We start from the raw sequence: 1,153,433 nt of genomic DNA, 5'->3' as shown, positions 1-1,153,433 counted from the left end.
TTGTGAAGACCTGAATATTCTGGATGTCTCATTTAAAATAGTGTTATTAAATGCTACCTAGTAAATGCCTATTTTGCTATGTAAATGCATATCTTAAAATGTTAAATTGTTAAATCAGAAGTTGAAAATCTAAATCTCGCTTTCACAAACTTGTAAAGATGCCTTATGTGTTGATGACCACATCAGTTTATATTATCTGACAAGTAGATATTTAAATAGAGTGGGGAATTTTAAGAGACGCTTTCCATGTAAATAAAAACTATCTAATTCTCAATGTTATTATGAATGTATAACATGTGGAATGGTGAAGAGGCTCAACAACCTTTTAGATGTTTATGAGAAAGAAAGTAGCTCCCATTTCTTATAATCTCATTATGTGAGATGTTTTATATAAGTACCCATTATCAATTGCATCTTTACATGATCCCTGGAGATAATAATTACCATTCTCCATTTTGTAGATATGAAAACTCAGATTTAAAGATGTAACATGAATAAACCAAGGCTATGTAGTAAATCAGGGATTTGACTTCAAGAGTTGTGCTCTTAACTTTCTCAGACAAAGGCGAAGTAGATAGTTGTTTTTTCTGCAATAACTAGAAAAAGCAACGGAACAGGAGAAACGGAACACACAGAAGCACAGAAGACTGAGCATTTTAGAAGACACGTGTGGAAATACTAGCAAGGGTTTCAGTTATGAATATAGAAACCATATCAAATATAATAAAAAGCACAGCATGCTTCTGTATCCTTAAAATTGCCTGCATTGTTTCTGCTTTAACATGGAGTACTAAATACGAAAAGGCATCAAGTGAAGGATGTACCTTTTAATGTGAAGTTAAAATCAAAGTAAATCTGCTATTACTGATCATAACTGTCAGTCAGATTGTTGTTGTTCTTTTTTAATTTTTGGTTTGAGGCTGATACATGAAGATAAATAGCATTTAAAATTTGTTCAGTGGTGTGGGTACCTTAGAGTGAAATAAAGAAAACAACAGTAACATTTCCTAATTTGTATTTATTGAAAACTTATTTCTTTGTATCTACTCCTCCAGATATCTAATGAATACTTATATGTTCTTACAAGACTTTTTTACTTTGTAAAAACTAACAGCTAAAAAGAATATCCAGAAGAAAGAAGAAATAAAGGAGGGACTAACGTCTACCAGTTCCTATATTTTTCGACTCTAATGGATGTTCCCCCTGTAAATGTAATGTGTTCCATTATTTAAAAGAAAAGGATAATAAAAAACATTTTTTTCTGTGCTTTTAACCATTTATGAGACTATAGCTTACTTGAGTTTTCTTGATTATTTACTGCAATTGATATTTCAATAAACATGAAAATTTTATGTATAGTTTCCTCATAACATCTTTGGCCCTATTTTTCCTGATGAAAAAATATAAAAGTTGGCAGACTTTGGTTCTACTGAATAAAAACTTCCCCAATCCCTGGATTTGTGATTATTTAAAAGCAAAGGACTTTGAAAGTATACATGTCCTTGTTTACTAGCAAACTGGCTAATTAACACATGAACTACAATAATCAGATGGCATTTACACAGAAAAGCATTAACACTTATCAGTTACAAATGACCCTTGGTTTCCATTAGAAAAAGTATTGTGGTCAGTAACAGATTTCAAAATGGGTTTGAGAGGGAGGAATATCAGGAAGAGAAATTACCAATTTACATACAATCGTTAAAAGATAAATGGAGAAGTGGGGGATGCTTAGAAAATGTAAGCAAACACAGTCCCCCCAAAAAGGTGAGACTGAACAAGCCTTCCTATGATGGCTTCAAATCATATCAAGGAGAAGCAAGGGGAAATAGTACCAAGGAGAAATCTGTAATATTTTATAAAACATTAAAATTAGTGAAGACATCTTTGAGGTATTATGAAAAAGAAACTAAAAAAAATCACTTTATTTTAAAACCACATTGATTTTATTGTTTTTAGAATCTGAAGTTCATCCTTTAATCTCTTAGAAATTTCAACTAAAGCTCATGTAACACTATCACCATTACTACTACTACTACTACTAGTAGGTTCACCATCGCTACTACCTCTAATAAATTACATTATAGCAAACATCTGCTGATTTCTTATGTAACATTTATAATGAGAAAGCAGGAATCCTGGGGTATAATTACAAATAAAATTTTTGTCTCCCAGTATTTCCATCTCAATCTCATTCTCTGGAAATAGTCCTTTTCCTACCTGGCTAAACCCACAGAAATCCCCATAGCATTTCTGATTACACTAAGAAAAAAAGCACTTCTAAAAGTTAAGTATTAGTGGCAAAGGAAACAGTCGACAAAACCAAAAGACAACCCACAGAATGGGAGAAGATATTTGCAAATGACCTATCAGATAAAGGGCTAGTATCCAAGATCCATAAAGAACTTATCAAACTCAACACCCAAAGAACAAATAATCCAATCAAGAAATGGGCAGAAGACATGAACAGACATTTCTCCAAAGACCTAAAAATGGCCAACATCATTTGGTATCAGGCAAATACAAATCAAAATCACAATGAGATAACCACCTCACACCAGTCAGAATGGTTAAAATTAACAAGGCAGAAAACAATGGATGTTGGTGAGGATGTGGAGAAAGGGGAACCCTCCTACACTGTATGTAGGAATGAAAGCTGGTGCAGCCACTCTGGAAAACAGTTTGGAGCTTCCTCAAAAAGTTGAAAATAAAGCTACCCTATGGCCCAGCAATTGCATGCACTACTGGGTATTCACCCCAAAGATACAAATGTAGTGATCCCAAGGGGCACCTGCATCCCAATGTTTAATAGCACCAATGTCCTCAATAGCCAAACTATGGAAAGAGCCCAGATGTCCACTGACAGATGAATGGATAAATAAGATGTGATATTCATATATATATGAATACTACTGAACCACCAAAAAAAATGAAATCTTGGCATTTGCAATGATGTGGATAGAACTAGAGGATATTATGGTAAGCAAAATAAGTCAATCAGAGAAAGACAATTATCATATGATCTCACTCCTATGTGGAATTTAAGAAACAAAACAGAGGATCATAGGGGAAGAGAGGAAAAAAATAAAACAAGACAAAATCAGAGAAGGAGACAAACCATAAGAGACTCCTAATCATAGGAAACAAACTGAGTGTTGCACGAGGCGAAGGAGTAGGGGGACGGGATAGCTAGGTAACAGACCTTAAGGAGGGCATGTGATATAATGAGTACTGGGTATTATATAAGACTGAGGAATCACGGACTTCTACCTCCGAAACCAATAATACATTTTATGTTGACTAATTTAATTAAAAATTAAAAACTAAGAAAAAAATTTTAAATTATTAGTATGTTTTAGTTTTCAATTAACTTTCACTTAGGTACGAGGAAGGTCATCAGGAGCTGAATTGGATAGTTAGTGTAGAGGCCAAGGGCAGGCCACTCCAAGTTGGGCCACTTTGGCATGAGCATTATTTTGAGTTAAACACAATCCAAACCCAGAAGATTGAGAAAAAGCTCCTTACCTTCCCCTTGACTGCCTGCTTTACCAGGAAGACAGCCTATTAACAGAGATCCTCTTTACCAAGGAAAGTTATCTCAAGAGGGCACCTTTGTTTTCCAAACATTTTGTTTTACCTTCCAGCTAATGGCCTTTCTCCCCTTTGTACCCTCAGACCCCCTACTCTTCTCCTTAGCTCCCATAAGCATCATGTTGCTTGACTGTTTCTGGAATTTCCATGTGTGTGTGTGTGGGGGGGGTTCCCCATACATACAATATTAAATTTGATTTTCTCCTATTAATCTTTCTTATGTCAATTTGATTCTAAGTCCAGCTAGAAGGAGGTTGAAGGGCTGAGGAAATTCTTCTTCCACAAAAATAGAGAATTATATGCAAGGATTATTTTCTCTCTTACGTCTAACTTTTTTACATTTTCTCAGGTCTCTTTTCTGTTAACTTTTTAAAATTTGTCTATTAAGTGTACCTTACCGAACGCATAGGACTTTATCACCTGTGCTGAATTTTATCTACCTGTAATTTATAATCCCATGCCAACACCAAGAGAGGGAAAGTAATTCATCAAACTTGAAACTTTGCCCATTTCACAATGGAAAGATAATCAAACATGACCAATGGTGGCATTTTTATCAAAGATTTGTGTATCACTGGACTTTCATCATTAAGGAATAGTCTTACTTACTCACTTACTTATTTTAGGTATAGTCTCATTAAAATGCACCTTTAAGGTTAGCCCACCCAGTGGGTGGTCAGACCTTCTTCCTGGGAGCACTTTTCAAGCCACGGTGCAAGAAGGTGATGCCCACGTAAAGAGAGTAGTTTTGTTGATCTCAGCAGACAGAACTTCAGGGCTACTGAAATGACTGGAGCTCACAGGACAGGGCATCAGGAGGGAGGCACTGCACAGAAGACAACCTCAGAAGTTTGACTGAGGATTAGGTGTGTTTTTAGCTGAGACCTAACACAAGCCTTACACAAAGTATAAGAGTGGCTGCTCTGAAACTAAGAGCTAAATGGAGGTATGGGAATTAGGCAGGGAGGGAAAAAATGTGCAGTTTAAGACCATCCAGAAAATGATGAAATCTCACTGGACACCTATGGCATTCAGTTGAGACATCACAAGACTATGCCTTAGGATCAAAAGCTGCACCATAGAGTGAGGGCCATGCTCTAGGACTAAGAAAAAAATAGACCCAACCTAACACAGCATAAAACTAAGCCTGACAAGATCAAGAATACCCTAATGGTGTAACTGCCTGTCAGGACAAAATTAAACAGGGTTTAAAGGAAAGTAGCACAATTCAGTCTCCCTCCAACGAATCATTAACAACGACAAACATATATTTAAAACTTGCTAGACATATGAAAAGGTAGGAAAATGGCCCTAAAGTAAGGGGGAAAATAAAATAAATAAAAACAAACCCAGAAGATGACTCAGATGTTGATATTCATAACCAACTTTAAAACTATTTTTATGAATCTGTCCAAGGTCTTAAAAAGCAAAGATAGATATATGAGTAAATAGCTCAGTAATGCAAGCAAAGAAATTTTAGAATTGAAAGTACAGTATCTGAAATGAAAAACAAAATCAGTGGATAGGCTTAAGAGCCTATTTAACATTGCAGAAGTTATTACTGATTTTTAAGCAGATTAAAAGAAATTACTTAATCTAAATATCATGGTAGAGAAAGATGATAAACAAAATAAACAGTTTCAGTGACCTGTGGGATAATACTAATCAATGAACTCAAAGCATATAAATTCAACGAAAATCACAACTAGATGCATCATTGTCAACTGATAAAAACCAAAGGTGAAGAACAATCATAAAAGTACCTAGAGAAGAAAGACATACTATGTATAAGAATACTGATAAGTCTAATAGGTAACTTCTTATCAGAAACAATGAGGCCCAAAAGATAATAAAGTGTTATCTTTAAATTTCTGCAAGCAAAACCAGATTTCTGTATCCAGTGAAAATATTCTTCAAATATGAAGGAGAAATAAAGACATTTTTCTTTAAGATTTTACTTATTATTCATGAGAGATACAGAGAGAGAGGCAGAGACATAGGCAGAGGGACAAGCAGACTCCTTGAGGAGAGCCTGATGCAGGACTTGATCCCAGTACACCGGGACCACACCCCAAGCTGAAGGCAGCTGCACAACCACTGAGCCACCCAGGCACCCCAGGACACTTTTAGATAAACAAAAGCTTACAGTATTTGTTTCTAGAAAAGCTATACTACAAGAAATACTGGAGAAAGAAAAAAAAGATACAATACAGAAATCTATATGTATAAAAAGAACTAGTAACACATGAAATGATAAATATGTAGGTAAATATTTTTTAAAACTTTTTATTTCTTTTTTTTTTTAAAGGATAAGTTACCATTTAAACAAAGACAGCAACATTTTATTGTGGGGTTTATAATGTATGCAGATGTAAAATATATGACTACTCTAATACAACTGACTAGAGTAAATAGAATATATTTTTGTTAAGTATTTATATTTTTAATAACTGGTATAATATTCATTCTAAACACACCATAGCAAGTTAAGATTATGTATTGTAATGCTTAGAGCAGGCATTGGCTAAAATGTTTTGAATAAAGAAACAATACAAAAAATTTTAATTTACACAAAAGCAGGAAAAAATAAAATAGAGGAGACAGACATCAAAGATTGACTTAAACCCATATATATTGGTAGTTACATTAAATGTAAATGAACTAAACAATTCAAGTCAGAGATTTTTCAGAATAATAAAAAGCTATCAAATGTTTTTTACAAGAGATATACTTTAAACCAACATTAATCACACACCTATTATAAGTGGAGTATTCTGTAAATGCATTTATATCTCAAAAAAAGAGAAAGGTATAATAATCTTATCCAGGGGACATAAAATCTAGCTGGAAGTTGGGTAAGGGAAGATACCATTTAGAAACATATGAAGCAACTAAACCATCAAATCTTTCTTGAATGCAAGACACTGTGTAGTTTTTTAATTCTCTAATAACAAATTATATTGAGTATCTTTTCATATAAATTTTTTACCATCTGTCTTCTTTGGTAAAGTTTCTGTTTAGATCTTTGCCCATTTCTTAATTGGGTTGTTTTTTATTTTGTTTTGCTTTGCTTTTTACTGTCTAGTTTTAAGAGTTCTTTGTAATAATTGCTGTTTTAATTTTAATAATATTTTGGTGCTTACTGGAGAAACTTACATTAATCATAGCCATCCATTCTTTAATTATATGTTGGGTTTTTTTTTGCATCATTAACTGCTTAATATGATGCCCCTACCACCAAGAACCTTTTAGTAATACTTTCATACATGCTAATAATTTCATTGCTAATCGCCTAATCATGAAGCTCCAAACAAACTCCCAGCCTCTTTTAATAATTTTTCACTTTTCCACTGAGGAAATACTGCTTAGCCTATATAATTTTGGCTGAACTGGTACTTGGACACTGCATACTTCCAGCCAAACTGACCCAAAAGAAAGGCAGAATAGAATTATGGGTTGTGTCTGGCAGTAGGAACCACAGGAGACTTTTTTTTTCCTTATAAAAAAAAAAAATCAAGAAAGAAAAAGGTTCACAAATGGAGTAGAAGGTTATTCACCAAGTAGCTCTTCAGGCACACATAATCCATATTTTGATGATTTCATATTTTACAATCCCCCCTAAAATACTTTAAAGTGCTTCACTTTTTATCCACATCCTCATAAATCACTCTTGCTTCAAACTGATAAAAGTGAAGAGGAAAAACACAGCAGTCATTTTTCTGAAACTTTGCTTCTTTTTTCTCGTCTGTGAGAGACTGTGGGAACTTTTCTAGGCCTCTTTACAAGGTGTAAGAGGCAGTGTAGCAAAGTTGTTAGGAGTCTAGGCTTTGAGGCAGATTGCTTGGACTCTTACCAGCTATATGACACTTGAATATTGTAGCCTTGAGAAAATTCCTTAACTTTCTTGTATCTCAGTTCTCTACTCTCTAAGATGGAGACAATAATGGTAACTACTTCATAGAGCTAATATGAAAAGAAAATTAGTTAACACTTTGCCATAGGATGGAACACCATTCAAAATCAGAAATGGAAAAGCTTAGTAAGGTATTCTATCCTCAGGTAAGGAAGGTCTATGTTGGTCAGGTGTAGACTCACTGAATAAAGCAAACTGCTGAACTGTTTTAGGATACCTAAAAGTGCTTGATTTGAGGATATCTTAATTAAAGAGGCAAAAGTTATTAACATAAGCCTTGGAAATGTGGTTTGTGTTTTAAGAGTGACATTAATATCCACATTGGCCTTTATTCACTGGAATAAGTCCACCACTGACTAACTTTGAAGGTATGATGGTTTCACTAGTTTGCTGGCTTTCAGTGGCATGTTAAATGAAACAAATTGTCATTTATTGGTTAAATAAAAGTTTAAAACTAGTTGTGCTATACTTGTTACCATGGTTAAAGTAATTTTTTTTCCCGATAAACTTGAGAAATTATTTGTTTACTTCCAGGTCATGAATTTCTAACTGCATAGTAGTATGAAGAATTTAGGAACATTATTTACAGCCTCTTCTGTCTTTCTAGGAAGTACAGTAGTCCTATACATGCAGAAGAACATGGCTATACAAATGAATGGGTAGGAAGGAGATGAACCATTGGCCTGGCTAAAAGTTATTACGGATTAAAACATGTCATATTATACATTTTAAAGAAGATTTTATTTACTTATTTGACAGAGAGAGAGAGAGAGCGCACAAGCAGGGGTAGTGGGAGGGGGAGTGCTTACAGGCTTCCCTCTGAGCAGGAAGACTGATGAGGGGCTCAGTCTTATGATCCTGGGATCATGATCTGAGCCAAAGGCAGATGCCCAAAAACTGAGCCACCCAGACATCCCATCATATCCTTTATATGAACTATGAGGATAAGAATGAAGTGATTTCCTTTGGATAGTCCCTGTACAGAATGTAGTCATTCTAGACTTATCCAAAGGAAAGGTTCTGTGAAGTCAGAACCCAAGCTAAAGCGAAAGAAAATAGTGTGGCAGAGGTAGTGGCTGTATTAATATGTACAATATACTGTATGTACTGAATATTTAATTGTATTGTATGTATTTAGTATTTTAATATTTACTGTAAATTTCATTCTACCAATCGCACACAAATTAAAGCTTTCTTTTTCCTATTTGTTTACAATTTTGCAAGAACACTTGGTATAACTGTTAATTACAAAGGGGAGAAACAGGCAGAGGAGAATTTACTAAATCTTTATCATATTCCAAATTCCTTACCAACTGAGCACTATATTTTTTCTTGTTATTCTTTGCACTCAAATATTTAAATGTACTCCATGCATCTCTTTCAATAATATTTATTAATCATCATATAACCAATAAAATGTCTGTTAATATTTCAATTTTTCAAATAGTAAGAAAGTTGAAGTCATATAGATAGTGATAATCTTCTAATAAACACAGAAATCTGAAGAGTACAAAATGTTTTTCTCAATGCTGTGAGGAAACCTATGCATTTCAATTTTTTTCTTTGAAAGAATAGTCTCAGAAGAATTTCTTTAAAAATTGGGGGCTTCTATATTGCTCTGCACAATAAGATATGTATAAAATTACAATTCAATATCATAGGTTGTTAGTCATCCAAAAATAATTTAACAGGATTAAAAAAGAGAAAGAAATCTCTTGACTCTGCAATACAAGGCAATTCTAAATAATTTTTCCCATTAACATATGTGTATGTGGTGAGTGATAATGAATGTCTAAGGTGATGAAACATAACTATGATGTAGTGAGGTGTTGTCAAGATTTTTTTTTTAATTTCCAATTAGTGTTTGGAGAGCTTTCACTACAATGTCATCAGCTACAGGCCCGTGTGAAGGCATTTTCACTGCTGACGAAACCAGGAAAATATCATGTCTTTCCAAGACTTACAGAAAGTGAGAAATGTAATGTTTCATGTAGACTTTCTCAGGATGGTAAATGACATTTAAAAAATTAACTTTTGTTCCACTGACTTTGCATTAACTCTTATAGACCATCACTGTTGCTCATCAGCAAGGTGGTAATTAGTGAGAGAAAACATATTTTCTCTGTCCTAAATTTAAACTGTTCACTGTGCCTTGTATTTGGATTTTGCTAATGTTGTAGATAGTTTTTAGCTTGCCCCTAATAAGACAATATGAGGAGTTGATATTTCAGAGGTCAAGAACAATTTCTTTCATTTCAGGAGAAGCTAGATTTCATGCATGTCTCTCTATAGTTCAAAAGCTTCCCTTGTTAATTAAATATTGGTGATTCCCCAAGTGCTACAGACCACAAACAAGACTCATAAAAAGAAAAGAAAGAAAGTCTCTTATTTACTAAAGGAATAATGACATAAATATGCATATACTAATATTTCCCCTTAATACGATAATATTAATCAAATATATAAAAATGATTTTAAAGAAAATCCAATAATTTGGCAAAACATGTCATCTTAATTTTATTTCAAGAATTATCTTTTAATAAGCAGACTGCAGTAAGATATTTGGATTTACTTCTTAACCTAAATATCTGAATTCTACCTTCTAATACTATTCAATCTCCATTCCCTTTGCTTCATTACTTAGCTAAATGTTGAATATCTAAACAGTTTGTTATTCTTTAAGAATAAAATATGATTTAATGTTCAACTGGAACACATTAGGAAAAAAACAGGGGCCTCATTAGAATTTCAGATCTAATTTTAAAGAGTACATTCAAGCCTTTCAAGCACCAAGTATTTACAATTGCTTGAATATGCTTAGCACTGAATGGCATGTGATACACAATCCCTTATTTCTCAGAGCTTACAGAATAGAGAGCAAGAACAAATACATACAGATAAAATAGTTCAGCAATAATGCAAGGCAATATATCCTTAATCACTAAACAGACAGTATATAAATTTTAAATACCATCACTTCTCCAAGCAAGCTAGAAGGGCAACAAGATAAAATAGGAAGGAAATCAAAGGGGCTCGAATCACAAATTTGCCTAGTAGGACTGCTTCTAACTGGGACTAATTTCTTCTTGTGTACAATATAGGGATGCACTTATATAGTTTCCGAGATTCCTTTTAGCTGGACAAATTGATCAACTGGAGCTGGGAGACTTGGAGAAGCTATATAAAGAAGTTAGGATTTCAGCTGAGTCATGAAAGTTGAGGAAAATTTGATGAGGGAGAAGGAGTAACAGGAAATGGGAACAATGAACAAAAATGCAACCAAAGCTAAAAATGCCATGGTCAGGATATGGTGACAAGATGAGCTAGAATGAAAAGGCATGTGGATTGATAGACAAAAGTTATATTACGGAAGATATTAAAGGTCACGGGAAGGGTCTGAACTTTTTCCTTCACTATACAGAAACATTGAGCAGGGCAGTGATAAAATCTCTTAGTAATATTAATCCTACATATTGGGTTGATTAAAGAGGAAGAAGACTGGAGGATAAATGAAAAGGCAATTGGTCTCTCCTGGATTAGGGTGTTAGAAATGAGAATGATCAGAAAAAAATGATATCAGAAAATATTTACAAGAGTGGGAAGTGCTGAAAGAGAAGGAGGAGCCAAATATGCCTCCAAGTGTTGCTGTTGTTGTTTTTTAATTTTAGGTGCATGAAAGAACAGTAATGGAACTGAAGTGAAGAGAAAGGGGAAAAATTAGCATAGGGAGACAGGGGTGGGGTGGGGTGTCATCAAAAGACCATGAATCTTCATTGAGTTAACAATCTATGTCCCCATACAATATATCATTCTAAGAAGTGGCTTGGAAAAAGTTGAATGCTAGTAGTTAGGGAGTAATTATGGAAATTCTGAGGAGTCTTGGCAGAGGCATAAGGCCAAACAAGGAGTTGTAATATCTTTAGCAAACTTCTGCTTACACTTCGAAAAGAAGTCCTTATATACTTCCTTGAACCACAAGAAGAGGTATTTTTCCAGTCAATAGCCACTTTTGACAACAATTACACTGGTAAAGTTCATTAATTTAAATCATTCTTTCATGAGCATTTTCACTGTAATAAAAAAAGAATATCAAGTTAAAACTTGGCTCATAGCTAACTACTTACTCTATATAGCATATATTTTGTTAAGCTAAAATAAATCTACATAATTAAGTTTACTAGCAACTTGTGCCATTATATTTTGTCAAAACCAAGAGGTGACATGCAATTAAACTTACTTGGCTTTGTAACTTTTCCTGTTAAAATGGGTCTTTTAAACATGTCACTGGCAACCCATCTCAGAAGGATTTTGATCTTGTAGAAGCAAATGCATACTTGAGAAAATGGTATTTGTTAGCAAAGAATTGTATTACTTTGTCTTAATGAGACTCATTCCATGTTTATTAGGTAGAATTTATTTAATATATGAATATGAATGCAATTATATTCTTTACTTATGACACTTAAATGATCCCCTTACCCCAGGAGGCTTCTGACTTAGTGATTTTATCATCATGAATGAACTAAATTTTAACATCTGTAATGACGATGTTATTCCAAATTTTCACATGAATACCTCTATAAAAAGGACAGCAAGATTTCAGTAAGAAAATGAGTGTCTGGGACACCTGGGTGGCTCAGCGGTTGAGTGTCTATCTGCCTTTGGCTCAGGGCATGATCCCGGGATCCGGGATCGAGTCCCACATTGGGCTCCTTGCATGGAGCCTGCTTCTCCCTCTGCCTGTGTCTCTGTCTCTCTCTCATGAGTAAATAAATAAAATCTTAAAAAAAAAAAAAAAGAAAATCAGTATCTTCTGTCAGAACCTACTCAACTAAATAGGTCTTATAACCTCATTTCATGTCTTTTGTTTCTACACAATACATAAATACATAATGGATGTTCAATATTTAATTTGTGAATTGAGAACTTCTGGATTTTGTTTTGTTTTGTCTTTTTGACATTGCCCTCTCTTTATATCCAGGGCCAAAACAGTGAGTACATAGTAGGTAAGTAGATATCAAAGAAATATTTTTGAATATATGAATGAATGAATAAATGAAGAACTTTTCTTCTAATATAAATCTTTCTATCCTAACTCTGTGTAAAGAATATCTTAGCTCAAGAGAATAATTCTAGTGGTGGACATTTAAGCATTTTTGACCTATTAATAAGGCTTATACTAGTTGCTATTCCCATCTCTCTATATGGTAATGTCTGGATGTAGAATTTAGTATCAACGATGGAATCAAAGCACCCCTCCAAAAGTTTGACATGCTATTTCCCAACCCTATCCTCATTACACATATATGACTAAACATTCACAAAATAACTGAAACTAGCACTTGGGACAAAATTTACATACTATCTCCTCCCTATTCCCTACCTGCTACCTGATTTCAACCCTCCAAGGATGAGACTCTAACATTACTAGTTTATCTGGGGTCCCAAAATAAGCTTCAATCTACAAAACTAATGAGAACACCAGGAATGCATGAGTAGGTTGACAGTGTAGGATTAAATGTGTCTAATTACAGGAGGTTCTGTTACCTACAAAGAGGCATAGAGAATACACCCACTGAAACTCACACCTAGACCTGCTCATTTGCTGAGAAATGACTGCCATTCTTTAGCCTCCCAGGCCATGGTCAGGAAGGATATTAGTCTAGAGGGAGGATCACAGTATCCAGGATTAGAGCTAAATGACAGAACAGATGGAAAACTTAAAAGGGAGCACACTAGAGTTCATTCATTTTGGTCTCCTGGCACAAATATTTAGGGATTATTATATCAGGAGAAGAAGGAATGTAATGAACTGAAAAAAACCACACATCCAGAGGTACAACAAAATAATAATAGCCAAAAATGAGCTGCTTTCTCTTGCCCAAAGGACGTACAAGACAATCCACTGGAATGTAAGATAATATAATTTCTAATTTTATTTTTTAGATAAAAATAAGAAAAACTATTTTTTAAAGATTTATTTATTTTAGAGAGACAGAGGAAGCACAAGCACGAGGGGCTAAGGGAGAAAGAGAGAATCTCAAGCAGACTATGTGCAGACTGCAGAGTCCAACACGGGGCTCAATCTCATAATCCTAAGATTACAACCTGAGCCAAAACCAAGACTTGGATGCTTAACTGACTGTGCCACCCAGACACCCCAAGGAAAACCATTTTTAATAATTTTTATTGTACATCTAGATACTGAAACCTGCACCAGGGCCATATGTCATCAGCCTCATATCACAATATGCCAAGTTGTCTAACATTTGTTAACTTCCAGCACACTGTGATTTACTACATTTTAAAGTGATTTATGGATTACATTGTCTTCTATAATGGATGTTCACAATTATTTGAAATAGGATAGAAAGTGTATGTAAAAATGTTGTCTACTATTTTATGTACACTAGATATCTTGAGGCAATGTGCTTAAAAGAATTATTAAAATTAAATATCTATGTATCTATCTATGCATCTATCCATTTACCTATGAAGGAGTATTATAAAAAATGTATAAATGAGGTACACACCCAAAATGTTTGAAGATTATTGCTATAGAAAATAAACTGCCCAAATTTATTCTGCCTGTAACCTCATGCTGATCTTTCTTTTCCTTTTTATTTTTCTCTTTTTAAGATTTCATGTATTTATTTTAGAAAGAGAGTGTCTGTGTGAGCAGGAGCAGGAACAGAGAGAGAGGGAAAGGGAGAGAATCTCCAGCAGAGGCTACACTGAGCCCAGAGCCCCACCTAGGGCTCGATCCCATAACCTTGAGATCATGACTGGAGCTAAAACCAAGAGTCAAACACTTAACTGACTAAAGCACGCAGGCACCCCTCATGCTGATTTTCCAAACAAATGGTTGGGGCCTATTTTCCTTACTTCAGGACAATGGCAGCATCCATTGTCAGGAGATGTGATTTCAATACAGAGAAAGCAATGCCTTCCTCCAGGAAAAGTAAGACCATTCAATAGGCCTGGAAGCTATGTGCTACATAGGGATGGAGCAAGATAAGACATCTTCAAAGCTGAGATGGTAAAGATGTTTGTGCTGGGTGATTTTGCCACTAGTATCCAAAGTGGCATAATAATGGATGATAGATAACTATCTATCCATTCCATAATCAAATCACCCAAAATGTACTTATTTTTGCTAATCCCTGAAATGTGAAAATGAAGATGATACATCCTTACCTCCAAAATGTTCATGGTCAGTAATGTTTATTCATCTAAATAAAAATCATTTTATAATATCAAAATATGTCTATTACTTTAAAACCCAAATAAAAGGGATCCCTGGGTGGCGCAGCGGTTTGGCGCCTGCCTTTGGCCCAGGGTGCGATCCTGGAGACCCGGGATCGAATCCCACATCGGGCTCCCAGTGCATGGAGCCTGTTTCTCCCTCTGCCTGTGTCTCTGCCTCTCTCTCTCTCTCTCTCTCTGTGTGTGTGCCTATCATAAAAAAAAAAAAAAAATTCTGTCTCCCTCTGCCCCTCCTCATTGTGCTCTCTCTCTCTCTCTGTCTCTCTCTCTCAAATAAATAAATAAATATTAAAAAAATAAAAAATAAAACCCAAATAAAAAAGGTAAAGAAAAATGATGATCATTCATTTTGCCTTTTCCTTTATAAGAAAAATTTTACTTATTCATACTGTGCTTTTTTTAAAAGTGCTTGCAAATAGGATCCTGAGGCTTTCCCTATTTAATTAGTCAGGAAACCAACATTAAATAACAAAAAGGAACATTATATAATAATAATAAAAACTTGTTTACCTTAAAACATTTAAATATGTAAGATATACAAAATAATGAAATTGCAAAACACATTTTTAAATACAAAGTGTAAGAACATCAAACATCAGCTCATAAAAGCAATCATCACCTATATTTAATATTATAAATATTTATTTAAATTCCCATATACCTTTTAATATACTTTTGGTTCTCCACTGATATTTTATAGTGTATTTGTCCATGAGTCATGCTTTTCCTAGCAAAAGTTACCGAAAGTAAATGAAACAACCATGTTTGACATTTAATTGAGAAAAAAAATAAAAATGTCTTTAATGTTTTGACTATTATTAGAGTATATTAAAATGGACTTTATAATGGAATCTCTAAAAGACATGATCTGACATAAAATATTTTAAAGTCACTTCTTGTTATACACTGAGAAAATTAGGGATTGAGTGAAATAGTCATAAGGAATGATAAAAGTTACTGCAGATGAAAGAGGAAGAAAGGAAGTACAGAGAGATGAAGGAAGGAAAAGAGAGACAAAGGGAGGGAAGGAAGGGGAAAAGGGCAAGGAAGGGAAGGGTGGAAAGGAGGAAGAGGGAGGGGGGAGAAACAGACTGAATCACTGCACTGTAAGGTGTTAGGAAGGGATACTTGAATCTAATGTTTATTGAGCACTTGCTAAAAAGCCAAACTGTGCAATAGAGATCTTCACCTAAAGTGGTGGTTTCATCTTTATGCTATGTCAGAAATAGGTAAACTTTTCCCCTAAAGAACTAGATGCTAAATATTTTAGGTTTAGGGTAGCCCAACTACCTTACTCTGCCATTATGGTGTGAAAGCAACCACAATTTGTAAAAGATGGGTATGGCTGTTTTCCAATAAAACTATATTGATGGATATGGAAATTTAATTTTTCACATCATAAAATATTCTCCATTTGATTTTTTCCCCAACCATTTAATAACATAAAATACAATTAGCTGGCATGCCATACAAACATAAGCATCAGGACTAATTTGACTCCCAGACCACAACTGTTACCTCTTTTCTATGTTATATCTATTCTACTGTTAGAATTGAGACATTTTTAAACTGTTCTGTCTGACGAAATGAGGCTATCTTTCCAGAAGTTTCCTTGCATAAGGTTTTAAGAAGTCTTATCAGGAGGAATTTTTCCCTATGGTTAAAAAAAAAGAGAGAGAGAGAAAGGGGGAGAGACAGACAGACGAGCTTGGTCTAAGGGTAAAGGGGAAATGGACTTCAACATATTTGCTAATATTTGTTCACATGGCTTTGCTTTACAGGTTAAACTCCGTGAACTTGGGTCTGAATTCTCAGGAAGAGTTTAAGTGTGTAAAAGAGCTTTCCTTTGCATTTCGGAACTCTGTAAGACATCAGAGTGGAAGCAGCATGTTCTGTGCCTAAGAATGGTACACAAAAAGGTGGCATCAGCATTCACCTCCACTTCACATCAAATAGCTCTATACTTCTGCACATCAAGGACTCTCAGATAGTTCTGGCATTGTTGTGACCTAACAAAAACAGCAGCCCATAGTGGGGAGGGTTCAGAACAAAGAGGTAGTGGCAGAACAGGAAACAAAGAACAAAAAGAAAGATCTCGCTTACAGCCATAAATGAAGAAGAGTCCTAAATGATGGATATGACTGTACTGGCATAGAAACACATATGAGGACTCCCAAAAGAGTACATTTGCCTTTTAAGGTTAGGAAAGGGGGAAGCCTTGGGTTTTGGCAGTTAGGGCACTAAAAGAAAAAAAGTAGAAAAAATGTTTATTACCAAAATAATCCCATTTTTAACTCAAGCTTGCCTAAGGAAATTGGGATTTCTCACTTAATTTAATCTTTATAATACTCATGCGAGGACAGTGTTCTTATTCCTCCTTTTGGCTGTAAGCTAACTCTTATTGAAAGCAGGCCTACAGGAAATGTCAGTAGGTTTAAAGTGAATCCATCCTGCCCCCACCTTTTTTGTCTATTTTTGGTATAGTTTTTGCTGGGATTTTTATGTGTGGAACTAAGTGTATCTGCTCCAAGAATATGCTTGGGTTTTTATAATTTTTTAACCCAGTGTAACTTAGGAAGTAACAATCTAATTATCTGAACAAATGTTTGAAGTTGCGATTATTATGGGAAAAACCTACTTTAAAGACTGATCTTGACCTTTGTCTAAAATTTTTTTACAGTATGGATTGGTTACCGAGTCTTTTCAACTCAGTACTTACCTAATCAATAAAAATGTATGTCTAAACCCATTAATAATTGCACTTTACAACTCACTTTTGGAACTGATTCCCACTGGATCATCATCTCCCATTACCTAACAACACAGAATGCAACACTGCCATCTTTAAAGCCATCACTCATGGGTGGCTTTCATGAACACAGCAAGAAGAAAAGTATCAGACAATCGTTTAAAAATAATTATTGAAGTGGTGGAAATAATGCAGAAATGTGTCATTGTTTTCCAATGTTATGAGTACATATATTGTTTTCAGGTCTATAGAACAGGTTTTTTGTTTGTTTGTTTGTTTGTTTGTTTAATATTTTATTTATTTGTTCATGAGAGACACAGAGAGACAGAGACACAGACAGAGGGAAAAGCAGACTCTTCTCAGGGAGCCTGATGCAGGACTCAATCCCTGGATCTGGGAATCATACCTTAAGCCAAAGGCAGATGCTCAACTTCTGAGCCACCCAGGCGTCCCTCTATAGAACAGGTATTAACAGAACCATAGTTACAGGCAGAGTTTTCTCCTAGCGGTGTGATGAGAAGCTCCTTTGTGCCCAAGTCACTGATCAAAACCCTTATTACTTTCCCATTTATGGCAATCTCCACTGTTGTTGCAGCAATGGCATCTTTGTCCATCCTGCTTGATTCTTAGCTTCCTATATCTGAACTCAAATTTCTAGATCCCAATAATGTAAAACAAAAACAAACAAGGACATTCTTGAGTGATAAAATAATGTGGGCTTATAGCAAGTCTACTCTTTCTAAAAGGATACTATTCATGTTCATAGATTTTAGTTTCGTGGCTATTAAGATCAATCATTGTTTTCTTTCTACCAAGACCCACTGTGATACTCTCAAACTCTCTGAATTTGTGGCTAACACATACAATCAGGGGATTACAAACCACTTCATCCATAACAAATTTTCAATCAAAAAACACCTAACTTATTAAGTTGCATCTCCAGCTGACTTTGTATTCCATTTTCTTCCTTCATTCAGCTGGAAGCATTCACAAATAGCAAAGTATAATACTTCCCATGTTATGTGTTGCCAGGCAATCAGGGCAGAAATAATTAACACGGAAAGTGGACTGCCAGTATCCTGCTGAATGGCTCTGGAAAGAGTTCAAATATGACAAACATTCTTAGCTGTCCCTTCTGGGACACGTGCTCTGAAATAACAGTTTGAAAGGACAACTGCCAACTCTAGTTTCAAACAGTTTGACAGCACTACAGAATTTCATTCTAAAATCTGACTCAGTTTTTATTTAAAGGAGAATTTATCTATGCACACTATGTCTTTCTGTGCCCATTCCTAAAAGAGGTCTTCCTAATCTCCTGCCGCTCTGTTAAAGTCCAACTGCCTAATGAAGCTAATTCTGAGCACTAGATCTTTCTATAAATGTAGAATTCACACTGAATTCAAAAGCATACCTGGGTCTGTGAAAGGCCCTGTGTCAGGCAGGCCAAGGGGATCACAGATTTCTTTTTAATGCCTGATATTACTTTCTATCTAACTCTGTTTAAATAAAAACCAAGTTGGAAAGCCAATCAATTCAACAAACACCTTCCTACAGAGAAATCTTCAACCAGAAGTACCTACCACACAAAGCAATGTGATAGATATCTAAACACATGCTAAGGATCCTAGTTGGATTTACTGCGATTCAGGTCAATGAAGATTCAGTGACTACCTGTGAGTTACAAGGCCCCATGGAAAGTGACAGAAACTATTGTAAGGACACAGTCAGCCCCACTCGCATATAATTTTCATCTAGCAGGAAAGACAGAGATGTAAACAGTCTTTTCAGTGTACTGTGCTAAATGCTAAAATAGAAATCTAGATAGGATGCAACAGACAGAGAGATCAAAAACTCCTAAACTGATTCAGTTTAATAGATACAAGTACTGGAAAAGACTACAGTGACTATCCGGTACAATTCATTTCTAACACAGGATACCATTGATATATTGTCACAAACTCTCTATTTCAGCTGAAACAAATCTGAATTCAGGTTTTGGTTCCATTCATTCATTTGCTCATTCTTTCATTCATTATTTATTAAATCCTGTTATGGATGCTATGGATATTTCATATCCTGGGATATGAAAAATGTAAGACCATCAAGGCCCCTGACTTCATGGATAGAATTTATCATTTGGTGTGGAAGACAGATATTTGGTGAAGAGTTAAAAGTGTGTTGGTGATTACAAAAAAAGGAGGTACAGCTTTATACTGCCCCATTCTTGCTGTGCATTTGGGCATGTCTCCTTACTTCTCTTGGCTTCAGTTGTTCACCCATAGCATGAAGGAAGAGGAGAATTACATCTCTGAAGATCCTTTCCAATGCTAAAGATACTATAATTTCTAGATACATCCCTTCTCTGGAATGCTCCCAGTCTTTCTTAGACTCTGACCAATATCCTCAGCAACTCTTACCCACTTGATAAGGCTGTGTTCCTATAGCAGCTCTTCCCTAGAAGGGTCAGAAGTCTTAAATCTATTTGGAAAAAAGATATCAAACCAATCCCAAATAAAAGCTGGCTAGTTTTTGTAACCTGATAACTTAAAATTAACCTGATTGAACAAAGTTCCCACTCTAGGAAAACTCCCATTATTTGAGTGTATATCCTTTTCATGATTGATAAATAGCAATGTCTCTCTGAGAAATTGGAAAAAAGAAAAGATTCTGTCCAAGCACTTAGAATTTTCAAGTCCCTATTGGACTCACATCTTCTCTTTTGTGTCTAACTTTGAAGTTTCTTGGTCCAAAGTTCCATTCCTTCACTTAGTTTTCATTCAGACAAAATTATTGGAGCTACCTTTAACTTTTCCAAATCAGCTATTTTCAGTCATCATATTTCTAACTTCCTGAAAGATTTCTAGGAAAAAAAAATATTTGTCCTGATGGGATCTCTCAAGCTACTTTCAATTCTAAGTGGATTTTTTTTCTAAGTAGATTTTTTAAACCTGAGTTTTAAAATTGAGTGTCTGCCTCCTAAAATAGCTAAGATTATGGATGTCTTTCTCTATTTTATAATTTCAGAAGTCCACCTAGGTATCTGAAATTGATTCATCATTTCCCTCTAAGTACTTTTTGGTTCATTGTCTGTTTGTTTGTTTGTTTGTTTGTTTGTTTGTTTTGAAGAATACATATGTTGAGTATGTTGGCTACCATTTGAGTCCTTTTCTTCAGGCAATACTACTCTCATTGCTTGTGGATTAATAGGCAGAGTTGCTGCCTCCGCCCCTGTGGAACAGACAATCCATGAGCTAGGCTGGTCAATGAGCCCTGATGAAGTGTGGTCAGTAAATTCTCTTATCACCATGGTAACTGGTATACTCCTTAGAAGTGCCCTATCTTGATACCTTGGGGAGAGAGCTTGATGACACATCACTATGATCTCCCTCTACATTAACCTTATTGTTTGATTCACAGTCTTTAGGGACACTGACCAATTACAAGTCTATAAAACTGTACAGATCTATAGTTCTGTATCTTATCTGCAGTGACATCATAAGAAAATTTACCTTATGTTTCACTGAAGTCAATGTAGGTGATATTCAAATTTATTATTTTAATAATCTTCCACAAAAGGAAAGGAAGTGGTTTAGCTGAATTGTACTTTAAAACCTCAAGCTGGGTCTTAGTGTTCTTTCTTTTCCTAAGGGCTCACAGAACATTGGTTTAATTTATATCAGAGTTTTCAGTTTCTGATTTAATCTTGACATAAGGCAGGCTTTCCCTGATTTGATTAAAAGCTTTTCTTTCTCTATTTTCCTTGAAATAATCAATATAGTTAGCCCATTTTCCAACTGTGTATAGAAGCTGGTTTTCCATGTCAGTTTCCATGTCAGTGGATATCTTTGTGTGATATGACCCACTTAGAATTCTCCACTCCAAGCTTTTAGAATCACAATAATCTGCAAAAGAATGTAGTAGTTTAATTGTAAGGCTATTTGCTGATTTACATGGGGGAGGGCACTAATTGGCTTTTAATTAACTAATACAATAGGTTCTATGCCTCCGATCCATTGTTTCTCAAATGATTTGTTGCCTCCCCAAACTGTATTTGTTTCTGAGACAGTGACTTTATCCAGACGCTTTCTGAAAGGCATATCTCTATTGGATGCTAAACACCCCGCAGGTCTTGGTAGTTCACATTTTGCATGCACGATAATGTATAAAGTGATATACCTAGCCAAGACTAATGGCTTATCTACTATAAACCGTAGATGAGCATTGGCAAGTTTTCAGCTTTCCACTCAACATTTTCACAATTTAAGGCAGACTCTCAGCATCACCTGAATGCACTTTCTGCAGTTTACTTTATCATTATGCAATGCCACGTGATTTCATGTCACAGCCAAACAAAGTGAATAATGGAACTTTTGCATTATTACTGGCCACAAGCACAACTCAAATGTTCTGGGACTTCACCTGCCTATGGTGAGTGCCAAATGGGTTGGTTTAAAATCCCATCCTTAGCCACCATAACAGTTATATCTATGGGTTTGCGATAGTTCATGGGTTTGCGATAGTTCATGAATGCTAATGGCATCAATCTTCTTGATATTCCTATTTTTTAAGGTTTTATTTATTTATTTAAAGAAAGAGACTGGAGGGGAGGGACAGTGGAAGAGGGAGGGAGAGATCTCAAACAGACTCTGTGCTAAGTGCAGAGCCCAACACAGGGCTCAATATCATGACACTGAGATCATGATCTGAGCCAAAATCAAGAGTCAGACACTTAACTGACTGAGCCATCCAGGCATCCCTTAATGTTTCTTCTCTATGGACACTCTTGCCCTAAAAAGTCACCTTGCCATTGATGGAGTTCCTGGTATTCTCTGTGAGATACCACTTTTCTGTATTTTAATCAAGTATTTCCCAACACTTTAAAAAACAAAACAAAACAAAACAAAAAACTCCACAATACTCTAATAGTGGTAAACAACACTGAGTTATCTTCATTCCTCATTCCAATGGTGCCAACCAGTATTTCACATTTAACTGACAGTCAAAAGCTCTACTCCAAATCCTGGATCCAGAATGAGGAGAAAACTACTCCATCTTGTATATCTCTCCACACTCTGGCCCCTCAAAACTTCTACACAAAAACAACTTTTTAAACATTTATCAACCTAAATGTGTGACAGTAGGCCATAGGATCGTTTAGACACTATTTCCCTTTTTGTTTTGTCAGGCCATACTACTTAAATGAATGAAAGGTACTCTTTAACAAAAAAGGAATGCTGGAGAAGATGGCAAAAGGGACATCACTCTACCCGGTCTTCCTTTTTTTTTTTTTTTTAATTCCCAGCCAGGAGGAAGCAGCTTCCTTCCAAAAATAGTTAAGGGGCAGAGATGCTTGTGTCTGCTCTGAAGATAAGGGTCACAGCTGGAACCATTACACAGACATCTCCTGTGACTGAATCACTGTGTAGTGCAGGTCTGCTTCTTTATTCCTAACGAATCCTAGCTTTAGAATTACAGAAATTCATCCAACAGAAGAGAGGACTGCACTCGTGTGTTATTTCCCCATGAGTGAATCACCTTCGATAGAGTCTAAATTCCATAATTTTGCATGATGGATGCTTGAGTGTTTTGCGAGTGGGCCCTGAAAATCAGGTTCCAATTTGGAAACACTGGTGAGGACCCTACAAATGACTATTGTGTTACTAGCCACACATATGTATACTTTAAAGCAATCTCAATTACAAGGGATGATATATGTGGGATAAAGTGATAACTGGCAAAGTGACAAACACGAAGGCTTAAATCATTCAGGATTATACTAGATACCTGAAATAGTGAGTTTTCTAGAACAGGCTTGTAGAGATTTCTATGAAATATACCTTAGTAAAGGAAGGTAATTTTCTCACCATCAAAGTATCAGTGGCATTGATGCCCTTGTTTTCAGAACAGAGGATCAACAATCATATATCCTAGAATGCTTTCAGACTAGTTTTCAAGGCAAATTCCTTTGTCTTCTGATCACTTTTTAAATAAAGGACAGCCAAGTCAAATGTAACCAGACAGTGCCATAGATGAGTGGAAATAATAAAGAGAAGAAGACAATATAGTGAATCTGAGATAGAGTCTCATCCACTCTAGCTCTTGGGATGCATTAAGAAGAAAAAGAAGATGATGATGACAACAAGGGCGATGACAAAAAGCTATGTAAGCCCAAATCAATTCTAACTGCAGGTTGCATCTCAGGGCTGCTACTAGCCTACTAGGTGCTATCCCACATGGCAATCAGTGGCCCTATGTCAAGTTGAACATACCTGTTTGCAACTTCTAAATTAAATTTAATCATATTTACTTTTTCTGAGCCAGAGACACTCCCTAAAAGACAAATTACACTTATTACATTCATTCATTCACACCTGTGAGTCAAAATTCCATTACATTCTATTTTTGTAAGACTGTTTTTGGGAAAAATGGCAAATACAGTAATCACATAAAACTATTTATGGTTGATCTATAACTCAGGGTCATTTATTACTCTTTTAATCTCAAAAAATGAACTCCATTATTTAGTGTCTAAGCAAAAGTTTTAGTCATTGGTGAATTCAGATATCTAGATTTACCTTGTCCAGAAAATGCAAATGCTACAGATAAAGCACTTTGCTAGTAAGTATGGGTTACAGCTGCTAAATTGAAACTTCAGCAACCCTTTACAATAGTAATAGCAATTCAAACATTTTTTTAAAAAGCTGAAAAGGGTGAGGACTGTGTTAATGTACTTCCTAATTTGCACATTTCGCAGATTTTAACTAGTTATTATAGCTATTGCATGTTTAAATAAATACAGAGAAGGGATGTACTCCAGGAATATAGTTATTTGATTTCACAAATAATGTAAGACTCAGATACTGTTTTCCTGTCTCAAAGTTAAGCCTCTTAGAAAATAGTTAAGAATAATGAAATGGTTCAGATGGCAGGATGAATTTTCAAGAAATAAGTGAATCTACCATAAATATTCATAATCATGTTAAGTTCACTTTTTAAACAATTTCCAAGATGTTAGCTTGCTACAGTGTAACTGCTGGTCAAATCAGTAGCATAAAGGTTAGGTTATGTTTCCTTCATTAATGATTTGGCTCAATGCACACAGCAGTATAATGTATTTTATGAGTGAGGGAAATGATATTGGTTTGAGAGGTCTCATGTAACAGTCATATCCTGTCCAAATATAATTTTGAAAACAATCAGAGCCATTATGGCTCATACAGAAAGAAAGATAAAGACAGATAGCTGTATATGGGTTTTTAATAAGTAATTCACCCTGGGTCTTGAAACATCAGATTGCCAAGTAATGTTATTAATGTATAAGCATGTTGGTAAAATCGTGTATGCTTTCCATTGGTTGGCTTTAGATATGTTTCCAATGCAAATATTGTGTAAATGTATTGAATCCAAGTTATGCAAATCAAGAAAGCAATTCATCTTTCAAGAATTTTACTTGATTACTTCACATGCCAAGGAGCATTTTTCTGGCAAGAGTCTAGGACTATTTATGTCTAACATTTTCAACTGGTGAAATTATGCACCTTTTGCTGAATATTGGATATTAATTGTTTAACATATTGATCACCTCTCAGTCTTTGAGGTTAGTATCTTGTGAAACTTTTTATTTGAGTCTCCCATAATGAAAATGTGTGGTAAGAGACTATTGATATTCTTGAATTGGTTTTTTGCAGCGAGGAGTGTGTATATTCACAGATGAGAACCTAAAGCAAAGACAAAAATAAAATGTCTTATATCCAGGTCTGACCATCAATCATGTTGGAGCAGATTTCAGAGACACTCTTTCCATCTGGCCTGCTCTCCTCTCTTCATGCACCCTAAGACACAGGGGTCTTGTATATACAGCTTTTTCTTAACACCAACATTCCAATTTGGAAACTTAACATGGGCATTCTCACATGTAGCATGTACTCAACATATACTCTGAGAATCCCCTTCAAACACAGAACTGTGTAAGTAGTTAATTAACTACCTACATTATTTGTGTATATGTTTACCTTCCTTAAGAAATTGCAAGCACCTCTGAGAATCTCTATGTGTCAGACTCATCTTTGATACTTTGCTTCTACTCTGACTGAACTTAATAGGTCATTAATACATAGCTAGTAATCATAATGCAGTGATGTTGATTGAGTACTTAATACATGCCAGATATTGTTCTGAGGATCTTATATTATTATTTCACTGAGTACTTACAACCACTTCCTGAGGTAAGTACTATTATTTTCCCCATTCTACAGAGGAAGATCCTGAGGCACTGAAGTTACAGTCCTACAGTTAGTAAATGACAGAGCCAAGGTTTAAAAGCTTGAATTTAGCTCTTTCACTTTTAGTCAGTAAACCTGACTGTGCTCACTACATTCTAAATATTATTTAAGTATATAATAAATAATAGTAATAACAATAATAATAGTTAAATCTTTTATTTTTTATTATTTTTTAGTTTTATTATTATTTTTTAGTTAAATCTTTTAACATTTTGTATGTGCCCAGGTCTTTTCTTCTTTTTTTTTTCCCATTGCTCAGATTATAGCTTTATTCACAACTTTTTCTTGTTTCTCCTATGTACCAAAAACCCTTAACTAGATAACACTTTGGTTTTTGTTTTGTTTTGTTTCCTTTAGTGCCACTGTCTTCACTTTATTTTTTTTTTAATTTAAATTCAATTTGCCAACATATAACACCCAGTGCCCATCTCATCAAGTGCTCTCCTTAATGCCCATCACCCAGTTACTCCATCTCCCCAGCACCACCCCTTCTGCAACCCTTTGTTTCCCAGAGTTAGGAGTCTTTCTTGGTTCTCCTCTCTAATCTTTCCCCACTCGGTATTTCCCCATTCCTTAACAGTCCCTTTCACTATTTCCTATATTCCACATATGAGTAAAACCATGTAATTATCTTTCTTCAACTGATTTATTTCACTCTGCATAATAATACCCTCCAGTCATTGAAGTAAATGGTAGGTATTCATCCTTTCTGATATCTGAGTAGTATTCCATTGTGTATGTGTGTGTGTGTGTGTGTGTATATATATATATATTACATTATTGTACAATATATATGTATGTACTATATATATACAATATATACAATATATATGTATACAATTGTAATATATATATATATATATATATATATATATATATATATATATACCACATCTTCTTTACCCATTCATCTGTCAATGGACATCTTGGCTTCTTCCACAGTTTGGCTATTGTGGATATTGCTGCTATGAACATTGGGATGCAGGTGTCCCATTGTTTTACTACATCTGTATCTTTAGGGTAAACACCCAGTAGTGCAGTTGCTGGGTCGTAGGGTAGCTGTATTTTTAACCTCTTGAGGAACCTCCACACTGTTTTCCAGAGTGACTGCACCAACTTGCATTCCCACCAACAGTGCAAGAGGGTTCCCTTTTCTCCACATCCTCTCCAACATTTCATGTTTCCTGCCTTGTTAATTTTAGCCATTCTTGCTGGTGTAAAGTAATATCTCATTGTGGTTTTGATTTGTATTTCCCTGATGACAAGCGATGAGCATTTTCTTATGTGTCTAACACATCTTTCAACTAATTTCTATAGTAGTTAAAAACTCTGCTCAGGTGTGGGATGGCCTTGATTCAAATCCCAGCTCCACTTTTCACTATAACTGTGCTTTGGTTGGTGCTAGTACTACCCTATTTTGTAGATGAGAAATCAAAAAGTTAAGCAATCATGGTCTAATCAAAAATCAAAAGTTGCATTACTTGACATCTTTCAACACTGATTTTTGAACCTAATGCTGTATCTTTCTCCCAATAAGGGACTCCTAAGTTCTGGAAGTAGTACATGCCATTTTTCAGAAGCAGGAACTTTTGGAAGTTTCTAATATATTGAGCAGAAATCTCTTACTTATTGCTTCGTCCCATTAGTTCTAGTTCTACTCTATTAGGTAATGACTGAGTTTTATGTTTTGGAAATGAAAACCCCAGAACCCTCAGCCCAGCTTCTGCACTAAATTCCATACCTTTGTTAATGAGTGATGGGCTAAAGAAGGGCATTTGTAGTAATGAGAACTGGGTGTTATATACAACTGATGAATCACTGAATTCTACCTCTTAAACAATACAGTATACATTAATTAAATTGAATTTAAAATATTAAAAAAAATATATAGCAGAATTAACATAATTTGTTTTCTACTTCATAATTCTTTAGATATGTAATGATGGCCCTAATGGATGCTTATCTTTGCCAGGATAAACATCCTTCTTTCTTCAACCACACTTATTTGGGAGTCTGACTCCCCCAATATATTCTGTATTCTATAATTATTTTCTATTTACTAATCCTCAAATCACTTACTGTGTTTTTCTTTCGCTAAAACTCTACAACTTGAATACAATCTGCCTCTGACTACTGGTCACTATGCCACTATATTTAGCGACATGTATTATCTGATTATCTCATGTGTTCTGTTCCTGATTAGGGTCTAAACCAAAGAATGATCTTTATATGGGGAGAAAACTAGAGACTGTCTGATATTACTTGTGTAGTTTCATCATTCACCAACCCTGGTGGCAGATAATTAAAAAGTTTTACAGTTTAACCATTTAGTTTATATACATAAATACATATGGTATGCATATGAATTTCTATATACACAAACAAATATAATTTAAAGATATGATGACAGGATGCGTAACTGACCCTCTATCCAACAGTATTTTTTATATATACTTCAACTTCAAGAATCTTTAGGTAGTTATATTAACCACTGGCCACTTCAGTTAACTGAATTTTTTCCTATACTTGAAACCGCCTTTTTTCTTCTCCTTTTTGCTGGTTTCATCCATCCTGTCTCTTTACCAATAATCATGAAGTCATTTCTATGCTATTTTTCAGCCAGGTTCTCTTTAATTAATCTGCAGATTTCATTCCCTTCTCCACAAATCATTTTCTGCTTATTCCATAGACTCACCATGAGTCAGTTGTGCTACCTGAAATCCATCATTATAAAATTTTTTGAAGTCTCCTCATTTTCAAGAGTACTTTACTAAAGTGAAAGTTTTTGAGAAAGAAGAAACTCCTTAAAAATCATACCAGCTGTGAATGAGGTCATAAGATAAGATATGATTACAGCTTACAAGAAGGGAAAAATAAATATGGCCTGATTCACACCTCTGCCTATGGTTCTATTATCATCACAAAACAAATTAAAAAAACACCAAAAAAATCTAAATGGTAATATATTCCACCTGCATATGCAATGAATTCTGCTAAATTTACAACAGAATGGATTCAACAAAAGATCTATGTATCTTGACTCCTTACAAATGGAACATAGTTACTAAAATTCTAAAAGGAGTCCATGGATCCCAAGGATGGAACCAGAATTATGTCTTAGTGTCTTGGCAAAATGTGGGATTTACTTGGGACTGAGAAGCATAAGCAAGAGGAGAAACATTTTTTTTAAAAAAGTCAGTAAAATTTAGTTTTCCATTTAGGAAATGAATGAGTACATAATTTGTATATTTTACATATGCATATTTAAGACTAGGTTTTAAATTTCCAACCATTCACTGTGCAACAGTGAGATAGAGATTATGACAGACATGCTAAAGTCTAAAGAAACCCCAAAGCTGAGGCTGTAAATGCATGCATAGCTTTCATGTGCTAGGTGCTGTTGCTTTTTTAGGTTTTGTCTCATTTTGTTTTTTGTTTGTTTTTACAGTGCTCTCAATAGTGGATTATATGGTCCAAGAGAGGAGAAAATACCCACCCCAACATGTTATTTCTACTAGTAAAACACTCTCTTGAAATTTCAAATTTTATCACATCATACAAAGAATTTGTAGCTTTGAAAGCTTAGTAGGGAGGGATGCAGGAAAAAAAGAAAAGTCATAAAAACATCTTTAAGTTCAATTATTAAAAATAATTAGTACAGGAAATTAGTGTGCCTAAACTTCACTTATGTGCTTGTTTATTCACTCATTCAGTTAACAAGGACTATTGATTGTTGTGCCAACCACTATACATACATATCCATATTACAAAAAGCAAGCACTACCAAAGTGGTACAATCTTTTTCTTTCTTTAAAGTGTAGCTCCAAGGTTACCTCCTCTGGAAAGCTTCACTAAGTTTTTTAAGCACTAACAGTTTCTTCTAGTAGCCATGGATCTCTGTCTATATTATTACTACCAAAAGTACTTCTCACCACGTTGTGATTTACCATAACTCTATGCACTATGTACTTAATAGGTCTTTAATAAATGGTTACCCACTTTTGAGCTGTGAGGCTTTCCATCATATCATACTTAGAACAACAGGAACAACAAATTATTTTACCCAATAATTGGATGTCTGTTGAGAAATTTCAAAGGAAATATTGACATAAAATATCAAGCAAGGGGTGCTTAGGTGGTTCAGTCAGTTAAGTACTGACTTTCAGTTTCAGCTCAGGTCATGATCTCAGGGTTCTGGGATAGAGCCTCTATGCTTAGCAGAGAGTCAGCTTCAGGATTCTCTCTCTCCCTCTGCCCCTCTGCCCCCACTCATCACTTGTGCTCTCTCTCTCTCTCTCTCTCAAATATATATATATATATATATATATATATATATATATATACATATATATATAATAAACCAAGCATTTGTGCTGATTTTTTTCCCCATGACCAACCTCTTAGAGAAAAAATAATTTCTGCTGTGTGCCCCACAGATGCCCTAACTAGTGTCCTAAACTGTACCTCTTTTGATAGGCACATGGATTCCAAAGGAGATGGGTTCTTACAGGAATGAAGGATGAAGAGACATGGTGAGTTTCAATGGCACATAGACTCAAAGAGATGATAAACGATGTTGGAAAAAAGAGAAATATAAACACCTAATCTACCTCTCTCCTGGAGGCATTTAATTCATCATGCGAGTGTGAATAACAGACATATATGATCTTAAAACAGTTGGCAGAACTTCAAAGGTGCCCACAGTAACTTCACCCCACCTACATGTCCAGATTGCCCATAAAATGCAGAGATCAACTATCTACCTATATCCAGTGTGAAGCTGATCCCTATAGAACCAGCCAACCATGGCTGACTTTGCAATCATGAATTTACAAAGCTCTTTAGATTCTACTGGCTTAGTTTATTCAAGAAATCTAACTTCTCATTACAGAATATTACAATTTCTCCCATTCTTTAATTTTCTGGATCTGTCCTTGTGTTACAAGTACACTTGTATTACCGTAACAACAATATTACAAAACAAAAATTGACTTAGTTTCTTAACCAACATTATATTCTCTAACAAAAAAAAATAGTTCCTTTCAAGTTCCATAAGGAATTCTAGAATTTTTAAAAAGCATTATAAATGCCTGCATTACCGATATTAATGTAACAATTATGTTACAAGCACAAGTGTAAAGCCAGAAAGTACAATGAAAATTATATCACTGTAGCTCCTAAATATCATTTGGAATTATTCATTTTACAGATAATGTGAAACTCTTTTATTCATAATTGTTTACAGAGAAATTCTAACATGGAATCTATAGACTTAGGAAGGAATGGCCTGAATTCGGTACATTATGAAGTGCCATAAAACAGTTCCTGGTATTCAGCTCATGTTTCCTTCTTATATCGTTCCTTTATTGCTTATTTTCCCCTAAACCAATAAGTTCCTTCCCCATATCACTGAACAAGCTCTGCTTCTCTTTGTCTCTGTGTCTCTCCCTTTTACACTTACACACGTATTACACATACACAGAGGTTTATGAAAGTTTAACACCTTGTCCAAGAACAAATGGAATGCTACTTCTTGTATTGTTCACCATACAGGATAACAAAAAGCAGTTACTACTTATACCTTTAGATACATAATACTCATGAGAATTCTAGTGTAGTACAAAGAGTGACGTCAAAGTTGGAATAGGGAATGGTATTTATGGTAACACCTTGTCCAAGAACAAATGGAATGCTACTTCTTGTATTGTTCACCATACAGGATAACAAAAAGCAGTTACTACTTATACCTTTAGATACATAATACTCATGAGAATTCTAGTGTAGTACAAAGAGTGACGTCAAAGTTGGAATAGGGAATGGTATTTATGGTAACTCACCTACCTAGACTATGAAGTATGGAAACCTGGAATTTGAAGGCACCATTAATACCATCAAATTCCAACCTCTCATTTAAAGACAGGAAAGCTGAAGCCCATAAAGGTCATAGAGTATGACTACAATGATATTTCATTATAGATGGTAGAAATGTGAATTCTGCCAATTCCTTTAACATAGGATTAATGACATACCCTTGAGTCTCCTCTTATGGATGGCTAGCCCAAGAGGTACTACCTTTTTGGTTTCTCAATATTATTAGAGCTATTCTTTAGACTAGATTAATATATCTTCCAAATTGTTGTTGCTACGGGTATCACCAGAGTGTCAAACTCAGGAGGAAAAAACAAAAACAAAACACAACAAAAAAATCACCCCTAAGGCAAGCAAATGTTTCAGAACCATGGACAGTGACACCTAGGCGCTGCTGCTGCTGCTGCTGCTGCTACTGCTGAGGCACCTTCTCTCTCTGACCCATCCCTACACCCCTGCCAATGTGGTTCTCCAGTTTGAACAAATACTTAGCAATTTGCAGTCTATTAGTATTGCTATAGACGGCAATTCAGTGATCCCAGGAGAGAGAAGACCAACTGTCAATGTATTTTAGTTTTAAAGATATTCTGAAAAGGAAGATTTTTAATCACCTGGACATTTGTTACTATCTTACTTCCATCTCCATGATATTTTTTTTAATATTTTACATGATATCCTAAAGAAAGAGATTGGTTGCATTTCCAGAAGATTATAAGGGTAGCACCAAAAAATATATATTGTTAATTAACCCGTCTACTCTCCACAGACAAATGGAATTCCTAATTGAAGTAATTAAATAATTCCTTTACATTCACTTTACAAGGTCTTTGTAAAGGAGCATTTTGGAACAAACAGCATTGAGTACTTAATTGCAAGGTAAAAATATTTAAACCAATTTGTTGAAGCTACATAATATAGATCAGATTTAGAAAAACCTACCCCATTCTTTCAGGAGCACATGAGAAACTACTTCAGCTTCCTGTTGGTCTTGGTGGTAGTGGTACAGATTACAATCATGACAGAGTTTGAGCCTTGCAAGAAATAAGGGATTTCAGTAATCTCATGTGAGATCCACAAATCTTGTGCAAAATTCAGCAACTAGAGACAGGCTAGGAGCAATTATTTTTTCTATTTTAAAAACAATACCTTATATATTTAAGTAACAAATACCAGGTACAAATGATTTTCTAAACATACAGCTTCAATCATAGTAGGATTATTATTTCAGTCAATATGTCCCTATCTCTGCATATCTGGATGTGCCAGGAAAAAATAAAGTCACTGACCATAAGCTTTCTAAACAGAAAAAAATTACTTTCTTACAATTCTATGCTATATGGATATTGTTACAATAAAGGCTCCCTTTGGTTAACAAGATATACTATTTTAGTCTTAATAATACTGAGAATGCATTTATTCCTGCTAACTTTTTTTTAAAAAGTGATTCTCTTCATTTTAGAGTAAAAGATAAGTACAATTTATTTGCATTTTATTACTTAACTATTGGGACATTTGGCAGTCCATTTACTGCAGTTTTAAAAAAGGGGGGGTAATAAGGAAGTTGAGGATTTACTGCAGGCTTTGGGATATAGCATTAAATGAGGGACCCTGTCTTAACTCTTCTGCCCCACTCTGTTCAGCCTCTTCAGCATTATCCAATCTACTCTAAATTAGAACAAGTTGAAACTGGGGAGTATCCTCCAAACTGCCAATATTTCCAAGAGGACTCCCTGATTCTACATCAGTTTGAGAATTCCAGGAGACCCATAAGAGAATAAGCCAGTTTTTAGGACCAGGTTCAGTTATAACTCACTTTGGAATTTGCCTCCTCTACAGGAAAACCTTGAACTAAAAATTGTTCTCTAGTTAAAGGGGACATTATTTTTTTAGAAGCATAGGGATATTGTCTAATATTTCTGGAAGTTTGGTCTCAACCTGAAGTCCTCAGGAGTTAAGTCAGGAATAGCACATGCCACATGACACAGATCAACTATGACAACTTTGTACCACCTTTGCACTTTCATGTTTTGTTCATGAGAACTGGTGGACTATTTTATACCCTATTAGTTTCCTTGTAAGATGAGCGATAGGTTAGAACAGGAGAAAAAGTTCATGTTTCCTGAACAGGACACATAATCTTTTTCCTTGTCTGCTCAGTTGGGATGATAATGGTAGCTGTTGTTTGATTTTCCTTGTCTTGTATAAATATTCCTAATTTTTCTATTTCATTTTGCTGATGAGAAAAATGAGCACAATTGAGGCTCCTTGCATGGGTCACGGTTGACCAACTGGTAAAGCTCAGAGTCAGAACTCAAACTCAGTGTAAGAGAGATTTGCATTGTGTACATTCACTCCTATATTATCTGTTATATATTCTGAAACTCATGGAATTGTGCTCAATGATTGAGTCTCATAATTCTAATTATACAAATATTTTTAAAGGGAGAAATACTGAGCAAATATTCATAGTATGCAATAGTGTAACAATAAAAAAAATACAGTATAATTTAGTGCTGGGACCTCTCAGACCTGCTAGCATGTGAATTACATAGCAGTAAACACAAGATTTATTTTGGGATAGCTGGAATATGATGTTTGTGAGAACAAATACATAGGTTTGATTTCTCACTTGGGCCACTTGGTGTAATTCAGGCAAAAGGCATATTCTATAGCTACACAACAGTCCCAGTCAGTCAATTTAAAGATCTGTGAACACAAAGCAATTCAGGTAAGAGAATAATTGTTAGCTCCATAGAGAAGAGGACAGAAGTCAGTCATTTCACAGACCAACTTCCAATTGATAATATCCTCTTCTGTTTTCTCTAAAAATGTATTGATTATTTCAGTCTGCAGATACTGGAATGCTACTATCATGTGCATTTACGCACTTGAAGATTTCACTTCTTAAATTCCAAGTTCTGTGACTGATAATGATACCAATACATTCACACCAGATCATTTTTCCAATTAATGAGTATCAGAATCCCAAAGATGAAATGAATCATGGTTTATGGCTTTTCTCCATTATCCCATTTTGCATGTTTCTTGAAGATCCACAGTTAAGTTTGATGATATAGATAAAAAATCTCTCTAATCATGCAAAATTAATGCTGGAAAGTGTGGAAAGAAGAAACTGTCACTATTTCTTGACCTAATGTTAATCTTAGTTTCTCAGATAAATTGTGATAATTCATTTATTTCTTCACACCCTTCAGCTACCTCATTCATGTTTTTGCTCTGAGCCTGCTTACTCATACAGCTCTTGCAAACTATTCTGTTGTGGGCTTTCAAAGAATGCAAAAGGTAAAGCTGAAGCCACATTTCTGCATTTGATGTATCAACCAGAAAGGTCAGAAGAATACGTACTGGACATTGGGATTACAGGCCTTCTATAACTTTCCAGATTTGTGATTTATTTCTGGTCCTTCTGCAGGGAACCTCTTCTTAAATCTAGTAATTCTTATACTGTTACTTATGTAATTCTTCCTGCTGTTGGATATCAAGGAATCTCAAATCTTTTCAACACCTACCTCATATGAACATATAGGCTTCCTGCTATCTAGAATTAGAAACCGATTTCTAAGATTCTGAGCATCTTCTGAATATGTCACTGTGCTTTGTGGAAGTCTGTACTCAGCTTAACTGTACCTGCAGGAAAATCTCTCTGTGTAACAGATAGCCTTGACACCATAATCAAATGCCTAAATCCTTTATGCTTTGGGAATGACTGAGCTATCCAGAGAAAATCCCAGATGCTGTCTTTACAAGAATTACCATGGACTAATCAACTAGTAGAATCAAGTGGAACCAAAGAAAAGAGAATCAAAGTGTTGTTTTGTTTGTTTTGTTTTTAATGCCACCGGCATTGTTCAGTATTCTCAGAGAAATCTGTGTAGTTCTTTATTATCTAAACTTGGCTAATACTAATTTACGACTAGGTCATTTAGCTCCATTTTTAAAATATACGATTTATATAAAAATGCTTTCTGAGTAAAGAACATTTGCCTTCCCAAAAATAAAAAATAGAAACGTTGCTTTTGGTTAGTAAATAAATTTGCTTATTCACGACAGCCATAGCATCTTTTAAAGCATCACAGTAACATTCCCCAGTTTCTGTTTTAGAATAATGTTTGTTTTTTTCCCCTTTGACACCTCGTACCATGGCTTTATGACACAACAGGGTATGCTTGGTTGGTGTGTTAATATCACAGTTTGAATGCAGTAAGCCATGAATTCAAAAGAGAGAAACTACAAAGGACCAGAAAGTGTACTACTGGTTGAATAAAGCACATCCTGAAGTGGTAATTCAAGTTTTATTTTGTCACTTTATTAATGACACTCATTATATTATAGGGTATTATATTACATAAAAGGAATCATATGCCCCCAACTGTATATGGATAATGCTGTAATTCCATCAAGGCATTCCAGCAATGCTGTAAACTACCTAAGCAGAGCTTGAATAGCTTGTTTATTAGCACCAGAATCCAGAATGGAATAACAGCACTGATTTTATATACATTGGGGATGCATTATATACTACAGTATATATTTATATCAGCCAGGTATACTAAATGAACACAATTAAAGTGAAAATGTGCAATGAAATAATCAATCATGGCCTTATAAAGAGAATTACCACATATCCCTTTGGAGCTCCAAATCCCTTCCCATTTCTGTCCATCAAAGAGTCAGGAATGTCAGGAAGAAGAAGGGGGGAAAATGTACTCTGCCCAAACAAGAGAAGACTTGCTAACTTGCTTCCCCATGTTAGCAATCCAAATGGCTGCTGAAGCTTACAATTTTCTGTTCTGCTTATAGAGAACACCCAGGAATGTGCTAGGTCTCTGCGTACTTACTATGATGCACAGGCAGAAGGGCCTGGCATGGTGTGTCTTCACTCCCTTCTCAGGGCCACAGACACTTTAATACTTTTCCCATGAAATTCTGAGACAGTGTTACTGCTTTGAAAAATAAATCATAGTACACATTAGCAAGGGTTGAGAAACAACAGCAAAGCACTCTTTTAGTGTGGTCACAGCCTGTGTTGATACATGGAAGATGATGGAAATAAAAGCTAACATTTATTTATTTTTATTTATTTATTTATTTATTTTAATTTATGGTAGTCACAGAGAGAGAGAGAGAGAGAGGCAGAGACACAGGCAGAGGGAGAAGCAGGCTCCATGCACCAGGAGCCTGACGTGGGATTCGATCCCGGGTCTCCAGGATCGCGCCCTGGGCCAAAGGCAGGCGCCAAACCGCTGCGCCACCCAGGGATCCCCAAAGCTAACATTTATTGAATACATAGTATGTCCCATACTGGGCCGAGTGATGTATATGCTTCATCTGGCTTAATCCTACAACTCTATGCATAAGCACTGTTATTAACACCATTTGCCAGAAGAAGAAACTACTGTTTGCAGTGGTCACGTAGCCTGATCAGGATCCCAGTGCTTGTGAGCATCAGGTTGACTCTGAAACTACTGCACATGATCATGTTCATGCAAACAATCCGTGGGGATAGCATTTCTTCCACTTTCCCAAGGTAAGGATTTGTCCCAGGACAAGGCTGCTGAGCACTTTAATATTTCTACTTGAAGCATCCCCCTCATACCTGAATGGAAGAAAAATTCCTATCTTTATGACATTATTTTTTACTTTGTTGTAAGTTCCCCAAATTCTTGGTTTTTTGAAGAAGCTATACCCTGGTCTCATGAAACTGAAAACAAACACTCCCTCATGACATCTTTCTAGAGGTGTTTTAGGGAAAGGATGGGTACTCTGACCTACTTCACAATGTTTGTAAGCAACTGATGAAATACTGAACTCTACACCTGAACCTAATGATGTACTATATGTTGGCTAATTGAATTTAAATTAAAAAGAAAAAAATAATATCATATAGGATAAGCTGTGTAAAGTAACTTGTGTATGTCTGACATCTAAACCACGCAATTCCTTTCATCATACAAATCGAGAGATGATTATCACAGGAGTGCCTTTTATGATTTTTTTTTTGTTTTCCAAAAATCAAGAGTTATTTCTGCTGTATTATGATGTGAAAATTTTAGTGAGGATTCCAAGAGTAAAGATGCAGTTTTGTGGACAATTAAAAAAGTGTAACCAAACCTGCAAAGTTTGGTTTTGGTGCTCATCTATGCACAGAGTGGATTCCGACATCCTCTTGGTCTTGACCTTGAGCCAGCCGGCTGTCAAGCAACAGCACTCTGGGCAGTGGGTTTTCTGCTGCATCACATGGAAGGAGATGACAAGCTTAGAAGAAAAGAAGGAAAGAATTCACAGAAAAAGAAAGATGCCAGAAAACTTGGAATAGCAAGCTATATTTCTCTAAACCAGGTTATCCATATCAGTACTGTCCAAGAGAAATGAGTCATAAGTGTGAGTCATATATGTAATTTTAAACTTTTTAGTAGCCACATTAAAAAAAGATTAATTTCAGTAATACATTTTATTTAGCCCAAATCCAAAACAGTGTCATATCTACATGTAATCAGTATAAAAGTTGTTAATGAGGTATTTTATATTCTTTTTGTATATTGTGTCTTTGAAGTTATATCACATCTTTATTCCAGACTAGCCACATTGCAAATGCTCAGTAGCCACATGTGGCTAATTGCTACCATACTGGGCAGCACAGAAATAGACAAATGTGCTTGCTTACCTCCTCTTTTGTCAGTAGCCTCTCATACAATCTATTTGTGGTGGCAGCCTCATCTTGGCTTGGGTGGTAAGGTAACAGTACCCTTACCCACCACCCCTCACTGGTTTTGGAATAGTATTAGCAAGGAAGCAGTATTCCCTGAGGTCGGTGAAATGATGCTGATATTCAATCAAGAAGAAACCCATAAGGGAAGGTGAATCTCAAAGTCATGGACCATACAATTCTTTCCCATCAAGAGATTCTCCTTCTACAACTTTCTCAGATGTTAGGGAGAGAGAAGTCTGTTTTATTGTGTTTAAACGAAGTTCACTTCTACAAGTATCATTCCATTTCGCAAAATAAAAATAATAATTTTTGGGATCCCTGGGTGGCGCAGAGGTTTAGCGCCTGCCTTTGGCCCAGGGCGTGATCCTGGAGACCCGGGATCAAATCCCATGTCGGGCTCCCGGTGCATGGAGCCTGCTTCTCCCTCTGCCTGTGTCTCTGCCTCTCTCTCTCACTGTGTGCCTATCATAAATAAATAAAATTTAAAAAAATAATAATAATAATTTTCACATAGAGCTACTTACATGCCAAACACTGTTCTACACACACTGTACATATCAACTCACTTAAAAGTATTATTTTATCAACATTTTTCAGATGACAAACTACAGTTAGTTCCAGGAATTTGCCCAAGATCCCATAAACAGTGAGTGGTAGATGCAGAAATTAAACCCTGGCAGTCTGGTTCCTTACCATGGCTTTATTGCCCCAGTGCCTTAGTCATGTGCCTGACTCCGTAATTAATAGGAGTGACAGCAACAACAGTCATAATGCATGCAGTTTTGGAATAAAAACCAGATCTCATGATCATCATCAGCCTGGGGTTCTAACAAGCATCTTAACTTAAATAAAACCCCAGACCCTTCACCACATCAGCACTTTTGTAAGTAACTCATTCAGTTTAAACAGAATCGGCTTCCTAAATTTCTCTGCATATATTCAAGAGAATATATGTGTTCAAGAAGAACACAGCTGTTACATTTGGAAGATACTTGGCAGTTAATGGACAATTCCATAAAGGGAAAAAAAAATTGGCTGGGGTGAAATGCCTTTTGTTCCTTTCCCACTTCAGTTTTTTTCACTGCCTCTCTTGTTCCTTTTCTATACTTCTGCTGTATGACTTTAAATTTTTGGTAGAACAATTTCAAAGGCTCAGAAACTTTAGAAATATCCTAGCTCAAAGTTCTGGGATCCCCCAAATTGGACTGGAGACTAAGTGAGGAATAAATGAGAAACTTCCCTCTCCCCAGCATGCTCAATGAGATCCTGAGAAATTCACATGCACATCAGCATGGAATTCCCCCTTTCTTTCTGCCCTGCTCCAAATATTCAGCATTACAAAGATTGGGAAGGGAAGTTACAGAGAAAACAGCCCCTTTTCATCCACCTACCTAATCCTCAGGTTCCCTAGTGCCTATTAGTGTTACTTTTCCTCTCCAAAGCTATTCAGGGCACTCAGTAAGTGGAAAAGGGGTGAACTTTAGAATCAACAAACCTGATTTAAATCACTGTTACTTACTAATATTATGATTTTAGTCACTTCACTGTAACATTCTGAGGTTCAGTATGAACTGGCTCCATTTGAATAATAAAACTGATTTCTCAGTTATTACCAAAATCACATGCATGTAAAATGCCAAGCACAGTGCCTGGCACATAGTAGCTACTCTTTAAATGATAACCGTTACTAATATTTTAAGGAAAGTAAGGTGACACAGCCAATCTCCTACAGATTCTTTTGGTCACAGATTGATACTCTTAATTTACAGCATCCAGATACTATATAGACACCAAGAAATCAGATCCTGCACGGACCTTGGGGCAGCCCTCCTGAGTGTACCTGCTGAATAGTAACCTTCCCTCTAGAGATGCACTCCTATGGGCCTTCCAAGTTAAGACAGAAGACAAAGCAAGAAAGGAAATACAAAACCCATGTGTCAGAGTCAGTGAAGAGCTGAGAGAGTTGTCTGCTACTCTCAGTGTTCTTCCACTCCTTTCTAGCAGATGTGCAATTCCTTTTTGTGAGGACCTAAAATAAATACACTAAGGATACAGAAAACATTCTGTCCTATGGTCCCTTTCCATCCCCACAGGGTGTGCTAATTGCCTGACACAGCCACACAGCCAAGCAAGCATCTCTACTCTCCAGGTCTGTGTGCCCATAAATTATGTCCAGTTCTATCCCAGAACCGCTGAGTCACTGTGGACAGCCCACACTGACCTGCCAACCACACATTCCTCTGATAAATGAGAGTAGAAATGATAGAGCAGGGAGCTAGGGGTCATCACCCCTGCTTGAGCAAAAGCAAGAGCAGTGCCCTACTCTCTCTGTTTTGATGACTCACAGGAATAGAGTGGTCATTTAGAGAACTGGGCCCGCCTCCACCAAGTTGAAGAGGTGTGGGGATGTTGTGCTTCTTTTATCAGTTCTCTGGGCAGAGTCACATGAGCCTAGTCGCTGACCACTGGAAGAAGAATTAAGCTGTAGGTCTTTTTCACAATAGATTTCATTCATCCTACAGTTACCCACATTACTGGATAAATGCATCAGCATATGTGGTACAAGATGTCCACAAGCAAAGCATGAAGCCTTATTGATGAAATGCTGAGAAGTAAAAGGACATAATATTGAGTTCATGTAAAACATCCCAGAAAAGGTATTATACTATGATTTTCCCCCTATACTTTGCCTCTTGTTCTAAATATGTCAATTGTAAAACCCCTTAATATAAACCAGAGTAGATATTAATTTTTTAAAATCCTTTGTTCGCTCAGCAAACGCTGATTAAAGGTCATCTGTGGACCAAGGATGGAAATAAGACAAGGGTATTTTTTAAAGTTTACTATCTATTGGTGGTGATAGATACCTCTATAAACAAACACAGTACAGTACGATATGTGCTAGAATGTAGACAACTACAAATAGCACTGGGTTAGGTTACTTAGGGTAAGTGTGAACTCTGGCAAATACCATAGATGAAGATAATGGATAATGGAAAAGCCAACAACAAAAACTGAAAAAAAGAACTCCTCAAGAGCCCTACTCCATTTTCAGTGGATCACCTTCCCTTCTACTTCATTGAGAAAATCACAACCAGCAACTTTTCAACTACAATATAAAGAAACTTTTAGCTAGATTTACAGACCCTTATCTGCCTTGCTCCCACCTCAGAGGATGAGGCGTTCTTCCCACTGTTGTGACTACAGTTCTGGCTTCTGTTTTAAGCCCCTCCTGCCTGCTCAGAAATACATTTAAACCAATTATCCCTTCTCTCTTCTCTACTCCAGCCTCTTTCCCAGCATTTCCCCACAGTTTATTAAAATGCTCAAAATTCTCCTCTAATAAAAGCTCTCCCTTGGTGCCATATATATTATTTTCTTCACCAATTTTTACCCAAAATACTAAAAAATTTAGCCTACTCAGACAACTCTCTTAGCTCCTCAATGAAACTTACCTTCTATCATTATTTTACTGAAAACACTCTTGCCAAGCTCATAGTCACCGATGACTGCCCAGTTTCAAAATGCAATGGTCATTTTACAATCACAGTCTTAGTAAATGTCTATTGCATATGCCACTGTTCAGCATCCTCTTCTTAGACTTCTCTACTTCCTGACTGTCGATGACTTTAAAACTGTTGTGGTTCTCCTCCCGCCCCTCTGATGGCGCCTTCTCAGTTTTCCCTCCTAGGTTCCTTTCGTCCATCTGCCATTTAAATGTCGATGTTCCCCAGGGATTTGGCTGTGTTTCTAGCTGCCTGGCCTCTGTCTGCTCCTGTCTATTTTCTAAATTCCAGATTTCCAGTTGCATCTGTGAGCTATACAACACCTCTTGACAACTACTGTTATTTCTTGACTAAATTAGCCAGTGTCAGTTTCTGTTGCTGGGAACAGAGAATGGAGAAGTCTGGCTTAATAGCAGTCTGGTGGAAAATAAATTGGAATGCATTTGTGTATGAACACAACAAGAGTAAACTGGAGCTGCTGCACAAATATGCAAACAAATAAATAAGCACCTCAGTAGACTTGCTCAGACCAAGTAACATGTCACCTTCTTCTGCAGCTGGAGTACAGCAATCAATTTGGGGCATCATGAAAGAAAGAAAGAAAGAAAGAAAGAAAGAAAGAAAGAAAGAAAGAAAGAAAGAAAGAAAGAAAGAAGAAAAAGAAAAGAAGGACAGAAGGAAGAAAAGAAAGATGCATTTAAAAAATACATTTACTGGATTCTACAGGGAGAATTACACTAGGGTGTGGGAATACAGAGATGAATAAGATCACTGACCTTTAGAAGTTTCTCCAGTGGGAAAGAGAAATGTCAGTGCTGTAATATAAAGGTGCTAGAATATGAAAGAAATGCTGGTGGCACAAAGGAGGTATAGCCAAAGCTGTATTGAGGGACAAGAATGGTTAACATTTGGCTAGGTATTGAGTGATGAATAAGGTTTCATCAAAAGAAGGAAGAAAAGTGGTCATTTCAAGCAAAGTGGATGGCATTCAGAAAACACCAGAGCTGAGAGAGGTTCTAGGATATAGGGTAAAGCATACAGAGCTACCCCAGGATGAGAAAAGAGATATAATGTGGTGTCTGATTAAGAAGAGCAATCTATAACTCAATCCCCAAACCTTCACAATCTGGATATCAAAAAGCCTAGAAACCATATTTTATGGAGATCAAATAAAGAAAATGGGTTTGTTTTTATCCCGGAAAGAAAGTGTAGCAGACACAAAATGTCTCCACACAATTAAAGTAAGCTGTCTTTTGAGAATACAAATATGCCAACTTTTTGCCTTTATGTTTACACAATCCAAGGCAGAAATTGCTAATGATTGAATTGACTCCACAATAGAAGGGACTGTCATATTGGGGAAGTGAGTTCTCTGCCACTTGCAGTATTCAAGCTGGTAAGGAAAATTTTAATTTGAATTAACTGGGTAAGAATTCAGGTTATATATAGGTCACCTGGTGGCTCAATGGTTGAGCATCTGCCTTTGGCTCAGGTCATGATCCCAGGGTCCTGGTATCAAGTCCTGCATTAGGCTCCCCACAGGGAGCCTGTTCTCTGCCTAGGTCTCTGCCTCTGTCTCTCATGAATAAATAAATAAAATCTTTAAAAAAATTCAGGTTATATGAACTTTAAGGTTACTACTAATTACAAGATTTCAACTATCTCCCTGTATTAATTTTGCTGCCAACTTATTTGTATTCTTAAGCAGCCAGCTTTCTGGTAAAAAACCACTGCAGGTATGGCTCTGCCTCTTAAGGGGTTGGGTCAATAACAGTAGACAGAGAAACCTACCACTCTTTTCTCCTTTAGGGGAACATTTTAGTTTAGGCCTCAGAATAAAATACAGACTTCCACACAAGAGTTTTAGATAAAATCTGACTCTAGTGATTTTTACTTTCACTCCATTTTAATAACATCTCCACTCCACTCAATTATGTCATCTTCCATCATTACTTCAACTTTGAAGGAATAAGAATTCATATATTGGGATGCCTGAGTGGCTCAGCAGTTAAGTGTCTGCCTTCAGCTCAGGGCGTGATCCTGGAGTCCCGAGATTGAGTCCCACATCGGGTTCCCTGCATGGAGCCTGCTTCTCCTTCTTCCTATGTCTTTGCCTCTCTATCTCTATGTCTCTCATGAATAAATAAATAAAATCTTTTTAAAAATCCATAATTGGTTCTTCCATTTTGAAGTAAGCTCCTTTACCCCCTTCTTCAAACTTTGCTTAGTGTATTCTGACTTGGCTCCTTTCTTATCCAACTTCTTTGCCCAAAATTCCTCATTTTCAGAACTGGAATTCCCATTCCCATCTTTAACTTTTTGGTGAAATGGTCTTTCAACCATGCCCACGTGATAAATTCTGAAACCTAAGTTAGTCCTAAACTTCACTTTTATACTCCTATATCTTTATTGTCAAAAAGAAAAAAAAAAGTTTTATTTTCACAACTATGTCAGTTGATGCTACAACATTTTTTGCAGTTATCAGTCTTAGCTGAGGCCTCATCATGCTAATTAATTTTCTTTGGCCAGTCAATATTTCCTTCAATAGATGTTCTAAATCTTCTATCTCTTCAAGAGCAAATTCAACAAGCCTAGCAGATGACCCTGTCTTGTATTTCATAGACAAATGTGAGGGCATTTCTCATTTTCTTGCCTCAACTTTCAAAATTTTTTACCTGCATATTCATCTTTACCTTTTTGCATTTTGACCAAGGCTTTTATTCTAGATTATGCTCTTAATCCCCTCCCATATAATTTTGTATCGTATAACACTAATTAACACCATCTTACCACAGCATTTCTTTCCTCTGGACTAAGAAATTCTGGTGATTTTTTTTCCCTCATTTTATATGGATCACTTAATAAGTTATAGGTTATGTAAAGAATAGATCTGAGGATGGGGATCCCTGGGCGGCTCAGTGGTTTAGCGCCTGCCTTTGGCCCTGGGCACGATCCTGGAGTCCCGGGATCAAGTCCCACGTCAGGCTCCTGGCATGGAGGCTGCTTCTCCCTCCTCCTGTGTCTCTGACTCTCTCTCTCTCTCTCTCTCTCTCTCTGTCAATCATAAATAAATAAATAAATCTTTAAAAAAAAAAAGAATAGATCTGAGGATATAAGGTGACAATTAAGAGGACTTTGTACTAGTTCAAAGAGATTATAAAGTTATAAGCTAGAAAATGGCCATAGTGATAGGGAGGTGGAAAAGGCTCAGTAAATAATTAGTAAATAAACCCACCATGGTGATTCATATTATTATACATCACAAGAACATATTCCGTCACTGTCACCAGAACTGAATGGACCTACTGAAACCACTGATGTTCTTTGTCCCAGATACTGTCACTTCCTACACGATGAATCCTTCACTATCATTCCTTCCTGAGTCACTGACTCCAGATTCAATGTCATGGACTAGCACATCTGATTGGCCAAAATGCGGTCATATACCAACTCCTGAGCTGCTTGGGAACATCGCCCCAGGAAGGCAAGTGTTTGGCATTTTGAGCTTCTGGTTGGAGGACAACTTTCTCAGCACTGGAAGATGGATTAGATCCTGGAGAGAAAATAAAAATGTGACTTGTACTTGCACTGTGGGTTTTTGAACATATAGGCAAAATTTTCTATCAATTCCTATGGAGTAAATTTGTCAGTCTTTTAGAACCAATTTTAACATTTTTACCTTTATGCACCTTGAATATGTTCCAACATTTTAGTTATCCAACAATTTAGTTATTATATAAAATCACCCATCCTAACACAAGCCTCTGGCAAAATTTTAGAGGGAAAGGGCAAGAAGAAGAACCAAGCTCTGTTAAATAAAGACAAAGAACCTCAAGTTTGAAGTCACTCTTAACCCATCCCACTGAGAGAGCTGTTGAAGGAGCTGTAAAGATGCCTAACTAAGCTATCATCCAGCCATCCACATTCTCTTATTCCTAAACAAGTATCCAGAACTCCTTTGATAGAGTAGCCAACAACTAAAACCCAGGTGCACCATGTTGGCAATGCTCTCTTGATTTACTGGGATAGTAGAACTATTCAAAAAGGGAATGGTATTTTTTTCTCTTTAGTAAAGGATTTAGTAAATTCAAGAATGGAAAATAAGAAAGGAAAGATGGGAAAATATTTCCTAGGGGAAATGGAACACAGGGACAATCCCATGGTAGCTATTAAAAAACACTAACCCTGGAAAAAAAAATGGACAGTCCACCAACATATAAGCAAGAAGAGACTACATGATCTGATGATCTACCACCACATTACCTATTGGCATAAAGTGTCAGGAAAGAGGATGTGTCAAATATGAAGTGTGACTAGAAGCCCTGGAGCAACATGTTCACCAGAAATAATTTTCCCCAAACTTACTGCTTCAAAAATCAACAGGTGTCAACTAATTCATAACTTCAGAGGGAACCCAGAACTGCTGGCAAAAGGCCCTATACCTTTAGAATCACAATTTGTCCCAACTGGGGTCCCCTGCAGCTTCAGAACTGGCACACCAGGCGACGGCTCTGTAGCAAAAGGCTTTTTTGAACTGCAATTTTTTCAGCAGTTAAATCTGAGCTGTAACATTTGGCAGGTTTCCTTGCTAACATTTGGCAATAATTGTTTATCAAATGCTAACAAGGAATGCTGCCAAATGTAACAGCTCTGACTGAACCATCTAAAATATAATATTGAGGCAAAAGTCTACAGACATGTGCTCAATCCTTTCTGACTAATCCTAGAAATAGGATCCTGTGCCCTTGGTCATCAGACCATGCTGCACCACAGCAGGGACGCACAGGGACCAGATTCTCTTTCCTCTGCACAGTGTATTATTTCCCTTGATTTCTAAGGGAATTCATGAGAGAAACATGCCTGATAAACACAGAGAGGGAAATTTATAACAAGCTAGAGACTACTACATACATGATAACTTCATCAGCTTGGATGCAAATGTGTGGAAGATCAGTCAGCAAAACCAAGGCTGAATTATCTTTGATGGGCAAATTATTTTTCAATCACACTGGTCTCCCAACTGGTCCTTGTTATCTCTAAGAAGGCCTCATGCTTGTGCACATTGGGTTCCTTTCTTGTAGCTCTCTGTGCAGTGAGACCTAAAGTTCCTTGTCTTTGCTAATCCAAATCTTTAAGGGTCTAGCTCAAATTCCACCTCCCCTAGGAAGCCTTCCCTACTCCATCTTCCCATTATTCTTTTCCTGCATTCTTGAGTTACTTTTATATTAGATATTTATTGCCTGAAGCCTGATTTGGCCCTAGACACTATTCCTCATTACTAGCACATTCTTCTCCAGGCAGATCAAGCAATTTAAATCTCACCTCCCCCCCCCCCCCATCAGCCTACCAGCCCACTGAGGGCAGCATCTGACTGCTTTGTTCTCACAACATTCCTAACATGGAATGGTATAAAATTCTGTAGTGAAGGATGTTGTGGCTAGTCTTAGAGGACAAGTAATAGAACAAATGTTTTTCAAGTGGTTTGGAAGTACTCATTTACATTCTGATACCTGATATGCTAACTCCATAAAGGATGTTCAACTATTCATCAAAATAGAGCTTTTCAGAAACTTTCCCAGGTAACTTTAGCTTATGTGAGCTAATTTTGGGTAGCTAGGTATATTCGAAAAGAATCAAACTGCTCTTCTTCAGAAAAATTCTAAGATTCAAACTTTTAAACATTCAGTAATCTTTTATTGCTGCTTCACTAGGCCCTTGGAATACAAAAATAGGAAAGACATTGCCCTATTTTTTGCTGCCCTACTCTCATACCCTCAAAAAGTATTCTTGACAACGTTAGAATATTACTTTAATATCTAAAATATTTAGATGAGGGATAGAAATAAACAAATTGCCCTTTTCTACATGTTTAGAAAACAAAGAATAAAATAATTCATTTATGATTTCCCCTAAAGACTTTTGAGGACATTTTATACAAAAACACAATCACATCAGAAATACACACAAATTGCACATAGTACTACAAACCAAAGGACTTAGAAATGAGCTTGTAGGGGCAAAACAACCAGAACAACCAAAATCAAGGCTCTCATCGTTATTACAGGTCTTTGGCAAAATATTTCCAAATGGAGGATTTGGGTACTGCAAAAAAAAAGTATCTAGATTCTAAGGATCTAGATTCTAAGTGCTTTCCACATAATTGCCAGGAATCGTTAGATAATTTCATTAGGTTCCCAGATATCCGGATCCCTCATATTTAAAAGAAGGATATTAGTGCTTTCTTTGATATATGTCAAAGGCTTCCGCCAGATACTCTCTCAGACTCTACACACAAGACCCATGAATCTCCTATTTGGAAACTAAATATGATAATAAATAATAACAAGCATTATAAGCAGTTAAAAGTCAACTAAGGACACACAATGATAATTTTTAAATCTTAGGTTTTTCACTTAAAAGCATATTTCTCTTCCAGTCTTAAACCCTGCCAGGGATGAGAGAAGTTTCCCCTCATCTACATAAAAGAGGACATAGGTAGAGTTTCTCTCGTGGTATTCCAAAAGATTACTGGACAGAAGTTATCTAGGACTGCCAGCTACATTGATGCCTGCCCTGTGCCTTCCTCAACCTTAACTCTCAATGCGAAAGACCTACTACATAAATGGTAACCAGGCAGGAAAGTGAACCTTCATACAAAGGTTTTCAGCCCCATAAAGCACTTAATTTGGGCAAGTCTGTTTGGATTGGTGCCAACAGACTGCTTCATAAACTTGTCAGGGTTCGGGCCACCTCACAGGCTACACAGGTGAAATCTTTTTAGTGCCTCTCTAGGCTACAGTTTCCTCCTGAACCCATGCAAATCCAGTTGCTGTTCAGGCGGTGGGAGGGCATGTTGCCTTTCTGATTTTCCACTTCTCAAAGAGTGGAGTTTTTGTTAGCCAGAGGACACTTAGAAATTTGTCTTTTCACTATAAAAAGAGACCATCACAGCTTACACAATGCCTCTGCTCAGAAGAGCACCTCCTCATTATTTTTTCAACAGATGTCTTACTGAAGCATATTTTACTATTTATGTTAGCCTCCTGTAAAACATCTGAGAAAATTCAGAATAACAATGAAAAATGATTGTGTTCACAAAATCAAGTAAATCCAATAATATTTCTGACAGAATTGATTACAATAATGTCAAACGCCCCTCTCCACTCTCTTTGAAAGTTATTTCAAACATAAAGATAATGAAATATGTTGCCTGTCACTTGTAAATTGTGTGCTGAAAGTCTAAAGAGATAATTTAAAGATTTCCAGGTAGAACAACACACTTGCTTTATTTTATTTGTCAAGGAAATATATTAGTTAGGAACTTTCTGCTGTGGAAAGTTGGAAACCTCAAAAGAGGACCAGACATTTAAACTACAGTGTAAGTGTCTTCACGGGTCACAATTCCTGAATTGGAGAAGCTTCTTTATCTCTGCAGTATTGGTGAGAAGGGAGCACAACAGATATTTAGGCAATATTTACATGAAATTTAGATTTTTTTTGTTGTTATGGTGGTATTGCATAGCAGTTAAGAACATGAATGTTCAGGATTAAAATTAAAAAAAGAAAACTAGGATCAGATTCCTAATTCCATCACTCACTAGCTGTAGGACTTGAGAAAGTCACTTAACCTCTTGGAACTTCCATTTTCTCCTCTGTAAAAAGAGCCAATGATAATTGCCTCATGGGTGTGTAAAGTGGATAAAATGTCTGTAATATATGTAAATTACTTTCAGGGGATGCAGCACATAGTAATCGTTCAATAATGACAGCTATTATTGTTGCTGAATACACTAGTAGCTATCATTGTTATCAGGTATCTAAACATATGCCTTCAACTCTCTTTTCTGTTTATTTCCATTTTATTATTTTAATCTCATAATTACATAATAGTCTCATAGCTCTTCCACTTTGAGTCCTCACTAAATTTTGTAAGGAGGGGCTTATTATCTTGTTTATCTCTTCATTTTCTGTCTTCCCCACTATGTGTCAACTCCACATGGGCATGTCTTGATTGTGACTGGCTTCTCAGAACCCAGCACGTATCATAGCAAGTGTTCACTGCACAGTAGTTAAATAAATGAAAGCACCATCATGGATTTTATAAAATTAGGAAACTGAGGCTCTCAACAACTCAATAAATTGCTTAAAATCAAAGTCATATCAATAAGTAAGCGGAAGTGCTATGTTCTGAACACTGGTCTTCATTATCAGAGCTGCCATCCACTTCCTGCACCGAGGTTTCTTGTTGAGCCTAGAGCAGTATGTGGTAGAGCTCTAGAAACCTAACCCACAGTTTTCCTCACAATTTTTCAAAGCACACTTTCCCTCTACAATATTCTTAATGGAATATCAAAGGGGGCAACTTGTAAATCTCAGCTAGTGGAGTCCTTTTGAACACCAACCACTGACATTCAAGCAGTTAGGCAATTATTGCTGCTGGATATCCAAAGGTCCAACCTGCATGTTACCAGTACTTCCACTTCTAGTGAATTTACCACCAGGGACAATAAAAAGGAAAATACTGAAATGGTAAAGTAAGTGTCTGATGGTTAAACGTCACAATAACAGATTTCTACAGCTTGATTTTTTGGGGGGAGTAGGGGCGAAAGGGAATGCTCCTTGAGAAACAGTAGGGAGCAGTTAGTAGTTAAGCCAATTTATGCTTGTGTATTTTGCTGTCATCAATAAAAGACACTGCTTTGATCTGACTGAGAAGGTATTTTATTGCTTAGCCCTTTTAGATACATCAAATTAGATCTTTATTTTAACAGCTTTACTGCTGGATAATAATAATAGTATGTATTTTATAGTGCTAAAATATGCTCCTCACTGCGAGTACACATGGATTGTTTTGTTGGATATTCATAACATCACCACATATGCAGAGGGAGGTATTATTTCCCCGATTTTCCACATGAGGTCATTCAAATAAACAAAAACTAAGCAACTTCCTTGAGAACACAGACTACGATTGTACCAGCGCTGGGCCATTACCTGACTTGCAGGCCAGTGCCCCTTCTCTAGCGCATCCACATAAGTTTGTACAAATAGGTTTGGTAGTTCCATTTAAATTCTGACTTGGTTCTAAGCTATTCCTAATATGTCAAGTGTTTGCTGTTTGTCAAAGAGAAAGGGAACTGGACACAATGCTGATTTTGTACCAGCTTTTTTCTTTTTCTTTTTTTTTTTTTTTCTGCAGTAAATTCTACAGTTAATACCAGAAGACAGGCCACTTAATATCCTCCTCATGTTTATTTGGGAGTTTCAATTTTTCTCACTTTTAATAAAATTCTATAGACTTTTTTTTTTTAAAGAAAACACAATACTGAGTATACTTTAAGGTCAGTCTCCAAATCTGATTAGCATCCCCAAATGAATACTTAGACTTATTTCATAGCCCAGCCTTAATTGTATTTACCTTTTTCAGAGCCAGAGTGTCAACATCACTCAGATTGTTGATGTGTGGGGTGTGCTGTGAAATCACAATGGACCTTTGGGGGACTGATTAGCATGACCTGCTATTTATTAGGCAGTCACAGCATCTTGACATTGACCAGAACATAGAACAGAATTCCAAAGAAAATAGGTTTCTGGCCCATTACTAATTAAATATAAGAGGGGCATTTTAGACAAATATCTGGTTTGTCAGAATATCTACAATTCATAGTCAAACAAACAACCTGATGTGCTTGTGATTTTTAAAACAACAAAAATACAATGTCTGTGAAATATAGTGAAGTGGCTCAGGTTTATGACAAAGTAGAATTCTGTTTGGATCTCTTTGTTCCATTCAAAATAAGACCTCACATGTTAACACAACCCTTCCCTTTGTTACCGATACTTTTCTAGGCACTATATGGGGAAACAAGATTAAGGTTAAAAGCCCTGGCCTGAAAGAAATTGCAGTGTCACCGAGAAGAAAACATTGAAACACAAAGTGTACTCGGCAGATGTGCTCAAGGGAGGATCCATCTGATGAAAGGTCTAGAAGGTTATTTTGTCCCTGGCCACTCCTCCACCCCCACCTCAACATAGGTGCTCCATATTTCAAGGTACTTTTTGTCAATAAGTCTCGCTTCTCTTACAGCCTGGAAGTCCTTTAAGAGAACCAATATCCAGAGGAAAGATCCTGAGTTTTAGGGTTTGCTATAGGGTTAAATCCTGGTTTTTTCACTGTACACTAAAATATTAGGCAAATTATCTAACTTCTCTGTTCCTAGGTTCCTCATCTTTAAAAAAACTGTTGCAAAGGTATATGTAGGAAAATGCCCTGCATGATGCATGCAAACCCAGAGGTGCCCACTGAATGTGAATTTCCCTACATTCTTACATCACACTGTATCTTCATATCCATAAATACTTTGCAGCCTGTATTTGTAGTTGCTGACCCTGACATGAAGTGAATGGACAAGGATGCCATTTGGTGTCCACAAGAGTTAAGTGATCATTTTAACCCAAGGAGGAGGACCTCATTAATTTGCAGATATAAATGTAGGCCATTCAGTTGAGATGGTCGATTATTTCTAAAGAAGATTTTCCTTTGCAGAAGGACCGAACCCTACCAGAAAACAAACTCCCTTTCATGTTGTTCTTAGCCAAGAGCAGATGTCTGGCAATATGAAAACAGAGTGGTTATTTTCACAAATGAGATCTTTCTTTCTGCAGGCAGCATTGCAAAACTGACTCTGGCTCCTAGCTGAGGCTTGAAGATTCCTATCTGTGCAGTGTTTTCAGCAGTATTCCTGCAGTTGCATTAAAAGACACCATGGCCTCTTTAAGCGTGTGGAGATCTTCAATGTGCAGTTACCAGGGCTCAGAATTCATTGCTCTTAAACAACTAGCGGGTTCCCAACTCTATTCCTTTGGGAAGTCCAATTAGCCTCTGATTATTTGCATATTGGTATCCCCCTCGCCACCCTTTTTAACCCCATGGCCTTATTCTACTACTGTGAAACATATATTGAATTTGTCAGGCCATTTTTCCTCCCAATGTTTTACATTAGTATTTATTTGGAAAAGGCTCCAGTTTAGCTATATCCACTTGCTTCTAATGGTAATGAATGGTGTTTCACCTCACGTTGAATATATAGTAATTTCAGGTACTTTATTAGTCTGCATTATTCAAAATTGCCTTTCTCATTGTTTACAAACAGAATTACCTATTGTCTGAGCTGGGAAAAGCAGCTCAAAGGCACTAGCCCTGAGTCACAACCTACAGTGTAGCACAAGTAAGTTCACCAGACTCCTTCTCAGACATTGACTGTGACTGCTGGTAGACACAATGCAAGTTCCTTTTTTTTCTCCTTTCTCTCACTGGGCCCAGCCTTTGGCACAGTCTGGTTTGGTTTAAAAAGGCAACATTGCTGTGGAAGAAATGAAGGGGCTCATGTTATATGGACTGGATACAAGAATCTAGATAATTAATACCAAAAATCTAAAACTGAGATAAAACCCAATTTTTAACTCTCTTCATCTTGTATTTTCGTTCGGAGTCCCTCAATTTACAAATCTTGACTAAGTGCCTTAGCCATTACATTTCCTGATCTAATCTCAACTTCCCAATCTCCCACTGCCTACTTTTTTACTTCTAGGTAAGAGTTGCCAAAATGTTTAAATTTTTTAAAACTCTGTGGGTTTCATCTTCAGAAATTTGAAAAACAAAACACTCTAAGGAACTGACCCTGAAGGTAGAGCCAATATGTCTAAGAAGATGCCATTCTTGTCTAAAAATTTTTTTTTCCTGAATTGCACAATGTTTACTTCTTATACTGCCTGAAAGTCCAGCATCCATCCATTCGTCCATTTGTTCATTCATTTAACAAATAATATTAAAAGCTTAATATCCATCAGACCCTATCCAATGTGTTTGTTTCTTCACAGGTTAAATTCCTTTGAAATAATAAGCTTCTTTTTTAAAGATGCACATACTAGATATCTGACAGTGATAAACTAGTGTCCAGCCATTTAAACATTGGTGTGAACTAACTCAATCAGAACACTTTCTGCTCTCTTCAGCTTAGATCATTGAGTGGTACTGATGTCAACTGTGATTATAAAAAAAGGGGAGGTGAATTAGTAACATGGAAAACCTGGCTTGGGATTTAGAGACAGCTAGAATATAGGGTCAATAAATGTCTGAGCATAAGGAGACAGGAGAAAGGTACAAAAAAAGAAAAGGCAAAAGAATACCAAAGACAAACTGGCTGTTTACTTTATCTAACTCAGACTAATAAAGAAAGGAAAAAAAAAAAAAAAAAAACTCTCCTTCCTCTCTTACCCATATCATATGTCCCTCTGATCTTAGCATTTGGATTGCAGGCTAGTACTTCTGGGGACATTATCTAGTTCCACTAGGGCTAACCTAGATACCTGATTATTGTTAAATTCACTCATCAGACATTTAATGTGAACTACTTACCATGTTCTTTCATGAAGGTGAGAAAACACCTTCCCAGTCCAAATAAACACATATGCCATATTTTGGAATCCAACCCATTCACTAGCTAGGTAATTTTGGAAGAAAAACAAAGATTCACTTGTTCACCTCTTCAGACACCAGGCCTGTGAGCATATCAAGATAAGATCTACATGAAGGGGATACAGAGCAATCAGTTTGTTACTTAGGGGCTCTTTATAGATTATTAACCTAAATTGCCATATAAGAGTCAACAATGCCCATCAAAGAAGGATAACACATTCAAATTTCTACTTACTACTATTCCATGAATATTTACTTGAATAATACGACTTTAACTTCTAGGTTTCATCTTAGACACTACAGATACCATAAAGGATGCATTCCCAAGAAACTGCCAGGCCAGGAGCAGAATTTAAAAAGGATGGTTGAGAAGTGGTTACAGGACTCTTGAAAATCTTCACCCTCACCAAGGATATAAAATGGCAGGTTTTTGAAGACTGAAAGATTTGTGAGAAGGGTCATCGGTGCACTTGAGTGGATGGTGAAAGAGGTATATATACCTCGGCTCAAGTCTGAAGAGAGGGGCTAAAATGTGTGCTCTGATATGTGTTGCCTGGAGTTTGAGAGGCACAGTGGCTGGTTATCTGACATACGCTTGAGTAATCTAAGGAAAGAGGCCTGGCTATCAATCAGAGGTAGCCAGCAGTGAGAGATCACACGGGATATACCAGTGTGATTCTGTCTTACTGTTTACAAGGGCATGGATTCATAAATGTGGGTCAGGTAAGTAAGAGCCAGACTGGAACCTGTGAAAATATGGCTGAAGAGGACTGTCCGGAAGGGCAAGGTAACCTCAACTGGGCTGACAAGGAAAGAGCCAGGCAGAGGAGAATGCATCATGTAAGACCAAACTACCCACAGCTTAGGAAGTGAGATAAGAAGCTCCCAGCAGGGTTCTGTGAAGAAACTAAAAGCTCATGACCGGAAGAATCAGATTTAAACCCCAATGCCACCTTATTGCAGTATCAGCTAAATACGACCTCCTTGGCCTCTTCCCTAGCCTCCCTTCCAGAACATTGACTCTGGCAGGATCAAATAAAACCACTAGCAAGGGAGAAGGAGGTAAGAAAGAGAAAATTCAAAGTGCTATTCTGCAACTAGCCCTTGTGAGGACAAGGAGTCTCTCTGACTGTGAATGAAGTTGGAAGTTTTGATTATTACATGAGGCCCTAGGCATTTCTGATTATTCAATGGAGATTGTGTTTGTGACTTAAAGTGACTGCAAGGCTTTTTGTTACTAAGAGTGAATAAAACAAAATCTTTGGACTACAAGAGTTTTTATTCAGGGTCAGTCGAGGAACTCCTCCCCACTGAATACATTTTATCAGAATAGTGGGGGACAAAATAAAGTTGCTTTTGATTACATTCCGTGAGTCTTGCTCATTGAACTTACCAGTTATGCTTACTTTTTAAGACAGAGGAAATCGCTTAAGGGAATACATGATGATCCTTCTCAACAACTTATAAACAGACTCTAATTCATAAATTTGCTAATGGTTCTTTCCTGCTAGACATTAACAGAGAAAAAAAAATCTCTGTTTGGTCATTAGCTTTAATTTAGATATAGCCTTAGAGTTACAAGGAACATCTTGGGGACAAGCAAATGGCTCTAGACTTTATTAAAACTACACTCCAATGAAACGCTCTTGAAGTGGTGCCCTTTGGAAATGAACACTGGAAATATATAAAATGCAATTCCTTCAAAATTTGTCCAACTTTGCTTGCCTTTTTCCTCCCAACTCATTTGTATTATCTGCCTCTTCTCTGCCTTCACCAATAGCCACCACAAGACAGGTTCAAAGTAGCAGCCCTAGGAGCCTACTTTTTAATGTCTGCCTTCACCTCCATCACACTGCACCCCCAAAAGACTTATTAAACACATATTTTTAAAACAAGTATAGATCAGACTCTGGGGCAGTGATACTAGGATGAACGAAACCTGCTTTCCCAGGACTACCAATTTTTGAATGGAGTTAGATATTGTATTTATCTTGTTTTAAAGATTTACTTATTTATTTTTGAGAGAGAGAGAGAGAGAGAGAGAAAGTGCAGGAGGAGGGGCAGAGGGAAAAAATCTCAAGCCAACTCCCCACCGAGTAGGGAGGCTGACACAGGGTTCAGACTCACGATTCTGAGATCATTGACCTGAGCTGAAATCCAGAACAAGATGCTTAACCGACTGAGCCATCCAGGTGCCCTTGGAGTTAGATATTTTTAAAGTAAATCACTAATGGAGAGAGACCAAAGAAATACACAATGGGAGCAAAGAAGCAGAGGTGATTAATTCCACTTGGAGAAGTCAGGGAGGTCATGTCAAAAAAAGTGACAATCTGTTCTTGGTCTCAACAGGTGAATAAAGTGTTCTACAGCCAAAGAGTAGGCAGGATGGTATATTAGGCACTGTGTGAATGGGGACAGTGAGAAACAGCATGGATTTTCTGGGAGTGGGAGAGAATTTAGAAAGTCATGACAAGAGCTAAGTCTAGATCGCAGGGATCAGATGAGATGACCTGTCTTGTACATGTTCTTGGGTGGATCCTCTATCCCATAAATAAAAGAGACCCGCTGGTGAATTTTCAAGGTTGGAAGGAGGGAAAAAGTGAATAAAGGAAGTTATGACTAGTTGACATACATAGACAACACTGCAGTCTTTCTTCTGCTCTTCCTGAACTAACAGATGTGTACATGATATCAAAATAGGTGGGCATCATAGTGAAACTGCACAGTAGCACCCATCTAAAGTCTACCTCCAGGATTATTCTAGTTCCTGACTAAAATATAAAAGAGGAAAATCAAGCTATTGTGCATCACATCTTCAGAAGGACAAATTCTTAAGAGGTAAACAGTGTGTTATTATTTATAGCTCTCATGACTCTGAAACAAGGTACAAAATCAGAAATATAAAAAAGCTGACAACTTTCTGCATGTGATGACAATCTCTCTTAAATATCTGAGGCACTTATAGCATGCACTTTTCTTTTTTACTGTGTTTGCTTTATTTTTGCATCTCTCCATATACCTCCTGCATTCAGTATTATTATTTGTACTTTGCTATTTTATGTAAATTCTTTTTTTTTAATGGCTCTAAATTTTATTCCAAGAAAAAGAAAATCTCAACTCCACATTCCTAACAGAATAGATACACACACACACACACACACACACATATCATATATACACATATATACATACGTTATATAGAGTATTTTAAAAAATATTTTGAAGTTGGGCAAAGGGAAATTTCTGGAACCACTGACCATAATTTTTCTGTGTTTACTTGTAATAGACAATACTCATCTTTCAGAGAAATGGTTTCTCATTGATTTTCTTCCCATTTGCTTTTCTTCCCTTTGGTTTTTAAATTTTTTTAAAAAAATTTATTTAAAGTCAATTAATTAATATATAATGTATTATTGGTTTCAGATGTAGAAGTGATTCCTCAGTCTTACATAATACCCAGAGTTCATTACATCACGGGCCCTCTTTAATGCCCCATCCCCCACCCCTCTCCCCTCCAGTGACTGAGTTTGTTTCCTATGATTAAGTCTCTTATGGTTTGTCTCCTTCTCTGATTTTCTTGTTTTATTTTTTTCTCTCTTCCCCTATGATCCTGTTTTGTTTCTTAAATTCCACATATGAATGAGAGCGTATGATAATTGTCTTTCTCTGATTGACTTATTTTACTTAGTATAATATCCCTAGTTCCATCCAAGTCACTGTAAATGGCAAGACTTTATTTTATTTTTTATGGCTAAGTAGTATCATTTATGTCAGTTCTTATCAATAAAGTCAAGATTACATTCTATCCTGAGTTTGCAAGATTACTACTTATCCCCACACTGTTTCCTTTAGAGGCCCAAACACATGGTTTTAAAGATAATATTTGTTATCCTTTCATGAAAGTCTGAAGAGGTTTCCAGGGAAAAACTTAGATGCTTTATTCTAATCACTGTACAAACCTAGTGACATCCTTTCCTTATATCCCCTTCTAGCTACCATTCCCTATCCCTCCTCCCCTTTTCAACACAACTTCTAGAAGGTATTCCTGTTATTGAAATGTCTCCTTTTACCAAATCTGATAGTCAATTTCAGAGCTCATCTTAGCAATTTATACAGAGCATTTGAAACAGCTGATCTTTCACTCCTCCACATTTATAAAAAATGTGATTCAAATAACAGAATAATTTTTAAGTATATATTTAAAACACTCACTCCCACTCCTAATACTATCCATTTCAATCCATATCCATCCACTTTATAGTAAACACTTCAACTGTTTTCTTGTGTATCTCCAGTGTTTCTTTATTCATATATAATGGCTGTGGATTATATTACTACTTCTTCCCTTTATTATACAAAAGGTAGCATACCATGTATATTTTCACTTAATAATATAACATGGAATCTTTTCATATTGGTTACATAGAGAACCTCTACATTCTCTTCTAGAACCCTGTAATATGTCTTCATGTGGATGCACCACAGTTTACATAACAAGCATCCTATAGATAAATCTTTTGCTATTACATAAAAAGGTTTTACTGAATATTCATTATTCATACATAATTCCATATTAGTTATTCATATGTGGTTCCATATTATTGTGTTAAATAATGCTATACGTTCCTAGAAATGGGAGTACTAGGTTGAAAGACAAATACACTTGTAATTTTTATTGATACTCCCAAATTGCCACCTAATACAGCAGATGAGATATAATATTTTGCACTGCTCTTATGACAAGTCATTCCATCTTTATTGAAAAACTTTCTTCACTAGCCTTCCAGAAGACAATTCTCTCTTGGTTCTCTTCCTTAGTCCCTGGGTTATGATTCTCGCTCTCCTTTGCTGATTTCTTTCTATGGCCCAACCCCTAAATGTTGGCCTATCCCACGGCTGAGCCTCAGAGTTATTTTCCTCCCTCACCTCATCAATCCCTAGCTGAACATTCAGGCTTATGGTATCCAACAGTCTACTGAATAACTCAGAACAGTAACTGATACGTATTTCAAGTATCAGAAACCAATTATTGATTTTCCTTCCACACCCAAACTCTCCACATATTATCAAGTGCTGATGATATTCTTTCAGTTGCCTAGGAAAACTACTGAGATCATCTACAACTCCTCTCTCTCAAATATCCTGCAAACTATCTGTCATCAAACCTGTTGGTCATTTTTTTTTTTTTTAATAAATCCAGAGTGGTGGCTCAGGTCACTTCTATTTACTTCTTTGTATGACCTTACTTTAAGCTACTACCATTTCTGACCTGGTTTTTACATTAGTCTTTTGAATGATCTCCCTGCTTCTACCACTACCAGACTAGAATATATTCTCAACATAGCAGCAAAGATGAATCTTTAAAATTTAATCAAGTTGTGGCTCCTCTTTGCTCACATATCTACAATAATTCCCATCACACTCAAAGAAGAATCAAACCCTTTTAATGACCTATAAAGGCTCTAAACCATGGGCAACCCCCATCTTCATTTATCCCCAACCATATCTCCTACTCCTCATTTACTTGCTTCTGGCTCATCAGCCTTTTATTCTGTTCGACAAATATAACCTCAGGACTTTATTTACAGTTTTCTCCCGCTTCGGTATTCTCCATTACCCTTATTTCAGCCACTGTGATGGTCAGATTACTTGCTCTATCACTTTTCTGCCATTTTCTGATCAAATGTGATCTTCTCTGAGACTGACACACTATTCTATAGAATATTTACTCCCACTCTGGCACTATTTCCTTTGTACTATTTCACATTTCTCCTTAGTATGTATTATCTTTATATATAGATATCTTATTGTATGCTTCCCTTATGTAAGCAACATGATAGCACAGCCAATTTCATTTTCTCCAATATAGTTACATAGTTTAGAACAGTCCCTGCCACAAAATATCTGTTCACTAAATACAGGTGGAATGAACACAATACTTTTGGAATTCAATTGCCACACAAACTTGAAAGGTAATAAACACTGACCACTTTATATAATGAGGACACTGATACTTAGCAAAGCTAAATAATTTGCCAAAAATCACTGTTGGCAACTAAAAGTAACTAAGTTTAAACCTAGGCCTAGTAAATTGAAAGCTAAAGAAGGGGGGGGTGATGATGAAAAAGAAATGAAGGGGTGCCTAGGTGTTTCAGTGGGTTAAGTGCCTTCAGCTCAGGTCATGACCCCAGCGTGCTGAGATAGAGCCCAACTCCCTGCTCAGCAGGGAGTCTGCTTCTCCCTCTGCCTCACCCCCCTGCTCATTCCCATGTGTGAGCTCTCTAATAATTAAACAAAAAATCTTTAAAAGAAAAAAAAAAAAAAGAAGTGTATTTTCACAATACCTGTGGTGGAGACAACTGTTAACAATATAATTGTCCTATATTTAAGGAGTTTTTTTTCTTTAATTTTTATTTATTTATGATAGTCACACAGAATGAGAGAGAGAGGCAGAGACATAGGCAGAGGGAGAAGCAGGCTCCATGCACTGGGAGCCTGATGTGGGATTCGATCCTGGATCTCCAGGATCGTGCCCTGGGCCAAAGGCAGGCGCTAAACCGCTGCACCACCCAGGGATCCCTATTTAAGGAGTTTTTAAATAAAATGTTAACTTGATTAAATATTATGGACCAAGTAAAATGAACATCATAAAAACTCCATAGCAACATGGGAAATTCTTCTACTAAACTGGTAAAATTTGCATCTAGATTATGATTACAAATGATTAAGAAATTATATTTTTGCCTAGAAGGATCATGAGTGAATTTCTCCTTTTTATTTGATTTTAGTGTTTATACATTTATTCGTAAAACCTCTCAATATACATTAAGAGAGAATAGCAAAATCTTTGTTTTAAGTCTGGTTTAAGGGGTCTTGGGTGGTTCAGTGGATTAAGTGACTGACTCTTGATTTTGGCCTAGGTCATGATCTCTGGGTTGTGAGATCAAGTACCGTGTCTGATTAGACATGGAGACTGCTTAAGATTCTCTCTCCCTTTGCAAGCCTTCTCCCCACTCATGCTCTCTCTGTCACTCTCTTAAAAAAAAAAAAAGTCTGGCATAAATATATTTATATTAGGAAAACATATTCTTCTGAATAACAATAATCTTATGTTAATCTTTATTTTTGGGGAAAAAAGAATAAATGTTGAAATTATAATGTAAACATCACCATACCATTTCATTGCACACATTGATATAGAAAATGTGTAATTGGCTTGGGGTTACTTGACAATTAACAACCTTAAATTGTAGATCACACCCTATAAAAATCTTCACCAACCATAATATTATGTAATAATTTCCTTTCATATCAAAAACAGATTTTTTGCCTTCATGTTATCATTTAAACTATCTTTAATTTGGCATCGTTTTTGTCATCCTTTAATAGAATCTTCTATAAAATGTAATATTTCCAAAAATATAAAATAGAGCTTCAGTTGCTTTTACCTTAATACTCTAAAGTTTTCTGAACTAACAAAAAAATCTAGTTATGTGGAAATTAATGATGATATCTGTTGTAAATCCACAATTTTATATGTATATCTCTGTTCATATTGTTGTTAAAATATAGCAGAGTGCAGATGGTGATAACAAAACTGATATTATCTGACATAAATATATATTTGTCAGACAAATGTGCTATCTCGCTCTGTACTCTATGAAATAGAGGGATAAACTACAGAGACTTTTTATCCAATCAGCAAATGTTTTTTTAGAGTTATTAATCTTTGGTAGAGAATCAAAATATTCAAATATTTAACCAAGATTGAAATCAGTATGCTTATATCTTCTGAAATGAATCCAATAAAACTGAGTATAGTGCTACTTTCCCAGAACTTAGTTTTTGAAAGACACATACATGCAACAAACACAAAAACCAAAGACAAAAATTGATTATGGCCAAATACTGTCAAACCTGACTATATTCCTTATTCAATGTCTCAAATAACAGTGGAAGAAAATAACAGTGGAAAAATAGTTGTGAGGATAAAATATAGAAAGGGCTTAAGTAATAACTATGTTAAAGACTACCTGAGCACCACTGCTCCATGAAACATGCAAAATAAATGAGATCCCAGAGAAAACCATGTTTTTTTCACATCTCAAATACCATCCTTTCTACCTGGGTTCACATATTTTCCCTTCTCATCTGCTGAAGGATCGGGAGTATACATTCATCCCCTCTTTCTCTTACATCCTCAATTCCTTCTTCTCCATGGGCTCCTTCTCTTGATAAGAGTGAGTCTTCCTCATTTAGAAAGCAAAAATAACTTCACTTGACTTTTCTAACTCTTTTAATCTATTAATATCCCTCTTACAAATCTTCACAGGAATTGCTTCAATGAAGAAGTAGCTAGTGAGATTATGCAGTATTGAATTTATTCATTAATATATAATACTGGGCGAGACAGTGGAATTGTCATGTCCATTAAAGTGATATATACCTCTTCCCTTTTTTACTTGCTTCTTTAGAGAACATAACCATTCTCATGGTTTCTCACCACTGAGCTTCCATTTACACTAAACATCTCTTGCTCATTCCTCACCTCTATCTCTTCAACTACATTTCACTTTCTCTTATGACACTAATGCTACTGGCTATCTTCCTGCCCTTTGGAGTTCTCACTGAAGGTTGCTTTCATTGCCCCTCTAGCTTCATCTGCCTGCAGATGCCTCCTAAAATTCATTCGTTTCTCCTTGGCATTTCTTCTTTTGGAGAACTCATCCAATCTCAAAACTTCTTATCACTGATTCACTCTACAAACATTAGAGAGTGTTTACTATATTGCACGGGTTGTCTTACACATGAGGCCACAAAGTGTGTATGTATGACTAAGGCAATGTTTTTGTCCTCAAGAAGATTAGAAATAAGCTGGAGAAAAGGGAGAAAACAAAAAACAAAAAACAGTTACTGAGGTATAGCAAGAGCAGTGAGCCCAGGAGAGGAGATAAGGAGATATCTGAGTCATAACTGAGTTGGAGATAATCAGTGTTTATTTTTTTAATATTTTATTTATTTATTCATGAAAGACACAGAGAGAGAGAGAGAGAGAGAGAGAGAGAGAGACAGGCAGAGAGAGAAGCAGGCTCCATGCAGGGAGCTGGACATGGGACTCGATCCCCGGTCTCCAGGATCACACCCTGGACTGAAAAAAGCGGTGCTAAACCGCTGAGCCACCTGGGCTGCCCAAACACACACATATATATACATACATATAATATGTAGTATATTATGTAACATATAATATATAATGTATATGCAAAGGCATTCCAGAAAAAGACATGCAGAAGATATGAAGGGAAATGAGAGCATGACAGGAAAATTCCTATTTCTCTATGAGCAAAGCAGCTTACTTTCACAAACTTTTTTCAATATTTCCAATATTTCCTAAGACTCCACTTAGGGGTCTTTTTGCAACATTAAGACATATCTATAATTTTAAAACATTTAGTATCCATAATTTTTTAAAAAGTTAAAAGTAGGTAAAATTAATTTAAAGAAATATTTTAAGTCAATATATCCAAGGTATTGTCATTTCAATGTGTAATTAATATAAAATTACTAAAGTTTTATTTCAAATTATGTAAACAAACTTTTTAAAATTTAGTGTGTTTTTTTTCAATTATAGCACATCTCATTTCACACTTAGCCACATTTCAAGTGTTCAGTAGTCACATGTGGTCAGCAGATACCCTACTAGATAGCACAGCTCAAACTAAACTAAAACAATAAAGTACTGGCACATGAATAAACACACAGATGAATGAACCAACAACAACAAAGTACTGAAAAAAATCCAAATAGAAATGCCAGTTTATTATAAGACAGTATCTCGTCAGTGATATGAAGATGAAATTTTTTAAATGACACTATAACAAACAGAAAAGCATCAAAACACAAATTTTGATCCTTACCAGATAAATTCAAAATGGATCAAAGATATAAATGTAAAAGTAAAATCATAAAAGTATTAAAAGAAAATATAGACAAATTTCTCTGTAAGCTTGGAGGAGTAAGTCCTCACTAATTACGACTCAAAAATTCACAAGCCAAGAATAAAAATTAGTAAGTTGTATTACATAAAAAAGACTCCAGAAATAATTGCAAACTCAAAGGATAAGGCTGAAAAAAAGAAAAAAGGAAAAAAAAAAAAAGGATAAGATTGGGGGGTGGTGTCACCTGGTGTCAGAAACAAAGGACTAATCCCCTTAATAAACAGCTTCAAGATATGGAGAAGGATCAGCAATACAGTAAGAAATTAGGCAGAGGATGTGAATAGACAGTTTTCAATTATCGGAATACAAATTCTTCGATATATACAAATTTCTTAGCTGTCATTTCGTACCTATCATACTGACAAAAATGCAAAAGTGTAATAATATACTCTGTTTTCAAAGCTATGGGAAAACAAGCACTCTCATAAACTGCTAGTGAGAATATAAAGGGGTACATGCCCCCTGGAGTGTATTCTGGCAATATCCATCAGAATCACTAATGCTTATACTCTTTAACTCACTTGGAAACAGACTCAGATATCTTTCCAAAGAACAAAATGACAAATATGCTAGGATGTTATTGCAGCATTGCTTGTAATAGCAAAAAGTCGATGCAAACTAAAAGTCCTTCAATGGAATAGTTAAACAAACTATGGTACATATGTACAACAGCATGATACATACAAAACATATCTTAAATGAAAAACTCAGTGTGCAGAACATACACACATTATACATATACATATATGTATCTTTGAGGAGAGCCCTCTTTCCCTCCAAAAATGTGTGTATGTTTATACACACAAACATATATATGTATATACACATACACGCATATATAATGTTATCTTTTGAAAAAATAGAGGGATTAAAATATTTGTTTTTATTCATGCATGTTTACATAAAGAAACACTAGAAGTGTGCCCACCTAGAGTGGGTAGGAGAGAAAGGGGTAGATGAGGAATAGTAGTTAGTGACTTTTATTTCTATGTGTATCTCTGTGTATTACTATTCACAAAAAGATAACAAAATGCCAAACGTATATGTGCTTGTGTGTGTGTGTGTGTGTGTGTGTACGTATACAATACTTTTTGAGATAACAAGGAAACAGAAATCATTCTTGGGCAGTTAGGAAACTGTTCTAAGCCTGAATCTTTTGCAATTAGCTATGCTACACTGCCTCTAATTTTTATTCTGGGGTCCATTAATATAAATGAATGTTATATACTTCTACATTGTTATTATAATAATGGTTTAACATTTTGGATGAATTATAACTTGAGATAAAATTAGGAATTTTAGAGTAAATGTTAAGTATAGAAAAAAATGAGAAGTAAGACTCCAAGCAGGTAGAAGACATTTGAAAGAGTTGGTGTGAACAGGGGGAGAGAATGCCGGAAAAGGAAAAGGTGTGTTTCTCAAAAATGGTGAGAGTCCAGTTCAGATTGGTGACCATGAATCTGCCTAGTTGTGTGGTTTTATCCAGGCTTGAGAAAGTACATAGATGGGTGCATTCATCGTTGGACTTGCTAGTCAGAGAAAAAGGACTACTAGGAGAGAGAAGCATAAGATTTGATTAGATACTGGTTAAAGCTTGGGACCACGAATAATAAGCTGAATGGTGGGAGTGGACAGTGGAAATCAAAGGAACGAAAGCAAAAGTAGAGGGCCAATGACATACTGAGTAAATAAGGCAAAAAAATAATAAAGATTAGGATAAAGAATAGGATATGGAAAATTTTATTTTTTTAAATTCATTTTATTTATTGGAGTTCAAATGGAAAATTTTCTTCAAGGCACATCACTTATAATTAGTTTTCCATTCTCCAGGTTTCTACACTTCTTATATTTTACACTCCAAAGTCAAGCTTAGTTTTGCCATCTCAGCCTTTTTTTTTTTTTTTTTTTTTTTGCTGCTCAGACTTGCTCCAAATCCTGGTTCTGTCATTGCATACCTATGTGGCACTGAAAAAGCTACTTAAGTTTTTGTGCTTCAGTTACTTCATCTATAGCAGAGAGAAATGGAGGACTATCAAATAATTAAATTTGACAAATGCTTTCTTATTGGTTTTAAGACCAATTCTGATTTCAGAGATACAATGTGAACAACTATACATTTTAGATTTGATTCTTACTGAGTTTAGTTTGTTTTTTTACCATGGAATCTAGGCCTTCTAAATTAACATTTTTAAGACGAAATTAAAAATTTACTATAACAAAATTATAATCCGTTAATGTTCATTACCACATTCCTCCCAGAAGTTACTCTAAAACAATGAAATAAATCAGCCAAATTGTATTCACCTTGAAAGGAAGGATAAGATGCTTTCATGGCTTCTTTAGATGATACTTACTGATACATGTTTCTAGTAGCACAATTACCAGTTACAATATGTCCTGTTTTGCTTATTGTGTTCATTTACTTATGATCCTTTATATATGACACGACAAAATTAGGGATAATAATGTTAATATCCTCAAATCAAATGACTGTATATAAAAGAAAAAAGATAAGAATCTGAAGTCAAGCTTTTCTCTGTTCTTATCCTATCTCTGTTTTTTCCTGTCTGTATGAATTTGAATAAATTACTAACCTCAATCCCGTTTTCTATATGCAAAACAGGTATATAGTACTATTTAAAAGAATTGTAAGGATTAAATAACATTTTCATCTATTAAGCATGTAAACACATTAGACTTCAATATTTTTCCCTAACCACCTACATTGCTTTCTGCCCTGGCATCTCTAACAGTGTAAGATTCGATAACAAGGGAATGTTTAGAAGGTTGGGACTTATTAAAAAATAGCCCTACCGTTACTGAGATGATTCTTCACCCCACCCCCCCACAAGCACACATTTAGGCATTTCCTCTTTTCTAAATATTCCATTAAAAACAGTCTTTTTCTCTTTAGTTTATGATTGATTATCCAGGGAAAGGCTGGTAATGCTCTTTGTGAATAATGCTACATATTGAATTGAGAACAAAATAGCTGAAAACAGTCTGAGGCAGTTCTAGTTGGCACACAAATCAATTATAGATCATCATTTAACAGAAACCAAAACACAGACACTCACTAGAGAACCAATTTTGCCCTAAATCTCTTCCTCAAAGAAATGAGAAGTATATATTTATAAAATTATCAACTTATCCCATTGACTTGTAATAAGGGGGAAAATATTTTGAAATATCGACATCACTACCATTTTGTCTCTATGGTATGTAAGTATAGGAGTTATAGAAAATAAATTCTATGCACTATAAAGTATCATTTCATATAAAATGCAAGAGAATGGTAAAAACTTTTGCATATCCACACAACACAGGTTGCAAAAAAGTGGAGAAGGCATCAATGCTTGTCATCTCTATGTGCATGTCTCTTTAAAATACAACTTTGCTATTCCTTCAAGCAAAAGGTACAGGCAATATTTCTACCTGCTTATATTTGGATGGGCCTTGTGACTTACTTTGACCAACAAAATGTGGTAGGCATGATGTTAGGGAAGTTCCAAGTCTATGTCTCAAGAGAGACTTGAAGCTTCCACTGTCACCTCTTTGGAAACCAAATGACACCATGTTAACTAAAGAAGCCTGAGCTAGGCTTCTTGACAATTAAAGATGACAAAGACAGAGAAGAGCCCTGTCAACAACAGCAGGTGTGAGTGAGACCACCTTAGTTCATTTACACCATTAAGGCTGATCAAGAGAAACAGGAGCAAATAAAATGATTATTTTAAGCTACTAAGGTTTTTGGTCTTGTTTTTGTTTTTCTGGGGTGGAAATGTGACATATTTTATTAAGTCTCAACAAAGTTCTTCAGAAGAGTAATAAAAACTTGAAATATATTATTATAAATTGCAACCTTGGGGACCACAGAAAGCCAGGCTATACCAATACCTAGCTTCTACGGTTATGGTTTATCATCCGTAACTTGTTCTACATCTACTTCTGCTGGAGCATGTTTTGAATTCCATTTCTCAGAGTAATGTTTGGACCAGGACAGCTGGTAAAGAACCTCAGCAGTTATAATAACCTCCTCGGATCCTCCAGAGGCCACTTCTCCTTCTCACAGAGCTGACAATATTCTAATCCCTAAAAATTACTTATTGTTGCCATAACTTCATTTTTTGATTTGTTTCCTGAACCTACTTCTCCTGGAGTTGCTTCTTCAAAAACAAGATGCGAAAAAGTCCAAAACTGTTGCATAAATATCTGGCCTACAACTTCATTTTCATTTGTGAAAAAAATGAAATCTGAGCTAAAGAAGATAAACCTTTGACTCCTTTTTTTTTTTTTTAAAAAAAAAAAAGGAGGTCTTATTTATTTGAGACAGAGAGAGAGATAACAGTACGAAGGGGAGAGGGGCAGGGGCAGAGGGAGAGGAAGAGCAAGAAGTAGACTCCCCACTGAGTAGTGAGCCCTGCATGGGGTTTGATCCCAGGACCCTGAGATCATGACTTGAGGCCAAGTCAGATGTCTTACTGACTGAGCCACCCAAATGCTCCCCTTTGATTCCTTTAATCCTAAATATGTGCTTTGCCAGAAGGGAGTAAAAAATGCCACAAGCGGTGTGGGAAAAATCTCTGGTCCTTGTCATTAAAATTGGTTTCCTTCTAATAAATATCAAATCAGTATAATTTGGGGTATTTTATGCTTGAATAAACATATTTTATATGTAGTTCCAGCTAACTGGTATTGAATCATTCCCTTGGAGAAACAGAATTTGAAACTCAACCACCATACATTTTACTTACATCACTACATAAAATACACAGATATATAGATAAAGACATGAATTTCAATCACTTGGTGACTTAGTAACCAGGAAAACAGTTGTAAAAGTAGTCTTCATACATGTTGTTAAGAGGCTGTTTCTTAGTGATACACAAATTTATCATTGTGACAAAATCACTAGCACAGCCCTGCAGCAGTAGCCACATCTTCCCCAAGCTACCACCATCTGAAGTGATTTGTTACACAGCATTAGATAACTGATATATCCTTCAAGAAGGAGTCAGCATATGGTAGAGCAAAGAATACTGAAAATAAAAAGGTAATCTAGGTTCAAGTCCTGGTTGTACCGTAGATTAGCCATAAGAAATTAGATGCACCTCTTCGCCTCTTCAGACCACAATTTCCTTTTGTGCAAACAGACACTGCATTGGGCAATCTCTTAAGTCACCTCAGTTATAAAGCTGATGCTTCTAAGTTACTATAGCTGATAGCAGTTGTAGATCCAAATGAACTGAAGCTTTGATTTCAGAATATTGCTCATAACTATCTAGAAAGCTCAGATTCTCTCATGCTAAAGGAAAATGGCATCTGTTCTCTCTCTGAGAACAATGATTCTGCAAAAAGTCATTGAGATAATTTCCCTTTACAAACTGAATAAATGCAACATGATCGGGTGAATAGTACTGGCCTGTGTGTACAAAACTTAAGACTAAAGATGAACGTATAGAGCCTTTTAAACTTTCCCCTACATCAAAGCAAAATTATTTTAAACAATACTAGCCATGGCAATAAATTGTTAACTAAAGACTCTACAGAAATACAGAAATATTAGACTGAAAATGCTGTAGCAAGTTTTCATAGTTCCCATTTCCTTATGTTCTCATAACCATTTTAGGTAACAAGAACTAAAAATGACACTTGGTGTATTATCCAAAATTCAGTTCAATGTAGACATCATTGAATCTACTTATAGCTGGCTAAATATTAATCAAGTTTTTCTAAATGTAAACATTTTCCAGACAAAACACCTGTAATTAGTTTCATGAAAGGCCATAGCATCAGTGAAAGTGACCTTTATCTGGAGTCACATATCCAGAATGGAGTATAAAATCTGTCTCTCACTGTGTGACCCCGGACAAACAATTAACCTCTCTGAGCTGCAGTTTCCTGCTCTATAAAAAAGCAATGATGATTCCTGACCTATTTCACAGGGATATTGTGAGGATCAAATCAGAGGACCCACTGGAAGATTTTTTTCAAACAGTCTATTGCTAATACCCAAAAGAAAGGAAAAGTGAGGGCCCTAGACAGTCCTCAAACCAATGCAATGCCTGCAAGTCTGCTGTATAACCATAAAGTTATCAGGTTTGGGATAGAAATGATTAACATCAGAAGCAGACTTTATGTTTTGTTTTTCATGACCATTTTCATTTAATCGATTTTTTTTTTATTTTCATTTTTCTGCCCTTTTACTGCTTGTACCATGTGGTCTTCTTACTCATGTGTTGAGTAATTCAATGCATTCATTGCTGAGTAATAAACATTTATTGAACACCTAGCACACATGCAGGGCAGAGATGGTCAAGATCTGATCACTAGCCTGAGGAGCCCACATTCAAATGGAATCTCACACAAACATCAGAAGGCAATGAAAAACAGTAATAATGAAAATTTGGCCAAGCTGCTAAGAGAGCAGACAGGAAGAACAACTATATTTTTCAAGTGGCAGAGAAAGACACACTGGAACAGCCCCTCAGAGTGAGTAGCATTTGAGTTATATCTTGAAAGATGTGAAGAATTTTTCAAGGCAGACAAAGGTAAACTTGTAAGGCAAATTTGAGATAAACTGTAAGATTAAGGGAAATAAATGACAACCTAAGGAAGAAAAACCTACGCTTAATTGGGGTTCCCGAGGGCGCCGAAAGGGACAGAGGGCCAGAATATGTATTTGAACAAATCCTAGCTGAAAACTTTCCCAATCTGGGAAGGGAAACAGGCATTCAGATCCAGGAAATAGAGAGATCCCCCCGTAAAATCAATAAAAACCATTCAACACCTCGACATTTAATAGTGAAGCTTGCAAATTCCAAAGATAAAGAGAAGATCCTTAAAGCAGCAAGAGACAAGAAGTCCCTGACTTTCATGGGGAGGGATATTAGGGTAACAGCAGACCTCTCCACAGAGAGCTGGCAGGCCAGAAAGGGCTGGCAGGATGTATTCAGGGTCCTAAATGAGAAGAACATGCAACCAAGAATACTTTATCCAGCAAGGCTCTCATTCAAAGTGGAAGGAGAGATAAAGAGCTTCCAAGACAGGCAGGAACTGAAAGAATATGTGACCTCCAAACCAGCTCTGCAAGAAATTTTAAGGGGGACTCTTAAAACTCCCCTTTAAGAAGAAGTTCAGTGGAACAATCCACAAAAACAAGGACTAAATAGATATCATGATGACACTAAACTCATATCTGTCAATAGTAACTCTGAACGTGAATGGGCTTAATGACCCCATCAAAAGGCGCCGGGTTTCAGACTGGATAAAAAAGCAGAACCCATCTATTTGCTGTCTACAAGAGACTCATTTTAGACAGAAGGACACCTACAACCTGAAAATAAAAGGTTGGAGAACCATTTACCATTCAAATGGTTCTCAAAATATACCCTAAAAACTATAGAACACTTCTGAAAGAAATTGAGGAAGACACAAAGAGATGGAAAAATATTCCATGCTCATGGATTGGCAGAATTAATATTGTGAAAATGTCAATGTTACCCAGGGCAATTTACACGTATAATGCAATCCCTATCAAAATACCATGGACTTTCTTCAGAGACTTAGAACAAATTATTTTAAGATTTGTGTGGAATCAGAAAAGACCCCGAACAGCCAGGGGAATTTTAAAAAAGAAAACCATATCTGGGGGCATCACAATGCCAGATTTCAGGTTGTACTACAAAGCTGTGGTCATCAAGACAGTGTGGTACTGGCACAAAAACAGACACATAGATCAATGGAACAGAACAGAGAACCCAGAAGTGGACCCTGAACTTTATGGTCAACTAATATACAATAAAGGAGGAAAGACGATCCACTGGAAGAAAGACAGTCTCTTCAATAAATGGTGCGGGGAAAATTGGACATCCACATGCAGAAGAATGAAACTGGACCACTCTCTTGCACCATACACAAAGATAAACTCAAAATAGATGAAAGATCTAAATGTGAGACAAGATTCCATCAAAATCCCAGAGGAGAACTCAGGCAACACCCTTTTTGAACTTGGCCACAGTAACCGGAGAAGGACAGTGTATGTTCTCATTCATTTGGGGAATACGAATAATAGTGAAAGGGAATATAAGGGAAGGGAGAAGAAATGTGTGAGAAATATCAGAAAGGGAGACAGAACATAAAGACTTCTAACTCTGGGAAATGAACTAGGGGTGGTGGAGGGGTAGGAGGGCGGGGGGTGGGGGTGAATGGGTGACGGGCACTGAGGGGGACACTTGACGGGATGAGCACTGGGTGTTATTCTGTATGTTGGTAAATTGAACACCAATAAAAATTAATTTATAAAATTAAAAAAAAAGAGATAAACTGTAAGATCCCAATATATGCTAAGAACTGTAATTAATAATGATAAAAAAATAATTTTAAGAGCTAACACCTACCAAGAATTGGTTATATGCTATGGAGTGTAGACCTTATAATTCAAAAGAAAGGGAAGACAGCTTTTCCTACTATTTAGAGTATTTCACATACCAAATCCTCAATGATTTATTTACATAATCTTTTGGCAAATGAATGCCACTTTTTGGCATCTTGGTACCATGACGCCCTCCAATAAAAATTTATGTCAAGAATATGCATTTAGCAATTTTTAAACTGTACCTTTCAGTTTAATGCAAAAGAAAATTATTAATTATTAACAAATATAAGTTGTAATAATTTAACAATAATGCATTTTAGGAGTCTAGTCTGTTTATAAGGCATTTAATCTTAAACAAAAATTGCAAATAAGATGCTAGCTATTGGAACCATTACCAATTTAACTTGCTCTTTCTCTGACACAGTGAAAAAGTATTATTTATCACACTAAGTATATATTATAATCTTCTGTTGATAGTAAAAGATCAAAGATTACCTTGCATCAAACAGAATTATGATGCCATAACATTTTATCTTGTTACAGCTGATATCAATCACTAGGTGACAGTGAGCTGCAGAGCAGATTTTTCAGTCAATATCTCTGACATGCTCAAACATCTGAAATACAGCAACCAACTTCTTTGTGTTTTGGTTGTGAAAGTAAAAAGTTAGCATAAGCAATTAAGTGGCTGATTGTTAACATGCTGCTAAATACCACTTGGTTTCCGAGCACCTAATACTCTTACCTTGAACCTCAACAATAAAGAAAAATCACTGTCAATAAAAGAGAAAGTGGGGCACTGTTTTAAATGGAGCTGTAAGAGTGGTAACATCTTCGATCACAAGATTAGGGCAAAGACCCCCCTCCTGGTGTAACTCTCTGGAGACACATATTTTCCCACTCTTTCATCAGAGAGCTATAGTAGGCCCTGACTAAAGTCACAAATCTCCCAAACAAATCCTCTTTCTCAGGAAGGGTCACAGCCTCTCTCCTACATCTATTCTGAGTTATATCAGTGCTCATTCAATGGGTAATCTGGGCCAACTTTTCCCCTTCCCTGTGATTTTATAAGTGCAGAGGACTTTTCCTCCCTTCTCATTATGTTGATGGTTTTGCCTTTTAGAGAAAGAGCAGAGCCCTTGAGTTTTTGCAATGTTCAGCGTGCACTCAACATTATTAAATACTTAAGCTATTGAAAGGAAAACACTGTAGTTGTAAAATCTTTGTTCATCTTCATATGTAAATTTTACAGCCTGCTGATCCATCTAAAAAACTCAGGACCACATTGATTCTTTTGTCATACCTGCTTCTTTCTTAATAGTTCTTTAAATGGAATAACAGAATAAAAAAAAGCTTTACTATAAATCTAAAACTAACCATTCTAAGACCTGACTGGATAGTAAAGTATTTAGCATTTGGAATTGTTATATCATTTACCTTAGAAACAAGAGATGTCTACCCCATGAATTATAAAATAATTTGCCTGAAAATTTTCCTTTTATATCTATATCAAGATGGTCCTACACTACATCATAGAGAAACCCTCCCAAACTTACAGCAAAACCTTCCCAAACTTGCAAAATTATTGGATGGGGGCACTCATTTTTATGCAAAATATATGCATATTCATATAAAACAGTCTGAAAAATGTATCAGATATAATTAGCATGTTTATGAATCTATTTGCTCTGCTATTAAGTAACAAATTTGTAGTAACCATGGCAACTGCAACATCACGGGCACAAGTTCTATTTTTGTAATATGAGTACCTTTCTTAAAGCAACATTCATGCTCAGATCTACATTTTTTAAATACTAAGAGTTTTAAGAACATTTCATTTTTCATTATGTAAGGGCACATTTTATATTTTTAGTTTATTTTAAATTAAAATCAGTTTCTTTTTTGTTGTAAGATGTCTGTGTGTGTGTGTTTTCCAAAAATAATAGTTAAGCGAAAACTGAAAAAATATGAAATATTAGGGGCAGGTTAATACATATGGTTGCAGGATTGTTACCTTTTATTTTATTTTTTTTACTTCTTAGGATTATTACCTTTTAAAATTCCATTTCATTTGAAACACCAGAAGTGTATTCATTTCCCATGTCTTTTTAAAATGAAAGTTCAGGGGCACCTGGGTGGCTCAGTGGTTGAGCGTCTCTACCTTTGGCTCAGGTTGTGATCCTGGGGTCCTGGGATCGAGTCCTGCATCAGGCTCCCCGCATGGAGCCTGCTTCTCTCTCTGCCTATGTCTCTGTTTCTCTCTGTGTCTCTCATGAATAAATAAAAATAAATAAATAAATAAAATGAAAGTTCATATATGGATTTTCATTTGATTTTTATTTAGATTTTCTTCTTCAGTCTTAATCATTATGTTTTATCAAAATCTAAGTAGTAACATTTTCCTCATCAATCAATTGGGGAAGTGTTTTGGTTCATATTTTTGTTAAAAGAAATTAGTTAAACTATTACTTGTTTTTTTCATCTTAAGTGCCATCACTTACAGACACATCACCCTGGGCATTTTAGGTAATCTTCCCAATCCTCACTTTGTTTCACTGTAATATAGAGATAATAATAATAATACCAACACTACAGGATTATTAGGAAGGTAAAATCTGAAAATGTCAGTATAATGAACGTATTTTCCTATGCTTTTAAAATTGCAATTTTACATTCAAGTGTATTTTGTTCCAAAAATCAAATCTAATGTTGAAATGAACTGTTTCAAATAATACAAACCATATAAATATCTGATTTCTGTATTTTCTCAAAAAGTGGCAGAGGTAAAATGTGTGTTTGAGGAATTGGGATAATGAGGTTGCATGAAGGAAGCAACTCCTTAAAAAAAAAAAAAAAAAAAGGGATCCCTGGGTGGCACAGTGGTTTGGCACCTGCCTTTGGCCCAGGGCACGATTCTGGAGACCCAGGATCGAATCCCACATCGGGCTCCCGGTGCATGGAGCCTGCTTCTCCCTCTGCCTATGTCTCTGAGCCTCTCTCTCTCTCTCTCTCTCTCTCTCTCTCTCTCTCTGTGACTATCATAAATAAATAAAAATTTTAAAAAAAATTAAAAAAAATTAAAAAAAAAATTCTGGTGTGGGTTTGAGACCCAAATCTGCTTCTAACTAAGCCTCATTTCCCTCAACTGTGAATGGAAAAATACGATCTATTTCTTTTGACTTTTATGTGTATAGAGGTAATATAAAGCAGGCATTGTACTCTATGACATAATAATATTTGTCAATAAAAGTGGTTCACTGAAACCCCACTTCATTTTAAAATGGCATCAACTTGAGAGAGTAAAGAGTTTTAGGGAAGCTAAGAGGCTCAGACAAATTTGACTTCTCAGCTACATGTTTGAAAAGAGGAAAACACTAGAAGGGAATTTCACTAACAAACTCTGGTTGAGCTAGGACTTAGCTGGTTAAGAAGAATGGCTTTAGTCTGAGCTGAAAAGTTAAAGTGTAGTCCAGATGGAAAGGCTTTTCTCATCCTGAGAAGGGGCTGAGTCAAATTAGGAGGAAGACAGTGAAAAACTCAAAAGGCCGGCAGGCTAGTGATGTGGAGCCCAGGCTGTCTCTGTCTCTACAGCTAGGATATGAATTACGGAAACTTGTATCTTTGTTTACCACTGTGTCTTCAATGCTTGTTGGACACTCAGAAAATACCTGTTGAGTGAGTAAAGATTTAGCATGGTGCTTGGCACATAGTAAACATACAATAAAGATTATTATTAGTGCTATGCTTTTTCTTTTTATTCATTTTTTTTCTCAAATTGTATAAAATTGGGATCTTCCTAAAGCTACTGATAATGGGAATAATGAAGGTCTGCCTCCACCCTTTTTAGGAAAAAGAACTTAATTTTAGTTAGATCAATTACCTAAAAAAATTAAATGTAAATACTACTTTAATCTTTAAAAAAAAAAAAAAACTATAATCTATGACATACTGGCCACAAATTAATCCATTAGATTATTTGGTCAAACACATTTAGTTGTTTTTTTTTTTTGTTGTTGTTTTTTTCACATTTAGTTGTTAAACCAAACAATTATACTACATATCTAAATTGGTTGATAATTTACTAAAATGAATTTCACATTAACATGTCTTTGTGGATTCCAAACACATTTTTATCTCTTTAAGACATGTTCTTTATTCACAAAAATAATTTGAAAGGTCTATCTATCTCTTCTGCTGTATAATAACCCTAAGGCTGAGTTGCCACTAAAAGTAGGTACACAGTTTAACTAATTTGTTATCATTTAGAAATTCAGGGAGAAAATTAATGATGAGATAAGTATAAGTCTAATCTTTCTACCAATGCAGTAGACATAAATTCTCTCTAGTCAAAGTCAGCATTTGTCAAGATGACCTACCTTGTCTTATTTTCTATGTGTATTTCAAAGGCATAGAAACAGTAGTGATTTGCTGAGCAATAACGGAGTTAGTGATGAACTAAACAGGACTTACAATCTTCCTAATGACAGGAGGGTACAGACTGTGACAGAAGGGGGAAGGAGCACTGCTTATATCTTATGAAGAACTAGAAAAGCCATTGGGTGATAAGGCACATCCCTAGCAGTCGATGATGTAGATCAGATTGTAAAGTCTGTGAAATGAGAGGACCATAAGCCATTCAGTTGTATTTCCGTAGTCTTCTTACAGAAAATTTAGGAAGAAAAATTCTAGGAGTGCCTGGGTGGCTTATTTGGTTGAGTGCTTGCTTCCACTTAGTCATGGTCTCAGGGTCCTGGGATGGAGCCCCACCTGGGGGTCCCTGCTCTGGTCCTCCCTCTTTCTCTGTCCCACCCCCCACTTGTGTACTCTCTCAAATAAATAAATAAAACATTTAAAAAAGAAAATTTCTAGTCTAGTTTTATATACTAAGGAGAATGAGAAAGATCTGGAGACCTACAGAACTAGTCTTATTTCAGTTGTCTCAACAGAGTTGTACATTGGCTAACAACTATGCATTATGATATTTGAAAAGGATTCTGTTTAGTTATGCTGTACAGTAAACTGCTCTAATAAAAATATTTCAGATGCATCATGTCTCCACTTAATGTTTATTCATTCCTTCTAGAGAAAATATCTTGTTAGGGATAAATTAGAAAATAATAGTATACATTGTGAACAATTAGTAGTCTCAAAGATAATATTAACCAATGAATAATCCAAGTCCAAGAGCTTTACAGACAGGTAGAAAAATTGGCTTTAATTCCTTCTCACACCGTGGTGATGACTGTTCTCCACAATTTCGACCCTAGTAGCATCCCAGCTAAGTCCAACTATATTCATTTCCTAGCCTCCCTTCTCCCTTGCCTTTAGATGTAGCTTCATAACTTCTTTCTAACAGAATGTGAGCAAAAATTATTGTTATGTATAAGTTGTATAACTTCCAAGCCTGGCCCATAAAGCTCTCTAAGACACCCGTCCAGGTAGGAATGATGATGATTTCAGATATCAAGTATTTAAGATGGTGCTTAAATGGTTGTCAACCTGGGTCCTCTAATTATATTTATTCCTTCCACAAATATGTACTGAATGCTTCAGATGTGCAAGGCACTGTATGATTCTAGTAATTTACGAAATTTAATTCATTAATTAATCAAAATAGTTTAAATATTTCAAAAAATTGAATCATGCCATTCAAAAACTGTGATTACATATTTAATGATGTAAAAAATGAGTGATATAATTTAAGTTGAAATATGAAAATACAAAACTGTCTGTATAGTATAATCCTAATTTTGTTTGATGTTATAAGGATTGTAGAGGCTTCTATACCCATTCCCTTCAGCAGCAGAGGTTCAAATTCTAAAAATGACCTGTTCTATACCCACTTTTGTTGGGGCCCCACATGTGACATGGATTCCTCTTTGATTTGACAGAACTATGCAGACAGTAAGAAAGAGTCAGGGTATAAGGCACCCATTCAGGTGTGGGTGTGGATCAGGGTAAGAGCAGGAGACGCTAGTACCAGCAGTCATGAGGAAAGCTTACTAATTTGCAGTCTCCTGATCATGGCGCACAGAACAGTCCTCCTGGTTCTGCTGTGGTTTTAAGTCATTTCCGAAAGCTTAAACTAGAGGCTATTTTTACAGCCCTCCAAAAATTGTGATCTACCCATTTTCTGTAATAAAGCTGTTTGTATTAAAACTAGATAAAATGGTGTGTGTGTGTGTGTGTGTGTGTGTATGCATGTGTGCATGTGCATACATTGTTATTTCTGAATTCTTGGATTAAAAGTTTCTTAAAACAATTTCTGAGTCTAATCCATAAATCTCTGCAATTATTGTTTTTATTATATGCAAAAAGCTGATTCTTTCTCAAATATTTTAACTTTAAATTTAATGTCCTCGTTCTTATATCATGATTTTGACAAGATGGAATCACTGAAATTCTAACTGCTCTGAAAATGCTGTTACATAAAATATTCCTATATCCACATTAGTTATACTCTAAAGACATGTGATCAGATGCTTTCATGATTTTTTTTAAAGATTGTATTATTTATTCATAAGAGAGAGAGAGAGAAGCAGAGACACAGGAAGAGTGAGAAGCATACTCCACGCAAGGAGCCTGACGTGGGACACGATCCTGGGTCTCCAGGATCAGGCCTTGGGCTGAAGAAAGTGCTAAACCGCTGAGCCACCTGGGCTGCCCAAGATTTTTTTTTTAAAGCATTAATACAAATTGTAAACTCTGAAGACTAGGGTTGGCATTGATTCAGTAGAGTCAAATCAATTGAACACTCTAAATTACAATTTTAATAAAGCCTAATTTTTTTCTAAAAAACAAAATAATCCATAAACTTTTCAAACCATATATTTAGATACTATATGTGTATAGAATTTTTGTATTAAAACTTATTACTATTAAACAGACACATTTAATGCTTACATCACCTACAGTGTTGATCTGAATTTAAAATGTATTAGGCTTGGGGTGTTTGGGTGGCTGAGTCAGTTACGCCACCAACTCTTGATTTTGGGTCAGGTTAGAATCTCAGGGTCATGGGATCAAACCCAGCTTCAGGTTCCATGCTAAGCAGAGAGCTTCTCCCTCCCTCTCTGCCCCAACTACCCCCCCTTACCCCGGTGGGACCCAGCTCGCACACATGCATGCACACACTGTCCCACTCTATCTGTCAAAAATAAATACATAAATAAATAAATCTTAAAAAAAATAGAAAATGTATTGGCTTTCCTAGTTCTTAATTTTAATAACTGGAAATTGATAGGCCCTCAAAAAAGTAAATAGTAATAATAATGCTAATGGTGATAACAATAATGATTAACTCCTTTTAAATAAAACACAAAATCTCTGCACTACCTCTATTTCCAAACTCTATGGGCTTAAAAGAACTGATGTATCAGGGGGGAAAACGCTATATAATTCATGGCTATATAACTAAAGTCACTTTTATCTCATGTACACTTATTGCTATAATTTTTGTCATTTGTTTAATCATCATATATGAACTATATACTTTGAAGCTGTTATTTTGCTCTGTCCAGGTTATGCAGTGGTGCAGAGGGCAGACACAGACTCATGGAGCTGGCAGGCTAGAGGGGAAGTCAAATAATAAAAAGATAACAGGCAAATAAATACCTACTTGCAAGCTCAGAAAATGCAGAAATGTGCATAAAAGGAAAAAGGCCAAAATCTACTTAGATGGGGTGGCCAGGAACGGCTCCAGGGGGAGTTATCAGACTAGCATAAGTCTGAGGGATACACAGGAGCCAACAATGTAAATATGGAAGGAAACCCCATGAAAGGAATTTGCCTTGTGAAGACATTCAAATAAGAATAAGTTAATTTGAAGTGTTTAAAGAAATAAAATATTACATTATTAAATTAAAAAACACATATGGTTATGTACCTATAGTTATATACACATGTAACATGAAGTTATAATACAATTGACTATGAGATATAATTTTTCCCAACTCCAAAATGCTAAATTTGCATGAAAAATGTAATTTTCCTTTTCCTTTGTCTATAGGCTTATTGGATAGGCTGGATAATCATATAGTTAAAAACAAACACAAAATCTCATAAGTTCTCATGCATTTTACATGTTATCTGGCTGTAGGGGAATGATGGTAATGGGGAAAGCTGAGGGCTTTATTCTTCTTCTCCTTCATTGCAGGACCCAAGTGGAACAGAGAAGTTTCCCAGGCAGTAAGTGTGGTGCATTGTACTCTGTACATTGCTCTTAAAATTTCCCTGGAGGACACATAGCACTTTTGCTCACATTTTCTTCATTCTTTCCTTCCTTTCCTTTCTTTCCTTTCCTCCTTTCTAATATTTAAGGTTTAAGAGAGTTGATTGATTGATTGATTTAACAGGTGCACACAAGTAGGGGGAGGGGGTAGGGAGAGAGGAATCTCAAGAATCTCAAGCAGACTCTGTGCTGAGGTCAGAGCCCAACATGAAGGCTCAATCTCACAACCCTGAGATCATGACCTGAGCTGAAATCAAGAGATGGACATTAATCAACTGAGTCACCCAGGTGCCCCTCTAAGATTTTATTTTTAAGTAAACTCTACACCCAACATGGGGCTTGAATTCACAACTCCAAGATCAAGAGTTGCATGCTCTGCCAACTGAGCCAGCCAGGTGCCATTACTCACATTTTTTTTTTTTTTGCCAACAAAGATAATACTATCACAACTAACTCCATATTCCCTGAAGGAGAATAGGAAATGTATATTGAACAGCATCAGTAAGTCTGAATAATGGGAGAGGGAAGGAGAAAAGATGGGAGAGCAAAAGGGCAGGGGAGGGAATGATTATGATATTGTCATGAGTAAGCTCAAAATAAAAACATTCAGCTCAAAATAAAACACTATATTTTTCCATTTAAGGGAAAATACATAGCTTTGAAATGGAATGAATAAGCACAAATCTACAATCTTTTATTATTAAATTCTCTAATGGTCGATATTTTAATTTCATTGTGGATTAGCAAATTTCGTTTCTTTTCTACTCTTTGTCTTGAACTCTATAACTTCAGAACTAAAACACCAGCAAATAAAGGCTGTTGTCACATGGATAACATACTGCCTGTCTCATTTACTTTCAATTTACTTCCACTATGTTCTTTTGAGGGAAGGCAATGTCATACTCCTTGTGACTAGTTTGTAGTAATTATTCAGATATTTCAATTATTTTGTTAACATTGCACAAATATTTTGCAGTGTATAACTATCTACCTTCAACAGTTTTATTCTCTTCCTTCAATATTCCATTCCTTTGCTTTGATCAGAACTGCTTAAGAGGCGCTTGGGTGGCTCAGCAGTTAAAAGTCTGCCTTTGGCTCAGGTCTTGATCCTGGAGTCCTGGGATTGAGTCCTACATCGGGCTCCAGCATGGAGCCTGCTGCTCCCTCTGCCTGTGTCTCTGCCTCTCTCTGTGTGTCTCTCATGAATAAGTAAATAAAATATTCAAAAAAAGAAAAAAGAACTGCTTAGGAACAGAAGAGGGTCACTGATTCTTTGGGAATGTTGGTAAAGTATGCCCTTTATTGCTCAACCAGGACCTGCTGCATCCAGATCTGGCTGCCATTCTCTGTCAGGAGGTGAAGTCCCATAAGTGGCTCTCACTCCGGCTGCCCTTGTCTGGATTCATTTTCTTTGCCTCCTACCCCTGCTTTTTACCCATCTCTTCAACTGTGATGTGATGACCTTTTTACTTAAACATTCCTTAATGCACATACAAATATGTGTGTATATGTATGCCTGTATAATCCAAGCAATTATAATTCATTTAGTTAACAATATTCTAAATGAATTTAGAATAGAATGTAATATCCATTTTTTTGCTATGATGGCAATGCCTTTTTCAAAAAAACTTGTTGAATTTAATTGAATTGTGACAACTTTTGTTTCTCCTAAAGTGGAAATGCCTCTTTCTATTTTTGTGTGTGTGATTAAGTAATCTGTTATTTGTTATAGAAAATATAAGACCTTACTACCCAGTTACAACCAGAGTAAATAAATTAATGTATCCAAGCTTCTAGACAATTTTCTATGAATACATATATGCAAATATATATGTATATACATATTTAATAAAGATAGTATTATACTATTCATAGTGTTCTGTTGCTTTCTTTTATAATTTAAAAACATCACATGTGTAATTCAGGTGATTGAGATCAGTCAAGCAATCTGTGATAAGTTGTTCTATATCTCCTCTTTAAGAAAAAGTTTCCAGTAGTAATACCTGATGCATTCCAAAAAACCCCAAATTTTTCACAAGAACACAGAAGCATTCTGATTTCTGTACAATAATACAGTCACGTAAATTTTCATTTCTTCATACTGTCCAAATGACCATTTTTGCCAACAAAGAGAATAGGTAAAAGCACGCACAACTCAAGCCTACAGATTAACCAGGATACAAGGAACATGACACATTTCAAATTCTGTGTTGGCATTGAAATAAATATCCAAATCTAAAAGAGGCAGCTCCTGAGCCCACCTCACAACAGACTTGCACCTCAAACACACAACAACAGAGTAAGAAGCATGAGCTATAGATGTGGAACATAGATAAAACAATCCCAGAAAGAGAATGTCCAACCTTGAAATGAGGAAATACAAAAACAAATCTAAGATTTGGTATATCAGCGTACCACTCACTGGAAAACCAAAAGGAAAGAAATAAAGCACCTAATACCAGAAGTAGTACTCTTGGGAAAGCACCACTTCTGGCAAGAAAATGGTTGCAGGGTCAGGGGTGAGAAAATAAGGAGCAAGAAATATAAGTTAATAGCCTAAACAAACAAAAGAGTCACAAAATCAAAAGATATTTTCATCTACTTCCCCAAGAGGAAAAAAAATGAGATTAATTAAAGAAAATTAATGTCACTATATCAAAAGGAAATGTTCTTGAACTAAGAAACCCAATAAGCCACCTAAACATATGTTCCCTGTCTGGAATAAAATTTATTTCTGGTCCACAAAAATCAAACACATTTAAAAGTTTTTTAAAAAGGTAATGCCAGGGATCCCTGGGTGGCGCAGTGGTTTGGCGCCTGCCTTTGGCCCAGGGCGCGATCCTGGAGACCCGGGATCGAATCCCACATCGGGCTCCCGGTGCATGGAGCGTGCTTCTCCCTCTGCCTGTGTCTCTGCCTCTCTCTCTCTCTCTCTGTGACTATCGTAAATAAATAAATAAAAAACCTTTTAAAAAAAAATAAAAATAAAAAGGTAATGCCAAACAACATCCATACAAGAATACTGTACAACGAAAATAGAAAATGCACATGAAAATATTTCAATTTATGTTCTCTCTAATGAAACTACAATAAAACAGAAAGAAACCAAATTAAATATCCTTATACTAGAACTTAAAGGTTTTATTAACACTTAATCATAATTTATAAATTTATAAATTTCAAATCAGAAACAGAAAAAAAGTATAAAGTATGAAGTGAAAATTGACTAATTCAGAAAGAAACATATTTTTGAAAGGATAAAAGTCATTTTAGAAATAAAGACTAATTAAAGATGCTCAAGGGAGAACAGATTCAACAACAAAAAATAGATTATAAAGGTACTGAAAAAATGCAAGCATAAAGCTATGTCAATAAAAACAAAATAAGGCTGAACAGAATCAGAGAAAACATAATTAATATATAAAATAGTTACAGGACATCTAACATAGAAATAATTTGATCCCCTGGGGGGAATAGAATATAATTAATATATAAAATTACAATCAAAGAAAAAAATACTGGAAATTAAACAAGACCTGACTCTCGTATTAAAAGGGCTTACTCTGGGCAGCATTGGTGGCCTAGCAGCTTAGTGCTGCGTTCAGCCCAGGGCGTGATCCTGGGGACCTGGGATCGAGTCCAACATCAGGTTCCCTGAGTGGAGCCTGCTTCTCCCTCTGCCTATGTCTCTGACTCTCTCTCTGTGTCTCTCATGAGTAAATAAATAAAATCTTAAAAAAAAAAAAAAAAGGCTTACTCTGTACCTGGAAAAACTAATGAAAACAAATAAAACTAGTAATTTTTAGACTTCAGATTTTTTTAGTTATTTAGTTATTTAGTTATTCACGAGAGACACACACAGAGAGAGAGGCAGAGACACAGGCAGAGAGAGGAGAAAGAAACAGGCTCCATGCAGGGAGCCCAATGCAGGACTTGATCCCAGGACTCCGGGATCCCACGCCGAGCCAAAGGCAGACGCTCAACCACTAAGCCACCCAGGTGTCCCGATACTTTAGACTTTAAATGTAAAGGAAAGGACAGTCTGGGTGGCTCAGCAGTTTAGTGCCACCTGCGGCCCAGGGCCTGATCCTGAAGACCTGGATTGAGTCCCACATCAGGCTCCCTGCATGGAGCCTGCTTCTCCCTCGGTCTGTCTGTCTGTCTCTCTCTCTCTCTCATGAATAAATAAATAAAATATTTAATAAAATAAAATAAAAAATAAAATAAAGATAAAGGAAAATACTCTGGGCCTAGGATACAAATACACACCCACATAAACACACACACCTATCTAGCTTTCTCTACAAAAAATTATCTTTCTCGATAGAAAAATAAACAGACAAGCAGATGAAGATAAGTGTTTATAAAAGTGGCAATAATCGATGAACCAAGCAGAAGGGTATATGGATGTCTACCAATGTTTTCTCAAATTCTTGATTTTTAAAAAACAAAAAGAGAAAAACCACTAGTAAAAAAAATAAAAAGGTAATGAACATTTTTTTACACAATAAATTCCTAATTTCCTACATAAAAGCATTATTTTAATAATTGTATAGAATTCTTCTAAGGATTACACTATTGGGTTCTTTTTTAGCCAACAACCCTTGTTTGGCATTCAGGATTATATTTCAGTTGCTGCAAATCTTCAAATTTTGAACTGAGTTAAATTTTTTTAATGAACCAAAATGAGACCAAAAGTAAAGGCTGGCAACAAAGTAATGAGACTGGGGCACCTGGGTGGATCAGTTGGTTAGGCATCCGACTCTTGATTTCATCGTAGGTCATGATCTTGGGGTTGAGAGATTTAGTCCTCTGTCCGGCTCTGCACCGGGAGTGGAACCTGCCTGGGATTTTCTGTCTTCCTCTCCCTGTGCCCCTCTCACCACCAGGAGTGCCACACATTCTCTCTCTGAAAAAAAAAAAAAAAGTTTTAAATTAAAAAAAAAGAAAGTAATGAAACTTACTTTTAAAACAATTCCAGAAAAGATAACCTAAAGAACTGTTTTAACAATACCAGCATGAATAAACTGAATATGATCGATCACCTTGGAAGAGGAAATGATATTTGCTACATAAATTTCATAGTTTAATAAACTAAGGAAAATAATAAAAAAATAGGAAAAAACAAAACTTCCTATTTTATAGTCACACTCAAAAAAGCAAAAAAAAAAAAAATTGGTACAGCTATGGACGAATCTATAAAGATACCACCACTTCCTCTCAGCTTCTTTTTTCTTTCTTTTCTTTCTTGCTTTCTTTTTCCCCCTTCAAGTAGTCCAATGTGGGTAGTTGACTGATTGATCCAACTGAAAATCTACCATGGAAATCAATGATTACAGAATATATGATCCCTTCCTCATACAGCTTACATTTTTTAGGGAACAAGTATGTAACTACAAGCTATAACATAGGTAGCATACGTATGTACCTAAGGTCTATAATATGGCTAATGCAGGCATGTACATCATAGCTATTAAATAGGTAAAGTGTGATATATAACATAATAGCAGTAGAGAAAAGCAGAGGAGAGAGTGATTGCCCCAAACATTGCAGAGAATGCCCAAGAACAGTGATAGGAATAGTTTCATAGATGAGATGAGGCTATGGGCATGTTGGAAAAAGTCTTGCATCAGAAAAAAATAAAATAAAATAAAGGCTAATAGACCTTTGAGAATTCGTGGGTGAATGCAGGACGCAATGTATGGCAACAAATATTCATGACCTCATTGAAAAAAAAAATTACTGAGCATCCATCACAATGAGCCTTGACTGACATGCTCAGGACTTCAAAATTTGTCCTTTAGGAGATACGGAGCATTGAAAGCTTTAAGGCAGTATGTAACGGTAATGTGACGGTCATGCAGGTGGTTACATGGAAGATAAGGACCTGATCTCAGTTCAACATCAGATGTCATATCCTGCTTGAATTTGTACATCCAACTAGTATATCTCTCTCATACTTGTGGCAACATGGTTACTGCTTTAAAAACTCATTCCTGATCAAAAGTTGTAACTTTTCTTTTACTTAATACAATGATCCTTAATGGACACCCAAGTTTCTGCAGAGCAGTCATACGGCTGGCACACTGTAACAACAATAGAAGAATCAGCCCAAAGCTCTGTTCACACTAAATATACAAATGAAAGAAGAATAAAGAAATCAATTTTTTCCTAAACTGTTCCTAGGCTGTTTAGGCTGTTTAGGAAAAGATTATGTGATTAATCTATACTATACAGATGTTGGTATAGTATAGATTATCACATATAGATTAATCACATATCTATTAATCACATATAGATTATGTGATTATACTATACCAACACCTGTAGTATAGATTAATCACAGAGATAGATAAATGACCATTATTTTTTTTTCTTCTGCATGTTTGGATATAAAATAGATTCAATCCAAAGGTTTCTCCAGGCTTCTAAACCATTCTTGAGAAGCCTGGAAAAGATACTCACTTTGTCTCATACTTCTTTGTCCCTTTCACTCACGGGGATGAAGATAGTGCACTACATCAATAATCATGACTTTATTGGAAGTAAATGTGATTTTCTGGGTCTTCTGGAAAGTATTGTACATTTAGTCGCTGTGTTTACATGATTTCAATTCGAAACCAACCTTTGAATGAATATCCTTTGGCTGAATTGCTTTTAGTTTAGGCCTCATTTGATTTAGGCAGAAAAAGAAAAATCATGTACTAAAAGAGCCACATTTGCTGCACACGAAAGTAAGGACGTTAACTTATTCCTCCTGAGAATTAGGTGCTAAGTCACAACCATGCTTTAGGAATGTGGCTACTTGGGTTACAGTCTCAATTCTGTCACATTCATTCATTCATTCATTCACTCATTCATTCAAAATACTGAGCTTCCTATGTCGCAACAAGCACCGTCCTAAGTTTTGGAAAGAAAAAGATGATATTGATCTTGGGAAAGGAATAAAACTTATTTGGATTCATCCCTCACATATGCAAAAAATTCTGTTTGACTATCTGTAGTCATAAACTTAAAATGATTTGAGGAACCGAGTAAGACAATGTGTGGAACAAGGATCAGAGTATAGTAATGGGGGTGCAGGGCCATGATGTACTGGACAATCTATGTCCCATTTAAGGGTTCCATTTTTCATCTTTCAAAATAAAATATATCGGGGGAGAAACCACATTGTGGACCCTACATGGAGGACCTCCAGCTTCCTACCCTTGAGCTGTATGATTTCTAGGACATTTTCTAGTCCTCACAACCTTTTCATACCTTAAAATGAATGAGTGAATAAATACACATATCAGTGAATTTCTTTATATCTTGATTCCCACTTACTTTTCTAGATGCCCTTAATCAAATTCAAATTTTGGCAGGAGTGCCTTCTTCTGAAACTTTGTTCTACAGGAATGAAAAGCAAACTTGGAGAAGGTATGAAAGTGAAAAGGAAACAGCATCAAAGTCACCCCACTTTGCAGTTTTGGTTTAGGCTGACCCCACCCATTTACCCTATCACTTTCATACTTAGCCGAAACCCATAAGTACCTTTCTAGTCAAACCAAGATCTATGATTTAGATTTATGCTAAAGAAGATACACTTTATAGCCTGTAAATTACTAAGTACAGTGCCTGGGACATGGTAAGTGTTCAGTAAATGAGACTTGTGAGTAGCCACATAGCAATGTAAGGGCCTTGCCTGTAGGTCAAAATTTGGTTTGAGACCACGTTCCACTTTTTACTGGATGGGTGACCCTGAACAAGCCGTTCAGTCTCCTAAAGTCTCCATCCCCTCAGATGGGGACAGGGTTGCTATAAAAGGCAATGGGATGTGTCATGTATCCAGCACAATACCTGGCACTTAGCAAGAACTGAAGAAACACTGGCCATTTTGTCAGCATTCATGAAGGCACTGCTCATTTTTTTAAAATACTCATTTATCTTTTGGAAATTGATAAAATGGGAGCACATTATAATACATTATAAAAATTAGTCTAAACGAAAGAACACTTATATATCACTTGCTAAAATTATTACACATTGAATGGCTCTATGAAGAGTTAAATCAATGTTTTATCTTTCATAAGCCTAGTGAAAACCAAATGGCAAAAGGATCAATATGAAACTTAAAAAAAATTTTTTTTTCAGACAGAAAATCTACGTCTATAGTCAAGCACATTTTACACATCAGTGAAAGTTCCAATCAATATTTCTGAAACTTGTTGGCTGGCATAGATTTTCTTTGTAGTTGGAAAATTGTATTCAGTTAAATTGTGAAATGTTTAAACAAGGGGACAGAAGTTGTGCTGGTTTAAAAGCCGGTAATATTTTGAAACTTTGTCACTAGCCAAAGTCTTTAATCTTTTTTCTTTAAATTTTTAAAAAGATTTATTTATTTATTTATTTGTTTGTTTGTTTGTTTATTTATTTATTTTAGAGAGAGAGCACACATGTATGCATGTAGGGAAAGGAACAAAGGGGAAGTGCGAAGAGAGACAGAGAATCTCCAGCAGACTGCATGCTGAGCTACGATCCGGCCATGGGGCTTGACTTTGTAACTCTGAAATCAGCACCTGAGCTGAAATCAAGAGTCAGAAGCTCCATAGACTGAGCCACACAGGCACCACCCCCCACACACAAAGTCCTTAATCTTTGATCTTGTCTGAATCTAGGGAATTGTCTGAATTTGGTTATTTTAAGTCCTATTTGAGTGTATTCAGCATTCACATTCTATTCATTTCCTTGAGATCAAGAAAGAATATTTTATATTTATGTGTGTGAAGGCTTATTTTTTTTAGAAAGTTTTTTTTTAAAGATTTATTTATTTATTTATGATAGACATAGAGAGATAGAGATAGAGATAGAGATAGAGAGAGAGAGAGAGGCAGAGAGACACAGGAGGAGGGAGAAGGAGGCTCCATGCCAGGAGCCTGACGCGGGACTCAATCCCGGGACTCCAAGATCATGCCCTGGGCCAAAGGCAGGCGCTAAACCGCTGAGCCACCCAGGGATCCTCAGGCTTATTATAATCAACAAATAAGCACTGTATTATCAATACTTTTATAAACACTATTTAAAACATAAATTCTGTACTTTCACATCCTTCTTTCATTATTTACTTCTGTATTTTAAAGCTTGGTTAAGACAAAGCAAGATGGTAGTGTATTCCTTGGAGCAGAAGCTTTTTATGATGACACTAAGGAACCACTCACCGTCTCCTCCACTCATATCCACACCAATCATTTCTGTGCCTCAAAGCAATTTCTTACCTGAGTAGCATCTCTTCAACTTACTAGTTGCCTGAACCCTAAAACTAAACACTGGAAGTAAAAATAAAGCCTTAACTTTAAAAAAGGAAAATTTGGGGATCCCTGGGTGCCTCAACAGTTTAGTGCCTGCCTTCAGCCCAGGGCGTGATCCTGGAGTCTCGGGATCGAGTCCCACGTCAGGCTCCCTGCATGGAGCCTGCTTCTCCCTCTGCCTATGTCTCTGCCTCTCTCTCTGTGTCTCTCATGAATAAATAAATAAAATCTTTAAAGAAAAAAAAAAAAGGAAAATCTTGGAGGTGCCATAATGCTAAAGGAATATCTCATCTCAACCTGGAATTTATTTAACTTTTATCTGAGATGCCTCTTTTCAAAGAAGAATGTGTTTTTCCTTTGGCAATATTCTAAGCAAATGACTTTATTTCAATTATATGAACCATAAATAAACAGAAATAAAAGAGATTAATGAGCACCGGTACAACTGAGTGACAGTTGTTAACTACAATTTTCCTTTATTGAAAAACCTCTCTCTGATTTTGGTTCCGTTAAGACTATATCCTAATTATCTGTTTTATTCTTCCATTAATAACCTTATTTTCTTGGATATAGTACCGATGGATGAGTTTTAAATCATACTTTCACAAGTTAGGCAGAGTACAATCAAGAAAGGGTCTCCCCTGTATAGTTTATGGGAATACAATGTGGAATGATCACATTTCCTAAATGGTCTTGCAAATCAGACTTCAGCCAAATGTAGTACTCCATTATAAGGGACAGGGGAAAAAATTGAATGTTGGAGTTCAAATTCATATAATAATTAGAAGGGACATTTATTTCAAAATGTAGAGAACTTGACAGTAAGAAAATGACAGAAATTCAGCTCCACAGTGAATTATAAATGTCAAATTACTGGTATGCATGTAAAAAAGTATGTAGCTATTAGAAACCAGACTCTGCATTCATGTGCAGTGCTTCTGCCTTTATCATCTTCTTATATTCCTCTAAGGTGTTCCGTCATTCACTGTCAAATTTCCAGTGTAAGATTATAAGACATATGTCAGATCAGTGTCCAAAGCTTTCCAGGTTCTGGACACACCAATGCAGCCCCATATTTTACACGATATTAAGTATATGAAAGGGGGAAAGCTGCTCAGTTATTAGAAGTCAGTTACAGAGTGTACTCTAGCATGTGATATCATCTACTCTGAGGAATGCAAAGTGCAGGGGAGGGGGAAGAAGCGTGATTCTATATTGTGTGTGGACTCGTGATGCTGTCAGAGTGTCAGCAGGATGAACAATGAAAAGGATGTTAACTAAATTTTGATGTGCAAGAACATGTGTTTAATTTGCAAGATGCTTTGTTTAATTAAAAGGTAAATACCATTTACAATTCCTCTTGCAGACAAATTTAGAGCAGCAACAACACCTACAGAGTGTTCAAATTGCCGGCAGAATTTCTTGGATGCATTTGATCAATTAAAAGGGTACACATTTGGGGAAAAATAATTATTTTTTCTATTTGTTTTCAAATAGAAATGGCTTTATTTTCTATAAACAGATTATTCCTAGAGTTTAATGCCTAGCTAAGTATAGATTTTGAAAACAATATTTTTATATACCTAAGAGAAGAGAAAATAAATCTGACGGCTAAAAGTTCCTCTTGTCACTCAGCCTCCATTTCAAAAAAGATGTTTTTCCCTTCCTCTCCTTCTTTCTTTCCATCCTTCCCTTCCTTCCTTCCCTTCACTTCCCTTTCTTCTTCTTCTTTTTTTTTTTTTTTTTTTTTTTTGGTCCTGCTGGCTTTCCTTCCACAGACAGTAGGCTCTAAAAGCTGTATAGTTCTAAAAGACCTTTCCACCCCTCCAGAAAAAAAACCTTAAGTCGTTTGGGAGCTCCAACATAACTGTTCCATAAACTCACCTGGATCATAAAGCAGATCAAAAAGATTTCAGGTCTCACATTTTCCTTTATTTAGGATTTGCTATTTTTTTTTTTCAGTGATTATGGAGAATATGCTACTGCTTCTTCATCTGGCCTGCAGTCAAAAAAAAAAAAAAAAAAAAAAAAAAAAAAACGGGATCCCTGGGTGGCGCAGCGGTTTGGCGCCTGCCTTTGGCCCAGGGCGCGATCCTGGAGACCGGGATCGAGTCCCACGTCGGGCTCCCAGTGCATGGAGCCTGCTTCTCTCTGCCTGTGTCTCTGCTTCTCTCTCTCTCTCTCTGTGACTATCATAAATAAATAAATAAATAAATAAATAAATAAATAAATAAATAAATAAATAAATAAATAAATAAGGAAACCAAGTTGGATTCCTTTAAAAAAAAAAAAAAAACCTAAAGGAGATTCAGATTTCTTTTTTTTCTTTTTTTTTTTTTTTTGAGATTCAGATTTCTTTACTGAGAACTTCTCATCTCAGTAATTCAGGTAGTAGAGATAACCATCTGACCATTTTTCTTTCTTTCTTTTTTTTTTTATTCATCTGACCATTTTTCTACAATGCAACACTTGGTGTGGTTGTACTTTGGTTTCAGTTATACTTGGAGGCATGAAATGGATCAGTGACTCTCCTGAGGATCCAACCCAATCATATCCTTGTTTGGTACTGTTAAAGAACAAAGTAAATTTGAAGATCTACTTGGCTTCACTCAACAATTCCTGGACTGGACCGAATCTCATCTAGCAAGCAGAAAGGGAGCTATGCAAAATGGAAGGCTTTATACCCAGAAGGGGAAAGGGGGGAAGGAAAGAAAAGAGAAAGAAAAGAAATTCTAGCAAATAATGGATTGTTTCAGGTGAACCTTCCTATGGGGGATGGAAGGAGTCTGTCAGACAGATCACCTCACTGGCTCTGACCAGGTAATTCCAGACCAAGTGGTTAAAAGTTACATTCTTGGGAGAGGATGAAACTGCAATCAGGATAGGTATTAAGTCTTGGTTTGCGGATTTGGGGCTTAGTACAAATGACTTCATTGTGGGCCTGTTGTCTCTTTTTTAACATTACTAACACGTGACACCCAGGCAAGATGAAAGAGAAATTATTCAAGAGTTTCTCCTCAGTTCCCAATATAGCGAATCGGATTTGGTAGGCCTCAATTATGAACAGCCGTCCAATAGTTCATGTCAGCCAGTCTGGCCTATCATGTGACTAACATACAGAAGACCTAAATGCTATTACATTATTAGTATACTATACCATTATGCTATATTATTAACTATATTGCAACTGATGTATTATATTACTGCTTTATGGGAACTCAGAACATACAAACTAAATTGACAGGAAAGAGCACAAAAGAAACTTAAATGGGTAAATCACACTTTTCTCCCTTTCATTATCAGACAAAACACTCCTCTCTCCCTGCCCTGTTCCCCATCCCTTAATTAACTAAAAATTTCATTCTGTATATCTGCCAAGAGGGAACTTCATTTCATTTCAAAGTCAAATATAGTACAACCTTCTTAAAAAAGATTAAAAAAAAAAAAAGCCCCTCACTAGTGGTATATGTGAATAATAAGACAACTGGCCTTTGATCCTCATTGTTCAAACTTTGACAAGCTTAAAATCCAGGTGGGGGAGGCAGCAAGGGAGGGGATTTTATTTATTTTTTATTTTTTTTTAAGATTTATTTTTATTTGTTTATGATAGACATAGCGAGAGAGAGAGGCAGAGACCCAGGCAGAGGGAGAAGCAGGCTCCATGCAGGGAGCCCGACGCGGGACTCGATCCCGGGGACTCCAGGATCCTCCCCCCCCCCCCCACGGGCCAAAGGCAGGTGGGAAACCACCGAGCCACCCAAGGATCCCCAAGGGAGGGATTTTAGGAAGTTGCTGCACCCTAATCACTTGGTAAGGTTTTCTTTTCAATGTCCAGGGTGTGTTTTGTTTGTAATGGCCACTTCTATTTTCTGAAAAATATTGTTGATGAATCTCAACAGTGAAACCCAGGATTCTACAGGATTGAACTTTTTTTTTAACCTTTGCCTTCCCATTATTCCATAGTGAGGAAGAGGGGATTACTATGTATCATATTCTAGAAGGGGAATGTTGAGTAATCACAAAAACCAATTATAATAGATCTTGAGTCTTCTGCCTTAAACACTCATGCTAGTGCTCTCTTGGCCTTTGGGTTCATCTGCTGGGACAATCTAATATACATTTGAAAATGTGCCTTTTTAAAAACATCTTGTTGAATAATTTCCTCTTTGATCTCTATTATTTATTTATCCCAGCTTTATCCCTGCTTGAGTCTATGTCTTCTTACAGGTATTTAACTCCAAATCACAAAAAGACTCTAGGACACAGTTACCCTTAATCACTGAATGGATCACCCAAGGAGGCCCTGCTTACCTGGCTACTGTTTGCTATGTTGATATGCTATGTTCCTATACCACCAATGATTTCTCTACTTAACATTAAGCGTTCCCCCAAATTTCTTTAACAGGAAATGGAGAACTAGCCTGTTTTTGTTTGCCTTGTACAGCATAATACATTAAAGGTGTTTTTAAGAAAATATCTTTATAAAATGTCTTTATAACCATTTTAACGTCAATATTTGATTTTGTCTACCACTAGATTATAAATTTCAAAAAATTAAGGCCTTTTCCTGGACTGTTTTTCTTTTCCCTTTATTGAAATCCTACTGCCTAGGACAGTTGCCAAGTTCATGGCAATAACGGGTTGTCGAATGGGTGACTGAATCTCTGACAATCAAATAAAGAAGGAACATGATGTTGAGGGAATGCATTGGTCTTAGAGTTTAAATACAGAAAGTCTGGGTTCCAATTCTCATTCTCCCCCTAACTAGATGGGTTGACCTTGAGAATTCTATATTACCTCTTAAGACTATCCATGTACCCATCAGTAAAATAAAAGGATTAGTCTAGGCAGTTTCAAAAAGCCCTTCAAGTCTAAAAATCTGTGAAAATACAAATTCACACAGCGGGACACCTGAGTAGCTCAGTGGTTGAGCATCTGCCTTTGGCTCAGGTCTTGATCCCGGGGTACTGGGATCGAGTTCCGCATCAGGCTCCCTGCAGGGAGCCCGCTTCTCCCTCTTCCTGTCTCTGACTGTCTCTGAGTGTCTCTTCCTGTCTCTGACTCTCTCTGTCTCTCTGTGTCTCTCATGAATTAAAAAAATAATAATAAAGTCTTTAAAAAAACAACATCAAATTCACACAGACAAGCAAACTTCATTATATAACATACTAGTTCCAAACTGATAATGGATTCTAAGAGTTTTAATGAGAGGTGGGAGGGAGAAAAATCCCAACTTGACATTAACAATCATATTCAACTAAATTAAACCTTTGGAAAAATCACAGATCTCCAACATGTCAGGAGGCCATGTGGCCAAATAATCTGCACACAAATGACTGAGAAAGCTGAGGCATACGGGCTGCAGTCCAATCAGTGACTTAAGGCAGTTCACCTGGCTTTTGCTGATACTTTGAGCCCAACTGAAAATGGAGGAACCTTAAGACCATTTTATGAAGCACATTCTGTACCTGCACTAACTTTACAACACAGAGTAAATCAACTCTACACAGTATACTTCAGCGCATTGTAAGTACGTGTTAAAATGCGGATGCCAGTCAAATATCTCTTGCCAATTAATATAATTCTTTGTCCGTTGAAGTGGTCACTCCAGAGAGTTGTTTTGACATTTTTACTGTAACCATTCACAAAGCAAAGAAGAAATATATGAATGGAGATGAAAAGCACCAAAACCTTATAAGTGCTAAAGTCTTTTATGAACAAAAGCTAGCAGAAATGCAATGTGGATAAGGTAGGGTGGGATAGGTCTTGGGGGTGAAGAACACTAAAATTGTACTGAGACAGGCCTTTCAGATATCTTCTTAACTGCTTTTCAAGTAAAGCTGATGTAGTTATTTTAGTCTTTTGCCATTTTTATGTCATTTAATTCACCACTGAGAATAGCACTATTTCAACATTTGCATCCTTTAAGTATAAAAAGGTATTCACAATTAACGTGAAAGAAAGCTTCCTCACTGAGAAATATGGGCTCTGAGTTGTTAATGATTTACTGTTTAGCATTTCAGAAAAACAAAACAAAACAAAACAAAAAGCAAGAATCTTTCTGTGTTTGGGCACTGTAGTTAAGTAGGATGAATACAAGAGCTGGAATCAGAAAAATCTGGTTCTAAGACCTGGCTGTGCACCTCCCTCTGGTAGCTCAGTCCATTCATTCTCCCAGTTCTGTCATCTGTGAAATGGGGATAGGAAAGGCATTTTTCAGAACAAATACTTCCCTTTTATCAAATGTTCTCTTTTCAGAGAAGATGATCTTTTCCATTTGCTATGAAAGACTAAAACTCAGACCTAAAATATTAGTTTGGTTGCCAGCCTGAATTCAATACAATAAGCATGATTTCTCAGGACAAAACTCTTCTACTGCCTGGGTTCCGATCCATGCTCTTCTGTTTACCACCTGTTGTCACCTCGGTCAAGTTACATAAACCTTCTAAGCCTTACTTTTCTATTCTGTAAAAAGAGAAACTTTATTATTACGTGATCCACAGAACTTCAGGGAGACTTAATTGAGATAATGAAGGTGAAGGCTGCAGTACATGCTAGTTCTTAATTGTTATAGCTGCTATTGTTATCTTGGGAAGAGTTCAAACTCTCCATGACCTGCTCAGATCTCCTGGATTGGTGGATACAAAAGAGAGGTATCAGATCTCACTCCGTAACAGCCTCATTCCTTTCCTTTCAGGAATTAAGAGCTCAAATATTGTCATCCATCTGAAAATACAGAATAAGAAAACAGACATCATTTTAAAAGATTCTCCTAGATCTTACTATAGTCTCCGGGACAGTCAAAATCCTTTAGCTTCTTTCTTCAGAATGAGTGTATGAAGAAAATAGAAGCAAATAGTACTGATCCTTTATTGGACCTATAGTTATTATATGCCTAGACTTATACAATTTTTTTTTTTTTAGCTATGCTCCTTCTCCAAAGAGAGTAAACATCCAGAGGCAACAGACGTTACTGAAAGTCACAATAATAAGATATTATGCCCATCTCTAACTCAAGGTTGCCTGAATAGAATGAAACATTGTGATTTCTAATAACCTTTACCTAAGCCCAGAAAAACCTGCCACTCAAGCACAGGGCCTATTTCAAGGTTAAACTAATTTCAAAAAGCCATACAGAACTAACTCACAAACTGCCTGGATAAATAAAACAACCTCTCCCCCCGTGGCCTGGTGAAGAACGCGAGCAGGACGCAGGAACACTCCCCATCCCGCAGAAAGGGCTGTAGCCTCTGTCTCGGTCCCTTCTCGGTAGGAGGATGAAAACTTTTCTGGCCCTGCTGGGGCTCGAGACGGGAGGGAGGGATGATTCAACTGCGGGCTGCGGGGCATTTTCCTTCCTCTTGTCTCCCCTTTGCGATCCACAGAGTTGCTGCTGTTGCCTCTACAACCTGAAATACTAGCAGACACCTCCTCCAGCAGCTCATGAAATGCTTCCAGAAACATGCACGGCAGTAGCCCTCTTCCGGACTGGCAAGTGTGGGTTGGCTCCAGTGTGTGTGTGTGTGTGTGTGTGTGTGTGTGTGAGTGTGTGTGTGTGGTGTGTGTGTGTTTGATCCTCATGCTTGCAAAACGTGCTTTCCAAAGCAGCCATGATTTCTTTTTTTTTTGGGGGGGGGGGCGGCCCCTTTGTCTCCCCCAGACCTCAGCCCAGAGGAGGGGCAGAGGGGGCGGCGGGAAAGGCTGGACTCACACTTACCTCGGAGCAGGCGACAGGTGAGAGTGGCTTTGAGCGCTTTGTTTTGTTTTCTGTTCCTTGGACACGCCCAGCGCGGGGCGCCGGGGCGGCGGGGCGGGGCGGGGCGGGCGGCGGCCGCGGGCGGAGGCCGGGAGCGGGCGGCGGCGCCTGCGGCGGGCGGCCAGCAGGGGGCTCCTTCGCGCCGCCTACCACCGCGCGGCCGCGGGTCTGCGGGCTCAGCCGGCGGGGCCGCGGCCGGGGGAGGCCGGGGGTGCTGGGGGGCCTGGGGGGGCGGGGCGCGCGAGGGCTCGGGAGGCGCCCGAGGAGCTGAGCCGCGCAGGGGCCCCCCGAAAGCTCGCGGAGCGTCCTCGGAGCTGCTCGGGACGGGGCAAGTCCCGGAGAGGCCGAGGGGCTCCCGCAGCGGGGCAGCGGGGTCCGAGCCACCTCCCCTCCCGGCTGCGGCTCCCGAGTCCCGGGGCGCGGGGGGCGAGCCGGGGCCGCCGGAGGGCCCGGGAGCGCGCGGGCGCGGCGGCGGCGGGGGGGGGGGGGGGGCGGGGCGAGACGGGCGGCGACCCCCGCCCCCACCCGGGGCCCCGCACCTCGCGCTCCCGGGGCGGCGAGGCGCGGGCCGGCCCGCCCGGGGAGGCCGCGGGGTCCCCGCGGGGCTGCGGGCGCACCTGGGGTTGGGGCTCGCTCCCCCACGCGCCGGCGGGAGGCAGTGCTGGAGCCGGGGGCTGTGGCGGCCCCGACCCGGCCCGCGCCGGGAGCCCGAGGACCCTCGGCCGGGCCCGCGTCCAGCCCCGGGAGATGCCGCATCTGTCTACGGGGCCCTCGCCCCGAAGTTGTTCCGATCCGCAGGGCGGGCGGCCTTCCATTGGTATAAAGTTACCGTCTCTCCCCAAATCCCCCCACGGCCGCACTCCGCGCGCCGCCGCCCCCACCACTCCCACCCCATTTGCATTTGAAAACCTCTGGAAACAGGCGCTTTCGGGATGAACCTACACACACGCACACACACGCGCGCACCCGCAGGCAAGCGCGCGCCCGCCAAGTGGAAACTGAGTTGAGTCATAGGATGCATGTGAATACGATCGCCTAGCCTCTCGCTTCCGAGGACAGAAATGTCCAATAACCCGGGGTTCCGGCAATAACAGGACATTATAAGGTACCTGGAAGCCTGTTCGGATCCTTTAGAACAATACTGGGGTTAGTAAGAGGAAGGGAACGGCGCTTTTCAGGGCACCTGCAGGCAAGCTTCTGTTCAGTGCGTGGGGAAAACAACCACCAAAAAGTCCCCCTTGCTTCAGACCCACGGGTCAAGAAACACCATCTCTCTTTTCTGGACGCTAATTAAAAGCAGCTCTGCAGATGAGCATGTGATAGGTATTTGAATCCAAAGAGTTGAAATTTTCCGGCTCAATAGCAATGTCCTTCTCTCTAGATATATGATCATATGTAATCACACCATATATATATAATTTTGAAAGAGGTGAATTTTATTTTCTTTAAAAATGTGCGCTCGGAGACAACTAGAAATGTCAGCTGCAGGCAACCAGTCGCTACCTTGGTTACAACAAGTTGTGCAATTAATAGCCCAACAGCCCAGTCCAAAGCTTCTCCTTGCTTGGAGCAAGAGTGTTAATGAACTGTAGAGGCAAAGACCTTGATTTATAGATGTAGTGTCCTTTTGAAATTTAACAACAAGCTTTAAAAAATATAATGAAAACAAGGAGACAATCAGGTTTTCGTTGGTTGGGTGGTTGGGTGGTTTTGTTTTTAGATTTGCTTGAAATATGATAGTCATCCCCAGGGCCTATCCCATGGTTCTATTCTGGAGGATCTGGGAAAAGCCTCAGTAGTTGTGGGGGGCCGGGGGGGTTGAGAAAAATCCTCCAAGAAAGCCCTGAGTCTTGCCACTAGAGTTTAAGTCTTTTGTGAGCGTTTCAGGTAGCTCTGAGATAATAAAAGGCACTTTATGTTTCTAACTACTTCAACACAATATGGAAATAATATTTCTAACATTTGACTGGGTAAAATTCTTATTGATTGTTTGGCATTGGAATTGATGCTACTTTGCATAATGATATCCCATTATTCAATGAGATATGTATTTAAATAATAGGTAAATAGCATTGCAGGGTGTTTTTTTTTTTTATAACTCAGTGTCAGTAGCCATATCATGACTTATAAAATATGAAAGAATTTTCCCACAAACCTTCTGAAATCATTCCCATAAACCTGCTCCACTTTCTAATACTGTGGAAAAGTTGATGTAATTTAATTTCTATTCTGTCAACAATAAATTTATTCCATCTTGGCAAGGTTCCTTGTTTGGAAAGGTTGATTGTAGAAAAGGAGGATGGCATGGCAGTAGCATGGAGGTTTAAATGACGTTTCATTTCATAATCCAGAAAAACAGTGTAATTGTCCCCATCATATCAGCAGTAGGAAGAATCTGAATAAGTTTTGATTTGAATGCACATCATTGAGTCTACAAAGAGCACACTGACATCAAGTAGTAAATTGCCCCCAGATTATTCTTTATTATTAAGAAATCAAAATTCCAATTCTGTTACATTCGTTTTTTGAGTGTCCTGGATCTTGTGCAAAAAGGATAAGAGAAGACGAAGGAACTATTAAGTGCATCAAGATACTTCCTGTGTGACAATGAAGTGGTCTGTTCCACTCAACAAAATTTTCAGAAGGAAAACAGAAATCACCTACCTTTGAAACTTTTTTTGTGGATTTACTAGATGTTTATAAATAAATAGTTCATGAGGTAAACAACTTACAGTTTAAAAAGTTGACTCTGCTTACATATTGGGAGGGGATGCATAACATGACTACCATAAATTTCCTGAGGACTTGGCCAAATTCGGCCTGCACTTTCAGCCTAACCTGCAGGGGGCAATAGCTTGACACGAATGACAACAAAGGCTGCTGAGCTATTAGTCTTGGATTTCTGACTATGACCCTGGAATGTTGTGTAGGTTGGAAAGAGTGCTTAATTAATGTATATTGAAACAAAAGATCAGGTAAATTGTTTGATTTGTCTTCAAGCTATATTTTTAAACTAACTCATAACTGCTGGGGTCTTTTTTTTTTTCTTAAAGAGATTATCAAAGTTTCACTAGCCATATTCAGCTATCTCAAGAATTATCCTAAACACTAATTGTTTACTATGAAATTTGTATTTTATGCTCTCAAAAAAGGGGGAAAAATCAAAATGAACACAGTTTTCAATGTTCAGATAGGTAGCAAAATTAGAGGAAATGTGGACTATTCAGATATATATAATGAAAGAATGTCATATGTCTAGATAATAAACTCTCCATACTCCTTTTTAAATCTTAAAATTACAACAGGGTGGGGGATATCACACATTGTTTGCAGTATGTTTTCTTCCCACATATAAAACATTTATTTTGAAAACTGTTTTATATTTAAATATCATGATGGATAATTAATAACTGATCTCTTTTATTACCATAATTTTCATAACAGAATTTAATTGATTGGCTATCGATAATCTACAATCTCCCTCCCCTGTCCCATATCTCCACTCCTTCCCCAATCCCTATAGTTCCCCCATCAGGTGATCAGAAGACTGGAAACAGACCAAAAAAGGGGTTTGGCTGGAGGGAATGATTGTAGAATTAAAAAAGAAAACTCTCCCCATCTCCTCACTGCAATCACACTTAACATTCATTATGTCAATTTTCAATAATGCAAAATGTCTTGCCCAAGAGGCATCCTGATTTCAAGAAGTCAAAAGGGTACCTGGCATTAAACAACCCCGAGTCAATCCTGGTGGGATTAACTGGGCTGAGTTTCTATAAACTGCACATGCTATGGATCTACTTTGATCACAGTAAGGAAAAAAATGATAATAGATTTTTTTTTTTAAGAATTGCTGCACAGGAATGTTCCGTTTCTTTTATATAGAAGAGTTTAATCTTGATAAAAACCTTTTAAACCGTCCCTTTCCCTCCACTATGGTAAAGATGTGGTATCTATTTTTGCTTTTCTTTAAGGAAAGAAGATGGGAATTGCTTATACCGAGAAAGAAAATTTTATTCTCCAACACCCCCCCTCCCATTCTACTAAACCGTTTTAGTCGACATATGTTTGTTATCAGAGAGAGGTGCTGTGAACACACAGCCATTTTCTTAGCAGCTTTTTGACTGTATGTTACCATAGTCCCACAAGGCATTGGTCCTTTCCCATTGGGAAGTCATGAATAAGAGACTATGAAGCTTGCACGTCAGATCTTCCTCAATTAATCCACCATTAGCATGTTTGGGATCCACTACTGGATGGTTAACAGCAGCTTTTGTAACTGTATGCCGACCATACCCAATTATGCTCTGCTAAAAATGAACTCTTTGCAGACCAACCCTCTCGGGCTGTCAGTGTTTTCCGTTTTCCTATTTTAACGTTTGTGTATAGTGGCAGGCGACAGATGGTGTAGATCAGATCGATTTGATTGCATTAGATGATTTTTTTTTTCCCTTTCCCCACTCCTTTCTGGAAGCTCGCATCAGCTGAAGGCTATCGCCTGGGACTCCTTGGAAGCGTGAGCAAGCCGCCACCACGCGAAGGCACTGGGGCACAGCCAGCGCGAGGCACCGAGGTCCCTTCCCAGGGCTTGTTAACACTGTAACCCGGCACTCCGAGGGAAACAGCTCCCACTGCCCAGAGCCTACCTCACCGCTCATCAGATGACTCTGGCTTCTACACACGGTTGGAGTCCCGCTTGAAACCTGGATTTAGAGGGTAAGCACTTCAATCGAGATGGATTTGTGACAGTTACTTTGCTATACCGCAAGACAAATCTCAGCAAACGTAAAGGATGTAGGATGTGTGAGAGAGGGAGACTATGTTTACATCGATAAATGTGTTTCTTTTTGTCTGAGAAGGAGAGGATTATTCAGTAAAGATGTGTATAGTGTTTTTCCATTGATCGTAAGAGTCGACTACCATCCTCCTCCCGATTTTTTCCCTCTCCTTGGTGTTTCCCCCTTTCTACTTGAGAGGGAAGGAGAGAGGAAGAGGGAGGGAGACAAGGGGGAGGGGGAGAGAGAGAGAAGCATTTCTGCTTTAGCTTAATTGGCTTATTTCCTCAAACCGATTGCTTTGTCGCGTTTCTTTATGTATATTTGGTTGCAAATTACCAAGCGTTTAACCGGGATGGGTGTTGGAGCGTGGGGGACAGGGTGGGAAAGTAGTGTGGACTGGCAGTCAGTCGCGGTGGCCTTGGAAGATCCAAAGGTGCTGAAAACCCCTGCCCGCAAAACACACCTCTAGTTACTGAGGAGCTAGAGAAATGTAGATTCTAATAAACATGGCTTGCAGGAGTCGATGAACAAAGGTACTTAATGCGGACCTAAGCCTCCGTTGCTATTGCTCCGCTAGCGGTATCTAAATATTCAAAAGCAAAGTGTAAGTTGATCAACAAACGCCCTGATGGCATTGGGCTTTTTCCCTTTTCTGTTTTTGTGTGGAGGGTGGAGAAGGGAGGAGGGTGGATGGGTGGGGGAAATCCGACAGCTTAAGGAGGTTTGAATTGAATATGCACCCAGCGGCAGTGGTCTCGTAGGAAATGGTGTTCTCGTAAGTCAGGCTGCCCCGCCGAAGCACGAGAGAGCTTTGGTTAGAGCTCAGAGCGTCAGTTCTGCTGCGAGTGCTGCCGGCAGTCGGCCCGGGCTGAGCTGTCCACTCGTCCAGGTGCTGAAGCTGGTGGAACATTTGGGTAGGTAGAGAAAGGGCTGGCACTGGTTACTCGGATAAAAAGAAAACGTATCATCAACTACGTTGTTCTAGTTTCTTAAAGCGTGTGAGTCTGTGGGTCAGTGTGTGCCTGTATTTTATTTCAATTGTAAGGAAGCAAAACTAAAGGAGATTACTCGGGAAGCATTGAAAATCTGTGCGGCTATTTGTGCTGTGATTCTGATATGCCATGTATTGCTGTGTATGTATGTATGTATGTATGTATGTATTATGTATATGTGTGTTTGTGTGTGTAGGTGTGTGTGTGTGTGTGTGGTGTGTGTGTATATGTCTTAATAATCCTTTTTAATTCAAAAGGAACGCTCCAGTTACTAAATCAAAATCTATCTGTATAACGTGTTCCTTGTTTTTCTTTTAATGTTAGTTGAGATTTAAATAGGAGAGTTCAGGAGCAAATGTACACTTTGCTCATAGACTATTGCATTACTTTCCCTAAGGGCTTTTGTTTCTAGGAGTTCAAGCTGAAGAGAACCTGTCAGCTTTCTCTCTCTCTCTCTCTCTCTCTCTCTCTCTCTCTCTCTCTGTGTGTGTGTGTGTGTGTGTGTGTTTGTATGTATGTTTGGTTGTAGCACCCCCAGAGAAAAGCTCCACTTTATAGCTATGTTAGGTAATGGCAGAAAATAGTGCTTATGTATTTGTTTAATTGGCATCTGTCTTTTTGTGAAAGGTGTACTTAAGAGTCATCTGAAAATACTGTAAAATAGGCTATTAACTGGGCAATGCTGCTTTTCTTTTGACTTATTTTAGACATCAGGTATTATATATTAAGCAACTGTTCATAAAACCTAGAATTCATGTTGCTTTTTTTCTATTTGCAACATGTCAGGAAAATGATGAGTTGGTGTGTCTGGAGAAGTAATATATTTAAAGAAAAAAAAATGATAAGAGCAGGCATGAACTAAGTGCCTTACATTGCAACGAGGTCAGTTAGATGTGAGTTGTGGTAGTGGGAGAGATTCTGTTATATAATTACTCCTTGATGAAGAGCTATTTGCACTTACATAATTTAAGGAATCATAATGTCTATTGCCATGTTTCCATATCCCCTCCCTATTCCACTCACATGGATGTACTTCCATGTATTTGAGAGTAAAGGGAAAAGCAAATAGAGAACTTTCTAATGGAGCTACATGACTTGGGTAGTGACGTTGCACTTGTCCATTTTATTTAGTGAACAATAAACCCTTATTATCAGAATATTCACTGCAGGGTCTTAAGACAAAGCTTTTCCAGTAAGAGCCATATTGATCATCAAAGAATCTCTCCCTGAAAGCCAAAATTACAGCCACTTTACAAATGAGTTTTTGTTTTGTATTTTTCCCTTAAAATAATTTTTATAAAGACAGAGCTTCAAAGGCTTTTCTGTAGAGGTGTTCACAACAACTGCACAGCAATGCATTTATATCGTATATTAAAAAGGTGGGCTATGGAACTACACATTGTGGTACTACAAAACGATGCCTAAATCATATAAACTCTACCAGCTTGTCAACTCAGTGAGTTCTGATACTATGGAAAATGAGTTTAATTATTCTGTGCTTTGAAGCTTTTTTTTTCCTTTAAAAATCATTATGTTGTATAGCTGTAAGGCCTTCAAAGGAGAGATGCCTATTTTTGTAGATCTATAAGTATTTGATTTCAAGTAGTAAATTGAATGAGTGTTTATTTTCTGTGATCTTGGGCTTGAGAAAATGCATTTCCAAAACACACTGCTGAAAATTTCACCCATGCACGACCCTATCTTTATTTGAGCCTCACTTCTTCTTAAAGCCGTCTAGGCAAATACATTTGTAATATTTGTGTGCTTAACTATGCATGTCTCTTACAGGGCTCTCTCGCTGCCATGACACTCAATCAAAGCACCTAGAGTGGGCTGGCCGAGACCAGAGCGGGTACCGAGCAGAACAAGTACAGAGGAAGGCACTGAGAGAGCCCCAGGTAAACTAAAGGTTACTTGTCACGCCCACCCTGTGCCCAGAGAGCCTTCCCACATCCTCCTTCCTCACTGGGAAGAGAGCACTCTTCTCCTTCTGTGTTAAGTGCTTGGTTTTGTGATTTGTCTTTCAGAATTGGAAATAAAGCAGCCATTTGGATTTGGGCAGGAAGCAGCAGAGCACAGCTTTGGATCCTTCTTTAGGGAAATCGAGTTATGGATTTATGGTCCCGGTCAAGCTCAGCCCAGCCCCAGCCAGGGGCGGGCTCAGCAGCAAGAGTTCTGGTGGCGGCGGCGGCGGCAGCAGCGGCAGCAGTAGCAGCGGCAGCAGCAGCTTGGTCCTCTGACTCTCTTCGGTGACGGGTATTCTTGGGTGGATAATACGGATTACGTTGTTATTGCTTAAGAATACGCGTAGTCGAGGAGAGTACCAGCGGCAGGCGGGCAGCGGCCGCCCCTCCCAGCCCACCAGCTGGCCTCTAAACGCCTGTGGTTGCCAAGGTAGCACTTTTTTGATCTTTTCCTTTCCTCGTTGTTTTCGCTCTGGGTCGCGTGTTAGTTGATTAGAAGGCACGTCCCACGAGAAAGGCTCCGCGCGCCCTGCCTCTGGTGACCGGGCTGTAGAATGGGTCCGCGCAGGGGCGCGGGGGACGCGGAGGAGGGGCGGGGCGGGGCGGGGCGGGGACGGGATGGGGTCTGCTCCGCGGAGCGTGCGCCGAGTTTCGGCGTCCCCGGCCTGCTCTTCGCCTCTCCTCGCTGGGGTGTGGCTTTGGGGCGGGGGTGGGGGGGGACGCGGGGACCGAGAGAGTCTCTAAAGTTGGGAATGACCGCAAGGCCTTGAGCGGGGGTGGCAGCGTCGCGAGCGAGGAGCGGAGCCCGGCGGAGGGTCGCCAGGGGCTGCCTGCGCAGAAAGGGCGTGTCCGTGGGCGAAGGTGCCCCCGCGAGCCGCGGGAGCTCGTGACTTCGCGAATCGCGGCCCGGGGCGGTGCCGGAGCCCCACCCCCCGGCGGGGCCAGCGCGCAGCTAGACGGGGCGGCCGGGGCCGGGCCTGGGGCCGGGGCCGGGGATGGGGATGGGGATGGGGATGGGGATGGGCATGGGGATGGGGATGGGGCCGGGCTGGGCCCGGGAGGGGAGGGGAGGGGGCGGGGGCCTCGCCGGACTTCCCCCTTGGAAGTGTGTGGCGGGTCTCCTCAGGGACCCATTACTTTCTTTTCGGATTCTCCTCGAAGGGGTGGAGAAACAGGATGGGAACCGGATTGGTTGCGGAGTGGCACAGAACTGGAACCTTCCCGAAAGTGGTTGGGGCAGGCAGTGGCTGTTCAGTCGTCCAGTTCCTTTAGGGACCCCTCTTCAGCGCTCGTCTTCCCCGCCTCTGCTTTTAGGACGATTCTCAAACACCAACAAACCCAAGGCATGTTCCCCCCCCTCCCCTCTCAGGTCTGCTGCGAAGGGACGAGAGGACGAGCGAGCCCTTCCCTTTTTCTACTTGCAGTTGTGTTTGTCTGTTTCAAATGTTAATGGACGATAAACCCGTGCGGATCTGTCCCCTCCTAGTGAAGAGCAAGCAACCACCCTCCGATCCCCTCAAGCACAGCCAGGCCCCCCGGGGGCCACTGGATGTGGCAAGAGTCGAGATGCCCAAGATGGAGCTGGGAGAGACGGTGCGCGGTGCGCGGTGCGCGAGGAGGAGGAAGGCCGCGGGGCCCGGGGCGCTGGGCTCTGCCGCCCGCCCGGCAGCGGCGCCTCCAAGGTGGGAGGAGGAAAATGCTGGGGACGATTACGCACAGGCCGCCAGAAGGTTCCACCAGGGTCAGCGAGAACCTGCGGGGACTCCGAAACCAGGTTTCCTCTCCGCGTGGTGCCGCTGGCGGGGCGCGGGCTGCGAAGACCCAGTTCCGGGGAGGTCGAGGCTGCGGGAGAAAGCGCGCGCGCGCGGCCACGGCAGAACGGGGAGCCCGCGGCGGCTCGAAGCCCAGCTACGCCCCCAGACACCTCGGCTTTTCTGGAGGACGCCCCTCCCCGGGCGCGGCGGCTCTGAGCCCCGGAGGGCGAGGCCCCTCGGAGCAGGCGGGCGCGCGCCCTGGCTCCCCCACCCAGAGCCCTGCGTTTCTTCCAGTACTTTGGATTCCTAGGGAGGGGTGCACGACGCCACTCCTCTCCTGCCCCCACTTCCAGGACACCGGGTCTGAGCCCACAGTTACTACCCTCAGGGTATCTACACGCAGAGCTTCTGCGCTCAGGGAGGGCTGCTTGCAAGGAAAATAAGTGGGGACCTTCCGAGAAGCTCCCAGGGTCGAGTCCCTTTTAGGAAGAGTTGATGGTAGAAAAGAAAGCACAAATGCTACCTCTGCGCTCGACATTCTGTTACTGGCAGGAGAATATGTAACTACTGTTCTTTGCTTCCTTGTTCCATAAATTATCCTCTTTCCCTGGGGATCCACCAGTTGGTGATTAAGGGCTTGTTATGTATTTAACAAAATTCAATATGTCTGCTGGTGGCTTTGTTTTAATGGGAAAGTAGGAAAGTAGAGAGAGCTACAGAGTCTTGTAACTAGGTGATCTTTGGGAAGTTGGCCTCATGCTGCTGCTGGTTGACTGAATAAGTGTATAGGATTTGAAGGGCAGAAGGGGAGCTGGGGGCCTAGCTATAGGGCTGGCCAGAAATGAAAGGTAATACTCTGGCATTCCTTGAGAGAATGGAGGAAGAACTTCTTTATTCAGTTCTTTGCCACTGGTACTTTAGCTTATGGTTGCAATTGCTTCGTAAATGAGTAATAATTGTTAGAGTTGAAGAATTGTAAATGCTACTGATGAAATCTAAAACCTGTACTTATCTCATGGTCAACAAAAAGTATTTGATTTTCTTGGTTCAAGTGGTTTAAAGACCTATCTCATTGCTTTTTTATTTTTTTTTTTTTTACTTTGCAGAATTATTTTCTTATAAAAGTTTCCATTAGGTGTCAGTCTGACTGAGCTGGTTTCTATTTAAATTTCAAAAGAAAAAAAAAACAGTTTTTGTGTTGTTGTTGTTGTTGTTTTCTTTTTTAACTAGATTGGGCCTTTTTACGTAAGGGGGTGGGGAGAACCCAAAACTTTATTGAATTGAAATTGTTGTAGCTGTTTTATCCTAGGCGACTTGTTTTCTTCAGAAAATAGAATTCTAAATTATATCACTACTAGCCCGTTGTCACTTTTGCCCTGTCAGTATTCATAGACCACGATTAAAGAAGTATGAAATGATAATGTGTGTTTTTCATGTCTTCCAAGTGATTTTAAGGGATTATAATAGTTGGATCGTTTTTACTTGATGTCCAAACACTAGAAGGATATGGATCCTTTTTCTAAAATGTGGTCTGCTTTCCAAAAATGATAGAATTTCTACCTGAGAAAGGCATATGGATACAGCTTAGACTATTCTTTGACAGTAATACTTAGAGCACAGTGGGGGAGAGGGAGAAAACTTACGAAAATTCTGTTTTTTACTACTATTTTTACTTTAGTTGTGTCCACCTAAGTACTCAAATGCTGTGAACACAATTCACGGCTTACAGATGGAAGATTTTAGGATTCCCATTGAGATTTATGTAATGTCTATGAACAGTCACATTTATACTGTGATATTCATTAGTAGCTATGAGAAACATCTTGGTTGATTGTTTACTACAGAGTCTCAGGTAAGGAGTTTGATGGAAACTGTGTTTTGCAAAGAATTCACTGATTTCATTCTTTATGTCTTCAAATTGTGTTCTGCTATTTTTGCTTGAATAGAATTGCAGGGAGTGGTGGTATTCATGGTTAGAGATCCACTGAGGATCATAACAACCTCTATGTCAACCTCTATGTCTACATAAAAACTGTATATATTAGACAGATGATTCTGACCGAGTACATTTTTAAATAAATAATCATGTCCTGGAGCCAGGATTTCTCCCCAAGTCCACTGCTTGCTTTAGAATGATGTGATTCTTGTTCTCACACCAGTACCAATCTAGAACCAGAAGAGAACTGTCAATGAATGTCTAGGTAGAGGAGAGCAATGATAAAGTAACATTTTGATGGATAGAAAATTCCATAAACCATATAATCATTTTTCCTATTATACTGCACATCAGTAATGGTAAATTTTCAAATATAAAAATAGACTTTTTGTAGGTGGAGGTGCTGAATATACTGAGGAATGTTTTGTGTTTTTACATAGGATATAGGAAAAGTTCTTAGGCTCTAGAGGACCATGGGACAAGGTTTAAGGATATAGTATGAAACCATCACGATTTTCCACCAACTTTTCAATAATGTAGTTTTACCTATCGTTATATGATAGGAACGACGGAATGATGTCAGAAAGTAGTGTGATCTACGTGTTTGACCTACTGTTTGAAAGCGAGTTTATTTTGGTTATAAACATTTTTAACAAAAAAATAACAGAATACGTCAAAACTTTTATTACTGTATTTAGCTATTACATTCCATTATCAGTAGTTATATATCTACAGACATAAATGCTAAATAGGTTTTTTTAAGTTTTTAATTTTTAAAAAAAAATTTTGAGATTTTTTTTCCCTTGACACCTATTGTAAATGACTTACAATTCTTAAGTTTCAATCTACAAAATACTCTGTGTGAATGTGTAAGCTTTTTAACTGAGGAAACATTGCAACTCATCCAAACAGCTATCAGTTAAAAGCCATCTTGTGAATTCTGAGTTTCTTGAAACGTGTTTAGTACCTAGTGAGGTGGTGCTTGTTGCGTGCCGCTTAAAAACAGTTGTATCTCTAATATTTGTATTATTGTCCAGATTACAAATGTGTGACTACCCGAATCTTTTGAGTTCTGAGACAATCTGATCTTTGAAATCAACAAAAAGTATTTTGCTAGTTATATAAGAGCAAAGACAATTTTCATTTGCTGTATTTGTGGAAATGCCCTTTGAGGCTGTGTTATGGCACACTATCTGCAAATTTACATACATGCCACCTAAACTGGAACCAAAAGTTAAAACAAAACAAAACAACTAAGGATAAATTATAAACCTTAAAACATTCAAATAATGATTTTTAAATAAGGTTTACTGTATTTATTTTATTAGCTTCAAATCAATATTGAATCTCAATTAAATTTCAAACTGAAAAACACATATATTACTGTAATCTATTTGCTAATACTATGTCCTTGCTTAAAATGCAGTTTATATCATAATGCACTTTTTTCTTGACAAATTATACTTCAATAATGGCATATTTGTGGAATTTGAAAATGGTGTCTATTTTTAAAACCTGAATAAAATATGTGCTCTCAAGAGATACTTTCTAAAAAAATCTTTTTGTAACAGTGAAACAGTGATACAACTTAATTGGAAAATTGATGTTCTTGCCATTTTGCTTTCTTAATTTATGCCCAACACATAAAATTGTTTGAAGTCTATTTTTATCTTTGTAAACATAATGTGGCCAATTTCACGGATTGGTTCAAACAAGTCCCAAGATAAACTAAGGTTACTTATTTAAGATAGTTTCTGTAGTTCTATCAAACACTCCATTCATTTTTGGACTCTAGGAAAAGTGAATGAATGTCATAACTGATATTCTATCACAAGCATGCATGCAAAAATATTATCCTTTGTAACAGCAGTATATTAGGGTAAGACTTATAAGTATTCTGGATTGGTTTTTATGCATAATCAAAGGAGAATTAAATTTAATAATGAGTTACTTTACGTGTCCAGTTTCATGCACAATTTGTTTTCATAACTTTTTTTTAAACATGCTTTGGAGGTTTTCACAGAGACAAAGCAAATTAGAGAATTGAGGCAGTTATATGGAAAAACTTCAAATCTCATTTTTTCCTCAATTATAGAATACTTAAGGTAAAAAGAACTTGGGAATAAAAGCTAGAAAATCTGATTTTATGTACAGGTTCAGCTGTAAACTATGACAACGGACTAACCACAGAGCCTGCCTGGCCCTCCGTGTCTCATCCACAACAGGGAGGGATAGATTTATATTTTCTTAAAGCCCTTTTACCTCCTATGTATTCCATTTCAAAGGAAGCCTTTTTTGGGGTGGGGAGGCGCTGAATTCTTCCCTTCATTTTATGTATAGATGATGTGCAAATCAATACCACAACTAAGAAAGCAGCTTTAAAAAAAGACAAATCTTTCAAATATTCATCAACATATTTTAGCTTGATATCAAATTGGAAACTGGTCTTCAAGATTTTTACTTAAATTTTTAAAGCATGAAATACATGGAAACATTTTATTGCTTCTTTGCCAGTCAGTTTTTATTTGAAGTTTTAGAAGGAAAGAGAAGCCCCAAAGAATGATTTACAGATTCATCCTAATGTGTTTGTGTGGGAATGCATGTGTGTCTCTATGTGTGTAATGTATCTGAAGCTCCACCAACCATGGATCCACCTCAGAAACTTTTCAGCCTCAAAACACCAATTCACAAATAACTCTTTCCAAAGTCAATGTATATACTTGCAGTGGATGAAGAATAAACACTGGGCCTTTTAAAATGTTTATTCTGTGTGCAAGTGTTTATGCTATTAAATTTAATTACAATTAAATTTAGAAGTGTGGGGAAATTACTATTTTTTTCATTCTTTTGAAAAGAGAAGGACTGCTATCTGTCTAGCATAGTTAATTCTGAAATAGCATAGCAGTGATATAGCCTTTTAAAATACCTGGTCCAGTGTCTGGCAGAAAGAAAGGTGTTCAAAAATATTTATCAATTTAGTAAAACCAATTATATTCTTTCAACCATGCTTATACAGGATTTTACACATTATCCCCCATAGTTAATGTTCTTTTAAAAGTAACTATTACATAAAATGGCTGTTGAACTGCATATATCTAAGTTTAATTTAATGTTAATATAAATTGTAATTCTTAAATTTGTGTACAGATTATGCAGTTATTCTTTGTTCATATAGAAACAAAGAATGATTTTTCTCTGATTTTCAGATATAACTCCTAAATAGTTGAGGAATCTATGAAAACATTTTTTTAAAGTGGTATTCGTTTTGGAACTATGAGTAATTTTAATCTGGAATTATTTCATTCCATGTGAATTTGGATGTAAATATGTTACTTAATATATTTTATTTAATATTAGATGTATAAATACTTGTAAGAATTCATAAATTTTTAAACAATCAATTGAAATTTGTGTTATCTAATATAATGATTACAATGATAGATATATTTTCAATGATAAGGATTGTACAATTTTTTTCAATTCTCATTAGCAAAGCAAATTTAAGTTACAAGCAAAATTATAGTTTTATTTGAAAGGTGTGACTCTCTTGGATGTACCATGTATAGAAAATACAAGTTGACCTTTTAACCACAAAATAATATGCCCATTCTCTAAAAAATTAAAATAACATGGTTTGTCAGCTGTAGCTTTATTCAGAGAATTTACATAATGTTTCATCCACAGTTAATGATGGATAGATATGACACATTACGTCCATTTGAGACTTTGAGAATAGGTTCAATACAAATTCTATAGAGTTTCAAAAGCATTTGACTTGAAGTAGATTTCTAATGGAAGGAATGCAAAATCTGGAAACGATTTACTTATGTTTTTATTAAACTATCTCATATCCCTTTCTGTTGCTGGATGTGTTTGTCCAAAACAACTTTGGAAGTGTTTAATACTAGCTGTTAGGACAGAGTCAAAATATGAAGATTCTTTGCCCTGAAGAAAACAGATTTTTGTTAGTTGTGGCTGCTATATTAAAAATCGGGGTTGATGCTAAATTTTTGAGACAGTTTCACATTTAGATCTGACAATTTGTGCAGATAACAATTGAATTTGACAAGAGACAAGAGACAATGATAGCAAGTAACAATATTAAGGATGTGGACTGTAGAGAAGATTGTGCGGTTTTGGTGACGTGTTAAACAATAATGAAATTATTGGTGGCTATTTTATTGGCAGATCTAATAGCTTGTGATGGGAAGTTGACAATATTGACTTTATATATATGTATCTATATAATAGGAATTCTTTCATAGTATTCAAAAGTTCTTGCTTTTATTTAGATCAAAAGTCATGCTCTGGTATAGAGCTGTGTGAATCAATTTAAATAGAAATAGTGTCTGTATAAAATAGGCCTAATTTATAGGTAGAAAATTGAGAAAGGCATGGAATCTGGATGTTTCATGTCAAAGAAAAGATCATCAGTCTTGAAAAGACAAACTTACGGAAAATTAAGCCTAAGGGACACATAGTTTAAAAGAGAGAGGCTTTTGATCCCTTTTTTTCCTATGGAAAAGATATATGTTATATTTGAAACCATGCTTTAGAAATAAAGTAACCTTAGGGAATTTATTTAAGACTGTATTAGCACTATTTCTCAGTATGAAATACAGAGTTCACTTTTTCTTACTCGTTGCTGTTGGTTTAGATTTTAGGAATGAGGGCTATTTGTAAATTAACCATGGTAAAGATACAGGAGATTGACATGCTTGTTCTTCTCTGGCTTGTCTGTGTATCCAAAGACACAGCATTTCCATTTGATCATTTGTTTTCTTTTGATAGAATTATTTTCCAGTCTATTATCCACATAGAATACAAAAATTTTGTGAGTCTTCGATAAGCCCATAGTAAATTCAGATGATATTTAGTTGTCATGATAATTTTCTATCTCAGATTTAGTTATTTGGTATATGGTTCAACATCCATGTTTTATACATGATATTTTCACAACAAAGAGAATCTAAGTAGCTTCCCCATAATATTTGGAACCCATTTTCTAAGTCTTTGGGGTTTTCTTTCTACTACATCACACTAAAACTTCAATATTGAAGTTTTTCTTGCAACTCTGCTCTTCCTGTTATCTGGCAATAATTCTCATATTCTTTATACTAGTCAGTGATTCATCTGATTTAACCTTTTTCTAGCTTAAATATTATATATACAGATGTGAATGTGAAGAGTCTATAGTGTACTTATTCTTATGTTTTTTTCCCCAAAATCTAGGAAGCTTTTATAGGCCAAATTAATATTAATGTAGAAACAAATGGAAATCACAATTTAAAAGGAATAGCTTAATCTTTTACTCAAGTTGCAAATATTTTAGTAAAACAAAGAAAAATTAAATCTCAATTAAATCAACTCAATTTAATAAGCTTCCAAATGAAAGTATTGGCTCCTAGGTTGGAATGACAAATATTTGTCATGAGGTATATTCAATGGAGAATTAAAAATAAGGTTAGCAAATGCTGACCCAATGATATTCTCAAATCAAAGAACATAAATAAGGCACATTTTAATATATAAACGATATTTGTATTTGCTCTCTTTTATTCCATCTTTAAACATTCAAGTCTATCTTGTTGAATAAAGAAAGATTGTTGGCTTAGAGCAAAATCAAAAAATTCTCAATTTTACTAAACCCTTGTCCATTGCTGTTGTGCTATTTATGCAAATTGTATGGTAGTCATCTACTGATACATCTGGGTACCTTTGGTGTTAACCAGTTAGGAGGCCGAGAGGGTGACTTTTTGCTGTGGTCTCCTAACTTATCAATCAAAGAAATGTACATATTATTCTTGAAGGATGAGTGCTCCCAAATCAGGCTGTATCACAGCAATAAGAGTTCATTTGAAAAACTGTTATAAGTAACTATCATTGTTTTAAAATTCACCAAGATACAAAGATATCTTCTGACATTTTGCTTCTTATCAGAAGATTTTCCTTTTTCATTAACCATAAACTATAACCATAAGTAATTATATCCACTATTTTCCTCAATTTTCAAAAACAAAATGTAGATATAACTGTAAGAAATGAGAGGCTAGAGGAAAGAGAGAGGTAGAGAGAAGGAAAGAGAGAGAGACAGGGAGAGGGGTCTTCTGATCTACTTTGGTACTCGATTGAAGGTAATATAGTAGTTAAAATTGACTCTGAGAAGCAATATTTAAAATAATCAACACTTTGTCCAAGGAAAGATGTTTTATGGATTCATATAATTTGGTCAAGAACAGAAGGCTTTGAAATTTGTAAAGGATAGATTTTAATCCTCAAACCAGCTAATTAAGTTTCTTTTGTACAACATACAGTTTTAAGTTAACAGTAATTAATATAGCCAGCTTGGAACTTCAGGAAGCTAAAGCCAGCAAGTGCTTTTTGGTTCACTCGAGAGGATGCGGTTTGATTGCTGGCGCCAGTAAACAGGTTGGGAATTGTCAACATTGTAATTAGCAGCAAGTTTCTGGATTCTCAGCCTGCCAGACTAGTGGGCTGATGCTTGGAGCAGTTGCCCCAGGGGGGAGAGGGAAAAACAAAGGAAGGGAATTTGAGCAACCTTGCAATGCTCTGCCAGCATATGCCACTGGACCAGTGTTTTTCTTGGCAAAGGTCTATTTTAAGACATCTAGCAGTGGTTTCCACAAAATATGAAACTCACCATAGCAACCAAAATGGCAAGCGTCTCAAAGAACCTTTCCTTGATTGGATATCAGATCAAACAGTGTTCAGAGCTATATAGCCTTATGGGCAGTATGTGCTTTACTCTGCACAATGTGGTTATTAACAGCATGATTAAAAGGGTTAAAATCTGTTTTGGCAGCGATCCTGAAATACTCTGCCGAAAAGAATAAGGTTATGCAAACCTTATTAACCCTTCGTGTAGTACAAATAGAAAGGAAATGTCAACTTTAGTACCACCAAGAATCCAATCTTCAGTACTTAAGTGATCATTTAAATGCCGTTTCCTTAATTCAAAGCCATGGGATTGTTGTGGAGAAAGTTTGTCATAAAATCCAAACAGTATTTGCAGTGCTTCTAAGACTAAGGATTAATAAAGTTTACAGGTAATTTATAACCCAACTGAACAAAACTTAGGCTAGCTTTTGGAATCACTTGATAAAGGTTCGTGTGTGTGTGTGTGGTGTGTAAAATTTCACTGATCTTATAGCAGAATATGACCTGAAATAAATTACATATATACTCTGAGTAGTTATAGGATAAGTACTAAATCCACCTACCTTGTGGCAAAAGCATAATAATAAACGCTTTTACTTTTTTCTTTAAAGCAGCTCTGCAGTAAATTAATTTTCCCTTCCACTTGAAAAAGGTCAAGGTTGCTGAGCATTGCTAAAATACACATATTAATTTCTCCCAAATAAAAAAGCTTGGAATCATATGGAGGATATTTTTACTGTCATTTTTACCTTTGCCAAAATATGGGGAGGAGGCTTCAAAGAGATAAATAGGATGCAGAAGCAAACAAAATAGCCTTCTTTACTGTAAAAAAAAAAAAAAGCATTCTTAAATGGATCAACCTGCTATATTAAGCAATTGCCATATGTGGCCATTTCTGCCGGTGGATTATCAAAAGTACCCAAGAAATGGCTGTGTAGATTTGGCACCCAGGTGTCTGGTGTTGCATTTAGCGGACTCTTTTGTGGGGAGAAGGATTACTCATATTTGTTGGAGAGAGTGCAGCTCTCTAATCCTCCTCCACAACAGAATCCTTGTTGGAGTGAACTAGCAACACGATTCTTATCCACTCTCCTCTAGACTCTGAGGAATTCTCCACAATTATTTATTATTTTCAGTGGAATTAGATGCCTACAGGTGGCCTCATAATGTGCCTCCAGGCATACAACCTGCTGTAAATTTTTAAGTTACATTAACTCAGCAGTATGTTGTCTTATAACAACAGTTCATTCAGTTTATGAGGAAAGGGAGAAGGAAGTAGAAAGGCAGTCTTTCGTGTTAAGCATCATTACAGTTCTGTTCCACCCTGTTCTTTCTTTGACGTTAGTAAAGGATATTTTCCAGAAGCAGCACTGCTGGCTTGTTAGTGTGGGCTGCGCATCTTTATAGAATCAGATGGGGTTGTGGGGAGACACAGCCAGCAGGCCTCAGTATAGTGTCTCAGGGACTGGTATAGTGGGTGTCAATTAAAAACAGATGCAGAGCAGTACTTTTCTTTTTCTTTTCTTCTTCTTCTTCTTCTTTTTTAAGGCCTTAAATGACTTCTGTTATTAAAGTGTTTTGTCTTTAGTGGTTTTTCATATTGTGTTAGAAAAAATTAGTTCAGTTCTATCAAGACATTTGGGTTTATCAGGTCTTTCTGCAATTTCTCCCCTACCACACATCCTATATGCTATAATTGTTTTTCTTGGCGTTTTAGGTTACCGTAAGTCAGTGAGAGAAGGAGGGAACTCCGTAACTTTTTTTTGTCGTTGGGTTTCATGCTTATCCTGTCTTTCTAATGACACAATTGTCATTCAATGTATGCAGCTAATTAGCCCTGTATATTTTGGGGTACAATTCTCAGAACTGATGAAAAACTAAAGATAATATCTGAGTTAATATACTTTAGGGAGAGAAATTAGATTAACATTTTAGTAGGCAATACACAGGCCTATTTAAACCTCAGAAGTCCTAGTACTAGGTTATAAAGCCCCTTTTCACAATCATAAACAGAACAAAATCTGGTTGCTACCATTCTGGTCTCATTAAACTGTAGCTTATACTACAAGTAACGATGATGTGCACATTTTAAGTATATATTTTATGTGCACAAAGTCATATCTACGTTATTAAAAGCAAAACTTTTTCAAATATAGAAACTTGTTTTTATTTTAAAGCCTGTAGCAGAGGCATGGGCAAAATTAGTAACCTAAAGTCAATCCAACACTAACCGAGTTACCTACCTCAGTGCAAGGATATTTAGACCATTCCACCTTTCATTTTATAGCATCTGATGAACATGCTGAGATCAAGCAGCTTCTATATTCAAGAGCTAGGACGTCTTTCAGAATAAATCAATGAATATATATTATGCATGTGGTATTCAGGTCTCCCAACATTTTTTAAGCACCTACTATGTACCTGGAATTCTTCTAAATGTTGGAGTTTTATTGCCCTGAAAGCATTTGCATCCTATAGAACAGGTCACAATCCAGGCTCTTACGAGGTCTGTGGGGAATTCAAAAGAATGTAAAGCAATATCCTCCTTTCAAATAACATACTAGATCGGGGTTAATAGAGCAAATATTAAATAGTGTAAAAGCGAATGTTGCTACAGACCATTGTCTCGTTCACAAAAAGATACAGATCACTAATAAAATAATAAAGTCCTCTGTAGCGATGTATTTACTCTTTTTTTTCCTCCTTAAAGTATAGACAAAAAAAAAAAGTATAGACAATCTTTTACAACCTAATAGATCAGGGAAGCACTCAATAGGAAAAGAATAAAATACACATATTTTCATCTTAAAGTGAGTTACTCTATACTATTCCTAAGTCATTGTAACACGTTTATAATTACACAAAGGTGTATTATCCCAGCAAAAATTGTTAGTGTATCTATGGTTATCATAAAATTTATTTTAGTAACTGTAAAATGATACTGAATGCATCTAATTCTCAAATCCATTAATAATAATAGGTTCCAGAGTCAATAAATGTCTTTGAGAACATGATGATAGCTTTATCAAAGAAAGTGCTAAAAGTACTGTCCTACAGGTCAGATCAGTGATTGTCAAAATGTGGTTTCTGAGCGATAGCCTCAGCATCACCTGGGAACTTGCTAGAAATGCAGATTCTCAGATGGCATCACAGGTTCACCAAATCTAAAACTCTGGAGGTGGGGCTCCTAATCTGTGTTTTAACAAGCCTGATTCTGATGCCTGCTAGGCTTTGAGAACCTGCTTTCTATTGATTAAAAAAATATCGCAAAATCAGGTTCTGACTTTTAATACAGATCCAAATCACTGAGATTCTGTTGTAGATTGATAGTAATGACTTATTATTAATTTTAGCAGATATTTTAAATTAAAAATCAGGACTTTACCTCACTGGCAAATTCTATAGCATTTGAAAAACATTTTAAACTCCCAAATATTCCACTTTACTTGGAGTTCTATTTATACAGAACTTACATAGTACTCTTATTAGTATTATGTAATACTCTTAATAGTACTCTATTACTAATAGCTTTATAATTATGAAAATATATATTGAACTTTCTTAGGACTTAAATTCTTCTTTTGATTTAAATTATTATTATTGCATTGGTATTATTATTATGTGGCATTATTATTATTATGTAGTGATATTATTATTATTACGATAATTCCAATAGCTGCCCAAATTTTACTCTGGTATTAAATTATGTCCTAGTTTAGAAGCAGGGACAAACAGCTTCTGTTTATAAAAGACATAAAACAAGAACTTTACGTCGTGTGTGTGTGTGTGTGTGTGTGTGTGTGTGGTGTGTGTTTGTCCCATGGATCATCATTAAAATCTTCTCATTCATCTATGACACAAGGAATTCTTAAATTCTCATGTAAAGGAATGTCCTGACCAAATTCTTTGAGCATTTACAAAGTGTTCCAGTAATATACTAGTATAAAATAAATTTCCTAAATGTGTGTACTAGAACTATATTTGATGAAAATTTGCTCATAACTTTGTTATAGAATGGTAAAAATGAATGCTATTGGTTAAACAATTAGATTATATCCATTCTCATTATGCCAAGTGAAGACTGTTTTATAGAGTTGTAATATGTTCTTAGTTTGTCAGACCACAGCTTTCTATTCAAGCTTTCATGGAACTGAAAGAAATTCAAAGGCTAACATGTTTAAAATGCAGCTCTAAAGGGCAGCAAATTGCTTCTTGTTTATGCTTTAATTTCAAATTTAAAAAATATGACTATTAAAGCATATCACTCTGGATTGTAAGGGCTAGAATAGTCCTCCGATCCATAAAAACTGACTTTTGTATTTAACACAGAAAGTAATCTTAACTACCTTCGATTTACTGTTAAAGTTACTGATTGACAACATAACCAGGATTTTTCTCAGTCTAAAGCCTCCTTTCTATTAATGAGTCACTTGATTATGCACTTGCTTGCTTATGTCAAAGTGTAAATCTAGTCACATACATTATAGGATGTCAGAATATATAATGCAATATTAATAATAATAATATTTCTTAGTAAAAAACAACTTTTACTAATATGTAAAGAGAGAAGGTGATGGCCTGAGTATTAAAAAATTTCTTGATGGAGAATATGTACAACATTAAATAACAAATTTAGGTAGTGTTTTACTTTATGACTTTAATGCATTAGTGTGTTTTGTAAGATTCTGTTTTCTCGAATATTATCTTTTTCTGGTTGTTCCATTACTTGACAGAATAATAGAACTTTCTCTCGCTAAAAATATATTCTGACTATAAACATAGAACTACAAGTCCATTTTAGGATATGATTTTTTTTCCACGAAGGTGAACAACATTGTCCAGAAAGTTAAGAGAGCATCTCAGTGATAGAACACTTTATGCACACCCTGTTTCGATAGAATGATTGACAAGAGATAGGTAAGAAATCCAAGTTGTTCTTGTGGAGGAAAAAAAAAAAGTCCATTATTTTGACAGTTCACATTTTAAGATTAAACACTTCAGATTACCCAGAAAAGAAAATGAAATCATTTTAGTAGAACTGTAGTTTGATGGATTTCGTTATGAAATTAAATAGATACTAATTTAATGCTTAGTATTTCAAACTTCAAACAGTGGAGTTTTGACTGCAAAAAGGATGCAAAATAAGTACCAATTGGCTTATATTTCAGCAGAGAAGATACATAGAATTCAGAAATATCAAAACAGCTAGTTTTTCCTCTTGTGTTTTTATTCAATGTTTCAGTTTATTATTGGTTCTAGCTCTTACAATGTATAGTGGATTCCTAGGTGTTGGACTATTATATTGTGGATGTTTCGGATGGTCTTTTTCTTTCTTTCTTTCTTTCTTTCTTTCTTTCTTTCTTTCTTTCTTTCTTTCTCTCTCTCTCTCTGCCCAACGTGGGGCTGGAACTTACTACCCCAAGATCAAGAGTTTCAGACTTTACTGACTGAGCCAACCGGGTGCCCCTTCATAGTCGTTTTTATGTAATCAGTGTTACTTTAAACATTTTATAAAGGAAAAGCCAGTTTGAAAAAATTGTGTTAGTATTACAGAGATCATTATAATCTTCCTCAAATAAGTATATAAACTTTTTTTTCTTTTTTCTTTTTCTTTTTTTTTTTTTAGCCATTTCTCATTTGGTTTATTGTGGGCCTATATTGCTGATAATCTTATCATCATTAACTTAATATAAATTAGTATGCTGGTAGCTGGAAAAATTATCAGATGTGAGCTGATTAATTATCAACAATAAGACATTACTGGTTTAACATCTCTCTTCTAGAATGCTTTTGAAGTGTTTTGAAAAATTGATATAGTCATGTCTCTTGACCATTTTATTTGCAAACTGCTACCTTATGCTACTTAGAAAGTTTTTCAATATGCTTATAAAAGCAGATCCATGAAGGAAACTGTAACAATTGTTCACCTAAAAATGTGTTATTTTATTGTTTCTGAACTCTAATTTTAAATAATGTAAGTTTTAAAGTTTATAGTAAATGAAGTTTCATTTATAAAAAACTAAATATTTAATCTATTTTTATAAATTACTATTCAAAAATAAATACTGGATTGCATTAGGAACTATAACTAGTATGTTTATTTATAAGAGGAAGGTGTTGCAATTATGATGATATGGTAACTATGTGTTTATAAAATATTATTAAGACTATCTTTAAAATAATTTTAATTTTTATATACTGGTTTCTGGCATAGGAGTTCACAGTCTTCCTGAATCCTGATTATTTTTTTCCTACTAAAACTTTCAAATAATATTTATACATCACACATTTTATTTTAGAAAAGAAAACTTGAAATGTTTGGCCATATAGGAAAAGATAATTGGAGAAGGATATTAAAGTAATAAAAATGAAAGCACACTTGAGTCAAGTATTAAATCTAGGTATTAAAATTAGCATAGGTGTAATGTTTAGTAAATCAATGTATTTCGATTACCCTTTCTTTCTGTTCTTTCTTTTTGATGTATATCGACTCTAATGCTATGACTACCTCACTAGTAAGTATCAGGCAAGATTATAATTTTAGCACTTACTTCAAATTACATGAAAATAGAATCCAAAAATGCCATACTGTAACTAGGTCTATTTTCTTGGATCAAAATAGATTGTTGTACATTATAAATGATACTCCCTGATGTTTTTGTAATGATTCATGAAACTAAAGGGCTGACATTTTAGCTCAGAGATTTCCATAAAATGCTAATAAAACAGGAAAACTAATTGCAAAGCACTTCTAGATAATGATAAGGCAAGGTATTCAAATAATTCGAATCCTTTTCTACTACTAATGCTATTGATAATGCTTTAAAAAATCTACAAATACAATTAAAAATATCTTTAATAGCTAAATTAATGGGGATTAGGTGTTACAAATCAAAGCTAGGCCATGATAAAACACCATTACATGGTAATTTTATATCTCTTAGGAAAATGTAACCACTTACAGAATGTCCAGTCTTCAGGGTGATTCAGGGTCTTAGCCTAATGTAGAAACAATTAGAAAAGGGTTATCATTTATATCCTTTTAAAATTATGATCTATTTTTCTTTAAAAGAAACTTTAGATGAATTTTGAAATTCTGTTCTGATTTGTTAATTTTTGTCCTGTTGTCTCTTGTTTCTTAGTCTTTTTTTTAAGATTTTTAATTTATTTATGAGAGAGAGAGAGAGAGAGGCAGAGACACAGGCAGAGGCAGAAGCAGGCTCCATGCAGGGAGCCTGACGTGGGACTCCATCCCCTGTCTCCAGGATCACACCCCGGGCTGAAGGCGGCGCTAAAGCGCTGAGCCACCCTGGCTGCCCTCTTGTTTCTTAGTCTTTACAAAGGAATCCCACTTACCTCACAGGCATTTCATATACATTAGTTAATTTTATTTAGAAACATCTATAAGTGTAAAATAACATTTTAAATAATATTCATGTGTTGATTATATTGACTTATTTGTAAACTAGGCCTATTGTGTCAAGGAAGGCACTAGTTATTTTTAATCAAGAGATAAAAATCCAGTTTGGCTTAGAAGATTCTAAAATGATTTCCCAAAATGATATTTGGTACATGGTGATTACTGCTTTTATGTTCTTCTCTTTAACTTTACATGTTGTTTGTCAGCAGAAAGAACACTTATGGTAAGAATCTGTTTGCAGAAATTTGTTTTAAAAGAATTAGCTTCATTTTGAATTCTCTCCATATTTTAGTAGGGAGGGTATTTACATGCATTTTGTTTTTCACATTTATTATAATACAAATTTACACTGATTTAAGTAATAAAGTTTATATTCAGAAAAGGCATTTTCTTTGTTTTATTTTTATTTTGCATTATACATAATTTGCTTACTGTGGCCAAAGCCATATGGCTACAGAAATTATTTTATAAAAATACATTAAACTTTAGCGTGTAAGTTCACTTAGTAGTATATTTTTTCAGAATTATTTCTGTATCATTAAATGCTATACATATCTGTGTTATATATATTTGCTTTACATGTATTTATGAGGGTTATTGTATGTCCAACATGTCTTTACTATGATTATTATATTTTTCCCCAAGGTTTCTAATTTTAACCAAAAAAAGTAATCTGTCCATGTGAATTTCTTGGTATAGCAACTTAAAAATTTTATCTACAAATAGAGGTAGATGGAAGTACACCTACTTAGTGTTTAATATGATCTTAGTTTCTGTGAATTTCATGCTCACTTATTCCTCTTCATCTCTTTTTGCAAGTGGCCACTTCGTCATATATTTTAATTTTAAGAGGATGAAAAACCCAAAAAATACCCACCATCAGCATAAAGTGAGGCATTTTAAGCTCCACTGTGCAAAATGAAAGTATAATATTCACTGCAGAGAAGACTTAGAATTCTATTATCCTGTCATTTATACCTAAAGGCACTTCAATTTCTGGAATAGGTTAAACAACGGAAATTTGGAATAGATTCTCTTTAAAATTTTGCAGATTTGAAATCCTGAGGCTTGAAGACCATTGAATACTTTCAGTCATGTTCTGGGCAATACACGGATGGAAGATAATCGGTGATGTAATTAGCTATGAGTGTCAAGATATGTGAGCATTAAAAAAAAAAAAAAGAAGCTGATCTTGTGATTTCACTTATATCCCAGCCACCAAGGAAGTGGACTAGCAAAATGCAACTGACTTCCCAATTCTGGAAAACAGTGCAGATCTGCTTCTGGCCCTGAATTTGGGATTTTCTCTTGAAGTCAAAACTAGCTTTATGCTGTTCAGAAGGATCAGGACCAAAAGAGGCAGTGATTATGGAAACAGTATCTCTGGGCTCACTCTTACGTCCTCCAATACTCCTGGGGGTGATCTGATCTAATGGAACCTCACAGGGTGAAATGTTTCCCCTCCAGCCTCATCCAGTCCTGATGGGCTCTGCATCCAAGTATAAGAAGAAAGACTGTCTTTGTATCGATGACAGAACCGTTTACACAGTTTTGTGAGAAACCGAGCTTCAGAGATACTAGAACTTACACTCTTAATATGACAGTATTTTCTCCAGTAAAAGGCTTCTGATAGTAATAACAAAGTTATGGAAAGTCATGGATCACATCCAGATCAACACACGTGGCTTGACCTCTCAAGTAGTTTTCACTATCATCACCTTTATTATTGCAAAAGTGATTATTATTTGAAAATACGTCTTCTACACATTTGGCTTATTCCTAATTTTCTCATTCTCTAAACTCAATCACTGAATACTCTTATGAAATTTATTTAATTGATAAGCTATTTCAGTGATTTTTGAAGTAAAAGTATTGTTCAAACATAACGTGACAAACATTGGATTCTTTTCTGCGTTATGAAACATACAGGCAGGAGGGACAAGTCTATGCCCAGTTATTACTGCTAGTATGTATTTTAACATTAAAAATAACTGATCTTCACATTCAGTGTATCTTCTCATTGACATTCACATGATGGCACAATCTCCTCCTTTTCTGTGTAAATCTGATTAACGGGCCGCTCCTGCTGTCATTTTGCACACAAAACTTCCATTCCATTTCAACAACAATCCTATTTACACAAGGACCTCAGGGTTGAACATTGAAAGTACCTAACCATTACCGAATATTGAATCATTCTCTCCACATAAAATTGCAAATGTTGTCTGAGAGCCAATTTCCAGATTACCTTGGTTGAGTAGTACTAATTACTTCTAAACCGGGTGCAGCCACGGTCTGCCAAACCAAGGCTGGGTTCTTCCAACGTCAGGTGAGCTCTGCCCACCAAGTGATCATTTCCTATTGTAGACCACTGTAAGATTACTCATGCTTGTAGTAAAGATTAACTATGAAAAGAATGCTAATCACATATAATCATACTAGTAATATATACATTTCATTTGAATGCCTACCATGTAGCAGGCACTGTACACAGTACCTATTATCTCATTCTGTTCATTTCTGAAAATGATCTTATATGTCAGTTATGATTATTGACATTTTATAAATAAGAAAACTGAATTTCAAAGGGATTGTCACACACTCAAAGTCACACAGCTAATAAGTACAAGAGCCTAAGGCTATTTTATAATAAAGCCCTTGCTCTCTTCTTCCCACTACATTGCCATTTCTATGCCTTCCTGAAACAACCTGCAAAGATGAGTGATGCCTGAGTAGAACATCAGTTTGGGAACTGGAAGGTTGGGTTCTATTCCTGCTTCTGCCACTACATGAAATGAGGCTTTACACCAGTACTTGTGTGTCATTTTCTCCATCTATAAAATTAGGTGATAGAACTAGCTTTAGCCTTCTGTGGTTTTAAGTTACCTCAGAGAAGTTTTTTTCTTTTTCTTTCGAGAAAGAAAATTGAAAAAAAAAAATTTGCAGTAATAATAGCATTGAACAATTTTTCTCTGGTATTTCCCAGGTTCTCATCTGATTTCATGGCTTCAATCACAGAACAGAATCCTTGTTGATATACAAAGAAGGCCACATTCTGACCAGATCAGTGAGGCACGGAGAAAGATATGAAATTGACTTATCATGGGTCAGACTCTTACAAAGTTTGAATTTAGCATCATGCATTTATTATGCTGCATATATAAAAAAATTAAATGAATGATGTGAAGCAAGGTGGGAATACAGTGCAAGCATAAAGAATATTTATAGTATGTGTGATGAAGCATAAAAATGCATTTATCTCCCTCAAAAAGCTAAATGTTGGATATATTCGTACGAAACACCTCAGGCTATGTCAAGAACACTAAACTTAAATACTTAAATGAATTTGCATACTATTCATGTAAATATATTGGCCTAACCATAGCAGCTCAAGGGATTCGTGATAAGCTGTGAAAATTGTCTATAAAAGATAAGTGAATGACCCTTTAAAATAGAATAAAAATTAATTATAGTACACCAGCAATTTTAGATACATATACATACCATTTTGAAAATCTGTGCTTTTGAAATGTTAGCCATTCCTTATGCAGTTCTCTTAGTGATGCATCCATATCACATATACAGTTCCCTAAACATATTGTATTTTTCTTAGAACATCAAACATTATGTCCTATGTCAATTTTGTAATATTTTGAAAGAACAAAATATGGTATAGTAAGCTGACATATTTTCCTTCGTTGAAATATTCTTTTGTGTGTAAACTCTTTACAGATTTTTCTCACCATTTTCTCCTTTTCTAAAGTTGACAAAAATGTAAATGATGGCAAAGTGAAAAGAATTATCATTTCCTTCAGCAGTTATTACTCTGTGTTTTCCTATCACTATTGCATAAATATTGCCATAATTCCACAATTTTATATGAGAAATAATAATAAATAATTGCTTCACATAATTTATAAGCCCCTATAACACCTTCTTGGAATACATGATTTTCACACGCACTAAAGTATATGACTTCAGGTGATTTTGAGCTAGTAGGAATTTTGCCAAAAAAGATATTACATTTGATTTCACTCATTACTGTATTTAGGGTGTATTTACTGAACTCCTACTGTGTACCAAGCATTATGCAAGGTGCTGAATCTATAGTACTAAAAAATACAAAGTCTGATGCCTACATGAAGCTTCCGAAGCATGATATGAGAGACTGATAAACAACTAAATCAATAGAGAGAAAAATAATCACAAATTGTGAAAACTTCCACAGAGAAAATTAATGCATTGAGGAAGTATAGATAATGGAGGGAGGCTGTTTTAGATAACGTGAAATGGAGCTCTTACTGAGATCCTGAAAGACAAACATGAATCCAATCCTTGATGAAGTGTTTTAAGCAAAGCCATTGTTAAGTATCAATGCATAGGCATTGATACATACCAAATATTTTAGCAATATATTCTCCAATTTGTCCTTCAGTTTCATTAATTAGTATGATTCACAGGAAAATCTCAGCTCTCTGCACAAAGATTTGCTGAAGAGATAGGCTTTTTTGAAAAGTTATAGTAATTTTGGAAAATAAGGAAATTACTCCTGAGAATCAGCTTTAAGAGGGGGAGTTCCGGGGGGTGGGGGTGCCTGGGTGGCTCAGTGGCTGAATGTCAGCCTTTGGCTCAAGTCGTGATCCAGAGTCCCGGGTTGGGTTCTGGATTGGTTCTGGAGTGGTCCCAGGTTGGGTCCCTCAACAGGCTCCCCGTGAGGAGTCTGTTTCTCCCTCTGCCTGTGTCTCTGCCTCTTTCTCTGTGTCTCTCATGAAAAAGAAATAAAATCTTTAAAAAAAAAAAAAAGAAGGGGAATGGGTGAAGTACTTAATACTCAAAATATTATTCTTTACTAGATACTATGTTTTTAAGAAATTAATATCTCAGAGTAATGATCTGTGCTTAGGTCTTCTGTTTATAATAGTCTATGAGAAAGATAAATGTGTTTTTATAGAATATAACTTATCGTGATACAATTTTGTCCTTGGAGTAATAACTGCTTCTTAAGTATGTCTTCTTACTCACAGTGAATGCATTTGATTCGCAAAATACACACCATTTAAGGAAGACAGAAAAACTAAAAATTGCTTGTCAAAAACATCTACAAATATTTTCCTGTGAACTCATAATTTCAGGAAAAAGTACATGGACTACCTCAAAGATTAATTAATAATTAATTAATAATTCTGTCATCTTACACACAGGTGATACTTAGGGAGAGTTTTATTTTGTTTTGAAATATTTACACTATACCACCAAGAAATGAATTAAAAATATCTTATAAAACTGCTACAGATGTTCTTATGAAAATTAATTTTAATAAATGTTATGCACAAATTCATAATAATAATGACATATCTATATGACATCACAACAAATTAATTAAAAGGGGAAAATCTATTAAATTGGTTTTGTGTTCAAAACATAAGGATTTGCCTTTTTTAATGATTACTTTGAAGTTTTTTTAGGTCCAAATGTTCTTAATTGACTAATAAAGGTGACAAGAATTGAATACAAAACTGAATAAGGTCTCTAGCTATACATTTTTTAAACCAGATAATAATACTACCAGATTTTGAATAAAACTTTTAAACTTTTAGTTCGATTTTAAATAAAACTAGTATGTTTTATAAAGCTTTAGCCTAGTTCAGTACTTGAAGTAGGCATCATTCAGTCTTCAAATTGTTTCTGACAATTCTAATTCTCATTTAAGTACAACTCTAAAACATAGACATCAGTTAAGTGTCATTTTTCAATCAATTTTGAAATAAATTCAGAGTTTAACAGGTAGCTAACACATCTTTTCTGAGTAAAAGTAACAGAATCCAAATCCACTTTGAAGAAGGTAGATTCTAGAGGAAGCATTTTGCAGAACATGGAGATAACAATAATTTTTCAGTAAACTCAAAAATAAGACATGAAGTAATCTAATATGAAGGCTAAAGTTTTTTTAAAGAGAAAACTAAATTTTGGTCTCATGTTAGATGTTATAAAATGAAACCATATCCAAAGAATGCATAAACACCAGGTAAGAATCATGAATATCTTTTCCATTTTTACATAAGAAGGAATAATTAAAAAAAAAAGAAGGAATAATTTTAAGAAAGAGGAAATAAATAATTCAGGAACATTTTATACATGTTCCTCATTACATGCACCTCATTACACAGATGAGGTAAATTGAAAATTATGTTTCAATTTCAGTTAGGGTTTGCTTATTGAGGTTTTTAAGCCAGCTAGAAATATTTCCACTTATACAACAAATGATGTCATTGAGCATTCTTCAGTAAATCTTTTGAGAAAGATAAAGCAGATATTTATGAGCAGATAGTGATTCAGGAAAACATGAAGATGTATTTATCTAGAATCCACTTGGCAGAGTTAGGAGGCTTCTGTGGTTTTATATTTCCTTATGAATACCTTCTGGTACTAATCCCTTTTTATTGTAGTTATTGATGGACATACCTTCTTTCTCCTAAGACTTCCCTGAGTAAGTCGTCCTCCCCAAATTACCTGTTACCTTTCCTAAATCCCTGGTGGGTACTTTTTTTTTCTGGTAGGTACTTCATAACTGTGAAAGGAAAGGATAAATGAATGAATGAGAAATAGAGGAGAAAACAACCTTTTTACTCCATCTTACTTAAAATACCATGGAAAAATGGAGGATGTTGAATGATAAATTAAGAAACTATACATTTTTGGTGTTCCAAAATTTATTAAAGATATGGCTTATTTAAAAAAAAGATATGGCTTATTTTGATAGAAAGGCAGAAAGGGAGATTGCTAAACTATGATCCCCTTCAGGCAAACTTATATTCACACAAGGCTATGCAACATAATTTCCTCACATCTTTACACTCTTGCTTCCTGTCACATCTTCATGGTATCTATCATTAGGATTTGATTCCATTTTCATTGATTGATCCTTATAGCTCTGTTGGGCTGCCTCATTGTTCTGCAGATATTTAATCTCATTGCTTTCTTATTTCAATAGTTGTCCTTCAAGCTACAAAGATTATCTGTATGTAAGGATGCTGTTTCTACTAAAATGTCATCTTAGACAGTATAGAAGGGTAAAAATAGAAACAATTTTGGATAACTAACACTATAAGAGTAGCCATCTGCTTCTCAGAAAGACATGGATGTGTTTTGTTTCTTTACTTTAACCAATCCAAAAGATTTCATTCCTAAAATCTAAGATTATGATATATTTCTCCAAATAAAATTTCTGATATTGTATGACCAAATTATTAGTTTGTGAGTACCCTGGATAAACTTTAAATAACCCATCAAATATTGCTGATGGATACTACATAGAATGATCCGGCAACCATATGGAGACCTGATGGACAATCAAGCTACCATTTTCCAGATTGAGAAAGCAATCAAAATGAGGAAAATGGGAAGAGTACCACACCAGATGGTACTCCAGCTGAACTATACAAGTGTGGGTACACAGCAAATAGTGAATACTTTCACCACTTGTTCAAAACCATATGGACACAGAGATAGATGTAGATATTTGAGGGACACCTATTTCTTAAGAGGAAAAAGAAGATAAATTAGGGTACTAAAAGCTACTACTGTGTTAACTAACAGAAAGTTGCTGACTTAAATTCTGTTAAATTCCTTGTTACATAAAATAATTTACTTTGGGATATTGTAATCATAACAATGTCCTAAAACTTCAAAAAAGTATGCTTTATGAAATACTAGGATAAATATATTTTAGAGAATCTGTTAGAATACATTGAGTTAATTTTAACTGAATTTATTTTTTTTTCAGGTCAAAGTTAATAAAATGCAAACACTCTAAATCTTAGGTGTTACCTATTATTTATGTTGTAAATCCCAGAACTTGATAATGTCTGAGATCATAATTGCTGGTTAAAATTTCAGTGGAATAGGGACACCTGGGTGGCTCAGTGGTTGAGTGTCTGCCTTTGGCTCAGGTCATGATCCCGGGGTCCTGAGATTGAGTCCCACATCAGGCTCCCTGCAGGGAGTCTGCTTCGCCCTCTCCCTCTGTTTCTGCCTCTTTTTCTGTGTCTCTCATGAATAAATAAATTAAATCTTTAAAAAAAATAGTGGAATAAAGTAACCTAAAATAAAAATATATACTAAATGGCCTCATATTTAAAATTTATTTAGTTAATAGTATCAGATTACACACACTCTTATCATTGAGAAAAAAAATTAATAGAAGCCTATAGTGAGGCTTTTTTTTTCTTAGTTTATGTAAAATATAGCAGATGATTTACTTGCTACTTATCACAGAAAGTCTTGGGCAATCACAGAAAAAGCAAGAGACTATATTCTTGCATGGTTTTGACCTCTGAAATATGTGTTAATGTCAAGTTCACTAATTGCGTACCCAGCATAAATATCAGAAAGCTCAGCCAAAAAACAGGAATCCTGATAAATGAAATAAATGTATGGGTAAAGAGAAGACATGTTTTGATCTTACTTTATGTTAGTTACTGTTTCCCACTAAGAATTGTATTATGAAGCTGCTTGCAATGTTTACTACAAATGATACATGATAACTGAACCAATGAGACTGTTTAAACCTATGCTGACTTTTGGAGAATATTTTAGCATGCAATGCTATACTTATCTTGTCTACATTGGTGTAGAATACAAGCCAAGGAAAAAGATAGGAGACTTCTAATGGTAATTTTAGAGATAGTATCTTAGAAACATATATAAACGGTAGTTCAAATGGTATGCAAACAACTGAAGTTCCAACTAAGTTTGCAGGGAAGAGAGAAGTCAGAAATATGTTCTCCCGCAGGCATAATTGTCAACATTCTTAAAACCAGCACCCTCAGACTGATTGTAAGTAAACATTTCAAATGACACAGTCCTAAAATTTACTAATTTATTTTTAAAGTGAAGCTACCTCAATTTTAATGATATTATTATTATTAACCAAAAATGGAGCACTTTCTTTTTTTTAGATTTTATTTATTTATTTGATAGAGATAGAGGTAGAGGGGGAGAGAGAGAGAGAGAGAGAGAGAGAATGTGCACAAGTAAGCAGAGTGGCAAGCAGAGGGAGAGGGAAGAGTGGGCTTCCGGCATAGCGGGGAGCCCAACAAGGGGCTTGATACCAGGGCCCTGAGATCTCAGTTATGAATAGAGCCACTTAACCGACTGAGCCACCCAAGCACTCCTGAGAAACGGGGCATTTTCTATGTGCCATGCGCAGTGCTTAGTTTGAATGACTGTCTTATCTAATTCTCTCATAAGCATCCTGTGGGATAAACACTTTTTTTTTCCATTTTATGAGTGGAAAACCAGCACAGATAGGTTAAGCAATTTGCCCAAAAGAAAACATTAGAAATGTCAGAGTAGGCTTTAAAAAAGCAATACAACCAAAAAGTCCTTTCTGAACTTCATCATCGTGTTATGCTTTTTGCCTTGGGATAATCTACATAGAATATTCCTGTGCTCATATATTTTTAATATCATTCATGTTTTTATTGAAGTGTATGTACTTGGCATACAATATTATATGAGTTTCAGGTGTACAACATAGTGATTCAACATTTATATACATTGGGAAGTGATCAGTAGGATAAATCTAGCTACCATCTGTCACCATACAAAATTTTTACATATTATTAACTATATTTCTCTATGCTGTATATTGTACCTGGTGCCTTTTTAAATTTTGTAACTGGAAATTTGTACCTATTTGTCCATCTTCTCATGCCCCTCCTCCCTGGCAACCATCAGTTTGTCCTCTGTATTTATGTTTGTTACTGTTTTGTTTGTTCATTTGTTTAAATTTTTAGATTCTACAATAAGGGAAATCATATGGCATTTGTCTTTCTCTATCTGACTTATTTCACTTAGCATAATATCCTCAAAGTCCATCCATATTGCCCTAGGTTTATTATTTTTAGAAATGAAGAAAATTTACAGCACTTAAAAATAATTTTATCTCTATTTCATAAGTAACATTAAGATTTATTTGCTTCTAGAAGAAATTTGATACAGCTGATTTTTCCCCTAGAGTTTGGTAAAAATTAATATGCCAAGGATTCCTAATATAATGTAAATCATTTTGCCAATTCAATAAAAATTAACTTTAATGTTATTTTTACTTATAAGCAGATCAATACACTCCTAAGGTATTTTCATATATAGTCATTCTTTGTAAGGAAAATATTGATAATGCCTAGGTCTATATGAATAACTCAGAAGATCTTGAAATCTTACAAGCATCAGAGCCAGTTGATGTCATGAGAATTAATCAAAATATTGGCAATCATGAATATGTAAAAATTAACACTTGACTGCTCTATATTTGAATGGGCAACATCACTTGTTCAAATAGTAACTTCCCCTGGAGAACTTCCCTTTCACTGGAGAACTAAATCCTAGTTATGAATGAAAAGGGGAGATATAGATTGTATCTGGTAAAATTGATATTTTTTGCTAGTGAGATATTATTACACTGATGAAACTGAAAAATCAACTTAGAAGCTACATCATGAAGGAGTATACCTTTTTTTTTTCATTTATGGAATCTTTCTTAAGCTGAAAATTTGAAAAAGAGGAAACCAGTTTTACATCATATCTAAATATTTTTTATGGAGGTGTCAGAAGTCTGATTCACTCTACTTCTCTACTTGTGTGTATATCTGCGGTTGTCATTCATGAAAACAATTAAGGCACAGGTGTTAGACCCTATTCTTGCCTTGTAACCTCAATTCATTTGCAGCATGTAAAGTTACATAATGGATGTGTTTATGTGCTCACTCTCTCCCTTTCTCTCTCTCACTCTCTCGCTTTTATTATGCATGGGAAACTATTTCCAAGATCGCATAGGGAAGAAAAATCTAAACATGTTCTGTGTTTATTGTAAGTAACAGTGCAATTTCCCTAACCTATGAAAACCAAAAGACTGCTTTCCTGAGCAGCAGTTTTTCTTCCACTCCTCTATTGTAAATTCTATAAAATTAGCCTGTTGGTGACATGAATAACATATTCTAAATTATTCGTAACACCTATTTCCTTTATTATTAACAAATAAATGTCTTTGTGGTGTTTGACTGCTCTGTCAGGTGGTATGTAAATACTAAATACTTGCTGTTTACACTATTTATAAAGAATATGAATACATACAGCCAACCTCTGCTGGATTCACATAGATATACTTTGAAAAACTCTGAAACATATACTCACATTTTGAAGGGTTCTCAAATTTTCATACTTGCATATTTCCCAGTTTCAGTAATCCAAATTCAAGAACTGTTTCAGATATCTAGTTATAAAAAAAAGGTTTTCCCTCATTCTGCTGTGATGTGAATTTTAAATAAATGACCAATGACTTTTCATAATGGAACTTATTCTTGCAAAACAAATAGAAAACAGCATTTCAGTATTTTTAAACAACCTACAGATTTTAAAATTATGTATATGTGCATATATATTCTTTTTTAAAAAATGTGGCAAGAACACTTAGCATGAGACCTCTGCTAACAGATTTGTAAGTGTGAAATACAATATTGTCAATTATAGGCCCAATGTTGTAAAGCAGATTGCTATACCTTATTTATCTTGCACAACTGAAACTTTATTCCCATTGAATAATAATTCATTTCTCCCTATCCCCAGTTCCTAGAAACAGCTATTCTACTCCCTACTTCTATGAGTTTCACTATTTTGATAATTCATGTAAGTGGAGTCATGCAGTACTTCTGCCACTGTGTCTAGCTTATTTTGCTTAGCATAATATCCTGAGGGTTCATCCATGTTTTTGCATATTGCAAGATTTCCTCTTTTGGAAAGACTAAGTAATATTCCAATGTATGTATATACCACATTTTCTTCATCCATTCATCCATCTATGGACATTTAGGTTTTTTCCATATGTTGGCTATTGTGAATAGTGCTGCAATGAACATATAGTAGAAGCTCTTCAAGATCCTGATTTCAGTTCTTTCATATAAGTATCCAGAAATGGAACAGCTGGGTCCTATGGTAGTTCTATTTTTTGTTTTTATGAGGAATGTCCGTACTGTTTTCCATAGCAGCTACACCATTTTGCATTCCCACTAATAGTGCACATCCACACCAAAACTCATCTTTTGTTTTTTTCTGTTCTTTTTTTCTTTTGATAATAGTCATCCTAACAGGTGAGTGGTGGCTTTGACTTATATTTCCATGATGATTACTGATGTTGAATATCTTTTCATATACCTGTTGTCCATCTGTATGTCTTTCTCAAGTAATTGTTTATTTAAGTTCCAACTCTTTTTTTAAAGTTGAGTTATTAGATTTTTTTTGCTATGGAATTTTAGGCATTTCCTATATATTTTGGAAATTGATCCCTTATCAGATGTATGGTTTGCAAATATGTCCTCCCATTCCATAGGTTGCTTGTTCATCCTGCTGATTGTTATTCCCTAGACCACACACACACACACACACACACACACACACACCCATTAGCACTAATAAATGAATTTACTAGAGTTGCAGGATACAAAATCAACATATAAAAATCAGTTGTGTTTCTATACTCTCACAATGAACTATCTGTAACGGGTATCAGGAAATTATGATAGCATTAAAAAATAAATTCTTAAAAATAAAAAAAGAATTAAGTTAACTAAATCAAAGACATGTACACTGGAAACTACAAACACTGATGATGAAAGAAATTAAAGAATGGAACGATGAACAGATGGAAAACTATACCATGCCCATAAATTGGAATATTTAATATTATTAAAATGTTCACACTACCCAAAGCTATCTATATAGATTCAATGCAATCCCTATCAAAATCCCAATGGCATTGTTTTTTTTTGTTTTACAGAATTAGAGAAAACAATTATAATACCTAGGAAACCATAAGGGACCCATATAGCCAAAACAATCTGGAGAATGATTAACAAAACTGGATACATCACACGTACTGATTTCAAAACATATTTTAAAACTACAAATGGTACTGGCATATTAAAACAGTATGGTATTCATATAAAGATGGACAGAGACCAAAGATACAGAATAGAGAGCTTAGAAATAAATCCACACATATACAGTCAACTAATTTTTAACAATCTCTTTGTACTGAGAAGACATAATGGAGAAAGGATAGTCTCCAGTAATAGTGCTGGGGAAAAAATGGTTATCCGTATCCACAAGAAGGAAATTGGATCCTTACCTTACACCATACACAAAAATCAACTCAAAATGGACTAAACATTTAAATATAAGACCTCTAACTGTAAAACTCCTAGAAGAAAATGTAAAGAAAAGGCTTCATGGCATTGTTTTTGACAATGATTTCATGAATCTGACACCAAAAGCACAGGCAACAAAAGGGGAAGAAAATGACAAGTGGGACTACATAAAAGTATATGTGCGTATTCTTCATATGTGTGTGTGTGTATTCTTAACATATATATGTTCCTAACATACATATTCTTTTAAACAGTATAAGTTAATCTAGAGTTATAGAACGTCAGTACTATATTCATGCCTGAAGTCTGGCAAGCATGTAAAATAATATAAAATCAAAATATATTCTCAAATATTTTAAAAGTACATGACATATATTGCTAGAATTGGGAAAGTAGATCTTTTCACTTACTCTATAATCAAATAAAATAGCTACCTCTTTTATTAACTTGGAGTAATTAACTGCAAATATATAGTATGTGACATTAAATATTGGAAGCCTAGTTATAACAACCAGATTGTTTTTCCTATTAATATAATTCAAATACAGTATTTGAATTATATTCAATTATATTATATATAATATTATATATTAGTAATATATACTATATTCTAATAATTATATTATATTTGAATTGCTTAACTTCTACAATTGGAGTTAAACATATCTAGAGCATTTAGACATGTATGAATATAAATTATACAATATCATTACATTGGAAAATAAATTCATATTTCTTGGGAATTTCAAGTAGAATTGCACCAAATTAGAAATAATTATTAATGTGTTGGTTTGTGACAATGAGGTTTGTATTTTCATTTATTTCAGAACTGAGAAGTCCTGGAAAAAGGTAAAGTTTTTTGAGAGTAGGGCCTCTAGTCCAGAAAATCTTGCTAAGGATATTATAGTCATGATGATATTGCAAGAATAATTTATGACATAACCTCCTTCAAAAATATTTTTATCTAGATTCTTTAATCTCACTCACTTGGGGTTGAAAATTAACTTTTATCATATATGATTAGTTCTTAATCCTACAAGTATATGAGGCTTCTGGCTTACTCAGAAAACTTTAAGAACAGTTTTAGGACCAAGAATGGAGTATGGAAAGCTTTATTCATCTCTCCAACCCCTGCTTCTATCCTCAAGGTCAGGATTACTTAACATGTCTTCCAACCTAAGTCATTTATGCATTGAAAAAATCACAAAGCAAAGGTGAATCTCAGATATGCTCACTTGCTATCAACACTTACAGGTGCGTTATTTCATCCATTCATTAAGTTCTTATTGAGAACCATTCCCTGTTCTAGGAACTTTGGATTCAACTACATACAAAGTTCATGCCCTCATGCTGGCTTTAATGTGGTTATAAATAATAAGCATAAAGTATTAACTCCTCTGGAAAAAATAAAGCATATTAAGGAGATAGAAATTATCAATTTAAGGAGTGCTGCATGACATTTGATCAGAGAAATGACTGAAATAAGAAAATAAACCATGTGACTTTCTGAGGAGAAGTGTTCCAGAAGGGAAAACAGCAAATGCAAAGTCCCTTAGATACAAATATATTTGGTGTGTTCAAGGATTGGATGCATCTGATACTTTATTTTTCAACCCATGTCTTGGTACTTGCTTTTTCCCTTGTGTAGGATTCTCTCCCCTTCTCAACCCCCTATTATTCATCCTTAATACTCAACATCATCTCCACCGCACATTCATTAGGCCTTCATACTCACTCGTTCAAATGCTTTCCTTCTCTGCTCCCGTAGCACTTATACAAACCTCTAGTTAATTATTTTTCAAATATTGCCTTCTTCTGTTCTTCTGTTTATCTTTCCTGCTTGACAATTAGTGCCTCAAAAGCAGGGACTTTCTCTAAGGAATTTTGGTTGTCCCAGGGTCTAGTACTGTGCCCAGGATGTCACAGCACTCAATGAAGAAAGATGAAAATATGTGGTTATAAAATAATTTTATATAACCTATTTTCCTTTATTCAGATTATAATTGGAAAATCTTGATTTAAGTCACATCCTCAGGCAAAAACAAATAATTAGGCCCATTTTTTGGAGATGCTGTCATTACAGAAGATCCCTAATCTTAAAAATCAGCACTTTTCTGGGAATATTATTTTTTAAAATTCTGAAAAGAGCTCATGCAAATTTAAGTAATCTTTGTAGATAAAACAATATATTAAAGACTATGTATTTTATATCAATAGACAGCAAATGACACTAAATGGCATAAATATATTTTTTTCCTCAAACCTAAGGGAAGCATAAACATTAATTTTTAAAGGCGAATCAAAAGACTAGAGCTATTCCAGGTTGAATTCTTGCTTCATCAGATTTTCATAATTAGAGCAATTATCAAACTAGGAAATAATTTGTCTGGAACTGCTATTTATATTATTTCATATTATAATAAAACATTTAAGAGCACTAAGATAATTACAAAGATAAATCAGTGGTATACAGTTACAATTTCTCTTTTGACATTACTAAGATTACATATATGGCTGAAATTTATAATTTATGCATTTCTCAAAAAAATATTTCATTTACACTTTTGAAAAATTTGAAACATTATTGAGTTATCCTAAATGTTTTATTTCCTCTGGATGTAAAACACATCTGGTAGAATCATTTTGACAAAGTACTGCCTGGTAGGCCCAGAATCAAATCCAATCATATGGTCATTGAACAAATGGCCACAGTATTTCTTGGATTTGTTGCAAGTTTATTCTCCAGTGTAGTTGCTCTTTTCTCATTTGGCAGTGTCCTGTCAGCTCTCAATTAACTGCACATTTATGCTCTGTATATGCTGAGTACTGCTGCCTCTCAGCTTTTTTTCCATCCAGGACAGGGTCCACCTCACCTTCTCATCCCATTCTCCCTGATGGGCATTTTCCTGCACCTCATGGTTTGAATTGTATCAGAAATTATATGAATGTTTACTCTTCTGGCACTTTGATATGCACCACAGATTCCCATGAACAACAAACAAACAAACAAACAAGGCCTAACTCCTCACTAAGCTAAAGATCTAGTGATGGCAGGTGATATCAGAGTGAAGAAAAGCACACAAATGGATAATCTCAATACAATAGAAAACTTCTGTATGGAGTGCTGGGTAGACTCAGGGAAAGATGCTCAATACTCCTTGGCAAAATTTCCTAGAGGAATTACCACCTGAGCTGAATCTGGAGTGAAAATAGCATTTAGGCATAGAGATCATTTAAAGGAGAAGAAAAGGCATTTGCAAAAATACAGCAAAGCGAGAAGGAATGTGAATAATTAGAGGGCCGTAGGACCAGAAATAGAAGTCTTTAAATCTTGAGGGTAAGAAGTACCTCTGGAAGAAACCTTATTTGATACAATGCTTTGTCTACGGCCATACCACCCTGAACGCGCCCGATCTCGTCTGATACAATGCTTTGCTTTGATCTCTATTAATCCCATAATCTGTGTAAATAGGCATTCAATGAATATTTTTTTGATTTGACTAAATGAAGATTAAACTGGAATACTCAAGGCTGTGCATTGTTAAAAATAAGACAATTGGTATTAAAGGATATACCAAAAGGATAGTAGACTCCTGAGCTTTTCAATTTTTGAAATCTGAAGTTTCTAAGTTTGCAAACACTGATAGAATTGGCTTCTTTCAGCTGTGAAGTTCTTTCACTAAAAGCTAATCGCTTTTATTTTTGTCTCTCTGAGTGCCTTTTCTTTGAAGACCATTTTATTTACACACACACACACACACACACACACACACACACAAAGTTCCCTCTGTGTGTATGTATGTGTGTGTGTGCTTTGACCATACCAAGAGAAATGCTTTGTATCCAGAGATGGTTAGTGAACAACAGACAGCATTGATGCCAGTGATGAGACTCACATTCTAGCTAAGTGTTTCTCTCCAAATTACCAGAATTGAAAATAAAATAATTCAAATTCTCAGCCTTAAAAAAATGATCACAGTTTTTTAATGTCCTAAACTTTAGAGGTAGTTCGTGAACAGTCAAATTTCAAATGGTAAATAAAAGGTAAGGATCTAATATAGATGCCAACTCTTACATTTTCAGAGTCTTCCTACATATTTTTTCTGTTACTACTTATCAGAATTATCAAGTCTCTGAGTCTCACGGACTGCTGGAGCAGAAAGAAAACTCCCGAATCAGTCAGTTGTCCTCTTTTTTTGAGCTACCCGTGTCTGTACTTCCATTAGGCTAAATATCCTAAATTGACTTAATTGCAATACCTAAAGGCAAGTCTGCAGTATGTGAAAATGCTTTGGAAAAAACCTTAGTGCTCTAATATTAGCAGGGCTGCTGAAAGATGAGTGACACATCAAAGAGATTTGAGCTGGTTGTTCCATGATAACTTACGGGACTCAAAGTCTTCCTAAATCAAATCAGTTCTCTAATATATACACTCTGGTCTAACCTTCAACAAAGCTAGGAATAGAAATTTAGTGTTGTATTGGTTAACCAACACAAACAATTAAACCTTGATATAGTTACTTATTTTTTTCTCAAGAGAAAACCTCCTTCAAGGCCCTATAAAAGTGTTAGGATTTAGAATAACTGAAACTACCATAACCTACTAGACCATTTTAATAATACTATTAGCTAATACCACAGAGAAAAGACTAGAAAACAAATAATTGTAAAATGTGATGAACTAAGGTTTTTGCCCATTTATGTTTGTTTATACTATTGTTTTAATTACAAGATGATAGATACACAGATTTAAAACCAACATATAGAAAATAAAAAGAAAATTGATCCCCATCTCAGCCTCCTCTTCCTCCCCCCATTTTTCTTATAGACAATGGATATTAAAAATTCCATTTAATTGTGGATGCCTTATCCCCTATAATAATACCTGGCTTCTGGATTTTATTCCATATTCATCATGTAGTGCCTGGATTCCAGGCCGCTTCACTGCTACCTGTGGAACTGATGCACCTTTGACCAGTAGGCTAAAATTCAAGTCTTTTGTTTCTCCATAGTCAAACTGGTATGAATTCAAACTAAACTTGGAACTTTCCTACTTACACCATTTCTTGGGAGTCTTCGCAGGCTCTGTAACTATTTAGGAGTGTTTACCATATGCACCTTCGAAAAGGTGACTTTTTCCTTGCATTGCAACATATGATGCATCATTAAAAATAACAGTTTATTATTAACTCTTCAAATTTCCAGGTCAGTCTTCTAGAGGGTTACAACTGCCAACAGGGGATAGGCAGGTATGGTGAATGTATGAAATGGGTCTGCTGAGGGCCATGCTGCACTGGAAAGTACAAGTCCTGTGTAGAGGGAACAGCTGCTGTTCACTCTTAGCCAACCATCACCGTGTAAGAATCTGGGCCCAGTATTGTCAGAGCTTCCAAATTTTCAAGAGAAGCTGAAACCCCAGAGATTCATGTAAAAAACAAATACTCTGGTGTTTAAATATTGGCTTAATTAAAAAAAATATTATGCAGGACAACAACATTTGTGGGCCAAATTCAGTCCACTGGCAGTCAGTTTGCAATCTCTGCTATCCATCTATAATCACAACTTTGTCCTTCTTATCCGCTGATTACTTTATGATTCACGTTTGAGCATTGATCCAAATGTGTCTAGGGGGTGGTCTCAATAATCTGGATCAATACATTTCCATTTTTGTCAGCTATTTGCCCATGCTGCTATTTCTTTTCTTTTTTTTTTTTTTTTATTTATGATAGTCACACACAGAGAGAGAGAGAGGCAGAGACACAGGCAGAGGGAGAAGCAGGCTCCATGCACCGGGAGCCCGACGTGGGATTCGATCCCGGGTCTCCAGGATCGCGCCCTGGGCCAAAGGCAGGCGCCAAACCGCTGCGCCACCCAGGGATCCCCCCATGCTGCTATTTCCATGATAAAAAGCAACCTTATCTTGGTTGTGGAGACATGTTTTACTTTTCTCTTAAACCCTACTCATTAAAATATTCATATAAAATCTTGATTCTACATATAACCCCTTAAGAAGGTAATATGAGATACAATATTAAGTTAGATGCAGTTCATATTCATAACAAGCTTGCTCTCCAACATGCAGAGAAATAAACATTTTCTGAGGAATTGAAAATGTCATCTCAACTCGATGTTTCTCAAACTTTGTTCCATGGAACCTCAAGGGTTTGGAGTTCCTAAGAAGCCCAATTATGGAGATGAACTGAAGGCTGTCATTTGAAATGTGGATTTTATTTGAAAACAAAAGACTTGAGAATATTTGTTCCTCAGATTATAGAATTTAAAACTTGAACTATAAGGAAAAAGTTCTTATCTTTAGATCAGAGGATTCCTTGCTGTCCACAAAAGTATTTCAGGTGATCCATGAGCTACCTGACACACAAATGAATCTGCAAATGGCATCTTTATTACTTTTGTAACATTCTCAAAGGAATTTGTGAAAGAACATATGATATTTAGAATAATGAGTATTGTTTAACATGGATTCTGAGGTTAGGGCTACAGAAGTGATTCATCTGGGGCTAACTATAAACTTTTTAAACCTAAGTTTATTCATCTGGAGAATAGGAGTATAATAGCATCTATCTTGTTGTGTTGTAGTGAAATCCAAATGAGGCAAGCAAATAGAAAGGGCACAGTACAATGCCTTACCATATAGTATGGACTCCATAAATTTCAATTATTATTGTTGTTGTCCTTGTTACGGTTTAACAAATGAAACACACAGGGAAAATGGCAAGAAAATAATACACTATTTGTAAACAAAGTGATACAGAATCACAGGGGGAAGAACATCCATTTCTTCTTGGCTAAGTCAAGTGTAGACTTCCAGAAGATGTGCCATTTGATCTGGGCCTTGAAGATGAGTAGGAGTTTGGCCATGAGACAAGGTGGGAGAAAAGCTTTCCAAAGTGGGGGCAGGGTAAGACATCAGGTATTTGCAGGGATCAGACAGTTCAGTGAGTGGTGACAAGGTTGTACAACTTACTCAATAGGAACCAGGATGGGAGGAGCAGGAAGTAAGATTGGAGAAGTAAACTGGAGGTGAAATACCCTGGTGAGTTTGATTTGTAATCAATAGGAGGTCAATGAAAATTTTCAAGAAAAACAATGTGATCACATTAAAAATTTTTTTTAAAGATTATTTATTTATTCAGAGGGAGAGAGAGAGGCAGAGACACAGGCAGAGGGAGAAGCAGGGTCCATGCAGGGAGCTCGACGTGGGACTCGATCCCGGGCCCCCAGGATCACACCCCGGGCTGCAGGCGGCGCTAAACCGCTGAGCCACCAGGGCTGCCCTGTGATCACATTTTTAAGGAATGATAATTCTTATGGTATGGTCCAGGATAAATTAAAGTAAAAAAGTTAACTAACACTTGTATGCATTTAATATATGCTAGGGATTTTCTTATACAATGACTTTCTCAATGAACCTAAAGTGTTCAGATTATCACCTCATGTCATACATGACAAGCCTGAAGCTTCAAGTGGTTCACTATCCAAGAGCACAGCACTAGTCAGTAGTGCAGCTGTGCTTTTAATCAATTCGAAAGATTCTAAGGCACCTTATATTTCCACTGGTCTCTGTGGTTGGGAAATAGGATATGAAACTATTGCCATTCATCCAAATGAGAGGTGATATAGGAATAAAATAAAGTGGCAATGAGGATTGAAATTCAGAAGCTATTTCTGAGGAAAATAAGGAGACATAAAAAAAAAAAAAAAAGCAAAACCAAAAACAGATTTAATATAAAAAGAGGAAACAGAAAGCATTTAAAGGCTATGAGATGGGAAAGTATTAATACAAGTGGAAACATTCAAAACTAAGGACCTAGGAGATGAACAATGATTTTCTTTCTTTTTTTTTTTCCTTTTTTTTTTTAGTATAAAGGAGCATTGGCACAGAGAAAATTTAGAGTGTGGTATACTGAGTGTGAGTGCCTAGAGAATGTCCAAAGAGAGAAGTTCATAAGAAATTGGATACAGAGCTGTAGATGAAATGTGTGAGGGCTGACCAGTACATATTCTGGTTGAAGTCCTGAGGATCAGTGTGATGATCCAGGCAGAAGGTGGGGAGAAGGGATGCACTGATTGTACAGTTGGAATGACATGTCTACATGCTTTCCTCACTAATTAGAGATCGAGGTCTTCATTCAGGACAGTGTCTTTGTTGCCCGCACTTTTGAATCCCTTGGATATTTTTACACTACAGTACACATAGTTCATAAAGTTTGTTTGAGTAAGTAAATGAAAAGACCATCAAAAAATAAAATCTAAAGAATGGGAAAAAGGAAGGGGCCCAGAAAGGAAGTTAAGAAGGACTGGTTAGGTGATGGGATGAAAAGAGAAGAATGAAAGCCAAAGGAGAAGAGTACTTTAAAAACACAGAGATTTGTCCCAGTGCTTGAAATGCTTCAGACAGATCAGTTGGGACAAGGACTTAAAATAGGCCAGTGAGTTTGAGAATAGGAGAACACTGGAAAATGTGTTTCCTATTCTAAATGTATCAGTGGAACTAATCACTAGGATTTTGGAATATATCCTTTCATGAGTTGAGAGTCAATTGGTATAAGGCAAGTTTCCAAACCCACAATTCAGCGACATAACTGGTAGTGTAGATCTAGTGTAAAAGACTAACAGGCAATTAATTGTACTGAGTTTCATTACAGGTGTCCCAATTTAAAGTGTTTCCTGCTGATAGGGGAGGCTAAGTGTCTATTAAGGGGGAAAAAATGAAATAAAATATATCTCCATTGTTATTCTTTAACAATTAAAAATCTCCCAAGAATACAATGATTTGTCTAAAGACTTAAAAAATTGAGAGTCAGTTAACATCTTCTCACACTGAAAATCACATTGAGAATGCAAATATACATAAATAAAAGGATGACAAGTCTTGGGGGGAAAAGCAAATGTCTTGATATTTCTGTTTTTCTGTTTCATGCTTTTAGTGTTTATATATTTCCATGACAAGCAAATAGCCATTAAAAACTCAGTCCAGGGGATCCCTAGGTGGCTCAGTGGTTTAGTGCCTGCCTTCGGCCCGGGGCGTGATCCTGGGGCCCTGGGATCTAGTCCCACATCGGGCTCCCTGCATGGAGCCTGCTTCTCCCTCTGCCTGTGTCTCTGCCTCTGTGTCTCTCATGAATAAATAAAATCTTTAAAAAAAAAAAAAAAACTCAGTCCAGTAAGAATCAGTATGTTGTCTCTAGAAAATTAAAGACTCATAAATATGCTATGCATTTTTGTGACTCAAATATTTTAATTATTCTTCCTAATCAGGTGGACTTTTTGGATAATAAATATTCAGACATATTCAATTATGTATGACATAGTGCTGTTATAATATTTCACTGAATAGTTTGAGACTAAAGCATTTAGAAACTAATGACACTAAAACTGAATAATAATTGCATTAGATATTATTGTTTTATTGTCAAAAAATAATGTTAGAAAGGAAAAGTAAGTAGTTTCTTCACAAAAATCAGGATACGTGGCCTCTAGGCTTTGGATACATAACAGTGTCTTACAATTTTATTTAGATAATGACTTATAAAGTCCAGAAATAACAACCAGGATTTTTTTTTTAAGCCCACAAGAGAATCTGACACCTCTGAGTTACTGAGCAATCATTGATCAAGAACTAGCATGGCCTCTGAAAGCCTGTAATAGCTAACGGGAAGTATAGCTATAGGCTATAGAGTTAGGGATTTAAAAATGTCAAGCAACACTAATAATTCATGCATCCTGGGACCATAAAGCCAGCAGCATGTCAATAATAATGACATGCTCTTTGGAAAACAGGTAAAATTAACATGCTAGTGTTTTAAGAGAGTATTACAGGACTTTGGTAAAAGAAATAATTTTCTCTGGCATATAAGGTTGCTGATTTGTGTTCTATATGTTGTTGCTACTTATTATGGCTCCTAGATATGCATCCCAAATATAGGGCTATACATACTGTCAGTTGACAGAGGGCCTGACATGGCATAATAGCGAAGTGCGTAGGCAATAAAAAGAGATGCACAAAATAACTATCAATACCTAAACAAGTCAAGTGTGCTAGAGGATACAAGTGACTTCACATGCAGGAAATATTTAAGAAAAGAGATAGCAGAATAATGAAGGATACCTTTAGGAAGCCTACTCTTCTGTTAAAATTTACTGAGATCTGTTATTTTTATTTTTTATTATTTCAAGATAGGCTATTTTAGAAGCCACACTTAGAAACAAGACTTCAATCCTATGTTTAAAAACCTTCTAGGTTCTTTAGAAATTCCTTTTTTTTTCTTCCCATGGTCTTCACTTTTGAAAGAAGGTTTAAGAAAACAGCTGTATTTGAAGAGGAAGGGAGTACCCGACACAAGAGAAAAGGGAAATTGTGTTTTATTGAATTTTTTTTTTTTATTACCACTCTGGGAACCAAAAAAAGTGACTATGGCTATCAAATAACTCTCCCTCAAAAAAATCTTTAGATCAATCTTTAATGAGAAAGAAAGAAAAAAGAAAGAAAGAAAAAAAAGAAATTCACCCAGGTCTTGTTTTATGCACACAATTCTGTATCTTTTTCTAACACATCAATATGCTCATGGTTCTTAAATTTAGCATTTGAATTAAATACCCAAGAGCCTTGAATGACATTCACCCCCCCCATTAAAAGATATATAGATCAATTATATGGCATTGATGAAATCCTTGATATGATTTGTGACCCTTTAACTAACGACATTTCCTCTAAAGTGACAAAATCACAACAAAACATAAAAAAAGAACGCCTCATTACAAAGGAACCCGCCATACATTATTTAAATCTTTCCCTCTGAGAGAGCAAGAGCTAGAATGCATACTGAGTAACTGCTACTCAACATGAAATGATTCTTTTTCATGGAACTCGGTGCACTGATTTCTGACTGGTCATTATGAGAAAAACAAATACCATCTGCAAATAATAATTAGAATGTAATATTATTTAAGCTTCTGAAAGAACATAAAATATGTATATAGAAGCTCTAAAGCTAATAAAAATATAATGTAGATTACTTCAAAGCATTTCACATTTGTATTGCTCAACTGCTAATAAAATGAAACAATGGTAAATCCACTTTCTTAAGTCCTATTAAAAAATCTTTCAGTTGAATCAAGAACGGTTCAGCTCACTTGAAGTTACAGCATGGTTTAGGAAAATTGCATTTTACTGCTTTTCTATTGATTTTTAGCAAATTTAAAACTGTCACTATCTGCTGATTCTGCTTATCTTTGAATTTAAAATGTCCATAGTATTTACATAACATTGAAAAATTACTGTTTCAACATATTGTATTTTTAATGCAACTCTCTTTTTGTGGTTTATATAGCTAGCTGGCTACCAAAAGGACACTTTGATGTCATCCTCCTTTGTAGCATACAATGAAATCTCTTATTTTTCTTTAATCAGCAATGGCATATTGACTGAAAAATAAAACCATTTCTCATTTCCTTCCTTTCCCCCCTCCCATATATTTTAAATGATCAGTATTTCAATTGCTTTGCATTTGTAGTTTTTAATAAAATTCAGTGTTACTGAGTAGTTCAATACTTTAAAATTATTTTCAAACAAACACAAATCATCTTCAAATTAGCCCAGGCAAAGATATGAAAGTTCTTAGCTCACTGGTGAAAATTGAACCCAAAAATAAATAACATAACTCAGTTCCTGCTATCCATAAAACCTTGTATATAAAGTACACATAAAATTCAAGTCAGAAGGCATTTTTTGAATGCTATTCTCATCAATTATGCTTTATTTCCTTATGATTGTGTAAATGATTTATTCAGAAGATGAGTTTGTGGAATGTTTAAATACCTTGATAAACAATTAATGAGCATCAATAAATATAAAAATTGGATTTTTTCTATCTCCCATTGAATGTGATTTTTTCCCCTAAAATAGACATTACCAAACAAAGGCTATAGATTCAGTTGCTAAGCAGCCACTTAAAAATGTAATAGCCACATATGATAAAAGTCACATCACTATGGCAAAAAACAGAATTTACATTCTTCATGCAAATTCACCATGATTGTAGCTCTCAGTGCAGTAATATAACTGTAGGGGCATATCGGTCATTTTATTGTAATCATGAAAACATATATTATGGGTTATTTTTAAGTACATATAAAACTTTTCATTTTTCTAAGGCTTCAATTTAACTAAAAACCATAGCATTTTGCCTGCTATTTGAACTTACTTTACTCTGGAAATTTAAAAATTATGTTAATCAAAATAAATTTAGTTTTGTTGGGTTGTACAATGAAAATACAGTTTTGTTTGTTTTGTATTTTTTTTTAGATTTTATTTATTTATTCATGAGAGACATGGGGGGGGGGCAGAAACACAGGCAGAGGGAGAAGCAGGCTCCATGCAGGGAGCCCGTCGTGGGACTTGATCCCGGGTCTCCAGGATCATGCCCTGGGCTGAAGGAGGTGCTAAACTGCTGAGGCACCTGGGCTGCCCTGTTTTGTATTTTTAAAAATATTTTATTCATTTATTTGAGGGAGAGAGAGATCACGAGCAGGGGGAGGGGCAGAGGGCAAGGGAGAATGAGACTCCCCGCGGAGCAGGGTGCCTCATGTGGGGCTCCATCCCAAGACACTGGGACCATGACCTGAGCCAAAGGTAGACGCTTAACCAAGCCACCCAGGCGCCCCTAGTTTGTATTGTTTTTAATGTGAAATCTTCCAGGCCAGACTGCAGACTTGAAATTTTGACATAGCTATCATTTAAGGAAGATACAAAGATGATGGGGGAGGAAATCAGGTTTCATTAAATCCCTGTCATTCCACGTGCTTTTCAATTTATTCCCATTATGCACAGAACACTGCCATGGTGTGCCTGGTGTGGAGCCAACTTCATACACATTGACTCAATTCAATTCATTCATAAACATTTTCCATACCTGTATTTATTCATTAAGAAAGTGCTAAAAAGTTTAGCTGCAGTGTTCCCCGTGGACAAAAATCATCTGACAGCATTACTGTTCTTCCATAGACTTTGGTCACTGGGGCAGACTTGAGAAGTTATGCTATTTCCAAGTTATTCTTTTCCTCAGACCATTCTCCCATTTCTGTAATTACCAGCTCAGGGGCAGTATCACAAAACACAGTCATTGTTAATAAGACAAAGATCCTTTAATAACTTTACGATTTGGCTTTGAAGTACCCTAAGTGAAGAAACTCCAATTAGTTGCCAAACATTACAGATTCAAATTCTCCAAAGTCAATATTGTTTGTGAGAAAGGCACTTAAAGTATACATTGAAATAATCTTCATAGGAAAAAGTTAATTTTATCGTATATTTGGTGGTTTATAAATGTCTCATTCTGTATGATTTTATAATTGTTTTGGTAATTTTAGTATTCATTAAGCCAAGTGCTTCCATTATTGATAATAATTAGACCTAACCAAGTTATCAAATGTATCTCATATTGTCACCCGTGATAAGCAGTAAAGCACTTCAGTATATGGGGATGATCTGATAGTGTATTTGTGGTCAGACAGGGACACACCAGTTGATGAAGAATATTCTTTTTTTGCACTACCAAGAGCTAAGTCCATTTTTAAAATAAGAATTTTGTGATTATAAGAATAATTTCATCTAATTTTATGCAATTTTAAGAATGCATAAAAATATAAAAATATTTTAGAGAATAGACATGTCATTTCATTATCTCTTTGATGGTTGTTATGCACTTTAAATATAGTTAGAAAGCTGCAGAAATAGGTGCAAATATAGATATGCACACAAATGCAGTTATAATTCATAAATCTATGTATTCCTTTCTTAACAGTTATTTTTCAGTTGTCAGTTCTCATTTCAACACATTTCCCATATTGCAAACAATCTTATAGATAATTTAATTATTAGTAATCTCTCTTCCTCATATAGTGTATTACCATTTATTTACCAAATTCCATTTTGTTGCATGTTTAATTTCAATGACATATTTTTTTCAATATTACAAATATCACTGTCATAAATACCTCTCAAAACAACTTTTGGTCAGTATTCAGGTTTTCCCTATGATAGATTTCTAGAAATAAAATTTATTGCCTCAAGTGATACAAGTATTTTAATGTTCTTGATGCATTTTATAAAATTGGTTTTTGGAGGAATTACCAATTCATTTCCATTCCACTACCCATGTTTTAAAGTGTTGATCCCACTGTATTTATATCATTTGTGTTTTCCAATTTCAGTAAAATGTTGCTAATTTGGCAGTTAGAAGTGGTAACACATGTGATTTAGATGTGCATCGACCATCAGCTAAAGAGTAAGTTAGACTGCATTGAAAATATGGGTTCACAGCAGATGGTGGGGTCCTGCAGGTGATCAGCCCTGGCTAAAATTTCTCACTAATGAATGTATAAAACTAGATTTCCAAGTGAAGCTCAGGACCAGACAACTATGGGAATTTCACACAGGATTGGCTTTAGACTTGACCTCCACACAAATAACCTCTCTTGTGGCAGAAAGAAATGAATTTCCCAAACCCATAGATCAGGATAGCATCCTCTTTGTCTTCATACTTTTATTTATTATTTAAAAATATTTTTAAAAATCTATTCATTTGTACGGACGCCTGGGTGGCTCAGTGGGGTGATCCCAGAATCCCACATTGGGCTCCCTATGGGGAACCTTCTTCTCCCTCTGCCTAGGTCTCTGCCTCTCTCTCTCTCTCTTTCTGTGTGTGTGTGTGTGTGTGTCTCATGAATAAATAAATGAAATCTTAAAAAAATTATTCATTTTTAGAGAGAGAGCAAGGGGAAGGTAGAGGAGGAGAGAGAGGGACAAGCCAACTCCTCAGTGAGCAAAGAGCCCTAAACTGGTTCCATCCCAGAATCCTGAGGTCTTGACCTAAGCCAAAATCAAGAGTCTGATGGCCAACCAAGTAAGCCACCCAGGCACCCCTCCATCTTCATACCATTAAAAGTAGACTTCATGTTAAAATATCTTCATAAACCGTAGACTTCATGTTAAAATATCTTCATAAATCTATGGATGAAAAAATCTTCAGTAGGTAATCAGAGACATACTCTATCTATTTCATACCATAGCAATAACTTTTAAATGCAGTAGTGCTAATTATCTTTGCAAAATGATATTCAATCAAAATAGCAGTTTCCTGAGTAGCTACTGAATGACTTAGAAGGAACCTCATGTGATTGTCTAAGAAAATGCTTTATCTATAATTTTATCTTCCTTTATATAGTTTTATAGGCAGAAACTGACAAGAACATATAATGATATCACTAATAATCAAATCAGGAAATTATTTTGACTTTTTTACTTTCTAATGAATACAGTTCACTATATTAGTTCATATTTTGGGCAAACAGAATCAATTAAATGGGTGAATGGAGCTACATTTCTGAAATTAAATTTTGTTATGTAAGCTGAACCTAGCCTTAACAAAAGATCATTTAGACTAATTCCATATGATACCAAAATAAATTCACTCAAATTGATTATTGAATTATAGAGAAAACCTTAGACTTGCCAAGTTCATAAAAAAGGCAGTATTTTTTAAATTGTAATTAGCTAAGAGTACAATTGAGAATCTAAAAACACACACAAAAATTGTAACATTTATTAGACAAAAATATGTTCAATTTGTAAGAGACTGTTACAAGAATCATAGCTCAGAAATAGCATATTTTATTATCAACTCAAAACTGTAAAATGGCTTAACAAGAACCATTAGTTGATAGCATTCTAGAAATGAATTTAATTGCCATAGAAATTATTCACAAGCAAAAGTTTTCTTGTGTGGGCATCTGGAAATCTTTTCTCTAAACACCCCTTCAGAGGTTACACATGAAGAAAATAACTTTCTCTGGATGCCTGGGTGGCACAGTTGATTAAGCATCTGACTCCTGGTTTCAGCTCAGTCATGATCCCAGGGTCATGAGATCCAGCCTATTTCTGGTTCCAAGCTTGGTCCCTCCCACTCGTGCTCTCTCTCTCTAAAATAAATAAAATAAAAAAAAATCTAAAAAACAAAACAAAACAAAAACAAAAACATGAAAAGCTGTCTCTCCCAAACCTACTAACACTCAGGATTTATTTAATTATGAATCTGGAGGAGCACCTGGCTCAGTCAGTTGAGAATTGGACTCGTGTTTTTAGCGTAGGTTATGAACTTGGGGTCCTGAGATTGAGCCCCTTATCAGGCTATGCTCTGGGTGGGGAATGTATTCAGATTCTTTCTCTCTCCTTCCTCTTTCTCCCTCCCCTACAGCCTCAGCTTACTTACATGCTCTATTTCTAAAATAAATAAAAAATATTTTTTAAAAAAGAATATATTGATTATCAATTTGGAAAAATATAAGAGGAAGAACTCTTTCTAGATAATAAATGACATTGCACTATTGCAATGTCACCTTGTTCCTCAAAATGCTATAGAATGATGATAGTGTGCCTTTCTTTTATTTTTATTTTTATTTATTTATTTATGATAGTCACACACACACACACACACACAGAGAGAGAGAGAGAGAGAGAGAGAGAGAGAGAGAGACATAGGCAGAGGGAGAAGCAGGCTCCATGCACCGGGAGCCTGACGTGGGATTCGATTCCGGGTCTCCAGGATCGCGTCCTGGGCCAAAGGCAGGCGCTAAACTGCTGTGCCACCCAGGGATCCCTAGTGTGCCTTTTTTATGTGTTTAATCATTTCCAGATATTTTTTTACCATGTTTGTATCAATTCAATGTTTACAATAAAACTTTAATAAGCAGTGATATATTGGGTAAATTTAATGCATTATTTGTGATGAGGATCTTCAGAAATCTTGTAATGTTAGAGATAGTATAGTTTCATGTGCTCTGCATTTCAAAATGAAAAAAATGGATCCATCATGTCTTATAAAGATGAGAAAAACCCCATTGTTTGAACACATATGTTGAAACCAACAGTTTCTCCAAAACTTCCTAGGAGTATGATAAATGTCAAATGTGCTTCAGTTAGTTCCTCAGAAAGAATTTGATGTTGAACAGTCTTAAGTCATTTCAAGTACAAGAGCTGCCATTAAGAAGTCTGAGACAAATAGTTACAGACTGGGTATTTTTCTGTAATTGTGATCCAATTTCACACTGGTTTTAAGGTCACAAAAGCTCAAAGGGTATTCCTGATACATGATCTCATTCTCCATCAGATGAGACCAGCCCTCATGAGTACATGTTGCAATGAGACTATCTTCAAAATTGAAGAGATTGCTATGGAAGTAGGAGCAGGATAATGTGTCAGGAAATATACAAAAGATTATTAATAAAGCACAATGAACATAAGAATCAATTACTTAAGTGTCACAGGTTACCAACTTCATAATGATGACATACAACTTCTTTCAGCCTTCAGTTGTGTTTTTAAAAGCTTTGGAAAGAAATACAATTGATCTAATCTATCATGGATAGACAGACTCATGATCCTTTTCCTCTGCAAAACAAGGCAGACTTTTTTTTTTTTTTAAATTTCCACTATTGGACACTTTTCCAAAGTTTAAGAGCTATAGAACAAGTGGAATAGCTTTTATTTTATAGTTGTGTCAACATTACCCAATCGTGGTTGTAGAGCTGGTTATTCTTTAACTTCTCTTACACTCTTGGGAACCTCTGCCCTCCAAGACATAAAAAGAGAAAATGAAGTTGCATTGTAGTAGAAGAGATTAAAGCTACATATAACAATTTCTAGACAGAAAGAATTGTTAAATCTTGAACACAGTAAGAGAAATTGATGAGTCTTTCTACCTCCCCCATCTCCTTTCTTTTCCTCTCTTGTTTCTTCTTACCTCTCTAATCATTTTAAAGACATTCCTCTCTAAAGATAAACTGCGTGGCATGCTTCATTCTGTTTTAGATGAGATTTAGTTAGATGAAAACATTGTATTTTAGATTAAAAAATAAAAGATGTTTAAAATTAAATCAAATTACCTAAGTATGCCACCTTACTTACTCTTTCCCCTCCAACCATCAATAATTACCTCAGAAACAATTGATCAGAAATTCAATTTGCTACTTTAAACCCCCAATTTTTTGTTGAAAATTTCAGAGAAAAAAAGAAAAACCCAAGTCATCATGAAAAGATTCATATTTCCTAAGTGCATTTACTTGAAACATAAAGCTCACATATTTCGTTCTCATCATCTTCATCCCTGGGGACACTGGAAACAATCTTAATAGAAAGCTGAGGTACAAAATACCGAAAAATGTCTTGCTAAAATCTCGGCTCAAGCAAACAAAGAACCATGTATTTTTTTTTTTTTTAAATGTTATCACTTCTTTCATATCAACACAGAGCTTCCCAACTGGTATGCTGATACACCCTGATGTGCGCAAATGGGCTGCGTGTGTGCCAGGACAGTGATGCCTCCAACCCTTAGGCTTCTAGGTTGGGCCTGGGGCCCAGGCTTTCCCTAGCTTTCAGTCTCTGCTGGAAGAAGCCTTCTTTTTTCTTTCTTTCTTTCTTTCTTTTTTTTTTTTTTCGCCCCAGTGTGCTATAGAAATATTATTTTCAATGAGTGCTATCCTAATTACAAATGATAAATACATAAGTGTAGGTTTGTTAAAAAAAAAAAAAGGAAGAGAAACACTTTTTTTTTTTTTTTATGATTTACCGGTTTAAAAAATACACTTGTGTGTGATGCAGCTGTTTTCAAAAGATCCCAGGGAAAAGAGAACAGTAAAATAAACTATTAAAAGCTTTAACTCTCTTAATTTATAGCAAGGTGATTAGTAAAAATCTCCCTCATTCGGACAAATAAAACAAAAAAAGATATTTATTTTGACATCCTGGCTTTCTATTTTCATAGGTCAATTGCACCACTCCATGGACATATAGACCAGTGCTGAGAAAGTCCGTTTTTTCCATGTCTTATTTTTAAAACAACAAATGAAACTTTAGGAAATCTCAGTTAAGCTAGTTCATTTGCTTTTCTGTGACTCTATTGTTTATGTAAGAGTTTATGTCTCTTAATTCCCATATAGTGACTTGTATATTTTTTCTGAACTTTGGAAATACACCCACAAAAATCATTATAAAATTCTTGGCTCTTGTTGAAAATTCTTCCATTTTCCAAAGCATCCACACCCATACAACTGTTTCATTCAAATACAACAAACAAAGCACAAAACTGATGCTTATTTTTTGGTTTTCAGTTTTTACATATGCAGAGTTCTACTTTTAAGTTGAAGTTATTTCAATATGGTCTTTTATTGTCCTTAGATTTCATTAGTAGACTTTGCCTTTAAAACAATTTCCTTGTGAAAATGTAGCAATTTGATTGTATGCATATGCCATAATCTGTTTTGGGGGTTTTGTTTGTTTGTTTTGCTTTGAGACGGGAGTAATACTATAGAGAAATGAAATATTAAGAAACCTGAGCCTTGACTACCACATAGGATTGAAAAAAAAAATCTAGAGTAGGAAACATCACCTGCCTCAGAGCCATCATTTTAACTCACCACATTTCATACAAACATTAGGCATTACTAAGAAGCTGACAATGTTTGAAAACGCTTCCATTACCACAAGTATAAATTTACAAGTCATAGCCATTTCAAACATCGTTTCTTAACATGCCAAAAAATGCAGATAAATCACAAAGCAATTTTAATGTCTAGATATACATTAAGTGCCAGTCACTATGTTATTGTATTTTATATCTCATTTAATTTCACAGCTTGTGAAGTAGGAACTATTTTCCTTACTTCGTTCTGCTACCTGTACAGTTTGAAATATGCATAGGATTTTCAAAGTGAGCAGAAAAATAAGTTCAAAAGATAAAAATAACTTTAAAATGAGTTAAAAAAAACAATGGAATAATTCATTACCCTAAAGACAATACAGTAGGTACATTAAATTCTAGTCCTAATAATTAGGTAACAGTAGTAGTATTTTCATACGGATGAGAGCTAGGTACAATCTATTTCTGCTTGTATCCTATCCCTAATTAAAATGAGTATCTCAGCAAGTGTTTGAAATCTAAAGAGACCAGAGTCAATGCCCTTTCAAGAGAATGTTCATAAAATTCAACATTCTTAAAAGATTTCTCTCAGAGGAAAGGCAAAATCCTGATGAATGAGATCCCAAGGGTCCCAACTCTATCACCATAGACATTATTATCGTAGATGTAAATGTCAAGGTTTAAAATCCAGAGTGATGAATACCCATGGTTAAGGACTGGGTTTTAAGTAAAGGATTCATAATTATTCCATGTACTATCTAGATACTGTACACTACACCTGGCATGGAGATTGCAGTATGTGGAAATAGATCTAATATGATTGTTATAATCAGTGTTTGTGGAATACATTATAAACTGATTCATGATTTCCCACATGATACCGATAGTTCTTGTCATTCTATGAGGATTCCAGAGGTAAAAAAGTGAGTATTTGGTTTAATTCTTTACCAAGTATTTTCTAGAAAAATAAGGCAGACCTAGATAATTTTTTGTGCTTTCTGTAACTTATACAAAATGTACATATCTATGTACTATTGTGTCTTTATACTTAATTCCTGTATTGGTTGAGATAATAACTTTTTAAACTAGAGAAAAAAAATAAAAATAAAAAATACAATGCATTTCCACTTCAAATGATAAGACATTTAGTAGTCACTCAGGGGTAGGCCTAGAATGACTTACTCATCAGGATATAAACAGGTTCCAAAAGATGAGAAGTGGTTCCTTATAATCTGAACTCAACCATAATACCTTCAGAGGACATGGGAACCCATTTGGAGTTTTCAGTCAGACCAAAACACTTGGACACTTATTTTTTTTAATATTTTATTTATTTATTTGAGAGAGAGAGAGAGCACGCGCGTGCAAGCAGGGGGAGCAGCAGAGGGACAGTGAGAAGCAGACTCTCTGCTGAGCAGAGAGCCCAATGCAAGGCTCAATCCCAGGACCCTGGGATAATGACCTGAGCTGAAGGCAAACACCTAACCCCCTCAGCTACCCAAGTACCCTGTGGACACTTGTTTTTAACAAGGAAAATAATGGCTGTTTGGCGATGATCATTTTCAATTTGCCTAAGAGCCAGGTGACTATGAAAATAATACTTACCTGGAGAGTTCTGGAGACAAGCATGGCAAGTTGGGACACATTAGCTGAAAGAACGCTGAGATTGTCTGTGTTGTTACTGCTATCTTGCCAATACCTAGAATTTTACCACATACATATTAGATATGTAGGTAACTAGTCAAAAACAGTCATATTACTACATACATAACTAGTACATTGACTAGTGCAAACTGGTCAAAATTCTCTAGATCCAGTAATTCTTGGATGCAGTCATTTGTCCCCAAACTCTTCCTATCTACATTCAGGTAAATCTCAAGTCCATCACCTACATCTACACGTGTAAAAGCTGATCTCTACTAGAATCATAGTATCCCAGACTTTGTGGAAGTAAATGAATTTAGAGTCGAAAGGCCAGCTTCCCACACTGAATAGGGATTGAGCCTCGAGACATTAACTGCCTCTCTAAAAGATCTTTCTCAAACCTATCTGAACATGAAAATCATTTAGCACAATTATTTTTACAAAAATTAAGATTCTCAAAAAAAAAAAAATTAAGATTCTCAAGTTTCCTTTGGAAATTCAGACTCCAGAAATCTTTACTTTAAAAACATACCTCAAATCATTTTTTATGAACAGGCAAGTGTGTAAAATGCTTTCCTAAAGCATCTGTCCCCATTATCAGACAGCTCCATTACAAACTTCTATGAACTAACTCACCTGCCCAAATTTTGCACAAGCGAACTACAATGGCCATATTAATTTATTCAGTCATGCAGCATTTATTCAATGATATTTAATGGGTATTATATATGAGGCACCTCGGGGGAAAAAATGAAAAGCTGGAGCTCCACTCATATTCCTCGAACTAAGTCTAGGTAAAATAACATGGAATCTAGATTCACTGTGGAGTGAAGTGCAGGTCCTGAAGGGTTCTGAAGCATAAGAATGACATAGTCATGTTTAAGTGTTGAAAATACCACTCTGGGAGTAAAGGTAGACTTAGGATGGTGTGGTGATATTGGACTTGTGTCAAGTAAATAGTAAGAAGGCTATGTCTGTAGCCAACCAAGAGAGGATGAGAATATATATACCAGGACAAAGGCAATCCAGACAGAGAGGAGGGTTGCACAGGATTGTTTCAACGAATTTTAGCAAATAGAGATATTGGACAAAGACATCATATCACACTGAAAGCCATATTTAGGGATGCCAGGGTGGCTCAGCAGTCGAGCGTCTGCCTTTGGCTCAGGGCGTGATCCTGGAGTCCTGGGATTGAGTCCCACATTGAGCTTCCTGCATGGAGCCTGCTGCTCCCTCTGCCTATGTCTCTGCCTCTCTCTCTCTCTTTCTCTCTCATGAATAAATAAATAAAATCTTAAAAAAGACATATTTATTTATTTTTTTAAGATTTTATTTATTTATTCATGAGAGAGAGAGAGGCAGAGACATAGGCAGAGGGAGCAGCAGGCTCCATGCAGGGAGCCTGATGCCAGAATGGATCCCAGGTCTCCAGGATCACGCCCTGGGCTGAAGGCGGCGCTAAACTGCTGAGCCACCCGGGCTGCCCAGCATATTTATTTTTTAAAAATAATGGATATTAACAAGCATCAAACATTGATAAATCATGCCGTTCACCAAAATATTAAGTACTTACAAAAGTTTGTGGCCAGATTGGAGATACAAAGGTGTATACAATGAAAAATCTCTGTTTGCAGGCATCAACTTTTAGCAAGAGAATCATAACTATACAGACAAGTATAATAGCATAGTATTTAAAAGAAGGGCTATAATGACACTATTAAAAAGTATCATCCCCTTAGGGAGGAGGAGATGCATTTAATGTTTTAGAGAATATGTATGTGAACATAATAAGTAATTAATCCTTTCAGAAATAGTCATTTCTTGCATAGTCTTCTGTTAATTATGGAAAAATTTTAAACATTTATCTACAGTCCATTCTCTTTGAAAAGAAATGATAAGTGGCTGGGTGATATTACTGGTCATAGTAGATGAGAAGAGGCATACAACTCCAACAGTAAAATTAAATCCATAAAAAGCACTGAATACTTCCCAGAATATTATTTACAAAAATCACCGTGTTGTGAATCAAACTTCTATTTAAAATTGCTTTTCCATATTACTCTATTGAGGCTTTCTATTTAATGAGATGTCTGGCAGGGAAGATTTGAGGAACATTTATCCAAAATGCCAGAACCGCTTTCCACTTTGCTAAAATGCTAGTAAGAAGCTTTGAAAGTGGCAACACATTTGTGAGACATCATTGTCAAATTTCCCCTAAAGGAACAATGTGAATAGATAGTAAGAGAGCCGTGGATCAGATTGTCAATGCTGGGCTTATGCTATTGAGTTTCCGCGAACATGTTCCTAATTTTGCAGTCACTTCTCCATTTTAGGAATGAATTCCACTTTTCAAATTACTTTTTACAAATGTTTAATCCCACATGACCCTTTATTCTATAATTCATCAAATTCTATTATTCATCCTACTTCTGGATAATATGTGCATAAAGAATTAAACCAATTTAAAGATCACCAACCCAATACAAAAGTTAATACAATAATAATAATAATAATAATTGCTTGGAACAATCAGAATGCATTCCAGGTTTAATTGTCTGCCAGATTGGATTAGCCACTGGGCTAGATAGATCTGACTACATTGTATTGGTGCTAATTTATTTACATATTCATATCATCTACCTTTCTGATAAAAGAATGTGTTTTTGGTTGGGATTTACTATGTTTTTTCACCTTTGTATCTACAGAAATCCTGGGCACATAAAATTTAGGCTTTCAATAATAGTTTGATGGATGGCTAGTTGACTCCTTAAAAGAATCAATGAACTTTTTCTCTGTCTGATTATTTGTATTGGATTTGTACTCTTTTATTTATATCAGTTATTCAATTTTGGGGTTGACATAAGATTTGATTTGAAATTTTTTAAACTTTGATATGAACCGAAGTTGATAATGTAAAAATAACCACTGAATTAGGTGCTTTAACATTCTAAAAAAAAAAAAAATGAATGAATAGGTTCTCAAAATGTTGAGTTTTTTAATAGATATTTATTTGAGCACTTTCACACTCCTGGGATATTTTTTCAAACAGGAAAAAAAAACTTACCAGCTGTAAGCTTGAAAACTATCATGAGGGATCCCTGGGTGGTGCAGCGGTTTGGCGCCTGCCTTTGGCCCAGGGCGCGATCCTGGAGACCCGGGATCGAATCCCACGTCGGGCTCCCGGTGCATGGAGCCTGCTTCTCCCTCTGCCTGTGTCTCTGCCTCTCTCTCTCTCTCTCGCTGTGACTATTATAAATAAATAAAAAATTAAAAAAAAAAAAAAAAAGAAAACTATCATGAAAAAAATAGTAACCTAGAGGAAAAAATATATGAAGATAAGAAAAATAACAGTGCTGAGACTTCAAGAAATAATACATTTTTCAGTAATCCCTTTCCAGTATTCATCTATTTGATCAACTGCATTGTCTTCCAATGTTCTCTAAAGCGTAATTAGGTAAATACTTAGCATTTTCATAATAATAATTTAAAAAAGGTATTCTGCTACTCAGAGAAAATAAACAATCTAACAAGGGAAAGAACACTAAAGAAAAGAATAGTCAAACCAGATCTAAGGGGAGAATGAGCATAAAAGAAGCAAATAACATAATTAACTAAGATGTCAGAATGTAAATCAGTGGAAAACATAATTGTACTTTAATCTATAAAAAAGACAATGGCCCAAGGTAATTTATACTGTCTCCTCGTGATCTCTATTATCATTTACACTGAAAATAATGCCATATGAAATGCTGTTACTTGTATATGGTGATGGTGCTCTGACCCATCAGTAACAAATCTACAAAATTGTTTTGTTTTTGGAGTAGGAAAGGGTTGGCAATAAATTCATTCACACTCTCTCATCTGGTCCTCTTGTGAGCAATGGTGTACATTGGCAAGTTGAAGTTACAGCTGCAGTCAGTGAGCCCAGAACAAAACAAAACAAAACAAAAACCCAGTGAGTGAAAAATCAATCAGATTGTAATTAGTGCATAGGGGAGATTAAATACCCTAACCTGACATATTAGCACCAAGTTCTGACCAACTAAGCTTAATTATCCATATGGTATCAAAAATGCATCTATATTTAATCCAGTGTTTAAAAATGGTATTTGTTAAACCCTGATGAACTTTAAAAAGCATCCCCAATTCTTCCTCACTGTACATACTTCAGCATGTGTATTATAACAGAGTGCCAGACATCACTTAACATTAGAACTGAGAGAAAGTAAGAGGAAAATGCTTGGTATGTCTCAACCTTTTTTGGTGGGAAAATGCAACCCAAGTAATATTTTGAGTGGTTGGCTCATGTGGGTCACTCAATCACTGGCTGGCGAGCTTGATGTCCTCACAAAATAAAAAACTAAATTTTTTGACTTGATGCCTCTGATGGAATGTTGTAAGAAGATGTATTTAAATGACAATAGCATAATCCAGCACAGGTTTTATAGCCAAGCATAAGGAAGAGCATAACTGATATTCAAGAACTACCCTGTGCCACATGTCATCCCAGTTCCTAATGTAATACAATATGTTTGATTCTCACAATAGAAATATGAGGTAGTTGTTATATCCTCGTTTTCTAGATAAGAAACTAAATTGTGAAATAAAAAACTTACCCAGGGTCAAAAATAGTGAAGGCTTCATTCAGAATTTGACTACAAAGAGTTATGCCAAACTCCATAATTGTTTTTATTAAAGATAAGGTAAATATAACCAACCAACTTGATAAGACTTATGTCATTTGCATTATTTATACTATCTGATAGATATAATGAATTGACCTAATAACCCAAGTGGAGAACATGAATCTCAGATGACAATAATTATGACCAAGAGCTTTATAGACACAGGACATATTGACAGAAATGCCCTATTTTCTCAGGTTGTGTGTGTGTGTGTGTGTGTGTGTGTAGCTTTATCTTAAAGACTTTGCTAAATTGGCAGAATTCTTGGGTAGACACAAAATTCCAGTGATTCTAACGTTTAAGAGATGATTATAACCCAGAAACCAAACATCTGTGAGGCTAAAAATAAAAGCATTTCTTTCATTACTTTACCAAGACTTTCCGAAATGCTACTATCAGTGTGGCTTATCAAGACCCCAATTAATACAGACAGCCCAATATCTCTTATATTAAACCACATGCTCCAAGCTCAATCAAAGCAATTCTAATTTGCCATTCTCTGTGAGGTTTTTCTGTTTCAACAAACTTGGGAACATTATTTTATTGACAAATTCCGTGGCAACTCTGCAAGAGTAAAGTTATATACTACATACCTATATATATACAGGCAAACTTTCAATCACTGATATGCATATAAATGAATCACAGTGAAACAATCATTTCAAAAAGTTATTGGAAGGTTGATTTAAAGTTTCTTCCTCTGTACCTCCATGATCTCCAATGAATTCTATTATATTACTTAACCATGTTGTATTATAAATGCCTTTTGCCTCAATTAGAGGATGAACTTTATAAGGTCAGAGATTGTGTTTTTTTCTCTATGAACCCAGTGTATAATGCAGTTCTGGCATTTACTGATTACTTATTCAATAAATAAATGAATAATATCAAGTAAAATATAAAATTTCATAATGGCATCATTGGTTATAATCTGTTTGCATCTGTGAACAGATCTGATTTCTTCTTACACATCCTTGAATGCTTGAAAATACATCTTTAGTTCATCCAGGCACAAATTTTATAGAAGAAAGATATATTTAATCATGTATAGATGAAATAGAATTATTACTCAAAAGCAACAGGAGCCACCTAGAGTGCCCATGACAGAAGCTGAAAGGGTTGACTTTCCTTGAATTCTAAGCAATTGTTGCATGCTGGTCCCTGGACAATAATATAAAGCTGGTAAAGTTTGTATTTAAGATGACCTTCGCCCTTCATTTTTTGAACTTTTTTGACCTTTTGTCTCCTTCCCATACATCCAGAGCCTTTGGGATGTGCTCTGACTGTCAAGACTCTGATGTTGTGGAAAAAAAACATAAGCTTTCCCTCTACTAGAACTAGGTAACTGGCTTGGGCGTGAGTTAATTTCTCTGGCACTTAGTACCCATGGTGTAAATTCAGAATAATAATGATCTTCCTCTGAGGGTTTAGGCCTATGTGAGAGGACGCAAGTGAGGATGCTCTGCAAACTATAGAACATTAAATGGATATTTGATGTTGTATAAAACATCCTTAAAATTGAAGAACTTCTAATGTCCTCTTTGCTCTGAAGTACCCATAATGTAAATAACTTCATTCTCTCTTCTCTCTAAATTCCTGTCAGTACAATTGTTGGGCCTGAAAATACTCTGATTATTGCCTAAATTTATTCGCTTTAATCTAAAATGCCTAATAAACACGAAAACTACCTTAGTATGTTAATTTTTAAAAAGATTTTATTTATTTATTCATGACAGACACAGAGAGAGAGAGGCAGAGACACAGGCAGAGGGAGAAACAGGCTCCATGCAAGAAACCCGATGTGGGACTTGATCAGGGTGTGGCTCAGGGTGTGAGCCAAAAGCAAAGGGATCAGTGTTGGAGCCACCCAGGCGTCCCAGTTTGTTAGTATTTTTAAAGAGGGTATTGTATATCCAGTTATTCTGAAGGCTGCTGAGGATGAGTACTTTTCTGTCTAATCTCACTGCTAATTCCTACTCTAATAAACACAGGGGTCAGAAAGGCACCATCCCAGAAAGAAAAGGCTATTCATCTCAATTTTAAGGCTACAACACATGAAGGATGGTAATTTAATTTCCTGAAATTTGCTCATCTGAAAGTTTAATTAACAGAAACCAAGATACTAAAATAGTTTTGTATCAAATATATAGAATAGTGGTACTTAACTGCTAGATGACTTATGTTTCCATAGTGATTGTTAAAATTATATTTATAAAAGAAACCAAGTGTAACCATTTTAGCAATTCTACAAAGGCATACTCTAAGAGGTAAAATTAAACTTAAAAAAATGAGACCATTTATAATGGGTCGTTATGACTCTGAATAACAATGATTATTGGTTCTGCTTAATAAAACTGTCATCCAACACAAAATAGATATTAAGCTAAATTACATTACATTATCATTCTATCATGCTACAAAATTCAATGCAAAGCCTTTAAAAGAAATAAATCCACAAGAAAACAGGCCCAGATGGGGTAACTGGGTGACGAGCACTAAGGAGGGCACTTGTTGTGATAAGCACTGGGTTTTATACTATGTGTTGGCAAATTGAATTTAAATTTAAAAAATTAAACAAAAGGAAAAAGGCCCAATATTAACCTTTTTTACCTATTTCAAAATGGTCTCAATTAATAAAGGAAACTATATGAAAAATCAAAACAAAACAAAACACAGTTATGCTGTAAAATGCTTCTCACTAGAGCAAACAAAACTCAGTCATTAAATACATATTTTTAAAAATGATCTGGCTTTGGTATGATACTTGATAAAGCCAGGATCAGCTTTTCTCAAGATTTTCTCCAGTCATTCAGCTTTTGCTTCTTCATTCCAAAGTGTTTCTTTCCTGTCAGTTTCCACTGTCCCCTCTGCTGACTAACTCACAAAACCTAGGTAGTGGTATCTATCAATACCACTCCTAAATCTGATCACATTCAGGCAATGCTTCTCATGCTTCCAAAACCAAACTCACACATGCTGTGAAAATACAGATTTCTAGATCTTTTTCAAGACTTACTGAATCAGAAGCTATGTGGTGAGGCCTGTGAATCTGCATTTTAATGTTCACCCAAGGCGTTTATACATAACCCTGGTTTGTGAATCATTGTACTTGAACTACTGACAAATAGTAAAGATTCTAGGGTATACTACTGTTCAGTTTAACACTTAGTTGGTTTACATTTAATTCATTATTGAAAATATGTACTTGGAGATATGCAATTCACCAGGCTGTTTGCTAGGTACTAGAGTTACTAAGATGATGGAACATCTTTTCTCTCATGCATCTTGTAACATGATCATAGGATTTTCCTTTCTGGAAACACAATCTCAATATTATACCATTATTTCTTCAAGACGTAGTATAGAATCCTGAGTTCTCTGTTTCCACGAGTATAAGCCAAAAAAGAGCTTTCAAATAAAGCATGCTAATCATTGAAATAAAAACAATAATAGATACTATATGGACCACACATAAATGAAGAAAAAATGAGTGAGTAGGAAGACTGAAGTGTGCCAAATGAAGCACAGAAAGAGAAAGAAAATAAAGACATAAAAGGAAATTTAAGAGACATGGAGAAAGCAAAATCAAGAAGCTCTAACATATGTCAAATAAGAGTTTCAGTAACAAAGAATGGTGTTCATAGGAAGAGGAAATATTTGAAAAGATGGCAGAAAAACTTCTTGAACTGAAGAAAGGGATGAGTCCTCATATTAAGAAGTTACATAAAAATGAAACAAATTATACCTACTTGCTTTACAGTGGGATTGCAGAACATCAGGGGACAAATGAAAATCTTAGAAGGAACCAGAGATAAAAGAGAAATAAGCTCTTCATTTACAAAGGAAGAGTCAGCCTGACCTTATCAGCTTTAGGAGAGGCTGGAAGAGTATAGGGTAAAAGTTCAAAGTGCTAAGAAAATAACATTCAAAGTAAAGATAATCATTTAAGAGAGAGGGTAGAATGAAAAAGTTTAAGGACACACAAGGAATTATAGTTTCTGACCCTCACTTGGAAGAAATACCGAAGGATGTACCTCATTAAGAAATAAATTAATCCATAAAGAAGAAATACGATTCAGGAAGAAATCGTGCAAGTAAGTTGCTAAGATATATTGCTAAATCTAACTAGAAATGACAATAATATTCTAAAGACAATTTTTTATTGTTTAAATAAAAACTAGAACTAAATTGTGGATAATGCAAATCTCTCTTGACAAGAGATTTATAAAAATGGATTGTCAACAGGCAATTTTATAGCTTAAATTAATTTGAGGAGATATCAAGAGGCACTTGAATTAACATTAAATGTGTAATCAAAATCAGCTTATTTTCCTTTATATCATTAATTTAATAGCAACTTAAACTCTATTGATTTTAAAACAGATTTTTTACCACTTTTCCCTAAAAGGATTGTTTTGTTTGAAGCGATAGTCAGTCTTGTTATAGTAATTTTGAACATGTGAAATATGTCAAATATGTAACTGTAGAATGATTAACTTTTTATAAACAATTAAGACTCCTGTTTAAAGAGTAAAAATACTTATCAGAGAGAGCCTATTTTTTTCAGGTTATACCCATCAGTTACTGTTATAACACTGCAGGCATACCTTGCTTTTGTGTTTTGCTTTATTGTGCTTTGCAGATATCACAGTTTCTACAAATTGAAGGTGTATGATAAACTTGTGTTGAGCAAGTCTATGGGCATCATTTTTTCCAAAAGCATTTGCTCACATTTTAGTAATTCTTCCAATATTTTAAACTTTTATTTATATTTATTATCTTGATCTGTTATCAGTGAGTGATCTTTGATGTCATTATTGTAATTGTTTTTGGGGCATCACGAACTGTGCCCATATAAGACAGAGAATTTAACTGATAAATGTTGTGTGTGCTCTGACTGCTCCACCTGACCAGTTGTTCCCCTGTCTCTCTCAGCTTGGGCCTCCCTGTTCCGTGAGACACACAATATTGAAATTAAGCCAATTGATAACCCTACAATGAATGCCTCTAAACATTCAAATGAAAGGAAGAATCATGTGTCTCTCAAATCAAAAGTTAGCAATGATGAAACTTAGGGAGAAAGGCATATCAAAAGCCAAGACAGACCAAAAACTAGGCCTCTTATGCCAGTAAGCCAAGTTGTGAAGCAAAAGAAAAGTTCTTGAAGGAAATTAAAAGCAACTACTTTGGTGAACACTCAAATGATCAGAAAACAAAATATTCTTAGTGCTGGTATGGAGAAAATTCTAGTGATCTTAACAGAAAATCAAATCATCCACAACATTCCCTTAAGCCAAAGCCTAATCCAGCACAAGACCCTAGCTCTGCAATTCTGTGAAGGCTGAGAGGTGAGGAAGCTGCAGAAGAAAAGCTGGAAGCTAGCAGCAAGAGGTTGGTTTGTGAGACTTAAGAAGCCATCTCCATAAAATAAATGTGCAAGGTGAAGCAGCAAGTACTGATGGAGAAGTTGCCGCAAATTATCAGAAGATCTAGCTCAGATAATTCATGAAGGTGACTACACTCAGCAATAGATTTCCAATGGAGATAAACCAGTCTTCTAATGGAAGAAGATGCTCTGTAGGATTTTCATTGCCAGAGAGAAGTCAATGTCTGGCTTGAAAGCTTGAAAGAAGTAGCTAACTTTCTTGTTTGGGGCTAGTGCAGCTGGTAACTTGAAGCCGAAGCCGATGTTCCCTGACCACTCCAAAAATCCTAGGGCCTTCAAGGATAATGCTAAATCCACTTTGCCTGCTCTCTATAAATGGAACAAATAAAGCCTGGATGACAGTGTATTCTAGTTACAATATGGTTTACTGAATATTTTCTTTTTTTTTTTAAAGATTTTATTTATTTATTAGCAACAGGGAGAGAGAGATAGAGAGGCAGGGGGAGAAGCAGGCTCCATGCAGGGAGCCCAACACGGGACTCGATCCTGGGTCTCCAGGATCACGCCCTGGGCTGAAGACGGTGCTAAACCGCTAAGCCACCAGGGCTGCCCAGTTTCCTGAATATTTTAAGCCCATTGTAGAGACCTCTTACTCAGGGAAAGAAAAAAAGGATTCCTTTCCAAATATTCATATTTTGTACCTGGTCATCCAAGAGCTCTGATGGAGAATTACAATGGGATTAATGTTGTTTTTATGCCTGCTAACACAACATTTATTCTGCAGCCCATGAATCAAGGAGTAATTTTGACTTTCAAGTCTTGTTTAAAAAACATAGTTTGTAAGGCTATAGCTGCCCCAGATATTTTTTCCTTTGAGGGACCTGAGCAAAGTCAAATGAAAACCTTCTGGGAAGGATTCATGATTCTAGATGTCATTAAGAACGTTCATGACTCAAGAGAAGAGGTCACAATATCAACATGAATAGGAGTTTGGAGTAAGTTGATTTCCACTCTCATGGATGACCTGGAGGGGTTCAGGACTTCAGTGGAGGCAGTAACTGCAGATGTGGTGGAAACAGAGAACTAGAAGTAGAAGTAGAGCCTGGACATGTGACTGAATGGCTGCAATCTCATGATCAAACTTTTATGGATGCGGAGTGCTTCTTTCGGATGAGAAAAGACAGTGGTTTCTTGAGCTGGAAACTACTCCTCGTGAAGATGCTGTGAAGACTGTTGAAATGACAACAAAGGATTTAGAATATTTCATACACTTAGTTGATAAAGCAGTGGCAGAGTTTGAGAGGACTGACTACAGTTTTAAAAGAAGTTCTGCTGTGGGTAAAATGCTAGCAAAAAGCAGTTCTGCTGTGGGTAAAAAGCTACAGAGAAATTGTTTATGAAAAGAAGACTAAATTGGTGCATCAAACTTTATTGCTGTCTTATTTTAAGAAATTGCTACAGCCACCTTCCTCAGCCTCAGCCTTCCGCAGCCACCAGTACTGGTCAGTCAGCAGCCATCAGCATTGAGGCGAGCCCCTCCACCAGCAGAAAGATTATGACTCACTGAAAGCTCTGATGATGGTTAATATTTTTTAACAAGAAAATATTTTTAAATTAAGATATGCACATTGTTTTTTAAAGATATAATGCTACTGGACACTTAAAAGATCACAGTGAAATATAAACATAACTTTTCTTTTAAGATAACTTTAGTATGCTTTGGAAACCAAAACTTTCATTTGACTTGCCTTATTGTGCCTTATTGTGATATTCATTTTATTGAGGTGGTCTGGAATCAAATTAGCAATATCCTTGAGGTGTGCCTGTTTGGACAAGAGAAGTGGCCATTTGTGGCAGAAAAAGAGCAACTTGTTTATTATGTAATTTAGGAGCTTTCTTATGGAGCTTGATTGGTGTGTTCGCATTTATATTGTAAATTGTACACTGTATATTGTACAGTGTATTGTATTGTAAATTGTAAACTGTATATTGTAGTATATACAGTACTTAATAGTGTAGAGTTTTCCCCTAAGTTAAGAATAGGAACAATGACAAAAAATTTTGAAAAAAGTGTTTTTGGTAAAGTCAAAGAAATAAATTATTTTTTTCCTAAGAGATATTTGGCTCTGTTTCTAAGAGTATCTTTAAGAAGATACTTAGGAAATAAACATGAACTTTCATACTTAATGAGAAATTCAGAGAATGCTCTGAGTTCAGTATTAAGTTTAAAAAATTGTTGGCATTACTGACATCATACATTGTCAAAGTCCACGAGAAATTATCAAACATTTGGTCAGTTCACTTAGGGAAAAAAGAAATAGTTTTTCAATTCACTGAAAAAAATAATGAATCAAATCATTTTGGTATGGATAATATTCTTTGAATTTTTGTATAGGTGTGAAAATAAACTGCTAATTGAAGTTTTCTTTTTTCTGCTACTTAGTACAGAAATACATTTTTTGGTCTTTTTTCTAGATTATTTTTCCTGACTAAATTTCCATATAATTAAGAAAATGATCTCTTATTTTTTTATCTGCAATTAATGGGTACATTCTTCTCTCAGACTCCCTAATCTTATGTGCCTGATAAGCAACTCTCTAGTGGTGCGACCATGACTTCCATTCCTGAGTTCAGAGTGTAATTATGAAACATGAAGTTAGAAATGTTCCTTTTATCTCTCTTGTTTCCCCTTTTGAGGATTTAGAGAGGCTAGAAATACACCAAAAATGCCAACATAATGAAAAGAAAAACTACTATGACAAGTAAAACATTCTACCCATAAATGTTCAAAAACAGAAACAAAAAAATATCTGCTTGTAATACATAAAACTGAAGAAAACAGGTCAATATAGACATTGGGGCCATATGTAATCACTCTTGCAGTAACCTAAACACATTAAGTGCTCTAACATATCTAAGATAACCTATGACAAAGGAAAGAATCTAAAGAAAGAAAGAATATAACTTGTGGATAATTTTAATGTGTTATAGTTTTATGTGGAAGTAAGAAGCCAATGGAAAAAGAACTGATAGATGTTGTAAGAAAGAGAACATGAAGAAATAGTTAACAAAAAGAGAACTGGTAAAGGGAACCCATGGTGATGAAAAGACATGGTTCAGTTTTGTTTTTGTTTTTTTTTTTTGACATGGTTCAGTTTTATCTATCTATCTATCTATCATCTATCTATCTATCTATCTATCTATCTATCTATCTATCTATGTATCTATTTTTGCATTGTCTCGAATTGTCAAACAGGAGTTCATAATTTTAGAAATTAGTAATTGATATAAATCTTAAAAAATAATTTTCTTCAGATTCACAATGTTGCTTACCATATTATTATTCCCTTGTTAAATTGTGTAGTGGTGCAGCATATGATTGAATATGAACTTAAAATCATAGATGTCCATACCCATATTTTAAAAAGAAAATTTCAGATACTATCATCAACTAATTGATTAGTCCTTCATTTGCTTGCAAGAAATTACTAGTGTAACTTGGCATAATGTAGGAAGCCTGAAAAGTATTCTGAATCCATTAGTAAGAAGAACTTGTATGAATTTTAAAATTTTACCACCTATAGAATGCCTTCTACACCTAAGCACTTGACATTTGTTGTGTTACTCACTCTCTCATTGAGAGAACAAGAGAAAAGAGATTAAATATTAAGCACTATGGATTTAATGATAATGAAGTTTCTTATTTAAACTGTTAATCTTTATTTTAAAAAGATACTCATTTATTTTAGGTAATTTAAGGATGATCCTTTCTGGAGACAGGATTTTGAGCATGTGAACTTATTCAGATCAATTTCAATCTAATAACTCTGCATCTGACAGATTCTCAGATGTTTTTATGGAATAACAGATCTTCTAAACAATGACTGTAGTCAAAATCACAAAAGCCCACTGTTGTTTATAGCTTGATTTCTAAGTCTCCCACTCAGCACAGCATTTTGTCAAATTGAAACCATATATGATACACATTACTTATTAATATGGTCTTTCTTTGTAATAATTTTGTAGTAAACTGTTTACTTATATACAGTTCTGATTTCGTATATTATTGAAACACTCATTTTTCTTATCATATTATCTCAATAAAATTCCCCATTGAGGACAAGGATAACTAAGATGGACCAGAGTGAATGGCTGTGTAGGTTGCTTTCTGCACAACTCTAGAGGAGCTGTTCACATTGTAGACTTTGTAGATTTAAGTATTACAATAATTTTCTGACTGCATACTGCCATCTTCTAATAAAATTAGTTCATTATGACAAATTGCCTATAGGTGGACATGAAGTGTCTTGAGGAGGGACTTCTTTTCCAAATTGCTCAACAATGCTGTAAAAATTAGTGGCTGTCAGCCCTTTTAGGTCTGATTGTCCAGTGTCTGGAACATAGAAAACACAGGAAAAACTCATATGTTCAATGAAGATAATTTGAGTAACAAGGGATTTAGCAGCAATAACAACTAGACTTTTTTTTTTTTCATTTTTTTTATTTATTTACGATAGTCATACAGAGAGAGAGAGAGAGAGAGAGGAGAGACACAGGCAGAGGGAGAAGCAGGCTCCATGCACCGGGAGCCCGACGTGGGATTCGATCCCGGGTCTCCAGGATCACGCCCTGGGCCAAAGGCAGGCGCCAAACCGCTGCGCCACCCAGGGATCCCAACAACTAGACTTTATGAGTATGTAAAACACTACAAGTATTCCTCATTTGCACAATGAAAGATAATAATACTACCTATCTCCAAAAAATGCTTGCTAATTGTAGCATTCAATCAATGTTAAGTGATTATTTTTATTAGCTTGAATGGAAACAAGAGTCTTAAGTGGAATATGTCTGTTTTAATAATAAGTAAGGCCTTGAAGATATTTTATACCCTTTTATACTACTTGTAGTAATGAACACCCTTGGTTAAATGTAAACTTCATCCTTAACTCTAATTTTCAATCATTTTAAATTCTGAAGTCACTAAGTACAATTTGCTATTACCTGGGCAGAGTATTTGATGATTCAGTGGATTACTATAAGGAAACAGGTTTTTATGGTGGCAAACTCCCACATAACTAGATGCCTCACTTCATAATAGGTTAAGAGAAAGATTACTCTGCAAATAACCAAGTTTCAAAAATAAATTACATTTGCTTTCACAGAGGGGAGCAGGGATTAGATCCTGTTCATCTTTAATAGGCACATAGAGAGCTCCTGGTTAGTTTGTTTTTTTAATAATTAACTAACATTAGATACTTCAATATACTGTAAACCAGTCTTATAAGTAGGAGTAAGAAAAGGCAGATGGAACAACATATAAAGTAAGGGGATATTAATTGTTGGAATTAACTTATTGAAAGTATTAAAAGTATTAAAAGTTCAGAGTGATTTTATGTTTAGTGTGATGACAGCATTCACCAAAGTAAGTTATTCAAGAATAAGAGGTTGAGAACGTAATAATGAGTTGAGTCATCTATGGAATATCCAGGTGTCTAGCAGAGTTGGATACATAGATCTGGAGTTCTAGAAATTGGGAACACAGACAGAGATTTAACCATCATGGGAGGCAATACAGAGTAAATAATAATAATAATAGACAACCATTAAAGTACTGGTAAAGTGCTGCTATTGTTCTAAGTGTCCCACATATGTTATCCCACTTAATAGTCACATAAGCCCTGGGAGACAGGCATAATAACCCCCATTTTATGAATTAGAAACTGAGGCTCAGATCTGTTCAATGATTTACCTAGGTCACATGGCTTCCAGCTAAACAGGATTCGAACCCAATCTGCTTCTAAAATCCACACTCAGTATAAAGCAATATAGGCAGCAGATTTCCAGTTTTCCTTTCCCATTTATGAGCTGTGTGATTTTGGTCATGTTGCCTACCCAGCTTCTGCCTCAGTTTCCTCATTTTCACAATGAGGGATAATAATACTCTCTGTCCTCAGGGAGTGCTTAGTATATAGTAGATAGTAGCATTCAATCGATGTTAAGTCATTATTTTTATTAGCCTATTAATGAATGTTGAAACAATGGAGGAAAAGGAGATTGCATGTGTGAATATGGGGATTGAGAAAACAGAAATATATTTGATCCTTTAAGAGGTGGTGGGGCCCAAGTCAGAATCTGGAAGCCTCGCCCAGTGCAGGGTGAATGTGGGTATGAGTGTGTGCTCCGCTCCAGCACAGAAAGCACTGCTTGATGCTAAGAGGACAAAATGGGAAGGGAGATGCCAAATGAAAAGGCTGGTATCCCATCCAGATGTAAGGTCCATGTAAAGGGACTGAGCAAAGAAAAATGAAAAGGTTCAATTTAGATCCTTAGGAGGCAAAGCTTGGAGAAGCTTCTTAAGCGAGTGACTGGGGTTCTTCCAGGTTGCCTATGTCCTGACGTTTGGCTAGAAGATAGCTCTTAAAGAGAGTGATCTTTCACGAGCTGAATTTGGAGAGAATAGCTAAGATCTTAGAAGGGAATGAGGATGAAGCAGCATCATAGAGCCAGGGGAGAAGAAAAGATAATGTGGAATATATGGGGAGTTGGGAGGTTTGGGTGAGTCTGTGTTGTCTGTAACATCCTCAACTCAGTTAATCCCTGCAACAGTTTTATGAGAGACTCCATTTATCCCCATTTGTTTATAGTTTAGAAATACTAGGCTACTATAATTGCCCGTACCTTGCCTAAGGTCACATAGCTAGTGTGAATGCCAGAGCTGGCTTTTGAACCCAGGCAGTCTGGCTCCAGTCCATGCTTGTAACCATCTGCTATTCCTTATCCCTATTTGGTTTCCTTTTTTTTTTTTTTTTTTTTTTTTTAAGTAAGCTCTATGCCCAACATGGGCTTGATTGAGCTCACGACTCCAAGATCAAGAGTTGCACATTCTGTGGACTACACCAGCCAGGCATCCTCCTTTTTCCCATCTGCTTACTCTTTCAAGTGGAACACTTTATTACATCCCTTATATGTTTCTGAAAAGAGGTAACCTCTTTATATGGTTTCCCCTCCACCTCTTCTATGCCCAACAAATCTGGAAGGAGGAAGAGGAGTGGCACATTTTTTGTTTTTAAGGAATTTTTTTCATATATATATATATATATATATATATATATATATATATATATATATTCTGAGTTCTCACTATTCCCCTGAAGGCTTCATGATTTTTTGGTAACCAGTTACAGAAAAAAAAAAAAAAAGAAAAACAAACTAATTTTTTTTCTGCCTTTATGTTATCCTGAAATATTGGCAGTTATAGAGCAAAGTTAGGGTAGAAAAGGGAGGAAAAGTGGCAGAAGAGAAACTTATTAAGAAAAAAATTGGTTAGTATTTCAAAACTAGTTAATGAATTACCGAGTCACCAATGGTGGCATTAAAAACAGTCAAGTACTTTTCTAAAACAATAAAGTTAGTTAAACAATACTGATTGGCAGGTTGGTGATACCTAAAACAAACAAAAAAAAGTATTTCCAAATATATGTTGTATCTGTATTTAAAGAGAGAGTGAGACAAAATTATGGGAACATTAAAAACTCAGAAGTCATTATGTCATTTACACCCTTTTCCTCTTGAAAGCTTAGTTAAAGGATTCAAGACCCCTAATTAGCTTGAAAGTCTTACCAGAGGCCCAATGACTCCAAAGATAATCAATATTGTTAATAATCACAAAAGATACATTAAAGATCAATCAATTCTAGAATTTAAAAGAGCCTGATATGGAATCACTTCTATATGAATTAAAATTGCAATTATAAATAACCAAAATGTAACTGAATATTAAAATTGGTTATATGAATAGATGACTGCATGAATAGAATAAAAGGCCCAGCATAAATTATGATGGTTTGCTTTCTGGTCTTATAAAACGGTTTGTATTCTGGTCTGATACACTTTTTGAATTGTCTAATCTCAAATGATTATATACAGATTTTAAAAGTCTAATTTTCTATTAAAATGAGGATTTTTTTAAATGTGTATTTTCTATTAGCTGTTAAGTATCAAATTCTGTGCTGGAGACAGTGAAAGGATTCATTTGAGTGGATTTGATTGTTGGGGTAAATATAGTATGTGAAAATTAATCTTAAGCTATATTCAAAATTCAAATTTTCCCAGCCTACACTTACTCTCTAGCTCAAAAGTTTTTAACTTTGAGTGTACTTCAAATTGCCTGGGGAATGTTTAAAAATACCATTTACTCAATCCCACCCAGGAAAATTAAATCCGAACCTCTGGAGGTGGAGCATTAGTGTTTCTCAAAATCTCAGTAATTCCAGTGTGCATCCAGGGCTGAACCACCACTCTAGTCTTTTTTATTAGCTTTGATCTTTTTTTTTTTAAAGATTTTGCTTATTTATTCATGAGAGACACACACAGAGAGAGGCAGAGACATAGGCAGAGGGAGTAGCAGGCTCCATGCAGAGAACCCCATGTGGGACTCGATCCCATGACTCCAGGATCACGCCCTGAGCTGAAGGCAGATGCTCAACTGCTGAGCCACCCAGGCATCCCTATTAGCTTTGATCTTAAGAGAATTCTATGCTTGTTTGAAATGATAGACTTTCTGGGATGAGGAAATGGTGGCCAAAGGCTACTTTATACTTTTATTCATTCACCATGAAAACATATTGAGATCTTAAAGTATGGTGTGAAGGTCTAGGGGACACAAATACAAATAACCCAAAGCGCTAGATCTCAAGCAACTTATAGTATATTATAAGGGAGAAATGATGAGAATGAGAGGTATATCTTAAAAGATAACAGAATAAAAAAAATAAGGCTAGAAAATATGTTTTGCCAAATAGTGGAGGTTATTAAAAGAGAAAAAGAAAGCAAATTAGAATTCTCATTAAGAATTCTTATTCTTAATGCCTGGGTGGCTCAGTTGGTTAAGTTTATGCCTTTGGCTCATCCCAAAGCCCTGGAATCAAGCTCTGCCCTGATACAGGTGTTGGACTTCCTGCTCAGTGGGGAGTCTGCTTCTCCATCTCCCTCTGCCTTTCCCCATGCTCATACTCTCCCCCCCCCTCAAATAAACAAATAAAATATTTAAAAAGCAGAATTCTCATTAAAAAATCATTGGAGGATTCTGAACATGATCAGAATTATGTTTTGCAAGAAGGAAGCAGATTTAAAGAGTCAAGTTATATAATTATTTTGATATTTTAGATCAAAGTTAAATGAGAGATTAATGGCAAAAATGAGAATCCAGTGGGAGGAACACATGTTAGGAATATAATGGAGGCAAAATCCACACAATTCATAAGCTCAAGACATGTGGTGAGGAGGGCAGGATGGGGAATCAGACCCAAGGTCAATATTCAAGCCTGGTTTTCTGGGATTATGGTACAGCTACCCAAGAAATGGGAAGGTGCGTGGAGGGGCGAGAGAGATGCTTATGGACATGTTAGATTTGAAGTGCTGGTTGGGATGTCAGGCTGATGTCCAGCAGGCAGCATGGAAAAAGAGATAATGGTTTAGAGGAAAGCCTCACAGAGATTAACATAGCAGGGAGCTAAGAGCTACATTGGAGAGAATGTTGGAAAAGGAAAGAAAGAAAAAAAAATTAAAAAAAAAAAAAAAAAAGGAAAGAAAGCTGCTCCTCAGGGAATCTCTGCATTCCAGGACAAAAGAAGGATGAAGTCAGAAAACTGTTTAAGAGAAGCCAAGAAACTCAAGAGGAATAATTTTTGAGAGTGATTAATATCAAAAACCAAAAGCTGATTCAAAATTAATTCTAGAAAAGGCCATAAATTTGATAACCAAAGTCTTGCTAACAAAACGTTTGGACGTGGGAAGTCAGCCTGAAAGTCACTAAGGAGTGACTGGTGACTCCAGTGTGGTCCACCATGTGTGGTGGACAGCAAGGCAAGGCATATTGACTCTTCTTTGACAAAATCTAATCTTTAAAAGAAAAATATGACGTTTTCTTTATGTTATATATTATAAGAATATGCTTTTTTAATTGTAGGAATAAGTCTAATTGCTTCTTTGCAGAGGACTTTATGGAAGGGAAGCGATATAAGTGAAAAGAATAAAAGTTGAAGAGAAGATAGCTAGCTGACTAAAAAAAGTCACTTGAGAACCATGATCTTCTCACCACATTTTCCTTAAGAGAGTCCTCTGGTGAAATCAACCAGTGTGGCTTAGTTAATATTGAGCTTCAGTTGGACAGGCAATTAATAGTAAGATAAAACGGTAGGACTGCTGCTATAGTTTGCACATCGTTAAAAATTTAAACATCAAAATTAACCTTCCATGCCTTTCAAATACTAACATTTATGAGCACATTACAAAGCAAAATGCAAAAAAACACAGAAAAAGTAAATTAAGAATGTGTAAATATTAAACATAATTTAACAAATTATTTATAGATTCAATTAATGAAAGTAAAACATTATTAAAATAAAGTACTAGAAAAAGGGAAGAAAATTTTTAAGACAAACTGAAAGCAAAATATTATTTGTTTTTATGACTTTGTAATCTTAAGAGACAAAGCTTCATTCAATCCATTTTGTTGTAATTTTTTTAACTGTCAATAAACTCTTTCCACATCTACATGGTCAGGAAAACCATGCAGGGGAGGTTATAAACTGTTTCTACATATTTTCCTCTGATTCTTTCATCTTCAAATAATTCTACTTCTTATTTGATTTAAGAATCTTTATTACCTTTTTTTTTCCAGGAATTACAGTTTTTTTTTTTTTGGAATTACAGTTTTTAAAATGAAAATAGAGCTCTAGTTTCTATTTCTCTTGTTAAGCAATTCCATTTTAACATCTTTAACTGTATGTACTTGGAGATTTTATAAAGATTTTATTTATTTATTTATTTGAGACAGAGAGAGAGCACAAACAGGGGAAGGGAGAAGTAGACTCTCCACTGAGCAGGGAGCCTGTCACAGGGCTCAATAGAGCGCTCAACAAGGGGCTAGACCGGGGGTGGGGTGGGGTGGGGTGGGGGGGTTGAACCCAGGATGCTGAGATCATGACCTGAACCAAAACAGATGCTTAACTGACTGAGCCACTCAGGCACCTCTGTAGTTGGAGATTTTTATACAGTCACCTCTCTCACTTTCAAAATTGTCTTATTTATAAGATACCAGAGAAGGATTATTCTAGTAGTAAAAATTTGCAGCACCATGATGTGTTGGCTTATTATGACCATTTGAGAATTGTAGACCATTTTCTTGGTTAATCCTTTTCATATTACTAGAATAATTAAATTAGTGGTTTTATCCTAACAGTGTAAAATGAATTCAGAATGAAAAAATAAAATTATACTATACAAACAAAATACCAGTACCTTGGTACTTTAAATTAGTGTCATATAGTTGAATTCTGAAATACCAAAAACTCACTAAATAACATTTCTAACAATATCAGAGTTCTTATGTCTTTAAAAAATGACATTCAATGAGGTGGGCTTTTTTAAAGGAGGCACTCTGTGTAAAAGAGTTCAAATTAACTTAATGCTATGTAATATTCTGTAATTTAGTTATTATGATTCTATCATACAGTATTAAAATTGCAGGGATCCCTGGGTGGCTCAGCAGTTTAATGCCTGCCTTCGGCCCAGGGCGTGATCCTGGAGACCCGGGATCGATTCCCGCACCAGGCTCCCTGCATGGAGCCTGCTTCTCCCTCTGCCTGTGTCTCTGCCTCTCTCTATCTCTGTGTCTTTCATGAGTAAATAAATAAAATCTTAAAAATAAAATAAAATAATTGCTGAGGTGCTCTTTAGGGGAAGTGATTCTCTTGCCACTGAGTTTTTGTTTTGTTTTGTTCTTGACATTAGACTGAGATGCCAGATGTCCACAGGAATATATACTAATATTTTAACAATTGTGTTTTTCTTATTTGAATTATTTATGAGATTTAAAATAAATTATCATTTAAAGTATTGTGTTTCATTTGGAGAAAATGATTTGTTATTTTGCATTTGTAACATTTTCATTTAACATGTGACAGTAAATGATATATATGTAAAAGTAATTCTATTTAAAGAGTCCCCATTTTCTTTTTATTAAATTAATTAATTAACTAGTTAATTAATTTTGAGAGAGAGGGGGATGGAGGGGCACAGGGAGAGGGAGAGAGAACTCAGCAGCATGGAGCCTGGCTTGGGGTTCCGACTCATGACCCTGAGTTTATAATCTGAGTGAAATCAAACAGTCCAGCGCTTAACTGATTGACCTACCCAGATGTCCCTCAAGAATCCTTTTAATAATTTAATGTCATATGGGAAAACCACAAAAAATTAAGATTGCATATTACAATTTAATTTTCAAGGTCTTTCATTTTATTTTTTTTTCTATTTTTAATTTCATTTACTTTCTCATATTTATCCTATCTATCTATCTATCTATCTATCTATCTATCTATCTACTAGCAATAATCGTGCCTCGGATAAACCTCATTGGCTATGATACTGCCACTGTGCAAAGCTCTATCTATCTATCTATCTATCTATCTATCTATCTATCTATCATCTATCTATCAGAAAACCCACACATATTCACACACATATACATGTAGATATTTTGACTCCATACTTCTGCTTGAAAGTTTGTTCCATCTAGAATAACTGAGTCTGTCCGTTCCATCTTTTCAAATCTCATCCATTCTTCAATATACTGTACAAATCCTACCAGTTCTATAAATTTTCTGAACATCATTGCATGAAATCCTCTGCCCTTCTTTTGAATATCTTGTCTTTAACATTTGTATTATTTGTTTACTAAATACATGCTTCCTCCTCACAGTTCTTAGAACTATGCTTAAACAGTTAAATACACTTCCACTGCTTACATATTTTCATTTAACTTTTACGCACAAGTAAATTGTAAAATTATTATTTTAAAAAATATTTTATTTTTAAGTAGATTCCTACACTCAACAAAGGGCTTGAACTCACAACCCCAAGATCAAGAGTTGCATGCTCTACCAACTAAGCCAGCCAGGTGCCTATAAATTGTAAAATTGTTAAGAACAGAGTGCTTCCTGAGCAAATCTTTATCAAGTTGACTCCTAATTGTCTTTTGCAAAAACTAGCAAATACGACATAAACAATACATACAACATAAACAAACAAAATCTACACTGTCATGTCTTATATTTCATATGGGAAAGTATGTATGTATATCACATGTGTATGTATATATATGTATATATAATTGTGGTATATATTTTATATAGATACTTTAATAATAGTAAAATATAATAACTTAATTCTGATTGGCCTATTACAACTTTTCAAAATTCATTCTCCTCTATTGTTTTGTGACTTTTAATAACTTGGGAGGGTGAGTGACTGACATTATACTCCTTGCTCTGTTTAGGAGAAAACTAATAGGCAGAAGATTATAACTCAACTATAAAAATTTGATCATTATTACTTAAAATTAATTGGAGAGGCACCACAACAGGGCCTAGGAGACTTCTAATCCAGTGCCACTCAAACTATGTTTAGTGAAAGATCAGTTTCACACTCCCAATCTGTCACCAACTATTATTTTTAAATAATATAATAGAAATGAATTACCTTAAATATATATATATATATATATATATATATATATATATATATATATATACACACAAAACACAAATCCATTTTTTAAATTATTTGGTTCAATAGCCATCAAGTGACTTCAATAAATAGCTTTAAGGTCTGAAATGGTTTTCCTCAATGTGCTTATCATTTTGGATGGCGAACAAATAGGACACAGACCATCTCCAGCCTCTGGACCTCACTTTGAGTATTGTCTGTGTCAATCATGACATATCCCTTCTAAGAGAATCATCCTCATCCAGAACATCTGCCACCTAAGTGGCCCTGTTTACTCAGAAGTGATCTCTGTCGTCCACCATTTACAGCTGATTGGATTGAGACCAAAGAATGGCTGGCCAGGAAACTATGAACTGCAGCCAGGCTTGAAAAGATGAGCTGGACCCATGAGGTTTTGTCTGTATTTAGGTCTAAGAAGTAAAAAAAAAAAAAAAAAAAAAAAAGGATTTTCTGTGACAGTCCAAAGTTTGTACATGCTTAAAATATGAGCTAGCAGAAACTCTGAGTAAGCTGTGCAAGATGGATTGGGACAGAGAAGAAAGAGGAAGATATGAAATACAGCTGAGTCATATTAATAGTGGCTCACGAAAGATTCAAAAACTGCTGATGCTGAGGCACAAAAAGCTGCCATAATTCTAGAATTACCGTTCAACTCCAATATTCCTTAGCCCCAGGCTTTAAATAGCATTTTCTTTCAATGTCCTAAGATACATATCCCATACTTCTTGCAATGTACATATATATCCTAACTGGCATAAATAGGTCTCTGAATTATTCAAGAAACTTAGTTTATCTAAGACATAGTTCAAGGCTTTTTCCATTATACCTAATAAGCTTATGTCAGGAACAACAGATGCCACATTTGAAAGACAAGTTGTTAGTGCATACACTCTAACTGACTTTCAGTCTGCAATGAGATCGTGAGCAAAACTGGTCTCATCCGGTGCAATTCTGGTGCCAAATATCCGTCTCCTTCCTACCTATATATCTACTTCTCAATTTCTTTGTTTCCAACATACTCTTGAAGAATTTTAATTACAAAATTTTCCATAGTTAATTATAATCTGATTTCGCTCAAGCAGGGAATCCCTTCAAATTTATATCCAATTACTTCAGTAATGGAGGAGCCTCCACAGTTTACCTGCCCTCTGCATGTACTCCAATTTGCAGAGCTTTTTAGAAGCAGACCACTGGTCTAATGGACCAGATATGTGCCTCTAGTGTATGAATACAGATACATATTACGTGTTAGTGGTTTCTGGAATCAACCCTGAAATCAAAGGTACATGTTTGAGATTGAGTGCATAGTGATTCTCAAAACATGTTTTATTGCCCCGGTGCTTTTTTTTTTCTTGATGAATATGTTGAGATTATTTTTATCTCTTTAGCTATATTAAAATATCATACTTGCTTAATAATAATAAGTATATGTTAGTCTAAAAATGGAAGCATAACTTCTTTTATTATTCTCTAGTATATTCTAGATATTAAATGACTTCTAAATTAAATGATTTATGTCAGAGGTTGACAATATGGAGTCTTAGATTAAAACAAGCCCCATGTAATCTTATTGAGCCAGTAGGTCACAAAAATAAGGGAAAATGTGTTTGAGTCACAGGAGAGAAGAGATGTTGGATAGATCTGTGAAATACTTTATGTTGTAGTATCAGCTGATTGATAGCAGTGATTCTCAGAAGGGTTCCAATATTATGCCTTTTAAAAGCTGGAGATTAGTGCAACCATGGTGAACAGCACAGCAACACTCTGGCAATGAAAAAAGGGTCAGGGCTGGCAAAATGTGGCAGGTGTCAAAATAAAAGGTTAGGCTCTGTGCCTGGGGACCCATCTGTCAGATATAAGTATGATAAGCAATTAATGTATTTATTTATATTGCTCATGACAAACCATGTATTCCATAAAAGTGGTCAATTTAAACATCCTCCACTGTTCACTAAAAATTAGAATTAATATAAAAATAAAATTTTCAAGACAGAAAGCAAGGTCTAATAATGAAATGGTTTATTTAAATAAATAAGTAAGGGTTTGAAGAATTCTAGTAGTCTGCATTGAAGGATTAAATCCATTAAATATAACATTTTAATAATATAGTGTTTATATTCAGGACTTACAAAACCAATGTTTATTTTGCAAGATAATTTTGGCAACATTCCTTGTAAGTTCAGGATGCTTTATATTCATTAGATTATGTTCATAATCTAATAATAAAGTGAAGCCCAGAAAAATTGTGAGGAAATAAAAATTTAAAAATCTAATATATGTCTTACATTTTCTTTAAATGTTTTGTTCACAACCTTGTCATTATTAGAGCTTTCATTTTCACTTTGTGACTAATCCTGACTCCGCTTTATTTATTATTTATTTAGCTTTCTCACTACTTCTGCTTTACAATCTGTTTAAACTAGATTATGTTTATATTTAACATTCACCAGTGATACTTTTTTACAGATAAAATACATTGTAACTTTTTAATCATAATCATAAACTTTCTAAATAAAAACAGATTTACTAAGTTTTATGCAAAAACTGACCCTTCCGAAATTTTTCCCTTAATGAAGTTAAAGCTCTCAATTATCATGTTTTAGGGGGATCCCTGGGTGGCTCAGAGGTTTAGCGCCTGCCTTTGGCCCAGGGCACAATCCTGGAGTCCTGGGATCGAGTCCTGGGATTGAGTCCCAAGTTGGGCTCCCACCATGAAGCCTGCTTCTCCCTCCTCTTGTGTCCTTGCCTCTCTCTCTCTCTCTTTCTCTATGTCTATCATAAATAAATAATAAATCTTTTAAAAAATATCATGTTTTAGTAAGTGAAACTCACACCTAATCGTAATACCAAAATTTGAAGAGAAACAACATGTAATTCTATAATGTAATATATTCTACAGAGGGAAAATTCAAGTTCCTTCATTGTAGGGGGAAAAATGCCAATATGACTATGTTATTGCCAAGTTGCACATCCTGTCTGCTAAGTGATGAAATTTAACAAGTAAAGCCACTGGAATAGTAAAGAGAATCATTTGGCTTTGGAAAGAATGGAGATATTATGTTCAATTGATTTATTTTCTTTGTGTTGAAGCAATATATATGCCATCAGTATATTCCATTTATTAGAAGGATATTGGTTAAGCTTTAAGTCAATGATTCTTCTCCCCAGAATTCCTTTGTAGTGCCTGACATCATTATATTCTTAAACTATTTACTATTGCTAATATCAAACCTGGCTTCCCATGGTTTAATGTTAGATTAGGAGTTGAGGAAGGAAAGGTAAATTTAAAAAAAGATACAAACTAAAAACTGTTTTTTATGTTCCATTTAATGGAACTTGCATGACTTACAAATTATGTTTGCAATTTAATTATAATTAACTGTTATTAAAGTCAAATTAATTCATGGCTTTATTTCCTGATTGAATTCAATGTTTTTCCTATTTCCAATTTTATTTTCATTTGAACCTCAATCATCTAAGTTAGCTCTGTCTCCTATCTATTTCCTCTCATTTGCTTGGATGCCCTTGAAAATGAATCAGGTCAGAAAAATTCCTTATTTACCATTCTAAACAACTCTTCAAAACCCTGGGATATGCTACCTAATAAAAATAATAATTTCAACAGAAAGTCAAGATGTCACTGAATTTTGCCATAGAACCACACGAATAATACCTCAGACAGAAGGTAAGATTTTTGTTTTACTTCTGGACAGTGAGAATTATCCATTTCAAGTTAGTTCTTTCAAAGCATATATGGGAAGAAAACATACATTGGGGCTCATTTTGTGAAAAGAAAAATCAACTTAATTTTTACTTTTATTTTTCTACAGAAGTATATGAAAACAATTTTGCTGTGTATATATTTACTTCAATTCAGCCATTTGGAGAAATTATGAAAATTCTGATGAGTTTTAAAACTCCTAGTACAAACACGCATTGATCTATCATCACAGGTATGCTTTCATAAATTTCATCTTCTCAATCAGATATAAATTCACACCAATTTGTAAAATTGTTTCCTTTATTTTTTAAAACTCAAACATATATGATTACTTGGGAAAAATAAATTTTCTCATTTGTCATTTTTTTCAACCCATGGTAATGGTAAATGGTATTTAAAAGTACCTTAATTATTTTAACAATGGGTGAAAATTCTTAGTATAAAATCTGTTACGTGAATGAAATACCCTAAAAGAGTTTCATTTCATATTGTGAAAAAAACCCTATTATTTTCAAAAGTTCTATCATTTCTTTTTTTTTTTTCTTTTGAGAGAGAAGGAGGGAAAGAGAGAGAGAGAGAAAGCATAAGTGTGAGGGGAGAGGAAGAGGGAGACAGAGACTCTTAAGCAGGCTCCACACCCAGCTCAGAGCCTGATACAGGGCTTTATCTCATGACTCTGAGAGCATAACTTAAGCTGAAATCAAAAGTTGGACACTTAGCCAACTGAACCACTCAGGCACCCCCATTGTTTCCATATTTTTAAGATGTGTTTCCATCAAACAGAAAATTATGTTTTTCATCACATAAAATAATGTTGAGTCTCACGCATTGTCAAGGCATCATTATATCCCCTTCTCAGACTCTCTATATTTGTTTCTCCTATAGTTTTTTAAAATTGATTAACCATTCATACAAACAGAAGGTAAGTACTATGATTTTCCTCATTTACAGATAAAGATACTCTATTACAGAGAGTTTAAATAATTCATACAATGTGAACCCAACTTATTTTAGTAATTAGATTTCTATCTACTTACTTGCTTAAACAAGGAATGCCAGTATGTCAAAGAAATAAAGAGCAGAAGTCTGAAAGCCATGCCATGAGGTAAGAAGAAAAAAACTATAAAAAAAGAAAATAAAGTAAAAAGAAGCTGTCTGAAATAGCAAAGGGATTTGTTGTGGGTCAACCATAAAGATTTTAAGTTAAAAAGCAGCAGCAGAATATGAATAGAAGCCAACATTGGCAAAAATTATGAAAGCTTAGGATGGGAATGGAAATGGAAGACCAATGGAAATGATGAAGGAAGAAGCATAATTCTTCTTGGCCTCTCACATATGCTTATTGAATAATTCTGAGACTACAGTTCTTACATTAGTTTCTAAAAGATGACAGAGGTGGATCTATGTTTCTGGCATTAAAGATGTTACTGACATCCATGATTTTTGTGATTTGTTAGGGGAATAGATTATTACTTTGGAAGCCATTATTGTTTGACACTTTAGAGGATGGACTTTGTAGGCAACCAGGAGCTGAAGTCCTGGCTCCCCAACTTACTGTGATTTCGATCTTGGCAGTGGTATGCTAGAGTAACCTCCTACAGGCTCCTGATTGATGATTATGTGCATCTCTTCCCAACATCATGTTCAGTGACATCATACTGGTAGTTTAAAATCAGCCAAGTTGAAATTATTTATGTCCCCAAAAGTGGCAAACCCTATAGATCTAGTCTTTATTCTTCATGTGCCTGGTTACCAGCACAGTGCTGGACCTTGGGCAAATTTCCTAACCTTCTTGAGCTTTAGATTTTTTTTCATTTGAAAAGAAAAAAAATTGTTATAACAGGTCTTCTTAGGATTCTGCAGACCTTCCAATGGATGATATATTTCATATATCTAGTAAACATCAATAGTGGTAGCACTCTAGTTATTTAATTCAGCTTATTGCACAGAATATTGAACAATTTTGCTTTTCCAGCACACTAGAAAGTATTTCAATTAGTTCATTAAAATTCTAGGAGAGAAGGATTTGTAAAAATTATTTTACTGACTTTACAGGTGAAACGGTTTTCCTTACGTAAGATTTTTGTAAAGAAGATAAACAATTGCTAACACTTGCATGTGATTTCTTCTGTATGGTTAGTTTAGAAAATTTCTGCTTCCTATAGTTACTCATACATGGAAACTCAAGGGCACCTCTTGGGGTTTTAACCCATTATTTACTGAATGAGATTAAATGCATAGCTTCAGTTATTCAAAACTTCTTGGTAAGTTAATAAAAAGACTGATTCTGGCTATACACCCCACTGTTTGAAAAGCTCAAACAAAATTCTGAGCCGGAGGCTACCATATCTATCAAGATGACAGGCGGTGTGTATACCTTGAAACTTTAAAGGTAGGCCCTGCAGGAAATAGGAATTTAAGAAAGGATTAACCAGTCTAGAGATAACCTTGCTTAGTTGCCTCACTAACAATTCTCTCATCTAGGTAGTCTTTGATGTAGATTATTTATTCTCAAGATTGTTGTTTCATTTCCAGGCCTTGGAATAAAATTCTTCAGAATATTTTAATTTAAATTTTTATTATTTATTTATGTTTGTTTAATTTATTTATTTTTGAGTTGGCTCTATGCCCACTGCAGGGCTTGAACTCATGACCCTGAGATCAAAAGCTGCATTCTCTACTGACTAATATAATATTTTAAAAAGAGTTATACATACACATTTTCCACTATACTTCACAAAGCATGAAGATTATATTATTTAAGATATTTTAAAATTCATTTAAGTAATTTTGTAGTAGGAAAAGAAACAAACTGAACTTGAATTCTAATGTCCTCTATTACTTTAAAGATGTTGTGGTAGATTGTTTACAAAGATGATTAAAATAATTCCATCTTCTCTCCGTATACATACATCTTTGCAATACAACTTTGCTTTTCCTCTTACCAAGAGGTGACCTACGGTTTCTCTACTCTTTCAGTCTAGCCTGTACCAAGTGGCTTGCTTTGGACAAAGCAAAGATGATGAAAACAGAGGTTTGAAAAGCATTTATACTTTAGGGTTGGCTGTGTTTGTTGCCCTGAGACCACTATGAAGCAGCTTGAACTAGTTTCCTGGAGAATGAGACCACATGGGGTAGAGATGAGCCATACTAACTGAGGATACCTAGACCAACCAAGGTGCCAAACACCAGACACATGAATAAGCGCATTCGAAATCATTCAATTTCAGACAACCTGTCTGCTACCTGGACAACCAATTTACTATTCCAAAGAAGTATAAGGAAAAATAGAATAGTTGTTGTAAGCCAGGGATCAGCCAATCTATATCTCATGGGCCAAATCACATGTTCTTGAGAATAGTTTAATTGGAACATGGCCAAATTCATTTGCTTATGTACTGTCTCCTGCTTTTATGCTATAATGACAGAATTGAGTAGTTGCAACAGAAACTGTATGCTTGCAAAGCCTAAAATATTTGTTATCTTCTCCTTTATACAAAAAGTTTGCTGATCCTGTTTTAAGCCCCTAAGTTTTGGGGTGGCTTGTTAAATAACTATAGAAAAAGAGCACAGATTTATTTTCAAAAAAGGAATATGCCTCATTTCTTATTAAACTAATAAAGTTCTATGTGAAAAAATACAGGCATTATTTTGAGGGAGTCAATAGTCTCTTTTATGGCAAAAGCAATACCATTCAGTTTGCATTTATAAAGTACAGTTATGAAGACTGCTAGTTGTACACCAATATCTGGCCTTCCCTTTTTCCATAGTAATACAATTGGAGCTGGGAATGTAGCCACCCCGTCAGAGATTATATTATGAGCTCAATTCTCAATTATGTGTGACCACAGGCCAAGGTTTCCCCCTGTAGACTACAAATGGAAGTGATGTATGCATTTTGTGGGCCCACTAACTAGAACTTATAGCAACCTGATTTATCATGTAAGTGGTAGAATGTCCTAAGAGAATGGAAGAGTACATAATGAAGAGAACCTCAGTCACTGGAGGTGGAATAGAGCCACCCTCCAACTTGGACCACTCATCTTAGACTAGTAACATGAGAGAGAAATAAACTTGAAAATTCCTTATGAGCTACTGAATTATTTTTAGGTGTCCTTTTTTGTAGCAGGTTACTTTTATCCTAACTAATACAGTACTCTTATACAACATACTTGGTTAGAAAATGATTCAGTGGGTAAACACTGCATCTTGGGTCAAAAATTCTAGGATATTTTGAAAGACTTTGCCCCAATTTTCTGAATTGGCCAGAGGCTAGTCAGTTATAGTAACTGTGATTTTGTTTCCCCAGATAAAAATATATAACTCCAGATAGGCTAAGCAGGAGTTTTGAAACTGACCTTTCTAATTTCTACTTCTACCAAGGAAGAGGACCGCAATAACTGGTGATTGCCCTAGGCATGTGTCACTTTAGTCCCAGGAAATGCTTATATACCAACATAGTGCCTTAGGTAACATCATGGGAAATAATCAAGGTGAGTTTTTGGCACTTGGAGAGCTAGGGATAGTTTTCCCTTGAAAAGACACATATATTCCATTTTGAGACAATTAGAAGAAAATTGGGAAAGAAAATTTTAGTTACATTCTGAATATATACTCAATGGTGGCAGCCAGTAAGTCTCAAGTTTTAGGGTAAATGAGGGAAACTTGTTTAGCATGCAGATTTGAATTAGCTCTCTTCCTCTCCTCATACTCCCAGAAATTACGTTTTAAGTAGGACTAGCGGTGGAGATCTACCATGTAAGAATGGAGGTCACTGACTCTTTGAGAAATCAGAGCCACAGCAGAAATTAAATTCAGATAATAAGACTCAACTCCAGGAATTGGAACTTGATGTGGCAAATAAATTCTGGAGAAGAAGAGTTACATCAAGATGTCCAAAAGAAATATCTTATGAACGATTTTGTTGAAAAACTAACAAGGAAGAACTACCAAACACACCAGTGAAAATGAAATTGGCCCATTTTCCCTGTATACTGTTCAGCGTTCAGTAAGTTTAAAAGTTAAACTTCCTTTAGAAGTTATATTAGGTGCTTTCATTATACTCCATAATTTCTAGATCAGGGGAAGTAACACATTAAGTTTAAATATCTAATTGTGTGTCTTCCCTGCTAGATTAAAGGTTCTGTAAGGAAAGAAATTGTTTTTCTTGTTCACCAGAGTATCCACAGTTTATTAGGATGCTAAGAATATGCAAAAAGACTTACCTAATTCCTTATCAAAGGAATAAATCTCTGAATGGAAAATAGCTGGTTGGTTTCACCAATATAGGAAATGGAAAATGGACATGAACAGCAATGAGACCAGGTGAAAATTGCCTAAAAAAATGTGCTTATATTAAACAGATAATGACTTAAGGATTATAGACCCAACAGAGGTAGGTTCAGGAGATAATGTTGGGTCATGTCCCCCTGAGGGCATTCTAGTTTGGAGGAAGGAGGACATTTTAGTCTAGAGCCAAGGATTGGAGATAAAAACCCTTATTCAGGGATCCCTGGGTGGCGCAGCGGTTTGGCGCCTGCCTTTGGCCCAGGGCGCGATCCTGGAGACCCCGGATCGAATCCCACGTCGGGCTCCCGTTGCATGGAGCCTGCTTCTCCCTCTGCCTGTATCTCTGCCTCTCTCTCTCTCTCTCTGTGTGACTATCATAAATAAATAAAAATTAAAAAAAAAAAAACCCTTATTCAGACCAATCTTCCTGCAAGGACTATATGTAGCTTTGGGGAAGAGACTTTGAACCACTTTAATTTTCTGCTCTGTTATTCTTCTATAATTACTGTGGCTATTCTTCTATTTTATTAAATATTCTTTTGGATAACATCGAGGATAATGTGCTTGTGAGGAATGGAGCTGATGTTTCGATTTCCCAGCTATCAGATAAGTGATGTCCCAGATAGTAGGATCCAAACTTGAACAAAGAGAAGCACAACTAAAATGTGGAATCTAAAAAAAGTCAAACTCATAGAAACACAGAGTAGAATGGTGGTTGTTCAAGGTGGGTAGTGTAGGAAATAGAGAGGTTGGTCAATAGGCACAAAATTTAAGTTAAAAATTGAATCAGTTCTAGGGATCTAATCTATAGCATGGTGACTATAATGAATAATACCATGTTATGTACTTGAAATTTGCTAATAGAGTAGATCTTAAGTGTTCTCACTACAAACAACATAAATTATAACTATGTAAGATGGTAGATATGTTAGCTTGATTGCAGTAATCATTTCATGATATATATTTGTAATCATCACATTATATACCTTAATATATATATGTGTGTGTGTGTGTATATATATATATATATATATATACACACACACACACACACAGACATACACACACACATATACAATTTTTATTTGTCAAATTATACCTTAATACAGCCGGGTTGGGGAATACAAGTAACTTAAAACATAATCCATCTCTCCAGGTTATGTTTTTGACACAATTGTTTAACATTTTAACATTTAACTAAAATATATTATTTGTCTACTTCAAAACTCAGGTTTTAGGGTACTATGTATTCCAAGAATAAAAGAGAAGAGAAATGAAGGACATTAATATATTAGAGGAGAAAATGGTAGAAGCTCGTAAAAAAAGGTACAAATGTAGGCTGAAGTCATTTAACCTCTCCTCTACCTGGATCTCATTAGTAAAATTAGGAGGCAGGATGAAATAATTTATAAGGTTGCTATTAGCTTTAAAATTTTTATGAGTTCAGAGCCTTTAAAACATGGTGTCTTCAGCAAAAAATACCACTGCAAAATTTTTTTCAATATTCCTTTTTACCTATAATGGAAACAAGTTAAAAATAATAGGCCTAATGTTCACAAATCCATTAAATATTTACTACTTACTCTCTTGATGACCATTCTGATTCAATACATGGTATGTATAAATCATCAATATTTTCAAAATTTAAAAATGTCCATGAAGGAATTTTTTAGCTTCTGTGATGGCTTTGAACTAAAGTATAATATACCTTCCTGTTTGCGTAAGTGTTTTTATGCTTATCATTTGTCAGTAAGCCTAAGAATCTAAGTACAATATTATATATACATGCTAAGTGCTTCGTTTATCATTATAATTTCCCTCTTGAATTGCAAATTGCATAACTTCTCTAGGGTTCCCCCATTTATTTTTAAAATGTTGGTATCCAGGTAACAACCAAAAAAAGGAACTTCTTCAAATCATGTGGTATGCTAACACTGAAAATAAAATGAATTATTTCCCTTGAGGGAAATGTTATTAAGGATAAAGAGGAGACATAGATAGATAGATAGATAGATAGATAGATAGATAGATATTGTTTATACATAAATAACGTGCTAATACTATTTTATAGTTTTATAAATTTTTCTTATTTAATTCTATGTCATTCTTAGTATTTTTCTTTTTTTAATAAAAAATTATCATTTATTTTTCTTCTTAATGACATGCCATCTTTTTTGTATTTTGTATAAATACTCCCTAATATTCCTAGTTCTCTATACTAGATGTTGTACAGTAAATATTTCTTGATTGATTAACCATTTCAAGACTGCTTCCAACACTTCCTTCCCATCCTCAATGTGACAAACAGTGTCATATATCTTAACAGTCTTCCACCCCCACTTCTTCTAGGGGCATAGGATGTAATTGTGGCCAATGAGACACAAGGTAGCATCTGCTAGAAAGGTTTTTCCACACTCTTCATAAAAAGGAAGAGATGACTTTCATCCAACCTTTGAACAATTTATGAGAAGTGTTGGAAGCTGCTGTACACATCTTGTAAGGCTAGAGAGAATAACACATTCTAAGGAAGACAGAGTAGAGAGTCTCTGAACCAACCCTGTACCACCCTACCTCTATATAAGTTCCTGATATGTGACATAATAAATCTTCCACTTTTAGTTGGATCTTCTGTTTATTGCAACTGAATTTGCTACACTCATTGTTTCTTTATTTACAATCTCCATGTACATAAACACTCCCTTCTTATAGAGCCTACTTATCTGAAATCTTAGATAAGAGTAAGATAGCACAGCAGCACGGTTTCCTTTGAGGTCACAGTCTAAGTACTACCCCAATTATATAATAATAATTATAATAATAATAATAGAAACAGCTTACAATTATTGAGTGCTTTCAATGAATAAAAAGCACAATGTGCTACAAACTTCACATGAATTAATATTTACAACGAATCTATAAAGTAGGGGATAACATTATTTCTATGTTTAAAAATGCAGAAAACATGGCAAAAAGAGTATAAGTAACCTGACAAGATCCCACAGCTAATAAATGAATAAACTCAAGGTCTGACTGGAATGAGGCAGTAATCATTATCTCTTAATGCATGTGTGTATTTAAGATACTGGCTATTTATGGATTTTTGGCAGCATGTAGGAATAAAATGAACAGGCTAGCATATCATCTTAGTGTTCTCTAAACTTGTCACTTATAGCTCTGTGAATGGACTACATTAATGATTTGCAGGTATGAGGGAGGTATATAGCATTGTATATATAGCATCTGCAATTAAAGAACATTTATATGACATCTAGCAAGATGGATATTCCTCTATATTGAGAAAATTTTACATGTTCACTGGTGGTTTCAAAGTTGTAGACACATCACTTAACACAATGCCAAATTTCCCTGGACATACTATATACCCCTTCTATATTGAAAAAAAAATAGGTAAATTAAAAGGTAAACCACTCATCAAACTTATTATTTTAAATATTACTATCATCTTGATTTTGAGAATATAGGAGGCTCAGAATAGTAAAGTATGGTATTTTTTTTAGTAGACCAAAACAAGATCTTGAGTTAATAAAATTAGGTAATGAAATTATTTTTTAAAAAGATTTCATTTATTTATTCATGAGAGACACACAGAGAGAGGCAGAGACATAGGAAGAGGGAGGAGAAGCAGACTCTATGCAGAGAACCTAATGCGGGACTTGATCCCTGAACTTCAGGATCCTGAAGTAAGCCAAAGGCAAACACTCAATCGCGGAAATTATTAAAACTTCTTTTCCTAAGTAATTTTATCAGTAATTAAGTAATTATGCTCTACTTAATAGAATGATCTTTAAAACTAATTTTAAAATTTTATGTACTATTTTGTCAAATAACATTCAATATACAAAATTTATATGTAATATTTGATATATACATATATATACATATACATATATCAGTAACAATATTTGATAATAAAAATTGTGCAGCATGAGAATAAAGTAGCCACAAACCTTTTGGCCAGCACAGTAAGTAGAATATTATGCATATCACTGAAGCAGTGCCTATGTTTTCCTCCTAACTCCTAAAGGTAACCAATATCCTGAATGGTGGTTTTATTGTTACTTTGCTTTTTCAAATAGTTTCTACTATAAATGTATTTATTTCTAGAATTTTAGCTTTATAATTTTGAGCTCATATAGTAGGAGCTTTATAAAATTTACACATGGTTTGTGACTTGCTTTTCTTACTCAAGTCTATGATTCTTAGATTCATGATATTGCATGTAGCTATAATCCACTCATTTTAGTGACTACATAATATTCCACTGGGTGCTTATACAACAGTGTTCTAATTCAGTCACTTTGAAAAAGCATTTTGGTTTTTTTACAGTTTTAAAAAATTACTCTTAGTAATATGTTACTTGTGTATTCAAATTCTATTTTTTTAAATTTCTACTTAATGTAACCATTTAAAGAGATGAATGGAGTCTTTCACTATGGTTGTGGATTTGTCATACTGTTGTTTCAGCCACTTTTGCTGTATATATTTTAAAAATGTTTTATTAGATGCACACAAGAATTATTAAATCTTTCTGATGAATTTATTTTTGTCATTATGCATTTAGTCATTATATTCCTAATTATGCTATTTTATTCACTGAAGTTTTTAATAGATTTTTAAACTTAATATTTGCCTGCTGTATATTTTTATATACTTCACTCAATTTTTCCATAACCTTATGTTTAACGGTGGCCCCTTAGACGAGGGAATCTAAAAATATCTTTTTTGTTGATGTTTAGTCTATGTCTTAAATATGCTTGCCTAGAAAACAGAACATTGAGGCAAAAGCTCATGCATAATAGCTTTCTTGGGGGTGCAATCCCAGAGAAGCAAGAGCGAAGGAAAAACTGAGGCTAATAAGAACTATATCCTGAGCAGGTCACAACTCTACATCACAGTTGGCTGTCAATAGTTGCAGGAAATCTCAAAAGGAACTATATGAAACTGTTGCAACTTGGAATAGTCTGTTGAGGTGAAGGAAAGGCAAACAATTTACTTGCTGGCTCCTTCTGATTACTATTTTTTATTGGTTATAGTCCGTTCTATACAGTATTAGCTTTCCAAATTTCTGAGTTGTGTTTGCCGGCCCCTCTATATAATATGCTGGTGAAGCCAGTGCCTCCAGGCATCCAATGCAGCCAATAGGCTGATGCAGTGTTTTTATGTCAGTTGGTGCAATGTGTGGAAGCACCTAAATTTGTGGCAATGAGGTGGATATATCCAGGGCATCACAACTGTGGAAGGTGAGAGTATTTGAGAGAGCTGCTCTCCTTCCACTTCATCACCAGAAAGGCAAGTGGCTGAGGCCTGAAGACATAGGTGGTGGTTTCATGCAGAAATCAGGTAGTGCATAAACTAAGCCCAGTACAGTCCATCTCTGCAATATTTGGATCTGCTTGCAGTCAATCTCATGTGAATGTAATTGCCCATACTTTTTCTCTGAAAGCTGAAGTGCCAGTCCAATCTGTTTAGGAGGTAGCGAATCCTAGGAAACTGAAAGACTCAGAGTTTTAGCAGATCATAGTTCTAGTTCTCACTGCTTCAGCTGGTCCAGTGTTGTAATGAAAAGATTTAAGGAATAAAAAGTGCAGAGAGAAAGTAATAGAAGTTCAGAGAGAAGAGAAAATGGCATTATGCTAGGTTTAGAATATATAAAACTTATAAGAATTTAGAAATTGTATGATCTCTAGTTTTTTTCCCTCATTTCATCCCCCTTCCACTAACCAGATGTCAAATATTTTTCACTTTTTATGGAATTAATCTTTTTTCACATTTTCCCCTTAATACTTTTAGAATGAGAAATATATTTTTCAAACTCTCCTAAATGCAACAAAAATAGATTTGTTGTGTAATTTCTAAAATTGATTCTACTTATGAGTGGTCTATCATGCAGCAAAATGTCAATTAGAAAATGAAGTTTCTCATGTTTGTACTTGAAACTCAGAGGGAGCTATGAAGTTAAGCCACTGTAAAAAATGTAAAAACCAAGCAGAAAGCTGATTGCTTTAGACTCTATATAGAATATATATTTGATACAAAATTCCTGTGAAATATCAACAAAAAAGTTTTGGGGACATAACTTAATGAGATATAGCTCAATATTGTAAGAGAGAAAAGAATGATCGATATATTTTAAAATAGGCTTAGTGGAAGGGGGAAGGGAATAGCATTTTTTGACAAGAAGATACTCCACTCCACATGGATGTGGAAATTAAACTTCAGGAGGAACAGAAAGAATAAGGAAATAAAAGAAAGGGACAAAAGAAAGAAAACTATTGGAAAATTTTGTAGAGTTTCCTTGACATTCTGATAAACATTGTAAGGCTATCATAAAGATAACGCACAGTGTTCATTGGAGAGGGACTTCAACTATGTGAACTTTTTCCTAAGGGAGAGTATCTGAAAACATGCTAATTATATTGATAATAAGTGCCAGAATGAATGCCCAGAAGGACACCAAGAAAGCAGTAAGTGTTAGAATATCAGGGATACCTAGAATTAATCTTCATCAGTGTGGAAAAACCGATTGGTGGTACAAAGTGTTAGGGCAATTAGAAAAATAGTGTCCATGCAATCAGCGCGGTCCTTCTTTTCTGTTTGCTAGTTTTCTGCCTGCTTCACTGACACCTTACAGATTCCCTTTCCAGCTAAGGAGGGGCTCTGAGGGTAATTCCTGGATTGGGGTTCTATGAAGCTTAGGTCATAGGGGTAAGGTGAAAGTCATTCACAGTTTGTAGAATACTAAGAGAAAGATTAGAAAGTCAGGAACAAAGGGTAAGCCTGGGATTACCCAAAATATTCTATTAACACCTCCATTTGAGGAAGAAGGGCTGAGATGCTGAAACTGGGATCAAGGCTACAGACCAGGTACCTGTGCCCTAGCTGGGGAGGCTTTTGAGAGCATTCCTAAAATCACTGACCTGGGAGCATTTACTTTAGCCCTGCAGGCAATAGCCCTTCAAACATCACCCAAAGCTTACATTATTTTTTTTAAGGATTTTATTATTTTTCTCTTCTCCTATTGAAAAAAGGAAAAAAAAAGTCATTCCAATGATTTTTCTAATCCATGCATCTTGACAACTCTCAAATCTTTGCCTGTAGCCTCATCCTTTCTTTTGAACTCAACTTGTTATTTCCATTTGGGCATCTTAAAAGTAATTTAGAGGAAAACTGTCTTACAGCCCAAACCTCTTCCTCTTCTTATTTAAAATCTGAAGCTTTTAATATCACCGTCTACCAAATATTCCAAGGTAGAATTATTCTTCACTGTTTCCTTACTTTCATGGTCCCCCATTTTGAGTTGATCACCACTCATACTTCATGAACATCTCTCAGGTCTTTACCACTGTTTTATTATTATTCCAGCTTTCAGGCTTATCTCAATTCCTCATCACATTTTATCTTTAATATTAAAATTGTCTCCATCCTTAGCCTTTCTTCTCTCTAATTCAGTATGTGTATAAGTGTTGTCCTTCTATAAAACCAACAAGATTGGATCAAATTCTGCCTTGATGATTTATCATTTCTTCTCTGTAGGATTACTGAGGATAAAGAATCATTTAAATAGCATGGATAGTACTAACTTGTATGAATTGTATGAATATATCACAACTGATTTACCTATTCTACTATTGATGAATATTTGGGTAGTGTCCAACTTTTGGCTAAAGTGAATAGTGTTGCTGTGATCATTAGAACATATGTATACATGTAATCAAAAACACAAGGAGGGATCACCTCACACTGGTCAGAATGGTATCATCCAAAAGACAAGAGATAAGGGTTGTCAAGGATGTGGCGAAATTGAAACTCTGTGCACTGCTGGTGGGAATGTAAGCTAGTATAGCCACTATGGAAAACAGTATGGATGTTCCTCAAAAAATTAAAAATAAAACTATCATGTGATTTAGCAATTTCACTTTTCGGTATATATCCAAGGGAAATGAAAACAGATTCCTGAAGAGATATCTGTACTTTCCTGCGCACAATAGCGTTATTTACAGAAGCCAAGATATGGAAACAATCTAAGTGCCTGCAAATGGGTGAATTGATAAAGAAGATGCACACACATGCACACACAGAAATATTATATATGCACACAATTGAATATATAACACACATACGCACACAATGGGATATTATTCAGCCACAAGGAAAAGGAAATCCTTTTTCCATATGGATATTCAATGGAACCAGTATTCCTTATCCCCCACTGCCCTGGAGTCATCTTTGCCATATATAAATTGGTCAATTTAGTGTGGGTGTGTTTATGGATTCTCATCTGTTTCTTTGATCTATTTGTCTATTATTTTGCAATACTGTCTTCAATTTCTGCAGTTTTACAATAAGAAATGATAACTGATACTAAAAGTTCTTCCAGTCTATTTTTCTACAAGTTATATGATTTTTCCTGGATCTTTGTATATCTATATAGATTTTAGAATCAGTTAATCAATTTCCACCAGAAAAGACAAACAAGCAAACACCCCCTCACCACCGCCCCCCCCACCCCCCGCCCCTCCAAGCCCTCTTCTGGGATTTTGACTGAAAATGCATTAAATCTACAGATTAGTTTTGGGAGAATGGCCATCTTACATATTATTATTTCTTCCAATTCTTGAGTATGTCATACACTTTATTTAGGTGTTTATTTCTCTCAACAAAGTTTTGCAGTTTTCAAGATACAGACTCTATGTATATTTTGTTAGATTTATTTCCAGATAGTTTTTGTTTTATGCTATTATAAAAGTTATCTTTTAAATTTTTCTTTTACATTTTATGTTGCTGATATATAGGTGTACAATTGATTTTTGGTATATTGATCTTGCCTTTAGTGATCTTGCTAAATTAACTCATACATTTAATAATTATTAAATTATTACATATTCTACATATTCTTTTGGATTTACTATATATGTAATCATATAGCTTACAAATAATGACAGTTTTATTTCTTCCTATAATATCCTTATACCTTTCATTTATTTCTTCATGTTTTTCTTCAGTGACTGGGACCTCCATATACCTTTCTCCAATATTTGAGGGAAGCTTTCAATAATTCCCTATTAACTATGATATTTGTAGATACTGTTCTAGAATTTCCCATCCATCCCTTGCTTATGAAAAGTTTTTTTTCATTAATGCTATTTAATTTTTCTTTATCTATTGATATGATGCATGTGTTTTCTCTTTTTTTCCATTAATGTCAATTATATTGATTTTTTAAATTTTGAGTATTGTTGACACACAATGTTACATTAGTTTCAGATGTACAACACAGTGATCCCACAACTCTGTGTATTATGCTATGCCTACCACAAGTGTAGCTACCATCTGTCACCATACAGCTATTATAATATCATTGACTATATTCCCTATCTGTGCCTCTTATTCCCATGATTTATTCATTCGATAACTGGAAGCCTGTATCTTCCACTCTCCTTTATTCATTTCACACATCCCCCAACTCTCTTTTTCCTCTGGTAACCATCAGTTTGTTCTCTGTATTTATAGGTCTGATTCTTTGATAAATTTTTTTAATATTCCACATAATATTGAAATAATGTGTTCTTTTCTTTACCTAATGTATTTCACTTAGCATAATACCTTCTAGGTTCATCCATGTTGTCACAAGTGGCAAGATCTTTTCTTTTGTTAGCTCTGTGTTGGGCTTTGCACTCGGTGTAGGGCCTGCATAAGATTCTCTCTCTCCTGCTTCCTCTGCCTCTCCTTCTCTAAAATAAAAAAAAAAAAAGAAAGAAATTCAAAATTCCTATCAAAACCATAATGAGATATCACCTTATACCTATCAGAATACTAAAATCAAAAAGGCAGGAAATGACAAGTTGTTGGCAGAGATGTGGACAAAAAAGGGTACTCATGCACTGTTGATGGGAATGAAAAGTGGTGCAGCCACTGTGGAAAACAGTATGGAGGTTCCTCAAAAAAATTAAAAATAGAAATACCACATGATCCAATAATTCCACTACTAGGTATTTACCCAAAGAAAACAAAACACTAATTCAAAAAGATATATGCACCCCAATGTTTATTGCAGCATTATTTACTATAGCCAAAATATGAAAGCAACACAAGTGTCCATCAATATATTGATTCATTTTTTGATTGCTAAAACATCATTATAATTCACTGGAATAAAATGGTCCCGTCTTACTATATTGTACTGCTTGATGAAGGATTTTAAAAATCTGTATCATTAAAGAGATTTTGTATGACTTTAATTTCTGTATATCTTCAGATTTTGGTATCAAGGTTATGTAGACTTCATAAAGTGCATAAGAAATGTACCGTCTTTTTATTGTTGTTGTTTTAATCTTCTAGAAGTGTGTGTGCAGAATTTGTATCATTTCTTTATAAATATTTGGGAGAATTCACTGGTGAATTCAACTCGACAGGATGTTTGTGTAAAATTTTAAATAATGGGTTCAATTCTTCAAATATATATAGAATTATTCAATATTCTATTTATTCTCCTGATAACTTTGACAAATTTTGTTTTTCAAGGTATTTATCTCTTTTATCTGAATTGTCAAACACATTCATATAAAGTCATTAAAAATATCCATTATTAATTTTTTAAAATATTAGTAGGTCCTAATGTGATGTCTCCATCTCTGTTCCTGATATTGGTAAGTTGATGTTCTCTCTTTTTTAACTCTCTCAGGCCTGACAGGAGTTCTCAATTTTATTATTCAAAAACAAATAACTTCACATTTTGTTGAATTTCACTGCTCTGTATTTCCTTTCTATTCCTTTCTATTTCATTTATTTCTATTTTTATCTTTATTATTTCCTTCAATCTACTTTTTTTGCATTTAATGTGCTGTTACTTTTCTAGCTTCTTGAGGTGGAAACTTCGATACCAATTATTACTCTTTTCTCTTTTTTAATATAAGATTTTAAAGCTATAAATTGTCCCTAGGGAACTTTCCTATAGCTACATTCCAAAAGTTTTCATATGTTTTACTATTATTTAATTCATAAGACTTTCTAATTCCATTATGATTTTTCTCCTCCAATTGTGCATTATTGAAAATATGACATTGCTTATTTTCCAAAAGATGGAGATCTTCTAGTTATCTATATTATTATTTTATAGTTTAATTCAACAGTGGCCTGGAGCCTATACTCCATATTATTCAATCATTTGAAAATTTTATTTTTATGAATACTTTATATTTTTATGGAACTTGTTAAGATTAGTTTTGGGCACATTATCCAAAATTTAAAGATAATGTATATTCTATCATAATTATACATATGGTTCAATTTATACCAGTAAGTTGTTGTGTTGTTAATTTCTATAGTCTTATAATTTTTTTCTATTCTATCAGCTATGAATATTAATGAACTAAACTCTCACATGCTTTGTTTACTTCTCCTTTTTACATGTCAATTTTTGCTTAGCTTGCTTGCTTTCCTTCCTTCCTTCCATGTATATCTATGGTAACATATATATATTATGTTACTGAACATATACAAATTTACAATTGTATATTTTGTTGTTGGTTTAACCTTTTAACAGTATGAAATATTTTTGTAGGAATCTTTCTAGGCTTAAAATCTAGTTTGTCTTATTATTTTATTTTATTTTATTTATTAATGAGAGGAAGAGAGAGAGAGAGAGAGAGAGCAGCAGAGGGGGAAGCAGGCTCATGCAGGGAGCCTGATGTGGGACTCGATCCCAGGTCTCCAGGATCAGGCCCTGGGCTGAAGACGGCACTAAGCCACTGAGCCACCCAGGCTGCCCTAGTTTGCCTTATTTTAATGTAATTCTTAGCTTTCCTTTGAATAATGTTATGATACATCTTTTCAAATCCTTTTTCTGTCACTCTGTCCTTATATTTACAGTATACTTTTTAAAATTTTTTTAAATTTTTTAAATTTATTTATGATAGTCACAGAGAGAGAGAGAGAGAGGCAGAGACACAGGCAGAGGGAGAAGCAGGCTCCATGCACCGGGAGCCTGATGTGGGATTCGATCCCGGGTCTCCAGGATCGTGCCCTGGGCCAAAGGCAGGCGCCAAACCGCTGCGCCACCCAGGGATCCCTTACAGTATACTTTTAATGAGCAACCTAGTTGAATTTTATTTTTTGATCTTTTGGTCAGAATATTTAATCCTTTTATATTTAGTATAATTATTAATAGGGGTTGATAGGTACTATCTTACCATTAGTTGTCTAAATAACCCATCTGTTTTATAATTTTATGTCCTTTTTTACCCTCTTTAGGATCGATTATTTTTTACTATTCTACTTCCCCACTATTTCTTTTTTATGATTGCCATAGTTATTAAAATATGCATTCTTGACTATAAATTATTACTTTTCCACTGCTGAGACAATGCAAGGATCTTGGAATGGTTTGTCTCAATTCATTCCACTCTCCCTTTTTGTGTTATTATTTGTGCTCAGCTTTATTAAGGTATGATTGACAAATAAAATTTTAAGATATTAGTGTGCAACACTATGATTTGATATACCTACATATTGTAAAAGAATTATCCTCACTGAGTTAATTATTATTATTATGCATTTAATTGTATGTATATTGTACAGAACTTAAGACAATAGTATTATTATACAATATCAATATTTATTTATATTTACTCATATATTTAGCTTTTCCTTTCTTAATTATTTTTCCCCTCTGAGATTATTTTCCTTCTGTCTGAAGACCTCTGTTTAGGTTTTGATGTTTGTTTTAGTTTAACTCTCTTAGTAACAGTTCTCTCCATTTATATTTGTCTGAAAACCTGTATTCATCTTAGTTTTTGAAGGGTATTTTCTCTGGAGATAGGATTCCTTTCTAGCACTTGGGGTATCTTTTCATTGTCTTCTGATTTTATTCTTCTTTTATTGTTTCTTTTAAGAATGCACTATCAATCTTGTTGCTCATTCAAGGCAATGTTTCTATTACCTTGACTGTTTTTACAGTTTTATTTTTGTTTTAGATTTAATCAGTTTTACTATTGTGTGGCTGAGTGTGAGGTGTGGATTGGGTTGTATATAAGCTTATTCAGGTTTGGAAGAACTTCTGAACTGGATATAGTGGATGTCTTCCTCACTTCTCCAAAAATTTTGGCCATTATGTATTTACATAATTCTGCTTCCCTGTTCTCTGATATTTTTATGAAACCCAAGTACATGCACATTAAATATTTTCACTGTGTCATACATTTCTCTTATGCTTTTCTGGATTTCCACTTTTTCTGTGCTTCAATCGCATTATTTCATTAACTCATTTTGCAGTTTGTTATCCTCCATGCCACTATGTCTAATTGCCTACTGACCCCTCTTTAAAGTTCTTAATTTGCTATTTTATATTTGGGGTCTAAAATTTACATTTATTTTTACATATTTTACATTAATTTTACATATTGTAATTTGTTGGTGAAATTCTCAGTATTTTCACCTATTTTCCTCACCTTTTCCTCTACTTATTTTAATATATTAACCATATTTACTTAAAAGTTCTTGCCTGGTAATTTCTCATATATTTATCATGTTATTATCTTTATTTTTTTACAGTTTTTTTTAAAATTCAAGTATCCTTGTCTTTTTGAATGTCTAGTAATTTATAATTGAATGCCACCATATGATATCATCATCTGTGCACCTTCAGAAATTGGCAAGTATCCTGTGGGGAAAACTTGCCATGTGCAAAGGTCAGTTTTCTACCCGTTCCTTCTCAGTAGGATCTTAGCCCCATGGGTCTGAAATTTCATCTTTATTATACTGGAAGCCTGCCAAAAGCTCTCCTGTTTTTTCTGTTCCTAATTTCATTCTGTACAAGGGAAGTCTGGATTTTCATATCCTTTTGTTGAGCCCAGCACTGGCAAAACTCTCAGAAAAAAAAAATTATCATTAGTCTATGAGCTTATGGCTTTTAACTTTCCCTCTGTCCAAAATCTTGTGTCTTCCTAGTCCTGTTTCTACAGTCCCCCAGTACATTTAAACATGCGTATTTTGAAAAGATTAATAGACTTTATCTTTAGAGCAATTTTAGGTTTACAGAAAAATTGGGCAGAGTATGCACAGAGATCATATGCATATTTTAATCACCTTTTATTGTTCTCAACAGGTCAACTGCAAGATTATCATACAAGTGGATATATCTCTTAAGCAGTACTTCTTAAAAGGATCAATATACTTATAAAGGAACATTAACGTGATATCTACTCATAAGGTCTCCAAGTTGTAAATAATATATTTATATATTTAAATAAAAAGACTGAAAAAATATTTTAAGAAAATAGAAAAAGAGACTTTATTATATCAGAAGCTCATAGAAGTTGATACTGGAATCATACCTAAGTAACTAAATGGACAAAGTTTATAGAAGTTTTAATGTGAAGGTACGTTTAGTTGATAAACACTTAAGAATTTGCTAAACTGACTAATTTATCAAAAAATACAAATGAAAATAAGTGTTTTTGAGCATTAAATCAGTTCAAATAACTGCTAGGTATGACTTCCTAGGTATTAGACCTTAATCCTTAATGTTAGCTGTTAGCTGGGTTTTGCTTTAAACTGAAAAATGATGGGGACACCTGGGTGGCTCAGTTGGTTAAGTGTCGGACTCTTGATTTTGGCTCAGGTCATGATCTCAGGGCTGTGAGACTGAGCCCTGCTTCAGGCTATGTTCTGGACATGGAACCTACTTAAGATTTTTTCTCTTTCCCTCCCTTTCCCTCACCCCTGACCTCTCTCTCCCTTTTTAAAAGAACCAAACCAAAACAAGCAACCTTAAAAATGATGTCATTAAATCCTGGTGCTACCATTGACCTTACAACAAGAATTAACACCATTCTAAAATTCCTGCTGCTTTGCTCCACTCCATGAATTTACACTTAGAAATTATTATCTCAGACCAAATCAAGCCTGAATCTCTCATATCTTTTTCAACCATCATTTGGTTTGCTCACCACCCTCCTTTGGTATTCATGCTATTATCAGAAGAATCCCCTTATACTTCCCCTTCCCATTCCTGTCTTCCTTTTCTATGCCAAATTACTATTATTCCTAATATTAAAGTATATGTGGGCTATAATGATATCCATCATTTATGTGGTAGTGGTAAATTGGCAATTTTAAACATCATTAGTGCCAGAGCAAGCTATTAGGCTATGCTAGAAAAGCAGAAAAATATAATGAAAACAACTAAATGTTCAAAAATAAGAAAGTGGTTAGGGAAATTATCAATTTGTATATTTTTATACAATCACACTTTAGTGCACATAGTATTTTTAATGGCTTACAAAAAATATTTGGAACATCATTGGTAAAATAGATACATAGAAAAAGTGAAGAAAACCTTAAATGTTTAGAGAAAATACAATCAGGGATAAGATTAATCCAAACATTCATGGGTTTTATAGGGTTTTGGAGAAAAACTGGCTTCTGCTCTTAGAGCTTCCTATCAGGCAAAAAGGAGAGTTGATTATGATACTCAGAAGTGTCTGAAAGATTAAGACAAACAAACAAACAAACAAAACAGCTAGTTAGGAGCAATATGGTTTGTCCTGAGACTCAAGAGAAATCTCTGCCTCCCACCTACATGAAATAATTTTTTTTACGAAATAATCTTTAAAAATATTTTGACCAGTAAACTGCTTCTTCAAGAAAGTCTTACAAAGTCCCAGTATTTAAAACAATAAACTAGATTACATGGACCAGCTCAGATATAAAAAACTTGATAAAATTTTGTTGGCAAAGAAAAGTCAGGAAGAACAAAAAGGAAAGAACATCACCTTCCAAACCTTCCAAGTGAGGCCGACTAGGAGAGACACCTGCTCAATCATTTACATCATGAGACTGAGCAAACCACTAACCTCTTTGAATCTCAGCTTCCTTAGCTTTGAAATGTAGTTAATCCTTCCTTAAAGGATTATAAAGTTTAAATAAAATGAGAAAAAGTATGTAAAACACCTGGTACATAGAATGTCCTACAAAAATAATGATTTCCTTCCTTCTCTGCTTCTGGTGATTCACATTTTCAACATCTTCCTATATTGATTTTGTTATCATAATAGATTTATATACTAATTACATTATAGAGAAGGGCTTTTTGTGGATGTGTGGGTCAGGGCCTATTACCTAATTAAAATTAAGTTTCTGGTACTTGTATCAGGTGCCCTACTATGTATGCACTGTACTAAGTGATGATATGAGGATACATTTTTTTAAGATTTTATGTTTTTAAAATAAACACCCAAGGTGGGGCTCAAATTCACAACCCTGAGATCAAGAGGGGCATGCTCTACCAACTGAGTTAGCCTAACACTCTGATATATGTTTATGATTACCAATCTCCCTTTATTATCTGTGGTTACGGTCTCTTTTTTATGCATAATGTAAAGGACATGCATCGTTTTTTATTGACTTGCATTTTCTTTAGTTTATCTCTTTTAATGGTCTTTTGAAGAGCCTGCATTTATATTTATCAGTTTTTTCTCATTTATAAATTATTAATCTACCATTTTATTAATTCTTTTATGCTTTTCTTATACTCATTTTAAAGAATTATTTCTAGCTCTTCCACTTGAATGATTAATTCATATATTTTCATTCTTTCTTGTTTAATATAAAATCATCATATTTCAGCATTAAATTTTCTTCTTAGTATAATTTGGCAGGACCCCACCAGTTTTAAACCTTCTGTAATTATAGTTATGATGTTATCTTTTATCTGAGTGAAAGTAATTTTTCCTCTTAGAGTGGCCAAAGCTGGTAGTCATTCCAGCACCCCAAAATCTGTTATTCCCTTCTTATACAGTAACATAATATTTAGTTGAGCACATGGTCACTAACCTGAAGACTTCTATTTCTTAATCACTATTGTGGCTGGGTGTTGCCATGTTATTTAGTTCCACCAGGGGTTGTGACAAAATGGTGAACTGATGCATACTTTTATTCTGAAAATGAGTGTGCCTTTTTCTCCATGCCTGGAATATAAATACAAAGGAGAGAGGAGCTGGTACAGTGTAGAAGCCACAGGTTGAGGTGTGTAGAAAAAACAAATAGAAGATGCCTGGGTCCTGGATACCAAGGAGCTGCCCTATCTACCCTGATGGCTTATGACAAAATTGTGAGACAGAGTCAAAAACAAAAAAACCCAACTTCTATTTCATTCAAGAATTGTTATTTTGAGACTCTGCATCAATGTATGTAATTATAATAATACAATTAATAATTTTCAGTATATTTGCATCATTAATAAAGAATAAAAAATGCACAATTTCTGACTGGAATGTGTTGAGATATTTTTGGCCACCTACTAAATGATCAAGTTTTGTAAATCCTGTATTTTGTTAGTTTTGTAAGTATCCTGTATTTTACTTTTCAAAAGATATATGACTATGTATGTATAAATTTTGTATATATTTCTATATTATTCAATCTACCTCATTAATCATGTTACCAGTTCCCATATTATGCATTTTAAATACTAATAGTTTCGCTTCAAAATAAAAAGTTTAATGGTCCCTATATGTCCTGCTTCCTGTCTTTATTGTATAGGTAAATAACATAGATTCTGGACCAAGTTATTTGAATCCCAGCTCCTCCAGTTTATAGGCAGGCTGTGTGAATTTGGGCAAGTTATTTAATCTCGCTTTTCTTCAGTTTCCATGTCAGTAAAATAGGGAAAATAATAGTACTTAATCTCATAGGATTTTTATAAGGATTGTAAGATGAATATATTTTGAACACTTTGACAGTGCCTAACAGAGAGTATGCATTTTTAAAAACAACTAGATATTTGATATATTGCATATAAAAGGCTTTGAGAAGTAATAAAGTAATGGAGTCTGCTTAGTATTGCTTATTCTAGCATTATGCAAACTTGACTGTGGAATGCTTTGGTTATAGCCAGAGGAAGAACATGTGTTTCATGGAATACTGGTTTTGGAAATACTGAACTAGATTATTCAGATCCACTGAATATTGCAAATTCTTCATTTTACCATGGGGTACATGAATGCAATTTGAAAGGTCTGTAAACCTCTTGAAATTGATATGAGCTTTAGGTATAAATGAATTTACACATATTTCTATGAAGCAGATCCACAGAGTTAATCTTATTCTCAAATTCTCCATCTGCATTTTATGTTTAATTGAAATATCAGATTAGAAATAGTATAAGTCACTTTCTACTGTTTTATTGTTCTTCTCTTTCTTGTTCACTGTTTTGGGTTTATCTTTACATTTTTGTTAAGCCTTTTTCTTGTCTTTTTGTGTTTTTAACAAAATTCTTATTTATTTTGCAGAACATCTTTAAAAAGTCTTTTTTGTTGTTGAAGCATAGTTGACATACAATGTCATATTAGTTTCAGGTGTACAACATAGTGATTTGATTCGTATGTATTATAAAATTATCACCGTGATGTCTTATTACCATTTGTCATCATACAAAATTATTACAATATTACTGGATATATTCCCTATGCTGTACTTTACATACCTGTTACTTATGTATTTTACTTTATTTTTTTTTTGTTTTACCTTATAAAAAGTTAGAGGCCTTATTTTCCCTCTTATTCAGAATATGAAAATGCTGGTGGCTTAGCAGTTTGCAACTATGTTGAACCTGAATTTCCCCGAATTTTTATTTAAATTCTAACATCTAAATATTAATATATAGCACAATGTTGGTTTCAGGAGGAGAATTTAGTGATTCATCAAGCTTTTTTGGAAGATTCATGGATCTTTATTTTTTTAAATATAATTTTTAATGTCTTTATAATTTTATTTCTTTAGCATTTCATCTGAAATTCTCTCTCTCTCTAAATGACCTTCTCTTGTTTTATAAAAAGCAATGATTCTTCCATAATTTTATTGAATGCTGTTTTCTAATATTTCCTTTTGGGTTCTGCAGCAAATCATTTTTTTTTTTTTTAACTAGGCTCCACGCTGGGTGTGGAGCTCAATGCAGGCCTTGAACTCACAACCCTGAGACTGAGACCTGAGCTGAGATCGAGTTGGATGCTTAACAGACTGAGCCACCCTGGTGTCCCAGAAACAAAGCCTTTATACCAGGGTATCCAGATGCTGTTTCCTTTCTACCTTTTGAACAGTTATACATTCAGGTTTGGTCATTATTTTATTTGTTTTTCTCATTCTTAAAGAAGATAATACCTAGCCCCACTTCAAATGAGTCAGTTTAGATGGTGAGTAAACTTTCTTGTTCCAGCATGTTTTCTGATAGTGATTTTGAATAACTTTTTGAGACGTAAAGCTGATGGGGAGGAAATATCATGTATTCCCATACATTTCACAATTTTTAGCAGATTTTGCCAATTCCTCCTTTGAGAGAAAATCTTTTTAATACCCACAATTGATATTCTAATACTTTACACGAATGCAAGTATCTTTGCATAAAATGTAATCAAAATAACTCACTTTACTAGTTTGGCATTACTATGATATATGTACTGGACAACAACATTAAAAGAAATAAGTGTTTATTGTGTATATCATTTGCAAGTATCTTTACCCATTCAGTAGGCTGTCATTTTGTTGATGGTTTCCTTTGCTGTGCAAAAGCTTTTGTATCTTGATGTAGTTCCAATAATTTATATTTGCTTTTGTTTCCCTTGCCTTAGGAGATCTACTTAGGAAACTGTTGCTACGGCCAAAGTCTGAGACATTACAGCCTGTGCTCTCTTCTAGGATATTTATGGTTTCGGGTCTCATGTTTAAGTCTTGAATCCGTTTTGAGGTTTTTTTGTGTATGGTGCTAAGAAAGTGGTTCAGTTTCATTCTTTTGCAAGTGGCTGTCCAGTTTTTCCAGCGCCATGTATTGAAGAGACTGTCTTTTCCCCATTGTATCTGCTTGCCTCCTTTGTCATAGACTAATTACCACATAATTATGGTTTTATTTCTGGGATTTACAGTTTATTCCATGGACCTGTGTGTCTATTTTAGTGCCTGTATAAATATATATATATATAACAAATATATATATAATATAATATATATACACAATAATATATAATTATTATATACAATAATATATATTATATATATTATATATACAGGCACGAATATATATATAATATATAATAATATATATATATATAATATATATTTCTATAGCTTTGAGGAGTATATGTTTAAATCTGGGATTGTGACACTTCCAGCTTTGTTCTTTTCTCAGTATTGCTTTGGCTATCTAGGGTCTTCTGTGGTTATATGCAAGTTTAGTATTGTTTGTTCTGTTTCTGTGAAAGGTGCTATTAGTATTTTGATAGGGACTGGACTGATTCTGTATATTGCTTTAGATGGTATGGACATTTTGATAATATTAATACGTCTAATCCATGAGCATAGAATATATTTCCACTTGTCTGTGTCATCTTCAATTTCTTTCATGAGAGGTTAGTGTGCAAAATATGTATAAAAAAACTTACACAACTCAACACCAAACAAACAAAAACCACAATCCGATTTTTTTAAAAAAGACACATTTATTCAGCGTCATGATCAGACTATTACATTTAGCAATCAACAGCATGGGTGCAAAAAAAAAAATCTACATTAAAACCCTTTGTTGGAATGCTTTACACTTTCCACAGAACAGAAACTAAAATAACCTGTTATACAATTAGTCACAAATACAGTCCTCGAGTTTTTTGCCCATACATATGAGTATTGTCTAAAACATGTCTTCTTTGTAGCAGCTAGGCCCTGCCACCACTGTGCTTGGCGTTCACAAATCTGTTGTAACCTGTAGCTTCCCTGTCACTTCTCTGGCTGTCCTCTCCTGCTAAGCTTTGTTTCCTGGCAGTAATTAAAACCTTCTGCCACTGTCATAGCTGCTGCTGCTGGAACTGCCATAGCCACCTTGGTTTCATGGTTTGGCAAAGTATTGGCCTCCACCACCATAGGGGCCAGAGCTTCTGCCTCCAAAATTTCCTCCTTTCATGGGTCCAAAATTTAAGGAATGATTGTTGTAATTGCCAAAATCGTTATAGCTTCTGCCACCTCCAAAGTTGCTTCCGTCATTACCAAATCCCTTATAGCCATCCCCACTGCCACCGAAGCCACCTCGACCACTGAAGTTCCCTCCACGATCAAAGTTGTCATTCCCACCAAAACCACCTCCACCACCACCACCAAAGTTTCCAGAACCACTTCGGCCTCTTTGGCTGGATGAAGCACTAGCCATCTCTTGCTTCGATAGGGCTTTCCTCACTTCACAGCTATGGCCATTCACAGGATGGTATTTTTTTAAAATAATATATTATTATTTTTTATTTATTTATGATAGGCACACAGTGAGAGAGAGAGAGAGAGAGAGGCAGAGACACAGGCAGAGGGAGAAGCAGGCTCCACGCACCGGGAGCCCGACGTGGGATTCGATCCCGGGTCTCCAGGATCGCGCCCTGGGCCAAAGGCAGGCGCCAAACCGCTGCGCCACCCAGGGATCCCCACAGGATGGTATTTTTGAATGACAATCTTGTCTACAGAGTCGTGGTCGTCAAAGGTCACGAAAGCAAAACCTCTCTTTTTGCCACTGCCTCGGTCCGTCATGATCTCAATCACTTCAATTTCCCCATACTGTTCAAAATAATCTCTTAGATGATGCTCTTCAGTGTCTTCTTTAATGCCACCGACAAAAGTCTTTCTCACAGTTAAGTGGGCACCGGGTCTTTGAGAATCTTCTCTGGAGACAACCCTCTTTGGTTCCACGACTCCCGTCCACCTCGTGCGGCCGGGCGTTCGCGGCCGCGTCCACCTCCTCCCCGGTGGCCTACGTGGCGAACCCAAAGCCTCTGGAGCGCTCGGTGTTGGGGTCTCTCATTACCACACAGTCCGTGAGCGTCCCCCTTTGCTGAAAATGGCTCCTCAGACTCTCATCGGTCGTTTCGAAGCTCAAACCTCCGATGAAGAGCTTCCGCAGCTGCTCGGGCTCTTTGGGAGACTCTGACTTAGACATGGCGGCGGGGGGTGGGGAGACTTTAATGATGCTTACTCGGCGGTGTCCAGGGGCAGAAAGGAGTCATCTAACCCACAATCCGATTTAAAAAATAGGAAGAGGACCTGAATAGACATTTTTCCAAAGAAGACGTACAAATGGCCAACAGACACATGACAAAATGCTCAAGATCACTAATCATCAGGTAAATGCAAATCAAAACTATGATGAGAGATTATCTTACACCAGTCAGAATGGCTAAAGTCAAAATGACAGGAAATAACAAGTGTTGGGGAGGATGTAGAGGAAAAGGAACTGTTGCACTGCTGGCGTGAATGAAAATTGGTACAGCCTCTGCATATAACAGGACAGAGTTTCCTTGAAAAATTGAAAAGAGAATTACCATATGATCCAATAGTTCCACTACTGGGTATTACCCCCAAAAAAAACAAAAACACTATTTGAAAAGAGATGTGCACCCAAATATTTATTGCAGCATTATTTACAATAGCCAAATTATGGAAGCAACTTAAGTGTTCATCAGTAGACAAACGGATAAAGAAAAGTCAGAACACACACACACACACACACACACACAGGAATATTACATAGCCACAAAAAACATAAGATTGTGCCATTTGAGACAACATAGAAGGAACTAGAGGATATTATGCTAAATGAGATAAGTCAGACTGAGAAAGACAAATACCATATAATTCTACTCAAAAGTGGAATCTAAACAATAGCAATAACAAAACAAATAAGTAGAATGAGAGCTATAAATATAGAGAATAAACTGATGGTTGCCAGGTTTTGAGGATGGTGGGGATTCAGCAAAATGGGTGAAGGAGAGAGGGAGACATAGGCTTCTAGTTATGCAATGAATAAGTCACAGGGATAAAAGGCACAGCATAAGAAATATGGTCAATGATATTGTAATAACCATGTAATGAGATAAATGATAGCTGCACTTGCAGTGAATATAAAGCAGAAAGTATAATCTCACAAAATCCCTAAATTGTACACCTGAAACTAATGTAATATTGTGTGTCAACTGTACTCAAAAACAATCATTCAATCAGTAGACTTTGAGTAAGCAAATTATCCTCCCTAGTGTAGGTGGGCTCCACCCAATCAGTTGAAGGTCTTATGAGAAAAAGACTGAGGTCCCCTAAAGAGGAAAAATTCTGACTCAAGTTGGGTCTCCATCTTGCATGGCTTGCCCTGCAGATTTTGAATTTGCCAGCTACCACAATCTTGTGTGCCAACTTCTTTAAATAAATTTCTATTTATTCACATACAATAAAATAGAATAAAATTCAGTTATTTGAAAAAAATAAATAAAAATAGATAAAATTTTAGACAATATTCATCATAAATATAAATATAGATGCAAGATCTGTAACAAATAATTATTAATATCTTTTTTCTTTTATCTATCCTAATATCCATTTGAGGGGATCCCTGGGTGGCTCAGCGGTTTAGCGCCTACCTTCAGCCCAGGGCCTGATCCTGGAGTCCCGGGATCGAGTCCCACATTAGGCTCCTTGCATGGAGCCTGCTTCTTCCTCTGCCTGTGCCTCTGGCTCTCTCTCTCTCTCTGTGTCTATCATGAATAAATAAATAAAATCTTTTAAAAATATATCCATTTGATTGCATTAATTTTTATTTAAATCTCTGCAATATCATCTACCTCCTGCTTTCCATTCTTTCTGTTACTGTCCTATTTAAGAATCTTAATGCCTATCACCTGGATTATTACAGTAACTTTCCAACTTGTCTCTCTTCCTTCACTTCATTTTCACTGCTCTCCACCAGATTTTTCTTTTTAAATCCAACATCTCATCATGTAACCCCAGGATCTGAGTGTTGAAAGACTTTTAATAGTTTCACAGGTTCATGTAATACGATTAAGTACCTCTTGTCCCAACATTTGAAATTTCCATTACTATGGTCAATCTTCTTTAGACTTTTATATCATTATACACATTGTATGCTCACTCAGGGCAACTCCATAATCCTACTCTATCTTTCTTTAAATATATTTTTTTATTTACTTATGATAGTCACAGAGAGAGAGAGAGAGAGAGAGAGAGAGAGAGGCAGAGACATAGGCAGAGGGAGAAGCAGCCTCCATACACCAGGAGCCCGATGTGGGATTCGATCCTGGGTCTCCAGGATGGCGCCCCGGGCCAAAGACAGGCGCCAAACCGCTGCGCCACCCAGGGATCCCCTACTCTATCTTTCTTATACTAATATCTTTACTACTCTGTTCTTTCTATGTGAAATCAGCCTATGAAAAATCCTATTTTTAAATATTTTTTAAAAATCCTAATGGGGGTATCCCTGGGTGGCACAGCGGTTTAGCGCTTGCCTTTGGCCCAGGGCGCGATCCTGGAGACCCAGGATCGAATCCCACATCAGGCTCCCGGTGCATGGAGCTTGCTTCTCCCTCTGCCTGTGTCTCTGCCTCTCTCTCTCTCTCTCTGTGACTATCATAAATAAATAAAAATTTTAAAAAATCCTTATGGGGGAAATATTTGTCCACAGTTTTGATCTCTCCACCTTTTATGCTCCCGTGCTACTTGGCTTTTACATCTACCACATCCCACCTTACATACATATAGCACTTACTGTTTGCTATACATATTTGGAATATGGTGCATGATATCAGATCTTTTCTTTCTATGGAGGTTTCCTGGCTTTCTAAGAAGATTGGAAAATGTAACATAGTATTGTTATTTAACATAGACTTCTTGTCACTTAACATAGTATTGTTTGTGTGTGTGTGTGTGTGTATTAGATTATCAGTAAATTCTTGATAATGGTATTAGATTTAGTAGTAGATTAGAATAAAGCTTGAAAAGCCTGTCCCTTCTTCCAGATGCCAGCTTCATTTGGAAATATCTGAACTTGTTTCTCTGCTGCTTCTATTTAGTAGCATCTTTTAAACTGAAACTAAATCACACATGTCAAAATGTGTGGATTTTCTGCATCTCTGATTCTGTAATTTTCTTGTCCAATGAATAATAAAAGTATTTTCACACTTTTGGTTAGTTCATGGCTATCCTTACTTACATTCCTATTCATCTTTGACTCTCTCCTCACCCTACTCAAACTTTGCTATAAACATCGCCTCTCCTATATAGTGGAAAAACTTCCTTAATGTACAGAACCATATTATTGATTTTGAATATTTTTCAATATTTGAATATTTAACATTTCTTATTTAATACATACACAACTTGGGACACTGAAAAGTTCACTCAGCCACAAGAAGTGCCATGTATTTTTCCATTTATTGTAAAACATGCACAATACTAACCTAAATATACACCTACTCATAAACACAGAGGCAATTCATTTTTGCATAATTTCTTATGCTGCCTAGAAAATCCTTACTTTCAATTTGAGTGGATATAGCTTAAGAAATACTCTTCTAAATATTTCATTTAAAATCTAGACATTTAAGAAATCTAGACACTTTTGCTCAAGTTTAAATATATGTATATACCATAAATATATACATATATTAAATATTTTAAATATTTATTTGAAAAAGAGAGAGCATGAGGGGGGCGGGGAGAGGGAAAGAGAGAATCTCAAGCAGACTTCCTGCTGAGCACAGAGCCTGACCCAGGGCTCCATCTCAAAACCCTGAGATCATGACTTGAGCCAAAATCAAGAGTCAGATGTTTAATTGACTGAGCCACCCTGGTGTGCTGCTTAGGTTTATATTTTTAAAATACATGTTTAAGAAGCATTACTGAAAGGATCAAAGCATTTGATACACACAAAAATAGTCTTTAATACTTTCTAGGAATCAGATACTTGTACACTAGAAATAGAAATACTGAGTTAAAATGTTATAAATCACAAATTTGTTTCATAAGATCACCAAACATAGCATCAACATTCATATTTCCTTACTGTGGATAATTCTTAAGATAGAAAAATAAACCACAATTCTTATTAATTCCAAGTAAGGAACATATTTAGAAGATTTATAATTAGGGAGCATATTTGCATCTATTATTACTTTTTAAAAAATATTTATTCAGCATCTACTATGTGCCAAGCACGATACAGTATAGGATGAGTGTTTTCTTAGTAAGAGACACCAACAATTTCAGATCAGTTTTAAAGAGAATATTTTAGTGAGAAAATGTAATCAATAATTTGTCTCTCAACTTCAGAACAATTAAGTTGTCCCTGTTTCCAAATACCTAACTGGAGAGTTTCCAACTTTCCTGCATTTCTATTGTATTATGAATAATGTTTCTAACTCACTAATTTTGTTGTTAATCAAACACTGAAAGAGATTCTTTATACTTTCAGATATGCTTTGAAAAAAAAAAAAGCCTTCCCAACATATGCACAAGGGAATTATAAGTTCATTAGTATACAGTTTTTCAAATCTTAGATTCATGGCTCATTATGTTACCTTCGAGATAAAAATATATTTTTACACTTATATGACAGCAAAAAGAATTAGAATTAACATCTGATTATTAGTTTTAATTTTTGAAATTAATCTACAGGCATCTCTAATTTAAATATTTCAAATAAAGAAAACTACCTTTAATATTTTATCACAAACAATACTTAAAACTTAAATTAGTTCCATTTAGTTATGCTTTCCAAAAACATGCATTTCCAGATTTTAAAAGAATTTCCATATTTTACAGTATAGGCAAATCTAAAAATATATGCAGACTTTGCATTTTAGAAACTTTTGTCATGCTTCTTATCCAATTCAATCTTTTATTTAAAGTTTGTGGCTACATATTTCAATGGGAAACAGATTATCTGTAATCCAGTGATATGACATAACATTCTAAATCACAGAATCACATATTACATAAATTCTGGCCATAGGTGAATGTCTCATGTTGTTTTTACGGGTCACTAATATATAAATTAGCATCGAGACCAATCCAGGAAATTTTGCTAAATACAAAGGCTTCTAAAAAGCTTTACTTAATTGGAAAGGCTTTCACCAATTTCTACAAAGTTGTATAAAATAAAATAAAATAAAATGTAAAGTAAATGTATTATGTATGTATGTTATATATTAGAAGAAATACTAATCTAGCTTATCCTCCTAGGAATACAAATTGGCATTCAGTCTAGCCATAACTGTATACAAGCATGAGGCCTATCCATTGAATAATGTTTGTGCATAAACAAATTCTTTGGTTATAAAGTTTATAAAGGTAATGAATTCCAACAAGATATCTGTTCTCAGTTCCTGTGATACTCTCAATGTAACTGCAAGTAATATGAAGTGTAGGTATGCATTGGTATAGGATACCTAAGTTATTTTGGACTAACCTGAGAATTGGAGGGGATATTTTTCGTTTCATTTTTCATCCTGACTCCATTATTCCTTTAGTTCATTATTTTTAATGAATGAACTAATTTTCATTATTAAATATGTGAGAAAACGTTTTGTTGTTTAATCCCGATCAGAATATGAAAAATCATGTCCAGAATAAGTGACTGAAAAGAGAAAAATACATATATACATATACATATACCTTAAAAATAGAATTGTTAAAGGGAGTCAGTAGAAACAAAATTGTTCCAATATGCCAAAGGCTATGCTTGCAATACCTATACATCTCTTTATTAAAGCTATGCTAGAACAGCCCAGGATGATCATCAAAATTGTATGACTTTTTGGTCAAGAAGATATGCTAGTGTATGGGGTGCAGAAGTGGCTCAATTGGTTAAGCGACTGGCTCCTGGTTTCAGCTCAGATCATGATCTCAGGGTCATGAGATGGAGCCCCACATTAGGTTCTCTACCCAGTGCACAGTCTGCCTGAGATTCTATCCCTCACCCTCTGCCCCTCTCCTAGCTCATGCACAGCACTCTTTAAACTAAAATAAATAAAATCTTTAAAAAAGAAGATATGATAGTCTAATTATTGTTATTATTACATTACACAAAAATATTTGGCAAAACTGCAAAAGGAAAGTACTTATTGACTTTTTTTAACAAATATTGTGCATTTCTGTTGAAAAAAACCAAAACAAACAAAAAAACCTCTTTTAAGTACTAGAGAAAGCTGTTGAAAAAACTGGATGCTAGTAAGATTTTTTTCATGATTTTGCCCAATCTTTCCATATTCTACTCTGCCCCGAGAACTACTACTAAATTCATAAGCCTAAAACATAACTTAATCAAGTAATTTCCTTGCTAAGTTACCTTTGGGTGATTTTTAAAAAATCCTCTTCACCCATTTAGTTTGATTATAAATCAAATCCTTATGTACTCTTCTAACATGGCAGCTTCTTCCCTGCTGCTGTGCTTCTGAGTATGTCACACCTCATTTAGAATGTCTGTCTTGTTCTTCTACGCCTGGCTCATTCCAAGTCTTTCTTCCTATCAGTTCCTGATACCAAAGTGGTTTGCATCTTTCTTGAATCACTCAGGCAGGTCCAAATTTCTCCCTTGCCTGAATTACTGCAGTAATTGGAAATTATACCTTGAAGGACTGCATGTGATGATACAGGTAACACCCAGTAAATTAATGTGTTCCAAACATTCATTTATAGATTACCTATTAAAAGTTGAAAATTTAAATAAAATTTATTGAAGTAACATTGACACTAGAGGTTGAAAATTACTTGTCCACAAAATTACTAAATGTAATTAATATTCCATGCTATATTTTAATCAAAAATGCATCTGAAATATATTATTGACAAAAATATAACTTTCAGAAATTTCTGTGAAAAGATGTATACATACTCCAGCTCAAAAACTGGAACTCAATAACATTAGGTGGCTGAAAAAGCCAAATTGATAGAACTGGAGGGGAATGGTTGTTGTCAGGGACCGGCACAGAAGGAAATGTGGAATTAGTAATCAATAGGCATAAAGTTTCAGTTAATCAAGATTAATAAGTTTTAGGGATCTGTTGTTTGACATTGTACCTATGATCAATGATACTGTATCGCCCTTAACAATTTGTTGGGAGACTAGATCTCTCAGGTAAAGTGTTTTTACCACAGAAAAATTAAAAAAAAAAAAAAAAGAAGAAGTCGTCAAACATGCATCACTTCATCATCTATTCTTTCTACCTCCCTGACAAACTATGCAGTCCTAGATATTCAGTAGATATTTCTTTCTGGTTAGTCATTGCTTCAAAAATAAACATCCCAAAACTTACTGGCTTAAAACAACTATTTATTTGCTTATGAGTTTGCAGTCTGAGCTGGGCTCAGCTTCTGATTCTTCTGTTTGTCCTACTGCTGGTCACTTTTGTGGGTAAATTTAGCCCTCAAGTCAGCTGTGGGCAGTGAGGAAGTGGAAAGGGGTCGGCATCTCTCTCTTTCCACATAGTCTCAGGCCTTCTCACTCTCTTCTCCATGTGGTCCTTCTACAGGCTTGGCTGAATTTCTTTTCTGGAGGCTCAAACCTCCTAATGAGTATGAAAGTGGAAGCTACCAGACATTTTAAGGCTTAGGCCCGAAACTGGCACAGTGTCATGTTAGACATATTCTTTTAGTTAAGCACATCTTTGCTCCATCCCAGATTCAAGGAGAGAGGATTGCACAAGAGGATGAATACCAGGAGACTTACTCATCGGGGTCACCAGTGGAACACGCTACCACATGGCTTAATCACTACTTATTCAGTTGACTGTTAGTGATACAGAACACAATGTTCTAGTCTCTAATCACTAGGGTAAAATTAATTTAACATTTTAGTAACATGCAAACTTTAAGTATATGTACATTAAATGCTTTGGTATGTACAGATTGTGACTTGGTTATTCTTTTGACGAAGTTCTACTTCACCACAACTAAAGCTGTAATTCCTATCAATGGGAGTTAAATTAAATAGTTTTATTCCTGGTTTATAACGTTGAAAACATTAGCAAAAATACTAAGCCCTCTAAAATTAATGTATCAGAAGCTTGAATAAATTTGCAATAAGTACTGGCTTTTTTCCCCTACTCATGTATTTGTTTTAAGTTGGCTTCAATTTTGGGGGCACCTGGGTGGCTCAGTTGATTAAGTGTCTGACTCTTGATTTCGGTTTAAGTTATGATTTCAGGGTTGTGAGATCAAGACCTGCATCAGAGCCCAGCATGGAGCCTGCTTAAGATTCTCTCTTTCCTTCTCCTTCTGTCCCTCCTCTGCCCCATTTGCACTCTCTCTCTAAAAATAAAATAAAATGAAATAAAGTTGGCTTCAATCTAATAATTTGGAGTGCTCTGAGAAACTAATTTGTTAGCATCATATAGGAAAAAAAACAACTAACTAGAGTATCCCAAATAATGAGCCTGCCAGGTTAATATTTAAAGATGCTACAATTACTTGTTATGTTTTAATCACAGTGCAAATGTTAGTCTTAACATCTTATAATGCAAAACTTTAGAGTAAAATGGGAACTTGAAACTCCTCTCTTTAAGTGCCACTTTCTCCATATCTTTATGAGGGAAAAAGTAGCTCGTTAGCATCTTTGAATTGCAAAAATTAAACACTCATGTAGGTAATCTAAATAATATTTGGTAGTCAATATGAAGATATAAAATATAAAGAAGGAAAACAAGAATCTCAAGGAACCCCAGACTTCATCATACAGAGGTACCAGAGATGATTTAGGATACAAGACAATTCTGGAAAGAAGATTTTATCACCTCTCAGTCCCTAAAAATTGTCAGTTAACCAGTATTCCTTTTCCAAGCTGGCTTTTATCACTTGGAAATTTCAAACCTTACTCTACTTTCTCCATCTCTTGGTTTCTGCTGAATCATACGTCTGGAAATTATTTTCATCTAAGATGTTCAGTGACTTCTGTGATAGGGCATTTCTTAATTGTCCAAGACTCTTTCACACATTGCATAACGTTGATTAGGCCATGGACACTAAATGCCTACAGCACACACCAGTTATTATGACAACCAAAGTACCCCAATACTTTGCCAAACTCCCCTAGAGGGCGGTATCTCTCCTCCCCACACTCCAGGAAGAACTAACTACACAGGGCAAAATGAGCTTTCTGCCTCCTTTCTGGCTAACAAAAAGCTAGCTGTCATAATATGGAACAGGTAGGCCTTGTTTCACAAATACCAGTTGCAATTCATGTCACATTTCTTTGATTGAACAAAAATAAAGAGACCAAAGCCTTAATACATAATCTAACAATAGTGCTTCTAAGTATTTACCAAAATAACTTGAAAACTATGCTCATACAAAAATCTGCACATGAAGGATATGAAAAGATGCTGGATCTCATTAGTTATTAAGGAAATGCAAAACAAAATCCTGATAAGATACTTCATATCCATTTGATGGCTACAATTTAAAAAGTGGACAATTAAAAGTATCGGTGACGATGTAGAGATAACAAAACTTTTCACGCATCAGTGGTGGGAATTTAAAATGGCACAAGCATTTCAGAAAAGAGTTTGGTAGTTCCTCAAAGAGTCAAACATAGAACTACTATATGATTCAGTAATCCCACTCCTAGGCTCAAGATAAATGAAAAAAATTATTCATGCAAAAATTGCACATAAAGGTTTATGGCAGTACTATTCTTAATAGCCAAAAAGTGGAAATAACCCAAATCAGATGTCCAATGACTGACAAAGGAATAAACAAAGTATGCTATACCTATATAATGAAATATTATTCAGAATAAAGAAGAATTAGTATCCATACATGCTATAATATGGATGAATTCTGAAAACATTGTAAGTTGAAGAAATGAGACACAAAGGTATCATGTATGATTCCATTTACATGAAACATCCAGATAGGCAAAGACATAGAGGCAGAAAGTAGATTAGTGATTGTCAAGGGCTGAGAGCAAGAGAGAATAGGGAGTAAGTGTCAATGGGTACAGGGTTTCATTTTGGGACGCTGAAATTAATCTCACTTTAGATAGTGGTGATAGTTGCCTAACACTGTAATTATACTTAAAAATACTTAAATATATATATTTTAAAGGATAAATTTTATGGTATGTGAATTATATTTAAGTAAGATTTTTTTAAAGATAAAGCCAAAAGTCAATTTTGCATATGAATGTTTATACAAATGTCATAATCACCAAAGCTGGATGCAATCATGATATCTTTCAGTAGGTGAAAGGTTAAACAAACTATGGTATATGTATGTAACAGAATACTAATCAGTGATTAAAAATAAGTGAGCTACAAGCCATGCAAAAATATGTATGAATCATACAAGCATATTAATAAGTGAAAGATGGCGGTCTGAAAAGGCTACATACTGCATGATGCCATTTATATGACATTCTGGAAAAAGCAAAACTATAGAGTTGGTAAAAAGGCCAGCAGTTACCAAGGGTTCCAGAAAAAGGAAAAGTTTCAATAGACAAAATACAAGGGATAGTTTAGGACAGTTAAACTATTCTGTATACTAATAGTGGGTACATAATACAATGCATTTGTCAAAACCCATAAAACTTTATAGCATAAATAGTAAACCTTAATATATGCAAATTAAAAATAAATTAGTTAGGAAATCAAGATATACCAGGAGGGAAGGCAAACCATGGCAAAAGAATCTAACTGTATTACAAATACATGAAATAACCTCACTGAAGGGAGTAGGGGAACAGATGCTGATCAAAAATTGGAAATTAGTAGTCTGTAAAACTAAAGGCAAAAAGTAACTGCACATAAGCACTGCACATAAGCATTGTAGTAGAGTTGGTAAAGTTGTTTCCCATAGGGTTTTGGGGTAAGAATTCTGGTACTGCCATACATGTACACTGAAATTGAGGAAGTAATAAGGATGAAGGGAGTCAGGTTTCTTACTGTTGAATAGAAGGTTACAGAAAAGCAAGTGGAGAGCAATGATCAATGTAGTAATGGATTAGAGATAGAAACATTAGTAGAAACTCATATTTAGTTTCATATAGTCACAGATGAATATATAAACAATATTTATAGACATTTACATAGAAAAGCATTAGTATACACACATATATGTTCTTGCTCTATGTTCTGAAAAGGCCTAGATTTAATGATACTCTACGAGCAATAAGCATACCTGGGATACCAATGTTGGTCTCTAATACCATTCTCCAGTAAATGGAACAAGGGATCCTTGGATAAATGATTGCTTGTATAATTGGTGCAGGGAATATATGAGTTTGGAACATCTTGTAGTGCCAAAAAGTAAGAAAGTGCTAAAACACATACAAATTCTGTTATGAACTGAGTGTTGTGTCTCCCCAGAATTCATCTATCGAATCCCTAACCCTCAATGTGATAATATTTGCAGATGGAGCCTTTGAGAGATAATTAGGTTTAGCTGATGGTGGGTCTCCCATGACGGGTTTAGTATCTTACAAGGAGAGGAAGAGAGGGGAGTTTATAAGTGCCCCCTCCCTCTCTCTCTCACTCTCTCTCTCTTTCCACCATGTAAGAATACAGGAGGACTGGAAAATAACTCTTACAAACACAATGACAGGACTTCCAGGAACCAGATGAAGGGAAGGAGGAAATGATATTCATAGCTAATGCGTCACCTTCCCTCGATGATAGATAAAATGTTTCTTCAAACCAATCAACCAATAAATGAACAAATAAAAAACAATCTCCTGTCCCACCTCCACCATTTCTAAAAATACGTAATTACATTGTATTTGGAACATTGGAATCTCTAAGTAAAATGCTAAGACTGAGAATATGACTGGATCACATATTATTACAGGGGAATTTTTGCCCCACAATCCCAAATAAACACTGGACAGTCAGGTATTACAAGGTAACATAGTTGCATGGTGCTGAATATGACTAAGCTACACAGAAGAAAACAGCCATGAGGACCTGGTCAGCAGATTACAGAATAATATTTTGATAAATTGGCATGTATTTTTCTTCACCTTTCCTCATTTTTTTTTGTCTTTTCTCTTATTCATTTGGTGTGATTATGGCCTCAGATGAGGGTTGGTTAAACAGAACATGAATAAAAGAGTTAAATTTTAGGTTTTTTGGGATCCCTGGGTGGCGCAGCAGTTTGGCGCCTGCCTTTGGCCCAGGGCGCGATCCTGGAGACCCGGGATCGAATCCCACGTCGGGCTCCCGGTGCATGGAGTCTGCTTCTCCCTCTGCCTGTGTCTCTGCCTCTCTCTCTCTCTCTGACTATCATAAATAAATAAAGAAAAAAAATATTTAAAAAAAATTTTAGGTTTTTCATTTTAAAAGCTGATGTCCAGGAACAAGCTTATGCCACATCATAAGATCTGGAAGAAAATATGATCTATTTCTACATTCCTCATCCTTCCTATCAAGGATGAAAAATTAGTCACCTTCAGGTTTCTGAGAAAAGAACCTGATCCCTACCCCTTTACAACCCTATTCCAGCTCTAACAAATTCTTAGTATGACCAGAGGAGCAGATGAATGTGTTCCCTGTGCCTCATGGAAGAGAGAGCAGGATACTCTGGAAGTCTTGTCTTCAGGAAAGAGAATCATACCATATTTACATGTGTGGACCAGTTAACAGAATAGATGATTCATCACACAAAAAAATGAAAATGATGGAAGGGCAGATGTCTACCCTCCTTACTGAGACTTTGGCACTTTACCAATCCCCTAGAATTTAGAAGCAACTCTGGGAGAAAAGGAGAAGTAGACTGAAATTGGCTGAGATTTTGATCTTTCCATTTGTCTGATTAAGGATTCTAAATACAAATTAAGTTCTAATTACAGAATTAAGTGATATTTCCGGTGAATGTAACTAAGTCTGAAGTCCATGGTTAGTAACTACTACCTTTTTATCAAGCCTTGAAAAAATGGAACAATGCCTTTCTTAATAATCATAACTTTGAGAAATTACTGTTAAATATAAAACCAGAGGAGTTACATTAAACGAAGAAATTGAGAAAACTTAGTTATATCAAATATTCCATGTGTTTCCTCACATTTCTCAGCTCCTTTGCAGGGTGATGTAACTTGTTCTAGCCATTGGGCTATAAGTGAAAATGACATGTGTCATTTCTGGTTTAAGTGGTTAATGGCTCAGATGAAAACTCCCTGTGCCCTTAAAATGTACTGCAGTGACTGAGGAGGAGGTCACATGCTCCAGAAGGTGCTATCAGAAAGGTGTAACCTCCTGGGCAGCCCAGGTGACTCAGCGGTTTAGCACCGCCTTTAGCCCAGGGTGTGATTCTGGAGACCCGGGATTGAGTCCTACGTGGGGCAGGGAGCATGGAGCCTGCTTCTCCCTCTGCCTGTGTCTCTGCGTCTCTCTTTCTCTCTGTGCCTCTCATGAATAAATAAATAATCTTAAAAAAAAAAAGGTGCGACCTCTGGAAATCTAGGTCCTAGACTTGCTGTATGGAGCAGAGGCTCCTTGTCAACCAATAGGATATGTAGCATGAGCAAGACAAACTTTTGTGGTTTTAACTCTCTGAAATTTTTGTAGTAATTTGTTATTTCAGCATAGTCTAGTCTGTACTTACCAATATATTATTGAATACTCAACATTTAGAATAACATGAATCTACTAAATATCATATTTTGTGTTAAGTAAAACAAAATAGATTACAAATTAAGATTATTAAAATAACACCAATTATGTAAATTGAATAGGTTAAAGCACTGGTGGCAAAATGATGAGTATTTTATATTTCCTCCCTTCCCTTTTTTTACATTTTTCTTATCACAGATTCAGAAAAAAATAAAATGTAATAAAATATGATCACATATCCCTCGGTATCTTCCTAAAAAAACTGAGATATGAAAAACAAAACAAAACAAAAAACAAAACAAACAAACAAAAAAAAAACTGAGATATGGGGCAGCCCCGGTGGCTCAGCGGTTTAGCGCCGCCTTCAGCCCAGGGAGGGATCCTGGAGACCAAGGATCCAGTCCCAAGTCAGGCTCCCTGCATGGAGCCTGCTTCTCCCTCTGCCTGTGTCTCTGCCTCTGTGTGTGTGTGTGTGTGTGATGAATAAATAAAATCTTTTTAAAAAAAACAAAAAACCCCTGAGATATGTATTATATGTAGTCAGGTACTATATTAGGAGGTAGGGTATATATTTTTTTCAAATTAAAAATAAGATTTGTAGGGGCACAAATCTCTGAATTTCCATAACTTGCTAATGTTATTAAGATGTCAATTTGAAGTTACAAGCATTTGTTGAGCATTTATCTATTCAGTGTTCAATAATGTGTCATATGTTTTTAAAGACAAAAAAGAAATAATGAGATAATGGATTATTACACTCAAAATCTTACCTGGTGACAAAGACTTAGATAAGCAAGAATTGGTATAAATGGTTTCATAGATAAGGAAGAAATACAACTCTCCTTCTTCATTCCACACTATATGTGTTAAATTACAGAGCTGAAAATATAAGTATAGTAATTTCTTGCCATAAACTTGATACTGTGGTGGAACCTCAGGCTGGATCTTTAGGTGCTTAAATTGGATGATCAAAGCACAGTATATTAGGATTTAAAGAGATTGTATGTGACACTAATAAAGATAAATATGCTATAGAGTTGGAAATATCTGGATTCAACCTGAAACCTTGATATTTCTGGCAGTGTGACTTTAGTCAAGGTACCTGAATTCCTGAAGGCCCAAGTTTCACTACTGTAAAACAAGCAGCATAATATCTACCAATATTATATATATATTATATATAACATATAACATATACTTAATATATATTTATTATATAATGTATCATATAATATATATTATCAAACAATAATATTTAATATATTTATAATTTATTTATAATATATATAATGCAGTGCCTGGTATAAATTAATCTCTCAATAAATGGTAGTTCTTTTTATTACTCAGTCCCATCATGTAGTTTTACTCATGAAAAAAGAACACATGTTCAAGGTTTGGGGAATTGAACAAAGTCATAAGGCTAAATTAACTCTTAATATACTTGAAAAAGAGTATTGAATATACTAAGTAACCCAGCAAATATACGGGACTAATAAATATAGGAAAATGGACTATGAAAGGTAATCACTATTTAGTGTTCCAACCAAGGATTCTCAGAGTGTGCCTATACTTTTTTAATCTCAGCTTCTGCTTCATACTAACCATCCACTTCCTCTTTCAGCTACTTTATTATGTCAAATAAATGGTGATTTCTCTGGTTTTAAACTTTTGTTGTACCCTTCATGGCTTAGAATAGATAGTATAGCAAACCAGGGTAGGCAGTGGCAAAATAATGACAGCAGAACTACAGGTTGTCAGGGGAAGTGTTTTTAAGGGTAAGAAGCCTGGTGAAATTTTGGAGTAAGAAGCAGAACATGGCTCCATGGGATGTGGTTAATTAACTATAGTGGAAGGTGGGAAGGAGAAAACGAAGAGAGAAAATGAGAACAGAAAAGTTTGATAAGAGTTATGGGATGGCAACATTTATTCTCCCATCTACACTAGTGTTACTCACACTGGTAATTCATCTACCATCAGGTAACTAGACACCAAGCAAAGTCAGAGATGAGAAAATCGTACTAATCACAGAGATTACTGAGAGAAGTATCATGGAGAGGGAGAAGGAATGAGTCAAATGATTTGAAAGATTAGATTTGGCATAGAGAAAAATGGGCAACAATCCGGATGGGAGTAACAGCATGAGAAAAGGAAGATTGAGATAAAAGACTGATTTGCATTTGGGGTAATAAGGATACTGCCCTAACTCTGTCCCTATTAGTCCTTCTATTCTCCTTTAGGGTTGTCAACACCATGGCATTTGACAACGACAGGAATGGCTGTTTTATGACAAATGGACCTGACCAAAAATAAATGAGTTTGAGAGCACTGACAAAGCTCACATATGCTGCAAACAACCGTCTTCAGCCAGTAAGCCACCCAACTGTACCGGACTCAAACTAATGACCTTGAGGTGAAAGGTTCTATTATCATATTTCTGACCAAGGCTTTTCAAGTTTCCTAAACTCTTTTCTTTAATATTCTACAGTGTGTTCATTTTCATGGCTATAAACTTGTACTCAGATTTGCAGTGATATTTACTACTAAATTGTAGAGTATTTTAACTGATGTTAGTTCAAATCAATTCTAAAGAAACTTTCCAGCCAAGGGAATTGCAAGCTAGCTGGTTGACATTGGAGGTCAAATACTCCAGGGTATGGGTCTCAAATCACTTAATTCTTCACAGCAAATTAGAAATGGGACTCCAGCTGGTGCTAAAGAATAAGACAGACTTGCTGTATAAGGACAAGCTGCTGCTTGGATTTTGAGTCTTTATATTCCTAAAATAAAAAATTTGAAACACAATTTCCCTCCCCCAATCTCATTCTTTCAGAGTAAAAGCTTTCTTAACAGCAAAAATCTGGCCACCTGATTTCAATACATAAATCTTGCCAAGGTATAAAAATAAAATACGATTTAAGCAGCAACCTGTAATCTCCTGTTGACGACCAGCTGTGCCTCCTATTAGTATTAATGGAAGTTACACAGGCATAATAAGAAGGAGGGGAAAATGCCACCTTATGCTTTTTGCACACCTTAACATTTTTACAGCAAGTCTGATTACAAGGGTTTACTTGAGCGGCAATTAAACACTGATTGATTACTAAGTACAATTTGTATTCCAGGCAACATGCAAATGGCAATGAAATTCTCAGATAGGGAATGGAATAAATTCTTCTCACATCAGAGAGAGAATCACATTATTTAAACAGCAAGTGTTTTTTTATATGAAGAAAAGAGGTTCACTATAACTTTTTTTATAATATATTTTTACCCAAAGACAATAAGCCTTGATTCATTTTAGAAATAAATGATATGATTTCTGCAAATGTACTTTTCGCTTCACCTTCAGACTACAGTTCTCTTCCCATGATGACAAACTATATAGATGAAAAGCATAATATTCAGTCACTAATACACTGACTTTGGCTATAGTCACAACTATAAACAATACTTTTTTTCATCAGATTTTGGCATTGCAGAAATAATGTCTACTTTTAAAGTGAAAGTGAAGTGAAAGGTTGATTTATTAAATGTCTATCAGGTGCCAGACACTATTCTAGGTATAGGCAACACAGTAGAGAATAAAAAAAGTAAACAGTCCTTGATCACAGTACTTATGATATGGAAGGAGAAGTTGACAACAAACAAGAATACAAATGCAGATATAATGTCAGTGTGTATGCAGCACAGGAAAATATCCTGGGGAAAGTGAATGACATTGATATGTATGTGTGCTTATACATGTTCAGGAGAAAATGACAGAACGAGAGAATTTGGAGCCTTTTGTTTGCTGTTCCCCATGTGTAGAATATCCAACATTGTTGAATCGTCACCTGGTCTATATCATATTGGTCTTAATCCAAGGACAAAGAAGAGAAATAGCTCAGAATTTGGGTATATTGAACAAATAGTTAAGATCAGAGTGGCTTAAGTGGCATGAACTGGAGAAGAAAGGGAGGGGGTGAAATCAATGATACAGGGATGTTCAGATAGGTCAGGCCTTGTAGACAATTCTAAAGAATGTGGATTTTACTGAATTTTCAATGAGAAGACTTGATAGGTTTTGAACAAGGGAGTATTATGATTTAAAGATGCTTTTTTTTTTTTTTAAATTTTTTTTTATTTATTTATTTATGATAGTCACACAGAGAGAGAGAGAGAGAGGCAGAGACATAGGCAGAGGGAGAAGCAGGCTCCACGCACCGGGAGCCCGACGTGGGATTCGATCCCGGGTCTCCAGGATCGCGCCCTGGGCCAGAGGCAGGCGCCAAACCGCTGCGCCACCCAGGGATCCCTTAAAGATGCTTTTAACCATCCATCTACTTGCTATGTTTTTTAAGGGATACATTATAAATGTGATCTACCTTGGAACCTGCATTCTTCCTGAAATACTGGTTGATGTATCACTGTGTTCACTTCTTGACAATGGAATGTAAAAGAAACTGCAGTTAATAATCTTATAATCAGATGTATTTAATGTATTGTTATTGTTTAATGTATTGTAAAAAGCAGATAAACTGGAAGAAAAGTAAAGAAAGAGTAATATCTATGAAATAAAAAAAATTAGAAAAGACTATTGAGATCATATTGTCTAGTAGCTTTCCTTTCTCAGGCAGGGACACATGGTTGTTTATGTTCTTTTTGCAGATTTCCAGGTATAAATACTTAATATCTCCCTTAGTAGTCCATGCTAATATTTTATTACTTTGAGATAGAGGTTGTTTTTCTTATATCCAATTAAACTATCTCATAATTTATTAAGCCCATTTCCTGATCTGATGTCAAAATAGAAAACTGCTATTTCTATTAAAAAATTTATTTAAATATGAAAAAATATTCAAATTGAACTAGCTTTATCTTCTCCATGTTAAATGATATCAAATTCTTTCATATTTCTCTATTTTTATCACTTTAGCCACATTTTTCTTCTCCTCAGAAGAAAATTATTTTATTTTTTTTAAAGATTTTATTTATTCATGAGAGGCACAGAGAAAAAGGCAGAGACCTAGGCAGAAAGAGAAGCAGGCTCCATGCAGGGAGCCTGGTGTGGAACTCAATCCCAGGACCCCAGGGTCACGACCTGAGCCAAAGGCAGATGCTCAACCACTGAGCCACAAGATGTCTCAAAACAATCTACATCAGGATTATTACAAGTCATAGGCATAATAGAATAAAATAGAACAGAATAGAATAGATGATAGAGAGAGAGAGAGAGATAGGAAGACAGAGAGATTCTATAGGGGAACATAGGCTACAATTACTCTATTTCAAGGCATAATAATAAGATGGAAGGTGTACTGAGTGAAAGAGTCCTGGGCAGGATCTGCTACCTAGAAATCTTGTATAAATATATATTTAACCTTACTAAGCCTGTCTTCCTCACACTGTGATAATTAACATACAGTCTAATGAACTGCTTAGCAGAGCAGGAAATTTATTTTTAAAAATATTTTATTTATTTATTTATTTGAGAGACAGAGACAGAGAGCAGGGAGAGGGGCAGAGGGAGAAGCCGTCTCCCCACTTAGCAGGAACCCAATGTGGGGCTCAGTACCAGGACCCTGGGATCATGACCTGAGCTAAAGGCAGATGCTTAATCAGCTGAGCCACCCTGGCACCCCAGTAGAGTAGGATCTTTAAAAGTTACTATTCTCTATAAAGAAAACTAAAACTGCATTAAGTGCACTTCAAATGCATTTTATTTATTTATTTTTTTTTATTTTTATTTTTTTATTTATGATAGTCACACACAGAGAGAGAGGCAGAGACACAGGCAGAGGGAGAAGCAGGCTCCATGTACCAGGAGCCCGATGTGGGATTCGATCCCGGGTCTCCAAGATCACGCCCTGGGCCAAAGGCAGGCGCCAAACTGCTGCGCCACCCAGGGATCCCTTCAAATGCATTTTAAACAAACAAAAGCCACTAATTTCTAATACTGTTTTAATAACACCTACAAAAAATTAGTTTTCAGATTCCAACAAAATGCATAAGCATTCGTTTCTCTATGTTTAAATTCAGATTATTATGATGATTAAATCAGAAATCTGTGTAATGTCCTAGGCATACAATAGATGATCAATAAAGAGATATTTTTATTAGCTCTAAGTGAAATTAATGATTAAGCATGCATGATTCAACAGAGGACGCAACACACCAATCAATGGTCGTCAAGGCTAGTACAGATGGGAAGGTGGCTCTGTCCATATACTCTAGTCATTCATTATCCAGCAACAACAAGTGTGGGCCAGGAAAATCTTTCCCTAAAACAATAGAGGATGCCAAGATCCTAACCGCTCAATACAATCTCTCAGAAAGAAACATTTGGTGGCCTTTAAATAGAAAGTATGATGCCAAAAGAATGCTTTCGGTTCCATATTTTTTAATCTACAAATTGCAAATAGTTATGTTGAAAAATGTTTATTGGCTGAAAGATGTATTATATTCTTTAGGGGATCAAAGTCAATCCTGAAATATGTTAATGTTGTTATATCCTAATGGTGGTGCTGAGGGGGACAAAAAAAATATCATAAAGCCCTTAAGAAACAAACTTTTGTGTGTGTGACACAGATGGCTGGAATAAATTATGGGGCTCAATAAAAAGCAGTTCAATTTAGTTTTAAAATCCATTTGGACATTTATCAAAGATCACATTGTGAAATGTATTTGTGCTACTTGGAAGAGTCAGACTAATCAGCATCCCCCACTCCTCCACCCTTCCCCACCTTCCAAAAAAAGGAAAAGAACAAGAAAAAAACTAATGCAAGTTCTTTCGACTGAAGCCTAACACAAGATCCTTGAAATTTATGAGTTCAGTGATGACAATAAATGGAGTAATAAATTGAAAAAGTATACCGGGTGGTAATATATGGATATACATACACACAGACATACACATCATATCCAATGGCACAAACATGTAATATATTAGTTCTTCTAAAAGAATGTTAAGTGGTTATTCTGCCTAAGTTACAAACTACCAAAAATTCATTCCCTTGTACTCTGCAAATCAGATGCAAATATTAAAAAAAAGACATGAGGACATTTTAATAAATGGAGAAGATATTGCTCAGAATACTTGAGAAAAATAAAATTAATGAAACTGCATGTGTTTAAGACATGAATAAGGAAATGTTAAATATTTCAAATTTATTGAAAATATTCTAAGTACTTTACATGGATGATCATACTTATCATATATTGCCAGTTGAGTTGCCAAGACAAGAATGAGAACAGAAAATACGTTTCAGAGTAAGCCTCTAGTTTAGAGTTTCTCTGACTGGCATACATGATAAATTTCAATTTTTAAACATCAAAAGATGCACTGGAGCAAGTGCCACCAGAAAAGTATACAAACAGGCTGATTTTTAGTTCACTTGTTTGTTCGATCAACGTATTTTAGAGCACACTTACTTATTTCCAAACATTATATAAGCTGAAGGGTTCAAAGATTAATAAGATATAGTCCTTGCCCTTGAATAACTCAGGTGGGGATACAGAAACCTAAATGTATAATATTCAATATTAGATGCTAATATAGAAATATGAAAAAATGGTCAAGGACTATAACATGCATTTATCCAAAATATTTGTTGAGCATATACAATGTGCTAGGTATTGGTCCAGCCTGGAGATACAGCAGTAAAGAAAACAACCTTATAAAATTTACAATTAAAAATAATTGCATTTCCTACTGAAGTAGGAAAATGTAGACAATGAACAAACATAATTAAAACAAATAGAACACAGATTTATATTAAGTGCTATAAAGAAAAATAAAGCAGGAAGGAGGGAATAGTGAATGTGAGAAATTCAAGATGGAGTTTTAAACGTGGTGGTCATAGAAAAACTTACCAAAAAGGTGAATTTTATGTAAATGCTTGAACCTGATGAGGAGCTTAGCCCTCATAATATCTGATAGAATCTCACTGCAGGCAGAGGGAACAGGAAATGGAAAAGTTTGTGTAAATGGAGCTGGAGCAAACAAAAATAGTAAAATTAGGAGGAGAGAAAATAAGCAGCTGTATTATTGATATCTGTCCACTATGTGGAATTTTTTCTGAGTGAAATGGGAAGCCATGATAGGTTTGGAGCAAAAGACTGACAGGCTTATTGTTTTATAGATTAAATAAATCAATACATTCAAAATGACTATTTTGTGATAGAACATTGTATTCAAACACTCAGATTATTTTGTGTAGTTAAAGTTTAAGCAGTTCTATTTGCCAGCTTCTATACCTTAAAAAATTTTACCTAGGACTATGATGCTATTAATAATTCTATTCGCCAGTTTCTATAATGCTTAAAAATGTTTCAACCAGGAATGTGATGATATTAATAATTATTTTCAATTAATGGATTATAGAATATTACAGATACTTTTGGTATTTTTTCATGTAAAATACTTCACATATAAACTACACAGTACCTAACATGTGCCAAGCACCATAGTACAGACAACAAGGGCCTCACATGCATGTACACACATTTAAATTTATAAAAGGTAAATGTGTTTCTGTATTTGCTCATAATGCAATGGAGTTTTAAAAATAACTTTTACTTTTCCGTGTAATTAACTAAACCGTGTTTGTGACTTGTCCATATATATTCAGACCCTATAATCTCATATACTCTTGGATATATTGTATCTTCCCCTGATATTAAAATTCTACCAATTTACTTCTAAACACTGCTGAAAATTGGATTGCAGCAACTCAATACAGTTATTAATCAGATTTATGTAGATTTATGTTACTACAATTTTATTCTTGCATAAAGAACTTTGGAGTGAGCCGTACGTACTTTTAGGTAGATTTTGCGTGTTGCATAATCATTCTCTCTTAAAATGACAATATGAGAAATAAAGTTGTTGGGTCAAAGAATATGCATATGTCTAAAGTTTGGCTACATGCAAGTTTTTGCTCATTATAGAACCTCATGAGTCTGTCAATTTTCTTACACCTTAATCACTCCTTGAAATATTTTTGTCAGCCTAATAGGTGAAAAATCATATATATATTTATTTATTAAAAAGATTTTATATATTTATTCATGAGATACACACTGAGAGAGGCAGAGACACAGGCAGAGGGAGAAGCAGGCTCCATATGCAGAGAGTCCAATGCGGGACTTGATCCCAGGACCCCAGGATCATGACCTGAGCTGAAGGCAGATGCTCAACCACTGAGCCACCCAGGCACCCCTTATACCTCATTTAACTGGCATTTTTTGACTATTAATTTGGGTGATATAATTTCACTTTTTTTTTTAAATCAACTACTTGTATTCTAAAGGGGAAAGGAATTTCCCATTAATACTCTTTACTCAAAAAAAAAAATAAGTCTCTTGTTTTTAGGCTTTCCATACCCTCTGTCATGGTTAGAGAGAATAATAACAAATACCTCCTAAATATTCATGTACCTACTATTACCAGGTACTGTGTTAGGGATGGAGGATAAAAAGATAAGGCACACTCAAAACCACGAAGGACCTTATAGGCTAGGGAAGGTGGTAATCACAAAAACAAACTACAGAACAAGAACAGGATGTCACTTATTATTCAGATGATCAAAAATGGATCATTATAGGTTTATGGTAGAAAACAGAAATAGAGACACTGATCGAGACAAATCCTTCTGGGTTACAGGTTTTTCTTTCCAAACTGATAAAAAACACAGGGTTCTGCTTCATAAGTGTAACAAAATACTAAAGAACATTGGCATTAATATATGGTAGAAAATTCACTATTTGGGTTTCCAATGACAACGATGATTACCACCCTGGCTGGCATGTGGAAGAAATAACTGAGCCCATCCCTAGAAATCACTTGCCTTGGTTGATTTTAAAACATTCACCCAAGTGAATATAGGAATATGCATTATACATACATTACAATCAGAATGATACTTCTAAAATACATATTTGAACACATCATCCCTCTGCTTTAAAAAAAAAATTCCAGTTTCCCACTTCCCATAGGATAAAATTCAAAATCCTAAATTAAGGCTAAACTACCACATGGCAACACTCTGGGTCACTCTCTCCCTAGCTGTTGAGACCCTCTTTTCCCTTCTATCAGGACCTCTAGGCTGGGAGCCTTTGTACAGGTTACTTTCTTGCCTGGAATGCTTTTTTTTCTTTCTTCTTTAAAGATTTTATTTATTTATTCATGAGAGACACAGAAAGAGAGAGGCAGAGACACAGGCAGAGGGAGAAGCATGCTCCATGCAGAGAGCCCAATTTGGGACTTGATTCTGGAACTCCAAGATCACGCCCAGAGCTGAAGGCAGACTCTCAACCACTGAGCCACCCAGGTGTCTCACCTGGAATGCTTTTGATCTCTTCCTTTTTTGTCTTACTAACTTTATCTCTCAGATCTTAGCAGCAAGGACATTTCCTTAAGAAGTTCTTCACTGATTTCCCAACTCTCTGCTATAACAGTCCTCTATTTTTCCTGGTTACTGTTATTCACAGTAAATATTATATTATTGTGTGATTGCCTGACAAATGTTCACCTCCCTAAATCATCTGCAAGCTGCAAGAGCATAGACCTCACTGCTGTTTCACTCACCACTGTATCTCTGGTGTTTTTTTGTTGTATCTAGTGCATATTGGGCACACAGTTATTTGTGATATAAATAAATAGATGAGCAAATACAGAAATATTTCAACACATTGAAATAAAAAAAGACTATTACAGGAGTCAATTTTCTTCTGTTTAGACATGTGGATAATTAAGTACATTTTACATGCAATATATTCTATCAGTTAAATAAAAGACACTAGTGAAAATGCACTAAGAGTGGACTGTGATATGGAAATGTGCATGCAGGAAATTTATTGGGAAGGACTGTCTGGATGAGGACTTCTGTGGGTGGGAAACAAAGAAGGATGGACAGAAGGAGAAGCAGAACTCTACTGCAATCTCAACAAATATCTCAGATGATCCCTCAAGAGATCTCTAAAGTTGAGATGGCCCCTCAAAGAATAGAGGCAAGTGCCAGGCTTTTATAGCCTACATTAGTCATCATTGGATGTCTGCTACTCTTCGTGGGGACATGATCCTTAGGTGAACGGCTCTCTTTACCTAAGGGCATTTTCCAGAGAGGGACCTAGCAGAGAGCTGTCAACTACCACACTCCCAACAGTTGTGAGAGTTAGTATCTCAGTCCTGAGTGGATTGGGAGGAAGGATGGGGATCTGTGAGGCACATCATGGCATTCACTACAGATGGCCAAAAGGAACAATTGTGAATAATGTACAGCAAGGTTCTGTCTCAATCCCAAATACAAATGCACTTTAAATTACAAAAGAATAAAATTCCAGCAAGAAAACAAAGTGACAGCTTTAAATGACAGTTGCTAGAATTATGGTAACTTTTGATGATGAGAGAAAAACAAGCCCAAAGAAAAGGCGTTGAGGTAACGAGGAAATAATTCACCCTAGAGGATATTTTCCCCCCCACTTTAAGTCAGATAACTCTATCAACTTCCTATTCACACTGCATTTTACACAAAATAATTCATGGTCAATTATAGACCAACAATCTTTTCCTAGAAAATGAACATCAGAGGGCATATCTTTAAATTTTTAATATTTAACTAACATTGCATGGCATTTTGCAATTTATAAAATGCTATCACATACATTTTGACATTTAACTCTCATAATAACCTCATTCAGTTAAACCACTGACTAAAAATCACTACATGACAGTGTACGTTTTGAGCTAGTGGCTTAAGGTTTGTGATAAGAGCAATGTCTTTAATATATGCTGAGGTATCACCAATGCCTATCACAGTGCCTGTAATAGCACTCAATAAGTAATCATTGAATAAGTTTTTGAGGGGGATCTGTAGTTTCAGTGTTATCTGTGCTTTTTTACAGCATTATGATATACATGCGTATATGTTGCATCCATGTGTATGTGTATGTATGTTTATAAGGGATACACAGTATATGTAGTTGGATAAATTACACCAAGTTTATTTCAATAATATGAACAAATATATACATTATGATCTCTTAGAGTAGAAATACTAGAAATTTTTGGACCCAACTGATTCTTATTCATTATCCCCTTTGTCAATTTGGATAGGAGTTAATCTAGCCTTAAAAAATCAGGTGGGTGGGGATCCCTGGGTGGTGCAGCAGTTTGGCGCCTACCTTTGGCCCAGGGCGCGATCCTGGAGAATCCCATGTCGGGCTCCCGGTGCATGGAGCCTGCTTCTCCCTCTGCCTATGTCTCTGCCTCTCTCTCTCTCTCTCTCTCTCTCTGTGTGTGTGACTATCATAAATAAATAAAAATTAAAAAAAAATCAGGTGGGTAAAATAAGTCTGACTATTAAAGTCTCTCTTTTGGGGGAAAACATCTTCCAAGGTCTAAAAAAAAAAAAAAAAAAAACACACACACACACAACAAACTGCTTAATGCTAGACTACAGGGGAAAAAATAAAGCATATGGAAATCTGCATTTTTATTGTGTTTCTAAATTTGTGATACTGTATAACTTTTCAGAAATGAAAAATGACTCATAAGCTTTCCTTCTGATTTTGGTAATAATAATCATCATAATAATAATATCCATTCATGTAATGTAAACTATTAGACTGAAATGCATTTTGGTGAATTTGTACACTATTAGATGAGCTGTCTCTCCAAAGTCTACAAAAAAATTAATGTGGAACACCTGATATTTGACTGTGCTTCCAGATGGAGGGACAGCTTGACAAATGCCATCATAATTTACAACTTTTAAAAAGTGTGGTGCGAATGCATTTGCAGTAAGCTTTAAACAGCTTGGATTATTTACAGGTACAACTGTGTTTAATGTGGAATTTCAATGGATTTAAAGTATTATTAGATTCAATCACTGATCACAGAATATAGGTGTGGCATGTGAGCAACATGATTAGATGCTTTAATTAAATATCTTAGAACAGGGTAACATCTGTTTGGTGAGGTCAGGGGGGATGGTAAAATAGCATTTCAATTTTATATTTGATTATTGAGTGTCAATGAAGCAGCTCTTACCCTTATAAAGACAGCATATTTTGAATTTGTCCTATGGTGGTTTAGGAAAATAGTAATCACAAAATGCAAATATGGAAATATAGTGTCTAATTCTTAAGGATAACTTGGACCCTTGTGCCTATAAAAAACTAAAATATAGTTTGCTAACTGGTAAGATTTATAGTAGAGTACAGTCTAAAAGAGCATATAAATCTCTTATCTCTGGTGGTTAGGAATTTGACTATTGAAGCTCTCTGGTTAAATTGGAGAAGGAATCATATATGTTATAATTAAATACATTACTCATATATATGTAATATAGGTATTTACACATATACCCTTTTGCTTTCAATATATGTATATGCATCTACATACATACCTACATATTTAACGACAAATATTACATACCATTATAACAGTATTATTATACATATGTAATACATATATAACTCCAGGAGACTATAGATGACTTTGGAGGTGGGTAAGGTATGATTCTAGGAAGATACAGGAACATCTGACTTTGGAACACTATTTCATGAAAAAGAAAGTAGTTAGTTTGACACATGTTAACTATAAATTGATAGGTACTGTGATTTTCTTCTCAGGAATAAGTGGGACATTGAAAAGAATACATAGCAAAGTGAAACTAAAGCTTCTGAAATGAACTGCTTAATGCATAAACCAATTTTAGGATCTACATTCAATCACCAACCTTGGTACCTTATGCTCTGCTCATTCCTGGGCTGGAGCTGACTATCCAGTAAACAGAAAAGCCAGACATGAGCCCTCTCTTTATGGCCATTATATTCTGAATGGAAGAAAGTTATTAAACAAGTCACCCTTCAATAAATATGCAAATAAAATTGGATAGGGCTATGATAAAAAAAAATAGAACAAATTTAGACATGATAACAAAACTAGTTAAAAAGAGAAACGGAGACAGGGTGAGTCTAATCTTGTTGACTGGAATGGGTCAGGGGAGTCTTCTCTGCGCCCTAAAGGATGTGTAGAAAGGGAAGAGTCCTCCCAGTGGAGGACATATGCAAAGGGAAGAGAAATAGAAGGGAAGGTTACTCTTGTGCTGGAACATAAGGAGTCATGGCAAAAATGGCCATAGGAGAGGTTGTAGAAGGGTAAGGGAGAGATAATTAAGAGGTCACTAGAGAGTTTGTATTTTATACTGACTGCAATGTAAACCACTGAAAGATTTATGCCGTGTATGTCTCTCTCTCTGTATATAAGATGAGCCAATTAATACTTCTTAAAACTCCATCTGGAGTAGAGAGGAGTAAGAGTAGAACTGGAATACCGGTATCTTGGAGCTTGGTGGATGCAGTGAAGGTGGAGAAATGATGAATATTCCAAGATCTCTGTAAGAGGCTGAATCCTGAGAGCTTGGGGATGGATAAAATGTGGGAGAACACATGATTTTAAAGGTTCTATAGTTTTTCTTAACCATAGTCTTTGATTCAAGAAAATGTACCCATTCTATATCTAATAATAATTCCAGGTTCAGGGAGGTAACCTAGTGGTTTGTTTAAAGTCTTCCCAAACCACTCATGGTGGTGAGCACCCCAGTTATTCGGTCCCATTTCTCTTTTATATTCCAAGCAGGCATCACTGTACTTTACTATTTTGCTTACTTGCTTGCTCAGAGTATGATCTCCGTGAGAGTGAGGTATCTCGCCTGACGGTGGATTATTTTTGAAACAGTAAACCCTCCACAAGAGAAACCACAAGTAAATTAACCAGATAGGTCACTACAATATAATTTGAGTCTTGTTACTAACATGGATTTTTCCCCAACCAAAGTATGGAGTAAGGAGAAAAAACACTACTGCCTGACAGTATTGTTAGGTACCTAACATTGTTGGGTACATTGAAAATGTTCAATAAGTGTATGTTGAGCGGAATGACGAATGCACTAAGGAAAGAATAAGGATATGGAGGAAATATCTGAACCCAGGCTGCTCACAACTTAGCCAAGAGGATCAAGAAGCTTGATGAAAGCCTCACTGGAAGGAAGCAGGTAGCGCTCTGAGCGAAGCGGGGACGGTGCACCCATGCAGCCGGGAGGACGGGGGAAGGTCTGGAGTCCGATGGAGTCAAGGATGAATGTTTTCTGGGTCGAGACCGTCACTAAGGGAGAATCACTGCCCTCTCCACAGCAAGCTCTGTAACGAAACATAAGGCACTCCTCGAAAGAGCTTCACATTTTAGAATCATATATATATATTTAAACGGCCCTTAGAATGGACTGCGCTGCAAAAATATAACCTTGATCTTTGTACCACGGACACCACTTGCCACTTCTGGCCGTAGCAATGTTGCGGGCCTCGGCCCCGGGCCCCCCACCGCCCTGCCCCGCTCTGCCCCGGGTTCAGGCTGCTCGGGTTAGACCCGCGCCCTCGCCGCCTCCCGCCCGGGCGCTGCAGGAACCGAGAGGAACGTTTGCTCCCCTCCCCCCCCCCCCCCCCCCGGGAGTCCTGAAGATGCAGCGAGCGGCCCGTGAACCAAGGTTTCCGCACCTCGCGGGGGTCGTGCGGAAGGAAAGAAAAGGAGCGATTCGCCGCTTAGAGCGCCAGCCGCCTCTACCTCTACGTCCCGGGGGCCTCTCCGCGGGGCCCCGCCTCGCACGCTCAGGCCCCGACCGCCCCGGAGCTCCGGGCAGCCCCGGGCGCCTCCTCCCGCGGCCGCCGGCGTGGGGGAGGGGGCGGGGGAGGGGGCTCCGCTCGCGGGCCGCGGGTGCGCAGGGCGGCGCGGGGCCGAGCCCGCAGCCCCGCCCCCGGGGGCGTGGCCTCCCGGCGCCCCGCCCCCGCCGCCGACCCTCCGCTTCCTCTTCGCCCGCCGCCGGGGCGGCCGTCACTGCGCTCCCCGCCTGGAGCCCGCAGCCGCGAGGAGGGGCGGGCGCCGGGACTCGAGCGCGGCCATGGCCCCGGTGCTCAGCAAGGACGCGGCGGACATCGAGGTACCGCGGCGCGCGGGGCCGCCGGGCTGGGCGCGGGGGGGAGGCCGCCCGGGGCGCTCGGCAGCCGGGGCGGGACGCGGGAAAGTTTGCGTCCGCGGGGGGTCGGCGGGCGGAGGAGCCGAGCTGCAGCCCTCGGGGGCGGCGGGGCGGGGAGGGGGTCCCGCGGCTGCAGGGGGCCTCGCCGTCGGGCCTGTTTACTTGGGAGGGGGCTAGGGACGCCCGCCCCGTCCTGCCCGGAGCGGCGCGGGTTGCAGTGAGGCGGGGTCTGCAGGGAGGGGGGCCCCCGCTGCCCCCCCCCCGGGCTGCCCCGACACTTACCTCCCGCCCCCTGCCTCCCCCTGCCTCCCCCTGCACGCGCGGCGGGGCACCTGCCTGCTGCCTCCCCCTGCACCTGCGCTAGGTGAGTGGTCGCGAAGGTCGAGCGTAGGAGTCACGGGGATCTTAGAGCAGCCCCCGCCTGCCCTAGTATTGCTTATGGGATTAATTTAACGTGGGGAGGAAGGGAACAAAGTATGGGGAACATGAAGAATGCAGTGCTGTCAGGAAAAAAAAAAAAAAAAAAAAAAAAAAACCACAAGCAAGCTGTGTTTTTCTCTCCTCTTAATAGTTTTTGATCCCCTCTCTCGCTGCTTCTGTGAAAATGTCATCTTTCTTCCAGTGAATAAGGTCCCTAACCTGAAATAGCAGGATCGTTTCCTTTCAATTCTCCCGAAGACTTTTATGTATGAAATGAAGATTTAATTACAGTGATTTTTTAGACATCCTAACCCACTTTCAGGATTTGTGAGCTGAGATAAACTGCCTTTTTTTTTTTTTTTAACTTTTTTGTTGTTGTTGTGCTTTAAGGCTTTTCTTGGAGTCTTCCTCTCTGATAACATCTGTGTATGTGTATATCTTCTTTTTCTATATGGGGCACGATTTTTCTTTTCTCAGTTTTTTTTTTTTTCCAGGGGCTTAAGTAAAAGTTAAAAACCACCTGTTTGCACAATAGCTACTTTTGCCACATTTTCGTCTGTCACTGATTTGAAGTAACTTTGTGTTCTCTTTGGGAGATGTAGTAGTCTTTTTTCTCCTTACTCCATGCTTTGGTTTGGAAAAAATCCATGTTAGTAACAAGAGTCAAATTATATTGTAGTGACCCATCTGGTTAATTTACTTGTGGCTTCTCTTGTGGATAGTTTACTATTTCAAAAATATTGATGGATAATATATATTTAACCAAATATTTATTCATGTGTGCACAGGGTAAAAGATAATTTATGTCATCGCTCTTTTTGGTCCTTGATACTTTGACTTAACCAAATCCTTTCTTTCTTTCCTTTTTCTTTTCTCTCTCTCTCTCTCTCTCTCTTTTTTTTTAAGAATAACAGCAAAGTTTTGATAGCATTCAGACAGTGCTGATTTTAGAGAATAGACTGTCAGTGGGCAGGTGGCTTTTGACTTTTGGCTTTTGGATTTCGGCTTGGGTGTTATTTGCTTAGCTGATTCCTTTCTCTGTATTTCTCTTGCAATTGTCTTTGAAATCATTTCTTAACCACATTAACACTAAGGAAAAGATGCCAGTGAAACATTAAATGACTGGCTTCATTTTGCATGTTGTTTGAACCAAGACCATTTGAGAAATCCACACCCTCACACTCACCTCAATCTAACCTTAATCTATAGGGTTCATCTGTTTGATATTATTTATAATCTAGAATGGTGGTATTTAAAGTTTTCAGCTTTTATGCAGTTTGTATATGCAACACATTTTAATCAGTAATAGCTTTCATTATACACAGTACCTTCCTTTTCTCTCCACGTAATACCCGTGATTCATGAGCTAGAGTGCCATGAGAGAGCGTGAAATTAATCATTAAAATATAATGCAGTGAGGAAAAATACATTAAGCCTAAAGAAACACATTCAAGCATAGATGTCTTAGTTGATCCTATTGATTCACCAAAGTTCATTTTTGTTTGAAAAAATCAGAATGAATTATGAAAGCTCAGTTTTCTGTCAAATTTGAATGCATACATAGGATTTTCCTTCCTTGAATGAATTCAGTAAGACCATTGTCTGGAGATTGATCTGACATGACTGTGACCATTGCTTTAGTCTCAAGTATATGGAGTAATCTCAAAAAAAAAAAAATCAGTATGAAACAAAGTACATATTCACTTGATAAATGTGAAAAGAACAGAAGGTGATGGTGACAAGCTACTATAATAGTGATTTAATATTCCCTGTAAGCTACCCAACAAAACCTTAGGTTTCATTGAAGCAGCCAAGAAATATCCTTGTGTCTGAGGAAAAAAGTTACTGAGGTATACAAAGTTGCTTTGTGTGTTCACTCCATAATATCTAGCCTCCATTAAATATCACATCAGAGTTTGAAGGATTGGGAGCATGAAAAACAATCAGAATGTCACCAAACCCCAAAACTGGAATATTCCTGGCTGAAAGGTAGGCATAACAACAATGATGCATTTGTAAGTGATATATATATTAGGCGATAGAACCTTGCTCATATACTCAAAAATTGTTTTCATTGTAGTAATTGTAGAAGCTGTGTGAGAAGTGAAGTTTTGGGGGGGTGCCTGGATGTCTTAGTTAAGTGTCTTCCGCTTAGGTCCTGATCCTGATCCCCTGGTCCTGGGAGCTAGCTCTGCATCTTGGCTGGAGCAGGGAACCCTGCTTGGTGGGAAGTCTGCTTCTCCCACTCCCTCTGACCCCCCTCCTGTGCTCTCTTGCATGCATGGGTGTGTGCATGCTCTTTCTCTCAAATGAGTAAATAAAAATCTTAAAAAAAAAAAATGAAGATGTTGTATTTGTATTTGCTTTTGTGGTTGGTTTTTTTTTTTTTTTTTTGTCCGTTTTGTAACCTGACACATTAGTGTGGTTCAGAATGTGGGATCTAGAGCAACAATTGTCTGGGGTTGAGGTCTAATTTAGCTCTTTTCAGCTGTGTGACTCTAGGCAAGTTACTTAGCTTCTCTGAGTCATATTTGCAAATCTGTCGAAAAAGAAAATCATAATAGAAAATATAATAAACAAATGTCACAAGTTGACATCATGTTAGGAAAAAGGACAGATGTTAAAAAATAAGAATATGAACAAATATCTTAGGAAAATCACTGCTGATGAAATAATTAGCATTCTAAAGTTCATTAATGGCATTAATCGTAGCTAAATACTTTTAAAAGTCATTTACTTCATGGAATTAGTTTCTGAAGCTAAATTTTGTCTAGGATGACTTTCGAATACAAATTCCCCTGGGAAGGTTTCAGAGAAGGTTAATACCCAATATTGATCACTTTTCCTGACTTCAGCAGTACCTTCACAGTACTTCATTTAGTTTAAATTGATAACCAGTATAATGTCAATATCTGCACATTTAAAAGCAAGTACGAATGATTTTGGAAGAGCATACTTGTGTTTAATGCCTTGTTTCTCTCCACTGACATGGATTATTGAGAGTAGACTATAAAAGTATAGTTAAAGGAAAATGTATGTAGCTGCAGGGAGCTTTTAACTTTTCGAATAATAATAATTTTGATAAATATTTACAACCAGACAGAATTGCTACCTACTGCTCTAATGCTTTCACTATCACAAGTCAAAGTCTATTCCTTGAATTATCAGTCTATGGGTATTAAAAGGTATAAACTCATTTCACATTTACCCTGAATCAGAAAGGGATTTCCGTCCATTGTCTACAAAATCATAGTGCTTTTCAAGTCAAATAGAGTTTCTGAATTACTTATACTCTGGCTTCCATAATTGAGAATTTTCTCTTTATTAATTAAGAAATAAGCTAATAAAATGGTAGATTTGGAAAATGGGAGTATAAAGGAAACAATTTGGGAAATTTCATTTTAAGGAGCACTTTGAAAAAAAGGGAAAGGCTTGGGTTATGAGTTATTTGGTATAGATGGAAGAAGATACTTAGGAGTATCCTTTAGCATAACTGCTTCTGTCCCGGGGAGGGGGGGGGGGTCATGGTTCCAAAGGCGAGAATATTTAACTATGCAGAAGTTATGGGTTATTTATTTAAACTTTTATTCAGTGTATATGTAACAGTTTTTTCTTGTCTCCTTTCTTTAATTGATTGGGCATCACCAATCTATGGAAATGCTATCATGACTTGCTGAGGCTTTTTCATTTTCTTAAAAAAAAAATTAACTTTAAACTTGTTTTATGAGTTTGAGTTGTTAAAAATATGCCTGTCCTCTGTTCTGTGGACCATACTTAATTGAAAGTATTTCTCCTTTCTAAGGAATTTGGGCAGTAAAAATGTTTCTGATAATGTGATTTGGGAAAGTTACTTCATTCCAAGTGATAGCTCCTTGTTGCTTTGTGGTACATTTCTATAGGTAAGTTTGGTCATATGTGTATTTTAATACATTAAAAAAAACTGTTTTCTGTACATGGATTCAGTGACCAATTTTAGTAGTTTCATTACACACTATGAGATTAATGACTAGTGATGAATCTATCACTAGGGAAATTTTACATTGGTATCTTAATCTTAACCATAGCAGATAGTTTGTTTTGATTGCCTAATTGTAAAAATGTGCTGGAATTTAGTAGTCTTCTTTCTTGTGTTCTGGAAGAAAAGTTCAGTTTTGGAAAGCTAAATATTTGGAGTAAGTAATTGATAAGAATGTGAAAAACACCTAGGGCCAAAATACTGAGATAATTGGATAATCTTTAAGTAATCTCTTTACTTAACAATTTGGATACAGCATTTTACCAAATGGAACAATGCAAGAGCTGAAAAATAGACTTTCCAGTACAGTAAATCTATCTGGTCACTGTGGGAGAATTTTTAATTAGCACAAACTTAAGTTATAAAATGAAAAACACTAAAAATAAAGACTGAAAAAAGCAAGTAATAAAATAATATGACAAAGAAAATATGATACTGATACAGTTCAGGCTTCAATGTGCCTAAAGAGGATATTGAAAAGCAAGATTGGCCAATTTATTTTTCTGCATCTTAGCTATATAGCTATAATGACAAATATGTGGTAGAAACCTTCAGTCCTTAAAACTGTAAGAAAAATTTCCCTTCTGCCCTACCTTAATTCAAAAATATTTAATAAGACATTCTAAGATTATAAATTTATAGAGAGAATTTTGATTTTCAAATGTGACATGATTACCTTCTGGATTTCATTTGCTCTTAATCCTCATATCAAAACAGAAGGTATTTTTTTGGCCTCAAACATCAATAGTGTGAATGTTCACTGGTATCCTGGAGCCAATTATACTACTGAGATAACTCTTAATAGGATTATATATTTCCTGTGGTTTATAATTATTACTTCTTCCATTGCTTGTAATTAAAATGTTATGCTAGGTGTGAACTCAGTGTATAACTTTTCTTTTAGAATGTTCACCACAGATATCTTTTTATTGATACTAGGAATTCAGTAATTTTATATAGTTATTTATTTTGTATTTCGCAAAATCAAGTTTTCAGTTCATTAGGTTAAAAAAGAAAGCATCCTGTTAAAACAGACCTGGGTTCTATTCCTGGCTTATTCCTTTTTATATTTTTGTTATTGTGGTCAAGTTCCTTCCTGGACTATTCTTTGTTTCTCTGTCAATTGGATTTAATCCTAATTATTTCATGGAATAGCTATAATGATTAATTGGTGTCAAATACATATAGTGCTTCAAACAGCGTCTGCCACATAAAATATATAAATATATATATATATATATATATATATTTTTTTTTTACGATAGTCATACAGAGAGAGAGAGAGAGGCAGAGACACAGGCAGAGGGAGAAGCAGGCTCCATGCACCGGGAGCCTGATGTGGGATTCGATCCCGGGTCTCCAGGATCGCGCCCTGGGCCAAAGGCAGGCGCCAAACCGCTGCGCCACCCAGGGATCCCTTTTTTTTTTTTTTTAAATATATGTTTTTTAAATGGTAGTACTTCCTTTTAAATATCACTACTGTATATATCATGTGTAGAATGTAAATGTCATTTGGCTGGAATTTGCTCAACTCCAGAAATTAACTAGTGGTATCAAAGTCTGTTAAAATATGTGAGGTAGGGAGGAGTTAATGAAGTTAAAAGAATTAGGAAAAAAGCTTCAGAAATGTTGCAGATATGTTTTATAAGAAACTTCTTGAATTTTATTTGTCAATATCAATGAGAAGGGGGAGTTTCTGAAATTCAGACTAAATTACAAAGAGCCCTTTCGTTTTCTAAAAAAATTTATTTAAAAAATATGTGTAATGCCCTCTATTTGCTGGCCCTCTAGTGTAAACTGAAGGAGATTCAAAGGAAGTTTGTGACATAGGTATTTCTCTATATAGGATTATCCACGTCTGATACACTAAGGAATAACATTCAAATCTAGGTCTGACCCCCCCCTTGATCCTTAGTATTTAACTGCAATGTACATATGGAATAATTTTTTAGTGTTTTTCTGAGTGTTTTTTGCGACTATATCAGGACAGTGCGTTGGTGAAAATTATTTCTTGGCATTCTCAACTGTATTTAGAAGGGTTTAGTATTACCCTTTTCTAAAAAGAAACTTCTACACAATTATTTAAAAAAAAGCCCAGCTTTTTTGTATCTCTGTACAAACTGGATTAAGCTTCTAATTTCTCTAAGGAGGTACATTAGCTTCAAAGACAGTTTTTTATTCCTAGACTTCTAAACAGCCCTGTACACACTGTATATTCATGAAAACTTTTTCAATTCCTAGGAAGGAAACAGTTGGAGATCAACCTATTTTGCACCAGGAAAATGTAAACTGTGTTTTTTTTTCTGAAAGATGACTCAAATATTAAATATTTTCATACCAGGTTGTGATAATTTTATTTTTTTGAGAATTTCAGCTTGCTTGTGTAATAGCATTCTTGGTATCCTCTACCTCTATCATAATAATTAAAGAGACAATCTGTGTCCCTACCTCCCAGGTGTTTGGAAATTGATATTATGAGTGCTTATGAATGTCCCCTTGAGGCATTGCTGACTGGGCCACTTTGAAGAAAAATCTCTTCATCAATAATGAAGCCCTGAGGGCCACTTCTCAGGGGACCCACACAAAATTACATGTCAACTCCAAGCCTGATTTATACAGATGGTGCTCATGGATGGAGACCTGCCTGCACTTTCCCTCCTCCCATATTTTATTAGCCACCACTCTCTGCTGATCCTCCCCTCCTCCCCTTATACTTTTCTCTCCAAACTTCATCTCCTAATTTTCTACCTGTTTTACCTACCCACAATTGACTCGCCTAACTAGATCTTTTATCTTTGTGAAAGCCTTTGAATGATTCTAAAAATTGACTTTAGCAGCATGTTAAAACTTTAAAAATGTTAGTATATCTAACGTAAAAACCATTTGAAAATCTCCAGCAAAGCAATAGTAGAGAATATGTATTTACTATATGTTAATTAATACAAGTATTCTAGGATAGGGGACAGGCTCGGGAATATGTTTGCTCTACGTGTTGCGTCTCTTGCTCTCTGACCTTGTGGAAATCATTCAACCACTGTGAAGAGTTTGCTGACTTCTCAGTGAATTTGCTATTGATCGATCTTTTAAGGATGATTTGTAATAAAATATGGCAATGGTGAAATTGTTTGGAAATGTGACCTGCTGAGTAATCATATTAAGGAAATGCAGGCATGGTGTTGTCATAGCTACTCTATTTTACATGCTAGATAGGATTAAGTATACCATTTGTATCTACTATATGGAATTGGCATACTTACCTGATTTTTAAACTTTCTTTATGCGTGCCTTCTTCCTTTTCTTTTTCAGTTAAGTCTTTCCTGAGCACAAAGAAAAAGTCCAATCCTTCTATATATGGATAGAGTTCTGTGAGGTGATCTGGAATTCATAAATTCATATTTTGTGTCTCTTAGATGATGTTGTCTTTAACTAGAAACATGGTCAGAGTTTCTAAAAAGGAGTTGGGAGTCTCTTAGTTTCTCCAGTGTTTGTTGATTGGTAACTGTCAGTGGGAACCAGAGTATTAAATTCTTGGGTTTCTAGCCCATAGGGAATTCACATTACCTTTCTCTGACTACTTGTACCACAGTGACTTCAAAGCTTTGGAGACTTTCTTTCAGATATTCTTACATAAATATTGGGGAGTATTGGAGTAGAATGCTTGAAATCTGCATACTCCAAAGAAAGACACTTAGTTCTTCTCATAGATCCTTAGGGTTAAATAAAGCACGACAGCTTTCACAGCAAGAAGGAAAAAGCATCTTGGGAGGAGGGGGTAACTTTTATTAATGTTTTTTATTCCTATGATTTAATTTTTAAGATTATTTTTCATGAGCATTCCAGAAAAAAATGTCCAAAAAAGTTAGAAAATAGACCTCAAACATACATAGGCACACCACCCAAATTAGCCCTGCTAAGCGATTTAGTTATTTTCTTTCCTATGCGTAAGCAGTTTTTTCCTAAACGGTTTTAATCATATTTAGCTTTATATTTGTTTTCTTCTCTGATAAGAACTATTTCCCCCCATTCATACTGGCTTTTTAAATACTTTAAATAGCATCATAAGACTTCATGGAGTGGAGATACCAAAATTTATGCAAGCCTCTCCTTAATGATCAGATATTTACTTTGTTTTAATTATTTATAATAAGACTTCAATATTTTTTTCTTTTAAGACATTTTGCTTAAATATACTTGTAAGGGTTGGTTTCATTGAAATATAGTGCATTTTAGTTTGCCTTTTCCACCTATCTACATGATTCAAATTAAGTGTCTTTTTAAAAAAGCATTTTTTAAAAGGAAAAAGTCCATTATTGGGTGCAAGGATGGAAAAGACAAAATGGAATTGGAACCAATTACTCGTTTGCTTCATCTCCCACCACATTCAAGGTTACAGAACACACAAGCATTTGAATATAGTTTTCCTTTGATGTGGATGTGACTTCGTTTGGGCTCAATGCTGATTTGATGCTTCATTCTAGATTATGGCTTGACTGCCTGATGTTTCCTTATTTTTCCACCAGGGAAAACAGGAAGAGTTAAGTTGGGTTTCAGATTGTTTCCTAAATGGGTAAATGTCAGGCTTTTATTTTGAATGATTAGGTATGACACCAACTGCAGATGTTCTAGTGTGTAACCAGGAATGAAAACTTTTATATTGTACCTGGTACCCTGTGCCCCTGTCTCACTTAAAGCCACTTGAACGACCATATTTTCAAAACATTCTTTTTTTTTTTTTCCGAAACATTCTTTTACCTTAGGCCTTTATATTAGAAATATAAATTGGTGTGTGTGTGTGTGTGTGTATGTGTGCATGTATGTACATATGTGTACATACACAAAAGCATGTGTGTGTGCAATTTATTTTTCTTTTCCTTATGGTACTTAAGAAGAGGAAGAAAGTGATGATTGGCTTAATTTGTATTTAATTTGAACATTTTTTCCACGTTTTAAAATAGGTTCGCTTTTTTTTTTTTTTAAGATTTCAATTATTTATTCATGAGAGAGAGGCAGAGACACAGGCAGAGGCTCCCTCCCCAACAGGGAGGGAGCCTGATGCAGGATTCGATCTCAGGACCCCGGGATCACATCCTGAGCCACAGGCAGATGCTCAACCATTGAGTCACCTAGGAGTCCCTGGCTTTTCTTTTAAACAAACTAACAGGATTTTAGTGTAAGAGTAAAATAAAAGAGGTAAATAGAAATAGAAATACAACTAAGTAGAAGTATCTCTCAACAAAGTGACTTTAGAGAGAACACACTTCAACATAATAAAAGCCATATATGAAAAACCCTCAGCTAACATCACAGTCAGTGACGAAGAGCTGAATGAAAACTTTTCCTTTAAGATGAGGAACAAGTCAAAGATGGTCCCCTCTTACCTCTTTTATTTAAATAGTACTCAAAGTCCTACATGCAGCAATAAGACCAAAAAAAGAAAAGGCACCAGATTGGTAAGTAAGAAGTAAAAATGTCATGTAGTATCATTATACACAGATGACATGATAATAAATATAGAAAGCCATAGATTACACCGAAAAACTCTTAGCTCTTAGAGTAATTTATTCAGTGAAGGTGCCGAATACAAAATTAATACACAGAAATCTGTTTCAATATACTAATAATGAAGTAGCAGAAGGAGAAATTAAGAAAACAATCCCATAAAAAAGAATAAAATGCCTAGAAAAAAATTTAACCAAGGAGATGAGCAATGTATATTCTGAAAGCCATAAGTCATTTATGAAAGAAATTGAAGATGGCACAAGTAAATGGAAAGATAGACCATGCTCATAGATTGGAAGAATTAATATTGTTAAGATGTCTATATTACCCAAAGAGGTATAGAGATTCAATTTAATCTCTATCAAGATACCAATAATATTTGTCACAGAACTAGAACAAATAATCATAAAATTTATATGGAACCACAAAAGATCCTGAAGCAATCTTGAGGAAAAAAAAGAGCAATAAAGCTGTAGGTATCACAAGTCTAGATATCAAGCTATTGTAATCAAAACAGTATGTTAATGGCACAAAATATACACATAGATCAATGAAACAGAATAGAGAGCCCAGAAATAAATCAACATTTATATGGGCAACTAATCTGTGACGAAAAGAGGCAAGAAGACAAAATGAGGAAAAGATAGTTTCTGCAATAAATAGTAATGGAATAACTGGACTCTACATGTAAAAGAATGGACCTGGACCACTTTCTATCACCATACAGAGAAGTAAACTCAAAATATATTAAAGACCTAAATGTAGGACCTGAAGCCATAAAATTCTTTTTTTTTGGGGGGGGGAGGGTAAAGATTTGAAGTATTTATTTGAGAGAGGTCAAAGAGAGTGTGTGCGCTAGTGTGAGGGCAGAGGGAAAGGGAGAAGTAAGCTCCCCATTGAACAGGGCTTGATCCCAGGATGCTAGGCAGATGCTCAATCAGGCAATCTCTTGGACATTGGCCTTAGCAATATTTTTCTGGATCTGTCTCTTCAAGAAAGAGAAGCAAAGGTAAAAATAAGCAATTGGGGCTACATTAAACTAAAAAAAACTTTTGCACAGCTAAGGAAACCATCTACATAAGGAGAAGGCAACCTACTGAATGGAAGAAGATATTTGCAAACTCATACATCTGAACACCAAAAATACAAGTAATCAATTTAAAAATGGGCACGGACACCTGGCTAGCTCAGTTGTTTAAGCATTGAGCGTCTAACTCTTAATTTCAGCTCAGGTCATGACCTCAGGGTCCTGGGATTGAGCCCCCAGGTCAGGCTCTGTGCTCAGCAGGAAGTCTGCTTGAGGATTCTCGCCCTCTCATCTCTCCACTCCCACCCTGCTCACATATGTACTCTCTCTTTCTCTTTCTTAAGCAAATAAATAAATCTTCAAAAAAAATAAAATAGGCAGAGGACCTGAATATGCATTTCCCCAAGGAAGACCTACAAATATCCAACAGATACATGGAAGATACTTGGCATTGCTCAACATCAGGGAAGTGCAAGTTAAAACCACAATGAACTATCAGAATAACTAGGCTAACCTACATCAGTTAGAATAACTAGCGTCAAAAAGACAAAAAATAAGTGTTAGGATGTGAAGAAAAGGGAACCCATGTGCACTGTTGATGGGAATGTGAATTGTTGCAGCCTTAAAAAATCAAAAATAGAAATCCTGTATGATCCAATAACTCCACTTCTGAGAATTTATCCAAAGAAAATGAAAACACTAATGTGAAAAGATATATGCACCCCTATGTTCATTGCAGCATTAATTACAAAAGCCAAGATATGGAAGCAGTCCAAGTGTCTATCAACAGAGGAATGGATCAAGAAGAAATGATATATATATACACACAATGGCATACTGCTTAACCATAGAAAATAATTAAATCTTGCTATTTGCAATAATGTAGATAGAGCACATTATGCTAAGTGAAATAAGTCAGACTGAAAAAGACAAATACCATGTGATTTCGCTTATATGTGGATTCTAGAAAACAAAATGAACAAACAGAAAACAGAAATATACTCAAATACAGAGAGCAAACTGGGGCTGCCAGGATGGGGGGAATAAGGGATAGATAAAATAGGTGAAGGGGATTAAGTGGTACATACGACTTCCAATTCTAAATCAATTAGTCATGAGGAGGAAAAGTACAGTATAGGAAATAAATACAGTATAGGGAATATAGTCAATAATATTGTAATAATTTTGTATGGTGACAAATAGTAAATACACTTATGTGGTGAGCATTTCATAGTGTACATAACTTGAATCACTAGGTTGTACATCTGAAACTGATATTGTAAGTCAATTATACTTCAGTGAAAAAGTATACACACATACAAAGGAAAAGTAGAAACATCACAGATTTTAAGAATATTAGCTGCTAATTAATTATAAAATCACAACAAGATCAATACTCTTTTGGAAATATATAATCCACTAAAACTAACTTCAGGTAAATTCAGAAACAGCAATGGACTAGTAGGCTTGATCTATTATGGTTTTTTTTTTTTTTTTTGAAGATTTTATTTATTCATGAGAGAAACAGAGAGGCAGAGACACAGGCAGAGGGAGAAGCAGGCTCCGTGCAGGGAGTCTGACGTGGGACTCCATCCCAGGTCTCCAGGATCAGGCCCTGGGCTGAAGGTGGCGCTAAACCGCTGAGCCACCCGGACTGCCCCTATTATAGTATTTATTATAATGCGATATTTAATGGATCATTATTGCTTATTTTAGTTAAAATGAAAGTGTAGTGCAGATTAGTGGTTAAGAATGTAGACTCTGGAATTAAAGTGCTAATGTTCATCATATCCTAGCTATGTCACATATTAGTTTTTGACATTGGCAAATAATTTTAACTTTCCATGTTTTAATTTCCTCACCTGTCTGATGGAGATACAGTGATGTACTTGTATCATAGGATTGTTGTATGGTTGAAGGACATACTACATATTCATCATTTTTAATAGTGTCAACATATAGCAAATACAGAATTAATACTAAATATTAAAATACTAATGTTGCTGCGTGAACTGGGGGAGACCCCAGCCCTGAGGCCTTGATCCAGTCCATTCCATAGATGTCTCTGAAGGCTCTTGGTCACTTCATGAGAAAGAATTCAAGGACAGAACACAATGGAAGTGGGAAAGTTTCTTAAAGCTCTCAAGATCTGAGAGTGAGTAATGGAGTGAGAGAGCACTGTAGGCCTTGGGGTTTAGGTTTGTATCTTTTACTGATGGTTGTTAAAAAGGGGGTGGAATATTCATTATTTGGGGTGGGGATTTTTTGGAAGTGGGGCTTTCTGCCCAACATTGTCAGCCATCATGGACCTCTCTCTCCACTTTGATCCAGCTTCTTGTAACTTTGTTTTGAAATGCTGCCAGGATAGGCCTCTGACTTTCCCAATAGCTGGCCATGACTTCCTCATTGCTGGCTTCCAGACATCCTGTTAAAACCTAACTAACTGCCTCTAACACTATTAATGGCTACCAGTTATCTTTTTGACTCCAATTGTCGCTTTGATAATCTGTTATTTTGATGTTTTAAACACAGAAATTTAACTTTTTCTTTTGTACATTCAAAAATCTTTATTAATTTCTCCCTGTATACTAGAAACTGGTCCAGATTTTTTTATTATTATTAATTATTATTATTATTATTAAAGATTTTATTTATTCATGAGACACACACACACACACACACACACACACACAGAGGCAGGACATAGCAGAGGGAGAAGCAGGCTCCATGCAGGGAGCCCAATGTGGGACTTGATCCTAGAACTCCAGGATCATGACCTGAGCCGGTCAGACACTTAACTGCTGAGCCACCCAGGCATCCCTTGGTCCAGATTTTAAAAGCATACCTGCAAACAAGACAGAAAAGATTTCTGCTCTCAATAAAATTGCATTACAGTAAGAAATAAATGACAGTAAAAATTTCAAAGTGTATGTACCACAGTAATATGATGCAGAATGACTGGAGGAGTTTCCTTTGTTTGGGATAGTCAGAGAAGGCCTTGTTATGTAGGTGACATTTGAACTTAAACCTGAAATACCAGAAGGAGTCTGCCATGGCCTTTGAGGAAGAAAGAAAGAAAATTAAAGAGGTGGGATTTGGCTTAATCCGAGAGGCAAAAAGAAATACCAGGTGTGTGAGATACAAGTGTTGTATTTAACGACATTAAGTTTTAAATACCTATTAGATATCAAAGTAAAGATATTAAGTAAGCCTCTGGAAATAAGTATCTGAAGGTTAGTAAAGAAATCACAGCCAGAGATGGGAAGTGGGGAATTACTGATACAAAATTGATGTTTAAAATCCTGGGGCTGAGTAAAATCACTTAGAGACAGTGTAGCTAGATAAAGGGATGGTGATTTAAGCATTTAGAAGAAGTAGCCAGGAGTCTGTGATGTCACAGAACGCAAGGAAGGAGGAAGGAGGTGGTGTAGTCAGCTCTCTTCATTGCTGTTGATAGGGTAAGATGAAGGCATGAAAGTTTCCTTGTAATTTGGTAGCATAGAGAAATTGTGAATTTAATGATAGCTCTTGGAAAAAGAAGCCTAATTGGAATGGATTGAGAAGGGCACAGGAGATAAGGAAGTGAGACAGTGACACTAGAAAACTCTAGGGTAAAGTTTCACTCTACAGAGAAACACAGAAATTGGGAAGTAACTGGAGGGGGAAGATAGAGCATGTACATATGCTAATGAAAGAGAACCAAGAGACACCACTGTTGAGAGACACAGAAGGGATAATTACCTGTATAAAGGGATTCTTTGGATGAGGGGGAATAGAGTTGATAAGTATAAGCATTCGAGTCAGATGGATGCCAGAGAGGTACAATAGTGGGTGTTCCCATCTGCTGGTTTTAGTTTCTCAATAAGAGTATGAGGCAACGCCATTAACTGAGGCTAAGAGGAAAACAAGAAGTAAATTTGAAAAACAGAAGAAAGTATGAATAAACTTTATGGAAAGTGGGAAAATGAAAATAATAAGGTACTATAGTAGTATTGTTAGGCAGTGTGTTTTCTATTTGAAATTTCTTAAGAATTCAACATGAATATAATTGTGGGTTTGTCCATCTGCTTTTAACTGCTTGGGTTCAGACAGAGTAGTTAATTGGGGTAGGATTTACCTGGGCAATAACATTGGTGTGAGAGGGGCAGAGAATTAAGGGTGTCGTGAAGAAGACATGGTGGTAAATCAGGGAATCTTATGTGAGACAATTCAGGATAGTAGAGAAAAATGAGTTTTGAGAATACCAGAGGTAGTAGGGTCAATGAAATAGTGGTCTCCATAAGGTCAGGGAGCTGCTGAAAGGCGGAAAAATATGAAGGTGGAAGAGGTGGAGGATGGAGTGGTGTGTTTCAAATAAAGCTTTTGGAGATGGTGTGATCATAGGTAATAAGAAAGCTGAGATCATAACCAAGGGAGACGTGCCCATGGTGATGTGGAAGGAAAAATTATTGCCAGTAAGATAGTTGAATAAGGGGCAGAGCTGGATGAACCAAGTGACTGTTGAAACTAAGACTACTATAAATAACAGTGGGGGTGTGAAAAAAGAACTTGATTTACATTCTTACTGCATTAGGACAGAGGGTGATGAGGTAACCAAGGAGTAGACATAAGGAGTAGAAGACAGGGCAGCCCGGGTGGCTCAGCGGTTTAGCGCCGCCTTTAGCCCAGGGCCTGATCCTGGAGACCTGGGATCGAGTCCCACGTCAGGCTCCTTGCATGGAGCCTGCTTCTCCCTCTGCCTGTGTCTCTGCCTCTCTCTCTCTCTCTCTCTGTGTGTGTGTGTGTCTCTCATAAATAAATAAATAAAATCTTTAAAAAAAAAAGAAGTAGAAGACAGAGGAAAAATGATGTAAAGGTACTGAGGAAAGACGGCCATGTGATTAGAGGCAGACATTGGAATAATGTATCTGCAGGCCAAGGAATGCCAGGGAGAGATAGCAAACACTGGAACCTTGACATGACAATGAAGTAGGCTCCTCTACAGGTTTCAGGGTGCATATGATTCGTTGACACCTTGACTTCATACCTGCATCTTCCAGAACTCTAAGGTAATAAATTTCTGTTGTTTTAAGGCACCCAATTTGTGGTAATTTTTTCATGTCATCCTTAGCAAGCAAATAAATACAGATTAAAAAAAAGAGATTTATTTATTTTAGAGACAGAAGGTGAGGGAAGGGACTCTTCCAGAACTCTAAGGTAATAAATTTCTGTTGTTTTAAGGCACCCAATTTGGAGTAATTTTTTCATGTCATCCTTAGCAAGCAAATAAATACAGATTTTTTTTTTTTTTAAAGATTTAGTTATTTATTTTAGAGTCAGAAGGTGAGGGAAGGGACTGGCAGAGAAGGCAGGAAACAAGCCGACTCCCCACTGAACGGGGAGGTTGACATGGGGCTTGATTCCAGGACCCTGAAATCATGACCTATGCCAAAACCAAGAGTTGGACACCAAACTGACTCAGCCAGCTAGGCATGCTGCAAATAAATATGGATTTTGGTATGGATTGCTAAGAACCTGGCATATCTGTGGAAGGAAGAAAGGGAAGGAGGGAAGATACTTTAGATGTAAGGGTAGTGAGGGTGGTGATATCTAACATTTATAAGAGAAGAGAACTTTATTGCATTCAAATTCGTAGTTTAAGAAAATAATTAGGATTTAATGTTATGTTTTAGAGAGTCTTGAATATGCTATTAAAGTCCTAGTTCTGCTACTTTTTAGCTTTGTGAACTTAAGCTAATTTCCTTATCTATGAAATAGAGATCATGATACTTTTCCTATCTACCTCATAGTGTTTTGTTTGGAACAGATGAATTAAGAATAAATGCAAATGTAAGCTGGTATTATCAGAAAGCTGTTTAACTTAGAGACATGTACAGTCCTTGTATGAATGGAAAAGATATTTATTATCAAATATGCCAAAGAACCACACAGATAACTTTTAAAATCCACATTAAAAATTTATATATATTTTTTCTCCAAAGCTTAAGTTACCAACAAATATACCTTCATTCCATTTTATAAGTAATTATTAAGTACCTGCTATATCCTAGGCACTACATTAAGTACATGTGGGGGCTGGCTAGAAAGATAAATGTGTCTGTCGTAAATGAGCTTATGATACCAGAATGGAAGATGAGGCAAATTCACAAATAACTATAAATCAAAATAGAAAGTAAAAAATGCTTTGGGGTGATGGTTTAGAATTATGGTGTTAGAATTAAAGTCTGCATGCTATGAATTCACATTCATGCAACTTAATCATTTACTTTTACACTGTTATTTTGATATTGTTTAATAAATGATGATAAAGAAATTCCTGCAACTTTTGTTGCAATTTCCTCCCACCTTCACTCTGATCGCCAGTAATTCAGGGACCAAAAAATGAGTTAGGTGTCTATTTTTAGAGATAGGAAGTAGAGGGCTACCCTGGCTGAAATGGGTCAAATGTAAGACAGGTAGAAGTATAGGAGCTGGCAAAGTTAGATTAAAGAGGGTGAATGTGGGCCTGTGCACTTTACAACATTTTTTTTCTCTGTTGCTTTACTTATGAACATGTTTCCAGCCTTACAAAGATGCATCACTTTCAGAAATGTTGAAACCAAGGGCATAGAAAGGTTAAATGGTTTGATTACAGTCAGTAGTGAATTGGAAACTAAAACCTATGAATATGAGCCCAATTTTACATTGCTGTTTATTCAGACATTAAAATACATGACAAGAAAATGAGGACTAAAAGAAGTATAGGAATGGGAAGTCCTTCAAATGTTACCTCATTTTTTCCCACTGTATGCATTCACAAAATTTCTCAATAAGATATTTTATAATGGGTTCTTCAAGGAGTCCTTCACATGTGTAAATGAAGCAAGGTATGAATGGCTTCTCATCCACAAACCAGATGGTTGCAATGGAGGGAGCTGATGAAATATCATCAATCACTTCTCAATATGGTGTTAACTGACCAGTTTTGCCCTTTTCCAGGCTACTTTGACCTCTGACAGGATAGATTATTTGTTGGAGAAATTAGGAAAAAGAAATAAGCACAATGGACTAAAAGACTGGAGTTGGTTTGGGGATTCTCCATATATATATATTTTCCTTCTATAATTTCTGTACATTCAGGTATGTGTTATAAAACCTTGGATCACTGGACTCCTGACTGAAGGACATTTTTCTTTTGCATTCTACTTTGTAACAATAACAGTGCCACTGTCAAGATAACCAGTTCTTATTTGATGATTAAAAAATGTGATTAAATGGTATATTTATGGCCAATTTATATTAGCTTAACCCTTGTCCCTTTTGCATCTTTAGTACTGTGCAATTTTGAATTAATTATGGTACATGGTGAATACTTAGAGGTATACATTATGTAATCATAACTTGTAATTTAGTTTATCAATTTTAAAATAGCATACCTGCATAAAAACTATGGCCTAAAAATAATATACCTGCATAAAACAATTTGATAGTTTGATAACTTATTTCTTTTTTTTTAATTTTTATTTATTTATGATAGTCACAGAGAGATAGAGAGAGAGAGGCAGAGACACAGGCAGAGGGAGAAGCAGGTTCCATGCACCGGGAGCCTGACGTGGGATTCGATCCCGGGTCTCCAGGAATCGCGCCCCGGGCCAAAGGCAAGCGCCAAACCGCTGCGCCACCCAGGGATCCCTGATAACTTATTTCTTGAGTCAGGTTTTCTGCAGGAATTAAATTGCATTGAGTAGTTATAAAAAGTTCTTTTGTTATTACTCAAGCTCATCCAGGCCTTTTAATACCCATGGAAACTACTTTAGATTGCCTTGGAGTTGTGAGTCCCTTCCATTATTATTAAGGTGTTATCATTGAAACATTATGATTACTGCCCAGTGCATCTTGTGGATAATCTCTGAATTATCCCATTGTTTTAATAATGTCATCTTTAAGTGTTATTTTATTCTAATCAATATAATGAAAACACACACAAATAAAAGATAAATAAATTAGAATGAGCTTTTGAGGAAAAGCAACAGCATCTTTTACTACTCTTACCAGTGACATACTGATAAACAACTAACTGGGAGTTGAGAGAGGGGAGTGAAGAGTAGGGAAACCCTGATTTGTAGTGTTTGCTAATTTCTATGGGGTAAATACCTTCTTTGTGGCAGACTTTTCAGCCCTAAAAATGGAGAGTTTGGAAGAGGTTATAACTATCAGTTCTCCAGAACCCATTGGAGATAAGTCTAGCACACCAGTGACTTCTCTGTACTTTTCCTTTTCCCAGATGTTTTTTTAGAGGCAACACTTTCAACTGTTTCTGTTTTAATTCTTCTGCTAGTATGATTCCAATTAGTATTTATCAGATTTTTGGATATTTTCCTTTTTTGTGTTTGGCCATTTGCCTAGCGGCTTTGGAAAAGTACATTTTTTCTTTTTTTTTTTTTAAGATTTTTATTTATTTTTATTTATGAGAGAGAGAGAGAGAGAGAGAGAGAGAGAGAAAGAAGCAGAGATACAGGCAGAGGGAGAAGCAGGCAGAGGGAGAAGCAGACTCCATGCAGGGAGCCCGATGTGGGACTCGATCCTGGGACTTGATCCTGGGACTCTATCCTGGGACTCCAGGATCATGCCCTGGGCTGCAGGCAGGCGCTAAACCACTGAGCCACCCAGGGATCCCCAGAAAAGTACATTTTTTAAAAGGCCACTTGAGGGGATCCCTGGGTGGCTCTGGTTTAGTGCCTGCCTTTGGCCCAGGGTGCGATCCTGGAGCCGGGATCGAGTCCCGCATTGGGCTCCTGGCATGGAACCTGCTTCTCCCTCTGCCTGTGTCTCTGCCTCTCTTTCTCTCTCTGTGTCTATTATGAATAAATAAGAAAAATCTTTTTTTTTTAAAAAAAAGGCCACTTGAAGTTTAAGATTTGGAAACAGTAGTTACTTGGATTTCTGGGTTCAATACTATAGTTCAATTTAAGTGACCAAATAATGAATAGGCTTGAAAATGAAGAATAATTATGGATTATAAGATAGTACCAAGAAAAATTTCCCAAGGTATAATTTTGTTATAAAAGCTGTTATTGATACTAAACATATTGCTATATTAATAATAGAATTAATTTAATAAATACAAGACACTTCCACAGCCTTGCCTATGTAGATACTGTTTTGCTACACTAATGTATTTGGCCTGTTTCAAGGTTCTGGTTCTAACAGTAGTTCTATTTGGAGTTGACTCACAAATTATAAGAAATACCATTTAGATATTCTTTTTTTTTTTTGATATTCTTTTTTTTAAAGTTATCAAATGCTCCATCTAGTTCCATAACCTGTGATTTTAGGATGGTCAAATTTCACTTTAATTAAAACTTTTTTTACTCTTTCCAATAAAAATACGTTATGTATTCATAATATATATTCATGAATATTCAAAATCTTCATTGTAACAAATTTTAATGTAAAAGAAATCTGAGATACTGCATTCTTTGTGATGTTAAACAAATTATATCTAGTCCTTTGAGTCATTTCACTTCATAGTAACTACTACAGTAAATCTGTTAATCATCTAGCCTTTGCTTCCTTAAATGTTAGTGTGTAAATAGCACAAATGTTACTCAGAACCAATCCTGCTATGCAATTATGTAGCAAACTTGTTAATTTCCATCACAGAAAGTCTTCCATTAAGTCAAATTATCTTTCATGCCAGCACAATATCCTTAATTACAACCTAATATCTATCATCCTTGAGAAAAATGTTTATACCTTTGAACAAGTTTAAGTACCAGCAAGGCTTGTAGAAAGTATGGACCTGTATAGTGATGGGAAATGCCTTTTATTAAACACCTGGAAGTTATTACAGTTATTTAGATAGAAATAGGGAATAATAGCTGATTGTTTCCTAGTGGTATGCCCTATTTAAGGAAAGTCTTAAAAGGTAAATGGTTCTGCTTAGTATGTTCCTTTTATAAAATATTCTATGAATAAAATAATAAAGAAGTCTCACTAGAAGCTGAATGCTACTAATTTGATGAAATTATTAGTGCACAGCAATGTAACTCTTCTTAAAATTTATTTTCAGTATGAATCTGTAGAATGACAGCTGAAGAGTAAGAAGCTTTGTATTGAAAGTGATGGTGATAATTTACTCATCTTGAGATGAAGAGTATTTCAGTGCAATGGAAAACTTTTAATGCTTAAAGAATTATTTTAAATATAGGGATCATGTAATTTTTCCTATTGAAATAAAAGAAATATAGCTTTATCCCATAAATCTGAAACACTGAACTTCTGACCTGTTATGCCTCTTTCTGGTCTTAGTATTTATATATCTCCTGGTTCTTGCTGCATTTCTACTTTAGATATGATTTCCAATGAAAAGTGGGGTCAGACATGATGTGAAATAGTAGACAATTCAAAATATTTGGGAGCATGTTTGTAGTAATATTTTGTATGAATGTGGTGGTGTAATGGAGTCAGGAGACTTTGTCCTGATCTTTACTGTCTTTTACTTGGGTTGTCCTTTCACTGTACAACATCCATCCATAAAAGGAGGCCCCTTATTGCTCTAACATCCTAAGGAGGTACAGTTTGATTCATTGTGAGTATTCTTTATGCCTCTTACAAGGTACTGAAGATAATGCTATGAATCATAGCCAGTCATTATACTCTATAAGCTCAAAGTCTAGTGGGACAGACAGGCACAAATACAAAAATTTTAGACAGTGTAGATTTCATTTGGAATACAGGATCTAATAATGTATATAAAAATATTTTGTTCATTTTAGTATCAAGCTTATTATTTCTGTTATAATGAAAGTAGTGTTACTTGGCATTTTTGAATTATAAACTGTATTTTTGGTACCAGAGCATCTGTGATTTCTTCACAATTAAGGAAGAATCTTAGCTTTTCGGATAACATGTCTGGACTTAATTCAAATCCCACAATTGAAAGGCACTGAAACATGCTATATTTCACTGTCAGTTTTTTTTTTAGCCTTTATATCATTTGTAAATGACATCAGCGTTCAAGTGATATGCCAAAAAATATTGAAATTTTTTTCTAAGCTGGTTCTCTATCCCAACTTTTTATTTTCTGTGATTACTAATTATAGTTATCAACGTATCTTGTAAACACCAAATTGTTGACAAGGAGGGACATTTATTTCTCTGTCTCTTCACAACCTATATTGTCATCAAGTCCTGCTAGAGCTTCCTTAACAATATTTCTAAGATTTGCTTGTTTTTCTTTATTTAAATAAACACTTCATAACCAATGTGTATGAGGCAGTTTGTCAGATGCTGTGGCTAATAGATAGATTATAGACTTGTCTTTAAGTCTGACTCAATTCAGGTCTTGTTTATACTGTATCTGCCCAATGCAAAATTTATTTCAGACTTCATAATGAATATACAGCAGGCCTTGAGTTATATACATTAAAATAAATAAGAAGCTGTCATTATTGCTGCCCATGGAAGAAGTACAGAATAGTGATTAACATATAGAATCTGAAGTCAACAAATGTGGATTAGAATCTCTGTCACTTCTTCAGTTTTCTCATGATTTTGTTTTATCTATAAACCGGCAATAACAATACCAATGATATCATAGGATTGCTGTGATGATCAAATTGAAAAAACACAAAAGCGTCTGGTATACTGAAAGCCATAATTCAACATCAGCGATTATAAACAGGTATCCAGTGCAAGAACATTAGAAAAATGTGTCTAAATATTTTTGTTTTTTCAAATAAGAGGCATTATACAATTTTGAGAAGAAGGAGTTAAACTGTCTTCTTGTTTGAAATATGTATAAGGTTAGAACAAATTCTGAATTCAAGTCAGAGAATATTGATAGAGATGGGTATATCTTGAGAGCACAGAAGTGTATTATCTGCTACAGCCTGGTAGAAAGGGTTTAACACAGCCTTTTTGGGAGTGTGGATTGAAGGGAGAGAGTTATGTACAGGGGATAGTTATGGAAAGTTTCCAGAACACAGTTTATAAAGGAACATTGGGTAAATTTTTATTCACATCATTGTGCCACATTGTAAAAAATTCATGTCAGTTAAAGTGGTGAAAGCTATTAGCACTCAATCAATGGAGATTGAAATGAATCATTTTTTTTTCTATGCTGGCACAACAAAATTTCCATTGATCATTTTTTGAAATGAGTAATTTTTGGTTTAGGATTTTTGACATTTTGATGGATTTCAAGAAAAATACTAACTTATGCTGATGTGATTTCCCATTTGTCTTTTAAGTACATAAGCCAAATGCTTTCATTTTGACATTTATATACACTCTGACTCTGAATATTTTCCCTTGTTGATTGGACTATCAGTGCTTCCCACACCTAGTTGGCCACCAGAATCACCTTGGGCACTGTAAGAACCAGATTATGAAGCATTTAATAGAAAAAAAATAATGGAATTGGCTTAAACAAGGCAGTAATTTATTTCTTCCTGATGTAAAAAAGTCTAGAGATATGGAGTATAGGGCATGCAACACCTTTTTCTTGTCAATAGGTTTCTATCTTTTCCTACTGATATTCTCAAGTCCATCCCATTGTTCAAGTTGGAAGCCAGAGCTCAAAAAGAAAGAAGGAAGGGAAAAAGAAGGGTGTATCTCTCCCTTTAATGAGACTTCCCAGAAGATCCAGACTTCCAAATATATCTTACTGGCTGGCACTTAGTTGAATATAAAAATGAGTGGAGATACTGCCATTTTGAGAACTTTTCTGTATTTTTTGTCAAGGTGCTTTACGAACGTAAGTTGCGTAAGAAGGAGTGGCTGTTAAAATATGGTACTTATGTCTTTACTTCTACTGAAGATGGAGTAATAGGAAATGGATTTACATTTTGTTTTTGGGGTCCCTGGGTCCACTCTCAGGCTCCTTACTCACAAGAAGTACTCAAAGAACTCAAAAGTTTTTATATTCATGGTTACAGTTTATTACAATGAAGGATAGAGTCAACAAAGAGCAAAGGCACATGTGGGTCAAAACCTAAAAGAAATCAGGCACAAGCTTCTATGTATTCTGTCTCGATGGAATTATATGGGACATACTTAATTCTTTAAGCAACAATATGTGACATGAATGGAGTATTCCAGCAAGGAAGGCTGACCTGACCCAAGCCTTAGTGTCCAGGGTTTTTATTGGGCATGAGTTATGTAGGTATGTAGTGCTGACTTCAGTTACTCAAGCTTTAGAACACCAGTGAAAAATCAGGTGTTCATGTGATTAAACTTCCTAGTCAGTTGGTATGTCATCATCCAAGGCCTCAGGCACACAAAAACACTTTTGACGGACAGAATGTTCCATGAGTGGTTCAAGGGCCACTTCTGAAATAGGAATGTGCAGGACTTGAGCAACTCAGACCTATCGAATTAACCCTTTTATGCATACGTTTCTACCTGAAACAATGAAAAAGATATGAAATATATAAAACAGTAGTTTTCAAGACATTAACTATCAGGCAAAATATAGTGATCCCTGAGAGATAAAACAAGTGAAGAGAGCTCCAATATTTTCCCAGCATACTATCTCGAGTTTATAGGCTTCAGCTCAGGAAATGGAACTCACACAGAGCCTGGTGGACTTTTTCTGTTGAGAGGACAGAGCTGAGAGTCTGGGGAGACCAAGGCAGCTAGAGTTTATAGAATATAATAATAGGAGAGAGCTGCTCAGAGAGAAACCCAGGGATTTCTGAAAGGTTGCCAGTGAATTTTCCAAGGCAGTGAATAGCCCATGCATCTGAGAAAAATGACCCAAACTTAGTGGAAGAAAAATCTGAGGTAACTAGAAGGGATAGTACCTGACATTCACATTGGTCTGGGAATAGAGCCTGCTCCCACCAGCCAGATTGAAAACCTTTATGATTATCAGGACAGTGGGTTCTCAGAAGTTTCTTGTCTAAGCAGTGGACAATAATTAAATCCTAAACCAAATGCTGCTCAAGTTACAATCTCACAAGTCTTAAAGCAAAACCTGAAAAGACCAAACTATTTCCACATAGCTCAACCATATGTTAGACAAAATTTAAAAATATTTATAGGTATACAAAAACATCCCCCACCCAATAAGGTAAAATCTGCAATACCTGACATTAAATTAAAGATTATTTTTTTTAAATTTATTTATGATAGTCACAGAGAGAGAGAGAGGCAGAGACACAGGCAGAGGGAGAAGCAGGCTCCATGCACCGGAAGCCCGATGTGGGATTCGATCCCGGGTCTCCAGGATCGCGCCCTGGGCCAAAGGCAGGCGCCAAACCGCTGCGCCACCCAGGGATCCCTAAATTAAAGATTAAATTAAAGATTTATCAGCCATCTTTGAAAAGAAGTATAAAAATGAAACGCTTAGTCTATATAAAAATCAACAAACTGAACCAAATTCAAAACTGATAAAATTGATGCAGATGTTAGAATTAGCAGAGGACATTAAAGCAGTGATGGCTGTATTCTATACGTTCAAAATATTAAATAGAGACATAGAAGAGAGAAGATCCAAACTGAACTTTTAGAAATGGCAACTACATTGTCTAAGATAAAAAAATACACTGGATAAGATTTAAAAATAGATTAGATATTATAGAAGAAAAGATATGAACATGAAGACATGGCAGTAGTAGCTATCCAAAATGAAACACAGAAAAAAAGAAAAGAGTATCAGTGAGATGTGGGACAGCTTCAAGTGGCCTAATATACATGTAAATGGAATCTGCCAAGGAGAGAAAAGGTGGGGGGGGGGGGACAGAAAACACATTTGAAAAATAAATCCATTTTAGGTCAAAGAAGACCAATGAATCCCAAGCAGAAGAAACATGAACAAAATTATACTGAGGCACATCATTATCAGATTGTTCAAAGCCAGTGGTAAAGTGAAAATTTTCAAAACAACCAGAGGGAAAAAAAAAAGGCACACTAGATACAGAACAAAAATAAGACAAAAACAAATTTCTTCTTGTTAATAATGCAAGTGAAAAGACAGAGAGTAAGATTTAAAATACCAGGAAGAAAAAAATAAAGCAAAAACTCTCAAAGGAATTCTATATCAGTGAAAATAGTGCTGAAAAACAAAGATGGGGGCACTGGGGTGGTTGTCTGACTTTTGATTCCTGCTCAGGTCATGATCTCAGGGTGCTAAGATCGAGCCCCAGCTGGGGCTTGGTGCTCAGCATAGTCTGATTAAGATTCTCTGTGTCTCCTTTGTCCATGCGCCCCCCCCCCGCTTATGCATACTCTTTCAAAACAAAACAAACTGAAAAAAATAAAGGTGTAACAAGACTTTCAGAATTTGAAAAAAGTTATCAACAGTAGACCTGCACAGAAATGTTGAAGGAAGTCATGTCCTTCAGACAGAAGGAAGATGATAGCAGGTGAAAATACCGATTTTCACCAAGTAATACAAAACTACAAAAATGTTAACTACATGGGTAAATGTATAATTTTTAATTATTATGTCTCATTAGAAAGTAGTCGACTAAAGAATACATACAGTGTGTTTATAACATGTAAGAGTAAAATGCAACATGGATAAACCTTGAAATATTGTGCTAAATGAAAAAAATAAGTTATGAAAGACCACATGCTATGTGATCCTGTTTATATGACATGCTTAGAATAGGCAAGTCCATAGCAGGAAAACAACTGAATTAAATAATGGGAGAAGTACCCATATAGACATTTCTCAAAAGAGGACATACAGATGGCCAATGGGAATATGAAAATGTGTTCAACATCTCTAATCAGTGAAATGTAAATCAAAATCACGAAGAGATGTGACTTTGTACCTGTTAAGATAGCTGTTATCAAAAAGAAGATAACAAATGTTGGTGAATATGTGGAGACAGGAACCTTTGTGCACTGTTGGTGCGAATGTAAACTGGTACAGCCATTATGAAAGTGTATGGAGCTTCCTAAAAGATTAAAAACGGGACTACCAAATGACCCAAAAATCCCATTCCTAGGTATATTTCTAAAGGATAGAAATCAGTATCTGAAGATATACCTGCATACCCATGTTCATTCAGCACTATTTATAATAGCCAAGATATAGAAACAACTTAAGCATAAATCAATGGATGAATGGATAAAGAAAGGCATACACACACACACACACACACACACACACACAAACACACAGAAGAATATTATTTAACCATAAAAAAGAAGGAAATGCTGTTCTCTGTGACAAAATGGATGAATCTGGAGGGCATTATGCTAAATGAAATAACACAGGCACAAAAATACAAACAACTGCATGATACCACTTAACACATAGAATCCAATGAAGTCAAATTCATAGAAACAGAGAGTAGGATAGTAGTTTGCAGGGGTAGGGGGCAGAGGAAATGGGGAGAGATCATGGTCAAAGAGTATAAAGGTTTCGGTTATACAGAATGGAGAAGTTCTAGAGATCTAATATGTACAGCATGGTGACTCTAGTTGGTAGTACTATATTGTATATTTGAAATATATGTAATTTTTATTTATCAATTATATATCAGTAAACCTGGGAAAAGGGGATAGACGTATCTGTAGAGTCAGAAAGTAGATAAATGGTTGCCCAAAGCTGAGAATTCAGGGGAAATGGGAAGTAACTGCTAATGGGTATGAATTTGTAGGGTGCATTGATGAAATGCTCTAAAAGGTATTACAGTGCTGGTGGCATAACTCCAAATATACTAAAAGACATTGAATTGTATATTTTAAGTGAGTAAATTATGTGGGGAATTGTATCTCAGTAAAGCTAGTGTAAAGTTACTTGAGGAGTCCCTGAGTGGCTTACTTGGTTAAGTATTCACCTCTTTATTTTTTTTTAAATTTTTTTTTTTATTGGAGTACTTAAACTTCATTGTGTCTTGTGACCTTATAGGGTTATACCCTTACCTTCTTTTCCTTTTTGTCTGAGACTGAAATGTTGTTTTTATTTTAGTATATCATGGGAAAACATTAAAGAATAGATGCATGCTCAAAAAAAAAAAAAGTATTCACCTCTTGATTTCAGCTCAGGTCATGATCTCACCATCGTGAGACCGAGCCCTTCTTTGGGCTTTGTGCTGGGTGTGGAGCTTGCTTGTGATTCTTTCTCTCTCTCTCTCCCTGTGCCCCTCCCTTTCTCTGTAATTAAAAAAAAAATTAGTTGAAAAAAAAAAGGCAGAAAATATGAAAAAAAAGTAAAATGTCTAACAAAGCACAAAAGAGAAATATTGGGCAGTGTGGTCTTCATCTGAAACTTGGTACGAGCAGAGACTTATTGCAATGAAGACTCAATGGGTAGCTTAACATTTCTCTTTTTGTCCCTCTTAGACTGGAGATATACATGTGTTCCTCTGTGAAATATATGCCCTTTTCCTATTTTTTTTTTGGCATTTTCTTGTTTTCTTGTTAATTTATGTAAGCATAGCATATATATATATGACTAAACCTTTGTTCCCCCCACAAATTTATACCCATTAACATTCACTTCCCATTTCTCCCGTCAAGTAGTATTTAATTATAAAGGCAGATTAGCAGAAGAGGCATCATTTTTTAAAAATATCTTGCTTTAGGTTTAAACTTAAATTATTTAAAGGGAGATATTGATGCCCCTAAGTTGGAATTGCTAGGTCATGTTTGTTAAAGAATTGAAATATCGGGCAGCCCGGGTGGCTCAGTGGCTTAGCGCCGCCTTCAGCCCAGGTCTTGATCCTGGAGACCCAGGATCAAGTCCTGCGTCGGGCTCCCTGCATGGAGCCTGCTTCTCCCTCTGCCTGTGTCTCTGCCTCTCCCTCTCAATCCTCTCTGTGTGTTCTCACGAATAAATAAATAAAATCTTAAAAAAAAAAAAGAATTGAAATATCTTGATCTACTTTATACTGAATATTTTCCACTCCCTAATACTATTACTTTTTAAATTGAGACCATTCTCTGTAGGCATTCAAAGGGCATTAATTAAGAATACAAGATATCATTTATTAATAGAACATAAGTAGCTTCCATAGTAATTATATACAGGAATTTTATATTAAAATATTATTTAATATACAAGGTTATTTCTAATAGAACTGATTTTATTTCTTTTTTTTTTAAATATTTTATTTTATTTATTCATAAGAGACACAGAGAGAGTGAGGCAGAGACACAGGCAGAGAGAGAAGCAGGCTCCATGCAGGGAACCTGATGTGGGACTTGATCCCAGGACTCCGGGACCACGCCCTGAGTTGAAGGCATACACTCAACCACTGAACCACCCAGGCGTCCCTAGAACTGATCTTATTTCAAATACAGAATTGAGTTCTTTTAAAAAACTTTCCATTGTACCAACAGTATTTCTACATATCATTAGAAATCCTTGTAAACATGATTTTTAGCAAGATATCTATCTTAAACGGTGTACAGACTCTGTAGGTATAGGTAAACTCCACTGTAGACAGACTGTAATTTCACTTTTCTCTTTCTGCTCTAGGTATTGTCCAGCTTTTTATTGCTGCAAATAACATCATATTTTCTCTTAATGGAAATTGTTTAAAGGATCTCTTTTTTATTTTAAAGATTTCCGCATATACTTTTTAAAACATAAATATATCCTTTAAATTTAGCCTTTTCTAGACTCACCTTCAGAGTTCACAGCACCTTGCGGTACTCCAGGAACATACTCAAATCACTTCATTTTTATTTTGTCCTGTCTCTTGCCTTCAGTGGTCTGCAGGCACTTTGTTCTAGGGACCATGTCTTTGTCATGTTGGAGATGCCTGTGTTGCATAATAAAATCTAAAATTTTGTCCTGAGAACAGTTGAAGAATGAATAAGAACAAGTAATTCATTTGTTTTCTTGTCAGAACTTGTTGCTGACTTTTTATTACCACAGATTTCAAGGTTCAGTTTGAAGTGTTTCACTGCTGCTTCAGCAAGTGAGTTGCATGATTAAGCCTTTCCGTGAAAGTGAGGAAAACACCGACTTCTCATTTTGGAGAAGTTAATGATTATATGGCTTAAAATTTGTGTAACTGCTGACGAGTACTGAATGGTGTTCTCTTTTTTTTTTTATTTTTTTTTATTTTTTTTTTGAATGGTGTTCTCTTTATCCTCTGCAATAGAATGAACACAAAGAAGAAAACAGAATTCTATTTGATTTGGCAGTATCAACATCCTTCTGTTCTCCAGTGGAAGTTTCTTGCTGCCTTTTGTTATTATTGTTTTGCTAAGAAAATGTTTTCATTAAAGATTTTTTTGTTGTTGCAAGTTTTCACTAATGAAGTATGCTTGGTATTGAGGACAGGGGGATATTAAAATATATCCTCACTTTTGAGGTTTTTAGTGAGCATTTTGATGGGAGAGGACATGTATATTAATGATTACTAATGTCATATCATATTGTATCAAATGAATGACTGTGGCATTAGATTCTGTGAATGTTTATGGATGCAATCTAAGTAGAGGGAGGGGCAGTGCTTCTAAAATTTTAGAAAATAGTTCTTAGAACTTAAAATTTAGCATCTAAACTAGCATAAATTGGGTGTATCCCAAATATAGAGAGTGATAGGAGCAGAGGTATGGATATAGGAATGTCCATACATAGACTCAATAAACAGCACATAAGTAAGGGGCCCCTGGGTGGCTCAGCCAGTTAAGCACTGGACTCTTGATCTTAGCTAAGGTCTTGATCTCAGGATTGTGAGTTCAAGCCCTGTGTTGAGCTCCAGGCTGGATGTGGAGCCTGCTTAAAAAACAACAGCGTCAAAAACAAAACAAAAACAAAAACCTCCATATAGGTGAGGTGGAGATGTGTTGGAATGGTAGGTGGGTATGAGACTGAATAGTAAGTTTTTATTGGCATTATGTATATAAATGGGAGCCATTTAAGCTTTGTGTGTGCATGTGTACACATAATTTATATGTGTGTATGGAGGCTGTCATATAAGAAAGAAAGCACAGACTTGAGGTGGATAATTTAATGAGGAGAATATTATTATATTATAATGCAAGTCTTCTGCATAAGGATCTGCAGTAGATTAGAAAATTAGAAAATACAAAAGACAGGCTAGATGTGACTAACATTGACTAGCATTATTTGAATTTAAGGAACAAAAGAAGTAGTAGTTATGGATTGGCAATGCATTGTTTTTGATATTAAGAAATTGAGACACTGATAGAACATGCAAGTGGGTTATTTAACATCCAATGAAATGGATGATTATAGATCAAGGCAGAGATCTCAGGGTTTAGAATATAGATATAAAGCTCACATTTAGAAAAGTAATCATTAGTCAAAGGCAGGTAGCAGAGGTCCAAAAAGCCTTCGTGGTCAAGAGGGGAAATGAAAAGTACAAAAATAAAAATAGTGAATATAAAGAGTGGTCTTAAAGCCATGACATCATAGACCAAAGCAGATGAGTTTCTGGATAGAGGAGTGAATTAACAATATTGAATACTGTGCAGAAGTCATGGAGAGTTGAGAATTAAACTAAGACTTTTAGCATAATAATATGAGTGTTTTCACATGTTTCATTTTCTTGGTTATAGTCCAACTTCCTAAATCATCATATATTCTTTGTTCCATTCTTACCTTTCTCAAAAGAGAAAGTATCTTATAGTAATCCTTCATACTAATAAATCAAAAAAATTCATAGATCTTTAAAAAATTCATTTTCTTATTTCTGATGTAAATCACTTACTATCCCATATAGATAAAGGGCAACTAGTCAGTACTTGATTTATTACATTTTGTGAACCTGAAAATCATGGTACTTGCTCAGTTTACTAGTTTAAAAAAAAATCAAAACTCAATTAGGCAAGATCCTACTTCCTTATTTATTCTTAAGTTTTGTTTTCCAGTTTTTCTGTATGTTGGTCACTATTGCTTTATCTTTGGCATGCTGGTATGCACTTAACCTCTCTTGAACTAAAAATGACCCTTGGTCTTGTAAACACAGATCTTTTGAAAACCAGTATATCTTATCCACAAAAGTAAGTGGATTACAGATAAATCATAGTAGTTTTCATATTAATTAAAAAGACTCTGTAAGGCTGATTTTACTTTGAGACCATTTTTGTAAAGCAAGATTTAGGATAAAATAATTATTCTTGAATGAAAAAAGCATAAACTCTAGAATATGAACTTCCATAATTACCCAGTGAACTGGTGAATTTTTTTCTTTTATGGTACTGTAATAATCCTTATCAGTTTTCTCTCTTCATAATATTATCTTGGACTTCTGCATATAGATTCATATATATATTCAGTTCTTGCCAACATAAGATGCTATTTTAGCATGGATTTTCATAATTATGCCTTTTCCAAATGTTGGTTTTCATTTAAATATATAATGCATGGATATTTTATAACATTATATCAAATAGTTTATGGTTAAAGTAGTGAAATTTTTGAAGGAAATAGCTGTAGTGTAGGTTCTTATTTTTTTCTATTTTTGACATTACATGGTGTTTGCACATGATACTTGATTTTCACTTTTTGTACTAAAAATATATGTAGAGTATATAAATTAGGATATATATTATTAATGCTTTGCTGTTAAAGAATAAAATAGGATACCTAATGACTATTGTTAATTTATTCATTAATGTGGTTTTTATTTCATTTAAAAAATTTAAGTAATGCTATATAATACTGCTTTTGTTTATTTTGAAGTTTCTTTTTTTTTTTTTTAAGTATACTTGATGTATTAGTTTCAGGTGCAGAACATAGTGATTCTACAAGTCTATATGTTATGCTATGCTCACCCCCAGTATAGCTACCATCTGTCACCATACAAGACTATTAGAATACCATTAACTATATTCTCTATGCTGTACCTTTCATCCCTGACTTAATTGTTCATAACTGGGAGCTTGTGTCTCCTACTGTCCTTTATCCATTTTGCTTATTCCCTCACACCCCGTGAAGTTTCTTTTTAATAAAATAAAGGTGTAAACTCAATGTGGTACTCTTCGTAATCTTAAGATAAAGCTATCTTGTAATTTAATGCCCAGTATTTATTTATTACATTTGCACAGTTCCTCAGACAGTGGAGTTTTTTCCATGATGATTATGGACTATATGTCTGTGTCCCTCTTAAATTTTATGTTTCGAAGCCTTGACTTTCAGTTGATATTAGTTGGAGATAGGGCCTTTGAGATATAATTAGGTTAGTTGGGGCCATGAGGCTGGGGCCTTCATACTGGTTTAGTGCCTTTATAAGAAGAGACCCAAGAGAGCTCTCTGTCTCTCTGTGCCCTGTGAAGACAAAGAGAATAGGCGGCTCTCTGCAAACTAGGAAGTGGTCTCTCACTAGTACCTGAATAGGTCAGCACCTTGTTGGAACTAAGCCTCCAGAACTGAAAAAGAAATGTCTGTTGTTCAAATTACTCAGTCTGAGATTCTTTTTTTTTTTCTTTTAAGAAAGAGAGTGCATGCACAAGTGGGGTGGGGAGAAGGGATAGAGGGAGAAAGGGAAGCTTAATCTTAAGCAGGCTCCACACCCAGTACAGAACTCCATCTCATGACACTGAGATCACGACCTAAGCCAAAGTCAAGAGTCTGTTGCTTAACTAACTGAGCCATCCAGGCACCCTTCTGTAAGATTCTTTTGTAGCAACCCAAACTGACTAATACAGTGTCTAAGTCAGAATCAGTCACCACTTTTGGCATGCTCTCTCTTATATTAAGAATTTTAAGATTAATACCAGATGTATAAGTAATGGTTTCTGGGTTTAAGTTCTCAATCTTTTCTGAAAGACAATAAAAAGACATTTATTACAATTAGAGAACACTGAGGTGCCTGGTGTATGGTGTGTATTTTATAAGCAAAGGAAAGTCACATACTGGCAACAACTTCATGTGTCTAACCTTTCTGTGTTGAGTAAGAGTGGCATGATGAATGGGATGTTTTAAGATGCATAAACTATTTTATTTGTGTTAACTATTTGTTCAGTAGAAATGAACCAAATTCCCCAGGCAATATAACTAGCATTCTGAAGGGGCTCATTCATTTCTATTTGATGAGTTTTTTGATGTTTTATAAATTCATCACTTTTGGTCTGACCTTTCTCTAGAAGGAATTGTAATATGAATGTACCCAAACATGTTGAGACCAAAGGTCCATGAGTTATATACTGTTGTATGTATTATAAAATGACATCTGCATTTCTATTTATATGTAGTGGATTTTAAAAACCTATATTTGAATTTCATGACCCTTCCACACTGCCATTTTAATTTGTGAAGAGCATATTGCATTTAGAGGCATCTCCTTTTGAAATTGTAGGCATAGGGCACAGATAAATTCAGAATCAATGATTTGGTTTCACCTGGATACAGCTGTTTTTTCTTACTGTTTCATTTATAGTTAACTTTTTACCTGTTTCCTTCATCTTTTTTAATACTCCTGTACTTAAAAAAAATACTCCCTTGTATATATTCAAATTTGGAAGTAAAAGAACACCAATATACATTGGGTGAATGGAGCCTAAAATCTAGTTCTGTCACATACTAACTGACAACAGGTAGTAAGCACTCACAGCATGCACATTCTAGACAGTTTTATTTAATCCTCAGAACAACCAGTTTGAGGAAGGTACATTGCTAATGAACATTTTATTGTTGAAGAAAAAAAGGAATTGCAAAAATAGTAGAGCTAAGACTTAAGCCCAAGTTTAACATCAGACACTATGCATATTGCTTAGTGGATACTTAATAAAATGAAAGTTGTAAGATTTAGAACTGTCATAGACTCCTTCCTTCATTGATTATTTATTAACTGCAGTGACTTAGACATTGTGCATAAAGGGAAAATTGGCCTTTGTGTAGAGCTAGTAAAATGAAAAAGAAAAAAAAAAAAGAAAGTTAATTGTAAAGGTAGTCCAACCTAAAGGAAAAGAAGTCCAGAATAGATATTGGCCAAAGAATAGAAATGCATTAAAATATGATGGTGATGATGATGATGATGATGATGATAAAGAAAATCTGAGAGTCCCTGACCAGGACTGAATAGCATAGATTTCCAGGGTTTTCAGACTTTAGACAAATGTGTCTCATGAGTGTGGGTATAGGAAGCAAAATGAAGCTGAATTCTCTCTTCTGCTTGCAACCCAGTAGGAGACTGCATCATATCAGTTTTGAGATTATCCAAGAACCAAAGATGCCTTTGTAAGTTCCTAAAGATACTTAAACTCACACTACATTTTGACGATGGACATTGGAAAGGGTGGGATAACTGGTTGAGATTGGGGCTTGTAAGCAAGAGACTTTTAAGTGAGTGAGTAATGAAAAGTTCAGATCTTCATTGATCAACATTTGTTAGATTATTGCCTGGATGAAACAACAAATACTGAAAAAAAAAACACTAATCAATAGATAATTCTGTTTTCCTGTTAGTTGAGAATATTTATTGAGGAAAAAAATGGCAGCACAATAAAATGTTTTACTAGAATGAAGATATTAATGCCAGTTGTTAAAAAAATGAGAAAAACATGAGTTTTACTCTCATTTTAAAAATTTTTATCTGATGGAATGGGAAACAGGAGACAACTTACAGAAGACTCAGAAAAAGCCATCAAAGACAAAATTTAAGCATAACTTAAATAAGATAAATTCTCATTTACCAAGGTCAGCCTCTAAATCTAAAATGTCCAAATGTGTGTAACATGTTAATAGCTCAGCATTATAGTAATGGCCAGGATTGAAGAGGCAACATTTGCTTATAATTTAAAATGTGAAGGGTGAGGGAAGCTTAATGATGCATTATGTTTCAATAACTGGTATTGTGATATAAAACAAAGCCACATTTTTAGAAAGAGGACATTTTGGCCAAGTGGCTTCCTGCAATTGGAATTCAAGCTCTCAAATACTACTACAGTTCCAGTATTTTTAGACTAAGACTTAATGTTTTTATTTGTGAAATGAGGGTCTGTGATTGTAGTCAATATGGGTTCCTCTTTGTACCTTCTGTGGCAGTATATAAAGACTCTCCTCAGATGCCAAATTCTAGTTTGTATGTTGTGGCATTCTTCCCAATATTTCCCAGAATACTGTTGATAGACAACACAGTGACAACACATAACCCTGATTTGATCTCACATGTAAATCTGTGTCTGGATCATAGTCTATCATTTCTTAAACTACATTAAATTAGTGTATTGAAAATTTCTCAAATTCTGGTTTTTGTTTTTGTTTGTTTTGCCTCCAGAATCACCAGTACATTTTTATTGTGTTACTGAAAGTGATTGAGAAAGCCTAAGGTCATATTCTTTGTATGGGAGAAAATCTCCTCTAAGTAATATGCCTTATATCTGAAAGCGTTAACAGGCCTCTTAAAGTGCTGAATTTATTGGGAGAGGGGACCCTGTAACCCTGTTTGGATCTAGCTTTGGTCATTTCTTAGGAAGAATGCAATTTAGAATTAGAACTTTCTCGTATTACTCTGCCAGCTATTTAGTTATTGATGATATTGACTTTTAGTTTTAAAATGTCTTGCTTTGGAAAATTGTTTAGAACAGCCCTCTTACACTTATATTTTGAATTTTTATGTTATATCACTTTTCATTTGGGATATTAAGTCAAATTCTTGGTAACCATTCTCCACAATCCAATTTATTTTTATCCAAGATCCATTGAATTCAACTCACTGCCTTTTCCTAAAGGTTAACCCAATATTTCATGTTATGTTATACTTTCTACTTATGTTATGTAAAAGAAAAGTTACTGTGATAAGCAGCCAATAAATTGCATTCAGAATGTTTATTCTCAAAAATTACATTACTATGCTGACATAGATAAACATAATCATTTATCACAATATGGATTGTGAAGTAAAAGCTAAAATAAATGGAACCATCTTGCCTGTTACCCAGTTCTTTTTTTTTCCCCTTTAAATTGGCCACAATATTTACCTTTAAAAAATGTCATCTTTTTATTTATCAGCTTGAATTAATGTAGGAGATTAGTAATGGTTCAAGGTTGAAAATGATAAAAAATACACATTTATTTTATAATAAGAAAGTATTTTCAACTTTTATGTATAGAAATGAGATTATATTTTTTAATGTTGGCTTTTATTAATATGTTGTTTTGGCTTTATTTCATCATAAGGAATAAACCATTTAAAACTCATAGCTCTATTTGAAGTTTGTTTTCCAGAAAACCTAGACATCTGAATTGATGGATTTTGAAGAAATCTCATGTGCATTATGTATAGGAATTACTAAAAATAATCCTCATTTATATTGAGCTAATAAAGTAAGTCCCATTGATGTTTAGTAGAGTAAAAACAGTACACAATGATATCTGCTGAATGAAGAATTCAGTGACTATTATTTATTTCATAACAGCTTTTTTGAGGTATAATTCACATACCACACAATTTACTCACACAAAGTATAGAATTTAGAAGCTGTTGGTATATTTGTAGAGTTGTGTTGCCATCCCCACCATTAATTTCATCTCTCCAAAAGGAAACCATCTGCCCTTTGGCAATCACTTCATTTCCCCTTAATTCTCCAACCCTTGGTAAGCTCAGTTTACTTTCTGTCTCTACGTATTTGCCTACTCTGGACTTTTTATATAAATGAGATCATACAATATCTGCTTTTATAACTGGCTACTTTCAGCATAATTTTTACTATGTTCATCTATGTTGTTTGTGATTTTCCCAAATTTCTTTTTGTTATTGATATCTGATTCCATTCCATGTATGGTTTTAAAGAATTTATTGAGGCTTGTTTTATGTCCTAGCATTATGGTCTGTCATAGAGAATGTTTTGTGTACACCTGAGAAGAATTTGCATTCTGCTGTTATTGAATGGAGTGTACTATGGATAAAGTTTTGTGTATGTTAAATCTGATACCTGTGCCCTCTGGAAGGAATTTCTGTTGTCCCCTTTTTTTTTCCTATTGTGGCACACACAATCCTGTTTCTTTGAATGTCTTATGATTTTTTAAATTAAGAACTGAACATTTTAGATAAAATATTATAGTGATTCTGGATATTAACTACCTCCTTTTCAAAGATGGGCCTTATTGGTGTTTGCTTATTAGTTTAGTGACTTGATGGACTATTTTCAGGAAGTCTGTTTCCCCCAAGGTGTGAACCTCCGATTGTATATGAATATGGTGGAGTCTTGGGCCTGTGCACAATAACTCTGGGATGCTATTGGTTTTATCAGGGCTCTATATGCCTTTTCTCTTTTTGTTGTTGTTGTTATTAAACTGCCCAAATCTGTTGGTATTACACCCAGCTCTTAGTTTCCAGTGATTGCTGGCTAATTGCTCTATTGTTTTTGACAGTACCCTGGGATATAAATTGCTCCACAGTGTGAGTCAATTAAATTTGGGCACCTACAGGAATAGTTTTTGAAGGGAGTCTTTGAGATTTCTTGTAACCCTAGGGGAGCTATCCTTTTTTCCCCCCAAACATTTTATTTTATTTTTTTTAAGATTTTATTTATTTATTTGAGAGAGAGAGAGAGAGAGAAGGAGAATATGAGTGAACAAGCAGGAGGGCTGTTGAGTGAGAGGGAGAAGCAAGCGCCCCTCTGAGCTGGGAGCCCCATGCAGGGAGATCCCAGGACCCTGAGATCATGACCTGAACCAAAGGCAGAGGTTTAATTGACTGAGGCCCCTAGGTGCCCCTGGGAGAGCTGTTATTAACTATTTCTTTCCCTGGTTCTCTCTGGTAAACTGTCTGCCTTATGATTTAGTTTAGTGTTGTCATGAAGTGATCACGCTCCTGTTAACTGTTTGCCATCAAACTATTGTTTTGGGAGTTCCCATAGGTTTGATTTTCCCTACATACTAATTCTAGTAAAGTCAGTTCCTTTGTGGGGAGAGGGGAGCTGTCTGTTCTTATGGCATTACTCTTGCTCTGTGAAAAATCTCTGAGCCATAGCTAAAGAACTAGGGGTGGTTAGTGGCATGCTTCTTTTAAATTGACACTCTTGCTTTAAAGCACTAGTATAGACAGTAGCTTCTGATCTCAGTTTGCTTCTCCTGGCATATTAACTCCCAAATTGTGAGCAAGTTGCAGTGAGGATGATCAGGACCCCAGGATAGTGGGCATACTGTTCCTCAGGTGAAGCCTCTGTTCTATGAGTCGGGGGCTAGATGAAGCAAGGGAGCTCCTGACTTCTCAGTTGCACGTTGTAGAGTTTAATTGCTGCATAGTGGGTGTGGGTAGGGGGGTGGGTGAGAAATGCTAATAGTTTTCCCTTCTCTGGGAAATCCCACAGCCTCACCTGGAAGCTAGAGGCAGATGGACCCTTGTGTTCTTGGCTGCACTCACCTGAGGTGGAATTTCTGTCATGCTGAGCTGGGAGCAGGAAGAGTGGGCATAGGTAGGCCATCCTTCAAAAGAACAGACCTTCACTATTCTTACCAAGTTTTAGTAGATTTTTCTTGGATAAATGTTTCTTCATTTGCTGTTTGACTTTAGGATGATTCCTAGAGATTTTAAATATTTTTATTTTTGCTAATTTTATTGGTATGTTTGTTTTGCTCAGGAATTGATCTGCAGAGATCTTCATGCCACCATTCTAGAAGGCCTTTAGTGGTTTTCTTATAAATGATTGCTTAAGACAGGACTTTGAGGGGCACCTGGGTGGTTCAGTCAGTTAAGCATCTGCCTTTAGCTCTAATCATGATCCCTGGGTCCTGGGATTGAGCCCCATACTGGGCTCCCTGCTCAGTGGGGAATCCACTTCTTCCTCTTCCTCCGCTATTTCCCCCTGCTTGTGCTTTCTCTCTCAAATAAGAAAATAAAATCTCAAAAAAAAAAGGATTTTGAAATTAATTCTTTATTGAGTTATTCAGGTGCCATTTAATGTATCTGCACATGTGGTTAAAAAGGTTTTCTCTGGGGATCCCTGGGTGGCTTAGCGGTTTGGTGCCTGCCTTCAGCACAGGGCATGATCCTGGGGTCCCGGGATCGAGTCCCACATCGGGTTCCCTAGATGGAGCCTGCTTCTCCCTCTGCCTGTGTCTCTACCTCTTCTCATGAATAAATAAATAAAATCTAAAAAAAAAAAGGTTTTCTTTTCTATATCTCATAAAATAAAGACTATTTCTGGATGAATTTGAGTATAAGTATAATGCTAAGAACTGAGTAATGCTAAGAACTGAGTTCTAAGCCAGCTCCTTCTGCATTTAATGTGAAATATCAAGCAGGTTACTTACGGACCTTGAATTTATTTGCTCATCCACAATTTTGAGATAATAGTAGCTATTGTTAAATTAGGTAGAGCACGTGAAAGCAATTTGTAAATTCTAAAAACTTAAAATGAAGAGTATCGTTTTAAGTTTAAATAAAATCTGCATATTTTCTGATTTCATTCTCATCTAAAAGTGCTATGTATAAAATTTATCTTAAAGAGTCTTTGGTATAGCTTATGTGATTTTTTTAAAATTTTTTTTAAAATTTGTTTACGATAGTCACAGAGAGACAGAGAGAGAGAGAGAGAGGTAGAGACACAGGCAGATGGATAAGCAGGCTCCATGCACCGGGAGCCCGACGTGGGATTCGATCCTGGGTCTCCAGGATCGCGCCCTGGGCCAAAGGCAGGCACTAAACCGCTGCGCCACCCAGGGATCCCAGCTTATGTGATTTTTAAATCCTTTATATTCTGATCAATAAATATTCTTATAAAATCAGCGAATATATTGCCTCGTACATGATTACTTTAGATTAGCTTATTGTGGAATTACAATAGCAAAAGGAGAAAACAACATTAGTATATGTCTTTGGGAGTGTATCGGGGTAATTTTAAAATAAAATTTTGGGGATCCCTGGGTGGCGCAGTGGTTTGGCGCCTGCCTTTGGCCCAGGGCGCGATCCTGGAGACCCGGGATCGAGTCCCACGTCGGGCTCCCGGTGCATGGAGCCTGCTTCTCTCTCACCCTCTGCCTCTCTCTCTCTCTCTCTCTCTCTCTCTCTGACTATCATAAATAAATAAAAATTAAAAATAAAATAAAATAAAATTTTGATTTCTTAAAATGACAACATATATGTTTATACTTTGTTTATACTATCTTTAGAGTATCCTGGCTTTAAATCCTCGGACACAAACTCATGCAATGCTGCGTTCCACTTCGGCCAAGAAAGTAGACAAGAGACATTGGAAAAGAAATAGTGACAAAAACTGCTCTGTAAGTACCATCAATAGGTGATTTCACACTGAAAATGATCTCTTCTTACACATTATAAGGCAAAATTTTACATTTACTTTGAAAAAGAATTAAATATGTGTAAAGCACAACTGTATTCTTTTCATATTTTATATTTGAATAATCTCAAAAGTGTCTTTGATTTTATTCCTTTAAAATCTATTGAAACATTAAAAAAAATATGTAGTTTTAGTGTGGTACCAGAATTTATTTTCTTAAAAATCTATAAAATTTCTCTTACAATTGCTTTGTAAAATCAAAACAGAAGAAACAATGTATTGGTGAGGATGTAGAGAAAAAGGAACCCTCTTGCATTGTTTGTAGGAGTGCAAACCGGTGCAACCACTGTGGAAGAGTATGGAGGTTCCTCAAACAATGAAAAATAGAATTACTATATGATCCAGTAATTCTACTACTGGGTATTTACCCAAAGAATATGAAAACACTAATAGTAAAAGATATATGCACCCCTATGTTTATTACAGGATTATGTACAATAGCCAAACTATGGAAGAAGCTCAAGTGTCCATTGATAGATGAATGGATAAACAGGATGTGGTATATATAAGCAATGGAATATTGATTATTCAGCCATAAAAAAGAATGAAATTTTGCCATTTTTGACAACATCATTAGAGCTAGAGAGTATAATGCTAATCGAAATAAATCAGTCCGAGAAAGACAAATGCCATGTAATTTCACTCACAAGTGAAATTTAAGAAACAGAACAAATGAGCAAAGGAAAAAAAAGGCAAACCAAGAAACAGACTCTTAACTATAGAGAACAAACTGATGGTTACCAGAGGGGAGGTGGCTGAGGGATGGGTGAAATAGGTGATGGGAATTAAAGAGTGCACTTACCATGATGAAAAAGATAAAATTAAGTCAAGGCCTTTAAAAATTGTTTTGTATAATGACACAATGACACAGAAGAGTTTCCATATTACAGATATTATAATTCAACTGAAGAAGAGTAAACTGGTATATATAAAGTGTTAAGATACACTTTTGGGAAACATATGAACAATACTTGGGGAATAGTAAGAACATTTAATATTTTCAAGTGAGGTATTGGAGGACAAATGTCTGAGATTACTGATTGCTTAAATGTTATTTAACTGATTCTATGACGTTAACACAGAGGCTGGCAGTTTGAGACCATAAATGGGGATTAAGTACAACCTTGAAGGCAATGTTTAAAATACTGTTTTAGGGGATATATATTTTTAAATTAGGAAAGCAATGGCCTTTTTATGCAATTTCTCAAAATCAATTTCCCCAGAATTAATTTTCTCAGTTAGTGAAACAATGAATAGTATTAGCTTATCTGCATTGGCTTTTTTTGGTACTTTGCTTATACTGTCTAATATAATGATTTTAGTTTATTTTTCTTTCTTTCTTCCTTACATATGAACTCTTTGGTGATGGAAATTAAAATATATGTATGTATTCATGTGATTTTTAAAATTTTCTTGTCACTGGACACCCAGCAAAGTTTATTTTAAATGCAAAAAGAAACTAGAAATACAAAGAATGTGATTTGAGATGATAACATAGCCACTTAATAGCAAACCTGGATTTGGAGTTCAGTTGTACATTTGGATGAGTTCTGCTTTCCACTGTGAGGTCTCTGAAAGGAGACTAGTGTGGACAAAATTGATCATTAAATCAAATAATAGACTAATGCTAAGACATGATCTTGTATTATGATGTGAATAAAGAAATCATGTAAATTTCAAATTTAGAAAACTCTCAAAGATTATTAAATCTAAGTCATTTTGAAGGTATGAGAACTCTGATCCAGATAAATTGTATGACTTCTCTAAGGTCTCATTTACATATAATTAAACTATTTATGGTAAGGGTTTTATTGAGAAAGACTTCCTCTTTCTCTTATCATTTTTATTATTTTTATTTTAGGATTTAACTCCAAAATGTTATTCTGTAAACTGTCTCATTCATATATATATATATATATATATATGTGTGTGTGTGTGTGTGTGTGTGTGTGTGTGTGTGTGTTTGTAATTGACAAAGATGTAGTGAGATGGGCTTTCTACATTAAATATATATTGTCACAAATTCTGAGAAAAGCAATTTGACAGTAGTTTTGACAATATCCATCAACACCTGTGTCAGTTTGCCAGGGCTGCCATAACAAAGTACCATTGACTGGGTGGCCTAAAGAACAGAAATTCTCAATATTCTGAAGGCTGGGAATCTGAGATTAAGGTGTTAGCAGGGTTATTTTATTCTGGTTTTTCCTTATGTCTTCATAAGGTCTTCCCTCTATGTGCCTGTGTCCAAATTTCCTCTAATAATGACGCCAGTCATACTAGAATAGAGCCTCCCTTAATGACCTCATTTTAATTCAATTATCCCTGTAAAGACTATCTCCAAATACAGTTATATTCTGAGATACTGCAGGTTAGGACTCCAACATATGAATTTGTGGGGGATATGGTTCAGTCCATATCAATGTCTTTAAACTAACAAACCCTTACACCCAATAATTCATTTTCTAGTAAACTATCCTAAACAAAGAATTAGGAATGCAGGTAAAGAATGAAATAGAATGAAGCTTATTCCTACATTATTTATTTAGTAGGGAAAAATGTGGGGGAAAACCCACTGAATTGCAATCATTGAGTTATAGTGAAATTAATTAGGGAAGATCCATTCAGTGGTAAATTGTGCAACCATGGAAATTATTTTTAAAATAATTAATCATCTGGAAAAATAAAATCTATATTACAAGGAAAAGGCATGAAGCATTATACTTGAGAATGATTGTATGCACTTACACACCAAGACACACAGAAAAATATAATGGAATGTTAATAGTGATTAGCTTTGTCTTCTTAGCACTTTAGTATATTTCAGGTCTTCTGTGATAAGCAAGTATTAATAGAAAAATGAAAGCTAAAACATCAGATTTATTGCTCTGGGTGTATACCATTTTGAAAATTCTATTTGACACACTTGTATTTAAAAAAGAGCCATGAGGTCATACCCAAAGTGGAAATATGGAACTAGGGATGAAAGTTATTCTCAGTGCAGTTAAAGAATGTGGTTCCTTTCCTTTTCATTATTCTTTGTGTTTTCATGAAGAACTGATTAAAAGATTAAACTGTAACCAAAAGATAAGATTTATTTTTTAATTTGTAAATGTTTATACTTGTGTTTTATAATCATTCATCAAAATTACAAAGCCTTAAATGCATATAAAGCAAACATAAAACTTTGAAAGGTAGAGAGAGGGCCAACTAGCTAGAGAAATGCAACATAAAGAATGAAACAGTAGTGAGTTTCCTGGGGTTTCTTTTTTCTGCATTTATCCCAGTCTTGATGGGGGGTCAGCTGCTCAGTCATTAGATCATGCTACTCTTGATCTTGGGGTCATTAATTCAGGCTCCACATTGGGTGCAGAGCTTACTTAAATCAACTAATAAAAGAATAAAAATAAATTTTAAAAGTGCCTTGGAAAAAATGGAAATAATAAAATATATAAATAAAATGAAGAAATATCCTGGTCTTGGAGCTAAAAAAATTGGAGAACTGGAAATGCTAACTTCACACACACACACACACACACACACACACACACACACACACAGAAGTTCCTAACAATAGTCTGCTCTCTCTGGCTAAAATACCAGGCAAAAAAACCTTCAGACACTAACTTCTCTACTCTAGCCAAACACAGCAAGAAAAACTGTGGTCCCAATCCCTGTATATTCCATAAAGCCTGAGTAGGGAACATAGACTTCTGCTCTGTGATGAGATGAGATGCCCACATACCTCTGCTGGGTGAAAGAATAGGGAGCCAGTCCTTTTATCCCCATTAGCTAGCTAGTAGCCTAGTTGGTCCATGTCCCCACTTAGTTACCCTCTGTGATAGTGGAGAGACCACTGGAATTCTGCTACTATCCAGAGGAAGGGAAAAAAGAGAGCAGGGCTGAAAAATACTATAAAAGGAAATTGCTAAAATCTTTCCAAATTTAAAGACACCTGGGTGACTCAGCGGTTGAACATCTGCCTTCGGCCCAGGCGTGATCCTGGAGTCCCTGAATCGAGTCCCACATCGGGCTCCCTGCATGGAGCCTGCTTCTCCCTCTGCCTGTGTCTCTGCTTCTCTCTCTCTCTCTCTCTCTCTATGGGTCTCTCATGAATAAATAAATTTAAAAAATTCCAAATTTGGCAAGAAACATAAACCTATAGATTCCCAAACCTGAGTGAAACATGAAGAAATGCATAGCAAGGTATGTCATAATTAAACTTCTAGAAGCTTAAGACAAAGACAGTATCCTGAAGGAAGCAAGCCAGTCTGCTTGCTTTAAGGCAGGGGTGACTCCTGTGGGCTCTTATGCTCCTGAGCCTTGCCCTGTTGCTCTGGCTATGACTAGACAGTACCACTGACTACATCCATACTCTGCAAATTTCTCTCCTTCCTACCCTCCTTTACTCCTCTTGTACTTTTCCTGAATAGCACTTACTCAGTAAATCACCTGCACCCAAATCCCTGTCTCAAATTTTGCTGTTAGGGAAAATCAATTTAAGTTGCTAAACAAAGAGTCAAATCCTGGGGCATTATCAGCAGCACTTCATACAGAAAGTTGCTCTCTCCTTCCTGAAATATTTTTTTCCTCTTTGCTTGCAGGACATCAAACGCCCTTATTAGTATCTCCTTGGCTTCTTTATTGGTTATTCCTCATCTTTTCACCCCTAAATATTAGCGTGCCCAGGCTTAGATCATTCTCTCTCAGAGACTCATTATGTTGGTGATCTCATTTTTCATCCTCACTTCAAACGCTGTCTATATCCAGAATCTTACTCTTACCACCTTCACCACTACCAGCCTTTCTAAGCCGGTACCATTATCTCTTATCTGGTTTGTTTCAATAGCCTTGAAACAATTTCTATGCTTTTGCCTTTCCTAGTAGAATCTCTTCTTAATACACATGAGCCTTTTCAAATTTCTGTGCTCAGAGTCTTTCAGTGGTTTTTCAGCTTGCTTGGAGTTTGCACAATTTCCTTGTACAATTGTCACCTCAGCAGGGCCTTCTCTGGCCACTCTTTAAAACTTGAAGACTGTCCCCCTCTGAGCTGTCCTTAGACTTCTCTGCTTATTTTTTCTTCTATCACTCATCACTGATATACTTTGTATTTCACTCACTAATTTGTTTATTTTCTGTCTCTTTCCACTGGAATATAAAGTCCAAGAGGTCGGGGTTTTTGTGTTTTGTTTATCATGTGTTGTTTTTCATAAGCCATGTTCTCAGCTTCTAGAACAGTTGGTGCTCACTAAATGTCTTTTGGATGAATGCATGAGTGTATATTACCCTTCTTTTACGTATTCTTTATATACTAGGCATAAGGATTACATATTTTCTTGTGTTGTACTGTAGTATCCAGAGTACCTTTGCATGTTGCATTTGGTTTTTATCATGATGAAGTGGACAACTCAGAATTGTCTTCTTGTTTTATGGATTAGACTCTACTGAAAATGCTAAATGATTTACTTGAATTTATAATCAAATCACTTAGTGTTGCTAGATCTAGAATTCGGGTCATCTGGATCTAGTGCATCTTTTCAGTATATTACCTGGCCTCTTTAGGAAAGACAAGTAAGATTATTCGAAACTGGAATCATCAAGGTAAAATGTGGATTGTGGTTGTTGTCACATTTTTGTTTTTTACTAATAATCTTTATCATTTCTGAAGGTAAAGAGATCATTTTCAACTGACTTCCTGACCACCAAAAACAAAGGTTTTATTTTTTTATGCTTATTTTGTTTGATTTTTCTAATAACTATTTTGCTTTGGTTTTATAATTTTGTTTTGATTTAGTTAAGATAATCACTGACTTATTACTCTTTGCATAGGTGAATCAGGGTTGTGGGTTGGGTTTCTTTAAATTCCCAGGGAAGGGGATCCCTGGGTGGCGCAGCGGTTTGGCGCCTGCCTTTGGCCCAGGGCGCGATCCTGGAGAGCCCGGATCGAATCCCACGTCGGGCTCCCGGTGCATGGAGCCTGCTTCTCCCTCTGCCTGTGTCTCTGCCTCTCTCTCTCTCTCTCTGTGTGTGACTATCATAAATAAATAAAAAAAAAATTAAAAAAAAAATTCCCAGGGAAGAAGGTTTTCTTGAGCCATTGTATAGTCTTCTGTCTAGATCTGCCTGTCTTTTGTCCATTTTGGTCCTGGAAACAGCCATATTTCAGATACTGTACTGAATGCCACTCAAAAATGAATGAATCACAAATTATAGTCTAAAATTGTCTATTAAAATAGATACATGTTTAGTTTTAATAAACAAATTTATAGGCTTCTTAGAAGATAGGCCTCTGTTTGACCATAAAAGAGCTCTGCAAATGACGATTCTGAAATTTTTTTATTCAGGAATTTCTTCCCTTGGCAGGTTGATACCATTCTAGTACTAATTGGAAATTCTGAATTCAGTAGGGGATTTAAACTGGCAAATGTGTTTATACTGGTTAATGAAGCACGAAGCAGTTATTTCCAGTATCTTTTAAGCAGGTGTTCCATAACTGCTGTTTATTTTTGCCATTTTTGAAAATGTTGAACTGTCCTAATTACATAAATATTTTGCACTCATTTTCCATTAGCAATTTTTGAAGACCAGATAATGTTACAAATCAGAAAACTGGGTGAAAATAAAAAGGGAAGGCAATTAAAGACAGTCAATTATTAGACATCCTGTCCAGGATTCCACTGTTGCATGGTAGAAGCAGAGGTTGCACTCGTGCAAACTGGCACCAGAACTTTTTAAGTAAAGTTGCTTGAATAGTAAATAAAAATAAATCATTGACTTTTTTTTTTTATTCTGGGAAATAACTATAGTAACATATAGGTTTTGATAAATTCTTGTTTTTCTTTGTGAGACTCACAATCTTAGTCACTATTTTTGTTTTTGTCTTTATTGCCTGTTTATAACGGGCCAGCCATTGTATCACTTACCACAGTAGGATGAAGATGAATTTGATTGACATAGACCTTGCCAAGAAGTTTTCACGTTCTTTTTGAAGACAAATATCAATAAATAAAAATAGTATACTTTCAAAGGAAGAACCATGAAGGGGTTTTAATTATCAGTGTGATTCAGTCAAATTTGCCTTTGGCTGAATTTGTCTAACTTTCATAGTGGAAGATGGATTTAACAAGGAAAATGGAAGGCAAGATTCAGAATGGTATAGAAGGCTAGAAGACAAAAGAAGACAGGGTAGTGGGTATGTAGGAGAGAAGATAAACTTGGATATATTTAGGAGGTCTCAGTCTGCTTGGGCTGTTACAACAAAAAATATCATAGACTGGTGGCTTAAACAACAAGTATTTATTTCTCACACTTCTCTAGGCTGAGAGGTCTAACATCAGGGCACTGGCAGATGAGGTATCTGGTGAAGGCCTGCTTCTAGGTTTATAGATGACTGTTTTTGTTGTTTTTTTTTTTTATTTTTAAATTTTTTTTTTGGTTTGTCCTCACATGGCAGAAGGGATAAGAGAAATTTCTGGAGTTCCGTTTATAAGGGCACTAATCCATTCATGAGGACTCTACCTTCATAACCTCATCACTTCTTGTAGGCCTCATCTCATATCATCACATTGGGGGTTAGGATTTCAATATAGGAATTTGGGCGGGGACACAAACATTCAGTCCATAACAGGAGGTAAAATAAATATAACTTGGGAGTTTACTTTATGTATGCATTTAGTTGTTTATAAGATAAATTGAGATAAATTGTGAGTTCAGTTTGTGACCTTTTGTTTCTTGTACTTGTGGGATATCCCGTTTAAAGTTGTAGCTAAATACAAGGAATCAGGAATGAAGATGAAGAGTTTTGAATCATCAGAGTATATGTGGTTTTAAAAACCTGTGGATAGAGTTACCCAGGAAGAATGTGCAAAGTGGGAAGTGTTTGGAGCTTAGATCTTTGAGAACTTTGGGTGGGATTAGAGGGAGGCAAGTGAGATACTGACTTGGGGTACAAAATGTAAAGGGCACCAAAAGACTGTAAGCAAGATAAATAATACAAAAATATATAAAACATGTATATAGGAGAATACCTCTTTCCCTATGCCTCAGGCTCCAGTATGGTTTAGCAGGACATTGAATACCAGAGTGGCAAGGGCAGTAGAGATGAGAATCAAGCTAAGAGGCACCATGTGAGGTTAGAGGAGAGGCATGAAAGAATAGTGAGAGAGTTCCTACAAGGAAGAAGTCAGTGTATTTTCCCTCCAATATATGATTTCCAAATGTGGTTACTTTTTGTACTTTGAAAATTATCCTTATGATTTACTTTGTGTGCTGGAGTCTGTTTTTCCTTCTCAAGCTTACATAACTATTAAGGAACAAAACCTATATAGTTAATAAAGTTGTCACTCAACCTCATCTAGAAAAGGAAGGTAAAATCATTCCTGCTTTGATAACCAGCTACCTGGCTCTGTTAAACTTGATATCGAATGCAGGTTCCACTGTTGGTACATAGCAAATTCATAATATGAATCCTTTTTGTAAACTCCAAAGTTAAATGAATGACCAGATTCACAGTAAGAAAGCAATCCCTGTTCTACCCTCACCTCCTCTTACACCATATTTTAAAACAACTTCTCAAGCTTGAGCTTGCTTTTCTGGTTGCTGACAGTAGCATTCTTCCAGAAATAGACTCAATGCCTGAAGGAGTTTCTGAAGTAAAATAACCAAAACCAAGATTCTTTGCAACTTAATGCCTTCTTTGATAGGTGAAAAATGCATTGTTTGTATGGAGAATACAAGTATCAGATTAGAAACCCAGGCATATAGAAAATATAATCTCCCTTATTTTTCTGTAAGCAAATCTAATTTTTATTTTGAGCTTTTCCAAGAATAGAAACTTAGTCATTTAGTCACTTTCATGAGTTTCTCTTCTGCTGGTCCTCCTGCCCCTCCTTAGTCCTCTGGGCTAACATCTGACTTCCCTTGGATTTGGTAACAAGTGTGGTACATAAGGTGAGCCCAGCTGATGTTTCATTATATCTTTCAGTTAATAACCAATCATGGGGGATGTGGAGTCATCCTTCATTCCCTTTCACCAGATCCCTTCCTGTTCCCCACCCTACTTTTAAGTGACTGTTGATTGCATAACTGTCCTTCTAACGTTCCACTCAACACTTGGGGTCAGGAAACTTCATAGTTCAGTCACCTCCTCTCAGGGCTTCATCACAGGTTCTCCAGCTCCTGATTTCCATGTACCTGGCTAGTATTTGCCATCCCTCTATGCCTACCCTGAGGCATAGAGGATCATTGCGTACCCTGAGGAACTGGGCAATGATCCTTTTTTTCTGAGATCTACCAATATTTCTGGGCTCTCCCCTTTCCTGTGTATCTTCATCTTGTCCTTCCATTCCTAAGATATTCATATAGTTTAGATGGGAAGATAAGAGTGGAGAAAAATACTACTTTTAACTCATCACACATTTCCTTCTATTTTTTTTTTACACATTTCCTTCTAAATCCATTGTCAGTCACTCAAGTTCTTTCAGATTTCTTGAAAATGTGACTTCCAAAATCTTAAGTCTCAGAGAAACTCTCTTTGCTTCATTGCTTTCTGTGGTTACATCTTTTTCTTCAAGAAATGAAAACCAGTGGCCTCACTGCCTAACGTGCAAATTTTAGGAACTATGGTAAAACTTCCTCATCCCATAAAGTCTGATTTTGAATTTGGATTTAACAGAATTGGTGATTATTTCCTATTTTCCATCCAGCAAGTTCTCAAATGAGGTCTGTCAGAGGAGGGGAGAGAGGGCAGAGTAATTTCTATTTTGGGTCAGAGAAAGTAAGAAAGAAGGGTTAAGACTGGCAAGGCCATGGGGCTCCTGGATGGCTCAATTGGTTAAGCATTGGACTCTTGATTTTGGCTTGGGTCATGGTCTCAGGGTCTTGAGATCAAGGTCACATTGGGCTCAATGGGGAGTCTGCTTGAGACTCTTTCTAAAATAAATAAATAAATCTTAAAACAAAAAAGACAGGCAAGATCATTTAGAACCCCACATTGGGAAATTTAGATGGTACTTAGAAGACTCTGAAAGTGAGTACTTCCTTAAATTTTGTGCCATATGTGTGTGTCTCACTTACTTCACTGTAGTACTGGCTCTGAAAACAGCTGTAAATCAAAGGACTGTTCTGGAGGTACCAGGCAGCTGCAGGACCTAGGAATGCTCCAGTGAGTGGTTTAAACTTAGGGAGCTACTGGCAACCTGCAGTAGAGACTCAGTAATGTTATCACACATTATATATTATTGGAATTTTTTGAATCGTTAATATGGTACTATTTTACTTTATGTTATAAGACCAGTTGTCCTGCTACATTGAGAATGTTGTAATGAGTTAGAAAAAAAATAAGTTTGCAGGCAGCCGGGGTGGCTCAGCGGTTTAGCTCTGCCTTCAGCCCAGGTGTGGTCCTGGAGACCCAGGATCGAGTCCCAAGTCTTGCTCCCTGCATGGAGCCTGCTTCTCCCTCTGCCTGTGTCTCTGCTTCTCTCTCTCTTTCTCTGTGTCTCTCATGAATAAATAAATAAAATCTTTAAAAAAATAAGTTTGTTTTTAAATAAGTGTATATTAAGTGATCTTTATTGGACAATGTCTTTCAAACTTCTAACAAAGGTTAGAAGTGATCACCATATAGCTTTAGTAATTAATTTTATGTGTGTATTAGAGTAGACATTCATTTGAAGAAACTATTTGATCCTTTAAAGAAAAATCAAGTTTAAAGTTCAGCAGAGGGAAAAAATTACAGAAGGAAAAATATACTGTGACACGTGGATTTCAAGAGGAGAATTTTGGGTGATCTCAATTTTCTTTAAGAATACGAAATATACCCTGAATCAGTAGTTAAAATATGAAATCATTGATCAGTTTTCATTGTCTGTATATGAGATATGAACTCTGAAAAGTATCTCCTGAACATTTTTGGACATTAATCCAATGGCTGGAAATAAGTTACTTTTCATAGCAGTGAACCCTCCTAAAGAATTAATGCGTCACATTTTTCTGTATTCCAACACTACTATAGATCAATTATTCTACCTAATTTTCAGAATTAGATTGTATAAATATCTACTTGGAGTCTGCCTTATATAGTTTCATTAATTATGAAATATTAATGACAGCCCTACTATGTGCCTGCCACTGTGAAAAGTGGTGGGGAAAGGGACAAACATTTTTTCTTGCCCTGACAACTTATACGGTCTTTCTCACAAGAATTGAAGTCATTCACAATCAAGTGTGGCAGGGGCAGCCAACTGTGGGAGTTATAGCTGTGGAATCCGGTCTCAGGATTCAATATTGGCCTCCCTGCGGAAGCAGAATTTAAGTTGAAAATACAGATGGAAGAGGAAAAGAAGAAGAGGGATCCCACCATAATGGAGAACTTGTATTGGAAAAACTTGAGATGAGGGGGCATACTGAGTGCCAGCTACTGAAACAGTTTCAGCACTGTGTGGCTGAAATGTACAGTGTGCGGGTTAGTACCAAGTAATGAGACAGAAGAGGTCAGCAAAGATGAGTACAAGTAACAATAACACTGATAATGGTGAAGATGATATTAATACTTAATTTATTGAAAAGTTCTATAATCTGCTGATTTCATTAAGAGAAGTGCATGTCATCAAATTAAGGAAGTGCACTCTTTGCTACACGCTGTAATTTAGAGTTTTGTCACCTACTAGGTTTTTTCTTTGTGTGTATGTGTTTTCTTGGTGCTTCGTTCCACACAGAGACTAGTATTGTCAGGGATTTATTCTCCAGCAGAAATATGTAATAAAATGTTAATTAAAGGAAGAAAAGTGTTAACTCTTCATTTCCTGAGGCTGTTACAAGAGAGCTTTGCTTTAATTATTTATTTCACACTGATCACAACTTTCTCCATATCCACGTGACACACAAATTAAACTCGTTTGTAATTGTCAGCCATCAACCCCATTACTTTTATTTTGCTCGTCTTTAGTTTGAAATTTTATAGTGGTTATGTGGTGTTGTTATTCTTTTTTTAAGTCAACTTTATTGTTGATTAGGATGGAGTATAGTTATCTGGTCAGTGTTTAAGTTGAACTGGAAAAAAAAACTTTCCTGTAAGGGTAAGATGTGTTTCTTTGGTTCTGTTAGCAAAAAGAAAGAAAACTTTTCCTTTTAAAGCTAGCTTCCTTATCTTTGAAGTTTTTTTTTTTTTCTTCTTCTTCTTCTTTTTTTTTTTTTTTTTTTTTTTTTATGAAAGAAGACAGTGGAGCCAAAAGGGATGACCTATCAGTAGAAATATTGGTTAAAAGTTAGCTAGAGAGGGCAGCCCCGGTGGCTCAGTGGTTTAGTGCTGCCTTCAGCCTAGGGCGTGATCCTGGAGACCTGGGATCAAGTCCCATCTCCGGCTCCCAGCATGGAGCCTGTTTCTCCCTCTGCCTGTGTCTCTGCCTCTCTCTCTCTCTCTCTCTCTCTCTCTCGTGAATAAATAAATAAAATCTTAAAAAAAAAGTTAGCTAGAGAGACAAACTAATTGGTTTCAGGTATTGGTTCTACCATTTACTAGCTGTGTGATCTTGAGTAAATGCCTATGTCTCTTCCTGGCTCCATTTCCTCTTCTGCAAAATAGGAGACTAATAGAATCTACCTGGTACATTTGCTATTGGGATTAAATGATTCAATTTGCATAGTATATTTAAGACAGTGTCTGGCATATATATAATCCTCAACAAGTGTTAATTATCATTATTATCATTGAAGCATTGATGATCCCATGTCTGTTTCTGTTACTACACATGTAGGTCCATCATGACAGTGGATACAGAACAGCATAACTAAATATGGAAAGAACATGGAGGGGTAATGAACAGGAAGATATTAAGAACGGTAATGAAAAACAGAACATTTCCTATATTGCTCAGAAATTTCCTGGCAGCACATTGTGTATGCATTGGGGGCAGTGTATGTGTGTGTGTGAGAGAGAGAGACGGACAGATAGAGATAGGGAGAAACAGAAACAACAGCTTTTTGTGAACACTGACTAATATATGCATAAAGTAGGAATGAATTATCTTCCTGTGAATTTTTTTTTGTCACATTTTCCTTTCTCCAAAAATTCTTCAATGTGATGCCTTGGTCCTGCCCACTTTCATCAGTCGATAGGTCTGTGTTAACCTGGGCACTCTAACCCTGGCTGATTCTTCCTACCTGAGTCCCTGCAGAGTACTGAATGCTAACCTAAAATGTGCCTCTGTCTTAGAGTACCTTGAGAATGAAATATTTTCTCTCAATATTTGACAAGGGAGTTTCTCTTTGGAGATGTTGTTCATGTGGATTGGACGTTAGTCTACGAATATTGAGAAGGGATCCAAAAGATCTGAAACCAAACTGATTTGTTTATACAGAAATCCTTTGGGTAGTCATAATATTAAACTGAAATTGTGTGATGTATTGTAGGTCAATAAGTACTATATAATAAAGCAGATGTGTGTTAAGACTATGTCTATAAAAACAGAATATGTATATTTTAAAAGATATTAATGAAGCATATTACTGTATTTGCAAATAAGAAATATCTTTGCATATAGGAAAATAGAATGCTCTGAACAAAAGAAATCAGCTAAATTGTCTTTAGAGCCTAATAGTATATTTTACCTTTGCAAAACATTTATTTGGTGCTCATAGCAAATAAATATGCGAGTTTTGCTGTTTTCCGAATGGGCATACAATGGCAGCTGTCTTTCTAATCGTTCCCCTATTCAGACACTAATCGGTGGAACCTACGTAGAATGCTAGACGACTGAATAGGTAGACAATGGCAGCAGCGTTTTTAATCACAGTTCTATTCAAGCACTAATCGGAGTGATGATTAAGGGACATTAGAGGGAGCACTTTGACATCTGATCCTTTGAACTGATGTCTGTGCAGGCTGCACTCCACAGAGCTCACTTGGCCAGACTGATTTCCTTAAATAAAGTGCTGTGATTTGCAGTGTAGGAAATATTACATTAGAGCGTATTGAAATGATTAGGAATTGAGGAGCTTTTCTTTCAGTGGGGATTTGGTGTATGCTGTATACTCACAAAACTCATAACATTAATGTTTCATACATTACTCTGAGTATCAGGGACCATTGAAAAATTGCATGAAAAAGACTATCTTGTAGTCACATTCAGAATTGAATATGAATGGAAATATGGAACTCTGCTGTCATAGTCCTCAATTATGGAAGTTTCTGAATTTAAAAATACTTGGATTTTCATATAACCCAGTCAAGATCAGCACAGCCTAACTGCATTGCATTTTTTATTTTCTTTAAACCAGAATATTTTTAGTGTTCTGTCTCTTGAGTTGCATTAACAACAACAACAACAACAACAACAACAACAACAACAAAGATGTGTTATACCCTCTCTGTGTTGGTCGTGCTTCGGACTCAATAGTTTTTAATAAGACAGAATGAAATTTTTCTTTTTTTCTTTCAGATATTTTATGATCAATTTAGATTTTGCTGACCTGTTCTCCAGAACATTTCATGTGATTGATTGATCCTGAAAACATTAATATCTATTTAACATTTGAAGATTGGCTCCAAGCTTAAAATTTCAACATCAGCATTTGAATATGTCACTCCAGTTATCTGTATATCTCTATCTCTATCTATCTTTATAATGTATTTATATAACTTATAATACAAGGAGAAAAAAATTCTTTTTTTTCTATTCTCTTATTTCAGTTAATGAGGTCTGTGAATTAAATTGGCAAAAGAAATTAATAGAAGAAAAGGTATATACATTTTGATTGACATTGATATTTTATTTTTATGTGCATGGAGACCTTCATAAAAAAAGAAGTGAAGACCCAAAGATGCTTCTAGAGTCAATAGCTTATATACCATTTTAACAAAGGGTGATATTGTGGAGAAGTAGCAAAACAAGGAAAAAAGGGGTTGGGACATCTATAGGTGATTAATTGTGGGAAGGTAAATATATGGCGAAAACTAATGGAAAATAAAAGTTATTTTAATAAGGTTTGTTTGTGCATCTCAGTGCTGACTTTCTCCAATGATAATGGTTCTTTTGGTACAGGAGAGGCGAAGAGGAACACTTTCACAAGGGGAAATTTATGTCCTGTTTTTAGGCAGATAGGAGGAGAGAAGGACAAAGAACTTCTGTGTTTGCTTTTCTTAATTGCCTCCAGTACAAAAATAATTGTTACGCTGTAGTGGCATATGATGTGGTCATATAATCTGATCCTCCTCATGTACAACCTCTTAGGATTGAGTTCTCTGTATTTTTTATGTTTAATTATAGGATTTTTTTAATAAGATATAAAGATTTTATCATAAATTCTGGGATAAATATGATTGTATACTTGTGAAGGTGTCTGCCCCTCAAATTCAAAGATACGTAGGTACGGGCTCTTGAAGGTGTATTTGTACCCCCTGACCCAGACCTCAAATCTCATGGCCTGAATCTGATTGAGAAAACTGACCAAAGCCAGGAGAAGCAGATACTCCTAGAAATCTGGGGTAAGAGATTTTATTTCATTCTGAGCTGTTTGAGTAAGAAACAAAAAATTGAAACCTGGGTGTCGCAGGGTGGACATTTTCCACCTGCCATGTGTATTTAAAAAAGTCAGTCTGAAAAGAGTAGTGGCAGATGTAGACAAAATTTCTGCCTGGGTTACACGTGTTTTTTTTATGGGGAGAGTTTTGCAACTTTGTGTTCTGTAAGATATGCTTATATCCAGATATAGTCTCCTTTTTTGGCTTAAACTAACTAAAGCTGGTTTTAGATATAGACAACCAAAAAAAAAAAAATCCTAAGAAGCACAGTGGCGTATTTCAAATTCTAATGACTTAGGAAAGAAAAGTGTTTATTTTTAGGGAATATGGTAAAATTATTATTTTGGGGAATATGGTAAAATTGTAATTAAGTAGGAAAAGAAAAATAGAAGGAATAAGAATAATTAAGCCTTACATTGTTTGAAACAGTAGAATATAATGTAATCTTCTTAGAAACAGACTGCTTGGGTGCAAATCATGTCTGTGCATTTACTGATTTATTTTGGGTACAGTTCTATACCTCTGTCAGCTCGCTTCAGTTCCTTCAATGAAAAATGGAAATAATAATAATTATAGTGATCTAATTAAATTATTTTGATGATTAAATGAAGTAATGAATTAAGAGAGGTCATAATACAAGGCTTGACACATGGTAAATGCTCACTAAATGGTATTTTATTTTTCGTTGGATATGGGAAATGTCTCATGGTTCTCATAATAAAGCATTTGTCTAAGATTTCTTTGAATTTTACATCATTTCTTAATCTGCAAATATTAAAAATAAAGTAACACTACATGTATTCTAGGTGTGATTTTTTTCAAGTGTCATACTTTTATTTTAATATTTGGTAAACAAATCCAGGTTTATATGTCTATATGAATTTCATGGTTAAATAGACTCTTTATTATAAGGCCTCTTAGTCTTTTTTATTCTATAAGAAACGAAACTTACATGGATCCAGTGGTTTTAGTTTGTTTCCATGTTACATGAAATAATTATAGTTGGTTACTTTGGATTCCTTTCCTTTTTTTTTTTTTATCTTCCTGAGCTCCAAGAAGAGTATTTGTAGTATTTATGGTATTTATTTTCTATTGGTTTACCTGTTTTTATCAGTTTGTTTTTTGTTTTTTTACATTTTCTTTTTAAATAATCTTTCATGTTTTTGAGAATTGAAATGTATATAGTGCTACCTTTACCTATCTATCTCTATGTCTTTAGCTCATTCATCTGCATGCCTTCTTTTTTTCAGTGGTACTTCCTGGCTTTAAAGCTAGCAGTTTTGTAAACGATGAATCAACAAGTAATCTACCCAAATCATTTCCTCCACAGCACTGCCTAAGAAGGTTTGGCAATGTTGCTGTTTTTCTTGCGCAATTTAGATAAATTTTCTAGACTTCTGCAATATTTTGGTTTAATTAGGGAGTATTTATAAAAAGGTATTAAAAGGTAGAGGGCCTATGGGCCCAGCAAGGAGAAGAGAGGTTTGAATATAGAATTTGGGGGAGGCAAAGAACACATAGATAATTCATGTTTAAGGAGGAATTCATGTCTGAAAGCACCAGAAAAAGAGTTTTGGAAGGAATGGTGGAGATGAAAATGTTTAAAAAAGAAGACAGGATTCAGATTGTGTAAAAACTTAAATACACTCTAGGGATTTTGAATCTTTTTCTTAGGGCGATCAATTCATGATTTTGACTAGGATTTTATGATCATAAAGGTATATTTTTAATTTAATGACTAATATTTAGAATATTAATTTGTAACCTGCTTGTTTGTTGGGGCATCGGTAAAGGTGGAAGATCTGGGAAAAGAGAGAATGGAATTAAGGATTCTTCAGACATTGCGAAAATTACTTAGGAAAAGTCTGGAAAATAGCAGCTATGGTGCTGCCTTGGCCCATTGTTCTCCCAGCTGGCATAGTTTATGGCACATAGTAAGCACTGAAAGAAAGATATAGGTATTATTTTTTCTTGATAGATTTTGTTATTATTGTTGCTGTTTTTGCTGTTATTCTTATTTATTATTGTTGCTTATCTAGTGATAGGTCATTTTTTTGTCTAATTGAAAGTCTTATACCTTCTTTGGTTTTGGCTGCACTAGAATGGCCTCTAGGCTGATATTCAAAAGGAAGCAAGTAGAAGAGAAGGTAGCTTCACCACAACTCAGAAACAGGCAAAGGAACTTGCTAGGCCACAAACTTTTGGATATATATTGGACAAGTTATCTACCTGCTAAGTTTAGGCTTTATGAGACGTACTAAGCTCTTTTACATTAAATATCTTACCCTTTCTCACAGGTTTTTCATTGCTAGTATTCTTTTGAACACTTGCTTATCTTCCGTAAAACAATATTATTTCTTTTTGATTCATTTTATACCTTTTGTTTTCAAGATTTATTTATTTATTTATTTACTTGGGAGAGAGAGAATGTGTGTGTGTGTGTGTGTGTGAGAGAGAGAGAGAGAGAGAGAGAGAGAACATGAGAGAGAGAGAGAGAGAAAGAGAGAGAGAAAACATGAGCAAGAAGGGCAGAGGGAGAGGGAGAGAGAAAATCCAAAGTGGACTCTGTGCAGGGCGTGGAGGCTGACTGGGGTCTGGATCTCACCATCCTGAGATAATGACCTGAACCGAAACAAAGAATCAGATACTTAACAGACTGCACCACCCAGGCACCCCCATCTTAAACATTCTTAGAAAATAGTTCATAGTACACTTTCTCCAGCACTGAAACCTTGTTTCCTTTGTTAATGAAAGTTATTAAAAGAACCTGGTTTTAACCATTTGAGTGGGAAATGTTACGAATCAATTAAACAAATATTTAATCACCCAGAGAGAGAAATGAATGGAAATGTGAAAATGGTGGCCTCTCAGTCTTCCTTTATTTCATTCAACAAACAAGGCATGGACCTGATGATAAAAAGATGAAGGATAAAGAAGATCAAAAGATAAATATAAGAGTCTAAAGAGAAATCTTGAAGAGATGAATTCTAAAACATTGAATAATGGTGGACATCTTATAAATATTTGTTAAAAAAAATTCTGGATAATTATAGAACAGTCCCCTTTGCCAGGAGAAAATGCATGGGTTTCCTGAGAAGATGAAGGGTAATTTGAATCTTGAAGAGGCAGCAGGACTTTGAGTAGCAAAGAGAAAAGAGAGGTATCAGAAACAGGCAGAAAAGGAGGTATCAACAGGCAGAAGAGCATGCAGAGCCTCACAGATTTACAAAGTAGTATCATAAGTTCAATTGTGTATAGTATGGTATTAATAGAATAGGCAGGATAGTAAGGACCGGCTTAGAAAAGCCTTTAAATATATGTTACTGTGTACCCTTTTGAAAGACGAAATCAAATAATACTTATTAAATTTTCATAGTAAGTCAATGATGTAAGTACCAAAGTTATTCCTATTTTAAAGATGTGGGGACACAGGATTAGAGTTATTTAATTCTTTGTCCAAGTCATAGATCTGGTAAATAAAATATTAACATTTGTGGATGAAATTGGACATCTATAAGCCTTAGAATATTTCAGAATATATGAAAAGATATTTTTATATTTTTCCAAGGAGAAATTAAACATGTGGAATATTTTTTGTACTAAACTGCAATAAGACAAGAAGAGCTGGGCAGCCCGGGTGGCTCAGCGGTTTAGCACCACCTTCGGCCCAGGGCGTGATCCTGGAGACCCGGGATCGAGTCCCACATCGGGCTCCCTGCATGGAGCTGCTTTTCCTTGTGCTTGTGTCTCTGCCTCTCTCTGTCTTTTTCTGTGTGTCTCTCATGAATAAATAAATGAAATCTTAAAAAAAAAAAAGATAAGAAGAGCTGCTGCATTGCCTTTTTTTTTTCTCTTTTAGTTGACATTTCCATTACCAAGGTATTATCTGGGTTTTCCTAAAATTCAAATCAAATTTTTCTAAAGAAGCCTACTTTTAACAGAGCAGTCTTAGTACATTAGCAGCTTGATGTATGTGACAGAAAATTGTCTCAATGCACTAATGTTATTGTATTGTCACAAGGGTAGTAACTTGAAAAATAACAACACTTCATTATTTAATTAAAAAATAGAAACAGGTATTTTAATTATGAGAATCAACCTCTAGAAAACTACATGTAAAAATCAGTAAAATTCAGTAGTATTACGGAGTGCTGAAATGCTGAAAATAGCAATGCTGATGAAAGAAAATGTTTTTCCTACCAAGACTCTCATTGTATTTGACTTTTACTGGCCCTTTAGCTCTAGTATTCTTTGTGTTAACACAATGTTGGCATCAGGCAAGGACCTAGACAGAACAAGTATGCTAAGAAATCATTTGAAAATGTCATAAATGTAACATTGAGATAGCAATTCTAGTTTGTGTTTATAGAACACCTTCTAAGAAAGTCAAAACAGTTGACATTCATCTGATCACACTGGTGAAATATTTCTATGGTAGATATTATTGTTCTGTCATTCCCCTCAGGAGAAAATACATTAAAAAGCATCAGTAGTGTTTTCTAAGCTTACCTAAACTTTTACAGAACTACTTTTTGGCCAAATAAGTCTGAGTAAATGGCAACTTTATCCATTTAATTCTTCTGGCCAAAAGCTTCGAATCCTTGTTCTCACTTTCTCCTATATACATCTTGTCCAGTCAATTAATAAATTAGCTCTACCTTCAGAATGTATACAGAATATACATACAAGAATACTTCTCACATTCTCTACCCCAAGGGAGTTTCATTTATGTTGTGATCTCTGAGCGAGGTTTTGTATTATAATCTGTGTAAGTAGTTTCTCTTAGAGTTATGTGTACAACCTGCTCAACGATACCTGGTCCTAACCACTTTTTAAAAAAGCAGTTTAAGGTTCACAGCAAGACTGAGTGGAAGGCACAGAGATTTCCCATATACCCTTTGTTCCATAAACATGCATAGCTTCTCCCATTATCTATATCTCCCACCAGAGTGATACATTTGTTAAAAATTGGTGAACTACATTGACACATCATTATCACCCAAACTCTGTACCTTACATTATGGTTCATTGTTGGTATTGGATAGATTATTGGTGTGGACAACTATATGACAGTATCCACCATTATGATTTTATACAGAACAGTTTCATTGCTTTCAAAATCTTCTTTGCCTGTTCATCCTTCCTCTTCTTAAACCACAGATAGTCACTGATCTTTTTATTGTCTCCATCTTTTTGTCTTTTCTAGAATGTAGCCTTTCAGTTTGCCTTCTTTGATTTAGTAATGTACATTTAAAGTTCCTCTATGTCTTTTCTTGGCTCTATAGCTCATTTCTTTTTAATACTGAATAATATTTCATTATCAAGATGTACCATGGTATCTTTATCCATTTATCTACTGAAGGACATTTTGGTTCCTTCCAAGTTTTGACAGGTATGAATAAAGCTGCTATAAACATCCATTTGTAGGTTTTGTGTGGACAGAAATTTTCAGCTCCTTTGGGTAATTACCAAGAGTGCTAAGGTGATTGCTGAATCATATAGTAAGAGTATGTTTAGGTGTTTTTTTGTTTTGTTTTGTTTTAGAAATTGCCAAACTGCTTCTTCCTAAAGTGGTTGTACCATTTTTGCATTTCCATCAATGAGAGTTCCTAGTGTTCCAGGTCCTTACTAACATTTGATGTAGTCAACATTCTGGATTTTGACCATTCTAATAAGTGTGTTACAGTATCTTGTTTTAATTTCCATTTCTGCAATGACATAGAATGTGAGACATCTTTTCCTATGCTTATTTTCTATCTACATCTTTTTGGTGGAGTATCTGTTAATGTTTTTGGCCCATTTTTAAAATCATGCGATTGCTTTCTTAATGTTGAATTTTAAGAGTTCCTTGCATATTTTGAATAACAGCCCTTTATCAGATATATATATTTTGCAAATATTTTCTTCCTGTCTGTGGCTCGCCTTCTCAGTCTCTTAACATTATCTCTTGCAGACCAAAAGACTAATTTTAATGAAGTCTAGCTTATCAGTTAGTTTTTACACATCTATGGTGGAAAGTAGTGATTATGATGAAGACAGGTTAGGATCCTCCTTATTTTTAAGTTAGTATAATTTATTGCCTCACTCATTATTCCCTTCACCTAAGCTATGATGTATTACATCACCTAAGTGTAGTTATTACATATAAGGTCAAGATCAAATAAAGGTAAAATGCTTGAAAGATACTTACTATCATGGAAATTCAAGGAAGAATAATTATAATTTAAATGTTCAAGGCCATTTGGACCTCCATTATGTAGTCTTTTTCAGATATCCAGATATTTACACTATTTTACAGAAAGTTTCTCACCCTAAGACAAAATTAGATATTCAGCCCCAGTCCTAAGAACTCTACAAATGCCAAACCAGGCCATACCTACTTTTGTAATTTCTGCAGTGAATAATGAAAAAAAAAGTTGGGCTCTGAACAAACAAATAAATATGAAAGCTTTCTGTAACTGTAAAGCACAATAAATAAGAATTTTATGTCTATGTGTGTATGTGTCTGTGTGTGTGTTTATGCCTAATTTAGGTGAACCAGCACCATAGTCTAGAAATTGAGTCATTAAAGTTTACATCTTTGAACTAGTTAAGAAGTGTAGTTATATGATTACTGAAGAAAACAAAATAAAGGAATGGGAAGATTAAGTCGAATTTAGGTAACTTTTGACAAATATTCAAGGACCAATATTAGGGACTAAACTTTCATTAGCTAGATTCTTAAAATCAGAAATCCCCACATTAAAAACTAATTCTTCACATCTGTTTCAGTTTTCTTTCTGTTTTCCTTTACTTGTAATAATAATACTCAGTAAGTGTATTATGGTTTACACAATGCTTATTATGTGCCATACAGAAGGTGTCACATTTGTGAACAATATTATGTACTATATCATTAATATTAGTAAATATTAGTATATTTTTATTTTATATGTTTGGAAACTAGACATCAGGGAGTTGAAATAACCTTCCTAATATCACAGAACTAGTAATTTTCTGAGCCTCATCCTCCCCATCTTTAAAATTAATCACACAGTATAATACATGTAATTTGTTACAAAAATAATTATCTAAAAATAATTATTGTATTAATGATAATGTTATCCAAATTGTAAAAAGTAGAGTTGTAGCCAATGAACACTGAACATATGAATTTTCTGAAAAGATTACTTTTATTGTGAAATTGCTTTGTGTAATGCCAAGTTTCTATTTATGCCACTCAAATTCAACAGATCTGATGCCTCGATAGTGATCATCTGATTATGGTGTTTGATTTTCTGTGGATTTCCTTTCCCACAGAAAGGGATTGGTGATTCTTGGGTTATATCAAGAACACATTTCTGCTAATGATTTGTTGTCCCATGTTGCTCAAACATAGGCAGAAAATGATGTTCATAGGAATTAAAGTATTCTGGTATATAGAAAAGTTATTTTCCTCATTATAAATCAGTAAAGTGGGACAATGAAACCTATTTTAGTAAGTACCAGTCAGATATATTTCCCTCAGAAATACTTTACCAGTTTATTAGTGAGAACCAATTGACTATCAGTACCAAACCTCATAGTACAGTCGTTGTATCTTTTTTTTTTAAAAAGATTTTATTAATTTATTTATTTGAGAGAGTGCATGAGAGAGAGAGCAAGAGAGTGAGCGAGAGCTCCCGTAAGCAGGAGCAGTTGGAGAGAGAGAAGCTGGCTCCTTGTTCAGCAGGGCTCAATCCCAGGACTCCATGATTATGACCTGAACTGAAGGTAGACATTTAACCAACTGAGCCACCGAGGCCTCCCAGCAGTCTTTGTATCTTGACATCACTTTTAGGCCCAAGTCTCCCTAAAACTCATTAATCTCATTGTGAGTTAATGATTCCATAGAAGCCTTCCCTAGCGCTTCAGCATCTGTTTGTCAGGTTATTTCTCTTATATTTAGTCCTCCATTGACAGGTCTCCCTCACTAGACTAAACATTCCTTTGTACATAAATTCTTGGCATATAACCCAGAGTTTGATGTTGTCACTTTCCATTTACTGATTTAATTAATGATTTATTTATTTATTTTTTTTAATGATTGATTTATACTTAAGTCAACTGTTCAGGAACTTTCATGCTGTTAGTTATGTACAGTCTTAAAAAATCTTAATTCAGTGAACTCCTTGGGTATTGTCATACTTAAGTTTCTGAACTATGGGAATCACTCTGAAAAGAATAATTAATATTTGCTGCCAAATGCGGGCATATATGATGAGCAGCAACCTTTATGAAAAACTGATTTTTATCTTATCCAGTTTTGATAATATATTACACTACACATGGCCTAGAGTCTAGATTAGAATATTATTTGAATAAAAGTATTTAGTAAACATCCAAAGCTGTGTAAACAACCATAATTTATGTAACATTTTTCTTTTAAAATGTTTTACACATCTTCAGTTTTTTTCATGATACAATTTTATCAGAGGGTAGATACGAAGGATATTATCAGATAATTAAGATTATCAGGTAATGTACAGTAGGCAAGGGACTTTTCTGAGTAATTAGCATAATTAGTGTTCTTCCATTTTCTAGTGTTCTTCCATTTTCTTGCTTTGCTTTCTGAAACTCTTTAAAAAAAAACAAAACTATAATAAACCTGTCCACGTGGAGACATGGAGACAAACCTATCTTATCCCCATTCCCCTGCCAAAATTGAAAAAGGATAATATATGAGAAATGCTAAAGACGAAAAGATATTTCTAATTACAGTGTTTGGTTCTGGGCAGACATTCTAGAATAAAGACAACAAATTTATGAGAAAATTAATCTGCTTTAAAAAGAATTTGGAAGACTTGAATCAATTTTAAGGGAAGCCAGATTCAAGAACAAAGTACTAGAAACATGCAAATTAGAAATCTTTAATAAAGAGCTAGAGAACTCCAACTTTTTCTTTGGGCTTGTAATAGCGACTTTTAGAGAAGGAACAAAGAATAAAAATATAAATGTCTACAGCAAGTTAAACTGGTAGCTGAGGTTTCAAAAAAGTTTCAGTCTTTAGAAAATACATCAAAACACAACCAACTGCATGGCGCTGCAACCCAAACACCATTCAAAATACATCAGAAGAATGAAAAACATCTTAGCACCGAACGGTGCATTGGATAAGTTCTGATCTTTAGGGAAGGACAAAGTTGCTTTCACAAGAAGCCAGAGAATGGAAAAGAGAAAGGGAGCAAACTTATTAAACAGGATAAAATGGTAGAAAACTAACGTGCATATGAAACAAATTTTAAAAGTAAAAGAAAGATGAAACTTCCAGGTGAACACAAGTTAATGATGATAGACTGGGCTGTTGCTCTTGAAGAAGATGGGTAGTGGAAACTTGGAATTGTATATAAAGAATGCTTTGGAAAATGGAGACTTCTTAGAAGATGAATCAAAAGTCATTTTGAAGAAATCAATTGATGCAGCTGAGTTACTCATTTAAAAACTCTTATTTAAAAAAAAATACCACATGAATACTAGCTCAATTAACTGAAGGTGAAAGAAGTGATACGCTTAAAGATCATATGAGCAGTCACCAAACTGGCAAAGTTTCATTTTGGTTAGAAAACACACACATACACACAGAAAGGGAGAAGGAAAAATACTTGTGGAAACTCCTAATCCTTCCAGAATTGAATCCAAAAAAATGAAATGCATTTTCACAAAATATACAGTTTAACGTGAACTTATTCCATAAAAATGGAGGAGGATCTTTCCAGTCTTACATGTGAAGAAATGGGCATATAAAATTATAGCCAGAAGTTTTTCAGAAATATGTTATTTGAAAAAAATCATTGGCTATTATCAAAGCTATTTTATTTCCCATTTGAGAAAACTCAGCTAATAGATTGAAAGCTCTGTTGCCTGAGAGAAACACTAGTAACATAAAAAACCCAAATCCCTACACATCAGACAAATTATTAAGAATTTAAATATCTTTTAAAAAAAGAAATTAAATATTCTGGAAAGTATCCTAACATCTTTGATCTTCTAAGGAAGTCATTTAGCTGAGACCCAGGAGACTACCTGGAACACTCTGAATGAACAGATCTCTGGGGAGGGAGGAACCTCAAGCTGTGATACTGGCCAGATAATGCATTCTTATGTCCAGTATGGACCAGATGCCACCCTCCCACAGCCTAGGATTAGAGCTACATGAACAAGGTTCTTCCATTAGGTGGACTCTTTCCTCACACAGCATGTCTTCCTCAAGAGCAGAACTGAGTTTGAGGAGCATTTGACTTCTCTCAATTCTGTAAAGTAAAAGTGAACCTTCTAAACAATTCATTTACCTGAAGGACTTCCCTCCTCGAGTGCATCCTCCCCTGAAAAGTTGCAATACCAAGTATTGGATTTCATTCAGATCACACAGCCTGAAAACAGAAGTAAGCCAATTTCCTAGTTGATCCCATTTTCCAATGAATGTGTTTTTGAACATAGCAAGATGCTTTCTTTTTTTTTCTCTCTTTAAAAGGGATTTTGATTTTTTTCTTTTTCATTTATTCCTTTTACTATTAATATGTTATACAATGCCTCAAATGAAGTGGGAGGATTATAATCCATAGGAAGATGTGTCATATCTGTATATCATTTAAATTTGACTCATATAGGGCTCCTGGTTAGCTCAGTCAGTTAAGTTCAGACTCTTGATTTCTGCTCAGGTCATGATCTAAGGGTTGTGAGATAGAGCCCCATGTTAAGCTCCACACTCGGCATGGAGCCTGCTTAAGATCCTTTCTCTCTCTCTCCCCATCTCCCTGTCTCTAAATAAATAAATAAATGTGAATCTTATAAGTAAATTACTTCTATCTTATTCAGTGTGCAGACAGTGTAATTACAGTATTTTTGTTGTCAAATGTCCTAAAATAATCTGGAAACACTGCAGGAACTTTTTGTCTCTTTTCAAGCAAAATTGTGAATTTTTTCTTTTTTTCTTGTTTCATGGCCATTACTTAAGTGATTATGGAAACTTGATAGCATTGTAATTTTTAAGATAGTGTTTTGTAAACGGAACTTACGAAAGTGAATTTCATGAGTAGATTGCTTTTCTTCTCTTTCTAGTTAGCATAAAATCAGTACTTCTGCTCTTACAGTAGAGACATTTGAAACTCAAACTGTATTTCTGTAACCAATGATTAGATTTAATCTATTGGTAAAACGAATGTGTTTACCAAAATAAACTTTGGTTTAAAAAAATTAAACTACCTAAACATGTAGGCCTTTGGGAAAGAAAAATAGACATCACTGTCTGGTTTAAATTATCAAATCTACACTACTGTCAAAACAGTTTGAATACTAGTCATAATATATGCTTAATGAATATATACATGAAATCTTTAATCCCAAATGCAGAATATATTTGACAAATATTATGTAGCAATCATTCTTAATTTTGATTCAACATAACATGCCATATTTTAGTTCTATGAATTTACAATGGTCTACATCTACTGCTTGATTTTATTTGTTTTTCTAATTTTTACTTGATTTTTTTCTAATTCATTTTTATTCATTCTCTCCTTTTTGAATTATGTTATATCTTTGTTTTTATTCATTCTCTTCTTTTTGAATTATGTTATTTCTTTGTTTTTGAAAATATCAAGCGAATTTTTTAATCTTTGTTTTCTTCTTCAGCTTTCTATGTTTACTATTACCCACATGACTGTAAGCAATACTTTCTAAACCAAAAAATAAATTTAACTTTAAAAGAAAATACTTTTTGACAGTATTGTACTGTCCACCCTTTTTAACATAGGACACTAATAAAGATTCCTTCCCTTACTGTTTCTTGTAAATACCTTTCTTTCATTGTCTATCCACTCATTGGTAAACACTAACAAAGATATAAATAACGAAAATATGTTCCACTATTAATAACCAGTATTTGTGAAAATCCAACCCCCCCCATTTTTCTCTGGTAGATTAAATGGAATACCCTTAGATTTTCATAATTGTGGGAGATCTAGAAATTCTAAATATTTTATGATATCCCATTTTAAAACATCTTATTTACTTCTAGAGAACAATTATAAGAGGATGTACAAGTATGTTAAATAAAAACTGTGAAAGAAACAAGTAAATGTAAACAAAAAAACCTAATATAGGACATAAGACATTAAGAATTTTTCTCAAACAGTAAAATAAAACAGATATTTATAATATAAACCAATACACAAAATAAATAAAAATGTTTATGTAAATTCCAGTGAACATGGGACAAACTATTTTATAACCATTGACCTCCTTACTTCACAATAGTAGTACAAATAGGAACCAAATTTCACAACTGAAACAACAAACATAAAATCAGTTAACAAAATTAGGTATGAGTAGATAATTTTTTTGTAGAAGTATATCTAAGACATTGAAACCTAGAACCACTAGGGAGGGCACTTGATGGGATGAGCACTGACTGCTATACTATATGTTGGCAAACTGAATTTAAATAAAATATTAAAAAATAAAGTTACAGGGATTCCTGTGTGGCGCAGCGGTTTGGCACCTGCCTTTGGCCCAGGGCGCGATCCTGGAGACCCGGGATCGAATCCCACATCGGGCTCCCGGTGCATGGAGCCTGCTTCTCCCTCTGCCTGTGTCTCTGCCTCTCTCTCTCTCACTGTGTGCCTGTCATTAAAAAAAAAAAAAAAAAAAAATAAAGTTACAGAAAAAAGAAACCAAGAAACAGATAATAAAATTATAGCCCTCCTCTCCCTCAAGAAATCACACTATATGGTTCATTGGAAAGAAAGCCTACTCTAAAGATATTTCATGATAGCAAAGAAAATGTTTGGTCTTTCCAAAGAAGAAAGCCTACAGCATAAAAGAAAAGGACCTCAAAAAGAAATAACGAAAAAACATATATATTTAAAAGCTGACATTGTTTTCTGAGATAAAATGGTGCTAAATAAGATGGATGGAATGAAGGAAAGGATAATGGGGAAGATACTTATAGAAAAGCAAAATGCAATAATAGAAATAAAAATCTCCTTTGAAATGCATTAGAAAACAAGACTGACAGTACAGATAGAAAAACAAATTTACTAATATCAAAGATCATTTTGACATTATTTCTCAAAATACACTGCAAAGAAATAAATGTAAAATAAACTAACAGAAAATAATATACATTATGTTCTAGTAAAGGAAATCCAATGTATGTATGATGGAGATCTGCAAAGAGTGAAACAGAACAAATAATGCAGAAACAGTAAGGAATTAAAGTAAAAGAAGATGTTCCTCAGCTGGAGGAAAAAGAGGCATTTCCTATAATTGAAAAGACATGTTTCATGCAAAATTAGTGGGAAAATTTCATAGCCGTAATTTCATAGAATTTTAAATAAATGAATTCAGTAACTGTAAAATAAAAGTGTGATAAATTCAACCTACTTAAAATTAAGGACATCTGTTCAACATAACATAAAAAGAATGAAAAGTTAAGCCACAGATTGAAAGAAGATATCTGCAGCACACATAACCAACAAATTATTTCATTGGTGATATACAAAAGACTCCTTAATATTACTAAGAAAAAAAGACAATCCAGCAGAACAATTGGCAAAAGACATGAAGAGTCACAGACAGAAGAGGAAACATGTATGGCCTTATCCATAAAATGGTCAAACTCATTAGATTCTTTCCCCAAAAATAACCAGGGAAAGGCAAATTAAGAATGTATCAAGATAAAATTTTACATGTTATATGAACCAAAATTAAAAGGCTATTTTTGGAGACAGTGTGGATTTACAGGACTAATAAAATATTGCTTTGCAATTATAAATGGCATATACAATTTGACATTATTTTGAAGTATTGTACTTTTCCAGCTCCTATAGCCCAGTATATATTCTGGAGAATCTTATACACATGTATCAGGAGAAATGTGTAAAAATACATGAAAGTGGTGTCATAATAGTAAATAATTCAAAGCAGTGTTAAGTATTCATGGATAGAACAACATATTGGTACTAATATTATTATTTTTTTAATTTAAATTCAATTAACATATGGTTTTTATTAGTTTTGAAGTAGAGTTCAGTGACACATCAGTCTTATGTAATACCCAGTGTAGGTAGTAATATTCTTATTACTATTAAATTATTGACTTTTAAAATATGAACACTATTAGTTTAAGTATAGTAATTTTAACGTATTAAAAATACTTTTTTTTTAACAAAAGGAAATTTTTCCTACCAAATCATTGCAGAAAACAAGAAAATGTAGCATAGTATATGCAATAAATGGTAGAAAATAGTAAAAAGATTTTAATGCCAGCATGAAGGCACTTAACACATGATGGAAAACAAATTTATCATTTGTGATCACAAATTTAAATGGTTTGCACTCATCAATAATAGGCAGCATTTTTCACCTTTAATTATAATTAAACCCAAATACATACTTTTTAGGAGAAACAAGCCAGAAACAAACTGAGAAGTGGATTTAAAGATAAACACATGGACAAAACTATATTAAATAAGCAAATAAAAATAACATAGCCACAATCCTATGCTAACAAAATAAAATACAAAGCAAAAAATTAACTTGAACGAGTTTCAAAACATAATAAAAGATACAGCAACTTAATTTAAATGCTACCTCTTCAGAGACCATCTGATGTAAATCCCTTATCCAGTAACCTCCCCTCAGTCTTCTCACTTCTTTCTACTTTATATTCACTATAATATATTTACAGTACCGAAAATTGTAACCATTTCTTTATTGTTTAATGTTCTCTTTCATTTCACCCTCTTTTGGTCATTTTTTAAAAAAGATTGATAAGAGAAAGGGAGAAAGAGTGGGAGGAGGGGCAGAGGGAGAGAATCTTTTAAGCAGACTTCTCCCTAAGTGTGAAGCCCAACATCTTCCCTAACTAGGTTGCATATAACATGATGTCCATGATATCCCACAATTAGGCTACATACTTTAATTTTGGTTCTTAGAACTTTAAAATGTAAGAACTCAATATGACACCAATTAAAAAATAATATTTTTCTGTCAATTTAAAAAAGCAATTATTGTATATTCTCACTATATGCAGCTTAATGAGGAAAATGGTAACAAATAACAGGAAAAATATCATTTTGGATGAAAGCAGTTGTTTTCTTGAGCATTTATTAGGTAAAAGTATAATTTTAAAAATATATTAAAAATAAGTAAAATGAGAAAACTTCGTACTTAAAGACCGATCCAAGTTATAATTATTATTTTTTTCATCTTGATGTATTTAACTCAAGAGGTTATGATTTAAAAAAACAAAAATGATAGTAAAACATAAAATATATAATGATGTTAGTAATTAGGATAAAATGTGATGTGATATACTGTGAAGACATCTAATAGATATAAGCTAGGCTACAGATTCAGGGAAAATTTGTGTTTCATAAGGAATTGCTATGTGATCAGAATATGAGAAAATTAAATATGTACTTTTGCAACACAGCATCTGTAAAAAGGAAGGGAAGTAGAAGTTGCACTATTTTGGAGAGCATGGATTGCAGACCCTCCCTGGAGGAGAATTTGTCAGCATTCATTGTTTGTACTAGCAATTCCACTCTAGGAAGCTAACCTATAGAATCATTCAGACATGCACATAAGGTGGCAGATACAAGAAGCTTCACTATGACAGTTGTAATGATAGTGAACTGGGAAATACTGAAAGCTTTTAAAAATGATTATATAATTACATATGTATAAATAGAATATTATACAGCCATTAAAGTTAATGAAATAGATCAATATGTGCTGCCTAGGAACCAGTTATATTCTGTTTTATATGTAGCAACTAACAGTAGACAGTTCTAAAAGTCTGTAATTGGATGAGCAACCCAGTATGACATTAAGTTACAGTGTTACATATAATTACTTATAAAACTAGATTTCCGGGGAGCAATCAATAAACAAAGTGAACTCCGAAATTGGAATAAAAGGAAAATAACTAATGCACATAAGATGGTAATCTAGATCTGTTCAGAAAGAACTTCTTTTTAGGGTCCTAGTAAAACATTAAAGCAATAGTCTAAAGTTAATCTGTATAAGTTTCTGGAATACAAGAATAGAATAATCTGCAGTTAGTGGGAAAGGCAGATTCTAGATTCATTAATGTTTTTAAGCACCTAATAAAATGCTAAGAACATAGTAAGTGAAGGAATTTATTGTATTGGTTGGGAAGAAAGCCAGTAAATAAGCAATGTTAATACAATGTAACTATTTCAGTGTAATAAAATTTACTTATTTGTAAGTTTTGGTCTCTCCCTTGACCAGAATGGAAGTTCCATAGAGAAAAGATTTTTGTCCATTTAGTAGTATTCCAAATGCATATAGCAGTGACAGGGAATTAATAAGTCCTCAATACAGATTTGTTGATTAGATGAAGAAAGGTAGAGAGAAGAAGGGAAGGTAGAAAGGAGGGAAGATGGGCTACATCAGAGGTACGTTCAGGGTTATGGGAGTGGAGTAATCAGATGTTTTCCAGAAGATAGAAAATCTTGGCTGAGACCTAAACGACAAGATTGGATTTAGTTGAATGCATTTGTATTGTGTGCAGTTGTTGTAGTTTAAATGGAAGACTGCTTAGAGGTAAGTAGAAATGATTTCTGTGAAAATATTGTTTTATCTTGCAAATTTCCTGTGGACTATCCAAGGTGAAGATGTCCATTAGATAAATACATACATAGATAGGCAGAAATATGTATATATATCTATATTTATAAGATTTGAAATTTTTAGAAAGAAAAATGACCAGAAGTATGTTCACTGGATTTAGCAATGCAGAGACTCGACCCTGGTGATAGCAATTTCATTGGAAGCAGAGGGAATGGAAACTAGTTTGTGGTAGTTTTAGGAGTGACAGAGAAATGAGCACTTGGTATTTCCAGAGTATGAGCAATGCTTTTGAGGTCTGATTCTGGGTGAGGGAAGGAGATGTAGTTGGTTACATCTGGGAATGTATCTAGTGTCACATATACTTCAACAGATTTTTTTTTTTTTTGAAGGAACAAACCTAGTGAAAGGAAATATTGCTGCAGAAGTAGAGGAGAAAATGTGTTCTACACTGTACATAAACTTCTTCCATAAGCCTTTGGATATTTTCACTAGGAGCTTTGAGAATCCAATGATATAAGATTACTTACTGACACTATTTGGCAAGGGGAAAGATACGCCTGCCTATTATTTGGATTTGAAAGGAAAAGAAAAATAAACAGCTTTAACAAGCAGAATAATCTTGTTCACTGAACCAAATAAAATGCATTTAATTTTTTTTTCACCTCAGATTACACAAGCCCGCATATACTCTGTACTTTGGGTTGTTTTAGGATATTATTTGTGGAAATAGGGAAGTATGTCTGGGGATATTTGAAAATCATTTACTTTAAAGAATATGAAACACTGAAACCTAAAATTCAAGATTTATTGATAACTGGGCATTCATTCATTTATATAATGGAAAGTTACCATAGAATTTCTGTTACTCCCATTTTTTTTCTTTTTCCTTTTCATTCTAACTAATCTTCCTTCATTCTCTGATTGTCTACATTCTTCCACTTTCTCCACAATGTATTATCAGTAAATATTTGTTGAGAGTTAATAATAATTTTTTGTATGTTATAGCATTCAGAGATGGATTTCAAATGAACATGAGTCAAAATATATTTATTTTGTTATATTTAAATTTATTGTGAAAACTCAGTATTCACTTATGCCACATAAATATTAAGTACATTGCTTTTACTTTTAAAATTACAAACTAACAACATTATAGTGCAGTAATTGGCACACTTCTTTTTAAGCTTATTTTATAGTTAAGTGCCAATATTTGGGAATATGTAATTGGGAGAATTGTATATGGGGAAGTCAACAAGCCATCTTTGGGAGTTATTCTGTTCAAACCATGGCCAAAATGTGTCTACCTAATACCTCCCAGGTTTCAAAAATAAGTCTAATACAAATATGTATCTAAAATAATTTAATAATTTAAAATATCAGCCATATGAGCCATATACAGTTATATAGATATAGGTGAAACAAAGATGACTAAGAAACAATCCCTGTCATCACGTAGCTCAAATCATTTCTGATGTTATAATACAAGAGATGGAAATTCATGTATTTCCATGATCACAAATAGAAAACTTCCTTTAAAGTACATATAAGATAAGTCTTTGTCTTCTATTCACTGTCCTATCTTGCCACAGTTTTTGAAGAAAAAGACTTGGTTTAATTGAGAGATGCCACCGGATGGTAAATGCAGAGTAATCACACATCTTGTGGCCTCTCAGTGTGATTTCCACAATAGAGTTCTTAATTGGGTTTCTGTGAGTGGCTTATAGGTGTGACAGCACAAGCTGATGGATGTAAAGTCATAATGTTTTATAGTGATAAAATTTGAGTCATTTCTGCACATTCAAAATTTATAGCAATTGAAAATATATTTGTACCCTATTGTAAAGGGCCTTCTGCTAACTTCCTATTTCATTTTTATTGTTTATGTATTTGGTTTTATGTGTTTATGTATAATTACATATTGTTATATATTTACTTATATATATTTGTATTTATATAAATATGTTTATATGATTTAAGGAAATGTAATCAATTCATTAATTCAAGTCCCATATAGATACTTCCAGATCCTCCTTGGTACTTCAGTATGGCATGAAAATATCAATATCTGCCATGATGTTCTAAAGCAAAAGAAAGAAAAGAAAAAGGGTAGGAAGTGCTATATAAAATAATTTTCAATTTATAATGATGGGATAACAGGCATATTTTTTCGGTAAAATCAGTGGCTAGATTTTCCCAGTTATGAAATTTTACCTATAAATAATACTATGAAGTATGCACCCCAGAATCTCACAATTTTATAAAATGCCCAGATCTTACGTATATCTGAGTAAGAAATAGTATTACTGATTTCATTTGGGTGCCATAGAAAAAGCATAATATGTTTCTTTTAAAGTCCTTTATGCAGAATACACATAAATAATAACTTCTCATCACCACAGTCCAAAGATACAAGCTATATCGCATTTTTCTTATGATGTCAGTCTTTTCAATCAAAAGCCTTGATGGCAGCTGTTTGTTTGTTTGTTTGTTTGCTTTTTACATTTTATATGGCAGCTGTATTTTAATATTTACTTATGGAACTTGAAATAATTTTCCTCACTAAAGATACGTTAGATGGTATCCTGAAAGAGAAAATCAGACATTCTACTATGGTCTTTTCTGCTGTCACCTGGGGGCTAAACATTTCTAATTTCAATCCACATCAGTATTGATACAACATGAAATAAATGGTGGTCTAAGAAGTAAATGAATTAAAAAACCAAACATTAAATATGAGCTTCAATTTTGATACATGTGTGACATGTATTTAATTATTTTTTAAGTAGATGTAAGATAGCTGCATGGTCTGGCCATTAATTTGCTTGTCTATGATTGCCAGGTATTTGTCTCAGCCCTGAGGATATAGTTGTAAAGAAGACTGAGCTATTGTCCTCAAGAAACTTGCATTCTAGAAAGGGACAAAGGCAATAAAAAAATAAACCAGCAAATATATAGATGATAAATGCTGTAGAGGAAAAATCTAAGTGTAGTTAGAGGTAATGAGGGATGCTGGAATGGGAAATGTTGTTTTATGACTTTGGGTGTCAAGAAAGATCTTGCCAGTTAAATAGCAAATGAGCAGAGTAAGGGAATGTGGTTTGCAGACATCTGGGAGAAGAATATTCCAGACAGAAAGAAAAGATAGTGTAAATGTCATGACACAGGAAGCTATGGAATTTGTTTATGAAAAATCAAGAAGCCCAGATTTCCAGTTTGTGGTTCCACATGTAAAGATCTTGAAAGTTGCCACTCTGTCCTAACAAATAAAAGGCTGAATGAACAGGCTGAAAAATCAACAACTCTTCTTGGATTAGGAAGAGAGAAAGGGACCCAGAGTAAATAAACCCTTTAATCAAGATTGGAGAGACAGGCACATACAGGGAAACACAGTTTACTGGAGTAGAGACTCATGAGAGGAAACTGCCACAGGAGCCAGTGCCAAAGAAGGAAACCTGGTCTGTAATTGACAGATTGCTGGAGGCTTACTGTGGCCAAGTCAGAGTAAAAGTTTCAAGGGAGACCCAGTCATAGGGAGGCTTCTCCACAGCAAAGGAAATCATCAACAAGATGAAAAGTGTCAACCTTTGGAATGCTACAAATATTTGCAAACCACTTATCCAACAATGGGTTAGTCATAGCAAAAAAACAAAACCAAACAAACCCCGAAATAACCCAGTTTAAAAATGGGCAAAGAATTTAGAAAATTTTCCAAAGCTATAAAAATGGCCAACATGTACATGAAAAGTATTCAACATCTCTAGTCATCAGGGAAATGCAAATCAAAACCACAATGAGATACTGGTTCACACTTGTAAATATGTTTATTTTCAAGAAGATAAGAAATAACAGATGCTGGAAAAGATGTGGAGAAAAGGCCTAAGAGGCTTAGCTTTCAGCATATCTTGACTTTTGACATACTTTCCTCACTAAACTTAATCATTTCAAATTTTTCATTTAAAGGAGAGATGTGTGACTCTTCCTTTCACTTGAACACTTAGAGGCCCTGGTAGGCCTATCAGTCAACCTAATTCCAATATTGTTTTGTCTGAGGGAATAGAGAGGCCTGAGGAGAAGGAAAGAAACAGGAAGAATGGTTAGTCAGGTGGAGCAGCCAAAATATACACAGTATTTATGGATTAAGCTCCCTTTCTTATATGGGTGTAGCATGTTCCCCTAAAACCATCATCGATAGTAACATCAAAGATCACTGATGACAGATTATCATAACAAGCATAGTAATAATGAAGAGTTTGAAATGCTGCAAGAATTTTCCAAATGTGACACAGATACACAACTTGAGCAAATGCATTTGGCAAGGTAGCACTAATAGACTTAATGCAGGGTGGCCACAAACATTTGTAGTAATTTTTAAAAATATTTTAAAAATTTATTTATTTGAGATAGAGACAGAACCAGAGTGGGAAGAGAGAGGCAGAGGGAGAGGAAGAGAAAGAAGCAGGCTCACCATTCAGTGGGGAGCCCGTCGTGAGGCTCATTCCTAGGGTGCTGGGATCATGACCTGAACCGAAGGCAGACACCCAACCGACTGAGCCACCCAGGTGCCACTATAGTAATGTTTAATGTAATACCTGTGAAGTACAGTAAAGCAAAGAACAATACAGTGAGGCTGTACTTTCTTTTGACTATCAAGAATTTTAAAGGGCAACAGAAATGACACATGCATGGGAATTAGACAATAATTTGTGTTCTAGAAGTATACTTTGTTAGAGATTTGTTATAATTTTTAAATCTAAATTAAAATGTTCTACAACTATATTTTATATTATTATAGAGCTGGCTACTTCCATTGTCAAATATTTTCTTTCTTAGCATCATTGCTTTGTGAACCGATAAAACAGTTGATATAAACTTAGGAAGATATTAGATAAAGTTCTCTTCCACTCTGTGTTTTCCATAAAATGTATTGTTTTATTTCATGAACAATTAAAAAAAATGGACAGTAGATTTTCATTAGCAAGCTGGTATAGAATCATGGGAGATACATTGTACAAAAGAACATGTACTGTAAAAAATCATCATTGATTTGATTTTTAATTTATCATTTATGGAAGAACAGATGGTAGAGTTATAGTTATAAGCAATGAAATATAAAAATCACCTAGCCTGATGATTTTTAATAGGCAATTTGCATGATCAAATTAAGTTAGAAAAAAATAGGAGGTTTAATTCTATAGATGACATTATTGGTAGTTTTATTTTCCCTCTGATCTTATGTATTTCTTATCTCTCATGATTGCACAGCACCCCTCACATTATTCCTCTTTTCATTTATTTCTCCTATTCAGTCACTCTAGTATTGAGACTAATTTTTTAGAGATTTAAAACCTGATTCTGGTGTGAAAATCCATTTATGTTAAAGAATTCACATGAAATAAAAGGACTATTGAATCAAAGCACAAAATAGTTCATTAAGATGTATTGTAGAAGTGAATAATGTCCTAATAAATAGTTTTAGACTTCATTTTCATAACTAAGAATTTAGTTAAGCATATCTTAATTTATTTCCTTAATTAATACCTACTTTGGAAGTTAAGTAAGAGAAAGGTGGAAATTTAACCTGCATTTTACTATTTGTAAAAGAGGTGCAAAAATATTCTATACCAGTTGTAATCGTGCATGACTTTAATCAGATATTTGGAGACCTATTTCAATTGCCTGCAGTGTAAGCTATTCAAACTGAAAATATTCTGTAAGATTCCCTTATAACTTGAGAACCAGATGACTCTTTTCCCTTAGACAGCTCAGCTTGTGCAATTTTAGCTGTGGAGAATGAGCTGTCCATTACTCTTTATCACCATTCTCTGCTGAATGCGTTTGCTCTTTCTTCCTTTCCATTGCTTGTGTTTGTTTATCTAATTTGGATTATTAGCATGCCATAATGGTCTATAATTTTTTCCCCTCAGTCATTTACTTCTCAGGCAGGAAATTTCTCAGTGCTCCTGAGGAAAACAATTAACACGTGATATTTTGTTTTTGTTAAAAGAAAGTCACAAAATTAAAAAGTTTGGAAGGGATTCATGTATTTAGGAAAAGCATCAAACATTGCTACAGAATCTTTGCCTGTGTTTTTTTCCCTGTAAATATGCATAAAAGGAGATACAATGATCTTGGTGGTAAATTCCAGGTGTAGCAATCCTTAAATTCATCGTTTGCTTCTTACATTTTTAATGTAATTATTACAGTGCTTTAGAAATTATAAAAGACAATTCAGTTCTTATTTGTGGAATGCTTAGAGTGTGGTGCAGGTCCTCGCACCAAAGTCCTAAGGTTCAAATCTAGATTCTGTCAGTTTCTACTAAGGAAACTACAGGGAAATTATTTAACCTCTATTCTTTGGTTTTTCTCATCTGAAAAAAAAAATGAATGAACAGTAATGGTTTTCTTAAAAGGCTGTTGTAGGATTTAAAGGAATTAAGACATATAAAGCACTTAGAACAATTCCTGACAAGGAGCAAGAATTCTGTTATAGTGTTACCTAGTAAAGGATTTTTGATAGTATAGAGTATTTTAGGAAGTATATATAGATCGAAGAGAGAAAAATGGAATCATTTGAAATCCTACCACTAAGGAAAAAAGCACTGATATTTTGAGGTGTGTAGTTTTAGTCTTACGCTATTCCTCTATAGTTTTATGAAAAATGAGGTTATAGCATACATCTTAGTTGTAACCTCATGTGGTTCACCTAAAATAATGTGTAAATTTTCCATGTAATCATATATCATATTACATATTATTTAAATAACTTTAGTATAACAGTAGTGTGGTAATTATTATCCAGTGCCCTAGAGCTGAACATGTTGTTTTCATACAGGATTGATTGATTGATTGATTAAGCTACTGTCAGCAGTGTCTCAGTTGTTGATATTGTTATAATGGCCATCATTTTACATATTTACATGTTTAGGATTATTTTCTTAAGATATGTAAAACATTTTTTTAATTTTAACTTTCAGTTCTTAGTTATACCTCAAAGCAAACTAAAACTGATCCCATTTTAAATGTTTGGAAACATATGACTCAGAATCTCATAATACGCAGAAAAAAGTTCTTAATCTTTCCTTATTATTTTCAACTGAAAACTCTGATGTTTATGGGAGCATTTCCAAACAAACTTAGCATTCGAGATGCTGACCAATGGTGACATACAGAGGAAGATACTACTTACTGTTCATTATACAACCCATTTGTTCTTTTATAAATAATGCTGAATTATATTTAATTAAGCAGAATTGTATGAAGTAGTCACTTTATATGTTATAGATTTACATTAGTATTCTTAAAATAAGTAATTTAAATCTATATTATATATGTATATTTTGAATTTTCATATCATAATGGTGTCTGAATATACATGGTATATGCATGTAAAAGAACTTTTAGTGCATTTGCTGCCCTAATAACATAAAATATAGTTGCATGTTAACAGCCAACCTCCCGTATCCTCTACAGTGACACTTTTTGCATTATCTTAAAGGATGAACTATTTTGGGTTTATTTATTTACTCAATATGACATTTTAGGATACATATCTCTATAGGATTATATTATATTATATTAGGATTATATTAGGATTATGATCTCTAAAAGGTTCTTTTAAAAAAAAAAGATTTATTCATTTATTTATGAGAGACACACAGAGAGAAGCAGAGACACAGAGGGAGAAGTAGGCTCTCTGTGGGGAGCCTGATGTGGGACTCCATCCCAGGGCCCAGGGATCACACCCTGAGCCACAGGCAGACGCTCAACCACTGACCCACCCAGGTGCTCCCTCCAAAAAGTTCTTAAATAGAAGTGATATTTTCTCATTGTTAAATAAATAGATGTATTAAAGTTTTCCATTGATAGGACTATTTCAAAAATATTTTAAATGCTGTTTTCTTCTCAGTTTCCTACTATTGTATCTTCTCTGTGGATTTTACCACTTATCAGTATAAACTTACACTTTACATTTGCTTGGCCCAGCCATTTATTTATTTATTTATTTATTTATTTAAATAAATTTATTTTTTATTGGTGTTCAATTTGCCAACATACAAAATAACACCCAGTCCTCATCCCGTCAAGTGCCCCCCTCAGTGCCCGTCACCCATTCACCCCCACCGCCTGCCCCCAGCCATTTATTTTTAAAAAATCATTTGATATAGATATATATCTGATTGTTGTTGTTGTTGTTGTTATTATTATTATTTGATTTGGAGAATCTTTTTCTCTTAATATAAAAGCCTGACTACATTTGTGTTTAATTGGTCTATGTGAATTTGCATTTGAATGCTCTATCTTAGTTCCTACCCCACCCTCATCTTGTCTACAATATTTTTTCTTTTTTTTTGTTGAAATTTTCATTTTTTTCTCTAGATTAATAAATCATATACTCTATTTTGATTCTGTAACTGTGCAATATTAAATTTTTAGCATATTTGAATTGACTTCTCTACCGTAGGCAATAAATGCCACAGTCAATAAATGGAGTCAAGCTCTTTTGAGTCCCTTCATTTAAACTGATAAATTTAGCATGCATTTATTCTGCTTTATTTCCTTCCTTTCTGTTACTTTGTTAGGATAAGCTTATGTTTAAAATCTGTTTTATTTTTTAGGTGCTGTGAAACTTCTCTCTTAAGAATATTTTGAAATATTTTTACTAAGCTTCATATGTGTATTAAAGATAATTATGTTCCAATTTCTAACTTTTAAATTTTATGTCTTTTTATGCTACATTTCTCTATGTAAGAAATAAAATAAATGGGAAGATTGCTTTTTGAATAGTTATTTGAGATTGTTTTTTGTAAAAATTGAGTTCTTAGATTTCAGAAGTCACTGTATCCTACAAGCATTTTATTGTTCCTGGGAATAATATAGTTTATTTTGAAGAAAAAACTTACAATTCAGTGTCAAAAACATTGTGTGACATAGCGTAGTTCCAGATTCTTAGCAGTCAGTTGGAAATAGAAGACTGATTTTAAGTGATCAGCTGAGGCAGCTATTTACCTGAAATCCCCTTCTTCTTCTTCTTTAGTTCCACAAACCAAAAAGCAATTTACCTAACGTACAGTTTTTTTGTTTTGTTTTTGTTGTTTTTTGTTTTGTTTTGTTTTTCAGTAATCACTTCTTGATGCATATATCTATTATGGAAACACCTGATGAAATAATATTTTAAGAAGTTAAAAAATTAGTAAACAAGCAGTGAATAAAAAGAAATAGAAAGTATAATGTGATTTTTTTTTCTGCGCTTCTAAGACAGCAATGCTAAATAACTATTGCCCTGTAAAGATTTCATGTTGTAATTTGAATAAATTACAAACTTTTTATCATGATTTAGTAAGATTCTATATGATCTGGACCCTATCCACCTCTCCTATTTTATTTTCTACCTTTATATACTTTATTTGTCATTCTTTAGGCACACTGACCTTCTTACTTTCTTTAGGATTAGCCAAGTTTGTAGCCAACTCAAGGTCTTTGCAATTTCTTTTTTCTCTACTGTGACCTTAGAAAGGGCTTCCCTGATCATTCTGTTTTTGTACTAGGCTCCCTTCCCATCACATTATCTTCCTTTCTTTCCCCAAAGCATTTAACTATCTGAAGCTATAAGTTTTAAATATTGACATTTGAAGTATGTATGTTTACAGTATTTCAAATGGATATTTTAAGTATATATTTGTATTACCTCTTTCCCCTTCATATAAGAAGGCATATTTTGCTCAAAAGAAGACAGACAACTATAATACTTAGAATAAACTCTATAAGTCTTGTTAATTAATATTCAGTAAATCTATACAAATGAAATTCATAGACATGATTTCTGTATACATATGTTATGGAGTGTATATTTCAAATTATTGCTCCTCAATAAACATCTGACTTTTTAAAATAAGATTTTGTTTGAGAGAGAGAGAAAGTGAGCGTGAGTAGGACTGGAGAGGCAGAGGGAGAGGGAAAGAGAGAATCTTTAGCAGATTTCATACTGAGCATGAAGCCCGATGCAGGGCTCAATCCCAGGACCTGAGATCATGACCTGAGCCAAAACCAAGAGTCAGACATTTAACTGATTGAGCCATCTAGGCGCCCCTAAAAATCTGATCTTTTAAGGAAAGAAATGTGGTTATTACTTTATCTCTCTAGTTATTACTTGATTATTGCTAAAAAAAAAAGCCGGATTATATGCTATAATAAGTGTTTAAAAAAACATTTATTTTCAACTGGGCTGGGAGAAATAAAAGTTGTCATGCAGCCAATATCATCTTGTTTATTTGGGATTTTGAGAAAGCTCTATAGGCAATGTATGTGGGCCAGACAATGGAATTATTCTAAACCATAATATAATGATATATGGGTATTTTCTACTCTGTCTTATTCTGTCTTGAAATTTTATTCAGTTTACATGTAATCAAATTATGCTAAGGAAAATTATGCTAAAATCCTGATGAATATACTGAAGAGAAACTATAATTTACTATGAAAAAAACAGCTTCTTCCACTATATGTATATGTTCTAGTGATTCAAAGTGTCCTTTTAATCTTTTAATTCCTAAGATCATCTAGATTGGGGGTTGAGGAGGGAGTTATTGCTATAGTGAGAAGCTGTAAAGCAGTATTTTGTCAATTATGTTCAAAATTAGTTAAATGCATAGAACAAGTCCAGTTTTGAGCCCCATTAATAAAAAAGGAAGTTAAGAACCTGAAGTGGATTGCTGAGATAAGCACATGTATAAATTGAGAGTTAAAAACAAATCAGAATGATGAAGCAAGGCTAAAGGATTGGATTGTTCAGGCTTGAGACTAGAAGAGTGGGGAGCTAATAACAGTCTTTAACGATGAAGGGTTCTTACAAAAGAAAGATGACTAGCTGTTTTTCATCTCCAGTGAGTACAGAACAAGAGGATGGGATTTAACAAATATTTATTGAACATCTCCATTGAGTGTAGAACAAGAGGATAGGAAGCATAAGGGCTTTAGATTAGAACTGAAGAATATCCTAAGAGTGAAGATTTTAATTCCTTGAGAGGTTGTGAATTTTGTTTTTTGGAAGTCTCTTAAACAATATAGATTTTCACTTCATAACCCTACCAATAGGCAGTAGTATCAATTCAACAAACATGTATTGCATTCTTAAAGCCCCCTCCAGTTCAGTGATCTTAGCAATCTGTCAATAGAATGCTGAGCAGATCTTGGTGGAATTAGCCAACATTTTAAGCTATTTAAGATCGTAATAATGATAATTATGTTGATTATGATTATAATAATTTAATGTAATTGGTAGAAGAGTGGAAGTAAAAGGTATTAACAGTATCATTTAGTAGAGAAACATTACATAAAGTAAGTACCTGTATGAATTGTAGGATATATATGTGCGTATGTATGTAATATATGTATCTGTCATATGTATATAATGCTTAATTGGTGCAATAAGATACTTGGATTATTCAAATACTTTATAGATGTCTTCTGATAGAAATAAATATTAGTGAGAGAAGAAATCATCTTGAATTGCAGTGTAGTATGATTTTCCTCAAAAATGCCCATTTGAAAATTAAGCTCTGTAAGAGTTTTTTCTTTTTTATAATTTTAATGTATTAATTGACAATTTAATTTTCTTATACTTGTTATTCTCTTAATGACTGCAGCCAATGTTTAATTATTCTAACGAGGGTAGCATGAAAGCTACCAGTTTACCAAATTGAAATATTTGTTAATAGAAATATTTCTTAATGACTAAAGGTCATTAAAAAAATAAAATTAAGATATACTTGCCATCTTTCCCTGTGAAGCAGGTCAGTTAAGAACAGTCAATAAAGCAGTGCTTATCAAAGGAGCTACTGCCTACCAGAGAAGGTCTGAAACTTTAGCTCACAAGGGAAAAAGTCTATGAGGTTTTCCTTTGTTTAATTTTAATATTAATGAAAAATTTTATTCTACATATCATATGGCTTTTATTTATTCATTGAACACCTAGTGTGGGTCAGGCTCTGTTTAATACCCTGGAGACACAGCCATGAACAAAGTGGAGGAAGATTGCTTCTCTTATGGAGATTACATTTTAGCTTGATAAAATTAATGACAAAATAAGTGAGTAATATATATAGTGTACCAAATTAATTTAAGATCTATTCATTTGGTTAATATATTTGAATTGCTTACGCTGAGGAACAAACAATTCCCCCCCTTCCCCCTACCCCACCCCAGCTACTCCTTTTGAGTAGCCAGTAAGATGCTGTTTCAATGATCCTATCTGTCAGGAAACTGGTTTAAATGAAAAAGTACTTACGTCACATATTCATTTCAGCAACACAGTGATTATTCTTTCTTTAAACTTTAGCATTGGAGATTGCACACAGTAATATGGGGAGAGATGCCATATGTCCTTTTACTCTGCTTACTGAGTATATCCAGATAATCACTAATAAGAGATATCCAGAATCAAGTCAGAGGCAGTGCAGTGCAATATTTCCAGGCTATGTTGATGGAAATTTTGATAAGTATATTTTTTGATGACAAGTTAAGCCACTTGTGGTTTATGATGGGATGAAAGGGTCACTAATCTTTTGGTCAGTCTTCTCTTGTCTCTGTGATAATCTCATAAAAGGACCAATTCAGAGAATAATGATGACTGATAATGTCATTAATTTAAAAACTGATAGTGTAATTTTCATCGCATGTAAATTATCTCAGCCTTACAATCCACATAATCAACTATCTTCTTTCAGTTTTCAAATTTCATTTTTGTTGCAGCATTTTGGTCATGTAAATAGACTGTTTTTCTTATAATTTTGTTTGAATCATGTCCAAACTTGCAAGAATATTTAAATAGGTCAGATTTATGAATCTCTACATTAGGGTGAACGATGAATTTAAGTTAATTTACCTTATTTCAGTTTTTAACCTCTGACAGCATCATTTTTCCTTCATGAAGAAAAACTCTTGGACAATACTTTTCCTCCAGTGAAGCACAGCAGAAAAAGCTGTACACATTCCTGTCTGTCCCAGTAAGGGCTTACTAAAAATATTATTGATGCTTCAGACTTAAAAAAAATATATTTGACTGTTTTGCCACTAAAACCTACCAAGAAAAAGGAAAATTCTTGGAGACAAGGTAGAATTTGAGAATGGGGCTCTAGCTCCTGAGCATGCAGAAGGTGACATGGCCCAGATATAGGTGAATATTTTTGTACTTCTGCCTTTCATGAACTTGACATCAGTGTGCACATGAGTTCATTCATACTTTTTCTTTTTTTTTTTTAATTTTTATTTATTTATGATAGTCACAGAGAGAGAGAGAGGCAGAGACATAGGCAGAGGGAGAAGCAGGCTCCATGCACCGAGAGCCCAACGTGGGATTCGATCCCGAGTCTCCAGGATCGCGCACTGGGCCAAAGGCAGGCGCTAAACCGCTGCGCCACCCAGGAATCCCCATTCATGCTTTTTCTAATTAATACAATTTTGTTTAACAATAAAAGAGGAAATAAAAGGAAAAATCTCAAAAAGCCTACTGAGGTTTTCTTCATTGAATTTTTTTTAAGTATGCTCCCAGCATGGAGCCTAATGGGGGGCTTGAATTTATGACCCAGAGATTAAAACCTGAGCTGAGATCAAGAGTCAGACGATTAACTGACTGAGCCACCCAGGTGTCCCTCTTCATTGATTATCCTAAGTTTAAATATTTAGGAAATGAACACATAACAAATAGTGAAGTAAAAATGGGGGAAAAAAGGCAAAAATAGGAAGTATTAGTGATGTCATGTTTTCCTACAAGAAAATACAGTATCTGGTTAACCCCTCATTTCAACCAGTTATTCAGATGTCACTTGAATGTATTAAATTGTATAGTTTAGACATAAATAACAATCCATTTTCTGTTTGCTACTTCTTTGTGATCCAAAGAAGATTCAACCAAAATACTACAACATTGAACTTCAAAAATTTAGTGTTCATTCATTAGACAAGTGCAGAGGGATTCTATTTCTTTTTCCTTTGTTCTAAGTTGTTTTAATCACTTACTTTATAGTGTTCAATACTTTAATGTTTCTTTCTTAAGTTATATATGTTAATGCTATGAATTTTCATCTAAAAACCCATTTTAACTCCATCTCATAGGTTTTTACATTTTTTTCTTATTGTTCTTAGTATACTTGAAAAACAACAAGGAATGGTTTCATGGCAAAATATCCCCTAAACAAGTCAAATAGAAACAATTTTTGTCTGGAGAAGATATTTGTAAATGACTTCTCTGATGAAGGGTTAGTATCCAAAATCTATAAAGAACTGATTAAACTCAACACCTAAAAACAATCCAGTAAGAAATGGACAAAAGAGGGACGCCTGAGTAGCTCAGTGATTGTCTTGGCTCAGGGCATGATCCCGGGATCCAGGATTCAGTCCCACATTGGGCTTCCTGCATGTAGCCTGCTTCTCCCTCTGCCTATGTCTCTGCCCCCACCCCCTCTCATGAAAAAATAAATTTAAAAAAAATCTTTTTAAAAAAAAATGGGCAGAAGATATGACGAGACATTTTTCCGAAGAAGACATACAGATGGCTACTATTAGCCATGAATTTTTGGAATTTTTAGACACATGAAAAGATGTTCAACATCACTGATTCATCAGGGAAATACAAATCAAAACTATAATGAACTATCTCTTCACACCAGTCAGATTGACTAAAAATAACAACAGAGGTTGGCAAGGATGCACAGAAAAAGGAACTCTCTAATACCTTTGGTGGGAATGCAAACTGGTACAGCCACTCTGGAAAGCAGTATGAAGGTTCCTCAAAAAGTTAAAAATAGAACTACCCTACAATTCAGTAATTGCACTACTCGATATTTACCTAAAGGAAGCAAAAATACAAATTCAAAGGGTTACATTCACTCTGGATTTATAGCAGCATTATCAACAATCGACAAAGTATAGAAAGAGCCCAAGTGTTCACCAACTGATAAATGGAAGAAGATGTAGTGTATATATTTGTATATATATATATATTTTTTTTTCCAATGGAATATTACTCAGCCATCAAAAAGAATGAAATCTTGCCATTTGAATAACGTGGATGGAGCTAGTGTGTAGTACGGAAAGCAAAATAAGTCAGATACCGTAATAAGTCAGGTACCAAATACCATATGATTTCATATGTGGAATTTAAGAAACAAAACAGATGAACATAGGAGAATAGAGGAAAAAAAGAGGGAGGCAAACCATAAGTGACTCTTAACTATAGAAAACAAACCGAGGGTTGTTGGAGGGGTGATGGGCTAAATGGGTGATGAACTTTAAGGAAGCACTTGTGATGAGCACTGGTTGTTTTATGTAAGTGATGAATCACTAAATTTATTCCTGAAACCAGTATTACACTGTATGTTAACTAGAATTTACATAAAAACTTGAAACAAAAGAAAAAGTTGTCTGGTAATATATTTCTAATGTAAATGATTTAAAAAGTCAAAGGATATGAATAGGGAAAGAGAAAATGTAGTCAGCCAATAAACACAGGAAAATATGATCAACCTCATTAGTAGCCATAGAATTAAAAAATATTTTTAGTCTCAAATTTGCAAATGTGTAGGAAATTAATAATATCTACCACTAGCAGTTTTAGATCCCTAAGCACTTTCATATTATGCTAGTGTGCTTTTAACTGGTACAAACTTTTGGTGAATTAGCTAGTAATATATGCTACAATGAAGAAAAAAGATCTTAATATTTGAATTATGAAGAATTTATCCCACAATAAGAAAAATTACCACCACCCAAGGATAGTGGTATATATTATTGCATTCTTCATAACAAAATGCTATGATAAAAGTATATTTGTATCATTAATAAAATTGTTAAAAATGGAATTTAAGCTGTTTTTGGAATTTTAGACGCGTATTTATTGGTTGGTGAGATACATGTATGTTATCAGGAAAGAAAAATGTGGGGACTTTTTTTAAAAAGGATGCTTCCCACTGAAAAAATTGCATACACAGACACACACACAGACACACACACATCATAACATAAAGCATGTGTGTTTATGTGAGCATGGAAACCTCTATAAAAATGTAGTAATTATGTTTAAAATGTCTAGCACAGGAAAGTGGAATTAGAAATTAGGGTGGGAGATGATAAATTTTTATATACTTGTATTTTTTCTAATTTTATTAGGACATATTTTGTAATTGGCCATCTGACTATTAAAGTTTGAAATGAAAGAAAAACTAAAATATGCTAATTCAGGAGCACCTGCCTGGCTCAGTTGGTAGAGCATAGGACTTTTGATCTTGTGGTCATGAGTTCAGCCCCACGTTAGGCATAGAACTTACTTAAAAATAAGTATTTAAAAAATACGAGTTTTTGATATGCCTTATTTTCAGCACATAATTTTTATTAAGAGTTTACTATAAGACAAGTGAAAGTTAATATTGTTTATTACTAAACCATTTTAAAGTCGTCGTGGAAGATGTTGATATATTTTGTAGGAGAGAGTTTTATGTATTGATTGGTTTAATCAAAAAGAAAAGAAGTCTGGTTTCTAAGGCTACAAACTTATTTTTCACAAAATTGGTTTATAAGGATCTGCTGAAGTCACTGATTCTAGCTCCTGTACTCTTTTTTGAGCTATAAATGGTCATGTTAACTTAATGTGACTTCAGGGTTTATAATGTTAAATTTAGTAATAATACTCAGTTTCTGTTTTTTATCAGTTAATGCACACATGTATATATTTTTCCATCCTGAAACTTCATGGAAAGGACACAGTTTTTTTTTTTAAGAATTTTATTTATTTATTCATAAGAGACACAGAGAGACAGAGAGGCAGAGACACAGGCAGAGGAAGAAGCAGGCTCCATGCAGGGAGCCTGACGTGGGACTTGATCTTGGGTCTCCAGGATCACACCCTGGGCTGAAGGCGGTGCTAGACCACTAAGCCAACTGGCCTGCCCAAAAGGACACAATATTGAGTAACATGAAAATGTGTCTATTCATTGTAGTTGACAGACGATATTTCTAAGCTTTTTCCCCTCAAATCTTTTTTTCATGAAACTAGGTGTTACAAAAAAGGCACTCTTTTTCCATTTGTTTCTTCATTTCTTTTCATTCATTCATTCATTCATTCTTCTTTCATTCAATGTGCTCATATATTTTTTTATAAACTATTATGTCCAGCCATTTTGATAAGTTACAGCATGAAAGTATTCAGAGAACTGGAATATCTTTGCTAATTCTAAAATGTTTGATTCAGTGAGGAACATACCAAACAAAATATTTCCTATTATAGCTAATTAAAAATAAAGATCATTGTCTAAAGCTTTGGTGTTTATTCTGATTACTGAATTTAAATCAGAATTTTATCTTTGCTTGTCATTTGTTTAGTCAGAGAAAATCAAAACACACTTATAATTTATGATTATCAGAAGAAAAGGAGTTTTTTCATACCGTTTGAAATGAAAGTCATATTTTTATTACAAAGAAAATGATATCTTAACAGATATTAAGTACCTTGATGTATATTTCAGATATACAGTTACTATTTCGTGTGCCTCTGCCATTGAAATACAGAGTAAATATATCTTACAATTTCTACTCATATCTCTACCTCCGTATGCCTACTATGTGCTGTGTTAGATTTTTACCTCATCAATATTTAAAAAAAAAATCATTGTCACATTCAAGTGTTTTGTTTTGGAGGGTTCATGAACGCTGAATTTATATCTTCCATATTGATCTACTTACTGCTGATACTTAAAATTTTAGAGTTGAAATTACTTACTCTGGAGAATATGAATTATTTAATCAATTCCAAACTTTTGAGATAACTGGTGTTTTAGGAACCAGAAACAAAAATTATAATAGGAGTTTAGACTATAATATATTGCTGTAAGGATAATTATTAAGGGAAAACACAGCTGACATTTTCTGATTTATGCACACAATCAGAGATGGAGTCCAAGGACTGTGACATAATTATCTTCATGCTAACAATTTCTGTAAATCTCTTGACAGAATTTTTGCTAATTTTAAAATGCCTTCTGAAGATTAGCACTTAAAATTGTTGGGGAAAATAGCACAATTTATTAGCAAGGGTATAATTGTAAACCTTCTAAATACTCATTGTGAATATCATTTAGACAGTAACTCCTGCTTTAGCAGCTGGTATATAAGACACCAGTTTATGGAATCTTGAAACAACAGAGAGTGGAATCTAATTAAAGAGGATTACATGCCAAAGAAAAATTATTAAAAACAGACTAATAGACAATTGTTATGAATTTAGAAATCTCTGCCAACTTCTCTTTTTCATACAAATTTATGTAAGTAACTGTCAAGTAAAAGCCTTTATTTTTTTCAAAACCAAAAGGATGTTACAAGGCTTTATGTCTTGCAACTTAAAAATGATTGCTTTCCTGAATTTTAAGTTAACACAAGAACTTAAATGATTCTATTACTCTTTTCTCACATATGCAAAACACACCTATGATTTGAAAGATAAATGATTAGAAGTACTATTTTAGATTTTAATGTTTGATATCTAATACCAAGCATTCCATAACTGTGTATAGGGAATTATGTATTAGGCTTATTTTTCCTTTTTAAACAAAAATCAGTTTATCAATTTAGGTACCATTAATGGGGTTTATATTGAATTGGCTTACATATTTTTCTTTGTGATGTACATTTAACATTTGTGATGCACGAAAGACTAAAATATCTGTATCCCAATCTACTAAATTCCTCCTCTATGTAAATTGATTCACTTTGCTGTGATCTCAAGGGGTTTTGTTTCAAATAAGAGAACTGAGATAACTTAAAATGATACATAGGAATAAATAAATTTATGTAGACTATTATGTAGACTGTCTACATAAATAGTCTAACAATAATCCTTTATGTGAAAAACTTCTATCTAAAATTGTTTTTGAGATCTAGAATAGTATACCACTGTTGCCCAGAGTAGTGATATTGGAATTATATTTACTATGTACCCTTTCACTCCTACCCCAAAGTTTCCCTCATCTGCTTAGATGGCACCTATTCTAGAATCACCTGCTACCTTGGTGAGAGACTCCCCAAGAACAAGGGATTGTTTTAAATTTAAAGCCTTCAGATTATATCCAATTTTTAATCTGGAATAGGTTTGGGATTCTACAGAACTAGAAAAACCTATGGTTTTTTAGTGGTGGTAATTAATTCAGTGATGTGATAATTAATACTGATGTTAGTAAAAACTATTAGGAATTTTTTTTAAGCTTCCATATGTCAAATAGCTTTTGGATCATGGTGGTTGATGGTCATTTTAATATAGATTGCTCAATGTTGGCATCAGTCCTTATGAATGATAACAAATTAGCCACTATATGAAGTGTCTGGTACTATGAAATTATTTGTATTAAAAAGCGAATTTAATAATCTGTTTTGGTAGTAAGACTTTTTATAGAAATTAATTCATAAATATATCATACCTGAAGACTTATCCTTTGGGAAAGTTTTGATTTTCTTGGAATTAGTTTTCTCATAGTAGCAGGGCTTAATATACTTACTTAATATAGCAGGGCACAGAATATCCACCAGAGGGGCATTTGAAGGTACATGAAGTCCTCACATTCACTTGAAGATCATAACAAGGAACTGCCAGCAGGGAGCTAACCTGTGGTGCTCAGTCCGGTTTTTATCCACCCCAGTGCTAAAGAAGTGTTTAAATATGAGTGTACAAAGACAAGCTTAGGAGACAGATAAGATGATCAAAACTTCCATTCCTTCTGTAGCTTCCTGTTCATCTTCCACTGTATCACTGAACAGAACAAGGTGAGTTTGGCCAGTGTGTTTTTGCCATTCATCAAAAATATATATGCAAACATATTATTTTGTAGGTATCTTTAAGTTGAACTGGAATGAAAGGGCTGGAAATGACTAGAAATTGAAGCTAAATCTGGAGAAAATAATACAAATGCAGATTATGATTTACAGTACAACTCCCCCTTACACACACTTTTCTTATTTTTACCATATTCAATAAACACCAGCAGTTTCTGGCATTTTCAGATTTTTTTGTTTGCTTGCCCTTTTATATTAGAAATATGTAAAATGCTTATTTGGAAGTCCTTGTTTTCTCGGTGTATTTGACTTGCAAGTAACTTTCTTTTTGATTTTTTTTTCACCATAAAAATATTTGAGTGTGACTTATGAGTATATATGTATATATGTATAGGAAAAATTATCTTGAGTTAAAATTCAGTGGCAGATCTATATTTGTTTAGGGTTATGTATAGGAAAAATTATCTTAAAGAGTTAAATTCAGGAATCCCTGGGTGGCGCAGCGGTTTGGCGCCTGCCTTTGGCCCGGGGCGCGATCCTGGAGATCCGGGATCGAATCCCACATCGGGCTCCCGGTGCATGGAGCCTGCTTCTCCCTCTGCCTCTGTCTCTGCCACTCTCACTCTCTCTGTGACTATCATAAATAAATAAATTAATTAAAAAAATAGTAAAAAAAAAGAGTTAAATTCAGTGGCAGTTCTATATTTGTTTAGGGTTAAGTCTACCAATATTTTCATTAGGAGGGCTTAACTCTAGAATGATAGAAAAAATGAGTTATAAATCTTAACAAAGGCAATAAATAAATAAATCTTAAAGACAGTGTCTATTTAAGCCAAATATTATCACTGCTATGGATCCCTTTGTGGAATGCAATAATACTCTATGCAGTCTTTTTGAAGTAAAGCTTTCTAAGTTTCTGATTACTTTTGATTAAAATTTATGCTCACTAAGCAACATTTGATTTTTACTTGTCATTCCATACTACATTTCCTAAAAGTAGAATTTCACTGATCATGTTATTATGATAGCCTGGTCCTTGTAACACTTTCACGTAATAATTGAGTGCATTTGCACTCCAGTTTTATACATTGTTTTCTGTTAGCTTGGTTAGTGTGGGACAGAACAGGAAAGGCAAGACTCATTGTCAGGAGCTGACAAAATTAACTTAGTTTGTAAGACTGAAGAACCAAAATTGGACCATGATGTAGTCATCAAGATAAGGCTACAGTGGAATGTTTCTTGGAGGAAAGATAATTAGCTGCCTTCACCGACTTCACTTTGCACTTTTAATTGAAGTTAGCATTTGATTCATGTATGTCTAAATGTATGTAGAGGTTCCTAGAACATCCATTCAAAAAACTTTTAATGGTTAACTACCATGTGGAATTGCAGAAGTAAATTAAAAACCAAGCACCTCTTGCTTTCATAGAACTTATAGTTAGTATTTCAAATATACTGTAATATGTCAAATATAAAAAATGTTATGAAGAATAATAATAAAGTAGGACAAAGGGGCAGAGTGAGGGTAGGTTAATTTTTAGACAGTGGTTAGGGAAAATGTTTCTAAAGAAGTGACATTTAAACAGAGACATGAAGGAGATGAGAGAGTAAGCCATGTGAATTGGAGAGGGGGATTATTTTAGGCAGAGGGAGCAGCAAGTGTAAAAGCCCTGGGGAGAATGGGTAGTTTTGTGTATAAGGAGCCACATGGAGGCTGTGACTAAGGCAAATTAAGCATAGGAAGCCTGCTAGGAAATGAGATTGTTTGGATCATAAAGAGCTTGAAGGTGAGCAAACTTTCCCTCATTGAAATAGTAGATTTTCATTATTTAAAATTGCTCTTTAAAGCCTCCCCCATCTCAAGATTAAGTGTATAAGTAAATAATAATATCTTCCAAAAAGCAAATACTGAGGTGATTTGTGTGATTTGAGATTGGCAGTGTTTGGCACACAGTTACTCCACAATATTTGTTGAAAGAATATTGTTTCATTTGATTGAAATCTGTTTCAAATAATTGAAACGTTATCCTGTAAACCATATGAGACTCAATCAAAACATAAGTGTGAATTATGTAAAGAACTGTGTGGTAATTAAAATAAATCCTGAATCTCAAATTTTGTTAACCTTCCTAGATAAAAGAATTAATGATCAATAGATAGGATTTTGCAGCACAACTGTTTCAATTTTTGCTTACCTTAGGAAAGTACTAAAAGATTACTTAAATCTTACTGTGAATGAAAGTTGAAATTTTAACATATTTCAAAGTAAATGCAACTTTGATTTAGACTATGAACTTGGAAATGAGATTGATTCTATCCATTTATAAATGTATTTCTTGTTTAGAATAGATTTTCACTTACATGATCTCTTTTAATTTATCCTCGCAAGTGGATATCATTGCTTTTATTATCTTCATTGATATCTTATTCCACGTTGGAATATTTGCAGATCGAGATGTTAAGCATTTTCCTAAAAACACATAGGCAATTTAATTGCAAAGCTAGAACTTAAAAACAGATTTCTTTAAAAACAGATTTCCCCCATAGCTACTACCTCTCCTAGTATATTGTATTCCATTTCATTGTGACTCAAGACAATTCTCCTAGACAGAGCCTCATTGTAAGCTGGCCACCATTAGTGAAATGACATTAGCTAAATATGATTATGTCTTAATGTTCCCTGAAAGGATTAGACTAGTTAAGACATACCGAAGGGAAAAGTAATTAGCTATTGAAATATGAATATCTTGATTAGAACTGGAAATTATGTATTGGTATTAGAATGCTCATCTAGAATTTTTAAAGATCTAAATATAATCATTATTTCTTACTTGACTTATAAACAACTTCAGTGGGCCTAGTTTTGGTGAGTGCCAAATTGAAAATACAACATTTTACTGGAAGAATGAGTTCACCTAATTCGCTCATTCTTCACCTTAATTTAGATCTTAGGAATTTCTAACTACATAGAAACACTGGTATTATCTTTTTTTTTTTTTTGATTTACCTTACTGTTTAAAGAAAACCATTAAATTGATCAATGTCAAATCACCTTAGAGTTGTAGTGGTAAACTGGGGTATGCTATTTAAATTCTTCAGATTTTATTTTATTTTTTTAAGATTTTATTTATTTATTCATGAGAGACACAGAGAGAGGCAGAGACACAGGCAGAGGGAGAAACAGGCTCCATGCAGGGAGCCCGATGTGGGACTCCATCCCAGGTCTCCAGGATCATGCCCTGGGCTGAAGGCGGAGCTAAACTGCTGAGGCACCCAGGCTGCCCTGAAAGTCTTCAGATTTTAAAATGTGTTTATAGTTGCTTCCATAAGACTTGTGCCCTCCCTGGTAAAAATTCCCTGTGGGTCCTTCAAAATATGGTATGCTGCAGGCCTCCAACCATCTGAGATTTGTAATGATTATTAATGCGTGATTAATATGTAGCAATGATTCGCCCACTTGACATGGAACATACATGCCTGATAAAAATGACGCTATTGAATTGAAATGGTGTTTTTTGAAAATGAATAGGGTTTGTTTGTTTGCTGATTTGTTTTTAACCTTGGTATCTCCAGTGACTAGCATAGTATCCAGCACCTACTAGATTCTAAGTAAATAATTGAATGAATAAGTGATGCCTACCTTTTATTTCTACTTTGGCAACAGATTTGACTTTTGCATTATATTCTGTATAAGTTTGAAAGTTTGCACTGATGTGACATTATCAGACTCTAACAGGAATTTGCCACTCAATGTTGCTACTCAAGATACTTAGACGACTAATTATATTTGTAACTTTTGTTTTTGTGTCTTCTAGTTTCATTGCAAAATCATATTTCCTGATATTAAAATTTGGTAAACAGAGACTTAGGGCCATAGATAGGTTTCAGGGGATCCAATGACTGACTGAAATTATATACAGCATATGGGTGTGTGTGTGTGTGTGTGTGTGAATATTTAATTTTTTAAGAAGAAAGGATCATGATTTTTACTATATTCTCATAGGTATCTTATAACCAAAAAGTCAAAAATATTTTTATAGGACTGTATTTATTTTATTTTATTATTCAGAAGAATTGCCTGAAAAGCATGAAAAATGCACATTTTTCTACCTCACTTTGTAAAATCTGATCCCTTAGTATTATGGTGGGTCATGGATATTCCTCCCTTTCCTCCTCTTTATTCTTTTCCTGGTCTTCTATCACTTATTTAAAAAGCTTCTATTCAATGTATTAAGTGATTTACATATATTATCTCATTATTTTTAATCCCGTGTGCAAAAAAGTGCTTTTACTATAGTGTGGCAGTAGGACCCATGGGCAGAAAGAGCTGCACTGGGATTGTGAGGAGTGACTGATCATATACTTTTTAGTTAGTGGGGGTTAGGGACCATGTAAATCGCAAGGAATTTGGAAGCAAGGCTAAGGATAAGGATAGGATGATTTACAGTTGTCTAGTAAAACATGAGTCCTGAAAGCCTTCAGAATATCAACGGGCCATATGTTTGAAGTATGACTGTTAACATATATCATTGGGGCAGGGGGTGGGGTGGGAGTGATGTTTACAGTTGCCAGAGTGAAGTAACACTAACTAGAGCAAAGCTCTGGTGGTAAAACATTAAAGGAAGTCCTGGAGGGAACTGTACGTTGTGTTACAATCTCTGTACCTCACAAATTCTGCCTGGAGACTATGAGCTGCAGCACAGTCTGGCCTTTGTTTTTTTTCTCCTGATTTATCCCTACCCCAAACAGCTTTGACCCTTAAATCTTTTAGGTTGCTGAGGGTGGAAGGTCTCCTCTTCTGTAACCTATTCTTGCTGAATAGGGGCATAAAGATGTCCCTACAGCCCTAGAAGTAAGTATATTTCACTTAGAATAAACTCAGTTAAGTATCCTGCCTGAGGACAAGTAACAGTAGGCATGCAGTATGAAGTATGAAGCTGGAGCCAGTTTTACTACCTTAGTCTTTTTTTTAAATTTTAATCTAGAAAAAATTGACTCGTTTCAAAAAGATGTTCGGAAGTAATAAACTTATAGACATGTCTGCTCCAAAGAGAATTAATTCCTCTCTCTTCTTTATATTCTCCCTAGATTTTGATCAATTTTGGGGTACTTATTTACTATTATATTCCTGGTGCTTAGTATGATGCCTAACATACAGTACAATTTGCAAGAATTTATTCTAAATTGAAATTAGCTTTGAGCTTTTATGATTTAGTAATTCCAGGACTTCCATTTCAGTAGCTATGCCATCAACTCTCTGTGACCTTAATAATATAGAAGTTTCTTCATGTATTAAACTTGGTGTTTTAATTTTTAAAACATTGGTTAGTATATAAATTTTAGATCGATCCAACCTGTTTAGTTTTAGTTATTGTGATTATTTTATAAAGGAAAGGCAGTCCCATGGAAATTAAGTCAAATGAAAATATGATTTTTTAAATTTAATAACCTAATTTGCTAACTTTTTTATTATTTCCAGCTCCATCTAGGATATGAACCAGTAGATATTTGGTTGAATTTGTTATAGTTTGGCATAGTTTAAACAAAGATAGCTCAGTGGTCTTTTTAAATTTTTTAGCATTCAGAGATCTCTCTATATATTATTTTACTCCCCTGTTGCTATTGATAATTCTATTTGTTTGCTTTATTATACTTTTATACAATTCTTAACACAGATGAGATATAAAACACTATAAAATCTATCACAGTTGAAACTCTAGACCTTCCTTCAACCCATGGGAATTCATTTGGCAAAAGGCCACCAAAACCAGTTCCCTTTTGATGCTTAGTTTCTAGTTTCTGCTTTAATTGCTGCCAAAATCTGAGCACTTGGGGATTTAATTGCTCATTATATTTGTCACAGTGGTGTCACAGACTCAAATAAAAACTGTTGCATGAAAAATATTTATGGGTATTAATTTGGCCTAAACATGTGTATATTGGATTCCTTATTTTTCTACATTATAAAGTATAGCATGTCTAGACAGAATTAAGACAGAATTCTTTAAGGACTTAGGTCCCATTTTACTAGTAAAGTATTATTATACATCCAGTCCAGAATCTACATTTAACAACCAACATCTAGGAGAGGATATGTTCAGAACTTTATTATATTCATTTTCAGTTTACTTTTTTGAAGCACTCTCTATCTAGGGGATTTGATTCTGGCTCTGAGGACAGACTAGTTGGGTTCCAACCTTTATATCCCTTACTAGCTGTATGATCTTGAGTAAGTTATCTTAATCTCTCTGTGCCTGTTTCCTCATCTGTAAAGTATGGGTAACTATGTTGTTGTAAAGATAAAATGGGCAAAGCTCCTAGAAAGGTGACTAACAGAGAGAAAGTCCTCAGTGTTGGCTAGTTTCCTGTAGTTCAGCTTGATATGCCAATAAAAAACTATAAATATTACCATGGTTGCTGATATGAATTTCCAGTTTCCTACTAATTAAGTAGGAAATAGCATTCTGGTCAGCACTAAATCCAGTACCTTTCATGTCTTTTCATTTTTGCTTTGTGTTCCCACTTGCTTGTGGGAACAACTAGCCTAGTTGTAGGCTAGTAAGCCTGCTTTCTTGTTCCCATCTTTTATTACTAATCACTTATTTTTCTTGTTCTTGCACTTGCTAATCTGAGGAGTAGTTTTTTTACTCATTATTGTATTGTATTCCCTTTTCCCTTTAATTTACCCTTTGGCTTTCCCTTCTTTCTTTTCTGTAAAATACATGCATCACCTTGCTTCTGCTGTAGTGGTTTGCAATTATCTTGTTCAAAGGAAATTATTAGGCACCTAAAACATAGGAAATGCAAGTAATCACCATGAGCAAGGTAATTTTTTGGAGTTGTTTGGAATTTTTTTGTAACCTGGAAATAAGTCCCCTCTGTCTTTCTTATGCCTGAAATTGTCTTCTGGAATAGTCCTACACTACATTATAGAGTCCTTTAGAATGAACAACATATTAAGGTATCAGTTGCATAAAAATAGGTTTATAATTTTTATACAGATGCATACTCCTGTGAACTAGGCCTAGAATAGACTTTGATACAACATTGGATCCCCTTTACTTATAGCTGTCCCTCGTGTTAGGGAAATGTTATTGATATACTATAAGTCTGTTTGCCTTTCACCCAATAGATTTATCTAATGCTTAATTTTACTTATGATTAGAATGAACAGATAAAGGTATTACCTGCTTGAGATGTTTTTCTCATTACGATAAAGGAATAACATTTGTCTGAATTAGAATTAAACTCATGTATCTCTCCTTTGAAATATTATTCTTGAAAAAAATACTGGATTTGATTTCCATTTCAGCATACAGAATATTTTTGGTGAAGATATCAGACCATTAAATGCTTACAAGGTTTTTCCTTTTCCTTTTTCTTTTCTTTTTCTTTTTTTTTTTCTTTTCTTTTCTTTCCCTTTTTCATTCTGTTGGGCACAATAAGCTTTGTACAGACTCGAGTATGAAACATGGAGCCTTCTTTCCTTTTCTTTTAGTGAACATGATACTCGCTTTGGGTTCCCATTCCACCTTATGGCAAGATATGTAATTTTAACCACTTCCAGATAAAATCACTGCTGAAGTTAAGCCTTTTTATGAATAAAATGAAGAAATACCTATAGATGCTCTGGAATACCCTCTTTGCACTCTGAGAACTTGTCCTTAAGTCCTGGAGCCACAGAGAGCTTAGTGGGGCCACTTCAGGCCTCCCTGTTTGACTTTCCTCTTTCTTCTACTTTCAGGAGAATATATTCATCTCCTATCCCTGTAGCCAGAAAAGCTAAATAGTCAAATAGTCTTTCAACTCTGTTTTATGCTAGGATGAGCCTTTAAGAACTCAAAATCCAATAATTTTGTTTCTTTTTTAATGTCTTTCATGAGCTTGTTCTTCTGCAACTGTGTTGGCCAAGATAAAGTTTAAAGTTACTTGAAGAAGAGTCAGGTCTGAAGGATTTCAGGGCCAAAACAAAACAAACAAAAAGTATATTTTTTCTTTATATTCTTAATTCACTGCATAAAGGAGTCAAATGCATTGGTAATATAACATTGTTGAAATCTGTGTGAGATTCCAAAAACATGTATTTTTAAAAATATAAATTTGAAGTGAAGTTTCCTTAAGAATTCTGTTTTTTAAAGGTGGTCTACACATGGAATTTACTGTAAAATGACCCTTTCCAAAAATTAATCAGATAAACATTGATTTTTTGGTGAAGGATTTATAAATTATAAGAAATACTAAAAGCTTCTTTTAAAAAATGTTTGTTTACTGCATTTTATTACACAGCTTTTCCCAGGGGACTTCAGACATAGATATTGGGATGACAAGAGGCTTTTGTGGACTTATTCTGTGTTTGCTTTTGATTCTAAGCTACTGTTACACTGTTGTAGTGGGCTGCCTTAAATATTTGTTATCTGTGACTTTCTTTTGCCATGAGCATTATTGCTCTAGTCTAGGGAGTAACTTTAAATGACTAAACTGAGATCTAAAATTCTCTCTTAATTATAGTAGTGCAATTAACATACCCTTCCTTTGGTTTTAACAATTAAATTTCACATTTCCTATAGTATTGTGAGTCTTAAAGACATTATCCCAATTCAGAACATTTGTTTTTAAATAAAGAGATTCAGATCTAGTGTTTGATTTTGTTACTCCCTGTTGGTAAATGCAAAGTTTAGGAGATTTTCAACCATGCAAAACAAAATATCTTGTCAGGGGACAGATTTATTTCTATGAAACAATTCCATTAAACAAAAACATATGTATAAATATATGTGTGTGTATATGTGTATATATTTAAAATAGAGATTTATTACAAATATGTCCATAGCAATTAAATAGAAGTATCTATTTCCATATGTGATTTATAAATTATTTGTGAAAAAATCAAATAAAGATAGGTGCTGTTTTCTAAATTTTGGGAAAAAAAGGTTATCAAACCTTCCACTTTAAGATTTAAACATGTCTCTTAGCAGCATTTCATCTAAATTGATGGCATCGGGTTGATTTTTGACAAACTAGTTGCAGAGGAAAGTAAGTATGATTATATGACCAAAGAGATAATATATATCGTTTTCTATTAATGGTTAAATGGGTGGGGGAGGTGAATGAAATTAGAATCAGAAAACTTGAATTTGAGTACTAAGTCTACCATAGAATACAATAGTCATATACTTAGAATGCATTTTAGGTGAAAACAATTTGAGTTACATGGGAATAATTTCAGTCAATGAACATTTATTTTCCTTTCTAAAATACTTTTGAAAGTTTTAATTAATTTTTAGCCATCTATTCCTGTCCTATGTTTATAATATTAGCAAACTAAATTAAAAAGAAATTGACTAAATAACAGCACTGGAATATTATACAACTTTAAAAATTGCATTGTGATATATATTTAGAATGATGGATAGATACTAATCATATATTATTAATTTTAATTTTATGAAGGTTAAAAATAGTATCTTCCAAATGTCATATACCTAGTAGTTGTGTTTCAGTCTTTTTAGGTATTCATTTACTCCAAAAGGCATTATTTAAGTAGCAGTTGTTAACATTAAGCTCTACTGTAGTTGCATGTAGCAAATGGATGTAAATGAATTTATCACGTGACTTATTTCTTTTTATTTTTTTTCAAGGACTTTATTTTTTTATTACTTTGTATACATTCTTATACTTTTTGTTGGGTATGCAAAAGTAAAGAAAACTGATGATTAGAAACTTTCTAGATAATTTAAAATATGAAAACTTTCTTGAACTCACTGGCAAACAATTAGAGGAGGAAAAATTTTAAAAAGTGCAGATTTAATAGGAAAAATTAAGATATATTAAAAAGGTCCTGTTTTACATTAAATTTCTTCTATTGATAGCACTTCTTGTATTGTATTACATTAAGAAAGCATCATATTCAAGGTAAAATGTACAGGTATTTCCAAAAATTTGAAAAATTTCATTTACTTATGAATTAAAGTCAAAAGAAATACAAACCCACATTTGAAATTTTGGAAATATTGAAAACTGTAAGTTTAAGGAAGTGCCCTTGTTTATTCAACATTCCGTGGTAACCTGAAATACTATTTCATTTCAATAAGGATAAGTTTGACTTTTTACAGGAATTAGATCTTCCATACAGAGTTTTAATAAATAATAAAATGTTATTTTATGATTATTAACTGATAGCTAATATTTACTGTCAGATAGTTTTAGCTTCTTTATATACATTTTTAAATTTTAATTGTAATGATATGTGATTGCATTGTGTTTTCCTAACCAGAATTCAAGCTCTCTTCTAAAAATTTTTATTGCATTATAATTAAATGTGGAAAAATAGATTAAGTACTCAGTTCCATGAATTTTCACAAAATGAATTGAACAGAGCCATAGAAGACCCTCTTGTGTCTCTTGTAGTCACTGTCTTGATTAGTTTTACCTATTTTAAAACTATTGCTTTGTTGAGATATATTTACATACCATAAAGTTCACTCTTAAAGTGTGTAAGTCAGTAGTTTTTAGTCTATTCACAGAGTTGTGCATCTAGCACCACTAATTCCAGAACACTTTTATCTCCCCCAAAAGAAACCTCATTACCATTAGCGCTCATTCCCACACTCTTCAGTCTTTGGCAACCACTAATTTCCTTAACTATCTCTGTGGATGTGCCTATACTGGACATTTTATAGAAATTGAGTTATACAATGCAGTCTTTTGTATTTGGCTTTTTCACTTAGCATAATATTTTTTAATTAGCATAATATTTTTAAGGCTCATTTATGTGGTAGCATGTATCAGAACTTCCCTTTTTTTTTAATTTTATAAATTAATTTTTATTGGTGTTCAATTTACCAACATACAGAATAACACCCAGTGCTCATCCCGTCAAGTGTACCCCTCAGTGCCCGTCACCCATTCACCCCCACCCCCCACCCTCCTACCCCTCCACCACCCCTAGTTCATTTCCCAGAGTTAGAAGTCTTTATGTTCTGTCTCCCTTTCTGATATTTCTCACACATTTCTTCTCCCTTCCCTTATATTCCCTTTCACTATTATTCATATTCCCCAAATGAATGAGAACATACACTGTTTGTCCTTCTCCGGTTACTGTGGCCAAGTTCAAAAAGGGTGTTGCCTGAGTTCTCCTCTGGGATTTTGATGGAATCTTGTCTCACATTTAGATCTTTCATATATTTTGAGTTTATCTTTGTGTATGGTGCAAGAGAGTGGTCCAGTTTCATTCTTCTGCATGTGGATGTCCAATTTTCCCAGCACCATTTATTGAAGAGACTGTCTTTCTTCCAGTGGATCGTCTTTCCTCCTTTATCGTATATTAGTTGACCATAAAGTTCAGGGTCCACTTCTGGGTTCTCTGTTCTGTTCCATTGATCTATATGTCTGTTTTTGTGCCAGTACCACACTATCTTGATGAACACAGCTTTGTAGGACTTTCTTCAGAGACTTAGAACAAATTATTTTAAGATTTGTGTGGAATCAGCCAGGGGAATTAAAAAAGAAAACCATATCTGGGGGCATCACAATGCCAGATTTCAGAACTTCCCTTTTTTGATTGGCAAAAAATATTTTATCAGTATACTACATTTATCATCATATTGGATTTTTTCCTTTTTTTTGTCTGTTATAAATAATGCTGCTATGAACATTTATATACAAATATTTATGTGGATGTATGTTGCCCTACGTTTTCATTCTTACACCGGTACAACAATGTCTTGGTTACTTTAATTTTAGTGTCAGGTTTAAAGTCAGGAACCATGAGTCCTTCAACTTTGCACTTTGTTTTAAGAATGTTCTGGCTGTTCTGGTCCCTTGTGTCTTTGTATTAATCTTAAGATCAGTTTGTCAAAATCTGCAAAAATATGTCAGCTGGGATTTTGACAGGAATTACTTTGAATCTTTATATCAATTTAGGGAGTAACTCCATTATAATAATTAATATTAAGTCTTCTAATCCATGAACATGGGATATCTTTCCATTTATTTTTGTCCTTAATTTATTTCTTGATGTTTTGTGCTTTTCAATGCATGAGCCATATGCTTCTTTTATTTAATTTATTCAGAAATATCTATTCTTTTTATCCTCATATAAATGAAATTTTTTCATTTTGGTTCATTTATTGCAGCTTTGCCTATTTTTGAACTATATATAAGTGAAATAATTTTGTTGTATGTTCATTTTCTTTTGTATGTCACATCTTTTGTTCAGTATTATATATGTAAAATGTATTCATGTCACTCCATGTAGCTGTAATTTGTTCATTCTTATTGCTATATAGTTTACCATTGTATTAGTATATAATGATATTTATATATTTATATATTACATCTTGATGTACATTTGATTTGTTTCTAGTTTTGGCTATCTTGAATAATATTATTACTAAATTTTTGTACATGAATTTAGGTGAACATTTATAAATTTGTTTTGGGTATATTCCTAAGCATGAGTTCAGCTTTTGAAAGTACTTCAAAAAGCTTTACAAAATGGTAACAATTTACAGTTCCACTGGCAGTGCTTCAGTTGCTTTTTATACTAAAAAAAAACACTTTGTACGATCTATATTTAGTCATTTTCAATGTGTAATGATAATCCCATTGTTTAAATTTGCATCTTTCTCATGATTAGTGATGTTTAGCATATTTGTTTGCTTTTAATTAGCAATTTTGGATATTCTCTTTTATATAGTATTTATATAAGTCCATTGCTTTATTTTTTATTGAGTTATTTGTCTCATATTGTAGGAATTCTTTATTTATTGTAGGTATGAGTAATTAAAATAGTATGAAACTGGCCTAAGTATAGGAAATTGAGTAGTGGTTTATAATGGACTCCAGAAAGCAGACTACATATATACTGTGATTTACTTTATGAACAAGATTAATAACAGTGGTGAAATGATGGCCCCTTCAATAATTAGTATTGACTTAATTGATTACCTATACAGTGTGATTTCCTACCTCACATTCACATACAAATACTAATCCCAGAGTTTTGAACATCTTCATGTGAAATGTAAAATAATAGTTTTATGAAAAAATATAGGAAAATATATTCATAGCCTTAAAGAAGTCAAAGATTTCTTAAAGAGATCGCAAAAGGCAATAACTATTAACCATAAATTTAAGTAATAGTAAATTGGACCTCATTCAAAATAATTTTCTTCATGAAAAAACACTACTAAAGAAGTGAAAAGACAAGACATAGAGCGGGAGAGGATGTTTATAGTTTATATATCCAAAATAGGACTGTTATTCAGAATTCAAATTATTTTAGATATATTTGGAAATTTTATAGACTTTCACTATAAAAGCATGTAACTATGTGTTAGAAAGGATCTTTCCCCTAACTTGGCTGTTTAAAAAAATCAAGAGAAAAAGTAGTATATGTATCTCAATAGGTTTTAAATCAATTCTTATACATTGGAAAATATTAATCTAAATTCTGCAATTTTCTAAAATCCATTCTTAGTTATAATTTAAAATGGAAGGAACACATTCATATTAAAGTTTTAAATTTATTTTTTGTTATTTAATTAGCTAAAAGGTAAATCTATTTTATTACCTAAATATTCCTAAATTCTTTTTCTTTTCTTTTTTTTTTAAGATTTTATTTGAAAGAGAGCACAAGTGGGAGGAACAAAGGGAGAGGGAGAAGCAGACTCCCCACTGAGCAGGGATCTAGATGTGGGTATCCATCCCAGGACTCTGGGATCATGACCTGAGCTTAAGACAGACTTAAGGCACCCTTAAATACCCCTAAATTCTATATAAAATCCAATATTCCAAAAGATTCATGGATACATTTTTAGTTTAAAATTTATTTCTATACTACATTATGTTCTCAAAACTTATTAGGGCCTTGTATTTTACATATGAAAATATTATTAAAAGTGTAGTTAAAAAAATAAAAACTGTTAGGAATGCTTAGAATCTGATACATCACTTAATTTTAAGAATTGAAGTTATTTATTTTTAAACATATCTATATATAAAATATATTCTCCCTTTTAAAACATCTGTATACATATACTTATAAACATCACATATACAGTTGTTTTTTAAAGATTTTGTTTGAAAATTTTGATTCCAAAATGTTGGAACTTTTATATTATACCTAGGCTGTATCTTTCCATGTCAGTAATTGCTAATTTTTTTTAGAATTATTTATCCTATACAGATTTTTAGGATTTCAAACTTACTTTATTGACTTTATCTTTTGAATTTAAATTGGTTTTTATATATTTGAGATTATTTTAGAGAACAGATTTTTAAACCTCAGAGCTCTTGAAGTTGTACTAATTTTATATAAAATTAATTTATTCTATTTACCCTATTTTGAAAAATTGATAAAAGACTTCTGTGATAGCTGTATCATAAAACATTTTTACTTTGTTACTGTTGAATTCACTGTCAATTTTAATGAATCCTACCCAATTAAAGTGGTGTGCATATTTTTCATGAGTCCATAATCAATATAATCAATTATATTTTTACATAATTGCATAGATATAATTTTATCTCAGGATGTTGGAGGATTAATGTGTTTTTCTAATATGTTGCAGAAATGCGAGAAGCTGGAGAATAATTTTGATGACATCAAGCACACGACTCTTGGTGAGCGAGGAGCTCTCCGAGAAGCAATGAGGTAAGTCTGGGTCACCATAGCAACAGTCACAGATGTGGTAAAGAAAAAGTCATTCTTCATTATTGGGGGAACAAATGAGTTCATTGCCACCATTCAGCTCTGTTCTCTAAGGTATTAATTTGTCAGTGGAGAGACTTCCCTTGAGGCTGTACTTTGGTTTTGAAGCTGCATAAATGTTAAGCCTCAGTGCACAGTAAAAAATGTAAATGTTTAATTTGTTACTTAAAATGCTTAAGGGGTGTCTTGTTTTATATTTATACTAAACTGTGTGATTGAATGGAAATATTGTTCATCTAAATTCTGCCTGAATATAAAAAAATAAACAGTACAATGGTGGTTAAACTGAGTAGTGTTTTCTCCTAATTAATATTTAATTTAAAAAGAGGTACTTAAAATTTCATATTCTATTAGATTTTTATAGGATTATATCATAGTGTTTTTAAACTGATTTACATTTCCACACTTTTATAAAACATATGGATTAACTTTTTTCAAATATAACGAGCCCGATGTTTTTTTTTTTCTTTTTTCACTTTTTTACCGTTACTATTTCTAAATATTTCTCTGAAATCTCCCCAGACTTGAAACCTTTTTAATAACTTTTAGGAAGCAGTCTTTAAATCTTTCTTTTACTAGACATTAAAAATATGAGGAATAAAACTCATCATCCTTAGATCTAGAAAACAACAAATGTGATTAATCTTTAAAGTTCTGAGCTGAACATTCCAGTGGGATAATTTCTAATATATTTGTACAGAAATAGTGTCTTTACCTCTATTTAGCCTATGAAACTACAATTGATTCTTAAAATATAGCTCCTCCTATCAGGTTCTTTTTTCTTTTTAGGACCTTAAGGCTGAAAATAATATAAAATAAGAGAAAGTATAAACCTATGAGGCTTTCTACAAGGATAGGTTGTGTACAATTTTGTTATTACTAGCACACAGTTACCATATACTTTAGTTTAGAAGCCGCTCTCATTTAGTAAGCTTCCTTTTACCATGCAAGCAGCAGGGGAAAGTAATTAAATTTAATAGAAGCTGCCCTCATTTTGAAGCCACTTCTATTTAAAACCACAGGGGGAGGTAATTAAATTTAATGGAAACAGTAGCTTCTACACAAAGATACATGGTACTTCTGTATAGATGATTATGATGTCACAAAAAGAGGAATAATATATTACTAGTACTGAGAAATTACCAGCTGGAGCGAGTGAGCCTATTTTATTGTTAATGTCTTCACTAATAAAAAAAGAGGGAAAAATAGAACTGAGTATACAATAGAGAATTTGCACCTATAAAATGCAATCAGACATTCACAGGAAGTTAGTTTTTGAAAAGTAGTAATAAATTTAAAATAAGGTATAAAATATATTGTAGAAAAACCCAATACAGAAATTATAAATGAATGAACTATTTTTCAACATAGTCTTTATCCCGTATCTAAAACTACCACAGTTATAGGTTGAAGGCATCATATTTGTACATACTTATTATAATTATTTCGAATATATTAAGTGTGCACACCAATATTTATCTAGAAAAGTAAAGTTATTCTCTGTATTTTTACATCTATTCGGTTTGAAGTAAACACATAGACACACAGGAAGACAAAGAGAATGCCAGCTCTGAAGCTTTGAATAAAAGAACTGAAGGCCTAAAACAGAATTACAAAGGGCAGTGTGAATGAGAATGGATGTGACTGAGGGAAATATAATGAACAAGGAAAAGACAGTAACTAGTATAGAAAATTTGTCATTAAGGAAAACCAAACAGAATTATGGGAGAATTGTGTATGAAGAAGATAATTCTGCCAAATTTCGTAATACTTATGACTTTTGAAAATACCAGATATTCTGCTTTTAAGAAAGTAGAAACAAACTAATAAGCAAAACAAGTATTACCTGGTTGGAGTAACCTCTCAGTCACTTATACTGTCAGATAAAGCAGTATTCTAAATAATTTATTTTATTTTATTTTTTCTAAATAATTTAAATCAGCTTTTAATTTTAGGGCTGTATAATGTACTTTGTGTATATCAGCTACATATTTTACACATACATATTCATAATGTTTAGATTCTCTAAACACAAATAATTTAGCAACCAGAATATTCAACAATTTAGTATACTGGGGGCTGCCACTTATGTTTTTGCTTGTTTTTTGCCTTTAGGAAATGTAGCAGGAGCTCATTTTTTTTTAAATATGCGAGGTTAGAGAAGCATGGGAAAAAAGTCGTGATGCTCTGTGACTAAGAATAAGAGGAGAATGCAGAAAGGGGCAAAAATTAATGTTTTCTCCTCTATGATCAATTTTTGCCTTATATAAAGGGTGTCTATATTAAAGAAAACTATGGAGAGAGTAAGAAATTTGATTTAGGCCTTGAAAGATAGCCAATTTTTCAAGTAGACGGAATAGAGTTGAGCAAAGTCATGAAGGTCTTTAAGTGAAAAGCGTATGCCGAATATCTGGTATTTTCAACAGTAAATAGTTGATATAAAGCACATCTTTTAAGCTCTTTTGAATATATGTTTCTGCACTAAACTCACATAAGCAGAATTTTTGAGTCCGTAATGTCTCTCCTTATATGTCAAAAATCCTTCTGTGTAAATGAAGCAATACAAAGTTGGCAAAGATGATGGGAACAATTCAGAATCTCACAGTGTGAGAAGGGGCAGTGGGAAAAAATTTACTGAAAACTGCAGTTAGCATCAGGGCTGGCCTTAGGAAGCTGGCTGAAAATGTGTTTGTTACCCTACTCTGGAGACCAGTTACCTGCAGTCTAGCTTGTCATGATAAAGAAGGTAAGTTATTTCAGGAAGTCATGTTTTTAAGGAAGCAGGTGACAAGATGAAATATAAAAATTAGAATTTTGTAGAATTCTAATGGGAAAGAATATACAATGTCGGAATAGAAACAGTCTTTCATTTACTTAATAAATATTTATTTGGTTTCTGTAATATACCAGGTGATGGGAATATGGAAAGAAATAATTCCTGCCCTCAAGGAGGTAATAGTCTAGTGGAGCAGACAGGTACAGAAATCAAATGCTTGATGTGAAGACTCAAAACCCCAGTCTTGAGTCCTTTCTTTGGTTTCCAGAATTCCGTGGAGCTTTTGTCTTGGTCCATGGACATGGCCTAGCTCAGCTATGGGAACATTATCTTCTCTCAGAAGCTTAGTGTCTGCAGCAGCCCTCAGGTGGCTCCAGACATCTTCAGTGGTGTTCTTGCCATTTGAGATCCCACCTGTGCTTCCCTCTTATCCTAGATATGAGGACCCATAGCCAACTGTCTTAAAACACAAGAGGCTGGGACACCTGGGCAGCTCAGCAGTTGAGCCTCTGCCTTTGGCTCAGGGCATGGTCCTGGAGTCCCAGGATGAGTCCCACATCAGGCTTCCCCTCGAGGAGCCTGCTTCTCCCTCTGCCTATGTCTCTGCCTCTCTGGGTCTCTCATGAATAAATAAATAAAATCTTAAAAAAAAAGAAACTTTAAAACATGAGGGGCTGTGACCTACTCTGGAATGTACTGTCTAAAAAAAAGCAGGTATTTGATCAGGTTTTGGCTAATGCTAAAATGGGAAAAAATTCATTAAAAAGTTTTTCACAGCAAAATAGAGGGTGCAGTGAAGATGATGAGAAAGCTAGAGAGATTAGTGAGCTCACTAAGATCAAGGTAGAAGGGTGTAGAGGTCAACAGAGAGGGGGAGTATGTTTGAGAAATATCGAAATATTTAGAACGTAGATCTGATTTGACTTTGTGGCTTAGCCCCAGTAAATCATAACCCTGACTTACCTACTCTTTTTAAAACCTTTTAAAGTATTCTTACTGTGATTGAATAAATTCTAATTTATTCTGTGCCCAACTATATAGTAAATTCCATGAGAGTAGGAGGATTGCTATTTTGCCTTTGTTTGTATTCTTAGCATCACCATAGTATTGGCATATGTTAGGTGCTCAATAATTAGTGGTTGAATTCTTGATAAAGATAAAGATAAGAAGGAGATTTAGTAAGGACAAGTGAAATGTTTTACTTTGAATATTTGGATATACACTAATTAATATGGGGAGAGGAAAAAAAAGAGGACTAAGGAAGAATATTTTGGTTTTCAGATGAATTTTAGATAGCTATGGGGAACTCGTGTAAATTTGCAATAAGCAGGGGAAAAATATAATTCTATAATTCAGGAAAAATACTGGGGGTTGATATGCACATTTGGCAGTTGTTGAGTATTTTGATTCTTGTAGCCATAGGAGAGGATGTGATTTCCAAGAATAGGACATCAAATCAGAAAGGAGAGTCTAACCAGATGACTAAGAAAATATTGGGCTTGAAAATGTGTGTCACAAAGGAAACATATTTTGAGATTTAAAAATTATAAATAACTTTCTCCAACAGAGTAAGTTGAAACTGTAAAATGGTGTGCTTGAGAAGAAAAGGGTAGGCGGCAATCCTGGCCAGTGTTCTGTGGCTCCTGGAGATATCTTGAGCAGTGGTGCCCAGAAGAACTTTCTGTGAACTGGAGTAAAACTGCCTCTAGTAGAAGTGTTCTAAGTCTGTGCTTTTTAGCATGATTGCCACTGGACACACATAGCTACAAAGAACCTGAATTATGGCTATTGTAACTGAGGAGCTGAATATTTAATTTTATTTAACTTCTAATCTAAATGTAAATAGTTGTATGCAGTTAGGGGCTGTGGTTTGGATGCATCACCCTATGGGGTTATGTTTGAGTTGCTAACATAACATTCATCCATCTCTCACTAATGGGATTCTCATCAGTGTAGTGGCTACGGTAAGGCTCAACCATGTTCACACACATTATACATATATATCAGATACTAGCTCTCAAAAAATGTAGAATAAAAGGTAGATTCATAATATAGTAATGGTTGAAAAACCAAAATTAACAACAATGACTTGATATGGAGGGGGTAAGTGACTATTATTCTCTAAGAGAATTAACAACAACAACACTTTAGGAATTAATAAAAGAATTTAGTAATGTGGTCAGATTTAAGATAAAGATGGAAATTTATGAGGTTTCTGTGTATTATCCGTAACTAGTTAGTGGTTGCAACTGATAGTAGATCCTATGATGATCCTATGAATTTATTATATTATAAGGTACCCCAAATCATGCAGGACATGTTGAATCATTCAATAGGTAGTATAAGAAGCAGTTGTTCTGTTATTTGGAAAAAAGCAATCACTTCATATTTTTACTGCACAGGTGCTAAAGGATGTTTCATGTATATTAAAGAACTAAATGAAATATAAACGAAACAGCCAAAGTCCACTAAATATGGAAGTGACTATTTTTTTTTTTTGAGGTTTGGATGGGGAAAGAGATGATGAGCTAAAAAGTAGTTGAAAAAAATCACTAAGCTTTGCTCTCATTAAAAAAGTTTCTGTACGTAGTAAGAAATCATGAAATTTAAAGACTGTATCAGCGTACTCTATTGCTGTATGTTTAAAAGATTCAAAAAGATTAGGAGCTCAATGGCTAATTGGCAAAGTATGATTAAGAAACCTTTGAAAATATTCAACTGTAACAGCCAACAAAATATAAGTTATGTAAAAAATGTACTGATTTCCTGATTACTGACATCACTGCAGTTCAGTGGGGAGGAGATTTTTGAGTGCTAGCATTGGAAATGGCAAGACAGTCATTTCTCTTTCTCAGAGCTCAAGAACAGAGGAAATGATTGCTGTACTTAAGGAAAGGATTGCACCAGTAAGTATGAAGAGCCTTAAAACAAACATACCCGTTTCATATTAATTTAACTTCCTGAAATAGATTATGCAGAAGACTGAAAAATTAAGGATAATCTGAATCTCTTCCTCAAACTACTAGAATATTACAGCAAATAAATTGAAGAGAACCTCGTCATCTACTATTAAGGAAACAAATAAGAAAATGAATATTATATATATAAAACATATGATTCATATTTATATATACATATACGATTTTATATTTACATATAAGTATATAAACTTAAATATATTTATAAAATATTTATGTAATAACGTATAGTATTTTACACACACATACATAAATGGTAAATTGTGGCATATTCTATCTGGATATTAAAAGAGTCTTCATGGTGTTTTTAGTAACACATGAATCCTCATGTTAAAATGTTCACTGAAAAACGCCAGGAAACAAAATTGCGTGTAGAACATTATCTCCACTGACTAGAAAGAATGCAGAGAAAGAAGATGAGATTAAAATAGAGTAAAATAGCTATTATATCTAGGTGATGGGCGAACAGATACTTTATTCAGGCTTATAATTTTCTGTTCTGAATTTTCTATAATGGTAGCATATTATGAATGATTTGAAAAATAATGAACTAAGAAATGGAGAAATGGAAAGAATAAAATATGAATACTAGGGTAAGTGGTAAAAATCAGATTTTAGACTCCAACCGTGATTTTAGGTATATTAATCTTTTTTTAGTCTTACTTTTTTTTGTAAAATAGGATTAAAACCTTAATAGGATTAATATGAGGAACAACAATAATGGAGGATGCTTTGTAATTTATGAAACGTCAATAAAATGATGATACAAAGTATTACAATGTTTGTATACATTATTTGCATTTAATGGTGTTAGAGTGATTATTTCAAAAAGAACTTACATATGTCACTCATAATGGAATTGACTGGAAAACTTCAGTGTAGCCTTAGAATGTAGAATACCAGAGGGAATATTTCTTGTCTAACTTATACAGAGTTTATTGTAATTCCATGGCTATGTGGAAATAATTGTACAGGATTTCTGAAAATGATGACATAAGAAAAAAAAATTAAAGACAGGAAAAAATGCATCTCTTGGTTAAATCTCTGTCTATTGTATGATAGTAGTGAATTTAGAGCTAAAATTCACAACTTGTTTTTTGTCATATTTTCTCCTTATCACTGCCAATTCAGCCTTCTTATCATGCCAAAGTGATTTGATTTCTGTATTATCATATTGTGCACCTTTCTTAGACCCTGTAATAAATTCTAAACATCAAGGGGAAAAGTGGAACCTTTTTAACATTGTGTCTCCCTGTCCCCCTTTCAGTTCCAGAGGCAATAGCTGGACATGTTTAGTACAAATATGAAATTGAAAAATAAGTCAATTGAATAACTTGAGAAAAAGGAGTCCCAAATTCTGAAAAAGAAAGGGCCCATATGGTTCATTAAAAAGAAAAAAAATGAAAATGTGGTATAAAGGTTTTAGATAATGACAATACAGAAAAATATAGATTGGTCAGATTTATGGTTATACCTCAATGATGAGAATGTAAATTATATTGTTGGAATTTGAACATTGCTAATTAGGTATTAGTTTTTTAAATGCAGAGTCACACCTATTCAGTGACACCTGTTATATTTAGATTATTATTATGGGATGAACTTCCAGGACATATATGAAATTTATTCTTCCTTTCTGCTAGGCTTCATCACGTGTTAGAACTTCTGTCACTAGATGGTGATATTGAGTTGCACAGTTTATGTTTCTGGCTTTTTTTCTGGTGTGTGTAATAGTAATTGTAGGTGTGCCATAAAGACAGCCATTTATGTAGAGTTAAACTAAGTGTAACTGTATAAGCTTGGAGGATAGTTTTAAGAGATACAATCACATTCTAAATATTTGAGTCAAAAATTTAACATTGCTTTACTGTTTCTTTACTTTAGACTCATTAGACTTTGGAGGGTGGAAGAAATATAAATAGCAATCTAAACGTCATTAAAGACTCTGGTCTTAAGGAGAGATTCAGAGATATTGAAAAGATGTATTTTCCAGCTTTTCTCTTCTAGATGTGTTAGTCTAAAAAGTAGATCTTTAATTTCACTTCTTTGTTAATTTCCAGTGGTAATGGGACTGTTTACCAACTGATCTAAGGGTTGTGTTACTCGTGGTACCTAGCTGCTAATTGTTTTATTAATGTTTTAGTTATAGTAAGATTATATCTCTTACTAAGCATAATGGTTAAACTACGCTGATATTTCTTTAAATGGTACTTCTACATGAACTGGTGTAAAAACTGTTTCTATGAGTAGTTTTGTCTGTCTGAATAAGACCTAAAGTTAAGAATATTAGTCTTAAAGAATATTAGTCTTATCCTACTAAATCTTAATTTTGAAAGTTTATTGTGTGTATGCATATATTATATATGTATAAATGTGTATGTATATGTAAATGTGTTACTATTTCTCTCTCTCTCTTTGTTTAAATCTTCCCTTCCAAGTCAAGGAAATCTTGCAGTGTGACAGTATTTTGCATTTGGAGATCCCTATGCTCTTTAGACATATCTATTAGGATTACAAAAATTTATGTGCAAGGGGGTTCAATGAAATTCTTTTATAATAAAAAAAGGAAAAGAGGGGGAGAAAACAGCCTAAATATTTATGAATAGTTAGTTGAATAATTTAAAAATGAATATAAGATATGAAAAATTTTGAAATATCATTGAAATAAAATATGAGATAAAACGAGAAAGTATTTTTTTAAGATTTTATTTATTTATTCATGAGAGACACACAGAGAGAAAGAGGCAGAGACACAGGCAGAGGGAGAAGCAGGCTCCATGCAAGGAGCCTGACATGGGCCTCAATCCCAGGTCTCCAGGATCACGCACTGAGCCGAAGGCAGGCGCTAAACCGCTGAGCCACCCGGGCTGCCCAAAATGAGAAAATACTAACAAAATACTTATAGTAAAATCATCAGATGGTTAAATAGTATGGAAAGTAAATGCATTTTTTTCAAAATTCTAGATGTTATATAATGCTATCAGTGATTACAGATGATTTCACATTTGATACATTTTTTTTGCTTTCAAAGCTCTCAGAAATAGACATTATCTTTGTGATCATAAATACCCGTGTGTATGTGTGTATCTATGGTTGTTTTTTAACTATATGAAAAGTTTGTCCAGTGAGATTGGATTCAGAAACAATGTGTTAGTTTTCCATTTTAAGCAGATTTCTTTTTTTAAAAAATTTATTTATTTATTTATTTATTTATTTATTTATTTATTTAATTTATGATAGTCACACACAGAGAGAGAGGGAGAGAGGCAGAGACATAGGCAGAAGGCTCCATGCACCGGGAGCCCGACGTGGGACTCGATCCTGGGTCTCCAGGATCGCGCCCTGTGCCAAAGGCAGGCGCTAAACCGCTGCACCCCCCAGGGATCCCTTTAAGCAGATTTCTTGACCTTCATAATTATGTTTCTATGAGTCTTCTCTCACTAAAGGGATCAGCAAGTATCTCTCTAGAAAGGTCCCCCCACCAAGTCAGCAAATAATGAGTATCCTCTTCTTCTATGCAAAGGAGAATATCTTGTCTTTATCATTTCTGTTTTAAGGAGGTACGTATTCCACCATTGCCCACAGTAGGTTTCTGCATTTGGTCACCTAACATATGCGTGTATGAATATTTTTATATATTCCATTTCTTAATTAACATCTTAAAAACCAAGCTTAATGTTTTAGATTTTGTGAAATCTAGACACAAAAGTATGCTATCACTTTCTCTAGATCATGATGATATGACTACTCTAATAAATGGCACTGGTATAGAACTTAGAAAATGTAGGGTAGGCATTAGGGAAATTAATTACCTAAAAATATATACAATTAGTTGCATTTGATTATATATTCTATATAATTAAGTTTATGTGATTTGTGTAATATGAATATATATATATGCATATATATGCATATATATATATGCATACACACATATATGTGCCAAAAGGTACACACAAATATATGTTTGGTGTCATTTGTTTATAGGATAAGTTATGAATGTTACTTTCATTCATTCCAGGAGCGAATTGAAAGCAAGATTTTCATTTAGTTTTGGATGGACCAGAGATACTTTAATTTTTTCACTATTTATCAGAAATAGGAGAAAAGTCCTGGAATAATTCTCACTAATGTTTATTAATAAAGTCAAATATATGCTTAGCTTTAATACTTTGAATTATTTATTCATTTGGTAGTGATTAGTATATATGAATTTGGAACTATGTTGATTTACAAATCTTTTTCTCTACTTTAAATTTTAATTAGAACTTGAATATGAGAAATATTGGTTATATACATATCAATGATAAATTTTTGAAACAACAGCACAAATGGAATCAGGCATTGGTTAATTTAATTATATATTTGTAAACTGCATTATCATATTAATCTAAGAATTTGTTCATTCAACCTGGTGCCTACTATATACTAGACACTATTTAAAAGGAGTATTTGTAGATGAAAATCAAATTAAAATTTTAACTAGCATTTATGACAACTTGGTAACTTTAGAATGAAATAAAATCATTGGTAAATTGGATGTTTATATTTAAAACACAAATTAACATCAATATACATAAATAGAATTTAGCCATGCTAAAAAAAATTACATTTTCCCCTTAGTTGCTGAAGATTGTGTATTAAAAACTAGAAAGGAAGGGATACAGCTTTTGTTTTGCTACCAAAGAAAAGTGCAGAGCTAAGTCTTACTCTAGAATGCTTATCATTTTAGATACAGACTTTGAATGAGCAGCTAATAGCTAAAATTATTTAGGAGATAAAAATTGGTACTGTGAGGATTAGCTTTAATTTTAAGTATCCATAATTGAAGTGCCACATTATGATTTTAATGTTATGATAATCTTGTTAACAAGCTGTTGTGTATATACTATCATATTTTAATGTAGTTGCAAAGCTTAAGTAAACCATAAAGTAAATTGCTTTTTGAATCAGGCTTTTACAAGTGGAAAATTAGTGGTTTACATGTTTTGAATACATATTTTGTAATTATGCGTGGCATTTTCTACAACTTAAGAAGAATAATAGAATAGGTTTATAGATAATATATTATTGTTCATAATACATTGGCATATTTTGTTATTGTCCATTCTAATTAGCTTGGGTTTATTCCACATGTACTATAAAATAATAACTGATTCTACTTCTTTTTCTGTAATAGTCTTCTCTTCTGGAAGATATATGTTGTAGTTTAGTGATGCTATTTCTCATTTCTCATATACCAGCACATTACTTTTAACCAAAAATTAATATCTTTCTTATCTAGTATTTGTACAGGTTATTGTGATATATACTGAATTACATCCATTGGGAGTATTTTTGTTTATTTATGTTTGGGTTAGAAAAAAAATGTCCTATTCTGATGATTGTTGAAGATAGCTAATTAGATTTACTTTTTCTGAATTGGTAACTTCAGTTGTCAAAGACAAAGCATGCCAGTTTGATAGTCTAAAACAGAAATAAGCAAACTTTGGGGTACCTGGGTGGCTTGGTCAGTAAGCCTCTGACTCTTGGTTTCAGCTCAAGTCATAGTATCTGGTAGCCTAAGGCAGGCTCCATGCTCAGCATGGAGTCTACTTGAGAATTCTCTCTCTCCCCACCTCCCTCTTCCCTCATCTCCCTTTCCCCCCACTTCTGCTCTCTTTCTCTCTCTCTCCAATAAATAAATAAAATCTTAAAAAAAGAAAGAAAGAAGCAAACTTCAGAGTAAAAGTCCAGTTAGTAAATACTTTCCAACTTCTGATTCATATAGTCTCTCTTGTAGTTACTCAGTTATGCTGATGTAGTACAAAACTGGCCACATAGACGATATGTGATCTAATATGTGTAGCTGCATGGATGTGGCTGTGTCCTAATAAAATGGTATGGAAACAGGAAGCCAGGTGGATTTGTCTCATGGGTCATAGTTTATTGATCTCTGGTTAAGAGCAGACTTGGCATAAATCAATTAAAATAAATTAAAAAAATAATTTGGCAAATATATTATGAATTTTGATTGTCTCAGATTAATACTAAAAATTAGTATGAAGCTCTTCCAATTTTGTTAACAAAGATGGCTATAAAACATTTACTGACTCTCATTATTTCCCTATTTCTGGGCTAATCCTTGAAATTGAGTAAGTTGCACTTCGTAGATTACTCATTCGAGTAATAAGCATAATTTAGAGATAAATCACCAGTTGCAATTGTAAAATCACCAATAAGCAACCAACATGCAGTATTGGTATCAGTGCTACTGAATCAATTAGCATTCATTTATTATGTTTATGGCTTAGAGTTAAAATGTGGACTAAAGACTGAAGAGCCATCTGCATTGTGAAACACTATAATGGGGATCCCTGGGTGGCTTAGCGGTTTAGCGCCTGCCTTTGGCCCAGGGCGCGATCCTGGAGTCCTGGGATCGAGTCCCACGTTGGGCTCCCGGCATGGAACCTGCTTCTCCCTCTTCCTGTGTCTCTGCCTCTCTCTCTCTCTCTCTCTCTATGTCTATCATGAATAAATAAATAAATCTTAAAAAAAAAAGAAACACTATAATGTTACTCTTCATTTTGGCACTGGTTTGCCACAATGTAGTACCTATAAAAATATGACATTGTGATATCTTAGTTTGTTAATTATTCTGATAAATGTGTGAAGAATCATGGCATCTACTAAAGATACATACATGATATCTGATGTTGATTGGAAAATATTGTGATGTGTTCCATTATCCATTACTTTAATTCCTTTAAAAAGGTTTATGCCCATGAAATTATCTAAGGAACTTCATTTAAAAAATTTAACCAATCTATATTTAATAAATCTGTGAATTACAAATAATTATTTTTCTTCTACTCCATGAAGAAGATTTTTTCAGTATTAAATGAGATGCCATTTGGGATACTCTGAGCTCTTTTTAAAGAAATAATCTTGATGTTTAAAGTTCAGTCATCTAATGTTTTCCAAAGACCCTCATAAGAAAATTAGTTTAATTTAGTACATTTCCTAACTTTTAGCTGTATAGTTCTCTTCCATTTTAAGGGCCATTATTTTGGATGGCAAATAGAACAAATGAGTCACTTAATTTTCAAATCTTCCATAATATCAAATCTCATCAAGTTTTAGTGGAAATGGATATTTGTCATTGAACTACAGAGGTAATAGTTTTAATGGGTATCTGTGCTGTTTACAAACCAGTTATCTTGCCAGTATCTTCCTCTATCTTTCAGGAGACTTTAGAAAAATCTTTTTTTTTAAATTTTTATTATTATTTTTTTAAGATGGGAAAGAAAAATGATTTACAATAAGGTTAAATTACTTACTGGTATTAAATTTGTCATTGTCATATTTTCTCCCCATATTTCATTTTTCCTTCATCCCTTTAGAAATTGTTTATAATTTCATATTCTGTGAGAGAATATTGCTTGAGACATTTCTCACCCAGGGGTTAGAATTGTGTTGAAATTTAAACAGTTTGGATGAAAATGCTGTGTTGGAGATCAGATTTTTTTCTTTTTAAAATAGCGGAACAAGTATAAGATTATTTTCAATGCAAAAAAAGTTACTGGTTTTGATAGAGAATTATAATTGACTAAATATGAATAAGATACATTTATTTTCTTTTTCAGTTTTTATTTATTTATTTATAATTTTTAAAAATTTTATTTATTCATGAGAGAGAGAGAAGGAGAGAGAGACAGAGACACAGGCAGAGGGAGAAGCAGGCTCCAGGCGGGGAGCCTGACGTGGGGACTTGATCCCGGGTCTTCAGGATCACGCCCTGGGTTGAAGGCAGTGCTAAACCGCTGAGTGACCAGGGCTGCCCTCAATTTTTATATAAATTCCAGTTAGTTAGCATACAGTGTAATATTAGTTGCAGGTGTAGAATTTAGTGATTTGTCACTTACATACAATACCCAGTACTCATCACAACAATTTTGCTCCTTAATACCCATTACCCATTTATCCTATCCACTCACCTACCTCCCCTTCAGCAACCTTCAGTTTATTCTGTATAGTTAAGAGTCTGTTTTATGGTTTGCCACATGGTGGGGAGAAAAAGAGAGAGATGAAAACCATAAATAATTTAAAAAGCATTGGATGCCAGTTGGAGCCAGTTACTACCATTCATTTAAATCTGAGAATCATCCCTCTGTTGGGTCAATCCATTAAAAATGAAAGTTTATTGTTATTTGGTATTAATCTAAGACTTATAGTGCAATTCATATTTATTCAGGATTGTTCTTTTCATCTAAAATCTTTGGAGAATTGATGGTTCTTTCAGTATTTCTACCAAAAATTTGCATGATTTCAAGTCTCATGACAAATATATGTGTCACATCATTTTTCTACAGATGATATAACTATATCAGAAAGGTATCTGTATCAATACTAATGAATGCTATTTGTAACCTATAAGTATGTAAGCAAACTGTGATTTTCTAGATATATCTAAATTATTTCAAGCCTCTTATTATTTTTGTATTTATTATTTATGTTATTTTATCAAATTGATTACATATAACAACAAATGCAGTTTAAAAGTGATGATATATAGAATCATAAATGCACATTGGAATCATTTTGGGAGAGGAAGGGACTTTAGAAAGTCCAAATACCTAAGCCGAACTTCATACTAATTAAATTAAATTCTGTGTGGGAGTTGGGGGACTACAGTTAGTATCAGTATTTTTAAAACATCCCAGGTGATTCCAGAATGCAGCTAAGATTGAGGACTACACTTCGAGTTGGACTTCATGAAGGCTGTTCTGCACACAGCAGCCAGAAACGTCTTATTACTTTATCAGATCATGTTTCTTTTCCACTCAAAACCCCTCAATGACTTCCTACCTCACTTGGAGTGAAAGGGAAAATTCCTGCAATGCCCTATATAATCCAGATCCTCTCCACTGTCTCCTTGACCTTATATTTTATGACTTAATTTCTCTCCTACTTTTAGCCACAGTGGCCTAAATTCTTAGAAATTAAACAACACATTTCAAAATAACCATGGGACAGAGAAGAAATCACAAAGATATTTAAAATATATATATTTGGAACTGAATAATAATGAAAATAAAGCATCAAAATTTTACAGATACGATTAAAGCATAATTTAGAGGAAAATTTACAGCCACTTTGGATGGTAGTTTTACAGTTTATTATAAGACTAGCTGCCCTTACCATTTTTAGCATAATTGAAAAATGATTATGGATATATAAATAATTATTTTAAACAATAAAATGATTTAAAAAAAACCAAATTTAAAAAAAATGTTTTACCTAATAGCATCAGGAATAAGGTGAGAGAGCTCACTGTTAACATTCCATTTCAATACCCCACTAAAATTCTGGCTAATGCAATAAAATACTGAAAGGAAATAATAGGTATACTGATTGGGAAAGGAGAAATAAAACTGTATTTGTTTACAGATGACATGATTGTTTTGTAGAAAGTCTGACAGAATGATGAAAAAACCCCTATTGGAATTAACAATTATATCAAGGTTGTAAGATAAAAGGTTAATATACAAAGTCAGTTGTTTTCCTAATATCAGCAATGAACAGTTGGAATTTGAAATAAAAAGAATAGCATTTACATTAGCATCCAAAAAAATGAAATATGTAGTTATAAATCTAGTAAAATCTGTACAAGATGCATATGAAGAAAACTGTAAAACTCTAATAAATGAAATGGAAAGAAAGGAAGGAAGGAAGGAAGGAAGGAAGGAAGGAAGGAAGGAAGGAAGGAAAGAAAAGAAAGAAAGAAAAGAAAGAAAAAGAAAGAAAAGAAAAGAAAAGAAAAGAAAAGAAAAGAAAAGAAAGATATTCCATGTTCCTGGATAGGAAATCTCAATATTGTTCTGATGTTAGTTCTTTCCAACTTGGTCTTCATATTCAACACAATCCAAATCAAAATCCCAGCAAGATACTTTTGGTTATCAACAGATTCTGCAATTAACATGGAAAGGTAAATGACTCAGAATAGGAACAATCATATTGAAGGAGAAGAACAAAATCAGAGGACTGATACGCCCCACTCTAAGACATTCTGTAAAGCTACAATAATCAACATGGTATTTTATGGCTAAAGAAGAGACAAATCAATGAAACAGAACAGATTGTTCAGATATAGACCCACACAAATAGAGTCAACTGATCTTTGACAGAAGAGCAAAGGCAATAGGATAGAAAATGGATAATCTTTCAAGAAGTAGGGCTGGAACAATGACATCCACATGAAAAAAAATCTAAACAGATCTTACACCTTTCACAAAAATTAATTCAAAGTTGATCATAGACTTAAATGTAAAATACAAAACTAGAAAATTCTCAGAAGACAATATTAGAGAAAACCTGCGTGATCTTGAGTTAGCAATGACTTTCAGATACAGTAGTGAGGCATGGTTTATGAATGAAAGATTGATAACCTGGACCTTATTAAAATTAAGAAATTGCTCTACAAAAGACACTGTCAAGAGAACGAGAAGACAAGCCACAAGTTAGGGAAAAAAAGAATTTTCAAAAGACATATTTGATAAAGGGCTGTTACTCAACATATATAATAAACTCAATGATGAGAAAATGACCTGATTAAAAAATCGGCAAAAGATCTGAATATACAACTCATCAAAGAAGATACACAGATGGAAAATAAGCATGTGGAAAGATGCTCAATATCATACATGATTAGGAAATGGCCAATTAATACAATGAGATACCATAATAGCTGTTAGAATACACGTTTCAAAAAGTGAAAACACTGACACCACCAAATGCTGACAAAGAGGTGTAACAAAAGGATCTCTGATTCATTGCTGATGAGACTGCAAAATAGTACAACCAGTTAGGAGATAGTTTGGCAGTTTCTTACAAAACCAAACATATTCTTACCATATGATTTAGCAATTGCACTTGATATGTGCCCAAATGAAAACTGCCTCATGAAGACCTGCACATGGATGCTTATTGTAGCTTTATTCATAATTGCAAAAATTGGAAGCAACCAAGATGTTCCCCTGTGGATGAATGGATAAAGAAACTGATACATCCAGATCATGGCAGGTAATGGCATATTATTCAGCACTAAAAAGAAGTGAGTTATACAGAGGTAACTTAAATGTGCATATTTAAATAAAAGAAGCTGGTCTGAAAAGGCTGTATACTATATGATTCCAACTCTGTGACATTCTTGAAAAAGCACAACTATAGAGACAGTAAAAAGATCAGGAGTTGCCAGGCATTTGTGGAACACGGGATTTTAGGGCAGAGAAATTGTAATGGTGGATATATGTCTATACATTTGTTGGAACTCATAAAACGTACAACATATTACCCTTATGTAAATGTCTTCTTGAGTTTCCAGTTGTAATGCCTCTTTTTGCATGCCAATAATCATTAAAAGTTTTGCTGATTTCTCCTCAGTTCACTTTGAGAATGTTCTCCCCTCTCAGGAATTTTAGTTTATATAGTCTTTGCTTTTTCAGATCCCGGATGCCTCAAAACAGTGTTTGTGGTTAATATAGTTTTTTCTAGTTTTTGGCATAGATTGACCACCTGTGACTTCCTACATTCTGCCTAGAAGTTGAGGCCTCCATTTGCCTACCTTAACACATTGTTTTGGTAATGAGTTATATCTTGAGTAGATAAAAGAAATTACATGTCATTATAACTTTAAAGAAAAATTTGTTTTTTTTTTTATAATTTATTTATTTGTTTTGGTTTATTTGAAGCAGACTATTTAATCCACTGCCCCCCACCATTTTTTCTAGAATATAGGCATATAAAATTTTCATCCCTGGTCCTCTTCTCACTGCTTTCATGCCTTTAGTGATATAATCTACTTCTCTTGTCTTTTTTCACAATCTGTATATTAGTGTCTCCTACATCAGTATTATCTGTTGCATCAGTCTCTTAAACCCCAAAGCCATGGTTCTAAGGCTTATTTCACCTTTTTGAATGTTCTTCAGGAACCTCAAACTCAACTATTCAAAACCAAAATTTATTTGGTTTACTTTTCAACTGGTCTCCTATAGTCCCAGGGTTCTAATTTGGCTCTGTCATTAGGGCTGTCTGTAAATTTTAGTAATCTCCTTAACTTCTATGAATGTTACTTTTCAAAACACCTTTTTAAAAATATTTTATTTATTTATCCATGAGAGAGAGAGGTAGAGACACAGGCAGAAGGAGAAGCAGGCTCCATGCAGGGAGCCCGATGTGGGCCTCGATCCCATGAGTCCGGGATCATGCCCTGAGCCAAAGGCAGACGCTTAACCACTGAACCATCCAGGCATTCCTCAAAAACACTTCAATTTATATTTCATTTAAGTGAATCAAAATAGAGCAGGGTCATTGCTTATTTTAAGAAAATATTTTATCAAGTGTCTAATTAGATTGATCTTTTCTCAAAACCAAAATAGTATATGTTCAGGTTACCTAACATGTAAGTTAAATAATTCACTACTTTGATAAGAATTAATTAGTCAAGTTAAACAAGGAACAGTTAAGGATAACTTGGTCCTGTCAACTCAATTCAATGCTCAGAAGCATAGGTGTGAAAATCCTGAGACAAGGCTAAATTAGTTTTAATTGAGCCTTTATATGACCACTTAGCATTTACTTTTCTAAAGTGTCTGTTTTTACAACTAAAATATGCAACCTGTTGTCTTCTAATTTCTTTAATTCCCTCCTCTTTTCTCAGGAGAGAGTTCTGTATCATTAAGTATGCTATACCTGGGTGAACCCAATCAAATGACTTAGACTTTGGTGTAGGAAAATAAATATCAGTGGGATCTGTAGGGATAGATAATGTCAAAGATACATTTAGGATGCATCTAATTAAAGTTTTGTGAAATAAATGCATTTATTTATTTTCCCTAATGAATTTGTATAGTATGTTAAAATCCTCACAAATAGTGAGGACAGAGATTTAGGACATCATACAATAGCATGTAATTTGCAAAATTATGTTCAATTTCTTTCCACATTTTGTTAATGTAGTATTCACAAGTGTGCCTATTCTTAAAGAAAATATATGTGTTTTTATGTGAAATAAAATCTTTTGGTATCCTTATAAGCTGATCCTCAGTTAATCTTGGTAGTACTTAAAGAGCATGTGTTATTTATATGAAGCTCCAAATTGGATGTTATATCCCATTGTATACACTTTTCCCCCAAAGATGTCTGCATTAAATGAGAATTAAGATTAAGAAGAATCTATTTAATATTAACAAATTTTCTTTTTCTAAATAAAATGTGATAAGAATTTTCATTATTCACTAGAAATGAAATGTTATTGCTACTTAGTGCAATTGTTCATAAAGTTACCCTGGCTTAAAAACCATTTGAATGAATGTTATTACTTCAGTGACAAAATAACTTCATTAAAAGTTATTTTTCTTTTTTTAAAAAAAATTGTTTATTCATGAGAGACATGGAGAGAGAGAAGAGGCAGATACATAGTTCAGAGGGAAAGCAGACTCCTCACAGGGAGCCTGACGTGGGCCTCCATCTCCAGACACCAGTATCATGCCCTTAGCTGCTCAAGGCAGATGCTTAACTGCTGAGCCATCCAATAGTCCCAAGTTATTTTCACCTTAAGGATGGTCTTAACATGTGGAATCCAGGGAGAGTTGGGGTGGAGTTTTGATGTTTTTTTCTAAAGATCACTTTTAATTCTTAAATAATTCTTAAATAAAGAAATTAGCACTTTTAAAAAAGTATTTTTTTAATCTTGACACAATTAATCATGGAATACATGATATTATATAAGCAGTGTTAAATATAACCCTAAATGACAGTTTCCACATATAAATTTCAAAGCTACTTTGTATAGAACACTTTGTCTTTAAGACATGTTTTATTTAATAATCCAAAGGAAAATAAAAACCCAACAACTTGGTAATCTTTAAATAGTAAGATATATGCTGCTATCTTTTTAAAAATTCAAAGAAGGCACATTTTTTTCCCAGAATGCGTTTCATCTCTCTGTTTTTGGGTAGTTTTACTTTATAGATATTTGTATATAAGTATGCAAACCCGTATTTCCGTTGTCAAAAATATATATTCAATCATGTTATTAGAAGCAGTTGTCATCATTATAAGTAGTTATAAAATACCTTTTGGATTAATGTCTTCTAAGGCTTTTTTTGGTCATACTATTTTTAGCCTGAATATAAAATAATAATTCTGAAATTCTTAGGTTGTCTATAAAGGAAGGGCATGCAACAAGATTATTATAGTAACTCAGTGATGTATTATAAAGAAGAGTATTTCCTATAGGGTAGTCCAATTACAAAATAGTAAAACAAGAACAAAACACAATAAAGTATTTTTTCTATTTGTTTCAGTAAGTTTAGCACAGCAGGAATTGTGGCATTCCTCCTGGCTGGTGTGTCAAATCTGCAGTTTGAAATGTAACTGCAAATGGGAGTTATTTTAAAGACATCATATATAAGCTAATAACCTTAGCCATATAAATGAGATAATTATACACCATTTAATATATTTAATTGCTTTTATTGTAATAATTTCATACCTTTGGTTTGAGAAAATAATGTGTTTATTTGAAAAGATTAATAAACTTGTACATTGAAGACATGTAAGAACAAAACTTTGAATCATTTAAATGCTGCTTTTGCCTATATCAATTTTTTGCAGATGTCTATTTACTTGACTGTCTTGATGGGGCAGTTCAGTTCAGTTTGAAGAAAAAATGTTACTGGTGGTATAAAGTAAACAACAACAACATGCATAACAAAAACCAATATAGGATCCAATAGAACTTTCAAAAAATACCCTGAAATCATTTCAGGGCCACATGTTGGACTATAGCATTTGTTAATATTAAATGTCATTTTTCTTAATCTTAATTCTCACTTAATGCAGACATCTTTGGTGGGGAAGTGTACACAATGGGATATAACATCCAATTTGGAGGAAAAATATATTCATTATATGGATTTGTAGAAATTCAAAGCATATATATATATTTAACAATAAGAGGTCTAGATTTCAGAAATGTCAGCCAAGGCAAGAAGGATAAGTTGGAGAGGTCAGACAATTCTACCAAAGAGAATAAAATTCCAAAGGTTGGAGTGTCAGAAAGTGAATCTTAAAACAATATACCCAGGATTTTTGTTAACAGAAATTTATGAGAAAACCATACATGGGACGTCCAAAGGACAAATGTACATTGAGTAGTTGAAATTGCTTCTGACTCAGTGGTTCCCTGCCTGTTTCTTTTCCAAGGCCAGAGTTCTTACTGAAGCAATGCTGGCCCTGCCCTGTGTGAAAACATGCTTAACAGTTCCCGTTAGTGTGGCTCAGTGTGTAAATGGGGAGGCTAAAATGGTTCACACAGAAACTTTTAGTCTTGTCCTCTGACTTCTTGGTAGTTCTTATTCAGGCAGAAGAAAGATTTGTCTTAATTAAGGCTTATGTTCATATATTCATAATTAAATAGTTTTAAAAGCCTGAAAGAACTCACTAAGAGCCAAGTGACAGAATTGTGCTGTTTCCAACTACAAATTTATCTGGAAAGTGTTTCACTGCCAAGCTTTTGGAATGTGTAGTCTGAACAGTGTGACTCCATGCCTTTACCTCCCAGTCATACCTCAACCCACTACAATCTGGCTTCTTTGCATCTCTTTTTCTATTAGGCATAATGCTCTTCACAAAGTAAAAGCTCTGTTGACATACTGATGTACTTTGATTTCTTTTCTTTTTTTTAAAAGATTTTATTTATTTATTCATGATAGACACACACACACACACACAGAGGCAGAGACACAGGGAGAGGGAGAAGCATGCTCCATGCGGGAGCCCAACGTGGGACTCGATCCCGGGACTCTAGGACTGCGCCCTGGGCCAAAGGCAGGCGCTAAACCGCTGAGCCACCCAGGGATCCCCTGTTTTCTTATCTATCATTATATCCTGCTTCTAAAAGAAAAGGGGATCTTCTTGCATGAGGATAAGACTATACGAGTCAAATAATAAAATAAATCATATTTATCACTTATTGCAGAGTAACTAAGAAAAAGAGTAATAAAATAAAAAAAAAACCCTGTAAGACAGTGAATAGTTATTGTATATGACTGAAAATTCAGTAAGAGAGAGTGGAGGCAAACCATAAAAAAAGTTGCACAGAATACAAGAAAAAAAGGAAAATAAGAGAGACAAAGTGTTCTTTGCATTTGCTGTTCTCTTTGCCCCTCTATATTACCATACTTTGCTTCCTATCAGTCTTCAGTTCTTGCAAATGTTACCTTCCTAGAGAGAGCTTTTTTGGCTACGAACTAAAAGTAACCCAACTGACACCATCAACATTTCTTAACTATCTTTCCTAATTTAATTTTTCTCCTTAGAACTCCTAACTAATTTACTATATATGTTTCTTGTTTATAATCTTTAATGTATCTCCCTCAATAGAATAGAACTCTGTGAGGGCAGAAAGTTGTGTGTAGTTTGCTCACTGTGTATCCCTAGTGTAAAGAACAGTTCCTGGGTGTGGCAAGTGCTTAGTAAGCATTTATTCAATAAGTGCATGGATGAATAGATTTAATAATTATATTTGACACACAGCCCAAAGATAAGGACAGAGATGGGCTGTGGTGCAGAAATCTGAGAGTACTGAACAAATTAGATAGGTATGGAGATATAATTGAAGGCATGAAAATGAGTGTGAAAGGAAACAAAAGAGCACAGTAAAATCTTAACTCCAATATATTTTTTAAAGCTTTTATTTATTTATTCATGAGAGACACAGAGAGAGAGGGAGAAGCAGGCTCCCTCTAGGGAGCCTGATAGGGGATTTCATCCCAAGACTCCGGGATGACTACCTGAGCCAAAGGCAGATGCTCAACTACTGGGCCACCCAGATGCCCCAAGAACTCCAATATTTGACAATCATTTAGGAAAAGAATGGGAAAACTCAAATAAAAACAATGGTGCCTGGGGAATGACCAAATAGGCAATGGGAAAATAGATTTTTTAAAAAATTCAAGTATAATTAACAGAGTTTTATTACTTTAGGTACACAATATAATGATTCAACAATTCTTCTATACATTTTTCAGTGCTCATCACCATAAGAATACTCTTAATCCCCTTTATCTATTTCATCTACACCCTTACCTGCCATTCCATTTAAAATTAGAGTGTTTTTAAAGTGAAAGAAGAGAATGTTTTAAGATAGAGAGTAGCCATCTTTATTGAATCCTCTGAAAGATCAAATAACAAGAGATCTGAATGAATATTCTCTGGAACGAATGATATGGACATAATTAATGACATGAAACATATCCATGGAGAAGTAGAAGCTGAAGCTGTATTGGAATAGACTATGGAGGGACGCCTGGGTTGCTCAGTGGTTACGCGTCTGCCTTCAGCTCAGGATGTGATCCTGGAGTTCCGCATGGAGCCTGCTTCTCCCCCCTGCCTATGTCTCTGCCTTTCTCTCTCTCTGTGTCTCTCATGAATAAATAGATGAAATCTTTTTTAAAAAAGGAATAGACTATGGAATGTATTAATAAATTAATGGACAGGAAGGAAATGGGAACAGTCAGTACAGACAACAAACTTCTTTTGACTTTTTAGTTATGCACAGGAGGAAGGAGATGTAGGATTCAGGGAGCAATGTTATCACATTAGAGTGACCAAAAATAATGAAATGCTAATAAAGTAGTTCCAGGAAATAAAAGAAGAGGTGAAAATTGAAAGCATATGACATTAGAGAAAAGTAGGACGTGGAATCCAGTTCAATTTTGGGGATTCCACTTTGATAGGAAGAGGACCAGGAACACCATTGTGTTTTGAGACAAAAGAAAAGACAGTGATCCATTTTTAGAAATGGTTTAGAGGAGTGGTAGTAACACTGTTAGGGAACACCCTAAAAACTTTTATTTTTTCATAAAAATAAAAAGGAAGGCAATCTGCTAAAGATAAAGGAATGGAATAGGAATACCTTGGAAATCAGAAGGAAAGACGAAAGTTTTAAATATTTGCTCTAAAGAATAGAATACTGGGAGGTTGACAAAAGAAATATGTTTCTTTGATGTGGAGTCCTGAGAGCTCAGTTAATCAGTTAAACTGGCTAAAACATGATGCTGTTTTTTGTATGTATGTGTAGTTTTCTCTATGAACATGTGTGTTTTCACCCAGAATATGAATTTTCTAAGAAAGGCATGATGAAATAACTAAGTAACAAGAGGCTAGACCTTTTTACAAAAAGTTTTTTGAAATGATTAAAAGTAGAGTATAAGTCAAGTAAAAACAGTGATGAACTAAATGGATAAAAATTGGAGGAATCAATAATAATAATAATAGTAATAATAATTTATTGCTTACCGTATGCCAAGAACGCAAATAAATACTCAATATTTGCTTCCTCATGTAATTCTTATGACAGTCATATGATGTAGGTATTATTATTACTTAAATGTAAGGTTTTATTCTTAAATAATTTTACAATAAAGAGAACCATACCTAAGATTATACAGGTAATAAATAACAGTCAGCAATTTGAACCATTAGATAGTCTAGTTCTCATGTCTTGAATTTAACTACTTTGGAACATAGAATATGGCCAAGATCTTGAAAAACATGAAGACCAGTACTGATGGAGGAATTGAACAAGCAAAATAGGAGGCTAAGAGAGGCACATTGGAAGCATGGGATGTTTGAGTTAGTGAATTCAGGAGGAATACACTTAAGAGTGACAACAAGGTTCTAGTCTTGTCATGTTAACTTTTATTTTTTTGTTGCTCTCCCCCAATGGGACAATTCTACTCTGCAGGTATAAAATACTTTATTCACACTTACGGAATATTATGTTTCTCATATATCATTTTTGAAACAGAGGAGTTTTGATAAGTCATTGAGACCCTAGTAATTTGTTATGGATTTTTAAGAAATCAGATTAAAGTATACTCAGTGCAAACTCCATGGGAGAGCATCTTGAGGTAACAATCTGAAGAAATGGGTCAGACTGGGATAAAGACCAAAATCACAGAGTAGCAACACATATTTATTTCACGTTATGATGTATCACATAGTTTGTACTTCACCTTTGTTATTTCAAATAACTAGCATGGACTTTCAGAAGCTAATTTTTTTCTTTATTTAGGAAATAAATTTCTTTATCATTCACGCACACATAAATTTGTGTCTAGAAATTACCCTCATACTCAGTAACTTCCTTGAAAATTTGCTGATTGATTACACAGATCAGGGGCATATTATATTGCAAGGCTATGATAATCAGTAGAGTTTCCTAAGAAGTACTCAAGTTATTCAAATGTACCAGCTTCATGGAAACCTGTTATTTTTAGTTGATGAAATGTGCTTGACTACTCATTGTACAAATCCTCTGTGCTTCTATGTTGCTTTCCATAGGTGAGGGGAGGGTACGACTGTGGTAAAGCACATGAAATTGTAGGCCTGTCTTTTTTTTTAATAATAAATTTATTTTTTATTGGTGTTCAATTTGCCAACATACAGAATAACACCCAGTGCTCATCCCGTCAAGTGCCCCTCTTAGTGCCCGTCATCCATTCACCCCCAGCCCCCCGCCCTCCTCCCCTTCCACCACCCCTAGTTCGTTTCCCAGAGTTAGGAGTCTTTATGTTTTGTCTCCCTTTCTGATATTTCCTACCCATTTCTTCTCCCTTCCCTTCTATTCCATTTCACTATTATTTATATTCCCCAAATGAATGAGAACATATAATGTTTGTCCTTCTTCGATTGACTTATTTCACTCAGCATAATACACTCCAGTTCCATCCACGTTGAAGCAAATGGTGGATATTTGTCATTTCTAATGGCTGAGGAATATTCCATTGTATACATAAACCACATCTTCTTTATCCATTCATCTTTTGATGGACACCGAGGCTCCTTCCACAGTTTGGCTATTGTGGACATGGCTGCTATAAACATCGGGCTGCAGGTGTCCTGGCGTTTCATTGCATCTGAATCTTTGGGGTAAATCCCTAACAGTGCAATTCCTGGGTCATAGGGCAGGTCTATTTTTAAGTCTTTGAGGAGCCTCCACACAGTTTTCCAGAGTGGCTGCACCATTTGACATTCCCACCAACAGTGTAAGAGTGTTCCCTTTTCTCCGCATCCTCTCCAACAATTGTGGTTTCCTGCCTTGTTAATTTTCCCCATTCTCACTGATGTGAGGTGGTATCTCATTGTGGTTTTGATTTGTATTTCCCTGATGGCAAGTGATGCGGAGCATTTTCTCATGTGCATGTTGGCCTTGCCTATGTCTTCCTCTGTGAGATTTCTGTTCATGTCTTTTGCCCGTTTCATGATTAGATTCTTTGTTTCTTTGGTGTTGAGTTTAATAAGTTCTTTATAGATCATGGAAACTAGCCCTTTATCTGATACGTCATTTGCAAATCTCTTCTCCCATTCTGTAGGTTGTCTTTTTGTTGATTGTATTCTTTACTGTGTAAAAGCTTCTTATCTTACTGAAGTTCCAATAGTTCATTTTTGCTTTTGTTTCTTTTGCCTTCGTGGATGTATCTTGCAAGAAGTTACTGTGGCCGAGTTCAAAAAGGGTGTTGCCTGTGTTCTCTTGTAGGATTTTGATGGAATCTTGTCTCACATTTAGATCTTTCATCCATTTTGAGTTTATCTTTGTGTATGGTGCAAGAGAGTGGTCTAGTTTCATTCTTCTGCATGTGGATATCCAATTTTCCCAACACCATTTATTGAAGAGACTGTCTTCCAGTGGATAGTCTTTCCTCCTTTATCGAATATTAGTTGACCATAAAGTTGAGGGTCCACTTCTGGGTTCTCTATTCTGTTCCATTGATCTATGTGCCTGTTTTTGTGCCGGTACCACACTGTCTTGATGACCACAGCTTTGTAGTACAACCTGAAATCTGGCATTGTCATGCCCCAGTTATGGTTTTCTTTTTTAAAATTCCCCTGGCTATTCGGGGTCTTTTCTGATTCCACATAAATCTTAAAATAATTTGTTCTAACTCTCTGAAGAAAGTGCATGGTATTTTGATAGGGATTGCATTAAAGGTGTAAATTGCCCTGGGTAACATTGACATTTTCACAGTATTAATTCTGCCAATCCATGAGCATGGAATATTTTTCCATCTCTTTGTGTCTTCCTCAATTTCTTTCAGAAGTGCTCTATAGTTTTTAGGGTATAGATCCTTTACCTCTTTGGTTAGGTTTATTCCTAGGTATCTTATGCTTTTGGGTGCAATGGTAAATGGGATTGACTCCTTAATTTCTCTTTCTTCAGTCTCATTGTTAGTGTATAGAAATGCCACTGATTTCTGGGCATTGATTTTGTATCCTGCCACACTGTCAAATTGCTGTATGAGTTCTAGCAATCTTGGGGTGGAGGCTTTTGGGTTTTCTACGTAGAGTATCATGTCATTGGCGAAGAGGGAGAGTTTGACTTCTTCTTTGCCAATTTGAATGCCTTTAATGTCTTTTTGTTGTCTGATTGCTGAGGCTAGGACTTCCAATACTATGTTGAATAGCAGTGGTGAGAGTGGACATCCCTGTCTTGTTCCTGATCTTAGGGGAAAGGCTCCTAGTGCTTCCCCATTGAGAATGATATTTGCTGTGGGCTTTTCGTAGATGGCTTTTAAGATGTCGAGGAAAGTTCCCTCTATCCCTACTCTCTGAAGAGTTCTTATCAGGAATGGATGCTGTATTTTGTCAAATGCTCTCTCTGCATCAAATGAGAGGATCATATGGTTCTTGGTTTTTCTCTTGCTGATATGATGAATCACATTGATTGTTTTACGAGTGTTGAACCAGCCTTGTGTCCCGGGGATAAATCCTACTTGGTCACGGTGAATAATTTTCTTAATGTACTGTTGGATCCTATGGGCTAGTATCTTGTTGAGAATTTCTGCATCTGTGTTCATCAGGGATATTGGTCTATAATTCTCCTTTTTGGTGGGGTCTTTGTCTGGTTTTGGAATTAAGGTGATGCTGGCCTCATAGAACGAATTTGGAAGTACTCCGTCTCTTTCTATCTTTCCAAACAGCTGTAGTAGAATAGGTATGGTTTCTTCTTTAAACGTTTGATAGAATTCCCCTGGGAAGCCATCTGGCCCTGGACTTTTGTGTCTTGGGAGGTTTTTGATGACTGCTTCAGTTTCCTCCCTGGTTATTGTGTAGGCCTGTCTTGATACGACAACAGGCGTGGCATGTTTGAGGACTCTGAAAAAGGCAGTATGGATGGAGCTTCAGGGAGGAAGATGAGTTCTGATGCAAGATAGGATCTTTTGGCCATAGAAAGGAGTAGATACTTATAATCGCTCTCATGTTTTATACATAGAAAATTAAGATTCAAAAATTTTAGTAATTTGTAGATGGGACTCTCTTAAATGACAAAGCTGAAACTTATGCTTTTCTCTGACAGCTAAATAACCTTTTTAAAATATTTCCTCTAGTTCCTGGTATATAGTAAATAACTTAGCAAAGGTTTTTGAATATATATGAGCTATGTGAAATGGCAGATAAAAAATGTAATCACTGGGCAGCCTGGATGGCTCAGCATTTAGCGCCGCCTTCAGCCCAGGGTGTGATCCTGGAGACGGGATCGAGTCCCACCTTGGGCTCCCTGCGTGGAGCCTGCTTCTCCCTCTGCCTGTGTCTCTGCCTCTCTCTTTCTCTGTCTCTCATGAATAAATAAATAAAATCTTAAAAAAAATAATCACTGAAGTATATAAGTCTTAAGTACCTTGAATCTGTTTATTTAATAATAACATAAATGTTTGTTGTGATTTTTTTCAATACTAGGCAGATACTTTGTATGGATTATCTTGTTTCTTGCCTAACTCTGGGAAACGAACTAGGGGTGGTGGAAGGGGAGGAGGGCGGGGGGTGGGGTGAATGGGTGACGGGCACCGAGGGTGACACTTGACGGGATGAGCACTGGGTGTTATTCTGTATGTTGGTAAATTGAACACCAATAAAAATTAATTTATTAAAAAAAAAGAAAACAAAAACACTAACTTAAAAAAAAGAATCTCATGAGGTAGGTATTACTATTATACCAATTTTATGTATGAAGAGACTGAGATTCAAATGAGTTAAAAAGCTTGTCCATGGTCATGCACCAAGTAAGTGATAAATTCATAATAGCAGAAATATTTTACTATGCATTTTATTGTCACAGAGAATTCTGTTAAATCAGTGTTTATTAGCCCTAGTTCTTGGTTAGCCTATGTGTAGATTGATTAGTAATTAAAATAAAATAATATATTGTAATTCACATTATCAGTGATCTTTTCCAAGACAATTACAAAGAGAATATCCAGAAATCTAAATTAGGAAAATAATACTAGAGAAGTAGATGTCAGAAGAGAACTCTATGTATAGGTTAGGACTATGTTTTTATTAGGAATATGCTCAAATAAGAATTCTGAAAATACTTATTCAATTATTCAGCAACTATTTAAAGCCTACTATGCCAAATACTTGGGGGGAAAAGGATTGGTAGATAGGAGCCAAATAAGATCAGCCAATATCTGGCTGTGATTTAACTCTTCTTCTAAACCTGTCAGAACCTAATAATCCTGAGGTTAGTTGTTTTGGTCAATCGGAATCAATGATATCCTGAATAAAACACCTAGCAACTCTTAGCCTTATAGTGCATGTAAAGGAAAATATTACTCATCAAAAGCTTATCATATATCTTAAGATGCAGATATTACTCCACGTATGTCTTGATCATTTTTAAAAGCAAAAATAGATTTTAAGAGCCTTACTGATTTCTGAAGAGTTCATGTCTGAATTTTCTATCTGAAAAATGATAAAATGGTGCCAGTCTTATAATGCTTGGTTTAGCATAGACACATAAATATTAGCTAATCTAAACAGTATGTTCAGCCAATTCATTATCATCCTGGAATGATGTTCAGCCTGGTTATTATCATGAAAGAAGTGAGGTGGAGAAGCTGGCCTCTGCTCTAGGTTGTTTAGCCATAGAAAGCCTGGGATACGTGGCTTTTTAAAAGCACTCTTGTAATTCAGGATTTCTTATGATGTTGTATAGTTACGTTCTTCCATTTTAGTGTATGCTCCCTTGGATATTTCATGCTGAAAAAGAAAAAGAAACCCAGCTCCTATCTTTTTGGCCAAATATTTAACTTTTCTTTATGTGACTTTAAAGGTAGTAGACTGAAGATGTAATAGATTTTCCTTCTTAAATGAATTTCCTTAAACAGAATCCTGGCATCTTTGTTTATACCTAAAGTTTGTCGAGCTGTCAACTACATGCATAATTTCCATTGAAGTGTGTGTGTGTATGTGTTTGTATGGCTTCTAGTGGCATAGTAATAATTTCAGGGAAGGAAGGAAAAAAGAGAGTAGAATAAATGTATTATATTTTCATACTTTCTCCTTGTGTTTTTTTTTTAATATAAGAAGTCCCTGTTGCTAAATATAAGCTGGTAATTTGATTATTACTTGCTATTCGTTTGAACTACTATAGTCAACAGATAATGGACCCTGAACAGAGAGAACTCCTTTGGTAAGCCATGTAGTTTTTCCAAGGGTGATTGCTATGCTATGTATATTTAGATAGAAGCTTTCCCCTGTATAATCAGCTTGCTGCTGCCCATTTTACTGCCAAACATTCCTTCTCTGTGATAGTATAATACTGTTACCAAGGGAACAGCTTATGGCCGACACTTACAGTAGTGCCACAAATTAATTTCACAGTTATCGGGATATAGGACGATAACACTAACGTGGGCTACTGCGAAATTACCATTGTTCCCATGGAGTTACAGTGTAATTATTACTTTTGTAGTAACTAAGCAAATAATTCATATTACTACTGCTGGATGTTTGTTTTCTCTTGTTTTCTCTGTCTCACCCTTTGTCTTTCCCCTTTCCTTCCGATATTTCCCTCTTTTGTTCATTCAGAATCTCTCTGACACCTTTCTCACAAGTAACAATGTAATTTTTTTTTATATTGGCATTAAATGATTACAGTGGCTTGGGGTGAGGACTTATCATTTATGTAAGTCATGTTTATAATTAGAATGTTTACTTACATAAAATTATATAAAGACTAAAATATATATTTTCCTGGTGAATTGAAAGGATATATTTAATTTGTGATGAGTGTGGAATGAGAAATTACTATCTTATTTTAATAGAAAGTTAAGTCCATATGTTGAGTAGAGGGATCCATTTAATGTGATTAAAAGCATTGAAGAAAAATGAATGCTATCAAATTTCCTTAATTACCTATGTGATTTGACACAAGCCAGACAACTTCCTTAAGCCTCTGTACTTTCATCTATAAAATGGGATGATAATCACATATACCTAACAGAATTAATATGTAGATTAAAAGATATATGTGTGAGTGTGAATTTTATTTATTTATTTATTTATTTATTTATTTATTTATTTATTTATTTATTTTTGAGTGTGAATTTTAATCTGTACAATATAATAAAACTTTTAGGATGTTATCTTCATTGCCATGTCCTTAAAGGGAGCATCTCTTGATGAAGTACTGTTCATGTTAATAGAAGTTTATAAAGAGACTTCAAAATAACAATAGTAACATAAGGAAGGATCAGTTTTTATACATTTTATTAGAATTAGAATAAGAAATACTATTTCATTATATCTAAGGTAAAATAAAATGAAACTTGTAATTGTTATAATATCATAACAGTAATTTTTAATAATTAACTTCTTCAGAATTTTCTATACTATATTGAACATCATGGATATGTGTTAAATAAAGGTTAAGCATTGGAGCATAAAATAATGATAGAGGAGTGTGTATAATATGTTTGTTATCTTAAAAAATGATGAATGTATATGAAATTAAGTTCACTTTGTCAAAAAGTGAAGTTGCTAAGATGGAAGTATAGAAAGTCAAATCTATGTAGGAATATCTCTTCTGATTATTTACTGTAATTTACAACATGCCCTTTATTTTTTATTCTAATTTCCTTGTTAAGTATGTTTTATATATTATATTAGTAGGATATGCATATGACTTAGAGTTAACATTTTTCATTAAATGTTTAATAGTTGATTGTAGATTTATTATTCCAGCACTGTAAACTATACACCTGTAGCATTTTTAATTTTTTTTTTTATTTAGTTATGATAGTCACAGAGAGAGAGAGGCAGAGACACAGGCAGAGGGAGAAGCAGGCTCCATGCACCGGAAGCCCGATGTGGGATTCGATCCCGGGTCTCCAGGATCGCGCCCTGGGCCAAAGGCAGGCGCCAAACTGCTGCGCCACCCAGGGATCCCCTCACCTGTAGCATTTTGAAAACTGATGCATGATAGAATAAAATAATTTGATGAAATCTGTTGTTGGGATGCCTGGGTGGCTCAGTGGTTCAGCATCTGCCTTTGACTCAGGGCATGATCCTTGAGTCCCAGGATCGAGTTCCACATCGGGCTCCCTGAATGGAGCCTGCTTCTCCCTCTCTGCCTGGGTCTCTGACTCTCTCTCTGTGTCTCTCATGAAAGAATAAATAAAATATTAAAAAAAAAAAGAAATCTGTTGTAGGTAGATACATTTGTTCAATGAATGAATGAATGATTATGAGTATGTAGTAATCTGCCTCTAGGTGCTGAATATCTTTTTTAGAGAAGGTAGGAAATTATAAAGAGAAATTTTTTTCTCCCCTATATTACTCTGCTACCCATTTTGAAGTTACCCAATACTGATAATTTACATAAAGAAGCTGAGTTTAACTGAGCTTTTCACTTATCTCATTAATCATTGTTTTCTTATTTGTTTAAATGAGACTTATGGATCGTGTGACATTATGGAGGCCTTGTTTTACCATTGGTAAAGTGGAGATGATGCTGCAGTGCTATGAGATCTAGGTTGGAAAATGTATATGTAAAGTGTTTGGCACAAGGAAGTTCTTTTTTTTAATATATATTTATTTTTTATTGGTGTTCAATTTACCAACATACAGAATAACACCCAGTGCTCATCCCGTCAAGTGCCCCCCTCAGTGCCCGTCACCCATTTACCCCCACCTCCCACCCTCCTCCTCTTCCACCACCCCTAGTTCATTTCCCAGAGTTAGGAGTCTTTATGTTCTGTCTCCCTTTCTGATATTTCCCACACATTTCTTCTCCTTTCCCTTCTATTCCCTTTCACTCTTATTTATATTCCCCAAATGAATGAGAACATATAATGTTTGTCCTTCTTCGATTGACTTACTTCACTCAGCATAATACACTCCAGTTCCATCCACGTTGAAGCAAATGGTGGGTATTTGTCATTTCTAATGGCTGAGTAATATTCCATTGTATACATAGACCACATCTTCTTTATCCATTCATCTTTTGATGGACACCGAGGCTCCTTCCACAGTTTGGCTATTGTGGACATTGCTGCTAGAAACATCGGGGTGCAGGTGTCCCAGTGTTTCATTGCATCTAAATCTTTGGGGTAAATCCCCAACAGTGCAATTGCTGGATTGTAGGGCAGGTCTATTTTTAACTCTTTGAGTAGCCTCTACACAGTTTTCCAGAGTGGCTGCACCAGTTCACATTCCCACCAAGAGTGTAAGAGTGTTCCCTTTTCTCCGCATCCTCTCCAACAATTGTGGTTTCCTGCTTTGTTAATTTTCCCCATTCTCACTGATGTGAGGTGGTATCTCATTGTGGTTTTGATTTATATTTCCCTGATGGCAAGTGATGCAGAGCATTTTCTCATGTGCATTTGGCCATGTCTATGTCTTCCTCACACAAGGAAGTTCTAATGCAGTCTAGAGAGTTCGGTATTTTTCTCTTTCTTCTTTCTGGGTGATGGACAGAGTCATAGGACTAAATCAGTGTCTGGGAAGTCCCTATGATTAAGGTCTTTTTAGAATATAGTCCCTCAGTGTGTCCAATCAGCATAAATAGTTGTTAATTGAAATATCTTTATTTTGTCTTGCATTAGGACTGCATAAGAGAGGTTATAAGCACTGTGCTCTCTAGAGTAACTGAGAATTGAGAAAGTGTTGGGGTTTTTATCTTTTCCTATTAGTGACTCCTCTGTATTCCTATTTTTTTTTTGTCTTTCCCAACAATTTAACAAAAAGGAAATACTAGTAAACTCTTGGTGTAGCTAAGTATTCAAGTGCATAAATTTCAGTGATCAGAATAGCTTTAGACAAGTCTATAAAAAATATTTGTTTTCTTCTTGTCCACAGATGTTGTATACTGATTGGGATGAATTAGCTTAGTCTATTCACTATCATTTAAATATTTTTTTTCCCAAAAGAAAGGAGATTTTAAAGTAGTAAAAGGAACTGTACCTGGACCCCATTGATTAATGTGCAGACTGTGATGTAGGTACTAAACTTAAGCATGGTTTTTCTGTAAGCTTTATGCATTATTGCAAATGCAAATTTCTCACTACTTCAAAAATGTTTAGCACAGCTATCCTATAAATACACACTAGACCATAAAACTTGTTACAGTACTGCTAAAGCTACAGTCGCAAAAGCAGATTATTATGGTTTCCAAGATAAGTAGAGGTTTCAGTGGCTTTAGTTTTATAAAAGATGTTTTCCCTCCTGAATCATAAAATGAATTTGGTAGTTCTTAACCAAGGGAGTGGATGATATTATTCCTCAGGGGACATTTGGAAGTCTGAGGAAGCATTTTTGGTTGTCACAATAATGGGTTGATGCTCTGGCATTTAATAGGAGGGGATCAGAGATATGATATACAACAAAAAAAAATGGAAGAGCTGTTCCTTATAAAATGTGAATGATGCCCCTTGAGAAACTGTGGGTATAACTGATCTATTGTATTGAGTATTTATTTATATCTTATAATAAACTCATGTAGACATACTGTGGATGAATCAAGTGCCTATTTCCTGGCTGAAAGTATAAATATTAATAAATAAGCTATTCATTTTTAAACTATATTACAATAATTTAATAGGTGGGTAGAGAACTATTTTTTGATAGCTTTTACAAAAGCAAAGATGTGATAATTGTTGATGGCATTAAATTTATCTGTCGATATCCTTTTCTAATTGAATAGTTTGAACTCAATAGAACATCCTCTGTAGTAATTCTGCTTTTTCCAATTTAAGTGACCTTACAGGATCCTAGTCTTTTGAAGAATTCTAAAAGAATAGAGAAAAGTGTAAAGAGGCTAATAAATAATATCCAAATGATAGGAGAACACAGAAAATAATCACACTGTTTTTTACTTTTCCAACATATGTTATCCACATTTTACAGAGAAGTAGAATGTATCCAGGCAATTTCTCTGAAACAAATGTCAGAAAAGTAAGAGAGCCATATAAATCACATTGTTGCAGAATATTCTGTGCCCTCCATGGAAACATTGTATTTTTTTTGAAATGCATAGATTCTGTGGAAAATCCATTCTTTCCAGGGTACCCTGATGCAGAATTCCTCCGGGCATTGTACCATCCCTTTCAATATGTTTAAGAAAGAACTTTCAGAGACAAAAATGTTAGTATCATTGCTTTCCTTCTTATGCAAGAAGGGTGACCCTCCTCCAAGCAGCAACTTTTCTGTCTAAAAAGAATATAATCATGAAGTCAGCTGAGCCTAGGAGTAGCATCTATTTTGAGCCTTGATCAACTTTGAGACGGATTTATCACTTTTTCCATCACCAGAAAGTTACTTAGAAATTTTAGTTAGCAGGGCAGAAATTACTGAAGAGAGGTGGATGAAGGATTTACAGCATAGGTCCCAACTTCCTGTTAATATAAATCCTGAGTAGCCTTGTCCTTTCTCTGAAGCTGCCTCCTATCCCCCTCCCCCCCCTTCATGTGTTGCCAGTATGGTACTTCTCTGATCTTTGACTTGATTCTCTCCCTTGCAATCTGGAAGGCCTTTCTGCTTTATTTTTCAAAACCACCCATCTCCATGTCTATCAGAGATTTAAAGTGGTATATACATTAATCATTGTATATTAAAGCTTTCTTCCTAATAACTAGCTGAGATCTACTGTACTCAGAGACTTGAGCATGTTGATTGTGGGAAAGGAGTTGAGTGATTTGGGGACATGGAGTCCTTTGGGGTGTGTCTGAGAAGACATATTTGTGTTATTCCTCATTTTGTTATTCAAATATTGCTTTTCTGGGGAATTGAGAAAATTGTGAAGTAGCAAAAGGAACGCAGGCCAGCATGGGATCCCATGGGCTGAGAAAGAAGTGTGGGAGGTGAGAGAAAAGCGGAGAAAAAGAAATGGGGCTATTTAAAATTTTGCTTAACATCTATAATAGAAAAAATGATTTATTTTCTGGGAAGAAAAATCTAAAATTCATATTCATAAACCATTTTTCCAGAAATTAAACTACTAGAATATATCATGCATATTTATATATTAGAGTGATTAATAGTAAGCACGTGAATAATAGCTTATCATTAAGTTTTACAAAAGAAAGAAATACTCTTCAATGACTGATGCTCCCAGTATAGTCAGAAGCCGTATCATTAAGCTATATGTCAGGTAAAGCATTTCTGAGGGAGGCTCAGCTCATATTGCCCAGTTATATTGGTTTCTGAATTGTAATATATAGCTAGTACTTTCAAAATTTAATACTAAGAAATTAATAAATTAATTATAATATCTCAAATTGGAGCTAATAAAGGAACCTTTGCAGATTCTGGATCACTGTGAATTTATTAATTCATTATCGAGTGAGAGTACTAATGTGTACCACTAGTAGATCATCTCCTGTATTGATTAAAATAAAGTGAGTTGTATTCAGCCCTAGGATTCTCAACTGGAGAATGGAGCTTACATTTTTGCGTTTGCACTCTGCTTCAGTTCTAGATGAGAATTCATGGGAGTTGGCACTGGCTCTTTGTCCTTCGTTAGCAGATTATTCTTGGGAAAATCCTATTACATGCTATAGGCCTGTGTGCTTCATGATCACTTTTTTCTTACTTTATATCAATTATCCAACATTGCATAACAACCCACTTTGTAACTTAGTGGCCTAAAATAGTTACTATTTCTTGTATTTAATTTGATTAAACTCAGTGGATAGTTCTGCTGGTATTGTTTCAGTTCACTCATATGGTGGCAGTCATGTGGGAGCTCATCTGGTGCTGGAATGACCAAGATGGTCTTATTCATATGGCTGGCAGTTGGGGCTAGTTATTGGCTGAGGTGCCTTTGTTCCCCTCCAAAACACCTCTCATCCTCCAGTAGGCTAAACTAGCATCTCATAGCTTAACACTTGGATTCTGAAAGAGCAAAAGTGAAAGCTATTAGGCCTTTTAAAGCCTGGATTAGCATCACCTATGCCACCATTTTGCTTCTCACTGGAAGTGACACAAGTAGTCCAGATTTAAGTGGAAACAGATTCTCTCGCTTAATAAGAGAAATGGCATGTGCATGCAGAGGTGAAAGGAATTGTTGGTACCCTCTGAAGAAAAATTATCACATATTACCAATACAGTAATTGTTACATTGTATTACAGTGATTATTTCAACCTATTATTGTCTGTTTCCTCCCTACAATGTAATTTTCCTAGAGGAAGATTTATTATTAAACTTTGTCTTTCAGAGGTGTCCCTAGTTGGCCAATAGTGGTCAGTGGCAGAGTGGATTCTGTGCAGGTAGTATTGATAATGATAATATCAATATTAATACACACATAGTTTAACAGAGACATATAAATATATTTAAGATCTTATTTATTTATTTGAAATAGAGAAGAGTGAGAGAAAGAGAGCATGATGGGGGGAGCAGAGAGAGAGAGAGAAGCAGGCTCTCAGCTGAGTAGGGAGCCCGGTGAGGGGCTCAGTCCCAGCAGGGATCATGACCTGAGCCGAAGGCAGATGCTTAACTCAGTGAGCCACCTAGGTGCCCCAACATATAAATAACTATATTTAAAAGTACTCTTTTTACCATAGCTTTACTTAACAGAATCCTGTTGGCTCAGAATTTTCTCTAAGATTTAGTTGTTGTTTTTAAGTGGAAGACATCATAAAAATTTCAGAAGTATCATTATTTTGAATTTTGTATCTTAGACTTGTACTCTTTGCCAAGAGTTGTTCTTTAAAGTGTTTGCTACTTCTCTGCCTGAGGGTAAGTTGAATCTTGTAAATAGACCTGTTTCTTCTCCTTCATGTAGTACAGACTAGCAGGGAAACCTTGCCATGGAATACTGCCACTATTCCAAATGAACAGTAGACACACAGGTTGACAATTTAAGTTAGTATTATAGTATAGCATTTTGAAACTTCTTTCTTCTCAAAGTGTTGTCATTTGTCATTATGCTCTATTTCACTATTTAGGATAAAAGTCTCACTCTATTTTACTTTATTTTTTTTAATTTTAATTTTAATTTTTTTTTTTTTTATTTATGATAGTCACAGAGAGAGAGAGAGAGAGAGAGAGAGAGAGGCAGAGACATAGGCAGAGGGAGAAGCAGGCTCCATGCACTGGGAGCCCGACGTGGGATTTGATCCTGGGTCTCCAGGATTGTGCCCTGGGCCAAAGGCAAGCGCTAAACCACTGCGCCACCCAGGGATCCCTCTATTTTACTTTAGATAAAGGTACAATTATGACTTATTAAGTTATGCTTTCAAATATTTTCACTGCCTATATGAAATATCCTACTGGGAGATCTGTGTAATCAGAGGGCAGATGTGATTTTCTTCCTGAGTTTAGGTATTATTTGTGTGCATCTATAACTTGAAATTTTTGGTAGTCTTTTCTGTAATTGAACCCTATGTTCAGTTTTCTCATTACTATTGTATGGAGAATAGAAGACAGCATGAATATTTTAAGGACTGTTCTTGGTTCACAGTGACCTGTGTATTTTTTTCCCCAAAGCCAGGGAAATAAAGCATAAAATATGAAGCTGTGATTAAGTAGTCTAGAAGTTAGGAACTTCTATGCAAAAAGAAAACGATTTACACAATTTTTTCCCTCAGCAGTTATGCTAGCATTTGCTTTTTATTTCCACTCCAGTTCTTGCAGGTATAATGCTATATTTTAACAAAGTTTACCTATGCAAATGTTTGCTATTTTTAAATCAAGTAAAATAAGTGATAACTGCTTGTTATGAGTAAATTAACTCATTGGCCTCAGAATGTGTAAATTAATAGCAGCCATCAGAAATCACACTCTTCAGCCTAAAGAGAGTGCTGCTCTTTAGGTGTAATCTTCAGGTGTCTATTCTAAGTTTCATTCAGAGAAGAGCTAATAAAATGACTCATGCTAATATCTTCTCAGGTAAGGCCCTGATCTTGTGTGAGCACATTTCTAGGAGGAGGAGGATGAATATTTGATGGATGTTCCCTTGGTATAAAATAAGATAATCTCTGACAGATGGTGGTTTTAAATGAGCACATTACAATAATTCAGAGTGGACTGGGCACTTTTATCTTTATGCCTTATAAGAAAAATCATTTACAAGGGTGATATCTTTTGTGTAGAAATTAATGCTAATTACAATTCACAAATTTACACATTTTCATATATCACGTTATTTTTTTCATCTGCATGTTAAAAGAAGCCATATATTTATTTAGAAATATCACTAAATTTTTTTAGGTACCAACAACCATGTTTCATAGGATTAGTAAAGTAATGGTTACTAATAAACATGTTTTATTTTTTTAAAGATTTATTTATTCATAAGAAACACAGAGAGAGAGAGGCAGAGACACAGGTAGAGGGAGAAGCAGGCTCCACACAGGGAGCCCAATGTGGAACTCGATCCCAGGACTCCAGGATCATGCGCTGAGCCAAAGGCAGATGCTTAACCATTGAATCATCCAGGTGTCCCAATAAACATGTTTTAAAAAGAAAAGGGAATGCCTCTTTTTTTTTTTTAACAATTGCCTATGTTCTTTTTAGAGTAATAAAAAGCAAATGTCATTCATTTTCTATGATCATCTTAAATTGAGTATTTTAGAAGAAATCCTGAGGGGTTTGTTTATTTGTTTGCCTGTTAGCTTTTAAATTTGGTTGAGGCATACTGTTGACTTAAGATGTAAAGGCCAAATTGGGCTCATATTAGTCAGGAGGCAGTGACCTATAAGGAAAGTTTATCTTTCTCTTTTAATTAGCATAAAGACCTATTAATAAACAGAGATATCTGATGTGCTCACAACTTACTATGTATTTAGGTTCTCTTCATGTTTAGAGAACTGTTATAAAAACGTATGGGATGATGGCTGTTGATAGATGGGTGTCATTGCCTAAATGAAAGCTTTGTATCACAAATGTGTCTAAGTAGTTATTTTCTTCCATTTGTAAAATACTATTCTAAATATATATTCAAATTGAATAATATGCATAGCATAAAACAATGGTCCACACTGCTTCATGTGATACGAGTAGAGGAAATATGTGTTCTATCTGTGGTAGATAGTCAAAAAGATAAATTTTGACCTTTCTCAAATTTAGTAAAATCCTTTTAAAATATGGTAAATGTTATCAAAATTACCAAAGAAATATACATATTCAGAAAATTAAATGGATTTCATGGTGTTTGAAGCTTGTAGGAAAGGCAAGTATATTTTTATTGTGCTGCTATATTTTTTCCTTCTTTCTACAGATTGAAGTCTGTTAGCTATGTTCTCATTTAATGATTTTACTAAATAAGAGACAAATCTCATTCTCATTAAACAATGAAAATTTAATAAATATTTTTGTATTTACTAAAAGCAGAATACCATGAAATTATATCTTTTGCAAATAGCTACTTGCCTTTCTTACTTTTAAACATAATTGTACAATATTTCCCAACATAAAAGTTACCAAGACGAGGATTATTTTCCCAGCTTCTGTTTTTTATGAAAATTACTTTGAGCACATGTTTTTTATGTATTGGCTACTTTTGTTGGTATGTATTTTAACACTATAGAAAATGGGGGCATTAAGAGGTTGATGAAACCATTAACATCATAGTCTTATAATACTGCCACTGTGGATAGCATGTGTCAACCTGGTCAGTTGGTAATATGAACCCCTCACATGTTTTTCAGAGAAATAATTAAAACGGACATTCTAAAAAAGGAAGCAGAGGGAGGGGCAGTATTTGAACATAGACCATCTATGAGAGAGAGCCCTTCCTTAGTGCCCTTATCAGCAATAGGAAATATAATGTGCTTTGTTCTTCCTTAGCAGATGAATAGCCTTTTTTGTATTAGATGAGAAAGACCTAGAATACATTTTCTACTCCATTTCTTTCTTTATTTTTTTTGTACTCCATTTCTTGAAGACAGTGGTTTAAGCTTACAAAATTGTCTATATTTACATTTTTAAGGAAACTACTTAGACACAAGTATTGTGTCTCGTCCAAAGAGCTACTTCATATATTTTTTGGAATGCTTTGCCAGGGAGTCTTCATTACTAAATAGATATCTTTCAACTGTTGGCATGAAGAGCTGAAAAATTGGTTTTATTTACATTGTAAGAGTAATTAAAAAAAGGAAAAGGATAACTCATATCTAAGGAAACCTTACTGCTTGGAGAAATAATGATCACTGGGAATTGAGATGTCTGTCGTTTTACTTTTATTTACTATCCTTCCCATATTAAATATTTTAAATCTCTTGGGAATAAAAATTCAAGTGAGATAAAGTAATGCATATCAGATTGATTATACCATAATGTGACTCTTGTCTCTTGCATATTCTTATTACTAACAGGGACAACAAAAATATAAAAGGCTAATAGTGTCATTGTAGTGTCATTCTTCCTGCTTAAGCTACAATATGTGTATTGTTTACTCGGAACTTGCTTCTCTTGAGATACCATCTGTTGCCATGGGAAACATAATTTTATTAGAAGTATGAGGGATTGCATGGCGAAGGTGATGCCTCGTATTTCTGTAATACGGGGTCAGGCTTGGGATTTAGGATAAAGTCCTGATCTTAAGAGAGAGCCTTCCACTGTAGAAGTTGTCATTTGAATCTCTCCTTTTCTCTTTCCCAGCTTTGTGACTCCCAATAAATGATGCCTTCTTATTCTTGCCTAAAAGTAAAATAGTGTAAATTTTTCCCTCATTTATAAAGGTAATCTCTAGAATAACAACTTTTTATTCCATTCCCCAGCCAATAAAGAAGGAGCATCTGATTTCCTGTGGTCTGAGTCAGTTGGTATGAAAATTGTATTTTTAAATAGGATGGTCAATATATAGCCATACAAAATTGGGCCATGGAGTTCCTTATATTGTAGAAAAGGCCAGTCATTTATAAATATGAGTATTCAAAAATTATTTTGTCAAAATCAGGGTTTTCTATTGTATTTTATGTCCAATAGCATTGATTCTGTAAGAACTAAGTAGGGAACATTTGAGAAATGGGTAAAACAGGAACTGTAAAAATTAATATTTTGCAAATCTCCTCTAATGTAACCCTCCCCCACATTCTTAGAATTCTCAAGTGTCTGCTGTATTATTGCACATTTCTCTAAGATTGTGCCTTTATTATGTTGTCTCACATTTTATACTTTTAAGTTACAAAGAACCATAGCAACACCCTGATGGTACTGTCAGTTCAGGGAATATTTTCTCATCCTTGATTCATAAGGACAAATGCAGAATAGGAGTTTGGGGCATTTATTCTGTTTTACAAATGTAGCAAAGAAAAATAGTTTACTGTTTATAGGTGACTGAAGGCAATTAATTAATCCTGTTAATGATAGAGTGGATAAATGTACAGTAGCAGCTATGATTCTGTGACCTATTTCTGAGTGGTCCCTTTTCCCGTACTGATTTTGCCTTTGCAGCATTTTTACTTTCTGTGCTTTTGTTGGCAGTTTAAAATGTAAATCAGAAACTAGTAAAATTAGAGTGCAGTTTAGTAGAGTGGAAAGAAAAGTGAGTGTGTCTGGCAATGCCTCAGCAAATGGGTAGTTCCCATGAGGATAGTCTACGTACTAGAGCTCTGTGTGGTAGGCTTTCATTCCCCAGGAATGAAGCAGCTGCTGGAGATGAGGACTTCCCCTTGTCCGTGTGCCAAAGAAAACTGCAGTGGCCACCATCTATGGTATTGCAAAACACAGCAGCTATCTGGGGCCACAGAAGGAAATGGGATGGTGATTTGAAAAGCAAGGTGAGGTCAAACCACCTGTAAAGAAGTGGAATTACAGAAGTTGCAGAGTTGCAAGTGTAGCCCACAATGAGTTACGTAACTTACAGATACCAGGCAGTAGGAACAGTGTGTATCTCCTACATGGACCTTCTTTGTTTGCAATGGCTTAATTGTGCGTGTGTTATTGTGAGAACATCAGGAAGAAAAACAGCAGAAAACAGTGGCTGAGTCTCCAACCTTGACAACTTAAATTCAATCTTTCTGTCCTTTCATGATTCCCTTACACCACATATAAAAGAACATCTTTCAGTATTTAACGTTTCTGCCTACTAGCTTTATCAGGGAATAAGAGACTAGAATGAGACATGGGTTAGACAGAAACATGAATTAGTTAGAGACACAGTCCTCTCACTTTCTGTGTGATCTTAGGCAGCTCTCTCAAACTCTGTGAGGCTCAGCTTTCTAATCTGTGCTGTAGGTATAGAAGATATTTATTTCTCATGGATGATATGTTGTTGAATTAAAATAATGTTACAAAATTATAAGCATTTGAAAATGGGACAATATTATTAATAAAATACTTAGCATTTATTAACCATATTAGATGTTATTATTGTTATAAAAATGAGAGTTGACTTGTTAAAATAATTTATGTAATTCTTAGGCTTTCTTTAGAAGAGAAGTAAACAGTTTTGCCATTGTGAACCTGTTATACCAAAGTTGTGGTAGAAATGTTAAAAACGTTCACAGGGACTCTGTCATTGTTAGGCTATCATACCCCCAAAGGAGACTGTTTATGACATGGTTCAGGGTTTTTATATAAATCATTCTGTTCCAGAATTCATAGGGTATTTTTCCTGCCCTAAACAAGATTCCAGCTATAAAAGAATATTTAATAATGTTGAAGTGATAGCTCCATATAAATAAAAATGCTTGGCAAATGTTATATAATAAGAACTCAATAAATGTTTTTATGTAGGTATACAAGAATGGATGGACAAACTAACACATTCCTGGTGGCACCTGAGAAATACTAAAGCTTGAACTCTAAATATAAAATAATTATATATGTCCATTTTGTGGTCTCAAAATCCTAAGTTTTGGTAGCACACAAACTAACACATTCCTGGTGGCACCTGAGAAATACTAAAGCTTGAACTCTAAATATAAAATAATTATATATGTCCATTTTGTGGTCTCAAAATCCTAAGTTTTGGTAGCAGAAATACAAAACAAAATCACTAGTTTCGGATCCTTGTGTATATTCACAATTAAAGCTGGCAACATTATATTTAAAATCATTATGGTAATTTCATGTAATGAATAGAAATAGAAGTCTATAAGAGAGTTTAACAGGTGGAGGTTTAGCTATACCAGCACAGCTAGGACAGCTATATCATAAATGATGCAGCCTGTTTTCTGGTTTTCTGTGGCTATGTACTCCAAGCAGAGTACCATTAACTGTTGTGAGAGATGGCTAGTTTTGCTGCAGTCATAGTCATTCTGGGCATTATTAAGCTTCTAGAATTATTCCTTTTGTTTCTTCGCTCTGATGCTATGTTAAAAACATAATCATATTCCCATTGTCTTTACCTTTATTGTATTCTCTTAAAGATGTGCTGTTGTCTTTACCTGAAATAGCATTAAGCATCTTTAGTTTTCTTAAAATGTCAGTGAAATTATTATGAAAATAGAGCATCTATGTATTTAAAACTGAACATAACAGAGATCTATGCAATACGATTTATAGTAATTCTTCATTTGCAATTTGACAAGTTGCATGTTTCCATCTGGCTTCTTTTCAGTTAAGAGAAAGGACAGAATGAAATTTTTGTGGAGTACTACTTGCTTGGTAGAACTTAGAATATACCTCCTTCTGAGTTGACAGCTGTTGCAGTATGTTCAAGAAGTATCCATGATTTCTTCCCTGTGGCGTCACCAGGTGCTGCAATGCCTAGAGGAGTTAAACGTGGCACTAACTTTTACAGATGTCTTCATTGTTATCCACATGTAAGAACTCTCTTGATTAAAACTTTGGGCAAACAGCAAATCAGTAATTAAACTAAGCAGTATGTTATTGTGTATGAATTCTTTTTGTTTTTATTCTTTTGCTTATAAAGTTTAAACAGAAATAGAAAACTTTAGCAAATCATAACCTTTTTTTAAACTACAATGCCAAAGTCTTTATTATGTCCTATATTTGTTCCTTAGTTTCTAATTTTTCTCCATTCATGATTTAACTTCAACTGAACATTTCACTGAAATATTTTTGTTAATAATTCAACTTAGTTCAAAAAGAGCATGAGAGTGATTATAAAAGTACAGCATAATAAGTTAATACTGTTTTTCTTTGATTCTAAGACATCCCTGATTTAAAAACTGCTTTTTTGGGAGAACACTACTGCACTAAATGTAATTATAGAATAGAACTTGATTTCAGAAACTTTATTGAAATAAAAATGTAGAAATATAAGTAGCTTCTATGTATCAAGCACTCAATAAATATGAGATATCGCTAATCATTACTAATCATTAGATTAATTGTTCAAGGAAGATATCTATAGCCCCGATTTATAAATGATAAGTCTATAGTTTATCCTAGAGATGAAACAACTAGTCAGGACTCTACAACTAGTAAAGATTAGAGCTGGTTCTTGTTATTCAGTTTTCAAAATCCGTATGCTTTCCACAATATATACATACATATGTACTACGCATATAGTATATACATAAATATGAAAGTAAATGGTACTATCAGGTCAAAGTGAAAATAATGCAGAAAAATAAGATGTAACCAGAAATGATAGTAGAATACAAAATACATTCTTATATACTTGGTAAATATGAACTATAAATTCATCTATAAGTACCTTAGCAGCTAATACAAAAAGGGAAACAGAACTCATTACAGGCATGAATCACTGGATCCATAGAGAAAAATAAACCAGCTACTGAGTAAAAGCTTCATGTTTTCTAGTAACAATAAAAAAATTTCTACTGTGGACGTTCAAAAAAAGAGGGTTCTATGTAAAAGAGAACTTTATTTTGTAGTACTAGGGAGTAGTAGTATTTTTTAGCAGTATTTGGATTCATTGTAGATTTCACATAATAATAAATTTATTCAGGTGAATAATCTTTTCTTAATTTTAGTGTGTCTTTTCCCTGTACTTCCTTGCAATCTGAACCATTGCTTTTTTATGTCTTCTGAGTATATGCAATGTTATAGAGCCAATAAGGGGGCACATATCTAGATATAACTTCTAAAACTATAATTCGAAAATAGACTCAGAATTTTAGTTCCATAGCCAGAATGTAATCAGTTATATCCTGGCCTCTTGGATTTTAAAAATTCTTATGTTGTGTCATAAAAATCATTGTGTTATTCAAATTCTAAAAAGTATTCTCTTAAATGCACTATTTTTCTTTCAGGTTGCTTTCAGTAGAGCTAGCAATTTTATGTATTTTTAAGTCAGATAATTTCTGTACTTCATGGCCATATTCCTGGCAGGAGTTTATTTTTAAAACAGGGTTTTCTGAAAATTAAGATATAAAAAGAATTGTCATAAGGTGGCAGTATGTTTCAATGATAACCATCACTATAGAAAGAATGCTGGTTGCACCAAGTGGTTCCTTAGACAATGTTGAGCTGTGCATAAAAATTCACTGTACCTGTATTTTTTTTTTTGAGGAAAATTGAGCAGCTATTTCTTACAGAGTACGTGGAAAACCATCAAAGACACCACTCTTGAATTCTACTAACTCCAAAGACCGTTAGGAAACAATCTAGTAGATTCAGTGCTACATGAAGGGAAACCTTTTCCTTCATCCCATTTGTGCCTATATGCAGTGGCATAGCAGTTTAAATGGATGCTTTCTGTTATAACCATTGACAATGTTTTAGTGAGAAGTGATAACTGAATATACATGTTTTAAAAAATATACTTTAGGCTATAGTCATTTTCTACATCAAGTGTAATGATTATAATTTTCATTTCTGTGATATTGAATACAGGATTTTTAGGACATGGTTTAATAAATGGCATTTGTCTGTGGAGAAGTGATAGAAAGAATTTAAGCTTTTTAATGAAATGAACTAAGTTTAATTTCCTGCCTTCCCACTCATTAGCTTTGAGACATTGAGCCTATTACTTTGCCTCTGAGATTTTTCTTCTTATTAGTAATTTGGAGATAGTAATAATCCTTCCTAAATAAGGCCATTGAAGGTTTAAATTAGATGATGTTATTGATGTGCTTACTAAACTTTGAGATATTTTGTTAATTTTTATTAGAACCACAGAAACTAATCCCATTTATTTCTAAGTATTTTCTGATGTGACCTTATTTTGTGATAAAAATTTGAGGTTTGTCACAGTATTATGATATGGTACATAATTGCTACTTAACCATGCACCAAGCTAGAACAACAACAGAAAAACAAAGCATGTCTGGCTCATCATCCTTTATATATCAGTGCTTAAGTATTTGTCACTCCCTACCAATATTATGAGTGTGAAGGAGGTTTCTAGAACAAACTGGACATGATCTCTGTCCTTAAATACAACCCCGTTTGGCTAGTAAAATAAAACTGGAAAAGAAATGGGAAGACCTGTGTTTTAGCTTCAGTTGTGCTATTAACTAGCTTTGCAGTCTTCAATAAGTCTCTATAGTATTCTTATTGGTAAATTGAACTTGATAATCTGTAAGGTCCCTTCTGGCACTTCTATCCTAAGAACATTTCATACTATGAGTTTGCAAATAATTAAGCAATAAATTGCATGTTAGTGAGTGAGCATGCTATAGATGTTCAAAGAGAGGACAAATTAGTGTGGGCTTGGTTATTTGGAATATCTTTGACACTGTTTTCAAAAGACAAACTTACAGTTGCTCATAAGCAAAAGGAAAGCCATTTTCATGACCAAATCAATTTTTCTATCTCAGAAGTAAAAAAGAAGAAATACATTACATTAAAAAAGCCTAGTCTATTTTAATTTTAAAATATTATTAATGTTTTAACTAATCAGAGTAAATTAATCATTTTGGATTTACATGACTAGCTGGTAGGTAGCAAATAATGAGTACCCAGGGAAGAAAGACATACAAATAAATAATTATTAATTGTAGTTGTTAGTGGTCTAATCATGGTAAGTAATATCCACATTTTATGTGGGGTTTTAGATAATTTCCTTTAAAATATATAATATCTGTCAAAAAGCTTGAATATTGCTTTTTTGAATATTGTTTTATTTCAAATTTACACATGCAGCTTTTTCTAGCCTTTGTGAATTCTTAAGTAGATACACCAAAAAATGTCAAATCTTCCAAAAACGGTGCAACTAAGTCTGATGGATAATCTAGTAGTCTTGAAGAAATGTGTACTAAGTGTATATCAAAAGGAATTCTCCTAAGAAAACTTTCATCAGTTTTCATCTTTTTGCTGCACCTCAGATATATATCATAAAGACTATCCAGGACTGAGGGAAGAAGATGCCTTACAGCTCATACACATTTTGTTAATAACCTTACACCTGTGTTAATGAGGAAGCTGAGTTTCAGTTCCTTTGTACCTTTCTATAACTGCTATGAAACACAGTCCACTCTTGTTCCTATCTCCACCACTCCTCCTTTCTCTTTCTAAATACAGGCTGATCTTTTTTTTTTTTTTTTAAGATTTTATTTATTTAGTCATGAGAGACAGAGAGAGAGGCAGAGACACAGAAAGAGGGAGAAGCAGACTCCATGCAGGGAGCCTGATTCAGGACTTGATCCTGAGACCCCAGGATCACGCCCTGAGCCAAAGGCCGACGCTCAACTGCTGAGCCACCCAGGCATCCCTATACAGGCTGATCTTGAAAATCCTAGAGAAATCAGACTGGAAGTCTCAGAAAATTAATCAAGTTTTAGGACCTTCCTTGAAAGGTAGGCACGAGAATAAAGATTTGGTCATGTGAAGCAGATGAACTCTGGTAGCAGTGCTTTTAACAGTTACACGTTATCTTCTGACATCCCGGAATACATTTTAAAAAATTAATCTTTATATTAAGTACATAGATATGCACTTATCTTAGCAGAAGTTTAGGACCTCAACACAGTCATGTATTGACTGTGACATGTGTTGACAGACATGACTGTGGCACAGTCATGAAGGCATGACTTCTTTGAAAAAATGTAGAATACAGGCAGAACTAAGACAAGAGAAAAGACAGGATTACTAAGAATCTAAAACCAAAAAAAAAAAAAAAAACAAACACTTTGAAGGCAATAATGAGTAGAATTAGGTCAAAAGAAAATAAGTGATAAGAAAAAGAAATTTGATCAGCTTTTAACACTGCAGATAAAAATGATAAAGTATAAAATAATGTTAGATATAATCAATATTAAGAACAAAATGATGACCCAATGTTTGGTTGCAGTGATTTACTCAGAATGTATTTATAATCTGTCTCTACTAGATTTAATTCAGTTTTCTAAGGCTACAGCAAAGAACAAAGCAAAAATTGTACCTATTTTCACAGAGCTGACAGCCTGTGGATGGAGACAGATTATGAAGATGGGAACATAGGAATATATGATATGTAAAAGGATAATAAACTCTTTGAGTAAAAACAAAGAGAGAGTAGAAAGTAGGGAAACAGAAACATATTTACCCCAAAAAGAAAAGAAAATAAGTGGACTGAAACAATAATGAAAGATATAATAGAAGAATATTTTCTTTACCTAAATATTTAGCTTGAAGCAATTTCTTAATTTTAGTATTGTCAAATTATTATACTACAATATTTTTTTCATGCTACAATAATTAAGGAAAGTTCTGCCAATATCTAGGTTAAATAAATAGATTTATTTAAAATCAGTTAGTTTTATACATCTTTTCAGTTCCAAGTGTCAGAAGACAGTAAGAGAAATTCTATCTGCAGAATTTTAATGGAAAAACATATTGTGGTCTAGTAAGTTTATATACCGAGATGCTTATGTATGGGGAAAAAAGAAAGATTTTCATAGACATTCAGGTGTTCAGAAAATACACCATTTATATAACCTATTAGGAAAAAGATATTGGAAAATATTTTTCAGCTGAATGAAAAAAATGGAGATATCAAGAATGGGATTTAAAATATCATGGGGCACTTGGGTGGCTCAGTCAGTTAAGTGTCTACCTTCAACTCAGGTCATGATCTCAGGGTTCTGGAGTGTAGCCCTGCGTCAGGCTCCCTGCTCAGTGGGGATGCCTGCTTCTCTGTTTCCCTCTGCCTGCTGTTCCCAATGCATAAGCATCCCCCCACCCCGTCAAATAGGTAAATCTTTAAAAATATTTTTAAATATATTTTGTATGAGAAAATGTAATTAAAGACAAATACTCTTTTTTTAGATATTCTTGAAAGAATAGACTATAATGTAAATATGTCAGTATAATACTGATAATCGACATATGAAACCCCAGACTATAATAATGAAGAATGAGTGATTATAGAGTAGGGAAATGGAAGGCAAGTAAATATGTACTAAATTTCTTGAACCAAAGACAAATATTTTAACTGACCATGAGAAAAATATGTTGAGTTATGCTTATAAAGGAAACAACTAGAAAAATTAAAAGCAGAATATATGTCCTATAAAACATTGGGGAAACAAAAAATTAAAGGAAAATGTTATATGCCAAATAATATTGCACTGATATTTATAATGAGAAAATTATTAGAGTTGGAATTCTTGATAGAAACCCAATAGTGGGGGGGGGGCAGTATCATAGCAGTAGGCATGTAAGTAAAAATTAGTTAAAATATATAAAAAAAAATAATGATAGTTCCATCTAAGAGCTGGTTCTTTGAAAAGATAAGTCAATTATTTACATAGCACAACCAAATGGATAAAAATAAACGATATAAAATATAATCCGAATAGTAAGAATGAAGAAACTATGGAATGCATTCATAGATTTCAGAAAAATTGTTAGAGCTTTACAGAACTCCAGACTACTATAATATTGAAATTTGAATATTTTAGGAAAATATAAATGAATTTACAAATGTATGAATTCAGTGAATTAGAATGTTACCAGATATGTAACAATGAAGAATTAGGAAGGGGAAAAAAGATTCAAAAAGTTATAATAGGAAACATGAAAAAAATCTAACCATAGAAGAGTTGTTGCATGAATACACTGTTCAGGTAAGCTTTACCCATCCTAAATAATAAAAATTAATTATAACAATAATAATATATAAAATTATTATAATACATAAATATTAATTATGATACTTGTGTTATTTAAACTGTTATAGAATATAGAAAAACATGAAGAGCTTTATAATATATTTTAAAAACTTCAAATACCAAACTTGACAAAGATAACACTAAAAGAAAATTAAATTTTAGCTTAATTATATATTTTTTTAGCTTAAATATATTGATATATAATTTAAATGAAATTAGCAAATTGTATCCAGTGGTATTGGAAAAGAACAATAGTAGTTAGAGGTGATAATTCCACTTGTTTAGAAATGGATATAGTATAAGCATGCATTAGTTCACATGTACTGTTGGTAACATTTTTTTGTTAACATTTATATATATACAATATGTAACTAATATGTATATTAGTTATTCATTACATATATGTAGTTTATTATATATGTGTAACTAACACATATCCATTATTATACATGTTAGTTATTATGCATTAGTTATTATACATATACTACATATATGCATGTACATATACATATATGTAGTATATGTATATAGTTCATTGTTGACTATGTCCCAGGTGCTGTTTTAAGCTTTCTCCATATATCAAATACCTGAAAAAATAAAGTTAACCAGAGGAGATTATATTAGCCTTAAAAATAGTAAAACATTTATAAGTCTATAAAATTTTAAGAGTTCTAAAACTAGAATTTAATAGAACAAACTCAGAATGTATATTTCATGTAAAATTATGAAAGGCAAATTCTGAGAGACATAGTATGATGCATGTAGTCATATAAAAGGATATTTCTTGGAAGTTTTCATAATAGCAAACAAAAACATAAGAGAAATAATCCACATGTGCAATGAATTGAGATAGTTTAAATAAATGTTAGTAAAGCTTTAGAGGATAATAATAAGCAAAATTTAAAAAATTATGCCATACATCTATTTTTATTGACCTGGGAATACATATCAGTATATTGTGAAATGTAGGAAGCAGATGTCAAAATGGATAAGATGTATTTTTGTAATGTATGTGTTTGTGGGCTTATAGTCCTTAAAAGATTAGAAAATGTGTGCACTAGAAATCTCTGTGTGGCAGACATTAGGGATGATTTTGATTATAAATAATGATATTTTTTTCCCCTGCCCTTTTCTGTGTTTTAAATTTGCCTATAAAACCTGTATTACTTTTAGGACAAAAACAGTAAGTAAGGTTTAAAGTTTCAAGTCCTCTATATTTATTTATTTCTTAATGTATGAAAGTAAGTTCAGAAGAAATTATCCATTCGTAATTAAGATTGTGAACTCTGAATTCCAATTTAGGTTCCACTTGTTGGCTCAGTTGCCCCCATCTGCTAAATGAGTTAATAATGGTGTCAACCTCCCAGGCTTGGCGTAGGAACACACAAGTTGCTCTATGAAAGAACCCAGTTGTGTGTTTGACACGTGGTAAAAACTCAAGTATATTGAGTATATATATATATTCTACAAGGATTGTTAGAGATAGAATAAAACTTTCAGTTATTGCTTTGGAATTTAAAAAGATAATTGAAAATGGGTTTAAACTTCTTAGCTAGTTCATTAGATTACAGATTTCCTTTTCTTTCTTTCTTTTCTTTTTTTTTTTTTAAATAGGGTGGAGAGGGGCAGAGGGAGAGAGAGAGTCTTAAGCAGGCTTCAATCCTGATTTAGGGCTTGATCTCACCAGCCCAAGATCATGACCTGAATCACAATCAAGAGTTGAATGCTTGATCCACTGAGTCACCCAACGAGGTTCCCTAGATTATTGATTTTCTGTTCTCTTAGGAGAAGGAAGTTTGCCCTCTAAGTGAGTCTCCTTCTGAGATTATGAAAAATCATCTTTATGGAGCTCCTTTATCCATAGACCTCTGTGCTCTTCAGAAAACATGTCCTATCATCCTTTCCTATACCTGTAGTAGAATTACTTGTATTTTCTTCAAGTTTACTTATTTCACCTCGTATTCATAGTTTTAACTTCCCCAGGATCTTTTTTTGTTGTTGTTGTTAGCATCAATCCCCTTTTCTCCTCTGCTTGCCAATTTTCCTTCATCCACAAGTATGTGTGAAATAGGGGAAATGCTTTAGCTTGACATTGCTGTCCTCCCTAGTTACTGTCTGATCTTTCTTTCACAGGGCGAACTGTTTTGAACAAATCTGCATGTGGAAAAACTGTATCTAATTCTACATCAAATACTTCTTACCTCTGAAATTATGCTTTTAAAACACTCTTTTGAAATTATTCTTTTGAAGTTCACCATAGAGTTCTCCAAATTCAAGTAACTTCTTTATAGTTCTCTGTAGAGACAAGAGGTAGAAGGCTGTTTGTATTAGCTGTGCATAAGCTGGCTAATTTATCTTCTAATAAGAGACAGGCGGTACAATTTCTGGGTTCTGTAAAGTCACATGTGGATTCACCTTGTCCACTGCTATAGCCCCAGGACTTTATACTGGGAAGATGGTTGTAGATCTGTTAATTTGTAGTATGTATTGTATATAGAGGGCTCTTGAGAAAGTCTTCTCTTCTTTTCCGTCATTTCTTTTTTTTTTTTTTAATTTTTATTTATTTATGATAGTCACACACACAGAGAGAGAGAGAGAGAGGCAGAGACACAGGCAGAGGGAGAAGCAGGCTCCATGCACCGGGAGCCCGACGTGGGATTCGATCCCGGGTCTCCAGGATCGCGCCCTGGGCCAAAGGCAGGCGCCAAACCGCTGCGCCACCCAGGGATCCCTCCGTCATTTCTTTATATCCACTGATGAGAATGAGGAAATGTGAAAGTGATATTGAGAGAGGTGAAATAATTTGAAAGAATATCATTGGGTAGAAAGACTAAGAGACCATTGATAAGTAAATATTTATTTTTTTGGTATAGTGTTATGAAGACTAAAAGGATATATAAAAAATAATTACCGTTTACTTATTTTTCTATTTATTTGATTTTATAAGCTTACCTCTTATAAATGGGGGGTAATAAAGAATCATGTAGCAGTTTATACTTTTATCATATCAGAAAGCATTTTGTAAGGTAAAATGAAAGAAAATGGTGCTTAAAATGGTGAGACTATGTTGTAGGCACACAAGTTATCATTTTCCTTTCCTTATTCACTACATATGAACATTATTGTTATTATTTAGAAAATCTTTAGAGCTAATGTACTGCCTGCTTATCGTATCGGTAAGGGAAATTGGAGGCATTCTTAATCACCAAATGTAGTGCCTATAGCTAGTTTTAATGGAGACTAACACCTTTTATCTGTTTTCATTTAGATATAAGAGAATATGGTGTCACATAAATTATTTCTTTTCAGAACTATACCATAATTTTAGTTTTCTTGTGTTGGAACTTGTACTTTTGAGTAAAAGTAGTACTTTATACAAAGAAAATACCCTTATTGGATTAATTAATTCTCATTCACTCACTTCAAATAAATTTATGTGCACATTTGTCTTTGTGTACGTATATGAGTGTCTCCATGGATATATTACTGGAGGTGAACTTTTGTGTAAAAGAGTAGGAGTTTTTTTCTTACATATAAATATCAAATAGCTTTTTAAAGTTGATAGCCACTAATAGATTATTAAAGTGTTTACTTCTCACTTATCTTCCAACACTGAACATTTTCCTTTAAATATTTGCCAATCTGATGTGGGAAGAGTTGCATTTTGATTTAATTTTAAGTAAAATTAAATAATTGATAATTCATAAGTTTAATGATTTTTAATTTGTATTTTTCCATAATTGCTAATTTGTAATATTTCTATTTTAGTATTGTTTATTTTATCTAAATACACAGATACAGCCTATAATATAGATGTATATGTGTTTGCACATACATATTTATTGTGTTTTATGTTATAATAAGATATACTAAGGACCTAATAAATGTAAGAAATGGATTATCTGAATGGGACTTGTACAGTGAATAAAATGATACTTTGTGATTTTTGTATAGCATATCCAATATATTTCATGTTTTTCCTGTGTATGATCTCACATTTATAGAGATTTATTTGCAAGAGACTAATGAAGTTTCCCAGTTTAATAAAATAGAAATGATTGTTGTATTATCCAGTTAGCCTAGAGAGAAGGTGTGTCAGAAAGCTCTCATGCAAGCATAATGTGTTTCTTAGTTACTCAAAACAGTATTTTCTCATATAAGGTGTTAGGCACCACAATTACCTTCATATTCCAATCAATGTGTTCTTTTTATATGTACAACATTAATTATGCAAATGTGTATATTTTTGTATTCTAACTTGGAAAATTTTCATACTCATAGAAAAAATACATGCAAAATTTTATCTTTTTAAGACTGAGTTTTGTTACTAAATCAGTTTATTGAATATATTGGGCGTTTATTTGTTTATATAACTTAAATCATAATACTTTATCTTTTCCTAAAGCTAAAGTCAATATACATACTCATATATCATAATCCTATAAAACAAATGTGTATTTTCTTTAACTAATAGACTTTTATTAATCAACTGTTGGGAATGTAGAGTCGTACTGATAATAATGTTCATGTAAAAATAACTAGGGCTTGTGATCTCTGAACTTAGCTTGCTGTTTAGTTGTAGAATTACTGCATGAATGTGTTAATGAGCAGTGACCATTTGTACTTGCAGTTCCTCCTGCCAAAATGCTCTGCACCCACCAGATCTTCTTGTGGCTGGCTTTTAATATCATTCAGGCTTATTTCAAATATTGCCTCCTAAGGAAAGTCTCAAATACCTAATCTAAATGATACCCAGTCCTATTAATCATTGTGGAGTTTTTTTTTTTTTAATTTGTTTTAAAGCACTTAACAGAAGCTGAAATCATATTGATCATTAACTTGTTTACTGGCTGGGGATCCCTGGGTGGCTCAGCGGTTTAGCGCCTGCCTTTGGCCCAGGGCATGGTCCTGGGGTCCCAGGATCGAGTCCCACATTGGGCTTCCTGCATGGAGCATGCTTCTCCCTCTGTCTGTGTCTCTGTCTCTCTCTGTCTCTAATGAATAATAAATGAAATCTTAAAAAAAAAAAACAAAAACAAACTTGTTTACTGGTATATTCTTATGCCCTTCCCAGCCTCCACTCAGACAGATTGGAAACTCCAAAATAGGATGATGACAAGTTCTTCCTAATGTCTCCTGTTTTCTGTTGTATTTTCCTAGACACTGTATCCTTGTAAGTTATGGGAAAACATGGTGTTTGCATATCTTTAAGCATTGTCCCATTTGAAATGTTGCAGAAATTTGAGAATATGTGCATTCATATTTTAATGGCTAAGAAATATTTCTGAACTAAGTTCATATTTGAATTCAAAATGTTTTCCACAAAATATTTTGAGAGCTAGTTTTTGAGATCTTGTCCCACACTTTGAAAAATGTTTTAAAGAATGATTTTTTCTAATGTAAAAAAATTGGAATTGTTCGATATTCACAAATAGTCCCTTAATTCTTTTTTTTTTTTTTGAAGATTTTATTTATTCATGAGAGAGAGGCAGAGACATAGGCGGAGAGAGAAGCAGGCTCCGTGCAGGGAGCCTGTTGTGGGACTCCATCCCAGGACTCCAGGATCACGCCCTGGGCTGAAGGCAGACACTCAATCGCTGAGCCACCCAAGCATCCCAGTCCCATAATTGTTTAAAACTAACACATCACTACTTAAGAGCAAATGTTTTACACATGGTATGTTAAATTCTCTTTTATAACTCAGATATATGATGGATATTATTCTATGCATGAAGAATGTTAAAAAAAATGAGTTTTTTTTTAAGGTAAAGAAACCTATTACAACTTAGTTGAAAATTGCCATTCCATTGCTTTAGAAAAATGTGTATAACTGCATCGAGCTCTTGTATTCTTTGAGCTTGAAAATTGTTATATCAGAGAAAACTTCATTCCTTCCAAAAATTTTTTTCCTTCCTGAAGAATAGTGCTAGTAAATGGAAATCAAGGCAAGGCCAGCAATTTCTAGATCATTTGTAAGAATCTGGGACATTCTTTCAATAGAGTTGAATAGCTATAGAAAGGCCTCTTCTAAGATATATCTTAGTAAATTTTTTTTGTAATTTAATATAAAAACTGAATAGAGTTTTCATTTTGAAAAATTATTGGTCTCTTTGTTATTTGAAGGTATTATGTGACATGACAGGGTTAATACTATAAATGTAATTTAGACTGCTATGGATTTTTATTAGGAGATGCTTTTTGTATTTTTAAATTATGTTAATTTTATTTTGTGTTTTATAAAATTTATTTATTTATTAGAGAGAGAAGGCTCATGTATGCAAGCACAGGAGTGTGGGCAGAGGGAGAGAGAGAGAGAATCCCAAGCAGACACCATGCTGAGCACAGATCCTGACACAGGGCCAGATCTCAATATCCTGGGATCACCACCTAAGCTAAAACCAAGTCAGATGCCTAACCAAATGCGCCACTCAGGTGCTCTGAAAAGATGCATTTTGAAATGAGTATTTGTTGTTTTGGCAGTCCTACATGCATAAAAAGTAATTTTACTTACAGCAAAAACTATTGAGCATTTATTCCTCTTGTAGCTAGAGTTTAGCTTTTGTAATTGAATTATTCCAATTTTTATATGACAGTAACTGCTCAACTATCTAAACTACAAAGAAAATTACTAAGTTTAGAATGTGAAAGGATACTTGAAATTTTTATATTATCATCACAGATCTTAATGTGTCTTCTATACTGCCAACAAAAAGGATAAATAAATTTATTTTACTGTCAATCTCTATTTGTGTGAATTTTTTTGCCTATATAAAGATGTTTGGTAATGCTTACACAAAAAGAACATTTAGAATCAGTTGACATTGAGATAAATACTGATAAGAGCCCATTCAGGACAAAAGTGCATGTTTTTTGATTCTCAGGTTCATAGCTTTGTTATAGTAATTTTTATTATTATTATTATTATTATTATTATTATTATTATTTTGAATACACAGATACACACATGGCAGAGTATAGAGAATTATAGATTATATGTCTCCTTGCATTAAAAAAAACTAGACTTTTTATTTTTATTTTTTTATTTTTTTTTGAAGACTTTATTTGTTCATGAGAGACACTGAGAGAGAGACAGAGACATAGGATTAGGGAGAAGCAGGGACATAGGCAGAGGGAGAAGCAGGCTCCCCCCAGGGAGCCCAGTGTGGGACTTGATCCCCAGACCCCGGGATCATGACCTGAGCCAAGGGCAGACGTTCAACCACTGAGCCATCCAGGTGCCCCTAAACTTTTCTTTTTTTTTTCTTTTTTTTTTTTAACGTGGGAGGCTGTTTGCTCAAGAAATTTCATGGTTAGAGATATATGTACATATTTGAGAGTACTTCTCACATTCCCCAAACTTACGAGGAACTGATCACTCTTTCTCTTGATTATCTCCTTTTTAAATCAAACCGTTAAGAATTTAGGCATAGGATATTTAAGTAAAAATCAGATACTTTTCTATTGTAAATAGTGTATTCTCTCTTAACTTTGCCAAATCTCTTCCTCTCCTTGGTGCATTGGCAGGAAAAACAAAGTCTTAAAATGATCATCTGGTTCTGACCCTACTTAAAAAGAGGACTGTTGACATTAATTGCAGAATTGTTGAAGATTTGGTTGTTATTTAGTTTTCAGTTGAGGTTTGTAGAGGTTTATTACATGTATCAGTTAGCTATTACTGCATAACAAGCCTTCCCCAGACTCAGTGGCTTAAAACAAATAGCTTTTATTATTGTTCATGAATATACCTATGCATCCTGTTAGTTCTAAGTTGTACAGGTATTTCTGATGATCTTGACTAAACTCTTCCACATGCTTAAGATTGGCTGCCTATAGGGTGGTCTGGGCAAACCTTGACTTTTACAACTGGCTCTCTCCCCTGTGGTTACTTTGTACAAGCTTCATCAGGCTGGTTAGGAGTTGCTCAAATAGGAATAAGGTCTCTTGAGATCTAGTTCATACTGCCACATTTTTTTGCCACATTCTTTTGGCCACATCAATTCACAACATCAGCTTAAAAGAGTAGGGATATAGACTTTTATTTTTAATGAGAGGACTTCAAAGTCATAATGTTGAAGGATGTGGACATGGGAAGTGGTAAAGAAATGGGCCCATTTTGGTCACCAGTCTATTACAGCCCATTTTTGACCTCAGCTATACATATCTGTCAAAAGCAAAATCATGGTAACTCCTAACTCAGCACTGCCAGAAGTCTCATCCAGTGCTAGCATTATGTTAATTCCAGGGATTCAGAAACTAATAAAATTCTGGTATGATTCCTCAGATGCAGTGCCAAAGGGGGGAAAATGAGAGGCTCCAAGCAGTCACTGGTCCATAGTAATTCTAAAGTTATGCTGGAAAAAATATTAAGAAGTCCCTCAAATCCAAAAATAAGGAATGTTCCTTAATTAGCTCTTCGTTGTTCTCCCTGGAGTAACTTTCTAATTCAGTATTTCTCAAGGTCCCCTCTGGGTTCATTGCTCTGCCTTCTGTAGTATCTTCCCAGTCTGTTGCTTTTCTTGGCTACTTTTGAAGAAATGGTCCATTTTGGCATGTATGTAGTTTTCTTAAACCTGCCCCTAGAAAGTTGGAGGCGCACAGGATATTTTTCCATTTGAACAGTTTAAGCCACTTCTAGTATAGGTTGGTGGATCTTTTACCTATGCAACTCACTGTGATGCGTTGTGAACTTTCTCCAGTTATAGTCTAATCAGCTGCAAAGGCTAAAGCACAATTGTTTTTGAGAAATGCTTCTCTTTATGCACTTAACCATTGCTATTTTTCAGAGCTCTTACAGCCATGACCCTGGTTTGATTTTAGTCCTTGGGCATAATTTTACTTTGAAGATCTTTTGCCAGCTGGGAAGACTAGTGATAAGAAACAATTTTATTTTCCAACTTAGTTTTCCCTACCTTCTCTATATACCCTCTGAACTTGCCAAATGGACAATAATGCTTTTCTTGACTCTCTCTCTTTATCAACATACCTGAATATATCTCCTGAAAAATCATTTGCCAAAGTCCATAAATTCATTAGGTATATCATTTTGTTTTAAACTTACCATAAGAAACAGTTTTATATTTGCTGCTACATAACACAGGTCACCATTTTTTTTCCAGGACTACTAATAATTTTTCTATAATAATCCCATGACTTTTTCCAGACTTTATTAATAATTTACTTACCATTTTTTCTAGCTTCGCTACCAATTACCAACTTCTGCCCAACACCTTATTATAGAGTCTGTGACACATAATTTTAGATTTTTGCTATGGTATTACTATATTTCTAGGTACAGCTATTGTCACATACAAATCACTTCTAGCTCATTGGTTAAATACAATATATTGATTAATTGCACCCAGTTTTCTCACCAGTTGTCAATACCTCCCCAAGAATAAGGCTATCCAACTTCTGTTCATGCCCCAAGCCCACCTGAGAAGTATGAGCTGTTGAGTAGAGATGGAATTTGGGATTCCTCAGGTAAATACATAATATTGACTGCTACAGCTGCTTGTCCTCCATATCTGGGTATGTGTCCTCTGAGCTTGTCCCTGAATCACTCAGATATCCTGCCTTAGTGTAATGGGCTGTGATTATAGTGGCCCTGAAGTGGTCTAATGGCCTGTCTGTAGCCATAGCCTATAGCAATGTATTAAACAAATTTCTGAAAACATTATGCTGACATATGTTAAATATTCAGGGAGTGAAATATAAACTGAAAAAGCATTTTCTCCTGCAAACTCTATAAAGAACACCCACACCAAGTTTAGTGACAGATACGGTACTTGAAACAAAAAGCAAAGAATCATCAGAATGAAAGTTAAGTTTTAGAGAACATTTAAATCTATGACTGAATGAATGGTAGGAAGCTTAAAGCATTTAAACTTTTAAACTTTAGAAAGGATGATTCTTTTTCTTAAGATTTATTTATTTTAGGGGCGCCTGGGTGGCTCAGATGGCTAAGCGTCTGCCTTCAGCTCAAGTCGTGATTTCTAGGTTCTGGAATCAAGCCCCACTTTGGGCTTTCTGCTCAGTGAAAAGTCTGCTGCTTCCTCTCCCTCCGCCTCTCCTCCACCTTGTCACCTCTCATGTGCTCTCTCTCTGAAATGAATAAATAAAATCATTAAAAAAATTATTTATTTTAGAAAAAGAGGGAGAGAGCATGTGCATGGCGGGGAGGGGCAGAGGGAGAGGGAGTGAAAGAGTCCCAAACAGACTCTCCACTGAGTGGGAAGCCTAACAGAGGGCTTGATCTCATGATCCTGAGATCATGATCTGAGCCAAAATCAAGAGTCTGATGCTTAACCATCTGAGCCAAGGATGATTCCTTTTAATGTGTTTGAAAAGGAGAATATCATTATGAAATGAATATGTAAAGAAGATTGGCTTGGGAGTGACAGGCTAAACAGAAGAAGCAGGCAGAAGTGTGTCACACACAAATTAGACGAAATATACTTAAGATATAACATCTCATGGGTTTTTCGTTTATCTATCCATCCATCCATCCATCCATCCATCCAAGAAACATTTGTTGAGTGTATAAACTATTGGGCATTGTGCAAAGAATGTGAGCTATAATGAATTAGAATAGCGACAGTTTAACGTCTTTACCAATATGGATTCCTCTTATTTCTTTTTTTTTGTCTGGTTGTTATGACTAAGACTCCCAGTCTCATGTTGAATAAAAGTGGTGAGAGTGGACATCCCTGTCTTTTCCTAATTTTGGAGGAAAAGCTCTGCTTTTCGTTGAGTATGATGTTAGCTGTGGGCTTTTCATTTTCATATATGGCTCTTACTATGTTGAGGTAAATTCCCTCTAAACCCAGTTTCTTGAGAGTATTTATGATGAACAAAAATGTAGAATTTTGTTAAATGCTTTTTCTGCATCTATTGTGGTGATCATATGATTTTATCCTTCATTTTATTAATTAAAGTTTATTTAATTAACTTTTCTTTAAATTAATAACCATCCTTATGTCCGTGGAGTAAATCCTACTTGATCCAGGTAAATGATCCTTTTACTGTATTATTAAATATGGTTTGCTAATATTTTGTTGAGGACTTTTGCCTCTGTGTTCATAGGAATAGTTTTCTTTTTTAGAGTGTATTTGTCTTGTTTTGGTATTAGAGTAATGCCGGCCCAGTACAATGTTTTTAGAATCTTTCCTCCCTCAGCTATTTTTTGCAATAGTATGATGAGAATCGGCATTAACTTTTCTTTAAAAGTTTCTAGAATTCACCTCTGAGTCCATCTGGTCCTATTCATTCATTCATTCATTCATTCATTTATTTATTTATTTATGTGTGTGGGAGGTGTTGATTACTGATTCAATTTTGTTACCTATAAGCAGTTGGTTCAGATTTTCTATTTCTTCTTGATTCAATTTTAGAAAATCATTGTTCTAGAAATGTATCCATTCCTTCTAGGTTGTCCAGTTTGTTGTCATGTATTTCTTTTAAAGTTTTTTTTTTTAATTTATTTATTCATGAGAGACACAGAGAGAGGGGGAGAGACATAGGTAGAGGGAGAAGTGGGCTCCCTTGGGGAGCTTGATGAGGGACTTGATACCAGGACCCTGGGATCACAACCTGAGCAGAAGACAGATGCTCAACCACTGAGCCACCCAGGTGCCCCATCATATATATTTTTTATGGTATTCTCTTATAATCCTTTATATTTCTATGGTATCAGTTGTTACTTCCCTTTTGTTTCTAATTTTATTTTATTTATTTATTAAAAAAGATTTTCTTGATGAATCTGGCTAAGAGTTTATCAATTTCATTTATCTTTTTCAAGGAATCAGTTCTTGGTTTCATGCCATGCTAGAATTCTATACATTTAGGTGTGAAATATATACTTTATGCTTTTAAGATTTTTTTCCCCTTTATTCTCTAATTTTCTCAACTTTGTTTTTCTCTTCCTTCTTTCCGTACTCCCGTACTCTTCTTTCTTGGTTCATTGTTACTTTTTATTTAATATTCACACCCTTTTCTTACTTATTCTGTTCTTTTTTCCCTTTTTTTCTTAATTTAATGACTTCTTCCTTCCAGCTTCCTATTCTCCTTCCTCCCCCTCTTTCTCATGCTTTCCATTTTACCTAAAAAGATTGTCAGTAGTGTTGTCCTTTTATTTTTTAACATAATAACTGTATTCTATGTACATTTTAAATTGATGAAATATGTAATAGATATTAGTACTAACAATTATGCACTGACTAAAAAAAGGAAAATCCTTGAGGATGTTTTCACACACGATAAATGCATGCTAATTAGACTGGTATGAATATTTACTTCCAGAGAAAATAAGATTCATAATAGGTATTTGGATGGATATTCAGGATCTTAACATCCTATTTGGTTTTAGAAGTTCTCATTCCAAGTTCCCTGAAATAAATCAAAGTAACCAAATTAATAAATCATAATAACTTAAAATACGCATTACCTTTTTATTTGATACATTCTATGTTTTTATTGTGTGTGCAAATAAATTAGTTTAACCAAGTACAGAAATGGACAAAGGTAAGGCACAATGAAAGAACTGGTCTTTTCCTTCTTAGTTAAGAAAGAAAATAATGTTTTTGCTGGGTGTTGTTAATGGGAATGAGGAAAAAATGCTTATTGAGCACTTTATTATAAGGCACTCTTCTAGACTTTGTGGATATCTAATGTCCTTTGGTCCTTATATAACTATGCAGTAAGGGCTTTTCATTCTACTTGTGCAGATTAAGAAAATGAGGCTCACAGTAGTTGTGACTTATCACAAAGTTAGTTAATTAGTAGGAGAGATAGGATTTGAACCCAGATCCATTTGCTTTAAGGCAGTATTATTATCATATTCCAGGAGTCTATGATTGATGTGAGTTACTGAAAAATAGTATGACAGTCATGCTTAAAACAAATGGGGGATATATATTCATTTTAAAGAAGAAATGGGGAGTAAATAATGACAAGGCTCTGTGTTAGGTGGATTGGAAGGAAAGAATGTAGCTAGGAATAAATATGGAGAAAGAATCTGAAGCCAAGGAAAGGCTTCAGGGGTAAAATGGAAGTTTTTAGTTTTATCTCCCTATTATATTTTAAAATATGGAAACTAACCTTCTGAAGTCAGAGAAGTGCTGGGGAAAAGATGGGTTTCTCCATTCCTTCTATTACCTATTTGTTTATGACCTTATCATCCTTTGGCAGGAATATGACAGTAGCCTGTTGCTCATTCTTTTTACTGCCACTGGAATTGAATTTCTGAAGAATCATCTGAATAGTAATCTTTGATGACTCCACACTATGCATTATACAATGATGTGTAAACTCCTTATTCCAGAATATAAATGTGTTAATCTCTATAACTGTGTGTTGCACTTTATATGAATGCTCAGTGCCATATTAAAATTCACTAAATTTCTCTCTTAGTATGTCCTGTCTAGAATGCATGCCATTTATGATAGTTTCATTTCAGTGGCAAAATTTTCTATTTCCAAAATTTCTCTTTGATTCTTTTTATTATCGTCTCATTTTTCTTTCATTTTGCTTATTTTTGATACGTACATTTTTATTTTGCTTTCAAGGGATGGTATCCACTTCTATTTTATTTTATTTTATTATGAAGATTATAAGCATAGTAACTTTAAGGAGATTTTCATATTATTATTTTCACTTTGTAATAAATTCAGTTCCTGAATACTGGAGGTATCTTAATGTGAATTTTTCCTTGTCTGGTTTTAGAAATTTTGTGTATTTCTGAATCTTGAGTGATTGTTGTGCTTATTTGCTTTTCTCTTGATGATGTCTCCCTGTCTCTTCTATCAGTTGATTCCATAGTTGCTTCAATATGTATTTCAGTGTGCTTGATGTAGAATCCTGAGTCTTATGTTAATGGCTCTGAGAGTAATCCCATAATATTGTGTTGATGTATCTGTGGGAACCACATGAGGGATAGCTAGACCCATGTCTTAGATTCAAGACTGTGTTGTCTTCTTCCTGTCTCTCTTTAGCATAGAGCTTTATATAAGTCTTTATCTAAGTTAGCACATCAGTGTTTTCCTAGTCACTTACATGCAGAAAGGTAATGTCATGCAACCAGCCCATGATTTTAAGCAGGGAGTCTTATTCTAATCCGCTACTTCAGAATGGGGCACTTTTGGTCTCAGTCTAACCGAAGTAGTCAATTCTAGGCTATGTATGCTTGCTTCAGAACCTGGAGACCATCAGTCCTGTTGCTTCAGTTCTGCTTGCTGCTGTGTCTTTATTTCATTTCTGGTCCATTGAGATATCTTAGGGGTGTGTGTGTGTGTGTGTGTGTGTGTGTCTATATGTTTTGAAATTTAGATGAACTTCAAATCAAAATTTTACAATGTCATTTTATCCAGAATTCTTAGAGGACTAGTAAAACTTAGTTTTAATTTAGACTAGATTTCTGTGCCTACCCCCCTTTTTTCCCAGCTATTATCTGTCAGATACCTGTTATTCTAACTCTCCTAAAAGACATGAGATATTCCCTGAATACATCTGAATACATCATGTACCTTTTTGTTCCATGCCTTTGCTCATTCTTCTTCTTCCCCCTGAATACACCTTTTTATTCTGTTCCGTCAAAGTCATTATTCTTTAAACCCAAATCAGAAGGCACTTTTCATGAAACACTTACTTCCTTGATTCTTCCTACTATGAAGTTATTCCTTCCTTTAGGCTTGTAAAACATTTTGTACATTCTTTTAATTTATCATATCATATATACCCGTGGTTGGGTGTTTAAATATCTGTGCCCAACATTATGGTTATTGTGAGAAGTTATAGATAACTTTCTATTGTATTCATCTTTGAAATCTTGGTGTTTAACATGGTGTTTGTCACATGGCAGGTACATAGAAAATGCCCGATAAATGAATACATACCTACTGCTAAAACAAATGGACTAGTCATATCTTTTCTTAATATCATCTCAGTTTAGGATTGTGAGCTTAATCCTACACACACACATACACTCATACATACATAAGCATGTAAAAGATTGTAGAAGGTGGCAAGACAATATAAAATTTATGTGTCTTAACAAATACTCATCTAAAACAACATTTTTAAAAGTATGTAGTGGTTTCTACATATTACTAAACAAAAATATAGTTCATTATTTGTCTTCTAATTATGCCAGTGTTACACTGGGTAAATACAAGTTTCCACTGTCAAATGACTTGATGGCTAGAGGGAAAAAAAAATAACAGGAGACTATGGATAAATTTGTTAGATTGGCTAAGTAAATAAAGATAACATTAAAAGCCATCGAATAAGGGCATTGAAGATTCAAAATCTGGATTGTAGCAATTTTCAGAAGCATAGACTAGAAACAAAGAGAAGCAGAACAACAGGAGTAAAAAATCTGACCTAATGAGCAGTCTGCATGTATCTTGGAGTTTTAGGGCCTTAGGAAAGGTTAGTGAAATAATTCTAAATACCAGCCCAGCAAAGGTTTGTGTCTGTGGGATTTAGTAATGCTGGTTTATAGGTAGGACAGTAAGTAAGTTTAACATAAGCCAAAAGACTGAGCTCCAGAGAGGCATGCCACAGGTAAGTTGTTGGTGGGGGCAAATGCAATGCACACATGACTAAGTAAATGCATTTTGAATAGCTTGTTTTATATCACTGTTTCATGTACTTCTCATGATTCTAAAATAAGTATTATCTCACTTCCCAGATGGAAAAAGTTAGACATAGAAAGATTAGATGGCTTCTTTCAAGCCCTACAACCTCCTAGCGGCAATGACAGGATATAAACCCATATTTTCTGGCCCCACCCAGTGTTCTTTTGATTATTTTGTGGCTCTTTCTAGAAGGGAGCTTGATGTTTCCTCTGCTGGATGCCAAAATGGCATCATGTACACAGAAATAAATAGGAATTTCTTACTCTAGTGCAGGTAGACGAGGTCAGTTCCTAACACTTAAAAATGGGATTAAATGACTTTCTTAAGGACTTAATTCAAAATTAAGTCAGACTGCCAAGGAATACAGAGTGGAGAATTTGGAGCAATCTATATCCTCACCACTTAATGTAGCTGAACATTTTGCTCCTGAACACAGTTGTCAGATATTTTACCATTTCTATTGTTGTGGGTAGATTTTTTTTCAAGTTCTTCATTTTCCTTTTAAAATAAAAATCTCTGCACTGTTAATGAAATTTTAGGAGAGGTCTCACTATAAAGTTAAAACTGAGTTCCATTTATTGAAATATTTTTCTCATTCAAAGAAAATGTTCAGAATATAGAATTTTGGTGATTCTTTATCCACTTTACCCAAAACTGAAAACTGAATGTGGTTCTTAACTATTGTTTTTTTTTAATAAGATTTTTACTCTCATATTCTCATCACATTTTAGAAACATGTGAAGAGGACATCAGATCATTGTCATTTTGAATTAGAAGGTGCTATAAAGACCATCTAATCTTATATCCATTACCTAAAGATAAGAAAAATGAGACCTAATCAGATCAATTATTTGATTAGGGTTATATAATTTGTCAATAACAGAAAAGGAGCCAGAAAGCACTCTTTGCTCAGGGCTTTTTCAGTATAGAAGGGCAGTTATGGATTAGATTCTTGGATGTATCTTCCTCTGAGAGTTTATTTTTAGTTTTTTTTCCTTTTTTTCTTTTTTTTTTTTTTGCCACATTACTGAATCTCTGTGTGATGGGAGATGTCTATAAATGAAATAATCAGGGGCAGGTGTTCCCTTTACTTGGGCAGTGTGTATTATGGGAATATAGTAGTGCAGACCAAAAAAAAAAAAAAAAAAGAATTCGGGCCAAGCTTCCTCTTTGGGTATTCATATGGTAAAGCTGTATGGAAAATGATGATCATTTTTTTCTTCTTAAAGAGATTGTACAATTTATATCCCTTTGGAATCCACAGTGAAACTTTGTAAATATTATAAATATTTCCTTTGGAAGTAGATGTATATAAGATGCATGAAGTTAGCTTATCATAAATAAATACTTTATATACTGTATTTAGTGCTGAATTATAGCTCTCTAAATTACTTTTAAATATATGGAAAGGGGAAAGTCTTAACAAGGCAAAATATTTCTGTTTGTAGTAAAGGGAAGTAAATTACCTTGTAAAAATTTTAATTTTCCCAAGATAGGAATTATATAAATCCTCAAAATTCAAGCTAGTGCATAGTCCTCCTTTTATCACTATTATTACTCATTTATTCAACTGACATTTGGTGAGCACCTGGACTGACTAGCTGCTGGAAGTAGCAGGACTAAATCAGCAATCTCCCTATCCTTGTCAGCTACCCTCCCAGACACTCTTCTGCACCAGGCACCAGGATCTTCCTTCAAACCCTCCAGCCTGCTGAGCCTCCTGCCATGTCATGGCATTTGAACATCTGTTCCCTCTGCCTCCTCCTTTTCTCTTCTCACTCTAGGTGATTTCTACTCATCCTTCAGATGGCAGGAAGAATTTCCTGGATCCCCCAATCTCATTGCTCTATGCTATCATAATCCATCTTTATTTGCAGTGAAATGTTTGTTTGTCTGTTTGTTTAACCCTAAGCTACAGAGGAAATATCTGTGTCTGTTTTACTAGCCATTATTTTCTCTTGGCCTTGCACCTAACAAGCTCTCAACCAATATTTGTTGAATGACTAAATGTTCTCCTGAGACCATCAGCCATTTGCAGATACAGTTAATTTAAAATATAATTATAGTAAAATGTGGGGATGTGAAGAAGTAAATTAATAATCTTTACGAAGGGAGAGGAGGTAATTGAGGCAGGCTTCTTATGAGGAAATGGTACCTGTGTACTTCCTGAAGGATACCCAGGAATTTGTCAGTTGAGAAACATGACTGAGGAGTTTTGCTTGTGTATTGAGGGAGAAGCAAGAGCAAAGGAAGGAAAATGGGAAGAATATAACATGCTTAAAAACAGTGCTTTTGGGGCAGCCCAGGTGGCTCAGTGGTTTAGCACTGCCTTCAGCCCAGGGTGTAATTCTGGGGTCCCAGGATGGAGTCCCGCATCGGGCTCCCTGCATGGAGCCAGCTTCTCCCTCTGCCTGTGTCTCTGCCCCTCTGTCTGTGTCTCTCATGAATAAATAAATAAAATCTTTAAAAAAATAGTGCTTTTGCATTAGCATTACCAAAATCAATATTATACTATCGTCTTATATGTAGAACTTTAAGAGATGTTTCTCTTCAATAAAAAGGATTTGTGCACCCACTATGCTGGGAGAACAGATTAATAGCTTCCTAGCTTGCAAAGCAGTTTCCTCTCAGTGGGATTGTTCTGAAAAGTTCACCTTAAAAAAATATCAAGAAGGGAACAGGTGGAACTTTTCACAGCTTGAATGAAAATGTGGTGCATAAGAAAAATTTATTCTCCAAAATTATTATTATTTTTTTTTCCAAAATTATTTTTTAAACCAGTTTCTCTTTTTTGGTATAAAGTTGAAAACTTAAATATCTCATCATATGAAATGCATTCATTTACTAGAAGAATATCCATTTTAGATGTGTGAAATAAAGGAGGCAAAAAATTATACCTCTATCAGAGAGCTTCCCTTGACTAGGGAATTCATTTGCCTCCCGGCCTAATCCCACCACCCTGGGTTCTACCTCTTTTCATTGTTGAGATATAAATTTGCCTACACTAACTACCCAAATGCAGAATTCATTACTGAAGCAGACTCACCAAAACTATTAATATGAACTAAAGAAGGAATCACTTGGAGAAATGAGGTAATAATTATGGTGGTCATTGCTGAATGTAACTCATCTTGCTACTGAGGTATCCGTGGAGATCACTTCATGCTTGGTTTTATAGTGTGGCTGCTGACTTCCTTATCAACCTTATGGATGCAGTAGCACTTAACATCTTACATATTTTATTTCTCATCTCCTGGTTACACAATTTTTTTTTCCAAAATGATACCACTTCACTTATGTATCCTGCAAGCACCCTTGAATTGGCTTGGAAGATATTTTTCAAAATGTTTCCTATGTTTTACATTTATTGAGCAGCTACTATTAGTCTGACATTGTTGTTGGTATTCTTCATGATTATCTCCTTTAGTTTTCACAGGAACCTACATGGTAATTATTTTACAATTTCACCATAAATCTGTGCTTCCCTCCCAGTAGTTATTGAAAAACAGTGCTACAGAGAATACATTTATTCCATTGTATTCTCCATTGTTCCTAGATAATAATACATTCGATTTACAATGATTTACATTAGTGAGCATTTACCATATGGGAGGCACTAAATTTTTTTTAATGTTTTTACATATGTTAATTTATTTAACCCTCCCTAGAATGGTATGGTATCTAGCCTATAATTAGCAATTTATGGGTGGAAGCTGTGGACACAAAGAATTTAAATAACTTTTCTGACATTACAAAGCTAAAAAGTGATAGAGTTAGTTTTAAATCCAGAATCTAGGCAGCCCAGGGTAGCTCAGCGGTTTAGTGCCGCCTTTAGCCCAGGGCCTGATCCTGGAGACCTGGGATTGAGTCTCACGTCAGACTCCCTGCATGGAGCCTGCTTCTCCCTCTGCCTGTGTCTCGGTTAAAAAAATAAAATAAAAAATCCAGAATCTGTCACACTACATTATCTCTTAAAGTATTGTTTTGTGATAAGTACCTAATGGATGGTATATGAGTAAAAGAAGAGGGATCAGTTAAAAGAAGAGACCAGCCGTTTGTGGTCAAGGTGAATCTAGAAGTAGTTGGGCAGAGAATCTAGATACTTCCAGTTTCTCTTATGTCTTCCTCAAGTCCTGTATTACTTGGCCTGTCCATAAGGGAAGTATATACACACCAGAACACACACACACACACACACACACACACACACACACACACAGGCTGAAGAAACAAATCCATTTATTGTGTTTTTAGAATTATGCTGGCATTGGAGATAGAGGAATGAACAGATGGGGGTGCCTCTAAACTTGGGGCAAGTATGTACATCTCTCACCTCTCCATAACCACATCTTCACATCATAAAAATGTGTTTTCATGTCTCTGCTTCACTGTGAGCCTCTTGAAGGCACAAACCATGTCTTACTTACTCATCTTGGTATCTTTACCATCTAGTGAAATACCCAGCAAATAACAAGTGCTCTTAGGTATTTGTTGAGGAAGGAGGGATGGAAGGAAAGAACAAAAAAACAAAGGAGATAATATGTTACGATCCATAGACCATGAACACGTTTAAGTTTTACCTTCACTGAAATTCTTCATTGACCTTTCTTAAATTTAATGGTGTATATAACATACCATGACAGCATTGTCAGTGTTACAATGAAAAGCATAGTCGATGGCATTTTTTACTTTACAAAAATATATATTATTTGCCCCTTACTTTTTTCTTTTCTTGTTTTTACAGTTTATGTTAAGCCGTAGGCAGCTAATTTTGATTACCATGTTCAAGATATTATTTCTGAACATTATGTCCTTTGGCCTCTAGGCTAATTTTTTATAAAAACATTTTGATGATAATCAGGCCATCATTACATCAGTTCATTTTTCAAGCAATACCATTGCCTGAAATTGTGGTCCACCTTAAGATATAAATTAAATTGAAAAGATTAAGCATTTATATTCTTATCTGTTTTTTCCCCATATTCATTAGTTTCCTGAAATTTCTGCTTATTCTTCATGTGCAATGTCAGCATTGAATCTTAAGCATAAACTCCTAAGGACTGAAATAATGTTTAAGTCACTTTATACAGAACCTAGCAAGAAGTCATAGTGGTCTGCACAACAGCTTTAATGGGGACAATTTTGGTCTTTAATTTTTTGCTACACTATATAATGTTCCAAATGTATAGTGACATCATTATTTTGGGCTTGGTCATGATTATGGATGTCAAATATATTTTTATTTTATCTATTATGACTCATATTTGTGACATTTCTCCAGAATGTTCCTAATTACTTTTATTTTGTCAGTCTGGTATTTCTTTGAAAAAATATTTTATTTATTTATTTGACAGAAAGAGAGCAGGGGCAGGGAGAGTAGTAGAGGGAGAGGGACACAAAGGCTCCCTGCTGAGAAGGGAACCAGATGTGGGACTCGATCCCAGGACCCTGAGATCATGGCCTGAGCCCAAGGCAGACACTTAACTACCTGAGCTGCCCATGCAGCCTGTCAGTCTGGTATTTCTATTAGAAAGACTGATCTTTGTGATTTCTTGATAGGTAATTATCAGAAAAAGCTTTGTAAAGAATAACATGATCTTTAAGTATTATTGTTAGGCACCTTGTGAAGTAAATGAGGAATTTTGTTAGATTGTTTTTAAAGGCAGTCATTTATGGAATATATTGCATAATAATGACTGGAACATGTATGGCTTTTATGTATCATGTCAGAAAATCTTTCTCAGGTTCTCTGGGGCTACTGGCTATCATTATGAGAACTACAGCAGAAATGAAATGATGATACCCCACAGGCTGGGTTTTGGAGAAAGTCAGACCTGGGTAAGAGTCCTGAATCTGGATTTCACAAACTGTGGGGCAAGCCCTGACACTTATCACACACTGTGAAGATTTTGAATGAAGTAGGAGAGAAAGCTGGCAATCTTAGACTCCTAGGAGATTTTTAATAAAATCTTAATAATCACCAGGATTACAAAAATAGGAAATAAAAGACTTCAAACCTAAAACAGAGAAGGAAATTTTTGTGCCATAGTATATTTATCTTTAAAATGAGAATAACAGGGCAGCCCCGGTGGCTCAGCGGTTTAGCGCCGCCTTCAGCCCAGGGCGTGATCCTGGAGACCCAGGATCAAGTCCCACGTCGGGCTCCCTGCATGGAGCCTGCTTCTCCCTCTGCCTGTGTCTCTGCCACTCTCTCTTCTCTGTGTGTCTCTCATGAATAAATAAATAAAATCTTAAAAAAAAATAAAAACTATTAAAACAAGAATAACAAAAGTACCTCTCTAAGGAGTTCTTTTCTTTCTTTTCTTTTCTTTTCTTTTTTTTCTTTCTCTTCTCTTCTCTTCTCTTCTCTTCTCTTCTCTTCTCTTCTCTTCTCTTCTCTTCTCTTCTTTCTCTTCTCTTCTCTTCTCTTCTCTTCTCTTCTCTTCTCTCTTTTCTTTTCTTTTCTTTTCTTTTCTTTTCTTTTATTTTATTTTATTTTATTTTATTTTATTTTATTTTTATTTATTCATGAGAAATGCAGAGAGAGAGGCAGAAACATAGGCAGATGGAGAAGTAGGTTTCCTGCCTGGAGCCTGATGTGGGACTCAATCCCAAGACTCCAGGATCACAATGTAACACTCAACCACTGAGCCACACAGGTGCCCCTCATTGGAGTCTTAAAAGGATATAGTGAGTTAATATATATATCTACCTCATCAAGTGATTATGAAGATTAAATGAGTTAATATTTTTAAAACCAAGTGCTAGCATACAGTAATCTTATGTAAGTACTTATTCAATACATTGAACCAAATATAAGCATTTTTTCATTATAGGTGTATGTTATTTACACAAGCTTGAAGAACAGTTATTTGAAAATGTATTTTTTCCAAACATTAACAGCGGAAACTAGAGTATTACCAAAATTCTGGCTTTTTAATCCAATTTCAAATTAATCTATTTCTAAGCCAAAGTAAACTAACCCAACCATTTTCTTACTGGAAGAGGAAATCCAAGAGACATCAGGAAGTGAATCAGCACTGCATTCTAATATGATAATTGCTTTGATAAAGGGACCCACTGAGTGTTCTAGGAGATCAGAATGGCAAAAGCCAGGGAGCTTGATGAGAGACACCTGAACTGAATTATGAAGCAGGCTTAAGGTGTGACTTTTGAGGCAGGGAAAGAACATACAGGAATGCAGAGAGGGTAAGAATGACTTGAGGTACTTACAGAACTACAAGGTTCTAGAGTGGCAAGTGTTGCAGCTGGGAACTGTAGGAATAAAGGAAGTTAAGAGCCAATGCTTAAAGATTGTTTTGTGAAAAACTCTCCTTTAAGCAGGAAGATGTCATGATCTTTTTAAAAAAATTGTGGAGAATGCGTTTGTCTTTTACTTAGAGTAATCAGCATAGACTTTGATTAGGAATGAATATTTAAATTTAAATTTGTGCAGGGGAAGTGTTTACTTTTTACTTTTTGAAAAGGGGAAATGGCATCATTTTTGTGGAGGAAAACTTTTAGAAAAAAATTTTGTAGATTCCACACATGAAACTGAACAGTTTCAACGGGAAGAAAATCCAGATCTGGCTGTTGCTTTCCAAATCTATTCTTTCAGCACTGGAAATATTACAGTTGCTGTTGCACTTATAAAAAGAAAAAAAAAACTAGACAAGTTTCTTTTACATGAAGTAAGTCCAGTATATTTTTAAGTCACCATCTTCAAGTTAGCTTCAGTAAATTCTTCCCTTCACCAGCACAAACTTAGAACATAGTAGCTTTTTAATAAATAACTTTAAGTTGAATTATTCCTACTACATTATAATATCTAGATAGCTAAGATTTGGATAAATTTGTTTCTAAATTCTAGTACTGGTGAATGATATAGTATTATTTTAAGGCCAAATATTTTCTTCTGCTGTTGTTTTGACTTACTGAGTCCTTTTAGCACTTGTGCTGTCACTACCCTTTATTTATTTGATGAGACCTGAACCATTGTTCTGTTAGCTTTTGTGAACCACCAGATACTCAGAAGTATAAGAAGTATATTCTATTGTTAAAACTCTTACTAAAACACTCATCTGGATCTTTCACATGACCTTTGGAGTTTTCTGGGAGAAGAAAGACTATGGGAGCATCATAGGTTGGTCTTTGCCTGGTCGACTGAAATGACCAAAGTAAAAAAAAAAAAAAAAAGAAAGAAAGAAAATTACAGAGGATATTGTGATTTTTAGTTGACAATCAACATCAAAGTATGTTAATTTTAAAGGTACATGTTATGCTCGTCCATTGCAAAAATATTCAAACAGTATAACATTGTATGAAGTTAAATCTGTCTCAAATCTTAGCCCACTACCCTTAAGTAGGTTTACATATTTACATAAATATGTTTTCGTAGTCAAGTCACATAAATCTAGAAATAGTACCATAATAAATAACCTATTTTGTTTGTTGATTAAAATACTGTGCTCTGTTTCTCTTTTACATCTTTATTAGAAACCAGATAGAAAGTTGTCAGTATTGCTATTATTGTTATATTATTTTTGAAATTGCCTTCAAATAAAGCATAAAATATAAAGTGTTTTTAGTCTTGAAATTTGCTGAAAAGTTTACTTTTAGAGCATCTATTACTAATACATATTACCTTTTTGGTTACCTTCATATAGGGGATTCACTGATATTAATTTGAACACACACCAGGTGTTTTAAAATTTGAGAAAATAATTTGCACAGCATATGGATGGATATGTTATAAAAAATAATGTCCTTTTTCTAAGAAGTCTGGGAACATCCTGAATACAAACCAAAGAGTTTATGATACAAGTGGGGGAATAGTCCAGGTGAAGTAAGATTATTGAGTATCAGGAAAGCTATAATAAACATGGTCAGTACTGTCACCTAGTTTCCTTTAAGGTCTGTAAAGGATCAAAATATATTGAGCATCATCTAACAGCTGTTTGGAATGTGAGGGGATTCACAGTTGTGGTGAACAACAATATACTAGTTTGAATAAAAGACACATAACTTGTCATTAAACTAAAAATGGTATATTGGACTATAAAATGTATTGAGAGACTTGGATGGTTGAAAATGGCTACACGATAACTAAGCATGTAACTGACTTTTTTATTGATGTATGTAGTCACGTATATATAAACTTATTCAAATTAAAATGGCATATAAATATATGTATTTTATTAATTATAAACTGTCACCTAAGGAAAGACTGTATTTGTAAATAGTATATTTTGTCAGGGGAAAGTGCTACCCTACTCTGGAGGATAAGATATTCTTTGTCACTGGGGCATCTGGGTGGTTCAGTGGTTGAGCATTCTGCCTTTGGCTCAGTTCATGATCCTGGGGTCCTGGGTTGGAGTCCCATATCAGGTTCCCCACAGGGAGCCTGCTTCTCTCTCTGCCTATGTCTCTGCCTCTCTCTCTGTGTCTCTCATGAATAAATAAATAAAATCTTAAAAAAAAAAAAGAAATTCTTTGTTACCACCTCACCAAATGGCAGAAATTGAAAAGGGGAAGGGAGAGTTTTTGGCTTTTGGCATGGCTCATAGGATGGGAAGCTACAACTGTCTTTGGTAGATTGGAATCTGGGTTCATCTGACACCAGTTGCCACCACCATGCTGTCTTAAGTTCGACCCCAATGAGATCAAAGTCCTATACCTTAGGTGCGCTGATGCAGAAGTCAGTGCCAGGTCTACCCTGCCCTTGAAGATCGGACCCCTGGTCTGTCTCCCAAAACGTTTGGTGACAGCATCACTGAGGCAGCCGGTGATTGGAAGCATCTGAGGGTTACAATGAAACTGACCATTCTGAACAGATAAGCCCAGATTTAAGTGGTACGTTTTGCTTCAGCTCTGATTTCTAAGCCCTCAAGGAACCACAAAGAGACAGAAAGACGCAGAAAAACATTAAAATAAACAGTGGAAATACCATTTTTGATGATACTGTCAATCTTGCCCTGACAGACCTGGAACCATTAAAGAGATCCTATGGTCTGCAGTGTTGATGGCCACCATCCTCATGACATCATAGACGGCATCGCTGGTAGTGCAGTGGAACACCCAGCTAATTAAGAACTACAAAGGATAACAGTTCAATAAAGGATCATTTGACGAACAAAAAAGAAAAAAAAAAGCAAAGGAAGAAAAAAGAAAAGTGGAAGGGAGAAATATGCCTAACACAGGCAGTAAAAATATGGAAGTATTAGGAGAAAATGTGTGGAGCAGGAATTAAGGAAAGCATTTTTTATCACATAGATTCTTATATTTAACAATTTGCATTCCTTAGATACTTGCTCAGCTATACATCCACAATAGGATAAGTTATACCTTTAGTGAGGATATAGCCATTTTCAAACTTTGTAATATATTGTGTAGTTCAACCAGCCATCTTAGATTTGGCTAATTTTTAAGAGTTTATTTTTACCTCACACTGTTAGGAAGAAGAACCAGAAGCCTTAAAAAGAAAGGATTTGGTATAAATAACTTTGGATCACTGATGAGATTGGCATGTGCTTTAGGGATTTAATTCCTCAAGAAGTGTAGTGACTTGTAGGGATTTTCTATAAACATGGATGAGCAAATATGTATGTGCCAACCACTAGCATAAATACCGAAAACCAAAGGTGAATTATAGTCTCTGTCCTAGATGGTCCTTTTTTTTTTTTTTCTTTTTGGATTGCATTAGGCGATAGGATTTCTTTTCCCCTCATTCCTTGCATTCATTCATTCGACATTATTGGGCATGTAAAATGTACATGGTGTAGTAGTAGCTGCTGTGTGGTATACAGAGAAGAAGCACATTGCATCCAGAACTTGTCCTTGATATTAAGCTCTGGTATACTCATCTCCACACATAGTAAAATCCTACTTGTGCTTCAGCCACTAGCATAAGTATCTCTGTCAAAGAAGACTTCTCTGATTATCCTGATACAGAAATAATTTCTCCTTCTTTTGAAAACTCATAAGGAGAAAATGAAGACTTACTGAATATGTTTGTCAGATATACACTTTCTCTAATGTATGTAAATAGCAGTAAAGCATTATGCTGTGACTCTTACCTGAGTCCTTCCACATTAGAGAAAGTACCATATAACTTTCAGAGCATTTTGAGGATTATAAGAAAACCTGCTAAGTAACTAAAGAAGTACATAATATTTAGTGTGAATACATAATTTTAAAGAATTCTCACAATAAATTTCTGAAGTACAAATTATTGTCTCCATTTACATATGAGAAAGCTGATGCCCAGAAAATTTTAAGTCGTTTACCTAAAGTCTTAAAACCAATAAAGTGAAGTCAGTAATGAAATGTGGGCAATCAAGCACCAGAGCCTGTTCTCTTAACCTGTATTCTATATTTTCTCAGTTAATACATTGTAAGGCTTTGGATTAACAAGCACATTTGACTAATTAATATAGCATGTATATAAGTCTCTGTGGTGTGTTTGTGTGTGTGTGTGTGTGTGTGTGTGTGTGTATTCAGACTTATTTATGCTGGCTGTATTTAGTGTAGCCAGCTTTTACAAGGAACCCTATCCTAGGTACATGGTTTATCACTGTCTCATTATTGCAAGACAGAAGGCTTTTTATCTTCTCTTGAATCCAGCCACCGTCTTCAATGTCCTTAAGTAGTCTCAATCCCCACCATCTTTAAGATGGATAAAGAATGGTTTCCTAAGAGAGTTTTACCAAGAAGACCATCCCTCCAGGACATAAAGCAGAGCTTTTATCAATCATATTCTCTGGTTTTCTTGATTAAAGTCTACCTCTGTTGTAGCTGGAAGTGACAGGGATCAAATTATATCACAGGTTTTAATACCTAGATGTCTTCTGGGCAGAAAAACATTTCATAAACATTTTTATTGTTTTTTTTTTTGTAGTCACAGACTTTACTGTAACTGTTTCTCTATTATATATGAAAACATGCATGTGTGATATTAATTACTTCTAATAGTTGCAATAACTTACTTTTTATTCCAATTCAACAGTTCAGTTGTAAGTATGATCTTGTACTCTTTAAAATTTTTTTAAAAGATTTTACTTATTTATTAATGAGAGACACAGAGAGAGAGAGAGGCAGAGGGAGAAGCAGGCTCCATGCTGGGAGCCCGATGTGGGACTCATCCCAGGTCTCCAGGATCAGGCCCTGGGCTAAAGGTAGTGCTAAACCCCTGAGCCACCCGAGCCGCGCCCTCTTTCAATAAATTTTTAACAGAAACATTGGAAATAGGGGGCACTCTTCCCTCAGTGCTGCAACCTGTAGCAATCTCATTCTCCCCTTCAAGTCTCGGCAAAATTATCATCAGTACTATACATTTTGCAAATAAATCTTGTTTTCTTTACACAGGGTGGAACTTTTATTTAGCATTGTTATTTGAAATCTTACCTTATTATTTAGTATTTCTGTTTCTAATATCTTAGAGTCAGTAGATTATTGGACCCACTTCCTTTAGTTAGACTTGTTTCTCTTTTCAAACCTACTTAGTTTTACCTTCTGCATATAGGAATGGTGTGTTTATTTTCCTTCGATGAATCTTCCTGCAGTTATTAAGGTACCTGATTCTATCACATCCTTTTAGTTTCATCTTTGCACAACAAAAGCTTATTTTCAAGTCCCATCTTCTCTTGTAAGAAAGAGAAAAATCTAAGTTGAAGATTTTACTACATAAAGATACTCTCTTTGTGTAGTAAAATAGGACAGTATGTTAAAAATTTTCAGAAGATGATCTGCACTAAACTTTTATGGAAATACTTTATTTGCTTGTAGGACAAGATGTGCATGACTTTGTGACTTCTTAGGCTGTTGAGGCTTTTATAGCATACTTAATTTTTAAAATAAAAATATGGTTAAAAGTATCTTTCTAAAGAAGTGGCTATACCTAAGTTATTTAAAATGTAATAAATTAGCTTACTAATTTTAGGAATTAGTGCCTCAGTGACTACTAAGGTTATATAAGCCTTTGAAATCATGTGATACTGTAAAACCCTAATGTTTTCATCTTGACTTGAGAAGCTTCTTGAGGAGACCTTTTACTTTTTTTTCTTAAACTAAAATTGGACTCCAGGAGAGAGGATACTGTAGCCTTTTTCTAGCTGTGACTTCTTAACTGCTTTTTTCTCAGTCTTCAAATTACTCTGGCAAGGAGGCAGTGATGTTGCGAAGAGATAAGGTCAGTAGAACATCACCTTTTAAAATTCTAACCTGTCTTCATACGTGAATGGGATAGTCCTGGGTGTAAGATGGTAAATGTGTTCTAGTAGTTTCCTCAGCTGCCTTGGCCACTGGTCTTAATTGTGAGATTTCTGGAGCCTCAATACTCTGATCTATGAAGTAGAGATAAAAACAATCTTACTAATTTTTAAGAACCAGTCACATGAAGATAAAAAATGAGTATGAAAATTTAACTTATGTCATTTTGTTCAATTCAAAGTATGCAAAAAGTGTAAAGGTACTTTTTTAGCCATTAGTGTCTGAGAAAACCAATAATTCTCTGATATAGACTAAAGAAAGATTATAGAAAAGTTTTCAACTATATTTTATTCCTAGACTCATGATCATGATCATCCAACAAGATATTTTGAGTATTAGTTTTGTGAATTATATACTGTTTTAAGCCTTGTTTGTTTTGAATTGTCTTGAAGTACCCACATGTGAATGGAAATTTCTAGTAGATAAATAGCTCTATTTAAAAATTATGATTTAGTGTTACCCTGTAAATTAAAATAAATATTGAACGTCTTAAAACATGAACGTCATTGGTTCAGCATCACCAAGGCAGAATGATGCATAACATAAAAAACTGAGTTACTTTTCACAATGTTGCCATAGCTTCCTGGCTCAGCAGAATGTAGAAGCTTGGCCAAGATGCATATTAGGAATATTCAAAATTAGTGCCAAATACCCCTGAGTTAGTAAGAATCTATTGCGTAATCAGAGAAGCACCGTCAGAAAGAATATAGGAAAGGCTATTAATTGAATATTGAGAGAAGTGGAGAGACATTATTAGAATCTGAGTATTGCTCTTGACTACTTAATGTATCAGAACATTGAATTAGTCTCATTGTGTTTTAAACATACCAACCATCTTTCTTCAGTGTTTTCCTTATGATAGGATCTGATACAAGGATTGCAAGCTGTGGAACTCAGACTTGCTTTAGACACTACTAATCCCCCATTTCTTGATTTACACTCCTTTCCATCAGTTCTATACTATTTAAGTAGAAATATTGCCAAATCGTGGTAGGATATTAGACTAAGTGTTTGCCTATACTGGTGATTATAGGGTAGGGGAATTAGATCCTATACCCATTTGCTACATTTCAGTTAATTAGATCTTCCAAATAAAGGTACTAAACATCAAAGATCCGAGCCAATACAACATCAGTATTAGGAAAATATCTTAATTTTTTTCCATATAAATACTAAGTTGCCCAGTGTGATTACATATAGACTAATAATACAGGTTATACATAGCCTGGTCAAACAGTGCTGACTTGATTGAGCCAAACTCTAGTGAAAAACCAAAGAACCAGGCCGTTTTCAGGTAGACTTGTGTGATTTTTTTAAACCAAGGAAGAAATTATTATTTAAACTCATGGATTGGAAAATTCTTTAACAAGCATGGTTTAAATTCTAACTACTATGGATGCTTAACAATAAAAGAAGCAGGCATCTGTTCTCAGATGTATAAAGAATGAAATGCTTTTCATTTCATTACTTATTATAATTTTTTTTCTGATGTTAGGCTATAGAGTAAAATTCTCCAGCCTCACTAATATTTGGAAAGAGGAATTGTGGCTCTCTTCCCTGGAGAAAGATCTGTATATCTTTAATAGTTTTTGTCTCTTAAGTAGCAGTACTGAAGTTTTCATACATTTTTTATGGTCATGTTGAATCATGAAGGATTAACATTATTAAGGATTCTGTATTTTGCTTTTAATGAAACCCATTGTTATGCTCTATTAAATGTGGAAATGAAAAAAGTTTATCTTAGTAAAAAATCTAAGATGTTTCATTCTTTAAAATAATCTAATATACTACTTTTAGTATAAATATAATTATTTGGGGATTAAAAATATTACATAATTGTTTATCTGAATTAACTTTTGGCTCTTAACAACACATTTAGTATATGTGCTGCCGAAGTGAGCACTTAACAACACATTTAAAAATAAACTGCATTATAACTAACTTTGAAACATAAAAGGGGAATTAAATGAATGAAGATAAAAACAAGTATAATTTAAATGTTACTTCTAAGGAAAAATTTATGTAGAACTCTGGTTTACAATAATTGTTGACATATTCCCCTAAGTACTGTGTCTGTGATTTTTCATGGTATCAATCATTTAAAGCAATTTAGGTAATAACATTCTGACATGCATTTCTGCTATTTTATTTACACCATTTGCCTACATCATTGTAATGCAGTACCTTTCTGATTTGGTACAGTAAATGCACTCTGTAATATCTATTATGGCATGGTCAAAGGATAATTTATTGTCAAATAGAAAAATAGGTCAACACTAATGTCACTTGATGATCAACCTTCTCTCCCCCCCAAGTTTAATAAAACATCTCACCAGTATGCATTCCAGTGCAGTGGTTGATATTTTATTAGGACTACCTGGCTATAGCAGTAGTGTAATTACTGAGCTGTCAGAGTGATAAGTGGGATTAATGGCAGCCTGATGCACTTTAGTCTGCAGAGCGCTTAGAGAATTGCAAGATGGTATTATTATCAGAGTCTGCCCATTCTGGCATATTCATGGCACCAAAGAAAAAAAAAAGAATGCTACAATTCAGGTTTGCATTGCCCTGCCTCATTAACATCTGACATTTCCAACAGCTGTTATTTGTGAACTAGCTCAATAATAAAAAGGGAATTATTTGGTAAAGAGGCTTAATAACCACAACTAAAAATCCTTACATTGTCAGTGCTGTTAAGTGAATCTGTTTATGTTGAATTTAAGATTTTTCTAGAAAAACAGGGAAGTATGCTGTGCATTGATTTGGCTCATTCATATCTGCTGACAATATAACTTTATTTTTTAATTGCCTTATTCAAGTTGGGTGTTAAAAAAAAGAAAAGCAGAAAACTTGTGTGACTTCATGAGGGATAAGCAGAAGCTAAATGATATATGATATATATGTACACAGACATATATACACATATACGTACTTATACACCAATACACATATAAAACAAATAACTACATTTATTGCTTTATTACTGTGAGTTGCCAAATATTTTTAAAATGGTTTGACGACTTTTTAAAAATAAATTAGAAGATATTTAAGATGACATATTATTTGCTAAATTTTTAGCTATTTTATTTTACTACATCATAGGAAATCCTTTCAAATCACTAATAATGCTCAATATGCTTATCTATGTGAAGACAATACATATAATATCATCTCATTTCAACATCATAGACTAAATAGACCATCCATTATGCTCTGTTTGCATTGTTGTGCAATGTATGCTGCTGGTTACACTTTCAAGAAGTTCTTTTTGAACTCAGTGACAGTGTTTTAGGGGGAAATCATAAGTATGAGAAGATAGAAATTCAACTAAATGATAGATGTGAATCTAACAATGGCATTTAGAGAAATGATAGGGGAGAGGTTTAATGACTACATTTCAGAAGGACAATTGATTATGAAAAGCCTTCGGTACTCATTGTGTAAAATTTAATTTAGAGAGAAGGGTAAGGGCACAAACCAGAGAAAAGAGATCAGATTTAAAAACAAGATATTAATTAGGTGCTGAGAAATTGGTTCAGACAATGAAGAGGACTCTCCTACTCACAAAAGAATGACAAGGAGACCTGTATTGTTTTCTCAAAGGAAATGAAGCAAGGTCTTTACACATGGAAGTAGAGAGAAAATGAGCTAGCTAGTTACCTTTGTCGCTAAGCAGTGTAGGATTCATTCTCAAAGAAATTCTTGGAGAATTTCTTCTGAAATTCTGATGAATGTGACAAAAGTGTATCTTAAAAAGTGTATCTTAAGTTTTAGATCTCCAGGGCAGCCCGGGTAGCTCAGCCGTTTACACCCCCTTTAGCCCAGGGCGTGATCTTAGAGACTCGGGATCGAGTCCCACGTTGGGCTTTCCTGCATGGAGCCTGCTTCTCTCTGCCTGTGTCTCTGCCTCTTTCTCTCTGTGTGTCTCTCATGAATAAATAAATAAAATCTTAAAAAAAAAGTTTTAGATCTCCAGCCTAATTCTACTCTACTCAGTTCTTACTGTATGACAGACCAACCTGTATTAATTTACATATCTTGTCATGTTTTCCAGGCCTGGGCATATATTGGGTAATTCTCTTGAGTGATCTTGGACTCCAAATCCTACCCTTTTACACTTCCCTAATACCCACTCATTCTTCAATTTTCCCTTTGCGTATTCCTCTTCCCAATGAGCCCTCCATGACTCTTACCTTCCAGCACTACTGTTCTTATATGCTCCCTTAAAATACTGTTTTCACCCAAATTAACATTGACAACTACAATTGCCTTATATATTTGAACTTCCTCCAAACTGCAAGGTGCATGAAACCAGGACCATGGTGGTCTTCTTGAATTTTATATCCTCATATCCCAAGTTCTGCCATGTAACAGGGACTTATTAAATATTTATTAAGTGAATGAATAAATGAACAAATAACACTACTGTGCATGTGAAATATCATTCTAGCCAGAGGTTTCAGTCCTGAATTAGAATTGTGACTCTTGCTGTGTAGATCCAACGATGTATATCAGAATCACGCCAAAGGCTTTTTTCCCCCAAAATACAAATTCTCATGCCAATAACTCAGACAGAAGGGGCTCCTCTGTGGAAACAGTGACATTAATCAGGCTGGTTCTTAGACACACTAAAGTTTGAACATGTCTGTGGTCGGTTCCCCAAGAAGCATATTTTGAAATGAGATTAATATGCAGGAAGGTTATTAGAAGATCAACATCTGAACAAGAGTGAAGGAATCAGGATTGGATAGACAGTCATAATAAAGGCTGCAGTGGATCTCTGCAGACTAGTTCCCCAAGTCTGGACAAGGGTACTGGGCCTCTAACCTCTTCATTGTCCTGTAATTGAAAGCAAGCTGCCATTGGAAAGGGGACACGACCTTGGTTGAGCCTGTTCTCTTTGGCCGAGGGCACAGCAGCAGGGGAAATGTTTCATTCTGGAAGGGGGTGGATCTGCACTATGCACTGAAGCATGTACTACAAAGCCCAGTTGCCATGTGAATAGTTTGTAGGTTAAGAAAACATCAGAAAAGTGGAGGGAGGGAGAGATGAAGCGAGGGAAAGAAGGAGGGAGAGAGGAAAGGTGGGAGACAAAGTAGAAGGGATGAAGGGAAGAAGAAAGGATGTTACAGGTGATAAAATGAGAGACTTTGCTTCTGTGTTTGTATAATTGTGGTCCTCAAGCCATATAAAACTTTTATCGTAAAAGACTACATTCTCTAAGTATTGTCAGTTTAGTGAGAGATCAAAACAAGACTGGTTTAGTAAATGAGTAAATGGTGTATCTTAGATAAGTATGGTACTCTTAATCTCTAAGAGGAACACCGAAAAGAGGGGTGGTTAGCCTGAGTGGTGCTATTTCATATATCTCAGAAGGTGTACAAAAAATGAAACACAGATATTGTTTACTGCTTAGAAAAAGATTTTGTACCCAACAATAGCACTATTTTATTTGTCCTTACTAGACACTAACTCTGAATAGGTATTGGGTAGATAATACATTGACTGTTATCTCAGTTACTTTATAGTTTCTTTAATCTGGTTATTTTATTTCTTAGGTGCCTGAAATGTGCAGATGCCCCCTGTCAGAAGAGCTGTCCTACTAATCTAGATATCAAATCATTTATCACAAGTATTGCAAACAAGGTAAATTCAGATTTAGCTCTGCAAGTGAAAATAACAGCATTTGATCTTGGTATCTATCTATTAAGACCTATGGTTAAAACATAAAGCTTGTCTTAGTAAATTGGGTTAAAGTATTAAAGATATGATTTTTATAGGTGTGTAAAAATGTACATTTTGTTAATTAGTCTCTTCCAAGTTGTGATATAATTATTATAAAAATGCACATTCATTGTTTAATGACTTAAAATTTAGTTTTTGTTGAAATTAATGATTTTTTAATGCAAGGCACTCACTGAATAGATTGTAGCTTAAGCTTGCTAAATGCTTATAGATAGGAACTGTCATTGATTAGCAAAACACATTTCAAATTTGTAAAATATCTCTGTTTTGGCATTAAGTCTGGAACACTGAGACACATCAAGGAAATGGACCTTTCCCTGTTGCTAAAATTCAGTTATTTGTTTAAGATTTGAAATAAGTCATAGAGACTAGATAGAGTTATAATTAAAAAAACCTCCAAAGACCAAAAAAGAGAAAACAGGCTTTTATGAGCATCGTAGAACAAAAGGAACTTTAATCTTTATTTTTTTGAAACCAATGTAAGCCTAAGCCCAGCTTTTTATTCACTGAGTGAATGTTTGATTGAATAATTAATAGTTATTTTTAAAAAGATTTTATTTATTTATTCATGAGAGATATACAGAACGGCAGAGACACAGGCAGAGGGAGAAGCAGGCTTCCTGTAGGGAGCCCTATCTGGGACTTGATCTTGGGACCAGGATCACACACTGAGCTGAAGGCAGATTCTTAACTGCTGAGCCACCCAAGCATCCCTAAACAATATCTTTTGTTTGTAAGAGGAGTATTATGAGCTCTTACCCAAGTGTCTGATGCTTTAGCAAATGGGCAAAAGCTGAAGGAAGTCTTCCCAAAAGGATGCAGAGGATTCTTCTTTCACAATGTTTGACACTTATCTTCTAAAATACTGTTCAAATCCAATAAGTGCTCCTTCAACAACCAGCTACCTTTTTTTTTTTATAAAGACCATTTCTCAATGTCAATTATTTTTAAAAAATATTTCAGGAGAAAAATGGTACATTTATATAGCTTAAGGATTTCAAAAGAATTAAAAATATTCCTTAGGTATATGGTGTGGTATTAATCTACATGGACATATTTCTTAGGATTTGAAGTCTAGGTTAAATTTTTAGATTGAGCACTTATTTTGAACCCAGTGAAAATTATTTATGAGAGGAAGACAGCATGTGTCTTACAAGGCTGTAGTATGAAGTAATAATACTTGTATGCAAACATCTCTAATAGTTATTATTTAACAAATATTTTGTTGATGTGGTAATTTACCTCTACATTCAGTTCATAATTTATGAGCAAAAATAGATATATTAAAAAAAAACCCACAACACTCTAGCCATATTGGATGTGGCTGGGGCTGTGATCCATGCAATCCAGGAAGAATATTCAGTATAGGCAAAAGTAGCAATGTGAATTTATATGTGGCAAGTTTGGGCAAATGTAGTAACTCCAGTGTCGCTATGGTAGGGCCTAGATTACAGAGAAAAGAGTGATGGGAAAAGACAAGGCAATTAGACTGGGATTCAGTTGTGAAAACATTGAAATTCTATGCTCAAAATTTGAGACTTAATCCCATACATAGTAGAAAAATCCCTAATGCTTTATATTTGTTTGTTATATGTGTATAATTAAGATGAATTCTAGGAAGTGATCTCATTTATTAACTTCATGATACCAAATATCTATCATCACAAGACCTCTGTCTTGTATGTGAAAATAAATAATTTATGTGAAACTGTTAAGTGAAATCTTATTTGTTTAATAATGACTTCATAGAAAAGGAGTGAAACAAAATGTTCAAAGTTGAAGTCTGAAGTGTTTTGGCTAAAATTATTTCCAAGGTAGCACTCTTGAATTTAAGCATGAAGAGATATTACAGTTATGATCCATGCTAGCTAAATGTTCCCTAGATATTCCAAAGTTCAGTGGTGATACTGTGATTCTAATTAGTGTATACCCCATACGTTCAAGGTCTATACAAATTTATAGGAAAAAAAAAAGACCCCAAGGGAATAATGGTATTTTTTGAGAAGTTTATAAAATGTCTAAGCAAGATCAGAATCATCTCTATTTTAGGAAAACTTCCCGTTTCATTAATTTGTCAATATTCTTTCTTTTTTATTTGTCAATATTCTTTACTGCTTAATGAAGCATTTTGTTTGGCTATTTATTTAAACAGATTTTGATATGAAGAGAAGATATTTGGAGACATGTAATTGAAAATGTGATCTTTTGCCAGGCATTTAAGGAACTCTATCGTTAAGTAGTGTTTTGTTGAAGAATCACTGAAGTAATCATAAAAGGTCAGAGATTCTTGTTCTTTAAAGCCTGCAGCTTTTTAGATATTTACCAGCTGTGTACAATGTAGGCTGTCCCACATTGCTCTGCCAGTGGACCTCAACTCAGGAGGGGGATTCTTTCCAGGTTGAGAGGGTAATTGAATCGCCAGTCTCAATGAGCCTTGTGCCTCTTTGAGAAAAGGATGTCACTTGTATTGTATTGTGTTAGGTTTCTGTGATTCAGTGGAGTTTAGCCCAATACTTCCATTCTTTATTTTCTTACAAACTGGATTACAGCTCTAGTTTTCAAAGGTACACTCAATGCTATTGTACCTCCTCAGTCAGTTTTTCTCTGTTTCGTTCATGCAGGCTGTTGTTTGCAATTGTATCTCTCAATCGGAAGTACACGTTTCAGAATCATCAAACTGTGAATACTGGGTTATATTTATTGATAGCTTTCCTTTGGAAAAAAACAGTACTTTATATCAGAATGCAAGAGGTCGATCTATAAATGTAGTGAAAAAAAATAACTGTTTTTAAAAATGTTCCTTTGTTTCATTTTAAACAATAGAGATACTTTCTCTTTTTAGAATTTTCCATCAAATCGTAAAGTATTGATTTTTCCACTGATTTATATATTTTATAGAATCTGTGTGCCCAGATTTGTGTGGCTTTTATAGGTAGATAAATAAATTTAATAATACACGTTAGAGGAAAGCTGACTAAATGATTCAGTGTAAAAGAAAAAGCTCTTCTTTATCATAGATCTCCACTGAAAGTAACAAGAAATCAGAGGAGAAACAAAAATGTAACCAGCAGAATTCATTTGATAAATACTACTGATAACAATATTTTTATTTAAAGGAAGTCGTCTTGATATATGTGAATGCGTATATGTGTATATGTGTGTACACATACATACACACATGCATATTCCTGTTAAAATGTTAAGAAGCAGAAGTGTAATCAATTTACTTCATCCTCCTTTTGGGTTTGCTTTTTAATTACAATGGCTAAGTGGTTTAATGCCTTTATCAAGTAGAATGTTGATCATTTCCAGAATCATTTTCTAAAAGCATAGCTCTAATTATATCACTCCCTTGCTCAAAAAATGTTGGCTTCCCAGTGCCTAGAAACTAATGTCCAAATACATAGCCTATTATGTAAGCCTATTAAACTTTCCTCCCGCTATCATGACAGAGAAATAAGGAGATAAAAAAGTATTAGGAAGCCCACAACTTATTATTCAACTGTATTTGAAAATATGAATATTTTAGATTTACAAAATAAAGGTGATGAGGTTTCCTTTGATACATAAGGCTAGTCCCTTCACTTGTTTTGCTAGATGAGAACTAAGACAACCTCTTTCCATTCTAAGAGGACTGTCAGAGTCTTACCTGCCTGCTGCCATAAAATGGTGCCCAAGAGAACAGCTTTTAAAAACTGTTATGCTTTTAGGGGGGAAACAAGCAGATTTGAATATGCCATTTGGCTTAAATAAATAGTTCTGAATTCATGGGTCAATTTCATTTACAGTTGAGATGCCAATATTTGACTAACATGAAAGATGTATTTCTCTAGGGCTGAGTGAATTCAAGTTTTTACAACTGCTTTATAGTATGGGTCTGTGTCATTTAGTATGTTAGTCTGAGTGGGTCTTCTGACAGAGAGTAAAGTACTGTACTTCAAATTAGCTCATTCCTAAGTCATAAAATAGTGTTTTCTGCATATTAATTTTATCCTTTTAAAACTTGGTAAGATAGTATTATGCTTTATTAGTCCATATTGGATTTGCTTTATTCACATTTTTGCGGATTTTCTTCATTTTTTTCCTTTCCTTTTTTTTCTTTCATATTGGAATTGCCATGGGAAACTGGTTTTCTTTCGCTTACACTGATGCTATTGGAAAATTAACAGAAACCTAATTATTGTTCACTGAGCATTGTCTCTGGAAGGGGTCTGTTTTAAGGATCTTTTTATGTTTAGTGTTCAACTAAGTGATTTACCTAAGTTTTTTTTTTTTTTTTTCCCCTATTTGGTTTTCATCAGAGTTCTTGAATCTGCATTGATGACTTAAATCATTTGGCGAAATTTCTCATGGACTTTCTGTCATCTCCTTATGGAACTCTTATTAGATATATGTTAAACCTTTTTACTTTATCTTCCATGACTATTAATTTTTTTTGTATTTTTAAAAGTTCTGCTTGCTATATCTTCTAATTCATTTTCCAAGCTTGTCCTTAAATATATAAAAATACTCATTTTCATACTCTGGGAGTTCCACTAAAGTTTCTGTCTGATTACACTCTTTGTAGTGTCTACTGGTTCCATTCATCATTCTTTGTTTCTTCATATGTCTGTTTGTTTATTCATTCTGTTAATTTTCTTTGAAGCTTATCTGTAGATATTCTGTGGGGAGTGCAATGAGTACATTTTTCTCTATAAGGGATTTATATTTATGTTCTCAGAAGACCTGAAAGTGGGATCCAATATTTGCCTGGTTTAACAAAAGCCAAATTTTAAGTTTTTATTTTGTTGTAAAGAGCAAAAAATCTAGACTTTTTTTCTCTAAATGACTAATAATTTGAAATCTGTTGAATAATATATTTTCCTACTGTCCTAAAGTGCCACATTTATCATATATTTAATTCCATATTTATTTCGGTATATTTTCAAACCCTGCATTTGGCCTACCAATCTATCTTTGATAGATCAAGGTATTTTAATTGCTATATTGTGTAATATACATTATCATTGACTAAAGCCATTTCTCTGATATCATATTTATTTTCAGAATATCCTAACTTTTGTTGGCATATAAAACTGAAATGAAAAAAAACCTCTACAAAATAATTATTGAATACCATGTTCAGACTATAATAGAATATTAATTTAAAATTATTAATGCAAATGTATGCCCATTTTGCCTTATTCATTTATCAGTTGATATAACATTATCTGAATATTCCAGAATTCAGTCATTAATTTTAATATATAACTTTCTAATGTTGAATCTGGCAAATGAGAGGATACTCAATTTACTAGTGTTAAAGGATTGGAATATTATTTTCAAAATGTCCCATCTTCTTTAATGTATTCAGCTGAAAAAGATAAATGGAAATTACATTGTCTACTGAATCATTAATGCTTAGGCAAAATCTATCTTGTTTCTGTTTTGTAATATATATTTTCAGGCCTTTAAAAGGTTATATTTTTACTTTTAATCACAGTTAATGCAATGTGTAATGTAACTGCATTTCTTCATATTTGTTTCAAAAGATGAACATTTACTTCTGGAAAACTTTTTGTAACTCAAAGTACTATTAGTCAATTTATTACAAAATATAAGTGATATAAAACCTAAAAGTAATATCAGTATAACTAAATGAAAAAAGATTTCCATTATACAACTAAAGCCAATTTTTTAAAATTACTTTCTGTCTCTTTTTTTTTAAGATTTTTATTTATTTATTTATTCATAGAGATGTAGAGAGAGATAGAGAGGCAGAGACACAGGCAGAGGGAGAAGCAGGCTCCATGCAGAGAGCCCAATGTGGGACCCGATCCCGGGTCTCCAGGATCATGCCCCGGGCTGCAGGCGGCGCTAAACCGCTGCACCACTGGGGCTGCCCAACTAAAGCCAATTTTATATGAAACAAACAATACCACGTTGCTTGTGTTTGTATGTTATTTATGGACACATTTAAACATATGCCTTTGTTAATATTTTTAAAACTTAAATTATTGAAAAAACAGAACAGCAATATCTAGTTTTATGTATGTATCTGTAAATTAAACTGGAGTTGCCACTTTTTTATTTAATATAATCAGGACAAAGAAAAATCTATATAAACATATAAGATACTATGAGAATATGTTTTAATATTAATAAGTAAAAAGAAATGTAACAGAATCTAGATGAATGGAATTTTAATCTATCTAGCTATCTCCTTGTAGAGAAAGGAAATTTGAAACCCATCAAGGCTAAGTGATTTATCCCAGATCCCATAACTACTTGATAGAATAGCTAAATTTACTTGATTTTTTTTCTAGTGTGCTTTTGTCTACCTCACACTACACTATCTATATGAATAAAGTATATTCTGAGTCATTATTAAAATATAAAGTATATAAAATATGAATGTAAAATATGAAATACAGAATGTTAAATATAGAGTATATTATATTTACATATATATATAAGCAGTATAATTTCTGTTATGAGAATTTAGTAAGTGCTATTAATACCTTAAATGGTGAATAAATGTATATCACAGTAGACTTCATCTTTTTAAAAAACATTTTGTTTAAATACAATTTAGTTTAACATATACTGTATTATTAGTTTCAGGGGTAGAATTTAGTGATTCATCAGTTGCATATAATAATACCCACTGCTCATTATATCAAATGTCTTCCTTAATGCCCTTCACCTGACTACCCCCTCCCATCTCCCATCCTTCCAGCAATAGTAAACTTCATCTTAAAGAAATTTGAGTTTAGTTTTCTGAAAACTGGTAAATTGAAAAATGTAGGTAAATTATTATAATCAAAACTGGTTTTACTTTTGAAAGTAGTAAGAGGTTTTAGTTATTATACTTGGAATGGAGACTTTTCTGGTAAATTTATTTGTACCCATTGTACAAATAGTGGCTGACAACTGATTTTATGAGCCACAATACAATAATACAGTATGGTAGACACTGCAGCACCCTGACAATGAAGAAATTTCACAATATTGTCAGTGAAAAGCAAACCCTCACAAAATAATCTGACTTAATTTTGTTTGAAAAGAAGAAAATAGAGTGTTCTAGAAGTTCTAATAGCATAAATAATGAAATTTTGTTTTTATAACTAATTGTCTTATACATCTGATTTTCTACACCAGTCACTTGATTTGTTTTAAATCTTGCTTGAGGTTAGATTATTTAGGGTGAACTAATTTGAAATCTTTCTTACCTTCAGTTTATAATTTTTCTATTAAATATATTTATTATTTGGTATTTTTTATTCAGAACATATAGGCACACTTTGTTTTATTGCATTTTGTTTTATTGTGCTTTACAGATACTGTGTTTTTTTTTCCTTTTTTTTTTTTACAAATCAAAGCTTTGTGACATACCTACATTGAATAAGTGTTGGCACCATTTTCCAACAGCATTTGCCCACTTCATGTCTCTGTGTCACATTTTGTAATTCTCACAATATTTTAAACCTTTTCATTATTTATTATGTTTCTTATGATGATCTGTGATTAGTCATTATGACTCACTGGAAGCTCAGATAATGGTTAACATTTCTTAATTTTTAAAATTAAGGTATGTGTAGGATGCCTTGGTGGATTAGCGGTTGAGCATATGCCTTCGGCTCAGGGGATGATCCCAGGGTCCAGGGATTGAGTCCCTCAATGGGGCTCCCTGCGAGGAGCCTGCTTCTCCTTCTGCCTGTGTCTCTGCCTCTCTCTCTCTGTTTATCATGAATAAATAAATAAATTTAAAAAATAAGTAAAATTAAGGTACATGCATTGTTTTTTGGACATAATGCTATTGCACACCTAATAGACCATAGTGTAGTATAGGCATAACTTTATATACACTAGGAAACCAGAAAATTTTTGATTCATTCACTTTATTGTGTGGTATTCGCTTTATTGCAGTGGTTTCGTACTGAACCTGCAATATCTCTGAAGTATGCTTGTAAATTTATTTAAACTTGGCTAACAATTTCTTTGATTTGGGTATTTTTTGCTTTATTAAATAACAAATTGTTTTTTTTTTTTAAAGAAAGAAATAGTAACAAAAACCTCCAGAGTTTTTCTCTGCAGCCAAATATTAGTAATCAGTATATATTAAATTGAGATGAAGTAATTTTAGTAGTTTTCTGAGTAGCCAGTAATATGTGTGATGTTGCTTATTTATAGTATAATATCTTTCAGAAGGAGAATATATGAAATATTACATCCAAATACTAAATTTTTACTTCAAACTCCTAGACAGCCAATTGAGTATATGCTGCATGTATATTTTTGATTGTCCAAATAAAAAGAATCATATTTAGGCCATAATTCTGGTGATCTTTGTTTTTTTTTTCTTTATTTTTATTTTTTTAATAATAAATTTATTTTTTATTGGTGTTCAATTTGCCAACATACAGAATAACACCCAGTGCTCATCCCATCAAGTGCCCCCACCCCAGTGCCCATCATCCACTCACCCCCACCCCCCGCCCTCCTCCCCTTCCACCACCCCTAGTTCACTTCGCAGAGTCAGGAGTCTCTATGTTCTGTCTCCATTTCTGATATTTCTGGTGATCTTTGAAAATATATAAATTTAGTTGGGTTGTAAGGAAAATTAATCTCAGTGTAGTATTATAAAGTTAGAGAAAAATATCTTATAATTTTTTCTGTAGTATAATAATCTCCTGCCTCTTCTGTTCAGTTTCACTTTCCATGATTTTAGTTACCCATAGTCAACTGCAGTTGGGAAGCAAATACTCCTGATATATCATCAGAGATTCAGTTTCGTAGCCTAACTCTTAACATATATCTTTCTGTATTTGAATTGAAGTTTAGATATAAAAAGGCATACTGTCTTTGTGAAGAAAATTATATCTGGATTATGATATACACAAACTCTAGTATTCAATGAAATAAAATAATCTTATATCCTATTTTGTTTATATTTCTTAATAACCCACTTAGAATGAAAAAAAAGTATTTCTGTAATTTCTTACAAAATCTATAGCACCTTTTGTTATTTTCTCTGCATAAAGTGGCTTTTTAAATTTCCATAGTATATAGTCACATTATGTACCTTAAATTGATAATTCCATCAACACTCAAAAACCAGGGCAGCCCCAGTGACTCAGTGGTTTAGCACCGCCTTCATTCTGGGGCATGATCCTGGAGACCCAGGATCGAGTCCCAGGTCAGGCTCCCTCCTTCTCCCTCTGCCTGTGTCTCTGCCTCTCTCTCTCTGTGACTCTCATGAATAAATAAATAAAAATCTTAAAAAAAATAATAAATAATCCATTTGGAAATAGGCAGAAGACTGTGAAGAGACATTTTTCCAAAGAAGACACCTCTAAATGGCCAACAGACACATGAAAAGATGCTCAACATCACTCATCATCAGGGAAATACAAGTCAAAACCAAAATGAGATAACACCTCACACCTGTCAGAATGGCTAAAATTAACAACACAGGAAACAACAGATGTTGGTGAGGACGCAGAAGGGGAATCCTCTTGCACTATTGGTGGGAATGCAAACTGATGCAGCCCCTCTGGAAAATAGTATGGGGGTTCCTGAAAAAGTTAAAGATAGAACTACCTTACAATCCAGAAATTGCACTACTAGGCATTTACCCAGAGGATGCAAAAATACTGATATATGAAGGAACACTTGCACCCCAATGTTAATACAGCATTATCAATAATAGCCAAATTAAGGAAAGATCCCAAATGTCCATTGGCTGATGAATGGATAAAGAAGATGTGGTATAAAATGTGTGTGTGTGTGTGTTTGTGTGTGTGTGTGTGTATATATATATATATATATATATATATATATATATATTCATTGGACTATTACTCAGCCATCAAAAAGAATCTAATATTGCTATTTGTGACATGGATGGAGCTAGAGTGTATTACACTAAGTGAAATAAGTCAGTCAGATGAAGACAAATACCATATGATTTCATTCACATGAGGAATTTAAGAAAAGAAACAGATAAACATAGGGGAAGAGAAAAAAAAAAGAGAGGGAAGCTAACCATAAGAGACTCTTAACTATAGAGAACAAACTGACGGTTGATGGAGGGGAGGTGGATGTGAGATGGCCTAAATGAGTGATGAGTGTTAGGAGTGCACTTGTGTTGAGCACTGGGTGTAATATGTAAGTGATGAATCACTAAATTCTATTCCTGAAAACAACATTACACCAGTGTTAACTAGAATTTTAAAAATATAGTAAAATAAAAGAAACAGATATTTCCAAAACAGTGAAGCACTTTAATTTTTTAAAAATGTATACAAATTATGTTTTATATTAAAAGGTAAATGATAATCAGTTACCTTTCTAAAAAGTATTGTATTCCACTATCTGCTTGTAGGTAAGGAATGTAGAATAGAGATCATCTTTGACCTCAAAAAAATTAAAAAAATAATTAATAAAAGACACACACATGTCAGAAAAAATATACAAATATTGTCAATGTATGTTAACAAATAGTATGTTCAAAAGGGTGTAGTACAAAGAATAGTCTGGCATTATGTTCCTAGTTGAAAAATGGCTGAAATTTTAATAAAGCTTTTTCAAGGAAATGCCATTTGAAAAATGATATAAAGTGTGAAAAGAATAGATTTGGTATAGATGAAAATTTTATTTGCTTCAGCTGGAACACTGTAAAGGCAACAATACTGAATCTTTTTTTTTTAAGATTTTATTTATTTATTCATGAGAGACAAAGAGAGAGAAAGAGAGAAGCAGAGACACAGGCAGAGGGAGAAGCAGGCTCCACGCAGGGAGCCTGACTTGGAGACTCGATTGATCCAGGTTTCCAGGATCAGGCCCTGGGCTGAAGGCCGCTAAACCGCTGAGCCACCCGGGCTGCCCAACAATACTGATTATTTACATATATCTAGTGCTTAATAAAAGTTTTGTCATGGAGTAGATGTTCAATAAGTAACTTGATGATTAATGAAAGAATGTAATACCTGTACACATATACACTAAGATTTCTTAACTAACTCATGGGGGAATTAATGAATTTTAAAATCAATTAAACAGATAAAGGTGGATAGGGACCAGAAAATAAGAGAAATAGAAGTGACATTTTTATATTTCTATAGGGTATACAAAGAATTATACCTCTTCTTACATACCTTCATGCCATTTTTCCATGACTTAATATATTAATGATAGGTTTGCTTTGTATAGATTTTGCTTCTTTCTTTCTGACTTTTTTTATTCTACTTCATAACATCAATTTTCTTTAATAAACTTCAAAATCTTAAACTCTTAATATTAACGTTGTAATAAAATCTTTTTTAGCTAGAAAAAGTCTAAGAGGAACAGGGTGCAGACTTATATTTATTAGGTCTATTCTGTGCTGTATAATGTACTAGGAGTGCTATATGTGTCATATTAAAAATAGTGTAAATATAACTAGTTAAGAAAGAATTTTTTCTGCATTTTTCAAGTGATGAAACTGAGGTTAAGAGAAACTAAATTCTACTCCAGTATGATATAATCAGGAAATAAATCCAGAAGTGTATGGTGTCGAAGCCTGTGTGCATGCACCTGTGTGCACCTTCACATGTGTTTCCTAGTTCAGCATCTCAAGGTCAGATAAAAAATTTTATTTTCTAAAAGAATAATTCTTTCCTTACACATTCATAGTTCTAAAAGTCTAATCATATTTTGCAAAACTTTTCTAAACTTAGTATGTCTGAGATATGAAGAGAGGATTTTCAAAGTAAAACCAGACAAACCTATTCTGTCCCCCTGTGTCCCCAGAAGAGTGCTACTGTGAGGGCAGGATATTTTGTGTGTTCTGTGAGTGATAGGTTCTTACTCTCCTTAGCCAAATGTGTGAAGACCAGTGGGTTGTTTATAAGAATGGTGACAGCTTGACAATTGTTCCCTGTCTCTATACTTTCTGTATATGCTATGAGGGACATTTTCTATCAAATTAATGTACATAAGCACACTCGCCATTAGACAGCTCAGTCTAGAAGTATAAGTAATGTTAATCATCCTTCTCACACTTGCAAACTTATTGAACTTTCCCAAGTATTTTAAATGCAGCAGATTGGAGTTTATCTTGGAAGGGTGCTCCCATCTGTGAAAACTCTCATTGGAAAAAGCAAGAACACTTTAAAATAAATCCACCAGCTGTTTTGATAATGTTGTGGTGATAGGACTATTGGTTAAATTTGTTATAACATATGAGATGATAGCTGGCTTGTGAGTTTTTCATGTTTCTTGATAATGACTTTAAAATCATTAAATTGTCGAAAGATGACACTAATGCAATTTCAAGTTATAACTTTAAAATAAAAAGCAAAGAATAAAACTTAAAGTTGTCTTAGAATTAGCCCACATGCAAATGGCACATGTAGCTTTGAACAAGCTTTAAAAACCCCAATGAGTAATGGAAAATTCAATACCTGCAAAATATGGGTAGGTTAATGGACTAGAGAACATTCAATATAGGTTCTCTTGTGTTGTTGATATAAAAACAACAAACATATCAGACATCATTTTTTGTTTTAGATTTTTGCTTAAAGAAGGAGTAAAAGTCTTCATAAAACAAATCTGTGCACAAAAGATCAGATATTTAATTTTTATTCTGACTAACATAACCCTGTACATTTTTCTTCACACAATAGAAGACTAAAATACTTGTGAGTGATTGAATAACCCGAAGAAACCAGGTGAAGTGATTGTGTATTTTCTAGAAGGAGACTGCTGGGGTATCTTTAAAGTACCCTTCTAAATTTAAATTTTAAGGCTTTTGCTTTTAGAAAGGTTTAAAAGCTCACAGAATAGGAGTCAAACCTCTTGTTTAGAAAGAGAACTCAAGAAATCTCTCCACTTACTAGGAGAGAAAAAATTGATATTGATCTTGACATTCTTGATGGGAACAGTTGAGGAGGTGTTCCTTTTCTAATAGGTTTCTGAATGTCTTTGACTCAGAGTACCCAACTTCCTACACAGTAGAGTTATCTACCATTTCTTCAGTTATTTGTGAGAGGTAGAGGTCAAAGGTGACTTCTGAATCATTGTTTGATGTTGGCTCAGACCATTTTCAAAACCATGTTTGTGTATTCTGTGACACAGGCTAATGCATTCCTTTTTTGATATATCATCATGTCTTCTTCACTTTCCTTATTTTTCCACTGAGAGTTTCAATAGCATCTATACAATAATCTTCCCAATTAGTCCTTTAATACTAGCACCTTTCTATAAAAAGCTTCAATTAGATACTAAACACTTTGATTAGAAGTCAAAATTTTCCATAATTTGTTCCAAGCACATTAAAATATATATCTTATAATCACCATTTCCTAAATGAATCAATGAACATCTCTAGCCAGTTGTCCAGATCATTATGCAAGGCATTTTTCTGAATTTTCTTGATTATTTACTCATGTCAGTCCAGGATAACTTGGATGCCATTCCCTCTCATCTCTTAGTCCTGTCAATTCAGAAATACTTTGATTACCACCCATTTAAAGCAGATTCTGATCCTCTTCCTCAAGTGACTTATCATTGATTCCAAAACATTTTGATGTGGGGGGGGGCTCCTTAATACTCATAACCCATATATCCTATCCACCCACCCACTGTAACCAGCCAAATAGGTAAGAGGTGCTATCTCATTATTTTGACTAGCATTTCTCTGATAGCTAATAATATTTAGCAACACTTCTTATGCTTATTGGCCATTTGTATATTTTTGGAGAAATGTTCATACTAATCCATTGTTCATTTTTAAATTGATTATCTTTTTATTTTAAGTTATAAGTGTTCTTCTTATATTCTAGATGAAAATTTTCTACCATATATGATTTTTTTTTCCTGTTCTGTGGGTTGCCTTTTAACTTTCTTTGTGGTGTTCTTTGTAGTACAAAAGTTTTTAATTCTAATGAAATTCAACCATTTTTTTTTTAAAGATTTTATTTATTTATTTGAGAAAAAAAAAAAAGCATGAGAAGGGGCAGAGACAGTAGAAGCACACTCCACTGAGCCAGGAGTCTGATGCGGAGCTTGATCCCAGGGTCCTGGGACTGTGACCTGAGCTGAAGGCAGACCCTTAATCAACTGAGCCACCCAGGCACCCCTGAATTGTCTATTTTTTGTTGTGTTGTTGCTTGTGCTTTTGTCATTATGTCCAAAAACCATTGCTTAATCCAAGGTCTTAAAACTTTATTCCTATACTGTCTTCTAAGAGTTTATAGGTTTATTTCTAACATTTAATCTATTGTTAATTAATTTTTAGATATGCTATAAAATAGAGATCATCTCCATCCTTTTGCTTATGGATATTCAGTTATCACATCATTTCTTAAGAGGAATATTCTTTCTTTATAGAATTGTCTTGGAACTCTTGTCAGAAAACCAATTGAACATAAAAATGAGGGTTCTATCTAGACTTTCAATGCTGTTCTGTTGGTCTCTATGTGTATTATTATGCCATTACCACACTTTCTTGATTACTGTAGCTTCATGTAAGTTTTGACATTAGTTAGTGTGATTCTTCTAACTTTATTTTTCTTTTTCACAGCTATTTTGCCTATTCTGGATTTCTTGCTTTTTTTCATTTGAATTTTAGAGTCTGTATGCCAATTTTTGCAAAAAATATCTGCTAAGATTTTGATAGGGCTTGCACTGAAGCTGTAGATAAATTTGAGGACTATCAATATCCTGGTAATAAGTCTTCTAATTCATAATCATGAGCTGTCTTTCCATATGCTTAGGTCTTCTTTAACTTCTTTCAGCAATGTTCTGTTTTACACATTTTTTGTAAATATAGTCTAGATAATTTGTATTCTGATCTTTTTATAAATTATTTTTTATTTCATTTTTGTTTTGTTCATTGTTTTATACATTGTGTGTAGAAATAAAATTGATTATTGTATATTGGGTGATCTTATGTCCATCATGCAACTGGCTATAGTCATTATTATTAGTGCTGTATTAATGTTCTACATGAAAAAAATACATATATATGCTTAGACTATATATATATATAATATATATATATATATATATTATATATATATATATATATAAAGCAGGCTCCAAAAGGGAGAATTTTTCTTCCTGTCGTCTTTTTTGTGCTATTCAGTTCCTCAGTTGGTTGGCTGATGTCCACCCAGTTGAGTGATAGATAACTGGGAGGGCAATCTACTTTGGTGTGTCCACCAATTTAAATTCTAATCTTATATGGAAATGCCTTCATGTGCCCACTCATTATTTTGGTGTGAAATAATGCTTAATGTGGGCATCCCATGGCACAGTCAAGTTGACACACAAAATTAAGCATTATAGTGCTAATAGTTTTTTAGTGGACTAGGGTTTTCGATATACAGATCACTTCATCTACAAGTAGAAATAGTTTTAATTCTTACTTTCCAATGTGAATAGCTTTTACTTCTTTAGAACCTCCAGTACTGGCAGCCCTAGTGCCTCAGTGGTTTAGTGCTGCCTTCAGCCCAGGGTGTGATCCTGGAGACCCCGGATTGAGTCCCACATCAGGCTTCCTGTATGGAGACTGCTTCTCCCTCTGCCTGTGTTTCTGCCCCCCCCCCCCGTGTCTCTCATGAATAAATAAATAAAAATCTTAAAAATAAAATAAAATAAAACCTCCAGTACTATTCTGGATAGATCTGCATCCTTGTATTTTTCTTAATTGTAAGAAAAAAGCATTCAATTTTCAGCATAAAGTAAGATGTTAGCTGTGTTTTTTAATTAGATGTCCTTTATTAACCTCTAAAGTGAATTAATGGCCTTCTTTTTGTGGTCTGTTGAGTTTTTTTTATGAAAGGTATTGGATTTTGTCAAATGCTTTTCTGCATTTTTTGAGATGATCGTGTGATTTTTGTCCTTTATTTTATTGATGCAGTGTGTTATATTAATTGATTTAAGGGATAATAAACCAACCCTGAATTCTTGAGATAAATTCCATATGTATATTTTGGAAGTATTTGTGAAGAATTGGTATAAATTGTTAAATACTTTGTATAATTCAGTATTTAAGCCATGTCAGCCCCAAATGCTCCTTGAATCACCTTCCCTACGTTATCCTCAAATGTTTCTTGAATCTCCTTTACTATCTTAATGATTCATTATTCATTAATGAGTCAAGTACAATCTTTGTTACATGCTCTTTCTGTATGTGTAACAGAATCTGGTGTTAACTTTTGAAAATTATACTTTGACCACATAGTGCTTTACTGTTGTTCCTTATCAGTGACACTAACAAAGACTTTCACAAAGACAGTAGCAGATATGACCAAATTTGAGGAAAAAAATGGATGAATCTCAAGTGAAGATGAAATGACTTTTACTTTAATTTTTTGTTAAATTGACAGGAAGGTCAAAGCTAAGGGGAATATATAAAACATTCATCTAATAAAATACAAAGTATAATTATTGAGCTAGCTATGTGCTCTCCAGTTTATAGTGAAAACAGCTGTGTGTGTTTTACATCAAGATATCTGAAGAGTAATGTAACTAAATTTTATAACCTATTCAGTATTGAACAGTTTTCTTTAGTATTAGAGTATATCTTGGTCCTTAGGAGTATGTGGTCATATTATATGGCTTTGAATCCTGGTTCTGTCACTATATATGCTCTGTGATCCTTTGGCAAATTATTTACCCTTCCTATCCCAGTTTATTTACTTATAAGTTGAATTTAATAACACATTCCTATTATGTATTCAGAAAATACATACTGAAGAACCATTCTAATGTGTTAGATGTTATTGTTGGTTGCTAAGGAGACACACTGAATAAGACAAATACTGTTAAACCACTATTACCACTATAAAACCATGCATTAAGATCTATTTTTAAATGTTTTATTCAGTTATGGAATGCCAGTTTGATTCTTTTGAAATAGATCACAGTATACAGAGTCCCCATATAGACCTGCACATTATTTTCTCTATTATTAATATCTGATATTACAGTAGCACATTTATTATAATTAATGAAACATTATTTATGATTTATTACTAACTATAGTCTATGCTTTCTTCAGATGTCCTTAGTTTTTACCTAGTGCCTTTTTTCCTGATCTAAGATCATGTCCAGAATAGCAAATGACATTTAGTTGTCATGTTTCCTTTGGGTTTTCTTGAGTTTTATATTTTCTCAAAATCATCCTTATTTTTGATGTACTTGACAGTTTTGAGGAATGCTGGTCAGGTCCAATTCTTAGTTTTGATAGGAGAAAAAAATACTCCCACAACCTTCAAGTTGTTCATTCTTAGTCAATAATGATATTGTTATACAATGTATGTACACATTGGGTTCTAAAAACTCTTGATAAAATTAGTAGGGTTCTAAGTTATTCTATAATAACCAAATGTATGGAAGGAAGTAATGATTATATGAGCACGTCAAGGTCTGGTTCAGAACTGCCTGTATAAGATGCAGTTTCATCTGCATCTTTTGTTAATAGTATGTAATTGAAGGATGTTAACACAGAGTGCCATTTATATAGTCTCTCTGGACCAGCAAGATGAAAGAAAGGGAAAGAGGGCCCTAGATGCTTTTAATTTAGTTAAGTGGAGGATAACTTGAATTTCACCTTTTTGTTTGATTGCTTTTAAAATTTTTAAGAATTAATCTAAGTTTGTTCAATCTATCTTTCTTACCTTTGTTAAAAATGAAAGAGATAATTCTTCTCAGGTTATAGTTAGATGCCTTGAGAAAGAAAACTTTCTTTTTATAGAACATTATAGAACATTTATACTTTAAATTTGTTTTCCAAATTGATTAGTTGTTCATTTATTGATACACCATATACTGAATATTCCTGTATGTTAGGTACTCGGCTAGTTATTACTTGATGTTTTCTGATGGTAAACAGTATTGTAACCTCTACATCTTAGACATATCTTAATCTTCAACTCAACTACCTAATACAAAATTAGGTTATATTTTGAATGTGTAAGGTGCATAATAAAATTGTTACATAATAAAATTTTATTTTATTTTTGTAGAACTATTATGGAGCTGCTAAGATGATTTTTTCCGACAACCCACTTGGTCTGACCTGTGGAATGGTATGTCCAACTTCCGATCTTTGTGTAGGTGGATGCAATTTATATGCCACTGAAGAGGGACCAATTAATATTGGTGGATTGCAGCAGTTTGCTACTGAGGTAAGTAAGCTGTACATACTGTTTTTCTCCCACTCACCTCTACAGCACAAAAATCTTAAAGTAACTTTAATCCTTGGTGCTCCTTTGATATCCCAAATTTTTAGTGTGATGCACAGCTAATGTGTGCTGTATGCCCTAAATAATATTTTTATTTAGTAATGGCTATAAAAATTAAGGTTCATAAAACCATATATCAAATTAATTGCAATCCCAGAAAGTTATTAAAATATTGAGTGGAAGTTATATAAATTAGAGGGTCTGAAACAAAAATTCATTCATTAACTTTGCATTGGAGTGTGACAGGGAGACCCCATTATAAATAGGCTATCTTGGGGATCCCTGGGTGGCTCAGCAGTTTGGCGCCTGCCTGCCTTTGGCCCTGGGCGTGATCCTGGAGTCCCGGGATCGAGTCCTGCATTGGGCTCCTGGCATGGAGCCTGCTTCTCCCTCCTCCTGTGTCTCTGCCTCGCTCTCTTTTTTTCTCTCTATGTCTATCATAAATAAATAAATAAATAAATAAAAATAAAGCTTTAAAAAAAAAAAAGGCCGAACTGATTCTTCTTCCTGAAATTCTCTTTAATGTTTATTGCTTGAAATAATACATCATTTATTCTTATTTGTTTGTTTGTTTATTTATTTATTTATTTATTTATTTATTTATTTATTTATTTAAGTAATGGGGGGTTAGAGAATTTTCAAAAACCCAACACCGAATAATATTCTTTTAAGTGAAATTTTATAAACTATTAGATTAGAAGCAGATATGTTATTTGGATACAGATTTATAATAAAATCAAAGCATTTAAAAAAATTATTTATGAGAGAGAGAGACAGAGACAGAGACAGAGACACAGGCAGAGGGAGAAACAGGCTCCATGCAGGGATGTGGGCCTCAATCCCAGGACTCCAGATTCACGCCCTGGGCCAAAGGCAGGTGCTAAACCACTGAGCCACTCAGGGATCCCAAATGAAACCATTTTATCACACAGGTTAGCTCTCTCTCTTATGAATCCTTTGTCAATGACTGATACTCTGGGACATCTTATGCTCTCTGGTAACCCCTATTTGGAGTCAACTACCAGGTTATTTTCCACGTATCATTTAAATGATCAACATATATCGAGTTACAGTAAGATTGTATAGTCCTTAGGGTCAGTTGGCTAAAAGACTAAATTAAATGCCTGTCAACACTAGATTTTTACTTAATGACTTCCCCATCTGGTTTTGTCAACTCAAACACAACATATTTTTTCCTTTTAGGATCCTTCCTATAACATCCCTCAAGATTAAGTCTCACTTTGCTTTTAGTAATAAATCAAAGTTATTCCTTCTCTGCTTTCTGACAAGTTAATTCTAAGCAAGGGCTCCTAGGAATGAGAAAATAGAAGCAACGTGATGTTGTGAGTTGTTCCAATAAATTATTGGATTTAATTTCTTTTCTACCAAATTCAAAATTGCTTTAGGCTTACCTGACCATTGTAAGGTATGATCTTTACAACCGGAAAGTCCTTAGTTGATAGAGAAGATTAACCTCAGTTCTTCAACATCTTTCTTCGGGGACTCATTGCTTCTTCATTATAACAGGGCAAGCTTGTAAGGATGTAGTAAATGAAAGGGCATTATATATATATATATATATATATATATATATATATATATATATATATATAAATTAATACTGCATTTCAAAACAAAAGGAGTTAAAATAATGTTACTCTGTCAGTGACTTGTACGATAGAGATCATTCTTCTGAGAACTCTCACTTCTTGATTTAAATTGAGGTATAGTTGACAAAAACTATTATAATTTTGGGTCCCTTGGACTTTCTGGTTTTCTAATTGAGATGTTGTTTTGGGGCTCATCTCTCTGGTTCGGATCTCAAGGGTTGGGGTACTTGATATGTGACGCCAACCCTTCACCCTCTAGGGGAACCGCCATACTGGTGAGATCCCTCTCTATGGTGTGTTGCTGTCCCACCAGGAGGTTTTTTGAGACCATAGCTACTCTCCTACCTGTCTCAATATGGTCTTTTTAACCTTTGTTGTGGAAAATAAGTTCATCTAGTATTTTGATTTTTCTCAGAGGGAAATAATTCATATGTAACTTTAGATTTGGTGTGTCCATGGGAGGAGATGAGTTCAGGATTTTTCTGTTCCACCATCTTGCAGAAGTCCCCTTTTTCACCCTCACTTGGTATTAATGAACTGCTTCCACCCCTTCCTAAAGCAGTTCTTTGTTTTCTTTTGCTGTGTATGTGTGTGCTTTGTTTTGTTTTTTAGTTTAAGATATAGCATCATTTAGGATGGCATTAAATGCATTGTAAGTGAATAATGGAGTTTAAAATAGGGATGTATCTAACTTTTACATTTCAATTGTACTTTATAAAACAGTAACTTCAAGTATATCTGTCGAATTATAAATAAGTTTTGTAATGGAACTGTGAAGAAAAACTCTTTTTCTCTTTTTAAGTTGTCCTCTTAGGGCAAGATACTTTAAAAAGTTTTGTTATTCATAAGTCAGTGCGAGGTTTACTTAAACTTACCCAACTATCAGTATTGTTATGAAGATAAGCCAAAGATAGACCACATATTAATTTGTTCTCAGTGAATAGAGAAAGTACAATGTGCAAACTACTATTATTATTTCAAACTACTAAACTATTGACACTTAAGTTGAAGCAGAACATGATGCAAATAATTTTATTTATTTTGGTTGTTTGATAAAACAATGATTGATTTTTGACCTTTAAAGAAATACAAATCTGCTTTCAACCAAATTAAGGAAAGTTTAGGAAAGCAGACTAAAATAGTATGATATTTTTCAAAATTGTTTTTCCTGTAATTTATAAGTGATTTTTAAAATATCAACTTCGCAGTTTGCCATTATTGGTTAAATCCATACCTTTTACTTTTTCGATTTGAACATGGGCATATGGAACATAGAGATCATAATAGAATACAAATAAATCACACGATGAATAGCCTGCAGTTGCATCAGGAGACCAGCTGCTTTTTTGTTGTTGTTGTTCTACTTGTCATTATTATTCAATCCTTTGCTATCCCCAAATCAGCAGTGACCTTGCTTCAGAAATTTGTGTGTGCCTATGGAACATATAGACTATGGAGTGATTCTGACTCTCTAGGAGGCAGTTCTTCCTAGTTCAATTAGGTATAACAATATTGCCTCAATAAAATAACTTAAAAATAATAGTTTGTATGGATTCTCCTTTCTTTGTTTTAATAAATTTATTTTTTATTGGTGTTCAGTTTACCAACGTATAGAATAACACCCAGTGCTAATCCCATCAGGTGCCCCCCTCAGTGCCTGTCACCCAGTCATCCCCACCCCCCCCACCCACCTCCCTTTCTATCACCCCTAGTTCATTTCCCAGAGTTAGGAGGCTCTCATGTTCTGTTTCCTTCTGATATTTCCCACTCATTTTTTCTCCTTTCCCCTTTATTCCCTTTCACTATTTTTTATATTCCCCAAATGAATGAGACCATATAATGTTTGTCCTTCTCTGATTGACTTATTTCACTCAGCATAATACCCTCCAGTTCCATCCACATCGAAGCAAATGGTGGGTATTTGTAATTTCTAATGGCTGAGTAATGTTCCATTATATACAGTGACCACATCTTTATCCATTCATCTTTTGATGAACACTGAGGCTCCTTCCACAGTTTGGCTATTGTGGACATTGCTGCTAGAAACATCGGGGTGCAGGTGTCCTTGCGTTTTACTGCATCTGTATCTTTGGGGTAAATCCCCAGCAGTGCAATTGCTGGGTCGTAGGGCAGATCTATTTTTAACTCTTTGAGGAACTTCTACACAGTTTTCCAGAGTGGCTCCACCAGTTCACATTCCCACCAACAGTGCAAGAGGGTTCCCCTTTCTCCACATCCTCTCCAACATTTGTGGTTTCCTGCCTTGTTAATTTTCCCCATTCTCACTGGTGTGAGGTGGGATCTCATTGTGGTTTTGATTTGTATTTCCCTGATGGCAAGTGATGCAGAGCATTTTCTCATGTGCATGTTGGCCATGTCTATGTCTTCCTCTGTGAGATTTCTGTTCATGTCTTTTGCCCATTTCAGGATTGGATTGTTTGTTTCTTTGCTGTTGAGTTTAATAAGTTCTTTATAGACCTTGGATACTAGCCCTTTATCTGATACGTCATTTGCAAATCTCTTCTCCCATTCTGTAGGTTGTCTTTTAGTTTTGTTGACTGTATCCTTTGCTGTGCAAAAGCTTCTTATCTTGATTAAGTTCCAATAGTTCATTTTTGCTTTTGTTTCTTTTGCCTTCGTGGATGTATCTTGCAAGAAGTTACTGTGGCCGAGTTCAAAAAGGGTGTTGCCTGTGTTCTCCTCTAGAATTTTGATGGAATCTTGTCTCACATTTAGATCTTTCATCCATTTTGAGTTTATCTTTGTGTATGGTGCAAAAGAGTGGTCTAGTTTCATTCTTCTGCGTGTGGATGTCCAATTTTCCAGCACCATTTATTGAAAAGACTGTCTTTTTTCCATGGACTTTCCTCAGAGAGTTGGAACGAATTATTTTAAGATTTGTGTGGAATCAGAAAAGACCCCGAATAGCCAGGGAAATATTAAAAAAGAAAACCATAGCTGGGGGGATCACAATGCCAGATTTCAGGTTGTACTACAAAGCTATGGTCATCAAGACAGTGTGGTACTGGCACAAAAACAGACACATAGATCAATTAACAGAATAGAGAATCCAGAAATGGACCCTCAACTTTATGGTCAATTAATATTCGACAAAGGTGGAAAGACTATCCACTGGATTCTCCTTTCACTCTCATGAAGGTTTTAAAATTTTTCTACGGCAGCCCGGGCGGCTCAGAGGCTTAGCGCCCCCTTCAGCCCAGGGCCTGATCCTGGAGACCTGGGATCAAGTCCCACATCAGGCTCCCTGCATGAAGCCTGCTTCTCCCTCTGTCTCTCTCTCTCTCTGTGTGTGTGTGTGTGTGTGTGTGTGTGTCTCATGAATAAATAAAATCTTAAAAAAAATAAAAAATAAACAAATTTTTTCTAAACAAGTGTAACCCTTGAAATTTTTTTTTGAAATGTGTTTGAGTATATAATTGAATTCTAAAGAAATCATTACATTAATCACCCATATGGACTAACTGGACTTTCACTGTTTCATAAACTTAACTAATAAATTGTTGCAAAAGGAGAATGAAATGAGAACACATCTTTCTACTCATTTTCTAAAGTTTGAAAAATAAACTGTCATACTTAGCTGCATATTAAATCAGTTCCCTTCTGTGGTTTTTAACTAGTTATGGAGTCAGTTTAAAGAAAATAAAGTTAAAAGTCCAAGGTTTTGAAGTTTGACTTTAAATGTTAAGATGAATGAGGGCCATAGGTTCACTACTTAAAATTGTTTCTTCAGTTATGAATTTTTAGAAATGCGTTAGATTATGGAATTGTTCTCTAAAAAGATTATTTGGTGTTCACAATAAATATTCTATGAGATTATTTATTTTAATTACCTATTAACTATACTGTTTTGTGAGATGTATACTTCTTGACACTGCACCTTTAGTTTTGTTTTTATACTTTTAGTTAGGAATGGAACTGATAAACAGAATTCTGAACTAAATCAAGTGACTTCCTGGCAACAGAATTACTCTTTAGATTTTTTTACCTGTATCTCTCAGCAGGTTTTTTTTAATATCACCTTTCATTTCATATAACCCAATTGTTGTCCACCATCATACACTATTTATACACTATTATATACTATTTGTTTTTAATCTTTATCTTACTGGTCAGACACAATTCAAATTAAATTGATCAGTTGCCTATAATACAATGAAAAAATACAGTAATGTAATTCAAACAGGCAGGTGTTAGAAGCCTATATTAATAGATATTTTATAATTATTTAAATTATGTAAATATTTATATTTTGCTTGAATACTACAGTAAATATTTTGGAGAATTGTGAATGAAAGGAATATTATTACCTGAGTTAATTTTGATTTAATAGGACACATATTATTTCTATCATATCTTCATTTTGAACATGGAAGTCACTAAAAGCCTTAAACTTTTGTCTTCTAAAAACATAAGTGAGGAGAAAAAAGAAATATGCATTCTAATATAAACAGAGTATTGCATGTTCTCTTTCAAGTAATATATTTTTGTGGTATAATTTGTCTAATAGGAAAATAGAGATAAAAAAAAGAATAAATCTTATTCTCAAATTTAAAACCATTATAGAAAAAAACGTACATACACTGTAAGATTGGAATTACTCTCTCTGTTATGTTGATTGCTTTATAAGTAAGATAATCAAATGACTGAGATACTTTAGAGAGTGAGCAAGGACATTATTAATAATTAATTCAGGACAGCAGGCACAAACCAGGATTATCCCAGGAGACTGTCTTGTATGAACAGCCAGTGTAATAAATTCCCACTAGGTAAGGATTCAGTTAATCAAACAAACATTGATTGAGTATTGATTAGAATTAAGTGTTGTCGTAGGCTTTTTTGAACTACAGGTCTTGGGAAACTACAACACGTCTCAAGAAATAATACAAGCCAACAACTACAAGTTTGTATCAAACTTAATAATACATATCGCATTTACCTTAGCATCCCCTGGACTGATAATTCAGTCTTCATTAATTTTTGTCACTTGGTTTTAGAGGCGATTAGACCTTTGTACAAAGGAAAAGATAAAGCAGGGGAAAATATAGAGCTACAGAAGTATACCATTCCTGTGTAGCACTTCAATTTATTTTTATGATATCTCACTTTAAAATGTTGATAAAGCACCCTTGAGACACTTAAACTAGATAATGTTTTTCCCATTCCAGACATGAGGAAAGTAAGGATCAAAGTGATTAAAAAATAGTTAACGTTGAACAAACTTCTGTTGCACTGGACAGTGTTAGGTACTTCACTTAGAATTTGACTAATCTTGAAAATAACCCTTCAGGTAAATGTGATCATGTCCATTCGTTGCAACAAGGGACTCCATGAAAAAATTTGATTTCCCCAAATTCACATCTAATAAAGGCAGATCTAGAATACAAATCTAATGCACTAATTTCCATCATTTCACAAACTCTCACTCTCTGCAGATATTGCTATAAGGCATCAATACAAACTCACTGTAAACCCAAGTTTTTTGGCCATAAGTTCACAGTATTGCACTTTGTAAAATTTACCTCAGTCACTGTACCTCACAACTCACATAATGAGGTTTCTGTGTGATATGAAACCACAATATTAAGGATGAATGTAGGGACTGGGTGGCTCAGTGGTTGAGAGTCTGCCTTTGGTTCAGGGCATGATCCTGGAATCCTGGGATCGAGTCCCACATCATGCTCCATGCATGGAGCCTGCTTCTCCCTCTCTGCCTGGGTCTCTGCCTCTCTCTATCTGTGTCTCTTGTGAATAAATAAATAAAATCTTAAAAAAAAAGATGAATGTAGCTTTGTTGTTTTCTTTTGTTTATGCATGTTGCTAAAAAGTTTTTATTTTATTTATTATTTTATTTTTCTGGCCAGTGAAGGAGTATTGTAGATCTAGGACTCAGGGGCCTAAGATGATAAACTTTGGGTTCCTTCTATGAAAATTTGCAAAAAACACTACTATAAAGCTTAAATACTGCACCCTGAAAGGGGCCCATTTTATTACAGGCCCTAGAGCTCAAGATTATATCTAAAGTTTATTTTATTTTGGAAAGCCTAAGCCTGATGATGATAGCTGGTTTATAAGTAAATTTAAGAATGAGTCTAGCACATTTATAATACAATTTGGCAAAGTGGTCAATAAAATCTATCAGGTCATGTGTATCTAATCTAAAATGAAGATAAACTACCATGATAATGAATGATAACCAATATTTATGGTTAATCCCTTTTGCAGGTCATTTATAAATAGAATATGGATTAGAGAATAGTCATTAGATTAATGATATCTCACACTTGCCTCTCTGTCCCAAACTTGAATTGTCTTTGAATAAAATTTTTCCATACTACTACTATTTATTATCAGTATTACTAGCAGTTTGTGAATACTATTTATACAAAAAATAATTATTTATAAAATAAATAAGATGTACGTGAAAAATATACATTAAACATTAATAAAATCAATAGTTTGTACCCTGGTGAAATGTTGCTCTCAGGATTGCAAATACTAGTAATATCTGTTAAGGCTTGATTTATGTCTCTGCTTTTGGTCTTAATGCACTGGTTAATAGAAAATAATGTCTTGATGGATTTCACTAAATATCTGATGTTCTTTTCCAAAAAGCTTTAGAAATCTATGAAAAATACTCATTGCTAGCACAATGATTTATAATAAAACTGTAGGACAGGATAAATTGCTAGATGATTTTCATCAGCCTATTTTAGTCTATTTTAAAACTATTACCATCTAGAGCTTTAAGACATAAAAGTAGGTTTCTGAGATTTGGGATGATAACTTTGAAATTTGCCAAAATTATATACCTATTAAGATTATCTGCTACAATTTTTTTTCTGAATTTGTTTTTTATAAGTCGTATATAGAGTATATGTGTTATATAAATATATATAAATATTATTATATATAATATATATTGTGAGCCGCTTACAGTTAGAATGATGTAGTTTTATTGGCTTGAATTTTAAGAATTTAATAAATATGTATTTCCATAAATATATTTGATGAATAGAGGAATAAAGTAGTAGCAAACAGTGATATTGAAGCAATAATGGATCACTTGTAACAAGCAGGAGTTAAGATTTAAACCACCCATTTTACTCCAAAATATGATTATAATGAAATATAATAAGCACTCAACAAAAGTTAATACCTGAAGTAAAAAGGAATGTAAATACCTTTTGGTGCTAGAAGTATAGAAACATTCAACAGTTAAAAAAGGATTTGGGCCTCAGTCAGAGGCTACTGGGGAATTTTACTGATGAAAGGTACTAAGTACCAGAAACATATGTGAGGTAGAAAACAGGAGGCACCTACCCCAGTTGAAAGTTAAAAAAATTAGGTGCATCTACTTGGCCCGGCTGGGCCTTATATGAAGCTTCAGAGAGAAGCAGAGACAGCTGTGCCCCAATGTTTAAGTGGCACAGTAACTTGCTTCTGTGATATCTCTAAGTATTGCCTGGGGACTGGAGTTCTGGACTTCCAGTAAGAAACTTAGTTACATAGTTGGGGAGAGGGAGAGAGAAGAGTGTTGCTGGATTGAGGTCACTACATACTTGCTATAAGAAAGAAGAAAAGCAAGTGAAACAAGAGACAAATTCCACTTAGAATAAGTAAAACAAAAAGTTCAAGACTGTATAAGAAGAGCTAATGCTCCCGGTGATAATGAAGATTCAACCTCAAGATGATGACTGTATCTGAATGAATCACAAATAATATCATAATCAGGCTTTTTAAATAAATAAGCATAAAATAATAGCCTTGAATATAATATATAATGTATATTTAAAAAAACGAGTTTGGTATGAAAAATAGTTGATTAGAAATATTCGGTGAAATGAAAATATCTATAAAAAGTTAAATCTTTAAGTGGATATAGACAGATATAATTGGTGACCTAAAAAAAAATAGAACTGAGAAATTCATTCAGAGTATAGTAAAAAGATATAAAGAAAGGAAAACTAAAATGGAGAAGTTAAGCTTAGAGGCTCTGGTACACATATAAACAGTTCCTGAAATAGAGAACGAGAGATTGGCAAAAGCAGTCTTAAAGCAGTTATGGTAGAGAATTTTCCAAAAAGAAAGAAAAAATTTAAGGCCCTCACCTACATGTATGTTTGCAATAATGTGAAATATGAGGATAACAAAAGAATCAGAGCTTCCAGAAAGTGATAAAAAAGATCATTTTAAAACCAAGTGACAATTAAACGGACCCCACATTTCTCATCAGCTTTAATAGATATGAGAAATGAAGAGCACAATATTTTCAAAGCCTAAGATAAAGAACGTTATTACTCCTTTAACAAAGGACATTGATTAAAAATACTTTCACCTTGTTATTTATGAGAACTACTAAAAATGAGTTCTACTTTAGTATGAATGAAGGGAACCCAGAGTAAAAGAGAGAGGGGTAATAAACACTAAGAGTGAAGTGAAGAAACCAGCAAAATAATGGTGGTAAATGTAATTAGTGAGTGTAGTGTAATAATAAAATTATTTGGGGGATGTTAAAGATAGAAATAAAATTTTATATAATACCAACAAGGAAGACATTTGAGGTGAGGGTGAGGGAATATAGTGGGTAGTTAAGTGTCCTAAGGGTCTTTACAATGGTAGAGAAGGGAGTACTTAATAACTTAAGAGTATGTTTCTAAAAACATTGAAATATTGATGTTAAAATTTTAAAACTAATCACAAAAATATGGAAATACAATCTGTAACTGTGAAGCAATCATTGAAACAGAGAGGTAGGTGTGGAGAAAACAATTCAGTGTCAATAGGAAAGCAAAACTAAAACACAAGAGAGAGAAGCAAAGAAAAAGCAGGGTAAACATAACATGAAACGGGCAGTAGAAAGACATCCAAGTATATAATTAACTGCAAAAATTTATATTTATTAAATTTGTGTATGGAAACATAAATGACTGGTATCAATTTAAAATAAATACTACAAACAGCTTGTATGATGTCTAGAGGAAAAAGACCTTAGCAGAAACTTTGAAAATAACATAGTTGAAAAAAGATATGCTATGCACACACTAAGCATAAGAAGGTTAGTGTAGTGATATTAACATGTAACATAAATAGAATTTGGGGGCAAAAGTATTAATAAAAATGAAGAGAGAAGTAATGAAAAAAAGAATAAATGTCTTAAAACATTCGTAAACTAAAAAAAAAAATCATAAACTGTGCATACATTACAACATAGCCTTACCCAAAATTAGTAAAGTTTTTATTTGAATAAGGTTTATTAGGTTGATTAAATAAATCAGAAGTTTCCTGTATCCCTCTAATATGCACCTATTTATGCCATACGCCTGTTTACCATTTATCAAAATCGACCATGTACTAGGTCAGAACAATTACATATATATTTCCAAATAAGTATATGTGGACTGTATTTTTTATTACTACATACATAAATTAGAAATAAAAAATAAAAAATATTATAAAAATGAAACAATAGGAACAACAAATTTTGTCTTGGAATTAAAAAAAAAAACACATTTATAAATGATTCATGGGTTAAGGAGGTCATCACAGTAGAAACTACATAATATTTAGACCTGAATGAGAGCTTCCCACTGACAACCTATGAAATGCAACTAAAGTCATTTTTATCTGAAAATTTATTATGTTAAGTGTGGTTAACAGGAAAGAAAGCAATGACTATCCTAAGGAGCTAGAAAGAGAACAAATGGAGTGTGGATGGATATGTTGGTGTGGGTGTAGTGCTGGTGTTAAATTCTAAAAAATAAAAGAAAGGTAATGAAAATAATAGACAAATAATGAAAGAGAATATAAAAGCAAAAATAAAGATCTATAAAACAAATAGCTGGCTCTTTGAAAATAGTTTAGTAAATTTTCGAGTGGCATATCATGTAACACCCATTACATTTCAGTTATGACTGCCTTCTAATTGCTGTTGTTTTATTGTTTTCTTAGTCTGCTTACAAGTAGCATTGGTGCCATAGTTAATCATTATTGCTGTTTCCCTCCAAGTCACATAAATACAGAATAATCAATGGAAGCAGATCGGACTGGGAAGGATCTCTCTAGTCCACCATGTCACCACCACTTCCCTTTGCCTCCCTGCCATCCATCCTCTTGTCCCCAGCAAGCAGTAACATGGATTGCTTGGCGCCTGGCAGCTTTAGTTTCCAACTCTAACTTTGAACACACATCTGAGTGACTAACCAGGTACCAGGCAGCCTCTGGGTGCAAAGGATACAGTGATGAACAAGATAGGAATGATACTAGCCCTTTGGGAACTTACTGCCTAGTAAGAAAGAAAGACAATTAAGCAAGCAAATTACAATGAAGTGCTGAGGGAGCAGTGCGACTGTACTATGGGAGCCAGTAGCTAGGAAACCTAATAGATAGCCTAGCAGGGAGGGGAAGTTGAGCAGAGAAAGTGAAATTTAAACTGGGTCTTGAAAGGTGTTCATCAAATGCAGCAAAGTCAATAGTGGGTGTGTATTCAAGGCACAGAGAAAAACGTGAGCAAATCTTGAAGGCAAAATAATACTGTACTGGTTAATATGAACCTGCATGTGGTTTTGGATCAGTAAAGTTGCTCATTACTGAACTATGCCCATGTTTTCAAATTGTATTTGGCCAGTTTCAACCATTTACTTCAATTGTAGCCTCAAATCCCAGGTATAATATATAGTAATAATAAAAATATGAACTATAATGTAAGAATAATAACTTAGGTGTCAGTTCCAGTGTCTATAAAATGAACCATCTTACCAAACTTTGAAGACTGTTAGGACAGGAGATATAAATGTTAAACACCTAGGAGAGTGCCTTATAAAGAGAAGGCATTAATTTCAGGAGGTTATCATCATTGATTCATTCAGTCTTACAGTAAGTTGCTAAAGTAATTATTACCTCCTTAGTTTTAGAGCTGACATTTAGAGAGATGAAATAATCTCTAAGTCATTTTTTTTAAAAGATTGGTACTTGGTATTAGGTATTATCTTTCTTTCCTTCCTTCTAAGTAAGTTTTCTTTCTCATGGGCTCCAAGATAACTATGTGTAAAAATGAAGCCTACATAGAACAAATTGACTGCAATAATTTTTCTGTACTTCAGACATATGAATATTACCAAGAGAACTATTTACTAGTAGATATACATTTTATGCATACTGGTTTCTAGTGCAAGGAGGGCATATAAAGATATTTACTGAACTAAAGTGGAAATTGAATGGAACAGCGTATTCTGATCTCAAATTACACAGTATTTACTATGCCAGAAATGTCTCACAATAATGTTCATTATAATAAGAAAATAATAAAATAAAATCTTTAAGAATTACTAATATATTAATAATTTTGATAACTAAAGAGTTGATGTGGCATGGAGTTTTTCTTTATTCCCATTCATTTGAAACAAAGCTCCTATTTTTGGTGTGCCTTGTTTAATGTAGTGAAGAAAACTGTCAGGTAGCCTAAGAATTTTTCTTCTCAGAGGATGGCTGCAGTGAATAGCATGTATTCAGTATTTCCTTTTACTTCTTTTACAAAAGGAAGCAAGTTACAAAGAAAATTACATAGAAGCATCTCTTGGAAGGCATGTAATTTGAGGTAACTTACTTTGGATGCACAAATAGCAATCTTTCTTCATTTAAACATTCAAAAGGTAACCAGACTGTCATACTGCTAATAAATAACTCAAGGAAACTGAAGCCAGGAAAATAAAAATCTATTACTTTTATTAGGATTTTTTCTTAGACCCCCACTGATGAAATAGCATCCTTTTAGGAATTATCAGAAATTATGTTTTATTTTATAATGAAAGCAAGTTAAATGCTCACAAAAATATAAACCTCTTAAGAGGTACACAGAATACAATCACTTGCACACAATTTATCTTTCAACTGGTGGAGATACTTCAAAATTTCCAAGAATATTTTGTTTGTCTTCATTTTGTCATAGTTTATTTTTGCTGTTGCTTGGCTAATAAGAATAAATCGAATAATTGAGTAAGAATTATAACTACCAAACATTTATGTTTATTTTCATTATTTGCCATTTTAGAAAGTAGGAAGGATTAAAATGAGAATTACCCTCTAATCAGAATTAGTAAATATCCTTTGCATTTGGCATGTTATGTCCTTTTTCATTTAGAGAGCACTATATAATGATTAGAAAATTATTTTGTTCCTGTCTCCAGTATGTGAGCAGGCTTAGGGATAAATCTTACGGTTTCTCTCATGTCTCCGTCTTCTCATTTTTAAAATCAAGATAGTCTCTCCATTGCTTCAAAATAATGTGAAAATTATGGACAAAATGCTAGTAAAGTTAAGTCAATTTGGAGTGATGAAAGAAACACACTTTCCAGATAAGTGAGAGGTCAGAAATCAGGGTGATTATGCAAGGAAATTACTTTTAAGAAGTTTCTCAAGAAGAGCATTGACTTATAAATAACTGTCCTTCTGTATTACTGAGCAAGAACTCTATTTCCTTGGTTACTGTTACTCATTTTTTGAAGTCTGTCATGGGAGTTCAGCAATTTAAAAATTCATCCAAATCTTGTTGGATGCCTACTATGTGGTGAAATTTTCCTATACCCTGGGATTTCAGATGGGAGGGGAAAAAAACCACTCTGATTACTTCATAATCTATAGGGAAAGTCAGATTGTAAACTATGCTAAGTGGAAAAAAATGTAAAATCCTTAGCAAAGCGTGTAGAAGATAGTCAGTGCTCAGTTATTGGTATCTAAACATAATTTCAACAGCAGTAAATCCAGTAATCTGCCCCTAACTAGCTCCTTAGGGCTGGTTCAAAGCTTTTTTCATTATTTTCTATAACATAGGGCTCTATACATGTTTGTTACATACTACTGATGAAAAGTAAAACAATCTTAAAATACTCTAAGGTCACTGGGGGGGAAAAACACTTTTAAAAGGATATAAATTATTTTGATTAAGATCATGTTCCTCTTGCTGCAGCTAACTATCTTAGTTTCTTGACTTGTAGAATAGCATGGTAGGAAACCACATGGTGTGGTGCAGTGTTTTTCAAATGCCTCATTAATAGTTGTTGATTTGTAAGTTTAATTTATTAAATATAACCACCTTTGTTATTAATTGACCATTTTATATATATATATATATATATATATATAATTAGACTTACAAGGGATAAATTCATGTAATAGCTTTTTCATATTTCTTATTGAAATATTATGTGTGCATAATGATTTCTTACTGAAAATCACCATGAAAATTTGACAGTGACAGTAAGAGTTTAGGCTCTGGAGTAGAATAGTCTTTTTTTTTTTTAATCTTTATTTATTTATGATAGTCACACAGAGAGAGAGAGAGAGAGACAGAGACACAGGCAGAGGGAGAAGCAGGCTTCATGCACCGGGAGCCCGACGTGGGATTCGATCCCGGGTCTCCAGGATCGCGTGCTGGGCCAAAGGCAAGCGCTAAACCACTGTGCCACCCAGGGATCCCGGAGTAGAATAGTCTTGAGACAAAATCCTTACATTGTGAAAATGGCTTCCAATCTGAGAAATCGAAATAATAATTGTACCACCATAATAGAACTGTTGAAGACTGAGATCATTTATATAGTGAGTTAGTATAAAGCCCAACATAGTATGTGCTCAGTGTATATTGGCCTTATTATTCTGGAGAAATACATACTGGGCATACTTTCCAGGCATCTTTAAATGCTTGAATTATTCCCTTGTGATATTGATTAACCTATTTGTTTTCATTATTAACCTGTTTTGGCACTTAAATCTTCTGCTTAGAAAAACATTTATCTTACAAAATTAATCAGTGGAGCACAGCTTAAGTTTGTTTTAAATAAAAGGATCTTTCTCATCTAAAGAGCTTAATTGTCTTCAGTTAAATTTTTGTTGCATCATAAAACATTGGAAATTATACTCCAAGAAAATCTACTAGGAAACATTCCTTTGATCTTGTAAACAAGTAGACATAATATAGTATTAATATATGAATTACTTGTAATTTGAAGTTACATTTATTTGAAGACTGATCTTGTTTTACAAAAGTTTTAATGAAAAATGTGCTTTATTACTGTTAATTTGTTAACATTCTTAAATTTTATAGATTTGTTTTAATTGAATTTCAGGACAAAATTAATTATGCTGTTTAATCAATAGTATAAATTGCTTTTTTCCACTCATACTATCTATGGATTAGTGGTCTTAAAAAAATCACAAGATTTGTTATTATAAATATGGTTTAGCATTAACTTTATTAGATATATTACTTTCTTTTATAAAATGACAATTTTCAATGTATAAATCATTCATTCACATCTCTTAGGTTTATAAAGTACTTAGATATATGTCAACACCCATCTAAACATTTATGTAGATATTTACTTGACTTCCTGGCCAATTTTTTTTTCTTTTTTCTTTCTTTTTTTTTTTCTGGCTAATTTTTAAAAGACATTCTAGGGGCTCAATCCCACAAACCTGAGCCATAATCATAACCTGAGATCATAAGCTGAGCCAAAATCAAGAGTCAAATGTTTAACCAACTGGGCCACCCAGGTACCCGGAACACTACTGTTTTAAACATAAAGGGCCACTTACTTGTTCAGGTCCTGAGGAAGTTGACAAGTGTAGCTGACATATCTCAAAGTTTGGACTTGATGCAATTATGTCAGAGGTTAAAAAAACAATTGTGTGAACTCTCACATGTTTCCTGAGTCCCATAATGTGATGAAACCTGCTTGGAGCAGATCTTGAGAGGGTGACTAAATTTTCAGGAATTTCGTGAATTGGTTAAATAAACCATTATGAAAAATAAAAAATTATATAATCTTATAAATCATATTAAACACAAATGTAACAAATACTAAAACCCCATTTCTTCATAATTATTTCATTTTTATCTTCAAAGTGCTCTTGAGATTGTGTCTATTATATCGTATGTCGTAAATTCTAATTTCTACAATGATGGAAATGTTCTATAATACATTAGTCATTAGTTACATATAGTCATTGAGCACCTGGAAAATGTTGTTGAGGCACTAAATTTTTATTTTTGTTTAATTATAATGAATTTAAATATAAATTTGAATAGCCACATATGGCTAGTGGCTAAAAGTTCTACCTCATGAGGTTTGAATCTAGGTGAATTAGTAAGTAGCTTTTGCTGTGTGGCCAGGCAATTTTCTAAGTGCTTTATATGAATTAACTTGTTTAATCCTCATAGTAACCCTATGAGATAGATATTAGTAACCCCACTTTACATTTTGAGGAGGGGATATATAAGTTAAGGGACTTGTTCAATATCATGCACCATGAGAATGATGGACATTGGGTCTCAACTCCAAGCAGTCTAATTTTAAAATCAGACCTCTAAAAACAAACTACTGATCCTTGTGATAAAATTCACAAATTTTTTTTCGAATATTCACTTCATTAGAATTTACTAAGGTTGGGCAGCCCAGGTGGCTCAGTGATTTAGCGCGACCTTCCGCCCAGGGTTTGATCCTGGAGACCCAGGATCGAGTCCCATGTCAGGCTCCCTGCATGGAGCCTGCTTCTCCCTCTGCCTGTGTCTCTGCTTCTCTCTCTTTGTGTCTCTCATGAATAAATAAATAAAATCTTTATTTAAAAAAGAAGAATTTATGAAGGTTGATGCAACCTGCTGTAAAGACAAGGGAGAAAATCCAGTGCAATAAAGTTACTTACAAAAGAACAAAACAAAGCAAAACAGACCAAAGAATAATATTCATTCATAGATTAGTAATATATTGAGCAAGGTCGTGTATTGAGTATGTATTAACAAACTCATGAGCTGCAGAGCTTGGGGTCACCCATTTCAGAGGCTAATCATAGTACATGTCTTTGATATTATATGAATTGAAGAGTATGCTTACTTTTATTCCCTCAAATCCCTGAGAACCTTCAACTCTATTCACACTAGTAGAGGTTCAAAAGATATATTTATTTAGTTCAATATTTGACAGTTTTTTAAAAGAACACTTAAAGCTTCATTGAAAAATAATTTAAACTATCCTTAGACGAAAATTTATATGTATTGTATATTATTGAATAATTGCTACTTTATTTGCATACCATTGAGTAGAATTTGTCAGATATGTTCAGTGTCACAAAACTAAACTATCTCTTGCTTCTGGGTAAGACAAGAAAGACATTTCAAAAATCCTATTCTGTTTGATTGTCACAGTTTAACCTCAAATTATAAACTTTTCGACCTTCAAAGTCCTAAGTGATCACATTAAAATTTTCTGTTGTTCAAGATATCAGCAATAAAAGATTCTTTTAAGAAAACTTATGTTTTCTGCTTCTCAAATTTGCTAAAATGCAATTTTAATTTAAAAATGATAGAAAATGTTTTGTTATTATTTTTAAGTTTTGATTTCAATTTGTTAGTGTACCCTATTATATTAGTTTCAGGTGTACAATATAGTGATTCAACACTTCCAAACAACACCCAGTGCTTTTCACAAGTGCACTCCTTAATTCCCATCACCTATTTATTTTTATTTATTTATTTATTTTTAAATTTTTATTTATTTATGATAGTCACACACAGAGAGAGAGAGAGAGGCAGAGACACAGGCAGAGGGAGAAGCGGGCTCCATGCACCAGGAGCCCGATGTGGGACTCGATCCCGGGTCTCCAGGATCGCGCCCTGGGCCAAAGGCAGGCGCTAAACCGCTGCGCCTCCCAGGGATCCCCCCATCAACTATTTAAATCGTCCCCCACCTACTTCCCCTCTGACAACCCTCAGTTTATTCTCTATAATTAAGAGGCTGTTCCTTGGTTTGTCTCTTTCCCTCTCTTATTTTTTTTCCTTTGATTGTTTTGCTTCTTAAATTCTACATATGAGTGAAATCATATGGCATTTATCTTTCTCTTATTTCGCTAAGCATTATGCTCTCTAGTTTCATCCATGTCATTGCAAATGGCAGGAGTTCTTTCTTTATTATGGCTGAATAGTGTCCCATTACATATATATGTGTGTGTGTGTGTGTGTATATATATATATATATGCACAAGTGTATATATATACATATAAATACACATACATACACATATTTTTTCATACATATATTTTTTTACCACATCCTTTTTATCCATTCATCAATTGATGGATACAGGGGCTGGTTCCATATCTTGACTATTATAAATAATGCTGCTATAAACATCGGAGTTCATATATGCCTTTGAATTAGTTTCCTTGTATTCATTGAGTATATATCCAGTAGTGTGATTGCTTGATCCTAAGGTACTTCTTTTTTACCTTTTTGAGGACCCTCCATATTGTTTTCTACAGTAGCTGCACCAGTTTGCAAGCTACCAATATGGGCAAGTGTTTCTTTTTCTCCATATCTTTACCAGCACTTGTTGATTCTTGTGTTGCTGAGTTTAGCCATTGTGACAGGTGTAAGATGAGAGCTCCTTGTAGTTTTGATTTGCATTTCCCTGATGATATTTGATGATGAGCTTTCCATGTGTCTGTTTGCCCTCTGAATGTCTTTAGAGAAATGTCTATTCATGTCTTCTGCCCATTATTTATTTATTTTGGGGGGAGTGTTGAGTTTTAGAAAATCATTATAGATTTTGGTTACTAATCCTTTATCAAATATGTCATTTGCAAATGTCTTCTCCCATTCCAGAGGTTGCCTTTTAGTTTTATTGATTGTTTCCTTTCTTAAATCCATCTGTTCCAGTGTGTCATATGAATCAAAGGATTTTGATGTAATCTCAAGTTTATTTTTGCTTTAGTTTTCCTTGCCTTCAGAGACATATCTAGAAAGAAGTTGCTATGGACAATGTCAAAGAAGTTCAGGTCTCATGTTTAGGTCTTGACCATTTTGAATTTATTTTTGTGTATGGTGTAAGAAACTGGTCCAGTTTCATTTTTTTCACATGTTGCTGTCCAGTTCTCCTAACACCATTTGTTGAAAGACACTTTTTTCCCATTGGATATTCTTTCCTGTTTTGTCAAAGATTTATTGACTATGTAATTGTGGGTTCATTTCTGGGTTTTCAATACTGTTATGTTGATCTGTGTATCTATTTTTATGCCAATAATATACTGTTTTGATTACTGTAGCTTTGCAATGTAACTCACAGTCTGGAAATGTGAAGCCTCCATATCTCCTTTTCTTTTTTGAGATTACTTTCTCTCTTTTGGGTCTTCTGTGGTTCCATACATATTATAGGATTGTTTGTTTTAGGTCTATGAAAAATGCTGGTGGTATTTTGATAGGAATTGCATGAAATGTGTAGATTGCTTTGAGCAGTATAGACATTTTAACCATATTTCTTCTTCTAATCCATAAGCATGGAATATTTTTCCATTTCTCTGTGTTGTCTTCAGTTTCTATTATCAATGTTTTATAGTTTTTAGAATAGAGGTCTTTTAGAAAATCTTTGGTTAGGTTTATTCCTAGATATCTTAAAATGGGTTTGATTCCTTGGTTTCTCTTTCTGCTGCTTTATTATTAGTGTAAAGAAATGCAACACATTTCTGTACACTGATTTCATTTCCTGGACATCCTCTTCTTGTTCCTGACAAGAAAGTCTCACCTTTTCCCCATTGAGGATGATGTTATCTGTGAGTTTTTCATATATGGCCTTTTAATGCTATGTTCCCTCTAATCTACTTTGCTGAGGGTTTTTATCATGAATGAATGTTGTGCTTTTCTTTGTCTTTTGAAATGATGATATGGTTCCTATCCTTTCTCTTCTTGTTGTATATATCACATTGATTGATTTGCAAATACTGAAACACCCTTATATCCTGGGATCAAATCCTACTTGATTATGGTGATTAATGTATTGTTGAGTTCATTTTGCTAGTATTTTGCCGAGAATTTTTGCATCTATTTTCACCAGGGATATTGGTCTGTAGTCGTATCTTTATCTGGTTTTGGTATCAGGGTAATGCAGGCCTCATAGAATGAATTTGGAACTTTTCCATTGTCTTCTATGTATTGAAATAGCTAGAAGAATATGAATGTATTCTTTAAATGTTTGGTAGAGTTTGCCTATAAAGCCATTTGGTCCTGGACTTTTGTTTATTGGGAGTTTTTTTGATTACTGACTCATTTGCTAGTTTCAGTCTGTTCAAATTTCTGTTGCTTCTTGGTTCAGTTTTGGTAGTTTATGTCTTTCTAGGAATTTATCCATTTCTTCTAGTTGTCCAATTTGTTGGAATGTAGTTTTTCATAATATTCTCTTATGATCATCTGTATTTCTGTGGTTTTAGTTGTTATTTCTCCTCTCATTTGTAATTTTATTTGACTATGCTCTATTTTTTTCTTAATAAGTCTGGCTAGAAGTTTATCAATTTTATTGATTTTTCCTAGAACCAGGTCCTGGTTTCATTGATCTGTTCTAGTTTGTTTTTAGTTTCTATATCATTTATCTATGCACTGATATTTATTATTTCCTTCCTTCTGCAGGTTTGAGGTTTTGTTCCTTGTTATCTTCCTGGCTCCTTTATGTACAGGTTAGGTTGTTTATTTGATATTTTCCTTGCTTCTTGAAGTATGCCTGTATTGCTATAAACTTCCCTCTTAGAAAAGCTTTAGATTCATTCCAGAGGTTTTGAACCATTGTTTTCATTTTCATTTGTTTCCATGTATATTTTTAATTTCTTCTTTTATTTCCTAGTTGACCCATTCTTTGCTTACTGGCATATTATTTAATTTCCATATGTTTGTAATCTTTCCTGATTTTTTTCTTGGGGTTGACTTCAAGTTTCATAGCATTGTGGTTACAAAAGATGCATGGTATGACTTCAATTTTCTTGGATTTGTTGAGACTTCTTTTGTGTCCTAATATGTGATCTCTTTTGGAGAATGTTCCATTTGCCCTTGAAAAGAATGTATATTCTGCTGTATTAGGATGGGATATTCTGAATATGTCTGTTAAATCCATCTGTTCCAGTGTGTCATTTAAAGCCATTGTTTCTTTGCTGATTTTGTACTTAGTTGATCTAGGCATTAATGTAAGTGAGGTGTTCTTGTTGGATTTTCCCCTGTATTGTTATATAGTGTTCTTTGTCTCTTGTTATAGTCTTTAAGGTTTATTTTATCCAAAATAAGTATCCCTACTCTGGGTTTCTTTTGACATCCATTTGCATGATAGATGTTTCTCCATCCCCTCCCTTACAATCTGCTGGTATTCTTAGGTTTAAAATGAATCTCTTGTAGATAGCATATAGATGGACCTTATTTTTATCCTTTCTTTCACCCTATGTCTTTTGATTGGAGCATTTAGTCCATTAAAGGTAGTAAATGGTAGTAAATTTTAACATAAAGTTCTTAGTTATTCACGAAGTTGTGAGTACTGAACTGTTTATGAAAGATTAGCATTTATTCAGTTCCCTTAAAAATTAGCTAAAAGTCTCCCGGTCATGTTAAAGGTATGTTTTAAATATTGATTTGTGAAAAGTATATGACTTACTTTGTGAAAATATAGCAGACTTCAAATACATTTCTATTAACTATTCAGTAAAATTGTTTAGTAATTTTGAATTGGAATTGCATTTTTTTTCAGCTTGCTAGAAAGCAATGAAAGGTAAAACATGTTGATTCAAAAATAATATGAGAGAAAAATCTATGTTATTTGGATAGCAAAGGAAGGAGCAACAATATATCTGTAATTTGTAAAACCTAAATTTTGGTGAAAATAAATAATCATATTACTAATTTAATGTAAACTCAATATATACAATTAATATATATCAATTAATATATACCTCTTTTGTATTAAAACCACTAGAAATTAAAAGATGAATTCAAATATGATGTCTGCATTTAAAGATCTTATGTTCTAAGGGAGGAAGCCTATCAGTTTCTTATCAGTAAAATGTGATAAAGTATTAAGATAAAAGGAACAAAATGTGTGGGGACATTTGTAGGGGCCATTTAGCTCAGACTACATTATTAGGTCTTATAGTACTTGTTAATATTGTTCTCTAATTTTTAAAAAAGGTTTAGTTATTTATTTGGGAAAGGGAGAGCAGGTAGGAGGGACAAGAGGGAAAAGGAGAGAAAATCTTACACAGACTCCATGGTGAACATGGAACCTAACACAGGGATTGATATCACCACCCTGAGATCACCACCTGAGCCAAAACCAAGACGTGAACACTTAAAACGACTGTGCCATCCAGCCACTGTATAATTTTTAAGTAAGATAATTTGGATATTCCTTGAATAGTTTGAAATGCTTTACTTCATCTGTGTAGTTGGTGATGAATATAGAAGGAATTCAAGAAAAACATCAAGTCCTATCTCCCTGATAACTTACTCCCAAGAAAACACCATTTGCCTAACTTATCTCTAAAATGCTAATAACCTTGTGAGGTAATCTATTAAATATTACATAATTAATTCTTAATATGTATGTATTCATAGGCCACTTGTATTGACAGTCAAGTTTTGATGAGAAGAAAATAGTGAGAAAATATTGATCCTTTTTTCTCACTTTTAGTTCTATTTCTTTTTATAGAATCTGAAATTGTTATTCAGTTAACCTTTAGCTTTAGAGGAAAATCTTAGTGACAGATTGACATTTTTATTATTGTTTAACTTTAGTAATGCATTTTTCCTTAAAGTCTAATTTGTCTGATACTGGTATGCCTACACCAGCTTTCTTTTGTTTAGTATTTGCATAGAATAACTTTCATTTAAAAAAAGATTTATTTATTTAATCATGAGAGACACAGACAGAGAGGGAAGCAGGCTCTGCAGGGAGCCTGGCATGGGACTTGATCCGGGTGTCCAGGATCACGCCCTGGGCTGAAGGTGGTGCTAAATTGCTGAGCCACCTGGGCTGCTCTAGAATAACTTTTTTCAATCTTTATAACTTTTATACTCTTAATCCTTTAATTGTAATTTTAATCCACTTACATGTAATGTAATATTCACATATGTGTAATTTATATTCACTTTCTTACTATTTTTTTCTCCTCTTCTACTCTCCCCTTCCACGCAACTATTGCCTTAATTTTCTCTCATTTCTTTCTTTTGTATTATTAAAGTATCTTTAAAATTCTACTTCCCCCTCAACAACTTAATTGTTAAATATTCTTTCACTATTCTTTTAGTTGATACTGTAGATGTACAACATCCTTAATTGATTAATGCCTAATAAATATTATTATTTTTACCACTTCCTAGACAAAGCTATGATCCAGTGCTCTTTCACTCAGTTTAACCTCTGATACCTTTTATTATGTATTTCAGTTTTCATTTATAGTAAACTATAGTCTGTGTCATTTTCACTTACCCACATATTTATATTTCTCAGTGCCCTTTGTGCCTTCCTGAAGAATTTCCTTTAATACTCTTCATTCTTATCCTTTATTCATATCCTTTATTGTTTCCAACAAACATTCCCTGCAAATGTCTTAATTTGCCTTCATATTTGAAGGATATTTTCCTTCTGAATAGAATTCCAAATGGAAGGTATTTTCATTCACTAATCAAAAAGATACCATTTTATTGTCTTCCGTCAATTCTTTTGAGAGGAAAACTTTTAGCCCTTTGTTGTTGCTTGTTGACAAGGTCTTTTTTTTCTCTTTTTTTTTTTTTTTTGGTTGTTTACAGTGCTGCCTTTTCTTACTTTGGTTCATAGTAATTTTACTGTGATTTGCATGATTTTCTTTATATCTACCTTTTTAAAAGGTTTTAGAACTTCTGCCTTCATGCCTTTCATTAGTTTGGAGAAGTTCTAGGTCTGTTTCTTTTGAAATATCACTATTGTCTCACTTTCTTTTATTTATTTATTTTTAAAGATTTTATTTATTATCATGAGAGACATAGAGAGAGAGAGAGGCAGAGACACAGGCAGAGGGAGAAGCAGGCTCCATGCAGGGAGCCAGATGCGGGACTCCATCACGGGTCTCCAGGATCACACCCTGGGCTGAAGGCGGCGCTAAATCGCTGAGTCACCTGGACTGCCCTCCTCTCCTTTTATGATCCCAGTATGCATGTCCTTTTTTTTTTTTTTTTTGCATGTCCTTTTTTGATCGCCTGTCCCATATGCTGTTAAGTACATGTGTTTAGGTTTTCTTTCCTTTTTTTTTTAATTTCCACTCTTTTCTTCTTGTATTTATTTTATTATTATTATTATTATTATTATTATTATTTTTACAAATTTCAGTTTTCTGGTAAAGTTCATATTCTTATTATTTAATTTTTAACATTAATCCTTGTTATTCTAAAATCTATGTTTGGTAACTACACTTACTGGATTTTATATGCATCTCTATTTTCTTATTTCTTGGCAGTTTTTAGTTCTTAGTTGTTGGCAAGCCTAGACTTTTTTGTTTTGGCCAAAAAAGCAGGCATTGTATATGATAATTTTTAAATGCTATGGTTGACTTATTATTCTCCACAGAATGTCCATTCTATCATTTATTAAATAAATACAGTGTGGACTTAATCACTAGTCACCTTTATTCACAAGGGCTGAGCTGATTCAGTTTGCTTGTCTACTACCTCTGGTTTGTCCCACTTGTAGAGTGTAGCTCTCCAAGAGTTTCAGCTGATTGTTTGATAGAGTTCTTCCTTCTTAGCTAAAACAATTACACTTGTTTTTGTTTCCTCTGAATCATCAAAGTACAGAAAGTTCTTTTCTTTACAGAGATTTTCTGTTTAGATTCCTAGCCTTTTATCCTATGCAGTTTAAAAATTAAGCTCACTTTTCTGCACTTTCTTTTGCTTCTGGTTTCTGATCTCTTAAATTTCCCAAACTCTGTGTCTCTGTAGTCCTAGGAGTTTGTCAAAATCTCTTGCTGTCTCTTCTGAGCTATGATCCTCCACAAGATTCATAGCCTTCCTCCCTCTGATATGAAGTGGTTGATTCTCTTAGGGTAATAGTAACTTTTGAGCTGTCATCACTTCTCTGCTACTCTCTTTCCTCTGAGATCTTGGCCCCTGACTTCAGGTGGCTCTTCAATGCTTCCAAAATATTTTAAAAAGTTATCCTTCAGAAGCTAATCTAGCTGTGATACACACACATACACACATGCAAAATGCAATACTATGCAACCATTAAAAAATGAAATATCGCTGTTTGCAATGACGTGGCTGAAACTAGAGGATATTATGCTAAGTGAAGTAACTCAATCAGAGAAAGACAATTATATCATTTCACTCACGTGGAATTTAGGAAACAAAACAGAGGATCATAGGGAAGAGAAAAAAATAAAACAAGATGAAGTCAGAGAGGGAGACAAACCATGAAACTCTTAATCATAGGAAACAAACTGAGGGTCACTGGAGTGGGGGGATGGTGTAACTGGGTGATGGACATTTAGGAGAGCATGTGATGAAATGAGCAGTGGGTGTTGTATAAGACTGACGAATCACTGACCTCTACCTCTGAAACCAATAATACATTATATATTAATTGAATTTAAATACAATTTTTAAATGAAAAAAAGCTAATCTATCATAATTAGAAGCAGATGTCAATAGATTATTTACTGAATGTTTTCTGTGTGCTGGGTAAGTGCTAACTGCTGGTAGTACAATGGTGACATGATTTTAAAAATGACTAAAACATATAGTTGTAAGTTATATGTGTGTGTTTATAAATGATATATTCTCTGACTCAAGGAGCAAATGTTCTACTGACTAACATGGAAACATGCCACATAGACATTGGTGTTTATGTTGGAGGCATACAACATATACTCTAGGAAGGATTTCAGAGCAGGAGCACTTAACTTGGCCTAGAGGTGGGTGTAAGTAAAGTGAGACACCTATAGGAGGTAATACCCTGAAAAGAGATTCCAAAGATTGAGAAAGAGTCAAGTGTAAGATGTCATCTTCCTGACCTAATATAACTTCTAATTGTAACATATGAATACTGAAAATGCACTTTATTTCCATTTAAAACACTAATGCCTTTGAAACATCAAATTGAGGGTATAAAAGTTAGTTTATAGTTCTTAACCATGGCAATTTATTTCTCCATAGGTATTCAAAGCAATGAATATCACACAAATTCGAAATCCTTCTCTGCCTCCTCCAGAAAAAATGCCTGAAGCCTATTCTGCAAAGATTGCTCTTTTTGGTGCTGGGCCTGCAAGTATAAGTTGTGCTTCCTTTTTGGCTCGATTAGGCTACTCTGATATCACTATCTTTGAAAAACAAGAATATGTTGGTGGTTTAAGGTAATGCCTACTTTTTTTTCTCATGTTTATAGAATAAAAAATGATGGCGTAGAACATTTATGAATATTGTTGGTTCATAATCGTATAGGAACTTCAAGCTCACAGATGGTATTTTAAATGTTCTTTTTCTGAATGCTCAATTTTGATTTCATTATTCACTTTAAATTTATAGTTGGCATTAAGCAATATTTATTTAAAAATTTCCCTGTCTAGTTTTGTGAATTTAAGATAAATCTCAGCAAAATATTTTATGGGTAGAGGAAACAGTCATAAAAAACTCATTTCAAAAAAAAAAAAAACTCATTTCATCCCTGTGAATCTGTCCTTTAATAGAGATATATCTGAAAATTATAGAAATTAGAGATAGGAAAAACCTAGCTCTGTGGAATACAGGGTAATACATTCTGTTGTATACATAGACATGTCCTGCTCACATGTTTTCAGTTTAAAATCTCTTAACTTTTACATTTAATTAAAATTATGTCAGTCTACTAAAATTGTTCCATTTAATGTACATTTATGCAGTTTTATTTCATAAATACCTTACTAATATTTGATATTAATCAGCATCATTATTGTAAAAGAGGATTCAGTTACAGTCTTTAATTCCCAGAAGAGTCATTCACTGAAATGAAAAATATTTACTTTGTATTAGTGATTATCAGATATTCAAACCATATTTAGAAATTGGTTGGAGAGGGGGTGCCTGGATGGCTCATTTGGTTTAACATCCAAGTTGATTTTGACTCAGGTTATGATCTCAGGATTCTGAGATTGAGCCCTACGTCGGGCTCTGTACTCCGCAGGGAGTCTGCTTGAGATTCCCTCTCTCTCTCTGGCCTCCCCCCTGTAGTCTCTAAATAAACATATCTTTAAAAAAAGAAAATGGAGAACTTTGCTTTATTTAAAGTATATAGAATTCTATAATGAACATATATTACATTTGTGATTAGAATGAAATAAAATTTATTTTAAATGGGTAATGGATATTACTTAAAATGTTTGTTGTAAAAATGAAAGAATTTGAGTGGGAAGTTAATAATATTACTCAATTTATTGTTATTTTTTATGAATATATCATCTTACATCAGAAAATTTTAAATTATAAAATACTGTCATTTGGCATATCTGTTGTACTTATAGCATTTACATGTAATGGCTACTAAACTATTCTCAAAGTAAATTTATCATATTTAATCATCACAGGGAATACATTTAACCAGGTTTTGACTAAAAGTTGTGCTTATATGTTCTATATTTTATGAAACCTATAAATATATGTCAGTAATTATAAAATGTCAATATTGGTCAAATGACTATATGCTAAACCCAAGGTAAGCTTGCATTAATATAAAACTATTTGACTTAATCATCAAGCCAAGGTATCATATAATAGGAAAACCTATTAAAGAGGATTTGAAGCATAAACTGAAGAAAAAATAACCTGATTGTCAAGAAATAATTATTTTTTTTCTATACTGATGCTTCACCACTATGAGTTTTAAGGGATTAAACATATTTTATAAAGTTTTTTTATTTATTCCTGGAATGTGAAATACCTAATATATTATTTTGCTGGAATGATTTAGACTATCTTTCTAATGGTGTTTTACCACAGCTTTATTAATTAGGAAAAACATAATCTATTAGCAACATATGTATAAGCATTGTAAATTTTTTTTTCAATTATACACATCAATGAATACGTGAGCTAATTTAAAAAATATGAACCTAATTGTTGTATTACCCTAGTAGTCTAGGAAAAATCTTTTTGCCCCTTAATTGCATTTTCACAAGAAGCCTAAAATGAAACAAGCCCTGTTTGTGAATTATTCTGTGTGGACAATTTTGATAGATTATTCTGGTTGCTGGCGGCATCTCTATCTTTTTGTAACTCACATGCAGAATAGGCATTTCTAAATCATATAAACTAATACTAAACTTGTATATTTTTATGTATTTGCTGAGCATTTTCTAGTGGGACAGATTCGCCTGGTTTAATAACCAAACATTTTTTTAAAATTCTTTTTTGATTTATTTTCTTTCCTTTGCCTTTGAATGTTCCCAGTATCTAGGGACAATATGAAATGTTGAATCAGCCTTGTTTGAACCGTCCCATGGAAGAGGCATTATGTACCACTGTTACAGGATTATAAAAACTGACATTGGAATCTAGCCAGCATTACAACTACAACCTTTTCCTGTTAATTTATTTTCTCACTTACAGATGCCTCTCATTCTCTTGTATCTTCAAAGTGGCTAAAAAAGATTAAATTAGCTTTGTATTTGAAATCAATTGCTTAAAGAGGTGATGTCAAGTTTTATCTTTCCTTCTCCTTTGCATCCAAACAGATTTTTTTATCCCTAGTGAATTAGTATCACAACCACTTTTAAAAAAAAAAATCACTTGAGTTGGTGAAAGATAGCAAGGACTTAATCCCTATTGCATTGAACAGGATTGATTTTTTTGATGCGGCAACAATATTAAAATAACCAGTAGTTTTGCTTTCCTACCACTGTGGCTTCTTTTTTCAGGACATGAGTTTGAAAAGGTTAAAGGGCTTGATATTATGGTAATAGAGAGAAATAAAGATGGTATTAAACTGTAAGTGTGCATGTGTGTGTGTGTGTGTGTGTGTATACTTTTGATTTTGTCTTTTCTTTATAAAAATTAATATACATGAACTATGACATTTTTGTTATGTAAGACAATCAAAGCAATGGTTTCCTTTGCTTTAGTTTTTTCAAACATTTTCACTATGTCTGTTTCATTTCATATTAATTGACAATAAAAAATGGGGTTTAGATGAAATAGTTTTATCAATAGGAAATATTTTAAGAAAATATGTGATGCAACACAGATATAAAGTGTGGTACCTGTACCATAAATAGAAGCAAAGCTCTATTAAAAGTATTAGAATTGTGCTTTGAAAAGTATAGGATTTGGTTTAGGTAAATTCCATTTACTTGAAAGAAACATGAACATAGAAGAAAGTTTTTGTTTTGTTTTGTTTGGAGTTGTTGTTTTTAGGTTATCTGACACTCCACTGACAATACTAAAGGATATGGTTGCCACAAGAAAAATTTCTTTCAATGCTTTTGATTGTTAGAAGAGCACAGAGGAATAGAAGTTTGTTTTCATAAGCACAACAGACCTGGAAAGTAATCTTTACAGTCACATTCTTTCATTCTTTTATCCCCTTTCTCACCATGTAATCTTGCCAGTGATCTCATTTACTCTCATCGTTTCAGTTACCACTTACTTGTGAACTCTTTAAAAATTTATTTAAAGTTTATATTATTTAAAAATCTCTATTAGTTCTAACCTCTCTGTCCTGGTCATACATTCAAATCCTGGACATTTTCTCTTATAAACTTCACCATATTGCTCCTCTTCCTGAATATGCTCTCTCAGTGGATGGCATCCCCAAAACATATGGGAATTCCGTCCACTACTCTTCAGTGTCCTGGCAATTTATATTGTGTGATTGCTTTATAAAATGCCCTTTTACCCCTTCACCTCTATGCCCCTGACATCTCACCACTGTAGTGTAGACTCCATTATGGTTCTCTTTGCTTCCTGATTTGTTTTTTTCAAATTCATTTTTCTTATAGTTTCCAAATGTGATTATATAACTTTTCTCCTTGAAATCTCTCAATAGCTTCCCATAATCTAGGAGACAATGGACCTAGCTTCACACAGAAAGCCATTACCTGATATTACCTACCTTTTCCTTCCCTCCCTCCCTCCCTCCCTCCCTCCTTACCTTACTCACAACCTCCTTCAATATTTATTGATCTCCTATATTCTCAGGCACTAGAGCTCAAATACAGACAAAGCAAAGTGCTTGTTCTCATGGGGCTTACGCTCTAGTGATGGGAGGCAGACAATAAAACAATAAACCAAATATAGAATATGTCAGAGATGACAAATGCATTAGGGTTTTTTGTTGTTTTGTTTTGTTTTTAATGGCAGTTTAGTGGTGTGTACCTAGCACATTTGATGCTTGGAGATTTTTTTTAAACATCTTTATTGTCTAGTCTATGCAAAAAAGTTATTTTCAAAAAGATTCACATGATAATCAGTAATAAAAATTATTTTGATTCATTCCTATAAAACAAAACATTAACAATTGAAATAATTTCAGTTTTAAAGATACAGTTCACACAATGTCCCTACTTTAATTTGAAACACAAAAACTCCTCGTAGTTGCCCAATATTAGAATTGAAGTAATTCATATTGCATCATGTCTATCATTTTATCAATTCCAAATCAACCGTTTCATTAGAACATAAATAGTGAAGGGTGCAGACAAATGCTGCCTATGGGAAGTTGGAACAAGTAATGCTTGTAGCTGAATCAGTATGTGCAAGTGGCTACAGTTTATCTTGAATTTCCAATATTAACTTCCCTGTAAAACTCCATGCCTATTGAAGAATAGTTAATAAAAATGGGACAATTTCAAACTTAAAAACATATTACTAGAATTCTATAGCAATAGTGATTATTTATTTATTTTTGAATATTTTATTTATTTATTTGATGGAGTGTGTGAGAGAGAGAGAAAGCTGCTAACGCACAAGCAGGGGGAGTGTCCAGCAGAAGGAGAGGGAGAAGCAGGCTCCCTGTAGAGAGGGGAGCAGGGGAGCAGGGAGCCCGACTGGAGATTCAATCCCAGGACCTGGGATTGTGATCTGAGCCAAAGGCAGATGCTTAACCAACTGAACCACCCAGGCACTCACAATAGTGATTATTTAGAATTTAGATCTATCAAAGGTATTTTGGAAGGGTGGGGAGACAGAGTTTAGAATATCAGTGACATTGTTGAGAGCAGCTCATGGTGAATATATAAAACAGGTTTATTTTAATCAGTCTTACAACTGTTTTAAATAGTCTAAATCAATACACCTCCTTATGGCCTGTACCTGGGTTTGGAATTATGCTGGTAAGGGAATAAAGATGAAGGAATTTGAAGCTTGAGCAACTTATAAAATGGAATTTTCTGAGGATCCAAAGTGTAGTTTGGGGCATGATAAATCTGAGATACCTATTAGAATTCAAGTGAACATAAAGGTCTGGAATTTAGGTCTGAGGATAAAAATGTGAGATTTATTACATGTAGATGGTATTTAAAGTTCTGTGACAAGGAGGAATTCATCCAGTACTCAGGAAATCTGATGCAGGGCTGTGGTGTTCCTGATAAAGCTTCCGAACACCCCTAACATCCCTTTGCTCCATTGGCCATTCCCTGAGCACAGCATGTACACTTTTTTCCTACTCCCCTTTCTGTTTCTCTTCCTTGGCGTTTTCTTTGTCCTTTCATCCCTACCCTTTTCTCCAGTTAATGGAGAATTAGTCATTTGTCATATTTCACCTACTTGATTATCTCATCCTGTAATAAGCCTCTCCTCCTTTGAAATACTCTTGTTCACATTGTTATTTTGTCACAGTGTACTGTGTGTGTGTGTATACATCCCCCATCTCCCTGTGTGTGTGTATACATGAGTCTGCTGACCTCATCCACTTGTGAGTAAAATATGTCACAATATAACTATCCATAATCACTTCTAATACTGTACAAAGGCCTCTGACTATAGTGCCCAGAGCATTATGATGACTTCAAGGTCAGGTGGCTAGAGTCCACATGTCATCTTGAGATTTTTATCTCCGACTGAGGCCTACATTTACTCTTACATATAATCTTATGTCCTAACCAAATGAAAAATTCCTTAAGTGTAGGGGATTGATTTTATACTGTTTAATACATTGTATTTTCCATAGCACTGAGCATGGTATCTTACAAATTGTTTTATGTATGAAAAGATTAAATTCTTAAGTCACCAAAGAATGAAAAATCTGCATGTGCACTTTCAAAGACTTGTCAGTGATGGGAGCCATTAGGTTCATCTTCAACAATTATTTATTTATTTTACAAATGTGTAGTACCTGAATATATCTCTTTCATTGCATGTACTACATTCTATTGTAATTATTATTTGTGTAACTTTCCCCACCAGAATGAGAATATATTGAAAGTGGGAATTTGGTAAAATTCACCATGAAGTCACTGCAGCTAATGCTGCGTCTGGCACTTTATAAATGCTTATTGAATAAGTAGATAACTGAATAAATGAATTACTATATGTTCCTGACATACATATCCTTTTTATTGCTACAAAACATTGAAGAGTTACTTGCCCTTAACTTTGATACTCTATAAACCTTTATATTGTTGAAATGGTTATATTTTAGGACTCATTTTTTTAAGTGCAAATAGCGAGCACTGATATTAAATAGGATTACTTTTTAATGAATGTATCCTTTTGGGACACCTACTGCTTTAATAGAAGAAGATTGGTTTACTATAAAAAATGTTCTGTAGATCAGATGGAGCCAATCTCATAATGTCCTAAACAGCATGGTAATACAAAGTTAAGATTTGAATTTGAACAAGCTCGTGGTGTATTTGTGGAATTTATATGTATGTGTGTATGTGGATTTATGTATATTAAACACTAAAAATAGTTTCAGCTAACTTTTGTGTTTTTAAGATTTTATTTTCTTAGGAATTCATAGATTATTAGTAGATAAATCAACTAAATACTTTAATAAACTTAAAAGTATTGGATTTACTTTTGACCAATTGTCTATTATTTGTTTCCATTGTTTATACTTATTTTCACATCATTTGCTACTGTTTCTACTGTTGTTCATATAATATTTTGTTATGTATGTAAAATTTGGATATTCTCACACTCATGTGATACAAAAATACTCTTAGAAAAGGTTCTTTTTCTTTTAATAGTGATCAATATAGATATGTTGCTATTTTTTAAAGATTAATAATTTTTCAACAAATGCTTTTTTTTTTCTTTTCTTTTCTTTTTTCCCCCTCAGTATTTCTGAAATCCCTCAGTTCAGGCTACCATATGACGCGGTGAATTTTGAGATTGAGCTTATGAAGGACCTTGGTGTAAAGGTAAATGAAAAACTTAACACATGTGTATTGCTCAAAGAGAAAGGAGTAAGCTCTACACTAAAGATTAACAGCAAAATGTCACACATTTTAGGAAAGAACAATTAAAAGCTACACCAGGCAGAAGCCGAAAGATGCTTCTCCTTGCTTAGGGCATTTGTCTGTCTACTGTCTGAATGCCACTAGCCTGGAAAAGGGCAATCAATAGTTCTCATCTGGCACGCCTGCATGTGATTAATTGTCTGTAAGAAACAAATTCCTAAATTGCTTTAGGGGTTCACTGCAGCTAATAGAAGGATTTGGCTTCTTTAATCACATTTTTTTTCATGCAAGTTGTGTGCATTCCGAAACATTTGTATTTCACAATTTGGACCATATTTTCTTGCAGAGGTTTATTTTATTTATTATATGTATCATGTCTGTAGTGTTAATGTGATAATCCTTTCTTAACATAAGCAGCAAATCAGTGGGGTAGGAAGCAACAGCTTTGTCTTTTTCCTTGTTTTGTGAAATAAATGTTGTTCTTTTAAAGATGGCCAAAAGTTAACATTTATGTTTTCAGAATTTGTCTGTACATATCCCTATTCCTTTCTATTAATTAGGAGTATTATACTCTGGTTCTTCACTGGAACATATTGCTATTTTTGTTTCAAAAATGTTAATTATATATAGTAGATATACACAGTATATTAATAAAGTACTGTGATTTACATAATACATTCTATAAGTGCATGCACAAGACATTTTGAAAAGTGATTAACAAACTCGTGGCTCTTTGCATTTAGAAATCAAAACTAAAATAATAAAAAGGGGAAACACTCAAAACAGTATTTTGTGCTTTTATACTTCTCATTACATTTTATTTGGCAGTGGTTGGGATGAAACATTTACACATAATCACTAAACAAATAATTTTATAGCAAATAAGTACATAGAACAGATGTGCACAACTTCATGAAAGCTTGGTGTTGAAAAATAATGTTCAAAATAGATCATTTAAGGGTGATTTTTTGCTTTTTAAAAATATATTCTTTTAAATGTCTTTCATTTTGAATACTAGTTCCTATTAAATCTCATTAAGTAAGGAAAAGAATATTTATTGGGACTTCAAACTAATATATTGGGTGTAAACTAATATGCTGGGTGTTAGAACCAATTGAAGATGAATCAGTGATATGTAAGGTGTTAGAACCAATTGAAGATGAATCAGAAATTAATTTAAACCACTTCTAAATTATTCTGATAAGTAATTGCAAAATTACATTCAATTTTTGAGTACCAGATATATTGCATAAATTAGGGTATACCCATTATTCTCATTAGAAAACCCATCAAGGACATAGGAGTGAATGTACTGAGTGCCAGAAAAATATACATTTTAGCTGTAGTCATGTAACTTTCTAATTTTATAGTCAGATAATTTTGACAAAATCAATTAATATCCTTAGATTTGGTTCAAAGGTAAAAGTGTGTACTACCAAAAAAAAAAAAAAAAGAAAAAGAAAAAAAGAAGAAGTGTGAGTGTGTGCTACCATTTGTGTAAAATATAAACTTATCTGCTTATATATGCAGAGAATATCTCTGGAAAGAAGAGAATCTGATAGCATAAGATTGCTTTAGGAAAGATATAGGAATAATTGACTACCATTTTGTGCATTTGATTTTTAAACCTTGTGAATTGATTGTATTATCAAGAAAAAATTAGAACCTGAATTAAAGAGGAGGTCAATACTATCTTTTTAAGATAGTTAAAACCTCTCAGGTTGTTTTTAAGATAAAAAGAGATATTTATTAAAACTTAGTAAGAAATAAATTGTACGTATAATTCTAGGGAGAGACAGCAAGGAGATTTTTTTTTCAGCTTTGAGGAATTGTGTCTAATGACAGGATACTTACAGCTATTACAATTTATAAACTTTAGACCTAAAGGGATACATTTTTTTAAAAACGTGTGCATTTATTCCCTCCTTTATCTCCTCACCAAATTCTTCTTAAAGTCCCTTCTGTTTGTACTTCTCAACTAACATTTTATATTTTAAAGTCTACAATAATTTCCTGGCACTGATGTGAATTTTGCTCTAGATTCATACTCTTTGACTCCTGTGCAGCATATGACACATTCTTAATGTATGTATATGTGTATGTGTTTATATGTGACTGTCTGTATATATGTATTTTTGGCTCTCATGATCTTCTAATATTATCTTGGTTATTCAATTTTTCTTTTTTCTTTCTAATAGGTTTGTTTCATTTATTCAACAGATAATTATTGAGAATTTACTTTTGCCAATTAGTAGTATAAGGACTCTTCTAAAACTATCCTTTCTTTTTTAAAAAATAATATTTACCTTTCTTTTTTTTAAGATTGTATTTATTTATTTGAGACAGAGAAAGAGCGAGTAAGGTAGGGTGCAGGGTTAGAGAAAGAGGGAGAAACAGACTCTCAGCCAAGCAGGAAGCCTGATATGGGGGTCAATCTCAGGACCCTGGGGTCATGAACCAATGGCAGACACTTAACTGACTGAGCCACCCTGGCTCCCTTAAAACCACCCTTTCAAACTACAGTCCTATGTTCTTTAAAAAAAAAAAAATATTGAGGCACCTAGATGGCTCAATGGTTGAGTGTATGTCTGCCTTGGGCTCAGGGCATGATCTTGGGGTCAGAGATGGAGTCTTGCATTGGTCTCCCTGGGACGAGCCTGTTTCTCCCTCTGCCTATGTCTCTGCCTCTCATGAATAAAAACATTGTAAAAAGTCTTTAAAAAATATGTATTTATCTTAGAGAGAGAGAGAGAGAGAAAGAGAGTGAGAAAGTTCAAAGGAGGATAAGGGGAGAGGGTGAGGGAAAGAATCCCAAGCAGACTCCCCACTGAGCATAGAGCCTGACATTTGGCTCATCCCCACAACTCTGAGATCATGACCTGAGCCCAAACCAAGCTTTGGATGCTTAACTGACTGAGGCATCCAGGAGCCCCAAACTCTAGTCCTATATTTTTAGTAGTTTTAGTAGTTTAATGAACATATCTGTCATCCAAATAACATAAACTCATCATACCCAAAACGAAGTTTAATTCATCTTTACTCCCAACTATATTCTTAGTTAAATTTCCTGTTGAATAATTTGAATTTATTTCATATCTAATGGCTTGATAGATTGTGTCTTCTTAATTTTAAATTATAAATTTTTATATTTTTCCAGTCAGGTGGTGTCACAATAAAATAATGATACTTTGCTCTCTATTTGTACATTTTTTTCCCACTATTTCATTGGCTGGAATCTCTAGCATGTTATAAAAGAATGTTAGTACATGGCATCTTTTTGTCTTTGAGATAACATTTTAATCATATTGAACATGCTTTTTATTTTTTCTAGAATTAGAATATTGGATTTTTATTTTTTATTTTAGTGGGGAAAGGGTATTAAATTTTTTAAAAGACATTTTAAAAAACTTATGTTTGGTTAATATACTGAATTATCTAAACTTTTGCATTCTGGAATATATCCATGTTTGCATTGTTTTATTATGTCTCTACATATACATTTGCTCTGTTAGTCTTTAAAGATTTCCTTTTTATGCATTTATTTATGTAATTGATATTAAAACTGGAAATTTAGCAGGGGATAGTCAAATACTGTTGCTATCCTTGCAGAGTAGATCCTTTCAAATCTACTGAAAGCCTGTTTTTGTTTGGCTTTATTTGTGTTTGATATCTTTGTGAGGTTTTGGTAATAGAATTATGGTAGCCTTATAAAAATAAATTTCCCAGCATTTCATTATTTTCTTGTTGGTAAGAATATTGCCTTGAGACTTACCTATTTTACTAAATTCGAAAATTTTGTCATTCTTACCTCAAAGCCTTTTTATGAGATGGAACTTTGACCTTTTATAAAAATTTGTCTTAAAGTTTATTTATTTAAAGTAATCTCTGCCCCAAATGTGGGCTTGAACTCACGACCCCAAGATCAAGAGCCACATGCTCCAGCAATCGAGCCAGCCAGGTGCCCCTGACTTATTTTTTATTTTTTTTAATGCTTATTAGTCTTTTCAACTGTTTCATTCTCATGTCAATGTGGCCAATATATATTTTCCTAGAAAAAATTTGTTTCACTGAGACTTTCGGATTAGTGAGCATTGATTTAATCATGATATCCACTATATAATAAAATATCTCATCTATGCCTCTGATTAAATTTGCTTTTTCATATTCTAAATTTATTTTCTTAAGTTTTTTTCTTGAGAAGAGTGTGTCGTAGTTTCTTTAGTTAGTGTATTCTTTAAAAGAACCTGCTCTCTGTTTTATGTTTTCTTATTCTAATTGCTGACTTTATCTTTATTAACTCTTTCCTCCTGTTATCCTTATACTTATCTATTATGTTTTTTTAGTGTTTGGAGTTGTATGCTGACTTCACTTTTCTAGGTTGAAAATGAAACCATTTTAAATTATTAATTTCTTTTTAAATAAACCCTTGCCAGTGTCTATATATTCTCATTAGTATTGTTGTTCTTTTTCTTTTTAACAAATTATTTTTTGAGAGAGAGAGGACACAACCAGGGGCAGTGGAAAGGGAGAGGGAAAAACAGACTCCCTACTAAGCAAGGAGCCTAACTCAGGGCCTGATCCCAGGACCCCAGGATCATGACCAGAGCCTAAGGCAGATGCTTAACCAAATGAGGCCACCCAGGTGCCCCATTGTTATTTTTCTTGAATAATTATAGTTTTGTTTTGTTTTGTTCTTTTCCTTTTACACAGAATTGTTTAGGGTAATAATTGCATTTGCTCATGTATCCTTGTGATAGAATTAAAATTTTTGTTTTTTATTTTACTTATCAGCAGAGTATACAGTTTTTTTAGAATATACAATTTTTAATTTTCAAGTATACTTAATTGATTTCACTTCAAAGGATCTAGTGTAATAAAATTGTATATTTTTAGCAGAAATAGTATCTTAGCTATTATATATTTTATTAAATCTTTATTTTATAATAAAAAATTAATATAGGCCACTGCAAATTTTTTTAACCCAAGTAGACTTTAACAGAGTATCTATCATATGATATTTGTGTCAGATGATGTCACTAACTTTTAGATTATTCTTTTTGTTTTGCAATTCAGAAACTAGGTGGATATAAATATTTTTGTCTCAATCTTTACAGTATTTCTAATGGCTTCATTATTAAAAGCTAAAAATGTAAATCTGCATAAACATCTTGTATTTTTTCTAAATACTTTTATATTTGGCATTTCTCAAAATATTTTGGTAGATATTAATTAAACTTAATTTGTAATTACTAGGCATGTCTTCTGCTTCATAATTTCAGTGAAAATACCTAACTCAGATCTTGTTCTTGATCACCTCATCTTGTTTTTTATTATTTTTATTTGAAACATCTCTATTATTACAGGATGTTATTGGAAAACTAATACAAAATCATATCATAACACTACTAGGTGGAGAGATATGTGTATATCAATAGCTGCCAAAATAATTTTTACATCTAAAGCCAAATATTATTTTTAAAATTCTTCCATTTGATCTCCTATCATAGAGATTCTGGAAATATTTTATCTATTTAGCCAAATATTCTATAAAAATGTGACGAGCATGTACATTGTTATTTTTTAATAATGGATGTCATATATTTTATTTGAAGAAAGAGTTATACTCCAAAAAAGTTGTAAATCTTTGTCTACATTACAAATATTATTATATATATGAAGACATATTAAGGATGTGTAAAGAAAATTTCAAGAGTCCCAAAGAGGATATTAGATGGAACTTTGGCTCAGAGCTTACTCTATTTATCCCTTATACGAGAGTAATAATCATTCTTATACTGAGCTTTAAATGGAGTGAATGTACTCTCAATTTAGCTAAGAAGCTTGAGTACTCTGTCCTATATTACTAAAACCACTGGAGGAAGGTGCAATATTTGCCGTATTCCATGTTTAGGAAAATAAAGATGAAAAATATTACATATATAGAAGTACAGAGGATTAAGGAAAGGAACAAAAACACTAACAAAATGCTTACCATATGATATTTTTCTAGCATCATATCTATTTAACAAATAATATTAGTATTTCATAGTATGTCAGCCAGAGGAATGTTTTCAATATTTGTAGTTGTCTTATGATAGTAGTTTTAGTTATGTGTTACACATCTCAGCTCAATTTCCCAAGGCATAACAAACAAAATTTTAACTTTTTGTCCAGGGTCTTTCTCCTTGTTCTATCTGACTGAGAGTTAGTTATTTATTAGATGACAAATGTTTGGGAGTCTGAGGTTTTTAGAAAGGGGAAGTTTTGCTGGGTTCCCCAGCACAGAACAGAGAAGAGTCCCCATGCCTGTCACTCAACTGAGTTTTGTTATTATTGCTCTGTCTCATTTCCATCGTGGAGCTACTGTCCAATGATGGCTATTATCCCTCTTTCTCACAATGTCTATCCATAGTATTGTAAAACCTTCCTGATCCTAGTCTCAGTATATTAACAACAAGAGTCAAGATACTTGTCTTTTCAGTTTTAAATACACTAAAGTATAATTCAACTTTTTTTGTTCTTCTCCACTTGCATACTATTGCTTACTAGTAATAGTAATGGGATGTACTAGTAATAGTACACTATTGCTTACTAATAATAGTAATGGGAAATGGGATGTAGAAATAAGAACTATTTATGCATCTTTCATGTACATTATAAACTCAGACATGTTCACTCTACTAGAGTAGAAAGATTGGGATGTCTTTATTTTCATTTGATAGATCACATAAATTGCCACTACTAAATTAAACCGCGTGTGCACGCACACACATACACACACTACCTCTGGAAAGACGGAGGTTTTTCCTAATCCTTTTTGTTGAGGCAGTGGATAAACTAAACCTAAAGTCAGGTATTGTGAGGATCACTTCCACGAGTTAACCCATTGGCAGTGCATTCCACTGCTCAACTTTGGAAATTGCATTTTTATTCTGATTACTAAAACTGTATTTAGAATGTTTGGACCTATAATTTTATTTTATGTCTAGCCTTTATTATATATTGATATTGAGATAATATGTTTCATAAAATAAATAGACGTTTCTTTATGATGCAAAATAGCTTCATAAAAGAAAATATATTCCCTTAAATTAGCATATATTGAAATTCAGAAACCCCAGTATTACATATATTTGGTTGTACTTAATTCTTCTAATACGAATACACAGTATTAGATACTATAAAGCATCTTTAATGGTACATGTTTACTTGATGTTTTCACTTGTTCTATGGTGTTTGATATGTTCCAGAGTTCTGAATGTTAGTTATTAATCTCATCTTGTTTGTTCTCTGCTTATGAACTTTCAGTATTCTATCCCCCAATATAAAAATAGAAATTAGCATTTTAGGAGAGCAAATGGCCCTTTATGATACAATCTCAGACACCTTCTTCTTCTACTTTCTCTTTCTATTTGCTTTACCCTTTATATTCCAGAAATACTACATTTTCAGTAGGTCTTCACATGTAATATGTTGTTCTCTGCCTTTGAAAACGGAGCCAGTTCTGCCCTTCATTCTCCTTTTACCTCAGAAACATAAGAGCATAGCTATTACTCATGTTCAGTCTGAAGTTAGACTGTATATTGCAATTTTGACAAAGGTTGTCTAAGCCTCTTGTTCCTTAATATCAGCATCTGTAAAATGAGGATACCAATACCACTTTATAGGGTTAATTGCGAGGATTAAGTGAGTCCATATATATAGTATTTAGAAGAGAGTTTTGCACTTAGTTAAATACTCTGTACAGATTATTTTCAAATATTGTTTCATGGGTAAAATTTCATCTTCCTCACTTTAGAGCCTTTTGTTTTTAAGAACATGTTATCTTCAGAACCTGAAGAAGCCTACCAGGTGCTGTGCTTGCTTCTCTTTAGTGGTAAATGAGAACAGAATTGCAGCAAAATATTTTACTGTAGGGAGGATATATTGTCACACACCTGACAAGTAGATACCTAAACTTCACTTAAGTGATAGTCCTTGATCTTCTTAGAGTTCATTGTCTGCCCTCTGCAGTGCATGTGTCTTAACAGAGTCTTTAGCCTACTAGACACCTCTTGCTCATGCTGTCTAATCTGCATGGTGTTCTCAATGTAATGGATCACTGTGATGTTCTGTGGGGTGGTCAGATAGTTTCAGATTACATATATTATTACAGGAGAGAGTCGACATATTCCTGAGGCGAAACTGTAAATGAATATTCTTATCTTTCCCCTGGGAATGTGAACTGTTTCTGATTCCTTTTTCTCAGAAGTGGGATGGAAAAGTATACCACATGCAGTGTACCTGTGGCCTTATTAATCTGCATTAGCTATAATACCACATCTGTCACAGAAACTGCAATTGGGTACTTTTTGGTTGAGCCTGCAGTAGTTTACAGTTATTCTCCAGGAATCATCTGGTCTTGGTGGGGGCCAGACTGGTGGAATTACAGAGAAATATAACCTGGACCACCACCATCTCTCGCCATCCTAACCACCCTCAGGATATGGTAGTATGTTTGATTTACTCTCTCGATTAGGGTTTTAGAAGTTTTCTGGCCTTCCCAATTATTGTAGCTGTTACAGCTCTTAGTGCACAGACCAGCGACCCAATGTGGGGATTACTTCAACTGACAAGTATAGCAATTTTGCTTATGCAGTTGAATACTGGGGGGAATAATCACTATATGGGGCTGTGATCTCAGTGGTCCCACTGTGAGCCAGAATTTTACCAGGGTCCATTTTTTACCTTTTCCCTGTAGTTCTCCACTCTTGCATCTCTGTATCAATGTCAGTGAAGAATTTGTGTCCGATGTCCTTGAAACGTGTGATTATTCCCCTTTATCCAGTGTATATAATTACCTGGGTAATGGCCATAGCTCCCTTTGGAAAGGGACTAAGGGAATCATTACAGCATTAATTTGACAGAATGTTGCAGGGTCCTTCTTCCTGGGGACTTACCCATCCTCTACAGTTAGTGGGTTCCAGATCTGAAAATTGGCTCATGTTTAGGAACTGAGCAAAGTATCGTGACTTTTCATAGAGGTACCTACCCTCTGCCTCCCAGCTCTATTCATCTTTCCTGGACAATGTCCCCTATCAAAATTCTATTATTTTTAAAAGCCCTATTAAAATCCTGCTACCTCTCTTTATTCTCATCCAGTGAACTCAGCCGTAATGAATCTCTATCCTCTGAATTCCTCTGGACATGTACTGATCACACTTTGTTTTATATTATATCTATTATGTACATCTTCACAGATCTTCATTATACAATGAGGCAGAAACTGTGTCTCATTTATCATGTTATTGTTTAAAGTGCCCCACATAGTGTCTTGAACATATTAATCAAGCTATGAAAGTTTACTGACTTTATTTTAAATACATTAGCTTTTCTTCTGCTACTTCATTAAAAGGCAAAAATGCATTTAGTTCTTGAGCAAGACATGTTAGTGTTCTATTTATGTACTCTTTTGAATACATAAGCCTATATACTAAAAGACAAAGATATGTCCACATATATATGTAATTTTTATATCAATTTTGTGTTCTTTTTGATGTTTAAGGTTAAGGTTTTAATTAATCAAATGCCAAAATATCATTATCAAAACATTTTTTCTTATAGATAATTTGTGGCAAAAGCCTTTCAGTGAATGAAATCACTCTTAGCACTTTGAAAGAAGAAGGGTACAAAGCTGCTTTCATTGGAATAGGTGAGTAGCTTGCTTTTAAATATTTTTCTTTGTAATTTTTAAAAAATGTCCTGACAATGTCCAGAATAACTCCCTGCAGACATTTCCACGATAGAAGTTATATCTGTTCAGGGAGCAGACAGGAATGAGTGGCTAAAGAAAGTTTTCTATTTATAACTTAACTGTGTTGTCTCACCTTCACTATGGATAGACTTTGGCAAGACCATGTTTAAATTTTCCCATCTCTCCCCATGCTGTCATTACTGTGAATATCTCTAAGACACAAAATGTTTTTCAGCTGTGCCATGGAAGCTCAGAATTTGAGCTTAATGATGTCTAGATGCTGTAGCTTTCTCTTTATGATAAAACCAATTGGCTAAATAAATAATAACAGAATTGGCTCAAGTTTTGTTTGTTCTATTAACCTTTTTCAAAATGTCCTAAAGATTTTTCATATTTAGCTGAATTTTAGAGATGTTTAATTGTACTTCACATTATACGTATAATTATATAAAGTCCCATGGACAATGTATAGCTGCTAAAGGCTGCATGTTTTGTCTATGTGTCCCACAGAATTTGAGTTTTCTAACGTTTGCTCCACACACTTATTTTTTCCACTGAGACACCAGAGAGAGCATAGAGTTGATTTAACTTAGTCTTTGTATTCATTGTTTCATATCCCTATACTGGGGACTGTTGTGGCATACAAACTGAGTAAGCCCATCCTCTTGTCTGCCACTTTGTCTTTCCTACATTCATGCTCCTTTAATATGAATAGCTAAGTAATGAATCTACATGAGACGGAAACTGTTCCACTTCTTTAAGTGATCACACACTGGATAACATTTGTTTTGGGGCTTTCCTTATTTATAGCGTATCTAGATTGAAATTACCAGGAATGCTTCTTTGCCTACTAAATTTTTCTTATCAGGATGCCATGTATTTTCTTACTAGGTAATTGCTACCAAGGCTAAGACCATCTCTGTCACTCCCTTTATGTAGATGAAAACTTATGGAGAGGAAAATAAATTTCCACTGTACCTTCTAGTTTTTTTTTTAATTTTAATTTATTTATGATAGTCACACACACACACACACACACACACACACACACACACACAGAGAGAGAGAGAGATAGAGAGGCAGAGACACAGGCAGAGGGAGAAGCAGGCTCCATGCACCAGGAGCCCGACGTGGGATTCGATCCTGGGTCTCCAGGATCGCGCCCTGAGCCAAAGGCAGGCGCTAAACCGCTGCGCCACCCAGGGATGTTTTGAAATGTCTATATTGAACCTCCTTCCCTTCAGAAACGAGTTCCACTACCATTGCTATTTCTTTATATTATTTTCATTTAAGTATAATAACCACTATGTAGCCCAAGAATAGAAAGGAGAAAAGGTCTGGTATTTTCATAGGTTTCATTTTTATAAAGGCATTACACCAACTTTGGCTTTACTTTCAACATTACATTTGTATGGTAAATTAACATACAAAAAATAATAACATAAGGAAATAAGTCCAGCGCCTATGAAGTATATCTAAATACCAGCAATTTTGGGTAAATTGCTGTTACCTTCAATAAGTACAGGTTCAGAGGCGCTTTGTGAAAAATGAATGGATAATTTAGTGAGGCAATCAGTACGAAATTTTGTTAATGTTTTCAAATAGTTATTTGAAATTCATCATTGTGGTTTCCTACAGCAGTTGTACATAAAAGATAGGTTTTCCATTAATGGAATAGTATATGCTAATACAGTTTTGTGATCTCTATGAATGTTGTCTACAAAGAAACTCTGTACTGGAAAAATAGGGACCAAATAAATAATTAATACATTGAGACATCTCCAAATTAATTGCATAATTACATTTTAACCAAAATTTGGAACAATTAAATGGTTTATCAGTCTGAGTGGTTTTAGCCATAACAGTATCTTCCATCTGTTAGAATCAATAATGTTTTTTTTAAATTTTATTCCGTTAAATCTCCATGCATATGTTATTTGATAATGCCATATCCGTTCACAATACTCCATTTCACCCTGCACCGAGGTGTGAATACTGCATCTAAAATGTGAGGTCCTTTCATATTTATGTTGCTGTGCATTTTCATGCTGGGAAGTGAATCTTTTGACATTTTGGTATAGTGATGTGTAGAATGCAGTTATGTTCTATTTCAGTATTTTATATGAAATGTATACAGGAAAGTTTAATCTTGTCAAAAAAAAAAAAGCTTCTGTCTATAGAAGACAAGTTAGCGTTACTTCCAGGAATTGTTTATTTGACACTCTTGATTGCCAAGATGGGAATTCATGACCTTTCTATTACCATATAACTGCCTTTTACTTGGACAGCCTCACATCCTTACATGCTTTTGTTCATTAACCATTCTTCTATATTGTAATGAAACTTCACTCACTTTATCTACCTTTTCCACCCAGATTGGAGAAGTCAGTTTTTGAATAGGACTTCCATATTATTTGGAATATAGGTTTGGTCACTTTGAGAAAGGAAAATGAGGATTAAACAAGATAGGTGTCTAGTCTCTCTCATCTATCAGTGTGAACCATTCTTAACACTTGCCTTCCATCTTTGGTCAATAGGGAGCCACTCTGCCCACATTCCTCCTAACAAAAATGGGAAGTAAAGAAGGGAGCTCCTTTCTTTTTAAGTTTATGACCTAGAAGTTGCACAGATTACTTTTGTTTTTATCTCATTGTCCACAGCCTGGTCACATGAACATACCTAGCAGCAGAGGAAATATAGTCTTTAGCTGGGTGAACATACGCCCCCATTAAACTTCTATTACTATAGAGAAGGGAGAATGTGATAAGTATGTAGAGAAAAAAGTAAAGTTCTCTCTGCCATAGGTGTATATCATCTTTGGTATTTGACATTTGGGTTCCTTATTCAGAGGGCTTAATAAAACACTGAAGAGCAAAGAATTCACTCTTTGAACTTAGTGCTTAAATATTGGTTACATAGGTCACTTAATGAAAATGGAGTATTTTCTCTTTCTGTAGTTGGAAATACTATTTATAGATCTTCTATAAGTACTGTCCATTCTATATTAGTTTGTCTAGAAGAAAAGAAAAACTTTGTATTGAATATGACTTAACAGGGACAGCTTGATAAATCCATTGCATTAACAAAAGTATATTCTCATGTTTCCTAATTTTTAACAGTATGTATGCTATTGCTGGTGAAAAGTTGCTCACTTTTAGGTTTTCCCCTAACTGATGCTAGCAGAGTTCATTAAAGAAATCTTCACATTGAATGCAGATCGTTGTGAGATTTTTACCCATGATAGTTTTAGTTTCTTCTAAGTGTAATAAAGATAAGTGATATAAAGCTCTGTGTCTTTTTGTAACTGGAATGAGTTGTTTGAGACAATTGGGATTTTTTTTTTTAAAGACTAAAATTTTGTGTTTCTTTTTTAAATAAAAGCACTTGTGGAATGTGTTACCGTTAATATTCAGAAGTAGAGTTAGAATTTACTATGCAAAGCCTTTTCAAAGTATTGGGTGGTTCTCTTTGGTTGGTATTAAAATCAATATAATGGATTACAACCATCATTCCTTTTCTTTATTTTTAATTTTACAAAAATGAACACAATAGAATAGAAAATATTGAAGTATGCTGCTCATAGGGTATTATTTTGTGAAATTTTTTCACTTTTCTGCGTTTTTATTTTTGATGTGTGTGCTTCCATGTGTACCTTGCATATTATAAAAAAAAGTATTTTCAAAATATGATTAAGAGGCAGTGTTTGAAAGCTACTGATTTATGTTGTAAAGGCCCTGAAGTACTAATTGCCTTTTCCCCATAGCATGCCCAACACCTATCAGTAAGTAACCAATGATTGAATTATATAAGTATTTAATGAGTGCAATGTTCTAGGCACTGTACTAAATTAAAATAAAAAAAAATACAAAGAAATAGAATTCAGATTTTAGCTTGATTTTAATTTCAGTCAGGAAAATTATAAGAGATTCAAAATGAACAATAGTATCATATAATTTGAGGAGTATGATGTGGACAGAGTGGGCTAGACATGAGTATAGTTTTTTATTTATTTATTTTTTAAAGTTCTTTGGGTGATTATATTCTAGAGTCGGGTTTACGAACATCTATTTTAGATGACTGAAGAATTGAATCTTTAACCTCTGCTTCAGAGGTTCCCATGTTCTTTCCCTTTCTCAGTAATTTACCTCTGATATTCTCAAAACATAGCAGTGATGAGAAGATTAAATAAACATGTAAAGCAAGGAACATACACTAAGACACTCTTAAATAAATGGGAAAACTTTGTATATTCTCCTAGTGAGGTTTTTTGTGTTTTGAGTTTTTTTTTCCCCCCTGAAGTTTTGTTTTTAATACTTGGTAAAGAGATAGGATTACAAAAGAAATAGCAGTAAAATCCATTATTGCAGTCACAGTAGACACAAAGGGAGCAGGAACTGCAGGAAGATATTATAGAGATAAATCGTCACTGTCTCACCACCAAATGCTTAAAATTTGTATGTACCCCAAAGAGTTCTCTTGAATTCACTTCTCACTATACCATTCCCCACTCTTACTAATACTGGATTACTGCTGTAGCTTCCCATCCAGACATCATTGTCCTAACAACAGAAATAATGATCTATCTAAAATGAGGTCTCATGATGCCATTCCCTCATTAAACCCTCTCTCCTCTGCCATAGCTCCCTATTTCCTTCAGTATAGAAGAAAACCTCCTTAAAATACGACTTTCAAAGCTCTTCATGATTTGATCAACAGTTTATGTCTCTAGTCACTTTCTCATTAAATTATGTGTTTCTGCCATTTTGAACTGTTCCCGGTTTTACCTCATCTAAATTTTTTCCCCCTGTTGCCTGGACCTCTACAACTATCATTATTTTCTTATTTAAGTTGTTAGCCTCCGTGTTCTTTTTTCTGCTTCATATAGTACTCTTCTAATGATCCAGTACTACCCTCACTCTTTAGTCTAGATAAAGGAAGCTGCTTGCTCAGCCTAATACCCACACCACTGTGCCCTTGTTCCCTTTCTGGATGTCCAGACTAGACTTTATGCTTTATTATAGCATTTACTTCCCTGTATTATAGTTTGTTTTAGCCATTAAAAGTCAAATTTTTGCAGTGTGAATATTCTGCTTTGTTTGTAGATCTGCAGTGCCTGGAAAAGTGCCTGCCACATACTAGGAGCTCTATAAGTATTTTTTAATTATTGATTTTTTAATGCAGCTGTTTCAACTCTTTGCCAAAATAAATTGATAGGATATTGAAACATGTTGGCAATTTGGGGCGTATTATAACATTGACTGAACCTAGGGGAAAATAGATATTACATTATTATAAATTTGTTATTGCAGTATAAATGAGTTAAGTAGGATTAGTGATATTGATGGTAGTGATATTGGTAGTAGTAGCAGTAATAGCTAAAGTATTCCATGCGCAATTCTTTTTTTTATTCTACTTTTAATATAATCTATGCCATTAACTCTTAAAATGGCCCCTGAATTGGATAAGAAAATAGATTAAGAAAGCTTAAAGGAAACTAGTAAATGCAACTAAAACATGGCAAGTGGAGTTTATAGAGAAGGTAGTAAAAATGTGACAAATGAAAGCATCCATATTTCAGGAGCAAAAGCTATTATAGACAAAATGACTGAAAGCTAACAAGTTACCTGATGACACCTGCCGACATTGAGTTGTCCAACTTAAGGATCATGAACATGGGGACCTCATACTCTGGAAGAGTTTTTTTTTTTTAATATTTAGCCTCACTTTTCTTACTGTTACCACCAGTTGACTTTTTTCCCCAGTTACCATAAGAAAATACTATTTTTTAAATATTATGATTCTCAAATATTTTAACAGCTGAAAAAGATAATTACAATTAAGAAAGTCTATTGAGAGACTGTGGTATTAAGTTTGCTACATTGTGGCCTTTACTTAAATCTCTTGTGCCTTCTTAGAGCCAGAATTCTTCTCTGTAAAAGTTATTCTTAATTAGCTTCTTAATCAGGAGTTTCTAAATTGTACACAATCATGTATACTTTCTATTTATTTAGACCACCCTCTTCTGTCCACAGATAAAAACTGAAGTTGTTTAGGGATTGTGCACAATTACAGTAGATTATTTTAAAATAATAAACCTGTTTTAATTTTAAGCAAAAAAAAAAAGGCATGATTTTGACAGTTTGCTTTTTTTTTTAATTTGTAATATTGTCTAATCTAGTGTCACTTGTAAGTACTTGGATATAATTGTGAGATGGCTCCCAAGAATTCAGAAATGAGGGAAATAGAATTCCAGCTGAGAGTTCATTAAATCATCATTTAATGAGTTCAAGCAAAGCCCCCAGAAGGAGATAAAATAGATGTAGGGCAATTACTCTTTGATCATATTAACATATCTATAGAAAGAGCATCTTAATCTGCAGAAGCAGGTAATAGGGACTGGTCAATTTTAAACATATAGAACGGAAAAAAATCTGAGGAAATATTGGTATCTCTTTAAAGACACCTGAATAAATGGACCAGGAGTTCTTTGAGCCCACATCATGAAGATAAACAGATAAATTTATTTTCTTTAAAATGTTCTTGTTCTGCTTCCAAGTTCACCAAGCTGGCATGGTTTCCTGAATAGTTTGATTATATTAGGAGATGATGCTAATCATGTCAGTAAGAGTAATCCTGGTCCCTTTATCTTTGTTGCTTAAAATCATTCTACTCTTAGTAAGGTGGTACTCTAATAGGAAAAACTCTCCATATCAGGTAACGCTTCTTAAAAACAAGTTGTAAATGTCTCAAATATTTTTAGTGGCTATCCCTACATTCAGAATAAGTCAGATTTTCTTTGTGTGACTTTCTACAGGCTAAAACAGCTGTCCAAATCTACCCCTTCAGCCTTAAATCTACCACTTTATGTATTTGTCTTGCCACCAGAGATCTAGATATCCCTCAAAAGCAACCTGTCCTCTTCCATCATTATATCTTGGCTCATAGTCTTGTCTTTACTGAGAAAATTTTTTACTCTGTCTCCATATGGTAAAGTCAATACTTACAATATTCATCTCAAATACCACTTCTTACATAAGACATTCATACTCATCCTGCTGAGATAAATGTTTATTCTGTGTTCATATATAGCAAAATATGTTCTAAGTCATTTATAGAACTGAATATAGTTTTCTTTTTATTATTTTTGGTTGTGTGCATATATCGCCTCCTTTGCCCCCCACACAAATACAGTATATTAAAAGCCTATGAGGGGCACCTGGGTAGTTCATTTGGTTGAGCATCTGCCTTCAGCTCTGATCATGATCCCAGAGTACTGGGATGGAGCCCTGCGTTGGGCTCCTTCCTCAGAGGGGAGCCTACTTCTCCATCTCCCTCTGCATGCTGCTTCCTCTGCTAGTGCTCACACAGTCTCTCTCTCTCTCTCTGTCAAATAAATAAAATCTTAAAAAACAAAAACAAAAACAACCTTTGAAATCAGGGATTAGTTTTTAAAATTGTTCTATTTCATAGTTTAGCACATTTTGTGACATGAATATAGGATAACATTAATAACATTTTTTGAAGTAAAATAATTGGAAGAATAAAAAGAAAAGAGGATGTGAGTATAAGTAAAAACAATGTAATAATATCTTGAAGTTTGAAAGTATTTGATCATTTAGCTTTTTAAAAAAATTCATGGATCTTCATAAGTATCTTTGTCTGTCTTTTTTTTAATAAAATGCAAAGACGTGTTCATGGTTTTGATACTCGAAGACAGTGAATTAAATTCTAAATGTTATATTTCATGTCATTCTTACATTTATACCTTATTACATTAACTATTACACTTCTGTGATAAATATTAGATGTTGTCTTTGAGCATTTTGGTAAAGGTAATATTATTTGCTGGAGGGTGTTTAATAAGCATTGTATGATGAAGTGATATAAGAAAATCCTTTTTTTTTAAGTGTTTTTTTTTTTTGCTGGTAGAGTTCCTGGAATGTTGTAGATTCTATATAAAGATCAATTGTATAATTGATTTAATTAATTGAAATAATCTATTTCTCCCATATTACAGTAAAAAAGGACATAACTCATTTAGCAAGAGGGTTATTTTAAAATATTCTATCTGCCATGTTTTTATTAAACATTTTTATGAATGTGAATTATGTTTTAAATTTGAACAATTTTGTGTTCTCTGGATTTCTTCAATGGAGACATGGAGGAATTATTTTATTTCTATGTATATTTCATGGGATGAAAATATATTTCACTTACATTAGTTACTTAAAGAAGGAGGAAAAAATAATTTTGTCATTTTAATTGTTCAAGCACTATATTTTTTAAAGCAGTTCCCAGTAACTTAATCAGCGGTTAAAAAGTAATTGAAAAAAGAGTTGGAAAATTATTGGACCTAACCAAAATGTTATCTTTCAACTGCTGCTTATGACTCTTGGTTACCTTTTTCAGTAGGTGAAAATATTTGAACTTGGAAGGAGATATTGTTGAACATACACTATAGGCATCATGATGGGCTTTTTGTTTTGTTTTTTTTTTTTTTAGAAATGTATTAATCATCCTGTAGATCTGAATTGTCCTCTGGAAGTAGAATGTTGATAAGGTTGGAGAATAAACATTGGGATAATTAACAAAATTAGAAGTCAGTGAGGATATTGTCATACAAGAATTAGGGAACATCACAATACACAACCTCTTCCCCACACCCCCAATTCAATGAAGCTGAATCTGGAATTCATGACATTGAATACATATGTATGATACATCAGTGGTTTTTTAATGAGTTGGAGGCATAGTACTAGATAGTTTTATTTAGTATAAACTTTACAATCATGCTTATCTTACAGTTTTGCAAATCACTGTAAGCAGAACTTGGTAAAATGAGGGCCCTCATTACACACAAGGAAAGAGGGATTAAGAGAGGCATGAAAAATTGTATGGAATGGCAGAAGTTCATGCATATGCTTCAGATTTCTTTCTACAGATAATCTCTCCAAAGAATAGGAATGAGAAACTTTGCAGGGTAATTTGTGTCTTATTTATCACTTATTTTGTATTTATACAGGTTAGGCTATACCATCTTTGACTGAGCAGCATCAGATCAAATGGAATAATAATGTTTTCATTGACATTTAAATAATACCTTTTTGGGCATGAATGCTTAAAAAGCAGTACATTCTAAAGCAAGATCATTGCTTTTAAGAGGAGACTTCATTAAGACATTGTATTTTAAGTAAAAATCTGTTTTAGAAGAAATTCAATTGAAATATATATCAAATCAGTTTTTCTCCAGACCCTGCCTTTGAATTGTTTAAGGGGCATGTAGTGAATTCATGTTGTTCTAAATTCCCCAAGGCTCTATTGTGTGACACAAATTTACTTAAATGAATAAATAGAAATCAATGGGATAGAACCTAGTTTGGTTATAATATCCTTTCTCAATTGCTTAAACTCATATTTCTTGGCAATAGTATTTAAATTATATAGGAATTAATATATACGAAAAAATACTGTAATCATGATTAGTTACATTATTAACTCAGATAACATAACCCCTAAAAATACATTAACTATAGTTACAGTGGGCATTTAAGAAAAAAATTAAACAGAATTTTCATTTACTTACTTTCTTATCTCCAAATACATAAGAAATCTTGATGTGTGTTATCTTCTAATTAACCATGCAGTGCCACCTGGTGTGCAGATGGAAAGAATATTACACATCAGAGGCTCTGTCCACACCCATCTCACCATACACAAACTTACATGGCAGAAAGTTAACAGATGTTCACTTTGCTTGTGTTACTGAGATAAATTGTGCATACAACTCTTAATTCATAAATTAAATTTGGAGAAGGAGATATTGATACCTTGATTAAAGAGTTGAAGATTATGCGAATACTTCCAGTTTAGTGGAAGAAAATCATATTTAATTGGAAAATTGCTTCCTTGGATCTTTAAGTTCTTATTTTGAGTTTCTCCTCTTTATTTTCTTATGTACACAATATTTTTGTTTGTGAGCCTTAATATCTCTATTTCATTGATAAACCTGTTTGTGCTAGAATAGCATGTTTTAAAGTTGACTACTATTTGGGATGCCTGTATGGCTCAGTTGGATGAGTGTCTGACTTATGATTACTGCTCAGGTCATGATCTTGGAGTAATGAGATCAAGCCCCTGATTGGGTTCTTTTCTCAGTGGGGAGTCTGCTTGAGACTCTCTCCCTCCTCCTGCCCCTCCGCACTTAAATAAATAAATAAATCCTTGAAAAATAAATAAATAAAAATGACTGCTATTTTACACTTGTGATTACTTTCCTTTTCACTTGAATAAAATAGCTTTTCTTTTCTTTTCTTGTCTTTTTTTTATAATGACCATACTATATTCTGCTATATTTAATCTTTTAATCTTACCATTGACTGATCATATTTTAAAGCATATTGTTATACTTCTACCATATGTATGGCTATGTGCTAGGGATAATAGTTTGTAAAATAAATTTAAAAGGTTATTATTTATTTAGAAAAACAATAAAATACTTTGATGCAAATAATAAGAATTTTGCATATGCAAATATAATAAATACAGTATCTTAATTTCTTAGAATATTGACTATATTTTTTATGTAAATTAATTCTCACAAAATAATTTTGGATTTATATTGTTGATACCTCCATTTCATGTATGCATAGATTGTGTTAAGAGATGTTAAATAATATTCCCAGTACTATAACCTGGATTTGAATTAGGTCTGTCTGAAACCAAAGCCATATTCTTAACCAATCCTCTAAGTTGATGTTATTTATAAATAATGATTTTTTTTAATTTACAAACTTGCCTTTTCAAATTCATTTTTAAAAATTGTAGTAAAATACACATAAAAGTTACCATCTTAGTCATTATTAAGTGTATGCTTCAATGGCATGTATATTCACATTTAATTAATAAAATTGATAATAAAATGTATATTCATATTTAATTAATAAGATTGATAAAGCTCTATCCAGACTTATCAAAGAGAGAGAGAGAGAGAGAGAGAGAGAGAGAGAAAGGACCCAAACAAATAAAATCATGAATGAGAGGAGATATCAAAACCAACCACAGAAAAACAAGCAATTTTAAGAAAATCTTATGAAAAATTATATGACAACAAATTGGGCAAACTGAAGAAATGGACAAATTCCTAGAAACATATAGACTACAAAACATGAAACAGGAAGAAAAAAAATTGGAACAGCAACCAGCAAAAAAAAAATAAAATAAAATAAAAATCAATAGAAATAACCAGCAAAGAAATTGAATAAGTAATCAAAAGTCTCCCAACAAAAGCCCAGGGCCAGATGGTTTCCCAGGGCAATTCTACCAGATATTTAAAGAAGAGTTAATACATATTCTTCTCAAATAGTTCCAAAAATAAAAACGGAAAGAAAACTTCCAAACTAATTTTGTAAGGCCAGTGTTACCTTGATTTCAAAATGAGACTACAATGAAGAACTATAGATCTCTGATGAACATGAATGCAAAAATTCTCAATAAGATATTAGCAAATCTAATCCAAAAATATATTAAAAGAATTATTCACCACAATCAAGTGGAATTAATTCTTGGACTGCAAGGGTCATTTAATATTTGCAAATCAATCAACGTGATACACCACATTAATAAAAGTAAGGATGAGAACCAGGTCATCCTCTCAGCAGATGCAAAAAAAAAAAAAAAAATTCGGTAAAAGTACAGCATCTGTTCTTGATAAAAACCCTGAATGAGGTAGGGATAGATGGACCATATCTCAACTAAAGTTTCCTCTATAATCAGGACTAAGACGGGGATAGCCACGCTCACCACTATTACTTAACAAAGTACTTGAAATCCTAGTCTCAGCAATCAGACAACAAAAAGAATTAAAAGCACCCAAATTGGGTAGGAAGATGTCAAACTTTCACTATCTGCAGATGACATGATACTCAATGTAGAAAAACCTGAAAAACTCCACCAAAAAAAAAAATTGTTAGAACTGATACACAAATTCAGTAAAGTTGCAAGATACAAAAATGAACGTACAGAAATTTGTTGCATTTCCATACACCAATACTGAAATAGAAGAAAATGAAATCAAGGAACCTATCCCAATTTACAGCCAATTGCACCAAAACCCATAGGATACATAGAAATAATTCTTGTCAAAGTCATAAAAGATCTGTACTCTGAAAAGTATAGAAAACTTATGAAAGAAATTGAAGATGACACAAAGAAACGGAAAAACTTTCCATTCTCATGGATTGGCAGAACAAATATTGTTAAATTGCTTATAATACCTAATGCAATCTACACATTTACTGCAAGCTCTATTAAAATGCCATCAGCATTTTTCACAGAGTGAAAAGAACAATCTTAAATTTTGTATGACCCACCAAAGACCCCAAAAAGCCAAAGCAGTACTGAAAAAGAAAGGCTTGAAGCATCACAATGCTGGATTTCAAGCTATATTACAAAGCTGTAGTCATCAAGACAGTTAAGGGATTGGAAAAAACAAACAAACAAACAAACACATAGATCAATGGAACAGAATAGAAAACCCAGAAATGGACCCATAAGTATACGGTCAACTAATCCAAAAGAAAAAATGTCACTTCAGGGGATCCCTGGGTGGCGCGGCGGTTTGGCACCTGCCTTTGGCCCAGGGCCCGATCCTGGAGACCCGGGATGGAATCCCACGTCGGGCTTCTGGTGCATGGAGCCTGCTTCTCCCTCTACCTGTGTCTCTGCCTCTCTCTCTCTCTCTCTGTGTGACTATCATAAATAAATAAAAATTTAAAAAAATGTCACTTCAACAACTGGTGTTGGGAAAACTAGACAACAACATGTGGAAGAATGAAACTGGACCGCTTTCTTAACACCATACACACACAAAAAAATTTAAATGAATGAATGACCTTAATGTGAGAAGGAACCCATCAAAATCCTAGAGGAGAACACAGGCAGCAACCTCTTTGACCTCGGCCACAGCAATTTCTTATGAGATATGTCTCTAGAGGCAAGGGAAACAAAAGCAAATATGAATTATTAGGACTTCATCAACATAAGAATCTTTTGCACAGCAAAGGGAACAATCAACAAAACTAAAGGGCAACCTATGGAATAGGAGAAGATATTTGCAAATGACATATCTGATAAAGGGTTAGTATCCAAAATCTATAAAGAACTTCTCAAACTCAACACCCATGAACAAATTTCCAGTTAAGAAATAGGCAGAAGACATGAAGAGACCGTTTTCCACAGAAGACATGTAGATGGCTAACAGACACATGAAAAGATGCTCAACATCCCTCACCATCAGGGAAAAAGAAGTCAAAACTATGATGAGATGCCCACTCACAAGTCAGAATGGCTAAAATTAATAACACAGAAAACAGCATATGTTGGTGAGGATGCAGAGAAAAAGAAACCCTCTTACACTGTCAGAATACAAAAGTGGTGCAGCCTCTCTGGAAAATAGTATGGAGTTTCCTGAAAAAGTTAAAAATAGAACTGTCCTATGATCTAACAATTGCACTGCTAGGTATTTATCCAGAGAGTATAAGAATAGTGATTCAAAGAGGCATATGGACCCCCATGTTTATAGCACCATAATCAAAAGTAGACAAATTATGGAAAGAGCCCAAATGTCCAATCAACTGATACATGGATAAAGAAGAGGTGGTATATATATAATGGAATATTACTTAGACATAAAAAAGAATGAAATCTTGCCATTTATAATGCGGTGGTTGGAGTTAGAGTGCATTATGCTAAGTGAAATAAGTCAGAGAAAGACAAATACCATGTGATTTCATTTATATGTGGAATTTCAGAAACAAAACAGATGAACATAGGGGAAGAAAGAAAAAAGAGAATGAGACAAATCATAAGAGACTAGTAAATATACAGAAGAAACAAGGTTACTGAATGAGAGGTTGGTGGATGGGCAAAAAAGATGATGGCTATTAAGGATGGCACTTGTGATGAGCACTGGGTGTTATATGTAAGTGATGAATCACTGACTCCTACTCCTGAAACCAATCTTACATCATAGGTTAACAAACTAGAATTTAAGTAAAAACTCAAAAAATACATAAATACATAAATAAGATCTTATTTTATTCGGAAAAAAGGAATTTTTATTCCTGATGTTATCCCTATATTAATTTTCTTAAAGATTTATTTAAGAAGAGAGAGAGTGTGCTCATACGAGTGGGAGGAGTGGCAAAGGGAGAGAATTTCAGTCTTCTTCTGAGCAAGAGCATGATTTGGGGCTGGATGCAAGCCTGGATCCCACGATTCATGAGATCATAAAAACCTGAGCTGAAATGAAGAGTCTGATGCCTAACTGAGCCACTGAGGTGCCCCTGCATATATTATTTTTAAAAAATATTACTAACAGGTACAATTTTTCCTATTTACTGTGGAGGATGAAGAATTTTGACTTGGGATGTAAGAGATTAGAGATTGGTCTGGTGGCACTATGGAAAGGGATCAGGGAAAGACAAGACCAGGTCTTGGGAGACTTTTTATGTATGGCTATTGCAATAATTCAGATTAAAGAAAATCAAGGATCTGAAATAGGGCTGAGAACTGAGATTAGGAAACAAATATAAGGAAATACAGTAAGTAGATCTTGACTAGATATAGTTGGTGAAGATTAGGAATAAGAAGCAGCAAAGCAGGTTGAGAATTTAAGGAATAGCTACAAGTCAAAGATGTCTTCAGCATTCCTTTTGACTCATTAGATGTATCTTGGTGACAATTTAACAATGGAGGGGAAGATTATGAATTTTGATCTTACCTTGTTTGTTTGGGAATTTTTGTGATACCCTAATGGAAAGACCCAGTAAGCCCTCAGGTGTACTGAAATAGATCTGGAAATCAGGCAAGAAGTTTGTGGGCCAAAGATGTAGATTTGGTATTAGTTTCTGTATGTTCTAGCAGAAAAATTATGAGCCTTGAAGCTAGTCAAAATCAGTCAGTATTGTGTCATTTCTGGTTATTGGGAGTAATAGAAATAATATAGAGTAATTTTTCACTGAATTGGAATATAGTAGGATTTTTAAAATGGTGGTCATTAATATTATCAACTTACAGGTGTTACGTGAATTGTGGCATTGGTGAGATCATTTAGTCATTCTTCAAATCCACCCTTGGTAGCATGAGAAAAATAAGACCCACTGAAATTCTGTAACTTATCCTCCTCACTGAGTATGATATTCAGGCATACTGGAATGAATATGATCTAGTTCCATGTCTATGGATGTTATTTCTGCATGACTTATTCATAGTATTATAATGTTGTGTTATTACACATCCTTCATTTTTCCATAGTATATATTATTTAGATAGCTCTTTGTTTTTACAGAGATCTTTTTAAGTACCAGAGAAAAAGTAAAGTAGCCCATATGAAGGACTTAACTTCTTTAGCATGATGTTTTAATATCAACTGTTGGTGTACAGAGCCAATATTCTTGAATACCATTGAACCTGGTTATTTACTAAGGTGTGGACTTGGAAATACTAGATATTTATGGTAAGTAAGTTTGGAATACTAAATAAGTACTTGAAAACAAACTTTTTTAAAGAAAATTCAGCATAATAAATGTATATTTAGAAGAGATATTGGGGAAGAGAATCTTTCACTTTAAAAAAAATATTATCTTTGAGACCTTAAAAAGGCAAATTTCCTTAATAAGAATTAATATAATCTGTAGTTATAAAAGTGATTTTTTCATAGATATATTAATCATATAAAGTGAGATATAAATTTATCCCTTTTCCTCAGTAACCAATGTTCTTCTGCAAATAATAGTAATAATAATTTTGCCACAATTTTTTTCTTTTGAACTTTGATTCTTCCTTAAAGCATTGTTCCTGGATTTCTATATATTTTATCACCATTAGTATATGACTTAACACATATAGAAATTCTCTTAATTTTACAGCTATTAAATAGGTCTCTAAAATTAACTTTTTTGCCACTATCGAAGTTAAATATTTTATTCTCCTTTTGTCTGGTAAGAACATGTGCATTATAATGCATTAGGGAAACAAAATCAGTCCTCACAGATTCTATAAATTTCCATAATACAGAATAACTGAACATATGATCTGCACTAACTATAGTTACTACTATAGGTTATTACAAATACACTACTATAGGTTTATTTGTACAGAAAATAAAAAGGGGGATGGTACAAAATTTTAGGCAAGTCTTTGGCTTTAGGGTTTAAATTTTCCTTCTTAAGTGAATTTGGAATAGTGAGTTGCATTAAATTCTACTTAATACTGATTACTACATATATATATGTTAGATCAAGTAAACAGATCTTTTTAAACATTGGCAGTTGTTATGCTAAATTCTCCACCCCCAATATTATAAATTTTTAGAATTCTGGTAACAATACATAATATTATTAACCAATGGCATTCATTAAATGTGCTCAATTTTTAAAATTACACTGATTTTATTTCTATTAAAAAAAGAACTAATTCTCTAAAAATGCTCAAGCCTGCTATTAAGACCACCTACCTTTTAGCTGAAAAGTGATTATTACTTTTCTTGTTGAATTGGCTTTTGTGGAGAGTTCTCTTTTATTTATAATGGGATGCTAAAGGAAATCTGGGATCCTTTGGGAATTCTTACTGTGTTCCTGATCATTCCGCCCACAAGTGTAGATGAGTGGCATGTCACTGAACAGTTAAACATGGGCTTATTATCATAGATGAGAGCTTTGCTCACATGGTTACAATGGAAAGGAACAAAAATCCTGAGCCAAGTCATTCAGGAGATTGTAAATATCTATTAATCAGGCTAGTGAATGTTTCATGATTACTTTGTGAGGATTATTTTGAAATGCAGCTTTATTTCAGGGTCCTGAATTTAAGTTGTGGGAGGACCTTTGTTGAGCCTTTTGAAAGAGCATTAAAAGCTCTATCAGTACCTTGATAAGCTTGAGAAAAGTAAGAAAAAATAATTATTCTAGCAAGTACACTTGGTATTTCTGAGAAATTTTCTCATTTGATGCAAATAAATCACACTTGCTTGAATATTACATTGTAAATACCACGGTTGGCATTTAGCCATCAGTGCCTGAGAATTTAGCCAACATTTTTTGAAAACCTACTATGTGTTAGGAACTTTGCATATCTGATCTCATTGCATCTCATTCAAACCACACCATAATCCCAGAGAATAACTATTACATCCAATACACCATTTTAATGTTGGAGAAGCTATACCAAGAGTGGGTAAGTGGCTTGCCTAAAGCCACCGAAGTTCTCAAGAAATCCAAATCTTCTGGTTTCCACCATTTCACAGCACCTGATACAATAATCATGGGGAAATAAAGAGTGATATAATGGCTTAAGGGATGAGGAGAGGTGAGAAAGTCATTATTGTTTTTATAAAGAAATATGGGCATATTTTATGACAAGGTGAAGAAGTAAGTGGAAAACAAAAGTTTGAAATGATTTTTAAGAGGAAGAAGGGGGAAGAAAAAGAGACTAGAAAAGAAGAACAGAGGCAGATGTGTTAGTTTTTGAAAGTTGTTAGGATTTTTTTTTCCCTCCTTGATAGAGAAATAATCTGGTGAAGTTGGAAAGAATTCCAAGGTGGAACATGTCGGCCAAGTGAGTTCACTTTGCTTCTCAGGTAGAGGAGAGAGAGAGAGAGAGATAAAGGGAAAATAACTCCTTTCCAGGAATACATACGACAGCAAATGTTAAGTGGGGAGAAGAAACTGCATAGCAAAATAGAAAAAATATAGACAAAGAGCATTAAATTGTTACTTAACTAATTTTACATTTATAGTAGGTCTTATTACCAGTTTACTTTTATGGGGTAGTAGAAAGAAAAGAATAAAATACAGCACTTTATTATAATGGAGGGAACAAGTAGGGATAATACCTTTATTGAACATTAGTTTTATTGTTTATTTATAATTAAAAGAAAATAGTTCTTGAAATTCTTTTTTTTTTTTAATTCTTGAAATTCTTACAATGAAATTAGTGATTGCTTATTTAATGGGTATTTTAGAGACCTACAACATTCCCTTGTAGACCTGGGAATGTAATTCCCTTGTAATGTTGTAGACCTACAACATTATCCCTTTAAGGATATATAAATAAAACCAACACACAAAACTGGTTTGAACCAGTTCGTCCAACTATAAGTTATAAACAGGTTGTGATTCATTGCTTTGAAAAGGAGTTAATTTTATCAGGTCATTAAATAACCTTATTAGTAAATTATCATGACAAACATATTACTTGCAAAAATAAAGGAGGAGTAGTGTTTTCACAAATTATTAGTCTTAGCAACAACTTGTTTTGCTTAAGTGTAGTGATGGAATCAGGCACCATGCCATTACAGAATATTACTGTTAGGAAAAATGTAGGGCATTTTATAAGTTGAAAGTGGAAGATAGATTCATCTTTAAGCACGTTATGCTGTGTTACTAGAGCTTTGTACTCTGGACTTCTGTGAAAATTGGATAAGCATATGAATGAATAGTATTCATGTATGGTGACATGGAAATGGAAGAAATGAAGGTTAATGAGGAGAAGGACAGAAAACAAGATAAACACTTGTAAAATTCAGTGAAGGGCAACATAATTTAGCATTCATTCAACACTTGAGTTCTTAAACCACGTGCATGTATTTCACTTTTAAATATTATAGGTCAACCACATAGCATTATATGATTGAAAAAAATAGCAAGTTGAGACATCTTATTTACTGATTTGAAGAATGATGTAATTCATTTTGAACTAAGCCTTTAGGCCAAAATTTTAGTCAAAGGGAAAACGTGAGTTCTGATTTCTGCCAGACTTAATTAGCCACATGTTAAAGAACAATAGTTCAATATACATAGTGTGGAAAACACTTCTTATTATGGATTGATCTTTTTAAACTGTAACTATTCAAAGCATTACAGAAAACCAAAGAAGTTCTATCACTGAGTATGTGGAGCAGATACCACCCACATACCCATGTACAAACTGTATTTTGTAATATAATATAAAAATTATCATTAGAATCTTTCTCCCAAATTTCCAGAGTGCCAATTTACAAGCAGCTTGTTAAGACGTATCTACTTATATCAAAATTATATATTCATTTTACAGACACTTACCATGATCTGTACTAGGGATAAAAGCCTTTTATATCCTTAAAATTTCCAGTGACCTTTAAAATCCCCAGTCTAACCATCACCTGGGTTTAAAATCATAAAGGCAGTAAAGGTTTGGAACAGAGAGTTCCAGGTTAGACAGACCTGAGTTTAATCCCAGCTCTGTTCCTTACTAGCTTTGTTCCCTTGAGTAAGTTATTTAAATGCTCACTGTTCAGGATTCCTTATCCTTTAGGTAAAGATGATAATTAAAAACAGAGTTCACTGTGATGATTAAGTTAATTCAGCACACTGCTTGGTGCCAAATGTTTAGTGGTTGTTAGAATTATTCTCATTAAAATTATGAATTTCCTTTAGAAGAAATCTTTGTGTTTATTAAACAGTTTAAATAAAAAATTTGTAGATAAAAAAACAAAAAATAATATTTGAGAAATAAATTATACTTCATCAAAATTAGAAATGTCTGATCTTTAAAAGAAATGGCAAGTTTATACTGGGAGTAAAAATACGTATACATACCTGACAAAGGTATTTGTGTATTTTCAGTATGCAAAGTTTTCTTTTTTACAATAAATAAGGTAAACAACCCAATTTTCAAAATGGGGCAAAAGGTTTAAACAGGCAGATGAATATACAGGCAAAAAATTTAGCACTTAAAAAAATCTCAGAATCATTAGTCATTAGAGAAATGCAAATTAAAACTACAAAGTGAAACCACTTCACCCCCACTAGAATGAGTAAAGTTAAAAAGACTAAGTAACAATACCAAAGGTTGGCAACAGGTACAGAGCAACTAGAACTTTCATGCATTGCTGATCAAAGTGTAAATGTACTTTGGAAACAATTTAGTTTTTTTTTATGTAGTTAAACATATACTTACAATGCAATGCATTAATACCACTGCTAGATATTTAACCAAGAAAAATAAAAACATAGACAACAGTAAAGACTGTAACGACTCCTTCATGAATATTGATATTTGCCAAAAACAGGAAAAAAAAAACCAAAAAGATGTCTATCAACAGATGAATGGATTAGACACATTCTGGCATATTCACTCAATAGAATATTCCTCAGCAACAAAAGGAAGTGACTACTGAGATATGAAACAACATGGGTGAATCTTCACAGACATTGTGTTGAACAAAAGAAGTCACAGGTACTGCTTGTTAAGCATTTTGTAGCAAGGAAAACAAACCATTCCCCTTGACTTCATGAAGACTAAGGGCTCCTTGGGTGCAGGGTAACATAATTACAACACAGTGTAGTAATGTATGTAGTGATTGAGAGATGCCTGGAGTTTTGAGAATGCACAATTGCGGTGCCCAAAGTTAACCATGACTCTGAAGAATTTAAGTGTAAGAATGTTTATTAGAGTAGGGGAAATGTGTCATGGAAACTTACTAGAGAGAGTGGCACCTTTACAGAGTTGAAGGATCTTTAGGAGTTAGCAGGAAAAGAGAAGTTGGGGGGGAGGGAATTATTACCAGTGAAGGGCTCAAGAGAAGTTTTTCAGTGAACTAGCATGATAACTCCTGAGTAGTTTAGTGTTTCTGTTGTGCATGAATCTCTGATTATTGAGTCTCTGGGCTGCAGAGTTAGTCAAGAAGCAGATCATGGAAGTCCTGTTTCGGATGCTAGGGAATTTGGGCGATTATCTGTTGAATATGACAGCTGATTGAAAGGTTTCAAGCAGCAGTGTCTCACCAGATAGAGTATGAACTTGAGACTAACAAGACTGGACATGTTAAGACAAGTTGGAGAGCTGTTATACAATGCAGGCAAGAGATGATTCAAGCTTGAACTTGGGCAAGGAATGAATTAAATAAGTAATCTTCAGTCTAAATGCTTGGGTCTTTTTCCTTATGATTTAAAATCAGGAAGCTTAGTCAAAAATTGGAAAATAAATGATCACTTAATAAGTAGCTATTGGAATTATACACTATTTTACTCCTAAATTCTCATAGCTTAGGATGTTCAATGTCGTATTAATCTCTGTGTACATAAGATAAAACCTAACATTATTTTCAATGAAATTAGGCTATATTGTCCCAGCATTGGCATTACTGAAATAATATACTTTGATCAGCATTTGCAGATTAATAAGATTATTTCTATAATTAGTTTCAAAGCATTTTCTCATATTTATCTCCTTGAATATGAAAGCTCATTAGGAGATGTATATTTAGATATGTAGAGGAGATTAATTTATAAAACTAAAAGTAAACATAACAACTAATTGAAATGCTTAATAGAGCATTAACAAGAATTGACTTCTGGTATAACCAAATAAAATGTTTTCATGATTTGTTCTTGTGGTTTATTTGATGCAAACAGCAGGCACGAGCTGTGGAATACAAGTGATATAATCTTATGACTAGAAACAAGTAACAATAACTTTTAAGTGTATAGGTATATTTCAACAATTAATTGGCATTATTATTTTTTTAAATTTTCATGGGAAATTCAAAGGCATAAGCTGTATCTGTTTTAACAATTATTCAGGAACAGTTCTAGTTAACCAATTTTTGTAGTTAGATGATCTAGAGAGTGGTCTCCTGAGAAAAAATTAGGAAGCAACTAGTCTTCAATATTCCCCATTAGCTGTATAATTTCTAATTGGAATATATTATTGATGTGAACTTACCAGTTTTCTGTTACCACTCTTGAGAGAGAGTAAAATGTGGTATGAGCCGATTTTTCTGGGCATCTGTTGTTACTTTGTTAGGGAACCATCTTTTTATATGTTGTATGTATGACCACAAAAAGAGTAGTTGTTGATTTATACACGGTCTATTGAAATTAAAACCAGTTTATTTGTTAGTAATGGCAGTAGGGTGTGATATCATTTATTGAAAGGAGCCCCTACCCCGTCAAAAAATAATTTGGTATACTGCATTTGTCTACACAAAATACTGACAAGTTTAAGTCATAAGAGTGAGGCAACTCATGGGTAGGACTACATGTTAGAATTTAGAAATTTAATTTAAAAATGCAAATTTTAATACTCTGTAGAATTTTTAGTAAATAAACATCTACAGGAAGCCATAGCTGGTTTTGTTTTCCCTGTAACTTGCTTACTGGTGTGCTAATTGAATAGTGAGGGTGCTAAAGAATATATTTATGCAATAGGCTTAAGAGATTACAATGGAGCTTGAAATCAAGCTCAAGTTCATTTCTGGAACATAGACCAAAGAAAGAAAAGTCACACCTACAAGTAAATTTTCTAGGCCTATTCAGTCTTTTGGAAAGAAAATGGAAAAGTTTCTAAGTATTAACACAAAATAAGATATGAGAATTCTTATTTTTATAATTAGTTCAGTGAGACTTCTATTTGAAAATGTCAGGCCCAATATAAGCATATCCTTCTATCCTGTGCTGAATTGCCACTAAAATAAAAGCAGCAGGATTTTTCAACTGCCATAAGCTTAAAAGAAAAAAGAATAAGAGAGGAAACAATAAAACGTGGGAGGCTGAAAAGCAGATGCCTCTATGAGATTGGACTAAGCAGCCCCTAAAAAGCTGAATTCTGAACTGGACCCAAGAAGTACCATGATTTGTACTATTGAATCTACTTAAAGTTGCAAAATTAGTAGTACCAGGGAGCTGTGAAAGCAGGAGTGAAGGGAGAGATTTGTCAAATTTCTTAAAAAGCAGCCATATAGGGCAGCCTGGGTGGCTCAGGGGTTTAGCGCTGCCTTCAGCCCAGGGCCTGATCCTGGAGACCCGGGATGGAGTCCCACGTTGGACTCCCTGCACGGAGCCTGCTTCTCCCTCTGCCTGTGTCTCTGCCTCTCTCTCTCTCCCTGTGTCTCTCATGAATAAATAAATAAAATCTTAAAAAAAAAAAAAGCAGCCATATATCTTGATTCCCCTGTCTACCTTGAGTAGCTCAAGAAGCATATTTATTCAGTAGGGAGACTAACCAGTGCCTAGACTAAAGGACACAAGACAGAAGGATACCTTGCTGAAAAAAGAAGGGATTTGGTGAATTTTCACATGCTACAAGCTGAGAACCTTATTCTCTCTTGTCTTACCTGGCTTGCAGAGAAGCTGCCTTGTAAGTACAATATGACAGCTGGGTATAGCTGTCGGTTGCGTAATATGTGTTGTTATGACACACAAGGAGATCAATAACTGATGGAAAATTGGTACATTTAGAATAAGAAAAAATGGAAATATGAGAAAGTCAGAGCCCAAGAGATGTTGCTATTTTGAAAAATCCCTACAATCTTCTAAGCTCTCATTCTTCCAGAAGAAATAATGATATTCTTAAGAATTATTTTTCATGAAAAATAAAAAAGTATGTCCTTGTATTAAGTTTCCTAAGCATGCAAATCCTCTTTTTAGCCATATTTCCCCCCAAACAATGAAAGTTAAATGACTCAAAAGAAATACTTAAAAGCCAGTATCTATTAATTGGCTCACAACACAAGATAACACAAGTTCACTCAAATTTGTATTGAATATGTACATTTTTCAAAGTTTTTATTTCCTTAGGTCAGGGAAGATGCCAGTACTTTGTGTATTAATGTGTGTGTTATACTCATTTGATTGCTTCTCCTATACAAATACTGTTTTTGAGTAATTAAGTTCCGAAAGTTTTATTTTCCGTGGCCAAGTCGAATTTTGGATATCAACTTGTTTAAGCAAAAACAAAACAAAACTATGAAAGTTCATGAGATAACCTCTATTACTTTGGAGCTGGAATGGCTGGATGAGTTTCAGCAGGCAACGCTCAAAGTAACTCACAAAAAGCATCTTCTGAGAGCTGAAACAGCAGTCACAAATGTGTCTCGCTCTGTTTGAGGCTTAACAAAGTAGTGGAGCTAAGCTTCAGAGAGACCATGTCTTAGCCTCTAAGGAGAAAGAAACACATACTTTGTGGATGTGTGTGTGTGTGTGTGTGTGTGTCTGTAAAAGCTGTGCAGTAATTTTAAAAATAAAATCCATGACACTTCATTGTGGAATACATAGGATTTTGCTTATTTTCTAAATGCCTCATTGCAAAATTAATTGTCAAGATTTTTTATGGAAATGCACAATCCAAGTATATTTGTATATATTCAAGTAGATCATAACACATAGAAATATTCATTTTATGGTAGCCCATATTTGATTTTGATTATTTTTCAAGTTTTTTTTTATTGCTTGTCATTTGTTGATATGTTTTCATTTCTTTTTCTAAAAGATATTCTTGATAAATAGAAAAATATAAGATTATTGTTCTAAAAATACTCGTTTGCTGTTCTGGTCAAATAATACATATTAGAGGTTCTCTGCAAAAGAAGGTTATATACAATAAGCTATCTCACATAGTCTTGAAAATTATATGGAAATATTTTATGATTCCTTAAACTTTTATGAGTATGAAAAGGCCACATAAAGAAATACATGTAAAACTACTATTGAACATTGTCTATTATATTGGCCAGTAAATCTTAAGTATTGGTTGGTATTATAAAATTCCTTAAAAGAATTTTGTGTTAGGAAAATAGTTTGTCTCTCCTGATGAATTGGTATACTTTCTTTCATCAGATATTGATATCTGTGTAATTTATAATAATTTAATTTTGACTCCATTACCTGGAAGTTCAGAACTAATTTTAGTGTTCAATCAGTGTAATTATTCAACTATTAGATTATCTCAAATACAATATAGAAGCAGAAAAGTATATATTATAGCTACATAATCTGTAAACCCTTTGGCCCTACACAAATTTGTGATTGACACCTCTATGTACCCCATTTAGTTTTTAGATGTTGGGTTAGTTGAGAGAAGATGGAGGTTACAAAGTATAGATGACACCTTAATAAGTTATTGTACATATATATCTAGAGCCTATACACCACATTGATTACTGCTAGATATTAAGTTCAGACTTAAATAGGAGTCTGATTCTGATTTTTCTCCTCAGACTCTTTAAGCCCAACTTCCAATTTCACAACTGTAGGCTTATTATTTAACATAAGGACAACACATTGTACTTATCCTTAGTTAAATATATGTGTGTGAAAAGAATAAAATTCCAGCATTACCACTTATTTAGAAATCATACAAAAGTATTTCAGATCCTTCCCTTTAGCAGGGAATGATCTTATGAAAATATGAAGACAAGAAAATATCAAGGTACAAATAAGAAAATGAAATTCTGACCACTAGAGGCTTATTCATTTCCATTATTTTATTCAGCTATTTGTCATAATTTGTAAGATTTTATTTATTTATTTATTTGAGAGAGAGCAAGAGAGAGAGCACAAGTAGAGGAAGAGGCAGAGGCAGAGAGAGAAGCAGACTTCCCCCTGAACACAGAACCAACTTGGGGCTCAGTCCCAGCACCCTGAGATCATGACCTGAGCTGAAGTCAGACGCTTAACTGACTGAGCCACCCAGGCACCCCTGTCATATTTTGAACAATTATTATTGGTCCTGGCACTATATTAGTCACTGGGGATTCAATGATTAATTAAGTATATTCTCTTACCAGAAAAGGTCATCAGTTTTTAAGGAAAAAATAATTACCATACTAAAATAAAAAGGGAGAACAAAGTAGATACCTAATGACCATCTTGAGGGCTGAGGTTGGGAGTTTGTTAGAAAAGTTGAAAAAGTCTATTATTTCCAGATAAGATATGTCCAACATAGCACAGAGAGGTTTAAGACAACAGAGTGAATTTTAAACCTGGCAAATATGGCATGGCCTTTTCCGAAAATGCATGCTGGGGGGTGAGAAAGTAAATGACAACAGAGGGTAGGGGATGAATAACTTGTTATAGGTCATATTTATGAAATTAAGACGTTTATGGAGTTTAGATTTATCCCAGAGGCAGTGGGTGGGCATCTGAATTTCTAGATTGATGTCATCAAGGTATTGCCTTAGGCATCTGGACTCAGGAGTGTCACCACGCAAAAAACTGCAGTGGTACTGTTCCTCTCCCCTTTGTGCTCAAACTGACATTCTGTAGGGTTTGTTGAGATCTGAGTGAAGTTCTTTTAACGTAGCTTTTCTTATAAACTTTGATTTGCTCCGATGTTGATCTGGAAAATGAACTTGCAAAAATTGACACAATTTGTATTATTAATTTACTGACAAGGGAGCCATATCAACATTTACAGCTTTCAGCACCATACCTTAATGGAGAAAGGATTTATGAATAATCACTAATGATATCAATTCATAATGATGAAATGAAATATTTATAAAGCATTTCCTTTATGTTTAATTGCATGGTAATCTCCAGTTCGTTAATTCATTATAAGTTCAGGTTTTGAAGTGATTGTTGGCTTTGAGTTATTATTGTTCAGGATTTGTTAGTCAAGAGGGTGAATAACATAAACTGTTGTTTGTTTTTTAAATTTTAAACAGCTTTATCGAGTTATAATTGACATACCTTATCATTCATCCATTAAGAGTGTATGTTTCAGTGATTTTTAGTATATTCATGGATATGCATGACCTTTACTACTGTGTTCATCATTACTGAAACTGTGTTTTTGGAGAGAAAATTAAAGTGATGAAATTCCTTTTTGTAGTATCTGTATTATTGGGCTATTTTTAAGGCAGCAAAGAAATGCAGTTTACATCCCTTATCTTTTCTTTAGTTCATAGGATGTTCTAGCGTGTCTCTAGTGACTCATGATACATAAGATCATCTGTGATATCTTGTATTATAAGTGGATTCATTTTCCATATTTCCCTAGAGAGGGAAAAATTACAAAAGATTTTACAGTTGTCTCTAATTTTGTTCCAATTTCTTTTTTTGGGCTTCAAAATTAATGTAGGCAGACAAATTGTCCTTCATTGTCTTCTTAAATGATTTAAATAGCTTAAGCTAAACTTTTTTTAAAAAAGTATATCCCTTTATCTGTGTTCTAGAAATTTGATGTGTTAGATATCCATAGAAACACAACTTACATTATAGATTTATTATTGTTGTGGACCTAATTTTAAATGGATATTATGACTTCATTTATTTGCCATTTAGATACACAGTTTGATTTAGTTTAGGATTAAGCAATGTAGAATTCAAAAAAGTATAATACCATTTAGGATTTTTGCTATAAAGTCTATTACACTGTAGGAGGTTTCACATTTCTAAAATGCAAGCAGTAAGTACTATGGGGTCAGGGACTAACCAGTGAATGAAAGTCAGAACTCAAAATGAAGTGCCTTTTCTGTTTAACATTGGGCACTGATAGAAACTGATAATGTTTGATTAATGAACGGCAGCCTTGCAGCGGGTAAAAACATCTGCAAAAAGTGATTTATTATTTCAAAGGTATTGGGAGCTTGTGGTATCTTGCAGATTTAAGTATGTGTGCCTGAATAAAATAAATGAGATGCAACATGTGAAAAATGAAAACACATTACTTGTAAAGGATGTGTCAGAAGCAGGGTATTTTTGTTCAAGTACACTTTGTCATGGGGACTTTTAATGCTGTTCTGAATACAAATCATTTAACTGGTTCATAAAATCGCCTCAGTTGGAATTCTTGCATCTATCATCCAAGACATAAATGAGGGTTAAACTTAATGTGGTGTAACATCCCCTAAATGTTCAAATTTTGCATCATATACAACTATTAAAATTGCACATATATTTTATGTATAAAGATGAATAAATTGTGGGTACTTAAAACAGTGGTCCCCAAACAGAAATAAGGTTTGAAGTCTTAAGGGTCTTTTTTTTTTTTTAAGTCTTAAGGGTCTTAATTGAATGCTCATCAAATGCTCAGAGTTAAGGATTTTCACTGCAACTATTATAACTAGACATTTGAATAATCTATCATTTTATGATTGAACAATTTTTAGTTAGGTGACATATGATAAATAACAGAATGCATTGAAGATATTGATACTATTTTAGGTACTGCTATTGGAGCTGTAATTTGTGTGTGTGTGCATATACACATACCTTGAATCATTCACTGTTGCTTGGTTAAAAATCATACCTTTTTTCTAAATATAGTTACATCATATTTCACATATATGAGATCATTATTTATGGAAAATAAGATTTCAAATTCTTTCAAGGTATTAGTAACCTGATAATAGTCATAATGGGTTATACCTAACAAAAAACAATGTGAAAATGAAACTGGAACAGTCTGTAGGAGAGTTAAGCCATCAAGACTACTAATTATTTCTTTTGTGGTTTATGAGATGTATTTACTTATTTAACTTACTCCTAAAAGGCACTTTTGCAAATTTGGATGTTGTAACTATGAAGAATCTCTTCTTCAGATCAACAGGATTAGAAAAAAAATACCATCAGAAGCAAACTAAGTTCTATAAGGAAAAATCTGTTTTTTGGAGAACATTATGAAACTTTATAGAGGTATTTGTAATTTTAAATAAATTAGAAACTGAATTGGGGCAAGATTTCAGCATGCCTTTTGACCATGACTGAGCATAGACTAAATCGTTATTAAATGTTTTGTTGAATAATTGAATAGATGAATGGAAATATTCATAGCAACTACATTCATTCAACAGAGTGCTGAGGAACCTCCTTTGTGCCAGGCAGTGGGCTGGGTCTGGAAACATAATGTTGGAGAAAACAGGCATAGTCCCTGCTCTCAAGGAGCAGCTTGGCTGTAGGAAATAGATATTAAATATACCAGGTATCACATAGTGAAACATTTTGAAAAGAGATACAGTAATATAAGAGTCTTGGAGGTTACATTCCAAGGGATTCTTTCCTGAGTGGGAGACAAGGGAAGAATCATGCTAGCTGAGGTTGGAGAGAATGAAGAAAGGAAGTGAGTGGCAGGAGATGCCAGAAAATTGGACTGGGAAGTGAAATGATCATATTTGCATATTAAAGTAATCACTTTGTCAGATGTGTGGAGGGAAGAGTTGGAGGTGAGAAAATCATTTAAGAGATTTTAGTAATAAGAACAGGAAATGGTGACATTTGTTTCTACTCTTTACAGGAATACAAATCTTTGCTTATTTTGATCTCTTTCCCTCCTCTTGCCACACTCGTGTTAATTTTCTCTGTTCCCTGAGAGTGATCATGACCTAAAAATAAGAGATCTTTCCTCTTACTTTTTGATACTCCCTACTCCCCCTTTTATATTTAACTCAGAATTATTTTTTAAATCTTAACTACTATTTAAATTAAACACAGTGGTGGGACACCTGGGTGGCTTAGCAGTTGAGGTTCTGCCTTTGGCTCAGGTCGTGCTTCTAGGGTCTTGGGATCGAGTCCTTCATCAGGCTCCCTGCATGGAGCCTGCTTCTCCCACTGCCTGTGTCTCTGCCTCTCTGTCTGTGTGTCTCATGAATAAATAAATAAAATCTTAAAAAAATAAACACAGTGGTATTTGTCAGGCAATAAGACAATGGCAATAGAATGTTCTTATATTTTGAGTTTATTTTCAAAATTTAACTCCAAAGAAATGTCAAAAAATTTTAATACCATTGTTTTGTTACTAAACTATATACATGATTAATAATGTGATCAGATTTAAAAGCTTTCTTTCCAGTGACAGAATCATTCAAAATAGGAAAATAAACATTATGTTTTAAGTAACATTCATGTACAGACAAGATTATAACTAGAATAAGAAATATGAAGATTTAATAGCATTCATAGAAAGAATTTCTGTAACCTTTCTAGTTTCTAAAATGTGCTAACCTTCACTGTCAGGATGTTTTTCTCCTCTCTTTTTGCTATCTTATAAATCAGTTTTTAAGTGGAAATAGGCATGATCATCTTGAGAGCTCCTTGTGTAGCTGAAAATCTTCATTAAATTGACTTCTCCAGGCTGAATAATTACAGTTCCAATTAATTAAAGACTAAAAATTGCTTCCTCAATTAAACTGAAATATGTAGGCAAACATATGAAAATACAAACCTTCTAGATTTAGGAGTTTTCTTAGAACTCCTTGATAAGATGTCAAATATTAATATAGCCTAACCTCCTTAACATCAAAGAACATATAGAGATATGTTCTTCTTCCTAATTATGTAGATATAACATATGTAAAACAAAATTAAGATCCAGGGCATACTTAGTAGGAACCTAATAAGAATTCAGAAAAAAATATGAGACACTGGTTTCTAGTTGTCTCTGTCTTTAAACTGAATCTGCAACCCTGGACAGGTGGCACTCTTCCCGGGTTCTAAATGCAAGATTGTTGATATGAGGATGAAAAGAAATGGCATATGTGAGAACTTTGATAATTATGCATCAATCTATAACCCTTATAAATATTAATTGTGAGAGCTGAAATTGATTCTCAGTTTTCATCTCCCATAAAATTGAGTGCAGCTTTAGGCCCATAGTTATAAGTAGACTCCATGTCCTTACTTGAGTTTTTCATAAGAAAATTTGAACACCAACCAGTGACTCCCTAAGATTACTTTTTCCCTGAGTTTTATACTTTTAACTTAGCATTGCAGGGACATTTTGTAGGCTAGCTGTGGGGACAGAAGGAAGTACTTGATGATTTATACAGTTAGAAGCTAATTGTCAGTATTGAGAGCTATTCATAGTGGATGAAAATTTAACAACTTACACTGTTAGTACAGCTCCTGTCCTAAGAAAGAATCTCAAGGTAACAAAGAAAAGAGATTTAATTTATGTTATTTTATAATAAAAATATGAGCAAAACTAATGCATGCTAAAAGATACCTGTGTGCTTTTGAAGGAGACAGTTTAGATTCTGGGCAGTAAATATTAAATTATTTGCTCATGATTCTGAGGGTTGTTAATTTGTTCTGGGCTGAGCTGGAAGTTTACCACCCCATGGTGTCAGATGTTGTTACATGCATTGGAAACAGTTAGGGTTTGCTTAGGGGTTGGAGTCCCAGCATCTCAAGCCTCAGTAGGGAAAACTGGATTGTGGTGTCTCTTTTAACATGGATCTCACCCTTAAGGATGCTTACCTATGGTTGTTCACAAAGTGGCCTTGTACCAAAAGAATGAATGTACAAGTTTCAAGGCCTCTTCAAGCCAAGGAAGCCACATGTACTACTCTCACCCCATTATGTTGGTCATGGTAATTCACAAGATAAACCCAGATTCAATGGAGACAGAGTAATAGACACCCCTTGAATCTTGAGGAGAAAATGGCAAAGTCATCTGCAAAAGGGCATACATACAAGGATGGGAAAGATTCTTATGATTTTTTATGTAAATACATTACAAAATGTGCATGTTATCAAGGAAAAGTAAATTTTTTCAAATGGTTTCTCTTTTAGAACAATTTTTCTACATGGACAGTTTCTATTTTTTTTTAATTTTTTAATTTATTTATGATAGTCACAGAGAGAGAGAGGCAGAGACACAAGCAGAGGGAGAAGCAGGCTCCATGCACCGGGAGCCCGATGTGGGATTCGATCCTGGGTCTCCAGGATCGCGCCCTGGGCCAAAGGCAGGCGCCAAACCGCTGCGCCACCCAGGGATCCCTACATGGACAGTTTCTTACAGGAATATTGTTCTGTAATAACTCCCGTCAGACTCAAATGAGATAGCAGAAGTGTTAGAAGATAGAGGAGGGACAGTAAAGTGTTCTTCAAACTGAGAAGACATTTTTAGTCCAAAAAGCAAAGCAAGCCACTCCATACTATTTACAGAGAGTTTTATTCAGGGCAACAGAGGGTATCAGGCAGACAGCAATCCAGGCACTGCACAGCTATTCTCTGCAAAGTCTAGACCTTAATCCACAGATTTTATAGAGTGGGGATATGTGCATCGGCCATTGAGGTCAGGTTTTAGTATTTAAAAGACTTCTTGGCACCATCTGTGTGGAGGGTTAGAAACTATGTTATCTCTGCTAGTTATCCAAACAACTTTGAGGAGAATCAGAATGAGCCTTCCTGCATTTTGTTCAGGACATACATCAACCTCCAGAGGCCCTGGAACATGCAGCTCCTAAGGAGGTCATTGAGTGGACGTGAACAAGATGGCAGGCCAAAGACAGAGTTAGTAGTCAGCCCTCCGGCAGAAGTTATATGCTTATGTATAATTTTAAACAATCTTGTATTCCAAATTATCATGATTGAAGATTCCAGAGCCATTGTACCTGGTTTTAAAATCAGTTTTGTTATTGAACAAGTTACTCAGTAACTCTTTGTTTCAGTCTTCCTAACTTCAAGTCTGAAAAATAATGTAATCATCTCATAGGATCATAGAAAGGATTAGGTGATTTGATACAGATAAAATACTTAGAATAGTACCTGGCAAAAAATAAATTCTTAACCTGTGTTAGCTATTATATCTTATCCCTAGTCTTTAATAGTGAATAAAACTACGTGTTCCTATGATATAAATCAATGTAATCTCTAATTCTATTTCTCCTTCTACCTGCTTTCTCTTTATATGAGTACTTTCCTTTAGTAATTATGTTCTAAACTTCATTCTCAAAACCCTAATCTTAACCATAATCATAGAACAGAAAATAAAAGTTTATTCCCCAAGTATCCAGTTTCCTAGTAAACACAAGACATAATAACTATTGAGATGATCCATAGACATCGAATTGCTTTTAAATCCCAGCTCCCTAATTTCTATTTTTATTATGTTAACTTAGTCCTGGCCCATTTTTACCTTAGTTTTAGATCAGTTTTGCTTAGAGTGCCTCAGACATTCACTCTAAACTGCAGAACAATTTCCAAGTCCTATCTGAGACTGGGTGTTTGAATGATGGCTGCAATTGATTGAATCCATAATGAATCCCTTCACCTAGATACCTTACGTCTATTACTGCAAGACCAGAAATATCCTAATAGTCTCAAACCATCATCTAGTAATACCTGTACTTAAAACCGGACCTGATACTCAATGGTCTGGTTATGATTGCAAGGTTACTTTTAACAGTAACTTTCTATGTTTCTATGAGGCCATAGGCAAGGTGAAATATAATGAAAATTTGCTTTGGTAGTAGCAGCAGAAATGAAGATGTAAAAATGAATGGGCACTGAGGGGGACACTTGACGGGATGAGCACTGGGTGTTATTCTGTATGTTGGCAAATTGAACACCAATAAAAAATAAATTTATTATTAAAAAAAATAAAAATAAAAATAAAAATGAATGGAAAAGAAAGGACAATTGAATCGTGTATAATTGGCAGAAATCAAATGCGTGAGTTGGGAAAAATAGAAGAGATTATGAGGAGATTTTTTTTTTGGTAATTCCTTATTGGACATAATTTTGGTTATGATGTGATGTAGTACTTGACAATGTAATTATTTTAATATTTTATTAGAAACTTCAAATGTAGAGTTAATTTATATATTTATTATCAGGAGTTACATTTTTATACAAAGGTACTATGCAGATATAATATGGTTGGGTAACAAGTAGTTTGAAATAATCTTTCAAAGATTATTTTGGCTCATTCAGAAAAATTATAAAGATGTAGTAGCATTGAAAAAAAAGATGTAGCATTGAATGCAACTGTGCTCCATGTTCTATTTTATATTGAAATATGTAAATTTTTGTCTTTGAAAACATGTGTAATATTGAATTTAAAATTATCTGCCTTTAGTAAGATACCCATGCTATATAGGTATATATTATATTAGAATAAAAATTGTATATTATACTGTCTTGTTGTTTTCTTCATGGTCCTCTCCATGGTATCTCAGCTCCAGAGAAATTGTCTTCTGGAACTAATCAGATAAATATTTGGGTGTTCTGTATTTATTCCCCATTATTTTGGGCTAACCGAATGTAAGATTTACCTAGAATAAAATGTATAAAATCATGCTAAAATTTAAGATTTAATTTAATTTTGTTTCTATGAATAGAACACCAAAATGTTTAAATTTTTATTTTCTAGTAAATGAGTTCTTATTTCTCCTTAAAGACAACAACAATAATGGCAAAATATCTCAAACTCATTTCTTCCAATAAAATCAGAGAGTAATTTTTAAAAAGTAGAAATATAACTGGTATACTCCAAAGTAAATTGAGAACTGCCAAGAGCTGTTAAAATCAGACAAAAACAATAGGGGAGAAAGTGAAACAAGTATTTCAAAGTCTTAGGAGGCACACAAGTGGTAAATCTCAGGGTAGCACTTTGCCCTCCGGCATGAATAGGTATGGAATCTGGGATGAGCAAAAAGGAAACAAACAAAAAACTTTCCTGATACTTGATTTTATTCAGAAAAACTGAGCAGATGAAACTACTCAAGGAATCCAACACAAATAAGCCATATTTGCAGGAAGTAGTCAGTCTATGTGGCAACAAAATAGGAGAAAATCCTATTTTGGAGTAGTAATCCTGTAATGCTGCCTTGCTTCTGCCCCTCATTATAACCCCTCTCCAGGAACATCCTGTAAATAACCAATCCAAATAGAATCAACTCATTAGGTGATAAGGAGTAAGATAATACTGTGACATTAAAACAAAAATAGTATAACTGTGGACAGAGTAACTAAGTTTACCAGTAGATGAATTACACTCCCCAGAAAAAAATATTGCAATCAAATATATAAAAATAATGAATAAATATTTTGCTACTTATTTAAAACAAGAAAACTTAACGTAGTATCACCTGTATGAGCGAAAGCCATAAAGCATAAATGCCAGAGCCAAGGCAGGAAAATAGGAGATGGAAAATGAGTTGGCAAAATAAAGGAAAAATGTAGACAAAAACCGATATAATTACTGAAATGAAGACAGAATGGAAAGAATGAAAATGAATAAAGATTTAAAAAACAGTGCAAGGGACATTTAATATGAAAATTAGAAAAGTGAAAAAAAATGACTCAGATAAAGGAAAAGTATAGAAAGAGAAAATAATAACTATTGGGAACAGATCTAGCATACACATAATTGAAGTCTCTTGAAAGGAGAGTCTCTCCCTCCTATGGAACAAAACAAATATTTGAAGTAATATTTCAAGACAAAACTCTATGCATGAAATAAAACATTGGAAATTATATTTTGAAACTCCTGCCAGGGAAAATTTCCCTGGAATACTTTAGACTCTGAAATATCCTAGGAAAATTACTAGATTTTAAATAATAAAAATTTCTTTGTACATATAGGGGCAAATATCAGGCCACCCTTAAGATAGCACTTCATACTTTTCAGCAGCATCAATAGAAAACACTGAAGTGAAACTTACAAGATAGTCAAGAAAAGAAAGTGTGAACCAATACTTGCTATTCAGCTAAACTCTCAGGTATGAGTGACATTCAAGAATTCAGGAAAGATTGTTTCCAGTAGACCATTCTTGAAACTATTAGACAACAAAATCCTCTCAATTAGAAAAGATGCTAAAAACTCTGCCAAGGTGTTAGTGAACACTACACATATATAACTGAACAATTAAGTGTAAAGCAAATGTGGGGATTATGGTGACAGTACAATGTGAATGCAGCATGCTCTTATACTTATATAAGATTTTTATATGCTTATATATATGCTCTTATAATTCCAAAATGATAATAATATCAGAAATGAGGAAGTGAAAAGGAATGTGGAGCTTTATCTTTAATCTCGAGGTAATCATTTAAAGCTGACCAAGTCACTTAATAGAAGTATAAGCACTTTAAATAGTTAATGGATAAAACATAGGAATGAAAATAATATTGGCTAAAAGTCAGTTGATAGAGACTAGGTTTTGGAGGGAGGAATCTTATCATTTTTTTTAAAATTAGGAAACTATATATTCTGTGTTAAAATTAGCAAATTGAGGGTATTATATTATTAGTATAAAAATATCAAAAGAAATACCTATTTAAAGTTTTTAAAAAGCAGCAGACTAAGTAGGAAAATATGAATAAAAAATTAGATAAAACTAGATAAATGGGCAGCCCAGGTGGCTCAGTGGTTTAGCGCCGTCTTTAGCCCAGAGTGTGATCCTGGAGACTGGGGATTGAGTCCCACGTCGGGCTCCCTGCGTGGAGCCTGCTTCTCCCTCTGCCTGGGCCTCTGCCTTTCTCTCTCTCTCTCTCTCTCTCTCTGTCTCTGTCTCTGTCTCTCATGAATAAATAAATAAAATCTTAAAAAAAAAAAACTAGATAAAAGACCATGAAATAGTATGACTGACCTGACCAACTATATTGGCTATATCATTAGAAAACACAAAACAAAATCAAATCCTTGAGGTTGCATCTCAAGTCAAGACTCAAGTCTATGCTATATTCAATAGATATGTGTCAAAGAAAATGATTTAGAAAGGTTGAAATAAAAGGGTGGTAATAGGGATCCCTGGGTGGCGCAGCGGTTTGGCGTCTGCCTTTGGCCCAGGGCGCGATCCTGGAGACCCGGGATCGAATCCCATATCGGGCTCGCGGTGCATGGAGCCTGCTTCTCTCTCTGCCTCTCTCTCTCTCTCTCTCTGTGACTATCATAAATAAATAAATTTAAAAAAATTAAAAAAAAAAGGGTGGTAATGTAAATTAAAGCAAAAATAGAGATCCCTGGGTGGCGCAGCGGTTTGGCGCCTGCCTTTGGCCCAGGGTGTGATCCTGGAGACCCGGGATCGAATCCCACGTCGGGCTCCCAGTGCATGGACCCTGCTTCTCCCTCAGCCTGTGTCTCTGCCTCTCTCTCTCTCTCTCTCTCTCTCTCTCTCTCTCTGTGACTATCATAAATAAATAAAAATTTAAAAAAAATCTTTTAAAAAAAAGATAAAAATAAATAAAAAAAAATAAAGCAAGTGGTCATGATGTTAGTAACAGATAAGGTAAAATTCAATCCAAAAGCAATTAAATAAAAAATGAAGGGCATTTTCTAACGCTGGATGTTTGAACATCACAAAGAAGATATACTACTATTGAAAAGCTAGTACCAAGAGCAGCAAATTTCCAATTGGCACAGTACTATTAGGAAACACAAACACCACACTCATTCCAAGCAGAAGTTGACAAAGTGTGATAGACTTAAATAGCATAATAATCAATTGCTAAAACATACAAACAAAACTCTGTACCCTGAAAAGAAATCTTCCTTTAAAGCACCCATAGAATATTTTATATATGTTTTATACATAATATATATTGTTCATTCTTATATTTTATAACTTATAGATAAGTATGATGTGTAAATGAGCATTATTAAGCTAAAAAACTCAATGTATTTTCTTTTTTTAATAAATATTTTATTTATTTACTTGGAGTGAGCAGGGGAAGGGGCAGAAGGAGAAGGAAAGAGATAATCTCAAGGAGACTCCATGCTGAGTGCAGAGTCTGAAGCAAGGCCTGATCCTAGCACCCCAAGAGCATGACCTGAGCTGAAATCAAGAGTCAGCGCTCAACCAACTGAGCCACTCAGGCACCCCTCAGTATATTTTCAAAAGAAAACATAATAGTATCAATACCAATATATTGGTAAAGTAAAGTAAAAAAAAAAATCACTATTTAAACAACAACAACAAAACCCTCCAAATAAGAAATATAGAGGAAGAAACTTCCTTTAAACTATATATTTTTGGAGCAAACAGGGAATACAAACCAAAATAATAGTGTCTGTAGAAAAAGGTGAGGGAGACATTAAAACTCTACAAATAAAATTTTGTGGAATTCAGTTAAATCAGGGATGAGTGGAAAAATGTGTTGCCTTAAATACCTTTATCAACAAAAAGAAAAAATTAAAAAAAACAAGGGTTTAAACTCCCAACTCAGACACTTATAGTTAAAAAAAATAATTTAAATTGAGAATGAAGTAATTTTTCAATTATGTGATTTATAAGAATATATATTTGGTCATTCAGATGGCCAGAAGATATTTCTTAGATTTGGTCTTGGTCCATGGTTCCTGGCTCACAACTCCTAAAATCCTTGGAATTTTCTATGATAAAGATGATAAAGATATTTTTGTTATGTTAATGATGTGACTTTTGAAAAGCCTGTAGATAGCCCAGAATGGGGGGCTGGTTGCCAAAAGAATCAAGCAATAAATTTGAAGGTTGGAAATTTCAGTCCCACCAGCTGACTTCTGGGAGGGGACAAAGACTAGAAATTGCATCAGCCAATGCCAATGACTTAGTCAGTCATGACTATGTAATGTAGTCTCCATACAAACCCAAAGGACTAGGTCCAGAGAGGTTTGGGGTTGGTAAACATGTGGAGATGCAGAGAAAGTGGCCACTTGGAGAAGGCATGGAAGCCCCACACCTTTCGCACATACCCTTACCTTATCCATCTCTTCAGCTGGCTGTTCTTGAGTTATATCTTTTTATAATAAATCAATGATGTAGTAAGTAAAATGTTGTCTCTGAGTTCTATGAGCTGCTCTAGTGAATTAATTGAGGAGGAGGAGGTCTTGGCAACTTCTGATTCATAGCCAGTTAGTTGGTCAGGAGTATAAGTAATAATGTGCACTTGTGACTAGTGTCTGAAGCCGAAGGAGGGAGTCCTTGGAACTTTCAAATCCATAGTTGGTCAGAAGCACAGATAACAGCCAAAGTGAGGCCTGGAGGGCAGCTTTTAGGAATGAAGCCTTAACAAATCTGATATCATCCCGGGCAGATGGTGTCAGGATTAAATTGAGTGAGAATTGTTTAGAGTTGTTGAGGCAGGAGACTTCCTTGCCTTCTGGCCAATGTTGGAATTGGGTCCACTAAGGTAGAACAGCACAATTCACAGAAAAGGAACCCTTGAACAGTTGAAAAAAATACTAAACTTCACTCATAATAAAAGAAATGCAAAATAACACTCCACTGAGTCACCATTTTTATCTCTCAGAATGGCAGATTGTTGATGAGGCTGTAAGGAAACAGACACTCTCATACAATGTTTATATAAATCCATCAATTCCACTTCTGGGAAATTATTTTATGTACATGAAATGATGTGTCTCCTATCTTATTAACTGCAGGATTGTTTGTAGTAGCAAAGTAATGGAAACAACCTAAATGTCCATCAAGAGAGACTAGCTAATAACCAATAAATTATAGTATATTTACACAGTAGAATACTAGGAAGTTTTAAAAAATAGTGAAGAAGATCTTTGTATCCTGATGAGAAAAAATGCTGAGATGGATGAAAAAAGTGAGAAAAGTTGGTATGAAACAGTATATGCTGTCATTTGTACCAAAAATGAGGGCAAAATAAATATTTATTTGTGTATGGGGACACGTGGGTGGCTCAGCGGTTTGGCACCTGCCTTCGGCCCAGGGCGTGATCCTGGAGACCCGCGAGCAAATCCCACGTCCGGCTCCCTGCATGGAGCCTACTTCTCTGTGTGTGTCTCTCTCTCTGCCTGTGTCTTTGCCTCTCTCTCTGTATCTTTCATGAATAAATAAATAAAATCTTAAAAAAATATTTGTGTATGCATGAAAAAAATCATACGTACGATGCTATCTAAAAAAGTTTAAAATGGGAGAGACAACAATGAAGGGAGACTTTTCACAATATATCTTTTTATATCTTATCTTTGAATATATGAATGTATTACCTATTCCAAAATGTAATTTAGAAATAATTTCCTTTAAAAACAGGTGAGTGGCTCAGTCATTTGGGCTCCTGCCTTCGACTCAGATCATGATCCCAGCATCCTGGGATCAAGCCCCACATTGGGCTCCATACTCAGCAGGCAGCCTGCTTCTCCCTCCCCTGCCCCCCAGCTCAAGCTCTCTCTCATTATCTCTCTCAAATAGATATATAAAATCTTTTTTAAAAAATAAATAAAAACATGTGTTTTTACTTTGTAGTGCATTACCATCTGATGTATATACAAAAATTTTGCAACATGTAGAACCCTGATAACTAAAAGCAGAAAGCAAATTAGAAGAATTTATAACATGACCTTTTGTAGTCATATAAAATTGTTTTATTTATTTATTTATTTATTTATTTATTCATTTATTTATTTATTTTTGTTACATCTTAGAGATGGAGGCTGTTGGGATGTTCTAGGTAAAATATCCCCACTTTACAGGTATAGAGGGCCAATAAATACTCAATAAATATGTTTGCTGCTATTCTCAGTAGTAGTCTCCTTTGCAGAAAGCCACTGCAGCTAGCTCAAGTAAAGGGTGATTCATTGAAAATATAGGAAATGATACGTTTCTAGGTTCACTGCGAACTAGAAAGCTTCAGGAATAGAAGTGAAGTTCTTTATTCCTTGGTGGCCAAAATTGCTTTTATATTTGAACTTTCTCCTTTTTTTTTGGTTCTGCTGTCTACATTCCATGTCATTCACTTCACCTTTACATGTATTTATTGTACATGTCTCGAAAAGGAGTCCTTAACCCTCTGCAATAGAAGTTTCACCCAAATTCCCCACGGCTGACTACTTATAGGATCTGGGTGGATTGGTCATGGTTTAGGCCTGATTAGGCATTCATCCTCCATCCAATCAGTTGTGTTCAAAGGGAGGATCATTTGTTTTGATCCCCATGCAAGACAGGACAGGCAAAGCAATGCCTATGTCTTCTACATTCCATCCATGTGTCAGCCAGGCAGTCATAGTCTTCATCCAAGAAAGACAAGGAAGCTAAAATTCACCTTTCAAATTGAAAAGGAGATGCGAAGCATGGGCTTCATGATAAGCATTTTATGTTAGAAGGCCCACTGCTGGGATCTATGGCTTTAAGGGGATTGACCCTTTAAAGTCAAAACAGGCAATAATAAACAAGGTATTTAAACTAACTTTCAGACCTTACAGCTAGAGCAACAGAGTCAAGTTTAAGTCACACTTTTCTTCTGTCACTGTATTGGCCTCTGTGACTTTTCTGTAAAAGTGACCATTTGATTCACCCAGGGAAAATTTTCATGATGCATGGTTCAATGCTAAGGGTCAGGAGGCACATAGCAGTGGCAGTTGTTGCAAATGCAGGCCTTCTCGTAATTTCACTACCTCTGCCAGGGAACCTCTCACACTGGTTCAGCCATGTTATACAGCTGGTACAATTAGAGACTCAGATCAACTTCTAACAGAAAAGAAATATGTAAATAAAAATGCCTCTGCAAGGGGCTGAATGTAAATACCAAAGAAAATTTAAATGTGACAAGAGGACTTAGAAAATGCCATGTTCCTGTTTAGTAATTTTTTCTTTAAAAACAAGTACAAAGAGAATTTGTACTTTTTAAATCCTGCAAGTCACTATGTAACCTGACTTCATTTATATATAGTTAAATATTTTAATGAATTGTCAGTTATATATGCAGACTAGATAAAGGGATATATTTTCTGATGACTGATAGCCTTGGGTTGCTTTTGTTTTGATAGTTAACTCCTTGTGATGTTAGAATATAGTTCCATCCCTATGTTTCAATTAGGTTGAATAGCATAAGAACCAGCTTTCACAGGACTATCGACCTTATCAATATCACTCAGAAATCACGTTGACTTACATAGGAACTTCAAGCATTGTCTAGTGATGCATACGTGTGTTTAAGGATCTAATTTGGTCATACTGTTTTTAATGGATCTTAAGCCTCCAGTGGGCTTCTCAAATTAACAATGAGATAATTGGAATCAATGTCATAGCTGAAAATCTTATTTCTTTGTTTACTTACCAATTATATGAAATTAAATACACACACACATACACCACTGAAATCAAGGCCCCAGCTTCACAGACTTTAAGACTGCTGTCTTGTTTTTAATGAGACCATTGACTATTTGATATAGCACATCACTTTAATGATCATTAAAACGGGAGATTTTTTAAACTTTCAGAAAATTCAACTTTTTTATTTATGTTTTTGAAAATGCACAATGCTTGCAATTTCTTTTTTCCAGAACTTATATAATAGATAAGAAAAGACAGTACGGGAAGAAGCAACTAAATATATGTGCACAAAATAACAATTAATATTGAGTACAATACAGTAATTTTGTTTAGTGTCTGAGTCATGGGCAGTAGACAACAGAAGGTAATAGAATAGTATTTTTAATTTAGTACACATACATTTATTTTATGATAATGGCATTATCAAGAGGAGAGTCATGAGCATTTATTAAATGTTTACATATATATTATATATAATGTCTTCTTAAATCATTATAGCAATCCTGAGAATAGACAGTCTTATCCTTATATTATAAATGAGGAAAAGAAGATTAAATTATTTTAAAACTTTCTTTGAGCCACACAATTAAATGCAGAAAGCTGGTCCATAGCAACCCAGTATCCATATCTTTCAGCCTCATCCACTGCCTGCAGATAAGATTTGCCTTACTACATTGACAATTGAATAGCATAATCCAAGAGCTATTCTCTGGAGAAAAATATGTGCTTAACCCTTCAAAAGTATATATTGAATCCGTTATAATATCATCTCCCAAAATGAAGCTTATCCCTCACACAGTATCAAGAGCTTTATACTTAATTCTTGAATTTTCTCAGCTGCTTAGCCCATGTCATCAATAATAAAGATTTGGTAAACAAATGGATGGTCTTCTATTAGAAAGCAGCTTCTCCCAGGTGATTTAGCAATCTGCAGCAAGTACTCACACATGCAAAAACACGCCTGTCTTACTCTGTCACACATAACTTTCTAGGACATAGTTCTCAATGAAAGAAAAGTGGGAGTTTAATTTAAAGGGACATGGTGATGTACCATGTTTATGTTCTTCTCTTCCTCAAATCCCACTGCACTAGGTTGGGGGTCAGGAGAAAGTGTGTGCATTTGGAAAAAGGTTACGCATGAAATACTTATCTCTTAACTCTGCCTTCCCTTCCACATGAAAACTACTGTTCTAGATGTTTAGAGCAAGGAAGAAAGCAGAAGCAAGCAGCCCCTTTTCTGGAACACCGTAAGTATTTAGTGTTAGGTATTAGTGCTTAGAGTGAATACCAAGGGCTCATGAGGCAAGTTCAGAGAGATGATGCTAGGCACTGAAAAATTGCTGTTTAGATAGAATGCATTCCAAATATAGAGGACTCTGTTAGCAAAGCTGCTTGCCTTTTCTGTCCTATACCATGCTTTCAAGTCAGTTTTTAATTATAGAATTTCACACACTCCATCAGTGAGGTTAGTATTTCCTTGAGATAATGTAGTAGAATATAGGAAAGAAATATGTGCCAAAGAAATGAAAAAAAAAAAAAAAGAATGCAAAGCATAGTGGACATCATCTTTCCTAAAATTTGTTTTAGCTGTCTGGCCAACACCCTTTATTGAACCAAGTCTTAGCTACTCTTTTGTTGGCTTCAAACAAACACCTACTTCTCTATTTTCCCTTTCCACTTTTTTCTTCTTTTCTTTTTTTTTTTTTTTCCTTTCTCCTCCTCCCTATGCCTCCTCTACTTTTTTTTTTGTCTGTAAACAAAAAGCAAATCCTCACCTGGTCTCAGGCACAGGCAAAGCCCTTTAGCCCTTTGTGTTGTTTTCTGTATCCTTGCCAACGTTAGGACACTTTGTATTGCTAGGAAGGAAGAAACATTCTTCCTTTCCTTTACCTTCTTAGGTTTGTGACTGGAGACCTATAAGTTAAATTGACAAAAGACAGATTCATGAGAGAAAAAAGGTATATTTGCAAACACATGGGAGCCAGCAAAAGAAGCAGCTAGTTCAATAAATGGCTATAGTTAGAAGCTTATATTCCTAACTACATGGGGAAGAAAGGAGTAGAAGAGAAAAGGCATCAATGGGAAAAATAAGTAGATCTCTTTAGGAAAGAAGTGGGATTTTAGGAGAATAAGCCAGAGATAATGAAGTTTGTAATAATGTTTGTTTTTGCAAGTATGGTGATCTTTCTGATTTATTTATGGCCATGAGGGGAATTTTTGGTAGTTTTACTCTCTCTCTTTTTTTTTTTTTTTTTTTTTCCTGGCTGTAGAAGCCACTCCAAAGATAGAACTTATGGCAGCCTGATTTCCCAGAAGTTTCTGCTTTTAATCAGCAAGGGATAACTCTGAGAGGATTTCTTTCTTTATCTGCTGAATCTCAAATGTCATTAGCTCAAAACAATCTTTATATAACTTTGGGTTTCAAAAGGGTCTTCACACTATGAATGGTTCTCCTTGGCATTTTACAGTGTGCCAAGTTGTCTATTCATACACCTGGGATTTCTAACTGACTTTGAGTAGGTTTGTCAAGAGAATTCACAGGATGGGCAATGCCCTCACCAAGAGGAGTTCTCATGTCTGGTGTAAGATTAACAAGAATCTGAAAATTCCACTTGTTACAGACACCAAAGATTTCAAACTTTTTTGGGGAGTCATTGAAGTCCTTTGAGAAAAAGTTAACATTTGGAAAACAATGGTTATTTATCTAAGAGCAGAGGAAGAGTTGTATGAGAAGAAGCAGAACTTTGCTGTTGATGATAATAATAATGATAAAAATGGTAATTTATATATTATGTCTTCACTTATCCGTGTCCACTTTCATATAAAAATAATTAATAAGTAATTAATCTGTAAGTAATCCTAAAGGTATTATTGTCAAGCATCAAGAACTTTAAATAAGTTATTCCTAAATTCTCACAGTTTTATTTGATGTAGAGTTTTTTTTAATCTATGTTTTATTAATCTATGAAATGAGAAAGGTCAAGGGACTTACCTAATATCACACAACCATAGTTGGTAGAACCGAGATTCAGCTCATGTATGCATAACTATAATCCATTACAGAGGTGAGGGATGGAGACCTGAAAAAGAGGAGAGCCCATAAGAATGGAAAGGCAAATGGAAAGAAAGGATGGAAGGGATCAATATTATGACTTGATTGATTGATACTATTACTTTTATATTATTAATATTATATGTATATTATATTGATATTATTACTTTGATGATTGGCTTAGCAACTACCTAGTGCTTGGAGTAAGGAGGTGGGAATAAGATAAGAATAATGCTAAAGGAGCCTGGCTGTTTTTTTGACAGAAACTGAGGTAGTCAGAAGAGAATCTAGTTTATGAGCGTTGTGACAATTTCAACTTTAGGCATGTTGAATTGATTTAATGCTAATGTCAGTATTTTTCTTTTTAAATTCTTTGATGTTTGTTTGTTTGTTTGTTTATTTATTTACTTACTTAGGAGAGAGAGAGAGCATGTATACCCGTACACGTGCAAGCTGGGGAGGAGCATAGGGAGAATCCTTTTTTTTTTTTTTTTTTTTTTTTTAGATTTTATTTATTCATGAGAGACACACAGAGAGAGAGAGGCAGAGACACAGGCAGAGGGAAAAGGAGGCTCCATGCAGGGAGCCCGATGTGGGACTTGATCCTGGCACCCCAGGATCACGCCCTGCACTAAAGGCAGATAGATCCCCAACCGCTGAGCCATCCAGGCATCCCCATAGGGAGAATCCTGAGCAGGCCCCATGCTCAGCATACATAGAGCCTGCCAGAGGTCTTGATCTCATGACCGTGAGATCATGACCTGAGCCAAAGTAAATAGTCAGATGCTTAACCAAATGAGCCACTCAGGGTTCTCCTTTGACAGTTATTTTTAAATATATTCTATTATACAATATAGAATATATTGCTCTGAGGCTTCATATTTCTTGTCCTTGAGGAATTCCAAGCTAATTGATTAAGAAACACATCCATGTATTTAATAACTGGAGAGAGATAACTTCAAGGCAATTTGGAAGCAGATCCATTCCTTGGGCAGGGGCTACCCTGGTGGTCTTAAACTGTGGGTCACACATAAGCCCATGGAGGTGGAGCTGAAGAAGTAAGCAGTATAACTGCTTCCCACACCAACAACTGCACTCTGGCTATCCCTAGCACCTGGTGTGCAGACTTGTCATTGTAGGGATGGAATGAGGAAGATGTTGCAGACCCAAGAAGCAGTCTTGGGCCTTTGGGGAAAGGAATTTCAGGGTTTTAAATGGGAGGAGAGGTTTAGATTCCAGGTAAGCCATAGCTAAACTCCAGGGAACTCCTCACCCTGTGGAATAGAGTCACATTGCTATAGCAATGTCTTCTGAAGTCTATGCCTTTTGAAGTCTAGAGCAAGGGGCCCAGGTAGTCTGGGCCTGAAGGCAGTGCCATTCTATCTAGCCTCTTTCTTCAAAGTGTTGCTCTCCTCAACAGCATCTCTTCTGGGGCTTTGTGCCTCTTCACGTTTTTGAACACTCCCATCTAAGTAAACAGAGCATGGACTGAACACATTCTTTCTCCCTGGTTATTTGCATTTTAAGCCCTTTATCTCTAGCTATAGATTGAAAGGCTTTGTCTCCAGTTAAAGGAATTTCAGGCAATTGCAATGAGATGGAGGAGATTAGATTTGGTCCTAAGGGGCTTCTCTTTGTCCCTAAAAATCCTCCTATTGTCAGTTCTACTACAACCAGACATGAATAGGCTTTGTTCTGACACTATTCTATAAGCCTTGTGGAAACACGTGTGTCCACTTTGGCCTCTAGTATTAAATACTGCAAAATGCTTACTATTTTTTTTTTTTTTTCAAATTGGGCTTTTTAGACTCTCCATTTTAGTTTTGGTATCTTTCCTATCTTCTACCTGCTTGCTCATGTTTGTTTGTTTGTTGTTTTCCTTTTTGTCTTCTGCCTGATGGGGTATTTCAGTATCCTAACCAATGATCTCTTTGGCATATTCACAGCAAGAGTTATCTTTTACTTATTTTTTTTTTATTGATTATATTGTATTTCCATTATCTTGTGTCATTTTCCCCAAAATCTGTTGTTTCCTTTCTAATTTTCCTCTCTTTATGTCATCAGTCAGTGGTTTAAGAAAAGTCTCTGTATCATTTTGAGCATCTTAGACCTACTTAGTATAATGTTTTCATTAAAATTTTAAGAATTATTTTTTTGTGAATTCTTGGCTCATATATTGATTTAATTGGTTTCCTCAAATAGCTTTAGAACCCTTTACATGCTTTAAGGTTTTTCTCAGATTCATTTTAAGTAGGATTCAAAAAAATTATCTTGGTCTTACTTTCCTCTTTCTCTTCATCTGTACTCTCCCCTCTCTATCTAGTTGCTTTGCAGTTTCCTCACCTGTTCCTCTAGGACTCTAGTCTTGAATCAAGTATTTGGGATCAGAATATGTCACTCAAAAATATGACACTTTGGCTTAAGAATTATTTTGAATTGAAAACAATTGAGAATCATAGTTGCAGGGAGTTCTGTTCTGTCCTTTTATCTGGCAAATAACAGCATAAATTTCCCTTTGTGAAGGTGCTTCTCCTGTCTCCCACCCCCCTAAGGAGGAAGCACAACACTTATCACCAGAGAAGGGATTCAACACATGAAAAGACCTTAATAAAATGACCTTTATCTTTATTTTCCCCATAATGTTTTCTAGTCACTTTTCCATAATTTATCCTCCCTTGAAGACAAAACCCCCTTTCCCTTTATCAAAAGAGTATGTAAGCCCCAAGTCTAATTGCTTCCTTGGGTTTCACTTCTTTTTCTGTGAACTCCTGTGCATGTAAACATTAATAAAAATTTTATGACTTTTTTTCTTGTTAATTCATCTTCTGTTAGTTTAATTCACAGTCCCTTAATTACTGAACCTAAGAGGTCAGAAGAAAAGCCTTTCCTCCTTAACATCTTACTATGTTTGAGGCTTCTTCCCCTAATGATCTAATGCCCATTGTGGCTGATGTCTTGGTTTGATCAATAGTAAAGAGCCTTGTCTATGCCTAACCATCCTCACTAGGCCTACATTTTAAACTGTCACGGTGCCAGTCAGGGGGTTGGCAATGGATTTGGGCACTTGTTCCTAGCAGGCTAGGCCTACTCTAGACTCAGGCTTTCAGTAGTAGATCCCTCATCTTACTTTTAGTCCCCTTTATTCTATGTGCGGTTTAATATTGCTTGCTATTTTGCGTTTCTGCTTCATTTTCTGGTCCAAGATGATCTTGTCTTACGGTTGACACAAAATATTTTCTTGTTTTTTTTTTATGCAATTTATTGTTGATATAGCCCATGTTTGACCTCACATTTTAGTTTTACCTTTCAGATCTCTCAACTATTATTATTATTATTTGATTTTTATTTATTTACTTATTTTGTGGATGCTCCTGTTCAAAAGCATGTAATTAGCAAGGAAACCAAAGAAATCTGTGTGGCTTGAGCAAATCTGATAGTGTTAAAAAAGCATACCTGCCACTTTGTGTTAGAATTACTTATATTTTTAAAACCTGAAAGAAGCCAGGGACATTTTTCTTGGTAATGTGCACATTATCTGTGTCCTTAGGCTTTAAAGACCAAACTAAGATTAACCAACAGTAGCAAAAATGTTGACTTCTCTCAAATCATTTTGTACATTTTATGCTAAAAAAAAAAAAAGCCCATCCTCAAGCCTACTTATGTAGTTTATACAAATAAGAGTAAAGACACCTATATGTATAAGAAAAATACTGGAACTATTGTTTTGACTAAGGACAGTGAGTAGCCATTTTAGTAAAGACCACACCACCTAACATTTTTACCGGTTGAACTTGTAAACTCTTAAGTAGGATTGGAACCATTATTTGGTTTAAAAGTTTTTCAGTGAGAGCCAAGCATGAATGATAAATCACAATAGATAGATGTGACTATTATTCCAAGAGAGATTTTTTCCCCGATTATTTTGTGTCTTAAAATATTTTGTTAATCTCATTCATGTCTAGCTTTTTAGCAGGTTTGGCAGTATATCTGTGTATCTATAGTAGTATGACTAATTATCTCTACATGCATTTATTGTTAAATAAACCTCACAGGAGACAGCAAGATTGTTTACTTAAGCAGTGTAATACTAGGGATGGTAGATAGCTCTAGAACACAGGATTACTTTGCCAGAATGGCACTATTTATTAAGCTATGATAACGCTAATGTTCCCCTTTGATGTATAGCATGTGTGACTTGAGCTGAACTTGTAGAGAGCCTTAAGGATGTTTCATTGAACATTTAGTATGGCAGCCAGCCAGGATACATTTAGCCTAAGCCCAGATGACGGGCTGGTAATGAGGTAGTGATTGATGACCACAGCTTCCTTATGAAAACCTGCTTGATATGCTGGGGGGGAAATGCATTGCCAGCTCTTTTCATTCCCTCCCTGTTATATTAGTTATTTTTACTGTGGAAGAAGTAACATGGGCTTGTGCTTACACACTCTTGGTGTTACTTTTAGGTTACAATTGAGTGGCAGTATGGAATTTTTAGAAGTCCGTCCCTGTGGCTATATTTATGTATAATTCAAATCTCATTTTCAAAGGGATCTTTAAAAATCATTTTTAAAAACTGTAACTGTGTTATCCATAAAATGCTCTAATACTCTTATTTGCATCTTTTTAATGTTATAGTTTTTTTTCTGAATCTTTTATCCTCTGTGTTACAAAGATCTTGTCACAAATTTGTCTTCCTATGCTCATAACCTTAAAGAGCATACATTTGTCCAAAACTGCAAAATATATTTCAAGAAAATCCTATTTTCAAATCCTTTTGCCTTTTAGTGGTATATGTGTCTGTGTGTCCTTTTTCTTGAATAAACATAGAAATATTATTAATCTGTATCTACTTTCATTCATGAAACTCTTTTGGCTTAGTTCTGAATAGAATTCTCTGTAGTTCTGAATAGAATTCTCTGTAGAAGCACTTTTTTTTTTTTGTCCATCTCTTTATTGCTTTATGCAATTGCTCTCTTACTCTTTGTCAACATAAATCATTTCTCAGATTGGTTTCACATAAGCGCTTATGATTACAAAATGCCACTTGCTAAAATGACCACTTTGGTTGCCTACTGACCTGGGACAAGGTGGAGCAAAGCCCAAGACTGACATTTCACCCTTAATAAATCTTGCTTGTTGAAATGCCAGCAACAAATAGGGTTTGTTGAGATTGACAAGAGGAAATAAACTATGCTTTGAGCTGGTTTGATTGTGGCTGGCTAGGCTTTCAATTTTGCTGGTCAGAAGAGGATCTGTGCCCTCTTGTGCCTTGCAGCCATTTCTCCTCCGGGCTTGGGGAGATGAGAAGAATGTCCCAGACTCCCTGATCCCAGTCCTATCATTGCAGTGGCTCACACATTGAGAGTTTGAAGCAACTGGGGATTTCGTCTGGAATCACCATTACCTCCATTAGGTGTTGTATCAGCCAAATGAGAATTGGTAAGCTACTCTCAGAGGTCTGTTATATACTTAATTTTTTGATGCTGTGTCAGCTACCTCTATTTATTCAATTATTTCAGTTATTAGAGAAACTAGAATGAAACATACTGAAACAACAGGAGTATTAGTGTCCCATTGAGGTTGAGCTTATCTCTTGAAGCTTTTGACAATACTCCTTATTTTCAGGCTTTGTAAAGGTCAGGAAGTTGTATTACCACTGTGATTCTTTGCTGCCATCAAAAAAATAGTAGCAAAATCAGTGTTGTACCAAAGTGGAAGGCTTATGCCTTCCTATTATAGAACTTATCTTTTATTAATAAGTTGCTTACCACTATTACCACCAAACCATACTTTCTTACAGGAGATAAAGAAACTTGTTATTTACTGGGGAAAGTTTCTGGTAGCAAAAACTTGACCTAAAATGAATTATTTACAAGTTTAGAAGAAAGACTTGCTAAGTCAATGCTACAGCTGAGAAATAAGCCAACACTTTCTCCAAAACAGCTTGAAGCTGACAAAACACTAAGCTCCAAGGTCCTAGAGAAGCAGCAGTTCAGGGTCTTGTTAGCTTCAAGCTACAGGAGAGACAATACTGGCAGAGTGCTCAGAGGAAGGAATGAATCCCCCAAGAGGAGGATGTGAAGGGAGCTAGAAATAGAATGACGGAGAAGTCATGGAGAAATAGAGCCAACACCAAATTAGACATGTAAGAGATGGTGAGGCATATAAAGTATTTGAAGGAATTTGAGAAGTAAACAACAAAACAACCAAAGTAAATGGTTAAAGAGGGAAAATGAAAAATGAAATAAAACAAGATCTGGAGAATCTGAGAACAAAATATATATTTTTAAATGTTAAATAAGTATAAGAACATTACATTTGTTTTACATTTATAGCATATTTATCTAGTTTTATTCAATTTTCACAGCCCTGGGGTAGAGATTTTATTATCCCCATTTTACAGGTGAATAAAAATTTAAAAGATTTGTATAAATCATAATGTCTAGATCTTAATTTCTATAACCATTCATGGACTTGCTGAATATATTGATCTAGGACAAGGACTGCTAATATTTTAAATAAATTTTTGTCTTTTAAAGGGAATGGAACACTATTTTAAATAGGATTATCAGAAATGGCCTCTTTGAGGAAAGTCATTTGAGTAATTGAATTATGTGAGGGTGTCAGTCATTCTTGCTTTACTACATTTGATAAAATATAGCTGTATCAGACTGAAATATAGGGACAGGATGTGAGATGACATTGGAAAGGCAGGATGTCCCCAGAGAACTAAGGCTTCTTTGAGCACCCTTCAAACTATGAATAATGCCCTCTCCATGCCCCAGTTTCCTGACCTCTGGGTGGGATAGCTCTGAGGCATGGGTCCTACATTGGCTCCCAGAATCCCTAGCAGGACTGAGCTCATTACTCATAGTATTAACTTGCTTCTAAATACTCTTTGTTTGCTTTCTTCCCTTCCCTGTCTCACCTCCTCATTTCCAAACTGGTGTTTCCTGGAATCTTCTCTCAAGTAGACCACTTGCAATCAGTTTCTTGTCTCAGGCTCTGATTCTAGGAGGACCCAAACTAAGACAGTGATAGCAGTTTAACTCATAAGAAATTGGGGAAACCAGTGGGTAATTCAGAGGTGGGGCTGATAGCATTTATTGCTAGATTAGTTATGGGGTGGGAGAAAAACAGAACATCAAATGTATCAATGATTTGCACTTTTTTTTAAAGATAACCACTAATTTAAAAGGAACATAATTATATCTATGTGTGTGAGAGCTTACTAATCGCCAGTCACTCTTATCCTATTATACGTGCTAAGTCCAGTGAATTATGTCTATATCCACATCATCATGATTACCAGTTCATTCTAGGTCCTTCAGTTATCATGTAGAGGCTGGAATTTGAACCCAGGTGTCTAGATTCAAAGTCTGAGCACATAACCACTGTGCTCTTTTACATAGACAGTACCTGAGCCATAAAACAGCACAGCCGTGCATTAGGATTTACTAGGTCTATTTGCATAATGAAATGATAGTTCTGAATTTTTCTTCTTCTAAGCTTCCTCCCCACCCACATAAAGCTTTTTGTAAGTCTAAGTAGGATTTGGCTATCATTTCACAAATCATGGCCCTTCTCATCTCATAAAAATTATGAAGAACTATTATTATTATCATTATTGTTATTATTGGCAAGATTTCTAAGTGGTACTGCATTTCCTATAATTAACTGTTATTTGATACAATTGTTTGAGAATATTGCTATGTGCTTGATTACAGGACCTAAAACAGCAGGCAAAACATATATGATGCCAAAGGCATTTTCTCTTATTACTTGCTGATTTTCAAATGACAATTTATTAATGTCTGAGAATATTTTCTCTTTGGCATGCACAATGAGAATCACTGTGCATACTGGCTGATAAGTAGGGATGGAATATGTATTACTCAAGGTTTTAGTTGCTTTAAAACCAGCATATAGAGAGAGGAGTGATGAGTACACACAGGGAGAAAACTAAAATAGAGTATGGAAATAGGTTCTTAAAGCAAAAGCCCCCCTGGACCTAGAATGTAGATGTAAGATACTAGATTTATGGGGCAACAGGATGGGTAAACCCAGGAAATAAGAACTAATGACTCTTTGGTCCATGAAATTGACCAAGGTTTCAAGACTTTTTCTTTCCTTTTCTTTTCCTTCTACATCCAGGCAGTTTTCATATCCATAGGCAGAAGGGTTTACTTCTAAATGTCTCTGAAATGGGTCTCTTTCTTTTTATTCCTTGCTCCAGGCGTATGTCTCTTAGATGCTAGATAGTTACAACTCCATTTGCAAAAAGATTTCTCAGGATGGCATTCAAAATCTTTAGCATGGCTCAAAAGGGTCTTTATAATTTTGTCTTCTTGAATCTAATAGTATTATAATTATAATAATATATTTTATTTGTACCTGTTATTTACACTGTGTATATACATAAAGTATATTTTTATAATAAAATTCTATTTGTAATGAAATGTCAGATGATAATCTGTTGATAATGTTCAATCCTCCCAGGTCATCCAAGATGGACAAATGTTCGAAGTAGTATAGAGAATGATTATGAGTGTTATTTAGAGCAGGATTTTCTATCAAAGGTGAGGTAGGCTTTGAGGGATCTTACAAAGTTGCTGGCCCTGTAGCAGATAAAAGCATAAATGGGCACAACAGAGGCACACAAGTCCAGTGTTATAACTAGGAAGGCAAAAGGAGCATAAATTCTTTGGTACCTAGAAACAAGAAATTGAAGAGCAGGAGTGATTTGGAGAAAATAAACTGAAACAATGTGAGTTACCACAGGCTGGATCCTCATACTCTCAGTTTATATTAGAACAAGGGGTAATTAGGCAGATAACAGCAATTGACTTACTTAGAAGAGAGAATTGAACACTGTGTTTCCGGAAGTGATATTTATTAAATTATTGTTAACGTTTACATATAAAAGCATCACTGATCATGAAAGGATTGTGAATTAAATTATGTAGTCTTAATCCAAATCCTGCATCTGCCACTTCATAAGATGTTTTACCTTGAAGCTCCATTTGAGCCCAGTTTGACCCTAAATAAACCAAAAACAATAATATACTTTACCAACGTGATGTGGGAATTGAGTATTAAGTCATCTAGAAAGATACCTGGCACAAAAAATGAATCTCAAGAATTCTGGTTCCCCTCCAGTCTCTTCCCTTTCTGTCTTTTCTTGTTGACAATTGTCAAGCTAATGCAGAAGGAGAATACGCTTTGACCTTTTCCACATGTATAATTAGGCAAAGACTAACAAGTGATATCAATTTAACATTGTTTTAGAAGGCTATTGTTTATGTTGGGAAATCTGTACTTCACATTTAGAAACTGTAGATTGAAGTAGAAATATGAGAGAGAATAGAGCCCATTTTCAGTTAGGCAAGGGGTCTTGTAGGAGCTTGTCAATCTAATTTGTTTGTTTTCCTGCCTTTTGGAGTAACCAATTGTAGGCATTGGATGTAGTCACTTCTAAACTAAATTGAGATTAAAATCATCTTAAAGTAAAGTACTTGAAGTAGCTGGATATTTGCATGAGTTTTCCCATTACTTTAAAAATTGTTTTCTCATTTAAGTTATGTTGGTATCATTGACATTTAAAAATAATTACAACTTTTACTAGAGCTTAAAACGTGTTTTTCCATTGATTTGTTTCAACAGATATTAATGAAGCACTGACAAATGCAAGAGACTCTGGGCTTGGCACTGTGGGAAATATGAATTCATTTATTTAACAGATATTTATATATTTTCTGCTATGTTTCAGGATCACAGATAGAGTGATGAATGAGAAGTGGTCTCAGACCTACTGTGTACATAGGCTAGTAGGACAGGAATCAAGAGGCCAAACTGTCTTATATAGGTTTTTTTCAAAGGACCCCCAAGAAGACAGTGGTTTATTTGTGTTGAGTGATTCATCATCTGCCATAGTCCACATGAACTCCATTCCTCATTTTCCCAGTTACCTTTAGTGATGTCACAGTTACCAAACTAGATTGCAAAACTTCAAAATTTAGCACTTCTGTTTTGTCACTATGTTAGGGAGCTAGGGTTGCCATTACAAAATACCACAGACTAGTGGCTTAAACAGCAGAAGTTCATTTTCTCATAATTTTGGTGGCTAGAAGTCTGATATCAGGATGTCAACAGGGTGGTTTCTTCTGAGGCCTCTCTCCTTAGCTTGTAGATGGCTGTCTTCTCCCTGTGTCTTCACATGGTCTTTCCTCTTTAATTTTCTCTTCTTACAGGGATGTTCCATTCATCATGAATTAGGGCCCAACCCAGTGACCTTAACTCAGTGACCTCTCTCCAAATACAGTCACGTTCTGAGATATTGGAGGTTAGGATTTCAGCATAAGAATTTGAGGGGACACATCTCATCCTATAACAATTACCATCCTGCATAATACCTACAATGAGTTTGTCATCATATACCTTTCTTCTGTCATGTCAGCTATTATTCTAATTCAGATGCTTAATAAACAACAGTATTTTTTCTTATAGACAGCCATCCTGTATCAGAATTTCTTCTTTCATTTTGTCCTTCCAACTAGAATTGTTTTCTTTAATAGTTTTTTTCATTGTATTATAGCCCTGATCAAAACCTCCTCATCAAAATGCCTCTATTGCCCATGGCTGACTCTATGAAGTCTTGGTAACAAATAAACACTCTGTTTCCAAACTTATCTCTGATTATTCTGCAGTGAATAATTTCTACGCTAGACTGATATTCTTTTCACTTTCCATAATAGACCACCTTTAACAGCTTTCATTTGTCTACTTTGCAAAAGTGGTATTACGCCATGTTTTTTCACTATAAAGTGACTCTTCTCTCCTTTCTTTTCACACCTTTTTCATACTCTGAAAGGAAGTCACGGTGTGTAGGCATACTCAAGGAGTGAAGAATTATGCTGTAATATATGCATATAAATTATTTGGAATTATTCTGTTTGGAGATTTTTCTGTTCTGCCCATTTATTTATTTATATAAGTATGGACTCATGGGTACTTATTTTATATTGTGGACAATAACCTAATATTACTTTATTTTGTTGCTCAAACTTCCAGCTATGGCCAATAGGAGTTCTCTCAATTGGCTCCTGTGTTCCTTTGATTTACCTCCATCTGTGTGTGTGTGTGTGTGTGTGTGTGTGTGTGTGTGTTGTACACACTATATTTCTGGTGGCTGCAAAGAAGCTCTAAGTATATCTTATATATTTTTTGTCCTAGTCCTAGAATCAGTCATTTCTCCAAGGAACCCTGATTCCTGTTATTGGATAATGCTATTTCAACCCAAGATCCTGGAACTAAGTATGCTCATTGCTACTGCAGTTGTTGCTTCTAGGATCTTTCAGCTGACAGAGTAAGGAAATATGTATGTCTGTACTCACCTGTGTATATACATATATCTATAAATACTTCTATATATAGGCATCTATATCTATATTAAGCTAAACCTGAATAGATACTATTGTCTCCAACTTTAATCTATTACCACACAGTTCATTCTGGCATATTCTTCTTTCTCTAGCAGTAAGAAATTTCTCAACTAACTTACTCTTTCTTTCTCTTTCTTTCTTTCTTTCTTTCTTTCTTTCTTTCTTTCTTTTCTTTCTTCTTTCTTCTTTCTTTTCTTTCTTTCGTTTTTATTTAAATTCAAGTTAGTTAACATGTAGTGTGATGTTGATTTCAGAGCAGAATTTAGTGATTCATCACTTACATATAATACCCAGTGCTCATTGCAAGGGCCCTCCTTAATATCTATTACCTATTTAGCCCATCCTCCACCTACCACCTCTCCAGCAATCCTCAGTTTGTTTTCTATGGCTAACAATCTCTTTTATGGTTTGCCTCCCCCTCTCTTTTATTTCCCTTCCCTATGATCATCTGTTTTGTTTCTTAAATTCCACATATGAATGAAGTCATATGGTATTTGTCTTTGTCAGACTGACTGACTTCATTTAGCATAATACACTCTGACTCCATCCACATCATTGCAAATGGCAAGATTTCATTCTTTTTGATGACTAATATTCCCTATATACACACACAACTTCTCCTTTATTCATTCATCAGTTGATGTATGTTTGGTCTCATTCCATAATTTGGTTATTGTTGATAATGCTGCTATAAACATAGGCCACCATTGATTTAATTGTTTAATACCAATGTGCATGTATAGTGGTATTCAAATTTACTCATACTCCCATCCTAACTTACTATTATTTTTAAATATTTTATTCATTTATTCATGAGAGATACAGAGAGAGAGGCAGAAACATAGGCAGAGGGAGAAGCAGGCTTCCTTGGGGATCCCAATGTGGGACTTGATCCCAGGATCCCAGGATCATGACCTGAGTTGAAGGCAGACACTCAACCACTGAGCCATCCGGGCATCCCATCATCCTAACTTATTATATTTAAAATGATATATTTAAGTGCCAGGTAGTAATCGTGTTTCTGTATTACTCAGAAAACCTAGAAGAATGATAAATTTATAGTAGGTTCTCAATATTTATACTATTGATGGATTTCCAAAATAGTTAATATTTTTATTATACTCAATCAAATTCAAATTAATTTTGTTATCCAAAAGATATTACAGCTTTTTTGCAATGCTGCCATGGCCATGATTATGAATGTAGGTCTGATATGTAAATATACAAATATGCCAATTGTCAGAGAGCAGAGTTTAAGGTAAATATGATAGGCATCTTAGTGGGATGAAAACATCTAATTTTTCAATTTTTATGTAAAGCTACAAGTAGGAGAATTTTTTTCTTTTATTAAAAAATGAAAATCAGAATAGACCAGAAAACTCAAATTAAAATGATTAGATGAGGGTGGTAGTATGTAGGAAGGCTAAGAAAACTGTCTTCTTAGCCTTAAGAAGGGACCGTTAGGTTGGGACAGTGAAGAATAAAAGAGCTTATACTAATAAAAGTCATACAGTTTTAACCATTGTATAAAAGGTAAATATGGGGAGGAGGGGCAAGATGGCGGAAGAGCAGGGTCCCCAAATCGCCTGTCCCCACCAAATTACCTAGATAACCTTCAAACAATCCTGAAAATCTACAAATTCGGCCTGAGACATAAAGAGAGACCAGCTGGAATGCTACAGTGAGAAGAGTTCGCGCTTCTATCGAGGTAGGAAGACCGGGAAAAAGAAATAAAGGAACAAAAGGCCTCCGAGGGGGAGGGGCCCGCGAGGAGCCGGGCTGAGGCCGGGGCGAGTGTCCCCAGGACAGGAGAGCCCCGTCCCGGAGGAGCAGGAGCTGCACCAACCTTCCCGGGCGGGCGGAAAGGGGCTCGCAGGGAGGTGGAGCAGGACCCAGGAGGGCGGGGATGCCCTCGGGCTCCCGGGGACACTAACAGACACCTGCGCCCCGGGAGAGTGCGCCGAGCTCCCTAAGGGCTGCAGCGCGCACGGCGGGACCGACCGGAGCAGCTCGGAGGGGCTCGGGAGCGGCTCCGCGGAGGGGGCTGCGGGGCGGGAGCGCGAATCCACCAGCGCAGGCCCCGGAGCACAGGGCGCCGGGACACAGCCCAGGATCCGGCCTCCCCGGGACAGGCAGAGGCCGGGAGGGCCCAGGACAGCGAGGACGCTCCTGCCCCGAGCTGAGCAGATCAGCGGCCCCGCCCCGGAGCCTCCAGGCCATGCAGACGAATAACCGAGAGCCCCGAGCCCCGTAGTTCCTGCAGAGGCTGAATCCAGGCTTCCAGAGTTGCCATAGCAACTGCGACTGTTCCTCCTGGGGCCTGACGGGGTAAACAACCCCCGCTGAGCCCTGCAGCAGGCAGGGGCAGAGCAGCTCCCCCAAGTGCTAACACCTGAAAATCAGCGCAACAGGCCCCTCCCCCACAAGACCAGCTGGACGGACCAGTGATACTCCCCCGTGTTCCAATACAACTTGTTTTTGGCCACTCTGCACTGAGCAAAATGACTAGAAGGAAAACCTCACTTCAAAAGAAAGAATCAGAAACAGCCCTCTCTCCCACAGGGTTACAAAATCTGGATTACACTTCAATGTCAGAAAGCCAATTCAGAAGCACTATTCTACAGCTACTGGTGGCTCTAGAAAAAAGCATTAAGGACTCACGAGACTTCATGACTGCAGAATTTAGATCCAATCAGGCAGAAATTAAAAATCAATTGAATGAGATGCAATCCAAACTAGAAGTCCTAACGACGAGGGTTAACGAGGTGGAAGAACGAGTGAGTGACATAGAAGACAAGTTAATGGCAAAGAGGGAAACTGAGGAAAAAAGAGACAATCAATTAAGGGACCATGAAGACAGATTAAGGGGAATAAATGACAGTCTAAGGAAGAAAAACCTACGTTTAATTGGGGTTCCCGAGGGCGCCGAAAGGGACAGAGGGCCAGAATATGTATTTGAACAAATCCTAGCTGAAAACTTTCCCAATCTGGGAAGGGAAACAGGCATTCAGATCCAGGAAATAGAGAGATCCCCCCCTAAAATCAATAAAAACCGTTCAACACCTCGACATCTAATAGTGAAGCTTGCAAATTCCAAAGATAAAGAGAAGATCCTTAAAGCAGCAAGAGACAAGAAGTCCCTGACTTTCATGGGGAGGAATATTAGGGTAACAGCAGACCTCTCCACAGAGACCTGGCAGGCCAGAAAGGGCTGGCAGGATATATTCAGGGTCCTAAATGAGAAGAACATGCAACCAAGAATACTTTATCCAGCAAGGCTCTCATTCAAAATGGAAGGAGAGATAAAGAGCTTCCAAGACAGGCAGGAACTGAAAGAATATGTGACCTCCAAACCAGCTCTGCAAGAAATTTTAAGGGGGACTCTTAAAATTCCCCTTTAAGAAGAAGTTCAGTGGAACAATCCACAAAAACAAGGACTAAATAGATATCATGATGACACTAAACTCATATCTGTCAATAGTAACTCTGAACGTGAATGGGCTTAATGACCCCATCAAAAGGCGCAGGGTTTCAGACTGGATAAAAAAACAGGACCCATCTATTTGCTGTCTACAAGAGACTCATTTTAGACAGAAAGACACCTACAACCTGAAAATAAAAGGTTGGAGAACCATTTACCATTCAAATGGTTCTCAAAATATATCCTAAAAACTATAGAACACTTCTGAAAGAAATTGAGGAAGACACAAAGAGATGGAAAAATATTCCACGCTCATGGATTGGCAGAATTAATATTGTGAAAATGTCAATGTTACCCAGGACAATTTACACGTATAATGCAATCCCTATCAAAATACCATGGACTTTCTTCAGAGACTTAGAACAAATTATTTTAAGATTTGTGTGGAATCAGAAAGACCCCAAACAGCCAGGGGAATTTTAAAAAAAGAAAACCATATCTGGGGGCATCACAATGCCAGATTTCAGGTTGTACTACAAAGCTGTGTTCATCAAGACAGTGTGGTACTGGCACAAAAACAGACATATAGATCAATGGAACAGAATAGAGAACCCAGAAGTGGACCCTGAACTTTATGGTCAACTAATATACGATAAAGGAGGAAAGACGATTCACTGGAAGAAAGACAGTCTCTTCAATAAATGGTGCTGGGAAAATTGGACATCCACATGCAGAAGAATGAAACTGGACCACTCTCTTGCACCATACACAAAGATAAACTCAAAATAGATGAAAGATCTAAATGTGAGACAAGATTCCATCAAAATCCCAGAGGAGAACTCAGGCAACACCCTTTTTGAACTTGGCCACAGTAACCGGAGAAGGACAAACAGTGTATGTTCTCATTCATTTGGGGAATATGAATAATAGTGAAAGGGAATATAAGGGAAGGGAGAAAAAATGTGTGAGAAATATCAGAAAGGGAGACAAAACATAAAGACTTCTAACTCTGGGAAATGAACTAGGGGTGGTGGAGGGGGAGGAGGGTGGGGGGTGGGGGTGAATGGGTGACGGGCACTGAGGGGGACACTTGACGGATGAGCACTGGGTGTTATTCTGTATGTTGGTAAATTGAACACCAATAAAAATTAATTTATATAATAAAAAAAAATAAAAGGTAAATATGTATTTCTGATCTAATATATGAAATTATAAGTTATTTGAAGTTTTAACTGAAATAAGTTTTGGCCAACTAAGTTTAATCTTAAGAGGGTGATATGCAGATGATTCTCAATAACCCTTGAGATGTTGCTAGTAAGCAATCTAAATGTCTTCAAAATGGATGTGGAGAGACGCCTGGATGGCTCAGCAGGTGAGCGTCTGCCTTTGGCTCAGGTCCGGGTCCAGGAACTGGGATCGAGTCCTGCATCGGGCTCCTTGTGGGGAGCCTGTATCTCCCTCTGCCTATGTCTGTGCCTCTCTCTGTGTGTGTCTCTCATGAATAAATAAAGTCTTTTAAAAAATGGATGTGGACACACCAATACCTAGCAGAGCTTTGATTTTTTTTTTAAGGTTTTTATTTATTTATGAAAGACACCGAGAGAGGCAGAGACATAGACAGAAGGAGCAGCCAGCTTCCCACAGGAAGCCTGATGCAGGACTGGATTCCAGGACCCAGGGTCATGCTCTGAGACAAAGGCAGACACTCAACTGCTGAGCCACCCAGGCATCCCCCTAGCTAAACTTTAAGATTCATGTCTGATGTATCCCTTGAGATAGTGATGTAGCCAACTTTCCTTGGAATCTGAGATCCAACGTAATAATTCTAGAGTTCTTATGTTTTTCCCATTTATACTAGGGGATTTTGCCAAACTATAAAATTAAATAAAAAAGAATGGCTAAAACAGTTATCATAGCTTTCAGCTTTCTTTTTGTATTTAGGATCAGTCATGGCAATCACAGATGTTTGAATTTGTTTTAACTTCCTCAAATCTATTTTTCAACAGAGAGAAAGTTGTCAAACAATATAGGCATGAATACCACTGGCAATACTTAAGAAGACTTAAAGCCCAGAAAATAATGTTGCCATATGAAAAATACCTGTTTTAAAAAGTTACCTCCAGATTTTCTGAAACCTAGTGAAATTAGAGAGTTTGTATATTTGATAAACATATGAAAAATACCAAGACTAAGGAAGAATACCAAAACTTTTCAAAGGGATAAGACACATACTGCTGAATCAATTGTTGATGCTAGTCAGTATTATATGAATAGAACTGATAGTTCTAACATTCACATTAGTTAATTTCTCTTGCATTGATTAAAACATGGATAGGGATTGAATATATGCAATACATTTTTAATAAGTGAATTATTATTTTAGTATTCTCATGTGACAGTCTAAACAATTGAGTACAAAATTATGCTTTTTTTCCAATTTCATGGAAAGTAGTAAACTTGTTATGCTTACATACTACCAAATGCCAAAGGCAACTGAGTCACATAGAACACTGTATTTTATCCTGTCAACTGGCATATCCATTTTGATCATAAACCTGTAGTTGTCAGCTTGATATAAATAAGATGCTTGAATATAATTTAGTGCAAATTGTTTAAAATAGGAATAATTTTGGGTGCATCCCTAACAGTTCTAAAAGAAATGAAAATATGTTGACTACCCACTTGATTTAAAATCAAACAATTGTTACATTTGAATAGAACATTAGATTTTGTGAATTACCAATCTGTATGAAATAAAGTAAAAAAACTTTGTCAAAGTATGTAATACTTATAACAACCCAGTGATGTGTGATGTATTATCTCCAGTTACAGTCTAAAGTATATCATACACCAAATATAAATGAAGTAGAAATAATGAAGGTAAAAACGTCTTCATAGAGATTATTAACTAGTATTGCAGAACTGAGGCACAGACTATATCTTCTGATATTTCTAGTCCACTATTATTTCTTCTATGTTGCACTGCCTTATGATTTGATCTGTTTTATTGACAAAAGCTAAGTATAGGTTTATAAGCAAGGAATCCTGTACTCTATAGGCTGAGTTGTGTTCCTCACAGGTCAGTGCTGGTGCCATGGTTGAAAGCAGTGGTTCTGAAGCCTGACTATCTATATTCAAATCCTATATTTATTTATGAAGCCTATGGCTACCTTGGTTTAAATTTTGTATGATCTATCAGGCCCATTAGTAGTATAGCCATAGATTGGTGCCAGTTCCTGAACTGGTTGTCACTATTCTGTAATGACATAAGACCACATACTGAGAGTAAGTGTTTGGAAACCTTTATAGCAATTTGACAGAGTAATTTCATGTCTAATGAATCAAATAATAAAATATCAGGGTATGAATTTGTATACTTGCTTTCTTTCCAATTCATGGTTCTAATAATTTTTATATTGTTTTATACAAGTAGTGTTTTTGTTTGTTTGTTTGTTTGTTTGTTTGTTTGTTTTAATGGATTGGGATTAAGGAAGACTAGTCCCAGGGTGCTTGGGTGGCTCAGTGGGTTAAGTATCCAACTGTTGATTTCAGCTCAGGTTATGATCTCAGGGTCATGGGATCAAGCTCCATGTCAGGCTCTGTTCTCAGCAGGGAGTCAGCTTGAGGATTCTCTCCCTCTCCCTAGATCCTCCTCCCCATTCACACTCTCTCTCTCTAAAATAATAAATAAATCTTTGAAAAAAAAAAGTCTATTCCTCACCACAGAGTTTGCAAAACACCAATTTAGAACACTAAAACAGTGCTTTAATTTCCTCATCAGTAAAATGATGTAAAGAGTAGAGCAGGGTAATGACTTTATATCATTCAAGTGACAGCATTCAAAAGAGTCAACTGTACCATTTCAAAATTTCTTTTTTCTATATGCTTGCCCATTTGCTTTCTTAGGTCAGTTTTCAGACCTACAGCAAATCTTAGGTGTTTTTTTTTTCTTTTCTTTTTTTTTTTTTCTTTTTTTTCTTTAATGGAATGAATGTGGATAGGGAAAAAGAAGCTGGGAGACTACTTGGAAATTAGATTTTGTTTTTAAAATTTTTTATTACTGTTATTTAGAGAATGCATGTGTGTAAGCAGCAGGGAGGGAGGGAGGAAGAGAGAGAGAAAGATAGAGAGAGGGAATCTAAGCAGGCTCCATGCCCAGGGCAAAGTCCTGCTTGCGGCACCATGTGGGACTCAGTGGGGGACTCCATCTCACAACCCTGAGGTCATGACCTGAGCTGAAGTCAAGAGTCAGTCATTTAATCAACTGAACAATTCCAGGCACCTTATATCCTACAGCAAGTCTTACTACAATGTGTATGGTGGACCAAGGGGGAAAATTAGAGAGTTTTTGAAGAGAAGGCATCTTGGGACACCTGGGTGGCTCAAGGGTTGAGCGTCTGCCTTTGGCTCAGGGCATGATCTTGCGGTCCTGGGATTGAGTCTCACATCAGACTCCCGGTGTGGAGCCTGCTTCTCCCTCTGCCTATGTCTCTGCCTCTCTCTCTGTGTGTCTTTCATGAATAAATAAATAAAACCCCTTTTTTTTAATAAATATTTTATTTATTCATGAGAGACACACACAGAGAGAGAGAGAGAGGCAGAAGGAGAAGCAGGCTCCATGCAGGGAGCCTGACGTGGGACTCGATCTCAGGTCTCCAGGATCACACCCAGGGCTGAAGGTGGTGCTAAACCACTGAGCCACCTGGGCTGCTGCCCGTAAATAAATAAAACCTTAAAAAAAAAAAAATAGAAGGCATCTTGAGACTTCTTCCTTCTTTTCATAAAGTTTATTCTTATCTCAAGATGAAAATTGTTGGTTTAATAGTGCTTTTCAAACTTTAATGTACATTTGAATCACCTAGAGATCTGCTTCCAGATCTAATTCAGTGAGTCTGGTATTGGAGTTTAAGGTTTTGCATTTCTCCAAATCTCCTGCATCATGCAGATGCTACAGTGAAGTGAGAATTTTATACCTCTTGTTTCTCAGGTATATCATCTCACCTGGTACATGGCAGCAAAACCACTCAGAGGAAAAAAAAAAATCTCCCTGCAAATACTCTAGTTTTCCCACGATCATTTGATACATTTTATCCTCAGCCTGGCCTTTCCTTCAATAATGGTATTTTTCGGTGGTCAGGAGACCACCCAAACCCAAAGATCCAGCAAAGCTGAAGGTCTAGGACTCCGCTGTAAACCTTACTTCATTTAAGGTTAGTTAGTATTTTTTTTTTAATGCTATTTACAAATGTGACGAGTTGACTGGTCTAATACAGTCACCATTATCTTAATTGTCTATCACCCTGACAAAAATATATTTGCCCGAAGTAATTAGCCTACTGCCAATTAATTTTGTTTTTAGAATGGATTGGTTTAGTGTTCTTAAATACTAGCTTCCAAAACTAACTTCTTTGGAGTCTTGGTCTTGTGGCTTTGGTGAAGAAAGCATGGGGTTTTTTTCTTTATGCTTAAGTCTTATCTTAATATGTGAGAATTGGGTCTTTGGATCACTTATGAAAGGAAGGAAGGAAAAGAAAGAAAGAGAAAGCTTTGAAAGAAAGGAAGGAGAAAGACAGGAAGGGAAGGAAAGATGGAAGGAATAGGGAGGAAGAAAGAGGGAGAGAAGTAGAAAGAGAAAGAAGAAAGAATATTTTCACAGCCTTAACTTTAAAACAAATCTCTGGTTTAATAATCTTAAGATATTTAATGCAACAGTAGAATATGCATTCTTTAGGCTTTCTTTTTGTCCATAGCAACAAAAATCAAAATGAATAATTATTGTTTAGCATTGTACAAATCATTCACCTAGAATATACATATATTTTTTCTGTTTTTTTTGTATGAATTTGTTCTCTACTTGCTGTGTCTTCTCTTCAGTTATCTAAGCACTTAAGTAATTTGAGCTGATATGTGGGTAGATGCAGTTATTAATATTTGTGATTCATAGATTTATATTACCGTGTTTGGAAATTATGATTTTAGGACAACATTCAAGTTATTTGTATGAATAAGTAAGTGAATAATAGATAAGTCTCAATTATCTCTGTATTGTCCATGGTAATCCTATCTTGTTTCAGAGATTTCAAAAATATTTTGAATAAGAATTTTCTTATTAGTATAATTTTCATTCTCATTATCCTAAAATTACATTTTGATCCTTGGATATTAAAAAGAAAGAAAGAAGAGTCATTCATTCATGTATGTAGGAACCTTTCTCTTATGATGCTGAGAAAAATTGGAAAATGAGCAAATAGCTAAATTTACCATTACTTCTTTGGGATAATATTGATTGAATAGCTACCATGTGTTAGGCAGAAAGAATACAGAGAAAAACAGAGCAGGGACTTGGCTTAAATAATTTACAGACAAAAAAAAATTAGAGTAAAGACTAATAGACTGAAACACTGGTTATAGTAATAATAAAGGGGGAAACAGAGTAGGAATCTGATATTTCAGTTTGAGGTGGGGGAGGGGGCGCTGGTCTGTAAATCTCAGAGGAGCTTATTTATCATTTGTTTCTTAAAGACCATTTAGAGACAGCCAGGCAAAGGAGGAAGGAGGACCATTCTAATCACAGGGAATTGGTAATGCATAGAAGAATGAGAGAGAGTGTGAGGTATTTAGGGCACTACACAACAAAATTCAAATTGGTCTATCAAAAGTGAAGTGTAAGAGAGTTAAGACTTGAGTTCAGATAACAAAGAGCTTTATGTTCCATGCTAAGGAGTTTAACACTGGGGAGTCCTTGACCAGTGATATTGGTGAATTTTCCATTTCAGAAAAACTCTGTAAGTATGGTAAGAGAATGATTCCAGATATTCTAGAAGCAGGAAGATCAGTTTGGGAGGGTATTTTTGTTAGCCAGAACAGAAATGATAAGGGTTTGAGCTATGGAAGTGAGATTGAGAATGTTAACCTCAGAAATTATGAAGTGAAAAGAATAGAATTTTTAATTTAATAGAAATGAGATTTGATGAAGAGGAAGATGTGTAGATGGATGATTCCTAATTTTCTATTTCTCTGATAAGCTGAATAGTTTGTGTGTATGTCACACTACACATTTTTTTTTCCCCTATGGGAGGGCTGACCAATTCATTATTGGTCACCATAGAGTCTCAGCACTCAGCACACTATCTGGCTCATAGTAGATGCTCTAAATATATATATGCTCTGAATATCATGAGAGATACAGAGAAAGCGGCAGAGACACAGGCAGAGGGAGAAGTAGGCTCCGATGTAGGACTTGATTCTGGGACTCCAGGATCATGCCCTGGGCCAAAGGTAGAAGCTCAACCACTGAGCCATCCGGATGTCCCTCTATAAATATATTTTGAATGAATAATAATCTTACTGTTCATAAAAATTGAATGTCAGATCAAGAGTACATTTGGGAAGGAAGACAATGGTAAAATTTTGGACAAGTTGAATCTGATGTGTTTCCAGCTGGTGGGGAATGTTTAGTAAGTAGTTAGATGTTTGGGTATATGGATTATTTAAAAAAAAATAATAATGGGAATCATGGCTTAGTCATCTTTTTCTCTTTTTAAACACCAAACCAGAAATATAAGTCCCTAAATGTGTGTTAACTTCAATCATAGTAAGCAATATTCAAATGGTATTTTGGAGTTTAGCAGTCTAAACTAGCTAATTTAGGCAATATATGAAAAATTAGAAATGGCTCTATATTTTTAGAAACCTGAAATCTTAACCATTTATTCATTAATAGACACTCAGTTTGTTTACATATGTTGTCTATTGTGAACAATGTTACAATGAACATATGGAGTGTGCAGATATCTCTTCATGACACTGATTTCATTTCCTTTGGCTATATACCCAGAAGTGGAATTGCTGGATCATATGGTAGGTTTTTTTTTTGGGGGGGGGGATGGGCAACTCCATGCTGTTTTCCATAACGGCTATATGAATTTACATTCTCATTAGAAGCATACAAGGATTACTAAAGAAAATATTTTTATATATATTATATATAATAGAATATTACTGAGCCATAAAAAGAAGGAAATCCTACCATTTGCAATGATGTGGGTGAACCTAAGGGACATTATGTTAGATCAAATAAGCCAGACACAGGAAGACAAATAGTATATGATTTTACTTGTACAGATCTTCCTTGACTTACAATGGGGTTATAAACAAATAAACTCATTGTAAGTTGAAAATACTGTTAAGTAAAATGTGCATTTGATACATCTAACCTCTCAACATCATAGCCTACAATAGGGCAAAATTGTCTAGATCTAACACAAAGCTTATTTTATAACAAAGGGTTGGATATCTCATGTAATTGAATACCCTACTGAAAGTGAAAAAAACAGAATGGCTTTATGGGTATAGAATGATTGTATGTCAATTGTTTACCCTTGTGATCTTGTGGCTGATTGAGAGCTGTGGCCCATTGCCACTGCCCAGTATCATAAGAGGGTATAATACAGCATATTGCTAGCCTGGGGGGGGCGGGGGAACAAAATTCAAAATTTGAAGTGCAGTTTCTACTGAGGGCATATCACTTCAGGCTGTCATAAAGTGGGAAAACCATGTCGAACTATTCTAAGTCAAGTATTGTCTATGTGTGAAATCCAAAAATTCGAATTCCTAGAAACAGTAGAATGGTGATTACTATGGACTCGGGGTGGAGGAAATGGAGAGATGTTGATCAAAAAATACAGACTTTCATTTATAGGATGAATGAGTTCTGGGAATCTAATGTACAGCATGGTGTTTATAGTTAGTAATAAATGTATAGTTGAAATTTGATAACGCAGTAGATAAGTATTCTTACCACATACCACACACATACGAAAGGTGACTATGTATAGTGATGGTTATGTTGAGTAACTAGACTGTGGTAATCATTTCACAGTATAATATGTATGTTAAATCATCACATTGTACACATGAAATATATGCAATTTTTATTTTTCACTAATATCTCAATGGATCTGGGGAAAATAAGTAAATCAAAGCCTGCTTAGAAAAAAAAAAAGAATAAATAAGGCAGAAATAAGAGGCAGCTCTGATTGTGGAAAGTTCAAGGATGTTTGAATTAGATCTCCAGGTATTAGTTTGCCATTAATTAGATTTTACTAGCTAAAAATATTTCTTTTCCTAGGCCTTCATATTAGAAAAACTTTCAGGCCTACCCTGCTTTGTAGGGAAAAACCTAGTTTTCCACCTCTTGGGTTCCTCCTATATATCTCTTTTACTACTCAACAACACTTCTGGTACCAAATGTGTGTGTGTGTGTTTTTTTCCCCACACCAAGAAATTCTCTGCAACATCAGCTGAGTGTCCTACAATTTAATTCAATTATGAGTTATCTACCTGGAGATAGTGTCAGATCTCACAGGTTAAGGACTCAGTCAGTCCCACAAGACTGTTCCTCACCCTACTTCAGATACTAAATTCAAGTAGTAGGTCCTAGGTTACCCACAACTTCTGTAGGACTTATCTACAAATCAGAGTTTCCCACCACCACCTTCTCAGGTATGATTAATTTGCTAGAGTGCCTCACAGAATTTAGAGGAATCCTTACTTGCATTTGCCAGTGTGTTCAAGAATATAATAAAGGATACAGATGACCAGTCAGATGAAGAGATATAGAGGACAAAGTCTGAGAGGGTCCCAAGTGCATGAGCTTCTGTACCCATATTACTATCCTGGTATGTAGATGTGTTGACTCACCTACCTGGGGGTTTGACGGAGCCTTCGTCCCATAGGTGTGATGGATCATTAACTTTATTTTAGCCCTTCTCCTGTCTCAAGAGAATGGAAGGAAAGGCCAAAAATTCCAAGCTTCTAAATCATGGCTTGGTCCTTCTGGGGACTAGCCGCCATCCAGGAGCCGACCCAGAGTTAACTCATTAGAACAAAAGATATTTCTATCACCAAGGAAATTACAAGGGTTTCAGGAATTCCATTCCATTTCAAAGACTAAATATTAGAACAAAAGATGCTCCTGGTTCCCTATCATAGGAAATTACAAAGTTAAGTTTCTTTTTTTTTTTTTTTTATAAATTAATTTTTATTGGTGTTCAATTTACCAACATACAGAATAACACCCAGTGCTCATCCCGTCAAGTGTCCCCCTCCGTGCCCGTCACCCATTCACCCCCCCCCTCCTCCCCTTCCACCACCCCTAGTTCGTTTCCCAGAGTTAGGAGTCTTTATGTTCTGTGTCCCTTTCTGATATCTCCCACACATTTCTTCTCCCTTCCCTTATATTCCCCTTCACTATTATTCATATTCCCCAAATGAGTGAGAACATACACTGTTTGTCCTTCTCCGATTGACTTACTTCACTCAGCATAATACCCTCCAGTTCCATCCACGTTGAAGCAAATGGTGGGTATTTGTTGTTTCTAATGGCTGAGTAATATTCCATTGTATACATAAACCACATCTTCTTTATCCATTCATCTTTCGATGGACACCGAGGCTCCTTCCACAGTTTGGCTATTGTGGACATGGCTGCTAGAAACATCGGGGTGCAGGTGCCCCGGCGTTTCATTGCATCTGAATCTTCGGGGTAAATCCCTAACAGTGCAATTGCTGGGTCGTAGGGCAGGTCTATTTTTAATTCTTTGAGGAACCTCCACACAGTTTTCCAGAGTGGCTGCACCAGTTCACATTCCCACCAACAGTGTAAGAGGGTTCCCTTTTCTCCACATCCTCTCCAACATTTGTTGTTTCCTGCCTTATTAATTTTCCCCATTCTCACTGGTGTGAGGTGGTATCTCATTGTGGTTTTGATTTGTATTTCCCTGATGGCAAGTGATGCAGAGCATTTTCTCATGTGCATGTTGGCCATGTCTATGTCTTCCTCTGTGAGATTTCTCTTCATGTCTTTTGCCCATTTCATGATTGGATTGTTTGTTTCTTTGGTGTTGAGTTTAATAAGTTCTTTATAGATTTTGGAAACTAGCCCTTTATCTGATATGTTATTTGCAAATATCTTCTCCCATTCTGTAGGTTGTCTTTGAGTTTTGTTGACTGTATCCTTTGCTGTGCAAAAGCTTCTTATCTTGATGAAGTCCCAATAGTTCATTTTTGCTTTTGTTTCTTTTGTTTTCGTGGATGTATCTTGCAAGAAGTTACTGTGGTCAAGTTCAAAAAGGGTGTTGCCTGTGTTCTCCTCTAGGATTTTGATGGAGTCTTATCTCACATTTAAATCTTTCATCCATTTTGAGTTTATCTTTGTGTATGGTGCAAGAGAGTGGTCTAGTTTCATTCTTCTGCATGTGGATGTCCAGTTTTCCCAGCACCATTTATTGAAGAGACTGTCTTTCTTTCAGTGGATCGTCTTTCCTCCTTTGTCGAATATTAGTTGACCATAAAGTTCAGGGTCCATTTCTGGATTCTCTATTCTGTTCCATTGGTCTATGTGTCTGTTTTTGTGCCAGTACCACACTGTCTTGATGACCACAGCTTTGTAGTACAACCTGAAATCTGGCATTGTGATGCCCCCAGCTATGGTTTTCTTTTTTAAAATTCCCCTGGCTATTCGGGGTCTTTTCTGATTCCACACAAATCTTAAAATAATTTGTTCTAACTCTCTGAAGAAAGTCCATGGTATTTTGATAGGGATTGCATTGAACGTGTAAATTGCCCTGGGTAGCATTGACATTTTCACAATATTAATTCTGCCAATCCATGAGCATGGAATATTTTTCCATCTCTTTGTGTCTTCCTCAATTTCTTTCAGAAGTGTTCTATAGTTTTTAGGGTATAGATCCTTTACCTCTTTGGTTAGGTTTATTCCTAGGTATCTTATGCTTTTGGGTGCAATTGTAAATGGGATTGACTCCTTAATTTCTCTTTCTTCAGTCTCATTGTTAGTGTATAGGAATGCCATTGATTTCTGGGCATTGATTTTGTATCCTGCCACGCTACCAAATTGCTGTATGAGTTCTAGCAATCTTGGGGTGGAGGCTTTTGGGTTTTCTATGTAGAGTATCATGTCATCGGCGAAGAGGGAGAGTTTGACTTCTTCTTTGCCAATTTGAATGCCTTTAATGTCTTTTTGTTGTCTGATTGCTGAGGCTAGGACTTCCAATACTATGTTGAATAGCAGTGGTGAGAGTGGACATCCCTGTCTGGTTCCTGATCTTAGGGGAAAGGCTCCCAGTGCTTCCCCATTGAGAATGATATTTGCTGTGGGCTTTTCGTAGATGGCTTTTAAGATATCGAGGAAAGTTCCCTCTATCCCTACACTCTGAAGAGTTTTGATCAGGAATGGATGCTGTATTTTGTCAAATGCTTTCTCTGCATCTAATGAGAGGATCATATGGTTCTTGGTTTTTCTCTTGCTGATATGATGAATCACATTGATTGTTTTACGAGTGTTGAACCAGCCTTGCATCCCGGGGATAAATCCTACTTGGTCATGGTGAATAATTTTCTTAATGTGTTGTTGGATCCTATTGGCTAGTATCTTGTTGAGAATTTTTGCATCCATGTTCATCAGGGATATTGGTCTGTAATTCTCCTTTTTGGTGGGGTCTTTGTCTGGTTTTGGAATTAAGGTGATGCTGGCCTCATAGAATGAATTTGGAAGTACTCCATCTCTTTCTATCTTTCCAAACAGCTTTAGTAGAATAGGTATGATTTCTTCTTTAAACGTTTGATAGAATTCCCCTGGGAAGCCATCTGGCCCTGGACTCTTGTGTCTTGGGAGGTTTTTGATGACTTCTTCAATTTCCTCCCTGGTTATTGGCCTGTTCAGGTTTTCTATTTCTTCCTGCTCCAGTTTTGGTAGTTTGTGGCTTTCCAGGAATGCGTCCATTTCTTCTAGATTGCCTAATTTATTGGCGTAGAGCTGTTCATAATATGTTTTTAAAATCGTTTGTATTTCCTTGGTGTTGGTAGTGATCTCTCCTTTCTCATTCATGATTTTATTAATTTGAGTCTTCTCTCTCTTCTTTTTAATAAGGTTGGTTAATGGTTTATCTATCTTATTAATTCTTTCAAAGAACCAACTCCTGGTTCTATTGATCTGTTCCACAGTTCTTCTGGTCTCAATTTCGTTGAGTTCTGCTCGAATTTTAATTAACTCTCTTCTTCTGCTGGGCGTCGGGTCGATTTGCTGCTTCTTCTCTAGCTCCTTTATGTGTAAGGTTAGCTTTTGTATTTGAGTTCTTTCCAGTTTTTGAATGGATGCTTGTATTGCGATGTATTTCCCCCTCAGGACTGCTTTTGCTGCATCCCAAAGATTTTGAACAGTTGTATCTTCATTGTCATTAGTTTCCATGAATCTTTTTAATTCTTCCTTAATTTCCTGGTTGACCCTTTTATCTTTTAGCAGGATGGTCCTTAACCTCCACGTGTTTGAGGTCCTTCCAAACTTCTTCTTGTGATTGAGTTCTAATTTCAAGGCGTTATGGTCTGAGAATATGCAGGGGACGATCCCAATCTTTTGGTATCGGTTCAGACCCGATTTGTGACCCAGTATGTGGTCTATTCTGGAAAAAGTTCCATGTGCACTTGAGAAGAATGTGTATTCAGTTGAGTTTGGATGTAAAGTTCTGTAGATATCTGTGAAATCTATCTGGTCCAGTGTATCATTTAAAGCTCTCGTTTCTTTGGAGATGTTGTGTTTAGAAGACCTATCAAGGGTAGAGAGAGCTAGATTGAAGTCACCAAGTATAAGTGTATTATTATCTAAGTATTTCTTTACTTTGGTTAATAATTCGTTTAAGTATTTGGCAGCTCCCACATTCGGGGCATATATATTGAGGATTGTTAAGTCCTCTTGTTGGATAGATCCTTTAAGTATGATATAGTGTCCCTCTTCATCTCTCACTACTGTCTTCGGAGTGAATTTTAGTTTATCTGATATAAGGATGGCTACCCCTGCTTTCTTTTGAGAACCATTTGAATGGTAAATGGTTCTCCAACCTTTTATTTTCAGGTTGTAGGTGTCCTTCTGTCTAAAATGAGTCTCTTGTAGACAGCAAATAGATGGGTCCTGCTTTTTTATCCAGTCTGAAACCCTGCGCCTTTTGATGGGGTCATTAAGCCCGTTCACGTTCAGAGTTACTATTGACAGATATGAGTTTAGTGTCATCATGATATCTATTTAGTCCTTGTTTTTGTGGATTGTTCCACTGAACTTCTTCTTAAAGGGGAATTTTAAGAGTCCCCCTTAAAATTTCTTGCAGAGCTGGTTTGGAGGTCACATATTCTTTCAGTTCCTGCCTGTCTTGGAAGCTCTTTATCTCTCCTTCCATTTTGAATGAGAGCCTTGCTGGATAAAGTATTTTTGGTTGCATGTTCTTCTCATTTAGGACCCTGAATATATCCTGCCAGCCCTTTCTGGCCTGCCACGTCTCTGTGGAGAGGTCTGCTGTTACCCTAATATTCCTCCCCATGAAAGTCAGGGACTTCTTGTCTCTTGCTGCTTTAAGGATCTTCTCTTTATCTTTGGAATTTGCAAGCTTCACTATTAGATGTCGAGGTGTTGAACGGTTTTTATTGATTTTAGGGGGGGATCTCTCTATTTCCTGGATCTGAATGCCTGTTTCCCTTCCCAGATTGGGAAAGTTTTCAGCTAGGATTTGTTCAAATACATATTCTGGCCCTCTGTCCCTTTCGGCGCCCTCGGGAACCCCAATTAAACGTAGGTTTTTCTTCCTTAGAGTGTCATTTATTTCCCTTAATCTGTCTTCATGGTTCTTTAATTGTTTATCTCTTTTTTCCTCAGTTTCCCTCTTTGCCATTAACTTGTCTTCTATGTCACTCACTCGTTCTTCCACCTCGTTAACCCTCGTCGTTAGGACTTCTAGTTTGGATTGCATCTCATTCACTTGATTTTTAATTTCTGCCTGATTGGATCTAAATTCTGCAGTCATGAAGTCTCGTGAGTCCTTAATGCTTTTTTCTAGAGCCACCAGTAGCTGTATAATAGTGCTTCTGAATTGGCTTTCTGACATTGAATTGTAATCCAGATTTTGTAGCTCTGTGGGAGAGAGGGCTGTTTCTGATTCTTTCTTTTGAGGTGAGGTTTTCCTTCTAGTCATTTTGCTCAGTGCGGAGTGGCCAAAAACAAGTTGTATTGGGAAAAGGAGAGAAAGAGAGAGAAGGAAAGAAAAGAGAAAAAGAAAAAAGAAAAAGAAAAGAAAAAGGAAAGAAGAGAAGAAAAAGGGAAAGAAAAAGAAAGAAAGGTGAAAAAAAAAGAAAAAAAAAGGGGGGGTGGGGGAAGCAATCAGAAATCAAAAAGAAAAGAAAAAAGAAAAGAAAAAAAAAAAAAACACAGGGGAGTATTTCTGTAGACTTTAAGTCCCTTGACTTCCCCTGGAACTAGTCCGTCCAGCTGGTCTTCTCGGGGAGGGGCCTGCTGCGCTGATTTTCAGGTGTTAGCACTTGGGGGAGCTGCTCTGCCCCTGCCTGCTGCAGGGCTCAGCGGGGGTTGTTTACCCCGTGAGGTCTCAGGAGGAACAGTTGCAGTTGCTATGGCAACTCTGGAAGCCTGGATTCAGCCTCCGCAGGAACTACGGGGCTCGGGGCTCTCGGCTTTCCATCTGCAGGGCCTGGAGGCTCCGGGGCGGGGCCGCTGATCTGCTCAGCTTGGGGCAGGAGCGTCCTTGCTGTCCTGGGCCCTCCCGGCCTCTGCCTGTCCCGGGGGGAGGCCGGATCCTGGGCTGTGTCCCGGCGCCCTGTGCTCCGGGGCCTGCGTTGTTGGATTCGCGCTCCCGCCCCGCAGCCCCCTCCCTGGAGCCGCCGCCCGAGCCCCTCCGAGCTGCTCCGGTGCGTGTTGCAGCCCTTAGGGAGCTCGGCGCACTCTCCTGCGCTCGCAGGTGTCTGTTAGTGTCCCCGGGAGCCCGAGGGCATCCCCGCCGTCTTGGGTCCTGCTCCAACTCCCTGCGAGCCCCTTTCCGCCCGCCCGGGAAGGTTGGTGCAGCTCCTGCTCCTCCGGGACGGGGCTCTCCTGTCCTGGGGACACTCGCCCCGGCCTCAGCCCGGCTCCTCCGGGGCCCCTCCCCCTCGGAGGCCTTTTGTTTCTTTATTTCTTTTTCCCCGTCTTCCTACCTCGATAGAAGCGCGGACTCTTCTCCCTGTAGCATTCCAGCTGGTCTCTCTTTACATCTCAGGCCGAATTCGTAGATTTTCAGGATTGTTTGAAGGTTATCTAGGTAATTTGTTGGGGACAGGTGATTTGGGGACCCTGCTCTTCCGCCATCTTGCCCCTCCTCCAAAGTTAAGTTTCTATGTTTGATTTTACTCTGTCATACTTACGGGGGAAATCACCTTAGTGTGTTCAAATGTGATTTACTATAATATCTACTACAGTAACTCTTGAACTACTGAAAACATACAATAGACATACTTAGATTATCTGGAGAAACACTGATGTCAGATTAATTCTTCTAGCCCCAATCCTCTATCACTTATAATTCCCTAGCACTTTACCCACCCTTTGTTTTTGTTGTTTTTTTGTTTTGTTTTGTTTTGTTTTTGGTAAATAAAATCTCCTGAAGTTATCCCAATTTGTGTGAAATCTGTTTCTTGTTTGATACATCCTGTTAGAAAACTTTTTTAAAAATTTAAATCAACCTTAAATATTTGACTCACTTAAAAACACTTATTCTGTTTTAAATCACTGTATTTCAATACCATGAGTGGAACTATGTGGGTGCTGTATAAAATTTCCATCTATCTGTTATTTGAATATCAACCCCATGAGAGATACTGCTGGGATTATGAGTAAGGTCTAGCTCTTTCTGGCTCTTCCTGAGATAGAGAAAAAGAATATCTAGTAACTAAAATTCAAAGACAATTAAAATGTTGTATGTGTACACAGATAATATAGTGTGGCTACCCTTTTACGGTGCTGGTAGTTCCTGGCTCTGTGATATCATTTTCTGTATGTTCAAAGAATTTCCTTTTTTCCTCTTTCCTATACTTGTTCCTTTACTCAGTAGTGATGTTTATTGCTGTGTAATACCTAGTGTTACTTATTATCATATTTCTATATCATATCTTTTGTGCATAAAATTCATTCATTATGTGAATTTATATCCTGACACTTTCTAGTTGTAATTTTAATTATTAGATATATATTAGATAAGTGGACAGATTTAGACATACATTGGCAGTTAGGCATTGGAAACAGATGTTTTGGACAGAGTCACCAGCACATATCATCATGTTTTCTCCTCTGTTCTCTACTCCTTTCCCACTCACCTCCAACATCATGGGATCTCTCCTCCAGCTGACTCATTCCTTACCTTAACCTGCTACATAGTGAGAAACATTGATCATATTTGTCTTAGGTTATTTAATGAGAAATGGTATATAATCCAAATTTCTAGATATAACATCTAAATGTGGTCTGCCTTTTTGTGATTGAAACTATTTAATAGTTTATATAAAACAGGTGATCAACATTGTGTTAACATAAGATGAATAAGAAAAAAATTACTGAAGATTTTAGTGACATGCCTACTTTTTCCTAATCATTTTCAGAGAAGTATGATTGATTTCTCTGAGCACACTGAACCAGGAGTTTGTCCCCTTGAATTACTAAGACATAAAATATTTTTCCTTGGAAAAGAGAGTTTTCAGACTTACACTCTATCAACTATTGACAACTGAAATTATGTTCTGATTGTGCAAATAAACTTTACATTAAATTAGTACATGATTTAAACAAATCTGGATGAATTTTTCCCACAAGAGAGCAGTGCCTATCTTATCAGGGCTGCTTAATAAATATTTGTCGAAAGAAGGAAGGAATCAAAGGAAGGGGGAAAAAAAGGAGGGGAAGAGGGAGAGAGGGAAGACAAATAATGGCCTAACTTGGCTTCAGCCTTCTGATTTTAACATTTCACATTTTCAAGAAGCAATGGAAATTTGATTCATAGCATTTACTAGATTGTTCAATACTCTACATTAATCAATAAAAATGTGTCAAAATTAGATACAAAACTCTTAATGGAAAAACATTCATATAGTGTTGTTGTGCCCTTGATTGTCTCAGTATTTCAGAGAAGTACATGCTCATAGAAAGGAAGTTTAAGGTTAATTACAACCTTGTTTAGCACTGGGGGTGGGTGAATGGTAGTGGGTAGAAGGAAATAACCCTATTGCCATGGCATGATTTGTCCTGGGGTTTTGGAAGATGTTTTTCATATAATCATTAAAGCTAAAATTAAAGATATATTAAAGCCAAAATTAAAGATATAATTTGCTGCTTAATAAATGATATACATTTTATAACTTCATTAAGGTTGCTACTTTCCTTAATTTTTGTAGACCATGAGATTTTCAGTGAGGTGCATATTAACTGCAGAGATAATAATGTTTCTATATGTTAATAATTTTAAATGAAAAACACTTGAGCTATTTTCCAGCCTCATGGGAGGAATCATTTACATCCTTAAAGGCTTATTTTACCATTAACCCCTTCATTTGAGTAAAGTGGATAGCCATATGTAAAGTATTAATTCTTTTTACATTAGTGCTAATAGCAAGTATTTTAGACCCACTGGTGTGAGAGGATTAAAAGCCACAGCATTAGGCACGCACCAACATTTCTGAGATTAATCCTTGTTAGAGAAACCTAGCGGGAACATATAACTTGATTTTCTGTTTATTGATCAGATGCTTCTTGTTTCTTTTATCATGTGAAATGAAACTCTGCAGAGACAATATCATATTGCATTAATATGCTGAACTTAAACAATATAACATTGGAGTAAATTGGTTTGTGTTCCCCTTTCTGCTTGTATTACTATTTACTATAAATGCAGATTTTAGGGATAGATCTGTGGAGATGGGATATACCCTATATATTTGGCATGATGGTCCAAATAATAGATAAGCCATTCATGCTTTTTCTAGTCAGAAAGTCATGTTAACAACAAAGCTCTGGGAATATTTACTTCTATTTGTTAGAAGGGATGATTAGGGATTCAGTGAATAATAGGTACATTCTGAGATTTCATTATATATTTTGAAAAGAGGAAAGGGATAATATTTCTGTGTCTTTTCATTTCTCTGTTACTCCCACCCCCACCTCACCTCACCCAGATTTACCTTGGTTGCCATGTTAGCTTAGAAAATATTTCCTGGCTTCTCATCCTCATGTTCACTTTAATTTGGCTGGATCCCAGGAGTGACATTCAAATATTGACTAACTAGCAGAGTATAGGCACAGACCAATCAGGAGGTACATCAGCTATAAATGGCTTGGTGGCGAATGAGCATTTAGTTATTTGGCTAAAACTTAGCCTGCTGTGGTGGTTGGCTTATCCCTAATTTATCTGGTTATCTTAATTTACCTTCAATAATGCCAGCCAATGGATTCTTAGTGATTTCTACCCTATAAAGAAAGAAGAGAGTTGGAGATAAAGGTTAGAAAGGGGAGAGACTATTCTACCTAAAGCAGTTGTATCTGCTGATTCTTGTGAGTGGTTTTTGAGTTGTTAAAGGGACCCATCTAAGTCAATAAATTGTCTTATTTTTTCATAAAGCACACAGCTTATTTTAACAAATATGCACATATACATACATAGCATACAGATATATGGTTACATATAAATCTTACGTATCTGTAGATAAGTTGGTGAACATGTGTGTGTACATATATAATATATATTACACACCTATATACATGCACACACATATGTGAAGTTTGTCCTTAGTTAATGGATGAGTTGGGTCTCCCCAAAGTTTTATATATATAAGTAGGCATTTATAATAGTAAATTTATATTATGTTTTTTATCAGATACTATAGTACTTTTAAGATATCTAAAAAAAAAAAACTGTTTTTGGTTCCATGGAAGCTTCCCTGAACTAATCAGTGTTCAAGAAAAAGTGTTTTATTTTGCTCTGAGTTCCAGTCTCTTTCCCTCTTCCCTGTGCCTTTATTGATCTGTGCCAGCTCTGGTCTCTGAATATCATGCTATTCCACTCGGTTCTAGGTATCTTTTACTTGAACACAGTGATTAGATTTATCTTTGTCCTCACCGCTTGACTAGGTCTGATATTCACCAATTTCTTTCCCATTTCAAATGCTGGAACAATCTTGGTTTCTTTCTCATTATATTTTTACATTTAGCATGGCATTACCTATGGGAAAAAATGAATGGCTGGTGGTATTACCCTCATAGAACAGCTAGCTAGAACTCAGTCGTAGAACTCTGCCTTTGGCTTAATCGTTGAACTCTGCCTTTGGCTCAGGTTGTGATCCTGGGGTCCTAGGATCAAGTCCATCATCAGGCTCCCCACAAGGATCCTGCTTCTTCTGCCTATGTCTCTGCCTCTCTCTGTGTCTCTTATGAATAAATAAATAAAATCTTTAAAAAAACCCCACAAAGACTGATCAACTCTGAGTGTATATGGAATGGGATTTGATTGGACTGGCACACTAGATAGGTTTAAATGTTATTATGTTTTCAAATCAATATATGTGTTTTAACTATTTGATTAATATTAATTTTAAGAGACAGAATAATACAAATGTTCATTACTAAAATTCACAGAGAAACAGATTCCATTACTAATTCACTTCTGTTGGCAGAAGCAAAGTCATTGTTCTTAAAATAAAAATGTCAAAGTGATTCCCACCTCTTTATTTTCTTGCTTTCTTTTCAGAAACTTTTTAAACCAATCAAATTTTCATGGACTACATTAAATATTTAAAAATCAAATGATAAAATAAATCACCCTTGCCTGGTAAAATGGTTTTAGAATATCAGTTGACTACCACTACCAAGTTTGGGCTTTTCGAATTGTGAGTCTGTTACACAATTAATAAACAAGGATAAGACAGCTCCTGTGAGAGGAACATATATTTATTTATTTATTTATTTATTTATTTATTTATTTATTTATTTATTTATTTTTACATTTTCACTTGTATGTTGATTTCTGTGTTAGAGGAAACAAGATAAATGTACTTTTTGCCAGAAGTTCATGTAAAACCTCAAGTTACCTGTTGTATTTCAGATTTTTAGTCTAGTATGATTTTAATTTTACTTATAAATGTGTGCTCTGAGCTGATGCCTGATTGATCTGCTCTTATTTTTCCCTGACCTGAAGCATAGCATATATCCATCCATCCATGTATCCCTCCATCCACCCAGTTCTTTGTTCCTTCATTTAGTAAACATTTACTGAACATCTTTTATATGTAGAAGGCATTATGATTGGCACTCTACATAATTTCCTTTGATCCTCACAAAAGTCTTTCAAGACAAATACTAGTATTTTAATTTTGCAAGTAAGAAGGCTAATGCCCAAAGTTAAACAATTCGTCAACATCATATTGAGTATTCTGCTCATCTTTGTTTCCTGGCATTGTCCTTGAAACAGAGCACTTAATGGTTAGAATTGAATGAATAAGGAAAGTACAATACATTTTACTATAGCTGACACCTATTTCGTGCCGATTAAGTACCATAAACATTTCTATGCTTTCTTATATTCTCTCATTTACTCCCTACAAAAGCCCCAATAAGCACAGTGCTATTAATTATCTTATGTCTGTCTTATACATGAGGGGCCTGTGTAAAAGGTGGTTAATTAATGTGCTCAAGATCATACAGCTGGAAAATAGCAGTCAGGAATTTAGGCTGTGGCTCTGGAGTCCATGACTTGACCACCATTTTTTTTTTTTTAATCTATCACTATACATGTTGCATTGTGAATGCTCAAAAACTGCTACAAGATGATGGTGATGATGTGGAATGGGAAATTTTATCTGATGTACTGAAAAACCTATTTTATAGTAATTATGAAATTTTCAAATTATAGTTACATGGATTGTCTCTTTAAATCCCTAGAACACCTTATATTCATTCTACTTTTAACAACAAAATATCTTTTTTTTATCTTTAAAGAAAAAAACAGTATATCTGAATGTATGTATAAATGATTGTCATATATATTTATATGTATATATACACATTATCGTATACATACAGAGAGGGAGAATGAGGGAGGGAGAGGGGAGGAAGATAAGTATAGTATAGATTGAGATGTAAAACTAATATTAAACTGGTGTATTTTCTCTTTTTGACATCAGAGTCAATTTGCATTTTAAATCCCCCCAAATGTGCCAGTGAACCTGGATATATGCTTGGAAACAACTAATGATTATTTTAGAAAGCAATGCATTCTTTTATTGCTTAAAAATAAAGGTTTTCACGTGAACATATTGGGCACAAAATTAAATCTTTATAAAGAAATTTGAGATGGAAGAGGTAACTTCACTTCATATCCTGTAGCAGTAAAACAAACCACTGTGGTGTGTCTCTCTTGTAGTTAGTTGATCATATGCCCACAAAGATAGCTTTGCTTTTTAACCCATTTATACACATTTTTCAGTATTTAGTTCTGTCAATAGAGGACCCTGAAAGCAGTGAGGGTAATGAAGAGGAATGATAGCTTAGATGTATTCTTTCCTGGAATGCCAGTTGAATTAAATCTTTCATTTCCACTGCAGACATACAAATCTATAATCTCCTTTCAAGATGAATCCAGAATCAGGAGTCTGCATTCTTTTATTCTTGGTCAGGAGATTAAAATTGATCACAGGCCACACAAGGGAGTCAGCTGTAGTATCACAGCTCAATGTGGTTAACGAGGACAGCACTTGCCTTCTGTTCTCCTTAACCGTGCACTTACAAGTTACAAATATTATTGATTTCAGGGGTCATCTGAGGCTGTGGAGAGGTTGTGTGACTTGACAATATTTTGCTATTTTTAAGGGATAAGAGCTATGAGCCCTGATAGCAACTGGGACAGGTATAGTTTAAGTTTGACAAATGAAGATTTATACTTTTTGAGCTGGCAAAGTCCTTCACGTAGAAATAATGAATGAAAATTTGATAGTTGATTTAACATAGGTCAAATGACTTGCAATGAAAGAAGGAAAATAACGCTTTAATTATTACCCTTTCACCAAAATGAATTGATGATAGGTTTGTCATTGTAGATCTGTGCTTCAAACAAATGAATAGTGCTTAGAAGATCCTTTTACAAGACATCATTTAAATTTAAGTAGGCATAGTTTACCTAAAATCATTTGAAACTGTAGTGTAGGTGGGATGATATGTGAATAATTACCTACTAATCTTTAAAGCCTTTTTTTTTTCTTTCTGGTGAATAAAACTACTGTATTAGCATTCAGAAAATTAAAGGTGCCACAGATCATTGAAAACTAAATTTTCAAAGACTAGGTTCAAGCTTCTTTTATTTTTCTCTAATAATAAAGATTATATGCTATCCTGAATATATATTTTATGTAATGGTGGAAGAAACACTATTTTTAAAGAGTTTTTATTAAATTAAATTTGGCTTAAACACTTACTAGTTATGAGATTTTAGAAAACTTACTTTACTGCCTTCAACCTCAGTTTGCTCATCTTTAAATGGTTATAAAGGTGTCTAGCTGATAGAGTTTTCATGGGGCTCAAATATACAAGAAATATTTTTAATAAAACACTCTACAAGCATAAACTCTTAAAATATTATTACTGAGCCTGCACTTAAGACAGTTGGTGGTAGAAAGATTTTCTAAAACACATTTTCTCTCTTTTTCTTAGTAATCTATAGAACACATTGGCAAGATAGCAGTTAGGGTTATAAAAGAGTCCATTGGAACTACAATGTAAAACTTATTGGACTAGATTAAATTATTGATATTGGCTTTACATACACCATGCTCTAGAAGAAGAACTCAAACAACTTATTAAAATATTACTTTTAAAAATGAAAATATTTATAATTATAAGAAATGGCTCTAAAACCATATATTAGGATAGAAATCATAGTTCAGAAACTGAAATATATATTATATATGATATATATTACATGTATCATATTTATATATATATGTGATACATACATGTGTGTGTATATATATACACTATATATATATATACATACTTTATATATATATATAGAGAGAGAGAGAGACTGCTGTCATTAAACTAAAAGTGTTTAGGATAGAATTAATTAATTTTTTGTTGACTTTTTTTTTTTTTTAAGTAGACTCCACACCCAGCATGGAGCCCAACACGGAGCTCAAACTACCACCCTGAGATTAAGACCCCATCTGAGACCAATAGTCAGACGCTTAACCAACTAAGCCACCCAGGCACTCCAATTTTTTGTTGATTTTTGAAAGTGTAAGATTTTTATTGATATTGTTAAGATATGTACTCTTTACACTATAGTTAGAGTGGTACAGGTGTTTTTGAGTAGAATTTAATTTTTGAATTTGTTTATAGTTCATAGGGAATTTAAATAGTTTCCAAAGAGCAAAACAGAATCTCAGTTTGATCTTCCTGATTAATCCACCATCTACTGTTACTGTAATTTCTTCATCTAGTAGTAGGAAAAGAGATGAGACCATTTGCCTATATAATGGGCTCCAATTATAATGAAAATAATTTCAATTATTATTAACTAAATTTCTTACGTCTGTATAATACTTCATGATTCAAAAGACCTCAGCTCAAGGGAGGTGGTGCTAAAATCTTAATTTTACAGAAGAGGAAAATAAGGCATGGGGAAGTAGGCTAATTCATAGACAGTAGGTGAGAGAACTGAGAACAAACTTAGGTTTTCCTACTTTGGCCATGCATTTCATCTGCCTGGGAGTATTTGGTTTTGCTTCAGAGGTCAGAAAATTTGTTGCAGTGTGAACCACACAAGAAGAATTTTGCAGAATTTTTGCAGAATTTCCAAACCCAGTAGAGGTGGAACAACACTTCCCTAATTCAAAGCTTCAGTTTTCAGAGCAGCCCTTCTAAAAATTTGTTTTAATCAAATGTATATTATATAAGCCAAGTTATATCCATTTTATATTACCCACACACCAACTTAATTAACGTGGAGCTGTCATTATTGACTAATTCTTTCTTTTTGAAAACATTCTATTGTGAATATATTCTCCATTAACACTGATTCCTGGAAGGGCATGTAGTCTAGTCCTCCTCTAGCAAAATCTTTCTGTATTTTGGCTACATTACCATTAGAATACTTTACAGTGTGGGTATCAGCGTAGGGTTTATCCTGTTGCCTCTTCTGATTTGCCTCATTTAATTAAATTTATTCTTATAGTTGAAATTTATGTGTTTGTATTTTGTTGTTTTTGTTCTATTTTATACTCTCTCTCAGTAAATCTCCTTTATATTATTTCTAAAATTGTAGGTCAGTGGCCTTGTGTTACACTTAAAATTCAAGGATGAGTCCTAAAATGAAAAATTACTCTTTTGAGCACCTGTTTCTTTGTGCTTTGTAGTGTACATATTATTGTACTAGATAATTTTTAAAAATTATGTGTATTCTATAGACAGGGAAGTTTGAACTCAAACCTCTCTTATCCTGGCTTCCAGTATACCACTTTCTCCTGCAGGAGAAAAATAGATCCTCAATCTATTTGAGTTCTTCTTCCACTTTCCTTCTTTAAATATTGGTGTGTTATCTAGTGCTCTACTCTTCGCCCTCTTTTCTGTTTACTATATACACTCACTATAGGATTAACTTATTAGCATTCATGACTTCTAGTACAATCTTTTTTTATCATAATTTTCAAATCTATTTGTCCAGACCAGATTTCTCTCATGAGCTTCAGGCATGAATTTCTACCTGTTTATTATCTAGAGAACAACTCTCTTTGATGCCCCACACTCCATTACATACATCCAAATGGAACAACATTGTTCTCCTAAGACTTGTTCCTCCTCCATTGTACTGGATTAGTCAAGCACACCGCCCTTGAGGTACCATCAAAACAAAATTAGGCCTAACCTTTTCCTTGTCTTTCCCTCTATTCTGTATAACTACTGGGACCAAAATATTTGAAATTAACTCCTAAATATTGATGGGGTCTGTTTTTATTCTCCTGTATCCCCACTGTCAGTATTTCAGTGTGAGTCTTCTTCTTTTCCCATTAAAATTACTATAATAGGAGAAGAGAGTAAAAGCATACCTCCAGGGAATGCCAGAGTCACAGTTTCAAAGGCCATATAGAGAATTTCTTTGAAGTATTAAAATTTCATTCAAAATTTGCATTTCATTCCTCATTCTCTCCATATATGACCTAATAAAAACACCATAATTTAAATTGCTTTCTTTGAGTGAAATTCTTGCTCTGGGAGGGTAAGCTATGTTTCTACACCACTGTGTAAGGCTGTTGACCCTCCCTGCAATGCCATGCTAATGGAGGTAACTAGTAATCCAGGTTGAGAGGTATAAAGTAAGCATTCCTTTACATGATCTACTCCTATCACTCTCAACTGCCTATCAGTTGTACACACTGCTACCAGTTTGTCCTTCTTGATATTCAAAGCTGATTATATAATTTCCTGCAGTATTTTCTCAACATAAAATCCAGATTCATTGGTGTGATTTGCATTATCTTTCATGGTCTGGTATTTGCCTATTTGTCAGATTTTAAATTTTGCTATTCCCTGTCCCCTCCTATCTGCTCCCCTAAACCGTAGTCCGGTCAGATGGAAGTCTTACCCCTTTATACCTTTGTAAATGCCACTCATCATTGCCTTTTTTTTTTTTTTAAAGATTTTATCCATTTATTCATGAGACAGAGACAGAGACACAGGCAGAGGGAAAAGCAGGCTCCATGCAGGGAGCCCGACATGGGACTCGATCCCGGGTCTCCAGGGTCCAGCCCTGGGCTGAACACGGCGCTAAACCACTGAGCCACAGGGGCTGCCCTTTTTTTTTTTTTTTTAATTTTTAAGAAAAAAAAATTTTTTTATTTATTCATGATACTCACACAGAGAGAGACAGAGAGGCAGAGACACAGGCAGAGGGAGAAGCAGGCTCCATGCACCGGGAGCCCGACGTGGGATTCGATCCCGGGTCTCCAGGATCGCGCCCTGGGCCAAAGGCAGGTGCCAAACCGCTGCGCCACCCAGGGATCCCCCCCCCCTTTTTTTTTTTAACTGCTGGAAATGTTCATCTTTCAAGACTCAGCTAGAGCATCCTTGTCTCTAGTCTAGGTGAAATATGCTTTATATGTGTTCCTGTTTACTTACCTATGTATCCTTCTACCATAGTGCTTATTTTGCTTTATTCTAAGTTTCTGATTACATGTTCTTCTCCCACTAGATTGGAAACTGTTCATCTATGTATCACTAGCACTTTGTATGTTAGCTAGCATAGTATGCGCTCAATAAATATCTACCCATAAAGCAAATTTTATAGATAAGGAAATTGAGACTTAAAGTAACTATGATTATGCAAGGTTACATAGCTAATACATAAAGGAGTAATTATATGAACAGAGTTATCTTTAACATCAAAACCATTACTTTCTCTTACATCAGGCCTAACATACTTACAAATTCTTGTATACAATGGAATATATTCATGGTGTGTAGTCATTGTCAAGTGTGGATAATTACATTGCATTTTGGCATTTACAGGCACATGCTGGGCATTTGGAATGGCACTTGGATAAATAGTAATTGATTTAATCTTGGTGAATGTGATTCTTTAACCATTTTTGAGTCACTTAGAGAGTGTAATGAAAGGTATAGACCCTCTGTACACATACACAGTTAAATGATATTGAAGGGGCTCAGAATGGGCCTCCCCAAAATGTGTCGCTTTGGCATGTGGATTACTTTGAGCTAGTATCAGTCAAGGCCCAAAAAACTCTGGAACAGCTTTTACTTCCTACCTAACTACATAAAAAAAAAAAAAATAGAGGGCCTAGTCCAAAGAAAAGAATTATCACTAGAGATAACTACAAAAAATATGGTCTAGCTCTCTTGGGTTGGGGGGGCTGGTGCTCAGCAGGACTTGGAGGTCAAATTCCTCTCTGTGTCCCATTGTTTCTGTGTGATAGGCTATGGCAAACATTTGTTTACCAAACATTTGTTCTTCCCATATTCCTACAAAATTATCTTTCTCTCCTTCAGAGTCTCAGACCCCTATTCCTTTAGTTAATTCAGGATGGAATATAAGCCTGACTTCCTGTGGGTTTCACATTCCTATGAGGGGGCTCCTGTGTGTATGTGATTAAGTTTGTTTTCCTCCTGTTAAGCTGTTTTATGTCAATTTGGTGAATAGAAAAGTTAGAAGAAACCAGGACAGTTAAAGGAAAAATTCTTCTTCCCCTATAATACATATGCAAAAAATGTAGTTTTTTGATAGCCTTGGTTTTCTTGAGAGACTCAGGCAATGTTCGGAACTCCACTTTTAGATTATCTCCCTATTGTGTAGATGAACAAACTGAAGGTCAAGGTCAATCACATGTTTCTGAAATGGTTGACCATTTCTGTCCATCAAGAATGTCTTTTGGAGGGTCACCTGGGTGACTTAGTCCGTGAAGCATCTGCCTTTGGCTCAGATCATGATCTTGGAGTCCTGGGATTGAGCCCAATGCTCAGCGGGGAGTCTGCTTCTCCCTCTGCCTCTGTCCCTGCTTGTGCTCTTTGGCTCACTCTCTGTCAAATAAATAAATAAAATCTTTTTAAAAAATGTCTTTTGGAGAGGAATTATGTCAGGGAATTTCCTGAATTCCTAGAAAAGTATTCTGAGACTCTTATTCAGCAACATGTTAGGAATACTAAATACATTACATGTATAATTAAGGATGGAAATAAACTTTTTCTACATCATGGAGATTTCTTGAAAAAAATGTATTGAGATAGGTGTTTTCTTGTAAAATTTACAGAATTATAGTAGTGATTCAGAGTAAGATAAATTTGCACAGAAATGTATTGCTTACGTATAAGTGGAAAAGCATAATTAAAGTGAAGTGACTCTGAGGTGTATCATTGCAAGATAAAAGAATTATCATAGGAGTATAATAAATATGATGTTAATTTGCATTTTCTTGTAACTTGTAAAATTATTTCAACAATATAGAGTATATTATGCTTACTTGTCTGCATCACAGTTTTATAAAAAATACATTTTTGTAACTCTTTTCATTTTAGAGATAAGCTGAGGTTTAATGACTTGGAGATAAACTTATACCTAATAACTGATAAGTAACAGAGTCAGGAATCTGTTGGAGGTCTTCTGATTTGGAAGCAAGCAGCTCTCCATTGTTTCACAGACATGCCTGGGGAGAATCGCACAGAATCAGAAACCAAGTTCCAGCAGCTGAGAGAGTCACCAAGCACAGTTAGTGCGTGATCTTTATTTTAAAGTCTGCCACTTGCTTCCTCAGGCTTGCATTGTTTCACTTTGTAGAGCTCTGAAGGCCAGAGCATCCTTGGGTAACTCAAAATGATTCTTAGCTTTCATTTCAGTTTTAATCCATGACCCTGGCTCTTGCATTATGTTTCACCTTATTTTATTCCAGTAATATAGCAAGGATCCGTTTGGCTTTAAAGGAAACAGTTTAACTATATCACCCAAATGCATGTTATGTTAAAAATTATTAAAGTTTTTGATACAGAATACCTTGGCCTCACAATATAGTTGTAAATTCTCTAAAACAATTACAAATAAAAAGGCTACCAGTGCTTGTATCTAAGAATTTATTTGAATAAAAAATATTAAAGTACAATTTTTATAAATATCTTTGAGAAAGTAACTAATACAATGCAATGAATGTATGGTACCTTTACTGGTGATTAACACATTAGTGATACTTTTGAGATTACATTTTTAAAGGGGTCTTCTCCCTTCTACAGAATGTCTGTTTATGGTGGCAGCTTTAATGCTATTTCCTGCTGTGCAGTTCAATAGAGTATGTTTTTAGGTGGTTGGTTGAGGGTTTTTTTTCGTTATGTATGTCGATGGAGATAAGTGTTTTAATTACTTTTTTAATGTCTGTGCTTTTGTATTTTTCTCCTCTCTTTCCTTTTATTTCCTGCTGTTGAGATTACTGCCTCATCTCCACAGCAGGTGGCTGTTGCAAATTTGTTTTCTTTGTAAGCCTGGTAGATTTATTTTGTAATATAACTGTTCCTTTTTAGTATTTTATTATTAATGATTTCTTTACTTTGGAATATAGTATACTTACATAGTCCTAAATAGTAATTTCCTAACACATCTAAGAATTCCAATCATTAAGGAAAAAAACCTTTGCCTGAGGCATATTGTTTGAGGTTTTTTTTTGCTTACCCTTACTTCGTGATGTGAAGATTAAAATTTAAGGAAATTGTTTTATAGCAAAAGCCAAATGAGAGTTGGAAACAGAGAAAAGAGAAGAGAGGGAAATGAAGAGAAAGGGGTCCAAGAGATAAAGCTTTAATAAATATTACCAAAAATCAAAGTGCTAGGAAGAGTTTTGTGACAGAAATAGGAAATTGCACTAATATATCTTTTCTAGAAGAGAGATTTTAACGAGATCTTATGTTTCTATTAAAATTAAAATTTAATTACTAAAGGAACTTTGGCTAATTATGAGAAAATTTTAATATTACAAAAGTGTAAAGAAAAATACTTAATCTTTTTTTTTTTGGTACAGTATTTTGTTGGTTTGGTTCTTTCATATATCCTTTTATATAAAAAGAAAAATAAATAAGATGGATCCTGAGTATAAGGAATTATTTGTCAAGAATGTAAAATACATTCAAGGATATTTTGTCCATTTTTGAATTCTTGGGCATTATTTTATCAATTAAAATAATCTCTGTCCTCTATTTTATTCCAAATGTATAAAGGGAACAAAACATTGGAGACCAAAATGCACAGTGAACCATCATCTCATTTTGTTATATGGAATTGCTGGATATTTTATGACAAGTTAAAAGTTCTCTAGAAAACTTTTAACTACTTAGAATCAGTTTATTTCACATTATTTCACTTGTGAATATATTGCTTTCTTAATATATTTATATTGTTTTTCACTCGTACATACTACTTAGAGTTGGAGCTCGGTATTCAGTTCTAATACAAAGTTATAGGAATTGATCTCATTGGTGTGATAAAATTTGTGTATATCTTCTACATGAAGTCATAAAAAAGAACTGAAGTACATCTGTAACAAGACTGTAGGAAGTATCATCTTTGGTTATTTCATTCTCTTCTCTGAGGCTTTTTAAAATTTACTGTTTAATGACTTAATACAAAAGAAGACCTTAATTCTGCATCTATCAGATTTTCAAAATTGTATGGATGCTTAGTACTTCTCTTGCTTCTGGATTTCATTATCTGTTACATGTGTCTGTATAGAAAAATACCATATGTAATGGGAAAAATATAATTTGAGATGATGACTTCATTCATAACATTTTTCTAAAGTCTTCATCTTGTTATGCTCTAACCGATTGTGTGATATACACAATTAAGGCATGTGGTCACATTGAGAGAGAATCTAGACAGCAGTTACATGAAACAGATGTTTAATGGGGATTTGAAAAATCAATGAAATGAACACTATTGTGATGCATGGTGATCTGATTTCATATGTGTTATATTGAATCACTCCATTCTTTCTGAGTTCAGTCTGAACTAAACGTATTTACAGTGGGGCGTTGGGGAAAAGATAGGGAGTTTTATTGAGAAAAGAAGTACAATAGGGCATCATTGATCTGTTCTCTTTCTAGTCAATATATAGATCCTAGAATGATAACCCATATGGCACTGTTGTCCCTTGGAAATAAGATATAAATCCTTTGAATCATATAAGTGATTTTTAAGTGCAGATGAAAATCTTTATAATCCGTTTTGGAATTCTGAAATACTTAGGTCCTTGAAAGGCGTATTTTACTTCTATGTTGTAATCTGAACAGTTTGGGCTTGATATAAGAGTAGTTCACCTTTTCTAATAGGTATAGAAACACATCTAGATACATAGGTGCATCCATAAATACATATATTTATTATTTTATTCCTATATTCACATATCTTACATATAACTACTTAAGTGTCTTTTTATGATTAATTGCAATAGCTTCTGTTTTGGAAGTATTTACTGTGAATCTTTTTATCATGTGAGGCTTTGTTTTCCATGGTTTTTATACTTTACCCAAGACAGTAATAATAACTACATTTCAATGGTGTTTTAGATTGACCAGAGTGCTTTTATGTGCACTTTTCTAATTTTCAGAACGACTCTATACATTAGGGAGAGTTATTTTCATTCTAAAATCAAGGAATTTGAGGACCATAGTATTAAGTACTTTTATCTGAGTACAGCTAGAAAGGAGAAATAGTGAAACTAGAACCCAGTTCTTCAGACTCCTAGGTCAGTGCTCTTGGAGTCATGATGCTACTCTAAACTCCTATTTGAATGCCAAGTTAAACATTAGAGGGTCTTAATTTTGCTACTTTCCTGATCTTGAAACACATGTGGTTTGAGTCCATTGTAATCTGTACAATGAATGAGGTCAGAATACCCTGGTTTGGCCAGAGTCTTTTATTCTAGCCAAAGTTGCTAAGTTTTGTGGACTCTGATATCAATCTGCCCAACATTGACCACTTAAATGTGTAATAATATTAATTGTGTATATCATGGATTAGATGAACATTTAATTTACATCTATCCAAATATATCATTTTATCATATCAAAGCCTTTTTTAAGGGAGAAAATGCAAATAAAAGGAAACCTTTCATATCTGTGCAAAGAGCTTCCCATTTGTATTCATTTTATTCTCCTAACAATCATATGATGAGGTCTCTGTTGCTCAGAAAGAGTAATTTACTGGCCCAAGGTCATAATAGCTAGGAAGTGCTAAAACTAGAATTTTAATGCAGAAAGTCTGACTCTAGGAGGTTTTGCTCTTACTCATATACTCTGTTTACCAATAATGACAGAAGTCAGTTGACATTAAGATTTTTTAAAATGCCTAGTAACCAAAATAAAGAAAAGCAATGTTTACACAGGCACATTTCTTTTACAAGGACATGCATAGATGGCTGTGGTAGATAGGCTGAGGTAGATAGCTTCGGTTAGGGTTTAATGAATCCATGTGTAATCTCACATTTCAGTGTTCTTCCTCCTGTAGTATTGTTTCCCAAGGTAGGCTTAGGGAATGAGGACTGTGAGCACACAACATGCTTTCTTCTGTGACAAGAAAGTGAAATCTCAGGTACAAAAGTACTTGAAAAAGTGAAAAACAGGACATTTGCCATTAGACTCAATTTTCTGTTTTTAGCCACTTGTGAATAGTGACATAATCAGTGGGATTTTATTTGTCTACTAACATCTTCTTACTGAAAAAACACTAGTGTGGAATAACAAGAATTGATATACCCGTAGAGAGTTTGGTATGCTCTCTCCCCGTTTCTGTGAGCCCATTTCAGTAAGCTATAGTCTTTTGCCAGGAATTTGAGACAGTCTCTCAGTGTTCTCTCTATGTCTGTGGGATTCGTGAGGCTTTCTCCAGTGATGGGTGTATCTGATCACTGTATTTCCCAGGACAGCTTAGCTGTCATTCAAGTGGATGCCACTGAGAATGAGAAGCATCACATGAATGCTTGTTCCATTCAATTAACACCAAATAAGTGAGCCCGTGAAGTAACACAGGTGGACATTATAAGCTCTTGGGAGTTCTTAAACATGTCCTACCATCTCTGTGAAAACCCAGCCTTAAAAGCTTCTTTCTTTCTCCTTCAATACATACTAGATGAGGACATGAAACAGAATATTTAATTTCCTATTAATGTTCATTGAAGTTGTGCAGAACTTAATATGAGCACAAAAGTTTATTATATACACTGCTGTTATTTATTCTGTAGTTGTTCCAGAGAGGTGCTTTGGAAACAAAGCAGAGATACATATTTCAAAGAATATCAAATATTGAAAAAATAACCAGCAGATACCCAAGAGGAATACACTTAAGAAGGAAAACAATTCAAAAAGGAATTGTACTAGAGAAAATAATCACAAAACAAAGATACAGCCTAGAAAAGCAGCCTATCTTTTCTCTACCACTAGATTGGAACCTGGCCACAGACACATTCTGTGCTGTGTGTATCGTTAGCCTTACAGTGAGGCATCGAATGCATATATGTTAAATGATTTAGATATCACTTGTTAAGTAGCAGTACATTAAAACAGGGCTTAATTATAACATTTTATATGAAAAGGCAACATTTTGAAGTTAACACATAGACTGTATAACCAGACTGTCCAGGTTAGAAATTGGTACTGCTTGCTACTTATTTGTTCTGTGACTGTTGGCAAAGTTATTTATTAACCTGTATGTGTCTCAAAAAATGCAGAAAATAAAAAAAAATGCAGAAAATAATCTCAGTTGTCTCATAGAATTGTTTTGAGAATTAAATGAATGTATAAAAACCACCTATATGCTAGGCATTTAGAACAGTGACTATAATATAAATCATCAATATATGTTTAATTAGACTTTCTGTAATATAAGCAGACTTTTATTTATTTTAGGAGAAGCTGAAAATTATCATTTTGCAATAATCTTTTTTTGAGATGAATTTTTTTTTTGAGATCTTATTTATTTATTCATGAGAGACACACAGAGAGAGGCAGAGACACAGGCAGAGGGAGAAGCAGGGTCCCAAAAGTGAGCCTGATGCGGGATGCACAACCAGGACCCCGGGGGTCATGACCTGAGCCGAAAGCGGAGCCACCCACTGAGCCACCCAGGTGCCCCCATTTTTGCAGTATTTCATAAGGTGGTGTTCCTTTGTATAGATACATGTTGAAACACCAAAAACTTCATTAACTATTCTAGAAAAACATAGAAACTATCTGCCCTTCTTGAAAGACAGAGAACACTGTACATCTACTAAGCTGGGCTGTTTTGTTTGTCAAATCTTTGTCAATTCTTCTTTATTCATAAACCTCCTTCTTCCCACTGAAAGGTGAATTAAAAAGTCATTTCAGCGTCATTTTGAAATCATTCTGATAGAGACACATACCTTATTTATTAATATGCCACCTACTCTCATGGAAATCTTCTTTGATAGATGGGTATTTGCAAGTTTCATTATCTTTCATATTTCACTTAAGATTGCTTCATTTTTCTTTTTTTTTCTTTTGTAGCACTTTGTTTAAATTTGCTAAGGCTTAATACTTTAAACTCTTTTCTTTCCTTGCCATAAGATGTGAAATTTGACGGAATTGATAAACTACATAATAAATAAATCTATCTTAATATTAATAGCTAATGTTTAGTGAGCATTGACTATGCAGTCTCAATGCTTAAGACAGATGGATAGATTCCTTTAAATCTCACATCAATGAAAGAAGATAACTGTTGTCCCTACCAGAATCATTAAGAGACATACAGATATAGATACATCATATTATAGAATTTATTTCAAGGAATTGTTTTATGTAATTGTGGGAGCTGGCAAATTCAAAATCTGTGGGCTGGGCCTGCAGGCAGGATTTCTTCTTCCTCAGGGAAACTTCAGCTTTATTATTAAGGCCTTTCCACTGACTGATTGGATGCAGCCTACCCACATTGTCAAGGTAATCTCCTTTACTAAAGTCAACTGATTATAGATGTTAACCATATTTACAAAATGCCTTCATGACAATACATAGATTAGTGCTTGATCAGATCATTTGATAGTCTAGCTAAGTACATATAATCACAGGCACTCACACAAGATCACAGAGCTGGTAAATGGGAGAGGAAGACCTCACACCAAGTCTGGCTAATGACAAAGGACCTGCTCTTAATCACTGCACAGCATCATGGTTAGCAGATGCTAGGGTACTTTGGCCAGCTGGGCCAGACTACCAAACTGTCTGTGAGGAGAGCTTCAGATGTGCTGCCCTAGGTCATAAGGGATGACCTGTCACCCACATGGGCAAGAAGAGCTCAATGGACCTTGAGACTTTAAAAATATGTGTATCCTGAGGTGTGGCTAAATAGACTACAGGAATAACATTATGAGCCTGTCCAGTTTCTGACTCATTTTTTTTCTCTCCTTAAAGCCATTATCCATAAGTCAGGACATCTAACCGGTGCCCTCTTGAACACCTACAGAAAGAATCTGATCCAGTAAATGTTAAATTCATTAGAGGGATAAATGCAGAATGGAGTAAAAGCACAGGAAATTCACTTGTCCTTGTCAATCTCTTGATCCAAGTGAGAAAAATGAAATTTAAATTTTACCGAAGCTTTTTTCTTGTAAAATAGTCCTTGCAGGATAGGAAAAGTCTTCTCCATAGATCCAGTGGTGTATTCCATAAGAATGTCTTGGATTTCTTTAGAAAGGTTATTTTTCTTTATTTTATTCTAAAATTTTTATTATTATTTATTTGAGAGAGAGCACTAGCAGGAGAAGGAGGAGAGGTAGATGTAGATAGAGAGGAAGCAGACTCTCTGCTAAGCAGGGAGCCTGACACACAGGGCTTGATTCCAGGACCCAGAGATAATGACCTGAGCCCAAGGCAGCCTCTTAACCAATTAGCCACCCAGGCACCCCAAGAAGTCATTTTAGCAATGGGTTTATAGAAAGTAATCACAGATATAAATTTCCCTCTCTACCTTAACCATGGCACGTAATGAAAAAACCTCAGATTAGGAGTCAGTAAAGGGAGGATTTTAGGCCTGATTGACAGTAAGTGTGGAACTTTTATCTGCCACATGCATTTTCTGTGCTTTGTTTTTGATCTGCTTTAAAGATTTTTGTTTATCATATCTCCTTGATATTTCATAGCACTGCAGGTTATTTTTCTTGTGTGTGATTTTTTTTTACAGGAAAATGAAGTGCTATAGAACATATGCTATCTCTGTCATACAGTGGTATATATAAGAGGGGAGGCAGGTCCTTATTTAAATTTTGGTATGTAGCATATGTATGTATTGGGTAGACTAACCAGGTGTAGCTAAAACTATAGTCATTTTTAATAGCTTTCAAGAGAAATTGTTTTGTTATTAGAGTCTTCAAGTACATATTCAGCTATTTTTATGTAACTGTGACTTCTCTATCCCAATCTTTCTAAAGAATTATATAGACAACCACACATTTATGTAATAGTTTCCATGTTATAAATATACCTAAAGAGTAATCCTTTATGTCAGAAAATGAGGAAACAGTCTTCTCACGTTTCATTTATAAAGAAGCCAAAGCACACTATGTTAACTAACATTCCAGTTAATTTAAGTAAAAACTTACAAGGAAAAAAAAAAAAAGAAGCCAAACCAAAGATAAGTCAAGTGACTTGCCTCACCTTCCTAGATAAATAAAATACTTTTAATAACAAGTGATCTTAAACTAATAATCTATGAGCAAAGGGCACATATTTGAGAGGAAGTCATGCTGTACAGGGAAGGAAAATGTTTGATTTAATTTGAAGGGACAACAGCAGTCTCTTGTTGGTTACACTTCCACTCATTCCACAAACACTTTCAGCTTTCAGATTTCATATGACATCTACCTTATCGTACCAAAGTCATTTTGGGCCATTCTTGTTACTCTAGATGTCCACCAACACCTACTCATTGGTCTTCACTTAACAATAAAATGAAATCTTACCTCTCTAGGATAACCCAGAGTTTGGGGAAGAAAGTAAAGTTAAAGTATAAGCTTTCTCCTGCATTTGTGGAATTGAGATGAATTAATTCTACTCTTCTATGGTAGTGCGAGGGGCTGGGGGGGCAGTGATTGTTATCAGATTTGCTTTGTTTATGCTTTGAAAAAATTTAGTCTGCTATTCATTCTCTTTTCAGAATTTTGGTAATTATTTCCTAACTATGTGCTTAGTGCATGCATGTTGTTGAAATTTTGGAAAATAAAGAAATAATGAAAAAAATAGACTATCCACAGTTCCACCACCAGAAATGATCACCATTCAGATTTCATAAAACTTGAGTCCTACTATATGGAGTTTTGTATCCTGCTAGTAGTTCATTTAACACTATATTTTGACTACAGTCCAGTGTTATTTTTTTAAATATTCATTTTAATGGCTGCATTGTGTTCTATTCATTTTATTGGCATTTTGGTTTTCCCTCATTCTCTCTCTCTGTCTTGACCATTTTTGAACATTAAATATTTCCATGTCTAGTGTTTAATTAGTATAGATTCAAAACTATTTTCTAGAAATTGAGCACCAATGTGTATTTGCATCAAGAGTATAACAAGTATCATCTTCACCTTGCCACATAGTCTAATTTTCTTAAAGCCTTTACTTCTTAATAAAGAGGATAATATATCATTGTTTTAATTTATAGTTCTTAAATTACTAACATAGTTAGTGCTTAGAAGTTATTTATATTTTTCAATATCTCTATTTTGTTATCTATTGTTTATGTTTCTATTGAGAAGCTTATATGTTACTGAAGTTGAGAAACTTCTTTATATAGTAAAGATCTTTAATTAGTTAAAATATTGCTCTAGTTAATGAAGTATTTTTTTGTGGTAAAATACATATATTCTTTCAAGTTTTTTAAATTTTTTCTTAGAATTATCTGCCATAGCCAGGAACTAGGTACATATGTATCCATATGGTGTTTTACTTTTGTGATTTTTTTTATATTTAGCACTCTAATATGCTAGAAACTTATTTTTATTTATGACATGAGGAACTAATATAGCCTGATTTTCCCTTTAACGCTATATGTACATATATGTGTATGTATCCATGTTTCTGTATACCTATATGTGTACTTGAATACATGATATATGATGTGTGCTTAGTTATATAGTAAAGGTATACACTGAGGTCTGTAACAATGTTATATACATTTTTATGTTGATCTGCTTATAAGATTTCTCCCCCGCCCCGAACCACATTATTTTAATCATCTCAGCTTTCTACTTTTTAAAAAAACACAGTAGGAAAAATCCCTTCTCTGTTAACAAGATTTTATCAATTTGTATTATTTAGGTTTGCCAGACCCCAATAAAAACCGTATCTTCAAAGACCTGACGCAGAACCATGGATTTTATACATCCAAAGACTTTTTGCCACTGGTAGCCAAAAGCAGTAAAGCAGGTATAACATTGTTTTGTATTCTTAATGTTGCCTTTGTTGTTTATGTTTCATAAATTTGTATTAAATCCAGGCTTAGGATCCCTGGGTGGCGCAGCGGTTTGGCGCCTGCCTTTGGCCCAGGGCGCAATCCTGGAGACCCAGGATCAAATCCCACATCGGGCTCCTGGTGCATGGAGCCTGCTTCTCCCTCTGCCTGTGTCTTTGCCTCTCTCTCTCTCTCTCTCTCTCTCTCTCTCTCTCTGACTATCATAAAAAATAAAATAAAATAAAATAAATAAAAATCAGATTGAAATTTTAAAAAAATAAATAAATAAATAAATCCAGGCTTAGGAGGACAGTGTTCAGATCTCAAACCATTTTTGCTATACCAATATAAAGTTTTTTTTTAATTTTTTTTTAATTTTTATTTATTTATGATACAGAGAGAGAGAGAGAGAGAGAGAGAGGCAGAGACACAGGCAGAGGGAGAAGCAGGCTCCATGCACCGGGAGCCCGATGTGGGATTCGATCCCGGGTCTCCAGGATCGCGCCCTGGGCCAAAGGCAGGCGCCAGACCCCTGCGCCACCCAGGGATCCCCCAATATAAAGTTAAAAACAAGTACGATGTAATGGTTTTCCAGGATCAACCATTTGTTCATTTTTCAATCAAACATCATCATAAGGATTTTTTCACTCTTTCAAATAGAGGTCTATATACTACATCATGTTAAATTGCTTCAAAGTGAGAGTCTTAAACAAATAGTGAAAGATGTTCTTAAATAGCAGGAACTTTATTTTAGGAACTATCTTACATTATATATTTTTTCCTTAATTTTAAAATAGGATAAATTTTCACATATCTTACATAATTAGTGTCTAAGCAGGCAGAAAGAGACAGCAATTTTATGAAGTTAAAGGAAAACATTTTAATAGACAGATCCTAGTATGTAGGCTCTGTGTATAATATCACTTCATACAACCTAAGAGGAGCAACCAGAAGGTAAACCAGCCCGATGCTTTGGTTGGATGAGAGTCATCTAATTATATGTAAAAAGTTATAAACTTATTTTTTTAACCTGTAAGCTAAAAAGATAAGAAGTTTCTCTATTAGATCATTCTGCAGAAGTTTATAGCTAAACATGTTTACTGTCTCCACCTTCCTCCTACTTGGAGAAGGGGATTCTGTACTTGCAGCTCTTTCTAAGGAAGATCATAGTACATATAACATATTTTTGAGGATTACAGGTACACTGTAATTCCAAATGCACTCTTCCAAGTAAAATGATTACACTTATAGAGATTATAGGCCTGTGCTGCCCATGGTATAATTTCATTTATAATAATTTAGCTTTCAGCCCAGGGCATGATCCTGGGGTCCCGGGATCGAGTCCCACGTCAGGCTCCCTGCATGAAGCCTGCTTCTCTCTCTGCCTGTGTCTCTGCCTCTCTCTCTCTCTCTCTCTGATAAATAAAATAAATAAATAAATAAATAAATAAATAAATAAATAAATAAATAAATAAAATAATTTAGCTTATCAGTAGTTTTATTTAGTCTGATAACACAGTGACACCTAACACATAGAGAAACCTTCATTTTACTTTTTTTTACAAGAATCTTCATATAGACATCTAATCCACATATACATGTCCTTGAGAAATGGACACTTAGAAAGTCATATTTCTTTTATAGCTCTATTTTACAAACAAAACCAGGGAAAAACTGTAAAGGAGAAAGTTCATTTTAACTATATCAAGAAAACAGTTGTTAAAAATTCTTCAGTTTCATAGAAAGCATTTATTCAATGCGTAAATTTTCAAAGTTTCCAAAATATGATATATAGTGGGGCTATATGTTAGAAATCCTATAGAATAATATCTAAATAAAGTATTTTCATGAAATGCTGTGAATTATGTTTACCCAGATGATGATCACTTTTTTCTTCTAACAAACAGAAACTTAATGACACCAAGTTAAAAACACATATCTGACTTTGACCAAGCATGTTTTAATTGATTGATTCGTTTGTTATGACCTAAACTCTTCAAAATGTGTTGTAGCTATCCTTCTAGAAGGAAAAAGAAGTTAAAGGTACTGACTATGAAATTACATATATGAGCATATTTTTAAAATGGGAATAAAACTGTCTTTCAATGAAGCAGAATAATTTGATAGTGACACTCCATCCTCGAAAACTGCAAGATGCAATTTTACACTGCTTTGAGTACAAGTATCTTTTGAGCTGTCATGCAGAAATGGTTTCTCTACTTGAAAATGGGGTTTTCCTTTCATCATTCAGGAATGTGCGCCTGTCACTCTCCATTGCCATCGATACGGGGAGTCGTGATTGTACTCGGAGCTGGGGACACTGCTTTTGACTGTGCAACATCCGCTCTATGTTGTGGAGCCCGCCGCGTGTTCATCGTCTTCAGAAAAGGCTTTGTTAATATAAGAGCTGTCCCCGAGGAGGTAAAATGGAACCATCAGAAAATATGGAGTTGTAATGTGACGGATTTTAGGAGATGAAACTGTTAATGTGCAGTCTCCTAGTTAAATCATTAGAATGTTCTTGAAATTGTGAAATGCAAATTTAAAAATTTCCAGGCTCACCAAGGTTTTTTTTTTCTTTTTTCTTCTAATTCAGACATTCAAAGTAAAAGAAAGTTATTTTATAATACTTTATTTGGATAAAATGAGAAATTTATTTTTATCGGTACTGAGTGCTTCTTATTCTTACTGTCAGTATCTTTGAAATGTATTGTATTTAACTAGTAACAGTGGAATGTGCTAAGTTTTCGTTTCGTGAACAATAGGTACTCATCACAAAATGTAGGATATTAGGGGAATGTGGTAATTAGAGACATTTGGAATTCTCTATAAGCCAAGTTTACAAGCTGCATTCGAAGTCATATGCCTTGGTTATACTTAAAGTCAGTTCATTTTGCTGTGAAGCCAATAGAACAAAGAGATTACCATTTATTTTTTTTAAGAGCTCTCGTGTAAGCATTATTTAGAATTAATAATGAGTTAACTTACTAAAATGACAGATTTAAAATGATTTCATTCTTACAAGTGACTGGTGACTAATCTTGGGTGAGGCATTGGCTGAGTACACGTACCATGGACTTCTCAAATTTTAATGCTATTAGCGGAAGATAATGCCTTATAAAGGATATTAGTCCTGAGAATAAGAACAAAATGTATTTATAGAAAGATAAATTACTCATGTTATCCAAATCAGTATGAATTTGATTTACTTTAGAATGCCTTAATACATTTGGAGTCTGTATACCAGGTAAAAATTATAACTGTAGTCAATAGGTAATTTGCCACACGTAGATTAACCATAATAGATTAATCTCACTAAGATATGAGATCACCACTGGTTCATGATTGTATTTCAGATGTCAACTTTGGACTTTTTTTTTTTTTTTTTAATCCATTCTACCCATTCAGACTTTTTTCTAAAATCCAAGGTGGAGATGGTCACATAATTTTGGGAGTTTATTTCTGGAGTCTGATCTATAGCATCAATCAGTGCGATTTCATTATGTCATAAATAAAAAGAAAACATCCATACTGAAATTAAGTGGCTTGCCTAATATCAAAAAGGACGGGAGGTAATTTTATTCATCTGTGTATCTCCATGCAGAGCACAGGTTCTCAGCAAAGAATAAATAGTTGACACATATGTTTTGAACTAAATGTTTTAAATCTTGTTCTTCTGAACAAAGAAGTTTTCATTAGAAAAACTTCACCGTGAGAATTGGAAGGGAAGATGACCCTGGATGGAAATGACATTTTATACTTTATCTTATAACCATCTTCCGTTAACACAGATAGCTAGAAATAAGTGATGGCTATTCCTTCTGCCCTCAGTGGAATACACACAAAAAATGAGACCAGATAATTACTTAGAAGGTAGAGGCAGACTTTCTTTCTTTCTTTCTTTCTTTCTTTCTTTCTTTCTTTCTTTCTTTCTTTCTTTCTTTCTTTCTTTCTTTCTTTTTCTTTCTTTCTTTCTTTTTTTTCTTTCTTTTCTTCTTCATCTTTCTTCCTTTCTTTCTTTCTTTCCTCTTCTTTCTTTCTTTTTCTTTCTTTTCTTTTCTCTTTCTTTCTTTCTTTCTTTCTTTCTTTCTTTCTTTCTTTCTTTCTTTTTCTTTCTTTCTCTTTCTTTTCTTTCTTCTTTCTTCTTTCTTTCTTATCAACCAGTATACATTGAGCCCATTGTGTACCAGGCATTGTCTTGACAACTTTAATACAGCCTGTACCTAGTGAGGGAAGGCACTTGATGATCAAACAAATTAACTATCACATAAATAGTATATTGAAAGGTAATTAGTGCTATGGAGAAAAGTTTATTAATGTAGAGGGCATTTTTATTTGGGGTGAGGGTACAGTAGAAGAAGTGGCAGGATTTGCCATTGTATATAGGTTAGCCCAGGAAGGCCTCTCTGATAAGATGACTTTGGAGCATAGAAATGAAGACATTGAGGGAATATAGACATTCCAGGCAAGGCAATTGAAGAACACTGTTAAACTTCTGGGAATATTAAAAAATAAGTCAGTGTGACTGGACCAGTGTAAGAGAGGACAGTATGTGGCACACTGGGTGAGGTCTTGTAGGCCTTTACTTTTTTTGTATAAAAGTGGAAACCACTGGACTGTTTTGAGTAATGAAGCACCAAGATCTCAGTTAAAAGTTTAAAGCATCTGCTCTGTTGAAAATTGACTAAAGAGATTTGTTTCAGAAGCAGGGAGACTGTCAGGGGCTAATTAAAAGAGTAGACTATCAGTCAGTGGGACTGGCTTATGGGATGGAAAGAATCAGGGTCTAGGCATAGCTGATCATAAGGAGTTCACTGGGCTGAGCCATGGTTTCCAAACTGTTGAAAAATAATGGGTCTATGGAACAAAGCCCCACATCTGCAGTACAGCTTTAGTAGAACTCAGGTGGATCTCAGGCCTAATTAAAACCACAAAAACAAATGTTTGAATGTTTATTATTAGCTTACAAGAAACCAGATTTTTTATATGATCTTTAAATTCCTTGACTGTGAGCTCCATAAGGGCAGGGACCATGGTCAGCTATCTTGGTTCCTTTGTTTCTTCCTCCTGCCTAGCACAGTGGTGCCGCATATAAAGTGTTCAGCAAAGAATTGTGAAATGAATGTTTCCTGAAGGGAATTGGCATCCAGGGCTTCTGTCATTAAAAGAATTAATACTTTTGGGGCAGCTGAGTGGTTTATTTGGTTGAGCGTTGGACTCTTGATTTCAGCTCAGGTCACAATTTCAGGGTTGTGAGATAAAGCCCCTCGTGAGACTCCATGCTCAGTAGGAAGTCTGCTTGAGATTCTCTCTCTCCCTCTTCTTCTCTCCTTTTGCCCCTCCTCCTCCCCCACTCACTGTCTCTCAAATAAATACGTAAATAAAGTCTTTTTTTTTTTTTTTTTAGAAGAGCTAGTACTTTCCAGGTTAGATCAGTATGAAAGTAATAGGCCTTTGAAGGTTAATTTGGTAATTTTTGGCAAAATTCCTCAGCATGAGAGAAGGAATAATACATAATACATTATCAGAATATGCATAGATTTTAGGGTTGGGTTTTTGGCCAGTGCCTATGTTTTATGGGATTGGAGGCTTTTAGTATTTCCAGAGGTTCTGGTATTAATGCCTCATGTCCATCACATGATTTTGGTACATCAAAAGAGAGCCCATGGCTAGGCAGTGCTAACACTTATGAAATGGGAAAGTCAAGAGGAAGTTCGTACTTCAAGACAGGGTTTTGAGAGAATATATTCTAGGAAAAAAATGATAACCAACATGAAAGATTTAATATCATTCCCAATTTCTCTGTAATTCTCCTATTCTTCCTATGCTTTCTACCCCTAATACACTCATACACTCAAACTACAACTATGCTTGTTTTCTTTAAAGTCAGTGAAGAATGGCAAAAATGGGTATTTAGGGTTTTTCTCATGTATGTGTGTTGTAAAATGGGTTTGGGCTCTTGGATGGAATTTGGGGATAACATGATTTTTTTGTTGGTAAAGGTCCTCCTCATTAAGCATGTCAGTGTGCATATATGCAAAGCTTCAGTCTGATTTTCAGATGGTATTAGAGGGAGGGAAATGCAGAACAATATAAAGTTCTCTCATCCTTTCCTGGCAAATATGAATTATTATAGAAGCCAGTTACATTTAATGTTATGTTGTTAGTAAGAAAGAACAGTGTGACTGGATCCAGAAATGCTTTAATCTGCTAAAGTAGGAGGCAACGCCCAATAGATTCAGCAGTGACACCCACATCCCATTTTTTGAATGTAGAAGTTCTCAAACTTTAGTATGCATCAAAATCACCTGGAGGGCTTGTTAAACACAGCTTGCTGGGCCCTAGTCCCAGAGTTTCTGACTCAGTAGGTATGGGAGGGGCCCGAGAATTTGCATTTTTAACAAGTTTCCTGGTGATGCTCAGACTGCTGATCCACTGCTCTTACATATCATCAATGTAGTTTCCAGCTGTCTAATTAGACCCATAAGCAGTGTACTGTTCAGGGGCACTTTCCATCTTAGTTAAGAAAGCATTAATATATGGGATACAGGTTTGAGGAAACAAAGATATGGAGGCATCGTCAGCATATTGATGTAATTCTGATTCCAAATGTCTTTCAGTCTAGTCTCCCTTGTGGCTTCACACACATGCTAAATAGGATGCTACTGACAAACTAGCGCTTCTCAGCACTGGGTCCTTAGGGAAACCAGCCAATCACTCGGCACTATCCTCTAAGAAGATGAGGGAAAATCTGTTAATAATTCCCTCCAGTACTTTCTGCAAGCTTAAATAGGTGAGATTAAATTTCACAGGATAACAGAATCCCCCAAAATGCTGGTATTAAAAGCTGTTGACAGATCAGATAAAACTGCAAGAATGCTTTAGGCAGTTGGGAATCCCTAAAAGGAGGCATGAAGGTCAAGACTCAACAGACCTGCTTGAGTAGGTAAATTTAAAGGATAAGGTTATGGAAGGACTTTGTAGTTCTTATTAATTATTACTGAGAATAATATTTTAAGAATCTGTTGTTCACGTATTTAATTTCCCAATATCAGCAAAACATGGATTTCTAATTCTTCCATATTATAAATGGGCTTTCTATAGTACTATCTGTTGCCCTTTGGCTTCCCCCTGTTCATCTGCCAAAATATTAACTGATTTACCTTTGGTATGCCTATTTCCACATATTTGAGCTATTCAGAGGGAAACAATTTTGATAATTCATGCTACTTCATTATCACCAGGTTGCCTAATCAGTCAAAAATTTGTTACTGTAACTCTGAAATAATACATTTCCTTTTTTTTTTGGAAATAGTATATTTTCATGTGTAAGAATGTGACTTTTTGTTGACTCCTAATACCCCATAATGGATCCTGTATATGGCACAATCTGTAGGCCTCCCCGCAGACATTTTTAATATCAAATGATGTTTAAGCTACATCCATTGATACTTCTATTATCTACATCTAACTGGCTAAGCATCCATTTTATACCAGTAAGTAATGCTTTCCTATAGTTAAATATAGGAAATGTGAACTTGGGACTGTTTTTAGAAAATAACCTCTATATGGTAACAAATTTAATTTTACTTACTAAGGGTGATACTTTTAGCCCCACTTCAACATTTGGCACCTGCACATCATTTAAGTTTGTATTCTTCACAGAAACTAATCAGAACCTGTTAGCATGATGGGCAATATGAAGATACCTGAAAACAAACAAATAAATAAACATATAGGGATCCCTGGGCGGCACAGCGGTTTGGCGCCTGCCTTTGGCCCAGGGCACGATCCTGGAGACCCGGGATCGAATCCCACGTCGGGCTCCCGGTGCATGGAGCCTGCTTCTCCCTATGCCTATGTCTCTGCCTCTCTCTCTCTCTCTGTGTGTGTGACTATCATAAATAAATAAAAATTAAAAAAAAATAAAAAATAAACATATACAATTGCCCCCAGCACACAGAGTTAATCAGTGGCAGCTAGGGGCTCCCCTGGTACTAAGATATTAATAAGTATACCTTGAATAGTTTAATGACAGCATGGGAATGACATTTCAAGAATCTGTGTGTGTTTACATTTTTGAAAAGGGTGAAAATTCAATGTCACATGAGAAAGTAGAATGGAACAGTTGAAAAGCTTTTAACTAAAAGTTGGAGAACTTGGTTCTAGGTTACATATCCTAGCCTGAGAATGCCCATCTGTAAAATTACTGTTGTAATTGGATGCTTCTGAAAGCTTTTTATATCCCCCAAATTCTGTATTTTGAACATTGAGAGAAAGATATCTGAATGATGTGGAATCTGGATAGGAGGACTCTATCTCCTCATGGAATGACAGCAACTCTATACTGAAAAGTTTGGCCCTGTCTAGAAATATTACACTTGAAACAAATTGCAGCTTTGTTACCCCAACCAGTTGGTAAGGTAAAAATCTGCTGCATTCAAGACATGGATATCAAAGAAACTGGCAGGTGAAGTTGTCAGAATTCTCCCCTGCATGTGATAATTCAAATGGCAAGTGGGACCAAAAAAAAAAACCAGCACAACAAACAAACAAAACCTGTAAATAGTCCATGAGCCAACAGAAGCCCGTGCTCATCCAAGATTATATACTTTAAAAGCTTACCTATTTTCAATAATTCCAAGGGAAGGATGGTGAGTATATTATGTTGAAAGGGATATCTGTAGAGCTGAAAACTATGTATCTCTTAAAAAGGTTTAATAATCATTTATGATTCATATGTATATATGTATTTATGTATATACATATCTATATGTGTGTGTATACAGACGTAGACATATAAAATCATTAGCAGCAAAGATTTATATTATCAAATCACTGTCAAGCTTTATTACATAGCGGTGTGTTATTACTCTATTAACTTTAATGTGAAAGCTAGAAGCCCTTCTCCCATTAGTAATATTCCTCTCACTTTTCCAGTGTCTTCTTTTCTTGTCTTATACATTGACAATATTAAAAAGTAATTTACATAATTCAAAAAAATATGCATGTTGGTCAGGCACCAAAACCAAAAGATAAGAATAAATGAAAAACATGCATGAATTAATACAAAAACAAATGATTGTCATTTTTTAAAGATTTTTTTTTCTTTTAAAAAGGTGAACTTGTCCTTCAAGGCCTGCTCCAAATGTCATTTTTTCTTTGACGGCTTCTTTAGTTTCCTCCTAATTAACGTCTCCCTCCTGTGAGATTTTATAGCTTTTATGCTTCCTGTATAATAGCACTTGTCACATAGGGTAGTTATTACTTTATACTCACCCCACAAATTAAAATGCAAGCTTCTTCAAATGGGTTGGTTCATTCAACTTGTATCTGATTCAAAGTATAGAACAGTGCTTAATCCAAAGCATCAAATTGGTGAATCATGTTGAATAATATTTTCCTTATAGGAAGACTTTAAATGAAAATTAAATATTCAAGATATATAATTTATGCATATATACATACATACACCTCAGGATTACCACTGATAGCTTTTAAATAAAGCTTTAATTTTTAAATTTTAAAAAATATATCACATTACAGTACCAATGTAACATTAGAAGTAGATTGAAAAAAATTAATTGTTCCTGGTCTTCGGTCTTTTAAAAGATAGCTAAGACTTTAAAAAAAAAGAAAGAAAGAAACTATAGGTAATATAAAAGGTACAAATTAATAAACATTTTTTAAATAGGATTAGAAGAGAGGATCCTTGTTTTAACAGAATTTATATAAAGAGGAATTTGAAAATTGAAGAAGATACTGCAAAGGCACCAAAATTATACAGAAGATAATTTTGTGAGCTACTCTGACAGCAGCCAGGAATGCTTAACTGTAGCAAAATCTAATATGAGGAGTGTTAAGAGTTAGTCAGATTTAAAAAAAATGTCGTCAATCATGAGTAATATTTAAAAATACACTCTTCTTGGGGTGCCTGGGTGGCTCAGTCAAACATCTAGATGCCTTCAGCTCAGGTTATGATCTCTGGGTCCTCAGATGGAGCCCAGGATTGGGCTTCCTGGTCACAGGAGAATCAGCTTCTCCAGCTCCCTCTATCCTTCCCCCCCCCCATGCACTCTCTCACTTTCTTTAATAAATAAATAAAATCTTGAAAAAGTAAGAACAAAATACTCTCTTCTTGTTAGAAAAGATGTATTTTGTGATGCCTGTGTAAATGCATTTAAGCCTCTAAATTATCCCATGCATTGTGTTTCTTGTTTTTGCAGCTCAGTAGTGTCACAATAAAACAGTTAGGGGCCACTGTATCCACTGTGTTGTACAACTCTCTCATGGAAAAATGTTTATTTCTGCTCAAGATTCTTCCATTTTAAAAACTTAAAAACTTTAAAAGCTTTAAAACCCAATGCCTAGGGCAGCCCGGGTGGCTCAGCGGTTTAGCACCTGCCTTCCACCCAGGGCGTGATCCTGGAGTCCTGGGATTGAGTCCCGCATCGGGCTCCCTGCATGGAGCCTGTTTCTCCCTCCGCCTGTGTCTCTGCCTCTCTCTTTCTCTCTCTTTCTCTCTCTCTCTCTCTGTCTTTCATGAATAAATAAGTAAAATCTTAAAAAAAAAAAGCCTATACATCATAGGTATTAAAAGGAACCTCAACTTGTGGTTTCAGCAAACTTTTTTTGCCAAAGAAAAGAATAATTGCAGAATTAGCTTATATATTCTAGAGAGTTGTAAACCTATCAGAATTGCTCTGCTCTCCACAACTGACTGTGTGAGTCTATATAAACTAAAAAGTACAAAACAGGTTAAAAACTGTTTAGTAAATTAAGGAAGATGAGATCAAGAGTGAGTAGGCAGGGACGCCTGGGTAACTCAGCAGTTGAGCGTCTGCCTTTGGCCTGGGGCGTGATCCCAGGACCTGGGATCGAGTCCCATGTCAGGCTCCTTGCAGGGAGCCCTCTGCAAGTGTCTCCCTCTGCCTGGTCTCTGCCTCTCTCTCTCTCTGTGTCTCTCATGAATAAATAAATAAATAATATATATTAAAAAAAGAGTAGGTAGGCAGAATTTACTGCCTTTTTCTTGATCTTTCTTCATCTCCTTGGTAACCAAATTCACCAGAAGATTGGATTGTGAAATCAGACTCAGACCAACTAGAGTAATAATCTACATCAAGCTTTCTTAACAAGTTCAAGGACATAAGTAAACCTGAAGTATGGTGTAAGCAGGGAGAGGTGCAGGACTCCCAACATGGTTTCCCAGGACCCATCTTGGTGCGTCAAGATGTACTTCAACCCAGATTAATGTAGAGTCTCTAGCATCAGTAGCTCTGTCACACAAAAGGAAGCTGATGCAACTGTAAAAGTAAAATATCTCCAGTTTATATTCAGTTGCATAGTTTATGACTTTTAAGAGATTCATGCCCCATAAATCCAGTTCCCAGGTTTTCTTTCTCATCTTGTTTTATTTTGTTTTTACCATAGCTATCCTAGATTATCAGGCATATCTTGCCAAAAGCATGCCACAGATAAGGGCTCTCTCACTTTCGGATGCTGACTGGTAATCTGTTTCCCAATGGCGTGTTTACAAGGGGATTTAACCAGGTGTCTTTCCTTCTTCCTTTGTTGAAATAAACTCTTTTACCTTCCTACATCTTTCCTCACCTAAGGGAAATAATCTATTGTATACTTCAATTTCCCAGTAACTAATTCCTTTCTAGTAATTGTAATTACTTCCTACTCATCTTTCAAGATTAGTTCATATAGTACCTTTTCCAGGCTTCTCTTTCTTGACCTGCACTACTGCTGTGCAGAATGCCTCTTTATATGCCATGAGTGCACACTGAGTTTATATGTGTTATCACACTGAATATGATTGCTGATTTGTCTGCCTCTGTGAGAGTTTTGAAAGCAGGGATCATTTTATTAGCTATAGAACCTAGCACCATTTTTTTTGTAAAGAATAGGTACTTAATAAATGTTTTATAAATTCATGGGTGAATGGAACTCTTTTTGAGTGGTTATGAATGTTTGTGGTATATGCAATAATTTAGCAGTGATGAAATAAAATAACTTTTCAGGATTGTCACTGACCAAAGCAGACTACCAAACAATGATTTGAAATTCCATCTCAGAGGTCCTCATGTTCATATGGAATTGATAACTTGTTAAATATCTAGCTATTCAAGGATCATCTTTACAAAGGATATTGTTTCTTCATATTATTTCTCAAACTTTGTATAGTAGAATTTAATGTATGCTGGGTTTGAGTTCTCATTATAGCCTATGCTTACTTTGCCTATATGCAATCTAAAAATGAGTTGACATCATGCTTTTAATTATAGTAAATTAAGTTGTTTCATAATTTCCACAGTATGATGCCTATAATATTAATCAGACCAAATCATCACATTACATAAAGTTAATCATTAAAATGATCATCATTACTGCATGCGATAGCATTCTATTTTTATTTCACTCAGCACCAACCATGTATCTTCCCTGAATATGGAGATAAAAATCAAAGCTAAGAAGGTTTTTCTTACTTTCCTTATATGGTATGAAGAGAGAGTATTAATTTGGTTTATTGAGCCTCCAAAATGGAACCTTATAGATGTTTTCTCCTTCATTCCATTGGTGAAAATAAGGACAAGAGAGATTTGTATGTTTGCTTAATGTAGCACTTGTCCCTCATGAGAATAGGCACCATCAGACAAGTAAATATGTGTGCCATGAACACAAGTATTCATGTACCAAAACTACAGAGTTGCTGATTATTGATGGTCATTAAGAAACATTAGGTATTTAAAAGCACTGAAATCTGTGAACTACTTAGTACAGAATGCCGATTATTTTAAACAGTAAAATATTAAGATCCACTGCATGAGGCTAGACCACTGGTCAGTCTGGCCCATCATTTCATCATGGCAGTGTAACTGACAGCTGAGAAAGAACATCACTTACTTTTTATTTCAATCTCACAACATAGGTTGCTGTGGTCAGGTAGCAGCATGTCTTCTGCATGCCCAGTGTATTTACTTTGGGATGGATGTTTAGCAGACATTGACTCCTTATACTACTAATTATCCTTTCATTAACTTGAATGTACTCTGGGTTTTATGTTAGTAATTCATCTTGGTAAACAAAATATTATTCGAAGTCTACTGTGTGCTAGTCACTTAATGTCCTTCCATGTGGCATATTGGCTAGAGTATATTCTGATTTGCCAGGCATCTGTTTGAACATTCAATCATTTGTTAAATATTTATAATAAATATAACTCCTCAACCCTGGGGATAACAAATTAGATAAGATATTCTTTCTGTACTTAAAAGAGTTTTGTGAAAGAATTTACTAACAAATAACTTTATTTAAATTCTATTTTAATATTTTACTTTTGTATCTTGAAATTACATGTTCTATGTTTCTACTATCCACTTTATGAAGTAGTACTTCTTTGTCCTAAGCTTACACTTTCCCTGGATTCAAGGAGTTACCATTAATTCATTTATAATATTGAGTTCATAAATCCCTCACTTGGTCCTATATTTCATTATTTTACTGTACTTCGAAACTTACTTAGAATAAGAAGCATGAATCTCTTTCTACAGGGCAGCCTTTATCAAGCCAACCCCTTGACTTTTAATTTGCCTTTGACTAGATCCTTTCATATTCTAATTAACCTTGTTTTGAGATTCTATAACTAGAACCATCCAAAGTCTTATTCTTTCAAATATACAAGAGTTGCTGTCTTTGGATATTAATGAATATCACCCAGGATTTTGTTCAGGCATATCAGGATTTTAGCTAAGTTTTGTCATTCCTTAGTGTATTTTTGGTTTCTCTGAGCCTCAGTTTCTCTTTTTAGCAAGGCAATAATACTTCTTCCCACCTGGGATGAGTTGTGAGGACAGCAAGCAGCAGAGTGCCTGAGGTTGGGTGCTAAAGTTGTAAATCATGATACCTAGTATATTACTGGCTTTTTGTGCCATGGTAAGAAGAAAAAGTTGGCTTAAAGCTTAAATACTTAAAAAAAAAAGCAGCTTTAATATGTAAGTATCATAAAATATGTTTTGTGTGAAAATTAAAATGAGCCATATGTAAAGCACTTAAAAGAATACCTGCTCTCGTGGCCTCTGGGTGGCTCAGGTCATATTCTCAAGGTCCTGAGACTGAGCCCCCATATCAAGCCCCATGTTGGGCTCCATGCCTAGCGTGGAGCCTGTTTAAGATTCTCTCTCTCCCCTATCCTCTTGCCCCTCTCTCAAAGAAAAGAATGCTTGCTACCTAAGTATTTATTATTTTTGTCCCGTTAGACAGGTATCTTAAATATGAAAGTAAATTCCTCTGTTGTCCACAAATAAATCAAAGGATATTTCGCTTGACACATGACTGTACTTACTTTGAATTCTCATTTTCCTAATATTTCCCTGCTGATTGAGATAAATCTTATCATCTCAAAAAAAATCTTATCATCTCAGCTCTTCTTTTCCCAGTATAATATCAGTACTTTCCAAATAAATATATATGTTAAAGTGATATCTTCCTATCTTTCCTTTAAAAGTTTTTCCATCTCTTGCATACAATGAAAAATATCTACTTGATAGCAGAATAGCAAGAAGTGGTATGATTTATGTCTGCTGCCCAATTGTAAAGTCTTACATGTTTTAGAGAATATAGAACATGTCAAGTTTCAAAAGTTGAATTTCATAGTAATCTTTGTGGAGGCCACTGTTCACACTCCTCAAACTTCTGTGCACTATCACATAGTTGGCACAAATGCTGAATATTTAAATATAAGCTATTAATCCTAGTGCATATGGAAAATTATTATGTGAGCTGAGGATATATTATAGTTTCTTCACGTTCATAACCACATAGTTTTTAGGCCTTCAAAAGTCAAAACCATGGTAAGAATACTTCTAAAAGCAATTTTTCAAGCATTAAATCATTGATAATCATTATTTTAAAGGTTTTGATTTGCTTGCAATGTTCAACTTGGTTTTAAATTTAATGCCAAACTTGCCAAAAAGCATATCAGATTATCTACATAGAATAATAGATACTAAGTATTAATAGACATGAAAAGTAAAATGGGACAAAACAGACCTTAAATCAGTCTGAGACATTCTTCCAATATGTGCAGCATAGCTCAGGTTTTTATTTCTGCCCTTCACAGAAAAGAGTACTATTATAAATATGCATCATGTATTGATTTATTCAACCCATAAACATTTGTCATTGTTATTCAATCAAGTTTGGCATTATCATTAAAATTTAGTATCACTTGACATTTTTGAAACATAATAAACTGGTTTATATTGATGAGTTTAAGGTGCTGTATAACGCAAATGTGACAAAAGTAATACAGAAAACATATCTTATGTATGGAGCCATATTTATTTTGTAATTAGAACTATTCAAGAAATAGTTTGCTTTCTAGAAATCACACATTTTATTTTGTAGGAAGTTAAGAGTCTAAGGTTTTCTTGGCCTTTGCTCTTGGGCAACGTTTCTATTGGAATCATAATCCTAGTGGTAAGTGATATTGAATAGTCCGAAGAGATGGGGGGCAGGGAGTGAATTCAGAGAATTGCGACTACAAATAAATAGTATTTACTTGCACTTTTTATATGTTAAGTTCCTTTAGGTGGTTTACATTTCTAAATTGCTTTAAATAACAGCACAAACCAACTAATTAGGTATTATCCCTATCTTACATATAAGGAGCCTGATGATCAGAGAGATTTACTTAGTGACTATCTCAAGTAAACAGTAGGATGAAGTTTCAAACCTTATTCAATTCCACTTATCCCTAATTTTTCTGTGTAAACAGTGAACAATTTGAATCTGTTGTTTTGTATATTTACTACCCGTGATATACCAAATAGCTAGTATTTTTTATATCAATAATCTCTTAATTTTATAAAGAAAAGGAAAATATTGTACAATCATAATTTTTGTGGTCCAGTTTTTAAGGCTTTATGGCCAGTATTCAACACATATCTTGTTTGTTTTTTTTTTAATTATATTTATTTATTCATGGCAGACACAGGGAGAGAGAGGCATAGACACAGACAGAGGGAGAAGCAGGCTTCATGCAGGGAGCCCAGCGCGGGACTGGATCCCGGGTCTTCAGGATCACACCCCAGGCCTGAGGCAGCGCTAAACTGCTGAGCCACCGGGGCTGCCCTCAACACATATCTTAAATAAGACAGAGACTGAATAGTTTTATGCCAAGATAGAGTAATGGCCAGTGTTCCTCAGGGGTTTTTTTTTAGGGTTTTTAAGGTTGTATTTATTTATTTGATGGAGGGAGCTTGTGTGTGAGTTGGGAGGGGAGGGACAGAGGGAGAAGCCGACTCCCCTGCCTAGCAGGGAGCCTGACTCAGGATTCAATCCCAGGACCCTGGGATCATGACAGGAGCCGAAGGCAGAAGCTTAACTGCTGAGCCACCCAGATGCCCCATGTTTTGTTTTGTTTTTATATTATCCCTCCAGGGAGTTTTTAAAAAAAAATTTTTTTAAATTAATTAACTCCCCCCACACAAACACACATGCAAATACACTGTAATTTTAATACTACAGATACCCTGTATATTTGTTTATATACTATTTCTTATGGGTGGGGGGGTGCCACAAATTATTGTGACATCTAAGATTCCTTCCTCAAGAATCAGGTTTTGCTCCCTTATGGATGATTACTGTCATTGAGAATGCATGGTATAGACCAACTAAGTTCAGAGCTAGTCAGCTATAATCTGATAAGACAGTGGTTCACAAATTGTCATTTCTAGACCAACCACATAGCATCATTTAGGAATTTGTTAAAAATGCAGACCCTCAGGCCTCATCCAAGTCCTATGAATTAGAAATTCTGGGGGTGGGTCCATGCAATCTGTTTTAACAAGCTCTCTAGGGGATTCTGATACATGCCAAAGTTTGGAACCACTAATTATGGACAGAGTGCTGAGATATGGGTCTATGGCTTGATCACAACATTAAGCAAGTCATTTTCTATCTCAGTTTTTCCATTTTGATTTTGCCCAGACAACTCCTGGTTTGGAGCCTTATACACACACCTTCTCAACCTCACTTGTCCTACTGAGAACCCACCTCTGTTCCATGAGGGAGGGAAAAAATGAGACTTAATACTCCCTCAACCTGTTCAGTTGTACATTTAAAAAAAAAAAAAAAAAACGACTCCGCATACTAGTTAGGGTTACATTGACAATGGCCCCTAAAAACAGTAAGTGGAAAAATGAATACATATGTAAAGAATTAATATTCTGTCTTGATAGGCGTCACATTATAGGCATGAAAATGAAAATAGCAGAATAAATGAGGTAATAGACCTGGAACACTGGAATTTGTCAAGAAGAGCATCCTTGTTTCTCTTTCTTAAATTTTTCATTTGCAGTTTTATGAAGGGAAGATTAAATGTTATTTATTTCTTGATTCCACAGTTTCTCGATCTTTTATCCTACCTACCATTTTAACCATATACTTGCAGAGATTGGCTCACCCACTTGATTGATATATTTCCAGTTTAGCTATATGCAACCCAGTAGTATTCAGAAGTATTTATTTTCACACGTGGCATGATTTGAAAAAGAATTTAACCTATAGAAATGAAAGCTTATAGAAAACAAGTCCACTATAGCCAAACCCTTATACGCCACCAGCCGTGGGGCATGCAGTCCCCAGAACTTGAGAAATATCTTGTGATGCCATGCTCTATAAACTTCCCCATGACACCTCCAATCAATTTAAGACTCCCTTGAGTCAGTGATTTGCAGAATGTAAATAGCTGATAACTTGAACCTCAACTTTGGTGAAAGAATAGGCTTCATGTTGATTTAACATGTTTTAAGCAGCAGCATGTATAACCGAATTAAAAACCAAATATTAAATGGAGAAGAAACATTTTCAAATTTTTCTCTGTTCTTTTGTTCTTTAGGTGGAGCTTGCTAAGGAAAAAAAGTGTGAATTCTTGCCTTTCCTGTCCCCACGGAAGGTTGAATTAAAAGGAGGGAGAATTGTTGCTGTGCAGTTTGTTCGGACAGAACAAGATGAAGCTGGAAACTGGCATGAACATGAAGATGAGACAGTCCGTCTGAAAGCCGATGTGGTCATCAGTGCCTTTGGTTCAGTTCTGAGTGATCCCACAGGTAGGGTGTTGAAAGCTGAAAGGTGTTACGCAATTGTCTGCTATTTTAGTGCCATAATAGTTTCCAGCTTTCAGGGCATTGTTTTTCACTTTAACATTCATTTTCTTCTTCTAGTTTGAAATCCAAGCAATCTTGATTTAAAAGGCTTAGGAATGGCATTTAGTGCTTATACAGAATTATTTTTAAAGTGGTGGGAATTGAAAATAACATTAATCTTTCTGTTAAGCTGATAATCAAAATACATATTCTATTTTGTAATAACAATTGCCTGTTTCCTCTCTAAGAATGGCTTTTTCTTCAATTAGACCTTGAGTAAGAAAATGTGACAGAGAAGTTATAACAGCCAATATTCAGTGATTCAGACAAATTAAGACCTAATGAATAGGCAAAAGTAGAATTCAGGTGTACTACTATCCTCATGTTAAACTATCACTAGAAACATCAAAATTATCAAATTAGAAAGTTTGAACTTCTCTCATTTCAAATGGATGGCGTAAATGGGCATGCTAAGGAAGAACAAAATGCTTCTTAAAAAAGGATAATAGGAAAGGGAAGTGTTTTACATAATATTCCAACTGAATAATAAGTTAATCAATCAAGGCTATTTTGTGTTACATTTTCGCCACACTGTTTTTGTGGGTCATTGATGATGAAAGCTTAGGTACCTACGTGCCTTCATTTTGCAAATTCTTTACCTTTTAATACATATTGTTGAAATGATGATTAACTCTCTTATATACTGAAAGGAAAATAAAAGACATTTCTCCAAGTTATTCATTATGAATAACAGTAACAGCAAAAAATCTAAACCTGACAATTCCTATACTCCCTACTATATCCATGTTAAAATTACATTTTGTGTCTGAAATAAGAAGAGATATATGTATGCAAATGTGCATTTTTATGCAACAGATAAGTAAAAAATTCAACCAGTCATCAGGATATTTTATCTGCAGGACATCAAACATCTTGATATTTGGAAACATCCAGATGTTTAATGTCATCAAGATAAATGTTTTCAAATAGCTGGATGATGGCCTGAATTTGTCACTTTTCATCTAGATGTTTATGTGATATGTAGACACAGTCACAGTGTGGTTTGTTTATTCATTAACTGAGTTCAGGAAGAAAAAAAAGAACAACGCGTAAATTGCATCCTATCATCTAAAAAATACCATTCTTACTGCTCGGCACATCACCAGAAACTGAGTAAAAAGTTGAATCATATTTAACTAGCAAATCTGTTGATGATTCACTTATCAAAAACTAATTTAGTATACCCATCTAAATTTATGTTTCACAACTGACATCTCTAATATTAAGAAAAATGTATTTTTTCCTAAACAAACCTAAGTAGATATGACTCAGATCATACAAAAAAGCCTTTGCAAAACTTATGCTCATGTGTGTGAAGAGTGAAAGATTTAACTTAGTATTTAAAATATGAAGTACAAGAAAATTTGATCTAGTCATGTTTATTTTCAAACTTATCCCAGAATGTGTTTATGTACTTACGTATTTTACTTTTGCGTGTTTCTTCCAATGTTTCACATCTACTACTCATAGACATTTAGAGAAATCAAAGAAAAATGATGGTTCACTTTGCCTTTTTTCCCTCCTCTTCCTGACTTGAAATAACATAGTGCTTGAAAAAAATCATACTTAAATAGAATTACTTGCTTTTCCAGGGCCTTTCAATACTTACATTAATAAGCTACTTTCCAAGTGAGAGGGGACCTGGAAGAGATGGAAGGTTAAATAGTATCCATGCCTCTCCTCCCATCTAAATGTTTTCAGGACCGTTTTTTTGAATGGAAAACTCTAAAGAAAGGGGGACAGGGAATCAGTAATTGTTGTAATTTTACTGAGAAGATCTTTACCCAAATGGCATTTAAAATTTTTTATTGTTTTTTTAAGATTTTATTCATTTATTCATGAGAGTCAGAGAGAGAGGGGGGGGGGGAGAGACAGTATATAGGCAGAGGGAGAAGCAGGCTCCATGCAGGAAGCCCGATGTGAGACTCGATCCTGGGACTTCAGGATCATGCTCCGAGCCAAAGGCAGATGCTTAACCACTGAGCCACCTGAGCATCCCAAAATTTTTAAAATAATTTCAAAGTCAGCAAGTTTTCATATATACACAGGTATTAGCTATAGTACAAATCAGTTTCCAGAAAGCAAGTTCTCCATTTAGGTAAGAAAAGAAACTATTCATGTCTCCTTCTTCTACCTTAAATCTTGTTCCATCTTGATACCTATGTGATGCAATTTATGTGTGACACTTTTGTGATCATCACATGTATGATGCTATGTGATTTAATACATTTATTGATAACACCTTTCTTAAACCGTCAGCCTGCCTTTCCACCCCTCCCCTTCCCTCCTTCCCAGCATCACTTTGCACAGGCTGCGATGAACTGCATGACAAACTCCATGACATTTTTTTAGTCCTCATCTATTTTCTGCATTTGACAATGTTAAATATTTTTCTCTGTTTGAAATGCTCTAAGTCACTTAACCTTTCTGAGCCTCAACTTCTTCTATAAAGACACAAACATAATAAAACCTTCTTCCCCTACCTTTCAGGACTGTTGTCAGAATTAAAATGAAGTAACATGAAAGTGCACATTATTATTGTTTATGACCCTCCATTTTCTTGTTTTTTTTTTTTTCTTTTAAATATTCCTCTTCTAAGCCTATCACTGAGTACTTTTCTTCCTCTAGCTTATGACTTTTTAGTACTTACCCAAGTTCAGACTTTACCCATTTTATCTTAATATATTTATTCTTTCAGCGATCTGATCACCTCATTAATTCATTTATTATTCATCCACACATTCACTCCTGTAAGAAAGACTTAATAACTTCTATGTGCCAGGTCAAGGCTAGACTTGAGTAGACACTATGTCACTTCTGTGTAACTGGTTCCAAATTCTCTTTCTAGTCTGTGTCTCAGAAGACGTTTCATCCTTTATTACATACTATGCATGTAACGAGCATTTACTGAGTATCTAATGAATGCCAGGTACCAAGTTGTGTTCCGGAGAGTACTAAGACGAATGAGGCATTCCTTCTACTTGAAAATCTCACAGTCTCAGGCAGGAGGCAGAGTTTTAAACAAATAATTGCTTTACGAAGCAAAGAATAATACATTTAGAGACAGTGCACAGCATAATGAAGGATCACCTCATGAAGTTTCCCTAAGGCAGATCGCACCTCAACTTTGTTGTTATTTAAGTGGTACTGTAGTTCTCCCATCACTAAAGTTCAAAATGTTATCCCAGATTCAAATATCTAATTCCAGTTTTTCTTGTCATTAAATTCACCAGTGTTACCCTATACTGTAGAATGAAGCACTTGAGAACTTCATCAAATGGCTTTATATATACACTATGTATTCAGCTTTATTTCCCACTCTTCCCTATGGGATTATTCTTCCCAGTATCTTAGCACAGGTGGGTTCCATACTGGTAATTCAGAAAGTAAGTCCTTGGTAAAGGCATTATATACATACATATGCTGAAGTATTCAAGGAATGAAATAAACATGATAGAGTAAATTATAAAGTATGGTGATAACATATTCTCAGCATTATCTGATTACAATATTTTAAATGAAAATACCTATAGCATCTCAGTTATACCAAATAACATGTATCTGTAAAAGTAACCTAAACTGGGAAATTTCAAGGAAATTAAATTTGTAATCTCAGGGATTTTTTTTCCCTCATATATACTATGTTACTTTTGCAAGTTCTTTGTGTGTTTCACAAAGAATATAAAATGACTTTACTTAGTATTAAGCACTCACTGTATCTGTAATAAATATTTCCTATTGTAAAAACAGTGAATGCCTTAAAGCTTATAGAAAAGATAAGTATTATCAAATTTATAAAACAAATATGGATAATATCCTCAGATTACAGTTGCTAATTATTTCATTTCTACCAAGGCTAATAACATTTATGAGTAATCATCATTTTTTTTATCTAATTCTATTTTATTTCTATTTATTTTTTTGGATTGTAACAGTGAGTAGGAAATAGGAACAAAAGACTCTCTATTCCACATCCCTCTGCATGGAATATATATGTGCTTATTAGGAGCACAATTTAATTGAATCCTTCATTAACTACTGTCCCAAATTCTAAAGGCACTGTGGTGTTTGATTCCTAATTTGATTAAGATAATAAAGTCTCAGCCTTATTTGATATCTTTCCTGTGAAAAAGGTAAGAGTGGTTCCACCTTTTAAAAATTCTCATCCATTCTAAGTATGTAAGATTCCAAATCACATTAAATTGGGATTTTATTGTTCAAGACTGATTTTAAAGGCTGTCAGTAAATTAAGCACAAGCTACCTGTACTGGAATTTCTAGCCCTCAAATATCACCCTTCAGTGGAAACTTTTAAACATTTTTTTTTCTTAACAATATGTATTTTTTGATACATGAAGTCTCCTCTTCTGCTAAACACCAATGTAAATGTTTATTGAATTGAATTTTCTTTTTTTGTTTGTTTGTTTGTCTGGACAACTTCGGGTTTAAAAGACTCCTTTCTTACTTTATCTTCCCTTCTCTTTCTGCTTGGGACCAAATTGCCAGTTGTGAAAGTGTGCATATCTTTTCTCTTAGTTTGGAATGGATGAGGATAATTGTTACCATTTTCACCAACCTCACAACTTCATTTTTCCTATGAGTTAGTAACATTGGCCTTGTCCTCCCATTCCCAGAAGATCTAGATGACATAACTTTATGTGTTTTTGAGTATGCCTCCTGACAACTGAAGGAAGGCATTCTGGCCCATGCCATGACCTCTGTGCCTCTTCCGTATGCTGCACCACAGCCATTCTCTCATTTGTTTCGAAATGTTGACTTTAAGAAGAGCTGTGTGCTTTGATCTTCCAGAACTTACTGTAATTTGTCTTCCAATTAGATTCTAAGCCCCCAAAGCACAAAGATTTTACCTTTATAGTAGTAAGTTGTAGTCCCAATAGCAGCCAGCATATTAATGTGCCTATAGTACATGGATAATATATAGTAGTGTTTTGACTTGACTTGATTCATATTAAGTTATTAGTTTTACTATACTTATTTGTTATTTTTTCTTACTATGGGACCAGTTTGGTTTTTTAATTTTATTTTTTTTGAAAATATGAAAGTTAGAAACACAATCCTATTTTTCAATTGCTATTGATTTTTTTCTGTTTTGGCATAAATTTTTGCATTCTTTATAATCCAATAAATATTACACTAGAGGCCGTCTGGTGTAGCAGCTTAGAGCAGTGGTTCTGAGCCAGCTGCCCAGCTGGAAACCTGACTTCCTTAGTCTCTCTGTACTTCATGGTCCTAATCTTTTAAGGGAAGTGTGATTATAGTATCTACCTTCTGGAGTTATTTTAAGAATAAATTAAAAATATATGTAAGGCACTTAAATATATGTCTGGCACATAGTAAGTATCTCCCAAGCTTTAGATGTTACTCTCCTTATGTTGCAAAACATATTTTAATAATTAAATTGATTTATATTACATCCTTGTGATAGTATGAATGTTGACTAGGAATAAAAGCATTTGAAAATCAGGACTTCATCTTGGAACTTACAGGTTCTATAGACATGTCTTTGTAAATAAGTAAAGCACATGCTTTTACATTATGACTTTTTTAAATATGAAAAAGTTTAGTATGTTTCGTTAGTGTTTTACAGAAAAAGATTGTACAACTTGTAACTATCATATATTTAAAAAATGTTTTGTTATCAATTCTAATGTTTTTCATACCATCAAAGGGAATGAAGTTTTTCTTTCAATCAATTTTTAGTAATTAGAAATCTCCATTTTGAGTTTCTACAAATCAGGTATTTTTTTAAAGATTGATTTATTCATTTTAGAGAGAAAGAGAGCACAAGTGGGAGGGGCAGGGAGAGGGAGAGAGGATCTCAAGTAGACGAACCAATGATCATGACCTGAAGAGTCGGACACTTAACTGTACCACTGAGGTGCCCCCATAACTTTTTTCCTCTTAAAAATAGTGAAATTGGGCCAGTGTTTTGTTTATCTAATTTTTGTTTGATTGATCATTGTTACTTTTAAGAAAGAGAGAAAAGCACCTTGGGAATACAAAGTTTGATTTTTTAAGTGATTGAAAATTATGATATAATTAAGATTATAAACCTATGTTTATGGAAGGAAGAGATAGGATGAATGGTGGCAATAAATCTGACCCAGCATAGTGCTACATGGCACTGCTCTGGAGAGCAAATGACAAAGTGACTGAACTCTCTGGGTGTAGCAAGGAATGTGTAGTCCTTCTTCTAGGAAAGGAGTTTATATTCTTTACCCAGTTGTCTACATTTTCTTTCTGTTCATCTCGCTAGAAGTAGACAAAGCCTAGTTCTTTCTGAATCTTTAGTGAAACCCTAAGAAACCAACTCCTTTGATGTCATTAATTGCAGTTAGTTTCATAAGGAGAATGTTTTTTGGGGAAAAGGATTTTAAAATCACTACCAGTTCCTTTTATTGGACAGCTCTCGAAAAAGTTTTTTTAAAACCTCATGGGGTAAATCAAAGGTTCTTCCAATACTATTCTTGAGTGTAGCTTTGATTCACTTGCCCCCATACTGGGAAAAAGTGCAGGCCATGGGTTAATGTGCCTTATTCTGGCCTAAGTCAGAGCTAGAAATTGTCAGTTAGATAAGAAATGGTGTGCATGAGCCCTGACAATGCTGACATTCAGGAATTTTTCAAATGTGTCCATTTTTCCTCAATTACTTAGGTGTTAAAGAAAACCTAGGAAAGAGTCTTCTAAGTGAGCTCTAGATAAGCCTGGTAATAATAGTTATCTGTACTTTAAAAGGCATAGCAACATTATGTTTTATTTGTTTTATTCCTTATTATGGTAATTCACTGAGGGAGTTGAAAACAGTATGACATTTTAATAACTACCCCCCCCTCCCTTAAACTAGTGTCTTTTACTTTTTGAGCAATTAACTATCTCCTCCAGAAGCTACTCGTTGCAATTAGAAGTTGAGCAAATTTTCTTTGAACAATTGTCTGCTCTTTATGGCCTTTAGCTTGCATAATTCCTTCTCTCCCTTACCAAAAATAAAGAGGAGGGGGAAGGAATGGGTACTGGGTTGAAACTATGCCATAGTCAAATTTTCACTATTGTATGCATTTTTTTAATAAAAAAGAAATACTTGTAACAAAGTTTCAAGGAATAGGTTATGGAATACCGGACTTCACTGGAGACAGGAGAGCTTTTTGGTTGATGGCACAAATGTTAGAGGAAGGTGCTTACTAGTGATTAATATAACTGAGAATGGATGAGATAGAATTGCAAACTAATCAGTCCAGTGTAACTTAACTGGACGTGTTATACAGCACAGTAACTTGCGTGGGACTTTTCTTTCTATTTCTCAACATGCCCTATTTCTAAACAGAAGGGACTTCAGAAATCATATATTCTAGTCCCATTTCACAGACTTGTTTTAACTAATAGTCACAGATATCCTGCTATTCCAGACACTGCGCTTAGGTTCTAGAGATAAAGTGGTGAAAAAGCCAATGCAAACCTTGTCTCCAGGTATGTAGTTTAATGGGAGATGCACAATGATGATAAATTGTGCTGGAGGGAAGCACAGAACACAGTCTGAGTGTTCAGGGAAGCTTCCTGGAGGAAGTGGGTTGTAAATTGAACTTTGAGGGATATGTGGGAGTTTCCAGGTGGAATGGGGGTGGAAGGGAGAGAGCCCCAGGGAGATTATGCAACTTGCTCAACACCACAGTTAGATTAAGCAGTCATTTTACAGTCATCATAAAAAGCTATATATATAAAAAAATCATGTCTTTCGAAAGTTGTCATCAGCCTACTTATTTCATGCATGTTCTCATCTTTATAAATGAAGGTCTGAATTTTCCATTTTTATTTCCAAATTGAACTTTTTATTTTATGATTTTTACCCTTTATTCTCTCATTATTCATCATGCAGCAAATATTTCTTACTGTCCAATTATGTTATATGCACTGTCCAGGTGCTAGGAATACAAATATGAGTGAAAAAGAGTCTTTGCACTTCAGGGATTCATAGGCTAATGGGAGAAACAGGCATGTACATATGTATACTGCAACATGATGTGCTAATTTTGAGATCACATTTGGACGCAGTTTTAGAGCTTCAATAGGAGTATATCTTTAGAGGAAATATCATACACAAACATATAAGCTGACAGATGGTTTCATGTGACCAGACAATGGTGAGAAATTTGTTTAGCTGGAGATATATGGTGAAGTAAGGGTGGGACATGGATCAAGATAAGATGGCAGGAAATTTGGCTACAAGCTTATGTGGAGTCAAGAGATTTGTATGCTAAGTTAGGGATTTTGAATTTTTTTTTAATATTTTATTTATTTATTTGTGAGAGACACACAGAGAGGGGTGGAGACATAGGCAAAGGGAAAAGCAGGCTCCTCACAGGGAGCCGGATGTGGGACTCGATCCCAGAACTCCAGGATCACACCTTGAGCCAAAGGCAGATGCTCAACCGCTGAGCCACCCAGGCATCCTGGGATTTTGAATTTTATTTTGTAGATACCTACATGAAAATGGAAGGTTTATATATGGGAGAGATCTTTGTTGTTAATGAGATAATACTGATAGGTGCTTGGATTTTGTGCCATTTGTATATTCTTCGAATAGTGGGGAATTAGAAACCATGAAATCATCTTTGAGGTGGTACATATCAGAAGGCAAATATGTTTTCTAGTGTTGAGCACCTGAATTAGGCAGTTATTCACTCAGTCACGGGTATGATCCCACAATATAGATTCCCTAATGGGAAGGTGCCCCAGCAGGATTGTTAGTAGTAAGGAAGGAGAGAACCTCTACCCACATGGGTAGCTCCCAAGCTGTAGATATGACAGAGTGAATTATGCATGCCTAATTTCTCCTTCCAGATTCGCAAATTAAGATTACTGATTTCTGCTTTTTGAGGACAGGTAAGATATAGAGAGACACCCTGAGTGTTATAACAATAGTGGTCTCCCCACATGGTAAGATGCATCAGGAATATGAAATAAAGCATGTTGTTCCACAGGGGGTGTGATGTTAAAAAAAAAAAAAGAAAAAAAAAAGATGACCTGGAATCAAGGTAGAGTAGTGTCAACAAAACCAGTTAAAAGACTGTTTTTGTTAGTTTGAGTGGCTACTGATTAAGGCCCAGATTAAATTAAAGGAGGTAGAACCACAGAACATTCAGAGCAAGACATATTTCTGAAGTAGTATAGTCATGATTTGGTCATCCCTTTGATTACAGAGCTTGAATGTGGAGTATCTATGTGGCAGTTTGATCAGATGTTTGTAATGCTGATTGCATTCGGGAACACAGCAGATGGAACAAATTTGAGGGAAATGGTGACTTGTTGCATTTGGATTTGCTCATCCATTCAACTGGAAATGGGACTAGAACTCAGAATATAGGGAATGATTGAAAACAGACATTGGGGATCATTATGTATCATTTGTCTTGTTTTTTCACTCTCATAACCCAGAACTTAGAACAGTGCTACTCATTGATTGAATTAAAGATTGAAAGCTGTCCTAGCCTGTAGTTTGGATAACCCCTTAAAAGTATGATAAAAGAGGATGTGTCTGGAATTCCAGAAACATCTCACCTACCACATTATGAGTGGAATAAGTCAACTTATGATACCATGTGGTGTCAAGATACTTTATTCCATGATTCTATATCTTTGCTCTTGTACTAACGTGTGTGGCTCCTCATGCTACCATTTCATTTTATAATACCTGAGTAACAAAACATTAATATATCCTTTGTAATATATCTCATCCCAGGATGAGAATGAACTCCTTTTATTCTTCTTTTACTCTGTCTTGCTTTCAAAAATATTTTGGGAAAGAAGCATTCTCAGGAACCCAGTAGAAAACTGTACATGTTTTCTTAAACAGTGCCTTAATTATCAGATATTTTTCTGGCTGAAAGTAAGGATGAAGTGGTGGATTTTAATGCAAGTCATGGCATTTCTGCAGAATAACCCACCAAAATAATAGAATCTTTGCACAGTTTTTCTTTGGAATTATTTTGAAAGGGTGGAGGTGATGAGGAAGGAGGTCAGACTGATAACAGTGTTAAAAGTGATTTAGAATCAACATCACATCACTTACAACTGCCTTCGACATCCATTTGAAGTACAACATGATATTTCTGTAATTATTTTACTTCCCTCTAATAACTGCATAGGAATAGGTTTGTCTCCCCAGTGAATTGCTCTGTTCAGAGCCTCCCCTTATCTTTATTTTCCAGGTTTCACTAGTGGTTGATATCATATGCATTCTTACAGGGAGACAGTGGATAAATCAGTAGTTTTCCATCAAATCAAAGATTACATTCAAGAGGTAGAGCAGTGGCATGAAACAACTTTTGCTGGGGAAAGAAGGTAGAAAATGGAAAAATAACATAATTGTTTCAGAGAACAGAAATCATAAAACATAGCCAGTGTTATTTAACATAGAGTGAATGTAATAGATGTTGGGGGCTTTATTGACCATGGCCTATTATATTTGTCTTTTAAATACTAGTTGGCTATGGTATATTAAAGTTTATTCTGAAACCTAATATTTGTATGAAATATTAAACTACCCAAAAGTGCTGTGCAAAGTAAAATCAAGATGTGAAATTTAGTTAAATTATAAAGTAATGACGTATATTTTATACTAATGCTCTTAGTAATATGTATTTTGTATTGCAGATTATTTTGTTAGTTACTTTGCATTTATTTTTGGCTCAAAGCACAAAATAAAAATAACTGTGTACTTAATTGAAAATAGTCTTTGGTTAAGCAAGTCACTGACCTGTAAAAGTGTAAGTTTTAATTGTATAAATTGGAAAATTACATTGAATCATATTTAATATCTATATCCCAAATATGGAAAGCTACTCAATTCAAGTGGAATATGTACATATAATGTATTCAGTGTCCCAAATTTGCTGGCATTGCTAAAGGAGAAAGCCAGTTTTAATATTAACATCCATTCAGAGATCCCACCCAATGTTGATACAGACTAATGCCAACCTTTTCTTCATGCTAACCATATTTATATTTAGTAATTACAAATCTCTTTTAAGTGTTTTCAGAGGACCTTTACTTACTAGCCATTTATTTTTATAGATGAGTGCATGAAAGAATGTCAAGATTATTATGTACTACATGCTTAAAAAAATATCCAGTGATTTTCCATGTCCTCTGCAAAATGTATTGATAAATCACTTGGTTTAATATGGCCTAATATTTTCCCCTATATTTGCACACTGCTGCCAAATGAACTTCTACATCACTAGTATTATGGCATTATCCTCATACTCAATTTTAGAATCTAAAATTACTCCCACCCCTCCGATGGTGGGATTGAAACTAAATACCTCAATTTAATTTTGACACCCTTTTAATCTTCCCTCCTACATGCTTGTGGGACCTTATTTCCCATTCTTTCATTCTGTATTTGCTAAGTATATCAGGTTCTCTGTTAGGCTCTCCTGGGTACACAGAAATTGTACCTGACATTGTCTCTGTCTACAAGAGTTTTCAGTCTAATAGAGGGCGAGAAATAAAAATGCACCAAAATAAAAATGCCATTAGATAGAAAGTGACATGAGGAGAAACAGAAAAACTATGAGTGTGGCACTTAGGGTGGAGAGATGACCTCTAGCTGGAAGAATCAAAGAAGGTTTTACGGAACCAATGGCATCTGTAGGGGAGGTGAGGATGGGATGGGACTTAAGAGAGCAAAACCAGTGAAAGTACATTTCATTCCAGTGAATAGATAGAGATGTACATGGAGTAGTTACTAGATCATAATGTATACAATGAGAAACTATGAAGGTGGAAAAACATATTGCTAAATCACAAAGTGTTTTTAATGTATAGGCTAAAGTATCTGAATTTTATTCAAAAGTTGATGGATACTAGAAATCTAAAGGGGCATGCTGATTAAATATGTTTCCTCCTACACAGAGGGAAGATATAAATATGTGTGTCCATTTTGGCTCTGGCTCTTCTCCTCCTTCTCCCTGTATATCTTAAATACTTTAAATTATATTGACAATAGGACTATAGGGTAGTTTGTTCATATTTCTAAAGTACCCAGCCACAGTCCCAAGTATTCACTGAAAAATGGATGAATGAATGAATGAAGAGGTGGGTGAATATTGGGATGACCATGTTGTGATGACTAGAATAGAATGAAATGATTGCTTTATTCAGAATGTCCCTACAAAAAATCCACAGTAAAGACAAAAGCATATGAAAGTGGCATTTATGTAAACTGTCATTTGAAGGCCAGAAAATCTTACTTCTCTTGAGGGAATGGTCAGATGCTGGATACTTTCACTTGCATTAAGAAGATAGCCTCTTAAGTGGTCATCTTGCTTTTCCTCTTGTTTCCATATAATCCTACCAGAATCAGCCCTTATAAAATAGACATGATATCATGTGATTCTCCTACTCCAAACCCTCCAGTGGTTTCCTACTTTATTTAGAATAAAATTCTCAGAGCTTATAAAACCCTCTCTGATGAAGCCCCTACTTTTCCCTCAGGTCCCCTCACCTCTTACCTTGCTTCTTTCACCCACATAAAGCTTCCCATCCTTCTACTCCTCAAATGCATCAACTTCACCTCACCCTAATGCCTCTGCAATGTTTCCATCTGCCTACAAAGATCTGTCTCAAGGTCTTCACACGCTGGCTTTTTCTTACCCTTCATGTTTTAGCTCAGATGTCATCTCATTAAAAAAAACCCTCCTTGATCCTCCATCTCCCTAGATCTAAAGCACCTCTCTTCCTTCTTACTTCCCTTAGCGTATAACACCCCCTTGCATGTTAAGAAGGCTATAGTGCCTATAGCAGGGTTTAAAGATGGTAAACAATAAATAAATGCTAATTGAATGAATGAATGCAAGCTAATACCTTATTTTTTTTCCTATGCAATCTTTATTAAACTCCTGAAAGTGTCCTGTATGCACTGCCTTGCTGTCTTTGCAGGTCCTCTGTCCTTAACCTCTTTTAGTTGCCTTTGCTCTCTTCATTTATCTACAAATCTCAACTTTTTACTGCGCATTGACCTTCAAGTCACCAAATCTAGTTACCTATCTTCCATTTCTCTTGTATTTTACATTTCTTGAAATTATCTCTTCTTGGCTTGTGTGGCTCAGAAATGACTTGAGTCTCATGAAATGTTGATGATTTCCCTTCTGGCTTTAGTTTAGGTTGTGCTTGCTGCCACTTTAAAAAATAACTGGTTGACTCTTACCTGGATTTATGTTTTTGATTAACTTTATCCATTCTTATGCCTACATCTAATCGCAAGGTACAGAGCTCTCTCCTGAGTGCTAGGTGTATATCTCCAAATGCCTCCTGAAGACTGCCAGGCTTTTCTTGTTGGTACATCTGTAGATAATTTGTAGTTAGGTTCAGATCTTAAGAGTGTGACTTGAGTAACTTACCTCACTCTCAGTTTCCTTAACTATAAAATTGTAACAACAAATATTCTATGAGGATTCACAGACATATGTTGCCTAGGTCAGAACCACCCACGCATTCATGGAGGCATTCTCAATAAATGTTTGTCATTATTATCATTATGAAGGCAATAACCTTCGCCAATGCCAGAGATATTTCTTGACTGCATGGTAATACAACCCATGCTCTATATAAAGAAACTACATTTTTGAATTATGCATTTACTTATGTACTAAAATTGTTTAAAATATATTCTACTGTATGTTTTTAGTTTGCATTGAAGTATGCCTACAGCCGATTGACAAGGGAAAAAAAAGTCGTAAGATGGATATCAAAAAATAACATTAATGAGCTGCTAAAGCTAAAATTACGGGAACTTATGAAATTGGTTAAACATAAAAACCATTAAACTGTTTACTGAAGCTTCACAGATATACTGCAGCTAATGAGCATTTCTGCTATTTAAATAAGCCCAAATTGAACACACATTACATGGATACATAATTAGTCATGGCAGTCAAACACACATAGACTTACTTTTAAAGCTCTATTTAGGGAATCTTTTCCATTTGATTTATTTTGTTAATTAAAATATTTTTCAGTATTCACTTATATTTTAATAATATTGTTTTCACCAGTAGTATAATTTACTACTGGCTTTCTATTTGTTTTTATTTATGCTTTAAATGCAGTAAATGGGGATTTTATATTAAACATTTTTCTTAATCCCTTTCTTTAATTATTTATATCACTTGATGGTATCATTCAGCATTTTAAAAGGTTCTTTCACTAGGGAGTATATATAAAATATTTCAGTAGCCTCTCTACTTTTTTCACTGACTCCTAATTATCAAGAAGTATTAAGCACCCAAATGTGCATAGAATTATGATGATTATGGTCCAAATCAGATTAAAGGATGATCTATTCCTTCCAGGAGTTTGTAGCCTTAAGTAGATGGCATCATTGAATATAAATAAGCAAATCAAAGTACAGCATTTGGGAATCCAACAGAGAATTTGAAAACAATCCCTATATATTTCCTTCAAGGACACTGACCTCCGTGTGGAGATCTCTTCCAGATAAAATGAAATCAAATCTTCAAGGAGTTTAGGGTTTTAAATAGATGGAATTATTGCAGAGAAACAAGCAAATCAAGGTGAAGTGCTTGGACAATTTTAATTCTTAATTGATTCGTTGGTCAGTTTAGGAAATGAGAATAGGACTCCCTGTAGAATACAAGTAAAACAAAAGGAGTTGCTACAGGCTATTATTGACATCCTTTTTTTTTTTTTTTTTTGTATTTAACTTGGGGAGCCTAAGCTTGTTCTAAGTATAGAGGGGAGGAAAATTAAATCTGTACTTTCCCACTGCCTGAATTCTGCAAGCATATATAAACAACATTATTTAACTATAGCAGAGAAATTGAATAGTTAAATCAATCAAAAGAAATAACCAAGTACATATTCTTCCCTAGTCAGTGTGTTTGTCACTATAGAAGTTTTTTAGGAATTTTTTTTTTTAAGGAAAATATTTGGATTTCCTTTCTGCAGTCCTGTAATTACAGTCTGTAATTGTGGCAATATGATCTGCAAGAAAAATAATCACGACAGGATAACGTCAGTGCTAAATAAATGGGATGGACAAATACTCCATTTTTTCAACAAATAACATTCATTGAGTTCCTCTTATGTGCCAATTTGTGTAAGATGCTGAAGAAGGAACTGACTCATATATGGTCTCTTAAGCTCAAGGAGTGGTGGATGCAAAGTAACTAAAATGAAGTCACACAGTGACTAGTTTAACAAAAAGTGGTTATGGTTAATTTAACAAAACGGGAAAAGATAATTTTTCATTGGAAGAGTTGACCTGGAGGTTATTATCTGTAAAGCTGGTCAAAATTAGAATTCTTTGCTATCTCTCTAAACCTCACTCTGGTTCATTTTAGCTATTCCAGTGGTCCCCATTGTGAAACTTGAAGAGACGATTTTTGACTCATTCTTGTCTTCTTCTTGTCCTTCTACCAAAGGTCAGTGGCAAGGAGGAGTTTGGAGTCAGAAATAATTGGATTCGAATGCTGGCTCTGCCATTCCTTGGCCATATTTAAGATGATAATACCTACCTTAAAAGAGTTGTTTTGTGGTCTAAATGAGATTATTATATGGAAATGTACAGCCGTACCTGCCTCATACAAGGGTTCAGTAAATGTTGATCACTTTTCTTACTGTTCTTCATTAGGGGAGGATGATAAAAATGAGGAGTAAGAAGTAACTAGGAGAATCTCCTTTGCATGAATTGTCAGAACATAGTAATTGGTTAGATGTTGAAATCATTAGAAAGAGAAGATTCAAAGATTATGCCAAGATTTTAAAAATCTATCTCTAGCTCCTTTGAGAAAGGAGACCAGAAAAAAACAATAGTGGAGATTGAATAGTGATCATGGAGGCAGGTGGAAAATCAGAAAGTGTGGTATTATTGAAGCCAAGCTAAGGGACATTTATGAAGAGGAAGTGGTTATCTGTTGAATATTGCTGAGAAATGGAGGAAGGCATTGCTACAGTTTGGGTGAGACAAGTGAAATGCCTACCTGTACTTGAGCCTAAGGTCCTGAGCCTAAGGACCTTCATAAGTTTTGTTCATTGGGTGCCTCACTCCACCTTAGCATAGTCCTGAAACAAGGTGATCACTGAGGAGAGTTGCTGGATGTGGCAACCTGGAGCTAATCAATCATCTTAGTGAAAAGAGTTTTAGTGAAGTTTTGAGAGGCAAATGCAGATCTAGAATGACCTAAAAATTGAGACTACTGTACATGTATGTACATGCTTATAAGAAACATTTAATTCAGAAGGAGTGGTGAATAATAGAATATATAATCTATGGAACAAAATGCCGAATGCTGACAAAGGCTCATGTGGAAGGACTGGCCTTTGTTACGCGAGAGAGGTTTTTTTTTGTTGTTTGTTTGTTTGTTTGTTTTTTAATAAATAAGAAGAAAGGATACCTGGGTGGCTCAATTGGTTAAGCATCAGCCTTTTGATTTCAGCCCAGGTCATGATCTCAGGTTGTGAGATTTAGCCTCCAGTTGAGCCCCAGGTGTGGCTCTGTGCCCATGGTAGATGTGGAGCCTGCTGGATGTGGATCCTCTCTCTCCCTCTGCCCCTACCCCTCACCCTCTAGACAGTGGGATGACCAGAGAGTTTTATATAATAGATTTGATGTTCTTTATGAAATATAAGGGAAGACCTTCTGACAAAAATATAAGCAAGAGAAAGGAGCTTGGTCCATCAAAAGTTTGAGGAGAAAAGAAAAAGTATAAATGATGATCACAATGAGTAGAAGACATGAAAGAGCAAGCTTACTAATATCAATCATGAAATAGTGAAAGGCCCAGGAGAAGTTTGTAAACTGGGCTTTTGGATGTGATGATTTGGAAGGAACAGTACAGAAACAACACTGGAATCTGAACGTGCCAGAATAAAAGAGCTTGAAGTCATGTCTAAAGTCATTTTCATAGAAATGAAGTTAAAGGCATATGACTTGAGTTGGGAAGACAAAGATGAGATGAATAGGAGCCAAAGCCCAAGACAGACCATTTAAAGATAAACAGAGCCTAAATAGAGTAGCATTCTGCAAATCAAGAAAGAGATAAAAATTAATGCGATAGAAGTCTTGGATGCTACAGGAAGGCAGAAGCCAGGAGGACTGAGGTCACGGGATTTAGGAACCATGGAGATCATATTTTCATTAGAGGGACAGCTTAGAAAAAGCATACTTGGGTGGTGAAGAAAGTAAGCAGTCAGTGTAAGTTACTCTAATTAGGTAAAGGAGGAAGTTAGAATGAAAAAAGAGAACCATGCCAAAACTAAAGTTTTTCAAAATAGAAGATGAGATGAGAGAAGAAATTTGAGAAATGCAATATTCTAAAGAGAGTCAGAGATGATATTTGAGGTCCTGGAGAAGTGGGAAGATGCACAAAGTTCACTTTTGAGAGGTTTACAGAAGGACAATAATAAATCTGCACTGTGGGTTCCATTGTGTCTGTGAATGGACTGCATATTGACTCAAATACTTAGAGGCAGAAGGGAGATGTGAAGAAAAGTTCATGGCATCCAAACTTGATGTTCTTAGTGGAAGGCATTCTTTGGATCTGTCCCTTCTTTACCCCAGATTATTTTGTTGAGACAGAACTCTGATATCCTGGCCCTGTAATTAGAATTCATTTGCTCTTGGTGAGATTGTGCTTTCAGCTCTGAATTACTGAGATTATTACCTCAGCTTGCCTTTTTTGTTTCATTGTGTTTCGGTCCTATTGGCTAATAGGTTATGCAAAATTAAACATCAAGTATATAGATGAATTCATCCATGTTTTCAAGATATTTTATTATAAATGTTGAAATTTTTTAGCCCCCCATTGTTTTATAGTATATAAAACACTCCAAAAGAATATCAATAATCCTTCTTCATTATGATTTCTGTTGTATTGTTTTATTGTTTATGCAGAATCAATTTATATTTATGTACTAAAATATAACATTCTTGACATATTTTTATAAATACTGAGAAATATACTTGTCATATGCTTGTGGTTTCTCTTCTATGTATATGACAGCACAGCTACATCAGTTTAATTGACCTTGGCAATCTGCATCTGCTAGTGATGTGTCCCTGAGGAACGGTTTCTGCAATTTTAAGCTGTGGCTTAGTGAAGAACTTGTGTGTCACAATACAATTAAGTCTATATAAAAAAATCATTTCATGCATAACATTAAATTGACTAAAAGTTCTTATTTCGAAACCATTTCTTGTTTTAAAGCTACCTCAGAGTGTCTTTGTTTTTTAAATAAGCTCATTCGAACATAGTAGTAATTAAAGCAGAAAATTAACATAAATCTTGAATGTTTGGTATGAATTAAGGATGTTTTTGTTCTTTTTAAAGACTGCATAAAATTCCAGGCACCATATCACTTAACACATTTCTCCCCCATTTGCAGAATAATATAGACTGTGAATAAGCATGTTTTAGGGTTCTTTTTCAAGTTCTTTTTCTGTTCAACCAAGGAGCTACTGGGACATATGCTGCAGTCTCATGGAAATCCGTGGGAAAAGTGTGCATATCATAACAGAAAATCCCTCTCCCCTCAGTCCTGTTATTTTATAAACAAGGAAGAAAAATGCAATCCTTCTATTAATATTCATTTAACACTTCATAGGAAATGGCAAGCAGTTATTTGGTTTGCAAATGTAAATATACATTTTTCATCCACTTATGCTTTCACTCCTTCCAAGCCAGATAAAGGCAGAACAGAAGATGTGCTTCTGAGATTTATTTTATTGTATTTCAAGTTAAATGTATCAGCAGAGATGTAAGTGAGCTGTGAGGAGTTTATAGAAGAATAGTTACAATGATGAGGAGGATGAAAGTCTTCCTCATAAGATGTAGCTAAATAAATGAACTTCTTTCTGACAAATTATGCATAAAATATGTATGCATTTTTTTCACTTAATCCCTGATTTGAGTTCTAAATTGAATACTTTGGAGCTTACAAAATAGGGTTATAGAAATAACTACTATATCTCAAGAGTCATTGAAATCATGAAAGGTGTTATTTGGATCCGTAATCATAGCCAATGTTTCAATAAGTTAATGGATTATCCCCCTTCCTTTATCTCTATTTCATTATAAAGTCGAAATTTATATATATATATATATATATATATATATATATATATACACACACACATACACACACACAAATGGACACATATAGATCATATATTAAACTATTGAGTCCACTGTGCCAACAGGGAAATGATCTGAATCATTTGATGTTCAAGTTGTAATGAACAGTCATTCTTGCATTAGCTGCTTAGTGCCACTGATAGAAAACATTTTTTACCTACTGTAGCATTTCTTTTATATTCATATAAATTGCCCATGTTCTATTTTTCCAAAGATGCTTTGTAGATATTGACAAGTCAACATATTAGATATTAAAGTGGAAACAAATGATCTGCATTTTGATCGATGTAAGCTTTGCTGTAATATATTAATAACATCACAACCAATTGCTTGACCTCATTGTTTTTTCTATTTATATTTTAAGTGAAACTATGGACATGCTAAACTTGAAGTCCTTTAGAAATATTGGGGGAGAAATTCAGTAGATAGTTTTTAAAAGGGGGCTGAGATAATTTTCAATATGAATGAAAAATCCTTTTCTTTTTTGGTACACAGTGTCAGAGTGTTGTTTGATTATTAGTGAGGTTAGCTGGATATTACAAATGATAAAATAATTAAAGTAGTTAATATTCAGGTCCAAGACTTCAAAATATAAATGAATAAAATATTGAAGAAAGAGCATATTTTCAAAAGTAAACATGAGTATGTATGAATGTTTAGGGACCTAAAATCATACAATGCATACATAATGGAAGACCCGTGAACAGAATAGTGCTTTTGAATTCACAAATAAATGCTCCTAGGGTGGCTTATGGTGTTGGTGCTAAATATTTTAAGAAATGCAAGATTTACTTGTTAAACTTAGAGTAACATCTCCTGACTACTTATTGACTGTGTTAGAGATGGAGCTCTAATATTAAAGTAAATCATACTATTTACATTTTTTAAGTCATTAGAAATTATAAAACATATCACTTAAGGACTTCACTTTAATTCAGCAAGCATTTAGTCAGCACCTATTGTGTTTAACACACAGTACTCCAAGGTTAAGTCAAGTTTTGTGAAGCCTGAAGCTTATATAATTTGAGGACTCCTTTATAAAAAAGAAAAAAAAATTACAAACTCAGATTTAGGCACAGAACCTTAAAAGAGGACCATGCAAATGAGAGACCCGAGAGCTTAAGCTTCAATAACTTCACGGTATATATGTCTTTGACTCTAATAGCTACTGTGGGAAATCAAAGATAACTAAGGCATAATCCCTACATTGCTCAAGTTTAGAGTGAAATCTGCACTAACCTTCAAGGATACCCCTGTAAAAAAGCATGAGGAAAATGTATAAAAGGGCTTTGATCTCCTCCTGGTGAAATAATTTTGGATTCCTACTCATTTAAAAATCTTTATTTCAATTGTCTATATAGAACAAAGTTGTATCAAAATCTTGGACAAATAAGGTCATTTCTTACAGGAGAATTATTTTTTACTGTCTCTATCTCCATTACATAAAAACCATTCAATGGTGGTGTGTTCCAGTTACCATTATTATCGTAATAGGTTGAATTGACAAACAATGCTTACTATTGGCTTTTTTGCAACTCAAGTAACTGTCAACAGATGGTAGTGATGATCTGTTAGGCGATGGGGAACAAATGATAAAGGTGTCTTTTCATGTGACCTTTAAAGACGTTAGAAAAATCTTCTCAAAATGCCATTCTGCATTGAGAATAATTACATGAATATTTAATTTTACTCTCGATGAAAGGTGAAATCACATCAGAGATATAAACACTATTAGATTTTTAGATAAAAACCTGAGCACAATAGCATTAACCCATCTGTTCATTCATTCATTCACTCATTCATCCATTCACTCATGCATTGAATTGAGTGTCTCCTATGCTCCGAGTACTGTAAGTAGGCTTTGTGGTACAGTGACCAGCAGCATGGACACATTCTCATGGAACCTACAGTTTTGTGGGGAACATATAATTTGTGGGGAACAGTACTTCCAGGTAGAAAACAATGACGTTTTATTTTTATGTCTTGTTTTACTATTATTGTTTAGAAGAAATGGTTTTAGGTTTCATAATATTTTTTTATTACATTTGGTTATTTTATTTTAAACTTGACTCAGTAATCTATTTAACAACTAACTTTTGTGTTCCAAAATTTTACAATCTATTTAAGTTGTTATACTCTCTTTTCAATTAAAGAATAGCTCCATAAGTTTGTCCTGAGATGTTGTACTTAAAATTCATGACATGAATACCTGGAGAAAACATTTAATCCTAAACACTGGCTCAGTTTGCTCCATTATACATGATGCTACTATCTTTATGCTCTTCTTCTCTTGATGAATCCTTTCTGTAACTTACATTCTTTTATCTCTTCCAAATATCAGGATCATATGTCTACTCAAAGATATTTGTTTGGATATTTTTCTTAAAGGAACTCGAACTCTTTCTTGTTTCATGACACATTTGGATTCACTGGAGTACAGCAAATAATTTAAAATTCTTTTACAAAGCAATTTCCACAAGGAACCATTGGTAGTGTTTGCATTTGTTGATTTTTATAAAATAAACAGAAACTGATGGCTAATGTACCTATATTGTAGGTCCATTGCTTAATACTCGGTGCAAATATTTCGATGAAAATGTAGAAGACTTTCTCTTGTTTTGTTTATAAAACTTCTGGGAAAAGGGAGAAACTGGCCATTGACCCAAATTCACAATATAACTTGTACATGTTACACACAGGGACAAGCTTAGGATCATATGAGTAATATCATATTTGTGAAAATAATGGACAAATAAAATCTTAGAAAATTCATTTTAGGGATGCCTAAGTGGCTCAGCAGTTGAGCATCTGCCTTCAGCAGCTCAGGGCATGATCCTGGGGCCCTGGGATCAAGTCCCACGTTGGGCTCCCTATGGGGAGCCTGCATCTCCCTCTGCCTATGTCTCTGCTCTCTCTCTCTGTCTCTCATGAATAAATAAATAAAATATTTTTTTAAAAAAAGAAAATTCATTTAAATTCATTTAGAGGGATGTAAATGGATTTTATGCACATCAAAATATTTGAAGGGTTATACTTTCCTTCTTGGATCTATACTCCTAGATGTATATATCAGACCTGAAATATGCCCAAATTTGAAGTTTTTAATGCCTGTATGTGAGGTATACTTCGAATTGGTTAAGTCAATATCCTTTGAATGTTTTGTTAACTCAGATACTTCATTAACTTTCCATCTTTCATGGTTCATTAAAAACAGTTGTTTGAATCCCTAAAACAATAATTAAGTCATAATTTTTCATAATTTTCAAATTATTGTTACGTGGTACACAGATTATTCATTGCCTCTTGCCTTTCACTTTTTTCCTACCAGTAAAAGAAGCCTTGAGCCCTCTAAAATTCAACAGATGGAATCTCCCAGAAGTAGATCCAGAAACTATGCAAACCAGTGAACCATGGGTGTTTGCAGGTGGTGATATTGTTGGTGTGGCTAATACTACAGTGGAATCAGTGAATGATGGAAAGCAAGCTTCTTGGTACATTCACAGATATATACAGGTAGGCATTTGCCATCACTTTTAACTAATTTTTTCTAATGTATATGTACTTCATTTATTTTGCTACACATTCATACAAGCATTTATATATGGTATATCACATATATATTACTAACATTTTTTTTAACATGGACTGGAGAGCAGGACTGTTCAGTTGATTAAAAATTCAGCGTGCATTTCTACAGGCAATGCCATGAAGTTATTATTTTTGCTCTGTTCAAAATATATATATTTTTTTATTTATGACAGGCACACAGTGAGAGAGAGAGAGGCAGAGACACAGGCAGAGGGAGAAGCAGGCTCCATGCACCGGGAGCCCAATGTGGGATTCGATCCCGGGTCTCCAGGATCGCGCCCCGGGCCAAAGGCAGGCGCCAAACCGCTGCGCCACCCAGGGATCCCTCTGTTCAAAATATTTATCAATGGCTTAAAGACATAGATAATACATTTGTCAAATCTAGATGGTACACAATATGACAGTAGGTAAGATCTATATTCCTAATTATCTTACACAGTCTAGAAGACTATGTCATCTGTCCATTTGAATTAGATGAGCTCCTTTTTTTTTACAAATTTATTTTTTATTGGTGTTCAATTTGCCAACATGTAGAATAACACCCAGTGCTCATCAAATTAGATGAGTTCCTATCCATTTCCCGAATTATATGCACCTAATTGAAAAAAAAAAAACAAATATTTTATAAATTTCAATTGTAATTTTTCACTCTTAAGTTTTATGAAACGAATGCAAAATGTAAAAATGGTAAGATATAAAGTTGAACATGCTCTTACAGTAACTGGGTGGTTGTGGGGAGAAAAAGCCATAATTACTAGATCTCAGTTGCCTCACTTTTTGACAAAATGCTTTGTTTTCTTCTTGCTCTACAATTTAATGAAATGTAGATACAGTGATCTCCTTTATATAAAATGTTTCTGGAAAAGTTTACTCTTATTAATAAAATTCTTCTTTTTTCCTATGTGGGAGAGACTCTCCATTCATAACATGCTATCTGCCTCTCTGCCTCTTTTCTTTCAGTTTCTTTTGTTTCCCACCTGCCCACAAAATTCACTTTGTCTTTAATGTTTCCTTGAATATTTTTCTTCCTCTTTGCCATGACCATTTAGTCTTTTCTGGTTGTCCTCCTATTTTTTTCTGCAACCTGTGCAGGACTGCTTACTTACGAGGTAGAGCCTAGACGTCGTACCAATTATGTCATATTTTTTTATGTTTGATTCATTCACCTTTATCCCCCGCTTAGCCCAGCATCTCGGAGTACTAGGGCTTGAAATGATGTGGTTTGGGCCATAGTGTGGTACCCCAGGGCTCTAAATATGGGTGTAACCAGCTTATAGGTGATGCACAGAGACAGAAGTGTGATTTAGGAAACAACGTTTTGTGGAGATGACAATTCTAAAATTAAGAATGCCGTTTAAATCCATCATAATTCAAAAGGGACTAGGCTGGGGAAAAATGGGAAAAGCAATACAATTTTAAAAGGCAGAAACCTGGGGATCCCTGGGTGGCGCAGCGGTTTGGCGCCTGCCTTTGGCCCAGGGCGCGATCCTGGAGACCCGGGATCGAATCCCACGTCGGGCTCCCGGTGCATGGAGCCTGCTTCTCCCTCTGCCTGTGTCTCTGCCTCTCTCTCTCTCTCTCTCTGTGACTATCATAAATTAAAAAATAAATAAATAAATAAATAATAAATGGCAGAAACCCGGGAACTCAAAGGAGAAAACTAGGTAGTAGCTCCAGCTTTAGGGTCTCTAGCACCTGTACTTTGGGGAGTCTCCATGGCCTCTGAAATACACAGAGGAGCTTAGTTCAACTGCCTGGGATGGACTCCTAATTTGGCCTCTGTTGTTCTTTCTATTGCAAAGCTTATCATCCTCTGTTTATAGTTCCTCATTTTACTCTTCTTGGCACAGCACTCTCAGTGGTCCCAGTGGCACCTTCTTCATGACTCCCTCATCTGTGTTTCCATCTGTGTTCTTCCATGATCCAGCTCTCTATTGATGACCTTCCCTCCTGTGCTTGTTGTGTATTTCTGCTTCACTGGATGTCAGTTGGTTACCTGCACTTCTGATTCACTGCTAGTGAACTAAACATGCTTTCCCAAACCCGTTCTGCCTCCAGCATTTAACATTTTTGATACTGACTTCAAAGCCTCAAAATCAATGTTCCTCAGACTTTAGGTTACTGACTTCTAGATTACTCAGATGAATCCAGTTTTCAAAGTCAGTTTTGAAACCAAAATAGGCCTGACAGCTTCTTATTTTTGTGTAATGGCATTAGAGCAAACGCTTGAACACAGGAAATTATAACAAAAAAAATAAATAAATAAAATAAAAAAAGGAAATTATAACATTTGCTATATTATATATACCAGAAATACATTAATAAGAAAGTTTATGAGAGAAGTAGGGAACAACACAGTCTTGGAATAAGAGCTATTTCTTAAGAATATATGGTTGAAAGGTTTACACTACAGTGTTTACACACACACATACTTTTCTCATTACAAAAGTACACTGTTGTACACATCTTTACTTAGGAACTATTTATCTAAATCTTATTTTCCTCTTCTCTCTCTCTCTTGTTTATAACTCCTCAATTCTATCTCTGTAAACACTCTTTCATATGTGCACTTTGATTGGCTTGTTTTCGGTGCCAAATACAATATTTGGTTGACAGACTGACCAGTCTGTTAACTTCCCGAAGAGATGAAAGTAGAATCAGGAGATAAGAGAAGAGGCTTTTGTGGAAGACCAGATGCAATCTAGTGGATGCGTGAATTCAGTTTGCAGGAGTGAAAATGGTGGGAAGACAAAAGATGCTAAAAAGATTTGAAAGGTAAAACTGAGTGAAAGACAGTGGAAAATAGCCTGTGTTAATTTTTTCCTAAAGATTTAAATCCATTTTTAGCTTTTAGATTAAAGTATATAGAGAATATTTACTATATTTGTGATGATTGTGGTTCTGCAGTACTTCGCATTTATCACTCCAAAGGATTCCTAAGGGTATTTTTCTTTTGACTTTCTTTTTATTTGTTTACTTCCCTGGATCAAATAAATATGTACTGAAAAAAAATGAGCAATCATTTTATTTAGCTTCCACCTACTCAGAAAGGGAAAGAAACAGACTTTTAGGATGAAATGAAAAGTGCACGTGCTTTAAAAATACGCATTGTGAGGAACAGTAGTCTTTGAAATATACAAGAAAAAATGCATGACCAGGAAGAGTTTTGTTTTTTGCCGAAGGCTTCAGATATGTCAAACAATGTGTTGAATTGCATTTTTAAAGATGGAGTAGAAACGGAAGGCAGGTAAAATCCCTGTCATGTAAAATCAACACTTCTACTTTTCCACCTATTGGTTGCATAGTGCTAAGAAGTGATAAGACCAAAAAGGAACATATAGACAAAGTGAGATTTTTCTCTCTCCACACTGTCATTAACTTAGTTCTGGCCTGGTCTATCATCTCTTAAAATTGCCACCACTTCTTCCCTTGTCAAATCCAATGAGCGTATACTGCAACCAGAGTCATCTCTCTAGAGAACAAGTTTGATCCTAATTTCATTTAAAAGCCTTCAAAAAAAAATAAAATAAAAATAAAATAAAAGCCTTCAGAAAATAAATAAATAAAATAAAGCCCCTTAGATGCTCTTCTTCACACTCAAGATGAAGCCTAAACTCTTTATCTTGCTTGTGATGCTAATTTGAATTTCCCCTACACACCAAGATTTCTTCTGAATCTGGGCCTTTCCCCTACTCCACTCATTTCATCTGTCTAGATCCTACTTGTCCTTCAGGTCTTGCTTCCTTCTCTTCCAGGAATATGTTCCTCCTGTGTGCTCTGTAGCACCTGGTTTCCGTGACTGAAGCCTGCCCACTGATCTATCTCTATCCAAGCCAGTGGCCATGCTTGTTTGTTGTTATGCCTTCAAAATAAACAGTGTATTCATCTATTAAATAGGAGAAATACGTAAAATGAGATAATTCATTTTATAGGAATTTAAAGAGGAGTTAAGAAAACTAATGAGTTTGTTATAAAAGTTCATTAACACTGTAAATAAATAATGTTTCCTTCAGATGGAACATTCGTTAAGAAAAATTTTATAATGCCCAAAGTGTATTCATGAATGAAGGTTTTATCGCTGCTTGTCTTATGTTTTACATTAGTTTTGAGAGAAATGGAACACTAGATAGTATACTTTAAAAATGATTTAATACACACATTATAGTATTAATTCATGCATGCGATCATTGCAATAGTATATTTTGAATTTATTTGTAATATGCTTTTTCAGACACATCGTGATTATTTAAAGATATCCCGGTTTGGATTTCAGTAATTCCCGTAGTTGTCTAAAGAGAGCTTCACTTAAATTTCATTAGTTAATTTGATCAGTTACCATTTATTGAGTACCAGCTGTTGGGCCCAACACTTGACTTTGAGAGAGTACCAAAGTGAATACATGAGGAGAGGTAAAATATAGCAGTGAGGAATTTGGGCTCTGAATTAAACAGACCTGATTTTAACCCATATTCAGCACTTTCCAACTGTGTGACCTGAGGCAAGTTACTTCACTCCAGGACATGATCTTTTTAGGGGTAAGTAAATAATTATGAAAGCATTTTAATTAGCTATTTATTTATTTAGCCATATGTATTCACTTCTCTGTCCATGTATGGATCCATTCATGCATGGATTCATTCATTCATTCATTTTTTTCATTCAATAATTTTTTTTTAAAAATAGTGCTTTCATCTCTAGATGGTACTAATCAGTAGGTTTATAAATGTAAATTAAAACATGAAACTTGCTGTTACTAATCTCACAGTCTGTATATTGTAAGCTTACAGCTAATACGATATAATAAATGTAGTAACAAAAAGTGTAAAAGCACAGGGTAGCATGGAAGAGATAATGATTGATTCTGTCTGGATGTGGGTATCAGGATGTGGAGTCAGCAAAGGCTTCACAAAAATCAAGATACAAATCAAAAGGGAGGGTAAGACAAACTGAGTGATTTGAACTGGTGGAACATAAAGGGGCCTGCTAGCAAAACTGGATAGCTTGCTTCCTGCCCAGGGAAACCCAGATCAGGGTACTAGCTGGCTGAAGTCCTAACCAAGCTTCACTTACCTAACGGTGGTATCTTTTGTTGTGGGGCTTCTATTCAGAGGAAGGAGTGCTTTCCTTGAATTTTCACAAAGGTGCTATCTGCTTGCTCTGTAAGACTTGCACCTGTGCAGTGGTTTTTTTAAATTTCCCCAGAAGGCATCCTGAGCTAGTGGAGGCCCTAAATAGAATATGTAGGAAAAATTGAAGAGAAGATGCAATGATACTGCGGTTAGAACATGATAAGAATACCCAGTGTTGGACTTCCAATTTGGGGTTTGTAATGAAGCAGGAATGTGGTAGGAGTTGTTTGCATAAAGGACTCATAGTGTGGGAGGCCCAGGTGGCTCAGCGGTTTAACGCCAACCTTCAGCCCAGGGCGAGATCCTGGAGACCTGGGATCGAGTCCCACGTCAGGCTCCTTGCATGGAGCCTGCTTCTCCCTCTGCCTGTGTCTCTGCCGCTCTCTCTCTGTGTCTCTCATGAATAAATAAATAAAATCTTAAAAAAAAAAAAAAAAGAAGTGATAATGTCAGATTGTTCTTTTTTAAAGGTCTCCAGGATCTCGCCCTGGGCTGAAGGTGGCGCTAAACCGCTGAGCCACCCGGGATGCCCATCTTTTGTATTAATATAGAAAGAAACATTTTCCCATTTGTCAACATTTCCCTCCTTGAAAGCCTTTATTTTATAATATTAAACTTACTTGTGTTTATTTAGTTTTACTAATGAATGATCCAATATGGCTTCACCTTTGTTGTTGTTAATACTATGTTAGTAGGAATCCAGGCATATTTGAATTTTTTTCTTCTCCTTAAATAAGAATTACTGAATATCTAAGATAATTTTGACAGTGTACCCAAAGAAAGAGTATATAATTGGAAGAATGATTATAGCTAAACAAAAAAAAATGTTCTATCAGTTTTAAAATTTATTTGTGCTTCCTCTTGAATCTTTCCAGTGGATTTATTTATTTAACCAGTGCACATGTGTATGTCTCTGTGTGTATGTGCACACATGTGCATGTATGTGGACAGGTGAATAGATACAAAGCTCTGTACTAGGAAAAAAAGAAATTAACCACATGAATCCATCAACCTTTCTTCTCTAAATTGCTTCTAGTAATGTGTGAATGCAAGGATTACCCAGATGAAATAGAGAACAGGCATGATAAAATGGAAAGCTAAATTTACTACAACCAATAAATACTAAAGTAGTCCAAGAGCAGAGATCAATGGTGACTAGAATAATTGGAAAAGACTCACGAAAGAAGTGCTCCCTGATTTTTACCCTCCTTGCTGTTATATTTACTTGTCAATCATTATAATAGCAGCTACTATTTGTTTAGCCTCTATTATGCATTGTGTGTGTTTTGGTTACAATGGGTATCATTATCTTTATTTTTAAATTTTTTAAAAGATTTTATTTATTTATTTCAGAGAGAGAGAGAGACAGTGTGCAAATGAGGGGAGAGGTGCAGAGAGAGAGAAAGATAGAGAGAGAGAATCTCAAGCAGATTCCACACTGAGTTCAGAGCCTGCTGCAAGGCTGGATCTCACAATCCTAAAATCATGCCCTGAGCTGAAGTCAAGAGTTGGAGGCTTAACTGTCTGAGCCACCCAGTACCCCTATGGGTATCATTATCTTTATTTTGTAGTTGTTAAAAAAGTCTCAAAAGATAAACCTATTCTAGGTTAAGTATGGTGTCAGTAACAAAGCCAGGATTTGAACATATTTATTCAAATTAAATATTTATTATTTTCCCCTGGATTGAATTACTTTCCTGATACTTTTTAACCCTGGATTCTTGTTCTTCTTGCTAATCATTTGCAGCCCTAGACACCTTCCCCTACAATATGTGTTAAAATTTAAAAATAAAATAGTGCATTCGAACTTTACCTGAGAGTTCCCCTGTAGTTTGAAACTGAAATGAGAAGATCGTGAATGGAGGCTGTAGCTTATGTGTAACTTAGTTCTGGTTAAAATATACCTTAACCAGAATGATTAAGTGATTAGAAAAGTTCTAAGATTATAAACATTCCATATATCCTAACTTCTGGAGAAGTAGAATAGAGGGATAGTCAACTTAATCAATATAATTAAAGACCTAAATTTAATTGTTAATTAAGGATAAAGATGAGGCATTTTAATTATATAGGTAAATCCAGAAATTCATTAACAGTGAATCGGTTAAATCTAGAACATTCATTTAAAAAACAGAATATTATAAAGAAGTTCTCTTAGTCTGTGAAACAAAAATCAATAATTAGTTGATTAATCTGGAAAATTTAAAATAGGGAATTATAAAAAGGATACATACATATGTCAAGCATGTCATAGAAATTTTCTCCTTTCATTTTTCTTTAAAAAAAAAAACAGAGCCACATTCTTTTTAATCTAATGGTACAGCTCTATCGTGTTTCTTGTGTATTTATTTATAATATACTGCCTAAAACTTCTGGTTTTGTGTTTTAAAGTGGAGCCCCATATATTCAGGAAACACAGAGCAGGTTCCTGGATTTTTGTCTGAATGCCTGTCAGTCATTTTTATTTGTTTAATCCACATCTAATGTGACAGCAACTTCTTTTTTAGCAACTCACCTTGATTATATCTTTTGAAAATATTCAACTTGTTTTTTTTTTCACAGACTCAGCCCCCTTTTTGCATTCATATGGCTCTTCAATTTATATAATTTTAATTTACATTCTTAAACACAAATGGGTTGAGAGACATACCACTGATTCAGTAAGCACACAACTCAAGGGGGGGAGTAGAAAGTTCATAGGCACACAGGGTACCCTACTCATTACAAAGATTCAGCCCTCCGTATCCTTCCTTGGACGGACAGGAGAGAAGAAATTAGTCCAGTGAGTCTGTTAGGTGCAACCAACTCGTTAAGGGAAATAGTGCGGTGCCTAAGGTCCTTCTTTACCAAAGACAAGTCTTAATACAAAATATATTTACAAAATGGTATTATTAATTTACAAAAATGTCACTAATTTATGAAGATACAATTGTTTAGAAGATTGGGCATATACTTTGTTTTAGTGTTAACATGCAAACAAATTTAATCATGAACAGTAGAGGAAAAAAAGGCTATATATATTATCTCTCCATGCCGTGTCCTCCACTAAGAACAAACTTGTAAACAGAATACAGGCTAACTGCTTCTAAACTCTGATCCTAGATAAGAAGCTCATTTTCCCTGAAGTCTTCATGGTAGTTCTGAGAAGGTGATCTTACCAACATGAGACATTTTGTCAAATAAAATTAGTCCAAATATATGAAAATTATCATCTCAAAACCTACGGTTTTGATTACATCTGTAGAGCAATCCTTAGCCATGTCATTATTCTGTGATTCAGAATTCTATTTTAAATTTACTATCTTTTAGATGCAACATTAAAACACCACAGTATTTATTACTAGTAGGGGAAGGGATTAACTAAATTTACATGTTGCAGATAAATATTGAGTAACAAAAGACAAGAGTTATTAGTGGAAAGATAAATATGGAAGGATTAGGTAGAGATAGAAATTCAATGAAAGAAATTATATTAGGGATTCTTCAAATATAGGCAAGAAGTGAAAGGGAAAAGAAGACCACTTTTCTTTCAAGTAGAATTCTTTCTGTGAAATTCAAACACTATGATAAACTGCAGAGGATAAGAAAGGAGACACTGGAACATTAAACATATTTAAGAGTGCCTGGGTGGCTCAGGCGGTGAAGTGTCTGACTTCGGTGTGGGTCATGATCCCAGGGTCCTGGGGCTGAGCCCCGCATCAGGTTCCCCCGTGCAGCTGGGGGTCTGACTGTTCTTCTCCCTCTGCCCCTCCCTCTGCTCATGCTCTCTCTCAAATAAATAAATTCTTAAAAAAAATAAACACATTAAAAAAAAGTTCTGGTTGCTATGTTTACAAGTGACTTTAGGAGTCACTGAATTGAAATTGAATGGTTACCCAGTACTGTTTACTGGCTGCCACCATTCAACAACAACAAAAAGTTGTGTGTGTGTGTTTCATTTTTGGTTTACTTTCAGTGGTTTTACTCTATACCCGAGTTTACCTACATGCATCTTCCCAAATGACGATTCTTTTTGTTTCTTCCTCCAACTTTATCCTTTATTAAACATGCCATATTCCTGTGATAAGTATCCATGTTAAGGAGCCTGATACTGTTTTGATTATTTTATTCATGAATCTGTGTTGTTCTTTCCAACGTGTCAGTCGCCCTTGGAATGAATTCTTGTGGCAGAAATATCTTAGAAAATATACACAAGATACACACATAAATATTCTGGCATCATACTCGCTCTAAAATGTCTTTCCTAACCCTGTAGGATCACAGAGCACAGTTGTCTTTTAAGTTTTAGCTTTCTACAGTGTTTTTCAGCAAACAATGAAGCTTATATGATATTTTAAAGAAGGTTATAATGAAGTTCTCTAAGAGTTGATGTGGTTCTACTCAGCTGTATATAGTATATGGGCACATTTTGAAATAGATGTTTGTAAAGTTCTTCAAAACTGTTATAAATTCCTTGCATTGATGACCTATTTTCCTCCTGCTTTAGGTTTTTATGTGTTTTCTTTTGGTTCGATTGAGGAGCAAAAGAATCAGTAGTTGTTGAGGGAACTAGGTATCTCAGGAGATTGGTAATGAGATACAGAGCCTTTAACCTCTTGGTCACTAGTTCAAATCTGCCCCTGGTCAGGAGTGACAGAAAGTCATTATCATCTGATGGCGGTTCAATAGGCTATGTGAAATGAATTTGTGATTTCAGTACCTACTGGAGAGAGATTCATGGCATAGTCTCACCATTGAGTGAGTACAAAATGGTAGTTGTGATTTTAGTTTGGAGAAAAAGGAGGAGTCCAATCATTGCTAAGTATTCCAGGGCTTTTTGTTTTGTTTTGTTTTTTTGAGCTGAGACTTCTTTTGGTGGATTTGTTGATGGAATGGCATAGGAGAGCTAGGCTTGCCATTGTATTGGTTTGTGATCTGAGGCCGTGAGATGCACATCCATAGGAATCCATATCTGTCATTGTTGCTAATGAGGTACAATTCAGCATCTCTAAATTGACTTTTAAAAAGTGATTTCAGTCCCAGATGGTGATTAATTCAAGATTGAAAGTTACATCATTTATGTCTCCTGTTTCTTCAGTGCCCTTCTGCATATATTTTTTAAATGTTTCATTTTCCCTTTTAATCATATTATTAATTTTATCTACATTTGGACATATAACTGAACATTTAGAGAGGCCTATTCATTCTTGTCAATCTTTCACATGAGAAATACTGAGTTAACAAACAAGAATAGAAAATTGTAAGGACACTTTGAAGACGGGGAATTAAAAATCGAGCACAGTGCGAAAGGATCATTGCTATAAAGCTAATTGAATTATGTGCATTCATATCAATAAATGAAATCTTTCACCTTCTGCCACTTTTAGGGTTGGAGATTATGTGAGGGATTTTGTCTTTCTAATATCTTTAGTGAACAGTCAGGTTATTAAAACTTTTTGATTTGGGGATCTCTTTTAAAGGAATTAACCTTTCTAAAGAGGACAAACGCATATGTTTATACTTGAAAGATTTATAAGATGACAGCATTTTCTTCATAATGGAATATTTACATTTTTATTTTATATCAAGCTCACTGATTTTCAAAAAGAATCCACGTTGTCAGATTGTAAGGATTTTAAAGCTATCTCTGATAATTTTTATGATGTGAAATTAAAATCTAAAGAATGATAGCTACTGTGGCTCATTAAAGATTACTGATCTGTACAAAGATGAGCAGTTGCTAAAAATATGACAATCTGGGATTTTAGAAAACAAACTTGGAAGAACTTATCTATGTCCAAGTCTCTGTTGCTTAGAAGAACTTCAGTGCCAACTTTAAAGACACTTGTTATCATTATCATTGCTTAAAATATCATTTTAATTTCACATCTTCAAAGGCATTCTTTTGCCCTGAAATATACTAGTGGTTTCTACAATATCTGAAGAACTATGATTTGAGAATTAGAAATTTAAATTGCACAGGCTTAATATTAGAGCATTTCCGTTATCCTTTGCAGGTTTTGAGGCAGCTTATTCGACCTTACAGTCTCACCAGGAAGCTAATGGGAAAGCCTTGCAGCAATCTTCACAGGAAAGTTTCCAAATGTCAAGTGTCATCTTTCCAGCTGTTAGATGAATGGGTAGCCAAGAGGCATTTATTTGGGTGTGCAGCCCCTGTGAAATCTGGGTGAGGCAAGAGAAAAGGCTATAATTTGGTGGTTAGTTTACCAGTATTGGTATAGTTGCAGATCTCCTTGCCAGGCAAAGGACTTCATTTTGTGGTTTAATGATTGACAGCCAACTGCAGTGTTCCTGCACTTAGAAAATAAAAATGCCTTTTAAAAAAAGAGGCATCATCGATATGTCATACTAATTTTTAAATCCTTCACTGCTTCAGATAAAAACAATCTTAATTGACGGAACTGGCTTCTTCTTTTCTAAACCCCTCTCCAACTGAGAGGAGGTAAGGCTTTTCAAATGACAACTGTATTAAAATCTTGAGACCTATTGAAAAAGTGTCCTTCAGTTTAAGATATATTGCAAACTCTCTAATTCCTATGTTAAAAGAAGATTGATATGAATCATTGGCCACTGTCAGGTTGAAAAACAATGAATATCAATAAAAAGACAGTTTTAAATCATAATGGATTCAGTTTGAGATAGTGATAGACTCCAAAAAATAATATTGAAGTATGTCATGGCTAAATGCTGTTTCCATGCTAAGTTTTTCCACTTGGTCAGGATCACTGTATTGAAATGACTTCAGCCCAATTTCTCATTGGAAAACTACACCTTTAGACTGAATTAGAATCAAAAGTGCCTGTGATATCATTTTTATCCTTTTCAGTGAGAAGTAATAAATTTAAATTTGCTTATAGTCATTGAAAAATTAAGTCTATTCAAGTATTTTAAATAAGCACTCAATAAACCCTGTAGACATCTATAGAGTTTATCTTTTTGATGGTACAGCAATGTTAATTTTTGATGTATTCCTTAGCTAAATATTTTTAAATAATTATTAAGGATCAGAAGCCTGACTTTTTTCTAGTAAAAAATTTTATTTGTAAAAATGTGTAGCTTTTGTGTATGAAGGGGTATTTACTTTTTATGATATCTATATGTTGTAAAAGGATTGAGGAAAAAAATGAGGACTGAGCCTATGTCCAATGGAGCTATGAAAACAAAACTATCTAGTTGGTGATAGGGAACGAAAATACCATGACTAATAAGTGATTTTAATGCCTTTTATTGACTTTATATAGGGTTCCAAACCTTTATTAAATGGCAGCATTTGACCTGAAAAGTAATTTAGAATGAAATTGTCTCCATAAAGGCAGAATATATCCTTACCAATATAGCAGTAGATTGCTACTTCAGGCAGATAACTTAAGATTAGAATGGTTAGAAGAAATAACTGAAAAATCTGATCTGTGCCATACTGAACCTGACCTCAGTAGGTGCTGAGGGAGTATGAAAGAAATTAGCCATTGCAAGGTCACTTGGTCCAAATGGGGTATAGGTGTTAAGAATTCCATGCCAAATCTCTAACACCTTGATGCTTGGGGCCATGTGGCCCTCATGAAAATATCACAGTAGAACAAAGCACTGAAAACCTTTAGCTTGCTGGTGTAAATTTAAATGCAAAAATTTTAATCAGAACTTTGTTCCTCTACATTCAGTGATTTACTAAAGTTGAGTCTTATATAAATTGTAATGGATTAGATTGAAAAATACCTAGATACAGGTGGTACAATGAAAGCCTAAAAGGAGACCAGGGTTCAAATCTTCATTTAATTACTCATTAATTCTGCCTTTAGACGTTTCGGGATTTCACATTGCCTTTTGGTTATCTCACTTATGGCTCTGAGATAGCACAACGTAGGCACAGAAGTGAAATTCTCAGCTCAAGGACTTAATGTTTAAAATCTCAAATGCATTATCTTTATCCTCACTATCTTTATCCATAAAAAGATTAAATTATAGTTTTTCATGCTTCTGAAACCCAAATTATGTATGTTAAAAATAAAGCATCTGATTTATCAAATACCTATAATATGCTGATTATCTTTTTTTAGAGGCTTAATATTCACATCATACAAAATTATGCCTGCCAGAGTAACTATTTTTTTCTCATTTTACAAATTAGAAAATGTGTGCTAAATTTTGTTGAGATGGCAATGGCCCTGGAAACACTTGATCCAACCACTTAACATATGGGTCAGAAAGCTGAGGAACAGATTTTAAAAGTCAACTCATAGGAAAATTCAGGAGAAAAGAACAATAATAGAACTATCTGTAAGGAATTAAAAATAGATATGTTAAAGATCCCCAAAGAGATAAAGATAGAACAGCATCCATAGAAAAGAACAGGAGAAATGTAATGCCTATCATAAAGTGTTGATGGTCTGGCCTTCTGGGGCTAGAACACAGGTTTTTCCATTTTCAGCCCTACTCTTCTCAATAATCATCCTGCCCATTTCTCATGGTGTCTGTTGGTTGAGCTTAGTTGAGCATATGGAAGGCAGCACACATAGGGAAGTACCTGCCAATGGTCATAGAACTCTGTGCCAAAGTAGGGATGAGAACAGTGGCACTGGACTTGTATAATCCATGCAGCTAGTCCTCAAAATGATCTTACCTCATTTTGGGATCACTTCTCATGCATTGCATGGTCACTGTATGCCAGACAACATCCCATGGGAATGTAGCCTTCAATGTGATTCTTTGTCAGCTTTGTTCTCTGCCTTATCCTTGGTGTCTAGAACAATACCTACCTGATAGTAGGTGGTTGACCAGTAAAATGCCTACTGTACGGCAGGCTCTTGATAACTATGACTGAAAAATTGAATGTGCTGAGAAAATGTTTTAGATTATGGGGCACATGAAGTTTAGGAAGCAGTCTTTACAGATTCACTTGGCTTGTTGCTGATAAATAACTACTTAGACTACTCAAACAGGTCGTGGGGTACAGTTATGGAAACAGAAGGATAAAAATGAACTTGCCAGTGCATCATAATTTTTCTCCTGTAATCCTCCCAGCCATCCTTTACAATAGTTTTTTTAAAGGTGAGACAAATGAGTTTCAAAGTTCCCCAACTGACCTATTTAGAGTCCAGAAATCACATCTGAGTGACTGTATTAGTTTTTCCCTGTATCCCTTCCCCCACTTTAAACTATTGTAGAGACTTCTCTTCCTAGAAATCCAAGGGTTAATAGGTTAACACAAAAGCAGATATTGCCTGGTAGGTTGTTGACTTACAATTTTGAGCTTTTTATTCCAAGTCTTAATATTTAACATTGCTGTTGTCACCTTTCTTAAATGTCAGCTTCTTTTATTTACCTTCATCACTCTTACCTTGATCATGCTGACTTCTTTGTGCTACATGGATTTGCTGTCAGGCACCACCCTGTGCTGGTCACCAGGCTTTTCTTAGACTAGTCAATGACATCTTGTCAGCAGTGTCACCACCTTTGCCCCTGGGCCTGCGACTATGGCAATTGTTACCTTACTGATTGACACTTTTGAAAATTTGTCAACATGTTATTTATTATTTGGGGGGTCCTTGGCTAACTTACAAACCACTTCTTAAAGTTAATTCAGTAGTTTATCCTTTTAATAGACCCTTTGGATTTTATGACCTAGAGCCTCTAATATCTATGTGGTATTTTCTTAATGAATATTATAATTAGTAGAAGATCAAAGAAACCAATGTTATTGCAGTAGCTCAACTGATAAATCGAACCATTTATTTCAAAGTCAGGGAGTATACCAACACTGTTGGTATATGCATGACTCTGCTCACCTCCTTCTCATATATGCTCAGATGTTACTTTATTAAAGAAATCTCCATGGGCACGAAATGGAAACTATCCCTGCCCCTAGCCACACTACTGCCTAACCCGCATATACTCTGCATTTTGTTTCTGAGGAGAAGACACTTGAAAACACCATTCGGGGTTCCTGGACTCAATTGCAATGTATGCGTATGAGGGGTAGGGGTTCCCTGTGCCAGAAAGCACCAGTTGGGGCACCAGTTGGGTATTCTACAATGTAACTCAATTCCAACACTATCTACCTTGAAACAACATCAGATCTCACAAGTAAGCACAGTTCTGCTAGACTGTCCCACCTTTTGTCCATTCCTGCCACTTCACATGCCAGCTATAAGCCCAGGTTACCACCTGTGTTTTTTACCAACGAGCTGTAGATCAGAGGTTCCAGTGACCCCTTCCAACTCAGGATAGCATTCCCAAGTCCAAGTTGTTACCTGTACTTCTGACCAACTGGCTATAGATCAGAGGTTCCTATGACTGCCTCATTGGGTTCAATTAATTTGCCAGAGTGGCTCACAGAACTCAGAGAAATTTTTTACTTACTAGCTCACTGGTTTATTATAAAAGGATGTAACTAAGTAGCAGCTGGATGGAAAATATGTGCAGAGCAAGTATGCAGAAAGGGTGCAGAGCTTCCATGCCCTCTCCAGGTGCAACTTTCTCCCCAATCTCCACCTGTATAACAACCTGGAAGCTCTCTGAACCTTGTCCTTTTGTTTTTATTTTTATTTTATTTTATTTTTTTATTTACCTATTTATTTATTTATTTATTTATTTATTTATTTATTTATTTTTAATACAGGCTTTATTACGTAGTCACAATTGATTAAATCTTGATTCAACCTCCAGCCCCTGTTACCTCCCTCAAGGTCAGGGGGTGGAGGGGATGGGACAGAAGTTTCCAACCCTAGAACCATGTGGCAGAGTCTCCTGGTAACCAGCCCCCATCCTTAGGTGCCTTCATCCATTGACATAAAAAAAGACACCTTCATTGCTCTCATCATTCAAGAAATCCTGAGTGTTTCAGGAGCTAGAAACTGTATGAAAACCAAATACATATTTCTAATTATAAATCACAACATCACACATACACACAGGCATGCACACATGCACACACACATTCATCTATGTTTTTGATTCCTTCTCCTGCCATCACTTTGGAATATAAAATCCATGCAACCAGAAAATGTACTTTGTTTACTGCTATGTTTTTAGCACCTGGTCACAATGCCTACCATATAGTAGACACTTCATAAATATCACTGAAAGATTGAAAATGGCTAGAAAACATTTTAAATCATGGGGCACATGAGATTCAGGAAGCACATTTTATAAGTTCACTTGCTTGTTGGTGATTCTACCTTAGGTTGCTATATTTTTCAGCTCAGGTTGCCATAACAAGATATCATAAACTAGGTGGCTTAAGCACTAGGAATTTATATTCTCTCAGTTCTAGAGGCTGAGCGTCTGAGATCAGGGTGCCAGCATGGTTGAGTTCTGGTGAAAGTTCTTCTCCTAGCTGTAGATGGCTGCCTTCTCACTGTGTCCCCACATGTATCTCTTCTTCTAGAGGCACTAATCTCATCATGAGGGCCTCACCTCCATGACCTCCTCTAAACTCAAGTTACTCCTCAAAGCCCACTCTCAAAATAATATCGCTTTGGTGTCAGAGCTTCAACATATGAATTCTGGGGGAATACAGTTCAGTCCATAGCAGTTGCTAAAAGAGCTGGTACCCGGAGGTGGGAGTAAAGTTTAAATGGAAACAGAATTAAAAAAAAAAAAAAAAACATCCAAGAAGACAGAACAGCAATTGCAAGCACTCCGGGAAAGCCAGAGTTTAGTAGAAGTCATATGTGACTGATAGGTGTATTAACATAGAAGCAGCGTAAGATCAATTTGGATAGGGGGACAGGACCAGCTCATGGAAGATCTTGTAGGCTGAAATCACTGGAATATTTTTTTTAAATGCTATGAGAAATAAATGAAACATTTTAAACAATCAGATTTGTGTTTTTAAAAGGCTCTGGTGCAAAATAAAGAGTGGACTCTAGTAGGAGGCAAGGAAAATGGAAAAAAAAAAACAAACAAATAGTCCTGAGATAATGATGGCAATGAGTATAGATAGAAGTACATGGATTCATATATTTCGAAGATAGGGTCATTAGATTTGCCGTTAGAAGAAAAATAGGGAATGAAAGAAGTAGTATTAAGAATAATAGATTTTGGGCTTAAGCTGAATGAATGATAGTGTCATAAAGTTAAGTGGGCAAAAGTGGGGGAGGAATAGTTTTTTTCTTGTTGTTGAAGAAGAGGAATTTTTGCATGATACCACTGTAAGTTGCTTAAGAGCTGGTAGTTGAGGGTGGGGGTAAAGTTTAGATGAAGAAAAAGATCATATGGATTTGAATTAATGTTTAATTTTGTAGACTTATTCTGCACTCAGGTTACAAATATCTTATTAAGAGCAATGTGAATATAATCCTTTAAAGAAGTGAGTAAAATGGGATCATTATTTTTTAGAAACTTTTCTATAGCCTCATATCTTTTCTGAAATTTTCATTACAAATTCTAATTTCTGGAGAAATGACACCTGATTTTATGTCATAATTGTAATCACCTACCTAGGCCTTTCCACCATGGAAGCAGCTAATCCAAATTAATTTCTGCATTGCAAGTTTTTCCCCTCAATAGATATTTCTTCAAAGGGCAAAGTAACTGACCTGGAGTTAATTAATGCATAAATCCAGCCTATGAATTAATCTAGTCATAAGTAGCTATACAATGTTATTTATTCTTTGCCTTAAAATAATCTCAGAATGGATGCTTCTAGAGCAGCTGTACCCCAAGATAGGGACCATTGTAGTTATATCACAATGAAATATAAATAAAATGAGTAGGTGCAAGCTGTTTGATGATTTTAAATTGGATGGAACATAGTAGTAGTTATTTTCTCTTCTTCAATCAAATATAACACTACCAATAGTCTTGCTTTTAACAGCGTGCTTTTTTTAAATTTTCATTCTAGTAAAACAAATTAGGGAAAAATGCAGTTGGGATACATAATTATGATGTGATTTGCTTTTCCTCAACAACTAACCATTATACATGCAAATTTCTCTGTGTATAATTCCATGACCTAGCCAGGTATAGTAGAATACCAGTGATAAAGAGTAATAATAAGGTAATAATAAAATAATTAGGCCATTTTAAGATTATATTTGTTTTTATTTTCATTCTGAAATGAAAGGCATTATATTTGATTATCTTATCAATATCTAATCAGAATATGCTTTTTATTTTTGGTAATACATTTTCCATGTGTGTACATGTATTGTGTGTGTTTAATCAAACCATCATGAATAATTTTCAGATCAGTTTCCAATGTTGAGGACATTAATTCTTTAGAAGAATATTTATATAAATAGGAGCAGCTTGATATAATGTAGGCTGTAGTAGCTTTAAATCCAAGTCTCACTCTATTACTTATTGGCTCCTTGTCTTTGGAGAAGTTGCTTATTTTCTTTGAACCTCACTTTGCTCATTTTCAGTAGGAGAATAATGCCTAATTTGAAGAGTTGTGATCATATGGAAAGAGTAGTACAAAACACTTCTCACTGGGCCTGACATAAATATTATTTACAAGTAGGCAAGTATCTTATTGATTCTGAGAATAAACTGTCATATTTTTACAGTAGACCTCAATATTTAGACAATGTAATGATGAATATCAGAATAGATACTTTATAAACAGATGAAATTCCCTATATAGGTCCTTTTTAGAATATCTACTCACCTTATAGTAATACTTTATTCTCTTGAACATGCTCCTGGTAGCCATTTATTTCAGTAAGATAGGCATGTAATGCACTCATGGCCAAACTTGAATTTCTCACTTGAGAATTGTTCCCCCTAATTCCTAATTCTCAAGGCAGTCTTGGATGTATAGTTCAATTCCTTGGAGAATATCCAAAAACTACTTGAATTTGCTTGAGTTGTACTCGAGTGATTCTGATGTAATTAATATGGAATCTATCTGGCCAGGACATCAAAAACACCTTCAGATGTTTTTAATATGTAGAGTTAAAAATAACTGAGCCGGACCTATAGAATAGCAGCCATTCTGCATAAAGAATCAGAGAAAGCCAGTTGGCAGAGACAAGAATAAACCAGATGTGCATAGAAGAGTAGAGAAAGAGAGAGAGACAGATTATGTAGCTTTCCATGAAAATTCACAGCCTTTCCTAGAGGCTTAACATTCCTGAGTTTCATGAGATACTTCTGTACCCTTGTTCTTCATAGCCATCTGAGGCTGGACTCTATTGCTAGCCAGGAGTTAAAAATCACGTGGGGCAGAAAAATGTTTCATTTTAAGCTAGATCCTGCCAAAATTGTGAGGTCAGTAAATGTTTATGTCACTTTATGTGCCTGATATAGGATGCATGTACTCACCGTGGAACTTAATTGATGAGAGTAGTTATTTACTATTGCATTAAATAACTCTTTTTAGTGCTTTTGCTAAACTCAACAGTCCTCCAATGGTAAAAGTTGAATGTTACTCTAGATTTGAATCATAGAGTAATGGAATATATATCTTGAATACATTCGATGATTATTTCATCTAAATTGATTATCAGCTTACTGAGAATTGATGTAAAAAGGAGACCAAGGCAAGGTCATTAGTGTAATGTATTCGACTAATATTTTGAGCATCTTTCTGCCAAGTCTTATGCTAGGTGTTGAAATTAAATTAGGTAGGAGATACATACATGTTAACAAACAAAACAGAGAAGGGAACAACTTTGTGTGTAGATAGCCAGTCAAGTTTTGTAGTGAAGATGACAACAGGACTGACTCTTGGAAGATTGCTGGAAATTCTCAAGCAGAAAAGTCTGACAGGAAAGGAGAGTTTAGGAAAAGAAATAAAAAAGCAAGTCAAAATGTATAGATACATTAATGATATTGTTTTGTTTATTGGTTAATAACTGGAAATATAAAACGTTGTGAGGGAGTAATAGTAGATGGTATTAGAAAGAATGAAGAGTGGGGAAGAGCACAGGTCACAGCTAGAGTTATATAATGCTAAAGAACTGATGTTATATTCTGCAGGTAGTGAAGAGCCTTGAAGGATTTTGTAGGTGAAAATGAAATGAGAAAATTTAAATGTAACCCGTATAAATTTGGGACCTCTCATATGGTTTATGCATGTCATGCAGATAATTTTTTTACATGGAATTTTTAAAATTCTTCACTCAGTCTCCCCTTAAAAAAGTCTGAGAGGGAAAAAAAAACTTTCTAAAAAGTCATCATTAGACATCTCTCTCATTTGCAATGTATCTTAATGCCTGACATGGCTTCTATAAAAGAAATGTCATTTTTACCTTTACACTCTAAAAATCTGCTGGACATCTCACTTTTCCTTAATCTCTATTTTTACCTCCCCACTCTGTCCTCTTCTCAATTCTTATCAATTTTGCTTCTTGATTCTGTGCGGGTTTTGTTTTGTTTTGTTTTGCTTTGTTTTTGCTTTTCCTTTAAGTTATTTTGACCAACCAAAGAAATTGTGGTAACGTACATAGTAAAGACAGTTCCTGTTTTAGAAAGGGAAAGGAAGGAGGAAATCACATAAATTCAAATTCGTGTATTTAACTCTTTCAACTATGTTAGCATAGTTCTCCATTTCAGAACATAAAAGGTACATGAGATAATCTAACAAAGGACAATGAGAATTCAAAATAATTGTGAAAAATAATTATAAAGTTATAAATGTTTAGCCTGGAGAAAAAGATTTGGAAAGAATATGATAGTTCTTTAAAACATATTTGAAAAGCCATTTTCATGTGGAAAAGCCATTTTATTTGTCTTTGTCTCTAAGAGAGCAGAGTGGCCTTTAAGTGGCCTATATATATATATATATATATATATATATATATATATATATGATAATATATAATTATTAAATTATATATGTTATAATAAATATAATTATATATATTAAATTACATATAGTTATTAAATATAATACTGTAATATATAATACATACACATATTACATATATTTCTAATTCTAATGGAGATACTGATTTGAATAAGATATGATCTGATTTGAATAAGATACTGATTTGAATAAGAAATGATCACTGCCCTCAAGAAGCTTATGTTCTGTTTGAAGAGAAAATCATTTGTACAGCCCAGTATGATGACTCCTGAGGTACAGGCATATTTTAAATTGCAGTAAGAGATGACAATAAGAAGTATTAGACAAGAATATGGAACTCATTAAGGAAATGCCCCAAGAAACATATACTTGCATGAATGAACTGAGTTTGGAAAGATGAATAGTCATTTAATGGGTGAGGAAGGACTTGGGTTATATGTTAGGCCTATGGAAATACATAAAATAATGCATGGAGACATGTAGCAATGTGATGAACTATCTGTGGTTTTAATTTCGTGTGTCAGTTGGTTGGAAGCTTTATTTGCATTCTTCTGTTTGTAAGCTCAGAGACTTGTCTGTTCTGTTCATCTCTGTAATGTCAAGTTCTCAATAAATACCTGCTGAGTAAATACATGAACAAAAATAGTTTAATATGAATGTTAAGAATTATGTCTAAGTTCTTGGGCACTACATTGTGTAAGCAATCAGTATATGCCATGAAAATAAATTTGGCTTCCTGAAGATATGGATAAGTTTTAGCATAGTAGTTATTAAATATATAACCAGACATTTTCAGTGTAATTAAAAATGACGTAATGTTACTTTTTTATGCCCTGGGAGTAGTCCAGATAAAATTATTTATCTACAGTGGCCAGGGAGTGCTCCAGATTGGGAAATTTTATAGTAAGTGAAGAAGAGAGATGGAATGGGAAAGGGTGCAGAGGCAAGATGGTATCAAGTATTTTTGAGGAAGAATGACAGAACCATTTTATTTCTGAGAGATGGCTTAAGGTAGTGGGAGGAAAATTGACAAAAAAACATAGAAAATTACACATTTTATTCTGGTTTTGCCACTAATTGAATAATTTATAGTACTTAACAAAGGAGTACTTAACCTCCTTTACCCTTAGTTTTCTCTTTATAAAATAAAGCTTTTAAGGTTGATCATCTCTTTGATTGTTCTAGTTCTAAATATTTTTATATTTATCTATAGTATTAAATATAGCTGAAAGGGTTGATTTGAAACAACCTGTGGAGGAAGCTTAAGAGTAGTCTATTTACCTTGATCTTCCCTTACTGGTTTTTAATTGATTCTTTTAGAAAAATTGTTTTAGTATGCCTTTAATTCTATTTGTTTCATATAAGTATGTTCAGTGTTGAAAGTATAAAAAATAAAGGGAACAAAAATTTAAAAGTTAAAGGTCATCTCAATCCCAGTTCAGATAACACTAGTTAACATATGGATATTTACTCTTTATGATGTATAAACCTAAAGACATATAGCAATACACATAAATATACTATTATAATAAATATAATTAAATATTTATTTGTTTGTTTACTTATTTTTTACTGAAAACTTTTGGACTTACATATAATGTTAACATACTAGTTTTTCACTTAGTATAGAATAAATACTCTTTCACATCAGTACATTTTTTTTTTCTTGTATCAGTTTCTGTATCAGTCCAATACCACTATAACATTCCTTTTTACAGTGGTATTATTGAGGAACTAATCTTCATTGCTCTAGGTTTCTTCTTCCTTTTTTTTTAAGTTTTTAATTTTAATTCCAGTATAATTAGCATAATCTAGGCTGTTTCTTACATCTATCATTTAATAATACTATTGGATGACTGGAAAACAGTATTGTCTGCAATTGAAAATCTGGGTAACATATTCTTTAGAAGAGAATATGAGATAAACTTTGAAGCAGTTGAGTTTGAATTAACAGCAAAGCATCCATATCCAAAGGTCTTGAAGTATCTTGGGAATCTGAATTTGGAGGTTATGAATGGGATTTGGGAGGAATTAACCTCATTGTGAGAACTGAAATTTGAAATACTTAAGTTGTCTGAGCAAGGGTACAGAGGTGAACAGGATTTTAAACTTCAGAAAAGGAAGCATACATTGATTGGGCATAAGTAAATTGTGAGTTTGGACAGGCTAGGTTGCTGTAGCACCACACTGTGGTAAAAAGTCTTAAAAACATAACAAAAGCCTTTTATGTACGATATGAAAAACAACTGCCTATTACAAGTAGAGATTTTAGATTATATCATGTGTGCATCAGTAGTACTTTTGTAAATAAAAGAAAATACATATTTTATAAGAAGCTGTACTTCTCATTTGAAAGAGTTTTATGTGTGTGTTTATATTTTGTTATTGTTGTTTGGTTTGGTTTGGTTTATATTTTGGTTTTGAAGCATAAGGAAAATCTTGCTAAGTTTGTATCATCATTTCCTTTTTTAGTATTAAGGTAGAAACCTTTTTAAGAATTTCAGAGCAATGCCTTATTTATTTTAAACTACATAAATTAAGAGATGCAAGTTGAACTCACATGTGTATATCCACCTCTTTGGGCTGTTGCCTAATCCATATAGCTACAATTATAACAAACAAATTCATCTAAGATTGAAGGGATTAGATATTTCAGTATAAAACCTTAAAAAGAGAAGAAAACTAGTAGTGTCATTTACCTCACCTAAATAGATATGGAACCATATGCATTTCTGCTATTAGTGTCAAACACAAACTTGCCTGAAATTTCTAAGATTCCTCAGATATGAAAAATACATCTAGATTTTTCCCAGTGTTGACCAATCCATGGTGTGAGGAAAATCTTCCTTAGTCTAATCTAAATTTGCTTGATTCAGTTTAAACTATGGTTACACAGCTGAGAAAATCACATCAAAGCTATTTTTCCCCTCTTGTACCTCTGTTCAAATTCAGACACACCTCAAATTAACTATTCCCTATATTGTACATTATAGCTTTTGTCTTTGCTAATCTTTTTAACAGTATTACAATTCCACGGGAGGATAGTAGAAATCATGTTCACAACAGGACTGACCAATATTCAGAAATGTGCCTTGAAACCCAGAATGTTCCTGGCAGAAGATGCCTGCCATAGTTGAAAGCTTTGATGTGGTCAGGCATCTCTTTGTAGGTGTTCAAGACACATTAGTCTTTCAATTGACAAGTTTTGATGCCTTTCTACAGACTAAGTGAACTTTGCTTTGCATTATAAATGGTGGAGGTCCAGAAATAATTTGTATGCAAGTCATGGCAATTTTTATCTACATAAGACACACTCCTGTAAAATTAAAGTTATGCTCAAACAACTTTTCCTTTGAATGATGGCTCACAAGGGAAAGGAGTTCTTACTTTGGGATTAACTAGCCCTATCCATTTAGTAACCACTCTGGCTTAGAAAATACATCCTTTTAATATTTGCCAGTATTATTTGTCTTTCAGAGATAAACAGAGAGAAAGGGAAGGAGGAAGAAAAGGAAAGAGACAGAGACACTTTATAAACCAAAGGCCTGATGAGATCTTTAATAACCTACCCAGTCAGGAAGAGACAACATTTAGCAAGTACCTATTCTGCTTCAGTGTGCCATGCACTTTGCATAACTGTTTTCATAATGCAAAGTAACATTATTACAGTGTTCCTTTAGCAAAGGTAATTTTCTAGTTTTGATAGCTAGTTGAAGGTTTTGACATTAACTGTTTTGGTACCAGTTTTATTTCTGAAAAAAAAGAATCTCCTCTTGCACATGAGTACATCCCCAACTTTCCAAATTAGATGTCTTCCTGTAGTTTATGATCTCCTGCATTTTCCAATACCCCTATGAGGGTAGGAAATTAGGCAACCAGCATTCCTGCTGCTGTACTGAAAATGGTAGAGAAGAAAAAGACATGGTCATATTAGGTGGCTTTCCTAAAATCTCATATAAACAGAAGTGAGACTACTGGAAATTGAATTTAGGCCTCCTGACTTGCTGTTGCCCACATCTCTGAGGACTAAGTACATTTCCACAATTTAAGTACAAAAAGTCTGTTTTATGGGACCAGGGAGCTAAATTCTGAAATTATTGCCTTTTGTGTTTGAATCTCTGTATGTTTTAAATAATGTTGTTTGTTTATTTAAATGATTTTTATTTCTGTTAATAGTCTCTATAATGCCTTTTAAATTAGAAAAAGATGGTATTGTATGAATTTGGTTCATTGTTAACTGACAGTTTTCCTCATCGAAAACAGACCAGTGTGATCTATATTAATTCAAATTCTGTGTTACGGTGATTTTTGTAAAAGATTATATGGAAAAATCAGATATGATACAAGAACGATTATTGACTATTTTTTGCAGTCGCAATATGGAGCTTCAGTTTGTGCCAAGCCTGAGCTGCCCCTCTTTTACACTCCCATCGATCTGGTGGACATCAGCGTGGAAATGGCTGGACTGAAGTTTCTAAATCCTTTTGGTCTTGCGAGTGCAACTCCAGCTACCAGTGCATCAATGATTCGAAGAGCTTTTGAAGCTGGATGGAGTTTTGCCCTGACCAAAACTTTCTCTCTTGATAAGGTAAGAAGATATTTTTGAAGTCATGTTTAAATCTCTATTATGCATTTTAATTAGAGTGTAAATATTATACTGGCAAGATTTTCCTGACTAAAAAATAAGTTATTCAACTACTGGATAAGACTTATCATTACAAGTTGGTTTTTATTCTTTTCCACTCTTTCTATCCCATGGAAGGGCATGTATTTCTCATTTTGTTTTGTCTAGGAAGCATCAAAAATATACATATTATTAAAGTGATTATTTCATTTAATAATCACAAACTCATGAATCCTTATTTTGACATTAATTATTTTTGTGATTTCTGGATATGTGTGAACAAGGACTTATGCTATGCCTGAATTCAAAGTTAGATTATGGATTTGGTCTGTACATAATCCTGGGACCCAGTTCATGTCAAAAAGAATCACTCAGTGTACCTCATTTGTTCTGGTGATAAGATTTGTCTTGAATTTTTATATACAGAAACTTTTTTTTAAAGTATATATACCTGAGTTTAATTTGGCATCATGACTTTGTACTTATTTCATAAATGGCCATACTTAGTAGAAAATAAAGGACATATTATGGTTGGAATTAATTCTTTAAACTACACAAAGCTTATAAATTCATGTTTTTAAAGTAGAATGAATTATACAATAGAAGGTTGCATCCTTATATGGCTTTGAATTAGAAAAGCACAGCAGAATTTAACATTCGTAGACCCTTTATTGATAAAATTTTAAATGCTAAATCTATTGATGTATTTAGTTAGTAACTGGTAGTTAGTAATAATTAATGTATAAGAATGTGTGAATCTAGTGACTGAGAAAAGTGTATCATTATTTAAATCAGCTTTATCCGTAGGCAAAGAAAATAATAGAGAACAAATATGCCCCATTAAGCACATTCTCTCCTTCTTTCTCCTCTTACTAGGATCAATAGCTGGCATTAGTATGACTAAAGCATTACAGCTGTCTTATTCTGACAGCTTTACAAGATGCTATGTGTAAGTGTGATAAAATCTAGAGAATTCTCAAAAGTTAGAAAAACTAGAGCATAAAAAGCATCATAAATGTTTTTATATTTAAGTAGCTAAAAGGAGGTGCTTTTTCAAATAAATTGGCTGAATATTTAGAAATACTTTGGTTAAACAAAGTGTAAAAATAAACAATTTACTAGATTCAGCTTTAGAATACCATTAATTGTTTACAGCTTTGTAGAACATTGATAGTATATTTGTCTTTGTTTCAGTTCCTCCTTTAAGAATAACTCGCAAGCTGTAATCAAATGTTTAATCCGTTGAGAAAAACTGAGTCTCTGATACCATTTAATGACTACATTAGTTACACTGTTTTAAAAAATTTATATGCAAACTGAAATAGGTGGCTGATCAGGTATAAGCGAAAAACTGTAGGAAAAAAAGTGTTTGCTTTGAATTTCCTGTTTGCTTGCAAAAAATTGAATTCTGATTAATCAGAGACATCTGTCTTTACTCTGTTGGTGACATGCATTGATTTGTGATGCTGTCTCTTTCAGTAACCTAGGAGCAGTTGCCTTTATTAGGATCACCAGCAGAAATAAATGTGGAAGCTAACTTCCTTCTAAACCTCCAATTTGAAATTAATCTATCAATTCACGAGTCTGTGATGCTGGTTCAAAGGGAGAGTAAGGAACAAATGCAAATTAAATTTGGCATATAAAACATAATGGTGGGGGTTTTAGGAAGCTCTCGGTTACTTACTTTGATGGTGAATACAACACAATATTTGTACAAAGACTATTTTAAATGTATTTTTGCAGATTATGATGACATAAATAATGATGCCACGTTGGGCTTATATAATGCCATTTTCAACAACAGTTGTTTCCCATACATGGTTTTGCAAGGTAGTCCGATTGCTGCATTGAAATTTAAGGTTTTTGTTTTGTTTTGTTTTCTTATATTGTCCCTAATTAGTGATTAAACCTGTTGTGAATGTGAAATTATCTTATGAGCGTCTGTGCTTTCTTACTGATGAAATGTTTTAGCATCCAACTCAGTAGATATAAACATGTTTACCCCACAGCCTCTTAAAAGGTACCTATTAAAATATTATATGTACTATACATCTGTGTGACATTATAGCATACCAATTTAGATTAGCCTTATTATAATTTATTATGCCAATTCAAGAATCTACTTAAAATGTATTAAAATTCAGAATCTTGACATTTTAAATTTGGATGCTCTCAATATGACAAAGGTTATTCTATGGAGTTTTGTTATCATATGAAATATTAATATTTCACAATACAGTTTTGATGAAGTACAATTTGCCGAGCCTGCATATGATAAAGAAATTAAATGCTTACCAAGGGAGTTCAGTAAAAATTAGAGCCCTGCCTGAACATCTGCTGGAAATTTTATTATCCTGTCCTACTGACAGGGTAGCTCCCTCGTTGTTTTTCTAGATTGACAGCTGAATATTGCACTGATTTCTGCAGCAAATATGTTTAGGTGAACTTTGTTTCCCTTTTTTTATTTTTTTGGGAGTTCGGAACATGCTTTTGATTTTCATCCTATACTTTTTTTATACTCTTGACATTTGTAGATGCCAGATTGAGGTCTAATACGCTGTAGCAAAGATAGACCATTGACTTACAGTGAAATGCCAGTTGATATCTCAGTAAACAGAAATATTATTATTCTTTACTGTGCAGTCTGTATAAAAGCTGTACGTGGTTTCTTTAGGGAGGCAAATGATCAGATTTTTAATGTCAAATATAAAAAGATCTGTGTTTACTTTTGTGTTAAATAACATCAAAGATGGCTTTTATTAACAATGTTCTTCCTTCCCAAATCAGTCTTCCCTGGAATGTCCCAAAATACGTAGATTGCCTTTCTTGAGATTCTGTTTATGTCTTATAAAGATGATATGTAAAATATCATCATAAAATGATATTTAAAATATAATTATAAATTTTATATATAAATATATATTGCATTCATGTTTAAATTTAAAAAGGTGGGAGAGAAATCAATGTAAAGCTTAATTAAAGCTAAACTATCATGACAAACCAGAGAAATGCTCTGTTTAATATTAAAATCATTTAGACTTCACATAAAAGAAACTCATGACCTGTGTCCATATTATACTGATAGGAAATAGATAAAAATATTTTATTTTTGTTAATTATGTCATAAATTTTGTTTTCTCAAGCCTCTACATTTTATATGCTGCAAATATGTAATCTGTAACTGTGTGTTGCTTATATCTTTATCACTGCATAGATAAACTCAGAAGTGTTTATTATTCCAAATCAAATTCAAACCTAAGCAAAAATTCACTTCATTTAGAAACTATCTAATAGGGATCCCTGGGTGGCGCAGCGGTTTGGCGCCTGCCTTTGGCCCAGGGCGCGATCCTGGAGACCCAGGATCGAATCCCACGTTGGGCTCCCGGTGCATGGAACCTGCTTCTCCCTCTGCCTGTGTCTCATTGTCTCTGTGTCTCTGCCTCTCTCTCTCTCTGTGTGACTATCATAAATAAATAAAAATAAAAAAAAATAAAAAAAGGTTTCTTTAAAAAAAATAAACTAATATAGATATTAGGATAAACCTGTGATAGATTTTTAGTGAGAAAAGATCTTGAATGCATATATTTTGTTTTAATAAGTATCAGATGATTAGATAAATAGGTACACATATAGTGAGTTTTTCAACATAAAATGCCAAAACTTGAAACTGAGAAGTATTTAAGGTTCTTCCATTTTTTTCTTTGGAACGAAATATCGATAGTGGCTTTTTCCATAAAATATAACCTATACCACATAATGCTTAGTGTACAGGAAGAGTTTGATAAATGTTTCATAAATATTCGTTGGATAAATGAATCAATAAATGAATAAATAGATTTTTGGCAAAAGCATATTGAGTTTCTTTTTTTTCAGTCATATGAACAGACAGTTAACACATAAAAAATTGACTATTCAAGTATTGATCTCAATCAAGGGAGAAAAGGCCAATTTAAAATTTTCATATCCCATGTTGCTTTCTGCAGTGCATCTATACATGTCTGAAAATGAAAATGTCAGTGAAGTTTTAAATGTCTGGGTAGCGTTTCAAGACTTAAGAGTTTTTTAAATATAGGGAATTTTTGAGAAAACAGAATAGGGATTGCACAATTTTAGGAAGGGAGATAAAAATCATCTGACCAACTCTGAAAGCTCATGTGTCAATAGCTATGACAGAATAAATGCAACTTGTCTTTGAGTGCTTTTAGCAACAAGGGATATGCTAGATCTTTATGGCAATGCAGCCTGTCATAGCTATGGGAAACCTCATTTTAGGAATATCTTTTTTTTTTAAGATGTTTATTTACTTATTTATTCATGAGACATAGAGAGAGGCAGAGACATAGGCAGAGAGAGAAGCAGGCTCCCTGCCAGGAGCCCGATGGGGACTTGATCCCAGGACCCCGGGATCATGACCTGAGCCAAAGGCAGATGCTCAACTGCTGAACCACCCAGGCATCCCTAGATATCTTCTTTTACTGACCGCAAATTGGCCTTTCTCATAAGTTCCATCTATTTTCTATAATTCTGCCCTCAGAGATACAATGGAATAAATTAGTCTAACTTATGAGCATAAATGAATTGTTAATTTTTAAATACGGTGTTGTTGTTGTTGTTCCAAGTAAATAAATACCCTACAGAAAGGCTAGCAAGTGTGGAGAATAAGTGACGTCTAGGAAAACTAACTTTGACCTGAGAGACTCCAGTCTCTGTCCAAAGCTGCTTCTAAATCACTATCTTGCACAAGTTGTTTGATATTATACATTGTTGTTGGAATTTTCATTATTATACACATAATTAACTATCATTTATTGAGTGCTTATAAAATAAGGACATGCCCAAATGTTTTTCAGAAGTTTTTCTTTGAATCATCATAATATCTCTATTAGATAGTATTTTTTAAGTTTTTTTTTTCATGAAAAATAGTAGAGTGAGGAAGTTAAACCAATTCCCAGGACTTAGAACAATGATTATTTATTTGTTCACAATCTTATACATTGGCAATTTGGCTGAGTTCATGTGGGCAGTTCTGCTTTACATGGTGTCTCTTGGGCTCATTCTTGCATTTTCAGTAACTTGGATGCCTGGAAACTGGCAAGATGGCCTCGTTCATACATACGGACTCTCAACTGGAGTTGCTGTCGTTGCTAAGCGGGCTAATTCCTTCTTTCCATGTCTTTATTATCTCACTTGCCTCGTGGTATCTCATCAGGAAGCTAGGCTGGGTTTGTTCACAAGGTAGCAGTGCTCCAAGAGGGCAAGCGTGGAAGTTGCAAAGCCTGCGGAGATAAAGACCGAAAAGTCACACACTGTCATTTCCACCATACTCTTGGTTAGAGCAAATTACAAGATACACTACACATGTTATATTGCAGACGTAGGTAAATACTATCTGCTTATTTATGGGAAAAACCGCAAAATCATATCACAGGTGGGCATGCATATAGTATGGAAGGGTGATGACAAGCCATTGTTGCAAACAACTAATTCGCCCTCTGGTCCCAGTAATTCATATCCTCTCACAGGCAAAAGGCATCCACCCCTTTCCAAGGTACCAAAAATGTCATCCGTTGATTGCATTAGGCTCAAAGTTTATGATCTTTTGATCTATATTAAGTTCAAATGGAAACGGCCTTGGTTAGGTTCAACTTGGTTTATTCAGGATACTGTGAACTAGAAAGACAAGTTTACTATCCTCTATCCACCCAAAATATAATTATACAGTCCAGAGAACCACAGTAGGTAGATATTCTCATTCAGAAATAGGAGAAAAGGAAGGGATTTAGAAATCACTGTCCACAGCAGTTTTAATATCCAGTTTGTCACGTGTTGTCAGAGTCCCTTGCTCTAAGGATAGGGGGTGTTCTTTCTTTGAGCAGGACCCCATTCTGCTCCCTGATATTGATTCCCTAATCCATTGTTCCTATCTGCTGTTGGCTCTGCCCTCCGGGATCTTATTCTATCCTCTGAGTTGTGTTTTGTTTCGTTTAGAAATGGCCAGTGATGGCCATTCTTGGCAGTTGAATAACTTTTTTTTTACCTGTTTCTTGCCATAGAAAGTTAAGAACCCCTATTCTCTTTCTGTTGCCCCTTTTAGTCCTAATTCTTAGTGCTGTCATCAGAAAACTTTATTTAAATCTTTTTTAATCTACTAAGGGCTGACTACATGCCCTAAAGCCACATTCATAATGTCTCTTTTTGAGACGGATTTTTCTCCATTTTGGATATGTCTTCCTGCTGTAGCACAATGTCCTTAAGATTCTTAGAATCAATATTGTCTACCTGAGAGAATCTACTAGGACCTGCTTTAAATCTTTCTAAAATCTTAACAAAGGATCACAAAGCAACGCTCTTGATGTGATCTTTATCCTAAGATCATTTCTTACTTTGAAAATCTTTTCCTCCCAGGGGAGAAAAAATACTAAGAATAGTTTTATTTTCTAACATAGCAAGTCCTGGGCCCTTTTGCTTTGCTCTAGGTTTGCTTAGTAAATTAAATATATCGTTCTATAGCTATTTTCTCTCTTACAGTACCTTATTATTCTTGGGTAGAAACATCCAACTGACACTTTCAGTGTTTTGTCTAGAGATTTCATTAGTCAGATCCACACATGCATTATGTACATTTTCTATCTTCTGAATTATCACCAGCGATATTCTTGCCAATTGTGCTGTCACTCCATAATACAGGCCACCCTTTTCTCAGTCTCCAATAACAATTTTCACACTGCATTTCAAGCCTCCACTAACAGTTTGTTCGCCATTTTTCCAGCCTTAACTAACAGCCTACTCTTGATTTTCCAAGAGAGGTCTCTGCCCCCCTCTCATTTCGAAAGCCAATGCCACATGTTTTAGATTCTGTTATGCTAGCAAACATAAGCAATTTCTGAATTACTTATCTATTGCTGCATATCAAAGCACAATTTAATAGCTTAAAACAAGTAATCTGCTCTTGGTTCTACGGTTTGGCAGTCTGGTCAGGGCGCAGCTGAGTAGGCTTGACTTTGCCGCATATGACGTTAGTTGTTCTCACTCATGCGTTTGCAGTTAGTTAGAAGACTGGGTGGCTGCTGGTTCTTGATGGCTTTATTCACATGCTTGGGACCTCAGCTGGCATAACTGGGCCTGGGTCTCCATATGGTCTCATCTTCAAAGAGATTGCACTGAACTTGTTCATAAAGTGGCTATATTCTAAAAATGCAAGAGTGGAAATTGTGAGTCTGAGGCTCAGAAGTTGCATGATATAATTTCTACCCTTATTCTGTAGGTTAGAGCAAGTCACAGGGTCAGACCAGGATTTGGGAACATGGAAACTCCTCCTCCCATTCACAGGCCTATATCCACCACACCAGGATGAGCCAATGTCTATCTGATACAGATTCAGATACTTTTCTCTATATTATATTTTCTAATTTTTCCTCTCTGAATCTTATTATTTTTTTAATTTTTATTTATTTATGATAGTCACAGAGAGAGAGAGAGAGGCAGAGACACAGGCAGAGGGAGAAGCAGGCTCCATGCACCAGGAGCCTGATGTGGGATTCAATCCCGGGTCTCCAGGATCGCGCCCTGGGCCAAAGGCAGGCGCCAAACTGCTGCGCCACCCAGGGATCCCTGAATCTTATTATTTTAAGTCTTAATTGAAGGCAGTTTAATTCCATCAGAGTTTGGCAGGGACCTGGAGTTCAGGTGAGCAGGTGAATGAAGGGCCTTCTATCCTCTACCTCAAACAGAGTAGCACCTATGATTTTATTTCTACTTTGCTTTTATGTATAATGTCATGGAGAGAGACTTTTGATTTAAAACCTTCTGGGAAAAAAATAAATAAAACCTTCTGGGAGTGATGAATCACTAAATTCTATATCTGAAACCAATATTACACTGTATGTTAACTAACTAGAATTTAATAAAAACTTGAAAAAGAAAAAAAAGATAGCAAAACCTTCTGGGAATCTACTGCCAATCCATTGTCAAAAGCCAATCTTCTGTGCCAATTTTCTGTAGCCACACTGGCCCTCATTCTATTCCTCCAACGTGACAAGGGTCCTCCCTCTCTTAGCCCATTTTGCTAGTGTTTGCTCTGCCTGGAATGCTCTGCCCTCAGATCTTTATACATATAGTTCTTGTTTCTCTTTCAGTCCTCAGATCAGAAATTACTTATCAGAGAAGTCTTTGCTGACCACTCAAAACTATGTCTTCCCATGCCACATTTCCCTGGTTGTTTTTGCATTTTGGTTTTCTTCAGTACACCTACCACCATATGAAATCACCATTCTCTGGATCGCATACTTGTTTATTTGTTTATTTTTTTTTTGTCTTGGCCATTTGAAGTAAGATTTATAAGAAGAGAAATGTTGTCTTTCTTGCTCACTACTGTATGCCCAGTGCCAAGAACTATGTCTGGCAGATAGGAAAGGTGCAATACATACTTGTTAGATGAATGAATAATTATAGGATTCTAATTTGAACCACAATTCCACATGACAGCTCTTCAGTTACTTGGAGACAGCTCTCATGTCCTATCAACAAGCCTTTTCTTTTTCCTTTCTAAATAGTCCTGTTTTCCTTTCTATAATAAGGTTTGCAGACTTTTTACCATGTAGGTTGTCTGTTCTCCCATGTGGATTTCAAGAAACTTGTTTCGATCCACATTATCTTAATTGAGAGGAAGTTGCCTACATTTGCACAAATTGCTAGCACCTATCAACCAGACAAGAATTCAGGAATAACGTTGTCAGGACTGTAAATGCTAAAAATAATATTTGGAGCTGCTAAGAAAAATTTCACAAATATGTTATGTAATAATATTTTAGAGCTTGGGTAATTCTCTTTAGATTATAATACAAAAGACTACACTTTACTCTTGTAACTCATTTTAAAAGGCCTTATTAGAAATAAAGATCTGAATCTTTTTAACATTAAGTCAAACTGATTTATTGTTATTGAGTTTCTACATTACATTATGATGAAAGTCTATGAAACAATAAATGAACAACTGTCCAGTGCATTAATTTCCCTGTTACAGTTCTAGCTTCAAATTTGGTGCATAATTAATTTCTACTTATCATGCAGTATTGTTCTCATGGTATATACTTATGCATTAACAAAGGAGTTATAATTATTTAAAGAAATTCAATGTAAACTTCTCATCTGGGAGACTCTTAACATTCTAAAACCATAAGTGATCTCCATGTACTAATAGTTTGATTTTCACCTGGTTAAGTTCTGTAATTGTTACTTAGATTTATTGTATTGAAATTATTAAAATTGACTCATCCTCAAATTATAAAGAATGGGTTTATTAAAAGGCTACAGTTCACATGTAATAATCCTATGGGAGATTTCATCCAAATGCTCATTCACTTTAAGGCAATGTAGCAAGCTTTTCTATGAAACAACCCTGATCGCATCAACAACAAAAGAACATGTGTATCCCTGCATGCCCATTTGTATGTATGCTTCCAATATTGAAACTAAATCTTGCAAGTTAGAATGTAATAAAAATACATTTCGCCTTTCCCCAAAGTTCTAAACTAATCATTGTTTTCAGCCATGTCATTTATGCCAGATTTTGTTTAATAGAAAATATAGATTATGATGTTTCCAAACACAGGTTAATGCACACCCTTCTAATATTAACTATAAATCCTTTAATTGTAGCCAAAGTACTATTTTTAACCAGGTATAATATTAAAGTTATTTAAATTGCTCCCAATGTTTTTTACCTTTTATTTTACAATTGGGCTAGTTGACTATGAAGCAGACCAGTCAATTTTCCAATATAATTACGTCTTCACCTCTTTTCCATTTCAGGCTGTGATTTCACACTTGTTAATTAGTTAATCATTTTGGTAGAGTGGACAATGTGAGACTCAAATAGACTTTTTAATAATATAAATTGACGTGCACAAGTTTGATTTGGGTTAGCAGATAGAGGAACCTAACCTGTATTGCAAAATACTTTTCAACTTTGGGGGTTTTATTTGTTTTGTTTTGTTTTTTTTAAAGTAACCCATGTCAAGGTTAATGGAAAATCCTTGTAATTATTGCTAGTGGAAATTTTCATAAAGTCCTGCTGGTTGAAAAACTGATTTTACTCTTATCCTATCTCACATAATTCTTTTTCAGATTTTTAGTGTAGTCAAAAATATCCATATTCTGGCTATGTTTAGATGATACAGCCTTGGTTGAAATTAACATGGCTTGAATCCCATAATGCACTCCTTTCCTTTGTATTTTCTTCATTGATATTTTAACAAGATTCTAGTCATTACTACATAGGGATATTCTTTATCCTTCATTAAAATACTTTAAATACAAAACCCAGTGATTACCTCACAGCCAAGTTGGTTTTTTTTTTTATTTTATTTTATTTATTTATTCATGAGAGGCAGAGACATAGGCAGAGGGAGAAGCAGGCTCCCTGTGGAAAGCCTGATGTGGGACTCCATCCCATGACCCCAGGATCAAGGCAGACGTTCAACCACTGAGCTGCCCAGGCATCCCTCACAGTCAAGTTTTTATTAAAGACATACCTACATCGGCTGTTTTTTTGTAAGACTTACTCAGTTTTATTTATTTATTTATTTATTTTATTTTTATTTTTTTACTTACTCAGTTTTAAATTGAGGTTCCCTCTGTACTGCTGCTTCTTCCGTGACTTGCAATCGGCTTCCTATTCAATTGCCACTGTTTCAGAAATGAGGTGTCATTAGAGGCTTAAGGAAGTGACTGCTTTTTTAGAGAAATATTCAGCCAAAATTCCTTTTCATATGCCAGTTACCTTTACTTACTAGACTTCTCCATCTGCTTGTTTTACTTCACAACACTGCTCTTTTTATCCTGCTCTGTTTACCCATTTGTAAGTTTTTCCATGGTATCCCACATACTTGGAACAGTTTATCATTCCTCTTCTGCCAACTCACCCTCAAAGTTAAAATTTATCTATAGCCATCACCAAGTAAAGTGTCATTTTAGGTATATGGCCTAGACTAGATGTATCCTGAGAGCTGTTGCTAATGTCCTTTATACCCTTGTTTTTTATCTCATTTACCCAACAAACATTTGCTAGGCAGTGATCATTCATATAGAGTGTATGTATCTGTGTGTGTGTGTGTAAATGGTCTTCACTCTAGGAAACTTAGAGTATGCACCAAAAAACAGAATGTTAACATAAGGCAACAGAGATTCTTAGACTAAAAATGTTATTTAATAAGCAGTATTTTCCTCCAATTTTTAAAATAATTTCACATTTGAGCTTCATTTTTATTCTAGGCAGGAAGGATAGCACATGGACATTCATGGTCATGAGAGTGCCATGCATATTTAAGATTCAGCAGTTAAATCTTAAGTAATATTCAGCATATGTATCTTAAGGTGGTATAAGTAGCTGGAGAGATTATGGGAAAGGCCTATTAGGCTAGGAATTTAAATGTGATTGTATAGACAACAGGGAACCTGAAGAGTTTTAAGCAGAGAGATTATTTAATTCAACTTGGAATTTCCTACTAGTCGTAATGTAACTCCCATCACCATCATCATCATCATCAGTAACAACTATTTCTTCTCATGCAGTCTTCTTTTCTTATTAAACCAGTCTAATCACTAGGCTTACTATGTTTTGTGTCATCTATGGCCTTAATTTTACCATTTTTTCCTCCTTAAGATGATTTCTTCTCCTACTCAAATATTAAAAGGCCACTGGCTATGTGATTCTGGTCCTCTGTGGCTGTTAACCAATGGTTACCTTCTTCTCAGTCTCTGAGTTTTTATAAAATTTTACTCAATTTACATAAGATAGAATGAATTATTTATGTGTTTGTTTCTCTATTTCCTTCTTGACTGTAAGTCCTTGGAAGGCAAGTCCTTTGACCTTCAGGCTTTGCAAATGAAGGAACTGGAGAAAGTACATGTTGACCGACTCTTTCCCTGGTCTAATCTGTAAGACAGATGTGTCTTGGAATGTAGTGCATTGTTTAGCAATATTGTGAATATTAAATCAGTAAATATCACTATTTCACGAACAACTTCACTTTTTTGGATAAAAATAGTTTTGTACAGCTATTATATCCTTATTTAGGAGATGTATTTTTAGGCTCCTTTTTTGGGGTGCTGTCATGTGTTCTTCAAAAATTCCTCCCATCATTAGGGTACTCTCTGCCATGGCTCTTTTGAATCTTTGGTTATAACTTACTCCCTACACAAATCCTAGGAGCCCTTGAGTTATTTACTTTTTTTTTTCTGCTGAGACCTCTTTACCTTTGCAAAGGTCCCTACTGACTAGACCTTAGAGTGACCTCACACTACCTTATTTTATATGGGTCCCTTAACTGGTCCACAGGAAAATTTTTCATTTCTTTTGCCCTGACAAATCTTAGGAATGCAGACTTGTCGAAGTATAGTTCCATCTCTTTTAATTCATTTTTCAGCAACAGACAACCCATGCTTTACCATGTAAACCTATCAAACAGTGCTGTACACTTTACTCTCCCCCTCCAAAAGGAAAAATAAATCGCAGGGAACACATATTGAGTATTCTCAGAATCTCTTGGGGCTTGGGGACAGCAATGAGACTCAGAACACATAGTATGATCCAAAGAAATCATATTAATCTCTCCAGCATCCCCAACTTTTATACCTTTATTGAGGGAGAATGGTATAAGAATTCCCTAAGCAGATATTGTTCATGTACTTGGACACTTCTTCAAGAGGAGCATTTATTTTGGTAATTTATTTCAATTCCTCTCAAGATATCAGCCAAAATCTACATTTTGATACTCTGTTATATTACTAGCATCTATCAAACTTTAATTATTGACATTAATTACATGACAGCACATTATAAAAATTTATTAAATTTTATAAAATTTCTCATACTGAGTTTTTTTTCCTATATTTTGTGGATCATCTAGTTGATCCCTGAAGTTCCATTTAACGTGACATCAGAATTGTTTTAGTTCAGATCTTCCACTCACAGACTGCCAAGATGGGTTTGGACGTGCAAGAATTTTATTAGGTGAAATACCTGGGAAAGAATATAGAGGAAGGTGGAGAAAGATGGGAGAGTCATGAGACAACAATAGAAGTCTGGCCCCAGGTGAAGGATAGAGGAAGAGAGCTTGAGTGGAAGCATCCTAGAGTGGCTTGCATCTAAGTAAGTTTCAGTGAAATCTTTAAAAAGTCCTCAGGTCTCAGGAATGAGCTCACCTTAGTCTCTCTGACCTGTTCAGTCATTAGCTGAGGCCTGGGAATGTAGTACAATGCAGCTGAAGAATTTCAGAGCAGGAGAGCTGGGACCCTTGCTCAGTCATTCTCTGTAGTGGTAGTACTGTGAGGTTCCCATAAGGCTCCTTGGATTTTCTGCCATAGCCACGCGTAAGGTGAGCAGCCACTTAGTGTGTGGTTTTTTCAGTGGGTGAATAAACAAACATTGCATTGTATCTTGAAATCCTCTCTGGATCAATATGAGGATACATGGTATGGTACCAAAGGTAAAGTGAATTTATACAAAGAAAAGTATGTATTGAAAGAGAAAAATGAGATTGCATGCAGAAGGCTAGAGGGGTTATTTTACCCTAAATTTTCAGTCATGGTTTTCACAGCAAATCACAGTAGTTATTATTCAAGTATTACAACTGTTTCCCTTTATTTGGAAGAAAATGCTGAGGGTCATTCTTTCCTAAGTAATGTGAATGTCAATAAATTACTTAACTTCTCTAAACCTCAGCATGCTCACTAATAACACAAGACAATACCTGCTTTCCCTTTCTTAGAGTATTCTAGCAATACTCAGTTTGAATTTTTAAAAAATAGAAGATATAAAAATGATTTGTAACATGTAAAACACTACATCAGTAAAAGTTATTGTTCCTACAATCTGCATACCAAGGTAAAATGTTAGTAGTTATGTAATCTTTTATTAAACCATATAAAATCATGTAATTTTGGCCTTTTCACTTAAGGACCATCTTCATCTGTACCACCCACATCCAAGCCCTCATCATTTCTCCCTGAATACTCTATCAACCTCCTACAAGAGCCTCCCTATTTCCCCTCTTGTCTGGTCCTGCATTCCAACCTCCCGACCATGGCTTAGGTGGTCTCTTACAACATAAATCATATCATGCCCCTCCTTTGCTAAAAATATTCCAACAGCTTCCCATACCCCTTGAAATAAGATCCAGAATTTTTGTACAGTCACTTTATCATCTGGCTGCTGCCGATCTCTCAGGCTTCATCTCATTCTACTTTACCTTGTACCAAGTAACCTGGAGCCATAATGGCCTTTTCTCGGTTGCTCCAATAAGTCAACCTCATTCTCACCTTTATGAACTGTTCCCTTTGCCTGGAATCTTCAGACCTTTATTTTCTTTTTTTTTTTTTTTTTTTTTTTTTTTAAAGATTTTATTTATTCATGAGAGAGAGAGAGAGAGAGAGGCAGAGACACAGGCAGAGGGAGAAGCAGGCTCCATGCAGGGAGCCTTATGTGGGACTTGATCCCAGGACTCCAGGATCACACCCTGGGCCAAAGGCAGGCACTAAACCACTGAGCCACCCAGGGATCCCCAGACCTTTATTTTCAAAGAGAAAAAAGAAAACGTTGCTGGTGGAAACGTGTAAATAATACAGGAATAATTCTGTTGTAATAAGTGGTTTATACTTATTGCAGTTTATCAGCTATCAGGAAATGCTGATGACAACTAGCTCATTAAATTATGAAGGGATGGTCACATGTTCTTCCTTTCTGTTCCTTTCCATTAACAGGGGATTTTATGACTTTTAAGTCATTCAATAAAATTCATCTTCTTTAATATTTCTGAAAGGATAAAGGTAAAGAATTGTTCTTCCTTATAGCTGTTGGGATCTCTTTAGTTACCAACCATAAAATCTTCAGAAAATGGGAAGTATTTTATAGGGGTCAGAAATGTCACTGCAAAGATCAATGGATGTTACGTGACATACACATAGGCTCTGAGAAGAATGTTTTTTAAATATTCATATAAAATTAGTAAGTGTTAATGTAAATGTTAAAACACCATGTTGTGATTCCCAGTGTCCAGACATCTTCATAGTTGACTGAAAGAAACTAGAAAATGCTGCTCAACCCTAGAACACCTTCCGTCAATGTGGGATTTGTGTCTATACTTGCTATTCACATTAATAGGATTCAATCAATAGGGCTGATACATACATAACAGAAAATTTGGTCAAATTATTATAGGCATAGCCAGTCATGGAACATAGTTCATAGTACCTGCAACTGAAAGTGTTTTACATTAAAATATGATGTAAAACATATTAAGAAGTTGGCTTTCTAGCTATTTTTGGAGCAGGAATTTAAAAGCATCTTTAATATTGGACTTCCAGTATTAAATAGAAGACAAGTTTATAAATAGTTCAATAATTGGAGAGGCTACATATTGATTTTTTCCTTTGTTACATAATATTACCCTCTTCTCCATCCAAAGCCATGTAGTCCTGGGTTGAAGAGTGCTAGAAACATGGTCGCTGTTGTGTATTGGAATGTGGAGAGACGGAAAGGCTGTCACAGCAGTCAATAAGATCTGAGAGGTGTTGACTAATTGCCTGCTAATTACACAGTAAATTGTCTAATTAAGCTGATGGTTAATTAGGGTACGCTTGCACAGCAGTCTTGTGGAATTTGTGTCTGATGTCTGGGAAGCAGCTTGTGTAATTGGCAAACTGGTAAGGACTGGCAGAGAACATGACTGGAAAGCTCACTGCCAGTGGATGACAGAATAAGGATTTAGGGGAAACAAAAGGGTTGTCATTTTTATACTGAAGGTTTTGTTTCAGTTCTGCAGCTATTCTGCAGTGAGCAATTGACAAATACATCTGAAGCCTAAATTACGTGAGTAAAGGAGGACTTAAAATGTGCTTCAACATATAAAATATGCTGCTTGCTTGCCACGTATCGGCTCTGATACACTGTATCACATTATATTAATATACCCATTGCGTTTTTTGCAGTTCCTCTTTTTAACATGTTATTTGCTGACCATGTGCAAAAATATTATGAAAATCCCCTGCATCCAAGGGAAAAATTGCCTCTTTTATGAAAAGATGACAAATGTAACTGATTAAAAGACATTTGAAATAAGAACTTTGAGCTCATTATTTAATTTTTAATTTATGTATCACTGTGGGCCATAAAATATTAGATATAATACAGATACGTTTGGATAATACTTTAAAGAAATAAGACTTTTAATTAATTACTAATTAATTTTTTAGGGGAAGAGAGAGAGAGTCAAAGGGCAAGCAAGCACTGGATGGGGAGGGGCAGAGGGGGAGGGATTGATCTCAGGACCCTAAGATCATGTCCTAAGCCAAAATCAAGAGTCAGATGCTTAGCCAACTGAGCCACCCAGCTGTCCCAAGACATTTTATTTTAATGAGAAAATTTGTTTTATCATTTTACTTATAATTTAGTAAAATGTAAAAATAGAATATTTCAATATCTAATTAAATGTTTTTCATTTCTGAATGGATATGATGAATTACCTACAAAATTTGAATGCCTTTAAAACTAAAAGCTGCAGGGGTTTGTTTTGCTGCTATTGCTATTCTTCATAGGTGAGGAAGTTTAACTTCCTGTTTCAAAAGTTGTCTATAATTGAAATACATCAAAATTCTCTCTGTAAATGAACTAAACTAATCAACTGAAGAATACAAGCCCTTTATAAATGAATTTAGGTACACATACATGTTACCTCTTTATAAGGGACCTGATATAAATTATCACTTCTATTACCATTTATTACCCAGATTCCAACATTTTTGAGGATTTGAATGGAATATAGGTTGTTGAAACAAAAGGTTACAGGTGCACAATAAATCTTGGATTTGTACTTTTGTGTTAATAAAGCAAGAGAAAATTTAAATATTTCAAATATTTCAAACAGATAAGATGGCCATAATGGAATTATGATATGAATTTTTTTTTTTGCTTTCTTAGCAAATAAAATGTAGATGGATACATATATATTTTTTTCTCACTGTTTTCCATGGAGAATTCGAAGTTCTGTATCTACTATGCTTTTAAATAAGAAGAGAGAAATACATACTATGTGCTCTCTAAAGTGGCTTTGAATTAGCATTAACCTTGGAGAGAGATATATGCATAATAAATGAAAATATTTACTATTTTAGAAAAAAGTGTTTTTAACCTGTTTTAAAGAAATACTTCAAAATATTAAATCAAAAATATAATAAAGATGTAAAATTAAAGTATTCTTTATTTCACGAGCAAAGAAAAATCATCTTCATTCTGTGTGGAGTCTTAGGTTATGAAGTCTTTATAAAGAAATTATGCAAGATAGAAGAAAAGTGAATTTACCAAAGGGAATACAAGGCTAAACATTGAAATTGCTTATTTAAAGATATATCTCCTGAGGGAGAAAAATCAGATGGAGGTCAGTGTTGCAACTTCAACTGTTCTATATTTTGATCTATTCAGTTTTTCATTTTATTCCACATGGAGATAATATAAAAAGTTTATTTATTATAAGTGATAAAAGTTTTCATAAAAATAAGTCGAGTAGATCTACCATTGTAATTAAAGTTTTAAGGAAGAATTTTTACAAAACACAACCTTTATGTTTATGTTTCATATGTTTACATATGTTTCGATGTCTTTTTCTATTAAGTCAAAATCTAAATAGTTTCCATTAATATCCAGCTATAAAAAGAATATGTTCTATCTGTTGTAAGATCATATAATCATCTGTTAAGAATTCCTTGTACTACTATAAATTGGCACATATGTATTTATTTATATTTATGTATACACATATACCTAACATACATGTGTATATGTGTGTTATGTAATAGCAGTTTCTTTTTCAATTCCTTAGAAAATTTTATCCCTACAATTTAAAAAAGGCAAGGCAAAGAAATAACAATGTTTAGCAACCTTAGCTATCAACTTCATTCTAAAATTCTTTTGTTTTCCTTTATAATTTACATATGAGAAAATTTAGTCTTTTAAAATATGTAACTTTCACCATTATCTAACTGATTTTAGAGTATTTCCATCACTCCTGAAAAGAAACCCATACCTGTTAGCAGTCACTCCCCATTCTCCATATTCTTAGCCCCTGGAGACCACTAATTTACATTCTATCTCCATGGATTTGCCTATTTTGGACATTTTGTATAAATGCAATCATACAAAAAAATAAAAAAATAAATGCAATCATACACTATGAGCCCTTTTGTATATGGTTGCTTTTACCTAGCACAATATTTTCAGAGATCTTCCATATTGTATCATATATCAAAATTTCATTCTTTTTTTGTGGACAAACTACATTCGTTTATTCATTGGTTCATGAATATCATGAATATTTGTTTTTTTTTCCTACTCATTGCTCATGATAAGTAGTATTTTCTTGAACATTCATTTATAAGTTTCTGAGTGGATGTATGTATCCAGTTCCCTTTCAGATATACCTAGAAGCAGAATTACTGAGTGATCTAGTAACTAGATGTTTAACTTTTTGGTGAACTGGCAAACTGTTCTCCAAAGTGACTGCACCAGTTTACTTTCCACCAGCAGTGTATGAGTTATCTTCACACACTCACCAACCTTGCCTTTTTTTAATATAGCCATCAGAATGAATGAGAAGTTGTTTCTCATGTAATGTTGACTCCTATTATAAGAGGTAACTAGAATAGTAAAAGTATAAAGGCCTAATAATTCCCTTAATATTCTTAATAGCATATCGCCATAACACCTAGTGGATAGAACTAATAGTTAAAGTAGCTGCCATTTTTCATTCTTCTTTTGTATTCCAGAAAGTGTAGTCAATCAAAATAGACTGACCCATTTCCACTGAGGACATGACATACGAGCAAGTCTGAAAATTGACTTTGGGGGATGGGGGAGTAGGCACGCTCTGAAGAATAGCCAGTTTATTTGGGTTCCTGGCCTTTGAGAGAAAATGTTACAAGGTGCCATATATTGTAAGAGTAGTCTCTTGCTGTTTGGTCATTTATAGTTTAAGGATATGTTCCAAACTAAATTTTGAGTATACATATTGAATTAAAGCCTAAGAGAAACAATTGGTATGCTCTAGATAGCAAGGATAAGGACTATTACTCTAGGAGTCTGAATCAGATGTTCTCTGCTGCCCTACTTGGTGGTTTTATCATTGTGGATCCAAACACGCAGATTGTGAGACTTTAAAAAGATTTACCTTATCTCTTGCTCTAGTCTAAGAGTTCTCATAGACAGATGAGGAAAATTAGTCTTAAGTAACAGCTTTATTCAAGTTCATATAGATGGTGATTGGACATTCTCATATACTTGGTACTCTTATCACTGTATTTTTATAGTATTTTGTAGTCTGTAGTCCTCTGTTCATTTTTATGAGTCATATCTTTATAAAACTATGACTCTGTCCTTGCTCCCAGAGAACTCAAAGTCTTATGGTAAGATGCACCAGCAGCCAATTCACATACTTTGTAAAACATGATAGAGAGGAAGAGATGAGAGCTGTAAAAATCCAGAGGAGCCACCAAGGGATGTCACTGGAAAATAGTTGAGTCCAAGAGGAGTCCTGAATAGTGCCTGTCAGAAGAAGAGGGACATGACGTGACTGAGTCGCATGTGCAAAGCTCAGTAGAAGTGGGAGTTTAACTTCACTAGGAGGATGATGTAATGAGAATAGAGAAAGTCAGAAAAGAACCAGATAATAAAGGGCCTTGTTTATTCCTTGAGAAGAGTTTAGACTTGATCATATGGGATAACAAGTGGACATTATGCTGAGAATGACAGGACAGGCTTGGGTGTGCACATGAGAAAGGTTTCTCTGATAGTAGTGTATAAAATATTTGGCATCTAGCACGTAAGAGTGGGAGAAGATCCATGTATTCATTCTACAAGTATTTCCAAACTACTCTATTTCCAGACACTGTGCTCGGGCACTGAGCTTAGCGTGGTAAAAACATGGCAGGGCCCTAATCATGGTGCATGCAGATGCAGTATACTAGGGAAGAAATGCTGTTGTCTCGAGGTTGGGGCTGGAGAAAGCAAACCTGTTTGAAATGTACAAAGGAGAGTAAAATAGCAGCTTGATGTTTGATGCATGAAGGTAGGTAGGGATGGGGAAAGAGATGGCAAGAATGACTCCAGGATCTCTGACTTGGCAGCTGTTCATGGCTGCGCCATTCACAAAGGAAGTGAATATAGGAGGAGAAAAACATGGTTTTTGTGTTTTGCGCCATTCGCTGAAGCAGAACTTTTCAATATCAAAAGAAAACTGTCAATGGGTACTTTTATTCTCCAACTATAATTACTTCAAATATTTGGAAGGAAAAGGTCACCCTAATAGAGGAACTGCAGTTATTAAAATTGAACTGAAAATGTTAATAATTTCTCAGATGAGATATAAGCACTAATGTAGAGTTCTGAAGTTTGAACTCAATTTAATTATTCTAAAATTAGATCCAAAACTAACATCTAAAGGGGAAAAGTTAACAGAACAGGATGTTAAATCAATATGATTAATTAACTTGATATAAATAACTTGAGTATTGCTATGTTTATCTGTAAATCATTTATCATGATACCAGCTGTAAAAGAAAATCTTAATAATAATGATAATGATGTGTGTCATCCTCCCACTCAGCAGAGGTGTCATGACAAATTGTTAACAAACTATCTTACAGTACTTCACAGACTCAAATGCTAATGTAATAATAACATAATCAATAATAATAAAATCAACAATGGAACAAATAATTTTGATGTTGCTTAGAAAAGCATATTTATTAAAACTTTGAGTTCACATGTGGACTCTCTCGTCCCCACTCCTTGCCTCCTTCTGTCCCTTCACTCTCCCTCTTCCTGTCCTTTTCTTTCTTACTCTCTTTCCATCCCCTTCTTTCTCAAGGGTATTGATCATTTCCATATACTCAATTACCAAATCCAGAAAATACATAAATATGTATCTACTGTCCCCATACTGACTTTAATTACTCAAGATCTCTTATCCTCACTTAGAACATTGCATGAACTTCTTAAAAGGTCTGATTTCCGTACTGTCTACTGACAGAAATCAATGTACGTATTTGCAACCAAATTTATCTCCTTAAAGTATATTTGAACATGTCTCTCCACTGTCTACCTGTAGGACAAAAGTTCACACTCCTTAACATGTCATACAAAGCCCTCTGTCATTGCAACCCAATATTTTCTTAACCTTCATTTCATCTATACCTTTTCACAAAAATGTTTAATAACAGAAGGCTAAGAGTTTTAAAATATAAGTGTCCCCTTGTAGCCTTATATAATTCCTCAGCCCCCACATGTTCTTGTTATTATCTGGTCTACAGACCATGCTTGTACACATGGAGTTGTAGTTGTAGACTGCTCACTGCTCAAGAAAAACCTGCTTGAGAGCAGGCTGCATGTTCAGTGAAGATGCCATATTCTGACTTCCTTCAGCACTTGTTTATGCAGTGTGCTCCTGTCTGAAGAGCCCTCTCCAATGTCTGGCCTATCGGGCACCTAATTTGCCCTCACAGGTCAGTTTAGATGTGACCCTACCTGGAGACTTTCTCTTCCCTTAAAACTTTCTCTTTCCCTTAAAACTACCCTTAAAACTCCAAAGGCTCCCACAAACCTTTGGAGTTCTAGAACTTACTCCTTTAATAGGAGGAAGACAAAAATTGCAGCTCTGCTGCTAACACACTATATGTGTAGCCTTGTACAATGGAGTGGGCGAACCAAGTATTAGCTCCCTTCTGTTCTACATGTTTAATTAGAACATTTTTATTTTTCTTTAGAGTCATTTGCACACAAGATTCATCTCCCTCTGAAAAACTAGCACTGGATATTTATTATGTACATATTACATGTCAGGCATTCTGAAACCCACATAATGTACATTTTCTCTTTCACTCCTAGCAACTCATTATGTTAGCTGTCGTAATCCCCACTGCATGGACAAACTGAGGTTTAACAATTACTGAATCCACTTGTTTTTTTTTTTTTTTATGTCCCCTACAATAATAGTTCACTGCCACACACACAGCACTCAGCAAACACTGAATTTCTCTCTTCTGTTTTATGTTAGGATTTTTATTCTTCTAGATGGAAATGTGATATAATTTATCATATGATAAAAACTGACCAGTAATGTTCTTTTGCCATCATTTGGCTACAGGTTAAGCTGATGCAGTTTTTTAGGAAAGAAATGAGAAATCTGTTAAAAGATTTACTATGGGCCTCTTCTTAACCACTTTATTCTGTGGCACAAACTTTCTCCCTCCTAAGTCCACAGCTCTGGGATCATGTTTGACTACTCATTGATAATTATTGTTTCGTTGGCTTTATTTCCCTGGCCTTTGTTGCAGTAAGAATGTTTCACATACCATGAATGAACCTGCTTTTGAACAAAAATGATTTTACTCTGATACTTACCCACTTTACTAGCAAGATTGTATGTCAGGTAGAACAGATTCAAATCCAGGACTCCCACAGAGAAGGATGACCCTGAACTCTCACCTTTATCTTTTAAAATTTTAAACACTATAGATAATTGGAGAGGCAATGAAAAAGTTTCTTCTGAATTGAACTCCTCTGGGCTCTGGATCTCCATGGCTTCCTTCACTACTTGTGTTTTAGTACGGTGGTATGAATATGAAAAATCCTTGGTACTAGGGGATTATTCTCTCCCCAGTGTTCTGTGCAATATTTTAAAGGTGTCCCAACATTATGGATTATGCTGAAATAATACAGCCTCCTTGATATTACATTCTGTATTCATATTTACTATAAAATGTCTTGCTACAGCACATTCCTTAACTTCCTATAGAGAAGGATGTAATGTACAACAGAGAAGTGCATTTTTTAGAAACACTGAAATGAAAGTTGTTGATTTTAAAAGACATTTTGTCACAGATGAGTGAGAGAGAAAGAGATCAAACCAGCAGGTCTAGCCAATCCAAGGTTTCATTCATGCATCTCTACTGCTTAGTGCTTTCCCCTTCGGTATCATTAGCATTTTCATTTCGAAAAATGACAGTCTGCCGTGGAAGCAGTAAAAATGTTCAACCTGTGGTTTAAATTATTGATTTTTTAGAATATTGAAGCAGTATTTCAAATGGATTTTGTTAGAGATACTTCTGGGTGGGGGGTTTCAAAGGTAATTTGATATCCAAAAGCCTGTATATTTCAAAGACTTTCCATTCTTTGAATTCCTTTAGACTCTGGTTGATTGGATAAAAATGTTTATTGTCTTCTGGATTATAAGTAGCAGATCTTTGCTGCTTGAACTTGAAACATATATCTGTAGACTATGCTCTTCATGATTTATGGTGTGTGTTCAGACTGTGATCAACTGGCAAAATAAATCTTCATTTAGAAACGAAAGCTGATTTTAAAATAAAGGAAAACATGCTATGATTTATATGCATAAAAGGCCAATAGTCCAATTGATAGCTAATTTATTGTAATAAAACATGCAAGGTGTGGTTCTATAAGAATAGATTTTAATGAAGCTCCTCAAATTTTATTATGCTAATAGGGAGTAGAGTGTGGCTGCAGTGATTTTCCTGAAAATCTTTTTAAGTCTCTCACCACAGTCAACACTCACATATGAACAGAAAATGTTTTGACAAGGAGCAGGATTACTGACTGCTGTGTGTATGCTGTGCAGGTAGTTTGCTATTCGCAGCATGTTTCTACTTATGGAAAAAAGCTACTTAAAAAAATTACATTATATCAGAATGACTTGATCTGCAATCATTCTACAAGTTGAAGCCCTATTGAAGTCAATGAGGGCTTGGAGTGCAAATTTAGGACTGTATCGAGCTTAATATGTGGAGAACTGCATCATATCTTGCAATGTCAAGTATCACACAGCAATGGGATGGCACAAATTTGAAATAAAACTGGATATTCTCTCTTTGACAAGTGTAAATGAATTAAAACACTGTATTAGAAGCGATCTTTCTGACGCTTTGGGACATGAGAGGGAAATATGCTACTAAAAATATCAGATGTATCCATAATGATATTTCCATAAATGTGGATGTTTAAACCAGCTTAAAAATGCCTTTCCAATGGCAATACTACCATGAAAATTGGTTGGAAGATCTGGTTTTGTTGCTATTTTTGAGGGGAAAATGCTTAATCTGAGGGTGTAAACCCCAAAATCAAATCTTTTTATAGAGCTTACTTACTCTAAAAACTATACAGTAGAGGGATGCCTGGGTGGCTCAGCAGTTGAGCATCTGCCTTTGGCTCAGGGTGTGATCCCGGAGTTCCGGGATCAAGTCCCACATCGGGTTCCCTGCATGGAGCCTGCTTCTCTCTCTGCCTCTCTGTCTCTCTGTGTCTCTCATGAATAAATGAATAAAATCTTTAAAATAAAAAAATAAAAACTATACCGTAGAAAATATGACTGAAACAATTATATATTATATATCTTATTATAACATAAATCATCTGATTTAATATTCATGACAGCACCTAAAAATGAGAATCTCATGTTCCTTTGTTGTTTTATAGTATTACAATTAAAGAAATAAGAAGGAAAAGAGTCCCAGAAAAAAGAAGTAATTTACTCAGGGTCATACAGCAGTTAAATAGTGAAGCCAGCCTTCTTGCTCAGGTTTATATAACCCAAAAAGCATTGCTTTTCTGCTATATAACACGTCTTCCTTTATTCTTTAAAAATTACATCAAAGCAGTTAAAAAAGAAAATGAAGATATAGAAGAACAGTGAGCCCTCATAGGTCCACATGGTTCTTCTTTTTAGTTTCAGGAGTAAAGCCACTTATGTCTGCTCCCCTCCCCCATCCATTAGATTAGATGATTACCTGACTGAAAACAATTCATGTGTGTTTAAGTCTCAAGAGCTGTAGGTGAATTAACTGATTAAATCTCCACAACAACTCTATGCAGTGTATATTAATATTAGTCTCATGAAATAGACGAGGACATGAGACACAGAAAGTTGCTCTAGTGAAACCATTAGTAAGTGGTAGAACAGATGAGATATCTACTGTAAGGAATCGTTGTGAATATTCAGTGATGTAGTGAATGAACTTAAAATTATCAATACTTTATAAAAAGAAAACTAAGTCACAGAAGCATTAATGACTTGCCCGGCCAATATCACACAGTGGTCAGTTGGCATAATGGTAAAGTAATAGACACGTCTTGGTATTTAGTAAGTTACTGAGGTGCACGTTTAGAGAAAGAATCAAATATTTGTAATGAACTAATGATTAAAGCCAATTCTCCAATTTGGTAGGGATTTCATGGAAGTTATTTCAACTCTAAGTTTTAGTCTCTTTATTTGTAAAATTCTTGTAATGGAATATTAGTAACTGTAGTTTACTGAGTTTGCCCATGTGTCAAGTACTTTTATAGCATGTGATAGAAGTAAAATCTAAGCAAGTGTTTAGGACATAGTAAGTGCTCAACAAAGGATAACATTATTAATGTATTTTGTCATCATCATTATAGTAGGTGAGAATTGGCTTTTTGGGGAACCTCCACCATGGTTTCCAGAGTGACTGCACCAATTTACATTTCCACAAACAGTGCACAAGGGTTCCCTTTTCTCTGTATCCTCACTCACACTCGTTATTTCTTGTCTTTCTGATTTTAGCCATTCTTACTGGTGTGAGGTGGTCTCTCATTGTGGTTTTGATTTGTATTTCCCCAGTGATTAATGATGCTGAACACTTTACCATGTGTCTATTGGCTATCTGTATGACTTCTTTGAAAAATGTCTATTCAATTGGATTATTTCTGAGTTTTGTTTTGTTTTGTTGGTACAGAGTTGTATAAAGTCTTTGTATATTTTGGATATTAATTCCTTATCAGATGATTTGCAAATATATTTTCCCATTCAGTAGGTTGTCTTTTTGTTTTGATGATGGTTTCCTTCACTATGCAAAAAAGCTTTTTATATTTGGAATAGTCCCAATATTTTATTTTTGCTTTTGTTTCCCTTGCCTTTGGAGTCAAGTCTAGAAAAAATGTTGCTAAAGCCAATATCAGAGAAATTTACTACCTGTGTTTTAGGGTTTTTATGGTTTTAGGTTGCACATTTATGTCTTTAGTCCATTTTTGTTTCTTTTGTTGTGCAAAAACTCTAGTTTGATGTAGTTTCATTGTTTATTTTTTCATTTGGTTTCCCTTGCGTGGTGAGACATATCCACAAAAAATATCGCTAAAGCTGATACCCAAGAGATTGTTGCCTACTTAAGAGTTTTATGAAAAAAAAAGAGTTTTATGGTTTCAGGTCTTAAATTTGTATCTTTAATCCATTCTGAGTTTATTTTTATGTATGGTGTAAGAAAGTGGTCTAGTTTCATTATTCACATGTAGCTATCTAGTTTTCTCAACACTTTTGAGGAGACTTTTTCCCATGGTATATTTGTGCTTATGTCATACATTAATTGACCATGTAAGTGTGGGTTTACTTCTGTGCTCTTAATTCTGTTTCATTGATCTGTGTGTCTGTTTTTGTGCCAGTACCATGCTGTTTTGATTACTGTATATTTATAGTATAATTTGAAATCAAGGATTGTGATACGTCCAGCTTTTTAATTCTTTTTAAAGAATTAAAGATTGCTTTTGGGATCCCTGGGTGGCGCAGCGGTTTAGCGCCTGCCTTTGGCCCAGGGCGCGATCCTGGAGACCCGGGATCGAATCCCACGTCGGGCTCACGGTGTATGGAGCCTGCTTCTCCCTCTGCCTGTGTCTCTGCCTCTCTCTCTCTCACTGTGTGCCTATCATAAATAAATAAAACAAAAAAAAATTAAAAAAAAATAAAATAAAGATTGCTTTTATTAGTCAGGGTCTTTTTTTTATCGATATGAATATTAGTTCTGTGAACTATATTATTGGCATTTTGTCTGAGATTGCATTAAACATATACATTGCTTTGGGAATATGGACATTTTAACAATACTAATTCTTCCATTCCACAAGCTTGTTATTGTCATTCCATTTACTTGTGTCATCTTCAGTTTCCTTAATCAATCAATGTCATATGGTTCTTTTACTTCTTTGATTAAATTTATTACTAGGTATTTTATTTGTTTTGATGCAGTTATAAATGGGTTTGTTTTCTTAATTGCCCTATCTACTATTTCATTATTAGTGTATGGAAACACAACAGATTTCTCTATATTGATTTTGATCCCATAGCTTTACTGAATTCATTTATTAGTTCTTATAATGTTTAGGTGGAGTCTTTAAGGTTATAGTATATAGGATCATAGCATCTGCAGATAATGACAGTTTTACTTCCTTGCCAATTTGGATTCATTTTATTTCTTTTTTCTTATCTGATTGCTATGGCTAGGATTTCCAGTACTATGTTGACTGGCAGTGGTAAGAGTAGACATTCTTGTCTTATTCCTGATCTTAGTGGAATTATTTGTGGATTTGTCATTATGTGGAGGCATGGTTCCTCTGTATGCACTTTGTTGAGTTTACCATGAATGGATATTGCATTTTGTCACATGCTTTTTCTACATCTGATGAGATGATCATATTATGTTTATTTTTCATTTTGTTAGTGTGGGGTATCATGTTAAGTAATTAGCATATATTCAACTATCCTTGCATTCCTGAAATAAATCCCAGTTGATTGTGGTGAATGATCCTTCTCATGTATTTTTTAATTTAACTTGCTAATATTTTGTTGAGGATTTTTGCATCTATGTTCATCAGGGATATTAGTCTGTAATTTTCGTTTTTTGTAGTGTCTTTGTCTAGTTTATCAAGGTAAGCTGGCCTTGTAGGATGAATTTGGAAGCTTTCTTTCCTCTTCTATTTTTTGGAGTTGTTTGAGAAAAATAGGCATTAACTCTTCTTTAAATGTTTGGTAGAATTCACCTATGAAGTCATCTGGTCCTGGACTTTGATCTATTGAGAGTTTTTTAATTGCTTCAGTTTCATTGCTAGTAATTGGTCTGTTCAAATTTTCTATTCCTGATTCAGTTTTGGAAAGTTATATGTTTCTAGGAATTTTTGTAGTAATTACATGGTTTTCTTGTATTTCAATGCTATCAGTTGTAACTTCGCTTTTATTTCTGATTTTATTTGAACTTCCCCTATTTTTATCTGGATTATTCTGGCTAATTGTATATCAATTTTGTTTATCTTTTCAAAGAACCGACTCTTAGTCTCATTGATCATTTCTCTTATTTTTTAGTCTTTGTTTTATTTATTTCCACTCTGATCTTTATTATTTCCTAACTTCTACTAATTTTGGGGTTTGTTCTTTTTTTTTAGTTCTTTTAGGTGTAAAGCTAAATTGAGATTTTTTCCTATTTGATAAGACTGTATTGCTGTAAGTGCTTTTGCTACATCTCAAAGATTTTGAACTGTAGTGTTTCTCTTTTTATTTATCTCCAGGTATTTTTTGATATTCTCTTTGATTTCTTCTTTGACCTATTAGTAGTTTAATAACATGTTATTTAGCCTCCATTTCTTCTAGTTTCTTCTAGGATCCCCCCTATCCCCATCATTGATTTCTAGTTGTATAGCATTGCAGTCAGAAAAGATACTTGATATAATTTCAGTCTTCTTATATTTATTGAGATTTGTTTCGTGGCCTAATGTGATACATCCTGGAGAGTGTTTAGTGTGCATTTGAAAAGCATGTGTATTCTGCTGTTTTGGGGAGCAATTATCTATATATATCTGTTAAGTGTATCTACTGTAATATATCATTCAAAGCTATTGTTTCCTTACTGATTTTCTGTCTAGATGATTTATTTATAGATGTAAGTGGGGTGCTAAAGTCCTATAATATTATCATATTATCGACAATTTCTCCTTTTATGTCTTTTAGTATTGCTTTATATATTTAGGTGTCCCCTTGTTGGTGGAATATTTACAATTGTTATATCCTCTGGTTAGATTAATCCTTTCATCATTATGTGAACACTTTTTTTTTTCTGTCTCTTGTTAGAGTATTTTTGTCCCTTATTAAAGTCTATACTATGTGATAAGTATTGCTACTTTAGCTTTTTTTTTTTTTACCTCCATTTGGATAATTTGTTTTTCCTTCCCCTTAATTTCAATCTCTGTGTGTGTTTATGTCTGCAGTGAGTCACTGTTAGGCTGTATATAAGTGGTTCTTGTGTTTTGTATCCATTCAATTACCTTGTCTCTTTTGATTGGAGCATTTAGGCCATTTATAAATAAAATAATTAGTGATAGGTATGTATTTCTTGCTACTTTGTTAATTGTTTTTAGGTTGTTTCTGTAGTTCTCCTCTGTTCCTCTGTTCCTTTCATCTTCTTTTTTTCCCTGTGGTTTGATGACTTCCTTTAGTGTTATGGTTGAGTTCCTTTCTCTTTATATTTTATGTATCCGTTAGGGGTTTTTATTTTGTGATTACCATTGGATGCATATATGTCATCCTGTGTTGCATTTCAGTCTATATTGAGTTGATGGTCTCTTAATTTTGAGCACATTATATAAATACTAAATGTTTACTTTCTTTATGTTTTATGTATGTGATGTCACATTTTTTAAGTTTTTATTTAAATTCTAGTTAGTTAACAATGGAATATTAGTTTCTTTTTAAAAAAAATTTTTTTGGAATATTAGTTTCAAGTGTACAATATAGTAATTCAGCATTTCCATACATCATCTAGTATATGAGGTCATATTTTACATCTTTTTATTTTGTATATTCCGTGACTAATTTCTGTGTATACACTGATTTTACTACCTTTATTTTTTATCTCAAGTGACTGATATACTACCTTTACTATGTGTTTGCTTTTACCTGTGATTTTTTCCTTTTTATAGTTTTCTTATATTTATGGTCTTTTCTTTACACTTAAATAGTGTAATACCCTTTAAAATTTCTTATAAGGCTGATTTAACAGTTATGAACTCCGTTGACTTTTGTTTGTCTAGGAAATTCTTTATATCTCTTTCAATTATGAATGCTAACTTTAAAGGGTTATTAGGTATTGTTTGCAGAATTTTTCCTTTCTGCTCTTTGAATATATTGTGCCACTCTCTTCTGGCCTGTAAATTTTCTGCTGAAAAATCAGATGATGACCATATGGGGTTTCTCCTTGCATGTAACTGTTTGCTTTTCTCTTGTTACTTTTAAGATACTCCCTTTATCTTTAATTTTTGCCATTTTAAATATTATATATCTTGGTGTAGACCTCCTTGGGTTCATCTTATTTGGGATCCTCTATGATTCTTGATATCTATTTTCTTCCTTAGGTTAGGGAAGTTTTTAGCTATTATTTCCTAAAATAAGTTTTCATCCCCTCCCTCTCCTTCTGAGATCCCTATAAATGTGAATGTTATTATACTTGATGATGACAGAGAATTCCCTTAACCCAATCTCAGTTTTTATTATTCTTTTTGCTGCTCACCTTTGTCACTCTCTATTACCCCATCCTCCAGATGGCTGATCCATTTTCTGTATCTTCTTATCTGCTGTTTATCCTCTCTAGTGTATTGGTTTCATTTACTGTATTGTTCAGCTCTGACTGGTTCTCTTTTATGTTTTCCATCTGTTGGTGAAATTCTCACTGAATTATTTCACTCTTTCCTCAAACCTCATGAGTGTCTTTATGACCATTACTTTGAAGACTTTGTCAGGCATATTGCTTATCTCTGCTTTATTTCATTCTTTTTCTGTTGTTGTGTCTGTTGTTGTGTTCTTTCTCTTGGGTCATATTCTTGTCTTCTTATTTGTCTAACTCTCTGTGTTTGTTTCTGTGTATTACATAGGGCAGCTACATCTTCTAGTCTTAAGAGTAGTAGCCCTGTGTAAAAGGGATCCAGTGGTGCTTTGTACCATATTGCCCCTTGGTCATAAGAACCAGGAACTCCAGGGCTGTCCCCTCTATGGGCTGAATGCACCCTCTTATTGTGGCAGAGCTGCAACTGCTGTGGGTACATTGATGGGATGGGCTTTCTCTGTGTGTGGCTGACTCTTAGGCCCAGTTGCAGCTGTTTTGGATGTGCTGGTGGGCAGTGCTTGCTCCACACACTGCTGGCCTACGCACTTCCTATAACTACTACATACTTGCTGGCATGTGGGCTGGCCCTCAGCCTGGCTGTCTCCAGTGAGCACTGCAGACACACTGGTGGACAGGTGTCACTGATTCTCCCTTAGGGCATGAGTCATTTTTGAGGAGTACCAGTCTTAGTTGTGGCTGCCTACCAGATGCAGTGGTATAAGAGCTGCTTTGGAGAAAATGTACCAAGGGGAGCAGGTTAGGTGGGCAGGTGCAGAGGAACATTAAAATCAATTTCTTCTTCCAAACTCCTATTAATGAAGATATTTTGTTCTCTTCCCTTGTATCTTAAATGTTCTTAATGGCTTCTAGGATGGTGAATCCTTTCCAGGTTTTCAATTTGCTTTGCCAAGATCCATCAGAGGAATCACTGTCTATGACATCTAGAGCTTACAAAATGTATTTCTTAAATAAGAAGACTTGAGAGTTGAAATTACTTGTTGATTCATGGGATACAAAATGGATGTTGTGTTAGCAAGGTGAAACATTAATCACAGTGTCCTTCTCCATCAGAAATCTTGGGTGAGGGCAGCCTGGGTGGCTCAGCGGTTTAGTGCTGCCTTCAGCCCAGGGTGTGATCCTGGAGACCCAGGATCGAGTCCCACGTCGGGCTCCTTGCATGGAGCCTGCTTCTCCTTCTGCCTGTGTCTTTGCCTCTGTGTGTGTGTGTGTGTGTGTGTCTCTTATGAATAAATAAATAAAATCTTAAAAAAAAAGAAACCTTGGGTGACCAGATGCATTATCATTGAACAGTAATATTTTGAAAGGAATCTTTTTTCTCAACAGTAGGTCTCAAAAGCAGGCTTAAAATGTTCAGTAAACCATGTAGCAAACAGAAGCATTGTCATCCAGGCTTTGTTGTTCCAATTACAGAGCACAGGCAGAGGAGCTTTAGCATAATTCTTAAAGGCCCTAGATTTTGAGAATGGTCGAAGAACAGTGGCTTCAAATTCAAGTCACCAGCTTTATTAGCACCTAACAAGAGAGCCAATCTGTCCTTTGAAGTTTTGAAGCCAGACAGCGATTTCTCTTCTCTAGCTATGAAAGTCCTATATGGCATCTTTTTCCAATAGAAGATTTTTATCTACATTGGAAATCCGTTGTTTAGTGTAGCCACCTTCTTTAATTGTCTTAGTTTAATCATCTGGATAACCTCCTGCAGTTTCTATATCAGTACTTGCTACTTCTTCAATTTGTACATTTATGTTACAGAGATGGTTTATTTCCTTAAACCTCATGGACCAAACTCTCTTAGCTTCAAACTTTTCTTCTGCAGCTTCCTCACCTCTCTCAGCCTTCATAGAATTGAAGAGAGTTAGGGTCTTGCTCTAATTAGGCTTTGGCTTAAAGGAATGTGGTAGCTGGTTTGATCTATTAAGACCATTAAAACTCTATCCATATCAGCAAAGAGGCTGTTTGACATTCATGTGTTCACTGGAGTAGCTTTTAACTTCTTTCAAGAACTTTTCCTTTGCATTCATAACTTGGCTGTTTGATACAGGAAACCTTGCTTTTGGCTTAACTTGGCTTTCACCATACTTTCCTTTGATCTAAAGAGAGAGACATGTGACTCTTCCTTTCTTTTGAACACTTAAAGTCAACTGTTGTTGGATTATTGATTGGCCTAATTTCAATATTGTTGTATTGTAGGAAACAGGGAGGGCCAAGGAGAGGGAGAGAAATGGGTGAATAGCTGATCAGTGAAGCAGTCAGAATACACACAACATTTAGAGATTAAGTTTGCCATCTTAAAATGGCAGTTTGTGGTGCTGCAGAACAATTATAATAAGATCAAAATATCACTGATTACAGTTCAGCATAACAAATATAATAATAATAATAAAAATGTTTGAAATGGTGCAACAATTGCCAAAATGTGATACAGAAACACAAGTGAGCTTCTGGGAAATGCTTCTGGGAAAAAATGGTGCCAACAGACTCACTTGACACAGGGTTGCCACAAACCTTCAACTTAAAAAACAAACAAACAAACAAAAAAAAAAACAATATCTGCAAAGCAGAGTAAAAATAAGTCTGTATTACAATGTGTGGAGTGTGTAATAGGCAGTTCTAAACTAGAAAAGACCAGAGTTCATGAAAAGAGACAAAATAAGGAAGAATCAGCATTTGCAGAGAGAGTGGTTTAGAATATCCAGAAATGTTGAAAGATCTAATCCATAGATTCAAGAAAGTCAGTGAAAAACAAATAAATGAGCAACAAGTTCTTACTTAGACTCAATATAGTGAAATTATAGAAAATCAAAGAAAAAGAGAAGAGCTTAAAAGTAGCCAGACAAAAAAGAAATAAGGTAAATGTCTAAAATAAAACACAGAGATCATAATAATCAAAAATAAAAATGAAGTTACAGTTACCTAAGTAAATACAGGGAGTAGAAAAATAATAAGAATCAGTACAGAGAAATAATGGAAGTATTAGAAATTAAAACTCTGATAGCAGAAAGTAAATATTTATTATGAACTTTGGAAGTTAAAGTTGTGAACATCTTCCAAAAAGTAAAACAAAATGGCAAAGTTGAAAGAGGATAGAAAATATAGGAAAAATAGAGAACGTGACTAACAGACTCAGTATCCTTAGAGTGGAGATTCTACAAGAAGTGAAAACAAGTAAAGGAAGGCAGTTTGAAAATAATAATACAAGGAAATGCTCCAGAAATGAAGAGCATGGGGCCACTGGTACACAATGAAATAAGAAAAACCCACACTGATAAACAAATCATCATAAGATTTCGGAGAATGGGTTTAGGAAGATCTTAGGAGATCTTATCTTTTTGGGTTGTTTTTTTTTTAAGATTCATTTGTTTGTTTTAGAGAGAGAGCAGGTGCGTGAGAAGCGAGGTGGGGCAGAGGGTGAGGGAGAGAAGCAGACTCTCTGCTGAGTGCAGAGCCTGACACAGGGTTCAGTCTCACGACCCTGAGATCATGACTTAAGCTGAAATCAAGAATCTGATGCTCAGCCAACTGAGGCCACACAGGCACCCCAATCCTTGGAGATTTTAGAGGTAAAATAAGCAAGCCACATACAGTGATTCCCTCTCTTATATTCCAAGACCCCTAGTGGATGCCTGAGACCACAGATAGCATAAAACCCCAAATATGCTATGTTTTTTCCTATAAATATATAGGTATGATAAAGTTTAATTTATGAATTAAGCACAGTAAGAGATTAACAACAATAATAATAGAATGAAGCAATTGTAATAATTATACTATAATAAAAGCTATGTGAATATGGTTTCTCTTCTCTCTCAAAATACCCTATTATACTACATTCCTCCTTCTTATGATGATGTGAGAGGATAAAACACCTATGTGATGAGATGAAATGAAGTAAATGACATAGGTGCTGTGATACAGTGTTAGGCTACTACTGACCCTTGGTGTTATTTTGGAAGGAATATCATCTGCTTCCTCATTGTAACTGACCATGGGGAAACTAAACCTACAGAAAGCAAAAACAGGATAAGGGGGGATACTGTAAGAAGAAAGGAGAATCCTAAAAAGCAATTCTGGGAATTAATACAATATCTTTAAAAATCTAAGAAATATTGTTTTAAATATTGAATTCTGCACCAACTGAAAATCTATCAGTTATGAAGGGAAGACAAGTACATTTACTTCCCATAAGCCCTTTGTCAGGAGCTACTGTCGAGAATATGCTACACTAAACAAGGAAATAAATGGAGAGAGCCAACAATAGGCTGAGTCAGGAGGAATTTCTGGTAGGACTGCAAAGGAGAATTCCAGGATGAGAGGTGAGCTGTACACCTTGAGAGCATTCTAGGATCAGGCCATTAAGAACCTCCAAAAAAACTTCTCCAGAAGGAGATGAAACCACTCAATTATCTGAAAAGTTTGACCTTGTAGGAAATCAGATTATGAGCCCTTTTAGAGAATTACCATGGTATGTGAAAGAGACGTAGCCTCTGATTCAGGAATAGCCAAGTAAATTAAGAAAGAACATTTAACCTGTGTTGGAGTGCAAGGAGAGAATAGTACAAGAAAGGGGGGGGGGCACCTGGGTGACTCAGTGGTTGAGGGTCTGCCTTTGGCTCAGGATGTGATCCCAGGGTCCTGGGATAGAGTCTCACATCAAACTCCCTTTGGGGAGCCTGCTTCTCCCTCTGCCTCTGTCTCTGCCTCTCTCTGTGTGTCTCTCATGAATAAATAAATAAAAATCTTAAAAAAAAAAAAAGAAAAAGGAAAGGAAAGGGAAAGATTGTAGACTACTGTTACCAAAATGAACCAGTATTTTACATAGCTACAAACAAAAATTTTGATTGCAGATTTAACTGAAAATGTTTTCAGATATGTGGGAGGTTGGTGGAGAATAAATTTGTGGGAGAGGTTATACAAAGGACTAAAATCTTAACTTCCATAATAGGAAGTAAGAGGTGAAGTCAAAGGTAGCCAGGGGATTTTCTCTGTTGTACCAATCAACACAGAAATGCGACTTTTCCTTCAGTTGCTACTCCTTTTAGGAGAATTGAATTTACCATCTTTGATTCCTAATATTAATAATAAAAATTTTCCTTGTTATCACTAATGAAACTGGCCTGTACATATCCTTTATTTATTCAAACTAGGTTTTTTTGTTTGTTTGTTTGTTTGTTTTAGCCATGTGTGCCTAAATCTGGCTCAAACCTCAGGGGGAAAAAAAAAAAACAAAACCAAAAACCCAACAACAACAAAAAACACACACAGTGGAATTGACGTGTGTATTTTCTGTTAGAGTACTCACATGGAAAACAGTATCTTTGCCTCAAGTTCTTCACCCTAAATAATCTAATGATGTCAGTCAATACTTACAGAATTGTAGCAATCTTAAACTCTAATGGAGAAAGAAAAATATAGGTGTCTGTGATGTGTGCATTGATTTTAGCAGTTCATCCTTAGTGGAAAATGTAATTGAATATGTGTTCAGGTGGATAACACCACTTTAAGGGAGGAATAAGACAGTTTAATGCAATGGGAAGAACTGGATACATCCACATATTAAATAACTGTATGGTTCACTGATTGACAGTAAATCTTTATATCTGGAATATATATTCCCCTGGACCCCTCTCTCAACAATGGTACAGTGCTCCTTCAATTGTTGTCAAGTTGACATGTAATACACCTTTTATAACTTTTAATGTGATAGACCTTTTATTCATCCTCCTCCCCATAGGAAAAGTGAATGCTTCTGCTTTAGTAAATGCGATGGGGAAAAAAAATACTTTCAATCCAGTGATGATTTATAATCCACCCTCAGTGCTCAATATCATTCTGTAGGAATATGTATGAGTGTGTGTGTGTGTGTGTAAACGTATCTCTCTGTGTTTGAATGAAAATATGTTCAAAGAGAGGGAGAAAGTAGAACTTATATAGTTTTCTAAGAGGAGCTGGTAATTTGAAATATTTATTTGTTAGGTAAAAAATCAATGTCAGTGCAGATATCAGTTAGTCTAATGAAACAATAACAAGAGCCATGGTTTTTTATTTTAAAAGACTGTTTTAACTTCATCACATTTTTAAGGTTCCAATAAAATAATTATTTTAGTACACATGATTATATTTATCTGTTTATTGTCAACTTCTAATAGTAGAATGTAAGTTCCATAAAGGCAAGTCATTGATATTATTCACTTTTTTTTAATAGCTGCCATAGTTCTTGTAGTATGGATTGAATATGGCATAATTTATCCAACTCTTTCTTTCTTGATGCACATTTAGATTTTAGAAATTGTTACTATAAAATGTGCATGCTGAGTCTCTGTACTATTACTTTCTCTATACTAGATACTTAAAAAGGGGATGCTGATTCAGAAGTTGACCCTTGAACAATTCAAGGGGCTAGGAGAGCCAAACCACACAGTAAAAATCCATGTATAAATTTTGACTCCCCCCAAATTTAACTACTAATAGCCTGCTATTGATGGGAAGACTTACTGATAACATATAATAGTCAATCAGCAAAATATTTTGTATGTTGTGTATATTATGTACCATATTCTTACAATAGAGTAAGCTAGAGAAAAGAAAAAGGTTATTAAGAAAATCAAAAGGAAGAAAATGTACATTTACAGTACTGTATGTGTACTTATTGAAAAACATCCACGTATAAGTGGACCTGCACTGTTCAAATCCATGTTGTTCATGTGTCAGTGGCATATATTATTTGATTTGAGAAACACTGAAGGGATCCCTGGGTGGCGCAGCGGTTTGGCGCCTGCCTTTGGCCCAGGGCGCGATCCTGGAGACCCGGGATCGAATCCCACGTCGGGCTCCCGGTGCATGGAGCCTGCTTCTCCCTCTGCCTGTGTCTCTGCCTCTCTCTCTCTCTCTCTCTCTCTCTCTCTCTCTCTCTCTCTCTCTCTGTGACTATCATAAAGAAATAAAAAAATTATAAAAAAAAAGAGAAACACTGAAGATTAATTTCCAAAAGTGTACTGGTAGTTCACACATTCAATAACATAAGAGCATCCATCCTCACTAGCACCTCCAGCATTGTTGTACATCTTTTAAAGTGTTTCCATCTTGCAAAATACTGTAAGTAAAAAATGGTATCCCTCGTCCTCATGTACATTTTCCTGACTGCTGGGAAAGTCGCACATTTCTTCACATTGTGGGTATTTACTTTTCTTCTGTGAAACGACTGCACATTGTTTGACTGTTTCTCCCCCAAACTCCAACCTTATAGAGGAATAATTGACAAATACTGTATTTCTATTGCATCAATTGCCTCTAACATTTGAGGAACATTTTTGCACATAGGGGATAGTAATCTTTAACACATTGGTTTTCATATCACATTTTCTTTTAGCGTTCTTTTTATAATTTTTATATAACTAAAATTTGCCTTTAAACAAAGTAAAATGTACACAAGGTTAAACATCAAATAATACTAAAAATACTTTTATGAAATTCAGTTGCCCCCTACCCCACCTTTTCACACTACTTTTCTTGTTCTTGCAAAGCAACTACTTTCAGTCTTACCATTTTTTAGGTTTTTTAAATCTATGCTTCTAAATAAGATATTTACATTGCAAATTTTTAAAGCTAGACATTTTCCATTGACTTCCTGTTATATAGTTCCTGAGAATGTAGTTCTCAGTTATTAAGGTTTGCCTTACTATGTGTATGTAAATATTGTTCATCGTTGACCTGAGGCATGTGCAATGATTATTTGTACTCTGTCTTACAAATGTTTGTTTTATGTGGACTTAAAGTTGCACCTTAAGGAAGGTTTTTTATATAACTATCATTAATTTTTAAAGTATATTTTATCTGATTCTTTACATATATAGAGGTACTTTTCCACACAAAGTTCCAAAACTCAGTCAGTTTTATTCTGTCTTCTGGAGACCAACTTCTCCTGTTCTAATGTAGAATCGTATTTCTGAGTCTTCAAATTACTTTATGCTACCCTCCATGTTTCCTGAATCCCACTTCTTCCTTTCTTGATCTTTTTTTTTTTTTCCTAAAACTGAGCCTCCAGAAATCTTGTCAGAGTGTATAGTAGGTATATTTTTAGAGTTTTTGCAGATTTAAAATTTCTAGCTTAAAAATCTTTCTCTTTAAAAATTTGAAGACATTATGTCTTGCCTTCTAGCATTTAATGCTGCTATTGAGAAAGCAGGGAATACCATTTTTCACTCATAGGATTTTTCTGTTTTTCAGGCATAAAGAAATAAGAGAAAAGCAAGAAAGCTGCAATGTGTATATCAGGGAAGTAAAGTTTTTTCAGAAATTCTCAGATTGTGGGATCCCTGGGTGGCGCAGCAGTTTGGTGCCTGCCTTTGGCCCAGGGCGTGATCCTGGAGACCCCGGATCGAATCCCACGTCAGGCTCCCGGTGCATGGAGCCTGCTTCTCCCTCTGCCTATGTCTCTGCCTCTCTCTCTCTATGTGACTATCATAAATAAATAAAAATTAAAAAAAAAAAAAAAAGAAATTCTCAGATTGTTTTTCACTGGCCAGATGATGGCCTCCCCTTGGTGGAGGTGGCCAGTAATTTAAAGAGGCAAGTCTTAAATTGGTGCATTGTCCCCTAGGATTCTGTTAGTAAGAGCAGAAATATAAATGGCTGTTGAGTAGACCATGAACAATGTATGCTGAATTAGGTTTAATTATAATTTATATGGCTTAATAATTTATTATTTGACATTTAGACTATTTTTTTTATTTTCTTTTGCTGTTACAAATAATGCTATACTTACATTTGAAATAAATTCTTAGTAGTGAGATTGTAGTTCTTAAAGTACTTTTTATGGCACTTTCTGTTACCTAATTCTTTCAAGTTTTCCAATGGAGAGTCTGCTAACTGTCCATGAAGTTCTCTATTTCCTCAAGCTTCTACCAATACAAAATTTTATCATTAAAATAAATCTGGATTTGATAGGTATATAATAGGATGCCACTTTAATATTTATTTCTTTGACTAGTAATGAGGTAAAACATTTTTTATTCTTTCATTTTTAAAATTTTTATAGGAATTTTTATTTTGCCTGTTGTTTATATCTTTTGACCATTTTTCTATTAGTGGACTGTTTTTTTATATTTTTTATTTTTGCTGATTTAAAACCCTTTAAAACCACACTTATATAATTTATTCCTCCCACCCAGAGCTGTTTTTGAACTTGGATTAATTAATTAATTAATTAATTAATTAAATTCAGACTCCACTGTCAAGTTTACTTGCTCTGAAAAGGATTGGGACATGTCTGTATAGCATGCATAGTAACAGCAAAGTGCAAATGGCTTTAGTCTGTGACACAGCTTCTTTTTATTTTATTTTTTAAGTTTTTATCTATTTATTCATGAGAAACACAGAGAGAGAGAGAGAGGAAGAGTTATAGGCAGAGAGAGAAGCAGGATTCCTGCGGGGACCCCAGGATCACGACCTGAGCCAAAGGCAGACACTCAACCACTGAGCCACCCCAGGCATCCCTGTGACACAGCTTCTATATCCATAGTGGACTTACATGGTTCGTAGAAAAGTAACTAACCAGGTGAGGACTCAGTTCAGAGCTCTGGGATCCATTTAGTCTTTTTTTACTTTGCTAGTCCATGGCTCCCTTAGGAGTAGGTACCTAGCTCCCATCCTTTGATGTACCTGCATCTCATCAGTTACAGATTCTTAATGAGCAAATTCAACAAGGTACTCGTATCCAATGAGTAAAGCATATCTTCATCAGGACTCTTATGTATCTTGGAAAGGGCATACGTTCTTTGCAAGTTATTGTTGCAAGGAGGATTTGGCCAGGGGTTAAGTCTTTAACCATCTCTAAGGCTAGACCAGAGGTCAGCAAAGGTAAGGTCCCCAGGCCAAATATGACCCCCTGCCTGGTTTTGTAAATAAAGTTTTATTGACACACAGCCACATCTGTTAGTTTATATTGTCTATGGTGGTTTTCATGGTACAATTGGAGTCATGACAAAAACTGATTAACCCATGAAGACTAAAATATTTACTAAATGGCTCATTACAGATAAAGTTTGCTAACCCCTGAGCTAGAACAAAGGCCAGAACTCAACTGTTAATTCTTTAAAAAAAAAAAAAAAAAAGATTTTATTTATTTATTTGTCAGAGAGAGCACAAGCAAGGGGAGTGGCAGGCAGAGGGAAAGACAGGCTCCCCACTAAGCAAGGAGCCTGATGCAGGACTCAATCCCAGGAACCTAGGATCATTACTTGAGCTGAAGGCAGATGCCTAACCAGGGAGCCACTCAGGCATCCCTGTTAATTCTTTTTTTTTCCAATATATTTAAGAATTTTAATTCATACCAGCCATGATGCAAATTATTTTCCAAGTTTTTCATTTGTATTTTTCTAAATATATGATTTGGAAACATATATATATATTGAATATTTATTAAGCCTGGCTTTCTGTTCTTTTTTTTTCTATTTACTTATTTTCAATGCTTTTCTACTTAGAAAGTTTCCCAGTCAGCCAGAGTTTATTTTGATGAATGGCAAATAATCATTATATTGTCCTAAGACAATTGATGACTTATATTTTTCCATTTAATGTTACAGTGTAACTATATACCACATTCACACACATACGCCATATTCACGCACATGCCCACATACGTTGGTCTTCTCTCTGCTCCATTGATCTTTGTTTCTTCTTATGAGGAAGCCATACAGTTTAAATAATTGATTTTTATTATTCTCTATTTTTACTAATATGTGTTATCACTCTTTTCTTTTTATATTATAATGTATTCTTAAGCTATTTTTACTACGTTATTCTTGTAGGTAAAATTTTAAATTTTTTGTAATTCCAAATCTATCATAGGAAACTTTAATAGAATTTCATTTTTAATTTTATTCATAATTTATAGAATTTTATATAAAAAGATATCAAGGACTTATAATAATATTGTATTGTCTCATTCAGATTAAACAGAAAATTAGGAAAAATATTCATAATGATAAAATTACATGTTTGTAAGCATTTTCTACATTATACATGTAGAAATAAATGCCTCATGCTTGTCATTTATTTTGAAGTTATTTACTAATTTTAATGGTTAGTAACTGGTACAGAGTAATTGCCCTCTAAATGATTACTAAATGAATGAATAAGTATATTAAAAATATCTAATATAAAAGTATTAGTCTGTATATTGTTTTAATGATAGTTGGCTTATACCTAAACACTAATCAAAGGATACCAAATTTCAGAAGTTATTAGAAATAGTCCCTAGAAATATAAATTGTGAAATATGTCTGCTAGTACTACTGATCTATATGTACTTTTATTTTACTTTTTTAAAAGAATTTATTTTTTATTTGAGAGAAAAGGAGGAGAATGGAAGAGAATGAGCAAGGAGGAAAGGGAGAAGCAGATTCCCTGCTGATGATCAATATTTACTGTCTTTTCAAAAACTCAATATATTTTTTAAGTTTTATTGAGGCATAGTTGATGTATAAAATTTGCATACATTTAATTTTGTACATTGTGATGAGTTTGGGCATAGGCATACACCCATTCTATCACCACAACGAGAATGCTAAAAATTTTCTTTACCTCCAAAATTTCCTTATATCTTTTACTGGACTTTAATTTCTTCTTTCTTTCTTTCTTTCTTTCTTTCTTTCTTTCTTTTCTTTTCTTTTCTTTTCTTTTCTTTTTTTTTTTTTTTTTGGTAAGAACACTTAACATGAGATCTATTCTCTTAACATATTTTGAAGTGTATAATACCATATTGTTATACCTATAGGTGAAATTTTGTACTGATCTCTAAAACATACTCTTCTTGCATGACAGAAACTTTACCTCCTTCACTAATAATCAGGGAAATGTGGATCAAAACTACCATTAAATATTACCTCATACCTGACAGGTTTGACTATTATAACACACACACACACACACACGAACTGTAAGTGTTGGTGAGGTTGTGGAGAAACTGGAACCTTTATATTATATTAGTAGGAATATAGAGTGGTGTAGCTACTTTGAGAGATACTATGGAGGTTCCTCAAAAATTAAAATAGAGCTACCATGTGATCCAACAATCCCACTTCTGGATATATATCCAACAGAGTTAAAATGGGGATCTCAAAATTTGAAATGAGGGGGCAGCCCAGGTGGCTCAGCAGCTTAGCGCCTCCTTCCGCCCAGGGCCTGATCCTGGAGTCCTGGGATCGAGTCCCATGTTGGGCTCCCTGCATGGAGCCTGCTTCTCCCTCTGTGTCTCTGCCTCTCTCTCTCTCTCTCTCTCTCTCTCTGTGTGTGTGTGTGTGTGTGTGTGTGACTATCATAAATAAATTAAAAAAAATTAAGAAAAAGATTTAAAAAAATTTGAAATGAGGATATATGCACCCTCATGTTCATTGCAGCATTATTCACAATAGCCAAGATATGGAAACAACCCACATAACCATTGACAGATGAATGGATAAACAAAATATGTTATATGCATATAAAATATTATTCAGCCTTAAAAAGAGAAGGAAGTCCTGCCATTTGTGACAACATGGAAGAACCTAGAAAACATTATGCTGAGTGAAATAAGCAATGACAGGAGGACAAATAGTGCATAATTCCACTTATGTAAAGTATCTTAATATAGTCCAACTCACAGAAGGAGAAAATAGAATGGTGGTTGCCAGAGGTAGGGAAGGGGAAAACAGAGAATTTTTTTTCAAAAATTCAATATCAGTGATTTGGAGGTCATTTTATTCTTTAAGTCTATTTGGGCTAATTAGATTTGGGTAAAGGTTGGGCTTTGTGATAAAATTTCCAAACTCTGCCCTTAAAAATTATGTTTATTGAAAATGGGATATCACACAAATATAAAATATCAGCTAGAAGTGGATTTATAGGCTTAATTCCATCACTATTAATTAGTACCCTTGCCAGTAGGTATGCTAGTCGCCTTTCAGTTGCAGCAATTTATGTTGAAGTGAAAAATAAGGGGATGTCCCACAGATCCCAAAGACAAGAAAGCAGTTGCCTAAGGCAGAAAGTATAATAAAAAATTGGAACCATGTCTGAACTCTCTCTAAAATTATTGCCCCCGAATCAATCTAAAGTTGTGTGTGTGGCTTTTGCAACAAAGTAGATGAAGGAAAGAAAAGACAGTTCTTGGAAAAGATGTGCTGCATTGCTAATCCAGTCGGTATCTACTACACTATTCTCAAATATGATAGTCAAAAGAACTTTCTAGAGACAAATGATTGTATCTTTAAATAGCTATGGATGTTATAAAATAGTGAAATGCTCGTGAATGGTTTTTAATTATTGTACAGGTTACCCTATCTTAAGGTAATTCAGAAAATGCCTGAATTTCCTTTGTATAACTGTCCTTCAGATAAGTGATAAAAGCTTTTATATATTCCATTTTAGTTTAGCCAAGCTAAACTATTCCTTATGTGATTTAATTTTAAGTCCCTTAACTTTTTCTGTTGCTGTTGTTTTCCTTTTTTTTTTAAATTTTTTTAATGTATTTATTTATGATAGTCACAGAGAGAGAGAGAGAGAGAGAGAGGAAGAGACATAGGCAGAGGGAGAAGCAGGCTCCATGCACCGGGAGCCCGATATGGGATTCGATCCCGGGTCTCCAGGATCGCACCCTGGGCTAAAGGCAGGCGCCAAACCGCTGCGCCACCCAGGGATCCCTTGCTGTTGTTTTCCACTGAAAGTGTTTTCATATGCCCCAAACTGGAGGTAGTATTTTGAACAGCTCTGAGAAGAGTAAGAACCACATTTCTTTTTCTAATACTAACTTACTACTGATATATGCACTAGTTTTTCGTGTAGCCTCCTTTCCTTTTTTGAGCCATATTAAAATAAAATGCCTAGTATTTTATTAAGCTTTTCAGCTGATGAACTGTGACTTCTCTATCTTGTACATATGTATGTTAGACCCAAAGTATAATTACTTATTACATGTTCTTGAATACAATCTGTCACTCTGACCCATCAACATCTCTTTGGAATTTGATTCTGTGTCCTACATATTGGTCCTCCTCTCTGACTCTAGCATTTTTTCCACTCTGTCCTGAGATTCCTCACCTTGGTTTTTATGATCTCCCTGTAAAGCATATTGAAGATAGAGGTAATGCAATTTGCAGTTTTTGAGCTAACTTTATTGAGCTCATCATACATACTTGTATCCGTGATGTAAGCATCTGAAGCTTATTTAAAGGTTTTTTTTTTTTTCCCCAAAGGTTTTTAAAAAGGTTATATATGGCCTAGATCTTTCCCACATTATAGCACTCACAATCTCCAGCTCAAATCCTTTCCCTTTACCAGAACAAGCAGTGTGCCATGTTATTAGGAGAACTAATTCAGAAATCTTATAATCTATTGGGGGTCCAATTATATCAGTAACATCACTAATTGTTTCATTAACATTGCAGCTATAGCAAGTTAGCACTCAGTATCCCTCTAAGGCCAGAGGTCCCCCAATATCTGGGTGCAGATGTGCTACTTAGAGCCGTGCACACCATCCCCAAGACCCAGCATCAATTCACATCCATATTATCTTGCATATATTATAACCACAGGAGGGTAAAGAATGTTAATGCACAGAAGATGACCATAGAATTGCAATAATTATTATTTGCATTATTTGTATTTGAATTATTTGTATAATGTTACACACTGTTCTAAGCACTTTACAGGTGACTCGTTTTACTTTATCCAAGATAACACTTGAGATGTTATCTTTAGCTCATTTTACCAACAAGGAAACTGAAGTAGAAAGAGATTATTTGTCTAGGTGGCCCAACTAATAAGATGAAACAATTAGATGTGACTCAAGTAGTTTGACTTTATTCTTTTTTTAGAAGTTTGTTTGACTGCTTGCTTAAGCCATCGCTATACCCATAGTAGGGCTCAAACTCACGACCCTGAGATTAACAGTTGCTTGCTCTTCTGACTGAACCAGCCAGGTGCCCCTATTATTTTTTTAACTAATACACTTGCTGCCTCCTTATAAAAAAAATCTCCATAAATGCAGGTGAAATGGATGAAGTGGGTTTGGGGTAATCAGGAATGACCTATGTCTCTTAATCTGGTCTCTTAGTCCTATTAAAGTACTTTCTTCTAATACCTCTCAACACTATCAGCACATTTAATAAATATGACTGCACTGTGTCTATGTTTAGATCTATTTATTGCTCACCATCATTTATTTGTAAAAATGATGAACATGACCTGACTGGGCATGGAGCCCTTTTGTATAATATTAGAAAGCTTTTTCCATGTGCATAAGCAGTCATTTAACTACTAGTTCTAGCTTTTATCCTCCATCTTATCTAAGGAAGCAATCAGATCCCTTGCTTGCTGTGGTTCAGGTACTTGGGATCTTCCATATTTCTCTGTATATTAGGTTTGTAACCATTTTTTAGAAATAAGATTTTGAAATTACTTCAATTACAAAATTGATCCAAGACATTGTAATTCAGTTATAACATCATAATATGGTGTTATGGTTAGTATCTCCAGTCTAAGTTGTGAACCCTTAGTAGTATTTAATTTTGTTATACAAACTTATCAATATGCTAATGAATGAATTTCAAAATTCTCTTCTCTGTAGCTAGTATTAAACAGTGGTGCTTATAACTATCATTTTATTTTCACTACCATAAAATCAGTCGTAATACTTTTTTTTTTTTTAAATCAACCACGACCAAAAAGATTTGTGAGAAAATAGTGGCATTTTATTTATCTGTTCTTTGTCTTTTCAATTTTATCTTCCCCTTGGGCTATTTTAGCAGACAAGTTGTAACTTCTGTAGGCCTGCAGTGTATAAATTACTCATTCTTTAGCCTTTGGTAATCAGAACCATGAGGTTTTATTACATTTAAATTTATCACATAAAAGACTTCTGGAGATCTATGATGTTTGTGTAACCCTCACCTAAGCTTGAAAATAATTTTATATAGTGCTATGAAACATTGCAGATATTAACACTACATTTTGTTCCTAATGAGGTTGATATATTAAAAAGCAATTCATTTATACCACTTTTGCAAAAACAATTCCTGCTGATAAACATTAGTACTGACTGTCTACAAAGGGCCATAAGGACCTCAGAGCCAGCTCTGACTAATTTTGGAGATTTCTGAAAACTTTTCAAAAAACATCATCCTTTTTAAAAAATATTTTGAACTATCTTTCTCTATAAATTTTATTTTGTAATCAGTTATTGTATATTGACCAGCTGTTTATTTTTATTGCTACTGTTTGTCAAGCAACTTAAATGTTTTATATCCTAGTAAACTTTAAGAAACAGAATCACCTTTCTATTCATATTTCATCCTTAAAGCTTAGTAGAAAAATCAGTATGTTGCTTTACCTCATCCTCTGTATTCATCCTTGGCTTTCTTCTTTAATCTGCTCCTTCACACTTGAAATAAAGCATCTGTGAGTATGGCTCACTGGCCAGATCTGGCCCCCAGACTGTTTTTGTACATCCTATGAGCTAACATTGATTTTTACATTTTTTAAATGGTTGGGAGAAAAATCAAAAGAGTAATATATGTGACTTGTGAATGTTATGGGAAATTCCTAAAAGTAGAAGTAAAAAATAAATAACTGTTTAATACATAACTTATGAAATTCAAATGTTACCATCCATAAATTAATTTTCATTGGAACACAGACATTTCTATTTGTTGCATTACGTCAATGATTGCTTTCTTGTAACAGTGACAGAGTTCAGTAGTTGAGTGATAGATATCATATTACCTGCATACCCTGAAATATTCACTATCTGACTCTTTGCAATAGAAGTTTAATTTTACTGACCTCTACCCTAGACAAAATTCCTAATCTTTGTAGGGCAGAATTTTAGTTTCCTGTCTGGACAGAAAGTTCTTCGTTTTGTACTCCAGACAGACCTTTTTCAATACCCTCCTGTCCATTGTGGATTCAGATGTCTCTAAAGCACTAGGATTATGGTAAAAATATATGAAAATATCTATTAATATTATGGTTATCTCTTTTTTCTGATTTCTCTTTTTTTATTCATTTTCTTTTTTAATTTACATTCAGAGGAGATGCATGGCCATAAGGTTGCTTTTATTGATGGATACCTGATCAAAAAATTTTGGAGACTGCTGCCCTATATATATCATAATCTGTTTTCTATAAAATATAAATGTCCTGAAGGATATTAATTGGTGATACATGAAAAACAGTTTTAGAATTCAACGGGTTTGTGAGAAACGGAGTTTTAGACAGGTGGATCTAGTACTGGATACCTCAAGACTTTCAACATGCTTAGGTGCGTTGTAAAACATCCCTGATGGTTTCCTTTTTTGTTTTTTTGTTTTTGTTTTGTTTTGTTTTGTTTTGATCCCTGATGGTTTCCCAAGATGGTCGGTCACAGAGCCCCCCATTCAGTTATCCCTCATGAGATAGTTCAGCAAATACCCTCGGGAAATGTTCTCCTATTTCAAGGGTGTTGAAGACTTAACTTTCATTGTATATGTGGAAGCACAGATGATAATTATAGAGCACTATATAAATATAAATTGTCATTTGGAGATACTTTGATCAATCTTGACATCCAGACAGGCATTTAAGTGACTAAATTAATTACCACTTAAAGGTATTTATTATTGTTGTTATTAATTAATTTTGAACACACTTAAAGTCAGAATGTGATTATAACCCAAAGGAAAACTGACCGTGCCATTGTTTCTTCTCACGATTTAATGATCTCCAAGGCTGCTTTAGCAAGTTAGTGGTAGAGTCTCAAATCAGTATTTTGAGCAAAATGATCAGATTCTGATTGTAACATCTTTACCAGGATCCAGTTTATTTTTAGGTTAACCTATAAGAAGGTTTGTTTTATGGTTATATCCAGCATTTCCATCTGCCCACCTCTTTTTTGTTATGATTTTGATTATACCATTTTCAGAATTAATAGCTATCATGATTAAAGTAATTCATTAAATAATTTAAATGGTGAAATTCTACATTCCACACTGTCTTCTGAAGGATGAATAGATAAGAATGTATATTACCTCAGAAGACTGGGTTTGAATGAACTGACAATTCTACTTATAGGGGAGGAAAAAGTTTTTCTCAACCCTCTTAGCGTCCCTGGCTGTGTCTGAAAATGAAACTGACAAAGATTAACAGGAGAAAAGCATATACATTTTATTGAATTTGTACATGTACATGGGTGCCTTCACAAGAGAATGAAAACTCAAAGTGACCAGAACAAGAAACTGTTACACCTTTTAGACAAAGAAGCAATGTTTTCTCATAAAGTGAAGAAAGTGACAAGACAGAGGTTTTGGGTTAGGGGTAGGGTAGCAAGTGGTAAAGGAGTAACTAAGAAGATAAGGATGAGTTTAACAAGGTTTGTCTGTACAGATTTCTTGGCCCTAAACTCCCTGTCTCTGGTGATAAGAATGTCTTTCCTCCTGTTACATGGAGAGTATTTTTCACAGGGGAGTTTTAAGACCTGCGTCAGAAAAGGGCCAGGAATGTGAGGTTAGAGTGACTTTTCTGCTTTTTTTTATCTTTTAAAAAATTTCTTCAGTTTAAGATCTTTAATATGCCAGGATACCATATTTCTGGGTAGCATATTCTCAAATCCCACCAGTGCATAGGCTTTGCCATTTAATTTTCTTTTCTATAATAAAACCACGTGGTCCTGATAATTAAAATCAAATCCTATTATGAATAACGTTCTAAAGTCCAGAATTCTGGGTTTTGCTTGCTTGGTTATATGTTGTTTTGTTTTGATTCTAAGTTGTAAAAGCTATTCCTATTGAAGCCATGCTGATCACCCTTTAAATGTTATCAGATTATCCCTAAGAAGCTAAAAAAAAATTTTTTTTTTTTGAAATAACTTTAGAGGACACAGACAGAAAGTTTTTCAAATGTCCTTCAGTTTACTTGTTTGCATTTCCTCAAAAGAGACTGGTGCAAAGCAGTTGGAGTTTACAATAGCTTTGAAAGCATTATTGTTCCAAAGCTAATTTTAACCTGTGATAAAGATTGCTTTTTTTATTCAGTTGAATGTGATATCCAGTAATTGTTTGTCAAGGCTAAGTGCTGTAGGACATAATACATTCTTTAAATGGTGTTTTGTAATTATAATACAAGCATCTTTATGGCCTAATATATGAAAGAATGCTATTGGGTAAGAGTGTTAGAATTATGAGAAAGCAGACTTTAAACTTTACTATTTCAATTATTAAATCTCATGGCTGCTTAACTTACATTTAGGGGAGTTTGACTCTACGTATTTGCTCAAATGAATGATTTTTTTGTTAACTGAATGGTTTTGCAGATCTTGACAGAAATAAACTTTTTTTTTTTCCCTCTCTCATTTTAGTCAGTGAGATATTGGTGGGGAAGATTACCTAAAACAGCCAAAAATGTGTGTGTGTGTGTGTGTGTGTGTGTGTGTGTGTGTGTGTGTGTGTGTTACCTGAAGTGATTTTAATGAGTTTGAAATTACCCCTAAATCACAAATCTGTGTCATGGGCCAAAAAGTGTTTCTTATAGCAACACTTCTGATCTGAAATGTTTCCAATTTGTATGTTTATGGATAAATGACTTTTTTGTTATCCTAATGAGTATCAACTAAAAGTGGTATAAGGGATCATGTCATACAATCTCATCATTTTATTAGAGGAATCACCAGAAGTAGTACTCTGCATAAGACATCATTCAGGGCCATATGTAAACACAGGTGGTAATGCTGAGGCAGAGAATACCTATCTGAGCTGCCTCTAGAATAATACCATCTTCAGGTCTGCATCCTATCTTTTTTTCTATTTTCCATGTGAAATATAGTATGTATGCAAAAGAATATATAATATAGATATACATTTTAAGAAATAATACAATGAATACCTTCTTTTAACATTTCACACAGAAAGAGAAGCATAAGATATTCCTGTACCTTTGACTCTATGTACCCCCACTCAGATATAGCCCTTTCTCTTCCCTCTAAAGGTAATGACTTAGGTTTTGTCATTATCATTCTCTTGCTTTTTTATGTTTTACCACATATGTATCTCTAAATAGTATGCCGTCCAGTTTTGCCTGTTTTTATTTTTAATACAACCCTACAGTTAACATTCTGTATGCAACTTGCTTTATTCTTGCTATTGTCCAATATTTTGTTTTTCACATTCTTCCTCATTGAAATAGCATTAGCTCATTCATTTTCTCTGCTGTATACTATTTGCTCATCACTCATTTTGTTCAAAAGTGTAATTATTTTATTCTTACTCTTGAGTTATAATTTTGAAATTGTGCAATTCTCAGTTAACATTCCTACCTTTTTAATTTTTTAATTAATTAACTTATTAATTTTCCCCTTCCTTCTTTAGAGACAATATTTTATCCTCTTCTGACTTCCAAGGACACTGTCAAGAAGTTCCCTGTCAATCTGTTTTTCCTTTGTACATAATCCATTCTTCCTCAGGCTACTTATTAAGCTTTCTCTTTGTTTTTGGTATTTTATTTGCTACAAGATTTCAGTTAAAAAAATTTCCTTGTGTTTTTTGTCCCTAAATTTGAAGATCTGTATCTCTCATTAATTCTATTGAATCTCTAACAATATCTATTGAACTATTACCTCTCTCAAGACTCCCTATTATCTTGGGAGATCCAGTTAGATTTCTCCTTTCACTCTGTTTTCCATGCCTCTCAACCTCCATAATATGTTTTGCGTGTCATTTGTCACATTTATGTCACATTTAATATTCCCATAGGTATCAAGTGGACTGATTCTATTCAGCTATCTCTAATCTCTTGTTTACTCCAAACTATTAAGGTTCTGTTTTCCCAATTTGTACTATATATATATATATATATATATATATATATATATTTAGAAATTCCTTTTGATTATATTTGCTTATATTTTAAATTTTAAGCTTGAATTTTAAGTTTGAATTTCTTATTCTTTGATTACACATTTCAGTCCCTCTTTTATTTTTCAAACATATTAAAGATTTATTTTCAGTATCTGATAATCTGTAATCTTTTGTGGGTCTGATTTTGTAGCTTTGTCTTCCTACTGACTCTGGCTTATATTTTTTTTTTTTTCTCACTTGTTTAGCAGAATTCTTCTGGGTTCATTTTCCATGGAAATTTCTTTATGGGAATTTTTTTGATACTGAGATAAAAATCCCTCCAGAGAGAGTTTGAGATTGCTTCTCCTAGGTGTCTGTGGACACCATGACCAGGAGCCACCTCCTTTTTTTCTTTTCTTTTTTTTTTTTTCCAGGAGCCACCTTTAAACCAAATTTTCAACTTGAAGTTTTGCAGCCCACACAAGTTTGAAATCTTAAGGAAGACTTCGTTTTTTTTTTCATCCATAATTAAGGCTAAATTGGACATTTACCCCACCATTCCCCTCTGGTGGTTTTCTATACCACAAATTGAGAGCATTGCTTTTTGTTTGTCCTACCTTATGGTTAGGTCCTGACTTTTTCTGCTCTCTCAGGTGTGTATGAGCCATTAGGAATCAGGCTCTAGGCCTCCAGAGGCCAGCAGACACCACCCTATAGTTAGTTTGTCATTATGAATCTGTTTTGTTGTCATTTTTGATCTCAAAGAAATTTCCTAATTTCGACACCAATTCAGTTGTTCATCTTTTGTTTTTTTTTTCATATCCCTGGCCAGTATTTTTTAATGTGCTGTACTATGAGAGTTTTTTCTCATTATCTTGTTAACCATACTGCAGAACTGGAAAACTCGTTTGATTCTTTTAGGTACTTCTTACTTAAATAATAGCCATTTCACTTCCAGTGGCTTCTAGAGTAAAACCAGAGGATTTATACAAGTTATAAAAAATAAAGTTTTTACAAATATTTATCATTTTCAGTGAAAATTATGCTTTAATACTTGGAGATGATTAGTAATTATTAAAACTGACTCATGCTTACACCTTCACAGCTGCTGTTCTGGGCCTTAAAAGATTTCTTCAAAGCATATCACATGATCATCTTATAAGCAGGCCAGCAGAAATTTCTAAGTTAATTACAGTTTGGCAGAGTGTATCCAAAACCTCTTATCTGAACAGTGAACCCAATAATTTAATCAGTCTGTCTGTTGATTAATCACGTTCTAATCCATCTGATATCAGCTCTGAAAAAGCTCTTCATCTGTTCCTTGTAAAACTTATCTCTGTGAATGCACAGCTGCTGTGAGCTATTGGTATTAATAACTTGAATAGGAGACAGAACACAATAGATTTTCAAAGCCTGCAGAAAAAAGTTTGAACTCCTTAAAACAGTCATTCAGGACTCTCTAATCTGACCCAACTCTACAATCTTCCCATCCTCATTTCCTGTTGCTTTGTCAGCTTCAGGCCATGTACAAGTTAAGGCCAGGTGCCTGCCTGAACTCTTTCTGTTTTGACTGTTTCTGAAGCTGATGAGCTGATGAATGATTAAATATGTATTTATCAAATTCCACATGTCAGATATGTGCTATAATATTTCACTTAAGACCCTACAACCTCTCTGTCATATAGTGAAGCATATAGTGAAGCCGGTTTGACAGATGAGAAAGTCAAAGAGCAAAACAAATTTCTTTTTGGTGTCCTATTTACAAAGTTATAAGCTCTTTGGAAAAGGGCAAGAGGAAAGACAAAAAGCTACACAAGTCTGTGATTGAAAATTTTACTAGTAAAACATAAATAAAATTCAAAAACTTAATCTCCGTACTTGAGCTGTGAGAGATACCAAATCCTCTAGATGTTTGACACCATCTAAGAGGTGGGAGATGTTTGATCCACGTGAGCTCGAGAGAGTATGTGAGTAAAAAACCTTCCTTGACACGTAGGAGGCATTCAGTATATTTGGTTTCTACTCTTTATTCCCCTCTTTACTCCTAATCAGGTTGTAAATTGTTTTCCTATTCATTGTAGAACACAACATGTTGTTTCTCCTCTCCTCCTACCCATCTTACACAATCAGTTCAGTGCAGTATGAGACTGCGACTGAGTGTACACCAGGCTGTCTGTGCAGTCTTCAGCACACCACCATGCTGGAATAACAGAATTGCCAATGTAACCTAAAACATGAAGGAGTTTTTAAAGAGTTCTTACAACTTTGATCTAGTAAAGTTTGGGCCCACAGGAATAGGAAATGGATTGTTATGGTTTATTCAAGACTGTGGGAAGTTTCATTTCATTATATGATAATAATTTTGTCCATTTTTCATCCACTTTCCTAGGTAATTATACTTTATTAATGACCATATGATATTTTTTTCCTAAGCTTTCTAAGGTGAACCTAGCAAAGACTAGTCCCAGGGTAGTAGATTCTTAAAGACTCGTTTAAAACTATTTGCTTAGCTCTCGATTACTCCGTATTTGTTTATATGAGCATATACATGAACCCTTATTTCTACCCTGCTAGATATAGTTAATTAGACAAGGGGCAAATATCAAACCCAAGTGAAACCCATTAGAGTCTCTGCCACCAGGGTAAAATTGGGCCTGTGAGATTACAAGATTTGAGCGTGACTATACGTATACCTTATAAACCAGAACCTGTCAGGGGCTGATGGTTCTATCATATGAACTTGAACTGTAACAGAGGAAGCCCTCTATAGAAAGAGGGAAGAATGAAGAGCTATGAAAAAAGAAGCAGGGATCCCTGGGTGGCACAGCGGTTTGGCGCCTGCCTTTGGCCCAGGGCGCGATCCTGGAGACCCGGGATCGAATCCCACATCGGGCTCCCGGTGCATGGAGCCTGCTTCTCCCTCTGCCTGTGTCTCTGCCTCTCTCTCTCTCTGTGACTATCATAAATAAATAAAAATAAAAAGAAAGAAAGAAAAAAGAAGCAGAGAAAAGAGACAGAAAAATTTTGAAATGCATTTTCAGTTATGGGAATTATTCCTTTTCCTTCAAGTAGATATCACATTCCATTTCCGTAAAAAAAAAAATTGTTTAAATTGACTTGTTTTTCTTACAACTAAAATTAGTGCTAATTAGTATCACCTGAATCAAATGTTAAGTGGTCACTGATTTTATTCATATCACATAAATGTACCTCAATTCTCGTCTTACCTCTAATGCTCACTAGAGCTGGGCAGTAGTGGACAAGTCCCTTTAATTTCTCTAGGCCCTAGTTTTAGTATTAGCAGCATGATGATAGAATCATGAAGATCAAATAAAATGATGTATGTGAAAGATCTGTGCTATAAAAATCTGAATTATTGTTTTTTCTACAATTTCAATGCCAGTATTTCTCTGATAATTTATCTTGTATGTCTAGATAACACTGTTACTCTTGTTTACTGTGTTTTCCATGTGGGTAGACAGATTTAAAGTTCCCAATGACAAAGGGATAAATTTTGTCACAATTTCAGGTTTTTGAGTGCTGTCTTTATATAAGGCACTATAATGGAAAAATTGATGTATTAAGAAAAAATTCTCAACCTACCCATTCTGACCCTCCAAAACAACCAAGTAGAGATTATTCTGACCATTATAACATTTATTTTGGGGAGTAATCAAATATTAATATACTCAGTTCATGAAGAAAATAAAATGTTAAAGAGTTCTTTTCTTTCATAATAGTGGAGTTGCACTGGAAACTGGGCCACTGTTGAATTTTATTTTACTTTTTGCTATTCCCAGGGTAGCAGTATGCCAGATTTATAGTATAGGACCATATTATGTAACAGGATATTTGTTGTTAGATTTATTTGCAAAATGATTGTCCTCTATTATGGAATAATGTATAGATAAATCCCAGTTAAATAGAAAGTGATTTATTTTAGAAGACAGTTTGTCATGGAGTACATTTAATTTTTGAAATTCTAGCTTATAAAACTAATTAGTGAAGAGATTTGTTTGACAAAAACAACCGTTTAGAGCAGAGTTTTGGAAATTTAAAAAAAAAAAAAAAAGGAACAACTTACCCCTAAGATTTAAATGACAGATTTTCAGGTAAACCAATAAAACTTTCTCTGCAGCTCATAACACTATGCACTGTGATACCATAAAGTTCACTAAACAGATTTCTCATTTTGCCATTATGTTTCTGCAGTTCAAGAGTAAAACTTCTTTAAAATTATATATCACTACTTTTAGAATCATTCTTACTCCACTGTCCCCAATTCTCCCCTGGCATCCACTGTCCTGAATTATTTTTACATAATCTCTTCTTTATATTTGTTCATATAAATATGTTTTACTAAACAGTATGTTGTGTTATTTTGTTTGTTTTAGGGATCATATTCTGTATATCTTTTGACAGTTTACTCTTTTCACTCAACAAATTTTAAGTTAATCTGTTGTGGTACAGTAGCTGTGGCTCACTCTGGAACCTGTATTTTTCATTTTCATTCAACTTTTTTGGATCCCAGTTCTTTTCCTAGCTTTTTTCCAAGACATCGCTGCAAAGTTTCTTTTTCTGTTCATTGAGGCCATTGTGATTATCTTGACCAGTGGTAACCATGGAAACACTATAGTTTTTTTTTTTTCGGGGGGGTGGATAAGAGAAGTCAAGTAACTGAATTTAAACAAGCAAATATAATCAGCCTGTTTACCATTTAAATCTCTTTACTAACACTGAAATATCACTAGCATCACTTCAAATGTTAAGTGGTCACTAACATTCAATTTTATAATGGTAGTCACAATATCACATAAAACAGAGATATCACCTAACGTTTCCTTATCTATAAACATCAATTTTTAGAAATCTGTATATTGTTAACGCACTGAAGATTAGAACTATGGTAATTCATCCTCTGTGTTATAGAGAATGAACTCATTTGTTCTAAATATTCTGAATGTTTATTTTGTTATATTAACTCCCTTAAGCAATGCTAATATAATTTAGCTATTAAATATTAAAGCAAAATATTATCTTATAAAATCATGCTCAAATTCTAGTTTTCCCAGTTCAAAAGCTTTAGTAAGTTACTGCCCAATTATTGAAGCTCTGACTGTATAATCATATAACCAATATTAATTGGTTGTATCCATTTTCAGTCATCTTCCACTTAATTTAGCAATTCTAAGAAGTCTTAAGTCAGTGGAGATTTTTTGACAAAAGTAGCAAATATGAATGAATTTGGGAAAGAAAACCTAGAATAAAATTTCTATTACTGAGTTATCACTGGGTGATAATCTTGGAGTCTGGGCACTTTTGTTGCATTTGGAATATGCTGAATTTTTAAATTGCTAGAATGGCAAAAATTGTCTCACTGATAGTTGACAAGCTTTACACAGTAGACATTATGTAATTTGGGGAGTTGTTTAAGGATCTTTCTTCTTTGTTTGAATTAAGGAAAGAGAAAACTGACCTGTTCAGAGACACACTGCCTATCATAAATCAACAGAAAGGAATAAGCAACCTATGTTATAAAGTAAATGAAGTTTCCTTTTTGATTTTCCTTGCACTTCCTCTTTGACCTTTGTTAGTTTAATCTTTGTTAATTTGATCTTTGAAAATTCTCCCATGGTATATTTAGAGTTTAATATGACATTATAGAAGAGAAAAATATAATAAGCCTAATATTAAAATTAAACTTAAGTCACAGTACATGAAGGAAAAATCTCTAATGACAAAATCTTAGGTTTTTAAGTTACCACTAATATGGGGCATTTTAAAAAAGAAGCATTTGCTTGACTATCCTCCAATAAATCTTGTCAGTTTATTGACCCTTTCACCATCGTGAGTTGTTGACCTAATTATTATGAGGAAGGTTACTGTGAAAAAGCATATGGCTTAGAATAACTGGACCATTGGGATTTTCCTTACTCAGTATGGGTGCAATTCTTCCATTCTGTGTCTTTTTTCTCATTTTATGATCTTAAAAAAAAAAAAAAACAAAAACAAAAATCTAAGCATACCGTGAAGATGTGGGCCTAGTCCTAGTAGGGTTCAAACACAAGAAGCAACTATAGTTGGTTAAGATCCTAATAGGTTCATTGGCTAAGAAATCAAATCCCCAAGGTAGCCATGGACCAGGTTAGGAATTTGCATCCGCCAGGCTCAGAAAAACCCTGAAGTCAGATTGTACTTGAACAAAGTCGTTGTATTTGGATCATAGAGATCAGATAAACCCAGCAAGTTAAGGCCAACAATCAGGGAAATCTTAGAAGCTACAGGGCATTGAAGTTCAAACATACTTCCTGTCATCAAGGCTCTGCAGTAGGCTGATAGGAGAAAGGTGGAGTAATGGACAGTCTGTGTCAAGCATACTCCTACCAGGATCTAGCTGTAGTTGGTGGTAGGATCTAGCTGTAGTCAGAGAAGGGGGTCCCTGAGCTATCAGGGAAAGTCCCCAATTCTACAGTAACAGACTAATAGGAAAGAATCTAAGCAAAGAACCAGTACCTGAAATTTGAATATAAGTCCAAATCCACATATCTGTTCAGCAACAGAATAGGGCCAGCAATAAATCCTATATAGTTCCCATGCCTCAGGACAAGACCCATTCTAGTGCCTAGGGTCTTGGCGCTAGGCTTCTCCAAAACACATTATTCGAACTAAAGGCCAGGCTAGAAGCTGGGCATGTAATAGGAAACAAGATAGTTTCTCCTCTTACATACCTTACACTCTAGTGGAAGGTTCAGACAAGAATATAGACAGTCACAATGCAGGTGTTATGAATGCCAATTGGGGAAGGTATATAATGCTATGGTGGCTTAAGTCAGCTTATTAAGACTTGATGATGTTGGAGAGAGATCGAAAGGTTTTTCAAAGGGACTGAAGTCTAAGCTAAGACCTGAAGAATGGGAAGGAACAGGGGTACTGCTAACATTAATGAGTTTTATTCAGTAAGCAAGAGGTGCTACTAAATTATAAAATGGTTGTTTAAAATAGGTGCCCCTTCATTTGTGGGACTATTCAGTGCCGGGCCATGGGAGTTGATGAACTTAAAGAGGACTCTGTTCCCTTCATTGGCCAAGTTTTTCTATGCAGCGCACAATCTGTGGCCTACATTGGATGTATGTAGGTGAAGGGCTTTTAGGATAGGGGGTAGAGCAGAGGAAATGAGGACCTCAAGGCTTAAAGAGTATGGCTCTTCAACATTGGAGTATAGAAGAAAACTAGCCTTATTTATTCCTAGAATTGTCTCCTCAGACCATGGCAGTGAAAGAGTACCTACCTGGGTGAGCTGCACAGAAGCCACCTGCAGGGGTACAAAGCACACATTTAAGCATTTGCCAAGATAGAAATTTGACTCACTAGGCTTGAGCTTCCTGGAGTGACTCAACTTGTCATATTACCCATTATAAGATTGTGGAACACTGTTTCTCACAATAGCAAATCAAAGTAAGGCTGGTGGTATTGCCCACAATTACAATAGAAGTGGAATGGCTTAATTAGTAAAACATTAACTGGCAGGATTCCTATAAGTAAAAATGTACATATTTAAGGAGGCTTATTGTAACATTTATACCATTTATTTTATAATATACTAATTCGAATGTAAAAGTGAATGTAAATTACCAGAAATTAACATGCAATGTGAAGAAAAGTCCTTTCATCCTCTGCAACTGTAGCATTTGGCAGATTCAGGAATAAATAATCTTTTGTGGCAAGGGTATGCCTTATCAAACATATGCAGATCAGCACTAATTAATGCTAATTAAGGTTTCCTGTCTATCTAGTTGGAAAAACGTCCAAATGTTATGAAATCCAGTTAGTATGCCTATTACGCTAATTGTTTTATATGGGGTGGTTCTTAATTAAAATATGTAAATTGACCTTAATTGCTATATACTAATGGGGGTTCATGTTATCTCACTAAAAGTGACAAGATGGTGAGGAGGGGTACTTAAATGACTAATTCTGATAAATCCTTAACTAAATGACCTTTACTCAAAATTAATTTTAATTGGAAGTTGGCTAAAGAAACATTTTTCTTCTTTGTTTCTTTTTAGTTTTTAGTAACGTAAGAATGTTACTCTTCTTTGTTAATACAGCTTTAGAAGCAGTTGTGCATTGTTAATTACACTTAACAAGCAAGTTAATTTGACTGTTTACTGTTTATAGTTATCAGGAAGTTATTGATATCCTCATTTCAGTCTTGGGAGAACTGAGTTCTCATTGAATGTGAATTTATAGTTAGAATCCTGTAGGTAAGCTGACTGACCCCCATTTGTTAGAGTATGCATTAAAGTTTGATGAGCCAGTAGTAGTAATATATACTCCTTGGCTGATTTACATTGGAATTAATTTTTAAGAAAAATATTTTTTTCTTTACAAAACATTAGTTTTCATTGGAGTTAAAATTTCATTGGAGGTATTTGGGTTAAATAGACTGAAATGATATTCTTATATTTTACTCAGGTTTTTATTTATTATTTAATTGCAAACAAAATAAAATATGTATGCCCCAAACCTGTGTAAATTAATTTACATATCTATATTTTATTATGCTAACCTTACAATTATAGGCGGTAATTTAAATAAAGCTAACAAATATTTTACTCTTTCATTTGGAAGTGGTTTATGTTCATGTGTAATTTAAAATATATTTTAAAAATTCTTCTGTAAAAATGTGAGAAAGACTTCGTAAAATATTATCATATGGCAACGAGCAGGGAATAAAGATTGTAGTTTTTGTTTGTCAAAAGGAGACCCAATATCTTTACTCTTTTATCAGGACATCGTGACAAATGTTTCACCTAGAATCATCCGGGGGACTACCTCTGGCCCCATGTATGGCCCTGGACAAAGCTCCTTCCTGAATATAGAGCTCATCAGTGAAAAAACGGCTGCATATTGGTGTCAAAGTGTCACTGAACTAAAAGCTGACTTTCCAGACAATGTAAGTGTGATTTAACGTCTAAAACAAAAGAATTGGCATAAGTTGGTGAATGTTTATTTAAACATCCAATTCATAGGCTTATAAATATTAATGTGTATAATATATTTTATTAAAGAATCTGCCAGTTGCTTTGCTGATGCATAGAAAGATAAAAAAGAAAGAAAAGCTCAAGAACTCATAAAAATCTGCACAATGTGAGGCTTTGTTATAAATGGGTGCTATGCAGATGGAAGAAGTATCTACATAAGCAGGAGGAAGAGAAATGAAATACTCATTTTATTGAGTTGATTTTCACCGTATGTGGCTAGTATTTATGAAGGTGATGACCTTAGGAAGAAATTGCAGACTATAAATCATTTTAAATATAAACCTGAGGCATAAGCAGAATATCTTCGTTTATAGTGTGTTTGTATTTTTTCAATAGAAAATAATTTACCAAATAATTTTAATACCTTTATACTAAATGAATCGCTGTTTTTTTTTTATGAAGCCCTTTCTTTAAAAGTACTGTGCACAATGATCACACATGTTTCATTTCTTTATGGATTTTTACATGTTGCCAGGAGATGGTATTTTCTCTTCAGTAGATGGTTAGAGTTGTCCTTGATGTCATCCATCCATTCTTCCTCCCCTTCCCTCACCTCAATGCACATATGCATACACACACACACACACACAAAAAAAAAAAAAAAAAACACTCATTCTTCCTCCACCCTCTCATTTACTTTCCTAGGGCTGGTGATGGATGGAAGTTGAGGTTTGAGCAATGTGTATCTTTATGTTGTAGAAAAGATTCAAAGACAAATTGGAATGGCTTAAGAATAAAATAATAATATTTTGAATTCTAATGAAATCTGTGGATGTTTTCCCACAGATGGATAAATTAGAAAATCTTAACAGAGACTTTTGCTGTCATACTATTGTCTAACCTACCAAGTTTTTGTTTCTGTTTTTTATGTTTTAAAAAAATTCCTAATTGTTTCACAGTTTTCTTGCATTGAAACAAAATATAGATGCAGAGAATATAATTAACCTTCCTCAAGTTAAACCCTCAAATATGAAGGGAGCTATCAAGACTCATATGAAATCTATAGCTTCTGTTCATTAGGAATTTTTCACTTTCTAAAAATGATGTTGCAAATCATGTCTATGTTCACATTATAAAATCAACTGTAATAACAGTTATGTTGGGTTATTTGTTTTTTAAAGGACCCAAAGCTTATGGGAAGCTTTGCTCATTATGACAAGGACAAAAAGTCAACCATAAGAATTAATATATTTTTAACATGGCCTAGAGCCTTAAGTATTATACTAGCTACTGACCATGTAATAACCTAATAACGATAAGTTTGAGCTCTTATAATATTAAACTATGCTTCTTACTATGATAAATGCCTTATATATTTTAACACTCGGTCTTTAAATAATCTTATAAAATAGGTACTGTTACTTCCCCATTTCACAGAGAGGAAACACAGAAGTTAAGTAGCATTCCCAGGGTTACACGGCTATTAACAATGGTCCTTCCTCATCCACAGTTACTGTTTTCGTGGTTTTAGTTACCAATAGTCAACCAGGGTCCAAAAGCAGATGATTTTGCATTTCATGTATGCTTAGAAATTCAGTTGCTTAAATCTATGTCACAGTGCTTTTGTTATTCACCTCACTTCATCTCATCATGTAAGCATTTTTTCATCTCACATCATCACAAGAAGAAGACTGAAGACAGTACAATACAGTATTTTGAGAGAGAGAAAGATCATATTTTTTTGAGAAAGATCATATTCACACAACTTTTACTACAGTATGTTGTTATAATTATTCTATTTTATTATTGGTTATTGTTAATCTCTTATTGTGCCCAATTTATAAACTAAACCTTTATTGTAGAAATGTATATATAGGAAAAAGTATGGGATTTAGAGGGTTCAGTGCTACCCATGGTTTCAAGTATTCACTGGGGGTCTTTGCACATATCCCCCATGGATCAGGGGGGATTATTACAGTGAAGCCAGAATTTGAACTTGAAACTTGCTTTTTAGCATCTGTGCTCCTGCCTAATGACAGAGATTTTTTAATGCATCTACTGCAGTATCATTTCAGGCCTTTAAAATTTCAATATTACTTTTGAATGCAACATAAGAATACTATGAATGTAATTTCTCCAAATATTGTATTTAGATAAGCCAATGTATCTGAAAAAAAAAAAAGTTTTCCTGGAAGAGAACTCCTACCAATGGCTTGTCTTTAGTTCCATCTACCCTCTTCTGGGCAGGAGTGAAATGTTAAATAATGGCCTCCAAGAAATTATAGTAAGTAGACAAGAAAGCTGAGATGAAACCACTCACTTTGTAATTCCACAAGCAAGTAGAAAGAAGACGCACATATAACTGTTCTTTTCAATTTCCCTGAAAACAATTTGCTTCTCCTATAATGCTTTTTTCTACTGAGAAAACAACGCATGCATTTATTTTTCTAATTCTTACACCATTTCAATTATACTCATTATTCTTTTTCTATATTCTTAGAACTAGTCTCTAACATTTTTATTCCCCATATCAAAGACAACATTTTAAATACAATTAAAATGGCATTCCCATTTGAACCCCTAGAAATAATGTGTTGCACCTAGATATTGCCATGCTGAGACTAGAATATCCCCTACTGTTTTGGAATTACTCTGATGCTAAACCCAATGAGCTGAATGAAAGAAGGTGACCCTTCATTTTCCAAGTTTAATTATCACTCTCACTGGAGTTTTCCCACATCATTCTCAAGTGCGTGGCTGCCACCTTTAATGACAGAGATCGGATAATTCAACCCACCGTGGCAGCTTCTAAGCAAGGGCTAACTTTTCTGAAAAAGAAATTATCCTGGGGTTTGTGGGGAAGGGATGTAGGTCAGCTGATATCAGCAGCTAGTATCTCTCTTTCTAGAGAGTCTAGGCACCAGTTGACCATGAACTGGAAGAGACAGTGGGAAGAACACCTTGAATAGAAAAACATCGAGACCCCTGAAATGCATTGTAAGGGCTTGTCTCTTCACTATCACACAGTTGCAGCAAAGCCCACACTTAGATTAGACTTCTGCCCAGCTTTCAAGGTTTCCTTTTATTTATCTGTGAATTAAATTTGGCACACAGATCATTGTAGTGACGATTATTACTAACTAAGAGGTTTTTTTTGTTCCTAAGCTGAGATTTTTCAATGCTTATTATGAAATGTACTGTATAATTAGGGCTTACAGAAATCAATTTTAAGTGAATCCTTTCATTCCCATTGCAAAAGCCTTAGAAATAGTATATTTTAGGCTTTGAAAAAAAAATTTTTACCAAAAAATACATGCTGCATTTTGTCTGAATGCACTGAATTAGCAAACAATGACTGACATTTTCTATCATTTGTGGCAGCTAAAGTAAGAGTTAGGCAAAAGATAGGGATTTAGCAGTGAATTAGCTGGTGAAGATAGAAAAGGGAGTGATGGCTTTGTTAGAGAAATTAATAAAGGAAGAACAATTGATATGTAAATATACTTCTGTTATAATACACCTCATTCTACTGAAACCCTTTCTGAGTTCATTACTGAGAAATCAACATTGCCCACATGAAGTCCAAAATGATTCCAAAGTTGTTGTTCTTCATCAGTATTCCTGAAAGTGGTTTCCTGACCAATAGCCTCAAAATACAAAGTTTTTAACTTTGTATGGAATCCTTATACACCCTTGTGAAGCCTAAAAGCCTTTCTTCAGAATGTTTTTGAATGTGTAAAACCCAATTCAATAGTTTGCAAAGGATACCCATTGCATTAAAATAGAATGCTAAACTTATTTTTAAAAATACGATATAGTAATGCATGTTCCTCTGTAACAAGTCACTAAAAACACAGCCTTGTGGCAGATCTAATAACTACTGCAATTTTGACATATAATGGTGACTATCAATGACACCTTGAGATATCTGTAACAACAGTATTATGATCTTCTGTGGCTTCTGTTGGTGCAAAGTTACAGGTTAGTACTACTGTGGTTCATTGTATTCATGAGGAAATGCCAAATTTCAGCAGGAGGTTAGTGAAAATAAAGATCTAAGTTTTTTCCCATCCTACTTCATTAATTTCTTGTATTCTATTGACTATGGACACAGCTTCAGAATCTATGTCCTGTGGTTCTCAGTTCTGAGTGCATATTAGAATCACTTGGGGAGCTTCAGAAAAGCTATTTATGGTTAGGCCCTGTCCTAGTTCAGTCCTTTCAGAAATTCTGGCATGGATAGAATGAATATATATCCCTCTCTGTGTGTGTATGTGTATGTATGTGTGTGTGTTTTATTTAGTTCCTCAATTAATTCTGCATTTAAAAGCAGCATCATTCATAATCCTTGACATACATCATTAAATATTTATAAAAGTCCTGTATCAGAACTTGAGAGCCTTTTATAGGTGCTGGAACTATACTATGAGCTTTATGTATCTGTGAAGCAGAGTTTTTCCTCAGTTTATAGATGAGGAAACTGACGTTTTGAAATATTGCATCGCACAGGGCACTTGTGTCACACAGCTAGTAAGTGAGGTCACTTTCCATTACACCTTGAGGTATTTCACTTGGCTCTAAAGAACCTGAAGAATTAAGAGTAATAATTTATTTCAGTCCTCCCTTACCCACCCACTCAGATGGGTCAATTATATTGAACTCTCTTAACCACAGATTCTCAAATATAAAACAAAATCTTTTTATTGGACAAAGAAATAAGTCTGTCTTCAGCCAACCATTATTTTGTCATTAGTCTCAGCACAGGACATTTTATAGCTCAATACCTACTGCTTTGCAGGGATGTAGCTGACTGTAGAAAACAATGTCAGTGACTCAGCATGGACTGGTTTGGTTTGAACTGTTAATTGGTCCCATTTTAAGTTATGTATTTGAAAATAGGGAGTCAGGAGGTTCAGTTGGATCTATATATCCTCAAAGCAAGGAGGATGCTCGCTGCTTATTCAGTGGATATTCATCACCCTATAACTCCTTCAGTCTTCTTATAGGCACTGTGAAGGCTGACTCAGCAGAAGCAGGCTTTCTTTTCTTTGGATTATTTATAATTAAGTTTTACTCATTAGAAATAAGGGGATTTTGTTACCCCCTACTCAGTCCATTTAGAAAGATAAAATTTTGTTACAGACAAAACTATAATACATATGTTGTCAGTCCAACAGTCACCAGTACAGGGTTGGGTTTTTTATCTTTTTTTTTTTTTTTGCTTTCATTTTTTATTAAACCATTGCTTTCTTATCACAGAGATTATAAAACATAAACATCACCTTGACCCTTTCCCCCTCATATCCTGAAGAGGATATTCACCTACAGAAATGTAAGCATTTCTGCACTGGAGGGGCTCCCTCTGGAATTTTTTCAGCTTGTCAAGTCTCTGTTTCTGTCAACTTTACACATTCCCAGGTTGACTTATTTTAAATAAATTAGGAAACTGCTAGAGCAGGTATTGAAGGGAAGGCTAGCATATCTCCAGGAAACTCCTTTCCTCCTATACACCATGAACTCTAGAGGACATAGATACTTCCCAACTTCCTTTCTTTGCTAAAGTTCAGGAGAGTTATCTGATGACATTACTTTATTGATTTTTTAAAAGATCGATATAGCCAACAAAAAAATAAAATAAAATGAATCATAATAGTAATTGAAATTTAAAAAGTTAAGTGGATGGAAGTAAAGTAATCCACATCCAATTATACTAACAAGTATCTGTTTTCACTTTCTAATAGAGTCTAAGAGCTAAAGGCATGAGGTTTAAAGTCAGGATGAGTTTGAATCTCAGGATATCCTCTGACTTGCTGTTTATTGGCACTCACAACCTCAACATCCTTATCTGTTCGATAACAATAACTATTATCAGAGGTTGTATAGATTAAGTAAGATATTATATGTAACATGTTTGACACATTGCAGTTATTCACCATTATAAATTGTATTGCATAGAATATCTTTATGCTTTTAGCTTTTATTGCTACTTAAAATAATAATTAGTTTTCATGAAATATTCTAAAGGATTTCTAAGTCAAAGGTAATAGTATATTTTTAGCTGTTGAAGTATATTGCCAGTCGATTTTCAAAGTATTTGTAAACAGTTCATATAAAAGTCACTATTTTAGAAATAATTACCAACTAAAAAATTAAAAACTCACTAAATATGCTTTTTGGTGATTCTTCTGAACCTGAGTTTATTATACGTTATATAGAATGTAAAGTCTGATTCTTTGTTCAGTGTTTTATTCATTATACTTCTGTGCTTTAATGTCATTCATTCTTTTGACTTAGTTTCCAATTAAAACAAGATTTAAATGAGTTATTTTCTTAGTATCAGCATAGAAACAAAGAAAATTTAAAATATATTTAATTCCTCGAAGCAAGAGTAGCCAAAATAAATCAGAATACATAATGTAATTCATAGTTCTGTGATTAGTTTCTGGACAAGTTTGTTTGTGGGGACTTTTTTTTTTTTTTTTTTTTAGATAGGATATTTCTAGTTCCTTAAAAGAAAGCATTAGGTGTCATTTAGGTAGAGTTATGGGGACTTGATTCACCATCCCAACTGAAATAGCAATTTAAAAAAAATTATAAAATATATGTGACAATAGTTTTTAAAACTTGAAACATCAGTCAATAAAGGCACTAGTCACTGGGAGACAGAAAACCAAGGAAATGAGCTCTACCATTGCTTCAGAAGGTTTCCAGGCCACATTTCAGGGAGTAAAACCCAGGGATCTCTCTGAGTTGAGGAGACAGAACTGAAAGTCCAGAGAGACCAAGGTGGCCAGAATTCACGAGACAGAGCACCAGCAAGCAGAGAGCTACATACAGAGACTACTCCAGAGACCTGCAGAAGGTCCCCCTTGAGTGTTCAGCAGAGTACAGATAAGCTCATGCATTTAAGTGAATTACGAGGGACTGCAGAAAGAACTTTCTGAATGGGTTAGAGGGACAAGTACTCAGTTCTTAAATGGGCCTGGGAATAATGACTCTTCCTGCTAGCCAGACTGGAAAGCCCTATGATTGACAATTAACCATAGGCTGAACACTGCTTTAGTCATGCCGAACAAACCTTAAAAGCAAGACCTGAAAGGATCAAACTATCTCCAAGTAACTTAGCTGCAACTCAAAACAAAATATAGAAATAAAAAATATCTAGGACCAAACAAGATAACATTCACAGTGTCTGGCATTCAATTAAAAATTACCTATCATGTAAAAAAATAGGAAAATATAATCTAAAATAAGAGGAAAATCATTAAATTAAAACTGTGCCAGAACTTATGGGATGTTAAAATTAGCTAGCAAATGGATTAAAACTGTTTTTACAAATATATTCCATATGTCCAAACCAAGAGATGGAACACAGATAAAAACAAACAAAGCTGCACTAAACCAGATTCCCAGAATGAAAACTACAATGAATAAGATGAAAAATATACTGATAAAGTTATTAATGGCATATTAGGCATTGCAGAAAAATGATTAATCAGCTTGCAGATACGGCAATAAAAATTATCTAAGGTAAAATTCATGCAGGAGTGGGAGGATGTTGGAGAGTGGGGAGTAAGCATACTGTTAGTGAGCCAGGGACAACTACATATTAGTGGCCTAGTATGCACTGGATTTTTAAAGTTTGAAGAAAAAAAACTGGTCCAAATTTTCCCAGTTTTACATAAAACTACAAACCTCCCCATCTGCCAAACAAACAAACAAGAAACTTGAGCTACACGCATAAGAAACACAAAGAAAATTTCACCAAGGAGTACATCATAATCAAATTAATCAAATCAGTTATAAAGAGAAAATTTCACAAGACAAAAAGCATGTTTCATACAGAAGAACAAGTACAGAGGTTACTGTTTTGATTTGTTGTCAGAAAAAAATGCAAGCTAGACGACAACTTTCAAGTGTTGAAAGAAAAAAATGACAACTGTTAATCTAGATTTCAAAATTCAGCAACATATCTTTCAAAAATACAGGTGAAATAAATATTTTTTGACACAAAAAAGACTAAAAGAATTCATCACTGAGGGATTGGCATCACAGGAAATATTTTCTTTAATGTTTTAGGCAGAAAATAAAATGATGCTAGGTTGAAATATGGAAGTACACAAAGGAATGAAGAATACAGAATTTGTAACTATAAATAACTACTATTTTTAATTCACTTTAGAAGAGAATTGTCTTCTAAATACAGAATACAGAATTTGTAACTATAAATAACTATATTTAATTCACTTTAGAAGAGAATTGGTTATTTAAACAAAAATATAACAGTATATGGTTTATAAAATATATTAAGGTAAAATATATGATAATAGTACAAAAGTTGTGAGGAAGAAATGAAAGTATACTATTGTAGCTTCTAACACTTTATGTAATTTTTTTTTTGTCACTTGAAGATAGACTGTGATAATTTGAAGATGTATACTCCAAGCTCTAAACAGCCAATAAAAAAATATGTCTGAGAATTATAGTAAAAAGGCAACAGTAGAGGTATAAAATGGAATCATACAGAGTACTCAACCAAAAGAAGGCAGAAAAAGAGAGAAAGGCTATTAAAAAAGAGACAATGCAAATAGAAATGCTATAGTAAAGAGATAGAGTTAAACCTAACCATATTGATAATCACATTAAATGTAAATGGTCTGAACATACCCAGTTAAAAGGCAGAGATGTTCAGATTGAATGAAAAAGCTTGACTCAACCACATATACTGCCTATAAGAAAAACAATTTTAAATATGAAGACACAAATAGGAGAAAATTGTAGCAATGGAAAAAAATGTACCATGCTAAAAGAAGTCTTAATAATTTTAAAGAATTCAGTTCATCCAAGGTATGTATTCCAACCACAATAGGAATATATTGGGAAAATCCCAAGATATTTAAAAAATAAATATCTAAATAACCTTTGAATAAAGGAAAAAATCATGAGAATTAAAATTATTTTGAACTGAATGAAAATTAAACTAAGAAATTAAAACTATTGTATTCATAAAAGCATTACTAATAGGGAAACTTATAGCATTAAACACATATATATATCAGAAATGAAGAAAGGTCTCAATTACTGCAACTTTTATCCTAAATACTAGAAAAAAAAGAACAAACTAAACTCCAAGTAAATAAAATGATGATATAATAAAGATCAGTGGAGGAAATTAATAAGATAGAAAGTAAAAATAGTGGAGAATACCAAGGAAAGTAAAGCTTTGCAAAATTTCTTGTAAAAACAAATGAAATTTATAAAAACATCCAGACTAATGAAGAAAAAAGGAGAGAAAAAACACAAATTATCAGTATAGGGAATGAGAAAAGTAGCACCACTGCAGATTCTATAGATATTAAAAGAAAAATCATAAAATAATTATGAACAATTTTATGTAAGTAAACCGGTCAGATTCCTTGAAGACACACACTATCAAGGCTTAGTCAAGGAGCAATAGATAATGTTAAAAAAAATTGAATTTATAGTTCAAAACATTTGCCTGAAGAAAACTACAGGCCCAGATGGCTTCATGAGTAGATTTTTTCAGCTATTTATGGTCTAAAGAATAATTCCAGTTCTACACACACTCTCTCAGAAAAGTAAAACAGGGAGACCACTTCCCAACTAAACCTATGATGCCAACACCCGGATACCATAACTGGATGAAAACAGGACAGGAAAATAAAAGTATGGACTCTTATCCTTCATGAAGATAGATGTAAAAGTTCTAAACAAATTTTAACAAGTATAATCCGATATTACATAGAGTATATTACATCATGAACAAACGAGGTCTATCCCAAGAATTCTAAGTAGGTTTAACATTTGAGAATATTGTAATTCACATAAATGACAAACTACATAATAACAACAATAGAAATTGTATAATTATTTCTATGAACCAACAAAAAATTCAAAGAAATATAAAAATGTTTCTAATTTAAAAGAAATTTCAGCAAACTAAGAATAGAAGAGTTATTCCCTAACCTAGTGAAAGGCGTTAAAAAGAAACAAACAGGTTATCCCTGGATGGCTGGCTCAGCGGTTTAGCACCTGCATTTGGCTGGGGTGTGATCCTGGGATCCTGGGATGGAGTCCCACATCAGGGTCCCTGCATGAAGCCTGCTTCTTCCTCTGCCTGTGTCTCTGCCTCTGTCTCTCATGAATAAATACATAAAATCTTAAAAAAAAAAAAAGAAAAAAAAACCTATAGCCAACATCATAGTTAATGGTGAAAGACAATATTTTCTTCCTAAGAAAAGTAAGTTAAGGGTATCTGCTCTTACCATTTCTATTCCACATTGTGCTAAAGTTTCTGTTAAATAAGAGAATGACAACAACAAAAGATATGCAGATTTCAAAGGAATAAGTAAAACTTTTTTATTCACAGATGACGTGATTGTTTATTTAGAAAATGTGATTAAATGTAACAATAAAAAACACTTTATTTACAAAAGCAGGCTGTTGTTCTCAGATTTGACTTTTTAAAAATACTGCATTAAAATAGTGTATATCTTCATTACCAACTTTTTTGTACTCTCTTTAGTTCTGTACCCCAGGAGAATGTCTAACTCACCTCATCCTGGTCATGGCCTGTCAAAATACTGCTTTAAATAATAAATGAGTTTATTAGCAAGGTTACAAGATACATGACAAACTTATAAAAATCAATCATACTTTTTATATGTTCTCAATAGACAAGTGGAAACTAAAATAAATGTGTCATATAATATTAATATATCAATAAGAGCATAGGGATAAATCTGACAAAGATGAGAATGACATCAACTTTGAAACTACAAAATATTGTTGATATAAATTTTAAAAAACCCTACATAAATGGGAGGCTATATTGTGTTCAAAGAACTGGAAAATTTCATACTGTTACGATGTCAAGTATCCCCAGGATGATATAAAAATAAAATGCAATGCTAACCAAAATGTTAGCATTATTTTTTCGGTAGAATTTCACAAGCTGATTCTGAAATTCCTATGGAAGTGCAAAGGACTTATAGTAATCAGAATCTATTAAAAAAGAACCAGTTTGGAAGTCTAAAACTTTTTCATTTCAAGACTTATTGTAAAACTACACGAATCATGATAGAGTGATACTGGCATAAAAATAAATATACAAATAGATTAATGAAGAATAACAAGCCTCAAAGTAACTCTCATGTTAGTTGTATGAACAACTGATTTTTTGGTTAAGTTGCAAAGAAGAAATTCAGTGAACAAAAATTCAGTCTTTTCAACAACTAATACTAGTAAAATTGGATATCCAAATTTTTTAAAAAGTAAATATTGACTCACATCTGACATGTTATATAAAAATTAATTCAAAATAGTCATAGATCTATGAAAAACCTATGAAATGAAATGAAAAAACCTAAAACTATAAAACTTCATAGGAAAACATCAGAGAAAGTTCTTGTGACCTTAGGTTAGGCAAACATTTCTTTAGATATATACCAAAAGCACAGTGTTTGAAAGAAAAAAAAGGGGGATGTGATTAACTCAAATTTTAAAGTTTTGCTCTTCCAAAGCTGTTGTTAAGAAAGTGAAAATATAAACCAGAATGGGAAAAAATATTTACAAATTATATACCTGATGAAGGACTATATCCAGAATAATTTTTTTATGTCCAGAATATTTAAAGAACATTCCAAATCCATAATAAGAAAGCAAATAACCGAAATAAAGAAGAAAGAAAGAAAGAAAGAAAGAAAGAAAGAAAGAAAGAAAGAAAGAAAGAAAGAAGAAGAAAGAAAGAAAGAAAGAAGAAAGAAAGAAAGAAAGAAAAAAGAAAGAAAGAAAGAAAGAAAGAAAGAAAGAAAGAAAGAAAGAAAGAAAGGAAGGAAGAAAATAACCCTTCCCAACTGGAGCAAAAAATTTGAGCAGATACTTCACCAAAGAAGATTGTGAACGATAAATAAGCAAATGAAAATATGCTCAACATCATTAGTCATTACAGAAATGCAAATTAAAACCACAGTGACATATATGCCTATCAGACTGCATAAAATTTAAAAGAACTGATCATACCAAATGAAGGATATGGCAAGGATATGGTGAATTCCCACACATGGAGCATGATAAACACGTTGTCTTGTGATGATCATTTCAAAGTACATACACATGTCAAATTTCATAAAATTGTATGCTTTAAATATATATAATTTATTTTGTTATACTTTAATGTATAAATAATTGTACATATATAACATACACAATTTTTGTGTATATGTATAATGTATAGAATTATATATAATTTATATGACATACTATAAATAGCATATGTAGAATATATATCATATATAAAAATATAATTCAATAAATCTGTTTAAAAATAGGTTCAGTTTAAAATTATAATGACACTTTTCATGGAATGTGTCCTGGGAATTAATTTTGGGTTTAATTGGATTGGTAAACCCCTGTCACCAAGCTCCTCAATCCCTATCCCATTGTTTGAGCCACCAGTCAATTATTTTTTTTTATTTTTTATTTTTTTAGTCAATTATTATCTTCCACAAAATTGTCTAGCATTTTGGTCACATTCACTTTGATACTGACTCATGGGAATTAACAGGCTAAAATGACCTTATGCTGTATTTAAAAAAAAAAAAAAAGAAACATTGGGTTGATTTTTGAGCTTCTGCTTTGTGGGACATTAAAAATGCTAGTGGTTCATGTCATTCACTAAAGGAAAAATCAGCAGAAAATTTACCAAAGCTTTTTAAATAGTCCACATTATACAGGCATTAACTGCCTACAACATACTTTTTCTCAAACTCCCCTTTACTTTGTAATTTGTCAGGCTGCCTTTTGGGTACCAATATTTTCTTCTCCATTTGGAAGTATGGCATGCAATACACTGAACCATGTTGAAAGAGACCCTGGGGATGGCTATGATGCATTGAATTTAGACTCTTTCTTAGTATAAACTAGCTCATGAGAGAGGCAATAGAAACAATTTATATATTGTATATGTTTGCTACATAACCAGACCATGTCATAAAATGAAACCCTCTCCATACTTAAATAGCTTCTGAGTTTTGTTCAGTGGGCTCGCTTACTTAATGCCGATTTGGTAATCTCTCATCGTTCTAATGTTTTTGTAGAGAACTCTACTCAAACACATTCGACTCTTAATATATTCAGGAAACCAGGAGTGAGAAAGGATCAAATAAAACCTTCTACTCTCTTTTCCTTGCCCCGTGCATGTTCCTAAAATATACCTTTTTGTCTTAAAGTTAGGAACATTTAAAAAACAGAAAAAAGAAACCACTACTGTTTTATGAGAGGCTTAAAAGTAGGAGGGAATATGAAGGTTTTTATTTAACATAAGACACTACAATTATATGTGTTGCATATACTTTGTTACAAACTGCTTATCCTATTTTACTTTTTGGAGAGGATAGGAGCATGCTGATAGACAACATTTTTCCCCCAGCTTCTTTTTTTGCCACTAGGCATTTTATTCTTTTACAATGTACCCTACAGGGAATATTCCAGAGATTTATTTTTCACAAGGAACTATTTTCATATTTTCCCCTTAGGTCTTTTAAGACATTTACTTGGAAGTATTCTCTTTATTCTTTAAGAGAGTTAAAAAAACAATAATAAAAACTAGTAGTGCTATTTTAAAGATTTGTATAGTGTAATATAATGACTGTTTTTTTTTTCTTTTTTTAACCATTATTTATGGTTGGATAACTGATTCCATTTAAGGAGAATTTGAGTCTCTATCTGAGACCTACAAATAATATCTAATTAATTGTAAACCATCTAAAAGGAAAATGTCACAGAGGCCTTGGACAACTGATTTAATCACCAGGCAAACCAAACATTCTTACAAATGAGGTAAACTTTGATAGAACAAATATGTACAATGAACCCTCCAAATTACTGAAAATTGTATTCTGTGGGATTTGTCTTCATTTTAAGAACTGCAGTTATGAAAATATACATTAGAATGAGGGCCATGTTAGTAGGAATAATGTATATCTATACAGGGAACTTGCAATTATCCATTTCAATCACAGGGAAGAGTTGATGAATGGAATTCATCAATAACAATACAGTATTTTTACCAGTATCTTCTAGTTTTATACCAAGAGTGCATTTCATACTCGTGTTAGAGATAAATGGAAGGACTTAAAAAAAAAAAAAAAAAGGAACAGAAGGAAAGGAAAAAAACAAGCATCTTTCGACAATGAGCTTTTTGCTAAAGTAAACCCCAAATCTTAAGGGAAGTACAAGAAGCAAAAATTGAAAAGGAGTTTTGGAACTTAAAACAAAATAACTTACTAATTGTGTATACCCATTTATTTTTACACAAATCTCTATTTCTCTGAGTTGACCTCATAATGACTTTGTAAGGAAGGCATGAAAATCATCCTCATTTCATACTAGAATCTGATAGCTCGGGGAAGGTAAGTAATTTCTCAAGGATTTTTCTCAGATTGTAAATGGTAGACTTTCATATTGATAACAGAACATCTGACATACATACACTTACAATAGAAAATTAACATTTTTTTAAAAGGCAAGCTTTAGAGTAGTTGAAGATGTTCACGTATGATTCGCTTTTTCTTTTCACCTGGATTTTCTTCCCCTTCTGGTGGAGGTGCTAATGAGCAGAGAAATGGTAAAGGTAATCAGCCAGAGGGAAGAGAAGAATCAAAGACCTAGATAATTCGCAAACTGGAAAATGAGCTCCTAACTAATCAAGACTGGATTGTAAATAGGATAGAAAGAATTTATGCATCCCTGGTATTGGCCTGAATAGCATTTGTACCCAATCCAAGAAAAGTATTTGTGAATTTCACAGTTGGCTATTTTTTCTCCCTTTGAGATTTTTTTCCTGAACTAATTATCCATTGTGTATGTGAAGCAAAGAAATAACTTACCATTAAAGTCATTTTTTGAGGGGGATATTTCACTTCGCATGTTGTTAAAATGCCTGGAGCATTAATAAGGAATGAGTTAACTTTATTAATATAGCTTCTTCAGGGAGTTTCTGATCTATATACTGATCACCCAAAAGGAAATTTTTTGTAATATTTTATTCATGCAAAATTTAGGGAAGTAACTAGATTGACTAATCTTTCCATAATAAATAATTTAATTTAACTTTGTGCTGCTTTTTTGCATTTTAATTTCTTCATAATGTGTCCTTTAAAACCCCAATATTAAAATGATCAGTGACTGTTTGTGCTTGATTTAGTTTAAATTGTAAATTTAGTTATGGCTCTTGGGTTACAAGGTGCAGGGGAAGGTGCTTTAATATAGGAAGTGAATACATTTATAGATTGGAAAAGTTATATGTGTGATCATTTTTTTAATGAATTGTTGGAAAGAGTGTAGTAATCAACACAAACAGTGACCTATAGCAGTGCATAACAATAGTTGTTATGGTTACCTAGACTGTAATTACATCTCAAATACTTCACATTTCATATACTTTCATACGAACTATTTAACTGCAGGGTTTTGTGTCGTGTCTTGTAGAGTTGTTGCCGTTGTCTTTGGTTACCGCCTTCTAAGAACTTCCCAACTCAAACAGCCAAGATAGATGGCAGTGTGGTTAGATTGTGACTTTGAAATTGAGGCAGGACTTCTGCTTCTCCTTCAGACATAGAAAACCATAGAAATCACCACTGCCACCCTAACAAGGAGAACAAGTCAGATAAACTGCAAAATCTGACTTTTCAAAAACTAGCTGAGGGCCACTTCAGTGGCTCAGTGGGTTAAGTGTCTGCCTTCAGCTCAGGTCATGATCTCAGGGTCCTGGGATCGAGCCCCTGGTCAGGCTCTGTGCTCAGTGGAGAGTCTGCTTGTCCTTTCTCCCCTCCCCCTTGCTTGTACTCTCTTTCAAATAAACAAATAAAATCTTTTAAAAAAATTAAAAAAACAACTAGCAAAGATCTGAAAATGCAAGTTAACCTAAAGGAACTAAATTCCAGAAAGTGATAAGCTCTCTTTTGGAGAGAAGAAACACATGACTGCTTTGCTCCCTGCTGAAATGATGGGAGGGAAAGGAAGTCATCAAAGAGAAACCAGTGAAGTTTTAAAAAACATTTAATGGATGTGTTTGGAGTGGTCTGGTGTGCGAAAATATAAGGAGCCGAGACACAGACCAGTCTTTAGCAAGCAGCTCTTACCCATGTTACTTCATTGAGTAGCCTCCCATATGTGGGGCTAAGGCATCCAAACTGAGAGAAAACCTCTCTGAGGTAAACACAGTCTTCTCCAATTACGGGGCAGAGCCCTGCTGAAGGCTTGGGCAGCAAGGCATTCTAGGTCTTTACCAGTTGTGGGGTAGGGTACAGGGAGAGGAAGAGAGAGATCTTAGGCAGACTCCATGCCCAGCCTGGAGATGGAGTGAATCTCCATCTCGCAACCCTGAGATCATATCCTGAACCGAAATCAAGAGTCAGACACTAAACTGACTAAGCCACCAGGGCACACCTCTACTGTTCTTTTATACAAACTATCTGGCATACAATAAAAAATTATAAGACATGAAAAAGAAACAATGTGGCCCAGGGTCAAGAAAATTTTCTTGCAGTTCTATCCATAGATAGGGTTGGAATTATCAGATGGAGACTTTAAACTACCATGATAAATGTGAAAAAAATTCCAGTGAAAAGCATTCATGAAAAGATACGGAATTTTATCAGAGTCGTAAAGTATTAAAAAGATCCATATGGAAATAAATGAAGAATACTGTGTTAGAAATGAAAAATTAATGGGATAGGCTTATGGGAGCCTGGATATGGCAGAGGGAAGAATCAAGGAATAGAAAGAGTAAGAGAAGTTACCCAAACTGAAAAATCAAAGAACACGTCACAGTGTTTGAAATCTGTGGGACAACATCAATGCTCTAGTATTGATGAAATTCAATCTTATAAAGAAATACAAGAGATTTGAACATAAATTATTAATTCAAATGGTACCATCTTACAGTGGCCTTCTATGATCCCCATGTGGAAGGCTATCCCTTATCCCAAAACCCAGTAATACTCTTTACTATTGAAAGTATCTCTTTATTTTTTTGAATTTTATTCTACCATTTTTTTTCAATATGTACTAAGTATAAGACACTATTTTAGAACATAGTATTGAATGAAAAAGACAGGGTCTCCTTTCTCACGAAACTTATTCCTTCTCTAGAAACTTACTCTTTCTCCTTTCTCATGAAACTTATAATTTTCACCAGTGTAGATATCTTTTAAATTTTTTCTCTTTTATTCCTGAATCTCAACCCCCTCAAATAGTAGCTAGTGCATAGTAGGAGCTCAATTAGTTTTTCTTTTTTGTTTTTATGAATTTTTCTAGGGGTCCATTCTAATTCTAAGGCCCCATATTATAGTCTTTTCCAAGATTATCTGGCAAAAATTCCTAAGCCTTTTCTACTATGTATTATTTCTCTTTTTTCTCTTGCACCCTTGGGCTCCACTTTTTCTACCTTCTGAAAAAGATTGATTCATATATAGGCAGTTTTTACAAATCTAAAAAGGCATATAGATAGATGTAAACTAGAATTTTGATAAGAGGAACCAGATGTGGGGAAGGATAATTATACTTCTTCAATGCATACATCACTGTGTCTTGTCATTCTTTGCATATAGGTCTCTGTTCCCTGGTGTTCCTATGACCATGCTCCATGCATGCCCAGTCCAGTTCAACTGCTTCTCTTTCATATACATTATAACGTTTATTAAATTTCATGTGGAAATGTACATTTCTTAAAATTTTCAACAATCTATAAGAATCAGCAAATAAATAAAGGACACTTGCCATAAGAGGTTTTTTTTTTAAGACAACTGTCAAAATACTTTGTTTAAATTATTATTCTTATTTAAAATCCATGTCCCCAAGGCCATGTTGGCCGAGTCTAGGAAACAGATGACCAAATCTATCAAAGTCTACCAGTAACTGATTACATATAATACAGCAAATCACACACTGAAATTCTCTAAGGGCAATATCAGATGCTCGGAGTTCTAACTAAAGAACCTCTATGCAGTTGCTGTGATTTTCTGATTTATGTTAAAATTTACTCCCAATTATCACCAGAACAGCCTTCTAATCTTAGAGGGAAAGCTGATGTTAGTAGAAAAAACTGGAGTTGCCATTTTTTAGCATTCTCAATAAACATAACTGAATTGTTAATCATAGAGTCCTTGAATGCCGGGGAATCTTTGAATCATTAATTATCAAGCATCATCTGGCTCAATCTGTTTGTTTACTAAGGAAAAAAATGAAGGTTAAAGATACTGGTCCCAAAGTTATGCAAATTAGCATTCAGTTTGTCCACATTTATTAAGGACACCATGCCTCTTTTTCTAGATAGATGATTTTGGTTATTCCTCTCCTCCCTTTTCCCTCTCCCACCATCAAATAAAACACATTGAAGAGAATAGTATTAAAGCCCAGGTGCACATCTTTTAGAATTATATGTTGCAAATATCTATTAGTCAGGGTATAATAATTAATGATGACTAAATTCATTAGTAATAACTATCCATCATGTTCCAGTTGCTATGCTGAGTAATAGACACACTTGATCGCTAATGCTCATCACAATTTTAAACAGGGGGTATTATTTTCTCACTTTACAAATATGGAAACTAATCCTGGAAACTAAAAAGCAACTCACCCAAGATAAAAACTCTAGAAAGGGGCAAAGCCAGGAAATCAAAATCCAACGTTTTTAGTCTCTCTAATAGATAACACAGTCACCTATGACAATACCTACTTAATCATGCCTTCTGACCAAAAAAATCAATAAGCAAAAAAAGGAAGAGGAAAGAAAAGAAAGAATAAATTGCAAACTGTAATAAATACTTCTTTCTGTTTATGATTAAGGCAGACAAATTTATGCTCACTTTATTTCTTACATAAAGATATTTACCAATATAGTATTAATTTACTAAAAATTTAAGAAGGATACAAGTTGATTAGGTAAAAAATAAAATGAAATTATGTGAAATAAAAAAGTTTTAAACCATATTCATCTTTCCAGTCATACTCATAATATAATTTTATTGTCTTCATTAACTCAAATTTACTAAAATGTATATCATGTTACACTGATTAATAATTTGAGCTAAACATTTAACATTTGTCTGCACAATTATAAAAGCTCATAATAATTTGTATTAATTCTACCAAACTTCAAATTTCTCTTGTATCCCCCCCCCTTTTTTTTTTAGATTTTATTTGTTTATTCATGAGAGACACAGAGGCAGAGATATAGGCAGAGGGAGAAGCAGGCTTCATGCAGGGAGCCTGATGTGGGACTTGATGCAGGGACTCCAGGATCATGCCCTGGGCCAAAGGCAGATGCTCAACCGCTGAGCCACCCAGGCATCCCTCTCGCATCCACTTCTAAGAATGTTATTTTACTACTTATGCTCTTAAATTTTTCTGAAATCATATTTTGTTGTCATCATTTGCATCCTTGTAAAATTTTCTAAATGCTTTAAAAATTGTAATACCTTATTTACCCAATATTCTATTGGGTAAAAGCCAGCCATTTTCTCAGTTCAAATTAATGCAGCAGTATTGTCATAACCATATGCACATCCTGAAAAGAAACCTTTCTTATGGTACTCACATAATAAACTTTTTTTTTAAATTTTTATTTATTTTATGATAGTCACACACACACATGAGAGAGAGAGAGAGAGAGAGAGAGAGAGAGAGAGAGAGGCAGAGACATAGGCAGAGGGAGAAGCAGGCTCCATGCACCGGGAGCCCGATGTGGGATTCGATCCGGGGTCTCCAGAATCGCGCCCTGGGCCAAAGGCAGGCGCCAAACCGCTGCGCCACCCAGGGATCTCTCACATAATAAACTTAAAAACACCTACACGCACTGAAAAAAAATTAAGAACTTCTTAGATTTTCAACATGTTTATTTTCAAATTATACGAATCATTTACTTGTGTAAGAGCTGTTATCAGGTTATTTTTTGAAGACCCAGATAGCTTTTGTTGTTTTGCTTTTAGTTGTTGTTTCTTGGCTGGTCGATTGGACTTTTCAGTCTTAGCTGCGTATTAGCACATAATCCCCTTGTTACTTATAAGTAATGAGCTCAAACTCTGAAACTTCCCTGTGTGAACAAAATATACTGCCTTCCTAACCCCACTGCTTCCATTTTATTAATTTTGTTATACAGTGCCTGCTACATTATAATCACACAAATAAATATTTGTTGACTATTAACTTTTGGGGGGGTCTTTCTATTTGTTTTTCATGTTTAGAATTTGAAGAACTGACTTTCTAAAATAATTTCAAGCAACTGGTTCATTGACTAGGAAGCCTGCAGTTTGGCTGAGGGGGGTGGGAAGGATGGATGGGGGAAAATCATGGAGGTAAAGGGAATAAATGAATAAATGCTGGACTAGGGTTTGGGAAAACTAGAGTCTTTTACAGCTCTGTTGCCGACTCTATGAACTTGGGCAAGTCACAGTCCTATCCTAAACAAAGAGATTGGCGATTTTATCATGGCCCTGAAGATGCTACATTTCTGACAATGATTTGATTAAATGGATCTCTCCCTGCAGCTGAGAAATCACTTTTGTAACATGTAACTTACGTTGCAGTAGTATTTTTGCAGTAGGTATTGAACAGTAGAAGAAAAGGCTTTTACATTTTAACTGAACCATAAATACTTAGTCATTTCTTTAGGCATCTTTGAATTGCACATAAGAGAAGCCAGTGGGATCTCTTGCTCAGAAAATATATGAGATCATTCCAGAGGTGAATACATACTATTTTCTGTTCCCTACTTCATTTTAGTCATATGTAATGAAATGGTTTGATGGGAGCAACATAGAAAATTACTGAGAATTTTTATATTCTGAGGTTCTTTGACTATTGGCTGAATGGGCAAAGGGGCAGGATTAATATCTATTTCTGGAAAAAAAATTTGAGACAGAGGTACATTTTCAGAGAGAGATTTTTTTTCTTCTTGCTTCATTGGGCAAGAAAGCTTTATCTTGTCTGTGAGGTTAACTATGGGAACAGACCACTGCTGGGAGCTGGGGAACACACTGCAGAAAGAGGAAGGGAGAGAATGCTCTGTTAGTTTCCTGGCTAGACAGGTCACATTGCACTTGGGGCATGAAGATGAGGGTAAGAGTTTTAAATCAGCTGTGAAATTATTTTGGTACCTAGTGTAGAGTGAAGGATTGGGGTTATGTTTTCTTAGTAATTTCCTAGAATAGACAAACAGGAGTTTTGTATTATAGCCTGTCTGTGATGAAGGTATAGATCTTTGGGCACACAGAAATGTCAGTCATTTGACCAAGCAGAAATAGAAGTTGGTTTATGTTGGATCTTGAGATAATAATGAGAGGACGAGAAAGGTCGTTTTTGTCTAATTCTCAACACTTCAAATATCTGAAAGATGGATATACCAACAAACAGATTATTAATTTCAAAAAAAAAAAAAACACAAGCAAATACAGAACAAATCGTTGGCTCTATGCCTTTCCTTTTGTGTCGTAGTATCCAAAGTCAGTGGTTGTTAATAAGAATTTTCCCAAAGAACATGTTTGAAGATTAAATATGAAATAATGCAGGATCAACTTAATTTACATATTCTATGACTGCATTAATGTTGAAATTCCCCTACCCATTCTGAATCTGAAATCTCTCATGTCATAATTTGCAGGAACATTGTATAAAACAAAATTCCAAATAGTCTTAAATGGCCTGAATCTGGACAGGTACTGATTTATTTGCCCTCCTTATATTGTCGTTAGAGTCCTGCACCATTGCTTCAGGTTCATTCCCTCTAATCAGTTATCACCCAATAGGACTTAAATTTGCTCCTTCCTATAGAAACTTCCTTTTAACTACTTTTCCTTCTGAAACCTGTATCCTTTTGACATCTCTTGATAACCTTAATATTTTCCTGGACTCTTAATATCTACCTTAATAAAATATCTATTTCCTTTGAAAAAGGGGAGCATTCCTCAAACTCTCTCAAATCGAAGTCCTTTTTTTTTCCATTCTCCCTTCCCTTCCCCACCACTACACACCACATATCTATTCTTAAGCCAGTAGTTGTAACCAGCATTCTTCTGGATTCCCACTCCACTTGTAGGTATGTAGTTAACTATGCCTTGTCATTGAGCCATATGTCATGAGATTAAGCCACGTTCTTCCTTGCTCTGCATTGCCATCTCTTCTTCCTTCTCACCTCCAAAAATTTATGAGAACTTTCTCATATGACTTTCAATCTTTATCTGCCATCATTGTAGGCAACTCTAACATCAACATTTATGGTTTTTGTTATCATATCTTGACTTTGTATCCCCTGATTATTTTTGCCATCACGTCTCACTACCTTTCTTCTATAGACAGCTCCTGTCCTTGTTTTCCTAAGGAAATGTTCCACCTCTACTATCTTGAAAGCTGAGATCCTATTACTGGAACTAAAGCCCCTGCCTTCTGTATCCACCACCATATGTGCTTTTTGACATGTCCATGAGCTCTTGCCTCTTAATTCCTCTCTGTTTTCTCCAGCTCTTAGCCCACTCCTGGTTCTACAACTCTTCTTTCAAACCTATAATCAATAAACAACAATTTCAATTAATTCTTTTAATTTTGAAAAAAAAGAAAATAGTGAAAATTAGAGGAAATGGCGTAACAAACATCTGTGTGCATCAGTCATATAAGTAGCATATGTTATGATTTTTTATGTTTGCTTTACTAGGTTCTTTGATTGAGTTGTAAGGAATTCAGAAGATGTAGATTTATTTTTCAGCTAACTGCAGCCAGTATGTATAATATGTATGAAATTGTGCAGTTAAAATGCAGGCGAGGTTTGAAACTTGTGAAAAAGAGAATAATTAAAAGAATTCTGTCAAAGGTTCAAGTAAGAACATTTTTAGGATCTTATGAAGAAGGACTTGATCAGAGTGAGAGGATTGGAATAAAGCCATTGCATGCTTAGATGACGTCTGTTTTGTAAAATGCCAGATATACATTTATCTATATTGAAGTTTATCTGTAATGCAGAAGCACAACCATATATGAAAACTTACTAATCATAGACATCTGTTTCTATAAAATGTCTTTTCTAAATTTTCCTCTGGAGTAACAAAGAGCTGGATCGTTACAGGAGATTACAGTCTTCAAAAAGTTGTGGTCATAAAAAGAGAGTAGAAATCTCTAATTTTTTCTTTTCTTCTGAAATCTGTATAGTTTTAGCAATAAAATATTCCTGACTAATATTTAATTAATAAGACAATAACAATAATTCTGCTGTCTACTTTGATAATTGTCGCTTTATAGAATTCTCATGTTACACTGAAATCTCTTGATTTGCCCAATTGTGTTTTACCAAAAGGTTCTAAATAGGCAAATCATCAGTTTAATAAAGAGATCAGCTTAATAATCTATTGTATTGTATTGTTGTAAGGAGGAGAGTAGATATTTTGCATTTGTTTTTCTTAAGTTGAAGTATTTTAGTAACATCTAGTTATCATGCTAATTTTAATCTATACTTAATAAAACAAAATTAATTATGTATGCCAAATGAACACATATTTGTTGTCTGGGGATTTTAAATTAATGAATACATTCTCCAAAACATTTTTTCAGTTTTTTATAATATACTACCATAAGCATAGTTATCACATGCCCTAAATTTCCAAGGCAGACTCTTTATCTAATATATATTTAATAAATGTTACTCTATTGTCATAGTCTTATATATTTTTAAATACAAAAACACTTCAAATCTGAAAAACTGATTTTTTTAGCCTGTGCTAAAGGCTGTGCTAACTGATTGGTTAGCCTGTGCATTTGGAACACATTAGAATAAAGATCATATGGGAAGCTCCAGTGGCCAGTCTGGAACTCTTAATTGTTTAGGTTTGCATATTGTAGAAAACACTTAAGAAAAATTTACTTCAATGAAACAGCATTTGGATTTAGTTCACTGTGGGCATAAGAATCTAGAACATGGGCCCACCAGACCACATGCTAATATTGGAGTCTGGAGAAGGGGGAGAAGGCTTTTTAGAATTGATCTTATGAAGGTGGCAGAAGGATCCTGTCAGAATTATGAGCCAAAACTCTGTAATGAGTGTCATAGAGAATTTCACTGTAAATATTTGTGTAACAAATACTAAAAGATGTGTAGTACTATAACCAATTTCTATTTTCTCTGTACTGTGGTTCTGATGATACAGTTTAACTAGTGAGGCCAAAGGATCCTTCTCTCAAAGTCTAGCAGATCTGGTTTCTAATCTGTGTTTCTCTTTCTTATCTGTAGCTTGTTTATCTTTTCTTTGCCAACAGTATTCTAACTACCGCTCTCAGTTGTTATCTGTATCCGTGTAGACACATTTCTGTCCCCTGTCCATCCAGCAGTATCATAGCCATTTCTCCATGAATCATCCTCACAGAAGTTCTGGAGCTCCCCCATGTAACCATTAAACACCTATTATTATGGGGACTACTTTTCCACTTGTCCTTTGAAAGAGTGCTAAGTTTTTTTCCAGATATGATTTTAGTTAGTTTTGTGAACTGCCCTAGAAGCATTTTTTCCATTGTTTTTGGCTATATATTTTATTGGAGTTGTGTTTCAAAACCAGTAGGTGAAAATAAATGTATTATAACAAGTGTATTATACACTAAGAAAGTTCTACACAAAAAGACAAACATATGATTTAGTGTTGGTGTATGAAAGAGGTACAAATCTTAGAATCAAAAGGATTAGCTGTATTTCTGGTTGTATATCTGTTTTTATAGCAAGCTTATGAGCTAAGTATTACATTCCCAGGCTAATAATAGAAAGATAAGAAACAGTATTAATATCTTATTTAAAAATGAGTGTCAAAGAAGATTTTTAGTGCAAAATGCCTAAAAAGAGAAGAGAACTGGAAAGTAAAGGGCATATAAAGCTGGAACCTGAAGTGACAGTGCTGTGTTACATTGCAAAGATTCTACAAAATGTCAAAGGGTCAGTGATTTAATTGTCTGAATGCATGATTTGGTGAGTCAGTTTAGACTAGAGCAAACCGGACCTGTCACTGAAATCACAATGGGTAAAAATGGACCTATTCAATCTGCCTCTCAATGCTCCAGATTCTTCCTGGTTGTAAATTAGAGCTTCTGGACAATGCATTAACTCGTTCAGGTCACCAGGGTACTATGTCAGCTCAGCGCTCACAATTGCCCATGACCAATTCTGCACTCTCCCCAGCAGGAGGGATGCAGTGTCATTTTGTACTCTCTTCTTTAGGATAATATCAGGTCTGAAAGGAAAGGAACAAAAGAAGTTGCCGCTTTCCATCCACCTACTCCGCTTAGCCATAATCATACCCCTCCTCCCACTTGGCCAGACACGAACCAGACAGAAAATGAGCTTACAGGATGGAAATCTGGTTACCTACATACTTGAATAAAATCAAGAATTCAGGTCTGTTTAACTTCATCCTTGAGTTGAAGAAGATGGACATATAGCCAGCATAGGAGAGTTAAGAGAGTTTTTTGGTCATGCCCAGTAAAATCATCTCAATATGGTTTCTCTTGCTAGGATCAACACTTTACTGTGACTGCTATCTGCTCCCCTGACAGCATCTCATCTCATTCCCTCCTCAGTTACTACCATCCAGCAAAACTAGTCTTCTTTTATGTATTTCAACATGACTGTTTCTCACTTCATCTGGGCCTTGATACGTGATATTCCTGTTACTTGAAGTTGGCCATTAATGACCCAACAAATTCCAACCCTCTGTCAGATTCCCATTTGCCTGTCGCTTCTTTGAGGAGATATTACCTGAAAGGATGATCAGTTTTAAGTATCCATTAATTAATTAATTAATTAATTAATTTGTTTGTTTGTTTGTTTATATGCTTGTTTAGCATAGCAACCTATTTGCAACATTGATAACAGTTTGTAGTCCGACACCATTTTGTTATATTCTTTGAATGTTTCTAGTCCCCACCAGACCATAATCTTGAGGTATGTATGCTAATATCACATCTGTTGTCTTCCCTATTGTACACCTAGGATTTAGCACTGTTCCCAGCACATAGTAGATGTTCAGTGAATAAAGCACCAGAGCCCACCACCCTGTCGTGTGTTCCAGGTCTCTATTCTGACCTGCAGGATCTTAGGGAAATGCCACTGACCCAATAACACCATGGGATTGGAAATGAGAAATCTCAGACCTAGATCTAAATTTTTTTTTAAAGAAAAGATTTATATTTTATTTATTTACTTAGAGCATGAGCAGGGAGGGGCAGAGAGAAGGACAGAGAGAATCCCAAGCAGGCTCCATGCTCCACGCAGAGCCTGACATGGGGCTCGATCTCACCACCCTGAGATCATGACCTGAGTTGAGAACAAGAGTCAGATGCTTCACTGATGGATGCTTCACTTTAATTGTACACTTCTTCCTAATGAATATATTATTTGTTTGAAATGTGCATTTTCTAACTCCACAAACAGTTCCATATCCAAATATTGGTACCTTTATTAATATAATAATGTAAAATATAGACTTTTGCTTTTTAAAAGTTTATTTTTTAATATCACTTGCAATTAATGGTGATGATAATTCTACATCTCTTGCTTTTCCCAAAGTAAAAACAAGGAGTAGAAATGAGTCACAATTTCAGGAGTATTTGAACTAAGAAGCAGCACTCAGTATTAATCCAGAATTCCAATCCCTTTTTCTCCTGTTCTGTATCTCCTTGCTCCTGTCCTCAGAGGCTAGTACTTCACATGTCTTACTATTTCATTCTTACTATTTCAGAACCTCAGCTCATATAGAAATTCTTCCTGCCTCTTCTTTTAGAAGCATTCTTTCTATTACTCCTGCCATGAGGTCCTCAAAGCTGAAGGAGAATCTCCCACCAGAGGTCATGGTTTTCAGACCATCAGATTGTCACCATGCTCTTTGAATGGTGTGTTTCCTTTCCTATGTGGTGTTAGAGTTCTTTCCCCTGGCACTGAGAACAAGGGCTTGTATGTCACCTCAGGCCACAAGTGGTCAATACTGTTAAGCAGTTTGTATTCCAAACTAAGGCATATATATTCTTCCAATGAATATTTATTACCACTTGTTATATGCTTGGCACTCTTATGTGTTATGGATGATGCAATGAACAAGAACTGGACAATGACAGTAACTACTCTCCTGTTTCTTGGTTACCCAGAGATTTGGGCAGTCACTTGTTTTTCTTTGCTTAGAAATCTTAAACTTGATGTCCTCTAGAGTTTTAGTGTCAAGCCCCAAACCTTTTCACATATCTCCAGGGAAATCTAGTAGGTTTTCATGCAAATAGTCACTCTGAATCTCTTGGAAATAGGATCCTTGGTGGCTTGAGATGATACATAAACATTCTTGAGCTAACAAAATTAATGACAACATTTACCGAGAGCTTCTATGCTAGACGTAGTGCTAAGAGCTTGGCAAAGTTAAAAACTTCTAACTCTCACAATAATCCTAGGAAGGCACTGTGATTATATCCACTTATAGCTTTAAAAAGGTGGAGAAATTAATAGACTTCGACAGGTACATACAACAAATTAATGAAGGCTTCAAGACTCACAACTAGGCCGTCAGACATCAGAGTCTGTGCTGGATATCAAAGAGAAAGTGAATAATGGGAAAAAGCAACAAACCCAAGTTGTTCACAACCTAAAGAGGAAGATAAGCAAGTAAACAAGTTCAAAAAACGATATTCAGGTGAGAACACACAATGTCACCTACAGACTGAGAGTACCAAGTGCCTAACTCTGCCAAGAGGAGAGTTGGTTAGGAAAAGCCTTCCAGGGGAGAGGACTCTTGAGTGGTATCTTGAAGAATGACTGAAAGGTTTGCATGTGTGCAAAGGAGGAGCTGGCACTGCTAGCATAGTAATGCAGTCACATACAAGTGTGAGAAAATGTTTTATAACTGGTAACTGAATGACTTAGTACCCCTTGAATGCTGAATGCAAATAGGCAAACTGGGGTAGCAGGCATGCGTAGCACGCGTGATAGTTGGAGACCCGAGACCACAGGGGCCCAATTGTGAAGGTCATTTATTCTTGCCCAGGAATTTCAACTTTAGCGTGGAAACCTGAAGAGCTACTGAGAGATTTTATACAGAGAAATGATAAGATCTCCCTTGCATTTTGGAGAGATCTCTGAGTGGCTCTGTAGCAACTTGATGGAAGCAGAGCAAGAGTGGAGACAACAAAACCAGTTAGCAAAGGAGGATAAAATAGTTCAGAAACCAAGATGACAGAATAAAAATATCTACATGCTTTAGCATTATACACAGACTCTTTTTTTACAAAGACTTTTTAATTTCCAACTAAGAAAATTGTAAAGTATAGTTGACATTTTCAATTTGCTGCTCAGATCTACTCCCCTCTTTTCCACAGTGTCTTTATCTAGAAGGCTGATCTGCAATAACAGGTTACCTTGTTCTCCTGCTTTCAACTGGGCTCAGTCAGGGGAGACCAGAGACATTAAGGCAGAAGGGTGCCTTTCCCTGCGTGATCACCATAACTGTTAGTGAAGTCACAGGCTCTGTGTGGTGGCACTCTCCATCATCCATTATGTCTTGGGGTTGTAAAGGCTCCCTATTGGCTCCTCTCATATCCTGCACTGTCTTTTGTGGTTTTCCTACACAAGCCTACCTTTGCAAATAGCCCCTTCATTAATCTTTACTCAAATTACCCAAATTGAGTGTACCATCTGCTTCTTGCCAGGACTCTGATTAATATGATAGAATATAGGAAAAGAGCCATTTTCATCCACTGTTAGTGAGATTATCTGTAACCTTTCTACACAATAATTTGACCATAGCAATACAATTTTGAATGCATGTGTCTTTTGATACAAATATCTGATTAAGAATTTACTCTAACATATGTGTAAAAAAATGTTTATTGTGATATTGTTTAGTGGTTTTAAAAAACTGGGAAAAGGGGATCCCTGGGTGGCTCAGCAGTTTAATGCCTGCCTTTGGCCGGGGGTGTGGTCCTGGAGTCCCAGGATTGGGTACCACATTGGGCTCCCTGCATGGAGCCTGCTTCTCCCTCTGCCTATGTTTCTGCTTCTCTCTCTCTCTCTCTCTCGAATAAATAAATAAAATCTTAAAAAAAAAAAAACTGGGAAGAACATATCCACAGAGGCTGATTTAATGAATAGTCAAGATAAATTTTGGAATTAAGTTGCAGAACAGTTGTGCATACTGTGGATAATGTAGATAATGTAGATAAACTATGTTAGTAGCGGTTCACATTTGTGAAAAGGGTCTGGAGTCAAATGATAGAGTTGGAGATAGATTTTTATTCTTCATTCTGCATTTTTCTAGGCTTTCTTTCAATTCTCGAACCTTTAATAAAGGTTATTTTTAACTTTTTAAAAACCTTTAAAAATGGGAAGGTTGATGCCTATCTTATAAAAATGTTGTGAGGGTTAAAGCCATTATATTTATATATATTAAATAGCTACTTATACCAGGGGTATAGTAGAATCTGGTGCAGGTGATAAATAAGAACAGCCTGAACAAAGGTAATGAACACAGAAGAGGTGATGAGTTTTAGAGTGGTGTAGGAATTAGAATTTCCAGAGATGGTGACTATTCAAATAGCAAGGGTAGCAAAATCCTATTGAATGATTCTCAGTTCTTTTCCAGCAACTGTATGGCCTCATTCAGTGAAGATAGAATGCAGCAGGAAAAAGATCTGGGGAGGCAGATGATGGGTTTGGTTTTGGGTAAATAGAATTTCTGGTGCCTGTGGGGAGTAAGAGTTCAAAATTAGTTGGTGTTTCAAGAGCCTTTTCTAGGATTCCTACTTCCACTTTTTTTTTTCCTTTTATCAATATCTACTCTTCCTTTTTCAGTCCTTAGGAAAGAGTTGAGGATATCATTGCTTCTTGTCTTCAACTAAAACGTGTGTCCACTTATGCAATTTAATCTGCTCCAACAATCTCAGATACCAAAACATCTTGGTAATTTCATAATGCAAATGAACTGATTTCTTGCTTTTGGTTTGTTGTTACAATGTATTTTTATACTGAGAATATTTTCATTCTTTTCTACTACTATATATTTAATTAATATATTTATAACTTTTACTTTTCTTGTCATATTTTCTCATGGGAAAATGTGTGATATTTTTAATATAAGTAATTGTCTTACAACCATCTGAATTAGAACTAGAGGCAATTTCAATGCAAACTAATAAAGGTAAACTGTGTTCTGTGAAAAGCTTGCCAGAGCAAATAGCTGAAACAATACCTTTTATCTACTTCCTACATCTCTGTGTAATTATTATTACTTTATTCATCTAAAACCTCAGAAACATATTTACATATGGGTTATGCTAAAGAAAGGAAGGAGAAGAAAATGTTAAATTATTTACTAACCTCTTCCAAAAAAAAATTTTTAAATAGAGATTATAGATAGTAATGTCAAGATATCCTGCATAGCTTGTCTTTATCAAAATAAGGAATCTTTTTATTAAGGCATCCCAGAAAGGGTAGATTTATGGATTGAAGGGAGTATGTTTAATATGTCCGTATCCATCTAGATTGACAGTTCTCACAGACATGAATTTCCCCAGAGAGACAGTGTTACTGGTGTCAGTGGATGGCATCATTTACTTCAATGTTCCATTATTAAATTGATAACAAGATAATTCCTCTGCTTCTCAGAGACATGACAGGGTTTACAATGGTTAACACTCTTATTGCATGGGATTTGATGTTCTAGGTATTTTTTAATAAGAAGCATATTTGTATTTCAATAATGAAAAAAACTGAAGCAAAAACAGCATAGTAAAATAAAATCAAAATCAGATGAACCAGGCAACAGAATATATCTATTCAAAGAATTTCTGCTTACTATAGATAGCTTTATTTAAAAGAAATGTATTTCTTATACTTCCCTCAACCATTCTTCCAACACAGTTGTACTGTTTAAAGGCATGTGTTGTAATATGTTATTTGTTGAAATTGAAATTTACATATTTCATTCAGTATTTATATGTAAGAAATATATGCTAATTTTAGAGAATTGCAAAGGCAGAGGACCTAGCTAATACTTGTTGAGTGCATTATGTTTATTTCTTAGAGATACAGATATAGAAGTAGAGATGGAGATAAGATTAGACATAGCAATAGAGATAGAGACAGCAATCTGTTTCTTTGCATATAAATAAATAGAAATCCTTTAAAAAATAACTGTTCACTAAGGGAGCATGATTAATCCTATGTTACAGATAAGGAGAATGAGGATCACAGACATTGATAATTTACTCAAGAGATTATAAAATGAAACTCACCTACAGTCCACAGCTACTAAGCGTGGAGACCCATAGTCCTTTCGCTATATCATCTGACCTCCCTTGTAGAGTTTGAGGAGTATTTCTTGTCAGTAGTGAAAGAGCTAGCAAGCAGGAGAGAGAGTACGTTGTCAAGATCCTTCTATACACTGCTTTGAAAATTAAACATTATTAATATTGGTGTGGCTATATTTTGGAGTAAGCATTGAGAACCAATGGTATGAAAATATGAGTCAATAAGAAATCATTTAGGCTAGAGATGAACTCAGAAGGCATTTGGTGACACCTCCAGGTTAAGGATATCTCAGAGGGTTTACATTAATCCTATCATCCCAGTAACAAGTGGAACAACATTTTCATAGTTTAAAATTATGTTGTATTTATAGATAGCTTTATAGGACGTAAATCCCTAATAATTTCTGGGTACAAGTGTTTTTGTTTTCTGTTTTACCAACAATAATGTGACATTTTGGCAACTGCGAACTACCAAAAGAAGTACTTCAAGAGAAGTGCTATGCTAATGGCCTCAAAGTATTCTAGGATCCATTTCAAATAAAAATATGTTGTTGTATACCTAGAGGCTAAAACAAAATAATATTTTCAAAATTAAATATCATTATAGATTAAACTTACAGGTAAGGCACTTTGGACAAAAAGCATTTACTCAGTGATTCTGGAAGGATTTAGCACTGTCACCATCTACTGTAGTCACTGGATACATTTCCTTCACCTATTCCAATTTATAACTCTACATGAGCCATTGACAAGACAATAAGTTTCTACACCACATTACATGAGTGAGAGGCTAATTCATGTGAATTTAGTCCTTATAGGTAAATGGAATGACATGGTTTGAAATCTCTTCAGATGTATAAGGAATTAAATTGCCCTCTTTGTTAAGCATCCTATATTGTGACATGTTTTTCAGGTTCTCAACAAAAACTGATTTAATTCCCAAATCTAGCAAAATGAAAACTGAAAAAGTCAATGTTCTTTAAGCATCAGGATTATTGGATTACTTTTGCTATACTAATCATTTTCTTAATCTTTTTTATAGTAAGATGATATTGAATAGCTGCCATATCTACTTAATCAGGAGTGTAGCTAATATATGTAAGACACTCTACATGGAACAATAAGGTATAGAAGAAAGAATCCCCACCATCAAAGGGATATCAATTTGCTGGGCAGACAGGACAAACACATAAAAATAACAATTAATTAAAAAAAAAAAACATTGCTTCATAAAATCCATAGCTTTACATGCTGTACATGCTGTAAGAGTTACACAACACAAGCACACACACACACAAACAGATGCACACACACTAATATATCACAGAGAAGGGGTGCAGGGATCTCAGGAAAAACATCATCAGTGATAAGGCTTGGATGACTCCATGTTATCGATAAGTATCCCATTTAAAGGTGGAAAACTCCAGAGGCTTAGGAGTTTTTATTATTTTAAATGAACTGTTGTTTCCAGGGTGGAGAGTATGGAAAAATCAACTGATTAAATTAGAATCAATCAGTGCTATGACACTTGCTTCAGTAAGGAAGTCCTTGAAAAATATGTAGATGGATTGTAGTTTTTCCCTCTTCTCACCCTATATGGCTCCTAGAGTTTGTTTTTTCCCCGTAAAGAATGTTTTCCCTTCTTCCTCATAATTATAGGAGCAGTTGCTTCCTATGAAGTAAAAACAGTCGTACTACAAATTTTAATTTATTAAAGGAAAACTTAGCAAAAGAGTACTAAAGGTTTGATGAGTGTTTTTTTTTTTTAAATGAGATACCTAGTTTAATAATGATGCTTTAGAGTGGCCTAAAAAAGATTCATTGCCAAAATTATTTGAGATGAATTGACCAGATGAAGAAGCTGACCCTTCAAACCAGACCAAAAACCAAGCCAGGCAATAGAAATAATTCAGTGCAGCTTTCTGTTAGCAAGCTTAGAAAAATATAGGTTGTGAACTAAAATGCTTTGCACCTAGAATGACTTGACTCTTAGAAATTCTTTAGTTACCACATATCGGGCAATAAGAAATGAAGTGGGGCAGAGTAATTTGCTATGAGAAGGAAAACACTATTAAGGCACAAGTATTTTTAGATGAGCATCTTAGGCTGCTAGTTAGAAAGTCTAGTTAAGGGGATCCCTGGGTGGCACAGCGGTTTGGCGCCTGCCTTTGGCCCAGGGCGCGATCCTGGAGACCCGGGATCGAATCCCACATTGGGCTCCCGGTGCATGGAGCCTGCTTCTCCCTCTGCCTCTCTCTCTCTCTCTCTCTCTCTCTGTGACTATCATAAATAAAAAAAAATTAAAAAAAAAGAAAGTCTAGTTAATTTTCCACTTTGGGTCCCTTCTGATACACATCAAAAAAATTGTGCTATGAAACCGACACCACACCAAAATTATATATGTCCTGTAACACATGAAATGTGGCCACTAATTTGCTTTGAGTGAATTTTTCCTGTCATTTCTTAGATATTGTAAGTATAAGATAGAGATAACATTCCATATGATGAGCTTTGCAGCACCTATAACATATTTGCTATGGAATTTTGATATAGTGAGTACTTTGCCAGAAATTGCTTGTGCACTCAACCAAGGCTGGTAACCAACTGATAGACTAATTGTAGTACGTTACAATTTGAAAAGAAGGACTATGCATAGAAAGGACAAAAATTTTAACCTAAAATTTGTATACTAAGATTTTTTTCTTCCAATTTATAGGATTTTTAATGTGTGTGTGTCTGTGTGTCTGTTTTGGCTGAGTAATTTGTGCTCATGGGTGGCTGTTTCATTGTAGTTATTGGGGTAGTTAATTGAGGGGAAAATGTATACATGTATTTGTGTATATAATTTATATGTTTTCTATATATGCATATGCATATATTATTTACATAAATAATTTGGAGGAATATATTATACATTTAACAAATGCAGTAAGTCTCTCTGGCTTGGCTGAATAATTTCTATTGAGAAATAATCCTCTGACTTATTTTCTCAATAGAAAAATAGTACTTTGAGTTATTAGAATATATTTTTAAAGAGAAAAAGGAAAGGGATTGTTTAGCTTGATTCAAGAGGCATACCTGCGAGTATCTTGAAGGGGAAAAGAAAAAAATAAATGAAGAACGCTTAATAGTAACCAACTATATTGTGAATTCTTCCTAAAGAAGTAGCAGAAATTCATATCACTCTGAAATTATACAGAAGGAAACACTTTATGCTGTACTGTAGCACAAAAAGTTTCTTACTAAAATGGATTAAGTAAGCAGGAGGACTACTAAGTCTCTATCTCTCTTTCTTCATCCGTCCCTCATTGAATACTTTTGTCTCAAGAATGAACAGCATGGTGCCAAAAGAAGCTTCCCCTGGGTCTTTACAATCTGTATTCATTCTTTTATTTAGTAAAAATGTAAGAGGTTTTTCTTTTGCTTTTATACTTTTTGTTCCAAACACAAGGCCAGGAACCATTTGCCCTTTGTTCTTGGTAGTTGAAAAATGTAGCATATGGTAAACCTTTTCACTGAATAGGCATTCACGATCATGCATGTGAAAATGCATTAGAAGAATTTATGAGACATGTGGGGACATGGGCTGCATCTGAGACTAAAATCCTCATCACAAGCTTTTATAGTATTCTACTATGATGACTTGATGGTGGGGGAGGGAAGGATACCTCTCTTTTCCTTCGTTAAATGATAGAACAATTGGCGGTGGTTGTAAATAATTCAAAAGGTTCTGAACCAGACTTTGTCTCTTAAATTGAATTATTCTAGAGGCTGTTCTTTGCCTTATTGTAAGTAATTAAAACAATCAATGCTGTGGCTTTTATGATGTGTTTTGAAAATATATAGAAAATATTAAAAAAGAAAGCATATGATGACCCAAAATTACAGTCTTAATACCTTTTCCCCCAGCTCTTGATTATGTGTATCTTTATGCAATAATTCCTAAGACAAGCATATGCTTATAAATTTATTTTTTAAAGGAACTCTCAAATTAGCAAATCTTATATGGTAGGAAAAATGTATAATCTACCTTTAATTTAGAAGACTACAAACCCCAGCCATACAATTACTTCATCTTAAAAGGCTACTTTTCTCCTATGTGTTTTGAAAGCTTCCAAGATCATGTAATTATATGTGGGAGACAGGAGGAAGAGATTACAAAACAAACACCTCATTGTTGTTGCTTAAAAACAGCATTGATGTCAACATCTGTGCATTCATGAGCAAGCCAGAAAGTATGAACAATGAGAAAATGGAACACTTAAGAGAAAAAAAGAAATATTTTCTTATTTTCAAACTTTCAATATATTATTGTGAAAAACATCAAATTTTAAACTGCAAAGATCCTTCAGAGTTTGCTTTGGATTAGAATTGCTCATGCATTGATTATAGACAAAAATGACTTTAGCCCAACATTTGAAATAGCTAATACTGGAATTAGAAAATTTTATGAAATGACTAATTAGAGCAAAGAAGTCTGGGGATTTTTTTCCAGTGTAATTAATGAGATGTATACCCTTTGCGTGCATTGCAAATATTAGTGCATATGTGTTATCTTAGAAGTTATATAAGTAGGCTTGAATACCATTTTTTGATTTTAATTAGGTTACATTGCCTTTTGAGTATCTTCATTTAACAGGTAATGTGAATTTAACAGGGACTTTGTTGTACACTCTGTTTTATTTTTATAGTATGCAAATAAGGACCAAATGCCAACACATTCATTATGCTGTATAAAGTTTATACCAGAAAGGCTCCAATCACTTTGAAAAAGGTCCTGTCATTATTTCTATTGTAAATCAGTATGCCAAGCCTCTGAGAAGGGAACATTTTGAATTGAAATAGGGAATATAGATGAAATCCTAGGATGTTTACAAAGTATGTGAAACATCTTTGGTTGATTCTTAAGTATCAACAGTGTGTTAAGGCAAGGGAATCATATCAATATTCAGTGATACAATAAGTGCTTTATTAATTGAGTATCATTAATCATTATCCTAAAAAGCAAAACATGTTAGAGGTTTTGTTTCTTTTTTTTTTTTTTTTAGAGGTTTTGTTTCTACTGCTGTGTACCAAGGTGCCCACTGTTGGCAGCTGTGGCAGCTTAAAATGGAGGAGGTGGAAGTGCATGAGTCCATACATAGTTCCCTGTACGGAAAGGTCAGATTGAGGTGAGGGAATTGGTGGAGATGGAACATGATGAAGAGGAAGAAAGACAGCAGAGAAGTGAAAATAAGATCGTTTGTATAAGAAGAGTACACAGTTCCATTAGTTTATTCATTCAGCAAGTATTCCCTCAGCTCCTTCTCTGTTGAAGGAGGTGGCCTCAGGGGAAGAAAGGTGATGAGTGAGTATTTACAGAAGTGCATAGTAGAAACACAGGTGTGCTGGAAATACTTAGACCTCATGCAGAACATTATAAGAAAGTCTTGCAACTTTGCGTTTTAGAATGCATGCCTTTTAGACATCTCAGGTAAAGGGCATGATTTCTAACTCCCATCCCACCCACCCCCACCATTCCATACCCATCATTGCAGCCTGTCCCAGTAAGCTACTCTGTCTTTAACATGGCGTCTGTTTAGAATACTGGCCCTCTTTGGATCTGTCAAATTGGGGAAATACACATTTGGGGATCATAGTTCTTAGGATTTGTCCTGGGTAAATAGGGGAAAAAATTTTAATCTCAATTCTAATAAAGAATGTGAGCCAAGAAACATAATTTAATAAAAAGGTGTCCTAGATATTAGTGAATTTCCTAGGATTTTAGTGAAATCTAAAAAGAATTCTTCAATATCTATAAAATGTGACTCTATAAAAATGTTCTTCTGTGGAACCATTCCTTTTTAAAAAATATGTTAACTGGCGGAACTCGTCGGCCGCCATGGCGTCCAACATGGACCGGGAGATGATCCTGGCGGATTTTCAGGGGACTTCAGAGATCATCTGTTTCCAGCTTCTCAGTTTTCCTTTTGTGGAAGTTGAGAACAGAAAAAGGAAGTGACTTGTCCAAGTTCCTGGGTTGGCTTGAAACAAAGATTATATCTAGGCATGTACTGGCATTGAAAACATTGATGAAGCTATTACATTGCTTGAGCAAAATAATTGGGACTTAGTGGCAGCTATCAATGGTGTAATACCCCAGGAAAATGGCATTCTACAAAGTGACTATGGAGGTGAGACTATACCAGGACCTGCATTTGATCCAAGTCACCCAGCTTCAGCTCCTGCTCCTTTTTCCTCTTCAGCATTTAGACCTGTAATGCCATCTAGGCAAATTGTAGAAAGGCAACCTCGGATGCTGGACTTCAGGGTTGAGTACAGAGACAGAAATGTTGATGTGGTACTTGAAGACAGCTGTACTATTGGAGAGATTAAACAGATTCTAGAAAATGAACTTCAGATTCCTGTGTCTAAAATGCTGTTGAAAGGCTCGAAGACCGGAGATGTGGAAGACAGTACAGCCTTAAAATCACTACGTTTGCCAAAAAACAACAGTCTTTATGTCCTTACACCAGACTTGCCACCACCTTCATCATCTACTCATGCTGGTGCCCTGCAGGAGTCATTAAATCAAAACTTCATGCTGATCATCACCCACCGAGAAGTCCAGCGGGAGTACAACCTGAACTTCTCAGGAAGCAGTACTATTCAAGAGGTAAAGAGAAATGTGTATGACCTTACGAGTATCCCCGTTCGCCATCAATTATGGGAGGGCTGGCCAACTTCTGCCACAGATGACTTGATGTGTCTTGCTGAGTCAGGGCTATCTTATCCCTGCCATCGACTTACAGTGGGCAGAAGATCTTCACCTGTGCAGACCCGGGAGCAGTCCGAAGAGCAAAGCACCGATGTTCATATGGTTAGTGATAGCGATGGAGATGATTTTGAAGATGCTTCCGAATTTGGAGTGGATGATGGAGTATTCGGCATGGCATCTTCTGCCCTGAGAAAATCTCCAATGATGCCAGAAAATGCAGAAAATGAAGGAGATGCCTTATTACAATTTACAGCAGAGTTTTCTTCAAGATATGGTGACTGCCATCCTGTATTTTTTATTGGCTCATTAGAAGCTGCTTTTCAAGAGGCCTTCTATGTGAAAGCCAGAGATAGAAAGCTTCTTGCTATCTACCTCCACCATGATGAAAGTGTATTAACCAACATGTTCTGCTCACAAATGCTTTGTGCTGAATCTATTGTCTCTTATCTGAGTCAAAATTTTATAACCTGGGCTTGGGATCTGACAAAGGACACCAACAGAGCAAGATTTCTGACAATGTGCAATAGACACTTTGGCAGTGTTGTTGCACAAACCATCCGGACTCAAAAAACAGATCAGTTTCCACTTTTTCTGATTATTATGGGAAAGCGATGATCTAACGAAGTGTTAAATGTGATACAAGGTAACACAACAGTGGATGAGTTAATGATGAGACTTGTGGCTGCAATGGAGATCTTCACCCCCCAACAACAAGAAGATATAAAGGATGAGGATGAACGTGAAGCCAGAGAAAATGTGAAGAGAGAGCAAGATGAGGCCTATCGCCTTTCACTTGAGGCTGACAGAGCAAAGAGAGAAGCTCATGAACGAGAGATGGCAGAGCAGTTTTGTTTGGAGCAGATTCGCAAAGAACAAGAAGAGGAACGTGAGGCCATCTGGCTCTCCTTAGAGCAGGCCCTGCCTCCAGAGCCAAAGGAAGAAAATGCTGAACCCGTGAGCAAACTGCGGATCCGGACCCCCAGTGGCGAGTTCCTTGAGCGGCGGTTCCTGGCCAGCAATAAGCTCCAGAATGTCTGATTTTGTTGCTTCCAAAGGATTTCCATGGGACGAGTTCAAGTTACTCAGTACCTTTCCTAGGAAAGGAACTGCCTCATAATGCAGGACCACAGAGTACTCAGAGATTAGAAAATCATTACAAAACTTTGCTACAGATTAAAATGAACTTGAAACTACTATCATTGGCTATAAAATGCCGCCGTATGGAATCACTAAAAATAAAAGGTGAAAATCTTCAGACGATTTGTTCTCTTGCTTGCCCAAGTTGCAGGGAGTCAACAGCCCTCAGAATCCAGTGCAGCTGTGACACCCAAGGCCAGGGAGTGATCAGAGGACCCCTCAGCCCCACCGCTGTGGCCCTGCCATTGAATCTGCATGAAGACCACCTGGCCTCCAGGTTCAATTAAGTGCTTGATATTCTCCCAATGAGGACTCCCAATAACGAAGGACGGGAGCTCAGCAGGAAGCTTTACTGGGACTGCATCTGCCTCTTCAACTTGGCCAGTCTCAGGAGACACCCATCCCTCCACTGCCTTCTGGCGCCTAAGTGCTCTGGGTCATCGGGAACATTCACACACATGGCCTGGTTAACTTTTTCAGTGGTGGCCCTGGAAAAGTCTGGAATGGGCCCAAAAGTCTTCAGGACACGTTTCATGCCTTCCCTATATCTCTCACAGTAGTTTAACATACCTTCTGCATGGAGATGCATAGTTTCTAAGGGTCCGATGAATGCATACTGCATGCCCAGGCCATCTGACATGACAAGGTCAAGGTCACTCGGAGAAACTATTCCTTCCTTAAAACAGATGAACTACAACACATCAAGTCTTTGATCAGAGTCTCACTGGGGACAGAGCCAGGGCTTCTCCAGCTTGCTTCAAGGAGCATATGAACGTCCTGCAGAGAGACGTAACCCAGCTGGACCCAAATAAATCTTTATTGGAGGTAAAGTTGTTCCCTCAAGAAACCCTTTTCCTTGAAGCAAAAAGTAAATATGGCCCAGCAGTGGAACCAGCCATTCCTTGACAAGCCAGAGGCCTGCATCAAGAGAAGGACTCCTCAGCCAACCCACCTACATGCTCGTCTCACTCAACTCAATGTCACACTTCTGCCTCTTGCAAGATTGCTGGAAAAAAGTAATAATGAACATCGCTACTTAAAATTTCCCATCCACGAGTATATGTTCCCAGCCCTCATAGAGAATTACAACTGTGCCACCCTCCCGTACCCCTCACCTCGCCCCTGTTCAATGACTAATGCACTGTTCACGTGTGAGTGATCACGAAGTAGAATTTTTACCTCTGCAGTGCCCATCGTTCCCCCATACTGTCTAGGACAGTTCTCTCTGCCCTGTGACACCAGGATGCTATGTATTTGATATGTCTCATTGAGCCAGGGCTCATACACCTCTGCCTTTTTATTTTCATGACTGGATTTCTACTTTGTCACCTAATTTTAAAAGGCATGGAGGGAAAAGTCAAATGGGACTTCTCAGCATGGAGATTAAACATTGTTGTAGGAAAAAAAGCATAAAAAAGAATAATAAATAAATAAATAATAAATAAATAGATAATATGTTAACTTACAAATATAAAATGCCCACAGTGTGACTCTATAAGAAGATCAAAAGAGCATATGAAGATGCTTTCTACACTTTCCAATAGCATATTTTTAAAAGTCTTATCTGTGGATGTTTAAAACCAAAGTGTTGCGGTACTATAAAATGTCATTGTTTGCACTCTAACTAAATTGTAGAAAATGGCAAATCTGAATATGACATTATTCTCTTAGTCATAAAAATTATCATGGGATTTCATTGAAAACTATTTAATGTCAGAAACATAATACCATAAATTCTCAGAATAATCACCATGAAATAAGAGGGATAAACCAGATCATTCCCATTTTATAGATCAGGTGGCTGATGCAGAAAGACAATTAAATAATATGTCAGTATTTGATCATTCATTTTACAAGTATGGGGCATCTAGTACATGCCAGCACTGTTTTGTATCCAAAACAACAATTCTTACTCTAGTGGAGTTTACATTCCAGCTGAAGGGAGAAAGACATTAAATATAGTAAATAAGAAAATGATAGAAAGTGCAATGGCAAAGAAAATAGGACTGGGAAGGGATGGTTTGCAATCTTAAATAGAGTGACACTGAGGCAACGATGTTTGAGCAGAGACTGGAAGGAAGTGTGGGAGAGTGCCTGCGGATGTCTGGGAAAGAATACACAATGTTGGAGAAGCAGCCAGGGCACAGCCTCCCAACGGTTTACAGCACGTTCCACAATGAATTGAATTTAAGCCCTCCCATAGAATTTCTGTAAAGTAATAACATATATTTGGAAAAGAGTAAGTTGTGTGTTTTTAGAAGTCCTTGACTTCTTGAAAGCACTGCATTTAACATACATATATTGACCATCTACTATGTTACTTATTTCTTCATTCAGCAAATATTTTGTGAGTCCCTACTAGGTGTCCAGTACTTTGGTAAACAGAACAGGCAGTCCCAGCCCACCAGAAAGAGAGATGCTGAGATAGAAGACACAACCCTATGTCCTCCAGAAGCTTACCATCCAGTACTTAAGACACAATACCACTAACTCACACAACAGAATTATCTAATTGAATGTGCATTAAACATGCAATCATAGTTAATGAGAGCAAAAGAGCTACATCTCATAAAATAATTACAGTAACACTTAGTATTTACATAAAATTTTCATTTGGGAATTTAAAGTCTTTACAGAAAATGTTTCAATAATCTTTACAACACCCATGTGCTACATGTATGGTATTGGAAGAAGTGCCCAAACTATTTAATGCGGTGCATCATTCTATGTAATTATCTTGAGGGTCTTCATTGCTTTCTTTTTAACCTCTTTTTTTTTTAATTCCTATATTACATTTTAGCACTGTATTAATTATTAGCCTTATTAATTTATAAAAGCAGTTCATTAAATGCATATTTGTTATAGCTTCTAAATAAAATAAGAAGTTTAAAATTGGAATATAGATGCTTCATAACACCTTTGAAATCAACCCTTTTATGTGCCTTTGAAAGGCTGTATTCCTGAATGAACCACATTAAAACAGGCAATGTTTCATGACCTTTTAACTAAAAGCAAAATCAAATCTCATACACAGTTTTATGTAGGAAACACGCCTTTCTTTGTGTACAGTGAATTCAAATCTCATGGTTTCAGTTGACTTACTGCAACCTCAGTGAAGGGTCAACAATGATAGAAAAACCTGAATCCAGTTAATCATCTTAGATTAAATTCAGTGCCAAAGTCATGCTATGAAAACAGTAAATGGCTTAAAAATATAAAAATATATGGTAGTAATGGCAGTTTCATATATGTGTTTATTTTCCATGATTGCAGCAAGTATGATAATCTTCATAGGGATGAACCAGAAAATTTTAAAAAATTAATAATAAAATAACAAGATGTCATCCTTCCTTTTATAAATATTTATTACAAAGTACATTAGATGCTATGCAATGCTGAACCAAATAATAAAAAAGCAAACATGAATAAAAATTAACATGTTCTTCCTCTGAATGGTATAAAAGAAGACACTGGTGTAAATAAACACACATCTGTGATGCACTGTGACAGGAACTGGAATAGAAATAGGTACACTTTACTCAAATACCTGATAAGTATAGTGATTCTATGTCTGAGATCATTGAAGGTGGTATGATAGAAATTGGCTCTGAGCTAGGCCTTGAAGAACGATAGGAGATACACCATCAGAGGAATAGGATGGTACTCTTAAGAAGAACAACCAGCATGGGGCAAAGAATGGAAGTCTAAAAGGACATCTGGTGGGCAGTACAGACAGGGGGATCAATTTGGTGTGTCAAGATATGGGACAGCAGTGGATTTGGGGCCAGGTTATAAAGGGCTGCACTACCCTATCTTCATTCCTTAACATATTTAGGTGCTTAGGAAACAGTGACTCACTCATTAGGTCTTGCTCACTTAGTCTTTCCTCTGAGTTAATGATTTCATAGGTAGTTCCATCTGCCCGTTAAGCTTAGATGGTATTTATTGAGTTACATTGAAATCGTGCATTGGTCAAAAACATTAAAAAAAAAAAAAAAGTTAGCCCCTGAGAATGAAAGTAATAAAACTGTCATGCATTGAATGAAACCCATGTGTAAAAACAAACCCACAAGGTTTTCTGTAAATGTATGATTAAGGAACACAGAAGAATGATTCACAGAAAAAATATTAGAGCCAAACAATTCAAGATTAGCTGAACAACCATGAGCAGTTATTTAACCTCTTGAAATAAGGGTTTGTTTTTTGTTTCCTAACTGTAAAATGGGGCTGATAATTTCTATATAGTCCTGTTGTTCTAAGGTTTAGAGATATGCATGTGGAATGTTTAACACTGTGCGTGGTACATGCAAGGACACAGCATGTGCTTCACCTCAAATTTGGTAGATTAGAACAACTATTAATTTAGTTCAGAATTCTGTGTGTTAGCAATTTGGGCAGGACTAAGCTGGATGGTTCTTCTTGTCTCAGCTCATGTCCCTTTATCTGTAGTTACCTTCCAGATGGGCTAGGGGCTGGCCAGTCTTAGGTGGCCTCTGCTAGAGGGCTTATCCCTGTTCCATGTGCTCTGATCCTCCAGCAGGCTGTGATAGCTTCATCACATGGCTAGGCAGGCTTTCAGCAGAGTAAGCAGAAGAGGACAAATCCTCTTGAAGCCTTGGTTTGGCACTTGCACAACCTCAGTTTTGCCATGTTCTGTTGGTTAAAACAAGTCATAAAGTCAGTCCAGATTCCAGGGGTGAGTAAAGAAATCCTTTCACTTGATGGGTTAACTACACAGTGACATTGCAAAGGAACATGAATACAGGTAGAGGAACACTTTTTTTTTTTTTTCAAATACTCCACCACAAGAGGGGTGAGGATGCAAAATCAACTGGAATCTCTAATGTAAATTGAAAGGATAGGAAATCAATACAGTATAGTCTTAATGTAGTAGAGAGGAACTTGGAGGCAAAAGACCTGAACTTAATCCTTGCTTCTGCTATTGATTAACATGACCCTGGTAAAATAAATGATCTGTGTTCATTATTCTCGGTATAAAGTTTTCTAAATTCAAAATTACTGTGTGGAATAAATGAGGTCATGTATGTGAAAATATGCACTAAGTTTAAATGTATAAACGTACATAATTATTATTCTTCTATATAAAATATACTTTATAAGTTATAAAAGGTTTCCTAATCTCTTACCTATACTACCTACCTGTCCTTCTCATTCTTTCTCTAGAAGGTTGAAATTTACTTACATTTAGACTTTGGGATTGGTAATAAAAATGTGCATTACTTGGAATTCCATTTTGTAGCTACTTATTCCAGTATTTACTTAAAGCAAGTATTTATTGAATCCCAATTATGTACAAGGTATAATATAAGATGCTAAAGATATAGAGAAGGAAAAAAAGCCCTGTCCCCAAAAACTTCAGTCATCTTTTGAAAAACACATAAACAACAATTTAATGCAATATGATCAATGTTATAACAGAGAAAGGCAAAAGATGCTGTGGGATCTCAGATGGGATCAAAAGATGCTGTGGGACCCCTCAGAAGAGGGATGCCTGCCATACTCAGGGGGGAGAAGGGTACACAGGGAAGGCCTCATAGAGAAGGTAATGTCCAACTGAGAAGCTAGAATAATCTAAAGTTCAGATCCAAATACCTACCTGGTTAGAGACCATTGGTTTAGACCCTTGCCTGGATAAACCTGTTTCCTACCTATGCATCCAGTTCTGTTGCCATTGAAGTTTATCCATTCATATCCTCCAATCCTAAATTGAACAACTTGACATTTTTTAGAGTATATTACTTAAACACAGCATCCCGTGTCTTTGCTTCTATTGCTCACTCCACCTGGAGTACTCTTGCCTCTTTTATTTCTAATCAGTTTCCAGTAAACACCCATGGATGATTTCAGAATCTAGTAAGAGTTACTTTTCTAGGCTATCTTCCCTGATTTACACAGGTATAAATAATCACCCTTCCTTTCTGCTCTCATTATATCCTGGTTCATACACTATAATTATTTTTGTATCAATTTACATATGTCTGCTTTATTATACCATATGCTCCTAGAGCACAGGGACCATTCCTTATTCATTCAGACAAAGGGAATAGACATATGGTCAGGAGAATGCAGAATACATGTTACATTAAGAAAGAACAGTAATTCAATGTGGTTGGAGTAAAAGTAGCATTGTGGTCTTGTATAGCTTATGAAAGCACTGGATTTTATTTATTTATTTTTTTTTTGAAAGCACTGGATTTTATCCCGAAGTTGGAGTTGAAAAACAAATGTGATGTGATCAGGTTTATTTCTTTAGAAGGATCTACCAGATGGCATAGGCTGAAGAGAGAGATAGGGAGATTAATAAGGAAGCTACTTCAGTGATCCAGGGAAGCAATGGTGAAGATCTTAACTAAGACAGTCATGATGAAAATCAGGAATACTTAGAAGAGATCATTGGGAAGTAAAGTAGAGAAGTACTTCTCAAACTTGCCTGTGCATCAGAATTACCTGGAGATGTTTGAAAAACCCTGATGCTTGGGCCTAACTAAATACAAATTATGTTAGAATTATTATTATTCATAAAAATTATTATTATAATTATTATTATTATTAAAGTCCAGGGAACTTCAATGCTTAGCTAAGTTTGAGAACCAGTGGGCTTGACTTGGTGTAGGCAATGAGAAAGAACGGAAATCTAGTTTTCTAATTTGGGATGAAAGGGTGGAATATATATAACATGAAGAAATTAGCAAATTCAGGGCTGAGAAGTGTAAGTTTGATTTTAGTAAATTGAATCTGGGGGTTAGAAGGTAGTTGGATATGCTGTTCTTGAACTTAGGAGAAAGATATAAGGTCAAGGTATACACTTTATAAATTTTCTACATACAGATATTATCTGAAATCATTGTAAATGTGATGTCTAAGAGTGTGTATGAAGATACTAAAAGAGGACCGTGAGTAGACCCTGGGGACATCAACATGTAAAAGGTAGCCAGAGGTAGAAGAGCCTGGGAAGGAACAACAGAAATAAAAGTAAGGCAAGGTGGTATCTCCAAAGCTCATATGGAGGAGAGTTTCAGCAAGCTGGAGGGGTTCACTGTCTCAGTACTGAAGAGATTTCTTGTAACGATTTGGACTAAATATCTAAAACTGTATCTAAAAGTATCACTGGTGACCTTGGGGAGATGAGTTCCTAGACACAGTAGGGACAATAACTAGATAAAATATATACAGAAGTAATCAAAAGAAGAGGAAAAGGCAGCCATTACTGTAGTTCCTGAATAGTCCAGTGTTTTGTTTTTCCTATTCTAATGGAAAACAACTGATTTTCTTTTTAAAAAAAGATTTATTTATTCGTTTATTCATGATAGACAGAGAGAGAGAGAGAGAGAGAGAGAGAGAGAGAGAGAGAGAGAGAGAGGCAGAGACACAGGAGGAGGGAGAAGCAGGCCCCATGCCGGGAGCCCGATGCGGGACTCGATCCCAGGACTCCAGGATCATGCCCTGGGCCAAAGGCAGGCCCTAAAACGCTGAGCCACACAGGGATCCCCAACATCTGATTTTCTATGGAAACTATGTGCATACTTTTCTATGTTAGGAATAGTTGTATAAATAACACATTTTTTAGTCCCAAAATAAACAAAGAAAATGATGAATTTTTAAATAGTATAAAAAGACAACTTTAAGAATATTATTCTCATCTGCAAATATTAAATAAGCAATCTCCATTTAAATTTAAAGAACTTATGAACTTCAGTTTTAGTGTCCTATTCTCAATGTGTACATTTCAGGAAAATTGTACCAATCTCACTTGCTCTATTTGTACTACAATATAAAGAACAGTTAATATTTGAATACTGTACCATTAATTAATATTTAATAAACGTTTTCTTAGTTTAAATGTCTTTGAAAATCATATGTCCCATGCTATTTTTCTTCCTGGGTATAATCCCAGTAGTGTTAAGGGATAATATTGTTAAAATGTTTGACAAAACCTAACTCAGCTACTTGTAATTTACAGTTGTTCACCTTTGTCATTTCGCAGTTTTTCCCTACTAAAAAATTTAAGTTGTCTTGAAGCTGAATTGTTGACTGAATTTCCAATGTAGTTCATAGTATACTTACAGAATACCAAAACAGTGTTGCCAACATAGGTGTTTTAAGCATACACTTTAAGTAAATGGGAATTTGAGGAGTCAGCTTGTAACCAAATTAGAAGTTTTATGTTCTTCACTTTAATTTCTGATATGCAAACTTTATTCTATTTTTGGTTTGGAAAAAAATACTTAATAAAATCATTTTATTTTTTCATTCAGAGTAATCCAAAAATAATTTAATCATAAAATGTGATTCTTTAAAAGTTAGGAAGGATAACAATAGAAATCATGTAATACTGTTTTTTGTTTTGCTTTGTTGTTTGTTTTTTTTTTTTTTTTCAGAATAAGTGTCCTATTTTTTTAACTCTTGAGGAATTTTTCTAGGAGAAACAACATGCAAAATTTGATTAATAAATTATTCTAGTTGGCATTTTATATGCTTTAGAACATTAATATCTCATAGTAATTAGATGTTTACACAAAGAGTATACATTTTAAATCTATATTCGTTAGTCATGAATCAAAATGAAAGTCAAGCTATGTAAAAGTGCAACTTAAAAATATTCTGTGTAAAGCAGAATTAGATATAAAAATGCCCTTTCATGGAACACATCACATTTAAATGGCCAAAGCACCGGAAACTAGTCTTGATGAGTCTCAATTATAAAACATTGTATAAAACAGATCTGTGTTCTGACAAGGTTCTGATGTGTGTTCCAGTATTCTATATCATATTATCCTTTTGCTTTTACTAATTAATCTCCCCTTCCAAAAACATTATCAATTCTGAATAAATAAAATAAATAGGATTCTTACCATAAGCTCTTAGTAAACTTGCGTTCCCATTTTCTTGGATGACTGTTTCAGTACTCTCAACTCTCCCCCATATTTCTAAACCTCTGTCCCCCACTTTCTTTCCTGTTGGGAGACCTCATCTACTACTTAAGAATATATAAACACGAGGAAAGATAATTTCACCTTTTCCACACCAAATCTATAAAGTCAAGTGCATCCATACCTATTTTTTTCTCTCTCTACCCTTTTCTTCCACTCCATTAAACTGGAAACAGTACCTCCTCTGCTCCTATCAAAATTTATTTCCTCTCGGGCACCTGGGTGGCTCAGTGGTTGAGCATCTGCCTTTGGCTCAGGTCGTGATTCCAGGGTCCTGGGATAGAGTCCGCATCAGGCTCCCCACAGGCCTGCTTCTCCCTCTGCCTATGTCTCTGCCTCTCTCTCTGTGTCTGTCATGAATAGATAAATAAAATCTTAAAAAAAAAAAAAGTTACTTCCTCTACTAATGCAACAGATTCATCATCACCTCTTCCCTTCTCAACAAGTTCTTCATCTTTTCCAGTTCATTTCCACAAGCATAAAACTTACTCAAATATGGCTCATTAAAAAAATTATATATATATAATTATTATTATATTATAATTAATATTATATATATAATTATATGTATATAAATTATATATATATCGGGGCCCCTGGGTGGTTCAGTCAGTTAAGTGTCTGCCTTTGGCTCAGGTCATGACCTCAGGGTCCCGGGATGGAAGTGGGAGTTTACTTCTCCCTCTCCCTATATCTGGTACTTCCCCTGCTTGTACTCTGTCTCTCTCTCTCTCTGCCAAACAAATAAATAAAATCTTAAAAAAAAAAAAAACTCTTGCTAGACCCCCATAACTTTATCTGCTGCCTTATTTATCTTTTAACTAGCTCACCAAAATCTTGAGATGTGTGTATCACTTCTCTCCACTTCTTCATATTCTGTTCACTCAGACTACTCCAGTGTGACTGCTGTCTCCCCTGCTTCACTGAAATCCTTCTCTTTTTTTTAAGGATTTATTTATTTATTCATGATAGACATAGAAAGAGAGAGAGAGAGAGAGAGAGAGCTACACAAGCAGAGGGAGAAGCAGGCTCCATGCCAGGAGCCTGATGTGGGACTTGATCCCGGAACTCCAGGATCGTGCCCTGGGCCAAAGGCAGATGCTAAATCTCTGAGCCACTACTGAAATCCCCTACTGAAATCCTTCTTGTAAAGGTTACCAATAGTTTCTGTGTTGCCAGATCACATGAATAATTCTCTGTTCTCTTACACAAACTCTCAGAAGTACTCACTAGCATGGGTTGCTCTTTACTTTTTGGAACACTTCCTTCTCTTGCCATTTGTAACATCACATTCTCAGGTGGCATCCCAGGTCCTTTCTTTTTCTTTATTTTATTCTTTCTCTTTGAAATCACCTAACCAGATAGCTTTAAATGCCATTATATGTCCAATATATCTTCATCCCTCCCTCTTTAGTGAATTCTAGATTCATGTATACAGGGATACAATCTATGTCCTCACTAATGAGATTTTATGTGTAATATATTAAGATTGAGCCTCTTAATACTCCACTAGTTATTTTACTAAGCCTTGTTCCATCTCAGTAAAGTGTCTACAGTCCACTCAGTAAAGTATCTACAGTAGTTAAAGCCAATAATCTAAACATTCTTAATCTCTCCTTTTCCCTCATCTCCTGAGTCTAACTGCTGACTAGTTTACTGGTTCCAGCTCAGAACTGTCCACCTCTCCACATCTCCATGGATAATCACACATGGCACATTATTTCAACCTAACTGGACTCTGCTTTCATCCTAAAACACTTTCACCCCATTCCTTCTAAATTAGTGAAAATCATGCTTTGCAAATGTAGATTAGATTATTTTGTCACCCTCCTTTAAATCTTTCCCTGGCCTCAACTGCGCCTATAATAAAAAGCCCAAACTCCCACAGGGCTCAGCTCTCAGAGGAATGGCTACTGCCTATTTTTCTCTTTTTCTCTTTTATGTTTCTTGCCTATCATGAAACTCCATCCACATGGCCTTCAATTTTACTTAAATATACCATGCTCATTCCCACCTCAGTGTCTTTGCACATGTACTTTCTCTATTTAGAATGCCAGTTGTCACCCAATTCCTCATCTCGTCTTTCAGTGTAAGGTGCCTTCTTATGTTTCATGTCTCAACTCATAACCCTTTACTGACCATCATCTGATATGTCACTATGCATCCTTGTGATTCAACATCTTGCTGTCCTCTATTATGCCTTCCTAACAATAGTTTTGACCTGGGAATAGTGCTAATACTCTTTTTTTTTTTTTTTAACTTATAATTGTTTCCTCTCCCTAAAATGTAAGCTTCAGGAAGACGGACTTTTTCTATTTTTCTTTTTATCATTTCTGAGTTAGAACAGTCACTGGTACATAGTACACAAAATATTGGTTGAATGTTCAGTGGAAAAGATGCTAAGTCAATGTCTTAAACTCCTTATCGGGCAGCCCCAGTGGCTCAGTGGTTTAGCGCCGCCTTCAGTCCAGGGCGTGATCCTGGAGACCTGGGCTCGAGTCCCATGTCAGGCTCCCTGCATGGAGCCTGCTTCTCCCTCTGCCTGTGTCTCTACCCCTCTGTGTGTGTGTGTGTGTGTGTGTCTCATGAATAAATAAATAAAATCTTAAAAAAAATAAAATAAAAATAAAAAACTCCTTATCTTGCTAGTGTTCTGAGATTTTTCTCAGTCACTCAGATTCAGACTCTCAGATCTTTTGATTCCTCTTTCTCAATTGCTCCTTCTAGACACAAGTCCTGTGTGTTTTAACATCTGACCCTATTTTGCATCACCAAGACCAACACTGACATTAGCCTTGTTCACTCCCATTCTGACTCATAGTGGTTATTTGTCAATAGTTTTCATCAGTTGTTTATTTTTTCCCTTCTCTGACTCATGATATTCTTTTCTGCTTAATTTTAAAAGGATGAGCTGATAAAGCAACTCACTCCCTAAACCTTTGGTGACCTCATTCGTGTATTCACTCAGTCTTATTGTGTGCCAAACACTGTGCTGGTTATTATAGATAAAATGAGGAATGATACAGAGTAGTCTCAGCTCCCATGGAGATTGTAGTCTATCAGGAGAAAAAAAATTAATGTTACAGACAGGCTTGTTGTCTTCATGGTTTTTAGAACTCTGTCCAGTAGGATCACAAGTTATTTTATGTTCCTCTCAATGTTGAAAGCATTCATCTGACTTTTACAATGTACCTTTTGTTTTGTTTTCTAGACATATATAAAAAAGCTGCATGTGGTAAGAGTACAGTGACTTTTAGTGTACTCTTCCACTAGAATCTGTGACTTTAGGCTTGGCACCAACTCTTTGTGTCTCAATCTCAGTCTTTAAATGTTAATAACTTAAAATTTTACTGACATGTATTGAATACTTATTTTGGGAAAGCAAAATCTAGTGGTTAGAAGCACAGATTTCCAGTCAAACTGCCTGGGTCTGAGTCCTGGCTCTGTGTCTTATTAGCTATATGCCTTGTAAATCTCAATGCCTCAGGCACCTGGGTGGTTCAGTGGTTGAGTGTCTTCCTTCAGTTTAGGTCATGATCCTGGGGTCCTGGGATCGAGTCCCTCATCAGGCTCACTGCAGGGAGCCTGCTTCTCCCTGTGCCTATGTCTCTGCCTTCACCTGAGTGTCTCTCATGAATGAATAAATAAATAAATAAATAAATAAATAAATAAATAAATAAATAAATAAATCTCAGTGCCTCGGCACCTTCATCTCTAAAATGGGGAGAATAATGTGAATGATTGAGTGAAGTAAAAACCGTTAAAATAGTACCTAGCACATCGTAAGAGCTATGTAAGTTTTAGCAATTTCCATTGTTACTTTTCTGAGTAGGTAATACTATTATCCATATTTAATCAATGAAAAACTAAATAACTTGCTGGGGACCACATAGTACGTGATAGAGTCAGAGTTCTAATCTGGACATTCTGGCTTCAGAGCAGGTGGTAGCAACTACTACTCTATGCAGCCTCTATTTTAGGCTTACTGTAAGACTATTGTTAAATAATCAACATTTAGCAAAGTTTAAAACTATAATGCACTATGAATATGTAAGGTGTTATTATCTGTGCTGTAATAAGATATGATTGAAGAAGACACTAATTTATTTCTTTTCCATATCCTGGAACTTTTAGCTATACCAGTAATTATATTAATGAACATTTCTATGTCATTGTATAATTTAGGCAACCCTTTCACATCCACAAATTTATGTAATTCCCACTATCACTTTCTGAGGTTGGCAAAGTCAGTATCATTATTTCCATTTGAAGAAGGAGAATGCTGAGGATCAGAAAAGTTAAGTAACTTACATAAGAATTCAAGGGTAGTAGGGGCGCTTGGGTGGCTCAGTCAGTCAAGTGTCTGCCTTCAGCTCAGGTCAGGATTCCAGGGTCCCTGGATTAAACCCCACATCCAGCCCCATGTCAAGCCCCACACCAGGCTCCCTGCTCAGAAGGGAGCCCTGGTTCTCCTTCTCTCTCTGCTGCCTGCTGCTCCCCCAGCTTGTGCTCGCTTTCTCTGTCAAATAAAATAAAATAAAATCTTAAAAAAAAAAAGAACTCAAAAGGTAGTAAATGAGAAAGTCTCTAATATAAATCTGAAGCCCTGAATCCTCTGCCTTACCATAACACATTGCTAATTTTAAATAATTTGTCTTTCAACAGATCAAAAACTAACTTTTAAGATATGGTTTACCATTATAAACATATATGTATAAGTATTAATATACTCTTGTGTACAAAACACCTTGTGTACAATTATTTGAACTGACATTTTTTTTCCTTTTTTCTTTTTGAAGATTGTGATTGCTAGCATCATGTGCAGTTATAGCAAAAATGACTGGATGGAGCTCTCCAAAATGGCTGAGGTAATGATTTATTTTGTATATATTTATTTTATTTCTTCTCTTCCATTTTTATTAGTTTTAAATAAAGAGCTGCCATGAAGAATAGCCTAGTAGAAGTAAAATTGAATGGAAAATGGTAACTTAAAACATTTCTATTATAATTTGTTTACCCTGTGTTTTCATTAAAATGATGGAAATGTAAATTTAAAAGGAATCTATTCTATAAAAGTGGTCCCTTGGATTTCACACAGTACCTAAAAATCCTTTATTCTTTGAATCCATATACTCTTTATTTGCATATTAAGCAAACTGTATATTATGATGGATGCCATGATAAAATTTAATTCTACCTTTGAGAGTGTAACAGGATCTTACCTTGCCTTTAGGCAAACTAGTTTGACAGCGAGAAGAAATTTTGAATATAAAACTCTTGAATATTTAAAATATAAAAGGTTCATTTAATACTATTCTAGTGTGAATACAGACATGCATAAAATGGTAGGACAGAAGGCTCCTGAATGGAACACTAGTCAGCAGGTTTTCTATAATATAAATTGAATCTTGCGCAAATGCAAACAACTAACCATGTGCCTCAAATTTGTATTTCAAATAGAAAAATACATACTTAAAATTGTATACTTATGTCCATCATGCTGTCATGAAAAATATTCTAGACAGCTTTAGCTGAGGTTTCTTGAAAACCTCTCAGAAACGTAGAAGACTAAATCTAACAATACTTATATACTAATGACTCTACATTACAAAATATTATAAAGCCTTCCGTGGCATTCAAAAATTAAACATTTTATTTGCATATCTTAAAACTGCGAGGGGAAAAATTACTTCTGGGACTTAAGGGGATGAAATTAAACATGATCAGTAATTGGCTTCATGATCTTTGGTGCTGGGGCCACTTTATACATGTATTTACCTAATTGACCATGAAATCTTCCACAGAACCTGTGCTTGGCATGAACTTTGCCAATTTTAAACTGACTATGATGAATGGCTTTATCATGCTACTTGCTCCTCTGCCTTTCTAAGGAATAAAATACTTTAAAATAAATATTTTCTTCAGCAAAGAGCATCAACTTTGTTTTCCCTTTTTTTTAATAAGAAATTTTTTATTGGTGTTCAATTTGCCAACATACAGAATAACACCCAGTGCTCATCCCATCAAGTGCCCCCCTCAGTGCCATCAACTTTTAAGTAAGCAAATTTCACTTCTAAAAACCTTAATTAGTGGGACGCCTGTGTGGCTCAGCGGTTGAGTGTCTGCCTTTGACTAAGGTGTGTTCCTGGGGTCTGGGGATCAAGTCCCACATCGAGCTCCCTGTAAGGAGTCTGCTTCTCCCTCTGCCTGTGTGTGTGTGTGTGTGTGTGTGTGTGTGTGTGTGTGTGTCTGTGTGTCTCTCATGAATAAATAAATAAAATCTTTAAAAAATAAAAATAATAAAAACCTTAATTAGTAACATACTAAACAATTTAAAGGTATTTTTCACATTTCTCACATTCTATATGTATTTATTTAATTGCAGTTTTATTTAGTATAATTTTCTGAGTACGCATAGCAAAAAAGAAAAAGAACAACAAAAACAGAAGAAAGGAGGAGAAAAAAGGGAAAAAAATTTAGAAAGAAAAAGTTATGTTTTCCTTTCAAACCAGTCTGTAGTATCTCTCTATACAGGAAAGCAATCTACATATCAAGAAGGTCCATCTATAGATGGTGTCAATTAAAAGAAAATAATCTCCCCTATAATCTTAAAATATGGACTGTCCCAGGCATGTCACATGAAAGAGTTATCCCCAGGCCTCCACATCCCACTGGAGGGTAATATTAGGCAGGATGATTCATCATAGCTCCTTTGGTAAATACCCAATAACACTTGGTAGCGTCATTAGTTGGTTTTGTCTTAATGAATGCATGCTTCAAAACAGATTAAAACAGATTTTTTTTTTTTTTTACAATGGAAGAGCCCATGTTAAAACAAACCAATGAAAACAAAAAGTATTCAAGCCAAAGTTACTGTACCACTTACAATGTGCATTTCTTTGGGGGTGGTGATAATGGGCGGTAAGAAATGAGAGCTATCACACCAGCTGTTCTAGCGCCAGTTTTAAGTTCAGCAAATGACTTAGTGTGATGATGAATATATTTTAAATTCATGAAGTTCTTCTCCTTATAGTAGATTAATTTTTGAATTACACAATAGGGAACTGAGAAAATCTGTTATGAGTGCTTTACTATTACATCTGAAAACAGAAATGACACATGTGTAACAGCAGGACGGATCCAGATCCATACAAGAACATGAAAAAGTAAAGACCAAGAAACTCTGTGTCAGAATGAAAATTTGCACAAAGAAGAATCATTATTACTTGTTTGTTTCACCAGAGGCTACCATTGTATTTTAATATTCTAAATAAACATTTAAGATCATGTGGGTCATTAGGAAAAAAAAATAGAACCTAGGCACATTCTTAAAATATGGTAAGTTCAACTGAATGCTATTTTTTTAAAGTAATGTATATCCAGCATATCTTTTTTATCATGTGCATATTTTTTAGAAAGTTTTGTTTTCTCCTAGAAATAAAACCATACTGAACTAAGCCTTCCATTTCACTGTAACCTAAGAATGACCACTTTTAATGTTGTCTTTTATGCATTATTCAATCTTGTTTGACTTTGTTGTTTTTTGAATATCAAAAAAAAGAAGCAGCCTCTGGAAAACTTTTCACAGCTTGGTATTAAATCAGTAGCATTGTTACGGTCTGCTCAATTTTTCGGTATCTGATCACAGGCTTTCCTACTTTTCTGGGTCGTGGATAACCTTTCCAATTCCATGCAAAGGAAGATCTGTGAAGCACCTACTGTGTGCACCATCTCTTACCAGCCAACACAAAGATGAATGAGACATAGCCTCAACTGTACAGAAAGAGACCGGTCAGAAAGTTCAGAAAGACACCAAACTGAATCATACTGAAAGCTCACAATATCAGGTCTTAAGTTGGTCTTGAACTCATTTTAATAGATCTTGAATCCATTTGTTTCTTAATGTGTATTAGCTTAGAAAACAGAGGCTGTGTCAAAGTTAATGTGAACATGCTTACCCTAGAGTGGTAAGGAGTGGGGAGAAAAGGGAAATGAGATAGGAAGAAGGGAAAGCAGAGCCCCTGTGGTGCATTACAGAACTGGCTCCCACTTCCCAGGGAAATGGAGCTGAGTGCTCAGTCTTGCGGGACAGAGAGTGCCATGTGAAATCATCCTGCCTCACAACAACTTAGAGGAGCAGAAGGGTGAAAGATGTACCTATGGGTTCCTTTCTGTCTACTTTCTCTCACTGTCAGATTTCACACCCCAGGGCTTCACTTTCCTCTGCACTTGTAGGTTGCGTATCCTGCCCCTTTAGGGGCACCGCTAAGGAAGTCAAATGCCACACCTTGTTGTGAAATGTTTCTTATTTCTTGTTTGATGTTTCTTGTGAGATGTTGTGAGATCTAAATCCAGAACTGGCTAAGCCTGGCTGGGCCCTGGCATTCCAAAGCTGCCACTTTGACAGGTTCAATGGGGGCAGTGGCAAAGCACAGCTTTCATGCTGAGGAAGCTGTGAGAGCTGGCAATGACAGGAGCTGTGAGGACAGCAACAGGGGCTGAGGTACCTTTTTCAGCTAGTGGCAAAAGCTTGAGTGGCAAGGAGGGCCATCAGATTTGAAGCAGCATATAAATTGAGTGGAGCTCAATATGCATCACTGCCACCCTAATCCAAGTTTATCTGAGAGAGCTCCACTCATCTTCTTGCCCTCAATCAATCTGAAATCTTCTCTCTCTCTCTCTCTCTCTCTCTCTTTTAAGATTTTATTCACTTATTCATGAGAGACACAGAGAAAGAGGCAGAGAGATAGGCAGAGGGAGAAGCAGGCTCTCTGTGGGGAACCCTATGTGGGACTCAATCCCAGGACCTCAGGATTAGAATCTGAGCCAAAGGCAGACACTCAACCACTGAGCCACCCACCCAGGTGCCCTCCACTCTCTTTCTTAAGATGCAAAACCCTAAATGTGGCCCATAAGTACTATACAGTCTGGCCCCCACCTGCCTCCTCGGTGCCATCCTCAGTCTGTTGTCCACATTCCAGCACCCATTGGCCTTCTTTTACTCCTCTGACACACTCGTAACTGAGAGCCTTTGCTGTTTGCTTGGCTTGGAATATTCTCTCTTACTCACAGAATGTTCTTTCTTGATTCTTGAGTCTGCTGACTAGTAGGTTAAACCCTCTCTCTTACTCCTTCTAAGCTCCTGACCTCGGAAGCCAGTTTATCACTAAAACTGATGAAACAAACTTCAGGTCTCTTACTTGCCCAAGTTACTTCCAAGCCCCTGTACCTAATTTTGTATTTGTAATTTTAATTCTTTTTCCTTAAAGAGGTTTCCCTGATTTGTTTAAGCTTCAGGCTCCCCCAAAATCCAGGTGTACCTCTACCTATGCTTTTCCCTAATTTGTTTAAGCAGGTTGGAGATTCTAATTTGGTGGCTGGATGATGGATGGATGGATAGACAGAGGAACCAGTACACAGAAATTGCTTATACTCACATAATATTTACTACAGTCCAGGCACTGTTCTAAGTCATTCACTTTTATTAAACTGGTTTATATCTTACAAAAGCAACCTATGAGTCACATCCATGGTGTTCCACTTCATGGAGATAAGGACACTGAAGCAAAAGATAGATAATATGACCAAGACCACACAGGTAGTGTATAGTAAAAGTGGGATTCAAACCCATAAAATCTGCCTCCAGAGTTCTGGCCATTGACATAGACATTCTCCTTCATATAAATAAATGGATGATAAGTAGATAATGTATGAAATTAGAAACAGCAGATTTTCTATGTCATGGCCTTCACTAGATTACTTTATTGTGTAATCATTTAGGTGAGGTGTAGAATAAACTCTGGGCTAAGTGAGTAAACTAAAAAGCTGTGACTAACAGGAGTCAGAATGCATGCCCAGTTTCAGTTAATTTAACATTTCATGCTAATTCAGCAATTAAGGCTTTTCGAATGCATATAGTTGCTTGGAAATGGAATTAACTGCCTTTTAAGGTGATATACATCCTGTGACAAGAATATTCAAGCAGAGGCCAAAGGAATGTTCTCTGTCTCTTCATGTCACCTTGAGCAGGATTATCTCAGTTTTGAGATAATCAAAGGCCTCTTCAGATGTGTTTGGTGGATCGATGTTTGTATATGTATGTAATACTGGGAAAATCTTGATTAATTAGTCACTAGAAAGCCTATAAAGTGGATAGGTGGTTTTACAAGGTTTTAGTTTTACTTCAAGTTTAGAAGCTTTAAGGACGTCAAATGTTATATCTTCTTAACACACTATACCAATTCCAGCCTTGGACTTAGTGATTTCTAATAAGTTATAATAGTAAGAGAGAGCAGGATCTGGACTCAGAATGCTTGGTTTCAAGACCCTACTCTCATTTATAAAATGTGATATATTAAGCAAGTCACTTGAACTCTTTGTAACCTTTATTTTATCATTTGTAAAATGGGAATAATGATCCCACTAGAAAGAGCCTGGTAAACTATCTAGGATGTTGTAAATAATCAATAAATGTTAGTTATTATTGTCTATTATGATAGCTAATGGTAAACTTCCACTTACATTTTAAGAAACACATATAATGTAAATATGTATATGAATGCCACCTACAGTTTATCTAATCCAAAATATTGTTGAACTGATTTACTATTAATTGCTGTATTTCAGCAAAATAAAGAGGTCTGAATGAAATATTTCAAATAACTAAGACTAAGAAAAGAGCAATATTGTGTATAATAGCAATGTACAATCTTTTAATTAAGCTGGTAATTCCCACATGACATGGTTTTGAGATGAGCCCTATTATGTACAGTTTATACTTGAGTAGTTGGAGACAAAGGAGATTAAATGACTTCCTAAAGCATCCCCAATTCCTTAGCAGACCTAGGATTAGAACTCAGAATTTAGGCTGTGCTTTGTTCATGCTTTACCACCAAACCAGCAGGAAAAAAATAAGTAGCATGATTCATGGTAATATTGAGATAATATGAAGCATTTTAAAACTGAATTAGAAAATCAAAAGCCATAATGAAGCCATATTAGAAAATAGGCTGGATGATCAAATGAACTTTCACAAATGTGCAAAAAAAAAAAAAAGCAGACTCACTAATGAATAAAGATGGCTAAGAAAGTTAACCAAGAAGTAGCTAACTAGAAATTTTCAATTTGTTAAGGTTCTACTTAAAACTTATAAAGCACAAAAAAATAGGCTAAAATCTTGAACAATTAGAAAAAAAAGTGAGCCATTGAAGAAACAGTTGTTGGAATAAAGGAAGGTCTGTGATGCACTTAAAAAGTAGTGAACTCTATTTTTAAGCCTTTGTGTGACATTGTAGACATGTTTAATGTTATGGAAACTGACTCAAGCTTCTAGTTGATCTTACTTAAAAAGAAAGTGTGGCATTGGAGAAATTCTAGAAGTTAGGTAAAATAATGTACCAATTTGAATCATTTATAGTTTATCCCCCACCCCTCAAATTACCATCTTAAACTATTAAAAAAGTGTTTTGTTTGTTCCTTGAGTTTTTCACAGAAGATTTGTCAGAATTCTATGAGTCTTCAAGTTGTCTATGAATACGTAGACATGAACTGTTGTGTTCATTTTCACAGGATCCACTAGTACACCAGTGAATTAATGAGTTAAATTAGAAGAAAGCCTATTTAATTATTAAAGATAAAAATGATCACTCCATGTTTCTTATCATGGACCTATTTTCTATACAATACAATTGATTCTCAGTTAAAAACATTTCAAGTTTTACTTATATGCATTCCAGGTAGCCTACTACATTTTTCTTTGCACTACAACTTCCAGTACCAATTATCCAAAATTAGTAAGATTTGCTTCTATAAAAGATAGAAGCTGTGTAGGGAAGGGAAGAAAAAAATGTGACGTCAAACAAATCTGAGTTAAAATCTCTGCAGTGTCATTTAATATCCCAGGTTTGTCTTTAACTCCCCTGTGCTTCAGTTTCCTTGTCTGCAAAACTGGTGTCCTATTAATCTGAGGATTATGAGAATTAGAGGTAACAAATATAAAGCACATAGAGTAGTGAATATCCTCTCACAAAAGCACTAGTGAATATTTGCTGTGGTTATTATTGTTATAGTAGACACTCTAATTTGAGAGTCAGAATATACCTCACAAGATAGCTGTAATGCAGGAAATGGAAGAGTTTAAATTTGACAAATGTGACCTATGCTGAGTTACCAATGATGAAAGTGTATCGAGACAAATAAAGCTTTGCCTTTTCTTGCATTTTCCTTCCACGTCGTAAAGGCTTCTGGAGCAGATGCCCTGGAGTTAAATTTATCGTGTCCACATGGCATGGGAGAAAGAGGAATGGGCCTGGCCTGCGGGCAGGTAAGGACCTCAACAGCTGCCATCACGTATTTCTGTGTGACAGAACAGGCCCCTGTATGGATAGTAACTATACCTTAGGCAAGAAGATGTGTGGATCAGATGACTGGCTTGAGACTTCCAGGTCTGCATTGTTTAAATATTTAGTGCTTAAAAAGTGGAAAATGAGGGAAACTGAAATTACAGCAACTGTTTAGTTTTATTGAGGAAAATATCACATTATGTGCTTGACAGGAAGTAATATCATAACAAATAGTTTTTAAAAGCACTGAAGCAGAATTAGCTGATTTCAAATGCAATGTTCTTTATTCATTCCTGATGCTGATCCAGTTTCCCTGGAGCAATATACTGTACAAAATGCATTGTTCGTAGTGATTTTGTAGTAAATGGGGCACAGCACAAATTGCATTTTACATTTTTTAGCATATGATCATTATTCCCTAACTGTGTTTTGGGAGTTGCAAAAAGACTTTGATGCTATTTTTATTTTGGGATACAATAAATGGAACCTTCATGCTAAAATACTTTCAAAAACCTAATGAATAAAATGTGGAAATATATGTTAATATGTAGAAAATACTGCATCTTTATGTAACTAGATACAGTGTTGTATGTTAAGAAGCAATGTAAAAGCTTAATGCTAAAAAGGTGAGTGTTTTGCATCTAATTTGGCTTTTAAGCCCAGAGGGAAATGGTGTGAATTAAATAATATGAAATGTTGTCATTTATGACAATTTTCTAGTCCTGGAAAGTTTACTTTTGTCTTTATATCTGGCACAGGGCCTAGTACATAGTAGGTGCTCAATTCCCGCCCCCTCCCCCCCCCCCAAGTCTTTGGGTTATTTGAATTAAACTCAGAGGCCGGAGGCCCTTAATTTGGAAGGGCACAAATTTCTGCTTATTCCAATGAACCTAGGTTGCTATTTTCATATTAGCATTCAGGGAGGATTTTAAAGTACCTTGTAAATATTTAATTAACATTCAGAATAGATTTGTAACTTGGGAAGAAACCATTCTCTTGTAGCAGCAGGAGCGTAGGGCTTAGTCAGATGGTCTTCAGATATATCCTCTGTTGCACTCACTACAGGTTACCCAGAAGATCAGTCAAGGTGGTGACAGAACCAAGCCTCAGAATTAGTCAGTAGTGGGAAAATATTGTATTAAATCATGACTTCTTTGGGGCAAGGCTTGGGTGATTGAAAGGAGGTAGGCTTCTGAAAGGACAGCTGGACAGAGTCTGATGTAGTCAGGTTCTTTCTTTATCCCTTACATGGTTCCTAAAACTTTGACCCAAGATATTTTTTAGTTACATGGAGAAAAACAGCTATGGAATATTTAAATCTGTTGACTAATCTTTTAAAGAAGGATACATTTTAATATATATTCCTTGCCACGGAAATGGCAATTATTTTGAAAATGTTGCCCAACCTTGAGCTTATTTTTTAGAGTGGGCTTTGGCTCTGTGAACACATCTCAACTTACCCAGCTGTTAAGTGTCTTAGGTGTATCCTCTCCAGAGAGTTATTTAGGTACATAAATTTTTGCACAGCCTTTGGCTGAATGAGGATACCAAGCATTAAAATTTTGCAGTCAGACTTAGTATTAAGATTTCTAAAACCTTTGGAAAACATATGTTCCAAAAACCATGGTACCTTACGCTGAAGGAAACTTGGGAACATTGTCATTTCTTCTTTGGAGATCTTCTTTGGAGATGCCAAGAACAGCAACAATAAAATAAAAACAAAAACTAAACAAGACAACAACAAAAAAACTAAAGCCTTCTTGCTTCCTAGGTCAAGATCTGGTTAGCAGTTGCCAACTATTAATTAGCATATAAGCCTAAATAGAGATAAGTCTCCAATATAAAGATAAGTCTGCTTAGAAGATCTGTCATTTACAGAAAGCGCCGTGTTGAAGTCTCCCAGTATAAGTGTATTATTATCTAAGTGTGTCTTTACTTTGGTTATTAATTGATTGATATACTTGGCAGCTCCCACATTAGGGGCATAAATATTAATGATAGTTAGGTCCTCTTGTTGGATAGATCCTTTAAGCATGATATAGTGTCCCTCTTCATCTCTTACTGCAGTCTATAACAACTAGTTATAATCTCTAAAACTAAAACCAGTCTTTATTAGCCACGTTTACAAATTTTCTTTTGAATTATATTTTCTTTTAAATCATATAATGGACAAATAAAACATATTTAATCATTTCGCGCCAACATATTTTAAATGATTAGCCTGCCCCAGGACACAGGAATCTTCGATATTTTAAATGCAGGGAAGGAAGAATATTAATGCATTATTTAAAAAAAAAAAATTCACTATAACTCTCTGTAGAGCAGTCACAGGTGTGTCTAGGGCTTATTCATTTTTCTTCCTTTACTTCCTTTTTTTTCTTTCTCTACTTCCTGTTCCCATTGCCTCTTCCTTTCTCTTTGAGCTTCATAGTGTTGAACACTTGTAAGCTGGTGGCATGAGAAATCTCTACTCAGTGTTGAGGGATTGAGAAGGCGTTCCAATTCCTCTTCCCCACTGCAGTGCGATCCTCTGTTCCATCTCTTGGAAACTCCGTGTGTGCAAAGCATAAGAGCTGTGTGTATTGCCAGAGCCCAATAGGTGTTTTCTTCATGAATGAGACAAACTGACATTAGTCCCATGCCTAGAATATTTGTCTATTGAAAACACTCTCTTGTATTTTTTCCACTTTTGGTATTTCCAGAAATCATCACAATTTTAGCCCTGTGAGAAGAGGCAGAGGATCGCAGTATAGTCATATGTTTTCCTCTCTAAACGTGTTTTTCCTCCATTGTGTCATATATTTTCTTACAAATATTTTATAAGTGAAAAATACTGCCTTTGTATCTAAATGATTTTATATTAACTATATATGTATATGTTAAAACATGTCTGTTTATTTAAACTCTTTATAAATGTTCCCATAAGTGACCAAAAATTGTCCAATTTTTGAACTGACAAAGCTATATAACCTCTACTCCACAATATATAGAAATCATTTATTTACAGAATTTGTGGAAATAAAGGAAATCTCAAGCTGACTTTGGGGATTTGAATTGTATATTTCCTCCAAAGTGAAACAGAAAAACCCTGATAACTTTGATGGTCAAGCAAAAGTGAAAATATGCTCTAGCTTTAGTTGTGTACACTCCAAAAAGTCAGTTATATTGCAACATGAAAAAATATTTTCGTTTTCTTCTCCTCCTTATAATAACCCTCTGAAGAGGTTGAGATTTTATCCCATTGTACAACAAGAACAGCAACAATAAAATAAAAACAAAAACTAAACAAGGCAACAACAAAAAACTAAAGCCTCCTTGCTTCCTAGGTCAAGATCTGGTCAGCAGTTGCCAACTATTAATTAGCATATAAACCTAAATACAGAGAAGTCTCCAAGAACAGTTCTTAATAAATTGGTACTCCAGTGTAAGCATTGAATATTATTAACTAAGAGCTCAGTACAGTACTAAGGTATCTCTAAAATCATCTATAGTTCTAAATTCCAATTTCTCTAAATATATAAAAACAGCAGCAAGCCTGAGTCTACTATTTAGATGTTGTATCTCTCCAGAATAAGGGAGCCTCCCTGATGTCTTAACGTTCAGAATAAAATTGTCTACGTGCAGTCTCCATACACCATTTTCCTGTGCCAACATACTAGTTTATAAATAAAAGAGAACAGTGATAAATTCTATAAAATTCAGGTAAAATGGCACCTCGTTGAGGTCTTCTCCTTTTCCTAAATACAAAGGGTTCTTACAGCATTGGCTGAATAACCCTCTTTTGTCCTTGAATTATTACTATTAACTATTAAGTATTTTTAATTCCATCCTGCAGAACCTCCTAACATAAATTCAGACAAGAGCTGAAGAAACTAGAATAACTTCGTGTTGTTGTGTTTACTTTGTTTCTAAAACGATTACCAACATTTGAAAAACAGGTGGCTTTGACAGAAAACACCCTATTTCTTAACTTTCTCTTGAGCTACGGGAAGATATGGCCACAGAGGGCCTGCGTTGCCATGCAGAAGTGAGGAAGTAGAGCTTAACTATTCTCCTTTAACACTGGATGAGGTTCATGTAAATAGCAGGAAGGGGAAGTGCTTCTGCCCAAACATGGATTTGATAAGTATGTGCCTCTCCAGTGCAACCTTCAAATATCACAACCAACCCTTCCCAGAATTTTTGCTGACTTTCTAGATCCCTGATATGGAAGAGTCTCTAAGCTGCCTTCTTTAGCCAGCAGTACCTTTAATTCTTAGACCGTTGATCAGCCACCAAAGGAAAAAATAGTTGATGGAGGCTGTGGATGGAATGTGTGAGCTAAGATGCCCTCTCTTCTCACCTTCCTGTTTTATCTTCCACAAGGCAAAAAGGAAGAGCTGAGGCAGCATGCCCCACTGGATTTCGCAGTACTAGTTGTGTAGTCCTCTTGAAACAATTGTTTTCCTGCTGTCAGAAAACGCTAATTTCTAAAACTTTTCTTAAGTTATTTTTCACACAAACTGTTTACTTTCTTTGCTTTGTGTCAATGATGTGGTGTAGTAAAATACAAACTTCTAGAACTGAGAGGAACCTGAAAGATTTTCCAATTTGACCCCCTTATTTAGAGGAAAGGAATCGGAGACTGGGAAGATACTTAAATTGCCTTTGCTGGAGGGAACAAAATGGCAAGGCCCATAGCCATTGACTCAGTTGTCACTGACGCTCATCTGCTGCTCTGTTCAGTATTTCCTATGGGTCATTTGAGTATATCCAGATCTCCAGTTGAAAACTGAATAAGCTGGCACTGTGCCCTGGGAACTCCTGACTTCATACCTTTCTGCATACTATTGTTTGCTCTGCCTGGAGTTCATATTTTTTTCAACTGAAATTATCCAAATAGGGATCATCTGTCTACTTCTATTTTAAATGACATCTAATCTGTTAACTGAGTATGTCTTATTAGTCAACCAAACTTTCCATGAGAAAGAAAAAAGAATATATCGTATGTGAACAGATTTAAAGGTGCAAACTTAGAAGCATACTCTCGTTTGAATCTCTAGTGACCTAGAGATTGAATCCCTGTCAATGGATTTGAATTTCTTTACCTAACAATTCTAATAGGCTACAAAGATGTTATTTCCCTGGACCTTACAGAATTCCCATTTTTCAGTGGTTTGGATGCTTTCTTTGTAGGTGTGATTGTTAAATAGTGCACAGCTATTTCAGTAATGATGCCTTTGAATGGGAAATCCCAAAATGGTACTATAATCAGAGGGAAGACTACTCTAGCTTCACAGTTAAAGTAATGTCCTAAAGAAAGATGGTGGTGCCACTGCTATTACCTGCTATGTCTTGCTGTCTCACAGCCCCCTCTGTTTATTTACCCACATCCTCTGCATAGAATTTCTAAACACTGAAATGTTTAACTCAGTCTTAGCATTAATTTTATCATCAGGAAATAGATCCGCAGCCCTGCTTTCATGGTGATTAGCTAAGTAAGAGCAAACAGATTTAAAAGTGGTAAATCTTAAAACATTTACTGATCTTAAATAATTATTGACTTAAATTAAGATCACCCAAACAACACTTTGATATTTCCCTCATGATCTGTTCTATGTCCAATTTAATTTACACAAACTCTGTATGCCTATTTAAAAAAGAGAGAGAAAGGCTTTGTTTCTGTTACAACATGCCAACATTTTTCATAAAACATTAACCACAGATTATTACTCTTACCCTTGCCAGAGAGCAGACGTCTGTCACCACGAAGAGAATCCAAAACTAAATGTGAGGACCACATTGCCCCAGATGTGCTAGCATTTCTCTTGGGAAATAAAGCCTTCCTCCAGCAGCTGGGTTAACAGACACCCTATCTCATATACAATACAGGGTCCAGTGAGCAATGACCACAATCCGCCTGGATCAGGTACCCATTAGATGTTTGTGGAGGAGACAATATAAAGATACTGGTTTTAAAGCCAGCACAACTGACAAGTCATAATACTACCTATATTTCCCAGAGGAATTAAATTCAGGAACTTAGGAGTATGAGACACCCTAAAGGCTAGAAGAAAGAATATGGGAGCCCTATCCATGGTAAAATACAACTGAAGCCACAGTGACTCCCTGGCCTCTTTTGGGGATCTCAGGTGAGGATCACTGCTGAGTTAGATTGACTTTTTTGATACTAGTCTGGTACATGCCCATGAGACATCCTGTTTCAGGTTCTTGATTCCTCTCATTCCTTCTAACTCTAGCCCCTATAAAATAAATGTGTGCCACATTGTCCTAAAAGTGATGTTTAATCTTGCTCTAATTAGTGAATGTAACTTTGGACTAGAGAGTTGGAACTAAGGTCTACAAAGTTGAAGGCTAGGCTGGCTTCAGCGCATTGAGTCCCTGAAACATCACACTCACAGGTTTGGAAGTCATTCCTTCTCAAAATAACATCATTCCATGGAGAGCTATGAGAAACGGATGCATAGAAGCTTCTGCAAAAGTGACTGAAATCTGATATTGTCCATATACATTCGACTTCTCCTTTTCTCTTTTCTTCTCTTTGCGGCATTATAATTTTAGAGGTGCTTTAAAATAATTTATCAACTTGTTTATAAGAAAAAGTATCTCTGATCAAAAAAAGAAATATTTGCTTTATACTGTATTATGTTGCCCAACTTTTATTTGAGTTTAATTCTCAACCATTTGTGTAGACTGGGTGCTTGGATAAGTAGATAACTACAGGAGATGTGTAAGAGGCAATTATGTAACTTCCAATATTTTGCCTTAAGCTAATTCTCTATGAGTTTTTCAGTTTTAGTTATTAATGTTGGTTAATGATATAAAAATGATTGCTTTCTCCCCAAAATTATAAATTTTAGCAGAAAGCAATGCCATTTAAGTCTAAATGAAATACTGCTGTAGGTCAGGGAGTATCTTTGTTTATGTCTATGACACCAATCATGTGGCAGTTAAAAGAACTGTATGTAGTACAGATAGGTGGACCACTGGTGAATGGTTGCAGGAAAAACATCTTAAGTATGTATATAGGGGATCCCTGGGTGGTTCAGCGGTTTGGCCCCTGCCTTTGGCCCAGGGCGTGATCCTGGAGTCCTGGGATCAAGTACCACGTCGGGCTCCCAGCATGGAGCCTGCTTCTCCCTCCTCCTGTGTCTCTACCTCTTTCTCTCTCTCTGTGTGTCTATCATAAATAAAAATAAATAAATAAATCTTTAAAAAAATAAACATGCATATATTTTTTGGCTTAGTGTGGCTTTTATTGTACTCATCATTTGTTATACTCCCAACATAAAGCAGCAATAGCATTTCACAATTTTTTTAAATCACCCTCAAACGATCATATCACAGTGAGTTTGAGAGTATAGCAGAATTTTCTATATCCCTGCTGACGTATAGCATAAAGATAAACTGAAAATGCCTTTGACCCAAAGAGAGAGACATGGGAGTAGGGTAGGGAGAGGCTGTGATCTTAATCAGTGGTATCATGGAGAGTTTGCATAGCATAATGTCACAGCAGAATAATAGGCATTAGCAGTGCAGAGTAGAAACGATGTTGGAAACCAGAATTACTGGCAGTGAAATGAAGGGTCTAGTCACAGATCCAACTAGCCTAGAATATTTGGAAAAACTGGCAAACACGACTGAGTCATTTATTAAAAGCCACAAAAGACTCGGGACACTGCATATTAGGCTAAAAAAGCAAGCTTCTCCAAAGCCTAGTAAGCACTCAGGAGCTAAGAGATTCAGAGGCAGCCTAGTTTATAATAAGGCAAGAGAAAGGATAATGAGTAAGACAAATCAAGGGAAGGCATGAGAGCCACCACTTTCAAGAAGACCTTAAAATTAAGGCAACTTGTACCTCAGAGATAAAGTTTTTAGACATTTTCCACTGGCATAGAAGGAGCCTTTTAAAGTGCAGTCAGTCTAGGGCTTCCAGTTGGGAGAAGGTGAGCAATGGCAGGAAGAAAGCACGTGGATATGCTGGACTACTGAAGGAAATATTGCGCCCCACCCCACCCCCACAAAAAGTAAGTCAAAGGAAGTAGGTTTATTAAAATCATGGCATTTTTACAGCCCAGGAGTATTGATTCAAGATGGAAGACTCGATGGCTTTTGTTAACTATCATTTAGCAACTCCATTCCCAGAGAACTATTAAAACTACCACCACCCCAGATACACATGAGGTAGCCCCTACTGATAATAACAGATTTTATACAAATATGAAGTCTGTCTTGATGTTGATTACATTGCAGAAGTCTTAATGACAGTCATGTTTTTTAGCTATCTTTCTTTTCTTTCACAAAAAAAAAATCACTTCATTAAGTAGCAGTATGATTAATAAATATATACTCTACAAAAAAAGTTTTGTTTAAGGAGATACCAATTTAAAACATGAATATCACCTTTAGAGACTTTGAAATGTTCTGAATGTCTTTTTTTCCTCGTGTTATTTGCTATTTATGTTTTCTAGTTTGAGTGTTTTCTCTCCCTGTCTGTTGTTACTCAATGTATTTAGTTTTGAAAGTCCTTATAGATCAAGTTGCAAAATCAATTATACTTAATGTATGCTAATGACCCATCAGAAAGTAGCATAGAGATTTTTTTTCTCTTATTTGTGAAACTTTTAGCTGTCTGTCAAATGGACGGAGATCTCTATTGCCAGTTTTTGTTTATCAATTTTTTTTCCTTGACTACACCAGAAATCATATGGCAACATAGTAGGCATGTCATTCCTGTTTCTGCTATAACCGTGTTTTGCCAAATGAAGGAGAACTTGGGTATATGAGGGAACAATTGGGTCCCTTCATTTCTAATATCTGTTCTTTATTCTTCTATCCCATGTTCACTCTTGAGTCTCTTTCTACATTCTATCACCTCAGTCTCAAACTTTTAGAGAACAACCTTTCTATTTAGGAGATATAGGTTATAGAGACCCTATAGTTTTTATTTCATTACCAAATCATCAAATACTTCTCAACTTTTATTCATTCAACAAATATTTAGGCTATCTAGTATGTACCAAAAATTGTGTGAAAAGCTGAGAGTATAATAATGAACGAAAACAGACATGTTTTCTGCTCTCATGGAGCTTTCCATTTAGTAGAGTAGAGCATATAATGTGAAGTTTCTGGACTACTTGGAAAGGTCAAGGAAGGATTATATAAGAAAGTGATGTCAGGTCTGGTAACAGAAATATTTAGAGGATTTTTAACTAAGTGAAATGATTGTAGTGGGTTAGAGCATTCCAAGCAGTGGAAACAGCATGAACAAAAGCCTTGTGGTTGAAACAAGGCATGGTCAAGGGCAAAAGAATAGGGTGCTTAGAGCACACACATATGGCACAAGATGGTGTTGAAGAGGAAAAAATAGAGGCCAGACTATAGAAGAGCTTGTAAGTCACACCTTGTTAAGCTTTTTGATCTTATCCAAACAGCAGTGGGAAGTTATTAAAAGGTTTGTCGTGAGTGTGTGTGTGTATGTGTGCACATATATGTGTGCACAGGCCTGTGCATGTGTTTGATGGGTGGGATGGTGACAATGGTCAAGTGATATGATTGTATTTTCATTTTGAGAGAAGAGAATTAGAGGAGCATGAGAATGGGCCTAAGAAGGCTGTCTGGAATAACCTTGCAGTTGTTCATGTAAAATATAATGGTAGTTTACAGCTTAGATTAGAGAAGTGATTGTAGAGAAAAAGAAGTGGATATTCCAGAGATAAGGAGTATATCCAACAGCATTTGAGGATGGGTTGGATATGGGTTTTGAGGGAAAAGCAAGTGACAAGATAGTTCTTAGCTTTCTGTTCTGTGCTGATGGAGGAATTCTGTTATTAGAACCTAAGACAGATGTATTAGCTGATATAACTGATGGTATAAGGTTGAAATTCACTTCATGATTGTCTGGATCCAGAAAAGCAGATGATGTCTTCAGCATTCTCACTGTCTCTTCCTTTCTCTTTTTTACTCCATGGTATAGTGGATGACTTATTTTTCCCCATGATAGATACGCATTTTTAATCCATCTAATGACCTAACCTCAGATAAATCTATGGTTCCTCATCCCAGTTCCCAGGGGATCTCCACCTTCCCACCCCTAGACCATATACTGATAGCTGTGATTCTGATATTTTTCAGTATACTCTCTCCAATCCCCACTACTAAATTCAGCAAAAACTTTCTTTTAAATGGATCCATCCTTATTTTAAATAATTAAAAACTTACCCATAAAGCCTTTTGAATGTTAAACATATTGGATATTCACTCTCTTATAGAGATGATAGATTTAGCATAAAGTGCAGTACAATTTTCCCAATATATAATAAATAAATAATTATATTTTGGAGATAGCAACAATGCAAGTAGTGTTACTATGATATAGATACATCCCAAGAGAATAAATTAATAATAGATGTTTATGGAGAATTACAGTTGAGTATATTCACTCAGTGTGCCTTGTATTGTAAGCCTTATGCTAGCTGTTCCTACACATGGGATCATACCCCACTCATCAGTCAACTTTGAGGGGGAAGATAAAACATTCTCCATGTTACAGAGAGAGGACCTGAGGCTGGAGTGACTTGCTCCATATTGAATCCCCAGAGATTAATGTTATTGTGGTACGTGGAAGGTTACATAAATAATTTTTGGACAGATTAATGAAGGTCTAAATGAATGAATAATCTAATTAAATCTTCATGCAAAATATGTTGGGTTTTTGTGTGTATGTGCACCATTTGCAATGAAGAATCCTGAGTAGAGCGGTTTATGAATATGACTCAGTATAGCGGTTAATGATTTTTTGTAAGTTAAGACTTATGTTTCAAATCATTTACTTCCCTCTAAAACCAGTCTCAATACATTGTTCTGATTTTTTTGTTTATTTCCACCTCAGCCATGGTAGGTGTCATGTGTCTGATCTCTCCATTTTGTGTCTTGAATCCATTGTAAATATGTTTATCCAGAGGTACATACTGCTCACAAATAAATATTATTTACAATCCCCTGTGCCCTGGACAGGAGTTTGTCTCCTTTGCAAATATTCTATCTTTGGAACTCAATAATCTTTTGTTGTTCTTGTTAAGAATGAGCATTTTTTACATGTTACCATAGGAGTTTGGAGGATGAAAGATGTCAAAATGGCTCTTTCTTTTGCAAACTCGCTATCTTATGTAAACAAGGCCACTATCTGGGGATGAAAAGGAGAGAAAGAAAATAAGCTGCCTCAGCCTGGCCTCCAGGAAATTAAGGGCTTTATTTTCACATGTTTCCATGCCCAGTACCTAATGGCAGATAGTTCTGGATTACAAACACTCCCTGAATGCCACCTCATGCATTATTTGAGAGCAGATATGATGCCTGCCATGCTGCTTGCCAGGTGCTGATACAAGGTGTAACTCCTATAATCCTCACTACAGCTCTATGATATATTTGCTATTATTATTCCCATTTTCCAGATAGGAGAACCTAGAGACAGAAGGTCCAAGTAGTGTGGTAAGATCACACAGCAAGTAAATGGATTCAAATCCTGTCCTCTGGCTAGGAAGACTGTACGTCTTATCTTGGGCACTGCTGCCTCTCAAGAAAGAAAATTACTGGCTTTTTTAGGCATAGAAATTATTGATACATATCTTAATAATGCATCTCTCTTTGAAAACAGTGCCAGTTGTGGAAATAATGAAAGTTCCTCTGTATAAATACTTACTGAAAAGGCCAGTTTCCTCAAAATAATTGGTGAAAAAGATTTGAACGATCTTAATTTTTGTGTTTTTAATTTTTTCTGCATCCAAATTCAGTTTTAAAGAGAAATCCTGAAGTTTTTTTTTTCAATTTCCAGATGTGATTAAAACACAGTGCAATTGCACCATAATAAATGTTGACTGTCAATGTCTGTTTTTATTTTAAAATTCATTTTTTTGTTGTTTGGATTTGACATCACCGTTCCCATAAAGGAGACAATACGTGGTATCAGGCATTAAGAAACTACTCCTGCCAGTTGGTGATTGTTTGGGAGAAGCTGAAGAGGGGTGAAGAACCCCCACAAAAGTGCCCAAGAGGGAATTCACCCCGTCTTCAAATGGTGGAGAGCACTAAATACACAGAGCGCCAGCCAGCCCCATAAGTGGCTCTGCCCTTGCCAGCCATTCCGCAGCCCTACCCCCTTTACAAAGGGTAGATCATTAAGCCATCCAGCGGTGGGGAGTATTTTCATATAGCTGTTGCCCTTTATAACAGCCTGGCAGTGAGTGACCATAATAAATTATGCACTGCTCTGTGAGACTGTGACACAATGCATTGCCGGAACAGCGGGGGTGTTAGAAAATCCATTATTTGAAATTTTTGTTTCTTTTTCTTACTAGATTCCATGCTGTTCTTTTCCTGTCATCTTGTTCCTTTTTTTCCTATCTATTGTTTTGAGGGTTTTTGTGCCTGACAGTTCCTTTCTGCTGCTGGTTTTGTCCTTTTTGTTACCTTGTTTCTGCCTTCGTGGGCTTCCCCACCCCCCTTTCTTGGTCTTGTGTGTTGTGAGCCTCGTTCTCCTTTTCTGTCATGCAGTCATTTGCTTTACTTTTCTTTTTCTTTCTGCCTTATTGTCTCATAGAATGCAGAAAAACAAATTCTCTTTTTGTCGGCATTCTTTTACATGGTGTTATGTGGTTGTCATTTTCACTTCAGGATAGATGCACTTTACTGTATGTACTATTCATTTCGGTTCCAAGAATCCAAAACACATGTCCAGAGGAGTGCCAAGGCTGATGGCAATAAAAAACAATCAAAGCAACCAGTAGAATAGTTCTTTGGGAACAGCACAGACCTATTTCTTCCCTGTAGATCAATTCACATAGAATTTGTAAGGTTTTGTTCCTAATTTTAGATCATTCAGTCTCTTTCCCTCCCTCCAAGTATAGATCTAGTCCAAAGTGGCAATTGTTTTGACACTATTTCTTGCAAATCTACCTACCTGCTATTTCCGTAATTGTTTTTCCATTGATGAACACAGTCAGAAAGAAAAATATAGTTCTGGTAGTTGGAACATCCACTGATTCAGTTAATACACTGGTTACTAATTGAGCAACTATAATGTGTCAGGAATTATGCAGGTGCTATGGAAATTGGACACCATGAGTTTTGTTCTTTTTGCATTCACTATTTGCTCATGTCCCTTATCCCTAACTTGTTTCTTCTTTCTGTGGACACATCACATATTGTCATTTGCCACCCTGCCTTCCCCACTTTCTCTTCCTTGACTCCTTTGGACCTAGCATTCATCTCATTTTAATGTAGATTTATTTACAAAGAACTTGTGAATTTTCTACTTAAATTTGCTGCATTTAGATTAGAAAGCTCAAATCTTCTTGGCAGGGAACACCAGGGAATCATGTGCCAGATTCTTCAACCCATTTTTCTGTTGTAGTTAAAAAATAAATAAATAAACAGAAATGATAACCTGACCTTTAGTATGGCTATGGGTTTTTGTAGTATTTGTGGTAGCTGAATTTAATTATGTCAATATATATACTTATTATATATCAATGAATTAAATGAAATCTGCAATTAAACTCTTCCTTTCACAGTATTTAGTTCTTTCTTTTAAATACTCTTTGATTTGCTTATTTTCTCATTTTGTAAATTTACTGTCTTCTAATCCGTTTCTCTCCTGAATTATCATCAATTTTCAGTTTCTACCTCTGTTGTGTTTTTGTATTTCCTCTCTGTCTTTTACTATATTATATTCAGTGTTATTGCTGTTTTAAATTTTTTGTACTTGCTTTATTTATTTATTTATTTATTTATTTATTTATTTATTTGAGAGAAGGGGACAGAGGTACAGGGAGACAGAATCTTAAGCAGACTCCATGCCCAGTGTGGAGCCCAATGCAGGACTTGATCTCATTACCCTGAGATCATGACCTGAGCCAAAATCAAGAGTCAGACTCAACTGACTGAGCCCCCAGGTGCCCCTCTAGTTGTTACTTTAAATAAGAATTGCTTTGGTAACTCAAAAAAGTTAGCTTACTGTTTCTACCACTTAAATGATTTATTCTCTGTACTGGTTTCCTTTATATTTTTAATCTTTTTATTTCCTCATGTCTCCAAATTTCCAGGTAAGTGTTTCCATGTTTTCTTTTCTCTATAATTTTTTTCTCTTTTCTTGCCACTTTGAATTCTACACCTTCACTTTCTCTGTATCCATTTTTTTCTTATTTTTAAGAAACACTAGTCCCTTTAATATCACTTTGCAAATGCATGAGGATGACTTCTCTTCTCAAGTCAGTTGTCCTGTCAGCTTCCAGATGCAGTGAAATGCTCCTGTTAGAGTCTCATATATTTCACATTTCCAATTTTTAATTGTTTTCTTCTTACTTGGAAGAAAGTGGAGGGAGGAATAGATATAAGGAGCTATGAAGGGCAGCCTAGGTGGCTTAGTGATTTAGCACTGCCTTCAGCCCAGGGTGTGGTCCTGGAGACCCGGGATCGAGTCTCATGTCAGGCTCCCTGCATGGAATGGAGCCTGCTTCTCCTTCTGCCTGTGTCTCTGCCTCTCTCTGTCTCTCTCTCTCTCTCTCATGAATTAAAAAAAAAAAAAAAAAAGAGCTATGAAATAGTTGTAAAAGGGAAAGGAAGACAATAGACTGAAAGTAAATAGGCAAGTTGGTATTTAGGACACTTGCATCCTTAAAGGATGTTACAGGGAAAATATTTTTGGTGGCAAGATAGAAGAGGAGAAGATCAGGAACCTTGCACAGATGCGTTCCTATGGGTCAGGGCTTTTACAGCTGATTACACCAAATGACACTGGCTTTTGCATGAAATGCATCCAGTTCACCTTATGGAATTTCATCCATGTTATTACTAAATGCCTCTGCCTTGACAAGGTACTGTTGCTGGTTTGCATGCCTTTGACATGGTGCCCTAATTTTTAAAAGTGAATGATAGTAGTGTCCTCTGGATCTGCTGTTGCATTTTTATTAGCCAGATTCCACTTATGTCATAAACACTTGAGTAAGTGATAATATTTTGAGATCAGCATACAAAACAATGTGAAATAATTATGCCATATATGTTTATTTTTATTCTAATTTTGTTTTTTTTTAATTTTTATTTATTTATGATAGTCACAGAGAGAGAGAGAGGCAGAGACACAGGTAGAGGGAGAGCAGGCTCCATGCACCGGGAGCCCGACGTGGGACTCGATCCCGGGTCTCCAGGATCGCGCCCTGGGCCAAAGGCAGGCACTAAACCGCTGCGCCACCCAGGGATCCCTTTATTCTAATTTTGTGACCTGATAAGTGAATCTCACTTCTTCCTGTGCCTTGACTAGTGCCAATTTTAAAACAAAACCTATCACGTTTAAAAACAACCTCTCTAAAAATAAGCTATTAATTTTTCAGTTAATTTATTTCAAGGACCCCTCTACCCAAAACTTTTAGGTAACATCGGATTTGTCAGACAGGATAGCTGCCTACTAAAGTAGCCCAGTGTTGCATATAGATGACCAAATATAAAAATGTTACAGGAAACCCACATTCCAGTATAAATTGTGAACTTGAGAGACGGTAGATCAATTTGGAGGGCCAGATTATTTAAATATATATATATATGATAATACAATACTAATCAACAAATTAGGAAGCTATTAAGCCTGGCATTTTGCACTAAATCTAATGACTTAAGTGTTTGATTCCTTCCTTCTCACCACCAATAGCCAAGCCAGTATTAAAATAGAGTTTAATTTTACTTAGTTAAAAAGGTTTCAATATCCTCATGACTTTTTTTTTTTTTTTTTTTTTTTTTTTTTTGGTCACTCTCCCCAGTCATTCTTACTTCTCTCTCTCTCCCAGCCCTCAATGTGGGTGGTTCAGGTCTAAGACTCCTTTCATCTCACTGAATTTTCATTTTTCATCTCATATTTAACTTTATCTTTCCGTTTCTTCAATCTCCTCTTTTTGTTTACCTGGCATTTCTCTTGTTTGAATCTGCCTTATGGTTTCTGATTCTGGTTTCTGATTCTCTTGGAATCATCGCTACCATTTCTGATAAGAATTTGTAGGATTGGCTTACATTGCTAACAACAAATAGCTCTCATTTTTTGAGAGTTTATTGTATGTGTTAGGTGGATTATATTGTTTAATTCCCAACCCACCCACTGAGCCACTACTAACATTATCCCTATTTTTACAGATAAAGAAACCAAAGCATAGAAAGGTTAAGTAACTTATTCAAATTCCTGCAGGTGGGAAATGGCCAAGCCAGGACTCATGGTCAGAGTATCTGACTGCAAGCTTGCACCCTTTATCATTACTTCATAGCTCCTCTTGTAAAATGATATGATATCATTAATTTGCTTTTAATCTTGGTGTAAGAATGGATGATTTCCCTACTGTATCTTTCTTCATCATTAATTCTAATGAGAGCAGACTTATGAATGTAGTGGGGAGTGGGTAACAGGGAGGGGGTGTTGAATTCTATTGTGTTAACATTTTAGTCCATATTCTCCTTGCCATGTGTTCTTGGCTTCCTTCTGCCCTACCACCACATGAGGTTAGTTTACACATGAAAGTAATTCTTGTCCTATCTCCATTGTCAGAGTAAACACTTTCTAAGGGCAAGGTCTGTTATCATATTCTTTTTCATATCCTTCACATTGTCTTGTACATGAAGAGTTTCCAGATAAAGGGCCACAATTATAAACCCTGGTAGGTGAGCATTCTCAGGTGCTCCTGCTTTTCAGTGCTCATGTTATATGCTTTTTTCTCACACTACAGCAGAAAAGAAGACAAGGCATCGCTCTTCTTTGGTGTGGGACAAGCAGAGACATCTTGAAGCCCTTCCCAAGTGGTCTGTTTTGCAAGGACTTCCATTCAGTTTTACATATTTTTATTTTCCTCATTTGCTAGGATAGAGCACAAAAGAGGAAGGAGAGTAACTTGGTTATAAGCAGTTAACTGTTTATTTTGTAGAATCTAACAATCACATATACTTGAAAAGGTTTTGTAGAATTTTTGATAAATACTCCGAAAGAGCTTATGTTTTTATTTTGAATTACAATTCGACAACATTTAATCCCTTGTTATTGCTTTGTCAGACTTTTAATTGAATTATTCAAAACATGAAACAAAAGGGAAGAATTGTAGATAGCAGAGTAATATTAGCGGAATTACCAGAGTGCTGAGAATTATTAAAGAGGACATTATGTTTGTTAATCGGGCATTTAATTTTGCTTCTGTTTGTTGATGGAAAACATCCTCTTGGAAAGGATTTTTTCAAAAACCTTAATTGTGACAATGCCTTCTTAACATCCATGAATATACCGTACAGCAAAAGCTGTTTGAAACCTAATTAGTCAGAAAGATTCCTAATTTCCATTTTAACTCTAGGTTGGCTGACCAGCATTCCCGTCAGATTGGTCATTAGTGCACAAGAAAAAGCAGACCTTCCAGAAGTGGCTTAAATGAAAAGTGGTTGGAGGAGAGATTTTAAACTATTAGAAACTGTAGCAAATAAAACGAATGCTCTCTCAACTCACGTTATGAGGCAGACATAACCTTAGTGTTGAAATGTCAGTGTTAGAAAGGTAATTGCAGGCTACTCTCACTCAAACACAGATATGAAACACCCAAGAAAATATCAGCATGTTGAGTCCAGCAATGCGTAAAAAAGGTGAACATGGCATGACCCTGTGAGCTTACTTCAATAAAGCAAGGTTGGTTTAAAGCATACTGCTGCACCAAATCAGTTCATGTAAATCATTTCATAAACAGGTAAATCTGTATGTCTTAATCCAGGGAAATAAGTGAAAGACAAGTTTCACTTATATCAGTGTATGTTGTATGTGTGTATACATAGAAGCAAATGGTTGAATTTTGTTCAATAATAGTAATAATATATAAGTATATATAGTTAGGCCTATGTAAACATAGGATAGAGAATGAAAAAAAGATGACATTAATGCTCCTAGTGGATAGAAATTCTCAGATTAGGAAGGGGGAAATTTTATTTATTATTTTATACAATTGTTTAATAGGAACAGTTTGTTAATTACTGTGTTTTGAAATATAACTATCTCAATAAGTCAGGTTTTAAGTGGACATTTTTATGGTTGAGTACACAGGATGTGACTCTGTAGTTAAAATAATTTTACTACCATTATTGTAATTAAGCTAGGAGATGCTATTATGTGGCATTATCTCAGGCCCAAATGTTGCTCTGTCTACTCAGAGAATAAACCAGGTTTGTTTGAAATTATATTGCCTCATTTCCAAAATTTCTTAAAGTAGGTATTAACTAGTACAGGTTAACTTTTGGGAAAATTTTTAGAAAACAGAACTCAGGGATCCCTGGGTGGTGCAGCGGTTTGGCGCCTGCCTTTGACCCAGGGCGCGATCCTGGAGACCCGGGATCGAATCCCACATCGGGCTCCCGGTGCATGGAGCCTGCTTCTCCCTCTGCCTGCGTCTCTGCCTCTCTCTCTCTCTCTCTGTGTGTGTGACTATCATAAATAAATAAAATTAAATAAAAAAAATAAAAAATAGAAAACAGAACTCATTTACTCGATCTAGGATTCCTCTCTATGAAATAGTATAAAAATGGCTAGTTTCCATCTAACAAGAAGTATAATTTGATCGTGCTCTATCAATATTTAATGATAATCTATTAATCAATAATTAAAATTATTGGAGTAATTTTTTAAAGTAAGATGCTTGTTAAAAAATATTAACAGTGGACTCAGAACATGAAACTACCATTTACCAAAAGGATAAATAGGTAGTAAGTCATCATACAAATATAACCAAGTTGAAATTCTAAAGACTTGTAGACTTTTTAAATTTGCCATTGCTTTTGTGAAGATTTATAATATCTTACCAGCTATTATCTGCCTATTTATTATCGTAAAGGGATTTTGTTCTTTCATACCTGCCCATGAGAGAAAGCCATTTGTAGCTTCAGCACTCATATATTAAAGAAGTTGCATGCTTTCTTTTAAAATTTCTCATGGAAGACATAAACCTAATCAAACCTTTCTCCCCTCTAGCTGGTAACCTCTGCATGAACTAAAGGGTTGAAATATTGTTTAATCATGCTACATACCACTTTTTACAGTTATGAGAAACATTATTTTGCTGTGGTGGAAGCAACAAAACAAAATGTTTTTACTCTGTGCAAGGAGAAATATATTTTTAAATTATTTATTATTTTAAATGGCATGATTTCTTATGAAACCACATTTTCCTCTTCTATATTTCAAATATTACTTCTGGGAGAAAGGCACATTTTTAAAGTGATGATAATATACATGTAATCTGGGGAACACAGACCCTCATACTGACTTGTGACTCAGAGAGAAACAATGTGCTAATTTCAGTTGGCAATCTTTACTTGATTCCTTCAGTCCAAACTCAACTATTATTAACCTTTGTTTGTGACAATTGAAGAGAATAATGGTTGAATTTAGGGCCTTTAATGTCACATTGAAATCAATAGCTGTAAATGGTAGTTGCCACAGTTCTAACTGATCTGTCACATTCAAACAAAAGAAGGCTTTTCTCAGTTCATAGAAGATAGCTGAGACAATTAAACACACAAACACACACAGGAATCTCAGAAGACCTTTATAACATTGAGGAAATGTACTGGTTCTCAGTATTTGTACAAGGTATTTGGTGTTGGTTTTTTGTTGTTGTTGTTGTTTGTGGGGGTTTTTTTTGCTTTTTGTTTTTTGGGTTTTTTTTTTTTTTTTTGGTTTTGGAGGGGGGAGTTTTGTCTGTTTGTTCTAATAGTGTTTTTAAAAATATCTGAAACTGTAAGTCAAATATAGGACAGTTAACACACTTCATCCAGACGTCAAAAACTAGTCTGTCATAAAAATAAATTGAATTGTCCCTTCTAGTATGGTGGTGATAGTGAGTTGTGGTGGGTTGGGGGAGGAGGGAGCTGATGATAAGCCTCTTCATGAGCAGAAATTTCAAAGGCCGCCAAATAAAAACAACTCAAAACCCTTAGAGCCAGAGTTCTGCATGCTTCCGACAACAGTCTTATCATGACTTCCACTCCCACCACAAATCCATCTTTTAGACTTCTATACATTCATCAGTGTTAAACTTTGAGTGCTGAGCTTTGACCTTGTCTTTACCTTTCTTATTTTTCTGGACTTTCTGTGGATGCAAATTAAGAGATTTCAGTTCATGTTCCCATACATGACTTTGATAAGCGTATTTGCCAGCTCCGAAACTGGTTATAATCATTTGCACATTGATTAATTCTATTAAGAACATAAGTCCACTTCTGCTTAACATTGTTAAGTTGTATGAAGTAATAAGAATGTTTCAGCGCTTTATCAGAAAGAAAAAGCCTTGGTAATTTTTTTCCCATATAATAATAACAGGTCTCCAAGTTTCATTAAGGCATACTATGAAAAATTCTTATTCACTGAAATGCCATTCCAACCATCCTTTGAAAAATTAAATTAGTTGTTCTTGGACGTAGAAGCTAGAAAGATTTGATACTACAAGAATATGGGAGATTAAAAAGAGGAAAGTAGACAAGATCATGTTTTTAACTTGCCTGGGTAAAAGTACTATTTTTTTCTCCACTTAAAATTTTATAAGATGATTTTTTAGACTTAACATTCACCAAAATTATTAGTTTAAGGACTCCGTGCATGACTTAAAAAAACATTCTACTTCTCAGAAATAAATTCATTTATTCAAGAGGAACATAATCAGTTTTTAATGGGCCTTTTTGTCTACATTATTTCTTCCCATAAGACTATGAGATTCCAAACTTTGTCAAATCAACTAGCAGGGACAAAAAAATCAGTAGTATGATGTGGTAAACTGGCTCAATGGGAGAACAAGACTCTGATTTGTATGTCGCATTTGCTGGTTTCTATGATGTAAATGCTCCACCATGAGCAGTTTTAAGCTGCAACCTCATGTCACTGAACGTATACTGGAATGGTTCAGTTTCACCTGTGGAAATTTAACTTCTGTGGCCACTCTTAATACTGCTAGAACACTGAGGACAGAAAAATGGCATGTCAGTCTTCATGAAGGAAAGAAATATAAAGTGATAAAATGACTGACCTAAACACCAGCTGTTCACATTAGATCCTCATGCTTACCTGCTTTGAGATAAAGGAGATAAGAACCATTAATTTTATAGTTAAAACTGAAACATTTTTAAGGTAAATTTCACCTTTTTGTTTTGAGACTTTTTAAATTTATTCATGAGAAACAGAGAAAAAGAGGTAGAGACCTAGGCAGAAGGAGAAGCAGGCTCCCCACGGGGAGCCTGATGTGGGACTCGATCCCAGGACCCCAGGATCATGGCCTGAGCCAAAGGCAGACGCTCAACCACTGAGCCACCCAGGTGCCCCAAATTTCACTTTTTTAAATGCTAAGCCAGAGAAGTCAAAATGTCCATCTCAATGGGATAGTCTATGTTCAGTGAAAGAATTTGGAAATCTGAAAATTCTGTGGGTTCCTTAGTATATCCTATACTCAATAGATCTTTTTTCTTACATTATACTGGTCTGGGAGAAAAGAAGAGTTAATGAGAAAAATTTAACTTGAAGGCTTGAGCATAGATATATACATCTCAGAATATCTGCATTAATTTGGGGGTCTTTGCAATTCCACATGAGATTATTGAAGGTGTCTGTGTAAATTCAATATACATGTCTGCGTAAATATTGGGAGAAAGAGAATGTTGAGTTAGTTTGGCTCTTTTTTTTGGGGGGGGGATGAAAATAAAAAAGGAAGACCAACTAGCTTATGCCATATGAGGGAACTTCTTGACTTGAGCCAAACCACAGCTGGCTCAGGAAGGGGGAAGACAACTCGATGCCTCAGTACCCTCTCCATGTATTGAACCAATTTTCCCTGTAACTCACCTTTAGTGTCACTCTCCTGTAAATATCAGCAGTGGATGAAGGAGTATGGTCAGTCATCTCTTGGTGGTTAGTGCATAGATTTATTGGATTCTGGTCAAAGAACCCACTGAATAAAACCACTGTGTGGGGCAAACTGCTGAGGTGTTCTTGTGGCCAATTGTATGCCCAGAGTATTTACATGGGTATATGAGAAAAATACATGTTCTATGTGTGTTACATAGCCCCATATTATCTATTAGGTCAAGCTTGTGAATTGTAATTGTAATTTGAATATTACCTATACTTTTGCTTATTTTTCAGTCTGGTCAATTGGTCAGAATCTAAGAGATCTATGAAAACCTCCTATTATCATTGTTTTTATATATTTTCCCATTTGTGTCCTACAGTTATAAGCCTTAGGCTAAACCTTAACCCTTAAAGTTATGTTACATACCTTGTCTTGCTAGCTATATAATTTATGCATATAGTTTTGGGAATCATATATGTTATCATTATATAATATTCTTTACCTTCATAGTGTTTTTAGCCTAGATTTGCATACTTAACATTAAATTGCCATCCCTCCATTCTTTTTTTTCCTATTTTACTTATTTGATTTTTTTAAATCAATCGAGATTTTTAAAAAATTTGATAGACAATTCAGCCTATTCACATATACAGTGGTAATTGATTTATTTGATTCATTATTTTATATTATTTTGTATTTGTTATTTATTTACTTTGTTGGTTTTCCCCCTTTATTTCTTATCTTTCTTTTTCTTTTTACTCCAGTATAGAACTTTTAGTCTTCTGTCCACAATGATATGTAAAGTAATATTTCTCAATTAGTATTTCAACTTCAGCCATGATGAGGCCCTAATAGGAAAGCCTACTAGCCCATTTTGCCTGAGCCCCTTCTTCCTCTACTTCTTTTAGAGACTTTTAGACAAATTCCTGCCATCTTCTCTCTACTTTCTTACCTCTCCAATTTCTGGGTTTTACTGAGTAGGGAAAAATTTTGATTGTATATATATTTAATTTTAAGACCTTGTATTATAATTTATATTCTAAGTCTTAGTTATAGAACTGTCATCATATAAATTAAAACAAATTGCTTACTATTATTTATTATACTGTTCTTTCCTCTTCTCAGAAAGAAGAGATTTGCTTCTGATTGAATATTCATGAGGTTCGGAGTACTTCCTTGAGTATTTTCTTCAGATAAGATATCAGTACATGGGTGGCATCTTTTCTGAATCCTTGAATGTTGAAAACCATTGTGCTTTTCCCCTAACATTTGAGTATTATATTGGCTGGTATAAAGATTCTCGGATCATAGTCCTTTTCTTTTAATAGCATAGTCAGATAATCTTTCTTTTGTAAGAAAACTATTTTTTGTTCTGGGTAGAAGAAAGAATTTTTTCATTAGCATGGGAGGTCAGACATTTCCTCTGATTATGTCTAGGTGTGTGGCTTTTTTGTAAAATTAATCCTGTCTGAGTCTTAGTGAGCCCATTCAGTCAAAAGGCACAAGTCTTTCTTCAACTCGGAGAATTTTATTCCATTAATTCCTTGATTATCGCTTCTATTCCATCATCAATTTTTCCCCATCTGGAACTCCTCTTTTTTGCATATTTTGTCACCTAAATCTTCCTCTAAATCTCTTATTTTATTGCTAATTTTCATCTTTTCTCCCTCCCCCCTTTCATTTGATCATCCAGACAACTAATTCAGTTCTCAGCGGTGGCTACTCTATTTTTCCATTCCTCTATTTGATTTCAGAACTCTGAAAATCACTATTGTCCATTCAAGTAATTATTATTTTTATTTTCTAATTACATCTCCTTGAGAATACTCATTACATTTAAATTAACATCCTCCTCTATCTCATTCATTAGCTCTTTCTTAATAGTAGCCACCTGCTTGGCTTGACCTCCCTCCCGCAACTTACAGAGTTCATGAAATAGGTAGTAATTTTCCTTTGACTTCCCTGTCATGTAGGTTGCGTCACACAAGAACAGGTCAAAATTTGAGGTACTCCTCAGCTATGGTACAATGGACGATTGTGGATGATAAGGCAGTTTCGTCTAGTAAGCTAGAGGTGATGCGATGATGCACTGAATCACTTCACTGAGAGGGATGTGAGACCAGGAGCTAAGACTTATAGGTGCAAGTGGAAGAGAGTCAGTTCCTCCCAAAATATGAATACATCAAACAATTTATCTTGTCCATTCACCACCCTCCAACTCTTCCAGACTGCCTCAGCAGGATCAGGTAACCTCCCAGCGGATCATGTGAAACATTGGCAGATGTGCTCTTTTTGCATGACTGGAGCACCACTGGCATATGTTGCCTGAGCCCTCTCTAGTAGCCAAGGAGTCTGCTGTATTAACTTCAGACCTCCTGAGACCTCTGCTCTTCTCTTTGCCCCAAGGTTAATAAAGCCTCACACTTGCTCTCCTCTCTGGGGAACTCAAAGCTTCAGAGGTACTAGTTGGCTTATTTAGATATTGAGTTATTCTGGCAACTTTCTATCTTCCCAGAATCCATTTACACAATTTTAAATATTGCCATTAAGTGTAAAGGTTTAATATTATATGATTTTTCATTTTCACCATTATTTTGTTTGGGTTCTTTCTGTGGAATCTGATTTTCCCAGTGTCTCACTCGAAATATCTGTGGGGTTACAATGGCAGGTCAAAACAATGGGATTATAGTCTCCTGCCACTTCATCTACAAGATTCTATGACATATGGACTACGTAATATATATATATATATATATATATATATATATATATATATATATATATCAAGATATAGTTGCCAGTGGTACTAAGCACAAACCACATGCTACTTGCAGGTTTAGTGGCAATTACTTCCCATGAAGTAAACCAAATTCTTGATTTAACCAATCTGGCTTCGACAGGTTCAGCTTCTGCTGCTGGGGGCTAACTTTTGCCCAATATTGACACAGCCAGCCCTATTAACATAGTTAAGTGGTGTTTAGATTTTAAACAATCCCATGCCACCCTGCCAGACTTAGAGTTCTTTGGCAATATAGCTTCTTTAAAATCCTACTGAGCTTCTTCCTAATTTCGTTTGAGTACTCTCTTAGTTGGAAACCAATTACAAAAAAAAAGAAAAAATGTGTGAGTCATGATGCTTCCATTTAAACCTGCCTTAGTTGTCTCTTAGCAAAAAGCCTAGGAATTCAGCCCATCAACTAAGATGTCTTTTGAAGGTTTTTTTTCGAGCAGTGGGAGACAGTAGAGACCTGTCCTAGGAGACCTAAAGGAATGGATACATTATACTACAGAGTTGGATCTGTGTGTGGTAATTAGGATGGGGGTAATTAGGATTTTACTTTGGACAGGAAGTACAACAGGAGTTAATGGTAGAGACCTGAGGACTTCTGCTTCCTCATTGCTCCAACTCTCCTGGGAAGGTCTCCTAGTGAGCAGTCTCCTGTAACGTTGCTATCAGAAGAGCCCTTCTTCCTTCCCAAGACAATCCTATAAGCTTAATCCCAGCCATGTCTACTTCTTCAATGCCTTACTCTCTTTTCCGTCTCTCATATTTTTCATTCTCTCTCTTTATGGTCCATAACTTCTCTCCTACATGTATCACAAAAGTCCTGTGATAAACCTTGCTCCAGTTCTATCGCCCTCTCAGTCCACCTGTCCATTTTTCTTCATCCCTTCATTTGTGGTCAAGTAGAAAACTGTCTTCACTTCTTCACCATTCATCCTTCCAAACTTCTGTCTCACTTTTCTCCCAGCGCAGTTAGAAATGTCACCAATAACATTTTCACAGTCTTCTCTCCTCCTGCACAGAATTTGACCTTATTTGCAATCTCTCCCTGAAATTATTTCCTATCGCCGCCTGGGTGACTCAGCAGTTGAATGTTTGGCTTCAACTCAGGGTGTGATCCTGGGGTCCTGGGATCAAATCCCTCATCAGGCTCCCTTCAGGGAACCTGCTTCTCCCTCGGCCTATGTCTCTGTCTTTCTCTGTGTGTTTCTCATGAATAAATAAGTAAAATCTTTTTTAAAAATTTTAAAGAAATTATTTCCCATTTCTTTAGAATTGTACTCTTCTGCTTCATTTCCCATTTCTCTGAGTACTTGTTTTCCCGTTTTCCTGGTCCATTCTCATCTTGTTCCTGAATTGGGACTAGAAATCAGGTTTCCTGGTTAAATTCTCTTTGCTTGACAGTATTTGAATATGTCAGCACACTCATTCATTCTACATTTATTGAGCACCAGTAGGTATAAACACCATCAGGTTTAATTACTGGCAGTTTTACTATACTTGGCTCTTTAAATAATTTATGTAATTATTTTTAAAACACCTCTGCAAAATTTTCAAAATTTGATTTAGACTCATTGATACTGCTTCCACCTGTTCACTGTCAAGCTTTGAATAATCTACAAGATATGATTCAAGAGGCACGATGTGAAGGCTTAATTGCTCAAATCTACCTTTTGTACTATGTGCCATGATGTCTGAATTATCCACCATTATTGAGTCATTCTGTGAGGTGGAGACATTGTTACATTGGTCTTTTTCTGGAATCCTCTTTTAAAATGTGAATGTTCTTTATAAGAAAAAATCATTAAGCTGCTTATAACCTCATAATTTAAATTATGAAACCAGTTTCCTTGAAAATCAAGAGCCAGTGAGATACAGGACAGGACATACGGCACTGAAGAAAGAAAATAGCTTATGGCAGTTATAGGAGTTCTGGGTAGCCTTGGATCACTGTGATGAAGGTCGAGAAATGGAAGGATAAAGTTAGAAAGAATAAACTGAGCTGTGTCTTTATCTCAAAGGGCATGTAGACTACTTTTAGGAGTGCAACAATTATGCTCTTGTATGCTCTGATATAATTTTAAGTGTAAGAAATTTAGAGTTATCATTGGTACTACCTGTTGACTTGGCCTAGTGGAAGAGGTAATGCAAAGGACTGTGGGGACCCAATGAAGTCAGGGAAAGCCATGGTAATTGGAACAGGCTCTTGATTAATGACATCTCTACAATTAATACCACTTGGTGACATATTCCTTTAATTTAAGGAGAAATGTATACTTACCCCAAGGATGCTGTCTTGTTTCCTCTTAAACAGGTAACTATCCTCAACCCATATTTTAAGTAATTGCTAAGAAATAATTGCTAAAATGTCTACCTCAATCATTTCTGAAGATTAGAATCACTTGTAAAGATATTTTAAAGAGATACATGGACTCCTTTTCCCAAATTCTTCAGGAATTTGGGGCTCTAAGCATTAGTGTGCATGTGTGCGTACTTCTATGTGTGGGTGGGTGGGTGAGTGTGTGTGTTTAACTCCCCAAGTGATTCTGATGCACAGCCAGTGTTGAGAAGAACTAAACTGGAAATATGATGAGCTGAGCTTGATTAGATAAACTGCAACCATGGAAAGAAGAGAGGAGGTTCTGCTTACTTGTTAGGAAGCATCTTTTAATTAAATTTAGGAAGCAGCTTCTACAAAAGCTGACAGCAAAGCTTCCTATACATGCTGCAAAGGAAAGCATGATGAAAAACACAAAGGAGCTGCCCTCTCTAGAAGCTTATCACAGAGACAGGCAACCTGCCTTTCTTTAAAAACCTGCAGTTGGGTCTGATTTCTTCCCACTTCTGCACAGAACCTTCATGCTACAACATTTACATACTCTTGTTTTCCCCGCTATGTACCAGTCTTTCTTGTTCCCTACAGTATCTTTGTTCATGGCACAGATTTCCTCCCAACATCTGCCCAGTCAAGCCTATTTGTTCTCTAAGGATGGGTTCAAATCTCTCTACTGATCAATGCTGCCCAAATTGACCTTTCCCTTCTCCAAGTTCTGCAGTAGCTTGGCTGCTTATCTTGCAATTATAATGTATTGAGCTCCTGCTGTGTGCTAGGTGCCTGTCATATACCTGGTAAGTGACAGAGCCAGGAAAACATAAATCTTCCCTACGCTGATCCCAATCCCATATTCTTTTCTTTATGCTGTGCATACTGTCTTCCCTGCCCCATACTGCCCTGTACTATGATATGATTACTTGGGTCTTTGCTTCCCTCCTAGACTGTAAACTACTTATGGCCGCTGACCATATAATATGCATGTTAGAAATCCCATAATGTCTGCCATAGTTTTTAAAAATGAGTCAAACAAAGACCAAGCAGGAGGAATTAGCAGCAGCTGAGGGTATAACTTTAACCTTGGCCCATGTTAGCACTCAGACATCTGGAGAGGTTCCAGTTCTTAAAGTATCTTAAGTCCTAAGTGTCTAGTCATTATACAGTCAAATTTAGCAATAACTTGTAGGAAAACTCTGCATCTTCAAAAAAAAAAAAAAAGGAGAAAGAAAAAGGTGGGGGGAGAGAGAGAGTTCCCTAATAAGCTGAATAAGCCAATTTTAGTAATTACTGAAGAATTAACAAGAAATTGTAGGGGAAAAGTAAATCTACAAGTGCTGAGACTTAGATATTAATGAGGGATATGTCCCAAGACCTTCTCAAATCCCTAAGTATCACTATAATATATAATTTTCCTCATAAAAGGCAGTAAAATATAACTGAAATATTTAAACGATCCCTGTGGACCCCTAATGATTCTATAGAAATGGAACTAAAGTCATTTATAATGCTATTAACATAAATTCTGAATTGAGTACTGGCTGAAACATTTTCAAACATCACTTTTTCTTGTTTCCCATATAGAGCATATGGTGTGCTCGTTTTTGTCTGAGTCACCACCAAATTTATCCAGAACTTCTATTTCCTAAGATGCATCAATTTTTAAAAAGCTGTTTCACTTTTTTTAATTTCCATCATGAGAGTTAGCCATTAGCTTTCTTCAGGGGTCACTTTACACAAAAATTTTTTGATCAGTTCAAAAACTGTGTTGTTTTTGTGCTTCTAATTAAAAAAAAAAAAAAAAAAAGGAAGTCGAGGCTTCACTGCAAGGTAGGTGTTAGCTAGAAAAGCTCTTGAAAGCTCATCTCATTCCTAGCCGAGTGACTTACTCACACCACCCTCACATGATCCACATTTCTTATAAAATTATATATTAATATATGTTCTATGGGATCATTCACAAATTGTTGAAAATGCAAATGTTTATTCTAAAAATATGAGAAACTTACTATATTATGTAGTCTTCTTTAATTCTTCTTTTGTGTTTTTTAGTATATCCATCAATAATAAAGAATTTACTCATTTGTTGACTATACATTTACAATTTATTTTCTCAGAGCTTGTAATTTTTGTTATTGCTTATACAATGCAAGGAACCCAATAAATGGTAAATATTTAATCTCTGTCACATGATGCAACACCACCCTCATTTGTTGATAAGTATTCTCAATTGTGTTCATGCTCAAGCATGAAGACAATCCTTGGCTTGGATCGAATAAAGCTACCTCTAAGAAAGAGAACCAAACAAAATGGTCAGACTGTCAAAGACAGAATTCCCCAGTTCAAAATGTGCCTATTAGTGGTGCTATTTTTAGCCTTACTTTGATATTACTTCTACCATTAATATATAACTAAGTAGTGTGTCTATATATACATGTACATACACTCAGCTATGTATGTACATATATGTATTCACACACATACATATATATTTGTATGTCTTCAATAAAAACTGCATGTATGAGAAATTTTAAATAATTTTATTTTGTATATGTACATTTTTATTTAGCTGCTTTAATTTTTTTGGAAGCAATCTGGCCCTTAAAAGTAAATAAGTTAAAAAAAAAGTAAGTAAGTTATAAAATGGAAACAGGAAAACTGTCTCAAAGACCTCATGTATAGAATGTGTCGTCATTTTCAGGAGGCAGCTCAGACCTCAGAGGTAGACAAGAGAGGTGTATGTCTCTGGACGCTTGATGTAGGCCCAGAAATACCAAGATTTTTCTCAGTGTTTCTAGGTACACAAAAAGAAGATAATTAACAGTGATTATCTCAGAAGCATCTCAGATGGAATAAAAAGAACCTGGAAATATAAAACTTGAAGATCAGAGAAATAAAGCATTCTTTCCGATAATGTAAAAGTTCCTAGATAATAGATAGTAACAAGAATAGTCCATTAGTACTGTGGAGTTGTATTTCTCTGAATTCCTGCTCCAGCATAAGTATTTTATAAGCTTTAAGTAGAAATTGAATCAAAGTTATTTTCTTAATGAAAGCACAGACATTCAATTAATCTTATATTATCCTATATCTCTGTCTGAAAAAGAAAAACTACCCATTATTCTTAAGCCACTCTAAACAGATGGCACTATATTTAATTTGTAACAAAAACCAAATGCCATAATGCTTTGGAGGAGTTAATTCAATTTCTTTAGTCTAGTCTTCTGTAGCGTGCCTGCCTTCCTTCCTTCCTTCCTTCCCTCCTTTGTGAAAAAAATCTGACTAGCCACAATCGACTTGAACATGAGTGCAGACATTTGCAGTTTTAACTATCAGTGAATGACGTCACCTAAAATACAGCAATATGTGGTTCTGCAAGAAATTTGAATCCTGCAGTGTGGTTGGTATAAGGGAATTGGCTAAGAATTAGCCTAACTTTTATGAGCTTTCTACTGGTTTCTTGCAACTTAGTTTCCTGTTACTGTATTATGTATAAAACTGGGTAATAGAAACAGGGAATGATCATGTAAGACATATCATCACAGCATTGTTTTGGAATCACAGCTCATGTAAGACAATAAATACTTAGTCAATGATTAATACATCTATTGTGCCTATTATGTGCTAGTATTATGCTTGCCACTATGAATGGTGTTGCAACCCGTGGCTTTGAGGCTTTGAACATCAAAATCTAGAAGCAAAGAAAAAACTTAACTGCATGAAATGAAAATAATTTCAAGCCACTGTAAAACCAAAGTGATTTGTGTTACTCAAAGAATTTAAGTAGAGTTAAATGTGACTTCCTTAGGGTTAACTTAAGCAACCCATCTCCAATGTACTACATCCATACCCTAGTCACCTTTTCCTTCTTTCTTCTCTTACCTGGCTGTATATTTTTAATACCTACTTCAAACTGTATTACATATTTATTCATTTTTCCTTATTGTATTTTCTACTTGAACGAGAATTCCAGAACAGTAACTTTTTCTTATTTCTTGTTAGAACTCCAGGAACTAAGGGAATAGTTGAATAAATATTTGTTGAATGAATGAATGAATAAGTGAGTATCATCAAAAAGGAAAAGATCATTGAGGACAGGTTGTTCAACAGGTGGCCCCGCTACTTATGCAAATAAGATAAATATGGCTGATTATGCCCTATTACTTACCATGGCATAGATTTTAATTGTTATACAAGTTCAGATCTTTATTAAACAATTATAACAATGAACAACAAGACTAAAATTTTATAAAAGAAAATAGACTGATCATTTTTACAATTTCTTCAGAGCTGCTGCTAACTCATTGACATGGAACTCACCCTGATTTCTTTTACAGCCAGGAAAATTAGCATTTATTTTTATGGCTTTGTTTTATATTACATCAGGATGAATTACAGGATATTTAATTTCAAACAGTTATCCATTCCCTAATTAAGAAGAAACATAAATAAAATGTTCTTTGTATTTTAAGATTTTCTATGCATGAATAATAATAACAATTATACTAAAGTTTGGATTTGTAATTTTCAAATAGTCTAAATATATTGCATGTTTTGGTATTATAGAAATTATGGGAAATGTCATAGAAATAAAAATATCAAAGCTTACAAATATGGTATAAGATATTCTGTGTAAGATATTCTGGTAGTTATTATCTTTTGTGTTATTTGTGTTTTAAAAGTAGAGTAAGATATTTATCTAGTGTGCCATTGGTACATGATGAATCAAAAATATTTCCTATCTTTACCCTTTAGTAGCCAGCAGAATACTCATCAAGCATTGCTTTAAGCCAGGATTAAATCCCGGAAATAAACAAGGTTAAGGGTGTACATTTGTAACTCTAATTACATACAAAGAGAAATATACTTGATTTTGAATGTACTTATAAATGTCTCTTACCACTCTAATATGGGTAATTCAAGTTACTGGCATAATCATAATAACAAACCTATGCAGGATTCAAATTGATAGCAATTCCATATCCTAAAATATATTTTTGTTAATGCTCATTCCTATTCATGCAGTCTTAACAAAATTCACAGTTACAACTATTCTTCTTTTCCCTTCTTCTTTAATAGCTGTTTTAGGCTAGCAAGTTCATCCTACCAAATTGCCCCCAAAACCTAGGAAGTAACATTTAGTTGTCTTTTATTCACCTTTGGAGATATTTTCTTTAATTTATCATACTTTAAACAAATTGTTAGCTTTAAATGTGAAATAAAACATATGGTATCAAGAAAAGATACAATAAAATTAGGTTAAAATTCACAAACGGTAACTTTTTCCTACAATGATTGGTTGTGATGTAATCATAGTAAAATTTCAGCAAACTTTAGATGAATTTAATTGTATAAAATAAATACATAATTCTCAGATGATTAGCAAGATATTACATTACGGATGCTTTACAAAAACAAACCTGTGTTTTATGTAGTGTAGCTATTTTCCTTTTCTACTTAGTAACATGTAGTTCTGTTATCTGTTATCTGTTATCTAATTAATGTGTCTTTGTAAATGTATAACCTTACTGATATTTTTCAAAAATTTGTATCCTATGGGGATGCCGGGGAGGCTCAGCATTGAGCGTCTGCATTCAGGCAGCTCAGGGCATGATCCTGGGATCCAGGATTGAGTCCCGCATCTCTGCCTCTGTCTCTGCTTCTCTCTGTCTCTCATGAATAAATAAATGTTTTTTAAAAATTTGTATTCTATGATTCAGTTATATAACAAATAATATCCATTTATTCATCTGTTTAGTAAGTTTCTATGGAACAATGAAAACAGAATATATATGAAATCTTCAGGAAAGTTAAATGAGCAAATCATTTCTCTCAAGGGCTGTGTATGATTTGAATGGAGAAGGATATTGTGGATGGAGAGAACAATATTAATAAAATCTGGTATAAGTTACATGTAAGTGGGCTATTATGACTGTTCCAACACTCTATAGTGACTGATTTTTGACTGTGTATCATGATTTATATACATAATTTAGGTAATTGTCTATTTCCTCATTATTTAGAAAGAACTGTGTGTCTACACTGTAAGAGCATTTTCATTGTATCCCATATTAGGGATCTCTATAGTGATGTAGTTTTGGAATATAGATGAGGTTTGGGTGAGGTGTGGTCCTGAGCCGACAACCAAGAAAGAATTCTTGAGACGTCCTTGGTGCAAAATGGTGGTTTTATTAAAGCAGGTACAGGATCCATGGGCAGAAAGAGTTGCTGCCCTAAGGTTGTGAGAGGTGGCTGATTATAAACTTTGGAGTTGGGAGAGGTAAGGAAAAGGGAGGTTTCAAAGGATTTTCATTTGCTAAAGAGGATTCACAAGATACCGGAGGCCTTGTCCAGTTCAGGTTGCTTTTCCTTGTAGCAAGGCATTAACATTAAGACAGTTGGGAACTTCCTAGAGAAATGTCACAGATATCCCACCCAGGAGGGGGTGGTTTGCTTGGTATCAGTTTGTGCTTTGTCCTCAACTGGCCTTCTGTTCCCTCACTATATAGTGTATAAGGTTCAGGAAAATCCCATTATGAATAATATTGGCTTAAATTAAACATTGTGGAGGAATCAAGTGCTATCTGAGGGAAGACCTTATCTATGAGTGAGGCTCCTGATCTTATCTATGGAAGCTCAGTTCTGTAGGGAGAGGAGGCTAACTGTTGGATTGTAAATGGGCTCAAGACTCAATCCTGTCTCTTTCACCAGTTGCCCCCATGATAACAAACAGCAGCATAAGTTTCCACTAGTGCTAGGCCCAGAGCTACTGACTGGCAAGGTAGTTGTAACTTCTAAATGTCTGTCTTTGTTGGTTTGTTTTAAAATATTTATTTATTTATTTATTTATTTATTTATTTATTTATTTATTTATTTTACCTTTTACCCATAAACGCAGCACCTAGCAACAAAATTAAGGGAATTACAAGCACCAATCACCAAAAGAGATTTAGCTCAATGTTATTTATAATAAAACCTGGAAATAATTTCAGAGTGAAAAAACTGGGAAAGAAGTAAAATGGTAGATATTCATATGATGAAATATTTTATACGTATTAAAATGGCTTTTTTTTAAAGATTTTATTTATTTATTCATAAGAGAAACAGAGAGGCAGAGACATAGGCAGAGGGAGAAGCAGGCTCCCTGCAGGGAGCCTGATGCGGGACAGAACCCCAGGATCACTACCTGAGCCAAAAACAGATGCTCAACCACTGAGCCACCTGGTGCCCCTAAAATGGCATTTCTAATGACATCTAATGACATAGGAAATTCATATACATGATATAATGTACAACTGAGGATATAAAACTCTAAGAAAAAAATTAAATTTTTGTGAAAGTGTATTCTTACTCAAAGAAAATGGAAGAAAATATACTTTTTTTAAAGATTTTATCTATTTATTTATTTAAGGGAAATAAAGAGAAAGAGCATGAGCAGGGTGAGGGACAGAGGGAAAAGCAGACTCCCTACTGAGCAGGGGCTCTGTCCTGGGATTTCTGGGACTACTCCCAGGACCCTGAGATCATGACCTGTGCCGAAGGCAGATGCTTAACTGACTGAGCTACTCAGGCACCTAGAAATATACCTTTTGAATAGTGCTGTTGTTTGGTTGTTTTATTTTAAGTAATTTTCATTTTTCTTCTTTATTCAATAATTTTGCAGAATGCTTTATTGAAAAGTATTCCATAATAATTATGATATCCTTTTATAATTAGAAAAACAATTAAAAAAACATTTGAAGAAAGATTTAATACATGGATATTATATAAATTATATAACATGGTTGTTCTTTTTCCCTTTCAAGATAAGACAAACATCTGATTTTAATCTGTGGCAGGATGGGAAAGAGACTTGTGTGAATTTGTTGATTTCAAATACTGTGAGCAGCAGGGTAGCCTTCACTAGGAATAATTTGACATAAAGTAAAAAGCTAGAATGGTTAAAGCACAATTAAATTAGCATTGTGAGAGCATTGGGTAAATCACTGAGTATATGATAGTGTGTTTGTATGAGCTAAATAACTTCTTTGGGTCCTGTCTATGCTTATAATTTCAATTGTATATTTATTTAACAAAGTTCATTCTTTAGGTCTCGGACTGTTATTGACTCCACATGTAAGAATTCAGAAATAGTTGTGTAAGCTACAACTAGTTCCTTTAAAAATGTTGGTCTCTTTACTCTCACATACAGGCTTTTGCCTTATAAAATAACAAATAATATCTTTCACTGTCAATGAGCTGTAATTGTGATAACTATAAAGTGATAATTAATTGATGCATATTTGAGCATACACCTGTTATGTCAAGTAGAGTTCTAGATTCTGGTAGTTCTAATTAATTTTATTATTTATTTTCTTTGTCTCTATGTGTCTGTAAATATTAATTTCTTAATCCATTATAATCTGCCTTGCATTCCTATTATGTCTAGATATAGGTATTCATATATTGCCAATGACTTTAGTATAATCTATTGCCTACATTTTAGTTCTCATGATGCTTGATTTCTTTGTCATATTTTGTATCAAGATCTACTTCCACATTTTCTTAATTTGAGTTTCTCTCTTCCCTTGTATTTTTCCTGGTTGGTCTCTTTCTTTGACCATTTCAGTGATTTCTAATCCTTTGTATTAATGATCTCAAGGTTTAAGTCCTTTGCTTTCTATCCTTTCATCCATTCACAAGATTCTAACCACCATCTGCATGTGAACAACTCCTAAAATATATTTCTAAAATTCCTCTTAATATCCAGATTCCTGTTAGCTCTCAACCAAATTCTTTCAGCTAGATGTCCTCAAGGAACTTAGACTCAATGTATCTGAAATTCATTTATCATTTCTCCAAAACCCAGCTCCTCTTGCATTTCCTCACTTGGTTGATGAAATTGCTATCCCTCAACAATGACAAAACACAGAATTCTTAATTTTCATTCTCCAACTCCAATTTCCCTTTCTCTTGAAAATTTTTGCTATCTTCCTTACAATGATATTCCAGTCTCTTTTGAAGTTCTTGGTTTATACTTACACTCCTTTACTCTAGGCCCTTCTCTTTCAGATTGGTTTCCTTGCTCGCACTGCCTTATCTTACTTACTTCCAGAAACATATATGGAATTATGTTTCTAAGACATGGATCTAAACATATGGCCTCCCATGTTTTCTGTTGCCTAAAGGATAAGGCACAGAATCTTTAGGAAGCTGACCCAAAACTCTAACTGAACCATTTAGCCATGTCTCCTGCCTTCTCCCTTCATAGGTAATATTTTTTTTTTATTTCCCATCATGGCATGCATGCATTCCCATTTTTTAGGGTCTTTTCCTGTGTATTCCTCTTTCACATATTGTTTTACAAGCCCTACTCTAGCCAGTGTCATTATGAGAATCCTTTAAGATTTCAAACTACAGTCACCTTCACTATTGTCTCCCCCTTCCTACACACACACACACACACACACACACACACACACACACACACACTTTAGAAGTAAATAAAGTAAATGGTGATCACTCCACCATTAAATTCCCATCCATCTTGTAGGATACTGTCGGGAGACACATACATATTCAAGTAAAGCAAATTGTTTGAGGTTTTTTAAATGTCTGTTTCTTGTACCAAAATGAAACTATTCATAAAGTCTTCATGGTTAGGTGCAGGGTGATTACAAAAGTGTTCAATTAAAGACATTGGTCCAGATTCAATAGCTTTTTGGTGGTCCTATAAATCCCTTACTTATCAGAGAAAGGATAAAGAAATATGGAATATGTATGTAATGTTTGTGATACCAGCTGTTATGTGTTAAAATCTGAGTGTATCAGTAACTGAAAAGGTATGAGTAATCATCATCTTTGTAAATGCTGGACACTGCCTTTGCCCAGCCATCTAAAAACCTAATTAGGCGCTGCTGCATCTAGTTGTTAATTACATAACCCTGTAAAGTTCACTACAGTATGCTTGTTTTTAAGTGAAAAAAAAAATTTTTTTAACTCTCTAAATTTAGCAGTCCTTTGGGTACTTTACATTTGTTGAATATTGCAAAAGTAAACACGACATCTGCTTTTAGTACTAATATGATTTCGTATATCAAGCAGTTTGAAGATTTTTCCCCCATACAAGCTTCATCAGCTGTTTTATCAACAGTGTAGGCTTCAGGCACTTTTGTGAAGTTGAGTTGGGATAAATGAAAGATCCTTGTCGAATTGGTAATCATGCAGGTATTCAGAGTGAAAGGGAGATCATATTTTAATTTAATTTCAGTGCCTCAAGATATTTTTCCTTATGGGCTATATTACCATTCTCTGTTTACATACCATCTTTTAAGAAATCATCGCTACTCTTAATACATTTCAAATCAAGCTTTCCTAGATCTGGGTGATATATATTACTTCTTTCTGCAAGGGTCTCTTGAATTATATGAGAGCTTGCTCATTGTGACACATTCAAATGCTAAATGATTTATAGAGGAATAGAGACATATTGTAATCCCAAAGCCATTTATATATTCTATTGAACCTGACAAATTTTAGTGCCCTAAGTGGTTATAACTTGATTGTAAGTTCTTTGAGGACAAAGTTGATGCCTTACTCTTTTATGATTCCCACATTTCATGGAAAGTTTCTGGTTAATGATTAGGTCCTAAATAAAAATTGGCATTTTCCTACTAAACATGTTAAGAGCCTGTCAGATCTTTCTAAAGGAAAGTGGCCAGAGGCAGCATAATGTATACAAGTTTCCACAAAAGAACGTGTTCTGGCTACCTTGACCACCATTCTTTGGATTCGATGTATCTTGACCAAAAAAAGGGGGGGGGGGGCACCGAGGCTAAATATAAAGAGGTCAGCAGCTGTCAGGAAGTATATTGCTATAAGTCAGGTGATAAGGTCACTCTATAGTGGATAGTGACTAACTGGGTAAGTTAACAGTCTTAATTGCAGGCAACAGAAACATACTGGCTACTAAAAGTGAAAAGATGATTTATCAGGAAGCTATAAGATGTCTTACATAATCAGGGAAGGCAGAAACAGTAGGCTTCGAAAAGGGGCTTAAACCAAAAGGGTGCAGAGAATGGGGAACTAGAATTGTCCAGTCTCTCTACTAGTGCTGATAACTCCCATTGTAGGATACTGTCAGGAGACCCATACCATACACAACCACAAATAAACTGGAACCCCTTTTCTGATTGCCAGATTAAAATTTTTGGCTGGAGCTTCAGTTGGCCACACCAGATCATTTAATTACTTTTTGGTTGCCAGAGAGTAAAGAGAGGAAAACTGTCTCTTTAATGGACTACATAGTGAGGATAGTTTCCATGTCCCTCAAATATTTCATATGTGGGAATTTCTCACAAAATAGAAACGGTCTGAATAATAAAATAAAGAATTCTGTTTGTATTGCTTCTTCTCTGTGGGCTTGATTTTGAAACATATAGATTCTGTAGTAGATGTTAGATAAATTGAATTAGAAAACAAAAAAGTAATATATAAAAAAGGAGAAGGTGATTAGGAGTAGAAATGTAGGGGCACCTGGGTGGCTCAGTCAGTTAAGCCTCCCACTCTTGATTTCAGCTCAGGTCACGATATCTGGTCGTGGGACTAAACCCCACAATGGCTCCAAGCTCAGCGAGGAGTCTGCTTAGGTAGTCACTCCATCTGCTCCTCCCCATACTCACCTGCAGGCTTTCTCTCTCTCTCTCTCTCTCTCTCTCTCTCTCTCTCTCTCTCTCTCTCATTCTCTCTAAAATAAATAAAACTTAAAAAAAAATAAGTAGAAATGGAAACATGCTGAGAAGTAAGAGCAGATTTATTAGTACCAAAGAGTTTCTAAGCCTTAAAGCAATTCTAAAGGAAACAACAAGAAATTAAGAGCTGCTCTTTGTCATTGGCTTCTCTGAGTCACCAGAGCTGCTGTGTTTGCTACAAGATGATGAAAGGCATCCCAGACCCTAGAAGACTGGCTCTTCCTTTACCCAAACACTTCATTTACTTTCTGACATCTCCATGTACATTTGTTATAACTCTCTGACAATGGGGGTTAGTTACCTCATCATGGTTCTTTTTTTCAATACCAGAAAAACATTAAAATAGAGAATCCCTCCTTATAAACACACACACACACACCTTATGATATATACTCTTATAAATAAATTGGTAATGATTAAGTTAGATTCAGATTGCTCAAAATTTGGGGGGAAATCTAGTATCCCTGAATTTTATAGCAAGAATTTATAAATATCATACTTGCAAAAGGTCATGTTTAATATCTTCCCCATCCCATATTTTCACACAAAGACTTTTCAATAAAGTCACCCTACTTTTAGTATCTCCAAATCCTTTTCAGCTCAAAAAGGGAAATCAGTCCACAGAGCTGGCAAAACAAACAAAGGCCTAGATATTTCTTTCTAGCTCTTACAGCAGCCGTAGGAAGAAATCCCTTAAGGAACTGTACCAACTTGTTATGGATGAGTTCCCCTTAGCTGAAACCATTCATTGCCAAGGGATTGAGGTTTTCTCCGCTACATTATTTAAAATTGCCTCAGCAGTAATTCCTTCTTGCTTAGATTTCATAAAGTTCCCAGGACAGAAACATGACTTCCCTAGACTCTCTTCATCCTAAATGTATCAACATTGTGGGTGCTTCAGGGCAGAAGGCTGTTTTACAGTAGCCTCCTCCCTGTGTCAGTTAATCATTCACACCAATATGGGATTATAAAGATAGTGAGGTTTTGTGCTTGTGGTTGTTTTCCAACTCTGGCGCTGGAAAACATAGGCTGAGTGCATAGACCAACAGATGTATAAAATATCAATTGTTACACTGTTTACACTAATGCTTTGCATTAAGAAAACAAATGACAAGCTGTCTGAAGTTTGCAAAGAATAAAAACTCCTTGTTATATAGTTAAATACTCACTCGCCCTTATCTAAAGTGAATCCATACACAGTGGTGGAAGCAACTGCCTGCACTTCATTACCCACTGAAGTCTTTTTAGTGTGTTCTGAGCAGTGATTGGGAAGCCTGCTGAGTTTCAGTTTGGTTCAGCTGGTCCACAATTTTGAACCCCTACTGGTGGTATCAGCAAAGCATGTGCATAGTCTATTTCTCCATATATTAAGATTTTCCACGTTACACTATATAACCTCATTAATAAACAAACTATGAGCAATGATGGATAATACTAGCCTTTGAATTCACAGATAAATAGCCACTCACATATAAGAAAAGATCAAGGCCTTTTGTGGGGGAGCTTAATATAAATAATTCTAAAAAGAATAATCTATTTTCAAAAATATTTTAAGGAGTATTAGTAAATAATATTTAATAAAGACGATTTTTTTAATAAAGACGATTTTAAAGTATCTTAATTTCTTTGTACTATGTCCAATGTATGGTTCTCAAATAGCATTTTTTTGCCTATAAAGATAGATGTATTGAGTCTGTGTCAATCTTGAGTTGGGAGGGGAAGAACAAAATACGTACTAAGACAAAGGAAAAAGAAATGGAAATGTCCAGTAGAAACAAAGGAAAATCATTGGGAAGCTTCTTCATGAATCAGCAAGTCATGGATCAAGTCTGGATGCAAACAGGGCAACTGCAGGTCAATTTAGGCAATTTGAGTGTCAAAACTCAAATTGGACTAATCCAGAATGAAGTGGGCAAAGGGAAATAAAAAACAGAAATACAAGAATTCAGGCAAACAGGATAGATTATGAAAGCATAAGCATACTTTAGAATAGAGTATTAGAGATTCAACACACCTGGAAGAAATTTCCAGATGACATTTTTCATGTTGTTATTAAGGAGGTTGTCACTAATTGGCTTTAGCAACAAGAGACATGGGACTGGGTAGGGATTACACACACTGATTTCCCTGGCCATACTCCCTTGCTGAGTAGACCTGACTTTCAGACACAAAGGTATAAATTGTTTTATCCATGGACTTCTGCACAATCGTTTTCAGTGGTCCACATCACAGTGGTGACTCTTTCAGCAGGTTCAAATGTTTAGACTCTTTAAGAATATTCTGAACTGGGATCCCTGGGTGGCACAGAGGTTTGGCGCCTGCCTTTGGCCCAGGGCACGATCCTGGAGACCCGGGATCGAATCCCACGTCGGGCTCCCGGTGCATGGAGCCTGCTTCTCCCTCTGCCTGTGTCTCTGCTTCTCTCTCTCTCTGTGTGTGACTATCATAAATAAATTTAAAAAATGTTTAAAAAAAAATATTCTGAACTATCTATAGACAGAAGCCACCCATCATTGTTCTCTGCTGTGTCCCTTAAAGCAGTCTTTTTCTAGGGAAAAAAAATTAGACCTGTTTCTTGGCCATTGTTGGCTAGACTAGGCCTGACTCTTTCAAGAACCTTCCAGGAAAATTGGAGTTCAGAGATTTGTTTGGATTCAGCTTAACTTTCTTGCTTTTCTCTCAATGAGATACCCTGAGTATTTGGGCAATTTATTTTTCTTCCCTCACTTCCTTGGAATATAGCCTAATCCTATCACAGGGAGATTTCCAAATCCAAGTAGGGAGTTGCTATATCAGTTGAGGCCTCTAGGAATCAGACATAGAGTCAGAAGTAGAAGGTTAATCGAGGAACAATGCTTGTGAAAGGAAAGGGGAGGAAGTAGGACTGGGCAAGGAGAGCAGAGAGATCCTGATGAAGACATGAGAAAAGTCATTGCCAGTCTAATGGAGGCTTAAGGGCAAAGATTGCCATTAAAGGAATCTTGCTTTTGATAGAATTGGCTGAGCTCTTGTACCACAACTTTGCTGTCATTGGTGAGGGACTCCCCAAGAGGAGCATGACCTCGCTTAAAAACTGAGGCTGACCAGGTGTCAGCAGTTAGAGGAGGTCAGCTCACCACGCTGTTGTGACAGGGCTTGAGTCTTTTCCTGAAAGAGGATCTGAGTAGTGCATGTCTGTGTCTGTCACAATTGCCTACTTCTGCATGGTTTTGGTAAGAACACTTCAGATTCTAGTTAAGTCACCTGAGCATATCCACACTTCAGTTTTGGCGAAAGGTTATATGATTATTTAAGAACTCAAAAAGTTAATCCTTAATCTGAGCTCAGCTGCTTCTTCCTCTCATTCCTCTCCCCCTTGCCTCCCTTCATCTCCTCCTCTTCCTTCTTTCCTTGGTATAATATGGGATTCCTGAAATAGAGACACAGACATTTATACAAGAAGACAGCAATAGTGCTGTGAGGGAAAATCTCCCTATGACACTCACTGCTAGTACGTAGAGCTGGGCAAGAGATGTTCATTGACCGTTTTTTTGGGGGCAAGTATATCTTATCCAACCTCATTACCTCATTACCCTGTCAGATAAGACAGTGGATTTCTAGTTTGGATTAGCTAGTAGGATCAAGATAATCAAAGGAAATCTGAATCTGATTCCATTGGGGGCAAATTGTGGAGGGGAAGATTTGAAATTTGAAAAGTTTCAAGAACTGACCTCCACCGTTAGCACTGCCAATTGGGAGTAATGAAGTGAGCTGGTGGAGAGGTAGCTAGAGAATCAGGGAGTCTCAAAGAGAATAAGAAGAATGACTAAAAAAAAAAAAAAAAGAAGAAGAAGAAGAAGAAGAAGAAGAAGAAGAAGAAGAAGAATGACTCAAAGAATATCTAGCCACCAAGAATTGTCTAAACATTGCATGGCAATCCTTATCCATTTGTTAAAAATGTTTTTTGAGACTCAGTGTGTGGTAATAGGAACTCTGACACTAGGAATGTCAGAGGAATGATACACCAAGGAAATGCTGTGTGAAGGGAGGAAAAACAGCATAAACTATGTCACATGAAATGTTATTTAAAGGGATAGAAAAAGAATATAAGTTCCCTTTAGCTGACAAAAATATGAGCTGATTCTCCCACCAGGCTCCAAGGACCAAGGACTGGGAACGGAGGTAGGGTTAGGGGTGCAAACTCTAGCGAAGCGTCAATACCCTAAGGATTCAGAGAGGAAGAGACCTTGGACAGCCTGGAACCTCAGGGAGGTCTTCATGAATTTCCAGGCCACAGGAGGGGACAGTTGCCCTCTAAAACACTTTAACTCACAAGAGGGAGCATCAGAAGACTTTTCAAACTCCACCAGCTCATGGGGGAAGAACTACTAATATCTCCATCTTGTTCTGGCACCGTGGAAGAGAAAAGGCGAATGTTTTCTTAGTCATTGTGGAAAGCTATATATATCTAGGAGTTCTTCATTTTTTTAAGTTCAACACAGTATTTATAATCTTTAGTATCTCAGACTCTGTGCCAGGGGATCAGGATACAGGGTAGGCTACATCCCTTAAAAGACTAATAGTCTAGTTGAGAGGAAAAAGAAACCATAAGTGAGTGATGATTAAAAATTGTGATAAATGAAGAAATAAGGAAATGTTATGGAAGTATTTAAAAGGCAGTCATTTACTCATCCATCCTGTGCTTAGGTAGGATGGGAGGATTGGTCACAGAGGCTGCTTTGAGTGTTCATTCAAGGGACAAGAGGTGAAGGACATTTGGGGCAAAGAGACAAGAAGAAAGAGAAACTTGAAGTGAGAAATGGAATAGAGAAAGCTGTAGTTCCTTGGGGAGGAGAGAACACACAAGTGGTTCCATGTCTTCTTCAACTTAAGGTACAAGGGACGTGGAGAAGAAAGAATATATATATATATAACATAAAATATTTTATACACATATACATCGCATGTATCTATACTTACAACATTTTATATTCACATTATATATGTTTGTTATATGTATTCTCCTCCTTGGTTATGAAGTTTGTTTTGTTTTTAAGAATAGGGATAGTATACTATATATTTTTAAAACACCATTGTCTAACATAAGGCATAATGCCTAAAATAGTTGTTTATTAGGTTGTCCTCGATCCAATAATTTTATATTCTATTTTTGCTAAGAAAATTGAATAAGAAAGGCAATGTTAATTTATGCAATGTGAACTCTTCAACAATATTTTTTAGAGCCTACTATGTGCCAAATCCTGTGCTACATGCTCTGAAATAATCTGAGAGAGCATTATTAAGATCTGCTTTTTTATACTTAGCATCCAACATGGATTTCATTCATGTGTCTGCCTTCTATATTCTAGTAGACTCTGCCTTCCTTGTTCCACTCAGTCTGTAGCACAAACCAGTTCCATACCTGGTGCTCAAGGAATATTTATTGAAAAAATAGAACCCACATTGCCTATAATGCCACCAGCTTTCATTTTTTAATTTATATTTAAATACCCTTAGAATTTTTTAAAATATATTTTACAAGAAATTTGTGGCTGTATAATTTAATAGTAAGGACACATTTAGGTGTAGGGTTCTATGTATTTCGTTAGATGTCTACACCCGTGTAAACATTACTACAGTCCAGTTCTAGAATGTTTTCATTACACTCAAAAAAATCTCTTATGCCTCTTCCCACTTAAATCCCTCCTTGATGCCCCAACCCTAATCTCAGCAACTATTGCTCTGCTTTCTATTAGCAGAGGTTGTGTGTGTGTCGGATTTCATAGAAATGTTAATATACAGCATTTAAACTCTTATGTACTTCTTTAACTGAACATAATTTATTTTATTAATCCCATGTTGGCCTAAGATCCAGTAGATTCATTGCTTTTTATCATCAAATAATATTCCAGTGTGTAGATATGTTACTATTTGTTTATTCATTTAGATTAATGAATATTTGGGTCATTTCCAACCTGCAGCTTTTCTGAAAGAGTTGCTATGAACGCTCACATGCAAGTCTTTGTGTGGATATATGTTTTCATGTCTCTTGGATGTATAATAAAAAGTGAGATTGGTGGGTGGATTGGCATGTGAATGTCTACCTTTTTAGGAAGCTACCAACTGATTTTCCAAGGTGACTGTATCATTGTTAGAATCCTTAAGTCTGGAAAACCAATTTAAAAAGAACACAAGCTAAATGTTAAGTTAATTTAAAACATTCCCATTCTAATGTACAATCTGCATTTACTAATAATTCTACCTTGAGTAGTCAACTCTTTCTATTCTATTTTATTGACATAGAAGGATAAATACATCACGTTTGCCTATTAGTCTGAAGCTACATTTAGTCTTACAAGTATAAATGAAGTAGAAGTCTTTTATAGTTCTGGTTTACAATTGATGACTGAATTTCACTTTAGGGAGCAATTTTACTAAAGAAGATGATGGTTTAGGACATGATAATGGGAAAGAAAATTAAGAAGGTGAAATAGGTACTCTGATTGATCTTCTGGGCCTTAGTTCTCTGTCAGAGAAGTGGACATAATAAAAATGCTAGCTACTTCCTGGCATTCGTGTGAATTAAGAGTTAGAAGTTCCTCAGTGGAAAACATTTATAACTGGTAAAAATTTTCAGTAGATTCACTGAAATGCCACCTTCTAAGAAAGCCATTTTGAAAAGAATTGTACAGAGTGAAAATTACTAGGTAAATTGGAGAGAAATGTTTCTTAAAGTCAAAAATTTCACTTGTAATTTAGCTTATCAAGAAATTCGCACAGTCTCATTCTCTAATGCTTGTTCTTTTGTACAGGGCATGAAACCAATGAGATTTGATGCCCTAGGAAATTGGTAGAAATGCCTGTCCTACAATGGAGAGGTCATCTTAGGGGTCTCAGACTCAGCAGGGTATATCATTTATAGAACCCCTTTCATATGTAACTGGAGACATACTAGTTACTAGATTAAAAATTATTATCTTACAGTCCAAATAGAAAAGTAAGCTTTAAAAAAATTAAGCTTTAAATTTACTAGAGTTAGAAATTGTTATCTTATGGCCCAGATAGAAAATAAAGCTTTAAAAACAATTTGGACGGTGGAAACTACTGCAGCAAACAATCTACTCAGAGCTACAACTTCTAGTTTTGGTTGTTGTTGATGTTTGGTTTTCATAGAGATCTGTTCCAGAGTGTATTAATTGCAGGCAGATACAGGGAGGCTCTTTTTTTTTTTAAGATTTTTTTATTTATTCATGAGAGACAGAGAGAGAGAGGCAGAGACACAGGCAGAGGGAGAAGCAGGCTCCATACAGGAAGCCCGACATGCGACTCAATCTCAGGACTCCAGGATCATGCCCTGGGCCAAAGGCAGGTGATAAACCGCTGAGCCACCCAGGGATCCCCAAGGCTCGCTATTAAAGTTGTCAAAGACCAAAATTGTGGTCTTTCATTCTCTTGTCAGCACTTCACAGGTCTGGTCTGGTACCTTCACCTCAGTGCAGAACCCTCAAGACCACCATGTGCTTTCCCAGGCCCATCACTCCTTTAAGAGCTTCAAGGATTTCTTGCTTATTTTTTCATACACCTCCATCACGGAAAAAATCATTCTGTTGTCTCAGAGCTTTTTTTGGTGATCACATGAATAACAAAAAAGGTTAACAAGTGTTAAAAAAGTATACACACCTACATACACACAATTGCTGTGTGAGAGATTGCAAATCATGGTCAGGGATAGGCATTATTAATACCTGTAGGAAAAGCCAATAAAGACTTGAATATCTAGGTAGACTTTTTGTAGCTTAAACACTTTAAAAGTCTAGTTAAGCTGTTTTTCCTCCCATCATTATCTACTCTTGTTCTTCAGAAATATCCCAGATTTCTAAGGAAGTCTTGGATTTCAGCTTTTAGATATTGTCTATGATAAAATATATATGCTCAGGTTTTGGGGCACCTGGTGGCTCAGTCAGTTTAGTGTCTGCTTTCGGCCCAGGTCATGATCTCAGGGTCCTGGGATAGAGCCCTGTTTTGGGCTTCCTGCGTGGGGAGTCTACTTTCCCTCTGCCCCTAACCCCTCTGCTCATTTTTTCTCTGTGTCAACCTCTCACAAATAAAATCTTAAAAAAAAAATTTTTTTATATGCTTAGGTTTTTCTTAAACCTAGGCATCGTCTATATTTTGGTGATTATATAAAGAAATCAATTGAAAATATCATGAGTTTTTATTTATTTTCCTTTCATTGACACAACTACTTTTTGAGTATCAATAATGTTTTGTGCCTAGAAATAGAAAAGCAGTCCAAAACTGTTTGGTTTCATTTACTATTTGTTGGGATGGATAATGTTAAATTCTCAATTTCTCATTAATAACATACCTTTGTGTATTTTCTGTCCTGAAGATTGCGGGGGGCGCATTAGAATTTATCTAAAATTTATTCATTTCAACAAGATTTTAAAAACTGGCTCTAATGAGTGATACCATCTGATGCTATCACTAGAGAATTGAGAAGGTTAAGTTGCAGAAACACCATTAATTGTTTTTAAGACCTCAAACATTAATATCAAAAGTGTAAGGAAACCAGGAAAGTGTGAATAGTTAATAGTGTGCCCCTTAATTTCCCAAAGTAGACAGATTCATTTTATCATGTTATTAGCCTCACCACATTTCTAGTTGTATTGGAATGTTCTCTATTATGTCTGTCAAGCAAAACTTTGCCATTTGTAGAACAGTCATTAATTTTTACAATAATATTAGTCAGAAGTTGTTCTTAAAATTCCCAGGTAATCAAACTTTGTTTCATCTGGGTATGAAGATTAGTTAGCAAGTGGCTTAGCTGAGTATGATGATGAGGAAAAATATTATCTGAATACCAGGAATCTTAACTCATAGAAGTATAGGATGGTTGGGATGCCTGGCTTGCTCAGCAGTTGAGCACCTGACTTTGGCTCGTGTCGTGATCCCATGGTCCCGGAATAGAGTCCCACATCAGGCTCCTTGTATAGAGCCTGCTTCTCCCTCTGCTTCTGTCTCTGCCTCTCTGTGGGTGTGTGTGTCTTTCATGAGAAAAATAAATAAAATCTTTAAAAAAAAAGTATAGGATGGTCAAATTATGGTACCTTAAAATAGAGACAGATGATTCAAGTAAATAATGGTACCAAGAGACTTTTTTTTTTTTTTACAAAAACCAAAAAACTTTGAATAAATTCCAAATTGCTACACAGGTGTAAAAGGCATTCATTCACTTAAAATATTCAACTGGTGAGAATGAACAGAAAAAAAAATGTGATAAACGTTCAGAGTAAATTATTAAGACATGGTGGTCAATAGTATCGAAAGCCACTTAGAAACCTATATCAGATTATTAGTGCTTACTCTATTGGAACCAAATAATATTTTATATTTGTCTCGGTAATTCTTATCAGGCTACCTTCCATGTATTATGCAATTCGAGTGATCTTTAAATTATTGTCAAATTCTATCTTAAAGAGAGCTTTCACAAAGGACATGCAATTCATATCATCTAGAGTTACTGTCATTTCTAGGCTAAGTCCCATGGAAATTCATAACTTAAAAATGAAAGTCACAAAGATGCAACTGCCTTCATAATGCCAATGCAGCGGTTATAAATATTTCATGAACATTGCATGGGCAGGGGCAGATCTCCATTTTCATGAGTTAGAATTTGTACAGCTAAGTCTCCAGATTTTACTATTCATAATGCACAGTATGCCCTGTAGAGCATTCCATATAGTGCTTTTTTAATATTTATGCCTAATGAAGAAATTACTGTTCTGAAAAGAGAACAAACTGAATCAAAGATTTTTTTTGTTAAAATTATGAGTTTTGCTGAATAGAGACAGTAACAATCAACAGAAATTACCTCATTGCTGTATCTTAGCACATAAACGCATAACTTTTAGAGTAATACAAGATGACAGATCAAGACACATTAAACGTAAGTGAAAAGGTTCTTTCTAAAGGTTATAACATTAGAAATCTCATCTTAAAAGAATTTGAAAGGTTAAAATGCAAAGAGCAACTTTCTTACATATAAAAATATTAATTACAAATGATATACTTGCCTGCTGTTTCATAGTTTAAATATGTCTATATTTTTCTGGGGTTTTCTTTTATTCAAAAAACATTTTAACTTGCTAAGATAATATTACCAAGTTCAATAATGAATCGCTATTGCATATTTTAAGGTAATTTATCAAAGTGCATTATCAGTACCTGTCAGAATAAATTTTGCACTAAAAGTAATACAAAAAAAAGGACCATTGTATGTGTTGAAATCAAAGAACATTGCTACAGCTAAGTTATTTTCAATGGAAAGGATAGGTGATTGCCCTCTAAATGATACTTGTCCCATGAGAAAATAGAAGCCTGAAAAAAATCACAGGAAACAGGCACAGGAAAATGTCTATTCCTTGCTTTTAAAAATGAGCATTTGATATTTTATTTCGTTTTTGTCATTTTGATCAATTCTTTCAAGTAGATGAATGTTGAAAAGTGCTTCACAGATCTTGGTAACATTTACAAAAGTAAACTAAGTTACTGATCAGCTCATGTATGATCCCAGGCTGTATTATTCCATATTAGCATATACTATATATCACAATTAGATTGATTAGGAAGTCAAAGCTTTTCCTTTGAATATACTTCATCAACACTAAGTCTTCTGATAACGAAAAAAACAGGCTTCAGGTATAATATTATTCACCCAGGAATCAGCAGCTTAAGTATTTTTTGTAAGGCTTAAGCCAATGAATACACTGGAAATTCTGTAATATTTACCAAAATTACCACCAGGAGTTTATGTTTTACTCCTGGTATTATTTAACTGGTAGTGGAAAACACTTTCTTCCATTTGGCTCTTTGTAATTTTATTTTCCAAAGGCTCCCTTGAGGAATTTAACCTTTATGTGATAAATTTGCAGTTCACTAGAAGTGTGTTAACCTTAGTTCCCTAATGAGTCTAGGTGTAATACTGAGGCGGAATTGAGAAATATATCATGTAGCTCATTGTCAAGTTGTATTTGTCTTGCACATATCCAGCTTTGCTGTTGTTCCAGTACACATTTTGATCACAATTCTTTAATTATGTTCTATATTTAACTGACCTATTTGAACAGGATCCAGAGCTGGTACGGAACATCTGTCGCTGGGTGAGGCAAGCTGTTCAGATTCCTTTTTTTGCCAAGTTGACCCCAAATGTCACTGATATCATAAGCATCGCAAGAGCTGCAAAGGAAGGTAAGAAACTAGACTTGCATCAGTTGTCTAGTTATGGAAGTGTGGACCTGAAGTATGTAGCCATATTAAAGTATATCTTCATCCACAAATAGATGTGTATATCTTGGTTTAAGAGTTAAAGAAAAGTGCTAAATTAAGCACCTGATCTCACAAAAGTAGTGAGTTCACACCTGGACTCCAAACTTTGACCAGGGAAAACAACATTTATAATCTTTCTTGGTAAACACCTACTTCACACACAAAGAATTATGAAACAAAACCATGATCACAGCAAATTGCTCCAAAATAAATGACCTTGTAATGTAACAATACAGCAGTAGCATTTGAACCTTCAGTGAAATACAAAACAAAAAGATACCGGCTTCCACAATATGAAATTTCTTGTGAGTTTCCTTTATATTTGATAGGGCCCAGGGTGCTGGCTTAAACATATGTCCAATAAATATCTATTGAACACATAAATCATGCAGTCAGTGGAAGATTTTATAAATCATATATGCCATGCCCTATCCAATGGAAATTGCATCTTGGTTTGCAAAAGTATTGTAAACTACCTGGGAAATAACACTGAATACAAAACATGTGGCATCTATAATCTGTATAATAAATGGAAAAATGAATTGATGGAAATTAAATTTTTTTATGTCTAGCGTTTTAAGCATAATGGTAGAAGTGAAATTAGTAAAGTCATTTGAGGGGAGGAAATGTTCTCAAGATAAAGAGTGTTCATTTTCTTGGGTCGTGTGGGTCTTTGGACCATTTTCCCTTTAAAAACTGCAGGTAAATGATGAAGTGATTTTCATAGGTGGCGCAGATGGCGTTACAGCTACCAACACTGTCTCAGGTCTAATGGGATTAAAAGCTGATGGCACACCTTGGCCAGCAGTGGGCATTGGGAAGCGGACTACATATGGAGGAGTATCTGGTAGGTGTTGTCCTCTCCTTGCATTTTGCTTCCTTGAAGGTTGCTAAAAAATAAGAGACCATGTTGCAAGCAAGTATATTGTGTCTTTTACAATTCCAAATCCTTAGAACTCATTGCTGGTCAAAATTCCTGATAGTTGTGACAGATGGAGCATATTGAGCATGAAGGCTCAAATGACTGGCTGCAAAAAATGAAAGGATGCCAAGATAGGGTTGTGTGTGAATTCTATTCTCTTGTGGTCTGTGCTTTCCTCAGAATTTCCCATTGTCACAAATGTCTTGTCACTTATGAGTAAGGGCTAATACCGGGGCCATCTACAAGCAAAACATTAGCCCCCTGATTATAATATCTTTTTCATAATCAGAATTTGTTTCCACTTTTCCTAGAACTTTGAAACCTACCTCCTTCAAAAAATCTTGCTTTCACACCTGTCCCAAACGAATCATCAAAACTGCCTTTATGGCATCAGCCAAGAAGACATTTCAGACCTCACACCTTTGCGTATCTTTTCTCATCATCAAACATTTGCATTTAAAACAGAAACAGAAGTTTTAATCCCAACGTGTCGTTCGGTATCTTTGCCCTGCGCACTCTGTTGCTGTGACAACATGAACTTGGTCTCGCAAAGACAATGCTGTAAGGTTCTTGACTGTACTGGTATGGGGATTAGTCTCCTTGGTGATAGAGACAGTGGTAAATATACATAATATAGCAGTGTCCCACTGTTCAAGAAAAGCATTGCTGAATCAGACCAAAATATGCTTTTGGAAGAGGCTGGATAGACACAAATAAAGCACTATCCATGCTGAGGTGTTATATTTCGAGAGCATGAGTGTGTCTATGAGCCACGATTTTTAAAAAATTATATTCTGCTCTTAATTGAATGCCATTCCCATCCTCACAATGTCAGAAAGAGGAAAGCTGACGAGAAGCACCTGCTCAAGGTCCAGACACAACTCTCTTTTATCAGGCGCTATCAAACAGAGCCTTAAATATTATTGTAATGCAGAATAACGTGGGCCACGTTAGCTTGTGCAGCAGAAAGAGAGTCAAGAGACTCCAGAGTTGGGCTGCAATGTGCACTATGTTTTCTGTCAGCCCATTTCAATTTTTCCAGCCTGCCATGTTGACAGCAAGAGAATAAAGGAGGTCACAGAGGGTGCTGAACATTAAAAATTAATAAAAGAACTATTGCAGTAGTATTTTATATAAGTAACACCATTCACGTTTTCTCATTTAAGCTGCAATTTCTGAATATTCTCCAATACTATAACTCAGTCTAATAAAACTACAGAATTACAGCATTAGAAAAAGTCTTTTGTGTTGCAGTCTTTAAGCATATACACACACTGGAAATTATAAGGCTACCTGAAAACAAGTTCAGCTATACCTCAGGGCCTGTTAACATTTCCATGAAACTCTGGTTCTAAGATTTATAAATTCATATATAAATATTCACTTGGGCTATAAACTCAGCTAAGCCTGGGTGGAACTTCCATTTTGAACAACAAAAAGTCTCTAACGTTTTTAAGGGCTTGTACCTCATTTCTAATGGGTTCTATATTAAGTCTCTTCACATTAAAGTCTTTTTTGAAAATAGCCTTTCTCCATATTGCCAAAACAGATAGAATTTTTCTCCTTTAAAGCAGCGGTGGCTTTAATTTAAAGGTAATAGAATCTGAAAGGCAGTTTAAATGGCCAATAATAATATATTTTAGGACAGAAACAAGTTCCATAACAAAATACCTTCAGAAGGAGTTATAACAAGACCTATCTTACCAAAACTGTGTTAAATAATAATGGCTTCAATTTTAGGAAAGATGGAAATATCAAAATGCCTAAACACCGTTCCTGCTTTCATCAAACATGGCTGTCAAGACTTCAAATGCTGCTTCAGTGTAGAATATCATACAAATATACCAGATATTTTTATAAGATTAAAAAAATTACCACAGCACAGTGCTAATACTTTCCCAAGAGTTTTCTCAGAGCACTGGAGTGTCTGCTTTTAGAAGAACAGCTTGAATCACAGATTTTTTTTTTTTTTAAGCGAAAGCTAAGGAGTATTCGATTTTGGATAGCCACCTGAAATACAACACGTACTTTCCATTGCCAGGGAGGAATATTTTTCCCTCTATTCAGTCTTTATTATTTTTTCTCAGAATAAGATTGCTGCTATTTGACATGAAGGTTTTGTTTTGTTTAAATAGGGAAATAATGAGGTACTTGGGGTACTGCACATACTATAGAAAAACGGTCACATTCTGTAATGTCTTCCTAAAACACATTAGCCAATAAGGGGCAGTGACTAGCATTGGGAGACAGAACCTCAGCCGAGGGATATCAGTTGAGGTATTTCAAATGCGATTAATCTGGATTTTACAGTGCTTTAAAGCAATGTTTTTCAAATTTTGGTCCCCAATTTGAGTGTACTATGGAACCAGGTTTAATGAATTATAGTCAACATTTTAAAAAATGAAATAGAACAGAGAAAACGTCAGTGCTTTGCACACAGATGGGATAAACATTGGTCAAACACCTTTTTCAGTTACACATGTAACACACACACACGGATATGTATATGTATGAATATATATGTGTATTTCTATCCTGGGTCATGATGTAAAATGGGTTTTTTATTATAGTTAACTTCAAAACTTCAGAAAGCTACTGATTAGAGAGAGATCTCTATTTAATAAAAGTCATTAAGCCTTTAGAAGTCAGTAAACAAGGTTACTTCTGCTTGTTGCAGTTTACAATTTTTATCAAGAGCAAGCGTTAAGATCTCATTCCAAGATCTCATCCTTAGCTTTGTTCTTTTAGAAACTGCCATTTTCCAATTCATCTACAGGTGATTAGAATCTGGGGGTGGGGGTTGGAGGGGACAAAACCTATGAGTCAATCAACATTCTCTGCCTTTCTTTGAGCAGTAGAGACTTTACACTACAAGTTGTTAACACCGAACTTCCCTTCTTTTGAAATCCATGCAGAATACTTTATTTTTTCAATATCAAACAATTAGTTCATATGTCACCAAACAGTCGAGCAGATTAATGTTTTGTTTTGTTTTGTTTTGTTTCTGGCAGGAGGGATTCCTTGCCTTTATTTATTTCACTGAAAGAACTGCTGAAGTCATCAGTAACATTATTTACGAACCCCAACCTTGCATGAATTACTGATTATTTTCCTAGTTTTAGTTTACTTATTTTTTTCTTGTTTTCTTTTCAAATTTTGACCTTTTTCCTGGCCTTATCCACAAATGATGAAGGGATGTTCAGATAGCCCTTAACTCAGTGATTACTATCACCTATGTAAATGGTGTCATCCAACTGTGGTGTGACATTTTCACAGTCAATCTTCCCTGTGGATAATATTCTTTTAGACATGTTTAAGAATGAGTCCTGCATGACATAACTAAAGATATATCTTTCCTGCAACTGACTTCATGAGGATAGTATTTATTAATTTCTAGCTGCTTTGGGAAAAACAAGTATCAAGTATCTTTCAGTGGGCTAAATTCATTAGAAGTAATTATTCTGTGTTGTAATTTAAGACCTTCTTTCTATTGATGGGGGGATGGGTATATTTTTAGGTTTGTTATGTCATTCCATTATCCTGTATACATTTTGTTTGTTATACATATAAACACACACACATACCTAGGGAAAAGATCTGAAATTTCTCTGCAAGAGGTGCTTTGAAACTGATGGATGCTTTAGGCTCAATTTAATTCACTTCCTGCAAGCTTGAAAAATTAAGTCATTGCTTTACGTTATTTTATTTGCCAAATTTGTTCATTTACCCCCCAAAAGGGAAACTTTTGTTCTCAACTTCAATTTCAGATTGCTTTTTGAAATTATTGTCTGTACCACCTGCTCAGTTAAAACAACAGGATACATTTTATTTGATAGTAAGACCTATAAACTTTAATATTCATTTCTGAATGATTCATCAAAGATAGACTTCAAGATTTAATCTCTATTTCAGGAACCCAAATTTACTAATCATATATAGGATATTATGGGTTTAAGAAATGATTGTATATTTCTTAACAAATGACAGTGGCATACCCCATAACATGCTCTTACATTCTTAAATAAATAATGAATGATTTGAAATCCAGCTATTTGGGCTATTAGACACCAAACTCTGAGTTCGTATAGTTACAAGCCTCCTAAAGCTGTTTTCATTGTAAAACCAACCAGGGAAATACCAATAAATACAAGTTAGAAATTTGCTAGTAATTTGTAACTCTGCGCCAGTGTGTGGGTTAGAAGTGAGTACAAAGTGCATAGCTCAGAAAACTTGCAGAAACATGAATCAATATAATAGCTTGAAAATAATCTTAATTCTATATTGCATACTTTACGTTTGTTTTTTAAAAAGCTACTTAGGCATGATTGTTGAGACCATACAGTGACTTAGCAGCACTCAACTCTTACATAAATGCACATCCAATGTAATCTATTCCAATCATGAACTTAAACTTATTTTGATGTATTTATTAGTTTATTTTTGTAAAATGAAGAAGATGACAAAACACAGAGTAGATCGAAAACCCCGAAGTTACAATTTGCTTTCATAGCTATTTACATACGCACAAGTAACTGAAGATTTTGGCAAGATTGCTTTAAGTTCTTATACCATACATTACAATCATATCGTGAAGTGCAGTATTGCTATTTTTTTATGAGAAGTAGTGGGCTGGACTTTTTTTTTAATTGTCAATCACACAATTACTGATGCACAAAATCCTTTTAGAAAAACACACCTACTCACTGTCATAAAATTTCAACTATCTGTTGTAACCATCTTTATCAATAAGAGCTTAGATTTTAATACTGAAATGTCTAAGATAACCTGATAGATAAAGGTAACATTTAAATGAATAAAAAAAGCACTGATGAATTATGCCAAAAAGATTAATTAAAAGGAGAACCTTTCATTTATACTCACTCATCTCTTTTCTTTTCTGTGTATGTGTGTTCAAAATAATGCAAAAAATATAGTCTGTTATTCACTTAAATATTCTCAGGCCATCACAAGTTTAACTGATCAAATTATGAAAGACCTTGTTATATAAATATATGTACTATATTTGCAGAACAGTCAAAGTAGGCATATCAAATAAAGATGCTGAATTACAATTTTCATTATAAATTATCAGTTTGGTTGAAAGAAGCTCACCATTAGAACTATTCTCATTTAAATCATGCTCATTTGAATATATTCATGTACAGATTGACAAAGAATCCCCTTTTGCATTATATTGCTTCTCCTGGAGCCCGAATTTCACACTGTTTGGCTGTCGTTGGTCTGTGCAGGAGATCAGAGCCCTAATAATAGATTTTTGACGGTGAGCTCGCCTGCTACCTGCCCTACACAAATCCTCACTGTTCATGTTTGCTTCATGGCAACAAAGCAGACAGAAGGAAAATGCCAAGTGCTGAGTTTGAGGTACAGCCTTGCCTTGGCTTGACATTTCAGCAGAATAGCAGTTTATGAGATGCATAATTTTTCATCTGGGACTCAGCTGCCATATTCATAGACGCTTACAGCTCATCGTCGGACTGGAGCAAGGGCAAAGGTTTAAAGCATAGATCAAGGTCTACATCCTTTCCTTAGGTATTTTAAAATAACTATTGTCCTGCAGATAAATGGTAAAATCAAAAAGTATTTAAGAGCCAACAAATCCATGGCCATGTGGATAATTATATATGTTTTCTGTTATTCAAAATTAGGAAAATAAATTCATGTCTATATCACCTCCTAAGAAAATATTAGATAGACTCCATAAACCAAAGGACTCTGACAAGCATATTAAGAAAACTTACCTTTGCAGCAGTGGTAATGAATAATTAAATTTCTTCCCTCTGTGTGTGTGTGTGTGTGTGTGTGTGTGTGTGTTTTCCATAAAGAATGATTTCAAGCTTGAAATTAATAAAAAAATGTTCCATTATGAAAGTAAAACTAAGGAGTATTGTGTCACCGTTTGAGCTTGAATTTAAATATTCACAGTTTCATGCATATCTACTGTACTAAAAAATCGGTGTAGGAACACGTCAGTGACTGTTTAATTTAGAACTACACATCTCTGTAAGCTTCAGAAACAGTTCACCATGTCACAGTCTCATACAGAACAATGGTACACTACATTGGATTAATTAAAGAAGCCTTGCAGAGAACTGAGTTCTCAGTATGTCAAGATTTCAGTTTTATGTTAAATATTTTCTAAAGGCCAGACCCTTAAATCTCAGGGGCTGTACCAAGCAGTGAGCTGTGAATTTAACCATAGGCTAACTGCTAATGATAAGGAAAAGAGTCCTAGTTGAGGCAGCTGTAATACAGTCATTGGATTAGGCTATCAATCACTCAGCTCCCTAAGGAAAAGGGGAAGAAGACCAAACAGTGAAAAGGGAAATTAGGAAAGAAGGGCATGACTAGAATAAGATTCTTCACCATCCTTATCCATTCGTGGGCTTAAATCCCTAAGCATTAGACCAAATTCTCCAGCATTCCTCAGACTATAAAGCCAACACATTTATCCCTAACATCGAGAGAACCATCAAAATGTCATTGGCTCTCAGTAGTTGAAGATCTTAAAACCTGCTAGAAACAAATGCCTGATTACATAATCAAAATTAGATTAATCCCTAATTTTTGAACTTAAGATTTATACATATGATTATTTTATGTATAAAGATTTAGGTATGTCAGCAAGGGAAATATTCTTATTTAACTTCTAATTTGGAGCCAATTTTTACTTATGGAAGCCCTGTTGTAAGATGAGGCTCTAGTAGATCAGTGGATCTCGAACTTCAGTGACCCCCAGACCCTGGAGGATCCATTAGAATATATATTGCTGAACTCCTCCCTGAGAGTCTGGGAGGGCCTGAGAATCTGCATTGAACAGTAGATGAAGAAAGCTTAGTGTTATTGAGAATTTTGATTTGAAGATCTTATTTCCAAAATAGTATCAAAGGCTTTCATCAGTGGTAAAATTCAAGAATCATGGTATTCCATACATAAATTTAGAATCTGTGCCCACAGCTAAGTATCTGAAACAAATTGTAGTAAATAGAATCAGAATTCATTCTTAAGAAAAGTGCAAAAAAAAAAAAAAGAAAAGTGCAGAAAACAGTATTTGAGGGCTCAGAATAGAAAGAATAGTCACTCCATTTAAAATTAAATGATTCCAGTTATAAAATAAATAAATCATGGAGATGAAAAGTACAGCAGAGGGGATATATTCAATAATAACATTGTATGGTGACAGATGGAAACTACACTTATGGTGATGAGCACTGAGTAATGCATAGAATTGTTGAGTCACTATGTTGTACATCTGAAACTAATACAACATTGTATATCTACTATACTTCAATAATAAAATTTTAAGATTAATGTTGAATATGAACCATTGTTATGCAAAGAGAATCTATTCTAAGTGCCACTAAGTAGTCCTTTGAAAAATAAAACAGGTGTCAGAGGCAGACAAGGGTAAAATTAAGCTCATGATTGTGAAATACCATGTTTTTTTCTTGACTTTGTACAGATACTAACATATTGAATAGTAACCATTCTCTCCCAGGACAAGCACTTACATATCAATGAATCTAGTTATTTCCTCAGACTCAAACTGTAGGAGACAACAGTATTGGTAACCTCCTGCCTTTCTCTCTTCCTTTATGTTTTGCCTGTCATCTTCATACCATGGCATCCTTTTTATCAGTAGAAGGGAAGGATAACCTATGTTGTAGGCAGAAGCTGTTTCAATGCAGTGTCCCTGCCATTAGCATAGTGTACTATGCACTTAAGAGCCTTCCAAAGTCATGTTTATAGCCTGTTGGTGATACTGTTTGTCAATCATGGAAGCTTCCTGCAGCTTTCCTGGATGAAGGAGTGTCCTGGTGTGCACCTCCAAGTTAGTACCATCTGAATCTCTGAAAGCAAGTTATACCCCAAATTCTAAAAGGTCCTTAAGTGTAGGACATAGTACATCCTCAAAAGACCCATACAGTATCTGATGCTCTAAGGTGCAGACTGCGTAGGACTTGATGATGAAGGATCATAATAGAGAAGGTAAAGGAAGCTGGTCAGGCCTGCTTAACTTCACTTGCTATGATTTTGTAGAGTCTAATACTTTGATTCAATGTGTATTAGGATTTTACACTACTTATTTTAGTGTTCTTTACATTTTTATTCCCCAAATACTCCACATTAAAAAAATATAAACTACATACTTGTCACCCATTTAAGTCAACCTTATAAAATTTAGCCATAAGTTTAAGTGATAATAAAAGACATAGTCTCCCACATTCTACAAATATTAATTCTTAGATGAAATGCCTACACCATTCTTTTAAATACATCTAATAGAGTCTAAATAGCACAGTGATTTTATACTCATTATGAACCATTTAAAAATACATAAACTAAGGCTTGAAATAATAGTTGAAAATTTTACATAATTTTTTCCTCAAACTAGTATTTCCAGTCAACTTCCTTACCAAATTTTATCCTATTTTCATTTATTTTTAAGTTTGAATATCTTTTATAGATTGTCCTATAGAATTTCTCTTTAACAAAATATATGCCTATGATATGAAATTTACATTTTTGAAATTTCTGGGTTAAGGCTTTAAGGATAATATTTCTTCTGTATTGTTCTAATTTACAATTTATACTTTATCATAATAAAGTATTTCCTAAAAATGTCAGGGTTGGCTTATTATTTTAGTTTTAGATATGAATATTGAAAATCCTTGCTCATCTAAATAATTAAAGAGGACTCAAAGAGTTTTATTATACTCTCTTAACCCAAATCTTTGAACACCTTCCACATTACAAGCTAAAAGTTACTTAGTAATCTTACCTAATTTAATTAGGCAATTTGAAGAGCTCTTCTTTTAGTTTTGTTGAAGAAATAGCTTGGAAGTCACCTGACTTTCAAGAATATTTGTCACCCAATCATAAATCACTTCTTTAAAACCAATACTAATATTCTGATTTATCATTTTGTTTGGTACCCCAGAATTTTTACCGTTGAACAATGTGTCATTATAATATTTGAGATCATTGTGAAATAAACTTTTTTCCAAGGTGGAAAGGACTGTTAAGACATTGGAAACAGAAGAACTAGCATTATATTTTGATTGACTCTTTCTCAGGCATACAAAATTTAAGATACAATACTTATGGAAATCAAGGATCTAGAAAAGGATTCTCTAAGATTAATTTACCCATGGGATATGTACAAAAGAAGTGCAACACTGAGTATACATCCATCTTTCAGAAGACCACTGACTTATTTCATCTACTCTTCACACAACTTTATGACAACAAAGCAGTACTTTGGTATTCCCTTTTTTTATATCAATTTAGCTACGTTTCTAAAATAGCACCAGCAATTTTAAGAAAATTTTCATGCATGGGCTAATAAATCTCAGTATATAAGTTAATATGTGCTAGTGGTAGCATTTGGAATTTTATATTGTCAAACTTTTGTGTTACTGGCAAAATCAGTCTGCATTACTATACTCCTCAGCATGGGCTATTCAGGCAATAAGTAGAAGCTACATAGGAATATCAAGGCCTCTAAATAATACGATCTTTATTTGCTCAGCACCATATTGAACACTTTATATGCATTCTTATATAAATAACTCTATGATGCAGACATCACTGGCTCCATTTTATAGCCTTAGAAACTCAAACTCCAGATGGTTAAGCAACTTGCCAAAGTTTACATAGCCAGGACATGTCATAGTTTGGATTCAAACTCAGATCTGTCTCTAAAGATGGACGGCTAAGCATCTTCATGAATGTCTTAATCCAGTATTTGCCATAATAAGTCTGTCTACGTTTAATGTACTCATTAAAACCTAATGGACTACGAATGTCATTTACTAATGCAACATTTATTCTATCTGGATTTGAAAATCTGTGAATGTGCTCTTCTGTGACCATTGTCAAAATCATGTCCTTATTATGTGTATCACTACATCATTATATCGGAAAATTGAGCAAGTAGGTGAATTAGGGGAAAAAATGTTTAATTTCTTACAAAGAACAAAAAAAATGACAGGAAGCATTCAGTCATTTGTCTTAAAGTGTAAACATGCAGCGTTTGCTTGAAGTGAAACTGTCATCAATATAGCAATAAATAACCTTATTTCTTACTGACTTAGATAAACTATATGAGGGCTTGGTCCAACACTGATGCTGAGAAAAAACTTTGGGTGTCCTTTTTAATTTCTTCTTTCTAATCTTCAGTCAGTTACAAATGACCATGTGTTCCTGCAACTGTCTCACCTTCTTTTTGGACAGATCCATCTTTTTCCCCAGCAGCAGTATCATCTCCTTTATAATTTCAACTGAGCTTGCAAAAAGCACCACTAAGTAATTCAGAGATGCTACTTTTTCATTAGGTGGGAGAAAGAGAAGGACATTTTGAAGGTGGTGAGGTGAGGAAGAAATTGGCCCAAAAAACCTTGCTAAGCCCCTTCTGAAAGGGAAAAAAAAGGAAACTGCACCATTTCTCACCTTCCCTCGTTTAAAACAAAACAAGATAAAATATAAATACAATAAAATAAGATGAAACTCTGTTAGCACACATCTGGCATAGTATGATATGAGAAATTTTAATCAGTATAAATTAATTTGACAAGTGTATAGATCAGAAGTCAGGAGTTCAAGGAATGTTTCTAAATTGCACTCAGTTCATTTAATACATCTGGTTAATGACAGACCTGTTGGATTATAAGCTTCTTAAAAGCAAGAGTCACTCCTGTTTCTCCATGATCTCCTCCAAAGCCTAGGAAAAAAGGCATAGGCACATTATAGACATGAAAGACACACCATTTGATCCTTAATATTCAGCTGTGTATAATTGAGAAAGTTTTGGGGATGAGACTAGACTGCCTATTTCTGATGTCCATCTTGACTCCCCCGTGAACTTTTGGCAACGGAGTAAGAAATTTTAACTAATAGAATAGAGACCATCTTATGATATAATAAAAGTACTGAAAGAAGAAAGTTTGCAGCCAAGAATACTCTATCAAGCAAGGCCATCCTTCAGAATAGAGTTTCTCCGACAAAAGTAAAAGGCATTTATGACCACTAAACCAGCACTACAAGAAATGTTAAAGGAGACTTTGAGTGATAAGGAAAGACCATAAGCCAGAGTAAGGAAAGTAGGAGTCTCAAAAGCAGTAAAAATAAGTATATCTGTAAAAATCAGTCAAGGGACTTGAAAAATAAAGCAATGTAAAGTATGACACCATATACCTAAAACATCAGGGGGAGAGGAGTAAGAATTGGTTCAAACTTAAGCAACTATCAACTTAATACAGACTGCTATATGCAGAAGATGTTATATACAAACCAAATAGTAACCACAAATCAAAAACCAATAATAGATATGTAAATAATAAAGAGAAAGGAATCCCAAATATATCACTAAAGAAAGCCAACTAAGCATGAGAGAAGAAAGCAAAAGAAGAAAGCAATGGAGAAAAACTACAAAAACAACCATAAAACAAGTAGCAAAATGGCAGTCAGTACATATCTATCAATAATTACCTTGAATGTAAATGGACTAAGTGCTCCAATCAAAAACTTAGGATGACAGCATGGGTAAAAAAAACTAAGACCCATCTCTATGCCACCTACCCATCTCTTTGCCGACTCATTTCAGACCTAAAGACACAGGAAAATTGAAAGTGAATGGATGGAGAAGCATTTATCATGCAAATGAATGTGAAAAGAAAGCCAGGGTAGCAATACTTGTATTGGACATAATAGACTTTAAACAAAGGCTGTAACAAGATACAAAGAAGGGCACTATAATCGTAAAGGGGACAATCTAACAAGAATATATAACAATTGTAAATATTCATGCACCAACCATGGGTGCACCCAAATACTTAAAGCAGTTAATAATAAACATAAAGGAAGTAATAAAAAAAAGTAATCAATCATAATACAATAATAGTAAGGAAGTAAAGACTCTAACACCCCACTCACGTTGATGGACAGATTATCCAAACAGAAAATCCACAAGCAAACAGTGGCTTTGAAACACACACTAAAACAGATTTAGCATTCCATCAAAAAACAGTAGAGTATACATTCTTTTCAAGAGCACATGGAACATTATCCAGAATTGATCACCTATCACGCCACAAAATAAGTCTCAACAAATTGAAAATATTGCACCTTTTCTGATGCAGTGTTATGAAACTAGAAATCAGCCACACAAAAAAAAATATGGAAAGAGGTTAAATAACATGCTACTAAAGAATGAATGGATCAGCCAAGAAATCAAAGGGGAAATTAAAATGTACATGGAGACAAATGAAAATGAAAACACAACAGTCCAAAATCTTTACAATGCATCAAAAATAGTTTGAAGAGGGAAATTTGTAGCAATACAGGCCTACCTCAGGAAGCAGGAAAAATCTCAAATAAACAACCTAACCTTGCACCCAAAGGAGCTAAAAAATGGAACAAACAAAACCCAAAACCAATAGAAAGATGGAAATAATAAAGATTAGATCAGAAATAAACGAAATAGAAACTAAAACAAAAACAATAGAACAGGTCAATGAAGCCAGGAGCTGGTTCTCTAAAAAGATCAACAAAATTGATAAACCTTTAGCTAAACTCTCAAAAAGAGAGAGGGAGAGATGACTCCAACAAAATTGGAAATGAAAGAGGAGACATAATAACCAAGACCACAGAAATCCAAACAATAAGAGAACAGTATGAAAAATTTTATGTGATCACATTGAGCAATCTAAAAGAAATAGATAAATTCTTACAAATGTGTAACTTCCCAAAACTGAGTCAAGAAGAAACAGAAAATTTGAACAGACCAATTATTAGCACTGAAATTGAAGTAGTGCTCAAAATATTCCCAACAAACAAGAGTCCAGGATCAGACAGCTTCACAGATAAATGCTACTAGCATGTAAGGAAGGGTTAATACCTATCCTTCTCAAAGTATCCCAAAAAATAGAAGAAGGAAAACCCAAAGTCATTCTGCAAGGTCAGCATTATCCCAACAATAAAAGCAGATAAAGATACTACAAAAAAAGAGAACTACAGGCCAGTATCTCTGATGAACATAGATGCAGAAATCCTCAACAAACTGAATCCAATAATACATTAAAAACATCATTCACCACAGTCAAATGGGATTTATTCCCAGGATGCAAGGGTGTTTCAGTATTCACAAATCATTCAACATGATACAGCACATCAATAAGAGCAAGGATTAAAAAAAAAACCCTGTGATCATGCTAATAGACACAGAAATAGCATTTGAAAAAAGTACAACATCCATTCATGATAAAAAAAAAACCATCAACAAAGTAGATTTAGAGGGAACAAAATTCAACATAATAAAGACCACAGACGATAAACACACAGCTAATATCATCCTCAATGGGGAAAAACTGAGAGCTTTCCCCCTAAAGTCAGGAACAAGACAAGGATGTCCGCTCTCACCACTTATATTCAATATCCTACTGGAAGTCCTAGCCTCAGCAATTAGAGAAGAAAAAGGAATAAAAGCCATCCACATATGCAAGGAAGATATAAAACTTTCACTATTCACAGATGACATAATACTGCATATAGAAAACCTTAAGGACTCCACCAAAAACCTACTAGAACTGATAAATGAATTTAGTAAGGTTGCAGGATACAAAACCAAAATACAGAGATCTGTTTCATTTCTATACATGAAGCAATGAAAAGAGAAATTAAGAAAGCAATCCCATTTATAATTACAATAAAAATAAATACCTAGGAATAAACCTAACCAAGGAAGCGAAAGATCTATACTCTGAAAACTATAAAACATCAATGAAAGAAATCGAAGACAATGACTACAAATGGAAATACGTTCCATGCTCATGGATTGGAAGAACAAAAGTTGTTAAAATGTCCTTACTACCCAAAGAAATCTTCAAATTTAATGTTAAAATATCAAGAGCATTTTTCACAGTTCTAGAACCACGATCCTAAAATTTGTATGGAATCACAAAAGACTGAATAATCAAAACAGTCTTGAAAATGACAAACAAAGCTTGAGGTATCACACTCCAGATTTCAAGTTGTACTTCAAAGCTGTAGTAATCAAAGCAGTATGTACTAACACAAAAATGGACACAGATTAATAGAACTGGATAGAAAGCCCAGAAACAAACCCACAATTGTACAGTCAATTAACCTTTGTTAAAAGAGGCAAGAGAAAGAAATGGGAAAAAGTCTCTTCAACAAATAGTCCTGGGAAGACTGGGCAGTTAAACATGCAAAAGAATGAAAAACCGAACACTTTCTTATACCATACACAAAAATAAATTCAAAACAGATTAAAGACCTAAATGTGAGACCTGAAACTGCAAAGTCCTAGAAGAGACCACAAATAGTAGTAATGTCTTTGTCATTGGCCATAGCAACATTTTTTCTAGATACGTCTCCTGAGGGAAGGTAAATAAAAGCAAAAATAAACTATTGAGACTACATCAAAGTAAAAAGCTTCTGCAGAGCAAAGGAAATAATCAACAAAACCAAAAGATAGCCTACTGAATGGGAGAAAATATCTGCAAATGATAAATCCAATTAAGAGTTAGTACCCAAAACGTGTAAAGAACTTATCAAACTCAACACCCCAAAACAATCTAATTAAAAATGGGCAGAAGATATGAACAGACATTTCTCCAAAGAAGACATACAGATGGCCAACAGACACATGAAAAAATGCTCAACATCAGAGAAATGGAAATCAAAACTATAATGAGATATCACTTTACACCTGTCAGAATGGCTAAAATCAAAAACAGAAGACACAACAAGTGTCAGCAAGGATGTGGAGAAAAAGGAATTCTCTTATACTGTTGGTGGGAGTGCAAACTGTTGTGATCACTGTGGAAAACAGTATGGAGATGCCTCAAAAATTTAAAAAAATAGAACTACCCTATGATCCAGTAATCACACTACTGGGTGTTTACCCAATGAGTACAAAAACACAAATTTAAAGGGATACATGTACCCTTATGTTTATTGTAGCATTATTTACAATAGCCAAACTACAGAAGCAACCCTAGAATGAAGGATACAGGAGATGAAAGGATACAGAAGATGGTGTGCATACACACACACACACACACACACACACACACACTGGAATATTATTTAGCCATAAAAGGAATGAAATCTTGGCATTTGCAACAACATGGATAGAGCCAGAGAGTATAAGGCCAAGCAAATGAAGTCAGTCAGAGAAAGACAAATGCCATATGATTTCACTCATATGTGGAATTTAAGAAACCAAACAAATGAACAAAGAGGAAAAAGAGAGAGAGACAAACCAAAAAAACAACTATAGAGAACAAACTGATGGTTACCAGATAGGAGGTGGATGGGAGGATGTGTGAAATAGGTAAAGAGGATTGAGAGTAACTTAGATGAGCACTGATTAATGTGTAGAATTGTTGAATCACTATGTTGTATACCTGGAACTAATATAACACTGTGTATTAACAATGCTGAAATTAAAATCAATAATTTAAAAAAATAGAATATAGGCCATCTTACTAGGTACTAGCTTCTGAGAGCATTTCGCATATTATTATGTAATTTAATCATTACAACAACCTGGTCAAGTGGTAACATTTACTTACCTGTTTTACTGAAAAAGAAACTGAGTTACAAAGAAATCAAGTCAATTCTGTAATATCACACAGCTTGCATCCAGATATATTAGTATTCTTGCTATCTGGCTCTTAATATTATGAATTTAGCCACTATGTTACAGTTACTTCCCCACCACTGTTCATTCTGTGTTAATTACTCTATTATGCTTTTTAATATTCTCAACATATTGTAGGATGAAAATATCTAGAGATCCACTTTTGTATTTCTTAAACAAGAAAAATTTAGACTGAAAATAATCTATGAATATAACTCTAAGATTAATCACTGTTTAAAAAAATTCACGGGAATGACAGGTCACAATTACACTGTAAGTGGTCTAGTAAACCTCTCAGTATCCCTATTAACCTCTGGGTTTGATGCATTTCTCATATTAATATACTAAAAATATCACAAAGAAATATATGTACTTTTCAAGGCAGATGCCAAAGGTTTAATGGATCAAATTATTTCTGTGCTGGATTTTTTGTTTCCTAGTTCCAAATGTTTGGTCTTTTACTTTAGTCCAATATTAAACTGGAATTATAAATTTCTCTGGTAAATAGTATAAAATAAAAACATAATAGTAATGAATTGAGCTAACAGTAATAGTTTGAGTGGTTGATATATCTTTTGCCTTAGCCTTTCTAGCTCCCTAAACCCTTATTTTAACAGCGAGTTTAAACTAGGTGAAAATATGGTAACTTTTTCTAGAAATTATATGTATATGTATGTGTATTTGTATCTGTTCCTTGTATATTATTCTAAATCATTCCCAAAGGTTTTTCTTTAGTTTTATGGGTTTATAATATAGTAGGGATCACCAAGGTCTTTGGTATGATAATCATCACCTAAAGAGATTATTAAGTAAACTCATCCTGAGCTCAGAGAATATCTAATTCAGTAGATCTGAGATGAGACCAGGAATGTATATGATGTTTTTCATCAGGAATCTCAGAGGATTCTGATACCCATTGATAGTCAATCTTCAGTTTCCATCTTAAGGTGGGGAGGAGAAAATTCTAATACGGGGAATGCCACCATTATAAGATATAATAATTTTACATAATAAAAATTTGAGATGTTTGTCTTTTGAGAATGAAATGAATCAATTCATCTTTTATAGAAATTTAGTCAATAATCATTCTCATTTTAGTAATTGAAATGTAGTAATTGGATTTTAAATGAGTAGTCCCTCAGGTAGACTCTCTAAAATTCTCACTAAAATATATGAAAATATAAAGAGTGTCAAAAATTCAAAGAAACAACAAAATGTTTACTTGACTTTTAGTCAGTTGTCATAATCGTCAAGCAGTTTTCACTAACTTTCTATTTGATGAGCTTTTTTTGCGTATGAAACTTTGGATTATGGGATGTATCATTAAAAGCCCTTGTTGGGGCACCTGGGTGGCTCAGTTGATGGAGCATCCAACTCTTGGTTTCTGCTCAAATCATGATTTCAGGGTCATGAGGTGTGCCTCACTTCAGGCTGAATGCTTAGCGGGAAGTCTGCCAGAGATTCTCTCTCTCTCTTACCCTCTCCCTCTGCTCCTCCTCTCTCAAATAATCTTTTCTTTTTTCTTTTCTTTTTTTCTTTGCCACCCCAAGTCCTAGACCAGGTATTTCTGAGAATGTGTATATGATTGGATGTATCAAAAGCTGTTGTTATAAGAATATTTTCAATAAGTAGTCCAGTTTCTTTTTTTTTTTTTCCCTAAACCAGGAGTAGATAAAAACAGAGCCAAGAAACACTTAAACACTTTTCTGCCTATTTTAAGGCAAGCAGGATTGCTTTTGTTCCAGTGCCATAGGATAGACTCTAGAATGAATGAAGACTTTATATATATCTCTCTCTGTGAGGGTTAGCAAGGGGTAGCTAGGGGCAATGCCTAATGTTTAAGAGCTCTAATCCTCATAAGCTAAGATCTTCAAGTAGAATTAGAGACTCCAAGATTCCTAGTATCCGTTCCCTGGGAATTATGTAGTTTTACATGTATTCCATCTGTACAGAGTGTCAGATCAAAGCAAGGAGAAAAAGAGAAAACTTTCCCACTTTAATCTCACAAAGTGCTATGGTCTGCTAGATTCCGCCAATTTGGCTTTGAAATGCGAACATGAATGTTATGTCTACGGTTAGTCCTGAAGAGGGGATTTGCCCAACAAAGCAGACAATAAAAGCAGGGGGCAATTCACATTGGATTGAGATGAGAAGATACAGAATAGATAGGGAAATAGTCAAAAAATTAAAAGAAAAGTAAAGAAGAAAAAAGAACAACAATAAAGAAACCAAAATACAGTATCACAAATAAAATCCACATTGCCTTGATGACAGCAAAATTGAAAGCATGGAAACTTGAATCAGTGTTGTGAAAGATAGCCTCAGGAATCTCTCCAAAAATATACAGAAACAGGACAGAGCAATTAAAATAATGAAAGGGAAGATGATGGACATGTACAGACAACCCAAGAAGGAACTCATGATGAAGGTAGCAGGATGGACATGGAGCAGCAGATAATAAAAGAAAAAATAGTAATACCTAGCATTTACTGAGCACTTGCCATGTTATCAGTCTCTTTCCTGTATCTTAACTGTTTTAATAGGTATTTTCCATATGTTAATTAATAATGAAGGACATATTTTAGAACATTTTTTTTAGCTTTCTTGAATTAAAATTAAATTCAATTAGATAGAAGTCACTGGTTTACCAGAACAGCACAGAGACCTTTCCCTAGTACATTAAACAAAATATTTTGAATTACAAGCTTATGTAGATACAATTAAGCTAGCCACAGATATAGCCTCAGCAACCCTAAATTCCAGAAGGAAACAGAGTGGTATATATTTTTAGGAAAAAGAGTAATCATCCATCCAAGTTGATAATTAATGTGTCAGTTCAAGACAAAAATTCTCAGATACTCGAGGGCTCAGAAAATATATCATTCTTTAAAAATATTATTGAAGATATATGTACTAAATAACTGAGTAATAAATTACAACAGTGGTTTTCAAATTATGGTTTCTGGACCAGCAACAAGCATCACCTGGGAACTTATTAGAAGCACAAATTTTTCAGGGCCAACCCCAGACTTACTAAATTAGAAGCTCTGTAGTGTGGGGCCCAGCAGTCTGTTTTAACAAGCCCTCCAGGTGATTCTGATGCATGCTAAAGAATGAGAACCATTGAATTAAATTAATGAATTCAAGAATTAGAAGGCATTCCATAGATGTTAGGCTTTTTAAAAAATTAATCTTATATTTAGGCCTAAATAATTATTAGAAATTGAGTTTTAAAACAGAATGCCTGTGTCAGAAATTAATCCTGAAAAAGAAGCCACAAATATTATCAAAAATTTTAAATGGAATAACTTAGATTTAAATCCTAGATTCTTTTAATAAAGAGAAATTTATGAGAAACAACAAAAGTAGGTGGGGAGGGAATTCAGGTGTGCAAAATTTCTTACCCTAAATAGAAGATTTTTTTAATGTCTCACTCTTGACTTACATAAATTTCAAAAGTATAGGTTGAAATAGACTTTTAAAGAACTTAAGGATAACTATTATTTGAAGTAGTAACATTTATAAAAGGATATATACTATATACTTATTTATAAATAATTATCTTTTTAAGATCTTAGGATCTATAATTATGATCCTCTTTCATTTCTAATACTGATAACTGGTACTTTCTTTCTTTTTTCCTTGATTGGTCTAGTGAAAAGTTATTAATTTTATTGATCTTATCAAAGAACCACCTTTTGGCTTTCTGATTTTCTCTGGCTTTTGTTCATTTTCTTTTTTCATTCTTACCTCTCTGGTTTCCTTTTTTCTACTTGTTTTGGATTTAATTTGCTCATCTTTCTAGATTCTTAGTGTAGAAAGGAGACATACAGATAACTAATATAGGCTTTTTTTTTCTTTTTCAATTTGAAAGTAGTCATTTATTAACTGACTGTATTATAAAAATAATCATGCTAGATACTTTGTTCATCCTTCTAATTAGCCTATTGATCCGTTCTTCCCTGTTGCCAGCCTCCTTATCTTCTACAAAATGCCTTTTTTTCCTTCATTCCCGCTTGTGTAGAAGATAACTTGAAAGGCTATAAAAAGTTGCACTCTTTTTTAATATAGATCTGTAAAGTTGTAAATTTCCATCCAACCATTGCTCTAAGCACATCCTACAAATCAGTTACTTATTATGTTTATGACCTGTTACTGCTCACTAAAATGTAAACTTCCCAAAAAGAATTGTTTTGCTCTTTTACTCACAGTTATATCTTCTGTTGCTAGAATAGTTACTGGCACATAATAGGGGTTCAATAAACATTGCTGAATGAATGAATCCTCAAAATTGGGGCCTGACATAAAAATGGTTGTATTGCAACACAATTAGAAAATAATTTTTTTGAAAGTTGTGATAAGCAGCAGTGGTCAAATGCATAGATGTGTATATTGATACATTTTGAGACTGTAACACTTAAAACTCTGCCTGAGTTTTCTCATCTGTTTAACAGGAATATGAATAATACCTACTTTAGAGGGCTTTTGTGATGCTTAAGCTAAAGGATACATAGAAAATATGGATAATAGTTCTATAGTGCTTTCTCTTTGCCCATACTACAAAAAATAGTCTCAGAATATTTCTGTAATGGAAAAGTCATCATGAAGCTAAGCCACTAAAAGTTGTTTTTTTAAAAAGCACCAAATAACAATTTTGGATCAATTTAATTTATGAATCTGAATGTATTGTTAACTGCTAAGAAATTAAATTCAATAATCTATGAAAATTCATTATCCAACTTGGCCAAAGAAGGATATTCCACAGGAAGGCAAGAATGACTTCATATTATAAGTATTATTTACAGAGTATCGTCAGCATTGTTATTTAATATTGTTCTGGAAGTCGTGTGTAACATATGTAACATGAAAGAAAAGGTCTAAGTTTTTGGAAAATATACTTAGTTATCTGGAAGTAGTCTGCTCATAGCTAAGAAATATGAAACAAAATGTTAAATCTCAGAATTAATAAAAATATAGGATAGTGTAATGACAATGGTGGCGCTAAGGTCTCATACAGCTACTTCCTGTTAAAGGGCCCCTGAGTACCAGGCACTGAGCTAAGTAAGCAATCTTTACAAGAATCATTTTGTAAATGAGGAAAGTTGTCCTATGCTCTTCAGGCAGCAGTGCCTGCACAGTACAGCACAGTTAATACACGAACAGAAGTTGCTTTCCTATACACCAGCACTCAAACTAGCAACAGCAAAGAAAAGCACAGATATCCATCCTTAACAAAGAATATATGGGACTGAAGGAAACAACCTAACTACAGCATAAAAAAATAGATTTGAATAAATGACAAAACATAGTATGTTCTTACAGTAAAAGACTTGTTATTATAAATATGACATTTATTTCAAATTAAGTTGTAGGTTTAAGACAATTACAAAATTATAATAAGCTTTTGTCCCCAAGACATACTAAATCATTTTAAAGTTTAGAAGCAAGGACAAACAGGAAAAAAATTCACTAAGTAGTTTTTTCAACCAGAAGACAGATGAAAAAGATATATACAACTAATAATTCAAAGTAATTTCAAAATTATGATAATTAAAAGATGTAGAACAGAAAAGAAAAAGCTGAGATAGACTATATTCCCAAGAACATAACATATTATAAAATAAAACTCTCTAGTGAATTGGGAAAAGATGTTTTATGAATGAATAGATACATTATCTATTTGGGCAAAAAAGAGAATTGTGTTGTATTCTCTAAGTCTAGCCTTTCCCCCATAATGAACAACAAAATAAATTACCAATTAAAAACTTAAAGAACTGTATTAAACTATTAAAAAAGAAAGATGGATATTTATCCTATTTGCAAATAGAAAAGATAAACTTTCTAAAGTTGAAAGAAACGGAAAAATACCACAGTGAAGATGTTGAATGTATCTGCATGTGACTTAAATTTCTGTATATAAAAAATGAACAAAATTAAAAGATGAATGTAAAACAGTTTTCAAAAGATAATATAATGCAGTCATTTCAGGACCAAGGTACATGCCTTCCAAGAATACCATATACTACTTATACTTATATCATCAACAAAAGATTCATAGACACTAACACCACTGAGTTTGCGTTCATATGACATCCCTCATTAATTGCACAATGTCAAGGTTCAAGTCAATAAAAGCATCTCTTTGCTGGTCTGGCTTAATCTAAAGGTAGATTTTTAAAGCTCTTTGAACAAAGGATGGAAAATAAACAATAACTACAAGGAAAAAACTCTTTAATCTGTTTTCAGAGACAAGTGAAACAAAGCAGAAATAGGCTTTGTTTTGAGTATCAAATAGTAAAATATTTTTAAAGTAATATTTAATTCAAAGGATGCGAATAAAGTAGATTTTTATACTATTGGTAGAATTATAATTTGATCTACATTAAAAAACAAACAAACAAAAAAACGAAAGTATGCCCTAGCTGTTGTCATTTCGGGATGTTTCTTACTGCTTGTGTTAGATTCTCTAGTTCTGGATCCCATCTATTCACTATTCTTAGTATATCTTTTTGATCCTCGCTTGAGAACATCCCAAGATATTCTAAGCATTCTGAGAAATTGGAGTAAACTTTTCAGTTCATGCATATTTGAAAATACCTATATTCTGTCTTCATACTTAATTTGGGTAAAAATTCTACATTAAAATTGTTTTTAAAAAACATTTATGTCATTTTCCAATTTACTCTATCAGTTGAGAAATTTGCTCTTAATTGCTATCTGCTAAAGAGTTAACGTATCTACATATTTTTCCTCTTCAGATCCTTTTAGTAGTATCTAAAAGTATTCTCAGTGATCTAGTTTTCAAAACAAGGTTTTCCTTTAATCGATTGTTGAGTTCTCAGCCCTTTTCTATCTGGAAACTTGTACCTTTAGGTTTCAGAAATTTTCTGATGTTATTGTGTTTGGTATAATTTTTCTTCTTCATTTTTTTCCTTTTTAAATGTCATTCTTTGCTTCATTTTTTTAATTTGAATCTTATTTTTCTGTCCTTTAGGAAACTTATTCTTTTAAGAGTTTATATATATATATATAAATGAAAAAATATATATAAATGAAATATATATATATCATTTTCAACCCTCTAACTTACTTTTTATTGGTTTTTATATTTTCTTTTTTTTTTTTCAAGATTTGTTCACTTCAGAGAGTGTTATGTGGGTGGGGGAGGGGCAGAAAGACAGAATGTCAAGTAGACTCCCCACTGACAGACCGCCCTCACATCCCATGAGATCTTTTTTTTTTTAAGATTTTATTTATGTATTCAAGACAGACACAGAGAGACAGAGAGAGAGAGAGGCAGAGACACAGGCAGAGGGAGAAGCAGGCTCCATGCAGGGAGCCCAAAGTGGGACTCGATCCTGGGTCTCCAGGATCATACCCTGGGCTGAAGGTGGCACTAAACCGCTGGGCCATTGGGGCTGCCCACACATCATGAGATCGTGACCTGAGCTGAAATCAAGAGTCGGACCCCTCACCGACTAAGCCACCCAGGCACCCTGGTTGTTATGTTTTCTTACAATTCTATTTTGTTTTCTAATAGTTTCTTTTTGATTGCATCATGATCTTTTAAATGCAAGTGCCTTCTCTTACACTTTCTAAGGATATTAACTGTTTTTGTTTTCTTCTTTCAGTTTTCCTTCATTCCTTTTTGCTCTCTATTTCCTCTGACATTTATTTTGATGGTTTAGCCTGGGTTCTCTGCTTCCCATAGAAGACCTTCTGAAACGTCTGGGGATTTGGAGCTCTCTTTTTCAATTCAGTTTCAAATGTGAGACACTAAGAAGCTGATTGGAAGTTCTCAGCGTGTGAATGCAGTTTATCAGCTAAAAATCTTAAATGTAGAGTGATTAAATGGTAAACTATACTTTTTCCCAGGCTCACAAATTTGAGTGTCTTGAAATCTTTTCTCTGGAAGTAAATAGTTTCTCAGAAGAAGAATCATCAGGATTCCTATCATGCAAATACATGTCTTCCTATGTGAAAGGGAAGGAGGGTGAGTGGTAGTCTCAGTGTTAATATGCAGAATTTTGAGGCACTTGGGTGACTCAGTTAAGTGTCAGCCTTCAGCGTAGGTCATGATCTCAGGGTTGTAGGGTTGAGCCCTGCAACAGGCTCCTTGCTCAGCTTGGAGCCTGCTACTCCCTCTCCATCTCCCCCTCCACCCCATTTATGCTCTGTCTTCTGCTCTTGCTCTCTCTCTTTCAAATAAATAAATAAAATCTTTTTTAAAAATATGCAGACTTTCATTTCATGTCCCTACTTTTCATCATCATCTCAAATACGACCTTCCACTAGGTTTGGTATCTGATATATCTCTGATACACTTCCTCCATGAAAATAAATCTGTGATCTGCAGGGAACCACTAGAAACCTGGCTGCAAAGTGAGAGAGGGGACCTACGAGTCCAACTGGCTCTACATACCAGTCTTCAAACAATGTTCCCATTTTCAGCCCCTTTTGATCCCTGCATCCTACTGTGTTCCAAGGCCCTTGACCTTCCTGGGAGTTCTGCATGGTGAACGTGCATGGGTTTCTGCTAAATTGAGCACTATTTCTCAATGCACTTTCCATTTTCCAAATTTTCCATCTGTTGCTGATGCCATCCTCATTCCCTTTGTCTTCAGGCATTTATGCTTATTTTCTTTTAATATTTACTTACTGTCATTCAAGTGGAATTTTCAGGAAGGAATTTATAGGACTAGTAAATCTGCAATATTGAACCAAAATATGTGTTATATTTAATATAAATGGAGCATTTCAATATAAGAGCCTTGATATTTTAGAGATTCAATGTATCACATATTATTTTAAAAATCAATTCTTGCCATTCACAAATTCAAGTTCAGTGCCTATCAAGAACTATGGAAAAAGTATTTTTATGAAATACCATTGTCTTAGTAAGGTGTAATATATATGTATGTAGACATGTGTGTGTACACATGCACACACAATTAAAATTGATAAGCTAATAGTACATTTCCTTGTGCCAGGAAAATATTTTCTACAGTATCAGAATTAAGAATTTTAGATATCTTTAGCCTTTTGTATCATTGCCACCTGACAGGAAACATTGTTTCTTTCTTAAATGATGCCTTCTTCCCAGTTATACACATCAAATTGACCTCATTTGGTTGTCCTCCTTTTCCTCTACACACTTTTGAAACTTTTTGAAGGGAGCAACAGCAGGAAGTCTGCTTGGGGGTTAGTAATACCACCAGGTAATTCAGCATAATTGGAGCATTGACTTTCTAAATCTAGGCATTGAGTTAAGAACACTGAGAAACATTTAACTAGCACAGCTTAGTCATGGTCTAGCATATTATCAACAACTATTGCACTTCCCTTTCCCTGTCGTCTCTCATTCTTGAGTTTCTGGCTGTCCTGCTTTAAATTGTAATGTGATAAAGGATAGTCATATAGTAAATAGAACTTTTAAAGTTTGGAGCCTCAGAGAAGACTTCTCTGTTATAGACCAACACATTACTTTTGGCTTTTCTGGCACATTCTTATCAGAGATGAAGTCCCCAGGTAGGCAAACTTTTATTGACACTACTGGTCGTTTGCTATTGTTCAAGACAAAAGAGGAAACACTTCTGAATACAGAAAAAAAAAAAAGTTAAGCTGTAAACAAAGAGAATTTATTATATTTTAATCTTGATCTTAGCATTTCCTAAAACAGGCTGAATCATGAGATGAATGATAATAAGCACTTACATGACACATTCTAGTTAGTTATATAAGATGAGCTAGGCGACCACAAACAAAGTATATAACTCAGCACCAAAGAGAACGGATTTAGGACAGTGCCTTAGAGTGGAAACTGTGGAGGTAAACTATTACCCATGAATGTTCAGTTAAATTATGAAGAAAAGATTAGTGGATTGGAGACAAACTGACCATGATCTTGATCAAGATGCCTCTGGATGCTAAATTGATCTACTACTTAAAATCAATTATTCAAATATATTTACATTTCCTATTTCATTAAAAACTAATCAATTAAGGAGTGCCTGAGTGGCTCAGTCACTTGAAAGACCAGCTCATGATTTCAGCTCAGGTTATGATCTGAGGGGGTCACAAGATCGAGCCCCACATCAGGCTCCATGCTCAGTAGGCAGTCTGCTTGAAATTCTCTCTCTCTCTCTCTCCCTCTGCCCCCTCCCTGCTCATACACACTTTCTCTCTAAAATAAATAAATAGATCTTTAAAAAATATACACTTACCAATTGAGTATCCAATAAATATTAAGACTTTGCTATTTTTAATTGCTCAGAAGTATAGGGCTGAACAAGGCAGATAAACACTGTGCCATTATGGAGAGAAATATTCTAATAGAGGAGATAGGAATTAAATAACTAAACAGATACCTAATACAATATAGTAATAAGTTCTATAAAACGGTTGAGTAAGGGATAAGGGAGGAATATGATCATTGTTTTAGAAAATGCGGTCAGAAAAATCCTGAATGAAGTGTGGGCACAAGTCAAGTCCATACCTGCAGAAGGAAGCACCACACATTCTGTGATGGTGGAATGCTCAGGCATAGCAAAGAGGAGGTGTGATGTGAAGTAAGATGAACAGAAAAGAAAGTGGTTAATCATGAGATTGGAAGGGCAATCAGAGGGGCACCTGGGTAGCTCAGTGGCTTAAGCATCTGCCTTTGGCTCAGACCATGTTCCCAGTGTCCTGAGATCGAGCCCCGCATCATACCCTGCCTGAGACTCCATTCTCAGGGGGGAGTCCGCTTCACCCTCTCCCTCTGCTGCTCTCCCTGTTTTTTGTGTGCTCTCTCTCTCTGCCAAAAAAGTAAATAAAATCTTTTTTTAAAAACTAAGGGGAAAAAAAAAAGTAGCCAGAGATCACATAGGCCCTGTATGGATTTTGGATTTTATTCTTATTTTTAAAATAGTCACATAATCTGACTTCTATTTTTAAATAAAACGTCACAATGGCTATTGTGTAACAGACAGATTTTAAGGCATGAGAATGGAGGCAGGGAGAAAATTTTGAAGGCCAGTGTGGAAATCCAGGCAAGAAATTATGGTAGTTTTGGCAGTGTTGTAGCATGGAGGCAGTGGAGAGATGTGAATGTTGTGTTCAGAGTGTGTTTTGTAAGTGATTCAATGAGATTGGCTGATGTATTAAACGTTGGAAATGAGAGGAAGGGAAATTACAGATGACAGCAAGTAGTTTGCGTTTAGCGTCTGAATGAACAATGGTGCCTTTTAAAGCTATTGAGAACCCTGGAGAACTTTGGGGCAGGGATGTCAGAACAAGATCAGTAGTTCATTTTTGGATGTGTTGTATTCTGTATTAGACATAGAAGTGAAGATGTACAGTCACTGGCTGGATATTTGATCCTGAAGCTCAGGGGAAAGGAATTGCTTTAATACGTAAATCAAGCATATGTACTGTAAACAGTGCATGATATCTGAGAGTCATGGGACCTGATGAGATAAACTGAGAATTACATACAGATAAAGAAAAGAAAGGATCCAAAGATTATTTTAACATTTTATGATCACAAAGAGTAGGAGGATCCAGCAAAGGAAGCTGAGGAGGAAGATCAGGAGATGGCATAATATGGAAAGCACATTGCAGGAGCAATGCACATGTCGTGAGCTGAGAAGGTGAGACACTAACTTGCCATGGAGACTAAGTGAAAGTTTCCTGGAAGAAGTAATGATTGAGATAAATCTTCAAGTTTTAGGCTTATAAGTAATTGGCGAACTATACTACCCACCTATCTAAAGTCCAAATCTTGTCCTTTTTAGGTAGTATGCATTCTTGTAGGAAATATGTGACATATACTCAAATAACTCAAGGAATACTTCTGAATTCCCAGGATTCTTCTGAATACTTTCCAACTTTCACATACTTGCCTAACCCTGCATGGAAATGTCATAAGTGTTATAACCCAGAATTTATAGATAAGGACATAAGGTTAATGGATCTGTCTAAAGGCAGATAGACTACTGCTGTTGCAAGCAGATTCCTTGCTTTCTGAATCCTAGTCCCCTATTTTCTGATTCCTATCATTAGAGCTGCTCTTCCATTTATTCTTCAAGATGCAGACCAGTGTTTTCCTTACATTACTCAAACCACTTTGGAAACCTGTCCCCCAGAGTCCATGCAGCCGGTACCTTTCTTTATCATACTTATATGGTATTCTCCTTCTAATTTCTTGCCTGTCTTCCTTAGACTGTGAGCTTTAGGACAGAAAGGACTTGTCTGGCATATAATTGGTGCTATTCCCACCTACTAGATACAGTGGTCATCAGATCATGATGCTTACCCCCAAGGAGTTTTCTAGTTTAGCAGCACTTAGTAAATGCCCAGTGAATCTTTTCTGCTATTATTATTGCTATTGTTGTTACTGAGTATATGTACTTTGGTTCATATTGTTCTAAATTCCTGTACTCAGATGTATATGTTTGAGCTAATGTTCATTTTACTTAAAGTTTATTCTTTATTTTATTCTTTAAAGTATAAGCTTCTAAAAAAAAAGTATAAGCTTCTAAAGCAAAGATTACCTTAACTTTATGGTGTATAAAGTATCCTGTGAGCAAAATGGGCATTAAGTAATAATTCACAGGCTATGATGATAATAATGTAGAGTCTTGGCTTCCTTTCAGTAGATACACTCTTCAACTTTACCCCTAAAATTCAACAGGAAAATTGGAAAGGTGGCTTGTGAATTTGTTATTGTGTATATGTTTTCATTACACATTATCTTATCCTCAGAATATTATTACTAAATAATTTTGTTCCTGAATTGTACAGACACGGAGAAATTTTGGGGGCTGCAGCGTTTCGAATAATGCAAATGACATACATCAGACAAGCAAGACACCTGCATTTTAAAATGTGTGAATTCATGCAAGAAAGAGAATGGAATTGAGAGAGCTGGATAAATGTCTTACAAAAAAGCAATAAACACAGAAATCCTCCAGGAAAACTGGTGCAGTAATTTAATCACATACCGACAATATCTATATTTCTAGATAAATGCAAAAGACCTTCCAATTTATAAATAGCTTACCACCTTCTCCAGCCCTCACCAGCACTTTTGAAAGCCTTGGCTGGTAAACACACAAAAGCGAAGATTTACATTTTAAAGGTTTAGCTGCCATTTTGCAGTTGCCATGTAGGTAATTGCACCATACTGAAAGTGATAATTTACTAGGGGATAATTCAGTTAGAGTATAGATGAATATCAGTGTTGTCCCATTAGCATAGTTTATAAATTTCTGCATTCCTTTTATTTATTTTTTTTTCTGGCAAAGATGGCAGGGACCAGCAGATACAGTTTTACCTTTGGCCTTATTGGGCCCATAGCAAACTGTATTTTGGGTGGTTTTTTTTTTTAAGATTTTATTTTATTTATTCATTAGAATAGGCAGAGGGAGACACAGGCTCCTTTCCGGGAGCCCAATGCAGGACTTGATCCCAGGACCCCGGCATCACAACCTGAGCCAAAGGCAGATGCTTAACCACTGAACCACTCAAGTGCCCTGTAAACTGTATTTTGAAAGCCTTGGACAGGTTAAAAAATTCCATTTCTAAAATTCATCTCTTTGCTGGAGGCCATTAGCTGATTTGCCTTAAAACCAAATTTAATTCTGAAAATTGTACATCAGGAATTTAAAATATGGGCAGCCCAGGTGGCTCAGCAGTTTAGCGCCACCTTCGGCCCAGGGTGCAATCCTGGAGTCCCACGTCGGACTCCCTGCTTGGAGCCTGCTTCTCCCTCTGCCTCTGTCTCTGCCTCTCTGTCTCTGTGTCTCTCATGAATAAATAAAATCTTTTAAAAATAAATAAATAAAATACAGTCACCTACAAGTTATTTCTTAAAATAACTATGTCATGTTTACTGAAAGGAAATATCTCCATATTCCTGTCTCTTTGATTTTGTGATACCACAAGTAAGTAAAATGCTCCTTATTTCCTATTCTCCCAAGTAACATTAGGGTTGAGAGTTCTGCACGTTGATTTCAGCTCCAATATAATTTTTCAATTAATTGCTACTCTCTTGTAAAACCCATGAGGAAAGTGCATTTTGTTTATTTTAACACAAGGGAAAATAAAAACCAGTGATAAGCCGCATGCTACTTATTTGATCTCAGAGACACTTTATAATCAGAAAGTTCAAGGTGCTGGTTGTTAAATATTTTAGAGAAATTATCCCCATAAGTCTGGTCAGAGAGATAGCTGTAGTATCTATTCCTCAGTCAAAAAAAGGTTGAAATGAGTAAAGATCACTGTCATTAATCTACTTAAAGATTAACCTTTTAAACAGCCAAGATTTGTAACATGCTTGCTCTTATTCAAAGCTCACTTGTGTTCAGCACCATGGAAAGTTTTATGATTGAATATATGTAATTATAGTATATGAAGATTTAAAAATAACTCAAGGGATTGAACAGTTTTCCAGTAATTAATCATTAATGAAGATCTTAAATCTGTGCTTTAAATACAGACAAAACTAGTTATAATGATCTCATTAGTGCCTTATTAAGGTTATCTATTTTAGTATTTGTCAGGAGAATTCAGATGGAAATGAACTCCTTAACATATTTAGAAAGGGTTGTTGATCATTTACTCAGATAAAAGACATACCATAGCTGATTAATTGTTGTGTAAATAAAGATTCCAGCCAGAAGCAACAGAATAGCTTCTAGCTAACTGTAGCTCTCTCCAAGAATAAGCTTCCTGGCCTGTGCTTGCAGCCATGTTTTTGTTTGTTTTCACTAATTTAGCCAAGAAATATCTTTAAAATGTAGTGAAAGTTGGAGAAAAAGTAGAGAAAAAAAGTAAACATGACTGTGAGTTGTGATTTCCAAGGAATTGACTGAGTGTCAAATCGAATAGAGACCTTTCACAGGTGTTCAAAACTTGGATTTCTAAAAGAGAAAAATGTGCTTGTTTGCCTTTGACAAAATCTGTTGCCCTAAGTTCAAATTGCAAGGGAAAAAAAATTTTTTTTTCGAAAAGATGTTCACAATTATCTCAGGATACTGGTTTGCTCTTAAAAAGGAACACTGTGATGTAAGGGCAAATGAAGCTAAGGTTATTGATATAAATATACTTCAGAGGGAACACAGTGAATGTTAAATCATAAGGGAGCATGCTTGAGATCAATTATTCAAAGTGTGGAAGTCTTTCCATTCAAATGCTGTGATTCAGTGGTTCACCCAGTGGGAGAATGGAGAATACAGCTATTTTGGGGATGTGGTGAATGGACAATAAATTGAAAACAGTCTGTATTTTTATGCCCTAGTAACTAGTTCTCTCCGTTGTTTTAATCTGGACTAATGTAATTGATGCTTTTGCAGGGCTTTCAAAATATGGTATCAGCAGAGTGTGGATAATATGCAGATTTCTTGAAAAACATTGAATTAAAAATGCCAGTCTCTTTGATTTATATTACAATTTAACCTTCAACATACATTACCTCTTCTAAGATCATAAGGGGAGAGGCTATGATAAGTATTACCAGATCCAATTGATCTCTAAAACCTGAAAAACTTGTTTGCTTAATGTTTTTCTGAGCTGGTCTTTTTCTTCTGCCCCCCCCCCCCCATTTTATTTCTGACTGGGAACATTGAAATAAACTCCTGTGGGGTTTTACTTCATTTCTCTCCCATCTCCTGTGTGTTCTCTACACCACACCCAATTTTCTTTAATTTTCAAACACCTTATGTGCACAAATTCACCCCAAGCACCTTCCCAGCTATAGTTTTCCCTGCCTGCTCCCTTACAGACCCAGTGGTACTCATCTCAGGGAACCACTCTCTGATGTGCACCAGGCTTCTTATCTCTGGCTTTTCCCATGTCTCTGGAAATCCCAGTTTTCCTTCCGTGTGCAAATACATCTTCTCTGAACTGTCTAGCTAAATTAGATGTTCCCTTCAAGGGCTTCCACATACTCTCAGTGTGCTTCTGTCAAAGGGCTTGCCATTTGTGTCATTATTAGTTGTTTATATCTCTGTCTCTCACTAGTCTAAAAGCTCTTTCAGCCCACAAATGTTCTGTTAGTCGTTAAAAAAATAAAAAAAAATTAAAAACCATCAGCAAAGTCCCCGGTATGTAGTAGTAGGTGCTTAATAAATGCTTGGGAGAGCAACACAAGAGAAAGAAGAGAAATCTTCCTGACTGAAATTGCTCAAAAAATATAAGAGTTTATGACAGAATGTATATAACTAACTTTCTTTTAAAATATTCAGCATAGGAGATCCCTGGGTGGTGCAGCGGTTTGGCGCCTGCTTCTGCCTCTGCCTGTGTCTCTGTCTCTCTCTCTCTCTCTCTCTGTCTGTCTCTCTCATGTCTATCATGAATAAATAAATTTTAAAAATCTAAAAAAATAAAATAAAATATTCAGCATAGGCAGGACTGGCTATTGAAGAAAGTAACAAGACAAAATGCATCTTCCTTGTCCTTTGCACTTTTACTACCTCTTGGAGGACAGATTCTAAGAGTCGTCTTACCTTTTCTCCATTGAACCAAACATTTATTGCCCAAACCCCACCTTAAAAGGTAGTGATTGCTTGTATTGGCCTCACACTCACAGCAGAATTTACCTGTTCTGTGTTTTGTCTCCTCACAACCTTCAGAGTTCAAGTCCATGTGAATGAGAAATGGTGCAAATGGCTTAGCTAATTAAGTTCCATAGATAATTCTTCTGAAGATCTAGGACGTAACTCAAAGAAATAGCTCAAATGTGAGGAATCTCAGTACTTGGTTCAGGTGTGCAATGAGGCAGATTTGGGGAAGGAGAGGATCAAGGAGTACAGAGTTCACAGACATGATGCTGTAGTGCTGATGCCTTTCAACACCATAGTAGAACAAAGCCTTTCTTCAGGAAAGCTAAACCCATTCTCCCATTGTATATGAATTCAGACTAATGATTCTGTTATCTCCCTGACTACTTTCCTCCCCCTCTTCTTTCTTTAACAAATTTTGAGTGTCCCGATATGTATGCCAGGCAGTCTGCTGGAATGAAGTGGTAAAGGAAATATATATGGCCCCAGGCCTTTAAGGTGCTTATAATCTAGTAAAGGAATAACTCTTAAACATTTAGAGTATTATAGCAACTGTGCTAAGTGATATGAAGAGAACTACCAATTAGATGAGCATAATATCTCCCCAGTATTTCAATGTAATACCCACAGAGTTAGTGTTAAACAATAGCTTATATGTAGTTCACACACTGCAATTTTTGTGAATTGAGTGTCAGAAAATGGCAGTTCATGTCCAAATACAAGCTGCCTTTGATTATAAGACAATTGTCCATTTTTCAGTGAGAAAATTGAGAAAAAAAAGTTTTCATCCAGTTTAAATGAATAAGTTTTATGAATGTGAAAATAGTTTTCAAGTGCCTGTTAATAATATCTTAATTGATTTCATTTATTTTTATTTAAATTCAACTTAATTAACATATAGTGTATTATTAGTTTCAGAGGTAGAATTTAGTGATTCATAAATTGCATATAACATCCAGTGCTCATTACAGTATGTGCCCTCCTTAATGCCCATCATCCGATTACCCCAACCTTGTACCACTTCTCCCCTCCAGCAACCCTCAGTTTGTTTTCTATGGTTAAGAGTCTCTTATGGTTTCTCTTCCTCCCTGTTTTCATCTTATTTTTCCTTCCCTTCCCTTCTGTTCATGTGTTTTGTTTCTTAAATTCACAAGAGTGAAATCATATAATATTTGTCTTTCTCCAACTGATTTATTTCACTTAGCAAAATGTCCTCTAGTTCATCCATTTCGTTGCAAATGTCAAGATTTCATTCTTTTTGATGGCTAAGTAATATTCCATTGTATGTATATGCCACATCTTCTTTATCCATTGGACATCTCGGCTTTTTTTATAGTTTGGCTTTTGTGGACATTGCTGCTATAAACATTGTGGGTTCATGTGCCCCTTCAAATCACTGTGTTTGTATCCTTTGGATAAATACCTAGTAGTACAATTGCTGGATTGTAGGGTAGTTCTATTTGTAATCTTTTGAGGAACCTCCATACTGTTTTCTAGAGTAGCTGTACCAGCTTACATTCCCATCAACAGTACAGGAAGGTTCCCCTTTCTCTACATCATCACCGACATCTGTTGTTTCCTGAGCTGTTAATTTTGAGATAAAACAGTTTGTGAAATCATATTTGTTTTTACCAGTGAAAATTTCATATCAGGCTACAAATGCCAATTCATCTCAATTTTAGACTTTTTTTCCTTATTGATCACATACGGGTATATTCATGATTTTGACAACTTTTAAATTTTAAATTGATCTTTATTCTAATATATAGGCTTTTCAGTTGTGAGGTCATTCCCCATTATGCAGGAATAATGATTAAATCAGTTTTAGATTTATTTACCTGATTATTTAAAAGAATTCTGAGAGAATTACCTAAATATATAAAATATCACATGAAGTAATTTTATTTAAAATCTAAGCCTATTGGGAGACTACTACATAATTGAAAGACTTTAAGACTTGAATATGAGGTGACTCTTTTCAGAGGGATAATTTTTAGGAGTTACAGTTTGTCTTAAGTTTGAGTATTTATAGCTCATTTTAAGTAAATTATTCAGCTGCAGACTGAATTAATTAATATGTCTGCCCCAAAATTCATATGAAGACGTCCTAACCCCAGTGCCTATGAGGAGATGATAAAAGTTCATGAGGTCATAAGGGTGCTGCCCTTCTAAGAAGAAGAAGAGACACTGGACTTCTCTTTCATGTTAGGACATAGGAGATTTCTGATTGAAAGCCAAAGAGAGAGCCCTTCCAAGGAACCAGATCACCTGGCACCTTGATCTTGAACTTCTCAGACACCAGAGCTATGGGAAATAAATTCCTGTTGTTTGGGCCTATGTAGGCCACATAGTCCTATGGCATTTTGTTATGGCAGCCCAAGCTGTTTAATGCAATAAATAAGTACACACTACAGCAGGCAGGCATTAATGGTAAAAGACAGGCATCAGGGGAAAGGCATAAAATGTTCCTCCTTTTCTTGCATAGGTTTAGTACCCTTGGATGGGTACTATTCAGCTGACTGCTGAATCAAGTCTCTGTTTGGTGTCATCTTTGCCCCAAGCACAAATTTTGAGCTCCCCCAAGAGCTAGGAGGGATCCTGTGCTCTGCTAACTATACTGACAGAAAAGCCAAATGATGTGCCCCCATATAGTAGTCAGAGCTCCCTTGCTTTCATGTTTCTTCTCTCATTTAATCCTCTGAAGAATCATGGTGAACATTTCAAGATAAGAGAACCAAGATTCAGAGAAGAGAGATGATTGTCCACGTATGCTCACTTAATGAGGGTCAGAATAAAAGAACTCTGGTGTGATGTTAAGTACAATACTCTCTCACTAACAATAGAGCTTCTCCTCAGTGGCTTAGCAGAAAGCACACAGATGAAAAAAGAATATACCACCTGATCTTTCAGACTAGCTATGGAGTTTTGTGAAGTTGGATTCTAACTCTATACTTCCTCAAAACTGACAGACATGAAATCAGATCTTAAGCCTTCTTATCCTCACCAAAATTGAAGAATGATCTGGAATATAATCCTCTGCAACCTACAACTTCAGGCTGCCTTGAAGGCTTATCCCAGATCAAAGAGAAAAAAATTGTGTTCCCAACTCCCATACTCTCTTTTTAAATCAGCATTTGTGCTAAGATGCTGAGCTCTTCAGGAACTTTCTGCTGAGGGTCAGATAGATTACTTTGACCTAAATAAGACTCTTGTTTCTTACTAGTCTGCTAAAGGGAGGGACAGAACTAGATGATGTAGCATTCATTTGAGATATTCACATAAGATGTGAAGAAAATTGCAAATCCACTGGAGGTCACTTGACAAGGTATAATGGAGTATTGAACTGAATTGCATATGGGAAGACCAAAGATCCAGTTAGCCTCAACTGCAAGCCACAGTCATCGTATTTATTTGGGTGTTGGGTAGCCCTCCTAGATTCTCCCTTTGGAGCCTTCATGCTCTCTGTGCACTGTCTCTTTGGTGCAGAGCATTCTCCTCCTAACAGCTGAACATTCTAAGCACATGTACTATTTTTCATTCCCTGGCTGGTAGTCTCCCTTGACATTCTAAGCCAAGTGGATGTTGCTGCCTAGGGACATTTATTAATACCCTTCTGAACTCAGAGGGACGACTCATACAGATTTTATAGCACAGTATTTCTCTGAAATTCATATTCTATTAAAATTATTATGAGCTAATACTTGAGAAACTTCGATTAAGTTCTTTATTTCTGGATATCTCCATCTTTTTATCTAAAAAATCTGGTAATTGTTAATAACTTTATTCAATAGTACTATTTGTCTAAATTCATAGGACTTAAAAGTAATTTTTACTTTTACTCAAAGCATAATACATTACTTTTACTCAATAAAAATGTTGTAGAATACATTTGATATGGAATGTTTAATTTATAAAATTCTGAATAGAGGAATCAAATTTATGCTATAATAAAAAATGGGGTTTTCTTAGAGAATTGATTATTTAAGAGGAGATTGACAAAATGTTCTGGCTTATGAGTAGATAGGTTCCATTTTTGAAATAGGGTAAGTTAGTAGGAGACCTAGAATAAAGAAAAATTATGTTGAAATGTTTAGTGAGAGAGTTAAAAATCATGTTTATCTCCTAATAGTATTGATATAAAAAACCTACACTAGGGCAGCCCTGGTGGCTTAGCAGTTTAGAGCTGCCTTCGGCCCAGGGCGTGATCCTGGAGACCCGGGATCGACTCCGACGTCAGGCTCACTGCATGGAGCCTGCTTCTGCCTCTGCCTGTGTCTCTGCCTCTCTCTCTCTCTCTCTCTCTCTCTCTCTCTCTGTCTCTCTCTCTCTCCCTGTGTGTCTCAAATAAATAAATAAATAAATAAATAAATCTTAAAAAAAAACCTACACTACAAAACAGAAAATAGACAATGAGGTTGTGTATGCATCACAGTGACATAAATTCTGCTGCATTCAGATCCCTTGAGGTAGGGTTGATAAAAGTAGATGTTATTATTAAAACAATTTTTTTCAGGATATGTTGTATCTGGATGTTAAAGAGAACGATTCAATTATTTATCCATTAAAAATATACTTATAATGGAGCCTACCATATGCTAGGTACTGTTTTAGACTCTGAGCATAGAGCAATGAGCAGGATAGGAGGTGAGGACAGAGAGAAGAGGAATAAACAATAAACAAGGATAATCTCAGATACTTCTAACTGCTGTGAAAAATAGCACAACTATCATTGTGATAGAGGAAGAAAGAGGTGGAACTTTAGATTAGGGCTCAAGGCAAGTGTTTCTGAGAAATGACATTTGAGCTGAGATTTGTATGATAAAAAGATGCCAGTCATGCAATAATATGGGTACTTAAGAGCACCAGACAGAGAGAAAAGGGCATGCAAAGGACCTGCTACCATGTGTATGGGGATTTTAGAAATTTTACATTTAGTGAGGCAGGAGTCTCAAGAACAATGGCAAGAGAAAAATGATGTTACTTATAATTAGGAGTCCCAGCATCTAGTAAGACAGTGTCCAAGGATAAAAGGGATAATGAATGAAACCTGATCTGATCATCCCATTATAATCTATTGTGGGGAAATTGACATGGTTTTCTAAGAATAGACAAGGCAAAATATAACTGAAAACTATGGTCTTGTCTTTTCCATTACTAAATGGAAAATTACTTTGACATACTTCGACATATACCGAAGAGTAAAATTTCTCTAAAAATACAAACATTTTTCGGTCCAGGTGTGTCAGCATGTTTATATATAAGCTTCACCTTGATCAAGAAATCTCTGATGTGTTGATAGAGACAGAGCACCAAGGTTATCAGCAGACCCAGTTTCAAGTCCTGGTTTAAATACTTGTTAGCTTTATGGTGTTGGATTGTGTTCACCTGATCCATCTGAGCCTTGTTTCTTATATATTAAATGTGATTATTGTATCATATTGTGAGAGTCAGCTGACATTTAGGAAGCTTAAGTTAGGGACAGGTGTGGGAAAATTTCTCACTACATAACTGTGTAAATAGAATTTAAGAACATACCTTGTACATTTGTCTTACCATAGTAAAACAAGTATGATACGTCAAAACTGGTACCATTTCAATGAATCACTGGCGTTCTCAATTCAGGAATTTATAGACTGAGAAGAGAAATTTGCCATTGAAGTATTAAAAATCAGAGTTAACCAGTCACAGCTATCTATAGCTAACCAGATATAGGTAGATCATGGGCTGGTTCTTCTGATTGTTTCAGCTCTATCTCATTATTTCAGTGTCAATCTGATTTCATCTTTAGCCATTATTTTGGATTAAAGAACTAAGGTAGAGAATATCAAGGGCATGTTCAGACATGTTATAAGGTCTTGAGATAGATAAAAATTTTGATCACCAAATGAAAGGGATAATTTTTCAATTATATGAGATACCTGCTTAACATTTTGTCTTTGTTTTTATTATTTCATAGTCTTCATCATATCCAATCTCATAGAATTTTTTGTCAGGCTCACTAGAAAGATAGATGTATATTTCTAATCCATATCTTAATATTAAGCCAGAAAAGCTAGATGGCAATGAGAAATGTATTAATTTAGAAGAATAATATTTTTCATATCATTTCATCCTTAACCAACATTGAGTGTATAGATTTTCTTCATCATGAGACTGATCCTCACTGCATTTTCTTATGTGTAAAGAACGGTAGTTACAGGAACTTTTAAAGAAACCTTACAACATCATTGTAGCAGATTCTAAGTGTAGAGTTATTAAAATTGCAAACTATTGTTTTTAAGTTTATGGGACTCCTTACTCATCATCTCATCTATATTACATTTATTTCTGAATACAGATTAACATTTTTTCCAACTTTTTCTCAGTATCGTAATCATGGTGGAGAAATGGTTATTTCAAACTTTAGATAAAAGCCTTACAGTGATTTCATGTGACAGAATTTTATCTGGGTTTCAAGAAATCCTAATAACAGCATTTACAATTCTTCTTTGCAATTTCTCCTCTTCTTGTTACTGTAGAAGTATGGAAAACACGTTCCTGCTTTAAAAAGCTAAAAGAAAAAAAAAAGCAGTTTAATCTGAGTGTTAGGAAAAGGATCACAAATCCTGCTATGGTATTTTGTATTTAAGCTAGTTTCTGTACAGGCCCCTGACATGCCCCCTGGGAGCTAAATATTGACAAGCATGCTTTGGCAATCAAGATCAAGCTTGTTGAATTAACACAGCTCAAGTCTTGCATTGACACTATAACCCAAGATTGAGAACTCTTATCTTACCCCATTTATTTTGGCTTTATAGGTGATACTGTACACTTGAATTAGGGATTTTCACTGTATCTTAAATGCTGCAACTGTGGATTAATTTGATTTCGGAATATACTACTCCTTATCATGTTCACAGTGGAAATTATAAATGGAGTGTAACATTCATTGTTTTCTTTCCCAGCATGGATCCAGAATAAAACTGACTACCTAAGTCTGATATTATCTCTTCTACCAGAAAATGTCTTATAATTTCTACTTCCTGAAAGGTAAAGAGAAATAAGAATGACATTGTCCTTTATGTATTTTCCAGGTAAAAGTAAATGTGTCCCCACATTGCTAGTTCTTTAGAGGCTTTGATAGAAAGTTAAGACAAAATAAAATCATAAAAGAAATAAAGATTATTTTTCATCATGACTCCTGAAACTCAAATGGCGATCTTCAGTGACAGTAGTATTTGTAAAACTTTAAAATAATTGTGTTTACTTAGCAAAACTAGGTGATATCATTGTGATAGAGGAAGAAAGCCAGGTCCAGGATTCCTCCTCGGTGCAGCCCAGGGAAAGCCCACCCACACACTGTCCCATGCTGCAGCACACAGGGGGATGCCCCATGTACCAGGCAAGGTACACTCCCACCCCAAAGAGGATGGTGGATGTATCCATTCTTCAAGATTCACTCTTTACTATAATCCTAAATTGTCTCTGAGAAAAGGAAGCATGCGCTCTCCTAACCAAATCTATGCCTCCACAGTTTAAGGCAGAAATAAGGTGGTCAGCCAATTTCCTTTTCAGCCATCATTTACCAAGCTTATGGGATAAACTGGGCATATGATACAGGCCATCCCATGGAGATGGACATACAAAAAAAGTTTAAGTTTTAGTTTTAAAGCAAAATATAACCCTTTGCAATCTATCAGGAAGTTGGGGAATGAATTTTATAAGTAACTGAAAATAAGAATGGTGGTGGTGGTGGTGCTAAGAAGTAGCATTCTCAAAGGGCTTCCATGGAGCTTATGTGGAGCATTTTCACGCAGTTTCTTATTTAACTTCAGGTGGATACTTTCATTGTCCCTGTTTAACATATAAAGAAACAGACTCAAGAAAGCTTTAGGAACTTGTCTGGTCATGCCCAGTGTTTCCTAAAGCTTACTCTTATTTCCTTTCCTGTGGCTATACCCACACTCGAGGTAGTAACTAGGTATTTTCTCCACTCTTCCAAAGTTCAAAACTTATAATCGTAAGGGTGGTATACCTAAAGTCAACGCTATCCATCACAGTGCCCAGTATGTAGAAGCACCCTATTAAATTCCCTTCCCTTTCTCTCCCTTTGCTTTTATATTAAAATCCTCTTCAGAATCTCCTGGGTGCTACACAGGAAGAAAACTCTGTGCCAAAGGCCTGTTTGTCAAACTTCTTAGTCATTCTAGACCAAGTCTCCACAATCTAGCAACAGCCATCTACATGTAATCTATCCTGCACCTCAGTGACTGTTTTATAGATTGTCTACTCAAGGGGAAGACTTTTCTCCTTGTTCCATAAAATCAGTTTATGTGTTCTCACTGCTTACAAGCCTTCTTTCAAAACATTCTGGAGTTGAGAATGCCTGAGGTCCATTTATCTGAGTTTGTTCTTTTGATGATCACCTTATTCAAGTACATCCTGAAACTCACCCACTCTCTGAACTCCTCTGAAACTGTCCATTATGTTTCTCAGGCTTTTAGATATGTTGCATGATATAGTTGTGTATGGTCTACAAACCCTCTCTCCAGCAAAATATAACTGCATTTGAGTTAGGGACCTAATTTCTCTATGTCTTTGACACAAAATGCAGTTTTACATTTGAAAATGAGAAGCATCATTTTTTTTGTTGTTGTTTTTCATTTTTAGCAAACTGCACACACAATAAAGTGTGTATATGTATATATGTATATACATGTATATATTCACATAGCTGTTTCATAAGTTGCTTACACATTTTAAATTCAAGGTAATTTTAAGGTGTATCACAAATATTTTTACTTCAAGTCCATATTTTTGCAAGTTAAACTAAATGTAGTTAAAATACTCTCAAACCACACTTTTAGTAATTATTTAAATAAGGTACTCTTCACATTATATGATCTAGTGCCCCACAACTATCCAAAAATACCTTCATACAGTTTTTTAATATATTTCTATATCTTATTTCTTATGTCAGTAGAGAACACTATCATATAAGTTTCATCACAAAAGAGATACAGAAATCTTAAAAACCAAATATTTAGAAACTGATGTAACTAGTTATAAAACCATAATTATATAAGAGAATGTTCTTTTATAACAAGAAGTCTTCACATCTGTCATCCAGTGTTTTAATGCCTATAGTACTTATTAGCTGACTATTTCTGTTATTACCATTCTACAAGCAACTGCCATTCTTGAAACTGATTGATGTTTAGGAATAAAGCACATTTATTACATGTTGCCAACTTCAGAGGAGCAATCTTATAACCTACAGTGCTTTTTGAGAAGTGATGATACCTTACATTTCTGGAACTAATCACTGCTAAAGAAAGTAAAAGGGTGAAAACATAATTTTTTTTTCCTGTGAAGACCTTTTATTGCATTATATGCCATTCAACTATAAAATGATTATAGTGTTTTATTTGCCAAGAATGACAGTGGTGAAAGGTAACTTTATGTATGTAGAAATATGTGTACATACCTATCTATATGTTAGGGTCCATATCACTTCCCTATTTTAGTCTGGCTAGCCTACTTTGAACAGATAAGAGGGAAGGAAGAGGACAGAAAATAGGAATTAAAATTCGTGTTGACTTTTAATGTGAGCAAAAATGAACGATGTTAATATAATGGTATTTCACTACTCCTTCCAAATTATTGTAACATAGTCATCAATAACAGTTCTTTAAAATTCTTGCCTTCACTTTTGCCACCTTGGCTTTTTGCACTGACTTTGCTGCAGTTGTGTCACCTGATCTCATCTACTGACCTTAAGTCACTACCCTGCCTTGATTGAATGCTTTGGTCCTTGGTTCACTGGTCTTTGTGTCACTCAGTTTCTGCCATCATCATTAAGAGATAATTGCAGAAATATTTAAAGATCTGGCTAGCACATAGTATGGTAATAAATGTTAACTTTTGTCATTGCCATCATCCTTATCATCAGAAACTTGAGAATCCATGTTGTTACATATCCATCAATTTCCAAAGCTACTTTTAAGATGATATGGTACCTCATATTTGTGTAACTCTCTTACTATTTCAAAGCATTTTCAGAATTTTATTTGATTCTTACAATAACCTTATGAGATAGGTGTTGTTAGGTCTATTTTTAGAGTGATTAACATCTAGTTCACAGTTGTTATTAAAAGAGGAAAGCAGAATTTATACCAATTTATATGGACTCTTGAAGTCCATATGTGGTTTTTCAATTGGACAACATTTTAGCAGACACTTTCCAGTAGTCAACACTGTCTCAACCTTTTCAGATCTAGGCTACTGTTCGTAATAAATAAGATATTTACAGAAAGCCATTTATGCATTGTGTGCAACAAAGCTAAATAAAAATAATGGGTTCTATTCCATGTTCTTAAGTAGCTCATATTTTCCACCTAGGTAACCTCAGGTGCTTACCCAAATTCAAAGGTATTATCCTCTCTAAACCCTAAACATCATTATAGTTAATGACATTAGCCTCTGAGTCTTCTTGATACCTCCCACCCTCTTACTCTGCCCATCTAATTAATCACAGGGTTCTGTATAGTCCAGCTTTGAATGTGTCTGAACTTTTTAACCTCATTTCCTATCTCTGTAGTCTTGACTTAGTCCAAGCCCTTACACTTGCAGAGCTAGATCTAGTAGGCTCTTGGCTGTGTCAGCAGAGGTTCTGAGGCAGAAAATGGAATGAGATGTGGGTCACAAAGTTATCTGCCATTCTTTCCACCCAGACTTGTCCCCTTCTTGTCTCTCCTAATTTATCCTTTACTATAAGTCTTGTTACACACCTGATTTTCCAGTTATTTCCAGATCTTTCTTTCTTTTGCTCATGCAGTTCTGTGGTTCCTACCCTGCCTTCTAAAATGCTATCTATCCTTTAAGAGTTAGCTCATATCATCTTTAGCTAAAGATGGCCCAACCAAAGTATACTTCACCTTCCTCTGAGCTATGATGGTCACTTGCCTAGGTTTTATTGCAGCCATTATAATATATTACAATAAATTATATTACCACCTCTAAACATAGTAGCTGCTTTATAGTTAGCATTCAACAAATATCTATTGATTTAATAGATGAAAATATTTAAATACTTTAAATGTATAGTTTAAATCCATTTTTAATTCAAATTTTGTTTTCCAATTGATGGTATAGAACTTACCTTAAATTGAAGAGAAGCTGGAAAAATATTCACACTCAGACCATATATATCTAGATACATATAGATATATAGATATAAATTCCTTATTTTAGTTTCAGTAGTAAAAATCAAAATTTGCTCTTAATAATAATCCTTAAATATCAGGTCTCATTTATTAAAAGATGGATATCATTTATTTAATGTATGTGGTATATGATAAATAATTATCAAAATTATATTATTTGAAGTAATTTACATTCTAATAAGCTATCAGATAGAGATTTTATAAATTATATTTTAATATTATCCAACTTATTACTTGAAAAAAATTCTTTGCCTCTTTTTTGTTTAGTACATTTGACAATTTTGCTACACTTTAATTTCCTCTTCTGAAATGCCAAATATCTCTAACGAATTATCTCAGAATTTTCCTTTTCATTATGATATGTTAAAAGTATGTTCTTCATATGTTACAGTACTCTCAATCTCCTAACTTCTCTTTATCAATTTTTGGTCTTGAGATTACCAAAGGGGTTGGTTGCTGTTATTGGACTGAATATTTGTGTCCTTCCAAAATTCATGTATTGAGATATTGAGATCCCAACTCCCGAAATGATATTTGGAGGTGGGGCCTTTCAGAGGTGATTAAGTCATGAAGGTAGAGCCTTCGTTGATGGAATTAGTGATCTCATAAAAAAGAGACCCCAGAGTAAGTTTTGGAATATGACATATACTGCTACTGGGTTTACTTGCAAATGGAAACATTTACCAGAATTGTTGTCAGGAGATCATAGAGACATCTTGGAGGGAATTTAGTCACTATCAAACATTCTCATTTTAACTGTAGACATTTGACCTTGTTAGGCAAATAAAATCTTAAAATAGGGAAAAGGGAAAGAATGCATAATCAGCTTTCATTTGCAACTGGTCAATACTAATTTCATGTAAAAACATCATGAATACTTTTTATTTTCGAGGTCTTGTTTACAAAGGAAAAAGATTCTCACCCACTTGGGCTGGCCCTGTCTGAAAGCGAAGTGAAGAATTTGACAACTTCTCAAGTTTGACATAACTTCTAGACCAGGCAACAAAAGAATCTGCTATTCTATTTCTAAAAGGCTGCAGCCTAAGGCAGGGATGAACTGTGGAGACTCAGGAGCTAACTACTTGGGTTAAAATCCTGTTGCCACCACTTACCCGTTTCCCTTGCACAGGTTACTCGGCCACACTATACCTCAGTTTTCTCACCTAAAAAAAATTAATGGCAGAAATAAGAGTACCCACCTCTCCAAATTGTTGTGAGGATTCAATTAGTTAATTAATATTTGTACAGTCCTGAGAACAAAGCTAAGTGTATGGGAAGTGCTATGTAAGCATATGCATTTGTGCTTATGAAACTCAGACTTTAAAGCTTTGTTTCCTAATGAGTTTGGAGTCCATCAAGCTCTTCAAATAAATGGAGACATGAGATTCAATGTATATTTTCTTTGTAGAAACAACCCAACCAGTACATTTCACTTGCAGTTTGATGCTCAGGCATGCCCTGAAGCCTCAAAATTGGTTAAGATAATTGTGATGTCTAAATGAAACCAATGTAGATGGTGTTGGTGAAGAGCTTATCACATCCACAGAACCTTGACCAAGTGTGAGGCCTCATTCTCCCCATCATACCTTCTGATCCAGCCTCCCCAAACCATGTACTCTAGCCCAAAACTTCAGTTTACCCTCTGTGTCTTGGCCTTTTGGCATAGTCTTAGCAAATTAAATCTTTCCTTTTTGTCTGAGTGAGTCTTCTGAAGTAGAAAGTGTTGAAATAAATGGCTTATGACATGTATAGTGTTGAAATAAACGTTTATTTTAACACTTCATAAGTCATGAGCCATTTATTTTAACACTTTGCACTTGAAGTGTTTAAATAATAGGTTTTATACAGGGATGTGTCATCCACTCTGTTTAATGTAAAAGTGAATATGTAAATATATCCATCTATCTAATCTAGATTTTAAACCCTTTGACTGCCAAACAGCCTGGTTGCCATAGTTTCTGGAGCAACCTGAAATTAAATTTTCTGCTCTTTCTTTTTCAGTTGATAGGTAATTTGGTGAAACATAAGGTGAGTGGACATCACTCCATTAATAGAGAAATGGTTAAATACATCTTTTTTTTATTTTTTTAGCATGAAGAAATGTCAGCAAAGACAAGGGTTGACAGAAATAAATGCTTTCATAATTAGAACAACTTTCACTAGAAAGTAGCAGGATTTTTTTCTTTACTTTTTAAGACTAATAGCAACTTGTTTACAAGGTTATTCTTGAGTACTCTTACAAATATATAACTTAGTACAGTGCCTGGAACCATGAATGAATTCATGGTTCATGGTTCTATTCATACGAATTCTCCTATGAATAGAAGTACATACTAACTTTTTGAAGCAAAGCAGTGTGAAGGGCAGCACTCATTTGGGAATCAACAAATTCGGGTGGAATCTAAGGTCTTCCAGTTACTATTACAAGGGCAAGATATTTTGCCATTTTCAACATCAAAAGTAACAGTTTTGGGGATTTTTTGATATTTAAATGAACTAAGTAAAAGCCTTAACAGATTCCGATGCACATATTAGGCAGTTCAAGAAAATATAGCTATCATATTGCTGTTATTTCCAAATAAGAAGTGGCAGTTAATAAAAACAACTATAAATTCTATGTTAAAAAACTATTAATAGTCATAAGCTCGTGTTATTGTTTTTGCCAAATAATATAGGCAAATCGATATTTTTATAAAGCCAGGAAGAATCCAGGCACCTGCGTGGCTCAGTGGTTGAGCACCTGCCTTTGGCTTAGGTCATGATCCTAGGGTCTGAGATCGAGTTCCATATCAGGCTTCCCACAGGGAACCTGCTTCTCTCTCTGCCTATGTTTCTGCCTCTCACTCTCTGTCTCAATGAATAAATAAATAAAATCTTTTTTAAAAATCCAGGAAGAATTCAAGTGCTTTATAAGTTTGAAATAAACTTTTTGTTTTAGAATGATTTTAGGTTGATAAAAAAAAAAAAGTCGAAGGGATAGTACCATATGGTATCCCTATCACTATGGTGAGGGATGTTTCCATATACCCCTCACCCAATTTCTCCTATTTTTAATTATAAAGAGTATTTTAATTTAAGAAGTTACCAAAGTAGAATTAGGTGATATAAAGTATTTATTTATGCCAAAGCCTTTACTTTGAAGGCTAACCAAGACTGGCAGGAAGTGAAGGGACCTAATATATGGGTAGAAGGCCAAGAAGCACAGAGAGGGGAGAAACTAGAGGAAGGGACATTGACTAAAAGACAGAGTTTAGAAAAAAATATTAGTTCACAGAAAGACTTGTCATTTTGTGTAAATGAAGCAGCTCCCTACTGGGTATTGTATGTAAGTAATAAATCACTAAATTCTACTCCTGAAACTAATATTGCACTGTATGGTAACTAACTGGAATTTAAATAAAAACTTGAAACTTGAAAAATAAATAAAGCAGCTCCCTGAGAAATCTGTTGAAAGAGTTAATGGAGACATGAAAGGGCAAATGTTAGCTTTCGCTTTCAGGTACTAGCAGATCTTTTAAGGAATAATTCAAATCTGGGTAGTGAAAATGCTCTATAAAGAATACAAATACTGGCATTCATTTTCCTTTTGACATTTTCCAATGTCTATAAATGCTATTGATTTCAAATTCCAAATTATTTCACTTCTGAACACGCCTTGTAGAATTATTACAATGCTGTTTGTGTGGGCTTGTAATTATTGATTGCAACATTATACTCTCCATAAATGTGCCATTGTGAATAATTAAACTTGTTAGCATTTTGTTTGCCTACAGTCTTTAGAGTGCTAGCCCTTTTTGGCAATCACAAATATGTTTCTGTAGTTCAGTTTGTGCTTGATATGGGACATATTTCACTTTTCCTGAAACTTTTTAATCCTTTGCCATTTTTAATTTCAAATTTCAAGAGCTGCCCTATAACAATTTAGCATCTAGCAAATAAGAACTCAGAATCTTATGATTTGTATTCTGGAGTTTATAAATAAATGATCTTCTAGAATGTAAACAGGAGACCTTTTTTAAGCCACTTACTGCCTGTGAGCATGCCATTTCTCACACCTTCATTCTTATTGCCTAGGGTAAAACAAATATTAGTGTTAGAAAAAAGATATACATTGTGACTGCTGGCCCTATTTACACCCGTTGCAGATATACTTGAAAAGATTTGAAAGACTGGTATAGTCTAATATGATTTCTGTCAGCTTCTACACAATTACAGAGAGTCTCTGAGCTCTGTTGAGAAAACAATATATAGCAGTTCTGGCAAAGGTTACTAAAAAAGTCTATCCCCTTGAGACATGGAAACCATGTTCTAGTCATGCCTTTGTAACTGGATTTAGCACATCTGCGAAGCCCAGTGCTCAATTCTGAATGGCCCAATGCTATTTGGAATCATTATGCACAATTTAAGCATTTGGATGATGAAACACTTATGGCAACAATATAAATTGAATGAGCGTCTATGAATGAGGAAAAACATATGCATCACATTTCCGCTTAGATATGTGCATTACATACTGACTGTATATCCTTTTTCCACCAAGTTGGTCCTGATAATAGGCTGTCTTCTTTTCATGCGTGCAGAAGTTAGCTAAATGCCATTTGGCAAGGAGTTGAGTCATCCGGGGTTGCACTCTTGCCAATTCAGCCTAAATATCCATGCCAATTGACAAAGTAACGACCTCAATTTGACAAGAGCTTGAAATTTCATCAGAAAAGATAAAAGATAGGAAAAGTAGCAAATAGAGAGAGGATATTTCATTGCAAACCCATCACAGACTTGACATAAACTATAAGCCAAGTACTTTTTAAAGATTCTGCTGGGAAGATAAGTTTATGATCACAAGGTTTTAATAGGAATAACACCCTTGAGTGCTTGCTTTTTTTGTTTTAAAGAGGTAAAGATATACTCAAATAGCAATTTGGGCATAAACTGTGGAAACAGAAACTCCCATTATATGTGAACAATATTTGCGATCCATTGATGACATTTTTGAAATTTGGCTCTAGGGTCTTACTTAGCACAACAGTCAGCAAAGGGCCATACTGCCTTTCCTTTGTGGCTTGCTGGAGCTGTGCCTGTCAATGGAGTGCTGCTTAGCATGCCTGCCTAATTCAGGAGTTGTGATTTAGATCTGTGGTTCAGCCATAATACCTGTCTTTATACTTGCATCATTTTTGTACTCCATGTGTCCTATTCTTAACAATTCATGATTTATCCCTGACTATGTATGTTTGCATGTGTATACATCCTTATATGTGATATATGTATGTGGTTTCTTTCAAAGCATTGCTTTCAAGAAAATTTCATGGAAATCACAAACATCGAAAAGGCCAACACCACCATAAAAAGTGTTCCCAGTGGGTTATCCTAATCTCCAGATTTGTCTTTTATGACGTACTACAGATGATGATCTTAGGTCCTATTTACATTTAAAATACAAGATTCAGTTTCTCACAGATTTAGCTTATATCTACGAATGGGAAGGTGCTCTCATATTTTATAAAATGAATCTTTGAAATGATCTGATCATTAAAAGATTTCTGAGAAGTGGATCCAAATGGGAAATCTCACTTTCATTATGGACTTTTTTTTTTTTTTGCTACTTCTTATATTTACATATTTTTAATTTTTTGAATGAAGTGTATATTATATACAATACAATGCACAGATCTTGTTTGTCTAAATTAGCTTTGAAAATTGTATACATCTGCAGTAACTACAATCTGAAACAAGATACAAAATATTTCCTTTATATCAGAAAATTCCCTTTTATTGCTCAGTTCTTCCATTCAGTTATTCCATTCCCAGTTGAGACTTACATCACCATACTTTCTTTTTGACTGTTCTTCAACTTTGTATAAATGAAGTAATATTCATTCTATCTCTCTCTTATACCCGTGTGTGTGTGTGTGTGTGTGTTTGGCTTCACTTGTTCAACATACTTGGATTTTTGGGGGGGGGTTAATTATATTTATTTATTTTTTAGAGAGAGTGCTTATGAGCATGTGCATGAATGGAGGGGCAGAGGGAGAGAGGGAAAGAATCTTGAGCAGACTCTACACTGAGTGTGGAGCCCCATGTGGGGCTTGATCTCCTGCGATCATGACCTGAGCTGAAACCAAGAGTGGGTCACTTAACCCATTGAGCCACCCAGGTGCCCCAAAATGTTTTTTTTTAAATCCATCTGTGTTGCTGCAGGTACCAGTTGGTGAGTCTTTTTTTATTGCTGGTAGTTTTCACTAAATTAGTAGACCAAAAGTTGTATTTCCATTCTCTTGTTGATGGACCTTTGGATGATTTCCAGTTTGAGGCTACTGTAAAGAGCCTAAGAGTGCTACGAACATTTTTGTGCATACACTTTTTTTAGCCTTGTTTTAATTTCTCTTGAGTGAAAATCTAGGAATGAAATTGCTGGATCATAACCTGAGTTGTATGCTGAATTTTTAAAGAAATTTTCCAACAATTATCCACAATGTTTTTATAATGTATACTCTTACCAACAATGTACAAAAGCTCCACATGTCCCACACCCTTGTCAGTGTTTGGTTTTATCAGTCTTCTTAATTTTTTTAAAAATATTTTATTTAGGGATGCCTGGGTGGCTCAATGGTTGAGCGTCTGCCCTTGGCTCAGGGTATGATCCCAGATTCCCGGGATCAGGTCCCACATCAGGCTCCTTGCATGGAGCCTGCTTCTCCTCCCTCTGCCTGTGTCTCTGTCTCTCTTTCTGCATCTCTCATGAATAATAAATAAATAAAATATTTTTATTTATTTATTTGAGAGAGAGAGTGCGTGCACAAGCAGATTGAGGGGCAGAGGGAGAAGCAAACTCCCACTGAACAGTCAGTCCAACAACTTGGGGCTTGATCCCAGGAATCTGGGATCATGACCTGAACCAAAGGCAGAGGCTCAACCTACCAAGCCACCAAGGCACCCTGGTCTTCTTGATTTTTCTAATGGCTGTGAGATGGTGCACCTTTTCATGTACTAATTGCCCCCCTTGTATGTTGTCTTTTTTGAAATATCTGCTCAAGTTTCACCCATTTGAACTGAATTATTCATCTTGTAATTATTGTTTTACATGACTTTATACATTTTAGATATGAGTTCTTTCTCAAATATGTGTGTGTAAATACAATATTTTACCTAGATTTTGCTTCTTTATTGATTTTTGATAAAGTCCAATTTATCAATTTTAAAAAAATTTTAGTTAGTGCTTTTAATGTCCTTCCAAGAATTGTTACCTAACTCAAGTTTACAAAGGTAGTGTCATGTTTTTTATTTCCTTAAGAACTTCATAGTTTCAGGTTTTACATTTATATTTTCAATCCAGTTTGAATCTTAAAATTTTTTTTTTCTTGTATGCTGGGAGGTGGCAGGCAAGATTTTTTTTCTTCTTACAAATACCCATTCTAGCACCATTTGTTAAAATGACTTTTCCTTCTCCTACTGACTTGACTTGATAAAAAAATCAATTGACCTTATTATATGCAGACTATTTGGACTATTTCTGAACTTCATCCTGTCCTATATCCTCAGACTATTGTCTTGATACTATAGATTTATAGCAAGTCTTGATGTGAAAAAGTGTCCTTAAATTCTATTTTCTTTTTCATGATTGTTTTGGTTTATTCTAGATTGTTTGTATTTCCATATACATTTTAGACTCAGCTTAGTTTCTCAATATAAAGCTTACTGGAAATTTGATTTGCGATTTGTTAAATCTATAGATCAATTTGGAGGGATTTAGCATCTTAATAATATTGAACCTTCCAGCCTATGACTCTATCTCTTCTTTTTCTTAAGCATCTTTGATTCTTCTCAGAAATATTTTGTAGTTTTCAGCATAGAGATCTTGCATATTTTTCACTTTATTCCTATTTGTTGTTTTTTTGTGCTGTTGTAAAATGTTAAATTTTAATTTTCTGACCACTCATGCTAGTGTATAGAAAAAGAGTACAGGGGATTCCTGGGTGGCTCAGTGGTTTAGGTTTAGCACCTGCCTTGGGCCCAGGGCGTGATCCTGGAGTCCCTGGATCAAGTCGCACATCAGGCTCCCTGCATGGAGCCTGCTTCTGCCTCTCTCTCTCTCTCTCTCTCTCTCTCTCTCTCTCTATGTGTGTGTGTGTGTCTCTCATGAATAAATAAATAAAATCTTAAAAAGAAAGAAAGAAAGAAAAAGAGTACATAGTACATAGAAGTATATAAAGTATATAGAGAAAGGAAATATTTTATGATTAAGCATGATGTTAGCTATATGCTTTTCATTAGATGCCCTTTGTCAGAGATTGATCTCTTTTATTCCTATTTGCTGAGAGTTTTCATTATGGATGGATTGTGAATTTTCTGGTGCAGTTTCTGCAGTCTTTTGAAATTCTAACATGTTTCTTATCTTTTATTTTATTTTATTTTATTTTATTTTATTTTATTTTATTTTATTTTATTTTATTTTATTTTATGTTAATATGGTAAGTTACATTAAGTGATTTCCAAATCTAAGCCACCCTCACATTCCTGGGATAAACTCCATATGACCATGATGATTTGCGCCTTTTGTTTATTGCTGAATTCATTTTTCTCATATCTTATTAAAGATATTTGGGTCTATGTTAGTGAAGGATATTGAACAATAATAGTTACTTTCTTTTAGTATGATTCTCAGGTTTTGGTATCAGGATTATTCTGGCCTCATAAAATGAGTTGGGATTTGTTTCTTCTATCTTCTGCAAGTTTATAGAAGACTGGTATTTCTTCCTTGAATTTGTTAGAATATACTAGTAAAGCCATCTAGACCTGTAGTTTGCATGATAAAAATATTTTTTTATTATGAATTCAATTTCTGTGATAGTTATGGGCTATTTTTTATTTTGGCTTTCTGGGTTTTCTTGTCAGTTTGGTTAGTTGTGTTTTGCTTAGAATTTGTCCATTTCATTTCAGTTGTTGAATTTATTACATAAAGTAGCTCATATTATTCTCGTTATATATTTATTGTTTTTAGGGTCTGTATTGAGCATTCCGTATGTGCTTCTCACTGTGTTACCTGTTTTACATAGATTATTTGATTTTACTTGGTTTTATTTAGATCCATTAAAAGTTATTTCCTACTCCATGGTTATCTAAATAGCAGCTGGTTTCTAACCACCCATTTGCCTGAGGCGTGTCCTGACTTATTGTTCAAAGCCCCCAGAAATCAAGGATCCCAGGGGCCATGCTGATATGCACAGGCTAAGAATGGATGACCAGCCCTATGGCATGGTAAAAGAGATTGCCAGACTGATGCATATCTCCTTCACGTAGGGGAGCATGAGAGCTCCTTTAGGTAATACTTTGGGAGATCTTATCTGAAGGAATGTAGTGTTAAATTCTTTCCCCTTTCCTAATTGCTTAATCATTCAGTACTTAAACATGCTACAGATTCCTACAATATTTATGATGTTTATTAAAAATATAAATGCATCTTTGGAAATGAAAATTACATTACTGGCAGCAGTTGTTGAACGTAGAATGGAGTAGAACTTGTATTCTCTTTCATTACACAAACTCTCTACATCATGTAAAGGGAATCTTACTATTTTAGTTTTAACCCTTGTCTCTTCTGACAGATAAAAATCCTATTACATTTTTAATCAAACTAATAAGATCCTTATAATCTATAGAAAGGCTACAGCTGGCAATCCCTGGGTGGCTCAGGGGATCCCCGGTGGCTCGGTGGTTTTTTGCCTACCTTCTGCCCAGGGCATGATCCTGGAGCCCCACGTCGGGCTGTCAGGCTCCCTGAATGGAGCCTGCTTCTCCCTCTGCCTGTGTCTCTGCCTCTCTCTCTCTCTCTTTCTCTCTCTCTGTCTCTCTGTCTCTCATGAATAAATAAATACAATCTTTATTAAAATATCATGGTTGTAGCTGGGGGAGTGTTCAACAGACAAACACCTCTTAGCATCTAAGTGCTTTATCATTCCCCGACCTGCAAGCCCACTTTAGTTTTGCTATTAATGTGTTTCATGAAGATGATTTGTTCAGGACCCAATCTGCAACTTTGCTCACCTTGTTGTCCCCAGCCCCAGCCAGATTTGAAATAGCCTAGTTCTCAACCCCAGACCCACCCAGACCATCATTCAAGAGCCCAGTTGAAGTCCTACATCTGCCATAAAGCCTTCCTGGACCTCTTTAGAGTCCTGGCTCATCCTATCCTCTGACTCTTCTGCCCTCCCACAATCAAGACATGAACATCCATTGATCATGTTTTTATCTCCTCTGCTCAGCCTCAGGAGCTTACTGAGAGGAGAGAGGCATCACTACTGCTGCCTTTTAGCAACTGACACGGTGCTGGGTACAAATAAGTAATTTTGAGAATGATTTCTCATTTTTTACCCTTTGGAAGTTGAGGAAGAAATTTTATTGTTGAGTAATTAAGAGAGCAATTACTAATCACTAGAGCAAATATTAATTAGTAGAGCCCCTCCTTTCCAAAGGACTTAGGCAGTTTATAGAAAGCATTGGTTCTCAGGGTTCAGATAGGGTACAGCTGGAGATGTCTTTGTCCACATTACTATCTTTGAAGAGAACAAAACCTTATTGCCTGCTGTACAGCCTGGGTTTCAGCAGACTCTGAGGAATGCAGTCTGATCACAGGGCACAGAGATTTACACATGTAATTCATTGTAAAGTGAAAAGAGAATGTATTCCTGAGAATGAAAGCAAAGGTTTTACAGTATGGCAAGTGCTACCACAGACATCCTGGCCATGGAACCACCCACAGAGTGAAAAGAGTACAGAATTTCAGAGAAAAGAATCATGATTTTCCAAAGGAAGAAATAATATGATTCTAGTGGATGCAGGAACTCTCTCTCTCTCTCTTTTCTAATATGTCTTCAGAAAAATGCTCACTTCTGATTGATTTTGGATTCTCCATGAGTAAAATGTGGTTCTGGTCATCAGTGTTATCATCATCATCATAATCTTCCTCTTTCTCCCCCTCAAATTACCATTTTGCATAGACATAGACTGGGGAGCTTTCTATCTGGTATGATAACATTTGCCCTGAACATTCCATAAGCAGAATTCCTTGAGAAATATTTATACACCACGTTCACTAAGTCTGTCATGGTTCTGAATTTCTTGGCAAAGGAAATATGTGTATTTCTAAAAATAGTCCATATATTTGTATTTGTAGGTAAACTCATTATATTTATAAGCTAAAAGCACTGCCAGAAGTACTTATTTGGGAAGGACTGAAGCATATGGTAATCTGGAAATAAAGAAAAGCCCTCAAATTCAAATACAGCAATGAATTTTGCAGTCCTATTGTATACTAATTGTTTTATTGTTGTAATACAGTGTTTTACCACACACTCCTGCCTTTCTTACATATACATGTGATTTAACCTCTTTAAGCCTGAATTTCCTCATCTGTACAGTGGGGATAATGCATTTAAGACTTACTGTGTTCATACACATAATGTATGAACAATTTAGCAGAGCAACTAATACTCATTAGACTCTCATATTACTTCATCTTAGCCATAAAATGATATCACCATTGGCTTCAAATTCTAATTCTGTTTTATCATAGGAAAGGCAACAGCTTAAAAATTATGAAAGCCTCAAAGAGTTTTATCACTGGCAACTCAGAAACATTGCCTGAGTCCTCTTACTGGAATAGAGAGCTGAATAGCAAAGAAGAAACCAGAAGAACTCTGGTCCATTTAAATGTTAAATACCAACTAAGATCTAAAAAGCATTTATAGTTTTGCTTGATATGTCTACTTTGAAAATTTGCACCATTTTGTAAGTAAAAACATCCTTAAACATTTAAAAATGAAAGAAAAATTCCCTGCTTGTTTTCTCCAGTGTGGAGGTTACTGAACAAATAATATGATGAGTATATTTTACATATTCATAGATTCATATTATTTTAATTTACACAAGCCAATTGCATGAATCAACTCTCCATTCTTATTTCCAAAGAGAATGCATATGTTGTAACATCTACCATGAAAACTAAACCAAGTTGGAAATAGCAGCAATGCACTTATTTCATTAAAGCTTTTTTCTTTTGGATGTGTGTCTTTTCTCTATGTAAACATGTCTGCATACTGGATTTCTTTGTAAATCTGAATGTCCTCACTGGCCATATTGAAGAATGTGCTTACTGTACTGTTTCATTAAACTGCTGTGTTATCGGGTAATTGTTTAAACATAATGCCATAGGACTATCAAAAGGAAAGGTGAACTAATGGCATTTGCAAATGTCAGGGATTATCTTAACACTTTTATTATAGTTTATAAAAAAGTAGGTTCAGGGCATTTCATGGCAATTATTTCTACAGAAATTGCTTATTTAAATAAATTGCTAATTATCTGAAGATGACAGTATTGAAAATGCTACTAATGAGTTGTTTAATAAGTATAGCTTGTGGTGGCCACCTACAGGTTGAAAATAGAAAGAACATATAGACTAATTATACCTAGATATCATGTACGAAAACCATATATTTTTCCCTTTTGCAACAGATTTAAAGACATTTATCTCTTCATGCCACTATTCCAGATTTGGACAGTATAGTTTCTGAGATCTTCATAGATATTGTTTTATTCTAAATCAGTTTTACTTTGCTTTCATAATTATCCTTGTGCTATAATTCATGCATATAATTATTACTATAATTCAATCATCCAGACTGAGATACTTTTAGACTGAAAGAGGATGCTTATTAATATTACATCAGGTAATTACAAATAAATACAGGTATAATAAACTGGGACTCTTCTGGGCAAACTAGATCATATAGTCACTCTAGTTATAACAATTACTACCAAAGCTTTAATCTAATTTCTAGCCAAGATTTAATATAATGCTAATAGTTTTAGTTTTCTCATACATGGACAATATATCTTTATTATTTACAAAATTATTGACTCCTCTCTCTGTAACTTAATTTATAACCAGACATTTAAATTAAGGAAGAAGTATAACATTATAGCTAAGGCATGATATTGGCAGTCAGGTTGACCTGAATTCAAGTACTGAACCCACACTTTCTTAGTGATCTTGAGAGTGAGATACTGAACTGATCTCTGCTGGGTCCTGCTTACACATCTATAAAAATGGGGGCAAAAAGTTATGATAATGTCATTGGTACAACGTCTGCAAAAACACTTGGGAAAAACCCTGGCAACTAGAAAGCACTCAAAAGAAGAGTCAGACATATTCTGAATTTGTTCATATTTTACTTAAAATGTTGGATAAAAGACTTAATGTACTTTGCTGAATGTGCAGAGTATAGATCAGTGCATATCCCATCTATAAAAGTTGCACAACAGAAAATCTGATAGTGCCTATTCCTGTATCGTCAGTTTTAGGAGCATTCTAAAAAATAGTCACTTTATTGCAGAAGTAAATTATAAACACCTTTTGATCTAAAGGCATCAAACAGTATGGAAGTATAGAGATCAAACCTGAGACTTCTTCAGCATCATCCACAGAGATAACTGTTAACAGTTTAAAACGCAATGTTCTAGGCATTTACCATTCCCACATACTAAATGTAATCATACTTTTTTAACTGAAAATGGGACCACATCATATATATTGTTCTGCTACTTGTTATTAACATTTCAGCATTATATCCTGGAGATATCTCTAGTTTTATTTTTTCTATTTATTTTTAAAGATTTATTTATTTAAGGGGGGAGGGGCAGAGGGAGAGAATCTTTAGACTCCCCACTGAGCATGGAGCCTGCCTTGGGGCGGGGCGGGGGGGGGGGGGGGGGGCGGAGCACAGGGCTCGCTCAATCCCACAACCCAAGAGATCATGACCTGCACTGAAACCGAGTTGAACGCTCGACAGACTGAGCCACTCAGGTGCCAGTGTTAGTTTTAAAAATTTTCTCGGATATTGTATGTGATGAACTATATTTTATCTAATAGCATAACTATCGGTGGTCTTTTATGTTGTTTTCACTTTTGCTATGAAAAACAATACTTCAAGGGAGGTCTTTGTACTTGTAACCTTGTGTCTGTGTACTAATGGAATGAATTCCTCAAAGTGAAGTTTCTGGATGAAAAGACATATACATTTAGATATTGCCATTGCATTTTAAGTCTAATAAAGACTTATTTAAATAAATATATGAATTTATAGTCATAGACTCAAAGTCTATGAAGTGATATATGAATTACAAGAGAATCTCCAAATTTGAGATCTAAGAGGTTTAACACCCTTTATGTATTAAGTATTTATCCCCACATGTTTGTAGCTGAATGTTTATTTTTCTGATTAGTTTTTTCTAGCTTTGACAGTAATATTAGCCTATGTATACTAGGAACCAGGCACTATGCCAAGTGCTTTCCGAGAATTGTATCATTTAATTCTCCCCAGTTGCTCTGATATTGTTACTAATGGCCCTGTTTCACAGATAGGGAAAACGGATGTTTTACGAAGTTAAAGAGTTTGCTCAGAGTCCATTTACATTAAGTAAGGGCTCTGAGACTTACACCCCATTGGTTGGACATTAGACCCTCTACTCTTAGCGTTAGGCTGTAGAGCATAGTGATACTGGTTTTCTTAGGCAAAGACAATTCAAAGATGATCCTCTTCATAAATGCCGCACTGTCATTTCTCAGTAAGAGCTGAGGAGTACAGACTTTCATGTCACAGAGACTTGGTGTTTGATTCCAGTCTGTCCCTTTTAAACTGTGGGACATCAAACAGGTTATTTATTCAGTTTGAGCTTCCCTTTCTTCTTCTACGGAATAGAGATGACAGCATCTACCTTCACAGCATTGTGAGGGTTGCGCTGCACAAGCTGTATGAAGCCTCGACCTCAGGTCTGGCACATGGAAATCATTCCCTAAACGGGCGTTCCTAATCCTGCCACTACCAGCAGCTGATACTCAGAAAGGAAGAAGGCCCCCTCTTTGACAAGTAGTCTTCATTCTTTTGCTTTAAAATAGGATGCCTGGCACATGCTAGGTACCAAGTTCCTGAATGTGAATTGACTTTGAACATATTGAATATATTATGAGGCAAATAAACATATCCATAAAGATATAAAGATTTATAGGAAAAAATTCTTGAAATAATCTATGAAAATCAAAACATTTTCATAAGACAATATTCATTTTTCCAATAGAAGTAAATTAACAGCAACATAAAACAACTGATTTTCTGTATCCCATTTCTCCTCTTTAAATTTCATATCTCTCCATATAACCCTGGATCCTTTTAGTACTTCAGTTTCTGGTTGAATTATGGACTTTAATCCATGTGTAAAGATGTATTTTTAAATAGCTATGCCTCACATATTTATCAGTATATTAGGTTGATTAACATTTTAAACTTGTTTTAGTAAAGCATAAATTTTTTGGTGCTTGACTTATGTGTATTTCAGTATTTTATAAAAATCAATCTTTCAACTCCTAAATCCTTGAAATTCTTGATTTGCTAATATTTTCTTTCTTCTAGATGATGTTAAAATTATACAATTAGATGGGCAAAGTTCAATCTCTAATGAATTTATTATCTACTTAATTCATTGTATTTTAATTAATATAAGCAAATTAAAACTACATTTCTTTTTGTATACACAGTGAGCACGAGTGAGTATTATAACCCACTTTCTGTTTTATTGCCAGCTAAGGCTATTATCAGGGAGTTTATTGTGGACTTAGCTCTAACAATTAATTGTGCAACAGTAGCTGTCCTAGGAGTCAAATGATTAGAGAAAAAACAAATGGAATTAAACTCAATTATTCAAAATTCCAGTTATCCAAACATTAATATGTTCCACACTATCTTGCCCATTAAAAATTCCTTTCTTTTCAAGAATTTAGTCATGCAAAGTAAAGCTCTACCTCCTTTTCACCAATAAAATTGAGTTCTGATGCTGTCATTAAACTCCTTGTATATTGGTTTAGTGCATGGACCTTTGGATTCTCAAAAAAAAAAAAATTCTTAAATATATTGATGACTGCCTTTGAGATTTTTGCCTTTGGAGTCAGTTAAAGTAATCTTACCAGCATTATGACACTATTGAATGAGAGCTGTTAGAAGGGGGGAAAAGAGGGTGGATCTGTGGTCCTCATAAGGTTTCAGGGGATATTGAGTACTACCATCACAGGCATTGTGCTTTTGTCTCTAATAAAAAAAAAATGGTTTAATTGCATTACTAAATACACAGCAAAAACATAGCAGGCACTGTCAAAGTAAACTGAATAATGCTCCCCCTGAAATCAATTGTCCTTGTGGGTAGTACAGATCAGAATAGCAAACACCTGTACAGTTTTTGTCCTATGCTAGCCCTTTATATATATTAAATTATTTAATCCTCAAAACAATTCTATGAAGTTGTGATTGATTGTAATTTTATTATTTTATAGATGAAAAAAACAAAGGTACAATGAGATTAAGAAATTTTCACAAAGTTACACAGCTTGCAGGTAGTGGAGCTAGAATTTGAACCTAAGTAGTCAGCCCTGTTGTCTATCTGATGCTCTAACTAGTTCATCCTCAAATTGCCTTCTTTCTAAAATTCATATTGATAGTATTTATAAAATGTATGATGTTTAAATGAATATGAGTTTTTCCTAATGCAACATCTGTACAGAATAAATTATTGGATTCATATTGGTTCCCTTAAAATTACTTCCTTTAAAATCATGGGGACTAGTGTTTTGGTTATCTGTCGTTGGTGACAGTGTGGTTAGGACACAGACTGATTAACTGGGATCATTCTTGGAAGATTTTTTGCTTTAGTATAATTTTTTTAAAGGCATAAGTGCTTAATAGACATTTATCAGATAGACAGATGGCCAGATGAATGGATAAATGATACCTACATAAGCAAACTGATTAAATCATAATACCTTCATACTTAATACTTATATATCAATACATAACCCTATTGTTAATGGTAGCATTTTAAAAAAAATTTTAAGATATTGACAAGTGATACTATTATTTTCTTAAGAAAAAAATCACCAAATCAGAATGATTAACTTTTAGTTGAAAATTTATGGCTTAGTTCTAGATCTTATTCTAGAACCAATCCAAAAATGTTCTGTGAAGTTTCTCAGAGAAGATCTATGACTTCAGCACATTGATTGGCATTTTAAGATATAACTGTAAGGAAGGCCTAAACTGATTAGATGTCAAAAGGTACAGTTCAGTCTAGTCCACCAGTTTTCCTAGTAGGGCTGCTTTAGAACAAATCAGAGTTCTTGGCAACAGTGTTGGAATTCCAGTTCATTTGTTTGTTTGTTTAAACCTATAGCTTGTCTCAAAATTTGGGAATTCAGAATGGCTTGACCTTGATTGGAACAGTCCACGGTTGGAACAGAATGGCTTGATACAACTGAATTTCCAATTGGACATCAGGTTTATCTGGCCACCCCCATGTGGATGAGGGCTTAATTTAAATTGCATATTGCCTATGAGTTCATTTAAGCTTATAGGATTTCTATTTCTTGATTTAAACCTTGTCATTTTCTTAAGGGTGGAGTCGACATTCAATTCCTTAAGCCTCTCAAACTGGCTTCTTCCTTCCTGGTCTTTGGTCTAAAATCATTAATTACTATAGCAGTGACAAAATTATAAAAATCCTTTTCTGAATAGCTGTGATCCTGGAAATATTTATGTGTTTTAATTGATATATGTACAACTCTGTATAGTATTGATACATGTATTTTCCTTACACTGAAACTTTTTTTTATCTTGAACCTATTATTTCTTTATTCCTGTCATTTTAAAACTAAAAAGAAATTTCTATATAACAATTTAGAAATATCCTTTTATATACTTTCAAAAGATTTCTTTCCAAAAACCTTTCATGGTAGATAAAAGTCATTTTTAAAATCTATTCCCCATAAAAATGCTCTATGAGAACAGGTACATTATATTTCATATTAAATCAGTTGAGTTACAAAGAAAACTAATCAAATGGAATTTATAATGGAAATAAAAACTGAATTTACTATTACCCAGTAACAGAAGGATCCATTTCTTCATTTTTGGATCACATTTCCTCAAAGTACATAATTACTCTTAATTTTTAAGAAGATACCTTTATTAGTTTGAAAGGTTTTCATGTTCATTATCTAGATTAGAAAGTTTTATAAAAGAAAGAAAAACATGAAATAGAAAATGTCTTATTGATCTAATTGAACATCTTCAAATGCCATTGAGGGTTTGCTGGTGTTTTTTAACACCTGTGTAATAATGTTGCCCTTTAAATGTAACTGGTTAAATTTTCAAAGCTGTGTTCTGGGATTTTGCCATTTGATGTCCATTAATATCAATTGGAATATGTGGCCAAATCCCTGTGTACCACTTTGAAATTTTATCCCTTAGTGTTAATGATAGTCTTCTAACAGTGCAGTTAGAAATAAATTATTTATCTGCTTAGCTCAAATTTCCTTTACTCTCTAGGGTCAACTAAATAAGGGAGAAAAAAAAAAAAAGAATCCCAGTGTTTATCACTTCAAAGTAACATGTATATGAAGAAGCCATCAGCCTACATGTATTGAACATATCTGTTATATTATACAAATAAATAAATGTCAATCTAAAAGATTTATTTAGATTACATATTTCCTTTAAAATGCTTTTATGTAAATTTCATTCTTACTCAGATTTCTTTTTAGTACAGCTAAAGATTTGTATACATAAATGTGTATGTGGGTGTCAGCGTGTATCCTGGGTGTGTATCTTTGCTGTGCATTCTCCTGTCTACTCTGTTACCTTCTTTACCTTCTGCGACAGACTAAGAAGTCACTGATAAACATTTTGAAGTAGAAATAGGATCTTGACATTAAGTTTCTAATTTGCCCTAACTTACTGCTTTCTATTTCAGTGTCCCTTATGGAATTCTGAAGGGTCAGCATTAAACATTCTTGACTGAGAAACACTAATATCTAGAGGAAGATTTTAAAGTGTGGGAGCAATAGGAACAGACATTTCCACAAACATTTTTGGTGTTGAATGCAAAAGCATCAGTTACACATAAATTTAATATCTGAAATGGATGTGAACAGGATAAAAAGAAATCCACTGATTTTAAAGAAAACTCTTTGTGCTTCCTCAAAGAGAATACTCCCATAAATATGTATTGATAATGCTGGTGAAGATGCTTGTGGTGATGGAGGTAATGATAAAGTACTCACCACATGAGGCTGATTTTACCAGTTGCTTGTTTATGTTTTTGAGGCAATGTCAATTCTTGCACAAATAGAACTATTTTTAGTTCAGAAAATACCTTTAAAGAACAATGGCTAAAGAATCCACATCAGAAATATCAAATTTTATTACAATGTCATGAAAGTATTAATTTACTTCAGGATATATCAAATTTTATTCCAATGTGATGAAAGTATTAATTTACTTCAGGATATATTAACCCTTGAGAGTTGAAAGCAGCTTTAATACAGTATAATCATTTTAAAAAATGACCCCCAAGGGTTCTGTCCATCCATGAAGTTTTCATTATGATTAGAGAATAATATATTGGTAATGTCTGGCTGAGTGAAGTATAAGAAATTAAGCACATACTCTTTCATTACTAAATTCTAGAAAATTGTTCTTACCTTGGTTGAAACTTTCTAATATATGAAAAATCTGATTGGGCTCACTGTATTTCATCAAATTGAGAATAATACATGTAAAAAGCAATATGGAATCTGTAGGTTTATCAGCACCTTGCTTGTTTTCACAGTATCTCTATTCACACCAGCTGCTTTATACTTAGTGGAAACATAACAGAGCTGTATGTCTATTTATGCACTGTATGTGATTGTTTTTCTTTTTCAAAATCTGCTGTTCCTTGTTCTTTTTAAAACAGATGCTTGAATATTCCATATAATCTTTTACATATTACTGTATATCAAATTGTATTATGCATGTATTTTATGCAGGAGTTCTAAAGTTGCTATAGCCACTTGCATAACACATTTGCTTGCAATAATAGCATCAAAATTCTTAAAATAAATGCACATCCATTTACAAATTAACATACTTTAAAACATGGCAGTGTATATGTATCACCACACGTGTTCACACACACATATATCTTAAGTAAAGATAAAGAAAATTGACTTAGTCTAGTACACTATCATTACATAATACATAATAATGATTATAAGGCAATATGCTCAAATGATCAATATGCTAACCATTGATTATTCTCATTTCCTATAGGCACAGCTATCAGACCTATTGCTTTGAGAGCTGTGACCTCCATTGCTCGTGCTTTGCCTGGATTTCCCATTTTGGCCACTGGTGGAATTGACTCAGCTGAAAGTGGTCTTCAGTTTCTTCACAGTGGAGCCTCAGTCCTCCAGGTAGTACTTGGGTTTGCCCTTCAAAAAGCTCCATCTAATACATATAGTGTAAATTTTGTGACAACAAATGTATTCTTGTAGGGTCTCCTGAGAAAGAGAGTGTGGGATTAAAATGGCAGCACTCATTAAGTTCCTTTTGTGAGTCAAAAACAAACCTAAGGTTTATTTCCTGTCCTAGATAGAGCTTACAAACCCACTGTCTTTAAAAAATATATATATTTGCTTATCTCCTTGTTTCCAAAATAAATGAAAACAGATACCAAAATGCATACTGTAGAACTGGGGAAAAAAGAAATGCATGAAGAAATGTGGGTAAAAGTAAAATCATGTTTGAAAAATAAAATGGAGTCAAGGGTAAGGCCAATATACAAAATCTGTGCTGTAAGGCACTGGAGGGATTACCAAATTTGACTCTGAATTTCCTGGCAGCCAAAGCAAGGAAATTATTGGTTTCATAATTTTCAAAATATAAATTGATTGTTCAACTTCTTGTGGTTCAGAGCTAAAAGAAATTCTTCCATTACTGTCACAAAGAGATACTTTGAGATGTAATACATTATAGTCTTAATGCCATTCATACATATAATTTATTACTTATTACTTATACACTTGCTTGTTATTATGTTACTCAGCAAAGGCCCAGTACAGTGCCTTGGCACATTATAGTATAAACATTTCTCTGAGGCCAGATATGCAGATTTGGGTGGTCTGATTCAACCCAGGGATAAAATTTTTCATATGATATCTAGACTGTGATCTCTCAGGTAATACTTTATTAATGGATTCTTACTACCTCCACCGAATGAAATTAGGAAGCATACAGTTTAGCTTCACTTATATACTCTGGCAAGAAAGTAGAGAACAAATATCTTGTTCCCAATTTGACAATCAGACTTAATGTCCTCTTACAAAATACAATCTAAGGTGGAAATAATATGTATCAGAATGCTAATAGAAGATATAAAGAAGAACCAAATGGAAAATTATGAAAGTTATGAAAACTAAAATGAAAATTGTAATAACTAAAATTTAAGACTCAGTTAAAGGGCTCAGCAGCAGAGTGGAGAAAACAGAAGAAAGAATCGATGATGTGGAAGACAGAGCAATAGATCTTAACCAATCTGGACAACACAGAGAAAAAAGACTGAGGAAAAAAATGAGCAGAACTTCAGGGAACTCTGAGACTATAACAAAAGATCAAACAATCAGAGGAGAGGTCACAGAAGGAGGGGATGACAAAGAAATAATGTTTGAAAACTTCCTAATTTTTTGTAAAAGGGCAAAATCATATAGATTTAAGAAACTGAATGAATCTTAAATATGATAGATCTAAAGAAATCCTTACCAAAACACATCATAATCAAACTTCTGAAAACTAAAGATAAAAAAGGACCTTGGAAACAAGAAAAAAAAAAAATTTCACCTAGAGGGAACAAACAATTCTAATGGAAATAGATTTCTCATCAGAAAGTGGAAAGTCCAGGAAGTGAAACAGTATTTTTCAATTGTTGAAGGAAAAGAACTATCAACTCAGAATCCTATATCCTTCAGGAATGAAGGAGAAATCAACACATTCTTGACTGAATGAAGAAAAACTAGGAGAATTTATTGCCAGGAGACCATAGCTAAAAGAATGGCTAAAGGAAGTCCTTAAAAAGAAAGGAAATGTTAAAGGAAGTATTTAAGACATCAGGAAAGAAGGAAGAAAGAGCAAAGAGCAAAATAACCTCAAGGAAAATCTGAGGTTAATGTTTGTCTAGGCTTGAATATCACCAGAATTTACTTTCACAAACATGAAGAAATGTATGGACTGGAAGATATGAGTGGGTCATTAGTAGGCCCCAGAAAATATGCTTGTTCATTTCCAAATACATGATCTTGGGTAGGTCACACATGAGTAGGAAGATTGTTGACTTTCTACCATGTGCTTGTTCTAACTACTGCTACAGACAGTATTTCCACACATACCCAAGAGTTAAAGTTTTATCATGCTTCACTTTACTGCACTTTATATATATATATATATATATATATATATATATATTTTTTTTTTTTTTTTTTTTTAACAAACTGAAGATTTGTGAAGGGCACTTGGGTGGTTCTGTTGGTTAAGCATCAGCCTTTGGTTCAGGTGATGATTCTGGTGTCTTGGGATTGATCCCCTGCAATGGACTCCCTGCTCAGTGGTGAGTCTGCTTGTCCCTCTGTCCCTACCCCTGCTCATGCATGATCTTTTTTTCTCTCTCAAATAAATAAATACAATCTTAAAAAAAAATTGAGGGTTTGTGGCAACCCTGCATCAGATAAGTCCAACTGGCACCATTTTTTCCAATAGCATTTGCTTACCTTGTATCTTTGTATCACATTTTGGTAAATCTTGCAGTATTTCATAGTTGTAAAGTTATTATACATATATTATAATGGCAAACTATGATCAGTAATTATGACTCAGTGAAAGCTTAGTTGATGGTTAGCACTTTTTTTGCAATAAAGTATTTTTTAATTAAAGCATGTACATTTTTTATACATAATGCTATTGCAAACCTATTAGACTATAATATAGTGTAAACACGACTTTTATATGCACTGAGAAACCAAAAAAAAATAATTTGATTAATGCATTATTTGCTTTATTGTGGTGGTCTGGAACCAAATCCACAATATCTTTGCGGTATGCCTGTACTTTGATTGCCATCACCTGAAGCTTGGAGGATGCAAGTAATATAGTCAAAGTCACCTGACTAGTGCTAGAGCCAGAACTCAGACATCAGGTTTCACAACTGAAAAGCCAGTGCTCTTCCAACTGCTCACGTTGCCTGTCCCCACTCCTAAAACTTCTAAGGTGAGAAAATCAGTAATAGGCAGGTCTTCCCCACCTACTCAAGCCTGACATAGTCAGGCTATGGCTTATTCCTTAGAGAAAGGATGCAAAGAAGAGAAGAAATGTGAAAAGATAGAAAAATAAATCACCACGTGTTCCGAGGAGAGGTGTACCATACATAGTACATGGTTGTGGACTATGTATGTGAATATATGTAAAATGCTATGTGCCCTCCCAAAAATGTGTGGTGAAATGATCATTCAAATTGTGATTTTCGCTTAGGCCCATCTTGGATCAAGAAGCAAGGAATTACTCAAAGCAGCTTAAGAGTATATAGCCTGTTGTTTCCATGCATCAGGGGAACCTGGAATTAGAACTGTAGGAACCAACTGGGCAGTTCTCAAGAGAGATCTCTTCCATCTCTCTTTTATGGTCCATGTGATTTCTCCCTTGGAGGAATCCATAGTTCTGTTCACTATTTCTCTCTCCATAGCTTACCTCTTGTTTCTGCCTCCTCTGAACTTCTGTCTGCCACACGGCACTTGAGCCCACTCTACATGGTAGCTCCAACTTTCACATGAAATATCTCAGTGTAATATCTCTTAGCTCAGATTTCAAAAGAGGAAACTTGTTTTGCTCAATTATCTTTTCATGCCAGGCCCCATCTTAAAACACGGGTCACCAAGTGTATGAACTGTTTGGTATATAGCAGAAACACACATTTGTTGAAAGAATTTGTTAAATGAGTATGTTGGAGTTGTACTTTTTTTTTTTTTAAACTGGATTCTGAAAAGGAGATGAAAGGGTTAACATGGTCTATAAAGTGGTTGTCAAAGACTTCCTCTTCAGCTCCAGCTAGGGCCTGCAGATAGACTTTCCAGCCATGTAAAATATTGGTTCCCAGATGATTTTATAAAAATGCAAAGTTCTGAATGTAGGCTTCTTCTGGTAGAAGGTTACAGATTATGTATCAGTTCTACCATTAGCTTGAGTCAGAGTTTTATTTCGCCAGACATATTTTTAAACCAATGTTAGCTAAAGTCTGAACTGAATCTAAATCACTATTAAGATATACTTAGGATGGGTATGAGAGGGAAGATTCTTGAATTTAGAATTTTGGCTTTGCATTTGCATGGAGCGGAGAATGTGCAACATTTCTATGTCTCTCCTATTGTAACTGAATTAGACCCCATTCCGCTCCCTGGTCCTGGATTAATCTAACCTTTCATTTTTTATACTCCTGGGCTGCTGAATATTATTAAATAAATTCAAGTAACTCTGCCAATTGGATTTATTTCAAATTCACAATGTTTAATGTCAGCTGGGCCTTGGGTGCTAGTCAGCATCTGTTTTTATTTATCTTTTTTTTTTAATCCCCATAGAATTCTCCCTAGTAGTTAGTTCGTATCGTTTTTATACACTTCAAGGCCCTAAATCCTCCATCATCACCCTCTATTTCTCTGATGCCATTTGCTCCCTGGCTCTTATCACCGAATTCTGTCCCCTTCTCTGGTTCTGTAATATTTCTCTTGAAGAGCTCATCGTAGCTTTGGGTGGAGTACTGTCAAATCTACCTTTTTAATGATTTGTACTCAGAAGTAAGGTACATACTGACAAGATGCATTTTTTACAAGATGTGATCAGACAAATGAAATGTATTTATGTATCAGGGTGATGGTGCTGATACACTGGGGTATAGAAGGAGAAGTAATGGGTACAGAAAAAGTGACATAAATATTTTGATTCTGATCTTTATATGCATACATAGACTACTTAGGTAGGTGAGTTCACTACTGGAATAAGGATTTTGTCAGTAATTTCAAACTCAGGTTTAAATGAATTCAACAGCTATGACCTTCTATGTGACTTTAGAAAAAGTACTGACATTTCAAAATGGAAAGCCTAAGTTTTTTCATAAGTTGGGGAAGTATGATAGAACATGCCTTTCTTGTTAAGCATCATGTATCACAAAGAATCATTTGTACATTTGTTCATTCAATAATTATTTATTGAGAACCTACTACATTCCTATTCTAGGAATTTGGAATTCTTCTGTGAATAGAACAGGCAAAAGTCCATTATCTTTGGGACTTACATTTTAGTGAGGGAAGAGACATAATATATAATAAATATGAACTGTAAGTATATTATATGGTATGTAAGATGTTAAGTGCTATGGGAAAAAAAAGCCTTATTATAAAGGTAGCATTTGTATGAATAATTGGAGTTGGTGAATCAAGGAAATTTTTATTGAAGGGAAATACTTATGTTCTAGCACCATTGCTTAAATTTTTAGTTGAGAGTTAACTGAAATATAAAAATTACAAAATAATTGTAGATCACCTTGAAGTTTATAAACAAATGTCTCTTGTTGCCTTTTAATAGGTAACTTTTGACGTCTTCTTACCATTTCTAGTAATGTATCATTTCTCAGTGGCCCTGTTTTTTCTATTATCTTATTCTGTAACCTGCTTTGACAAGGATGTTAACATTTCAATGTTGAAACATCCAATAACTCTACCTTCAGTGAATGTTGAATATAAAAACTAAGGAATTAGCTAGAGAGTAATTTGGGTTCCAGATCATTTCCCTAGTACATCTTTGGAGTGAAAATGACTTTCACAACAGAACCAGATACAATACTGTGGCCAAGAAATATGGTTCAAAACCGATTATGGGTTTGTGTTCTTGGGTAACTGCTCTTATAACTTTGTCAGTCAGCTAAATTGACTTCTAATTTATTTATGCAAACTCCAGTGTGTTTGAAATGTGATATTTCTTCTTACTTGATAGGCTTTCATTAGTTAGAATATGCAAGTTAAAACTCTAAAAATGACAGATCAAAATTATTAGTAAATTTCAAATACTGAAATTTATAAATACTTCCTTGTTAAATTATGTTCTCAAACTCTTCATGAAGTCTTGAGGCCTTAAAATATTTTTTTGGGAGGTTATTCTGAAAAATAGAAGTTTGCTTCTGGCTACCAATTAGTTATTCATGAAGAGGATAGTAAATAAATAATGTGCATAATAGTCCTTTAACATAGTTTGAAGAGAGGACTTTAATAAATTAAATCTGAGTATTTTTGTTATTTTTTTACTTTAAGTTTTAGTTTTTTACTCCCAGACCTAGCCTTCCCAATGAGCCCAAATCCCTTTCTTCTGATTTAAGTAATAGTGTGCAGTTTCTGTTAATAAAAACTATTTAGAGATTCCTGTTGCAAACAAAACCCAGACTGAGTCCATTGCTTTTAGTGATAGGTTTCATCACAAAATGTTCAATCTCCTCTATTGTATATAGATAGAGAATATAAGTACTATACTGCCTTTTTTTTTTCACTGAATGACTCTGAGTTTCTATAGTTTAATTTAATGATATTGCCTTTACAATTTAATCTCTTAAGGACTTTGATTCAGGACATTGGAAATTACAGGAAGCCATCAGTTCATTCATGTACAGTTATGACCTGTGCCTTCATTGAGATTGTATGTGTGGGTTTTTTTTTTTTATTCCATTTCTTTTGTTAGGATTTGTCACTGAAGTTAATAGAAAACCCTGAAATTCAACAGGAAAAGGGAGCATAGTGGGCATTTACTGTGAAGAGCCATAGTCGCATGATGGACGCTCACTAAACGAAGATAACCAAATCAATCCTTAACAATAATCAAAGCTGTTCTAATGGAGCTAGTTGAAGTTAAATGGAATTTTTTAATGTGATCAGGAGATGTATTATTTTATTAAAACTAAGGAAAAAGAAGTAATTGAAGCATACGATGACACTGTTTCCACATGAGTGCAGATGCATTACCGACATTGTCTTGTGGTCGTAACACACAGGAAGACCTTAGTTCTTCAACTCTATTGACAGGGATCTTGAGGTGATAAAAATTTTGTACACTATATTCTAAATTTTTATTGGGTAGGTGGGAAAGAGTAATTCAATGATTTCTTATTTTTTCTTCCATCTTCATTCACTGTAAAGTCAGGCTATGATATATGAAAAAAGAATAGTTGATACCATTCAAAGTTTTTTTTTAAAAAAATGGTATCAGAACCATTTCACAGATTTAGTTAAAATAGACATATTTTTCTTTCCACTCTGCAGTTTCTTATTTCCTAGATTTAATGAGTATTTCGTTTACAATTTTAAGAACATTATGCAAGCAGGTATTGAAAAAAATAGAAACTATATTGTCAGAGCAATATATAAGAAAAAATATGCTTTTAGTATCCATTCAATGAAATTCCAATTACCATGTCAATTATTACATTATTTTAAATTACTTTAATGGATGGTTACTTTTAACAGAAAAGATTTTAATTTTTGAAAAGCATCGTGATTCCCAGGCAACAACGTTGTTTATAAGCAAACAGAGGAAATTAAATGGAAACCTGTTAGGCCTTCAATGATTGTACACTCTCCACTTGATAGAAAGATTAACATCTAAATTCAAAGGAAATTAATTGAAATTACATCTAATCTTTTTAGAAGACAGTTTTAACATAAGAAAAAGTAACAGTATCATGCAATAACTGCAATAACTGTGTTGTGTTTTTTTTTTGTGCGAAAATAACCATGAATTAGTGAAAATGTTTGCAGATACAGCTATATGAAATTTTTGATCTTGTATAAACTTCTTTGGCTATAGATTTTTTTTTTCTAACTCTGACCAGATCTTTTATGTTGTCTGCTCTTTTATGCATTGCATGTAGAGATATGGTAAACCACTAGTTACATTTCTTGGTATTAAATCTTCAATTCCTGACCACAGTTTTAAACAATTTATTCTTTTATTCATTTTTTAAAAAGATTTTATTTTGTATGTGTGTGTGTGAGAGAGAGAGAGAGAGCCCGCACACATGGGCAGGAGTAGGGGGCAGAGAACAGAGAAGGGCAGAGGGAAAAGCAGACTCCCTGCTAAGCAGGGAGTCCAATATGGGACTTGATCCCAGGACCCTGAGATCATGACCTGAGCCCAAGGCAACCATTTAACCAAATGAGCCACCCAGCCGCCCTCAGTTTTTTTTTTTTAAATCCCATTTGTTTAGATATTCTTGTTACACATTATTTTCCAAAAATTGTGTTTTCTTTGTTGCTTTTCTCTCAACCTTTCAAGTTTATCAATATCATTTGAAATGAGTTCTGATTGGATGTAACTGATTTTTTTAATAACCATCCCATAACTATCTATCCAAATGACTGTGAGAAATAGTCACTTTGGGAGCAACATATTTTGAATATCATCAGAAACTACTCTTCATACTTTGAGAGTGGATTTGATTTCCTATAAACAAAGCTAGAGAGTTGACTACTGAACTGAATTAGACATATGAAGTCTCTTTTTTCTGGCAGTTCATAAACTGATTTTAATAAACAGCTCAAAAAAGAGGTGTTACAAAATTCTTCTGAGCAATGCCAACCAAAGTGATTATTTAGAAAAGGCCACATTCATTTGGATATGTATAATTGTGTATTTGTCTTAAAAATCTACCTCAATATTTTATGGGCTCTAATACTAAGTTAGGATTCAGAATTCAGACTGTATAAATATTTAGAAAGATTTGTGCCATAACCATTTAATGGTAAAGAATATTAATGATCTGATGAATATTACCTTCTGTTTTTCAAAAAGTCTTTTCCAATTATTAATTTATTTGGCTCTTACAGAGCTATAGCGATATCAGTAAGCATTTTTAACCCCACTTTACAGATTTGCAAATTGGCAATGTACTAGAGTTTATTTTGTCAACTGGCTAACCCAGTAGGATTAGAAACCATGTTTCCTGATTTCTGCTCCATGATATGTTTCTGCATCCCCTACAATCTGTGCTACTGTGCTTAAGAAATGGGCTAGCAAAATGGAAAAGAACTTCATCATAAACACATGAATGCTTTCTCTGTTCTAGACTTATTAATGGGTGATTCATTCTCAATTTTTATACTACACCTATGCAGAGTTTACACCAATCTTATCGTTTTATAGGTGAACTCCTTGGTCTTTGTTAAATAATTTTTTCATCGTGATAAGTGTACTCTGTAATCCCCATCACCTATTTGACTCACCCCCCCCACCTCCCTCTCCTCTGATAACCTTAAATTTGTTCTCTTTAGTTAAAAGTCTGTTTCTCGGTTTGTCTTTCTTTTTTCTCTGTGATCATTTGTTTCTTAAATTCCTTATATATGAGTGCCAGTATATAGTATTTGTCTTTCTTTTATTAACATTTCACTTAACATTATACTCTCTAGTTTTATCCATGTTTTTGCAAATGGCAAGATTTCATTCTTTTTATGACCAGTAATACTGAATTGTGTGTGTGTGTGTGTGTATCTCACATCTTCTTAATCCATTCATCTATTAGTAGATATTTGTGCTGCTTCCATAGTTTGATTATGGTAAATAATGCAGCAGTAAACACAGGACATGGGGGTGCATGTATCCTTTTGAATTAGTGTTTTTGTATCTTGCAGTAAATATCCAGTAGTGTGATTACTGAATCATTGAGTATTCCATTTTTAATTTTTTGAGGAACCTTTGTACTGTTTTCCACAGAGGCTGCACCAGTTTGCATTCTCACCAACAGTGTAGGAGGATTCTTTTTTTTTTTTTTTCACATCCTCGCTGATAAACTTGTTTCTAATATTTTTTATTTTAGCCATTCTGACAGCAATGAGGTGACATCTCATTGTAGTTTAAATTCTTATTTTAATCCCAGATAATTAACATAAAGTGTTATGTTAGTTTCAGGTGTAAAATATAGTGATTTAACAATTCCATACTCTCATTGTAGTTTTCATTTGCATTTCCCCAATGATAAGTGATGTTGAGCATCTTTTCATGGTGTGTTGGCCATCTGTATGTCTTCTGTGGAGGTTCATGTCTTCTGCCCATTTTTAGGTGGGTTATTTGTTTTTTTGGATTTTGAGTTGTATCAGTTCTTTATGTATTTGGAATACTAATCCTTCATTGGCTATGTCATTTGCAGATATCTTCTCCCACTCAGTAGGTTGTCATTTAGTTTTATTGATTTTTTTCTTCACTGTGCAGAAAGTTTTTATTTTGATGTAGTCCCAATAGTTTATTTTTGCTTTCATTTCCCTTGCCTCGGAGGAGACATATCTAGAAAACAGTTACTATGGCCAATGTCAGAGAAATTACTGCCAACACTCGGTTCAAGGATTTTTTTTTTTTTTATAGTTTCAGGTCCCACAGTTACTCTTTGCTAAAAATAAGTTACCTTGGACTTCTTCACTTTGCAACGTTACTTTGAATTCTGATAAATTTCCACATGCTGAGCAAAGGACATTCTGAGCTTTCTAAAAACTGGCAATCCAGGTGCTTCTGAGTTCTGTTTTGGGAAAATCTAGAAATCCAAATTCTTAAGTAACATTAAATATGGAAGCAGAGTAACTTACAAAGCAGATTCAGGACAAGCAAAGAATACATACATGACTGGTGCAATACAAGATGATAAAGCTGATTAATGATAAATATGTGATCCTATCCTAGGATGTAGAAACTTAATTATACCTCTAACATGGAGGTGACATGGGAAAGAGAAGATTTTGTGGAAAAGCTTAACAATAAGGTCAACACAAACAGCTTATTGATATAGCTTCCCCCCAAAAAGCTGATATGATGTTAGTTGCATCTGAAATATGACTTCTAGAAAAAGAGAAGTAATGTCCCCACTGAACTCTCATCAGATGACATCTCTGTTTATCATATAGTATATCCCCACAATTGCCAGGCATGGTTCTAGCCATGAGAAAACAAAGATGTTCCCAGACAACTGACAGTGCCTTCAGCAACCTTACAGTCTATAACCTCCCTCAGTGGAGTGATAAGATAATTGAGTCCAGACTCAAATGAGTAAAAAAAAAAAAAAAAAAGCCAGCTATGCAGAAGTCTGGGAGAACGTGTCTTCCTGCCAAAAGGAAGAGCAAGGGCAAAAATACAAAGTGTGTAGAGTTCGAGAGTGAGAACAGTCTTGCCCTGTTTCAGGACCGGCAGGGGGCACAGTAGATGTAAAGATGATAGGAGGTAAAGGTACATAGGCAGAATTGGATCTTATAGGGCACTGTAGGCCATAATATTTAGATGTTATTTTATGTTTAATGGAAAACTATTGAAGAGTGACAGTCTTTACATTTCCACAGGCTGACTCCACACCCCTTTTCTCTTTATCTCCTCAGATCCAGGAGCAAATAAATGCCCAGTGGGCCCTTTCTACTTTGTACTTCCATGGCATTTTGTTCGCTTTTTAATTAATGGTTTTTATCCTCCCAAGATTTCAATTCCCTCTTCTTCTAAGGATACCGGCAGCCTCCTTCATCCTTGGCTAGTTGCCTTGCAGATAATTTTTTGATTATTCCCAAGGATAATGGCCCCCCAAATGTGACTATCAACATAAGCTGATCACTTCTAGAGGAAACATATCTCTGAGTTCATGTTTTGTTAATCATCACAACACTAAAAAGACTATTAAATATTAATTCAAAAATCAGACTAACACAAATCCCTTTCCAGAATCACTTAGTTTTATCATGTGTTTCATGTGTATATATAAATTTTTCCCCCAAAGATTCAGATTAGAATAGATTGTTTATGTCATTCTGTTTTCTCTTGCAAGAAAGGAATGAAAATACAGACCATGAAAGACATTTTACAGTTGATTCCTCATAAATGCCTACCTCTAAGAGTTTCTAATCATGGCTTTCCATTTTTTATACAACTATTTTGCTTTGTAGGTGCTGTCCTGATTTTTTATCACTTAGTTACATTTTTGAAATGACACTGAATTATTAGCTTATTATAATAATGATGTTCCTGGGGTTATGGCCTTTCTTCTTTTTTAAAAAGATTTAAAAATTTATATATTTGATAAAGAGAGAGAGAGCAAGAGAGTGCACAAGCAGGAAGAGCCCGATGCAGGGCTCCATCCCAGGACCCAAGACAGATCAGGACCCAAGATCAGGACCCAAGACAGACACTTAACCAACTGAGCCACCCAAGCACCATTGGCCACTCTTCTTTTTAAATGACTTCTGTCTGCCTTATCCTTATTTTAATGGGAACAAAACAGAGTTAGTATTTTTTTCAGGCTATTTTAAAACTGATTCCTTTGATTTTTGAGCACATTTTTATGTTTGGGAGGAGCAGTTTCTTTTTGCAATGATAACAAACCAAACTTTAGGAACTTTTATCCTCAACACCTACAGAAGTGTACAAGTTTCATATAAGTCTTATAGTAAGCCTCGTGCTTGGTCACCAACCCCCACAATATATGCACAGCAAACTAGACTCCCTGGAGTTATTTTCTTTGGAAAAGATCCAGCCATCATTTTAGTTGTGGTGCATTCTGATCTTATTCCAGTTTTCCTTTTTTTTTTTTTCTTTTTCTTTTTTTATTTCCTGTTGAGACACTCCTGATTTTCTTCCTAACCCATTTCTAATGGAGCAGATTTTGGTCTGATTTCTCACTGTCTTCACAGATTAGAAAATGTGAAGATTCATTTATTGACTATCTGGTCTTGATGTGGGATGTGTCTAAGGCTGCGTTGATGGAGTAGAAAAGAGTAGGGAGGAAGGCCCTGCTAGACAGTCACTGCACCACAATGCCTGGGGCTCTGACTAGGACTGAGCTTGAGAACAACTTTAGAAAGATTGGTGGTGTGTCTTCTTCCCGAGGTTCTGCCTTCCACCTCCGTATCACAGGTTTGGTTTTATTTATCTGGCAAACTGATGTTCTCAACTTCTCCCTGCTTAATGCATTTATTTAGTAAACCTTGTTGTTGGTTCCTAGCATTTGTCAAAAACCTCAGTTCACTGTAGTTAAATATTCTTAGCAGTATAGTGTGCCATTGTTATGTATCCAGATTTGGTTGTATTGTCATGGATAGTGTGATAGTTAAGAAGTTCCACCATCCTTTGTTCAACTGCCAGCCCCACCATTTAATGGCTGGAGAAACTTGAGCTAATTATTTAACTTGCATAAACTTTTGTGTATTCACCTATAAAATGTGACTTATATAGTACCTATCCCACTGAGTTGTTATAAGAAAGAAGCGAGGGATCCCTGAGGCAGTGGTTTGGCGCCTGCCTTTGGCCCAGGGCGCGATCCTAGAGACCCGGGATCGAATCCCACATCAGGCTCCCGGTGCATGGAGCCTGCTTCTCCCTCTGCCTGTGTCTCTGCCTCTCTCTCTCTCTCTCTCTCTCTCTCTGTGACTATCATAAATAAATAAAAATAAATAAATAAGTAAAAAACTTAAAAAAAAAAAAAGAAAGAAGCGATATTTAATATGTTAAAGGGAATATCACGAATCTGAGTCACAGTCTCTGGAAGGTCTCCTTCTTGCTCCAGCCACCCTGGTTCATTTACTCTTCTCACCATCCAGCAATGCCTGACACATCAGGGAGACTTCAGCATCCTGGGGCAGGTCTGAAGATTCATTGTAAAATGAATATCAACTGTGAATATATTTGTCTTTAATTGTAAACTCCTAGAAAAAAGAGTAACAGGATTATGTAATTCCAGTCATGCAACTGACATTTATTAAGGGTTTTTCTGGTACAGAAAACAATGATTTACTGAGAAATAAAGAATAAGCAAAGAATTTGAATGCACATTTATTTTTGCAGTATTAATTGTGAGTCTTGATGCAAATAATAATTATGAGAGAAATTATAGTAAAATATCAAAGTTCTTACAGGCCTAAAAATATTTTAGAAAGACTTTTATTATAAATCACAACTATATCTCTAATTAGAAGTTTACAAGATCAATGATAAGCTTAAGGTTTATGAGAAGTTGTAAAGGCAATTGCTATTAGGAAATCTCTTTAGGTCAGTGACTCCTAACTCACAATTCAGAAACCAGGCTTAAACCAGATGACCTGTCTAGCCTAGAAGCATAATCAAGTATAACACTGAAATACAAGCTTATGATTAGTTCCCTCAGATAGAAGAATTAATAACAGTTAAGAATTTGACACAAACATGAGGAAATATGGACTTCATCAGAAATATTCTGTGCAGATATGTATAAATATTTACCGAATTATTGCATCTTCCTCTCACACTTATCCTTTTAAAAAATCATTTCTGAAATAAACTATTTATGTGTGAAAAGTTTGTTCTGGGAAATACAATCTCATCATCAATGCTCCCAAAGAAAATGCTTTTAGGGGAAACTTTAGAATGTTTTATTGCAGGCTACTCACCAAAGTATAATTTCAGATAGAGAACCAAATAGTTTTCTGTTTTATCTAACTGGAAAAGAAAAGCAAGAGCTTGACTCTCTAGAAATACATATCTGTGCATCATGTGTGTGTTTTATGGCATCAAAGTTCTAGTTCAGTAGATTTCTAAAAGGCTTCTGAGACAGAGACATGAATTTTTACAGATTCTAATTACAAGTTAGAAGTCATCTCACTGTGGGAAATTAAAAATGGAGATAATTAGGGAAAATTCCAGTTGAAAGAAAAATGCATTATGGAAAAAGCAATAAAAGCACAAAAAATAGGAAAGTAAAATCACTTCCCAGTAGCTTCTATGATTCAATTGTAGATCAATAGTGTGTAGTTAATGCTATTACCAGGAGAGCATTAATTTGCAATTACCACAGGTGATCTGATCCTCTGTGTTCTGTCCATTGACACAAATGACCTTTTGTTGAAAGAGATTCTGTAGTCATTATTTTAAATAGAGCAACAGAGAAGCAAAAGGGAAGTATAGGTCACTTTCAGTCATAACCATCTTACATCACACAAAGTAGGAACCTTTGTAGTGTAGCCCCAAATAGTCACTTAATGGTGTGTAATGAGCCTGAGCATGGCCATATCTGTTTGCACACAGGATGGATATAACATGCACTGTATGGTGGTAGGTAAATATGATTCGATGTGAAGCCACAAATGCTCTGAATTAAGTATAAAAATAAAGTAGACCTTGTTAGACCTCTACAATGAGGGAAGATATGAGAGACTTTGATTCAGCGAAGTGGGTGTTCTTTAGTGCTTCGTTTCTATGCAAGACAGGTAGCCTTAGAGGTAAAGAGTCTGATGCCCCAGCAATGACACATTCTTGAAAGATAGCAGAATTCATCTCTCTAGAGACCATATTGCAGTCATAAACAGTGTGCCGAGGACCCATGCGGCCCTGTCCAGAGTCTGCTACACAGGCAGTGATATCAACCTCAGAACTGCCAGCTGGGCACAGGAAGCCTGACAGGACTGCATCTTACTGATTCATGCTCCAACACAAATGAAAACGCAACAAGTTGCTTGGACTGAAATCCTAGCTCTGCTGCTCTCTAGCTATATGACCTTGGCTTTATTAGGTATGTGAACTTTTTCATACTTCAGGTTTGTTTTCTGAAAAGTTAGGGTTTCATAGGATGGTTGTGAGGATTGAATGTTATCACCTGTAAAGCATTTCAAACAGTACCTGTAACACAGTACCCATGGATATTAGATATTAATTATCATAATCATCATCATTATCATTGTCATCCCCCACTAGGAATTTTATGCATTGACAGAGGATTTTCAAGCAAAATGTACAACACTCTATTCTAGCATTACGCTAGCATGTGTTGTAGCTCCAGTTGACTGAAAACAGAGCCCGAGGAAAAGGCTGAGTGCTAATATTTTGTTAGACAGTAAAATCTAGGATAGGGAGAGCAAGGGGAATTAGAGAAGAGACAGAGAAAGGTGGAATATGAACACAAGGTCATGCATGACTGGGTAGTCCACGGCTTCACAAGGTGCAAGCGATTCAGTCAGTTGGCCACATGGTACAGCTCCAGGTAGACTAGATAGAAAATTGTACCTTGGGGCCACACGCCTCAGGGAAAAGGGAAAGAAACTTTATCTGCCATTACTTTTGGCCATCTCCCATTGGTTGAAGTGCATCCTTCTGGATTTCACAACCCTGTGAAAGCCTGTTGCCCCAGCTACCAGGTAACTCATTGTGGCACTTCATCCAGGACACTGGTCTCTTCTGTGTGTCTGGTTATCAAGCCTGTAGATTCATAGTGACAGACAACTCATTATCTTATCGTTATCCAGCTAAAACTGTAGGTAAATTCTACCTCGTACTGTGGAAACCCTACCGCCATATATCTTTTATCCATTGGCCCTCCTCCTATTTAAAATGAGACAGACTATATCCATGTAATTTTTATCAAAGTATAGAATTTCAGAAATGGATAAAATATTGTCAGTGCAGAGGCAGTCAAATATTATATTTATATTATCCTTATAGTCTGTGTTTATGATTATAGTAACATAGGTAAGTGAAAATAGCATGCAATTTTATAATCATATTTTACTGTACTATAACCTAGATCACTTAATTCCCAGAATAAGACAGAGAAGGCTAAGAAGTTGAGTGGTCTCAAAAATTTGCTTGCTGTTAGAGAATTAAGTGGGTACCCCAAACTTCGTGAAACCTGGAGAAATTAGGACAGCAACGACCTCAGCTTATAGAAGTGAGTCCTGCTTATATCTGGAAATTCAGGAGAAGTACTCTGAGAGGCTTTGATAATGTTTTTTAAAAAGTGAGTAGCATGTATGCAAAACATCTTTTAAAGTTAGTAATCAGAAATATATCTGGCAAACAGATGGGACTTGTGCCTCTCTAAAGAAGTGTCTAAAATGGTCAGTTGTAGTGATTTGAGAAGAGGGAATGTTACCCTTTGGCCGTCTTTCCATTAATTCCTCGGTCAGAGGCAGCAGTGATCCATTAATCATCCAAGAAGTCAAGCAAAAGAAAAGGAGACAAAGAAACAAATAGATGGAGTAAATGAAAGGAAGGAAGAAGATCCGTATTGTCAAGTAATTGAGAACTGAAGGGAACTTTAGGATGCTTGTTTATACCCGCATTCAGTTTTTTTCCATTGATAGATACATTTTACTAATAAATGAAATCACTATTTAAATCAGTCAATCTAATTCCGATTTTTAACTAAAATTGCTTGGTAGGTCATTCTGGCCATTTGAAGTATTATCCATTCTAATTATGTGTGAGAGCTGAAGTTTTTTTATAGCAGATTTTTATAGATTTTGTAGGTTTTTATAGCACCTGCATTCTAGCGCCTGGACATTGTGATACTTAGGCCAGGACATATAGGGAACTGATAATTAAGAGAACATAAACAGTTTCTCAAAGGTTCACTGTAATCCAGAGCCAGGCTATAAGTACATTGTAATTTCGCAAATGATAATACCAAAACTATTATGATGGCTAATGTTTATATAGAATTTACTATGTGCTATATACTTTATAAGTTAATAATTATATTAGATCTTTTATCTTCCAGTAATCCTGTGAGAAAGATTTTGGTATTGTCCCTCTCCTATAGCCAAGAATGTTAAATTTTAAGACAATAAATGGCACAGCTATTATCTAAACCCAGACCCAGCATTTGACTTAGCATCTGATTTTTAACCACTATACTATATTGACATTTTTGCCTACTAGAATGATTATTATCAAAAGGCAGACAGTAATAAGTACTGGTGAGGATGAGGAGAATCTGGAACCTTCTTGTATTCTTGTGGAAATGTAAAGTGGCACAACTACTTTGGAAGACAGTTTGGCAGCTCCTTAGAAAGTTAAACATAAATTTACCAGACAATTCAGAAATATCACTCCTGGGTATCTACCCAAGATAAGTAAAAACATATATCTGGAAAAAGATTTGTACACGGACAGCCATGGCAGCATTGTTCCTCATATCCCAAAACTGAAGATAATCCAGACCCCCATCAGCTGATGAGTGGATAAACAAAACGTGGTGCAAGTGGTATGTGCATACACTGGCTTTGTATTCAGCAATAAAATGAACTGATACCGTAACAGCATAGATTGTTTTTGTGTGTATAACAAACAGTAAGCTGAGTGAAGACAGACAGACACAAAATAAGGTAATACTTATGTTGTATAATTCCATTTCTATGAAATGATTAGACGTGGCAAATCTAGAAAGACAGAGACAGATCAGTAGTTGCCTGCAGCTTAGTGTGAGTGGGGGAGTAGCTATAAAAGGCACAGGGAACTTCTGGGTGATGGAAATATTGTAAAACGGGGTCATGGTGGTGGTTTCACAACTCTAAATTTACTAAAAGTCGTTGACTTGCATACTTGTAATAGATAAATTTAATGGTATTAAATTGTGCCTTAAAAACCCTGCATTAAAAAACCCACATAATTAGAGATGGATAGCTTAACTAGTGTATGTAACAAAATTACTAAAAAATTTCGAATTTGGATTGAGGGATTAATAGTGAAAAACCTGAAAGGTAAACAAGGAGGATATCAATATTGCTTAAAAGTTTTGTTTCTTTGTTTTATTAAATCTGTTTCTTTAATCTTACTAGAAAATGACATAATACCTTTTATAAGGATCCATTAATATTTATAGTATTATTAGTATCTCAAATGTAATCAAATTAAATAAATGTTTATGAACGCTGCCTAATTTAAAAGTAAGCACATTTAAATAAGCCTGCCTGATTAAGACATCCTTGGGAGAGGCCTTCCTAGATTTCTTAAACGTGTTTTATGCACATTTGTGTTAAAATTAGACTATTTTCTTGCAAATAAACAGTGATCATACTTGGCATACATGGTAATATCTGATTTAAGTATTTTAATTGTTAAAATTATATATTATGTAGGAAAAATTAAATAGAGGGAGGTTGGCTTTGATGGTATCAACGATGTTAATCTGTTGAGAACTTAATTCACAAGTTTCATGTTATCAAGCCGTGTTATGTAATGGTCATAATGTCCATTTATTGAATTAATAGTTATTGAGCATCTAATAGACACCAGGCACAGTAATAAGAAACAAACAGCTAAGAAAAATGTGAAATAGTGTTAAGTGCTATGCAGAGAATTTAAATTAGCAAATACGCTAGTGACTGGGTGGCTAGATTGGCTGGGGAAGTTCTTTGGAGAGGTGATATTTAAGCAGAGAACTGAAGATTTACCCAGCCATGTGAAAATATGGAAAAGAGTTCTATAGGCAGACAGGGAAAACCCTGACTGCAAAAATGAAGGCATGGATGGCAAAGTAAAAGGCATACCTTTTTTTTTAATTTTTTATTTTTGGCATGCTCAGAAAAAGCCACTGTGGCTATAGCAGAGTTGGCATGAGTAAGAGAGGTGAGCAGTGACTAGATCATGCAGTACTTTATACCAGGTGTTCCTATTTTTTGGAAGACATGATTGATTTTAAGCAGTGGCAAGATACAATCTAATTTATATTTTAAAATGAGCATTATAGCTGTTAATTAATTTAGAGATAGTCAATAGAAGGTGGAAACTATGGCAATAGTCCAGGTGAGAGATGATGATGGATTTGTATAACAAAGAGCAATGGACATGGAGAGAATGAACAGATTCACAGTATAGATTTGAAGTAGTGCAACAAGGTTTGCTGAGACATTGTAATTTTGTGAGCCAGAAAATAAAGGAATGAGGAATGATTTTTAGCTTTTGAACTATTAGAGAGGTAGGTTGCAGGGAATGAGGAAATTAAGAATGCTGTTCTGGATGTGAGGATGCCCAGGAGACACCAGTGGAGATGTCATATGGGCAGTTGCCTCTCCTTATTTTCTATCCTATTTTCCAGAGATGTACCAAGCCTTCAAATGCATGCATAACCTAATGCTGATAAATGAGTGTATGTCTTCTCCCTCAGCTAGGATATACATTCCTTTCTGCTTCTTATGAATGTCTCACAGTGATTAGAAAAATCAGGCACAAAGTGCTACATGGATACATGCTTGTGGATGGATGCTGAGAGATCACTGGGTGGATGTATAGATCAGTGAATATTTAGAAATAGACAGTAAGCATCTGGGTATTGAATATTTCAGAGGCCAGTTTCATTTATCTCATCATTCTCAGATATATATTCCTGAAGCTGAGCTTAAGAAGATCATGAGTGTTAAAGGAAAAGATTACAAGAAATACAATTTACATCAAGTGTAGATTTTTAAATAAAGTAAATAAAAAAATCTAGAAAACATTTCCTTTCAAAGGAAAAAAAATCCTAAATTTATTAGCCTTTAAAATCACATTTATCTATTTCCCTAACTCATCTTCTTCAGATATCCAGGAAATATTGCTTTTCTGCTGTAGTCACGTTTTCCTACACGTTCAATGTTTTATGACTTAAGAGTCTCTGAAAACTCAAAACAGATTCTGTTGGTTGAAATATACATATTTCTAGTTAAAAAACACCCCACAAAATTGGAGGAAAGAAAGACAATGATTGCTATTGGCTTCTTTTATTTAAGCTGACAGATCTGAACCAAGAAGAATTAAGAACTTGGAATTAAAAATTTGGGCATGCAGATATAAACCTTCATTACCCTCAAATCAATTATGCTGTGTTTGTAAGACAAAAGAAAATAATATGTCTAAGGATCTAAATATCAAACCTCTGTTTCAGATAGCTGGCTTAATCCCACAGTGATAGACATGTCAGATATTATAATATTTAGCATATTTCCTCATGTGGAAAATGATAGGATTTCAGTTGTCATGCTTTAAGGGCATGAGCCATAATCTCATTATCATCTCCCTAAATCAATCACTACATCCTGGATATTAACTCTGTCCTAATGACACCAGATGCAGTAATGTATAAGAGGTGAGAGAAAAGTTCTATGACTCATCATTGGGCCCAAAAACAATGATGCAAGCTAAAAATCAACTCAATCACTGGAGATTTCAGGATGGCCAAATACAGCATGCATTGCACCTGCCTAGTCTTACAGAACTCAATTAAGAATAATGTTGCATATTCATAGGGCTCAAGGTCTCTAAAACACAGAATATGGGTAATATACAGAGCTTTAAAAAAAAACAGTCAGTTCTATGGCACTTTAAAGCATTATATAATTAGGTGATGTTCCTTATCACAACCTCAGAATATAAGCAATAGTTTAATTTACAAGACTGAAATGTAAAACATATCAAGTTCACTTTCCTGCATTACCTTATCTGTTCTTTCATTCATATTCTATTTCATATTCAATAATTGATATAGAGCTTGCAATATTTTGTGGGGAGAGGGTGATAATCAGATTTTATTTTATGCTGTCAAAGTATGACATGTGATATTCAGTCATTTTTTGGTCTTAACATTCTATCTTCTTGTTGATCTCTGTGTGATAAGCCATCTTGTTTATGACATAGACATGACAATTTTTGTTCAGGGGCTCAACCTAGTACCTTATCTGAGAGATTAGTTCATATGGGAAGAAAACTCAAAAGGCACTACTTTCACATGAAGACATCCAATTAAGAACTTGAACAGTGGGGTGCCTGGGTGGCTCAGTTGGTTAAGCATCTGCCTTTGGCTCAAGTCATGATCTCAGGGTCCTAGGATCCAGCCCTGCATCATGTTCCCTACCCAGTGGGGATCCTGTTTCTCCTTCTGCCTATCCCCCTCCCCCTGCTTGTGTTCACTCTCTGTTAAATAAATAAATAAAATGTTTTTTTAAAAAGCCAGTTATTTCTGCCTCTGAAGGAGACCCATTATTATATCACACATATACTGAGAGAGACTTCCTGGTAAATAGCACTTCATAATTCTTATCTCATTTGGTCCTTACAACAGCTTTTCAAGAAGGTTTTTTCTGATGGATATAAAGTGAACAGCATGACCCCCGACTGCTGAAGTCAGAAGTTTTGTTTAATAACAAAATTTGAAAAGAACCAGAGGACTGGCTTAGAAACTAGTACCTGCAGAATAAAAGAATAAATGAATGAGTGGGCAATTTTTGAGTAATAGAGAAAGACTGTTTTGAAGAAATGATGTCTTAAAATTGCTCCAGAATTATCTATTAAATACTTCTGGGTATATATCTCCAGCAAATAGAGAAGGCTTTTCCTGGGAAGGTGCAGCAGGTTTGCAGGACATATATAGAGAAGAGAAAATTATTTTAAATGCCAGTGTTTGCACAAATCTGTTTAATAGTAAATTTGATGATTTACCTTGAACTATTTAGGGCAAGCTGATGAGGTTCTGAACTTTAAATTTGAAATATGAACTTGAAATAATTAAAGATAGATAATTCTTTAAGATGAAAGCATCGGTCCTGGTACAAAGAGACAACTGAACTGACCTGGATATGTGATGCAGAAACTAAAACATTAAGAGAATCCAGACACAAAACAGGATAGAAACCTTTCTCTTACTTTCTCCTGGCTGTTTTATCTTCCTTCAGCGTAGCCAGAATCTAGACTGCTGTGTATGATACTTCAATATATGTACTTACATGTGTGAAAATGAGTTTAGAACATCACATATACTGGAGATGATACTATGAGTTCAATCTTTGTTAAACAAATGTCTTCACAGAATTCTGAAATACATATTTTTTTTAGTTATTAAAGGGGACTACCAGAAGAGAAAGAACCAAATGGTAGCTGCTGTCATGATTTGGGTATCCAGACTGGGAATACCAGATAAGCGATAATCCATATTTAAACTGTCAAATTTGGTTGTAACAAATAGTACTCTGGTAACAAGAAGAATACTGAAGTAGATCTGCTTCTTGGCATCCTTGAAAGACATTGATATACCCAAAGAGTAGTTAAGTAATAATGCAAAGATATTAATGTGTGATAGTGCAACGAGTGGCACAGATTTTAAATGCAGTAGAAACAAAGATAAGTGTTTTATTGTGAATTGGTGTGAATTCTGATAAATTTGTATAAGGAGAGGGAGATAAAAATATATCATTGACAGGAAATTAAAGAGAGTTTTGCTTGTCATTGAATGGTATCAATATGATATTATCTTCATTCATTCATTCATTCACTCATTCATTTATTCACTTGAACAAATCATCTGCCAGGCCGCACAAGAATCTAACACACTTCTATCGCTGTTCCCCACCACCTCATGAGAGTGCCAGATGCACAAAACCAGACGCAATCCCTATTGGCCCTTCCACAGCAACACCGGAAAGCATGGAAGTAGATGAGGCAACTAAAACTATCAAATCAAACAAGAAATATATCGCAAAGATCTACCCGCTACAGACAAAACTTCATGGTTGATACTCGCTCCCCACAGCATCCTACACATATTGGAAGGAAAGATAAGACACATACAGCCGGATCTTTCACAATGTCCGTCATCAAATACATTAACCACCCTCCCATCCCTCATACCTATACCTGCTTTTACCTGAGAACAGATGCCTCTGTCACGGTTCCAAAAAAGCAAACACAAGCAAGATAATACATCAAACTGTTACGAGACCAAGGGTTTGGGGCAGATCCCAATAGATCCCCAGAGGATTCGATCCGTTCCCGCACTGCCTTCACATATTAGTAGAAAAGATCTCTAGGGTCACCTATCATCACAAATCCCGACCACTCCCTAGACTTCCTAGCCATCTCCTGATTGAAAGGGAAAATAGTAAGGCCTCTTGTAGGTCGTTTATTTGTGAGCGGTTTAACATGATTAATGTGTGGTGCTATCCCAATGAACCTAAATCGCACAGTGCTTGGACAGTAATACCCTACCCAGTGCCATTCAGTCAAAGTGCAGTAAGCTCCAATATACAGGAATTTGGACAGACAGAAGAACATAAAGAAATTATACCCCGCCAATAGGACTGAGATGTATGTAACTGTACCATAACAGTGCCACCATAATGGGTGTTTCTAGTCCAGCCAACAGGCTCCAGATCTTGGGGCCGTAAACGTTCACCCTAACCTAACCCTGTCGTGGTTACACTTCTTGTGCCCATAGGAAAAGAAAATGGAAATATATTACTTGGATGGTCAAGAGGACCCTTTAAACCTAGGTACTCTGGATCAGGTCCGATCTTCTTGAGGCGTCCCCACCACCACGTAAAGTCAGAAATGCCCTGTGACTTCAGTCCAGGGTTAATATGCTAAGACTTGCATCAGTGCCTGAAGGATCCGGATGTTCAACCAAACAAAAAGTGACAGAGCATTTTAGAATGTGTTCTGTGAGGATAAGTGAAAATCTCCCGCCAATCTAGAGATGGGGAAAAACCCTCTAATAAGTAAGGGAATCAGAGATCTAGATTTGTTCAGGACAATTTTAGTGTGTGCTGATTGTCCTGGTATTTTCATTAATAGATTCCCTGCTGACTCTCAAGTGTTTGGATGGTAAATTATGTAGTCACCTCTAAGCATCCTCCTAAAACCCCCAGCCTAGAATTTTTGCTAGTCGTTGTCATCTTTCTTCAGGTTAATTGTCACATTCACGAATCATAAAATATGTGCCCTTCTAGTGAGAAATGCACAAAAAAACTGCTTCTTTGGTCATTGCATTCATTCCTCTCTATTCGTGTTTCAACAATCCATCTTTGGAGGCTGAAGGCCAGGCATTTATTTTTTTTTTATATCCATAGTATTTTATTTATTTACTAGCAGTTAAGTAATTATACTGGAAATGTATTGTTACATGTAAGAATAATTTTAAAATTAGAATAGACTGTGATGACAATTGATCAAATAGCAATACTTTTCATAAAGTCACTCATAAAAAGATAGTACAATAACAGCCTTTTTATTTTTAGATTCTTGGTTTTCACCAAAAACAAAACAAATAACAAAAAGCCAAAAAACAAAACCTAGCATACAATTTATTTGCTTGGTTTTTCCACAAAATCACAAATTTTGTCAGCCTCATGTTTCCACTTGTGTAGTAAAGAAATTAAGAGCAAGTATTCAATATTTTTTAAAGCTTCTTTTAAGAAACCTTTTCTCCAGTTCCCCAAAGGTATGCACTCTGCTTTCAGTATATTAATTTGAACATGGGCAAGTTTTTCTGCAGCATATAACTCATAAATAGATTATTCACTCCCAATCAGGTGAACTTTGTCTAACTTTTGTGTTCCAGGCTATATTGGCAACTCAATCAAGATTGTGCTCTTACTGATAATAGCCACACACTACTCTCACAAATGTGTGTTTTTATCAATGATAGATTAACCATAAAATCAACTACTAGACTGTGGGTGCTTGAAGAGGTGGACAGTGTTATTTGAGGTGCTGTTTTCATGTTAACAACATTCTTCCCATTTCAGAGGGATAGTCCCCTTTTCTTGAAATGTTGAGTGACGGCTTATATTGTTGAGTAACCACATACCTTTATCCATCTTCAAAGTCCAGAAAACAATTTCCTTGGTTGAATTTGCTCAGTAGACTTCCTCTGTAGGCATTGCGACTTACTCTCCAGTCACCCAAACCCCATGTGGTATTTTAGTAAATGATATTGTAAGTCAAATTTTCCCAGCTGTGTTGACACTGCTGAAGAAGAGAGATTGCCTAAAATTATGGATTTTAGTCATCTGACAGCCATTGTTTGGATATTTAGTTTCCTTTTCTTGCCCCACTTTTATCACGGAAGGTGCTGAGCTTGCACGATGCAACATGCAAACTTTTACACCACCACCTGTGTTACTGCAGAATAATTGAAAATTATGGTAGGAACTGATGCTGCACCACAGCAGTAGCCTCAGATGGAGGGAATCTATTTTAGTAGAAAAATCCCTCTGCCTCTGAGGCAAAGTGGCCGAGCTTCCCCAAACTATAGCCACAGCCTCTCCCCAAAGAAGGGGCTGCATAGGGGACCCGGGCATGCAGTGGCCTCCAGGTCTCACTTCAGGCTTTTTAGACTTCTGTTTGTGTCTGTGGGGAAGCAAGACCATCAACAGCAACATCTTTGAAGGGGCAGGACAGCAGTCCCCACTCTTTGGCCCTACATGTTGTGCCTGACTCACCCATTTTATCTCTAGCCCTTCATGAAAGACAGAGAGAGGGGCTGTGTCTCTGTGTGGTTCTTTTTCATTATCATTTCTTGGGTCAGGTCATCATTGAGATCGGAATCCAGTTCAAGCTGACTCTGTAGAGGGCAGATACAAGGAAGGGGACAGAGGCCATCTCACCTGCAGGACACATCACATCCCCTTGACTAATCAGCCCAGGCTGTCCTCAGTCAAGTCATATCATGAACAAAGTCAATAGAGAAGCTCAGTCCCACGGTGCTGTTCTGAATAACGGTCAAGTGGGTGGCCCATCACTATACCACCTTCGAGAAAATACTTATATTCCATATTCCAGTTGGCAAAATCAGTCTGGATCCTGTACAAAATTCCTAGGAAACATTCTATTCTCGTTAGCCTGTCTTCAGCTGAATTTGGGTTAAGAAATTAATCAGATAGAGAATGACCACAGATGGACATTTAAAAATAGCCTTTCAAATGCCATAAAATTCTTCCTTGACTGGGGGGAAAGGGGGTATTTATATTCTTAGAATTTGTCAGAGAACATATAATTTAAAAGGCCAGATAAGTAATGTGATTGACAATGAAATATATGATATACAAAACAAGCTAAGTGACTTCTGTACTTTAGCGTTTATCAATGAGTAGCAATTAAAGGACAACATTAAAATGTAATTAATAAGCAGAAGTGCTTATTCCCACATCTTAAAAAAAATAAACAACTGAACTGAAAGCCAGATTTCTTGGCAGCATGGCATTTGGACAGCTATTTTACTTAGTGACCCTGTCCAGGTTAGTAGCAAAGCTGAAGTAAGCCTTCTCCTTTTGGGGGAAACAAGATGGTATTCTGCTGAATGCTAGAATTTTATCACTTTGAAAAAAAAAAAAGCTGCTTGAGAGACCTAGGAGTATAAAAGCATTTGAGATCTCAGAAGGAGTTTAAATCAATGCACTGCCACAGTTACAGAGCAGATGAAAGAACCTGCTGTCTCAATTGCCGGGAAACTACTTAGAAACTCTCACTTTGATTTCTTCACGTAGTCCGTTACATTACTGCTAAATACAATATATAGGGACATCACGACTTTGATGTTGTACAGCTTCAACAAATGGAAACTAATATGATAGAACAACTAAGATTTGTGGTTTTATGTGGATATACAAATATATACCCGTCTAGCTCCTTATGTACTATGTATCTCCAGGGCTGTCTTTTCACCTATAGCCTTATAAAATTATAATTTTGGTGTTTTATTCATGAATTCTAGTAAGCAATGCCATGTTTATATAGTACCAAAAACTCATAGGGAGATAATGTTATACTGAATTATTACCTTAACAATATGTATTGTAAAACTATTTCAAAAGTATAATGTACTTTTATATGTCTGTTTATAAGTGCTGGACAGAACTCAACTCAATAAGAAATTAGTGATTCCATGCCTTTAGAAAATCTGATGTCTTTGCTAAGTGGGTGTGGACAGATGAAATTGGAAACTGCATTTCCATACAACAACAGTAGAGATCTGTTTTCCAGTTTTCATCATAAACCTTCAAGTTATCCTCCAATCACTACAATCCTACATTTAAGAAAAATGTGGATTTCTGCCATAATTCATTAGATAACAAATTTGAAATAATTTTGCAATGATGTGCCTCTTCAAATGAAAATCATAAATATGGGGCAGTCCCGGTGGCACAGCGGTTTAGCGCCGCCTGCAGCCCACGGTGTGATCCTGGAGACCAGGGATCCAGTCCCACATCGGGCTCCCTGCATGGAGCCTGCTTCTCCCTCTGCCAGTGTCTCTGCCTCTCTCTCTCTCTTGCTCTGTATCTCTCATGAGTAAATAAAATAAAATCTTTAAAAAAAATCATAAATATGTGCTTATTTAATTATGTGAGACATCATAATTAAGATTTTGAAACTTATAAAAATAAGATCTTAACCATCTTCTGACTTCTAAAGATCTTAATCTGACTGTTGGCTCTACCACCTGCTAATCTTTTGAGTTGGGACAAAGCATTCAATGTTTAGTTTTGATTTCCTCACTTACTATGTATTTAATGGCACATGCTCTGTCTTGCTGTGAGAATTGGTGTATGGACTAAGGATGATGATGCTGGAGAGGCAGTGCTGTACTAGAAGAGCTTCAGGCCAGGTGGGGAGACAGCACTGCCTCCAGCTAGCTGTGGGACCACAGATAGATCATTTAGCCTTTTGGGACTCCTGATCTGTGGAATAAGGAGGCTGGTCCAAAAAAATTTGTAAATTCCCTTTTGTCTTATTTGTTGGAGTGCTTTGAAAACTGTAAATCACTATATAAACATTCCTGACTTTTTCATAACATGCTCTGAAAACTATAAAGCATCATGTAAAATATTGCAGGTGTTTTACATTGTTTAAACAGTTTAACACTCCAACAAAATAAACAAGGAGAGATTGTAGGATTTTTTTTTCTTTTTCTGGGAAATCTTTAAGAATTGGATGGAAAATCCTCCTTATTTAGTGTTTTATCTATGAACTGTTCATAGGAATACTCTTGAACTTCTTCCAGCTACATAAGACTCTCTTATTAGTATATTTTGGAATATAATAAGCATTGCAGAAAAATTTTCACTTTTACGTAAATGCAGGTACTCTCCAAAATTCCTTTTACAAATGAATTTACAGCAACTTTAAGTCTACTTTGGATTCTGTTGTAAACATATATTTTATTTGCATATAGCCTGGTGGCACACATTTCTAAGACCTGAAATGTAGTTTGTCCACTATGTGATAAGAAATGAAAAGGGATCAAGGGATCATTATGATCGTGGGTTCATCTGGTTTGTGTCTGATAGTTTAAGAGCCCCATTTAATACCCTTGTCACATTTTGAAATATCATATGAAAGATTGCTGCTCTGTTACACAAAAACACATGCTAGCCCACAGTGTTCTGATTCTGTAGAATTCTTTGTGACCAAATTATTTACCTGGGATTAGTATTTTTAATCCAATTTGGATTCAATTTGCTAGCTTCCCAGTAAATTGTCTTTTATTTTTCAAGGAAGTTGGTTTTTTCTTTACAGGCAAAGTTGGCTTCTTTCCATTTTGACCTCGTAGGCACTTTCAACTTTAAATTATCTGATAATAACCATGAGGTTTAGTACCATTCTGTCCTTCTGAGCTTTGTAATTTCCACAGCACTGCCACCCACACAATGCAATTTAATCCCCACAACAATAAGATATTATCATACACTTTTTTTCAGATGGGGAGGTGGGAGAGAAGACTGGAGACTGACTAGCCCCAGTCACAGCTGCTGAATGACAGAGCTGGGTCTCAGACATGGCTTCTGGCAACAAGACCAAAGCTTTTTTTGAGATCACTATTTAGAGCAAATAGAATTTCTGTAACCTTTTTTTTTTTTTTTTTTTTTTTACTGCATTAGACCTAAAGAGTATTAGGCTTAAAAAAATTATATCTTGCCTAATTCATGTTCTAATGATTTATTCATATTATGAAATTTATTTTGGGTGCCAATCTATCTTACTAAGTACTAGCTACTATTTTAAGTTTTAAATATGTTGCCTTTCAGTTTCTATTTTTAAGTAAAGAAAGTTGCTCATACTTACGCAGCTATGATGTAGTTTAAACCTGATTCTGCTTGACTTCCGTGTGCATGCTCTTAGCCTTTAGGCTATACCACTTGATATGGTGTAAAAACTACTAGATTTGACTTTAAGAAATAGTTTTTCAAGTTCAATTTCTTTCCAATTTTAAAGGAAAAACATTACCCTCTCTCCTGCTCAACTTGTAGGTTTATTCTGAGTTTGGAAAGAATAATGTATGTAAAGGAAATATTTAAGATGTAAATCACCGTAAATAGGTAATTTACTATTAATGGGCTTAATCTCATTTAATGAGAAAGGAATAGCACCCACAGCCCTCTGTCACTTTACAAGTATTTGTATGCTCACTTTACATAGACAGGCTCTGACTAAATGTTCCTGCACCTACAAAAATTCAGGGCACTGTGTCAGACCTCTAGAGGAGACCATTCAGTGGCAATAGGGACTTTATGACACTCCCCAACTCATGCTGCACAGGGGGCCACCACCTAGTCTACTCAGCCCCTGCACAGGCCTGATCCTGCTGAGAATCCAGGGGCCCCTATTTAAAACAACTTACTATAGGGATATTCACGCATATGGAAATAATTAATAGTGGCAATGATCCTTATAATGGCACCTGATGTCCTGCTGGGAAGAAAGATAAACCAGCCTTCACCATAAAGAATTTACAAATTATACTAAGCAAACATGTTAACACCTATTAAGAGTCCTAATCAGAGCTGTTAAACAAACAAAGATATGTCATATAAAATACACCCATTTAGGAGTAGCAGCTACGTGTTTGGAGTTTTAAAAGGAGCCATTTACCTTTGAGATAGAGATAAAGCCTTCAGTGGAGTGTAAAGGTTAGGCAAGAACAAGACACCTTTCTGAGCAAATCCATTCTCTAAGCATCAGATCCCATGGCCAAACCTCTGTTCCCAAAGGTGTGCTTGCATCCTGAGATTTATTTTAGGTCTTATTACGATTTAATCAGAAAATTACTTGTTTCTTCAGATGTAACTTATTGTTAGTAGTGCTTCTTTTAGAAAGGGCCATTGAGAGTGGCCTCAGGTGACCTCCAGAGATGGTTCGCTACTTGCTGGACCCAGAAAACCCTACAAAATCATGCAAGTCGAGAGGTTCAAAGCTTGTGTTCATTTTAAGAACACACATGAAATTGCCCAGGCCATCAAGGGTATGTATATCCGAAAAGCCACCAAGTATCTGAAAGATGTCACTTTGCTGAAGCAGTATGTACCATTCCGTTGCTACCATGGTGGAGTTGGTAGGTGTGCACAGGCCAAACAGTGGGGCTGGACATAGGGTCCGTGGCCCAAGAAGAGTGCTGAATTTTTACTGCCACATGCTTAAAAATGCAGAGAGTATAATGCTGAGCTTAAGGGTTTAGATGTATATCCTCTGGTCATTGAGCCCATCCAGGTGAACAAAGCCCCCAAGATGCGATGTAGAACCTACAGGGCTCATGGCCAGATTAACCCATACATGAGCTCTCCCTGCCATATTGAGATGATTCTTACTGAAAAAGAACAGATTGTTCCTAAACCAGAAGAGGAGGTTGCACAAAAGAAAAATATATCCCAGAAGAAACTGAAGAAACAAAAACTTATGGCCCAGGAGTAAATGCTGCATAGAAAAAATACAAATTAAAAAAAAAAAAAAAAGAAAGAGAGAAAGAAAGAGAAAGAAAGAAAGAAAGAAAAAAAGAAAAGAAAGAAAGAAAGGGCCATTGAAAATATTGCTAGAATCTAATAGTAAAAATCAAAAACATTGTTTGTCTGGAAGAAATTCACTTTGCAGACAGCATTTCAGGTGAAAATGAGATTCATCCCTATCAGGGCTTAAGTAAACTCTTGCTATTCTAATGCGGCCCAGAAGTATCAGCACCACTTAGGAGCTTGTCCCAAATGCAGGATCTTGGGTCTCATTCCAAACTGGTAGAAACAGAATCTGTATTTCAATAAGCTCCTCAGATAATTTATATGTATATTGAAAGTTTAAAAGAAAATATCAATGTGCAAAGTTCCTACAATCAGACATTCTCTCGGGAAAATTAATAAGTTTTAATCTTACCAGAGCTTACCAAAGTAGAAATTGAATTACTCATTTTAGGAAGGTATATAAATAGTGTGACATTTGCCTTGTGATGAAACATATCTGAAGTGATCACCACAAACACCCGTGTCTGGTGGTGGCTTCCAGTGTTTCCAGCATAGTATACCATGACAGCCATGTTCGGTCACCATGCTGTAGTCTCTTCTCCCTCTTGAGGTGGTATGTTCCCTTCCCATGCTCAGAATAGCTCCCAATTATGTGATATCGTAGCACTATAGGGTAGGAACATAGGAAAATGTAGGAAAGAGGTAATCTTCCCAGTCTTAGGGCCTCCCATGTTTTTCATAGTTAAAATACACCAAGTCTATGGTAATTGACTTTAATTTTAAAAAAATAATAAAATAAATTAAAATACACCAAGTCTGCTCATGATCACTGCAGCACCAAGGGGCTAAATCTAATATACAAAATGTGCCATGTTTGTGGATTAAGAGAATTAGTAGCTTTTGTCACTCCTCACTGGACAACTCAGGGATAAAGGAGATTAAGCATTACCATTCATATGTTACAAAGTATCTAGATTCCTTTTAGCAAGCAGGTTTTTACAACAATCGTGAACATCACATAAAGAACATGATATGATGTGACTTTCAAAATCTGATTTCTTATGGTCATATGATGAACTATTTTAAGAAAAGAGTAAAATTATACCTATACGTGTATACTATGAAAAAAAATTTTAAAAATAAATTGAATCTCACAGGGAATCTTTTAGCAAGCAGGTTTTTACAATCGTGAACATCACATAAAGAACATGATATGATGTGACTTTCAAAATCTGATTTCTTATGGTCATATGATGAACTATTTTAAGAAAAGAGTAAAATTATACCTATACGTGTATACTATGAAAAAAATTTTTAAAAATAAATTGAATCTCACAGGGAACAAAGAAGGTAAAGTAAGGCATCAGTTGACTTACAGTTAAAAAAATCCTGTGGAGGAAATTATTATGTTTTTTTTATCATGTTCTCAAAAAAATCAACTTGAAGAAAGTTATAAGAAACCTAATTAATGCTCAAATTGTTCTTCCTAAGAAACAATTTTTTTAATGTAATGTAATGGGCTTCATAGAAAATATCCTCTGTATTTAGTGGTTATTCAGTTCTCTTTTCTACAATGTAGTAACATACAACACTTCAGAATAGGAAAAGAAGGATTTTTGTTTCTGCTGTTTGAGGTATCTTCGGTAATAATTAACCTAGAAGTGTTTATCTAAATCCATTAAATTCAAGCTATAACTCAAATCCCAATACAAACTTTCAAGTTTATTTTTATTGGAAGGATCCCAGTTTCTCAGATTCAGCCTTCCTTTATTCTGGAATTGTTTTTATTCTTTACTTTCTGCGATATGGACAGTCAAATGAAAATATCTCATCTGAATTATCCAGGCATTCAACACATACTTATTAAGAGCAGAGTAAATGATAAACACTGTGCTAGTCACTGGGAATAATGACCAAGGTAAATACAGATTCTTCCCTCCTGAAGCTTCAGCCTATTTGGGGAATGAGCTGTACATTAAATGCAATAGTTATAAGTACATGTGGAAAATGAAGGCTTTAACCTCGTCTGGGCTTTTAGAGTCCTCCTCAAAGAAGTGATGGGGCCAGTACTCAACCATGGGTAGAAGGGAAAAGTCTTCTAGGCAGCAAGATATTATGAAAAAGTCTTAAGGCAAAGAGAGAATGTGGCAGATACAAGGAAAAGAGCAAAGACCTGGGTGATTGGAGCATAGTGAACAAAAGGAAGAACAGTAGACAAGGCTGAAGAGGTAGACAGGGATCAACAACGGTTGAGTTAACTGATGAACAGCACTCCAGCCTCAGCATGACCACCTCTAGACATGAGAACTACCTCCAGGCAGTCCATCCCAATGGAGGGAAAACGAGAGAGTTAAAATGCCATTTCTTATACTGTGCTAAATATGATCCCTTGTAAATCAAATTGACTGGATATAATCTTTAACAGCTCTACTAAGGTTCGCCTGACATACAGTAAACACATATTTAAAGTGTACAATCTGGCAAGTTTTGAAATATGCATACCCCTGTGAGGCCATCCCCACATCAAGCTCATGAAAATATTCATTGTCCCTGCAAGTTTCCTTGTGCCCCTTCATAGTCCCTCCCTCCTCACCATTCCCATCCCCACGTAATGATTGATATGCCATGCTTGGAACAGTGCCTGGAACATAAATCCAATTTCTTGAATAAATGGAAAGTGAGTCCATTTGGAGAATTAGCTCATATATTGATGTTTGGTTGATTGCTCCATCTTTTCTAGGTATGCAGTGCTGTTCAGAATCAGGATTTCACTGTCATCCAAGACTACTGCACTGGCCTCAAAGCCCTGCTATATCTGAAAAGCATTGAAGAACTACGAGACTGGGATGGGCAGAGTCCAGCTACTGTGAGTCACCAGAAAGGGAAACCAGTTCCCCGTATTGCTGAGCTCATGGGAAAGGTATGTGTTCACTTCTGTTGTCCTTAAGAACTCTACCTCAGCAGCTTTCTACTTCTGGTCTTGTTTTTTTTCCCCACCATCTCATTAACAGAGGAAACACAGTGCCTTTTGGATGTTATTTCTATAGTAGAATCAACCTGAAGGAGGCTTGATTACAGCTGTATGATAGGTCCGTGCATTACATTTTTATAAAAGCAATATAATGCAAGGTCATATAAAAGAAAAAGATTGAAGTTTGTAGTGTAAAGTGCCTCCAAAGTCTTGCTTACCGTGGTGATGACTGGCATTCTTTCCAGTGGGAGGCTGGAGATTTCTTTATTCTTTAACAAGCTCTGGAAATTATAACATTACCTTTCTATTTTCAAGACAATTAAATCACTGGAGCCCTGAATAATATGATGAAGTTTTTAAAATTAAAATCTAATCAGTGTCTTTTGTAACTGCTTCTGCTGTGTGGTTAAACCTGGGCTCAAAAGGTTATGTCCCAACTTTCTCACTAACTGCTATTTTCAGAGAAATATATACTACATTTACATTTTGTATAATACAGTGATTTTAGCAAATCTTTTCTAAAACAACATTCAGCATTTTGCCTTTGTATTTCCTTTGTATTATTCTAAATAGACAACCATTGTCAGAAGACATTTCTTGAGTCCTGAATGAGGGGAGGAAAAAATTATAATTCTTAGTCTTTTCAGCTTGTCACTACATCAATAATTAACTTTAAAAAAAAGAAAGCCAAGTATAAAAAGATTCTTTAAGGAAGCATTTAATAATTCAAATGAATCTTAACTTGAAACAGGTCACATGAAAAAGAATGGAAAACAAAAACCCAGGATACTTCGCTTTGGATGGCAGGGTTAGGGACTCTGAGAGAATAAGAGAAACATCACGTAACTGACTTACATTTGGCTAGTTTTAATGGAAACTATCACTCCCCTCACAGGTAGCCAAAAATAAGGGCTTCTTGAAAAATAATGTGCATGATTGCAAGTCCAGTAATGAAAAACAAAAGGGAGAAAGAAAGAAAATCTTACAGTGTGAATTCCTAGAAAATATCGTGATGAATGACTCCAGGAGTGGCAATCAAACAGAAAAAAGAGTGGGTGGCATTAATATTTATAATATTGTAATTAGCAAGACTGTGCCTAAGCAGCATTATTAATGTAACTAATCATATTATCATAAACTGAGTCTGCAGTATAGACAGTGAGTGTTCTTGCCTTTATCAATGACCATCAATATCAGGAAGTTGTTCGTAGGAAAAAAAAAATTTTTTCTCACAATAACTTTATACTTATTCAACATAAATATCTCAAGTAAATTGGTTCTGACATGATAGTTTATGACCATTGTGTAAAAGCATTGTCTCAAATTCGGGTAGTCACCATGTGAGCTGAAATATAAGTAGCTACAGTGCACTGTGCCACTTTGTCTTTAAAGGACTTCCACGTTCATTTCAAAACTTACATATTCAAATAAATGATGAATAATGATGGAGACACTTGTGTCAATGACATAAGTGGAAACTGATTTTCTGAAAGTTTGAATCTAGATTCTCACTTTTTTTTTGTAAGCCCAGCCTTCATCAAAATCCTAAGTGTAATTTTCAGCATTATCATTTTTTTAAAAAAAGATTTTTTCACATATATTTTGCGTGTGTGATTATATTAGTGATTCATTTCTCAACAGTAAGTTGAGGAACTAGCAGTTGGTCTGGTAATAGAGCTATGCTCCTAGAGACCTTGGTATGGGCAGACATAACTAAAACAATAGGAAACGATCCCCTTTAGCTTAATGTCCCTAACAGTGACTCAAAGCATGCTAGATCCAAGGTACAGGGGGCTTCCTAACTGTTCCTTCATTGGTGTTGCTGGGGTGTGTGTTTGTGTCTGTATTTTTGAAAACAACTCCTATTGTTCTCTTATTAGCTGAAGAGGGATCCTGCTCTTTACAGTATTTTCATGTTACAGGGAAAACAAGTGGTGATATAGACCCTTTTCAAAGGATCTACTAGAAGTAGCTGGCTTCTTTAGGGAGGGAAGATTTGTTTGGAAAGTACAATTGTTACTCTACTTAATCTTTCACATAGAGGTCAGGCTAGAATAAATTAGAGCAGAAATTTAGAAGAAACCAATTACAATACGGTGTTTGAAGATGGAGAGAAAATGAGACGTTAGCTATGGAAACAAGGGTTTGGCCAAATTAGTCATGTTATCTTTTAAGTAATTAGTATATTTAATATACTCTCCCTTTGCATACCTCACTTATTAATTCTTTTAGCTTCCCAAGCAATGTTTCTTCTGGTGGCTTTGGAAAGGCAAAAAGTCAGGCATTTATAGTTTGCTCTGCTCTTATGGTGCAAGCTGTATAAATCTGTACTTGCAAACATGAGAGCAAACCCATATGAAGAACAGCCTCCAGCTTTGCCACATCACAGAGCAGTGGGTCTCAAACTTCTGGTGCTTAAAAACCATGTGGCATACTGTGAAAAATGTAGATTCTCTGGCCGCACTCCCAGAGATACTGATTCAGTTGGTCAGAGGTGGATCCAGGAATCTGCATTGTCATGTTGTGGTTCTAATGGAGGGATCCAGGAATCCACATTGCCAAAAAGTAATGAAGAGAATAGCAACAGAATATCATTAGAGATTGAGAAGTTAGCTGTGAGTACAACACAAGCTTGTCTTGATGGAGGAAGCTGGCAATAAGTGATTTTGAGCTGGAAGAAAAGTTAAATAATCAGGTGAGGAAATCCAGAGAAGCAGCATACTGAGTTCTGAATAGCCAGTGGTTTGAAAGTCCCTGATAAGGAAACAGGCAGGGGATTAGTGCAGCATTTCCTTTCCTTTCACAGAAGGAAAAAGAACTGTGAGGACAGAGACACTTTGCCATCAAAGATGTAAGGTCCCCAATCCATGCAGTCAACAGTGAGGAAATCTGTGAGGACAAGGAAGCAGAGACTATTCACAGGATCATCAGAAAGGAAGGGTCTTGACAGCAGAGGGCTCAGTTACCTTATCCTCAGTTATCTCAACGCCTCCTTCCCCCGGTGAAAACCTAGGCAACTCAGTGAAAGTGAAGTGGTTGTTTGGCACACATAGAACAGAGGTTATAGCAGAGGCCAGAGTGAGACTGGTGGGTTTGCCTGATGTTTTGTTACTTAACTAAGTAACAAAGGTGGACAAGTTAATTAATCTCTCCAAATCTCTTTCTAAAACTATCAAGTGAAGATAATCACAATATAAATCCAGAATCCCTCATTAATAATTCTGAAATCCAAAAAGTACAGAAACCCAGTGTTTCATTTGGCAGCAAACGTGACCTGCACTGATGTGAGGCTATTTATGATTTTTATTTACTCTTTGGAGAGTGAACATTTAAATGTTTACTGCAGAGAAACTAATGTCTTTGATTCCAGGTTGCTACCTCACATCTTGCTGGGATTATTAGGTTAAGTGTAGCATGTGCACCATTTTACTTTTCTAAAACCCCAAAAGCAGTTCTGAATTCTGAGATATATTTGGCTCCAAGGATTTTGTGGTTAAGGAGTTGTGAGGAATTTTAATTGAGAATATAACTGCAATTATAACTTCATCCACAAATTCTCCTTTACAGTTGGAGGCAAAGTATATATTTTAGTGCTATCAGAAAATAAAATATTAGTATTTGGAATTTTTAGTTGTGGCAAATCGCAGTATTTTGAGATTATTTGCTTGGAAAATATGAAAGAAATTGGATGCTTCAAGATTAGAACAGAAAATTTTGCAACCAAAAAGCATGGAAGGAAATGACTTCACTTTTTTTGTGTGTTTGGGATGAGAACAGGATTCCTAAGCAAGAGCCCTTGAAAGGGAGGCAGCACAGGCCAACACTCCTCTTTGATTGGTGTCTGCATGCATTATCACTTTCTGTTCCCTACATCTGAAATGTCTTTCCCATTCACTGAAGAGAAATTCTCAAGCACCACCTCTTTGAGTTATTCTTTGATCTCTACACCAGAATTTATTTCTCCTTGTCTTCTTCAGCCTTAGTTGAAACAAGTATCACACAGCACTTAGATTTTTAAATGTCTTTTTTCTCTACTAGACAGCAAGCTCACTTCCCAGTTCCTTGGACACCCACTGATATGTAGTAAGGGCTCAGTAAATTCTGCTTATGTAAATGAATGATAAATGAACTCTGTAAGAAAACAGCTAAATGGTAGCATTCGAAATCAGTAGTCATTTGACTTACCAAGCCATTGCTTTTCCCATCATATCAGAAATGAAATGAGTATAAGAAGAAAAAAAATAACTTTAAACTTAAAGCCCTATTGCATTTATGAGCCTAGTTTGGTAAAATGAGATGGAAAGAAGTCAGAGTGGAGTAAGGTAGGCAGGTGAGCGACCTTTATTCCTTCTTGACTTAGCAAAATGTACCTAGAATATAAACTTCTTGAGGGCCGAGACCACACACTGTACACAGTGTCTGACACAACGTCTACCCTTAGGAGAAATGACATGGTAGCTGAAATGCTGAATAAATATATTGATCAATCACTCATTTATTATAAGATGTATTTTAAATGTCACTTCCTTTATGAGATCATCTATGACCCTCTTCTTCTCTGTCTGAGAAAATTGAGTCCCTCATTTCTCTGTTCTTGTTCATATAACTGGTATTGCAGTCATTATATTATCTTCAAGTTATGTGTCTTCTTGTCTGTCACTGAGGTCATTATGAGCATCTTGAAAACAGAGAGGAAGTCTTATTTATACTTGAATTTTCAAGCACCTAGTACAATGCTACATTTTTATAGAATTAAACTGCACAAACTATCTGCAGTGTCCTGATTTGGAAGGAAAACAGAAAGTCAATTATTTTTTTTTTATTTTTTTAATTTTTATTTATTTATGATAGTCACACACACACAGAGAGAGAGAGAGAGAGGCAGAGACATAGGCAGAGGGAGAAGCAGGCTCCATGCACCGGGAGCCCAACATGGGACTCAATCCCGGGTCTCCAGGATCGCGCCCTGGGCCAAAGGCAGGCGCCAAACCGCTGCACCACCCAGGGATCCCGAAAGTCAATTTATAATTAAAATTCCAGCCAGTCCCTTTCAAGAATAGCAGAGATTTTAGAAAGAAACAGCAAATTACTTTCAGTAGGTATTAAAACATAGTGAAATACACACATCAGTAATATTAGTAAGTGTATATAATCTGTGCTCATTGAAAAGCTTTCATTAGGATAAAATCAGAAAAACTGTCAATGTGCTTGTATAGCTCCTCTTAAAATAAGGCTTCCTTTTGATGATAGAAACAAAAGCATGTGCATCCATATGACCAGATACATCATTCTCATGTCATTATAAAGCCACAAATGATACAGTTTTATAAAATTTCTGCTATTGCTGCTATCTGGCTGTGGTATTTTATATGTAAATGTCTAACCATCTATTTATTTATCTCTGGCATGTTATCCAATACAGACAACAAACAACTGTCCAAAAGGAACATACAACGTCACATCATGACCATTACAAAAGGCCAAATAACAACAGTCTTAGAAGAGGAGAGTAGTACCTCCTGTCTACAACTTTAAATGTTTTATGTCTTCCATGCTATTTATTTTTTCATGCTTTTTATTTTTCCAAGTTGAGATAGAATTTGCATAAAGAAAAATGCACAGGTCTTAAGTGAACCATTTGATGAGTTTTGACAAATGCACACATCCATGAAATCTTCACTTCTGTCACAATATCAAACATTGCCAACATCTCAGAAGACTTCCTTCTGCCCCTCCCCAGGCATAATCTCTCCCTCCTCCCACTACCAGAAGTAAACACAATTTTGTTTATATCATCGTAGATTAGTTTGTTCATATTCTGTGACGTCATATAATTAGAATTCCACCGAATGTATGTTTTTGCGTGTGTGATTACACTCCCTCAGCACAATGGTTTTGAGATTCATCCATGCTGTTGGGGGTGTCATGAAAACTCAATTTCTTTTTATTGGCAAATAATATACCATTGAATAACTATATTACAATTTGGTTATTCATTCAAAATGATATATGAACTCTTTTCATTTTCAATATCATAAATATGTCTAAAATAAGTATTCAGGCACAACTTTTCGTGAACATCTATTTTCACTTCTCTTGGCTAATATTTAGGAGTGTAATGTCTGGGTCATAAAGTGATGTATGAGCTTTAGAAGAAACTTGCCAGCAGATTTCAAAGTGGTTGTACCATTTTATACTCCTGCCAACTGTGTATGGATGTTTCAGTTCTTTCATATTCCATCCAATATTTGGTATTCTCCATCTTTTTAGTTTGAGCCATTTTAGCACATGTACATTGGTATCTCATTGTGATTTGAATTTCCAAATCCCTGAAAACCAATGATAATAAACACTTCCTCATTTTCTTATCAGCCATCCATATACCTTGTCTGCAAAGTACCTATTTAAATCTTTTGCCCGTTTAAAAATTGGGTTTATTGGGGATCCCTGGGTGGCGCAGTGATTTGGCGCCTGCCTTTGGCCCAGGGCGCGATCCTGGAGACCCGGGATCGAATCCCACGTCGGGCTCCCGGTGCAAGGAGCCTGCTTCTCCCTCTGCCTATGTCTCTGCCTCTCTGTCTCTCTCTGTGTGACTATCATAAATAAATAAAAATTTTTTAAAAATTGGGTTTATTAATAGTTTACTGAATTTTAGGAGTTCTTTATATATTCTGAGTATAAGTCCTTAGATGCAGAAAAGGCTTTTGATAAAAGTCCTGCATCCTCTCATACTAAAAACCCTAAACAACCTAGTAATAGAAGGAAACATCCTCGGTCTGATAAAGGGCGTTTGCGAAAAATTCTACAACACATATCATATTTAAATGGTGAATAAGGGGCACCTGGGTGGCTCAGTGGTTGAGTGTCTGCCTTTGGCTCAAGTCATGATCCCAGGGTTCTGGGATCGAGTCCTGCATTGGGCTCTCCCCACAGGGAGCCTGCTTCTCCTTCTGCTTATGTCTCTGCCTCTGTGTGTCTCTCATGAATAAATAAATAAAATATTTAAAATAAATAAATAAATGGTGAATAAATAAACGTATCTTCCAAGATCCAGACTACACATGCATGTGCACCCTCACCACTTCCATCCCCAGTATTGTATTGGAAGTCCTAACTATGACAGTAAAGACATAAAAAGAAATAAATGGCATCCAGGTTGGAAACCTACTAAAATTGTCACTTGCAGATGGTAATATTGGATACATCAAAAATAAAAAAAAAAAACCCTATGAAAACACTATTAAAAATTAATAAATGAATTTAGGAGAGTTTTATGATACAGTTTCATGATACAAAGTCAGTTATATTTCTAGATGAACACAGAAACAATGAACAAACAGAAAATTAAATTTTAAAATTCCATTTACAATAGCATTTAAAAACCATAAAATACTTAGCAACAAATTAAAATGTATGTTGAAAACTATAAGGGATTGCTGAGAGAAATTAATGAGAAAAAATCAATGGAGAGATTAGTCTGTGGATACAGCACCATCCCAATCAAAATCCCAATGTATGTTTTGGGAAGTTGACAAGCTGATTCTAAAATTTACATTGGTATTTAAGGGAGCTAGAATAACCAAAACAGTCTAGAAAAGGAACAAAGAAGATTTGAACTATCTACCTTCAAGTTTTTCTATAAACCTGCAATAATCAAACAAGCATGTTTTACTGTCAGGATAGACAAATAGATCAATAGAACAGATAGAAAATCCAGGAATAAACCCACATAGATACACTCAACTGACTTTTCACAAAGATGCCAGAGCAATTCAATGGAGGAAAAAGGTCCTTTTAATTAAAATTAATGGAACCTCATATTTTCCTCACACAGGACACAAAAGTAATTTTAAATATATCATAGATATAAAAGTATAAAAATTTTAAAGAAAACATAAGTAAATAACTTCGTGGTCTTGGGATACTGAAAAATTTCTTAGATATAATGCCAAAAGCACTAACCAACAAGAAAAAATTGATAACTTTCATTTCATCAAAATTAACTTCTGGTCATCAAAAGACACAGTTAAGTAAATGAAAATTCAGGTCACAGAATAAGAGGAAATACTTATGATATATACATCTCACAAAGAACTTGTGACCAGACTTTAGAAATGTAAACTGGGGGATACCTGGGTGGCGCAGTGGTTTGGCGCCTGCCTTTGGCCCAGGCGCGATCCTGGAGACCCAGGATCGAATCCCACGTCGGGCTCCTGGTGCATGGATCCTGCTTCTCCCTCTGCCTGTGTCTCTGCCTCTCTCTCTCTCTATCTCTGTGTGACTATCATAAATAAAAATTAAAAAAAAAGAAATGTAAACTGGAATAACATGAAATAATTTAATTTCGTCTTAAGCATATGGAAATCTTAAAATGAAAAGTCCATGGTGAGAGACCTACCTGTAGGCTCTTGCAGCTAACCCTCATCCATGATAACTTCTCTTTTCTCTTTTCTCTAATACCACTTGCAGAGCTAGCCTAGAAAAGAGAGTATGCCAGAGATGAAAGCCATTTTCCTTCAAGTTTATCTTCTGGCCCTGTGGTTCTTGTCCATATTATTTTCTCATAGTGCAACTCTGTCCCTGTGGTTATTCTCTTTGAGGCTGCCAGTTGGATACTTTATATAGTTAGAAAACTTCCAGATGACAGTCTACATTTCTCTCAGTTACTTGGGTACTGATTGAAATAGGAAGCAGTATTATTGAGATCCCTTTCTATGACTGAAGCCAGATTGCATGAGGCTAAATATTTTTATTGATTGAGCTCACTTCAAAGGACATGGCCAAAAAACAAAAACCAAAAAACCAAAGCACCAGTTCCTGGAAGTTCAAATTTTCCAAAATTACCAAATCAGAGTCTACTGCATAGATATTATGGGAACTTATCTACATCTCTAAATATCACCAGATGGTTTGAGTAGTTTCTTAGGTAGAATGCTGAAATGCCAAGTATCCTTTAAGAATAGGGCAGACACCTGTTTATAAATGGTGATTATTCCTACTTAAAAGCAAGAAATGTTGACTAGGGGGATGCCTGGGTGGCTCAGTGGTTTAGTGCCTGCCTTTGGCCCAGGGCGTGATCATGGAGTCCCACATCAGGCTTCCTACATGGAGCCTGCTTCTCCCTCTGCCTGTGTCTCTGCCCCCTCCCCCCCTCTCTGTGTCTCTCATGAATAAATAAAGAAAGTCTTCAAAAAAATGTTGAATAGGATTTGGTAGCCCCTTCTTCTAGCTCCGAGTGTCTAATCATCTCATTAATGTTTAATGATCCCACAAAGAAGTCAGTGTGCTGTAGTGAAAAGAGCATAGTGTAGAGTCTAGCAGGTCTAGGTTTGACTCTAGGCTCAGTGGCTTGCGACTGGGTGAGTAAGGCTGGCTACATGAATCACACAGTCCTCTACTCCTGTATTGGAAAATTGAGATAATGATAGCAGTTTCACAGGTACTTTGTGAGGATTAGAAATCATATATGTAAAGTGTATAGCACATAGCAAGCAGACATTCAGCCCATGCCAGTTATTAATTCTAAAATAGATGATGGATGGGTAGATACATAGACACATATATAGATGCATTAATAGAACATAAGTAGACATACAGAAATACTGGGGTAATTTGTATATGTGATACTTATAAATTATTTGTATACTTTTTTTTTAACCTACTGATAACATGATTTTGCTAGATTCATTTTGTTTGATTCAGTCAAGGGCTTGCATCTTTGTCCTTTGAAGCACTCCCTTTACAAAAAAAAAAAAAAGAGTTTCTAAATAATTCAGAAGTGTTCACTTTCCAGGTAAAATGGAAATAAATTTGTTAATTTGAGGTTTGGGCAGTAAAATCCATCACTGATCCTAAAATAAGTAGAAGGGAAGAGCCTATTACTATTGTTGCCAAATCAGAGTAACAACACCAGAGTTTAAAATGAACTGTTAGAGATGCCTGGGTCTCAGTGGTTGAACGTCTGCCTTTGGCTCAGTTTGTGATTCTGGGATCCTGGAGTTGAGTCCTACATCGGGCTCCCCACAGGGAGCCTGCTTCTCCCTCTGCCTATGTTTCTGCCTCCATTTCTCTATGTCTCTCATTAATAAATAAATAAAATCTTACAAATAAAATAAAACAAATTAAACCATTAGGGGAGGTGCTGGAAGGAGTCTCTCCTGTTATAGAATGAGGTAGTTTTGCATTGCTTATAACCAAAATAGTTTGTGCCAGTATCAGCCTTCCCAGCTTGGTTTCTCTCCCATCTCAGGGGTAAGTGGGTTTATTTCACAGGGCAACTCCAGTCAGTTGTAGTGGTTGCCAGCAGCAGTATGTAGAAAAAGACTGTGATTCAGAGCCAAGTCCAGCGGAGGTGTGTGATCAAGTGGTAATGCCTGCATCAGCATGGACACAGGACAAGATGTTGCAGAATATGGCTTCCCACTTCCCTGAGTGTGCAGCACTGACAGCTTGCCCGATCTAGGAATTTGGGCAGCATTAAGCTTTGCAATTTTTGTAACCACTGCAGCTTCCTCATTGCAATCTACCACTGTATGCCTGAAATAAAATGTGAACCATACATTTTTACCGTTTTTCCAGCATCCCACCATGCTTTGCCTTCATCCGTCATGCTTTTTAAAAGTATGATTTCTTATTTCTCCTCGTTCATAAACAGATACCTAATTGCCAAGCATATATGTAATTATTCTTTTGTCACTTTGATGAAAGTAAGTGGTTAAGTGTAATTCCTCATACTCCATCAAATATACTACTTTAATAAAAATGCACCTTATCAATATTAATTACACACATAGAACTTGTGTAGAAGTACTTTTCATCTTCAACACAACTTACCTATGTTAATTTTGATGTTACTTTTAAGCCGGGAAAAGAAATTTAGGATTTTCTTGTTCTGGATGGGGATTGAGGATATATATAAAGAAAGCATTACTATAAGCATGGAAGATAAAATTTGAATTCAAATACTACCCTTGTCTCACCTCCTACTCCCCCTCCTAATAACTCTACAAAATCAGTGTACATTTATTGCAAACCAGTTAGCTTTGTTCCTAATCCTGATTTTATGGAGTAAGGAAAAATATCTTTCTGTAATTCTGAGCTATGCCCTTGAGATTCTCCCTTAGAAAAAAATATATATATTTGTTATATCTCTACATAAGCTCATCTGTCCACTTGAATAGAGTATTAGATAAACGATATAATTTTCTGCTAAGTAAAAGAGTCAAAGAGTCATTTTGATAATGTAAAGAGTCAACAGAAATTCTAATTATATTCAGCTTTATGCCAATTTGTCCTAATCTAAGATTTGAGAAAAAAATAAATAAATGTCTATTTTGAAAATAAAAAGGGGGATCTGATTTACAAAAAAAGAAAGAAAGAAAGAAAGAAAGAAAGAAAGAAAGAAAGAAAGAAAGAAGAAAAGTAAGAAAAGAAAAAAAAGAAAAGAAAAAAAAAAAGAAAAGAAAAGAAAAGAAAAAATTAGCTAAATGGCTCAGTTGTGTCTGCCTTTGGCTCAGGTCATGATCTCAGGGTCTTGGGATCGACCCCTATGTCAGGCTCCCTGCTCAGCGAGGAGTCTGCTTCTCCCTCTCCCTCTGACCCTCCCCCCTGCTCAAGCCCCGCTCTCTCTCTCTCTTAAATGAATAAAACAATCTTTAAAATTTTTTAAATAAAACAATCGATAATTAGCTAGTTAGTTGGGTTTTTTGTTGTTGTTGTTGTTGTTATCTTATTTTGGGGGTTTTTCTTTTAGCTTTCAAATTACAAGGATCATACCTACTATTGAACAGCTTTACCAAAACTCTAGAAGCCTAGGAAGGATAGGCTGAGATATCTTTAATTGCACTGAGTAATTAGCAATCTCATAGTTAACCAAATTGGTTTATATATCCAGATGAAATATCCATCTATTTAACTTTTTTCCTTAGAAACCAGATCACTCTGTTAGGTTGCTCATATTGATCTAGTTAACCACCTAATTTCTAAATATCCCCTCTATTTTATGCCGTATAGCTGCTGGAAGTGATCTTATTACATGTCTCAAATCCATACCCTCAAATCCATAGTCTGTGCTTCCCGGTCACAGGTGACCCCTAGAAATGTGTTTGAGATGTGACTACAGCCTACACAGAGAAATGTGCTAATGCTGCTCAGAGAATCCTTTGGTTTGCAGCTCCAGGCATTGTTTGTGAAGTTGTCTCTGATGGAAATGCCCTGAAGGCCTCACTCCCAGTCCCTCACACCTGCTGGCTGGTGTGCTATAGATTGTTCACAGCAAACATCGTCAAGATTGTGCCTTTTGAAGATTTATTGCCATATATCTTTAAAGCATTTCACTTGTCTTCCCTGCTCATCAGTTTCATCCCATTTCATTTCAAACTATAGAACCTTCTCTAGATCCTCTTCTGGCAGTTAATTTCTGCATGCACCCAGTCCATCTGAGCTATAGAGTGTCACCTATCAACCTAGTCATCTTTCAGAAACTAAATATTACCAAGTCTTGTTTCCATTTAATGTAGATCCCAAGTGAAACTAGTGGAAAGTAAACATAGCATTTGTGGTAATCCAGGCCTCCTGGGAAGAGAATTTCAGTACTACTCTCTACAGTCTTTATTGAGATAGAAGAAGCCTACTTTAAAGATTATCCTACTCTAGTCATGTGCTAGGTGTTGGTGGTAAGCATTAGTCATGTTCACTAACATTTTCTGGCTCCATAGGAAAAGCAAATCTCCTTGCCTCTTGGATGTTCCATGTGATTAGGTGACTTGCTTCGGTCAACAAAATGTGAGTGAAGTATATGGTATGTGAATTTGGGTGGAAACATTTAAGCTGGCACTTATTCTCCATATTCCCTTCCTTTACCACAGCAAACACTATAGTCTCATGGTGAGAAGGTGACAACATAAAATGGATGGTCTAGGTTGCTGAGACACCACTTACTTATAGGACATCCAGAGACAGCAGACTTCTTGTGAGTGACAGAGTAGCTTTTATTGTATTAAGTCACTGAGATTTGATTATAACCACAGTGCTATCAGCTGGTAAAGACCACACAGAGTTCCAAATAACTTGTACCTGCCACCAGACAGACTGATGGCTACAGAGGGAGCCTTTGAAAAATTATAAAATGGAAATGCTCATCTTTAGTGATCTTCACTTTCTTTTCTGCACGTGGTCCCACATGCTGGCAGCTAATTCCATAATGCAGTTTCCCATTACATCACTCCAACCTGCATCTGATTTCTTGGCAAAGTGCCTGATGATACCAGAGAGCCTTTCTTTCTAAACCATATAGTGAAAATATTTATTCTTGCATTGTACCTGGTTTTCAATAAGTTATGTGAAGTTATCTGACAATTAACTAATCCAGCATAGGAAACAGAGCATAGCATGTACCTTACACATAACTTCTTTCTTGTTAGTAGTAAGGACTTGGGCAACTTACATACTTTCCCTTAGCCACCATTTTCTCATCCAAAAACTTGGAATAATAATATATATCTCATAAGATTGTTGAGAAAAATAAATAACAGTGTCTAAATTTCTCGTGAAAGGAAGATCGGGTTCTAGAAAGCATCATCTCCACTCACTGTCACTCATTCCCTACCTGTTTTTCTATCTTCGGCCCATCAAAATTAGGCTTCTACCCATCCCTACTCCCTAAATCACTAGAACTGCTCTTGCTGAAGTTATCTGCGATTTAGTTATCACCAAATCTTTCCCAGTCTTTACTAGGCCTTGTTATATTCAACAATTGACTGCTTCTTTGTATTTGAAATTTCTTCTTTGAGTTTTGAATACTCTTTTCTCCTGGTTTCTTTCTCCTTTACTTTTAACCAAGAAGACGATTGTCAGCACCTAGCATGTGCCAGGCACTCTAGAGGAAAATATTAATAATAATATAACTTCTCTCCCTTAAAAGGATCACAGACTAGTGTAGAATTAGACAATTAAAGAGTTATTTATAACATCGTGATAATTACAGTGTTAGAAAGATACACAGAGGGATAGCAGGGGTGGTAGGAGTTTGAGAATGTTTTCCAGACTAATCTGAAACTTAAGATATAGTAAGTGTATGAAGAATACCTTGGGCTAAGGCAGAAAGCATGGTAAAATCCTGATGTAATAACATTTCTGTGTGTGGAGAGAATCTTCTTGGACTTGATCTGTAGGACTGCCTCCTCTTTTTTTGGTCCTTAAATACCAATATTTCCCCTCTTCATGGATCTCATGTTACTGTATGGCTCATCAGACCCAGGAAGCCAATTTCACTTTCCTTGTTGTTCATCTTCCACATTTGTACTCTCACCAGCGACCTCCCTCTGGACCCTACACACCCATCTCTTCAGCTTTCTGGTGGACTTTGCCATGCAATAGCCCTGCTCAGTGCTCTTCCTGCAACCTAGGAATAAAACAACAGTAGTGATTATCCATGACAATTATATAAGCACTTTATAATTTACAAAGCACTTTGGCATACATTATCTCACCAGCTGCTTCCTTAATGTAATAGCAGCAGTGGGCAAAAAACCGTGTCACTGCCAACAGCGCTTTTCTGACCTTGGTCTCCCAGCCCCACCTACTGAAAACATGAGAGCAGCTGGATGGGAGCTGATTAGAGGCTGGAAGCTGACCTTGTTTGGGGACCAGGGGAGTATGACAGCAGCAGTTGCCACCTTCACCTTCTCCATCTCCATAGGGGCAATAGAGCAAGCCAGAGGTTTCATGGCAAAACGTGGGAGGCTGCACAGAGCAACCAGGCTTCTCATGAGCTGCCTAAGCGCAGGCTGAAGGTGGCAGGCATCAGTTTGTGGGAGGTTAAGCGCTTATCCACTCTTCCCCACTTTTCTGATTTCTTATTTCTTACATGCATTAACTATCATTTTGAAAGTTTCAGTGGGTTAATTAAATTCTTCTAGTGTTGATGCTAAGAAAGCTGAAACATTTTCAACTGAGATTGACACTACTCAAGACATCGGCTTCACTGATGTTTGTTCAGCAACACTCCAATATGTCACAGGATTGCTGAGAGAACATCTGAGAGCTATAATGAGCTAAAAGTCAAGTACAGGGGAAAATGTGTTCCAGACTGCTGCAGATGTTCTCAAATCAAATCATATTTCTGTGAAATGCCATATAGAATATTCAGCAATTGAAGGATGCAACATGAAAGGACAGTTCAATTGATTTGCACTGTTTTAAAATTTTATTTAGCCTAAATTATATGAAATGTGGTGGCTTTTTTTCACTTTGAATCAATTAATAAGAGACGCACTTGATCCTAATGAGCTTCAAGGATAATTTCCTTGCTCTAAGAGGAATACATTAACTGGTTAGATAGGAGTCAAAGCCTAGAGAAGATGGCAGTTGAATAAGGGAAACAAAGTCGAGTCAAAGAACAGACATCTTGTAGCTCCATTTTCTTGCCTCTATTTTTCTTTTATTCCTTTGGCATCAAAATAGAGCAAACCTCTGTTTAATTAATTCACCAAGACTCTGATAACCTGTGACACTGTATTGATGGTGGTTCATTCTGTCTATCCTGAGAAACCTAGAGGAAGCTTAACAGGAGTGGGTCAAGGAAATGTTTTGAAAGATGCATCTTTTGTCGTCACCATTTTATATTCCATCACACATATGGCCTTGCACATTACCATAGTTTAGGTAGCCTGGCCTATGATTAGGATGATATTCTCCTAAGTGAAGGTTAGCACAAAGTAAGAACTGATAAATCTGGGTAAGGCAAAACAGAGAAAAATGATTAAGTGACATTGGAAAGTACAACAAAACACCACAATGAGATACCACCTCACAGCCTCTATAATGGCTAAAATTAAAAAGATTGACAACATCAAATGTTGGCAAGAATATGGAGCAACTAGAACTCTTGTACTCTGCCAGTGGGAATATAAAATGCTACCACGACTTGGAAAAACTCTTCAACATTTTCTTATAAAAAAACCCAACAATTCCATTCTCAGGTATTTATCCAAGAGAAATAAGAACACATTTCCATAACATTTGAAATAGATGAATTTTAAAAACAGTATGTTAAGGGAAGGAAGCCAGACACAAAAGAATACTTACTAACTCATGCCATTTATGTGAAGTTTAAGAGTAGGAAAAAAAAAAATCTGTATCATTAGAAATCACAAGAGTGGTAAGTAGAGATTTAACTGGAATAGAGCACGAGGGAATTTTCTGGAGTGGTAGAAATGTCCTATACCTTGATTAGGGTGACAATTTGTGGATAGATTTATTTGTTCAAATTCCTCCAACCGTATGCTTATAGTCTGTGCATTGCACTGTGTGTGTATGTATAATACTAAAGACATTTTTAATGTCCAAATTACTTTTAATCAGGTAGCCTTTGGAAACTAAAAATCTTATGAATTTAGCCACTGGAAAAGAATAACTGGTACCTTGATAAAAATCTTGGCCTGGAAACCAGATTAAAGAAAATGGATGACTAGGGGCATAAACAAATGTATTTTCCTCTGCCAACTTGCCGGCAGCTGGGTATGGAATTGAAATAGTTTTAGGCCTTGCACATCAGGGAGACTGACTAGGGCTTAGAAATCAAGAAGGGGAACATCTGGCTCCTTGAGGAGTGACATAGGTAAGGGATGTGGCATCACAATGCAAATGAGAAGCTGCTTCCTAAAGATGGAAAATTTGATTAGGTCCTTTGGTAGGCCTTCTACTTGCTTTGCTTTGTAAGATCAGCCAGTGCCTGCAGCCTCTGTTAACAAAACCTAGCCTTGCCTGAGGCCACAGCTCCCAAAACAGAACCTTCAATTGATTGCTGATAGGAGGTTACATGCCGGGCTGGGCTCTTCTGCCCTCCTGTCCTACCCATCCTTCCACAAACAAACCCAGTGGGGCGTTTTTCTGGAAATCTTAAGTCAAATACATTTTAACGCTTTAATATATGCATTGACACTTTGTCTTGTAATAGCTCTTTTATTATTGGATAATAAAATTACATTTATAGAGATAAAGACAAAATTCTTGAGGTTGAATTTCCATTCACTCTGGTACCTTTTATTCATTTTATGGGGCATTATTATTGCAAAGTTGTAAAATGAGTCCAAAACTATATTTTGATTCTGGTTTTTTGTTTGTTTTGTTTTGTTTTTGCTTCAAGTTTCTGCTTTTTACTTTTTGTTACCTAAGATGCATCTCCTACAAAATTGTGGCTGGAAACAAATATCACATAACTTATTTGAACTCACAGAATTTTTGTGACAGATTTGATTTTTGGTACTAATTAGAATTTATTTTACATATCTCTGCCTAGCTCAGAAACTTTGAGTTTTGATTTTAGTCCTTTAATATATAATCTATCCATTCAACAAATATTGAGTATCTGTTATATGCCAGGCACTGTGGTAGATAATTGAGATTGAGTGATGAATAAAAATAAACTTTTCATCACTGAGGGACAGTCAACTGCAAAAAGTAATGGTATTAAACTTTTTAAGCCTTTACATAATTATTTATGCTTATACATGTATACATGCATTTACACATACATATGTATATATTCCCCATTTGACAAAGGTAGAAACTGAGGCTTAAGGAGGTGTAGTTATTATAGTGGAAACAGGATACAAAGCCCATTCTGTTTATCACAAAAACTGTGCCCTTAACCACTTAACTACACCTCATCTTGACATAACTGCTATTATGATATCAGAGTTATAGAAGCAGAAAAGAACAAGTGTCCATCTCAATCTGGGGGATCAGGAGCTGTTAGAAAGAGACAAATGAACTGTATCTTGAGGGATGAAAACAGTATAAGTTTTATGTAAATGTCCTCATTAATTCCAGTCTATAGGCAATGGCTGTGGCCAAGTGATCACGTGTGAAAATTGCTACATCTTTATTTATGGGTAAAAGAGTTACAAAATCTGTTAGCTAACTTATCCCATTCCCTGATAGGGCACAGGCTTCATTCTTAGTTTGTGCTTTTGAGAGCTGTTGTCTTTTAGCATAAATCCCATCAAATCTTTGTGAGTTTTGCTTTTACATTTCCTTCATCTGTGACGAGAAGATTCTATTAACAACCCTGGCACCTTCCATTAAAGTCTACAACTTCCAACTGCCAGGAAGGGATAATGAAGTGATAAATTTAATTTGCTACCAAAATATGTAAGGCAGAGATATCTAAGTGAATTTATAGCGTTAGCTATGTCTTTCCTCTTAGCATTAACAAAAGTTTTATGGCAGGTTATCAGAATCAGTGCAAAAAGAACAAATATATATGAATCTCCACACACAGAAATCAGATCTATAACTCTGTATCAAATCATTTCTTTCCCCCTTCTTAGCATTTCTAGGCTCACCAGAATTTAATACAATGAGTTTCAAGTATTTTATTACTTGAAGAATGTATAAAAACTGTTAACCAGACTAAGAAACACTTTTTACTCATTAATATATATACTTTGAGATTTATAAGATATGAATCCCCTTCTCCTGCCCTTGCTAGACTCTAAGGGCTATGAAGAAAAATAACAACACCATCCACACACGATCATGACAATGAGGCTGCTTCAAACTCTGTGGAACACAAAATCTACCTTCTACCCATTATTTAACTCTGTGCTATGGTTGTAAAAATGGATACCTGGGTGGCTTAGCAGTTGAGCGTCTGCCTTTGGCTGAGGGCATGATCCCACGGTCCAGGATTGAGTCCCACATCGGGCTCCCTGCGGGAAGCCTGCTTCTTTCTCCCTCTGCCTGTGTCTCTGCCTCTCTCTGTGTTGTCTCTCATGAATAAATAAATAAGATCTTTAAAAAATAATAAAATAAAAACTTTCATATATATTTCCACTTCAAGAATTCCTTTGTTTCAGTGAACTTTAGCATATAGAATCTCTTCTTCCCATGTCTTGGCTTTGGGATCAGTCTTAGGGGCCAGTGATCCCCCTAAACTGCACTCACCGAATACACAGCCAGGATAAGTTTTGCTTCTACTATTCAATAATGTATGTGTTCCTCCTATAAAACAGAACTGTTAAAGTCAGTTCTTGACTTCACGGTTATTTGCCCAGAGAAATGTAGAATTGATAATTACAACATGATAATAAAAACAAGGTACATTCAACTAACTGTTATGTAATATTGTTTTGAGGGCTTTTTATGTTACCTACTTGAATCCTTGCAACAATTCACATAAGGTTTGAATCATTGTTCTCTTTTTTCTGTTGAGAGAAGTAAGACTCAGGGAGGTTAGGAAAGTTGTTCAGCTCCCAAGCTAGTAAGAGCAGAGGCGACATTCTAGTCCAGGTCTATGTGTTCACAAAACCTGCACACTTGCCTACTACACTTCACTGCCTCCACTTATTATCCTGTGCAGAGGATCATTGGTTCTAAGGCTTTAGATTTGATTCTGGGTTGACAGATAGCAGATTAAGATTCTATTAATCTTTGGGCAAGAATGTTGAACTTTCCACCTCTCTTGCAGTGACCTGTGGCAGTCAATTGTACTGGGAATTACACGACACCTGCTTGCTCACTTGTATTCAGTGGACTCAGGATAAATCAATGTTTTTGCAGGCATGTCACCCCCTTTCCTCAGGCCCTTCACTGCTAGCATCAAGAGCATTAGATGCATTGCCATCCTGCCAACTGGGCTGATCCTCACCACATAGAGTACTCTGTTTACCAGCAAAGGCCATGGGCTCATCTCTTCTTCCTTCTGTTCTGTCCCTTTATTCTGGATTACTTGACTTTTAGCTCCTGTACAACAAATCCAGCTTGAGTTATGAATTCATGTATTTATTTATATGCATAAATCTGCCCCACCAATTACCTTAATGAGCCCAGTCCTTCTGGTCTTCTGATTTATGTCTTTGAAAGTGTTTGAGATAAAGAGAGCCAGAGAGTAACAGGGAGAAGCCTGGATCCCAAGGTCTGCATTGGTCTCCCAAGGACTGCTTTGTTCTCCCTAGCATTAAGCCTCCCCTTTAGCGGCTGCAGTGTCTGTCTAGATGTGTGTGGATGTCTGGCTGTATGCCCAGCTGAAGTTTTGATGCCTTCTTCCTCTCTTAAGTCACCTCAATTTCATATAAAATCAGCCATCTAGGCAGAAGCTAGGTATTTGAATGGACTTTAGATTCTTCTATGTTAAGTAACCTCCTATGGGCTTCTAGTGCACATTACTGCACAGTACCAGGCAATGACTAATTGATACTTAGTGGCAAGCAAATCCCTGGATACACCTGCCAAAGATGTTAGAGCATCTTCATTATTATCCAGGCAAAGCTTCCATTCATGCAGTCCTTGTAATATAAGCATTGTGGTGTATGTAGGTCTACAGACAACCAAAAGCAAACCTACAAGTGGTATCTGAAGGTGTCCTAGCTCTGTATGTGGGTACTCTTCCCCTGCTTATAATGCTTTTATATTTCCTATAGGTACTCTTATATGTTCCTCTCTGGAGCATACCTAGCCTCACACTCCTGGGCCCAAGAAAAATTCCCAGAAAAGTTATTGAAACTTTTCACTTGTTAGGTTTTATTGATTGTCACAAGATATAAAATGCCAGAGCTGTGGTGGAGTGAAGTGAGGAGGGGTTGGGTATGGAGTGGAGAGTGGAGTGGCAGGGGTTGGGTATGGAATGGAGAGCTCCAAGGTTATCTTAGAAGACATTTCAGTGAAGTGAGTATATAAAAACAAATGATGATTCAAGCCAGAACACAATTGTACAAACAAAAGTGATACCACCAGTCAACATCAGAATGTATTTTTGAAGTTTCCATTTGTTATGCCAAATATGTAGAGAATGTAGATTAAAACAATTCCCAAGTGAGTGGTGATTATTTGCTACAAGTTAAGAACAGAGCATGTGAGAAGAGGAAAGTGTGGCAGTTTCAATATTTAACCCAATTCATTAAAAAAAGGGGGGCATGTATCTGATCATTACCATGGGCCCATGTAAGCACATTTTTATACTAAGGGTATTTTCCCCAAAATGTTTTCTCTTCGAAAGATATGCATGCTTCATGTGAGACAGAATGTAAGGAGGATGCCAATATGTACACATTATGAGTTGGAAAGAACAGTAAATTATGCATGATATTGACCTCATTAGTAAATATTGACTCTTTAGAGCTGCCAAATGAAAGTTGTGGTGATAGACCATTCCTTAGAAGAGTTAATTTAAAATTGTAAATTGTTTACAGGTGACAACAAAGTTAGCAGAGCTGTTCAACTCTTGTTTTGTTTCCATTTCCTCCACTGAAATGAATAATCTCAATCTGGAAAGAGAAGAACAAAAGTCACTACATGTGAATTGAAACCCTAGGTCTATGTGAGTCAGTATAGTCATGTAGTGCTTAGCCACTTCAGATTCAGTCTCCAGCCCCAGACAAGTGGCATCAAGGGGATGTGATCAAAATCCAGCTTCTGGTCATCTCTGAGGAACCGTCACACACAGGAGAAATGCCAAAACCTTGAAAATGCATTGATCTTACCGAAGGGAAGAAGTGTGACTTCTGAAAATTTCTGAATGTTAAAATTGACTGTGGTTCCCTAGAAAATACTAAACTCATTGTTTTAAATATATAATTTGTAAATTGTAAAAAAGGAAAGGAAAACTATTCCTTTGGAAACAGGATTTGTCTAAAACAATGCATCTGGGCAGGTGAAGAGGGAAATGAAAATCTAATCCAAACAATTCATGCTAAATGCACCTAGTTTCCTTTTTTGATATATTTCTAGGCAATAGATGACAATTGTTAACATTGCTTTGGCTTTTACTAAATACCATGTCCTGGGCTAAGTTTCCTCATTTAACCCTCGGAGCAACCTGTGAGGTTAATTCTTAGTGATATGCCTACTTTACAGGTGAGAAAATAGAACAAGGCTAGTACGTCATCAAGTTGGGATTTGGACCCAGTATGACAGTAAATCAGAACCCAAACCCCAGACCATTCCACATCCTACTCAAAAGCATGAAGAACTGTGCCTGGCACAGTGTACCTTGATTTCCAGAGGACATCTGACAGTTGACTATGGTAGCCCATTGGACACTGTGGAGAAGATTGTCACAGAGTTAGCTACATACTAGTTAAGCCTCATAATATTCTTATTTCTCTATGAAAAGCTCAGCTGTTTGGGAAATACCACACTTAAAAAAATTCATAGTGTCAGAGTTCCTCAGATTTACAATTAGAATCTATGAATATATGACATTCACTGTAGAAATCTGTCATCCAGACTTGAAAACATTACTCTATCAGGTTATGATCATATTTAATTAAAGCAATATATTTATAAATATTGAATGAGAATAATGCCCCTCTGAAAGAAAGGCCTAGAATTTTTCCAGAGGCTAGTATAGTGAAAAACGACTAACCAAAAACTTTAACTATTTTAAAATGCAAGATGTTTAGTCATTAGAAGCCGTAATATACTTGTATACTATAATATAAAGAAGACTGCTTTGCTGAACAAATTACTAGTAGAAACATATTTCAAAAAACTGTTTAACCTACTTAAGATAATTAACAGCTTTCGAGTACGCTATCAAAATTCCCATGAAAACCAACAATGAATGTGCTATTTTAAATGAGCATTTGTTGTCAATTCTTTCCAGTGGATGTACCTGAAAATGGGTTTCTTTCCTAATAATCTATAAATCAGACTTTCCACCAATTCAAAAGAACTCTTCACATAATTCGTCCAAATTAGTGGGCTTTTACTGTAGACTTTCATAGAATAGAGAAAGCACCATATTCCCTGAGGATATAATTTGATCACTGTTATATAGTCATTGTCTCATTCTATCTGCTACCAGGAATCTTTCATTAGTTGTTTGCGGATCTTACTCTAGAGGCTCAAAGTAATTATGTCCAAGAATTGTACAGGGTCAAGAATGGTAACTTATAGGAAATGATGCTTTAATTTTTTAAATCCAATACTAGGGTACTAAATAAACCCAGGGAGTATATAAATATCAAGCAGATATTCTACAAAAGTATATATTGTGCTCTTCCTGTGACCAAAATGATTTTAACTTTTAATCTGCATAAGACTTTTGACAAAAATAGACTTTTTCATGAAACATCTTTTGAAATAAAAAAAAAAGATTTTCCACTATAAAACCTTGAGGTACAAATCTGTTCATAAATAGTCTAATCCAAAGCATAATTCAGTAGTTTTATAAATCCAAACTTTTGCTATCAGAAACATTCCTATTTCCTAATTTAGCATTAATATACCCTATAAAGTGATTGAAAACATTGTGGTAATAAAAACTACTAAAAATAAAATATAAGGAAACTTTCCAAAATGTTCAAATAGTACAATGCCTCGATACTTTTCCTGTACCTGCATTGAATTCTGATTTTTTAAACTTTAAAGCACAAGTTTTGGCCCATATGGCAAATTTCTGGATTCTTGCTTATGTCTGGAAAGTTCTCTACACAAAATGTAATTGCTGGCAGGTAAGTTCTGGTACTTTTGAATTGAGAGAAGAAGGAAGTTTGGAAGGAGCAGGTAACTGGGTTGGTCAGCTGCCAAGAACTGAGGGTACAATCTAGTTACGCCACCAAATCATCTTAAGGAAGCCCTCAAAGGAAAGTGAATTTTTTCCCATCTGCATGAAGCCTCAGTTTTACCATACAGCTTTGTAATCTGCCAGTTTTTCTTAAGAATCGAACTCTATGGATTAGAAGCAAGTGAGAATCATAATCTTGTCCCCTCACCTCCGTGTTTAAAATATGGTCATCCCATTTGCTTCTGATACTGTTCACCAGATTCAGTGTGTGGATGCGAATGTTTGCTTGTTTCCTTTCCATGTGAAAAATCACTTTTCACGTGGTGTAGACTTCATGTTGAATTATAAATGAAGTAGGTTGCCTTTATAGATTCCAAATATATTGCTCTTTGTCCACTGGCTTAGAAATACCCTCAGATCCTTCACGATTGTAGGTGCTTTCAGAAGGTTGAGAGTTCTTCTTTATAAAGAGTTTTAATTTATTGGAACACTGATATTTGCATTTCTTATACTTGTATCAGTAGTGGCAGGATAATAGTGAGTTGCCCCCACAGAGTTTCCAGGCTGTTTTCCGTGACAGAGCTTCTAACATTAAAAATGAAAGAATTCAAAGATAGTGCTGTATTATATAGTCTGGCTGTTTGAGACATTCCCTGCAGCTGTGTAGAAAAGATGCTTTATTTAAGGAAAAATCCTTGGAGAAATTAATTGATATGAGCCAGAAGTTGTTCAGCCAATTTAATCACTAATCTGCTGTTGTTTCTAAATTGCATGAGATGCAGAAGGAAGTCTGCCTGCCTCCAAATCAGCCAATTCAAGATATGAACACAGGATGGAATTTAGACCACTATATATTAAAAATGCCTGCTTGAAATTAAGCAGGCTTTTCTTGGGGTGGGGGTGAGGGAGAGCTCGGCCAAGTTGTTAAACCTGCTAATTTACTTTTGAGGGCATTTTGCCAAATTAACTAAAGCTATCCTGAAGCTATTTGAAGAATTAACTGGAAAACAAACAGTGACCAGGTCCAAATTTCTGTTTTCAAAATTTGTTACGAACTGGACTTTGAAAAAAAATGAAAGCAGTAATTAAAGTAAGGCTTTTGTTCAGATATCACATTACTGAATCCCAGTAATACTACCATGTCTTGTGCGTACAGTAAACAATTTGAGTGGTACCTTTCCAGCTCTGACTGATTCTATGTGTAAGGCTGATGTGTCTTTTTCTTTGAAATTCAAATATTCAGTAGGTAACAATAGGGAAAATTCAAGTACCAATGAAATTATAATTGAGTCTAAACGTTGGGAACTAGAGGGGGCCTTATAGGAAGGGGTAAATCTCACACAATCTTTCTATTCTAGTTAAAGAGTTAGCTTATCTCTCAGAATCATATACCCTAAGACTTGGCCTTCAAAGTTATGCCAGACTCTCTAATCTCACATTTGTCAGGTGGTATAATAAAGAGGCATCCATTTTTAAGTCTTATCAATATTATAGAGAAGATACAGTGTCAGTTCAGTTGAGGAAGTATGACTAACATTCTATTATGAGTAGCTTAAAGAGAACCTTCTATCTCACATTTCCAGTGTGACTTCCCAGTCACCCTATTCTAGTGTTTTGAATGGAAAAAGGAGAAAAATTGTCTTTGTTATTTTTTCTTTATTGCCTATTTTTGTAAAATGACTTTGGTTTAATTTAATATCTCTTAAATAGAAATTGTTCTAAATCATCTTGGAAAGCCCAGCACCCTACTGTATAGTAATTGTGGAGAAATTAGTTAAATATGCAACAGTAAATATTAAATTATTAGTTATCACAATAACTCTTGACCTAAATAATAAAATGTCACTTCTTCTCCAACTAAAGGTATCAGAAATTGTATCCTTTGCCTCTCTCCGGAATGAAAGGCAGAAAGGGGGGAGGGAGGGAGGGAGGGAGGGAGGGAGGAAGGAAGGAAGGAAGGAAGGAAGGAAGGAAGGAAGGAAGGAAGGGAGGGAGGGGAAAATGAAAGGAAATCTTAGGATTTATTTAAGTGCATAGCAACTGAATAATATTATTTCTGTTTAATTACCTAGTGGATAAGTTCAGTCTATAATACTTCTTTTTAACATTCTAGCAGTAGATTTAAAAGGAAGAGGATGCATCTCAACTTAATTTTTCATATTTTCCCATTTTTCCATATCCCCTTTGCTATAGCTTTCTCTTAACACATTACAAATTTAGAGTCCCGAATCCTTTCCCCTTCTTGCCCTCTACATAATATTAAAATGTAATAAACCTTCAAAATTTATCTATAGTTTTTATTCAGCTTAAGTTTCTTGGGCTTTTTTGAATATATAAATGTATGTGTCTTACCAATTATGGACAATATTTATTTATTATTTCTTTTTCTTTTTAAGATTTACTTATTTAATTGAGGGAGAGAGAACCTGTGTGCGCATGCCTGCCTGTGAGTGGAAGGTGGGGCAGACAAAAACTCCCCAAGCAGACTTCCCACTCAGCACTGGGTTGGATCCCACAACCCTTGAGATCAGGACCTGAGGGAAATCAAGAGTAAGCTGCTTAACTGAAGCACCGGGTGCTCCAGTTATTATTTTTTAAAATAATTGTTGCAGTCCATTCTTTCTTTCCTCTTTCCTGGGGCCCCAATTCAATGTACATTAGACTTTCTGATATTGTTCCAAGGGTCTCTGAGATCCTTTTCCTTTTTTTTTTTTAATGGTTTATTTTTCAGATTGGATTACTTCTATTGATCTGCCTTCAAGTTTACTAAGGCTTTCTTCTTATACCATCTCCATTATGCTGTTAAGCCTACTTAGTGAATTTTTTACTTCAGATATCATATTTTACAGTTCTAGAATGTCTGAATGTCTTTCTGGTTCACTTTTAAAGCTTTCCTTTTTTTTTTTTTTTTTTTTCTGCCAGGTTTCTTATCATTATCTGCCATATTTTTCCTTCTATCCTGAGCATAGCTGGCTTAAAATCCATGACCTCTGGTTCTAACATCTGGATCATCTCAGGATTGATCTCCATTGATTGCTCTTTCTCTTGAGAATTGTCACAATTTCCTGCTTTTTCATATGGCTGGTAATTTTTTTATTGTGTCTAAACTGTGTAATACATTGTAGCATGACTCCAGATTCTATTATTTGCTACCTAGGAGTACTGATTTGTGTTTTAGCAAACAGTTAACTTCTCTGAGTGCAAACCTCAAACTCTTTCCTCTCTGCACTTAGCAGCAACTGAAATATCTTTTCAGTTACTTGGAGTCTGCCAAGCACAAACGTAGCTCGTAGCTCAGAAGTCAAAGAGATTTGGTTGCATAGGGTACATACACTGAATATGATTTGCTTTCTATGTAGCTTTTCCCCTGCCCCCCCACCCAGTTTGCTTTCATGGAACTGAACTCTGATTTCTCAAACAGTAAGACTGCATTTCTCTCTGAATTTTAACCTCCTTGCTTGATACCAGCTGGGCCTGTCCTCAGGCAGAAAGAATGGTGTCCTTCCCTTCTTCCCAGTGTCAACTCCCCTCTAGTTCTTCAGAGTGCCTTTGGATGGCTTTTGTCTGTGTGCCTGGTGTGTTTATCTGCGGGAGAAGTCCAGCACAAGGTACTCTGTCATTACAAGAGGTGGACTCTCTACAAATCAACTTTTGTAAATAAGGAACATGAAAAATCCTCATAGAAAGAACATTCACCTATCTATAAAAGTCTGAAATTGCAAATTTGTATAATTTGAAGACTTAAATGTCTTCTGCTGTTGTTTTTAAATTCTCATGCTGTGTACTGCCATCTCTAAATCAGAGCAATGAATTCAGTGGTTGTGAGCAACTTGACATGATTTGTAGAAGCACAAAAGGCCCTGGGGAATTGGACTTGGTATTGCTCACTTTTAAGCTAATAAAGAGAAAACCCTACAATCAAATGCAGTGAAGGGTATAATTGGTGCAATACTGCTCGCTATCAGTGTACTTTTCAGGGTCATTTTTGTTAACTGCAGAATGAAGTAAAACATTTTTAAGCACCCAGGACTTCAATAAGAATATATATGGTTACCCTGAGCAGTCAAGTCCAAATACGTGATGTCTGATTATTATAGAAGCACCTATTCAACACTGCTCATTGTAAAGAATCTTATTCTCTAGTTGCAGATATACATCACCTGAAATCAAGCCATGTCTAGAAAATATATCACTTTTAGCTCCATGTACCATTAAGGGTGAATAAAAGTGTCAAAAGTAAAAGAGAGCTTATACACATATTACAGGTATGGGAATGCTTGTACAACTTGAAAATATATCCATCAAGAGGTGTGGGCAGTTTTCACAGAAAGTGAAATATTTCAGAAGTGCTACTCCATCCTGTGCCATGGAATACATATTTCCTGAGTCTGGAGAAATTCCAAGCCTCCTTTTCTCTGTCTCATATGCTTTAGTTGACTATAATCATTGCATCTTCATATAGTCACCATGGAAATGAAAGAGACTTTGTTGTCTTTTATAGAGAACTGACTTAATAATAGAAAACTACAGCTGGGGATAACCAGGCCTTCGCATTACTCAGGGGTCAGTAATAAAACCTATCTTATTTGAGGACTAAAATTCCACAGAAGTAGATAAGTCTTCCCGATAAGCAAAAGGCAAGATGATGGTAATACACTGAAAAGGGATCTCTAAATTTGTATGAATGGACAGAAAAGTTGACAAGTGTTTGGATGTGAGCAAATACTAGTTAATATAGATTAATATCAAGAAGGATTTGAAAAGGGGGATCCCTGGGTGGCTCAGCGGTTTAGCGCCTGCCTTTGGCCCAGGGCGCGATCCTGGAGTCCCGGGATTGAGTTCCGCGTCGGGCACCCGGCATGGAGCCTGCTTCTCCCTCTGCCTGTGTCTCTGCCTCATTCTCTCTCTCTCTCTCTGTGTCTATCATAAATAAATAAATCTTAAAAAAAAAAAAGAAGAAGAAGGATTTGAAAAGAACTATGAAGCATTTTCTTACCCAAGAATAGAATCCTAGAGTGTGAAGAAGGGAAAACCAAGTTATAATCTCCCTCTTAGGTCCTATTTAGGACTGAGATCTTTCCCCTAAGCCAAAGTCAAAAAAAAAAATCATTCATTTTAAATAACTGCCATTTCAAAAAATGTCCGTATATAAAAACATGAAGAATTTCCTTAAAACTGTACTTGAAACTAATTAGGTTAATTATGTCATTTTCGTGAACTGGAATTGTCTAGATAAATCCTACTCAAAGCTTGATATCTGAATCAGCAACATAAGCATTACCTTGAGCTTCTTTGAAGTGCACAATCTCAGCTTCAACCCCAGATCTATTGAATCTACTTGCATTTCAACAAGATCCCCAGGTGACTGATATGTATATTAAAGTTTGAGCAGTCCTGCAATACATACTGAAGTGAAATCTCAATGTCAGAAGCACCACTTTTGTCTTATCTAGTGACGTCATTAGAAAGTGAGGTCAAAAGAACATTCAGGAAATGTGCAGATGGTTATAACTTAGGAGGTCCTTTTACGTCTCACAAAGAGATAACTCATACAAAAGAATCTAAAGAGGTTACAAAGAAGAAAGAAGAAATGAAATGAAACCTAGGAAAATGTAAGATACGAATCTGTGAAATAATAATGCCAAATAATATACTTAATAGACTCAATTTAGAAAGCAGTATTATCAAGAGACCTAGAGCTGGGATGAAAGTGAAGAACAAATTATAGTAAAATCAGGCTTTTGGTGTATTAGGATAATAAAAACAACTAATGCAATTTGGGGCCTCCTACCCAGAGACAAATCATGGAAGAGCAGATAATGTTTCTTTTTTAATGACTCAGGTGAAAATTCAAAGAGAATATTTGGACACAAAAGCAGAAAAGCTCAGGCTTCATATGAGATCCAGAGAACAACAGGTTATAAAGTTTGATAGCTTCAAAGAAGTCTGAATAGTTTAAATGATGACTCCAAGGTAAGACATATGGCAACACATGAAAATAGGAATTGTAAAAAGCCTTTGCTGTGAGGAAGCATGAAATTTGAAGTATAGTAGTGAAATCAAGCATAAAAATAAGTCCCAAATTTTAATGCACATCCACATATTTAATAGTACCCAGCCCAAGTCTATGTTCTCATCTATTCAGGCCAGACAAGCATTCCCCCAAAGAGAAGACAACAAGTTGCTGCTAACTCCCCACTCCATTACCAGGTCTTAAGAAAAAGCTCAGCCTAATACAACTCTGGCTTGCTTCACTTCTGCAATGACACAGACAAAACACTAGCTTACCCAGGACGAGACTACCTACTGTGTAAATTATCTAGACACATACTCTTAATATTGTCCTCACTGTGTTCTACAACATACAGCCAGGCCTAAACTCACCTGTCATTCTACATCACCACGTTGTCTGTAGGTACAATAGTGACGGGAGAAGATTATAGATGTAGTGTAGCTATTACCCTCTTTTCCCACATCTCAATGTAAATCCTGTTCTGGATAGCAGTTCTTCTCATTAGGCTCCAAACTAGTTTTATAACTAGAAATGCAAAAAAAAACAAGAAAATGAAAAATTAGGGTTTTACCAGCTATCATCAGATTAAGCTACAGAACATATGTCAGGTTTGCCTGCAAAAAAGTACCTCTACTATATGAAAATCAGTGGTAAAAGCACAAATAAATAAATGGCTTATTACAAAAGATTTTCTCACATTTCAGAAGGCTTCTCCATAGGGTTCCTTTTAAAAAATGAACTCTAGTGTTTTTAAGTGTTTTACAGATCATTAAGTACATGGCAGAGGGGCAATGAGAAGGGATTTTTAAATTTAATGAACTAGGAAGCATTCAAATTGAGGACAGATAAATATAAGACAAGTTATATTTAAAATTCTGTTTTATCAGTGGAAAAATAACAAAAATCATCTAAATACAAACTTGAGAAAAAGTGCCCATTTCTCATGCTGCACCTGAGAGAAAACTTTGTCATGCTATACCTGAAAGAGTTACAATTTGACAAAAAAGATAGTATTAATACCATATATAGTTATATATATACATTATATATATGTCAATATCTCATGTGTGCCTATGTGTATATATAGTATGTAAATATCTGATAAATATCTATTATAACATACACTATATAGATATCTATTAAATATAGAAGCCTGTATCATACCATCATTTAATAGATATATTAATAGATATTAAATGTGCAGCCACAGATATGCATGTACGTATGTATGTGAGTTAGTCATCACCTAACAAAGTGAAAACATCATTCAAACTTCCTACCTTTGTATTTTACACCTAAATTTAATACTGATGCTGACCTTGAAAATCTCATTTTTCTGAATATAATGTAACCCAACCATACATTCACTCCCAGCTTTTAAACTCTTAAATCTCATTTAGAGATGGTTTAGGCCAGGAAATAAATCAGCCACATCCCTGGAAACTCTGGCTGAAATTGCATAGTGTATTTTTCCACAAGAAGTATTTAAAATGTTTCCTATGTATATAGTAAGTGCTTTACAAGGTTAGCAGAAGGAGTTTCCTGAAAATGCCAATATAAATATTCTCAGCTGCATTTTGATGGGAAACCAAGAGATAATTAATGCTTTATCCATTAAATTACATTGGTCTAGAAAACATTTTTAAATAACTGTAGCATTAATTTAATCACTTCTTTTTGATAATGAAAGACAAAAGAGGGCTTAGTAAATAATACTGGACAGATTCAGATAATGTACTATTATAAAACTTTTTTCATGAATTAACTTTCTGGCATTAAGTTCTTTCATGGAATAGTAGGATGTATTTGTTAGAATACTTTTAATCTAAAATGCATTATATATCTCCCTTGTTTGTTAAACACAGAACAGTAATATAGAAAGAACAGGAACCTGAAGATCTGAATTCTGACTCTACTATTAGCTGATTGCATGGTTACAGATAACGTTTCTAAGCGTAGTGTTCTCGTCTAGAGAGTGTAGGTAATTAAATCTTCCCCTGCTGATTTCACAGAACTATTAATAGAATTAAACTGTATTCTATACATACATATATGTATAATGGACACACATATATATAGAATACATTTTGATATGTGTGTATATGTAATATATATAATAAAAACCTAAGTGCAGTAAGGTGCTACATAATTATATGTATTTTAATATTTTCAATAGTGTTCAAGTTATAAAAGGAATACATTTCATAGAAGAGTATTATAAGAATGTATTGATTTTTCATTTTGAGCATAAGATAGCTGGATTTGATATCAATATTAATTTTCCATATTTGTACTGACTTAGTTTTGCTCTTTATTTTATAACAAGAGGCCTTAATCCGAACATAGCTTTATTCCATTGACTTTATTACTTTTTCGAAGCTAGTAATTATACGTCTAGTGTTTCCAGACCAATAACAAAAACAGTTAAACATAAAACAATGAATATTGCTATGAAAAACATTTGTCATAATAATGTACTAGAATCCCAGGAAGATGCAATATATTTTATTTGTGTGTAGTCTCTTAAGAACATCCTTAGTTCTATTTGAAGCCAAAGAACAAGATGGCTGGTGAAAAATATGTAATAGCTCATTCTTCTGAAATAAAATAGAAAATGGAAAAGAGAAGGCCCTAGAAAGAGATATTACATTTCGACTCATACAGAAGTCATGAAAACATATGATGTACTTAGTTCTGGGGTCCTGTTTTGTATAAGAGAAATAAATGTTAATACTCATTATCCTGAAAAAACAGCTTTTTCATGAGTGCAGAACAGAACCCAGCATCCCTCCCAAAATGCCTGGGTGAGCATGTCACATTGCTGGTTGGCCAAGCAAATTATATCTTAATTTCATGAAAAGAATAATAATAATGAGAAAATGTCATCGAGCACTGGAGTGGCTCATTCATTCATTCAACAAATCCAACCATTTAACAAATGTCTGTCCTTACACACCTATTGTAAGCTAGGGAGTATGCTAAGCCTTGCTACACTGTGGTGAATAAGATAGACTGGGTTTTCAGAGATTACAGTCAGGTAATGGAGAAAAATTATTTTAATTTTTTTAAGTTACAGTTTCTGATAACTCTCATTAAAGAGAAAAAGGCATGCTTTGAAGAATAATGTGGAATGTGTAGCTACTTTAGTTTGGGTTTCAGGAAAGGGTTCTCTGAGGGAGTGACATTTGAAATGAGATCTGAAGCATGAGAAGGAGCCAGGGAAGAGCATTCCACTGGGAGGGAACAGCATCTTTGAATGTGTACAAATAAACTGAAAGAGGGGATCCCTGGGTGGCGCAGCGATTTAGTGCCTGCCTTTGGCCCAAGGCGCGATCCTGGAGACCCGGGATCGAATCCCACATCGGGCTCCTGGTGCATGGAGCCTGCTTCTCCCTCTGCCTATGTCTCTGCCTCTCTCTCTCTCTCTCTGTGTGACTATCATAAATAAATAAAAATTAAAAAAAATAAACTGAAAGAAGGCCTGTATGGCTGAAGTTAGAGAAAAATGGTAAAACTGATACTATAGATTAGAGAGGTTGACTGGCTACATCACGTAGAGCCTATTGGCCATGTTAAGGAATTTGGAATATAAAAACATGCAAAAAGAAACTGTCAAATGGTTTTGCACAGAAACAATGATATCCAAATTTCATTTTAAATACATCATTATGCTACTAGGTGAAAACAGACAGGAAATGTGCAAAATCAAAACCAGAAAGATCATTAGGAGATGCTTACCTGACCTGGCTCACGGGTGCATGATCTGTCAAATCGCACAAGACTCCCTTCTCCAAAAGAGTTCTGCTCTTGGTTTGATATTCTGTTCACTCCATCTTAATGTTCTTAATAATTCTTTTAAATAAGGGGCCTTACATTTTTATTTTTCGTAGGGCTTCCAAATTATGTAACTGGTGCTGACTGTTACATAATCTAGTTGCAAGATAATGTTGCCATACACCAGGATGATAGTGCTGGGGGTGGAGAAACGTGATCTCTGTTTTGCAAGTGAAATACAATTAGAACCCAATATCAGATTGCCACCAATATGAGCTTTAGGTTTGGTCCATGTAGAGCATTATATAATTGTTTGTACAACATTAACTTATGGTAATCAATACATATCCTATCCATTTAATAAATATTGATCTTCAAAAGATTGCTATTTTTGGTCTTCTGTTAATACATCTACATATGTATTTATAATACAAATGAACTCTGAAGAGTGTCAAATATTTAGATTTATCTATACATTTCACTAATATCTATTGAATCTAAAGCACATGAAAGACTGTACTGTGAACTGAGAGTGATGCAGGTGTTATCAATTAAGAATTTGGAATTTAGGGATGCCTGGGTGGCTCAGTCACTTAAGAGTGTGACTTCGATTTAGGTCATGATCTCAGGGTCCTGGGATAGAGCCCCACACCAGGCTCCACACTCAGCAGGGAGTCTGCTTATCCCTCTCCCTCTGCCCCTTCCCTGCTTATGCTCACACTTGTTGCCTCTCTCTCTCTCTCCCTCTCTCTCTCTCTCATAAAATCTTTTAAAAAATAAAAATAAAATAATTTGTAATTTAATTGAAAGATGAGACTCAATAGGTATAATACAAGGAAGAGTATATAGGAATAACACAAAGGAGACAAAAGCACTGTACCATAAGGGAGTCCGTCTGTTCAGAAGAATCATTAAGTTTTATCAAGTGTTCTTATTCCACAGGACTTCAGTGATTTTTGTCATGACATCAGACTGTTGAATAACATTATTGTGACATTTCATTATAATTAAAACCAGATACTTCAGAGATTTCATAGAAGATATCTCCCAGTAGGTAGCGAGCTAAAAAGATGGTCCTGGTATATTGAAGATTTCATTTAAAAGATAAATAAAATTGGGGCACCTGGATGGCTCAGTCAGTGAAGCAGCTGACTCTTGATTTTGGCTCTCTAGGTGGTCCTATCGAACCCTGCATCAGACTCTGCTCTTAATACAAAGTCTGCTTGTTCTTCTCCTTCTGTTCCTCCTCCTGCTTGCTCTCTCTTAAATAAACAAACAAACAAACAAACAAAATCATTCATTTAAAAATAATAAAACAATATAAAGGGTAAATATTATTGAGGTCTTTACAGGAAAAAATTCAAAACACCTCTCCGTATTCCCTATGAAATACAATAGAGCTATAAGTAAAATAATTCATAGTTCTCACATTAGAGTTAAGAAATAAAGCCAGAATTTTGACCAGTAGATGGAAAGCTAATGAAAGTAAGAGGAAAATGAAATCATTCTGGTTACTGTACAGCAGATCTATCTTAAGTTTAGCAAGTTACACAAACTGCAGGCAAATGTGTATGTTTTCTGTATAGTATGGAGCTCTCACCAGGGAAAGGCCAAGTTTGATGACCAGCGTTCAAAGCAAATGTCCCAGAGGAGAATGCACACACATATACTCCCAAACAAAAGACACTTGGGCAACGAAGGGATGTACTAGTGCCCCAGAGACGGAGACCTCTGGCACTGAAGAGCTTCACTGGTCATGCATCACAGCTTTAAGACTCCAGACATTACATCCCAGGACATTTGTTACGCTTTCAGACTTCTATGATTTGACTGTGGGCAGAACTTCTAGCTTGTATCTCTTGAGATAAACTCAGGGCCCTGGTTTGCCTTGCACTTACTTTCCTTTTCAAACCTGCACCTGTAGTATAAAGTAATTATGTCTTCAGAGTGCTCATACTATTAAACATTAGGGCAAAATAAAATGCCTACTAGCTTAGGCCATACTAAGTCATATAAATAGAGTTGTCCTCTTGGTCCTATACATTCTCAAACTAGAACTCTAGAGCTGTCACGTGCTCTTTAATTATTGAGCCTGAAACAGTACACTGAAGAAATTGATATGAAAGCAAAATGAACTGGTGGGCTGAAGACATGGAAGACATTGGGAAGATATGATATGTAAATTATGATATATAAATATATATAAATTACGTATATATAAATAAGCATTTATATATAAATATTACAGTAGAAATATTTCAGAAAAGAATAGGAGCACTTTGAACAGCCTCATCTATCCACTTAAATATCAATATCCTAGTTTTGGCTTTTAGGAACTCTCTTGCTCTATAGCTATAGGCTTTCTCCTCCTACCTTCTCCCTCTCCAACTCTCTTATGTTACTCTCCAAAACTCATTTTCCTGTTCAGACCAACAGGTGTAAGGACATCTTTCATCTGACATTTAAGGCTCTTTGTAATCTCACTGATCCTATTTTACCAATTTTACTTTTGTTATTCCTCTGCACTTATATTATCTCTGGGTCGAGTAGCCACTAAATATGCTCCACTCCTTCTTGTTACAACTTCAAAACCTTGCTTTATGGCATACAATTAATTCTTCTGACTCTATTCCCCCTACCCAATGAAATCCTACTAATGGTTTAAGGAATCAGTCATTACCTACTCCAAGAAGTTTTGCTTACTTTTTCCCATCAGATAGGATATTTCTCTCCTCTGAACTAAGAGATCATCTAGTTCATGCCTATGTTAACATAGACTATGTGTGTACCTATTTGTTTCAGTCATCATGGTACTTGTCTTTAATCATCTCTTCCCACCCCCAGCCCTGATTATGAATATCTTAAGGACCACACTTTCATATCTCTCTTTCTCTCATAGTGCCTACTAATCATAAAACAAAGGTTTAGTAAGACTTACTAAAATGAGTGGCTAGAAAAGAGTGTAAGAGTGGATTCTTCTCCCTATTTTGAGATTGTCCTCTACAGTCATTATACTTATAGCCAGATCTTATGGAGAGTCCATTGACTTAAGGCAAAAACAAAATAAAACAAAAAGCCACAAAACCAAACCAAAAAACTCACCTCAAATTTTTGATACAGACTGCCTAAAATAATAGACTGTACTGTAGTGCCTTTGGTCCTGATGAGCTTTTTTCATATTTGCCCATCCAAGAACCCATGATTGGGATAATCACATAGGCCAGTTTGCCTGTGACAGACCTGGTATTCAGACCTGTAATTTTTGATACCCCTCTCCTTTTCATTCTCAGCAGAGTTATGGATTAAATGATAAATTCTAAGATCACTCTCCCTAAGGACCATTTTCATTGACAGGTGGAATGACTCACCTTACACGTCATTATTGTATTAGTTTTCTTAAACAAGGTAATACAGAAGTAAGATGAGTTACCATCCCGTCTATTTCTTCTCAAAGCTTCAGGTTAATCTGAAAAGCAATCCAGTCAACTGACAGATAAAAAAGCAAGAAAAGAAAAAAAAACTAAACAAAGTAAAAAAACAAAAACAAGTCCCAAAGGCTAAGCCATTTGAAGTAGGAAAGGATAAAACATAAGGCTCAGTATCATTGGGAGAGATTTTCTTATCCTTCTTTTTTTCTTTTGTCTCTGAGGAATTCTTCATTAGACTCAATTTAAGCCTTGAGTTTGAGGTTTTGTATTCTCAGTTGGTAAGCACACCTATTAAAAAGCAATGTATTCACATTAACTCCCTGGCACCAGCAGGCTCTGTGTATTCACCGCTAGCAGTGGACACCATGCCAGGAGAACCTGACTCCTGGTGCAAAAGGATTAAAAAAAAAAAAAAAAAAAAAAAAGCCAAGCAATGCCAAAAACAAAAAACAAACAAACAAACAAAAAAAATCCACATCATTCTTTTCTGTACTCTGTGGTTTGTTTTACTTAGGAAAACGGCCTGGTTTTACCCTGCAGCACGCATTCATTACAGTGATCTTTGACTGGCAGATGCAGAGTAATAGGATGCATATTTTAGTGCTTATTATAATACCCTGTCCAAAAACAACTTGACAAATTTGTGATTTCGACAATATCTCATTTTGCTGGCTGCAGTGCTCTGTGATTGTCTGGCCCACGTGGCTTCCAGATTATGCATACCACCAATACTTCTCATTAAAATGGCCACAGTTCACCAGTTTCGGTAGCTTGGAACGAACTTGGAATGAATTATTATACAACAAAGAGGCTGCTGTCATGCAGAACAAAAGACAAGCAAAAGAGAGCTTTGGCTTAATGAGGCTAAGTGAGTGTCTCTCCTGCATCACAGCTACTTGACGGCCTTTGAGCATGGATTTTTTTCTCCACAGGCCAAAACCTTTGGTCTATTATTTTGTGTTTATGCACCTTGAGGCTAATATACATTTTAATATGCTGCACATGGAGAAAAAAAATCAGCCATTAGATTAGAACATGTGCACTCCCTGTTAAATTAATGACAACCGAACATAGAGATAAATTTAGGTTTTCATATTTAATTATAGCACACTGCAGTACGTTTAGCAAGGATAAGTTGCACTATTATTATGCTTCATTTTTTTGACATCTTCTCCTATTAATGGTGCACACTTGCCCCCCACCACCACCGACACCCTGTGCCATACTAACATCTCTCTACATATCATCCCCTCGATATCACCCAATCTTAGCCATCACATTGAAAGATAACCTCTTTTATTTGTTAAGTGTAGTGAGAGAACTAATGCTATTTTGGCATCTCAGTGGAATGAATAAGAATGTGATTCGTAAGAAGGTGATAACTCATCTAGGAATACATCAGTCATCCCCCCACCTTGCTGTATCAGATTAGAATGATTGACCCAAGTTCTCTGTCTTTCTGATATACTAAAGGCACAAAGCACAGAATCTGACTCTGAATAGTTTTCTCACTATGACTCAAATGACCTGTGTATAAAGAAGTAATCACAACAATCTCCTAATAATCCTGTCACTCTTTGGAACTTTTAATTTGTTACAGGAATGAGAACACTTAGTAAAAAGTGCAAGTTGTAGGGTAATGAATATCCAGTGGTCTTGGAAAAAAATTAACAAGACCAGTAGTAAAGATTATGAATATTGCTGTTCATTCTTCCAAGGCCACCAGAGCAGGAACAGATTGTTAATACAACAGAAATGTCAAAATGGTCTTTTCGTGTAGAATGTCCTGATAACTTTTAGTTCTTTCTGTTTGGGGGCTGCGACTTTATCAGTGATTGAGTGTAACTGTTCCCCATTACATGTGGAACATATAGTTTAGTTTACTTCATCTACCAGTTAATAGAGTTCCAGTTGGTTGCCCACAATGTAAAAATTCTTCTACTATCCTTATGTAAAGCAGAAAGAAAAGAATTTGCCTATATGTCTGCATTAAGGAAGCACACCTATTTCTTGGCCTTTTGCTTTAAGAAGTCACATGAATTAGCAAAAGCCACAAAGTCAGAGAATATTTTTCCAGGGTCTGAGAGTCAAAAATCAGCTCTGGGGTTATCCCGAGACAATCTTATATTGGACATTTGTTTCATGCTGATACCTACTGGGGTCTCATGACCAGAGAAGCATGGCAGGAATAATTATTACCACGTAAGAAAGGTTCATAACTAGGGGAAAAGCATACACAAGAGGAATCAGTCAGCACTTCCTGGTGGAGAACTCTTCTTGATAACACAGAAATGCAGCCTTTACACATTTATTAAGAATAGTTCTCTTTGCCCTTAAGTCCAGTAAGGTGAAATTTATAAGAGAACATATAAGAAATGGCCTTACTAAGATGGGTTGTACATTTCATTTTTAGAATACTTTTTGGTTTAAAATTTTACGCATCTCAGAAACTAAAATGGTGAGGTAATGAACAGCTAGGTAGCCTGGTATTACTGTATGATAAAAATTTCCTGTGATTAAAAAGAAGCATATTTTAATCTGTAAGTTCTTGGCAAACTTAAATTCTAAGAAAGCCCTTATGGAATATAGATGAAGATTGTATTTACTATTTTATAGATGTTGACACTGAATCACTGGATGAAGTATCTACCTAATTGGTATAGTCACTGGAAAATACTAAAATTCCTTACTCAAGAGTCTTCATTCATCTTTATTTTATTTCCACCCAACGACAAGAGGTTCAGACTTCTCAATTGGTAGTAGTTAGTGGCTATCAAGTCATTTTTCTAGGTTTATTCACTTTGCAGTTCAAATAATTTACTCTAATTGGTCAAGAGTTCTCAGTCCCAAATACCCTGGCCATTAGACATTTCAATGTATTTAAAGCAGATGCTGAGACATCCCAATTCTTATATAACTATTCTACCAAGCAGGATTTCAAAAATATACCTTGTTGCAAACATCTCTGGTAGAAGGAAAATAACTAATTTTTTAAATAAATCTGATACTTAACAATAATATATACTGGCCCTAGGAAATGCTCATATTATTAAGTCAGAAAAAAAAGGCAAGAAACCCGATTTTATATAAATAGAATTCCAGTTTCATTGGAAAAGTATGTATATGTGGACCCCCAAAAAAGAGCTATAATGACATCCGTATATTAACAGGCATTTCTGAGCAGACATTCTGGATGGGTTTGGTTTCCTTGTTTTTTTTTTTTCTCCTTCCTCAATTTCCTATAATGAACATATATTTTTATATAATGAGAAAGACTAAAAATGAAAGTAGTAGCTTTAAAAAATTTTGCATGAGTCTCTAAAGAATATGGATCAAATATTTCATCAAAAGTGCTGTGGAAGAACCAAATTTGAAAGAATCAAAACTATTCAAGTGTCGAAAAGCAAAGCCAAGAACTGCATAAGGAACTGGCATTATTTAGTTTGTAGAATAAATTAAAATTAGCCAACAATGAAAGGCTGAGAAAAAAAATGCTACTTGCATTTTTAAGAATGATATTATGTAAAACTTTACAAAGGAGTAACAGTTTCCTAAGTCCGCTGCTGAGGATGGGAAATTAACAGAACAGAAAGAAGTTAAACCTGTCAGAAGGTAAGCTTTCCTGGGAATGAGCTGACTGACGTGGACCCAAAATAAATCTCTGGAATCTCTCTTTTTTTAAGTTTTGTTTCTTTTCATTTTCTTTTCTTAGGTCTTTGAGAAAAAGATTTTCACGTATCTATAATTCTGAAGTGTAGAACTATATGAAGGAAGGTAGTTTCTTTTCCTTCCCAAATGATATGTGAATATTTATCTGAATTCTCAAGTTAGTTCTTCACACAGAACACTGGAAATATTTGGTGAAGTCCCACTGAAGATATATTTATGTATCCTCGATGTGAACTATTACTGTTTTCTGCCAAAATGATCCAATGTTCTTGGAGTGCAAGTTGAAGAACTAGCTAATCTAAACTGATTGCATTCCAGTTTAATTCCCACGACTATCTAAATTCCTATCCTCTCTGCATTACATAAGGAAATCAAAAATAAAACTTTAGGGTTTCCAAATCTAATTTTTCTGCTTCCAAACAACCAGAAAGGAATCGAATAGAGCTCTCTGACCTGCTATTTGACTTGAAAGTCCCTGAGTAGTTTTTTTTTTCAGCTTTATTGTGGTACAGTTGACAAAATTATAAGATATTTAAGGTGTACAAAATTATGAGTTGATATATGTATACATTATAAATGGTTTCCACCATTGAGTTAATTAACACATACATCCCCTCACATATTTACCTTTTTTATTTTTTGTGAAAACATTTAAGCAAATTTAGCAAATTTAGTTATACAACAAACAGCAAATTTCAGTTATACAACACAGTATTATCAACATTAGTTACCATGGATCCTCACACCTTATTTATCTTATAATTGAGAGTTTGTATGCTTTTACTAACCTCTCTCTATTTCCCAATCCCCAGCCCCTCACACTTGAGATGCATCAATTAAAAAAAATACATATCCCCCCCCAAAAAAAAATCCCAGTCTTGCAGAACTTATATCAAGTAAGGGAACTTAAAAATGAATAATAATGACAAGGGATGACAGTCTGTTAGGTGACAGGGTGATGTAAAAAGGAAAAGTGAAGCAGGGCAATGGAGTCAAAAGGATCAGGCCAGGAGACAGGTTGTCATTTAAGTGTTGAGGGGCAGTGAGTGCAGACCCGATCAAGAAGGCAACATGTGAGCACAGATATGAAGGAAGTGAGAAGCCCCCCGGATGTCTGTGAGAAGAGATTTTCTGGTAGAAGGGACAGCCGATGCACAAGCCCTAAGGACCAGCGTGCTGGAGTAGAATGGGTAGGGGAAGTGATAGTAATGAAGTCAGGGGGTAAGGCGAGGTAGTGCAAAGGCGTCCAGCCTCTCACCCTAACTTGGCTCCCTTCTAACTCAAGAAGCTGAAGGCCATTTCCTGTGCACTTCTGTCCAGTTTTCTCTCAAGTTTTCCAGTTCAGTCTGACATGCATTTAGCAATCTAGCATTATGTGCCAGAGACTGCTAGAAAATACTGCTCCTATCTTGCAAGAAGCCAGATCACCATTGTAGTACTTCCCATTCTACCTTATTTTGAATTATTTAACAAGAAGGTTTGAAGGTATAATATGTACTTTCCCTACCCTTGACATGTTTGCAAACCTGTAAGACTTCAGGTCCATTCTCAGCTCATACTTACATTCAGTTTTGTAGTATAGCCCAAAACTGAATTCCTTGATAATTGGGAAAAAATTATTCTACAGGTCATTGAATGAACTACACTTTCAGTATCAGCCAGAAACATCTTTATCTGCTCTCAAATCCACTAGGTTCCTTTTTTGCTTTTGGTTAAAACCCTGGGCAGATGTCAGTGCTTTTCTGGTCACTTTCAGAGGTTGAATACTCTCAGGTATTGAAGAGTCCAGCCAGGAAACTTCTAGCTCTCCTATTTACATTCTGTCTGCTTTATCTGTACTAGACCCTTGAATTCTATATCAGCAGTAGAGACGAGGTTGGACAGGCTTAGGTCTTCTGTGATGTTCTTACCTTCATCTTGCACACCACCTCTCCTCTTCTCAATATCAACTCTAACTCCTCTAGTGTGCTGGGACGGGAGGGATATACTGTGCTAAAAGATACTGGTTTGGTATTGATGTCAACCCTTTAGGGCAGGGACCCCAAATACTGGCTCTTTTACTTAAGGGGCACCTTTGTGGGATCTTCAGAGATTCTCTTTGCATTCTGCGGCCCTGGTAATAACCTGTGCCCATTATGATGCCCTATACTTCAACATTTTCAGACCACAGTGACTCTCTACTGAGATCACTTCTCCTTGAAAGGACTGTCAAGACAGTTCTATCACAGCAGCCTTCCTTGGTGTCCTCAAAATGAGCTCCCATGCTCTGCCACAGTGGCAGCAGAGCTAACTCTTATGCAGACCCCCTACTAGCAGGCAACCCTAATAGTCAAATGCTTATATATAGATCTTGCTGGGCAATAGTCAGTAATGAGCCTCCTTATTTTCACCAGCCTGCAGCTGTCTACCCAAAAACCAAGGGTCATGTCCATGTCCTATTTGCCAAAATAACATTTAATAATCAGCAGCTGTCCCATGAAGGCAGATTTTTGAAAATAGCAAACATAGAGCCCCAAAGTCAAAAATGTCAGTTGCCTCTTTGGGCAAGCATTCGATTCTTGATTGATTTTCTAGAGGCCACTTGGCTTGAGATCACAGATTCTGCAAAAGAGGAGAGAGAGAGAAGTACAGCACTTTTTCTAGGTTCTGATAAAATATCTTTTCTACAGTTTTTTCCATTAGTCTCTCATTAGAACTGGGCTAGATGTAGGTGATGGGGCAAGATCCCAGACCCATAGAAGAAGTTTAAATCACGTCTTACCATGTCCTGCCCAATCCTCTTCAGAAAGAAAGAAATTTGCCAGTATTTCTTTCATCTTTGGGGCCTCATCTGAGACCAAGAGACATTTCATAACATCCTAATATAATAGTGCTATTAAGTTTGTTTTCAATCTCTGCGTTTGCTTTTCATCTTTTGTTTGTAAATATGAAAGAAAAATCTTTCAGGCTAAAAATATCAGATAGTATAGTAATGACATTAGACTAAGGATATAGTGATGCTTCAGTTGGTTAAACCCAAATTACAAGAAGAGGATATTTAAATACTGGGAGTCCAAGATTTTTTAAATCCATGAATAGAACCAAATCTTTGGGTTTGGCACTGTTTCATTGTTCTATTGCATATCTGAAAGTTGTATTTTTAGGTTTTTCATAATATTTTGACTTTTCTTTAAAAGATTCATCTGTGAAACCACTTTGAGAATAAATATTTTTATTTTTCTGGCTTGTATCTCAAAAGAATGACAAGTAATGTTCAGTTTTCTAACAATCCCATTTACTTGATCCAGTTGTGATTGGGAAGATCCTACTGTAGCATCAGAGATGATGGGAAGTATCTGAGGAACCAGGACCGGCTTGGATCAGAACAAGACCAACAGAATTTCAAGATTTCCAGTTTGGATCTATTCCAGGATATTAATCTATATTTTGAGTAATTTTGATGAATCCACCAAACTTAAGGAGAAATATGTAATGGTGGCAGATTTCTTATTCTTCTAAAGGACCAAACTCAATGAAAGATTGCCAAATTCCTGAAAAAAGTTAAAGGGAATCACCTTGGTCTTGTATTCAGAGACTAATGTTATATTACTGCTCACAATTCTTTGTTATGAGAGTGGAATGCGCCATGTGTGACAAGTCAGCCATGTGACTAGAATCAGTGAAAGCTGGTCACTGCTGCTGCATAATAACCTACAAGCGGTCATAAAGCCAGACAAGCTCTTGGTTCTCTAAATCCCTGGAAAATGTATTTCCTTAATTAGCAGACACCAACTTGAGTGACTCCCCCAGAGACTCCCAATTAACTAAGCTTCTAGAATAGCATCATTAATACTTCTCTATTATTAGTTTATATATTTTTTTTCAATGAAAATTCTCAACACTTTGTCACCCTAAAACCAAATCTATATGAATATTTTCTGGGAGTAAAATGTGAAAAGATGAAAATAATGCCGTTTATTAAGCAAATAGAAGCAACATACAACCCAACTGCTCACCAGCTCACAAACTCACCGGATTCTATTTCCTGCTGTTTTCAGTTACTTCTATTTATACTTCTAACCGGATGAACTCATCATGCCCCCTACTGCTTAGGAGCAATACTGCCCTGGTGTAGCACAACGCAACACATCCTGGTATTCTCTAGAGATTTATTTCTGGCCATATGCTATCTTTCAGAATGCTTGTTGAACAATGTTGTTTGTCTCCCCTTGGTCACCAATGCCAGGATAAATCTGTGGAGTCATGCTGGCAGGAGAAATGGCCTCCAATCAGCAACAACAAACAAGTTCCTTATTACTGACCCTGCCATCTGTCTCAATTTCCACATGCCGCACTCACGTAGAAACAGGTTTCAGCCAGGCCACTTCCCATGTGCAGCCAACATCTACTAGTAGGGTCAGTGTGAATATCCAGATTGCATCTGTGTTTAGTCCTGAACCTAGCTAACATCCTTCATCCAGCCTGGAAGGTGGTTGGTGGACACTGAAAAACACCTTTGAAAGCCCCACTGCCAAAAAGAAATGCTTTCCAGTAGCATTTTGGATCAGGGATGTCTACTCTGATAGAGTAGGAGCCATCACTCTGTCTTTGGCAAAGGCGAGATGTAGGTATAATACGTACTCCTTCAGTCAAGGTATGTACCCATCAAGACCACTCTGCTCATAGGCAGTGAATATGAAAGAAGTGTTACCTGGTGCGTTATTAGCCCTTTAAAAAATATACAGAATAACCAGACGTATGCTTAAGATGAAGTCATTTCCTAAAGGATCATTTGAAAGAGGTAGATGATCTTACGTGCTCTGGCATTGTAGTCTCAATACAAATCAGTTTGTCCCTGCTTACGGCATATCTGGATCACGCAAGAAATCACATTTGGTGACAAGAATACAAAAGACAGTGCTCTCACACCAGCAATACTACAGTAAGGGTGTCAAGAGCGCATTATGGGAAAAACTGATGGAGATACAGGGCCGATTAAATGTCTTCAGAGAAGCCCAATGAGAAAAATTGTCTTTTCCTGTTAATACCATATGAGAAAGCTTACAGAAAAGTTATTCTATTAAGTGTTTGTGTTATTAAAACCTACTCGCCTGTCTGGAATCTAATGCTACACAATGTACTAAATAGTCAAGCTTCAAGAGAAATGATAAATCTAGAAGAATTACATTACTACCCAAAGTATTGGTCATTGTACAGTGATTTAAAATTTAACAACCACATTAAACACCACACTGAATCAATAGTAGTATTTTCAGCCTCTCCCAAGCAGATGACTGAACATGCTGAAAGCATTGTGGGAATGTGTGGCATGGCTGTTAGCTGGGACATGCATCAGTGAGGCTGGCATCCAGTGTATAACCAGCTCTGGGGAGTCACTGTACTCTGCATTTTCAGAGGGTTAGCTAGTGTACAGCTACAAAAGACCCACAAGCAAGATACAGTACCATGGTACCCTCAGCTGAACAATGAATCTGATTCAAATTGAACCATCTACTTGGCATTTGCCATATTATTCCTTAGTCTTCATCAGAAAAAAAAAAAAGATACGTTGGGGCCTTTAGCAAATATCACTTATAGGTATTAAAATCTATCATTAAAAATCCTCTCTAGGCATCTTTTAAAAGACATCTGTCAACAATCAAGTTTTTCAATGGGTACCTATAAGTGAGAGGTATAAAAGGTATAAAACAAGAAATCCTCTCTTGCGGTAAGACCTTGAAATTCACTTGGAAAGGAAAAAAATACCACCTTTTTTTTTAAACTAGCATTTAGCAAAAGTCAAATGAGGAACTCAGGCAATAACTATTTCATTCATGTACATTTATGCCTTTTTTGTAAAACATGCCTTTTAAAGCAGCTTACAGATTTAAGATATTTAAGACAATACAGTTTTTAAATTTTAAAGAGACCAGGAATCACCTAAGAAGAGATGCTTGTATCAGAAACCAGAGTAAACTATACTGTGAAAACAAGACACCAAGTTTAGTTCTAAACTTATCAGTAGTGAAGAAACTAAAGAAATTCATGGGCTTTACAACCCTTGATGAAAGGTTGCTATCTAGGTTTGTCTTAAGGACAATATTTGTTCTTGGCATTAAATATTAGGAAAATGTTATTGCATGGACCTACATTTAAGAAACCTTTATTAATATAATGTGCAATGTCTATAGTTACAGTTTTGCAAAAGATGCAAAAATGTCCTTCCAATAGCTAACTATACCATATCAGTTCTTAGTGGAGCCCAAGGATCAGCTAACACAACTCAATAGAAGTATGTCCGAGCAAACCTAAGCAAATAAACTCTAGGAATTTTGCTTCATGGTAACCAAATTTAATGCTTACAGAAACAAACAAACAAACAAAAAAAGATGGATAAGGCTACCCATTAGACTGATTTTTTTTAATATCAGTTATGTCAGAGAGATTTTTTTTAATTAAAAAATGTGTAAGATCCTGCCTAGAAGGAATAACCCACCGGCCACTGTTCACTTTTGTATTAATTGTTCTAGCAGAACTTTTACCATTTATACTCTTAGCACTGGGGTACTGTCAGCAGCATCCTACTTCCCTCAAGAGGAGGTAAGTGGCAAGGGCAATATTGACATACTTCATCATTAGCACTAGCACAAACAACATCCTACATGCCCGAACAGGGATGGATGGAGCCTTCTGAAAGTATGCAGTAAAACTGCTTCGCTAAGCCAACCACTGACTTCAGAAACTAGTGTCCAACTGGGAAATTCAAACAGTAAACATCTACTTATATTGTAATATTTAGCCTAATGGTAACCTTTTCTAGAAAGCCTTTGTTGACACACTTCGCACTCTTCCTCCAAAACTAGATAGAATAATATAAATATTCATTTAACCCTCATAACAACCCCAGGAGACGATGGCTTATTATTGCCAGGCTATCCAAACTCTCCAGCCTGTCATAGCAGAGCAGAGAATTGTACTCAGTCTGGCTTCAGAATCCAGACTCACAAATACCACGTGATGATAAGAAATTCAGTCTTTTTTTGAACTGATTTTTTACCAAAGGAAAACAAATGTTTATACTCAGACTTACTGAAAAGGGTTACTTTCACTTTGGAGATAGAATAATAACCTAGTTTAACGATTAAAAGTGATATTCTTCCCATTTCTTGAAAATGTAGGATCAGCTCAGAGCCAGTTCTATAGAGGCCCTGCTTGGGCAGAAGTCATCATCTAGGGGTGCCTAGGTGGCTCAGTTGGTTATGAGGTTGCCTTTGGCTCTGGTCATGATCCCAGGGACCTGGGATGGAGTCCTGCATTGGGTTCCCTGCTCAGCGGAGAGTCTGCTTCTCCGTCTGCCTACCCTCCTGCTGCCCCACACTGTGCTCCTGCTCTCTCACTTTTTCTTTCTCTCTCTCTTTCTCAAATAAATAAAACCTAAAAAAAATTCATTAGTTAGAAGATAAAGAAATTATCAGTGTAATGTTATTTCCCATAATTATCATATATTATCAGTGTTATTAGCCCATCACAAAATCTCCATTAATGTAATTAGAATATAATTTTAAATAAAAATAGAACCTAATGTGTAAAATAATTCAATATGTACCATAGAAGATTTCATACAACAGTGGAGAAAGAAATCTTTTTACAGTTTTATTGAGAAATAATTGATATACATCACTATATATGCTTAAGATTTATAGCATGATGGTTTGGGGCAGCCCAGATGGCCCAGCGGTTTGGTGCCTGCCTTCAGCCCGGGGTGTGATCCAGGAGTCCCGGGATCGAGTCCCACATCAGACTCCCTGCACGGAGCCTGCTTCTCCCTCTGCCTGTATCTCTGCCTCTCTCTCTTTCTCTGTCTTCCATGAATAAATAAATAAATAAATAAATAAATAAATAAATAAATAAATAAATAAATATCTTTAAAAAAATTTTTTTAATTTAAAAAAAATTATAGCATGATGGTTTGAGTTACAAGTATTGTGAAATGATTATTGCAATAGGTTCAAATAACATCCATTATCTCATATAGATACAATATTTTTTAAACGGATATAAAAAAAAAAGAAAAAACATTTTATCCTTGTGATGAGAACTTTCAGGATTTAACAACTCCCCTGGATATCATGCAGCAGTGTTAGCTGTAGTTGTCATGTTGTACATCACATCACTAGTACTTATTTATATTCTAACTAGAAGTTTGTACCTTGGGATCCCTGGGTGGTGCAGCGGTTTGGCGCCTGCCTTTGGCCCAGGGCACGATCCTGGAGACCCAGGATCGAATCCCACGTCGGGCTCCCGGTGCATGGAGCCTGCTTCTCCCTCTGCCTGTGTCTCTGCCTCTCTCTCTCTCTCTCTGTGTGTGTTACTATCATAAATAAATAAAAATTAAAAAAAAAAACAGTTTAAAAAAAAATAGAAGTTTGTACCTTTTGACCACCATCCTCTAATTCCTCCTCTCCTGACCCTTTGCCTCTGGTAACCACATGTCTGATCTGATCTCTTTTTTGTGAGATTGGTTTTGTGGTTTTGTGGTTTTTTGCTTTTAGAGCTCACATGTAAATAAGATCAGACAGTATTTGTTTTTCTCTGACTTATTTCACTTAGCCTAATGCTTTCAAGGTCCATTCCTATTGTAAATGGTAGGATTTCCTCATTTTTTTTATAGCTGAATAATATTCCACTATACATGCATATTGGCCTACAATAATATGTATACCAAACTTCTTTGCCCATTCATCTATTGACATACACTTAGGTTGCTTCTATGTCTTGGCTATCATAAATAATGCTGTTATGAACATAAGGTACAGTTATTTTTGAGAGTTAGTTTTTTTCTGTTTCCTTTGGACATACTTCCATAAGTGGAATTGCTGGATCCTATGACAGTTCTATTTTTCATTTTTTTAAGGAAACTTCTATAGTTTCCTATAGTTTTCTATAGTAGCTGTACTAATTTCTAATGTAGTACACAGGATTCCCTTTTTGTCCACCATTGGATTTATTTCTGGAATGTTGATTCTGTTCTCCTGGTTCATGTGTCTTTATATTGATACCATATTGTTTTGCCTACTATCACTTTATAGAATAGTTTGAAATCAGGAAGTGTGATGCCTTCAGCTTTGTTCTTTCTCAGGATTACTTTGGCTATTTGGGGTCTTTGTGGCTCTATATGAATTTTAAGATCGTTTTTCCTACTTCTATAAAAATTGTCATTGGTATGTTGATAGCGGTTGCATTGAATCTATGGATGGCTATTAGAAGTACTGACCTTTTAACAATATTGATTCTTCCAATCTATGAACATGGGACATCTTTCAATCGATTTGAGTCTTCAATATCTTTCATCAATATCTTGTGATTTTCAGAGTACAGGTCTTCTACCATCTTGGTTCAATGTATTCCTAAATATTTTATTGTTTTTTATCCTATTGTAAATGGGATCATTTTCTTTCTTTTTCTTTTTTTTTTTTTTTTAGGTAATTCATTATTAGTGTATTGAAGTGTTACTGATTTTTGTGTGCTAATTCTGTTCCCTAGAACTTTACTGAATTTGTTCATCATATCTAACAGGGGTTCTTTTGGTTTGTTCTTTTGTTTTGTTTTGTTTTTGGACTGTTTACATTCTCTAACAGGAGTCTTTAGGATTTTCTATTTATAAAATCATGTCATCTGCCAATAGAGGCACCTGTACTTCTTCCTTCCCAATTCTGGTTCCTTTTCTTTCTTTTTCTCACCTGACTGCTCTGACTAGGACTTCCAGCACTATGCTGAAAAGGAGTGGTGAGAATGGGCACCCTTGTCATGTTACTCATCTTAGAGGAAAAATGTACAGCCTTTTTCTCTTGAGTATGTTAGCATGGGCGTGGGCCTGTCATATATAGCCTTTATTATGCTGAGGTACATTTCTTCTATACTTAATTTATTAATTTTTCATCATCAACAAATATTGAATTATATCAAATGCTTTTTCTGGATTTATTGAGGTGATCATATGACTTTTTTCTTTCATTCTATTAATGTTGTGTGTAACATTGATTGATATGCATATATTGAACCACCTTTGCATCCCAGGGGTAAATACCACTTAATCATGGTGAGTGATCCTTTTAATTTGCTGCTGAATTTGACTTGATAGTATTTTATTGAGAAGTTTTGCATAGATGTTCATCTGCGATATTGGCCTGTGGTTTCTGTTTCTTAAAATATCTGTTTCTGGCTTTGGTATCAGTAGTGCTGGCCTTGTAAAATAAGTTTGGGAGCATTCCTTCCTCTTCAAATATTTGGAAGAGTTTGAGAAGGATTGGCATTAAGTCTTTAAATATTTGATAAAATTTATTAGTGAAGTCAATAGGTCCTGGGCTCTTCTTCATTGAAAAATTTTTGATTACTGATTCAATCTCCTTACTAGGAATTTACTCAGATTTTGTATTTTTTCATGACTCAGTTTTGGTAGGTTGTAGTTTTCTAAGAATATTCCATTTTTTTCTAGATTGTAACAGGTTTTTTTTATATTCATAGTAGCCTCTTATAATCCATTATATTTCTATGGTATTGGTTGTAATGTCTCCCTTTTTGTTTATCATTTTATTGATTTGGGTCTTCTTTCCTTTTTCCTTGGTTCATATAGCTAAAGGTTTATAAATTTTATTTATCTTTTCAAAGAACCAATTTTTAGTTTAGTTCATCTTTTCTGTTGTTTTCCTGTTTTGATTTCATTTATTTTGCTCTAATCTTTATTGTTAATTTCCTTCTGCTAACTTTGGGCTCAGTTTTTTTCTTCTTTTCCTAGCTTCCTAAGACATAGAATTAGGCTGGGTTTTTTTGAAATCTTTCTTGTTTTAGAATGAAGGTTTTTACTGCTAAGAATTTCCCTCTTAGAACTGCTTTTGCTGCATTTCATAAATTTTGCTGTTTTGTGTTTCCATTTTCATTTGTCTCAAAATAGGTTTTTACTTCCCTTAATTTCTAATTTGATCTATTGGTTATTGAGTAGAGTGCTGTTCAATTTCCACATATGTGTGAATTTTCCAGTTTCTTCCTGTTATTGGTTTCTACTTTAATGCCATTGTGATCAGAGAAGAGGATTGATCTGGTTTCAGTCTTTTTAAATTTGCCAAGACTTGTTTTTTTTTTTTTTCCAAGACTTGTTTTGTAACCTAACATTAGGGTCTTTCCTAGAAATGGTTCCATGTACATTTGTTTCATGTTCCACTTGAAAAGAATGGGTATTCTTCTGGTTGGATAGAATGTTATGTATATGTCTTTTGGTGTATAGCATTGCTCAAATGTGCTGTTTCCTTACTGATTCTCTGTGTGGACAATCTGTTCGTTGTTGAGAATGGGTATTAAAATCCTCAACTGTTATTATGTCATAGTTTATTTCTCCTTTTAGCTCTATTAGTTTTTGCTTTATATATCCAGGTGCTCCAGTGTAGGGTGTTCTGGTCCAGTATATCTAGGTGCTCCAATGTTGGGTATTCGGTTCAATTCCAGCAAGGTGGAATTCCAAAAATCAGTTCCAGCAAGGTGAAAGCTGTATTTATCATTAGTATTTATTAATGAGCAGGACTAAGAATTAGTTTTCCTGCCAGGTGCAGTGGGAGAAATAGTTCTAAGGCTGATAAAGCTCATTGTTTGTTGTCTTAACACCGGCTTTGCTCTGTCAACTATTGACTCTTGCTGCCCTTCTCTTGACTCAAAGTACACTGGGCCACACATCTTCCAGCCAGCCCTTATAGTGAGATGGGAGCAGGAGCCATAGGTAGTGGACAGCTCTTTGTCCAACTCCCTTGCCTGAGAGGGAAGGAATGGGGCTATTCCTAACTCTCAATTTCCCAGACAGACTTTTTGGTTTGGAGGGGCTGGGAGCTACCCTGAGCCTTGGCTATAAATTAATACCCTTGCCTGTGTGTCCATATCCTGAACTGGTTTTGCTCTTGTGACCATCAGCTCCATGTCCTTAATTAGCTTTGCTTTTGCAACAATCAGCTTGTTTGCCCACCTCTCAGCTCAAGTATTCCCGGGCTGTATAGTTTCTAGGGGTTCTCACTATCTCCTCTGGTCAAATGTGGCCAGGAAACCAGGAAACCGTCTGTATAGCAAGTAGAGCTATGATTCAGCTTCTTACCTGGGTGTGGGCAAACCAGGTTCTAGGGCTGGCATAACTTCTTTTTTGAGGATTTGAATCAAGCACATCTGCAGTCTGCCAAGTTTCCTGTTCAGAGAGCATCACCAACTAAGTTCTGCAGATGAGCAAAACTGCTGATTGAGATTACTACTTGGGTGCTGCAGGCATGAATTTTGTCTGCCAAGATCCATGTACTGGTTGTTGCAAGCCCCTCTCTTCTCTGTCAGTCTCATACCCAGTGGTTAAACCTCATAGATTCCCTGCAATGCCTGTGGGGTGAGATCAGAGTAGAGGCTCCCACAAAGCAACCTGCAATGCTAGAAGTACTGGTTGTCCTTTTGGATTCTCTTTTCCCACTGGAGGGGCTGGAGCCTCAAGGGAGACCCCTCGACATGGTACTGTGCTGTCCTGGGGAAGGGACAATGTAGTCAATGTGTAGCTACTTCTCTTCCCTTTAATACTGTCTGTTTTGGTCTCTTGTACAGAGGGGTGCTTCAGCCTTACCCCTGTGTTCTAGGATTCTCCCAGTGGTGTCTTGTTCTTGAATAGTTGTTAGTTGTTCTTTTTGTGAGTGGCAGTAATGTCAGGAGCAACATATATCACCTTTTGGTGATACTACCCCTGAAAGGACTCTTTAAGTTAAAATATAGTATATGAAAATGTGTAGCACTTACAGAGAAAAATTAAACATGCCTCATACCATATACACTGAAACAAATTCCAAGAGGATGAAATAGTTAAATATAAAAATGAACCAAAGAATAGGTAGAAGAAATTAAAACAATATTTATCAAAGTTCAGTAGGTAATCAATTTTTAAAAGCAAAAAAAAGGAAAATGATACTAGCAAATAGATCTCTCTACAAAAGTTAGTTATAAACTTTAAAGAAATGAAGAAGAAATGAAAACTATAGTATCACTACAGGTTATCACTAACAAAAAGAAACTTAAAAATAAAATAAAGATCAAGAGTTATGGAATCTATTTATTTATATAAATATATTATAAATTATAGATTTAGCTGCCTAAATTTTAATACCTATGTATATAATATACAGCACAAATTTGAAAAGACTAGCAACACATTTAGAGAAAGTTTAATAAATGTGGCAGAGTTAATGTTTTCATTTAATAAAAGGTTAAATAAAAAAAAAAAATTTAAAAAAAAAGGGATCCCTGGGTGGCGCAGAGGTTTGGCGCCTGCCTTTGGCCCAGGGCGCGATCCTGGAGACCCGGGATCGAATCCCACGTCGGGCTCCCGGTGCATGGAGCCTGCTTCTCCCTCTGCCTGTGTCTCTGCCTCTCTCTCTCTCTCTGTATGACTATCGTCAATAAATAAAAAAAAAAAAATTTAAAAAAAAATAAATAAAAGGTTAAATTAAAATTTTAAGAAAAATATCTTGACATCTCTATAGTCAGTTCACAAACAGGAAATACAACTAATAAAGAAAAGAAAAAAATTAAGCTCACTGGTTCTTGAAAAAATTTAAAGGAAAAGTAAGGTCTCATTTTGATATCATTTAATAAACAAGAAAAAATACATTTATGTATATTAAGACAATATCAAGTATTGGTTTGAAACTGGTGATCTCATAAATATTGATGAGCCTAGAAATTATTTTAACTCTTTGGAAAAGAAGTCCTAAGATCTAAAGACTTTAAATTAATTCTAAGGAAATATTCCAAAATATATTTTTTAAATGTGCACACAAAAGTTCACTTCATCATTATTTAATAATCAAATAGTACTAACTATAAAAACTTGGAAGCAATATAGAGAAAAGTTGATTAAATTAAGGTACATTATTGGATAGAGTATTTCAATTTCCAGGCAGCTATCTGGCACACTCCATATGATAAAATGCAAAATGAGCAAACATATTTTAAGAGTCATTTTACATCATGATGACTTGCACATGAAAAAAATGGAAAGAGGACCCATAAGAATGATAAGAATTTTGAGCATGATGGGTTTATGTGTGGTTTTTTCTTTTACTTTTCTTCATGTGTCAAATTTTTCTATATTACTATTTTACCTTTATAACTGAAAAATATAAGGACAAAATTCCATATGGAATATATGAAATAAGAAATATGAAGCCGTGAAGATTTCCTCCATCTTACTCATTTCCTATCCTGGTAAATGAATGTAGAATAGATTAGAGGAATGATATAGTATTTTACTCATCTATAAGGGCATTTCTAGATCACTTAAGGAAAAAAAAATCCTTAACATTATAAATTGTTGTTATTAGTAGCAGCTTTTGCACTGACGTAGTAACCTCAATCATAAAGTTCTTGTTGATGAAAGCATTTAGCAGCAATTTGACTAACTGACCTAAAGAATGCTGAACTGTAAGGAAGTCTGATGGGGATAATAAAGCAATTATGGTTTTCTGTGTGTCTTTAAAACTCTCTTTTAAAAACATTTTTCCCTCAGCTTCTTTCTATGTGTCCTTCCCAATTTTCATTGTGTTCACTTTTAATAGCACAGTAGTCATGAAGGCCATGGAAATACTTTCAAGCATATTTTATATTGTAGGCACCTTAGCAACCATATATCTTCATTTAAAAGACATTTAAGCAAAGGAAAATAAATGACAAAAATTTTTCTTATGTAAAAGTATACAATAAGATAACCCTAGAAACTAAAATCATTCAGTCTTAAATGATCTTTCCTCATTGCTGGTCTATCTGAGCATAATATGAAAAGTATGTTCATGGATTTCCTTCCTTTTAGGCCTGGGTCTCTTGGCTTATTGCAGTCTCATTCTTAAGGAGTGTGTACTTTGACCTTCTCAGTAGGGGCATCTTGATTTCACCTCTGTATTGAGTCATCTGTGATCAGGTCATGAAGACTGACATTTATACTCAGGTTTCTTCAGATCCTATGAACATTCACACACACACAAATAGTTGTCTCTTCAGCTTCCACTGCACTTGACCTTCTCAGTGTATTTCACTTCTCTTGCTCTGACATATTAGCAGGGACCAGCAATCTATGCTCCTTGCCCTTCTTCTTGTGCACATCCCATAACACTAACCTTTCTCAGGTGGAGCTAAGAGAGATATTGATGTTATTTTTTGTGACTGTTGTCTAACAGAGTTAGTTTATAAAGTGGTGCTTGGATATTATTATATTATTATTATTATATTATTATTATTATTATTATTATTATTATTATATTAGAGGCATAAAAAGTACCATTCTCTTTCAGATCCTCCATATGAGAATTATAGTAGGGAAAACTGTTGTCTCAGTCTTTTTTACTTGAGGTTATGAAGTATAAGTCACTAAGAATCAGTGAGAGCCAATAATGATGAATATCGTATTATTGTGTTCAACTTTGACCAAAAGGCTATGTGGGTTCTTTCAAGTGACTGATTATATCTGACCTGTAGCTTTTTTTCTCTAGGACTTTTCAGTACTTTGAAATTCTTTGGATTTATTCAGGAGACCTTGAGTACTTTCTATGTATAAAACAGTATTTGATATACTTTATATGAAATAGAAATTGCTAGTATATTTATACCCAAACCGTATTCATGTTTAAAACTTAAACAGTTTTCAATAAAAATGTAGTAACTTCTTAGATAGATAGATAGATAGATAGATAGATAGGAAAAGAAATCAGAGGATAGATATTAAAGTGAGAAGAATAAAATAGAGATGGAATGGAGTTAGTAGCCAAGTATATCAGTGACTTTATATACTGTAATATAAGAAGGTTGAAAATAAGACTGAGCTGCCCAACAGCTAATACAAAAAGTGAAGCAGTCATATGTGCAGTTCACAGGACCTACAAGTACAAACCAATGGAAGAGAAGCACATCTTTTTCTGGTAAGAATCCCTCAAGAAATGTCTCATATATACTTACTGAGAAGATAATTTCTAGAACCACATCTCTGATACAAAGGTAGTAGGTTTCACAGCACAGCACTTTATGCTTCATTGTTGACAGTGACAAGAATTTTACAAATGGCCATCCAATTAGGTAGATCTAGATTTCTAAAGCTTAAATTTAGAGCACCTATAAATAAAATTTAGAAAATTCAGAAAAATTCAAAAAAAAAAGAAAAAATCCATTCTTAAATATTTTATTTTCAGACCCATGTTTGATCATTACTGAGTGGCAGATAGCATGAGATACTCTGTCTGACATCCAGTGAAGTTTCCTTATGTTGCTGACTAAGACATATCCATGCCTTTTTATGTTTCCTTTTAGTAGAATATCTATAGGAAAGGCCACACATTTAGAAATGTGAAAATATTAACCAGAAGAATGCTCATGAGTCGAGACAACATTATGTGCAAAGATAATTCTGGGTTCACTTAAAACACACTGTCAAACGAGTAATGGAAATGCTGAAAAAGACTTAAAGATGCAACTTACAGTCACTGGGTGCTAAAGAAACTAAAATTGCAAACTATAATAAAAAGTGGAATAAAAATGCTACAATGGAGATGCAGTCACAGTAATATCAGAGCAGAGTTCTGTAAGTTCATCTAATGCAGCTGACACAAAGGGTGTGTGGAGCAGTGCAGAGGGGGACAAGGCTGCAAAGGTAAACTAGATTGAGATGGTGAAAGGATGTGAATTATAAGCAAACAACTGGGACAGTAGACAGGACAGAAAGGGGTTGTTTCTTTTTTTGTTTTTTCTTTAATTTTTTTTAAATTTTTATTTATTTATGATAGTCACAGAGAGAGAAAGAGAGAGATGCAGAGACACAGGCAGAGGGAGAAGCAGGCTCCATGCACCGGGAGCCCAATGTGGGATTCGATCCCGGGTCTCCAGGATCACGCCCTGGGCCAAAGGCAGGCGCCAAACCGCTGCGCCACCCAGGGATCCCGGGTTGTTTATTTAATGTGCTGTTTAAGCCTTTTTTAAAGGCATCGTGATCTTGTGGGTGGCATGTTGGAAGGTAATTTGAGTGAGAAAGACTACCGTCAGAAGAGACTAATTAAGAAATTATTGAAATAGACCATGTGAGATTAGGTCAAGGCTGAAGCTAGGGAAGAGCAATGAGGAGGAAGTGTAGGTGTGGGTGAGAGAGAACAGAGAGGAGAAATGCCTGCACTTAATAACCAACTAGGGAGCAGAAAGAGAAAGGATAGAGATCATGCTAAGGTTTCCAGTCTAGGTCTTTGTGAATAGGTCCATGATTGTGACAAGGAAGACAAGGGGTATATATCAGAGGTGGCTAAAAATCTGAATCTAGAGCTCAATGACTGAAACATTTTAAGAACACAGTAGGATCTTGTGGACCTGGGATCTGTAGACTTTCAAGAATGCTTATGGAAGGACAAGTTCTCCATGGAGCACTGTTGGTAACTCTGGCCTGGGCAAAGTCTGGTGGGCTCCGATGGGAGAGGACGATACAGTTGTATTTGGTGTCACACCTCTCTCCACACTCTAAATTCTCTCTTCTCTAACAGATATTACTCTACAGCATACAGAATTAATATTGTTTTAGGAACTATTGACTTTAATATTCAGCAGGGGAAAAAAAAAACATCTAAAGGCATCAAAGTTGGCATAGTACATTCCCAGACTTGTATCTATTACTGAAGCAGAAGGGCTCTGATGCAGGTTGCGAGAACCTGATATACTGCATTGTTCCTGACACACAGGCAGACAGCAATCCCTCCCCAGGTCCCGTAAGAGCACTTTACATTTTCTTCCCATCTTTCAGCTCATAAACATGTTTCTCTTCAGAACACACACCATATGCCATTGGAAAAGGGTTGTAAAGTTTTATAGATATATTTGAGAGTATTATAAGAGTATAATAAAGCAAAACTAATGCAAAGGAATGGGAATTATTGAACAATGGAATTAAAATATTAGGCACGGATAACTCTAAGCACATTCAGCTTCTGTTTGTTTGTGCAAATCATAAAACCCAGAACTCTTGTTTGGTTCAAAGATATGAAGCCTTTGAGTTGGGCTTTAAAAAAGAAATCAACAGTGGCTATACTTTATCAGAAGCTTATAGGCAATGAGAGCTAAAGAGTATGTTTCTTATTATCTCAAATAGCATATAGGAGGCTCTCTGTTTTTTTGAGGTAAAAAACAATTTTTTTGGCTCTTCCTTGGGATTTTTCTAAGGCATCCCTTTTTCTGAAGGGACTAATTACATTCATTTGATTAGCATTTATTGAGTGTCTGTGCCAGTGAGAGAGGCTAAGGATGTAAATATAAAAGATAATTTTTATTACTGAAGAACATGTATTCCAATATGTACCAACCTTCATTTATTTATTCATTCCTTTATTCATTAAGCATCACTAAGTACATAGTACTGTGTGCTTGGTTCATGCAAGATCAGCAATATATACAAGGTTTAGTATTGCAGGTATAACAGCATGTGGGGGGTGGCTTCTGTTTGATACACTTTTTCCACAATCCAAGAAAAAGAATGTCTAAGGGAGCTTGGTTGAGTTGGTGTTTCAAAAAAGAACACAGAGACACACAAGATAAGGAAATGACTCCAAAAATGGAAAATTTGAGGTCAAGGGTCTCAAAAAGACTAGATAAATGTGTAGCAGGTAAATTGAAATTGGAAGAATGCCAGTAGGAAAGTACAGTAGAGGCTAATTATTGGGATTTTGAACCTGATGTGAGTAATAAAGCTTAATGAGGATGGGGAAAATGGTTTGACAATGACCTTTCTAGCAGCCTTCAAGCTTAGCTTTTTAGAAGAATCATTTAGAATGTCATAAAGTAATTTTTTAAAAAAGAAAACTAGAATGGGATGAGAGGTATTTCTATAGCTTTGTAAAAAAAAAGTTATATGAAGAAATATTGTGTAAGAAGATAAAGCAAGACTCAGCCAAGCACTGAGAGATTTACAACATTGCTCATAAGCATCAATAGGACCCTTTGTCTACCAAAAATCTAACTCTGTAGCCTAGCTTTCAAGGGTCTCCACTGCTGAGACCCAGGCTCCTTTTCAGTATACCATCAACATTACTACAATTCATCTTCATCACACACCCGGAACTCCAGTCAAGCTTCTGTCTGTGAGTTCTATGTTCTCTCTTTTCCTTTCTTCTTTTTACACATTTTCTTGTGGCTTACAATGTCTTTTCTCTTTATGCCATGCTGTCCAGACTCTGCACATGCCTTAAAGCCTTGTTCTTATTTAAGAAGACCTGTCTTGGCTCTCCAGCTGGATATATTATTTCCCTTCCATGACATCATTTTCTATTTTGATGATAAGTATTCTTTAAGCCTGTTTTTTTCCTTTTCTGTTAGACTGTAAACCCCTCAACGGCAACACTCAGGTATGTTGTCTCTAGGAGTTCTTTACACAACCTTGCAGAATGCCTTGTACATAAAAAAAACTCAGAAATATTTGTCAAATGAATGAATGAATGTCCAGGCAGAGCAAGGCAGAAAAGTCCCAAAGAAAACATAGAATTTGAAAAAATTCAAAGGTACTATTTCTAGGGGATTAAAAAAGAACTGAGATGAGGGCCAAAAGAGCAATTCCGGAGTCTCGTATGTACAGTGAGTTTCACTCATTTTTATCCTCGATATTGAGAATCTGTGATAAGTCAGATAAGAGCAGAGCTAACAACAATGGATTCAAGACACAAAGTGGAGAGATCAGATGATCATAGAGTTATTGTGTCCTCAAAAGGACTGATAAGCCATTATCAGTCCCCAAAAAAGGAATGATCTAAATTATTTATTTACTAAACACAATTAACTATTTCCAAGCATCCTAAAGGTACCTATTTATATAAAAAAATAAGTTATTGCTTATCATAGTTTATTCTGGTCTGTTTATTAGTAAATTAAATCACTTAAACCCCAAGCCTATGCAAATATTTAGCATAGTTCTAACAATTCTGTCTACTAGAAAGTTCTTAATTAGGATTTTTCTTTCACACCTGTGTGGGTGATCTAAGGTTTTATTGAAATCTGCTTAATTTACTATAGTAGGTGAGATGTTTTGTCTGAGTTATTAGAGAGAATCCAAATATCTAAGATGCAATACATTTTTGGTTTGTTAAAACAAAATTTTGTCATGTAACCAAGATAGTCTTTTGAAAAGGAAATTCATCCACACAGAATAGGAAACATAGTCATATATGGTCAGTTTCCATTCACCCTACACAGGAAAACAAACCAAAAAAAAAAAAAAGTGTTTTGGTTTGTTTCTTTCTCACTAGTTAGTTTATTATAAAAGAATCCCTTTTAAAGATTCCAAAATTAAAGTTAAAACAAAATTATACAAGTTGTGGTTTTACATTACTAAATCTTTTCCTCCAAATGTTATTCAGGTGAAACTAGATTTTCTCTTTCGCACACTGTAGAAAAAGTTAAGTACTCTCCAGCGTCCTATGTGAGGCCCCACAGGTTTTTAGAGAACATGTATGATCCCCACATTCAGCAGATAAAAGGAGTAAGTGGCTTTCCTAAATTCACAAGGCAAGGGCCACCCCACAAATCACTTAGAGATGATCAGATAAACAATTCTCTGTGTGGATGCACAAATATTTGAAGCAGGAGGAGAGTGGGGGTGGATCACCCAGAGTGTTCAAAAGATGCAGGCAAATTTTAGTAGCATCTAACTTTTTTCTGTGAACTGATAGCCGTTGAAACCAAATATTTTATCCCTAGTATCTGTCCAAATAGAAGAGATAAACTCCAAGTGGACCATGAAGGCTATATTTTTTCATCCTTGGTTGACACTGTAGCATATTGAAGGAAATAATATAAAATGCAAAACACAAAATCTTAAATGGACACTGACTATTGAATCTGTGCTTGGAATAAACCTAGTTCTTTGGTTTGCCTGCACTGTCCCTTGGGAAAATGTGCCTCTCTGTGTTTTAAAAATTATTCTGAAAAGTTACTAAAATTATAATGTTAAAGCATTGTGACCCAGTCAACATGACTATTTGCCTTTTCTCATAACAGAGTATTAAGAGAAATAAATAACCTAAAGGTTAGAATTATTTTATTAGGGACTAAAAGCTGGTCAAACTAATGATACATTAAAATTCGAGAAATCTCTGCTATTTGGAGCAGGGTGGAGGAGTCATTTACTTTGGCAAAGTGATTAAGAAGAAGTTCATTATGAAGGTTTCCTGTTTCCTACACATCAGGCATTGTGTCATTCCAAACCATAAATCCACCAATTGATCAGTGACTTTTACACAGAAATCAAGAATACAAAATACTTCTTCCAAAATAGTTTAATGAAACAAAATCCAAGCAAAATTGAAATTCAAGAAACTCCATCATGATTTAAAATGTGGTGATGGGGTGTCACAATGGCTGACCAAATTTGGCAGGGACCCATATCTGTTACTGCACATTGACCTGAATCGCCTAGGCCACTTCTCTATGCTGCAGGGCTCAGAGCCTGCACCATCCTGACAACCCAGTCACATAGCAGAGCCTAAAGAGGAAAGAGGACACTTAGAATATTGTAATGAAGCTTTCAAAAAAAATCTTTTAAAGATTAGATAGAAAATATAAAAATTAGGGAAAGATGAATGAAGAAATAAAAACACAAAAGTAAATATTGGTATGCATTCATGTATGTTTTCTTGGTCAATAAATGCTCTCATCCATTTTTAAAGCATCTAGATTGTTGATTCTCTTACATTCAAAGGACCAATAAAAAAAATTTCATAAATAAGCTAGTATATAAATGTGATGTCAAGGAGTATATGTATTTTTCTTCATATATTTACTTTGCTTATCAGATTTAGAAAATAAGAGAGTCCTCTGGGCTATTGAAGGTACTATATTTCAAACCCTATTCAATTGAATTTTTACTAGTTTTCTTAAACTCATTGGATAGTACCAATTTTAGAGGATAATAAAGGACCAACTCTCAATGAACTGGTCAAACCCCAGCCTCAATATTAGAAGTAGAATTTATTAGAAAAATAAATTTTAACTACAGGAAGCATAGTAAACTCTTTGTGTGAATATCTTAGTACTGAGTGGCATGTAAAGCATAGGTTTCTAATATAGAAAAATACCCAATTTTCAGAATTTGGGTGAGGACCTAGTGTTGTTGTTAGCATTAAAATTTTTAGTCTCCAGTTCATCAACTGAAAACTGAAGTTTTACCTTTAAATTTTAAATAAATTCAAAACTTAAATAAATGTGTCAGGACCATGTTTCACTCTTCCCTAGCCATATGATGGTAAATCTTGACTTTCGAGATAATAGATGATGGTTTGACTAGACCCAAGTATAGAAAAAAAGTATCTGAGGGAATAGGCAACCTTATGTTTAATTTGGCTAATCAGAGCAGTTCACTTGAGGACCAAAAAGTCACTCAGTGGCATAAAAGAGTCATAAAATGATCATCCACTAGTCTCTACAATAGTCATATTCTTCTTAGATCAAAGTAGTTTGTATTGTCAGTTTTTAGAAAGAAATGTAAAAAGAGCAAAGATAGTTAAGATCTACTTTTTTAAAACTAAAAGATTAAATGAGTGAAATGAGGAAAGATTAAAGCAATGGGGTTTCTAGAGAACAGTATTTCAACAAAATTTACTTGCTTACTCTCTTCAGGCTGACTTTTGGTAATGCCATATTGTGCACACAGAGGATAATATCAAATAAAATGGAGTCTAATGAAGGTTAAAAAGTTTAGTTTGGAGAAAAGGAAGAATTTCTTAACCAGTCAAAACACTAGAAAGATTGATGAGCAAAGTTGCAAAGTTTCTGTCCAGGAGGTCTTTGGCTCCACTCTGGAATATTCATCTTCTATTAATAATTAGAAGTTGTTTGAATTCTATACTTCTTAAGGTTCATAGTCCAGTATTTATAAATATTTATTTACTTGACTAATTATATTTACCATCACCCATATTACTCCCACAGAAACAAAATAAAATAAAACATATTTCCTAAAGCATAGATTAATGAAGGACTCTGTCCTCTCCTTAAATTAATAATTCTATGTGTTTCCCCAAATAAATAATACAACCTGTAAAACCGAATCTCCAGTATAATTAGCCACCTACTGATTTTAGAATTATGTCACTTCTTAGCCTTCCTTCTAGTAAGCATGTCTATAAGGTAAGTGGACTACATGAGGCTAATTGCTATTTCTCAAATGCATTCTGCTTCTCTTGACACCGTTCCCAGTGCTTTTAACGCCATTTATCTCATCTCTGCTGCTGAAAGCATTGTCTTTCAAGATTCAAGATAGTATATGCCGTGTCCTGCACTGGACTTGAAACATATAAACTACCTCCCCAGATCATAATCTACCTGTAGACATGGGCCAGGATGCTGTCTTCCCTGCAATGCCTGGCTTGGTATCCATACCATACTCAATTACTCAAAGTATCTGCACCAATAGCTGAAGCCTTGTGTCAAACTCAAACCAGTTAGGTTTATCTCTGCAACACACAAGTCCCCAGCTCTGACGATTTATAAGCCCGCACTTCAGCTAATTTCTTGTCCTGAGTTTGGAGATGGGCTTCCTCTCTTAGTATATATTCTGCCGAAGTGAGCACAGGGCTTCCTCTCTTATACCAAACTCAATTCTTGCCGAGGTCCTAAGGTTCTCAGAGCAATAGATCGTTTTCTTTTCTTTTTCATTTTTTTCTTTTTAAGATTTTACTTATTTTAGAGAGAGAGAGGAAGGAGAAGGAGCAGAGGGAGAGGGACAAGCAAACTCCATGCTGAGCACAGAAGCCAACAGGGGCCCCATCCCAGGACCCCGAGATCATGACCTGAGCCAAAATCAAGAGTCCGACAAATTACCAACTGAGCTGCGCAGGCGCCCCTTTGCGTGATGGGTGGTTTTCTTCCCAAACGCAGTCATTGTGTAGATCAGCCTCTCTGGTCAGAACCCCTCTATGAGGCCTCGGTTCTGGGGTGGCAATCAAGGTACAATGCTGCCGTTTCCACACATAAGGGACAACTTGGCAGCAGTGGCCTGATAACATTTCTTAGGGAAACGTATTTATTGAGCATCTACCTTGTGTCAAGCACTGTGCCACGAGGATGATTTGGTGAACAAATTGTCATTTACATTTTACTTGGGACAGAGATGGACAATAAACAAAATAAATACATTATAAAGGTGGAAATCAGAAGTGCTAAGCAGAAAAAAGAAAGGCACAGAAGGAGCACAGCTATGGCTGGAAAGCGGCAGGAGGCAGGAAAAAAATTCCAATTTAAATAGGATGGTTAGGAAAGGTGATATTTGAATGAAGACTTTAGGAAATAATTCCTTTGACATGAGATTCCTACTGAAAAGGCAGCAGGTTCCACCTCCCTAGTGAGACCTCCCGCACCCTTCCTACCATGGCACTGTTTGCCGCATGGTATTGATCTGGCATGCGTCTCCTCTGAAAGCATAGTGCCCATAGTGCCCAAAGACAGTGTAAGGCTCTGTCTGCAGGGTATTCTCAAGGTCTGAAATACAGAGAGAAAAGAGTGAAACCAAAGAATCATTTTTTTGGCGCACCGACAAAAAACACAGCAATGTTCATTACTTAGAACTCTCCGCAGGGATTAAGCATGATTATATAGCCCCAGTTTACTAAAATGACCAGGTTTCACCACCAAGTACACACAGCAGACACTTGGCATCCCATTTTTGTGGTGTTTCACAAGCATCTTTAGCAGAGTTAACAATGTAGGCCCAGATTTCTTTCTCCCTAGAGACACTACACATTTCTCCAACTTGCTGTGTTCACATTGATTTCAAAAGGAGCTTTGCACTCACAAGAAAAACACGGAGGGCTGAGTATGTGACCCGTGGTTTTTATAGCCACACTATTAAAAAAGGGGGGGGGGAGAAACTCAAAGCATTTTCACATTTTCACATTGACAGGAATTGGCTGTTTTGACAAGGGAAAGTCATGGCATAGGATTTTTTAGATAAATTAACAGAATGAAAGTGCTAAATTAAAATTGCAACATTGATTTCCTTTTTAGCTCAGCTGTGCATTATATAAAAGGGTCAGAGGAAGGATTTATTGTGGGCGATGAGTCTCTGTCGTCCAGTAAGATAGACCACTGTATAAAATAAAGTTGTCCATTTCAGACACCCTTTGTCTCCAAGGAAAGCTGTCTAGGAGGCCCACGGGTGGCAAAGGCACTGAAAGGAAATGGAAATTGATAATCGGTCCTGTTAGGCTGATTCTCTGCGTGTTCAATTCATACCCTTTTGAAAAGAAGAGATTAAGATGAAACCTCATTGAGGAATACACATTTCGAAGAAAATAGAAACAAAGGTTCTGCAAGGCTATTTCAGTTGGTGTCAAATGTGAGAACAAGGCGACACAAACTTATATGCAGAAAGGGCATTAACAAAATCCCCAGACAAAGAAGAAGCTAATAGCAAATATATGCAGCCGCCTTTGTGGATGCTCACAGGAGAAGTGGTACAACTTGATTTACAAAGGACCTGGATAATTATTTGTTACTTGGAGCCAACCCTGCTTCTCCCTCTGCAGAGGGCAGGCACTGACCATCTGCGTGTCTTAGTTTTGCCTTTGTGTGGATGAGAATTAGCCACATTTTTGTGTCTGGTAAGCTTTGCATGAAGAGATGTTTGAAGCACTGGCTTTGTTTTGTTTTAAATCTTTAAACTGTTCCCTCGGCTTCAGTCAGAGGATTATTGCACATCTAACCACAAATAAATTGAAATATCAGCTGAAGAGAGCGCATGTTGCTCGCTGATGGACGGCAGGTGGTAGAGGGTTTTGTTTTCAGAAAAGCGCAGGAGGCTGGAAGTGACAGGAGTGATTCTGAGAGAGGGCTGCAACTGTCAGGATGGAGTCCTGGAGGTCAGTAGTTCCTGGGCTGACCTTTTTAAACAAACCCACAGACGACCTTTTACTGCGTCCTCACAGCAGTAGAGCATTCATGCCAGAAAGGTTGCCCCTCCCTCTAGATATTGAGAGTTTGAACAAAAAGCATATTTTCTATGATAGGGCCCATGTTCAACGCCTCACTCACAGGGCAGCCTGACACTCCCTCTCCTGTCAGCCCGTGACACGCGATCCTACCTGCTCACCTGCTCCACACACACACTAGCGTTTGAGCTCTCCCTCAACACCTCTCTGGGGTCTTTGGTATCATCTTCCTGTCAGTTGGTGGAAATCCGTGTCATTGCCTTGAATGGTGTTCGAGCACCGAGGTGTTACACAGAACTCTTACCTGACTTCTGGGGACACGCCGAAGGGCCGAGATGTGTTGTCAGTGGCATAAAATTCACTTCCCCGTGTTCGTGAGCCAGACTTCTGGAAGGCACAGGATAGGGCTTGCTTTTCAAAATCCGTCCTGCCTGGCCTCTGTCATGTCACCAGAAATCACAGAAAGTAATGCCCCTAGTGTGCTTCATACTGCAGGCCTCTGTTCAGAATTGCCAGTATCTGAAGGCAGGGGCCTGGTGTCTCCAAAGCCTATGAAACACAGTGAGGGCTTTTTTGCCTCCGTCACTAAATAGTATTATATTCCTCATCCTCCCATTAAAAATGTTCTACGTGACCATAGCGTTTGTCTCACATTCCGAGATGCGTTGTATGGGAGCTGCGCTCCTTCCTCTGGTCAACGTGCAGATGTGGTGTTCATCCTGGGATCTGGGATTCCAGGGCCATGCACCTACATTTAGAACCTTCTTTTCATTTTGGAGTTAGCCCAGTCAGTTTCTCACTAAATTTCAATCTTTAGGTGACCTGGTCTAAAGCACTGAAACGTAAATCATTAAAAGCAAACAAATAAAATAAAAAATAAAAAAATAAAAAAGCAAACAAATGAGCTTTTCAAAAGTTTTGAGACAAATTCAAGTGACTATGAAACTAAAAATTAGATTTTTTTTTCATTTTGGCTCTATGTATTTCTCTAGCCTTTTGAGTAAATAGTAAGAGGAAAATTTGGTGAAAAATCCATCGGAAAAGACCTAATTTTTGGATCTGGCAGAAAAAAAAATGTAAACAAAGACCTAGAACCTTAATCTCCTGACTTGGTACTCTCTTCTTTTTTCTCTCTTTTCTTTCTTTCTCTCTCTTACTCTCTTTCTCTCTGTACTCTTTTCAGTGAACATAGCTATTTCCCATTACTCAAGCAGAGAATTTTAATAATGTAGTTCATTATTACCAGACCTAATTTTTGATGTCCTCCCCATCTCTGCCCCTTTACAAAGCCAAGAAGTATGGAATCTATTGCATAATCACCTGCTGCTTTTTACACATGAAAGTAGAAAGTGTAGAAATTTTGGTAGTTTCTACCAAAATAGAAATATTTAAGTGGTCTACCTGCTGGGAAGCCCGAATTTCTGACTTGAAAAAAAACTGGTAAAAAGAAACAGAAAAAGCATCTGGGCAGAAGTTTAAGGGGGGGGGGGGGACAGAAGGGAAAAGAAAGGAAGTGTTTTCATAATAGAACCTAAAGATTATAAAGATGCCCAGAAAAGGGAAGGTCAGCCTGAACTGGGACGAGATGCAGAAGGTCTACCAGGAACATCTCCTTTTCCTGGGTGTCAGCAAGGTCTTTTTAGGAAGAACCAAAAAGAAAATTAAAAAGGAAGAATAAAACTAAAAGTGACATTTGAAAAGAAAAGACCAATGAATAGATGAAGTTATCATTAGAGCTCCAAAAAAGAAGAAGTAAGAATATATTTGGTAGAAGAATGAAAACAGAACTGTACCTCAGATCCAGAAGAGAATTAAAGAATAAAGTGTTATATATAACTCTTTGGCAGTAAAATCCAGAGAGAAGAAGTAATTTCTTATCAAATATAAACTACCAAAATTTTGAAAATACATAACCAACTAAGCCAGCTGGGTGGCTCAGTTTGTTAAGCTCCTGCCTTTGGCTCAAGTCATGATGTCAGGATCCTGGGATTGAGCCCCACATGGGCCTCTCTGCTCAGCCGGGAGCCTGATTCTCCCTCTCCACTGCTCCTGCCCCTCACATGCGCTCACGTGTGTGTGTGCTCTCTCTTTCTCTCTCTAATGAATTTTTTTTAAAGAAACTATATAACTAATAATCATCCATAGAATTGGAAAGCGAATATTTAAATTTACCATTCAAAACATATCAGGAGCAGTAGTTTTGCAGCTGAATAGCTGATAGTTTTATCAGAGTTTCTATGTTATTTAAGTAATTCCAGCTTTTAAAAAAATATAGAAAACTGCCTAATAAATTTATGAACCTTGATCAACGTTACTACCAAAACCCAGACTAAATACTGCAGTAAAAAAATATAGACCATTTTCCACTTATGAATAAAGGTGCAGAATTGTAGACCAAATAATATTGAAAATTAAATTCTTGATAGTATAGTGAAACTAAAAGCTCCACGCAGTAGATTCATATTATGGATTAAGTTTGTCTTCTGATCTTCTCTTTATTAACTTGGTAGGATGTGGATAAAGCCCAGTATGCAGTAGGTTGAATCAGTATAAGAGAAAGATGATAACAGTGCTTGACCTAGCTTCCTCTAGGCGTCCTCTACAATTATACAGCAATAATAAAGCTTTCACCTATGATTCTGAAGTAATCTTTTAGTGAAGATTGTTCAGGAAAAAAGGCTTTGTTCATCCATACATTCATATATACAGTACTTGAAAGCATCAAATAAATGAGTGACTCTTGATGATGATAAGGCATTCAATCAATAAAGGTTTTATTTGGGGAATCTGTAGTGTTAGCACATTCAACCTGTCATTATGCTTTTTATCCTAGGGGGACTTGAGTTTCTTGTTCGAGTATCTGCTGGGTATTAGAAGACACTAACCAAAATCAGTAATTCATCTGTACTACAAACCATTACAGGAAAGAGATTGTGTACAGAAATGGATTCTGTGAGAAAAGCTACCCATGTCTTGCATTTCACGTGGGCAATCTATATCTAGGCCTCCTAAAATGGTGTCTCAGTAAGACACACCACAGCCACCCTTTAGAAGGTATCCAAGATGCACTAAATTTGGGTCACCTCACTGAATATTGAGTCAGCTGGAGAGATCAATGCCTAAAAAAAAAAACATTTTTTGGTGCCCAGTAAACATTGGTTTAATTAATTGAATCATTCAGAAAATTATCCAGACTTTCAAAGCACTTTGCTTCTCTTCTCCATACACTAACATATGTACAACCGAAGTCACTGATTTAAAAATCATTAGATAATGCTGAACTGTGTCTCCTCTATTAGTTTAAGTGAATGTACCTTACTTTTAGAACTATATTCAGAAAATATTTAAGCCTCAAGCATGGGGCGCCTGGATAGCTAAGCCAGTTAAGCATCTAACTCTTGATTTTGGCTCAGGTCATGATCACAGAGTCGTGAGATTGAGCCCCACGTTCGGCTCCACGCGTGGGCCATAATAACCCTAAGTGGAGTCTGCTTAAGATTCTCTCCCTCAAAAAAAAAAAAAAAAAAAAAAAAGATTCTCTCCCTCTTCCTCTGCCCCTCCCCCCTTAAATGAATGAATGAATGAATAAATAAATAAATAATAAATTTTAAGCCTCAAGATCCTCAATAATGTAGAGTATGAATTCAATAACCACCCTAAATGACACCCTGACAGAAGTAATCCATTACATGAAGAGAGGCTTCCCAAACCGGCTGGTAGAGCCTAAGCATCATGGACAACACCAACACCAGCCCTCATTCACACAGTGTTACTCTTCAGTCAGTCCCTTCATCATTGGTCAGCTTTAACTCGAGCCCCGCCCTGCAGGAAAGTGTACGGGGCACCAGATTCACGAGCACCTTAAGTTGCTACTGTTTTCTCTTCCATAATGAAAGGTTATACTGAACCAGGCTTTACCCACAACAGGCCAGCAACATGAACTTTTATTGTCCTGTTTTTTCAGGCTTCTTCTTCTGAGCCAGCACCTCCCCTCTGGCCTCATCATGTACAGAAGGCTTCCCCGGAGGAAAGCTAATTGCATAGAGGTCTTATATCTTAGGTTGGTCAAACACACAAGCACTGCGTACTTCAACACTGTCAACCACTTTACTTTGAAGAAGCTGAGTATCTTTTACATATAGTACTGTGGCCTCTGGCTCAGGGGGCTGGTGTATCGATCTTGTAGAAAATTTTCCTCACATACATGAATACTTGCCAAATATGATTGTGGTTCCACTTCCAGTTTGCAAATGCGCTCTTCACAGCCAGTTCATCTGAGGTGGGATCGACCAGCAGGTGAAAGATGGGAATATCTAGCACCAAGCGTGGACATTCACCATCTAGGTTGTTAACGGGAATGTAAACTTAAACAGCATCTTGATAAAGTCCATGCTGTATGAATATTGCTTCAAACCACATTAATGCAGAGCGAGAAGGTGACTCTGCATAGATACTTGGTAACTTCTGCTTCCCAACCATGGTAAATTCTGCAAGAAAAGTGTATTCCAGGTTGAAGGTTCATAAGAAGCATGTGTGCCATTCATTGACGGTGTTGCTGGGACAGGAGATGTCGGCCTAGTTATGAGCAAAGCATTTTGGGGAACAGAAGGCAGCTGTTTCTTTGGAGCAGCACATGGAGGACTAATTATCACAACCTCTGTTAATATCTTCTTTTCATCGTCAGGTCATTTGCATACAGGGCTGTGGACATGCTCCACAAATGGACCACAAATGGTTCATGATGTGGACTACAAACAAAAAAAATTAGTAATCTGTGTCATCAAACTCTTTTGTCTTCAGAATTCACTTTACTGCTCCCCAGCCTTGGTTTCCTTCCAGCTAAACAGGGGCTGACTCGGGCCTTGAAAGACTGTCAGGAGGAGGAGGTAGGATAATGCAAATCACTCACATCAGTGCCCAATTTTAAATGCTTGTGAAGTAGATAGTACCTTTAACGGGTCTTAAAAGCTTATAAAATCCCAGCTTTCACTCTCTCTCACCAACTGTTGTTTACAGATCTTCTAACTCCCTTACTGACAACTTATTTTTCCAACATCAGTGTATTTGCCACTACCACCTCTAATCTACATACAGTCTTTTTTTTTTTCATATTTTTACAAATTGGTTTCATTATTCTAGTGAAACTTCTCCCATACTCATTGACTTCTACTTAAAGACTGGCCTACAAAAGACATCACCAGCCAATCAAAAATGTTCTTATTTAATCCACAAATTGTGTATGCAGGAATGTATATACATATAAAAACAATGATTTCTTAAGCTGTAATACTGCATATAATGGTGTAATTCTGCTTTTTATTTTTCCACCCAAAAATATATTATGTAAGAATTTTCTATACTTCTTACAAAACTGCCAAATATGATTTTCTTTTTAATGGCCATCTAGGATTTTGAGAAATTAATGCCAATTTAGCCAATCTGCTATTTTAAATTTTTTAAATAATAAAATCAAAATCCATTTTGATGAAAAACCAGAGAACTTAATACAGCCAGTTCTGCTCCTTGAGGACTTTTCTCTCAAACATAAAATGCAAGACTGTATGAAAGAAGTCAGAGCAGGAGAGGACCCCAAAGCTAGTAGCCAGCCTTAATTCTGTGTGTTGACACAAAACATTGGTGAAGGCAAGTAGGGAATGAGGCTCCCCAGATTGTTATATGTGTAATAGGATTCAGACCATTGTATAACCAGTAACGGCTTCTTTAGCCATAAATCAAAGACATCCCATTTAAACTAGGGTCTCTTTTTCGATAAATGAATAGATTGCATTTAAATTATAAACTTAGAAAGGAGAAGTAAAAGGATTACTGAGTGTGGGAGATGAATGAAGAAAAGCAGTAAAGCCTATGTGATCAGAAGGCTAAGTCTCTCAGTCCATCTGACATAAGAGATGGATTATAATGTCACTGAAGCAGGGGACAGTTTACTTAGGAATTTGGCAGTAATTTGCATTTAAGGAATCCATTAGTGCCATCATATATACAATTCCATCATTGGATGACTAACAGGAATATATGGTATTTGCTTATGATTTTATAGATTCTAATAAAACACGACATTATCTTTTTGAATCATTGTTATTCAGGGAAAACCCACTTTCCTAGGACTGGCTGACGTAACCCACATCAGCCATTAAATGGCATAATGATGCTGTATCTTTTGACATTGTCTGGATATCTTTCTCTGTGTGGCTTATTCTGTCCTAGAAAAAGTATCTCAAAAGAGCAGTGCTTGAATTAATCCCTGCACGATGATCAACAGAAATTTTTCCTAGAAATAACTAAGCCTGTCAACTGCTCCAATATTTACCTCATGCAAAGACCTTCATCCAGAAATTCAAGAGGTAAATTGTGCTCTTAAAAAATAGGTATCATGGTTTTCTTTGAAGGAACAATGTTATTTGTGAAATTTTCTCCAAAAATCACCTTAGAAGATATAAATGCAAATACATATTTTACATATTCTTCGGTTTTAAAAATTGGCACTATCTATCTATAGAGGAGATATAGGGAGTATGGAATTCAAGAAACAACAGACATCTATCTTGGAAGCATTCACATCTAGAGTCAACTCAAATCAGAAACATCCAATTAACTACTCCTCTCTGCTTTTTTCCTTCAGTTACTCACATTGATTTCTGGGATAAAGCTGGAAGTAGAACAGTGTTTATTCCCTGCTTTTGTTGATGGTAATTTTGGTGCTGTTGTTTTATACTTCTAAAATTTGGACTTTTATTTACAAATAGGATTTTAGGAATGATGATGTAATTTTCACATAGCATTGCTCTTGGAATAATGAGATACTATATTATGGCTGCTGACAATGATGAGAAAAAAACCTAGAAATGAACCAGTCAGTATTTGAGGAACATACTATATTTCTTCCATTCTAAGACATGAATTTTTTTCAGAATGTCTTGCAATTAATTTCTCTTTAACAGATTCTAAATATCTAGAAGTTTTAGTAATAATTTTAAAATTTTATTTTGCTTATAATTTTCCTCTTACTATATGCATAAAAGCGATGTATAGTGACATCTTAAATGTGATGAAATACAATGCTGTGTTTTCAATTTGTAGTAAATAAAGATAAAACAATTCACTGTTTGGGGAGTACTTGTAACTGGCATACTAATACATCAGTGTAGATCCTCTCCCAAACTCCAGTAAACAGAGAAAAACACATTGTCTCGGAAAGTTATTTCACAAAAAATTCAAAATCTTATCCTAATCTGTTCAGAAAGTCACTTTCTGAAATCTAACTAATGGGGCTTTGGGCTAAAGTGGATTAATGAATTCCATATATAATCCCTCAAAACTCAATTTATTCATTGAATTCACTTCTTTCTCTACTAAATATATTCCCAGAACTTGATGGGTAGCCAGATTAATTAATTTTTTACATATTCTTATTCTTCCTTTCTGATAGTCAACAATGAATACAATCCAAAATCAGAAAGAAGAAGTAGCACAAAGATAATCCCTAATCTGAATAACTACTTCTGGATAACAGAGAGCCTATAAGTCTTTCTACAGAATTCAAAATACTGGATCCAAGTATGGATGTCTTACATGTCTTTATATGTATGTGTGTGTGTATATATACAAGAGTAAGCGCACACATATATAATTACATAGTTATATGTATTTAAAAGGATTTGGCCATAATCTTCTAAAACCACTATTAAGAAGGCAAAAATGCACATGTTAAAATTTCTTTCTCGGTTAATAGCGATGAGGGTAAAAGTTATTGGGGTTTGCAAATTTATTTTAAATAAATTCTTTTAAAATACCCACTGACCTACATTTATTGAAAGAAAAACAGTCAACCACAATTGTAATTGTTATCCTGTCAGGTATTTATTAATAGACAGGCGGCTGTCATCTTTGTTAAAATGCTCTAAGTTGACAGAATTTCATTTACATAAATGGGTGGAAAATCCTTTTCTTACTTGTCCAACAAACTGGAGACAAAGTGCCTGCCAATGTTTTAATTTCTTTTTCATGTTCTGGTTAGAGAGTGAGAAGAATGCTTTCACTCCACAGTGTCATGAATATGATAATCTATGGAAATCACGGAAAGCAGGTACTTAAGTTAAGCATATACTGTACTATGGGAATCCCTGATGAATTCAAGTCTATTCTGTTTAGAGAAGATGTTGTTGCCTGTGAAGTGACAGACTGCCAGATGTTCATGAAGTAGCACGGTAATGGGCTCAGATCGTAGCATCTTTCCCCAACCCCCACCGATGACAGCATTTACTTTAGGCTACAGAATGGTCTTGCTTTCATTCTTTAAGAACTAGTGTTTACATTTACTTCTCAACTATCAAATCTTCATTTTCGTAATTTTACTTATTTAAACATGTGGAGCATAAAGTTATATAACTATGTGAGTAATTCATACTTTATGGAGTGTATGCAGTCTAAATGTGAAATAAACAATTCTCCATCATGTAAAACATGCTTAAGCCATTGATTTTCCTTATAAAGTCTGGAAAAAAGGGTTTATGGGAGGGCGGGGGAATGTTTACTTTAGCATATTAAGCACATCGCAAAATGTGCTAAAGCATATATAAGTTAATAATAGAAAGAAAACTATAACATGTTCCAAGGATTTATATAAAAATAATGCTGATGATAAGGACTAGCATTATAATAAGTGCCTAATGTTTACCAAGCTCTGGCTTCATTTTATATACTTTATATAAAATTATATAATCCTTATTACAACCCTATGAAATGTTATTCCCATTTTATGAATGAGGCAACAGACATCTTAAACGTAAAACAAAATTTGACCAGGTCAAAAGCCCAGTACATAATGGAACCCAGGTTGAAAGCCAACATCAAGGACTGCACTGTTTATCCTAAATATACTGTTACTCAAACATTCGTTCATTTAGGAACGTATGTTCCTACTCTTCAAAGGTCTAAGGAAACATCAGTGAACAAAATTTATGAATATCCTATTCTGGTAGCTCATATCTTCTAGAAAGGATGGAGATACAAAATAAGTGAATAAAGAATATGATGATTATCAAAAGGGAGATATACAGAGTATGAGTTGGAGGATCTACTTTCAGTATAAAGACCCTAAGACTTTTTGAGAACAGAAAGAAGTACACGCGTATGGTTGCAGTGTAGTAAATTAAGAGGAGAGTGGTAAAAAATAAAATTGAAGAGGTAGGCAGGAGCCAGATAAGCCTGCAGTCATTGCAAAGCTTTTAGATTTTATTTTAAGTACATTGGGAAATCATTGGAGAATTTTAAGCAGAGGAGTGACATGTTCTCATTTCTATTTAAGACAATTGCTCTGGCTACTATGTGGAGAATACATTATAGTGAGTCAAAAGAGAAAGGCAGATCAGTTAGGAGGCTACTGCAGTGTTTCTGGTAAGAGACAGTGGAGCCTTGGACTAGAGCCATATCAATGGAGATGGTGAGAAGTGGGGGACATTTAAGGTTGTTGTGAGCATAGTTTTGCTGAAGGATTGGCGCTAGAGAGGAAAATAAGAGGAAAAAATGAAATCCAGACCAGCCCTAGGTTTTTGACTTAAGCAAATGGGTCAGCAGTCATTCCATTAACTGAAATAGGGAAGTTTGGGAGAGGGAGATTTGGAGTGAAATAGCAAGGGATCTACCTAAGACATGTTAAGTTTGAGATCACTTTTCAACATATAATTAAATGTTAATTAAGTCGCTGGATTTAAGAGTCTAGAGCTCAGTATGAAGAACAGAACTGGAGTCGTAAATTTGAAAGCCATAGCTTAAAAAATGGTATTTAAAGCCATAAGATAAGATCAGATTACTTGGAAAGGGTATGCTGGCAATGGGGAAAAAAGAGTGTCTAGGACTGAGCCTTGGTTATTCCAACCTATAGGTTTCAGAAAAAAAAGATTTACCCAATAAAGGAGATACAGAAATGATGTAGGAAAAGAGTAGGATAATATTTTAAGAAGGAAGGAGGGATCATCTAGTTTGAATGCTGCTGGGAAAGTAAAATGAGCACAAAAGTATGGCCATATGATATACAAAATAAAGGTTGTTGTTGGCCCCATCACCACAGCATTTCTGTGGCTGAGAATGGAGGACAAATTCCTGCTCTGAATAACTGAGGAGTGAATGGGAAGTGAGGGTGGGAGGACAGACACTACTAGCAGTACTTAAGAGAGGTTTGAAGGGATATAGGTAAATGAGGATGCAGGGAAGTGGTTGCAGAGACAGAGTTCTTTTATTTGTTTTCTGTATTTGTGTTTAGGATGGGAGAGATTAAAGCATATTTGTGCGTTAACAGAAATAATAAGAAAATGAGAGTGAATCAGGGGATGGTAAGAGATAAAAATTAAAGAAGCAAATTCCTTCATGTGATCAGATGCATAGAAGAAAGAGCCCTCAGTGGATCTTTTGAAAGAACCAGGACGCTTCCCATCATAACAGAAGAAAAGATAGGGGGTGATAGTACAGATGAGAGAGATTTATAAAATTCAGAATAGAAAAGTTACTTCAGTATTTTTAACACCGATAATGTGAGACCAGATCCTCAAATGAGAATGAAAATGGGTAGCCCTTCAGAGTTTAGGAGCAAGAAGATATAAAACTGTCCCTAGGTAGAGTGAGAAAGCTGATGAGCCACTGTAGTAACACAGCAAGGCTTGTTGGCACTAGTGAATGTCACTTGAAATCATGGTCACAGAGTTGTGGAGGGAGCAGTTGCGTTCTGTAGCGTCTTCACTTTTCAAGTGTAAATATGGACAGATTGGATGATTGGGTTATATATGGACATTGATTTCACCTGTTGGATACGAGATAGGGTTAGAGGTTGTTTGATAGGATTTGATCTTAAATGATCAGATAAATGTGTATCATCAAAAATTATGATAAATTTTGCATATGTTTTTGTAGGATTATTTATGTTTAATCCCATTACATTACGAACTATACTGCAAACTCCCTGAGGATAGGGATCATATCTGTTTTGCCCCCTATTATGTCTTCACTGCTTAGTGCATAGACTGAGTCTTTCGTAAGAACACATCTTATTAGAGCTTCTCCTTGGTATCTTCTCCTAAAGCATCAAAAATCATACAGTGACTTTATATGAAATAACAGCCAAACAGCTCAGAAAGGACCCAGCCAGTCAATGTAGAGGAGAAGGTGAGAGGCTTAGAGGTGAGAGACCTAGGTTTGGGTGTGCTCTGCCACTACCATTACGTGGCACTGGGCTTCGTGTGCTCACCATATCTGTGGGCCTCAGGTTTCATCAATATTATAATAATTCTGTTATTGTGGAAATTAAACCAGACAATATACAAAAATAATTTCTAAAACTGGAAGTACTGTTAACTATGTTATTTAGTTTTAGAGTTTGGTCCTAATACCTCTCAGGACATGCAATATTCACCAACTGGCAGATATCTGATGAAGCTTGCTGAGAAAATTATGTACAGATTATTCTTCTCCAAGCCTAATGGCCAGTTTCTTTGACTGCTGTTTTCATTTTGTAGTATTAGCCATTGCCAAACATGAAGCTCATCTTTATAACAGACTTTGGCAGTCAAGAGCAGGAGTGTCTAAGTACCATCAACATGGACTATTGACCATAGGGCCTGCATGAAGCCCACAGAAGTCAAGTGAGTTATTGTTTCCAGAAGCTTGATGTTTGATCTAATGCAATAATTACCTAGATTCACAATTGTTCAAAGTACATTTTCAATAAAATAATGGCTTCTTAAGAACTGTGGCCTACAAATATATATATATATATATATATATATATATATATATATATATATATATATTGGTTTCTGTTTGATTCTGTTGTTTGATTTTTTTTTTGAGCAGGAGAGCGAAATAGTTGGTCGTTATCATTTTCTTGATAGAAAACTTTAAGCAAAGGTCCAGGAAAATACAAAGAAATTATTTGTGTTATGCTCTAAGCCTTGAATCTAAATTGATCTGTTGGAGCTATACCTTGCAATACCTTATTATTACAAATGTGTTAGTCTGTAGGATGTTGTACAGTTTTAAAGCAAGTGTTATTATCAGGGATTGGCTTATGGGGGATCCCTGGGTGGCACAGCGGTTTGGCGCCTGCCTTTGGCCCAGGGCGCGATCCTGGAGACCCGGGATCGAATCCCACGTCGGGCTCCCGGTGCATGGAACCTGCTTCTCCCTCTGCCTGTGTCTCTGCCTCTCTCTCTCTCTCTGTGACTATCATAAATAAATAAAATTTAAAAATAAATAAATAAATATTTTTTAAAAAAGGGATTGGCTTATGTAATATTATGGATGAGGGCAAAAATTACTTGTTTGGTCATTAAACATTAGATGAGTCTCATTCTTGCCAAGCATTGTGCAGAGGGACAACCTTTCTGGACATTTTGTATGAAAAGTGTTCAGACTACATCAGTTGTCAGCATTAAGCTGTGATCACATCGAGGTTAGTTGAAATTTCTTGTCAGTATAGCTTTTATATACTGACACTTTAGTATTAATTACTAATTATAAATTAACTACTGTTAATTTAATAACTAATTTATAATTTATAATTAGTTATTGTGGTAATTAGGCCAACTATATACAAAGAACTAAGGGGAAGATAAAACAGCTACAAAAAGTATCCTGTCCTCAAAATGTTTATGATATACTCATAAAAAGAAAGAATGCATAAATAATAGTAATATAGTTTAGAAAGTAATGAGGAAGAGACAGAGAGGGAAATCCAGAATCTGTGGGGGCAATGATTGCCTTCCGTAGTGACCCCGGTTACAGAGATGAATTTTATCTTATGGTTGTTTGCTAGTGTCTCCATGTCTGCACGCAGAAGCTGTTGTTTATGGAGCACTTTGCCACACATATGAAAGATTATTCTTTCCCATGTTAAATACTTCCTACAAGTATGGTAATTAATTATCTTAGAAAATTCTTTCCTTTCAACTAAAAACTTGCACTTCCTTTTATTTTCTTTCCAATGTAAATCTCCTGCTTAGCATAGAAACCCTAGATATTGACTTTCAAAATGATGATCATTTTTTCCAATATGTCCTGAACTATAACTCCAAATAGGGTTTTTGATTGGATCAAAATGTGATATTTTATGCTCTATGCCACACTTTCAGGTAAAAAGGCTTAAAGCAGTCATCCTGGTGTTTCTGTGTAGGGAAAATATTAAGTATCATATTGAATAAATATAGAAAAGATTGATTAATCTTCTACTCTTGCTCCAAATATAGCCTGACTCCTGAATGCTTTTTCTCATATTTATAGCAGTCCCATTTTCCTCATCACCCCATTTTTCTGTTTTTCTCTGCTTCTATCCTATTGTATGAGGTAATTTTTATTCCATTTTCCCCTCATTGGTTTTTGCCCTTGACATTCTATGCAATATTTAGCCATGAAAGCAGTAGCATTTTGAAGGTAGATTTCCAAAGCAAATCATTCCATCCAAGTCCTCCTACGGGCATTGGAAGGACTATTGCTTAGGAGGTCTTTGTTTGTGTGAGGCTAATCTTTATGTGACATTTTGATAATGCAGAATACTCACTTCATCTTCACATTGTAAAGATGTTTAAAAATTCTGCATAAATACAAATTATGCTCACTATAATAAAATAACACTTTGGTTCTGTACTGCTTTATAGTTTTCAAAATGGTAAAAGCTGTGTGTTTTAATGATATACTAGAATCTTCCAATTTCAAACAGTTGTTGTGAAGAGCAAGGAGGCAAAATGGTCATTGTAATCTCCATTTTGCACAAATGAAAACTGAGGCCCATATAGAGCAAGTGACTTGTCTTAAAGGCCAGGTGTCTTAGTCTCTGCACCCCAGTGATCACTCGGTACATTGGACTGCTTTAGTAGAAGCTTCCATTTTCTTTCAACATCCTGTAACCGCATGCCAAACGCAACTACATGTGTGTCTATGTCTTAGTGACTTGGGGATTTCATGTCTGGTATCACGTATGTCCACTTCTAATGTGCATGTGGTTGATTTCGTATAGAACGTTTCTCAGGTGAGTTGTAACTAAACCAAACTGTGTAAAGATAGTTACGGTGCAGTGTTGGTTGTGATCTGTATCCATTCCTCTATTTATACAGATTATATTAGCCTTCATTTAAAAGACTATTTTATTTATTTTAATTATTTACACAAGTTTTATTATTCCATAATTAGAAAATAGAGAAGATATCTTTAGTTGTACCTTCCACCAGTAAAGCCTAAAACAGTTTCCAATCCAGTCTTGGGAGTTTGATAAACATTATCCTTATTATCCATATTTTACAGCTTAAAAAGACTTAGAATATTGTGTAAATAGGACGGGAAGAGTTATAATTTGTGACTCAATCCAATATTTCCGTAGATGTGATGTGGATGTGATGTAGATGTGATGTGGATAAAACTGTGGATGTGATGCCACCTGGTCATAAACTCTAAGGATTTCTTTTTTTTTTTTTTTTAAGATTTATCTATTTTAGAGAGAGTGAACAGCAGGGAGGGGCAGAGAGAGAGAGAGAGAATCCCAAGCAGATTCTCCACTGAGCACAGGGCCCAACTTGGGGCTTGATCATGACCCCGATATCCTGACCTGAGCCAAAATCAAGAGTCAGAGGCTTAACTGACTGAGTCCCCCCAGATGCCCCATAAACCTGAAGATTTCTAATTGTTAATTTGAAAACAATGCAAAACATATCACTGAAAGGAAACTTATAAATTATCTGGTCTGACCCCCTCATTTTACAGATGAGAAAACTGAGACCAGAGGAGTCAATAGCTCCCATAGGTCACAAAACAAGCTGACATCAAGGCAAAGATCAGAGCCCCATCTTCTACCTCTCAAGTGCTATTTCCTATATTGCCTCCCCCGGAAAGATGTCTCCCATGGGGCATTGCTCCTTGAGGTGAAGTATATTAAATTCACATTTGGCTGCTAATCATTTTCTCAGCAGCTCTATGGTATTTCATTAACTGCTGCATGTAACACTCTGGCCTTTCACCTGTATTAACTTGAGCTCATTAAACTTGAGGCCAATAATAAACAGGACTGAAGTAATACAGATATTTTTCATGGTATGTGTTCAGCATTTTTTTAAATGGTGTCTACTGTATGAAACATTTTTTCCCTGCATAGGTTGTGGAATGAGAAAAAAAGCATAGATTTCAAGGAATGGATTATATGTGTAATATGCCTCTTCATATCACTTAAAAATATATTACATACTCATCTAATAGAGAGCTTTGTAAGGACTATAAAGAAACATGAGTGACAGCATAGCACAGGCTCTGACACCTGGCAGACTGGGATTTGAATCCTGGCTCTGCCATTTAGTAATGATGAGAGTTGGAACAAGTGGCTTAAGCTTCTTGAAACTGTGTTCTCATCTGTAAAGGGGACAAGGACAATCCCCGCTTCACAGGGTTGCAGTAAAGAAGGGATAATGTATTCACATGCTTTGCAGAGGGCCTAGGGTGTAGCAATGCTCAGGTAATGTGCTGATTCTGATGAAGATGATGCTGACAAGGCAGTTCCTTCATTTTTCGAACTTCTAATCACCTCCCACTACAGCTGTTGTTGAGGGGGTTGATGTCCTCCGTGTCTTCTCCCCACTTCATCATTCCTACAGATTATGAGTAAGTGTCCTCCAGAGTGCCAGGAAAGAAAAACTAAGCCCAGCTTCCCCACCACCATGATTTCATGTTCATTTTGACTGAGAAGTAACTCTTTGCAAGCTTACAGCCTCTGCGGTTATCAGTTAACATGAGCTCTTTTGTGATTCTGAAGGTGTTTGAGATTCTGTTTGAGCAGGGGATGCTCAGAGAGGAAGGGTCATTTGCAGAAAGATGAGCAGCAAAGAGATAGAGAGGTGTGTCAGGAAAGGTTCTGGGTCAGAAAGAATGAAAGCTGGGTGGTTTCAGGCAGTAGTCACTGTGAAAGTAGGGGTGAAGAGGCCAGCGGACAGTGTGGGAGTGAAGATCAATGTCGGACTGTTGGGGTCGGGGTGTGTAGTCAATATTTTTCTCTATTTTGCAGAGTACCATATGTTCTTAAAAAAACAACAACAAACATCTTATAGGTCATCCATTTCACTTTTCTGCTTCTACCAAAACCCCGTCTCTAACATTCTGGATCATTATCTTCTTTCTGCCACAAATATCCTCCCTCCCACAACCCATCTTTCCACCACCAGAGGGATCTAATCACGTATTTTCAAATAGCTGGTGTTTCCCTTCACCCTAAAGAACAAATATCCAAGCTACTTTGCCCAGAATTCAGAGCCCTCCACAGATTCCCCAGTTGAATCCCCTGCTATTGCCCAGTCACACATCATATTTTAGCTCTATGGGTTCATCCTGTTTTGTTTTGTTTTTCTAATTTTTCGTTTTTTTATTCATCCATTCCTTTATCTCTCGCATCCCTTTCCAGCACCACATACTATTTCTCCCTTTTATAATCTTTCATCACAGTTTAAATTCCCCCTTCACTAGGAAGTCTCTTAGTTGGAATTAAGTGCTCATTTGGATCAGGGTTACATCACACTGTTTGTGCATCTCTTCCTTTACTTATCCTATTCTTCCGTAAAACTGCCTATGGAACCCAGATGTCAGCTGAAATCACCCAGTCCCCTGCTTCTGGAAATTGCTACAAAATCCCTGGAGATTATATTCTCTAGGTCACTTCCTGCTATAAATTCTCCCTTTCACTGAATTCTGCATCTCCCTCAATCTTACTTCTTGTTGGTTCTTATTCTTTGAGCTATATGCCAAACCAACCATGAAACTCAAGCCTATTTTGCTGATTTTCTTCCAAATTTCTAAGGCGTATAAGTTTGTAGGAGACTTATTTAAGTTTTAAGGGTCAGAGAGGAGGATTTCAATTGCAGCAACACAAACAGCTTGAAATTGAATATGAGCTCTTCTTTATTAAAGTCCTCCAGCCCTCGTACCACCAGGCTCTGCTCCCTCTCTGTCCCTTCCCTCTTCCTTCTCTTTTGGCTCTTTTTCCCCTCTCCTCTCTCTTCTCCCCACCGCTTCAGAATTCTGCATTCCTCATGCACCATGGTTTGGCCATCTTTTTGTTTTTGTTTCTCCTAAACCATGCCACAGGGCTTCATCTCCCAAACTCCAAGCAAAGGTTTTGTTTTAAAGGTTACCGCTTTAAACAGTGAAGTTTGTTTCTTTAGAGGAACTTGAGGGGCATCATTTAAATATTTCAGCATAAAATAATTTTCTCCCCTCAGTTTCAAAGATTGCAGCCAGCCTTCTCCCAAAACCATAAACTGCTTAAAAAAAAAAAAAAAAAAAACACTCACCTCCTCCTACTTGTCTTTGCAGGCCCAGCACCTTCCAAAAGCAAGTCTTAACTCCTTCATCCTCTGTTAGCATTCCATTAATGTAGATTTTCTTCTCTTGATTGACAGTCTTCCTAACATACATTCCAGTGTGGTCGTTCCACAGCAAAATGTGCTCTGCTTCCCCTTCACAGAGGAAACTCCTTGCCATCTTGTACTGATTAAACAGAGAGCACAGGGTTAGTCTGCTGGCTCTCCAGCACCTCTTCCAAAGTGAGGCCCTTCTCCCCCTGGTGTTTCTTCCACCAGGAGGATTTTCTTTCCCTTTCCTGACCCTCACACCTCCACCTTCACTGTTTGCCAACCTATCCTTCAGAACTTAGCTCAGATGTCAACCCTTCTAGAAGAGCTCTGACCCCTCAGCTTGGGTTAGGTACACATTGTCACTGCACATCTAGCATTCTGTGTCACCTCTGCCTCAGCCCTTGTCTCAAGGTACTGCCATTATTATTAACTATAGGTTCTTTGAGGTCACAGATTGTCTTTTATAAATACATTTCAAGTGTCCGGTACTTTTTACTTCAAAAGATCTTAATGTTAAATGGACCTATTTGTGTAAATTAATTTCTTTCTGAAAGTAATTGTTTCAGGTTATCTGACATTTCAAACAACCAGCAGGATTTTTAAAATGCATTCAAGATATTCATTCGTTTGTTAAGTTTCAAAAACATCTTGTGTCCCTATTATGGGCTGGATCAAAAAACGAATCTTCTAGGACCTCCAGCAGAGACAATAGAGGCATAGGCTAATAGTGATAAGGCAGTGTGGCAGATGCAGGAGTTAGAGTATGCCCACAGCGCCCTGGAGCACTGCGAGGGGCCCCTGCCACTGTAAAGGGAGGGGAGTCAGTTAAGGAGATTACTTAGATGCTATGAAAACCAAGCTGAGGCTACAATGCCAAATGGGCATGTACCAGATGAAAAAGACTGGCAGGGGCTTCCTTACAGAGGGGATGTATGAGCCAACATGGAAATACAGAGCATGGGACACAATGCAATATAAGCAGTTAAGGCTTATGGGAATAAATTGGCAGGCATGCACTTTACAAATATTATTCTATTTAATGCTTATATCAACATCGTGTGTTAGATACTGTCATTCTCATTTCGTTGATAAGGAAAATTAGTAGCAGAATGGTTAAGTAATTGGCTCATAGTCACACAGCTAATGAGTATAAAACTGTGATTTTAATGCAAATTTGACTTCTAAATCAGTACCCTAACCACTATGCAAATGTTGGCTTTCTACTTTCACTAAGACGCATGAACTGTCATTGCTTTTGACTGATTCAGACATCAGATGGTTTATCAAAACTTGTACTCTTAAATTTATCAGACTAAACTAATAGTTATATGTCATTATTTTCAGGTATTTTGCATGTCCAGCTCCAGTATCACCATTTACACCACTGGGCACCACCATGTAGTATTATGATAAAATGTAGATAAGTCCTTTGCTTTTTGTTTTCTACTGTCCAAATTTGATAATATCATGAAAAAATGCTTACTGTTGTAAGTGACAAGTGATTAAGCATTACATGCCAATTACTCATGGGAAAACTCTGAGTTTCTGATTCTAAGCCGTGCTAGAGCAGATTTTGAAATAAAAATCAGGATCAAATGTAAGCAGTTGAGTACTTTTGTAATTGAGAGAAGGGAGGAAGAAAAGTAACTGAATTTGGACAGAACAGAACAGAGACCTCTCACCTGTCTCCCATGCTTACATCATGCTGAGCACACAGTGGTTGAAATTAAGATATGTTAGAAACACACTCAGAGAACTCATGTTCCTAGCCATTGTACCCAGATTTTTTATTTTAAGTATCTAAAAAGTATTCCACTACCTTCCTGAGAGGTTTTTTTGTTTTGTTTTGTTTTGTTGTTGTTGTTGTTGTTGTTGTTTTTTATAGAGCAACTCTTTGAAGTTTTATTTTTATTTTCTTCCTTTTCTTTTCTCCAATTTATGATCATTTGATTGAGATCAGTTTTCCAAGAAGTTTGGTATAGCATTCCTTTTGATAACTGCAATAACAAGAAATACTTAATATGTAATTCAATCTGACAGTACCCTTAATATATGGCAAGGAATACTTAGAAAATTTATGACCATGTTAAATGTACACATATCATATGTAAATTATTTAACCTGTAATGTAGTACAGGATAGTTTCTGATCTAGAACCAGCATTTGATATTATATTTGTTGCATAAATGGCAAAATATAGTGTAACTAAGTCTTATGTGGACATGTTTTTTGTAAAAAAAAAAAAAGTCAATTCTTAGTTGTGAAACATAGTACCTTATCCTTTGTCAGTGTATACATTTGCACACATGTACATGAACACACACATTTATATACACACATATGCACATACAATTTTATATGTATATATATTAGGATTTCAGGTTTATATTGAGTGTAATATATATTGTACTTAGTGTATATGTGGATCTTTATATGTGTGTGTATGCACATATATGGTTATTGCACTCAGTATAAACCTGAAATCCTTCTATCTTTTAACTTATTACCATCTGACTATCAAAGTAATTACTTTTCTTGCTGTTATTGTTTCCAATCAGATAAGACAGTATGATTAGGAAAATAGAGTTGATCCATTATAGCACTATACACCAGTGCTATTAGCCAACTTGCTGCCATTCTCATAAAAATTATGCAATTTAAACTGGAAGATACCAGTACCTGCCTCTATTAGAAACAAGAACCCTTTTCTACTTCATAATATGCTCAATTACCTTTAGATTGATCCATGAATAAATTATAATCCAAATAGACTGCTTTACCTTAAAGCTTTGCTGGCTTAAGATATCATTGTTGATTCATTATGTTGTCACTTTTCTATCGGCAATGTAATGCTTTTTATATCTGGATAGAGACAGTTTTAGTGTGAGATACTGTTATCTTTAAATGAGTAGGATTTAGCTTTTCTGGTAAGAACAAATTCATCAATGATGAATCCCTGGAGAAAGTATTGAAACAAAAAGCATACCATTTCTGAGCTTTGTTCAGTTCATCAGTTACAAAGCAGCTTTTGATAGTCCTAAAGAACTTTTTTCTTCTTTTTTCTTTGTTTAAGAAATATAGCATGACGCTCAAAACCTCTCTGAGTTACCGCGGGCTACAACTTTTTCTGTAAGAAAATAATGAATGAAGAGGAAAAGCTCCTGCTGCTGGCTCTGTCAGGCTCTGCTGCTTCTCCTCCTGCAATAGGAAATCAATTAACTATATGTTCAGGCAGAGATTTGAACTAAATGCTTTATTAATCATCACTGATTGCGCACATACACACTGGCTAACTATGCATTCATCTTCACTCTTTCTTAGTTTTTTTTTTTTGCTGTTTGTTTTTTTTAGTTGTTTTTTTGGCAAGATCAGAACACAAATATATGCCCAAATGTAGTATGTGTAAAGGTGGTCATCTGGTGCAGGAGAGAATTGATCTTTGTATTTTCTGAAAACTTAACTTTTAAAATGTTCAGTACTCAGATATGGTAAAGACATCTTACTAGGTATCAAAGTAATTTTTAAAGAGATTTTATTTATTTATTTTAGAGAGAGAGAGAGAGAGCATGAGCAGGGGGAGGAGCAGAGGGAGAAGGAGAGAAAGAATCTCAAGCAGACTCTGTACGAAGCACGGAGCTGGATGCTTGAGGCTGGATCTCCTGACCCTGAGATCATGACCTGAGCCGAAGTTAAGAGTCGGTCACTTAACCAATTGAGCCACTCAGGTGCCCCTATAACAGTAATTTTTTTAAAAGCACTAAACTTTCTTATACTAATTTGCAGAAAGCAAAATCACTATGGCATCCTCAGTGTTTCAGAAGTTGGTACTATACCTTGGCCCCTGGGACCTCCAAAGAGCAGTGAGAAACTACACACAAATGGACCTATTTGACTTGGAGATGAATGGTGGAAGGTTGTGGGGTCAGTCACTGGTATCTCATGCGGGTGTGCTTTCAATTTAAAGAAAAAATTAGCATTAATTTTCCTTCTTTTCCACTGATTCTTCTAACGAATACACGAATAAAATCCTATAAGAATCTTTATGTTCCATTGAGAGCCTCTTGTTAGGACCGATTATAAAAGATTTGCACATTATAATCATAGCCCTGTTAGCCATAGAAAGGCAGTATAATTTAAATATGGCAAATGTGGTCAACCACTGCAAAAATACCTACAGAAGATATCAGGCTGGTAGATGTTTACTCAAGCTGTGTTCTGTTCTGCACCAAGGGATTTTCAAATATTATTGTTATCATTAATATTATTATTACTATCACTGGAGCAATTAGTAAGTATCCCAGTTTAAACTTAACTACTTTATTTCTCTCCTTTCCGATAAAGAATATTCTAAACGTGAGGGAAACATATCCTCTGGTTTATGTTTAAAAGAAGATAGATCAAAAAGTCCCAGGAATGATTTCTTTTGAATAACATTTACAGAACTCTTACATGGAATTAGATAATGTTGAGTAGGTAAGAATCAGAGAATCAGGGTAATGGTTCAGATTTTCATTGAGCTTGCCACCACGAGGGATCTGCTAAAACCAGAGGTCACTTGTCTCAACATTTAACAATTTTTGATAATCTTCAAGAATATAAGATTAGGATTTAGGTGCCCTTGATATATGAGAAGTGTGGAGAAGGTGATACTCTGAGAATTATGTCATGTGGGCATGTGTTTACCACCTTATGAGGTGTTATCAGAACCCCAGGGGCATTTCTTTGGCATCAGATATAATCCCTAAACCTCATCTGCCCCAGGAAAAAGTCATTTCATAAGAGGACATTTCAAACAAGCATTACCTTTCCTACATTATACTCACTTATTTTATGCTTTCTAACAAGACAGCATCATGTATTTTATGGTAAAATAGATACACTATGTTCTGTCCTTTCATCAGATTATTTTCATGTTACTGAAATCATCACATTATAATTATAATGTAGGAAGGCATCGAGATATAGGGATGAAGTATATGGTTCTGGTTTAATTGTATATAAACAATTTGGTATTCATAACATTGCTTCATTTGCTCGACTTGTTGATATAACTATAGTAAATTGATAATGGAAGTAACAATCTTAGATATTTCCAAATAATATGTTAGCAGAACTGCTACTATGAATTTTATATAAATTTTCTGCTAATATAAATTTTCAGTGGCAGTTTGGCTGAACTGGAGCATGGGTTAAGTTTAGCTTACCTACCCTGCTAACACCTCTAAAAGACCAGAGAACTAATTTTCCGGGGGCATTATGCAGCCTGGCAGGTGGAGGCCAGTCTTTTGAAACAAGTGTGATTTTTCCACCGAAGTATTTGCTAGGTCAGAGATCAGGATGACCTTGGAGTGCTGAAGTTTTCCAAGTCTCTATCAGCTAGATAAATGGGCTTTATTTTGTATGAGGGGGGCGGGGGGAGAAAGGAGAAAGGGTGTTTTTGCAGTCTTAGAAAAGAGACCTAGCAATTCTAGGTTACAGGCAGACATGGAACATTTGGAATTCAGTGGTGTCTATCACCAGCATTATGTGTCAGTAAAAGTGAAGATCAAAAGTTCCGGAAGAGGAGAAGGACAAAACTGAAGAGGAAATAATTGTGGGATAATGAATAGTATGAGGGCATATTCCTGTTAACTTGAAACCACTTAGTATTTTTCCATGACACCCAGGTATCTTTCTAAATGAACTTTGTAAAGTACAGTTGAATAACCTTGAGATTTAAAACTCCATGATGTGATTTTGAATACTGATGGAATTTGTTTAAGCACTATGATATTTCTTCTGCCTTTCATTTCTATTTTTGCCTCCTTGATGCAAAATAAAATTTATTTTCTGTACAGAGAAATCAATATTTTTACCATTTTGTTTTTCAGCTATTCCAGTAAATTGCAATCAACATTAGTTACAGTCTTTAAAGAGATGTAGTAAGAATTTGAACACAATAAAATAGAGATACAGATTAGAACTTTGGCAAAGTACCTTTGCTATTGACAAAAGCATTTGTCAGGGACTATGGCTGTGTCTATATTGTGCTAAAAACCTGTTGAAGAGGAAAAAAGCGTCAATAGGCTTTACCTTCTGTCTATACAAACCAAACAAATGGTCTAACTAATAGCTATTGTTTTAAGTGAATGGATTTGGTTTACCATTGTGAACTTTATTCCATTTAGAAATGTATTTAATTAGTATTTGAATATTTAATACATATATACTTGGTAAAAATATTGTACTCTTGAGTTCTTTTTTAATAATTAGTGGAATATGATACCCATAAGACTAATGATTCTTGAATAAAGAAAGCCCTTGTTACAGTATATAAGAAACAATTTCAAAGCACACATTTGTTTGTTGATAATACTTATGTATTAATATCCTCACATTTTTCTCTTCTGTGAGCTAACACGTTTTCTTATTTGTGTGTTTTCCTTTTAGAAACTGCCAAGTTTTGGACCTTATCTTGAGCAGCGCAAGGAAATCATAGCAGAGAACAAGATTAGACAGAAAGAACAAAATGCAGGTTTTCCACCACTTGAGAGAAAGCTTTTTATCCCCAAAAAGCCTATACCCACCATCAAGGTAAAAATTAAGCCGTATATATATTTTACTGCGTAAATATACTATATAGCTCAGTATAATGTAAATGTTTATTTACTGTTTAAATGTATCACTTATTTTGTTTAAAAATATGAAAGTTTTTTTAAAAATCTGTGTATGGTGATAGGGTAGCTTCTTTTATTTGTATATTTTATACTTTTTAGAATACTTTCAAGTATGTGTTTCATGGAAATTTCTGTATGTATTAAATGGGCCAGGAAATACTATTAAGGTCAGTTCTTTGTCTTCTCATAGTCATTTTAAAATTATCTTCATCTACAATTAAATCCAAGAGATATATTAGTTATGTAATACAACTAAATTATTAATATACAACATACTATCAATTTGGACAAACTTTGTCTGGTTCAGGCTCTGGAAAGCCTGTACGAATTGGCGAGTCAAGAGACTATTTTCTGGGTAATAGCAAGAATTACCATTCAAATGGAATTGTGGGTGTGTTGTTTTTCTTGATTCTCTTTTCTTGAACTTTTTATTTTGAGAGAGAGGCAGATTCACATACAGTTGTAAGAAATAATGCAGAAAGGTCTTGTGCTCAGTTTCCCCCGTGGTAGCATGTTGCAATTATCACAACCAGGATAATGACACAGGTACAATCTACTAATCTTATTCAGATTTTTAAATGTTTTATTTGTATGCGCATGTCCATATGTATGCAAACATGTGTGTTTATATCTGTGCAATCCCACCACATGTATAGTTTCCTCTTTCCACCACCACAGTTGGGATACAAGACTTCCGTCACTACAAAGATCCCTCAGATTGCCCTGTCGTAACCAAACCTGCTTCTATCCTGCCCACCTTCCCCAAGATGGAATTGTCTTAATGAAAGAAAAGGGAGGTGTTATAGGACTCCATTCTCTCTGAAATCACCATCACAGAATGTGGTTTCAGTTACTGAAACGTAGTCTTCTCCCTATTTAATGACAATCTCCTCCTGCATTTCCATTTTCTGTTTGAAGCATCAGCTGAAAAGCTTGCTCTTAGGACCTCTCAGGGGAACCTCCCAGAAATTCATCTTTAGCTGTCAACCAGGAATTAGAACCCTTAAAAAATCTCCTCTACCTAGGAGAGAAAAAAGGATGTGTCCTATGTCAAAAGCAGTGGGGTTTACACTTGCTGTTGCAAAATTTCAGTGATTCAGAGTTCTGAAAGGAAATATAGAAGTGTCTGAACACAAATTCTACCAGCACTTCAATACCATAATTCCAAATAAAGTGAACACTTGGGACATTTAACAGCATAATAGCCCCAAATACTCTCTTGAGCTGTTTCCTTTACATTATTTGTGTGCTACTAACAGAATGAACTGGACACTATTGATAAAGAGAAGACCAGATCCTTCAACTCTTTACAAGCCTCCACCCTCCCACGTTTGGCAATGATTATTATCACGTGATTTGGGGTTAAGTGAGAATTGTCGCACTTGTATCTCTCTTCTAAACTAACTTGAATGAAACGTAATATCTCATCTTTTCCATACATATACAAAAAGTAAAAGAAAGATATTATGTATCTTTGAAGGAAAAGAAGTGCAAGGTGATTATAAGAGCATTTTGACTTTTTCTAGTCTTTTATTCCTTCAGGGAATATATTAATAGCCTAAAAGCAAGACAAAAACAGAACAAAGAAAAACCTACTAGAGTTGAATTCAAACTGGTCGATCACTAATCCAAATAAAATATCAAACTCAGCAGAATTAAATAAACCAAAGAAACATATGAAGTCAGGAAAGTAAGTAAACATTTTTTAAAGTATCAAGGAGGGATAAGTCTTATTAAAAATAGTGCAAGTTAGGGACGCCTGAGTGGCTAGGTCAGTTAAGCATCTGATTCTTGACTTTGTCTCAGATCATGGTCTCAATGTCTTGGAATTGATATTACTGGGCAAAGTTAAATTCTTCTCTCCAACATTCCATAGTTTCATTTGGTTTTTTTCTAATGTTAAAAGTGCAAAGAGTAATATAAAAATTACCCATAATCTTAAATCACTGTGAAAATTTAGATTTATAAAATTCTAATCCTTTTTATATCTAAATACAATATATTAAAATAAACATAAAATATTCTTACATTTTGTACATGAAAACTCCACAATAATTTATATATCATTTTTATGTCAAAGTAATGGTTACACAGTATTTTATAATATGAACTTATTAACTTTTTAAAAGTAACTTAGAGCCCAGAGGGCACTGTGCTGGTTCTGCAGAGAAGGCAGGCAAACAACCCAGAGGCAGACAGTGTGGAAACAGTGATCTGAAAACTGCCTGGGACACACAGTGGGGAAGATTATTCCCTTTTCTCAGGGAGAGTGCTTCCCTGAGAGCAGCAAGCATGGAGACCCCTCTCTGAGGACAAAGTTGCTGGCTGGTGCCGTGTTCCTCCACACCCACTCAGCATAAACACAGAAGCATCTGCAGTAAACAGCGCAGGTCCAAAACTCACTGCCTAACCTGTTTGCACCAGGTCCCACAACCCCTGTGCTATGACAGTACTGCCGTCTTGGTCAAGTTTGCCTCAGTCTCCACATGACAGGTTCCTTCCCCAGAAAAGCAGCAGAAACTCTTACCCACACCACATCTCCCGACCAAAGAGTTCTGCAGGGCTTCAGTTCTAATGGAAGTCGTATGAGGTATCATTTAACAAGCAGACCAGAGCACACCTAGTTATAACTCCCTGCACTCTGGCCAAGGACTAAACACTGCCCATTGCAGGGAAGGAAAGCCTCTGCAGAAGACTGGCCTAAAGGATAGAGCAGCCAAAGCACAGCAGTAGAGTGCACACAGCACACACCAGAGACCCTTTTTGAAGCACCAGGCTCTGGACACTCTATGACCTCTTCTTCTTAAAACCATTTCTCTCAAGAGCAGGAAAAATAATGGGCTTTTCTAACACAGAGAAAAGGGCAGAAATGGAGAAAAAATGCCAAGAGCGAGGAATTCATCCCAAATGAAACAACTGATAAGGTAATGGCCAGAGACCTAATTGAAATAGACATAAGTTAATATGTCTGATGGAGAGTTTAAAGCAATAATCATAAAAATACTTGCTGGGCTTGAGAAAGAATGAAAGACTTCAGGGACACGCTTACCAGAGAAGTAAAGGAATTAAAAAAAACAATCAGTTAGAAATGAAAAATGCAATAACTGAGATTCAAAACAGACTGGATACAGTGAGCACAAGGATGGAAGAAGCAGAGGAATGAATAAGCTATATAGAAGATAAAATAATGGAAAATAAGCTGGAAAGAAGAGGGAAAGAAGGATTATGGAACACGAGAATAGATTAGGAAATTCAGTGACTCCATTGAATGTAATAATATTTATATTACAGCAGTCTCAGAAAAAGAGAGAGAAAGGGGGGCAAAAAATTTATTTGAGGAAATAATGGCTAAAAAAGTTCCCTAATCAGAGGAAGGAACCAGCCATCTAGATCTAGGAGGCACAGAGAATTCCCATCAAAATCAAAAGCAGGCCAACACCAAGACATAATTGTAATTAAATTTGCAAAATATAGTGATAAAGAAAAATCATTAAAGAAGGAAGACAGAAGAGAAGAAGTCCCTAACTTACAAGTAAAGACAAATAAGGTTAGCAGCAGATCTCTCCACGGAAACTTGGCAGGCTAGAAGAAAGTACCGTGATACATATATTTAACATACTGAATGGAAAAAATCTGCAGCTATTAAATATTCTATCCAGTAAGGCTATTATTCAGAAAAGAAGGAGAGATAAAGAGTTTCCCAAACAAAAACCAAAGGAGTTCATGACCACTAAACCAACCCTGCAAGAAATATTAAAGAGGACTCCTGGAGTGCAAAGAAGAAACTAAAAGTGTGAAACAGAGAAGATCTCCAGAAACAATGACAAAACACAACTAATAAAATGGCACTAAATACACACCTATCATTAATTACTCTGAATGTAAATGGACTAAATACTCTAATTGAAAAACATAGTGTGTTAGAATGGATAAAAAAACAAGACCCATCTATATGCTGCCTGCAAGAGACTAATTTTAGACCTAAAAACAACTGCAAGCTGAAAGTAAGGGGATGTAGAAATATTTATCATGCAAATGGACACCAAAAGAAAGCCAGAATAGCCATACTTTATATCAGACAAACTAGATTTTAAACTAAAGACTATAATAAGATATAAAGAAGGGCACTATATAATAATAAAAGGGTCTATCCAACAAGAAGATTTAACAATTGTAACTATGTATGCCCCAATGTAGGAGCACCCAAATATATAAAACTGTTAATAACAAACATAAACTCATTGATAATAAGAAAATAATAGTAGGGGGGCTTTAATACTCCACTTATAGCAATGAACAGATCATTTAAGCACAAAATAAACAAGGAAATAGTGGCTTTGAATGACACTGGACTAGATGGACTTAACATATTATTCAGAACATTTCATCCTAAAGCAAAATTAAAAAAAAAAAAGAAATACTGATTCAAAGGGGCACCTGTTTATAGCAGCATTAACAATAGCCAAACATGGAAAGAGCACAAATGTCCCTTGACTGACGAATGGATAAAGAAGAGGTGGTACATATGTACAATGGAATATTACTCAACCATCAAAAGAATGAAATTTTGCCATTTCCAGTGATGTGGGTGGAGCTAGACAATATTAGGCTAAATAAAATAAGTCAGAGAAAGACAAATACCATGTAATTTCACTCATATGTGGAATTTAAGAAACAAAACAAACAAACATGGGAGGAGAAAAAAGAGAGGGGAAAAGCAAGAAACAGATTCTAACTATAGAGAACAAAATGATGGTTACTAGAAAGGAGCTGAGCGGAGAGAATGGGTTAAAGTAGGTAATGGGGATTAAGGAGGGCAGTTGTTATGATGAGCACCGGGTGTTTTATGAAGTGTTGAATCACTACATACTACACCTGAAACTAAGATTACAGTGTATGTTAACTAATTGGAATTTAAACAAAATCTTGGAGAAAGAAGAACAAGTAACCTATTGCTGAACCTTTAAATTATTTCCAGAATTTTATACAAATAATGCTATTATAATTATCACTGTATAAAAATCTTTGTGTAGACATCTTATTGTTTTCTCAAGAGAACTTACAGATGAAATTTTAGGCCTTTTGATATGTATTACTAAATTGCTCTCCAGAAAGACTGTGCAAATTTATATTCCGCCAAAAAATATAGAAGGGCCCATTTTTTTAGACACCCATCAGCAATGGATTTATTTTTAATTTTAATCAATGCAACAGTAAAAAAAATGTTTAATTTTTTTCTTTAATTTTGAGTGTCTAATAATAGTGAGATTGGCATGTTTTTATATATTTTTGGACCATTTCTTCTTTTGTGAATTTACTACTCATTTTTTGACCAATTTTCTGTTGGAATATTTATCATTGTCTTACAGATTATTTATAAGCTTTTTATATATTACCATTTGTCTCATAATTTGTAGTGTTATATATATACATACAGCAGCTTTAACTTTATGTAATTATAGCATACAAAAGCTTATCTTGTGATTTCTCTTTTTCTTTATTTGCTTAGTCTAAACTTTTTCTACTGTAAGATCGTAAATATTCACCCCATCTAGTTCTTTTAGGATTTTCATATTTACATTTGACTAATTAATCTAAAATTTTTGTTACTTTAAAGTATCAAGTATGACCATAGCTTTATTTTTTCCCCAAAAATACAATCATACCAAGATCTCAATATTTGTATTTTAAAACGCCCCCTTCTATCTCTCAAATTATGACTCGGTGACCAAATGTATCATAAATTGCATGACTGGCTTTACATTCAAGTTTTTAACCTCTCAAAATTTGCTTAATGATAATGATGTCTGTATTCATCTCTCTGCTTCGTAATTTCTATATCCTCTCCCTTTATAATTTAGACTTTTCCTATATGTTGACTCAAACATTCTCCATCACTGTCTCTTTTCTATACTTCAGACCTGGGCCACTCATTATTCTCTGGATACCTCCATCTAGACAGTCTAAACAAGGAGCACAAAGGCCATCACACTTTAAACTGAACTGACTATCATTCCATCCAAACTGCTCTCCCTCCTAAATTCTGTGCCTCAGGGAACAACATTGAGGACCACTCTCTTTCCTAAGCCTGAAAACCTGAAATTCAGCCTAGACTCTGTCCTATTGCTCATCCCATTGTCAATGGGATCATAAGACATTCACTAACATCTATCATTTTTATCTCTCATGTCTCCCTCCTCTTCTGTCCTTTCCTTCCAAGGAGATCTTAATATTGTTCTTTACACATTCTTTCATGGAATTTTGAAATATTCTACTAACTGGCCTTCTTTTGTCATTCTTACCTAATACACCTCCAACTATTATGAGTATTCTTTGAAAAATGCAAAGCTGATTTTTTTTAATCTTTTACTTAAGATTCCCACACCTTAAGGTAAATTCCTCAGCATAACCTTCACACCCTTCATATTTTAGCTTGTCTTGGCCTGAACAGCTTAGTTGAGTGGTGAAAAATAGAACCCAGGAGGTGGTAAATTGAAGAATTAATAAAGTTTGAAAAAGTAAGAACAAGGTGTATGGAATACTCTTTTCTGAACAAGGTGTATGAATATATTATTTTCTAACCTTGAACTTGATCAGAAGGAAAGTGACAGGAAGAGAAAATAGGATAGAGGGAAAGGTTAATTTTTTTTTTTTTTACTTGTTAGGATAATTGAGGTTTGCATGAGTCCATGTGCTCTGAGAGAAGAGCTAAAGCTACCAGAAAGGGTGTGATGCTGGAGGCTATATCTTTGACAAGTAGGTTGGGGATAGAGTTCGGATACCACATTAAGTCATCTTACATTAGAGAAAGGACATCTTTTATGATTTTCTACCTACTGCATGCCATATACATTTATTGAAACCGAATTTATACTTACCAGTATCATTTTCATATGTAGCCATGTTTAAAGAAAAAATCTTAACCTGTTTTCTTTCACCGAAATACATAGCAAAGGTCATAGGATTTTCATAGATTACATTTACAGAGGAAGAGTTTTCTGAATTAAGCATGGAGCTACTCTGTCCCACTGCCTGGGTTCAAATTATGGCACTACCATTTTGTAGCTGAGTGAACTTACCTCAATTCGCTAATCTGTGAGACAGAAAAAATAAAAGGGTCTGCCTTATGGAGTTATAAATTAGGTAATGTATGAAGTGCTTTTAGCCTGCATCAAATATATCTTAAATAAATATTACCTACTATTAGTTATGTTAAGAATGGACAGGTTGAAGGAGGTAGTAGGTTAAGGTGACTCTCCATTCGCATTTTGTTCAATAAAATTAACTCAAGAACTAGAGTAAGGATACATAAAGCTCTGGAGGCCGGGGATCCCTGGGTGGCGCAGCGGTTTGGCGCCTGCCTTTGGCCCAGGGCGTGATCCTGGAGACCCGGGATCGAATCCCACGTCGGGCTCCCGGTGTTTGGAGCCTGCTTCTCCATCTGCCTATGTCTCTGCCTCTCTCTCTCTCTCTCTCTCTCTCTCTCTCTCTCTGTGACTATCATAAATTAAAAAAAAAAAAAAAGCTCTGGAGGCCAATCAAGTTGGCAGTTTTGAAGAAGTCCATATATTTTCCAGAGAATCTTTGTTGCATGCCTACCATAAGACAAGCAATGTGCTAAGAATTAGGCATCTATTATACAATAAATAAAGTGACACAACCTCTGTCCTCACAAGGCATACTAAGAAAGAAACAGGTATTAAGCAAAGAATTACACTAATAATATAAAATCATATTTGTGATACAAAATATATAGGAAAAATGCAGGATGTATAGAGTCTCTTTCATAGAGGAAGACCTAGTTTAGACCAAAGAAGCAGAGGAAGGCCTCTCTGAGGAACTGGTATTTAAGGAGCCCTATGAGGTGGGTAGGGATTAGAAGGGTAAGGAGAAAAGGAAGTTTTAGGAGATCCATAATGCGGTCCTGGATTTGGTGGGTGGCCATGGTTAAAGAGACAGAAGAAGGGACGAAATTGATGATGTCATGTTAATTCTTCTAAAACTTAGTGATTGTCATTAGATATTGAGAGATGAGGGCAAGTAAGGAATTAAGAATAAGGAGACCAAGACAATTAGGTTTTTTATGGTCCCACTAACTGAGATAAAGAAAAGATAATGAATCAGGGTTTTGTTCTTAGTGTTTTTAGATGTAATGGGTTTTTTTGATATGGGATGAAAGTTTAGAATTGAGCATGTTGAAATTAATGAACTCAAGCAAATCAGGGACCTATACTGGAGGATATAAAAGAAAAAGAGCTGACGTTCTGACTACCTACTGTGTGCTAGACACAAGATAGAAGCCTGACATATATTTTCATAATTATTAGCTATGCGCAGTGGCAGTATCGTAGCCAATGAGGTTTATCCGAGGCGTGATTATTGCTATTTTCACAATTATTACTTAACCTAATACCCTACATGGGAGAAGGAAGTTCTGGGGAAACAAATGAGAAGAACTGAGGGGAAAAAATAAAGGAGACTATCATCAGAAGGAAATGATGAAGAAGGATCTTAAGAACGTAGAAGTGTCCACAGGTCTGAAAGCAGTCCTCATCTCAGCAGCGATATCTTGTATTGTTTCCTTTTATCTTTCACACATAACCAAGCGCTAGTTTGCAGGCGTTGTCATATTCATTCACCTTCATCTTGTCATTCATCTAACAGCTAGTAGTGTACACCCACCGTGTTCCGGCACTGATATAGTCACTAGAAATTCAATAGTGAACAAAACGAAAGCCCAGCTCTCATGGCTCTTACCTCTTAGTAAAGAGAAACAGACAAACGAGTAAGCAAGTGAATGTAAACTGTGTCAGATGGTCACAGTGCCAGGAAGAAAATATAGCAGGATTAGGAGAATAGGAATTGCTAGGGAGGTTGGTCAGGAGAGGCCTGCCTGATTAAATGGCATTTGAGTAACCACTTTAAAGAGTGAGAGAGTGAACGATGTGGATCGATACCTTTGGGGAGTGCATCCCATTCAGAAGGAACAGAAAGTGCAAAGGCCCCGAAATAGGGAAGTCTTTGGCAGGAAGCCGTTGAGGTTTTTTAAAAGGAAGAAAAACATGATCTGACTTAATTTTTCAAAGGATCATCCTGTCTGTGATGTGGATACAAGATCCTAGATGGGCGAGGGCAGAAGCAGAGACTGGTCGGAAGGCTGTTGTAACAACACAGGCAAGAGATTGGCAGGAGGGAGAATAAATACTAGATAATGTCAGAAGGCCTCGACTCCATTGTTTCAAATGAAATGATGGGTATGAAAGTATTGTACACAGCATAGTTCTGTTCAGACGTAAGGAGCCATGGTTATTGTTATTTTCATACAAGGCCTCCACCCCCCTGCCCATTATCTCAGACCCCATCTGGATGGTGTAGCTCTGTGGTTGTTCAGTCCTCATTGAAATGAACAGCCACCTTCCCTTTAAGAGCCAGCTCTGTGAGTGTGAATGAGACATTGCTTTCTGTGCTTTTGTTTTCTCCTACCACACATACCCAGGCACGCTATGTACTTCCCTCTGTTGCTTTCATTGCTTTTATGTTTTCCCTATGGTGTTTCTTCTGTTCTTGACATACCATTTTTTCCTTCTTCCCTTTTTCCTGGGGGGCCTAGGTTGTCTGTTTTCATGCTTAATATTTTCTCTGTCCACCCATCTGTTTATTTTAGCTTGTTTCTTCCCTCCTCTCTGCTGGCCTCTTTATAGATTCCTCTGTTCAATAGTTTAAACTCCATGACACTGCTTTGTTTATCCTTTCAGCTAGCACAGTATATTATTCCCCATCTGCTACAGAAAGAGCCCCAGTGCCCCACAAAGTTAACTAAGCCCCTCTTGTCTGAACAAGTTTTTCAGTCATGCATTCAAGTTTCTAATCTACCCCATCTTCCCTGGTTATGAGTGTGACAATATTATTTCTAAGCAAGCCATGCTCAATAGATCTCATCTTTTGTTCTTTTTTCCTTCGAATGCCTCAGATAAGATTTAATGGTCTGTTGCCTCAGAGGTAGGCAGTTTCAATATCAGTCCATCAGTTAGTATTTATTGAGTATTTGCTATGTGACCAGCAGTGTGCTAAGGACCAGGTTTATATCCAAAGATGTAAAACACACGGCCCAAGGCACAGGAATTTTCCTGATCTCGGTGGAGATGTAGCACTAACATGTATTTACTTTGCACTTGCTGCAATCCAGGAATTGTGCTAGAAACTAGGAATACAACATGAATTTTAAAAAGAAAGACATCTATCCTTATGGAGCTCATAGTCTAGCAAGGGAGAAAGACACATGTTAAAAATTATTTACAGTTCAATCAAATATGTACAAAATGCTCTGGGAACACAGAGGAGTGAAAGGGATTAGTTCTGCCTCGGGTAATTGTGGAGAGCTTCACAGAGATGGTGATATTTAACATGGAGTTTAATAAATTAGTGTTAATTAAGCAGAGAATTAATAATAAAAGCTAATATTTATTGAGTACTTATGAGGTTTCAGGCATGGTTCTACATGCTTGTGAATTGACTCATTTAATTCTCACAGTAACCCTATCAGGTACCTTATTTTTCCTGTTTTACTGATTTGAGTAATTGATAAGCAGATTAAATAACTTGCCCAAGGTCACACAGCTAGAAAGACATCAAAACCAAGATTGGATTCCAAAGTGTGGCTCTAGAACCTGGGCCCTTAAGCACTATCTTTGGTGTCTCTCACAAAAGAAAAAAAAGGAGGAGGGGGAGGAGGAGAAGGAGGAAGTCAGTATCTCAAGCAAATCAGTACGTTTGAAAAGCATAGTATTCATACATACTGGGCAGAAAATGCTGCCATGGAACCTTATGTCCAATACACAGTACGTAAAGCAGCCAGGTAGTAGGGTCTGACTGGTAAACCCCTTCTTTTTTTTTTCAGTAGGAATTCATAGAAAGGACCAAACTGAGAGACAACAATGAGGAAAATAATCTAGTTTTCTTGATCGGTCTTGATGATATAAAAAGGCAGAGGGATGTGCTGATTAAGCTGCTAGCCGTGTCAGCTGGAGCATCGAGTGGTTATTCCCAGTGTTACACCATGACTACAGGTTCCTCAAGAGCCAAGTGTTTGCTAGCCACATGCTATCCAGCTTCTCCTGCTCCTTTGGAACCTAAGGCCTCAATCCTATGCCAGGGAGTGGTCTGAGGCCATAAGGTTAACCTGCCATCCGGTTGATTTCCTTTTTAGCAAGCCCACATCTTGATTTCCATTTCATAATGAAACAACATTTACCATATATATATATATAGTGAGATATATATATATATATATATATATATATATATATATATATATATCACCATATCTGGAGCTGCCAATTTTCTGAAAGAAACAGAAGTGAAAGGATTTTGAGGAAGAAGAGGGTAATCAGAAATAGTGCTGGAAGACTGAAGGGGGAGAATGAGATAAAGTAAGAAAAAGACAGCTGGCCTCCTACAATAAGTGTAGAGGTCTCCTTCTAAAAGGTGAACCAAGACTTTCAGAAGAAGGTCCTGACATTCCACAGGTTTGCTTGTGCTAGAGAAAAGAAACTGAATAGGAGACAGTTTTGTCTCCTCACTGAGAACTGAAGTGACAGTGTGCACATTTGGCCCGACTAAATGAGAAACGTGCTTTATTCCCAGGCAGCATATAACAGAGATTTGAGAGTCTGCCAAGACTTATAAAGTCCCCCGAATGCTTCCCACTTCTGTTGATATATATGAGAATGAATTCTCATTCTCTTTATGAAGCCAGGAATGTATCTCTAACGTCTTTGAATTTCTGGGTAGGAAAATGAATGGTTTAGGGGCACTAGTGATGTTTTCATCTCTTCTTCCTGCTGCTTCTAGTAAGAGATGGACTGCATCTCATAAGACTGGCAAGACGGTGTTGGCAGGAGACCAGTCAGCCTGATCGAGTGGTTTATTATTTCAATTGAATTGTGAGAGAAAGGAGAAAAGTACTCAGATAAAACTGTAAGACCGCATTAGATACTACAGAGCATAAAAGAGATGGCACAGAAAGAAAAATAGTGGAGGACTATCCCAGCAATTTTCAGGAGATACCAGAGAAATGGGCCGGGGCAACATTAACATTCTCAGTTGTCTCTATACCAACAAGTAGCAGATGAAAAATTATTAAACTGAACTTTAAGAGAAATGAACAGAATTTGGTAAATATCATCGCTTACATTTTATGGGGATGTTGTACGATGTGATTCCTGCCTGGAATATGACGATGGAAAAGCATATCTTGTTTGGAATAAAGAGGTCTAATTGAAGGATTAGGGGAGGAGCAGTATCTGTCAGAAAGATGTACACATGCATGGAGATCACAAACGTGAAGGTGAAGCATGGAGGAAGCAGCTGCAGGAGAGTGAAATGAAAGAAATACAGAAATGTTATCCTGGGACTACATCACAGACCTCATAACCAGATGGTTAATATGGACAGGCAAGATAGAGGAGCGATGTAAGCCTTTACAGACTTCAGATGAAAATCCCACTCCACTAAAGGCAAAACATCTGAAAAATTATTGAATTGCCTTGTTGGAAACTTAATCTCACAGAAGAGAGAGAAGCAATGAGGGGTCTTGCTGCATTGGCTTATTTCTGGCTCTTTACAGAAATCCATTTGGGGAAAGTGGCAGCTGAAAGAATCTTGAAGGAAAGTAACCATCCCATATCATCTTAGGCCATAAAAAAGCCATAAAAAGGAACTCTGAGCTTGGACATACAAGTATCCTCCACCTTTAGTAAATCTCATTTCAGGAAGTTCAGACAAAACAATAGAAACAATCCTATAGTCAGTGACTCTAACCTGCAGACAGATCAAGAAGAATGAGAAGCTGTCAGATAGAAATTTGATGACATAATCACTCAGTTTCCCAAGTAGCAAGAAGAGGGTCAAGCATTTAGATAACTCAGTAGTCAGTGGTCATATGAGAAAATAAGATCACATTACCAATGATGATCATAAAAGAGTGGCATCAAGGATTAAGTTGTTTCAGAAGTACCAAAGCCTGAAATTATCTGAATTTGGGGAAAATATTAGGAAAAATGAAATGGTATCTTGTCTATTAGAAGTTTAAAAAAATGAGAAGAAAATACACCCACGACTTCGAACAGATGGCACACTGTTAACTTACAATTAGTGAGAACTGTTCAGCTCCTATTATCTTTCTAGCATCCCCATAGAGAATCCTCTTATAACTGAAAAGGGTGGGGAAAACACATTTGAGAGTTGAAGCTCAGGATAGGTAAAGATATAGTAAAAACACATCACATTCATTTCATTGAATTTAAATCCAAAATTCCTGGCAAGAACTTGCTCCTTTAAAGCCTGAGCTACCTACTTAAAAAGAATACAGTGATGAGAGCACCGGCCGGTACTGAGCCAACCATGGTCACACTCAGTCCTCACTCATATGTCTCTTCCACTCCTTTTCTCCCCCACTTCAATTCCCAGATTCTCAGTTGTCCCATTTCTTGGTTTACTTGTTTCTCACCTTCGCCGCCAATCTACTACTTTATTTCCAGGCTGCTGCTTTGTCTCTGCCCTCACATCTCAGCATATTCATGCTAAGTCCTCAGTTATCAGAGTTCTACTGAATGTAAACTCAAGATTTCCTTTCCTCACTATATGGACGAGGATATCAAAAATAAATGACCCGCTGTATTTTTTAAAGTACCTTTGTATGATATTGCTGCATCACAGTGCTGAAAAATAAATGTTGCCTCGGGTTCTTGAGGAAAGGGAAAGGTGGGTGTTGTGGGGAAAAGGAAGAAGTAGACCAGAGAGCTTAAGGTCTGATCCCAGTGGAATTCTCCAAAGATAATGAAACTTTTGACTTGAGAGCATTAGTAAAGAAAGACATTATTAAGAATCAGCATAAATTCAGTGAGAACCAACCAAATGATCTCATTTCCTATTTTGACAGGTTTTGTTTTGTTTTGTTTTTGTTTTTTTGGCAGGAAGTGAAGTAGGAGTAAAAGATAAGACATGGGACCTTGATAATGGTGCCGATAAGGAGAAAGTGATTGAATAGCTATGCCCAGATAATTTAAATGTTAGATCCCTTTCACTCAGAAGTCACAGTGATTACCCACAGCACAGTCTTCTGGGTCCTGGCCTGTGAATGGCACTTTTGTTGACAAGTTTGGAAAAAGTACGTTCATCAGATGTATAGAAGACTTAAAGCTAGGAAGAACAGTTAGTGTGCCAGACAACAGTACCAACTTGAAAATACTTTAATGACCAATTTAAAAAAACAGGCCAAAACTAATTCATACTAAGCATCATAAATTATGATGCAGCAGGGATGGGATTGGGGCCCCCTAGTCCCTTACTTGTTAGTCCTAAACTTTATATCAAACCAAAATATTGGCTGATCCAGGTTTTTTTTAAGATTTTATTTATTTATTCATAGACACAGAGAGAGAGAGGCAGAGACACAGACAGAGGGAGAAGCAGGCTCCACGCAGGGAGCCCGACGTGGGACTCGATCCTGGGTCACCAGGATCACACCCCAGGCTGCAGGCGGTGCCAAACCGCTGAGCCACCAGGGGCTGCCCTGATCCAGTTTTTAAAAAAATACTTTTGATTGTCCCAAAGGAATGATTAACCGACAAAGATGTGATTCTTGAATTCTGTAGTCCTTTGCATTTTTAATTTTGGGGGGCATTTATATTTAAATCAAATATATCATCTATACTTTAAAGAATTTAGCATCACTTTCTCCACACATACATTCAGGCATAAACATTTCCACTAATCAGGGATGACTGTTATCGGAGTGTATATCCACACCCTGCTTGGAATAATGTAGGTTCCCTAGTCTCCACAGGTGTGTGTCCAAGAAGGATTAGACCAACCATATGTCTTCCTCTGTCTGTGTGTGTCTTTCAGTGAACTCCAAATTCCAGACGTGTTCTCAAGGGTATTCATAAGCTGGCAGTACTAAATGGAAGCTTTGGGTTTTAAACAAATGCCCACATTTTAAGGCACATAAAATGGTAATTCATTTTCTTTGCTACTCTTTCCCAAAATAATTTAAAATAATTATCATTGTTTTACCCCTTCCAGATTAAAAAACTATAATATCTTAAGAACTGCGATGACTTTTTAACGCCATGTGCTGATAAAATTTAGAGGCTTCAAAGACCTTGTTTTATTTAGCTTCACATTAAACAATAATATTTTAATAAATAACAATAGCAAATCTCCAGTACAGAGCAGAAGGTATATTTAATATACACAGAATGTGAACTTGCCTCTTACAATAAAATCTCCTGAAATATACATTGTGTCTTTTGAATAAGCCTTGGAGGTTTGATGACTGTCTAGGGAGTTGCCTGTTTAATCATCATTTGAATATTTTCTGGTGATTTCAGTCAAGCCATGATCTGATTCAATAAAACAACTGTTTGATTTATTTCCTAGGTTGAAAAGATTATTTTCTATCGCATATAAATAGCTTTATAGCTAGCAAGTGACCTCATGGACTTACTGCCTTAAAACATTATTAGAAAATACTAAGCATGCCCAGATACTTTGACTATGATTATTTTGTATTTAAATAAGTGCTTAAATCTTTTTATGTTTCTCATATTAATAAAAATGTTCAGTAAAAATCAACAAGTAGCTATTAGCCCATACAACTGTGTGCCTAATATTACACTGTGTGTTTAGTACATGAATAAATGAATGCTATATTTATTTTAACAAATATTTGAGCACCCATTATGTTTCAGTGATCTGCAGGAGCAAGATATGCCACAGGAGACAAAAAGATGAATAAAGCCTGCTAAGAGACTGCATATAGGAAGCTAAATATAGAAAATATCTACAACATGAAGTAGAATTCACTAAATAGAGAAATGACAGATGAGTCAGCATAGCAGAGCTTATGACCATAGAATTTAAAGTCAGGCAACACTGGTCTGAATCCCTTCTTCATCATTCATTTAATTTTATACCTTTAAATCTCATTTGTCTCATCATGTGTTGAGGTTTAAATATGATGATGCTTTAAAATTATGGCATTGGTCTAAGACACTCTAAAAACTCAAAAGTTGTCTGTTATCATTGGTTCCACATAATAGATAAAATACTATAGATCATTGGTGGAATATAAGAGAAGATGGGAGGGGAGAAGGATAGGTGGGGGAAAATGGAGGAGATGAAGAAGAGGAAGAGACAAAGAGATCACATCTTCAATTTGTGTAGGAAAGGCAAAAGAAGAATTGAGGAAATCAGGGATCCCTGGGTGGCGCAGCGGTTTGGCGCCTGCCTTTGGCCCAGGGCGCGATCCTGGAGACCCGGGATCGAATCCCACATCGGGCTTCCGGTGCATGGAGCCTGCTTCTCCCTCTGCCTGTGTCTCTGCCTCTCTCTCTCTCTGTGACTATCATAAATAAATAAAAATTAAAAAAAAAAAAAAAAAAAAAAAAAAAAAAACATTGTTTTAAAAAAAAAAAAAAAAAAAAAAAAAAAGAATTGAGGAAATCTTCATGAAGTCATGGCACGTGAGATGTGTCTTTGAAGGATGGAGAGGGTTTTTCAGAGTGGAGATGAGAAGGAAGGGTATTCTGGACAGAGGACTCAACCTAAAATTAGGCACCAGAGGAGTCAACTGACAGGTGTGGTTCAGTGTGGAGAATGTATTCAGTGTAGCTGAAGCACATGGTATTTGGAAGTGAGAAATAAGACCAAAAAAGACATTGTTAGAAAGACGTAGATGCTAGACTTAAATGGAAGACAGTTATTTAACAGATTTTTGAGTAAGGTAGAGAGAAATTTAGTCTGTGCTGTACAGCCTAGATTAAGATGACATTACCTAGGGTGGAGTGGGGAAAGGAGGGATATGAGAATGAGACTCTTCACGTGGGCTCTTACCTGCATTAGAGGTAATGGGAAGCTAATTAGTCGTGGTTACAGATTGTAGTAGACATGGAAAGAGGATTCAGAACATATTGCAGATCCAGAACTCACAACACTTGACCACAGACAGATGAGATCCTTAAGTAGGGAGAAGTTGGAGTAGAACAGAACTCAGAATTGTCAAGCTTCAGTGATTGGAAAAACCTACCACTGTTCACAAGATGAAGGAAATGAGAAGGAAGACCCGTTTTGTGGTGTTGATGATAAGTTCAGTGAGTGGAGAATTTGGGGTACCAATTTCTAATGATAATGCTCATCATGTAGCTGACAAATGTAGATCTTGAGTTTGTGAGAGCAATTCTGAATAGAGATATTGATTTGGACATCAAGTGCCCACCTACAAACAGACTACAGTACAGTTGAAGTTCTATCTTCAACACATTGAAAAGAAAATAGTGACAACAGTCTGTAAAGTCTCTATCTTGTTACTCCTTGAGAGATACACACATAAACTGTAAATAAGAATGTAAAATTTGTTTCAGTCTGAAAGCTCCAAGTCATGAGCATATTGTCATTTAGAGCTGAAACAGAGAAAAAAAAAAAAGTAGAAAAGGGTAACCAAGGCCCTAAAAAGAAGAGCAGAAAATAAAATGCCAAAGAGAATACAGGAGGATAGTTTTAAGTAAGAGTCAAACCTCCTTGAATGCGGACCTTGAATTCAAACAAAAAAATCCTCTTGTTAAAAGTTAAAAACAAAAGCAGAAAATCTTAACAGCATACTAATTTGACAAACATTGTTACATCCTTCTGTTTTGTTTTATGCAACAAAGTATTTCTTATTGTTGATGAAACATCTTCTGTGCTTCACATATTAAGCAGGCTTCCAATTAATATAAAGAACAAAGCAATGTGTAACCGCATGAAAACTCTCCAGTAGTGAATGAAGAAAATCCTAGTTCTTTAAAAGTAAAAGAGCATCTTCTTTAGCTATTAGATGAACTTAATTAATTAACATAAATTAGAATTTTTAGAAATGAAATATACTCTTCAAGACTGACAGGTGGGCATGCTATCAAAGCACTTTTCGAAATGAAAAATCTATAATCCAAATGCAGTGATATAAATGCATAGCATTCACATTTTTTCTTCCCCTCATTCCTAGCAATCTAAAAAGTTTTCTAGTTTAAGTCCATTACCTTTTGTCTCTTTTTACTACTTTTGGATTCTTCAAAGTTCAAAATTGGAAAAAAGTAAGCCAGAACCACTGAGAAAAGGGGTCATTTCTTCTGTCCACAAAAACACTGTTTTAGATCGTCTAGTAGAATATCTATGGAGGGGCGCCTGGGTGGCTCAGAGGTTGAGCGTCTGCCTTTGGCTCAGGTCATGATCCCGGGGTCCTGATATCGAGTCCCGCATCAGGCTCCACGCAGGAAGTCTGCTTCTCCTTCTGTCTATGTCTCTGCCTCTGTGTCTCTCATGAATAAATAAATAAAATCTTAAAAAGAAAAGAAAACCAATGGAATGCAGTCAATTAGGTCTTGTGTTTCTAAGCTGGAGATATATATGTATGTATACACACACACATACTTTGCCCATCTTTTAGAAGACAAAAAAAAATGTACTCTACAATTATGAAAAGTAGAGCTATGGGAACTACACTCCTGGAAGCCTCCTAAGTTACATAATATAACATTTTATAAAAATCAGAGAAATCTGGGCTGATACTATTTATTGCATGGTACTGTTTTTACAATGCACACTGTCAGTAATTCGGTGCCTATGTTTTAGGATGTAATTGGAAAAGCGCTGCAGTACCTTGGAGCATTTGGTGAACTGAGCAACCTAGAGCAAGTTGTGGCCATGATTGATGAAGAAATGTGTATCAACTGTGGCAAATGCTACATGACCTGTAATGACTCTGGCTACCAGGTAAGGATTCTGCTGTAATTGGGATGCTGTGAGGCGTGTTTCTTCTGGCTTGTGTAGCAGAAAGCATCTTGTGTTGTTGCTAAGTGTGCAATGCAGACCAGTCGTGCCCAGTATTACCCCTCAGCAGCGGCGTGTCTGTCCTCTCACTCTCTGAGCCTAGGAATTTTTTTTTAAAGGAAAGCCATCACTTCTACTACCTATGCCACTATCCAGTGAACAGTGTCATTTTAATATAATTTTATCACCCATAAAACTGGCTGGGAAAGATCCAACCAAAAAAAGAAACCCACACAATTATGTACATTAGGAAGCATTACGCTTTGCTACAGAGAGGGAAAAGAACTACCACGTATTGCCATTCCCCTGGAAGGCCTTAATTCTTTCCACCAAAAGAGAATTCTCTTCCATTCAATATTGACTGGGCTTCTACTAGAAAAAGCACCTTCTTACCGGGGAAATGAAATGTTGGGACCCAGAATTCCTTTGTGACTAGAGAAGCCAGCAAGTTGTAGTCTTACCACATGAAGTGAGCCAGTTCCTCACCCCTAAGCTGAGAGGCTGCCAGGGGACAATACCGAAAAAAATAACCATTAAACTTTTCAAGCTATGACAAAATAGAGTAAAATAATACCTTTTAAGATGACTAATGGAATTTTCAAGGTAGATAAAATGCCCTGTTTTTAAAAAATTGAAGTTCATTTAATTTATTCAGCCTGGAGGAAGTTCCCATGTTGCTTGTGGCGGGATTTTGCATATTCCTCTGACTGCCTAATAGAGATATAACAGACATTTTAATTTTTTAAAAATCTCTTCCTCTTTAATTTGACATTTGTTCTATACCAAATTTTTACCCAATGTGTCACTTTTTTTGGTAGCTGAAAGGTGTCTCTAACAGTTATTTTGGAAATGCTAATCCCATCACACTCACGTTCACCTTCCCTTTAACTATTTAGAGGTGAGTCAAGAAGTCCTGTTACTAAAATCATAGTGGCAGGGCTCTAATACCTCAAATCTTAGAAGTTATGACTCCTACCTTAGAATTCTAACCTTGGCACATCAGTAAACAAACAAACCCTTATTAATGAGGGCAAAAAAAAAAATCACAATTATGCATTTAAAAAGATTTTAAAAGTCCTCCTTTGACTCTTCTCTCTCAAAAAGATAAAAAATAGTAAATCAAAATCTTACAACTGATTATAAAGATTCATATGTCTGCAAATTTTTAAAGGATAATATTCTTAAGATAAAATCATTTTATTTTCAATTGCTTCTTGGGGTTCTATTTATAAAAGGGTACATAAGGAAGATAAATAGTTTTTACTCATTCAAACAGCCATCCAAGATGTTGTTTTCTTTTTTAAAATGGCAACGATTTATGTGGACAAAGTTTCTTCTGGTTTGTCTTATCTACAGTTCTTGTTCTGATAGAATATGGTTGTTTCCTTGAGGATCAGACTGGTTTTTTATATTAAGCAGTCTGACATAATTTAATAAAACCATTTTCACATTTATGTGCATAAAAGAGGAAAGAATTATAGTTACAAGTAGCTTCGCCTGGGGGAGGGAAACTTTTTTAACAACAAAAAAGTTGCTTTGAATTGGATTACACCGCATTTTATATGACACAGGGTCATATCCTGATCCTTGATCAGAATCAAAGAATTATTTAATTGAAAATCCTCAAACCTCAATACTGGCACTAATGCCAACTTTTTTTTTTTTTTAACTACTGTTTTCTTCTAAAAACTACATGCCTAATTTGAAATCCAAGCAAATACATTCATGGCCCCCATCTGCCGGTGACACTGTTTCACTGTTGAGAACAAGGAGTGTGAGGGGAGAAAGCACCCCAGGGTCCTCCGGGAGCCCACGGCCCATCCTGATAGAACTGGAAGGGTCTGCGCTTTGCTAGAACAAAGGAAATGAGAGTCACTGTCACAAAATATTTTCCGAGAAAAACAGCTCTAAGGAATTTTAAACAATGTATTTCTAATTTAAAAGGATTTCTTTTCTGGTTTGTTTTCTTTCTTTTCCTCCCCTCCAGCAGCTCAACTGTTGCTATAGCTGCACCGCAGGGCTGGGTGTCGTCTCCAAGTGCAGCTCCACTGCAGTGGAGGAAAATGTTCTTACTAAAATGGGGGCGTTCTTGACCTTTTTGGTCAGTGACAGCAATAATCTTTCTTTCTGTTTGCAGGCTATACAGTTTGATCCTGAAACCCACCTGCCCACCGTCACTGACTCTTGCACAGGCTGTACCCTGTGTCTCAGCGTCTGTCCTATTATCGACTGCATCAAAATGGTTTCCAGGACAACACCTTATGAACCAAAGAGAGGCTTGCCCTTAGCTGTGAATGATCTGGTGTGTTAAGGTGATTTGTGAAACTGTGGCTGTGAACTTTGAGGCCACCCACATATGCTGATCTTTTTAATTGGGATCCTTAGGTCCAGCTCTTTCTAAATGAAAGCAAATATAGGAGTTCTAAATAAATTTCTAAGTGAAAAATATAAATTTCTAAACACATTCCCAAATTTGAAAGACCGTCTACTGCCAGTGACCATTCAACTAATTGTCATAAAACAGAATGATTATTTTGTGAGGATAGTTGTTAAATAATTGTGTAGCCGTTAATTGGATCTTCACCATTAGTTGTCCGTTCTGAAAAATATTAACTTTTTGCTGGCAATTAATGCAATAGTTTCCAAATTGCCCTGTGCTATGCTTTGTCTTTGATTTCTAATTGTGAGTGAAATTAAGTATTTTAGAACAAAGTACCATTTAACTTACAAGAAAATGTTTCCTTGGAAACATTTTATAATTAAAAATTACATTTAATTTTAACACTGTGTCTAAGCAAATGTAATTAGTTCCATAAAGCGCAAATGAAAAAAGTCAAATAATTATTTACTGTGGCAGGAAAAGAAAGCCAAAGAGGCAAAGAGGGTCACTTGCAAAAACTTTTTAAAGGCCCCTTTGTTAAAATAGCTCCTTTGCAGGGGGCCAGATACTCAAGTGACAGTATTTGGTAATCATTCATATCACTCTGCTGGTCCCCACTCGTGCCTGAGATGGGTGTTCAAACTCTACCAATGAATCAACATGACATTCTTCTTTAAATATTTAAACTATGTTCCTAACAAAATAAGATATTAGAATGGAGCTCTGGTTAAAGCCACTCTTTTGCTGTGCACAGATCTGCTCTCTCTGCTTCTAATAGTAGCCTTCATGATTATAGCAATTAATGTTTGAACAAAGCCCAAATTATACAGCAGTGGGTCACGTGCTTCATTATTCAAGAATGAAAAATATAGTATTGGTAATATAGATTAGGTGTGCAAAACTAACTTGACTACTCTTTTAGTGTTTATGTTTAATTTTAAAAGTAATCAAATAAAAGGAAATATATATTTTCTGTTACTGCCAAATATTTTTATATTTCTCTATTTTCATAATCAGCAAATAGCATCATATAACTTCATTTATCCCTTTGTTGGATATTTTAATATGAATCCATAAGTAGCAAATCTTTAAGTAATGATCTGTGGTATATTTCTATGGAAAATGCAAGATCTAGAAAAATAAAATATTTGTTTATGCACTTGTAGAGATGCACATTTACCACAAGATCTGCGTGATTGAATGATATCAAATAAAATTTCATAAAGCATTTTAAATAACATGGTCTTTTGCTGCCTCTTTTGCAAGTACAACATCATGTCAACCATTTAGATTTTGAGGTAGAAAAGTTTTTATTTAATCCTATAATGCATTCCATCTAAATGTATATATAATGCTAGTTCAGATCTAATGAAGGTAATGACAGTGCAGTTATTTAAATGTTTCACTTCCAGTACCTCTTACCAGGTTTTCCCACTGAATTTAATTCCACTCTGCCAAAATGCATCTTTCACTGGGCACAGGCCAGATTTCTTGCAGTGGTTCATGGGCAGAGATAAATGAGAAAATGGCAACCTACCATTAAAGTGCCATCTTCACTATAAGAAAAATCAATGTCACTTAATAGGTATTCCTTAAATAGTTGTGAAATATTAAGAACTCATATCAATGGACTCACTTTTTTGCTCCTTTCATGGTGGGGGCATTTTACCCTTTGTTCTTGATAACAGCTTAGCAAAGGGTTCATGTTGTCCAGAAAATAAATTTACCAGAGCTGTGTGGATGCCATCATAATGGATTACCCCCACTTCAATCTAATGAGAGTTTTTCACTCTGGGAGTTTTATGAAAGTACATCCCGTGCATATATGCCTGAGTCCTCTTCAAGACACTGACTGCCAGGCAAAAACTCCTTTAATAGAGATTAAAGAAAAAAGCAGTTTATGACTTTTGCATCCACCTCTGAGAAAGAGCAGACATAGTGCTATGGCTCTTTTCTTGAACTACTTTGGGGAATTGCAAGTGCAGGCCTTTGAGTTAGGCCATGGCAATCGGGGGTTTTACACTAGTATGTTCCTCACACACATTTCTGTTGTGTCCACTTCCTGCCATACACTAAGAAGCATTTCTTAGCCATACTATTTATAGGAAACATACTTAAATTTTACAATGTGTGGCTTGCAGAGAGACTCCAGAATAGAGGAAGAATGAAAATTATGTCATTCCATCCAGCCAGAGACCACAAGCCCTTGGCCCTAACACACACATTTTCCTAGTTCCTGACCTTCAGACAGGAGTGAAGACATAGGATCAGACCAAGGAGTCTGATTTTAAGTGTTTCCTATGTGTAAAAAACTTAATACTAAATGTACTATAGTTAATTTTATGTGTCAACTTGACTGGGCTACAGTACCCAGATATTTGGTCAAGCACTATTCTGGATGTTTCTATGACGTGTTTTTGGATGAAGATTACATTTAAATCAGTAGACTCTGAGTTAAGCAGTTGCTCACCAAAATGGAGGTGGGCCTCATCCAATCAGTTGAAGGCCCAAATACAACAAAAAGCTGACTCCACCCCACTTCCTCAGCAAGAGGGAATTATCCGGCATTGGCCTTTGGACTAACGTTGCAATGACAGCTCTTCCTGCTTTTACAGCAGACTACACCTGTATCTCCTGAACCTCCAGGTGGCCAGCCGCCGCATCAGATTTTGGACTGGTCAAGCCTCCACAATCACATGAGCCAGTTCCTTAAAGTAAACCTCTTTATGCACACACACACACACACACACACACACAAACACATTCCCTGTATTGGCTTTGTTTCTCTAAAGAACCCTCACTAATACAACATATATTATCTTTTTTGAATATTGAAAAGATTAAAGGTAGGTTCTATTGTTTTTTTCTTATTTAACAAATGAGGACATGGGTGCTTAAAGAGTCTAAGTAATGTGTTACAGGTCATACAGCTAATTAGGCATGTTTCTAAGTGTGTTGGTTATGTCTAATATGCCATTTTCCCTTTTGTTCATCCAACCAGTCATTCATTTAACAAATATTTATCAAACAACTACCATGTACCCAGCACTAGGCTAACAGCTGAGGGTGTGAACTCAAAAGATAAAGGTTCCCTAAATTTCAGCTGCTTCCAATCCACAAGGAAAATGGGCATGTAACTGTTATTACAGATGTGTGGTCAGTGCTAGGAAAACAATACTGAGAGAAGGGACATCTACAGCCTACTCTTTTGACATGATAAGCCAAGTTTTCAGCTCATAAAAGCATTTTCTAAATAGGAAACAAGAATGAAAAGGAAAACAAGAAGGAAAGCACAGAGGTATGAAAGGTCAGAGGAATGAATATTTAGAAAGCTGTAACAGAAGGAACATGTGGGATGTAAGGCAGAGAGAGAGAAAGAGGTTTGACGAATCTTAGAATCCCTCAGGGATCAAAATCATTTTGCTCATTCATTCATTCATTCAAAAACATTTAAGTACCTCCTGTATATCAAGCTGGTTGATGGTGATTCAACTATGAATAAAACAGACATGATTCCTGCCTCACTGAGCTTACATCTTAGTGGAGCATGCAAACAGCAAGTAAATAAGCCAACTGCAAATTATGGTAAGTGTTTAGGCAAAGACAGCTAGAGCCTGGGGTATAAAGTATGGCAGGGAAGTCCTAATGATTTGGAAGGAACCGCCATATGAAGAATAGAGTGTTCTAGAAGTAAGTAGAAACAGCTGGTGCAAAGACCCTGAGTTGAAAACAGCCTGTTATTCAAATTACTAAAAAGATAAATCAAGGAAGGGTAATAGAAGGCAATGCCAAAAATCCACTGGAGCCCTGGACGAGAAACAAGAGAAGGAGAACGACCTCAATTTCTTCATCTGTAAAATGGAGAAGATAATAGCCTTGCATTTAATAAGTTAGATATAATCGTAATTTCTGCTGCTATTATTTGTGGACATAGAAAATTTAAATACATTTTAAAGAAATAAAATAATAAAAAATCTCTATCAGGCTGTCATAGTAGTGACTGGTGATATGACTTCCTAAACTAATGTTTGTCATCTGTAGCAATCAAGAAAAAGATATTCCGGGCAGCCCCGGTGGTGCAGCGGTTTGGCGCCGCCTGCAGCCCAGGGCCTGATCCTGGGGCCCCGGGATCAAGTCCTGAGTCGGGCTCCCTGCGTGGAGCCTGCTTCTCCCTCTGCTTGTGTCTCTGCCTCTCTTTCTCTCTCATGAATAAATAAATAGAATCTTCAAAAAAAAAAAAAAAAAAGATATTCCGTGAAGTTGGAAGATCAAGATTTAAAAAAAAAAGTAGAATATCAAGATTTTTTAAAAAGTAGGATAATTGATTCTGACAAAAATAAGACCTCAGAAATAAAATTTAACATATATATAAATAAAATTATCTCATCATCTATATATAATTATCTCATATGTATAACTGTCTAATTTTACTTTCTCAATTCTATGAGCTGGATACAGCAGAAGTACTTTTTTTTAAAGGAGAAATTTAAAGACAAAGCAGATAAGTGACTTACATAAATTGATATGTTTAATTAGTATCATATTTAGAAATGAAGCTCAGCTAACTTGATTTTCAGGCAATGCTCTCTCTTCCATATCATTTTGCTAAGCAAGTATTATATATTTTTCTACGCTATAGGTATTTAGAGATACATTATTGACTGTTGGTGGTCTTAGGGTAACACTAAGTGGCCTAAAGAAATCAAATGGCCTAAAGAAATCTAGCAATAACTGTTGTCTGAAGGGGTTAAGATACTGCCCTTAGAAACAAGCTTATTACCTGGCAGGATCTGATCTACTTCTGTCCTATGAAGTTAATTCAATTAACAGGAAAGCCATTAGACACACTAATATCTACCCAGAGCTGTAACTTTCCCTCTTACCCACAGATGCACACAATTCAGCAAACAGCCTGCAGAGTGAAAATTTGGACCAAATCCTTAATGATTCTGTGAGGTTCACAGAGTCTAGCTCTCTCTCTTATTAATTAATATGGTAACATTAATTAATATGGTACCTCTTTCATTAATTAACATAGATTTTTCTGCTTAATTTTTTTAAATTACAGATGACATCTTTAAATTGAATAGTCACATTTGGGTTGGAAACACGTATAGCCAATTGTCCCTTTGTGTTAGCCTTCCGTTAACTGATCCAGAGCATTTATAAATTGATACTGGCTATTGTTATTTTCATATTTACGTTCTCCTAATATGCACTATAAACTGCCGTGACATAAAGAAGCCAAGTCATTTTGCCACTGGTAAATAGTCTATAGTAGTGAGTCATATTGAGTACTGTATCTGTGCAGTTATTTATTTACAGGATTTATGTAGTGCTTTTCCATATGCTGTGTTCTGCAAGCACCAACAGCCTTCTGTGGACTCCTGCCTTTCTTCTTTCGTGCCTTCTTCATTCCACTACCATTGATAAATTCATGTTTATATTCTGCTGGCAGTTTTAAGATTTGCATTAGTCAACATATGGCTCAAGACCTCTTTGCTTACCAATAACTTTCTTAGGTGTTTCTATTAAATGTAAGATCTACCTACCTATTAATAGTGCAGGTTTATTCCTCTTTCTAGCCTTCTATGGTATCCATCTGCGTGAATCTAGGTATTTGGGCAAAGATGAAACACCAAACACACACACATACACACACACGAATGTGCATAGTGATTTAAGATTACTGAAAAGGTTCCTTCTGCATATTTTTCATGGAAGTATAAGACCCTGAGTGGAAGATAAGAAGCTTTCAATTCAATTTATATCTTTAGGTAAGAAACCCCAAAATTCTTATTACTGTCTTTTAAAAAAGCCTCTTTGAGTGAAAGGGGGAGGGAGATTTTAGGGATTTGGGATAGGACTATAAGAAGGTAATCATGAATTTTTTATATTCCATTTCTGTTTTGCAACGTTTGCGAGACTGCATCTTGCACCTCCTTCTTAAAGGCTGTGATGTTTCAATGGGGCTTCACAATGGGCTGTGGGGGCATGGAATATTTAATAATGAAAGTTCGTTTCTTCTTCTGGGACTATGAGCATGACTAAGCTTTATCAGATTGCAAAGTCCTGCCAATAGTTATGGCCAATGACAATGCCCCCACTGCAATGTGATTCTGAGATAACCCTTTAAATAAAACCTTTGAAAGTTTCCTAAAGATAAGAACATGGTAGCTTTATATTCTGTTCCACTAAAGATAGCAGTATAGGAGTCCAAGGACCTAGCAAAACAAGAGCAGCATAGATAAAACATCTACATGAAGAAAGGAGGAAAAGGATTAAAGCTTCCAAAATCTATGTGTGCCATCCCACTCCTCTGAATTTGAAACATTTATATCAGAGTGCTTATCAGAGTGGATATTCAAATACAAATCCTAATTCATTATGCCTAAAGTCAGCTCTGTTTTCTCCTTAGATCGCATCTTCTTTTCCTTCTTCATGTACAACAGCTTCACCTTTGCATACTGCAAATATTTCATAAATAGGAAACAAAAACATCATTAAGGAAACGTTGATAATAACTACATTAAAATCTGGAGTTTCTTTTCATCAAAGGACCATTAAGAGCATGAACAAATAAGTCACAAAGTGAGAAAGTACATTTGCAATACATATAACTGACAAAGGACTCAGGGACAAAACATAAAAGCAACTCCTACAAATCAATAAGAAAAAGACCACCTAGAGAGCAAATGGGTAAAAGACAAAAATAGACACTACACAGAAAGAGGACATCCAAATGATGAATAAATGTGTAAAAAGGTGCCTAACCTCATTAGTTATCAAGGTGTTAAAAACTAAAACACTATGTTTTCAGAATCCAAATCTTGAATAAGATGCAACCCACTGGATAGGAAAAAAAAATCTGAAAGAATTGTAGCAAATAGAAAATTCTGAAGCTGCCTGGCCCCTAACCAGATTGTGTAATTGAGCAGTTAATAAAATTTAGCCTAGAAGTTCCATGCTGAGGCAAAATGAGAAATGAAGTACTCTTAATCTTCATGCATTATAAAAGATTTATTTATTTAGGAGAGGAAGTTTATTAATTTCTGCATCAAGCGATGTTTTAATGAATGAATATCAGCTTCAGAGTGTAGAAGATACCTTCCTTAAAGAAGATGTGCATGATCATAAACAGACCCACATGGAATTTGTCAGGCAGTTAAAAATTTTAGATGGCTTGCCTGGTAGAGCAACAGTAAAGAAAATCGAACTTGGCATAGTAGTATTAAGTCAATGATTCTTAGAGTCAGCCAAGAAGTGTTTACAAAGCCACACTCTTCATTCTCATGCTTTAAATGGCAGGAGCAGTTTCACATTTATCAAACAATAATTATTAGGGGCACCTGGGTGGCTCAGCCAGTTAAACCTCCAATTCTTGATTTCGGCTCAGGTCACGATCTTGGGTTGGTGAGATCAAGCCCAGCCTCAGGCTTTGCTCAGTCGGGAGTCCGCTGGAGATTGATTCTCTCTCCGTCTGTCTCTGCTCCTCCCATACATGTGTGCTCCCATGCTCTATAACTAACTAACTAAATAGATAGATAGATGATAGATAGATAGATAGATAGATAGATAGATAGATAGATAGATAGATCTTTTAAAAATAATAATTATTATAATTCAAAACTTTCAAGTGTCAGGCTGTCCAAATTATCAGGAAACTACTGGGCCTAAATATATATCTATTTAGCTTTTGGATCAATTTTATCAGGTGGGAAACTGGAGATTCTTAGAGTGGCACAGAATAGAGGCTACCTCACAGTATCTCATAGCAGAGCATATGGTGAGTATAGCAGCACCGAGTCTAACTAGGTGCTGTTACACCCACTCAAGCAAGAAATTTCGAGAACTTAAACTAATAAGGTAGCAGTAGCAGCGGTTAGGGAGGAGGGAATGGGCTGTAGATATCATTAGCAATAGAGCAATACCTTTAGCACATTTATTAGGCAAGAGTAGATACTTGCCACTGTGCAAAGTAATGAGAAAACACTAGAAATCCACAGTATTTATTACATACTTCTAATAAAATGTTGAACATACGGTTATGGAAATAGCTATAAAGGCATCCTTAAATCCATCTGGGGAAGACAAAGGATACTTCACAGAGGACATAAACCAGGTCAACTGAATCTTGCAGAGAGGTGGCCTGGGGTATCGGTTTAGAACATAGATGTTGGAACCAAACTGCCCGTGTTTGAGTCCTGGTTCCGCCTCTTAGCTCTGTCTTCTTGTGGAAGGTACTTGCTAACCTAAACCTATTGTCTAAATTGTAAAGAGAAGTAGCCAGGAGCCCGCGGTAACAACTAGCCCGTGACAGCTGTGGGCTCATGTCAGGCCCTGTTCCAGAGCCTGCCTCCTGCCCTCCTTTTATCCATCACAAGGATCCTAGGAGGTAGGTGCTGGCTGCTTGCCAACTTAGAGACGAGGAAGCTGAGGCACGGAGCTGTGGAGCAGCGCATACCTGCCTCACTGCGGGTGCACGGCCGAGCCAATGTCCGGGGGCACAGCGCCAGCTCCGGAATCACGCCGCTCACCGCTGTACCACCCGCAAGACCCACTTGGCGTCAGCGCGAGGCCTAAGGAGGTCTGCGTGCAACGTGATTAGCACAGGCCTGCACGTGGAAGATGTTTCGTAGGTATTAGTGTCGGCTGCTGATGCGCCGCTGCAGGCCGAGAAGGGCTGGCTGGGCCTCGCAGGGCTGCAGGGAAGGCGGGCGGCCCCAGCCTCCTCTCCGCAGCCCCCGCTCAGGACCGCCTTGCCAGCGCGCTCTCCCTGGGCCCGACGGGCCGGGGAGCCAGATTCATGACCTCGACGGTCGCTTTCCAAGGACCAGACACGCACGCCCAACCCGGTGCCGGGTCTCTCGCAGGATGCGCAACGGCAACGTCTCCAAAACAAAGTAGTGGCTGATGGCCTGGGGGTGAAGACAGATTCCCCGGGTTTGCATCCCACCCCTGCCACTTAGCAGCTGTAAACCTGGGGCAAGTCACCTAGTCTCTCTGTGTCACTGCCCCCTTGTCTCCAAAACAGAGAAAAGAGTCAACAGATCCGGCTGGGCTGTGTGCAGATGAAAAGCGGATACCCGCAGGTCCGGAGGGAGTGCTCCCAACCTCTCATCGCTACTAGAGCAGTTGCCCCATAAAGTGTTTTTTGAATCTTTTTATTTTTCCCTTTCATAGCACAGGATCAAAAAAAAATTCATACAAAAATATCATACATAAAACACTAACACCTTAGCACATGCTGTTCCCTTGTTCTATATTGCTCTTCATTATCTTGCACCAGGAGTAAGTTTCTTTCTTCAAAAACTACCTCCAGAAGTTGGGGCCCCCTTTCTGACGGCATTCCCAGACACGAGAGTTAATCACTCCTTCCTGGTCCTATCGCTGCTCCCTATGCATCTGCCTACGGTGCACCAGACTGCAGGCAAGTAACACCTTCATCTCTGCATTCCCAGGGCCAGGTGCAGGGCCTGGCCTGGAGTAGGCTGGCTACATAATAAATTATTTTTTATAAGATATTTATTGAGATATAATTCATATGACATAAAATTCAGCCATTTAAAGTGTACAATTCACCAGTTTTTAGTATGTTCAGTTATATAATCATCACCACCAGCAATTTCATCACCCGCCCAGAAAGAAGCCCCGCTCCCACTAGCAATCACTGTGCATTCTCTCTGCCCCAGCCCCAGGCAAATATGAATCTACTGTCTGCTTATGGATGTGCCTATTCTGGATACTTCATAAATGGAATTGCAAAATATTTCATCCTTTGTGACTGGTGGTGACTTTCTTTTTTTTGTTTTTTAAAATATTTTATTTATTTATTCATGAGAGACACAGAGAGAGGCAGAGACACAGGCAGAGGAAGATGCAGGCTCCCTGTAGGGAGCCTGATGCGAGACTCGATCCCAGGACTCTGGGATCACGACCTGAGCCAAAGGCAGATGCTCAATTGTTGAGCCACGCAGGTGCCCCGATTGTGACTGGCTTCTTTTACTTAGCATAATGTTCATCCATGCTGTAGCACATATTAGTACTTCATTTCTTTTTATGGCTGCATAATTTATCAGCGTTTTATTCACCCATTCATCAGGTGATGAATATTCAGATTTTTTTTCACTTTGGGGCAGTTATGAGTAAAGCTTCTACAGATACTCATGTAAAATTTAGACATAAGTTTTAATTTCTCTTGGGTATATATATCTAAGTGTAGAATTGGTGTGTCACATGGTACCTACGGTTAATGCTTTAAGGAACTACCAGATTGTTCTCCAAAGTGGCTGCATCATTTCACATTCCTGGCAGCAGTGTATCAGAGTCCGATTTCTTCACATCCTCGCCAACACCTGTTGCTATCTATCCTTCATTATCTGTCCAGATATCCATCCCAGCAATGTGAAAGTGGTACCTCATTGTGGTTTTGGCTTGCATTTTCCTGATGGCTCATGAAGTTGAGGATCTTTTCATGTGTGTATTGGTTATGTTTATATCTTCTTTGGAGAAATATTTATTCATACTCTGCTTATTTTTAATTAGGTTGTGTTTTTTACATTGAGCTGTAAAAGTTCTTTATATATTTTAGATACAAGTCTTTCATTAGATATGGACTTTACAAAAATTCTTCCCATTCTGTATGAGCCTTTTTCCTTTTTCCTTTTTCCTTTCTTGACAGTTTCCTTTAAAACACAAAATCTTAAAAATTTTGGTGATGTCTAATTTATCTACTTTTTCATTTTGTTGCTTATGTTGTTGGTGACATATCTATAAAACTATGTAATGCAAGGTCACAAAATTTGCACCAATGTTTTCTTCTAAGATTTTTATATTTTTGGCTTTTACATTTAGATTTTTTTATCCATTTGAGGTTTTTTTGTTTTGTTTTGTTTTGTTTTGTTTTTTTGATAGTGTAAAGTAGGAGTCCCACTTCATTCTGTTTCATGTGGATGTCTTTTTGTCCCAGAGCTGTTTGTGGAAAAGATCATATTTTTCCCCATAATAAAATTTTGAATTAAATGGCACACTACCCGGTTCCTCCTGCAGGGAACTCAGTCTGATGATGGAGACTGATAGATACATCAGGATATCACGGGGCAACATAACAACATATGAGCCTAGAAAAGTGCAAGAGTTCGCGAGGAATGTCTTCTATATTGAACCGTGATGTTGAACATAAAGTTACAACAGGCAGCAGGTCTCTCTTCCTATCAGATATAGTTAAAAGAGCATAATGCCTGAATTTCTGGAGGGCACTAGCCTTTCCAAGCAGATGCATTTCTCAGCAATTAGTAATCACCAAGAATGAAAGCACAGAAAAAGGTGGAGATTCCTCTGTTTAAAAAAAGAAAATCTTAAGTATGATAAAAAGAGCTCAGAAACTAAAGCAGATTCCTCTTGAAGTATAGCTCCTGTTGTCCTTAGTGACACCATCCTGGGCTGGTTAAATCAGGCCATTAGTTTATAACAGAAAGTCACCACATGCCTTTCCCCGCCTTCTTCAGTCTTGCTCTCTATTGTGAGTCTGGGCGCCTGGCTTCTCTGCAGACATGGCCAAAATCACCAACCTCCCTTAGCTGAAAGGGGCTGCACTACCTGCCCTCAGATGTCTGCCCCAGGGGTGTCTCAAAGGCTGAGGTGAAAGACCAGAGATTGAATAGATGGGACTTTTCAATTATTTATTTATTTGAGAGAGAGAGAGAGAGAGAGAGAAGCAGGAAATCAGCAGAAGAAGAGGGAGAAGCAGGCTCCCAGTGGAGCAGGGACTCCGATGCGGGGCTCAATCCCAGGACCCTGGGACCATGACCTGAGCCCAAGGCAGACCCTTAACCAACTGAGCCACCCCAGTGCCCCAAATGGGGCTTTTAAATCATAACCTCTTCAGACTCTCAGACAATGAGCTAAACTTTGGACTTGATCTTTCTTTCCTTTTTTCTTCCTTCCTTCCTTCTTTTTTTTTTAAGATTTTATTATTTATTTATTTATTTAAAAGAGAAAGAGAGTGACAGTGAGAATTTTATTTGAAAGAGAGAGAGCGGGATCCCTGGGTGGCGCAGCGGTTTGGCGCCTGCCTTTGGCCCAGGGCGCGATCCTGGAGACCCGGGATCAAGTCCCATGTCAGGCTCCCGGTGCATGGAGCCTGCTTCTCCCTCTGCCTGTGTCTCTGCCTCTCTCTCTCTCTCTCTCTGTGTGTGTGTGTGTGTGACTATCATTAAAAAAAAAGAGAGAGAGCAAGAGAGAGCATGAGCAGCAGAGGGAGAGGGAGAAGCAGGTGTGGGCTCCCTCCCAGGACCCCAGGATCATGAACTGAGCTGAAGGCAGGCATTTAAGTGACTGAGCCATCCAGGCAGGAGCCCCTGGACTTGATATTTCCAAGATAATAAAGAAAACTTTGACATGAAATGACATCATTCGTCAACACTTTGTCATGATTTCTCTCAACTATAATCAGCTAGTAATGTGCTAGAATTTATTTTCTTTCCTTAATCTAACACTGTGCTCTTGAATGTACCCAGGTACCTATCTGCTATGTTTTAGAACTATGCCTTTCCAGTAACAGAAACATTGTTTAATTTGTAGTCATTGAATAGCACAGAGGCTTATAAACATAGAATTTTACCCCTAAATATGTAAAATATAAAATATTCTTTTGTTACATAAAGAACTGTCCTAAGGGGCTATCATTTGCTTCGTGTGTAAGCATCACTTTGCTGACAACCTGTGGAAGATGCACCGGCCGGCCCTGCCAGCACCTGGCTACTTGGCAGACCCCATGAGCAGCTGGGGAAGAAACTTCAGAGTTTGCTTCTGGGTCTTCCACATAATTAGCCTGTTTATAGGCCATCTGGGTTGCTTTGATTTCATCATCGCCATTTCTTCCCATCTGAAGAATTTCTGTGTGTCTCTTCCTTGGGGACTAACATCATTAATAAGTTCTCTCTTACTCCGGGATACTAGCTTCTTTAATGCATCTGGCAGCTCTATCCCCCTGCATCCATCTCATTAGGAAGCACCCTACAGACCAAAGGAGGGAGGTGTTTATACTGGCTAATGCTGTCATCAAATTAACAGACCTCGTTAGAAGGAAATTAGAGATTTGGGGCTCCCTAATAGAATAGATTCTTAGAAAACGTCGTCCAAAGAATCATAAAGGATACTTAAAGAGAACTATTGCAAGAAGGGCTGAATTTTAGTGTCGTCTGCTCTGATGGATAGACATGCTGAACTATGGGTGCTGTGCTAATCAAACTGTGCTGGGATCAATTTTAACCTAATTTGAACATCCCCAGGCCTCACTAGCCTGTGTGGACCAAAGAGGTCACATTAATATCATGAAATAAATGGCAATGCTTAATTAACCCTCATCTGCAAGCCTACCCACATCAGGCCTTTTCTGAGAGCACAGACCGCCCCCAACTTCAAACAACAATGAAAGGATTAGAGTCTCCAAGAGGCCACGTGCTCCCCCACCTCCCCATGTGCCAACACCGGGCCTGGAGACACCAGTGTGCCATCCCTTGAGACCCGGATTCACCTTATCTGAGTTTACACTGCATCTTGTCCACACTGTGCCAGTTCTCAAAGCCACCAAACCTCTCAATCCTCTTAGTACTACATCAGTTCTAACTTTTGGGTGAAAAGAATAAAAGCCACACCCACTCATTGTATTACCTTTTATTAAAGGGGTTCAGTGAAGTGGTCCTAATATTTATGATGCCTGGGGGCAAAAGTATGAATGGAAAACCCCCTACCCAACCAAATCTTTCTCTTGAACCCCCTCTCTGACCTTAACTGTAAGTGGTCTCTGACACACTGCCTATGGACACTTCAGTGCAAATGTCTGGGTCAGTGGGGAAAAAATAAACCTCCTCTTCCTCCAGAGAGCTTGCGCCTCTGCCCAGGAGCATGCATATCACATGGTAGGGTCCACCTTTAGGAAGAGGACGTGTGAACAGGACTGCGCAAGCCCTAGAAGTGTTGTGAAGCTATTGGGAATTCTGGGTTTCTGAAGCCCCGTCTCCAGGGTCTCTACTTGCCAGATGATTCTAATCTCAGCTCAGACCCAGAGGAGACACCGTCGCACAATAACATAGCAATGGTACTTAATCATTTGTTGAATTTTGCTGCAAATGTAACTTGCAAGATAATGACTGCTGTCAAAAATGTGCATTGGTTGGGATTCAGTGACATGCAAAGCAGTGGCTTCTAAACACTTTTTTTTTCCTCATGTGAGCTTCTCTCTGTGATCTTAAAGGATAAAATAGATGAAAGTGGAATTGCTGTGTTTGAAAGACCAAGAATGGAGGTCCTATGTGTCTGCCCTTCCACCTCTCTTCCTCCCCTCCCCTTCCTCCTTTCTTCCCTTCCTTCCTTCCTTCCTTCCTTCCTTCCTTCCTTCCTTCCTTCCTTCCTTCCTTCCTTCCTCCCTCTGTCCCTCATGTATTTATGCATTCGTTTAACTACCACCCAGTGTGCGTTCTAGGCTTGGTGATTTTAACACAAAGACAGACCAAGATCTCTGCTCACAAGAAATTTACGGTCACTTTTCCAAACCCTAGAGTTCCAAGGGACACATTTTGAAAACCCCAGCTACAGAAGAAGGAAGAGAATGGGCACCGACCGATGTCAGATTCAGTCTGAGTTTCTGCCACTGAGCAGCAGCGAGCTCCTGGACTCAAAGGATTAAGGGAGGCTGTAATATTTACTTCACAGGATTGTGGTGAGAATTGTGATAACTTATGAAGCAATTAGCATATAATTGACTTCCTTAGATGTTCTTTCTCTTTTTTTTTCTCCCAATTTGGTATTTATTTTAAGTCTGTTCCTAGTCTATCTGGTGCCCCATAAGACCAAGAGACACAATTGCAGGATGAGTGACAGTCAGGAGTAGAGTTTGACTCTGGACAAAATGATAGTCGTCTGCCAGTATGGAATTCATTCATCTGTGCTACAAATGACAAAGCACATGTATCGATGGGAAACGCACAATGAATGATATAACTGACACTTATTCCTACTAGTAAGCAGGCCTAAACATCTATCTTGTTATTTACCTGTCCTCCTAATAGGTCTTCTTTATTTTTATTAGCCCAATAGCTATTTGGTAATTTCTCTGTGCCAGGAATTAAATGCTTTTGTGAACAATAATTCCTTTAATCCTTAGAATTCAGATGTGGTGACACCCAGGCCTGAGAGGTGAGGTCATTTGTCCAAGGTCTCACAGCTAGTAGATGGCAGAGCGGAGTTCTGATCCCACCCATCTGGATCCAGCATCTGGACTCCTAAACCACCTGCCACAAGCACCTTATGTCCATTGATCATCCTTTTCATGCTATTCTTTGTTTTGTTTTTGTTTTTAAATATTTATTTATTTACAGCAAGGAGGAGAGGCAGAGGGAGAGGGGAGAGACAGAGAAACCCAGGCAGACTCCGAGCTGAGCACAGAGCCAAAAGCAGGGCTCAGTCTCACAACCCTGAGATCAGACCTGAGCTGAAACCAAGAGTAGGACACCTAGCCAACTGTGCCATCCAGGCACCCCTTCATGCTATTCTTATTAGAGAGCCCTCCTTTCTCCTCTTCAGTTATTAAATCCTACATATCATTAAAGCCTATATCAAATCTAATTGAGAGTATGCAAACGGTCACAATGGGGTCATAAGAAATGGTTTGCATTAACCTTTTTCAAATCAACACCTTAACATACAAATATTTCACATTACAGTCCTGATTTCTAAATTCCTTTGAAATCCACCAACCTATCTGGGTGGTTCAGTGGTTGAGTGTCTGCCCTTGGCTCAGGTTGTGATCCCAGGATCCTGGGATCAATTCCTGCATCAGGCCCCCATAGGGAGCCTGCTTCTCCCTCTGTCTATGTCTCTGCCTCTCTCTCTATGTCTCTCATGAATAGATAAATAAACTCTTAAAAATAAATAAATAAATAAAATGAAATCCACCAACCCAAAAACCTCAGTTCTAGAGCAGGCTTGGCGTACTTCAGGGGCCCTGCCACAATGAGATAGTGTGTTTTTGTAAATGAAGTTTTACCAGAACAAAGCAATACCCATTCACTAACCAAATTGCCTAAGGCTGCTTTCATGGGTAACAGAGTTGCTTAGTGGAGCTGCAACAGTTTCACAGTCAAGTTGTCACAGTCAAGTTGTCACAGACAGTATGGCCAGTAAAGCCTAAAATACTTAACTACCCGGCACTTGACGGGAAAAGTTTGCTGGGCCCTGAGCTAAGATGAGAAGCACCTGTCCCTTCAGGTGAGGCTCTCCGATCCAGGTCCTGCAGACGTCAGCTTTCTTCTCTGCTTACAGGGTTTTAGTTATTTTTTTTTAATTTTTTTTATTTATGATAGTCACAGAGAGAGAGAGAGAGAGGGAGGCAGAGACACAGGCAGAGGGAGAAGCAGGCTCCATGCACCGGGAGCCCGACGTGGGATTCGATCCCGGGTCTCCAGGATCGCGCCCTGAGCCAAAGGCAGGCGCCAAACCGCTGCGCCACCCAGGGATCCCTTTACAGGGTTTTAGAACCTCTCACCCAGTCAGCTCAGGCCTCTCCCTTTCCTTTCTCCAAGCCAGTCCCTACTTCTGCCCACTGTCAATCAAACCAGCTGCATTTCCTTGCCCTGATTTAGTTGCAGAAATGTTTCCTTCCTGTTTAAAGTTGGCGAGTTTTGTCTCCCAGGGGCAGGAACATGCTTTTACTTCTTTTGCATGCCCCTCAGGTCTGACATTGCAGGGATGAAACAGTAGACACTAGGTTAATATTTTTATTTGGCTAATTGTTGTCAACCTGATGTAGCCTAACCTTATAAAAGAATAAAGAATACTAAAATAGATGTTTTGCTTCCAGAAGAAAACCTCGAGGGGCAGTTGCACATTTCCCATCTGACAGCCAGAGAAGCTCCCTGTGCCAGCTCATCCGATCACCTGGCTGCTCCGGGCACGCCGAGGCGGGAGTCTCAGGAGAGCCTGCCGCCCACTGCCCGCCGGAAGTCCTCCCAGGATGGTGGCTCTGCGGCTCTGTCTGGAGGACTTGTTAGTGCACATGACACAACTAGCTCCACGTCTTGGGGCAAACTCCTATTACCTCACTCCGCAAGAGCAGTTACATAAAACGAAATGTGCAGCAAGAACTGGAGCAACTTTGGGGGCCTGGACTCTCCAGCCTTGGGGTTGGCATATGTTTTTTTCTCTCTAGGCAAGGGCAGCATAGGGAATAAAGAAAGGAAAGCTGGTTAGACAGCTGGAATGTCAGCTAACGTCCCTTTCTAATAGTCCAAAGTACCTGGACTGGTCAGTCACCTCCCTCGGTCAAAGTCCCTTCCTTCCGTGGTGCTTCACTGATTTCTGCCCGTTTCTCTATGATGTCCTTACTACTCCAGCACCCTTCCAATTTACATATTTCTTCTCTAAAACATATCAGTACTGGCATCCGTGTCTTGCCTAGGCCTGGAGGCCTGAGATCTCTTTGGCATGACCTTGTATATCTGCTGCGATTCATTATCATGTATTGATCTTTCATCCTAAAGGTAATATCTTCTTTTCCAGATGAGTGGAGACAAAGGAGAAGGCATCGCCCCAGAATTGTCCCAAGTTCCAGCTACTTGACCGAAGGATGGTACTGTAGGAATAGCACGTGAGCGCAGGAACTCTCAACACCAACCTGAAAGTGAAAGGTTGGTAAGAACACAAGTTTCTAACATACACAGGCCTTACTGGAACCAGACATGTCAGGCCCTCAAGGCCATGCTCTAAAGTCACTGAGGAGGTCACCCCTCAGATTGAATTCTGACTGTCCATTTCATCTCTAAATTTTGACTCCTGGTTTCAAAAAAGGGGTGAAGGGCTGCTTTCTCTAAGACAAGAGTCTACCACAATCTGCCATGGCTGTGACCTTGATCCCAGTGGCCTCCCTTCTCTCTGAGAGCTTACAGGGGCCATGTGGAGATGAGGAACGGCCTCCTAAGGAGAAGGCATTCAGAGGTGGAGGCTCAAGCAGCAATGATGGATTACACTGGGTCAGCCCATTTTGCTAGACCAGAGTGAATCTATGAAAAGATACATATAATTCTTAATCCCTTATCTGCAAGCCTTGGGGCCACACATATTTCAGATTTCAGGTTTTTTTTTCACATTTTAGGAAAAGATGCATATGCACATCATATACATTCCCAAAAATCAGAGTAACATTCCATATACAAAGTCATTAATGTCTCTGGACCACTGTACTCACTCTAAGGGTGATGAAGATGTTGCAATAGACTCATATCATTATCAGTTCAGGTTTCACCCCAAAACGAATCAGGTCAGGTTAGTTTCACTGGCAAATGATGTTATTAAAACAAAACATAAAACAAAGAAAAAAGCACACCACCCCCACAAACCCTTCTTGGTTTTTGGAGCTTGCTAGATTGCAGAATTGTGGAGAAAAGATCAGGGGCCTGTATTGCCAAATAAAGCTATGAATTGATTACCACCAACTCTTGACTCATTTTTAGTGTTATCTCAGCACAACGGGAAACACTGTCATGCCCCAGGACCTTGGCTGAGACTCAGGCAGTCTCCCTTGGCATTCTTTCCCTGCTGGCTGCAGGCCTGAAAGGCTGAGATCGCTTCCTTCCATTCATCACATGTAACACAAAGATTTCTCATGTTGGAAGATGCTTCTCTCCAGAAGGGCAATGTCACTTCCCCCAAGATGAATGCTCAGCATTTTTCATTTTATAGTCCTTATTGCTAAACATTATAGAGGCCATAGAGGAAGTAACAACAACAACAATAACAATTATTAATATTTATTAAACCCTTACTGTGTCATCCACTACTCTAATGGTTTATTTAAATTATTTGATTTAGCTTCAGAATAAGTCAATGACATAGATACTTTGATTATCTTCATTTTATAGATAAGGTTACTGATGCAATAATAGGTTAATTTACAAACTTACAGGGGTACCTGGGTGGCTCCGTTGGTTAAATGTCTGCGGTTGGCTCAGGTCATGATCTCAGAGTCCTGGGATCCCGCCCAGGACTGCCTGCTCAGTGGGGAGCCTGCTTCTCCCTTTCCCTCTGCCCCTCCCCTTCAGCTCATGTGCTCTCTCTTTCTTTCAAAGAAATAAAATCTTTTAAAAAATTAACAAACTTGAAAAATTCCTGACTTTTATTGATGAGATAAAAGAATGTTACAACAGGGTTAGATTATGGGTCTCAGTTTATTGGTTTTTAATTGTTAATAGATTGTACATAATTCCTTCTTCCCTTTAAGAACGCTTTCTCCAATCATTAGAATTTTAGAGACTATTATGGCAAAGAAGTAGAAGCCACCTTTCCCCCCAAGTGGATAATTGATTTCTTCCAGAGTTTTCTTTGAAAAATGTTATTCTCCCTTTCAGAGTTTTCTCAAATAAAATCTAAACCAGATCAAGTCCACTGTTGTTTCCAAAACTTTCTATTGTAATTCCTATCAACTGCTAGTAGAAATGAGAAAACTTGAAAAGTAAGTCTTGTTGCTTTAAGGAACTCTATAATCAGTCATCCTATAAAAGGATTGAAGGAATGATCACGAGCCAGCCAGGAAGGTTTGGTAAACATAATAGGGTAATGCACTGGCCAAAGTAAAGGATGATCCCAATTTAATTTAACAAGTATTTCAGAATTCAACCAATAACTAGACAATTGCCTTGTGCTCCTCCGAAGTGTGTTCCTGTCTGGAAAAGCTAATGATCACAATATGTACATTTTCTCTATAATCTGAACTCAAAAAAAGTTTTTTTTCTGTCTCTAAACCATTACCAAATGAACTAAGGTATGTATTTCCACCCACAGGTAGTGATTTACCTTCAAAGCAGAAGTTGGAAGTAAAATTTAGAGTGAAACTAATGTTTGTAAAGATTCTCATTCTGTGGAATGCTACTGTAAAATTAAAACAAAAGTGCTAAGTGCTTTAGGGGTTTCTGGGTGGCACAGTCAGCTAAGTGTCCAACTCTTTGTTTCCATCTCAGGGTTTTAGTATTAAACCCAGCACCTGGCTCCATACTCTGCTTGAGTTTCTCTCTCCCTCTGCCCCTTTCCTCCCTTTCTCTCTCTCAAATAAAAATAAACAAACCTTTTTTTTATTTTTAAAGTACTTTAATCACCAGTCATAAATGCTCAAGACTCAAAAACCCTGCTTGCCAGATATTATCTTAAGAAAAAAAAAATGTGTCTGGGTGGCTCAGTCGGTTAAGCATCTGCCTTTGGCTCAGGTCATGATCCTGGGGTTCTGGGATCGAGCCCTGCATTGGGTTCTCTGTTCAATGCAGAGTCTGCTTCTCTCTTTCATTCTGCCCCCTCTCTGTCAATGAGCTCTCCCTTTTTCAAAGAAATAAATAAAAAATCTTAAAAAGAAAAAAGAAACCCACTACTAAAACAGTAGTCAATGTTCAATTTTCCTGGACACCCCCAACACACAAACACACACACTCCAATTGTCTTTCTATGTACATATAAATGCTTAGGTCACTAGAATTTACCATTTACTCAAAGAGCACTTTCTTTATTCATATGTTCTTGAGACTTCTTGCAATCACCATTTCTATTTGCCCTTGTTAGAAAAAGGTTCAAACACAGTAACCAATGATGATATATCTAATATCTGGGAGTTAATGTTTCACAGGAAATGAGTTAGTAGTACCATGCAGATTAGAGGGCCTGAGGATGAAATCATCCAATTTGATTATAGAGATAATGACACTGGTGCCCTAATTCTAATGACTGAGGAATACATAGACAACATCTTTGTAAAGAATGATCACAGTCTTGTTAATAATTAAGACAATATTAACTGACTTAAGATCTGATCTTACCACTTCTAATAAAGAATAAAAGGAGACAGTTTGAGGCAGATGTCTGGGGCTCCATTTTTTGTTTAAAGATGAACTCTCTTTGGAAAAAAATAAATAGTAAAAGAGTTTTATTTTGATCCCTTCTTATAGCTCTCTTTTTAGGAGTCATTAGCTCTGCAGAGTACAACTCTGCAGTAAAACAGAGTAAAACTCAGTTTGGCTACTCTAAACAATACTCTGTGCTATCAGCTTTTCTCAGTATTTTATCAAATCCTAATTTATTTGAATTGTCTGCACTGGTACCTATTTTTTAAAATATTTATTTATTTAAGAGAGGGTTGGGTGCAGGGGACAGAAGGAGATGGGGAGAGATTCTCCAGCAGACTCTTCACTCAGCGTGGAACCTGACATGAGATCCATCTCATGACCCTGGGATCATGACCTGAGCTGAAATCAAGAGTCAGACACTAAACCAACTGAGCCACCAGGTGCCCCTGTACTGGTACCTATTAGAGAAGTAAAACGAACAAAAAGCTGTCAAATAAATAGACGATATATCTGAAACAAAGTTTCAATTATTATCACTCCATCAGGACACTTATTTCAAGTAACCAATAAGCACAGAGAATCATGCTAGTTACAGACAATATAGAGGATTTATCCATATGCGGTATTCCTCTCTTCATTTATTCAACTATAAGTTACTTATTTGCAAGATTTGTATTTCATACACAATTTCGATTCCCAGTGCCAGCCACAGTTCCTCCCTGGCATGTGGTAGGCGCTCAATAAACCTTTGCTGAATGAATTCAGTCAAATTTTATTGTGCACTGACTATGCCAGACACTGAGCCAGTTTCCAGTAACGCAAAGATGAAAGACACAATAGGAGTTTAACCAGAAGAGTCACCTCACCTTTCTCAGGAGCTAGAAAAGTGTCTATGAAGATGTCTAAGGGGAAATATGATAACTGGGATAAATTTGTTTTTTTATATATATAATTTTTTGAGTTACAAAAGCAATTCCTATTTATTATGGAAAAGTTAGAAGAAAAAAAGAAGAAAAATAAAAAAATTCTATCAATCACAGGAACTCACTGTGAACATTTTGGTGTATGTTTTTCCAGGTTCTTTTTTGTGTTTGATAGATGTGTTAATAAGTTTTATTTTTACCAAATGTAATCACATAAAGACTTCTACTCTTTCAAAGAAACCATTAAGAAAATGAAAAGTCAAGCCACAGCCAGGGAGAAAATATTATGTAAATGTTATAGGAAGCATTATGTATTACTATGTAATATACATACACATTTTATGTATAATAGTCACATAAAAGAGAGAACCTGTTTCCAGGAAAAAATTTAAAATTCTTACAACTCAAGAAAAAGACAGATTAAAAAAACGAGCAGAAGATTTGGATGGATACTCACCAAAAAGATATACATATGGCCAATAAGCACATGAAAAGAGGCTGAATGTCATTAATGAGTAAGTAAATACAAATTAAAACCACCATGAGATATCACTACACATCCACTAGAATGGCTCATATTTAAAAGAAAGGTGATATTAAATTCGGTAAGACTATAAGCAGCCAGAATTTTCATGCGTTGCTGGTGAAAATGTAAAATTGTCCCACAACTTTGGAAAACAATTTGGCAGTTTCCTTAAATGTATACTTAGGGATACACTGAGCAATTCTACTCCTAGATGTTTATCCAAAAGAAATGAAGACACATGTCCATGCAAAGACTTGCACTCGAATGTTCACAGCAGCTCTACTCAGAATAGGCAAAAACTGGAAAGAACATGTTCATCAACATGTAAATAGATAAATCGCTGAATAACTGAATATCATAGTAGAGTCCAACTCAGCAATACAAATAACAACCTATACAACATAGGGGAGTCTCAAAATCATTGTGTTGAAGAAAAGTCAGACGTAAGAGGTACGTGCCATATGGTTTCACTCATATATATGTGGTTTCACTCTAGGAAAGAAAAGCCAATCCTCAGTGACTTAAGGCAATCCAGTGGTTGCCTGAAACCAGAACTGATGGTACCATCGACTAGAAGAGGGAACAAGGGAAATTGAGGTGATAGAATGTTCTATATCTTGATTGTGATGATCGTTACATGGTAGTATATATTTAAAAACTCATCATTAAATTGTGTCCATTTTATATAAGTTGTATTTCAATAAAGTTAATTTTTAAAAAATGGAATCACGTTGAACACATTCTTGTTCAACTAAAAAGACAGCAACAATTGGGGCACCTGGGTGGCTCAGTCTGTTAATCATCTCCCTTCAGCTCAGGTTATGATCCCAGGGTCCTGAGATCCAGCCCTGCTGAGCAGGGGGCCTGGTCCGCCTTTTCCCTCAGCTCCCGTCCCCTTGCCCCCCCACCCCCTGCTCATGTGCTCTCTCTCTCTCTCTCTCTCTCTCTCTCTCTCTCACTCTGCTCCCTCTCTCAAATAAATAAATAAAACCTTAAAAAAAAGCAACAACTATTTTCTGTATCACTCACTACATGGATATCTCTGACATAGTGTGTGTAATGGCTTCAAAACATTCCATATTGTGGCTAGGGCATAGTTTATTTAACTAAATTATTTTACCGTCGAGCAATTAAATTTTAACCATTTTTTAAACCATTGTATGTAACACTATGTTGTTCACCTTTGAAAATATGAGTTAAGCTTTAAGTTACAAATGGAGAAGCATTAGATGGTGAAGCAAAAAGAGGCGTTCAAATCAAAAGAAAAAAACAGTCATAAAATGACCACAGACAAGAACACATTGCCCATTCAGAGAGCTTCAAAAGGTCTTTTTGATCAGAGAGCATAAGATGTAGGGCATCAAAGGTGATGAGGGTGCATTTCCTAAGATTCAGATCACGAAGTGCCTTCTAAGGAGATCCTGCCATTTGCAACAACATGGATGAAGCTGGGGGACATTACACTAAGTGAAATAAGCCAGATAAGAGAAAAATACACACGATCTTACTTACATGTGGAATCTAAAAAAAAGTTGACTATACAGAAGCAGAGAATAAAAAGGTCCTTACCAGGGGCAGGGAGCCGGGAGAGATGGAGAGATGTTGGTCAAAAGATACAGAGTTATAGCTTTGTGGGATGAATAAGTCTAGAGATTTAATGTACAGCACGACTGTAGTCAATAATAATAGGGGACATTTGCCAAGGGTCGATTTCAGGTGCTCTCGTCACAAAAATAAAATAGTAACTATGTGTGGAGACGGGTATGTTAGTAATCATTTTACTGTGTATAAGTGCATCAAAACATCATGGCGTACATCTCAAGTACATGTAGTTTTTATTTTAAAAATAAAGACAAACAAAATTTTTAAAAGAAGTTTGGATTTCCCCAAAAGTAACGGGAGAATATCTGACAGATTTTCAGACAAAGGGACACAATATGATTTGTGTTTTAGAAAGATCACTTTGACATCTGGGTGGAGAGAAAAGTGAGACCCACTTGATGGTTACAGTAGAGCCGGGGAGAAGCTGTGTGGGCCTGAGGTAAGACCACCAATGGCTGTGGAGGGGAAAATTCTCATGGAGACCCAGGATTAGGCCCGGTGAGGACACCAAGAAATCTAGGACACCTCCCAGGAACCAGAAGGTGGAGAGAAGAGGTTTGTGAAGAAAGAGCAAATATTATCTGGGTCTTTCTCAGACCCTGAAATCTATCTATAATCTGAGGTGGAGTCGCCAGTGTGATACGTTCCGCAAATTATAATGAAATCCCTTTCCCACAGGCAACATTGATGGGCCTGAAAAACAAACTCCTTCACTTACGTCATTATGTTCTGGTGAGTTTTTAAAAATTGAATTATTTTTTGCTGTTGCACTGCTGTTGTTGTGCACGGTGATGCTGTTATCTCGAATATGATACATTCCTACTGACTGGCTGGGTAATAATGTGTTTGATAATTACTCTGATATCCCATTTGAACATATTTTATTTTTTTTTAATTTCTACTCGGTATGGGTTTTTATTTTTTGCAGGAGCCTATGTTTACTTTCCAGATTCCCTCTTAAGACTGAGCATAGGTAAACTTCTTTTATAAGGTTTATAATGTGCAAACATATATTCCTTTTTATGCTACTGGTCTATTTATTGGATTAACTAGAAGGATTTGATGTGAAAGCTTAGGATGATATTGAAAACACCTCACTTCTATTGTAGCTAAGAAAATCAGCTTTAGAACTAGAGAGACCTTGTATTGGGCATTATGTATAGACCTTTAGCTTTTTTATCACAGCTGTTCTTTGTTGCCATGACAACAGAATTAACCATTTCATTAATATCCCTGAGAAAAGACCCATTTATTCACGTCTGACTTCGAACGTAGTCTCTGTTCAGATCTCAAGGTCTTTGGCATGTTTACGTACTCGGTTTTTATCCCCCAATATTTTGCTTAATGCTTCTACAGGATATTTAAAGCAAAGCTTTATATTTTTAGTATGAAATTTCTATTGGCTACATTGGTTTGGCTGCTTTCAAATGTCCCCTGAGTGGTGAAACAGGCTTCAGAATCTGTAGCTGGTGAGAGCAATAGGCAAGGAAATTTACTACAAAAGAAAACAGTTACCTGTTATAAGAAAAGTCACTTGTTTGTTTTTTCCTTCTTTTGGACTCCACTTGGTGAAATGGGTGTTACTATAAATACTGAAGAGTAATCCCTCATCAAAATGGGTGATCCAGCTGTTTCTGTTGCTGCGGAAAGCAGGTCGTGTGCTGATTGCGATTGTGATGAAAGGCAGGAAAACATTTCCTAAGACAAGTAAAATCCATTATTTTGAAAATAAGACCTGAAGAGAATAATTCTGCCCATTGCCTTAAAGCTATGATGATTCCTTACAGGTTTCCATCTACCTTTTCTTTTAAAGGAAAACAAAAATATATCTTAATACTGAACCCTCTGGAAATATTCGTTTTTAAAGACCAGTGCAGAAACTCCCTAATTAACGTTAAAGCAGCTTGAGGAAGCTGTTAGCTGTTTTCTAGTCATTCACCTCAGTTAACATACATAGCATTATTTCCTTCAGAACTATTACTGTTATTAATTTCCACATTTTCTGAACATCTATGCATTAAGCAACTTGGCAAATGCTTAAAATGCATTAGCTCTTCTAATTACATGAGTCAACAGCTATGTGAAGAAGGTACCACTATCCCCATTGCATAACCAAGGAAACTGAGACTCCAAGAGAACTCATGCAAGATTTTACAGCTCGTAAGTAGGATTTGAATCTTAATCGGTTAGACCTCCAAGACTGTACCAGCATCCATTAGGACAAAGTGCCGCCCTTGGCTCTTCGTTTCTGCTCATATAAATATTGTAACAACACTTAAAATATTTACATTCCCTCCAAGGCATTTTGTCCTAGAAAAGGGAAAAAAAAAGTCCGAAGGAATATTATTCGTAATAATTAAGCTCATAAAACAAGAAGGCAGATTTGAACCAGTGACATAAAATCTTTAAAAACCAAGGAAGGTTCTCTGAGGCTAACTGCACACATATGAAGAGTCTTGAATGCTGAATATCAGCCACTGAAATGAAGAAAAATACTTCTTACAGAACACGAGGTTTTGGGGGTTGGTTTATTTTTTTCTTTTTAAAACTTTTTTTGAGTCTTTCCCTTTTTTTTTTACCTCACAGCTTTATTGAGCTATAATTTCTATATCATAAAATTCATCTACGGTGTACAATTCAATGGTTTTTAACATGTCCACAAAGCTGCCCAGGAAACACTGCCAAGGAAACACTGTATGCACTAATTGTCACCTCCCTCCTCCCTCCCAAGCCCTAAGAAACCACTAGTATACTTTTTATCTTTATGGATTTGCTTGTTCTGGACATTTTATAAAATTGGAGTCATACATTATGTAGCCTTTTGCTTCTGACTTCTTCCACTTATGTTTTCAAGGTTCATCCATGTTATAACAGGTATCACTGCTTGTTTTCTTTTTTTTAAGATTTTATTTATTTATTCATGAGAAAGAGAGAGAGAGAGAGAGAGAGAGAGAGAGGCAGAGACACAAGCAGAGGGAGAAGCAGGCTCCATGGAGGGAGCCCGATGTGGGACTCGATCCCGGGTCTCCAGGATCAGGCTCTGGGCTGAAGTAGCGCTAAACCACTGAGCCACCGGGGCTGCCCGCTTGGTTTCTTTTTATAGTTGAATGATATTCCATTGTATGGATGAACCACATTTTGCTCACTGATGGGTTGTTTCCACTTTTCCACTATTATAGTGATTATGAATACTACTACTGTGAATGTTTGTGGACAAGTTTTGTGTGGACATATGTTTTCATTTTTCTTGAGGTTCTGTTTGCTTTTTAAGTGGTTCTTATCATCCAGAGGATGGAACTCAAACACGCTCTGATGACTGAAGACCCCATGGAATTCTAAACTATAATCCACATCAATACTTGACTTCTACTTTCTATGAGTTATGAATTAAAGACAGAGTAATTGGTTCAGATAACATTTCTCAGGATTCTTAGCCACTTGTAACTTTCAAAAAGATAGTCAACTAATTCTTTTCTGACAATAATTATTTGCTAAGCTCTTTAAAACCTTAAATTTAAAAAGCATAAAAAATTTGCATAAAATAAAACCTATTATTAAAGTCTCAGATAGAAATAAATCATATGTCTTAGCTACTTATCAAATACACATTTTGGAAACATGACTTCTTCAATGGAACTAAATACTTGGAAATGTAAGACCAAAAGGAGGAGGAGGAGGAGAAGAGGAGGAGAAGGAAGAGTGTGTGCACTCTATTTTTTCACTTTCAAGTGCTAACCTTGAGACGGATTCTCCAACTTTCTTTTCTCCCACTAGGGACAAAGTCAAGCCCTAACCTTTAACATACTTAAGGGAGTGGCTCTGACTTCATTTTCATTTCGTTATAGGATTCTGTTAACTGGGATCCCTGGGTGGCGCAGCGGTTTGGCGCCTGCCTTTGGCCCAGGGCGTGATCCTGGAGACCCGGGATCGAATCCCATATTGGGCTCCCTGTGCATGGAGCCTGCTTCTCCCTCTGCCTGTGTCTCTGCCTCTCTCTCTCTCTCTGTGGCTATCATAAATAAATAAAAATTAAAAAAAAAAGGATTCTGTTAACTAACAGATCAGAAGGTTTTGTAATTAGAAATAAGCACATCATTTATTTTTTGAAAGGGAAACTTTGTAGGTTTCTCCTATGGGTGGGTTGTTTTCTTGCGTGGAATGGCAGAGCTTACCTTTGGTCCAAGTTGTATACAGAACCATGAACATTGTAATCCTTTTCTAAAGCACAAAGAATCCAAAGGAAGCTAAGAGTGAATTCTTGTTATTTCTGAATGAGGACCAGTGGGTCCCAAGCATACTCTTTATGTCCATTTCAGAATCCAACAGACATTGCATCAGTTGATAAGGTCGGTGAGGTTTTTAACAGTTGCTTCTCATCTCTGCACAAGAGGGCAGCCTTTCACCAAAACCAAGGAAACACTTGGGCAGGACTTTTTGTTAATTTGTATAGAGACCCCTCCAATCATAGAACCTCCAAGAAGAGTTCCTGTAATGTAAAGAATGAAGAAATTAGGAGATAGTTAATACCATGTGCTGTCAATCTCAGAAAATATCTGCCCGTCTAGGTCATCATACTAATGTTTACAGCTTCAGTGACATTTTACCTTTATTGTTACATAATTGTTTGGATTTCATAAACTTCTGTGGACAGTTACGAACTTCTCAGTTTAATACTAGGAATAAGGCTTTTTTTTTTTCAAAAATTGCTCCTGAAATCAAATTGCTCACCCTTAAAAGACAGCATTTTTTTCCTGTATCTCACATGGATGTTTTCTTATTGGTTACCCATAATCAGATTTCAAGGCTTTAGAATCAAATCGCCAAAATCAATTCAAAATGAGTAATAATTCATATTGAGACAATTATAAATTTAAATTATAGAATACAGTGGAAGAGATTTACCAAGAAATTAAGAGAAGGCAAAAAAAAAGTTGCTATAATGCACACACTTTCAAAATAATTAACCACGCTTGACAGGAAATACGTGATTTACATGTATTATGATGGCCCTCAGAATGCTATTAAAAACAGGGTTAAAGTTAATTTGTCACACTAAAAGGTAAATGTAGCTATCTTTATGTCCAAAGCCTTGCAGTAATATTTTCATGAGTATAAACTAACCACATCCCCCCCCCTTTTTTTTTCTCTTAAAGTTTATGGAACTTCCAACTAAATATTTCACAGGAAATTACTGTCTACAAGAATATAAAGGATTTTATATGAAGGATGCTGATCAGTTGTTCTCCATGGATACAGAGAGGCAAACAAGCAGAAATTGGTTTAATAAAGCAGGAGAGATTTCAATTGGACATAAGGCAGAACTTCTTGACTATCATGATGATAAAGAAAAATTGGGGAAATCTTTTCAATAATTTTTCAAAGATAACTGTCAAAAAATATCCAGTGAAATGGATAGGAGATGTCTTTAGTTTTATTACTTATAGTCACACAATTTGAAGACTGGAGAGTAGTAATATATACCTAATTCTATTTTCACCATTTTTTTCATCAAAAGGAACCATTTCATACTAATTAATCAGCTATTAAGGTAAACAAGCATTTCAATTCTGTCAGTTTGGGTTTCATAAATAGATACAAGCGTGTTTCCTTCTAGGCCCAGTTAAGAATTTGGCCAACACCTGAGTTTCCTTTTGCTCCAGATAACATTTACTTGGGGTGGGGGAAGAGAGATAAAAAAGACAGCCAAGGTAAAAATGTCCTTTTATTCTCACTTGCTCAGCAAACTTTATTAAATTGAGAACTCCTAGAATGTAGGGTAGCACGATGCCAAGCCCAGTGCCTGACCCAAAGTAGAATCTGAGTATAGGTTTACTGAAATATGTCTCTAAAAATTGCATTTCTTGTCTGTATCATTACAGACTCACACTCTAAGCGCTATTATCATTTTCCTAGATCACAGCAGAACTGGAGACAGAGCTAAAGCTAATCTGGACAGAGCTCAAGCTAAACAGCTTGACTGTTAGTAAAGCCCTTTCATAATCTATATAAACCTGTATTACTTTAAACTCGATTTTCGGCAAACCATATTAACCAAATACTTACAGAGTCTTACTTTACTGAGAGCAAACTTCATTCAACAACAAAGATTTATCTAACATTATTATCTAAGAAACACCCAGCCAGATGCTAGGGGCACAGCTGTAAACACAAAGTAGGCACAGTTTCTGCCCTCCTGGAGCTTACATTCTAGAAAATGCCAGCAAGTCAAGTTGGCGATTACATATTTAATTATAGTTGTTGTAAGTCCTATGAAGGACAAGCCCAGGGTGTTAGGAAAGAATATAATGGTTGAGGTTAGGGGTGATCACAGAACCTACTATTAGTGGTAGAGGAAAGGAAGTTACCGGACAGATTTGGTTTATACTGAGAATTGATTTTATAAGCTGAGACCCAAAGGATAAGAAGGAGTCTCTGCATGGGTAATTAGGGGCCAGTACGGGGGCAAAACTGCATTTTAAGTGGGGTGGAAGAGGATAAGCAAAGACCTAAGTCAGGAGGGAAAAGCATGGGACCACAGAGGGAAGAAAATAAAGCCAAAGTGGAAAAACATGGAGAAGGAGAGGAAGTTTCTCAGCCCGATCAAAAGAATGCAAAAAGTGATGGGGGGGGGCACATTAAGATAATACCTGCTGGGGAGAAGCTAACTCCCCTTGGTCTCTCTCCATTCAGTACCAAAACTACCCTTTGTTACTCCCCCACAACTGATTTCTACACGCCCACCATCTTCCTAGCCACTTGTCACTCCTACTCTCTAGTAAAGGTGATGTATACCCCAGTGCAGTTGTTTTTATGGAATTTACTTGCCTATGGAAGCATCCCTTTGAGGATTTAATCATAACGTAGAACATTCTCTATCAGAGCAATGCTGAAATAGGAGGCATAAATGGTGCATAATTCTTGAAAGGCCCATTGTAGGCTTAGGTCTTTATAACAAAATAAAAGCTCCATATTAAACTATAAGGCATTACACTTCTGTAAAATAAATTAAATAAACGGCCAGCAGGAGTGTTTTACACAATTTATTGGAGCCCTCTGCAGTCAATGCTACATCTCATTAGTGGCTCTGTCACTCATGAAAAATGTGGCACCCATCAGCATCACTCATTAACTTAAAGCATGTGCCCACACATCAAATATATATATTTTAATTATGGGGAAATGCTATAAAGAAGATGTGCACGTGTGCCATGAACAACAAAGGGCATTCTAACCTCTCCAAACCTCTTCTTGATTTTTGTTTTTTGCCAAAATGGTGAATAAGATACAGTTCTCATCCTTTCAAAGTTTTTTCTCTCTACTGACTTTTTCTGCCTTCATTCATTGCAATAGTCCAGACTTTGCCAATTTTTTTTCTTTCTTGACATTTCATTTTTAATTAAAAATGACATTTTAATTAAAAGGAAACATATGTAGAATAAACAGAATAACTCACCAACAGCAGAGAGCTGGGGCTGTCCTGTCGGCCCAGTTTTAACCTTTCTGGCTCACGAAAGGCTGTGCTGGGCTTTGCCACAACAGTTGCCAAGGCACATTCTTGACAGCAAAAAGGAAAAAAATTTAAAAGATGATCATCAAACCAAAATCCACCCACATCCAGAAATCCCTAGGAAGTGCAGAGGGTGAAGAATGGAGAGAGTATACCTGCTCCGAAGTATACAGTCTGGGACTTTCAGGACCAGGAAGATCAGCCTTTCTTCTATTCAAAATATTAAAACTATCACTTTGGTGAGAGACCCCCGTTTTATAACTTTTCATGTTTACAGATGGCCTGATTTGGCAATCTTAAATGTTACGGGAATTAGAAATCTGGCAGGAGGTAAGCATAGCCAAAAGTAAAGTATTACAATTAAAACCAACCACCCTTCTATGAGCAGCCGTGACAGGACAGTTTGCATCTCCCGGAGCCACCTTGCGTCCCCATCTCCGTATCAGAGCTGGTGCTGGTGGGGCCCCCTGGCAGGGTGTGGGGAAGGGACGCCAACCCTCTCCCTGGAGTGAGCTGGCTTCCTCCGGCACAAAAGCTTATTGTGGTGTGGAAGGGAATGCAGCAAGCCTAACAAAATGACAAAAAAGAAGCCAACAATGGATGAACACTGCATCAAAGACAAGTAAATGATTCTCTAAACAAAAATACTAAATGACATCAATTGGCCCATGTCCTTAGAAAGTGGCATAAGATGAGGCCAACAGGGATCAAAGTGATGACCCAACCTTCCTTCCCCACACGTAGAACACATTTTCTGACCAACATAAGGGCACTGGGACAGACCCAAAACATGAACAGTCTCCATAATTATAATCCAGCAAGAAGGGGGGAAAGAAAAGAAATCTAATTTTGTGGCACCTCCTACATGCCAAGCAACTGCTTTGTCGTTCTAGTTAAACAAGGTTTCCGTATGTCAGTGTTACAGGTTGAAGTTGACCCCTCAAAAAAGATATACTCAAGTCCTAACCTCCAAAAAACTCAGCATGTAAATTTATTTGGAAATAGGGTCATTGTGGATGTGCTTAATTAATTTAAAATGAGATCATCCTGGAATAGGGTGGGCTTCTAATATAATATAATGGCTGTAAGAAGATGGCCATGTGAAGACACAGACCCAGGGAGAAGAACACATGTGATGACAGAGGCAGAGATTGAAGTCATGCAACCAGCGCTGGTGAACGCCAAAAATGGCCAGCAGTCTGCCAGGAGTTGGAAAGAGGCAAACCTATAGGTTTCAGAAGGAGCATTTCATACTTCTAACTTCCCAAACCGTGAGACAATAAATTTGTTATTTTAAACCACTCAGTTTGTAATGGCAGCTCTAGGAAACAAATTTGGTCAGGTATAATTGTCTTGGCATATTACAGAGGAAAAAATGAGGCCTGGAAATACAAAATATTGTGTCAAAATCCCACAGTTATTGAGGAATGCAAATCTGGCTGACTCAAAGCTTATGTTCTTCACCATATATTATGATGCCTTCATGCCTTCAGACAGTTATCCAAATTGGAATTACATAATGACATGAGGAGAAAATGACTTTTTTTTTAAGATTTTATTTTTTATTTTATTCATAGACAGAGAGAGGCAGAGACACAGACAGAGGGAGAAGCAGGCTCCATGCAGGGAGCCCGATGTGGGACTCGATCCTGGATCTCCAGGATCACACCCCAGGCTGCAAGCGGCGCCAAACCACTGCACCACCGGGGCTGCCCAGTAAATGACTTTTAAACACTTAAAGCAACTAATATTCATGAAACAGACCACTCCACATGTTTTTACCAAAAAAGTCACTTCATGTGAAGAATAACCACACAATCCTCAAACTGGATAACTGGATTCCTTCAAGATGTACTTACTGAACTCCTATTATCTATCCTGCAGATACTGCTTTAGGAAATGCCTTCAAAGATTTTTTTCAATGAATCAGGGAAAATATACATGCAAAATTAGGTTAAAAAGTTTCCTAGAGTCATGGACAGTTTACAGAGTTATGTACATGATACATATTAGGGACTAGAGAGCTGTGTAGGGAGAGCACCGAGAGGGCTAGAATTCATTCTCTTAGATGTGCAAGCTATCAAATTAAATATGTATTAAAGGGAATTTTTATTAGCAATGATCATTTGTGAATGTATTCTTTGGAGAAATTGTGAGAGAGATCTATATGAATATGTGAAGCAACCGTATGTCCTCATAGCCATCAGCTGCCCAGTTGTCCAAAACAAGTTTGTGCGTAATGAGAACCAACCCACCTACCTCCACGCATAGATTGTATACTGAGTTTGGAAACTACTCATCCCTTGCACATATACATAATTTATTGTTGATATTAGCATGACTCACTCTTCTGTTGTCTTCATTAGTAAAACTTTACCTTTCTGGAACACTCTAGCTCAGGTAAATAGCTTGATTGTTATAGAAACTTCTGGAAATGCCCACCAACTTTTCCTTGGAAAACATCAATAGTTTGTGCCTTAAGAGTCTTTGAATTCCTTCCTTCAAAAATTTTCACCTTGGTGTTTCCACCAATCCTGGATGATTGTATGGGGATCCTTATTAGACCCTATCAAGTCCCCACATTGAAACACATTTTATTTTTTTTTAATTTTTATTTATTTATGATAGCCACAGATTGAGAAAGAGAGGCAGAGAAACAGGCAGAGGGAGAAGCAGGCTCCATGCACCGGGAGCCCGATGTGGGATTCGATCCCGGGTCTCCAGGATCGCGCCCTGGGCCAAAGGCAGGCGCCAAACCACTGCGCCACCCAGGGATCCCTGAAACACATTTTAAACCAAAGTTTCAGCTCTCAAGAAACTCAAATCTTGCTTTCTTCCACTAGACACTATCCAATTTCTATTGAGAGGCTATTCTCTCTTACTTCAGTAAACAATTACTAAAGGATAAACTGAGTCATATTAAAATTCTTAAGGATTTATTTGAGCAAAAAATAATTCAAATCAGGCAGTGATCAAACGAGAAGTAGTTAGCAATGCTCTACCAACAGTAGTTAAAGGCAAGACTTTTATAGAGAAAGGGTAGAAGTAAAGGAAGGAAATTATTTGATGGCCTATGTCTTAAGTCATTGCATTATTTGGGAAAGTCTAGTTGGCTGTTTGTGATTGACTGTCCTTAGGATTTGATTTCTTGTCCTTGAGGCACTTACAGGCTTTGGTTTTTGGTTTGCTTACAAAGGCTATTAAGGCCTTAAAGCCACCTCAGTGTAATGACCTTCTTTTCTAATTAATTTACCATAATAAACTGAATTTTACCTCAACAGTTTCTGCTAGACTGGTGATATTTGGGAAGCTAGCATTTAACAATAATAGTGAACAAAGAAAAAGGGATGAGTCTGAAGAGGAAATAACAATTTTAGTTTTTAACACACTGAAATTTAGGAGTCTGAGAAAAAAAGTAGAGAAATCCATAACTGCAGTGAAAGGGAGCTTAAGAAAAGGATGTGAACAGAAGTTCTGGGGTCATTGCCGAGATCACTCAAGGGTATGGGCAGAATGTTGAGGAGGTGAAGCAGAGGACCCCCCAAAAGGAGACTAAGAAGTAAAAGGATGGAGGAAAAAATCAAGAAAGTAAGCTATCATGACATCCAATGGTAGAGAGTTTTTCAAAAAGTAAACAGGAGACCACAAGGTTAAATATTTCAGAAAGGGCACACACACACACACACACACACACACACACACACTAAATGTGGTGGGATTTACCACAGAGAATCCTCCAAAAGAAAAGCTAATTCAAAATCCAATTAATTATGAAATGACCTTAAACTCTTCAAGCCAATTTTATTGCATTGCAACGCATTGCAATGTATATCATCCACTTTGGGGCACAGAATTCTGACTTTTCAGGAAAGAGTGAGCCCTAGCTGATAAAGAATAAAGTGACTTTCGTAAAAATAAACAAACAAGAAATGTTGTCACCTAAATTATATGATGAGAAGGATGGCTTAGTTTTAAATTTTTTTAAGTCAACATCAGTTTTCCTGGAGCTGTTTAATTATCGAACTTGTTCCACTGTATTACCTTAATCCCTGATCGAAATGAGACAACAATATGCTTTTTTCTGGTCATTTCATAATCATTCATTAAAACACTGGGATCATTTATGCAAGCTAAATTCTCATTCCCAATCTCCCAAAAGACTATGTGGCATATCCCTGGCTGCTAAACAAAAGCTTTTCTCTTAAAGTCACTTAACTTCCTCTGGTTTTGTTTTTAAGCAAAGGGATTTATCAAGTTCTGGGTTTTGTTTTGCTTTTGAAACTTAAGCTACTTCATCAGCTTTAGATATACTCGATTTGTTTTTCAGCCAAAGCTTCCTAGAGAGGCAAGACAAGTGACTGATTTGCCACATATGGCCAAGCAAGTTTTGGGTTCCTTAGTTTTTTTCTCCTTCCTTGGATGGGCAAACATAAAGCACCGACATGGATTTAAAAGTTAGATCACTTGGGGTACCTGGGTGGTTTAGTCAGCTGAGTGTCCAACTCTTGATCTCAACTCAAGTGAGTTCAAGCCCTGTATTGGGCTCCATGCTGGGTGTGCAGGCTCCTTAAAAAAAATTAATTAAAAAAATAAATAAAAACTAAAAGATCATTTAATGGTGCTGGCATTATGTTGACACTGCTTAATTTACTGACCTTAGGAAATAATTTTGATATCATACCAAGTCATCTTTAGGATTCCTGGAGCATCAAGACTTTGTTTAGATGTAAATTAAACCCAATGACAACTATTCATAAACCACCTAGGACATCTAGGAGCATTCAGCAGTGTTTGATGAAAGAAAAACAATCTAACGAATCATTTTTTAAAAGATTTTTTTTTAGTTTGAGAGAGAGAAAACATGAACGGGGTGGGGTGGGGGAGAGGCAAGGGGAGAAGGAGAAACAGACTCCCTGCTGAGCGGAGAACCTGACCTGGGGCTGGATCCTGGGACCCCAAGATCATGACCTGAGGCAAAGGCAGATGCTTACCCGGATGAGCCACTCAGGCACCCTTCTAACCAATTATTAAAAATCATTATTGCCATGGAGAAAAATGCTAAGTATATACCTTGAAAAATAAAGATCGCCAAAATCAATCGAGAAATAATCTAATGAGTATTTTTGGCCACTCACTAGGTCCAAAACGTTGTACCAGCTGGTTGGGAAGGGAGATGGGAGGGTAGAGAAGTGCTATATAAGGCTGCTTCTCTCCTGGGAAAGTTTAGAATTGGAGTCATCTGGGACGACTGTGAGTTTGGAGCATGATGCTAGGTTATCATTAATATGATTTCCTTTACTATGCATCTTAAAGTTCCTATGCATAATACCACCTGCGTGCGTACATATACGTACCTAAAATACAAACACTAGAGACCAAGAGTCCCCTGGGAATAGATTAGGCGCTCCATTCACCTTCGTGTCCAAAGTGCTAATCCCAGGGCCTGGCACCAAATAATTGCTTAAAACGAGTTTCTTGTAGGAATAAATGATTGCATGAATCCATTTGTGCTGTTATTATGGTTGTTATGGTAGAAATAGAAAAGATATTCAGGACAGTTAAGGAATTGATTATCAATTACCTCCAGGAGGGTAGTAGAGACCAGTATCTATAAATCCACATCGCTGTTTTTTCTTCAGGATCATTGTTTTTTCCATGCTAAGAACATGTTGACTCTAAGGCTGCTAATAATAACATTCTCCTCCCATAAAATTATCCTTCCCGTTTAGACTCTGTTTGTATTTTACACTCCAGAAGTTGTCAGTAGAGTTGCTACTAAGTAGCCTTATTTGAGGGCATTTTTTAGGCTGTATAAGATGGTCCCACTTTCAAAGCGCCGAGAGCTATTTCTGCTGAGGTGTTAAGTCACAGAACAAGACTGTGAACACTTTTTAGAAGTCATTACACTAAAAAAAAACATGATTTTTAATAGCACAGTGGTGTTTAGGTTTATACTTGCCTTCTACTTTCACTTTTAAGTACAAACGAAACCAATATAAGGCAGGGGGAGGCTCTAGTCAGATACCTGGAATCCAGTCAAGACCAGGCTTTTCCTCTCCACCCTGTGTGACCTTCCTAAGTTGCTTAACATATTTCTTCAGCTGTAAAATAGCATAATAATACCTCCTTCATAGGATTTTTGTGAGGATTAAATGAGATAGTGTGTATTGAAGCTCATGTTTTTAAAAAAATATTTTATTTATTTATTCACAAAAGACAGGGGGAGGGGGGCAGAGACACAGGCAGAGGGAGCAGCAGGCTCCATGCAGGAAGCCCGATGTGGGACTTGATCCCAGGACTCCAGGATCAGGCCCTGAGCCAAAGGCAGGCTCTAAACCACTGAGCCACCCAGGGATCCCTTAAAGCTCATGTTTAATTACATTTACTTCATTTAACATTTTGCTGGTGCTGTGTGAGAAGTTCACTCATTTCTGAAAGTGCAATGTGCCAATAACGTATAAGACGGGCATTAATGCCATTGTTTTAATAAAGTTAAAGTAATTAAAAGTTACTTGAATCACAATATATATTTAGGTTGTAAAGGAAATCGCTCAAAACTATAGCTTTTGTGTATTACAATTATATTGAGTGGAAGGGTGTGTGTGTGTATGTGAATGTATGTGTGTGTGCGCGTGTTTTAATACTTTCTATATTAAAGGCCTAGAGCCTGAAAAATTGCCACAAACTTCATCAGGAGACCCTGAAATGATATTGAAATAGGCCAAACTTTGAACAATTAGCTCAAGCTCTTCATTAGCCGATGGATCTACTTCATTTGTGATTGTGATCCAAAGAGGGAAGGAAATTAGCTCACAACCAAGACAGAGAAGGAAGTGAACCCAGGGAGACCCTTCACGGAAGCCAAGAGAAGAGTTTTTAAAATTTTTCTTTTTTTTTTAAGACTTTATTTATTTATTTATTCATGAGACACAGAGAGAGAGGCAGACACACAGTAGGAAGGAGAAGCAGGTTCCATGCAGGGAGCCCACCCTGGGACTCGATCCTAGGTGTCCAGGATTGCAACCCAGGGTGAAGGTGGTGCTAAACCGCTAAGGCACTGGGGTTGCCCAGTTTTTAAAATTTTTCAACATTTGGCCTGTTTCAATTTCACTGCAATGTTTTCTGATGAAATTTTTGATAATCTTTCAGACTCGATCTTCCATAAAGAGAGGGAAGATATATAACAAATTAAATAAATAAAAATTAATTAATAAAAATAAAATTAAATAAAATAGAGGAGAACACTACCAAGCCATATGTTTTCCCATACAATGGTGTCCAGTCACTATTACGAACAAAACCAGCTGCATTTTTGGCCAATGTCTTATACAAGTAGTGTACAAAACATGTAATATAAAGGGTGATTACATATTCAGTCTGTCTCCATTGACTCTTCTCCTCCCACCATTGTTCTTAAATCTATTTCATGCTTATTTTGTAATGCTCTCCTTTTAAAACCTATCCCGTAACTAATCTCATCCTCACTCTCCTGGCCAGGAACACTGAACTGATCAGAAAAGCCGGCTTTGCTTACTATTCTCACTTTTTTGTACCCTATTCTTTATTTAATTAGGTATAATTTGGAAACCACTTCCATGTATTATTACTTCTTAGAACCACTTACTTAAAAGTGGGCATCTGGATGGCTCAGTGGGTTGAGCACCTCACTCTTGATTTCTGCTCAGGTTATGACCTCATGGCTCATAGAATCTAGGCCCACATGGGGCTCTGCACTCAGCGGGGGGTATGCTTGAAGATTCTCTCCCTTTACCCCTGCCCCATGGTCTCTCTCTCTTTCTTTCTAAAATAAATAAATAAATCTTAAAAAAAATTGATGTTCTAATTATCAAACATCTTTTTGTGCCTTTCTTCACAAATCATCCTATTTTATGTCTCGCCACATTTGACACCACCTTCTTTTTTTTTGGAAAGTCCAATCTGTCTCGTGGAATCAGGAATTCATGTTCCATCTTGTGGCTCCACTCTCTTCTACAACCTCAAAATTTTCTACTAGGTGGCAGCTGCTTCTCGGCAGCAACCTTTTGTCATGGAAGGAAAGCGAGAAAAAGTCTTGGTCCGTTAGTTATCTCTTCGTTAATCATCTGTGCATCAGTTTCCTCCCATTTAAATTGGGGATGACAATAGTGCTTACATCATGGGTTTGTTGTGAGGACTAAATGAGTTAACTTATGTGAAGTGCTTAGAAAAGTTCGTGGCACATAGCAAGTGCTATAGAAATGCTTGCTATTATTTTGCTACTATTCACATTCCATCAAATTGGTGCATATTGGTTCTAAGTCTTATCCCAGTCTAACTTGCATCATGGTTAAACATGTACATGACAGGGCGGCCCCTGATGGAGTTGTGGCCTGAATAGTTGGAGGGCTCTCTATCCCCAGGACGATGGCCAATAGTGAGTGCGCCTTATTGCCATCATGCCTGATGAGGTCCAGTGTAGCCTGGTAGGAGAGAGTATCAAGTGTTTTGAGTAAAGGGAATTGTCTCATTGCTATGAGATTAATTCAGGCTTCGGAAGACCTTCTCAAAGAACACTACATTGACCTAAAGGATCATCATTCTTTGCCGGCCTGGCGAAATACATGCAATCAGGGCCTGTGGTTCCCATGGTCTGGGAGGGGGTGAATGTGGTGAAGCCAAGCTGAGTAAATCTCAGAGGACTAACCCTGTAGACTCCAAGCCTGGGACCATCCATAGGGACCTTTGCATCCATGTTGACAGGAACATTACCCATGGTAGCAATTCAGTGACGGGTAGTGATTCGGTGACTGGCTTGGGGTTTCAGCCTGAGGAGCTGGTGGATTATAAGAGCTCTGCTCAGAACTGGATCTATGAGTGACAAGAGAGCAAACCCCAGAGCTTTTACCGCTCCTTCCCATGGGCAGGGACAAGGTTCTAGCAAATCCAATTATTTTTGAGAACTCCTTGGTAACATGGAGGGGAACTCTTAGAGCTGGGAGTGCTCCCTATAAAATTTCTTGAGGACTAACACAATGTTTTATTTATGTATCTCCCACAACGCTTTGTACACTGTAGGTTGCAAGTAATGTTACTTAATTGAGTTGTTAAACTGCTTGCATTCATTAAGTTCTGCTTTCTATTTCTTCTACTTTTTATTCTTCTTGCTAAATTTTACTCTCATAGGCTCAAATATAATCATAAATTAGGGTGACATATAAAACTGCTGGTTCTTGAAAATTAAGCCCTGGAAGTATTTTAATTTTATTATGAACTGAGAAGCTGTGTCATTTTTTTTCCTAAGAAATTAATTATACCTTTAGATGAGAGGCTATCATAGTGTGATTTCTAGACCACTGATGGCCCACAAGTGCCCTCTGAGTGGTCTTCAGGCTCATCGCTTGTAGTTTGCAGGTTTATAATAAGACACCATCTGTGCTTTTGTTGCTGCCATGACTTCATAATCTATTTACGATGGTCAATAAAATTCAAATATTACTTCAAGGGTACACCATTCATGCCATTAATTCTAAAATTTATTTTATTCTTCTGCTGAGAAAGAGAGTGGGCAGATGAGGGGGTTCGCTGGATTTTATGTCCAGCAACTGACCTGCAGATTGGTCAAGTGTGGTAGCCATTCCTTCAGATAGTGTCTCAACAGGAAAGGTTGAAAACCCTTCAAGCTTTCTCAACTAATCTGTGTCATCACAAACCAAAGGTTTACTGTTGACCAGCTGCATACAATTGCATCCACCTCTTTGAATCAAAGACAGATAGAGACATTATCCATCAGTAATAGAGGACAGAAACTAAAAACTGAGTCATCTGAGGCTACAGACACATTACCAAGACACGGTATTTTCACTTCTGTAGGACCTACTCAAATAACTCCAACTAATCCATGTTGTGTCTGGTATTATTTATTTCCCCCATTTAAATGTAAGCCTCAGTTACTCTAGAAACCAGCTTGATAATGCATAACTTCTCCATTAGGAATATTTTTATGGAGCCCATCGTTATGAATTCATTTGCTATTCACTGTAATAGCACATATCATAATGAATTCATTTAGTATTCATGGGGATAACACAAACACCATTTAGTAACTGGTTAATGAACTGAATGGGGCTCTTTATCCTTCCTGGGTTTTATAAGAAACAATGCTCATTTATTTAAATCATCAACTTCTTTTTTTCCAGCTTCATTTATATATATATATATATATATATATATATATATATATATATATACACACACACTACTTCTTCTTGTCCCCCAATGTCGAAGTTTAATGCTGAGGTAAAGGACAGCTTTCTCTGGATAAAAGGAATTCACCAACAAAGGGCCCTGAGACATGGAGATTCTGCAATTAAGTGTAATTATGTTTCAGTTCATTGCAGACCAGTTTTGACAGTTTTATCCTGAAAATTAAAAATCACCAAATAAATAATACTATTTATGCACCAGGCTCCGAGCTAAGCTAAAAATGCCAGTTTTAAGCCCATTATGCAGATTAAAAAACAAAACATCGAAGTACCAAAACATTAAGTTATCACATGACAAATAACTGAAGAATCTAGAATCAAAAACCAAGGAATCCTACTCCAGATCCATGGCCTTCACAGTGTCCTAAGCCACATGTTATCTTAGTTATTAGTATCTTAGCTTTCCTTTTTTTGTAAAATGATGTTACATGTGTACCTTACCTAATAAAGATTTGAGGCAAATGACTAAAATCTTAAAGCAATCTGTAAAATTAAGACACAAAATAGCTTCAATAAAACCTATAGTAAATTGCTAAACCAAGAGTTGACATAAGCCAACTACATTCTGTGCATAACTTGGCTTGTGATAGTTAATTGTTTTCAAGTATGATACAAACCAAGCAATTCAGGACAAATTATGTCTGGAGTCCATGTTCTCAAGGTAACATAGGACATATTCTACGATAAAATATGCTATATTCTTTTAAAAAAGAAAGAAATATAGAAAAGAAAAAATAGGGTCTTAACTAGCAATGTTAAAAATCATAAGGGAAAGTCAAATATGATAGGAGGTGCCAGTTATCACTGTAGATTTCCCCTTACCAAATAACATTGAATAACATCTGCAAGCCAAACAAAAATCTACATGCAAAAAACTAGAGGTCAGGAGGGAAGAAAGAATAGGCTCCCTTCTTTTATACATGTGCACATATTATTAGTCTTTGATTTCACACATGAGATAAACAGAGCCTAAGAAGGTGTGTGAACGAAATGACATTTCAAGGAAACAGTACCTGTGAGTGCTAAGAAATTAGATAGGCCAGGGGAAGGGATGAGAATTACTTATTAATGTATACTCTTAGTTTTACTAGAGAGGGTTTAATGTAAATATTATAAAATAGAAAACTCTGAACACACTTTTTTAAACAGCAAAATTATGGATAATATTGTTAGTAAGCCTATAAAGACTCCTTCAGTGACTAGAATTGAAACTTGAATTTGACTATAAGTTTGCTAGATGTTAATATGAAATAGTAAGATGGGTTTCAAACAGAAGCCGTACTGAATAACATACTAGACTATATCCTCAATAGTATTCCTGAGCAATGAATACAAGGATGTGATTCATAAATCTATTCATTATAGTATCCCTCAATGAAAGGGTGGAGAGCCTTAGATACCAAAACATCTTTCAGTTAAAGAGTTATGCTAACATCGTCCATATCACTAGTATTTAGAACAGGTGAAAGCATCTAGCTCACCTCTTTAGTTTTAGAGACGAGAGAAGAGAAATACAAAGCCTTTAATTTGTATATTCTCTTCCCCTATCCCCGTGGACTTTATGTGTTGAAAGATGCTACTCCTAGGAAAAGTATATTTATACATTGATCATTCTCTCTTTTTAATGTAAAATGTTTATAACTCCTCATCAGAACTTCTGGTAAGCATGAACCTGGCAGTTTCTCCATACCGAGTTGATTTAAATGGAGCAAAAGAAAAAAAAAAGAAGAAAGGAAAGAAAAACAATGAAATACTATTAGAAATCAATCTAAGGCTTCCATAGGGCTTTTGAATAGTTCAAATAGTTGAATAGTTAAAAATCCTTCCCAATACAGCTGCTTGTTTGAGATTCACTGGATTAGGTCACAAGCAAAGGCATACATATACTAACTACATCACTGGGGAGGAAAGAGAAAGCTGATTAATAAAGACCAGAAAGGAGAAGAGGCAATGGGGGCAAGGAGGAACCAAAATTTAGAAGAACAATAAAGAGAGACAATAAGAAAGATAAAAATAGCTTTTTATTATGGAGTGCTTATACAGTGTAGCCATGCACTAGACCAAGTGCTTTATAAATATAATTTATTTATTCTTCATATTAGCACCCATTTAGAGAAAAGGAAACTTAAGGCAGAGAAAGTTCACACCAAGGATAGAGCCAAGATTTCAATTCCTGGTCTGATTCCAAAGTGCTTTGAAACTTAACATTATAATTTCTCCAGCAAACTTTAAAACATGAAAAGGAGGAAATATACCAATGGAAGCTTTTTAAAGTAAGGGCAGAGGAAGGAGTCAGGGGTGTCCAGGGACAGGCAGTAAGAAAAAAAAAAGCTGGACTGGCAGCTCACTGGCCCCAGTTACTTTTATTGTGGTGTCTCTGTCTTGTAAAATACATGGAGGTTTTCATTACCACTGCGTAATTGATGGCAGATCATATGGGAGTGGACACAAGATGAAGTATACGTATAAAAACAAATATGGTAAGAGGTTTTTGAAACCTGTCTGGCTTCTTAGCTCAGCACACTTTAGATTTGTCTCCCATTTTGGGCAGACTATCATGTTCTGGCTCCATTACTAAAAGCCACCTCCTTGGCCCAGAAGACATCCTGGCTTTAAATAAAAGATATGAAAAGTACTTCTCTGTTTTATGTGAAATACTCTGGACAAAATTTATAAAATGCAAGCAAGACACAAAATTCCATTCCTAAGGTAAATCTGTAATGGAGATACATAGGATTTATAGAGGCTGAAAGGAATAAAAATCTATCTCCCAAGTTAGTTGGGTGAAATAATTCTCTGACTTGTTTTGCTTTCCATAAAAGCCAGAGTTTCCATGGGTTTATTGTAGCCCCATGCTGAAAAGAGCTGTCAAAGATTGCCAAAAATAGAAATAATCTTTAGTAAAATAAAAACATAACCACTGTGCAACTTTTGATTTTGAACATCTAAAAGATAGCAAGCAGCACTGATATCTGGCTAGAAAGTTACTATAAAAAATGTAAAATCAAAGACAAGCTGACAGGATTGGAAATGCTCCACCATGGTGAGTAAACATAGCAGTGAGAGCTGGATGGTAGCAAGCCTTTATATTAGGGTTGGCAGCCTTCTTGGAAATCCATTCTCAGGTTTAAAAAAATCTTTTGTCCCAAACACTTCAGTTTTTCTGCAGAGAGAGCTAGAGCAAGAGTTGGTACATGTCTTGGTCAAAGAGCCAATTTAGTCATTGTGTACCTTATATCTTACAAGTGCTGATGGCTGAAAAGGCAGGTAAACAGGTGGTAAGCACACCTTGCATCACTCGCCTTACAGAAATATTATTCCAAAAAAACCCACAAAAAACTGCTTACCTCTTTAAGTGTCATTTATGAGTCTGCTGGGCTAATAAGCTATGTAGCTATTGTGAGCTGAATTGTGTCTCTCCTAAAATGTATGGTGAAGCCCTAAACCCCAGGATCTCAGTGACTAGGGCCTTTACAGAGGTACTTAAGTTAAAATGAGGCTATGTTCATGTGGGCCCTAAATCCAGTCTGATGTCCTTATAAGAGGAAGTTTGGCCACACAAAAGTGACACCAGGGATGTGACACACAGAGGAAATACCAAGTGAGAACACAGAAATCATATGGTATTTATCTTTCTCCGACTGACTTGTCTTGCTTACCATAATACACTCTAGCTCCATCCATGTCATTGCAAAGATTTCATTCTTTTCAATGGCTGAGTAATATTCCATTGTATGTGTGACCACCTCTTCTTTATCCATTCCTTAGTCAATGGACATTTGGGCTTGTTCCATAATTTGGCTATTGTTGATAATGCTGCTATAAACATTGGGGTATATGTGCCCCTTTGACTCAGATTTTTGTATCCTTTGGGTACAAAATACCTAGTAGTGCAATTGCTGGATTATAGGGTAGTTCTATCTTTCACTTTCTGAGGAAACTTCACACCGTTTTCTCCATTCCCATCAACAATGTTAGAGGGTTTCCTTTTCTTCACATCCTCGCCAACATCCATTGTTCCCTGTGTTGTTAATTTTAGCCATTCTGACAGGTGTAAGGTGCTAGCTCATTGTGGTTTTAGTTATTTAAATTAAATTAATTAACATAAAATGTATTATTAATAGTTTCAGGGGTAGAGGTCAGTGATTCCTTAATTATTTTTCCTCTCTTCTCTTGTGGTCCTGCTTTGTTTCTTAAATTCCACATATGAGTGAGAGTATATGATAATTGCCTTTCTCTGATTGACTTATTTCACTTAGCATAATATCCTCTAGTTCCATCCATGTCATTGCAAATTGCAAGATTTCATTTTTTTGATGCCTGAATAGTATTCCATTATATATGTATTTATCTATATATGTATATCACATGTTTATATACATATGTATATCATATAAATATATATTTTTACATATTATATGTGTATCATATATATATGCCACCTCTTTATCAATTCAATTGTTGATGGACATCTGGGCTCTTTCCATAGTTTGGCTATTGAGGACATTGCTGCTATAAACATTCGAGTGCAGGTGCCCCTTCCAATCACTACATTTGTATCTTTGGGGTAAATACACAGTAGTGCAATTGCTGAGTCATAGAGTAACTGTGTTTTCAACTTTTTGAGGAACCTCCATACTGTTTTCTAGAGCGGCTGCACCCAGCTTGCATTCCCACCAACAGTGATAAAGAACTTATCAAACTCAACACCCAAAGAACAAATAATCCAATCAAGAAATGGGCAGAAAACATAAACAGACATTTCTCCAAAGAAGATATAGAAATGGCCAATAGACACATGAAAAAATGCTCAACATCACTTGGCATCGGAAATACCAATTAAAACCACAATGAGATAGCACCTCACACCAGTCAGAATGGCTAAAATGAACAAGTCAGGAAACGACAAGATGTTGGCAAGGATGCAGAGAAAGGGGAGCCATCACTGTGGTTTTGATTTGTATTATATTTTGCAAATATCTTCCCCCATTACACTTGTTGCCTCTTAGTATTATTGTTTCCTTTGCTGAGCAGAAGCTTTTTATCTTGATGAAGTCCCAATAGTTTATCTTTGCTTTTGTTTCTCTTTCCTCCAGAGATGTGTCTAGTAAGAAGTTGCTATGGCCAAGGTCAAAAGAGGTTGCTCCCTATGCTCTCTTCTAGGATTTTGATGGTTTCCTGCTTCACCTTATTAGGTCTTTCATCTATTTTGAATTTATTTTTGTGTATGCTGTAAGAAAGTGATCCAGTTTCATTCTTCCACATATTGCTGACCTGTTTTCCCAACACCATTTGTTGAAGAGACCATCTTTTCCCATTGGATATTCTTTCCTGCTATGTTGAAGATTAGTTAGCCATATGGTTGTGGGTCCATTTCTGGGTTTTCTATTCTGTTCTATTGATCTATGCATCTGTTTTTGTGCCAGTACCATATTGTCTTGATGATTACAGCTTTGCAGTATAGCTTGAAGTCCAGAATCATGATGCCCCAGCTTTGTTTTCCTTTTTCAAGATTGCTTTGGCTATTTGGGGCATTTTGTGGTTCCATACAAATTTTGTTTGTTCTAGCGCTGAAAACTGCTGGTGGCATTTTGATAGGGATTGCGTTAAATGTGTACATTGCTTTGGGTAGTATAGACATTTTAACAATATTTGATCTTCCAACCCATGAGAGTGGAATTTTTCCATTTCTTTGTGTAATCTTCAATTTCTTTCATCAGTGTTCTACAGGTTTCAGAGTACAGGTCTTTTACCTCTTTGGTTGGTTTATTCCTAGGTATTTTATGGTTTTGGTACAATTGTAAATGGGATTGATTCCATGATTTCTCTTTCCACTGCTTCATTACTGATGTACAGAAATAGCAACAGATTTCTGTATGTTGATTTTATACCCTGCAACTTTGTTGAATTCATGTATCAGTTCTAGCAATTTTTTGATCCAGTCTTCTGGGTGTTCTACATAAAGTATCATGTTGTCTGCAAATAGTGAAAGTTTGATTTCTTCCCTGCTGATTTGGATTCCTTTTATTTCTTTTTGCTGTCTGATTGCTGAAGCTAGGACTTCCAGTACTATGTTAAATAACAATTATGAGAGTGGACATGTCTGTCTTGTTCCTGACCATAGACGAAAAGCTCTCAGTTTTTCTGGATTGAGGATGATGTTAGCTATGGGTTTTTCATATATGGCCTTTATAAGCAGAGGTATGTTCCCCCATCTCTATTTTGTTGAGGGTTTTTTTTTCAAGAATGGATGCTATATTTTGTCAAATGCTTTGTTGGCATCTATTGAGAGAATCATATGGTTCTTATCCTTTCTTTCATTAATGTGGTATATCACATTGATTGATTTGTGAATATTGAACCACCCCTGCAGCCCAGGAATAAATCCCACTTGATTGTGGTGCATAATTGTTTTAATGTACTGTTAGATTTGATTTGTTTGTATCTTGTTGAGAACTTTTTGCATCCATGTTCATCAGGGATATTGGCCTGTAATTATCCTTTTTAGTGTAGTCTTTGTCTGGTTTTGGAATCAAGGTTATGCTGGCCTTGTAGAACGAGTTTGGAAGTTTTCCTTCCATTTCTATATTTTGGAATAGTTTCAGAAGAATAGATATTAACTCTTCTTTCCTTTTTTAAAGATTTTATTTATTTATTCATGAGACACACACACACACACACAGAGACAGAGAGGCAGAGACACAGGCAGAGGGAGAAGCAGGCTCCATGCAGGGAGCCTGACGTGGGACTTGAACCCAGGTCTCCAGGATCAGGCCCTGGGCCAAAGGTGGCACTAAACCACTGAGCCACCCAGGCTGCCCTATTAATTGTTTTATATATTTGGGTGCTCCCATTTTGGGGGCATAGATATTTACAATTGTTAGATTGTCTTGTTGGATAGATCACTTTATTTTTATATAGTGACCTTTTCATCTTTTGTTACAGTCTTAGGTTTAAGATCTACTTTTCTGATGTAAGTATGGCTACTCTGGCTTTCTTTCCACATCCATTAGCAGGATAAATGGCTTTCTACTCCCTCACTTTCAATCTGGAGGTGTCTTGAGGTCTAAAAGGAGTTTCTTGTAGGCAACATATAGATGTCTCTTGTTTTTTTTTAGATCTATTCTGATACTCTGTATCTTTTGATTGGAGCATTTAGCCCATTTACCTTCAGAGTAATGATAGATATGAGTTTAGTGCCATTGTATTACCTGTCAAGTCATTGTTTCTGGAGATTTTCTCTTTCCTTTCTAGTCTTTGTTGCTTTTGGTCTTTCTTTCCCACTCAAAGAGTCCCCTTTAATATTTCTTGCAGGGCTGATTTAGTGGTCATGAACTCCTTTGGGTTTTGTTTGTCTGGGAAACCCTTTCTCTCTCCTTCTATTCAGAATGACAGAATACAGTAATCTTGGCTAGATAAAGTTTCTTGGCTGCATATTTTTCCCAGTCATTATATCATGCCACTCCCTTTAAAGATGTACCACTCCTTATGTTCCCATTCTCATATAAAACCACTGTTCAATCTTTTGCATAAAAGAGATAGTTTGCAAATTTTTCATTCACACACACACACACACACACACACGCACACACAATCATTCCATAACTGATGAGAACATTTTTGTTTGGATATAACTTTCCAGCTGAATCATAAGTCATCATTTGCAGGAGGTAAAGAAAGCAATGGTTTTTGGCAATTTTTCTCTTTGTTATGAGTGTAATCGGGAGGCACTTTCTCATTTCATATGGCCTTGATATAATAACAATTAGAACTATCACATGTAAGGACATACTCCTGCATCTATATTTTTCCTAAAGCTTATTCTTTGCTCCATTCCTGAGGGATTTGGTAGAAATGTGTTTTTCTTGGAGTTGGTTGTGTATTTCTTGAAATTTCTGAATGATTCATGGGGTAAGACCACTTAGAACTGGTTTGAACCAGCTCTAAAATATAACATAGAGGTCATTGCTTGTAGATATCTGGCTCCTATCTTTATGGGCTAGAGACTAGGGAGAGGGAAAACTGAAAGTCTCTGCATGAAGGACATGAGGAACAAAGATGAAACTAACCAAAAGTTCTTTTTTCAAGGTGGCAGCATCAGGAATGGTATTGATCAGCTAAAGTCCATAGCCAAGAGCCGAATAGGATTTAGGGAAGAGAGGATCCCTGACATCATATGCAGAAAGTTTTTTGTTTTTTGCAGAAAGTTTTTTTACGTGTGCAGCAGACACACATTGGGTGAGAATAAAGCCTGTGACTTTTATCAGATGCTCAAAGAGGTTCCTGGCTCCCACAAAATCTTAAGAACCAATGGTGTAATGGAAAAGCTTAAGTTATTGGACAAAATCATTAATCTATCACCAATTAGTTGGGAAGCTTATGAAGAATACTTAAGCATTCTGGAAATCAGCTTTCTCCTCTGTAGGAATGGTAATTAAGACTTTATCACTTTCTGTCTTGAACAGTCTATTACTGTTCCCTGATCAAAGGGTTATGCATAACCAGATAATGTTAAGGTCATTCCAGGGAGTACTGAAGTCAGGAATATAACTAGGATGTGGCATGTTACATAATGAGACAGATATTTCTGTCTATAGGTATTTATATTTTATTTTTAAGATAGATTTATTTATTTATTTGTTTGTTTATTTATTTAAGAGAGACAGAGAGAGAACACATGTTGTAGGGGGAGAGGGGCAGAGGGTGAGGGAGAGAATATCAAGCAGATTCTCCACTGAGAACAGAGCCCAATGTGGGGCATGATCTCACCACCTTGAGATCATGACCTGAGCTGAAATCAAGAATTGGATGCTTAACCCAGGTGCCCTGATGATTTATTTTTAAGATTGAGCCATAAAGAATAGGAAACTTCATTAATGCATTTACTATATATTAGACACTGTGGTAGTAATATGATATGGATTTGCTTATTCAGCCAAAACAACAACCTTCTCAATAAGTCCTATTATTATATACATTCTGAAGATGGGGGAATCTGAGGCTTAAGAGATTAAGTTGTCCAAAGTCACATAACCAATAAGAAGGATGGTTTTTGAACTTAGATTCTACAGTTCATATTCTTGACCAATTGCATAATGGCTTCCAATGACATAATGGCTAATGATTCATAATTCTAAATAACCAAAAATAATGTTGAATTTTCCTTTTTACAAATTATAATTCTAATATCATATTTTCTATTTCCATTGGAATCAATAGTTATAATTTAGATACAATGACAGTCTCTATGAATACTTTGTTTCTTACCAATTCTGCATCCTTCTTGCATTTTTTCCACCATATCTCATCCCTCTGTTCCATCTCTCGTCTATGTATACCAGCTACTAGCTTCTCTTTTTAAGCTATTGAGACAGACTACTATCACCATGAACTAGGGGTTATATTTGCTCAATCTTAAATTGTCTTTTGAAGTTCCTGTGCACATTTATTCCCAGGTATAAAGACACTGCTACAAATTGACATTCCCAAATCATGTTCCCAGAGCTAATGGTAGATGAAAAATATTTTTAAATATTAATTGTAAATATAAACATAAAGCATCTTTTAAAAAAGTATTAAACCTAAGACTTTGATATTCATTTTTCCAAATGATGGCATTCAGAGCTGCATTTGTCCATCCACCATACACACTATTTCTCAAACTTGCTCAAGCTGTTCAAGGAGAAAAGTTTCAGTCTGACTACCACGTGTTTTCAAATACGTAAAATTCCACATGTAAGTTTTTTTCTCACTTGATGAGGAAGAGAAAAAATGAGCAAGAAGTTTGTCCTTCACATTCTGATTCTAGTTCAATGCTAAAAATACGACTTCTATAAGATGCATGCCTTTTGGGCAGCCCGGGTGGCTCAGTGGTTTAGCACCGCCTTCAGCCCAGGGCCTGATCCTGGAGACCCTGGTTCGAGTCCCATTCGGGCTCCCTGCATGGAACCTGCTTGTGTCTCTGCCTTTCTGTGTGTGTCTCTCGTGAATAAATAAATAAAATCTTAAAAAAAAAAGTCTAGTGTTATAAAAAAAAAAGATGCATGCCTTTTTTACTGACATAATTTCTCAGTACACTCTTGTCCAGAGCCATCTTTTAGTCAGCATAGTGATAGAATATAAGACAGTTAAGTTTCCCTGTCAAAAGCTTCAGATTCATTCAGGAGCTGGTCCAGGCTCATGTCTCAATATCATTTTATTCAAAGTGCTATGCATACTAATTCTGTTTTGCTTCTTTCATTAAGAAGCACCAGGTGGCAGTTACACTATCAAAGAACCTTTGACAAGTCAATCACTAAACTTTGCATGTTTACTTTCATTCTCAGCTGAAAGTTCTCTTAATCACAGTCCCAGACTCCTTCAGAAGTCATTCAGCAAAAAGTGACAGCTTTTCTTCTAAAAGAGGTACTTCTTACTCCCACCAGTTTCTCATTACAAGTTTATCTCTCTATGAGCTGATATAAAACCCAAATTAAGGATGATATTATTTATTTTAAGAACATTCCCTTTGGGGAAACATTTATTACAAAATTTTTCCAACTAGTCACCTATTTATTGAATCAACACAAATTTGATTTGCACACCATTTTCCCCAACATATTAACTGTGTAAAGCAAGAAATAAATGTTCAAGCCCCTTGTCCAGTAGTCATCTATAATTTAATGCTAACTTCAAACAAATAAATTGAGTTTTCTTTTGTGGTAAAGCAGTGAGTATTGTTTGTTTATCACTCTGTCCCTTTTCCTGGGAGCATCTCCCTTCCTATTCCACCCACATATTTCTATGGCACTAATATATTTTCACATAATCCAATCACTCTACCCTAAGTCACATTTGATTTGTTCCAAGGGTGAGAAATTAGCCCATGTTGGGTCAATAAAATATAATGTCTTAGATTATTGAACTTGACATTAAGAAAATGACAAAACAATCTCCCTCTTATGATAAAATGTAAAGTATAAAACTTGTAAGCTATGGTGGCTCACATTTCCTGCCATTTGGAGAAAGCCAGTTGGCAGTAAGAGAAAATGAATAATAAAGAGAGAAGCAGATAAAAACCAGATATATCCATCAGCATTAGATTCTCTGTCTGAGTTTTTCCCGAGGCCCATGGCCTCCCTGCTTCTTCCATGACTTCACTGTTCAGGAGTTCTTTGCAGATTATGATCCAATAAATTTTTCTTTTCATGGGGTTATAAAATTGCTAGATATCAATTCAAATGCTTACCAAGAGGACTGATTGTAAGACTAGCTAGGTGTAGGTGTAGAACATCAGCCAGCTTCAAATACTAAGAGGAGGCGCATCCTCTCTTCTAAAGAAGAAAGCACTCCTGATTAGAAAGGACCATTGTCACAGGGTCATAGTTAAATGGTTATAGTATGGTCATCATCACCTTTTCTTCTTTTTACCAAGACTAGTAGAAAAGACATCTGATTTCTCTTATGTCGCAAGGTAGCATTGCATAATGGTTCACAGTCTCAAACCAGACTTTCTGGGCTCAAATCATAACTCAGCCACTTTACTAGTTATGTGGTCTTCAGCATATTCTTTTGCCTCCTTGTACCTCAGTTTCCTTAACAGTAAAATCAGAACAACAGCACACTTACCTTCAGGTTGTGGTAAATGGCAAAAGAGTTAACTTGGAATAATGCCTGTACGGATTTAAATACTTAGTGAATGTTAGCTACTTATTGCTATACTGTCTTTATGGGTACCATAGTCTCCTTCTAAAATGATGATACAGGATAGAATGTTAGACCGTAAGAATGTGGACCACCTGCTGGTTGAAAGAGAAATCTGTGGTGGTCTAGAGATTCTTAGTTGAGAATTACAGGGCCATGCTTGAATCTTGTTTGTCTTTTTTCACAGAATGTAAATGTATCTAGTGAATTTTTCTGGCAAAGTGTCCTTTGTTTTCATTATACGCTCAAAAGGTCTGGCCTACAAAAAATTTAAGAATTCCTGCTAACAGGACACAAAATAATAATAAGACACAAAAATTTGAAAAATTAAAGACCTTAGAGATGACAATGGATATTACGTAAGTTTTTCTTTTAAAAGAGGCTTAATGTTTCTATTCCAACTCAAAGAGACAGGGTGATATTAAATAATGCTAACTGTTGAGAGTTAGTAGAAGAGGGGAAGGAAGGGAGGGGAGGAAAGAGGAAGAGAAAAGAAAGTAAGAAAGTGAAAGATAACCATTAGATAATGCAATTAGGTCTGCAATTTTAATATTTTCACTCAGTGCATGTAAATCCCAGGAAGAATTGTAGATGGAATGTAAGAACATAAAAATCTATTCCTTTAACTATCTCCAGTTCTTACATGCCCCTTATGTGAATTTCCTTTTTATTTTGACTCAGATTCTGATGTTTATAGATATATACTTCTCATGCATTATGGTCCTAAACAGAAGAGCCTCCCCAGAAACACTGATCTACCCAACCCGGAGATAAAGCTGGATTCACGGAGTGTCTCTGTCCCTGAGATTTTCATGAGTGATTTTGATGATATCTATCTTTTATCCTCCATGATTATTTGAACTTACCACTAGAAACATCTCTTCTATGTCCTGACTTGGCATTTAGCATTCCACATTTAAAAATAACAAAAAATTATTGTAGCATCTTCTCTATATGTTTATATGCAATTGTTTTCTGACCTGAACACCAAGGAATCAGTATTGCCATTCCATTTCACAGCTTCAGGATGTCATACATGTTGTGTCATGTACGTCTCATAAATACTTATAACAGACGACCCTCATAGACTCAATAGTCCTAGAACTGATGGAACCCTTTGGGATGAGATGAAGTGATAGCACATTATTCTGCTATTCTGCTAAGGACCCATTTGTCGTTTTACATGTTGTCCTTGACATCCAGTTGCAGTATGATCTCATATAACATTTCCAGTTGTGACACTTGTCCAGAATTCTCATTGTGTTAGCCACTGACAACTTAACCTCTGGCTGAGAAGCTTCAAGCATTTAAGATTTCAAAGCTTGAACCTGAGAAATCCAATGCTCATAATCTGGCTTTATCTCTCATCATATAATGGATTTTAGTTTACCTTTCATTATTATACCCCAAAGGCCACATATAGTAAATAGTTTGATAAGCCCCACAGGAAAACAGGAAGACTTTCTTCACCATATCATAGCCTCAACAGACAATCTGCCCACATATCCAGTTCCCGTATTCAAAGTGAATGCTCACCTCAAGAAGCATAAGCTTATTATTTTTTGGTACTAATTCGCTCAAAAATATAGGACACAATGCATCAATATACAAAGGTATTGGAAGTTCGTGTAGTCAACCAAGAATTCACTGGTAATGAGTTAGTTTTCTAACTTTTTAAAGAAAATGTCCTATACCTGAGTATAAAGCTAAAAAAATATGAAATAACTCATTAAAAATCAACATTAGATTAGTATGAAGCAGAATAGTGAGTTTTGAGAAGTTAGCCTCAAAAGTGTGTTCTTAAGAATATGAGTGATATTCTAAATTTATGTAAAACAGAAAATTAAAAAAATAGGAACAAAATAATTTTTGTTCACTTAATCACTACTGTCCATCAGTAGTCCATGCAGTAATACCATGCAACATTTACCCTGACCTCCTTCCTTTATATGTAATTGTCACCGGGAATAAGATATACCTGTGTCAGTTAACAGTTTTAAATTACTCCTATGTGATAATTTATGTTAATAGCATAACAATGATTGATAATGTGTACTAACATTTACAAATTGGTTGCAATGCATTTCAATTACGATTCTCTTCCTATCTCTGATCAGCAGCAAAATCAAATTAGCAGTGCAACCACTGGTTAGTGAATTATCCTAACATGTAGATTTACTTGGACACCCTTTTGTTTGCAGAGCTGCTCTAGGATTCTAAATGTAAAAAAACATGCAGGAGAATCAACCAAATCATATACAAGTGCTGTTAATGAGGTTTTTTTTTTTTTTCTTTTCTTTTTTTTTTTTTTGTGGAGCAACAATGAAAATAATCAGGAGGTAACAATGGACAACTAAAGGACTCACTGTCTGGGAAAGGCCAGAAGCAAACGCTATTGATATTTCTCCAGCGTGAAATGGATTGGGTGATATGGAACCTATGGAATGGATTGGAACAAATGAACCAGTGGCTCACCTTCCTCCTAGTCCTGTTCCAGGTAAAGCCTACATACATATTTCCATAGACAGAGTTTCAAGTGGCCCTTGTTACTTAGGTTCCTTAGAAATCCCAGTCACTCAGTAATGCCTCAAATGCCTATAACAGCTCAGAAGTCAGGGACAAGCCTGGGTCTAATAAGAACAAATCAAAATATCTACTCAGTGGTATCTGGAAATGTCTAGTTCTTCATTAAATGCACCACACAGTACACTTATAGATGTCCTCTAATTGTGTATGAAGCCAACAGATATGATGTCCAAATTCCATCCAGCTGGAGGGCACAGCACTGCCTATGTTCACTGCCAACTGATTTAACTAGGTGCCTTTGAAGTGGAACTCTATCTCTTTCTTGGGTAAAGCTTAAAACTACATGGGTACCAATTCTGTAAACATCTATTCTGGTGCTACCACACATATTAAAGGAGTCTTTATGCTCATACCTCTTACTATTTGCAATCTCTTCATGTGCTCTCAGTATGTTACATATTCAGAATGTTTTTGTTGCAATAGAGAAAGTGTGTGGATACAGTAGACTTAGAATTTTCCTCAAAGTAAGGAATCAAGAGGCTGTTTGCTAACATGGTAGAGTAGCCTAAAAAGCCAGGAAGTTAGGTATCATAAATCTTCTTTGCTTCTCCTCTGGATTAACCTGATTAACTAGAAAATTAATTAGAAAATTAATTAAAATTAACTAGAAAATTCCCTTACTGCTCCTTGTACAAAAAAAGTGGTGTCTCAAAGTCTATGGCCATGGTGGTTAATAATACTCTGCCTGGAGTGAGAGAGCCTGAGCCTATTTCCCCCCTACTATTAACTATGTGACCCCAGGAAAATCACTTCACCTTGCTGTGTTTTAGTGCCCTCATCTGAAAATTGGGAAAATAGTGACTCCACCTCATAAGATTACTGTGATGATTACGTGGACCAATACACGTAAGGCCCTTAAAACATACCTAGAACATAATATTCAGTAAATAACAACTCACCTGTTTTTCTATTGAGGAATTCACAATATACACAGAGTGAGAGCAATTGAAATATTTCAAATCGTAGATGCACTGTAAATAATTACTGGATAGCCCTTTGTCAGGAGCAGCAGGCACAGGGAAACCTCAGGCCTATGGTAGAAGAGGGAACCAACCAGTCCTTCTCTTCTATTGTTGCACCCAAATCCAAAGGAACTGGGGATCCTTCCCGGAAACCTCTGGGAGCCTTGGTAGGAGACCATGCTTCACACGCAATAATACAGTATTCTGAACAATCACAGCACCTAACAGAAACCAAAATACCTTGAATGACAAGCCTAGGAATCCTAACTCCATCATTCTCTAAAGAAATCATAAGTCAGCGAACTGCTATCATCCTTGGCAGATTAACATAAGCACAATAGCACATAAGTTATTATAGTGATATGCACACCTCACACACAGGTTGGCGGTTCAGTTATTTTCATTATGCAAAAACATTGAGTTAGAATCCCTTAGGTTTTTGCCGGGAGATTTCGGAGGCCAAAATAGGTCCTCAAGCCAGTGAGGATCAGTTTTAAAGCATTATGCCTGTTGAGTTAAAGATAACATGTTTTTAGACAGGCTAGGAAGTGCTGCGTACTCTGCAAGCTTCCTTCATTTATTGCTCTAATCAGCAATCCAGTGTACACAAGACTAGATTTCAAACTAAGGAATATTCCCTAGAGTCTGTGTTGCTACCTTAGAAGTTGTTATTAGGATAGAAGAAAGGTCTTGGGTTTTGAAATGATTGCGTTTGAATTTTGGTGGTCATTGATTCTCAAACAGCAAAATTTAGCATTCCTATTAATTTAAAACAAAGATCGTTATAATTGTCAAAAATAGGCAGGAGGCAGATTTTGTGTTTTTATCATGTTTCACTCTGGATGTTATGCCTTGGACAGGTTTGGAGAAAACAAATCATATTTTAAAAAGCCAGCATGGAGCAACTAGGAGGCACAGCAGACTTCCTGCAATGCTGCATGTGCCTGCTGACAGCCCCATCCGATCTCCACGTATTAGCTGGTACAGCTAAGTGAGTGATGCTGCATAAATATGAGGACTGGTGTTGTTAGGAATCACAGCTACCACAATATAATTAGTAATCCATTCTGGGGCCCATTCCCAGGTGGGAAGAAAAACCAAAGGGACGGAAAAAGAAATATATTTCAGATTCAGAAACAATGCTTGTCGTTGACAAGGTTTTGCTATGAGGAAGCTCTCAACAATCTCATCCTCCTGACACTGGCATGCAGCCAGCTGGCATTTCTGTGGGCTACACTGAGAACCAGTGAATACCATGTGGGCGGTTGTCAACATTAGAAACAAGAAAAATAGAGAGGAAAAATGCATTGAGAGTTATAACATCAACTTTCAGGGACTTTTTGTTTCTACCCAGATGGCACAGATATTCCTAGGTATGGGTACTCACACAATAGACATCCCAGGATGATAATTATAAGAGCCTTAAAATTTACAAAGTACTCTTGCATACATAGAATCGACATAAAGTCAGGACTCTGACACCCAGGCACGATGTGGTTGTGGTCAGGTGTCCTGACCTTCTCACACAGCTGCGGGGGTTTTGTGGTTGCTGCTTTCATTTGCACATGGATCACCACCACTTGAACTAGCACAAAAGTCAAGTAGAATGGAAGTATGTGGTCTTCTCTTGAGAGTGATGTAACATGTACTTATGTGATACAGCATATAATGCGTTCACCATTATCTCTTATATTAGAATGAGACACACATTAGTTATACACAAATGTCAGAAATGTCTTATGGGGATATTTTGGCCGCTGGACACTGGATGATGTATAGCCCTAAACAAAACTGACATTCAGTCCGGAAATTTGACCTATCATGGTGCAGCTCAGGTTGTTCTGTTGATTTCCTTCTTTCGTTTTTGACAAGAGGACAAATGTAACACTGGTATTTATAAACCTGATATTTATGGATCACTTACATGCCAAGTATTCTTCTAATTTCTTGACATGTTAAACTTAGTTTCTGCACATCATAAAATTTAGTCTGTGAAACCACCCTATACAGTGGGTGTGGTGTTATTATTGCTCTCATTTCTCAGATGAAGAAATCAAGGCAAAGGGGGTCCTGCGTCACACACAGTGATGAGAGATGCTACCAGAATTCCAAATCTAACCACTATATCTGATCCCCCAAACCCCACTTCCCCTGTATCTGAGATCAAGCAGGCAAAGAAATGAATAGAGTGCCCTTGCACATCAGAACTTACTGCATAAATGGTAGCTATCAATATTGGCATATTTAATACCATCACCACTACTATTATTATTATTAACCTTTCTCCTATGCTTTGCTCGGACTTCTCAGAAAAGACTACATTTGTTTCCAGAACAAGATAAACTCTGCGGCATCAGCAACTGAAAACAAGTCAAGGATGATAATGGACCTGCCGACACCTCAGGAGGGTGGGAGTTTTATATCATGTCAGTGATGCAGGGAAGATCGCTTCACATGCATCTACTTGGGAAGATGGCATCCATCTCCAGTGTCGTGAAATAGAGCATTTACTTCCACTGTCATGTCTGAACACACTCAGGGAAGATGGATGTGTGGAGGTGAGGTGCACGTGGAAAGTACAAATGAAAGGAAGGGAATGTGAGTTACATGCCTTGCATGTCTCCTCATAACAAAACATGAATGTCAAGCTCCCTACAGGGACCCTGCTTCTCCCTCTGCCTATGTCTATGCCTCTCTTTCTGTGTCTCTCATGAAGAAATATATAAAATCTTAAAAAAAATAAAGCATGACTATGATGCAAGGGTACTGGATGCCCCAGTAGACAGTTGGATATTCAGGCCCAGCTCTCACAGGTGTTATTCTAAGAAGGCAAAGAGGTAGAAATAGTAGGAGACAAATGGCTTTCATTATCAGCCAGAGATAGAGGACCTTCTATGTCTTCCCACCTCCTGCCATTGTATTAAACCAGAAGGCCAAAAGAGCATAGGACTTTCCTTTTCAAAGTATTGGCCCAGATGACATGCAAATAATGTCTTCCCTCTTCCTTCCATTAAGCTTACAGGGAGCATGGAAGGATTGCCTCGCTCCCTTCCTTACTGGCAACCATGCGTATGTCTGAGGATTTTGTACTCTACTGAGTACAGTGCACTCCCTCTAGGTCATCCAAGCCCATGCCCACTTTTCCATTTGCCTTAGGCTTATGACGGAGAAAAGGAGGAATCATTAAGCTTCTGTCCTCCTGCCCTAGCTATGCATGCAGTGGCTGCCAAAAGATAACTGGTGAAAAGTATATGTTCTTCAAACACTGAAGGTACTAAGGGCCAGCCATGCCCTGGCACAAAAATACTATTTATATCTGTACTATGATTACAGAAACACAAAGTTAAGCAAATGACAGAACTATAAAATAAATACCAAAAGAGAGACGGAGGAAGTTTATTGTGCGGATGATAGGATTACTGCTAATAATCAATTTTTAAATTCTTTCCATAACATGAAAAGATATAATTACTTTAGCATTTAAAAAATGAATAGCCACAACAATTTCCCTCTCTACCTCTGCCACAGACACACAAGCATATATATATATGAATATATATAAGCATATAAGTGATATATATATATATATATACAGAAGATGCAGTCTTCTTATTTAAAAGATATCTTTTACTAAATAGTAAACTCCATGAGGGCTTTTATACATCTTTTTACCCTTAGCACTCAGCACAATCCCTGTGAAATAGTAAGTACTCAATAAACACTTGGTGAGCTTCTCTAAAATATTGATCAGTGCCTTAACTGGACTTTTAATATCATTCAACACTGAAGAAAGCACATACTTTTTTTTTGTCTTTTGGTAGTGACACAGATGACCACTGAAAGCTAACATTAACTGTGTAACAGTAACGATTCCAGGTAAGGCACTGTGCTAGCATTTAACATGTGTTCTCTCATTCAATACCTCTGATAGCCCCATGAGTTGTTTTCCTCTCCTCTTCCTCCTCCTTCCCCTTCCCCTTCTTCTTCTTCGTCTTCATCTTCGTCTTCGTCTTTGTCTTCATTGTCTTCTTTTTCCAGATGAAGAAAAAAGGGCCCAGAAAATTTGAGTTGTGTGCCAAGGTCACACAGCTAATAAGTTGCAGACTTGGAATTCCCCTCTGCTGGACCCCTAAGCTGATACTCTTAACAGCCGGCTATTTTGCCTCTCCTGCCAGTGCTTCATAGACTCAAGTACTCTACATAGAATTTGCACACGAGTAAGTAGATTGTTGATGACAGCTTTTCCTTAGCTGTTACCGTTCAACATGGTAGCCACCAGCCATATGGCGACTGAGTGCTCGAAATGTGGCTGGTCCCAACTGGGATGCGCTATAAGTATAAAATTCAAATCAGATTTTGAAGGTTTAGTAGAGAACAAGGAATGTAAAATACCTTGTTAATAATATTTATATTTAATATATATCAAAACAATAATATTTTGGATGTGTTCATTAATTTCACCAGTCTAAATGAAGTTGGAGTTTAGTTAATAGTATCATACCAATGTTAATTTCTTAGTTTTGATAACTATACTGTGGTTTGTGCAAGATGTTAATATTAAGAGGAGCTGGGTGAAAAGGTGTATGGAATGCTGCACTCCTTTTGCAACTTTTTTATAGGTCTAAATTTATTTCCAAATATAAAGTTTAAAAATTAGCTTTACCGGGGATCCCTGGGTGGTTCAGCGGTTTGGCACCTGCCTTTGGCCCAGGGCCTGATCCTGGAGTCCCGGGATGGAGTCCCACATTGGGCTCCCGGCATGGGGCCTGCTTCTCCCTCCTCCTGTGTCTCTGCCTCTCTCTCTCTCTATGTCTATCATAAAATAAATAAATAAATCTTTAAAAAAATTAGCTCTACCTGTTTCTTTCTACTTTTTTCAATGTGACTTCTAAAAAATATAAAAATACCAGTATGTGGCTCACATCATATTTCTGTTGGATAGTGCTCTAGCAGAGCATCAAGCTACAGGGAGAACTAAAGTAACATCTATAGAGCTCTGAGCTATCAATTGCAGTGTTTAGAGATAGTTTAGTTTACTTAATAAGCAGTTTTACTGTTGGAAAGCTAATTGGGCCATCAGTTAATGCAGCCCCATAACACCACTAAACTATGGTGAGTAATGATTTGGATTCATAGGTCATCTAGTCAATCTACGAATCCAGGCAGAAATACACTAACACTCTTCCTGGAAGACAGACCTATTCCTCAAAATCTCCTGTGGACATCTCCACCACCTCCCTTAGGAAACTGCTCTGGTTCTTTGTAGCATTAAAGTTGAGAAATGTCTCCTCTTTGCATGAATAAGTAAATATGAGGAATTTATGGCTTTTAATGATTTCTTTACATGTCCTAGACCTGTGAAGGAGGTGAACTACCAAAAAAAGTCTGAAGGCAGAGAAGAGGTTATGCTTTATGTGGTTACTTGAAAGTGCTGTGAGTTAATACTCACGCTTGAATAATTATACTAAGCATAATTAAGTTGTAGGGAAATGAGAAAGAAAATGCTTTTTAAAAATCTCCCATTTGTACCTTCGTGGAGATCAGAATGTGAAAGTATAAACTAAGCAAAATTAATAACTTACATTAGATCACTGCTATTCTGTAACAGCAGTGTGGGAGGCAGGAGAACATCATTAGCCTTGGAGTCAGGTGACCTGCATCCTAGCTCTGCCTCTGCCTAACATGTAGCCCAACCTGTGAATCCTAAGCAAGCTCTTCTGTAAAATGAATAGATAGGATTAGATGGCTATTTTTCAAATCACCATGTTACCTCATTTGTGGGTCATGAAATCAATTTCATGGGTCAAGATCAACTTTCCTTAAAATGAAACAGAATAAAAAAATAGCAGAATTCAGTGCACATATTTAGAATCAACATTGTCTTATGAAACTATTGTCCTGTGTATGTGTAGGGATATTGTTTAATTATGAGTATATGTGTTATAGATATATCTATATATGTTTGTGTATATATATGTATATGTGTATATTTATGTGTGTGTATATATATTGACTTCAGTTTTATGTGCTGGATCATGATATAAGATGTTTTCTACTTTGGGTGACCATAATTGTTTGAGAAACACTAATTTAAATGATGTCTAAGGTTCCTCATCTCTCCAAAATAAGATGCTCCAAACTAGAAATGAACCATCTACAAGCAATGAACCCAATGTCCCATGCTACTCAGTCTCCACCAGAGAAGTCAGGAGGCATCTCTAAGGCTTTTACAGATGTCCACCATCAAGTCCTTGCCTCCTGTAACACCCCTGGCACTTCTTCAGCTCCTCGGAGGTAAATCTGGGCTGACCTTGTCATTTGCTTTAATTAGCACAATGTAGCAGAAGTGGTTTTATGGGACAAGTCCTGGTCTTTAGAAGACTGAGTGTTTCTACCTCTTCCTTGGAAGTCAGCTACCACGTAAGATTGTCAGAATTCTGTGATGTCATTGGAACCTGATGTCATTAGAAATCACAAGTCTGCCACATGAAGAGGCCATTTGGAGGGACCCGCCAGACCGGCTGCCAGCTGTTCCAGATACCTGAGATGAGACTCAGACATGTAAATAAAGAACACATCTCCTATTCTCCAGCCCAAACAGATAGCAGATGAAGCAGAAGAACCGTATCACTAAGCCCACCCAGATAGGAAAATGAGGGGAAATGATAAATTGTTGTTTTATGCCACTAAATTTTGTGGTAGTGTGTTACAAAGCCGTAGATTATCCAACAATATCCATAGAACTGTTACAAGATTGTGGTGGACTACAGTGGCTACACGCTTTTTAAATTGTAACAAGACCTCAGCTTATTCTGGGGGCCTTATTTCACAGCATTCAATGTCAATATTTAGCTAGCATTTCTTGGGAAAACTGGAAAATCATGGAAAATGCATTGCAAATTGCAACACTCTGCTAGCAACGTGGGGAATTTGCTGGACATAGAATAAGGCCGTAAGATCTGAGAAAGTCCATTATTGTCACATAAATAAAGGATTTGAAACATCCCAAGATTTGCCATGTTGTTAAATTTGCCAAAGTGTGGTCAGAGATGAATATTCTGGGAGGCAAATGGAGAAGGAAAATCTATGCGTTTAGACTTTTCTTCTGACACACAACTGTATGGACAAAAGTGAAAACTGAAACATAGCAAATTATTCGCAAGTGACAGCCCTTTCATTTGTGCCCACAGCTGCTGTTAAGGACCACCACTGCCTCAGCTTGATCCAATTACTGCACTGTGTACCTTATCACACTGCTTCGTTTTGTTCCTCTCCTGTCCTAGGATCTGTGCCTCATTAAGATAAGATCTGACAGGCTCGGTCAATGCTCAGTTAGAGCTGGTGGCTTCTCTTTATTTGGCACAACTGCAAGTTCCATGGACTTATATTCAGTCACACAAAAGGGAGGGTGTCCTTTGCTGGTGAGATTTTCATTTCCTCTGCTGTTATTTATCCTAACCTGGACATTTAGGCAAGTAAAATCCCCCCCCTCCTTTTTTTAATCAAAAACATCTCATCCCCCTCACATCCCTTTTCGTGAAGCTAAAGTGCTGCTTCTTGATTAGAAAAATATCTCTAATGAGGAGGCTATAAATTCACATGGTGTTTTGTGACATGAGTCAAAATGTTCTCCTGTATTTTAGTATTCTCACTGTTCTCCTAATGAGCCATAAATAACAATAAATGATAATACAGGCTCTTGTTGAGAGAATCCAGCTCCTTCACCTTTAGAGAACTTGATTTCCTTTCAAAGTGACAAGGACTCAGTTTCCAACTGTCTGCCTTCATTTGTCCTTTATGCTTGGGAACTGCCTTTTCACTGGCTCTCCGCATTGTCCATATGGAAATAAAATATATCCACCTGTGAAATTAAAAGGCCCTCCCTCACTGGTATTTGTTTTCCAATATGACATATTTATTTCAGTGACAAGGTCCCGTGGTTAAAGACCTAGTAAGGCCGGAGTTACATGAGTAGGGAAAGGATTGAAGTGATTCCCTGGTTACTCAGGCAAAAGTAGCAGAAGCAGAGAGGGGTCCCAAGAGCCTGGTAGGCTCTGCCTGAATTACCCAGATAATTGCTTCAAACCTTTGCTTTGACAGTGGAGACCTGGACTAAAATTATGTAAGCCAATAGAAGTTTATTTAGCTGATTTCGTAACATTCTGTGAATAGCGACAGAAATGAATGTGAATGGAGATACCTGTCAGGATGGAGGTAGAGGCCTAATTCCATCTCTGTGATGTTTGTGGGGGAATTTGTAAGGTGCTATAGGCATAAATTCTAAAATGAATGAAAAGGACAAAAAGAAAACGATTCCAATTGTATTGGCCCCTTCTCCACCTGGTCTCTAAACTTTCGAGTGCTGCAAGTCTCTCAGCTAGGTCTTACCCCCTTTTCTATTTACATCCTCTCCTTTGCTAATCGCACTCCACCCTCATGACTTTAAGCATTATTTATACTCCCAGATTTATAGCTCCATCAAGGACCTTCTTCTGAGAGCACATTTGACAAAGTATTGCAGAAATAGCTGCTTTTTTCCAATCCTGCTACTATTTCTACTATTTCTATTACCAAAAGCTAGCATCTATTGAATGCTTTTGATGGCACATCCCATACTTAAACATTGATAGGCCTGATCCCCTTTATCTGAACAAGCCTAAGCAATAGAATCTGCAATTATCTCCTTTTTCTCTGGATAAGAAAACTGAGACATGCAGAGGTTACATGAGTTGTCTAGTGTTTCACAATCAACGAGGGATCAAACTTGGACAAAAGGGCACAAGTGTTTGATTCTCAAGTGTGTATAACATGCTGCTTCTCTACTTGTGTTTACCATTTCTTCTGCACATTTGTGATTTAGCATGTGCCACTCTGAATTGTCAGCATCATCATCACCACCATTATTTCATCATTAAGTATTGTTTCTTCCTACCCCAGTGCCAGCCCTTAGGGCAGGGACCCTGTCTGGTATCTCTCTGCATGCTTTGCTGCAGCAAAGCCTTGCATGGTACATCATTATTGTGGTGGAGGTTTCACAGAAATACATTACAATTAATAGCCTGGATAGAGGCCTAAGTCAAGATATTTAAAAGAGCATCTTTACTCACCAGGGTTTTAACCCATTACTCAGGTCTTTAAAAAGCTATAGAACACGTTGTCCATGCTACGCCTGATTTATAGGGGGATAACAAGGTTCTGTGGCTTCCTCTCCAGAATTCACTTTGCAGAGCTAGATAGAAACTAAATATTAAATGCAGGTCAGATTCCCTCAACTCTGCAAATTGTACTTTGGAGGTCATCAGGCCAAAATCTAGGAGACCAGCCTAGAAAGCCTTTTGAGGGTAGGGATTTATTATTCGTGGGACAAAAGATGTAATCAAAAGACTTGTCCCTAACACTACTGGGGATCATCCTTTTGTCTTAAAGACTGATTTTTTTTTCCCTGTTTTTAGCTTTTGTCACATTGTTCCGTCATTTAGTGTCAAATGGGGCAAGTTCTCTTTTCCTTTGTAACTAATCATTGCTGACATGTAGTTAAAAAATCTTTTACTCCAGAGAATCTGCCCATGGAGTTTTAGGTCAACCTCACCCCGGGTGAAAATACCATACATGGTGTCTCAGAGCCTGGGATCTGAAAATACAACAAGCTTGTTGTATGCTGACACTTTATAGTACATTAGGCTGGGTCATCTTTCACTGAGGCAAATGTGCTGTCCAACGGACTACAGCAAGCATATCACTGGCTTTGTTCAAAGTACTTCTGGATGCAGCAAATCAAAGGGAACCTCGTCAACTCTCCACCTCCTGCTTAGCCCTAGGGAAAGGCTTCAGTATGGTAACTGGCTTTCTCTTGACTTTTTGAGGTAGTTGCCCAATAGTTCAAAAATACTGTGAAGCCATGTGGCTTTTTGTTTGTTCTGATTTTTTTTCTAGTTGTTGATTGCTAGTAAAAAGAAATGCAACTCGGGGTGATTGAAATATAATTTGTATATGGTAAAACTCATCCTTCTTGGTGGACTGTTCTATGAGTTTTGACAAATGTAGACTGTAGTGTGACCATCACCACCTTCGAGATATAGAGCTATTCCCTCCCCACAAAATATTCCTCGACACCCCTTATCATTGACCACTCTCCACATCCCCAGTCCATCAAAACCCCTGGACTGTTCTCCACCTCTATGGATAATCTGTATAGCATTAAATGATATGTAGTCTTAAGAATCTGGGTTTTTAAAATTTACCATGTTGTATTTGAGATTCATCCATGTTGGTGTGTGTATCAGAATTTTGTTTCTTTTTATTGCAGAAGAGTATTCCGTTATAAAGATGTGCCACAGTTTATCTAATCATTATTTGAAGGATGTTTGGGATGTTGCCAGTTTGGAGCAGTAATGAATAAAGCCATTATAAGCATGCATATACAGGTTTTTGTGTGACCATAGGTTTTTGTTTCTTTTGGATAAATATGGATTGCTGGGCATATGGTGAGTATGTGTTTAACTTTATAAGAAACTGTTTTCCAAAGTGGCTGCACCATTTTGCATTCCCAACCAGCAATATGTCAGAGTCCTAGTTGCTCTGTATCCTCCTTGGCATTTGGCACTAACAGTCTATGGTTTCCTTCTTTCATTTTAGTTAGTGTGCAGTGATAGCTCATTGTGGTTGTAATTTGCATTTCCATAAAGACTAATGATATTGTTTACCTTTTCATGTGATTATTTGACATTTTTATATCTTCCTTGTTAAAGTTTTAGTTCAAATATTGTGCCCATATTTTAGTTGAGAGTTGGTTTTCTTATTACTGAATTTTGAACACTCTCTCTATATATCCCAGATACAACCCCATGACGGTTGATCAAATTTTACCTGGTGTTTATTATGCCTTCTCTTTTAGCAGAAGCCTAGCAAAAATAGTAGAAATAGTAGTACTTATACTTTTTTGCAGTTTTAAGTCATAAAAGTAATCAAATGTAGATATGAACTCCTTTGAATGATGTGCCTCTTCCTTTAATTTTTGGGAGACATCATTCAGTGAAGTAAACCATCCAGGAGGTTCAGCCCTTGGTTCTCTCTCGCTCGCTATTTCCTTGGCGATTTCATCCAGTCTATGGCTTTAAACACACTCTCTATGCAAATGTTCTCTAAATTTATATCTCCAGTCTGACCTCCAGATTCATGTTTCTAACTCTGGTTTCATATCTCCAACTGCCTCCTCAACATCTCCGCCTAGAAGTAAATCAACCTGTTAACATGCAGTACTCCAAGACGATCTCCACCCCAACCTGCTCTGTTTCACTTGTGCTCATGACAGTTGATGGCAACTTCATCTTTCCAGTCACTCGGGTCAAAAATTTTGAAGTGACTCAGCTCCTCTCTCTTTCAGTCTACATCAAATCCATCGACAATGCTGTTGTCTCTATCTTGAACGTATAGGAAGAATAGGACTACTTCTCCAAAGTTCCACAGCCGCCATCCTGAGTCAAGACAGTGTTAAGTCTCATCTGGATTTCACTGCAATATCCACCCAATTGATCTTTCTGCTTCCTTCTTTCCCTTTCCTCCCAACCTCCACCCCAGAGGCAACACAGCAACCACACCAGTCAACTAAAAGCAGAATTCAGATAATTGTATGCCTCTACTTAAAATCCTGAAGTAGTAAAAGTCAAAGACAAAGTTCTCACAGTGGTCAACAAAGGTCTGCATGATCTGTTCCCTCCACCCCATTATCTCCAATTATTTTCTGAAAATACTTCAGGGCTCTGTTATTATCATCAAATTCCAACATCATATTTTCCACGTGAATTAAAATTAAATGGCGCAAATAAGTATGTACATTACTAATGCCAAGTACACAGTGAGTCAATAGTAAAGCTAAAAACAGTTTAGCACCTTGCCCACTTCCAATACTGTATTCTGACTGCTAGATATCTGTCTTCCCAGGAGCTATAATAACCTTGTTAAAATAAAAATGCCTGGCAATTATTAATTGCTTACTGTTTTCCACGTACCTCGCATACATCTTCCTTAATCTTCACAATAACTTTATGCGGTATGTATGATTGTACTCATTCTTGAGGTGGTAAACCTGAGACTCGGGACTGTGGGCGACTTCCTTCAGGCCACACAGTGAAGGCTAGAGGAGAGCTCGGGGAGCGGGGGTGGCCAAGCCCCGGACCTCATCTCATTATTGCCTCACTTTCCCTCTTTTCCCAAAAGTAGGTCAAAAAATTGAAGAAAAAATACAAAGATGATTTTCAGGTTTTTCTAGGTTTCTTATAAAAAAGATATCAAAGGTAAACATTTTTTATGCTTTGTAATTCTACAAGATATTCTGTACATGCTTCTGCCTTCCTTTACTATTTTTCTTCTTCTTTACTCCATGCCCAAGTCGGTGGCAAAGGCCTTATAACCCTGGGAGAAATACTGCCAGTGAAAATCCTGAAACTGTAAAGAGAATAGTGAATTTTCAACAGATGAATCAAGTTCTCCTACCTTGGAAACCAGCCAGCCTAATCGATATATAGATTCACTTGGCTTTATGTGCTAAATGTTCCTGAAAAGTTGTCTATAAAATAAATATTTGTATATGAAAATCATATATTCCCTCTGCCTTCCTTTGTGACTTAAAAATGTGTTCACACACACACAAAAGAAAAATATTTGCCCCAATATATTACGAAATGATGCTGAAGCCAAACATGCACTTGGACGAAGAGTCTGACTGTCAACACCACTCATGCAAGAAGTTCATCAAACGGACAACCAATCCATATGATCATTGATACTCCTGCAAAAGCACAACTATGTCAAAATACACAATCAATTCCGGCTCAAATATTTAAACAACCTTCCTAAGCTGTGATGCTGGATGTTTAATAAAACCCAATGGAAATAAACGAAAATACTTGCTGGGAAATTATTAGGCATCCTCGACTTTGCAGTTAAGTTGCTACTACCTCTTTAACTAGCCACACAATCCTTTACCATTCAATAAAAGTTTGCTTAACTTAATGAGTATCTAATAGATAAAAAAAAAAGAGATTCTATGTCTCTTACCTGACAAGAACAATTGTAGTGTCACCTGAGATAAAAAGAAGCTTCTTTCCACCTCTATAAAATCCTGAAAACTTTAGAGTGAGATACCATGTATATAAATCAGGATGCGTCCTCATGGGTTAGCTACGTAGTTGCCATCCTGTGCAGCTGGGGGAAATCATATTTGGGAGAATCCTGATTGTCTCCTCTACGAAATGTGCATAGTAATAACAACCTCATAGAGTCATCCATAGAATTAAATATTAATTTACTCACATGTCTTATCTAATTTAACCCTCATCAATCATGAGATAAGTATTATTTATCACAATCCGACAGATTTAGAAACTGAAACTTGAAGGGTTTAAGACACTTGCTCAATGTTAGTTAGGAAGCTAGTAGGATTTGAATTAAGGTCTTAAGACAAAGTCTGTGTCCTCATTTTTAGCAGGGCAATTAATTTATCGTAGTCTTTCAAATAAGTTTATACATGTAATGACAAATTTATTGACCAGCACATAAGAATTTTTCCATGGATAAATGAATGAATGAATATAGTAAGTGTGTAAATGCAAGTATTTGCTTACATTATGTGTGTGCAGATTTATGTTACAGAAACTTTATGATTACCTGCTACAACCAGTGGAACAGAATGAGTCCTGAGTAGGAAGTTACCACCCATAACCAATTATCAAAGAATTAGGAGAAACAAAAACACTGAAATATCACTGGTTGTATGCTAAATATAGCTTTCTTTTTCTTGTCAGTTTTCCTAGACAAATTTTATTTATTTAAATAAGAGCTATTGGCTTTGGAAGATTTTCATCAAGCCAGGCTAGTCAGTGTAGGAACAAATACAAATGCATCAGTGCTTAACAACCATATTATTTCTGAAAAATAAAGCCATTGCAATTATAAATATGGGCAAACATTGTCAAATTTTCTAATATAATGTGAGAAAATGCTTGTATTGTTTCTAAAGCATTTGAATTATTAATAGATCTGTTTTTAAGAGTGTTGACATTTTGGCTGATTTGAATGGCCCTTAATGGAGTGGGGATTTTGCATTCTGGCTAGGTTGGCAGGCCAATTTACAGGTCCCCGTCTAGACATACAAAAGCCATTATCAGCCAGGGTAGAGAATTCCCAGTGAGGGAACCCTTTCGTTGCCATCTTGGTGGCAGTGACTGTTTCCAGTCTCCTTAGCTCAGGGACTCCCTAATGAGGTAAATATTGAACAAAATGAAAAGAACACAACTCTTCACATCAGGTGTTCTTAACTCAAATCCCAATTTTTGAATTTATTCTTCCATTCAATAAATATTTACTTTCATTAAAGAGATACTGGTCACTTTCTTAGGTAGTATCAAAAGACCAATGATCATCTGTAGATAACTCAATATCCCAGCCAGGCTTCTCTTCTCCTTGCTAGATTCTTCTGTGTGGAGTGGGCGTAAGGTGGGCTTCCATTTCAAAAAGTATATTAGCAAATTGTATGGAGTAGTTTCTGACCAAGGGGAAGGGGGAGATCTCTCCATTTCTGGGTCACAGACCAGTAAAGTATAAAAGGGTTTCTATTCCTGTCTTTGAACAGAGCAGTAGTAGATAGGGAAGTGAGTGACCTACTCATTCCCCTTGGCTCTGACTGTCCCATCTCAATTTATTATTAAGTTCTAATTGCAAGCTCCTATGAATCTGTAGAGGTCTGTCTCTACTTCCTAACAGAGGGAAGGGCTCACCAGAAATGCTGGGGGAGTTAATCCTTCCTGTAATAGCATTCATTAATAATAGAGAAGAATAAATACCCATCTTTCCCATCCCTTGGGTGGGCCATTGCTGAGGTCAGTTCCTCACAGTCTCCCAGAAGTGGAAGGGGACTGAGTAGTAGTCTGCTGTACACACATTAGCTTCCTTCATCCTCTTTCCTGTCTCTCCCCTTCACTCCCTTGTTGGTGTTTCCAGAGATTACCTTCCAAACAAAACTAATTGCACTTAAATTTTTGTCTCAGGGTCTGTTTCTGGGAGACCCAACTTAAGACAAAGCCTAAAGAACTTATATGAAACCTTACTGTGCATGCACAAGGCATACCCCATCCTATAAGGTAGTCTATGCCTGTGTACTCTGAAGACTGACCAGCCAGGCCTCCCATCCCTTCCTACCCCCAAATGTCTATAAACAGGGAAAAACTGGTGATGAGAAAGAAGAGATTTAGATTTGGTGCCATTCATACCAATTAATGTAAGGAATGTAAAGTAAGGGATCAAGTGTGTCTTTAACATAGAGGCCAGGATTATTCTCAAGAAACAAGGTCAGAAGTATGTTAATAAAAATAAATATTTTTTAAAAAATACTTTTTAATTTATTTATTCGTGATAGACACACAGAGAGAGGCAAAAGTATAGGCAGAGGGAGAAGTAGGCTCCCTGCAGGGAGCCTGATGCAGGACTCAATCCCAGGACCCTGAGATCATGACCTGAGCCAAAGGCAGACGCTCAACCACTGAGCCACCCAGGTGCCCCAATAAATGTTTTTATTATTCGGTAAACCTATACCAGAGATTAAGCACCATGTCTTCCAAAGGAAAGCATCCTCAGAGGAGGGTGGTAGGAGAGCATATTTTCTGCAGCACTAGCAGGCTCTAACGAGACCTTTCTGGTAGACCAGCAAAAACCAGATAGAAGGAAAAAAACATGGCACGTGGAAGATACCTGAGGCCCCATATTGTGAAGATTTCCTGACACCAGGAGGAATATGGGGACTCCATCATTCTGACTAGAGTATTGAAATCCTGGGAGTATTGGTGGGAGTGGTAAGGGCGTAGCAATGGTGCCAGGAACACAGATGAGAGAAGGATTTCATGTAGCAAGAAGAGAGAATAGGGAGAATTAGTGAACAAGAAAGCATTCCCTTGGAGCACTCTCAAGGTCAAGGTAGGAAGGCCTTGCTCCTTTATGCTATGCAATTCCCCACCCTCATCCCCTGACTTTGTGGTTTGAGGGTCAATTAATGAACTCCTTAGTAAATAACTGCTGAAAACATTCATCAGCATAACCTGTTCTCTTGGTAGCCAGCTGAAGCAGACATTATAGTCAGCCATACTGTGAGCTCCTACGTGGAGAGGAGGTTCTACCTCTGACAGCCACTGTACTGAGGTAACAACCTGGCTGGCTGGCCAGATGCAGCTGGACACTCTTGCAGCATGACAGAAAGGGGCTCACCACCTGAGTGACTCCAGCATTCTCAACTTCTCAGTTCAGAGATTTCAGGATGAGAACTTTCCCGTTCTCCTTTCTTGTTTCAATTGCCTCTCCTTCCAACCACACCACAAGGATGTACATCCATTTCTATGAGTTAATTTTCAAAGAGTCTTGAGTTTTAACTGAAGGAGATTTTTGGGGGGTTAGGAGTGTTGCTCTGGTTGTACATAATAGTGCTGGGGTGGAAGGAAAGAATGCAAGGGGTGGCACTGTGTCCTTTTGTTCACCGAACCACTCTTTTCCCCATCACCAGTCTAATAGGTAGCAGTCTACAACACAAAGAGAGAGAGAGAGGTAAGGACATACAGAACTGAATTTATAGAAGATGTTATAAGATTCTGGGCCCAAATTACTCTACTCCGGAATCCAAGTGACAAATTACAGCATAGAGCTGGGGAGATCTTTTCTGTTCCTCCTAGTGGGTCTCCATCCCATGACAGTCCCCATTATGGTATAGCTTAATCTCCCTAAAGGCTTATGGGGCTGCTACCAGACAACTGCTGTGCCAGGCTGAGTCTTCATTCTGAGGATTCTGCCAAGGCTGGTGAAACACCTTGCAAAAATCATGGGAGATTCAATCCTAAGTGAGTGTTTCCCTGAGGTGGGCCTGCATGCATAATTAGTAAGTTCAGGGGGAGAGGGATTGAGATTCCAAAATAAGCAAGTGGGGGCCTGAGTTGGGGAAATGTTTATGTGCCATCATTTATAAGACCTAGGTCTTCAGATTACATAGTAGTTAGGCATCCAGATATGTGGTACCTATGTAGATGTAACAGAGCTCTGTACTGGCTCTGCATTAGTGAAGGTGATTCTATAGAGCTCTTTTGGAGGCAACTGATACATATGGAACAGATGCTGTAGCCTTTGAAATGTTTTCTAACTCTTAGAGACCTTTGAGAATAAAATATGTCTGTAAAAGAAAAAAATGCGGGAATGAAATCAGAGATAGGAGTCAAATGCCATCTCATGCTTCTGGGTGTTTTAAAACTCACTATTAGAGAGGAAGTTTCACCAATTCTTCATTAAGCACAATGCATAATTCTAAGAACAAATAAGAAGAGAAAAAACTAAAATTGCCTTGCGTGGATTTTACCTGTCATCTGGTGGTTGCTCAAACATCCCCTTAATTCCCAGAGAAAGGCTTTTGAATGATTTAACTCTGCACTTGAGTTTGGTGTCCATATTTTGTTAGGCCTTGTGTAAAATAAATGCACCACTGAAGGAAAAATGGGCGGAGGAAATAAATCATTGTGGGTGGGGGAAAAATGTGTAACGGCTTACCTCAAACCTCCTTTTGAATGAGACAAAATTGACAACTAGCTACAGCTATGCATCTTGTAAATCCCCAGGAATTGAAGCCATCTCTTTCTGTCCAGCTGAATGTCCCATTGCTATAACCATTGCCTCTCATTCATCCAGCACAGCAGTGGAAGGGATGTCCCTGACTCTCCCAACTTTTTTTTTTAACTGATCTGTTTTGTATATAGAAACCTATTGGAATCACCATTGGACCAAATTGAGGATGATTCATCAAACAATTAGCCAAACAACCAATTTAGGAGTCCCTTCCCCAAGAGCAACATACCCTCCCTTCTCTTGCTAAGGAATTAGGTAAGTAATTGGGTTGCATACATGGGTCATTTGTTTTATGAACAAGTAAGTCATTGGCTTCAGACTTGTATTCACAAATATTTATTAAAGATTATGTTTTATCCTATGAGATACTCTACTAGGATTTAGGAGTCCAGGATTCTTATCCTACTTGGTAACTGAAGAGCTATGTGACCATTTTATGTGTTGATTTCTACATCTGAAGATTGGACCACTCAGCAAGTGTGACGCTCTCCAAGGTGCTGTTGGACCTAACAATCTCCCATTGTGGTAGCAAAGCACAGAAATGCACCTGGAAACTGCCACCACATACATTTTGCACCTTCAGAGGGAATTTTAGGAAATGTGAGGCCTTCTTATGACAAAATTCGCTACTCATTAGGACTCAGGTTAGTTTATGGATTCCTCAGTCACTTTTATTTTTTAATGTACCAGTTTTTTTGAGCTGTAGTTGACACATGGTATTATGTTAATTTCAGGTATACAACATGATTGGATAGATATGTATATTGCAAAGTGATCCCCACAATAATCTATTTAATATCCACCACCACACATAGTTAACAATTTTTTGCCTTGTGAAGTTCCTCAGTCATCTTGATCTAATTCAACCCATACACTCTGGAGGGCAATTGGAGAGAAAACCTTTCTTAAGGTAAACTTTCTTAAGAGTTCTGTAATACATTTTTAATATAAAATCTACACTCAGAGAAGTTCTTTTGTGGTGTTCCAACATGAACTTAACAGAGAAAGCCGACTTTTGGTGCTTTAACCAAGGAAGCACAAGAAAATTCTGGCTCTAAGGCTAAAAATGCATCATGGAGATATGTACTTGCCTGGTTCAAGATGGATGTGTAATGACAGCATGCTACTCACCATAGCTATGTTTCCTAGCATTGTCTCATCCATCTTTACCAATAACTAAATAAATGATCCTATGAGGTGGTTATCTTACAGACGATGAAGACTCAGACTAAATATCAGAGCCAGGACTTAAACCTAGGTATGTCTTGACACCAGAAGTGTGATGGTTGCCTCTGCCCAATCCTTCAGGACACATTAAGCTGTCAATGAGGCTAGGGTTACTTTTGGAGACAGGTCCAGATGGAGTGGTTGCACCACACATTTCCTCATAAAATCTCTTCTGACCACTGATGCCAATCTGATAGCTCAAGGTTACTAGGTCATGCTAAAGCTGTCAGCAGAAATGGAGTTTAAGAGCCAAGGAGGGTTAAAATCAAAGAGCACATCTTTCCATTGATTCAAAGTCCTGGGACTTCCCCCTTCCCCCAGGCTAGACTGGAAGAAGTATGAAACTGGGCCCCAAATAATATTGAAAGGGAAACATATCAGAAAATATGACTTTAAAAGAGTTCAACAAGAAGCACCTAATCTTGTATAACCAGGTGCTGATCCACATATTCTCACAGCCATTGCTCAACTGCAGAGGGAGAAATAAGATCTGTCCACTCTGCTTCCCTTGAATGCTTTAAAAGTAAACAAAAATGTGTGGGAGATGCTTAAGTTTCATTGAAATGGGCTAAATGAATTCAAGCTTCTCCCTTTATGTATTATTACAAATTATCATGGGTGTCCTAAGTAACAACCATTCAAGACAGCTCTACTCTCTCTCCATGCAGAGACTTATTTCTGCCACCCACTCAGTGTTTTTTTTTTTTTAACTGCTGTTCATCTTGTAAAGAAAACCAACAACTGGCTATAAAACTATTTTCTTGGGTTTATAGTTGAAATGACACAATGCTAGCAAGTTCCCACTCTACAATATATTTTTGAGTTCTTCTTTGAACCCTCTGCATATTCTCATCTCTTTCTGTGGGTGGGGTATGTGTGTGTGTGTGTGTGTGTGTGTGTGTGTGTGTGTTTAAAAGCCACACTCCTAGGTCTGAGAACAAATGAATGTGTCCTCAAGGGAAGTGTTAAATCAGTGACGTGAAGGTGATTTAAAGGTCTTGAGGGGAAACCAATATTATTAAGCTTAAAGCAGAGCCCTGACTTCCAAGGAAATAGAGCCTGCTAAAACTAGCATGTTCAGATTAAGACAGGGAGAGAGAGACAGAGACAGGGAGAGAGAGACAGAGAATGTTGTATTTACAACTCCCATGTTAAGATAACTCAAAAGGAGAGAGAAAGACACTTCCAGAGAGGAAATAATTTTTTTTCTAGATTCATCACATAAGTGAATTCAGTGCTTTTCTGAAAAGCTTTGTGCAGGATGCTTTTTAACTCAATTTAGTCTCCACTTTAAATTCTGTTTCTTGGGGCAAGAAAGCTTTTTTTAGAGCAGAGCTAGGTAATAGTCAGCCTCCTGGATAGTCTGAAGCTTATGAAAGTCTTACTCTTGCCTTTCATCTCTTCTTAAAACCGTACATTCTCCTGATTACTCCAAATTACAATGTTTGCCGCTACTCCCTTTAATCAGATTTGAGCAATTCTGTTTAGGTAAAAAAAAAAAATCAAATGGTGTTTCTCTTTCATAAGGTTTTTGCACTTCATAAGAAGAGTGAATTCTGTTATCCTTCATTGCTCCCCATGAGAGATTTTTCTTTTAATGTTTTGAAGCCATGATTGTTGTGTATCAAGATACTCAGTCCTGGCCCCATGGTGGTGGATTGGATTACTTTGCTGATTTCTTACCTGCAGTGTAAGACTCCCATGTAGATTAGGACATGGTTTAAGAGGAATTATCTCCTGTTTTTAATAGATCACATACTGAGTCTCAAGCTCCAAATTCAACAGAAAATCAAGCTAATTGTTCATTTCTTCCAGGATATCCCTGAAGGATAATTGACCTCTGCAGAGCAACTTCTTAGTAGGAAACTAAATAATTAAGTTGAAGGAAATACATTTCTTGTTCACTATTCCTATGGTAAAGAATTTTTTGGTGGTTTTGGGTTTTGTGGGTTTTCTTTTTTTTTTTTTTTTTTTTTGTATGTGTGATGAGATTATAGCCCTGCATGCTTTTTCTGCAAAAGATGAATGCACCTTTCCCCCCCAGCCTGTTTTGAACTAGTTATTCTATGCAGGACACACATTCAAATTACTGTTGTAGATAAAATCTTTACCTTTCAAGTTATTAACATGAAGCATTCTCAACCTGTCTTCATCTAATGAATCAAATTCTTCTACACCCATTGGGCTAATCCCTACACTAAAAGAATGACCCGGAAACATACAATATAGACAGCTTTGTAAAATGATAGGTTCAGATATTTTCCCTAATTGGCACATTTATTCTTTATTATTTTAACCTATTATGCCTATCTGCCTATTCTATAAAATTTCAGCAGTGACTATGATTCACACTCCCCGAACAATAAAAACAATGTTAACCCCAAACTCCTAATTCAGTTAAGAGCACAAATCAATAGCCATAATTGAGACAGTTGTATTTCCTGTGATGTTTAAAAGCACCTCAACCCAAAACATCATAATATATAGTCTTTTCAAAATAGAAATATACTAAAGGGGCTCCTAATATATGCTTCCAAATCACTAAAAATTACTCTAAAATTACAGAGGCCATGACGTTTCCTACAAAAATCAACCCCAATTTAAATCAGTTCAGTCAATATAATTTTTAACTTAACAATTATAACCTTCCAAAAGGAACTTTGCCATGAAATATTTCAAGATGCTTGAGGAAATAATGGAAGAATGTTCCTCAGCTTGGCCGGAGGCATGGGAAATCTCCCCTAGGAGAAGACAACTATGCTAGCTCACTGCACATCCCTAACCACCCCCAAAGTCTCTAATTTGTAAATTGCTGAATCAGTTTGTGCACATTTGGAAAATTACTGCTTTCCTGCAATTTTCTGTAAGCTATTGCTAAATTGTTCTGTTGAATGTTAGTGAAAAATTATATTTTTAAACCACCTCTGAATCCTAAAAGCCCATGGCACAGTATTCTGTTTATGTGAGCAATTTGGCTTTATTAAACAGCATGACATAGACTAAGTGAGCTAAGATAAGATTGGTACAATACGTGCCCCAGAATCATCAGCCAGCGAAGCCAATCAGTTTCCATCCTAATTATGGAGGGCTGAATGGACACCTGAGAAGGAGGGAGGAGATTCTACTGGCTGCTCCCCAGATAGATTCCACTCCCTTTTTCACCTTGAATATTATTAGGGGAATTTTTCTAGACAGTGCAAGTTTGAAGAACACTTTCTGGAAAGTATTTGTTTCTGAACTTCTCTGTTTTCAGCCTTTCACTAAAACACTAATTACAGAGTTTGCTTCTCTCCTCTTAGGTGATAAGATAATATGATTCCCAAATAGAATTTGAAATGTTCTACTCTGAGGACGGAATTTGTTCATTCATTAAACAACTAGAATAAAGTAACCTAGTTATATCCCCAGAAGTGAGAAAGAATAGACACATTTAAAGTTATTTGCTGACATACAAAGTGATGTTAGCTTTGTAGACCAAGGGAATAGAAATGGTCACTAAAATGTGCCCTCCCGACTCACCCCTGCCTGGAAGTTTTAAAAAGGATGAATTAAAAGGAAACTTGCAGAAATTTAGTGAATTATCACATAATGTAGTCTCGTGTATCACTATGGAAAGTAATATTCTTGCTAAGAGGCTTGTTCCACTTTAAATCTTTAGATACTCAGCCTTCTCTAAGGTCATTGTATGAATTTAGACACACTATTCTGGAAACTAAATTAGCCTGCATTTACTGGGAAGTTGAATGCAGCCAGACTAATGGTAGTGCAAGTGTAATTGGTTCCCAACATGTGTCACTGTGTGTACTCCTCAAGCTCTAGAAAAGATGCATTATGGGACTAATTTTTAAATGTTAATGGATATTGGACATTTGCCAGACACCCAGCTGTGCACAAAACACTGAGATGGTAAATAGCTCTTGATCTGTTTAGAAACAAATGATGATGGTTTTTAGGATTCCACAGGACTGACGGCATGGCAACCAGCTCAGACACAGAGACTGACCCCATTAACAGCATTGAAGGGAAATGTTCTGATTTTTACCACCGAAATTAAGGAGCAAGGCCATCGTGTTAAGGCTCAAATTATTTTTGATTAATATTAAAGAAAGTCTAGTCCCTCACACCTATTAACCTTACCTGTGTCAGCATAGCTCTTTGACAAGTGTTTTGGGTTTGTTTGTCTGTTTTCTATGGGATCAGGTCAAAATGAAAATGTCTTCATCAATTAGCTTGGGTGTAAAAGCTGCACTCAGAATGACCTGCTCACCTGTGCTTGCAAAGAGAACCTCGCTCTCCCACCACGCACCAGCCACAGGGTTGACAGAAAGGCAACAGGTTTCCCATCACTTGATCTGTTGCTCTTATCATTTTAATTGAAAGTCAACGAATGGAGCATTTTCTGTAAATTCTTCCTCCAAAAGGTCTTACTAATTGTGTGCACGTGGCCAGTAAAGCCTACTAGAAATGGAATTTTTTTTTAATGTTGATGATGAGCTGCTTTTGATTAAAAAGCATGAAGAGGAAGTGTCATTTTTAGCATAAACATGGGAAAGAAATGGATGCGGGGCACTGCAGCCTACTGTTCCTCTGGAAGGAGACCCACAGGGGGGTGTATTCAGCATCTAAAATGCCATCTGAGGCTATCAGCACGGTTTAAATATTTCATCAGCCAAGGAGAATATGAACATGAGCCGAGCTGGTCTGACATCGTTTCTGGAGATGTGTGAGAAGCACCAGGGGAGCTCTGGTTTGTTGGCAGCTCAACAACTAGCAATTTGTGTAGGGTGAAAGCAAGAGAAAAAGACAAGGGAGAGAGAATGCTGCAGTGCAAATCCAGTAATCGTGAAACATGAACATTTGGATTTGGGGGACTTTGAACAGTTAGGAAATAGTAGGGAGAACTCACTTGTGGAGGGGCTCTCACTTATAACTTTGCCTGGGGACCTTCCAGATAGCCAGATTTCCTTTACACTCTTGTGTTATTTCATACTCCTTAGCAGTGAGGAGACGCAAGCTGCAGTCTTGGTCCGCTGTTTTCTTAGGCCACCTGTACCTGTTGGTTTCAGACTTTAATGTCTGAAAGACGCAAATTCAAATCCTGCCTCTGCCACTAGCCAAAAACCAATGTGATTTTAGGCAAGTAGCAGTCTCTCTGACTCTGTTTCTTTAACTCTAAACAGGATTAAGACTAAGGTAGGTAAAAGTGCCCACAGCACAATAGATACTGGATACATGGCAATACATAAAATTTGTATCACGTTACATAATAACAGATAAGAAAATTTTGAAATTTTTGACATTTTGTTCCTTATTATAAATTTTAAGGATATATTAATGAATATCCTTTTTACAATTGCCCTTTTTGATAAATGTCTGTTGGAAGAAGAAGAATAGCAGCTAGTTAGAGGATTTCTCCCAGATACTCACTTTCCTGCATCTCATAGTTTTTTGTACCGCTAAGAGTAAGAACCTAGGACAAAGGACACAAAAAGCACTGAAAAGGGCAGGGATTATCTTCCAAATCAGCAGAGACTGAATTTCAGATTTGCATACCTGCTAAAATAAAGAATTTAAAGGTGCCTGATGGAGTCTGAAATAGCTTCTCTCTTTTCCTTTGGGTAGAAGCTACAATTTGGAGTGTCCCATACTCTGATTTGAAAAGCCAAGTATTATATTTGAAGCCATTTTCAAATCACAGATTCGAATATTACTTCTCTTTGAATGGCTTTATTGAGATATAATTCACACGCCATACAATTTATTCAGGTAAAGCATATGATATTATATCTTCTCAGATATGTGCACCACTCACCCCAATTTTAAAACATTTTCATCACCTTAAAAAGAAACTGAGTACCCTTCAGATCTCATTTTTAATCCTCCCTACACCAAGTCCTAAACAATCAGTAAACTAATTTTTGTTTCTATAAATATCCCTAGTCTGTAGTTTCATATGAATAGAATCACACAATATTGTGGTCTTCTGTGACCATCTTCTCCCACTTAGCATAATATTTTCCAGGTTCATCTATGCTGTAGCACATATCAGTAGTTCATTCCTTATTAAAGCCAATTCATATTGCATTATCGTTTATCAGACAGTTGGATCATTTCCCTCCTTTGCTCTGTTTTGAATAATACCTCTATAAACATTCATGTACAACTTTTGTGTTAGCGTGTTACATTTCTCTTACACGCCTTCATTTCTCTTGTGTGTATACCTAGTAGTGGAATTGTTGGGTCATACGGTAAATGTATGTTTAATCATTTGGAGAACTGCCAGTTTGTTTTCCAAATGAGCTGCCCCTTCTACATTCCCACCAGCAGTGTATGGGGGTTGGATAGCAACAGATGTAATCAAATGATAATTGCTTGCAAGTTCTGTCCTATACTGAGTAAGATCTATCTCCCTACTTCTCCCCATTGATCCTAGTCCTCTTCTATTGAACAACACCCAATAGAAATGCAAGTTCCTTCCTTTTCTAAAATTCAGGCCTTCAACTATTTATCATAATCAAATCACATCCTCTATGCCCTTCTCCCTACCCCTTACTCTTCTGATGGTTACACTCCTGAAGGTACTTACATATTCTTCATGCTTGCCTAGATCCCTCTCTCTTACTTTTCTTGCTAGCACACAAGCTCCTTCAGGGAAGAGACTTTATCTACCCTATTTAACACTTCACCATCTTGTCTCCAGTATCTAAAAAAAAAAAAAAAAAAAAAAAAAGAGCTGGCATGTAGAGTCCAAGAGATATTTGCTGAATAAACATATGTTGAATGACTGAGTCTCAGCTGCCTCCCCAGGGATGTACTGTAATTTTGTGATATCTTCCATCCAGAGTTGCATAATATACTCCAGGGGAGCTATTGACTAGTGTTGAGTACAATGAGATCATTTTCCCCTCTGTAGAAGCTTAGAAAACTAATTTCATAACCTAATGCCTCTGTATATACAACACTACAAACTAGGAGTGAGAGACTCCTTGTTTGAAGGGCTATAATGAAGTCATTGTAAGAGAATGTTGTAAATATAAATGCGGACTTCTAATAACCAGACTGATACACAAATCTTCGCAGTTTCTGCTACCAGTTCTACACACACTTTTCCAAGTATCTGTGATGACTAAAAAGAAAGTAAATACCTATCTGGCTTAAATAATTTTAAGAGATCTAATGAAGTCAAGATGTCTAGCTGAACAATATGGGAGCTGGGGCAATACACACCTCTATTTTTTGTCTCTGAAAATGGACACTGTGAAAAAAGATTATATGGGAAAGAGAAGGTCTCAATATTTTATAATTCCACTCAGATTTTACCTCTACAGATATAACAGTGGGTGACGGGCATAATGTTTTGAAATGCCTTCCAAACTGTAATCCTCTATTGGTGCATTGGTTTCTCTCTTTAAACTTCAAGGAAGAATAGGAATGTGTTATAACACTGAAATCTGCAAAGAGGATGTAGGATATAGAAGTCCTGATTAGATAGGAAGAGGAAGTAAAAAAGAATCTTGCCAGCACTGAGGAATGGCAGGAAGAAAAGCGGCAGATGTAAAGGGAAGCATATGCATTTAGATATGCATGTGATCCCCCGCCTGGTCCCCTCACCTACCCCCCGCCCATCATGCCATCATGGAGTCATATCTCAAGAGAAGATGGTAATAAAAATCTTGCAATTATAGGGGAACAGGAACACTGAGAGCAGTGTTCTAGGCCCCAGATCTCTAGGACAACCCCAGCGTTTGGGACCAAGCCAAGGGCCCATGGTGCAGGAGCAGTGGCACACAGGCCGTCCTGGGAGGAGGCCAAAATGAGGACCAGAGTCCACAATGAGACCATTCAAAGCAGAGGAGACAGCTATCTTATTACTTGGCAACTCAAGGTGTCCAGGGGAGACAAGAGTCTTCATAAAGACTGAGTTGAATTATAGAATATAAAGGCACTACTTTTTTCTGTGTGTGGCTCAAGTAAATTTATGACCCCACTATTAATCTATAGGGTACGGTTGATGGGGAAGGCCACATCAGAAGAGATGGGAGAAACCAGCCTGTCTCTTCAACTGTCACCATAACCAGGAGACTTGAGTCCTGAGAGTTCTCCTCTTAGCTTCCTTGTGTGCCTCTCCCTACACAGTATTGTTCTCAGTTTCTTAGTGTTTATGTCTTTCTCCTCATGTCAGTATTAAACACAATAGATCAGATCAAGGCCTAGAACTGCAGAGATCCTAAACATCAACTGGGTGGGAGGGAAGGAAGCATTCTGTGACAAAGGGAGTACAGATTTCCACTGGGTAGCTGTGTGTAAGCAGATGGAAAAATGCAGGCAACAGGTTAACTACAGGAACCTCTACGGGTTGTTTCTTCGGGAACCCATTTTTGACTTCTCACCATCACTTCCTCTCCAATGGCAACCCCAGGATTGCTCCTCGGTGCCAACTCAGGCCACCCCTGTGGTTTGGTGTGGAGCTTGCAGTTATAATTTTGGATGAGAGGGTATTGGGCTTTTTGGATAAATGGTTTTCATCATTTTCTCCAGTATTTACAGGACTGTGCTTGCTGGTGCTGAATAAACAGACACAGGAGCGAGTGTCTGAGAGAAAAGTACATATTGTAACTGTTTGTTTTGGAAAAGTAATTTCCTCTATCAGTTCATTTCCATCAATTTTATCAATTCACTTAAGCCACCTAATCCAAATGATATGGCACATATTGAAGCAGAAATGGGAGCTACTTCAAATCTCTCCTAGTCCTCCATATGCCTGCACTTAAAAAACCCAGGCCAGGCTGGCTGTAGACTGAACTCCATTTCCATAGCTCTTGTTTGGGATTCACGGGTCTATTGTGTTACTGAGCTATATGGAAAGGGAAGAAAAACCCATGTTCATCCCTTCAAGCTGTCTGTAGTCATTAGGTGATGTGATGTCTTACCCAGGTTGTATAACAATATGTTGCACAGAGGTTGCTAACAGGAAAACAAGTGAAGATTCTGTATGCTGCTAGATTTGGTGAATATTCCCAATACAAAAAAAAAATCATGGTAGAATCAGAAAATACATGATTCTGTTTCTTGACAGATTGATACTCAAAGCAGGTTTCACAGATATACTAATTTTAACAAATCCATCTTTGGAAATTTTTTATTTACAGAACTCACTGCTGCCTCCTTTTAATGTAATGAGATTTCATAATGAAGTCCAAATACAATCTGGTAGAGGAAGAGGGCATGTAACACTGATTCTAATAAGCTTGACTAAAATCAATAATGTTGTTAGTTTCCCTGAAACCAGCCTGCATTGGCTCACAGAGCCATGTTCTGCCTAGAGCACAATATTAGTGGTTTATGTTATATCGGGGAGATTTCTTCCATAGTGGGAAAAAAGATAGAAACTGAAAGAAATTAAGAAATGTTATTAAATGTGTCTTTAGACCACAAATGACCACAAATTTGTTTGCCTTTCTTTTAATCGGTTGTCAATTTCTGCGGAAATAACTTGGTGGCGTCCTATTACTGCTCATTTCGGGGTGCCTGTTTCTTCGCCACCTTTTTGCCTTCTCCTCACCTGCTTTCAAGGTATCACATGAGGGGGAGACTGCATACAAGGGTGTGGTGAGGAGGGCACAGAGAGAGCCCTGTATCCAAGATCGCTTCCGTGCCTGGGATCTCAGAAGTGAAGACAATCATTCACACCAAGGCATTGTCTGGTTAAAATGCAAATGCCCAGGGTAGAGTTATGGGGCTTAAAATGGAGCAGTTAAGTTTTATCTGTGGCATGTAGAGAGGTCTGGAGGTCCACAAACCCCCTTGGCAGAGGGGGGCAAACACCCAAGGAAGGTATGCGGACCCAGGAGCAGCTGAGCCATGGCCAGAGGAATGGGCAGAAGAAGAAGAGTGGGAAGTGGGGGCAGTGAGATGACTAGTCTTGGTAATGATGCAGAACACTTTATCTGTCAAGAAACTTCCTATTGCTTTGCGTCTGTTAACTCACTAAAACCTAGCAAAACCCTATGGGGTAGATAGCATTAGGATACTTTTTTTTTTTAAACAATTGAGGCATCAAAGCCAAGAGACAGTTGCGTCTAGGATTAACTATGAGCAATCCTTGAGACCCTATCTCTGGCTTTCCTCTGTGTAATCTCTTGCCTAGACAGCTCATTCACCTGGTGTCAATAATCATCTCCTGTTGTTGACTTCCAAATCTGCACCTCTATTCTTGCCTCTATTCTTGACTCAAGCTTCAGAGGCTCTGTGGAAAAAAACAACCAATCCGAGAACTCTTGCTTGTCCACTGAGCCCATCTTCCTGATAAGGTTAGTGAAATTAGGTTTAAATAAAAACCATATGATGTATATGGTTATGTATATAGGAAGGGGCTATGTGGCTTGGTGGGCTCTGTGTTGGGGATGACGGGCACGTATACTGGCTGATTCTTTGCTTGGTAAGATCCCTCAAACTCTGCATCTTAATTAAAGTTGTCCTAAATGAAAACATCCTCATTTGCCCCCCCAAAGGCTGACTCTGAATCACTGTTTCAGTGCATAGAGTTCACAGCCCTAAGCAATTGCCCCAGTTATCCAGGTCCTAGTTATGCCTTTGAGAGGTATTAAGTTCTGACCTCGCCAGGTGGTACAACTGTGGATATCTGAGAAAACTCATGTTCATAAAATTCGAGTAGAGCTTCTCCATCAGAGTTATGATTCTGCTCCCTTAAGGCCAGTTCACCTGCCAAGAGCCAGCTCACATCTTATACCTATCTGTGTTTTGGACTCCCAGAAAGCTTATACATATTTGATGCATATAAAACACCTTAAAATGGTTAGCTAACCTTTTACGTGGACTTGATATGTCTCTCCAAATATATTGCATACTCCTTGACAAATATATTGCACTACGTCCTATGGATTTTGAAGCAGTTAGAGAGGAATTCTAGTGGACGTGCTGAAAAACTGCTGTCGATTAATTGGCTGATTAATGACAGAGAGAGTAGGGCTAGGATCCCACACACAGCGGAATTAGCTCGCTAATTCTGATGATCCCCATAGATGCTGATATTGGCAAAGTAAACACGTAAGAAAAGATATCTGGGTCCTGGACATTTCTCACAGTTGATCTGGTTCAAATTCAATTAAACTTAACCCAGGGAAATGCCAGAAAGAGAGCAAAGCCAAAAAGCCCAAGGGAGCTTCATTTTCATTTTATTTTTAAACCTAAAATCCAGTCAACTGATTGAGTGCCTACTATGTACAAAGTATGCACACACACAAAAAATAAATAAACGGATGAGAGGGCTGTTTTCTCTATGCCCCAAACCTTTCAGGACAGATCCCTGGACTTAGAATGGTGAGCATCATGTTCTGTATATGCCTCTGTATATGCCTGGACCAAATTATTTAAACTCTCTGAGCCCAAGGATTTTGTTTTTGGTTCCGTGGTCTACTTGAATATAAGAGGCAGGAGCAAATAGAGCCATTTTGCTTCCTTGTGTAGCTTAAGAATTAAGCCACCATTGGAACTCAAAGATGAAACATTACAATTTGATGAACCAGATTTTACTATCTTTAAGAAACTGTGCTACACCCTGTGTCATTAGACAATGTGAACTGTGACTCCTGGGGCTCTGGCAGCCATCGCATGACCATGAAGACACAAGCTGAGCATGAATCCACTGTGCTATGAACACAGCAGAGCAGAAAGACCATGGCAAATATTCACTCCTTGAGGACATCATTCTGCCCTGGAGCCACTCTACACTGAAGCTTCTTGTGGTATGAGGTATTTTCCTTGCTGTTTCAGGCATTTTGATAGGATTGGTTATTTTGGCATTTGATTTCGATTGGTGAAGGCACCAATCTCTGCCTTAACATAAGCTTAGAGAGCAGAAAAGAAAAAAAAATTCCTACCTAGAGTATTAATCCTCTTCTTACTTGAAAAATAATATATAAACAGATATGTATATAGGATTTTAAAAATAAGTTGTAATAATGATTGTATATTTCTCAGAAGGATGGTATGGAAATGGGTGAGACACGTATGCCCAAAACCACTACAGAAGTCTTAATAATTTCCTTTATTATCTTCTTCCTCCCCACCAGACTTCCTTCCTCTGCTCTCCTCCCAACGACACTCCTTGCCTCAGATCTGCCCGTTGTCAGCACCTCGATGTCAGGAAGGCAGCACAACAGTGCTTCCCTGCAGAACTGAGCCAGCAGGATGGAGAGAGCTAAGTGCTGTCAGTTACATTGGCTAGGGAAGACTAAGCGGGTTAGCTGCTTCCTTCACAATTTTGGAACCCTGTAGCTATTCACCCTGTTTATGTAACAGATGCTAAAAAGAAAAGACATGTCAGCTTTGAAAGCAGAAACCCGTACTAACCAACTCTGAAGTGAGAACTCTAATGAAAGCCAAAAATAACAAAGTTCTCTACTCTGTGACAAGAAAGAGGTATTAAAAATTCAGGCAACCTGAAGTAATCCATTCAAAAATGGCAGAAATCTTAGCATATTCAGGAATATAACTTTTTCTGCACTCATCTGGGTGTGATTGTGATGGAAAGCAAAATGCACACTGTCTATAAACCAATGATAAGGAAATATGAGTAGCAAAATTCAAAACTCTGATAGACTAATGTCACAGTCTGTATTTTCAGTGAAAGCCATAAGAGGTATAATTTTAGAGTAAAATGTGCCATTTCGATGATGCCCGAGGTACATCATGTATTTTTATCGCCACACATATTCATAAGGTCTAGGTCCCATCCCTCGCAAATGAGACTCAAAATTAGCAAAGATCCAAAGTTAAACACATGTGTATGTACAGACACACGGGGATACAAAAATATATTAATTTAATTTAAAATGTCCTATAAAACTTATTTTTTGGTAAGAATATCCTTAGAATTTGTATTTAAATAACCATCACTCAATAATGCTTTTAGGTTGCTAATACATAGAGATGTTGCAAAGAACCTTCTTGTCAGTGACCCAGAGATATTTGCTATTGGTTTTTACAGATAAGTTTTTTGAGGAAGAGTTAAGATACATGAAGTTCCATTGCCTCTCCCTCTCACTTCTGGTTCAAGGTGATGAAAAGGGCCAAAGATCTTTTGTTAAAGTTTGAGAATAACATTTGGGTAATTTGTATGAAATTTTTTGTCACTTCCCGGGGAATTAAGCCTCAGTAACAGCAGGCTGCCAGATTAATGTTAATATTTAAATATGTGCTGGGATGCTTCCATAAATAAGGTTTAACTATGTAAGGAGATCACTACTTAGGATTTTTGGAGTATTTCTACACATTCAGGGATTTCAAGTCTTTACGATTGCTGCTATTCTGTTTTGGAATCCTGCTTAAGCGAGCAGAAGTGTTAGTGTGAGGAAAGTCAGGAAGTTCCTTTTATTCCGAAGTGTGAAAACATCTGTGTGGATTTGTTTTAATAGGCCCATTCTGGACTCTCAGAGAGGGCTTTGAACGGGTTATTGATAATTTCCACTGAAGGAAAATATTTCCATTGAAGGGATTGGAAATGTTCACTGGGATAAATAAAAGATACTATGCCATGATAACAACAACAAAAATAAGAACTGGTGCTTCTCATTACTGTGGCTTGTGATGTATTGGAAATACAGTTATTCATCTTATGGGAAATAACCATCATGTGCTGCTGGTGTGCACTGGTTACTAGTGCCCTCTGCTGGAAAGAATAAGCATTTCGAGTACCACCAGGGCTGTGGCTGAACTTGGTCTCCCTTGTTGTCTTAAACAATACAGATGGATCCATATTTCTTCCATTTCGGATGCTGTTGCTGTAGAACAAATAATGCATATAGCATCACCCCAAGGAAGAAAAACAATCTTTCTAAACTGAAGACAGGATACAGAAAACTCATCCCTACTATGTGATTCTATTAGGAATAATGTCTTGCTATTAGCTTAACCTCTGGTGGATTCCTTCTAGACTGATCCTCCTGCCTTCTTTCTTCTTTTAAACAAACTACATCATTAAATTCCTCATCTTTAAATTTGTCCCATGGCGACTTTCCCTTGTACTTTTCTCTCTCTATCTTGGCATATATTCTAAAATGGTTCTTTAAAAATCATATATTTTATATACATTTTTTAGTTGTAAAATGCATCAATATTGTGTCATTTCAAATGTAGACAGTAGCTATGACTTTGCTCACCTCAAAAGGCTCCAGTTTATCATAAATGATCAGTAACGGGGAGTGTGAAATCAAAGTTAGAGAAACATGAAAGACCTCCTCCTGGTGTCGAATCCTTTAAAGCCAGTTCGAACCAGCAGTCCAGCAGTAGGAAACCCAGCAGTGGAGGTGTGCCAGGGCTCGTGTGAACAGTTCGCCGTTATTCACATCGCCTGAGTTGGATTGTTGAATGGAAGGTTCAAATGTATCTCCTCAACTCAAAGCAAAACTAACCTGAAAACATAAATTGGCCCATTTGGGCTTCAAACTTGACCCAAATGTACAAAAAGGGGTTCACAAACTTCAGGGAACCTGATTCAACCTTTTGGTTTGTTAAGAAGCCCAGAAGAGATGGTCTTTATAGTTATCAAAGGTCTGCACATTACCTCATCAATGGACGTGCGCTGTTAATAAAAGCTGTCCCCCCACATGTCAGGGGCACCAGCCCACTGTGCCTCAGAAGTCCCCAGATGTTCTCGTACGGTGCCAACCTTTTCGTCAGGCTACATTTTCACTCTCTCTGGCTAAAATGCGATGAACAGAGCGTCAGTTACTTCAGTTAAATAAATAGCTAATGCTGGAAATAAAGAAATCCTGTTGATGTATATAGATATAGAAACTGGATGTATCAAGGCATCATGCCATTGCTCAATTTATAATAATTTTTAAAATGTAGAGTGAGGACACTGAAATATTTTATATTTGCATTGTACTTTTATTGGATACATTTCAAAATGTTTGAAAAATGGCCTACAGTCCGGCTATATCTGCTAAATGGTCTCGTAAATGTTAGCACCTTCAATGCCATTTGGCTTCTTAAATAGCTAACGTGCCTGAAGCTTCTCAAACATCGCTTACATTTTTCCCAGGGGTTTGTTTTCCTCTATGTAGGGACAGAAGTTTTTAAATGTGTGATGCGTAGGCAATCCTAATACCATTGTTCTATTTCTCATACTTGGCTCCTTTCTTGCTTTTTGTCATATCCAATATTGCTTTAATATGCAGAAATCAGGCAAAAATGTCAAAAGAAGAAAGCACTAGCAGAGACTTAGAATAAATGGAAATATTTCATGTCTACAGTAAAAGAAAACTTTAATTTTAAAAATGCCAGAAATGGTTCAGTCAGTGTGAAAATGAAGATGTCATGACTAAATAGGAATTTTCAGTCCCTTAGCTGTCAATAATTAATAGATTATTTACACTGGCACACTCACATTTCCCAGCTTCAAGATTCCATTTACACTTTGATCCTTTGCTCAGCAGCAAATTTAACATCATTGTGACCTTCTTCTGCCCAACACCATCCGCCCATCAGACAGAGAGAGAGCATCATCTGATATGTGCATTTATTAAGGCGGCAAGCTCCAAATATTGGAAAAATGACACATGCCAGTGTTTCCTATAATAAACTGGAAGAGAAACAGATTGTTCTTAAGGAAAAATCAATTAGCAAACCCTCTCTACAATGCTTTTCTTAGGAGCCCAGATATTTGCGTCCTATGGTGAAGCATAGCTCTTAAAAGATGGTTTCTGATTTAAATCCTGCAGAATTGACAGCAAGTATGCAATAGTTACATAATGGCTGTAGTCATACAGATGAAATTCTAATGCTAAAGATTCAGTGTCTTGCTTAACTACATTGCAAACAATAGTTTAAAATAATTGAAGTATCATTAATATCATGATCCCAGAAGACACTGCATTGTATTAAAAATTACACATTTAATGAAGAATATATTTTAAAAAAGAAAACCAGAACTAAAAAATCATGCCCCTAAGATGGATATTATAAAAGTCCACATGGCATATTAATGGGCAAAAGATTGACACAAAACCATTGAATCTTAAAACTGTTTAGTAATTAACGTGATAATATTTGGTAGAGATGCATAAGACTGTTAGTGTGGAAAATCATTTTGAAACTGATTTGTCCTTTGATGTTGACTCCAGTTTGCATATTAAAAAATTTGAACTAGGCCAAAATGATGTGGAGCTCCAACATGCAGTAAAGATAGAAAGAGCAGTGAGAAATACACAGTGTAGCTGCTATGCAAACAAGATGTCAAGTATTATTTGTGGATTTCCTTACTAGAAAATGGTCGCGTAGATAATGTGTCAACATTTGCATTAATGATAACACTATTAATGATGAAACTGTGCAGGAGAAAGCTTTTGGTGCCACATTTCAGCTCAGGATGTGTATTCGCAGTGGGGGAGGTGTACTTCTGTTTAAAGACAGAAGCATCAATATTATAAATATGTCACAATTACAGTATTCATTGTGAGTAAGCAAACACTGTCCTTCTTTTCTATGGCCTCTTTTTAGGTCATATTTATTCTGAGTCACAAAGAGAACAAAGTTTTGTTTTCTCTTTTATTTATTTTTAATTTTTTTAGTAAGATTCTGTGAGATAGAAGATTGAAGTGACACCTATACTGCTTTTGTGTCGATTTGGAAATTCTAAGCTCTTTTCAACTGCTCCCCATTAACACAAGTCAGCAGGCTAACGCTGCTTTCGCTCCCCTTGAAAGGCTCTATAGAGACAGTCTTTTTTTCTGTCCTGGATTTATTGTTACAGTTTAAGCCTTTAGCATCTAACCAATAGTCAAGATAATAATAATAACTCGAATGTATGGAGAGCATTTATTTTGATGGAAGTATTTTCATCTCTGTAATTATTGAATCATGAAAACTTAGGTCTTGAAAGGAATTCAAGGAGTTCTCTGGCCTATTTCCCATCTAGAGGTTCACTCTCATTTGATATGATCCTAAAGAGCTGAAGATACATTTTACCCAAGAAATGAATGAATGGGGCCCCCTATATCACTATGATGTTCTTGAAACCTATGATTCTTATGCAAACTTCCAAAAAAGATACCTCCCAAAAAGATCTTTGAGAAGCCCATTTGGGTAAGGTAACAGATTGCAAAAACAGAAAGCAGAAATTTCTTCCATTAATCTATCATCTATGCCTGGTCTAGAATTACATAAATGTGTGTAATGACTACATTAGTTACAATGCCAAGTGTGGATGTTAGAACATTCCAGACCGAAAATGTATTTTCTTCCAACTGGGTAGAAGCTTGAGACTACCACTTGATCTCATTTACCTTTATCTCCAAAGCTGTGTACTTACTGGTCCTCTTTTTGGCCTGACAGTGACCCACAGAGGTCAGAAGAACAGGGTAAATTTTGTTCAATCCAGGCTTTTTTTTTTTTTTTTTTACTGGGAACACATATTTTTTATTCATGTGGTAGGTACTCAGTGTCCCAGCAGATTACATCGTTCATGCACTACCAAAGCACAGTGATTTCCTTTGCAAAATTCCTTGGCAGGAAACACCACCAAATGCCAACCTAGTCCCAGAAATAACTACATATTGGACTATATGAAAGATTCTACACAGTATACCTTAACTGTGCTTAAAGATATGGTGATATCAAGGAAATCACAAAGTATGAATGAAATTTGAAGCTTCAGATAACTTTCTACTGCAAGTTTCCATCCATATGGCAATAATCTTGGTGGAGAAATTATCACCGTGTTTTTAAAAAGACATCAACTGCTATCTCTCTGGAAGATATTCTTTGCCTTGGAGGCAGAAAGATGAATGGCTAGTAATATTCTTTCTTATTAACCTGTTTCACAACACAAAATTATCTTTTTATCAGTGATCTATGTATTATACAGGATTCTACCCTAATGCAAGAAACCCTTAGTGTTTCAAGATGACTAGAGATAAAGAGAAGAAAAATATTGCATAAAGTTGATTTATTACCAGACTACCCTACAATATTTAGACAACCAAAATAAACTTAAGAAGCATTCCATTTGTGACAAGGGCCAATAAAAGGTAAGGAATTTCAACCAGAAGTGAATTTTCAGCTTGAGCTATGACCCCTGAAGAAATGAGATTTGTAAAGTAAATGCTAATAGAGCCTCCTCCGTGGCAGCTTGAACACACTGCTATGAAAACACAGAATAACAAGCATCTTTCGGCTTCTTCAGTTTAGTTTTAATTACTGCAGAACAGCCTTCTCCTGCTTCTCTAGTCCTGCCTCTGTCAACACTCCACCCTGAACCTGGACTCTTTGAAGCTTATGTGTTCACAGTATAAGTTCACTCTTGAAAGTCTCTGTTTTGTGAGATTTTAAAAGATCTCTATTTGCAGCTGGATGAGAGCAATTGCCTTTTACCATTCCTATTCACTTCTTTAAATTCTACCCAGAGAAATACCTATTGGTGTGCTCGAGACACTAAGGTCAAAAATTGCGGTTGGGAAAATGACTGCCTAAGGAGGCTCACATTCTCATCCAGAACAATCCAATGTTAAAATTGATATATTGTACATTCAAGAAGTCCGCAGCCATTCTGCATGGTAAACACCCTTAGGCACATGGTATTACTTTTATTAGCTAACTTCTTTCCCTGAAAAGTTCTTTTCCCTAAACCTTTCAGCTCTCAATACTCTTTCAACTGTCCTCCATAGATAGTTTTTTTTCTTTCTTTCTATCCTCTATGCCAATGGTTCTCAAAGTGTGGAATGAACTCTTAATAAAGAGTCCCTAAGAGTTTTCTGGGGCATCTGCAACATAAGAAACTATCTCCATAATAATACTAAGATATTATTTGCTTTTTCATTGTGTTGACACTTTCAATAATGGTGCAAAAGCAATAGTGGGTAAGATTTCTGGTTCCTTAGCAAAATCAAGGCAATAACATTCAACAGTACGATATAAGCATATTTTTCAATGGAGTCACTGCTTGAAAAAATGCACACCAGGTTCATTAGTAATGACCTTTATGAAACAATAAATTTAATTTTACTGAAACTTGACTCAAATATAACATTTAATAATCTAGGTAATAAAATGGGAAGTATGAAGCATGCAAATAGAAGTGTGAATTTGTCTCAGGAAGAACTTTTGCAATTGTTTGAGTTGTGAGCTCAACAAGCCACTTTGTGACTTGAAAGAATGCCTGACCAACTATGATTACTCCACCCTGTGTATCTGGAAGACATTTTCTCAAAAACAAATGAAGTAAACCTATCATTTCAAAAAAAGCAACTGGCAATGTTGGTTGTCATTGATAAAATTAAAGATTTCATGTGAAAATTGCAATTTGGGAAAACTTGTATCCACAATGATGAGCTTGACAGCTTCCTAATGCTTAAAGCCTTTTGGTTGAGTTGATGGTGATATTATTGAATGCAATTTTTTTTAAAAATACTGTGTAAATGTGTTAACATTTGGAAGATCTTCATAACTCAGTGAGTTTATATTTTCAAATGACCATTGCAAAATTTTATAAAATCATGCAAGAACAAAAGATCCACTCAAAATGCAAAGAAAACAATGGATTTTTGTGTAACAGAGTATGAAACGTTCATTATACAGTTTCAGGCTTGCCATTTCAAGGAAATGTTAGGAAACAATTACTTTCCAAATTTTGGTGTAGTATCAAAGAAGACTGTCCACAATGATCTTAAGAGACTATTAAATTCTTTCTCTCTTTCCCCTACATGACATATTCTCTTCATATGCTTCAACCAAGATAACATATCCCAACAGATTAAAAACAGAAACAGACCTAGGAATCCAGCTGTTTTCTTTAGTTTAGTATTAGTTTCAGATGTAGTGTTCAATAATTTATCAGTTGAGTATAACACCTAGTGCTCATCACATCACATACCTTCTATTAAGCCAGATATTAAAGAAATTTACAAAAGTGTAAATAGTACCATTCATGTTGCTAATTTTTTGCTTGAAAAATATGTTTTATGGCAACTTTTATGTTACCATGTAATAGAGTTTGTTCTAATAATTTTTAACTAATAGACAATATTCCTTAATTTCTCCGTTTTAATTTCTTTTTTTTTAATTTTTATTTATTTATGATAGTCACACACACACACACACACAGAGAGAGAGAGAGAGAGAGAGAGAGGCAGAGAGAGAAGCAGGCTCCATGCACCGGGAGCCCGACGTGGGATTCAATCCCAGGTCTCCAGGATCGCGCCCTGGGCCAAAGGCAGGCGCTAAACCTCTGTGCCACCCAGGGATCCCCACCGTTTTAATTTCTAATATGATGAGTGAAAATTGATATAATCCACATAAACAAAAACTTGGTGGGGAAGGGGAGGGTTCCTTAATAAGTTTTAAAAGTGTAAAGAGGTCTTGAGACCAGAAAGTTTGAGAACAGATGCTCCATACTTAACTCACTGCCATTATATACTGATAGGCTTATTACTCACCCAACTTGCCTTCCTTTAGACCAGGGGTCCCTAACCTGGGGTTCTGACATGTTTTGGAATTCATCTTGACATTTCATAGAACTTTACATAGGTGTATATTTCTCCCCTGGCGCAAGGGTCACGGATTTTATATTCTCTATAAGTCACCAGGAACCACTGCTTTCAGTGAAAATCAAGGAATATGTCTTCTCTAAACTTTGTCCAGAACTGTGGCACCCAGGATCACCAGCATGAAAGTCACTGGATCCCTGGTGTTGAGAATGAGCCACCTAATTCAACCAATTAAGCATTAAACTGATCTACTTATTATTTCTGTGCAGAATCCCATGTCAGGAGCTAGAGGTAAGGAAAGGGCAAAGTAAATAGAACACAGCTCCAATCACAGGTATCTCTTCCCTTGTTTTCCTTCACTTTCCTACTCCCATTCCTCAGGATGGGTTAGATGCCATTCCCATTGCTTTCTAATTCCCTTTCTACATGCCCATCTCTGCACTTCCCACGAAGCGGTATACTTTCATGCTTATCTCCCTTGGTAGACTGAGCCTCTGGAGAGCAGGGGCTATATTTACTCATCTTTGCACTTACTGATCCTGGCACAGTGCCTGGGATATAACAAATGCTCAATTATTATCATTTTTAATGCAGTCAGCTTACAGTCTGAAAGAAGGAAATAAAACATATGTAATTTTCATGGTAATGTAAACAACATGACATAGTGGTTAAGAGCATGGACGCTGGATTCAGACTTCTTGTATTCAAAGCAAGGTTCTTTCACTTAATACTGAATGACCTTGAGGGCACCTGAGTGGCCCAGTTGCTTAGTGCCAGACTCTTGATTTTGGTTCAAATCATTTCAGGGTTGTGAGATTGGGCCCTGCCTGGCCAGTGCTCAGCAGGGAGTCTGCTTCTCTCTTTCTCTCCCTCTTTCTCTGTCCCACCCCCCACCAGGCATTCATTCTCTCTCTCTCTCTCTCTCTAATAAATAAATAAAATCTTAAAAAAATACTGAGTGACCTTGGGCAAGCTACTCATCCTCTCTGTGGCTCAGTTTCCTCATCTGTAAAATAAGAATAATAACAGCTCTACCTCAAGGCATTGCTATTAGTTAACTGTTAAAAAATTAAATGAGATAAGTCTTGTCAAGTGCTCAGAACAGTGCTTGCATTTGGTGGGGCTTTCTAGGTAAAGAGGATGAAGTTGTCCATATCTGACTAAATATGAAAAAACTTTAATGGGGGGCAGCAACTGAGTGAAGCGTGTTTTATTCCAATATCATTTTAATTATCATTAACATCCTTACACTTGTTTGAGGATAAATTTATAAAAGTCAATATCAAGGTAGCAATCAGGGGTTCATCAACTTTTCATTTTATACCCAGTTAATCTCTGATAACTTTTCTCTTCAAGTGACACACTGTAGCATTGTAAGACATCATGCAGTATTAAATGCTATGCACAAATAGGTACCTAATGGTGGGTTTAAGGATGTTGCACAGTCCAAGTTCTTTCATTTTCCTGATTATAACTGCATTTGCATAATGTATGAATTCAAACATTATTGCTGTTAAATAATGCATAAATATTCTCCCATGCCGAAATATGTCTATTTCCTCTTCATGAATTCTGTTGAGTGTATCATTCAGCTGTTGTTCTATTTAAAATGTACTTAGAGATCTGCATACATCAGAACTATGACTGGGGGAAATGTCGTAGCCAGAAGAACAAACCTACTCAGAACTGTAAATGAAGTATACATTATTAAATGAGCCAGGTTTCCCCTCTTCAGGGTGCATTCTCCTCAGAATCCAATGTTTCGTATTTTAGTAGCGGCAAATACTTCCTTGATCACCTGATAATCGGGAGGGATTTGCATGTCTAATAAGACTTTCCTGGAAGGTCTCAGAAAGAAAAAAATTTTTTCTTTGTTTTGTTTTGTTTTTCCAAGCCTAAATATAAATATGAGCATGATCATATACTTTAGAGATTTTCTTGCACACTAGGAAATACTATCTAAATTATTAGAGGCAATGATAATTGGTATGAATTCCCACTTCCACTTTACAGCTTTAAATATTCCATTTAATGCACTCTCAATGATTCTCTTATGGAAACCACAGCTGCTTCTTTGTTTTATAAAATATATGTTTAAAACAAAATACGAGTGTTTATTTCTAACTATATTGTCTCCTTTTCTTTTCCAAATAGATGACTCGCCTTTTAAATTCCCTTTCACTTATAAGAGAGATATAACCTAGGACTTAATTTAGAATCTAATGTAGTAGATTCTCTTGTCTTAGTCTATTTTCTATTTGCTGCAAGTATGAAATAATCAAGTGACCAAAACAGACCATATTTTAAAAATTGTTTTTTATCTTATGATTTGCCATTATGATGCCAAAAGATGTCTATCCTCATATTACGATTGCCATAATGTTACTTACACACATGCAATCACATACCCATATGAAGAGAGCCTCTTTTCTCTGTCAAATGGATTTTCTGTCACTTCCCTATCCTATCTTCTACTTACTGCTGCTGATAAAACGGTGTGATGCATTCAGATGTCTAATAAGAAAAGAATATGCCCTTAAAAGTATGCATTTTTAATTCTAAGTGTTTCATTATAAGCAAAAGATAGCTCTGAAATAAATCACATGAGCTTCAATGGGAAATACCAAAATATTTTTATTCTAAAATTGAATATATCTGTACAATAAACAAAATAAAATGAGCTGTGACACTGCATGTCAGTTTCACACACGGAGCTCCCGAACTAATATTTGCTAAAGAAATCAATTTCATATACCACAAGGCTATTCATTAAATCTTCTCAACTTTGCCATGGAACATATGCAACAGAGCCATCAAAGCATGAGGTAAGAGCTGCAGAGCTCTAGTGCTGGGCACTTCAGATTCAAAAAGTGCAAATGTTCAGTACAAAAACTTGAACCAAATTTGCTTCTTTCTCAACCTCCTTAATGAGCAATTCTAAAGCCCCATGGTGCAATTGATTAAAAAAAAAAATCAATAGGAAGCAGACCACCAGGCGTGGAGATCCAAGGATCATCCATTGGAGAGTCATGGCTACATTTGAGAGCTTTGGGCTCTCATTCATTGCTCTTCACAGTTTATGCCTAGAGGATATGTTACCCACCTCAATCCTAAAAATGTCAAAGGAGCTGCCAAAAGCAAAATGCCTCAACATTCTATTATCTTCAGTGGGAAGAAGGTTTATGAGAACTTCAATCCAAATTCTGATTTTTTAAATTCAACAGCTGTCACTTTTCCACAGTCTTAAAATGAGAAATAAAAGACAAAACCCAGGGTGAATGCTGCAAGAGAAAAAAATTCGAGAAGCTACTCAGAGATAGGTCATCACTTTTTGAGCCAAATAGGGGAAAGGCAGCAGAGACTGCAGAACAAAGCTCCCTCCAGGTGCACACACCCCTGGGGAATTCAAAGGTTGTAAACGGCCACTCTTTTTTTTTTTTTTAAGATTTTATTTATCTATTCATGAGAGACACAGAGATAGAGAGGGAGAGGCAGAGACGCAGGCAGAGGGAGCCCAACGTGGGGCTCGATCCCGGGACTCTAGGATCAGCCCTGGGCCAAAGGCAGGCGCTAAACCGCTGAGCCACCCAGGGATCCCCATAAACGGCCACTCTTCACCCCAGGGCAAGAGCAGATCCAAGATTCACCATCCCTCAACATCACCTAACAACCTCAAGCTTCCATTGCCAAAAGAATTCTGACTTGGGACTGCAGTTTTTACTTTTATCAACAAAGAACTTGTTTTAACAAACCAAACGGCTCACAATTTTTGAGAGCATGCTTGTTGTATTGAAGCATATTAAGTAGTATAAATAAAGATGAAACTCAAATTGTATCTGAGACTTCTGTGACAACTCCAGGGAATTTTGCAATTTTTATAAGTCTTATATGTTGGGTATTTGCAGAACCTTTAGAGTATTTCACGGGTCTCCCCACATCCATTCAACTTGATTCCTTTTTCTGTACTTTGCACAGTCCCTCAACCAAAAGAGCTTATTAGTAGAGATAACCTTTTGAAAGACTCTAAATTTTGTTGAGGTGCTAGAAAACCACGCATTACGTGGGGTCTATTGATTGCCAAATTACTCTGTGAGGTCTGCATATTATGTCTGGCCCTCATGTTGTCCCAATTGCCTGCACTGACAAGTATTCCTGTCAAGGTCTTGGGAAAATCAAAGCTTTGGTGACCCTTGCCCTCATCATGGCGTCGCCCTTTTGGCCCCTATAGGGTCCCATCTCTAGCTCCCAGTCATTTAGGCAGTTTCTCTAAGGCTGAGATAAAGGAGTATTTAATCAGAAATTGTATTAACTAATTGGTGAAGCCTATTATAAAAATCCCCTAATTACTCCGTGGTGGCAAGAAAAAGGGCCTGTCAAGAACGTATCAGCGTTACAACTGTGACAGCAAAAAGCAACATTTGGAAGTCCTTCTCCCCTGGGCCTTTCCTTTGATTTCCGCCTTTAATACTGATAAGAAGTGACAGTAGTTGGATAAAACAATCAAAACTTGAGTTGAAGAGCTTATAAACCTTCTGACACTTCAATAAACCAAAAGCCGATATGAAACTAGCAAAATGGTTTTATTTTAACTCTGGCTAGCCACACACCACAGACATGACATCCATTTGCAGAGCTCCGAGCTATCTCCTTGATATAATATTTTACTAACTCTCATTTCACATCTTTTAAATAAGAAATAAATGCTAAATTCTACCAAGAGAAATAAAATCTTTTATAATCTTTTAGACAGTTGTTGTCATCCCTCAGGAGAGCTTTATGCCTGCTGCTAAATGTCTACAAATCAATATTTAATATTTTGAAACATGAAGTCTTAATTATCCATCTCCCCTTTAAGCGTGAAACCCTCACTGAGTGAAAATAAAACCATTTGTTGGCTGATGGATTGATTGCCACTTATTAGCACTTTTTTGATCTGCAGGTCAGATTACAGGGCTCCATTCCAAACACATACTATGCCTTATCATTTATGCCTGGATGTATGAGTGAGTAGAGCAGAATATGTTAACTCCAGGCTGTGTGAAGATCTTTTTCACTCTGGTTCATTGAACCAACATTGACAAATTAAAAAAGAGAAAAGAAATGATCTTCAAGTCTTAACTATTATTTATATCCCAGATAGACTTTTCACTCTTAAGTACAATAGCAACACACAGTCGAATGCCCTATGTACAAACTGGAACAGTTGTGTATCTCACTCCTCACCAAAGAAGAAAGGGGAAATTGTATGATTTTGGTTAATTGTGCAATATCAAAAAAGCTCCACATTTTTTCCACAAAATGGAAAAAAAAATCCATGGGCTTCTCTGGACTTTTAGCCTCCCCTTGCTTGTTCAGAAGCCTTAATCACAGGAAGAGACTGAACGCAAAGCAGGGAGGTCTTGGCCTCTAGGAGCAAAGAGATCACAACCAGATCGGTAATAACCTCGGTTCTTTTCCTGGATGTGTTTGTCCAAACACAGGAGGAGCTTCCTGAAATGGAATACACGGTGAAGTGGGAAAAAGATGTGTTCGCGTTCTAGAACCTCTGAATGTGACCTTATTTGGAAACCCTAGGAAGCTAATACATATGGCATGAACACAAGATGATTTCATGGGTTGCTGGTGAAATAGGTACCATGGCAAATAGATTGTGTGGGTTTTTCCTAAATTCAGCCAACATGAGAGGTTCTGGAATGTTTAAAGCCCTTCCTCAACTTCCTCCTTGTTTATCTCGCTCTGGGTACTACTAACACTTTTTAGTCATTTCTCTATTTAAGTACACTACGTGCCTCAGACTGCGGAACGGTGAGATTGCATAGCTTCAGGTTTGCACAGGAACTCTTGCCACTTACCTTAATCATCAGTTAATCACTCTGAGCATGCATTTTCTGCCTGCATTCTACTATTGAAAATAAGAAGATAATAATACCTCCTGACAAGTGTGTTGCGAGATCACAGACATACTTCAAAGTGTTTAATATGGTACCTGGATTATTGTCGGTGCCCAATAAAGAGAGGCAATTATTACCTGGCCAGGTATTGTGAAGGTTAAATAACAGCACGTAAGCCTCCTGACACCAAAGAAGCATTTCATAAATGCTACTATAGCTATTATCATTATATATTTTACTCCCCAGAATTTCTATCATCACAAATTGGCAATCACAGACTAAAATCCTTTGGTGGCTGCCCTTGCACTGGGGTTGAAGTCCCAAACCTCTAACGTAATCCACCGGTCTTGAACAATGTGGTCTGCTTAATAGCCCAGTGCACTGTTACATCCTGCACCACATTCTTGTGTTTATCCTGATCCAGCCACCCCCCCACACACACACACACACCTCCACTCTCTTCCATTTGGAGGTCCCTCCCTCTTTTTTTGCCTTTGCACTCCTAAAACAGTCTTGTCCTGCTCCCAGCTAAATCTTACCCATCCTTCAGCTCCCAGGGAAGATGCCAGCTTCTTATAGAGGAATTCTCTGACCTCTATCCATCCCCATCTCATAGATCCTATATTTGCTTTCATCATACTTATTCTTATTCATAATTACTTATTTATTTGTGTAATTATGTGTGAAAGTTTGTCTTGCTCACTAGGCCGAGTGGCAGGGGATAATACTTTGAAGATACTAAACTAAAACATTGTCACGTTAGTTTCATTGCTAGTTACAAATTATTCTATGGCTGTCATAAAAACAATCACACCTGAGAGACTCAAATCATGGATTTTTTTTTATTATTAATGTAGGGAGAGATATCCTTTCTTTCATCATGAGTGAATAGGAGGCTTGGTGCATAGGAAGAAAAGGAAGATTAAAATAGGGAAGTTCATGCACAGGAAATAGGAAGTCTGGCTTATCTGTCCCAATAAACTGTGCAAAGGGGAAAGAGAGGAAAGAGCCAAGAAGTCATATGGATAAGTCTTCAAGGTTCTGCCTTGGGAGTTGTGTCAGTTGACCAAGGCTGCCATAACAAATTCCACAGTCTGGGTAGCTTAAACAATGGAAATTTCTTTTCTCACCATCCTAGAGGTCCAAGATCAAAGTGTTAGCAGCATTAGTCTCTTCTGAGACCTCTCTCCTTGGTTTGCAGATGGGACTGACCGCCTTCTCTCTGTGTCTTCTTCACATGACCCTTCCTTTGTGTGCATACCCTTGGTGACTTCAACCCTACATAGGAGTAGAATCTTCAGGATGTAGGGAATGTTAGAAACGTGTTGATTAAGTCTGAGAAAGCCCAATAATGCTAGGTAGGAGAGAAGGGAGTTGGTGCGTGTTTTCTCAGGCATTGTGTGGGTAGGCTGGGAAGAAGTGTGCAGCACCAGTCTCAGGAAGCAGCTGAAGAGATGGAGACAGTTCATCAGTCTGGCTCCACAGAGCCCACAGGGGACATGTAGGGGTCTTGTGTGAGCCAGTTGGCATGTTAAATTTGCTGCTAGGAGCAGTGACTCCTATCAGGGCCAAATCAGAATCAGAGACAAATGGTTGATTATGGACTCAAAGGACAAACTTTACCTGTTAGTTGAAAAATTCAAACAGCACTGTTTGTCCCCATTAGCTGAGATTGCCAGTATCCAAAAGACACCATGTGAATCTCCACCCCCCTTCATTTCCAAAACCTTAAGTCCACCTAAACAAGCCCTCTGCAGCCAGATGACTCTGTGGAAAAGAGCAGGAAGAACAAAAATCTGAATGACCAAGGAGATGCAAAAAGGTCGAGTCATTTAAGACAATCTAAGCTCGCTCTAATGAAATGAAAATTTTGAATTTAGTAAAGATTTAGCCCACAAAAACTGTTAAATGATTGGGATCAAGAAAGATAAGATGGGACATTAATTGGCAAGTTTATATTTTCCTGTTATCTAGTGGGATGAGAATCACAAGGAAGATTAGACGAGTTGTAAAAAAAAAAAAAGAAGCTACTTTTTTTGGTACACCAGAAAAACAGTCTAATAACTGTATTAAGTGTAGACATTTATTCCAGGTATAAGTTCCAGGAGGATGGGGAGCTTGTCTGTTGGATGTACATTGCAGAGAGTTGGTGCTAACAAATGTTTTTTGTTCATCTATTAATTAATTAATTAATTAATTAATTAATTAATTTAAGGAGAGCAGGGGCAGATGGGGGGCAGCAGAGGGGCTGGAGAGAGAATCCTCAAGCAGAGTCCCTGCTGAGCAAGGAGCCTGACAAGGGGCTCTACCCTAGTTCCCTGAGATCATGACCTGAGCCAAAATCAAGAGTTTGCTGCTTAATCAACTGAGCCACCCAGGCACTCCAACAAATGTTTTCTAAATGAATGATGTCACCCAGCTTGCAGCTACTTCTATGCTATATTATATCCCTCCCTACCTCTAAAACTCTACTTAAGACTTGCCTCCTCTGTGGCATTTTTCACAATTATTTAGTTCCCATCTTTCCAAATAATCCCACTAAGCCATTTGCCAACCTTACAAAATAGTGGTGGAGGTGAATGAAGCTTACCTGCAAATCCAAATTAATCCAACTACTAAATCTTATACCACTCTTATTTAGGATCCTATAATGGGTACCACATTAGTTCCACATTAGCTTTCTTAGCCTCTTCACCTACCTCGTTTTATCTCCTATAATTCCAAATCAAGAAAAAATTAGCCCCTATTCGGTGGTCCTTTTACTATCTCCCTGACTCTAGCCTCTACCTTGGCTCAAACTATTTGTCATACCTGATTGTCTTGCTTCTTCCATCTATGCCCTTGAACGTCCAGATTAAGTCAATGCTGATTCCTCCATTCATATTAATCTACTTTTAAAATTCTCCTTTACAATATCTGTATTGCATATCACATAATTTTCAGCTCTACATACCAGTAGCTAGCAATTTAACATTTAATCTTGTCTATATGCGATATACATATAGTTCTAATTCAAGATGGCTGCTTATATAATTCTACAGATACATATAAACAGACACACACACACACACACACACACACACATACACATACATACTTATGTATGTAGTTTGTCCTGGTATTCACATATCCTCTCCTTAGAAGAAGCAGTCCATAGCTTTAAGATTCATTAATTTTGTATTTCGTAGTTCATAACAAAGATAGACAGTATGCCCTCAATAAATCCTTTTTGATTGATCCTAGATCAGACATGACTTTATCTTCTAAGCACCAAACCAGCAGAAAAGAAAAAAATTGAATTGTATTTGCTTAATTTTTAAGTCACTTTTCCATCTTTAGTATTTTATGAGTTATTTTCATTTAGCAAGTAGGAGAATTTTCCAGCGCCAGCCCATCTGCTCCTCCTCTTGATTTTGAAGTGGTCGGCAGGCTAAATTGGTAACATCTTTCATCCTGTGGCAACGCCCCATGTTGTCACAGGCATGCAATTCTGATTTCATTGCCCTATTGAGCCAAAGGCAAAGAGAGGCAACAAGAGATAAATCCCTTCAAAAACTCAATAAGTTTAATAATAGCTAACAGACACAGAATACTACCCGCCATAGAAATGCTTAATTGCTCTTTGTCATTAAGTTGGCTCTAATGATAAAGGCTCTTTGTGAAGGTTCCTTCCCCTTTGGTATTAGACTCTGAAAGATTGGACTGGAAGGGGCTATGGATATACCACTTCCCCAGACACACATGTGTGCGCGCACACACACACACACACACACACACACACACGGACACACAAACACTGTCAGCTACCACTGCACTGAAAATAATATAAACAGGGAAGAAGCCAGTCTACTTAGCAAGTTCTCAAGGGAAGACATTTTCACAGTAGTTTTGGATAATATGCCACAGTATTTCAAAAATCTTCATCTGAGCCAGTTCTTCCCTATGTCTTCCAATTCATTCTTGTTTTACTTTAAATGCAATTTGTCTTAGACTGCCCTCTATGGAGAGCAAAAACAAATTAACTTTAGGTGTAGACCTAAAAGTAATAGAAGAGGAACCCATTGCTTCTCTCAGGGATGTTAAATATATTCTTATATCTTTTTTACAATATTCAAGGGAAAAATCCAAGTGAATTTATAGAAAGGATTCACTTATGCTGTGGTCATTACAGTAGATTTTTTTTAAAAGCTTTTTTTTTTTCCCCACAAAAGAAATCCACTAACTGAACATAAGGATAGCAAATGATCTCCACCAAGTTGAAATGTGGGAAAAACAAAATTAGAGAAATTTAAAGTAGAGTACACTAGTGTGAATATAAAATGCAAAAGCCACATTTATGTTTAGCTACTAATGCACTTCCACTAGCTTTCTCTTGCTTCATTACTTTTTTTCTGTAAACTCAGAAGTCATGTCTACAATAGCAGTATGCTTATGAATTATGAGAAAACTGAGACAAGTAAATGGGACAAAGGCCAGCCCTGGGCAAACCTACAGCACAACAGAAACATTGTTTCTGGTGTTCCTCTTTCCTCCCTCCTGGCCACTCCAGTCTCTTTACTCACTATCCCCTTTACTTCTTTTGAGAAATAAATGAAACTGAGAATTTAAAGATCACACCAAGTGCCTGGCTTTGGTGCCACTCAATAAATATGATTTTTCAAATTATTTCTCTGAATCTAAGGGAATCAAGCCTACTCTTTGAGTACCCTTAGCCCAGTTTTACTAGAGAGGAAAATGTGACTCGCAGAGATTAATTCCATTGCCTAAATCATGGAGCCAGTAAACACTTTAACCACCACAGCACATCACTACTACCTCGGCAAAGAAATGTCAGAATATCTTACCCTCGTTTCCTTTCCTCCTCCTTTACCTTTGGTAGATTCAGTCCTATGTGTAGTTGGCTGGCTCCAGAAACTCCATATTCATAATTCGTTTGTGGAAACTAAGGTACAGATGGAGATCAGATGCATCCAGAAAGGAATATAGAGGAAGCCCTCCCCCCACTTACTGCTTCAGCCACAGTGTTGCTTAGCTCTAAAGCCCCAGCAACCCATCAAGAGTCTTGATCGGATTCATCAAACCCCTGAAACTCTGGGCCCCTGGACAGTCTTGTCAATTCATGAAGTTAGAACCAAGAAGCATCTCAGAGGGCATATAATTGAATTGACTCATTTTACAGATTGAAAAACAAACAAACAAACAAAGGCACTTATTGCTTTAAATGAACTTCCCACAGTCCTAGAGCCAATATGTGGCAGGGCCAGGTATTGAACTTAGGCCTTTGAATATGAATCAGAAGATGGACCCCAACTTTATCACGTCAGTAGTAGCTGTGGCCTTGACTTGTTATTACTTCCACCACCACTCCTTGACATCAAAAGGACCATAGCTTCTAACTGCAAAATTCCTTCCATTTCTACTTGGGCTGAATCGGAGCAAGCCAAATATCATGACATCATGATATGTTTCTGAAGTTCTAATTCATTGTGAACACATTTGTGTTTCTGCAGCATTTAGTCATTATATTTTTAACATTTTAAAAGACTTTTTAGTTTATAAGACCTTAAAGATGGACTTCATGTCTACTTTTTGTTTACTATGTTTTATTATTTTTCCCTCACCCTGTAATATACCCCAGTTCTCACATAAAAACCCAGCAGGCTATTCAAATATACCCTAAATAGCAAGATTCTCCTTTTATGAATACAGGATGTGAGACTCCTTGTGTAAAACAGTACAATTCTTCATAATTAGAGAGGACATTTGTTTCCATGGACAAGGACAAGACAACTAATTGTTCCAAGCGTCATTTGCATTACTGCATCACAATCATCATCATCACCATCAATTAAATAAGTGATTGATTCTGATTTAATCAGCAGATAAAGTTGGGTTCCACAATTACTTTTAAGGCCATTTTTCTGCCAAATTTGCATTATAGTTTCATTTAAGTCCTGCAGCACAAATAGTTCACAAATGGACATGAACTCTCTTCAATGTCAAGGGTTTGGTTGAGTTTCAGATATGGGCAGTGGGTTGGGATAATGGCAGGGATTTTTGTACTCAGAGAGCAGTGAAGGCATGCCATAGCTATTTAGTTATAGGACAAATAAGTCATTAACAATTATCAATACATGCTCATAAAAAACAAAATACCCTCTTCACCAGGGTTGATATTTTAATATGGATATTTCCTAAACAATGTTATTTTCTATTTTTAGGCAGCTCCTGATTATCTTCCCTACAAATTCCCCACTGACATCACAGTGATCTTCCTACAAAAAATACAAGCATGTAACTCTTATGTTTCAAAAGCTTCAGATTTTCTCTATAACTTTCAGATTATAATCTGATCCTTTTAGAAAATCACACTAAGTCCTTCCCCATCAGAGCCAGACTCTCCTTTCCATCTCCATCTTCTCTCTCTCATATGCAACCCTTTCCTCTCCCTTCTCTCTGTCTCATATACTCCTTTTTAGCCATGAAGACCTGGTTCAAAATTCACCTTTGCTAAGTCGCCTGGGAATTTAGTCACTCTTCCCTCTGTAAACACCCAATATTTTTGTTGACATATGACTTGACTATGTTCTCCTACCAGATGAGCTCCTGCAGGACAGGGATCAGTATTCATCTTTATATGCTTCTCCTGACCTAGCACTTGGCCAGGTACAAGATAGAATGTCAATAAATATTTATTTTTAAAAATTGAATAAATAAGAAATAAGTGCCTCACTTTAAAGGTGTTGGAACTACAGTCTTCAGGCAAGAGAGAAACATCTTCAACTATTACAGATTAGTTTATTTTGACTACATCATGAGCTTCAGAATTTTTCCCAGGCACTTGCATGGCATAATAAAGCAAGATTAAGTAGATTGTTGTCTGTGGGACCAGCCCTTCTTCATGAGCAAGGTAAAGGTCATGCTTGTATGGGATGGGCTGCTGTAATAAATAATTTCCAAACTTTAACCTTCAAAAAAATAAATGAGTCCAAATTCTATCACCCAAAGCCTCAAAGTATGCATACACTTCTGATACACAAAATCAACTTAGCAGGAGGGTTGTAACATTTAGCAACCAAGAAACATATTTCAAACATAGTCAAAACAAAGGGTAGACACTCATTGCAGTAAGAAGAGAAATGAATAATGGTTGGTTAACACGGGCATGTTTAATGCCTGTTTTGTTTCAGTTCTCATTACAAAAGCTACTATTGTCAGAGACATAATATAATTCCTACCAGAGGACTTAAGAAATAGGATTTAAAACAGGGCAGGGACTTAGTCATCCAGATCAGATTTGCTAAAGTGTCCAAAAAATTAATCAGTTCATCCTGCACTACAAGAAGAACACGAGGACTAACTCATGAATTATGGAGCAGTTGGTCTGACGCTCAAACCTGAAAGTTTCTGGGGCAATTCATTAAGAAAAAGATCAATTTGTGAAATCCTGGAGGTTATTAAGTTGTTTAAAAGCAGCCCACAAAATTTGTCATGTCAAACCAATTCCACTTTCTTCTTCAGCCAGGAGGAGGTGAGAGGTGGCATGAGAGATGTGAAGGCACTCTGCTCTTAATAAGGCTTCTGATAAATCAACATATTGACCATTAACTAATATGTTGTTTGGTTAAATTTAGGGACAACCAAACCACAGAAAGTGATGCAGTAACAAAATAAGAGAATCAATCCTTCACCCAATATTTATTGAGTTTCTGGAATGCGTAAGGCACCCTGCTATGCAATTGTAGGGGAGCCAAAGAAAATCAAACATCTGCTCTACATTCAAGAAGATTAGAGTGTAGCACAAAAGGAAGTCTCCCTTAACATCTTTCACACTAGATAGAAAGCATTAATGATATTTAGTCATTATAGAATAAAGGTTAAAAACATGGAATCTAAAAATAGAAAAAAAAAAACATGGAATCTAGAACCAAACTGTCTAGGTTTGAATCCTGAATCTGTTACCTACTAAGAGCATGAACTTGAGAAAGTCATGTGATTATTATGCCTCAATTTCCTCATCCATAAAATAGTGATTATAATAGAGTGATATACATCATAGGGTAATGGTTATTATTAAATGAGCACATGTAAAGTACTTAGAATAGTATGAGAAGTTTAAAGAAAGATATTACTTTTCAAGGTGGGTAGGTTTGAAAGGGATCAAGACAAGA

General features: G+C 35.4%; 2 protein-coding genes and 4 pseudogenes across 2 annotated transcripts; 4 read left to right on the top strand and 2 right to left on the bottom strand.

The window, feature by feature from the left end:
* Nucleotides 1-180,333: 180,333 nt before the first annotated feature.
* Nucleotides 180,334-180,407, bottom strand: LOC129520378 (U4 spliceosomal RNA; annotated as a pseudogene).
* A 61,381-nt stretch (nt 180,408-241,788) lies between these two features.
* DPYD (dihydropyrimidine dehydrogenase) lies at nt 241,789-1,044,315 on the top strand. The gene is made up of 23 exons (XM_055340016.1): nt 241,789-241,939; nt 282,914-283,024; nt 349,615-349,697; nt 435,205-435,292; nt 453,388-453,549; nt 480,215-480,411; nt 487,311-487,392; nt 497,035-497,122; nt 595,352-595,459; nt 597,736-597,905; nt 613,393-613,603; nt 636,199-636,383; nt 661,711-661,926; nt 722,107-722,271; nt 775,279-775,347; nt 782,718-782,801; nt 832,668-832,788; nt 833,594-833,713; nt 897,408-897,550; nt 931,188-931,367; nt 1,021,604-1,021,747; nt 1,040,500-1,040,640; nt 1,042,835-1,044,315. The coding sequence occupies exons 1-23, from the start codon at nt 241,901-241,903 to the stop codon at nt 1,043,006-1,043,008; spliced, it is 3,081 nt and encodes a 1,026-aa protein (XP_055195991.1). The 5' UTR covers nt 241,789-241,900; the 3' UTR covers nt 1,043,009-1,044,315.
* On the top strand, nt 759,516-762,434 carry LOC129519274 (FAS-associated factor 1-like). The gene is given in 4 exon segments (XM_055339652.1): nt 759,516-759,611; nt 759,681-761,425; nt 761,427-761,499; nt 762,312-762,434. Coding segments are annotated over 4 exon segments (2,037 nt in total).
* LOC129519273 (AKT-interacting protein-like) lies at nt 1,001,646-1,002,466 on the bottom strand (annotated as a pseudogene).
* LOC129520376 (U4 spliceosomal RNA) lies at nt 1,030,156-1,030,279 on the top strand (annotated as a pseudogene).
* A 38,605-nt stretch (nt 1,044,316-1,082,920) lies between the features above and the next one.
* On the top strand, nt 1,082,921-1,083,374 carry LOC129519185 (nucleoside diphosphate kinase A-like; annotated as a pseudogene).
* Nucleotides 1,083,375-1,153,433: the final 70,059 nt, after the last annotated feature.

Source organism: Nyctereutes procyonoides, unplaced genomic scaffold (genome assembly GCF_905146905.1).
Source record: "Nyctereutes procyonoides isolate TBG_1078 unplaced genomic scaffold, NYPRO_anot_genome, whole genome shotgun sequence".
NCBI classification, from domain to species: Eukaryota; Metazoa; Chordata; class Mammalia; order Carnivora; family Canidae; genus Nyctereutes; species Nyctereutes procyonoides.
Note: the sequence above shows the minus strand (reverse complement) of the source record. Positions and strands in the feature narration are given on the sequence as shown.

Bases quoted from the DNA above. Each gene is read 5' to 3' on its own strand.
- DPYD (XM_055340016.1), top strand. From the start codon at position 241,901: ATGGCCCCGGTGCTCAGCAAGGACGCGGCGGACATCGAG. The intron at 613,604-636,198 runs GTAGGGTGTTGA...TTTTCCTACCAG, and splicing joins AGTTCTGAGTGATCCCACAG to TAAAAGAAGCCTTGAGCCCT. The intron at 1,040,641-1,042,834 runs GTAAGGATTCTG...TTCTGTTTGCAG, and splicing joins GTAATGACTCTGGCTACCAG to GCTATACAGTTTGATCCTGA.